Source organism: Dama dama, chromosome 15 (assembly GCF_033118175.1).
Source record: "Dama dama isolate Ldn47 chromosome 15, ASM3311817v1, whole genome shotgun sequence".
NCBI classification, from domain to species: domain Eukaryota; kingdom Metazoa; phylum Chordata; class Mammalia; order Artiodactyla; family Cervidae; genus Dama; species Dama dama.
Genome location: NC_083695.1, coordinates 19171216 through 20324648, shown reverse-complemented (window position 1 = coordinate 20324648; position 1153433 = coordinate 19171216). Strand labels below are relative to the sequence as shown.

Below are 1153433 nucleotides of genomic sequence, written 5' to 3'. Positions count from 1 at the left end.
TTCCTATTGAGAGAAACAAGTGGTTTCCGATTATAAAGCATACTAAAAAATACAAACATCACAAGACAGTGTATGTTGAATAAATAACACTCAATCATGTGAGTCAGCTGACTACTGTAGATATGAATACATTTTTGAGTCATGCTGGCTATTAATCAGTGGTAACACTAACGAACAGAATGAAAAATTTCTTCCCAAGCCAACAATTGCAGTGTTGCACATAATACTTCCCATTCATTCTCCATATAATTAGTCATGTTGCTAGCTTTGATAAGAGGGTTTGGTTTCCTGTATCTTTTCCGGTTTCTTGGGTACTGAACTGTGTTCTATGAGGGACAAGAACAGTGTCTGCTTTCGATCCTGCTAGTGATTTGAAACTTTGCTCACATGAAAGTCACACCTGGAGTAAAAGGTGGGGCCTCACTCTGAGTCCTTTATGAGCATATCAACTCAGTTACCACAAGTAAACATTGTCAACAGTAAAAAGTACACACAGTTTTCAGGATCACCATGCCTCATTGCATTCTTTTCAGAGAGTCAACAGTATGGGGTCAGTATTTTGACCTTACAGAACAAAAGTCCAACTGACCACCTGCTGTGCTACTTAGACCTACTACTTATGCACAAGTCTAAGCAAATTCCAGTAGATGGTGAAGGACAAGGAAACCTGGAGTGCTGCAGTCCATGGGGTCGCAAAGAGACAGACACGACTGAGCAACACAACAACAACTTATCCACAGTCCAGGTTCCTCTCTTGAGTGTTAGAGACCACACAGAATCATCCATCAATCAATAATTATTGACCAAGTGCCCTCTCCGCAAGATAAGCCCATATTTTGTCCGTCTGTGTGGACTTGGACGTGGCTCATCTCTAAGACAAGATACTCTCCCTGCTCTCAGGAGGATTACAATCGAGTGGGAAAGCCAAAACATATACTTGGAATATTAAATAATTGTGCAAAATGTAATAATATGATTGAAGTATGAGAAATGTCAAAAAGCAGTAGTTTAGTAAATGCTAGATGAATGATATCATGACCTGTGGCTTGCAAACTGTGCTCCAGGTAACCCCAGCTGCTCAGGTGGAGGCAACTCTCGTGGATGCAGCACAGAGAAAGAGAAGCCCTGAGTAAGTGAGGCCTCACCCGAGCCCTCCACCCTGGTCCCCATCTCCACCAGAGTCACTCTTGTGTTTTTGGTTTTCTGTTCTCCACTTTTGTTTTTCACTTTCTGTGGGGGAACTTCACACACAATTTCACATCAAGAAAGATTCTCAAATTAATTCTAAGAATCACTGATGCATTTTTTCAATGTCATGAATTTCAAAACCACATAGATTGTAATCACTCTTGCCTGTTGTGGTGGCAGGAGGTTTCCTGGTGGGAAAGGAATGGAGACTTGCAAGATGTAGCAGATTTGGAGAGTTAGAGAGTTTCTAGGGACTTCCCTGGTGGCCCAGTGGCTAAGACTCTGCTCCCAGTGCAGGGGCCCCAGATTTGATCCCTGCTCAGGGAACTAGATCTCACATGCTGCACCTAAGACTTCACATGCCACAACTAAATATCCCGTGTGCCTCAACTAAGATCTGGCACAGCCAAATAAATACGTACTTTAAAATACTAATAAATAAATAAATAATAATTAAAGAAAGTGTCCAGTCTAATGGTTTACATAAGAATGCTAAGATGCCTCAACAAGAGGCAGTCTACAGTGTAGGACCATGATTAGGGTGTGGTAACCGGTAGTCTAGATTAGCAAAAAAGACTGCCACTTGCTCCCAAGGTTCAGTGCAAGACAGTAAGATGGGGATTTAAGAGGAGAGGAACCACATCAAAAACCACACTGAAAGTCACCATTTCACAGAAAGAATTCAGGTACACAGATGCAAGACACACCAGAAAACTCAGCAGAGAACAAGAAGTTTCCCAGTAAATGGGTAGAGACTGACAGGGAGTCAGCATGGGTGGGGTTCCTGGCGAAGCTAAGGCAAACACCAGAGCCAGAACAGTTTCAGGAACTAAGAGTGAGAGGCCTGGCTTGCTAAGAAACAGTGAAATGGCAAAGCATGAGAACTGGGTCATCTTCTCCCAAAGATCCTTTTCACTAGATGTGAGCAGAAAGCTATACAGAGGTGAGTGGGAAAGCTCTGAAAGATGTCCTGACACCATTTCCCTCTTGAACTGACAGTTAAGCCTAGGAACCAAGGGGGATATCAAATCTTCTGCTACTAAGAAATCAGACACATTTTTCATAACATTGTCAGATAATAACAATAGAATTGGTGTGAATTACCCAAATATAGGTAATATGCTTTTTTAGATTACACAGATAGAGCAAAATAATAAACAAACACATTATAAGCATTCTTGGGCTGCAAGTACCCAAAAACAGGATAATTAAAGCATTTTAAAAATTATTAGAAAACTACAAAAAGCAATCCTAAAATTTATACAGAAGCACAAAAGACCCCAAATTGCCAAGAGCAATCTTGGCAAAAAAGACAAAGATGGATGTATCATGCTCCATGGTTTTGGACTATACTACAAAGCTGCAGTAAATGAAACAGCATGGTATTGGCACAAACATAGACATAGATCAATGGAACAGAACAGGGAGCCCAGCAATAGAGTCATGCACCTATGGTCAATTATCTAGACAAAGGAGACAAGAATAAACAATGGAGAAAAAAGTTTCCTCAATTAGTGGTGCTGAAAAAAACTGGACAGCTACATGTAAAAGAATAAGATTAGAATATTTTCTCACATCATATACAAAAATAGATTCAAAGTGGATTAAAGATCCAAATACAAGACTGGAAAGCATAAAACTTTTGGAAGAAAACATAGGCAGTACACTCTTGGACATAAAACTTAGCAATATTTTTGGGGGTCTGGTTCATCAAGCAATGGAAACAAATGTAAAATCAAATAAATGGGACCTAATTAAACTTAAAAGCTTTTGGATATCAAAGGAAATCAGCAACTAAATGAAAAGACAACCTACTGAATATGAAAAGATATTTGCAAATAATATGACTGATAAGGGGCTAATACCCCAAGTACACAGAGAGATTACACAACTCAATATAAAAACAAACAGAAGTAAAAAGTGGTCAACATGCACATGAAAAAATGCTCAGTACTGCTAATCATCAGAGAAATTCAAATCAAAACCACAATGAGACATTACCTCATACCTGTCAGAATGGCTAACCTCAAAAAGTCTAAAAGTAGCAAATTTTGCCAAGATGTGGAGAAAAGGGAAGACTGTTGATGAGAATGTAAACTGCTGCAGCCACTGTGAAAAAGACTACGGAGGTTCCTCAAAAAACTAAAAATAGAACTACCATACAATCCAGCAAACCCACTTCTGGGTATATCTCTGAAGAAAACTAAAACTCCAATTCAAAAAGATCCATGCACCTCAATGTTCAATTTATAATAGTCAAGATATGGAAGCAACCCAAGTGTTCATCAGATGAATGCATAAAGAAGATGTTTTATTTATTTACACACATACACAGAAATACTATTAAGTGATAAAAACATGAAATTTTGACATCTGCAACAATGTGGTGGACCTAGAAGGTACTCTTAGTGAAATCAGACAGAGAAAGTCAAATACTCTATGTTATCATCTATATACAGAATCTAAATGGATTCCCAGGTGACTCATTGGTAAAGAGTCCACCTGACAATGCAGGAGATGCAAGAGATATGGGTTCAATTCCTGTCTCAGATAGATCCCCTGGAAGAGGAAATGGAAACCCACTCCAATGTTTTACTGGGAAAATCCCATGGACAGAGGAGCCTGGTGGACTACAGTCCATGAGGTTGCAAAAAGTCACACATAACTGAGCATGAGCAATGAGCAATGATAGAATCTAAAAAATAAAACAAATGAATACAACAAAACAGAAACAGATTCACAGACATAAAGAACACACTAGTGGTTACAAGCGGGGACAGGTGATAGGGATAGGAAACTAAGACATACAAACTACTATGTATAAAATAAATAAGTAACAAGGATATATTGTACAGTATAGGGAAATGTAACCATTATTTTATAATAACTTTAAAAGGGATATAATCTATACAAATGTTTAACTACTATGTGGTATACCTGAAACTAGTAATATTTCAAACCAACTATACCTCAACAAATTATTAGCATAATACAGGAATTTCTTGTAGAATTAAAGATGATGAACAATCACCTCTCAGAAAGGACAAGGACATGGCTGAGACTTGGGGAATCTCAGCAGCAGAAGCCTGAGGATCTCCTCCCTAGAAGCTTCAATTAAGTATTCCAACCGGCTTCCATGTGTGCATGACTCCAATAACATTTTTTTCAAATTCTCAGGAAAGAAAGTTTGATTGGCTGTTACCAAGGAATTTCAATCTTTGATGCAATCATCTTTGGCAAGGAGATGACTAGAACCAGGAAAATACTGTAAGCTGGAAAGCCTCCTCAGTATGAGACTATTGCATACACCATCATTTGTTGGTCTAGGAGTCATAAGAAGGCATCCAAGATGTACTGGAATATGATGAATTTGGTCAGTTTTACAGAGTGGTCTTGACAACCAAATTTTAAAAATGGGAACAAAGCAAGTTTCTCCGCTTTGGACTGTTTGGTAGAGCCTAATAATGAAATGAGTGCTCCTCTAATGTGTTCTTAAGACTCTGCTTATTCTGTTATGTATATACTATTATAACCACCTAGATAATTTTTTTCCCCTAGACTAGAAGCATCTCAAAGATAGGAACTGTTTCCTATGCATATTTGCACCCCAAAAGGCTTCCCTGGTGGCTCAGACAATAAAGAATCTGCCTGCAATGCAGGAGACCTGGGTTTGATCCCTGGGTCGGGAAGATCCCTTGGAGAAGGGAATGGCTACCCACTCCAGTATTCTTGCCTGGAGAATTCCATGGACAGAGGAGCCTGGTGGGCTACAGTCCACAGAGTTGCAGAGAGTCGGACACAACTGACAAAGGTCTGTATAGTCAAAGCTATGGTTTTTCCAGTACTCATGTACAGATGTGAGAGTCCGACCATAAAGAAGGCTGAGCACCAAAGAATTGATGCTTTCGAATTGTGGTGTTGGAAAAAACTCTTGACAGTCCCTTGGACAGCAGGGAGACCAAACCAGTCAATCCTAAAGGAAATCAACCCTGAATATTCAATGGAAGGACTGATGCTGAAGCTGAAGCTCCAATCCTTTGGCCACATGATGTGAAGAGCTGACTCACTGCAAAAGACCATGATCCTGGGAAAGATTGAGGACAGAAGGAGAAGGGGATGACAGAGGATGAGATAGTTGGATGGCATCACTGATTCATTGGGCATGCATTTGAGCAAACTCCAGGAGATGGTGAAAAATACAGAAATCTGGCATGCTGTAGTCCATGGTCACAAAGAGTTGGACACAACTTAGAGACTGAACAGTTACAACAAAGGCAAAGTCCAGCTGATCTTATGTAAGAATGGAGCTGTTATCTTCAGACAGATCCTGCAATGTCAAATGCTGGGACTTACTTTATCTATTCTTCCTCTTCTAAAGATTTGTCCTAAGGGGGGAGAAGTAAAGGGTAGGGTGAGGTAGAGAGGGGGGCTGTGTGGTTCCCCTTTGAGTCTCATCCTCTATTAAAAGAGAAATAGTTAATATTTTACTCTCTGTATTACCCATCCATAAATTGCTCTGTGAAATTTAATTCAGGCAAGTATATCTCCTACTCTCCAGAAGCGATTTCTTCCACTCTTTAGGTAAGAAGCTTTCCTTTTCTGAATCAAGAGTCAATTCACCAGAGGACTCTCCCACACCTTCCATGGAATTCAAGGATGGCAAAACCATCTCCAGTCCGTCTACCACTGAGGCTCACTAGAAATCACCACTTCCTTGAAGAATGCTGCCAACATAGGTAACCATTCCCCAAATACTAGCAAGAGTTCAGGTCATGCTTCCTTGGGGATCATACTCATGTCCTTGGAATAGTTTTTAATGTAAAGGAACACTGGTTATAATAAGACTGACTATGAGTTCTTTGTGTGACTTCTTAACAATACTTTTCCTTCTAATGAATTGCCAGATCTCTGGAATACAGTCAAAGTCACCTAGTGGCCAGGATGAAGGTCCACAAGTGATGCAAAAAGCTGGGGCTAGAGCCCAGGAGAAGAAATGTCATCTGTCTTGGCAGAGAAACACAAAGAGGAAATCTGGGTCAGGAATGAGATAGCTTCTACAGAAACATTAGCATCAAAGAAAAGGATAAGAATATTATTAAATATAGAATAAATACTTAAAATGTAACATACTTGAAGTCAACTCTGTCCTTTTTAAAAAATATTATACTGCCTTCTATTGAAGTATATATCTAAAATTATAATAAGTCAGATTGCTTTAGGTTCCACTCAGAAATATGTTGTCAAAAGACTGCTTTACATCATATTTGAAAAACATAAGCAGCCTTCACCAAATATAGACACAAGGATCACAAACTGAAAATAGAAACCAGAAGACAGACTCAGTGGAAACCAAGGGAATATTGACATTGTATTATACTTGGCAGTGAAGAAATTGAAATCTACAGTGATTTACTACATTAACACATGAATACAGAATTAGGTGAAAAAAAAAATTCAAAATATCAGAAACTGTGAGACACTTTTTGGCAATAAGTAAGGAAGATTTATTTAACTTGGAAAGTGTTGGCAGAAAGGGACTAAAATGAGAAACAATAATATCACATATTAACTTTGTTCTTAAACATCCACATTTAATGTATCAACTTTGGCTGTTGTTATATGCCTTGGCAATTCAATAAAGTTACTGAAATGGAAAATTGAAAATTTTTATTGTGATATTTCCAATTTCGCCACTAGTGGAATAGTTTAATAATAAGCCATTGCATATGCTTTCAGCATTCTCATTAAAATGACTGAGCAATCATTTTTCTTTCTATTCCAAGTTATCAGCAACTTTATTTACCAGTGCATATTAAGTAGAACACAAAGCTCAGATAACCATTCGTGGTTGTACTTTCTGAACAGGCAAGGATTATCTGCTGCAAAGACACAGAGTTTCAAACCTGGAAGGAATCTCAAGAGTTTTCATATTCCATATTTTGTGGTATAAATGAGGAAACTGAGGCTCCAAAGGGTGAAGGAACTTCTCCTATGTCAACAGCCATTCAATGGCAGAGTAAATGTCATGCTTACAGAATGTTCTACTACAGCAAAATATCCTACAGTCCAAACATAATTTTAGTAGTAACTGTTGAACATTAGCCTACACATGCCTGTCTGGCAAAAAGAAATAAAAAACTAAATGGCCAAAGAGGAGCATTAATTTACTGAAAACGTACCTCATTCTGTCACATGGAATTCCAAGTTGCAAAAGAATCAGATTCCATTTATAATCACTTTGTGGTGGTTTAGTTGCTCAGTCGTGTCCAACTCTTTGCGACCCCATGGACTGTTGTCCACCAGGCTCCTCTGTCCATGGGATTTCCCAGGCAAAAATATGGAGTGGGTTGCCATTTCCTTTTCCAGGAGATCTCCTCACCCAGGGATCAAACCTGGGTCTCCTATGAACTCAGTCAGGTTCTTTACCGACTGAGCCACCAGGGAAGTCTGTAATCGCTTTACTTTGGATGTTTAGGCTTTTGGCTTTTATAAATCTGCCCTCAGCTGTGACATGTTTCAATGTTTTATAAAATGTCTGTTTGCATTCACATCAGAGCCATGCAGAATAACAACAGTTCCCTCATTTGTAAGGTGATATCTCCATAAAACTGCATTAATTCCTTTGTTGGTCTTTGCAGAGTAAATCTACTTCTAATCTGGTACCTGCCACTAAGCAGCTCATATCACTAATTTATTTCCCTTTTAAACAGCAATTTGGGCATGTTTTCTTTGACTCAGGCTCTACATAAAACGTTTACATTAACTATTAACCCTCCTGAGGCTATGGGCTTGATTGGACAAGGAACAGAGCAGAGCTGAAAGGGCAAGGGCTGGGTACAATAAGCCATGTGACCTTGAGAATATAATTTGTCCTCTCTGAATCGTTCTTCATGTGTAAAATGTAAGAAGTCAATTTCATGACCCCTAAGATCTAAAGCTCTGCATTTCTAAACTGATCATTCTTAAGCCACTCTTAAAAATGATTACTATGCTTAGACCCTAAACATCTACCCCATTTACCTCTATAGACCTGGTACATATTTCAATCCTAGCACTAAGGCAAGTGAATAAACTATGGTAAAATGTGATGTCTCCCTTACTACACTGTGAACTGCATAAAAGGTTAATTCATTTTTATCGGCTCAGTGCCTGTCAGAGTTGACATTCCATAAATGTTTAATATATGAACAGAAGGATGGATGACTGCCACAGCGTAAGACAAAGAAGAGTTTATGTGTATAAGTTCACATTATCTCTGCAAACAGCCCAGAGATCATTAACCTAAATCTCATCTGAAAAGCTAGCACTTATATATAATTTTGCCTGTTTACAGCATAATGGACTTCACAGTACATCTCTTAGAGTCTGATCTCCTCCTGTTTAACCTTCCTTGACCATAAGCTTTTCGAGAGTAAGATCTATGCCTGATTCATCCCAACTTTCTGTACCTATTCATTACACTTAGGGGTCTTCCAACAATTTTAACTAATTAAACAAATAGAAAAGAGTAGTTTCAGTATAATAGTGGCCAAATAAAGGATACATTTGGTAACAAAGTTAAAAAAATTTCAGGGGAAAAAATTTGGAACAAATTATCTGTGATGATAAAAATTCAATTTTTTGTCTTTCTATCCTTCTATTCATCTCAAATTTCCACCTTTGTAAAAATCACTCGTTCCTAGGAACTGTATTTTCCTTCATAATTCCCTCAGGGCATAATTTGTGGGATATAATGAGGTCTGATATAATCTAATAAATTCTCACAGAGAGGAGGAAGCATGAGGAATTCTTTATACTGTAGTTGCAATTCTAAGAAGTCAGAGTAGCACTGTAGTTGCATGGTTTGTGTTTATATGAAATCCAGTGGTGTAGCATGTCTTCCATGGTTTCGGTTTATATGAAATCCAGTGCTGTGGCCTGCCTTCCAAGGCTTCTGTTCATATGAAATCCAGTGCTGTGGCATGCCTTCCATGCAAACTGTCTCTATGTTGCTTCAATAGGGACTTTTTCAAGTGTTAACAGTCCACTAGGCCAACTAACAAGGAACTCCAGCAGAACAGACTCCTGCTGGGATGTTCTGCTCTCCCCCGACTTACCATGTGATTCCAGGGTACTCACTGTAGGGTGGTATATTTTTACTTATTTATTTATGACTCTGCTGGCTCTTCACTGCTGCGCGTGGGCTTTTCTCTAGTTGTGCCGATCGGGGCTCCTCTCCAGTTGCAGTGCTCATGTTTCTCTCCGCAGTGGCTTCTCCTGTTGCAGAGCATGGGCTCTAGGGGCGGGGGTCTCAGTAGTTTCAGTGTGTGGGCTCCATAGTTGTAGCATGTGGGCTCTAGAGTGCGTCATCAGTAGTTGTGGTGCACTGGGCTTAGTTGCTCTTCAGCATGTGGAATCTTCCTGGACCAGTGATTGAACCTGTGTCTTCTGCATTGGCAGGAGGGGACCACCAGGAAGTCCAAGATAATGTATTGTTGTTCTCAGGCATGTCCATTCTTCTTGCTGAGGAATGCTTTCCCTACATACAGTTCTCTTTTTCAAGCAACATCAGTTTCTTCGTTGCTTTTTCACAACTTCCACACATTCACGATTCCATATTGGCATAAACAATCCATATTAACACATACATAATGTTAATACTTTCTAATTCACTTTTTAAATAGTCATCACAATTCTAATTATGCCATTAATTCATTCTAATTATACTCATTATTACAAATATGATTTGTTCATGGGGATCTTCATTATAAGCAGTACTTTATGTTACTGTTATAAATGCTACCAATAAACCATAATGGTTAGAAATAGTCTTAACATATTTACTATTTGTTTCATCAAATCCCACATAATCAATGCAGACATATTTATGTCTTTATAAACTTCAAAGGAACCAGAAATCCTTTATTCCTAAAAAAAATTACTGTCATGCTAATAAAAATAATGCCTAAGATGTATTGAGCACTTGCCACATACCAGTTATCGTGCCAACACTAAATGAGTTAACATGGATCATCCTGTGAATGTTACCAAGCATCCTATGAGGTTGAAGCTTTAATTAGCCCCTATTACAAGTTAAGAAACCAAGATTTAGCTTAAATAATGACTAATAGGTTTACAGCTAATGTATGATGGGGCTAGAACTGGAACCCAGACAATTTCACTATTTTGTTTGGGGAAGAGGATGAACTTGCTCTTTTTGGAAGATATGTTTTTGTATTTGCATAATTATTTCTCCAAACTCAAGCTTTCATATAATTTTAAACTGTCTTAAAACCAAAAGTATGCAGTGAGTGCAAACTGAAATATTTGCAATAAGAATTATAGGCTATCAAAATATAATTAATCATTATTACTGAGAAATTAGCAAACTGAGTAAATCAAAGCAGGAGCACAATATAGTATTATACAATTGTCAGCAGAGTTTTCAAACTGTGAATTTGCTGATGTTAACTAATTAATTTTACACTTAAGAAGCTTATTAACTATGTACCTTAACAGTTTTTCTTTTTAGTGTATAAAGTTTAATTTCTTTTCACAAAGATTTTCCAGCTGCCAAAAGATAATAAAGCAAAAAGGATTAAAAGTAAATTTAACCACAAAGGTTTTGATAGCTCCTGCATTACATCCATTTATAGATTGATTTTTGCAAAAAAGAAAATTGTAAAATCTGATATTCATTGTTGCTTTTATTAGTTCCCATTGGCTGGTCCAATTAGTATCACATTCATAAGAATTATGTGCATAAAACGGGTATGAATGCACATTCTATCTGAAAGTCTAAGAATCTACAAGCCTTTTAGAAAATATGCTTAGTATATTACCTTAATTAAGACAGCATACAAGCCAGAAAGATTTCTTGGTGTATTATCTGAAGCCAAAACTATATGAAACTTAAGAGCCAAATGATCCAGGGGAGGTTGGCAATTTGATCGCTGGTTCCTCCGCCTTTCCTAAATCCTGCTTGAACATCTCGAAGTTCACAGTTCACGTACTGTTGAAGCCTGGCTTGGAGAATTTTGAGTATTACTTTTCTAAAGTGTGAGATAAGCACAATTATGTGGCGGTTTGAGCATTCTTTGGCATTGCCTTTCTTTCGGATTGGAATGAAAACTGACCTTTTCCAGTCCTGTGGCCACTGTTGAGTTTTCCAAATTTGCTGGCATATTGAGTGCAGCAATTTACCAGAATCATCTTTTAGGATTTGAAATAGCTCAACTGGAATTCCATCACCTCCACTAGCTTTGTTCATAGTGATGCTTCCTAAGGCCCACTTGACTTCACATTCCAGGATGTCTGGCTCTAGGTGAGTGATCACACCATCATGATTATCTGGGTCATGAAGATCTTTTTTGTATAGTTCTTCCGTGTATTCTTGCCACCTCTTCTTAACATCTTTTGCTTCTGTGGGGTCCATACCATTTCTGTCCTTTATTAAGCACATCTTTGCATGAAATGTATCTCTAACTTTCTTGAAGAGATCTCCAGTCTTTCCCATTCTATTGTTTTCCTCTATTTCTTTGCATTGAGAACTGAGGAAGGCTGCTTTATCTCTCCTTGCTATTCTTTGGAACTCTGCATTCAAATGGGTATGTCTTTCCTTTTCTCCATTGTTTTTGCTTTTCTTCTTTTCACAGCTATTTGTAAGTCTTCCTCAGACAGCCATTTTGCTTTTTTGCATTTCTTTTTCTTGGGGATGGTCTTGCTCCCTGCATCCTATACAATGTCATGCACCTCCGTCCATGGTTCATCAGGCTCTTTGTCTATCAGATCTTGTCCCTTAAATCTATTACTCACTTCTACTGTATAATCACTAGGGATTTGAGTTAGGTCATACTTGAATGGTCTAGTGGTTTTTCCTACTTTCTTCAATTTAAGTCTGAATTTGGCAATAAAGAGTTCATGATCTGAGCCACAGTCCCCTCCTGGCCTTGTTATTTCTGACTATATAGAGCTTCTCCATCTTTGGCTGCAAAGAATATAATCAATCTGATTTCAGTGTTGACCATTTGGTGATGTCCATGTGTAGAGTCTTCTCTTGTGTTGTTGGAAGAGGGTGTTTGCTATGACCAGTGAGTTCTCTTAGCCTTTGCCCTGCTTCATTCTGTACTCCAAGGCCAAATTTGCCTGTTACTCCAGGTGTTTCTTGACATCCTACTTTTGCATTCCAGTCCCCTATAATGAAAAGGACATCATTTTTGGGTGTTAGTTCTAGAAGGTCTTGTAGGTCTTCATAGAACCATTCAACTTCAGCATTACTGGTCAGGACATAGACTTGGATTACAGTGATATTGAATGATTTGCCTTGGAAACGAACAGAGATCATTCTGTCGTTTTTGAGATTGCATCCAAGTACTGCATTTCAGACTCTTTCGTTGACCATGATGGCTACTCCATTTCTTCTAAGGGATTCCTGCCCACAGTAGTAGATATAATGGTCATCTGAGTTAAATTCACCCATTCCAGTCCATTTTAGTTCACTGATTCCTGGAATGTCGACATTCACTCTTGCCATCTCCTGTTTGACCACTTTCAATTTGCCTTGATTCATGGACCTAACATTCCAGGTTCCTATGCAATATTGCTTTATACAGCATTGGACCTTGCTTCCATCACCAGTCACATCCACAACTGGGTATTATTTTTGCTTTGGCTCCATCCCTTCATTCTTTCTGGAGTTATTTCTGCACTGATCTCCAGCAGCATATTGGGCACCTACCAACCTGGGGAGTTCCTCTTTCAGCATCCTATCATTTTGGCTTTTCATACGGTTCATGGGGTTTTCAAGGCAAGAATACTGAAGTGGTTTGCCATTCCTTTCTCCAGTGGCCCACATTCTGTCAGACCTCTCCACCATGACCCATCCGTCTTGGGTGGCCCTACACAGCATGGCTGGGTTTCATTGAGTTAGACAAGACTGTGGTCCGTGTGATCAGATTGGCTAGTTTTCTGTGATTATGGTTTCAGTGCGCCTGCCCTTTGATACCCTCTCGCAACACCTACCGTCTTACTTGGGTTTCTCTTACCTTGGACGAGGAGTATCTCCTCACGGCTGCCCCTCCTGACCTTGCAGATGACACCACCCTTATGGCAGAAAGTGAAGAGGAACTAAAAATCCTCTTGATGAAAGTGAAAGAGGAGAGTGAAAAAGTCGCCTTAAAGCTCAACATTCAGAAAACTAAGATCATGCCATCTGGTCCCATCACTTCATAGGAAATAGATGGGGAAACAACGGAAGCAGTGTCAGACTTTATTTTTTTTGTCTCCAAAATCACTGCAGATGATGATTGCAGCCATGAAATTAAAAGACATTTACTCCTTGGGAGAAAAGTTATGACCGACCTAGACAGCATATTAAAAAGCAGAGATGTTGCTATGCCAACAAAGGTCCGTCTAGTCAAGGCTATGGTTTTTCCAGTAGTCATGTATGGAGTGAGAGGGACTATAAAGAAAGCTGAGCACCAAAGAATTGGTGTTTTTGAACTATGGTGTTGGAGAAGAATTTTGAGAGTCCCTTAGACTGCAAGGAGATCCAACCAGTCCATCCTAAAGGAGATCAGTCCTGAGTGTTCATTGGGAGGACTGATGCTAAAGCTGAAACTCCAATACTTTGGCCACTTCCTGCAAAGAGCTGACTCATTGGAAAAGACCCTGATGCTGGGAGGGATTGGGGGTGGGAGGAGAAGGGGGCGACAGAGGATGAGATGGCTGGATGACATCACCAACTCGATGGGCATGAGTTTGAGTAAACTCCGGGAGTTGGTGATGGACAGGGAGGCCTGGCGTGCTGTGATTCATGGGGTCACAGAGTTGGACATGACTGAGCGACTGAAGTGAACTGAACTGAAACTATGGTGGAGGTAATGAAGATAATAGTGACCTCCCTCAAAAGATTCCATGCATGTATTGCTACAGTCAGTGCCCCCAACCCTGCAGCAGGCCACCACTGACCCACACCTCCACCGGAGATGCTCAAACACAGTTCTGTCTCAGTCTCTGCGGGGACCCTGGGTCCTGGTGCACACAAGGTTTGTTTGAGCCCTCTGAGTGTCTCTGGCGGGAATGGGGTTTGATTCTAAATGTGAATTCACCCCTCCTACCAGAGATCAAATTGCCAACATCCACTGGATCATTACAAAAGCAAGAGGGTTCCGTAAAAACATCTATTTTTGCTTTATTGACTATGACAAAGCTTTGACTGTGTGGATCACAATAAACTGTGGAAAATTCCGAAAGAGATGGAAATACCAGACCACCTAACCTGCCTCTTGAAAAATCTGTATGCAGGTCAAGAAGCAACAGTTAGAACTGGACATGGAACAATAGACTGATTCCAAATAGGAAAAAGGAGTACGTCAAGGCTGTATATTGTCACCCTGATTATTTAACTTATATGCAGAGTATATCATGAGAAATGCTGGACTGGATTGAAGCACAAGCAGGAATCAAGATTGCCGGGAGAAATATCAATAACCTCAGATATGCAGATGACACCACCCTTATGGCAGAAAGTGAAGAAGAACTAAAGAGCCTCTTGATGAAAGTGAAAGAGGAAAGTGAAGAAGCTGCCTTAAAGCCCAACATTCAGAAAACTAAGATCATGGCATTAGGTCCCATCACTTTACAGCAAATAGATGGAGAAACAGTGAAAACAGTGACAGACTTTATTTTTTTGGGCTCCAAAATCACTGCAGATGGTGACTACAGCCATGAAACTAAAAGACATTTACTCCTTAGGAGAAAAGTTATGACCAACCCAGACAGCATTAAAAAGCAGAGATGTTGCTATGCCAACAAAGATCCATCTAGTCAAGGCTATGGTTTTTCCACTAGTCATGGATGGAGTGAGAGTTGGACTATAAAGAAAGCTGAGCACCAAAGAATTGATGCTTTTGAACTATGATGTTGGAGAAGACTGTTGAGAGTCCCTTGGATTGCAAGGAGATCCAACCAGTCAATCCTAAAGGAAATCAGTCCTTAATATTCACTGGAAGGACTGATATTGAGGCTCAAACCCCAATACTTTGGCCACCTGATGCAAAGAGCTGATTCATTTGAAAAGACCCTGGTGCTGGGAAAGATTGAAGGCAGGAGGAGAAAGGGACGACAGAGGATGAGATGGTTGGATGGCATCACCGACTCAATGGACATGAGTTTGAGTCAACTCTGGGAGTTGATGATGGACAGGGAGGCCTGGTGTGCTGCAGTACATGGGGTTGCAAAGAGCTGGACACAGCTGAGTGACTGAACTGAAGAGCCAAATATTCCTTGCTTTTAAAACTATGAGACCTAAACAGTTTAAATATTTACACAGGGAAGCAAATAAGAACTTTGAGATTATATGAATTCACCCAAATATACTTTAGAACAAAACAATTCTTTGTGATCCATTTCAACACCACTTTTTTATTTAGACATTGAAACTTATTAAAAGTTTGTCATATTGAAGGCCCTATGAGGCATACTCTAAGGAACAAGCCCTCTAAGAGTTTCTCTTTTGAAGTGTTTTGTTTATTCTGTCTGTTCTTAATTACAGAAATAATAAAACAGGTACCATTTTAAAACACCTAGATTAAGAAAGGTTATGTATTTCTTAGCCTCTTTTTATTACATACAAAACCAACAACTCAGGTTTTTTGCTTAGAATTCCTTATACTCTGACCTTCTGAGACCTGTAGTAGTACCATGTTTTGGTTTGGAAAACCAATCTAACTAAAATTTCCCTTCAATTGAAATAGATAATGAATGGGGGGGCTTCCCTGGTGGCTCAGAGGTTAAAGCACCTGCCTGCAATGCAGGAGACCTGGGTTCGATCCCTGAGTCCTTACAGAAATAATAAAACAAGGTACCTTTTTAGAACACTTAGATTAAGAAAGGTTACATATTTCTTAGCCTCTTTTTATTACATACAAATCCAGGTGGGGATATTAGAACCAACAACTCAGGTTTTTTGCTTAGAATTCCTTCTACTCTGACCTTCTGAGACCTGTAGCAGTACCACGTTTTGGTTTGGAAAACCAATCTAACTAAAATTTCCCTTCAATTGAAATAGATAATACTGAAGTACAAAGGTGATGTTATATGAGTGCATGTATCTCATGGGGATAGTGGAGGACATTGGGAAGCCTGACGTGCTGCAGTCCATGGGGTTGCAAAGAGTCTTCGTGATCCAGCAACTGAACAGCATTGTCTTTAAAAAGAAGTTGAGATGAAGTGGAGCTGAGGTGGCAAGGTAAGTCATGAACTTGAGGTCTGTAGAGGGTGGAGCTGGATTCCAATTCTGGTTTTGCCACATACTAGATCCACAACCTTGAGTTTTTAAATTTCATTAAACCTCAGTTTTCCTCATTTGTAAAACAGAATTATGCTATTTTCCTAACAGAGGTGTAAAGACTGGGTGGTGTAAGTAAAGCACTTAGCATAATGCTGAGAACAAAGCACATATTCAAGAAATGGCTGTGACCCTCATTATTAGAAAGGAGGTCAGGTGGGCAAAATTGACTGGAGTTCTAAGTCGTGTAGTCTGAGTAGCACTGTACAGAAGTAGGCCACCTATATATTGCATTAAATCGGTGTTGTACTGTGCAGTGGATCCTTGTTGCTAATCTATTTTATGTATAGTAATTTATTTCTTTCAGGCTTCCCAGGTGGCTCAGTGGAAAAGAATCTGAGTGCAAAGCAGGAGCCACAGGTTCGATCCCTGGGCTGGGAAGATTCTCTGGAGAGGGAAATGGCAATCCATTCCAGTTTTCTTGCCTGGAAAATTCTATGGACAGAGGAGCCTGGCAAACTACAGTGCCTGGGGTTGCAAAAGAATTGGACACAACTTAGCAACTAAACAATTTGCCTCTTTTAATAATACACTTCTAATCTGTCACTGCTTTCTTCTCTCCTGTGGTAGCCTAAGTTTGTTTTCTGTCAAAATAAACAAACAAATGTGGGGGGAAAAGAGGTCAACTGGGGAGGAAAAGGTAATGTGTGTCATTTTTCAGAGAAGTTACAACAACACAAAAACTGCAATGCCAAGAAATAGGCTTCCTTGGTGTATTATCATGAAGCCACTAAGTCTGGGCTGAACTGAAGAACGAAGGGCAGGTATCTTTCACCACCATAAGTCATGCAGCTAAGGGACATTCAATGAGTTCTTGTCCTAAGGAAGAGCCACGTGCTCTGAGGAAACTGTGGATAATTAACTCGTTAAATAATTCACTAAAATTAACCGCTTGTCATGTTGTGAATCATTAAGTCATGGTTGAACAGACTGTGTAAAAACAATGATGCTTACAATTCAAACTTCTATGTACAAAAGTCCTTGCTTCAAATCAGCTCAAAGTTCCTATTAGAAGACGTAAATTAGGGGTGTGTGTGTGTGTGTGTGTACTCACACACAGAGTTGTGATCGACTCTCTGCAACCCAATGGGCTGTAGCCCACCAGGCTCCTCTGCCCATGGGATTCTCCAGGCAAGAATACTGGAGTGAGTTGCCATGCCTTCCTCCAGGGGATCTTTATAACCCAGCGATTGAACCCATGTCCCTTACATCTCCTGCATTGGCAGGTGGGCTCATTATCCCTAGTGCCACCTGGGAAGTCCAAATTAGGGTTGAAAAGGGACAGTATTAATCACTCAGTCATTATATCAAGGAAAATAAGTAACATAAATGAAATGTCAATATCCTAGTTATTTTTTATACTAACTATAAGGGAAATTCCCTGGTAGTCCAGTGGTTAGGCCTCCACACTTTCACTGCTAAAGGCATGGGTTCAGGCCCTGGTTGGGGGACTAAGAGCCCGCAAGTCACACCTGCATGCTAAGTTGCTTCAGTCATGTCCAACTCTGTGCAACGCTAAGGACTTCAGTCTGCCAGGCTCCTCTGTCCATGGGATTTTCTAGGCAAGAATACTGGAGTAGGTCACCATGCCCTCCTCCAGGGTATCTTCCTGACCCAGGGATTGAACCCGCATCTTTTATGTCTAGCCTGCATTGGCAGTCAGGTTCTTTACCACTAGGGTCACCTGGGAAGCCACAAGTTACCCAGTACAGCCAAAAAAAGTTTTTAAAAACTTAAAAGGGGGAAAAAAGAAAAATATTAACTCAAAGGATGAACCATATAAAATTTCCACCTTCATAAGTTTTTTTTTTTTTTAAGTTAAAAGCAATAATTTCATATGGTTCAACCTAAGTGGCGGTCTTCATATATGAGTTCAGGAAAGCCCTGCAAGTCTGTCACTTATTTAAGTCTAAGATGATAGATAGCCTAAATCTAGTCCTTCTGGAGCCATTGCCAAAAGTATGAGAGGTTGAAAAAACAGCAAATAAAGGTCAATATTCTGAAAGAAACTAAAGACCATAAGTAAGATGACATTAGGACAGTATACTTGAGTATGTCACATGTACCTTAAGAAAATATTTTTTTAGTGTAATCCTTGGGTGGCCAATAACCCACCTTCACCAGTTTTAAATGTACACAGATGTCAAGGTCCCCTTTTCAATACTTTTGAACTCTGAGCTAAATCCTGGACTTAAAAAGGAAAAACTACCATTTCAAAGAATGACAGACACAGCTAGTCCACACTTGTATCAGATTCTTCACTCCTTCCAGGGCACGTGGAAAACTTCACATCCCCTGGCACTTAGTTACGTGGGACCATGTGAGTGGTTATAGCTGATGACGAGTGAGCCGGACTAACTAACAGGTATCACTTCTCAGTGCTGGAGAAGGGGGCAGGCCTCTACGGTTTCCCTCTCAGCGCCACAACCACCGAGGAGGTTTTGAACTGAGAGGGCAGACCCACAGGATCAAAACGGCCTGGACTGCCAAGGCACCTCAAACAGGACAACTGCCTTGAGGTCTCCCAAACCCACTGGGTCCCTGAACAAGCCAGAAATAAACTTTTATTGTGTTAAGGCCTTGAGAGTTTGGGTTGTTCATTACTAGAGACCAACCTAATCAATCCTGACTACTACTATCTTTGAAAACAACCAAAACAAATGACTGTCCCTCAGATTCTCTTAACAGATTATATATACTGGACTGTTAAAAAAAAAAAAAAGCATAGAAAATGAATATTAAAATACTCTAACACAGCTGTTTCCAATGGGCCTTCTGCCAACCTGATAGCAACTGTTCAAGTCCATTGACCCACCCCATTCATTGGCCTTTAGCTGCAAAGTCCCTACCGAGTAGGCTGTTCTGTCTCATTCCCAGACTCCTACAAAAGGTATTTGTTCTTGTCTAGGTATCTTTCCTTCAAAAGAGATGGAAGTTAAATCTATTCAGGATCCACTATGTTTTGTTTTGTTTTCCTTCAATTCTCCAAGTTTTCTCTACAGATTTCTCTCAAAAAAAAAAAAAGAAAGAAAAGAAAGAAAAACAAAAATTTTAAACTCATAACTTTCTCCCTCCCCAACCCTCACCACCCCTCCACCCACTCCACTCCTTCCAAAAAAGATTTGGTTGTGTGTTTTTTTGGGTTTTGGTTCCTTCTGTTTTAAAGAAAAGTTATTTATGGTTTGAGGTAAAAATTTAGAAGTGGGACATAAGATTTGAGTTCTAAAATCCTCAACTTTGTTTTCTAAAACATGGCTAGAGAGAACTGGATTAAAACTTTTGGAGGCCCAAGCACTGGAGATATTTGTTTGGCCCTGGCCCCTCTGCCCATGAGTAATTTAATGTGGCAAAGCAAAGTCCTAAGTATGTGTAAGGAATTTTAAGAAAGTTTTAATTCTCTTTCCATGACTACAATACTGTTTCTTCTTTTTTCATTTTTTTAACCATCAGAGATTAAATTGTTTTCAACAGGGTCCTGTTTGCATATTATCTGCTAGTGCCCTAAGATCCCCTGGAAAAAGAAATGGCAACCCACTCCAATATTCCTGCCATGGATAGAGGAGCCTGGTGGGCTACAGTCCATGGGGTTGCAAAAGAGTCACACACGACTTAGTGACTAAACAACAAGTACTATCTATGATTTTATTATCTTAGGACCAGTTATCATCATGTCATCATACAAAGTTTATCTGGCCTTCAAATTTTAGGATGCAACTGGAACATTAACACATATAAAAGGGGATACAGAAAAATCAAACTGGGCTGCTCTTAATTATTTAGAACAGAATACATATAATACCCAAATTATTTCAACAAATAATTTCAACCAAATAATTTCAACAAACTAATATAAGTTTCAGCTATAATCAATTTCTAGCCTTGATCCTGAGGTTTTAAGCCAAATGCAACCCCACAAATAAAAATGGGCTCAGAGGGACTTCCCTTCTGGTCCAGTAGCTAAGACTCTGCATTCTTAAAGCAGGGACCCTAGGTTCGATCCCTGGTTGGGGGACTAACTCCAACATGCTACAACTAAGAGTTTGCATGTCACAACTAAGATCTGGTAGCCAAATAAATAAATAATAAAACATTAAACATCCAAAAAAATTGGGCTCAGAGCACTAAAAAAGTATTTTTTGGGCAGGTGGTGCTAGTAGTAAAGAACCTGCCTGACAATGCAGGAGACGCAGAACACCTGGGTTCGATACCAGGGTTGAGAAGATCCCCTGGAAGAGGGCATGGCAACCCACTCCAGTATTCTTGCCTGGAGAATCCCATGGACAGAGGAGCCTGGCAGGCTACAATTCATAGAGTTACAAAGAGTCTGAGATGACTGAAGCAATAATAGAAGTAGGAGAACTTTGACTAAATTCCAGGTTCTGTGCTAAATAATGGTTATATAGGCATGAACAATAAATACAGGGTCTCTAATTTCATGGAAATTCAATTTTAACAGAGATCATATCATAAACATGGAAACAAATAAATAACATCCTTTCTGCTTCCATGTCCTGGCTATTATAAACAGTGCTGCAATGAACATTGAGGTACACGTGTCCCTCTCAATTCTGGTTTCCTTGGTGTGTATGCCCAGCAGTGGGATTGCTGGGTCGTATGGGAGTTCTATTTCCAGTTTTTAAAGGAATCTCCACACTGTTCTCCATAGTGGCTGTACTAGTTTGCATTCCCACCAAGAGTGTAAGAGGGTTCCCTTTTCTCTGCACCCTCTCCAGCATTTATTGTTTGTAGGCTTTTTTATAGCAGCCATTCCGACCAGCGTGAGATGGTACCTCATTGTCATTTTAATTTGCATTTCTCTGATAATGAATGATGTTGAGCATCTTTTTATGTGTTTGTTGTTAGCTTCCCATTAAAATAAATAAGTTAATTTAAAAAAAATTCTTTCTGAAAGTGATAAATCCTGTAAAGAAAAAAAATAGGTTAAAGTGACAGAGAGGTAGCAGGGTAGGGAGGATGGGTGGGCAACATTAGGTGGCTTATGAGGAAAGACATATTGGGAAGGGGCCAGTCATGTCAAAATCTGGGTTAGGAACATTCTAGACCAAGGGAACTGCCAGTTCACAGGTGCAGGGTCAGGAATGAGTGTGCTGTCTTCAAGAAACAGTCATCTAGAATCACTGAGCTTAGTGAAGATCTGTAGAGAAGATTAAAGCCATCAGTGGAGACGATTCCTACAGGGCTTAGTTGCCTATGCTGAGTTAGAGTTTAATTCTAGGTGTACAGAAACCCCATTTTGTGGAAGGAAGAGAGTTGATTACAACAAATATAACAATGAATATGGAGAGAGATACTAAAAAGATCTGAATACATAAGGTACCCCAAAAGTCCAAGGCACAAAACCCCTACCAGCAAATAGACTTTATGAACTCTTGGCAGTCAGTTCTATCCCAGAAAAGAAGGAAGTTCTTGAGAGATGAAGGATCAGACTTTAATTTACTAATATTTACTAATATTACTAATATTTACTAATGTTTAATATACTAATATTTAGTGATATTGTCGTGTCCTCAGAGGGGATATTCTCCCAAAGTAAAGTATTCTCATGTGTGTGTGCACACGCTCACTCGCTCGGTCTTGTCTGGCTCTTTGTGACCCCACAGACTGTAGCCCATCAGGCTCCTCTGTCCATGAGATTTCCCAAGCAAGAATACTGGAGTGGGTTGTCATTTCCTTCTCCAGGGGATCTTCCTGGCTCAGAGATTGAACCCACATCTCCTGCATTGGCAGGTGAGTTCTTTACCACTGAGTCACCTGGGAAGCCATCCTCTCTCACATGGGTTTTCTAAAAGTTTCATTTCAGAATTCAAGACAATCCTTGTAACAAATTCCAGCTCTACAGTTTATACTCACAAAGCATGTTACTCATGGAAATGAATACATTACAATCATAAAATAATTTTATTAAGCACTGCATAGGGAGAAAGAGAAGTAGAATCCTTATAATCAAGGATTTGTCTACTATTATACAAGGAAAAAAGATGGTGCCACGTATATAAAACCTGTCTGGACAGACATGACAGAGATGTCATTATTAGCATACAATGTTTTGTTTTGCCCAGAAGGCATAGTACCATAGTACCATAAAAACATGAATTTCACAAATTCTGAGACTTTGCTATTAAGAAAATTAAATGAAACTTTTATACATTCCATGGGAATTTTGTTATAGAACTTCTAAGTCACATATATAGGAACTACAGATACACTTCCAAATTTCTTTCAGAAATACCCACCCTATTGCAGCTTCTAACGTTTGGGATTCCCTAGTGGCTCAGTGGTAAAGAAGCCACCTGTCAATGCAGGCGACATGGGTTTGATCCCTGGGTCAGGAAGATCAACTGAAGAAGGAAATGGCAACTCACTCCACTATACTTGCCTGGGAAATCCCATGGACAAAGGAGCCTGGAGGCTACAGTCCATGGGATCACAAAAGAGTCGAACACAACTCAGCAACTAAACACCAACAACAATATTTGGGGGCAGAGGAAGAATCAAACTTTCAGAGATCAGATTATAGCCAAATCATAGCAACTTTCTCCTTTAACTTGTGCCATAAAATCTAATATTAACTAGATTATCAGGGCTATCATGACAAATAAAACTAATAAGTTTAAAATCTGAACTTGAAAACCAGAAATTCAAGTGTAGGGGGTAAACGTCCTTCACGGAGCACAGCCTTGTCATGGCAAAAGGGTTTGCATAACTCAGTGAAGTTATGAGCCATGCTGTGTAGGGCCGCCCAAGACGGATGAGTCACAGTGGAGAATTCTCACAAAACATGGTCCACTGAAGGAGGGAATGGCAAACCACTCCAGTATTCCTGCCATAAGAACCCCATAAGCAGTATGAAAATTCAAAAAGATACAACACTGGAAGATGAGTTCCCCAGATAGGAAGTTGTCCAATATGCTACTGGGAGCAGTGGAGGGCAATTACTAATAGATCCAGAAAGAATAAAGTGGCTGGTACAAAGCAGAAACAATACTCAGGTGTGGCTATGCCAGGTGGTGAAAGTAAAGTCTGACATTATAAAGAACATCGAACCTGGAACGTTAGGCCCATGAATCACGGTAAATTGGATATGGTCAAGTAGGAAATAGCAAGAGTAAACATCGACATCTTAGGAATCAGTGAACTAAACTGCACAGGAATGGACGAGTGTAATTCAGATGACCATTATATCTACTACCGTGGGCAAGAATCCCTTAGAAGAAATCGAGTAGCCATCATAGTCAACAAGAGTCTGAAATGCAGTACTTGGGTGCAATCTCAAAAACAACAGAATGATCTCAGTTCATTTCCAAGGTAAATCATTCAACATCACAGTAACCCAAGTCTGTGCCCCAAGCACTGAGGCCAAAGAAGCTGAAGTTGACTGGTTCTATGAAGATTTACAAGACCTTCTAGAACTAAGACCAAAAAAGATGTCCTTTTCATAGTAGGGAACTGGAATGCAAAAGCAGGAAGTCAACAGATATCTGGAGTCACAAGCAAGTTTGACCTTAGAGTACAAAATGAAGCAGGGCAAAGGCTAACAGAGGTTTGCCAAGAGAACGCACTGGCATAGCAAACACCGTCTTCCAACAACACAAGAGACAACTCTACATAGGGACGTCATCAGATGGTCAACACCAAAACTAGATTGATTGTGTTTTTTGCAGCCAAAGACAAAGAAGTTCTATATAGTCGGCAAAAACAAGACCTGGAGCTGACTGTGGCTCAGACCTTGAGCCTTTTATTGTAAAATTCAGGCTAAACTGAAGAAAGCAGGGAAAACCAGTAGACCATTCAGGTATGATCTAAATCAAATCCCTTATGATTATACAGTAGAGGTGACAAATAGATTCAAGGGATTAGATGAGGTAGATAGACTGCCTGAAGAAATATGGACAGAGGTCTGTAACACTGTACGGGAGGCAGCAACCAAGAGCAGCCCAAAGAAAAAGAAATGCAAGAAGGCAAAGTGGTTGTCTGAGGAGGCTTTACAAACAGCTGAGGAAAGAAGAGAAACTAAAAGAAAGGGGAAAAGATACCAAACTGAATGCAGAATTCCAGGGAATAGCAAGAGGAAATAAAAAGGCCTTCTTCAGTGAACAAGGCAAGAAGTAGAGGAAAACAAAGCAATGGAAAAGAGTGAAGATCTTTTCAAGAAAACTGGAGATATCAAGGGAACACTTCATGGAAGGATGAGCACATAAAGGATAGAAACAGTAAGGACCTAACAAAAATAGAAGAGATTAAGAAAAGGTGGCAAGAACACACAGAAGAACTATACAAAAAAGGTTTTAATAACCCAAATGGTGTGGCCTCTCACCTAGAGCCAGACATCCTGGAGTGTGGAGTCAAGTGGGCCTTAGGAAGCACTACTCTGAACAAAGCTAGTGGAGGTGATGGAATTACAGTTGAGCTACTTCAAATCCTAAAAGATGATGCTGGTAAAGTGCCACACTCACTATGCCAGCAAATTCAGAAAACTCAGCAATGGCCACAAGACTGGAAAACGTCAATTTTCATTCCAATCCCAAAGAAGAGAAATGCCAAAGAATGTTCAAACTACCATACAACGGCCCTCATTTTGCAAGTCAGTAAGGTTACGCTCAAAATCCTTTAAGCTAGGCTTCAGCAATACATGAACAGAGAACTTTCAGATGTACAAGCTGGATTTAGAAAAAGCAAAGGAACCCGAGATCAAGTTGAAAACATTCATTGGATCATAGAGAAAGCAAAGGAATTCCAGAAAAACAACTATTTCCACTTCATTGACTACACTAAAGCCTTTGACTGTGTGGATCACAATAAATTGTAGAAAACTCTTAAAGAGATGAAAATACCAGACGACCTTACCCGTATCCTGAAAAAGCTGTATGACAGTCAAGAAGTAAAAACTAGAACTGGACATGGAACAAGGGACTGGTAAAATTTGAGAAAGGAGTACAACAAAGCTGTATGTTGTCGCCCTGTTTAACTTTTAGCCTCTGAGCCACCAGGGAAGCCCCTCCCTGTTTAACTTTTATGCAGAGTACATCATGCAAAATGCAGAGCTGCATGAATCCCAAGCTAAAATCACGATTGCAGGAGAAATATCAACAACCTCAGAAGCAGATGATATCATCCTAATGGCAGAAAACGAAGAGGAACTAAAGAGCCTCCGGATGAGGATGAGAGAGGATAGTGAAAGAGCTGGCTTAAAACTCAACATTCATAAAACTAAGATCATGGCAACCAGTCCTATCACTTCATGGCAAATAAAAGGGGAAAAGTAGAAGCAGTGACAATTCTTACTTTCTTGGGCTCCAAAAGCACTGCGGATGGTGACTGCAGCCATGAAATTAAAAGATGCTTGCTCCTTGGAACAAAGCTATGACAAACACAGATAGCATATTAAAAAGCAGAGACATCACTTGGCTAACAAAGTCTGTCTAGTCAAAGCTATGGTTTTTCCAGTAGTCATGTCCAGATGTGAGAGTTGGAAGGCTGAGCACTGAAGAACTGTTGCTATTGAACTGTGGTGCTGGAGAAGACTCTTGAGAGTCCCTTGGACTGCAAGGAGATCAAATCAGTCAATCCTAAAAGAAATCAATCCTGAATATTCATTGGAAGGACTAATGCTGAAGCTAAAGCTCCAGTACTTTGGTCACTTGATCCAAACAGCCGACTCACTGGAAAAGACCCTGATGCTGGGAAAGATTGAAGGCAAAAGGAGATGAAGGCAACAAGAGAATGTGATGGTTAGACAGCCTCACCACCTCAGTGCACGTGAATCTGAGCAAACTCCGTGAGATAGTGAAGGACAGGGAAGCCTGACAGACTGCAGTCCAAGGGGCGCAAAGAATCAGACACAACTTAACGACTGAACAACAAAAGAGAAAACACAGGAACCAAGGTGAATTCCAAATAAAGCTGAGTGTCCTAGAAATAACAAAGAAAAAATATTCAGAGTATTTTAACAACTAAACTGCAGGGTAACTTCATGCCCCTGGGAAAAGGAAAATCTTTATTTCCTCATAAAAGAATAAAGAACACACACATTCCGAGAACCATAAAAGCTGTAACCGAGGAAAGGCCATCTGGACAACTAGATTATCTTTACAATACACTCTTCACTATTTTATTTGGTCCTATTTTATGTACCTCAGGAAATTAGGTTCCCATCACTTTCCTTGAAAATTTTCTACCAAACTATTAGATATTATTGCTAAGTAGTAACCAACCATCTCCACCAACCAGTATAAAATTCTCTGCCTGCCTTTGTCTTACTGATACTTTTAGTACTATTTTTTCATTAGGATTGTTTTATTAAAAGAATACTTTTTTGTGAAGGTTAAACTTCTAACTGGGAAAACAGCAGCTGCCAGTGACCCAGTGGTTGGTTAAACTCTGAGACGCCAAGGAGAAAAATGACATAATCTATAATGTTTCACTTCACTCTTTATTAAATGTAAAATGAACAGATCCCTAGGAGAGAACGATCCCCCTTTCCTTCATGGGCACACTTTGCGGTAGGGATCTTTGGGGAATTGAAGCACCCTGGGCTGCCTGACACATATATGTATGGATACAATGAGGCAGAGTCCAAGGTAGCCTACTTTCTCTAACTTAGATTTGCAGAGAAAAATTTACATCCTTACCAAGCTCCCTCTGAGGTGGACAGTGGACAGTACTCAGAACAAGAATCAGAAGGTTTGGGGGTCTAGTCTCAGCTCTTGTGGGATCCAGCAGTTTGACTGCAGGCAGGCTCTCTGATGTTCTCAGCTTTAGCATCTTCATTCACACAAGGAACTGTAGACAAGTCTCCCCTTCACCCTCAAAATGTTATGATGCGATGATACTCATCAAAGAAAACAGAGCTAAACAGATAGTCTTTCTACTAAAGATATGCTGATTACTGTTATTATATAATACTGGTTGCTCAAAATGGAAATATTATAAATTTATCTTGCAGAGAAGCACTTGAAGTTTTAGAATGGGGAAGGGGATTTTTTTTTTTTTTTGAGAGCTTGAAAATAATGGAGCAAACCATTTTAATACATGGAAAAGAGCAGTGAGAGAAGTTTGAATGTGTTTTAATATTATTTCAAATTGCAGGCTCTATGGACACATTCCATAGTAAGAAAAAAAAAAACTAGTTTAAAGAGGATGGATGAATACAAAGTCATACAGAACAGGGTAACCAACACCCCTAAGTAAATCCCAAACTCTTGGTTTTTTTTGGCAAGCTTAATCTTTACTGCCAAATATTGCGGCAAATTAACAAGGTTTCTTCCTTTATTTCCCTTGAAATTTTAAAATGCTCAAAATGCAGTTGAGAGAAGAAAGATTTAAAAGGGTTCTGGATAATTCATCCTCTGAAGTTGGTATTCTGTGAATAAGAAGTTGGTTTGATCTGTTTTTTTCTTTCAGGACTAGGGTTTGGGGTTCTAGTAAATTATTCTACCCCTGGTGATATAAATCAGTGCTTCCAAATTGCTCCATTAGGATACTCTATCAGTTTAAAATGTTCTGTGTATATCCTCAATATCTATCCATCTATCAATTTATTTGCCAGGTGGCTTATTATATTTACTATTATACATCATAAGGTGAAAGTCAAAGTGTTAAGTCACTCAGTCATATCCGACTATTTGTTTACCCCATGGTCAAAGAGGATATGCCTCTTTGAGCCTGCCAGGCTCTTCTGACCATGGAATTCTCTAGGCAAAAATACTGGAGTGGGTAGCCATTCCCTTCTCCAGGGGATCTTTCTGACCCAGGGATTGAACCCAGGTCTCCCACTTTGCAGGCAGATTCTTTACTAGGGAAGCCCCATACATTATAAAACATACCCACAAATAAAACTGTTAAAAATGATTTAATGATGAGCGACATCATATTTGTTACTTTCTTGCAAGTCACAGTACTTCATAATATCATTAGCCTATATCTCAAAGTACAATATATACTTAAGGCAAGGCTTGCTAATAAAAGTAGATATAAATCCCTATTTCATATGTCTTCTTAACTATTTCAATGGGAGAGAGAAGCTGGCTTCTTGGAAGACTGAATTAAACAGATCATTCCCATTGTTGACCTCCCATTACAGCTAAGAATTCTCACTTGCAGTAGCAAAAGCTTCCATTCCACCACCTTTCTATTGTTTGCTTATGCCGATATTATTAGTATTATCTAACTGTCTAAGCCACTTTTAAATCCTTTTAAGCCAATTTTTCATTTTATGATTGCAATTGTTGCTGGGTAACAGAATCCTGAATTGAACACATAAAATCAGTAAGACACAACACATGAAAACGAAATAAGTGTAGGGACCACATGTTGGCCCCTCCATGCTGTAGATCTCCCAGGATTTCAAGACACCTCTGCCAGGGAAGATAGGCCATCACGTGACCTATGGGCAAAGGAGGGTGTCAGCATCAATCTGTATACTACATATTTTGCAAAAGCTTATGTTTTTTCTTTTTTAAAAAAACAAACAAACATAAATGGAGATTCTAGTATTTACTTCCCACAGCCTACTTTGGAGACCAGTGGTATAAACAGTTGTGGTAGGTAACCAAAGTTGTTATCTGATATTTGTCTGAATATCAGTGGGCCATGATTATGTTTTAGGTAAAACAACAGCATATGACTCCTTCAGCTTGACCAGGAGGGAACTTTCATGGAGCTTAAATCTGAGATCTCTCTTTGAAATACCATTTTTCACCATACTAACTGATCATTGTTTCTTCTCTGAGCTTCAATCATTCATGACCTCAGAGACAGACAACAAAGAAGTTGTAAAAGACACTTGTTTATCTTGAATACTTATTCTCTTCTCAGGCCCAGATAAGATTAATCTTCAAGCCTCAGCTTACTCTGGTGAGTGCCGCAAAGCTTGTTCATTGGTTAAAGGTCACAACATCACACCATTCCCTGAATTAGTTGTGTGAGTGTAGATTTTATCTAAACTCCTTCTTTTAAATTTTTTTTGTAATCTATTTTACTCTTCTCAGGCTGCCATAACGAAATACCATAGATAGGATGGCTTAAACAACAGAAATCTGTTTCTCACAGTTCTAGAAGTTAGCAAGTCCAAGATGAAGATGCCAGTGGATTCAGATTCTGATACAAGCTCTCTTCCTGGCTTGCAGGCAGCTGTGTTCTCACTGTGTGCTCATGGCTTTTCCTCTACCCTGGAGTGAGCACTCTCCTTCAGGGTCTTATTCTATCAGATCAGGGCCCTATGCTATGACCTCACTGAACTTCAATCACTTTCAAAAGACTATCTCCAAATGCAATCACATTGGGGGTTAGAGCTTCAATATATGAATTGTGTGGAGACACATTCATTCCATAGCATAATTTAAATGCTCTCTTTCAACAGATATTTATAGAGAGCCTTCCATGTGCCTGGCACTATAACCAAATTGCTGTTCTCATTCTAGAAGAGAAACAGCAATGAGTGTGCATGTGTGTGCTCCTGCACGTGTACATTAAAAGGAAAACTTAAGTAGATGTGAGACAGAGAGTGAGAGGGTTGAGAGAAGGAAAAATTTTCAAATAGGCGGTCCAGGACTACCTCTCCAGCAAAGAGGACAAAGGAGTAAATACCTGATGTAACTGAGGAGCAAGCCTCTAAATACACGTTTAGAAGAAGTAAATCCAGGCTCAAAGGCCAAGAGGCAGAAGCATGAGGGTTGAAGGAAGAGTAGAAAGGCCAGAGAGGCTGGGGAGTGGGAGGGGAGAGTGATGCACAAGGAGGGAAGAGAGGTAAGGCGGCTGGCAGGCAAGGCCTTGGGGCTGGGGTCAAGCCTGGGTTGTCTGGAAACCACTGAGTGGTTTTTGAGCAGAGGACTAATATGAACTAACTCATGTACTTTCAAAGGGTCACCCTAAATTCTATAAGGATAATAGAACATGGGTGATGCTGGTTTGGAATACCGGCAGTGGGGGAGTTTAGATTTGGAACAGTTTCTGAAGATGGAGCCGTTGGGATTTCCTGATAGACTGGGTATGAGATAGGAAAGAAAGGATGCTGCCTCTACCAGTCTTTGCACTGAAGAAATTCTAGGATTCAAAACCAAGAGCAGTCTAAAAGACCACTTGAAGGGTGTCCTTTCCTAGTGTCCCACACTTCCACATGTAGCTTTGCACAAGTGAAATGAACTATGTTTGCCCTTGTCTATGTAGCAGCTATCTCTCCCCCATTAAGGTGTAAGACCCTTGTAAGGCATGTACCCTCTATCTAGTTCACCTTTATATCACCTGCACCAAGCTCAAGGCCAGGCACTGTTTGAACCTTCATTGAATACTTTAAAGAAAGAACAAATGTCCAAAAGCTCTGAGCAATCCTGAAATGACATATTAGAAACTGTAGAAGGAAGTCAGGGTGCTGAAAAGAAAATATCTTCATTAGATGGCAAACAGAACTCTAAAGATGCTATCATGTTTTCCCGCTTATCCTTACTTGTTATCTAAACTCGAAGACAAAGCCAATTTTACCACTTTAAAGAGATGTTGTGTCTCCTGTGCTATCAGCAGGCTAACAGAGTCTTCTATAGATAGTTTTACTCTGATCTGACATGATATCATAACATTATACATTTAATCTATTTAATAATTCTTAGAAAGGTATCATTTCTGCTAAAAATAATAGAAACCTCCAGCCCTCCATTACTCAAACTGCAGCAAAACGGTAAAACTGAAGTGTGAGGTCTACAGATAATTTCGGAATCTTATTTTCAATGACTGCAGACTGCCTCTCCCATAAACTTTTATACCAGCTGTTAAAAGCTCTTCAAATTGATTTTGTTGCATTCCATTTTCACGCCTCCCTCACATCGCAGGGAAAACGAAAAAGAAGAGTAAAGGGACCCGAAGTTCTAGTGATGTGGAGATGCGCGACATAGTGACCGCCCTAGGTATTCCTGGTCACTGGAAAGTCTGAATTATTCAGAGGTGACCATACTTAAAGCTTGGGGCAGAACTAACACATCATGTATCGGATTCTAGCATTAACTTTTTATTTAAAAATTAAGTTCCTTTAACGCTTTCACTGAAATGACTCTGGGCTGGGGCTTTGAAAGGCGAACTGTCCAAAGATAATGGAGAATTTTTCTGCAAACTACAAGGGCGCCGAGACCCAGCGCTGTGTGGTTTATGTTGTCGGCACAACCCGCAGACTTTCCTTTTCTCGGCTGCAGAATGTCCCTGCAAGAAAAAGCTGACCCTTGACACGGCCAAAACGTCCCAGACTTGGCCTCCAGGTGTAGAAGGAGTCGCCCCGCTGCGGGTGGCCCCACCCAGTCCCAGAGGCGGGCTGTAGGGACGCCGACTCCGGGGCGTGGCCCCTCGGGGAGAAGGGCGGGGTCACGAGCACCCGGGGCAACCAGGTCCGGAGCGGGTGGCCAGGGGTTGCTGACACACGTGGTGCGACGGCTCAAGAGGCAGGGAAGCGGCCCAGGGCCCCGCCCGCCCGCATGACTCCCGAGCTGGCCGCGAGGGTGGGGAGAGACCAACAGCCCTCACCGAGGGAGGCCGCGGCCGCCAGGGCGAGGTGGCTGCGTGGGGGCAGTAACGGGAGAGGGGGCCCGAGGTAGGAAAGGGTGGGGGGTGGGGTGGGGGGATGGGGAGGGCGGGGTCGGCTGCCCCCCGCACCCCATAGGCTTTACAAAGCGTGCGCACCGGCCCCGGGCTGTGGTCGGCAAGAGCGTGAGCCGCCACTGCCAAGGTGCCTCCAGCGTCCCCAGGTAGCGTAAGCGCGGGGCGGGCCCGCGCCGGAGGTGGGGGAGTGGGGGGGCGGGGTTATGGGGGGCTCTCGGAGCGCCCCGAGTATCCGCAAACTCGGGGACGCTAGGGATCGGAGCATCTCCTTGCACCTCGAAAGGGAGATGACCGGGTTACCTTACGCTGACCTCCGGACAGCTGCCCCAGCTGCACCGAGAGAACGCACAAGGCCGCATTTGTTTGCTTGCAAAATATCTGGGTGTTTTCTGCACCCGCCTACCTGTCCCGCAACACACACACACCGGCGGGGGTGGGGGCCTGAGGGATTAGAGGGATAGAGTCACGTCAATCAGAAGAGATTAGAGACTGGGCTGGACGTGTCCACTCTGAGGACCCGGTGTCCCGCCCTCAGGTGACTCGAGATTGATTTTTCTTGGCTCGTTAGTTCTGAAAGCCCCGGGCTGTAAAACGTTTGGGTCCAGAATGAAACTCTGATCCACAGAAGCTTTCCTTGCCCTGCGCTCTAACCCCTGCTGGTGTCTGGAAGCGGGTAGACTGGAGGATTCTAAAGAGTTTGAGGTGGGTGTTGGAGGAAGCTGAGTTTTTAAGACGTGTGAGTTTTCCGGAAAGAAAATACAGACTCTCTTAGTTTGAATTAGGTTTTGTTTTTTACTATATATGTGTGCGTTTTAACAGTAATTGGTGTTGTCATTAGATAGTGAGACCAGTGGGTATGGATGGTGGTGTTACATTTGAGAACTAAATTCACTGTATAGTTTTAAAAATTGACTTCTTCCTTATGTGCCTTTTTATGTGCTGTGTTACTGGGCTGCATCTTTGTTGGGAATCCTGTCATATCACCTGGGTGTCTTGTGAGGTTTCCTCTAGTTCTAGCCACTTGACCCACGACTGAGTCCAATAATATATTCCCTTTTAAATTTTAGGGTGCAAGCCCGCTTTTCAGGCCTCTGGCTTTGGTCTCCAGTGAGAGGAAAAATGATCAGAAATGTGCTCTTAGCAAGTTTTGGAACACAGAAGAAAAGCGTAGATTTTTTTTCCCCCATTAAACTTTTCATGTATTGGCAATTTAGAACCCAAAGCATTGTTTACCACCTGTCAGATGCACTGTGAAGTGTAAGGATTAACTAATAAAAGATTTGTAAAATGCTTCCTGAATATAAAATTCCATAAATATGCTAAATAGTAATAATCCACCCATTGTTAAATTTATGTAGCTGCTTCTGCCATGCATACAAGATGATTTAGAATGCATGTTTCCTGTCAATTAAACAATGAGTTTGGAGTAAAATAATGAGTTCAATTCGCATCCTGTGAAACTTTGAAATAAAATTTCTCCCATAAGGCACCACTGGCAGGGAATCATAAAGAAAGCAGCATTTCAAAAAGCTATATATGGAACGGCATTTACCTTATGGCTGGGGGGAAAGGGACCCAGTGAACTTCAGAAACAGAAATATTCAGCCCTGGTTCAAGCATGCCTGAACCATAAATATTCCCTTATGTTTTGGGTTAGTCAACAAGGAGGGCAAGCAGGTTTCATGGGATGGCCTTATAAGCTGTCTGCTGAAATCCATGAAATAATGCCTCTTGGTATTTTAAGGGTGAAGTTCAATCTGTGGTTTTGTTCACAGACAAAGAAAATCTTCCTAGGTGCCTGGATAAATTATTCATTCTCCCAATATCGTGGGCTTGGTTTTTAAGCATCCTTAACACCAAAAATCATCTTAATACTCTGCACATAATTAAATTAGTTTGTTCCCGATGGATTGAGTGACTTGTTAACATAACAGGGTTCTCCTTGCATGTGTTTAATAGCGTCACTCTTCTGTCTACCAGTCTCCCAGAGTAAAACCTGTTTCCCGTATGCTACTTATAAGTATAAATATTACTATGGGTGGTCTTTTCTGTCTTCTGAAGACAACTCTAGATTCCCCACTAGCAGATTAAGGGGTGAGCAAAACCACACAGCTCAGGGCCTTTTCATCTCATTTCCTGTACTCAGCCTCTCACATGGATAGCTGCTACACAGATACCAGTCCAGTATTCCAGAACTTCTCCGCTGCTTCTCTCTTCTTTTATCCAAGTAACTTAACCTCTGCCCTTCTTATTTTCCAATACTTGCTATGGATGCAAGTACACTAGGTGAAAAATCAGGAGATTCTGCATTTATCAGGCAGTTTCGATATACCAGGCACTGTGGAACATGACCTCATTAAATCCCATAACAATCTGAGGCAGTAGATGTCATGTGTGTTTCACACAAGAGGAGACTCAACCTCTAGACCAAGGCATTTTGGCACCTCCTGATGCTCTGTGATCCCTAAGAGAGGTTCACCTGCTGGACTGAAGCATACAAGAGTTCTCCCATTAACTAACTCACCACTTGTTAAGTTCCCCAAACTCTCTGGGCCTCTAATCCCCTTTCTCTAGTCTTAGATTAAATTATCTCTCGGGGATGGAAGGGACTATCCAGGATGTTGGCTGCCAAATACCTAAGCTGCCCCTCCTGGGGAATTCCTGACTGTGTTCTCCCCTACCCTGCCCTTTTTCTCCAACCCTTTCCCTTGTTTATCTTTTTTCTTCCTTTAGGTCTAAGAAAAGAGCATCTTCCCCACAAAACTTTTCCCAGTCACTGCTCCCAGTCACTCTGTTATTCTCTATCTCATCTTTAGTGATTCTTCAGACCACTGATTACAAGCTGCTGTTGTTTTATTTATGTGTCAGTTTACATGTGGTTGTTGTTTTTAATCTTCCGGCAATCACCCCCCACCTCAAGATCATAAGCAGCATGAGGCCAGAGCTGTTTTTTGTCTGACTGTTTTCATTATTTTATTTTCGGGGCCTAGTACCATGACACATAGCTGGTGATCAGTAAGTATTAACATATATATGTTGAATGAGTAATTGTCTCTTAGAATGAACATGTGCTAACGGCCAATATATTGTCCCCTCCATGGATAACCTAAATGAAGTACCGTCAATATTACCCTGCTAGCCTAAGTCTGAATTATGAATGGGGATCCAAGTATAGTGATGGAGACTGTAGGGCTACCCTTGAACAAAAGGACAGATGGACACACGCACATGGCCCAGCCCCCGTATTTTACAGCAGAGAAAACAACTTCAGGAAGATAACTGAAATTTGAGATTAGAAGATAATTTAGAGACCATCCTACTGTCTAAACCATTGTTTTATTGACAAGGAGACAGGAAGTTCAGAAAAATACAGAACCAAAAGTATAGAACCTATGCCTTCTGACCTTCAGACCAGCCCTCCTTTCACCAAGAATCAAAATATCAGGGACCGCCCAAACAACAGAGAGGGAGTTGTGGACTATGATGCTTTCTTTCAGAAATTCCAAACATCCTTTCCCAGACTAGTCCTGGGTAGCAGCATTAATACACAGCAGAGCACCCTAGTTGAGATAATTTTTTAAAATTCACTATTTTAATGACCCATCAGGCAGCCTTTAATACCTAAAGTTAGTTTACCAATCCTGTTGAAATACTTGGAAACTCTGAATGGGCAATCTCCAGTGCTGGACATTTAACTCTAGTGTGATAGATTCCAGATACATTTAAAAGATGATTGATACTTTGAATTCCAAATAATGATAGCTTGTTTTTAAGGACAAAAATAACTTTCCTTCTCTAACTTAGAGCTCAATTTTTGCTTGAGTATTACATGCCATAAAAAAACAGTCTTTAAACTTTAGAGGTTATAAAAGTCATCTGAAAGACTTCTTAAAAACCCAGATAGCTTGGAGCCATTCTGAACAATTCTACATTAGTAGGTCTGAAATTGGACCCAGAAAACTGCATTTTTAACAGACACGTTTCATGAGTCTTCAGTCCGATGGATTGGAAGATCTCACTTTAAGATCCAATAATAATGGTGGTCTATTTTTAACTTTCCCAGATTTCCTCAAAGAGGATTTTTTTTAAACAAACAAACAAAAAAAAATCAATGTGTTTGAATCCAGCAAGTACAAGAGATAATCAAAATCCATTTATTAAGTACTATGGACATCTCTTTCCTTATAGTAAAAGGCATATACATATAATCATGATTTAGCTACTAGGCTTGATATTGGCCCCAAGTCAAGAACACTCCAAAATGTTTTTGTTGGGTCAGAAAAATGCATCAGTAATTAGCAATAAAAGTTGAGTGTTAAATTCAGTGAAGAAATAATGAAGCCCCTTGCCCTCTAGATGATTATATTCTGTGTAGTTGAGAAATAACATTAATATCCATGGAACATTCAAAGATAAGACTGCTGATCAAGTACAGGAGGCAGTTACACTTGAATTTAAAATATACAACAAATCATGTTTTAGTAAAGGCATGTCCCATATAATATTTTTATTTGCTAAGTCTGGCCACCTTGCTCAAGAAACATTAGCATTTAATGTCATTATTTTCCAGAAGAGTATGTGTGAGTGTGTGTGTCTGTTGGGAACAGAAGGACAGTTTCTGAGTGGTAGTTAAAGTTTAAGAAATTGATAAAAGCTCTGGACATGCTTCTGAGAAAAATTCCTGATGGTACTTTCCAACAGAACTCTCATACAATTCCATGGAGTCTCCGGGCCACCAGAGCTCTTGGACACACCAGGGTGAGCTGCAGCAGTAGATGGCAGAGGCCAGCTCTTCAAGCTATTTACCTGGGCTGGAGAGACCTTTGGAAGATGGCTCGGATAAGTGGAATTTGAATAAGGCCTTTAAGAACAGTAGAATTTAAGCTGGATTGTGGGCTTAGGGGACTTCTGAAGCTTTAAGAGAAAGCAGGTTCCCATAAGGTTCGAAGGTAACTTAGAGAAATTAGCTGCTGCTGCTGCTGCTAAATCGCTTCAGTCGTGTCCGACTCTGTGCGACCCCATAGACGGCAGCCCACCAGGCTCCCCCGTCCCTGGGATTCTCCAGGCGAGAACACTGGAGTGGGTTGCCATTTCCTTTCCCAGTGCATGAAAGTGAAAAGGGAAAGTGAAGTCGCTCAGTCGTGTCCGACTCATAGCGACCCCACGGTTAAAAAAAAAAAAAACTGCAGATCCTGGACAGGCTTGGACTCTAAAAGGTTTAAAGCAACCTTTGTTGAGAAATAGAATGTCCTCGTTGATGTGTTGATTAGGGAGAAAACCTGATCAAACAAAGGGAGACAGTGTGGGGAACCTGCAGGGACCCTGAGCTCCAGGGTCAATGGGCTTTGTGCAAGCCCCTCCATTAGCAAGCTGGGAAGCCTTTGACATGTGGGCAACTTCTGTAAGCTCCCATCTCTTGGGCTGGGAATTGGGACTAATAATAATAATAAAGACTACTAATGGGGTTGTTGTGAGGGTAAAGTGTAGTTGTACAGTGCTTGGCTCAGTGTGCGATACTGCGTAAATATTCAATCAATAGTACCTGGTACTATGATACTCTCCTGCTGCTAGTACTAAGCTTGTTATTTCAGTGGGATTAGCCTCAGAGAGGGCAGGCCCTCACTTTTGGGCTTCCCTGGTAGCTCAGATGGTAAAAGAATCTGCCTGCAATGCGGGAGACCTGGGTTCAACCCCTGGGTTGTAAAGATCCCCTGAAGGAGAGCATGGCAACCCACTCCAGTATTTTGCCTGGGAAATCCATGGATGGAGGAGCCTGGTCTACAGTCCATGGCCTCGTGAAGAGGCAGATACGACTGACTGACTAAGAGAGGGTATATTATGAATAATGCAAATAATTTACTCTGATCCAAAGTCAAGTAAGCTTTTTTACTCTTAATAGCAGCTTTGCTGTCTTACTTGTTCTGTTTGAGTTAGTACTGAAATTAATTTGCACACAATAAGCTCAGACGAATTGTTCAGAATGTCCTTCCCCAAAGCCTTTTAAACAGCAAGGCAGATGAGTTTATCAGCTGTAACTCACAAAACCTCCTCTCTTCATGGAACTAACTGATAATGGTGGAGATGGTGGTATTGAGGAGGCTCTGGAGTCAGTTTCGCTTCTTTTAAACCTCAGTTTCTCCGTGTAATGATTAGCCTTTACCTGGAAGGCCACGAGCTCAGAAATCTCACACAGTTTCTGGCGCACTATAACTGTCAGAGTGTTCTGTGACCTTACTCTTGGCTTTACCTTTTGGGCACTATTTCTTTAATATATTTATAAACAATTTAATTCAGGAAAACAGCTAATAATGTGGGAGGTATTTATGATCTTTAGTCATATCCTAATTTATTGATTTGCAGTCGAGGCTATTTAGAGCATTTTCCAAACCATAGAGTAGTGTTCTTATCTTAAAGAATTTTTAACCCTAATTTTCATTATGTGTTCCTTTTCTTCATCCATCTTCAGCTCTTAGAGGATGATTGGTGCCTTGCTAAAGAGCTTTGGGTTTCAAACTGTACATTAAAGCGTCTGGGCCCTAGAATTTACTTGGCTCATAAACCTATGTTACAGAACAATACAAGACTGGTTTAACGTACATTATGGTTACATGTATGGCAGTTAAATTTTATTCAGCCTGTGCTGAGCACCTTCAGGGCCCATAGTCCCTTCAAGATGGTAGACTCAACTGTTTACTGAATTTCATGTATAATAAAATACATGGCACTTTTTCTGAAGATATCTTTCCCTCACATTAGGAAATCTAACTCTTCAAAGAAAATGAAAACAAAGAAAAGAGAGTGAAGTACTGAAAATAAATTTGAAAGTGGATTTGGAGAATGACCATTCCTATTTTCTAGAAGAGTTATGGATTATAACAAGCCTGTATCTCTGTGAAGGTCTTTGCATTAGTTGGTCTCTCTCTCTGGAATGCTTTTCCCTCCAGTCTTGCTTGGCTCAGCTAAGATTACATCTCCTTAGAGTGGTTGTCCCTGACCATCCAATCTCATTCATTTTCTATTACATTACTTTGTTTTATTTATTACAGTACATTACCATCCAAATATTTCACATTGTTTTTTCATTGCCTTCCCTCATCCCCACTGGACTAAAAGTTCCCTGAGGTCAGAGTCAAGTCTACATGTTTATTGCTGTTTTCTGAGCAATTAAAACAGTGCTACACACTTGTACTTGGCGCTTAGTCGTTCAGACATATCCAATTCTTTGCGACCCCATAGACTGTAGCCTGCCAGACTCCATGGGATTCTCCAGGCAGAATACTGGAGTGGGTTGCCATTTTCTTCTCCAGAGGATCTTCCCAACCCAGTGATTGAACCTAGATCTCCTGCATTGAAGGCAGATTCTCTACCATTTGAGCTACCAGAGAAGCCCTTGCTAGACACTTAGTAGTTAGTCAAAAAATATTTTGTCATTTAGTTGAATGCCAAAAGACCCAGATCTGGTCTTCTGAGGCTATTCCAGTGCAAAAGAGTATATTTTTAGTCTTTTGAGTCAAATTTACCTTTCAGAATTGGATTAAAATGAAACTCCCCCATAATAAAAATTTATATGCACAAAATTTTGCATATAATTTGAGAGAGTCCATGGACCTCAGGCTAGGAATTTCAGCAATAAAAGTGTATGCATAAATATTAAGAAAACCTAACTGAAATATTGAGCTAAATATCACAAAAAAATTTAATTACTATGAACATCAGTGTCTTAATGTTCATTTATGGTAATGAATTGTGTTGCTCTGGGAAAATTTTGCAACCCTCCAGAGGGGAAAAAAAAAAGGCTATCTATAAATGTTGTGTGTTTTATTTATCTGGTGGAAAGGATTTAAAGCTTATAGAGAAAGGCTAATAAAAATACATACTGTAGAGCAACATAAAATATATTTCAAATAGGTAGGAAAAAATGAGTCAAAAGAAAAAAAATAAGGCTAGGAATGTAAGATAGGGCCAGGAGAGAGATTCATACTCAAAATTTATGCCATGAAATTCAACATTCTTGCTAGAAGATAGTAACAAATTTTATTCACGGTTTTTTAGCAGCCAATGCAAAGGAGAAAAAGTAATCAGTTATGCCTTGCAGAGGGTCATATTTTATATACACTTATATATGAATATATGTATATATATTTAACAGCACACTGCTGCTTGAAAGAAGGAAGCTTGAGTGCAGAAATAAGGAATAGAGATTATGATTATATTTCCACTGTTTGTTTTTGATAAGTGCCCTTGTACCTGAGCTGGAAATAACCTATAGTAACATTTTCAAAAATAACTAGCACTGTGGATGTTTATAATCAAGATTTGATGCCTCTCTGTAATTTTTGTTAGCAGTAGGCCTAACAGAGAGAGGCCTCATTTGGCCAGTTAAGACCCTTCTAGATCACGTACAGATGTGAGAGTTGAACCATAAAGAGCACCGAAGAATTGATGCTTTCGAACTGTGGTGCTGGAGAAGACTCTTCAGAGTCTCTTGGATAGCAAGGAGATCAAACCAGTCAATCCTAAAGGAAATCAACCCTGAATGTTCATTGGAAGGACTGATGCTGAAGCTCCAATACTTTGACCACCTGATGCAAAGAGCCAACTCATTAGAAAAGACCCCGTTGCTGGCAAAGGTTGAGGGCAGGAGGAGAAGGGGGCGACAGAGGATGAGATGACTGGATGGCATAACTGACTCAGGGGACCTAAGTTTGAGCAAACTCCAGGAGATAGTGAAGGACAGGGAAGCCTGGCTTGCTGTGATCCAGTTTGAGCAAACTCCAGGAGATAGTGGAGGACAGGGAAGCCTGGCTTGCTGTGATCCGTGGGGTTGCAAAGATTCTGACAAGACTGAGCGACTGAATAACAATAATGCAAGGGCAGAGGGGTGGGGAACAGACAAAGAAGACAAGGGTGTATCCGGCAGCATTCCACCCCTCCTGCTGAGGTACACTATTTACAGACAACAGCCAGCACTTTCATGCTCCCCTTTAAGGGGTGTACACCTAGGACGCTGACTAAATTTGCACATTCTTCCAGTTAACCTTAGTTTCCTTGGCTAGCAGACCATCAGAGACTTCCAGGCCTTCTCTTCGACAGAGCAAATACAATAACTAGCTCCTCAGAACATTATGTGGATTTGTGGCATTCTCTGAGGGGCTATAAATGGATCACACTGACAGCTTTATTTGTCATTCTTAAATGGAATGTGTTTCTCCCCCTTTGTGTTAAATTGAAATCAGATGGCATTTCTTATTTCAATGTGGAATGTTTTTACTCTCGTAATTGCAAAAGTACATTCACGATACTGATACTATTCTAATTGACGAAATTTGTGTTTCATTATTGGGGAGAGAGGGGTGTCCTGTACTTGTAATGTAACTGAGGGAAAACAACTGATGCAACATTTTTGCTTTGCCAGTGTATTGAGATCTTGATACAGTGGATAGAATTCTGTCACCATATGGAAGCAGAGACAATTATAGTACATGTAATGACATGAATTTTAGAAGCAAAGATATAAAAAGGCATATCCAGCCCAGTAGCCACAATCCAGAAACATAAACGTTTTTTGAAATCTCATCTCTCCTTTGCCTCCCCAGCTTGTCTCTGGTCCTAATCCTCTATCCCTGCCCTTGTGATGGCTCTGGTTCAAAATATGCAGTGGCAAAAATAGCAGGAATTGGATTAGAAAGTACTTACTACCTTCATACCTTAGCATATTTTTTATGTACTAAAATCAGTTGCTTTTCAATCCAGGTGAAATTTTTCATTAAAAATTCTCTACCATTCCTATCTACCCACTACTGAATCTGGGTGACAAAGGAAGTCCTCCTACTTTAATTTCTTAAATCCATCTAAAGCTTTCAGTGTTCTTGCTACTCATCTCAATACTGTGCTTATTTTAGAATTTTTCAGCACTAGAATATGAGTACATTTTACTTGCTGACTTTAATCTAGGTTTATTTTCATATTCATTTCATACACTCATGCTTTCAATAAAGTTGTCTTTAGTGAGCACATACTATGTGCCAGACACCATTAGGATGCAGTGAATTACATCAGGTATTATCTGCCCTCATTTGGCCTTCAAGCTGGTGGGGAAGATAGAGGGTAAAAGAATGACACAAATATGGGACTTTCCTAGTGGCCCAATGGCTAAGCCTCTGTGCTCCCAATGCAGGGGGCCTGGTTCAATCCCTGATCAGTGTTAGAAAACGCCGCGGGAGGAAAAAAGCCGCCTCTAAGGACCGGTGGTAAAGGGCTTTATTGAGCGGTCGCTCTTGGGCAGAACTCCCGGGGGCGGGTGAGCAAGGAGACAAAGGGAGTCTGCGAGGTATGAGGGGGTGGGGAGGGGTTTTATAGCCAGGGCCCGCATCCAAGCCAGGTCTTTTCATATAAGGAAGAAAGTGCGGGCTACAGCGGCGGTCAGTGTCTGAGGGCTCCGGGTCGGTACCTGATTGGACCAGGCTGCAGGGGGTCGGTCCCCAGAAGTTTAGCCAGCCTCCGGAATTTGCCTTGCGGCACTTTTCCGGGGCATGTCTCAACATACCCGACCTTTCAATCAGAAAACTGGATTCACATGCCACAACTCAGAGATCACGCGCTGCCACTAAAAGATCTTGCATGCAGCAACTAAGACCTGTTGCAGCCAAATAAATAAAAATATAATTTCAAAAAAGAGAATGACACAATAGTTATGAAAATGCAACCATTCTAAATGATACTAAAGAGAGACACGATTCTAGAAAACGAGAGCTACATGATGTACAAGAGTCAACTAGACAAAGAGTATTGGAGGAAAGCGTGACATATGGGAAGTCATAGCTTACAGAAAGCAGAAGAGAGCAGGGGCAGCACGAGAGACGAGGAAAGGCGAGTGGCCAGAGGACAGAGTAGGGTGGACAACTGGAGTCTGCAGATGCACTCAAAGGTTATCACCGTGAAAGGCTTTTTAGCCATAGCAGGGTGTATTCCTTTATCCTAAAACCAATAAGAAGGTGGGTTTGGGGGGCTTTTTGAGGGAGAGGATTATAGTCACATCATCAATTTTATGTTTCAAGAAAGTGTTTCTGGCTACAATGAAGAGTACTGGTTGGCAAGGGGCCTAAGTTACGCAGATCAGCTGAACTTTTTGAACAGAGAGGTACTGGTAACTTGGCCTAGGGGAGGAAGGATGAATTCTAAGCTGTCAGTGGATTCTAAGGATATACAGAAGGTAAAACTGACAGTTTGTCTTCTGCGGTATTTATGTAGAGCCCACAGGAAAGTGCCGAGGATCACTGGCAGAGGAACAAGCCTGTGAAGACTGATGCTAAAGTCAGTGCTGGGCATGCTGAGTTTGAGACGGCTTGGAGTTGACACAGGGTAGAGCAAGCAGACATTTGGTTATGGGTGTGAAGCTTGTCAGAGAGCTCTGGAGTCCCAACCGGAGATAGAAACTTGTAACGCATCTTCACATTCACAGGTCTGGATATGATCAATAGGATCCACAGATGGAGATGACGTGCAGAGAAAGGTTATAAAGTCAGCAATGGCAGAGCATGCTAGGACCAATTGAATTCCTTGAGGAATTCAAATCCATCATGGCCACCATGGCCATCATGGTCCTTCACTTAGGACGAGCATTAAGGGTGAAAGGAGGAACAGAAGAAGAAAGGGAAGGAAACCCAGGAGACTGCTGGGTCATGGAGGCAAGGGAGCAAGGATTCCATTTTGAGAAGGTGGGGGGAGTCAGTTGCCTTGACTGTGGAAGACTGAGAAAGGAGACATTTGTTTTGAATTAAAGAGAAATGGCTCAGTGGTAAAGAATCCACCTGCCAATGCAGGAGACACCCAAGATGTGGGTTCGATCCTTGGGTTGGGAAGATCCCCTGGAGAAGGGAATGGCAACCCACTCCAGTATTCCTGCCTGGGAAATTCCATGGACAGAGGAGCCTGGCGGGCTACAGTCCATGGGGTCACAAAGAGTTGGACACGACTGAGAGAGCATATACACACATTACTAAATGATATGTCTGGGTAACAGAGCTGTAACCAGTTCTGACTGCAGTCAAACATGTCAGAGACTGTTTCACATGTTCATAGTGTACCTCTATCTTAAGAAGATGCTCAGGGAGCGGGCGTGGTAGACAGGAAAGTCATTTTGACATGTTGGTGACCACTGGAGACAAAGCGTAGCTCGGTGGAACTTGTACACAAAACAGTCCGAGGTTCCGGGGTCTGATGTGGAGAGAAAATGCAAACCTGGAGCTGGAGGACTTTATGAGCTGCTTGTTCACCTACCTGATGGTGCTCTTGTGAGTGGCGTAAATAAACCAAACATTCACGAAGCAGTGTTGCCTGGCCTCACCCATTGCAGGCATTGCTGGCGGAAGGGAGAGGCCATGGGCAGGGACACTGCAGAGAATGTTCTCAGCAGCTTCTGTGGCATGTGTGGCAGCCTCAACTTCCCTCCCTGTCCCTCGACAGCACCAAAGAGTGAGCCCACCCTGAGGGAGCGGAATCCAGGGAGGGTCCCAGCACAGTGAGCACTGAGATGAGGCAGAGGTGAGACTCAGGTCATGTGAGCTGCAGACCAGACAGGAAGTAAGAAAAGGAAGAAGAGCGTGGTAATTATTTACAATGGTTTGGCTGTAAAGGGGAATAGAGCTATTGGAGGGCAGCTGCCGAGAGAGAAGTGGATGACTCAGCACTCATGCATTCAACAAACAGTAAACTATCTTATGCGTATGAGGCAGGGGGACAGGCACCGACTGGAAAGACATTTTCGATCCCTAATGGGCAATTTGCCATAGATATATTCTGTGTAATAATCTCAAACGCCTAAGGACTATTCTGTGATCTGATTTTTTTTTAATGCAACCTTTTTCCTCAGGTATAAACACTTACTTGATTTTTATAAACTGATCAAACAAATTTGTTAAAAATAATGGAGAGAGAAAAGTAACACTTCTACCTATATTGGGGTTTTTTTCTTGGTCCTCATTCATTACCTTTGTCTTCCAAATTTGGACAGTCTTGCCAGAAAAGAGTTTCTAAAAAGTGTCTTACCCCTGTGTTCAGAGCATTCCATGGTGCTGACATTTAAAAATCATCTAATCACCTGTTATTTATAGAGCATTCACAATATTCAAGCATGAAATACTACACCATAGAAGTTAGAAATGTGAATAAAGCAGGGTTTCCCTAGCTAGATTATAAACTTTCTGAGAGCTCTTTGCACTGCTGTATTTATAGCTATTGAAAATAAAGCCAGAGTATTATAAATATGAATCTTGTAGTGAGAGGACATTTAAGGATCTTTGGGTTTGTAGAGGAGGGTACAGTGGGTTCTACTCAAGAATTCAAGACGATGCCTGAAAGAGGTAGTGTCTGAACTGGGTGTTAAGAGATGAACATTTCAGAAGCAGAAAGCTAGAAACAAAGTCATGGAGGCAGGAAATAGCTTTTGGGGAGAGGGCTACAGAGAGGGGAAATGGTTTAGTAGGACTAGAAAGGTTATGTGAAATATGGTCAATGTACTGATCTCAGCTATTGGAAATTTCTTTGCTGAGAAGTTTTAGAGTTGATCTGCTAGGGACTAGAGAAATATTGGACTCTTTCAAGCAAGTGGGAAAGCACAAGGGTTTAGGAAGAAAACGGATCCACCCTGAAGCCTGGGAAATGATGGTGACTGGAAGTAGGGGTACATGAGAAAAGAGGCCAGTGCCTGGAAGGGAGATGATGGAGGCTGGATGTATTATTGATCACAGTGGACTTTGACTTGTAAAAGGGAAATGACGTTTGTGTGCCAAGTGGCCATAGCCAGGTGGTATGTTCTGTACAGAGGTGCAGCGATGGAGGAGAAGACTGAAGATGACTCCAAGTGTTCAAGCCACAGAGGGTGACGATACCATTGATGTTAGTCAGGCAGGAAAGGAAAAGCAAATTCAGGAGAGGATGGGGGAGGAGGATCCAGCCTGGAGAAGCATCAGAAAAAGACAGTTTAAGCTGTGGGTGTGAATGAAATTGCTGCCAAATGGAGAACCAGAAGGAAGGCCCATGCTTGAGGGGAGGAAGCAGAGGAGCCAGAAGAAGAAAATTGAGAGGAGTTTCCTGCAAGACTGGGACTTCTCTGGTGGTTCAGTGGTTAAGGCTCCATGCTTCCAATGCAGGGGGCACGGGTTCAATCCCAGGTCAGGGAACTAAGATCCCACATGCCATGCATTGGGGCCAAGAAAATAATTTTTTTTTAATAGTACATATACTTTAATTGGAGTTGGGCTTCCAGACAGCAGAGAAGGTGGAAAATCTACAAACATTTCAGTGCATATGAACTCTTATGTAGTATGTTCCAAGTGGTACAGCAGAAAGACCAGCTATTACTTGCTCAGAGACTCAAAGGAAAAAAAAAAATTTAAGTGAGATTTCAAGGAAGTCAGGAAAACATGTGGATTTCAAGGAAGAGCCTCGTGCTGGGATGTGTTTCACTTACAGTATGATCATATGATCATATACCTTTCCCTTTCTCATCCTTTCCCTTTTGAAATGGCCCCACAAAATGGGCTGTGCACCTGTCAGTACTGTATCATATTTGGGCTCAAGATCTTTGCAGCTCTACCCCCTATTTATATTAATGAACACTGACTGGCCTAGGGTCACAAGCCATCAGTGCCTTCCTTCAGAAATTTCTCTTCACTGCTGAGAATGTGACTTCAGCTCAGGAGCTCCTATGTATTTGTTAGGAAGGCACGGCAAGGGAAGAGATTTGGATGAAACTTGTGAGTTGGGAACGAATTGTGCTTCTAGTTAGGATTGCCCTAATTCAAGCTTCTGGTGTGTCTCTAGGAGTAAGACAATTTTCATAGCGGTAATAGATGGCGCTAGTGGCAAAGAACCCGCTTGCCACTGCAGGAGACGTTAAGAGATGTGGGTTCAATCCCTGGGTCGGGAAGATCCCCTGGAGGAGGAAATGGCAACTCACTCCAGTACTCTTGCCTGGAGAATCCCATGGACAGAGGAGCCTGGTGGGCTGTGACCCCATGGACTGGGGTCCATGGGGTCACAAAGAGTGGGACACGACTGAAGCAACTTGGCAGGCACCAACTACCTCCAAGCAAAAGTATGCTGTTTCAGAGCTTTCTGGTGGTCCATTTTTAAAAAATACACCTTCCAACACAGGGGCTCAGGTTTGATATCCAGTCAAGGAACTAAGATCCCACAAGCTTCAGGGCAACTAAACTCATGTGCCACAACTAGAGAAGCCTGCACGCTGCAACAGAGACCCAGCACAAACAAGAAAAAGAAGTACACCTTTGCCCATCAGTTTTCATCATCGTCATCCCTATTCCTGTCAAACAGAATAATCCATTTTATCTCAATGCCCCTGTATCATGTTTTACATGCTTTAAATTTTTGATGAATTTCATATCAAGAGGATAAAATACTTGTCTTCTTTAGGGGAAGTGACGTATCTTTTCCTCTCTAATAGAAGATTAAGAAGAAACTGTGTCTTCCTTTTCCCTAATTTACCAAGAAACTTAAATCTAAACTATACCTTTAATCAAGTGCTAACCAATGTAGGTAGCATATATACTTCTTCCTCTTTTACTCTGAACACTTTTTCTTTTCTTGGCCATACTTCAAGGCATATGGGATCTTAAGCCCCCAACCAGGGATTGAACCTACTGAGTCTTAAAACATCAGACCTCCAGGGAAGTCCCTGTTTTCTTATTTTTATTCACATTTCATTATTTTTCTTTTTGGAAGCCACCTCAGATCCTTAGAACAGAGTCAGAGTGTAAATAAATGAAACAGTTTTACTGCTGACTAAACATCTTTCTACACATTGTCTCATTTGCTTGTGAGAGCAGTCCCTCAAATAGCTGGCATTAGTACCCTCACAAGGCAGATGACGGAACTGAGCCTGAGTGAAGTGAAGGACTTCGCTTCATGCAGACCAATACCCAGTGGGATGCAGCCCCAGGTCTTCTTTCCCTAATGGTGGTAGTCATTCCAGTTGCACCTGATTGATTTGTAAGTAGCATACAGTTGGCTGGGATAGCACTCATTCAGATGAGAAATCACTGATATAACAAACTAGTATTTCTTGAGAAGTTTTCTACTTGATGATGAAACATTCTGTGCTTGTATCTCCTACCCAGGTTGTGTAACTATCCAGAAACACACGATAGAGCCCTCTTTCAGCAAGTATTCTTGGTTAAGTCATGAAAATGGAATTGGAGCTTGTTTTCCCCCTTTGTATGGTAAGTAACTACTAATATGGATAGTTCTAATCTTCTCACAATATTAAAAACAAATGGAACTACTTCTTGTGTGAAGATGGCATGACTTCTAATATCTAGATTTGCCATCAGTGTGTTTCATAGAAAAGAGAATGTTCAATTTATTTGTTCAGTTGTGGTTTGTGTCAATGTGAAATATATATTATCTGGTTTAGAATTTTGTGTCATTTTGTTCTATGTATGAGTCTTGGTCATTAAAATAAAAGAATTCTTCTACTCGCTTTATAAACAATGTTAAGATTCTTTAGAGTAGCATCTTGTGCAGAAAATTGACATGTGGATGCTGAAAAGTCATGGCCACAAACAAGGAAGATTTAGAAATGCCAGATCTGTGCCATGGCATTTCTGTTCATCCCAGATGCTCTAGTTTGGAGCATCCACCCCTTTGGCCTAGGAACTGACTGTCTAATTGGAAAAACTTATCACTTTGCAAGCAAGCGATTAGAACTCAGTCATCCCAAGTGAGTGACATCACCTTTTGAGGAAAGGGCTATTTTACTGAGTCTTCACCAGTGTATTGTGCCTACAGGACTTAAATTGATTTGAGACACTTCACTCTCCTTTGTCCACAATCACAAAATCATTTATTTTCACACTTCATTGTATTTTTTCTGTATATGTTCTAGTGCATATTTAACAGGAAAATTCTCTCTAGATGTGTAGCTGTGAATATTGCAAAATTTCATTTTTTCTAATGAATTAGGGAGGTAGGCATATTTGAATGTGTGGGAAGGCTGAATTACAGATAACTTTAAACAAATGTGGCTTTTATTACTTTAAACTACATATAGTAACTTCAACAAAACATTATAAAACAGAAATCCTTGAGGAGAGTTCTCCATTGTAAGGAGACCTCTTACGATGAATCATATGAACATTTTGTTATTAGCATATAGATTGGGTGTATGTAGGAGCTTGTAAAGTGCCTGAGGTTCATTGAAAATAGCTTATTCTGTCTAAAAAGTGTACATAAGATTGAAAATAAATGTTTAAAACACCATATATTATCCACCTATAAATAAAATGTTTGCAAAAAAAGGTAAACATCAGCCCAGCTCATGAGCAAATTATCAAAAGATTTTAAATTTATTGAAGTCTTAAATTAATGAGATATTACCATGTGTGCATAAATAACCTAAAGAATAAAATTTGCTTATCCTTCTCTCATATGGGTATTTGTGCTAATGAATCAGGATCCTATTTACACGATTAGTCCCAGAAGTAATTGCTTATTTGAAGAAGTCCTGTCTTATGGGTTTTCAGTTAATTAAATATATTTGCATTTTAGGCACACATTTTAAATTCTAAAGTCCTATTTTTCATAAGCCAGATTCAAATATGTTCATGTGATAATACGTCTCATTAAGGCATAAGTCTTTCATTTTTAAAGAAACTTTCAGAATAGCCATATGCATAAAATGCTTATTAATGAAATCCAATCAATATTTTAGAAAAGTCAACCAATTAAATGTTTTCTTAGTTTAAATTTTCCTGTTTGTAACTGTGATTGCCATGCTGAACATACCTTCAATTTCTAATTTTCCAGTTAGCTTTATTTAATCAGAGTTTCTTTTTCCTGCTTAGATTTTGCACGGCAGTTTTTAACTTCTAATATGCCTTTGGAATTATAAGCATCCTTTTCCTGAAGACTGGGTTTTTCAAAGTATGTGCATATTAACATACTGATCTTGCCAACCCAAGTGGGAGATTACTAAAATATGGAGCAAAACTTTTCCAATACTGAAGAACAAAGTATAGTAATTCACAAAGTTAGGTATGTTTTAAAAGGTATAGTTTCCTTATGGTTTTAAAACATATGAGAAGTTGGGAATTTAAGTATGTAAGTTATTTAAAAAATCATAAATGCCTTCATGAGATCAAAGCTATGGTAATCTCATGGTGCTACCCCAGTTTGGAAGTTTGAAGAAGCTACTGAAGTTGTGGGGGGAGAAGCAACAGACGGACAGGCAAGATGAAGGGAGGGGCGAGGGAGGACCAGAGGATGCATGCAGGGGACCCAGGGTCTAAATCCAGAGACCATGGCAAGACCAGATGCTGGGAGATGTACAGAGGGACCCAATTTGGAAAGCAGATTTGAAATATCTGTTTTACACCACACCTAACTGACCTCTTTCTAGGTGGTTATTAGATGTTTATCTAGTGTACTGTGTATCTATTAGGCTTATTACTTCCTCTTTGCAAAGAAGATATAAGATGCAGAATCTGGATATAGGTTCAAATTCCAGTATATGACTAGATCTAACTCAAAAAAGGGTAGTAATAGAAAAAAAAAAGAAGAAGAAGAAAATGATATCCTACAATCATAATGTGACAGTTATATTTCGTCCGGTTTAGCAGTACTGCACAATAATGTCATTTTATTGTCATCTTAACATGGGATTACACTATAGGTATAAAAAGGAAAACAGTCTGACATCCTGAAGAATATATACACTTTGCAATAAAATAAATTTCATTCAATTAAATCTTACTGATTCATGTAAGAAATGATCTATGTCAAATGTAATACCAATAGTCTCCTCAGAAGATAACATTTTCTTTGTAGCTGGAATTGCCCTTAGGAAGCATTTTTTCTCATTTAGAGAAAGTAGGAATAAAGCACTTGTATTACCATTTGTATAAATTTTTAATACTGAATAAAATATTAGTGTTTAGTGTAATATTGATTCTGAACATAATACTCCTCCATAATGGCATGCTAATTGGGAAGAATTAAATCAGATAGATTCAAAAACCCGGAGAATGGATCATGTAACACTTGTAATTTTTTTCATTAGTTTTCAAAATTCCAATTAAAGTGGAATTAATCTGTACAACAGAAATTCTGTGCACATGCACCGTCTCTTCTTTCCCACTGCTCCACCCCACAGTGAAATACAGGAGTGAAGAGGGTGGGAAGGGACTGCCCTGGTGGCCCAGTGGCTAAGATGCCGTACTCCCGATGCAGGAGGCACAGGTTCAATCCCTGATCAGGGAACTAGATCTCACATGCTGCAACTAAGATCGGGTACAGTCAAATAAATAAATTAAAAAAAAAAAAGAGGATGGGAAAGAGGGCAGATCTTCACTTATGAGTTTCAACCATAGAAAAATAGCATTCAAGAGACAGGTGATCTATGTACTTTGTAATTTACTAACTGCGAGCCTTAAACCTCTTGTCATCACAGTTTCTTCATCAGTAATATAACTAATCTAATAGTACTAATCTCCCTCAAGTTGTTGAGGGAGTGAAACAGAGAGGCTCTCTCACAACCAGGGGCGATTCTGCCCTTCAGGAGACATTTAGCAATGCCTGGAGATGGCCTCTGCTGTCACAACTGGAGGGGGTATGTGTGCTGACATCTGGGGAGTAGAGGCCAAGGCTGTTTCAAATCTTCCCAGGATGCACAGAACAACCCTCCACCCCCACCCCCCACAAAGAAAAACTCATCCAGCCCAAAAGGTGGAACCGCAACTGAGAAATCCTAGAGCAAAGTGAAATAATATATGCAATGAGCACAGTGTCTGACATACAACAGGCTCTCCAGTAAATTTTAGCATAATTACATTGTTATGGCTGTCATTATTTGAGAAAGAACTCCAAGTCACCTGCCTGGTATGGGGACTGAGTAAGCAATTCAGAAAGTCCATCCCAGCAGTCAGTTGTGTCTGTCTGCTAAGTCATCTACTGGGGGTGGCCAATTTTTAAGTGTTTTTAGAAACAGACTGACCCACTTAATATGTAACTAAGGTAGCAGGCTCATAAATTTTATCATACCAAAGTTCAAGGGCTATCATTTAATTTTTACTTTCTTAGAAATTAGACAAAAATAGGGAAAGACAAATAATAACCTATAGTGACAGGTGATTTTTACTTTTTAACTTTTGCTTTTAGTAATAGCTGAGGAGTCTCCTGAAAATCATTTACTTCATAAAATAAATTGATGTCTGGACAAATAGCTAAGAAATATGGTCTTCTCATTAATAAAAGATCTTGATTAACTGCTTATATAGTACATGAACAGTATCAATTTCAAAACCAGTTGACTGCAACCATATAGTTTTAGCTTAATGTTAAAACATTTTAAGGAAGGCAAAATTCTTGCTTAATTCAAGATTGTTTTGGTTAAGAATCCACCTGCAATGCAGGAGACCCTGGTTTGATTCCTAGGTCGGGCAGATCCACTGGAGAAGGGATAGGCTAGTATTCTTGGGCTTCCCTTGTGGCTCAGCTGGTAAAGAATCCACCTGCAATGTGGGAGACCTGGGTTCAATCCCTGGGTTGGGAAGATGCCCTGGAGAAGGGAAAGGCTACCCACTCCAGTATTCTGACCAGGAGAATTCCATGGACTCTATAGTCCATGGGGTCACAGACAGTCAGACAGGACTGAGCAACTTTCACTTTCACTTTCTTAGGTCAAAAAGTTCTGAGCTTGAATTTCACACCATTAAGCTGTGTGATTTTGAATAATTTGCCTAACGTCTCTGAGTTTAGTTCTTTTATCTGTTTAATAGACATAAAATTACTGTAACATGGGTAATAGGTATGTTAGGTGACAACTGTAATTCTCTCAGTAACATAGAGTTACTGAGAATTAAATGAGACATCTAGAATTTAATCTGTATTCAGTTCAGTTCAGTTCAGTTGCTCAGTCGTGTCCGACTCTTTGCGACCCCATGAATCGCAGCACGCCAGGCCTCCCTGTCCATCCCCAACTCCCGGAGTTTACTCAAACTCATGCCCATCGAGTCAATGATGCCATCTAGCCATCTCATCCTCTGTCGTCCCCTTCTCCTCCTGCCCCCAATCCCTCCCAGCATCAGGGTCTTTTCCAGTGAGTCAACTCTTCGCATCAGGTGGCCAATATATATTAGCAGTGACTAAATGGTAGCAGTTATTATTTTATTATTATTTCTTCTAGGAACCTTGCACTATTTTTCATAGCCACCAGTTCTCATTCTAAAGAATGATAACTATGATGTAGAGGTACGTTTTTTATTAATAGGGGAAGCTCAAATTAGTTCTATTACCTCAACAAACAAAATCCTAGACTTGCTTCAATAAATTTGATTTAAAAGGAAGAAAGAAAACATGGGTATTATATATGGAATTTTCCAGTGAGAATTTAAGGAAGCAGTGGATTTTCTAAATTAAAGAATGAATGATGTGAACATTTTTCTCTCATATTTTAATATAGTTGGTAATCCACTTTTTAATTAGCCACCTAATTATAATTCAATAGAAATTTCCCTAGGTGAATGTAGTAACCTACTTCAGAGAGAACTGGTGCTTTGAGTAGGCACTCCTACTGTGAATTTTGACACTTTTTCAGGTCCAATTTGTTCCAAACCTAAACTGCCCAGGAGAAATGGAGAGAGCTCTGTTTCATAACCTAATAATTCTGACTGCCAGGAAGGACGATTGCAAAGCTAAATTCACCTTCTATCAGAATTTTTATTTCTCCATTTCTTTGTTTCTTGAAGAAGACTCAACTATTTTCTTTCTTCCCATTAGTCATGTTTTAAATTTGAAAATAAAAACGTGAATAGTCCAAACTCTGACTCCCTTCATTTTTCTCGCTGATTTACATTCTTAACTTTTCAAGTTTTCCTTAAGCTCCAAATGAAAGGTCATTATTTTTTGTTTCTCGGGTGGTCTTTTTTTGTTTTTTGTTTTTTTTTGTTGGCTTCCAGGACTAAAAAGTACTTGAGGAGACAATTCCAACATCGTAATAGGCATCTGTTTATTTCCATAACCCAGACCCCATGTTGAGGAGGGAGTTTTTTTTTTTTTTTAATTTATTACTTAGCAATAGATATTCAATGTTCCCAAACTTTACATTTGTTTAATCACTGGTTATTCATGAACTTATTCTAAAATATTTTCAAACCTGACATTTGGTGCTGAATCAACTGTTTTATTGAACTATCTCTTCTAACCAGTTTTAGCTTTGTGTAATTACAACTTCAATGTCTTTGCATATAATTTTGAACTCTTGTCTCTTAATTTCTGGTTCATATTCATTAAATTTACACAGAAAGTAGAGTTGAATTTTTCATTTTAATTAGTTTATTTCCTTGCTTCCACCTTTGCACCCTAGAGGTTATTTTCTTTTTTTAATTTTCTTTTATATTGGAGTACAGTTAACAATGTTGTGTTAGTATCAGGTATACAACAAAGTGAATCAGTTACACATATACATGTATCTATTCTTTTTCAGATTCTTTTTCCATTTAGGTTATTACAAAATATTGAGCAGTGTTCCCTGTGCTATACAGTAGGTCCCTGTTGGTTATCTATTTTAAACATAGCAGATATACATGTCAATCCCAAACTCCCAATCTACCAATAAAGTATAAGTCAGGTCATTCTGCTCCTTGACTCAAAACTCTTCAGTGATTCCCTGTTTCAATCAGAGTAAAATCTAGAGCCTAACAATGGTCCTCAGGCCATCTATGTTTCAGCCGACCATGTCCACCCTCTCTTCCTGCCATCCACCTCCACATTAACTCCACTCTAATCGTAACCAAAAGTGGGGTCTGGCTGCTGGCTGCTCAAAAGACATCAAAGAGGCAAGGTTGATGGAAAGGAAAGTTTGCTTTCTTTTGGATGTCAGTAACCAGAGGAAAAGACATCTCCTGTCCAAAGGCCAATTCCCTCACCACTTCTCCCAACTACATCCAGTGAGCAAGAGCTTTCATAGGCAGAGGGAGGGGGCTTCATGCTGAAACAGCACAGTCAGCTCTGACAGTCGTCTTGAAATGGTCACCAGTGGTCTGATGATTATCAGTATCATGTTGATTGTTATAAGTACAATTAATATTCAGCTCCAGGGTCAGTTTGTTTCCATTTCCTTGAGGCCAGTTTTAGGAATTGTGGCAGCTTACATCGTGGCTACAGTCTGGTCATCTTCCACCTGGTGGGGGTTTTAGTATAACTCACAACCTCACAGGATAGGGCTCAGAATATTATCTATAGCCCTTGAGAAGGAACTAAATGTAACTTTGCTTACTAACTATTAATGCTTTGTCCTGTTTGACTGCTTTTCTTTTGTTTATGCATTTTCTCACTTCTCTGATTAAACTTAATCTTTGATTTCCCTGGTGGCTCAGTGGTAAAGAATCTGCCTGTAATGTAGGAGATCTGGGTTCAAACCCTGGGTCAGGAAGATCCCTTGGAGAAGGGAATGACTACCCAATCCAGAATTCTTGCCTGGAGAATTCCATGGACAGAGGAGCCTGGCAGGCTACAGTCCATGGGGTTGCAAAGAATTGGACATGACTGAATGACTAACACTTTCACTTTTCACTTTGGCTAAAGCTTTTCCATGGACAAGAAGCAGGCTGAGGACATGGGGGCTGGGGGAAAGGACTAAAGCGTCCTTCTCTGTTTCACAATTGCTCTGGCTTCCCTACAGTTCTGCCAGCACAGGAGGCATGTTCCTGCCTCAGGGCTTTTGCACATGCGCTGTCCTATCTGGGACATCCTTCCCAGGGAACCCACATGACCTGCTCTTTCCTCTCCTTCAAGTCTTTCCTCAAATGTTGACTCAGTACGCTCTTCACTGATCACCCTTGTAAAAATGTAACCCCTTCCCACAGTCCCTATTTTCTTTCCCTGATATGTTTCTCAGCATGATAACCACCATCACCTGATAAATTGTAGAACTGACTTATTTATTACTCATTTATTTCTTGTCTGTCTCCCACGACCAGAGTGTAAGCTCCATGAGGGCAGTGTTTTTTGTTGGTTTGGGCTGGTATCTAGCAGACAGCTGATATTAGTTACATTGAACTAAAGTAGAATTGTTGCCTTATTGACCTTATTTTGTTTGTTTCAAAGCCTTAATTTGCCTCTCCTGTTTTTTTTCTTCTGGTGCTCTGTTCCTTTAGGAAAGTGTCAATCCCCTTAACCAAGATTAGGATTTAGGAAATAGTTTCACTGTGTTTCCTTTTGATCTCTGATAAACTTCAAGTGGGAGAGGTATGCATTTTAGCCATATTCCTTTTCCTGTTTGTTTTCCCATTACACAAGGAGACCATTATCACCAAAATGGTAAATGGACTGGGATAGATTAGATTCCTAATCACAACACTCCTGGGGTGAATCCTAACGCAAAAATGAGAAACAATGGAAATGCCATGTTCTACAAACAGTTAAATGAAAGACAGTTGGAAGGGTTACTTTCCTTTGGACCTAGATAGATTTTTTTTCTAGCACACGTGTTCCTAACGTAAATATAGAGCCCTAAACCTGATTTGAGAAAATACCTACCTCCTGATGACAAGAAAGCCATAAATATAGTTCATGACCAAAGATTAGTCACTGTTTATTATTGCTGGTGACACATGATACATAGGAAAGGCCTGGCAACATTTCAGATTTCTCTAGTCGGCCATTTGTCATTTCATAATGGAAGATGAGGAGGTATTTCTATATTAACGGCCTCTACGAAAGGGAAGTGAGTGGAGAAATGCCTGATGTGTTTTATCATTGAGAGTCAAAGGGACACCTGACAATGTTAAAAATGTGCTGAGTAGATCACAGTGTTTGGTACAAGTTGGTCCTCTAAATAATATGACTCCGTTAAAGAGGAAGAGCAAGAAAAGGTAGAAGAATAAGGGAAATATGTTTTCTGCTGCATAGCTCTCCCTTGTGCCCTTGAACAACATTTCTGGACTTGAGCTGAGACACAGGAGCTTGATTTATCTCTAAACCTGTAATGTTTTGAGCAGCATAATAGCCCCAAAACCCGCTGTTTGGGCTGCGCTCCTATCCCAGCACAGAACATTTCCAGCTCGGATCAGTTCAATGCAATCCGTAGAGATGTGATGCACCTCCCCGCCAATTTCACATCGCTTCCCGATTTCAATTCATAATTTAGGATAAACCAAGTCACAGAGCATGTTCATCACTTCCACCTGATCAAAAAATTCACACCCGTATCTGCTTGATAACTGCGATGTCTATACACGTGAAAGACATCAGGCTGTTTGGGAGAGAACCTTAAAAGTGGGGTTGGGGATGTGGACAGCCAAGAATTTTTTCTTGGAAATGTTGGTGCTGAGGAGTTTTTAACATAAGCAGTAACTCCTGTGATGCTCTGCAGAATTCCAAAGACACTGATAAAAATTAAAATAAAAAGCCTCAGCTTGGTTATATGTATGCTTCAATAGGCAAAGAGATATATTTAATGCAGAGAGTGTTGAATCTGAATTAGTACAAATATTATTAATTTAATGTTCATACTGCATTTTATGGTTTATAAACTGCTTAGCAATAATTTTATATATTTTCCCTCACAGCATCACTGTAAAATATATCAGCATTTTATTTTTCCCATTTTATAGATGAGGCAACCTTTAATAAGTGATCTATTTCTTTCCTGTGCATATTGGTTAACTGGTAAATGATTAATTTATGTCTACATGAACTTCATCATGCAGAGTATTTATTTTAGTGTGAGTTGGTATTTATTTTACCCGCAAAGCATTACAGTATCCAATTATGTATGCATGTTTTAAAGGCAGTAAAGCAGCCACCGGTAGTTAATGCAACATTAAGTCAGAGATTTTAAATCCACAGTAAATTCTGAGTTAGGGTATTTAAATCAACCATCCTCCTTTCCCCCAGCCTTGGTCCGTGTGGATGAGAAACGGTCCTTCTATAAAATGACCATGTGGCACTTGTCCAATGACACAGAAAAGTTATATTGAGATTTTCAGAGTTTCAAATCTTAACTGTAAAATAAAGAACCTAAAGGCTTATAACTACATTTGGCGAGAGTCTGGAGGAGCAGGCAAATCTGATCAGTGACCTGCCCACAGCATAACTTGTGACTGTGGAGTTTCTAGCCGGCTCTCTTCCTTTTGCCATCTTTATTTTGCTGCCTTCATTTCTTCCTTTCCTTATCAATTTTTGCATCAGTGAGATGGTTGCTGTGGCTGCCTATATGGAGAAGACGCTAATCTAATCACACCTAACATAATTAAACCTTATGTTAAGGTTGAATAAAAAGGGAAACATCTTCTGCAACACTGTCATTTGCATTATTTATCCATAATGTGCTATACCCGAAACTGCCTCCTCTCTCAATGGGTGCAGCACTTGCAGCCCGAGATTCTCAGAAAGGTCATTTGTATAAATGTGGACGGACGTAGAGCCTGTCATACAGAGTGAAGTAACTCAGAAGGAGAAAAACCTCACGTGTTAACACATATATATACAGAATCTAGAGAAATGGTACAGGGCAAGAATAGAGACGCAGCCATAGAAAACAGAAGGGGAGGGGTGAACCGGGAGAGTAGGACTGACACATCCACAGCCACCCTGTGTAAACTAGACAGCGAGCGGGAAGCTGCTGTGTAATGCAGGGAGCTCCGTCGGGGTGCTCTGTGACGACCCCGAGGGATGGGGTGGAGGGGCAGGAGGGGGCTCAAAGAGGGAGAGCATGTATGTATGCATAGAGGTGATTCACTTCTCCGGACACCAGAAACTTGACACGACATTGTGAAGCAATATACTCAGTAAAAAAAAAGATTTTCTAAGCATCCTAGGCACTGACTCAGTTAGATTCCCTCTAATATCATTTCACCACTCTCATCTTAGTCAAAGGACCAAAAGGTTCAGTCATTTTATAAACCAACATTTTTTAATCAATTAAAAACATGCTTTCTTTTCATGATAATTTATAGTATATCATTCTCCTCCATTTATTGACTCAAAGACTCTTATATTCAGCCAACAAAGGATTCTAAGATAAAAAATTACTTGCAAAAGATCACTGCCATAATTTCGCAGGCAAAATTTCAAAGTCTAAATACTGCCAGGAAAGTGAAAGTCCCTCAGTTGAGTCCAACTCTTTGCAACCCCAAGGACTATACGGTCCACGGAATTCTCCAGGCCAGAATACTGGGGTGGGTAGCCTTTCCCTTCTCCAGGGCTCTTCCCAACCCAGGGGTCAAACCCAGGTCTCCTGCATTGCAGACGGATTCTTTAGCAGCTGAGCCACAAGAATAATGGAATGGGTAACCTATCCCTTCTCCAGCGGATCTTCCTGACCCAGGAATCAAACCAGGGTGTGGATTCTTTACCAACTAAGCCATCAGGGAAGCCCAGATACTGCCATGTTAGCTGTCAAAGGCAGATGATTTAAAATACATTGTGTGCGTTAGGTATTTAAACTCTTTCAGAATCCAGAAACTGTCTGCTTGAAAATCAAAATGTATTCTTTAAACTAAGAGAGTACCTAAAAATTCAGGAAGTGCTATAATCTGAATTTTATGAAATAACTTTTCTTATTAAAAATGTACTTACTGAAACATAAACTCCATTTCATCAGATCTACCAATAAGACAATGTATTATGGAATAATATTTTTTCATTTGTGTCATTCAATTATGGGATGTATTGTACAGTATCTATTTAACCAAGGCATAGAAATTTTAAAAATGAATTTTTTCTTTACAACAAGGAGCAATACCACAGAGGAATGTCATTGAAATATTATCCCCAGGCTACTTGCTTGGAGATCAGTTATAAAAGGAATTTACTCTGATTTAGATATACTTGACCTTTAAATGGATACTGGGGATTATTTTTCATATAATGATGATAGAAAGAAATTGGGAGATTTTAGCCATCTCACTCTGCTTTAAAAATGGAAAAATATACATATAATTAAAGGAAATATTTCAAAATATGAGTGTAATATACAGAGTATACAAATTTCACCCTTTTAAAAATCCCTCTAACTAATTAAATACCCAAGTGAAATGCCATTATAGCTTCCTTCATATACAGTGGTTCCAATATCTAAAAATCCAGGGCTTTTCCCAGTCCAAAACTTTTTAGATAGCATTTATCCTTCCCATTAACATTTTTTTGACCCATACTGCAGCTTCTACATTGAACATATCATTTTCCTCTGAGAACTGCATGTCCTTACACAGCCTTCCAGGAGAACTGTGAACTTACATCACTTTCTGCTGTAACAAAGGACTAAGTGGCCAGAGAACCAGATAAGACTCCCATGCACTTGGCTCCTTCTCCACCACCTCTCACTGAACATGAGACATAAAGGCACATCCCCTTATTGTAAATGTTGAACTGGGCTTGATTCCCAGGTTCTCAGTCCCATAATTCCCAGGACCCATTATTATGGCATTTCTGTTTTCATTGATTGTCATCTTTTTATATAATTCTGTTAGCTTCTGCCAAAAAGAAACATTTCGAGGAAGGATTCTTATAGGGAAAAGCTGAAAAATAATAGCGATGCTGAATGAAAACACTGTGTTCCTTTTCATAGAAAGAGCTTATCAAGTATTCATGATATTTCAGAACCATATTTGGAGAAGGTGCTGAAACTTAATCTCACTTCCAGATGAAGTCAGCACAGCATTTATACAATTATTACCTAGCATTTCCTCGCAAACTAATAAACAGTATTTCAGCTAAAACTTGAGCTTTATTCTACAAAGAACCTAAAAATTCTTACAAGGAAGCGTTCCTTATCCATCAGAAGTTGGTATGGAGAAAGGAAAATTCAAAGCCGCAAATACGGGCAGTGCCTTTCCATCACCAACAGAGTAAGAAGATCCCAGCCCAGAGCATGGGTCTCAAGAGCGTGTGGCAAATGCACGCCTAGAGAGAGAGGAATCCATTAGGATGCCATGGCTTTGAATCAGTCATTTACACCTGCCAACTTGTTCTCGTGGTTCTGAACCAGGGTTCATTTGGTAGCCAGTTCACTGGTTACAATTCTTCTTCACATATACTTATCTCTACATCTCATCAACTCAACAGACATGAGTTTCAGCAAATGGCAAGAGATAGTGAAGGACAGGGAAGCCTGGCATGCTGTGGTCCATGGGGTCTCTACAAGTTGGATATGACTGAACAACAACATCTCTATCTATGCCAATGGGGAGAAAATACAGCAGTCAATGTAACTATCAGCTTGATAGATACATTTCTTATTGTAAAGTTGGCATTCTGCTGTAAACAGCTTTTAAATTTATGTGAATATTGCCAGTGAGCACATTTTGAAGTCATATAATTCTCAGTTGCACATACGGAGGTAGAAGTTCCATTTCTGGAACATGAGGCTAGATGGAGACAGTCATTTCTCATCCCATATATTTGTGTATAAAATACAGCCACTCCCATACATACTTTCACAATGCCTTCCCCACCCTACAGGAAAAAGAACTCATGCTTGTAGGAGATGACAGTGAGTCTAACGCTGTCCTCAGAGAAATAAAGTTCCTTACACAGGTTCACTCAGCCAGTAATAGAGGTGAGAATAAAACTCAGGTCTGACAGATGTACTTTGATGTACTTTGACCTAACCTCTTCACTTACTTTCTATAACTGGCAACTCAGGCCCTGAAGAGAAGAAGCAAATGAAAGTCCCCTGGCTGCCAGAGAATAAACACTGGTCCTGTTGGCTATTTCTTCTAAGCAACTCTAAACCCAAGATCTCACCCAAGAAGTGATACTGTTACCTCTATGATGTTTGGAGAAACCTTGTCTAATTGTTTAGCTATATACATAATGTTTTGGATTCTGATTTTAAAATGAACACTATGATCAACCCAATAAATAGTAATATCAATTCAAGGCAGTGTGTGATGAATTCTAGGGAGCAGGATTTGTTGAGGAAGGTTTGCATTCTAGGAGAGCATACAGAGGAGAAAGCAGTCTTCTTAGGATAGAAAAAAGAAAACAAGAAGCCAAAGCAGAAAGAAAAAAAAAGGTATCTGTGTTTTATGTGCACACACGTGTGCATATTCTGTAAGTATATGAAATAATTTGAAAAAAAATTAAAAATAAAATGTACACTATTAACACAAAGGTATGTGTTCATAGTGAACTTAAGAATTTCTTGAACATTCCTTATCAGGGAACTGGAAAAGCAAAGAGAAACAATAATTATTTTAGCAGTTACATAACTGTCTTTCATTGTCTATTCGTATCTCATTATTTGGCCTGCCTACAGAATTAGTTATGAGTCCAATTCCAGTGATCTTATTATGTTAATTGACCACATCATATTTAATTGTTTACAAGCACACCTTTATATTATTTACCTAAAACTAATCTGAAAAAGTTCTTAAATCTATTTAACTGGAGCTGGTAGGAGTGAGAGTACTCCTAACTAATCATAAGCTTAGTGATGCACAGATGAAATATTCTGGATTTTGACCATGCATATTAGGTATTAGGTATATTCCCGTCAGCCCTCTGTATCTGCAGGTTCTGAATCCACAGACTGTACATCCTCAGATTCAACCAATTGCAGATCGAAAATATTCAGGAAAAAAATTCCAGAAAGTTCCAGAAAACAAAACTCGAATTTGCCATGCCAGCAACTACTTACATAACATTTACATTGTATTTACAACTATTTACATAGCATTTACATTGTATTAGGTATTATAAGTAATCCAGAGATAATTTAAAGTATACAAGAGGATGTGCATAGGTTATATATGTGAATACTATGCCATTTTATATAAGGGACTTGAGTACTGTTAGGTTTTAGTATCTGTGGGGTCCTGGTAACAATCCCTCTACCCATACCAAGGGATGGCTGTATTTCAGTGTCATTTTGGAGATTATTTTTTCATCTTAAAAAATAATAGGTATCAAATGTCATTTATTAAATCATTCTGATTTAATGAGATCATCTTTCCATCTCCCAATAAACTCTTTGCTTAAACCAGTTCAAATATTAGAACCTTTTCTTAAAAAAAAAAAGATCATCACTTAAGATTGAAATTATATAACTAAACCAGGGATTCATTTCAGTGTCTAGCATACCTCCTCACTTCCAATAAATTCTTCCTAATATCTAACTCAGTTCTTTCCCAAAATGTCCTCTACAAGAAATGTGATACTAAATCATCTTCCTCAGTCTGGATTTTTCATCCCTGTAATGCTTGCTTTGAATCTAACATTCTTTTCCCATTCTCCCAGGCCTCCAGGTTTCCTCTAGGCCAGTATTTCTATTAAGAAATTAGTTTCCTCTGTGTTACTGACAGCAGCATTTCAGTTGCCAGGATTGTTTCTTTTGAACAGAAGACCCAAAGGGTGCTTCCCTCATTTTAGCCCCAATGTTTCTATGATTCAGCCCCCAAATAATTTTTTCAGAATTCCTTCAGAAATGAAACACTCATTAAAAACAAAAAGAAACAAAAAAGAGCTATTTCAAAAAGAGGGCTAAGCTGCAAAAAAAAATGGTAAACAGAGACTTTGCTGGTGGTCCAGTGGTTAAGACTCCAGGCTTCCTCTAAAGGGGGCACGGGTTCAATCCCTGGTCAGTGAACTAAGATCCCACATGCAGTGCAGTGTGGCCAAAAGATATCAATAAATAAATAGAGCATGAATTATTTTCTTCCCTGGATGCTATTTTGAATGGAGACAGGAAGATGAGCTAAACGACCTCTTGATGATCCCCCAGCCCTGTGATTTTGTGATCATCTTAGCTTCCGGCACTTCATCTTCTCTGAACACTAAAATCTAATCTGCCCTAAAACATGGGAGTGTTTAACAGATGATAACCTTTTACTGGAAGAAAGAGTCTGCCTGTTTCCTTGGAAGTAATTTCCTTAATAATTGCTTTCATTTATATTCAAGGCAGCCCATACTGAATCATTAAACCCAAAGAAAGTCATAAAATAAAAATTAGCAGACATACTATGTAATGATATGCAATTTATTTCTTGACTTTTCCCTTTGTTTCTCTGCATGAGAAACATTTATTCCTATAAATGGTTAAAGGATTCATGAACTCTACTCTGCTAAACCTAAAAATCATCCTTGACACAACAGCAATGGTTTCAGTTTAAACAAGAGAGCTTTGTGAACATCAGTGGACATTTTACTTCCATGGCTACCTTCTGAGCAGCGTTGCCACAGAGCAAATTACATCTGACAAGGCTGTTTGGTGAAGATTAGCAGCAGTTAGATTAAGCAGTCCTTGAGCGTGCCATTTAATCCACCACTAGTGGTTTTTGTGCACTAAGCCAATGATGCTACTTGGAAGCACACCAATTAGGTTATTAATTCTTGTTACTTTGTAAGCAGCTATTTTTGAACCAGTAGAAAACTTTGAAAACAATTCCTACTGATGAATAGTTAAAAACAGACCTCTTCCAATATCAGATGGATGACCTGGTTGACTCTAGATTCAGATGCCACTGTAATTATTACATGATTACGACTAACAATGATTATGGTAAGACCATTCCATTAAGTACCAGAGCTGAGCTTCCTGTGCATTATAGCAGTTTCCCACTAGCTATCTATTTTACACATGGTAATGTATATATGTCAATCCTAATCTCCCAATAATAAAATAGCATAAATATGCTACAGGAAGTGAAGGAGGAGACGTCAAAATTCGACTCTGGTGGGACTCGAAACCACAACCTTTGAATAACCACACCCCAGCAAGAATTCCAGTGCACTATCCATTGTGACACAGAGCAAACTAAAATGGACTGGAATGGGTGAATTTGACTCAGGTGACCATTATATCTACTACTGTGGGCAAGAATCCCTTAGAAGAAATGGAGTAGCCATCATAGTCAACAAAACAGTCTGAGATGCAGTACTTGGATGCAATCGAAAAACAACAGATTTATTTCTGTTCGTTTCCAAGGCAAACCATTCAATATCACCATAACCCAAGCCTGTGCCCCGACCAGTAACGCTGAAGAAGCTGAAGTTGAACGGTTGATGAAGACCTACAAGACCTTTTAGAACTAACACCCAAAACAGATGTGCTTTTCATTACAGGGGACTGGAATGCAAAAGTAGGAAGTCAAGAAATACCTGGAGTAACAGGCAAATTTGGCCTTGGAGTACAGAATGAAGTAGGGCAAAGGCTCATAGAGTTTTGCCAAGAGAATGCACTGGTCATAGCAAACACCCTCTTCCAACAACACAAGAGAAGACTCTACACATGGACATCACCAGATGGCCAACACCAAAATCATATTGATTATATTCTTTGCAGCCAAAGATGGAGAAACTCTATGCAGTCAGCAAAAATAAGACTGGGAGCAGACTGTGGCTCAGATCATGAACTCCTTATTGGCAAATTCAGACTTAAATTGAAGAAAGTAGGGAAAACCACTGTTAGACCATTCAGGTATGACCTATATCAAATCCCTTATGATTAAGTAGAAGTGAGAAATAGATTCAAGGGACTAAATCTGATAGACAGAGTGCCTGATGAGCTATGGACAGAGGTTCGTGGTTCGTGACATTGTACAGGAGACAGGGATCAAGACCATCCCCAAGAAAAAGAAATGCAAAAAATCAAAATGGCTGTCTGAGGAGTCCTTACAAATAGCTGTGAAAAGAAGAGAAGCAAAAAGCAAAGGAGAAAAGGAAAGATAAACCCATTTGAATGCAGAGTTCCAAACAATAGCAAGGAGAGATAAGAAAGCCCTCCTCACTGATCAGTGAAAAGAAATAGAGGAAAACAATAGAATGGGAAAGACTAGAGATCTCAAGAAAATTAGAGATACCAAGGGAACATTTCGAGCAAAGATGGGCTCAATAAAGAACAGAAATGGTATGGACCTAACAGAAGCAGAAGATATTAAGAAGAGGTGGCAAGAATACACAGAAGAACTGTACAAAAAAGATCTTCACAACCCAGATAATCACAATGGTATGATCACTCACTTAGAGCCAGACATCCTGGAATGTGAAGACAAGTAGGCCTTAGGAAGCATCACTACAAACAAGGCTAGTGGATGTGATGGAATTCCAGTTGAGCTGTTTCAAATCCTGAAAGATGATGCTGTGAAAGCGCTGCACTCGATATGCCAGCAAATTTGGAAAGCTCAGCAGGGGCCACAGGACTGGAAAAGGTCAGTTTTCATTCCAATCCCAAAGAAAGCCAATGCCAAAGAATGCTCAAACTGCCACACATTTGCACTCATCTCACACGCTAGTAAAGTAATGCTCAAAAGTCTCCAAGTCAGGCTTCAGAAATATGTGAACTGTGAACTTCCAGATGTTCAAGCTGGTTTTAGAAAAGGTAGAGAAACCAGAGATCAAATTGCCAACGTCCACTGGATTGGTGGAAAAGCAAGAGAGTTCCAGAAAAACATCTATTTCTGCCTTATTGACTATGCCAAAGCCTTCGAATGTGTGGATCACAATAAACTGTGGAAAATTCTGAAAGAGATGGGAATACCAGACCACCTGACTTGCCTCTTGAGAAATCTGTATGCAGGTCAGGAAGCAACAGTTAGAACTCGACATGGAACAACAGACTAGTTCCAAATAGGGAAAGGAGTAGGTCAAGGCTGTATATTGTCATCCTGATTATTTAACTTATATGCAGAGTACATCATGAGAAACGCTGGGCTGGAAGAAGCACAAGCTGGAATCAAGATTTCTGGGAGAAATGTCAATAACCTCAGATATGCAGATGACACCACCCTTATGGCAGAAAGTGAAGAAGAACTAAAGAGCCTCTTGATGAAAGTGAAAGAAGAAAGTGAAAAAGCTGGCTTAAAGCTCAACATTCAGAAAACTAAGATCATGGCATCCGGTCCCATCACTTCAGGGTAAATAGATGGGGAAACACTGGAAACAGTGGCAAACCTTATTTTTTTGGGCTCCAAAATCACTGCAGATGATGACTGCAGCCATGAAATTAAAAGACATTTACTCCTTGGGAGAAAAGTTATGACCAACCTGGACAGCATATTACAAAGCAGAGACATTACGTTGCCAACAAAGGTCAGTCTAGTCAAGGCTATGGTTTTTCCAGTGGTCATGTATGGATATGAGAGTTGGACCATAAAGAAAGGTGAACACCGAAGAACTGATACTTTTGAACTGTAGTATTGGAGAAGACTCTTGAGAGTCCCTTGGACTGCAAGGATATCCAACCAGTTCATCCTAAAGGATATCAGTCCTGAGTGTTCATTGGAAGGACTGATACTGAAGCTGAAACTCCAATACTTTGGCCACCTGATGCGAACAGCTGACTCATTTGAAAAGACCCTGATGCTGGGAAAGATCGAAGGCAGGAGGAGAAGGGGATGACAGGGGACAAGATAGTTGGATGGCATCACCAACTCAGTGAACATGAGTTTGGATAGACTCCAGGAGTTGGTGATGGACAGGTAGGCCTGGTGTGTTGTGGTCCATGGGGTCACAAAGAGTCGGACACAACTGAGCAACTGAACTAATCTGAAGCTACAGGGATATATTTACAGCACAGGGGGAATTATACTCCTTATGTTGTAATAATCTGTAAGGGAGTATAATCTGCAAAGATACTGAATCAGTATGCTGTACACTTGAAACTAATATAATATTGTACATTAACTATACTTCAATTGAAAAAGAGAGAGCAAAGGACAAAAAAGACTGTTCTATAAAAACTAGCTACCCTGAGCTAATCTCTGACCGTGCTTTACAATATTTTCATTGACTCATCACAACAGTTCCTTAAAGTTTTACCAAAATAAAAATTTCCTCATATATTCTGGGAATTATTTTTTTTTGGATATTGACTTTGTGTGTCCATGAATATTTTTACAATGAGTTATTCAGCACTTGACTGATTATTTTTTGTTGTTGCTTGGTCCAACTGCAGTTTGGATGATACAGAATGAACAGAGAAAACCACAGCATTAATCTTGAACTGTAAAAGCCCTATTTGTATTGTGACACAAATGTAAATGTAAAGCAAGCAGAAAATAAAACGCTAAGTAAGCTCTTTTCTGAGCCTAGTATTGTTAGAAAATTTTTAACTCGTTGTTTGGTAGCTTTTCTATTGTGTGTGCTATCGGTGCAAAAAGAATTATACTAGGGTCAAAAATGATTAAAAACTTTACAGTAAATTAGTTTTATCAAAATTTTACTAGTTTCTAGGGTAAATGTGCATCACTAAACTTAATTACCAAGATCCATGAAATACAGAATTAATATTCAATATGGGTCTGAATTGTATTGATTAGCATATATTTAATACAATGCACTAAAAGAAAAATATGTTACCATTAATATTCCTTGTCTGTTGAATAAATTCTTATCTTGTGGATGGAATAGTGGGTTTATATACCTAAAGAGGATAGCATATGGTTGTGTCAAATACAAGTTGTGTTTACCACTCACATCAACTAAACCCCACTGTACCTGAAACTAGGAAGCATCTTCTATGCAGTAAGCATGACTGGACCAACAAAACCTATGAATTTTTTATTATAGCACTAAGATAAAGATTGTTATTATCTATAAGAGGCAAAGGATCACTGATCACAATGACATTCTGCTAAATGACAGACCACAATCCATAGCCTTGAGTGATCCCTCTGCCAGATAACACCTGGAAACCACAGTGAGATGTAGTTTCCAGGTGGTGGTTTTACCTAGTTGGCCTTAGACGTATCAATCAAGCACTTGAATCAGTTTGCCAATTCCCTCCTTGCTGACATCAGAACTGAGATGGCTAAAAATGTTTAAAGTCCTGTAGCCTACTCTCCAGGGCTTTCACCTTGGGATGGCAGGAGGGCTTATAAGGTCTCTATTACTCCATTTCCACAGTCCCTAAGAATACAGCTGAAAAGTGACCCAAACAAGCTGCATTAACGTGATTGTATAATAAGTGGTTAGTAAACAGCTCTAGCACTAAAGACTCCCAAGGCTAAGGGGGACCTTAAAGGTCATGAATGACTATTTTACTCTCTTCTGATGACTCAAGTGACATTCAAAAGCCACGGATGATTGGAATCTCTTGGCCTCCCAGCTTCAGGCAGTTCTAGTTGATACTCATCAAATTTCCCCTTACTGGTCCTAGATGTCACCGTTGGCACTAAGGAAGTGATAACTTCCCCTACAGTACCCTGACAAGCTCCTTTCTAATGCTTCCTCATTCTCTTGGGTTTCCTTCCTTCCATGCCCTAGTCACTGCACACGCTCCAGTTTTGTTTTATTTTGAGAAACAAAACTGAGAGTCTTTGGACAGCAAGGAGATCAAACCAGTCAATCTTCAGGGAAATCAACCCCGAATATGCGTTGGAAGGACTGATGCTGAAACTCCAGTATTTTGGTCATCCTATGTGAACAGCTGACTCACTGGAAAAAAAATCCCTGATGCTGGGAAAGATTGAGGGCAGAATAAAAGGGCATCAGAGGATGAGATGGCTGGATGGCATGACCGATGCAATGGACATGAACTTGGGCAAACTTGGGGAGATGGTGAGGGACAGAGAGGCCTGGAGTGCTGCAGTCCATGGGGTTGCAAAGAGTTGGGCATGACCGGGAAACTGAACAACAACAACAAACATGGGGTATAATCTCATCCACACAGGATAAAACACAATTAGCAATAGCTTTATTCTAAGGACTGCCTTCCTGTTTGCTTGAATTGCTTTTGTGGCACTTATATCTGAGTGACACTTAACATCCCTAAGTGAAATTCCTAAGTGACACTTAAAATTCCTAAGGGCTTCCCTGGTGGCTCAGACAGTAAAGAATCCACCTAGAATGCAGGAGACCCGGGTTCAGTCCCTGGGTCAGGAAGATCCGCTGGAGAAGGGAATGGCTACCCACTCCAGTAGTCTTGCCTGGAGAATTCCATGGACAGAGGAGCCTGGCAGGCTGTGACCATGGGGTCACAGAGAGTCAGACATGACTGGTGACACACACACACGTGGCCCTCACATATCTAAGCCAAGCCATAGGTACCCCATCCTGTATCTGCATTGTTGGGTTTTTGCCTTTCTGTTCTGGCCCCCTATAGTGGACATCACATTTATTTCCATTAATGTTACCTCATTAAATTTGTTCCATCCCACCAACTTGAAACTTTTTTTTTCCACTTGGAATGAGGAGTATATTCTGTCATCTTACTTATTAAGTGAAAGCTTAACTCATGTCATTGGCAAATCTGACATGCATAGTTGGTATTTGCTATACACACACACACACACTCAGTCATGTCTGACTCTTTGTGACCCATGCACTGTAGCCCACCAGGCTCCTCTGTCCATGGGATTCTCCAGGCAAGAACACTGGAGTGAGTAGCTATTCCCTTCTCCAGGGGATCTTCCCGACCCAGGGATCCAACCTGGGTCTCCTGTACTACAGGTGAATTCTTTACCATCTCAGCCACCAAGGAAGCCTCAAATTTGCAGTAATTCCTGGTCTTTTTTTAAGTGTTGACCATACTGGGACCAGGCACCTCACCATTAGACCATCCTTCCAGACAGACACTGATCATTCACTCCTATCCTCTGTGTGGGGCTATTCAACAGGTTGCAAACATCCTTGACTTCTAGCTCCTATCTCCTCGTCTTAGCCACAAGGAAGCTGTGTGATGCATTGGCAAATATCCTGTCAAAAATCCAGATATGCTTAATTACCCCAATTGGTTAGTCTAGTCACCCTTCCACAGGAAGAAGGGATGTACATCTACATGATCTGTTCCTTGGTGAAGCTTTTGGAACCCAGCTGGGAGCCTCCCCATAACTGATTTTAGGTTCACTGATAACCACCTACCTCCCCCTTTTGAACATCAGGTCTACACGTGGTGGTCTTATGCCGTGTCTACCTCTCCTGCTTCACTCAGCACCTCAAAAACGGACAGCAATGGTTTAGCAGATGTCATCTGCAGCAAGGATATCAGCTTACTCAGTGTCCCTAGAACCTACTACAGTAACTAGAACTTCAGAGGCATCCTATTTTTAAGAATCTAAACACTCAAAATTTGGTGTTTTGGTTGTTATATTCATGCTTTAAAACTCTGAAATAAGAATTTTATACATATACATGTATATGTCTGAAGATAAATTCATTTTACACTGCGTTAGAATCTTGAATTGACCAAAACAACACTCCTACATCCGACCACATGCCACACCTACTGAACACCATTCTGAGTTTCTTCTTGTGGCTGTAGATGGTATTTTCTGGGTTTCCAGGAAGATGATTTCTGGAAATTCATCTGGAGACATAATGGGGCACTAGTTTTCCTGCTGGGACTCAGATGGAGCCAAATTTGAATTGTTTGGTGGGGAGGAAGGAGAGCAAAAGTGTGAGGGCATGAAAAATCCTGAGAGGAAGATCAAGTCAGGATCTGGAGGAGGAGAAAGGGAGAGAGGTCTCCAGCTCAGTCCCTTGAGGCTCCCCCTTCTGTGCCCCCACAACTGGAGTCCCTCTGTTCCCTCCTTTTTCCCTCTAGGGCCAAATTCTCTTAGAACCTGGCCCCTCTTCTACTATCATAATCTAACCTGCACCTCTCCCTTCATCAGCCACTTTAGGGAAATTTGAGCCAGAAGGACAAGAGAATTTCAGGAGAAAAAGCTTCTAAAGACAAAGCAGTAGATGATGACAGCCAAATCTCACATTTCAATAAAACCCTGGCCGCTGAGATAATTCGAAAACATTATAGGAATGCCAACATTATTTCTTTGCCCCAAGATTACCATCATTTCTAAGGGATGAAAAAAAAAGTGGGACAAAGTTCCCACCAGTGAGAACCCTTGAAGGCATCTAGAATATATTCTCTTACATTCTCTTTTCTCATCTTTTCTTCTCTCTTAGCAACAGTAGTCTATCATTTCCATTTCAAAGTCACAGACAAAGAAAACAGAAATCTTACAAGTCTGTTCTCTTTCTTATCTATCCACGTTACCATCCCCTCTAAACTGCAGGCTCATCTTTTACTGGAACATTGTGTTCCTTAAACTTAAAAAGCAGACAAAGAAAAACATGTGTATCCTGAGTTTTTTTAATTGACCTCAGATCATTTGGGGGTTTTCTTTTGTATCTGTTAACTCCCTTGCCTGCAGGACTCATCAGCTGAATTTTCCCCAGTCCAATTCTTAGCATTCCAGCCTCCCATCACTAGTTGTTCCCTTCTCAGAGGACTGACTTCCTTAATCAGCACATCTGAAGCTATGACACCACATTGCTCCCTCTCCTCCTACCATGCCTTATTTTTCTTAAAAGCCTGACTGCAGCCTAGAATTAAAGACATGCTTTATTTGTGTTCTGTCTTTCTCCCCTACTAGAATATCAGCCCTCTAAGAACAAGGATGTGCATTTGTCCACATCTGTGTCCCAGGGCCTGGAACACTGCTGCTATATACAAGTTTCTCAGTAAACAGATGCTTAATGAACAAAGCAATAAATGGGTTATTTAAAGTAGAGATGCAGAGACACTGGAAAGAATGTCAGATAAAAACCACATCAGAATGATGTGCAACTGTATATGGTAAAAACTGCTTGTTTTAAAGTGACTTTTGTTTTATTTTTTAGATAATATAATCAGAACTTCTCTGTTTACCTGAAAATCACATCATAGACAAGTAAAAAATGTGGAAAGGTAACATTTTAAAGAAATTACTTACAATCCTAATACCATAAAAACTGACATTAAGAGCTTTGGGGTTTGTTTAGAATTTTTGCAAGGTTTTCAATCTTTTCAAGATGTTTTCCCTTTGAAATTTTTATGCTATAGAGTTCTTCTAATCTGTTCCCTGAACTTTTAAAAAATCTGTTTTCATAAATTTGCCCTACTTCTCTAATTTTTTTCAGAATTTCTATCCCCATCAGTTTTTTAAACTCTTATTTCTATTGTTCTTTAAGATTCCTATTATTTCCGCATGCCCAGCCAGCTCTTCCTATGAGTTAAAACTTGATTTTTTTTTTTTAAATATCAACTCCCCCATTCATTTCCTCAAATCTTTGGACAATGAAATTACCAAGAAGGTACATCAATGACCTATTTGATGTCCTGAGTTTAGCTGAAAATGAATTCCAGGACAGTTGGTTAGAGACCACCATCAATACATATTTCATAAAACACTTGTTTCATTTAGTCTTAAAACATTATTCTACCATTGTGGGTATACTGTAAGAATTAAGGTAATGGAAAAATACTGAAAAGAGACTTCCTAATAAATCTATATTCATTCATTCAACAATTATTGAGGACCTATTATGTACCAAACACTGTTTGAAGCACCTGAGATACCAAAATGCAAGCAGAGAATATACTACTTAGGAAAAGCACACCAACTCATTCTTATTCAAATATTTACTGAACAGCTACAGTGTGCAGTCACTACTCCAGGCATATAAGCAGGGAAAAATCACAATATCAGTGATCAGACACACTTGGGTTTAAATCTTAATTACACTCTAGCTTATAAACTGCTGAAAAAGTTACCCAGAAACTGGGAACAAAAACACACACTTAAAGGACTACTATTAGGCTGGAGAAATTAAATCACCCAAGATACTGATGATACAAAGATGAGCAAAATAAATTCCTCTTTCTCTAGATACTTGAAGTCTAGTAGATAATATACATAAAACGTAAGCATCTTGATATTTTTTTATTTGTTGAATAAAGTCAAATCTAATACAGGACAAAATGTGTTCCTGTCATACAACTCTTTTCTACAGAATGGTAAGTTTCTTTATACACCTCCTAAGATAGTGTCTTTTGAGTAATAGAATACTCAAATGTTAAATAACAACAAATGTTAAATGGATGAACAAATAGATGTTTTTATAAGTGACTCTTCCACAGTATCCAAAAATCATGAAATTTTCTCTTAAGAATATTCACTTCCAAAAACCTCATTTAGTATTATTTAAATTATCCTTTAAGAGTTAGAAATGAAAGTATATTACTTTCTGCTCATCAAGTAGGATTACAAAAGATACTGTACCTAATTTTTCAAGTTTTATGTCAAGACGGTTGAAGGACCCAGGGGTACTTTAAGTTATATCTCCCATGTGAAAATCACAAGTTGATTTTTGGTCTTCAAATCAGTGAAGCTTCTTTTGTCTAGAAATAAGGAACAATTTGGCAACTTTGGAAATGTCTGCATATTTTCCTCCATACACGCTGACTTTGTGAAAAAAGACAGGAGGAGCTGGGGTTGCAGGTTTCTGGAGCACCGAAAGCTAAAAGTATAAACAGTGACTAACATGTTAGTCATAATAAGCAGCTGTTCCTTAACAGGACAAGAAATAACAGGTTTAAAATTCCACAGGAACATCAGTATAGACAAAATAAAGAACTTTTTATCAGCCAAGAGGGACTCTAAATTGGGTGACCCTAGAAGAGCATGTGATGTAAAGATTTGGGGCTGATTATACAGTTATCCCTGAAGTAATTTTAGTTAGCTTTTCATTAAGCTTTCCTTAATAAAAGTTAGGCAGACAAAATGATTTTCCAAGGTCTTTCATTTCTAGCAGGTTTGAGACTTTGCTTATTTTCCATGTGTCCCCTAGAGGGCAGCGGTGGCCCAAAACACAGGAAAGGATTTTCTCTCTCACCCTCTGGTGATAACCTCCACTCCAGTCTCTTAATCATCTTTCACTGATCTACCTGCTGTATGCAAGCTGACAGTGGCATGTTTATTTCCGAGTACCTAACGAGTAAAATCATTAAATACTACAAAAGGACACTGCATGAAGCATACTTTTACGGAGACTGAAAGTACATTATATGAAGATTGTATTTTATGTTTGTGTGTATTAGTTCACACATACATACACACACACACACACCCTAGTTGGTCCTTTTTATGCATTTTTCATGCATTTTTGGAGTAGAGAAGGGCATGAGACAGTTGGAGGAAAAAATAAAATGGGCCAAGGCAAAGAAATCAAAGTTTTTTTCTTTCGGTTGGTTTGAAACAATCCAGAGTTATTACTGAATGCCTATTCATCCATCCATTCATTCATTCAGGAGTCACCTATTAGGTGCTACATTTGGCAATGTGTGGAACAAAGAAACTCCTACAGAGAGCTTATAATTAAGAAAGTGATGCTCAATCACATTATCCAGAGAAGGACGACACAGGAGTATACCCAGCTAGCAGCAATGTGCCATAAGAATCGGCTTCTCTGACACATTGTATGGATTTCTTTTGAAGGCCCATGCAGTACGAAAACCTTGCCTGGTCCAACAGAGCCCATAACTTTCTATTTAAAAGGTGATGACCAACCACAGGAAGCTACCTAAATGGGAAAGGAGAGCCTGAGTGTGCGTTTTTCTAATGCTGAGGTTTTCTTTTTTAGTTAATGCTGCTTGTTTAAATATTTTATTCTGCTCATAGACATTTTTATGCAAAGGGTGCAGCTTTCAAAAGAGCCTTTTTGCAAGGTTGCCCTAAAAGCCTCTTATCATGCTTGTGAATTTATCTTCTGGAAGATAAAAATCTTTTTTTTTAATTGTATTCGGATTATTTGCTAATTAAACCTCTTTATTCACTTTCATTTTATAAAATTGGGAGCAAGATGCAAAACCTCAAGTGTGTGAAGAAAAAGATTAACAATACCAGAATTGTAATTCAGTAAATATTTGCTGAGCCATTTGGGTCTTTTTGTATGGAGCAGTGGGTAACAAAAACGGTCTACCTGTATGCCAGTGAGTGGCTGAGGACATTCCTGCCATAACTTTGGGTCAAGCCAAACAGTGTGGTTTATGTGGTTGCTTGTTTACGCAGGCTGCTTTGGCTAGAAACTACATGTATTTGCAATACTTCCTGGGGGACTTCTACCATCACATTTGGATCCATGGTCTGCACCACAATCAAAGACCTTGAGACATTAGAAAATAGACTTCCAGTCCTAACGATATGGCTGACGGGCCAACTAGCCATTTATGAGGGTCCAATCCTAGATTAGGAATGATGTATTTGTTTAAATACACAGAAACTGGTGGGCAGTTTAAGTGACCCTGCCCTGCAGAGGTCAAGGAACAGAACCATAGCATTGTCAGTGTACAGGTTACGTTCAGGATGCCAGGACCAACCCAGGAAGGAGACAAAATTGTTACAAGTGGACCAGAAACCATAGTGTTTTTAAAATTACTTCTATTTGGCCATAATGGACCAAGCCAACTGTTATTTCCAGGGCTACAGAGAATAATATTAAATCTGTATCAAAGGACAAATAAGCATCTAAGTACTTGTCAAGTGGAAAGCTTCCTTAGAACAAAACAGAAAATTAGGATTGCAAAAGACCTAGACATTTACACTAGACATTTTATGAGGGGAAAAAATACACTATATAATTTGATTCTTCCTGAGGATGTGGAAATTTCCCCTGAAGGGTGAAAAACAATGTTTGTAGGAAGAGTATGTTTAAAAGCCAGTTTGGCCTCCTGACTTTATTTTGCATTTGTGGATTGAGACAAGCCTATGAAATTATGAAAAGGCTGCTGCTAAATGTTAATCATTCTTCTATCCCCTACCACTTCTGTGTTCTTATATTTAAAAGGAAAATATAACCATTGCACATATTTTGATACATTATCTGTTGTAGAAAAGTGCCTCTTTTTCTGTTGAGAAGGGTTATTTTGAAGGTCAGAGATAGACAGGTGATTTTAATATCAGTTCCAACAAGAACTGCAGAGATCACTAACTGCATACAATTCATCAGCGGATGTTTTCAACCACGTGGCTCATTTTGAAAGTTTCTACTCAGGACAGTCCTAGCATTGGGTCTCAGGTAGAGAAAAAATGGCTACCTCCTTTAAAAATATAAACAACCATTACATTTAATAGCACTGTAACAGCATATAGAATAACCTGTCTGACTTAGAATTTATAGCTTTATTAAAAGCACTTCTGGGGGTTATGAACTGGGAGATTGGGCTTGACATATATACACCACTGATACATATAAAATAGATAACTAATAAGACTCCTATATAGCTCAGGGAACTCTACTCCGTGCTCTGTGGTGACCTAAATGGGAAGGAAATCCCCATAAAAAGAGGGGGTGTATGTATACATACAGCTGATTTACTTTGCTGTACAGTAAAAAAACTAACATAATATTATAAAGCAACTATATTCCAATAAAAATTTATTTAAAAATACAGACTCCACCATCTGGCTCTCACCACTGTGGCCATGATGAAGACCGCATCTTCCCAAGGCGGTAATAATAATTTCAAAGGTATTAGAGATGGAGAGTTGGGGGTAGCTAAGCTTCCAGCACTTCCCAGGAGGCCACAGAACATGCAGTCCCACTGTAGCCACTGCAAGTTCTTCATGACTTGGGCTGCGATTGCCCATAAATAAGAAAGTGTCTGATGGATGGTGGGGACATGGTCCAAAAATACCAACATCATTTAAAGCTCTCTCATGAATATTTCCAGTTTGAATATTTGGTCTAACTAAATAGTTCAAACTCAGAGATTCTATGAATTCTATGAAAGATTCTATGAATATGGCTTTCGGAAAAAAGCAGTCCTTTATTTGATACAGTATGTTATGTTACAAATGCAGATCATTAAATTTCCTGTTCTGTAAGCTTTGTTCCTCTGAACAGCTTATTTACAACCGGTAAAAGTCACATGCCTGACTGTAGACATCAGACTCTGTTTGGATTACTTAGATAAACATACTATTTGATTAAATTCAGCACCATAATCAATAGGGGGTTCTGGTATCTCATTAATTACATTCTATGGAAACTGTATGGATGCATCATTTAATTAGATTTCTCACTTAGTACTTATCGGAGTATAGGAAATGTCATCATAGTTTTTTTACACATGGTAATGAAATCACTGGTACATTACTAAGATTAAATCATGAAAGAGTATCTACCCTTCTGTTCTCCTTTCTGCTAAAATTACCCAAGCTTTTTACAGTACCCTACCTGTGATGGGTGGGGCATGCAGAATTTCAAAGCTTTCCACAACATTTACCAATCTCCATGTCAGAAAAAAATTAGTATTTCCAGTCTGTTAATCATTATGGCATTTTAGAACCTAATAGCTAATTCTTAGAACATTAACAACATCTATCTTTATTTTGTGTTCAATATGTACAGTGAATGTATTCAGTGTTCCACTTACATGATCTTATTTAATATTCAGAGAAACACATTGAGGTTTCTGTCCATTATACAGATGGAGAAAGTGAGGCACAGGTCACACAGACGGTAAGGATGGAGCTAGGACTGAAATCCAGATCTGACTCATACTGAGACCCATCAAGTCTAATCCACTTATTTCACAGATGCAGAAACCACAAGCCCAGAGGGGTAATCTGTCTTTCCAAAGGGCACACAGCTGGATAGTGGCAGACAAAACTAGGATTCAGGTTTCTACCTGTTACCTTGATTGCCAGGAGCCATCAATATAGGCCTGAGCTACTCAGCTTTTGATTTTGTTTCATTCCTGTTGTAGCACAGAGCAGCCAGGTTCAGACATGTAAGCAATATCCATTAGCACTGCTGCCTGTGATGTGTATGTAGAGCAATCACATTTTTAATGGACTCTGTCTGAGTCCTTCCTAGTCTACATAGATGTTAAAGAGGTCTGGAGTTAATTTATTGCTCACTTAGAGTCAGCATTTGGCACGGTTCCTCCAGTGGTAGAGCTGGATGTCTGTGGATTTTGATTTCTCCTGGAAACTTTCTCCTGGAAACCCCTGGAACCTTTTCCTAGACAATGTCATACCGTAGCGCCCTGTTCCAGGACTGGGAACCCTGACTGCTTCACAAAGAGCCTTCAACTCTGAACAGCACAGATCTGGCCAGGTCTTTTCCTTGCTTTAAATACTCAGATGAAATTTCGATCACGAAAGTGTGTTAAATTTTATCATTTGTCTTATCTGCATCTATTAGATATGGTTTGCTATTCTACTAATGTAGGTTACATTATTGAGTTTTTAAATAGTAAACCAACCTTGCATTCCTGATCATTTGGTCTTGATGTATCATCCTTTGTTAAGTTGCTGGATTTGCTAATACTTTGTTCAGGATATATGGATTTATGCTCATAACATCCTTGTCACATTTTGTCATATTGTGCTGGCCCGACCTTGGTCCAAGTGGTGGTCACATAGGTATTTACATACATTAAAATTCATTGAACTTAGGATGTTAAGACTTCTTGCTGTGTGCAAATTATACTTCATTTAAGTACAATTTTTAAAAATTGTTGAGATGGCTTTACCTTGTCCTTAAGCCATGCTGATGAGAATTGCCTTCAAGGCTTCTGACTGCTTGGACAGGCAGGTAACCTTTGTTACTCCACCTTGCACCATGGCCGCATAAGACTGCGCTTAGTTACTCTAAACTATCATATTCCTTAACACCGTCAGACCTTTGCTAACATTCTTTCCTAAGCACAGAAGGACTCCTCCAGACTGCTTTTTCTCTACCCGGGAGAATTCCTTTCATCTTTCAATGCTTAACACAAATGTCATTCCTTGTAGGACACTTGCTGGAAAATTCTGACCCCTCCACAGCCACTGAAAGATGAGTTGATCCCTTCTCTGTGCTGCTATTGTGCTAGGCACACAAAGTTCTAACACACAAAACCAATCCTGTGTGTGAGTGTTTGTCTCTTCCATTAGGCTAAGTGCTTTTCTGAGTCTCTTTCTCATCTTTGGGTACCTAGGGCCTAACAGTCAACAGGAATACTTGGCAAAAGCTGAAGGAATGAATGCTTCCTTCAATACAAAGTTGGGGGAAGGGAAAGAATAGAACATGATAAAGTTGTTACCATTTTACAAAACCAACAATCAAATGAATGTACATCCCCTCCAAAACAATTTTGGGAGAAATGCAAAAGATCTGGTATAATTATGTCAATGTACTTTTACATTGGAGAAGGAAATGGCAACCCACTCCAGTATTCTTGCCTGGAGAATCCCATGGACGGAGGAGCCTGGTGGGCTACAGTCCATGGGGTCACAAAGAGTCAGACACGGCTGAGCGACTTTTTTTTTTATTATTATTGTTACATTAAAAGTTAATTCAATGGAATTTCCCTGGTAGTCAGTATATAAGACTCCCTTCTTCCACTGAAGGGGGCCCAGGGTTCAGTTCATGAGAGGGATCCCTGGTTGGGAAGCTAAGATCTCAGATGCCATGCAGCATGGTCCCCCATAAAATTTAACTCAAAACTTGGAGGCTTAAAACAACTATCTCACTTATTTGCTCCTAGTTCTGCAGCTTAGGCAGGACTCTGTGGAGACCCCTGCATGTCTGGGGGGTTGTTCAGCTGGTGATGGAGAATCTACTTCCAAGACGGCTTCATTCACCTGGCTGGCAATGTGCTGCTGGCTATCAGCTGAGAGCTTAGCTGAGGCTGTCTTCTAGGGCCCAGATATTTATCCATGGGAACTCTCCACATGGCTAGGTTAGGCTTAAGAATGGCAGTCCCAGTATAGTCCAACTTCGTACTTTGTAAGTCCTTTCCTTCTAAGTACACAAGCAGAAGCTGCCAAGGTTTTTTTTAAGACTTGGGCCTAGAACTGGTAAAGCTTCTCTTCAACCACATTCTATTGGCTAATACAGGTCACAAGGCCAGCCTCTTCCAAGAGGGACCTCCCCTGGCAGAAATAGAGAAGTGTGGTTCATTGGGGACCACCAAATTAACATGCTACCACAGTGAAGATGTTACCACATTAATTTAAAAAATGAAGTCACTTTTATTATAAATTCCTACTCTTCCCTGTTGATGGTTGATCTTGAGTTTTTTGTTTTTTGTTTTTTTTTTTTTCAATTTAGAAGTTTATATCTACACAACCTTTTAATACAGTTATGCTTACTCATCAAATAAAATAAATTTAGCTCCTCTGACCTATGCAATATCAAGTTCCCAAACCCTTTTAAAGCTAAAACCTGTTGGGTTTCTTTTGCAATAGACTAGCTCAAAAACTTTGATTTCTGAAGGAAATCAGAGTTGAACAATTGTATACTGGACAAATCTTCAGAAAATTTACAGTCATATCAGTGTTCTTTCTAACACACAGTGCTTAAAACTCAAATGTTTGTGGCTTCAATTTTATGCTTATAAAAATGGTATCAAGTTCCCTGTGATTTCCTCATTTAGAGGTGCTTGACTTTCCCACCTACCTAAATTTGGCATTAGCCTTCTTGTGTTTTTAACCACATGTTCTGAGGACCCAATTACTGACTTTTTAATCTGATTAATGGTGGGGTCTATGTCTGTCCTGGCAGAGAAAATACACTCACAAGTGATGTCTGCTTACAGGAAGTCCTTCCCCTTTGCAGCAGTATTATATAGTGGTTATGAATTTAGATTTGAATTTAGACTTAGAATTGTAATCCTTGAACTCCCCTTTCTAAGGATATGATCTTCCACAAATGACTTAACTGTCTATCCCTCAGCTTTCCCATTTGTACGATGCAGAGGACAACAGTACCTCACAGGGTTGCCATGAAGATGACATGATGTGATAAAGCTTCCAAAGCACTGAGCAGAGTGTGTCAGGCATGGAGTTATTTTGTTAAATTGTTGTTATTATTATTATTACCAGTGGAAAAGTTGTTAAGAATCCTCTTTCAGGTTTCCAGAAATAGATTACAAAGTGTGTGATTATTCTAAAATCTTGGGTTCCCTCCCCACACCACGTTACATATTCTGTGGACCTGCCTTTTTAGTCTTCTCACTATCAATTAGCCTTTAATTCAGGTTAGTTTTTAGAATGGGAGAAAGAGGGAATATGAGTTGACTCCGAAAGCTTAGTGGTGCTTACACCACTGCACCTAATTGCTTGGGAACAGTTGTAGTCACTCCGAAGAGGATTATCAGCCTATTAACAGATGAGGTCCAACTGAAAATTTGTGGACTCCCACGATAGTTATTTCAATGTGTTAATTGATCAAAATTAATGGCTAAAAATGGCTATGAATTTAATAACATGTTTAAACAAAAACAGTTTAACTCATCAACTATGATAGTACATATTAATTTTCAAAATAGTCACATTCCTTTGCAAACAACCAACAAGCTTACTATATACATGGGTTTCTGTTTTCTTTGCAGTCAAACACTGGACCCTTTTGAGTATCTGTCACTAACAAGTTATAGATGACAAATTTAGATGAAGAGAATGCTTACTAATACTGGGTCAGCTGCCACCAAGCTACATTAACTAATTACAGTGTTTTGTAATCAGCATTGCTGGTATATACCAAACTGGCATTTTAAATGAATGCATTTGTGCTGTGTAATGATAGTTGGCAATTATCTGTGGTTTGGAGTAACCCAGGACAGTTACTCCTTGAATAATTTACCACAATGACCCACATGTCCACCCAATCAGGAAGAAGCCTCTGTGCTGTTTGCAATGACTGACCCATGCAGTACACTGTTGTGGTTTTATTAACTGTGATGTTCACAAGTATGTTCAAGAACACTGTGGACTGTTGATAGTATTCTAGGACCACAAAGAAGAGATCCTGGTTAAATAAGCACAGGCAGCTCAACAGAGAGTATTTCCCTCTGAGAAAGGCACAACTAACTTTCACCTATAAATGCCCTGGGAAGTCTTGCAATAAGAAAAATAACTTCTCTTAAGAAGAAGATAAAATATAAAGTATTTCTCCAACTTACTTTAGCATTTATAAAGGAAGGACTATTTCCCTTTTTAACAGAGTTTCATTCAGGGCTGGTCCCACAGAATAAACTTTGGAAAATGCTACTTGACATTTTTATCTCCTCCTGTTTATCTGTAAATTCACAACTGGATAATTCCAAAAATGCTTCTGTCAGTTTTCCTTCAATTTAATTTTGCTCCCCTCTCCTCACCCTTTCTGATCCACTAAATTGCCAGATTTAGCAAATGAAAATACATGATACCCAGTTACATGTGAATTTCAGACAATAAATACTTTTAAAATATGCCCTAAATTGCATGGGACAGGTGAATGTAACTGAGTGTCCTATATTTTATCTAGCAACCTGACCCCCAAGCCAAATGAGAGCCATTAGTAACTAATGAAACTGTCAGTTTAATTTAGTGATAAGTAAATGGAAAGAATTCATTCAATGTCTATTGAATATGTTCTTTTTTAATCTTTCATAGTAAAAGAAGTATAAAGTGCTTTTTGAGGTCACTAGGTCTTTGGTGTTTTTGTAATAATTTCAACATGCAAAGTGTATTCACTCTGGACTGCCATGAACTTTGGTACTCCAGGCTGAGGCTTTCAATTCAGAGATAAGGAAACTGGGCCCTGGGAGAAGTGACTTGACTTGCCCAAGGAAATTCTCCCATAAGGAGTTGTTAACAGCCAGTCTTGAGTCCTCATTACCTAACTCTCAAGCCAGGGGTCTGAACTCCCAACCAGGTTGTCTTCTCTGTTGAACACTCTAGTTGATAAGACCGGAAAATACCAATTCAAAAAAAAACAAAAATGGTGATGAACAGGTTAATAAGTGTTCTAAATAACAGAGTTAGCTAAGTTTACCATTTTAACTGATAAAATCAAAATAAAACTGAATACATCAAAATACATTTAAAGCTTAAATTATACTGAACATAAATTTTTATCATTCAGAAGGCACTCGAGTATCTCTCAATATCTCAGCCCTCCACTTTTTGTATAATATGCAAGAGTCCAAATATAAATAAAATTTTCCGGCATCTTTCAGGTGCCTAAGTGTTTCTATTTGTAAACTATTATTCAGGGTATAAATGCTTTTTTTCCCATCCATTTGCCACCTAAAATTTATTACTAGGGAGAAACATCAAACCTAGCAATAATCAAACAATACAAAACTCATGCTAATAAGAGCAACAGTTGTGATGAGTTCATTTCCATAGAAAGCAGAAGAACTATTTACATGCACAGATGGTATATCATCTTTACTTTAAAAAGTATTACTTGGATTGAGGTATTAAAACATGATGCACCATGCCCAACACATAGTGGTTGCTACCTAAATATTAACTAGTATAATTACAGATTAAAAAGTCAGGTGGTCATCCCTAGAGAGTGTCATACTGAGTGCGCTAAGTCAGACAGAAAAGGAGAAATATCATATGACATCCCTTATATGTGGAATCTAAAAAGAAATGATACAAATAAACTTATAAAACAGAAAGAGACTCACAGACTTAGAAAACGAACTTAACGGTTGCCGGGGGAAGGGACAGTTAGGGACTTTGGGAAGGCCATGTACACACTGCTATATTTACAATGGATAACAAACAAAGACCTACTGTATAGCAGATGGAACTCTGCTCAATGTTATGTGCCAGCCTGAAAGGGAAGGGAGTTTGGGGAGAATGGATACATATACATGTATGGCTGAGTCCCTTGGCTGTTCACCAGAAACTGGCACAACATTGTTAATTGGCTATGCCCCAATACAAAATGCTTTTGTTGTTAAAAAAAAGAAAAAGAAAAAAAAATGTGGTCATGGGTTCAACTAGAATTTATCATACGAAGGGAAGTAAGTCAGGAAAAAAAAAGACAAGTACCATATGATATCACTTATATGTGGAATCTAAAATATGACACAAATGAATCTGTCTATTAAACAGAAATAGATTCAGGGACATACAGAACAGACTAAGGGTTGCCAAGGGGGAGAGAGGTGGGATAGCGATGGAATAGGAGGCTGGGGTTAGCAGATGTAAACTATTACATATAGAATGAATAACAACAAGGTCCTACTGAATAGCACAGGGAACTATATTCAATATTGTGTGATAAACCATAATGGAAAAGAGTATGAAAAATAATGTAAATGTACATGTGTGTATAATTGCCTTACTTTTCTGTACAGCAATAACTGACATCATAATTCAACTATGTTCCATTAAAAATAAATTTAAGGAAATAATTATCAATGTCTCAGAAAACAAGCCAGGTGGTTATCACAGTACTTATTACTATTATTCATCCACACTGCTGCTGCTGCTAAGTGACTTCAGTCATACCTTACTTATTATACTTTACAAAACAGTTGTATGGTCTCAAAGTGCCCTTTTGTGAATGATCAATGTAATGTGGGCAGTGGTTACTGTGGAATAAATAAAGTCATAAAGGATAATTTTCCCTTAAAACAGAGGTTTAGTCTTAAGTCACATACATGCTTTGTAGATAGGACTAACTAGAATAAACTATAACTAAGGAAGCTTGTGAAAGTTTTATCATTTACCTTTATTATAAACCACTTACTATGGGCTTTCTCACCCACAGCGCTATTCAAGGACTGTGGGAACAGAGACACGACACTTTCACCAAAACTCCTGTAAAGTTGATCTGGTGAAAGGAAGTGAGATTTTTGTCTCTGACCCCAGGAGTTATCAGCTCATGTTTACAAGCTAAGGGACTGGTCTCCTTGAATGTTGATCCTGAACATCTTTAACTGCTTATATCACTCACATGTGATGCAGTTAACTACTTGCTCATAAAGGTGAGTGTACCAAGTAGAAAATCATAGGTCCCGTTAAATATTACAATGAATATAAATATTGACCGAGCTAAGGAGAGACTGCAGTTGTATGCATGGAGACACGTTCTTGACTTCAGAGGAAGGTGCTTTTAGATAAGGAACCATTATGAAAGTAATGACAAGAAGAAAAAGCCTCACAATTCAGCTTTATTTCTGGGGACTAACTGGTAGGTCTCCTTCCAGGTCATTGGTGTTTCTAAAACAAAAAACTATCTTCCTTTTAAAGTAGAATAAATACATAATTTACACGGAGAAGGAAATAGCAACCCACTCCAGCATTCTTGCCTGGAGAATCCCATGGACAAGAGGAGCCTGGCAGGCTATAGCCCATGGGGTCGCAAGAGTTGGACACGACTCAGCAACTAAACCACCACCACCACCACCCATAATTTAAGTGTACTTATACACTAAATTTCAAAGTATTTACTTTCATGTGGTCAGAAGGTCAGGGTTAGCATTCTGGGTTAGAATTCAGGTTCCTCATCTGCTAACAGAGAGCAAGTCACCCTCTAATAAACTTCACTTGTTTCCCTCATAGCTTAGTTGATAAAGAATCTGCCTGCAATGCAGGAGACCCTGGTTTGATTCCTGGGTTGGGAAGATCCACTGGAGAAGGGAAGGGCTACCCACCCCACTATTCTGGCCTGGAGAATTCCATGGACTATATAGTCCTTGGGGTCACAAAGAGTCGGACACGACTGAGCGACTTTCACCTTCACTTTCCCCCACCTCTCATATTTGAGATAATAATTCTCAAGATGTCATGAAGATTAAATGACATGTATATTAGAGATGCTCAGTAAGGAGAAAAATGTGACAGGAACATAGGCAGAATTCTGAAATGGGTTTTGTGTGTGCATGTGTAGTCCATTTATTTTTCTAGTTTCTGTACGTAGTTTAGCACACTTCTATAGGAGGATGGGGTGGGGAGGAAATGCAGCAATTACAAGTCACTGGCAAAGCAAAAAAACTCAAATCTCAAAAACTTTCTGCCTTATGGAGAGAAGTTGGTGGAGGCTATTTTGTATAATACTTACAGTCAGCCTTGGGGGCTGAGTTATGGGAATGATACAGTTCCTATATGACTGATCTTTGTACTCCGCAATGCAAGGATGCCCTGTGCTGCATAGGATTTTTAAATGGCTTCAGGATGAGTCATTTTACACTTACCAGTGTGTAGAGTTTCACATTTTACAAGACATTTTCCACAGATGTTATTTCATTTAGTCTCAACAACTCTTTAGAAAGTTATTATTCTCATCCTCATTTTACACATGGAAATTTGAAGTGCAATAGGGACTAGCACAGAATTATAGGACTAGTTAGTGGGATGGCAAAAATACAATTCCATTTTCCTACTCTTTCCCTGCTCTGTGCTCCCCTTAATGCGTTTTGGTTTGAGGTCTTTGTTTTCCTTTATTTATTTTTTTACTAGTGTCATGAAGAGAAACAGTTTTGTATTTTTGGCATGACACAGTTGGTCAGGCAAGATAGCCTTAAAAATGCCACGACACATAAATCTTGTCATTTACTTGTAATTAGGTAAAATTGAAGCCTGATATTAACACCTTTTGTAATATGAGGAACATAGCTTATTTTGAACAAATGTCCATTTCACATGCAGATTTTTCCCCAATACAGAATTCCATTTTTTAAAATCAAAAATAATGTTCATTAGACTGTTTTTCTTCTTTCTAGAGGTGTGATACACATGTTTCACAATTAGCAGCTCTGTACTAAACAAAGCCAGACAGAGGCCCATAAAAGCTGTCTGCTGCCTCCTCTCACAGATGCTGAGCTAGACCAGTGAACAGTCATCTTGGTAAGAGAGACTGTGACAAGAAGATGAATGTAGCAACAATTGCGGAGCTCCCAAAAATCACGTTTTCAACAAACCTGACCCACCAACAGAAAACCTAATGAAGGAATCCCCACAGAAAGGATTTTATGCAAACCTGCACAAATACATTTAACATGCTCTAGGCAAAGAATACCTCTTTGTCTATTTCCAACACATGGCCTATATCCACTGTTGCCCAGTCACAAAAGGAACTCTAATGCAAAAAAATTTCCACCTTCAGAGAACTGACAACTAAAAGCACACTCTATGTAAGGCTTCTATCTTTAAATGGGTAACAAAGGAAATGCCAAGACTGGATCCACTAGAAACCGCATCAAAGTCAACAGCGATAACCAGACTACAAACTCAAGACTGGGAGTTAATTTACACTTGTAGCTTTCAGGTAAAGAACATTTCCTGTAGTTGATTCCCACAGCCAAGACCAACTTGGATTTCTCTAGAAAATAGGAACTTCAAAGACCATAAGAGCAGGTATGATTCACAGCTGAGATCAATTCCCAGTTAGTCAAAACTCCATACCGCTGGGCTCCTGAGGCTAAAGGGTCTTCTCAATACCCAACTAAAAGTGATTCGAGCGAAGTCTGCCTGGGGTACTGGGTAAAGGGGTTCGTGATGCAAAGTTATTCCGTGTGGATATCAAAGACAACAGAAATGAGGAGAGGGCCCGGTACAGAATGCTGAACAGCATCAGGCCCCAGAGGAGTCTGACATCTGGGAGAAGCACCTACTCCGGCGGAAGTACTAGAGATCCAGAATACAAGTTTCAGGAGAAACAAAGGGTCTTCGGAGGGTCAGGTCATTTACTTTCCCATTAATGAAGAGCCCCGAACAGGGTCTGTCTTAACCTTTCTGCCACCATTCGCTGGAAATGCACACACCCTCCTGCTTGCTCCGTCAAGACTGACCCCACTGCCTGGAGGTGGGAGCCATAGCCGTGGTCGTTCGGGAAAGCCAGCGTGCAAGACAGTTTGGATAAAGTCGTTCTTAAACCAATGCTTAAGTCCAATGCCCACAGGCCTTACTTAGTTCTCTAGTCTAAAAGCATTTCTTCAAAAGCCAGCATACCCACCTTCACTACATCTCCAGCCACCCGATCTGTAAAGTACCGCAAAGTTGTTGGCTGTTCCCCTGTTAACTCCGGGAATCCGCTCTGGCAACTGTTTTTCATTATCTTTCTACCAAACTCCTTAAAACAGGTGCATGTCTTCAAACACTGGTAGTGCTTGCCCATGAAATTTCTGCCTAACACCTGGAACTTGCCATCCAGGATGACATCCTTTAAACAGCCAAGTACAACACCCTATTCTGCATCCAAGGAGGAGGAGATGGATGGTCCGCACAAACCAAGCCTCGCTCAAGCTTGTTGCAGCCTTAGCTGCATCCTTGGATCGGATCGCCGGAAGGGGCCTCTGCGCCTGCACCGAGGCGGGGCCTCGACTAGCTCGGCGGTGGCCACGTGCCTGCCAGGTTCTGCAGGTCGGTTACCGACGGAAGAGGAGCAGGTTTATTAAATAATAGGGAAAGACCCTCACTAAAGGAGTTTTATGTAAGTATTTCAGAATACTTAATATAAATATCTGAGAAGAGTCTCTAAAACGAATGGCAGTAGAAATGTTGGATGCTAGTGACTGGATTGAAAATGGTGTTATCTTGAAGGAATATTTATTTTGCAGTTTGAAAGTTCTGTGATCCCAGAATATACTATTGGGAAGGAAGAAAAAAAAAAAAAAAAAAAAAAACCCAATTCTCAAAAGTCAGTAGTTTAAAAAATCCAGTTATAAAGTAAGCCAAAGAGATGAATAGATATTTCCGCAAAAAAGATGTAATGGCATATGAGAGGAGATTCAGTATCATTCAGCTAGGTTTAGTCGCTCAGTCCTGACAGACTCTTTGCGACCCCATGGACTGCAGCACGCCAGCTTCCCTGTCCATCACCAACTCCCGGAGCTTGCTCAAACTCATGTCCATCGAGTCGGTGATGCCATCCAGCCATCACATCCTCTCTCGTCCCTTTCTCCTCCTGCCTTCAATCTTTCCCAGCATCAGGGTCTTTTTCAATGAATCAGTTCTTCAGTATCATTAGTCATTAGGGAAATCCAGATTAAAACCACCATAAATTGTCCCTAAAAAGCTATTGAACAAATGAAAATTTTGATAGTAATAATACCAAATACTGGTGAGAACATGGAGGAGCTAGATTTCTCATACATTACTAGCAGAAACATAAAATGGTACAGGCACTCTGGAACACATTTTGACAGTTTTTTTAACATATGACCCAGCAATGGCATTCTTGGGCATTCATCCCAAAGAAATAAAAACTTAAGTTCACCCAAATACCTACAATACCATGTTTATAGAAGTGTTATTCTTACTGGCAAAACAAGCTACTCAAAAAGTCCTTCAATAGGAAAACAGATGAACAAATTCTGGTATATCTATCCAATAGAAATTTACTCAGCATTAAAATGAACTACTGATATATGCAACACCCCAGATGAACCTCAAGAGCATTCTGCCTAGTAAAAAAAAAATTCATTCAATCTCAAAACATTATCTACTGTATGCTCTCGTTAATACAAGCCTCAAAATGACAAAGAGAACAGATTAGTGGTTGGTGGGAGGATGCAAATACCAAGACTTAGCATGATGCTGTTCTATGATATGAAACATCTCTGTATCTTGACTGTGAGAAATTTTTTAATCCTGTGACCTTGGTAAATAATTACCATAAAAGGTAGTCAAAAGTTTTTATACCACTTTTGTGTGGTACAAACCTGAATGTTTAAATACATAGTGTTGGTTTAATTATACTTAAGTACCAATTTTTACTGGAAAAGGTCAGTTTTCATTCCAATCCCAAAGAAAGCCAATGCCAAAGAATGCTCAAACTACCACCCAATTGCACTCATCTCACATGCTAGTAAAGTAATGCTCCAAATTCTCCAAGCCAGGCTCCAGAAATACATGAACCGTGAACTTCCAGATGTTCAAGCTGGTTTTAGAAAAGGCAGAGGAACCAGAGATCAAATTGCCAACATCCGTTGGATTATCGAAAAAGCAAGAGTTCCAGAAAAACATCTATTTCTGCTTTACTGACTATGCCGATCTTTTGACTGTGTGGATCACAGCTGAAACTGAAACCCCAATACTTTGGCCACCTGATGCAAAGAACTGATTCATTTGAAAGACCCTGGTGCTGGGAAAGATTGAAGGCAGGAGAAGGGGACGACAAGGATGAGATGGTTGGATGGCATCACTGACTCAATGGACATGAGTTTGAGTAAATTCTGGGAGCTGTTCTGTGATGTTCTGTTCTGTCTGTGATGGACAGGGAAGCCTGGCATGCTGCAGTGCATGGGGGTCGCAAAGAGTTGGACACGACTGAGCGACTGAACTGACTGACCTGATGCTTAAACATGCCGTTTAACTTTTTAATAATTCATAACTGAGGAAATGAAAGAAACTAAGAAGAAGCAGGATGTCAAAAGGCCAGTTAGTGATATAATAATGCCTCAGCATAAGCTGACCGAGGTGCAAATGCAACTGTCAAAATCTCAGAAAACTTCTTACTTCTATGTGCCTCAGTTTCATCATCTTTAAAATGGTTATGTTAATCATGGCATCTACCTCATCAACTGGTGTGAGGCTTCATTGAGAAAATGTGTTTGAAACCTCCTGGCCTAGCCCATTGCCTGCCATATGTAAAGGCCATAATGTGTGTTGATTCCTATTTCTTTTGAGTTTCTATACTATTTCTCATCTCCCGTTGCAGTCTGATGAGAAATGGCCTGCACTAAAGAGGAGTGATTGCTAGGAGTGAACAGGGTTAATTAAATTTTCCCAAGAAATATGTTACTGAAAAAAAAAAGGTATATTGATTAAACCTTTCAAAATAGAGTCACTTTTAAATAGACTAAGCAAAGTCTGTTTTGTGCCAAGTAAATGATCACCCCCTCATGTGTCTGTCTTGAGGTTCTTAGAGTAGATCCCCATATCTGACTTTTCATTGTCCTCTCTTCTGGGTATTAGAGACTAATAATTCTATTTTCAAAGACAGTTCAGTGAGGATGGCTTAAAATAGAAGGTTGCCCTGAATACCTTTCCTTGTAAAAACAATGAATGTCACTATATTCTGGGGTCTCTGGGGAATTCAGAGAGCGCCAGGCAAGACTCGGTCTCCAAAAGGAATACAAACTAATAGGGAAGAGTAGGGACATCCAGTGTAGTAAAAACTCATCTGGGGATCCTATGGTTTCTTGGAGGAAACTGAGGTAGGAGGAGTGTGTTTGCATTTATAATTTTTTGATGTTCTGTTTCTTGAGGGATAACACAAAGAGACAGCCTTTACAGCAGAATATGGGTCCTTCTTTCCCAGCTCTGCAAATCCATAACCTGAGAACTCCTTGAGGACTAAGGATACATTGTTGTCATCTTTGTATCCCCAGCCCTTAGGACACAGATAGCCTCCTCAATAAAGGTTAATCAAATGAATGAGGGCTTCCCAGGTGACACAATGGTAAAGAATCCACCTACCAATGCAGGGGACACAGGAAACGCAAGAGATTCAGGTTCAATCCCTGGGTCAGGAAATTCCCCTGGAGTAGGAAATGGCAACCCACTCCAGTATTCTTGCCTGAAAAATTCCAAGGACAGAGGAGCCTGGCTGGCTACAGTCTATGGGGTAGCAAAGAGTCGGACACGACTGAACACAGCACAGCACGAATGAACAAACCCTTTAACCTTAGCTGAACACATCAATACCTTTATTCCCTAATTGCTTCTTTAGAGGATGGGAATGAGATGGTTTAAAACACACTAATTTTAATAGCTGACTGCAAGTGCTTTGGGGGCCAGCACCTGGTTGGTTGTGTTCACTGTCACCTCCTTAGAGCTTCACAGACTACCTGACATTCTGTAGGAAATAGACATCTTTTATGTGCATGCATGAAAACCGCCCCTGGTCCGTCCTCGGAGCTCACAGCCTGGAACAGTAAGGAGGAGTTCATCAGGGTATCCCAAGAATTCTGACAACCCACAAGCGGTCAGAAGTCAATTTCACTTCCTCACTCAGCCATTTGTAGAAGGTTGTGAATCTCCTCCTTACTCGGGTCGGGGGGCAGCCGGTGCGTCCTTACGCCCCTTGCGGGGATCCCACGAGCCAAGTCACAGAGGAAGGTAACCCAGAGTCGAGCCGGGCAGCACGTGCAGCGCTCAGGGGAGGAGGAGGCTGGGCTAACGCAGCTCTTAGTCAGCAGCTGGGCTCCGTTTTGAAACAAAAGCCAATGTCCTCCCTTGGAGTCCGCGGCCGGTCAGCTCCTGGGGGGAAGAGAGCCATGCTGCCCAGCCGGTTAGTGGCCCAACTTACTTTTCCAGAGCCTGGGACAAAGGGCCAGCAGTTATATGCGAATGGGTGGGGTGCTGGGGACAGAGGACGTGGTGGGGGGCGGGGCGGGGGAGGCTGCAGCTCGCCCTGCCCCTCCGCTCCCGGCCACTAGCGAGCGGGGCTGGGGTCTCCCAGGCTCGGCGCACGTTAGCCCCCGGCCTCAGCCTCCGAGCCCGCCCCCACCCCCCAGGGTCTGCGTAAAAACTAAGGCACCTTTGCAACCCGCACCCTGGCGCACAGACACACAGGCCCGGGTTTCATGAATGAAATCCAATCGTGCGGATATAAATAGCCGCGAAGGCTGCTAACGTCACAGAGCAAGCGGCGGTCGCCACCGCGGCGGAGCTGGGTGCCGAGCGCTCTCCGTTCCGCCCGGCCAGCCAGCCCGGGAGCCGGGCGGGGGCGGGAGGAAAGGGGGAGGGCTGGGGGACGGAAAGGGGCGAGCCCCTCTGGCCCGGCACCGGGAAGAGCTGCCGCCGCGGCGCGGGGCGAGCCCGAGAGGCGAGGCAGAGCCATGCTGCCTTTGTGCAAAGTTGGGCGGCGGGCGGCGCGCCGCGCGCAGGGGCCCGGCACACCCGCGACCGCGCGCAGTCGTGGCTGCTGCTGAGTGGCGGGGACCACCCCCCACCCCAGCTCCCCCAGCCCTTGAAGGCGGAGAGAGCTCGCGTCTCGCTCGGCTGCAGGGTAGGTTCTGTGTCGTGAGTGCGCTATGCTGTGAAACTTCTCCGAGCAGCCGCCGCGGAGCCCCCCCACCCCGCCCCGCCCCGGCCCCGGCGGGTGGCCTGTGGGGGCCCCGGGCCGCGCCACGCGGCCGGCAGCGTCCCGAGCGAGAGTCGTGGGACCGAGCTGCTCTGGGAGCCGCCCTCGCCTTCTTTGCGAGGCCGGGAACCCTCCCATCAGAGGCCAGCAGAAGACATTTCTAGGAGCGCCTGCACAGCCGCACCCCTAACTTGGAGCTGAGAAAATGCACAACAGGGCACCCTTAGAAGGAGGGCTGCGCCAGGGAGGGGGTGGGGGACGTGCCGCGCCGACCACAAGGCTCTTTTCCTTGGAAGGTGGTGGGGAGCCAGAGGAGCTGCACAGGGGGAGACACTAGCCCCTTTGGCGCTTGCACCCCCAAGAGAGTTGACCGGTCAGCCCACAGTTTGGCGCTCCCCACCCCCAGCCCGGTGTCTATGGAGTCTGTTGTGAGTTGCTGTGACAACAGTAGGAGCTGCCATGAGGGGCTTGCAAAACACCTTAGCTAGTCTCTGCGTGCTCAGGTTTGGGGAGAAAAACGGTGGGGGTGGAAGGGTGGGGTGGGAGGAAGATGTGCAGACAAGGGAATCCAACCCAATCTACAAAAAAAGAAGTGGAAGGAAGGCTCAGCGATGTAAGAATGTATCATTTGATCCTGCTGTTAGTTCTGCCGTTTCTACCCTCAGCAGGATCAAACATCTCAACTGAGGAGCAATGTCAATATTTAGACTTGGACAAGCCAGAAAGTTAGAAGGGAGTGCCAAGCGCAGGGTTTTGACTTGGCTTTGCACGTCAGCACACAAGCTGTGCCTTTCTAGCTGACTGTACACATTTGCTGGGGGGCGGGGGGAATGCATGAAGATTAATATACACACAAAGGCCCTCAGACCTAGGAAGAAGAGAAGAGGCTCTTTGACTTTGAACTCTCCCCTCCCTTCTCCAGCCTGTGCTGTTCCCGAAGCTTTGTTGAACCCCAGCCAGATGCTCAGCTAGAGGCTTCACTAGTTTGGGGCTCCCCCAGCACCCACGGGAGCAGCGCTGCGTGCTTACACTGTACAGCATATCCCCTCGAAACTGCAAAATGTATGTTACCAGTAGTTTTCATCTCTGTGTAATTGTGTTCTCACTATCAGCAGACATAAATACCAATAGCCTGTGTTTGATTTCAGCAAACAACTAGGCTTTTTGACTAAACGCTGATAAGTTTGTTTTAAAACACTGTTCAGAAATTTGAAGTTATGTTTCATTTCTGATAACTTTGTGGATGCCCGAGAGAGTCACTGTTTGCTGAAAGAGAAACACAAGCTCTTTTCGATATAAATAGTGTCTGCATACCACTCCACAGGTGGAGTAGGCAGCAAATTATTATTCAAGTAAGTTTTCTCTGAGATTCTTGGATCACATTTGGACATGTTAGTGGGAAAGGAATTTAACTTGTTCTCCACAGTGTGGAAGACTTTGAAAAATCATTAGGAAGCAATGAAATCATTAGTATTCTAAGCTTACACTTTGTTGTCCAACCAAATTTAGAAAGTAGTGTGACTTAAGTACATAGGGCTGTCTGTGGTCAGAGGTAGAAAACAGAAACATGGGTAGTTTGATGTTGGTACAACAACATAACTTATTAACTATACAAATGCAATCATATAGAAAAAACAATCATTTGGACTTTTACTTACAATAATACGGCCTAAAAATGCTATTTTGGAGGAATAGTAGATCCATTTCTTTTACTTCTGTATTGTAAAATCCTTGTAAGGTTTTCCTTGTTTCTATTCATGGTTTTGTGGCTAACTGCCTTTTTTTTTTTTTTCTTTGGTATCATTTCCAAATGCTCAGAAATATATTTTCAGAAATGCTACAAAAAGTTCACCTAGCTATTTCAGGATGTATATGGCCCCAAGAAATGCCATTTTAACACTGACACTTGGGGAAAAATAAAGCAGGTTCTGCTCTTTGGTGGGTGGGGTAGAGAGGAAAACAATGCATGTTAAAAATGTCAGTGGCGCCCCATGTGCTCCAAGCAAGCAAGAATTACAGAGCAATACTTTATAAGGCACTTCTCTCTTTTGTGTAGGTAAGTCCAGCTGTGAGCAGGGTGTTCTGTTCTTCACTTCCAGCAAGCCAGGTCAGTGTCTTTGTGCAAACCCGTGACCGTAGATTGCTGACATATTCTGTCTGATTCTGAGCATGCATTTCAGAAAAACTTACTTGGTCATTTCATTTGTCTTAGAATGATTTGTCTTTGTCATATTTTTTTATTGACTCAGTTATGAATATCACAATTTCCATGATTATTAAAATTATTTTATTTACTCTGTGAGTAAAAATAGCACTAAAATGGGCCTTGAATCAGTTTGTTCTTTATAAGACTTTTCTCTTTCACGTTGGGGATCCAAGTCGTGCCAGGAATAGCTGAAGATACAGGGGATTTGCATGCTTGATCACTGCAATTTTACATCTATCTGAATCTTAGCACTCTAGGGCAGAAAGAAAATTGATACAATAATGACTGATATTTTTGAGCTTGAACTAAAATTCAGGTAATATGCTGCATTCCTTACACTTACGTTCTCATTCTGCCAAAAAGAAAAAAAAAAAATTCCTGTGAGGTGTAACACTTTTTTTGGTCTCCAGAGGACAAGGTGACGAATTGAAAGTTCAGAGAGGTCAGGTAATAGGTTCAGTTCCTGCTTCTAGTAAATGGAAGAAATTATATTTTTTGAAGTTCTGTCTTAATCCAAAACATAAATTCTCTAGTTGGAAAAATCTTGTCCAAAAGAGAAACTGGGACCAAGGAAATTTAAGTGACTTGCCTAAGATAACTTGGTAATTACAGCTTATGTAGTAACATTCAATGACAAAGGTGTTACAAAAGAATAAATTCCATTATTTTTAAGTAAAACAGCAAAATATTAAATATTCATGTGTACTTTATGGCATGGCCCTGTCAAAAATTTAAGATTTTTACTATGGGGGTCTCTGGTTTTAAGGATCTTACAAATAGATTTTAAAAGACAAGATATTAAACATTCATGCAGGAAAAGTGAGAAAATAACTCAAGATAATGCACGCCCTGAACTGAGGGTCAATGGTACATTCACAAATTCACCGTATTCTATCCTGTGGGACTACTTTGCAATTCATGTATGGATGGGAAAAATTTTCCAAGCACATTTTTGTCTAGATAGATAATAAAAGGGTAAGAGTTTAGAGAAAGACAGAGTGTAGAATTTCAAACCAAGAGGGAGAGATTATGCATTCATTTAGAACTGCTAAATTACAGTATCTCAAACTTGAGGTGTTATTGCTTGAAAAGCATTGAAACAAAATTGTAAGCTGTCTGAATCTTCACAGCATCACTAAGAAAGCATTACAACTTGACCTGGTGGTTAAGAGTACTGGATTCTTTCTGCAACCTCAGTTTGTCTGAAATGTGCCACATGGATAGATTTGGGTACCTAGTAAATAAATACCAATTTAAGTCCTGAAAATGGCCAATATTTAAAGATTAAACAGGACGTTTTCCGTTTTTGCCAGGGTTGACAACCTTCTCTTCCCCTCTTTCTTCCTCCACCCTTATTTTTGTAGAATAATGTGTAAGTTGTTAATCCTTCTCAGAGAGTATTATATAAAGGGATAATAAAAAGTAAAATGGGAATAAATTACCAAAGAAAACCTTACTGTATCTTCTTTTTTAATGTACTAATACCCCCAACCCAAGCTAATAACCCTAAAAGCTTAATTAGTTAAAAGATACTTTTAAGTGTTTAAAGGATTATTATAAGCTGTCTTATAACAGCTTTGTCCTATAAAAGTTGTTACATAATGTATCATTACAAAATAGATCATAATAGCTCTATTAGATTGGGAAGATCCCATTACAGGTTAAGACCTCATTATCAACTGATATTTGCTTAGCTGTGACAATGGTATGTTGTAAATTATCCATATAACAACTATAAACCTATAATTGCTTAAAGAGTAAAATTATACTCTGAATCATATAATGTTTCAGAGTCATATAAGGCCTTAGAATGAGAAAGGTATCTCTAAGAGTAATTTAATTAGCAACCATTTGTTTGCTTTTTTGAACTTTAGAGGCTTTGGTTACTATGCTTGACCTCTCTCAAAACACTCCTGGAAATACATGAAATTCTGCTGTCTTTCACTCAAGAAATGTACCTGTAGAAAACAGGAATTTTTTTTCTTTAGACTTCTCATTGGTCTTCCTTTTTTCTTTTAGAAAACAGGCAGTTCAGTCTCATTCTTTGAAGGCCTTACTCTGGCTTCACCTAATAGGGTTCAAAGAGTACAGATTATTTGAATCTGGTTCTTGTGTTCATCTTCTTTTCTCTACCCAGGCTTCCCATCAACCTCTCGACACGGAAACAAAATTTGGAGAGGGAAGGAAAGATAAGTCATAAAAAGTGAGGTGTATATAGAAAGGGAAAGGGGTGGGAGTGTGTGATTCGTGGGGGAGGGGAGGAGAAAAGGAGAGCTTTGCCTGGAAAGGCAAGAGGCAGTCACCCGAACAGATGGGATGTGTATGGACAGGTTATTGATATGTCAGGATAAAAATTGTTTAGGGTTTTTTTTGTTGGGGGGGGCGGGGGAGGCTGGAATTTATAAACAAAGTGAAGTCACCTCCTCCTAGAATCTTTTGTTCCTCGTACACATTGGACAGAAACTGAGAAATGGGCAAATAAAGACACTAAAATGTGAGTATGACAACCACTCTTTGATGTCCCAGGACACTCCTGCCCTCAGATACTGCCAGCAGCTGTCCCATCAAGCACATCAACATGTCCAATAAGGTTTCATCAACTAAGGATGAATTAGAAAGTTTTACAAAGAAGGAAACCAGATGGATGCCTGCAGGTCCACAAGTGTGATAAATTTCTCATCTCTGCACCTGATGTTATTTATTGCATAGACACAGGTTAATGGCAAGTCCCCAGTGCTAATGGGGTTACAGTCTCAGTCCCCATCCCTCCGTGGAGAAATTTCCTTGAAACTCTTTGTCACCCAACCTAGTCCAGACCCCTAGTGACTGCTGGAATAACAATAACCAGTATTTACACCATGCTGCTTCTAGATGCCAGACACTTGACTGCATTACAGATAATATTCTTTATAAATTCCAATTTTATGGCAGCAAAAAGGAAACTCAGGTATATTAAGTCAAAGAACTAATTGGAAGTAGAGCTTGGATTTGTACTGAGATCTAAGAATTTGAATATATATTTAAGTATATAATGGCGGGGGAAGCACTTTAGAATATTCAATTCCAGGTTATTCTTGCAGACTGTAAAAGAAGTAATTATTCCTGTAGGGTTATTTTTGAATTTTATGTTTCTTGTTTTGTATTTGGTAACTTGAACCACACAGCAGGGTTGTCTGTACAGATTGTTAATTCTTCAGGGCATCTCTAATATACTTTGATGGAAGTCATACTAGTAAACAGTTGAGTCATGGAGGGTTGAATCCTGGACCCAGAGAGGTTCTCAAAGATCCTTAATCCAACCTCACGTAGGTGAGAAACCATCTACCATCCAGAGAAGCAGTACAGCTCACCCACTCTTCTAGTTCACAAGTGACACAGCTGGGGCTGAACCCAGGTTTCCATAGCCCAGTCCAGGGCGCAGTTCTTTTATGTAACACTGCCTGAAACATGCACACCTTCTAAAGCCTCCAACTTAGCCAAAATTGCAGCTATCAAGTTGGAAGTATATCTGAAACCTAACATTCATCCAGAAATGGGTTACAAGGGGATTCCAGCAGTGTAAAGATATGGTGGGTCCTAGGAGAGAACTTTCCCATCTTCACAGACACCAATACAGACCAGACTTCCTTGTATTCGAAACTTAACTACCCCATACTCTGATCCCTTTCAGGCTGTTTTTGTCGAGATGCCTGTTTTCATCAACTATGGAGATTTTTAATTTTGTCTATGGATTTCTGGCTTTTTATTAATCATGTGACACGGGTGACATATTTCTTTGCAGCTCATTTTGCTCATCTGTAAAATGGAGACAATATCACCTCCATCAGAGGATTATGAGAATGCTGTGAAATCACACATGTAAAACAGATATTAAGGGGGTCTTCCCTGATGGTCCAGTGGCTAAGACTCTGTGCTCCCTCAGTGCAAGGTCTACCAGTTCAATCCCTGGTCAGGGAACTAGATTTCACATGCTGCAACTAAGAGTTCACAGACTGCAACTAGAGATCCCACATGCCACAACTAAGACCTGGTACAGCCAAACAAATAAATGATAAAAAAAAAAAAAAAACACAAAAAACAGTAGGTGTTCAACAAGGGTGAGTTTTCTTCTTAGCCTTGCTGAAGTATCTCAAGGGAAAATGTTACAACACATTAGAGCATCCATATCATTTTGCTGCTAAATGTTCTGGAGTCATCTGAATTCTGACACTGCAAGGGATGATTATAGTGACCTTTTGTCTTGGGTGAAAGCGGACCCAGCTGTGTCCCTGAGTATCAGTAGCCTTGTCAGAATTAAATTTGTCTTCTTCACACTCTAGGGTTGCTGAGGTTTACATGAATTACTTTATTGCTTCAGTTTCTGCCTCAAAGTAATAGCAAGCTCCTCTGGGAGATACCTGGCTCTCATGTCCTTTCAGACACTTTTTATCTAAGGTATTTTCCACGTAGACCTTTGCATCTCAAAGCAGCTACTGTGTTTTCAGCCAAATAACTAAAATATTTTTGGAGAACATTGTTGCCAGTAAAACATTTTTGCTTTCAATTTCAAAACAAGTGAGCCTTTCCTCCCATCATTTCAATTAACTCTAGTATTGAATCTTTCCTGGGCATTGACTGTCTTTTCTTTCTGTCCCAGGTTGCTAACTGATATGTTGATGGGAAAAACATAAGCACTGCAATTTCCCCCTTTCACCCTCAGCTCTTGATAGCTACCGTGGCCTAAATTGCATCTCTGGGAAATGTTTCATCACACTCCTCTCTCCAGCTGCCACACTTTATCATGTGGCACTTGCGGCCCTGTTCTGGGTTTTTGGATCCAAGTCTTTGGCAACATTTCTTATTTATTACATACTCGGAGGAAAGCTCCTGATAAGATTTTTATTCTAACTTGTACTCTTCCCCCCTTTTTTGAAATGAATAATCCACGTGGCCTAGAATAGCCTTTACTTTCCTAGTGGCTCAGTTTCCCTTTTCAGTGTTGGACAAATGTGTGTCGCAAGATGCATGTCCTCTTCAGGTTTGTTGTTGAGTCACTCAGTCGTGTCCGACTCTGTGACCTCGTGGACTGTAGCAGCCAGGCTTCCTTGTTCTGTACTCTTCAAGTGTAGGCTTAGCTTTTAGGTGTTCTCCCCAGTGCTGTCCTTCATTTGGTATGAGCTGCTTAGAGATCACCAATTGCTAGATTGTTAGTAGTCTCAAACCAGTTATGTGAGTTTCCATTCATAGCAGGGAGTTTATTTTTAAAGCGGTGCTTCCCAAAATTTAATGTGCATAAAAATCACCTGGGCATCTTGATAAAATGCAGATTCTGATTCAGAAGTTCTAGAGTGAGGCCTAAGATGATGCATTTCCCAGGGGTACCTCATCGATGCCAGTGCTACTGGTCTGAGTATCATATTTTTAAGTAGGGAAATATACTATACTCTGTAAAGTATAGTCATTATCTTATGCTGAAACTCATTCCTTGGAGGCTCCCATCTTATTTTGTTGTCTTCTTTCTTAAATTATATAGAGTCATAGAATCTTAAACGTGAAAGGTTTGTGCTGGTAAATCAACCTGCACTCTGGAAGAGAAAAGGAATGCACTTATGTGCATACATAAATTGATTATAAATTTTACTGACATAAAGAATGGATGTAGCATACTATTTATAAATAATAATAAAGAATACTCTGTTGTAAACTCCATTTAGCTAATTGGGTCTCACAAAACACTTAACTGGTTTTTGAGAACTCATTTATCCATGGTCTACCTATGGTACAGTTGATGAGTGCAATTCTCATATAAATGTTGGCTGATATTTTTCCTTATGTTAATGAATAAGACAAAAGTGAAGTAACAAAGGCATATGTCAGACTGTATTCATTCATCAAAGATATGAATGACTTCTTTGCTGAACCAAATAATAGCTTTTAAATACTGTAAGGATATTTCCTTAAATGGGTTATTCATATATAACAGCTACACACATTACACCCTTTTAAGTTTAATCTGCATTATTAACATTTTAAAGTCATTTTCTTAAGTCAGGATGACAGAAAAATAAAGCAAAACCTGATGTGGAGTGGTTGCCAGTTTCACTAGTGTAAATACTTCCACCGTGGCCAATTTGAAACCACCATTGTGACTGAGTGTGGAGCTGGAAAGAGATGGTAGAGTAGCACATTGTTATTGTTTAGTTACTAAGTCGTGTCAACTCTTTTGTGACTCCATGGATCATAGCCCGCCAGGCTCATCTGTCCATGGGCTTTCCCAGGCAAGAATACTGGAGTGGGTTGCCATTTCCTTCTCCAGGGGATCTTTCTGATCCAGGGATTGAACCCACATCTCTTGCATCTCAGGCGAATTCTTTACCACTAAACCAGCGGGGAAGCCCGCAGTAGCACATGGTTATATAGTATTTCCATTATACAGATAAAACTGGAATAAATAACCTCAAAATATACTTTGGCCACCTGATGCAAAAAGCTGACTCATTGGAAAAGACCCTGATGCTGGGGAAAATTGAGGGCAAGAGGAGAAGCGAGCAACAGAGGATGAGCTGGTTGGCTGGCATCACTGACTTAATGGACATGAGTTTGAGCAAACTCTGGGGGATTGTGAAGGACAGGGAAGCCTGGCATGCTGCAGTCCATGGGGTCACAAAGAGTCCAGCACAACTTAAGGAATGAACAACAACAACAAACTTTAAAATACAGATAATAGTAAAATGTAGTAGAATAAATATTATTCATGTTAGGGCCCAGGAATCTGAGCTTTAAACTTTTGTATTGAACTGTATCTTGTTTAAACAAATATACACAAATCATAACTATATAACTTAAAGAATTGTCACAAACTAAACACACACCCCCATCTAACCTAACCAGGACCTACATATGGAAACACAACCTTAGCAGCACCCAAATCCCATCTTAAGCCCCTATTCAGTCACTGTCTGATTGAGGCAACCACTGTCTTGACTTCTAATGCCATGGATTAGTTTTGCCTGATTGTCAACTTTTATATAAATGAAATCTCTTTTGTGTCTGGCCTCTTTCAATATTATGTTTGTAAGATTCATTGTAATTGTATACAGCTGTATTTCATCCATTTTTAGCACTGTATAATATTCCATTGTGTGAATAGACCTCAGTTTATTATTGCTTTATCCATTGTACTGTCAATGGTCTCTTTCCAGATGTTGGCTACTATGAGGAATACTGCCAAGGACATTCTTGTGCAGGCAGCAGTATTTGAAACAAAACAAATTCCCCCCAGTGATTCTAAGGAGCAGCTGATTTCTTGACTGCCTTCTCTACAATTCCCTCTTCTGCCATTGATTTTTCATATGGTGTGATTAAGTCTATTGGTTCTTTCCTGAGAATATACTTTTAATACCTTAAGTCATGAAACTGTGTGCTTCCATTCATTATAGCATGTTTTCCTGGCTCTTTTCAATATAGGTTTACCATCACCCCCCTTTCATCGAGACATCTGCTCTTGGGCGCTTTAAATAGGGATGAGATTTGGCCTCACATCAATAGCATGGAGGAATAATAGAGATGGTGGAGATGGAGCCAAGGCTAAATTTGGCAGCCAATCATTAAGGCTCCTGGAAAGAGGCTTCAAGGAAGGGAAATTGTTTCCCTTTGTGTGTATCAAACAAAAATCAACAGTAAACCTTTGGAATATTTCAGATTCTAGATTTTTTAAAAATTGGTTTATTTGAAGTGGACCAGGGAGTCTTTTCTGCCATGAGAACGGATATCTCTCAAAGTCGCACGACTTGATCTGGAAAGAGAAGAGAAGGAGCTTTTCCCACGGGCTTGTTCCTACACCTGGTGTAGCTCTGCTGCATTGTTCTAGGCTGAGTGGCTGTGTATTGGTGTTTGCATCTATTGAGATGTTAGTTCTTTTGACAGAAGTCAAGAGCGCTGAATGACCAGAAGCCCCAAGATGATACTGTTAGAATGGAAAGACAGGTGCTGGGAGCAGCAAGGCTGTTTCCTACCTCATGAAAGGCACGTCACACACAGCTTTTACCACATGCGGGGAGAAAGTATAGACACTAATTTCACATAATGGAACAAGAGTGTGTTCCCATACACATAAATATTGTAGTCCTTCATTTTCTTACCTCCCCACCCTCACATTTTTGTAAAACGTCTTTGTTATAAAATAACAAACATGTTTATTATTGAAAAGATGGGATGTGTAGATGAGAAAAAAGAAAATCAATTCTAATCCTAGTTGACATCAATATTTAATGTATCTATATCCCAAATATTTCTCTGTATATTTAGGTACATAATTTTCAAGAAATGGTGTTACTCATGAGCCTCTAACTATAACAATAAATGTACTCCTATAATTTTACATTTTTAACTACTCTATACTTCTCCAGTATGTGGACACTTTTTAAAATTCCTCCCTTGTGGTTGGATTTCTAAAAATTGTTTCCAATATTTTGTTTCCACAGTAATATGATGAACACTCCTTTCATGGAATCTTATTGTAATCCTAATTTTTTTTTCTAGGAATATTTTTCTAGGAATAAAGTCTTATAATTGGATGACCATTATGGATATTTTAAAGTCTTCTGAGTCATTATCCAAAAATTATCATTATCCAAAATAATGATACCATCTTCCACTCCCACAAACAGTGCTTTATCCTGCTTTTAATAAACGTATAATCTTTGATGTCTTCCCACCAAGAGTTGGAGGATACAGGAACATGTCCTGAAAACATTGAATACTAGCTAGAATCTACACATTGCTGGCAGTCAATAACCTTGAATAAAAATAAGATTATTTTTACAGTTTTTTGTCCACCAGCATTTTTGCATTTTATGGTCTAACTTTGTTAAGAATCCTGGTTGGGGAGGAGTGGTGGAAAAAAACTATTTTCTTCATTTGCCTGAATGAGAGCATAAGCTAATCGAACTGACGTATTATAGTCTCATAAATGATTAAATGCAGTTGTTTAACTGTCATCATATCTGAAGGCGTTGGAGCAGGTGGTCTCCCTGGCAGTATAGACGCTAACCCAGGTGACATCTTTAGAGAGCACTTTGAATGAACAACTTATGACAGAGGACTGTAGAGACTTCTCTATATGAGGATGGGTTTTTCTTTTTTTTTTGAGGATGGGTTTTTAAGCACATCTAGTCTGCAGACTGATACTAGCTTTCTCAAATGAGCATTTGATGTCTCTTTAAAGACTTCAGCAATATTTTAATTATTAATTCTTGACAAAGCTTCCTCCAGCCCTTAGCGAAGGCTCACCCAGATGAGGATTACAGGCCCTTCAATGTGAAAACAGTGTGTAGAGTCTTCTGTTGCTTTGTTTTTTTTAACTTTAAAAAAGGTATATTGAAGTATAACAAGCATAGCAAAATGTGTACAGATTACAAGTGTACAGTTTGACAAATTACCCTTACTTAATATGAGCTAGCTGCAGTCAGCTTTGTTCGAGCTATTTCCCTTGTAACTGAAAATATGTAGAATTTGCCTATACAAGTAGAGATTATAACATTAAATTCATGCACTGCATGTGCGTCAGTATTTGTGTGTTTGTGATTTGCAGGTACACAAATATACAACATGCATACAAACAAATTTAGAACTTCTTTTTCTTAATGAGTATAAAGCTCAGTTATGCTACATCTATACAAATTAAAATAACTACATTTGATTGCCACAGAATAGTTTACATGCTTAGTTTCTAAACAATTTCTTAAAATTCTTCATTTCAGTTACCATAAGTATTCCTTTGAACATTAGAATTTAAAAGCCAAGAATTTTTCATCTTCTGTCTGAGATAGAATTGCGTGTATTGGTCCTAGTTGCCCACAGCTGTCTCTTTGGGTTCAATTTCTGTGTCTGATGTTCAGCAAGATATCATTTATATTCCTGTGTTCTTTTTAGTTGAGAGCTTGAGTCAGAAAAAAACAGGTTTAACAGGCTCACTGTGATTTTTGAATGCATGGTTTTGAAAAATAATTTATGCATCACCAAAAATCGTTTTTTATTATGATTGGAGTGTACCAGGGTATTTTTAGTAGAATTAACAATCAAAGGTAGGACTTTCCTGGTGGTCTGGTGGTTAAGACTCTGAACTCCCGATGCAGGGGGCCCGGATTCAATCCCTGGTCAGGGAACTAGATTCTATATGCCGCAACTAAATATCCCACATGCAGCAACAAAGATACTGTGTGCCGCAATTAAGACCCAGTGCAGCCAATAATTTTTTTAAAAAAAAATCAAGGTTATACGTATGTAATTGTTACCTTTTTTAAAAGCTAAAATCGTTTTTCCATTAGAGAATTAATATAGCTAAGAATATTATTCAGTCACAAAAAGGAATGAAGTACTAGCACATGACTGAACTTGAAAACATGATGCTGAACAGAAGACGATGGACACAGAAGGCCATATGTTGTATGGTTCCATTTATAAGAAATGTCCAAAGCAGGAAAATCCATAGTGACGGGAAGTAAATTCATGTTTTCCAGAGCTGGAGGGAGGAGGGAATGAGAACGTCTGCTAACTGACACAAGATGTCTTTTGGGGATGATGAAAATGTCCTAAAATTAAATAGTGGGACGAGCTGTACACATTTGAAAAGGGTGAATTTTATGGTACATGAATATCATCTCAGTTCACTGCAAAGAGGTAATACATATGCACTGTAGAAAATTTGGAAACTAAGAAAGTAGAAAACTAGCAACAGGTTTTAGCCCGATTCAGTTCAGTCACTCAGTCGTGTTCAACTCTTTGCAACCCCATGGACTGCAGCATGCCAGGCTTCCCTGTCCATCACCAATTATTATTATATTTGTAGCCCGATTATTCAGCTACAATCACTGTTATTAGTTTAGTGTACTTCCTTCCAATTTTTTTTCCATGTACCATTGCAGAAGGAGGAGACTGGTATTGCTTCCCTTTAGATGACAGTTCAGTTCAGTCACTCAGTCATGTCCAACTCTGCAGCCCCATGGACTGTAGCACTCCAGGCTTCCCTGTCCATCACCAACTCCCAGAGCTTGCTCAAACTCATGTCAATCAAGTCAGTGATGCCATCCAACTATCTCATCCTCTGTTATCCCCTTCTCCTCCTGCCTTCAGTCTTTCCCAGCATCAAGGTCTTTTTTCAGTGAGTCAGTTCTTCACATCAGGTGGCCAAAGTATTAGAGCTTCAGCTTCAGCATCATTTCTTCCAATGAATATTCAGGACTGAATTCCTTTAGGATGGATCGGTTGGATCTCCTTGCTGTCCAAGGGACTCTGAAGAGTCTTCTCCAACACCACAGTTCCAAAGCATCCATTCTTTAGCACTCAGCTTTATAGTCCAACTCTCACATCCATATATGACTACTGGAAAAACCATCACTTTGACTAGACAGACCTTTGTCAGCAAAGTTATGTCTCTGCTTTTTAATATGCTGTCTAGGTTGGTCATAGCTTTTCTTCCAAAGAGCAAGCATCTTTTAATTTCATGGCTGCAGTCACCATCTGCAGTGATTTTCTAGCCCCCAAAATAAAGTCTGTCACTGTTTCTCCATCTATTTGCCAAGAAGTGATGGCACCAGATGCCATGATCTTAGTTTTCTGAATGCTGAGTTTTAAGCCAGCCTTTTCACTCTCCTCTTTCACTTTCGTCAAGAGGCTCTTTAGTTCTTTGCTTTCTGCCATAAGGGTGGTGTCATCTGCATTTATAAGGTTATTGATATTTCTCCCAGCAATCTTGATTCCAGATTGTGCTTCATCCAGCCCAGCATTTCTTATGATGTACTCTGCATATAAGTAAAATAAGCAGGGTGACAATATACAGCCTCAACGTACTCCTTTCCAATCTGGAACCAGTCTGTTGTTCCGTGTCCAGTTCTAACTTGCTTCTTGACCTGCATACAGATTTCTCAGAAGGTAGGTCAGGTGGTCTGGTATTCCCATCTCTTTAAGAATTTTCCACAGGGACACAATTACTAAATTTTAAGTATTCACATACTAATATCCAAAAGAAGGGTGGGTCCTTTCCATTCCACTGGTTGAGAGGAATGCACATGAGAGAAACAAAAAGCAATGATTAGCCCTGTGAGGGGGATGAAGCAGCATCTGAAGGGACAAGATCTGAGGTCCTGAGAGGCAAAAAGATAGATTTGAGCTCTTCGGGGAAGCATTCCAAAGAGTCTTCTTAAAAGTTTTGCTTCAAGATGCCTGATAAATTACATAAATCACAGTTCTGTATTCCTAAGTACCCATATTGTTTTCACGGCTTAGTGAAAGTCACATTTTTGTTTCTTTTAGATGTGTCAGTGCGCTAAGATAGTACTTAGGGTGAGAGAATGATGAGCCTTAATTTTAATTGTTACACATGTTTGTTTATTTTATGTAGTTTTCATCAACTGTATTTCAGATGATGGCCTTGTACTTTCCCCTCTGTGGTGTAACATTAGCACTTCTATTATTGCAAACTCAATGTAAACATAATTTTAAATAATGGCAGTTTTAATAGATAAGACTGACTGAGTGTTCTTTTGATGGCTGGCATAGTGATTAAAATATTTTACAAGCATTGTCTAATTTCATCTTTACAACAGTTCATTGAAGGAGGTAATTATCCCCAGTTTACAGATAAGGAAATAGAGACTTAGATTAAGTAATTTGCCCAAGACCATTTACGAAGGACCTTAATTAATTATTCCCTGACTTGTCATAGATTTAGGTGGTTGGCAGTATTTCCTTATTCTTAATAAAGTTGTGATAAATCTATTTTCTTTTAAAACATTTTTCCATTTATAAAGTTATTTCCTCAGATGGGTATTTTTTTTTTTTAATTTCCAAGTTTGAGTTTATTTTTTATTACTGTCTTGCCGTCATAAAACCTTTCCTCTTTTATATTTATTTTTTTGTGGCTAGAGAATTTGATTGATATAATATGTTTGGGGGAATATTTGTCCTTATGATTGGTCTCTATAGAGCCAAGTTTTGTAAATGTGCTAAGAACACTTGAAAAGAAAGCACTCTCATAGATTTTTTAAATGTGGGTTATCTGTTAACTCAGTCCCACTTTTTATGCTATTCAAGTCTTCCATGTATTGTTTTTACTTTTGCTTTCTTCATATGCTACCGATTCTGATTTGTCATCTCACGTGTCAGTTATTTGCATTGATTTCTTCTTATCATTATAGAGCTTGTCTTGTTATTACATGCCTTCTAGTATATGAAGTTCATTATTGCTGCTATACTTTTACTATGCATTGACCTTTTTAACCTTTTAATTATCTTTTACAGATAATTTTTCTATATAAATTTGAAACCAAAATCTAAATAAGTGTAGACTGGGCTTATATTCCCAGTTGGTTTTGGTTTTCACAGTTCTTTAAAACTGAAAGGCCCATTAAAAAAATTTTTTTTTAATTATCTCTGAGTGTTTTGGCAAGTATCTTTGAGCAGTTTAATTCCTTAAAGCATTTGAGTTTTTGCCCCCTGAGTCTTTGCTATCTAAAAATAACTATGTTACCTTCACATCAGTATTAATTTGACCTGATTCAGAAATGTATTAGTCTGTCCTTTTTCTTTGAAAGCTGTAGATGTGTTTTTCTATTGTGTTAAAATAACATTGGTGAAGTGTATGGTCATCTGTGTCGTTATACCTTGATAGAAGTGTTTTTGGACATTAGTTTTAGAACTTGTTTTGCTAAGATACTTAGAGGATTGTTGTTGTTGTTCAGTCACCTGGTCGTGTCTGACTGTTTGCAACCCCATGGACGGTAGCACTCCAGGCCTCCCTGTCCCTCAGTATCTCCCAGAGTTTGTCCAAGTTCATGGTCATTGCATCGATGATGCCATCCAGCCATCTCTTTCTTTGATACCCTCTTCTTCCCTCAGTCTTTCCCAGCATCAGGGACTTTTTCAGTGAGTTGTCTATTTTCATCAGATGACCAAAATACTGAATCTTCAGCATCGGTCTTTCCAGTGAATACTCAGCGTTGATCTCCCTGAAGATTGACTGGTTTGATCTCCTTGCTCTCCAAGGGATTTTCAGGAGTCTTCTCCAGCACCACAGTTCAAAGGCATCAATTCTTTGGCGCTCTGCCTTCTTTATCATCCAGCTCCCATAACCATATGTGACCACTGGGAAGACCATAGCCTTGACTATACAGACCTTTGTCAGCAGAGTAAGGTCTCTGTTTTTCAACACAATGTCTAGGTTTCTCATTGCTTTCCTGCCCAGAAGCAATGGTCTTCTGATTTCATGGCTGCAGTCACCATCTGCAGTGATTTTGGAGTCCAAGAAGAGGAAATCTGTCACTGCTTCCACCTTTTCCACTTCTATTTGCCATGCAGTACTGGGGCTGAATTCCATGATCTTAGTTTTTTTAATATTTAGTCTTAAGCCAGCTCTTTCACACTTTTTCCTTTGCCCTCATCAAGAGGCTGTTTAGTTCCTCTTCACTTTCTGCCATTAGAGTGGTATTATTCACATATCTGAGGTTGTTGATATATAATTGTATAGTAATCTGACAATTATTATACAGTTATTTTTTGCTGAAGAATGTATACACTTGGAGTCTTCTTTTTCTCCTCTGTGTCCCCATTACACCCTCCTTTTAGTATTAGGAAAATTTTGTTCTACTAAGTCACATTTTGCAACCTTATTTCTTCAAGAACCCTACTATCTAAGAGATTGCTTTTCAACAGTTAACATCTGATCTAATATCTTCTGTTACAACATTTTCAGATGGCCTTCCATCTATATGTAGAGTTTCTTATGTTTACCCTCTACCTCACTAGTTCATTTTACTGCCTTTTCAAGGCTGCTATTGACTGTTGCCAGTGGTTTATGGAGAAGGAAATGGCAACCCACTCCAGTACTCTTGCCTCGAGAATCCCATGGACAGAGGAGCCTGGTAGGCTACAGTCCATGGGATCGCTAAGAGTCAGACACGACTGAGCAACTTCACTTTCACTTTTCACTTTCACGCATTGGAGAAAGAAATGGCAACCCACTCCCGTATTCTTGCCTGAAGAATCCCAGGGACAGAGGAGTCTGGTGGGCTGCCATCTGTGGGGTTGCACAGAGTCAGGCATGATGGAAGCGACTTAGCAGCAGCAGCAGCAGTATGGTTTTGAATGTGGCTATCCTGTATTTTCGGGCTTCCCAGGTAACTCAGTGGTAAAGACTCTTCCTGCCAATGCAAGAGATGTAGATTTGATCCCTGGGTCAAGAAGATCCCCTGGAGAAGGAAATGGTGACCCACTCCAGTATTCCTGCCTGGGAAATCCCATGGACAAAGGAGCCTGGCGGGCTACAGTCCATGGAATCACAAAAGAGTCAGACACAACTTAGTGACTAAACAACAAATCCTGTATTTACTTCATACATAGCCTTTACTTATCATGTCCTATTGCCTACTTACAGCCTCATCTGCTTTTAGTGTACCTGCATTGTCTTTTTTTGCATGATCAAATATATGGATAGGATTTTTTAAAATTTTTCTTCTGCTTCTTAGAACATATCTACTTCAGTAGACAACTTTTCTCTCTGTCTTTAGCTAATTACTTGCACCTTTCTATGTCCAGGCTTTTAATAGACCACATGTTGAGTGATCTCTGTGTACTTCATCCATATTAGAAAGGATTTATGCTGGCCAAAGATTGAAGTATATATGAACATTCCAAATGCTTGGATAAACTTAAATTTGTCAGAGACCAAAACAGAGCTCTATAGAGACCCAGGAGCCCACCCAGCCCCTAGCGGACAAGCAAAGCTATTCAGTTTGGTTTGGGTTGAAAGAACTTAGGAGGGTGAGATAGGACTTCGGTGAGGAATGTCACCACTGAAGATACACCGACGTTCAGCCTTAGGGGTTGTACCCCCTCACCCTACTCCCTCTGGCTTCAACCTCTCAAGATCAAGTCAGAACTGAAACTGCCTGGTTGAGCAGGCTGGAAGAATCAGAAACCAGCCTGTCCCACGCTCAGTGCTGTGTCCCTGCCCATGCTCTGGAAGGGGCAGCGATATTGCAGCCTGCCGGTTTCACAATGACTCTCTAGCAGCTCTGCTATCTCCTCTTTCCACCCTGTCCCAGTGAGTCCAGCTTACATCACTCCAGATCACAGGCATCTGTGGCAAAGAGCTTCCTGCTTCCCTCCAGGCCGTAGAAATGGGCAATCTGTTGGTCTTCAGCAGCCTTCTCATTTGGCTCCATGGAGGTGAATCTGGGCAGAGATCTTTCCAGTTTCTGGTATACGGTTACTCCTTATTCTTAGTTTCTGGCACTGTTTTGGAGTCTGCTCTCTATACAGAATAAGGTAAATTCTAGTGGGACCTGGGTAGTGGGGGATCCAAAGCGTCTGATCATTCATAGCTAACTTGCACTTGAAGTCCAGCTAATTGCCTTGTGTGACATGGCTCCTTTAGACATAGATTGAACTCTCTCTTCCAGACTGATTTTCATATCAGTTATAAATCTTTCTCCCTATGCAGTGTCTGCATATGCCTCCATTCTCCCCTTCTTTTCTAGCCAAGCAGTAACTCACCAAAAAGAGTTGATATTCCCTTGAATTAGGATGCCAAAGTCTAAAAACAGATGAGAACTTTATGAGACCCTTATATGTAAATATTACCAAGATCCATAAATTGACTCTGGGCACTAGAGCACAGTGAAAGGCCACATTCCTTTATTTTTCTAAATCAGATTCAGCCCTAAGCCACTCCTGTTTGCCTGTATCTGGGCTCCTCCCTACCCCCTGCCTTCCTAGTTGGTGGAGGGGCTGGACCTTGGTCCCTGGTGGTTCCCATGGTTACTGATGCTCTTCCTGCTGGGGTAGCCGTGGCTGTGCAGTGCCATCTGTCAGAGACTGCTCCGTGACGGGCCACACAGATGTCCCTCAGCGTGTTCCTCTGCAGGCTCAGCCACACGCCGCCGCTTTCGAGGCCACAGGCTTAATGATCAGTCACCAGAGACAACCAAGTGCCAGGTCTCTGCCAGCCCCATGTGGAAGGTTTCCTAAGGAAGCTGGAGTAAGTGTTTTTGTGCATATAGCTGAACAAATATTTATGGCAGGCCATGTATGGCCAAGGCACCGTGAAAAGATCTGAGGATTAAAAGGTGATTAAGTCTCTGTTGTCAAAGGTCATAACCTTGATGAGATGGAAATGAGACACATATAAGGCTAATTGTCAATATTGCAAAGGAAGTGAAGTGAAGTCCCTCAGTCGTGTCTGACTCTTTGTGACCCCATGGACTGTAGCCTACCAGGCTCCTCTGCCCATGGGATTTTCCAGGCAAGAATACTAGAGTGGGATGCCATTTCCTTCTCCAGGAGATATTCCTGACCCAGGGATTGAACCCGGGTCTCCTGCATTGTAGGCAGACGCTTTACCATCTGAGCTACCAGGGAAGTCCCAAAGGAGAATTTGATAAATACCATAGGAAACAGGATAAAAGGGGAATGTGGTAAGTGCATCTGCTTCCAAAATGGACTTGAATCTTTGCTTTGGTCCATCTCTGCTGATTCCATCCTCGTCACAGCCACTATTTTTCCCTCTTGGAGAATATAGGAGCTTCCTAGCTGGGCCTCTGCCACTGTTCAGAATCCAACCCCATGCTCTCCACACAGCAGTCTCAATGATACTAGTGATACTTTTAATTTAGCTTTTAAAATATTAATTTATCTGTGTGTGCCAGGTCTTAGTTGCCCTATGTGGGATCTAGTTCCCCGACCAGGAATCAAACTCGGGCCCCCTGCATTGGGAGGCTTAGCCACTGGACCACCAGAGAAGTCCCTGGTGGTACTTTTTTAAAAAGCAAATGAGAACCTGTTACTCCCCTGCTGAAAACCCTTCAGTGGCTTCTCACTGCACTGAGAATGAAATCCAAACTCCTGACTGTGGCCTCAAAGGCCATGGATGATCTGAGCCCTGTCTGCCCAGCAGCCTTCCCTCTTCCCAGTTCCCTCCACTCAAGCTTTTCCACCCGTTTCCCATCTCATGACCAGGCCCTTCTGACTGTTTAGAGAGGAGCAGGGGGGCCTCCTCCTGGAGGCCTCCCACCCATCATTTTCTCCCTTAACATCTTTGGTTTTCCCTGAAGAAGTTTATCAAATGTACAATGGTATCCCCCTATTCAGTGATCTCTCTCTACCTGATTGTGAGGTCTGTGGGGTCAGCACCCACCCTGGCCTGTCTGCTGGTGTGCACCTGTAGGCCTGGCACTCACTAAGTGCAGCCTCTGTTTCTTTAACCAAGACAGCCCAAGGCCTACAAAATATTTCAGTGGATGGATCAAGGGCACAAGAAATAATGGCATAATCAACATTGTCAAAGGCCATGCTACACAGCATGTTTGTAGGCAAAAGTAGTCCGGAATGTCTCAGACATAGCACACACTTTACTTACGGCAGTTTTGAATCCTACCCTGGAATTTGTATGCATATTTTAAGCTGTTTTCAGTCATTGCTTTTTTTTTTAATTGAGACAGTTTTTATTAAGGGCAGTCAGTAGAAGAAGTAGTTTATTTCTAATCCTGGCCCATTTCCTCACTGACACGGAGTTTCAAAAAATGAGAGCATGATCTGGTGTAGGTCATTACAGGGCTCTGCTGAGAAGGAGTGAATGTTTTTAAAAGTGTCTCTGTATTATTTGTATTCCCGAACTTCTCTGCAGTGCTCTTTTGGTTACTTAATCTCTTTTTTGTTTTGATCAAAACTTTCAATTGAACAAATATTGCTGATTGGAATGATGAAAGGCAATATTATCCTGGAGATATATTTTAGTGAAGTTTTGATTTAAAGAAGCCCAGCCCAGGTCTGACTGTCTCTTTCCCAGGTCTGGACCTATTCTCTGTTCCAGCTGAGATGTTTATATAATGCATGAGGCTGCTCCTGCCTGACTAGGACTGGTGATTAAGAGCTCAGGATAATGAAATCGGCACAGTTGAAACTTGGCTGTTGGCTATAGTTATTATGCAACGCCTAACATTTCCCTTTTGTTTCTGCCAATAATATAAAATTCTCAGTCTTTCTTTCAGAGCTAACTCTCCAAAGACGCTCAAATTTGTTCCACTAGGATTTTTAATGACCAAGTTAAATTATTTCTTAAAGTTCAGAGTATATGCTTTTCTAAAGGACAAGAAAATTTAGTGGCTGTGCAATTGCCCTGTTCAAACTGTCAATAATAGCTGAATGGAGCTTGGAGTACAAAGGCCCCTCTATGGTCTTAGATGAAATGTCTTTAAGCAGACTGCTCATCTGGCCTTGATTATAGTAGCAAATATAACAGGAGACATGGCAAAAGTGACAGTAAGAGGCAGCATATTCTAATGGTGGAGTAACGTGGAGCAATTAGGAGATGCTTAGTGACGCATCTTAGACAAATGGTCAACCTTTCCCTACCCATCCTCTCTAAGATCTGAATTTCTAGTGTTACAAGAGAATTGCACCCTTACCGAAATTCAAATAGTGACCGTATACTAATGTGCACCCATTTGGAACAAGAAGGACTATCTTGAGTTTTATGAGCCACAGCACCCCCAAATTACTCAGTTATGGAGCTAAGATTCTGATAGTCATCTACTGTCGTGTAATTGGGGAAGTGAATGTGCCTGACTCTTCCTGAGAACCTGTTTCTTAAGAATAGGACACTATGTAGACCATCATCTCAAGGACTCAAGGTGAGGGGTAGGGCAACCACCACAGGGAGGAAACACTTGGAAGAGGAGCCTAGGGCAGCTAAGGTCATGTTAGGCTGCATCTCTGTTTCTCCATGGTTGGCCCTGGAAGAATCACAAGTATATTGGGGACCCATGGACCAGAGAGAGCAGACAGAGGAACATGGACCAGAGAGAGCAGACAGAGGAACACTGTATGCTCATATATTCCAAGCACTTTGGTGTATGGCATTGGGTTGGCCAAAGGTTTTGTTTGGGTTCTTCTATAAGATACTATGGAAAAAAATCTGAATAAACTTTTTGGCCAACCTAATAGTACCCCCAGAAACACCTGATGATTCATTCATTTAGTGCATAAGATGGGCACTTTGATGTAACAACCTCAGGAAAAAGATAAAAAGGTCACAAGCCACCATTCAGTGATTTGCTAATATAAGAAAAAAATGAGTGAAAGAGAAACAGAGTATTTGTGTTTTCCATTGCTTCTCCTAAAGTCATTTATTGATACAGAGGAGAAAGAAATTTAGTCTGTGGGGAGGTGGGACAATAAGGAAAACTTTTTAGAGGAGGAATATCTGAGTTGGGCTTCCCAGGTGGCGCTAGTGGTATAGAACCTGCCTGCCAGGGCAAGAGACATAAGAGATGTGGGTTGGATCCCTGGGTTGGGAAGATCCCCTGGAGGAGGGCATGGCAACCGACTCCAGTATTCTTGCCTGAAGAATCCCATGGACAGGGGAGCCTGGAGGGCTACAGTCAGTAGGGTTGCAAAGAGTTGGGCATGACTGAAGTGACTTAGCACAATATCTGAGTAAGATTTTGGGGAATGAATAGAATGCACCAGGCAGATGAGGAAGAGTAGAGGTACAAACAATGTTTAGAATTCTGTGAGTCATTCTGTGTGGCTAAAGCAAGCTGTGCTAGTTTCCTATTGCTGCTCTAACAAATTACCAAAAGTTAAATGTCTTAAACCAACAGATTTGTTGTCTTACAATCCTAGAGGTCAGAAGAGTGAAATGGGTCTCACTGTGGTAAAGTCAAGGTGTTCCTGCTGGAGGCTCTAGGGAAGAAGCTGTTTCCTTACCTGTTCCACCTTCTGAAGATTACCTGTATTTCTTGGCTTAGAAGTCATGATGACTTCTTCAAAATCATCTATTTCTCTCTGATTCTGAGCTTTTGCCTCCTTATTTCACCTGTGAAGGAAGCTTGTGATTACACTGGGCCTACACAGCTAGCCCAGGATAATCCCCTTATAGTAAGGTCAACTGATTAGCAACCTTAATTCCATCTGCTACCCTGATTCCCACATGCCATGTAACAGAATATATTCATAGCTCCCAGAGATGTCAACCATAGACATCTTTGATGAACCATTATTCTGCCTACTATGCATGTAGTACAGAAAGTTGAGGGTGATGGTGTGGAGAAGAGTTGGCATGATTCATCAACCCTAGGTAGAAAAGATCATCCCAGAGGGGCCTATAATTAAATATATATTAATTATATATATATATCTAATATATATAGGATATACATATGGGCTTCCCTGGTGGCTCAGTGGTAAAGAATTCACCTGCCAATGCAGGAGATGTGGGTTTGATCCCTGGGTCAGGGAGATCCTCTAGAGAAGGAAATGGCAACAACCCATTCCAGTATTCTTGTCTGGACAAGAATCCCATGGACAGCGGAGCCTCGCGGGGCCACTGTCCAGAGGTTTGCAATAGAGTCAGACACAACTTAGCAACTAAACAACAACAAACAGCTCTATGTATGTGGTATATTTTAAATGGAGAAGCCAGGGTTCTGGAGGTCTTCCTAAAGTATCATGTGCATGTTTCAGTTAACTATTGCTATGTAACAAACCACCCCAAAACTTGGTGGCTTAAACAACAGTTTATTATTTGTTATGATTCTGTAGGTTGGCCAGGTGACTTATCAGTTGGTTTCACCCAGGTTCACTCATAAAGCGACATTCAGCTGGAGGGTTGGCTGGCCTAGAAGATCCAAGATGACCTCACATTTTGTGTCCTTTGGTGATGGCCAACAGCCAAGCTGCTTCGGTCTTCCTCACCGAATTCTTATCTTCTGCTGGGCAGCCCTCAAAACCTTGCTCCATCAGCATGCAGGACCTGTTGATTCCAAAACCTGATTCCAAAACTCACACAGTATCACATTCATCACACTCTTTTGAGTTGGACCAGAAAGTCACTTATTTAAGAGGTAGGGAGATAGATTCTAGCTCTTCATGGGAGTTGCTGCTGTGGCCATATTTCACACAGCATAGGCTGTAAAGGTAGGGAGTTTTGCTCTGAGAGCAGAATCTTGAGATTGGAGATTTCAGAGGTAAAATGTTTCTGGATGATGACAGTATCTGGCACATGGCTAAAAGCTATGCATGGCTCAAGTAGAGTGTGCTGAATGTCACTATCACTGAAGAGGCGAAGAAGCTGTGAGGCTGGGTGTGGGCTGCATCATCCTGTGCACACAACAAGAAGACCAAGTTGCTGGTGAATGTGGAAGAGTGATGCAAAGTCTAGCACATGACAGTGATAATGGCAGGGGCTAGATAACCAAGCAAGGTGGGATAACTCGATAGGCAGAAGATCAAGACCACACTGTTCCAAGTCAGCCTTGTGGAGGGAGGCTAGTATGCAGAGAAGTAGCTCACCAAGTCCTTCACTTCCCAACCTCCACAATGTCTTACTCATGTACCAGGGTTTTTTTAATGTTGAAGTATAGTTGATTTACAATGTTGTGTTAGTTTTAGTTATACAACAAAGTGATTCACTTATACATATATATATATATGTATGTATGTATGTATGTATTCTGTTTCAGATTCTTTTCCATTTTAAGTTATTACAAGATATTGAATATAGTTCCCTGTGCTATACGGTATGTCCTTGTTGTTTATCAATTCTATATATAGTAATGTGTATCTGTTAATCCCAAACTCCTGTCTTATCCCTTCTTCCCACCTTTCCCTTTGGGTACCTGTAAGTTTGTTTTGTATACCTGTGAGTCTGTTTCAATTTTGTAAAGAAGTTCATTTATATCATTTTTTTTTTCGATTCCAGGTAGAAGTGATATCATGATACTTGTCTTCTCTGTCTGACTTACTTCACTTAGTATGATGATCTCTAAGTCCATCCATGTTGCTGCAAATGGCATTATATCATTCTTTTTGACAGCTAAGTAATATTCCATTGTGAGAGAGAGAGAGTGTGTGTGTGTGTGCATGCACGTATACACACACTTCTTTATATCCATTCATCTGCTGATAGACACAACTTAGGTTGCTTCCATGTCTTGGCTACTGAAAATAGTGCTGCTATGAACACTGGGGGTGCACGTATCTTTTCAAATTAGAGTTTTCATCTTTTTGAGATATAGGCCCAGAACTGGGATTGCTGGATCATATGATAACTCTGTTTTTAGTTTTTTTTAGGAAACTCCATACTGTTTTCTATAGGCATTGCACCAATTTACATTCCCACTAGTAGTGTAGGAGGGTTCATCCTCTCTAATATTTATTATATGTAGACTTTTGATGATGGCCATTCTGACTGGCATCACCAACATAATGGACATGGGTTTGGGTGGACTCCGGGAGTTGGTGATGGACAGGGAGGCCTGGCGTGCTGCAGTTCATGGGGTCGCAAAGAGTCGGACACAACTGAGCGACTGAACTGAACTGATTCTGACTGGTGTGAGTTGATACCTCATTGTAGTTTTGATTTACATTTTTCTAATAATTAGTGATGTTGAACATCTTTTCATAAGCCTGTTGGTCACCTGTATGTTATCTTTGTAAAAGTGTCTATTTAGATATTCTGCCCATTTTTTGATTTTTTTTTTTGAACATATATTGAGCTGTATGAGCTATTTGTATATTTTGGAAATTTGTCCCTTGTTGATCACATCATTTGCAGATAATTTCTCTTAATCTGTAGATTGTCTTTTTGGTTTGTTTATGGTTTCCTTTGCTGTACAAAAGCTTGTAAGTTAGTTTAGATCTCATTTGTTTATTTTTGCTTTTATTTCTTTTGCCTTGGGAAACTGACCTAAGAAAACATTGCTATGATTTATGTCAGAGAATGTATTGCCTATGTTCTCTTCTAGAAGTTTTATGGTGTCATGTCTTTTTTTAAGTCTTTAAGCCATTTTGAGCTAATCTTAGTGTTTGGATGAGGGACTGTTCCTTTTTGTTTATTTGTTTATTTTCGGCTGCCCTGGGTCTTCATTGCTGCATGGGCTTTCTCTCGTTGCAGCGAGCCAGGGGCACCTCTTAATTGTAGTGCACGAGCTTCTCACTGCGATAGCTTCTCTTGTTGCAGATCAAGGCTCTAGGATGTGCCAGCTTTGCATGGGCTCAGTAGTTGGGGCACAGGGGCTTAGTTGCCGCACAGCATGTGGAATCTTCCTAGACCAGGGATTGAACCTGTGTCCCCTGCATTGGCATGTGAATTCTTCTTTTAATGGGGACTTTAGCAAATGTTTTATGATTTTAAATTTTATTTTATTTTTAATTGGAAGATAATTGCTTTACAATATTGTGTTGGTTTCTGCCATACAACAAGGTAAATCAGTCATAAGTATACAGATGTTCCCTCCCTCTTGAACCTCTCTCCCACCCCCATGGGATCCCACTCCTCTAGGTCATCACAGAACACCAGGCTGAGCTCCCTGTGTTACACGGCAACTTCCCACTGGCTATCTGCTTTACCTGTGGTAGTGTATATGTTTCAGTGCTGTTCTCTCAATCCATCCCACCCTCTCCTTGCCCCACCATGTCCACAAGTCTGATCTTTATGTCTGCATCTCTGTTCCTGCCCTGAAGAGAGGTTCATCAATAGCCATTTTTCTAGTTCATATATATGTGTTAACATATGACATTTGTTTTTCTCTTTCTGACTTACTTCACTCTGTATAACAGGCTCTAGGTTCATCCACCTCACTAGAACTGGATCAAATTCGTTCCTTTTTATGGTTGAGTAATATTCCACTGTATATACATACCACAATTTCTTTATCCATTCCTCTGTCAATGGACACCTGGGTTACTTCTATGTCCTAGCTATTGTAAATAGTACTGGTAGATGGATTCTTAACCACTGGACCACCAGGGAAGTCTGAGGGAGTGTTCTAATTTCACTGACTTAACATGTGACTCTTCCAGCTTTCCCAACACCACTTGCCAAAGAGACTGTCTTTTTTCCATTGTATATTTTTGCCTCCTTTGTCGAAGATTGACTGCAGCTTTGTGGGTTCATTACTGGGCTCTCTATTCTACACAGAATAGAGCTTTTTGTGCCAATGCCACACTACTTTAATTACTGTAGCTTTGTAGTATTATCTAAAGTCTGGGAAGGATATGCCCCCATCTTTGTTCTTTTTCCTCAATTGCTTTGGCAGTTCTGGGTCTTTTGTGGCTCCATATAAATGTTAGGATTATTTGCTGTAGTTATGTGAAAAATTTGATAGGGATTGCAATAAATCCATGGTTTGCTTTGGATGGTATGGTCATTTTAACAATATTAATTCTTCCAATTCCAAGGCCATGGAATATCTTTCCATTTCTTTCAGTCATCTTCAGTTTCCTTTATCAGTGTTTTACCATTCTTGAGAGTGTAAGTCTTTCACCTCCTCTGTCAGGTTTATTCCTAGGTTTTGTTTTGTTTTGGGGGGCATTTTTTTTTTTTTTGGACATGATGTCAAAAGTGATTTTTTTTTTTTACTTTCTCTTTCTTTTATTTCATTGTTATTGTAAAGAAATGTAACAGATGTATGTATATTAATCTTGTATCCTGCTACTTTGCTGAATTTATTAGTTCTAATAGTTTTTGTGTGGAATCTTTCAGATTTTCATATAGAATAGCATGTTATCTACATATAATGACAGTTTTACCTCTTCCCTTCCAATATGGACACTTCTTTATTTCTTTCTTTCTTTTTGTTGCTGTTGTCTGATTACTGTGGCTAGGACTTCCAATACTGTGTTAAACAAAAGTGGTGAGAGTTGGCATCCTTCTCTTGTTCCAAATTTTAGTGGGGAGGCTTTCAGTTTTTCACCATTGCGTATTATGTTGGCTGTGAGTTTGTCATAAATAGCTTTTATTATGTTGAGATATGTTCCGTCTATACCCACTTTTCTGAGAGGTTTTATCATGAGTGGATATTGAATTTTATCAGTTGCTTTTTCTGCATCTATTGAGATGATCTTTTGACTTTTGTCTTTTCTATTGTTGATGTGGTATAACACATTGATTTTACATATGCTGAACCATCCTTGTGACCCTAGGATGAATCCAACTTGGTCATGTTGTAGGATCCTTTTTTGTGTTTTTGGATTCAGTTTTCTAATATTTTGTTGAGGATTTTTGCATTTGTATCCATCAAGGATATTGGCCTATAATTTTTTGGTAGTGTCTTTGGTGATGGTGGCTTCATAGAATGACTTTGGGAGTGTTCCCTCCCCTTTAGTGTTTTGGAAGAGTTTGAGATGTTTTGATGTAAGTTCTTATTTATATTTTGGTAGAATTCCCTAGTGAAGCCATCCAGTCCTGGACTGTTGTTTGCAAGGAATTTTTTTTTTTAATTACAGATTCTATTTCACTTTTGGTTGGTTCAGATTTTCTGTATCTTCTTGATTCAGTTTTGGTGGACTGTATGTTTCCATAAACTTGTCCATTTCTTCTAGGTTCTCCAGTTTGTTGGCATATAATTGTTTGTAGTAGTCTCTTATAGTTTTTTGTATTTCTGTGGTAACATGTTATTTCTCCTCTTGAATTTCTTATTTTATCACTTGTTTTAAAATAAACTTTTTTTTAATTGAAGTGTAATTGCTTTACAGAATTTTGTTGTTTTCTGTCAAACATAAACATCAATCAGTCATAGGGATACATATGTCCCCTCCCTCTTGAAATAAACTTTTGACTTCAAAAAAGTGTATAAGTAGATTTTTCAGATAGCATTTTAACTATCAGCCTTCATGTCCTGAAGAGTCAGTGAAAGTATGAAATCAGTTTCAAGTAGGTTTAATCTCACTCAAAACCTACTTGAAATTGATTTCATTCCTGGGTTGGGAAGAGCCGCTGGAGAAGGGGTAGGCTACCCACTCCAGTATTCTTGGGCTCCCCTGGTGTCTCAGATGGTGAAGAATCTGTCTACAGTCCATGGGGTCGCAAAGAATTGGACACTACTGAGCAACTTTCACTTTCACTTTTTTTTACAGAGCTCCCATGGTATCAGTCTCAGTTCTTCCCAGCTGTTCTTTTCCTTTGATACCTTCCTAGTCTCCTCAGATATAGATCTAAAGGCAAAAGAGACCAGCAGGACTTACGGTAGTGAGATTTATTAACAATGTTAAATGCATATTTATTATTCTCTTCCCAGGTAAATAAAAATCAGAAACCAGATAGTCATTATCCAGATGGTCCTTAGAGCTCATTCAATCATAAGAGTGCTAGATATGGATAAATTTGAGCCCATAACAAGCAAAGAAGGATACAATTGCATATTTTTATAATTATAATATTTGTTTATATGTAACAGATGAATAATTGGTTTACAAGAATAGCATGAGTTTACATCTTTGACTGTGATTTCGTACTCTTAAAGTACTTTTTAGATTGCTGCTAAATAAATGTCTACCCAAGAGGAAAGATTTGGAACCTCAGCTTTTGGAAATCCAGCACACTCTTCCTGGAAATGCCCCATGTAGAGTGCGTGATCTGGGCTGAGAGGATTTAATTCCGCCTGCCTTTCACTTTCCTTACATGTCGTCCCCTTGGCGCAGAGTTCAGCACCTTTGGCAGTCACTTTGATTTTGTGCAGACTGTTAGAGATTAGAGGACCAATGGATGTTATTATCACCTTTGACCCAGAAATTCTTTTTAGGACTGTGCTTGAGATGTGTCTATAAATAAGTAATGATATTTTTGTAACCACGGCCTTAATATAAAACTAGGAGGGCTTCTGCCCCCCTCAAAATCATCTTCTGTAAAAGCTGTGCAGCTATTCCACCAGAGTTGTCATGATTCAAGTTATTTGGGGGACCCCTCTTTGGGGTTGCTATCAGAGGAAGTTTACAAGCCAACAAGAAGATCAGTTTCAGACTTTTTGTGTTGTGTCCAAATTTTTACTAAATCCAAACATTCATCCAAATTTAATGGATTGGCTTTATTTGACTTTTATCTACCTAAAGAAAGTGAAAGTGTTGGTCGCTCAGTCATGTCCAACTCTTTGAGACTCCCCATGGACTATAGCCCACCAGGCTTCTCTTGTCCATGGAATTTTCCAGGCAAGAATACTGTTGCCATTCCCTTCTCCAGAGAATTTTCCTAACTCAGGGATCAAACCCTGGTCTCCTGCCTTGCAGGCAGATTCTTTACCATCTGAGCCCATTTTATCTATCTAAAAAAGCAAAATTCACTCAAAAGAGTAAAGTTTGAATGTCACCTAGGACATTCAAAATAATAGACCTTAGGTTTCAGAGTTGCGAGTCTCCAAATGGAACCTGTTTTTTTTCTGACACAGGCTATCCCATGGTAATAGCACCAGAAGCTTGTCAAAGACTGTTATGAAGTGCTACCATTTTTATTCCAGAATCTAGAAATGCTGCATAAAAAGATTTTTAACCTAGCTTTCCAACTCAATTATTCTTTAGCTACCTGTGACCTCCTCTTCTCCCATTCCCCACCCAGAACTTTTACTGCCTTCTTTTTATCAGGTCAGCTGTGCTCCATTTTGTATTTAGGTTCTTAAGTTTTCAATAAATTATCTTTAATTGCTCTACTAAAGTGTATCCTTTTTATAGGTCTTTATGAGTTTTAAGTTCATGATTTTTGCACCTAATTCCGGTCTTCCACCTGACTCAGTTTTGTTGTCATCTGTAAGTGTTCATTTCAGCATGATGATTATAATTTTGGAAGCATCAATGTGTCAGGTATTACACCAGTGACTGAGAACCTCAGTTCACCTAATGCTCATGACATTAGGAAATCAGGGAATTGTAATCCCCACTTAACAAGTGAGGAAGCTGAGGCTCAGATGGTGCAGATAACTTGCCTAAAATCACATAAAATGGCCAGAAAGAGGAGAGACAAGCACTCAAACCCCCATGCACCCAAAGCAGGATTTTCCAGCCCCCCACATGGTGTTTGGGGCTGAATAATTCTTTGTTGCAGGGGCTATCCTGTGCATTGTAGTATGTTTAGCAGCATCCCTGGCCTCTGCCTACCTGAAGCCAGTAGCACCTCCCTCCACCCCATTGGGATAACCAAAAATGCCTCCAGACGTTGCCAGATATTCTAGGGCCAGTATTTAAGAATCACTGGAAACATGGCAAGTCATGCTTTTGCCATGTTATACTATTAAATCAAGAACTGATAAAACCACAGAATTTTAAGGCTGAATTTTAAAGAGATTGATTTTTGGAGTCATCACACCTGGATAATCATCAGAACTGGAGATGTTTAAAGACTTTCATTTCCCACCCAAGACCTTCAAAAATCAGCATTTGCCAGCTGGGGGACAGGTATCTATTTTAAGCCTTTTCACAGTGTAGGCTCAGACCTTAACCTCACCACACATCTTTTCCTTGAATCACTCCATTCTGTTCTGCCAAACAGTTCTCCATCCTCGAGTTTAACACCTCCTGTGATGCTGTTATCCATGTTCAGATGGTCCTAACTGTGCAAAAGCACAGTTCTTCTTAACATTGTTCCTTCTACCTCTCCTTCTATACCTTTTATCTCATGTTATTCAAATTATCATTTTTCTTACATCAAATGAATTAAACATGTATTGAGTCCCAGTTATGTATCAGGCCCTACTCTGAGCATTTTTTTTAATTTATTTTTTATTGAAGGATAATTGCTTTATAGAATTTTGTTGTTTTCTGTCAAACCTCAACATGAATCAGCCATAGGTGTACATATATCCCGTCCCTTTTGAGCCTCCCTCCCATCTCCCGCCCCATCCCACCCCTCTAGGTTGATACAGAGCCCCTGTTTGAGTTTCCTGAGCCAGACAGTAAATTCCCCTTGGCTCTCTATTTACATATGGTGATGTAAGTTTCCATGTTACTCTTTCCATACATCTCACCCTCTCCTCCCCTCTCCCCATGTCCATAATTCTATTTTCTATGTCTGTTTCTCCATTGCTGCCCATAAATAAATTCTTCAGTACCATTTTTCTAGGTTCCATATATATGCATTAGAATACGATATTTATCTTTCTCTTTCTAACTCACTTCACTCTGTGTAATAGGTTCTGGGTTCATCCACCTCATTAGAACTGATTAGAATGCATTCCTTTTTATGGCTGAGTAATATTCCATTGTGTATATGTACCACAACTTCTTTATCAATTCATCTGTCAAAGGACATCTAGGTTGCTTCCATGTTCTATCTATTGTAAATAGTGCTGCAGTGAACAATGGGATACATGTGTCTTTTTCAATTTTGGTTTCCTCAGGGTGTTTACCTAGGAGTGGGATTGCTGGGTCATATGGTGATTTTATTCCTAGTTTCTTAAGGAAGCTCCATACTGTCTTCCATAGTGGCTGTATCAATTTATATTCCAACCAACAGTGCAAGAGCGTTCCCTTTTCTCCACACCCTCTCCAGCATTTATTGTTTGTAGACTTTTTGATGATGGCCATTCTGACCAGTATGAGGTGATATCTCATTGTAGTTTTGATTTGCATTTCTCTAATAATAATGAGTGATGTTGAGCATCTTTTCATGTGTTTGTTAGCCATCTGTATGTCTTCTTTGGAGAAATGTCTGTTTAGGTCTTTCCCCACTTTTTGATTGGGTTGTTTGTTTTTCTGGTATTGAGTTGTATGAGCTTCTTGTGTATTTTGGAAATTAATCCTTTGTCAGTTGTTTCATTTGCTATTATTTTCTCTCATTCTGAGGGTTGTCTTTTCACCTTTCTTATAGTTTCCTTTGCTGTGCAAAAGCTTTTAAGTTTCATCAGGTCCCACTTGTTTACTTTTGTTTTTATTTCCATTACTCTGGGAGGTGGGTCATAAAGGCTCTTGCTTTGATTGAGCATTTTTTTAACCATGGCTGTTAAGACCATTATAAACTCATTTTTTTTCTTTTTTTTTTTCATTTATTTTTATTAATTGGAGGCTAATTACTTTACAATATTGTAGTGTAGTGGTTTTTGCCATACATTGACATGAATCAGCCATGGATTTACGTGTGTTCCCCATCCTGATCCCTGCTTCCACCTCCCTCCACATCCCATCCCTCTGGGTCTTCCCAGTGCACTTGTCTCATGAGCCCTGAGCACTTGTCTCATGCATCCAACCTGGGCTGGTGATCTGTTTCACACTTGATAATATACATGTTTCAATGCTATTCTCTCAGATCATCCCACCCTCGCCTTCTCCCACAGAGTCCAAATGTCTGGTCTGTACATCTGTCTCTTTTTCTGTCCTGCATATAGGGTTATCGTTACCACCTTTTTAAATTCCATATATATGTGTTAATATACTGTATTGGTGTTTTTCTTTCTGGCTTACTTCACTCTGAATAATGGGCTCCAGTTTCATCCATCTCATTAGAACTGATTCAAATGTATTCTTTTTAAAGGCTGAGTAATATTCCATGGTGTATATGTACCACAGCTTCCTTATCCATTCATCTGCTGATGGGCATCTAGGTTGCTTCCATGTCCTGGCTATTATAAACAGTGCTGCGATGAACATTGGGGTGCACGTGTCTCTTTCAGATCTGGTTTCCTCAGTGTGTATGCCCAGAAGTGGGATTGCTGGGTCATATGGCAGTTCTATTTCCATAAACTCGTTTTTAAAAATTACCGTCTAACTGGTTTTCTCAGTTTAACAACAGACTTACTCAAAAGAGCAATCACAGTACATTAAAATCTTGCGTGGTTGGCCACCCATCCAACTGATGCAAGGAAGCAGTCCACACTGCGGTTTGTGGGGGCTCCTGTTTGGGGGAAGTGGGGCTGCCAGCAGCTTTCCCTCTGCCTCTTCACCCCTCACCCAGCAACCCTCTTTAAACCTTTTTTGATGGTTTCAGAAATATTCCAAAATAGCGTGCGTGCTAAGTCACTTCATTTGTGTCCAACTCTTTGTGACCGAATGGACTGTAGCCCACCAGACTCCTCTGTCCATGGGAATCTCCAGGCAAGAATACTGGAGCAAGTTGCCACACCCTCCTCCTGTCCCAAGGATCGGATCCGCATCTCTTGCATCTCCTGCATTGGCAAGAGGGTTCTTTACCACTAGCACCACCTGGGAAGCCATCTCCAAGGTAGCGCCTCATCTTAATAAAATCATTCTCTACCATATCTCCAGATTCTTCTCAGGAAAAAGAATTTTTTTTTTAAATTCTGCTTTATGGTGCTTCTCTTAAGAAGATATTTTTAATGAATTTGATTAATAAAAATTCATGAATGAATATAAATACAATTTTAGCAAGATATCAAAATTCACACAGTTCACTCTTCTTTAAAGTCAGACAGTCCTTTCTGCTTGCACTTTGGATCCTCCTCTGAGTCACCAGGATAGTTTAGAACCTATAGGATTTTTAAAAATTTATTTATTTTTTATTGAAGGATAATTGCTTAACAGAATTTTGCTGTTTTCTGTCAAAAGGAGATCTTGGAAGATTGTAACGGACATTATTGCAAAGGCTGGTTATGCCCGAGTGTGTCAGGTTGACCCCGCGGGTGCCCAGCTCTCTAGGGGTCCACGTGAGCAGCTAGTGAACTTAGACTACGTGCCAGCAGCCCTGACTCGCCTGGGTGGCGTTCCAGTAGTCAGACTGTGTTTAGAGAGAACCAAGGAGAAAATAACACGTTAACCGGGATAAACCGTTTGGGGTCAAAATAACAATCCGGTGTTTTTGTACTTGTGTGAGATATAAAAAGAAAAGTTGAGTTTCAGTTCGGCTTCGTAGGAGCTTCCAAACTTCTGGCTTAGGCTCGGGCACCTCCATAGGAGCGCCTGGGCCAAGGGAAAACTGCCTGACCCCCTCCCATCTTTGATTGCTCTGGAGAGCCCTGATGTCTCGAACGTGGTATCCGCTCTCTTCTTCCAGAGTTTTATAAATGGACGCTGACATGGACTACGAAAGACCCAACGTGGAAACCATCAAGTGCGTGGTTGTGGGAGACAATGCCGTGGGGAAGACACGCTTGATCTGTGCCAGAGCGTGTAATACCACGCTGACACAGTACCAGCTGCTGGCTACCCATGTCCCCACCGTGTGGGCCATTGACCAGTACCGAGTCTGCCAGGAGGTGAGAGAGATGGGGTTTCTTTTTTTTTTTAATTATTTATTTATTTTACTTTACAACATTGTAGTGGTTTTGCCATACGTTGACTTCAATCCGCCATGGGTGTACATGTGTTCTCCATCCTGAACCCCCATCCCAACACCCTCCCCATCCCATCCCTCTGGGTCATCCCAGTGCACCAGCCCCAAGCATCCTGTATCATGCATCGAACTTGGACTGGCGATTCATTTCACATATGATAATTTACATGTTTCAATGCCATTCTCCCATATCATCCCACCCTTGCCCTCTCCCACAGAGTCCAAAAGACTGTTCAATACATCTGTGTCTCTCTTGCTGTCTCGCATACAGGGTTATCGTTACCATCTTTCTAAATTCCATATATATGTGTTAGTATACTGTATTGGTAGACAAGGTTTCTTCATAATCCTAAGGACACATCATTGCTGTCGCCAGTCTGATTTTGATTTTGACTTATTTGGGGAGATTTTTTTATTTATTTGATTTTTTAGAATTGATGTCTAGTTGATTTACAGTGTTGTGTTAACTTCCTGCTATAGAGCAAAGTGATTAGTTATATATATGTTGACATATTTTATATTCTTTTCCATTATGGCTTATTGTAGGCTATAGAATATACCCATATTTTTAAACAGCAGAGGAAGAACTTAACTTGTAGGTTCAAGACAGAACTCCCCTTTTTCATGCAGCAAGAGAAAACAAAAGCAGAAAGCTGATTTGACATATGGGTCTAGTATCCTGAGTGAGGGTTTTTAGGGCACATGGTTCCAGGAAGAGAAGTCGGACTTAGCTAAGTCCTGTTAGCTGGAAGGAGAAAACTAAATGCAAGTGAATCTCGGGGGCTTTAAGGGCTGATGACCCAGGCATTCTTCCCCTGGGGAACTTCTGATTGAGAGCAAATTGGTGCCCTCTCTCTCCTGCAGGTCTTGGAACGTTCCCGGGATGTTGTTGATGAAGTGAGCGTTTCTCTCAGGCTTTGGGACACGTTCGGAGATCATCACAAAGACAGGCGTTTTGCATATGGCAGGTAAACCAAGACTAGTGCAGTTCAGTTCAACTTGAATACAATTTCCTCTCCCAAACCCATCTCTGCTTCATGAATCAACAAAAACCACATCATATGGCCTTGAAATGTGTTGGTTTCTGCACTGTGTCTTAAAAAAGAAAAAAAAAAAAAAAAAGACATTGTTTCTGATGTCAAGAAAAGCAGTCTTCATGGCCACTTGGATCCTCCCAGGAAATACTTTATTTTAAACAACCAGTGCTAGTTAAATTGAATGTCTGCTGGAAAAGGATTCTGTTGTATGTGCCAATCTTGGGCTGCTTTGATTGTTGTTTCCCTGAGTAATACTTTATATGCCTACTCTTAAATAAATGTTTTAAGTTTATTTAGCAGTTGGCCACCCCTCTTCAGAAGGTCTCTACAGAGTCTGATGTTAACTTGCTTTGGGCTTTGCTGTCTGAAAACTCTGTTATCTTTATTTGAAGGTCATTTTTAAAAAGAAACAAAAATATCTCAAATCATTCACAAAATGAACTGAAGCATTAATGTCTATTTTTCATTAAAAAAAATAAGGAGGAGGAAAAAATCCACTAAAGGAAAGATAAACCTAGAAGGATAGTAATATGAGTGGGGACAAGGTCAAAGAACTGTAAAATATTTAGCAACTTCTCCTTGTCACCGTAACTGCATCGGCATCTCCAGGACTCCGGCTGTCTTAAAGTCCCTCTCAGTACATCTGTTATAACTGTCAAAATCCAGGTGAGGAAGAGATTTCCTTACCCCTTAATCATAAGTAAAGGCATGTCTTTTTAAGTTTAGAATTTAGATTTCTTTTTAACATAAAACATCACAGGATTGCATTATTTAGATACCCGCAAACAGTTGACTCCTTGGTATTGAGATGAGCATTTCTGAAAGGACCTCTCTTTCTTCAAGCCTGTGGTTTTCATAAGCCTCTGAATTCATACTGGCACTTACCCAAGTGGTCTGGAATACTGAATAAACTGCTGAAAGGGTTTGCCATACTCCTTTCAGTCATTCACACACTGAAATAATCTGCAGTTTAGGCCAGTTTATTCAAGGGAGGAAAGAGGTATATAGAAGTAAAACTTTGATTTTAATGTCCCCTTGAACAGGAACTTTTGAACTTAATATCCAGCATAGATAATACATTTCTTCTTGAGTTTCCTAGTTTGGTTTTTCTTTGCTTTATGTGATGGTCTTGATTCTTATCTTAGTTGCCATTTGGGTTTTTTCAGTTACCTCATTATTATACACACACAAAAATAATAATCAATGAACCTGCTTATAAGTACTATGCTGTCAGATTTTGTAATACCTGTGGTTTTAAGGAAGCATAATTAAATGATGACTGGAAGCAAAGTAAAAATAAATACATAGATTTCAAAGGACTGTTTGTACCCCAACTTCTAAAAAGTTATGGTGAATAAAAGTGAACTTACAGAGATACTGGGTTTAGCTTCTGTAGGCAGTCTCAACAGCTCAGTGGCATATTGCCACTTGAAATTTATGTATTTGAGGTGATGAATTTTAACTTCACTCCACCATATAAAACTGGTCTTTTGGTAATGTAAGGGCTACTTCATTACCAGGTGAGGTTCCTGCTTATGGTTGACTTCCTGGCACAGTGACCTTCATAGATCTGATATTGACAAGCATCTACACTGGGCCTCATCCAGCTTCCTGATATATCTGGGGTCACTTTACATGTCATGCCTGCACTTGGTCACTCCCAACAAAAATAAGCTCATGTGACCCTGTCAGTACACAGTGCATTGTTCTGCTCCTTTATCTGTAATGTTTAGTTCCCTCAACTGTAACCCATCCACTACCCCCTTTGCTGGAAACAGGACGTGCTTTCCAAGCCAAGTCTGATTTTTTGAGCAACACAGAGGGACTCAGGAAACCCTCCCATGTTTCTGGCTAAGCTCTTCGTGGGTGTCACTTTATGTGCATGTTTGTCCCTTGTGTCTCCTCTGTCTTTTCCTATTCTCCACAGCCTCTAGGCTTCCTGCCACAGACCCTGACACTGGTCAAGAAGAGAAACCAGAGCTGTTCTGTCCTGGATTACAGAATCTCTGTGTAAACACTAAATATGTCATACCACGTTAATGTAGCACCAAAAAATTACGTCTTATGGCCAAGTCTGATAGTAGAAGCTTCTTTTACTCAGTACAGGGCTCTGACCACTGTATTTCATTGCTGTGCAAGAGCTGTTTTAATTTCTGTGTAACTTCCATTTTTAGCTCCCTATCATTTGCACAGGAGAAAGATCATAATTACAGTTTCTGACATTCCATTTGGTTTGCAGACCTGTTTTTTTACTGGTGTTTTTACTATACTTAGTGTGAATTACAAGTCGGTTGGATGTGATATATTCCTTAGACTTGGAAATGTATTTGGAACCTTTTAAAAATAACTCATTTGATTCTTAGGGTGACAGTAAGAGAAAGCAGATTCATACCAAGATGCCTTAGACCTCGCCTTTAGTTTCCTCTGCTTCTTAGCACCAGGCTGGTCAATGAGGTACCACCTCAAGCCTTCTTTGGCCTAAACAAGTTCTAGTTTGCAGAGTGGGCCAGGGTGGTGTCAGTCTGCTGACGTGAATTTGCAATTTTTCTAGTGTGGTATAACTACAACCAGAATGTCATAGCTCTTGTTATGACTTAAAGGTAACTAGTCAGATGATTTTTTTAGCCAATTACATTAGTAGCTCTAATTCATCAAAGCCCTACAGGGTGTCAGTCAAAATATTAGGTGCTTTGCCAGGACTAGTTTAGTTAATCCTTCCAGGAACTCTGGGAGGCAGAGATTACCTCCAGGTCACAGTTGAGTAGGGAGTTGAATTCTTTTCTCGTAACCTGTCCAATTGTGAGTTTCAAAACCAGATTCAAATTCAGCTCTGCCTGAGTCCTGGCTCCCACTCTTTCCATTGTGACAAGCTACATCAACCTCATTTTAAATAGAATGAAACTGAAATCACCCCCGCCACACACACATACACGCTGATGGACTGTGTATTCTTTTGCTCTTAATATTTGTACAATGGCTAGAATGAGAAGAGATCTCAAACAGTCATCTGGCCGATCCCTTTTCTCCAGGAAAGGAGATCATCCACCCAAGAAAAAGGTAGTGACAGGAGTCCTTCTATTTGACAGGCATGAAAGGCAGCAGAGTAGCATCGGTATCCTGACCCTTACCTAACATATTTGAAATCTTTCAAACCCTCTTTGTCCGGAGCGAATGACTCCAACTCTCTACTGGCCTTTCTTCTTCCTACTGCCTACTTTCTACCCACTTTTGGATGAACTTTGGAAGCTCTTTCCTGGATCTTTTAAAATGTCAAGAACAAAACTGTACATCATAACCATGACTGTAATCAGCTGCTCTTTTTTGGCAAGAAAAAAAAGGCTTTTTTTTAAAGGGATATCACTCAAGAGTTTTCCCTTAGAAATATTATGAGAAGGAAGTACTCAGATTAGGTACCTGGCACTGAAATGTAGACAAGTAGGGTGGGCACTGCCTCCAGCAGGGTGCCTAGGCCCCCTCTATAGTCACACACACATAAATAATTACCAATATTATTGTTCTCTTTCCTTGAAAACCTTCACCATTGCTCTGTCTTGGGGTCAGATGACCTTTAAACACACAAATCTTACGGGGCTGGAGGTGGTGATAACAGCAGCTACAGTTTAATCAGAGCTCCCCACCAGCCAGGTCTGTGCTCTGCGTGTCTTGCCATGTCATTCTCACGGCGACCCTGTAAAGTAGCCTCGTTTCACGGCTGAGCTAGCATGCGCAGGAAGGGGCCAAGGTCAGACGACTAGGAGAGAGTGGTACTGAACTTCCCTGGAGTTCTGTCTGGCTCCAAAGCCTGTTTCCTCCCTTTCCCCCAGGCTGTTGTGACTGCTGATGAAGACTGATGACCAACTTTACATTTATTCTCAGTGCAGTCTAATTATTGCGTTATCCTATGTGGACATGAAAGACCAGTGTTCACCATCTCTCCCCAGCTGTAACTAATATTCTATTGTTCCTCTTAAGTTCTTCAATATGTAGCTAATAACTTCATTCTCTTTATTACATCTATGAGTGGCTAAACCGGACTCCTTTCATTTCCGGGAAGAAGGATACCCAAGCACACTCTCTGAGAGTGAGTGGGACCCTTGAATACTTTGTATATGGCATGCTTTCTCCCCACAGCTGAACACAGGCATGCAGAATCATTGTATTTGCCCTTACTCCCACGAGTGTCCAGGCATATTTTCAGTCCATTTGGAACTCATATTTTATACAGATTATTCTTACACACTGGTTTTTCTCAAGTGTTTTTTAGGCCCAGTGAGAAGTACAGTACATGTTTTAAATGATAACATCAATCAGAGCAATGGTTTCTGTGTGTCTGTTTAGATAAGATGGCTCTAGTTTCACACTGAAGGTGCAGGTAATCAGATACAGCATTAATGCATCCCATCTTGAATGCTTGGTTGAGGCCCTTTAAAAAATTCAGGACTGTGGGTGACCAGTGTTTATGTCTTTCTCTGGGATTGTCTGTACTTGTGGTTAAAGGCAAGGGAAAAAGTAAGAAACAACTCATGCGCCTCGATAAAGCGTTTTTGAAGTAGCTCTCATTGTCCGTGGCATATTCTAATTGCCGGGCCAGAACTAACATTCTAATGATGATTTCAGTATGGCAAACAGCCTGTTGGACAGAGAAACATATCCAGTGGAGTCGGACCAGGGCCAGGGCAAGGTGAGGGGCATGTAAGGCACTCACCTTGGGTGTAAAATGTAAATAATAATAAAGGTCAGATCACTGTTAACTGATCTTCTCTTTCTGTCTCAGACTCAGCATGGCAAATGTTACTGGTCCTGACTTTATTTAAGATTTTTGTATTTTGTTCATCATGGATTTTTTTTAACCTTAATTTTGATTTTTGGAAAAATATGGGTCATCTGGATTACTGAGGTTTGGGGCACCTCTTCAAATTTTTCACCTGAGGCTAGTGCTTCACTCTTTACCCAAATCCTGGCCCTGAAGATGGACTTTATAAATGGATAACAAAGCAGCAAGGGGAGGAAAGTTACCAGTGTGTTGTCTTCCCTGGTGGCTCAGAGGGTAAAGCGGCTGCCTCCGATGTGGGAGACCAGGGTTCGATCCCTGGGTCGGGAAGATCCCCTGGAGAAGAAAATGGCAACCCACTCCAGTATTCTTGCCTGGAGAATCCCATGGACGGAGGAGCCTGGTAGGCTACAATCCACGGGGTCGCAAAGAGTCGGACATGACTGAGCGACTTCACTATCATTATACTTTATAGAAAAGTCATCCAAACCACACTCCTAAATGTGTGGTCTAGAGGGATCTAGGAAAATTACTGCAGCTTGTTTCCTAAAGATATTTAGTCCTGCTGTGAAATAAAGGACTAGACTAAGACTTGCCTGGGTTACAGAATGCCTGGGTTACAGAAAATGGTAGAAAGACATTAGAAGAGCAGCTAGTTAGACCAAGGGAGAGGAATAGTTATTCCCTAAGAGCTTAGACTAAAATTGCTCGTTCCTGTAGGCTTCCCAGGTGGCGCAGTAGTAAAGAATCCACCTGCCAGCACAGGAGACGCAAGTGAAGCTGGTTCTGTTCCAGGGTTTGGAAGACCCCCTGGATTAGGAAATGGCTACCCGCTCCAGTATTCTTGCCTGGAAAATTCCCTGATCAGAGGAGCCTGGCAGGCTACAGTCCACGGGGTCGCAGAAAATCGGGCAGCCGAGCACACACAGCAGAGCGGGCTCTCGCACTGAGCGTGCCGAAGCCACTGGTTACCTGATGTCAGGGGTCTGGGGAGGGGCGAGTCAGCAGGTTCTAGCCAGTACCTGGAAGATTAGAAAAAAGCTACGCTTTGGTAAACACTGCCGCAGAAATATCATAGTGCTCTTTACCTCAGCCAAATGGGAAGAATCTTATGAAGATTAGAGAGAGAGATATTGAGTGAAGGAAACCAGGGGGGAAAGAGCACACATGGTGTGTGAGTCCATTGCTGTAAAATTCTAGAAAATGGAGTGTAATCGATAGTGACAAAAAATCAGTCACTGGTTGCCTGGGAAAGAGGGTGGAGGGAAAAATGGATTACCAAGGGACAGACACTTTGAGGGTGACAGGAATGTTTATTTTCTTGATTGAGATGACAGAATCAGGAGTGTATACCTATGTCAAAATTAATCACATTGAGCACTTTAAGTATACAAAGCTTGTGTGTGCTAAGTCACTTCATTTGTGTCTGACTGTTTGTGACCCTATGGACTGTAGCCCACCAGGTTCCTCTGTCCATGGGATTCTCCAAGCAGGAATCCTGGAGTTGGTTGCCATTTCCTCCCGCAGGAGATCTTCCTGACCCAGGGATCAAACTCACATCTCTGGCAGCAAATGGGATCAAACTCACATCTCTGGCCACACTGGCAGGCAGATTATTTACCACGAGCACCACCTGGGAAGCCCCATCCAGAGTGTAGTGTATTTCAATTGTAGCTCAATAATTTTTTTTAGATAAAATATTTTTATGGGCAATCAAAGTAGTCTGTGGTATGTGAGGAAATTTTCATGGCTGACAATATATGTTTTCCTTATTTATAGAACTTAAACTTAGTTCTCATTGAAAATATAAATTATTTGTGTGAACTTTAGCAGGGGAAAATATAAGACCAGATCCTTAATAGCTGAATATAGGAAATGGGATAGTTCTGGCACCTCAAAGCTAATGTTGTCCCCAAACCAGGCTGGACCCCTTTTCCCAGAGATGGAACCGTCAGCTGTGTGGATGGTAAAATCCAACCAAGTGGCCTGTGTCTTTGACTTGGGTTCTGTAGCTTTTTTCTGAGAAGGTACATTTGTCCAGGTGCCCTGTAATAACTGTATACCACGTGCTCTGAACATTTTTCACTTCTCCATCAAAGAGTAACAGTTTTATCTATCATGGTCAGTTCTTTCTGGAACCAGAGACTGGTGTGAGGCCAAGAGAAAAAGGAGGGGGTATGGTCAGCTACACCCTCAGAACTCCCCCTTTTTGCCAGATCTGTGAATTTGTAAATTGGGGGGTGGGTGGGGGGAGGGTAATGCCTTTTCTGAATGAGTATTCTTAAACAGAGAATTGCATGTATTAACACTAATGTTTTTCCAACTATAGTTTGTTTCTCCTCTGGGTATCATTTCCAAGCTCTTTATAAGAATTATTTAAAAAAATAATTATATACTTATCTTTTTAATCCATTTACCCATAGAGGAGGGCATTAAGTAAAACAATTGAAGGTGGATTACTACTGCTTTGTGCTAATCCAAAACAGAAAAATCTATTAGACTAAATGAATACAAGTAATTAAACATTTTTAATGTAGTAGAAATTTATGGATTCTGTACTGAAGTACTCAAGCACAGGATTGCAGTGATGCCAAATCACCTGGCACACAGAAAATATGTCTGTGTCACCACTAACCTACTGCCCCCCACTGTCCTTCCTGCTCTGAGCTGGTACATATCTTGTATTGTAACCAGAAGACAAAATATCAGAAGAGCTGGGATTCCTGTGCCCAGCCTAGTACTGTCCCCAGCATGAAAATGTCCTTGGGAAACAGCGGTGCCAGATGAGATAGGAATGGGGCTTGACTGGTGACTGGGGTCACTTGTGTTCCAGGACCTGGAAGGATGCTGGCTGCTGCCCAAACACTGGGCACATGGCTGGGAAAAATGGTCCTTTGTGGTTGAGCCCAGGAAAACATTTGTGGACCCAAAGGATCCCACAGACATGAATAATGAGGCAGCTGAGATGGGTAAAGGGATAAGGAACATATGCGCTGTTCAATACATTAACGTCATGTGTTCTGCCTCTTTTTACCTTTTTTATGTTACTACTTAATAACTGCAAGCTTGACATGTTGGGTCAAATACAGCCGAGTGTGTTGCCTGCTCTTCATGGACAAAGAGAAAACAACAGTTTGTGATGTTTCTATACCGGAATCTTCTGATGAAAAAAATGTATTTCAGCCTGCACAGTTTTCCCACATAAAATAGGAGGTTAGAAGAAAGAGACTGCTGAGTAATTCTGCAGTATCTTCAGAGGATAATTCTATTACCATCTTTCAGCAATTCCATATCAATGAGCTGGCAAGCCAAAGGGAAAGATCTCTTGTTGAGAATGTCCTGCCATTCTTATTAACCGCAATATACAAGATATATATTTGGTGACTTTTGAAACTATAAACCATATTTGTCTGACAATAATTGGTACCTTATGGTTTACAAACCACTTTCACAGATATTTTTCTTGGTGAATCTTAACAGCAATCATTATCAGCAACTTTTAATATTGACCATTTATCAGATTTCTAAAATTATTCCACTACTTTGATCTTTCCCCAGAACAATTCTACCCCCAGTCTAGAAAATACAGTTAGAAGGATAAAGTACTGAATTACCAAAAAATAAAACAAATTAGAAAAAATCTCTTTTAAATTCATCGCCTTGGTTATCTTTCTATTTCAGTGCTTTTGGAGATTGGGGGAGTTGGTATGTTTTTTAAAAAACAAGATGGCCTGTGAAATGGAGGATGTTATCGTAACCCTTAATTCTGTGAAACTAACCCAGAATTAATCCTGAAAATAACTGGTCCATTTCTTTATATTTCCTTTTTGCTTCTGGATATAATTTTAATTCCTAGAAGAGATCATTAGTCCATTTTTATTTTGGCATTATGAAAGTATCCAATTAGGTGGGACAAGTAGATTTTTAAGATAAATTCAAATAATTTAAAAACATATATTTAGTGGATAAGCTCTGCTATAGACCAGAGATGATATACACGAGCATGTATGCTCAATCGTGTCTGACTGTTTGCGACCCTACACACTGTAGCCCACCAGATTCCTCTGTCCATGGGATTTTCCTGGCAAGAATACTTGAGTAGGATGTGATTTCCTCCTCCAGATTATAGAGTTATCTTTCAGCAATAATTGTCTGAAGAAATATAATAGTTCACATATCATTTTTTTATTAAAAGTTAAACATACCCCCTAACTGACTTTTCTTAGGCCTAAATTTCTTTTAGATTTTGAGTCTGCAGACACACTTGCATCTACATCCTTCAGAATCTACAAGGCTTTTTTACTTTATAAGCAGTCACTGAAGTCCTCTTTTGTTACAAACACTGTGTTGTGCACCATGAAAGAAACAAAACAGAATCCCTGAAGATGAAACTAAGAGCAGTGGGGAAAGCCAGCAGCATGAAGAGTTACAATACAGGGTTAAAATGCTGAACTAAAGATGTCAGTACCAGGAACAGGGAAGAAAGAATTGCTCAGAGAAAAAGTTCCAGCATCATTCTCAACTCCTTTTGCTCATGTCCCATACCTGCTCCATCAGCAGACCCCAGTGACTCTACCTTCCACATACTTAACTAACACAGCCACCTCTTACCACCTGTACTGCTCCCAGGACAAAGTCACCATCAGCTCTCTCTGGATGATTATTTTTTTAACTGTCCTCTCCTACTGTCTTATGCCTTCTGACAACCCACCCTTCACCACTATTTAGGAGGTATTACAGCAGTAGGGTGATCCTGTTAAAACATACTTTTTCTCATTCAGCTCAAAAACCCCTAATCATCTACCAGTTCACTCAGAGTAACAGCCAAACACCCCTGAGGCCCTCTGTATCTCAGACAGCATTGCCTCTCTGCTCAGCTCTTGCTGTTTTTCCTCCTCACCATCAGGGAAACACCACAGGAATGCTCCTGCCTCAGGACCTTTACCTTAGATGTTTCCTCTTCCACAGTGTTCTTCCCCCAAGATATCAACATGTCAGCTCCTTCACTTCCTTCAGGTCTTTACTGAGATGTCACCTTTTCAGGAAGGCCTCCATGGCCACCTCATTTCAACAGCAGCTTCTGCTTTCCAGTGTTTGTGTTCCCATCACCCTGCCCGCTTTCCTACATAGTACTGTCATCTAGCATACTCAATATTTTACCTACATTTCTTGCTTGTTGTCTCTGTTCTCTGGTAGAATATAAGCGTGATGCAGATAAGCATACTGAGGACAGTGATTTGTGTCTTTAACTAGTTGCTGTGTCCCCAGTGTCTGGAAGAGCACCCGCCACATAGTAGGATATCAGTTAATAAGTTAATATTTCTGGGAGAAATGATTGAATGATTGCTTATTAATACTGGACAAGTGACTTGGCAGGCCCTGTACCTTTATCATTTTACAGAGGCCTGGGGCGAGGCCTGGGTAAAAGTGGTGGGATGATCTTACTAGTTTACATAGTTTGGTTTCAGAAGAGTCAAGGAGTTTAATCACAGAGCCCTCCCATCTGGCAGTCTGGCTGACATGTCGGCGCTGTTATATGTGCAGCTAGCCTTGCTCTTAGGAGAAAACGTCAACCTTCACGAAGGAAGGCAACTCCTCAGTCATGCAGCTTCAGAGCAAGCCAGAGAGAAATGAGAATGAGGAGAAGTAGGCAGGGAATTTATTCCTACAATTGCATCTTCTCCTGTTAAGGAAGTTTTTCTGTGTCAGTGTTTCCTGCTTTCATTGACCAGGAGGTAAATGAGCTTGCTTACACTGTTTCTTTTAATCACTTACTTGTGCTTCACACTGTTTTATATGCATTCACCTTTTTCTGATCATTGTGTGAGGTGTAAGAATGCAGACGGTCTCTAACTTACAATGGTCTAACTTAGAGTTTTTCTGTTTTATGATGAAGTAATACACATTCAGTAGAAAACATACTTTGAATTCTGATCTTTTCCCCAGGTTGGCTATATCCAAGTACTAGCCCTGCTCCCAGTCAACCACACAGTCAACAGGGTAAACAACTGACACATTGACAACCATTCTGTACCCAGAGAAGCATTCTTCACATTCAGCACAGTATTCAGTATACAGTATTCGGCCTTTTTGTTCAATGGTGTTGCCCAGCTGTACACTAATGTAAGTGTTCTGAGCACATTTAGGGTAGGCTCAACTAAGCTATGATGTTTGGTAGGTTAGGTATATTAAATACATTTTTGATTTATGATATTTTCAATTTATGATGGATTTATCAGGACATAACCCCATCATAAGTCATAGAAGATTTGTACACTAAAGGAAGCATAGATTGAAAAATGGCATAGATTGAAAAATACCAACTTTAAAAAAATAGTTGGTTACATTGAATGATAACACAGCCTTTTATATGATCAGGTCATTGGCTTCTCTAATTTTTGCACTATGATGGCAGAACCAACCATTTTTAAGATTGGGTATTATCTATCTTAGGATTTGGTGGCATTGGTGGGATGTTGGTATGGCTTTCCTGCACTTAAGAGTGTGCATTGCTTTAGTCCCATTTTTGGAGGGTGGGGGAAGACTGATTTAAAATGTTGCTTCCTACTAAACATACAATTACGGGCTTGGGAGAAATAGTTACGCATGCTAATCACTCCCAAATCTGAATATATTTCAGGGTGTTTTCAGTTTTCCCCACATAACATCTGTACTTAAGAAGCCTCACTGCTATTGGTAAAGTATTGACTTGATTTCTCTGCTCACATCCAGGGCGCTGCATGTTACTGCCCTGCTCTTCCCAGACTCCCTGCCAGGCGCTCCCCTACAGGCCTCTCCATTTTCCATGAGTATGAGTTTACACAGCCATTCATCTCCAGGTGGTTATGTTCACCATCACTGACAACTCCCTCCACATCTCATACACACCGGGCTGCTCCCCTACTAAAACTTTCCAAAGCCACGTGTTACACATTCCTTTTTTCTGCCATGCTCCCAGCTGTTTTGTGATGTTTTGATCTGTCTGTTTGCACAGCGCTGTCAGACTATATGCATGAAAGGTGTATTGTTGACATTAATGGTTTTTAAAATGTTTCTGTAAAGAGCCTACCTTGGTTATTGGGGTGGGAGAAGGAGGTCAGGGACATTTACTTGAGTCTTTGCCAGAAGAAGACTGGTGTATGTTAACAAACAAACACATTGAAATGTGATCATGATCTCTACCAATGAAGGATATGGGAGTCTCTACTTAAAAAAGAAATAATAATAGGCAATAGTGACATAAAGATATGGAATCCTACCATAGAAAAAGTATAAAACTATATGTTAAGAAGGATATACTTCCAAGAAGATCCAGGTAAACAGAATTGTCAGCTTATTCTTGGTCACCAAGTGTAAGGGTCTCAGCAAGAGAAGAGACTGGGAAGAGGCCAGTTGGATGGGAGCCTGTGGATGTCCTGCTCACGGCTCTCTGGAGGACTGGATGGAATCTACTGTCCTCACATTGCCCATGCCAGCCTGGATAATTTAGCAATTTTTTTTTCACTTAAGCAGATAAGAAAACACAAGGCCCACAGTTCTTTAGCTGGACAGTGGTGGCAAAGCAGGTAGAACTAGAAAAGGGAAGACAAACTAAGAAGATAGAAAGTACTTTTGTGATAGTAGAGAACATGGACAATTCATTCCTAATAGAAAATATTTGATATTATTATCTCTCTCCTTTTTGACCACTTCTTCAAAGGATGAATTTCGTTTCTGTTTGCTTCCCTGATCTTTTCCCACCAAGTTTGCTATGTTTGAATCTAGATGATAAAGACTGGCCATGAGAATGGGTGGCATTTGGTGTTTAAAGTCCAGCTTGAAAGAGAAAAAAATATGTATATACACACACACATACATTATTACCCTAAAAGGGAAATCCACCTTATATTTAATAGCAATCTATTTTTTAAAGACTTCATGTAAAAAATTTCACTCTGTGCCCATAGCAATATACAGTAAAGAATATAATAATATAGTGCATTTTTTTAAAGTCTGTCTTGGGCCAAGATATGTGGGTAAATTGTATTTTTTTTCTTTAATCCTCCAACAAAGATTGGCCCCAACTTTGCATCCATTCCTTATGTTATCCAAATATCTTTGCCAATCTTTTGCATGCTATCTTTGGCCAGTGTTCTCCTTGAAAGATAGCAAAAAAAAATAATGTCTTTTATTTGTTTATTATTACTTACTCTTATAGAAGAAGAACTGCTACAATTGACAGCTTTATCAGCTCAAGCATTTGGGGGATGACTGGGTCTCTCTCTGGTCTCCTCCCTACCTCCCACAGCTCCATTAAACTGGAGATCTGCAATTGTTTCAACACATACTGATGAATTTACTTCGAATTGTTTCACAGGCATTATTTGATGTGTCAGTACCCTAGTGAAATTTTTGTACTGATGTATTCCCCTTAGAAACAATAAATCACAGTTTTCTCAAAATAAATAAATAAATAAATAAACATTCATAGGCAAGCAACCAAGACCATACACTTAGATCCTGTGTAATCTTGACTTTCTTTAAAAGAATAAAACCACTTAGCTCAGTCAAAAAAAAAAAAAAATCCAAACCTCTTCCTACTCTTCTCAGTATTCAAGTTCTGGAGCTTGAGTTTTGTCTCCTATGTTCTTTTGCCTCAGCATTCTCGAATTCTTATACTTTCTACTCCAAATAGCTATAAGACTCCATTTAAATCCTATCAGATTCTTTTTACAGCTGAAACAGGAACCCTGAGGTCATTTCTAGGCCAACTCTGCTGCCTAATATGTGTGAATGTCCTCATCACACCTCCCTCTCCCAATTATTTTTTTAAATTCAACTCAGTTATTTTAAACACAACTCTTCAAAGTTAAAAAAATGTAACAGAGCCATGGAAGCAGAAATGCTAGAGCTTGCCTTTTTCTTTTTATCTCTCACAGGAACGGCATTTTTAAACACAAACTCATGTCAGACATTGAACAGTCTCTCCCCAGGAATGAATGTTTTGATTAAAAGTTATTTACTATCTGAAGCTCCTTGGAATTCTGCCTAAAGCTGGAGATATTCTTAGCTGCAGGTTTTGTGCCTTCATCTAGATAGGAAAATGGCTCAAAATCTAGAGGGAATAAATGGCATTCTCAAAATAGTTACTTGGTTGTATAGGTGTTTATATCATAGAGGACACAGATATGTTGAAATTTAGGAATTAGAAAAGAATGCTGGGGGAGGAGGAATGTGTCAGTGCAGCATCTTTCTGCAGCCCTGTCCCTACATCCATTGATCCTCAGGCTTTTGCTTAAAATCAGTTTTAGGACACTGCATTTATACAGCAGGACTTAACACAAAGATTCTGTATAATCTGTATGGCATGTTTCTTAACTTCAATTGGTATTTAAATCAAGAAGGGTTAAAGACATTTAAGCAGGTTGGTAGATCAAATATGATTTAATTTTTTATCTGCTTCCAATGTAAAATCATGGGGACAGATTCTCATAGCATCTAAATGTTCATTTAAAAATTTTTTTTAGAAAAAGGATAACTTCATTTCAAGGATGCAAATAGAATTTTGACTCAATAAGTTATTTTCGCTTCAAAGGTAGTGTTGCTTTCAGTACAACCTCTTCTCTTTAACCATCATCCTTTTGAAGCAAAATGTTTACAGAGCATTGAATTATTTTTCCAGCTTTCCAACAGCATTTCATGCACTGAGATATTGATGTGACATAGTTAGAAATTGGGCCCTCCGGACCTGTATTGTGCAATGGCATTGTGCTGTTATCATCGGGAGATTCCATTTTTTCCAACCCCCAGGGTCCTGTCTGTACTTGTTTACAGGTCATCTGGATAGCAACTAGTATATGTTCAATGGCAGGAGTGTTAGCACGGTAACCTTGGCAACCGAGCTAGCTCTGATTTCAAAACCTCACATGCTGTATCATAAAATTAGATAACAGAATTGACATTTTGCTACATGTCTGTCATATAAATTAAGCTCTGAGAATGATTCCCTTTATAGCAGTGTGCCTTAATATGGAAATAGAAGGTACGAATTAGAACAATTTTATTACATGTATATATATACTATTCCACATTTATGTGCTGGATATAGTTCTTCAATTCTTTCTGTATGATTTTGAACCTCAGATATTGCCATATTACTCTCACTGTGCTGGAATTCTTGGCGGCTTCATTTTATGATTGGGATGAAGTTTATAGCAGAGCTGTATCAGATATCCTATAGAAATAGTATTATGAATAATAGAAGACTCTGCTCCTAAAAAAATGTAAAATTCAAAGCGTTCTTGACTTTACTGGATACTGTTATTTATGCTGATTAGAAGTAAGACTGTGCACAGAATATTCTACTAACTAAATCAGAATCCCAAAGACAAGACATGCTTCCCTTTCGTTTATATAGTTATGCATATTTTTACACACATTATATTTTCCAGTGCCCAGGAATCTTTGATAAGCTCTTTATTTCAAGGACATTTTAAACATGCAGATTAATACACTCATCTGCTTTGAGTCCTAGGTCCTCCTTTATAATTTGTAAATATTTTAATGTCAGGATTTTTCTATTGGTTGTGGTCTGGTGCAGTTTTTCTTGGATATAAATTTAAAGACTCAACTTGTGAATTACATTTAATGTAAGCACCCTGCAGTTTGCTGCATTGCAAATGATTATTTTTAGAAATTTTATGGTTGCCTGGATATATTTGTTTGTCTTCATTGATATGTAGGGAGAAAAGCTCATTAATGATTTAAAAAGAAGGTGTTTTGATTCATCAACTTCATTCTTCTCATTACATAAATAATAAAGGCAATAAATTAACATCTAATAAAATTATGTTTATTTCTGACTATAACTGCAAAACAGTCTTGAATCCTTGGGTATAACTTTTTCTGTTCTTTATATTTTTCTGCCTCCATGTTTTCAATGTCATCATTCTGCATATTTTAACCTAGAAAGATGGTTTATAATTCTTATTAAAGATCCCTTCTAGCAGTTATCTATCAAACACCATAATTGAACAACTGTTTTGTAAAACAGTTCTTTGGCTTCTAGAATGGTAAGTCATTATATAAAACATGGAAGATTCTTATTTCACAACTGACTACAAAACAATTTTCCTTTTTCCATATACCTGTTATGTGTCATATATAACATTTGATAAATCTGCTTCCAACATTTTCTCATCTTATTAGCCATCCAGCTAACTCTGGCTAGTTTTTCATTAAATACTACCTTCTTACCTTATACCTGGCAAAAAGTGGAAATTCCTGCAAAAACAGGACTTTTTCTTTTCAGAAACAGATTAAGTGGTTGTGCTGTCTACATTTGTGCTTAAGGGTGAAGAAGGGCAGAAATCCTTCTGTGTATTTGCCGACCCTGTACAGCAAATACCTGTTACATTTTCTGTATTGTTTAAACTGTTCGCTTTATCTCATTGAGTCATCATCACCTTTCTGTTTACACTGGTAAATGGTAGTTTTTATTATTTTCTTTTATCTTGAAACTATTTCTTGTGATGAACAGAAATAGTTCAGCATGTGGTGGTTCCAGGACTGAGTCCAGTTTGGGTAACCATCTATCCTGTGAAATAACTTCATCCAGAACTTTCCAATGCCTAGGCCTCCTGTAGTGCAACATGGACATGAACTCAGGCTGTGTGGGGGCTGGAATGTGGGGGCTTAATGGGCTGTTTGCATGACTCCAAGATATATTTTAATATCTGGTCTTTTTTTTTTTTTAATTGTGAAATGATATGGCATTTGATGGATGGGGAAGGGGAGGAATCCTAATGATCCAAGAGAAAATAAAAGTGAAAAAGCAATACAGCTTCTTTTGTGATTTCCTTGTAGGTCCGATGTTGTGGTCCTCTGTTTTTCGATCGCTAATCCCAATTCCCTAAATCATGTGAAAACCATGTGGTATCAAGAAATCAAGCACTTTTGCCCTCGCACACCTGTTGTTCTAGTTGGCTGCCAGCTAGATCTCCGCTATGCTGATCTTGAAGCTGTTAATAGAGCCAGACGCCCTTTAGCAAGGTAAGCCGAGGGACTCAGTGTGCCAGTTAAATTAAAATTTAGAGGTAGCAGATGTCTTTGGAGCCTTGGGTTCTGTTCTGCAGTGGCTCTGAGATCCCATCAATCAGTCTGAATGCTTTAAGTTAGCTTGTTAATCGTGAGGACGGGATGTGTCCTGACCCCTCTCATGTTCACCATTACCTCTTCTGTAAAAAAGTTTACTTATTTTTTTAATTGTTGGAAAATTGCTTTACAGTTTTGTGTTGGTTTCTGCCATACAACGATGCAAATGAATCATGTGTGTGTGTGTGTGTGTGTGTGTGTGTGTGTGTATTCCGTCCCTCCTGACCCTCCCTCCCCTTCCCACATCCCATCGCTCTAGGTCATCACAGAGTGCCAGGCTGCACTCCCTGTGTTATTTAGCAACCTCCCATTATCTATCTGTCTTACACATGGTAGTGTATATGTGTTAATGCTACTTTCTCAATTCATCCCGCCTTCACCTTCTCCCACTATGTCCAAAAGTCTGTTCTCTGCTAGGTTCATCAGTACTATATATGTATGCATTAATATACAATACTTGTTTTTCTCTTTCTGACTTATTTCACTCTGTATAAGAGGCTCTAGGGTTATCTACCTCACTACAACTGACTCAGATATGTTCCTTTTTATGGCTAAGTAATATTCCATTGTATAAATATACCACAACTTCTTTATCCATTCATGTGGAGATAGACATCAAGGTTGTTTTCATGTCCTGGCTACAAATGAAGCAACTGACAAAGGGTTAATCTCCAAAATCTATTAGCAGTTCATACAGTTCAATATCAGAAAAACAAATAACCCAATCAAAAAATGGGCAGAAGACATAAACAGACATTTCTCCAAGGAACACGTCACTTCAGTTCAGTCTCTGAGTCATGTCCAACTCTTTGTGACCCCATGAACTGCAGCATGCCAGGCTTCCCTGTCCATCACCAACTCCTGGAGTTTACCCAAACTCATGCCCATTGAGTCGGTGATGCCATCCAACCATCTCATCCTCTGTCATCCCCTTCTCCTCCTGCCTTCAGTCTTTCCCAACATCAGGGTCTTTTCAAATGAGTCAGCCCTTTGCATCAGGTGGCCAAAATATTGGAGTTTCAGCTTCAACATCAGCCCTTTCAATGAACACCCAGGACTGATTTCCTTTAGGATGGACTGGTTGGATCTCCTTGCAGTCCAAGGGACTCTCAAAATTCTTCTCCAACACCACAATTCAAAAGCATCAATTCTTCTGTGCTTAGCTTTCTTTGTAGTCCAACTCTCACATCCATACATAACTACTGGAAAAACGGTAGCTTTGGCTAAACAGACCTTTGTTGGTAAAGTAATGTCTCTGCTTTTTAATATGCTGTTGAGGTTGGTCATAACTTTTCTTCCAAGGAGTAAGCGTCTTTTAATTTCATGGCTGCAGTCACCATCTGCAGTGATTTTGGAGCCTAAAAAAATAGTCAGCCACTGTTTCCACTGGTTTCCCATCTATTTGCCATGAGGTGATGGGATCAGATGCCATGATCTTTGCTTTCTGAGTGTTGAGCTTTAAGCCAACTTTTTCACTCTCCTCTTTCATTTTCATCAAGAGGCTCTTTAGTTCTTCTTCACTTTTTGCCATAAGGGTGGTGTCATCTGCATATCTGAGGTTATTGATATTTCTCCCAGCAATCTTGATTCCAGCTTGTGCTTCATCTAGCCTAGTGTTTCTCATGATGTACTCTGCATAGAAGTTAAATAAGCAGGGTGACAGTAAATATTCTTGACGTACTCCTTTTCCTATTTGGAACCAATCTGTTGTTCCATGTCCAGTTCTAACTGTTGCTTCCTGACCTACATACAGATGAAAGAAGACATACAAGTGGCCAATAAACACATGAAAAGATGCTCAACATTGCTCATTATTAGAGAAATGCAAATCAAAAGTACAATGAGGTATCACCTCACGCCAGTCAGAATGGTCATCAAAAAAAAAAAATCTATAAACAATAAATGCTGGAGAGGATGTGAAGAAAAGGGAACCCACCTGCACTGTTGGTAGGAATGTAAACTGACACAGCCATTACGGAAAACAGTATGGAGATTCCTTTAAAAACTAGCAGTAAATCATCTGACCCAGAAATCCCACTTGGGCATATATCCTGAGAAAACCACAATTCTAAAAGACACATGTACCCCAATGTTCATTTCACCATCACCTCTTAGTCAGGAATCCATTTTTGTAAAATGGTTGGCCAGAGCTTAAAGTGAGTTCTCTAATTAGGATATGGTGTATAAAATTGCTTTGGGGCCTTCCCTGGCAGTCCAGTGGTTAAGAGTCAGCTCCCAATGCAAGAGGGGCTGGTTTGATTCCTGGTTGGGGAACTAAGATCCTGTATGTTGCCAAGTACAGCCAAAAAAATAAGTAAGCACTTTGAACTTGGTAAAGTGTTAAACAAAATGTTAGTTACTCATAATAATGTATTTTTGGAAATTAAGATTTATAATAAAGGTAAGTGAAATTCATGTCTGGATAGTCATGTACGGATGTGAGAGTTGGACCATATAGAAAGATGAGCACCAAAGAACTGATGCTTTTGAACTGTGGTGTTGGAGAAGACTCTTGAGAGTCCCTTGGACTGCAGGGAGATCCAACCAGTCCATCCTAAAGGAGATCAGGCCTGAATATACACTGGAAGGACTGATGCTGAAGCTGAAATTCCAATACTTCGGCCACCTGTTGCGAAGAGCTGACTCATTTATAAAGACCCTGATCCTGAGAAAGATTGAAGGTGGGAGGAGAAGGGGACAACAGAGGATGAGATGGTTGAATGGCATCACCGACTCAATGGACATGAGTTTGAGTAAGCTCCAGGAGTTGGTGATAAGAGAGGGAAGCCTGGCATGCTGCAGTCCATGGGGTTTCAAAGAATCAGACATGACTGAGCAACTGAACTGAACTGAACTGAACTGAACTGAAGTGAAATTCAGAGCCACCATCTATGATTCTTGGCCCCAGGAACATCAAATTCATGCAAACACTCATATCCAAGTATTTTTAACCTCATTTTCCTCCATCCAACTTCTTAGAGTATTTCATTCCTGAGGTGGCCATGCCCAGTTTTTAAAGATTATATAGACCTATGGTTAAAAATAGCAATACTGCTTTTTAAATGGCTCTGGTGGTGTTATTTTTAGAGTGTCACACATTTAAAATACAGCTTGAAGGAGGATTTGTTTCCATCTATATAAAATGTGGATACCAATCTTGGGAGGAATAAAAGTTTGTTTAAAACATGTACTCCTACAATATTCTTTCTAAAAACAATTATATATGTGTTTTAGGCTTAACTCTGTTTTTTGCTGGTGAACATAGTTTTTCCCAAAATGTTGATATTACTGCCTTCCTTCCAGGTAGTAGGTACTTTGCCTTAATAAGCTTATTATAAAATTTTATATGGACATAAGTTTTTATGCTCTCACAGCAAAAGGAAATGGTACTTTGTCAAGATAATTTCTGATGTTCTAGGTACATCTTGGATAAATGTCCTGAAAACATTTCATGTTCCTTCTATTCTTAAATACATGGACTAGGAACTGAACATTATAAGCCACGCAGAAGGAAAGAGGCCTCCTGGCAAATGAGAGACTAGCCCCAGGCCTCAGAACTTTCTGTGTCAAAGGTTAGGATACTCGGGCCTCACACCCTGCATGTGTGGAGGCCTGAAGGAGAGTTACAGAGCTCCAGGGCACAGTCCTTTCCATAGACAATGCTGAGGTTTCATGAAGGAGGTGGTATCTGAGCTAAGTCTCAAAGAGATTTATCCATTAGTAATCCACCAAAAGCCCATAGGAGCAAAGCTTGAAGTTAACCCTTCTTTTCTGCACTTCACTTCCACCTCTGCAACTCCATGCAGTTTTCCCTGTTTTCCATCTAGATCCTCAAATCCAAATTCTACCCAGTATTACCTTATTTCTCCTAAGACCTGTCCCTGTCACACACACATCACCCTTGGTCCTGTACACCAGATATTTTATTTAGGAAGATCATCTCCAAAGAGTGCATCTCAGAATCAAGTATGTGTTTGTGAAGAATATAATGACACATCCTATCTTGTCTGCGTTCTGGAATTCATCTGTGTCTTGATCACGGTTATACCGTAATTACAGCACTATTCTGCCAATACCAATTCCAGAAGCTTGGCTTCTTGGGGGTTGATTAGACTGTAAAAGGGCCTTGTATGCCAGTCTAAAGGGTATAGACTTTATTCCCTGGGCTCTATGGAACCAGAGGAAATTTTTTTAAAGAATTACAGCTAAGTCACACTTGTAGTACATAAGGAATTTTTGTGTAACAGTGAATACTGTGAGCTAAAATGTGGAAAATTCTGAAGAAAGATGAGTTAAGAGGCTAATGTACTAATCCACGCGAAAGATGATGGCCTGATTGAAGAGGGGAAGAGAAAGGGTGAGATGTGAAAGAAGGTTCACAAAACTAATAGAGGAGACCTAGGTGAGCTGTTGGACATGGATCATTTAGCCTAGAACTAAGGAGTTCTGGACTCTGACTGCTTAGTAAAGTGCTCTCAGTGACTTTAAAATGTGACCTTAAGACATTTCCCAAGTGGAAAGGACCTTTAAAGTTCCTGCCTGTTTCTTCCGGATACAGAACGAAAACAGCATCCATAGGGATACTGGGAGGCCCAAGTGAAAAAATGAACATGGTATCCTTTTTAAATTGTAAAGCAAAATGTAAGCATAAGGGAAAAATGATGAAAATGATGCTGATTGTGGCAATAATGATGGTTATCAGCTAACACTGATCAAGCACTCACTGTGGAACAGGTACTATGCTAGGCAAATTATCTCATTTAAATCTTTCAGTCATCTTTTAAGATGCAAGTACTTGCTATTATTCTTCCCATTTTACAGATGGGAAAACTGAGAAAAACGTCAAGTAACTTACCCAGGAACAAACAGCTGCTGAAATGGCTGATGCTTGAGTTATTGTCGTTACTACTGAAAGCATTTTTTCCCCTGCCGTCATAAGTCCTTTGTATTTGAAAGATTTGAGGTTGGTAGGAGATTTTTCAAGAGTCTAGTTAAAAGTCTGAATAGGATTTTAAATGTATAATTCAATTAGGTGCTTAGATAGGCCCTGATTACTATTTTTTTCCTGAAATAAGACTGATGTTAAAAATATTCTATTTCAGGCCCATAAAGAGAGGGGATATTCTGCCCCCAGAAAAAGGCCGAGAGGTTGCAAAGGAGCTGGGTATACCCTACTATGAAACAAGCGTGTTTGACCAGTTTGGCATCAAAGACGTGTTTGACAATGCAATCCGAGCGGCGCTCATTTCCCGACGGCACTTGCAGTTCTGGAAATCCCACCTGAAGAAAGTCCAGAAACCTTTACTTCAGGCACCGTTCCTACCTCCAAAAGCGCCCCCACCGGTCATCAAAGTTCCAGAATGTCCCTCCACAGGGACGAACGAAGCTGCCTGTTTACTGGACAATCCTCTGTGTGCCGACGTCCTCTTCATCCTCCAGGACCAGGAGCAGATCTTTGCACACCGAATTTACCTCGCTACCTCCTCTTCCAAGTTTTATGATCTTTTTTTAATGGACTGTGAAGAAACCCCCCACTGGAGTGAAGGAGCTTGTGAGAGAGAGAAGCAAAGCAGGGATTCCCAGGGGTGGGCACAGAGTCTTGACCCAGATGAGGAAAGGGAAGAGGGCACCCCAAGGACGCCTCAGGCTGATCAGTGGACCCCCTCGAGCCAGAACCTGTCTCAACAGGAGACCCCGGGGCTGGAAGCCGAGAACTTGGTGGCAGAGACACAGACCTTGTTGGACTGGAGTAAAGGGTTCATTGGCATGCACAAGGAGATGCAGGTCAACCCCATCTCAAAGCGGCTGGGCCCCATGACCGTGGTCAGGATGGACGCGTCCGTCCAGCCAGGCCCTTTCCGGACCCTGCTCCAGTTTCTCTATACGGGGCAACTGGATGAAAAGGAAAAAGATCTGGTGGGCCTGGCTCAGATTGCAGAGGTCCTGGAGATGTTTGATTTGCGGATGATGGTGGAAAACATCATGAACAAGGAAGCCTTCATGAACCAAGAGATTACGAAAGCGTTTCACGTCCGGAAAGCCAATCGGATAAAAGAGTGTCTTAGCAAGGGGACATTCTCAGGTGAGCGGGTCCAATGGCAAAGCCGTCAGTACCTTTGGTTGTGTTTTATCAAACATTAGCCAAACTTGAGGAGGGGGAGATAACGGTGTGTAAGTACTTTTCCCCCATGTACCTAAGTTGCATGTATTCACCTATTTCATTCTCATCACACTTAAAGGTAAAATATGATGATCCCCATTTTGCAGATGGGGAAACTGAGGGGCAGGGAGGTTAGGTAACTGGCCTATGGTTTATACCAGCAGTCAGTGGTGGAGCCAGGATTTGAATGCAAGCTGCCTCCTAAAGCCCCGTGGTGTCATAGTGCTTCTCAAAGGTAGGTCAAGCTACCCCTGAGCCTGAGCCAATCAGCTCAGTACTCATAGTTGCCCTTCAGGATTCCTTCCCTGATATTTTCTACTCACCATTTAGCATGCACCCATGACAGAAATCAGCAGCCTTTGGTCCCAGGGTCGCTGAGGTCCTTGAGGCCATTTTGGTGACCCTCTGGAAAGGGTCCCCTCTGGAAAGCCTCATCGGTTTCTCTCCCTTCTCCTTTGGGTTCTCACCATCTTGTGCCCTGCTCGTCTAGATGCTTTTTGTCCCTTCATTGTCTTTGATAACTGCGCCAAGGGTTGCCCACAGCACCCTTACATAATTGCTTAAGCATCCTGATAACCTGTATCTAAGATGGGTGACTGGCCCATGCTTATCCTATCTCATAGGCTTGTGCTATTTTTGTTCTGTAATTGTTCTCTCTGTGTATGTTTCATTGTAAAAATTTGACTCCTTGACTTCCATTATTATATAGATATTTCTGGTTTTGTCTTCATCTTTCATAATTCCTGTCATCAAAATATGCATTTAATAACTGGTAGCTGAATCTGTTAATTAATTTTAAAACTTTGAGTAATATTTACTCCAAACATTGATGATCATGGTAGAGAGAGAGTCTTGAAAGTAAATGAAAAGAAATGTTACAAAGATTTACCTGCAGTAAATGAAACAATGGACCTTAAGTGAAATTGATGAAATCTCCTTTTCCTTACTAGAGAGGGATAGTAACCAAACACAGAGTGGGAGCCTCAACTGGATTCTTTTTATTTAAAAAAAAAAAACAAAAATAAACCTATAAAATACAGTTGGGAGTAATTAGAAAAAATTGGACATGAACTAGATAATGGATGATATTAAGGAATTATTGCTGATTTTCTTAAGAGTTATAATGGTATGGTTATCTAGGAGAATCTTATTTTTAGAAAATTCTGGGCAAAGTAGTTAGGAGTGCATTCAGTTCAGTCACTCAGCCGCATCTGACTCTTTGCAACCCCATGAATCGCAGCACGCCAGGCCTCCCTGTCCATCACCAGCTCCCGGAGTTTACTCAAACTCATGTCCATTGAGTCAGTGATGCCATCCAACCATCTCATCCTCTGTCGTCACCTTCTTCTCCCACCTTTAATCTTTCCTAGCATCAGGGTCTTTTCCAATGAGTCAGTTCTTCACATCAGGTGGCCAGCGTATTGGAGTTTCAGCTTCAGCCTCAGTCTTTCCGATGAATATTCAGGACTGATTTCCTTTAGGATGGACTGGTTGGATCTCCTTGCCCTCCAAAGGACTCCCAAAAGTCTTCTCCAACACCACAGTTCAAAAGCATCAATTCTTCAGCGGTCAACTTTCTTTATAGTCCAACTTTCACGTCCATACATGACTACTGGAAAAACCATAGCTTTGACTAGACGGACCTTTGTTGGCAAAGTAATGTCTCTGCTTTTTAATATGCTGTCTAGGTTGGCCATAACTTTTCTTCAAGTATGCTGTTTAAAAATGTCTACACAGGAGAAGGAAATGGCAACCCACTCCAGTATTCTTGCCTGGAAAATCCCATGGACAGAGGAACCTGGTAGGCTACAGTCCATGGGGTCGCAAAGAGTCAGACACTGAAAAAAGAGAAAAAAAAAATGTCTACACACATTTTATATAGCTAAGGCAAACATGACAAAATTAAGCATGTGATAAACCAGTTACTGTTTTATTATTCTTTCTACTGTTCTCCATGTTGAAACTTTTCTTAATAAGGAAAGAATATTCCTCTCCTTTATGTTGCTTTATGGTTCAGAGTATTTGTGTTGTGACCTTATGTATAATTTTAAATGCTTACTCCTTAAATCCTTGGAGGACAGGGAGAGAATTGGTGCCCAATGTGGGGGTAGACACCACATCAGTGGTTAAGGGTATGAAAGAGAGATGAGAGACTAGGCGGATGGATGTGGATGGAACCCCTGGCAAGGCTGGCTCACAGGCTTGTGCTTCCTCCATCCTTGGGCAGATGTGACATTTAAGTTGGATGATGGAGCCATCAGTGCCCACAAACCGCTGCTGATCTGTAGCTGCAAGTGGATGGCTGCCATGTTCGGGGGGTCATTTGTCGAAAGCGCCAACAGTGAGGTAGGTGCCTTCCAAAAAGCCCAAGCGGCATCTTAATGAATATGCATGTGTATTTATAGTAGAAAGTGTTGCCAGACGACTTTGATTCTTTAACTGCCAACTTGGAAGACTTTTTTAGGCAATGCTTGAGTATCAGGTCACCCTCTTTCCATAATTCTGCAATTATGAGAAGCCTGTTGTTCATTTGCTATGTGTGAGCCCCTAAGTCCCCCTGTATCCTTTCATCCTCACAGTGCTCCTCATCCCTGAAAACATGTACAGCTATATTTTTTAACAAATGTCACCAGGCAAGGTACTATCAAAATCCCCTCAAAGAGGAGCACACTGTCTTCTAGAAGTTGAAGACGGTGGAAAGTGTCTTCAGTCACTTAAACCTGGGCTTGACTCTGCCAACAACAGATGAGGGATCTTAAAAAGCCACCTTCCTGTGCCTCAGTCTCCTTATCCTAAAGGTGAGAGATGTGCTAGGTCATGCTCAAGGGCCCCTTGATCTAATAGTCCCTGAGGTTCTCTCCCCTAATGTGTCTCAACTCTAGGGTTTGTCACCTCTAGGGAAACAGAGATGGAGCAAAGGGTCTCTCAGAGTACTTGTTACATCTAGAAGAAGCCACTGGGTCACTTACCAAATGCCGGCCCTGTCTCCAAAAAGGGATGTTATTAGAGCAGAGCAAGCAGCATCTTGGAGACCTTGTATCTCCACCTCTTCACAAGCTGTTGAAAAAGAAAGAAAAATTCCCTTCAAGCATTTCTAACTTGTGTCTAGAGGTAGACATTTTTTGTTGAGTTTTGCAAATATTTCTTACCCATCTTTTAAAAATACATATGGGGACACCCCATCAAGCTTATTGTCCCTACTGGGCTTATTTTTGCTTATCTCAACATCTCTCCAAACTTTTAACAGAAACACAGAAAACAGTAACTAACTTCGAAGGGGAGCCCTCACCCCAGAAATCTGAGCACTCCCTTTGTGACCCAGGAGCCTGCATTTGTATCCCCAAGTAGGGAAACAGAATCCTGTAATCACAGGCCAGGATGGCTGGCTGTCAGTAGGCCACCCTCCTGCTTTCAGAACAGACTGCAGCTGCTCCTAAACCAACCCCCAGCCTAAGACTGTCTGCTGTCGGGGGAAAAGATGTTAGAATTATCCTGATGACCTCTTCTGATGTCTGCCAGCCTTTGGAAACCAGGAGGTCCTCATCTGCAGCTAAATGAAGTCTTTCCTCTGCCATCAAAGGTGTCTGGGAGCATCATTAACTAAGACCACAGCAACTGGTAGAGGCTACCCAGTGAAGGGACTGTGGGGCTCAGATCCCCGACTCCTCTGCGTACAAGCTGTTTGGCCTTGGGCCAGTGATCACCTTTCTGAGCTCCAGTGTCCCTATGTGGAAAATGCGACCATAACCCGTAATGTGGTTGCAAGGTGTGAGAGTCAGTACCCGTGAAGCACCTTGTAAGCACTAAATGCAAAATGACGTCAGTCTTATATGGATGCTGGCAGCATTGATGATATTCTTTCCCTCTTCTTCAAGAAAACTGGGGGACGCCGCCAATTAATAAAACCTCATCCAACTGGCACAGCACCAACTTCAGTAATCTCTCGAGATAAAAGAGCCCCAAGACTCGCTTCCCCTCTTTTGCCAACTTGCTGAAGCATGTGCCCTAGGGTACCTGCTTATCACCTGGCAGAGAGCAGTTGATCGAGGTCCAGGGCCCAGGCACAAAGAGACACTGTCAGAGCTGACCTCACTGATGCTAATCCCCTTTATCCCTTCTCAGAATGGATTGTAATTGTCTCCAGATTAAAATGTGCAGGAGAGGTGACTAAAACAGAAACTTGGCGGCCAATGTGAATGCACACGGGTCTGGTCACGTCACAGCCTCTCTCTGGGGTGGCGTCTGTTTAGCATCGCCCTGCCCACCCCCCTCCCCACCTCAAGGACGAGGTCGCTCACTACTTAGAACTGCAGCTGAGCCTAATACAGATGTGTAGTTTCAACCCAGCTCAAAACACAAAAGCCATGGAACCAAGCTACCAAAAGTCTATACCAAGACACCTAATATATGAAGAATGATGTAAGCTGCAGATATGTCCACTCTTTCCTACCCCTTCTCATGACTTCCAGGGTACACGGAAGTGTTCTGTTATATACGGTTATGACCTCTAGTCTCAGTGTGACCTTGGGCAAGAGACCAGCTCTCTTTAGACCTGTGTCCTCATCTCTAAAATGGGGATCATAAGAGAACCATCTCCAAAGGGAGGGCAGGCATGAACGTATGTGTGTAAAGCATCAAATTTGGTGCCTGAAACGTACAAAGGCTCAAGCAATGTCGATGACTATATTCCTGGAGGAGTCTTGTTAAATTGTTTCCATGAGGAGTTCAAGGTCTTTGTCCCCCAACAGTCCTCAGGTAACAAGCCACCAGGTCCCTTCCTAAACTAGCAGTGTGTGGTAGAGGTGGTTATGGGGGTAAGAAGAAGTACTTGGGTGAAGTCTCAATAAATGTTCTATGGTTAATTTAGGCCTGTATATGCATGGGCCTGTGCTTTCCAGGCCACCTTTTTACTCTTTATTGTTTTGTGAAAATCTGACGTCCCCCACAAAATCCAACTTTTTTTTTTTGCATTAATAGAATTCACATGCATATACAGAAAGGAATAAAATATGCCCACTGATGTTCTTTTAACTTTTTTTGTCATTTAATATTTAAGACACTGTATTTTACTTCTGTTTTTCTCATTACTTTTAATGTAGCAGTAAGCATAATTCTCTCCCCAGAGGTACTCAGCAAGTGGTTCATTAAAAATGCATGCCCATGTTGTAGTAAGCAATGCTCTGGATCTAGAATACTTTCTCGTTCTCTATGAAACCGTCTCTAATTATAAGCCCAATAGTCTGAGCTGATCTTTGCAATTAAATTTTTAAACCAGCTAAACTGGAATATGGGTCATTGTTAAGGGTAGCATTGTATTCTTATTTTTTTAAAAGCTACATTCAGCAGGTAGGACACAACGTTTTTAATTCCATTTGTTTTATTTATATTATTTTTTAAAGTTCTATAAAAATGGTCTCTCTGTTGCTACTCAGTTTATTAGTAATGTTGAAATCACAGGGGAAAAAAACAACAGTGAGGAAAAAAAAAAGTGCGTGTTCTAAAAATGTTGTTTATTTTCATTTGTTGGTTACTTCCGAGGATCCCTAACATTATTTGCCAAAAAGAGCCATTGCTTTTAAAAATAAAAGTGTTAGTGTTATATTAAACATGAAGGAAAACAGTAGGTCATAGATGCTTACAAATGTTAGAATGCTCTGAAGACATTGGGAGTGTTGGGGCAGGGCTGCTTCCTGGAATCTATCATCTTCTGATGCCAAAAATAATTTCTTTTTATTTAGGATGTCCATTTTGCCATTACTTAGAACACAGAAAAAATTGCTTCAGTCATCTGAGTATCTTCAGAGTCCATAATCTTAGTGAAGGAAAAGGTTTAGATGTCATCTATTCCAAATCTCTCCCATGTCACAGATGAGGAAACTAAGGTTCAGAGATGGTGAATAATTTGTTAAAGGTCACACAGCATTTTAGCAACACATCTCTGGGCCTTCCCTAGCCCCTTACCCTGTCCTTCAAGTTAGTTTTTCAGAAACATCCTCATCCCTGAAGGAGCAGGTATTCACAGGAAGCCCTGGGACTTTATTTATAATCACTAACACTTTAGAGCACTTAGCACTTCATAAAATATATATTTTTTACTATCACAATGGCCCCAATTTTAAAGTTTTATAGCTTAATTAATTTTCAATTATTTAAAAATTGTGCTAATCCAAACACCATTCTAGAGAAATCAAATTTCACCATATGTAATTTGCTGTTTTCCATATGCTGAAAGTTCATGTCTATATAAGTGCTTGTGTACATAAATGTTTATCCACACAAATACAACTGTGTTAGATTTACTGGAATAGCAGTTAATTACAATACAATGGCTTCTGTATATTAAAATGATATCAGAAATAGTTTCTACTTGCCAGGTTTTATTTATTATTGTAAAAGTTATGCTAAAAATTTGAAACTGTCACACTTGTCAAGTCATTGATGGGTAGTAATCCACGCAGCTTATTAATAGAAACACAATTCTCACTGTGTCTGAGAGAGGAAGAGTAATTTTCATAATATTTCTAGGAATTTTTCTGGGCTCTCTCTTTGATACACCTAGGGAAAGCTCTGTCCGAAAGGATATTCCCTCTCTGAGATGGTTGGTGGCTATGCAGGAAAATTATATAAGTGGTTGCTATAGCTTAAACAATTGCAACCACACCACTAGAAGACTGAAGTGGCCACAAGCCCCTTGAAGATTGTGGAGACAATTTATAAACAAATATATGTACACACAGAGACATATACATACGCACACATATATATACACAAATATAGAGAGATTAAAATACATAATATAGATGTAATCATATATAACATACAGATATAATCATGCCATACATAAATGTAATCATAAATGTAATTTTTGTACCAGAATTAAGAAGTCTATAACTTTTTATACTTTTGAACTCGGAAATCTAATTCTTGAAAACTGTTAGTGAGATACAGTGCTGTATTGTAGCTTTCTTCCTTACCATGAAGGGTTTCCAGTCCTGCACAGCAGTTCTGAACACAGACTTTAGAACCTCATTTCCTGGGTTCAAATATCAGTCCCAGCTTCCTAGCTCTGCAACCCTGGACACCAGACTTAACCTCCCTGAACCTCCATTCACTTATCTGTAAAATGGCAAAAACAATAGTCTCTCCTTCCTAGGGAGGATATAAGGATCAAAATATAATGCATGTGGAGAGCTTATTAGCACAGTACCTTGTGCATTAGGAGGCCTTCTATTAGGTTAATTCTTATCATCATTCCAATAGCAAGTACTCGTGGCCCCATTCTCTATGATGCCAGGGCACGTCTCATGGAGTTAGAAACCTCAGATGAAGAACAGCTGCTATAACGTGTATATCCTTGTTGATCCAGGCCCAGCCATTCAGAACTCGACTTCCCAGGCAGTCCCAGGCTCCTCAGCAGACTCTAGTTTGGATGAATATGCACAACTACTACAGGTGTTCAGGAGGAAGACTAGCAGGATCCTCCAGGGAACAATCTCTTACCCAGCCATTCCCCAAGATGTCCCAAGTCCAGCTTTCTCTAGATTCTCTGCATCTACTGATACCTGATAATCTTCCAGTAGTTCCAAATCTGTGTAGTTGTGCCACAGGAAAAATAAAGTGTGTATATCATGCTAACATATACTTTTTTTATTTTTTTATTGATGTATAGTTGATTTCATGCTAGCATTTATTGATAGAACGTTGGGAGTCAAGCCAGTCACTGTGGCAACTAGGATGGCTGCTCATCGTCTTATTTTGACATCTTAGAGAGCTGGGCTGTATTGTGTGTCAGCAGCAGCGCGGTCTGCAGCTCCCCCCAGCACCTGTCATGTTGCTAGGAGATTTCTTTCCCCACAATAGAGTATTATAAGGTACTTGGCAAGGAGGACCTATAATGTCATCATACATTTACAGCCCATTTGTCTGATTTATAAGCCCAAATAGCTATTTAAAAATTCCAAATCAGGCTTTGTCAGGCAGCCCCACTCTTTTGTCACCCACAAATCAAACTGTTATGTTTACAGCTGTAAATAGTGAGTGACTTCTCCACACAGCCTCAGAGCAGGTGTCCCAGACTTGCCAATAATGAATCACACGGCGGGGATATTTACAAGCAGTATAGCCTGAAAATGTGCCCACTGCTTTCTTCAGCAGAACTTACCTTTTCAAATAACATTTCAGGTATATCTCCCAAACATAAACAAGATGTCAATGCAGGCAGTACTGGATTATCTCTATACTAAGCAGTTGTCACCTAACTTGGACCTGGACCCACTGGAACTAATTGCCTTGGCAAACAGATTTTGCCTGCCACACTTGGTTGCACTTGCAGGTAAGGCTGATGATTCAGGGCCATGCGGTATCTGACTGTCATATTTTTCAAAATGACATTTAAGCAAAAATAATACTTCCAGGGAATAAAAATTAAATTTTTATCACCCAACATAGGACTGTCTTGTACAGGGTGATATGAACTGATCAAATGTATCAAACAGCCCTAGTTCAATTCAGCAACTGTTTTTTTAAGCACCTACTTTGTATAGGTCCTGCTGATACATATAGAAGGCAGTAGTTAAGAACATAGGCTACAGATCCAGATCACTTGGGTTCAGATCTTGGCTCCACTATTTACTGGCTGGATGACTTCATACTTGATTTAATTACTCTGTGCCTCAGCTTTCTCTCTCTCTTTAAAATGAGGATAATGATATTCTACCACAGAGTTGTTATGAAGATTAAATGAGTTAAGAGATTATATATATATATATAAAGAGAGAGAGTCCTTAGAACAGTGTCTGGCACCTAGTAAGCATTATGTAAGTGGTTTTCTTAAAGCTATTTTAGAAAATGTTCTGACATTGTCAAGATCATTTTGGGAAAAAGAGAAAAAAGGGAGACTTGATTTAACTTCACAGAACCTTATGTATCATTTCTAGATTTGTTCAGTTGGTAAGCCAAAGCAGATCTAAATAAGATATATGCTTTCAAATACCCTTTTCTTGAATTTAAACCTTCTGTTTCATTTACCAAAGTTGTTGATTAGCAGTAAGGGTGCTACATTTAGTTGACTCTTGTTAACCATGAAAGCAGGATAGTGCCTGTTTTGTTCACTGGCATATCCTCTGTACACAGAGAAGTGCCTGAGCAAAGGAGGTTCTCAGTAAAAGTCTGTTGAAGCATTAAATGAAAAGGAAGGTATGAACAAACCAACCAGCCACATCTGCCCTTGACTTCCTGACAGTATCTTGGAGAAAAAAAAAGATTTATTTCTCTGCACGCCAAGTTTCTACCATGTTCAGCCAACTGGAGATCAAAGTTTTCTCCTTACCTTCTTTCTTCACCAGCTGGATAATAAGAAATAGTATTGCTATTCCTTTTTTTGGAGGGGTAGGGGGGCCACACTAAGAGGTTGAACAATATCTCCCTTGTCTGCTGCTGCTGAGACACACATACGCATTAGCAGTTTTAATTCCGCATCTGGACTCATTACTGGTAACCTCTCCACAGTCCGAGAATATTGAGAATTGGAGTGATATGAGTGAGGAAACCATCAAGCAGGAAGATACAAGAGTCTAGAGGATTCTAGGCAGGTCCTAGCCTGCCCAGAGCATCACTCTCAAACAGAACTTTCTGCAATCATAGAGACTTTCTGTGTCCGCGTGTGCCAGTACACGTGACCACTGAGCACTTAAATGTGGCTACTGTGGGGCTGAGAACCTGAATTTTTTATTTTGTTTAACTTTAATTAAGTTTAAATAGTCTCTGGTGGCCAGTAGTTACATACTAGACAGAGGTGGTCTGCAGGACTCAGGCTCTTTCAGAAAGGCTAACAAATGTCCCCAGAGTCTTCCGAGCACTGACTCGAGCCACGACTCGCCATGCTGAAAGGCCACACATCAGAGAGGGCCCTTGATTCAGTTCACACGGAACTGTGTCCCCCTACCTCCTCCCCTCTTAGATGACCCCAGACGGCAGCCTCCAGGCACTAACATCTCCTGCTCCCTCTTCTCCCCAGAACAGCACGCCGTTCAGGAGCTGACCAAAGCCGCCATGAGTGGTGTGGGCATTGATGGGGAAGTTCTCTCTTACTTGGAATTGGCCCAGGTTTGTAGCAATTTGCCTTTCACCTTTTCAGTGTATTCAACCAGTTCATTTAACACTGATAAAACATTCCACTGTTGCATCTGAACAAATAAAGATGTCACCACTGAGTCACAGAAGCCCCCTGCTGTGTGCAACAGAAAAGATCTGAGAGTTTTAAGTTTCATGCACTGTTCACCCTGCTGGGCTTCACTTGAAAAAACAACAAGGACCCTGCCCCCACACCAGCCCCTTTGTGCCCTGCCCCTCCAGAGGCAGCAGCTTCACATGTGGGAGAACAGCTCAGGGCATGGGAGGGGAAGGCTCTTGTCTCTTTTTTGAATTCTCAGACATGCATTGGCTGAGATCAGACAGTTTCTAGAATTCCATGAAGTACAGGAATGGTGCCTCCCATCTCACTGCAGCTCTCCTGATTTTCCTTTTTTTTTCACATCAGCACTTGTTACTGTTGATGTTGTGATTCCATATCCCAACACTCACTGCCCTCTTCCTCTAGAGAGGGTCAGAGATCAGTCTTGGCTTTATCTCTATGTAATTTATTTAAGACACAAAGCTAAATGCTGCCTCCATTTCCTCATCTGTTGGAAATGGGGATGGTAATTCACCCTCTGTCAACCTTAGTGATTATTTTGAGAAACAACTAGGAGAGAATGTTTCAGAGCATCAAAGAGGGGAAATCCTCTCATAATACAAGGCACATAGGCGGAGTTATCTAATCCCTGACCTAGACTTACAGGCCATGAGTTTACACTCTGAAGGAACTAAGAATAAATTCTTCAGACTTTTCTGTGACCTATTGGATTTGGTTTTCTTTGTTCCCTGTCTTGGTTAGGGCAGTGGTTTACTAAATCTTACATCAGGCACTTCAAATCGGAATTTGTCAACCGAGGAAGAGAAGGAGGCAGGCCTATATCACATGTTCCTCAGGCCACTCTGACTGTAGCCCTGAGAGATGTTTAAGAGGGGAAAATGTGGATCAGGACTTCACAGCAACCTGCTCTTCCTGACTCAACATGCAACAAGGATTTGTTATTTCCTCCTCTTCTACCAGGCACCACCTTAGATAAAAGGACATGTAGATTCTCTGCGCTTGGGGCCATCATAGGCCCCTGAGAGAAACAGACCCAAGCACAAATGACTAAAATCCAGTGTGAAAAACAGCCTCAGAGAGGTTACAAGTTAAAACAGAGCAGACATCAACTGCAGTGAAACCAGCACTGACTGTCCACGTTTGGAACTTGGGGGTGTTTTGACACAGGACTAGGGGAGAAATTAAGACTTGTGCCCCTCCATAAGTATTCCTCCTGGAGAGCCATCAAATGACCCAGAATCTCATATAGGCCAGCCCGATGGAGGTAATATAGCAGTTGTGTCTATCTTTTTACTTTCTGTTCTCACCCTGTCCCCTCCCCTGACCAACACATAATCCAGGAAGGAAATAGAATCATTCCTGCTAAGCTCTGAAAAGCCTTGGAGGAGGCATTTAGGATGGAGCCTCCAGTATCTTAGCTCATTCGTTAGACTCTAACCCAGGGATGCACTGGTAAGTATTTAACTATCAGCTTGGGGATAGCAGAGACCCTGATCTGTTGCATTTTCCAGTCTCCATGGTGTAAACACCCCACCTGCCCAACTTTTAACAACTCAAAGTCACTGAGCTCAGAGTAGCAAAGAGCTGCACCCAGTGACGCTCTTGAGCAGGTACAAGCCAACTCCAACACAGCACTGCTCTAATGTGACTTTCAGGGAGAAATCTACTATCAAGAGAAGTTGGACGCACTGGCTAAAATTGTCTGTCCTGCCGGGCTTGTGATCTGCAGAGAGTTTCTTGAATTAGTTTCTGGGGACGTTGGCTTTTCTTTTGGCCTCTGTTCAGGGCGTTGACAGGGGCCTCAGAGGAAGCATGCTGTGGGTTTCAGGGGTTCAGCTGCTCAAAGAAGCATCAAGAGTAACAGACAATAGAACGGATGTCCGAAAGAGGCCTAGACAGAAAGAGTGAGGGATGTGAGAGACCTTCCAAATTTGGGGACAAGATGGGGAGTTAACTATGGATTTTTGTGTATCAGGTCTTTTGCAGACACAGCTGCCTCAGCTGCCATGGTCCTGTCCTGTGCATCTTCTCAGAAAGGAGAGAGTGCATGGAGTGTCTGGCTCCCTCCCTCCCTGCCCACATCGCCTGCTCTTCTTATGTAACCAAAAGGACAGGTATAGGACAGTCACACATGCCACAGTCTCCTCTTTCAGATCACTGGCCCCAGCCAGCTGAGCTCTGACATGTGACGTGGAGGATTCTGTTGCCGAGGCTTCCTTAAAAAGAGATGACATCGCTGCTATCTGCTACAGGCTGGTGCCTTCCAGAGGCCATGACCACTTATCATTAGAGGGCAGGTGTGAGGGTAGGGGGAGAGAGGCAAGGCAGACTTTAAACTCCTGATACAGTGATTATTTTTAGTGCACATATCCCAGAAGTGAGAGGAGGATGCCAAACACTTGCATGTGGCTGGTGTGGAAACCGTGGCCAAAGTCAAAACACTAGTCAAAACAACAGGTTTCTGAATTAGTCATCTGGGCCTTTTATTTCTTTGACCCCTACCATGACTTTATTTCTTTGTAGTCCCACTTGAGAAAATAGAGGTCTGACCCCCTTTTGGTCACTTCCCTGCAGTTTCACAATGCCCACCAGTTGGCCGCCTGGTGTTTGCACCACATCTGCACCAACTACAACAGTGTTTGTTCGAAGTTCCGCAAGGAAATCAAATCAAAATCTGCAGGTAAGGCTGTGTGGTCCCCATCTGTCCAGTTCTCATCACCTGTGACTAAAGGGTTTCCCTTCACTGCCCTTGAGAAGGAACACGGACAGCCCCCAGCTCATGGAGAATTCCTTGTGGCCACATGGCAGTCACAGATTCATGTGACGTGCATGACCCAAGGAATTGTATGTTGGAAATCCTTTCTGGAGAACTTCATGGCTAGGGGGATTTGTGTGGAGACGGGTGGGAGAGGGGTTGTTCAGGGTGCCCTGCTGCAGAGCAAGCAGAGATTGTTGGTTCACCCTTGTCCGGGAAGGCAAAAGGACCCGGGTTCAGGCTCTCTGTGTCCAGCTGTGTAATGTTAGGCAAGTGATTCCACCTCTTATGAAACTTTAGTGTCATAATCTGCCACTGGCCCTACTCAGCATCCCTGCCCATTGGTTAATTGAGAGGATGCACATGATAATCGTCTCAGAGAAGCCTAAGCACAGAACCTAGCAGGTATCGTCATCTGCATCTTTTCTTCCCCAGACAACCAGGAATACTTTGAGAGGCACCGCTGGCCTCCCGTGTGGTACCTGAAGGAAGAAGACCACTACCAGCGCGTGAAAAGGGAAAGAGAGAAGGAAGATATTGCACTAAATAAACATCACTCGAGAAGAAAGTGGTGCTTCTGGAATTCATCTCCAGCGGTCGCCTGAGGCGGAAGAGGAAAAAAAATCAGAAATCTGACACCCCACTCTTAAAAGCACTACTGTAAAATTAGTCTTATTTTTAGAGATAACATGTAGTTCAGGTTTCAGGCACTGATCTTCCTCCACTTTTGTGCATTTATCTTTGTTGGGATCAAAGCACAAGCTCACCATCCATGAGCCTGGACAAAAAGGGAAGTTGACGCTCACTGCATTCCTTAAACTTATATGTATATTTTTTGTTAGAAGGCTTAATAAACTTTAGTCTGTTATCTCATTTCTTTTTATACAAAGGAAAAAAAATCCAGCTTTCAAGTTTCGAATTCCAAATTGGAAAATATTTTTATATGGTCTCTTGTAAATGAAAATACTGTGTATTACTTTATTTTACAGGCCACACATTAACCATGAAGTCGCCCTGCGATTCTCTTTGCCCACGTAACCACCGAGCATTATTACTTAATTAGAGGGATATCCTTTTGTCATGAAGTGAAGGGTTGGAATGAAATTCCCCAAAGTACAATTTAGGGAGTGTTTCATCTTTGTTCTGCCGAATAACATCGGTATAATTACCAAGTCAACTCCAAGAATCTGTATTTACAATATTTACTGTGTAAGTGCTAGTAATTATATGGTTATATGTGCCATGTAAAATATAGTGATATCAAATCTTCTGTTGTTTAAAATGTCTAGATTTAAGAGGATAATCTTTATAATCATTAGAAGGGCTTATTAAATCCCAGCATTATCCAGGGCAAACTCTCTGGTGGACCTGAATACAAAAGATACCACAAGAGCGCTGGTGTTTGGATTGCTATATGAAGATGTCCGTCTCTCAGTGTTCCTTGATCTTGCCATGTTTCTGCATGCAGTTTTGCTACTGACTTGAATCGAGATGGGCAAGGGTAAGGGTCCCCGGACTCTGTCCCCTCATCTGCAGACTTGTCACATCTCCCCACCAGAAACAGGCTTCCTCAGGTCTCTCACCTGCGGCCAACTTCACTTTGTAAGACCCATGTTTTTAACTCTTCCCAGGGAAAATTCACGTTGCTGCAGAAGTAGACCAAGGCAGACCACCCACCCCTGCTGAAATTCAGTGGGAGGGCCTGTGAAGGCACAGAGCTGGAGGCTGGGTCGTCTAAGGTCACTGCATTCTCCAACGCAGACGGGAATTTTACTCCAAGAGTCTAGGAAATGGTGCTATTGTGAGTTCTGACCCTTTGTCATTCTGAGTTTTCAGTGTTAAAATAGAAAGTATTGAACAGGGGGGCTTTTGAGAGGCCATCAATCACTGCTTCTCTGTAAATTAAAATGTTACAGCATTCACACAGAGCATTTTAAGGCCACAGTTCCATACCTGTTTTGGGATGTTGTGTGGTGGAGGCTGGGCTTATTCTGTTCAGAGGTGAATTTACTGATACTAAAAGCTGTTGATTTTTTTTTCCTAGCTTTCAGAAGTTGGAAAAGAGACAGTTGAGCCCAAACTCCAATGTTAACAACCAAATATATTTGAAAATCTATCCAGATTACAGATAAGCACTTATTGCTGGCAGTGGATACATACCAGTTAGCAAAGTTGGGAGAGGCCCAGAAATGTTATCACTCTCTCATGACAAAGGACTGGGCATTAGAGTAGGGAAGGATGGGATGATTGTAAACACATCTACCTTAGTTTTGGGTCAATAGGTTGTAAGTCATGAATGGAAGGAGAAAGGAGACAGAATGAGAGGAAGAATCAGCATATATCCCATCATAGAATGATAGAAGTCGAGTTTTCAATGAATAGTCAGAGTTGAATTTATACAACCAAAGCTCCAATGTGATTGTAATCTTGCCAAAATGTAATGGACATGTAAATGAACCTGGGGTATAAGCAATAATATCCACTAGTGTTATCAGCTACTGTAACCAAGTGGCTGGTTCATTTGGTTGATGCTGATTATGGCCTTTACCCATGGTGGTTTGTTTTGTTTTGTTTTTTATTTCACAAAAAGCCAATAAAATTGTTTAGCTATAAAATGCCTCCAGTTTTTTGTTTTGTTTTGTTTTGTTTTTTCTCTAAGGACTACTATCATTATTGTGTGTATAATTTTCATTGCTTTTTAAAAGAACTATCAAAGCTTTAAGGGTGCTGGGTCATGGGGTATGTGTGCTTCAAGAACAAAGCAGCTTGAATGACTGTCATCTTTGTCTTTAGTACTGCCAGCAGATTGTAATACCATGATGTAAATGAGGGGTCTGGCTCTTTGATTTTGGCTAATATGGTTATGTCATTAGACATGGTACAGTTTTGGAAAAAACCAAAAATAATATCTCCACCCTAATGGACTTGTTTTAATCTGATTTTGGGCAATTCTACCAGCAATTAAGTCAAAGTTTTCATTGGTGGACTCATGAAGAAGAGTCTTCTTTGGAAGCAGATCTGAGAAAGCCTTTGGAAAAATTTAAAATTAATCTCTGAACTTCTAGGTAGTATATTTGCCCAATCTCAGAAGGAAGAAGGGTCTTCAATGAGGTCTCAAGGGGGATTTTCTGAGTAGCAAATGCCCCATGAAAGGAGTTAACAACTATAAAATATAACTGCATGAAGAAGACAGTTTCCAATACATTTGCACACCCTTTTAAAGGTGGATGGTCCAGACCAGGCACCTTTTATCTAATACATGCCAGTGAGGTCTTCCCTCTAGAAAGTCTTGGTCTAAGTTTCTGGCAAACCGTTAAGGATTTCAGCAACCCTGTATCAGCATTCTAGGAACCACAAATTTTACTGGTTTAGCAGTAACTCAAGTATTTTCATTGTAGACATTCACAAGCAAGAATTCTATGCTCCTAAGATTTTTTTCCCACTTGCTTCCATTGTATGGTATACCAGTTGTCAAAGTTCAGTTTTTCATCACTGTGACATTGGCTAAGCAGAATAAATTCTACTAGTCAGAGGGAAAAGAACAAAGTGAATTCTGAATTTGGAAATGTACAAGTGCAGTATTTCTGAAATGAACCCTTTTCTGCAAGCTGATTTATCAGGCTTTTTCTTAGAGAAATACATATGGTGTGTCTTTAATTGGATGCTAGGGGGCAAGTAGCAATAATTCCTCTTTTCTAGAGGAATATAACTATTGCATAAAAGATGTACAGTTAAAAGTTAGCCAGGGAGAATGTATCCGTGTTGTGTGTGTATGTTTGTGTATAAGTAATCAAGAAGCAACATAAAGGGGAAAATGGCTAAAGATAATTTTAAAAAATAGAGAAGGAGGAAGGAACTGATCAGATCCATGGAAGTTGAATTAAGCATTATGAGCTTTGAATGTACCTCTTTCTTCCAAAGTGCTAATTTATGAAATTATTCAATATCTCATGATTTAATTTATTTTCAGATACAGATTTTGCTCTACTGAATTTCCAGTTAGGAGGCAGATGATGTATGCAGCATGGAAATGCATTGGTGTGTCAACCCTGCTGACCTGTCAGGAGAAGCCATGTTTCTCCTTTCAGCTGCATTTGTAAATCTCACCCTGTGCTGCTAGTGTCTTTAAGTTGGATATTTTTTACTTAAGCCATTTAGATGCAAGATTTTTCACTGGGTTCATGTGCAGGTGGCTCATCAGTTAGACTTCTACAGACTACAGTCTACAAAATATGGAAATAATTTGGGAGTAGATAACTCTTGGGTAGAAACAAATCAATCATAAGTTGTACATGCACAGACATGAACGTGTTAGAAACAACATTAGGAGACAAGAAGTGACTTGCCAGCAACTCACTCCTGTTGCTTCAGGAACAGAACATCTTCGTGACATGTATTTCCAGTAGAATGTAGATGAAATGGGTGATTCCCAAATGTGGCCCTATGGAAAGAGGAGATAAATTCTTTGAGTCTGAATACATTCTCAGACCCAAAGACAAGAACGCTTAGATGTTGCTTACAGGCAATCAATGAGAAAGAACTTGAGTCATATCCCTCTGCATGGATGCCAACCAAAGTTTGGGCATTTTTTTGTTCCCTCCCAATCTGATAAAAATAAACATCCTTTTGATTCAATGATTCATAATAGTCCCAGTTGGAGGGATAATACCTATGGAATGTTAAGATCAACTGTTGTGTGAAGAGACACACAACCTTTCTAAGCTGTAGTTGTCTAAAAAAAGTGGAAATGGATTTCATTGAGTTTTTGGTGCAGATTAAATAAGATGATTTGGCACAGTGCCTGGCACGTAGTTATCACTTAGTACTCAGCACATCAAATACCCAGTTGAGAAATCCAAGAGAAGAGACAACTCTGCAAGTTACAAAAGGGAACAAAAATGTCTTTTCCTGCATTTCTCTTAAACCATATGCCAACTTGGCTTCTTAGTGCTCCATGACAGTGATGAAAGAATTAGAAAATTAAGAGTCATGGCAAGAGAAAAAGCAGATGGTGGGAGGATAGGGAAGAGTATAGCTCTTTCCAAGAAGACATTGTCCCCACCGTTCTACCCTTCTCTCCATGGAATAAGGGCTAGACCACCCTAAGTTGGCTTCCCTAATGGCTCAGTTGGTAAAGAATCTGCCTGCAATACAAGAGACCTGGGTTCAATTCCTAGGTCAGGAAGATCCCCTGGAGAAGGAAATAGCAACCCACTCCAGTACTCTTGCCTGGAGAATTCCATGGACAGAGAAGCCAGGCAGGCTACAGTCCATGGGATGGAAAAGAACTGGACACAACTGTGCAACTAACTTTCACTTTTCACCCTAAAGTGAAACTACTGAGCCTCTGATTCACATCAAGCTTTTTCCTATTTATTGCTCTTCAATCATTTTTTAAATTTTTCCTGAAGCTTGGAAAGGTTAAGAAGGAGTTAAGAAGGAGTCTACTTAACCAGACTCCTCAGTGTTCTTCAGTGCTTGGCATTATCATCTTCAGCAGTCTCCTTTATTTTCCATACTTTCTTTCATTTCTTCCATAATATCCACTCCTATACTGTGTTTGATATATGTCTTTAAAAGTGCAGATATCCCTACACAGAGTGCTGCTTCATGAGTGTGACTTACACAAATGGTGTTACATAATAAACCCCTTTCTTTCTGCTTCTCAGACCCCACACTGCTTTGGAGACCTCGCCGTGCTATAAAGTGTGCACCAGCCCTCTGCTTCCCGTGGCTACTCAGAGTTCTAGAGCATCCCTCACGTTTCACTCTCCCATTCCACTGGCAACAGGGCCACAACAAATCCCATCCCCAGGCACTACAGTGGACCTCTTTGCATGTGCCCTGAGGTCAATATCCAAAACCAGATTCCCAGTTTGGCTCCAGACATACAGAATCAAGGTCTTCTGAGGTGAGGGACATGTGTAGGAACACTGGAGTCAAAGATAAAAGTCCTTCCCTGCTCCAGCACTAAGTTGATATGATTATGCAGAATTCAAGAATCATAAAGAATCTGAAAGGCTCTGTTGCAGCCCAGAGACTGGCTGTCTTTTGAAAGAAAAACTGAGCTTGCCTCCCCAACCAACTGAGAAGCCACCTGAAGTTTTCCTGATGGTGAAAGTTGTCAGATGTCAGAATGAGTCAATCCCATCTGGCCTTGGCATTTTGTGTCATCTGACCCTCTTGAAAGGCAAAAAGACAAGATAACTTCTCAAAAGCCCCTGGAATGCTAAAATTTCTGATTTTCTGCCTTTAAAAAAATATCCCTAGGGATTAAAAAAGGCTTTCCTCCAAAACCTCTGTACGTCTGGAGAGTTTGGGGGTTTTGAGCACAAGCCACCTGTTCTCCTTGCTTGGCCCTGCAATAAACTTTTCTCTGCTCCAAAAAAAAAAAAAAATAAGTAAGTAAGTAAATAAATTCCTAGAGAGCTTGTGGATTTGCATAGATGGTTGCTGTCTAATTTTATTTCACATATGGAGTCTAAAGAAAAAGTAACTTACCAGCACAAATTCTACAGATTGTTCAAAGAGTCTCGGAGACTTTCAGATTCTTTGTGACTCTTGAATTCTATAGAATCATATGAACATGAATATAAAACTTAGTTTTTCAGTCTGGGTGGTGAATCACAAAGCAACACTGCCTAATTCATAAGTTGAAGAGTGTTCAGACCACTATGATTTTTCCACCAGTCTCACCCTCACTGGGATGCTGGGACCTCATGACCACCACTACTAAGGTATCATTCTATTTATATATTGGAAAGAATTCTTTTAAAGTAGATAGTCATAGTAAATGGTCAAGCATTTGAAATTTCCAGCTCTTAGTCTTACTAATCTTTTACAAAATAATAATAAGGTGGACTCTCTCCTCAGCAATTCTGTACTGCTGATTACCCTTGCTCCCATTTAGCCTACATTTGCACTGGCAGCAAGGGTGGTGAGGCCTTGGGATGCTAAGATACACTTTCACATACTCTTGCAGTCTTATTCCAGTGTTTCCTCACTGTGCTCAGACCAATGAATTGATGTCCTAAGCTCAGCACCAATCTATCAGAGTCCAAAACAGTAATGTGAGAACCATAATAATACTATTTAACATTTTTTAGTATATATTGTGACCAAACAATAAGAGTTTTACATGCATTTGCCTCATTCAATTCTCACAACATTCTCTTATGGGCAAGGTAATAGTTTCCCCAGAAGCTGACACTGAGATGGAGATTTACAGGTGAGTGATTTATTTAGGAAGTGCCCTTAGGTTAGACCAACACTGGAGAGAGTAGGAAGCAGGAATCTAAGATGTCAAGCAGAGGCCCTGATTCAGACAACCCACTCTCAGCCTGGTACACCCTACAGTACAAAAAACACCTCAGAGTTGGCTTTCCTATTCCTGCACAGATCAGCTCAGTTCAGTTCAGTCACTCAGTCACGTCCGACTCTTTGCACCCCATGGACTGCAGCACGCCAGGCCTTCCTGACCATCACCAGGTCCCAGAGTTTACTCAAACTCATTTGCATTGAGTCGGTGATACCATCCAACCATCTCATCCTCTGTCGTCCCCTTCTCCTCCTGCCCTCAATCTTTCCCAGCATCAGGGTCTTTTCAAATGAGTCAGCTCTTCACATAGAGTGGCCAAAGTACTAGAGTTTCAGCTTCAACATCAGTCCTTCCAATGAACACCCAGGACTGATCACCTTTAGGATGGACTGGTTGGATCTCCTTGCAGTCCAAGGGACTCTCAACAGTCTTCTCCAACACCACAGTTCAAAAGCATCAATTCTTTGGCACTCAGCTTTCTTTATAGTCCAACTCTCACATCCATACATGACCACTGGAAAAACCATAGCTTTGACTAGACAGACCTTTGTTGGCAAAGTAATGTCTCTGCTTTTTAATATGCTGTCTAGGATGGTCATAACTTCTCTTCCAAGAGCAATTGTCTTTTAATTTCATGGCTGCAGTCACCATCTGCAGTGATTGTGGAGCCCCCAAAAATAAAGTCTCTCACTGTTTCCATTATTTCCCCATCTATTTGCCATGAAGTGATAGGACCGGATGCTATCAGTCTGAATGTTGAGTTTTAAGCCAACCTTTTCACTCTCCTCTTTAACTTTCATCAAGAGGTTCTTTAGTTCTTCTTCACTTTCTGCCATAAGGGTGGTGTCATCTGCATATCTGAGGTTATTGATATTTCTCCCAGCAATCTTGATTCCAGCTTCTGCTTCATCCAGCCCAGCATTTCTCATGATGTACTCTGCATGTAAGTTAAATAAGCAGGGTGACAATATACAGCCTTCATGTACTCCTTTTCCTATTTGGAACCAGTCTGTTGTTCCATGTCAGTTCTGACTGTTGCTTCCTGACCTGCATACAGATTCCTGCACAGATAGTCAAAAGCAGAGTGCTTGACAGGGGAGGGAAGGTGATTAGTGTAAACTTCGGGGCATCATAAAATCTATGTTGGCTCCAATAGAATGTAGGAAATCCTCCGAGGAGACTCATGGGTGTGAGCTCTTTAAGGTAAGCAGAAGAACACAAAAGCCAGGGAGGGACACCCAGAAAACTGAAAAGGACCCAAGGGCATCAGGTTAATCTGTCTACTAACCTCTATTATGAAATTCTGAAAAACAAACTGGACTATGTGATGGGGCACACTGATGGAAGTCTCGTGTGCTGAAGAAACATTGCATCCTCTTTTGCTTCAGTGTCAAAAAGCTTCAGAAATCACTGTGAAGAGCATCAAAAGATAAATTCACCTTGAATTGGCTTTTCAAAATTAGTGAATCTCAAACATAATTATCCTCCCTCAAAACATACAGAAGACCTTATTGGAAAGGGCATCATTGAATTTTCCCTCAATTGTGCAAAACAAATTTAATGACAATTTACTTGAACCTAAACAAATTTCTGCCACATAGCATTTTCTAGATTTATAGCAATTTCAGAAAAATCCCCAGGACGGCAATTCTGATTCTCCCTCAACACTCCTACAATTTCCCTACACACACCAGAATCAGTCCAGGAGAAAGGATAAAAACTGAAAGATTTTAACTCTTTCAAATTTTTGTTTCAATACCAACTGCTTCATTTCCACAGCATTCACCGCTTAATTTTTACTGAGCTTACCATGACCTACTGCTCAGAGCCTAGGCATTGGAATCTAGACCTAACTCTTAGTTTCAGGAAATTAACAGAGCATTCCTCCAACTGCTCAAAGGCCAGCTGCAGCCACAGGTAGTGCCTTCCCATGGATCGTTTTTCTGGTTTCATTCAGACAATTCTGCGGGGAAGAGGATGGTTTCATCAGTGCACATATCTTCTTACAACTTGCTTAGGCAGGACTCGGGGGAGCAGTGCCTAAATATCTGAGCTCTTCCCACTGGGGTATCTTTCTGTTTTCAGAGTTTAGGTAGTTTCTGACTGACGGGTAGGTTGGTGACAGAGGTGAGTGATGGCTTTCTGTGTGACGACCACCTTGGCTGAGACTCTTCCCAAACATGGTGTTCCTCTCTCATTTCCAATGCAGAAGTTCTTCTCAACTATGTATGCCCTAAATCAGAGACGACTGCCTTCATAACCAATTAGGATGTATCTCCCCTATCTTAAAAGCACTTGGCATGAGTAAGACACTCAGATGAGAACCATGAATGCTTCTTTTGAACGAAGATGCTTCTTTTGAGTGTCTTGACCCAAAATCCACCCAGGAAGTCCAGGCCTTCCAGGTTGAAGATAATTCCAGATCTCATTTCTCCTAAACAGACCACCCATTCCCAACAAAATCTGTTAGCAGGGACTCTTTAATCCTCAAGTCTGAAACAATGCATTATAGCTGTCACTTTCCCATTCCACCCTCTCCCTCGCCCCAAGCCTGACCCTGCTTCTAGGCCTGGCCCTGTAGAATTCTCATTTGACCAACATCATACCAAACACATGATACAAATAAAGGTCTGAATACTTTGTGCCAGGATAGGTGAAAAAAGGTCCACTTTTCAAATTATACAGAGCTTCATACAAAATACATTGTAACCCAAAATCTCTGGAATCACAACTGACTTTCTTTTTTTTTTTTTTTTTTTTTGGCTGCAAGGTAAGCAGGATCCTAATTCCTGAACAGAGACCAAAACTCTGGGCCCTGCAGTGGAAGCACAGAGTCCTAACCACTGGACTGCCAGGGAAGTCCCAGAACTGCCTTTCTCAGTTCAGTTCAGTTCAGTCACTCAGTCACGTCTGACCCTTTGCGACCCCATGGACTGCAGCACACCAGGCCTCCCTGTCCATCACCAACTCCCAGAGTTTACTTAAACTCACATCCATTGAGCTGGAGATGCCATCTAACAATCTCATCCTCTGTCATTCCCTTCTCTGCCTGCCCTCAATCTTTCCCAGCATCAGGGTCTTTTCAAATGAGTCAGCTCTTCACATAGAGTGGCCAAAGTATTGGAGTTTCAGTTTCAGCATCAGTCCTTCCAATGAATTATTCAGGACTGATTTCCTTTAGGATGGACTGGTTGGATCTCCTTGCAGTCCAAGGGACTCTCAACAGTCTTCTCCAACACCACAGTTCAAAAGCATCAATTCTTTGGCGCTCAGCTTTCTTTATAGTCCAACTCTCACATCCATACATGACCATTGGAAAAACCATAGCCTTGACTAGACAGACCTTTGTTGGCAAAGTAATGTCTCTGCTTTTTAATATGCTGTCTAGGATGTTCATAACTTTTCTTCCAAGAGCAATTGTCTTTTAATTAATTTCATGGCTGCAGTCACCATCTGCAGTGATTTTAGAGCCCCCAAAAATAAAGTCTCTCACTGTTTCCATTATTTCCCCCTCTATTTTCCATGAAGTGATGGGACCAGATGCCATCAGTCTGAATGTTGAGTTTTTTTTTTCCCCCGATTTATTTTTATTAGTTGGAGGCTAATTACTTTACAATATTGTAGTGGTTTTTGTCATACACTGGCATGAATCAGCCATGGATTTACATGTATTCCCCATCCCGATCCCCCTCCCACCTCCCTCTCTACCTGATCCCTCTGGGTCTTCCCAGTGCACCAGGCCCGAGCACTTGTCCCATGCATCCAACCTGGGCTGGTGGTCTGAATGTTGAGTTTTAAGCCAACTTTTTCACTCTCCTCTTTCACTTGCATCAAGAGGCTCTTTAGTTCTTCTTTGCTTTCTGCCATAAGGGTGGCGTCATCTGCATATCTGAGGTTATCGATATTTCTCCCAACAATCTTGATTTCAGCTTGTACTTCATCCAGCCTGGCATTCAACATGATGTACTTTGTATATAAGTTAAATAAGCAGGGTGACAATATACAGCCTTGACGTACTCCTTTCCCAATTTGGAAACAGTCTGTTGTTCCATGTCCAGTTCTAACTGTTGCTTCTTGACCTGCATACAGATTTCTCAGGAGCAGTTAGAGAAATGGTGGTCTGGTATTCCCATGTCTCGAAGAATTTTCCATAGTTTTTTGTGATCCACACAGTCAAAGCCTTTGGCATAGTCAATAAAACAGAAGTAGATGTTTTTCTAGAACTACAGTGCTTTTTCGATGATCCAGTGGATGTTGGCAATTTCATCTCTGGTTCCTCTGCCTTTTCTAAATCCAGCCTGAACATCTGGATGTTCACGGTTCACGTACTGTTGAAACCTGGCTTGGAGAATTTTGAGCATTACTTTACTAGCATGTGAGATGAGTGCAATTGTGCAGTAGTTTGAACATTCCTTGCATTGCCCTTCTTTGGGATTGGAATGAAAACTGACATTTTCCAGTCCAGTGGCCACTGCTGAGTTTTCCAAATTTGCTGGCATATTGAGTGCAGCACGTTCACAGCATCATCTTTTAGGATTTGAAATAGCTCATCTGGTGTTTTATCACCTCCACTAGCTTTGTTTGTAATGATGCTTCCTAAGACCCACTTGACTTTGCATTCCAGCATGTCTGGCTCTAGGTCAGTGATCACACCATCATGGTTATCTGGGTCACTGAGATCTTTTTTGTATAGTTCTTCTGTGTATTCTTGCCACCTCTTCTTAATATCTTGTGCTTCTGTTAGGTCCATACCATTTCTGTCCTTAATGTCTTCAACTGATATGGTGCAAATCATCCACACCATAACTTGGAAAGCCTTGTGATTATATGTTGATTTAGTCCTCCTTCTACCTTGCCAGCATACCACGCCTCCTAGGACTGTTGCAGTCAGTGTCACTGACCCTGCGGAAGTCCACTGTCAACACACACCTCCACCGGAGACTCCCAGACACTGGCAGGAGAAAATGAGCACATGTCCTTCTACTCCACCATCTTGATGGCCTTGTCTGACTCAACGAAATTATGAGCCATGCTGTGTAGGGCCACCCAAGATGGACTGGTCATGGTGGAGAGTTCTGACAAAACGTGGACCACTGGAGAAGGGAATGGCAAAGCACTTCAGCATTCTTGCCTTGAGAACCCCATGAACAGTATGAAAAGGCAAAAAGACAGGGCAGTGAAAGATGAACTCTTAGGTGAGTATGTGCCCAATATGCTACTGGAGAAGAACAGAGACATAGCTCCAGATGGAATGAAATGGCAGAACCAAAGCAGAAAGAACAGCCAGTTATGGATGTGTCTGGTGGTGAAAGTAAAGACCCATGCTGTAAAGAACAATATCACACAGGAACCTGGAATGCAAGGTCCATGAGTAAAGGTAAATTGGAAGTGGTTAAACAGGAGATAGCAAAAGTGAACACTGATATTTTAGGAATCAGTGAGCTAAAATGGATGGGAATGGTCAATTTAATTCAGATGACCATTATACCTACTGCTATGAGCAAGAATCCCTTAGAAGAAATGGAGTAGCCCTCATAGTCAACAAAAGAGTTGACTCTTTTGTACAACAAAAGAATACAGAATTCAGTACTTGAGTGTAATCTCAAAAATGACAGAATGATCTCAGTTTGCTTCCAAGGCAAACCATTCAACATCACAGTAATCAAAGTCTATGCCCCAGCCACTAATGCCAAAGAAGCTGAACAGCTTTATGAAGACCTACAAAAACTTCTGGAACTAACACCCCCAAAAGACGTCCTTTTCATCATAGGGAACTGGAATGCAAAAGTAGGAAGTCAAGAGATCCCTGGAGTAACAGGCAAGTTTGGCCTTGGAGTACAAAATGAAGCAGGGCAAAGGCTAACAGTGTTTTGCCAAGAGAACGCACTGGTCATAGCAAACACCCTCTTCCAACAACACAAGAGATGATTCTGCACATGATATGACCAGATTGTCAATACCTAAATGAGATTGATTATATTCTTCTCAGCCAAAGATGGAGAAGCTCTATAGTCAGTGAAAACAAGACCGGGAGCAGACTGTGGCTCATATCTTGAACTCCTTATTGCCAAATTCAGACTTAAATTGAAGAAAGTAGGGAAAACCACTAGGTCATTCAGGTATGACCTAAATCAAATCCCTTATGGTTATACAGTAGAAGTGACAAATAGATTCAAAGGATTATATCTGATAGAGAGAGTGCCTGAAGAACTATGGAGGGAGGTTAGTAACATTGTACAGGAGGTGGTAATCGAGACCATCCCCAAGAAAAAGGAATGCAAACAGGCAAAATGGTTGTCTGAGGAGGACTTACAAATAGCTGAGAAAAGAAGAGACCTCAAAGGCAAAGGAGAAAAGGAAAGATATGCTCATCTGAATGCAGAGTTCCAAAGAATAACAAGGAGAGATAATAAAACATTCCTAAGTGAACAATGCAAAGAAATTGAGAGAAACAATAGAATGGGAAAGACTAAAGATCTCTTCAAGAAAATTAGAGATACCAAGGGAACATTTCATGCAAAGATGAGCACGATAAAGGACAGAAATGGTATGGACCTAACAGAAGCAGAAGATATTAAGAAGAGGTGACAAGAATATGCAGAACTATACACAAAAGATTTCAATGACCCATATAAACATGATAGTGTGATCACTAACCTAGAGACAGACATCCTAGAGTGCGAAGTCAAGTGGGCCTAAGGAAGCATCACTATGAACAAAGCTAGTGGAAGTGATAGGATTTCAGCTGAGCTGTTTCAAATCCTAAAAGATGATGCTGTGAAAGTGCTGCATTCAATATGCCAGCAAATTTGTAAAACTCAGCAGTGGCTACAGGACTGGAAAAGGTCAGTTTTCACTACAATCCCAAAGAAGGAAGATGCCAAAGAATGTTCAAACTACCACACAATTACACTCATTTTACATGCTAGCAAGACCATGCTTAAAATTCTCCAAGTTAAACTTCAACAGTACATATGCCAAGAACTTCCATATGTACAAGCTGGATTTAGAAAACGCAGAGGAACCAGAGATCAAATTTCCAACATCCGTCGGATCATAGAAAAAGCAAAAGAATTCCAGAAAAACATCCACTTCTTCTTCATTGACTATGCTAAAGCCTCTGACAGTGTGGATCACAAAAAACTGTGGAAAATCTTAAAGAGATGGGAATACCAGACCACCTTAGCTGCCTCCTGAAAAAACTGTATGCCGGTCAAGAAGCAACAGTTAAACTTGGACATTGAACAACAGACTAGGTCAAAACTGGGATAGGAGTACATCTAAGCTGTATATTGTCACCCTCTTATTTAACTTATACGCAGAGTACTGTGCTGTGCTTAGTCACTCAGTTGTGTCTGACTCTTTGCAACCCTATGGACTGTAGCCTGCCAGGGTCCATCATGTGAAATGCTGGGCTGGATGAAGCACAAGCTGGAATTAAGATTGCCAGGAGAAATATCAATAACCTCAGATTTGCAGATGATATCACCGTTATGGCAGAAAGTGAAGAACTAAAGAGCCTCTTGATGAAAGTGAAAGAGGAAAGTGAAAAAGTTGGCTTCAAACTCAAAAAACCAAGTTCAAAAAACTAAGATCATGGCATCCAGTCTCATCACTTCATGGCAAATAGATGGGGAAACAATGGAGAGAGTGAGAAACTTTATTTTCTTGGGCTCCAAAATCATTGAAGATGGTGACTACAGCCATGAAATTAAAAGACACTTGCTCCTTGGAAGAAAAGCTATGACCAACATAGACAGCATATTAAAAACCAGAGGCATTACTTTGCCAACAAAAATCCATATAGTCAAAAATATGCTTTTTCCAGCAGTCATGTATGGATGTGAGAGTTGGACCATAAAGAAGGCTGAGCACTGAAGAATTGATGCTTTTGAACTGTGGTGCTGGAGAAGACTCTTGAGAATCCCTGGGCCTGAAGGGAGATCAAATCAGTCCATCGTAAAGGAAATCAGTCCTGAATATTCATTGGAAGGACTGATACTGAGGCTGAATCTCCAATACTTTGACTACCTGATGCAAAGAGTTGACTCACTGGAAAAGACCCTGATGTTGGGAAAGATTGAAGGCAGGAGAAGAAGGGGACAACAGAGCATACGATGGTTGGATGGCATGACTGACTCAAAGGACATGGGTTTGAGCAAGCTCCAGGAGATGGTGAAAGACAGGGATACCTGGTGTGCTGCAGTCCATGGTATCACAAAGAGTTGGACATGACTGAGTGAACAACAGCTACCTTGCCAAAGCATTGATCTAAAGCTTATCACAAATCAAGGACTTTTTGTACTTCTACCATGTACCAAAAATAGTATGAAACTATTAATCTACGACCCAGGGGAGCACCTAGTATCTGGTTGGACACACCCAAATAATAACAACAGTAAGAATAAACATGCCAAAATTTTACTTAGTAAGGCATGATTATGTTGTGAGTTACTCCACAGCATAATCTAGGCTCTAGGGCAAAGAGTGCTGGGATAGCTTAACATATCATGTCTGACATGATTCTGGAAGTATGAACTGGTGGTATAATTGTCAAGTTTTATTCATTTCACAAATAACTATTGCACAGATATCCAATATGTGGATTTTTCCAAGAACCAATGGAAAAAAGAACCAACTCTCTTTTCCAAGAACCAATGTCTCTATCACTATGGAGTTTACATTCCAATATGGGAGGCATAGAAAATCAACCATATATATTTTTATCAGATAATTGCTATGAAGGAAGAAGAAAGAGGATAGAAAATAAAATAAAAAGAAAAATACCATTTCAAACAAAGGTAGTGAGGGAAGTCCTCTCCAAGGAGGTATTATTGGAGTAGAGAGCCAAATTAAATGAATCAGAAATTCAAAGAGGCTACCACAGAGCAAGCTTATCTCTATTTCCCAATGTTTGGGCCATAACCAAGAATTGGAGGTTCAGTTCAGTTCAGTTCAGTTCAGTTGCTCAGTCGTGTCCGACTCTTTGTGACCCCATGAATCGCAGCACACCAGGCCTCCCTGTCCATCACCAACTCCCGGAGTTTACTCAAACTCATGCCCATCAAGTCGGTGATGCCATCCAGCCATCTCATCCTCTGTCATCCCCTTCTCCTCCTGCCCCCAATCCCTCCAGCATCAGGGTCTTTTCCAACGAGTCAACTCTTCGCATGAGGTGGCCAAAGTACTGGAGTTTCAGCTTCAGCATCAGTCCTTCCAATGAACACCCAGGACTGATCTCCTTTAGGATGGACTGGTTGGATCTCCTTGCAGTCCAAGGGACTCTCAAGAGTCTTCTCCAACACCACAGTTCAAAAGCATCAATTTTTCGGTGCTCAGCTTTCTTCACAGTCCAACTCTCACATCCATACATGACCACTGGAAAAACCATAGCCTTGACCAGATGGACCTTTGTTGGCAAAGTAATGTCTCTGCTTTTTAATATGCTATCTAAGTTGGTGATAACTTTCCTTCCAAGGAGTAAGTGTCTTTTAATTACATGGCTGCAATCACCATCTGCAGTGATTTTGGAGCCCCCCAAAATAAAGTCTGACACTGTTTCCACTGTCTCCCCATCTATTTCCCCTGCGGTGATGGGACCAGATGCCATGATCTTAGTTTTCTGAATGTTGAGCTTTAAGCCAACTTTTTCACTCTCCTCTTTCACTTTCATCAAGAGGCTTTTTAGTTCCTCTTCACTTTTTGCCATAAGGGTGGTATCATCTGCATATCTGAGGTTATTGATATGGCTTGGGGTTGAAATCAGCTAAAAGTGTCTACTCTCACGTATTTGGTGGTTAACCCTGGTTCTTGGAGGAGACCTCAGCCAGCTGTTGACTACACCTCTATAGGGTTTCTCCATCTGGGCTCTCTTCACAGACCTATTTAAGCTTTCTTATAGAGTAGCAGCTGGATTCTAAGACTGAGTGTCCCCAAAGAAAACAGAAGAAGGACATGGTATACATATATATAGGTTTTTTGCTTTTTGTTTTATTTTTTCTTATTTTTTGTCCATTTCTCATGGCATGCCGGGTTTAGTTCTCTTACCAGGGATGGAACCCACATCCCTTATACTGGGAGTCTTAACCATTGGACCACCAGGGAAGTCCCCCTACATGGTATTTTTTATCTAGTGTCAGGACTCACATGGTATCACTTCTACTATACTCTATTGTTTGAGGCAGCCAAAAATATCCATGCAAGCTCAAGAGGAGAGGACACAGATGTTACCACTCAATGGGAGAAGTGCCAGGGAAACTTGCAAGAAGAACATGAGGAATGCAAAGTACTGTTCTGTCTTCTACCATGATAGCTTAGAGTTCACGGGTTTTCCAGAGCCGGCTTTTGATTGGAGGAGGGAGAAAACAGAGATGGAGAGACACGACGGATACTGTATATCCAGAGGGAGAAAAGGACAGCCTTAGGCAGAGTCAGGGCTAAGAGCAAGGAAGAGAAATTCTGCCACTGCTTGCTTTATTATTTCACATCTTCTTTTGCTTGAAAAACCACTGTCTGGATCATTCTCTGAACTTCCTACTTAACTCAAATTCACATAACCCACAAGAATTCCACTTGCCTCACCTAAGCCTTTGGTCATTCAGGTGGTTACCACCCCCAACATAGAGTTGCCATATGATTCAGTAATCCCACTCTTGGGCATATATTCAGACAAAACTATAATTTAAAAAGATACTTGTACCCCTGTGTTCATAGCAGCACTATTCACAACAGCCAAGACATGGAAACCACCTAGATGTCTGTCGACAGATGCACAGATAAAGAAAATGTGACATATTCCATTACATATATTGGCGCAAAATCCCATTATACATATATATAATGGAATATTACTCAGCCATAATAAAGAATGAAATAATGCCATTTGCAGCAACATGGATGCAACTAGAGATTATCATACTAAGCAAAGCAAATCAGAAAGACAAATACCATATGCTATCACTTGTATGTGAAATCTAAAATACAATACAAATCAACACATCTATGAAACAAAAACAGACCCACAAATATAGAGAACAGATTTGAGGTTGCCAAACAGGAGGGTTGGTAGGGGAGGGAAGGACTGGGAGCCTGGGATTAGCAGTTGCAAACCAGATATATAGGGTGTATAAATAATAAGGTCCTACTGTATAGTGCAGGGAACTATATTCAATATTCTATGGCAAACCATAATGGAAAAGAATATGAAAAAGAATATATTATACATTCATATATAAATGACAACCCACTTCTGTATTCTTGCCTGGGAAATCCCAAGGACAGAGGAGCCTGGCAGGCTATAGTCCATGGGGTCACAAAAGAGTTAGACATGACTGTGGCTAAAGAACAAAGTGTGTGTGCGCGTGTGTGCATGCGTGTGTGTGTGTGTGTGTGTGTGTCTGAGTCACTTTGCTGTACAAAAGAAATGAATACAACATTGTAAATCAACTATATTTCAATTAAACTTAAGGAAAAGAAAAAAAGATGGTTACCTCCCCAAGAGGAGCAGCTACTGTATTTCAGCAGCTTCAACTGTCCTAAAATTATTGATCAAAAGGAGGCCCAGCTATTTTCCTATTGAATGTCCCAGGAAAGAAACAACCTCTTTGAAGGGCATGTCCTCTCATTATCCTCACACAAACTCTTCAGAAAGGGCCTGAACTTCTTGAGCTATGATCTTTGGTTCAGTAAAAGTTCAAAAAACAAATATTCCTTCATAAACAATAATAGCAACAATGATATTCCTATCAGTGGAGGAACCAAAGAGTCTAAAAGTCAATTCAGGGACTTCCCTGGTAGTCCATTGGTTAAGACTTCACCTTCCAATGCAGGCAGTACAGGTTCCATCTCTGGTCAGGAAGCTAGGGTCCCACATGCCTTGCAGCCAAAGAACCAAAACATAAGAAACAGAAGCAATATTGTAACAAATTCAATAAAGACTTCAAAAACAGTCCACAACAAATCTAAAAAATAAGTAAATAAAAGTCAATTCAAACTACCAAAACAACAGTATCAGAATATCTTGTTTTAAAGGCATCCTGGGAATTCTAATGTGCATGGGGGTTGAGAACCACTATCCATCTGATGTGTCCTGACTCCCTTCCTGCCTCTCCTCCCCTTGCCTATTGTGTTTCAGTGTAACATGCCTTCTTTTTTTTAATTAATTTTTATTAGAGTATAGTTTATTTACAATGTTTTGTTAGTTTTACATATACATGTATCTACTGTTAACATTCTTTTCCCATATAGGTCATTACAGAGTATCGAGCAGAGTTGACTGTGATATACAGGTTCTTAGTTTTCTATTTTATATATATAGTCAAATAGGTCTTCTTAAAGAGACTTTACTAGGCTGTGTTCTTGTCCTATGGTCTTTGTACATGCTATCTCCTCAGCCATCAGATGCTCTTTCCCCAGTTATCTGCTCAACTCTTTCCTCAATTCAAGAACCTGCCCCAAAGGACCATAAAGCATCAAGAAGCAGCCCTCTTGCTCCTTTGAAGTCCCACCACATAAACCTCTTTGAGCTCCTATCCATTTGTATAATCATCTTCAAGGAGGCCCAACAGGCTCATTCAATAACTAGAAGCAACCACCTCAGCTTATGGTTGAAAAGAATTCACCCTGGAAGTTCTGTAATTACACACATCATGGGTGGTCCAGTGGTTAAGACTCTGTGCTTCCAAAGGGCACAGGTTCGGTCACTGGTACACAGAGCGGAGCCAGAGAAAACAAAACCCAACAGGAGTGTTGGGAAAGAAAAATTCCCTCATCTCCTAGGGTAACCTTTCCAGAAACAGACATCCTGTTTTCTTCTATCAAAGTCACTAACTCATTATGTATTCTCGGGCATCTGGCACTATAAAGCTCCAGCTGTTCTGCCCTTGGCTTTCACAAACTTCAACAGGAACTGATACTCATATCATTCAAGGTGGATGGACACAGAGAAAGGCATTGGGAAGGGTATTCATCCAACAGCTTTCCTGGAGCCACCCAACAACCAGACTTGCAAATACTTTGAGCCCAAGCTCTTCATAATAGTCTAACTGTTCTTTTCATCACCACAGGCACAACCATTTTTGTTTCAGCAGTCTTCACAGCCCTCTCCACGCTGGGGATGTCCTGGAGCAAAAGTCCCAGAACCTCTCTGTACCCCTGTGGCTCCTCCCTTACAGAGCAATGGCCAAGAGGATGGCTCTGCCTCTCTCTCCCTGGCCTCAAGGAAGTGCAGGAAGGGCCAGGACTCCATTCACTGCCCCGACAGAACATCTGGGCCAGAACTTCAAGGGGAAACGTTAGGACCACCATCCCCTCAAGGGCCTTCCTTCTCTGCCAACAATGAATGTTTGAGCAGCTCCCACCCTCCCTGAAGCCAGTGCTCCCCATAGACAGGGACAAAGCCCTGGGCTTGAGAAGCAGCAGGAAGCCCTGGACTAGTCTCCATTCCAACTTCACCAAGAAACCCTGAAATTCAGGATTATTGCATACTTGATATCATATAGCTAACAAATTATTGCCTTCTGGCTGCTTATTTCTTTTCTCCACTGATTAGAACCTGCAGACAGGAAGAGATGACTAAATAATCCCCAAGGACACAACTACCTTTCCACCCGCTCCCCCCACCCCCACTGGCTAAGAGCAACAATTGTCCTCACAACAATTTATAGCGCTCTGCAGTACCTCTTCCTATTTGTTTTACAAATGGGAAAACAGACCAGAGAGCTGGAATAATTCACCAAGTTTCCACATTTAGTACCAGAGCAGGAATTTTAACTCACTTCAGTACATCATCTGCACCCTTCATTTGTTCATGTCCAACTCTTTGCAACCCCACAGATTGTAGCCCACCAGGCTCCTCTGTCCATGGAATTCTCCAGGCAAGAAAACTGGAGTGGGTTGCCATTCCCTTCTCCAAGGGATCTTCCTGACCCAGGGATCAAACCCAGGTCTTCTGTATTGCAGGCAGATTCTTTACCATCTGAGCCACCAAGGATGCCCCAAGAATCCTGGAGTGGGTAGCCATTTCCTTCTCCAAGGGATCTTCCCAACCCAAGGATCAAAGTCAGGTCTTCCTACATTGCATGCATATTCTTTACCATCTGAACCACCAGGTAAGCCCACTTATTTACTAGAGCTAGATAAATTTATTCTAAAGTCCTTAGAGACAGGTAACAATAGCCATGTGCTATAGATTGTATGTTTATGTCCCACCCCTAAATTCATATGTTAAAACCTAACCCCTAATGTGAGGGTACTAAGAAGCAGGGCATTTGGGAGGTGATAAGGTCATAAGGGTGGAACCCTCATGAGTGATATTAGTGCCCTTGTAAAAGGATATTCAGTGAGTTCCCTCCCTCCTTCTGTGAGGACACAGAGAAAAGACACCCACCTATGAACCAGGTAGTGGGCTCTCACCAGACATAGAATCTGCTCTTGCCTTAGACTTTCCAGCCTACAGAACTGTGAAAAACAAAATTTCTGTTGTTTATAAGTCACCCAGTCTATGGCATTTTTCTTATAGCAGCCCAAACAACTAAAACACCATGAAAGCTCTAAAAACACAGAGAAAAAAATAGGAGATGGATAGCCCTATTTATATTAAAATGTCTAAGGGGGCTTTATGATGAACACAGTTAATGCCAGCACAAGAACAGACATTAGAATAGAAAGTCTAGAAATAAACACATGCAGGGTATATTTATCCTATGATTAAAGCTGTACTTCACAGGAGTGGAATTTTTAATACATGGTGTTGAGACACCTGGATAGGCACTTGCAAAGAAAAAATAAAAAGCACCCAAACTTCCACATCTTTTAACTTTAGATATCTCAATGTAAAAATAAAACAAATGTAACTAGAGGGAACTAATACAAAACTGTGGGTGGATTTCCTGAGAGTGAGATGACATTTTTGAGTCTGATTCAAATCTTTAGGAAATAAAAGAAACAACGATAGATTAAACTATATAAAAATCAAAATTCTATCCATGGAGATCCTGAGAGCCAGACAATATGAGTGCTATAGCCCAGGCCACAGCAAGTTAGTGTAAGCTCCTGAGTGCTCAGGTTCTTTGGTCCCACCCTTGGGGATTTCCATATGCTGTCCACCTTGACTCCCTCCTACTGCTCATAACCCTCCTGTTTTCCACTGGAGGCCACCTCTGCAAATTGCCTTTCACACCTAGAAAGCCCTCTTATCACCAAGTGCACAGAACCTGGTGTTAGGTTCCAGGGCCCTTTGAATGCAATGTGCATCTCCTTTCCACCTTACTAACTGGCTAAAGTTTAACCTGTGATGGGATCCTGAAGTCATCCAAAGTTTACCAGAGCTGTTATCTGCAGGTATAGATGGTATAGACAACAGATGAGCCCCAAGTCTGGCACACATGGGCTCTGTGGTTGTATCTTTGTGCTCTGGAGAGGTAGGAGGCCAGCTGACACAGTATTTCTCCAGTAACCTCTGTTTAGGAGACACCTTGTTAGGAGAATTAAGGATGACATTAAAAATACCTCTTCTCTACCCACAAGTTTCTTGGCAGAAAATTTGGCAATTAGGAGGATGGAAGGGACCTGTGAGGTCATATAAATGAATCAGTCTTTAAGGAGGCACCACTGTGAACCTAAGGGGCAATCCTAGGTCATCAACTCTGGTGTGTAGAGCACAGAACATGCTGGAGTTCAGAGAAGGTCCAGATCAGAGGCAGAAGGGCTGAGGTTTTGATGAAGAGATGGATGATTATAGTTAAAGAGTTTTACCCAGGTTCTATTCATGAGTTATCCCCACCTGAAGCCCTAAGCCCAAGCCTTCTGCCTATAAACTGCCTTGCTATTCTAATACTCCTTGCTCATAGCAGGCTCTGTAGCCTGGGGTTGTCACTTCGGGTTCGGACTCTGAAATGTTTCAGACTCCCCTTTACCCCAGTCTCTTCCCACCACAGCCAGCTTAGTTCTTTTGCTCTATTTTCTTTGCCCGTTTCTGAGATTATTTTCTCTTTGGCCAGGCTGGGAAGAAAGTTCCTCTCTGGAGAATCCCAATATACAAGCTTTACAACAGGCCTGCAAGGTGCAGAGGAAGACTTGGGGAGAGAGGATGAGGGAGGAGGGCAGGGTTAGCAGAACCAGAGGAATAGTCAAACCACAGCCAAGTCGTACTGGGTGATGGTCATTGGAAACACATGGTTCATATGGATGGCCAATAGGCACATTAAAAGATGCTCAATAGCTCTAATTATTAGAGAAATGCAAATCAAAACTATGAGGAGGTACCATCTCGTACCAGTTAGAATGGCTGTCATCAAAAAGTCTACAAATAACAAATGCTAAAGAGGGTGTGGAGAAAAGGGAACCCTCCTACACTGTTGGTGGGAATGTATACTGATGCAGTCACTATGAAAAACAGCATGAAGCCTCCTCAGAAAACTAAAAATAGAGTTGCCATACGATCCAGCAATCCTGCTCTTGGGCATATATCTGGAGAAAACAATAATTTGTAAAGATATAATCACTCCCATGTTCACAGCAGCACTATTTACTATAGCCAGGACTTGGAAGCAATCTAAGTGTCCATCAACAGATGAATAGATAAAAATGATGTGGTATATATACACAATGAAATATTACTCAGCCAAAACAAGAATGAAATAATACCATTTGAAGCAACATGGATGAAACTAACTTACTTCATACTAAGTGAAGTAAGTCAGACAGAGAAGGACAAATATCATGATATCACTTTTATTTGAAGTCTAGAAAAATGATACAAATGAACTGACTTACAGATACACAGACATAGAAAACAAACATGGTTACCAAAGGAGAAAGAGGTGGGGGAGGAAGGGACAGACTAGGAGTTTAGGACTAGCAGATACACACTATTGCATATAAAACAGGTAAATAATAAGGTCCTACTATATAGCACAAGGAACTATATTTAATATCTATAAGAAGCCATAATGGAAAGAATATGAAAAATAATATACACATGTATAATTGAATCTCCACTGTACAGCAGAAACTAACACAGCACTGTAAATCATCTATACTTCAACTTAAAAAACATCATGATTCAGAAGCATACTTGATGGCTCTTACTCTTCTGAAAAGGCTAGTAAAGGCTCTGCCCTAACTAACCTCCTTCCCAAAGCAATGATGCCTGGTGACTTACATACTTATTTTATGAGAATCATCCAGGGAACTTCAGAAAATTACAGATTTCCAGGCTCCATAACCTATCTACTAAATCGGAATCTCTGGAGGAAGGAGCAGCACAGGATTCTACATTTTTTAAGGCTCTCCATTAAATTCTGATGATTGGCTATTCTGCAGAAGCAGCTAAATTTAAACTGAGATTGAAGGAGGATGATCTACAAGGGTTAACTATTAGCATACGTGGGAAGGTCTCTCCTGAAATGGTGAGTTTGTGTTCCAATTGTGCTGAGAGCCAGGAAAATATTGTGACATGGGAATGAGGAGGAAGTAAGCCTGCCCCAGAACTTTGATCTGATCCCCTATGGAAAGCATGCCTCTTGCAGAAAACTAGTGATTTCTCCCACAGTGCATTCTGGCCACAAGAAGCAGGGGTTCTGAACGACAAAGACAAACAATGGAAACTTCTTTTCACAGTGTGGTGACCCGCACCTGTTAATTTCTCAGGAATTCCGCAAGACAGTTGCTAACAAGTTGGTAGCTTCCAGTCCGTGAAAGTATTTATATCACAGAAAGTGGAAAATACTATAAATCAGAAACACTCTTTTTCTTCTTCTGGAGAACCTGTGCCTAAACATTTACCCAGGTATCCTGCATTTCAGGTAGATTCTTTACCAGCTGAGCCACAAGGGAAGCTCAAGAATACTGGAGTGGGTAGCCTATCCCTTCTCCAGCAGATCTTCCCCACCCAGGAATCAAACCAGGATCTCCTGCATTGCAGGCGGATTCTTTACCAACCGAGCTATCAGGGAAGTCCCTGAGAAATATTCTTTTTTTTTTTTTTTTCTGGAGAACCCTTGACTGAACATTTACTAGCACCTTGCTGCCTTCTTCTCCTTTGGGACTATAGTTCATATAAAGCATCTGGCAATCAACTGCATAGGTAGAGTGGAGCTGTGATGGGTGTAAGGGGCCTTCCTCAAGGAACTCACAGGCAGGTGATAGCAACAAGCAGGACGGGGATGTCCCTGGTTGTCCAGTGGCTAAGACTGCATGCTCGCAATGCAGAAGTTCTGGGTTGCATCCCTGGTCAGGGAACTAGATCCCACATAACGAAGAGTTCACAGGCTCCAACTAAAGATCCCAAATGCTGCAACTAAGACCCACGCAGCAAAATAAATAACTATTTTTAAAAAGCAAACCAATTCAAAAAATCGTCAGAGGACTGATTTGAACATATGTGAAATACTTGGGAACTCCCAGTAATAACCCAGGAGACTTCTATTAGTGGAGGAGACCTTTCAAATATGGTCTTAGAGGCTAATATCACCTTCTTTAAACCCACAAGCAAGGGTTTATAGTAGAAACTCTTTCTCCAGGCTTCCTAACAGATCCATGTGTGGCCTCTCCTTAAATAATTCTGAACACAGGGAGCTCACTGCTGTCTGCATTGGTCCATTCCCTCTTTGGGCAGCTCTAGTTGCTGGAAAGATCTTTCTCCCATGAAGCTGAAGTTTGCTTCTCTATCATTTCCCCTGTGAGCCCATTTGGTCCCTGGGATCTCCCAGAGCTGCTTCCAGTAGAAGTCATTCAGGGATGCTCCCCAGATCCTATGGAGGCAGCACGCTCTCTATCAGTACAAGAGTGCCTTCATCCCAGTCACTCCTGGGGCTCTTCCCCTCGCCCATCATCTCATCGGGGAGGGGCTCTGCCCAGGTTTGCATGGACTCTTGAATGTTTTGTCTCCAACAAAACAGCACTTTTGCCAAACTGTGTTTCTCCCTCCTGCCATTTAGTACAACCTGCATTATTCATGAACTCTTCCAATAGTCCTAATGCCAAAATCTTTGCTGCCAGAGGTGCAGAATTGATTTTGTGGAGTGGTTTGCACACTATACATAATATCTTCTCATTTATTTATGTGAAAGGATCCTACCCTGGGCTAAACATCCAGCTAGACCAGGAAGGGCAGGGCATTGGGTTTCTGGGCCAAACTGGCTTGGAAATTCTGGGGTTTTGAGTTGATGCCCAAGAGGGGCCCATCACAAATGGAGGCCTCTTTCTTAAGGGGCTCCCCCAGTCCTCCCCCACCCTGGGTAATGAGACTCCAAATGCTACTGCCAAATTTCACTCTGGCCATCTCCCAGCTGTAGAAATATTCAAGTAGCATTTGTAAAAATGGATTCCAGGGAGGACATTAAACCTACTGAAAGAGCATGCCTCACTGGGCTTTATTTACTCTGAATAAAATCATGGCACAGTGGGAAGGGGATGGACTTTGCAGTCAGACACATAAGTTCAAACATCAGCCCTGCCATCAGAGAAGGGCCCCCTCTCTCTCAACCTGTTTCCTCATTTATAAATTGGGTGAGTATGCAAATTAAATGCTAAAAAACCACAGAAACACCTATAACAGGGCTTGGCACATATAAATGCCCAATAATGAGAGGGCCCTCTGATTATCAAGAAGTTCTTACCAACCTAACCTCAGTACTGACACAGGTTTTCTTCATATACTTAGCAAACTGCAGCTGAATCTTTTTGGTCCTTGTTGTGGGCAAAATAATACTTCTCTCCCGAAAAATATCCTTGTGCCAATCCCCAGGACCTATGGACACTATCTTACATGGTAAAAGAGATTTTACAGATGTGATTAAGTTAAGCATTGTGAGATGAAGAGGATGTGATCCTGGATTATCTAGGTGAGCCCGGTGTAATCACCAGGGTCCTTAAAGATGAAAGCAGAAGGCAGGGAAGTGAGAGAGAATGGAGAGGCTAAAACCAAAGCAAAGGAATGATGTGAGCAAGAACTGCAAATGCTAGGTTGCTGACTTTGAGGCTTGAGGAAGGGGTCATGAACCAAAGAAACCTCTAGAAGAGGGAAAAGGCAGAGACGAATTCTCTCCTAGAGCCTCCTGAGGGTACTTTGCTGTAAGGATACTTTGATTTTAGCCTGATGAAATTCATTTCAGCCTTCTGACCTCCAGAATTGTAGCATACTAAATTTTGTTTTTTTAAATTGTAAAACACTAGTGGTATTTACCAATTTAGTGGTACCACTAAATTGTAGTAATCTGTTACAGTAGCAATGAAAAAGGAATACAGCCCCTAATCCCTCTCCACCATGGAAGATCTGTCAATCCCCTTCTCAAATGTTGGAGCATCCCTGGAATCCTCCAGCTTGGTCCTGGCCTCAACTCAACTCTACTTGGTGAAGGAGAGAAGTTAAGTCTGACTTTAAACAGAACCACCCCAACAATAGGTAACGTTAATCGAGTACTTCTAAGTACATGATGTGTATTAATTCATTTAATTCTCACCACATGTCTATAAGGTAAGTACTTTATATTCCCATTTTACAGATAGGAAGCTGAGACACAAATATGTTAAGTAATATCCAAGGCCCATACCACTGGTAAGTGACAGGATGCAGATCTAAACTCAAGAAGTCTCTCTTCAGAGTCCAATTTCTAAACCACTGCTCCGTGCAGCCAAAAGTCCCCACATTTGAGAGTGAGGAGCTGGAAGCAGCATCTCAGGTTCTTCCCTTCCAGAGACTCACCCCATCAGTATGATCTGAGAGTTTAAACAGCATTTTCCCCTCTGGCTAGAGGTTGTCAAGTGGTTGGGGAGAGGGTGGAAACCAGTCTACCAACCCCATTTCTGGACTGCAGTCACTGGCAGAATCCAGAAAGTTTATCATGATGCTCAGAAAAGACTAGTTTCGATAGCGCACTCCCTCACACACAAACACACCTCCCCGCTCTCACACTGCTGTATGCTCCGTCACACACACACACACACAATCTCCACGCTCTCACACTGCTGTATGCTCCCTCACACACACACACACACACACACACACACACACACACACACACACAATCTCCATGCTCTCACACTGCTGTATGCTCCCTCACACACACACACACACACACACATCTCCCCGCTCTCACACTGCTGTATGCTCCCTCACACACACACACACACAGACACATCTCCCCGCTCTCACACTGCTGTATGCTCCCTCACACACACACACACACACACATCTCCCCGCTCTCACACTGCTGTATGCTCCCTCACACACACACACACACACACACACACATCTCCCCTCTCTCAATACTATATGCTGAGGCCCAGAGAGCCTCCAGTCAGCCCTCTTCTGGCAAGGTTGGCATGGGGGCTAAATAGGATGGGGCACCTGCCACCCCATGGGACACTACAGCGTGGCCCTGATATGGTTATCCAGGTAAGAGAAGAGTACAGTGGTGTGACTGATGGGTTCTCAGAAGAGCTAATTATTTGAAATATGTTCAGAATGCTGCCTAGTCCACAATAAAGCTCTACACTAAGGCCATGCAAGCGTGTGTTTAATGTGTTCAGTTTCTTTCCCTGGACAGAAGGGTGCTGGGGGAGAGTCATGTAAGGCTGTCCATCCTTCTTAAGCTTTAATGGGCACACACATCACCCAGGAAGTTTGCTAAAATGCAGACTCTGATTTAGAAGGTCTGAGACAGAGTCATTCTGCGTTTATAACAAGGTAACGCAAATCCCGCTGGGCCATGGGCCGGACTTTGAGTATGAACACTGTTACCTGGAAGCCAACTTCACTATGAGAAGAGGCTGTGAGGGCCCAGTGTGTCCCCTGACCACAGCTAGAAGTCTGGCCTTTCAAGCCTTTCTCCCTTTCGGGGCAAGCGACTCTGGGCAGGAGGCATGCCTCAGCCTGGCCAGGGTGATGACAGCCATCCATTTCCACTGAAGACCTGGCCATGCCTCAGGCACGAAGGAGGCACTTAACCAGGAAGTCAAGGAAGGAGTTGACCAGTAGAGAAATAAACCCTCAAAGCTTCTCCATTCCTTACAAGATAAACGCCAAGCTCCCCGAGGTTCACACCAATGTCAGTGAGGTTCAAAACACTAAGCTGCTTCCCACGTACTACTGACCACGACAAGACGGCCTCTCAATCAAATCACTGACTGGGCTCAGTCAGTGAGGTGAAGTGCACCCTCTGGGCCCCTCAGAGGTCCCTGTTTGTCCCCTCTGCCTTCCAAGCCCTCACTTCTCAAAGTGTGGTTCATGGGCTAGCAGCATAGGTTCTACCTGGGAGCTTGCAGACCTGCAGACCCTCGGGCCCCACCCAGACTGACTGGATCAGAAGTTGCGTTTTAACCAGATCCCAGGGGTGGCGGGGTGGAGGGGTGGCAGGGCAGGACAGGGCAGATTTGTTTCCCGGTGAAAGTCAGAGCAGAACTGGCCTAAGTCACTTCTAGTTCTCGTGGTTCACACTCAGCCCAGATCTCAACTTCCCTCTCCTGAACAGGTCAGCCTGACCCAGATGCCAAGTATAAATTTAGCCTTGTCTCTGGCTCACCTTGGTTACCTCTCCTTTCAGAAGCTCCCAGTCCATTCCTCATTTTCCTCTATCAGGGCCGGTTCTCTAGCACTACCCCTTCCTTAAGTCAGTCCCAGAATGTGTACATAGTCCTCATTTGAGAATCCTTGCAATAATTTTTTTTTTCTTTCTAAATAAATTATTTGTTGGAAGATTTTTAATCTCTGGCCAGTAGAGCTGCTCTGCACAGGAAGCTGGCTATGCTGTTTCCCACTCTGGCCCTGAGGCTGCCGGTGCCCCTGGAGAAGGAGTCAGCTTCAGTGGGACAAAAGGAAGCGCAAAGGTGGGACAAAGGGAAGGTCATCACGTGGGGACAGCCCTGTGTGGAGTTCTTGTCCTTGTAGCACCTTGGATTGCAACAGAGAAAACAGCAAGCAGCTGCTATGTCTCACATGGCACTGACCGGCCAGGCTCACCCAGGTCATCCCGGGGCAGGTGGGGTTATCCCGAGGAATCAGTTTTAGAAATGAAGCAGCAGGGGGTTTGTTTAAGACTCTAGAGGCCTGAGGATAAATTTTGAATTTACTCTTGGAGTGATGAATGATCGTGTCCCTCTTTTTATTCCCTGTGAGAACAGCCTCCACAACTTTCCATGAAGGCTTCTTAGTTTGTGTTTTATTTTTTTAATCCAGCCCATCAATTTCTCCCAGAACATAAAAATACATGCAGAAAATTTGTAATATAAATGCAGACACTTTTATCAAAGAAAATAAAAACTAGTTCATCAAGCAGAGATGATCAGATATGTGAATCTGTTTCCTTCCTTAGTCCTCTATGTCTAATATATACACATATTTATGTTTTACATCCTTACCTACATATGCACCAAGATATAGAACATCCTTTATAAAACAGTGATACCACAGAGTTTTATATACTGCTTTTTAACTTAAGTATGTACTATCTCATGTCAATAAGCTTTCTTCGAAAACATAATTGTTCATATCATGAAGTCTGGTCATGTGAGTCTGATCAAAATATATCTATTCACTTCTCTAATGTTGAGTATTAATACTACTTTTGGTTTGATTTTTTGCTAATTTTAATTTTTGATACATTTCCCATATGGTTTAATAAAAAGTGACTTAAACCTTTATTTACCAAATATTTGTTGAGCACTTACTCAATGCCAGATACTCTGCCAAGTGGTAAGAATATAAAGATAAATTATTGAGGAACTCACAATCTTGTGAAGAGGCAGGCAGAAAAGCAAATGATCAGAGTGTCGTAATACCTGTAATAAAGGGATGTACAGGGTAGGAAATGAGATTCTTAGTCATAAAGAGTAAGATTCTCCAGAGAGTCCTTAATGTGGAGGATAATCGCAGAGAGTACTGAGTAATGAGTCCCCTCCAAGATAAAAATCATTGTTGCTTGTGTATCTTCCACCACCTCTGTGTTTATGGCAGTGATGTATTTTCATGACATTTTCCATTTCTCTCTCATTTTCAATATCAACACAGCTTCCCAAATCTCTGGAGACACCAAAAATCCTCTGCAGTTCCTCACTCCATGTAACCACATTTTTCCCAATAGAAACCAGTGGCAGGATGACAAGGATAGGCTCCATCACCCTTGAGAGCAAGTTCCACAAAGGCTAAGTGGATGACCTGAGTTCCCACCACAAGGGCAGTTTCAAAGAAGTCTCCAGACCCAGCTGCCAGCACGTTCTAACATCTGTTATTGGGATGAATTGTGTCCCTCCCAAAAGATCCTTAAGTCCTAACCCTGGTACCTGTGGACATGACCTTATTTGGAAATGGGTTGTTTGCAGATGATCCAGTTAAGATGAGGTCTTTAGAGTGAGGCTTACTTCAATATAAATGGGGTTCGTATAAGAAGAGAAAATCTGGACACAGAGACAGACACATATAGAAAGAATGCCGTGTGAAGATGAAAACAGAGATATAGGGATCTATAAGTCAAGGAACATCAAAGATTGCCAGCAAACTACCAGAAGTTAGGAGAGAGGAATGATACATATTCTGCCTCAGAGCTTTCAGAAGAAACCAAACTTGCCCATATACTAATTTCAGACTTCTAGCCTCCAGAAAATAAATTTTGTTTAAGCCACTCCATTTGTAGCACTCTGTTACATACAACAGCCCTAACAATCTGATACATCATCATATAACCCCAAGTTGACATTGATCAACTGGACAGTCACATATCAAATCTGTTAGACTAACTCTGAAGTGCACTCATTTTTGCAAATCACGAATTTTAGAGTCAAGTGTACTGTACATCATATCTTTAATAAGCAAACACATAATGAGAAAGAAGACCAGGTAATAGCAGTCTCAAATTCTTAATGAGTCATTAGCTTCCATCATCATTTGGAGATGAACACATGCAGAAAGGAAACGGCAGGTGAAACTTTGCTCCAAATCCTAAATGTTCTATTCTAATAAGCCATATTCATTACCAGAACTTCTTTTGTCCCTGTGGCCTGAGTCAACAAGCTCTGTGAAGGTAAGGACACCTGTTTATTATAACATCCTCAGTGCCTAGTAGGTGTGACTGTCAATATTTTCTCAAGAAGTAGAATTTGGAATAAATGAAGGAGTGAATGAACAGCCTCTCTATTTGCTTTTAAGTTCACAACCTATTCTTAGTCATTTTAGATCACTAGTACCCAAATTTGAGTGCGTACACCTAATACAAGTGTATTTATTATGAATATACACTGCTCTTCATGATAAAACACAGAGACATAGAAACATCCAAAAGATAAAGTGAAAAAATTAAACATAAGTAGAGGTTCTATTACACTCCCTTAAAGCTGTAGCGGGTGTTCTTATGCACCCAAAGCATCCTCAACCACCTCCACTTCTGCAGATCTTACCACTTAAAGATGACAAGGGCAAGAATATGAAGATCCAAGGCAATGACGTCTTCTTCCTCAGAGCCAGAGAAGCAACCCCTGCTCCTTTACCACCTTCCTACTCATTTGGCTCTGGTAGGAAGGGGCGGAATCAAAGAAGGAAAAGGCCTCTTGTTGAAGAGTAGATGGTCATAGGTACCTCTCCAGTTCATATCCACAAAAAATGTAAATAATATGATCAAGTAATGTGTTAACAAGGTTTATTACAGGACCTCCCAGAACTGTTCCTGTGCTAATACTATTGCTTTGGAAAGCCCCCACCCCACGCTCCAAGGAGGCTGGAGCCTGGTTCCCATGGAAAAGATTGAGAACCCTACCAACTGGGAATATGGGATTATATGATCCAATTTGTCTAAACTATTCAGAAAAAGTGTTCTTTTTGCTCACCATCCCCCTTAGTGCTTTCTCCCAACTTATTTGATCATGGAACTCTTTTCTTCAGTGAATCCTTATTAACATTTAAGAGAAATTAGTTTGAGATTGAGGTAACCAGAGAAAAGAGTTATCTAAAGGTATTTAAATAAACTTCTTAAAAAAAACACTTTGTTTTTAATTCAAATATAACTAGAATTTTTTTTCACTTAAGTTGGAAGTAAATTACTTTCTTCTAACAAATATTCAGAAACGTAATGGATTTGTCACCAATTAAATTTAGGTTCTCATCTTAAAGCCCTAAACACATAATGGACTTAAGAAAAAATAAATATAAGCAAAAACATTTAGCTCTGCTCACAATTAGAGGAACACACATTAAAAAATGGCCAATTGAATTATTAATAGGAAGGAAAAGAGAAAGATAAAATGCTGATAAGTATAATGAATGTGCTGGTTTGATCCATTGCAGCATTTTATTTCATTGGAACAATCCTTTTGTGAAGTAATTTAACAATACATATTCAGAGCCAAGAAAATGTCCTATACACTTTTACCCATTAATCCCATTTCTTAGAAATAACTGAAAATCTGGAACCAGGACAAGAGATGAATGAGGGACACTTTATACATTCACTGCATTTTTTTAATGGAAAAAATCTAAATGTTCCATCCTAGAGAAAAGAGTGAATTTTGGCACATCTCCTAGATATCACACAACCATTAAAATTTTAAATTAAAATGCGGAATATGTAGCAACATAAGAAAAAAACTTATAGTAAGGAAAAAAAGAACACGATACAAAATTGCATAAAAATATGAAAACCATATGTCCACAAAGGATTATAAAAAGATGAGTTCTTGTAGCAGACTGGTAAGATTATAGTCAAATTTTTTGTTTGTTTTTCTAAAACTTTGTAATGTTATTGTATTACTTTTACCTTTTAAAAATATTTTTAAGGATATAAAAATGGTTTGCTGCTAGCATACCAATATTTCACGAAAGAAATAACCATATGCATTTTTAAACCCAAATGAATTTCTGATAGGGTACAAAGCACATTTTTCAAACATTCTCCCACTCATCTGTAGACACATTAAAATTCTACTAAATTTTCAATGATACAAATTATCTTTCCACTTGAAAGGTGTGCTAAGGCCCTTAGATAAATATAACCATTTCTGGTGCCCAACATGATTATTTTAAGTAATTTTACAAAATCTATTCCACTCTCGCTGCACCTGGTAATTAAGTTCAAACATCCTGAAGAAGGCCGCCTCATCTCCCTTAGGCCCAGAAAGAATTTCAATTGCCATTTAAAGCTTCCAATTAGTTCACCACATAAAATTACAATTCACTTTTGATATTTTTCCCTCTGGGTCTTTTTTTTTTTTTTTTTTTTTTTTTACACCATTTTTGTAACCCATATTGTAATTATGCCTGCTCAATCTGATGCAAAACATCCCCTCTTTTCATGCTAGGCTTATAAAATACAATCTGGCTAGTTGGTCATTGTAAACATACCTGTTCCTGGGAATTCCCAGTGGTTGGGACTGTCTGCTTTCACTGTCAAAGGTGCTAAAGGCACAGGTTCAATTCCTGGTTGGGGGAAAAGATCCCTCAAGTTGCCAAAAAGAAAAAAAAAAAAAAGTCTGTTCCTGAAAACAAAATATTACTCCATGCTTTGGGGAAAGTCTCTCCCACTGACTGAAGACTGCTAGACCTAGGCCCCACCATACCTCTTGTCAGCTGACCCTTGAAACTCTATCACTCTCAGGTGGTAGGACTTGCAGGTTTTATCTTTAATACCTGTTACCACTTCTATAACAAGATTTCCAGAACGGCCCCCATTGCAATTCAGGGGCTAATAGATGAAACTTACCTTCCCACTAACCAGTTGGGAAGTAAATAGCCATGCCAGTTACTGGCAGGATAATTCATTGAGATAATTTCTGTTTGCTTTTCCTGTGACTTTCCCTCTTCCTATTTTAAGCAGACAACCAGACCCTGCACAATCCCTTGCCCCAGGATTATCTCCTCTCCCTCAACACTCACCCAGAGGTCTGAGGTCAGCTGATATTAGTTTTTTTAGAAATACTTAACTCATTAGAGAGATTATACAAACAGTCGTTGAGAGAGAGAGGAGAAAATAGATTTTGAGAGCAGGGAGAGTGAGGGGGATGATGGCCTCTTGTCTTTCACAGCTCTCCTCATCTCCACCTCCTCCACACCCAATACTGAGGAGAACTATACCTAGGAAACTAAGCCCCAGGAACTCTGGAAAGCAACAGAATGGTGGGCAGTTCTTCCCAGAGACAAGAGGTACCCCTCTCCTGGGCCCCATGATTTACAGGATCTCACTTAATCACCAACATACATATCATTATGTTTATATTCATTAAAGAACATGCTAAAAATCCACTCTAGTGAATATCAACTTTTAGGTCCCAGGGAAATAATTCTCCCCATCTCTTTTTTAACAATTATGCTTTTTATTTTTTTTAATTAATTTATTTATTTTAATTGGAGGCTAATTACTTTACAATACTGTAGTGGTTTTTGCCATACATTGACATGAATCAGCCATGGGTGTACATATGTTTCCCATCCTGAACCTCCCTCCCTCCCCATCCCACCCCTCAGGGTCATCCCAGTGCACCAGCCCTGAGCACCCTGTCTCACGCATCGAGCCTGGACTGGAGATCTATTTCACATATGATAATATACATGTTTCAGTGCTATTCTCTCACATCACTTGTTCTATTTCCCCAAACTAACTGCATCTGAATGCCATGAAATTTTGTATGTTGTCCCACTGACAATGTCATAGATGGGAACGACTTGGAAGTGTAGAGGCATTTGAGAGGAGGAAGAGTTTAGGTAAGAGAAAAGACAAATGAATTCATTTGTCAAATCCTTTCAACTGGCATGAATGCAGTAAGTCTTGAAAATGAAATATTAGTTCCCACAAATGCCAAAGATTCTTTTTCCTTCCATTCTTCATGTCCCAATTTATCATTACAGAACAAGTCAACAGTAAGAGTGGTATTTGCAGTATTTGCACAGGGTATCAAAGAAACATTTCATATTAAAAAAATCATTATTCAAATATTTTACACATGGGTCTATATTATCATACACACAAATTAATCCTGACTTAATTCAGCAGCAACTAGAACACTGAACACTAGAACTGTGAATAGCTTTTTAAAATTTAATAAGATTAAATTAAAATTTCAAAATTAAATTAAAACAAGCTATATATCTTTGATTTATAATTTTTAATATAAATCAATATGTATTTTACTTTAATAGATAATGTTAAAATATTAAAAGTCAAATAGCTTTGTGAAGACATACACATATTATTGCTTTTAAAAATTTACATTTATCTTAATTCTATATTTTTTCATGAAAATATATTCAAATTAATTTGTTCAGTCATTACTGTCAACAATTTTGATAATAAAATGGTATTTTTTTTGCTGAAGTTTATGGAATAAATACATAATAATTTGTCATATATATATGTGTATGTTTATTTTATTACTTATCTAATCCCTGGTCCTAACAGAATGTCCAATTATGCTCAGTAAAAATTTAATTTGCCTTTGAGTATTTGACAATTTTCAGTCATATAAAACCCATTGTTTTACAAGTTTTGATTCTGTCATAATTCAACTCAGTTCAGTTGCTCAGTCGTGTTCAACTCTTTGCAACCCCATGAACTGCAGCACACCAGGCCTCCCTGTCCATCACCAACTCCCAGAGCTTGCTCAAACTCAAGTCCATTGAGTCAGTGATACCATCCAACCATCTCATCCTCTCTCGTCCCCTTCTCCTCCCACCTTCAATCTTTCCCAGCATCAGGGCCTTTTCAAATAAGTCAGTTCTTCGCATCAGGTGGCCAAAGTATTGGAGTTTCAGCTTCAGCATCAGTCCTTCTTCAAGACTGATTTCCTTTAGGATTGACTGGTTGGATCTCCTTGCAGTCCAAGGGACTCTCAAGAGTCTTCTCCAACACCACAGTTCAAAAGCATCAATTCTTCGGTGCTAAGCTTTCTTTATAGTCCAACTCTCACATGCATACATGACTACTGGAAAAACCATAGCTTTGACTAGATGGACCTTTGTTGGCAAAGTAATGTCTCTGCTTTTTAATACACTGTCTAGGTTGGCCATAGCTTTTCTTCCAAGAAGCAAGCATCTTTTAATTTCATGACTGTAGTCACCAACCTGCAGTGATTTTGGTGCCCCCAAAAATAAAGTCTCTCACTGTTTCCATTGTTTTCCCATCTATTTGCCATGAAGTGATGGGACCGGATGCCATGATCTTCATGTTCTAAATGTTGAGTTTTAAGCCATACTTAAATCTGTCATAATTAAGGTCTATTTATCATGCAGGAAGGGCAGAATAGCTTGTTAACCAACTTGGTACCTTGATTTATAACTTCATCAATTTTAGACATGTGACATGACCTTCATCTGTGCGCTTGCCACAGTAGCTTTGCTGTTAGCTCTGCTTCCCAACCCGCCAGCTTCCAGACACAAGCCAGAACTGAGTCTCTCTGGCTCTGATTGGGTCACATGACCCCGAACCCTGAATTGAATGCAAGGTGCCACTGACCAGCCTAGAAAGACTGGAAGGTCTAGAATATCAGCAAGCACCAAAATCTAGAAGACTAGAAGGATTTTGGAATGGACTCAACACAAACATACATATCATTATGTTTATATTCTAGATTTTGGAATGGACTTGACTCCACTTGAGTATCATAAAGTGAGTGTGATAAGAAGGCAGATCAAGTTTTGTGAGTTCTAACACTTTTCCAATCAGGGGAGGGGGTAAGCTTTTTAAGAAAAAGAAGACAAAATTTAAAATTCAAAAATTCAAAATTAGATATTGAAAGAAAATATTTCAAAGAAGAAGAAAATAAACAAACCCCAAATTCCCCAAAAAAAAGGAATGCCACCATTATCACAAAATCCTCCCTAGAATATCTGTTATTATTTTTTTCTATGAGTTTTGGCTGCATACCCTTCAATCACTTCTTCATACAACAATCACATCACAATACCATTTTTTAAAGGAGGCTGGAAAGATAATTCAGTCCTCTTCTACCATAGTTGAATATTATTTTTTTAATAACTGATAGCTTTAAAATATACTTGCAACTTCACAATGTATCAATAATTTTCTGTATGTTTTATGGCAAATTATTATTATATTATTATCATTGCCAAATTAAGGACTTTTTTCAAGTTTCTCTTATGAATGAGCTGGATGATTTCAAGATATTTCAATTTTTCTTGACCAAGTTTGACTCATAAATACTCTTCAAACTGATATCACTCATTAACTAGCTTGCTGTCAGTGCCCTCTTGTCATACAAGGTCAGTGACCATGGTAGCCAGTAGTGAGTATGGCTGGAAATCAGTAATCACATTAGAATATCAGCAAGCACCAAACAATAATCAAGTGACTATGAACCATATAAATATATCCACTGAAGCACAAACTAAATGTATTCCCAACTCAACTTCCCCTTAGCTGGACTCAAAACTATTCCTTCAGCCCTTCTAATACTTCAAACACAAAGGGAAGTGTGGATGAGGAAGGTCAGGATGGAAAGATACAGTCATGTAAATAAGAGACTTAGAGATTTAGGCTTCAGTAGCTTCATAGTATACCCACTTCTGGTGGTTCCCCAGAGAAAATTCTGAAGCTGTTTCCTGAAGAATGGGGAATAGATTCTGGCAGGTCAAAATAGCAGCTGTCCATTACTATCATGCTGGCTTTTATTCCTTCGCTAAGTCCATTTTTACCCATGAGTAAATATACCTTCTACAAAAGATTTTTGCTGCCCTCAATTAAAATGACACTTTGTTTTTCCTTTTGTTTTCTCCCTAGAATATCCTATATCCCATCTTTACTTGACCTAGTCATTCCCATTTTACAAGGTTTAAGGGAGGCTTTTTTTTTTTAATCTGTGATCTCCCTATCCTAGGGTTTTCAAAATCTGTTCCTTTGAACACTAGCTCTTTGAAATGCCCTGTTTATTTATTTATTTATTTTTTGAGATGCCCTGTTTAAAAAAAAAAAAAAGTATTCTATGATCAAACAGACTTGGGAAAAGTTGCATGATTTCTCTTTTTTTTTTTTTCTCACAATTGAATTTTATTTTTTCTTGTTTTAAAAAAAATTGAAATATGGTTGGTTTACAATGTTGTGTACATCAAAGTGATTCAGGTGTATTATATATATATATATATCCTTTTTCAGATTCTTTTCCCTTACACCTTATTACAAAGTGCTGAGTTCAGTTCCCTCTGCTATAGAGTAGGTCCTTGGTGATTATCTATTTTATATGCAGTAGTGTATATATGTTAATCCCAAACTCCTAACTTATCTCTCCTCCTTCCCATCCCCTTTGGTAACCATGTTTGTTTTCTATCATGTCTGTCAGTCTCTTTCTGCTTTGCTAAAAATTTGTGTCATTTTTCTAGGTTCTACCTAAGTGATATTATATGATACTTGTCTTTGCCTGGCTTACTTCACTTAGTGTGATACTCTATGTCCATCCATGTTGCTGCAAAAGGCATTGTTTTCTTCCTTTAATGGCTGAGTAATATTTCATTTTATGTATATGCTGTTGTTGTTCAGTTGCTCAGTCATGTCCAACTCTTTGTGACCCCATGGATTGCAGCATGCCAGGCTTCCCTGTCCTTCACCATCTCCCCGAGTTCGCGCAAACTCATGTCTGTTGAGTTGGTGATGCTGTCCAACTGTCTCATCCTCTGTCATCCCCTTTCTCCTCCTACCTTCAATCTTTTCCTAGCATCAGTATATACCACATCTTTTTTTATCTATTCATCTGTCAATATGCCTATTAGTACTTCCAGAGTTGGGAAGTTCTGCTGTATGAAAATAATCATTATTACACCAGGCTGTTTAATTGCTATATGTATCTTATATTTACCTTTGCTGCAAACTTTACAGAATATATTGATTTTACAGATGAGGAAACTCTAGGTTAAATAATTCAATGAAAATTTCACTATAGATAAGAGAGAGAGCCCAGTTTTGAGCTCAGACACTCTTACCTATCTAATTTTATTTAAACCAGAGCTTGCTAATATATTCCCAGGCCCAGGCCCCCTTTCTGCAAAACCAGTATGAGTTCAGTTCAGTTCAGTCGCTCAGTCATGTCCAACTCTTGGTGACCCCATGGACTGCAGCACATCAGGCCTCCCTGTCCATCACCAACTTCCAGAGTTTACTCAAACTTATGTCCATTGAGTCAGTGATGCCATCCAATCATCTCATCCTCTGTTGTCCCCTTCTCCTCCCGCCTTCAATCTTTCCCAGCATCAGGGTCTTTATAAATGAGTCAGCTCTTCACATAGAGTGGCCAGCATATTGGAGTTTCAGCTTCAACATCAACCCTTCCAATGAATATTCAGGACTGATTTCCTTTAGGATGGACTGGTTGGATCTCCTTGCAGTCCAAGGGACTCTCAAGAGTCTTCTCCAACACCACAGTTCAAAAGCATTAATTCTTCAGTGCTCAGCTTTCTTTATAGTCCAACTCTCACATGCATACATGACTACTGGAAAAACCATAGCTTTGACTAGACAGACCTTTGTTGGCAAAGTAATGTCTCTGCTTTTTAATATGCTGTCTAGGTTGGTCATAACTTTTCTTCCAAGAGCAAGCATCTTTTAATTTCACGGCTGCAGTCACCATCTGCAGTGATTTTGGAGCCCCAAAATATAAAGTCTCTCACTGTTTCCACTGTTTCCCCATCTATTTGCCATGAAGTGATGAGGCCAGATGCTATGATCTTCGTGTTCTGAATGTTGAGTTTTAAGCCAACCTTTTCACTCTCCTCTTTCACTTGCATCAGAAACTCTTTAGTTCTCCGCTTTCTGCCATAATGGTGATGTCATCTGCATACCTGAGGTTATTGATATTTCTCCCGGCAATCTTGATTCCAGCTTGTGCTTCCTCCAGTCCAGCATTTCTCATGATGTACTCAGCATATAAGTTAAATAAGCAGGGTGACAATATACAGCCTTGATGTACTCCTTTGCCTATTTGGAACCAGTCTGTTGTTCCATGTCCAGTTCTAACTGTTGCTTCTTGACCTGCATACAGATTTCTCAGGAGGCAGCTAAGGTGGTCTGGTATGCCCATATCTTGAGGAATTTTCCACAGTTTGTGGTGATCCACACAGTCAAAGGCTTTGGCATAGTCAATAAAACAGAAATAGATGTTTTTCTGGAACTCTTGTGCTTTTTCGATGATCCAGCGGATGTTGGCAATGTGATCTCTGGTTCCTCTGCCTTTTCTAAATCCAGCTTGAACATCTGGAAGTTCACAGTTCATGAACTGTTGAAGCCTGGCTTGGAGAATTTGGAGCATTACTTTGCTAGCGTGTGAGATGAGTGCAATTGTGCAGTAGTTTGAACATTCTTTGTCATTGCCTTTCTTTGGGATTGGAATGAAAACTGACCTTTTCCAGTCCTGTGGCCACTGCTGAGTTTTCCAAATTTGCTGGCATATTGAATGCAGCACGTTCACAGCATCATCTTTTAGGATTTGAAAGAACTCCAGTGGAATTCCATCACCTCCACTAGCTTTGTCATTGTGATGCTTCCTAAGGCCCACTTGACTTTGCATTCCAGGATGTCTGACTCTAGGTGAGTGATCATACCAAATAATTATCTGGGTCGTGAAGATCTGTTTTGTATAGTTCTTTTGTGTATTCTTGCCACCTCTTCTCAATATCTCTGCTTCTGTTAGGTCCATACCATTTCTGTCCTTTATTGTGCCCATCTTTGCATGAAAGGTTCCCTTGGTATCTCTGATTTTCTTGAAGAGATCTCTAGTCTTTCCCATTCTATTGTTTTCCTCTATTTCTTTGCATTGATCAAACCCGTATGAAATCACCCATAAAAACAGGCTACACCCCATGCACTTCAGGTACACCACTCCTGGGTCCTATTCCCTTCTGCCTCCTAGCAGAGCCATTTGTGTAGCTCTATAATGTCTTGCAGTAGGTCGTAAACACCTCTAAAGGGACCTTCATCTTAGTCATCTTATCCCCCAAACCTGTCATGGTATCTGACACATAGTAAGTATTCAATACGTATTTGTCGACTTAATACCTATTGATAGCATTTTAAACTTCCTCAACTTGCATTTAGTTTCAAAAAGGAGAAATCAAATCCAATAAATGAAATGCCAGAAAGCGGAAACTAGGAGGCTTTATACAACTTTTCCAAATTCCTTCATATTGCTCCACTTCAGCTGTTTACCAAGTGAATAAGGAAATTAAAAAGCAGCTACAAGCTGTTTTAATAGTCAGACTCAAATTCAATTTGGAATCAGGACAGAGATATATTATTTCTGAAGGTCCTTAACTGAAAAAGAATGGAAAATATGTTAAATAAAACTCAGAATCAACTGTAGCCTGATATGTGCAGCTTTGAAAGAGAAAACAAACAGCAGCATTCTTAATAATGTCTAATAATTCCCACAGCTTAGGGACATAAAAAATATTCATTCTGATAGACAACATTTCAATTCAGGCTCTTGTCCTTCAACTGGTAAACTAAGAGCACCCTCTGAATGTGCTACAGAGTGAACTGTGCAGAAACGATCTTAATTTCAGAATATTCAAGTTCAAATCATGAGTCATCTTCTCCATTTCAATCACAATTCTGGTATACTTTTTGTTGGCTAAAATGAATATTTCTTACTGTAGGAAAAAAAAACAATCTAAGCAAATTGGCACACTCACTTCCAAAAACTTAAACCAAACACATTTTGGTACCAACATAAACAGGCCTTACCCGAGTTTGCAGTGTCTTTCAAGACAACAAAATGGCTTTTCTTAAAACTCCCTTAACCACATTATGAATATATCACATGTCACAAATCCATATACTACATTATTTTGATTGTAAGAAGCCAGTCCAAATATTTAATGTGGATAATTCTGAAGAACAAAATTCTCTGCAGGGAGCAACAAGATGACCAGAGCTGCCTGCCAGGTAGGATCCCAGCTGTGAAACTAAACCCAATCCCCACGTGACCTCCAAAATGTTCTTGCCCCTTTCAGCTTTTAGTTGTTCAGTGGCTCTTTAGTACTTTCAGAAGAAAGACAGACCAACAAGCCCTTCCAAGGCCTGAATTCCTCTTTTCTCTCCATATTTATATTTATCTCTATATTTATCTCCATATAGAACTACTTCAAATTTCCTGTATATGCCTTTTTATTTTATATTGGGTTGAGCAAAAAAATTAACTTTTCCTTGTGGAAAAACCTGAACCCAGTATCGCCATGGTTTTGGTCAAAACACAAAATAGCCTCCCAATTCTCACCCATTCTTTCTCCCTCCTCTGACTCTCCCTGCCTCTCCAAAACAAGGTGTAGTCACACAATTCCACTCCCAAGTATACACACCTGAATGTTTATAGCAGCTTTATTCATAATAGCCAAAAAGTAAAAACAACCATTTATACATAGGTTGATAAATAGATCAACTAAATGGGAAATGCCCATTCAATGGAATATTCAGTTCAGTTCAGTCACTCAGTCTTGTCTGACTCTTTGCGACCCCATGAATCACAGCACGCCAGGCCTCCCTGTCCATCACCAACTTCCAGAGTTTATTCAAACTCACGTCCATCGAGTCGTTGATGCCATCCAGCCATCTCATCCTCTGTCGTCCCCTTCTTCTCCTGCCCCCAATTCCTCCCAGCATCAGGGTCTTTTCCAATGAGTCAACTCTTCACATGAGGTGGCCAAAGTACTGGAGTCTCAGCTTCAGCATCAGTCCTTCCAATGAACACGCAGGACTGATCTCCTTTAGGATGGACGTGGTACTAAAAAGGAATGAAATACTAACTCATGCTACAGCATGGATGAATCTTGAAAACACTACACAAAGCAAAAGAAGCCAGATACAAATATTGTAAGATTTCATTTACATTAAATAGTCAGAATAGGCAAACCTATAGAGATAGAAAGCATATTAGTGACTACATAGGGATGGAAGAGTTGGGGGAAATGGGAAGTAACTGCTAAAATTTACAGAATTAATTTGGGGTAAGGTAACAAAAGTATTCTAAAATTGATTGCAGTGATGGTTGCATATCTCAATGAGTATACTAAAAGCCATTGAATTGTGTAGTTTTAAATGAATGAATTGTGTGTATATAAATTGCCAGTCAATGAAGTTGTTATTAAAACAATGCTCACAGAAGGATAAATTAGGAGTTTGGAATTAACATTACACACTACTGTATAAAAAACAGATAATTAACAAGAACTTACTGTTTAGCACAGGGAACTCTACTCAATACTCTGTGATAACTTATATGGGGAAAGAATCTGAAAAAGAATAGATATGTGTATGTTGGTGGTGTTGTGGCTAAGTCATGTCCGACTGCCCCATGGGTTGTAGCCCACCAGGCTCCTCTGTCCATGGAATTTTCCAGGCAAGGATACTGGAGTGAGTTGCCATTTTCCTTCTCCAGGGGATCTCCCCAACCCAGGGACTGAACCCCTGCATCTCCTGCATTGACAGGCAGACTCTTTACCACTGAGCCACCAGGAAAGCCCAGGTATATGGAGATGGATAATTAAATCACTTAGCTGTATACCTGAAAATAACACAACACTGTAAATCAACTATCCTCCAATATAAAATAAAAACTTTTTAAAATAAAACAATGTTCAAGGAAACTCCAACATTTCCCTGAACAGTCTGTAACTCCATCCTCTGATTACCTCTATCCCTGGCACATGAATTTTTATCATTAATTTATAACAACTAAGAGCTGTCATTTTGCCAAGCAATTCACAGCCAATATCTTATTTAGTATTTCTAATAAATTCAAGATAAGTATATTATCATATGACTTTGCAATTAGACACATTTTTAAGTGCTATGTCATTCAGTAGAACTGTTTCTTAAAGACAGAAGCTGCACATACGTGTCTCACTATGATCAAATGGAATTTTTTTGTTTGGTCCAAAGTCACAATGTTCTTAAAAAGCTTTAAATTAGTTGATGACTTTTAAAAAATCTGGGTATTTTATATAAAAATCCATTTTGCTAACCTATCTTACAGAAATTTATAGAGCCTAATTATGAGATTTGACCAAAGCCTTTAAATCTGGAGACTTTTCTCCAACTTGACACAGTCTTTACCCCTCCTTATTGTCTCATATTTATCTTACTTTACTAATTAATGCTACCTGCATAAGGTATCATAATGAATTTATAAACAACAACTACCACTGGGCACAGACTTTGCGTTCCTTCTGTTCATCTTTGCATTCCTGTGGTAACTGAACAGTACCTGATAAGTAGCATGGGCACAATAAATAACCCTGAATTGTTACCTCTCTAACATTATAAGTGAGTGGTGTTCTAGAGCATGTTTCTGCACCTCCTCCCCTCTTTTTTCTTCATTTTACCAGCTAATAAATTCTCAGAGCACCACCTTGCATTGGACTCTTGGTTGAAATCAGTTCAACCAAGTTCAAATCCTAGCCTTCCAGGGAAACAAAAGGAAGTAAGATTTTGCTCACAAAACCATCAGCAAATGGTACCAAACACTATTAACAAAATGCAAGCGTGGTATACAGATTATAGAGATGGATTTCTCTGCCCCCATCCCAAATAGATTCAAGCTGAACACGCTTTAGAAAAAGTACATATATACGAACTCTTAAGATCTTACTAACTTTGATTACCCAACGAAGACTGGAATGGTCCAGTCTGAAACTGATATATGAATTTTCTGGGAGGGTATGTTTTGCCAAGTAATTTAACAGCATAAACAAAACTTATAGGAGTTTGTTTAACCTACTTATCAGGAAAGAAAAAAAGTTAAAGGCTTATAACACTATTATTGCTTATATGCAAATTATACTGACTAAAACAAATCTTCAGTTACTTAAAATACTTCCAATAAGACCCCCCGAAGCATTTTATTAGCACCTGGTACTGACTACAGTGATAGTATACTGAACTCTGAGTCAAGCTTTCACTGGTTCACTGGTGGTACAGAAAAGTAGCCCACTTTTATATACCTAGTTATATTAATCACATACATATATTGAAGTACAATTAGTCATGTATGTACTGTACATAAATATAAGCTAAATCTTTCATCTTCTAATAATGTAATAATGCCTTATTTATCTAATTTTTAAATATTCATACTCACAGAAAATTAGAAGAAAAAATATTAAATTTTTAATAATGCCAACAACCCAAAGACTAATATTTAATATTTTATTATCTTTCCTTATAGTCTTATTTTTGTTTATTTTTGCATAATTTTAATCATAAATTAAATCACTTTTGTACATTGCTTCCAATTCTAAATTATAACTCAAAATTTTTAATGGATGCTTAATACTTCATTGTGTGTATGTATCCAGATTTACAATAACTATTTCCCTATTATTGAATGTTTAAGTTATATCTTATTTTTCAGATTTATTAAGAATGCTGCAATTATCATTCAATAAAAAATGTTTTTTCATATTTCAAGTTATGTCCTGAGACTAAATTCCTCCAAAGTAGAATTACATTGTTAGTGTCTTCATCTGTATTTACCTAAGTTCCATGAAGGTTGGCTTGATTTCTCTTCCTACCAGTTGTGTAGGTTCACCACTCCTTTCTTAGGGAAGACTGTTTTCTTCTGGAGTCTTCTCAACTATGATGGATAGGGCTGGCTGCAGACAATCTGCAGAAGTCAGAGAAGAATGTCCTTGGTGCCGCATCATTTGCTTTTCACCCCTGTTCATGCAGCCACCTTGATCCATCTCTGTGCCGCTCCCTGTATCCCCGTCCCCCTCAGGCCTACAGTGCCTCTGCTTCTCCACCTGATTTCCTACTGGACTTGTGCACTCCAGTAGGGAGTTAATTGCTGGAGCCACTTTTTTTTTTTAATCTAGAAGTACATACAAGGGAAGGTATGCTCATCTAAAAGAAGATCTGCATCTGCTACAAGGAGCTACAGGGCTGATGGAAGACCTTTGGGTGGCCAGGAACTTCCTGGGGCCCTTGAATCTGACCTTGCAGAGGCTGCTCGCCTGTTTTGAAAGAATTGTTTTGGAGGAAAAAGAAAGAAAGAAAGAACTGCTTTAGTTTCAATGACCTTTATTTATTTGTCCTGGTTGTAAAAGTAATATGTGCTCCCTATTAAAAATCTGAAAAATACTATCTCCAAAAGAATTAAGGAAAAAAACCAAAAAAACAAAATCACCAGGATTGCATCACCAGCTCAGTGCATTTAGTTAGAAGCCTCTGTACCCTCATCTTGAGCCCCCATGGCATCTGCAGCCCAAGGGAGAAGCTAGGTTCTGCCTGTTCCTTTTTGATCAGCTCCCAGAAATTTGTGCTTAACCAGGTCTCCAGAATTGGAACCAGAAATGTGGTTTTATCTCATCTTAGCTCAGAGGGCTTTTGAAAGCCCAGACTAGCAGTTTCTCTCCCTTGTCACTTAGAGGATAGCATGCTTCCTGTCTGTGTTCCAAATCCAGTGGCGTTTCCTGGAATTCAATTGCCTTCCTCTCTCTGCAGAGGAAGTGAACAGCTTAGAAACCTAGGCTGTCCAGAAAGGGAACTCAATTATTGGCATAAACATCTTTATACTGCTTCCCATGAGTGTAATTGTCAAATACCTTCCGTTTTGCTTCTTATTTTTAGTACTTCTTGTCAGACATTTGACTCAGGCTAACTTTCTGACCTTTTCTTTTCCTTTAATTTTTACTGGAGTAGAGTTGCTTTACAATGTTGTGTTAGTTTCTGCTATAAGCAAAGTGAGTCGGTTACATCCATACATGTGTCCACTCTTTTTAAGATTCGTTTTCCATGTAGGTTATTGCAGAATATTGAGGAGCAGTCACTGTGCTATACAGTAGGTTCTCATCAGTTATCTACTTTATATGTATATTTTATATATAGCAGTGTGCAGATGTCAGTCTCAACCTTTCTGGCCTTTTCGTTTGTAACTCAGTTTTCCTTGGACTCAGCTTTCAAAGTGATTTGTCCTTGGGAGACAACATGGGGCAGTGGTTGTAATGGTGTGGGTCTAATAACAGCACACTGAGGGCCCCATGGTGAAACAGGCACTTGGTACATAGCTGGTGTGGATGGTAAGGGGTCCAAGCTCCGTGGAAGGCACTTTGGCACTAGCTTCAAAGTTAAAAATGCATATAGCCTTCAATTCATTAATCCCACTTCTGGGAATGTATCCCACAGATAGATCTGCACACATGGGAAATTAATATGTGCCCAATCCTTATTGTAGCATTTATATTATTATGTTATTCATTATAATCATATATTATAGTATAATGGTATATTTTAATTAATGATCATAATAGAATAATGCAAGTATATATTATTATACTCTTTTTATTGATACTATTATTATTGATATTTATTTTATTATTTTGTTATAATTATATATGACTATGGTATATTATATTATGGTATGTTATATAAAAGTATCTATTGGTATGTTATTATAAGTATAATTTAATTATTTTATGATATGTTATATATAAGTATATATTATTCTAGTCTATATTATTATTATTATTCTTACTATAGCAAAAGATTTAGAAATAACCAAATATCCATTTGTAAAAGACTGGTTAAATAATTACATCAACATAATGGAATATTATATAGATGTTTCAGAAGTGAGAAAGTCCTCTACATACTGATATAGTAGATATTTAACACTATACAGAAGATACATAATTCATATTATATGAAAGAGAATGGATTTTTTATAATATGTGATCTATATTATATATTCATAATGCACCATATATAAGTGTTTTATATATACATACATACATACATATATATATATATATATATATAAGGCAGCTTGGAGAGAGGTTAAGAGCACAGACTCTGGAGCCAGACTACCTAAGTCAGAACCTGTCTCCACCTCTTTCTATCTGTGTGATCTTGGGCAAGTCACTTAGCCTCTCTGTGTCTTGATATAATCATCTATCAGACAGAAATAATAACAGTGCTCATCTCATAGAGTTGGTGAGAGTATTAAATGAGTTAATATGCACAAATGCTTAGAACTGGGCCTGGCACACAGCAGAAAGAACCATAGAAGTGTTAGCTACATTTATATTCCATTAAGTGAAAACAGCAAAGTTTGGAGGTGTATAATATGCTACATTTAGCATATTATAAAGAAGTGAGAGCATATAAGAAGCCCTATTTGCATTTGCTTTTCTTTGCACAGAGCAGCATCAGAAAGATACTTATGGGAGGAAGGGGAGGGGTGTTAGACATAGATAGGGGAAACTTTTTAAGTGCAGATTTTTGAATGTCCTTCTGACTTTTTGAACCTCATGGATTCAATGCCTATTCAAAAAAAATACAGTTAGTTTTTTTTTTTTTTAAAAAAGGAGTATGAACCTCAGATTCATGAGAGTCTGAACTCTGGCTCCACCACTCACTAGCTCCAAAGCCTGGAACAAAATTACGTAAGTTATGACTTCACCAAGGCTAAGATTTCTTTCTCCATAAAAATCATACCCATCAGTAATTGAGATATACCAGTAACATGTCGAATGTAAGGCAGGCCCATGACATGTGTTCAGGAAGTGTTAAAGGCCCCTGATTACACTTGCTCTTCACTTCCACTTTCTTCCAGGTGCCCCCAAAGACATTGATTCTTCTCCTCCAGCTGCTGGCATTCCAGAACTAGAGAACAAATTACATGGGGATGGAAGAGGAAGGCCAGACTCAGGGGTGAAATTAGAGCAGGGTTCGAATTCCAGCTAAGCAGATTATTACCAACAGCATGGACTTGAGCAAGTGGCCTCAGTTTCTTCACTTGTGAAACAGAGACCATAACAATGTCTCCATCTTGTAGGGCTGTTGGGAGAACTAAAAATGATATTTGTGAAGCACCCAGTTTAGCACAGAGGAGGCGCTGCATCCATGGGAGTGATTGTGAAGGAGAGGGCTGGAGAGGCTGGAAGAGATGGGGAATGGCTTTTATTCCCAGCTCCTGCTCTTCCAGCATTGTCAGTGGTTTAACTATTGAAGGTCATTACTAAATCTTGCCCTCTTTAGCCTCCTGGGGAACCAAGAGCATCTGGGTTAAGTGGTCACATTATCATTCTCAGTGATGCAAACAAGGCAGATGAGGCCCCAGTTCTTAAAAAGTCTATCCTCTGGTGAACCACAAACAAGCAAGCACAGAGGACTAAGATCGTGTTTCTGGGGTAATGCCAGAGTGAGATGATTACAAAGGTAAATTGGGGAGCTCAGGTCATTGGTTTAGGGTTTGACTATGCTTTTTTCATACTGAAGATGTCCTAGTATCCAGTTTTTTGAAAGATTGAGGACTTCAAACATGATTTTCATCTAAGGAGGGAGTAGGAAGAGGTCAAGTTAGAAGGCAATTTAAATCCTGTCTCCAAAGAGACACATGAAAAGATGTTCAACATTGCTAATTATTACAGAAATGCAAATCAAAACTACAATGAGATATCACCTCACACTAGCCAGAATGGCTATCATCAAAAATTCACAAACAATAAATACTGGAGAGGGTGTGGAGAGAAGGGAACCCTCCTACACTGTTGGGAGGAATGTAAATTGGCACAACCACTATGGAGAACAGCATGGAGTTTCCTTAAAAAAACTAACAATAGAACTTCCATACGACTCTGCAATCCCACTCCTGGGCAAATATCCAGAGACAAACATGTTCCGAAAGGATACATGCACCCCAATGCTCACTGCAACACTGTTTATGATAGCCAAGACATGGAAGTAACCTAAATGCCCATCATCCATCTAAAGAGGAATGGATAAAGAGGATGTGGTACATATATACAATGGAATGTTATTCAGCCATTAAAAAGAGTGAAATAATGCCACTTACAGCAACATGGATAAACCTAGAGACTGTCACACTAAGTGAAGTAAGACTGAGATGGAGAAATATTGCATGACATCCCTTCTATGAGGAAATCTAAAAAGACGTGATAAAAATGAACTTACTCACAAAACAGACTCACAGACTTAGAGAACGAACTTATGATTATCAGGGTGGATGGTGGGGGGAGGATGGAGAGAAAAGATAGTTAAGGAATTTAGGATGGACATGTACACAAAGGACCTACTAGAGGGCACATGAAACTGCTCGATGTTACGTGGCAGCACTGATGGGAGCGGAGTGTGGGGGAGAATGAATATAGGCATATGTGCGCTGAGTCCTTTTGGCACTGTTCACCTGAAGTTATCATAACATTGTTTGTTAACAGCTATACCCGAATACAAAATAAAAGCTAATAAATAAATAAACCCTGTCTCCACCTTCTGCCCGGGACTGGTCTCTCAATTGATGGAGTAGCAACTGGGCTGCAAGGTGGCTCCTTCCCAAAGTTCTGACACTGGGGTCCCACTGCTCAGTGTAACATTAACCATAACACTGACGTGATGTCACTGCACAGTACGATTTTTATGTCTTTGTGAACTTTTTATTTTTTTACTTTTCCTCTTGCTGAGAGCCATGTGCAGCTCCATGTATCACGGAGTCAGGTTTTTACTATCCTGAACGTGAAAGGTCACAATTTTGGCAAGATGTGGATAAGCAAAACCCCATGTGTGTCTATAAAACTAAATAGTAATTCCAAAGTATCTCTTAGCATGAGCCTGGGATGTTTCCCAGGTTTTAAAATATATAATTTAAAATTCATGATCCTTTTGAGAAAAAATGCAGGAAAGTCAAATAAATCTTCTCTTTTATATACACATACCTCAGGGAAAACAGAATTTTATGTAAATAACTGCAGGTGGTGATGTAACAGTATTACAATAGCCCCTATAAATTCTGGAGTTTTCCAACTGTGCTCTGAGCAAAGGCTCTGAGTCTCTGCAAATTCTGTTCCTTCTCCCTGGAGCACCCTTTCCCTTCCTCCCTACTTACACCTAATTCACCTGAAAATGTTCTAATTTTCTTTTAGTTACAAGTGAGACAATCCTTTCTCTGGGAAAAGGTCTTTCTGTAATCTCTCTAAGACTGGTTAGTTGCCCCTCCACTGTGCTCTCTCAGTTACCTGAGTCTTTATGAAATGACTTAAATAATCTTTACCACACTATTTAAAGTTCTTTTTTGCCCTTGACTTCATAGGCACAGAAATGGTTGAAAAATAATCCTTGGTTTGTAATGCATTATCATTGCTGGTTTATACTTAACCCTGTTTTATAATCATGCTCTTATTTATTTTATTTTTGGCCACACTTCATAGTATATGAGATCTTCGCTCTTGGACCAGGGATCTAACTCATGCCCCCTGTAGTGGAAGCCCAGAGTGTCAATACTGGACCACCAGGGAAGTCCAATATGTGTTTTGTTTTATCTCTTTACTTATTTGTAACCATACCACCTAGTATAAATATAATGGAAGATACATATGCAGCTTTAAGTATTCTAGTAGCTCTATTTAAAAAATATAAAGTAACAGCTGAAATTAATTTTAATAATATATTTGTTTAACCTAATACAGCCAAGAGATTATCACTCCAACAAATAATCAATACAAACATTACTAATGAGATATTTACATTTGTTTTTTTTTTCCATATGAAGCCTTCAAAACTTGGTTCGTATTTTACATTTAGAGCATATATTAATTGTTTCTAGTCATATTTCAGATGATCAATAGTTATACATGGCCAGTGGCTACCATACTGGACAGCACAGATTTATAATATAGCCAAATTCCATGCACACATGACCAAAAACAAGAACTAAAATATTGCCAATAACTTATGTCTACCTATAGATGCTTCCCTCATCTTGCTTTTTGTCAACTGCTCTGTTGGCCTGCTAGAGGTTAAGTTCATGGAGGACAGAATATGTACTAATATATTATATAGATATTTATGTTTCATGGTCTTCTCAAAGTGTGATCTCTAGACACAGAATTCCCGAGACACTTTCAGTTCAAAGTGTTTTTATAATAATACTAAGTTGTCATTTGCCTTTTTCATAGGCTGACATTTGCACAAATCATGAAAGCAACGGTGTGTAAAACTGCTGGCACCTTAGCATAAATCAACATAGTAGCCCCATATAGTATAGTATTACCATACCATACTGGTAGTCCTTGTAATCATCAATGCCATGCACTGTTGGTTTTTTTAAAAAAAAAGAAAAGTTTCACTTTAAATGTCCTTAAGTGTTAAAATGTATTTAATTTCATTAAATCTTGACCCTTTAATGTTCATCTTTTTAATATTTTGTGTAAGTGATGATATGCATAAAGCACTTCTGCTGCACATCGACATGCAAGTGCTGTCCCAAAAAAGCATTTGTGCAATTATTTGAGCTGTGAACTGAGCTAGAGGCTTTTTTTCATGTAACACCATTTTGACTTGAAAGAACAACTGACAAACCATGATCATTCAGAATTGAGACTTCTGGACATTTTCTCAAAATAAACAAAGTAAACCTGTCACTTCAGAGAAAACAACTGGCAATATTTATTGCCATTAATTAAAATTTGAGTTTTCAAATGAAGACTCAGATTTTGGAAAATTTGTATCTACCACTGTGAACTTCACAGCTTCTCAATATCTAAACTTTTTACTCTTCAGAAGAAGTTAGGGGGGATATTAACAAATGTGAAAATTTTTTGGTTGTTATATAAAGAAGTGGCAACATTCAGAAGACAGGTATAGCTCAGGGTGCCAATACTTTCCAAATGACCAGCATATAATGTTAACAAAATCATGCATGGGTAACAGATCCAACCAAAGTATACGATAAACCAGAATTTTAACCTAACAGAGAACAAAATGTTCATGATGTGGTTTCAGGTTTTATACTGCAAATACCTTTAAGAAATTATACTCACTGGGTTTTAGTACAGTATCAAAGATTATCCAAAATCAACTGAAAAGGCTACTAAGATACTCCCTCCTTTCCCAATTGTGTACATATGTTTTTCTTTTCCTTCATATACTTTAAGCAAAAAACATACTGTAATAAATTGAATCCATATTGCAAGCAGAGATGAAAATTCAGCTGCTCTCTATTAAGCCAGACATTAAAGAGGTTTGCAAAAATGTATAAGAGTGACATTCTATTCATTTTTATGCTTGGGAAAATATAGTTATTTTCATAAAATATATATTATTCATGTTTCCGTGTAACGGGTTCATTATTATTATTTTAAAATAATAAGTCAATATTTTTAAATTTATGTTTTAATTTCACTACAGTAAGTATTGATAGACATAATGAAAATAAACAAAAGCTCTTTGAGACCCTCAATAAATTTTAAGAGTATAAACTATTTCTGAGATGAGACCAGACGTTTAAGAACCACTAGCCTAGTACATTTCCTATTATATTATACTATACTATATTTTGCTTACATATTATATTTCACTTAGATATTATACTTATATATTATATGTGTTAATATATATTTTATAGTGTTTATATTATGTTTACTATTATCTTAACAAGTGGTCGAAGTTCACACCACCAGTGATGGGACAAATCAACATCATGTGCTTTCCATGTAATGTACTGAGAAAGACACATCATTTCTATGGTATTCTTAACAGAAATGCACATCCTGAATCTAATCATAAAGTAACATCAGATAAACCCAAACACTGACATTCTACCAAATATTTTACTTGTATTTTTTTAAAAATATGTCAATATAAAAAAACAAAACTAACAAAAACAAAGCAAAACCAAGAAACGGTGTCAGTTAAAACTAACCTAAAGAGATATGACAACAGAATTCCACCTAAAACTGGGGGTAATATTAATGGCAATTGGAAAAACCTGAACAAAGTCTGTAGATAAGAAAATAATAGTCAATGTTAATTTCTTGATCTAGCTTATTGCACAGTGATTATGTCAGAGAATGTTCTTATTTTTAGGAAATACACAGTTAATGGGGGAAAGGTATCAGTTCTGTTATTGACTCAGATGGTCCAGAAAACAATATGAGAGGGTATAGAAGAGAAAAGAGCAAATGTGGTAAAATATTAATATTTGGAATTTGGGAAAAGGAAGTTCAGAAATTCCTTGCCTATTTTTCTCATCTGGTGGCTCAGATGGTAAAGAATCTGCCTGCAATGTGGAAGACCCTGGTTCGATCCCTGGGTCAGGAAGATCTCCTGGAGAAGAAACTGGCAATCCACTCCAGTATTCTTGCCTGGATAATCCCATGGACAGAGGAGCCTGGCAGGCTATATATAGTCCATGGGGTCGTAAAGAGTCGGACACAACTGAGCAACTCACACACACATGGTTGTCGTTCAGTCACTCAGTCGTGTCTGACTCTGCAACCACATGGACTACAGCATGCCAGGCTTCCCTGTCCTTCACCATCTCCAGCAGCTTGCTCAAACTCAAGTCCACTGAGTGGGTGATGCCATCCAACCATCGTCTCTTGGTTGTCCCCTTCTCCTCCTGCCTTCAGTCTTTCACAGCATCAGGGTCTTTTCCAGTGAGTCAGTTCTTCACATCAGGTGGCCAAAGTGTTAAGAGTTTCAACATCCTTCCAATGAATATTCAGGACTGATTTCCTTTAGGATTGACTGGTTTGATCTAAGGGACTCTCAAGAGTCTTCTCCAACACCACAGTTCTAAATCATCAATTCTTTGGTGCTCAGCCTTCTTTATGGTCCAACATTAGTTCAACTTTTCTATTAGTCCAAAAGTATGTCAAAACAAGGAGTTACACGGAAAAGGTTTACTCAACAAATACACGAGTGGATCATTTTCTAGATACTCCACTTTCTTTAGTTTCTGGATTTAGATGTAAGAAGGATTAAATGGAGGAAAAATTAAAAATCTCTTACAGATACAGAGAACAGTCTTGTGGTTGCCACAGGGGGTGGGAGTTAGGGGAGGGAGGGATTGGGAGTTTGGAATCAGCAGATGCAAACTAGTATATACAGGATGGATAAACAAAAAGGTCATACTGAATAGCATGGGAAACTATATTCAATATCCTGTGATAAACTGTAATGGAAATAATATGAAAATGAATATATTTATATATGTATATAACTGAGTCATTTTGCTCTTTAGCAGAAATTAACACAACATTGCAAATCGAATACATTCCATAAAAACTTTTTAAAAAACAACAAAAGTCAAAAAGTCTCTTAATCATTACTATATCCTTAATTTGCTTTAACAATGTGTGCTAAAAGTACCTTCCAAATTTACCTCCTTTTGTTATTTTTTCTTAAAAGAGCCTTTGGACCCCAGAAATTGAGGTTTTTCATTACATGAACTGCAAGTCATTTTGCTCCAACTTTGATGTGGAGGGAAAGAGGACCGTTTGCCAGCCTTTAACACAAAATGAAGAGGAAAGAGTAATTAGAGAATTCCTCTTGGAAGAAATTAGAAAGGCGCTTGAGTCCCATCTTAGCTTCAGCCATCAGGAGCTAGTACAGCTAGGAGGGAAGCTAATCCTCAGCGGCTCTCAGTTTCAGGAGGCTCTGGACAGCAGGGCCGGTGGGTGGGGACGAGGGAATCTGTGAATCTTCGTTCCACTCCTCTGGTCTGAAAGTGCATCTCTTGTGGCTTGACTGCTTTGAGAGGGAAAAAGGAGCCTAGGCCGTCTAGGATTGGCTGAAACGTGTGTGGTTAAGAGTCTAACCCAACGGATAATTAGAAGCAGATTCTGGGAATGAGCAGAGGATTTTTTTCTTTTTTAAAACAATACACCCTCCGTCTTTTCTTAATTCAATTCTGCACCGATTGCCTCGCCCGACTCCCTCTAGTGGCCCTGAGGAGGATAGTCACAGCCGGAGGAGCCTTTGTGTTTATGACTGTGGCTTCCCTGTTCAGACAAGAGTTAGGAGAATTGGTTTATTGTTTTAAGAGCAAGAGCCTTATAAATTAGTTAATCCAACCTGAGTTAAGGATGTTAAAATCTAGAGAGGTTAAAGAAATGTCCTGAGGGCACAGCAAATTAAAGGGGTAACCCAAAACAGGAACATCCGTCAACTGACTGCAGTCCCTAGTCTGTCCCAGGACAACTTGAAGAGGGGTCCCACTCGCTTCCCACATGCACGGAGAATCTCCAAAGCCATACTTAGAAGAAAATACAGAGCCCTTATCTCCTTATCACCTAGGGCCTGCAGAGTCCCGCACGCCTGGCCCAACTTCCTCTCTGCCCTTCTCCCAGGTTCCATGGGCTCCCACCAGTTAGCTGCTTTAGTGTAGAGCCAGCAGAACTTCAACATTAGATTGTACATCATAGTCTGTGTTCCGTGGTAGAATGTAACCTCTTCAAAGGCTGCTTTTTCTTTCTTGCTGTTTCCCCAACACCAATCACAGGATATGTGTGTTAGATTCCCATGACTGACCTAACAAATCACCACAGCCTAAGGCAACAGAAAATTATTCTTTTACCTTTCTGGAGGCCAGAAGTCTAAAATCAATTTCACTGAGCCAAAGTGAAGGTTTTGGCAAAGGCCACACGCCCTTCCAGGGCTGTATGGGAGAATCAGTTCTTTTTCTTGCAGTCTCTGGTGGGCTGGTGGCAGTTCTTAGCTTGTGACTCTTATCATCCAGTCTTCAAGGCCATCTTTAAATCTCTCTCTGTCCTTCTCATAAGGATACTTGTGATGATATTCAGGACCCACCCAGATAATTCAGGTTAGTCTCTTTGCAAGGCAGGAAACTGAGGTTCCTGAAGACTGAAGTGATGGCCCTGGTCAGACAAGTCGGAATCGCAGACATAGGTTTGAACCCAGGCAGGCTGACTCCAGGATCCCTCCACTACCCTGTACAGGAGTCTGACGGCACTTGCGCTTTTATAGCTCCTGCTTTACAGTTAAGCCCAATTAACTATCCTAAGTCCTGTTCTAGACCACGGGGATACAAGGAGATCTAGGGTCGATCTTTATTCCCCAGGATATATCCATTTATGTGGAAAGAAAAGGCATAAAGCCAGAGAGTGGTTACCCTAGTGTGGCAAAGTGACTAAAAGAGCATTAAAGGGCCTCTGGGAGCCTATAATGTCGTTTCTTGCCCTGGTGCTGGCTACAATAGTCTGTGAAACAGTTTGGAAAAGTTCATCACTGTACACTTAGTAATTTATGCACTTTTGTCAGTGTGTACTATATTTTGAAAAAGACCAAACGAAGGCATAAAGCCAGGGCTCTAGGAAATGTCAAGAGAGGCCATAAGGCAGTCTCTCCCACAGCGCTGGATGTCTAGGCCATTTCTTAGCCTTCTCACTAACTACCTGACTAATAAAGGGCTGTGAGGTATGAGGTAAGGAAGTGAGGCTTTTCCAGGGTCTTTCCTATCAAAATTCCCAAGGTCAGCCCACCTCAAATTCAGTTTGGCTGTAAAGCAGACATGAACAGAAATTTTAAAGTATCATTTAAAATGTTGCTAATAAGGATTAACTCCCCTCCCCAAAGAAATCTGTTAATATTATGACATAAACTTTGAAAATCCTAGGCTAAACAAATTTTGATCCCTTTTTTGACTGCAGGACTTATCGGAGCCTGGAGAAGCCGAGGGTGGGATGTCTCGAGAGAACAGCATGTATATTATTTATGGTGAAACAGACCACCGGCCCAGGTGGGATGCATGAGACAGGTGCTCGGGCCAGTGCACTGGGAGGACCCAGGGGAATCGGGTGGGGGGGGGAGGTGGGAGGGGGGATCGGGATGGGGAGTACATGTGACTCCATGGCTGATTCATGTCAATGTATGACAAAACCCACTGCAATGTTTCGAAGTAATTAGCCTCCAACTAATAAAAATAATTGAAAAAAATATATATTAACATGAAATGTAAGACTATCTCTGGGTCAAGAAGATCCCCTGGAGTAGGAAATGTCAACCCACTCCAGTATTCTTGCCTGGAAAATTCCATGGACAGAGGGATCTGGCAGGCTACGGTTCATGGTGTCACAAAGACTAGGATGTGACTGAGTACACATGCACATGCAAAGTTCAGTCACTCAGTCGTGTCCGACTCTTTATGACCCCATGGACTGCAGCACGCCAGGCCTCCCTGTCCATCACCAGCTCCCAGAGCTTGCTCTAACTCATGTCCATCATGTCGGTGATGCCATCCAGCCATCTCATCCTCTGTCATCCCCTTCTCCTCTCGCCTTCAATCTTTCCCAGCATCAGGGTCTTTTCCAATGAGTTAGTTCTTCACCTCAGGTGGCCAAAATGTTGGAGTTTCAGCTTCAGCATCAGTCCTTCCAATGAATATTCAGGACTGATTTCCTTTAGGATTGACTGGTTGGATCTCCTTGTAGTCCAAGGGACTCTCAAGAGTCTTCTCCAACACCACAATTCAAAAGCATCAATTCTTCGGTGAAAAGCTTTCTTTATAGTCCAACTCTCACATCCATACATGACTACTGGAAAAACCATAGCTTTGACTAGACGGACCTTTGTTGGCAAAGTAATGTCTCTGCTTTTTAATATTCTGTCTAGGTTGGTCATAGCTATTCTTCCAGGGAGCAAGTGTCTTTTAATTTCATGGCTGCAGTTACCACCTGCAGTGATTTTGGAACCCAGGAAAATAAAGTCTGCCACTATTTCCATCGTTTCCCCATCTATTTGCCATGAAGTGATGGGACCAGATGCCATGATCTTAGTTTTTTGAATATTGAGTTTTAAGCCAAATTTTTCATTCTCCTCTTTCACTTTCATCAAGAGGATCTTTAGTCCCCTCTTGTGCACATACAAGAGAGAGATGTATTTTGCTTTTTTCACAGACTTATTTTACTATGGAATACTTTATATTCTTAACACTTTCATGATTAATGTTCTAAGGGACAAATTTTGGAAAGTGCTATTGTAGAATCCTAATTCATAGATCCAGTTCACCCAAAGATTGTGCAGTCTGATGTTTCAAAGTATTCCCTGAGGCCTGTCTAGGTTACTCTCACTGTCCCTCCACAAGCCATAAGTGTTGCTTCAATTGACCAAATAAAATATCCCATAACCTAAATGTCTGGATAAATAATGGGGGGCAGAAGACAGCTAGAGAGCAGAGAAGGATTGGAGTACAAAGATAACGAATTACAATGACTTGAGCTCCAGATTATCCTGAAAAGTCATAAGAGTGTTTTGGTTGAACAAAACGATCATTTACTATGAAGATGCAGGGCATTCTCTCATTCAAAAAAAAAAAAAAAAGAGTGGACTCTGGACTCAAGGACAAGATGGAACTGGACACCTGGATGCCACCAAGGCTTCCTCTCTGTCAGTGGTCCTCAGGATCTCCTTCATCATTCTCTCTCTATAGACTTCTGATTTTACTTCCTGGCTGGCAAGATGGAAAATATGGTGACCAACAGTTCCAGGGTTTGTCTGTCACTGTCCAGTCATTAGGAAAGTGGGTCAACTGACTTAATCCCAAATTCCTAAGAAAGGGATATTGGTCAGGCTGCTAGCTACTGGTGAGAACACTGGGTGGGTCATAGAACATGCCAGTCACACCATGATTGTGGGGTATAAGGGTATAGTATGGATGCCCATATACAGGTGGGGAGCTGGGCAGACCACCTAAAAGATGGCTGTTCAAATACAAGATGTGTTCTGTGTAAAGCTGGTTTTTAAAAGCACTTTCTCGCTTTCTATATAAATAAATAAACAGGATTTTTTTTTTTTATGATTTTCAGTTCTTCAGAATCATGATCCAAAGCAGTGGCTCTCCTCCCCTGACCTGTAGATGTATCCTATGGAGGGGTTGCTACAGTCTGTGCTAGCCATTTCTGAAAATCATTTCACCCAAGAAACATGAAAGATTGCATTTTTTAAAAAATGATTTGTTTCTTTCCTCTAAAATCTGAGTCCATGGAGGGAAATTTGGTTAATTAACAATATTTGTTTTGAGAAACTGGTTATTTAAAGCTTCACTGGGCAGAATTTCAGTTGTTTTCGACTATTACATCCTCCATATTTAATGCCATCGTTTCGAAAATGGATTGACTTCAGAAGTACTTTTCTCTTGCTTTGGAGATTTTGCACATTTGCCCAAATGGGTTTTTATTTTCCATTTTAATTTATACAGTATAAATACAATGTTGGACTTCTTTGGAGTTAACAGTTTCACTGTGCAGATGTTTCTTGAAAGCCTTTTCAATTCATAGTGTTGGTTTAAAAAAAAAATTTTTTTTATTAGCCTGGCAGGCAGCCAGAAAAAAAGAAAATTCCATTTTGCATAGAACTGTAAGATTTTCTTCCTTGTTCTTTCCCCACCCCCAGCCAGCTACAGGATTATTAGGATTAAAGATGCCATAGTGACATCTTGTGGTCAACTGCCAGAGACACAGCAAAAAGCGGTGGGATGACAGAAGTGATCTAATTCATTCTCCCACAAGTATTTCTTGATTTATGTTATTTGCTTTTTATTTACCAGTTGGCTGAAATCACTCTAGAGTTCCAGGTTTTTTGCTCTACGGGAACTACTCAAATTTACCCCATAGAAAGGATAAACATGCTGTGTTCTGGAAAGGAAAAGAAGGACATAACTCTTACTTTGCCTTTTTGTTGGACCCTCTCATGCAAATAGTATTGCACAAGCTACTCAGTAATAACTCTGAAAAACACTCAAATCTTTTCCCTAAAAAGAGACAAGAAACAGTGATTCTAAATGAGCTCTCATTCTTTATAATTCTAAGCTTTTAGCAACAAACAGATTGTTTACTTATACATTTAGATGAAATGTATAAATAATAACCCTCCAAACTTTATTTCTTCACACAAACTAGTATCAATGGAGATTAAAAACCTGCTTGCATAATTCTTGACTTTTAAAAGATAAATGTAGCAAATAATAAGCAACAATAAAAACAATCTTATTGGAAGCTTTGTAAAATATACAAAAAAGATATGATATAGTGTTAAAAAAGCAAAACACCAAATTATATATCAGCTGTGATCCTACATGCCCATCAGTGTGACGATCTATACAGTGTAGAAGTCTACACAAGTATGGATGCAAATGTCAATATCAAGGCTCACGTGGAGAAGGGTGTAGACACAGAAATAAGCCCAGAAAAAACACATGTATTAATAAGCATTTTCTGTTTCATGATAGTGTTTTTGTTGTTGTTCAGTCGCTAAGTTGTGTCCAAATCTTTGAGGCCGTACTGACTGCAGCAAGACAGGGTTCTCTGTCCTCCACTATCTCCTGGAGTTTGTTCAAATTCATGTCCATTGAGTTCACATACTGCTGAAGCCTAGCTTGTAGGATTTTGAGCATTATCTTGCCAGCATGTGAAATGAGTACAATTGTACAGTAGTTTGAACATTCTTTGACATTGCCCTTCTCTGGGATTGGAACAAAAACTGACCTTTTCCAGTTCTGTGTGAAAAAAAAAAACAATTACCAAATTTCTTCCAAACCAGAAATTAAAGGATATTATAAAACTGTAGTAATAGTCTTCGCAGAGGGTCGCCACAGCTTCCTGCTTCAACAGTGCTTGAACCGAACCGGCTGCTGGTCCCCCACCCCTCCGGCCACTCAGAGTCAGCCCTCCTCACCACCCGACAGGGCCCTCCGGCCGCCCAAGGTCCCCGCCGCCGGCCACGGCCGCCTCTTCTCAGCCACCGCCGTGACGACCGCATCCCCCTCGCAGGTGCGCTACAACGACCACCAGTACTCGGAGGCCTCCATCAACCGCCAGATCAACCTGGAGCTCTACGCCTCCTATGTCTACCTGCCCACGTCATACTATTTTGACCACGATGACGTGGCTTTGAAGAACTTTGCCAAATACTTTCTTCACCAATCTCATGAGGAGAGGGAACATCACTGAGAAACCAATGAAGCTGCAGAACCAAGGAGGTGGCCAGAATCCTCCTTCAGGATATCAAGAAACCAGACCGCGATGACTGGGAGAATGGGCTGAGTGCAATGGAATGTGCACTATGCTTGGCAAGAAATGTGAATCAGTCACTACTGGAACTGCACAAACTGGCCACTGAAAAAAATGACCCCCATCGGTGTGATTTCATTGAGACTCATTACCTGAATGAGCACCTAGAAGCCATCAAAGAATTGGGTGATCACATGACCACATTGCGCAAGATGGGGGCCCCTGGATCTGGAATAGCGGAGTACCTCTTTGACAAGCACACCCTGGGACACAGTGAGAGCTAAGCCTCAGGCTGACCTCCCGTAGCCACAGGGGTGACTTTCCTGGCCACCAAGGCGGTGCATGCGTATTTGGGTTACCTTCACTTTTTCTATAAGTTGTACCAAAACATCTACTTAAGTTCTTTCTTTAGCACAATTCCTTCAAATAAAGTAATTTGGTAACCAAAAAATAAATAAATAAAAAATAAAACTATAGTAATTAAAAATATATAGTGCTGATACATAAATAGATTGAGAGACCAATGAAAAAGAATAGAAAGTCCAGAAAGAGATCTAAGAACACATGGGAATTTAGTATGTGATAAATTTAATATAGCTTAAAGAACAATATCGCAAATCCACAGAGAAAAGATAGGTTACTCAGTTAAAGACTTTAGGACAGCTAGATGGCCATCTAAAAAGAAAGTTGGATCCCATACCTCACACCTAACACCCAGAAAAATTCAAAGTGGTACAAAAATTTAAATATAACAAAGAATAGTGTATTACATGTGATGTAAGAAACCATGAGAGAACTATTTAATAATCTCAGAGTGCAGAATATCTTTGCATTTATGACACATATGAAACACAGAAGTCACAACATTGTGCAGAAAAAAAAATCAAAGGCAAATGACAAAACTGGAAGGAAGAAATATTTGTAATAGATATCAAGCTAATTTTTCTAAATATATAATGAATTTCTAAAAATCAATAAGGAACAAACCAATGACCCAATTAAAAAATAGGCATTAAAAAAAAAAAATAGGCATTGATTTGCAGCAACATGGAAGGACCTAGAGATTATCATACTAAGTGAAATAAGTCAGAAAGAGAAAGACAAATATCTTATGATGTCACTTATATGTGGAATTTTTTTAAGTAATACAAATGAACTGATTTACAAAACAAAAATATACTCACAGACATAGAAAACCAACTTGTGGTTACCAAAGGGGAAAGGTGGCGAGGGATAAATTAGGAGTTTGTGATGAACAGATACACAATATTATATATAAAATAGAGAAGCAACAAGGACCTACCATATAGCAGAGAGAACTATATTCAATATCTTACAATAACCTATAATGGAAAAGAATCTGAAAAAGAATGTGTATATATACACATATGCATAACTGAATCACTTTGCTGTACACCAGAAACCAACACAACTTTGTAAATCAACTGTACTTAAATAAAATTAATTTTAAAAACAGACAAATGATATGAACCAACTCTTCCCAGCAAAGAAAACCCAAGTAAGTCTTAAAACATGTGAAATGGAATTCAACATCACTCACAATTGGAGAGATGTACTTTACAACTATCAGAAAATGTCATTTTGCATCTAGCCCATTGGCAGAAATCAAACTTTGATAGGAGACTGTATTGGTGGGGTGTGTGGGGATAAAGACTTTCTCCTACATTGCTGGTGGAAGTGGAAATTAGAACAATCCTTGTGAAGGACAATCTGTGAATGAATATATCCTTTGACATAGCTCTTCCACTCCCAGGAATTTCTAGAGCAAAAGATGCTCCCATATGCAAAATGACTTATGTACATGGTTATTCACTGCAGCAATGTTTAAACAAAAAGTTTAAACAGCAATGTTTCAGCAAAATGCTGAAAACATTAGCAGAATATTGGTTAAGGAAATTATAATACATCCACATAAAAGAATACTGTGCAGCTCTAAAAGAAGAAAAGGGTGACATTCTTTATGGATGGATGCAGATCATCTCTAAGATATATCGTTAAAGAGAAATTCAGGGCTTAAAAATGTATAGACTGTGCTATCATTTATTACAAATCAAAAAGAAATACACTGAATATACATATCTGCTGATGTTTACAAAATCTGTCACTTGAAGAAATCCTAACAATGTTTAGCTAAAAATCCAGAAGGTATGACCTCTGAATGTCCAGACTCACTCAGCGTGCTGAGACCTTGGTTATGCTCAGGGCTATATACTCTTCACTGGAAGGTCAGGGAAGACTGATAGCAGAGATGTGACGAGAACCCTCAGGGAGGCCTGAGAACTCCCTAAAGCTGTCCTCCGAAAAATGGGGCTTGTTTTCAAACCATGTGAATTCTCATTTTTCTCTTAATCAATTGATATAGATCTGACATTCTCATCAACAACATATTTACATTTGTTTTAAGATAACAATGATTTCTTTTCCCCCAAGGAAGATGCACTGTATTGGGCTGAGGTCTCAGACACCCACAGATACATAGTGGCCTTCATTCACCTTTGGCAGCAAGAGAGATTTACCTAGGATCATACTCACATCTTTAACTATCCAACTTATTATGCTTGATCTTTCCTCCAGAATTCCAAATAACAAAAATAACAGATTTGTTGCACACTTGGCATTCTATTTAAATGCTCACAGTAATCCTAGAATGTGAAGATGATTAATATCCTCATTTTAAAAATGCAAAAGCTGAGGCTCGGAGGGTTAAATGCGTTGTCCAGCATCACACAAGCTAAAAAGTAGAAAGGCTAACATTCCGCCACAAATGAATCAGACACCAGCATTATTTCTCTTTCTCTATATCAAGCAATTTCCAATTTTCTCTGCACTCTTCTTCAACACCCTCTTTATTTGGTTCTCTTTCTAGTGCACCTCCTTGATTTATTAAACATTATAATTTCCTCTGGTTTCAGAGTCTACAAATTGTAGTGATTCTCAGTCCTAGCTGCACACTGGACTCTCTTGAAGGGATTTAAAAATAACCTATGACCAGAGAATTCCTGGCGGTCCAGTGGTTAGGATTCAGCACTTTCACTGCTGTGGCCAGCGTTCGATTCCTGGCTGGGGAACTAAGATCCTGCAAGTCACCCAGTGAGATATATATACACACACATATCTCCATACCTATGACCAGAAATCACTCCTAGACAGTTTGTTTTCATTAGTCTGGGATGAGATCTAGGAAACAGGGTTTTCAACCACTTATTTCCACTCCTAGTGTCTAGTAGACATTCACTAAATACTTGTTACCTGAATGAACAAATGGATGATGAAAGAATAAATGAATGAATGAACTCTTGAGAGTCCCTTGGACTGAAAGGAGATCAAACAAGTCAGTCCTAAAGGAATTGAATATTCATTGGAAAGACTGCTGCTGAAGCTGAAGCTGAAGCTCTAATACTTTGGCCACCTGATGCAAAGAGCTGACTCATTGGAAAAGACCCTGATGCTGGGAAAGACTGAATGCAAAAGAAGAAGCGAGTGGCAGAGGAGATGGTTAGACAGCATTACCAACTTAATGGACATGAATGTGAGCAAACTCCAGGAGATAATGGAGGACAGAGAAGCCTGGCATGCGGCAGTCCATGGGGTCACAAATTAGTGACTGAACAACAAGATGCCAAAATTGTTTTTGATGATAAAGCAAGAGCAGTTTTGAAAGCCCTAGGCTAGGTGGTAAATACAGAATTGTTTTGATCTCCTTCTGGGACGCTGGGATAGAAGGAAGCTGCATCCCTGTAACCCATCCCATTTCCACACAAAGGAAAACTATAAATAGCAGCTCTGAATCACATGAGGGTTATGTAATACAAAGTTCACAGAGCAGGCTGCCTTTATCACGCAGGCTTAAGTTGCACTGAAATGGAAACTCAGCTGATGCCCTATGTATTAGTTTCTCCAAATGATGAAAGTCTGCGACACTTGTCCAAGACCATCTATTTCCATTGCCCAGGTTTGAGGCTAGTTGCCAGGACCCTTCTTGCCAAAGAATTTCTCCTGTCTTTCCAGATAACAAGTAGACAATTTCAGCAGAATTATTTTTATTTGCAAAGATAAGACCAGAATTTCCCCTGATCAAATGAAAAGGCCATGAATATTAGCTCTGCAGACATTTGGGAACACTAGATCACAGCCTCCAGTGAGGAGGTAGATATGACACACTTTTGATTATGATTCCAGAGAGGTCATCCCTGCTTGTTTCTGTAGAGATTTACTGATCATCTGAAATCCTTTGATGAAACTCAAATCCACTGTGCACCATTTAGAAGGGGTTTGCCATCCTCTATGAAACAATAGGGTTACCAGCCTACCTAGGGAAGAGATTCCACTACCTCTGAACACACAATTGACTCTCACTGGCTGATACAGGGGACTTTGGAATAAATGTTTCCATGAGTCAAAGGGCAAGTATTCAGTGGCAGAGATGGGTATGTCTTTTCTTTTTCAATGCCCAACTAGCCCTTATTTCCCAGCCTGGCTTGCAGTTTGCCATGGCCATGTGACAGTGTCCTAGCTGACGGAATGTGAGAACTGAGGTGTACCATGTTCAGACATCTCCAGGCACTTTGCTCTGATTTTATCTGCCTTCTGGACAGTTGGTATGGAGATGCTTCCTAGGCAACTCTGGAAGCCATGGGTTGAAGATGCTAGAGCATCACCAGTCTGGGAATTGATAAGCTCAGAATTCTTGTGTGAAATTAGGTGAGGATGTTTGCAAGGGTCACCTGGCTTACCTTTACAAGGATGGGCAATTTTTCCAAATTTCATCTCAAAACACAGACACTATTACAAGCCAAGGCCTGAACTGGAGGAAAGGGATACTTCAAGTAAAATTCACATTATACTATGGATGGGTCTCTGGAACAGTTGATCAAAATTGGAATTTTTATCAAACTGTAAGTCAAGAAGATAAAAAAGAATCTTTTAAGACCTTTCTGTAATTCAAATCATAATCCACATTCCCAACCTAAGTACTTTTTAAAATACCACAGATTAGTAGTTCTTGCAGAATAGGGAAAGAAGAAAATATTAATTGAACACTTAGATGAAAATGAAAAATAATCCTCAGCCTAGAAATCGACTATGGTACAGCCAAAAGGATTCCTGGGCAGAAAGCAGGCAGGGTGTTCAATGCATAGACAGTGAGTAAATAAGCAGAACTTGTTGGTGAAGTTGGTAGAATTCTCTGGAATTCTGTTCCAGAGACAGAATGATCATGATAGATGATGCTTGCTTGGCATCTATTGTCAAATGTAGATGTCTGGCAACAGAAGAGAGGGGAACTCTGTCCCCAGTCGATGCCCTCCCAACCCATATCAGGGGCAAGGAGTGAAGGGGGTTGATAAAGCATGGTGCTTTTTTGGGAAAATAAGTGAAAAGTCATTCTGAAGAAGAACTCCAACATCAAATAAACATAAAAAGAATTCTTCAAGTATGAGGGGGGAAAGTAAGCTCTTAAAACTTAAGATCTTGGCAGGAAGGAAGGGCTTATTGAGCTAAGAAGAAATCTATCCTTCCTTTGTGTTAGAGAGAAATGGCACAGACTGAAGGACCTTACTCAAATTTTACCACTCGCTCTAGAAACCTTGTATGAAGTCTCTCCTCAGCCATCAGGCCAAATCTGAATGCAATGACTTGAAAAAGCTTCCCAAATGAGCCTTTCAGCAGTTTTATATACTATTGAGAAAGGAGAGGGAGAGTAGCTACTATGGCTAGAGAACAAGGAAAACCAAGTTCTTGACTGCCCACTCCATACATAAAACACTATCGAGCATATGTATAGCTATGAATTAAGAAAGTATATATGTGCACTACTGCATGTAATACTAACATATTAATGTTTTCTTCTTGCACTGTATAGGGTTGTCATATATGTTGGACACCACCACCTTCGATCTTAATACTTGAAGAGTATTAAAAGTATTAAGTATCTTCATAAGAGTGGCTGTAGTATCAAAAAAAGCTGAAAAACAATTCTTGGCTTGGGCTTTAGCTAAGTTATACTTCTACAGAGCTGTCGCTGTCCCTTAGTCATGTCTAGGTTGAAAGTACAGATTGTGTGTTATCTAATAATGCTGCACTCAAGTCTGTTGCCTGAGTAACCAGAAAAATCATGTGGAAATGGAGCTCCTTAAGGGTATAACTTGTGTTTTATTTATCTTGTCCTCCACTAGGGCTAGCAGGGTGCCCTAGGACACCAAGGACATGCTGGGTCCTCAGTGATGCTTGTTGAATTCAAACATGAGTGAGTAAATGATTGAACAATTAAATGAATGCATGACAATATTTTTAAGCTACAGGAAAAACACAATATTTAAGTGTAACTCTCAATTGTCAGTGAAAAATCTCCATTGCTGGAGGAATGCACATTTTCTGCCTGGCCTACAGTCTGAAAATCCCATGACTGGAATTTAGCTAAAGCTCTTTCCATTTCTCAACAGGAGCTCTTCTTCAAAGGCCTCTGAGGTCTAGGTAGGTACCACAGAGGCCAGAAGAAGACCAAGTAAAGCAACAGGGAGAAGTGGTGGAAACTGGCAAAATGGAGGATGATGCATAGGGCCTGATAAGGGTGACCATTTTTGCCTCCACTAGGCCAGGTGTTGTCTTCTCTGGGTGTCTGATGGTTTTGTGACTTGTCTCATCAACTACACTGTAAACCTAAAGAGGTCTGAGAACATGAGGTGTTTCTCCTTTCTTCTGTCCCCACCACGGTCTGGTGGGATAAGAACTAGACTTGGAATCCAAACTTGCAAGTCTTCTACTCAATTAGCTAGACAGCCTTAGATAAGAAACGTAACTCCTGTGACCCTCAGTTTCCTTATCCAGCCAATAAGAATAGTACTACCTCACTCAACAGGCTGTTCAAAGAGCAGACAAGACTTTTGCCAACTGTAATACTGTACACAAATGTAAGGATTACTATTAATTTTATCATTAAAGTAGAGAATGAATACTTGTTGAAACCCATTGAACTGAACAGAGAGGTGATGCAATTCTATATACTTGGCAAAAAGTCAATATCTGCCTCTACTCAACTCCTTTTGAAAACAACATGTATAGAAGATATAAAAAAATTTATGCAGAGAAGGCAAGCTAATACATATATCAGCACATCACATTATTGTTACCAAAAGATTGGAAATAGTGAACACTTGTGATTTTATGGTAAGTAAACAAGTAGTGGGCTTCCCTGGTAGGAGTCCATCTTGCAATGCAGGGGATGCAGGTTCAAACCCTAGTCTGGGAAGATCCCATATGCCTTGAAGCAACTAAGCCAGACTGCCGCAACTATGAGCCTGCTCTCTAGAGCCCCAAGCCACAAATATTAAGCCCATGTGCTTCACTACTGAAGCCCGAGGATCTAGAGTCCATGCTCTGCAACAATAGAAGCCACCGCAATGAGAAGTCTGCACACAACTAGAGAGTAGCACCCCCTTGCTGTGACTAGAGAAAGCCCATGCATAGCAATGAAGACCCAGCACAGCCAAAAATAAAATAATTTTTTTAAGTATTGATAAATGCTTTCACATTTTACAGTTTAAAATATATGTTAATTGTACTTGTGCTTTACTGGGACATGTACTATATCCATTATAAAATGTATCCTAAGCACTATAATTGTTACCACTTGAATATTTCTGTGTAGGAGAATTACTGTTAAATTTTATTTTCTTCTTTGTGCTTTTCTCTCTTCTGCAAATTTTCTTTAATAAACACATCACACAACTTTTTTTCTGACTCTGAAATATTTAAAAAGAAAAAAATTGCCCAGTTTATTCCTGACTTACTTCTGTCTCAGATTGGTGGGTGACCACAGACTTTTGTAAGTACATTTTTAAACTGTGGTAGGAGATTAGGAAAAATTTATCAAAATAACAGTCATTTATAGGAAAGATCTAATGAAATAAAATCTGACTTTAAAATTCTTTATCTAATGTCTCCAAGATCTGTGGTTTAAAAGAAAAATCTGTCTGTATATGCTATTTTTGTATAAAAATGGAGACGTATAAGAGCATACATTCACACGTGCTTATTTGTATAAAGAAAACATTAGTGGGGAGAGGTGGAGACTGGAGTGAAAGATGGGAATTCGGATGATGAGAACAAGAAAGAAGCAGGACTTTGTGTACTTTTTGTTATACTGTTTGATTTTTAAAATATCATGTATCATTGTAAATCAACTATATTCCAATAAAATTAATTTTAAAAAATAAAATTAAAATAATAAAAACATCATGTGCAAGTAATAACAAGTCTAATATGCAAATATTACAAGTGGTCCTGACCTTTGTTCTAGGGAGTCAGGCCTCACACTGGGTCTGGGCTAGATGCTGTCTTAGCCAATGGAGAGATGGATGTGGAGGCTTATGTGGCCAGGGAAGCACTAGGCTGGTCCTGAGCTCACTCTCCTCAGTCTGCTGTGTCATCCTCCCTTAGATTTATCTGCTTCCTCTGGCAGCATGAAACCCTGGCTGCACACTGCCTATGTTCTCTGCTCCAATTCAGGAGGGTTCTTGGTTGCCAGTTGGTCACACTGAACATAGCTGGTTATGTTTCAGGGGCTCTCTCTGTTCAAGAAACTTTATAAACCAGGCTCAGTACAAACTGAAAACAACACATGCCCATTATAGTCTTGCGTTCAGTCGAGTCTGAGATACAGTTGGGTGAGAAAAGCCCAGAAGATGTCCCCTAGTGCAACCAGACCCACTCCATGCTCCCAGCTAGGATCTGCATCAAATGGAGCCTCAGACAGTCTCTCTTGAGTCCATCCATTTATTCTAATGGAAAATGCTAACATGTGGTTCCTTGATTAGCCAACTGCAAGCTGCCTCATGCACATGGTTCTGTGGAAGGAATCTGGGTTGCAAAGTTTGTCAATACAGGTAGCCTAGTCACATAACTTGGCTCACAACTGGCCTAATCTGATTAGCAATGTTCCATGTAGCTTAGGGAAATGTTAAAACTTCGTGAGAACTACCTTAAAATGAGAAACTTCAGTCCCTGAGAACATACTATTGAAAAAATGACAACACAAGGAATGGAAGCAGATATTTACCACACAAATAATCAACAAAGAATTAGTATGTATAACATAAGTAACTCCTATAAATCAATAAGAACCAACCAATCAGTAAATAAACAGGCAGGGTGCTCAGCAGTTCTGCAGATCTGTCTCTTCAACAGTATTTGAGTTTGGATGGCACAGATCTAGAGACACCGCTTACTCCAACCTCCCACCATTCTCCCTTTTAACAGTCGAAACCTTCAGAATGAGCCACTGAGCTATCCCCAGCCACTGGGACAAGTCAACACCATTTTTTGAGTTAAACTCCATAATAATGACCAACCATAAGCTCCCAGATCCATCAGAATTATTCCTGAGGTGGAGGCTATCATCAGCTGCCTGGTCAACATGCATCTGTGGGCTTCCTACACCTACCTCTTTCAGGGTGAGTGTATGTGTGTGCGTGAGTGTCTGTCTCCATTGTGAGGATGTGGCTCTGGAGGGGGTGAGCCACATTTTCTGTGAATGGGACCAGGAGAAGCAGAAAGGCTCCAAGTATCTCTTGAAATGCAAAACCAGTGCTGCAGCTGAGCTCCTTTCAGGATGTGCAGAAACCATCTCAATAATGAGTGGGGTAGGGACTTCCCTGACAGTCCAGTGGTTAAGAATCTGCCTTCCAATGCAGGGGGCATGAGTTTAAACCCTGGTTTGGGAAACTAAGATCCCACATGCCACAGGACAACTAAGCCCGGTCTGCAACTACTGAGCCCCCTCATCACAACTAGAGAGAACCCCATGTGCCACAGTGAAAATCCTGCACCCCAGAGCTAAGACCTGATGCAACCCAAAATAAATAAATAAATATTTAGGGAGGAAAAAAAAAAATAATGAGTGGGGTAAAACCCAGAACGCTACGGAAGCTGCCATTCTCAAGGAGAACCTGAACCAGGCCTTTTGGATCTGCATGGGCTGGGTTCTGCCCACACAGACCTCCACTTCTGTGACTTCCAGGAGAGTTGCTTCCTAGACAAGCAGGTGAAACTCATCAAGAAGATGAGCAACCCCCAGACCAACCTCCACAGGCTGGCAGGTTCCCAGGCTGGTCTGAGTGAGCGTCTCTTCCAAATGCTCACACGACCAGGAGCCTCTGCAGCCCGGTAGCCTTGGAGGTGCTCCTCTGGTGTCAGGGCAGAAGCCCCTCTCTGCAGCCACCAGGCAGCTTTTTAACCACCCTGGAATCCTTGCCCAAACGTTGGACCAAATGGAAACAATAAAGCTTTTTGAAGAAAAAATAAATAGGCAAATAATTTTATACCTCTTAGGTAGTTAGAGATGGTGTTACCAAAACACAAGTCCATGTGCCTGATGCACATTGAGGCCAAACAATACCAAAACATCAGAGTTTGGAGCAGAGAAAGGTTTATTGAGGGCCATGCAAGGAGACAGGTAGCTCCTGCCTTAAAACCCTCAAACTCCCAAAAGCTCTCAGCAAAGCCCTGTTTTAGGAAAGGTGAGGGAGGGATGTGCTTAGTTGTCACAAACTTCTTGGTGTCAGATCCTTTGTTTCCGAGGGCAGGTCACAGGTCCTGCAAACCTCCACCAAAAAAAAATGTTATTCTCTGTTCTGAGAAGAAACGGCAAGGTCCCAAGGCTCCACTTTCACCCTGTGAGGTCCAGGTCCTGACTAAGAGGAGGCAGGTCTCAGTTGGTGGCTACCTTAAGGCCAGGTCCCCAGGCCCTGTCCAGCTGTCATCACTGAGGGAACCAGGAGCCCAGGACCCAACTGGCCCTCAGGCTCCTCAGACCACCCAAATCGCAGAGGCTGGTTCAGCAAACTGTGTCCCAGGCAGACTACTGCTGCCTTTGGGTCACAGAGGCAGGGATAGGGGAGAGCTTCACTGCTGCCTCAAGGCCTGCCCCTGGCCAGAGGGCAGCCTTGGTGAGGGCTCTGGAGCCCTGCAGGACACAGCCCCCAGCCTGCTCCCCTGGCCCCAGCCCACCTCACCCAGAGGCTGGGTGAGCTGGAGGGTCCCAGGGAGAAAGCCCAGATCTGCCTCTTACCTCACCTCCACCTGAGGACCTCCATCCGCAAAGAGTTGGCCGACTGACGCACCAACGGTCGCTCACTGACAGTTGGCTGCTTGGGGGAGGGGCCCACTGGAGCGCCAGCCAATGGCTTAGCAGGACCACTAATGGTCTGGAGGTAACCCTGCCTGGTAACCGGGTTGGAGGTTCATGGAGCGCAGGAATGCATACTAAGGGGTCGCGCAGAGCGGCCGTGTTGGTGTCTTGTGGGTTGAAAGAACTGAGAAGTAAAACCGCAGACAGTGAGACAGCCAACGACGGGCCGCTTCAGGAGCCCACTCCTCCCTAGTCTATAGAGACAGAAGAGTGAGGCTGTCAGGAGACCAGGAGTCAGTTGAAGTATCTGGGTAGAAGCTAGAACCAGGGTGGACCTGTGAGGTGGGAGTTGGAGGTGCAGAGGCAACATCGTCTGAGTGACAGAGAGATAGGCACTCTGACCTCTCTCTCCCCTCTTTCCTGCCAATGCCTCCCATTGGCTAAGCCCAGAAGCCAGACAGGGAACACAGGAATCTGGGAAATGCAACCTGAGATACAGAACAGAGCAGGGGAAGGACACGGACTGGCTCTGTCCCCACCCCCACTGCCCCAAAAAGCCCTTGCACAGGAGCAGATGGAGACATACATAACAAAACTTATAGCACCACTGTTCATAACAGCAAGATAAGAGAAACAGGTGTCTATTAATAGGAAACGTGAATAAATTATAGTAGTCATACAATGGAATATTCTACTATGGTGAAAGCAAATGAACTATAGCTACATTTATCAACATGGATGAGTCTCACAAAGCCAAACAAAATAAATAAATGTTAGAATTTTATATATTTCTATAAAGCATAAAAGCATGCAATGATGATGATGAAAAAGATAGATATGTTATAAAAGTACACAGAAAAATTGAAAGAAGTATAAAGGAATACATCTTCTGGAAAAAGAAAGGGAGATGTGAACAGAAAGCATGCTGAGAGCTTCAAATGTAGCAAAGATGATACTGGGGGATGGGTACACAGGACCACTGTATATTGCTATTGCTAAGTTTATACAAAATTTTTTCATAGTATGCTAAACTTTACAAAGGAGCTTGAAGGACTGTGAGTCAGAGTGGCTATTCTAAATGTCAGGAAAAGACTCCATTCTTTGTCTGAAGACAGAACTTGATGCTATCTGGCAAATGCAGACTGACCCAAGAAACCCCTCCCAGCTTCTCCCCCTTGGACCCAGTCCAATTAGGCAAACACTTGCCCCACGAGTTCTAGACATGCAGATGGGTACCAGGCATTCTCCTGACTGTTCTACAGATATGGTGGGTAGGAGCAATGTCAGTCGTCAATGTTAGTTTCTCAGGCCTCCAAGAGGCACTGGTTCTGTGTCTCTTCATGACAGGGAACACATTTTGAAGCTCTTCAAGGGTCCCTTTGAACCACTTCCCCACTAGACCTGGGTGAGTTGGATCGTAGCATTTCCAAAGCACAGCACAGTTTTCCAAAGATCACAATCCCTCAAATCTCTCTTCTCTACTGTAAGCTCTTTTTACTTTTATTTTTTTGGCTAAAGGATCTAAGCAGGACCAACTTCATAGGCAAGTGACCTGTCAGACAGGCCCCCACACCTGGAAAGGCCCTGCGCCTGATTTAATGTTCTGTTGCTGTTGTCTGGAATTCATTACTTTAACAGAAGGTCCCACATCTTCATTTTGTATTGGGCCCTGGAAATTGTGTAGCTTATCCTGGACCTAAGACTTGTGCGACTGGTTCTTAGAGTCATTTCCTTGTAAATCTGCATACCAGGTATGGAATTCTGAGAACTACTCTGACAACTACCTTAATGGCCAAAGTCAAAACAGTAAGAGTCCCTTCCTAATATCGCATTACATTTATTTACTTGTTTGTAACCTGTCTTCCCAACAAGGGGTTGTAAAGTCCACCAAGATAAGATTATTTAGCTGAACACTGTCCTCATGACATAGTATCTGGCTTATAATACCTTTCAATAAATACTCATTGGAAGAACAAACATTTACAGAATAATTAAAACTGTGCTTGTCCAGACTTGTTTTCTAACAACTGTTTATATAGCATATACCATATTTTAGAGGATATGTTCTTAAAGAACATGCATAACTCAATACTGATTTTTCCACAGAATGGGACATGCTTCCTCAAAATCTACATCTATAGTACATTTTGGCTTTCATGCTGCTTTCTATTTTCTCAAGACTAACACTAACATTTTACTCCAACTAGAGATTTGCTCTAAAATGTGTCATGGGCACTGTTTGGCCTTCAAGACATTAAAGCCCATCTAAAGTTCATTTCAAAAATCAAAGTTTCAGTCTGTTTTTCAGCCCTATCATTGTCACCCCCATTTAATAAATGCTCAGATAAGATTGCCTCAGAATGTAAAAATATCTAAAATTATAAAATGGTCAATGTGAGGGACCTCCCTGGTGGTCCAGTGGTTAAGAATCTGCCTTCCAATGCAGGGAATGCAGGTTCAATCCCCAGTCCAGGAACTAGGATCCCACTTGCCTTGGGGCAGCTGAGCCCTCACGCACAACTAAAGTACTGGGCACTGCAACTAAGACCCAATACAGTCAAAAATATAAAATTTTCTTTAAAAAAGATGAAGAAAACAACCTCCAAAAGTCTCATCCGTTAATAGTTATATACAACTGCACAATCAAAATACAACTGTATAAGGAAATACTATGCAGCCATTAAAAAACTGACAAGGTATATGTTAATGATATGGAATATATAATTAAGTTTAAAAAATGGTCAATGTGAAAATAAGGAAAGCCCTCACCATAGGCACCTGCCTGCAGAAGCTCTAACTCAGGGAAGCCACAGCCTGGTTGACGCAACACTGACAAAGGGCTGCAGGTCTTTGTTTTTCCTACCAAACTGCCCAACAGCAATGCATATACCAGTGATGCAGTTCGCACGGCTTGCCAACCTTAAAACGAATTTTCAAAATCTGGTGGTATTTCCATTACTTCCAATTCTACATGTGAGCTTAAACACACTTATATTACCTGACATTTGCATAATTTAACTCCCACAAATGCCACCACTCCATGTGTCACTAGGTCACCTGTGTTTCAGTGCGTCTATAAACACACTGCTTTACACCAAACAGAATAACTTGTGAAGCAAGAAAGCAATGGAGGCTCTGCAGCACCAGATGACCTGAAGTGGTTCTGGCAGCAAAATCAAACACAGGGATACTTTAATGCAATTTGCTCCACATGGCAAATGAGTGAGGAAGTGAAATATCTGACTAATACCTAATATTTAAATCCTAGACAAAACATTTCTGTGCAAATAGGGAAGTGCTTTATTTACTCTGATCCAAGTCAAAGGTAGCTGGATAATTAGTTTTCTTTAAACAACATTCAGCTTTGCTGACATCTCATTTTCCAAAAGCAGCTGTTAGCCAAATATAGTATTGTTTATTCGCTCCCTGGAAGGCTGTTTTTAAAAAGCACTTCTTCTGGTAAAAATATTGCATCACATAATTGGAGATAACAGGAAAAGTAGGAGTTGCTGTTTGTATTTAAATAAACATTTGCTCAAAAGTCCAGTTTTCTGTTTGTGAATAACTCCTTTATTTTGTGCCATTAGGCACACTGAATTATTGCTGTTTATTCCCTGCTTTTCAGCCTTGCTAGGAGATATTCCAAACATGGTAACACACGAGGTATTTCTCTTAAAAAACGATAAGAGATAAGACTGAGTTCTTTGCCTTTTTCCTTTATACATGAGCCAGCTATTCCAGTGACAGAGACTTGTGAATATATAATATTAACATCAATGTTTATTATCTGATACATACTTAAATTGTAGTTGGATAAAGTTTACTTTTTTGGTTATTTTTCAGAATGTGACTATTTAAAATACCTGTAGATCTGAGTTAAACTCCCGATTGCCCTCTGGGGGCAAGTGAAGAATGAAAATCACCATTGCTCTTCCAAAGAAAACACTCCACACATCTCACAATGTGCTTGGCTTGCATGTGCTGCGTGCACTGTTGGCTATTACTGTTTTAATCTCTAGGAACTGAAAACCTATGTAGCATTCTCTGATCTGACTTCTATTTTCTCTTCACTGACCACTTGGGCTCTCTCTTCTATCAACATTTTATAGTTGGAGTGGTTTGCCATTTCCTCCATGGGGCTTCCCAACCAGGGGAACGAACCTGCGTCTCCCATATCTCCTACATTGTTCAGTTCAGTTCAGTCGCTCAGTCGTGTCTGACTCTTTGCAACCCCATGGACTGCAGCACATCAGGCTTCCCTGTCCATCACCAACTCCCGGAGTTTACTCAAACTCCACTGAGTCGGTGATGCCATCCAACCATCTCTTTCTCTGTCGTCCCCTTCTCCTCCTGCCTTCAATCTTTCCCAGCATCGGGGTCTTTTCACTTCTTTGCATCAGGTGGCCAAAGTATTGGAGTTTCAACTTCAGCATCAATCCTTACAATGAATACTCAGGACTGATTTCCTTTAGGATTGACTGGTTTGATCTCCTTGCAATCCCTTGGAGGGACTTCTCCAACACCACAGTTCAAAAGCATCAGTTCTTTGGTGTTCAGCTTTCGTTATGGTCCAACTCTTACATGCATACATGACTACTGGAAAAACCAAAACTTTGACTAGATGGACCTTTGTGGGTCATAATGAATGCCAAAATCTAGGATGAGGGAGGTGAGATGTTTGCCCTTTATGGTTATCCAAGCTGCTAGAACTTTCTGTTAGCATGGGTAAGTAAGAGCTCCCAACATATAAATAACATTGCATTTGTCATCCAGTCCCCGAGGCTTCAGATTGATGTTGGCTAGTCTAAAAAGTTTTGTGCTCACCTGGGAAATCACAAGCCTTTTATGTTCTGAACCATTTTCCATTAGTGCCTGTGCATGAGAAGTAATTCAAACAAGAAGCCAAAAAGCATTTCTAAAACTATGTTCAAGTTTTAGCAAGATTTAAGATAGAGCAAATGTTCGGCTTCCCATTTGGATACTTGAAGCAGTGAACGCAGTTCATGAAGAATAGATTTATATTTTATTGCACATAAATATGTTTGTCATGATACCAGAACCATTAAGACAAATGGCTGTGTTCAGTTGGGAAATTTATCTTTTCTGTCCTTATTATAAAGTATATATTGTGGTATAATTATTCTTGTGGTTTCATAGTTAAGGGCATTTTTATAGTAGAGGAAGCTTCGATTCAAATAGCATAGGCTACTTAGTTACTACAAAGCTCCTTACAAAAACTAACACTCATTAAGAAATATTCTCCCCATTCTGCTTGTTATTCCATCATTTCCTTAACAGAAAATAGCATGGTTTTGAAATTGTATCTCAAGATAAGAAACAACTGCCTGTGGAAGTGTACTTTACAGATTTCTCCTCCTAACTGGTAAGAGTAGGTCCATATACATAAACATTCCTCAAGTTTGTAGGTTCTTTGAAATGACAATAGGGATACATTTCTATCAGTACCACTTTACATAACCAAAACTAGGAGCTGCAGTTAAAACAATGATTATTAACAATAGAGCTTTTAAAGGGAAGATATTTAATTATGTAAGGATTTATAACTGTAAGGGTGCTTAAGTTGGAGTTTCCTTTAAAATTAAACAATTGTTATTTTAGTATGGATGGCTGTGACTCTTTGGGGTTGGAATGACAGAACCCCAACTCAAACCAAATTAAGCAAAAACAAACCAAAAACCCACAACTCCTACACCTACAAGGGATACTGAGTAGCTCCAAATGTTAAGGTAGCTCTGCCAGAACCAGGCTTGAGGACCAGAGTCCAGGGACGTCAAACCCCCAAGAATATTTCTCTATTCATCACTTTCTTGGCAGAATGGGGGAGATGCCTCAGGCTCCTAGCCCTGTCGTCCCAGCTTAGCAGTGTCAGCAGAAAGACTTCATTCTCTCAAGGTTTCCATAGCAAAATGGACCCTCAGGGGTCTTATTTAAGTCATTGCCCACCCCTTGCTGCTGGGTTATGGTTTATCACTCTGATCCAGTCTGGGTCATCTCTATGGCACCTGGGCTGCACTCGCTTTACTATTTGCCTGCCTTCTTGAGTTCTTTCTTCTTAAACTTTAGAAACTAAATACATGTTCTATCAATTTATCTTGGAAACCAATACAATGCCATGAAAAGAGAACACTGTGAAGTCAGAAAGTTCCCAAGTCCTTGCTCCTGCTTTTAACTAAACTTGCAGCAACCTTTGGCAAATTACTTAAGCTCTATGAATCTTGGTTTCACTGTCTCTAAGATGAAGATGCCCACTCCCTTACAAGACTGCTGGGAAAAACAGGAAGTGTCGGTGAAGCACAGTGGCTGCTCACCAGAGATGTTCAGTTGTTGTTGAACAGAAGGTACCATAACCTATGAGCAACCTTAAAGGCCTGGGATTAGTCTAGCACTTTAGGTTCTAGACAGAGGTCTGTGGGGATGAAAAAACAGGACATGGCCCCAGCCCTCAGTAAGGGAGAAAATAAAAGCGCTGTGAGTAATGTAAGAAAAAAGTGGGAGACTTCAAAGGAGAAAGGAACTACCATGTACCAGGAACTTTACCCATATTCCCCATTTAATGTACCTTGTAATGCCATTTAACAGATTTAAGCACCAATTACTGTGACAGAAAAATAGCTAACTGCCCAATTTTTGCAATGTATTGAAGAGAACATGAGAGGATCCTGACAAAGAGACATTATATCTGTATGTGTGTCTGTGTGTGTGTATGCATGATGCCTGGCTGCCCTGTCTGTATCCCTCATAACAATTTTACAATCCTACTTATGTATTTATATAAATAAATACCATTTATTATCTCCATTGTACAGTTAAGGAAATTGATTCAGAGACTCTGAGTGACTTACCCAAAGCCACAGACACAACTGGTAGAACTGAGAACCAAGCCCTAACATGGCTCTAAAACTGGAATCTATATTATGCCGATCCAGATCCTATTTTTAAGTCAGAAGTTTCTCCCTCTTCAGGTGCTTTCACACTTTATCCCTCCATCCTTTGCTTTCTCTTTAGTCATTCAATACTCTATCCATCTTGCCCCAGACCTATTCAAACAATGCCCACTACTCTCTTAACTCTACAGCCCACAAACATATCTAAATGTCTCTATTCTATCCACAAAATGCAAAATGATCCTAGGGTCCTAGGAATATGGCAACTATTTAAATAGAGATGGGGCTGAAGTTGACCTGTTATTAAGTACAGTTTGCTAGAAGCACTAATGTAGAAGTATATTTCACCAAGAACTTTCAAGTTTCCTTTTACTAATTAAAAATTATTTTATTGTTAACCAAGTCCCCAAAAGACCTTATATTCACTCTAAAACACTATCATTTTTTTTCAAACATTTAATTCACACAGGCCATGTCCACATATAAATTAATGATTTTATTATACATTATATATTCTTTGCATCATTACTGCCTTTATATTTTATGTTTAAGAACAACAGATCCTTCTCTAAAGCCTACAGACAATAAGATACAGCATTAGTCACAGTATATGGAAGTCTCCTATTGGTGATAAAACACACAAACCTCTCCCCTCACCAAAGAACTTTGTACAGCCTAAAACAGAAATAGAACAAGTTAGAGATAATGCAAGATAACAAAGTTTTCAGACAAATAAAACTAGATGTTGGTCCAATGTTGTTAAAGTCACCACCAACTGGTGATAACTGGTTGCATCACAATCATCTTGGGGCATTTTTAACTGTTCAGGGTAGGACTGAGAGTTAGTCTCAGGTGTTTCTAGCACAGAACATATTTAAGAGCTACTGACCCAGAGACAAGATCCACTTTAAAAATCAATCAGAAGCACCACAGCACAAGCCAATTTAAAAATATGCATGAGATGAGGACCCAATTCAGTGGCTTTTCAACTAGTCACTGAAGCTGACATAAATACTTTACTTAGGACTACACAGAGAGCTGGAGCAGAACAAAAACTATGTCTCATTATAGCAACTGATGGCAGGCTTCTTCCATCTCATTTCCCTGGTCCACCAAGTAGGTTCTAAACTGATGAATTACTGACTTTTCAATTAGACTGCACAGAACAATAGCAATGAGCATGCAGGCTGCTGCTACCAAATCCACAAGGCCCCAAACATTGGTGACACCAATGCATCTACATATTATTGAAACAGAAGGACCAAGAAATAATTATATAAGACACACTGATAGTTTTGTGGGGGCAGAGGGGTAGGAGCATCAGTTATCAATGCTGAGTCTACACCTCTAAAGTTCTGTAATGCACAATTGAAAAGTAGACCCATTTCAATACTTCATAGACAGTCTGCAGATATTCCATTTCACCATCTCAATTAACTCTTTTGTGTGACCTTTCACTTACCAAATTCCCACCATAAAATCTCTCAACAGTGTGACCTCAAACAACTTCCATCTCCAGTTGCATTCCCTTACTGCAGGCTGGCTTCCACCAAGACCTAGAAGAAGGCTACCAAACCTCTCACCTTATGCCCTGTTGCCAAAGAAAGTGACCCATACTTTCTCCTCAAGTGAAAAAATTAGAAGACAACAAGATTAGGTAGATCACCCATTACATACTCAATCAACTGGATCAGCCACACAAGAAGGCTCATTCCAGTCATGGGTAACCACCATGAAAAGCAGCGCATATGGGCAGCCAATGGATAGATGTACACTAAAAATGACAAAAATTATTTTTAGAGACATTTCTCTTGGCTATAACAAACAATCTAACATTAGGCATCTTACAGGTAAAAATCACAATGAGCAGCATTATTAAACAATTCCAAAAGCTAGTGATCTTGGCTAAATAGTTATACATTAGAACCTTCTAAGAAGGCTGCTAATAAACTAAACTATGTCAAAATTTGCAAAGAGTTTTAGTCAGACTTGAAAGCGAAGATAAGCAACTCCTTTGTATGGTTATTACCTCTGACGAAAGCACAAGAATTCACTCAGACAAATAACTTTCATAACCTACCTAAAAATAGGATAGCTCATAAATTTTCTAAATTGTTCTTTCCTGCTGTGGACAGCCCTTGATCTCTGACTGTAAAACTCAGCAAGCTTTGGCATACACTAATGTTAGTTTAACAAGTTGCTAAAAACCTCTATAAATTAAGCATCGCCTCTCAAATCTGTATAGTTCTCTCATTCTGAACGCCTAAAACATTTAGGTCACAAATTGAAATACCAGTAGAAAAATACTCATCTTTAGGCAGGTTGTATAGTTACCACATGGCAAGAAATTGACAAGAAAATTTAAATAGAGTATAAAAATACTTCAAAGCAACATGAACTTTGAACTTAGCACACTTTCCTAAATTTTAGTATTTCCAAAAAGAAAAGAAGACTGGGGTAGCATTTTAGATGGTTTGAGTTAACTCAAAAATTTCCTGATTCCTGACATCAATACTAGATTTATATAGTTTTATTATAGTAACAAACAGCTGTTACAGTGGGATCTACAAACATATACAGAATTATTATATTTAAATTCATATAGAAGAGTATTTACATTTTTAAGTTACTTTTGAAATCAGAAGATGAAGTACAGATTAAGTTTTACAACAAAGAAAAGAAAAATACACAAGACAGAAACAGATGAACAGTAAAAATACAATTATCTGTTCTTGACACAACACAGGGAAACTGTCAGAAAGCTACATCTTCTTAATTTGACTGTCCAAATCATGGAAGTACGGATGATTCAGTGCCATTTTGCCAGAAATTCGTTTGGCAGGATCATAGATTAACATTTTCTGTGTGAGGAAAAGATTTTTTAAAAGGTTATTTATTTAAGGAAAAAAAAAAAAAATCCCCCAAAAGCCTTACTTTTCTACCAATAAGCCATACACTAATAATTTTAAAGAAAAACTACTAAATGAACATTCCCATTAATTTAATACCAAACCACATAAATGTTTTACCTCACCCACTAGCTCTAAAATGATCTATTCTTTAAATCACAAATATCTTGATAACCTTTTTTCTATAAATTACAGTTTAAGACACAAGTATTCATGGATAACTTTAAAACCAAGGCATAAATTTAAGAATGATTATCTAGTTAATTATATTTACTTTGAGAATTAAAAGGCCCTCTGAATTATTTACAACATTCCTGAAATTGTGGTAATTAACTATAGAGGTTTCTAATGTAGCTTTCAGCAAGTTTCTAATAAAAACAAAACCAGCGTGCAATATGCTATAAACATAGCTAAAATGAGTCACTAAATGAACTATGGTCAGAAAACCTAATATTAAAGTTTATTTACACATCAGCAGAAAAGTTTGAATAAAGTTAAAATGTATCTGAAAGAAATCTTAAAACTAAATCAATAAGCCAACCTAGAGATACTTCTATCTTGTTACCATTTAAGTTCTTGTTCTATAGCTAGCACTCTACTAAGTGCTTTGTTCGTTTCATGTTACTTAATCCTGACAACAAAAGGTATGAATTAGTCCCACTTTACAAATCAGAATACTGAGGCTCAAAGAGGTTAAGGAACTTGCCCAAGTTCATAGAGCTTACGAGTGAGAAAGATGATATTTGAACCCAAGACTAACATATGGTTTACAGCAGTGATTATCAACCTGGTGAGACCGCCCCTAACGGGGTATTTGGCAATGTGTAGATACATTTCGGGTTGTCACAACTGGGATGAAAATGTGTTAATGGCATCTACAGGACACAGAAATGGGATGCTGTTAAGTATCTTAATGATGTACAAGACTGCCTCCAGCAGCAAAAAATGATCCAGTCCAAGATGTCAATACTGGTTAGACTAAGGAACCGTGATGACAAGATGATTTTCATTTGGTTAACTAAAGTGGCATTCTTTGAAATGTTTAAGAATCCCAGACTGGGCCAGGAATACAGAGGGCCTTTTACACCACATCATCAATACTGATGCACAAAATATCTGAGTGGCAGTAAAGGACCCTGGACTGCACTGGAAGCATTTGGGAAATCTGAGCTGAGGTTGGTGGCATGGTTATAACCTGTGAAAGAGGCCCAGAGGTCAATTAGAACATGTGTATGATGATACAGCAACAGATTTTTTTCCTTTGTTTAGTAACCTACCAAAATTTCTTTTTTGGAATTACATTATCCGAGATTCATAAGATTTAGTTCCTTCTAACGCCTCAGTATTTAAATACTGTTCTAAAATAAATTTCCTGAGGCAGGTCTAGGACAATTTATTTTATTCTAACAAATTATTTTTTGTCTTATTTTTAAAGAACACAGCTGTTTAGTTGGAACAGCAACGTAATAGAGGGGAAGGTTTTAAGAACTACATTCATACCTTTGCTAACCTATCTGATGTGGAAATGAGGCACAAGGTGAGAAATGGAAATTCATGCAGCAAAGGCTTTAATAACCAACAATATGAAAAAATAAGGAAGACACCTATGTCTAAACTAAAAACCAGTAAATACCAAGACAAAAAAGCTGGAAAGGAGGGCCACTCCAAGTCAGTCACCTACAGCGTTATTATTAACCCTGTCCTCTCCTTCAGAGTATCTATAACTATCTATCAGATCAAAAAAAAAATCAATAAGGACAACAAAAAAATGCCAAATTTTTTCATATCTAAAATGGAATTAGTAGCTTGCTTCAGTAGCACATATACTAAATGGAGCTAGTAATATAATAAACATAACAGACATAACAGCTATATGTCTAGCTCAACAAATGTTGGTTTTATTCCTATTTCCTAGGTAAAGACAGAATTAAGTACATTCAGAATTAATTATCCATGGTGTTAAAACCAATATAAAGGGTATTCCTTACCGAGAGCAGATCCAAGCCATTTTCATCCAAGTTTTTGACATGGGATGCTAAGCTTCCTGGTTTCCACTTGGGAAATGTATTCTTATAGTCCTGTAAAGATTCTACTTCTGGCCACACTTCATTATTGGGAGTGCCCAAAGCTCTAAAAACCCAGAACAAAACAAAAACTTACAAGTTAAAGCATCAACATAATTCTTGTTATCTACATGTTAATTTTAAAGTTCTTAACAGCTCAAGCATAAATGAAAAATACCTGAAAATTCTGAAGAGTTGATCAATTTCTGAATCCCCATGAAAAAGTGGTTTCTTAGTTGCTAATTCAGCAAATATGGTACCTATACTCCAAATGTCCACTGGAGTTGAGTAGCGAGCTGACCCCAGCAATACTTCTGGAGATCTATACCAGAGTGTCACTACCTATTACAAAGAAAATACCTTACTTGGAATAAATGTGGCACATTAAATTATCTAAATGTAAACATTTATATTAGGACTGTCCTTTAGAATGCTGCACGACTGTCTCTGATAGTGTTTAAAAGTCAATTAACTATACACAATACTAAATGTTAGATAAATACTTCGTTTGTAAGTTATATTCACTAAGGAGGAAAAGATAAAAGCATACCAAGTCTTTTCAAATCAGTGAAACGCAAGGATCAAAACACTCAAGACAGCATCCACTTAAAAACCAAAGCACGATGATACTGGATTTAGGTTGTCACTATACTGTACAAGTATATGCACCACTTACATGCTAAAATCACAACCAAGGCAAACAACAGCTTATTAGTGGTCTAGCACCAATCTCGGAGAAGGCAATGGCAACCCACTCCAGTGTTCCTGCCTGGAGAATCCCAGGGACGGCGGAGCCTGGTGGGCTGCCGTCTATGGGGTCGCACAGAGTCGGACACGACTGAAGATTCTTAGCAGCAGCAGCAGCACCAATCTACTATTTTAGCATATCTAATTTATCACAATGGAGGGCAACAGCATCTATTTAAACCAGTGGAAACCAAATAATATATATTTACAGATCCATGGGAAAAATTATAAAAATGAATGATTAAAAAGGAGCCAAGACATCTGACCAGAGGTGCACTGTTACAAGTTTTGATCTAGAGGAAGCCTTTGAGCACAAGGGTAGACAACTCCACAGAAGACAAGATTTCCCAATAATCCTTAACTGTGATTCAGCATTCTTTTTCCCTCCAGAAACAGCAAACAAAAAGCTAAGTCATCAGTGTAACAGGGACAAAATTTGGTTATATTTACAAGCTTCTAAAAGCATCTGAAATAGTCATACTTAATCAACAAAATCTTTAACTAGTCTTTTTCAAGACAGGATCCAAACAAGAAACAGAAATCACATGTAATTTGAACAGGGAACGTTTACTAAGCAGGATTAATAACTCTAACAGAGGACTGTAATAATTGGAGACTGACTTGTTAAGAATAAATGACTCCTTCCTGCAATGCCTCTCTAGCACCCTCTACTGTCAGAGCGTAACATACCAGCATCTGGCAAAGGAAAAACACTCACAAGTTCCAGATACATTTTCACACAGCAGACACTGAAGGGTTACTTTGGACTAGAGAGGCAATAAACTGATACTGACCAAAAGTTGAAATCTTTCTATTTTTTCTTGTCTTAAAGAATACATAAAACAATCCCTCAATCACACATAACAAAAGTACCAAAAAGCATACCTCATGCGTATATACTCTAATAGGTATTCCAAAAGCTCTGGCAAGGCCAAAATCTGCCAGTTTAATTGTTCCTTTATCATCAATCAACAGATTTTGAGGTTTTAAGTCTCTGTGGAGAACTCTTCTAGAGTGACAAAACACAATCCCTTGTAGGATTTGGTACAAATAACTCTGGAAGAAGGAAATATAAATTAGAAACTTAACCACGTGATAGAATGATTTTCTAAATAATCTTGGGAGGCTTCTTTCAAAGACATAAGAAATTATAATGCAGAGAAATAAACAACTTACCAAAAAAGTTCTCAGGCCACTTGAGACTAACAGGAGGTATCTGGGAGGTGAGAAGCCCATTTATATCAAGTATTATGTTTGTACAACTAAGACAAAGATATTCACCTTATGGGCACATCTATAGGCACTCATTTCGTTTTCTTTTACTTATTCTGGTCCCTAATTCTTAAGTAATAAGGCAATTTTCTATACATAAAAAGTTTCTTAAACTTTTGTTTTATATACTTATAGCAACTCTAGTTCTGTCCCAAGTAAGTTTAATCTTTTCCATTTCTATCTTTTATCTTTATATATTCATTTCCTCTTTGGAAACACTGGTCACAAATTAAAAAAAGAAAGAAAAACCCAGAATATTATGACTGTATTTAAACAGATATAACTATGGCAAAACACTGTTTAGCAGTTCAGAGAAGTGTTTTGTAAGATACTTGTTGCCAACACAATGTAATTGACATTTGAAGCAACATGGGTACTACAGAAATATAAAATAATAGTATTGACTATAAAGTTCAATATTATAAAATACATAAAACTGATCAGTTGGAACAAATGGCTAGCCATTTGGAAAAAAAATTAAGAACCCTAGTTCCTACATCAAAAGAAACCTTTGATCCATCTAGAATTTAAGACAAAAGGAGAAATGGTAATCTACTAAAATCACTAGAAAAACACTGTCATGTACTGTTCTAACACATGTGATCCTCATCTTTGCATGAGGAAGACTTAAATAAGACATAAAAATCTCCAAAATTCATGTACCGATATGTACAAGTATGTTAAATTATAAAAATAACTAATGGTATATACACACCATTAACAAAAGACAAAAAAAAAAAACAGGAATAAAAGAACTATTATCAACACATTACTAATAAGAGGCTCTTAGAAACCAGCGAAAAAAGTATCCTAACAGAATCAACAGCGAAAAATATTTATAGTGTTTATAAAATGGCTAAGAAATGAAAAATGTTAAACGAAAGGCAAAATGATGTTAATGTATTTTTTACATAGTATTGTTATCAAAAAGATTAATCAAGACAAGTTTTGACAGTGATGTGCTAAAAGAATTATATTACACCATGATGTTGGTCTAATTTTTTAGAGGGTTAACTGGCACTATCAAGATTTTAAGTGTAAATAAACATCTTCAACCCACTGATTTCAGTAGTGAGACTCCTATAAAGATACACAGGAAGATATGAAGATATTCACTGCTGCACTGACCATAAGGACATGAGTCACCAAGCTGGAAAACAACTTCAGTGTCCGCCAGTATGGAGCTGGCTTATGCAATTATATCAGACATCAGAAAGATGGGTTCATATACTCACACTTTACACAGTAAAAGGGAAAGTAACGCATATATACTAGTATATATAAAATCCCATTTTTATAAAAAGTTTATGTAAATACAAAGTTGACATACAAGTATCTCTAAGATTACTAATAAAACAAAGGCTACCTCTGAGGAGTGGTTTGGTAGAGATGGTATAAGGATAATTATTTTAAATTTAAATGAAGTTTAATCTCTACAATAAATTAACCAAAATATATATTCAAATCCAGAATAAAATGAAACTGCCTGCCAGCATCACCATGTCCCAGGCTTTTGTTCTTTACACATACCTGACTGACAAAGAACAGAATATCCTAGTTTCCAACAATCAGGCAGTGCTTTTCACTTTACAACCAGAAACACTATCTAGTAATAAAATGGGGAATTGTTAACAACCTAAACTATAGACTATGTGAGAAAAAACAAAATATTTTTTAATGAAACATTCTTTTCTTCCTTGTTCTACTTTCTAACATTTTTTCCAAGCATATTCTCATGAAACACAGGCACTTCTAAAGAGACCCTTTAGATTCACAGTGGATAAACACTAACAAAATTAGGCAAGATTCTTACCTTAACAAGTGAAGAATCCATGAACTGACCAGGAGGGATAGAATCCAAGTATTTCTTGAGATCCATGGAAAGGAATTCAAAGATGAGATATAACCTGGAATCCTGCATAAGCACATCTTGAAGACTGAAAAATAAAACAATTATAAACCTTAACATTTTTGATCTCTCACAAAATAAAATGGCTTCTATACACTTCATAGCTGCTATTAGAAAAAGCAGGCCACAAGAAATTTCTTCAGTAACAAATACATGCTATACTGTTTTGGGAAAGAGGTGGTACCTTCCCTAGTGAAAACAGTAGTATTAAACTAGAATTTGAGAAAGGAACCTCAGGGCAGCAACTGAAAATTAAGTGACGTTACAGGTGCTAACTTGGTAAACAGCCTGTATTCCAGAAGGATATTTCTAGATTGACTGCTTCTTGCTTAGAGCTTGTCTTTCCATTGAGGCAAATTATAGCAATAAACTTTTGGAAGTATTATCTAAACTTACCAGTTGTTCACCATCTCAAGCCCCCAAAATGCAACTAAATCCTAACTTTCACCTGACCTAGCTAGCTACCTATCTCAGGTCGCTAATTAAGGAGTCCTTACAGACTAGAGCTCTGAGTTAGAACAGTGACAAAGTTGTGTGAAAAAAGACTTCCTTGTCTCCCTTGACTAGTTTATCCTGATTTTCTAGCCCCCACTACTAATCTCTATCACCAAGCCCCTCCAACTCTGTTCCTGCTTTAAAAGCCTATGTTTTTCTATGCCCAGCATTCTCAATGAACAAAAATAGTAAGGCTCTATTCTACTCAGAAAGGTTCGATCAGAAATTAAGCAACTGTAAAAATTTTCACAATGAAATTCACATGTGAAATAGCATGCGGAAAATGATTCAAATTCAGATATTATACCATACCTGACTATATTTGGATGACGAAGCTCTTTTAATAGAGATATTTCCCGAATTGCAGTACTAGGAACCCCTTCCTCTTCACTTTCTAGTCTGATTTTCTTCATGGCTACCACTTGACCTGTAGTTTTGTGTCTACCCTTATACACAACTCCATAGGTACCTGAAATAGACAAAGTAAGTGTCTGCTATGTGACAACCTCCACAAACTAAAAAAAATTTTTAAAAAGATGATTGAATTCCACAAGGTGTCACATGATAGAAACATCTACTGTGTGGCCACAAAGGAAGCATCTCATTCATAATTATACTCTCATCACTTCTGAAAGAAAAGAGGCTAATTACAACCTAACCTATCTGCAGTTTAGAAAATCCATATAGTCATCACAGGTTCCCCATACAATTCAAATTACCAGTAATTTTCCAGCACATTTTAGAGAAAAAGGATCATTTGCAAATTGGAGTGTATGTCCTGTCAAATATCCTACACAAGGTAGGCAAAAAATAAATGCAGGAAGCCTCACATCCATTTGGAAGTTGAGAATATGGATTCTGATATATGGGCTTTAGATAATGAGCAACAATTCCAATATAAGGGTTCCTGGGGTGGTTGGGTGCACCGAACAGAAAAGGCAGTAAGGGAAATGGACTAGTCAGCTAAAATCAAGTTCATATGCATGATATGCTGAATCCCCCAGGTAAGTGATTTTTAAGCTGGGGTTGGACAATTTAAGGGAGGTCTTGACTCCCTTAATTACATGAAAATTTTCTTAAATAGCTTTACAATTTTTTTCTATGACATCAGTGTAACTTCAAAAGCAATTAGGAGGGACTTATATCTAGGTAAGTCTATTTTACAGCTTTTTAAGAGTTTCTCCAAAACTAGTAGTATTTCAAAAAAGGCTAAGAAGCACTAATAAATAAATGATTTACTTGTTTGATCAGAATATTAAGGAGGGTTTGCTCAGTGACAAACTGATGCTATGTAAACTGTTCTTTTTTTTTTTTAAAATAGAAATTCTATCCAATTGTCTATGTCATGGTGTCATTTTGAAAACATAAGCTGACATAAAATCCATTGTATATTATTTTGACTAAATCTGGAGTAATTGTGCTTTGGGTAGCCAATTGATCTGGGAATCCCCTGATGGTCTGGTGGTTAGGACTCTGCACTTCACTGCTTAGTGCCTGGGTTCACGTCCCTGATTCAAGGAACTAAAATTCGACAAGTCGTGTTGTGAGGTCAAAAATATAAAGGAGAACTGATCTTATTTGATCTTCACCACCATCCTTCATGGATGGACCTTCTGTACTCTTAAAATCTGTACATTTTTCAGATGTAAATTATACTTGCATTAAATACAAAAGTAGGTAAGCCAGTAGCACCCTCACCCAGCACACTGTTAAGACAGACTCAGGAAGATCAGTCATTTGCATAATATAGTCAAATAAGAAGTTAATGATAAATTCAAACTTCTTTTTTAAGTATTCTTACCTCTCACTCAAGTGTGCAACATTCACCTGGTCCTAAAATTTACTCATAATAGACACTGATTAACTTATAGTGAACACTCAGTATATACTGAATTGAGTTTTAGACATCACAAGTGCTCTTTGTCTCTCCTGACTCTTTTTGAATCATTGCCACTTCTCACTGAACTACTGGAACAGTGCTCTAGTTAAACAGAGCATAGTCATTTCACTGGTTCATTACCAAAAATCATTTGTGAGATGCAAGGCATGCACTTTGAAATGAACTAAGCATTATAAAATTTAAAAATCTTCAATATAGGCAAATTATGGAGACTGAACAATAAACAGAAAAACCATTAATCAACAAATGGTTATAGGCTGTCTGCTAAATGCTAACTAAGGTTCCACATCATGCATATAGTTATGTTCTCTATGATCTAAAAAGGCAGAAAGGGGTTCAAATTATTACCTGAGTTCAATGAATTATTTTTGTTAACTCAGAAGAAAACCACAGAACAACTCGGTAATAACTGAAATAAGAGTTGATATATTTAAGAAATGAACTGGGTAGTCAAAAACTCAATGTCAAGGGGGAAAAGACAAGAGAACTATTTTAATCAAAAGACATTAAGAAGACATTAACTACCAAATGAAATACATGACCCTGACTAGAACTTCAGAGAGTATATGCAGACGTACTTAAAACTAAAGCACATAATTTCACTGCCCTAACACTCTCCTCAACACACCTACAAAACAGCAATAGTGTTTTTTAAAAATATATAGATATATTGCTTTAAGTGTTTAGTATTAGAAGAATGTAAGATTATTGGAGGGGTGCTGTTAGGGAGACATGTCAGAATAATTTCAATTCTCTTGAAAGGTTAACTATTATTTTTTGCTTATGCTATTATGTAGAGAACATATGTATTAATGCACTAATGTACTGTTAGATACTTTAAAAACTGAATTTGAATATTTACATATCTTTGTGTCAAAGACGTCAAATCATTAAATCATTTTTTAAAAATCCTTTTATATTATTAAAACCACTCACCTTCTCCAATTTTCTCTATTTTGGTATAGTCTTCCATACTTAATCAGTGGGTATGGTAGATCCTAAAATAAGAAGAAAAGCTTATTTGATTACATGCCACTAATACAAAGGGTGCTTTTAAGTTATTTTTGAGATATTACAAGTAAAGAATTTCCCATCGTGCCTAGAGCAGTATTAACTTTCCATACTAGGACGTCCCTCATGGATAGGAATCCACCTGCCAATGCAGGGAACACAGGTTCAATCCCTGGTCCAGGAAGATTCCACATGCCACAGGGCAACTAAACCCAAGCGTCACAACCACTGAAGCCTTAGGTGCACTGCAACAAAGAGTAGCACCCACTTGCCTCAACTAGAGAAAGTCACTTGTGGCAATGAACATCCAGTGCAGCCAAATATAAATAAATTTTTAAAAATTTTCCATAATATTAGCTATTCTATTAAAACAATATTTTCAAGGGGAAGAACTCAAGACTCTCCCACCTTTCTTAGCTTCAGAAACATTGGAAATATTTGTATATCCTATACCTGGATAACTTTAGTGTACTAAGTCGCTTCAGTGTCTGACTCTGTGTGAGCCTATGGAGGCTGCCAGGCTCCTCTGCCATAGGATTCTCCAGCTGAGAATACTGGAGTGGATTGCCATGCCCTCCTCCAAGGTATCTTTCTGACCCAGGGATAGAACCCACTGCCTATTGTTTCCTGCACTGGCAGGCAGGTTCTTTACCACTAGAGCCACCTAGGAGCTTCTTTCAAAGTTAACCTTCAAAATTCAGACATCAACTTATCTATCCGTCCCAAACAAAACCCTGATGTTCTTTACATAAGACTTCTAAGGCTCATCAGTGTGTGCCAGTTATACCCAAATATTTCAACAAAGAATGCTACTTGAATTTGTAGCTTCATGATACTTCTATGAAGTTAATAAACAATTTTTAAAGACATGAGTAGGGAGCTAAAATGTGGTCACACTGCTCAACCGTTAGAAAATATTTAAAGCAGCAAAAGTATATTCATTTCAACTTGCTGAAATGACAGTTTTAATCTTTCTCTTGTTGTCAGGAGTCACGTAACACAAACATGACAAAAAACTTTCAAGATACCTTTTATAAAGTAGGAAATATCACTAAGCACTCTAAAAGAAAATGGGCAAATCCACACATAAAGTCTATTTTAATTATATCCATGCAATGTCAACAACAAAGAATGTCCATATACTTGAATCACAAAAAAATGGTTAAAAAAAAAAAAAAGGCTGAAATGACAACCAGATACTCAAGACTTCCTGGTAAGTTTGCCACGGAAACATTAACTTCAGAAGCCCAAACCTTCGTTTTATATCACTGATAAAATCATATATAAAGGTTACTGAACCATAAGCTATATTGACCCTTAAGTTTTATTTCTCACATTCTTTTTCAAAATCATTCCAGACATAAGCAGAGATAAACTTTTTTAAATAAACAAAACTGCACTACACTGGCCATCTTAAAAATGCTGAATTTTACAAATGGCAATGGATTAGGATTAACTATCTTCTTCAATATCCAGTTGTAATATGCCCAAGTCACAATGAAACTGTGGAGCTGACTTTAAACAAAATAACTGAAAACTAACTCAATTTCAAAGCTGGGTTCAATTATTCTTCCACCTTTTCCTGGTTGCAACTATTTTAAATAAAGGATGTGGCTTCGTAATGCCTTTTGAATGCCTCCTCTATTCCTAGTGGCAGGATGTATAATATCAATGGCTTCATCCGCCCAGACACCTCCAGGTCTTTAGAGAAAGCAAGACCTGCATGTTAAAAATGATTAAAGGATTTAAAAAGACGCGTTTCTAACTCTCGGCGTTTCTTAGATTTCCAGTTTTTGCCAATTCCACTGTATGTAACAACCACCAAGCATAAAATAAAATCCAAAAAATCCAAGTTCTCTCGGGGTCTATGCCCAGGATAAGTTGTTCTTAAAAGCTCCAGGTAGGCTAGGGTCATGGGAGCAGAGAAGCAAGCTGAGAAGGCCCATAAATTAGTTCTTCCGGTCGGTTTCCTGGGACCTTCTGGGACTAGAAGCAGCCCCGAGCACCTGGCCGAGTTGCGGTCTTGCTTTCCACTCCCGGAGGCGAGGTTAGGAGCTACAGGGCCGAGCCTGGCACTCCACAAGCATTTGGCGTCGGCGAACGAAGGCACAAATCTGGCTTCCATCAAGCCCCGAAAGCCTCCTCAGCCGCCCGCGACCCCAGATTGCAATTCAGAAGCCAAAGCAATGCCAGCCCTGCCGAAGCAACCCCGCCCGGGCTGGGGTCCCGCAAGCCTCCCACTGAAGCCGGGGTTGGCGTCGCTCCACTCGCAGGCTCGGGGCCTCGGGTTAAGGCCGGGCCTGGCGGTACGCAGAACCCCACTGCCCAGAGCCCAGCCTCCCAATTATCACCTGCTTCACTAATACTCCCCCTCCCAGGCCCGCGAGCCGGCCCTTCCGAGTCGACACCCCATAGACAAGACCCTGACCCCACCAACGCTACCCGGCTTATATCCCGCGGCGAAAGCTGCGGCGGCCACCTCGTCTGCGACGCTCTCCCCTAACTTCCAAGCGCCAGCTCTGGAGCTGAGTGCGAGCAGTTTCAAACTCACCGCGCTAAAGGGTCCTGGATTCACCAATCAGATAGCCCGTAGACTTTTAAAGGAGCCAATCAGAGCCTAGCTGCCCTTAACTGGACTTCCCGGGTGGCTAGAGCGCGAAAGGTGGGGGAAACGGCGGCTGGAGAAAAAGCAGAAGGGCGGGCGCCAACTGAGTCTGAGCGCAAGCGCTTTCCAAGATAGGGTCGTCCTATTGATTCTAGTCATAAAAAATCTACTGTTCTCTCTGGGTTGGTTTTTTTTCCTCTCCCAATATTGGCACAATAAAAATTTGAGGTATTCAAATAGTTCATCACAAGAGTGGTACTACACGTAATCCAGATCCCATTACTTTCATTTCTGATACTTAAAGCTAGTGTATATTTATGCTTTTCTAAATTAATGAATCTCAGTCTGGGCCAAAGGAGCATGATTCTGCATGTCCCAAAGGGAAGATCCCGCAGGCTCAACTTAAGACTCAAGGCAGCCAAAAAACAAAATAAATAAACTTTGTTTTAATAGAAAGAGGTAACAGAAAACTAGGAAAGATGCCCTCAACAGGGTAAAGAAACTATATATATATATATATATATATATATATGAGTTAGATACATTTTTGTCACATTTCACACACATGTGCTATGTTTTCACCTCACTTTTTAAATTTATGTAGCATTTTAATTAAAAATTAAAAAACAAAATTTTTCTTTTCTTAAATGTTAAAATATTCTAACATCAGAATTTTAAATGTTCTTGAAAACAGAAAAATTCACACTTCTGTAGGAGAAGAAAAAGATCTAAATTACACTTTAAATAATTCAGTGTCCCCAAACTCTTTCTTTGCCCTCCACCATATCCTAAAGAAATTTCTGCACTTGAACATCATTCTTAAGTCTTCAAGATAATAAAAAAGTAAAATAGAACTGGGGATAGTAAGAGTCTTTCCACTGAATGTATTGGGATCTGAAACAAATTGATTACCATTCCCTCTACAACTATGTATTTGATGATCCAGATTAGGATAAGGAATGGAATAAGTTTATCACATGGCCCCCTCTATGTGGCACAAACACTCCAAACACAAACAACCTTGGCAATTTTGTGCTCCTGGGTGACAGAATATTTTGAATTCATAGTAGAAGTAGGAGATTTGGGAAATCTTGGCCTGAACCTAATAACTTTTAAAACTTATTTTTAAAATCTCAAATTCACATTTTAAATGAAAACTGCCTTAAATTGCCTTAAATAAAATGAAAACTGTGTTCTAGAGAAGACTATTCTCTGCTAGTTTAGGGTACTAATTTTAAAGAATAAATATATATAGCTTTCTCTCTGAGAGGCATAGGCAAAGGATTTAATTTATATCATCTAAAAACAGCTAGTAATTCATTATATACATTTGACATTCAACATAAAGCTTCCACACTTTGATGCTAGATTTTCATTTAAATTTAACTCAGTTATCTTCTCTATTTTTGCAGCTTGTTTTTGTTTGTTTTTAGCTATCTTTTCAAGTTTCAGGTGGGGTGAAGTGAAGTGAAGTTAGAGTCACTCAATCATGTTTGACTCTTTGCGACCCCATGGACTGTATAGTTCATGGAATTCTCCAGGCCAGAATACTGGAGTGGGTAGCCTTTCCCTTCTCCAGGGAATCTTCCCAACTCAGGGACTGAACCTAGATCTCCTGCACTGAGGGGGAGTCTTTACCAGCTTAGCCACAAGGGTTCAGGGGTGTTTCTAAATTTAGGCTCTCATCATGGCAAATACAATTTACTGTTCATTGGGTCAACTTCCATGCAGTGGCACAAAAATAAGTCAGGTATTTTCCTGCTTTAGATGTTGGGAGTGGGAGAACACAACCATTACTTGTAACTTGCTTCTGGCACTTACGCTGTAACTTACGCTCTAAGGTGACATGAGAACCTAGAGGAGGAAATTACTAATTCAAACAGAGGATGTGACATTTGAAGAAATATTGGATGTGACATTCTCCAGTTGTATGAGTAAAGTCCTGAAGTCTGCCCATATCATTCAGGCTGCCTTGATCAGAGGGTAGAGGGCCCCTTAGGTGTTAAGCAGGGAAGGGAATTTGGAGTCAGAATCTAAAAGGGCCCTGAATGCTCTTCTGAGAGGCTGCTTGGAAGAGGTTCAGCTTTGCAACAGTATTTTAGAACTAGGGTACTTTCTCAGTGGTTCAGTGGTTGACTCCTTGTTTCCACTGCAAGAGGCGCAGATTTGATCCCTGGTCAGGGAACTAAGGTCCCACATGCTGCAGGGACTGACCAAAAAAGTAAAAATTTTAAAATGTATATAAAGTGGCAAGGGAAAAAAAAACTAAAACAGAGAGGATAAGAAGGCATGTGCTCCCCAAACTTTCACATTCATATTTTGGTGACCTCCATTTAGAAGAGGGGGTATGCAGAGATCCATTGGCATTGCACAGAAGTTTTGTTTGGCTTTGTTTTGAGATACAAGTTGCTATGGACTGAGTTATGTTTCTCCTCACTCCCACGCCCTTCATCTGTGCATTGCAGCCCTCTGGTGTTAACACACCTCTAAATATGGTGTTCGGAGAAGGCAATGGCACCCCACTCCAGTACTCTAGCCTGGAAAAATCCCATGGACAGAGGAGCCTGGTGGGCTGCAGTCCATGGGGTCGCGAAAAGTCAGATACGACTGAGCGACTTCACTTTCACTTTTCATTTTCATGCATTGGAGAAGGAAATGGCAACCCACTCCATTGTTCTTGCCTGGAGAATCCCAGGGACGGCGGAGCCTGGTGGGCTGCCGTCTATGGGGTCACATAGAGTCAGACACGACTGAAGTGACTTAGCAGCAAATATGGTGTTATTTAAAATGGGACCTTGGGAGAGTAATTACATTTAAATAAGATCATGTGACTGGAGAGCTCGCTGTGGGATGAGCATTCTTATAAGAAGGGACACCAAAGACCTCGATCACTCTGTTTCCTCTGCATGAGGACACAGAACAAGACACCATCTGAAAAGCAGGAAGAGTTCTCACCAGATCCCACCCTGCCAACACTGTGACCCAGCCTCCAGAATGGTGTGGAAATAAATTCCTGTTGTTTATCCCACCCAGTCTGTGGTATTTTGTTATGGAAGCCCAAACTAACACAAGTATTTTTTCAGATAAAAACATTTGAGAAACATTTGCTTGTAAATACATAAAATACTGGAAGGAGATGCAAGAAACTAATACCAATGTGCCTGTGTGGAGTTGAAGAGTGCCCAGGGCACAGAGACGGGAGGAAGGCTTTGGACCTTTTGAATGTTGAACCATTTGGGTGTGTTACTTAGTCAAAAAATGAATAAATGGATAAATGGATGAATGTATGAAGAAATGCACATATGAGGAAATGAATATTGCCAAGGCCTCTTTTGCTATGGGATAAAATTCAGAGTAGTTTTTGGAAAATGTATCCAAAAGGAAAAAACTGTTCCTTTTCATTAATTCAGAAAGTAAAATAGTAGAAAAAGTAAGACACACAGTTTTGAAATCTTTTTTTTTTTTTTAATTTCTGGGCCACACTGCACAGCATGTGGGATCTTAATTCCCTGACCAGGGATCGAACCCATACTCCCTGCACTGGAAGAATGGAGTGTTAACCACCGGGCCAACAGGAAGTCCCCCACCACCTTTTTTTTTTCCCCCAAGAAAGATCCCAAGACCTTTTTTAATCATGACTGAAAACACTGAACTATCATGACTGTTTCTCAGTTAGGCATTTCTCTGATAACAAAAGTAATGTGTTTTTTGGAAGTATTAGATACCACTCATCCTAAACTACTTGTATCTTCAATTTAGCATCTCCGGAGCTGAATCTCAACAGTGTTCATGGACAGGTCACTGAACAGGTGGGGAAGTGTGACTGACTGGGAATTAAAGTAGGAAAAAACTAGCAGCCAGAACAAACTGTGTTTAAAATATCTTGTTATACATTTTACAAAGACAGGACCATGTGAACATCTATCTCAGAGTCCAGAAGGGGCTGTGCAAACTGACACATAAGTTTCATGCGCTTCATGGCAAATTGAACTCTGAAAGTGGCAAGCATTTTCATACATATTTGGAGCCAGGAGAACCTATCAGGTCTGTTGTTTTAGCTGAATATCTGAGATTCTTTTACTAATTTGAATGAATTAGTAATGTCTCTTAAATTTTATCACAATACCATTAATACCTATTATAGGGCTTTCTGCCAGAGCTAAAAATTTATAGCGAGAAGTAATTCTTTAAATCATTCTTTTTGAAAAGTCACTTCAATAAACCAGGGCAGTGGATTGTAACTATCAGTAACTATCAGTAACTAAAGGATTAATGTAAAAGTCTTTGTTCTAGTGGTATTAACAAAATGAGGTTCTATTTTACTTAAATAAACAGTCATCTGGACTGATACAGACCTGTGATTTCACACTATGAAATATTCTGCTTCAAGCAAAATGTTTACTATAATTGGAAAGTTTCAAAGAGCAGAGTTAGAGTAACATCCTCTTACTGCTAAGATGTTACGAAACATAATTTACTCTATCCTTCAAAATGAGATAGGCACTTGAGAGCCTTGTAGTGACTGAGGCTTTCCTCTCCAACATGAACATTAGTTGTTTGGTTCTTTACTGTGCGTCAGTTTATACCAGCGATGTGAGAGTGAAATATGACAACAAACCAAACTCTATCAGCTCCACTCACCAGATATTTGAGTTTCTTCAGTTTATCTTGCATTATTTGGTGGCAACCAAAGATCCAAAGATGAATTAGATATCTATTCTCATTGAACTTGACAGGAGAAGCCCAGATAAAAAAATGCAGCAAGTGATCATACTTCTTTTGTGCTAATTAATTAAATATCTTCCTTTAGCTGGTACCTGGAGCCAAGTACTGAGAAAATACAAGGTAAAGTGATATTATTAATACATTCAGTTAAGACAAAGAGGCTGCACTCAATATGCTGGCAAATTTGCCAGCTGTGGTCACAGGACTGGAAAAGGTCAGTTTTCATTCCAATCCCAAAGAAAGACAATGCCAAAGATGTTCAAACTACTGCACAATTGCACTCATCTCACACGCTAGCAAAGTAATGCTCCAAATTCTCCAAGCCAGGCTTCAACTGTACATGAACTGAGGACTTCCAGATGTTCAAGCTGGATTTAGAAAAGGCAGAGGAACCAGAGAGCAAATTGCCAACATCCACTGGAACATCAAGAAAGCAAGAAAGTTCCAGAAGAACATCTACTTCTGCTTTATTGACTACCCCAAAGCCTTTGACTATGTAGATCACAGCAAAATGTGGAAAATTCTTAAAGAGATGGGAATACCTGAACATCTTACCTGCCTCCTGAGAAATCTGTATTTAGGTCAAGAAGCGACAGCAACCAGGAGGAGACCCAGGTTCACTCCCTGGGTTGGGAAGATCCTCTGGAGAAGGAAATGGCAACCCACTCCAGTACTCTTGCCTGGAAAATCCCATGGACAGAGGAGTGTGGTAGGCTACAGTCCATGGGGTTGCAAAGAGTTGGACACGACTGAGAGACTTCACTTTCTTTCTTTTCTTTACTTATTTAACTTATATGCAGAGTACATCATGCAAAATCACGGGCTGGATGAAGCACAAGCTGGAATCAAGATTGCTGGGAGAAATATCAATAACTTCAGATATGCAGATGGCACCACCCTTATGGCAGAAAGTGAAGAAGAACTAAAGAGACTCGTGATGAAAGTGAAAGAGGAGTTGAAAAAGTTGGCTTAAAACTCAACATTCAAAAAACTAAGATTATGGCATCCAGTCTCATCACTTCATGGCAAATAGATGGGGAAACAGTGGAAACAGTGACAGACTCTATTTTGGCGGGGAGGCTCCAAAATCACTGCAATTGGTGACTACAGCCATGAAATTAAAAGACGCTTGCTCCTTGGAAGAAAAGCTATGACCAACCTAGACGTCATAGGTAAAGCAGAGACACTACTTTGTCAACAAGGTTTCGTCTGGTCAAAGCTATGGTTTTTCTACTAGTCATGTATGAGTATGAGAGCTGGACTGTAAACAAAGCTGAGCACCAAAGACTTGATACATTTGAACTGTGGTGTTGGAGAAGACTCTTGAGAACCCCTTGGACTGCAAGGAGATCTAGCCAGTCCATCCTAAAGGAAATCAGTCCTGAATATTCATTGGAAGGACTGATGCTGAAGCTGAAACTCCAATACTTTGGCCACTTGATGTGAATAATTGACTCACTGGAAAAGACCTTGATGCTGGGAAAGATTGAAGGCAGGAGGAGAAGTGGACAACAGAGGGTGAGATTGTTGGATGGCATCACCTACTCGATGGATATGAGTTTGAGCAACCTCCAGGAGTTGGTGATGGACAGGGACGCTTGGCATGCTGCAGCCCATGGGGTTGCAAAGAGTCGGACACGACTGAGAGACTGAACTGAACTGAAGACAAAGAGAAAGATACCTGCTGTTTCAATAATATTTGATAACTTTATGAAGCCTTTATTATGCCCCAAGCACTAGCTTAAATAATTGGCATACAAGCAAGAATACAAGCATGCCCCCAAACTTCAGAGTTCAGATGGGGAAACATAAAATGAAAAAGAGGGAAGTAGAGCTTTTCATTCAACAAGAAAAGATAAATACCTTTTCCTACCCCAGAAATCATTTTTTATTTCTTCCCCAACCAACCCCAAACAGCACACTCAAATGAAAAGTAGGAGGAGAAGACACTGTCCTGACAAAAAGCCCCTCTGGAATGGCTAGCTATGGCATCACAGTTAGAGCTCAGGGTCCCAGTGTTCATAGCAGCACTATTTACAATAGCCAAGACATGCGAGCAACCTAAAAGTCCATCAATAGAGGAATGAATAAGGAAGATGTGATACATATATACAAAGGAGCATTACTCAGCCATAAGAAAGAATGAAATAGGGACTTCCCTGGTAGTCAGGTGGTTAAAACTCGGTGCTCCCAACGCAGAGGGCACAGGTTCAATCCCTGGTCAGGGAACTAAGATCCCACATGCCAAAAAAGAATGAAATAATGCCATTTGCAGTAACATGGATGAACCCAAAGAGAATCATACTAAGTGAAATAAGTTAGATGAAGACAAATATACTATATCACTTATATGTGGAATCTAAAAAATGATACAAATGAATTTATTTACAAAATAGAAATAGACTCACAGACAGAAAACAAACTTATGGTTACCAACAGGGATAGTAGGAAGGTAGTGGTAGGGGAGTTGAGATAAATTCGGAACTGGGGATTAATATATACTCACTCATATATACACAATGGGCAAATAATAAGGACCTACTGTATAGTCTAGGGAACTGTACTCAATATTTTGTAATAGCCTATAGTGGAAAAGAATCTGAAAAAGAAAAAATATGTATGTATATGAATAACTGAATCACTTTGCTATACATTTGAAACTAACACAACATTGTAAATTAGCTATACTTCAAATTAAAAAAAAAAAAAGAAGCTTAAGGCCCAAAGATCACCTGGGTTCAAATCCTTTTAAGTCTTGTTTATTGCCCTTAACTTCGCTGTGGCTTTGGGCAAGTCATTTCAATTTTATGCGCCTCATTTACTCAAATGACAATAGTATTAGCAACCAACTGTGTTGCTTTGAGAACAACATGAAGTAATCCATTAAATGTTTACTTAGATCAATGCCTCACCCTAGTAAACACTTCACATGCAGGATTTTTCCTGATTGTATTGATCGCAAAAATAGTTCTGGTGGTAAGTACTGAAACAGAGACTTGGGTGAATTGCTAAGAGAGAAATAAAAAAAATTGGGGGAGGCAGGTCAGGCTTCATTAAATGACCTGACCCTTGCACTGGGTTGGGAAGGAAACCAATGTCAGTTTAAATGGGAATTGAAAGAGAGACACCTGAGGAGAGCAACCAGGCAAACAGAACAGCATACATAACAGGTGGCATAGTGTCAGAGATGTATCTGGCTTGCATGAAATTGATGAAGGGAGCTTGATCACACTGAATGAAACTGCGCTTGAGGAACGTCCCTGGGTGGTCCAGTGGCTAAGACTCCACACTCCCATTGTAGGGGGCCAGGATCAATTCTTGGTCAGGGAACTAGATCCCACATGCTGCAACTAAGACCCAGCAAAGTCAAATAAATTAAAAATGTTTTTAAAAGTAAGTAGTGACATTTGAAAGAAGTCTTGAAATGTGAGCATAATTCTGGCAAACAGATATGGAAGAAGGAAGTTGGTGGTTGACTCTAGTAGTCATCTCCAAGGTAAGCAGAAAGGGAAAGCATGGGCCAGAAGTGGAGAACATCCAGCAGGGGGATTTGGCTGGAAGGTGGGGTGTGACAGGCGGTAAGTGGGTAGAAGAGCAGAAAAGAGAGCTGGATTCTTATCGTAAAGAGTTTCGGAGGTCACAGTGGGGAAGGTTACCAGCAGCACTTCAGAAAGCCCAAAAGGAAGGACTGAAGGTTTTCTTTCTGTGGAGCAGGGGAGTGATAGGATCACATTTCCCCTTTAAACAGATTAGTCTGGCAGTGCTCCCCAGAAAGGATTAGTGTGGTAAGAGAGAGGAACAAGAAAGAAAGAAAGTGAAAGTGAAGTCATTCAGTTGTGTCTTTGCAATCCCATGGACTGCAGCCTTCCAGATTCCTCCGTCCATGGGGTTTTCCAGGCAAGAATACTGGAGTGGGTTGCCATTTCCTTTTCCAGGAGATCTTCCCAACCCAGGGATTGAACCTGGGTCTCCAGCACTGTAGGCAGACACTTTACCTTCTGAGCCACCAGGAAGAAGAATAAGAATGCCAGTTAAAAGATAACTCCCTCCAGGCATTTCTCATATCCAAGGCTGGGACCAACTGTATAAGACAGAAATTTATAAATCTCTACAGACACACACACACACTCACACATACACACATGCTCAACATATGTACATACAAGCGTCCACCTGTGTGTGTGTGTGTTAAATCTGGAGGCAATGCTATAAGGCTATTATGATTACAGTTCCACTAGAGGGTAGTAGAGACAAATTCATAAAGTAGATGAAGTTGTTATCATTTCTACTGATTACAAGCCAAGTATTTTTCTTCTTGTCTATATTTTGGAATAGTTGTAAGCTTGATTCAGTTATTCCATGGCTAAGAAAAATATGACAAGTACATTTGGTAGATTGTAGCTTTAGACAAACCTAGATAGCGTATTAAAAAACAGAGACATTTCTTTGCCCACAAACGTCCATCTGGTCAAAGCTATGGTTTTTCCAGTAGTCATGTATGGATGTGCAAGTTGGACTATAAAAAAAGCTGAACACTTAAGAATTGATGCTTTTGAACTGTGGTGTTGGAGAAGACTCTTGAGAGTCCCTTGGACTACAAGGAGAGCAAACCAGTCAATCCTAAAGGAGATCAGTCCTGAATATTCATTGGAAGGACTGATGCGGAAGCTGAAACTCCAATACTTTGGCCAACTGATGCAAAGAATTGACTCATTGGAAAAGACCCTGATGCTGGGAAAGATTGAAGACAGGAGGAGAAGGGGACAATAGAGGATGAGATGGTTCAATGGTTCACCGATGGTCCACTGATTAAGTGGACATGAGTTTGAGCAAGCTCCGGGAGACAGTGAAGGACAGGGAAGCCTGGTGTGCTATAATTCATGGGGTCACAAAGAGTCAGACATGACTGAGTGACTGAACAACAACATCTTTAGACAAGGGAGTAAACTCAAGGTACCCATTTTTAAAAGGTGATCTAGCTGAGTTTGCAAGCCCAGAAAACTAGTCAGTATTTAGCTTCTTCACAATAACCAATATCTAATTATGGCCTTGAATGGAAAGTCTTTTTTAAAAAAAAACTGAACCTAGAATATTACATCCAAGTCTCTTATTGATTATTGTAAAGGAAGAAGGAGAAAAAGAAAATGAAGAAGAAGAAAGAGGAGGCGGAGGAGAGAAGAAGAAAAGAAAAATTAGTAAAAGTTAATTTTGGTGTGTTCCCTTGGTTAAATAATTTAAGTGGGAAGAAGTATATTTTTGGTATACTCATTATAGATAATATCCTAAAATACATGTTGCTGTGTTGTATTGCATTATTTTATACACATACACACACCCTTTTGGAAAGTAATATAGCACTGAAGAGCTAAAATGACCAGACTGTTTTTTGGTTTCTGGAAACTTAGTATTTCCTCCAACATTATTTAATCATAAGGAAAAAATTTTATATGAATAAAAGTCATATATTTGGGAAAGCAGATTGCAACATTTTCTATAATAACAAAAAAATTAGAAAAACAATTTAGAGCCAATCTAGAAGTCTAATAGGGAAATAGTTTAATCAGTAAATTATGACATCTCCCTTAATCAAACACCACAGACTCAGACACATACACTATGATAGCAAGCTTATAAAAGCATGGATTTATCCTAGAAAGAAATAGACACAGAATTGTTCTCTTAGTGTGATGGAAAGTGTGATCATTTAAAAGTATTTCCATCCAACTAGTTTTATGTTGTTTTCACAATGCTGCCGCTGCTGTTTAGTCATGTCCGTCTCTTCAGCGACCCCATGGACTATAGCCCACCAGGTTCTTCAGTCCATGGAATTCTCCAGCCAAGAATACTAGAGTGGGCTGCCATGCCCTTCTCAAGGGGATCTTCCCAACCCAAGGATCGAACCCATGTCTCCTGCTTGGCAAGTGGATTCTTTACCACTGAGCCACCTGGGCAATGACCACACACTAAAAGGGAATGTACTGCTACTAAAATTTACTTGCAGTTTCAAGCTGCTGCCATTTAACTAACACGTTTCAAGGCTTCACAGTGCAAAGATCACTATATATGAAAATTCATATCAGAACAACTCTCTTCAATGACCTTGTTTTTTTAATAAGAAAAAAAGAAAGGAAGGAAAGGAAGAAACCAAACTGAGACACCTAGAATGATTATGTCTACAATCAATACATCTCTGGAGTAAAGTATTGTATTTGAAAAGATTTATAAATACCTTCCTCAGCAGTTTAAGGAAAGGAATGCAAAGAAATAAGAAGAGCAAACAGAAATTTCAAATGAAATATGGCATTAGTACTGTGGTTCAGTTCAGTTCAGTTCAGTTCAGTCACTCAGTCGTGTCTGACTCTTTGAGACCCCATGAATCGCAGCACGCCAGGCCTCCCTGTCCATCACCAACTTCCAGAGTTTACTCAAACTCATGCCCATGGAGTCGGTGATGCCATCCAGCCATCTCATCCTCTGTCGTCCCCTTCTCCTCCTGTCCCCAATCCCTCCCAGCATCAGGGTCTTTTCCAATGAGTCAACTCTTTCATGAGGTGACCAAAGTATTGGAGTTTCAGCTTCAGCATCAGTCTGTCCAATGAACACCCAGGACTGATCTCCTTTAGGATGGACTGGTTGGATCTCCTTGCAGTCCAAGGGACTCTCAAGAGTCTTCTCCAACACCACAGTTCAAAAGCATCAATTCTTCAGTGCTCATCTTTCTTCACAGTCCAACTCTCACATCCACACTGTGGTTACTGAATATCAAAAATGCATGTCCTAGGGTAGGAGTAGACTCTTTGTAAACTTGCCCGGTCATGAAAATGTCTGAGTTGACAACCCTCTTTCATCGTTAAAAACATAACTCCAAAACCAAAAATAAGCTTGCTTTCCATTCAATGCCTTCTGAGCATTTGCAAAGGCAACAATCATAGAATTTATAAGACAATAAAATGTTAAAGCTGATGGAGCCTTAGAGATCACCTAATGAGAAAAAAGAGAGTGTTAAGGAACTTAAAGCTTTTACATTTCCCCTATTTTCAGAGCTCCTAGGACTTATTTGTATTGTTTAAGTTCCAGACAATAAACAGTGTAAATTTGTCAGTAAGCAAGAAATACATAAACATGTATATGTGCACTGTGTGTGCTAAGTCGCTTCAGTCATGTCCAACTATTTGTGACCCCAGGGACTGTAGCCCTCCAGGCTTTTCTGTCCATGGGATTCTCCAGGCAAGCAGGAATACTGGGATGGATGGCATGCCCTCCTCCAGGGGTTCTTCCTGACCCAGGGATTGAAACGGTGTCTCTTACATCTCCTGCATTGGCAGGTAAATTCTTTAACCACTAGCGCCACTTGGAAAGCCCATGTGCATATGGAAACACATAAGGCAGTTTAAAAGTTTCAGTATGAAAATATTAGCTACCTTCTTTATAACATTTAGACTTATGCCATGAACTGTGCTAAAAACTTTAGTCTTTCTTCAAAAATACAATAGTTCTATCAGTACAGATTCAGCTTCAGAGGAGGAAAGTAAGGTCTGGAGTGGGTAAATAACTTGCCCACGGTCAGGTAGTTGATAAGAGGTAGAATGGGGCCTTGAACCTAGAGTTTTCCGACTCCAAAGCTCAGCCTCTCTACTACCATGCAATCTTCCATGTACGTGTGAGAAAAAGAAATATGACACTCTAAGATGATAAATTATTGGAAATGGTATTGACACTGATTTTGGTAAATAGGAATTATATGTTTAGCCCTCATACTGCATACTGCAAGGATAGTTTCATTCTCATTGGTGTCTCCTTAAAGAATAGTAGAAGTATACCGTTTTCTTTAAATAAGAATGTGATTAAACAAGGTTCAATCATTGGGTAATAATAGAGTATTTAAAATAGTTGTTCATTATTCTTGGACCACCACAATGATTAGTTTCAGATGAAAGGGATAAAAAAATTCAGAACTCATTCTCAAACAGCGGCAGGTCTGGCTTTTCTCTCCTTACTAGAATTTTCCACTCGAGATAGCCGATTATTCCTTAAAAATGCATTCCAGTATAGAGTAGGTGCAGACAAATACTTTTTGACTCCACTTACATTAGATATTTCGAATAGTCAAACAAATAGAGCCAGAAAGTGTTAATACATGGGTGGATGCCAGAGGCTGTGGGTGGGGCGAGGAGGAGGGGGAATGGGGACTTAGTGTTTGATGGGGACAGAGTTTCAGTTTAGGAAAACTTGGAAGATGGATCATGGTGAGAGTCGCACAACCACGTGACACTTAGTGCCACTGAAAGGTACTGTTAAATGTGGTTAAAATAGTATGTTTTACATTGTGTTATTTTAACCTTAATAAAAAGTTTTTAAAAAGATATCTGGTCATTTTCAGTGTTTTTCTGGGAGTGGTAATCCACAAGCAAGTGGATTAATGGTTCATGACACATCTTCATCATTGGTGCCTCTTCAGCCATCTTTATTGATATAATTATTAATTTACAGTAATAATGTAATAAGCACTCATGAAACCATAACCCAGTATCAAAACTGGGATCTTAACAATAGCTTACCTTTGTGTACCATCCTATTCCAACCTTGAGTGACTGCAATCCTGAGTCATCATTTCTTGTATTTTTGTGTAGTTTCATCTGTACAATCTTAAAGACTGTGCATATATATTTCCCCTCAACTTTTTATTAAAATTTTTAAAATTTGCTTTATCTTAGGGTTTCCCAGGTGGTGCAGAGATTAAAGAATCTGCCTGCCAGTGCCGGAGACACGAATTCAATCCCCGGGGTCGGGAAAATCACTTCAAGGAGGAAATAGCAACCCTGTCCAGTATACTCACCTGGAAAATTCCATGGACAGAGCCTGGCAGGCTACACTCCGTGGGTTCACAAAAGAGTTAGATATGGCTGACTGATCGAGCACTTGTATCTTTTCTTGCTCCTTCTCTTCCTCCTTAGACTGTGTAACAGAGCCCAGGAAACGTCAGGGGAGGGTGGGGATGTGCTGGTCAAGAGTCATCCATCTGGAAATTTCCTGGCTTCCCCTATAAGGAGCAAGTATGGGTTGGATCCTGGATCGAGAAACTAGGATCCTGCATTGCTGCTGCTGCTGCTAAGTCGCTTCAGTCGTGTCCGACTCTGTGCGACCCCATAGACGGCAGCCCACTCGGCTCCCCCATCCCTGGGATTCTCCAGGCAAGAATACTGGAGTGGGTTGCCATTTCCTTCTCCAAGGATCCTGCATGCCCTGTGACAAAAGTAAAAATAAAAGCAAAAACGAAATACCCAGCTCTTCCATGCTGCTCTTTAGTCCAGCACTTTCCATGAGTCTCCAGTGATTTACAGTTGTTTAGTTTAAGATGACAAGAATGCAAACTATGAGGGCCTGAAGTCAGAGACAGGTTATCTCTGAATCTACAGGGATGGGACAGGGCTTAGCACATGGGAATGGTCCAGTAAATATAGTGAAACAGAGATAAGGGTAGGGCAAGAATGGTATATACATACTGATGACAAAGACATATTGGCTATTTAAAAAGATTGAAGATAGAAGGCAAGCCTATAGAAGGAATTTGGCAGTGGCGGGGGGGGGGGGGGGAGTTCATTAGGTTATTTTACAGAAGTAAAAAGGGTGTGATTCATTATTCATATAGATACAAAACTTGCTATACATGCATAAATTTGTATGACCTCTATGAGGTGTTCAATATTTTTGGCAATACCTTTTCTTTTGAAACTCTTTTAAAAACTACATCTTTCAAAAATTTTTTTTTTAATTGAAAAAAGAAAAAGACATATCTTTCTCAATACCACAAGAAAACTCTTGTGGTTTTCTTACCACTGGTTTCTGCTTTCCAGTCTCCTTCACTGGCTGATTTCCTTTCTCTCCAGCATGGTTCCCAAGGTTCCACCTGGACGTTCACTTCTCACTGTATTCTCTTTCTTTGCAGAGACAGTCTCATTGAACTCAAAGGTGACCAAGTGCATATTTCCAATCCTAACCTCTCTTCTGAGCTCCAAGCTCACTTCTGCTGGACATTTCCACCTGGATTTCCCACTGGCATCTTAACCTCTAATATCTTTCTCAACCAGATATTGTTTCTCCATTTGACCCACTCTGAAAGTTGTGATGTTCTACTTTCCTCCACAACCATGTTGAATTTGACATGTTCAGTCTACCTTTTCTTTTCTTTCCATTCCTATTGCTACTCCCTCAGCTTATGTCCTTATCACTTTTTTTTAGTATTTACTTATTTGGCTCCAGGTCTCAGCTGCGGCACGCAGGATACTCAATCTTCATTGCAGCAGGACAGATCTTTAGTTGTGACAATGCGAACTCTTAGTTGAAGCATGTCAGATCTAGTTCTTTGTTGTCATTAGTTGCTAAGTCATCTCCAACTCTTTTGCGACCCCATGTACTGTAGCCTGCCAGGCTCCTCTGTCCAGGTAAGATTCTCCAGGTAAGAATATTGGAGCGGGTTGCCATTTCCTTCTCTGGAGGATCTTGCTGACCCAGGAGTCTAACCCAAGTCTCCTGTATTGCAGGCGGATTCTTTACCATTGAGCCACCTAGGGAATAGTCCTCTGACCAAGGACCCATTCCAGGCTCTCTGCATTGGGAGCTCAGAGCAACTGGACCTCCAGGTAAGGCCCCCTGTCCTCACACTTCTTGGTTATCGTTTCAGTAACTGCCTGGTTGTCCTCCCTCCAGTGTCTCCTCTATCGCTACAGCCATGTTAGTACTTTCTTAAAAATTATGCAGTAGCTCTTTGTCACAGAGATAATAGAGCCTGGCATTCTCCTTTCTTTACAATACAATTCCAGTCTATCTATTACCACATCTCCTGATAGCCCTGATGCTTCATGCTATGCTACATCCCGTAGCTTCAAACAACTTGGGATTCTTCAGTCACATCGTATTGCAGTCTCTCTTTCTGGAAGGGACTGTCTGCTTTTTTTAAAAATATATACTTTTAAGATTTATTCATTTATTTTCTTTTTGGCTGTGCTGAGTCTTCGCTGCTACTTGTGGGCTTTCTCTAGTTGTGGTGAGCAGGAGACACTCTCTTAGTTCTGGTGGGCAGGCTTCTCACAGCAGTGGCTTCTCCTTTTGCAGAGCACAGCTGTAGATGCACGGGCTTCAGGAGTTGCAACGCATGGGCTTGGTTGCTCTGTGGCATGTGGGATCTTCCCAGACCAGGGATCTAATCCATGTCTCCTGCATCAGCGGGATGGATTCTTAACCACTAGACCACCAGGGAAGTCCCTGGAATGACTATCTCTTATACCTATAATTCGTTGAATGAGAAAGGTCTATGATGTTCTGGCTAAGAGGAGGAGAAAGGCCTCAGTTTTAGTCGGTAGTAATGCAAGGAATGAATTTAGTAATTTCTTTTTCTTTTTTCTCTCTTATTTTTTAAAATTATTTTAAATTTTTGGCTGCACTGTACAATAGCATGTGAATCTTAGTTTACCAGTCAGGGATCGAATCGGAATCCCCTAGATTGGAAGCAGGAGTCTTAAACCACTGACCATCATGAACGTTCTGAACTCAGTCATTTCAAGAGAAACTGAAAGTCAGCCAGAACAGAGAAATAGCAGCCTTAAAAAGTTGAAGGCACGGAGAAGAAATGGCAACCCACTCCAGTATTCTTGCCTGGAGAATCCCAGGGATGGGGGAGCCTGGTGGGCTGCCGTCTGTGGGGTCGCACAGAGTCGGACACGACTGACGCGACTTAGCAGCAGCAGCAGCAGTGTCTTGATGAGCTAGCCAGGTGGAGCATATTGACTGTGGGGTTGGGAGGCTCAGTAGTTTCTGGGGCCTTTCAGTCTCCTCCTGAGGCTTTTGGAATTTCTGAGTGTGGTTTTGTTCTGGAGCTCCTAATGGAGCGGGAAGATGGGAGTGAAAGGGCAGAAACTGTTCTGACTCTTTACAAGTTCCCCCTCCTTCCCACAACTCCAGGATCCAGAGCGTCTGGTAAGCACTTGGTTGGCTTGTGGAGGGCATGCTTGCCTTTTTTTCTTTTTGTTTTTTCCTTGTCTCCTTTGGAAAGAGAGATTCAAAATCTGTGTTCTTCGTCTTATTTTTAGGCCTGTGAGAAATCATTGTAGGAGACAGTGTGGTGCTTGGAAGCTCCACCAAGAAGTTTGGTATGGAGAATTCTAGGGAGTCCAGAGGCACTCTGCCAAGTTGGAGTCAGAGGCTGGCTCCCTCAGATGCTCTAAAAAAAAGCTCCTTAGATTTTGGAGTCATGATGGTGTTAATTTCATTGGCCCCCTTTTAAGGCCATGACTAAGTATTTAATCAGCAAGGGCTGACTGGAGAGAGAGAAATCTGTGCCCCTGCTTTAGAGCTTTGAAGGAAGGTGGGATTCAGAGTTCATTTCTCTTCTGTCCACTCTGGAAGGAGCTTGGCAGGCTTCCTGAGGCTCTGCTAGCTTCGCATTGCACCCACCTTGGCTACTCAGAGCGAGGCCGAGTGATTGACAGATTAGTATCACCTGAGAGCTCCTTCCACCTGCTCTCACACATCATCCAGGTGGTTATTCTGTCTCAAGTTTGAGAAGCACTGGTATGTATGGTGTTAAGTTGTTTGACTCAGAAATGTAATTTGATCAGTGGCCAAACCTTTCTTCCTGATTTTATTTTGTATTTATACACTTATAAGTCTTAATAAATACTCAGTCCTTTGACATTTTGGTAATTAAAAAAAAAAAAAGTTGAAGCCAAACCAGTGAAAGGAAATAGAACAACTAGTTAAAGTTTCACTGTCCATTATCAGGTTCTGGTTGACCTTGGTGATAGCATCATGAATTTAGGGTAATTATATCATAATGAGAAAACATGCAAATAAAGCAGTCATTAGGGATCTTGGCCTAGTTAGCATTCTTTGGAAGAAAGTCAGGGGATAGTTTTGGGAGTGGTCTGTGCTTTAAACAAAGACTGAAGTCATGGAGGAGAAGAAAAGTGTATATGTATATACAGGATTAACAAGCCCATGCTCGGGAGAGTGTTCTGGTTCCATACACCTGTGTTTTCCCTACTGTTTTTGCTCAGAGTTGCTGAAAACAAGTAAAGCATGTGGTTATAAATATCTCTCAGAGTCTGTTCACATGTTTCTGTTTGGAAGGAAATCCTAGTAATCAAGAAGTTAGACTGGAGGAACTTCCCTGGTGGACTAGTGGTAAAGAGTCTGCCCTCCAAATGCAAGGGATCACAGGTTCAATCCCTGGTCAGGAAGTAGAGCTCACAGGCCATGAGGCATGCTCAAAAAGTAAAAAAAAAAAAAAATATATATATATATATATATATGTGTGTGTGTATATATATATATATATATATATACACATAAAAGGAATAGATTGGAAAAAATGGTGGACACATGCTGTTTCCCAGGAATTTGCAACAATCTAGGCAGTTTCCTGTGTTTCCCTGGTGGCTCAGATGGTAAAGAATCTGCCCACAATGTGGGAGAACTGGTTTGATCCCTGGGTCAAGAAGATCCCCTGGAGAAAGGAATGGCTACCCACTCCAATATTCTTGCCTGAAGAATTCCATGGACAGAGGAGCCTGGTGGCCTACATTCGATGGAGTCACTGAGAATCAGATGCAACTGAGCGATGAACAGTTTCCCATCTCTTTCAGGCAGTTTCCTAGATTGGGTTGATCTTCCTGTCCCGTTATTACTAAGCCAGGAAGGGGTGGAGGGGTGTAGAGGGTAGGGTTAAATTAATCTAACCCTATCCTGGGGGTTAGAGCAGGGAGACAATCTGTGAGGAATGAATGATATCTCCACAAAGTGTAATCCTAAATTTTTTTTTTAAAGAGAAGGCTGAGAGGGAAGGGAAGGGAAAAGAGAGTCAGTTTCTTATGTACCAAAATGGTATCATCTCCAATATACTGCTACATGAGAAAACAAGATGCAGAATATGAGTATGCAATGCTAGTTTTGGGGTAAGAAGTGGGAAAATAAAAATATATACGGAGCATTTGCTAATATTTGCATAACAATACTATAAAGTTACATAATAACCTAATCAAAAAGATTTTCTATGATGGGAGAAACTGAGAAACTAGATGGAGACAGAGTGTTAGCAAGGTATCTTAATTATGATTTTTATATGGTTTTGCTATTTGAAATGTGCAAATGTTTTATCTACTGAACAAAGCAAATAAAGTAGTAAATAAAATTTAACTGTTAATGAGTAATTGCTCCCTCCTAGAAATGAATCAGAAAAATTATCAGATGATTATCAGACCATTGGCAGGAAGAGATGTTCATTACAGCATTGATTCTAGTAGAACAAAGAAAAATAACTGACAGGAAATCAACTAGATACAATGCATGCAATTATACAATGAATACATGGAACTGTAAAGAGTTAGGGTATAAATACATAATTATTGAGAGTAATGGGAAAAGATTATACCAAATAGTAAGCTTAATATGATCTCTATACAAGTAAATAAAAAACTGTGGAACAATGTGTACTAAAGTGTTCATTTGAGAATATACGTGATTTATGTTTAACTTTTCTTTTTCTTTTTTTTTTTTTTTAGGTAAGATTGGGTTTATTTAGAGAGAAACACACTCCACAGAGAGAATGTGGGTGAGGCCTAATCTTTGTTTTCTAATGTGGTTAAGTAATGAGTTCGTTTTTTATGTATTAAAAAGAGGGGAGGAGAGATAAATTAGGAATTTGGAATTAATCCATACATACTACCTTATATAAAATAGATAAACAACAAGCACTTACTGTAATAGCACAGGAAACTATACTCAGTATCTTAAAATAATCTATGCTGTAGTGGAAAATAATCTGAAAAAGAATTATACATATGTATGTGTAATTGAATCACTTTGCTGTAACTTGAAACTAACACAACATTGCAAATTAACTATATTTCAATTAAAATGAATAATGTTGACACATTTTTAAAAATTAGGCATTAAATAAACAAATTTTAAAAAATATCACCTCTCACTATCCCTGTCTCTACTCACTAAGTAGGACATTCTTTCATATTTTGTACTATTCAAGTAGTGGTTATAGAAGCACTGACATTTACTGAGTGTTTCCCATGTCTAAGGCATTACTGCTAATTCCTTATTTAAAGCACTTACTATTAAGTGCTTTGTAAGGATTATGAGTTAATAATCAAAATAACATTATAAGGTTCTGAAATATTATATGAGTTATTAGATTTCCATTCTGCAGGTAAGGATCCTGAGGCTTGGCAAGGGTAAGTCTCTAGCCCAAGTAACCTTGATAATAATCAATGATCAGTAATCAATGGTGAGTGTCTTGAACTTGGTCTGACTCCAGAGCTTATGATCTCATCACTGTGCTGTCATATTATATGTACCTTTGTTGGGGTCTTATCTCACTTTGTTATAACAATCTTGGCACCCCTGGTGCTTTCTTTAGCAGTTCTTCAGTTCCTACAAAAGAGTTCAGAGCTTGATTTTTAACACACAGCCAAGTGTTTGTTGGATATATGAATGCATTTTTTCTAAGCCATAGTAGAAGTTGTTCAACTTAACATGTCTCTGGATGTCATGGAGTGCAGTGGTTCCTAATCATATTGGTTGGTTGCCTTGCAGGAATATCTGTCATTCCAGACACATCTCTGTGAAGTCCATGTTTCTGATAGTCATGCATTCCTGTACTGTGCAGTTGAAGAGTAGTTTTTTCATTCTATCACTAAGCCTATGGGGGAAAATTAATAAAATGTGTATTTGGTACCTATCAATAGTATGTAAGAGACTCTGTCCAGAGCACCAGATGTACACGGCTTATAAAACCATCGGTTGTCAGACAGAGAAAGAAAAGCATCATATGATATCACTTATACATGGAATCTAAAAAATGATACAAAAGAACTTATTCATAAAAACAGAATAGACTCAAAGGCATAGAGAACAAACTTATTGATTACTAAAGAGGATAGCACCCACTCCAGTGTTCTTGCCTGGAGAATCCCAGGGACGGGGAGCCTGGTGGGCTGCCGTCTATGGGGTTGCACAGCGTCGGACGCGACTGAGTGACTTAGCAGCAGCAGCAAAGGGGATAGCTGGAAGAGGGGGGATAAGTTAGGGGTTTGGTGTTAACCTATACACACTAAGTACATAAAACAGGAAAACAGCAAAGACATAGTGTATAGCACAGGAATTATACTCAATATCCTATAATAACCTATTATGGAAAATCACACGTGTGTGTGATTCAGTTATATGTACATATATGCTCTACCCTTGAAACTAATACAACATTGTAAATCAACGATACTTCAATTTTAAAAAATGTCAGTTGTAAGGAGCTCATAGGCAGAGGCAGAAGGCAGGAGAGGGAGTCTTCCTGGTCATCACTCTTTTACAACAGAGAGAAAAGCACATGTACTCAGGGAGGCAGAGGATAAACACCTCCCTCTGCTTGGGACTGGAGCATCCCGGAAGACTTTCCAGAGTAGGTGGCAGTCACTGACTAAGTTTTCATGGACAAGTAGGAAGGAGGCTAACAGTAAGGGATAGATGGATAATATTTTTAACAAGAGCTTGATGTCAAGACAAGTCCGTTCACAATTTTGAGAAAAGACTTCTCTGAGAAGAATCTTAATGATATATGCGGATGTGTCAATTAAAATAGAAAAGTGGAGATTTAGAAATTGTGTGCCAGGGAAAATAAAAAGAAATTGTGTGCACAGAGAAGTGTGTGTGTGTGTGTGTGTGTGTGTGTGTGTGCGCACATGTGCAAAGGTGAGCCTATGTGATTGTGCAAGATCAGAGTGAAAAGGAAATTACATTTAGTAAAAAATCAGGTCTTATTGCAGATCACATCTCTTTTCTGACATTTTTAACAGTAATTGCAGTAATTGTGACCAGGCCAGACTCCTGAGCATTGGCTTGGGCACATGAATTCCTTTCTGTGACTTCTATAGCCTGGTGCAGAGTCAGAGTGATTTCCTCATGATGACTCATTACTCAGTGACCAGGAAAAAATTAACAGGCTTCACAATAGGTCAATGTTTTATCCAGAGAAAAGTTTAACCCTTGCGGATTTATCAGACCAAATAAATATATGACCAAATATATTCGTGACATTAGCAAAGAAATTTTGCTAATAAGGCTCATAATTCATGGTCTCCAGAAGCTGAGGCCAAAGCAAAATTTCTACTGAAGCACTAAGGTGCTTCAGTAGGTAACCAGGTGGGGACCCAGGAAAGAATATCCTGAAAAAAGACTGATTGGGATTTCCCCTGTGGTCCAGAGGCTTAGACTTCATGCTCCCAGTGCAGGGGGACTGGATTCTATTCCTGGTCAGTAAACTAGATTCCATATGCCTCGACTAAGAGTTCTCATGCTGCAATTAATGATCCCACATGCCTCAACTAAGACAGCTAAATAAATAATTTTTTTTAAAGACTGAGCTCATCTAGTCAAATCACCCAATTAAAAAAACACAACTGCTTTAATTTCAATTTACATACTGAAAACCATACCCCAAATTTCTTTATCTCAACCCCTTTGCTTGTGAAGTGGAGGAAGAAGTAGAAGAATTAATTAGAAGTTAATTAAATTTCAGGCAGTTTTAATTAACGGGTTAAAAAACAATTAATATAAACTTAGAAATGTTACCTAACTCATTAGAAGAGCAATAAAAGTTAGCAAAGTCATCCAACAAACCTATATTTTATCTGCAAATTTTTACATCATCACTATCTAAGTGGACAAAAAAATTGGGGGGTGAGGTAGGAAGGGATTATATATATATATATTTTTTTTTTTTTGGAAGGGATTATATTTAAGTATGAAAGATTCAGGGGAAAGACACCAGAGTTGGGTGAAATCAGATTTTTATTTTTCTGTACCTTTAGTGAACTATATTCAAAACTCTCTTAATTGAACATCTGGTAGCCATGGGTGATTCTAGACAGAAAGTATTAACAGATAGATCTTTATGTTAAATACACAGTGCATCCTTGGAACACATCAAGTGCTAGTCTCTTGGATCTCTCATCACACAAGGTTATAGAGAAGTTCATTACAGGGCTTCTTTTATAATGACTAGCTTTTACCTTTGCTAGATAAATGATGAGATGGTACTGGTGATTCAGAATCAGTGTAATTCATGTTTGATGTGCAGAGTGGTTGGTTAAATAGTACATTTCCCATCCCAAGGCTATATATACCCTTGTGTACCACTCCTTGCAAGGCTAGAATTGCTGACCTGAAGACAGCCATTGCCCACCCACTGGGAAAGAGCTAAGTGACTGGATTTTAGAGCACTAAGTTCCTTTAGACAGAGAAGATGGGGGTTGTCCATCTGACCTGCTTACTTGACACTACTTTGACTCCAGCCATCAAGTCTTCATCTGGTCAACAACAGCTCACCACTCCCAGTTCTCACAATCACTTATAGTTGGCCTCACTTTGACTTGGTAGAAATACTCTAAGATACAGTTTTGCTGCCTGCAAACATGAGGTTTTCACTAGGGAAGACTGATACCTAAGATGTGACTGAGGTGGGCACTGTCAGTGCATCTTACCCAAGAGCAGCGTTTCCTGACCTCGGCACTATTGACCTCTGGAGCCAGATAATTTCTTGTGGAGGGCTGTCCTGTGCACTAGAGGTTGGTCAGCAGCGTCCCCGGCCTTTCCTCATTACATGCCAACAGGAACCGTACAGCCTGTGACAATTAAAAATGTCTCCAGACATCACCACATATGCCCCGGGGAACAAATAGCCCCTAGTTGAGAATTGGGATCTTTGATCCATGTCCTATTAGGTGGAAGCTCCCAGGACCCTAGTGCTGTGTGTGTTTAGTCGATCAGTCATGTCCGACTCTTTGCAACCCCATGGACTATAGCCCACCAGGATCCTCTGCCCATGGGGATTCTCCAGACAAGAATAGTGAAATGGGTTGCCATGCCCTCCTCTAGGGGATCTTCCCCACCCAGAGATCGAACCCCAGTCTCCCACATTGCAGGAGGATTCTTTACCATCTGAGCCACCGGGAAGCTCAAGAATACTGGAGTGGGTAGCCTATCCCTTCTCCAGGGGATCTTCCTGAAGAGGAATTGAACCAGTGTCCCCTGCATTACAGCCAGATTCTTTACCAGCTGAGCTACTAGGGAAGCCCCCCCCAGGAGCTTAGATCCACGTCCTAATAGGCGGAAGCCCCAAAGATCCTAGATCCATGTTCTAATAGGTGGAAGGTGGAATTCCTGCTCCCTGGTAAGTGTGAAGAATCTTAGTATCTTGTCTTGTGACGTAAGAAAAGAAAGGCATCCTCCCCTACTGCACTTCATAGCCCCCATGTAAGCTGAACTCAAGCCAACCTCCAACAGGAAGCTCCTAACTTGTTTTTTCACAAATTTGATAAATCTCTGCTGATGTCACCCTGCAAGCAGCCAGGTTTTTTAAAATATTTGTTTATTTGGCTTCACCGGGTCTTAGTTGCAGAATGTGGGATCTAGTTCCCTGAACAGGGATCGAACCAGGCCCCCCTGCATTTGTTGTTGCCTTTCAGACATTCAGTTGTGTCTGACTCTTTTTGACCCCATGGACTGCAGTATGCCAGGCTTCCCTGTCCTTCACTATCTCCTGGAGTTTGCTCAAACTCATGTCCATTAAGTCAATGATGTCAACCAACCATCTCATCCTCTTGCCCACCCCTCTTCTTTTGCCTTCAATCTTTCCCAGCATGAGAGTCTTTTTTGAGTCAGTTCTTCCCATCAGGTGGTCAAAGTATTGGAGCTTCAGCATCAGTCCTTCCACTGAAAATTCAGGGTTGTTTTCCTGTAGGATTGACTGGGTTTGATCTCCTTGCTGTCCAAGGGACTCTCAAGAATCTTCTCCAGTACCACAGTTCAAAAGCATCATTTCTTTGGCATTTAGCCTTCTTTATGGTCCACTTGGAGTCTTAGCTACTGGACCACAGGGAAGTCCCTCAGTTTCTCTTGTAATGATTTTGCTGCTGGGACTCCAATCTTCTTTTCCTTGCTCTTTTGTGAATTTTTTTTCAGGTCTCTGAGTTTACTGGGATTCAAGATTTTTTCCTATATATTCCATGTCTCCCTGTCATGTGGGTTGAAATTATTCTCTTTGCTGTTACCCAAAACCACACAGTCTTGAATCCTTCTGAATTCTCTCCATAGTATTGTCCACATGATTTTATCCTTTGTCGGTTGCTTATCCTATGACGATTGCATATCCTATATCCTTGCAGTCATAGTATAGACCAGAGCTCTCCATCCCAACACACCCAAGAAGAAAACCCATAGATGTAATCATGTCCATGGTCATTCTCAACTTGGGAAGCAATCCTTGATCTTGCCCTTTTCTCCTGCCCATCCACCCTCTTCACCCAGAGAAATTTGGCATTGACTTAAGGAATTGGTTCTCACCCTGGAGCTGACATCATCAGGGGCTGTTGATACAGATTGCTGGGCCCCAGTCTCAGACTTTGGATATGGTCGGGGATGAGGTGCAATGATTTGCAATTGTAGTAAGTTCCAGGTGATCTTGGCTTACACTCCAGACACCACACCTTGAGAACCACAGCCCTTAGGTGTGATGGCAGAGGAAAAAGCCCTCCTGGTGAATCTGGTTGGGTGGGTTGCCCAGTTAGTGCAGAATCACTGCTTAATTTTCCCTTTTCCCCCCAAAGATCAGTGTTTCTTGACAAGTTCCATATCACCAGCAATGCCAGCTGAGCTTGTAAGGAACTGTGAGAAAGCTTCCATACCTCAAGGAACAAAGGAAGCAGGCTCAAACAAAAGTACCCAGCATTTATATTTAAAATGGAGAGCCAACAAAGACCTTCTGTATAGCACAGGGAACTCTGCTCAATATTATGTAACAACCTCAATGGGAAAAGAATTTGAAAAAGAATAGGTCCATGTATATGTAGAACTGAACTACCTTGCTGTATACCGGAAGCTAACATAACATTGTTAATCAACTACACTCCAATATAAAATAAAATGTTTTTTAAAAAAGGTACAAGCCTTCAGTTGTATAACAAATAAGCGACAAGAATGTAACATACAGCGTAAGGAAGATTATGGTCAATAATATTGTAATAACTTTGTATGGGGACAGATGGTTACAGATGATTACTATTACGGTGATCATTTGACAGAGAATGCCAGTGTCAAATACTATGTAGTACACCTGAAACTAACATAATACTGTGCATCAAATGTATTTCAATTAAAAATAAATATATATCTAAAAAAATATATCACTACAACACATATACACTTCAGTTTCTTCACCCACAGGTGGATTTCCAGCTGTACTTGGCTTTTCAAAAGGAGATGCTTTGCCATATTCTTTCCATGAAAGAGATAATATTTGCTAACATTGAAACTTATAGATATGTATTAGGCAATTATTTTCAGAAATAGGGGAGAGAGCAGGAACCTTGGAATGGGAGTACCTGGGCTCTAGTCTGGGTTGCCTCATGGCATTTTACAAATACTCAGTCTTCTCATCTATAAGGTGAGGGACCTACATCTCTTCTCAGACGGCCCTTGCTAGAAACACTTTCTTAAAAAGGAAGGAAAAAAGGAAGCCTATAGGATCTTATTGATTCGAACATTCCCAATTTGATGCGCCAAAGGTCTGGTCTTAATGAGCCTAGCTGGTCTCCCTCAAATGAGTCTGCAGCATCACTCAAAAATGAGGCCATTGATGGCACATCTTAACATATTCATTATGGTAGGCTGAATAATGCCCCCCGCCACCGAAATGTCCAGATGCTATTCCTGGAAAATGTGAATTTTTTATGGTAATGGGAACTTTGCAGATATGATTAAGTTAAAGAATTCTGAGATGGGGAGATTAGCCTAGATTATCGAGTGGGCCCTAAATGTAGTTACAAGTGTCCTTGTAAGAGGGAAACAGAAATGTGATGACAGAAGAGGAGATGGGCATGTGGTGGCAGAAGTTGGGGGAGAAAAGGTGACATGATGTGAGGACATGAACCGAGGAATCAGGACAGCCTCTAGAAGCTGGAAAAGGCAAGGAACAGATTCTCACCTGGAGCCTCCCCCTGACACTTGACACTTTTGCCCTGCTGACACCTTGGTTTTCCTCCCTTAAGACTCATTTCAAACATCTGCCCTCCAGAACCGCAAGAGAAAAAAAAAAAATGTATGCTGTTTTGAGTCATCAAATGTGTGGTAATTTGTTTCACAGCCATGAAAACACTAATATCTGTTCATGGAGCGCCTCCTACGGGGCAGGTACTTTAGACACAGTATCTCTAATTACTGCACTACCAAAGCAGTGTGGATATTATAATATCTTCTAATACATACATATGTTAACTGAAGCTCAGAGAGGCAAACTATTATAACCCAAACCATACATGTAATCAGTGATGGAACCCAGATTCAAGCCGAGGTCTGCCTGATGCCGAAGTCTTTCCCTTTTGTTATATGTTTCTGACCACAAAAAAATGTACTGCAAGTACTTAGCACCATGTTTGGCATATGGTTAGATCTTGATTAATGTTAGCTTTTGTTATTGTCATTATACGTCTGTGTCTTTGACTACAGTTGCCAGCCCAAGTGTACATGGAGCGTGATCACCCTACAGCCAGGGTGGCCTAGGGCCCGGCAGATGGAAAGGGTCCTTTTGGCCTTCCCATAACGCACGTGCCTGGAGAGCTTCAAAGCCACAGAGATGCTCTTCTATTTCCACATATCCTTCCTTCCACATATCCCGCTGTTTCTTTCTTTCTTTTTTGTTTTTAAGATTTTTTTTGATGTGGACCATTTTTAAAGTCTTCATTGAATTTGTTTGCAATATGGCTTCTGTTTTATGTTTCAGTTTTTTATCTGCAAGGCATGTGGGATTTTAGCTCCTTGAACAGGGATTGAATCTGCACTCCCTGCATTGGAAGGAGAAGTCTTAACCACTGGACCACCAGGGAAGTCCCTCCCACGGTTTCTAGAAATGAGAAAAGAAAAGGAGCTACAGCCTAAAGGAGAATGAGTGGGAAAATGTACACAGAGAAGACCTCTTAGACTGAGCCTCTTTAAGCTGGTATCCTGCTAAATTGATTCCTTCTCTGCCTCCCTTTAAAGGTCCCCAGATAGACCTCTGTGCCTGCATTGACACTCTCCTGGAAACTCCACATCCTCACTTTCAGCCTCACACATATTGCTGTCTGAGAAGCAGAGGGACTGAAGAGCAGTGGGATACAGGCAGAAAGGGAGAGAACCCTCTCCTAAAAACAAATACCTCTTCTTGTTTTCTTCTTCCCTCTAGGTACTGGACTACCTCAACATTAGTTTATATCAATATATCAAAAAGAATATATTTTCATGTGAAGAGATGTAAACTTTGAAGTGCGGCAAAATGTTCTTTTCATGGTGTGGGAAAATAGGTCCCTAAGAGATCTGAGCAGATAAAGCAAGTGTGTGACATGCATGGTTCCTTTCCCCCATCTCTGACCTGTGGCAGGCATCACTAGTCGATCACAACACTCTTCTCTACTAAACCCCAACCAATTAATTAGAGATGACACTATAAAGGCCACTTACTTGGGACTTCCCTGGTGACCCAGTGGTTAAGACTCTGAGCTTCCAGTGCAGGGGGTGCAGGTTTGATTCTTGGTCAGAGAACTAAGACCCCTTGTGCCACATAGTGTGGTCCCAAAAAGAAAAAAAGGACACTTACATGGCATGCTTGCAATATGACATAGCTTTGAAGATTAGAAACTCTGAAAACTCTTCCTTAGTTGCAATTCACTTATCAAATTTCTGAATTCTTTCTGAATTCTACCCCTCTATTAAAGTCCAGGTCTTAAATAAATAAATAAATAAATAAAGTCCAGGTCTCCCCCCACCCACTCTGGGGAGCCTCCTCAATTATGCTCAAGTTGAGCTTCCCTAAACTCCTCTCCTTAGCTACTGATATATTCTGGAAAGGATCCAGATTTTGTGGGGACTGAAACGACAACAGCACTGTAATATTTTCTATAGAGAAACTGGAAAGACTACATATTATTTTCATTTTTAAGGAGACCTTTGAAGAATGACACTTTAAGAGTTAAATCATTTCAGCAAGCCTGCTTATCTAAACAATAGAATTTTAGCCACATCACGTTTGGGCTGTTGCTTTCAAGGGTATTATTCTTTAAGTGGAATGTATCATCATCTTTGTTCATTGAACTAACTGGCCAAACATAGTTGGTGTATATTGTTTTTCTCTGCTTGTGTCCTTGGGGTTATAAGTTAGGGATGTGAATGGAACAACACAAATCAAATACTTCCCTAACCAACTGCTGTGATGTGTCTTATGGGAGATAACCTCAGCCAGTCCAGGGAAGTGGTTTAACTGTGAAGAAGAACATGGGATTTTTGTTGACAAGCACTCATTCAGCAGACACTGATAAATACCAATATTTGAGTCTTTACTATATGCCAAACACTACTGAATACTCTGATGATATAGTGGTGAATAAGACAGAAAGATATTTCTGCTTCTATGGAACTTGTATTCTGGTAGGACGGACAGGCACTGAACAATAGCCTAGAAAATTCCAATAGTAATGAAAGCTATGCAGAAAAGAAAATGGTTGATGATAAGGCATAGACCAGTCAATTCTAAAGGAAATCAACTATGAATATTTTTTGGAAGCGCTGATGCTGAAACTGAAGCTCCAATATTTTGGCCACCTGATGGGAAGAACTGACCCATTGGAAAAGACCCTGATGCTGGGAAAGATTGAAGGCAGGAGAAGGGGATGACCGAGGAGAGGATGGTTGGATGGCATCACCCACTCAATGGACTTGAGTTTGAGCAAGCTCTGGGAGATGGTGAAGGATATGGGAGCCTGGTATGCTGCAGTCCATAGGGTCCCAAATGGCCAGACACAGCTTATTGACTGAACAACAACAACAAGGCATAGATTGGATAATCAAGGAGGATTTCTGGGGGAAAATGATCTTGAGGCTAAGACAGGAGGAGGCAACTGGGAAGACCTAGAGGAAGGGCAGAGAAGATGCTCCAGGCAGAGGAAGCATTGTGTGCAGAGATCATAAGGGCATTAGGATCTGGGCATGTCTCAGAAGTAGAACTGAGGCTGATGAAGCTGGGACCTGCAGGGGAAAAGGGCAGAGATTGAGGTCAGTCAGGCAGGCGGTAGGGAGACCATGTCAGGCTTTGCAGGCAGGTCAGGAATTTGGTTTTAACTCCAAAGGCAATAGAAGCCACCAGAGGGTTTTAAGCAGGACAGTCATGGGATCTAATTTACATTTTGTTTTTTAAGCTGGGCCACTTGGCTTCTGAGATTTTAGCAGGGATCGAACCTGGGTCCATGGCAGTAGTGAAAGCACAGAGTCCTAACCACTGGGTTGGCAGGGAATTGCCTAGTTTACATTTTTAAAAGAACATTCTTGAGGCAGTGAGAAGAGTGAATTATAGGGAGGAGAGAGGGCAACAAGGAAACCTGGTTAGGATTTTAGGACAGTATTCTGGGTAAGAGACGGTGGCCTCAGAAGAAGGATGGGGCTATTGCACAGACAGACCAGGCAACTTGACACATGAGCTAGGAGAAGTCACTCAAGTCAACATCTATATGTGCTAAGTTGCTTCAGTTCTGTCCAACTCTTTACAACCCCATGTACTGCAGTCCACCAGGCTCCTCTGTCCACGGAATTTTCCAGGCAAGAATACTGGAGTGGGTTGCCGCGTCCTCCTTCAGGGAATCTTCCCAACCCAGGGATCAAACCTATGTCTTTTAGGTTTCTTGTATTGGCAGGTGTGTTCTTTACCACTTTACCTGGGAAGCTCCAAGTCAACTTGAAAGTGAAAGTATGCTCAGTTATGTCTGATTCTTGGTGACCCCTGTGGACTGTAGCCCACCAGGCTCCTCCGTCCATGGGGTTTTCCAGAAAAGAATACTGGAGTAGGTTGCCATTTCCTCCTCCAGGGGATCTTCCCAACCCAGGGACTGGACTTAGGTCTCCTGTATTGCACGCAAATTCTTTATTAACTGAACCACCATGGAAGACCAAGTCAACTTGGTAAAACCTAATTTCCTCAACAATAAAAAGTGGAGAATAATATGCATCTTAGAGATTTGTTGTAGGGGTTAAATGAGATAAAACAGAGTGACCAGTACTACGTGGCAGTTCACTAAACCAAAGGCTAGGGTGCTGGCAGTCTCCATCAGGAGTCAGCAGACTTGGGCTCCTCTGGCCCACCACTTGTTTTATTAACAAGTTTTATTGAGCATTGCCATGTCCATGTGTTAGGTATGATTCACGTCATGGAGCAACAGTGAAGTTGGGTAGTTGTAACACAAACCACATGGCCTGTAAAATCTCAAATAAGTATTCTCTGCCCTTTACAGAAAAGTTGATTGACCCCTAGATTAGAATGAAGAGTAAGCAGAATATGAGAAGCATGCTAATCTATACATCTAGCAGGCAGTGCATTTGGAGAAATTTTAGTGTCATGTCATAGATGGTAGTTTTCAAGTGCTCTGCAAAAGAGAAGGCCCTTGCTGTAAAGAGGTGATTCATAAAGGGATGCAGCTGAAATGAACTTTAAATGTCATTGTTGCATAAATCAACCATGTAACATTTATATAGTGCCCCTGTATTTCCATTCTATTTATCAATACTTTTATTAAAATAATCCACTCTGGATTTATAAACTTACTGTGAGACAGGATAAGCAATGGAAAAGATACATATCAATAAACTGGAAGAACCATAAACAGAATACAGAGTTCAGCCAGGCGCTCAACAAACAAAACCTTAGCCTTCTTTCCTGAGCACCCTCGGCTAGAGTCAATACCATTCATTTCACTGGGAATTCGAGTAAGGGTAATAGGAGAAGTTTGCTGTTCCTTATTACAGTGTAGCTGAAAGTCACACATTTATTTTAAATTGCTAACTAGTTTTGCTTCATGTTAGCTTTTTATATGTATTTTTGCGGATTGATATTACTATTATTCACATTGCTGTCGGTCAGTTGCTAAGTCGTATCTGACTCTTTGGGAACTCATGGACTGTATAGCCCGGCAGGCTCCTCTGTCCATGGGTTTCTCCACGCAAGAGTACTGGAGTGGGTTGCCATTTCCTTCTCTAGGGGACCTTCCAGACCCAGGGATTGAACTTGGGTCCCTGCATTGGCGGGTGAATTCCTTATCACTGAGCCAGCAGGGAAGCCGTTATTCATATTACCATCACTTTATGTGTTTTTGAAGCCCCAGACCAAAGTAGAAAATAGGAATTAATGCTGCTGCTGCTGCTAAGTCGCTTTAGTCGTGTCCGACTCTGTGAGACCCCATAGACGGCAGCCCACCAGGCTCCGCCGTCCGTAGGATTCTCCAGAACACTGGAGAGGGTTGCCATTTCCTTCTCCAATGCACGAAAGTGAAAAGTGAAAGTGAAGTCGCTCAGTCGTGTCCAACGCTTAGCAACTTCATGGACTGCAGCCTACCAGGCTCCTCCGTCCATGGGATTTTCCAGGCAAAAGAGTCCTGGAGTGGGGTGCCATTGCCTTCTCTGATAGGAATTAATGAAAAGTTGCTAAAATCAAAACACGGAGGTAGAATAGACTTAACCTTTTAAGTTTTCTTCTGTAACTTTACCATGAAGTTTATTATTATTATAAAGATGATTATGATGATAAAGTTTATTAGGCCCATGTCATAAACTACTTTGTGACTGGTTTCTTTTCTCTTTTGCAGAGTAAAGGGATTTACTCTCTAACTTCTGAATATATAAAGCTGTAGCCCTGTAGATTAATGTGACATATAGTTTTAAAATATGAAAATTAAATGTGACTTTAAAATATCACTTGTAGAAAAATAAGCCCCAAATAAATTGATACATATAACTAATGATTTCTAATTAGGGTCTATTTTCCCTTAGACATCTAAAATGTTTCTGTTAAAGTATAGTTGATGTACAATATTGTGTTAGTTTCAGGTGTAGAGTAAAGTGATTCAGTAATACATATATATATATATTTTCAGATTTTTCGTTACAGGTTGTTACAAGATATTGAATATTAACCCTTGTGTTATGTGGTAAACCCTTGTTTCTTATCTATTTTATATATAGCAGTGAATAGCTATTAATCCCTTACTCTTAATTTATCCCTACTCTCCACCCTTTCCCTTTTGGTAACCATAGTTTGTTTTCTCTTTGTTAGTTTGTTTTATAAATAGATTCATTTGCATTATTTTTTAGAGTTCACTTGTAAGTGATATCCTGTAATATTTGTCTGTCTTACTTCACTTAGTATGATGATCTCTAGGTCCATCCATGTTGCTGCAAATTGCGTTATTTCATTCTTTTTTTGTGGCTAAGTAATATATGTACAATAGAAACTTCTTCTTTATCCACTCATCTGTTGATGGACATTTATGTAGCTTCCTTGTCTTGACTACTGTAAATAGTACCTCTATTAACATTGGGTGTGTGTGTATCTTTTTGAATTAGAGTTTTCATCTTTTCCAAGGAGTAGATACTCGAGAGTGAATCTGTTGGATCATATGGATGATTGGGTTTTTAAAGTCAATAATTAGTTATCTTAAATATGTTGAGTCAACAATACTTCTCATTTCCTGGGGGAATATCAGAAAAATCTCTATTTATTTTTTAACATTTAAGGAATTAAGAAATGGAAATAGATATTAAAATAAATTACTTAACCATATTCTACATGGGATTGCAAAACTTAATAAATAAACATTATACTCTCATTCCAGTTGACTTTGATAAAAATATTGCTAGGCCATAATCTTTATTGTGTATTTAGAAGTATGAGTTTCTACCCAGTTGAGACCATAAATGGAGGAGAGAAAGCCAAAAGCCACAAGAAAGAAAACATTTTGGTTCAACTTTGTGCTTGCTGAGCTGTTTTCCCTCATAAAAATTTACAAATTAAAGGACATATTTCTGCATATGATCACAGTCCCCATGGATAGGGGTAACCAAATATACAGAGATATTTCTTTTTTATTTGAGAAATGCTTTTCTATTACTTGCTTATTTTATGAAACAAATGCACATTTGCTAACCATAATCTCCTGAACTTTAAAAACATTTTCTCACAGGCTAAAAATTTCTGTATTAACTCTTGCTTCCTTGTTGATTTGAGGTTGCAGGGACACCACATGAGAAAGCAGCCTCTCTCTCGCTAATGGTCAGGTGGAAAATTCCTCCTGTTTAAACATAGTCATGAGTTAGAGACTAATTATAGTAGGAATTATTCTGGACAGAATAGAGTGTCCAGTTAAAGTTGTGGAGAAATATCATAAGTGTAGAAGCAGAATGAGGAAAAAAGAGAGGAAAGTGTGTATGGTCTTCCTTTAGCTGGTGGTTCCTGAGCTAACAGTAGGTGGCTTAAGGATAAGGCATTAAATAATACCGAATAAGAATCAGTTATTACCTTTTCAGTTCTTTTCCACTCCTTCAGTTAACATTAAAGAGAAAGATCACATCTAGTGGCAATTTTCACATCCACTTAACACTTACTAAGTCTCTCTTTTTTTTTTTAACAAAAAGAGGGGGTTTCAGCAGAATACAGAATAAAACAAGGAATTAACATTTTGTTATATTTTGTTTTCATCATATTGTTTATTGCAAGGGAAAGTGATTTTCCATTAGGGTAAGAAGAAAAAGTTTCTTTTAAAAATAAATGGGTTGGGGCTTCCTTGGTGGCTCAGTGGTAAAGAATCTGCCTGCTAATTCAGGGGACATGGGTTCGATCCTTGGTCTGGGGAGACCCCACATGCCAAGGAACAAATAAGTCCGTGCCTCGCAACTACTGAACCTGTGCTCTAGAGTCCAGGAGCCATAGCTACTGGGCCACAAGCTATAAATACTGAAGCCCATGCACCCTAGAGACCAGGCTCCACAACAAGAAACGCCATTGCAATGAGAAGCCTGTGTACTGCAAATAGAGAGTAGCCCCAACTCTTTGCAACTAGAGAAAAGTTTTTGTAGCAATGAAAACCCAGCCTAAACAAACAAACAAATGTGTTTAGCTAGAAAGTAAGCTAATTTAAATAAAAATATTATGTAATGAAAGTGATGTACAAATATGACCAATGTTGTAAAGTGACAGCATATTACACTTAGAATATACTATAGGAGTCCTCTAAATAGAGATTAAATCATTTTCACCCAGACTTCTTCCATTCTTCCTATTTTTATCTTTCCTTCTTTCTCTCTTGCCCACTGTCCTTTTCTACCTTCTATCATTCAACAAGATGTATTGAAATAATGTACAATATAAGATGTATTGTATATGATGTGCCTGAGATTGTGCTGGGCACAACAAATCCAGAAATACAAAGATTAATATGTAGTTATCTTTGCTTTGTTGGCAGCTCTGTCTCACTGGTGACACAGTTATTATACAGTGAGAAATCTGGTGTGTGTGCAGGGTATCCAGAGAAGGTATACGATGTGGGAAGCAAGGGAAGGTAGCAGGTTTCAACTTTGGGAATCAGTTCTATGAAATACAGTCTAAGTCACAAATATCAGTATATCCTTAATTTATTCAGCAAACCTCTCTAGAACCAGAAATTATATTAGATACTGGGGATTTGGACATGAAAAAAGATACAGGTGAAGCTTCAAGCAGTTTTTTATCAGAATGGGAGAAACACAAGAAAAGCAATGGTCGTATGTGTCTATATCCTGTAACTGAAATCATGAAAGAAGCTGGGGCAGGTACCCCATAACGGAAACACATTCAATCACCCTAAATGGAATAAAGATGATAAACAGCCTCACATCAATTCAGTGGAGGTTGTTGGCTTTTGTAATGTTTAAGGTTTCTGAATTGCAAAAAATGTAGACCTATTCTTCACAATAGGGCCTCGCTTTTTGCAATTCACAAAGCTTAACCATTACTATAGTCCATAAGGCCACAAAGAGTCAGATGCAACTGAGCGCACACAGCACACTCTTCAGGATAACTAGAGGTATGTTGCTTTGGAAGAACAAAGAAAGGGCGATGAGCCACATTTTAATATCAGTAGAAAAGGGGTCAGGGAGGGCTTCCTAAAAGATGTAATTTTTTGCCAGGGTCTTGGGGGATGAATAGAAGTTAACCTGACAGAGACTGGGGGGGGGGGCGGCTTCCCAAGTCAGTGGTAAAGAATCTGCCTGCCAATGTCAGAGACAGACAAAGGTTCAATGTCGGAGACAAAGGTTCGATCCCTGGGTCAGGAAGATCTCCTGGAGAGGGAAACAGCAACCCACTTCAGTATTCTTGCCTGGGAAATCCAATGGACAGAGAAGCCTGGCAGGCTACAGTCCACTGGGTCACAAAGAGTTGGATATGACTGCTCATGCATGCAAGCCCGACAGAGATGATGGAGGGATGGAGGAGGCAGAGGGTTGGAGGATGGGGGGAAGGGTTTTCTAGGCGGTAGGGACAGCCTGTAGAGACAATGAACTTGATGTTTGGGGGGAACTGCAAATAATTCAGAATGGCTGTGTGTGTGGTGTGCTGAGACCGAGATGAGGAAGAGCATGGAGATGGAAATGCTGAGGGAGAAATGCTGAGATCAGGTGGTAGCAGCAGACAGGGTACCCCTCCTAAATCTAATATTATCCTGAAGGATAAAGAGAGATTTAAGAGGTTTTCAAATCATGTTTATAGTCATGTGAGCAGATTTGAAATTACAGAACAATCCTAATATTGGATGACAGAACTGATGTACTATCCAAAACTGAGGCAATTGTTGGTCTAGATGAGAGATGATGAGAAACTGCAAATCAGCATAGTAATTGCTCAATAAATCATGGCACTTAGACGGGCGAAGACTGGGCTGTAGTGGGGATGGCTAAGAGGGGACAACTTAGAGATGGTGGGAAGAATTATCTGGAACTCATTATCTGATTGGACTTACAGGGAGCAGGGTTTAGGGCAGGGAGTCTTCTCCTTTCCAAAACCTCCATCTCTCCTCTCTGGCTTCAGGGTCTGCGTTGCTTGGTGTTCCATTTTTTTTTTTTTTTTTTTTTTTGCCTCAAGGCGTGTGGGATTTTAGTTCCCCAGCCAGGGGCTCCAACTGGCGCTCTCTGCAGTGGAAGTCTTAACCACTGGACCACCACCAAGGAAGTCCCAAGGTGTTCTATTTTGGAAATGATGAAATATGGGTTTGGGGTTCAGGGAAATTAAGTTGGATTTGGGAGATGTTATGTGAAAGCTGCGAGACTTCCCTGGTGGCTCAGAGGCAAAGAATCTGCCTATGGTGCAGAAAATTCCTAGGTTGAGAAGATCCCCTGGAGAAGGAAATGGCAACCCACTCCAGTATTCTTGCCTGGAAAATCCCATGGACAGAGGAGCCTGGCGGGTTACAGTCCACAGGGTTGCAAGAGTCAGACACGACTTAGCAACTAAACCGTCACCAGCACCATGTGAAAGCGGTAGCCTTCATGTGGGTTGGATTAAAGACAGACAGCCCATGGTTTGAGACGTTAGGAAGACTGAGATCAAAATCCTAGAAAAGACGTAAGGGGAAAGGAAAGGAACTCTCAACCGTGTTAAGTGCCCTCAAAAGATGAACTGAGATAAGAGATGGAAAAATCCTTGATGGACGTGGCAAATAGGAGGTCAACGGTGATCTGAGAAGAGCTGTTTCTGTAGCCGAGGAGGGACAGAGGCTGGTGACTCTGAAGTAGAGGAGTGTGCAGGTGAGGAAGCAGGGACATAGGGCTGGCTGCTGTCCTTTTAAGACATGGCTGTGAATGGGGGCGGGCACACAGAGAAGGACAAAATTAGAAACAGTCATGGTCTGTATGGAAAGGTTTTGGGGAGGAGAGATGCTGCTCCACTCCCAGCAGTCAGCTTTTTTTGGTAGTGCTGCAGCTGGCTTTTGGAGGAGAGTCTTTAACCTGAACACGAGTATTTCTCGGAAAGAGACGGCCACAGAGAGACTGGACTGGAATGGATTTGCAGGAATGTACTCTCCCTGGGCTCACGTCCCAGGTGCTGCTGCTTGTGCTAACTTCCTGTAAAGTTTTGCTCCTTCCTCCCTCTATTGTCTACCTGGTTGGCTGCTTGCCACTTGTTTAAGATGGCTCTTAGGACTGTGTGGGTGCCAGGGAGCTGGCTCGTAAATTAGCTGTGTGTGCACATGATTTACCAAGGTGATGCTCTTCCAATGTCGCCACTAATTGTTCTTTAGCTTATACTTTCTGCATCACACATTTGATTTAGTTCTATCAGTTCCAATGAGTGGCTAAGGAGTTGAAGGGTTTCCCTGGTGTCTCATTAAAGAATCTGCCTGCAATGTGAGAGACCAGGGTTCGATCCCCGGGTCAGCAAGATCCCCTGGAGAAGGGAATGGCAACCCACTGCAGTATTCTTGCCTGGAGAATTCCATGGACAGCGAAACTCGGTGAGATACATAGTCCATGGGGTCTCAAAGAGTCAGAGGGGATAAAGCACCAGTCTAGGCACAGTGAAGAAAACAGGGCATTTGCCTCCATGGATCTTATAATCCAAATCATGGCACTATCTTCTAAATAATGGTGACAATGGCTCTGAAAATGTAGATCTTTCTGAAAAAAAAAAAAAAGAAAAAGAAAAAAATGTAGATCTTTCTGAAAAATTGATGAACACTATATACCTTGCTTCCATGAAACAGCACAAAGAATTTAACATAAATTTTCAGAGACTTTGTGGACTTGCTAAATTCCAAAGTGGTTTTTCAGATTCAAGTTAAGCATACCCGAACTATAGAGTTGTAGGTGCTCCATTATTTCGTGACCTCGGCTAAAATAACATTTCTGAGCCTCTGTTTCCAGATTGTGCTGCCTGTCTTGAGAAGATTTTGTGAGGACTAAATGAGACGTTATGAAAACGGGACTTAGCACAGAGCCCACCCACCACAGAGCTGATGGCAATAAATGTTATTTCAGCTTTCAGTGTGTTATGGAGGAAGTGAGCTAGGTGTTTAGCCCCAGGCACAGCTAACTCACGGCTCTCTGGTGCAGGAGTTATTCCAGAATTTCCCTGTCACTAGTTGGTGAAACTGCCAACTAATGTCAGTTTCCCATAATTCAGTCATTCCCTAGTGTCTCTAGAATTCTTGCTTTATCTTGCTACTGCTAAGTCACTTCAGTCGTGTCCGACTCTGTGCGACCCCATCCCTGGGATTCTCCAGGCAAGAACACTGGAGTGGGTTGCCATTTTCTTCTCCAATGCATAAAAGTGAAAAGTGAAAGTGAAGGTGCTCAGTCATGCCCGACTCTTGGAGACTCTTCGAGGACTGCAGCCTACCAGGCTCTATCCAAACGATTAAAATCTTTATTTATATAGATAAATAATAGATAGTAAGGCATATTTTATTATCATTATATAATGTTGTTAAACTTATACATACTTGCTTAAAAAGAAAACTTTGGATCCCAACCATCAATAAAAAACACCTCTGTTATTTGCTATAAACAGAAAGTGACAGTAAACAATGAAAGAAAACAATGAACATTTAGTTAGCCACCAGTGCTTACCTAGGGTTTTTAATCTGGGCCCTGATAAATAGGAAGTTTAGCCAGTGTTTGAGAAAGAATATTTTCCTCTAGCAATCAGAAGAGCTGAAGGAGAATTGAAAAACAGCTTTCTCTCCAATATGATTGGCTGTCCCTTAATGCCTGGGCCTGCTCTAGCGAGGGGCTCCCCTTTGGGAGGCTTTCTGTGAGGACCAGTTGCCTCCCTCTGCACCCCACCCTGAATAAGCTCTGTGGGAGCGGCATCCTGCATCCAACTGTCTCCCAGGACAGGAGCTCCGTGAAGCCTTGCCATTTGAGCTCCTAGAAACAAGGACGTTCAGAGGTCCTGCCCCTATTTCCTTGATGGATCAGGCTCAGTATCTGGCTCACACCCCACGACGACTCCAGAGTTTCATATTTTCACTGGACAGGTAGCTGAGGCCACCTAAGTGCCGCTGGGACCTCGGATGGGTGTAAGGAGGCTAGGGACATTGTTTGGAAACTGCGCCGCAAACGCTATTTCTCCATGGGTTGCAGGCTGTGGGATTAATAATAATAAAAACGCCAAAGTAAAATTAACTACAGATTTTATTCACTTGAATAAGCAACCCTGGAGCCAATAGAGATTACTGTTACTAGCGGTTTTATTAGTTTGCTTTAATGGGATAATATAAGCACTATAAACTATTATTATTTTGTTATTATAATTCAGCAACCCGCAGGAAGCAGGACCTGCCCCCCGTCCCTTCCCGGAGCTACCTCCGCCCCCCTCTTCTCAGGTGAGCCCCCACCTCCACCGCAAGCCCTGGCCGCCGCCCCTCCTCCCCGCCGCCGCCCGACTGGGCATGCTCCTCGGGGCCAGCGGGGAGCGGGCTCGGCCGCCCCGCGCCTTTACCTGAGCGGGGCCCGCCCCCCCGCGCACCGGCTCCGGCGGGCACCTGGCGGCCGCTGGGGACGCGGCGGAGGGGAGGAGACGCCGCACGGGGCGGGCGTTCTGGGGCCGCCGCCGAACTTTTCTCCGAGAAGTCCCACGTGTGGGGGCCGGAGCGGCAGGGCGGGGAGGGGAGAGCGGAGTTCCTGGAAGGAGCCGCTCGGCGCCGCCGCTGCACAACATGGCCTCCTCCGCCTCCTGGTCTGCGGCCGGCGCCGAGGGCACCCCTCCTGCGCAGGTGAGCGCGCGCCGCCCCCTACCTGTGGCTTCCTCCCCGCCCGGGCGCGCGGGGATCGCGGCGCGGGGAGACCGGGGGTGGAGGGGGAGGGTCGCCGCTTGGAGCCTTGCCCTCCCGGGGGTTGCCGGACGGCGACGGCGAGGCGAGGGGAGGGGACCCTGCGGGCGGTCGGGGACCCGGCGGCGCCTGAGGGCGCGGGACTCAAGTTGCCGTTCCGGACAGAGTCCGCAGCTCTCCGTCCGCCCCGGCGTGCGAGCATCCCGGGGGAGGACGTAGGGCCCTGAGATTTAGGGCTCTCTGCTCCGAGACGTTTGTCTGGAAGAAAAGCGCGGCCCAGGGCTCTCGACGCCCTCACCGCGGTCTACCGTCTCCGGGCTTCTGTGTTCTGGGCTCGCCGCTCCAGTGATTCCGTGCGAGGCTGAACCCTTCCCGAGGACACGCGCACGTTGGCGGGGAAGGAAGGAAATCACCTGGTTCTGAAAGTTACCTTCAGAGTATTAGCCTTATTTTTTTTTTTTTTTTCCCGCCTCCTTTTCTTTTCTGAAGGTGGGTCGAGACACTACACGTAACCCAGTGAGAATACAAAATCTGCTTTAAAGATTGAGACATGTAGAAAGTGCTGGCTAATGCGGATGGGTGGTGCAGTGCCAAGGGCTGGCTAGCGGTGGGTTTACCTTCTGCCCTGGTTTTGAGAGACTTCCATTGGCGTGCAAGTCGGACACCCACAAAGTAAGAACCGGGTGCATGCTGTGCAAATCCGCAGCTTCAGGATAGCTTCTCTTTCCTTCCACCCCACACCCCTCCACAGATTGCCACCCTGAAGCCCAGAGGCGTTTAGTAATTTTGCAGCTGCCACTGTGTGTGTGTGTAATAGAGGATAATTGGTTTAAAACACTCGGGCGTGTTTGCATGTGCTTGGAAGTCTACAGAAGGGGACTTAAACAGAAGTTGTCCTTGGGAAAGGAGCTGGAGGACGGGTGGGAGGCAGACTTAGTTTCACATACCTTTGGGGACTTTTTTTTTTTTTAAACCATGTGCATACCTTATCTGTGATAGAAAAAGAAATATTACCATTCCAGAAACCGAGGCATCTTTGCATAGCTTTGACAGCAGTAGTTTATCTAGTTTCAAGTTACTCGGAATTGCTCTTGAAACACACGAACCTCCTAGCCCCTATCATATCTTTCCTTCAGTTGTCATCTCTGAAAATCCTGTGGGAATCAAGGAAGTCTTTCAAAGACTTTTTAAGTCTTGACAGAGTCCATTGGCGGGTTTTATTGTTACCTTGATTCTGAATTTTCCTTTTGCTGTTTTGAGAGAATGTGTGGCTTGTCGAATTTTGGAAGAGGCAGCTTTCTGGTAAAAGCAGAGCCAGGAGGTACCCTAGGGGTCTACCAGGACTTATTTACGGACGGGAGGCCACCGCCTGTAGGCTCTAGGAGGGAGACAGACAGTTTCAGAGTGGGTAGGAATTGCTGGCAGAGTAGTTCAGGCATTTTTATAATCTGCTGACCTGGGCTCAAATGGATGCATCTTCAAGGAAGCAAAATTTCAATATTGAAAGTGAATGTAAAGTTAAAACCACAGCTCTGAAACAAAAACTGGCTGAAATCAAGCAATCCATTGAATGTCTTCAACCAGCTACTAATACATAGAGGGCTGATTTCTCTTAGTTCTCAAATCTGTGAAGGATGGATAAATGAGTTGTGAATCTGGACTGTAGTGAGATGGTTATTTATGATGAACCATTTATGCCAGTTCTCACTGTTCTTTTTGTTAGAGCATAAATAAACATCAGTTTCATAATCTGCACAGCGATGTGTGAGGCTTCATAACAGGGAATGTGGCTTAGTATCCTTCAGACAGTATAAAGACCAGTGTTGTGTTTTGGAATCCAAGGAGACACTGTGGATTCTGAATTTGTTTGCATTTTTGTGGCGGTAGTTACATTAGGGCTGTGGTTTTTCCTTTATTCAGTACTTCAGTTTTCCCCCTTTTATAGCATTAATGCATTGAGTCTGCCTAATTCTAGAATAGGATTTTGGTAATTGAAAATACTGTAATTGTTCTGGACTCTCAGTGATTGTTCTTAGGTTGATTTTCAATTAGTAACATTTATATTTAAAAGTTATCCATTTTTTTATGCACAAAATGTGGGTTTGTATATTTTTGTAGGATGTGCTCCTGCAGTTACAGGGAGTCATTATAATCCAAATTGGTGATCATGTGAAATTCTAGCTTAGATAAATGGCATTTTTACTTTTTTAAATAAATACCTGAAATTGATGAGACACGCTACCTGACACTTTTACATAAGAATGATTCTGAGTTAATGAATTTTAAGTGGAATGTTTAACCTTGTTACAAATGTCTCCAAACTTCTTAAAGTCTACCCTTCTGAAAAGATCAAGGTTACTAATCATCTAATCAGATCTGAAGTAACCTTTCCTTGACTGTATTGACTGGGCTGTTGTTCATATAACTCTAGCCTTGGGTCTTGTGAATGTAAGTGCCAGCGAGATGTTGAGTTAATGCTACTAGAACAGTAGGGACATTTAATCGTGATTTTTCATTTTCATCCCATGTCAACATGTGAAAACAGCTTAAAATTTTTAAATTAATTCATGATATCATTTAAAAAGTTATTTTGATATTGTATGCTTTCTATTTGCCATGTTTTTACGTTCTAGAGGCATAGCTGTGGTTTGGAGAGGGAAATGGCGACCCACTCCAGTGTTCTTGCCTGGAGAATCCCAGGGACAGAGGAGCCTGGTGGGCTGCCATCTGTGGGGTCGCACAGAGTCGGACATGACTGAAGCGACTTAGCAGCAGCAGCAGCTGTGGTTAGTTAAAGATTCAAAGTTCTGTGTTCTAAGTTAGGTACAGTGTGTGTTTGAGTAAATTTTTCCTGATTGGACTATAAAGGATGTAGAAAATCTTCAAAATCTGTAGTCATGGTTGAAATACTTAGACACTTGCCCCTTTGTGTTTGATGTTGTGAGCGAACAGTATCTTCCAATGGATTTGTTTGTTCAAAAGGACGTAGGTTTTTCCAGGAACCCATCAGGTTCCTGCTTGACCATGGGGGTGAGATCAATGGCACCAAAGTGTTAATACAACCAATTCTTTGATGTTTTCTGGAAATCACTCCTGAATTTCCTCTCTTGGGACAGTCCAATGTCTCAAGAAGAAAGTGATCACAAGAAGAAAACGATCACAAGAAGAAAGCTATCGAGTATATGTGAAAGTTACATGTTTTCAGAACTGAGTAGAAGTGGTGTTAATATTTTTTGTAGAAGAAGCTAGTAATAAATAAACATTAAGTGAACTAGTGTTTGGAGTTGGAGCTTCAAAATATGAAATAAATTCTTTTGGGATTTCTTTCATCAGATGATGCTTAGTAACTGCCGTTTTTTTTCAGATAACATTAAGAAAAGGGAAATATTGAAAAATGGCCCCTAACATACATTTTGTTTTCTGGGCAGGGCATGAATATTTGGACCTGGTCTGGTAGCTGAAAGGAGCAGAAAGGAAGTTAATTTAAATACCATTGTAGGCTAAAGAACTGTGTGTGACTGACTTAGAAAGGCTGTTTCCCATAGAGTTTTAAAGATACCTACGGTGATTCAGTAGTGGCTGTGTTGTCCCTCCAGCAGGGAACTTCACTGCTGCCCTGCGGCCCCTCTGGGTGATGCCATGACTCAGTGCCAAGGATGCGACAGGTGTGGGGCTTCTCCCGTCCCTCCTTTTCTTTCATGTCATGACATTTTATGTGGAATCTGACAAAAGGCAGTTCTGCGACTGCAGCTTTGCTCTTTAACATCAAACACAGGGCTTGACACACCATAGGCCTTCAATTAATGTTTGATGATCAAATAAATGTTGAGAAGGATCCAGCATTCAAATTTATTTATTTATTACTTTTTTTAAAATTTTTTATTTTTTATTAGTTGGAGGCTAATTACTTCACAACATTTCAGTGGGTTTTGTCATACATTGATATGAATCAGCCATGGAGTTACATGTATTCCCCATCCCGATCCCCCCTCCCACCTCCCTCTCCACCCGATTCCTCTGGGTCTTCCCAGTGCACCAGGCCCGAGCACTTGTCTCATGCATCCCACCTGGGCTGGTGATCTGTTTCACCACAGATAATATACATGTTTCGATGCTGTTCTTTCGAAACATCCCACCCTCACCTTCTCCCACAGAGTTCAAAAGTCTGTTCTGTACTTCTGTGTCTCTTTTTCTGTTTTGCATATAGGGTTATCGTTACCATCTTTCTAAATTCCATATATATGTGTTAGTACAGCATTCAGATTTAGAAATGGCATTAGCCATATGAACAGTACTTTGCACTCCTATCACGTGAAAGGCACTCCCAGGTACACAAGAGTCTTTTAAAAGAAACATTTATTTGTTTTTGGCTGCGCTCTCTGGGTCTTCGTTGCTGCGTGAAGGCTTTGTCTAGTGGCAGCCATCGGGGCTGCTCTAGTTGCGGATGCTTCTCTCGTGGAGCACGGGCTCTAGAGCAAGGGCCTCATTGGTTGCAGCGCGTGGGCTCCATGGTTGCAGCTCCTGGGCTCTAGAGTGCAGGCTGGGTAGTTGTGGTACATGGGCTTTAGTTGCCCCAAGGCATGTGGAATCTTCCTGGACCAGGGATCGAACCCATGTCCCCTGCATTGGCAGGAGGATTCTTAACCAGTGGACCAGCAGGGAAATCCAGTCTTGGTTTTTACTCTCATAATCTAAGTGACTTTGGGTTTACATCAGACAGCAGTCACAGAGTGCCAGCACTAGAAAATTTTCCAGGCATAGATCTTTGGTATCATTTAATCAGGTGCCTCATATTTAGTGTGGGCCTTAGTGTATAATTAAGAAGGAAAATGTAGATGAAGGTACCTGAGAATTTAAGGAGAGGTGCATCAGGAAATACACTTACCGGTTTCTCTACTGCACAGTGCCACAGAATGGAAACCTGTACCAAAAGGGATAGAGAACTGTCTGAAAAAGTGATCTAATTTATTCTTGTTTATGGTGACCTAATATTCACAGTGTGGATAGACTGTAATTTATTTCATAATTTCCCTGTTAGCAAGCAATTGCCTTATTTCTAGTTTTTTGGCACCTACAGACAGTGCTGTGAGTAAATATCCCTATATGTTAAAAAAGTTCATGATTTAATTGAATAGAGAAGACATATGCATCTTTAATAACAACTGTGATTTCTTGTACCTCTCTTGGTAGATATTATATACTTTAACACAAATTGTGGAGTAGAAATCATTAGCTCTTCTTGTTTTAGTCACAAGGAAACTGAGCTTTAGGAAGGCCGTGCAACTTATGTTTGGTAAGGGCTGAAACTGGATCGAAGCCCCTGTTGGCTTGAGCAATAGACATAGCCATGGTGGCAAAATCAGGAGGCCAGGAATGGAGTCCCCATTTCCCAAGTAACTTTAGCACTGCAACCTCAGAATCTTCTTATCTCATGGGCTTCCGTTTCTCCACCTGAAAAAGGAGAGAGTTGAAGAACACTATTCTGAGTGTTTATTCCAGCTGAAATAGTCTGGGATTCAAAAAAGAAAGAAAAGAGTTTTTTTCTTTTTACTCTAAAAGGGAGATAGAGATAATTAGAAATAAAGTGATACAGAAGCATTTTCCCACTCCTGTTTTGACATTCCTGATGTTAGGATAATTTTCCAGATGTTGGAAAATCTCCACTTAGGTGGAGAGCAGTGGAGTAACTGTTTGACCTCTGTGGGTCCTTTAGGTTTTCCCTCAATTCTCCCCCTCCTGCCCTCACCCTCTCTTTCCTCCTTCCCTCCCCCTCTTGTCTTTCCTCTTTGCCCTCCTTCTCCCCTCCATCCCTCCCACCTCCTCCTTAAATTTGAGTGATCAGTAATATGCTATAGATTGTGTCTCAGAAAAAAAAGAACAAAACCAAAAAGCCCTGATTTATACAGCATTCGCCCGATTCTGCAGTGAAAATGCAACTTTTGGTGACAAGTTCCAGTGTGTGTTTGAAGGGTCTAGGGTTTCCCCCACATTAAGCAAGCAGCGCTCTGATGTCAGCAGGTTATCCTCTTATTCAACTCAATTCCGAAGCTATCTACTCCGAGATAGCCTGAGATTCCACAGGTTAAGGGCTTAGTTCCATGAGTCTGCCCCCCACCACCCTGCTCAACTTCAGGTGCAGATCATGAGCCCGGCTTATCACATGTGCTTCTGACCAGCTGGCTATAGATTAGAGGTTTCAATGATCCTTTCCTGGGTTTGAGTAATTTGTTAGAGCAGGTCATAGAAATCAGAGAAGCATTTTACTTACGAGATTACCAGTTTATTATAAAAGAATATAACCCAACAACAGCCAGATGGAAGAGATGCATGGGCAAAGTCTGTGGAAGAGGCTCAGAGCTTCCATGTTTTTCAGAGGATATGGCTCTGCCTCTGTCTCCCCAGGAAAGCTGCATCTCCATCCCAGAAGCTCTGCTAACCCCCCTCCTTTTGGGTTTTTATAGAGGCCTCATAATTCCATGGACAGAGTGGCCTGGTGGGCTACAGTCCATGGGCTCACAAAGAGTCAGATACGACTGAGCTACTAACACGCGCACATTACAGAGGCATGATTGATTAAATCCTTAGCCTTTGGTGATGGATTCAACATCCAGTCCCTTTTCCCTCCCCTGAGGTCGAGGGAGTGGGATGGATGGGACTTTCAGTCCCAACCCTCTAGGCAGGTGGTTGGTTCTACTGGCTGCTGACCTCCCTTCCTTAGGAGCTTTTCAGAAGTCACCTTAATAACATAACGAGACACCTTTACTGCTCTCAAGGGTTTTAAGAGCTCTGTACCGGCAACAGGGGCTTCCCAGGCAGCAGAGTGGTAAAGATTCCTCTTGGCGAAGCAGGAGACTCAGGAGCTGCAATAGACCCAGGTTCTATCCTGGATTGGAAAGCTCCCCTGGAGGAGGAAATGGCAATCCACTCCAGTATTCCTGCTTGGAAAATTCCATGGACAGAGGAGTCTGGCAGACTGCAGTCCCTGGGGTCACAAAGAGTCGGACATGACTGAGCGACAGAGTGCACACACAGGTGCCAGGAACAGGTGGAAGACCAAATGTATATTTCTTCTCTTTTAAAATAAACCCCCATTTTATTTATTTTCGGAGGCAGGTGGGATCACAGTTCCCCAACCAGGGATTGAGCCCATGCCCCCTGCACTGGAGATGAGGTGTCTTAACCACTGGACCACCAGGGAAGTCCCTATATTTCTTGTTATAAACCGTAGTATCACAAAATACTTTCATTGTGGCTTATTTCAAGCTGCTGGTGCAAGGTGAGCGTGGAGTTGGGAAGAAATGTACAGAGTTGGCTTCCTTGAAAGCTGATATTAGCTAGTTCCAGCACACCACTTACATATTGTGCAAAGCACTGAATTTTTTTATTTGGGCCAGTGAAATCTATCCAAAACATATTTGGCATTTAACAGATATTAGGCACACAGCGTGGGTAAATAAGAACTAGTTTTTGCTTTCCAGAATCTCATAGTTTAGTAGGCTGTTTAAATGAACTTTCAGTAGAGAAAGGACTCTTGTACTGAGAATGGTTGATCAGGTCTCTTTTTCCACTGGGGACAAAATAAATACCAAGTAGATCCTGAAATATCTGGATTAGAAGTGAGAGAACCGGATGGACTTGAGATTGTTATACTGAGTGAAGTAAGTCAGACAAAGACAAATATCAAAAGCTATTGCTTATATGTGGAATCTTAAAAAAAAATGGTACAAATGAACTTATTTACAAAACAAATGGAGTTACAGATGTAGAAAACAACTTATGGTAACCAAGGGGGAAAGGATGGGGTGGGGGAGGATAAATTGAGAGATTGGTATTGACATAAACGTATGCTATTATCTATTAAATATTATCTATTAAAATAGATAGCTAATGAGAATCTACTGTAGATACACCCATCATTTAAAAGTAGATATTTAACTGTATTTCCAAATACATAGGGTTTTTCAAAGTATCTTTGCATGTAATTTCCAAATACATGGGTTTTAAAAAAAGTATCTGTGATATTAATTTCTCATTTAAATACTTTCTTCTTTACAATCACCCTGTTTTTTTCATTCTTCTAAATTATTTAGGCTTTCAATGGCTAAGTCAAAGATCTCTCTTGGTAAGTGTCACATTGCACTTGAAAATATGTGGGTTATTTTCTTTTGATACTGATTTCTAACATAATTCTGCAGTGATAAGAGAACAGACTCTGTATGATTTCAATACCTTTAGACCATGAAATTTTTACACCTTGATTTATGTCCCTGGATATGTTCCACTGTCCTCTAGTTTATAGTGTATGGGAACTTGAATAGAATTTGTATTGAACTATTGTGTGGGGGAAAAGAAAGAACCTACTGTAGTATATGTAACACAGGGAACTCCAATTAATACTCTGTAATGTCTTAAATGGGAAAAGAACCTAAAAAAAAGAGCAGATATATGTATACATATAACTGATTCACTTTGCTATACAGCAGAAACTAACAGAATGTTGTAAATCAAGTATAGTCTAATAAAAATTAATTAAAAAAAAGAAATGAGAGAACTGAGGCCTGTAACTGGATTATTAGATGTTAGAAGGGTGTAACTGAGACTTTTAAGATTCTGTTTCTTTGGAGGTCAAGTTAAGCATAATAGATTTTTTTTTTCTCTTGTGTATATATTGGTGTGTGGAAGTTTATTAATCACCTTTATTGAGGTATAATTTATATATATATGATAAAATTCACCAAATTTAAGTGTATAGTTCTCCCACTCTTACAAACATTTTACCTCATCATGACAGACTATTTATTATCCTAAGAAGTTCACTTCTGTTCTTTCCTAGTTAAACTCCCTCCAACCTTCCAGGCAAGCACTGGTTTGATTTCTTTTACCATAGATTTGCTTTACCTACATGTTTTTCTGGATTCTTTCCCTTAGCGTAATGTTTTTGATATTTATCCAGGCTCTTGTAGGTATTAGTAGATTATTCCTTTTTGTTGCTGAGTAATATTTCATTGTGTTAGTCACACAGTGGTGTCTGACTCTTTCCCTGCCAGGCGCCTCTGTCCAAGGGATTCTCTAGGCAAGAATACTGAGGTGGGTTGTCATGTTCTTCTGCAGGGGGTCTTCCTGACCTAGGGAACAAACCTGGGTCTCCCCCGTTGTGGGCAGATTTTTTACTGTTTGAGCCACCTATGCTTCCCAGGTGGCATTTGTGGCAAAGAACTAGCCTGCCAATGCAGGAGACGTAGAGATGCAGGTTCGATCCCTGGGTTGGGGAGATCCCCTGGAGGAGGGCTTGGCAACCCACTGCAGTATTCTTGCCTAGAGAATCCCTTGGACAGAGGAGCCTGGTTGGCTACGGTCTATAGGGTCTCAAGGAGTTGGAGAGGACTGAAGTGACTTAGCACATAGCACAATATTTCATTGTACAAATAGAACCATAGATTGTTCATCCATTTGTCAGACACTTGAATTGTTTTCAGCTTTGGCTGAGTAAACCTGGCTATCGTGAATATAGAAGTTTTTGGATAGGTCGTTTGGTTGACACAGATATTCCCCTAACCACACCTATGTTGTGTGTATAGGAGTTTAAATATCAGGAGTAGGGTTGGAGAATCAAAAGATAGTATATGCTTAACTGTACCAGTAAAAGGTATCTCTAGAGAATGGATTATCACAGATCAAAATTGGGGAGAGGAGATTTCATTCTAATCCCAAAGAAAGGCAATGCCAAAGAATGCTCAAACTACCACACAGTTGCACTCATCTCATATGCTAGTAAAGTAATGCTCAAAATTGTTGAAGCTAGGCTTCAACAATATGTGAACCATGAAATTCCAGATGTTCAAGCTGGTTTTAGAAAAGGCAGAGGAGCGAGAGATCAAATGCCAACATCGGTTGGATCATCGAAAAAACAAGAGAGTTCCAGAAAAACATCTACTTCTGCTTTCTTGACTATGCCAAAGCCTTTGACTGTGTGGATCACCACAAACTGTGGAAAGAGTTCTACAAGAGATGGGAATACCAGACCACCTGACCTGCCTCTTGAGAAATCTGTATGCAGGTCAGGAAGCAACAGTTAGAACTGGACATGAAACAACAGACTGGTTCCAAATAGGAAAAGGAGTACGTCAAGGCTGTATATTGTCACCCTGCTTATTTAACTTATATGCAGAGTACATCATGAGAAATGCTGGACTGGATGAAGCACAAGCTGGAGTCAAGATTGCCAGGAGAAATATCAATAACCTCTCATGTGCAGATGATACCACCCTTATGGCAGAAAGTGAAGAAGAAGTAAAGAGCCTCTTGATGAAAATGAAAGAGGAGAGTGAAAAAGTTGGCTTAAAGCTTAGCATTCAGAAAACTAAGATCATGGCATCTAGTCCCATGACTTCATGACAAATAGATGGGGAAACAATGAAAACAATGACAGACATTATTTTTTTGGGCTCCGAAATCACTGCAGATGGTGACTGCAGCCATGAAAGTAAAAGACGCTTACTCCTTGGAAGAAAAGTTATGACCAACCTAGATAGCATATTAAAAAGCAGAGACATTACTTTGCCAACCAAGGTCCGTCTAGTCAATGCTATGGTTTTTCTAGTAGTCATGTATGGATATGAGAGTTGGACTGTAAAGAAAGCTGAGCACCGAAGAATTGATGCTTTTGAACTGCAGTGTTGGAGAAGACTCTTGGGAGTCCCTTGGACTGCAAGGAGATACAACCAGTCCATCCTAAAGGAAATGAATATTCATTGGAAGGACTGATGCTGAAGCTGAAACTCTAATACTTTGGCCACCTGATGTGAAGAACTGACTCACTTGAAAAGCCCCTGATGCTGGGAAGGATTGAAGGAAGGAGGAGAAGGGGATGACAGAGGAGGAGAAGGGGATGACAGAGGATGAGATGATTTGATGGCATCACCGACTGAATTTGAGTAAACTCTGGAAGTTGGTGATGGACAGGGAGGCCTGGTGTGCTGCAGTCCGTGCGGTCGCCAAGAGTCAGACACGACTGAGCGACTAAACGGAACTGAAAAATACAGGCTTGTGGGATCATCTTCCTGAATTAGCATTTACCATTGAGCCATGAGGGAAGCCTATATCTTTATAGTTTCTGTGGCATTTTTCTCATATCCTTATAACTCCTGTGATAGTCTACCCTCTGCTGAAGGTATCTTTGAACATATCTTTCAAGAGGAAATGAAGTGGTGTGGAAAGAGGAAGCATGGACTTTAGAATAACCTACTGGGGTTTTCTGAGTCTGTTGCCAGTAATTACCATTTAATTACTGTATTGGGTAAATCACTTTGCTGTGTCTCTCTTCTCTTTCCTTACTTGAGGAACTAGTAACATCCACCTTGCAGGATTGTTCTAAGTGTTTCAGGAAATATACATGATACATTGATACAGTGGGTGGTCAGTAAATAGGAGCTGTTAGGTTGTGAACTCAGAAGCTACCAACTTTGAGGTAATTACATCTTGGGATAAAATTTATGTACAAAATTTAAGACATAGATGGAAAATTTGCTTATGTACTACATGCGTATTTGCTCTACAATTTTTTTTAATTTTACTGCTAGTAAATTGCCAGTCCTTAAAATCTTTGATTAGGTAAGTGCATTGTTGTTTAGTTGCTAAGTTCTGTCCGACTCTTTTGTACCCCATTGACTGTAGCCCACCAGTCTCCTCTGTCCGTGGAAATCTCCAGGCAAGAATATTGGAGTGGGTTGCCATTTCCTTCCCCAGGGAATCTTCCCAACCCCAGAGATAGAACCTGCATTTCCTCCATTGCAAGTGGGTTGTTTACGGCTGAACCATCAGGGAAGCCCCAAGTAAATCATACATAAGTAAATAAAGAAGAAAATGTATTTTCCTCATTCTGTTTCCATCTCCCTCAATGTTTAGGTATCCAGGGGAAAGTTTTATTTTCCAAGCTTCAGGTTTATTCAGTTACCTCCTCTCTTTTGGCAGAGGTGTGTGTAAGTATATGGGGTGCAAGATGGAAATTTTAGAAATTACCTTAAGAGCAAAAATTGCAGCAATGTAATTGCTTACATTTGGAGACAACTATTTATATTCCTGAAAGTACTTGTATGTTATTTCACACATTTGTTCCTCAGAGCAACCGCATCGGCAATTGGAGTAAATAGTCTAAATTTAGTGAAAAGAAAAGCAAGGTTCAGAGGTAGACTTGTTCATGGTCTTTATGAAGCTAATAGTGGGAAAGCTGAGGGAGGGAATTGGGCAGTAAACAGGAAACCCTGTGTGTGGATGGTGGGAGCACAGTCTGGGGCAGTGTTTGGAACGCACTCAGGCATTATTTAAGCAAATTAACTAGGTAGTTGCTCTGTGACCCAGAAATTCCATTTCTACAGTCAGACATTGGAATGTGTCCTCCAGGTCTCCAAAAGAATGTGAGCAAGGTTATTCACTGCTGTATTATTAGGAAGGGTGGTGGGGAGGTAACTGCGTGACCTTTGCTGGGAGGGTTGGACTGATGGGTGCACATCATGGAGTTGTCTGCAACCATTAGCAGCAATGGGTTAGGTAAACAGAAGCACCATGAATGGATATGAAGACTATCGTGCTTGGTAAAATGTAAGAGGGGGAGATACATTTATCCTGGTGTGCTACAGTCCATGGGGTCGCAAAGAGTCAGACACGACTGAGTGACTAACACACAACGTGAAAACACACAAGCATAGCATGGTATACTTCTTACAAGAACAATTCCCTAAAGGACTCACTGAGCATGTTAGGATGGCTGCCTGTGGGGCCCAGTGCATGGGAGTGGGCTAAGGAGATAGAGAGAAATAAGGAAAGAAAATAATGATGGTGTGCTCAGTGAGTACGGCTAATTCAGCCCTCTGAATGGTGAAGTTAAAAATAATACTTTACTTAATGTCAGATTGATTATATTCTTTGCAGCCAAAGTTGGAGAAGCTCTATAGAGTCAGCAAAAACAAGACTGCAAGCTGACTGTGGCTCAAATCATGAACTCCGTATTGCCAAATTCAGACTTAAATTGAAGAAAGTAGGGAAAACCACTAGACCATTCAGGTATGACCTTAATCAAATCCCTTATGATTATGCAGTGGAAATGAGAAATAGATTAAAGGGATTTGATCTGAAAGACAGAGTGCCTGAAGAACTATGGATGGAGGTTCATGACATTGTACAGGAGACAGGGATCAAGACCATCCCCAAGAAAAAGAAATGCAAAATGGCAAAATGGTTGTCTGAGGAGGCCTTGCAAATAGCTGAGAAAATAAGAGAAGCAAAAGGCAAATGAGAAAAGGAAAGATATACCCATTTGAATGCAGAGTTCCAAAGAACAGCAAGGAGAGATAAGAAAGCCTTCCTCAGTGATCAGTGCAAAGAAATAGAGGAAAATTATAGAATGGGAAAGACTAAAGATCTCTTCAAGAAAAGAGATACTGAGGGAATATTTCATGCAAAGATGGGCACAATTAAGGGCAGAAGTGGTATAGACCTAACAGAAGCAGAAGATATTAAGAAGAGGTGGCAAGAAAACACAGAACTGTACAAAAATGATCTTCATGACCCAGATAACCACGATGGTGTGATCACTCACCTAGAGCCAGACATCCTGGAATGTGAAGTCAAGTGGGCCTTAGGAAGCATCACTATGAACAAAGCTAGTGGATGTGATGGAATTCCAGTTGAGCGATTTCAAATCCTGAAAGATGATGCTGTGAAAAGTGCTGCACTCAATATGCCAGCAAATATGAAAAGCTCAGCAGTGGCCACAAGACTGGAAAAGGTCAGTTTTCATTCCAATACCAAAGAAAGCCAATGCCAAAGAAGGCTCGAACTACCACGCAATTTCACTCATCTCACACACTGGTAAAGGAGTGCTAAAAATTCTCGAAGGCAGGCTTCAACATTATGTGAACCATGAACATCCAGATATTCAATCTGGTTTTAGAAAAGGCAGAGGAACTGGAGATCAAATTGCCAACATCTGCTGGATCATTGAAAAAGCAAGAGTTCCAGAAAAACATCTATTTCTCCTTTATTGACTATGCCAAAGCTTTTGGCTGTGTGGATCACCACAAACTGTGGAAAATTCTTCAAGAGATGGGAATACCAGACCACCTGGCCTGCCTCTTGAGAAATCTGTATGCACGTCAAGAAGCAACAGTTAGAACTGGACATGGAGCAACAGACTGGTTCCAAATCGGGAAAGGAGTATATCAGGGCTGTATATTGTCACCCTGCTTATTTAACTGATATGCAGAGTACATTATGTGAAATGCTGGGCTGGATAAAGCATAGGTTGGAATCAAGATTGCTGGGAGAAATATCAATAACCTCTCATATGCAGATGATACCACCCTTATGGCAGAAAGTGAAGAAGAACTAAAGAGCCTCTTGATGAAAGTGAAAGAGGAGAGTGAAAAAATTGACTTAAAGCTCAGCATTCAGGAAACTAAGATCATGGCATCTGGTCCCATCACTTCATGGGAAATAGATGGGGAAACAATGGAAAAAGTGACAGACTTTATTTTTTTGGGCTCTAAAATCACTGCAGCCATGAAATTAAAAGACACTCCTTGGAAGAAAAGTTATGACCTACCTTGATAGCATATTAAAAAGCAGAGACATTAATTGACCAACCAAGGTCTGTCTAGTCAAGGCTATGGTTTTTCTAGTAGTCATGTATGGATGTGAGAGTTGGATTATAAAGAAAGCTGAGCACCGAAGAATTGATGCTTCTGAACTGTGGTGTTGGAGAAGACTCTTGAGAGTCCCTTGGACTGCAAGGAGATCCAACCAGTCCATCCTAAAGGAGATCAGTCCTGGGTGTTCATTGGAAGGACTGATGCTGAAGCTGAAACTCCAATACTTTGGTCATCTGATGTGAAGAACTGACTCATTTGGAAAGCCCCTGATGCTGGGAAAGATTGAAGGAAGGAGGAGAAGGGGATGACAGAGGATGAGATTGTTGGATGGCGTCACCAACGGAGTGGATATGAGTTTGTGTAAGCTCTGGGAGTTGGTGATGGACAGGGAGGCCTGGCGTGCTGCAGTCCATGGGGTCACAAAGAGTCGGACACGACTGAGTGACTAAACTGAACTCATGTAGTTTGAATACCTTTTGTATGATGAATTCTGTTACTACTAGGCTTAACTAAAGAGACCTTGTTACCATTATATATAGGGCGAATGTTCCACGTAAAATGAAGTTTGAATCGGTGTCTAAATTTTCAGATGTACTTTTGCTCAGAGAACAGCATCTTTTTCTTTTTATATATTTACAATACCATTCTTCTGAGTTGGTATAATTTAAAAATTAACTTCCTTGTTGATTTTATGTTTTGGATAATAGAGACTGATGTATCATATAGTACTGTCAGTTTTTTACAAAATTCACATGTAATATAGTACTAAATATTTAATTATGAAATGATACTCAAACTGTCCTTATCATTCTTCATGGGTTCAGAAGGTGTGCCGCATCCTACTATATCTAGAAACAGTTGTCTGCATGTGTATTATTATCCTTAAAGAATCTAAATGTGTAGTTTTGTTTTATTTTGCAGCTATATCCTGGTATCTGCCTGCAGTGCAGGAGAACCAGGTTCAATCCCTGGGTCAGAAAAATCCCCTGGAGAAGGGAATGGTTACCCACTCCAGTATTCTTGCCTGGAGAATCCCATGGACAGAGGAGCCTGATGGGCTATGGTCCATGGAGTTGCAACGAGTCAGACATGACTGAGCGATTAACATTTTCACTTTTAAAAAAATGTAATATTTGTTTTCCAAATTAAATTTGAAGTATAGATCACTTTTTTTTGCCTTTAAACAATGCATATTTATTATGGTGCAGCTCTGGAGGTCTGGGGCTTTCTTGATAGCTCAGCTGTTAAAGAATCCACCTGCAATGCAGGAGACCCCAGTTCAATTTCTGGGTTGGGAAGATTTGCTGGAGAAGGGACAGGCTACCCACTCCAGTATTCTTGGGCTTCTTTGGTGGCTCAGCTGGTAAAGGATCTACCTGCAGTGTGAGGGACCTGGGTTCGATCCTTGGGTCGGGAAGATCACCTGCAGAAGGGAACGGCTACTCACTCCAGTATTCTGGCCTGGAGAATTCCATGGACTGTATAGTCACTGGGGGCACAAAGGCTCAGACAGGACTGAGCAACTTTCACTTCTGGAGGTCCAAGTCCAAAATGGGTTGACCGGACTTTGTTCCTTTTGTAGTCTCTAGGGTGGACTCCTTATCTTTATCTTTTCCAGCTTCTAGAGCCTGTTTCTTGGCTCCTGGCCCCACATCACTCTGACCTCTGCTTTGACCAACATTTTGAACAGATTGTTTTTTTACATTTACTTTCCCTTTCGAGTCCCTGTAATCCTTCTGAAATGACAGTTGTGTAAAATGGTTATGCTTTTGTCTTGTATGTATTGTACATTTTAATAACAGTAACTATCCTTCCTGTTGAACAAAGTCATAATGGTTAAAAATTCAACTCAAAATGATCAGCCTTTGAAAGTGTTTATCCATTACTATTGTGGAGGTGTCATATTCATCAAGCAGACTCTGCTGGGCATGAGAAAGTTACCCAGTGATTTTAACAATAGGTGTAGAAGAAGCTGGAGAGAAATTCATTACACCATCAGTAATCCCAGTGTCTACCTGTTTGTAAGAGGTGTTCAGAGGAGGATTTCAGGTTTACTCGTGCTGTGCAGATGAAGCCTGGCTCCTTCGTAAGGATTTGATCTGCACTACCATGCAGCAAAATGTTGACAATAAATAAATGGTTTTGTTTATTTATTTTTTAACAGACTGTAAGTCAGCTTCAATATAAATTATTTATTTTTATTTATTTATTTAACTGTACCAGCTCTTAGTTGTGGCATGTGATATAGTTCCCAGGGATGGAACCAGGGCTCCCTGCACTGGGAGCTCAGGGTCTTAGCCACTAGACCACCAGGAAAGTCCAAGAAATGATTTTAAAGTGTTTTATCTCAAGAACTCAAATGAAATATTAAGAAAAGGGAATCATTTCTACCTAGTGGAAGGGATATAAACTTAGAGTCAGAAGATATGTGAAAATAAGGTTCATAAGTGTGATTCTGAATTTATCTGCAGTTTAATTTCCTCATCTACAAAATGAGGATAATGATAATGCCTGCTTTATGCATCTCAGAGTTGTAAGGATCAAATTGTGTGATAAGGTAATTTATTTGACTTGTTTAGTACTGTATAAATATATATATATTTATATATTGTTTTTTAACATTTTTATTTATTTACATTTTTCATTATATTGTATCTTCATTGCTGCATATGGGCTTTGTCTAGTTACAGCATGCAGGGATTACTCTGTTCCAGTTAATTTATTTGGTTGCATTGGGTCTTAGTTGTAGCAGGCATGATCTTTTGTTGGGGTGTAAGGACTCTTTAGTGGTGGCCCGCAGACTTGGTTGCTCTGAGGCATGTGGGGTCTTAGTTCCCTGACCTGGGATTGAACCCATGTCCCCTGGATTGCAGGACAGATTTTTAACCACTGAACCACCAGGGAAGTCCTTACATATTGTATTTTAAATGTACTCTTCTTTTTTAGTGTGGTAGCTTTTCCATGGAACTAATTTAGCATCTTGCTAAATACAGGTAGTAGCAAATGATATCTCAGTGGTGATTCAATATTTTAAAGTTGATTTCTTGAGATTTGAGGCTTTTAGCATCTCTTTAAGGTTTTGATAACTTTTAATCATATTAAAGCATTAGGAGTGCCGGGAAACTGTGCTACTTTAGTTTGCTGGGTCTAGTAGAGCAGGTGTATAAGCAGTAATTAAAATCTTGTGCTCCATGCTGCATTTTGCAAAGTCTGGTTGGGTTGCAAAGCTGTTACCAGGTTTGAAATGGCATGGCTTAGATTGTGTGGATGTCTACCTAAGTCTCCACTGAATCTCTCAATATGTGGAACTGATCAATCTGGAATTCTCCAGGTGTTTGAAAAATCAGTGTAATGAATTGCTCCCTGAGTTCGAAAATTTCGATTCAGTCTGTTATTCAGAATATACATGAGCTTGGTCAGATCATTACACTTTTACTCAGAGTATCCCCCTAACCTGTAAGATTTCTACCTGCTTAAAAATTGTCTATGCTCCCAAACTGTGGTGAGCTGTCAATCAAAACTAGTACATGGTATTTTTCAGAACTTTCCAGTGAAGTAAATCTAAGCTCAGAAATTGATGAAGACTCTGAAGGGATGAGTAAATACCTAAAATACATTTACACGGAATCTTGAAGAAGCCTTTTATCTATTTGTAATCATTGCTTTAAATTAGAAATCTGAGTCATTAATGAGACTTTTCTTCTCTCATTTAGTGAGGTACAAATACTTGCAATTCTGCCTCCTACGTGACTTAAATCTAATCCTCTCTTCAGCTCTGTGCCACTGCTTTGGTTCTGGCTCTCATCATCTTTGACCTAAGCCATTTCAACCAAGCCACAGTTGCCTAAATTGTCTGCTTGCTTCTACATTGTCTTCTAATGCACAGCTGGCTTCCTTATTTATCTTTGCAATACACAAATATGATGTCTTTCTCCTGTTTAAAAACCCTTTATCATATCCATCATAGATAAAGTAAAGTCCAAAATCTTAGGGTTGCACAAAAGGTCTTTTATCATCTTGTCTGAATGCAACTTACCATTTTTATCCTTCATCTTTTTTTCCCTGAAACATCTGACTTTGTGACCATTCTTATTCTTATTTCTCCAACCTTTCCCCAAATGAACTGTGCCTTTGCATTTGTCCTTGTCTTTGTACAAGTTTTCTTTCTGCCAGTTTGTGCCATTGTCATTTTTTACTTCCTGGAAAAACCCTACAAATCCTTCAATACCTAGCTCAAACGTTGCCTTTTCAGGCACACTTCCTAGACTTCTGCAGATAGTGATGCTCTGTCTTCTGCAGTGCTATAGCATTTCATGTATGTTTAGCAGTCTTGACATTTATCACGTTTTATTGGAACTATTTATTTATCCCGTCTTCTCTAACTGGCTGAACAGTGGGCACCTAGAGGGCTCATTTACCCTTTCCCCCTCCATTTTTGTGTCTGCCTTCCCCTGTCTAGGATCTAGCATATCTGATGCTCTGTTTATTCCTATTGAACAAAGAGAAATTTGTCAGTTGGACCATCTTTGCTAATGTGATTTCCTATAAGATAGTGTTGAGGTTACTTTGACATTCAAAAACCTTCAAAAGATAATCATATGTAAGTCAGATATAGGTATATGATAAGATTTTAGAAATATGTCAGCAGTCTGGCAAGAGTATGTATATATGATAATATCTAATAATATTTTTGTCCTTTGGAAGGTTTGACCTCACACCCACTTCCTGCTAAATAGCGTAGTGTAGTATTTAGATTTTATAGTAACTATGTGCTTTGGGCAAGTGGAAGTAACTTCTCAGGGAGCCTCATCTTTTAATGGAGATTCATATCTCACAGGGTTGTTGAGAGAATTAAATGAGATCCTCCATGGAAAGAACATAACATAATGCCTGGCACCTCACAGTAATATTGAGTTTATTGTGTGTGTAATATCTATGATAATATATGTTAATAATATGCATTTCTACAGCTCATTATCCTAGTAAGGAAGAGACTGTTCTCATAAATTTTCATTTGTGAAAGAACATAACATTCTTTTGCATAAGCTTCCTCCTCTTCTATCTTCCTTTTACCATAAAATGGTGGGAATTTGTCCAAATTTTTTCTTTAAAGTGGTTTTTGAAAACAGGGATTATTGACATAATCTGTTGATGATAAAATAAAGCTAACCTCTGTCCTTCTTGCTTATGATAGGTAGCAGTCTGTGAAGGCTCTAGAGATCTCATGTATAAAGCAAAAAATACCATTATCTGCTTCTTATAACCACTAATCCAATGCTATATTCTTTGGATTGGTTTGTAAAATTTATAAGTAAGTAATATAGCAAATGAAATCATAATTGAAGTCAGAATAAAGATTAGGAGAAAATATTTACAGCATTATGATAAGATATTATATTCCTGGTCTGCAAAGAACTCTTAGACATTGTGAAGAAAAGGACAAAAGAGCAAAAGGAAAAACGGTCAGCCGTGTGAACAGAGGAGAAACACTGGCCAGCGAACACGTGAGCGATGTTGTGTTTATCTTCTGGAGGAGATTAAATGAGTAATTTTTATTTGATAGCATTTTATCTATTCAGTTCAGTTCAGTTCAGTCGCTCAGTTGTGTCCGACTCTCTGCGACCCCATGAATCGCAGCACACCGGGCCTCCCTATCCATCACCAACTCCTCGAGTTTGCTCAAACCCATGCCCATTGAGTGGGTGATGCCATCCAGCCATCTCATCCTCTGTTGTCCCCTTCTCCTCCTGCCTCCAATCCCTCCCAGCATCAGGGTCTCTTCCACTGAGTCAACTCTTCACATGAGGTGGCCAGAGTATTGGAGTTTCAGCTTCAGCATCAGTCCTTCCAACGAACACCCAGGACTGATCTCCTTTAGGATGGATTGGTTGGATCTCCTTGCAGTCCAAGGAACTCTCAAGAGTCTTCTCCAACACCACAGTTCAAAAGCATCAATTTTTCGGTGCTCAGCTTTCTTCACAGTCCAACTCTCACATCCATGCATGAGCACTGGTAAAACCATAGCCTTAACCAGACGGACCTTTGTTGGCAAAGTAATGTCTCTGCTTTTTAATATGCTGTCTAGGTTGGTCATAACTTTCCTTCCAAGGAGTAAGGGTCTTTTAATTTCATGGCTGCAGTCACCATCTGCAGTGATTTTGGAGCCCAAAAAATAAAGTCTGACACTGTTTCCCCTGTTTCCCCATCTATTTCCCATGAAGTGATGGGACCAGATGCCATGATCTTAATTTTCTGAATGTTAAGCTTTAAGCCAACTTTTTCACTCTCTTCTTTCACTTTCATCAAGAGGCTTTTTAGTTCCTCTTCACTTTCTGCCATAAGGGTGGTGTCATCTGCGTACCTGAGGTTATTGATATTTCTCCTGGCAATCTTAATTCCAGCTAGTGCTTCTTCCAGCCAAGTGTTTCTCATGAGGTACTCTGCATATAAGTTAAATAAGCAGGGTGACAATATACAGCCTTGACATACTCCTTTTCCTATTTGGAACCAGTCTGTTGTTCCATGTCCAGTTCTGACTATTGCTTTCTGACCTGCAGACAGGTTTCTCAAGAGGCAGGTCAGGTAGTCTGGTATTCCCATCTCTTTCAGAATTTTCCAGTTTATTGTGATCCACACAGTCGAAGGCTTTGGCATAGTCAATAAAGGAGAAATAGATGTTTTTCTGTAACTCTCTTGCTTTTTTGATGGTCGAGCAGATACTGGCAATTTGATCTCTGGTTCCTCTGCCTTTGCTAAAACCAGCTTGAACATCTGGAAGTTCACAGTTCACGTATTGCTGAAGCCTGGCTTGGAGAATTTTGAGCATTACTTTACTAGCGTGTGAGATGAGTGCAATTGTGCAGTAGTTTGAGCATTCTTTGGGATTGCCTTTTTTGAGATTGTAATGAAAACTGACCTTTTCCAGTCCTGTGGCCACTGCTGAGTTTTCCAAATTTGCTGGCATATTGCGTGCAGCACTTTCACAGCATCATCTTTCAGGATTTGAAATAGCTCAACTGGGATTCCATCACATCCACTAGCTTTGTTCATAGTGATGCTTTCTAAGGCCCACTTGACTTCACATTCCAGGATGTCTGACTCTAGGTGAGTGATCACACCATTGTGATTATCTGGGTTGTGAAGATCTTTTTTGTACAGTTCTTCTGTGTATTCTTGCCACCTCTTCTTAATATCTTCTGCTTCTGTTAGGTCCATACCATTTCTGTCCTTTATCGAACCCATCTTTGCGTAAAATGTTCCCTTGGTATCTCTAATTTTCTTGAAGAGATCTCTAGTCTTTCCCATTCTGTTGTTTTCCTCTATTTCTTTGCATTGATCGCTGAGGAAGGCTTTCTTATCTCTCCTAGTTATTCTTTGGAACTCTGCATTCAAATGGGAATATCTTTCCTTTTCTCCTTTGCTTTTCATTTCTCTTCTTTTCATAGCTATTTGTAAGGCCTCCTCAGACAACCATTTTGCCTTTTTGCATTTCTTTTCCGTGGGGATGGTCTTGATCCCTGTCTCCTGTACAATGTCACGAACCTCCATCCATAGTTCATCAGGCTCTCTGTCTATTAGATTGGCAAAAAAAAAAAAAAAAAAAAATCCTCTTTTAAGTGTTGAGGATATGGTCTCTTCCAAATGTTGCTGATTTGAGCGTTGACTGTACCACTTTTTTTAGGGTGGGGAGCAGGTTAGGCACAGTGTTAAAATAGAACAAAAACATGCTTACTCTTTACTCCAGCAACCCAGTTTTAGTAATCTCTGCTATAGAAGTTAAAACGTTAGTATATAAGGACATATTTACAGGGGTATGTATTGTAACAATGTTTGTAAAGCAGAAACACTGGAAACAAACTAAATTTTGTAACAGGACTAGTTGAATGTATTATGGATTTCTGTTATGTGGAATAAAACTATGATAATTTAATAATGAGTTAGAGCTACACATAGTAAACTGGAAGGATGTACATTTTTTCTTTATGAGTATAGTGCAATCCAGTTTTGTAAACAGAAGGAAATAGAATAGTCATGATATTTGTCAGAGCATAGGTTGTTGATGAAGATTTGGTTACCTCAGGGATGGAGTTATGGGGGGGGGGAGGGGAAATCATTCAATTTTCTTTTTGCTTGATAAAATGAGAATATATTTTGTAAGAAAAAATTCAATACATAAAACAAAGTTAAGGAGGGAAGATTTTAAGTTAAAGGAAAAGCAGAAAGTCTTATTCCTTGGACAGTTTACATACATTTTTTTACAATCATTTGTTGTACTTAGAAATGTTTCTTATTCACATAGTCACAGAATTCCACTCTCTAAAATATCTTGGTATCTGTTTTGTGGAAATTTTCTCAAGTCTAATAAAGATTTTTTTTTGTTCCTGTGCACAGGCCTACTGCATAAGACATTATACTTAACACTGAGCTGGAGCTATATAGAATTTTTGCTTGGATTTTGATAGCATATACATGTTTTTAGAGGGTGGAGTTATGAATGCTTATTTTCCTCTCTGTTTTATGCCCAAAATTGAGGTAACTTTAGCTTCATCCTTTTTATTTCTAGGTAAACAATGTCCTTGCCTCATTGACTCCTCCCATTTTTAATTATTGCTTTGCCTTTGATTAGCTTTTTTAAAACAACTTTTTTATTATAAAAGCAAATATTGTTCATTTCTGAAAAAATCAGAAACATAGTCAAGTAAATACCAACAAACCCCAACTCCCTTTGTTCCAAAACAGAAAATCTCATTCTTTTGATGTTGGTCTCTCAATTGCTTTGTAACTTTTTTTCAGACTATTCACTGCAAATATTATCTGTAAAATAGTAATAAAGATGTAGGGTTTTAAGTGTCAGATTGTGTTGTAAGGAATAATGATGCTACTTGAAAATGTTTTGGGTTTTTTTGGATGATCAGTTGCTCACAGGTGTGGAACGACAGCACAGAGATGTGTATGAAAGTGAAAGAAATGTATCATATTTACGAGTCCTAGGAGAGTGGGGCACGGTGGGACATGCAGAGGGACGAATGGAAGGAGTTTTAAGAGGTCAGGATGGATTGTGCAAGCCAGAGGCATGCGGGGATTTCACGGGTGTGTTTGAAAGTCACTGGGTCACAGTTAAGGTTGACAAGAGGGGAACTTGTTGTGGCAGAGACCAGCCTTATCACACTGGTGTGCCTGGCACCTGGGTGGGTTATTCATGCCCTATTTGTGAGGATGATAAGGTGTCAGGAAAATATGAAGTATGAGAAATCTGCAGAATACAGGCTATCTGAATTTCTTTCCCTAGGGTTCATTGACTTGTATCTTAGCTTTCTTATCTGGAAAATAGGCATAATTAGTAGTACCATAGAGTTGTTCTAAGCATTAAATCATAAAGCTCCATGCTTGGGTCATAGTTCTTTTTATTGCTATGTTTGTTTCATGTATATTTACTGATGCTGAAGCTCCAATACTTGGACACCGGACTCATTGGAAAAGACCCTGATGCTGGGAAGGATTGAGGGCAGGAGAAGGGGGCGACAGAGGATGAGATGGTTGGATGGCATCATTGACTCAATGGCCATAAGTTTGAGCAAATTCTGGGAGATAGTGAAGGACAGGGAAGACCGGCATGCTGCAGTCCATGGTGTCAGAGTTGGACACGACTTAGTGACTGAAGAACAACCATATTTATTACTGTGTTTATTGCAGAAATAATACATGTTCATTATAGAGGCATCAGTCACTATGTTTCTGAACTTTTTTTTATAACATGGCACAGTGGGGTCAAAGGACCAGGATGCTTCCAAACGCAGGTGGCATTGTGTGGCTGTGGCTCTTCTAGGCTCTTTTTCATCTCCTTAAAGACTGAGGGGGTCATAACTGTTCATGTCCAGGACCTACAGAGCCTTATAATGTTGCCCAAAGTGAAACATGCACAAAGAGTGTAGGCATTTTTATGTCCCTTTTCTGTTTTGAGTAGAGCCACGTCTTCCTGCAGATGATTCATTATACCAGTTTATGGGCTTCCCCAGTGGCTCAGTAGTAAAGAACCTGCCTGCAACACCAGAGTTGTAGGAAATGCAGGTTTGACCCATGGGTTGGAAGGATTCCTTGGAGGAGGGTATGGTAACCCACTCCAGTATTCTTGCTTGGAGAATACCATGGACAGAGGAGCCTGGTGGGCTACAGTCCATAGGGTCCCAAACAGTTGGACATGAATGAAGTGACTTAGCACACACCAGTTTATATCTCAAGAAAGTATTGAAGAGGGCCTACTTCCTGACCTTCCCACATGACAGTATTACTACTTTCTTCTTTACCTTTGCAAGTATGATTGGTGAAAACTAGCCCTACATTGTTTTACTTTGTGATCACTAATTTTTGGTCAATGTAACAGTAAAATGTGAAATGCCAGTTTTTAAGAAAGATACCTAAGGGATAAAGTATGGGAATACTAATACCTGACAGTCTTGTAAATCACTGGCTGGATAAGAAGCTATGGTTGGTCTCTGCTCTTTTATAGTTGTCCTAGGAGCTTAGCCACTCACATTACATTGTTATGCCTTATACTCTGGTCAAGGTTGTATAATCTCTCAACTAAATTATGATTCAACATGGAAATCTTTATTCTGAATTTTTAAAAAAAGATTTACTTCTTTATTTGGTTGCACCAGGTCTTAGTTGTGTCACATGAATCTTTTTGGTTGTGACACACAGCATCTTTAGTTACAGCGTGCCAACTCTTAGTTGTGGCATGTGGGATCTAGTTCCCCCACCAGGTATTAAACCTGGGCCCCCTGCTTTGGGAGTGCAGAGTCTTAGCCACTGGATTACCAGGGAAGTCCTCATTATGAAATTTTTTCCCTTTAGTGTTGACAAATGTGAAATTCTGAGAGACAGTAGAGAATAATCCATGACTTGAGTGGAAGTTTGAGACTTAACTTTCCTAGGTAGAGACAAAATTGTCCTTACTAAGTTTGAAATTTTTTTCTTAAGTATTTAATCACATAATTTACTTTGGCAATACAAAGTTTGTTCCTTCAAATGCTTGCTCTATTTATGAGAATCTATACTTAAATTGCAGCTTTCACTTTTTTCACACTTTTTTCATTTCCCCTTAAGAGATGGTGAGAAAATTCATAAAGAAGTTAAATTCAATATTTAGAATGTCATTTTCTAACTTTAGGTTTTGGTGCTAAACTTAATGGAACATAGTATTAATTATGGTTGATAAAAATTATTTTCATGGCATATTCATGTTTTGTAATAGGTGCCCCAAAAACTTGAATACGTGACTATGTATTATAGGTAACAGTTGTGTGTGATTATTTGGAGAAGAGTATGACATTTCTAACTCACCACCCAAGATAAATTACCTAATGTTGGAGCTAGATTTATTGTAATTTGTACTTAACAAATTACATACAAATTATTCTTGTATTTCTTGTACTAGGGACAGTCTTTTGTTAAGGAATAAAGCCAAGCTAATTTGGTCAGCATGGTCCTCAGATTTCATTCTTGTGATCTTCAAATCAGAACCTTAATGTCTTTTGGCCAAAAGCCATTGAAAAGCTTTGGTTTGAAAAGAGAGAGAAACACAGAAAGAGACATCTTGAAAATGATTATCATAATATCCGTGATAGAGCAGAGTTGCAAAAATACAGAACTAGCATTTAAGAGTAAATTTTGTAAGCTGTCAATTTAGCCTTTTAATTGCAATATCTAAAATAACTTTTATTCTAGCTTTAGAAAGAACAGAAAGTCCTCAGAATTTATCCTTTTGCCTGTTACCCAAGTATACCTACCCCTTGTATCTATGCTTTTGTTCAAACCATTCTTTGTTTGTCTTGCCACCCTTATCTGCCTGGGGAAGGTCTCTTGTACTTTATGCCCATCTTTTGAATATCACCTCTAGATTAAGAGACTTTGTTTTCAAAAGCAGTTTTAGGTTTACAGAAAGATTGAGTAGGAAGTATAGAGACCTCCCATATACCGTCCCCCGGCCCCACACACAGTTTCCTGTTACTGACATCTTTCACTTTGCATGCCGCATTTGTTACCATTGTTGAATACATATTGGTACATTAATATTAATAAAATCCATAGTTTGCACTAGTGTTCACTTTTTATATTGTATAGTTCTATGGGTTTTGACAATTGTATAATGTCTATTTTGCTAATGGACAATTTTAATTTTAGTATAGGGTCCCTAAGGTGATGGTCTTGTGTGCTGTTTTCCTGACCTCTTGGGTTCCTTGAATGTAGCTTTTCCTATCTTGTGCTTTCCAAGGAAAGAAGATAATTATCTAGATATTTAAATTATTGTCCTCAGTTGACCAGGGTGATTTTTAAAAAATAGCTCATTGAAATTTATTACATTTTCCTCCTCCTCCCTTTTTATTTTTGAATGGGAAGATGTTTATTGAGAGTCTTCTATGTGCCAACTGTGGTTTTAAGATCATACAATAGTTGTATTAACTCATCTGATTTTTACAGCATTGCTATGAGATAGGTGTAATTACTGATCCCATTTTATGAATGAGGGAACTGATGATTAGAGAGATTAGAGCAATGGATTAAGGTCACAGAGATATTAAGAGACATCTGAATTTCAGTTCCAGACAGTCTGGCTGTGATCTCAGAGCCCATGATTTTTTTTTTTTTTTACTATATCCCTGTACTACTTTATTTACATAAGGATTCTTTAAAACAACTCACAAATATAAATTAATTTTTTTTTTCAGAAAGGAAACATCACTATTGTAATTGAGGATCCTTATGGCTTTTCTGAAATAGAAAATGAACATAAAGAACATAATGAAAATAAAACAGTGTTACAAAATTCTCTCTAGGCTTTGGTCCAAGAACTGCTTTCTGGGTTTTTTTTAAGGCAAGATTAGCTCTTTGTTGAAGGGCTTCCCTTCGACTTTAGTGGTAAAGAATCTTCCTGCTGATGCAGGAGATGCAAGTTCAGTCCCTGGGTCAGGAAGACCACCTGGAGTAGGAAACGGCAACCCCCTCCAGTATTCTTGCCTGGGAAATCCCATGGACAGCAGAGCCTGGCAGGCCGCAGTCCATGGAGTCGCAAAGGAGTTGGACACGACTCACCAATTGAGCAGGAGCACTTGTTGAAGTATTAAGGTCTCCAAACTCAACTGAGTTTCTCCTTAATGAAATAAGGATTCAGAGACAATTGTAAAGGGAGTCATTTCATCCCTAAGTGATTCTGTGTATATAAGCTCCTTCCCTTCTGTTTCACTGACTTTGGGGAAACTACTAACCTGTTAAAGTCATACATAACATGCAGCCAGGTACTGTTCATTACACTTAGGAAGCCTTGAGCACAATGGAGTGGCACATATGTACACAAAGATTGTTTAGTAAACAGCTGTTACAATTACTGTTAAAATTCAGAGATCTTATTATGCCTAGGGTCTGAATTATAAAAATAATTTTGTTAGGATTTAGTTTCAGATTAACCTAAACCAGGTCTTCATTTTTTTCTTCCCCATTTGGATGTCACTTTCTTCTTCCATATATACAGCATACACATATTTCTACTTTCCCAATCCCTCCCCCCACCCAGGAAAAAAACAACTTTTGTGTTCTTAAATTATTTGGCACTGCTGTTCATCGCTGATTCAGCAGTGCGTGGAATTAATGGGACAAAGGAAGCATATAAGGTTAGATATATTATATAAGGTGTGGACTCTATATGGTAGCTGATCATTTATGTTGCAGATAAGACTCAGTGGTGCTGATGTTTACATTTCTTATTGTTTTGATGATTAAACTAACATATTCATTGTGGGAATGTGGAACGACAGAAATAGGCAAAGTAAAAGTGATTCTGTCACTCAGAAGTGACTGTGTCTAAACGGACCACAGGCTTTCCTGGAGGGGTAATGTGCTCTTACTTTTACCCCTTTTTCATGATCCCTTCACTCAACTTCATCCCGGCAGGCTGTCTTCCACCAGGGTTATCTCTTAGTAACTATACGATTGTGAGCAAATTACTCGGCCAGGAGGAATATCAATAACCTCAGATGACACCACCCTTATGGCAGAAAATGAAGAAGAACTAAAGAGCTTCTTGATGAAAGTGAAAGACGAGAGTGAAAAAGTCGCCTTAAAGCTCAACATTCAGAAAACAAAGATCATGGCATCTGGTCCCATCACTTCATGGCAAATAGATGGGGAAACAGGGGAAACAGTGGCTGACTTTATTGTTTTGGGCTCAAAAATCACTGCAGATGGTGACTGCAGCCAGGAAATTAAAAGACACTCCTTAGAAGGAAAGTTATGACCAACCTACACAGCGTATTAAAAAGCAGAGACATTGCTTTGTCAACAAAGGTCTGTCTAGTCAAGGCTATGGTTTTTCCAGTAGTCATGTATGGATGTGAGAGTTGGAGTATAAAGAAAGCTGAGCGCCGAAGAATTGATGCTTTTGAACTGTGGTGTTGGAGAAAACTCTTGAGAGTCCCTTGGGCTGCAAGGAGATCCAACCAGTCCATCCTAAAGGAGATCAGTCCTGGGTGTTCATTGGAAGGACCGATGCTGAAGCTGAAACTCCAATACTTTGGCCACCTGATGTGAAGAGCTGACTCACTTGAAAAGACCCTGATGCTGGGAAAGATTGAGAGCAGGAGGAGAGGGGGACGACAGAGGATGAGATGGTTGGATGGCATCACCGACTCGATGGCCATGGGTTTGGGTGGACTCTGGGAGTTGGTGATGGACAGGGAGGCCTGGCGTGCTGCGGTTCATGGGGTTGCCAAGTTGGACACGACTGATTGACTGAACTGAACTGAACTACACTGTAGCTTCCTCATCTGTAAAATGGAGATAACAGTTTGTCTCACATGATTACTGTGAGGATTAATTGAGCAGATGCATAGAAAGCATTAAGAATAGTGTTTGCTAAACAACAAAGTCCTACTGTATAGCACAAGGAACTATATTAAATATTCTATGATAAACCATAATGGAAAAGAATATATAATATATATATATATATATTTAAACCATAATGGAAAAGAATATAAATATATATATACAAACCGAGGGTCTTCCTAGGTGGCTCAGTGGGTAAAGAATCCACCTGCAACGCAGGAGACGTGGCAGACACAGGTTTGATCCCTGGGTTGGGAAGATTCCCGTGAAGGAGGGAATGGCTACCCCTCCAGTGTTCTTGCCTGGAGAATCCCACAGACAGAGGAGCCTGGCCGGCTACAGCCCACAGTGTTGCCGAGAATCAAATACGACTGAGCACACACACATATATAACTAAATCACTTTGCTAAACAGCATAAATTAGCACAACATTGTAATCCACTCTATTTCAATAAAAATAATATGGTTAAGAGTGTCTGAGACACAGCAAATTCTAAATCAATGCTGGCTGTCAATAGAATTGTTCTCCCATGAAGAAAGATGGCACTCCTGCCTGGTGGTGAGAGCTCATGCCATGATTTTTAACTGGAAAGTCCAGCTCTCACACCATCTCTAGCTTTCAAAATTCTGCTCATTCTTCGAAGCTTATCTCAAATGCAGTTTCCTCAGTGAGGTTCTGTTTTGGCTGACCCTTCCTATAGGTTGTATTTTTCCCACCTTAAATGTAACTCTGGCATTTTGAAAACATAAAATGCATTGAATTACAGTCCCCTTTTTTGTTTTGACATAAAAAGTGGGTTTCTGTTTAGGGTTTCTGTTAGGTCTGTTTACACCTGGATTGTCAGGTGTAGTAGCAGCAAAGGAAGTTCTAAAGTAGGTGGAAGTTAGAATATAGGTTATTGAATTTCTAGACACTGCCAAAGTTAGAGCTAAATATGGTAAAACTTCTGGGATAGAGTTTGTGACTGGGAAAGAAAATTCCAATAGCAAAATGTACAAATTCCTAGGGTTTTAAAAACTCATTGTATGCAGAGAAATTATTCTTTTATCTACTTGAATATTTTTATTTATTTTTATTTTTTATTTATTTATTTTTTTTGTCTGAGACCTCACCACAATTATCTACTTGAACATTTTTAAATTGGCATTTTCAGTTCCATAATCATGTCTAAGTTTATCAGAATTGTGTTTTGTTAAGTTTCAGGAAAACTTTCTAAGCTGGCCCAGGTCCAGGATGTCTGTGGTTCTGCCACATCCTACTAATCATTATAGCACTTTTATTCCATAACTTTATTTTATTTTTTAATTAAAAACATTTTTTCTTTTTTGCCACACCATGTAGCATCTGAGATCTTAGCTACTTGACCAGGGATCAAACTCATGTCCTTTGTACTGGAAATACGAAGTCTTAACCACTAGACCATCGGGAAAGTCCCAACTCCATGATTTTAGATTTAAGTCTGTTTAGCAAGTTTAGACTTGGGCTTTTTAATTTTCCTTATCTGCCCTATACTGTGTATATATTAATTTAGGTAAGCAGTGTCTTAAGTCAACTGAAATGTGAAGACCTGGGTTTCAAGGTGAATGGTTAACACACCCTCTTTTTTTTTTGTGTGTGTGTGTGAATCCAATGTTTTGTCTTTTTTTTTTTTTTTAATTTTTTTATTAGTTGGAGGCTAATTACTTTACAACATTTCAGTGGGTTTTGTCATACATTGATATGAATCAGCCATGGATTTACATGTCTTCCCCATCCCAATCCCCGCTCCCACCTCCCTCTCCACCCGATTCCTCTCGAAACATCCCACCCTCGCCTTCTCCCAGAGAGTTCAAAAGTCTGTTCTGTATTTCTGTGTCTCTTTTTCTGTTTTGCATATAGGGTTATCGTTACCATCTTTCTAAATTCCATATATATGTGTTAGTATGCTGTAATCTTCTTTATCTTTCTGGCTTACTTCACTCTGTATAAGGGGCTCCAGCTTCATCCATCTCATTAGGACTGGTTCAAATGAATTCTTTTTAATGGCTGAGTAATATTCCATGGTGTATATGTACCACAGCTTCCTTATCCATTCATCTGCTGATGGGCATCTAGGTTGCTTCCATGTCCTGGCTATTATAAACAGTGCTGCGATGAACATTGGGGTGCACGTGTCTCTTTCAGATCTGGTTTCCTCAGTGTGTATGCCCAGAAGTGGGATTGCTGGGTCATATGGCAGTTCTATTTCCAGTTTTTTAAGAAATCTCCACACTGTTCTCCATAGCGGCTGTACTAGTTTGCATTCCCACCAACAGAACACACCCTTTTTTAAATGTAGAGTTTCATATTGACTTTTGAGGATTCAGATTTCAAAGATGAAATAATATAATGTAATTTGCTAATAATTTTATTTAGAACCTTAGTAATCTGACATTTGATTTTACATGATCCAAATTATTTATAGTAGTAATTCTGACTAGAACATTAAGGTGTTTTTATTTTGGCAAATGTGGCATTGTATTAAACATTAATTGTGAACTCCTGGAACTTTTTGTGGAGAAACACATATCTGAACACATTTATATATTATATATATGTGATACATATATGAGTGTATATATATGAACACATAGATTCACACTCAAGAATATTTATTGTGGGACTTCCCTGGCAGTCCAGCGGTTAAGACTCTGAACTCCAAATGCAAGTGGCACAGGTTGGATCCCTGGTTGGGGAATTAAGATCCTACATGCCTGGTGAGGTGGCAAAAAAGAAGATTTATTGTTATAAATATTGCCTTTGTTTGTGTCTCCTTAGTATCACAACAGTTTTTATTTTCTTTAGTTTCAAACATAGAGTTGAAGTATGTACAAAATATTTCAGTGAGTATCAAGTACAAATGAGTTTACAGACCTGAGTTTATTTACTCTTAAGTATTTATTGTATGTTCTTCAAGGGTTTGACTTGATTTTGTTAATTCAGTCTAATAAACCTGAACAATTGTCCCCCAGAAACAATAATTAGTGTGGCAATCTTGAGAACAAACAAGCCCGAGGAAAAATGCATTTATTATCCACAAACACCTAAATTTTCAGTAAGCAAGTTATATCCATGTGTGCTTACTTGCTCAGTTGTGTCTGACTCTTGGCAACCCCATGGTCTGTAGCCCACCAGGCTCCTCTGTCCATGGAATTCTCCAGGCAAGAATATTGGAGTGGGTAGCCATTCCTTTCTCCAGGGTATCTTCCTGACCTAGGACTCGAACCTGGGTCTCCTACAATGCAGGTGGCTTCTTTATGGCTGAGTCACCAGGGTGTATTTTAGAGTGTAGTCTAAAATACAGTGTGAGGGAGAGTGAAGCAGGATTCACACTCTTGCAGAGTCAGAACTTAAGAACCTGTAGTACAAAACAAAAGTGAGAAGGTGCTATCATGGTGCCTCAGGCCAGCGCTTGTGACCGCTCATCCCTGTGATTGATGTGCTTTCATAGGAGCTGCTTGCTGCAGGATACATAGGTAACAGTGGAAACAGTGAGAGACTTTAGTTTCTTGGACTCTCAAATCACTGCAGATGGTAACTGCTGCCATGAAATTAAAAGACATTTGCTCCTTGGAAGAAAAGCTATGACAAACCTAGATGGCATATTAAAAAGCAGAGACATTACTTTGCTGACACAGGTCTGTCTAGTCAAAGCTATGGTTTTTCACGTAGTCATGAATGGATGTGAGAGTTGGACCGTAAAGAAGGCTGATCACCAAAGGATTCATGTTTTTGAACTGTGGTGTTGAAGAAGACTTGAGAGTCCCTTGGACAGCAAGAAGATCCAACCAGTCACTCCTGAAGGAAATCAATCCTGAATATTCATCGGAAGGACTGATGCTGAAGCTGAAGCTCCAGTACTTTGGCCACCTGATGCGAAGAGGTGAATCATTAGAAAAGACCCTGATGGTATGAAAAACTGAAGGTAGGAGGAGAAAGTGATAACAGAGGACAAGATGGTTGGATGGCATCACTGACTCAATGGACATGAGTTTGAGCAAACTCCAGGAAATGGTGAACGACAGGGATGCCTGGCGTGCTGCAGTCCCTGAGGTCAGGAAGAGTTGGACACGACTGAGTGACTGAACAGATCATTTATTATAAAACTTGTAAAGACTTTTTTCATTTTGTCATTTTACTTTTCTTGTAGTTTTTCTTACCATTTGGTTTTTATTTTTATATTTAGTAATCAAATTTATCTCTCTGTCTCATTGTTTGTAGAGTTTGAATCATAATTAGAAAGGTTTTCTCCATTCCTTGGCGATAGAGTAATTCACTCAGTTTTTTCTAGTATTAGTATGGTTTCATTTTCTTTAATGTTTAAATTTCTGATCCATTGGAATTTATCTTAGTATATGATATAAGGTATGGATTCAGTTTTATATTTTTTTCTATCTGGTTATTAAAATGTTCTCCCCTCCCATGAGAATCAATCCTTATGAAATATTAGATTTGTATTTGTAATTGGAATTAATTTTAGATTTCATATTTTGCTTGATTGGTCTGCCTAATCCATGTGTCAGTACTAGCCTGTTTTAATATGAGAGACTTTATAATATGTTTTATTATCTGTGATAGGTAACCCCCTCAACTTCATCATCTTTTGCAGGATTTTCTTGGCATTGTTGCACCTTTGCTCTTCAGTATTGAGTGGCCTAATTCCAGGAATTTTTTTTAAACCTGTTACGTTTATTGTCCCGTCCTAAAGGAAATCAGTCCTGAATATTCATTGGAAGGACTGATGCTGAAGCTGAAACTCCAATTCTTTGGCCACCTGATGTAAAGAACTGACTCCTTAGAAAAGATCCTAATGCTGGGAAAGATTGAAGGCAGGAGGAGAAGGGGATGACAGAGGATGAGATGGTTAAATGGCATCACCGACTCGATGGACGTGAGTTTGAGTAAGCTCTGGGAGTTGGTGATGGCCAGGGAAGCCTGGTGTGCTGCAGTCTAGTTCAGTTCAGTCAGCTGAAGCCTGGCTTGGAGAATTTTGAGCATTACTTTACTAGCATGTGAGATGAGTGCAATTGTTCGGTAGTTTGAGCATTCTTTGGCATTGCCTTTCTTTGGGATTGGAATGAAAACTGACCTTTTCCAGTCCTGTGGCCACTGCTGAGTTTTCCAAATTTGCTGGCATATTGAGTGCAGCACTTTCACAGCATCATCTTTTAGGATTTGAAATAGCTCAACTGGAATTCCATCACATCCACTAGCTTTGTTCATAGTGATGCTTCCTAAGGCCCACTTGACTTCGCATTTCAGGATGTCTGGCTCTAGGTGAGTGATCACACCATCGTGATTATCTGGGTCATGAAGATCTTTTTTGTACAGTTCTTCTGTGTATTCTTGCCACCTCTTCTTAATATCTTCTGCTTCTGTTAGGTCCATACCATTTCTGTCCTTTATCGAACCCATCTTTGCATGAAATGTGCTGCAGTCCATGGGATCGCAAAGAGTTGGACATGACTAAATGACCGAACTGAACGTTTATTGAGATTGTCTTAAATTATTAAACTAAGTTATAACCGACCTCTTTGTGATGTTATATCTGTCTAATCAAAGCATGTTTTTACATTTCCAGTTCAAGTCCACTTTCATGGTTTTCAAGTGTATTTTATATTATTTTCTTATTTAAGTTTTAGTTTTTTTAAGTTGAGCAACTTAAATTGGACAGCTTAAAATTAGACATCTATAAATTAAAGCATTAATTTATAAATGCTTTAAATTAATTTATAAGACAGCTCAAAAACTTACTTTATTAAGCAGAAAAATTAAGGATTATTGTTTTAGGTATTGTATTTTCTCTTTTTTAAAAATATTTGGTTTTTTTTAGACTGCACTGTGTTTTTGTGGCTTTGTGCAGGCTTTCTGTAGTTGTGGCGAGTGAGGACAATTCTTGGTTGCAGTGGGCAGGCTTCTTAGTGTGGTGGCTTTTCTTTTTGCCGAGCACAGGCTTTCAGTACACAGGCTCAGTGGCTGCGACTCACTGGCCCTAAAGCTTGGCGTCAGTGGTTGGCAGAACCACTGGCTTCAGTAGTTGTCGCACATGGGCTTGATATTGGTACGCACTTGCTCTAGAGATCAAGCTCAGTACAGTGTAGGCACACGGGCTTAGTTACTCCGTGACATGTGGGATCTTCCCAGAGTGAGGATGAAACCAGTGTCCCCTCATTGGCAGTCAGATCCACTGTATCACTAGGGAAGTCCTATATTTTCTCAATGTGGGAATTATTAATATTTTCTACAGTAGATCTTTTGTATTTATATGTAGTCTCTTTAAGTCATTTTAAATGCAATGTGCTTAGGAATCAGAAAGCTGTACACACCAGTCTAGTTAAAGAAGAAAAACAATAAAAAAACAAAGGCTGGGCGAGGCAGTGGATATGGGAAAGAGAAAGAACTATACAGAAACCTAGGCTGTAAATAGTGTCTTCATTTAAGTACATTAATATGAACTTCTAAGCCTGTAGTCTTTCTGTCTCCTAAAATAATTTTGAAAAACTATTTGCCTTTTGCACATTTTTTTTTTAGTTGACATATAACATTCCGATCATAAATGTAAGCTGTTGCAAATGATGTGAGTTCCTGTTTATGGTAACCATTGTCACTTAAAAATGATACATCGTCCTTTTAAATGTAGCCAATGAAATCAAAATAACATAGCAATTTTAAGGCCTCTGGTCATCCATTAAAAGCTATAAACATGATCTTTAATAGCCAAATTTAACATTATACAGTTTTTTCCTTAATTGTGTATTCCTTCTCTTTCCTGTACAGAATTACATTGTAGTGAAATACACCTTTTTGCTAAATTATCTTTTTTTGAAACTGATCATTGTATTATGCTTTTTGGCAATAAAACTGGATATGAATTTAAAATAATTATTTAAGAAGGGAGGGGCAAAGATGGTGGAGTAGGAAGACCCTGAGCTTACCTCTTCTCATGGGCACACCAAAATTACAACTACATACAGAGCAACTGTTGATGTAAGAGATTGGAAGATTAACAGACAAGATCTTGTACAATTAAAGATGTAAAGAAGGAACCCCAAGCGTATGGGTAGGTGGTACAGAGACACAGTATAGTTAAGATCCATACTCCCAAAGTGGGTGACCCACAAACAGGACCATAATTATTATTGGAGAGGTTCTCCCCAAGAAACAAGTGGTCTAAGCCCAATGTGGCTATTGAGCCCAGGGGTCCTGCACCAGGAGGATGAGCCCCCAGAATGTTTGGTTTTGAAGGCCAGTGGGGCTTACTTGCAGGAGAGCTAGAGTGGTCTGGGAAATAGAGAGCCTTACTGCACAGTTACAGTCATCAGAAGAGTATGGTACTAGCACAGGAACAGACACATGGATCAGTGGAGCAGGAGGGAGAGCCTTAAAATGAACCTATCCTTATGGGGCAATTAATGTACAACAAAGAGGTCAAGAAGACACAACAGGGGAGAGATAACATCTTCAATAAATTGTATTGGGAAAACTGGACAATTGCAAGGAAAACTGGGCAACTATAGGTAAAAGAATCAAACTAGATTACTCTTTTGCATTATGCATAAAAGAAATCCATAAGAGATTAAAGGCTTTGAAATCATGAAACTTCTAGAAGAAAACATAGGCAATGTACTCTTTGACATCAATCTTATATTTTTTGGATATATCTCTTCAAGGCAAGGGAAATAAAAGCAGAAATAAACAACTGGGACTACACCAAGCTAAGAAACCTTTGCAAAGCAAATGAAAATATAAAAATTAAAAGGTCGTCTTCTGAATCAGAGGAGATATTTGCAAATGGTGTATTTGATAAGGAATTAATATTCAAAATGTACAAAATACTCATATAACTCAACATAACCCAAGAAACAAAATCCAAAATCCGACAAGCAACATGATTAAAAAATAGGCAGAGAATGTAAATAGACATTTTTCTAAAGAACATGTACAAATGACCAACAGAGACATGAAAAGATGCTCAACATTACTAATTATCAGGCCAATGCTAACAAAACCCCCAGTGAAATAATAGCCTCATACCTGCCAGAATGACTATTATGAAAAAGACAACAAATAAAAAGTGCTGGTGAGGATATAGAGAAGTGGGAATTCATGCATACTGTTGGTGGGAATGTAAAAAACTTCCACTATGAAAGTTTCTCAATAAATGAAAAATATAACTACTATATGATTCAGCAATTTCATTTCTATTTATTCAAAGAAATAACACTAATTAGAAAAGATCTATGCATTCCTTGTTCATTGCAGCATTAGCCACAATATGGAAGCAACCTAAGTGCTTGATAGCACTTAAGCCAAGTTTATAGGCTTATTCTTAGTTGGTCCTCACTGAAGTAGCACTCTTGTCATATGTTAAGTTGCTCAGTCGTGTCCAACTCTTTGTGATCCCATGGACTGTAGCCTGCCAGGCTCCTCTGTTCATGGAATCCTCTGAGAGTGGGTAGTCTTTTCCTTCTCCAAGGGATTTTCCCAACCCAGGGCTTGAACCTCAGTCTCCTGCATTGCAGGCAGATTCTTTTACTGTCTGAACCACCAGAGAAGCCCAGTGTGTGAGAGCAAGGAATAAACTTGCTGAGTTCCCGTTCTTGACCATTGTATTATGCTGCCTTGAATTGTTTGAATAAAACTTCATGAAACAGAGCTTCCAAAGCTGTGTGCCATAGCACAGTGGGTGGGGTATAGACACATAGATCCTCTCAGAGTCGGCAGAAGCTTGCAGGCCAGTTTGCCTATCTCAGTGAGCAACTTTTTCTTCTGACCAGGAATGCTAGTTTAATTTTTTTTAGTTTTAATTAATTTTTTAAAAATTTTATTTATTTTTTTATTAGTTGGAGGCTAATTACTTCACAACATTTCAGTGGGTTTTGTCATACATTGATGTGTATCAGCCATGGAGTTACATGTATTCCCCATCCCGATCCCCCCTCCCACCTCCCTCTCCACCCGATTCCTCTGGGTCTTCCCAGTGCACCAGGCCCGAGCACTTGTCTCATGCATCCCACCTGGGCTGGTGATCTGTTTCACCATAGATAGTATACATGCTGTTCTCTCGAAACATCCCACCCTCACCTTCTCCCACAGAGTTCAAAAGTCTGTTCTGTATTTCTGTGTCTCTTTTTCTGTTTTGCATATAGGGTTATCGTTACCATCTTTCTAAATTCCATATATATGTGTTAGTATGCTGTAATGTTCTTTATCTTTCTGGCTTACTTCACTCTGTATAAGGGGCTCCAGTTTCATCCATCTCATTAAGACTGGTTCAAATGAATTCTTTTTAATGGCTGAGTAATATTCCATGGTGTATATGTACCACAGCTTCCTTATCCATTCATCTGCTGATGGGCATCTAGGTTGCTTCCATGTCCTGGCTATTATAAACAGTGCTGCGATGAACATTGGGGTGCACGTGTCTCTTTCAGATCTGGTTTCCTCAGTGTGTATGCCCAGAAGTGGGATTGCTGGGTCATATGGCAGTTCTATTTCCAGTTTTTTAAGAAATCTCCACACTGTTTTCCATAGCAGTTGTACTAGTTTGCATTCCCACCTACAGTGTAATAGGGTTCCCTTTTCTCCACACCCTCTCCAGCATTTATTGCTTGTAGACTTTTGGATAGCAGCCATCCTGACTGGCGTGTAATGGTACCTCATTGTGGTTTTGATTTGCATTTCTCTGATAATGAGTGATGTTGAGCATCTTTTCATGTGTTTGTTACCCATCTGTATGTCTTCTTTGGAGAAATGTCTGTTTAGTTCTTTGGCCCATTTTTTGATTGGGTCATTTATTTTTCTGGAATTGAGCTTCAGGAGTTGCTTGTATATTTTTGAGATTAATCCTTTGTCTGTTTCTTCATTTGCTATTATTTTCTCCCAATCTGAGGGCTGTCTTTTCACCTTACTTATAGTTTCCTTTGTAGTGCAAAAGCTTTTAAGTTTCATTAGGTCCCATTTGTTTAGTTTTGCTTTTATTTCCAATATTCTGGGAGGTGGGTCATAGAGGATCTTGCTGTGATTTATGTCAGAGAGAGTTTTGCCTATGTTCTCCTCTAGGAGTTTTATAGTTTCTGGTCTTACATTTAGATCTTTAATCCATTTTGAGTTTATTTTTGTGTCTGGTGTTAGAAAGTGTTCTAGTTTCATTCTTTTACAAGTTGTTGACCAGTTTTCCCAGCACCACTTGTTAAAGAGGTTGTCTTTTTTCCACTGTATATCCTTGCCTCCTTTGTCAAAGATAAGGTGTCCATAGGTTCGTGGATTTATCTCTGGGCTTTCTATTCTGTTCCATTGATCTATATTTCTGTCTTTCTGCCAGTACCATACTGTCTTGATGACTGTGGCTTTGTAGTAGAGTCTGAAGTCAGGCAGGTTGATTCCTCCAGTTCCATTCTTCTTTCTCAAGATTACTTTGGCTATTCGAGGTTTTTTGTATTTCCATACAAATTGTGAAATTCTTTGGTCTAGTTCTGTGAAAAATACCATTGGTAGCTTGATAGGGATTGCATTGAATCTATAGATTGCTTTGGGTAGAATAGCCATTTTGACAATATTGATTCTTCCAATCCATGAACAGGGTATGTTTCTCCATCTGTTTGTGTCCTCTTTGATTTCTTTCATCAGTGTTTTATAGTTTTCTATGTATAGGTCTTTTGTTTCTTTAGGTAGATATACTCCTAAGTATTTTATTCTTTTTGTTGCAATGGTGAATGGTATTGTTTCCTTAATTTCTCTTTCTGTTTTTTCATTGTTAGTATATAGGAATGCAAGGGATTTCTGTGTGTTAATTTTATATCCTGCAACTTTACTATATTCATTGATTAGCTCTAGTAATTTTCTGGTAGAGTCTTTAGGGTTTTCTATGTAGAGGATCATGTCATCTGCAAACAGTGAGAGTTTCACTTCTTCTTTTCCTATGTGGATTCATTTTACTTCTTTTTCTGCTCTGATTGCTGTGGCCAAAACTTCCAACACTATGTTGAATAGTAGTGGTGAGAGTGGGCACCCTTGTCTTGTTCCTGATTTCAGGGGAAATGCTTTCAATTTTTCACCATTGAGGGTGATGCTTGCTATGGGTTTGTCATATATAGGTTTTATTATGTTGAGGTATGTTCCTTCTATTCCTGCTTTCTGGAGAGTTTTAATCATAAATGAGTGTTGAATTTTGTCAAAGGCTTTCTCTGCATCTATTGAGATAATCATATGGTTTTTATCTTTCAATTTGTTAATGTGGTGTATTACATTGATTGATTTGCGGATATTAAAGAATCCTTGCATTCCTGGGATAAAGCCCACTTGGTGATGGTGTATGATTTTTTTAATATGTTGTTGGATTCTGTTTGCTAGAATTTTGTTAAGGATTTTTGCATCTATGTTCATCAGTGATATTGGCCTGTAGTTTTCTTTTTTTTGTGGCATCTTTGTCTGGTTTTGGAATTAGGGTGATGGTGGCCTCATAGAATGAGTTTGGATGTTTACCTTCTGCAATTTTCTGGAAGAGTTTGAGTAAGATAGGTGTTAGCTCTTCTCTAAATTTTTGGTAGAATTCAGCTGTGAAGCCATCTGGTCCTGGGCTTTTGTTTGCTGGAAGATTTCTGATTACAGTTTGGATTTCCTTGCTTGTGATGGGTCTGTTAAGATCTTCTATTTCTTCCTGGTTCAGTTTTGGAAAGTTATACTTTTCTAAGAATTTGTCCATTTCATCCAAGTTGTCCATTTTATTGGCATAGAGCTGCTGGTAGTAGTCTCTTATGATCCTTTGTATTTCAGTGTTGTCTGTTGTGATCTCTCCATTTTCATTTCTAATTTTGTTAATTTTAGTTTTAATTAATTTTTTGACTGCACCACATGGCATGTGGGATCTGAGTTCCCCAACCAGGGATTGAATCTGCACCCTCTGCAGTGGAAATTCTGAGTCTTAACCACTGGACTGCTAGGGACGTCCCAGGAGTGCTAATTTAAATACTGTTTTCTATATGCATCAAGAAGTTGAAAAGACTGGAGATCTTCGGGCAGATGCCATAAGTGGACTATATGCCCACTAAAATGAAAGAAAAATACATAAACAAATTGACTTGTTGAATGAAGTTATCAGTAATGTTTATCTGAATGGTGAAGCAAATCTGTATGATTTAATCCAGGAATTACAAAATAGTGGCCTATGGCTAAATTTATCCTGGAAAACTCTACAAACAACCTTCTGGAATAACCGAGCACAATTATTTAAACAAAAATAGAATGTGCTTTCCTTTTCATGGTCCAAGAGAACATTCAACAGTTTGTACTGCTCCTGTATACCTAGAAACTTGATACTTTTACATTTTCCTGCCTGGTTTCTGGAGGCTTTTGGGTGTGCAGCTCTTATTAAATCACTGAAAAAGTGATAGGTCATGCATGGTTGGTTATTGTTGTTCAGTCAATAAGTCGTGTCCAACTCTTTGTGACCCCATGGACTGCAGCATGCCAGGCTTCCCTGTCCTTCACTATCTTCTGGAGTTTGCTCCAACTCATGTTCATTGAGTCGATGATGCCATCTAACCGTCTCATCCTCTATCACCCCCTTTTCCTCCTGCCCTCAATTTTTGCTGGAATCAGGGTCTTCCCCAATGAATTGGCTCATGGTTGGTAGACTGTATTAATTATCTTTTTGTTCTTTTCATCAGAGGTCTGTTGGGGGTGGGGGAGAGCAAGCATCAACACTGGAATTAACCAATGGGCAGATTAAACACTGATCTCAACACCAGCACCAAAACAACAATAAAATCATTCCTCTCTTCTTCCTTTTTTTGAAAAATTGTTTGGAAAAAATTTAGTTCATGTTTCATTAAAAAAATCAAAGTAGTTTTAGGAAACACCATTGCTTGTTGTATAAATAAGTGCTCAGTAGATTGTGTTGTTTTCTGAAATTATTATTGGTAAATTCAGAGCTATTTTGGGTTTTCTTATAACAATATTGCAGTGGTTTTTTTTTTTTTTTTTGTCTGAATTTTGAGAGCCAAGAATACTATAAGTCTTGCACTGGAGAAGTAACTATCTCCCTTGGGAAGGTGGTTTCTGTAAAAGGATATCCAACCTGTAAAGTGACTTCAAAGTGCGAGTCTGTATAATGTACCTGACTTCATTATTATTATGGGTTGTGAACATTTATAGCACACTAACCTGTTTTCCTTTAAAAAAGATTTTTTGAAACTTTTCCAATACATACATTTATAGTGAATATGAAAGTGATCTGTGAGTTCACCAATCAGCTTTATGAGGTCTTACTTTTCTCTTGCCTTATTTGCTCCAGATATTTCTTTAAATTATGTAAATATTTTTTATCTTTATTATTTACCCTGTTTTCTTCTGATTTCTTTCTCATTGTGTGCCTAGAAAATGTGCATCTTGAAGTTGGTATTTGCTGTTTTTCATACTATTGTGGCTAGTTTGCATCTGTTAAGAGTATTGTCTCAAACTTCGTATAAAATAGTTTCATGTTCTACATGTAATTCAGCACTTTTTTTTCTCAATATCATGAATTTGAGATGTATTCATGTTGGTACATATGGCTTCAGTTCGTTTTTAACTATTTTAAGTGATTTCATCTTATAAAAATGCTTTTATATAGTCATTCATTCTCTGTTGATAAATATTTCATTTGTTTCTTTCTCTGTTGATTACATCAGAAACTGAGAGTCAGCCTTGTATAGGGGCTAAAAGCAGGGACTCTGAAAGTTATTTCTGGTTCAAATACTTGTCATATCATTAACATAATTAACAAACTCACTAACAGGTAAAAGTTGGTCCTGCGTGGATTACAAGGAAGCGCTGTCATGAGCAAAGGATACTGATTAATCCAATGTTATATACACAGGTCTGAAAATGAAAATAAAAGTAAACAGATGGTAATCATGGAGTTGTAATGAAGAGGAAACGTGTTAGTATTTATGAAAAAAACAGAATAGTGCCTGGTACATAGTAAGTATTATGTAGATATTTGTTATGTAAAAATATAAAATAAGTCACAGCAATGAAAGGTGTTGAAAAAATCTCTCCTTGGGTACTTGAAATTGAGTTTTTCTAGGATATATTATTCGGAGTAGGTAAAATTGCTGTCTGAGAGTAGACAAATCTGTCTTTTTTGAAACTATAGAGGTTTTTTTTAATCCTCCCTCAAACTTTATTGAAGTATGGTTGGCAGAAAAATAGTATATATTTAAGTTATACCATGTGGTATTTTAATCTTTAACTTTTCAAGCAGTTTGCCAGATTGCTCTCCAAAGTATTGGTACTAATTCAGTTTTCTGTTACCTCTCATCACCCAAGTGTGTATAGAGATGACAGACATGTCTCCATATTCTTTTACCACTTGAAATGGTGAATTTATAAAAATTTTTGTCAGTTTTTGTTTGTGAAATGAATGCCTTTGTGGTTTAGTTTACTACATTTCCCTGACTTCAAATGAGATTGAACTACTTTTACGTATTTAATGGCCATTTTTTCTAGAGTGCCTAATTATTCTCTTGACTCTTTTTCTCCCTCTTACAAGTTTCTTGGTGTTTTTCTCACTGATTTCTTGGCCATCTATCAAAATTCCTTCTTTTGGCATTTTAGTCTTTAATCCATCAGGAATTGACTTCTAGGGAATTCCCTGGTGGTCCAGTGGTTAGGACTCTGTGCTTTTACTGCCAAGGGTGTGGGTTCAATCCCTGATTGGGGAACTAAGATCCTGAAAGCCATGCAGCCTGGCCAAGAATAAAAAAAAAGGAATTGACTTTTGTTTAGGGAGTATATTTGAGATATATATATATATATACATATATATATATATATATATATTTTTTTTACCGTTATATATTCTCTTTTGTTCTTTCCTCATTTATTTTAGTTATGCTTTGGTCACAAATTGAATTTCTCTGTATGTGTATTTAGGTCTGTTTCTGGGCTTTCCATGTCATTTTAGTGACCCGTTTTTCCCTGTTTTAATACCACTTTGCCTTAAATTTCATGATTTTTAAGAATACATTTGATATGTATGACTTGAGCTATTCATGCTGTTTTACAAAATTTTTTATTAATTTGTCAATTTTCATGAAAAATTATAGTTTGATATTGTTGAAATTGTTTTTAATTTATAGGTTAATTTTGGCGATAATTTATAATTCTCTTTATTAGAGTGTCTCATCCATGAGAACATTTTTACTTAGGACATTTTTGTTCTACTTATATTAAAATTAATCTGAAGTTTTCTTTGTTCTGCACGTTAACAATTCTGATTACATATTACTTTCCATTTTGATATGTTTGGAGCAGATGTGGTTAATTGGTGGGTTTATGGCTTCACTGGAAGTTCCTGTTCTTTTTTTACATTTTTTCCTTCACACATCTGATTGGCTTTCAGAGTTCCAACTATCACCTCTGTTTCAGTGAACTTTCAGTCTCTCTTCATAGCTTATCTAATCTTGCTCTTAATTCTGTTGCTCACCATTCTAGGCTTATTTTGCATTCACATTTTCAATTGTGGATAGCATTATTCATTCTAAAATGTACAATCAATGCTTTTTAGGCTAGCTGAAGTTTTGCCATCCTTCTCTTCATTAGTGTGAGTCATTTCTATAATAAACCTATACTAGATCTTTGAAAGTGTGTTAGTCGCTCAGTTGTGTCTGACTTTATGTGACCCCATGGACTGTAGCCCGCCAGGCTCCTCTGTCCATGGGATTCTCCAGACAAGTGGGTAGCCATTTCTTTCCTCCAGGGGATGATCTTCCTGATGCGGGGATATAACCTGGGTCTCCCACAATGCAGGCAGATTCTTTACCGTCTGAGCTGCTAGGGAATGCTAATAACTTAGATTGACTATACTTTAAAGCCTCTCAGACTAAAGTTGATACAGTGACAAAGCTTTTTATCAAGGGGAATGAAAGCAACTGGACATCAAATATTGTTGGCCATTTTGCCTTTACGTTGATTTTTGAAAGTGTGTTTAACTCTTATGATCACAAGCATATGAGACTTTCAGACCCATTTCTGCATTTCTGCATTAAGGAAAAATGCAGACAGTATACGTGAGACTATGATTCTTATGTCCATTCCTCAAAAATGATAGAACTTCCTCTGTGCTCTTTTTAAGTCAGCTGTGTTTTATGATGGAGCAGCTGTATTTCTCCATAAAAACTTTGAGCAATATTGCCAAGAAAAATATAAATGATTTAAAACACACTCTCAGACTGCAACGTTAACAAGCATTTTCTAATAATTGAAGGAGGAGCACTAAAAACATGCCACATCTTTTAATATCTTAGGCCTTTTGTTCTCACAATACCCTTCAGGAGAAAGACAGTATAATAATGAGGAAGACTATTAATCAGCATTAAGGGCTATCATATCTGTCAAACTGGTGCCCCTTCATTTCCAAGAGCACGATCGTTAGTTCTCTATTTAATGTGTTAATACTTTTCTTGCCACCTCCAAGATGGCACATTTATTTTAACCCCATATAGTGACTTGAGGGGCTTCCCAGGTGGCTCAGTGTTGTAAAGAATTCGCCTGCCGATCAGGAGACTCGGGTTCGATCTCTGGGTCAAGAAGATTCCCTGGAGAAGAAAATGGCATTCCAGTATTCTTGCCTGGGAAATCCCATGGACCAGAAGAGCCTAGCAGGCTGCAGTCCATGGGGTCACAAAAGAGATGGACATGACTTAGCAACTGAAACAGCAACAAAAGTAACTTGACAGATAGTTCTGTTGGTTTTGTTTAGTGAAACAAAAATAATTGAAGACACATAACTTAAAGCTATTCTTAGAGAAAGAGTACCCTTTTAAAGAGTAAGTTAATCATAAAATATGCCCACTACCCCCTCCCCTTTTCTAATTAAAATAAATGCCTCTGTAAACTGTACAGGCAAGGCACATTGACATGGAAATTGAATGGTCTGTGGTTCCAGCTTGGCTACTTTTAGTCTCTAAATCTTACTTAATTTGTTAATTTGGAAAGTGAGGTGGTTGCTTATGCAACTAAGGGAAGAAATGAGTTTAAAGGAGTTTAGAAAAGTAGAAGTAATTTGGTGATTTTGCCCCCACTCCCCCTTTTTTTGCTGCACTTGTGTCTTGTAGGATCTTAGTTCCCCATCCAGGGATTGAACCTGGGCCCTTGGCAGTAAAAACACTGAGTCCTGACCACTGGACTGCCAGGTAATTCCCTGTTTTGCTCTTTATAAATTCAAAATGGAATTTTCATAGCTTTCTGGGTTTTAAGGTGATGTTGGGAAAAGGCAAGCTCTGTTTATAAAAGGAAACCCCAGCTGTAAAATTTTTTCAGAGTGAAATTCAAGAACGCTTTCTAGTTCATCCTCTTTGGGAATAAGGGCAGTGTGTCACATGGTGAGAGTGATATGGCTGCAAGTAGCCTCCCAGTAATTAGCAAGTTTGATGCTGTTGTTTTGGCTCCTCTCATGACTCTACCTACTTCTGCCAAAAAGGCCCCTGCTTGGTCAGAGTCGATGACTGTTCCAGATATGGGTGGATTGTTTCAGCACTTACTGAATACTTTCAGAAGACTCCATATTCTCATCTTTAGAAGATGTTAGCAATGACCTTCCTATGCAGATATGTAATTGCCATTCAACTATTATAAAAAAGAGAGAGAGAGAAACCCATGAAGTGTTGCTTACTTAAAATCCACAAGTATTGGGATTTCCCTGGTGGTCCAGCAGTTGAGAATCTAACTTCCGATGAAGGAGATGCGGGTTTGATCCCTGGTTGTGAGTGAAGTGAAAGTCGCTCAGTCATGTCTGACTCTTTATGACCCCGTGGACTATATAGTCCATGGAATTCTCCAGGCCAGAATGCTGGAGTGGGCAACCTTTCCCTTCTCCAGGGAATCTTCCCAACCCAGGGATTGAACCCAGGTCTCCCGCATTGCAGGCGGTTTCTTTACCAGCTGAGCCACAAGGGAAGCCCAGGAATACTGGAGTGGGTAGCCTTTCCCTTCTCCAGCGGATCTTCCCAACCCAGGAACTGAACCAGGGTCTTGATCCCATGTACTATGGGGCAGCTGAGCCTCTGTGCCACAACTAGAGAAAGCCTACATACCACAGTGAAGAGCCTGTGCAGCTCAAAGGGAAAAAAAAATACACTACCATGCATGCAAGTGGACGAATCATGATTAGAGACCAGGATATTTGATGCAGAGTTGCTTATGCTTTCCACTGGAAGACATTGTGCGTTGGTCTTAATAATATGGGCTTCTAGAATGCGACACCACAACCTTGACCTTGGGCACGTTATTTAATCTTTCTGAGTCTCTGTTTTCTCATCAAGAACAAAGAGATGCTAATACCTTTTTTTTTTTAAGGTCAGTTTCTGGGCTCCTATCCTCCTTTCTCCCCCTTTTCCTCTCTCTGCCATCTTCATTACTGAGGTCTTGATATGTCCCCTCCAGTCTGCTCTATCCTGGGACACAGTTTTGGACAAGGCAACCCTTCCTCCTGCCTTCGTAGACTTTACAGTTTAGTGGAGGTCTTCATTACATGGTAGTGCAAGCAATTAGGATAGCCTGGGGTGGAGGGCTGCTGGACAGGTAGAGAAGACTTCCTGGTGGCTGAGACTGAAAGATAATGAGGATTTAGCCAGGTGAGGAGGAGGGGAAAGAATGTACCAGGAAGGGAAAACTAGAAGATGTGAGAGCTTGTGGTGTTCTTCCAGGAGCTGAAAGCAGTTCAGCCTGTGCAGGTGTGGGGAGTGGTGAGAGTTGAGAAGGTTCAGTAGCAAGGCCACCCCACGAAGGACCCTGCTCATCATGTTAAGGGTTTGGGACTTGGTTCTGAGAGCTTTGGGAAGCCACTGCAGGAGTTGAAGAAAACTTCCGGGTGACGCTAGTGGTAAAGAATCTGCCTGCCAATGCAGGAGACATGAAACGTGGTTTTGATCCCTGGGTCAGGAAGATCTCTTGGAGAAGTGCATGGCAACCCACACCAGTATTCTTGCCTGGAGAATCTCATTGACAGAAGAGCCTGGCAGGCTGTAGTCCATAGAGTCTCAAAGAGTTGGACATAACTGAAGCAACTTAGCATTCAGCAAGTATGCCAAATGGTAAGATTCATATTCTGGTTATTGTCTGAAAAAAATAGATATGGAGAGGTTGAGAATGGAGGCCAGTTTGCAGGCAAGAGATGGTGGGACCCCAGTTGGGAACAAAGGAAGTAGGAATAGGAAGTAAGTATTGGGACCCCTTGATGGTCCAGTGGCTAAGACTTTGCCTTCTGATGAAGGGCGTGCAGGTTTGAGTATTGATTGGAGAGCTAGATCCTCACACGCCTTGCAGCCAAAAAACCAAAACAGAAAATAGAAGCCATATTGTTACAAATTCAAAAAAGCCTTTAAAAACAGTCCACATTAAAAAAAAAATCTTAAGGAAGAAATATCTTCCACAGATATTTATGTTGGAGAATGGCAGACTTGGGTGTGGGCTTCCCTGGTAGCTCAGGAATCTGCCTGCAATATAGGGGACCCGGGTTCAATCTCTGGGTTGGGAAGATCCCTTGGAGAAGGGAATGGCTACCCACTCAATTGTTCTTGCCTGGAGAGTTCCATGGACAGGGGAGCATGGCAGGCTACAGTACATGGGGTTGCAAAGAGTTGAGAACGGCTGAGTGACTAACACTTTCAGTTTTTTTTTTTTTTTTCAGAGCATCAGGCTTGAGTGTGGGAGGTGGAGAAGCGGGAAATGTTGAGCATAGGGGTCAGGTTTTTGACTTGGTCAACTGCCGAGTGGGTGGTGGTGCCCTTCCCTGAGTTACAGGATGTCAGGACTGGGGAAGAATAGTATTTCTTTCTCCGCAGATCCAGCACTCACTGCATGCTGTGCATGGTTCTAAGCAAGTGTTTGTGTTGACTTGTATCGTCAAATTCTCACCTTGGCTCTAGGAGGTTGACATGTCTATTGATTCCCATTTTATAGATGAGGAAACCAAGGCATGGAGGGGTGAGCAGTCTGCCTCAGAACACAGGGCCAGAAAGTTCTCAGGTCAGAGTTCAAAGCAGGCAGTGAGGCCCAGAATCCACATTCTTAACCACCGCACCATACTTTATCTTCCCAGTGGGGAGGATAAGTTCATTTTTGGTTGGAGGGACCATCAAGACATAGAGAAACCCAGGGGTTTGGAGTTTAGAAAAAAAATTTAGGCCGTGACATAGATATGGGAAGTGCCTGGTGTACCTGTAATTGAACTGTGGAAGGAAGCGTAGAGTGAAAAGAAAAGAAGGCCTCTGAATTCAGCAGTGTTCTAATTGTTCCCAGGAGACTGAGGTTAGGCACGGCTACAGAGTTAGCAACAAAACCAGGAGAGATGGGTAGACTGAAGATGTCACTGACATCTTCATGAGGGTACCTGGTTTTAGCAGGACTCCAGTCCCACCTCTGCACCCCCTCTGTGACGTGGGGCCCCTGAGGCCATGCTGACACTCACTCCTTTTCCTTGGCCGTCAAGATACCCCTGTCTTTTACTGTTGCTTGTTCCTGCTACTCAGGTCCCAGTTACACATTACTGGATTATCTCGTCTCCCAGACCAAGTTCTCTGCCTGCCTGTCCATGCATCATTTTGTGTACTTTACCAGTGTGCACGCAGTCCGTGGCACTTTTCAGCCCATCGCTCTCCCTGGTCGTATAATCTGTAGACCTGTGTTTTAACTCTGTGTCAGGCTGGGGACTCTGAGTTTCCCTATCCACCATCTGCTTTTTTCTCCTAAATCCTCTCTGAGCTCTGCTCTCCACCCTAGCGTTTCAGTTCCATCTGTGATCAGCCATTCAACTTTTAAAAACCCAGCCTTAGACTCCTCTCATTAACCATCTTCGAACTCCCAATATCCAATATTGTGGGTTTTTTTTTTTGACCATACTGCATGACACCTTAGTTCCCTGACCAGGGATTGAACCTGTATCCCTGCAATGGGAGCGCTGAGTGTTAACCAGTGTTCCACAAGGGAAATCCTTCAGTTCCAACATTGAATTAGGCCTATGGTTGCCTTGCTTTCTTTATTTTCTTTTTTGGGGCCTCAGAGCATTACTGGGGAAAAAAAATCATATAACTGCAATGATTTAGTCTCCAAAAATAACCCTTTTTGTATTTCTGAAACTTTGAAGTCTAATCATGTATTTTGTTTTGTCTTAATATTCAGTAATCTTTAAATGAATAATTTACACAAAGACTGAATAAAGCAGAGTAAAATAACTCATTTGCTGGTGGTAACCTGATAGCATTATTCATAATTAAAGGACTTTTGTAGATTTCATTTCATAATATTGAATTCTATTAAATAAGGTATTTTATACATTAAACATTTAAAAATATATATATTTTTTAATTTCAATAAGAAGAAATCTATATTCATTGTTTAAGGTAGGTAATAAGATAAATTTTGTGCTTTGCTTAAATATAGACTCTTCTGTATACTTATGCATTGTGGCTTTAAGGCTACCCCAGACTTTCTTATTTTTATTCTTCTGACTCAATGTTTTGAAATTTTGCTCTTTAAATTGTATCTTAAGTAATCATTTGTTTTCCCATTTTTTTTTTTAACCATACAAAAACCAATATAACTGTCAGCAAAAGATATCCTGTTATTATTAAGCTGACAATTTAATTCTCACAAAAGCCTTATCCATTTATTTTCTTGTTGGATTCTGCAACCTTAATATACTTTTAAAATACCATTTCCTTAGGTTATTTTTTAAATATTAAAACTAACTCTCAGGACTATTATTATTATTTCCTTCATGTTCATGGAGAGTTAGAAAATTATTCTAAAGTTTTATTTCCTTTTTTTCAACTTCTGTCTTACATCGTTTGTACTCTGTCTAGGAGGATGAAACCACAAGCTCGCAGATAAGTGCCTCATTTCCTTTGCTTCCCTGACTGAATGTGGGGAAGTACTCTCTGTAAGTAGGGCAGTCTGAGTGGATCTGGGCAGCTGGGGTGGAATTTAGCTTCTGTGACAAAGGACCAGTAGAAGTCTGGCAGAGTCTGGCATTTGGAAAGAGTGTTGTACATCATGTTCAGATAGTCCATGTATACTTGTTTCTTTGAAAACTGGAACGATAACTTTGCCACCTTGTAAGCTGCTTGTTTAAGTAGGAAAACGAAATGAAATATTTAAAATCAGTTAAAAAAATTATCTAACTGTAACCTTCAAGCCAAAGATTTTCTTTGTTTGGAGATTTTTTAAACGTTTGAATGACATGAGGCATACTAATACCTTTGGGTAGTAACATATACTGATTTAAATCTAGAGGTAAAGTGATATGTTTTTGCTGCCTGCCATATGACTACAGATAAGTATTTTTCCTTCTTTTCTTGTCTTAGCTCACCTTTCACTTGAATGACTTACTATGTGTCTTATTGTAATGGAGTCAGTCATTTATTGGAAAGAACAAGATACTTAGAATATTGCTGCTGCTTCTTTAATATAATTTGAGTATTGCTAATCTGTTTTCTCTGGACTGTAATTTCGTTACACTCAAGGGCGCCAGGTCTCAGCCAAGCCTGTGTCTTCAGCCTTGAGCAAGAATCATAGTGGCTTCGCTTAGCCCTCAGACACTTTTGAATGGAAAAGGAATCACTGTGCTTACATTCATTCTTTCATCGTTAGATGCCTTTCATTGCTTGTATCCTCTCTAGTTTTCCTTTTTCAACGTGCAATGATCCTATATTGTCGCTTGAGATGTGGAATTTGTTTATGTAAGTGTTTCGTGATTGTTAAGTATTTTTATTCTAGAAATGGAGATAGATTCTTCAACAAATTGATGACTTACTGGTATGTGTCATGAACACGTTACTGGAAATGTGTGTTCAGTTCAGTTCAGTCGCTCCGTTATGTCTGACTCTTTGCGACCCCATGAATCGCAGCACGCCAGGCCTCCCTGTCCATCACCAGCTCCCGGAGTTTACTCAAACTCATGTCCCTCGAGTCGGTGATACCATCCAACCATCTCATCCTCTGTCATCCCCTTCTCCTCCTGCCCCCAATCCCTCCCAGCATCAGGGTCTTTTCCAATGAGTCAACTCTTTGCTTGAGGTGGCCAAAGTATTGGAGTTTCAGCTTCAGCATCAGTCCTTCCAATGAACACCCGGGACTGATCTCCTTTAGGATGGACTGGTTGGATCTCCTTGCAGCCCAAGGGACTCTCAAGAGTCTTCTCCAACACCATAGTTCAAAAGCATCAATTCTTCGGCACTCAGCTTTCTTTATAGTCCAACTCTCACATCCATGCATGACCACTGGAAAAACCATAGCCTTGACTAGATGGACCTTTGTTGGCAAAGTAATGTCTCTGCTTTTTAATATGCTATCTAGGTTGGTGATAACTTTCCTTCCAAGGAGTAAGCGTCTTTTAATTTCCTGGCTGCAGTCACCATCTGCAGTGATTTTGGAGCCCAAAAAAATAAAGTCAGCCACTGTTTCCACTGTTTCCCCTGTTTCCCCATCTATTTGCCATGAAGTGATGGGACCAGATGCCATGATCTTAGTTTTCTGAATGTTGGGAAATGTGTGTAATATATGGTAATTTATAATTTTATTAGCATTTACCTATAATGATATACCTGTAATATATGTTTCTAATGTATATTTGAAAATTTAATAAGCTTATAAACATACATCCTTTTAAGTTAATTTGAATTAGTCTTGTTCCATTTTATCGATAAAAGGTAAATCTTTTCAAATTACTTGCAAAAGTCATCTGCTGTTAGTAATTTAAAGTTTTCATTTAAAAATGACCAACTGTTTTGCTTTGTTATAGCATTTTCATTTATTTTATTGACTTTTATGATGTCCTATATCAAAATTGTGTGGTAGTCATAATTTTTATAATTTCTAACATACAGATGAGATGTACAAAAAAGGAATGTTTTGTTGTTGAAGTGAACCTGTGTTTAGATATAAAAACATGTGCAGTGTAATTTTTAGATTACTATAGATTCTGTCTCCCCCCTTTACAAATTGTCTCAATATTTCAGCTTCTTTGTTTGCTATGTTCATGGGGGTCAGTGGCCCCAAAGAAGCCAGGAAATCAAAGGGAAACAAAAATTTATACTGTTTGCTGCACAGATTCAGAAAAGGATAAATTGTGTGGCCTGGAACGTTCTTAGGTACATTGGGTTGAATTCAGCTTAAGACGATTGGGAAGGCAGCTGTAAGAAATAGGTGATGCTAGCTTGACTGCAAAGATTTAATAAGAACTCAAAACCTCAAATCCTTGTACCTTCAAAGGGAGATAGCTAAATCCTTTTAAGATGAATGTATAGACTAAAGAAGTGTTTTTCAAATTTGTGTAATGTAATTACTCCCTTTAAAAGAAAAAAATAGTTATTGTGACCTGTTAGTGTTGACTTACATTTTAACATTTCACATTACTTAAATAGGTAAAAGCACAAAACTTGGCTTGAACGCTTTATGCTTGTAATTCTCTTGCAACTGTTAAAAACCCCAAACTGTTTTACACATCTCAAACACACAAACAACTCAGAGAATAGTAATGATAACGTTGCTGCAAATAAATTGCCGCTTCCAGGGCAGCTGTAGTTCTGGCCACTAAGCCCTTATGGCCTGGGTTCTTTCGAGTCCAACATGCCCACAGCACTAGAACTTAAATGTATGGCTTGTGCTTTTTTTCTCTTGTCAGCTCACAACTATTTGAAATATTACTACCTGATGGCAGCTTGATTGTGAACATAAAATGGGTATAGTATACAGTTATAAGACAGTTATCCAGATGATTCAGAAGTTATTTGTGTTAAATTTTTAGAGTTTATGTTGGGTATGGTTCAGTTCAGGTCAGTTCAGTTGCTCAGTCGTGTGTGACTCTTTGCGACCCCATGAACCACAGCACACCAGGCCTCCCTGTCCATCACCAACTCCCAGAGTTTACCCAAACTCATGTCCACTGAGTCAGTGATGCCATCTAACTATCTCATCCTCTGTCATCCCCTTCTTCTCCTGCATTCAGTCTTTCCCAACATCAGGGTCTTTTCAAATGAGTCAGTTCTTCGCATCATGTGGCCAAAGTATTGGAGTTTCAGCTGCAGCATCAGTCCTTCCATTGAATGTTCAGGACTAATTTCCTTTAGGATGGACTGGTTGTATCTCCTTGTTCTCCAAGGAACTCCCCAAAGTCTTATCAAACACCACAGTTCAAAAGCATCAGTTCTTTGGCACTCAGCTTTCTTTATGGTCCAACTCTCATGTCCGTACCTGACTATTGGAAAAACCATAGCGTTGACTGGACGGACCTTTGTTGGCAAAGTAATGTCTCTGCTTTTTAATATGCTGTCTAGGTTGGTCATAACTTTTCTTGAAGTATGCTGTTAAAAAATGTTAAGAAGGACATTCTAGGCTATTGAATAATATTTCTAGTGACATATGACTTTGCCTCAAGCCCATGTGCTGTTTCATACTGGGTGAACTGAACTTGACCATGCATGAGCGGTGACGACTGAACCCAGAGTAAAGAGACTAAACGGTGTGACTTAGGCCACCAAGTCCTTGTGCCAGCTTGATTCCAGCTCAGCCTTCTACTTCTCAAATATTCCTGTGAACATTCCTCCTTCCATCTTTGTACTCACATGGGAGAAAAGAGAGAAAGGAGGGTTACCTGAATGATGCAGAGGGAAATACACTGAGAGATCAGCTTTCAAAAGGAGATTAGAGTTTATTCAATACTTTTGTCCTCAAAAGTCTTTATTTTCACAGTGAACACTTTCGGGGAAGGTCAGAATTTGAAAAACTGTTCTGAGGAGAGGTCAAATGTAAAGGCAATCCTGTGAGTTACTTACTGTTTTATGGTTTTTCAGCCTGTTGAGGTGGAAGGATGGGATCTTTTGTCTCTCAGGAGTGCTTTTTCTTTGTTTCTTTTTTTTTTGTTGTTGCCTCACTGGGTCTTTGTTGCAGCGCATGGGCTGGGTCTTCTAGTTGCAGCACTTGGGGGTTTCTCTAGTTGCGGAACCCGGGTTCTAGGATTCGTGGGATCAGTACTTGGTGCACACAGGCTCTCTAGTTGTGGCATGAGGGCTTAGTTGCCCCACAGCATGTGGGATCCTATTTCCCTGACCAGGGATTGAACCTGTGTGCCCTGTATTGGAAGGCAAATTCTTACCCACTGGACCCCCAGAGAAGTCCTCCTTTTCTTTTTTATACCTGTTAAAAAGAAGTTTCTTAGCAAAACGTGTGCAGCAGCAATTTTTAAAACTTCAGCAATTAATTCATCATCCTATCATGGAACTCTTTCAAGTTTTCTGGGTTTTAGGTAGGTGGGCATTGTCTACGTGCAAATGTGATTGTTGCCAAATTTAAATGATAGAAATGTGTATTAGTTGTCTTTGTTGAGTAAAAAATTACACCAGAACCCAGCAGCTTAAAACAGTAAATATTAATTATTTCACATAGTTTCAGTGGTTAAGGTGTCCAAGAGCATCTTAGAGCCCTAAACATGAATCTGAGCAAACTCCAGGAGACAGGAAAGGACAGGGAAGCCTGGCATGCCCATGTCCATGTCCATGTCCATGGGGTCACAGTCAGACCCGACTGAGGGGCTGAACAACAGCAGCATCTTAGTTAAACTATTCTGGTTTGTGATTCCTCATGAGATTACGGCCAAGATGTTAGCTAGGACTGCAGTTTTTCTGCAGACTTGACTGCAGATGGTTCACTCACATGGCTGGCAAGATAGTGTGGGTCATTGGGAGAAGGCTTCCCTTCCTCACCATGCGGACTTGATAGGTGCTTGAGCATCCTCATGATGTGGTCCTCTCTGCTGTACTGCTGGGGTATCCTTACAGTGAGGCAGCTGGCTTCCCCCATAGCGAGTGATTCCAGAGAGCGTGAAGCTGGGAATGCCAGTGTCTTTTATGATTTGACCTCACAAGGCACATTCTTTCATTTTCACTGTATTCTTGGCTGGACTGACTACTGGGTTATATTGGTGAGTGAGAGGCACATAGATATACACTCCTGAGCTTACAGCTTATAGCCTACCCAGGGGAACATGCACCTCTTTATTTTTTTAAGAATATTTATTTTTAAAGTTTTTGTTAATTTATTTGTCTGTGCTGGTTTCAGTTGTGGCATGCGAACTCTTTGTTGTGGCGTGTGAGATCCAGTTCCCTGACCAGGAATCAAACTCACTCCCACTGCACTGGAAAGCAAAGTCTTAACTAGTGGACCACCAGGGAAGTCCTTCCCAGGTGGCTTTGATGCTGTTGGTATGGGGATCGCACTTGGAAGACCAGTGCATATGAGCAATCCTCTCCCTTGGCCTATTCCAAATGACCCTATTTCACTTCCTAAGAAGAGGGAGAAGAACGAAGCTCAGGGAACATAAGTGCTCACTTTCCTCCACAGTCCTTGTGTATGGACTATATATCTTTAAAAAAATGCATATATATATATTTTGTCAAAGTATAGTTGATTTACAATGTTTGAGCTGCACAGTAGGGTGATTTCAGTTATACACATATATTATTTTTGAAATTATTTTCCATTGTAGGTTATTACAAGATATTGAATATAGTTCCCTGTGTAAAAGTGCTAGTAGCTTTGAACCCAGGGTTCAAACCCACGTCTCCTGTATTGCAGGCAGTGTCTTTACCATCTGAGCCACCAGGGAAGCCCATAGTTTCCTGTACTATACAGTAAACCTTTGTTGCATGTTGCATATTGATTTTTTAAATTAGAAATCTAGCATTTTATTCATACTAAGTCAAACAAGTGGAATCAAAATGTCATAAATTTTTTTAGTTTGGCAAAAATTCATGTTTTCTTAAATATATATTATACATATTATTTATATATATGTATACAAAAGCATGACTTCCCTGGTAGCTCAGATGGTAAAGCATCTGCCTACAATGCGGGAGACCTGGGTTCAGTCCCTGGGTTGGGAAGATCTCCTGGAGAAGGAAATGGCAACCCACTCCAGTATTCTTGCCTGGAAAATCCCATGGATGGAGGAACCTGGTAGGCTACAGTCCATGGGGTCGCAAAGAGTCGGACACGACTGAGCGACTTCACTTTCACTTTCACACAAAAGTGTTTCTACTATGCTTGATGAAGGCTTGACACAGAATATCGAAAGAGATGGAGAAATTGGAAATTATAAACTAAATGAAATAGGAACACTGAGTATGAAATTTAAAAAGTGAAATAAACTAGATAAAAGTAAAAGATCATCATGTATGGACCATGAAAAGTGAAAGTGAAAGTTGCTCAGTCATGTCCTTTGTGACCTCATGGACTATACCATCCATGGAATTCTGCAAGCCAGAATACTGGAGTGGGTAGCCTTTCCCTTCTCCAGGGGATCTTTCCAACCCAGGAATCGAACCAGGGTCTCCTGCACTGCAGGTGAATTCTTTACCAGCTGAACTACCAGGGAATCATCATCTTTGAAAAACAGAGAGTTCTTCACCACAGGAAAATGAAAACCCTCAGTAGATCATTGAGAGAGACTGGATGGAGCCCATGAAATGAGTTTAAGCTGCTCCCTGCCAAAAAAGCAGTCAAAGAATAGCTTTTGGAACAAAAGGATGGTTTCCACCTTCTTTACTCAGAGTTCTCAGGTGGATATAGTAGTGAGAAAGCTGCTCTGGAAAAGTGCCCTTCTCTGCTTGTAGCACCCAAGTACCATCAGTTCAGCTGGATATGTTTGTGACAACACCACAGATCTGACCATTGAGACCCTTTCTCAAAGCCAGGAGATCATAGGCAAAAAAGTGCAGGCCCTCAGAGCTGCAACTACTTCACTTCTTGTGTCTGAAGAGTCTTTTTTTTTTTGTTTTTGTTTTAAATCTTGGACAATGGTTTCTTCTTCTTTTTTTTTATGGCTATGTTTTAAAAATATTCATTTTTCTTTATTTTATTCATTTAGCTGTACTGGGTCTTAGTTGCAGTACACGGGATCTTTAGTTGTGGAATGTGGATTAGTTGTGGCATGAGAACTCTTTAGTTGCAGCTTGTGGGATCTATTTCCCCGCCCATAGATTGAAACCAGGCCCCCCGCATTGGGAGCGTGAAGTCTGAGCCATACCAGGGGTGTCTCTGGACAAAACTTTCTTGACAGTAACAAGCTAAGCCTGGCTGATATATACTTGCTTGAAACTATTTTTCTGTGAAAGTGAAGTTCGCAGTGTCCTTGCCACATTTCTCCTATCTAGCACAAATGAATAATATGCTATGATTAAGAAGTTCCTGGCACCTGGTAGCAAGAGCCCACCCCCTGATGTCAATGATGTAAAAACAGTCCACCAGATCTTTATGTTGTAAAGCTGGTATTATTTATATCTGTGAGTCGGCTGCCCTCTGTGGATGGCTGTGTCCCTTAAGTACTATAATCATTGCCACACTGCAGTGGTCCCCAGACCTATGAATAGTTACTTCCTAAGTCATTCTTACATTTCAGGGGCACCTTCTCCACTCAGAATCTAAATTTTGTCATGAGTAATTGGGAGAGAAGGCAGGCCAGGCTTTAAATCCCCCCTAATCTGATAAGTTATTTCTGGCTTCTCTGGCTTCTCTGCTGTGAGGAAAGTGAGCACTTATGTTCCCTTAGCTTCCTCCTTCTCCCTCTTCTCAGGAAGTGAAATAGGTCATTTGGAAAAGGCCAAGGGACAGAATTGTCATATGCAGTGGTCTTCAAAGTGTGATTCCCCAGACCAAAAGCCTCAAAGCCACCGGGAGAGACTTCCTTGGTGGTCTAGTGGTTAAGACTTTGCCTTCCACTGCAGGGGATGCCAGTTCAATTCCTGGCGGGGGAGCTAAGAGCCCACATGCCTCTTGGCTAAAAAACCAAAATGTAAAACGGAAGCAACACTGTAACAAAAATTCAATAAAGGCTTAAAAATAAGTGGTCCACATCAAAAACATTAAAAAATGCCACCTGGGAATTTCCTAGGTACATAATTTTTTTCGTCACAACCCAAATCTACTGTATTCAAAGATGATGTGGGGGTGGGAGAGTGGGGAGTTGGTTCTTAGCAGCCTGTGGTTTAACAAACTCCCCAGGTGATTCTGTTGCAAGCTGAAGGTTGAGAAGCACTGTCTTAATCAAAAAGAGACTCAGGGGCATTCCAGAATAGGGGAAATTCATATCAATTACTGGAGACAGGGTTGACTACATTACATGGCAGTACAGGCTCTGAACCTACTCTTGAGGCCCTGGAGATGTCCCCAGTATGCCTCTGTGCTCAGTGGAAAGAAAAGGAGGAAGGAGAAGGAGTTGTGGTGAGAACATGAATTGGAGTGGTAGAAATGGAGACAGCTTGAGTAAGACATATTGGGTTATAAGGAGGAAGGGAAAAATGACAGGGTTGTAAAAGTGTACATTGAGACTTCCCCGGTGGTCCAGTGGTCCATGCTCCCAACGCAGGGGACTGGGGTTCAATCCCAGGTCAGAGAACTAGATCCCACATGCCACAACCAAGAGTTCTGTGTGTGTGTGTGTGCTGAGTTGCTTCGGTTGTGTCCAACTTTTTGCAGCCCTGTGGACCAGGTAATAGTACTGGCGTGGGGAGCCAGTCCCTCCTCCAGGGTATCTTCCCGACCCAGGGATCAAACCTGGCATCTCTTACATCTCCTGCATTGGCACTCGGGTTCTTCACCACTAGAGCCACCTGAGAAGGCTGCGACTAAGAGTTAGCATGCTACAACTAAAGATCCCATGTGCTGCAATGAAGATCCAGTGAAGCCAAATTTTAAAAATATATATAGATATATATATGTATAATACATTAAAGACCTTCCAGAAGAGGGCACACAATCCTATATCTACGACTTGATGTATCTTTAAAGATGAGATATTTAATTTTTATGAAAAATTTTAAAAATCATTTCACTGCTTTGGTTTCCCTTTTTAATACTCACAAAACAGTAAGAATTGTTCTGTTCGGCAAAATTTGCTTTGAACATGGAAATGTTTTATTTAATTCGACAACATCTGTAACACATTTTTGCTTTTATTTGTAGTTGAGAGCATTCTTATTTGACTATGAGGAGGAGGCCTTTCTGCATCCTCTTAGGAAGAATTGTTTTCTCTCTCTAACATCTGGCTCATCCCTGCAGTGGGTTCTCCTCCCGACTCTCATCTCTGATGAATGATAACCACATGTCTGTTCTATTTCCATGGGTGTGACTGGATCTGAACCCCATTCCAACTGTGTAAGGACATATAACAAAGGAAGCTGCAGCTGCTGCTTCTTTGGCCAGAACGAGGGAAGGGGATAGACTACCCACAGCATTTTCACTGTGGGTGTTGTGTGCTCAGTAGCTTAATCACGTCTGACTCTTGTGACTCCCTGGACTGTAGCCCGCCAGGCTCCTCTGTCTGTGGAATTATCCCAGCAAGAATACTGGAGTGGGTTGCTGTTTCCTTCTCCAGAGGGTCTTCCCAACCCAGGGATCGAACCTGAGTCTCCTGGAGCTCCTGCATTGACGGGCAGGTTCATTACCACTGAGCCACCTGGGACTCTGCCTGTCAGTACAGGAGATGGAAGAGACACGGATTTGCTCCCTGGGTTGGGAAGATCCCCTGGAGTAGGAAATCGCAACCCACTCCAGTATTGACAGAATAATCTCATGGACAGAGGAGTCTGGCAGGCTATAGTCCATGGGGTTACAAAGAGTTAGACAGGAATGATTCAGCACACAGACACAGGTTTTCAAAGCGTAGAGACAAGGGAATTAGATCTATAAGGATCTCAGTAACTTGCCAAAGAAAATATAAATTAAAAAATTTTAGAGAGTGAACTTTGCTTTTACACCCAGAAATCTAATCCATAGCTAATAGCATAACTGAAGAAAATTTAAAATATGCATAATAATCTTGTTTCCTGGTTAAGGTAACAGGGCACTTGTACATTTTCATGTCTTAGTATGCGAAGTGTTGTTGCATCATCATTTAGCTGCCTTTGATTTGCTGAGTGTAACTTGTGTTAAGAGCATATGCATCACCTTCCTATACAACACAGATGATTCAATTTCTTTTTGATCTTTTCCTTATTAAAATTTTTATCCAGAAATAAAATTGAGAAGAAATTGGGGTTTCTTCTTTAGCTGATGCTTCTAGGTTTGCCAGCTTTAGCAAATAAATATAGAGGGTGCCTAAATTTGAAATCAGATAAATGATAAATAGGGTTTTGTCTTTTTGTGTAAGTATGTCCCATGCAATATTTGAGACATATTAAACAGTTTTTCTTATCTGAGATTTAAGCTTAACAAGATGTCCTGTATTTTAATGTCAACCCTAAATTCCTAGTAACTCTAGAATTATGTCTAACTGTTACAGTCATTGCAAATTGCTAGAGCTGGTAACCCCAGATCCCCCAAAGTATGTGTTTATTTATTTTTAATTTGTGGCCTCATCCTGTAGCATGTGAGATCCTTGTTTCCCTGACCAGGGATCGAACCCACACGCCCTGTGTTGGTAGCCAGAGTCTTAACTACTGGACCATTGGGGAAGTCCTTGAGCTATTAATTAAAAGTTTCCTGAATTACTTATAGCTTCTGCCACAGTGGCTCAGATGGGAAAGAATTTGCCTGCAATGCAGGAGACCCAGGTTTAGTCCCTGGGTCGGGAAGATCCCCTGGAAAAGGAAATGGCTACCCACTCCAGTATTCTTGCCTGGAGAATCCCATGGACAGAGGCACCTGGCGGGCTGCAGTCCATGGGGTTGCAAAAAGTCAGACATGACTTAGAAACTAACACTTAGATTAGATTGACTGTGGGCGATCTATAGTTTTAAGCACCCACTGTTTTCACTCCTCAAGAAATCAGGTTAGAAAGCAAGGAATGAGAGTGATAGATTATAGGGATCATCCTGAAGACATTCTATATTTTTTATGCAATAATTTTTGAATAGGTAGTACATTCACACCTGTTTTTTCCCTCTGTTTTAGGTTTTCTAAGCTTATAATAAGTGACCCATTGGTGTATTTTTTTTTTATTGTGATGAAATATACATAATTTAAGATTTGCCATCTTAACTCCTTGAAGTGTACAGTTTAGTGGCATCAAGTACTTTGACATTATTGGGCAACTACCAGCATCATCCTCCTTCAGAACCTTTCCATATTGCAAAACTGACACTCCATACCTATTAAACATTAACTCCTCATTCCTCCGCTCTATCCAGACCCTGGCAAACACCATTTTATTTTCTGATTGTATGAATTTGACTGCTCTAGGTGCTCCCATCTTCCGGCTGTTGTGAATAATACTATGAACATGGGTGTAGAAGTTCTTTGGGTGTATACCCAGAATGGAAATTGCTGGATCCTATGATAATCCCAGATTTCCTTTTTTTCTGAGGCCACTGCTGTAGTGTTTTCTAAGGCAGCTGTGTCATTTTACGGAGTTCTCATCAGCAGTACACGAAGGTCTAGTTCCTCCACATCCTCAGTGACACTTTCATTTTCTGGGTTGTTTTGACTGTAGCTGTCCTAACAATCAGGACAGCTGTGAGGGAGACACCTCTTATTTTGTTCAGACAGGATGATGAGCATATTTTAGGTTCCTGAGATATGCTTTTGAATAGAAGTGCATTTTGATGTTTTTGCTGTGTCGTGCTGTCTCCCGTAGTTAAAAAAGAGAGAGCAGCACTACCTGTTTAAGTAGTCCCTTTAAGTAGTCTTTAAGTAGTCTCTTTGCCACCCCATGGACTGTAGTCCACCAGGCTCCTCTCTCCATGGGATTATCTCAGCAAGCATACTGGAGTGGGTTGCCATACCCTCCTCCAGGGGATCTTCCCAATTCAGGCATTGAATCCATGCCTCCTGTGTCTCCTGCATTGGCAGGCAGATTCTTTATCCCTAGTGCCACCTGGGAAGCCTTAAATAGTAGTAAACTTAAAACATAAATTCTTGCAGTCCTCAGAGAAGGAGCTTTCTTCCCATTTTGTTGATGAGGAGCCAGAAGCTTGGTGCTGTTCGGTACCTTTGCATAGGGAAAATCTGAGCACCTGATTGGGCTGAGCAAGGAGCTACTGAGTCATTCCAATCCACATTCTTCCCATCTGGAGAGGAAACACTTTCTGTGTCCCTATTTTATGACAGGTTCCCATAACATTTATCATTGATTCTGTGGCTGTCTTAAGGCTTATTCTACGTGAATTGCATATTAGATACAGAAATAATTCACACTTGTCTTATTTTATTCTTCTTACCTTCTCTTAATCAACCTTTGGCATCTGTGGGCTTAAACATATTTCAACTTGGACTTCCCTGGTGGTTCAGTGATTAAGACTGTGTGTTTCTACTGTGGGGGACATGGGTTCGGTCACTGGTCAGGGATGTTCCATATGCTGTGTGATATGGCCCAAAAAATGTATTTCAACTTGATTTCAAAATTAATTATTACTTTATGATTAAATTGAGCATTATCATATATATGGCATGTAGCAAATACCTCTACAACATCTTCTGAAAATATTTTATAGGTACCTTATTCAACAAAAGTCATTATTACAATTTTGAGTTTTTACACTTTTAAATGGCTCCTAGAGTCAGTGATTTTTTAGATTTTAGGTCTTTCTGAATTGTTGAGTGTTCTGTTAACCAATTTGGCCTACAGTGGTTTCTTTTAAACTAATTTATTCTGGTTTCTCTCTGTGCTTTGAGATTTTGAATGGCTAACTTTGCATGAAACAAGCTTACACCCAGATCATCTGGTGTATCAAGGTGACCGATTCTCAACTTGTTTGATTAAATGTCTCTTTCTCAAATATTCTCTGCTATATGCATACGCACATATTTACCTTCACCTAGATATCTTGGAGTGTATCTTAGATTTAAGACAAGGTCATTGCTTCTCAGTTTTCAGCTCCTTGTTTCACAGAATGTGATGACAACATTCATTTCAGACAAATTATAAAATCATGCCACCATAAAACCTCTTTTGTACTTTGTCCCAACTTGCCAGTATTAGTACAAGAAATGTGACACTAAACTCTGCTTGTTTATGAATCCCAAATACTGAGGTTTGAAATTCTTAGAAGTGCTGGGTTGGATTTTTGGCTGAGTTAGCATCACGATTTGTGCAGCCTCCTGTGTCCTGTTAGGCCTTCCTCCCTGACAGCGCCTATGGAAAACTGTGTGGGTGGCTGAACGTTAGTTTGCTTTTCTGTTCTCAGCCACGGCTATTTGACCTTGGGAACCAGCACAGCACAATGGAGGAAAAGGCAGAGGACCCAAGGTGCATTTGGTTTTGAGTTAGCCCCTTCATCTCTCTTTATCTCCTGATTTTAAATAGTACCATCTGCCCTGTTCTACTTACCTCACTGCTTACTGTTGTAAGGATAAATATTATTTGCAAAGACTTTTTGTAAATTCAAAAGCCCTATGCACAGATAATTTTTATGTATTAATTTAGAGAAGTGGGTTGATGTACCATCTACTTAGGGCTTCCTTGGTGGCTCTGGAGAATTCATAAAGAATCCTCCTCAGTGCAAGAGACATGGGTTAAGAGGGTTTGATCCCTGGGTCGGGAAGATCCCCTAGAAAGGCAAATGACTCCCCACTCCAGTATTCTTGTCTGAAATCTCATGGACAGAGGAGCCTGGTGGACTACAATCCATGGGGTTGCAAAGAGTCAAACATGACTGAGAAACTAAACAAACCACCTATTTAAGATGAGAGAATTAAACTAATTTATATTAAGTAATGTTTTTACAATTTCAAGATGTTTTACATATAGGTCTCATTTGAACATTTTAGCACTATTGTGAAGTAGGAAGAGATGTGATATGACCAGATCTATTCTGGGAATAAGGAAACTGAGGATGTTGGTACCCTGCTGACAGTCATTCCAACATCAGGAGTCTCAGGGTTAGGATCCCAGGGCCTCTCTGCAGCCCTGGGTCACTGTCATCACCTCTGCTCTCTATTCATGCTCCTGAATAGGTGGAAGAAAACCATCATTTGGTGGTTTTCTTATCTCCTTTCAGCTGAGCCCTGTAACACAGGTAAAGATAGAGCTGCTTGGGTTGAAGCAAGAGACAAGGGGCTTAGGGACCTGTAGCTTCAGACCTGGAGTCATTGCACTGGACTTTGTCTCTGGCTTCTCCCTATGACCTTTCTATGAATTTCAGGAGCCAGCAACTTTTCCTCATGTGATGCTTCTAATAGCTTCTTGAATCAGAAATATACACTTCTGGTGGCCAAGAATACATACCAGGAAGGGCTCAATAGCAGAATCTGTTTGGGGACAGGGAAAGAATGTGGTTATTTGCATAGCAAATATGGATTAGCCATTTATTGGGGGGGAGGAGTAGTAACATGATGGGAGGAGTTTCTGGAAGGAGTAGGAGGACAGGAAGGCTTGTAATTACCTTGGACTCATATTATTTGACTTCACTTGTTTCCCCAAGTAGATTGTTCTTTAGGACTTCTCAAGGACCTTATGTAAGGCTTTTTTTTTTTTTTTTTTTTTAATTCTTAGTTTATAATTTTGTTTCTTTTTTTTTTTTTTAGTTGGAGGCTAATTACTTCACAACATTTCAGTGGGTTTTGTCATACATTGATATGAATCAGCCATAGATTTACACGTATTCCCCATCCCGATCCCCCCTCCCACCTCCCTCTCCACCCGATTCCTCTGGGTCTTCCCAGTGCACCAGGCCCGAGCACTTGTCTCATGCATCCCACCTGGGCTGGTGATCTGTTTCACCATAGATAGTATACATGCTGTCCTTTTGAAACATCCCACCCTCACCTTCTCCCACAGAGTTCATAGTCTGTTCTGTATTTCTGTGTCTCTTTTTCTGTTTTGCATATAGGGTTATCGTTACCATCTTTCTAAATTCCATATATATGTGTTAGTATGCTGTAATGTTCTTTATCTTTCTGGCTTACTTCACTCTGTATAAGGGGCTCCAGTTTCATCCATCTCATTAGGACTGGTTCAAATGAATTCTTTTTAATGGCTGAGTAATATTTCATGGTGTATATGTACCACGGCTTCCTTATCCATTCATCTGCTGATGGGCATCTAGGTTGCTTCCATGTCCTGGCTATTATAAACAGTGCTGCGATGAACATTGGGATGCACGTGTCTCTTTCAGATCTGGTTTCCTCAGTGTGTATGCCCAGAAGTGGGATTGCTGGGTCATATGGCAGTTCTATTTCCAGTTTTTTAAGAAATCTCCACACTGTTTTCCATAGCGGCTGTACTAGTTTGCATTCCCACCAACAGTGTAAGAGGGTTCCCTTTTCTCCACACCCTCTCCAGCATTTATTGCTTGTAGACTTTTGGATAGCAGCCATCCTGACTGGCGTGTAATGGTACCTCATTGTGGTTTTGATTTGCATTTCTCTAATAATGAGTGATGTTGAGCATCTTTTCATGTGTTTGTTAGCCATCTGTATGTCTTCTTTGGAGAAATGTCTGTTTAGTTCTTTGGCCCATTTTTTGATTGGGTCATTTATTTTTCTGGAATTGAGCTTCAGGAGTTGCTTGTATATTTTTGAGATTAATCCTTTTTTATTAATCCTTTTAATTAGTCACAGAACTAGACCAAAGAATTTCACAATTTGTATGGAAATAGAAAAAACCTCAAATAGCCAAAGTAATCTTGAGAAAGAAGAATGGAACTGGAGGAATCAACCTGCCTGACTTCAGACTCTACTACAAAGCCACAGTCATCAAGACAGTATGGTACTGGCACAAAGACAGAAATATAGATCAATGGAACAGAATAGAAAGCCCAGAGATAAATCCACGAACCTATGGACACCTTATCTTTGACAAAGGAGGCAAGGATATACAATGGAAAAAAGACAACCTCTTTAACAAGTGGTGCTGGGAAAACTGGTCAACAACTTGTAAAAGAATGAAACTAGAACACTTTCTAACACCATACACAAAAATAAACTCAAAATGGATTAAAGATCTAAATGTAAGACCAGAAACTATAAAACTCCTAGAGGAGAACATAGGCAAAACACTCTCTGACATAAATCACAGCAAGATCCTCTATGACCCACCTCCCAGAATATTGGAAATAAAAGCAAAACTAAACAAATGGGACCTAATGAAACTTAAAAGCTTTTGCACTACAAAGGAAACTACAAGTAAGGTGAAAAGACAGCCCTCAGATTGGGAGAAAATAATAGCAAATGTAAGGCTTATTTATATAGCTCACAAGGTCCTACAGGGTGTACTGCAAATATTTGAGTGACCAAATGAATAAAACATAGAGTGAAGTACTAGAATAATTTAATAGTTTATCTTTTTTAAAAATTTAATTGTTAATAAATAATAAAAAATAATAAAAATTTAATTGTTAACTGGAGGATAGTTGGTTTACAACGTTGTGTTAGTTTCTTCTGTACAGTGAAGTGAGTCAGTTATGCATATATACATATCCACTCTTTTTTAGATTCTTTTCCCATGTAGGTCAATTCAGAGTATTGAGTAGAGTTCCCTGTGCTCTACAGTGGGTTCTTATTGATTATTAATATCAATTTTATGTACAGTAGTGTATATGTATCAATTCCAACCTCCTAATTTATCCTTCTCCACTATCCCCTTGGTAACCGTAAGTTTGTTTTCTACGTCTGTGACTATTTCTGTTTTGTAAATAAGCACATCTGTACCATTTTTTTTTTTTTTTAGATTCCATATATAAACATATTTCATTGTCATATCTTTTTGCCTTTTTATATTGTTCATGGGGTTCTCAAGGCAAGAATACTGAAGAGGTTTGCCATTGCCTTCTCCAGTGGACCACATTTTGTCAGAACTCTCCACCATGACCCGTCCTTGGGTAGCCATAAACGGCATGGCTTATAGATTGATTGGGTTAGACAAGGCAGTGGTCCATGTGATCTGTTTAATTAGTTTTCTGTGATTGTGGTTTTCATTCTGTCTGCCCTCTGAAGGCTTGTGGAAGCTTCCTGATGGGAGAGACTGACTGTAGGGGAAACTGGGTCTTGTTCTGATGGGCGAGGCCATGCTCAGTAAACCTTTAATGCAATTTCCTGTTGATGGGATGGAGCTTCGCGACATTGTACAGGAGGCAGTGATCAAGACCATCCTCAAGAAAAAGAAATGTAAAAAGGCAAAATGGTTGTCTGAGGAGGCCTTGCAAATAGCTGAGAAAATAAGAGAAGTGAAAGGCAAAGGAGAAAAGGAAAGATATACCCATTTGAAGGCAGAGTCCCAAAGAATAGCAAGGAGAGGTAAGAAAGCCTCCCTCAGTGATCAGTGCAAAGAAATAGAGGAAAACAATAGAATGGGAAAGACTAGAGATCTCTTCAAGAAAATTAGAGATACCAAGGGAACATTTCATACAAAGATGGGCTCAGTAAAGGGCAGAAATGGTATGGACCTAAGAGAAGCAGAAGATATTAAGAAAAGGTGGCAAGAAGACACAGAAAAACTATACAAAAAAGATCTTCATGACCCAGATAACTGCGATGGTGTGGTCACCCACCTAGAGCCAGACATCCTGGGATACAAAGTCAAGCGGGCCTTAGGAGGCATCACTATGAACAAAGTTAGTGGAGGTGATGGAATTCCAGTCAAGCTATTTCAAATCCTAAAAGATGATGCTGTGAAAGTGCTTCACTCAATATGCCAGCAAATTTGGAAAACTCAGCAGTGGCCACAGGACTGGAAAAGGTCAGTTTTCATTCTGATCCCAAAGAAAGCCAATGCCAAAGAATGTTCAAACTACCACACAATTGCAGTCATCTCACATGCTAGCAAAGTAATGCTCCAAATTCTCCAAGTCAGACTTCAACAGTATATGAACTGTGAACTTCCAGATGTTCAAGCTGGATTTAGAAATGGCAGAGGAACCAGAGATCACATTGCCAACATCCGTTGGATCATCAAGAAAGCAAGGGTGTTTCAGAAAAACATCTGCTTCCTTTATTGACTGTGCCAAAGCCTTTGACTGTGTGGACCATAACAAACTGGAAAATTCTTCAAGAAATGGGAATACCAGACCACTTTACCTGCCTCCTGAGAAATCTGCAGGTCAAGAAGCAACAGTTAGAACTGGACATGGAGCAGCAAACTGGTTCCAAATTGGGAAAGGAGTACGTCAAGGCTGTATATTTTCACACAGCTTATTTAACTTACATGCAAAATATATCATGCAAAATGCTGGGCTAGATGAAGCACAAGCTGGAATCAAGATTGCTGGGAGAAATATCAATAACCTCAGATATACAGATGACACCACCCTTATGGCAAAAAGCGAAGAGGAACTAGAGCCTCTTGATGAAACTGAAAGAGGAGAGTGAAAAAGTTGGCTTAAAATTCAGCATTCAAAAAACTAAGATCATGGCATCCAGTCCCATCACTTCATGGCAAATAGATGGGGAAACCATGGAAATAGTAACAGACTTTATTTTTTTGGGCTTCAAAATCACTGCAGATGGTGAGTGCAACCATGAAATTAAAAGACGCATGCTCCTTGGAAGAATAGCTATGACCAACCCAGACAGCATATTAAAAACCAGTGACATTACTTTACTAATAAAAGTCCGTCTAGTCAAAGCTATGCTTTTTCCAGTAGTCATGTATGGATGTGAGAATTGGACTATAAAGAAAGCTGAGCACTGAAGAATTGATGCTTTTGAATTGTGATGTTGGAGAAGACTCTTTTGCGAGTCCCTTGGATTGCAAGGAGATCTAACCAGTCCACCCTAATGAAAATTAGTCCTGAATATTCATTGGAAGAACTGATGCTGAAGCTGAAGCTCCAGTACTTTGGCCACCTGATGCGAAGAACTGACTCATTGGAAAAGACCCTGATTCTGGGAAAGATTGAAGGCAGGAGGAGAAGGGGGTGACAGAGGATGAGATGGTTGGTTGGCATCACCAACGCGATGGACATTAGCAAACTCTGGGAGTTGGTGAAGGACAGGGAAGTCCAAAATGCTGCAGTGTATGTGGTTGCAAAGAGTTCTAGATGACTGAGCAACTGAACTCAGTTGACTGATACATAAGCATATCAGATGAGACTTGTCTTTTTCTTCCTGACTTCATTCAGTATGACAGTCTTAGGTCCATTCCTGTTGCTATAAATGTGTTATTTTGTTCTTCTGTATGACTGAGTAATATTGCATGGACATGTGCACCACATCTGCTTTGTTCGTTCATATCTTGGTGGACATTTAGGCTGTTTCCATGCCCTGGCTATTGTATATATTGCTGCAATATTTGGGTATGTGTATCTTTTAGAATTATGATTTTCTCTGAATATATGCCTAGGAATGGGATTGCTGGATCATATGGTACTTCTATTTTTAGTTTTTTAAGGAACCTCCATATTGTTCTCCATAGCGGCTACCAATTTATATTTCCATGAGCAGTGTAGGAGGGTCCCCTTTTCTCCACACCCTCTTAAAAGGCTGGTTTAGTAGTAGAGTTTATTCTAAGTTTTTTGAACACCAGTTATATATTAGACATTGTCTTAGAGACTCAGATAATACAGTGAGCAAAATAGGTCCCTATACTCTTGGAACTAGCATTTATGTTTTACTTTAGAAAACAGATATAAACATCGGGAAGAAGTTAATTGATAAAGATGTTCATTCTAAATACAACTTGCTTGAGAAAATTGTTAGTGTATTTTATATATTTGTCTTAATGACTCACATGTTAGGTACATGTTATAAAGTGATGACAATAATGAATGTGTATGCAAATATATGTATGTGTATTTACAAGTAAATTAGATTGCTAGGATCTGGTTCTATGGATCATACAGCTTTCAGTTTTTCAGTTTTCTCCAGAATTTTATGGCAGAGAGGTTTATAAAGGATTCCTTGTGTTCTAAGAGCTTCATGTTATCCATTTATTGTTTAAAAATCTTTTAGTGTATAACAAATGTATTCATCATATATGAGTTAAGCACACACTAAATTGACTTTAAATATCAATATATCAGTGAGACAGTTGAAAACATTTCTGCACTCCCTCTCAGCAGAGCAGTTGCAGAATTAAAATTGGCTAGTATGTCAGTTGTTTTCTTAATCCTTTATTTTTCTTCATTTTTATCAAAATAAAAAAGACCAGTAAAAAGGAGGTAAAGAATGTGTTCACACATTTCCTGATTTATTTATAATTCATATCATTTTAGGATATGTTCTAATGGATTTTTCTTAAAAATGTTGCTGGATATTTTTAAGATCACATCTTAAGCCTTTATTCCCACTCCTGACAGCCTGTGTGGTATAGCAGTTTAGAGCTAAGACTGGGATCTGGTTCAAATCCCAGTCTGGCTTTGATTGGGGGATGAAAGTGCACACTGGTGTTAGAGTCAGCTCAAAAATTGAATTAGAAGAAGTAATAATGCTTTTGTAGCTGGACTGAGCCAGATGGAAGGTGATGGTGCCAAGGGGCATCTCGTGGGTGGCAGGACATCATTTGTATAGACATGGTTTGGGGATGCTTTTTCTTAAAGCTACAAATGGAAACAGACTATTGGTCATTCATCTGGGAAATGGCAACTTTGGTCTTTTAAGCCTGTAGCATTGCAAACAGTGAGCAGGTCCTTAGTGTGCTGGGAATTCAGAATCCAAAGTTAAAGAGACAATGGGAATAGATAAGAAGGATAAAAGTTAGTAAAATCTCTCTGGAATGGACTGTTATCCACAGCAAAGGTATAGAATAGACAACTGAAAACAATACAGTTTTTATAGGCTTAAAGAAACTAGAGGGGCAAATGAGTAGGGCTTTATAATCTGTATCTCTCGGCATGGTGCTTTTTACAAACTGATTGAGATTCCCTAAAGTGTATTATCTTGGTAGAAGGAAAGGAATACCTAGAAATTATAGTAGTTTTATTTCTAGCTCTTGTTTTTTTCATTTTCTGAGCAGCTGTTTCTTATGATTAAGGATTTAGAAGATTAGACATACTATTTCAGTAATGTTTACTTATATATTTATGTTGTTTTGACCATTGAACATAAAACTGTAACCTGGACATTGTAGATAGTCTTTCAGAAAAAAATCACCTTCCTTCTTTCTACCCAACTTCCATCATTATTACTTCTCCTGTCATTGTCTTTTACATTGCCACCAGAGTCATCTTCCTGGTTATTTTACTTTCTTAAAATAGAAACTTTTTTAGTGTTTTCCCTATTTTCTATAAACCTAAGCCTGAACTCCTTGGTGTGTTTTCTGACTTGGTTGGTTGGATGTCATTCAGTGGTATGCCTGTGTGTATGTGTGCACATGTGTGTGCTGTTTATAAAACTCTTTTTAAGTGTTTTCTACTGTTCCCTCAATATTTTGAGGCAATACCAACTCCTGATTTCTGAGATAATCCTTTAACACTTATATTGTTCAGCTTACACCATTTTCTTCGCCTCTATAATGTTTTCTTCTCCTCTGTCTAGAATCTTACTTCTGCTTTAAGACCTAGCTTAAATGTCACCTCTGCTGTGAAGCCTCCCTAATATAATCCAAGATGAGAGTTAATAAAATGTTCCTTTCTTTATGAATTTTCTGCCATAATCCTTAGAAGAACACAACAGAATCCAGAGTAGCTACAATATATTATCTCATTAGATCAGCAAAGAAACAAGAATATTTAACCCTATACTCAGGCAGAATGGAAATGACCCTGCAGACAACTCAGATCTGTGAAAAAAGAAGGAAGAGCACAAGAAATGGTAAATAATGTAGGTAAACACAAAACACTAATCAGTGTTACAAATTTAATTGTAATCAGACAGGTGTTTTAGTTAGTTGTAAGCGTGATAGTATTAATCCCTAGACTAGGAGGAGTGAAGCTGCTAGCTGATGCATATTTGCATCCTAGAAAAGTGCCACTTATACACACAGATAGGTGGATATTTGATATACTCATATAGATATATGTGTATTTAAGAAATGTTTTAGTGCCTACATGTGGTAGGAACTTCAGTAGATAAGAGGCAAGTAAAAGAAGATCCCTGCTATGGAGCAGTTCAATGTTTAATATACAAACAATTATCTTCTAATCAGAAAAGCAGATGCCACAGGAGAGGCACAAGTAGAGTCCAGAGGGAGAAATATCACCACCTGCATACTTTACCTGTTTTTCTTTCTTTCTTTTTTTTTTTTGTGAGTATCAACTTTAATATGTATTGCTCTTTTTTCTTTTTTCCATTTATTTTTATTAGTTGGAGGCTAATTACAATATTGTAGTGGTTTTTGCCATACATTGACAGGAATCAGCCATGGATTTACATGTATTCCCCATCCTGATTCCCCCCTCCCACCTCCCTCTCCACCCGATCCCTCTGGGTCTTCCCAGTGCACCAGCCCTGAGCACTTGTCTCATGCATCCCACCTGGGCTGGTGATCTGTTTCATCATAGATAATATACATGTTTCGATGCTGTTCTCTTGAAACATCCCACCCTCGCCTTCTCCCACAGAGTCCAAAAGTCTGTTCTGTACATCTGTGTCTCTTTTTCTGTTTTGCATATAGGGTTATCGTTACCATCTTTCTAAATTCCATATATATGCATTAGTATACTGTATTGGTCTTTATCTTTCTGGCTTACTTCACTCTGTATAATGGGCTCCAGTTTCATCCATCTCATTAGAACGGATTCAAATGCATTCTTTTTAATGGCTGAGTAATATTCCATGGTGTATATGTACCACAGCTTCCTTATCCATTCATCTGCTGATGGGCATCTAGGTTGCTTCCATGTCCTGGCTATTATAAACAGTGCTGCGATGAACATTGGGGTGCACGTGTCTCTTTCAGATCTGGTTTCCTCAGTGTGTATGCCCAGAAGTGGGATTGCTGGGTCATATGGCAGTTCTATTTCCAGTTTTTTAAGAAATCTCCACACTGTTTTCCATAGCGGCTGTACTAGTTTGCATTCCCACCAACAGTGTAAGAGGGTTCCCTTTTCTCCACACCCTCTCCAGCATTTATTGCTTGTAGACTTTTGGATGGCAGCCATCCTGACTGGTGTGTAATGATGCCTCATTGTGGTTTTGATTTGCATTTCTCTGATAATGAGTGATGTTGAGCATCTTTTCATGTGTTTGTTAGCCATCTTTCTATCCATATAACAAAAGTGATTTCCAATATGACTAAGTTTTAAGAACAGGCAGATCACTGATTAGATTAACAAAGAAGAAACAAATCATAAAATTTAGCAAAAGATTTGAGGATTTTTTTCTTTTATTTGTTGCAAATTCTCCCGGACGTATATGGACGTATATCAGATTCCTTTGGACCCCCATCTCTTTCATAAGCTTTATAGCTCTTAATTTGACTTTGTGTACAGTACATCCAATTGTCCTTTCCTGCTTCTAGTTTTTTGTTCCACTAATTTCATACTTATGCCAATCTGCCTTAAAGCAAGAGGCATCCTTTTCCCCATTCACTTTAGTGATTATCATGTTTTTTATATTTATGATAAACTAATGATATATTTTGTACAGTCACTATGGTAATTTTATAAAGGCCAAATAGCCACTGCGTACTTTAGAGTTTTAAACTTGTACAACTGCCAACAGCTTCTAACACAGATGGAGAGATGACATGGTCACCCAAACCATCTTGCAAATGACAGTGATAAGAACAGAGGAAAATAATAATTAAAAAGAAGAAACTATAATTATTTAAAGATTCTGGAATGTATTATAGAGCAGAGAGAAACTGGAGGAAAATTCAATCTCAGAAAACTGATTGGAGGGTTTCAGAATTTGTAGCTTTCTGGTGCAGTCGTGCTTTTCTTTGTAATAATTGCAGTGACATATTGCAGCCTCACTAGCTAAAAGGAGCAGAGATCAAAGATCAGGGCTGGAAAAGCATCTGGAAATTTAAAGGGAAATCCTAGCAGCAACAGAATCATAGAAAGTATGTATCTCAATGCATATACGTCTATGGGAGACTCCAGGGAGCCTGGTCAAAAAGATCCTGTGAAAAAAAGTAGAGACTAGAGAGAAAATTACTTACCTCTTAGAAGACAGAGCTATGAGGAGCCACATCTGTGAAGCTCATGCTTGTTTTAACTGAGTGCTTCTGAACAGTGTTGAAGCTTATGGACTTGAAATGTCTGAGAAAGCTGGAAAATTTGAGTAAATGTTTTAAAATCAAGAAAATCACAGCGGTTCAGCCCCATCTTTGCCAGTCTTTGCCTTACTGACAAATTGCATAGCATAGGTGAGATGCTCAGAGGTTAATCTAAGAATATTTTTGGTGGGAAGCCACAAGAAGAAAACAAGCTATCAGCAGAGGCACATACAGGAGGCAAATTTTGCAGGGGGTATTCGTGTTAGTTAACTGCCTACTCGAAAAGAAGACCAATAATCCTCAGAGGAACATGACAGAAGCCAGAGTCATTACAGTTTATCATCCCACTAGACATGCAAAGAAACAAGAACATTTGACCTCCAAGGAAAATTTCAGGTGGAAGGAAAATGACCTCAGAAGCAAATCATATCAACAGGAAAAAAGAGTATCAGAAATTATAAATATGTGGGTAAATATAATATAAAAGATAATGATTATTTAAGGCAAAATTATAACTCTGTATTAGTGGGTTTATAATGTATATAAATGTAATATATATAATAATAGCACTAAGGATGGAGGCAGGAGCAGATAAATAGAAATATACTGTTGCATGATTGCTATGTTTATCTGAATAAATTCAATATTAAGTATAGTTAAGGGTATTTTTAAAATGCATATTTTATTTTTTATTTATAAATTTATTTGTGAATTTTAAATTATTTTACTTGAAGTATAGTTGATTTATAGTGTTTCAGGCGTACAGTTTCACACTCATAGTTTCAGTTTTTTTCCATTATTGGTTATTATAATATAATGTTTTCCTTTTCAGATTATTTCCCATTGTAGGTTATTACAAGATATTGAATATAGTTCCTTGTCGGTTATCAATCTTATGTGTAGTAGTATGTATCTGTTAATCTCAAATTCCTAATTTATCCCACCCCTTCCTCTTTGGTAACTATAAGTTTGTTTCCTATGTCTGTGAATTTATTTCTGCTTTGTAAATAAGTTCCTTTGTATCATTTTTTTTTTAGATCCCACATATAAATGATACCATATGATATTTGTCTTTGTCTGACTTACTTCACTTACTATAATAATCTGTATGTCCATCCATGTTACTGCAAATGCATTATTTATTTTTTATGGCTAAGTAACATTCCATCTTTATTCATTCATTTGTTGATGGACATTTAGGTTGCTTCCATGTCTTGGCTATCATAAATAGTGCTGCTATGAACATTGAAATGCGTGTATATTTTTGAGTTACAGTTTTTGTCTTTTCCATCTCTCTGCCCAGGAGTGGGGTTGCTGGATTACATGGTAACTTTATTTTTAGTTTTTTAGGGAACTTTCATACTGTTCTTTTTAGAGCTACACCAATTTACATTCCTGCCAAAAGTCTAGGAGGGTTCCTTTTTCTTCACACCCTCTCCAGCATTTATTATTTTTTGATGATGGCCATTCTGATCAGTGTAAGGTGACACTTCATGGTAGCTTTGGTTTGCATTTCTCTAATAATTAGCAATGTTGAGCATCTTTTCATGTGCCTGTTGGCCATAAAGATGCATATTTTATTTCCTAGAGTAGCTACAAAAATTATGTAGAGATAAAGCTAGAAAGTCTACAGCAAAAATAAAATTGATTTAAAATTTTTTGGTTAATAGAAAAGAAAGCAGGAAAGTAGGAAAAAAGGAATCAAACAATGATGGGGCAAATTAACAAACACTAAAAGGCAGGCCTAAATATAATCTTATGAATAATTACATCAAATGTTAGTAGACCAATCAAAAGCAGAAATTCTAAGACTAGCTAAAATAACAAAGGCTGACTAATGCTCTCATGAAAGATGCATTTGTAATAAGAAGGTACAATTATTTTAGCAGAAAAGACTGTAAAAAGATACACCATGCAAATAGTAAACAAAAGAAAGTTGGCCTCTTTGCCTAACATGGAGTGCTAACTATAAGGCTGATGTAAAATTAGATCTGCTGGGACCTCCACATGGGGAGGGCCTGTGTAAAAGTCATCTCACACTGAGAAAAGCAGTGCTGAGAGATGAAAAAGAAAAAGAAAAAAGTTGGATTGGGTGTAGACTTCAAAACAAGCAGTAATATTAGAGGTAAGGAGGCAAATCTCATAATGACAAAATGGTCGATATAACAGGAAGATGTAACAATTATAAATGTATATGTATCTAATAATAAAGTTTCAAAATATAAGAAGTCGAAACTGGCAAACCTGAAGCGAGAAATAGATATATCATAGTTGGCACATCTCTCATAACTAACAGAACCAGACCAAAAATATCAGTAAAGATATGGAAGAGCAAACTAACATTCAAAGCCATCTTAATCCAATTGATACTTGTGGAACACAACATTCAGCTGCAGAATACTTACTATTTTCGAGTGCATATAGTATCTTCCCCAAGATAGACCATATACTGAACTATAAAACATGTTTCAATAGATTTCAAAAGATTGAAAGCTTACAGAATATGTTCTCTGACTGCAGTGGAGTTATATTAAAAATCAACAATAATAAAAACCTAAGAAAGCCCCAAATATTTGGAAATTAAGTACCTTGCTGCAAGATATTCGTGAGTCAAGAAATAAAAAGGAAGCCTAGGAATATTTTGAATTAAGTGATAAGACAGCATATCAAAAGGAATATTATGACAGGTGCAGTCATAGCAGTCCTTAGAGAGAAATTATAGCTTTAAATGTTTATGTTAGCAAAGAGGAAAAAAGAGTTTAAAATATTGACCTAAGCTCATGCCTTCATGCCTCAGGAGACCATATAGCAGTCAAAACAGAAGGATAGGCTGTATTGTGGTAACAAAGAACCTCGAGATCTCAGTAGCTGTATCCACCAAAGTTTGTTTTTGTTCCCTGGTGGCTCAGACAGTAAAGAATCTTCCTGCAGTGCAGGAGACCCGGGTTCGATCTCTGAGTAGGGAAGATCCCCTGGAGAAGGGAATAGTTACCTACCCCAGTGTTTTTGCCTGGAGAATCCCATGGACAGAGGAGCCCTGGTGGGCTACAGTTCATGGGGTCACAAAGAGTCAGACACAATTGAGTGACTAACACTTTCATTTTCTGTCCAGTGGGAATTGGATTTCTGCTCATTCTAGACACTCAGGTCCCCAGGCTTATGGGCTCTACAGCTGCACATTTGCTCCCATGCAGCAAAGGAGTGCAAAAGTGTCAGATCATGAACTGTCCCTCAGAACTTCCACCTGGAGGTGACACATATCATTGGCTGAAATAGGTTCTATGGCCACACCTTAATACAAAGAGAAAAGGATATGCAATCCTGTTGTGAACCTAGGTTGGTTGATGGTTTAGTTGCTAAGTTGTGTCTGATTCTTTGCAACCCTATGCACTGTAGCCCACCAGGCTCCTCTGTCCTTGGGATTTTCCAGGCAAGAATATTGAAGTGGGTTGCCAGTTCCTTCTCTAGGGGATCTTCCACACCCAGGGATTGAACTTGGGTCTTCTGCATTGCAGGCAGATTCTTTACCAACTGAGCCACCAGGGAAGCCCTAGAATCTAGAAGGAAGAGAAATGGAATGTTTGTGAACTACTCAAGAAATCTTATAAGGGGGATGAGAGATAAACCATAAAACAACATTAAAATATATGAATGAGAGTTCCTCAGCCTGAAACTTGGATGGGGTGGCTAGAAACCCTTCCCAAAGTCACTTTGAGGGCTCTCTTAGAGCTTCATAGATTATAGCTGTAAAACCTCTACTTTAAAGAAAGCCTCTAGCCTAACAACCTGGAGAACTAGTTTTAGGTTTCAAAGATGTGTACCCAAAACATATTGAGCTGAATTGATTTCAAATTAGATATTATAATTTTTGAAGCAATTCAGTACTTTGTTGAACTTTTATGTTACTTCTTACACTGGGTATTGTATCTTAAGAGACTTACCCAGGAAGTTATGGAAGAATACTAATTATTATATACTGTATATTACCATTATATCATTATATTAACATACAATATTAATATAGTATTGTTATCTGTGCTTTAGTAAGTTAGATGATTATTATGGTAAAATAATTATACTGTTACAAGAACCGTAGAGACAGTGAACTTTTTATTCATTTATTTATGGTTGTGCTGGTCTTCGTTGCTGCACGGGCTTTCTTTAATTGCCGTGAGCCAAGGCTACTCTTGGTTGTGGTGGGAAAGCTTCTCATTGTGGTGGCTTGTCCTGTTGCAGGGCATGGGTTCTAAGTGCACAGGCTTCAGCAGTTGTAGTGCATAGACTGCCCAGAAACATGTGGCTTCTTCCAGACCAAGGTTCAAATCTGTGTACCCAACATTGACAGGCAGATTGTTAACCACTGGACCACCAGGGAAATCTGACAATGAACTTTTAAAACTATTTTTTATTTTAATTTTTTGACAGTGCACTTTCCCCCAGTTTTATTGAAGTATAATATGTATACAAAATGCATGTAATTAATGTATGTAATTTGCTGAGTTTGGACATATGTATACACTTGTGTTACTGTGACTTTAATCCAGGTCATAAACGAATCTATCACCTTCAAAAGTTTCCTTGTGTCTTTTTTTGATTTTGTTTTTCTTCTTTCCTTCTTCCCTTCCTTCCTTTCTTTCCTAATAAGAACACCTAACATGAGATCTAAAAATTGACATATTTCTACCTGCACAATTTCTTATTGTCAACTACAGGTTATAGGCAATATGTTGAATAGCAGATCTTTGGAACTTACTCCTTTTGTGTAACTGTAACTTTGCATTTTTTAATCAATATGCTAGGGGTTGGTGGTGATATGGGTGGTATTTGGCGTATGGCAAGGCTCATCAAAGCCCAAATCTTGACTTGCTGTATGTTTTGCCTTCCTTTGGAGTTCCTGGAACAGCATACACCAGGAAAATTGCAATTTGGGAAGCAGAGTGCTATCTCTTAATAACCACGAGGCTGTGTTGGAGTGGTTTGAATCTATGTCATGGGACCAGTGAGGTTAAGTGCTTCAGCATGTATAATTAGCCCAGAATATCCAATTCCCAAGTGAACATAGAGTCCCATTACCCTCTCTGATGGAGAGAATCAGGAAAAGAGATGTGGAAAGATGTCTTTGAACCCTCTAAAGGTACAGTGACCTGGCCCCTTGGTTATGGTGGCCCTGGGCTTTGGCCAACAAGATTAGCAAATCCTCCTGGGTTGGGGGAAGTGGGAGCAGGTAGAGCTGGGAAATGGAGGGATCAGACAGACAGAGGTGTGTGTCAGGTGGGAAGAGGCGCGGAAGAGCTAGTTCCTCCTAACAAGATTTTAAGGAGCTTTTCCCCAAGGCAAACTGTGTCTTTCTTTTAAAGTTTTAAAACTTGTTTTCAGTTGAAAGGAGAAAGTGAAGTGAAACGTGCTCAGTTGTGTCCCACTCTTTGTGACCCCATGGACTATATGGTCCATGGAATTCTCCAGGCCAGAATACCGGAGTGGGTAGCCTTTCCCTTCTCCAAGGGATCTTCCCAACCCAGGGATCGAACCCAGGTCTCCTGCATTGCAGGCAGATTCTTTACCAGCTGAGCCACAAGGGAAGTCCAAGAATACTGGAGTGGGTAGCCTATTCCTTCTCCGGTGGATTTTCCTGACCCAGGAATAGAACTGGGATCTCCTGCATTGTAGGTGGATTCTTTACCAACTGAGCTATCAGGGAAACCTGAAAGGGGAAAGGTTTTCCTTTATTCTGTGATGTATAACAAGCTTTACATATTTTTACCTTGTAATTTGTTATTTTTCATCATTTATCATTACTCCATAATTTATCATTATTAAAGTATTAAAGACATTAATTATTTAATTAAAGACATTAATTAAAGTATTAAAGACAAATTTTCCTCCCATTTAAAAGTCTACATAGTATATGCTATAAAACTTTATCAAAAGGTGGTTTTTTTTTACTCTTTTTAGACACTATGAATTTGAAAATTTATTAAAATTGACCTTTTTAAAAATAGCATCTAAATATATTATGTCTAAACTTTATATGCCATTTATCAGATATTTTCTATCCCAATTAACAGTCAATGGTGTTGTCCAATGACATATAAGTAAAAAAAAACTGTCAAAGAAAATTTGAGGAGCAGCCAGTAGATGGTAGCATGGTATTACATTTGAAATGAAGCTCTGCCAAAGATGTGCACTATTTCAGCTGCAATTTGGCACTATTGGAATGAAATGACTTCATATTTCACTTAGAAAGCTACATTTTAATCAACAACCAAATAGCTTTTAAGCGAATTCTGAACAAGCAGTTTATTCTTTGTTTATAATCTGTATTTGCATCGTTTTAGGTATAGCAGCTTTGCAAAGGAGATGGCCAGCATTCTGCAATTAGGAATAGCATACTGTAACTTTTCTCTCTTCTTTCCACAATGCTCAGCACAGTGGAGGCACATGATTGCTCAAGTACTTGATCAGGAGTGTTTTAGTGCAAAAATAATTCAAATTTTTAGTTATTATACTTTCTATTCAAAGTATAGTCCTGTAGATTCCTGTACGATCTGTAAAGACACACGTACGTGCAGCACACACCAATGTAGCTCAGTGGCATGCTGTGTAATAGAATTTTATATTAGAAACTTTACTATTTGAGCCTTCCATGCTGTGCTTCTACCCCATCTCTTCTCTGCTTTCAGCCAAACTTAGTACAGGTGCCGGCTGCCTGCCCTTGTTCGTATTTCTTGCCAACCACTGATTACTGTCCATCCATTTCAGTTTGACTTTTGCCCTTACTGTGCCATCAAAGTGCTTTTGATGAGGTTTCCAGTATCTTCCTGTTGTTAAATCCAGGGACACACTGTAGACCCTGTCTTCCTTGCTCTCAGCAACTTCTCACGCAGGATCCCTGGGCCTACCATGTGAGATTCTGTGTTTTCCTATTTGTTTTTCTTTTTCCAGCAGCAGCTGCTCAGCATTCATGAGATTCCTCCTCTTCTCCTGTCTCAGCTAATGTGGAGGTTCCTCAGGTCACAGTCGCCTCTGACAACTTTCTTTCAAGTCCCCGCTTCATGCCACCAGCGTATCTCTATCATTGTGGCTTTCCCCACCTGCCAGGAAAGCCCACCTTTGCACCTTGGTCACCCAGTCATCTCTTAACTGTTTCTCTAATGTCCAGAATCCCTTTCTACCAGTCCCTTCTCTGCATCTCTCCAGACAGAGCTTGTCAAAAGCAACCTCACTTCTCTTAGTGACACCACTCGCAAAGCTCTCCGTTGCCCTGAAGAATTACTCTGAAATCCTTAGCACTGCAGTGTCTGCTCTAGTCCCACCTACATTTTTAGCTCAATCCTGAGCCCTTCTCTCCCATTCAGAGTGCTCCAGCCCCAGTGTCCAGATTTTCCATTTCAGCCTTCTGGCTAAGATCATGTATGGCATGGGGGCTTCCCTGGGGCTCACTGGTGAAGAATCTGCCTGCCAGTGCAGGAGACGCGAGAGACGCAGGCTCAACCCCTGGTTTGGGAAGATCCCTTGGAGTAAGAGTGCCAACCCACTTCAGTATTCTTGCCTGAGAAATTCCATGGACAGAGGAGCCTACTGGGCTCCAGTCCATGAGGTCGCAAGAGTCAGACATGACTGAGCAATTGAGTACGTGACATCCTTGGCTAACTGCCTGCAGACCTTTCAGCAGTTCTCTGCCTGATTCTCTTTCAGGGCCCCCAACCTCATCTCAATTTAAATGTCTCTTCCTCAAGAACTCCTTCCCTGTCACCAAAGACAGTCTCAGGTCCTCTTGTGACAAGTTCTCATTTCATTTGGCATTTATTTCAGAGCCTTTAACACAATTCCAATTAAATAAGATTTTATATCGTCATGTGTTTCGTCCTAGACTGTAAGCTGCTACTACCTGGTTCTCTGTTGTATCCTCATTCTTAACAAAATCCCTGAAACAGACTAGGCTGGTATAAACATGTGATAAACTGCATTTAATAAATGCCTCAGGAATCAGAAACATTTTATTCTCAATTTCCAAAGCTTAGCTTTTCATTGTCAAAGATTATGTATCAACTTCTCAGACTAATAACTTTAAGAATATTGTTACTGGAAGTTTATTCAGAATTACTGATGTCAAAATGAACTTTTTACAACCAAGTGTATTTTTTAAGAAGTGGCTTAAAAACTATGCTTATCGAAAGTTGATAGTTTTTATAGAATATGTACCACAATCTTTTCTTTTGGCCTGTTTAGCAGTTGCTGGTAACTATGGATGATACCAGTTAGATGACTAGAAGAGTTTCAAATGCTGGGCATCCAAAGAAAAACCTCATTCGGACATTTTTTTTAAAATGTGAATATATGTCAGAATTATATACAGCTTAGCCCACATTGTCAGACATATTCTCAAATTAAATGAAGAAGACATTAAAATATTTGTATAAAGGCCCCAATTGTTTTTAAAGTAAACAAGAGTCCTAGTCAATTAGTCCTTGTAGATGACAATTACTTCTAAAAATATACCTAACTTTTAACATCTAAATTTGAGCAAAGAAGAGCAGCAATGACTCAACATTTTTCTTTTTTTAAACTGAAACTATCTAGTTCAGCCCTCAGTCTGAGAGCATTCTTTTTTTGTAAATCAACATCCTTGGATAGCTTTTCTTTTTGATCTTAGAATGATCTGTCAGCCTAATAAGTATTGAATACCTCCCTGCTACATTACATACAATTATACTTTTCTGTAAGATACACTGTCTCCTCCATTATCAAATGTGGGAGAAGAGGAAGGGGTGTGTGAAGAGGATGAGTGTGTGCCTGGAGGATCATTGTTTTCGAGTATAGTGTAACCAGTCCCATAAACCAGGCTGTACTAATTAAGAACTTTATTCTGATGGTGATTAGCTCAATCTCTGTGCTACGTGTTTCCACGTTAGAGAAATACAGTATTTTCTCTTCTGTTGTTGACTGTGCTGCGGAGCATGCCGGGTCTTAGTTCTCTGATTAGGGCTAGAACCCTCACATCCTGCAGTGGGAGCGTGGAGTCCTAACCACCGGGCCACCAGGAGAGTCCCAGAAATACAGTGCTCTCAAAGAGAGTTACTTCTTCATTTGGTTCAGAGGATAAGTGAAACATTCTGTTTCCTACTAGGGATATATTTATTTATCTAGAAATCTGTATAACATGGAGGAAAAAATATTCATGGCATTACAATGACAGTTAAGGAATCTTGTTTCATGCTACATGAAAGCATTTTAATGCATGAACAGAGACATAATTTAAATGCTGAAGTAACATTTGGAACAGTCTGCCATTTTGTTGTTGTTGTTGTCATCATTGTTTGTTTCTGTTGTATACCAATTCTCTTCATGTTTAATGCTGTTGTATATATCCTAGAGGTGGTTTATTTTTTTCTGGGATCTTCCGTTAAAGATAATGGTCATGACTTATATGACAGGTGCACAGCTAACACCATACTCAATGATGAAAAGCTTAAAGCATCTCCTCTAAGATAAAAAACAAGACAAGGATGCCCACTCTCAGTACTTTTATTCAACATAGTATTGAAGTCCTAGCTCCAGCAACCAGACAAGGCAAAGCAATAAAAGGAATCCAAGTTAGAATGGAAGAAGTAAAACTGTCACTTTCTGCAGATGACATTATACTATATATAGGAAACTATAAAGATGCCACCAAAAAGCTATTAGGATAAATAAATTCAGTAAAATTTCAGCATATAAAATTAACATACAGAAGTCTGTCATGTTTCTATACATTAACAAAGAACTATCATAAAGAGAAAATAAGAAAACAACCCATTTACAGCCACATCAAGAAGAATAAAATACCTTGTAATAAATCTAACTAAGGAGATTAAAAAAACTTGTGCTTGGAAAATTATATAATATTGATGAAATAAATTGAAGACAACACCAAAAAATGGTAAGATTCTCTGTGTCCATGGATTAGAAAAATCAATACTGTTAAAATGACCATACTACCCAAGACAATCTAGAGATTCAATGTAATCCCTATCAGAAACCAATGGCATTTTTCATAGAACTAGAAAAAATAATTCCAAATTTTTTTGTGTGTGTGGAAACATGGAAAACCCTGAGTAGCCAAAGCAACCTTGAGAAAGAAGAACAAAGCTAGAGGTATAATGTGTCCTGTTTTCAAACTATGCTGCAAAGTTACGGTCATCGAAACAGTATGGTACTTGCACAAAAATAGACACATAGATCAGTGGAACAGAATATCGAGCCCCAAAATGAACTCACACTTATATGGTCAATTAATTTACAGCAAGGGAGGTAAGAAAAACAATGGGGAAAAGAAAGCCTCTTCAGTAAAATGGTGTTGAGAAAACTGGATAGCTACATGCAAAAAAATTCAAGTTGGACTACTTTCTCATACCATATACAAAAATATAGTAAAAATGGATTAAATACTTAAATGTTAGACCTGAAAATTAAATCCCAGAAGAAAGCATAGACCTTAGTCTTAGCAGTATTTTTTTGGAAATAACTGTTCAGGCAAAGGAAACAAAAGCAAAAATAAGCAAATGGGACTATATCAAACTAGAAAACTCCTTCACCACAAAGGAAACTATGAGAAAAATGAAAACATCACTTACTGAATGGGAGAAGATATTTGCAAATGGTGTATCTGATAAGATATGCCAACATCTAACAAACAAACAAGGAGCTCAGGCCATTAGGGGCATATGAACTGAATAGGCATTTTTCCAAAAAAAAAAAGACATACAAATGACCAATAGGTGTATGCAAATATGTTCAGTATTATTAATTATCAGGAAAATGCAAATCAAAACCACAATGAGTTATCACCTCATGTCTGTCAGAGTGGCTATTAACAAAAAGACAATAAATAGCAAGTGTTGGCAAGGGTGAACAGAAAAGGGAATCCTCATACACTGTTTGTAGGACTATAAATTGGTGTAACCTTTATGGAAAATAATGGAGTTTCCTTGAAAAATTAGAAATAGAACTGTCATATGATCTAGCAATTCCACTTCCATTTTCCAAAGAAGACAAAGACACTAATTCAGGAAGACTTATGCATGCCGATGTTCACTGTAGCATTGTTTACAATAATCAAGATATGGTAAATAAATGGCTAAAGAAGGTGTGTGTGTGTGTGTGTGTATGTATATATGTGCTCACACACACAATGGTTTATTACTCAGCCATACATAAGAATGAAATCTTGCTATTTGCAATAACATGGATGGACCTAGAGGATATTATGCTAATAGAACTAAGAGAGAAAGACAAATACCATATAATTTCACCTATATGTGAAACTTTAGAATGAAACAGAAATAGACTGAGAGATACAGAGAACAAACCAGTGGTTGCCAGTGGTCACTAGAGGGGAGATGTGGTGGGGATGAGTGAAAAAGGTGAGAGAGGTTAAGACGTACAAACTTTTAATTACAAAATTAAAAGAGTTGCAGTGATGAAATACACAGCATGAGGATATAGTCAGTAATATTGTAATATCTTTGTATTGTGACAGACGGTAACTAGACATTGTGGTGATCATTTTGTAATGTATAGAAACACTGAATCATTATGTTCTATAACTGGGACTAACATGGTGTTGCAGGTCAATTTAACTTCAGAATGAAAACAGAGAATGAATGCCCATGCCTGATTATCCAGTGCCAGTCAAATGGGCATAAACAAAATCAAGGAAAGAGAAATCATCTTACATTTGTTATTCCTTTCTCAAAAGAAAAATATAGACAGGCAAAACAGAAGTGTTGGATTATTCTTTTGGACTATATTTTATTGTTTTCTGTTAGTCTGGGTTCTTTGGTTTCCTGTGGCAGAGACTGCACTCAAATAAGCTTAGACCGATTTCATTTTTTCCCTGATATTCCTATTGCACATTTGCTAGACTGCTTGATCTGGTTCCATGGGCCACGGATGCTCTGTTCATTTTTTCAGTCCTGTTCTATCTGTGCTTTGTTTTGGATGGTTTCCACTTTTGTCTTTCTATTCATTGATCTTTTCTTCTGCATTGAGTTATTTGCTGTCAGTCTCATCTAGCCTATTTTTGACTCTAGAAGTCATCCTAGCCTGTTTTCATCTGTATAAATTTCATCTGGCCTTTATGTGTTTATCCATCTAAATTATCTTTTATGTCTTTGAGAATATTAAATAACATTTATAATAGCTCTGTTAACATTTTTGTCTGCTAATTCCTTCATCTCTGTTATTTCTGGGTCTGTTTCTATTGATTGCTTCCCCCCACCCCTGGTAGTGGGTCATATTTCTCTGCTTCTTTGTGTGCCTGGTAATTTTTGATTAGACACTAGACATCAAGGGTTTCACAGTGTTGGATTTTGTTGTATCCCTTTAAATGTGATTGATCCATTTGTTCTGTCATGCAGCTAAATAACTTGCAGATTAGTTTAATCTTTTGAAGCTGCTGTTAAGCTCTGTTAGGGTGGGTCCGGAATAGCCTTTGTTCTTGGGCTACTTTAGTCCTAGCTACTAAAGTGTGATCCTCCTAAGGACTCTACCCAACACTCCATGTATTACATGGTCTCTCCACTCTGGTTGGTAGAGGCATGAGCTGTTTCCAGCCCTGCCTAAGCTCTAGGAATTTTTTGGTCTATTGGTTCATTTCTCTACCTCACAGAGTTACACCCCATACATGTACAGCTCTGTAGTCATTAATGATTCAGTGAACCTCTTTGCACATCTCCAGAGCCTTCTGTGCAGCTCCTTCCTCTCTTATACTCCATCTCAAAATCTAGCAGTCTGTTTTCTCCACTTGGTATGTCTACTGTGCTATGCTTGAGGTCTCTCTTCCTGGTCTGTGGCTCAGAACTACCTTCAGAGTGTGTGTTGGAGCAATCATACTGCTGAACTCACTTTCCTCCTTCACTTGAGGATCATATTTCAGCACTGCTTATTTTCCAATATCTGAAAAACATTTTTTCACATATTTTGTCCAGTTTATGAGCAGAAAGGAAATTTCTGCTCATAGCAGTTAATCCTTTAAGGGTAGAAGCAGAAATTTCAAAATTATAGAATTGAGTTCATCTTATAAATGAATAATTCATTTAATATTATATCATTAAAAAACTTCCCTCGTGCCATTAGGTGTAATGTCCTTTTCTTCCATCCAGAAGATTATGTGTGATTTACTTAACTCTTACCCTATTTTAGGATATTAAACCTGTTTCTGATTTTCTACCATTTCAAAGAAGACTATGTTAAACATCCGTGGATATGAATCTTTGTTTTTTTACATCCAGTTATTGCTTTTTTACATCCAGTTATATCTTTTTTTTTTTTTTTTACAAATTGAAAAAACAGTTATCTGACTGTGTTGAGTCTTAGTTACAGCATGCAGGATCTTTTATTGTGTCTCATGGGCTCAATATGGCAGTGCACAGGCATGTGGAATCATAGTTCCCTGACCAGGGATCGAACCAACATTCCCCTGCATTGCAGTGAGGATTCCTAACCACTGGACTATCAGGGAAGCTCCATCTACTTATATCTTTATGATATATTTCTTGAGGTAGTGTTATTAGGTTCGAAGATTTGAGAATGTTGCTTTGCTGTACTGTGCTGAGTTGATTCAGTTGTGTCCGACTCTGTGCGACCCTATGGACTGTAGCCTGCCGGGCTCCTCTGGTCATGGGATTGTCCGGGCAAGAATACTGGTGTGGGTTGCTGTGCCCTCCTCCAGGGGATCTTCCGGATCCAGGGATGGAACCTGTGTCTCTAAAGTCTCCTGCATTGGGAGGAGACTCTTTTAGGGAGGTTCTTTACCACTATCACCACTTGGGAAGCCCTTGAGAGTGTTAACACCCTCCAAGTATATTGGTAGGTACTATCTGGAAAGATTGTACCAGATTTCCATTGGCATTGCATGAGAGCACTCATTTTGCCACACGCTCAACAGCACAGCCTATTTTATTCTTTGAGTGGTATATATTGAATGCAATTACGGTGTGAAGTCTGTTGCCAGGAAGATAAAGTACAGCCTCTTTCCCTAGAGGGCTCATAGGTAGGTGATGGAGAGAGATGGTAAACCCATCACCAGAATATGATACATTTTGGAAGGAGAGATCAAACTTTGCTTAAGAAAACCTTCATACGTTTTCATCAAATATTTGAGGATAGACTGTTTTTAATAAGGTCACACAGAGAAAAAAATGTCAGAAGGGTTAAGAGGACATTTAAGGTGACTGAAGTGTGAAGTCAGTGTAGCATATTTACTGAATAGTTTTGCTGGTATCATGATTGTGTCAGGAGTAAGAATGTAGAAGGAAATAAAGTAGAATTTGGAGGCAGAAAGCAGATAGTGAAGGGCTCTGTCTTGAGCTAGTCAAACACACACTCCAATCCTGTACATTTCATGGGTGTACTGGAATCCTCATATGTAGTCATATTTAACTTGTTACCATTGGCTTTGTTTCTCTTGCTCCTCACAGAGGTTGCCAAAATGTTTTCATAACAGGAGTCCTATTTCATCTGACAGTTAACTCCAGCCTCTAAATACCACAGCGACCCTTTTTTGTTGTTTGTTTCTTTAGAGAACAGGTTGAGGTCTTGTCAGTGCTTGTCAATTAAATAGGCTTGATTCTTTCTTTTCTCCTACACAGCAAACAGGACGTTCTGTGCAGGCATGGAGCTGTCCTGCCTGCCTGTTCTTGATCTGAGCATATGATCCATTCTGTATCCGGTGTTATGTGTTCTCTCTGGGCCAGTTCTTACCAACTCAAGCTCTCTTGGAGTGAAGGTGTCACCATGACTGTCTGCTTCATTCAAACAGAGACAAACCATTGGTATTTTGTCCTGTAAAACAAAGGTACTTTAGGTAAAGTCTAGCCGTCTAACAAAAAGGAAGAAGTAGAATACCATCAACAACAGAGTTGCACTGGGGTTTACCAGACAGGCCTAGTTTCCAGTCTGCTGAATGACTAATAGGTTGTATGATCTTGGTTAACACTTGTGTCTTTGGGTCTCTACTTTCTGATTAATGAAAAGACATTTATGTTCTCTACCAGTTCAAACTTTGACTGTATAAACAAAGGTTAAAAAAAAATTTTAAAGGTTTTGAAGAAATTAAAACCAAATTTCTTCATCATGGCTATAGAAATGAAATTTGTGTTTTATACTAAAACCAACATTTAACTGTATTCTGTAATGATCTAAGTTTCTAGAGAACCAAAGACCTTTAATGAACACAATTCTAAGTTTTTACTTAATTATCTTCTCACTGTGATGTGTCAACATAATATCTGAACAATGGATTGAGTTACTTCTTGTTTATCTTAGATGCATAGCAGATCTTTAAACTTAAGATATTTTCCTAGGAATATGAATTTCTTAAATGAGTGTCAAATACTTCCTTAAGAGACTTCCAATTAATTACATGGGTTAAAGTCAGAATAGCTGTTTTGGTTGTAAACATCTGTGGCCTCTTTCCATTTCTGCTTCTGCCATAATTCTAAGGCTTTCACTTATTTTATAACGTGAGGTGAGAAGAAAAGGCTCTCTGTGTATTATAATTTTTGCTTAAAGTACTATTAATTTGGCACTTTGGCTTAAATAGGTTATTTTTGGCTTACGTAGGCTTTTTGTGTGCTATTTTGGACATAAGTGATAATATTTTTTTAATGACTAAGAACATTTTGAGTCCTATTACAGATTATGCTTGATATTTGGGCAAATGCCTCATCGTAATTTAGAGTCTGTAGAGAGCATGTTTGGAATGTCCAGTGAATTTTGGAGCCATTGTTATGAAATCAGTTATAAACTGATATGGTGTCCAGAAACTTTTGATGAGGTTAGCTACACCAGTCTTTAAAAGAGTGGTCCTAGTTTGTTCTATTTCTAGCTATCCTATCCACTTTCACAGGTTTTTCTATTAGGTATGCTTGCTGCTCTCAGTGGATTATAGCAAACTGTGGAAAGCTCTTAAAGAGATGGGAATACCAGACCATCTTACCTGTCTCCTGAGAAACCTGTGTGTAGGTCAAGAAGCAATGGCTAGAACCCTATATAGAAAACCGATCAGTTCAGGATTGAGAAGAGTACAACAGGGCTGTCTGTTGTCACCCTGTTTATTTATGTGGAATGCATCCTTTATGTTTATTTATGCTGAACACAACCTTATGCTGAACACATCATGAGAAATGCTGGGCTGGATGAGTTACAAGCTGGAATAGGTGGGAGAAATATCAACAACCTCAGATATACAGATACCACTCTAATGGCAGAAAGCGAGGAAGAACTAAAGAATCTCTTGATGAGGGTGAAGGAGAAGAGTGAAAAAGTCAGCTTAGGACTAAACATTAAAAAAAAAAAAAAAACTAAAATCATGGCATCCAGTCCCATTACTTTATGCCAAATAGAAGCAGAAAATCTGGAGGTAGTGACAGATTTCTTCTTCTTGGGCTCTAAAATCACTGAGGCTGGTGACTGCAGCCATGAAATCAGAAGACAGTTGCTTCTTGGCAGGAAAGCTATGACAAACCTAGACAGTGTTTTGAAAAGCAGAGACATCACTACCAACAGAGGTCTGTATAGTCAAGGCTATGGTCTTCCCAGTGGTCACATAACGGTTGTGAGAGTTGGACCATAAAGAAGTCAGAGTGCCAAAAGAATTGATGCCTTTGAACTGTGGTGCTGGAGAAGACTCCTGAGAGTCCCTTGGACAGCAAGGAGATCAAACCAATCAGTCTTAAAGGAAATCATCCCTGAATACTCATTGGAAGGACTGATGCTGAAGCTGAAACTCCAGTATTTTGGTCACCTGATGCCAACAGCTGACTCACTGGAAATGTCCCTGATGCTGGGAAAGATTGAGGGCAGAAGGAGAAGAGGGCATCAGAGGATGAGATGGCTGGATGGCATCACTGATGCAATGGACATGAACTTGGGCAAACTCTGGGAGATAGTGGGGGACAGGGAAGCCTGGTGTGCAGCAGTCCATGGGGTTACAAAGGATGTTCACCACTGGGTGTCTAAACAGCAACACAATAATTGCTTTAAAATATTGTATTACTTTCTGCTGTAGAACAAAGTGAATCAGCTGTATCTATACATGTATCCCCTCCCTCTCGAGCCTCCCTCCCACCACCCCGTCACACCATCCCACTCCTCTAGGTCATTACAGAGCACCAAGCTGAGCTCCCTGTGCTATACAGCAGCTTCCCACTAGCTATCTGTTTTACACATGGGAGTGTATATACATCAATGCTACTTTCCCAATTTGCCCCACCCTCCCCTCACCCACGTGTTCACCTGTGTGTTCTCTATGTCTGCATCTCTATTCCTGCTCTGCAAATAGGTTCAGTTGTACCATTTTTCCAGATTACATACATATGCATTAATATACGGTATTTGCTTTCCTCTTTCTGACTGACTTCACTCTGTATGACAGACTCTATCACAGTTTCACTAACTGCTCTCATGTGATTTATGCTGGGACTCCAGTTATTGTAGTTTGTTCATATTATAAGGAAAGCAGATGTAGAATCTGAGGAAGTCTCTGAAAGACTACCCTACACATAGGTGGACAGTATTTGGGTGTAACCACCATTTTGAGTGATGAGAGGTCTTACTACCAAGTCTGTACCTGGAGATGTGAGATAGAGTGGGGAATTGGGGTAATGTGCCTGATCTGTAGCCTTGGGTTAATGAGGTGTTAGAAATGCCTGAACTCCCAAGATTGTGATAAAACTTCGTTGACTATTCAAATACTCCAGTTTCTTACTAACTGATTTATCTACTCAGGGTATAAATCATAAAGTTGGTTTATGGAAGAATTTTGGAGTACGTGACTGACAGTCTTGTTCTAGTTCCCTCTTCCTATTGAATTGTCATCTGTCTTCATAAATTTCATTCCAACTAAGCAAAACCCAAACAGAAATAGTGGGTGAAGAACTTCCAAAGTAATTTTAAAGATTCTAAATTGTTGTGTAGTTGTAAAGCTTTTTATAGCTTGTTAGACAGAATGAGTGAAAAAACTGTGGCTAACCACTCCCCCATTCAAGTAGTTATAACTGAACTCAGTGCAGATTATAAGTGAGATCTATATCTTTTGTAGGTTCAAGTGCTAGAGTTTATTCAAATTTAATGAGACTTCTGTCCTATTTCTTTGCTCATCTTATGTTAAATTGTGTTCTTCTTTGTATTTGACCCTAAGGCAGAAAATATTGGGAAAACTTAGGCAAAAATAATAGTTGACATCCAGTGGAAAGCATAGACATTTCAACTGAAGAGAAAATGAACATTTGAAAAATTAGAAAAAAATAGAATTAGATCTGAACACTTCAGGTGGTATGGATTTTTAGGATGGTGGCCTGCCAGTGATTCTTTTTACTATGTTGTGTGTTTATAAATATCATCCAGATAATCAAACATCTTTGCCCATCCCCATCCCAGCTCAACTCCTTTTGCCTCATTCAGTTTCACTGGATTGGCCAGGTAAAATTTAAAGCAACAAGACATGTTTGGAATGACTGCATTGTTTTGCATATCCTTTAAAACTTGATTTAATCTAGGTAGAAATCCCATTTTATTTTTTGTGGTTGTTACTAAACCCAATGATGAATAATATCAAACTTCCAAACATGATTTTATTAGAATTTTTAAAATTTGGACCCAGTGTAGAATCCATGAACAGTATTCTGTCTGGAAATATTAGAGATAGTAACCTCAAAATAAACTATTAAAAATTCCCAGAGCTCTGATTTTACATAGTTAAAACTGACTATCAAAGCAACATTGCATAGTCTTAAACTAAAATTTACTGTGTTGAACATTATGCTTTTCTAGTTTTTATTTTCCTTTTGTTAATAGTCAAGGTTTTTAAAAAGCAAATGTTTCGAACTCTTGGACTCTACTAAACTGTGATATAGAATTTTAAATACTGTATGTAAGTGTTGTTTTATAAATAAACCAGGAAGAATTGAAAACATAATTGAAGGGCTAGCATCTTGCTGGCTAAGGGAACAATTTGGTTTTCATCTAAATGAATGTGTAGTATATGAATTACAAGGTAATACAACACTAAGTTTAAATGGTGTTTTTAAAAAGAAAGCTTATCTTATTTGTGCTTAATGTCTAATTTGGCAGATACAGAATTTGTGGTGGATACAGTTGGTGGTGGGGGAACTGGTTTTGGGGAAGATGAGCATTGCAAAAGGTTGGCTTGACTCTCTCCAAGTATCTGCTCCATCTTTATGTCTGGAATTAGATTCATGACCAATGCTAGACTCTGAAGCATTTGATAATAACTGGGCACCTAGGTGTTATCCCTTAGTTCATTTTAACAGTTTTGAAATGCAAATTTTAGTTTTCTATAGCTTTACCATAACTAAACACACAAAAATAAAAGAAAGTTAGTCTTGGGACTTCCCTGTAGGTCCAACTGGTTAGGATTCCATACTTCCACTGCAGGGGGCACAGGTCTGATCCCTGGTCCAGTAACTAAGATCCCACATGCCTGGTGACATGGCCAATAAAAGAAATATTAGTCTTGTCGTAGTTTTATCCTATCCCCATTCTGTGCTCTTCAGTCCCACCGACCTTGTAATAGAGTGCTGCCCTGTACAACCCTTACCATGCAGCCCTTGCTATGTGCCATTCCCTCCCCCTCTTCCCCTGTTACCTGGCAACAGGACTATTAGTGGTCCCGCTCAGCCATTGCTCGGTGCTGCAGTGGACTCCTCCCCCAAGCAACCAGCTGTCAGTGAGTGACTGTTAGTGGTCCTGCTCAGCCATTGGTTGGTGGAATGGTTGTTGTCAGGTGGAGAGTAAGGTAAGAGGTGAAGCCTGGCCTTCTCTCTGGGGCTCTCTAGCTCACCCAGCCTTGGATTGGTGGATGAGCTGGGGCGGGGGGGCATGGAACAGGCAGGGGGCTGTGTCCTGCAGGGCTCCGGAGCCCTCACCAAGACCACCTGCTGACCAGGCCCAGGCCTGAGGCGGCAGTGAACGTCTCCACCATCCCTGCCTCTGTGACCTAAAGGCAGTGGCAGTCTTCCTGGGTTGCAGTCTGTGGAACCTGCCTCTCTCCCACCCCATATTTTGGTGGCCTGAGGAGCTGGAGATCTTGTTGGGCCCTGGGCTCCTGGTTCCCTCAGTGATGACAGCTGGGCAGGGGCTGGGGACCTGGCCCTGAGGGAGCCACCAACTGAGACCTGCCTCCTCTTAGCCAGGACCTGGACCTCACAGGGTGAAATTGGAGCCTTGCCCTTGCCCTTTCTTCTCAGAACAGAGAATAACATTTGTTTGATGGAGGTTTACAGGAACATCATTACCTGATCGTGACCTGACCTCAGGAACAAAGGATCTGACACCAAGAAGTTTGCAAAAACTAAGCACGTCCCTCCCTCCCCTTTCCTAAAAAAAGGGCTTTGCTGAGAGCTTTTGGGAGTTTGGGGGTTTTAAGGCAGGAGCCACCTGACTCCTTGCCTGGCCTTCGGTAAACCTTTCTCTGCTCCAAAATCTGGTGTTTTGGTATCGTTTGACCTCAGATGGGGCACATGGACTTGTGTTCTGGTAACAATCTCTGTGCTATTTTGTCAACACATTGAATACTTTCCTACTTCAAAGTCTTCCGATGACGATCACCTCTATTCCGTAGTTCTTTCCTCCACCTGCTGACTCTTTCTCGAAGTCTCACGTCTTACTCCCTTCTTCCTTCCTTTGGGAGGATCAACTATAAAAAGACTTACATTAGCTCATCTCTTCCCCAAATATTTCTGATCACTTAGCTCTGATTATTTTCTCTGTGACACTTTCATAATCTTTGGTCATGTTTCTTTACTTCTTGATATTCTGATGTTTTCTGCTAGAACATGAGGTTTATGAATGTAGGGATCTTCCTGTCTGTCTTTCCTTTGCTCTAATACTAACAACTGGCAGCATAGTAAGTGTTAGTCACTCAGTCATGTCCAACTCTTTGCGACCCCGTGGACTGTAGCCCACCAACTCCTCTAAACATGGGATTCTCCAGGCAAGAATACTGGAGTGGGTAGCCAATTTCTTCTCCAGGGGATCTTCTTGACCCGGGGCTCGAACCCAGGTCTCCCACATTACAGGCGGATTCTTTACCATCTGAGCCACCAAGGAAGCCAGTAGCATAGTATGTGCTTAGTAAATAATTGTACCTCAGAATAGTTTGTAATGTGCATGGATTTTTGTATTGCTCTTTATACCTAACTCCAATCTTTTACAATAAAAATATAAATATTTTAGTTCTTTTTTCTTTAACTAAGATGATACATTTAATCTTTTCCCAGAGTTCTCACGTATATTTACCATATGTTGTAGACAATTTGGTATTGGGGGAGGCAGATAAGAAGTTGACACTCAGATTAAGTGATGTTGCAGATTCATTTGCTGGGATATGATAGAATAGGAATCATAGAAGCTTTCATGTCCTTTAAATATAACATCCTTTCTGAAAAAAGAGAAGGTTAAGGTTTGGAGATAGGTTTTGATAAAGGTTAAATGATCAAGGTTATGTAGCTGGAACTCTTGAAAACAAGGAACTAGGAAAAGAGTAAAATCTAAAGAAAGTTCTCTGGAGTTGCTTCTTGGGCTCACTTTGCATTATATAGCATATGAGACTTCTGCAACTGAGAAAATATTTCCATTTTTATTAAAAATTATGATTCTGTGTTTTAAAATACGAATTGCATGTTTTCACATTTAATAGTACGTTGATGTGCATCCTTTAAATACCATAGGCATTAGGGTTTTTTTCTCCAGAAAATACTTCAATTATGCCTTTTATATCTTCTAGCTAATGTGTCTCTGCATACTGATATTGTTTGTTAAATATACAAAGGCACCTGTAACATTTGTAATAAATGTTACATGAGCTTTTCAGTTTCTAGACATCATCTCTTTAATTCTCTGTTGCTATGGGTTTTCATTAGTATTCCATGGAGCCTGGGTTGCCATAGAAAATGTGTAGTTGTAGAGGAGTTACCATGACAACAGTCCGCCATTATGTATTTTTCAATATCAGCTAGCTGGAGATGATAGTGAATCTGAGGATATTTGTTTTGGAGTCCAATAATTTTTTAAAAAAGCAGAATATTTCAATATCCTAGTTATCTCCAACATATTTTAAATATGATGCTAGTTATCCTTTATTCAAATAAACAGAAATGAGCATGTTTTAAAAGCTAATTTTTAGCTATTTAGCTTGGTCTCCAGAAATTCTAAAAATTTAAATTGCCTTAAATCTTTGAGACACATATAAACTCCCATATAATAAAGCTCATCTCAAATAAGCATAAGTTTTGTTTTAATCATCTCTGGCTCTTTCATGACCTCAAAGAATAGCAGCTCAGGTACCTTACGTGAGAAAACAGAGGAGAAAGAGTAGCTTTTATCTTTGAAGTAGAACTCAGAAATAAAGAAAGGAAATCACCTGGTGACTCATTGCTCAATGTAGCTTTTTTAAAAAAAAAAAAAAAGCAAAGAAACTATTTTCAGTAAAATGGCAAATCCCTTGGTTGAAGAGAAGTTTTAAACACACTATTTAAATTGGAAAGCTTTTGATATATCCAACGCTTGAGCAATCATTTTGAAATTCTTTACCTATTAGCGATGTTAGGCATATAATGTCAGTTGTCTTCAATTTACTTTCCTTATTGATACCCTGATAGAGTGATACACCATTATTTTGTCACAGGGCCAAGTAGAAGAAATGTTATAATAACAGTTCAGCAAATTAGATCTATGTATATCAGAGATTTTGAAAAGATGAGCGACCTTCAAGTTTTACAGTTTTACAATCTGGCTTAAAATTTTTGTTGTTGTTGTTCTTAATTGTTGCTGTGATCTGAATGTTTCTGTCCCCTGCAAATTCATATGTTGAGACCAAATGCCCAATGTTATGGTATTGGGACTTGGTAATCTTGGGAGGTGATTAGGTCCCTTATATAAGAGACCCCAGAAAGCTCTCTTCCCTCGTCTATCTTGTGAGGACATAGTGAAAAGATGGCCATCCATGAACCAGGAATTGAGTCCTCACTCGACACTGAGTCTGCTGGTGTCATGAACTTGACTTTCCAGCATCCAGAAGTATGAGAGATAAGTTTCTGTTGTTTATAAGCCCACCAATCTATAGTATTCTGTCAGAGCAGCTCTGATGAACCAAGACAGTTGCCAAGCCTTTCTTTGAAGCTGTGGGAAGATGTGATATTGGGTCTTCTTGTTTTTGTATTCTTTTTAAAAACTTTTTATTTGAATATAGTTGCTTTACAGTTTGGTATTAGTTTCTACTGTACAGCAAAGTGAATCAGTTATGTGCATACATACATCCCCACCTTTTTGGATTGCCTTCCCATTTAGGTCACCACAGAGCATTGAGTAGAGTTTCCTGTGCAGTACGGTAGGTTCTCCTTAGGTATCTGTTTCATATACATGGTAGTGTATATATGTCGGGCCCAACCTCCCAGTTCATTCCACCCCCGCCCCCAGCACCACTCCCACCCCCTCATTTCCCCTCTTAGTGTCCATATGTTTGTTCTCTATGTCTGTGTCTCTATTTCTGCCTTGCAAATAGGTTCATCTGTATCATTTTTCTAGATCCCATATATATGTGTTAATATATGATATTTATTTTTCTCTTTCTGCCTTACTTCATGTTGTATGACAGTCCCTGGGTCCATCCACATCTTGTTTTTGTATCCTTGAGGCCATGTAATATTGGAGCTCTCCAACATCCTTCCTTGGAAACTTTTCCTCATGGGACATGTGAAGATAGCCACTCCTATAGCAGAGTAGACGTCCCACACACAATCATGGGTGGTAATTCAATATTTCAAAGGATCAGTGAATATATTAATTGTTCCTGGATAAATGTGGGGCAGCCAAGAGAAAAATATAAGACCAAGTAGTGTTTTCATAGAAGAGGTGTGGTTTCATAGAAGAGGTAGATCGTTTCATAGAAGAGGTAGGTAGAGTTTGATAGAAAACATTTAAAAAGCTGATCTTCCAATCCATGCTGCTATTATATCAAGGATATAATTTCCCTCATATCGATCAGGGTCTAGAAGTGTTCCAAGAACTTCCATTGTCCTCTCCCAGTGGAGTCATGTAGACAGGATTTGTGTCTCCTGTAACACGAAGAACTCACTCAAGCCTTGTTGTTTGGAGTTTTCACTGAGGCTCGTTCACTTAGACTTGGTTGGTCACACAGGCATTATTAGCTTACTCTCCAGTCCCTCCTGAGATCAAGCTGATAGCACATGGACACAGGCACCCCCCATAAATCACATTGTTACTATAGTGTATATGCTGTGGCCCCAAACACCAAGGTAAACACCACCACCCTTATCAGTAGGTATTCGAAGGGCTTAGAGGCCACTGCACCAGGTCAAGGGCAAAGCTTAGCCCTCTTTTCTGACAAAGTTAATACTTTACTACAGACTTGCTTTGTCTCTTTTCCTCTCCATCCATTCTAACAAGCTCTTGCCAGAGCAAGTCATGCCACTTTCCTGCTGAACAACCTGTGAGGTCTTGTTGTACTTTTGTCCCTCTGCTCTAGATGTTACAGGTGTTTCTGATTATAAATATTCTCTTTCATTGGCCCCATAAACCAGTAAAATATCAAAATTGCCCCAAAGTACTTAATCACCCTATGTGTTCCTAACTGTTCTTTACTCTTGTCTTCTCAAACTCTGATGCCCCTACCAATTCCAAATCCTTGTGGGCTCATCTTAACTATCATAGAGCCTTAATTGCTTAAAATAGATTTATTTGAATCCTTTATGGGTCCCTTTCCTTGTACCTCTCCATGACATTTGCCTTCCATTGTTGTTATTTTTGTATTTGTCTTATTCTTTATTATACAGGATGCTCCTTCAGGGTCAGCATTGTGCCTATTCCTCCTTATAGTCTCCGTAGAGGCTAAGATAATGCTTGGAAACTGGAAGGGACAGAATATGTGCAGTTTCATTCTTGTCTTTTGGAGAAGATCCAGCAAACAGCGAGTGTCATAAAAACAGACTGCTTAAAATGATGGCTTCTCTGTTGTATTTAAAAGCCAAAAGAACATTATAGACCCTTTTAGGGTTCATAGTAGACTGGGGTGGTTAGGGAGCTTCTTCTGTAGGTTTAGCTTTATTTTGAAGAACTGAATTCACATGAGCAGATAAATACATGGAACAAGCGTTGTGTTGCTTGGTCCATCTGTGGCATTTGGCACCATCAGTGATTTGAGAATCTACCCTAAAGGATCTGATTGAGTCTTGTTGGTTCCAATGTGAAAAATATTCTTATAGAATTCATTTAACCTCAGTTCTAGGCCTTCTTCTCCCTCTCATGTTGAACCCACTCTCTTCCCCCACCAGGATTCCTGTATACCTTACGCTGAGAGAGACAACTCTTTTAATGTATTTGTTCATATAATGATTTGGCGTGTACTTAATGAGCACATATTTATCAGGCCCGTTGTCAGATGTTGAACAAACAGTGGTGAACTAGATAGAAATAGCCCTTGTCCTGATTTTCTCCCATAAAAAAGATTTTAAAACTCTAAGGCACATTTCCTGTTGCTTTAGTTAACCTCCAACTCATTAATTTCCTTATGCATGTGGAACGGGAGAGCTCAAATGATAACAGCAGCATATGTTAGTTGAGCATTTCTACTGTGTGCTAGAAAGCAGTCTAGGGGCTGGCCTGGTGGCTCAGTGGTGGGGAGTCTGCTGCCAATGCAGGTGACATGGATTTGATCCCTGGGTCAGGAAGATCCCCTGAAGGAGGAAATGGCAACCCACTCCAGTATTCTTGCCTGGGAAATCACATGGACAGAGGAGCCTGGCAGGCTGCAGTTCATGGGGTTACAAAAGAGTCAGACATGACTTAGCAGCTAAATAACAACAATAAACAGTCTACCACCATTACCTTATTTTAATCTTCCCGACCCTTGGGTAGCAACCTAATTGTCATTAGATTATAGATGCGAAAACTGAGGCTGTGTTTTAGGTCTGACTCTTTTTATTGTTTTGTTTTTATTTTAGTTTGCTTCCATGCATTTATTTATTTTTTTTCCATTTATTTTTACTAGTTGGAGGCTAATTACTTTACAATATTGTAGTGGTTTTTGCCATACATTGACATGAATCAGCCATGGATTTACATGTATTCCCCATCCCGATCCCCCCTCCCACCTCCCTCTCTATCCATCCCTCTGGCTCTTCCCAGTGCACCAGCCCTGAGCACTTGTCTCATGCATCCAACCTGGACTGGTGATCTGTTTCACCCGAACAGCATTGAAATAGGTCTGACTCTTTAAACCTTCCCTGGTGGCTCAGCTGGTAGAGAATCTGCCTGCAATGCGGGAGACCTGGGTTTTATCCCTGGGTTGGGAAGATCCCCTGGAGAAGAGAAAGGCTACCCACTGCAGTATTCTGGCCTGGAGAATTCCATGGACGGTATATTCCATGGGTTGCAAAGAGTCAGACACGACTGATAGACTCACTTTCCACTCTTGATCTTGGACTTTCCACCACTGTGGAAAGGCTGAGTAAACCTTCCCACCTTTTTCTATGGTGACTTTGATCTTTCGTTGTTATTCTTACCAAGTGATCAGACAATAGCTCTTGCCTGTGCTAAAATTTACACAGGTGGCCCCTACAGTATCAGCTGAATGAATGGATCAAATCTATTACCTGTTCATAGCAACTGTGTTTATCTTTGTTATATTACTTATTATATTGCTTGAATATCATCTTGGAAACAAAGGAATAGGTGACATTAGAAATGTTTTTTAACTACTGTAAGTTGCGAACAATAATCGTGCCACTTGGAATTTTATGGTAGTTCATTCCAAATACATTAGTTGGTCTGAGCTCAACAACTTTTATTGACAAGTGGGTTGACATTAAGCTTCGCAGACCTCCAACAAATCATCTGACTCCTGAATAGGCTGGAATGGTGGTTTGTCAGTGACAAATTGTTTCACTGCTCTCTGATGCAAGAATATTATGAATGTTCACCATCTCAGTTTATTTACTCAAGTATACTTGAAATGATGTATTTGGAGATCTGTGTTTTCCAAACTTTATGACGGCTTATTTCTCAAAGGAAAGATAAATAAAATGTCAAATTCACGACTAAACCAGGTAGAATTTTAATTATCTAATGAGCAAGGGAAATAGCATTTCTTTTTAGTGTTTCAACCACTATCTCCTCGAAAGGTCTTCGGAGAGTTTCATTCCAGGAGACACTCTGCTTGAACATATTGGGCAGGTGCATTTGTGGATGTAAGTGAACATATTACATTGTGTTTATTTGCACAGTTGCAGTGGAGAAATATTTGCTCAAATTGCTTTTCTCTCATTTAAACAGTATTATTTCAATAGAATAGATTGAGGGCATGTTAGTAGAATGGCTAAGAGGAAGGCTCTGATGTCAGAATTGGGTTTGAATGTCGCCTTCACTACCAATAAACTGTAACTGGGCTATTTAGTTTAAGTGTCAGAATTTTGATCTATAAAGTGGAAACAGTAATAATTAGTACCTCATATTATTTAAGGAATTAATCATGTTTTGTGTTGACTATATATTAAATAGTCACTAGCTCTAGAAGGCTGAGTGAGTGAGTGAAAGTCACTCAGTCGTGTCCAACTCTTGGCGACCCCATGGACTATACAGACCATGGAATTCTCTAGGCCATAATACTGGAGTGGGTAACCGTTCCCTTCTCTGAGGGATCTTCCCAACCCAGGGATCAAACCCAGGTCTCCCAAATTACAGGCGGGTTCTTTACCAGCTGAGCCAGCTCGGAAGCCCAAGAATACTGGAGTGGGTAGCTTATCCCTTCTCCAGTGAATCTTCCCAACCCAGGAATCGAACTGGGGTCTCCTGCATTGCAGGCGGATTCTTTACCAGCTGAGCTACCAGGGAAGCCCCAGCTCCAGAAGGCTAGCTGTTGTTTTATTTTTTTTTTTAAATGTTGCTTTATTTTTTTAAAAATAAACTGGTACTTTCTCCAATAAAAATAAATAAAACAGCAGCCCAGAAGGCTAGTTATTGTTTCATTTATTTTTATTGGAGAAAGTACCAGTTTCTTTTTTTATTAAAATTTTTTGAATTCATGCTTAATTCTTGGTAGCAAGTGAAAATCTTTTGGAAACTACAGAGTATTGAAATTCTGTGGACTATGGAGCTAAATTGGAAAAGGAGTATGACAAGGCTATATATTGTCACCCTGCTTACTTAACTTATATGTAGAGTACATCATGTGAATTGCCAGACTGGATGAAGCACAAGCTGGAATCAAGATTGCTGGGAGAATAATCAATAACCTCAGATATGCAGATGACATCACCCTTATGGCAGAAAGTGAAGAGGAGCTAAAGAACCTCTTCATGAAAGCCAAAGAGGAGAGTGAAAAAGCTGGCTTAAAACTCAACATTCAAAAAACTAAGATCATGGCATCTGGTCCCATCACGTCATGGCAGATAGATGGGGAAACAGTGAAACAGTGACAGACTTTATATTTTGGGGCTCCAAAATCACTGCAGATGGTGACTGCAGCCATGAAATTAAAAGATGCTTGCTCCTTGGAAGAAAAACTATGAACAACCTAGACAACATATGTAAAGCAGAGACATTACTTTGCCAACAAAGGTCCATCTAGTCAAAGCCATGGTTTTTCCTGTAGTCATGTGTGGATGTGAGTGTTGAACTATAAAGAAAGCTGAGCATTGAAGAATTGATGCTTAGAACTGTGGTGTTGTAGAAGACTCTTGAGAGTCCCTTGGGCTGCAAGGAGATCCAACCAGTCCATCTTAAAAGAAATCAGTCCTGAATATTCATTGGAGGGACTGATGCTGAAGCTGAAACTCCAATACTTTGGCTATCTGATGTGAAGAACTGACTCATTTGAAAAGACCCTGATGCTGGGAAAGATTGAAGGCAGGAGGAGAAGGGGACAATAGAGGATGAGATGATTGGATGGCATCACCGACTGAATGGACATGAGTTTGAGCAAGCTCCGGGCATTGGTGATGGACAGGGAAGCCTGGTGTGCTGCAGTCCATGGGGTTTCAGAGATTCAGACACAAGTGTGTGACTGAACTTCTGATGTAGCTATAGCACTTGAGTTCAAATCTAAGCTTATTTAGTTGCTGTCAATTATTTACTGTAAAAATTTGGGCAAGTTACTCACTCTCTCTGTGTCTCAGTTTGCATGTATGTAAAAGGAGGTAATAGAAGTACCTACCTCGTTGTGTTAAGTGAGGATCAAATGAGGTAATATTTGTGAACCCTTTAGAACGGTACCTGGCATGTAGTAAGCACTATATAAGAACTAATTAATTATTTTATATTGATGATAAAATACAACTAAACTTGATTTCTAACTATAAAGATGGATGTGCATATTGAATCATGAATGGAATAAATATTTATTATTACAGACATTGACTAACTGGACATATATATAAGGAACATATCAGATATGGAAAACTCTCAAATTCAAGATCTTCTTGGAAATAGGGTCATTATTTAAAAGAAACCATTCATAAAATTGGACATACTTATTGTAATTGATATTGAACCTTTTTTTTTAACCTAATGTTTATACCTGTGTATAACCTCCAATTCTTCTTTTGGGGCTTCCCAGGTGGTGCAGTGGTAAAGAATCTGCCTGTCAAGGCAAGAGACTCAGGAGATTGGAGTTCAGTCCCTGGGTCAAGGAGATCCCTTTGAGTAGGAAATGGCTACCCACTCCATTATTCTTGCCTGGGAAATCCCACGAACAGAAGACCCTGGCTGGTTATAGCCCATGGGATCGCAGAGTCAGACACAACTGAGCATGTGCACACACAATCCTGCTTTTGTAAACTCAGATGTGATTTGACCTGTATTTTCCTGCTTGTTACCTTAAGAGATTATTTAGTCAAGGAAGAAACAACAATGATGTAGAACAGTCTCAAAGTAATTATCACGGACTTCCAAATAGTACTGCTGGAGAGTAGTTGCTTAAAATGAACCATGATGCCTCTAATAGAAATTGTAAGAGTTCACTAATCATGGTTCTAGAGACTGAAGGTCAGTTTCAGGAAACAGAAATGATTTTGGATTCAACAGTAGAAGTCCCAAGTTCCAGTTCTATTATAGCCACTCATTAAGTGTATAGCTGTGGTTATTTCACTTATTTCTTTGCTCATCACTTTCCTCTTACAAAATAACAGTGATACTGTCTACCTTCCTTTTTCACAGGATTTTTTTATGGGCTCAATATAAACTGTGAGAGGCAGCTGTGCTCACCACTATACCACAAGGTGGGAGGGAGGGATGCATTAGGAAGTTGGGAGTAACATGTTACCACATGCACTACTGTATATAAAGTAGATAAACAACAAGGACCTACTGTAGTACAGGAAACTATACTCAGTATTTCATAATAACCCATACAGGAAGAGAATCTGAAAAAATATGTGTATGTAACTGAATTACTTTGCTGTACACTGAAACTAACACAGCATTGTAAAGCAACTATATTTCAATTTAAAAAGTAACTAGAAAAAAAATCATGCAAGTTGAAATAGTTAAATATTTATATATGTAATGTGGAATCCCTGGACACATAATTGTGCTTCTCATTTTTATTAATGTAAAGACAAAGATGAAGAATTGAGCATTTTTGTTTCTCTGTAGAACTGTGGAAACACGGTTTGGGCTATGAGAAGAGAATAGCAGAGGGATATTTTCTATTTACATTCTGTTCTACTTAATTCAATTATAATTAATTTAATTCTTTTTAATTTATTCTAATTCTATGTAAACATATCACTTTCCCTAACAGCATATGGTTTTGACCTATATGGCAGAATGAGAACAGGGAAGGAGGACCTTGGGTTGGGGGTTAGGTTAGTGGACGGGAGAAGGCCCTGATGGAAAGCTGAAAAAGGCTTGTATGGATGTGTTTTGTCAAACCTTTTTTAAAATTTTAATTTTTTTTACAGTAGGTCCTTGTTGGTTATCTCTTTTATTTTTTATGCCATTTTTAGATTAAATTTATTTTTTTAAATGAAACAAAGATGAATATTTTTAATGATAAAAAGTTCAATTCACAAAGAATATAGACATCATAAACAGTTAGACACCTGACAACAAAGAAACAAAGATACATAAAGCAAAAATCAGAAGAAATATAAGGGAAAAAGAAACAATATATAATCACAGTGAGACATATTAACATTCCTCTGAGGATATTTTATCAATTGCAGAAAAAATTAGGAGCATCTTAAATGATATCATTAATAATTTACATATAATAGATTTATATTTATATTAATTTATATTAATCTTATATCATACACACATATATTTAAAATTTTGTATTTCATATGTTATTAGATGTCCATAGGACATTTAGGAAAACTGGCAGAAAGAGAAACATTACTAAATTTCAAAAAGAATTCTTTTTTTGTGTGATTCAATTATACATATACACATGTATTATTTTTCAAATTATTTTCCATTGTAGGTTATTATAAGATAGTCACTATAGTTCCTTGTGCTGTACAATAAAGTTGTTTGTTGTGTATCTACTTTTTAAATTAGAAATCTAGCATTTTATTTATACTAAGTAAAACAAGTGGAATCAAAATGTCATAAATTTTTTAGTTGGGCAAAAATTCATAAGCTTTCTAAAATATATTTTCTTCTTCAGTCACTCAGTCATGTCCGACTCTCTGAGACCCCATAGACTGCAGCACGCCAGGCTTCGCTGTCCTTCACCATCTTCTGGATATAATATATATATATATAATACATATTATTTATATATACGTATACAAAACTTTTCTACCATGCTTGATTAAGGCTTGAGAAAGAACATCAAAAAGAAAAGGAGAGATGGAGAAATTGGAAAACATAAACTAAATGAAATGGGAGCTGCTGCTGCTAAGCCGCTTCAGTCGGTTCTGACTCTGTGCAACCTCATAGATGGCACCCCCCGGGCTCCTCTGTCCCTGGGATTCTCCAGACAAGAATACTGGAGTGGGTTGCCATTTCCTTCTGCAGAAATGGGAGCACTGAATATGAAATAGAAAAGGTGAAACAAACTAGATAAAAATAGAAGATCCTCATATAGCCCAGTTTTTTGAACAAGACTGCTCATTAGAAACATATCTGGAGCTCTGGCAAAAAAAAAAAAACAAAACAATACCTGGACATTTGTATTTTTAAAAAAGTTCTAAGATAATTTTGATATGTATCTTGATTTTAAAAAGTGATAACAGGTTTTTCTATTAAGTGGTAGTTTTGGTGATATAGAATTCTATTATTTTTCTATTGACCAATCATGATACAGTGGTATTGTGGTGGTGGTGGTTTAGTCGCTAAGTCATGTCCAACTCTTGCGACCCCATGACTATAGCCCGCTAGGCTCCTCTGTCCATGGGGTTTTCCAGGCAAGCATACTGGAGTGGATTGCCATTTCCTTCTCCAGGGGATCTTCCCGATTCAGGAATTGAGCCCGGGTCTCCTGCATTGCAGGCAGATTCTTTACCGACTGAGCTATGAGGGAAGCCCATATAATGGGATTAAATGAGTAATAGTTACATAATCACAATAGTGAAAGATATTTATCAGTTTTCATAATCACTAGCCAGACAAAAAATAAAAGATAATTACAATTGCAAGCCATGATGGGAACATGATTAACCTAACAATATAAAATAATTACATACAATTTGGGGAGTCAAGCAGAGTGATGTGGTAAGTGGAAGTGCATACATGCATGTGTGGTTATCTATTTTAAATATAGCAATGTGTGCATGTCAATCCCAAATTCCCCATCTATCCTTTCTCCCCACCGTTTTCCCCAGTAACCACAAATTTGTTCTTTAAGTCTGTGAGTGTTTTTCTGTTTAGTAGATAAGTTCTTTTGTGTTATATTTTAGATTCCACATCTAAGTGACATCTGATGGTATTTGTCTTTCTCTTTCTTACCTCACTTAGTATGATAATCTCTAGGTCCATCCGTGTAGCTGCAATTGGCATTATTTCATTATTTCTTATGACTGAGTAATATTCCATTGTATATGTGTATCACGTCTTCTTTATCCATTTCTCTGTCAGTGGATGTTTAGGTTGCTTCCATGTCTTGGCTACTTGTCATTCAGATGACGTCTTAACAAGATTCTCAGGCTTCCTCTGGGGGGGGAAAGGGATCAAATGGTAGGAGCAATATGTTTTAGAATACAGACGGATTTGAGAGGGGCAGCATCTGGGGTTCCTGTTAGGGAGAAGAAGGATGTATGGCTGATGAAGGAGCTCTCCCAGGAGGGGGCAGAACTACCCAGAGAAAGAGTATGGTCTGGATAATTACCTTCTAGAAAGCACAAGAGTCAAATTTATTTGAAGTTTTTAAAAGCTGCAACTTTCTTCTATCCATAGTTTTTAGGTCCTGTCAGTAGCAATTTTTCAATAATTGCTAGTTAAATTATCCTAGAGCAGCATGGAAAGATATGTATTTATTTGGGATCAGGTCAGTAGAAGGAAAACTTGCCTTTCCGAAATGCAGTGAGTCAGAGGGTAGGGAAGAACTTGGATCAGAGCTTGGGTGGAAGCTATGAGAAGGAAAGCATATGAGCCAAATCTTATTCAAATTTAGCTTTTAGTCAATTGGGCACTTTCAACCATAATGGGTCTACAAAGGAAAAAGAAAGGCTATATTCTACTCTGGTGTGTTCCTTCTACTCTCCTTCTTTTATCACCATTTCTATCTCCTCTGCTAACTCCCAACCCTCTTTTTACAAGAGTTTCTATTTTGCTTTAAAGCCCTATCCTTTTTTACCTCTAGGGTTTATGCCCTCAGTGGACGAAAGTTATGGAAGTTCTTTGTTCTCTCTGTTGAACTGATGGCCAGGAAGGCTTCTCAGCCATGTCTCTGTATCTCTTACTAAATTCTCTTTCCAATACAAAATCAGTGAGTCTTGAAATATTTCTGCAAATAGTAATGAATGATCTACATTTTTGGAAACAAATCTTTTTTGAAGGTGATAGTGAAAGTGTTGTTGCTTAGTTGTGTCTGACTCTTTGCGACCCCATGAACTGTTTCTCAACAGGCTCCTCTGTTCATCGGATTCTCCAGGCAAGAATACTGGAGTGGGTTGGCGTGCCCTTCTCCAGGGGATCATCCTGATCCAGGGATTGAACCTGGGTCTGCTGCATTGCAGGCAGATCCTTTAACATCTGAGCCACCAGGGAAGCCCAATTTTTGAAGATATTTTCAAATATATAAGTATAAAGAACAGTATAATAACCCCCATGTGTTCATTCCTGGATTCTACAGGTATCAACATTCTCCCAATCTTTTTTCATCTTCTCCCGACCCTGCTTTTTTTCTGAATTATGTTTTTTTTTTTTTTTTTTAAACATAGTTTACAGTATTGTTTTACAACTTCAATGAAGTGAATCAGCTGTTGTTGTTCAGTGGCATAGTCACGTCTGACTCTTTGTTACCCTATGGACCACAGCAAGCCAGGCTTCCCTGTCCTTCATCATCTCCCGGAACTTGCTCAAACTCATGTCCATGGTTATGTCATCCAACAATCTTGTCCTCTCTTGTCCCCTTCTCCTCCTGCCTTCAATCTTTCACAGCATCAGGGGCTTTTCTAATGAGTCGGCTTTTTGCATCATGTGGCCAAAGTTTTGGAGCTTCAGTTTCAGTATCAGTCCTTCCAATGAATATTCAGGACTGCTTTCCTTTAAGATGGACTGGTTGGATCTCCTTGTAGTCCAAGGAGTTCTCAAGAGTCTTCTCCAGCAACACAGTTCAAAAGCATCAATTCTTTGGCGCTCAGCTTTCTTTCGAGTCCAACTCTCACATCCATATATAACTATCGGAAAAACCATAGTTTTGACTATGTGAACCTTTGTTGGCAAGGTAATGTCTCTGCTCTTTAATATGCTGTCTAGGTTTGTCATAGCTTTTCTTCCAAGGAGCAAGTGTCTTTTAATTTCATGGCTGCAGTCACCATCTGCAGTGATTTTGGAGCCCAAGAAAATAATCTGTCACTGTTTCCATTGTTTCCCCATTTATTTGCCATGAAGTGATTGGAATCAGCTATAAGTATACATATATCCCCTCCCTTTTGGACCTCTCCCACCATCCCACCCATGTAGGTCACCACAGAGCACTGAGCTGAGCTCCCTGCACTATATATACAGCAGGTTCCCACTATTTTCCATGTGGTAGTGTATAAATGTCAATCTAATCTCCCATTTCATCCCCCCACAGTGTCTACACCTCTGTTCTCTACATCTGTGTCTCTGTTCCTGCTCTGCAAATGGATTCATCTGTACCACTTTTCTAGATTCCACATATACGTATTAATATATAATATTTGTTTTTCTCTTTCTGACTTACTTCACTCTTTATGACAGTCTTTAGGTCTATCAGCATCTCTACAGATGACCCAATTTTGTTCCTTTTAATGGCTGAGTAAAATTCCATTTTTTATATGTACCATATCAGCTGAGAAATTAGCTATCATTTATTGCATTACTTTTTAAAGAGGCTGTTTCATAAGGTCTAAATGAATTTATATGTCTAAGTTTGGGACAGAAGACATTGCTGAGTTGCAGATTGACTGCATTATGGAGTCATAGAATGATTGCAATGTAAAATGAAAAGGTATTGAAACCAGACAACTTGGATGTACATTCAAGCCCCACTATGACTTTGGGCAACTCATGTTACCTCTTTAAAATTCAGTTTTCTCTGTGGGATGAAGACAAAAATATTCAACCTCCAAAGAATAGGAGGATGCTTCTTCAGTACCATAAGAACTACCTATTTTAATTCCATTGCCAACATCCAACTCATCATATGAGAGCCTATAATTTTAATTACAAAGGCTGAGTGCCTAGAATTTTAATAATGAAGGCTGAGTGCTTTTGTTATTACAAGATTGATGCTTTTGAACTATGGTATTGGAGAAGACTCCTGAGACTCTCTTGGACAGCAAGGAGATCAAACCAGTCAATCCTAAAGAAAATCAGTCCTGAATATTCATCGGAAGGACTGATGCTGAAGCCGAAGAAGCTCCAATACTTTGGCCACCTGATGCAAAGAGCCATCTCATTGGAAAAAACTCTGATGCTGGGAAAGATTGAAGGCAAGAGGAGAAGGGGACAACAGAGGGTGAGATGGTTGGATGGCATCACCAACTCAGTGGATATGAGTTTGAGCAAGCTCTGGGAGATAGTGGACATGGAAACCTGGCTTCTTGTGCTGCAGTCCTTGGAGTCACAAAGAGTTGGACACGACTGAGTGACTGAACAACAGCAAGAATTTTAATATCTTAATCAGTTTAAAAAAAAAAAAGGATATTTGTGCTCATCATGACTTTTAAACATTTTTTGGAAAGTTTTGTTCTTTGTATCACGGCACAACATGCCAGAGAGAGTATGAGAATGAATTATGGGAAGAAAAGAGCATCCTAAGAGTAACTGAAATGAGAAGTGGGTTGGGCCTATGTAGAGAAAAAAACAGGTGAGGATAAGCAAGAAAATGTAGAAAAAGAGGTTGGAGATACTTCTCCTATCATATACTATGTGTTATTTCAAGTTTACACTGTGAGACCAACAAGTGACAGATAAATCAGAGGAAGAGAAATAGCCCTGAATCTGATGTTCATTTACTGACTTATTGAGCACATGTGCTGTGTTACACTGAAGTAAGTGCTTTCTGTAAATTTTCCAGCTTAATCCTTACAACAAAACTGTAAGATAGTGTTTTCTCTTTTTGCTTTTAAGGAAAAATAAGATTCAGGGTAAAAAACGCTTACCCTGAACATTAGAGCTCAAATTGTACCTCAAAGCAGCTACTCTCACAGTGAATCTTGTACAAGTGAACTGGGAAGGAATGAGTGATTTTTACTGTGGTGTTGGGGGAAAAGTCTGAGAGATGGGATCATCGGAAATCACAGAAGTACTTGCCTCATGCCATACCTACAGTAAATTCTACACAGATTGAAAAAAAAAGGAACCAAGGATAAAAGGTGATAGACAGCAGGGTTGGAGGACAAGTAAAAGAAAACGTAAGTAGTTATTTCATTGAAATTGAAACTTTGAAAGTGGGGAACTTTCTAAGCATAGAAACCATGGAAGAAACCACCAAAGAAATGATTGATATGCTTGGTTACATAAAATTTCAATTTCTGTGCATTGAAAACCATTATAAGTCAAACCTAAATGCAAAAATTGAGCTGGGAAGGCAAATGAAAATGTGTATACAATTGTGATACACAAATGATTAATATCTTTATTGTCTAAGGAGCTCTTACAAATCAATAAGAAAACCACAAGTTTCCTAAGTTAAAAATAGTCAAAAGTAATAACTGGAGAACTACCATAAAATTTAAAAATTACTCAGAAGCAGTGATAAGAAAAAATAACTAAAATTAAAAGCAGATATTTCTGCTATGAAATAAAACTTTTATAAAGTGTTAGGGTTTATTTGTGAACATTTTTAGAAATAAGAACTGAGCTGCTCATTGTCCTTTTTGGTGGGCGGTCTATAGATTTTTATCTTTTTGGTGAGCAAATTATAGACAAATGTCATGGAAAAAGTTTATGCCTTTTCTTCAGAAATTCTATTTTTGTGAATTTCACTTGTGAAAATTAGCTAATATAATGTCAAAATTTTTATGCAAGGATATTGTTGCAATATTAGATGTATAAGAAAAAGAAAAACAAGACAATTTAAATAATAAATATTAGAAAATACTTGAACATATTTTGTGAATATGAATATTCAAATGTTCAATCTGTTAAGACTCTGTGTGTGTGTGTGTGTTTTGGCCAAGTGGCATGTGGAATCTTAGTTCCTGACCAGGGATCTAACCTGTACCCTGCTGTGTGGGAGCACAGAGTCTTAATAACTGGACCACTAGGGAGGTCCCCAAGATGGTTTTTAGACTATTTTATATATATATAAATGATTCATTGCTAAGGGGAAAAGGTAAGACAAACTGTATATGCAGTATAATCCTAAATCTTGTTTAAATTCCATGTGTGTGACTTTGTATATTGAGAGGGAGCATCAAGAAACAACAGAAGATGTTAATTAATTAGTTAGTTAATTAATTAACAGATGTTAATTTCCTTCTAAATGGTGTAGTCATGATTAGTTTTTATTTTCTGCATTTTGCCTGTTTTCTACAATGAATGTAATATTGCTTTTATATTTATAAAATGTTACTAACATTATAGAAGTTGTAAAGATTAAATTTAAAAGTATGGCTGAAAAAATATGGCTGAGGATAACGTTTTAGGAATGTTAATTTTATTTTCCTTAAATGGAACCTCAGATAGAAACTTAAAATTTCAGATTTGATTTTTTATGATTTGATAGTGGATTTTTAAAAGCTGACAGATTAAATAATCTTTGTGACATCAGTTTTTATAAGGTTGAATTAACTAATACAAGTGTCATTAGAGCTAAAGGTCCAAAGCAGAATGTTCCTTTTTTTGCGTTCTACGTATATAACCTTTGATTTTTGTTAGAATAATTTTCATCTTACACATTACCATATCCTGATAGGAAATGAGCTAAGATCTTTTTTTTCCCCTTGATGGAATAAAGTTAGCATTTTGTAACAGCAGAAAGTCAATAGTAACCTTCATCTTGGAGTACCTGTATTCATAGTGGATCCTTAGTTTTCTCTTTTGAGTTTGTAATAACATCACAGGGGCCGTGCCATCTTTTGCGTAATCCGGCTTTTGGCCTTTGCATGCCTTGTTATTCTGGTTCTTGGTAAACAATATTTGGAGTAATAAAGTTTGAGAGAGAAAATGGGTTTCTTGTAATAGCTGTGAAGGAAAATGGTATGGGAAAATGTTCCACTATGCCAATGTTTTCACATAGAGGAAATTTTTTTGCATTATCTTATTATCACTGTCAAAGTTATGTCTCATGGGCATATTCATTTTAAGTTCAGGGTCATACTTTTTTTGTGCATTTTGCCCAACTTCATCTTTAAAAATTCTTTTTGGATTATTGATGCCATTGATTGGGTACGTATACTTTGGAGCTCTTCTTGATTGCACAGTTTGTCTAAGCATTTTCTGCAGACACCTTTCCTGTAATCCATCATATTTCTTCTGTTTTTCTTTGTGTCCCCTTTTAAGGCACTTTCCATGTTTTTAAGTCCGTTATTAATAAGTATTTGTTAACTACTGTCCTGATAAATGCATGAAATTCCTTCATATTTGCTAAATGTTGGTTTCTTTATTTTTAGGGTGACTATGGATCCTACTATTCGCAGAGCTCTAGAAAGGTAAACAAAATGAACACTGACTTCAACAGATAAAGTATTTTTGGTTTACTTTCTTTGTTGTAATTGTAAACATGAACTCAAATGAATTTTTTATGAGATTCTGCTTTTAACTAGTTTATTGCTTTTTAAAAATTAGAGAATAAACTGAAAGCTTTTATAGTTTGCCTAGTGGGTTACCTGGACATGTGTTCAGACTAAGATGGTACCTTAAAGGTATTCAATGTGTTCCACATCTGGTCCTCAGCTCTGCAGTCTTGAGGTTTGAGTTTATGGCATGTGAGAGCAGTCGTGTCCCCTGGAGACTGATACAGTATCAGTTTCTCTGTTTATGGTGCCATGAAAGCCAAATGCTGGGCTTACCTCCTTAATATATTCTCTCTCTCCTGTTTAAAAAGCCTGCATGGGAGTCTAGTTATGGTCAGTCATTTGCTCCTAGATCTGGAATTAGAATGAGGAGAGAGGACAGCCATTTTGAAGACTTAATAGTGAAAGACTTGCTAACCATGATAAGCTGATGTGTATGTCTAACCTTGAGGGATGTTCTTCTTAGTGGGCTGTGCGGGTACCTTTTCCCATATAGTGATGAGTACCGCACACATTACTTTATTGCACTTCACTTTATTGTGCTTCACAGATGTTGCATTTTGTTTTTGTTCTGTTTTTTGGTTTTTTACAAATTGAAGATTTGCGGCAAGCGTGCCTTGTGCTAGTCTATTGGCGTCATTTTTCCAACAGCGATTGCTTACTTTGTGTCTCTGTGTCACAGTTCAGTAATTCTTACAACATTTCATACTTTTTCATTACTTTTATTATGGTGATCTGTGTTCACTGATCTTTCATGTTACTATTGCCATTGTTTTGGTGCACCATGAATCTTGCCTGTATAAGATGCTGAACTTAGTATAAATATGTGTTGACTGTTCCACTGACCAGCGTTCCCTGCTATTTCTCCCTTTCCTTGGGCCTCCCTATTCCCTGAGAACAACAGTACTGAAATTAGGCTAATTAATAAGTTTATAATGACCTCTAAGTGTTCAAGTGAGAGGAAGAGTTGACATCTCTCACTTTAAATCAGAAGCTAGAAATGATAAGGCTTAGTGAGGAAGGTATGTAGAAAGTTGAGATAACCAAAATCAAGGCCTCTTGCTCCAAACAGCTGAGTTGTGAATGTAAAGGAAAAATTCTTGGAGGAAATTAAAAGTGCTACTCCAGTGAATGCACAAATGATAAGAAAGCAAAACAGCCTTATTGTAGATCTGGAGAAAGTTTTAGTGGTCTGAATAGAAGATGAAACCAACCACTACATTCCCTTCAGCCAAAGCCTAATCTTGAGCAAGGCCCTAACTCTCTTCAGTTCTGTGAAGGTTGAGAGAGGTTAAGAAGCTGCAGAAGGAAAGTTTGGAGCTAGCAGGGGTTGGTTGATGCAGTTTAAGGAAAGAAGTCATCACCATAACATAAAAACTAAGTGAAGCAGCAAGTGTTGATATAGAAGCTGCAGCAGATTATCCAGAAGATCTTGCTAAGATGAGTAAGGCAGTTGCCCACACTGAGAAATAGATTTTCAATGTAGACAAAACAGCCTTTTATTGAAAGCAAATGCCACCGAGGACTTTCATAGCTAGAGAGGAGAAGTCAATGCTTGTTTCAAAATATCAAAGGACAGGCTGACTCTCTTGTTAGGGTCTGACGCAGCTTTTGACTTGAGTTGACAACAGAGCTCATTTACCTTTCCAAAAATGATAGGGCCCTGAAAAAGTTTACTAAATCTAGCCTGCCTCTGCTCCATAAGTGAAACAGCAAAGCCTGGATGACAGGACATCTGTTGGCAATATAGTTTACTGAATATTTTAAGCCTACTGCTGAGATCTACTGCTCAGAAAACAAACAAACAAACAAAAAAACATTTATTTTAAATTACTACTGTTCATTGATAGAGTATTTGGTCACCTGAAAGCTCTGATGAAGATAAAATGAGATTAATGATGTTTTCATGCCCGCTTATACAACATCCATTCGGCAGCCCAGGAATCAAGGAATAATGTTAACTTTCAAGTTTCATTATTTAAAAAATATATTTTATGAGGCTATAGATGCCATAGATAGTGATTCCTCTGAAGGATCTGGGGAAGTAAATTGAAGACACTTCTATAAAGGATTCACCATTCTAGGTGCCATTAAGAACATTCTTGACTCATAGGAAGAGACCAAAGTATCAATGTTAATGGGAGTTTGAAATAAGTTGATTCCAGCCCTAATGGATGACTTGGAGGGGTTCATAACTACAATGAAGAAAGTAACTGTAGATGTAGTAGAAACAGCAAGAGAACTAGAAATTGAGTCTGAAGATGTGACTGAATTGCTGCAATCTCGTGATAAAACTTGAATGGATGAGGAGTTACTTCTTATTGGTGAACAAAGAAAGAGGTTTCTTGAGATGGAATCTATTCCTGGTGAAGATGCTGTAAAGACTGTTGAAATGAGAAAAAAGGATTTATAATATTACATAGACTTAGTTGATAAAGCAGTGGCAGGGTTTGGGAGAATTGACTCCAATTTTGAGAGGGTTCTGTGGGTAAAATGCTACCAAGCAGCATTGCCTGTTACAGAGAAATTATTCATAAAAGGAAGAGTCCATAAAGGACTTCCCTGGCAGTCCTGTGGTTAAGATTTCATGCTTCTAATGTAGAGGGAAGGCACAGGTTTGATCTCTGGTTGGGGAACTAAGATCCCATATGTCACATAATGCAGTCCAAAAAAAAGCAAGAGGAGTCCATTGATGCAGTAAACTTCATTGTTGTCTTATTTTAAGAAATTGTCATCTTTAGTAACCACTTCCATGATCTGTCAGCAGCCATCAGCATCAAGGTAAGACCCTCTACCAGCAAAAAGATTACTGATTCACCAAAGGCAAAGATGATGGAGAGCATTTTTTAGCGATAGAGTATTTTTAAATAAAGGCATGTGCATTGTTTTTTTTTAGACATAAAGATATCACACATTTAATAGACTAGAATGTAGTGTAAACATAGCTTTTATATGTGCTGAGGAACCAAAAACTTGGTGTGACTTGCTTTATTGCAATATTTGCTTTATTGTGATGGTCTGGAACCAAACCCACACTATCTTTGAGGTCTGCCTGTAAAAGCTACGGTTTCCCTCTCAGCTTCCTATCTTTCTCAGTTTCCACCATTGATCTTTCCACATGCTCATAATGTCCACTAGTCTTTCTGTTTTTAGTCTGGGAGGTATCATTCTCTCCAACTGTCAAGCAGAGGCGAAAGTCAGAGTTGTATTTGAATGTCAGCTCTACTTGGCTCTAGGCTCTTGCACAAGGTACTGAATGTTTCATTTCCCTTATTTGAAAACATATTAGTAAGAGTCCCTATCTCACAGACTTGTTGTGAGATGAAACATTTAACTCAGTGGTGTAATAAGAGCTCAATAAATATCAAACAATATAATTCAGGTTATCATGGTTTAGTGTTTATTCTAAGGTGAATTCTGCACACATATGTATAGATTTGATTAGGTTGAACTGTGTGAAATTGCCATTTCGGCATGTCAAAACACCAGCTATTTGTATGGCTAAACCCAATAATAACTTCTAATTCTTGTCTACAGAACCTTTAGTTATTTTGCTTAATACATGTTATTACCCTAATTGAATATATAAGTGCACTTGAATTATCTTCTTTAACCCATGTTATTTTGTTGTTGTTCAGTGAAATGGCAGAATAATACTGATTTTGGGGTCATGAACTAGTCATAATAATGATGATGTTGTCTATTGAGATTTTTCCAAGTCAATCTGTTTCTCAAATGGGCTCATCTTTAAAAGAAAATTTGAAGTACAGTTGCTTTACAATGTTATGTTTCTACTGTACAGCAAAGTGAACTGGAGGGTGTATATTAGGATATATACGTAAATCCCTTCTCTTTTGGATTTCCTTCCTATTTAGGTCACCACAGAGCATTTAGTAGAGTTCCCTGTGCTAAACAGTAGGTTCTCATTAGTTATCTGTTTTATACACAATATCAATAATGTATATATGTCAATCTGAATCTCTCAATTCGTCCCATCTCCCCATCTGCCTTAACATCCATACGTTTGTTCTCTGTATCTATGTCTCTATTTCTGCTTTGTAAATAAGATTGTTTATACCCCCTTTTTTTTTTTTCAGATTCCACATATGTGTGTTAATATATGGGCTTTGGTTTTCTCTTTGTGACTTTGTGACTTACATCACTCTGTATGAGTGATGTCACTAGGTCCATCCATGTCTCTACAAATGACCCATTTTCATTCCTTTTTATATATATGCTACATTTTCTTAATCCATTCCTCTGTTGATGGATAGCATTGTTAATAATTGATACCATTTTCAGAATGAGCAAAACACAAATTTTACCAATACTCTGAGAAAGAACAAAAGTATACGTTGTTATGTTTCAGGGTTGAAATTTTTTTGTTGATCTTAAATCTCTCATGAAAATGAAACAACTACTCATGAATGGATTGAAAACCTTCTTACTCTACTTGCTGTATTCTATTTCTTGCTCTATATAATACTTAGGTATTTGTGCACAGACTGACCTCCTTAATTTAGCCTTTAGCCCTTTAAACAGCTTCTGAAATGAATGTGTGATCACGCTAACCTTCTGTAGCAATCTTTTACACATTGTTTAAATGTTGTCATTACTGAAGTCCTGACTTTCTACCAGGGATGGTATAAACCAAGCCCCGAGGCAGCTATTGGGAATGTCAGGCTGAAATGATTTCTCTAGAGGCTCCAAGAGCATCAGGAATTCAGTTAGGTGAGTGCTCAAAACTGACTGGGGCAAGAAGAGGCTCAGAGTTGATGCCTTTTATCCCCAAAGTGAAGGATTTCTTCTGCTTTACATTTTTAGGATCTTGTGAGTTTCTCTTCTGGCCTTTGGTTTTAGTATAAATTCAACCATCTAGGTGCTTTGGAACCTACCTGGCCTGTCAGCTGAGTTTCAAAGAACATACCAGGAATCAGAGATCTGAATTCTGAAGATGAAGAGGCCCCTCGTTACTTGGTACCCACTCCAGCTCCTTCCTTTCCTGCACTTCATGTTCAGCTCACTCAGCCAGCCAGCAGGGGCCCCCAAGAGGCAACATAGGATCCTTGCCATTTCTTGTTTGTTTGTTTTTTATTGAATCTTCTCACCCAGTTAAAATATCAAAGTCTTCCTTGGATTAGAGAATGAGGAGATATGATTTCATGGTGCATAAATTGAAAAGGTAGCCTGGGTGAGTTCTGAGTTTGAGATAAAAAGAGCATCAGTAAAAATGAAAGGAAACCCATTTAATTATGTCTGTTATTGGACTCTTTCTTCCTCCTCCCCCACTACTTTGATAATGTATTTTTGTGGAATGTGAATCAAATGGCAGCATTTAAGAATCCAAGGTCACTTTTTAAATCTTGTCCGCTGAAGACTTGCCTAGACAGGCTTTTGATTTAGATGTTTGTAGATGTGACTTGACATCATAGCTAGGTGTGCTGTCAGAAAGTTCGATTTACTTAATAGAAAGGGTAGAGTAAAGCTTGAGCCTCTCTGATAGAACTCTTTTGTCTTTGAACTGAGGAGTATGAGTAATCAGGAACAGTGCTTCCTGGTGGCAGGTGAAGTATGCATTCTGAGGACTCAATTCTAAGAACTGTCAGAATTGACTCATGCCCACTTTAATGGTATGGGTTACAATGACGCTGACTAAAAATATCAGTGATTGGTGGTGTTTGGGAGAAAGTGTGTCTTCCTCGTACATTCAGAACAGATCAGAGCTGCCACCATGCAGACACCCAACTGCCCTGAAGGTCTTTTCAGGGAGAGACTGATTGACATGAGGTTCAGATGTGAAAGCGCTCTGGCTGTTCCTGCTTGTCACTTCCCTTAATTCAGGACTGATCTGAAGGCTCAGACATGTCTTTCCTTTTTGCGCCTTCAAGTGGGCCCTTCTTGACGGTGTGTGGTCAGTAGGAAGGAAAGATTGGTTTTCAGTCCCAAAACACTTTTTTGTGACATTCAAGAAAGAAATGTTTGCTTTGTGTTCTGAAGAGAGTGCTATTGTTGGGCCTTTAAAAAATGTGTTAGGGATACATGTGTGTGTGTGTGTGTGTGTGTGTGTGTGCTTGAGGGAGAGAGAAAGAATGTGATAGGGAGAGAGATGGAGAGGATGTAGAGAATGAAAGGGGGAATTTGGAACATTAAAAAATCATATCTCTTATTCAGAATAGTTATAAATGTTTATAATTTACCTGTATTAGAAATCATCTCATAAATGACAAGTCACTAGTTAATAACTAGTTATCATATACAGGTAACTTATGCAAGTTCAGAATCTAAGAGTGTAGAATCCTGGTACAGCAGATCAGAGTCAATAACCAAAATTTATTAATTTTGTGGTTTCACAAAATGGTCCTCTCTAGGGTCCTTCTACACCATGGGAAAATCCAATTCTTCAATTGACCCTCAGTTTCCCAGTACCCCACTTCAAAGTTGCTAAAGATTTCAGAAATGATGTCTAATATCACAGTATTTCTCCCAGACCTCTGATGCTGTCTATTTACTCTCCCTTTGAGGTGCAGGGAATAATCTATATTATTTTTTTCCTGCAGGTTTATTATGCTTTGCTCAAGTCAGTGGGGAGGCTGTCATATTTGCCTTGTAAAAGGACTTAACATATTATGGTGATACTGCTAATTTGGATTGGTTACCAGATTCGAGATTTTGGCCATTGATAAAGTTTCATTTCTAAAAATACAATACTATAAAAGAATCTTTCCACAAAGAGGCCTCATCCTTTTTTTTTTCATGCTTAATAAACATTGTTTCATTTTAGTGAGTGTTTGACTTCTTTTCTGAATTGTCTATCCTTGTCTTTGGGTACTATTGTGTTAGAGTATTAATTTTCTAGTCAATTCATCTGAGCTTTTTATATATTCATATTCTTAGTCCTTTCACTCTATTTTGGTGGCCAGCATTTTTCTAGAGTTCCTTTGCCTTCTGTTCTGTTTATATTCTATTTAACTTACCAAGTTTAATTTAAAAATTTAGTAAATAAGCTTGTATTTTCCAACAATGGTGTAACTGCTAACTGTAGAGTTTTCAAATATGCTAATTTTTAGAAAATGTCATAGTTTGGGGTCATATTTTTGATTTGAAAATTAAAAGAAAGGATAGTGAATGTGGCTGAAAAGATACAGTCATGTTCTTGAATTCTCAGCTAAGGAGGTCAATCTGGTGTAGATGTGCTTCACATCAAATTGGATGCAGTTGTAATCATGATATGGGAAGGTATTGAATAGTTAATCTCTTTAAAGCATTGGTGTAAATTCTAAGCCACCTGGACACTATCTTATTAGTTCATTGTTATTTTTTAAAAAAACTCTCATGGATGTCCCTTTGTTACAGACGTTTTTATGGATATCATAAATCCATGATCACATCTGAAATGTGATTAATATGTGGATATTAATCCAATATGTGGGTTTAGTACTAATATGTCAAATTGGTACCATGAATTCTAAGGTGAATTCTTACCCTGCAGCTCTCATCTTTATGATGAAAAGTGTGATCCTAGCTTGAGTAATGGTTTGGTTCCTAATCACAAACCACCTTCTTCCACAGCACCAAATGATGTTCAAGTCTGGCAGACCAGTTATTAGTTAGAAATTGTGAACAAGTTACTTGACTGCTTATATTCCTCATTTTTCTCATTTCTAAAGGGGAATAATTGGGCTTCTCAGGTGACTCGGTGGTAAAGAATCCGCCTCTCAGTGCAGAGACACAGGTGACATGGGTTTGACCCCTGGCTTGGGAAATCCTCTGGAGGAGGAAATGGCAACCCACTCCACTGTTCTGGCTTGGATAATCCCATGGACGGGGGAGCCATAGTCCATGGAGGAGGGCTACAGCCCATGGGGGTCACAAAGAGTCAGACACGACTAAGCAACTGAGCATGAGCATGAAAGCGGAATAATAACAGATCCATACCTTATAGCATTATTATGAAAATAAAATGAAAACTTATCCTTCTCAAAAAAGTTCTTGGTACATTTTAGTGAAAATCGCTGTCATGTCTGACTCTTGGTGACCCCGTGGATTGTATAGTCCATGGAATTCTCCAGGCCGGACTACTGGAGCGGGTACCCTTTCCCTTCTCCAGGGGATCTTCCCAACCCAGGGATCAAACCCAGGTCTCCCACATTGCAGGCAGGCTCTTTACCAGCTGAGCCACAAAGGAAGTCCATGGTACATTTTATGTGTTTGCTAAATGTTAAATATCATCACTATTGACGTGTAGATGCTACATCCTCCTTTGTTTTCCTCAATTGATGGCGTTCAAAGTCGGTTTTAAGAGAGTGATGGTAATTCCCAGAAAATTATGAGGACTTAACATTTTTAATAGAGTAGTAAGGAAACAGCAGGCAAGAAGTTGGTGATGGATCCAGAAAATGATGCTTTAAAAGCGAAAGTGAAGTTGCTCAGTCATGTCGGACTCTTTAAGACCCCATGCCATGGACTGTAGTCCACCAGGCTTCTCGGTCCATGGAATTTTCCAGGCATGAATACTGGAATGGGTTGCCTTTTCCTTCGCCAGGGAATCTTCCTGACCCAGGGATTGAACCCGGGTCTCCCACATTGTAGGCAGACGCTTTACCATCTGAGCTACCAGGTTGCTTTAAAAGGCAGTTTTAAAATTATCAAAGTTTCTTCCTGTGGATGTTTCCCTGGCCCACATGTCATACACCTCCACATCCATTTGTGATATTTCTAAAAGTTGGATCAAAATAGATGAACAAGATTTGAGAATGTTAATCTCATTTTGGTCTTTATGATAAATGTTTATCAGTCTGTGTATCTATCTACCTACCTGTCAATATATTATGTATGTTATCAGTATATATATATATAACTATGTAATATATGTATGTATGTTTAGAGATGTTTGTGTGTACATGATGTTTGTATAATGTATATAGTAATGTAAGTTAGAGCTCTAAAGAGCCTTCATGATTCCATATTCTTGCTGAGCCTCTTGATAAGAGTTATTCTCCTAATTCATCCAGAAGGAGGACCTGGGGAGGAGCCTCAATGTGATAAGTACTGTTTACTCCAAGCTACAGTGATGGGTTCCTTTCTTCATGATAGCGTGTAATGCATATCATCCACTGCTCAGTCTGTAATTCCAATTCAAAAATGATTCTGTCTCAGACCAGAAAGAAAGTAGGACACATATGTGTTCTTTTTAAAAAATTCTTTTCCATTATGGTTTATCCCAGGACATTGAATATAGTTTCCTATGCTACACAGTAGGAACTTGTTGTCCATCCATTCTATGTGTAATAGTTGGCATCTACTAACTACAAACACCCAGTCCATCCTTCTTTGGTGAATATCCCAATATATTCATTCTTGTCACAAAAGAGAAAATGGCTTCCTGATGTAGTTGATTGTAGTTTGTCTTTTGCATTTATATGCATTTGTTGATACTTTATGACTTCAAATGGTGCAGTAAAGGAAAAATAAAGGGACTAATGTGTATTGGGTGGCCATGATGTGCTACATGATTCTCCCATGAATCTGTTAGGCTGGTTTAATTACCCTTGATTTATTGATGACAAGATGAAGCTGTTGGTAATTAGGAGAGCTCTGATCTGATCCCCCCAATCATACTCTTTCCAGGGCTATGCTGTCCGCTGATACATTAGATTCTGAATAGGGAGGTCAAGAAAACCGTTCCGTTTCCTGTGTATGACGTTTCAAGTAGTGGCCCTGGCTGGCCACACTCAGAGAAGTTGGTGGGTAGCTGCTTATAGTACAAGCCGTGTGGTGCGGGTTCCATACTGGTGAATGCTATTTAAGTGAAGTGAAAGTTGCTCAGTCATGTCCGACTCTTTGTGACCCTTTGGACTATATAGTCCATGGAATTCTCAAGGCAAGGATACTGGAGTGGGTAGCCTTTCCCTTCTCCAGGGGATCTTCCCAACCCAGGGATCGAACCCAGGTCTCCCACATTGCAGGCAGATTCTTTACCAGCTGAGCCACCAGGGAAGCCTATTTACTTCACTTATTTATTTCAACTCTGTGTTTTGAATATCTAGCTATGATCTGAGGCATGTATCACCTCCTGAGAAGAGTCAGCAATTAAGATGTCAGCCTTGTCAGGATTCCTGAGCACTGTGCTCATAGGTACTTGGAAATGGTATAGATAGAACATATGCTGAAACCTTCTGCCATGTAAATATGTTGCTCTTTATCAGAAAGTTTCCAGGATTCAATAGGGAGCCTTTTGCATTGACTTAGGCATTCTGGTTTGTATTCGGCCCTTCTTATTAATATATATTTTTAAATCGAAAGGGAGGATTTGTGTGGAGTAGATGTGGTAGGTGAGCTTGAGTCTGATTGATGCAGACTCAAATTTTAGTCCCATCTCTCAGTGCCTGAGTGCCCCCAGACAAGTCACTTGTTTTTCTTTTTGGTGCTCTGATTACCCATCTGTGAATCGAATGTGATACCTACCTCCTGGACCTGTGTATAACACCTAGTATGGGCCCTAACACAGAGCTCTCCTGAGAAAATATTAGTTCTTTGTTTCTTGACCTGGAAGGTAATTCTTACTTTCAGTGAATGGATATATTTATATGGAGGAAGGGCTGATTCAGTAAGTCTTCCCTCTCCTAAAGACTATTTCCTTTACCGTTCTGTATCTGTTCCATTTCAAATAGAGGTTTTAAGCTCTCTCATTTCCCCGACACCTCTGCATGAAATAAGAAGTGAACTCAACATACAACAGCTTGTTGGGTGTGTTCCATACATCTGTTCTGTGCCAGTGTTCTTCCTGCCGGATCCAAAGTGCAGGGAGTCGAGAGTCACATTCGCTCGTAGACTTAGCTATTGACGATTCCAGCACGTTTGTCATGACGTAGGTGATGCTTTTGAGACTGTGCAGGAAGCTGAAATGAGTAATGTGACAGGGCACGGCTCACAGCCATAGGAGAAAATGCTTCTCGCTGTGTATTGACTGTTTTCCACCTCAGATTCCTCTTCTCTCTTCTGTGAATTCTGTGCTCCCTGCTAAAGACCAGCCTTTTTCACCTGCTTGCTGTATTGGTAAACCCAACAGTTTCTGCAAATGATGTTAATATGCCTAAACAGTGGTTAACAGTTCATGAGTACACACCTCGGAAGGTTTCACCTTAAAATAATTAGCTCTTAAATACTCTCCAGTATCCAAAATTAAAATTGACAACTCTTTTTTCACTTTTAATTCAATATCTCCAAGGCATAATTTTTCATGAAAAAGTAAATATTTTTAGTCACCCAACAAGGGAAGACTTTTCTTTTTACAGAAATATATGTTTAAGAAAGGATGATGTGTACTTTTTCTAAGTCATCTCTTGAGAGCAATCAATTTGACTAATCAGAGGCTTCTAAATTATTTTTAGTTTTGTACTGTTATCAGTGTTTCAAAGAAAAATGTTCCTCAGCACAACTTACATTTGTGTTTGCTTTTGTACTTATTCAACCATCAAAAATTTAAATGATGCTTCATTTTTTAAAATCAGGAAATAATAGGAAATTGAAGAATGAGAAGAATGATTATCTCTTTTTAGCTTTCTTTTTAGCTGCTTTGTGAATCTTGTGCATCCCTGACCAGGGATTGAACCCGGGCCCTTGGTAGTGAAAATGTGGAGTCTTCATCACTGAACTGCTAGGGAATATCCAAATGATTACCTTTTATTTTTTATGTTCCTTTTCTAGCTTTTAGTATTGCTGCCCATCAATAGCTAACACTGTATTTTCTGCTGGCTTACAGTCAAATGATGAATTTGTATTTTTATTTTTCAAGCACTTCTTTATAGACAGAAGTAAGCTGAATTTCGTTACCATCTACTAATAATTGGATCTCTGGAGATAGTACTAGCATGACATTCCTACAACATAACTTGAGGAAGCAGATATGTTGTATAAAGTGAGAAAGAATATTTAGAAGTTGTATATGCTTCCTGTTACATTATTTTATTGATTTTTTAGACCATCCTTATATGAAATGGACTTTTTGATATAACTTTATAGACAAATGAAAGCTCAACTTTTATGATTTATACAAATCCTTTAATTGGCCCAGTGCTTTGTTCTGCTGTCACTGACTCATTTATTAAGAGACCATATGGTCCCATTCACATCACTTTCCTATGAGAAGCAGGCATGCCCTGTTCCTTGGTGACCTGGGCATTAAACATGAATGGATAGAACCCGTAACTAAAACACTAACAGCAGTCCACCAGTGAATAAGAACCATTCTGTGTCTCTGCTTTTCTCTTCTCTATGAACATCTGGGTCTGTACTCATCACATCTGGAAATGTGTGTCGTTTGTTTTTTCCTCTGTGGAACCAAGATGGAGACATTTAGCTGGTCTGTGCCTACCACTTATGCTGATGTCAGTAAGTTTACTGATTATGTTTACCAGGCTCAAGCTTTTAAGATGAGTCTCTATGGAAATAAATTGCTCATTTTATGGATTGTCTAGTGCTGTGATCAGCCATAATCAAGAATGGTGGAAGATTCTAAGAGAAAGTTATAATAATGTGTTTATTGGAAAACAAAGATAGCAAACTCTAAAATAAATCTTGTTTGGTTGTTCAGTAGCAGTCTTGGGAACAGGCTGGAGTGTACCGTGAAGAGTGCTTATGGAGTAAAGCTCCACTGTCTGTCTTCTGCCCCTTGAACTTGGTGGTTTAATTTGATGGAGCTTGGTTGTTTTGTTTCAGCGATGGGGAACACTTGCTATGGGCGTTGGGGCTTTCCTTCCCAATGTGGGGGTTGTCCACTTAGAGTATAGTTGTTGAGGAATTACCTTGCTGCTGCTGCTGCTAAGTCACTTCAGTCGTGTCCAACTCTGTGTGACCCCATAGACGGCAGCCCACCAGGCTCCCCCGTTCCCTGGTATTTTCCAGGCAAGAGTACTGGAGTGGGGTGCCATTGCCTTCTCCAGAGGAATTACCTGAGAAGGGCTCAAATTATTATTAGAGGACCTCCTTCTAGGTCTTGCTATAGAAACCCCAAGGGCACTTCTTCTGTCTTCCTTTTTTCTTTTGCAAACATGGGTAACCTTGAGAAATACCCTGAGTAGTTAGCACTGATTTCCACAGCTCTGGCTTGGAAATTTCTTACAGTCTCAAGCTGCTGCTTCAACTGGTTGCTAAGCAACCAGGAGACGAGTTCACAAGCTTTGTCATAAGCCAGCAATCAAATGGGAGACAGTATTTTCTTTTGATTATTATTTTTTTTGTCAGCTCTTATTTTTGGTGTTGTGTATTTACATCCTTTGGGGAGTATTATTTCTAGAAACGCCTTTTCCAAAGACGCTTTATTTGTTAAAAGCATTTTGGTTTGATCCTTTTGGATAAAAAGGTGAGCAGTAGGTGTAGAAATTAGGCCTTGAGGCAGATGAAATAGTTTTATGAACCATGATGGAGTCACATACTGCTGTAGCCACTCCTTTTTTAAGAAAACATACACGAAGCTTTCCATTCTTCTACTTCTGGTTTTCAGTTATTGTGCACTGCTCTGACATAAATCAGTGACTTTGAATCTGTGATACCTTCAGCTCTTCTGTCCTTGAAGGTCACCGCTGAATAAAAGATCATTTAATCCTTTGTAAGCAGGATTTATTCTGACAGAATTTTTGGAGCCATTTTTCATGTAATTTCAAAAATATCTATATCCTTTTTTTTTTTAATGAACTATAATTAACTTACAGTGGGCTTCCCTAGTGGCTCAGATGGTAAAGTGTTTGCATGCAATGCAGGAGACCTGGGTTTGATGCCTGGGTCGGGAAGATCCCCTGGAGAAGGATATGGCAACCCACTCCAGTACTCTTGCCTGGGAAATTCCATGGACAGAGAAGCCTGGTAGTCTATAGTCCATGGGGTCACAAAGAGTCGGATACAACTGTGCGACTTCACTTTCACTTTCCCTGGTGGCTTAGTGGTAAAGAATGTGCCTGCAATGCAGGAGACTCAGGAGATGCAGGTTCGATCCCTGGGTTGGGAAGATACCGTGGAGTAGGAAATGGCAACCCACTTACAGTATTCTTGCCAGGAAAATCCCATGAACAGAGAAGAGTTGGGGTTTATAGTTCATGGGGTTGCAAAGAGTCAGACACGACTGAGTGACTGAACACTCACTAGCTTACAATGTTATATTAGTTTCAGGTGTACAACAGTGATTTGATATATTTATACATTATGAAATGATCACCATAATATATCTAATAGCCATTTGTCATCATTCAAAGTTATTATGATATTATTGACTATATTCCCTTTCCTGTATGTTACATCCTTGTGACTTATTTATTTTAAAACTGGAAGTTTGTGCCTCTTAACCCCTTACAGTTATTTTGCCCATTTCCCTACCCTCACCCCCCGTATAAATCCTTGACCCTTACAGATTTTGTCTTTCAAATACTAATGAGCCATCTTTTAAACAAATGCTTAGGTAAGTGTTTGTAACTGTTGTTTATGTTTTTAATTATACATTGATGTTTATTCAGTGAGTCTGAGGAGTGTGCCTCGAAACAGTAATCTTACAGTTAGTGAAAAGGAGATGGGGAGACTGAGATGATACAGATCTTCTGCCTCATTCCCAAAGGAGGAAGAGATGGATTGTAGAAACTGCATATCAATGAGCATGATGCTGATATCTGGTCAGATAGTACCTTGGGTTATTGAACTAATACCTTGTGATGACTATGCAGAACTGAAGATAATTAGGAATCTAAATGATATCACTCAGAAAAACTCATGTGAAATTAAACTTGTTTTCTTTCTGATGATTTTATTATGCTGGTGATTCATGTTAATGTATAGCCACTGGATATAGATTTTAGTAATATGTTTGATTATATGTCTTAAGATAAACAGCATTTCATTAATGCAATCTGTAGCTTTTATGCTTTAAAATAGCACTTAGCAATTTTTTTTTCTGCAGATGCTTCTCTAGGTAAATTATTTGAAGAAATGAGACAGGATATTAAAACTGATATAAATGTTATTGAAATTCATGGATGTAATATTTGCATATAAACATTACCATATGCATTTCCCCTTGTAATTTGGTCTACTATGGAAAAAATTCTTATTTATTTTTTACAATCAGTAATGAGTGTTTTATTGAATGAGGCCATGCTCACATTTTAGGACAGAGTAATTGAAAGCATTTAGGATGAGCTTATCTTTACCACTTGTTCACTCCCAAAGCAGGTGGGATTCTAGCTCAGCCTTTGTCACTGCCAGGGTTTTGTGTATGAAGTGTCAGTGTATCAGTGATTATTGGAAAAAGGACTGATGCATGATAGAAAGTAATTGTTAATTTCTACTGGTAACAGTTGCAGGTATTGTTAATACTCTGGCTTGTATCATGTCTTTATTTATAATGCATAGAGATGCCAGATTTCAGTTAGATGTTCATGAAAATAAAGATGTACTTTTCCCTATACACGAATCCATAGATCCTTAATGGAGGGGCAGGGTGTCCATATACCCCTATTAAAAAAAAATCCTGTTTACATATTTACCATTAATTGTATCATAAAAGTAGTCTTAGAAACAAAGTAAAATATAATATTGATGTAAGATTATGGTATATTCTTTCCAGATGGTAAATTCACTGGGATTAACATCCTTGGGGATATTCCAGTTTATGTATATATCTCAAACTATACTAAGCATGTATAGCAGTAGAGGCAAATGAATTTCAAACATGTAAATTCTCCATGTGGAGAATTATCAATAGAAATACAATGGCAGATCTTTATAGAAGATGTCAAATTTCTGGGCCTTTGCCAGTCTTCCATTGTTTAAGGCACATAAGAAATAAAGCCATAGTTTAAATGGAGAATTCTTCTCTATTGCCTGTAAGAGACCAAGGGGAAATGCATACCTCATTCGTGCATAATGCCAGTAGTCATACTGAAAATCCTTTGTGTAAATAATAGCACTGATTTCATAGGTATTTGTGAATTAATACATATATATAACACTGTAGCTCAGTTGGTAAAGCATCTGCTTGCAATGCAGGAGACCCCAGTTCGATTCTCGGTTTGGGAAGATCCACTGGAGAAGGTTTAGGCTACCCACTCCAGTATTCGTGGGCTTTCTTGGTGACTCAGATGGTAAAGAATCCCCCTGCAAAGTGGGAGACCTGGGTTCGATTCCTGGGTTGGGAAGATCCGCTAGAGAATGGTTAGGCTACCCACTCCAGTATTCTTGGGCTTCTGTTGTGGCTCAGATGGTAAAGAATCCCCCTGCAATGTGGGTGATCTGGGTTCATTCCCTGGGTTGGGGAGATCCCCTGGAGAAGGGAACGGCTACCTACTCCAGTATTTAGCCTGGAGAATTCCTTGGACAGAGGTGCCTGGCAGTCCGTGGGCTCACAGAGTCAGATATGACTGAGGGACTTTCACACACACACTAACACTTTAGAGTTATTCCTGACACATTAGTACAGTCATTCCTATATTAATGCTTTTATTACTGTTCCAGTATGTTATTACGGCTGAGTTCTACAAATTTATTGTGGACACCATAGAGCTTTATTTATTATTTAAAACAACTATTTACATATACAACAGTGATCATTTAGAGTCTTATCAGCCCTTGATCGTGAGATGATATTAGGGACGTATTTAACTTACTTTTGGAATGGATAATACATGAATATAAAATCTTAAAAATATTAAAGTGAATATGTAGTTAAAAGTAAATCCTTTCTCTTTTTAAAAATAGTTTAGTTAGTTTTTGGCTCTAATGGATCTTTGTTGCTGTGTGGGCTTTTCTCTAGTTGCAGTGAGCTGGGACTACTCTCTAGGTATGGTTCGAGGGCTTTTCGTTGCTGTGGCTTCTCTTATTGCGGAGCACGGGCTGTAGGGCACTCAGTCTTCAGCAGTTGTGATGTGTGGGCTCAGCACTTGTGACTCCTGGGCTCTGGAGCACAGGCTCAGTAGTTGTGGCACATGAGTTTAGTTGCTCTATGGCATGTGGGATCTTCCCAGATCAGGAGTCAAACCTGTGTCTGCTTCACTGACAGGCAGATTCTTTACCACTGAGACACCAGGGAAGCCCCCTTTTTGCTTTCTTTTACTCCAGTTGTCCCATTCCTCTTGCTATATTAATGTGTTATATATATAAATTATTGGTTCATCTTTGAAAGGAGATTTTATGTATATATAGGTTCGTGCACACACACAGTCTTTTAAATACAGAAATGGTTGCATGCAATACACCTGTACTTCACCCTAAGCATATCAATAAATGCTATATCTTTGAGATTGTTCCATATAAAGTTACCTTGTCTTTTTTTAAAATTAACTTTTATTGGAATATAGTTGCTTTACAGTGTTGTGTTAGTTTCTATTCTACTGCAGGGTGAATCAGAAATATGGAATGTTTCCTGTATTTGTGGGTCATCTCTGTGCAGGAGCCATGCTAATCTCTGTACTGTTGCAATTTTAGTATAGATGCTACTGAAGCTGAGCATTTGAGCTGCCTTGTCTTTGTAAATAACTTTTAATTTTAGAAGAATGTTGCACTAACTGAAAAGTTGCAAAGATAGTACAGAGTTCCTGTATACTCCACAGTAGAGTTCCTTTACCCCAGCATCTTATGGAGCTGGGGGGTACATATGTCAAAACTAAGGAGCTGGTATTGTTCAGTTCAGTTGCTTAGTCGTGTCCAACTCTTTGCAACCCCATGGGCTGCAGCATGCCAGGCTTCCCTGTCCATCACTAACTCCTGGAGCCTGCTTAAACTCATGTCCATTGAGTCAGTGATGCCATCCAACCATCTCATCCTCTGTTGTCCCCTTCTCCTTCCGTCATCAATCTTTCCCAGCATCAGGGCCTTTTCCAGTGAGTCAGTTCTTTGCATCAGGTGGCCAAAGTATTGGAGTTTCAGTAAGCATCAGTCCTTCCAATGAACATTCAGGACTGATTTTCTTTAGGATTGACTGGTTTGATCTCCTTGCAGTCCATGGGACTCTCAAGAGTCTTCTCCAACATCACAGTTCAAAACCATCAAAACTTTAGAACTCAGCTTTTTTTATGGAAAGAAACTGGCATTGTTACTTTATTATTAACTAAATTCTGCACTCTGTTCAGATTTCACTTGTTTTGCCCTAGGGTCCATTTTTCTGTTTCTGGATCCATGTTTTATTTAGTCATCATGTCTTTTACAGCCTCCCCTAGCCTGCGATAGCTTCTCAGATTTTCCTTGTTTTTAACAACTTAGGCAGTTTTGAGGAATGCTGGTCAGGTAGTTTTTGGAATGCCCCTCTATTATTGAATTTGTCTTGTATTTTTCTCATGGTTAGACTGGAGCTACGGGCCTAAGGGGAGCATTACCACAGAGGAGAAGTGCCCTTCTTATCAGCTATTTCCATGGTACATGCTATAGACATGGCTTATCAGTGATGATACCTACCTCAGTCACCTGAACAAGGTAGTGTCTGCTGGGTTATGCACTGTAAAGTTACTTTTTCCTCTCTTTTCATATTTCACTTTTTGGAAACAAGTTACTAAGTGTAACCCACACTTGAGTCAGCCTAAGGCCTAGTTTCTTGGGAGGAGGGTGGTGTGTATGTGTGTTTAATGACTCTGTAATAGTCCCTGGGACTTTACTTGGCATGTGAAAGTCCATTTTTGCCTTTTTCTTCATCCTCTCCAAACTAATAATCAGAACTAGAGTTCTAAAAGCTACCTGTCCAAATCTATCCTCTCCTTACATATTTCTTACTTAGGGATACCTCTCTTTAGTTGCCAAGAGACTGCTTTTTGTCTGATTATTTTTCTCTGTCATGCTTGTACAGAGAGCTTAATTCAAAATAAACAGTGTGCTACATTATTGGTTTTGTTTTTATTCACAGATGATTATTGCTAAGCTACTTACCTGACAAATTATTTGCTCCAGGTGACCAAATAAGCAGTTCTCCGTAGAGCCACCTTTTTGAAATTATTAATATCTAGAGATGCTGCTCTCTTAATCACAAGTTGTGTGCATGCATGCTCAATCATGTCCAACTCTTTGTAACCTCATGGTTACAGCCCACCAGGCTCCTCTGTCCATGGGACTTTTCAGGCAAGAATGTTGGAGTGGGTTGCCATTTCCTCCTTCATGGCACTTCCCAATCCAGGGACCGAAACTGTGTCTCCCGTGTCTCCTACATCGTTAGGTGGATTCTTTACCACTGAGCCACCGGGGAAGCCCTATCACGGGTTATGTGTAATTTAAAACTTCAATGAAGCGTCGCATATTTTAAGACTCTTATTGAGTTAGCAGGCATTTACTGAGCTTCTGCTGTGTTTTAGCCGTGGTTTGGTGGCTAAAATCAGGGGCTTCCCTGGTGGCTCAGATGGTAAAGAATCCTCCTGCCCTGGGTCAGGAAGAACCCCTGGAAAAGGGAATGGCTACCCACTCCAGTATTGTTGCCTGGAGAAGTCCATGGACAGAGGAGCCTGGCGGGCTACAATCCACGGAGTGCAAAGAGTTGGACATGACTGAGCAACTAACACTTTCAACTTTCACTTTACACAAATCAGGTGTCTGATGTAAGGCAGATGATGTTTCAAGTAGGAGATATAGACAATAAACACATTAAAAATTAACGGAAAAGGTCATTTTAGAGAGTGATAAGTGCTTTAAAGAAAATAACCAGAGTGAAGTGCTAGCACATTACTTGGTCATGGTGGTTACATAAGGGCCACTTTGATTTTGTGGCCAGTGAAGTCCTCAGGAGAAGGCGGTTAAACTGAAGACAGAGAATACAAGAGGACCAGACATTTGAAAACCTGGAGTTGGGAGGGGCTTGATGAGGTCTAGAAATAAAAAGAAGGCCAAATTAGTTTAAATGAGGACAGAGTAGAAGAGAAAGGGGTGTAGAAGTAGACAGGGCTTCATAGGCAGAGTTCCATTTTTGAGGAGGTCTCTGGGTGGTTTTAAGCAGAAAGGTGACATGATCTGATATCTGTGGTTTAGAAAAATCTTCTAGTTGCTTTGTGGGAAATGGATTATAGGGGAAAGAAGAGGAAGAAAGAATATAGTATGAGTTAGGAGACCACTGTAAGAATCCCAGTGAGAGATGGATTGTGGCTTGGACTAGCAATAACATGGACAAAAGTAGATAGATTGGGATAAAGTAGGGGGCATAGAACTGCCAGAATTTGTAGCTAAATTGAAATAAAATTTTAACAGCAGATGTGAAACAACAGGAAAGATAAGATGATGATGTGATATAAACTGTCTCAAATACAGATCATATTTTCATGCAAGTCTTAATACTTTAAAAGAAGAGTGGTATCAAATATGCACATTAGTGAATTAGGCATAAGTTAGGGAGCCAAGTCCATTATAACCTAATTCACACATCAGTAACAAAAGAGGAAACTTGCTTACCAAGTTAATGAGCTCTTAATACTTTATCTAATAAATCTGTCGTAACTACCAAGCCCAGAACAGTAAAGAGTTTGTCTTTAGGGGTTAATAACAAACTTTAGGGGGACTTAATCATCCCATTTACTTGATCATACTCCTCAGGAAGTTGTAATCTTAGGAATAATATTTTTGATATAATGGTTACTGTGAATCAGTTTTATGTCATAATGATTATAATGTTTGGCAAAGCAGAACATATTTCAATCATATATTTATTTTAGCTTTGGAATTATGGAGAAAATATTTCATTTTTGTAGCTATTACTTACATGTAAAATGCCTTTTGATAAAGGGTTTTACAGAGCTTTCTTTGGATAAATAACTAAATGTAGTCATAGTTTTGACATTTTGACTTTTATATCAAGTGCAGCAATTCATTTTGTGAGGGCTTGGAATTTAATATTATAACATTTGGTTTGTTCTAAATTTTCAACAAATTTTTATCTTTGTTATATGAAGAAAACATTACTTCATAATGTTTAATAAAAATCGTGTAATAAAAACCTCACCAGTTGGCTCAATTTAGTGTTTTGGGGTAAAGTAGGCAAGATAGGGATGATTTATTTTTATATTCTAAAAGTAGGAGTTTGCTAAGAAACTGATAAGGTAAAGAGAAGGAAAATTTTACCTTTTTAATAAACTTTTAAAAATTGAGATATAGTTGATTTACAATAGTTTCAGGTACACAGCAATGTGATTCGTATATATATATAATATATATTTTCAGACTATTTTCCATTATAGATTATCACAAGATATGGTATACAGTAAATCCTTGTTGCTTCTCTATTTTATGTATAGTTAGTTTGTATCTGTTAACCCCATACTGTTGTTCAGTCTGTCTGTTGTGTCTGACTCTTTGCGACCCCATGGACTGCAACATGCCCAGGCTTCCCTGTCTTTCACCATCTCCCAGAGCTTGCTCAAACTCATGTCCATTGAGTTGGTGATGCCATCCAATCATCTCGTCCTGTCTTTTCCCCTTGCTCCTGCCTTCTGTCTTTCCCAGTATTGGAGTTTTTCCCAATGAGTCAGCTCTTCACATCAGGTGACCAAAGTATTAGAGCTTCAGCTTCAGCATCAGTCCTACCAATGAATATTCAGGATTGATTTCCTTTAGGATTGACTGGTTTGATCTTCTTGCAGTCCAAGGGACTCTCAAGAGTCTTCTCCCACACGCAGTTCAAAAGCATCAGCTCTTCAGCACTCAACTTTCTTTATGGTCCAACTCTCACATCCATACATGACTACTGGAAAAACCATAGCTTTGACTAGACGGACCTTTGTTGGCAAAGTAATACCTCTGCTTTTCAATATGCTTCTAGATTGGTCATAGCTTTTCTTCCAAGAAGCAAGTGTCTTTTAATTTCATGGCTGCAGTCACCACCTGCAGTGATTTTGGGACCCAAGAAAATAAAGTCTATCCCTGTTTCCATTGTTTCCCCTTCTATTTACCATGAAGTGATGATACCAGATGCCCTGATCTTAGTGTTTTGAATGTTGAGTTTTAAGCCAGCTTTTCACTCTCCTCTTTCATTTCATCAAGAGGTTCTTCAGTTCCTCTTTGCTTTCTACTGTAAGGGTGGTATCATCTCCATATCTGCGGTTATTGATATTTCTCCTGGCATTCTTGATTCCAGCTTGTGCTTTATCCAGCCCGGCATTTCGCATGATGTATAAGTTAAATAAGCAGGCTTAGAGAATAGATAATCTGGGAAATTAGTTTTGACATAATATAAAAACAGGAGTTTGTTCAAACGGAGTCCATGGTAAGCTAAGGACTGTGAATGAGTTTAGGTCTGTTTCCACATTTAATGAGAACAAGCATGTTTGACAGAAAATATGGCTCTTGTTAATGATCATGACAATGGATTTTGGGCGGCAGATTTTAATTTCATTGTTGGTGTTTCATTACATTGAGTGTTCAGCCATTTCACAGCTTGTTAAAGATCTATTCCAAGTATTTATTTTTCCTTCTGAACAGTTTCCCAGCATCTATTTACTAAGAGGACACGCAGTATATAGAACAAATTCACATGTACAAAGCTGACAATCCCTCAAGTGTTATATTCTCATTTGCATTATGGTCTTACTCATGTTGGGTAAAATCCATGTATTTATCTAAGTTTCTCTTCCTTTCCTCACAGAGCCTCTTAGCAGGGATGCAGTACACGATATTACAGGCATGCTGTCAGGAATATTAAAAAGGCTAAGAACATCATGCTGAAAAATTATGTGGAATGAAAAAATTCGGCATGAACTGTCAATCTGTCTTCTCTGGCCTTTTAGGTTCTTTGACTTTGTTGTTCGCAAAATGTGGAACTCTTTCACCTGCCATTTTTAAAAGCTTGATCTTCCAAGGATTTGTTTGACAGGCTCTATGCTTAATATCAAGGTCTGAACATTTAATTTCTTTCTCTAGAATGTTCCATTCCCTCGGATATCAGAGCTTTCAGTGGGTCCTTACCTTGATGGAAATAGTCACAATCTAAGGAATGCCATTAAGCCAGAATCAGCCTGCACCTGCTAATGATTACCTAAAAGGAGCGATTACCATTCCCTGTAAGGTGATTGCAAATAAACCAGAGCGCATGTATTTTTCAGGCAAAAATTTTTCAGGTAAGCTTCAAAGACGTCATCACAACGAGGCTATTGCTGTGTCATTGTAGTCCAAACAGAAGTATGCCTGGAATAAAAATAGGCTTGCTGTGAATATGAATTTTCTGCAGATAAAATACAGACCACAAAATGGCAAAGATTTGTTAAAAGTTTTCTGTATTTGCCTTTACTTTTATAGATGTGTGTCTGTCAGAAGAGGCATATATCCTTATCCTAAAAGGCAAAATGCAAAAGGCATGAGAGTGAATAAGTTAGTAACATTGTTTTACAAAATGTGGGATAATGAATGACTTTGAAACATAATTTTAAAAGAATGAGGTTAAAACAATGATGGACCCATTGTGATCTATATTTTGGAAGAAGTCAGTAAAGTCTTTAACTGAAAAAATGGATTTATTTTTAAAGAAAGCACCAGAAGGACGAAGCAACATACATTGGATTCCTAAATGCTGCTGAGCGTGGTAGAAGTGAAAGCAGGTGTCCAGGAATTAGCCTTAGATTGTACGAGTCTTTCTGTGGCTCTCGCCCCTGCTTTAACTGTCTTCAGATGCAAAGATTGAGGAGATTTTAGGAAAAGAAACAGAAAGGTAGGTAGAAAGTATTACACAGATAGAGAGATGGACAGGAAGAGAGAGAGGGAGAAAGAAGATAAGCAGATTATTTTAATTATTCTTATGTTTCATATAAAAATTAAAATAGATGATTCCTTGACAAACTTGAGTCATATAAATCTCCTCTGTGGATTTTGGTCACTTACCCAATGCCAGGATGTAGGGAAGAAGGCCTCAAAGGGACTATAGCAACATGTGATTTATCCAAATCTGTATTTTAGAGTATGAGGAAAGTAGATATTAGTTCCAGGTCATTTATCTTTAATGTATAATGTAAAGCACTAAGTAAATGCTTTCACTGTAATAGCCTTTGGGTCAAAGGTTACAGACATTTCACTTACAGAAACCCATGAAAACACTTCCTTTTTTTTCAGTATCTAGATTTTATGCCATCAGAAAAATAAGGATTAAAACGTAAGTGGAGAAAGTCTATAGTTCATGATACTTTCCTTGAGCAAGAGTATTTCTCTTTGCTTTCATCAAAGTTACTTCTAGTACATATTTAATTTTCTTGTAGTAAACCCACATTTGACCAGCCAGCTTTAAAGGTCCTAAAAGGAATTAATAAACATTGTTCATGTTTGTGGAAATATGGAGAATGGCCAGGAGTCAAAAGGAGCCTAAAGAAAAATGGTAAAGCATCTGCCTACGATGCAGGAGACCCAGGTTTGATTCCTGGGTGGGGAAGATCCGCCAGAGAAGGAAATGGCAACCCACTCCAGTACTCTCACCTGGAAAATCCCATGGATGGAGGAGCCTGGTGGGCTACAGTCCGTGGGGTCTCAAAGAGTCAGACACGACTGAGCGACTTCCCTTTCTTTCTTATATCATTTTCCTTTTTCCTCATTATTGGTTAAAGAATTTTCTTCGTGACATGAAAAAGATTTGGAGCTGTTGTTTGCCCTTTATCTGCATTTTTTACTTCTATTGCACTCTCTAGTACTTTATTCTCTTTACAGTGAATTCTTAAAGATTAAGACAAGACATCCTCTGAAAAAACCTTGTGAATAATATTTTGCATAAAGCAATAGTTCATATGTTTTGATTAGACATGTTTCTTTTTTTCACTTCTTGAGTGTAAGATAGGCACAAAATGTTTTAAAAGGGTAGGAAAAAAATTTTCATCAATTCCATAGATTTGGGGATACCTGTAATGGTGAGAGTTACTTGACAGGTACATAAAACTCCTCAAGATTAATTGTTGTGTTTACTTAAGTTACACAACTTAAGTAAAGCATTGGCAACTCTAAAGATTTCTATGTGTTGTTGATCTCAGCAAGGACCGAGGGGTTATGCATACAGGTTGAGGAACAGAAATGCTAAGTACAATGGTTTCCAAAGAGAGAGAAACAAAGAGAAAAGATCCCATTTCCTTTCCCTCCCCCAAGCCTTTAGAAAGGTCAGAGGGCATTTTCTCTGGGCTCCTTGTAAAATGCTATCTTCAGCCAGAGTTTCTTAGGTCATTTCGCCAATCAGCCCAGAGAGCCTATCAGAGCTTTTGGAAGGAATGTGTCAGGGGAACACTCTCAAACTCTCATCTGTCTTGAAGTAGTTCAGTCCAGACTTTGAGTAGCTCGGCTACTCAGGTATTCACTGGACTTCCCTGCAGTCCTTCTGTGCATGTTGACTGAATATCATGTGCACTCAAACACCATTATGCACACTCATCTTTGTGCTTAACTCTCTAGTTCATAGCCCTGTCAATTCTATAATCTAAAAGCATTTAGTACCTTGTTCTTGGTTGCAAACAGCAAACTGATTCTGGTGAACTTAAGCAGGAAAAGAGTCTACTGAAAGATGTCAGACAGCTTGCAGAATTGAATGAAAGAGTGGGCAGCAAGGCTTGGAGTTATGGCAGAAGCCTGGGAATGTGAACAAGCTGAGTGAGACAGCCAGTCATGCCATAGAAAGTGTTCTGGTTAGGACTTTACTAGTGGAATTTGAATGATCACTACTGGACATTCAGCCCTCTCATCCCTTCTGTGACTAACCCGTTAGGCCCCTATCTGTGGCACCCGTGGGGCTTATGAGGCATCAAGGATGACTGCTGGGTCTTCAGGAACTCTCAGTATGGTGTCATCAATGTCATTAACCACTGTCATATCCTGTACCTTGGGAAGATGGTCAGTGGTCTTGAAGACTGAATGTTGGAGCACAAACAGAGAGTAGAGGTGATTCCAAGGCAAGGCACTGAAGGTGTCACAGCATCCTTAATAAGTAAGGCAGACTGTTTCTGGTGTTTCTGCTTTTTAGGACTCAGCATTTGCACAGCCAGTGGTTGCCTAGTAGGTTTCATGGCTAAATGAGCTTGCTCTGGTTAGCAGACCATGACTGGCATGGCTGACACAAGTCCCTTCACCACCTGCCTAAACCTGAAAATCTGCTGCTGTTGTTCAAGATCCATTTGTTCTCTGCAACAGTGAGGACTCACAGTTCCTACATCTCTCAGGTCTCTTGTGCTGTTAGAAATCCCTGCCATTCTTTCAGGGATGTTGTATTCCTTTGATTACAGTTTTGATCACCAGGAAACAAAGTTCACAGGACTTCCACTTGGCTGTTCCTACCAAGATAACCTCTAACTCTTGGTTCAGTGGGTTTTCTTCTTAGGTATATCTCTAACAACTCTATACCTGAGAACCTAAGAAATAACCACAGTGTGGGTTTGAGGTACCACTGGTCTTCATAGGAGGTAAATTGGATCAAAACTTTACTTATAACTTGACCCCAGAAACCTCTACCCTGACTGTTAGACTGTGGTGTTATATGCTAAGAATTAGTTTTGGCTCAGAGCTCATGACTAGTACTTCCTAAGGGACCTGAGTGTATTTCCTTCCCTCATGTCCATATCTGCTAAACAGCTGCAAAGTCCTTTGAAGAAGACAGAATGAACTATGTTTATGATATTACTGAAAATATATGAAAGATATATATCTTTTGTTAATAACATTCATCACTTTAAAGTTGACCTTAAAAATAGAGTAAAACAGAACCACTGAAATCTGAGATACTCAGTTCCCAGTTATTTGTGTGAATGGACTGGCATTCCCATTTATCTTGGGAATATCTTGGCCAGTCTTCTTTTCAAATAGTTCTTGACATGAGATCTACTTTCATTGTAGTCTAGGAGACTTCAAAAGTATAGATATAATTCTTACTTCCAAACAGAGTGGTGACAATAACGTTCTGGGGGGTTGGGGTCGGGGTGGTGCTTTCCATTTCTAACAAGTGAAAAAGAAACCAGTAGTAAAGAAGATGGACAACTGCCTCACTGTCCCATGGTTAATTCTTTTGAGTTGCACCTGCACAATGTTCATTTACTGTTTCTTTTGACTTACTTATTATCAGCATACTCAAGCCTTAGACTTGAGATGCAGTATTTCATGTGGCTAAGGACAGGACTGAACCACCTGGCTTTGGACCCCAGTTCTGCTGCTCTCTGGGATTCCCTGGTGTCTCAGATGGTACAAAATCTGCCCACAATGCGGGAGACCTGGTTTGATCCCTGGGTCAAGAAGATTCCCTGGAGAAGGGAATGGTTACCCACTCCAATATTCTTGCCTGAGGAATTCCATGGACAGAGGAGCCTGGTGTGCTACAGTCCATGGGGCTGCAAAGAGTCGGACAGGACTGAGCAGCTAACACATACACACAGACACGTGTGTGTCCACACACACACACACACACACACTCGGCTGCTTGCTAGCTGAGTGACCCTAGACAAGTCATTTAATGTCTGTAACCCTGTTTCTTCATCTGTGGAGGCAGGTGTGCTTGTCGTAGAGACTTGTTATATGGAGGTAATCAAGTAATTATAACATGTAGTGACCATTCAATAATATTAGCCAGTATATTTTTAAAAGCTTATACAATTTGTAATTATAGAAACAAAGACCCAGTAATACTAAATGTAAATGCTTTTAACCTCCATATTGAGTTATCTGTGCTACTCATTTTCATAAGAGTTCATTTGTCTGGTGTCTATTTCTTAAATACCCACATGAGCCAGGCTCCATGCTGATTTTTCCATCATTGTGCCAACTTTGACCTCTGGTTGCTAGTTGACCATTTTTAGAGGGCGCAGAGTGGTGGGAAGCTTTGTTGATAAATTGCTGGAAACATAAAAAGTCATTCCTTTTTAACCCCCTTCCTACCCTGACTTCCAAAACACACTAAGATTTAGCCTATGTAAAATCATCAAACATTATATCAGGATTATTCAGTAGAAGTACATTGTAAACTACAAATGTCATATATATAATTTTAAATTTATGTAAGCCATGAATGTCATATATAATTTTAAATTTTCTAGTAATTGCACACAGAAGTAAAATAAATGAGATGAAATTAACTTTAATAATGTATTTTATTTAGTCTGCCATATCTAGAATAACATGATCTTAACATGTAATAAATAAAAAGAACTGTAGATGAGATATTTGACATTCCTTTTTTCATACGAAATCTTTGGAGCCCGGTGTGTATGATATGTTTCACATTTATTCACACTCACCACCTTTCAAGTATCTAATCTCTACATGTGGCAGCAAGTGGCTTCTAAGTGGACAGAGTAAGATTAAATTTTACCAGATTCTAAGACTTAGCCATGAATTCTTCAGTAAACAGCTTTGGGTTATTCTCAGATCCTCACCTGGAAGGAAAAATACAGAAAGAGAAAGAATGAATTGAAATCCTATAAAATGAATTTTCAATATGTACTTCTATATAAGTTTATTCATGAGAAACAAAAAAAGAGTTTGTTGATCAAAGATCATGTCCACTGTTTGCAGAAATGCAAGTAGCAGTTAAGAATTGTTAGGGAAGGAGACTTCCCTGGCAGTTCATTGGTTAAGACTCTGTGCTTCAATTGTAATGGGCATGGGTTCCATCCCTGGCTGGGTAACTAAGATCCCACATGCCATGTGGTGCAGCCAAAAAAACCCAGAATTGTTAGGGAAGATCTAAATGTGGAAACTTAAAGGAAGCTTATATCTTTAGCTATTGGTTGGGAAGAAATCAACAGGTATTTAGTGATGTTGCAATAGTAATTTTTTAAAAAAATGAGTGTGATAATAGTCAGTGAGAAAGTACAATGTTTTTCTTTTTTGGTTGGGAGTTACCAGTGTCTTTTTTTTTTTCTTTAAACTAGTTATATGACTTACGACGGCCTAGTTATATGGTCTGTGTTGGAATGAAGTCAGTTGTGTAGGGATTAAGGCACACTCTCCTTCAGTGCCGTCTATTGCCAGAGTGGTTTCATGCTTCATGCCGCAGTCATCTGTGACTCGTCTTTCAAATGGTTGAGGACCCAAGTCAACGTGCCACCTGAAACTTTAAAAGACGCCTCTCTCAGTAACTTAATTTGTGTTATAAACACCATGCTTCTGTGTTGATATTACATATAGAAAGCATAAACTATTTATTAGACATTTGAATTTTTGCATCACAAGGATTTATGTGAGATTAATATTTTTATTTTGTCTGAATTTTTTATTATAGAAAATTTCATATGTATGCAAAATTAGATGAGAGTGACAAAGCTTGATATAACCTTTAGTGCCAACTTTAACAATTATTAACTAATGGCTAATTTCCTTTTCATCCATAGCTCTAAACCCAGTTACCTTGAAGTATAATTCCAGAGTCATTGGCAAGTCATCAGTAATTTTACCTTCAATATTATATTCAATTGATAGACCTTCTTCTCTTCTTTTTTCCCATCTTGTAATATCATTGTTGAGAGAATTAATTTGTTCTGTAAGTTTCTCACAGTCTGGATTTGGCTGATTGCATCCCTGTGATATTGCTTATCTTGTGCCTGTATCCCCTGCGTTTTTTTGTAAAATGGTAATTAGATGAAAGTTTTCGCCAGACTCAGGTTTATTTGTCTGTCTGAGTGAAAATTTCCCTAGATGCTGTTGGGTTCTTTCATAGGGGAGCACATAATGCTGGCTACCCTGCTTTTCATCATGCTCACACTGATGGGCATGTTTGTGGGTCAGTAGCCTGAGCCATCACCCATTAGGAAGTTCTCTACTTTTCAGCAAATAGTTTTAGCAACAACTCAGGATCATTGCTTTGAGTCATCGTTTCATGAGGGATTGCATAATAATGATGCTCTAATTCTGTCATTTCTTCTTAATTTATTAGCTGGAATATTTCCATATACAGAAACATTCCTTTATCAACAATTTGGTTAATTTGAGGTACAGTTTGTACAGCAAAGACAGGTTTCATATTTGATTCTTTTCCTTTGTTTAGTAGTCTTCAGAATGAGTTGACCCCTAAGGTATCCTCCAAAGGTAAATAATGTTCTTTTTTAGTATCAGAATTCATGGATTTAAACATGTTTGATGTTTTTCAAGCCATTCTATTTATTACTCTTTTTGATGCCCCACTTCTCACCAGTGGAAGCCTCTTGAAGTTGGCTCTGAGTCCTTTGAACCTGACTCCAGTGGACTTTGATAGCTTTTTTGCTTTCTGAAATGCCAAGATATTCTAGGCTCATCTTTCATTTCTCTGTCCCAGATCTTAAATCAGCTATTTCTCCAAGGAGTTCTGGTTTCTTTAAGTGAATAAATGGTATTCAGAGAGCATACCTGGGCACCTCAGATTTTAAGCTTAAGAAGTTTTCAGTCTGGAGTCTTTATTAGTTAGGAAAACTCTAATGAGAGTAGCTCCAATCTCAGTGGCCTAGTGCAGTCCAGGCTCACCTCTGCCTGGTGCATTGGCAGACAGTCCTGCAGGCAGTGATTTAAAGACCCAGAATTCTTTTGTCTTGTAACTCCAACAGCCAGTAGTGCCTTAGGAGATGTAAAGAGGAAAATGGAAAGTTTCCTACTTTTTAACCATTTTGACCTGGAAATGATGCACATTTCTCGTCTCCTACTACTAATGAAAACTAGTCATGTGGCCCTGTCTCAAAGCAGCATGGCAGTAAAGGCAGTCTCTGACTGGGGAACCTTGCACTGCAGCAGAGCAACATCCTCATTGAATGTTAGGCTGTCTCTGCCGGAAACCAAGCCAGAAACCAGTCCTTTACCATACAAAATCATGAGCTCTCCCCAACTTTTCTCCAAAAGGACAATCCAAAGTCTCAGTCAGTCACTGCATCCAGCTGAAGTACAGGTGCACCTCATTTTCTTGCACTGTGCTTCATTGCACTTTCCCAGATACTGCATTTTTTTTTTTTTTCAACAGATTGAACATTTGTGGCAATGCTGCCTCAAGCAAGTCTATTGGTACCATTTTTCCAATAGCATCTCCTCACTTCATGTCTCTATGTCACATTTTGGTAATTCTTGCAGTATTTCAGACTTTTTCATTCTTATATTTATTGTGATGATTGGTGATCAGATGAGTGATCATTAATATTACTCTGTAATTGTTTTGAGGCACCATGAAGCATGCCCACTAAGGTGGTGAACTTAATCCCTAAGTGTTGTGTGTGTTCTGACTGTTACATCAGCCTCCTGTTCCTTTTCCTCAAGTAACCAAGAAAGGGCTCGTGCGGCTGCAGTGCAGAAAACTAATTAATAACCCTACAGTGGGTTATTAATAAACCCATGTTCAAGTGAAAGGAAGAGACGAGTGATGCCATAAGCTTCATTGTTATCTTTGTTTTTTAGAAGGCTGGTGCTTATTTATTTATGGCCATGTTGGATCTTCATTGCTCCATGTGGGCTTTCTCTAGTTGTCGTAAGCTGAGGCTGCGCTCTGGTTGTAGTGTGTGGCCTTTCCCTCATGGTGGCTTCTCTTGTTGTGGAGCAAGGTCTCTAGGGCTCCTGGGCTTAAGTATTTGTGGCTCACAGGCTTAGTTGCCCCACACATGTGGGATCTTAGTTCCTGGACCAGGGATCAAACCCATGTCCCCTGCATTGGCAGGCAGATTCTTAACCACTGGACTACCAGGGAAGTCCCTGTTGTCTTGTTTTAAGTAATTGCTACAGCCACCCTGCCCTTCAGCAAACCACCTTCCTGAACAGTCAGCCCCCATCAACATCGAGGCAAAAAGATTAGGACTCTCTGAAAACTCAGCTGATGGCCTGCAGTTTTTAACAATGGTGTGTTTCTTAATTAGGCTAAGTATACTCTTTTATTAGACATAATGCTATTGCACACTTAATAGACTACAATAAAATTTAAACATAACTTTTATATGTACTGGGGAGCCAAAAAATGTGTGTGATTCACTTTATTGCAATATTTGCTTTATTGCAGTGGTCTGGAACTGATCTGCAATATCTCTGAGGGATGTCTGTAGAGCATCTTCCTCCACCCCCAATCAATATATACCATAGGCAGGACAACTCGCATTGGGAAAAGAGAAGAAGGATGTGGAGCACAGGTTGATGGCTTGTAGAAATTTTGTATTACTCTTGTGTACACATTATAAGGTCTTTCTGCACTGGCATTGGATGAAATTCCTTGATTAAACTTGAATTCTCTTCTCAATTGGCTGCAAGCAATTTCTTGTCCACTACTTTTCTGTGGCTCTTTCCTCCACTTTCCCGAATGTCTGTCTTTATCCATTTTCATACCTGTCCACATTTGAAGGTTATTGGAGACTATGCCATCCCTGGGAGCTATATGTATTTTTTGCAGTCAGCTTCCTATTCTTGTAAATTAGAAGGTAACTTTGAAGATTGAAAGCGTTGTTTTTTTTAAGACTGAAACTCTCTCTAAGGTATTTTTTTTTAAAAATTGAAGTAGATAAGCTTCTCATGTTGTGCTAGTGGTAAATAACTTGCCAGTCAATGAAGAGACTTAAGAGACATGGACTCAATCCCTGGGTTGGGAAGATCCCTTGGAGGAGGGCATGGCAATCCACTCCAGTATTCTTGCCTGGAGCATCCCTTGGACAGACAAGCCTTGCAGGCTACAGTCTGAGGGGCCGCACAGAAATGGACGTAACTGAAGCAGCTTAGCACATAGATTTACAATGTGTTACTTTCAGATGTACAGCAAAGTGATTCAGTTATACACACACATACATTCACACAAGCACACACACGTGTGTGTGTGTATATGTGGTGTATATATATATCTGAAATTGAAATTTGAAATTGAAGTCGCCCAGTTGTGTCCGACTCTTTGCAACCCCATGGACGGTAGCCTACCAGGCTCTGCGGTCCATGGGATTTTCCAGGCAAGAATACTGGAGTGGGCTGCCATCTTACAATTTCTTTAGCATATGATTTTTCAAAACCTTGGTAGGGTCATGATTTATAGTTACTTTCATGTGCCAGTAACCTCAGCAAAATAAAGATCTGTCAAAGTATAACTGTCAGATATACTTTTCTTTGCTTCCTTGATTCTTTGTTTCTGTCTCTCATTTGTAAGTTCTGTTAAGAGGCCACCTGTAATCATCAGGAGAGGGCCACATTCTTTTTTTTCTCCCCAAGATTTTTTTGATGTGGACCAGTTTTAAAGTCTTTATTGAATTTGGTACAGTGTTGCTTCTGTTCTATGTTTTGGTTTTTCTGCCACAAGGCACATGGAATCATAGCCCCTTGACGAGAAGGCGAACTTTTAACCACTGGACCACCAGGGAAGTCCCCGAACCACATTCTTAATCTTATTTTTTGCCCCAAGGCTGAATCTTGATGGGCCTTGTTCTTAAAACTTTTCTCAGTCTTCTCATATACTGTTTAGGGTCCTTGTATTTTCCATCTTTGCAAGTCCCCAATTTCTGGGTTTTCTTTGTCCCATTTTTTTTTTCCTTATAATTTTTTACCTAGTCTCGTCTCTTTCTTACAAAGCCTTGCTAGATGCTGCCAGTAACAACCAACATGTGCAAAGCATACAGGCCTGGCAAGCTCGCCATCTGCCTTTTAAGTCACCACAGGCGGGATTTACCGAGTGTTCTACCACCATGTACACTGAGGAACGCCAGGTTTCCAGCCTCCAGCATCACTTTCCTTGCTGCCTGCTGCCTAACTGGGAGACCGATTTTAGATTTTTGTTATGGCAGCACTTCACTTGAAGGTACTAATTTCTGTATTTATCTGGGTAATGCTAGCTGCTGTAATAGAGACTGTCACAGAATTAGAGAATTTTGAGATCTTGTAGTACATCCACTTCCTCATTTTAGGAATCAGGAACCAAGACGAGAAGGAGTGAAGCCTGCCCAGAGCCACGCAGTGACCTGCAGCTGTCCAGTTACCAGCCAGACTGGGCCTGGTGGTCGATCTTTGTCCCTTCAGCCCTTAGCCCAGCTGGGCACGTACTACAGGCTTAGCGGGTATCTTCAGCTGAACTGCAAACATGTAGTCTGACTCTATCACAGCATCAGTGAGGTTCAGACAAAAAGAGATGAAGGAAGAAAAATTCAGGAAACAGAACTTCAGTAAAAATACCTCAAGAAATGTATAGATTAAAAGGACTGTGTGACTTTGCTATGTGTCTTGTGTAGATTTTCATGCTTTTAATCTAAATCACAGTGCTAAGGACATTTTGATAACATTGTTTTGAGATAGCTGTTTTGATAGTGTTACGAATAAGCCATTTAATATTTAGCTTAAAAATATTGCCAAATAGTTGACCCAGGGTACGTCCCCTTAGCCCTGTTTCCCATTCTTCCTTTCACCATCTCTGAGCTTTGAGTGAAGGATGGGTGGAGAGGGGTCATACTTGGAGTGAGATGGGCAAACATTAAGGAAAAGGATGGTTTGGGGAGTTAAAAACTACTGTCTTTCTATTTTGATGCTGTGTGGGAAGTGGCCTGCTGAGATTTATGTGTCAATGCCCTCTGCCACACCATACCAAAATGTGAAGGCAGAACTGCAGAGTGTAGACAGCAGGGCACTTTGAGTGTGGGACAATGCCCGGTGCGTCACCAGGCTCCATAGTTCTGTCACTCGTTAATCCAGGTGGTATTTATGAAATACCTGTTCTGTATGAGGCCCGTGCTGGCACTTTAAGATATGCATACGACGTGATTCAAGTATTGTGCCAGGATCTTACAGACAATGTAATTGATAAAATTTCAAAGACTTGTACTGGACCGTAGTATTGGGCATCATGTTTTCAAAGGTGATAAAAATTTGCATGGACAAAAATGTCATCCTTTTGAATCCTCTGTTTTTCCCCACATAGGTAAAGAAGATAAGCTTGAAGTCAGTTTTTTATGGAATTTTCTTTGTCCTTCAAACCTAAAAAAGGCCTGGTCAGATAATATAGGACAGACTCCCTGTGGAGGTATTCTTCCCATCTACTTGGGAACATTAGCAGTTTCTAGATGAGCATCTCTCTGGTTTGTAAATCAAATTCAGTATAAAAGTTGAATTTGCTTTTGTGGACATTTTTTTTTTTTAAAGAACAAAGGTTGAGTAATAAAGAATGTATTTACTGAGGTTAATTGTTAAGGATGCTTTCTTTATAGCTTTGTAGGATGTTGTAGTGACTCATCCTAGAGAATAAATAAATTCTCATGCAGAATTATTCTATAAAGATTAATTATGTCAAGCTGACCTTAATTTATGTGGAAACTTCCTTGTTCTTTTAAAAACTCTTATAGAGGAAAGAGTAGAGTGTGAACCTGTTTATTATTGCAGTGCTAAGTTTGAGTTAAATGTAGATGGTATGCCAAAGAGTGGGTTGTGTATACTGGTTGTCATCTGAACAGAACTTTTCAGAAACTAATTTAAATATCAATTGAGATTCTTTCATCATTTACTTATTTTTCATTTTGATTTAGAGGCTATGTGTTTTCCAGTACTCCAGTTCTTAGGCATAGAAATAAATTTATCTTCATTGGTTATCTGGATAAACTTGAGTATAGACACAAAAATAAAATACGCAAATAAGAAAGAAAAGTGGTTAGTAAACATGAAGTAATTCAACTTTTTCGTTAATCAAAGAAATGCAACTTAAAATCTAGCATGATATTTTTCTCTTGTCAATTTGATAAATATTACAAAAGGTAGATGCTAACCTATGTTGGTGAAGGTGTAAGTAAACATACATCTTTATACATTGTTGGGGAATGTTTAGATTAATAACAAACAATAAACTCTTGAGAAGTATCATTTTACTTATCCTCATGTGATTTTCTTTACATTTTTTTTATTGAAGTGTAGTCGATTTACAGTGTTTTGTTAATTTCCGCTCTACAGCAGAGTGATTCATACACACAAACATATATATATATATATATAAAATATATATATATACATTGAAAAAATCCTCTTCTATTATGATTTATCATAGGACATTGAATATAGTTCTCTGTGCCGTACAGTTAAGACTTTGTTGTTTATCCATTCTGTGTATAAAAGCTTGCATCTGCTAACCCCAAGCTCCCACTCCATCCCTCCCCCAACCCATTACCCCTTGGCAGCCACCAGTCTGTTCTCTATCACCAGTCTGTGATTCTGTTTCATATAGTTTTTGTCTTTCTCTTTCTGACTTACTTTACTTAGTATGATGATCTCTAGTTGCATCTGTATTGTTGTAGATGGTATTATATCCTTCTTTTTCATGGCTTAGTGGTTTTCCATTGTGTCTGTATGTGTATATACATATATGTGCCACTGATGTGATTTTCAGAATAATAATCTTACCATGTCTTAAATATATAAACCATTTTAAACTAGAGGCATATTTTTGTGTCAAAAGCATCAATATTAAAAGTAATCCAAGGGTGATTGTAAAAGGATGGGTGTTTCCCTAGAGTCCCTCACTTCAAGGGGAATTTATTTATTTGGTTGGGGGAATATAGGTCAAGGACTGTGATGGATCCAGAGTACTGTATGACCATTGATATAAACTTATTTTAAAATTAAGGATATTAGCTTAAGTTTATAATGCTTACTTCCAACTAATCTGAGGATTAATCATGACCTGATGAAAACATCATTGCTTAGAGCTTAGGTCTGGCTTTAATCTATCATCATCTTTGACCAGAGGACTAAATGAGGCAGCATCCTGGTTTCATAGGTGTGTGGATGCAGGGAGGCAGGAGGCCTTTCGACCAGCTGTCATGACCTTCATTGCACAAACCCTCCACCTTCATAACCAGTTTCGCTTTCATTGTAGTTTCTCCTTTATCTTGTAATTTTTGCTTCCAGAGAAATATCTCAAGCCCATTCCTTCTCTGTTCCTGAAAAAATGATTTCAGGGAGTTGTGCCAGCAGAACAAAATAACAGGTAGGAGGTATGCAGACATACTCATCTCTAAATCATGATGGTTTAAGTCAAGGTAACATTAACCTTAGTATAAAATTTTAAGGTACTATGAGATATGGCTTAAGATAAGGTTTTTTAAAATCTGATTTTTTCCTAGTTCCTTTTATTTTGTAGGTAAAAGAATAAGGGTCTCAGTATTACTAAGTTGATTGGGATGTGGAGAGTGAGAAGCTGCTATTTTGGGTGAACATTTGATGAAAAGAGATACTGACAGAGTTGTGTCTAGCTCTCATTTGCATGGCTTTTTTACAATAAGAAAAGAAAGCCCACCACTAACTCTGTGCATTTGGGTGTGGACCCAAACATAAGCTCCATACTGCTCAATCAATTTAATATTAACACTGGTGGAGACTCTCTTTTACAAAGCAAGGGAATCTTTCCATGGTTCTTTTAAAATCATTTAGCATATCTATTGTTATTAAATAAAACACTTGGATTTAGGGAAGATCAAAGAAATGACTCATCAGTCCATCACCTCACAAAAGGATGTATATCTGGCATCTGAATCTCAAAAGAGATTGTTAGCCTAGTGAAAGAAAATTACCCTGCTCAGAAAATCATGCTGATGAAAACGCAAAGGTTCAGGAAAGAAAACAAACAAAAAGCAAACCACCCATTTACAGGCTATAACTCTTTGAACATTCTGTCTCTCCCTGTTTTACTAATCCACTTTGATTATATCATTATATATTTAATGGGCACATGGCTGAATAATGGGGAGAAAAAGAACACCCAGAACAAAACAGGAAAATCCTGTCCTGGATCAGCCTGAAGCATTCCGATGTGTTGTCAAAAGTGGAACTACCATGTCAAAACTGTCATTTCACAAATAATGGTGCTTAGAGCAAAGCTAGGTTAGAAAAATTGTTTTAGAAATGTATTAATGAGTAGTACAGATGGCCACTGACTATGGCAGAAATAACCATACTTGAAATGGGTATTTGAAAATGGGCTGAAAACTGAGATTCAGTTCATGGTCTCATTATGCTGCCTCTCATGCCCACACATGCTGAATTTGAAGTTGCTCTAAGCAGATATGCAGATGTCACTGTGTGTCATTGTTCCGTATGAAGAAGAAGATTGGAAGCTTGAAAACCTAGAGAGTGTTTCTTCAGATGTTTTCACTCACATTAGTGTTATCAAGATAATTGTATAAAGCATTATGACTTTGATACATACAATTATATTGTGGCAGTGGTTTAGTCGCTAAATTGTGTCCAACTCTTGTGACCCCATGGACTGCAGCCTGCCAGGCTCCTCTGTCCATGGGATTCTCCAGGCAAGAATACTGGAGTGGGTTGCCATGCCCTCCTACAGGGGCTTTTCCTGGTCCAGGAATCGAACCTGGTTCTTCTGCATTGCAGGCAGATTCTTTACCGAGTGAGCTACGAGGGAAGTTTTTTCATATAAGTCATAACTAGGGATGGCCCAGCATTCACGAAAAATAGGATGAGGTAAATACCAGAACCCCACAGCGAGGATTCTCTGAGACATACCCAATGAACCCTAGTTATTTTATTTTATTTTTTAGTTTAAAGTATATGTGTACCTATTGAGGAGAAGTTTGCTTACTGCTGAATATTATCTCCAACCTCACTGTGAGTTCATTTTACTCTCTCTGTGAAATATTGTATAGTGAAAAGAAAGTTCTTCAAAAGAGGAATTGGTTGAACTGCCTCTGGTCCCAGTTCTGCTGTTAGTTGGCCCTGTGACCCCAGAGAAGATCTATTAGGGCCACAGGTAGGTGTGGAGAGAAAGATGTTCAACGTTTCACTCAGCTCTAAAGGTTCCATTTCCAGAGAAGAGCTGATTTGCTTGTAGTTTTGTCTTTATCATTACAAGTATTTTAAACATTGAGGACTAATGAATGGTATTAAGGGAATGCTCTTAGTAAGATTTAGCAACTACTTAGCTTGCCAACTAGCAGTGTAACTTAGAGTAAGTACATGACATCCAACCTTAAAAATAAAACTAGTCTATTCATATAGATGTTTCTGCTGAATTTAAATAGTGTTTTTTTACTTTTAATTTGATCTACTTTAATTTTAGCCAAGAAATTATATTCAATGTTTTCAAGTGAATTTTATGCAGAATGTGTCTTAAATAATTTTTCTTCCTAATAATCCCATCCCTCTCATTTCTCCTATGGTAAGCCACTTTCATTTTAAAAATAGACCTGCTCTACGAGACTTCACTTGGCCCTAGTTGTTGTCCTCTTATGCGAGTTATTTAATTTAAAAATAGAACTGTCGCAGTAGATCTGTATCAACTAGTTTATGATCGTTTCTATCTGGAATGAACTCTTAATTAGGCAGGCAGTTCTGTGGAGTCATGTTTGGGAGCATTATAATTCAGTTATCTTTTCCTCCTTGGTGATCTGACAGAAGGCTTTTGTGTCCAAGTTGATGATTTCAGTGTATTTAATTATAAGTTTTTTCTTAGGCTAAATTTAAGTCCCTCAAGGGCTGGGGGAATTTTGTAGTTTGGATGAAAAAGAGATTACCGTTGGAAAGTCATTAACATTTATCATTTTTGTAACAAGTAATCACTGCTAGACTGTTTTTAGATCAACCAAATTATTCTTTAACCTAGAACAATTTTAATTAAAATGCAATTGTACATTTTGGGCATATTAAAAACAATCAGTATTTCTGTGAGTACATATTTCTAGAGTATAAGTGTATGAAACACCATTAAACAATAATAAGGAACAATTTTTCTATTTGCTGAGTTTAAGTTGTTATAATTTTTCAACCTTTAAACAAAGTTTGATTTTACAAAAAAATTTCATATTGTCATAAATTAAATTATTATTGATTTAGTGATATTTTAAGGCCTTAATTCTAACAAGAAATCCTTTTGCCTTACACTTTTAGAGATGTAATTATTTGTTCCTTCCAAAAAGTCTGGAACGTAAGTTATATAAAATGAATGTAAAACACATTATACATCACATACTTTTATTATTAATTATATATATTAACCTAATACATTGTTACTTAAGCATACAGTTTGATACATTTTATGATTATTTTTTGAAACTGGGCTCTGTATCAGATCATTTTGTTATACAATAAATTGTCTTGAAGTATTGTTCAGTTGATTTATGAGTTCATCGTTAGCAAGGATAAGTGTTTCCTCAAATGGTCTTTTGTAGAATTGTGCCATATGATCCCATCTCGAAAAGTCTTGTTTTTTTCCTATCCAACCAGCAGAGAGCACTTTAGCTTGTAATATGAGCATTATATATATAATATAGTTAAGATCTTGCTTTATCAAAGAAATGGGCCAGACAGTTATCTTCTAAACTATAACATTGCTCTTTTCTGTCAATTTCAGTTGGTTTCATTAATTTCCTAAATTTTTCATTATTTAAACATACTTTCAATGTTTAAAAAAGTTATTATAATGACTGTCTGAAAACACAGTCTTGTTATTTACTTGGTCAAAAATTTCATGTTAGTTATATTTTGTGTATTTTATAATCCTAATTAGTTTGTAAAGTTTTACATGAATGGATTAAATTTAGTCTCAATTTCTGTACACCTTTGTCTTGTTTTTTTAGAGAGTCTCATACTCTTGTGAATATTCAAATAGTTGTTGATAAAGACTTCTCTAGAGAGATGATTCAACTCAGTAAGTGTTTAGACACTAAGAATCAAAATGTCAGAAATCTACTGTAAATAGATATACTGTCTTTGTTGCTTGACTAATGAAGAATGCAGAGATGTTGATAGTCTGCTTGGTTGTCCTGCTTACATCCTTGACTGTAATTGGAATTTGTCTAAAGCACCTGTTGTTGATTAGTTGCTCAGTCGTGTCTGACTCTTTGCGACCCCGTGGATTATAGCCTACCAGGCTCCTCTGTCCATGGATTTTTCCCAGGCAAGAATACTAGAGTGGGTCGCCATCTCCTTATTCGGGGTATCTTCCTTACAGGGGGATCCAACCCGCGTCTCCTGTGTTGGCAGGCAAATTCTTTACTGCTGAGTCACCAGGGAAGCCTGTCTAAAGCACTGACCTCATCTCTTCCCTCTACAGGGCCACAACTAATAAGCCCTGGCTTATCCGATTGAAGTAAATGAAAGATTGAGGTGGTATATGTACAGCCAGCTCCCCTATTTTCCTTGTTTTTGAACATGAGGAAGGGTTGGATCATAGAAGAAGTTGAAAGGTTTATTCCGCCGCATCATGATTTTCTACTTTTCATTGCATGATAAGAGGAATATTGAGAAACAGCAGCAGAAAGTGGGAAATGTGGGTAGGTAGCAGTTCCAAGTCAGAGCAGAAAAGGGTTAGATGCCTGAGGCCATTCGGAATTCTGGCCACACCAGACTTACTGAGATGTGCATTACTGTAATTAAATAATGTGAACATCACAGTGGAGAAGTAGCTTGAGCAGCTAACCCACTGCTGGTAAAATCCATGTCGCTCTTTGCAGGGTCACTCACACCCATTTCCCAGCCTGCTGCCATGGGGCTGCCATCTCAAGAATCCCTCATTCTCGGCTCTTTCCAGGGGACTGGTGGTTTGGCATGTAGGAAAAGAAATGTTAACTGCATATAAGTTAACATAAGAAATGTTAACTGCATATAATGTTAACCTTTTATAAGACAGGTAAAAAATGGGGAATATTTTAACATAAACATTTATTCTTTTGTTCAATGTTTTAGCATCATTTCCTCAAACCAGTGCTAAATCTTTCCACACGCACCCCTGAAAACTGGCCCTTGTGACATGTTTTTGCCTGTAAGGCTGTGCTTTATATTAATTTTAACCCAGTTTCTCCCAAGTAAATATGTTAATATTAATTTTAATCCAATTTCTCCTGAATAAAAATGTTTAAGTGAGGAAATAATATGATTTATTCCTAGCTTCTGGGCCCCTAAGGCTGGGTCTGGCCTTGCTCTTCATTGTCTTCTCCCCTTTGTACACGTTCCTGCCTTCCTACACTGCACCTGTGTCTGTTACCTGCCCACCAAGGTCCATCACAATCGTGGTGGTTGCCCACAGTAGCTCATGGAACCTCATTCCTTCCTGAGTTAGTATGTGGATCTGGCACTCTCCAAGAGACACTTAAGTAACAACTTCTGATAGGAATTCAGCTATATTTAAACGGATGGAAGACCTGGTGAGGGAGTTTCCACCTAGATGTGAAGCCCCCTGATACTCAGGAAACATCCCGAAGCCTTGGGCTCAGGGTGGCCTGCAGTGGGGCATGTGTAATGTGTAACCACCGTCAAGAAGCACGGAATGTGTCTGCCACATAGACATCAGCCTTGCTGTTAGTAGTTCCTGATTATTCTGGAGGACTTCTAGTTGGTTGGTTGATGTATTCATGGAGGGACACCAATAATTAAATATGAACGGTTGCAAATTGGGGATAGGGCTTCCTGTAATTAGGAGTCTTTAGTTGAATGTTGGCTATTTGCCCATCTTTTGACTTATCCCATTAAAAAAAGGTAATCATGGAGAAAGTGTAATGTGTGGTTTTCCTAGTAGTAGTAGGTCTCTTTTATTGTTTGAATCACTGAGTGTTTCTTAAGAACCAGTAACCCGATCTTTTATCTCTCCCGGGACCGCCTCCTCCTCTGCTCTGACGATGCATTCAACACATGTGTTCGCCTGGGAGGCCCAGCAGCACCAGAGCAATTTACATTCGGTTTCCCAGCCTGCGAGGAGCAGCAAATCAGCCTCTGGGAAGGCTTCGGAGACTTGTCAGCAGTCTGTAGCTTATTTCTGTGAGGGTGTGTGTGTGTATCTGTTTCTCTCTCTCAACATTTACAGGCTGGAATTACCGTGGAGGAACAAGCAACAGAGTGTTGTCAAGATTTTAACTCAGGGTAATGATTAGTTAAAAATGAGAGGCTGAGATACTGATTTTCGGTAGAGGAAGAATTGACTTTGATGTAGGAAACCCCCAGTTTTCTTCCTGAGGCAAGCTGAACAGGGCGACTGCAGCCCGTGGCTCTGACAGCAGCAGGGGCTGGGTTTCAGCGGTGGCTGCTGGCCTGGGGAGCACCCGTAAATGGACTTGGGGCTCAATGCTGTGACTCTTTGTCGTGGCTTTGGATGTGGGAATACCGGTGGTGATCTGCTGTCTTTTATAAACTCACCTGATTTAAAGGAAAGATGAGTGAAGAACCAAAGGAGAAAAATGCAAAGCCTGCTCACAGGAAGAGGAAAGGGAAAAAGGTAAGAAATGAATAAGCAACATGTTCTCTTGTATTGTTCTCTGGCTCCAGGGAGAGTGATCTCTAGGCTGGATTTTTAAGAGATGGGATTTTCCGAAGCTGCTAGAATCAGAATGCTTTTGTTTTCCTGGGCTATTAATGGGTGTGTTCTGTGTTGGGGGAAAGCATCACAACTCGGATACATTGCTAAAATATTTCCACAGTTAAATATAGTCATTTAGGTTTCACTGAAGTGGTGTTTTTCATAGTGATATTCAGGATTATTAAGTAAACACATGTCCTAATTATGTGGGTGGGTTTTTTTCGCCTTTAAATTTTCCAGAATGCTTGTTAATCAACAGGGTACAATTACTAATGAATATTATTACGATATAGATATTTAGCTTTAACACGTATATTAAGCCAACTGAGGGAAACCTGTAGTTATACTTTAAAATTGCAGCATGGAGGTAAACTCCATTTTAATTATTGATCAGCTTATGGCTGACAAATCTCAGGTTTGCAATTGACTCTGCAGTAGTACAGCCCTGTGCCAAATTTGTCCATTGTAATTTACAAAATCAATTTTCTTTTCCATATAAATTGAAGAATCTTTGAAATAGTAATAGGTGATTATTGTAAACCTGTAGATTCATTTTGATTTTCTTGCCTGTGTATATCTTGAAATGTTCTCCTAACTTTTTCATACATTTTGAAATGGGTGGGGGTTATAATTCCCTAGGTCTGACATTTGCTTTTGATCCACTGTGGTTTATAAACTGGCTTCCATAGGGCGTGCCACTGGTGGAAAAGACAGTTGTATATCTGTAACAAAGAAAAACAAATCCTTAAAATAGGATTCTAGTTTATAGCTGTTGAAGAAAAATGTAGACAAAATTTTTTTGATCCATACTCAAAATTTTCAGATGTTATTAGGACAGTTATATATAATTAGCACTATTATATATAATTGTGACTCTTTTAATGCTTCCTTGACCCAATGTAATGTATGCTCAGCCAGTGGACACATAGAGCATGGTTGTTATAGCGGAGAAGATAAAGATTTCAACCCCTCGTTGAATTGTCAGGCATTTAAAATTTTTTCATAATCTCTTCATTATTTATAAAAAGGTTCATTTGAATATGGTGTTCTTGAAAGAGCTACGCTCAGCAGACTACTCTGAGGACACGCTGACCAACATGCCAACATTCTAGGGCAGTGGTTCGACATCCTACAGATGGTGAAGCTGTGCACACTGACTTGGAGTCAGCTCTGACTCCTTGAGCATTGTCTCCTTGGGGGGTGATGATGTTGCAAAGGTGCTGTTCTGATTTCCCAAGGGAGCAGGCCGCAGCTGCTCAGCACATATGATTTGTTTAATGCCTGGCAGAATGGCTCTGGTCTCCAGGAAGGGTGTCAGCTCTGCTCGTGTTTATGAGATATGGCCTTAAGTGTCTGACGGGCCCCACCAGCACAGTATCACAGGGAGCGAGACAGACATCATGAGGCCCGACAGTGCAGCCCAGATTAGAGTGAGCAGTGGCTGGGTCGATTGTAAATCATTGAGCTTTTAAGTGGTATCCTTTAACATGGGCTCTTTTCTTCTTTCTTCCTTGAAATTTTTCCAGCCATGTTCCATTTCTCCTCCTATTAGGTTATCCTGCTCAGAGCACGATTTAAGTCAGTTACTTTGAGCTTTTCCTTACTCTGCCAGCTGCTGCCAGGGCCCTCTTTCCAAAAGCCGTCCTCCTCATTCTGCCTCCTAGGCTCTGCCCTAGGACCTTCCAACCACCTCCCCAACCCCGCCAACCTGCTCAGTGAATCCAAATTCCTGAACACAGAGCGTGAGGTCCTTCCCAATCTAACCAGCACCCACATCTTGGGCTTTATCCCCCCTTCACCACTGACTTATTCACATCTGATTCCATCCACTGGAGTTCCTCGAGGTTCTTGAATTACCCATTTCTTCTGATGCTTATCTTTTATCCTTGGAGAAAACATTTCTGTGCCAGCCCACTTGGTGAAATCCTACCCATCCTTGCAGGTCCAACCTGGATCTCATCTTTTTTCTTGAAATCTGTTGATTCACCCTATTTACAAGTCAGTTGCTCTTGTGAATGGACACAGCACCAGATACTATCAGGACCCTTGACACAATTCTACTTTTTTTTTTTCCAAGTTATCATGTTCCTTTGATCACATTAAACCTACTGGTACTCAACTCAGGAGGCACTCAGCATATTCCTTGTATGCAGTTGACACTTAATAGATGTCTCATTGAAGCTATATCTACCATTTGCTGAATAGAACTCACCAAGAATTTTTAGTGTTAGAGAGATGCATGTCTATTTTAAATTAATAGGCCTTTTCTTCCCATATTTTCTGGATAAAGGGTACAATAGGCTTTGTTTTTAAACAAACACACACACAAATATGTGTGTGTATTGTAATTTCCATTTCCTTCTAAACCAAATTTTTCTCAAGGTCTCTGGGTGTTTCAGATGACCTACACTGCAGCATTGGTGGGTGTGGTCAAATGAAAGCATTTCAGGTGGGAAATACATGAAACTTGCCAAATTTCATTGCAGTTAAGTTCCCCAAGTATTTAAAATTTGTCCTAGTTATTTATGGAATTATTTTAATATAAAATTTAGTGTGGAATCTTTTTCTATACAGGAATATATCTCAAAATGGTCTTAAAAATTATGTTGGTATGGAGTGTTTTCAGAACAGATCACATGCTTAGGGCATTTGGGTATAATGTCTCTCATGAGATGTTAAATATTGGAGTCAGCCAGATAACTATGATGGAATCATTATATTATTCCTTTGTTAGCACATAGTGAGTATTTTGTATTTTGCTCAGGATTGTAAGGATTGAAAGTGATGCTGGGAAATGATTTTTCTGATAATTTTTATATTTTGTGTGAAGAGGATGTGTGGGTGTGTATGTGTGAGCATGTGTTTGTATGTTTTTCACATTCCATTTCCTGTTTCTCTTTATGCTGGTTACAAGAGAAGGATTTACTGCAAGATAGGAGACCTGGGCCCTAATGTAGTCCTGCTTCTTACTTAGTATCGTGTGTTGGATAAAGCAATCAAACTCTTTAGTGATAAAATAAGGTTCATATACCTGTCATAGCTATTGGGGATATTATGAAAGTAAAATAAAGCTAGTAGGATTATATTTTCAAAGAGGTATTGAAATGGAAACATCTAAATTCAAAGTGGTTATCATCATGGAATTTCAAACTTGCTGAAGAGTGGCTGTTTCTATAGCAGAAATGTGACAAGTGAGGACGTATTATCCCAGCTGATATTATATTGCCAGAGGTGCTTAGTTTAACTAGACACCAGAGAGTAAGTGTAAAAGTGGCATGTAATGATTTTATTTATTTACCACTTGCATTAGCCAGCTCTGGCTGCCATAACAAAATGCTGTAGACTGAGTGGCTTAAGCAACAGAAGTGTATTCTCTCACAGTTCTGGAGAGTGGAAGTCTGAGGTCTGATGCCAGCATGACTGGGTTCTGGTGAGTGCTCTTCCTGGCTTGTAGATGGCTGCCTTCTCTCTGTGTGCACAATAGCCTTTCCTTGGTGTGTGCAAAGGAAGGTCTTGCCCTCTCTCCTCCTTCTTATAAGGCCACCACTCCTGTTGGGTTAGGACCCATCCTTATGACCTTGTGTAACCTTAATTACCCCTAAAAGCCCAGTCTCCACATATAGTCACCTTAAGGATTAGGACTTCAACATATGAATTAGAGGGGTGGGGAAATGCAATTCCAATCCATAGGAGCATCCAAAGATGGTTCCAAGGAAGTCTGGGTTCTCAAATTAAATATGCTTAATAAAGCATGTGATTGAAGTGACTAAAGCCCTTTCAGTTAATTTAGTTATTCAGCAGATGTTATATAGTGGAGATGTTATGTATTGGGCTGGAGCAGAATCCAGGCACAAAGTGTAAGGGTATCAAATAAAGCTGAGTTTAGGTTCCGGTGGTGCAGAAAAGAGGGACTGGTGAATCCATTTGAGGATGACATCAGGGAAGAATAGACAGAGGAAGGCACGCTCAAATTGATGTTTAAAAGATATGTACTTTTCAAGTGTTCCCCAGAGGGTAGGAATCTTCCAGATAGACAGTGGGGGATGAAAGAGAAAGATCTGAAGTAGCCTGGTGTGGTTAGGGATCTAAACAATAGTACAGTGACATGTTATCATAAGACATGGGAATGGAGAAAAAAACAAGGACCATCTCGAGGAGTTTAAGCTAAATACCTCTTTTTTTTTTCCCCCGGTCCTGGTATTTAACAAAGGCTTTAAGCAGATGAGTAAAGTAAGATTTGCTTTTTAGGAAAATATCCCTAGTGTTTGGTAGACATGCTTGGTCTGTATTTTACTCCATCATTCCATCTGGTAGGAATACATGTCATTATGTCATATAGTTTCATTGCCAATGATTACTGTGGAATTAGTCCCTTGAGTGTTTTCAGCGATTTGGTTTTTTTTTTTTTTTAGTGTCAGATTGAAGAAAAATACTTATTTAGACCCTAGTAGGTAATGAGTGCAGTGAGTTTGCTTGTTTTCTAGGATATTTCAGTAAAGGGATTTTCATCATTTTAGTTCAGTTGCCTTTTTCATCTTCAGAATCCAAAATAATTTGCTCTGTGTGAATTTTTATTTATAGTTTTTCCTTCTTCTGAGGGTAAACATCACAACATTCTTTTTCTCTTATGCCATGTCCTTGCCTTATGTGTGAGAGCTGTCCTTGTTTCTTCTCTGATGTAGCTTAAATTATCTATATGTACTCATTTCTTGAGGGATAGTCAAGGGAATGTTCATTTCTGATTTTCATTCAGTATTCCTAATGCTCCTGAATTTTCATTGTTGATGAAATGAGAGTCTCTCATCAGAGTACCTTGAATACCCAGCTCCCTCTTTTAAAGTGATGCTGTGCTCATATCAAAAGCATGTGGCAGTTATTTCGACTGGTAATTTTTGTGTGTTTGGACATTGTTCAGTTTGCTCACAACTGATCCACAAGCAAATAACTCTTTAAGTGTTTTGTTGGTGTTTGGGATGAGCTATTTGAATTATGATTCACTGAGCTGAGCATTATCATGTGTCCAATGCATTGTAACTTCTGAGAGGCTAATGACACACACCCCCTCAAGTGGTTTTCATATCTTTTATATGCATTAATATCAAATGTTTTTTCTCAGTCTTGTATAGTTAGAAATTAAATTGTTTTAGTCTCATAATATTCTTCCTCTTGTTTATTAATCTTTCTATCACAAATGCTATCAGCTTTATAGTTCATAGGCCCTTCAAATGTGTCAGAGGCAGAAATTTTGACTCCTCCAATAATTAATTTATAATGGTATTTTCCTGAACTTAGCTTTGGAATTTGCTCCTTTTAGTACACAGATTTCCATGTTGTCTTCATTCAAGTTTTTTGTGCATTTGGAACTTTACTTTTGTAGGGAGAGATTGAATGGATTAAGAGAATCTGGGAAATTACTTCTTGATTTCAGAATTTCATAAAATAAAAGACCATACTGCCTTAAAAAAATCAAATATAGTGAGGTAGGTTACCTGGAGTCTTTGTTTCAGATTTTTTGTTAAAGCTTGGTATAAATATCTTTTATGTATAGCAGTAGCCCTGGGGCCCGGGCTCGGAGCATGGCCTTTAAAGCAAGGGACTATCATTCCACAGGTTCACAATCCCTTCCCCATAATTTCGGAATCCAAAACAAAAACCTGGAAAATTTTTCCTATCTTCTTTGGCGGTAAAATCCGACCTAAGCTGAACTCATTTGGCAACAAACCTGTACTGACCTTATGTGAAGCTATTTATAGTCTTTATTTATCCTCCTTAGTATGAATATTCATATGTTTTGCTCCAGAAGTAGAAATCCTTTGTTTATGGGGTGCTGTCCCAAGATGCTGCTGGGGCTGTCTATAGTACTGGTATATACCGTTCTAAAATCTGAAAGGTTCTGAATTCCTAAGTGTTTCTGGCTGCAAGTAGTTCAGATATGTGAATCTGTACTGACTTCTAAGCTGGGGCTGAGGATGAGCCAGTAAGACTAAAGGTTAGCTTGGAGTGTGGGGGAGGGGGCCTTTTGTCCTTAATAAATTCCGGATAGAATGGAGCTCTGTAAGGCTGGGTGCTATATCAAAGGTCCCTAATGCAGTTTTCAATCTTGTAGGAAAAATTATTTCCAGGTGTATTCTAACAGATACTGGCTTGCTTAGTAATAAATCTGAACATTTAGACAGTGTAGGGGAGGGTTTTGAAGGTGTTTATAAAGCTTGTTTTTCTTTTCTTTTTTAATTTTTAAATAGTGAATTGTGGCTTGTCAATAAGAAGGAAAAAGAAAAGGTCCTAATGTGTTATTTATATTGTTTAGGAAATTTTCAATTTTTTATTGTTCATCACCATTTGATGAGGTGTTTTAAAATAACCTGGTTAAAAATATGTTCTAAAAGAAAAGATACATACTTTGAAGAAATTATTATTTAAATTGTTGTGCCTACTTGTCACGAAAATACTGTTAATTATATGAAGGATAGTTCATTTCCCACAATGAGCACATAAAATGACTCTCTGTCATCCATCTTAAAGAAAAATTTCCATTTATGGGCATATTTTCACCATAACTTAATTTTTTAAAGTTTTCATTCTATTTTTCCTCTCTGTTTCATATAATTGTAAATATAAAGCAATTTATTACATGGCTGTGCTAACAGCTTAAAATCTAGGAGTTTCTCTGTATTCCTTTTCCTCTGTTTTATAACTCTCATTATGGATTCCATTGGTGCTTCCCACACCTGGGAAGTATTGGAACAAAGCATGCTTAAAACATGCTGTCATAAGACATCTCTTCAATATTTTAGAGATACCAAATGATATACTGGCTTTTACAGTATCCTTAAGAAAAATAAAACTCTAAAGCATTTATGTAGTTTTAATGCTTGAGTAGAGTTTAAATTGGGAAAGTCAGTTTGCTGAAGGCGGGCTGTCTCTGTAGATAGTCTCAGAACTTTCATCCTTCACTCCTTCACAACTCACTTGTCTTTTAATTATGTGTTGCATAGCACATGAGAGATGTTGGTCTGGAATTTCTGCCATGTGTGTGTTTAAAATAAAGTATAAGTTTTCCAAAAATATGAGCAAATTCTGGGAGATAGTTGAAGATGAAGAAGCCTGGTGTGCTGCAGTCCTTGATGTCACAAAGAGTTGGACATGACTTAGTGACTAAACAACAAATAATCTTGAAAAACTGCTTTATAGATTTATTGATAGTTTATCATTTTGGTCCTGCCTTAATACCATACCATTTGTTTTTTCAACAAATGTTTTTTGAACACCTGTTATTCTAGGTGCAAGGGATTCATCAGGGAACAAGATAGACAATAAACAGACAAAGTGGATACTAGCAGTAAGTCAAAACAAAAATTCCACAAAAGGCAGCTATTAACAAAGAGAAAAATCAGAGAAGGGACAACTCCTATAGTCAGGGTGACAGGGAAGGCCTCCCTGAGAAGGTAACCCTTGAGCCATGAGCTCAGTCACCACAGGGACTTCGTCGCTCTGGAAAGATAACATTTTAGGTTTAGGCAGAAGTAACTGTTTGGGAAAAGGTCCTCTGTGGTGTTTGGGTTCTGAAGAAAGAACATCACTTTAATGAACTTTAAAGATTTCTACACACAGCTCTCAAATATTTTTTTCCCCTCCTGGAATTCAGTTAATGTTTTGTTTTTTAAGGGTAAAGGATAATATTTTAAGGAGTCAGCTTTGGATCTCTGGTATCTGAACAGTATAGCACCAGGTGAACTTGTGAAAATGATGAGCTTTTATTCCACTTTTCACTTTCCATTCAGTGCTACCCATTGTTAATGATTTTTGTCTTAAGTACAGTGTGAGGAAGTTAAAAACTACTTGCAGAAAGCCACAGCTCTCTTTTTTATCGGAGTATAATTGCTTTACAATGTTGTGTTATTTTCTTCTGTACAACAAAGTGAATCAGCTGTATGTATATGTATACATACATATATCCACTTTCTCTTGAGTCTCCTTCCCACCCCCCATTCCACCCTTCTGGGTCATCACAGAACACCAAACTGAGCTCCTTGTGCTATATAGTAGTTTCTCATTAGCTGTCTGTTTTACACATGGCAGTGTATATGTGTCAGTGCTACTCTCTAAGCTGGTCACACCCTCTCCTTCCCCTGCTATGTCCACAAGTCTGTTCTGTATGTCTGAGTCTCTATTCCTGCCCTGCAAATAGATTCATCAGTACCTTTTTTCTATATTCTCTATATATGGATTAATACACAGTATTTGTTTTTCTCTTTCTGACTTATTCACTTTGTATGACAGACTCTAGCTTCATCCACATCACTACAAATGACCAAATTTTAATCCTTTTAATGTCTGAGTAATATTCCATTGTATGTATATACCACATCTTCTTTATCCATTCATCTGCTGGTGAACATTTAGGTTGCTTCCATGTCCTTTATATTGTAAATAGTGCTGCAATGAACCCTGGTAAAACCCATATCTCTAAGCCTCCAATTAACAGTTACTTTCCTGCTGGTACACAATCTACTTGATAAATTAGAAATACAAATAAAGGCACACATCAGAAACTGAATTTAATAACCCTTGATATGATTGCTTATATACAATAATTTTTGCAAGTCACATGTAGGTAGTGTATGAAATATACATTGCCTTAGAATATAGACTCCACAATATTATGTCATAGTTACTGTCAGCATTTTGTGGATACTTAATGAAAACCTGAGCCCCGCAGAAGGCATAGTGGTAAAGAATCTGCACAAGAGGTCTGGGTTCAATCCTTGGGTCAGGAAGACCTCCTGGAGTAGGAAACGGCAACCCGCTCCAGTATTCTTGCCTGGAAAATTCCATGGATAGAGTAGCCTGGTGGATTGCAGTCCATGAGGCCACAAAGAGCCGAACATGACTGAGCAGCTGAGTACACACACACACACACACACACACACACACAAACACAATGAAAAATTAAGCGATGGGGCTGGGCCGGTCCGCAGCCTGCGAGCTCTTCTCTGGATTTAAATGCTGGAGAGGGTGTGGAGAAAAGGGAACCCTCTTACACTGTTGGTGGGAATGCAAACTAGTACAGCCGCTATGGAAAACAGTGTGGAGATTTCTTAAAAAACTGGAAATAGAACTGCCATATGACCCAGCAATCCCACTTCTGGGCATACACACTGAGGAAACCAGATCTGAAAGAGACACGTGCACCCCAATGTTCATCGCAGCACTGTTTATAATAGCCAGGACATGGAAGCAACCTAGATGCCCATCAGCAGATGAATGGATAAGGAAGCCGTGGTACATATACACCATGGAATATTACTCAGCCATTAAAAAGAATTCATTTGAACCAGTCCTAATGAGATGGATGAAGCTGGAGCCCCTTATACAGAGTGAAGTAAGCCAGAAAGATAAAGAACATTACAGCATACTAACACATATATATGGAATTTAGAAAGATGGTAACGATAACCCTATATGCAAAACAGAAAAAGAGACACAGAAATACAGAACAGACTTTTGAACTCTGTGGGAGAATGTGAGGGTGGGATGTTTCAAAAGAACAGCATGTATACTATCTATGGTGAAACAGATCACCAGCCCAGGTGGGATGCATGAGACAAGTGCTCGGGCCTGGTGCACTGGGAAGACCCAGAGGAATCGGGTGGAGAGGGAGGTGGGAGAGGGGATCGGGATGGGGAATACATGTAAATCCATGGCTGATTCATATCAATGTATGACAAAACCCACTGAAATGTTGTGAAGTAATTAGCCTCCAACTAATAAAAAAGAAAAAAAAAAATTAAGCGATGATTGTAGCAAACCAAGCTCATTCCTTGACACAAAGCTTAACCTCTAGATAATTTATCCAACAATATTGTGTAATTTCCCTTTTTTATTTTCATGATACTAGCTTATTTAGTCTTTATATTCAGTGATTTCATCACTAGATAATTTACATTGGCATTTTACAGAATTGAAAAATCTCTGTAGAACATTATCATGTTATCTTCAATGATGATTTCACTGTTTTTCAATCTAGTTTGTTTTAACATAGTTGTTGTTCAGTCGCTAAATCATGTCTGACTATTTTCAATCCTATGGACTGTAGCACGCCAGGCTTCCTGTCCTTCACTGTCTCCCAGAGTTTGCTCAAACTCATGTCCATTGAGTTGGTGATGCTATCTAACCATCTTATGCTCTGTGGCCTCCTTCTCCTTTTACCTTCAATCTTTCCCAGCGTCAGGGTCTTTTCCCATGAGTCAGCTCATCACATCAGATGGCCAAAGTATTGGAGCTTCAGCCCTTCCAGTGAAAATTCAGGGTTGATTTCCTTTAGGATTGACTGGTTTGATCTACTCGTAGTTCAAGGAACTCTCAAGAGTCTTCTCCAGCACCACAATTTGAAGGCATCAGTTCTCTGGCACTCACCCTTCTTTGTGATCCAACTTTCATACCTGTACATTGACCGCTGGAAAAACCATAGCTTTGACTATACAGATCTTTGTCGGCAAAGTGGTACCTCTGCTTGTTAATATGCTTTCTAGGTTTGTCATAGGTTTCCTTCCAAGGAGCAAGCGTCTTTCAATTTCATGACTGCAGTCACCATCCACAGTGATTTTGGAGCCCAAGAAAAGAATATCTGTCACTGTTTCTACTTTTTCTCCTTCAATTTGCCAAGAAGTGATGGGACTGTGTACCATGATCTTAGTTTTTTGAATGTTAAGTGTTAAAGCCAGCCTTTTCACTCTTCTCTTTCACCCTCATCAAGAAGCTCTTTAGTCTCTGTTCGCTTTATGCCTTTAAAGGGGCATCATCAGCATATCTGAGGTTAGTGTTATTTCTCCTGGCAGTCTTGATTCTAGCTTGTGATTCATCCAGCGAGGCATTTTGCATGATGTACTCTGCATACAAGTTAAATAAGTAGGGTGACAATATACAGCCTTGATGTACTCCTTTTCCAATTTTGAACCTGTCCATTATTCCATGTCCAGTTCTAACTGTTGCTTCTTGACCTGTATATAGGTTTCTCAGGAAACAGGTTAGGTGTTGGCAATTTGATCTTGGGTTCCTCTGCCCTTTCTAAACCCAGTTTTTACATCTGGAAGTTCTCAATTCTCGTACTGCTGAAGCCTAGTTTGGAGGATTTTGAGCATAACCTTGCTAGCATGTGAAATGAGCTCAATTGTATGGTGGTTTGAACATTCTTTGGCATTGCTTTTCTCTGGGATTGGAATGAAACGTGAACTTTTCCAGTCATGTGGCCACTGCTGAGCTTTCCAAATTTGCTGACATATTGAGTGCGGCACTTTAACAGCAGCATCGTTTAGGATTTGAGATAGCTCAGCTGGAATTCTGTCCCCTCTACTAGCTCTGTACTTAGTAATGCATCCTAAGGCCCATGTGACTTCACACTCTAGAATGTCTGGCTGTAGGTGAGTGACCACATCATCGTGGTTATCTAGGTCATTAACACCTTCCTTATATAGTTCTTTTGTGTATTCTTGCTACATCTTCTTAATTTTTTCTGCTTCTGTTAGGTCCTTACTGTTTCTTCCCTTTATTGTGCCCATCCTTGCATGAAATGTTCCCTTGGTATCTCCAGTTTTCTTGAAGAGATCTCTAGTCTTTCCCATTCTATTGTTTTCCTCTATTTCTTTTAATTGTTCACTTAAGAAGGAAGAAGCATTAAAGAGATGTACAGATGTTGAACCATGATAATCTGATTATTAATGAAAAAGATTTTGTGTGTAATTATAGGTAATTAAGGGAATCATGTATTCAAGTAAATATTTATGAATAACTTCAAAGTTTCTTTTTAAAAACAAAAGCAACTGCAGTTTTGATTTTATGGATTCCCACCCCCACTGCCCCCGCAGAGATGTTTATCAGAAATTTAATGGATTGCCTCCTACTATACATGTGGGGTTATTTCACTCAATCTGTTGTTTTGGACAAATAGAGAAGCACAGGAAACAGCTTGGTTTCAGATATTCAAAGTTCCCTGTTCTCAACCGTTAATCAAGGCTCATCCTCCTCACCTGTTCTTCATGTCTTAAAACTAAAAATATATGTAGATGCCTTTTATAGGTTCCAGGATTCCAGCCTTTCTTTTTAAAAATTTGCTAGTAAGTGTTTTGATGAATTGAGTTATGTGAGTGTGCTTGAAATAGGTGCTAACGACTTGTGTCAACACATTTGTGCTTGAGAAGTTTTCACTGTCTTTCATAGAATTTTGCTATTTTAGGGGATCTCTAGAACAAAGCTCTAAAAATTAAGGTCTTCCATACTGTTGAAGTGTAAAAATTATGAAATGTCATTTTAATTGCTTCAAGTGATAAGTTATCTTTTCATAATTCACCTGAGGAAAATGATTTAACACTGATCCTTTATCTCTATATAGAAAAGGTGTTTGGGGGTAATCTTTAGGTATTGTATTACCATTCTTGATGTAATTTATAAACATGCCAATTATAGTTTTCTCTTTAGAAAGAAGATATACTAATGTAGCTGTAAATTAAATGAATGGGTTGACATGTGCTTTTATCTTCCACCTTTAAAGCTTTTTTTGATGATCTTTAAAGTAGGAGTTCTCCTAAAAATATTCTGATCATGTCTTTATGGCCAAAGGTGGATACTCTTCCTAGTGAATTGGCAATAGCCGAGAACAGAGTCACATACACTTGAGTATGAAAGCCCTTGTTTTCTAGTTTGTAGAAAGGGGCTATTTCGCTTACTGAGAGGTTTAATGTGATGATAAAAATTGAATATGTCAAGTGTCTAGTACAACTCTTGGCCCAAAATAGGCATACAGCATAGAGTAGCTGTTGCAGTCATTAGTGTCAAAAGCATTGCTAGTATTGGATTAGCTTGGGTAATACTATCTATGAGGAAAAGCAAAATTTGACAGATATAATTATAGTTTGTCATCTCCCCAAATCAGAATTTTTTTCATCGTTTTCATATGACCTGTTTTCTTTTCTTCTTTACAAATCAGGATAGCTTGTTTCATAATGGTAAACTTAGTTTGTAATGTTGATTTTCTACCAGTTTAATAAGAAAATGGTAAATTTGTCTTCCAAACACGATGATCTTTTAAAAGAGAAGATCTTTTGACTTGTCTTCAAAAATTACTTAGTCTATCTTTAGTGAAATTTTGATTTAGAAACAGGTTTATGGAACATGCTGCATTATAATCATAAACATGGGCAGAGTTTTCATTATATCTTTGCATAATGTTAACTTCTGATGGCACATGTTAAATGGAGTTTCGATTGTTAATATTTTTATATTAACATGGTAGTGTATGCTTTACTCTGGTGTTTGTGGTCTAAAATTCCCCACTCTGCATTTAACTTAACTATTTCGGATGAGGGAACAGGGTGGTATGGAAGAGAGAATAACATGCTGAGGATTTTCTTCTTGTCTCTGGTGTAACAGCAGCAAGAGGTGGTGTGGTGGAAGGAGTATGAGATTCAAGGATATTTACATTGAAGACATTTAAGACAATTTATATGAAAGTAGAAACTTGTTCAGTGAATTTATCTGTGTGACATTGAACCGAAACCTCCCCTTTTCTAATGTCTGAAATGTAATTGAACCAGATTGTATCTATGACACTTAACATTGCTTTCTACTAAAGATACTGAATTCATATTTTCAAAGCTGTTGTGTGATAGGCGAGCTTTGGGGTGGTGCCCCTTGTGTTTGCTGGAAGGAGGCAGAGGCCTAAGAGAACCCCACCCACTTGTAGTTGTTCTCTTCTAGTCGACATCTCTAATGTTATTTTGCCTCTAACACTATAGACCTGTTATTTCCCAAATTTGCATTCTAGTTTTTGTGTTTTTAGAATTGAAGTGTCAAGAAAACAAGGAGCATCTCCTGATCTTTCACCTTTCAAGTAGAATTCCAATTGCCATTCCATTATTGTATTCAACAACATCACCACATGAAACATTCTGAAGTTAAAACATGGCATCTAAGTCAATTTTAGAAAGAACACACTATTTGATGACACAGTGAGTAGCTGGCTCTTAATTTCTAGGCCTTTCATTGAAATCCATTCAGGGACAGTTTGTTCATGGTTGACGTCAAGATCGTGGACGTTGGTCGGTTGGTCACTCTGACTTTTTTTTTGTCCCAGTAAGATACATATAGCATAAAATTTAACACTATAGCTATTTAAAAGTGAGATTCAGTGACATTCCTCCATTCAGAACGTTGTGTAACCATCACCAATACCTAGTTCCAGAACTTTTTATCACCCCACATGGAACCCCTGCACACATTAAGCTGTCATTCTATATTCCCTCTGCCCCCAGCTCCTGATGGTTACTGATCTGCTTTCTTTGTCTATGGCTTTATGCCTGTTCTGGATAGTTCATGTGAGTGGTTTATATAATACATGTCTTTTTGTCTCTGGCTTCTTTCACTGGGCATATTTTTAATATTTATCCACGTTCTTACATGTATCAGTACTCTTTTCCTTTTTTAGCTAAATAATATTCCATTGTACGGAAATCCACATTTTGTCTATCCAATCATCTGTGGATGGAAGTTTGAGTTGTTTCTATTTTTTGGCTAATGTGAATAGAACTGCAGTGAACATTTGTGTATGAGGTTTTGTTTGAACATCTGTTTCCAGTCCTTTTTGTTTGTTTGTTTTTGGTCACACTGCGAGGCTTGCAGGATCATAGTTCCCCAACCAGGAATTGAACTCAGGCCCTAGCAGTGAAAGCTCTAAGTCCTAACTACTGAACTGCCAGGGAATTCCTGTTTCCAGTTCTTTAGGGTATATTCCTAAGAGTAGTTGCTTGCTCATATAGTAATCCCATAAACAAGGTAACCTATTGAAGAACTGTCAGAATGTTTGGTATCTATTGTGTTCATATTTCAATTATATATTCAGTCACATGCTATATTATTCTTTTGCAGTTGTTGGGGCTAAATTATAGTGAACATTTCTATATCCTTATTATATAGAGAGAGATAGTAGAAAGTTTGTAGAGAAAGACGTTCACACTCAGTCAGTCAGTCTGTCAGTTCAGTCGCTTAGTTGTGTCCGGCTCTTTGCAACCCCATGAACTGCAGTACGCCATGCCTCCCTGTCCATCACCAACTCCTGGAGTCCACCCAAACCCATGTCCATTGAGTCGGTGATGCCATCCAGCCATCTTATCATCTGTCATCCACTTCTCTCAATCTTTCCCAGCATCAGGGTCTTTTCAAATGAGTCAGCTCTTCACATCAGGTGGCCAAGGTATTGGAGTTCCACACTCTCCGATCTATGGCAAATAGAGAAAAGAGCCCCTACTGGACTTGTAGTGAAAGGAGCAGGTATACCTTGGAGCACTGAAGAAAAGTAAAATCATCATCTTGGGAACATTCCTGCTTTGAACTTTTACTCAAAATATGAAGTTTGAACAGTGGCAGAACCAAAAAACTTTGCCATTTGTGTTATATCCCATAGCACAAATCCTTGGCTGTCCCAGATGAAAGCATGTGAAATGGAATCTCCACATGAGACCAGAAAAATAGATGGTGCATTTAGCCACATCTGGCTTCAGGTTTCTCCCAAAGAGAAGTAATTTAGAGGCTTAAAATATTGAGTGACATGTGTATTACGTATGTTTATGATTAACTGTGGGGCAAAGAGTATATGATTCTCGTTTTTTAGTGTAGCTTTAGTCAGTCTCAGTTGTTTTTCTTGCAATATCTGGAAAGAGGTTGCTGCTGGAAATGTCCACAGAGGTTTCTGCACTGGGACTGACAACTAGCGTCACTGTTTTGGCCAGCTTTTTGGGGCAAACCAGGTGAGCTGTGGGTTTCCCTGGTGGCTCAGATGGGAAAGAATCTGGCTGCAATGCTGGAGACCTGGGTTCAATCTCTGGGTAGGAAAGATCCTCTGAAGAAGGTAATGGCAACCCACTCCAGTGTTCCTGCCTAGAAAATTCCATGGACAGAGGAGCCTGGCAGGCTCTAGACCATGGGGTTGCAAAAGAGCTGGACATGACTAACATACACAGGTGAGCTGTACCACTGAGAGTTTCCTCCAAGAGCTACCAAATAGTGATTGTAAGAGCTACTGAAGGCTGATGGCAAAATAAACAAGTTATTACCTGTTTTGCTCTGTGGTAAACACTGCAGGCGAGAGAGAAATTTGGGAAAGATATTTGCTTGTGGGTCACACGATCTTTATAGAAGAAGCAGGAAAATCCCCGAGGTATTAGATTTCTAAATCTCCTCTAGGTAGCATAGGTATTTTGTTGTTTTTCTTTTCTTTCTTCCTTTTTTTTTTTTTTTTTTTGGTGGTACTTAACCTTATTTTTTGAGGCTCCAAAACCACTGCAGATGGTGACTGCAGCCATGAAATTAAAAGATGCTTACTCCTTGGAAGGAAAGTTATCACCAACCTAGACAGCATATTAAAAAGCAGAGACGTTACTTTGCCAACAAAGGTCCATCTAGTCAAGGCTGTGGTTTTTCTAGTGTCATGTATGGATGTGAGAGTTGGACTGTGAAGAAAGCTGAGTGCTGAAGAATTGATGGTTTTGAACTGTGGTGTTGGAGAAGACTCTTGAGAGTCCCTTGGGCTGCAAGGAGATCCAACTAGTCCATCCTAAAGGAGATCAGTCCTGGGTGTTCGTTGGAAGGACTGGTGCTGAGGCTGAAACTCCAATAGTCTGGCCACCTGGTGCGAGAGTTGACTCATTGGAAAAGACCCTGATGCTAGGAGGGATTGGGGGCAGGAGGAGAAGGGGATGACAGAGGATGAGATGGCTGGATGGCATCACTGACTAGATGGACATGAGTTTGAGTAAACTCCGGGAGTTGGTGATGGACAGGGAGGCCTGTCGTGCTGCAATTCATACGGTCGCAAAGAGTCGGACACGACTGAGTGACTGAACTGAACTGAACTGAACCTTATGAAAACATGCAGTTAGTCAAGTTATTCCACTGTCTGCTGGGCAAAATTAGTGTTATCCTATAGATCATGTTATAATACTGAGGATTTAAAATTAACTATTCTGGAAAACCTTAATTATAACCTTGCCTTAATTATAACTAGAAGAGTTTAAAGAGGATAGATTCTAATAAAATATGACCCCCTTTTCTAAATGTTTTCTTAAAATTTCTTGTTTTAAATTTATAACTAGAAATTTTTTATAGTTTCTATTCTTACCTTTTTTCTTCTTTTTTACCTATCCTCTTCTCTAAGAATTTTAAACTCAGATCCCACTTAATGATGGAAGGAAGACAAGACTGAAAAGTTAGAAATATTCTTCCCAAGAGCATCAAATTAGAAGCTATTTTGTATTGTAATTTCAAATAAAAATTTCTCTAAGTCTCTTCTAGGGTCTTATATGATACAAGTATCATGATTTTGATGTGATGTTATAACATATAACTTAGAAAAGCCACTTATCGTGTTTGATGGCTCTGGAGCCAATGTAGGGGAATCTGGCCTCATCTCGAGTTGATTTGGGGTACACCGAGCTCTTTCATGTTGCTGCGGGGACCTCAGGGTCCCTCCATACTTGTGAGAGTGTTCTTGGGGACAAAACTGTATGTAATTATAAGGCTAGTATTATAAAGATAAATGGTAACCTGTGGTTGATTTTTATCAGGAAAGGAAGCTTATTAGTAAACAGATATAGGAGAAAAATCCGCATTGGAATGCAACTTGATACATATCATTGAAGATGTCTGTGTCTATTAGGTGGATTTTAGTTTATTTTAAAATGAGTTTCACCGTGGTTCTTGGCTTGTCTATGAAATTTCAAATGTCATAATCCCTTGGACATTGATTGCACTATGAAACCTTATGCCAGTTTAGTTTCTGGCTTCATGGTCTTGAAACTGATGGACAATAAGCAGGTAATGTTAGTAGAAAAGTCCTCCAGGGATGGAAGGCTTAGGATTCAGCATGAGAACTCAAAGAACCCAGGCAGAATCACCTCCTGTTACCTGCACTCCTGGTGAAACATTGTGTCAGGCTCCATAGGACCTCCTATCTCTGCTCTCAGGGACATTGTAATCACATGGATGATTGTTTTAGAATTTCAGAGAAAGAGTTCAAGGTATTGTAGTGTGAAAAGGGAAATACAGGTAAAAAATTAAAGAATATCATAAGACCCGTAGAGACACAGATCTAAATATATTTTGTGCTATGGTATATGACCTGAAATTTTCACCTGAAAAGGCTTTTCTGGAGAGAGCTTGTCTGGGTGTCAAGCTTGTATGATTGCAGTCAAGGAAATAATAATATAAATGACTAAATTGTGATCAGCATGGCTAGATGTAGTGATTAGTCAAGAAAAGCTAGAAGCCTAGATTTCTGTGAGAAATCTCTTGATATTAAGATATTCAAGCTAATTAATAATTTTTAAAAAGACAAACCTAGACAGCATAGACATGACCAACCTAGACAACATATTAAAAAGCAGAGACATTACTTTGCCAACAAAGTTCTGTCTAGTCAAACTGTGGTTTTTCCAGTAGTCATGTATGGATGGACTTATAAAGAAAGCTGAGCACTGACGAATTCATGCTTTTTAGCTGTGGTGTTGGAGAAGACTTTTGAGAGTCCCTTGGACTGCAAACAGATCCAACCAGTCCATCCTAAAGGAGATCAGTCCTGAATATTCATTGGAAGGGCTGATGCTGAAGCTGAAACTCCAGTACTTTGGCCACCTGATGCAAATAACTGACTCCTTGGAAAAAGACCCCGATGCTGGAAAAGATTGAGGGCAGGAGGTGAAGGGGACGACAGAGGATTGAGATGGTTGGATGGCATCACTGACTTGATGGACATGAGTTTGAATAAGCTCCAGGAGTTGGTGATGGACAGGGAAGCCTGGAGTACTGCAGTCCATGGGGTTGCAAACAGTCGGACCCGACTGAGCAACTGAACTGAGCAGAAAAAGACAAAACCATTATGTAAACTGATAATCCAACAGTCAGTCTCCTGAACTCCACATTTGTACCTTCTTTTAAACTGTGTTATGAAGGGTTGGATACTGTCTTTGGTTCTCTCTGGGTAGAACCTTAGAACTAAGATCCTATATAGAGGATCACTGTGGTAAATACTTATCTAATGTAAACTATCTTCCTTTATTTTATTGGTTAAATTTTTGTTTTTTTTTCTTTTTTACTCTTTTGATTGTTTAAATGCTGATGTCAGATGTTACACTAACCCCACTCTGGACAATTCGAACATGATCCTTAAGGCAATAAATAGATTATTGCAGGTGGTAGAAGCAGTAGAGAAGTTGCTGAAAGAGTCTGGATAACTCTTGTGAAACTTGGGAGCTTTAAATGGAGGCTGAAACTTCAGATTTCCAATTTAGTTTTTAATTTCAGATTTAGTTTGTGTCAGAGATTTATTTTCTTAAAAGTGTGTTGTAAATCAACTATTTCAGAAAAATAAAAAAAATAGCATTTCTGAATCCTTGCCGTATACCAGGTATAGTCTATATGATTTACACACTTGATCTCCTTTTCTTAAGTCCTGCAGCAAACAAGTGTTTTCTTTTATTTCATGAGTGATTATCTTCAATTTACGAAAGTTGTCTGAGCTTACCCAGTGAATATGTTGCAGATCCAGGGTTCCACCCATCCAATGCCTGATGCCTTCTTTCCTGCCTTTAGGACTTTACTGTTTTCAGGAAATTTTTGCCATTTAGGTGGTGAAAATAAATTTTGGACATTGTAATTTATCAGTTAATTGGTATTAACATGAAGTAAAGGAAGCAGAAATACCTGTCTTAGTAGATTTAGAAAAATAATTTAGTTCTTTATACTTTATTACTATATAGAGCAAATTTCTAGGATTCTACAGCAAACTAGATGCATAAAACATCCTACATATTTGTAGTTTATGAACAGTGGTAGCAAGTACATCTATTTTCAGCAAAGTGCCCTACCAAATTAACAAAGTGTCCAAGATTCCTAACAAAGACTTATGTTTATACCATGTCATTATACACAAAACTTTGTCAGTGATGTTTATATTTATAGTAATAAAAGCATATTGTTGAAGCCTAACATGTATATTTTATTTGGTTGTGAAAGCTCAGACTTGGATACTTAAAAAGTGTTATGTATCCAGTCTTATTAAATACCTAGTTAAGAGCACAACAATTAGTTTAGATTTTATAATTATAGGATAGAAGATGTATGAAGACTCCCATCTCTAATTGCAGATTAACAAGGAATGAATATGAATATCATATTTCCTGAGTTCACAGTGGAAACAGTGTCAGACTTTATTTTTTTGGGCTCCAAAATCACTGCAGATGGTGACTGCAGCCAGGAAATTAAAAGACGCTTACTCCTTGGAAGGAAAGTTATCACCAACCTAGACAGCATATTAAAAAGCAGAGACATTACTTTGTCAACAAAGGTCCATCTAGTCAAGGCTATGATTTTTCCAATAGTCATGTATGGATGTGAGAGTTGGACTGTGAAGAAAGCTGACTGCTGAAGAATTGATGCTTTTGAACTGTGGTGTTGGAGAAGACTCTTGGGAGTCCCTTGGACTGCAAGGAGATCCAACCAGTTCATCCTAAGGGAGATCAGTCCTGGATGTTCACTGGAAGGACTGATGCTGAAGCTGAAACTCCAATAGTTTGGCCACCTGGTGCGAAGAGTTGACTCATTGGAAAAGACCCTGATGCTGAGAGGGATTGGGGGCAGGAGGAGAAGGGGACGACAGAGGATGAGGTGACTGGATGGCATCACTGACTCGATGGACATGCGTCTGGGTAATCTCCGGGAGTTGGTGATGGACAGGGAGGCCTGGCGTGCTGCGATTCATGGGGTCACAAAGAGTCAGACACGACTGAGCAACTGAACTTACTAACTAACTAAGGTTCTTATACATTTTAACATCTCTGAAATTGGCGTGTACCTTACCACTGAGAAAGTCTTATTTTTGCTGTTAGCCAGGCAACAACAATGGTATAATTGTCATTGTCTGCATGTACACAGTTGGTTCTTATTTCACGTGATGTGACTGCAATATCTCACACTTTAAGTCAACAAAGTATTTGAAGATCCTTTGATTGAAGAATTAGCAGAAGGGGTGATAGTGGGTTAGGGAAAATTCTGGAGATAGTTGTGGAGCATCTTAAGAAATGCTGTGTCAGCTACCATCTTGATGCACAGAAATTAATCTTGTATGTGAAAACACGTTGATGACTCAACCTCAGACACTGAATGTGCAGAAGTTTTAAGAATATCTTAACCAGTTTATTTCATTTGTACTTTCCCGTTTTAGTATGTCTAAGGGCATGATGAAAAGTCTGTGTATAAAGGAGTTGAAATAATTATTTTCAAAAAGAATAAATTTGAAACTTTATGTGATAATGCTTCATGTCATCATTTGACAATTTTTTCTTGCTTTATGTTACATTAAAATGATGCATCTCACAATGAATAGCATCTTCAATTGATGAAATACCACAGTGGATAAATAACTGCTCAAATTAAAATTCAAAGTTCAGAAATCATTTGTATTTTTATGGCTAAAATTAGAAACTTAATGGTATTAAGTTTCTGCTATATGCTATAATAATACTGTGTGACTAAATAATAATTTTTAAAATGCTGTTTAGTTTTATTATAATATATTTCTTCAAGGTTAAGCCAAAGTCAGAATGAATGTATGAACTATACAAATCTTCTTTTCAGGTTCTTTCACTTTACTTTGTAAATGGCAGTCCAGGGGTCTGTAGTGTGCACGAACTCCAACTTGCAAATCAAACTTTCAAAAACAAATCAAATGTAAAAACATAATTGAATGGTCTGGAAGTTAATTGACTCTCACTTTAGTTCTTTCCGTAAATATATTTTCATTAATAATGGCCCTTTCTTTTTCTTTCAATCTGATTCTTATTCTTTCAAAAGTATTTTAATTTGTTATTCAATGTTTAATACATAAAATTTCATTTTCAAAGCACACTTTTAAAGCATTAGAGTGCTGGATATCTTTAAACATTCAGTTTCTAAATCACAAATTAAATACCATTAAGTTGAAAATGCAAGCAAACAAAAAATCCGAACCACACATTTTATTATGTGATATATTGAAAACAGAAACAATATCATGATATTGGTAAAATATGTGATTGAAGAAATAGGAAATTTAAAATTTTGTGTATAGAAATTCTTGGTAAACACACTATAAACCTTTTAAACTGTAGCTATATGGAAGTGATGAGACTTTACCTTTGAAGAGACACTGAACGATATTTGCAGTGATGTGGTTGATATGTTAGGCAGAATTATAAAAAGGCATAATGTGCTGTATACAAATAAAAAATAAAAGCACAAGTAAAAAGCTTGCCATTTTGTGAAAATGTCATAGTGTGATAAGGTGAAATTCCTTTCTCTAGAGTAATGACTTCCCAAAAGACACTGCCACAATATGCCATGTTTTTGCTTTTCTGCTGAATATAAAAGGTGGACACATAATGGTAGAGTTAAAATTCAGTTATTTAAAATATGTATATTGTTTTTCAGTGTACCATTTTGTTTTATGTTTTAGAGAATACTTTATGTTGTTTTAAGAATAGAAATAATACAGTTTGTCCAAGAAATACAAAAACATATGAAAAATAAAAGATAATAGAAAAGAAAGCTATATAAACATTTAAAAAATTCTAATTCTTGTTTAAGACTGTTTAGAAATTCTCATTCTTTCTTGACTATTTAGAAAACTCTAGACATATGTATTTTACCTTTCTTTTTATAAAAATGAAACATTAGCCTGAAATTCTTCAGAATATATTTATATCAAGTTAATGCCTCTTATTCTGTTAGTTTATAGGAAAGGAATCTGTTACAATTAAAAACTACTTGAGATTTTAAAAAAAGCTACTCATGTATCTTACTTTAATCAAACCGATTTATCCCTAGCCCACAAGAATGTTTCTACAATATAAAATAAAAATTTGTGATATATAAATATATTCAATATGATCACATAATATATATGTAAATAAATGTTATATGTATATATATGTATATACAGCAGTGAGTGAGAAAGAGTTTATGGTATGATTCACACATGATCTTCATGTCATTATTTTTTGTTTTAATAACTTTCTTGTTCCTAAGATATGAACTGGCTAGGTCTTTGGTCTAGTTTGAATAGGTCTAGTTCACATCAGTACAAACGAAATTTCTTTATGAAAGTGTAGTAAGTACTTTTGCTTATTTCTTTGAAGACATTCACTGTTCTCTGCTACTGTGTTTTGTTTTTTTTTTTTTTTTTTTTAGTTGTAGGCTAATTACTTTACAGTATTGTAGTGGTTTTTGTCATACACTGACATGAATCAGCTGTGGATTTACATGTATTCCCCATCCTGATCCCCCCTCCCACCTCCCTCTCTACCCGATCCCTCTGGGTCTTCCCAGTGCACTAGGCCCGAGCACTTGTCTCATGCATCTAACCTGGGCTGGTGATCTGTTTCACCCTTGATAATATACATGTTTCGATGCTGTTCTCTCGAAACATCCCACCCTCGCCTTCTCCCACAGAGTCCAAAAGTCTGTTCTGTACATCTGTGTCTCTTTTTCTGTTTTGTATATAGGGTTATCATTACCATCTTTCTAAATTCCATATATATGTGTTAGTATACTGTATTGGTCTTTATCTTTCTGGCTTACTTCACTCTGTATAATGGGCGCCAGTTTCATCCATCTCATTAGAACTGATTCAAATGAATTCTTTTTAATGGCTGAGTAATATTCCATGGTGTATATGTACCACGGCTTCCTTATCCATTTGTCTGCTGATGGACATCTAGGTTGCTTCCATGTCCTGGCTATTATAAACAGTGCTGCGATGAACATTGGGGTGCACGTGTCTCTTTCAGATCTGGTTTCCTCAGTGTGTATGCCCAGAAGTGGGATTGCTGGGTCATATGGCAGTTCTATTTCCAGTTTTTTAAGGAATCTCCACACTGTTTTCCATAGCGGCTGTACTAGTTTGCATTCCCACCAACAGTGTAAGAGGGCTCCCTTTTCTCCACACCCTCTCCAGCATTTATTGCTTGTAGACTTTTGGATAGCAGCCATCCTGACTGGTGTGTAATGGTACCTCATTGTGGTTTTGATTTGCATTTCTCTAATAATGAGTGATGTTGAGCATCTTTTCATGTGTTTGTTAGCCATCTGTATGTCTTCTTTGGAGAAATGTCTGTTTAGTTCTCTGGCCCATTTTTTGATTGGGTCATTTATTTTTCTGGAATTGAACTGCAGGAGTTGCTTGTATATTTTTGAGATTAATCCTTTGTCTGTTGCTTCGTTAGCTATTATTTTCTCCCAATCTGAGGGCTGTCTTTTCACCTTGCTTATAGTTTCCTTTGTTGTGCAAAAGCTTTTAAGTTTCATTAGGTCCCATTTGTTTAGTTTTGCTTTTATTTCCAATATTCTGGGAGGTGGGTCATACAGGATCCTGCTGTGATTTATGTCGGAGAGTGTTTTGCCTGTGTTCTCCTCTAGGAGTTTTATAGTCTCTGGTCTTACATTTAGATCTTTAATCCATTTTGAGTTTATTTTTGTGTATGGTGTTAGAAAGTGTTTTAGTTTCATTCTTTTACAAGTGGTTGACCAGGTTTCCCAACACCACTTGTTAAAGAGTTTGTCTTTTTTCCATTGTATATCCTTGCCTCCTTTGTCAAAGATAAGGTGTCCATAGGTTCGTGGATTTATCTCTGGGCTTTCTATTCTGTTCCATTGATCTATATTTCTGTCTTTGTGCCAGTACCATACTGTCTTGATGACTGTGGCTTTGTAGTAGAGTCTGAAGTCAGGCAGGTTGATTCCTCCAGTTCCATTCTTCTTTCTCAAGATTACTTTGGCTATTCGAGGTTTTTTGTATTTCCATACAAATTGTGAAATTATTTGTTCTAGTTCTGTGAAAAATACCGTTGGTAGCTTGATAGGGATTGCATTGAATCTGTAGATTGCTTTGGGTAGTATATCCATTTTGACAATATTGATTCTTCCAACCCATGAACAGGGTCTATTTCTCCATCTATTTGTGTCCTCTTTGATTTCTTTCATCAGTGTTTTATAGTTTTCTATGTATAGGTCTTTTGTTTCTTTAGGTAGAATACTCCTAAGTATTTTATTCTTTTTGTTGCAATGGTGAATGGTATTGGTTCCTTAATTTCTCTTTCTGTTTTCTCATTGTTAGTGTATAGGAATGCCAGGGATTTCTGTGTGTTAATTTTATATCCTGAAACTTAACTATATTCGTTGATTAGCTCTAGTAATTTTGTGGTAGAGTCTTTAGGGTTTTCTATGTAGAGGATCATGTCATCTGCAAACAGTGAGAGTTTCACTTCTTCTTTTCCTATGTGGATTCCTTTTACTTCTTTTTCTGCTCTGATTGCTGTGGCCAAAACTTCCAAAACTATGTTGAATAGTAGTGGTGAGAGTGGGCACCCTTGGCTTGTTCCTGATTTTAGGGGAAGTGCTTTCAATTTTTCACCATTGAGGGTGATGCTTGCTGTGGGTTTGTCATATATAGCTTTTATTATGTCGAGGTATGTTCCTTCTATTCCTGCTTTCTGGAGAATTTTAATCATAAATGGTTGTTGAATTTTGTCAAAGGCTTTTTCTGCTCTATTGAGATAATCATATGGTTTTTATCTTTCAATTTGTTAATGTGGTGTATTACATTGATTGATTTGTAGATATTAAAGAATCCTTGCATTCCTGGGATAAAGCCCACTTGGTCATGGTGTATGATTTTTTTTAATATGTTGTTCGATTCTGTTTGCTAGAATTTTGTTAAGGATTTTTGCATCTGTGTTCATCAGTGATACTGTCATTGTTAACAAACTCCTTACAGGTACCAGTGTAGACAACCCAGAGTAATGTGCCACCTAGTGATCCCATAAGGAAGTCACAGCTTTCAATCAATAATTTAACTAATGTTAAGCCATTGCGTAGTATAGGTAGGTCTTTACCAAAATGCTTTTGAACAACACCTATATATGTGTTGGATCTTCTTTTTTATTTCTATTCCCAAATGTTGGTTATAATAAGATTATTTGGATTAGATGTAGGAAAAAACTTCAGCGTGTAATTTCTTTCCTCCTAACCTAATAAGAAATATGATAGCCCTCAATAGAATCCAAGTTAAATGGCCAAATTGCATAGAATCCTGGGCAGATTAATCTAGTTTGTCCCTGGAATAAAGTTTAAATGAGTTTAAAATATATTGTAAGCATTAGTTCAGTTAATTATATACCTTATGGAGAACTACTTAGATCTTTTCCCTGAAAGAGAAATAAGTTTTTGTCTTGGCACTTACATTAGTTGTAAGAGAAATGTGTTATTATATAGCATTTACACTCTTGAAGAGCAGTAATGAAATATTAAACTATAGTAATTTAAATAGTAGCAACACATTTTAATGATATTCCAGAACAGAATAACATTATTGAATCAAAAGCCATAAGCCAATTATTAATTATGAATGTTTTAAACAATAGTTTTTGAAACCTATTTCAGAGTTGTTAAATATTTTAGACTCATGGTAATGTGTATATGTGTGTGTGTGTGTGTATGTGTGTGTGTGTGTGTGTGTGTGTGAGAAATGAGTCCTTTCTTGATATGTGTGGTATGCTTGATTAGCTTGGTTTCCTCAAGAAGTGTATTATTCTTATAGGTCAATTATATAAAAATTTGTGGTTACCAGAGGTAGGGGTTAAAGTGTTAGTCACTCAGTCGTGTCCTACTCTCTTTGACCTGGTGGACTGTGTCCCTCCAGGCTTCTCTATCTATGGAATTCTCCAGGCAAGAATATTGGGGTGGGTAGCCATTCTCTTCTCCAGAGGATCTTCCCAACCCAGGGATCGAACCCAGGTCTCCTGCATTGCAGTCAGATTCTTAACCATCTGAGCCACCAGGTAAGCCCAGAGGTGGGGATTAGGGGAGGGGGACTTGGATGCAGGTGGTCAAAAGGTATAGCCTTCTCAGTTCATTTCAGTCACTCAGTCATGTCCGACTCTGCGACTCCATGAACTCCAGCACTCCAGGCTTCCCTGTCCATCACCAACTTCTGGAGCTTATTCAAACTCATGTCCATCGAGTCGGTGATGCCATACAGTCATTTCATCCTCTGTTGTCCCCTTCTCTTCCCGCCTTCAATCTTTCCCAGCATCAGGTCTTTTCAGATGAGTCAGTTCTTGGATCTCCTTGCAGTCCGAGGGACTCTCAAGAGACTTCTCCAACACCGCAGTTCAAAAGCATCTATTCTTCCGCTTCTAGTTATAAGACAAATAAGTTCTAGAGATGTAATGTACTATGTTATTATAATTAACATTGCTTATATTATATAAAAGTTAACAGTAAATCCTGAAGGTTTTCATCACAAGAAAATTTTTTTCTTTTTAATTTTGTGCCTATATGAGATAATGATCTTCGCTAATTTTTTGGTGATAATCATGTCATGATGTATTTAAGTTAAATCATTGCCATGTATTTCTTAAACTTATGCAGTGCTGTATGTCAATTATATCTCAATAAAGCTGGGAGGAAAAAAAAGGAAGTTAAATTCCTCATGAAGAGCATTTGGGGCAATAAAGATCAGTGACTACTTTAAATAAAAGAGCTGTATTATTCTGAAGAACTGATGATTGTTTCTCATTTAATTTCTTTTTTAAAAAATATGTATGTGTTTGGCTGCATGGGGTCTTAGTTGTGGTATGTGGGATCTTTGCTGTAGCATGTGAAATCTTTATTTGTGGCATGTGAACTCTTAGTTGTAGCACATGGGATCTAGTCCCTGACCAGGAATTGAACCAGGCTCCCGGCGTTGGGAACACAGGGTGTTAGCCACTGGACCATCAGGGAATTCTCTTAATTTCTTTTGCAATGAGAATACCCAAGAAATTGCAATTAGTGAATTTGACAGTTACATTTCCTGTTATGTGTGTTATTTTCTTTAGGTATGATGTTGTGGACACGACTGAGTGACTAAGATGAACTGAACTGATGATGTTGTGGATTAAGGGAGGAGAAGCTATAAATTCTGATGATACAATGTCCTGACCTGTCTCAGTGTCAGTTTCCTCATCCATAAAAATCGGGATAAGATGATGTCTTGTCTGCCTTATGAGATGGTTTTGAGAAGTAAATGAGATTGTGAATGTATTCTGTGGGTCACCATTGTAGAACAACAGTATAAATGTTGTTGTTCAGTTGCTAAGTTGTGCCTGACTCTTTGCGACCTCATGGGCTACAGAAAATCAGGCTCCTCTGTCCTTCACTGTCTGCAGGAGTTTGCTCAAATTCATGTCCATTGAGTTGGTGATGCTGTCTAATCATCTTATCCTTTGCTGTCTCTCTTTCCTTTTGCCTTCAATCTTTCCCAGCATCAGGGTCTTTTCTAGTGGGTCAGCAATTCACATCAGGTGGCCAAAGTATCAGAGTTTCAGCTTCAACATTAGTCCTTCCAATAAATATTCAGGATTGATTTCCTTTAGGATTGACTAGTTTGATCTCCTTGCAGTCCAAGGGACTCTCAAGAGTCTTCTCCAGCACCACAGTTTGAAAGCATCAGTTCTTCAGTGCTCAGCCTTCTTTATGGTCCAACTCTCACATCCATACATGACTGCTGGAAAAACTCTAGGTTTTACTCTCTGGGCCTTTTGTCAGCAGTGATATCTATGCTGCTTAATACGCTGTATGGTTTGTCATAGCTTTCCTTCCAAAGAGCAAGCATCTTTTAATTTCATGTAAGTTACCATAATAATCCTATCCTAGAATATTTTCAGGATTAGCCAAGAGAAATGGAGTGATTAAAATACTACTATCAGTGGAAACTAGTACAGTATGTTTACTTGAGTATATAAGTGACAGTAGTTAATAAGTCAAGGCCTAGCCCTCATTTTGAACATTAAGCTTAAAGTTTTGAGGAAAATGTGTGAAAATGGGTTTGAGACTCATTGGTTATATAACAGCGGTGGTTTAATATTTTCTGAAATTATGTATATGTAATTATTAGATATTATGACTCTCCTCTGAATATTTTCAGATATTTAGTTTGCGGTGTTTCCTCTTTGGGGGAAAATAATCAGAATGTCTGTAGGGCAAATCTTGCTTATTATGCAGTTTCAGTCTTGTTGTATGTTCTCTGTGCAGTGCTTTGTAACTTTGTGTATGTGTGTGTATAGTTTTAACTAATCATTTCCTTTTCATATACTGTTTATTTTTCCTTAGAAATTAAATCAAACTAACGAGTGTGATGTCTAGTTGACCCCACCGTTCCTTGTTGCTTGTGATTCCTAAAACAGAGTTTTATAATAAATTTTAAATTTTGAATAGATAGGATCCTGCCTTCTGCTCTTTTCTGTTTATAAGCACATTATTCATCTATATAATAAGAGCAGTTTCCTTCTCTCTTTTCCTCTAAATGCATGTATTTTCTGGTTAACTGCAAAAGTTTTCCCCAAAAATGTCATTGAAGAACTGAAAGAGAGAACGAGAAGGGAGCATGTGGATGAAGGGGATCAGAGGCACAGGCTTGCAGTTAGAAGATGGATGAGTCCTGGGGGTGTAGTGCACAGCACGGTGACTGTGGTAAACATACTGTAGTGTATATTTAAAAGTTGCTGAGAGAGCAGATCTTGAAAACTCTTATCATAGGAAAAAAGAATTGTGTCTACATATAGTGATGGATGTTAACTAGGCTTGTGTTAATCATTTAACATTAACATGTGCTAATCATTTCCCAGTACATACATATATCAAATCATTATGTTGTACACCTAAAACTAATACAGTGTTATAGGTCAATTATATCTCAATTTTTAAAATGTTATTAAAATAACAAAGGCAATATTTGCATATACAGTGGTTATAAGCATGCCTGGTTTCAAAATTAGGCGCTGACATGTACCAGTGACCTTGAAAAAATTATTTCCTTTCTGTCACTCAGTTTTGTCTTCAATAAAATGGGATAATAGTATCTACCTTATATGGTTGTTTTGAGGATTACAGAAGTTAAAACGTTACCTGGCACTGAAAGGCACTCTGTGGGAATTTGCTGAATAAAGTGGCTTGATGTTGTTTCCTTTCTTGATCTGTTCTTTTGATGTGATTGGTTATTCTGCACAGTTTCATTTTTATAATTTTTTTTTATAAATGTTTTTCCTGTTTGTGTGCTTTTTCTTGCCTTGCCAAAATTAAGCTCAACTGCTTGTTTCAGGAGGGTTGTGTGTCTGAAAGAAATGAAGATTGTGCAGGAATAAATGGGCAGTTGAATGGAATAGAATATTAGTTATTACTGAATTATAGTCAGGACAGAATGTACTGGAATATGACAGTACGTTTACTCTGAAGGTACACAAAGCTCCTTGGATTTGCCTTATGTTATTAAATGGGTAGTCATTTCTATGGATCCTTGTATTCAGGGAGAAGCTCTAAATTAGAGAAACACAATTCCTTTCAGAGGGATAGAATTAAGGATTGCAATAATATTGCAATGTCACTAAAATTATGACTGTAGAAATCCTTTGTAAATTAAAAAGAGGCTATTAAAGCATTAGTTATTCTATCTGTTGTATCTTTTGCCTTCTCCCTGGGAACCCTGCTTTCTGGAAGATTTAGCATGCTGATTTGTAGAGCTTGTTATCTGTCAGTCCCTCTGGGCTGAGGCCTCCTTATGAAAATGCATCCTAGCATCATCTTACCTTATAAGCGGATAATGGCATAGATCTAGGATTGTACCAGTTGTATAATTTTAATGATATAAACTGATATGGTATAGCTGTTGGGCAATGTAGGTAATTTGATGAAATCTAATTGTATACTCAGTTCTTAACGTATAGTGCTCTCCTAATCTTTGGTCTTGTGATTTCCCTCTTCATACACAATATCATTTAGTTTGACTTGATGAATGCTTTAAGCTAAATCTGGTCTTTCTTTCCATCCCTTAAAAATCTTATGCATTCATGAAAATCATGTTAGTATTTCTCATCATCATATTTGCAGCCTTAAGGGCTTCTTGAATATTTGTTCTTCCAGTTTTATAACCAAGGTCTGTAACACTTGCTAGCACAAAATTGACCGGAAGTCCTCGTTACCTAGAACTAGTTTTTCTTCATTTGACTTAAAACAATATAATTTCAACTTTGGAAGCACCTCAAAAAACATTTGCTTCAATAAAAGATTCTGATACTCTCTCCAAAGACCCAGATCTGGAACACAAGATGATATTGCTATCCCTGGACAGATCATTCTGGAAGCTGCTGGTTCTGTAATCTTACCTTTCTGTTCTTCCTTATGACAGTGGTCTGTTCCTTGTTATCACTTTGTTTCTAGCTCTTCTCTGCATCTGGGTTCCATTTGATCTTGCTGATCATACTTCTAGCATACATAGCTTTCTTTTATACTCTTGATTGCTCTTCTTCCCACCATAACACCATCATATCCCTCATGACACTGATTTTTGTATTCTCCATATCTTTTGTACTTGATGATTATTGTTGTTTAATTTTTTTTTAATGCATAGAGCTTTATAGGTAGATTAAGAGAATCTCCCTGGTAATAATCATGATGATCTTATTAGCCAAAATAACATCACACTTTCTTCCAGTTTCAAAAACATTTTCTCCTGTGATCCTAAATACACTACAGGATTAGATTAATCCACAATTACCACCAATTTCTTTGAGGATTTTAAATGAATTCATGTTAAAATATTATTTGTTGAGACTAAGGAGTATGGAAACTTGTAATCATCTGTCATGAGTATTTAGACTTCTTTAAATGTCCAAGTTTAAACAGTAGTATAGATTAACTCAAAATGATCGAGACAGCCTTATAAATTAAAAAAAAAATGGTTAGGATGTATTTATTTTACATTATTTTGGTATTTACATGTGTTATTTTAGATTAAAATCTGTCATTTTAAAGTGAGTTGTCTAATAATATTTTCATATTTGTAACTGCCATTTAGAGTTAATGTGAAGTTTAGTGCACAGTCATTATTTTTTAAAGGAAGAATTTGTTAACCTGTCAGCATTGAAGATCATTAGTGGCGATTAAATATGAGAAAAATGGAAATCAATATTTCAACTGAAGTCCTGATTAAAGCACGACTGTGGCAAAGGTGGCAAATGAGAATATATTCTTCATTTATTTGTGCAGGATTTAGTAATCATCTTTTCAGTACTCTTCTTTATCTCTCAGAAATTATAACGATATCCTAATTTTAAATTCTCATTAAAATCAGATGGTTATTGCTTTAAAGGGTAATTGCTGAACAGGGGTTGAAATATTACAGGACTAATATTTTTTTCATGCCAGCACAGATCAAGTCAGCTCTTAAAATGAAGTGTAAATGGATATTTATGGATGCTTGCCCCATTTTCTGGGTTACCTTTGAGATACTGCCATTTATCCAATGAAAGGGAAAGTGAAAGTCGCTCAGTTGTGTCCGACTCTTTGCGACCCTATGGACTGTATAGTCCTTGAAATTCCCCAGGCCAGAATAGTGAAGTGGGTAGCCTTTCCGTTCTCCAGGGGATCTTCCCAACCCAGGGATTGAACCCAGGTCTCCCACATTGCAGGTGGATTCTTTACCAGCTGAGCCACAAGAGAAGCCCAAGAATACTGGAGTGGGTAGCCTATCCCTTCTCCAGCAGATCTTCCTGACCCTGGAATCAAACTGGGGTCTTCTGTATTGCAAGCAGATTCTTTACTAACTGAGCTATCAAGGAATCCCTATTTACTCAATAGAGTTTGCTTATTCTAAATTTCTGGGTATTCCAAATGTAAAGACACATATCAAGAGCCTCCTGTATGTTTTGCACTGTAGCAAATTGCAAGAAGAGATGTAACCAGAGCCTTTCCCCCCACCCCATCCTCCTTCCTGTCGGGAGTTTATCCTGAGGATGAATAGTTAAGCCACAAAAACAACAAAGCAAGTAACATATGAAGCAAAATGGAGGCATAGACTCTGTCCTGTAGAAGTTTAAAGGAAACAAGAGTGGAGTCTGAGTAGACTGCCTAGGAGAGCTCTGTGCTGGACCTGAGATTTGAACTGAAGCTTGAAGAATTTGACAGTTTTAATTAAGTAGTTGGGAGAGAATAAAAGTTGTGAGAAAAATGGGATTTGTATGAACAATTTAAAAATCACTAATTTGAAATTTTTACACAACATTTTATGAGACTTAAAAAACATTCAAGAATGAGTACCATATGTGTATGCTGTGTAAGTGCTGCATTCAGTATGCCAGCAAATTTGGAAAAGTCGGCAGTGGACACAGGACTGGAAAAGGTCAGTTTTCTTTCCAATTCCAAAGAAGGGCAATGCCAAACAATGTTCAGACTACCACACAATTGCACCCATTTCACATCTAGCAAAGTAATTGCTCAAAATCCTTCAAGCTAGGCTTCAACAGTATGTGAACTGAGAACTTCCAGATGTACAAGCTGGATTTAGTAAATGTAGAGGAACCAGAGATCAAATTGCCAACATCCATTGGATCATAGTAAAAACTGAAGAATTCCAGAAAGACGTCTACTTCTGCTTCATTGACTACGCTAAAGCCTTTGACTGTGTAGTCCACAACTAACTGGAAAATTCTTCAAGAGATGGCAATACCAGACCACCTTACTTGCCTCCTATGAAACCTGTATGCAAGTCAAGAAGCAACAGTTAGAACTGGACATGGAACAATGGACTGGTTCAAAATCGGGAAAGGAGTACGTCAAGGTTGTATATTGTTATCCTGCTTATTTAACTTATATGCAGGGTACATCATGCGAAATGCTGGGGTGAATGAAGCACAAGCTGGAATTAAGATTGCTGGGAGAGATTGCTCAGATAGGCAGATGACACCATTCTTATGGCAGAAAGTGAAGAGGAAACAAAGAGCCTCTTGATGAAAGTGAAAGAGGAGAGCGAAAAAGCTGGCTTAAAACTCAATGTTCAGAAAACTAAGATCATCACATCCGGTCCCATCACTTCAATGCAAATAGACAGGGAAACAATGGAAACAGTGACAGATTTTATTTTCTTGGGCTCCAAAATCACTGCAGATGGTGATTGCAGCCATGAAATTAAAAGATGCTTGCTCCTTGGAAGAAAAGCAATGAAAAACCTAGACAGTGTATTTAAAAGCAGAGACTTTGCTGACAAAGTCCATATAGTCAAACCTATGGTTTTTCTGGTAGTCATGTATGGATGTGAGAACTGGACAATAAAATAGGCGAAGGAGTGCTGATGAATTGATGCCTTCGAACTGCAGAGCTGGAGATGACTCTTGAGAGTCCTTTGGATAGCAAGATCAAATCAGTCAATCCAAAGGAAATCAACCCTGAATATTCATTGGAAGGACTAAGCTGAAGCTGAAGCTGTAATACTTTGGCCAGCTGATGCAAAGAGCCGGCTCATTGGAAAAGACCCTGATGCTGGGAATGACTGAGGGCGGGAGGAGAAGGAGACAACAGAGGATGAGGTGGTTAGATGACATCACCGACTCAATGGACATGAATTTGAGTGAACTTCGGGAAATGGTGAAGGACAGGGAAGCCTGGAGTGCTGCAGCCATGGAGACACAAAGAGTTGGACACAACTGCACAACTGAACAACAACAACAAAATATATAAATAAATAATGGTATGTGCACAGTGACAAGGATGTCCCTCTCTACAAGGCAACCACTAGTACCATTTTCCTTCCAGGATAGATAGTCTATGCACACTAAAATGTGTGTGTCTGTCTGTCAATTTGTCTCTCTTTTCCTGGACCTGACTTTCTCTACATTGAGATATTGAGATATCTTATTCTTTTTTGTTTTTTTCTTTTTTTGTTTTTTAGGGGATATCTTATTCTTAATATAGCTCATCTCTTTATATGAAATAACCTACTTTAAGTACATTATCTACTCACCTACTGATGTTTAACTTAGTTTTAATCTTAACTTTTATAAATACTGCTGCTGTAAATATCTTGGACATTTATCTTTGTACCTATGTGTCAATGTGTCTATAATACATTCCTAGAAATTTAATTCTGACAGCAAAAGATGGGTACATTGTCAGTGAATAGCTATTATCCTATTTCCCTTATAGACTATCTTCCATTTGGTCCCATATTTTCCTATCAGCAATATATGGTACTTCCTACTTCCCCATAGCCCCATAGTCATAGAGCATGGTCAAACTTTTTGATATTTGTCAACACAAAAGATGAAAAATGTATGTCCTTGTGGTTAAATTGGCATGTCTTAATTTTGTGGCTGTTGGTAAAGAATTTGCCTGCAATATGGGAGACCCCAGTTCGATCCCTGGGTCAGGGAAGATCCCCTGGAGAAGGGAATGGCAACCCACTCCAATATTCTTGCCTTGGAAATCCCAAGGACAGAGGAGCCTGGTGGGTCCATGGGGTTGCAAAGAGTTGGACACAACTTAGTGACTAAACCACCACCACAGTTTTACAAGAATTTAAATAAAATAAATAGCATAGTTCCTCATGGACTATTTAAAATAGGATATTTTTAAAAGATTTGTTATGAATTTTTTATGAGGAAGAATATTCATTAGATCAGGTTTCAGTAATATAAAAAAGCTAGATCAAGGGTGAACTGAATCATGTGGGGTGTGTGGACTACAAGTTACTGCTACCAGTTTCTGGCTTTTGCAGTTTAAACTCATTAACGTCAGAAAGAGGGATGCAGTGCTTCAACCTCAGCCTGGTGCTGGCTGGGCTCTCACTGCTTGAATGAATGACCCAGTGAGTGAACAGGAATCTTAACCATTAGAAAGGTGAGGTTTTTCAATTTGAAAAGACAAACCTCCTGGTACATTTTTATCCTCTAATCATCTCATGTTTTAAATTCTTTTCACCCAAAGACTAGTGAAGGAAGGATCAAAGAGCGTGCATTTTCTCACCCTTGGGCTCCTGAAGTCACAAATAATGTAATTTATAGACAAAACAGCTCTGGGTTTCTTTGTGTGATTTAACCTCCTTCTTTATATCCATACCTGCTATGAGGCATTTTGTAACTTAATAAAGCTGTAGGGTTTATCTTTTTAGTAAGAAAACAAAACAAAACAACTTACAAGGGAAAAAAATCCAGCCGATCCAAACATTCTTAGCATTTTTCATGTGGTCTGGTATATTGAAGGGAGTAAGGTCCACCAAGTAAATGAGGGTGCAGATAGGATTTTAGGATACATCTCTGTGATGGTAACAGCAACGTGGACCTCAGCCATAATAAAAGAACCAGACAATTACTGGGGCAGGGAACTCTTCTGTTTTTGTTTAAGTACCATCAAGTGAGTCCAAAATTCACAGCAAAGGAAGAAAAGAAAAAAAAAAAACAGCCAAACAGTTGGTTATTGGTGTGTGGTATTCACAAGTATAAGGCGAAGTGAGAGGATGTTTCTTGGCACAACTGTCATATTCCTAAAGAAACTACAAATGTGTTTACAAATGAAGAACACATTCTTCCATGGCAGCCCAGTCCCAAGGAAGTGGCTCTCACGTTGCTCGCTCACAAATGGAAGGGACCCGCCAGGAGCTCTGCCTGCTGTGGCAGATGAAAGTATCCTCACTAACAGGCAAAACTCCAGTCACCTGTTTCTGCAGAAAAGCCTCAGCTTTATTTTTACCCTGAGTACAGTGATCTCCTGATTTAGCCTTTTGGGGAAAGCCTTCAGGCTTCTATGACAACCCTGTATTTCCTCTCCCAAAGGAACATCTCCTTTGCCAAAGCCATATTTTAGCCTAGAAAGTCATGCGACTTCCTCTCCAGTCTCACTTTTAGGAGTACTCTAGAGACTATGGGTGTCATTCTTCAAGCTATTTATAGCAAAGAGAGTTAAGTGAAAGCTGGGTTCTGTGTGATATGGAGGTTATTTTTAGTACCATCAGCACTTTCTAAAACTGCTGGCTTCTATGAGCAGGATGTGAAATCACTAGGTTTCTTTCTTTACAGGACCATGGTGCAGTAAAAAGAGAAAGAAAATTTATATTCCCTCATATTTCACTTGCCATTCCATTCTCCAGGGAAATCTTCCCAACCCAGGGATTGAACCTGGGTGTCCCACATTGCAGGCATACTGTTTACCATTTGAGCCACCAGGGAAGCCAGATGGTAAAGATTTTAGTATCTCGATTGACTCATTGATTAGAAGAGTGTGCACACTTGTGAAAAATGTTGACAATGTAGAAAACAACTGATCAGAAAATGAAAATCCCCCTTTACTCTTCATACAACAAAACTCTCCTCAATGACATGTTTGGAGGAGACCCTGGCGGGTTTTTTTTTCATATTCTGATTACATGGAAAAGTGTACACACATATATGCTTGTGTTTGAACCTAAGATAATATTATATATTCTTTCTTGAAGCTTTGCTTTTTCCCATTTGCCAGTATATTTTGATTGTATTGCATGCCAATACATGTAGAATTACCAACTTCTTAATTATCCGATGTTCTGACTGTGCTATACTTTAGCAAACCAGTTACCTTTTGATGTATTGTTGTTGTTGTTTAGCCGGTAAGTCGTGACGGACTCTTTGTGACCCAAATGGATATAGCCTTCCAGGCCCCTCTGTCCATGGGATTTCCCAGGCAAGAATACTGGAGTGGGTTGCCATTTCCTTCTCCAATCTTTTGATATATATTTATTTTACTTCTAATTTTTCGCTACTAGAGGCTGCTGCAATAAATATCTTTGTATTTAGTAAAAATGAATACTCATGCAAATACTTCTATAAGGTTTGGAGTGAAATTTCAGTATACACAATAAGAAACAACTGCAGATTTTTTGTGTTTTGAATAAAAGAAAAAAACCACTTTGTTTTAATCTTGCATGATCTATATGTGACAGTAGATTAGGCCAAAGACATGCCACAGTCTTAGAGTACATCCTTAATTTTTTTAAACTTCTCTAAGGACTAGAGACCCCAATGACATTGACAGCTACAATAAAATTTTTAACTTTTTAAAAACTTTAAGGATTAAAAAAATTTTCTTAAAGAAGATTTTTAAATGAGCAAATTGGCACTTAATGACAGGCTTTTCAAAGGCAGTGTTATTTTAGGAAACCAAGTAAAGACTAAAGCCAGTGGCTGCATTGGTGACAGGGTCCACTAGCTCTCCATTCTGGGTGCCATGATGCAGGAGTTTGCCTAACCTCCTGAGTTTGGGGGACATTGTAAGCTGTCCTTTGTGTACCTTTGTGAAGCTCCCACCATGGTTTCCCTTTGCCTTGCTATCAGCACATCTCTATCTCACCATATTATGCTTTCTCTTAACTGACAGTGTTTAGGATTAATTTGATAAATGGATTCCTAATGTGCTTCCAGATGGAGCTAGAGTAGCAATTTAACTCAGTTGTAATAGCCATGTTTTAGAAAGATAAACCCTTTTGTAACACCACCCTTATGGCAGAAAGTGAAGAAGAACTAAAGAGCCTCTTGGTGAAAGTGAAAGAGGAGAGTGAAAAAGTTGGCTTAAGGCTCAACATTCACAAAACTAAGATCATGGCATCTGGTCCCATCACTTCATGGCAAATAGATGGGGAAACAGTGGAAACAATGGCTGACTTTATTTTTGGGGACTCCAAAATCACTGCAGATGGTGATTGCAGCCATGAAATTAAAAGACGCTTACTCCTTGGAAGGAAAGTTATGACCAATCTAGATAGCATATTAAAAAGCAGAAACATTACTTTGCCAATAAAGGTCCATCTAGTCAAGGCTATGGTTTTTCCAGTGGTCCTGCATGGATGTGAGAGTTGGACTGTGAAGAAAGCTGAGCGCCGAAAAATTGATGCTTTTGAACTGTGATGTTGGAGAAGACTCTTGAGAGTCCCTTGGGCTGCAAGGAGATCCAACCAGTCCATCCTACAGGAGATCAGTCCTGGGTGTTCGTTGGAAGGACTGATGTTGAAGCTGAAACTCCAATACTTTGGTCACTTAATGTGAACAGCTGACTCATTTGAAAAGACCGTGATGCTGGGAAGAATTGAAGGCAGGAAAGGAAGGGGACGACAGAGGACGAGATGGTTGGATGGCTTCACCAACTCAATGGACATGAGTTTGGGTAGGCTCCAGGAGTTGGTGATGGACGGGGAAGCCTGGTGTGCTGTAGTTCATGGGGTCGCAAAGAGTCGGACATGACTGAGAGACTGAACTGACTTGAACTGAAACCAAAAGGAGAAGAATTTATCAAGGATCCAGATGGACCTTGGACCCCCACCCATGGGGGCCATGGACCCCATGGCCGTAAGACACATTGGATCTTCAAAAGAGATTAGAGCCATGCAAAACCATGCAGAACTGAGGTCACTCCATCTCCCCAGGACCAAGCTGTTTCTCATCTCTCCTTCTCTGTGCTCTTCTTTCTTTGGATGATCCATAGTCTCATCCCACCAATCAGAAATAAGCTACACAGGCCATCTTTACATCACTGCCTGGTTCAGCTACTTTAAGAGAAAACAGTTTTGAAGTCCTGATTCTAAATTCCTGGGACAGACTGTTTCACAGGTTGGCTTAGTCATGAGTTCAGCTCGGGATCGTCAGGGAACTGAGGTAAAGGATCACCTGTGCCTGGAGGATTCTTCTTACCATTCATGTTCTCCTTCCTGGGCGTTACTGTCTCAGCAGGCACTTTCCCACCCACCCAAAATGTGCCCCTTGCCCAAGATTTTCCCTCTCGTGATTATTTCATGGCACTTGATCTTGAGGTACTTGTTTTTTGTTGTTTTGCTCCCATTAAAATGTTAGCTTTATGGCATAGGGGAAATATTCATTTTATTAATCCCTATAATCCCAGGGCCTAAAATAGTGCTTTGCTTAGTAGGCATTCAGTATATACATGTTGAATGAATACACAGATGGGCAGACATAAGAGATGCTCCTGTATCTTGCAGAGGCTGTCCTATGAGTATTTTTAATGACTAATGAAACTGTACATTTCAGGCTTCTCTGAGAGTTGTTTTTTCCTATGTGTGTATTTGACCCTTTCTCTTATTTGTTAAATCATATCTTTTACTATTTTCTGTTTTAAATAGGATTTACCAGCTTTAAATTGCTTATGGTTTTATTAATTTATCCAGCAACCACCCTGGATAAGGAAGTCAAGAATCATTTTATTTGGTGGAAGCATTAACTGGGATACTGGAGAATTTCATACTTTGTTCTAAGTCAAAAACCTAGTAGATTATGGATCTCACTATAGAACCCAGGCCTTCTGGTTCCTATGCTTGGGTTAATTTCAGTAATCTCTAGCTTGTAGGATTCATTATTTGGCATTAAGAAGGAACTTTCAGTTCAGACCCAAAAATGCTATTTCTTAATAAGATATAGCAAGGGATCATGTTAAAAAAAAACAACTCAATGGTATCATGGCATATTCCTTAAAATTCCTGTGGATTCATTTTTCTATATATTAAATTTCTAATAGAGCCATATTTTCATAAACCTCTATTTTGATGCAATGTCAGTCTCATTGAGATGTTTCAGTTGTGAAGGGTTCATTTCTTGTTTGTATTGGTGGCCTGTTTTATGTTCCCCTTGGTTATGGATCTCTGAAGATGTAATACCAGAGAACAAGTGCTATGACACTGGCATCCTTCTGCATTTAGCTTTTACCACTATTCATTCACTTGGGTTAACAGAGAGATTATAGGGTGTTGTGTAAAAGAGACTTCAGGGATACAAACTGGGTTGGTTAAATGTGTAAAACCAATAATAATAAACACTAAATTGAAATGTGTATGCAAAATGTATCTATTAGAAATTGTTTTAATAACTATAATACAGAGATTACAATTTTAAACATACTACTCTTTTTGAGAAGGTGTAAAAATAGGAGGTCAAACCAGTCAATTCTAAAGGAAATCAACCTGAATATTCATTGGAAGGACTAATGCTGAAGCTGAAGCTCCAATACTTTGGCCACCTGATGCAAAGAGCTGACTCATTGGAGAAGACCCTGATGCTGGGGAAGATTGAAGGCAGGAGGAGAGAGGGACAACAGAGGATGAGATGGATGGATGGCACCACTGACTCAATGGACATGAGTTTGAGCAAACTCCAGGAGATGGTGAAGGACAGGGAAGCCTGACATGCTGCATGCAGTCCATGGAGTCACAAAGAGTTGGACACGACTGAGCAACTGAACAACAAAATAATAGTTAAAATGAGCTATGGATCTCATGAGCAGTAAATGTACATTTACTACTTTCTATATGGAGGAGATAGTCTTTGTCTTTGGAAGTTTTAAATGTAGAAGGAAAATTACATGAAAAGAATTACTGCATACATAACAGTGTATGTTAAATGTATATGAACATTCCTTTGTATCTGCCCCAGTATCTAGCAGATTTCATAGCATGTAGAATAGACTGTGGATATTTTGTTAAGTGATTAAGTAAATGAATGGCTAAATAATTGAACAAACTTCCAGGCAGAGTGATTAAAGCAAAATTTTAAGAGACAATATGGGGGCCGGAAGACAATGTATTCCAGGCATAGGGAATTAACATGAGTAATGATTTCCTCTTCCAAGGAAACAAAAGATAACAAACATTACCATGAGGAGCTGGTTGTTAAGAATCATGTACACTAGGTTACAGGACAAGTCCAGTGTACAAGACTTTTCTTAGATGGTAGATAGTACGTTGTTTTTAATTGGAATTCTGTAAAATTCCCCTTATCTGTTATTCTTATTCACCACAGAACCTTTTCTTTGCCCTATTCAATTTCAGTCATCACCCTGAAATATCTACTCTACTTTTAAAACCAACTGTCAAAGGACATGTGACCCAGCCCAAATATAAAGCCATGATTAGCCTCATGGTTAAAGAATAACACAAAATTAAGTATAACCATGTATGACCTGCTCAGAGTAAAATGGCATTTCTCTGAAAGTAGTTTTGATGAGCTTAGAATCCTTACTGTTATTTTAAAAAGAGTTTAGAATTTATTCATTTTGATATTACCTTTTAAATGTATTCCTTCGTAAGAATGACTCATCATGAATCACACATTATAGGAGCATCTTAATCATTGTACACAAATGAAATTGTGACATGAAAGAAAATGAAATGTCACCTTGTTTGTTCCATGATGTTAAGTGTGGCTTACAATTCATATTTTATTTGAGATTATATTAATATGACTGATGAAATTATAAAATTTCACCATATTTAAAAAAATATGAAAATGTTTACTTCTGTATGTAATGATTTCAATAATATTTATTTCATTTGAGCAATAGTTTATTTTCATAATATAGAAAGTTGTAAGTACACTTTGTAAATTTCAAAAGCAAACTTCTTTTGACCAATGACAATGATATATATACATGATAATTATATATATTGGAATATATATTATTGGAATTGTGTATATGTGTATTAAGATTGACTGATTAATCTGGTGGTTTATATCACAGAAAGTGTACTCAGCACCACCACTTAATTCTATTTTTTTGTGCCTCAGAGAGATACCCATGTGGCAACTTGTTGTTGTTGTTCAATCACTAAGTCATGTCAGACTATTTTCAACCCCATGGACTGCAGAAAGGCAGGCTTCCCTGTCCTTCACCATCTCCTGGCGTTTGCTCAAACTCATATTGAGTCGGTGATGCCATTTAACCATCTCATCCTCTGTCGTCCGCTTCTTCTCCGTCCTTCGATCTTTACCAGCATCAGGATTTTTCCAATGAGCCAACTCTTTACATCAGGTGGCCAAAGAATTGAGCTTCAGCTTCAGTTTAGTCCTTCCAATGAATATTCAGGGTTGATTTCCTTTAAGATTGACTGGTTTGATCTCCTTGCAGTCTAAGGGACTCTCAGGAGTCTTCTCCAGCACCACAGTTTGAAAGCATCAATTCTTCAGTGCTCAGCCTTCTTATAGTCCAACTCTTACATTTTTACATGACTACTGGAAAAACCATAGCTTTGACTATACAGAACTTTGTTGGCAAAGTGTTGTCTCTGCTTTTTAATATGCTGTCTAGGTTTGTCATTTCTTCAAGGAGCAAGTGTCTTTTAATTTCAAGGTTGCAGTCACCATCTGCGGTGATTTCGGAGCCCCCCCCATCTATTTACCATGAGGTGATGGGACTGGATGCCATGATCTTCATTTTTTAAATGTTGAGTTTTAAGCCAGCTTTTTCACTCTCCTCTTTCACCTTCATCAAGAGGCTTTTCAGTTCCTCTTTGCATTCTACCATTAGAGTGGTATCATCTGCTGTTTTTCTGATGTTGTTGATTATTCTCCTAGCAATCTTGATTCCAGCTTTTGATTCCTCCAGTCTGGCATTTCTCATGATATGCTCTGCCTATAAGGTATATAAGCAGTGACATTATACAGCCTTTACCTACTCCTTTCCCAAGTTCGAACAAGTATGTTGTTTCATGTCTAGTTCTAACTGTTGCTTTTTGATCTGCATACGGGTTTCTCAGGGGACAGTAAGCTGGTCTGTATTCCCATCTCTTGAAGAATTTTCCACAGTTTGTTGTGATCCACACAGTCAAAGGCAATTTGAGATTCTCAATTGAGGATGATCTCCATTGTTCTCTTTAAAAGTTCTTTTATATCATAGTCTTAAAGTAATTAGTATATTCAAGAGATACATGGAAAATCTAAAACTTCATTTGCATTACATTAAATTGCTGAATTGTTTAACGTGTCACTTTAAAATTTTTTCCCAAATCTTATATCAAAGCTTAAAAAAGCAGAAGCTCTATGACAATGCTGTTTTGGAAAATAAGATCGCTATTTTCATTCTACAACGTGACAGCCCCCTTTTGAAAACAAAACTCTTGTTTAGTTGAATGTGGAATTTAAAATATTTTCCCCCAAATTTATATTTTTACAAATCCTTCTACTGATCTGCGATTTCTGTGTGTGCCATTTTCTTCCTGTGTAATTTTTCTTGAAGCAGAATGTCAGCATTAGCATTTTCTCACTCTTGCTGAAGCAGACATTTAGGTTAATGCTTCTGCTGGCCTTGTTTCAACCAACTGAAGAACTTTGATTGTAATTATTGGGATTACTTTAATTTAGAAGAGTGCCAATCCCTTTTTGTGAGCATGATTTACCCTTGCATAAATCAAATGAAAAGTTCTTATGGCCAGCAGACCTACTTGGTTCTTTAATTCTCAGACACACTGTTATTTCAAGAAGAAGAAACTGGAAGAAAGGAGACATGACTTATTTTAGAGACGATAATGCACCTTAGAGAAGGTGCATTCTGTTGTGGAGATGTCTGTTACCAGTTGACCTGCAGTTGGTGGGTTGGAAGCTTCTTGCTTACCTTTCCTTCCAAGGCAGAAGTGGCCATTTTTTGTTGTTTATATAATTCATCTTTTTTAAATTTAATTTTTATTTTATATTGGAGTATAGTTGATTTATAATGTTATGTTAGTTTCAGGTGAACAGAAAAGTGATTCAGTTATACATATACATATACCCATTCTTTTTCAGATTCTTTCCCCATATAGATTATTTTAGAATATTGAGTCCAAGTTCTCTGTGCTATACAGTAGGTCCCTGTTGATTATCTTTTTTTTTAATATATAGTAGTGTGTACATGTTAATGGCATGAAAAGAGCTCAGAAAAAGGAATTTTGTGCATAAACTTATTTTGAGTGTATTATTGGGTATTCAGAAAAGAATATCTCTTTCCTTTTACATAAAAATCATTTTAGAAACTTGCCTATTAAATGAGGGAAATGAGGGAAATATTTTTATGTTTAGCTTGTAGACTTCGATTTGAAGGAAGTTTTGAAGGAGGAAGCAGATGAGCTGCAGGTGGTATTTGTCTCTTTTGCTATTACATCACTGTAACAGTACATGGCTTTCTCAATTTTTCATGCATATTTTTGAAATTTTTGCATTATTCTGCACAACAAACATTCTGTAGTTTAATAGAAGGGATGCAGGTTATTGCATCTTTAGAATAAGTTTGTTAAGTTTTTCATCAGCAGTTATGAAAGTATCTGTGATTAGGAATTTGACAGAAAATAATTATGTATGTTTTACTATATTTAAGAAGAGAGAGAAATACTAAGAGTATGTGAATTCCTGAAAAATGACATGATCAACTTAGTAAAACTAGTGTTTGGTCATTCCTAACCTAACAAGGTCACAAGTCCTTTGTAAATATAACAATATAGAATTATTTTGTTTTGTTGTGATTTCCAGTGGCTATCCTCAAGATGAAAATAATTTGACTGTTATTGAAAGCTTGAATTTAAACAATGAATTGTTATTTCCAAAGTACATATTATGATTGTTTTGGCTGGAGGTTTCAAACAGTTACTTTGCCAATACCCAGAGTATTGTTTCTCAACAATTATTTCATTATCCCACATGTAAGGAGCCTCTTTAGACATATTTTCTTATTTGCCCCCTCCCCTGAGGAAATTTTAATATGATAGATATATATCTTTTCATATATTATATGACAATCTGTGCTTTATGTAGAAAAATAATGCATAATATCTAAAATTGTTTCATTCCACCCCCCACCCCCCACCAATGTTTTCCCTGGATGGGGGGTGGGGATTGAGGATTCAGGTCCAGAGTGGTTTCCATTCAGCTCTACATGAATTAAGACCAATATCAAGCCCCTTTTCTTTATTGCTAAGTAAAGGGAAGGATTGCCTTTTCCAGGTGGCTCAGTGATAAGAATCCACCTACCAAGCAGGAGATTGTAGGCTCGATCCCTGGGTCAGGAAGATCCCCTGGAGAAGGAAGTAGCAACCCACTCCAGTATTCTTGCCTGGGAAATCCCATGGACAGAGGAGCCTGGTGTGCTACAGTCCATAATGTTAAAAGAGTTGGACACTACTTAGTGACTAAAGAACCAAGTAAAGGGTACATAGTTTCCTTACTGATAATATTAGGCTATGATGTCATGTTATTCCACTACATAGAGCTAATCTGTATTTGCAAATTGTGATTCAAAAGAAAAAGAATGATGTTCTCCTCAGATGAAGCAGCTTCCAGAGCCTTCTGAAGTAAAGCAAGCCTATGTCCAGAGAAGACTGATTTGGCCGGACATCACTGAATCAGAAATTTCAGATGACCTTATTTTCTTCTATTGCTAATAAACTAGAGAAATGGACAGTAAGGAATTTTCCAGTCAGGACTTGGCTCACGTAGCCCAATATCTGGGCTGAATCTAAAAGCCCACTGGCACTGAGTGATGATGAAACTGCAAACATCAGAGGCACAGGTTTCATTGTTTTAAAAATGACAAATACTATGATTTCAGGTCATCAGCCTGTTGCTGTTGTTCAGTCACTAAGTCATGTCTGGCTCTTGGCGGCCCCATGGACTGTAGCACTCCAGGCTTCGTCCTTCACTGTCTTCTGGAGTTTACTTAAACTCATGTTCATTGAGTCGATAATGCCATCCAGCCATTTCATCCTCTGTCGCTGAGCACCAGGGTCTTTTCCAGTGAGATAATTAACGTTCATTCCGGTGGTAAGGCTTAGTGGTTTGATGAAAAGAAAAATGTGTCTCAAGGTAGTAGCAGCTTTGCAGCCCCAGCTCCAGTGAGCACAGCTGGCCTCTGCAGTTGTGTGGATATTCACCCAGCTGTGATGAAATTGGGTTTGGTTTTGAGACTCTGTGAAGGCTTAACTGTGGAGGCTGTTTGACACTGGTTGATCCTGCTGATGTTCTTTTCTTGAGTTTGTTCCTGACTGAAAGGCTAGAGAAATATTTTTGCATCTTACGGCCTTGGGAGTTTTGTTACAAGCCAGTAGTTCACTATTTGTAGTTAATAAGAGACATGTATTTTCCCCATACTTGAAGACAGGAAGTTGTCATTTTAACTGTTACACCTGGCTAATGACTATGATTCCAGACTAATTACAGTTTTCTCACATATACTAATAGCTCTAATTTAGAATTTTTTAATAATCACAGGTAGAAATGACAAGCTTTTGAGAAATGGAAACTTTGTACCATATATCCCCTGGAGGAAACTTAGGTTGTTGCAGATATAATGCCCTGATCTACTGTAATGAGATATTATTATTTTAATTATTTTTTATTTTATTATGGGCTTTTCCAGGTAGTGCTAGTGGTAAAGAACCTTCTTGTCACTGCAGGAGATGTAAGAGACACTGGTTCTATCCTTGGGTCTACCTCCAGGCAGGTCCCCTGGAGGAGGGCATGGCAAACCACTTCAGTATTCTTGCCTGGAGAATCCCATGGACAGAGGAGCCTGGCAGAATTACAGAATCAGACATGACTGAAGTGACTTAGCATGCACACATATTTTATTATTAATATTTTTCTTCAGTGTGTCTAATTTTTATACATATGACTCAATCAATTTTAAGTAGGAAGCAAATATACATCTTGAAGGCTTTCCGTCTTGGTATTGCAGTTTAGAACATCCCTTTATCTTTTATTGTATAGTTGGCCCTTGACCTTTGCAAATTGAACAGCAGAGTCCTAGCATTTCCCAAGTTAGCTTGAGTAATCTGTAATTTTCCTAAGACATCGATGTGTTTGGAGTTCTAGAAGGTGGGTATGCAGAAGCTAGTGACTTCTGGTGAGCTATCCACTCAGGACTTAACATCCATGGCACTGAAATTGTCCTGTATTCCTTGTTGCTTCCACATGTGGAGAAAATTATATGCAGGAGGGATCCTTGTATTTGGGGAGTGAGATGTCCCTGATTCTTCTGGTTTTACAAATCAGCATGCTATTGTAATTGTTGTTACTGTTTTGGAATATTAGCAGTGATTGTTACTGCCAACTGGAGACTCTGATATGGTCCTCTTGAGAATCACGTCCATAGTGATGAGTGTGACATAAAACCTCCAGTGTGTCATGGCAGAAAAAGGAAAGCTGGAAAAAGAAACCCGCTAGAATGAGGCTTGAAATAAAACAAAAAACTCTTAATTCCTTATTGATTATTTTCGTACATAAAGTGTTGTAAGAAGAAATCTTGATATTTGAATGAACGATAGAATGGTTTTTAAGTCTTGTCTTTCTGGCAACTAGATAAAATCAAATGGCATAAAGGGACTTGAAAACAATCCATGTCCTTCTCCCCAGTTTTCTTCCCCATCAAGTAATCTTTTTACATTACAAATTTACCTTTAGGGAGAATTCCCAGGTTGTCCAGTGGTTAGGACTTGACACTTCCACTGCTGGGGCCTGGGTTCAGTCCCAGGTTGGGAGACTAAGATCTCACAAGCTGTGTGGTAGGACCCAAAAAAAATGACCTTTGGAGTATAAAACAACCATTTCCTAAATATGATTCAGGACAGCTCATGACAAAATAACATGCAACACAATCAGGTCAGAAATGAACTCGGTTTTACTCTGTACTTTGTTCCTCCCTCACCTCTCACACTCCTCTGCTTTTCCAGTGTCACTGATGCATCCTCCAAAACCCACGGAAATATCTTCTTCTTAACCCCACCTCCCGTGGTGCTACTAAGTCATAATATCCCCTCGCTTTATCTTTTGTTTCTGAGAAGCACTTACTGATACGTGTGGGAGTACTTTAGTGGATTAGACAAGGCAAGTGCCTGGGCTGGGCTGCAGAGGAGCACCCTCCCTGGAGGAGAAACAGGCTCTCATTGACCGCTGGGAGCTACTGAGCATCTTTTCTGTAGTGATTCATAGCTTCTTCAGCTGGAAAATGATGGGCTATTCCTGCATCACACAGATCTAGTTTCAGTTCAGTTGCTCAGTTGTGTCTGACTCTTTGCGACCCCATGGACTCAACCACTCCAGGCTTCCATCTCCATCACCAACTCCCAGAGCTTACTCAAATTCACGTCCATCGAGTCGGTGATGCCATCGAGCCATCTCATCCTCTGTTGTCTCTTTCTCCTCCTGCCTTCAATCTTTCCCAGCATCAGTGTCTTTTCCAAGGAGTCAGTTCTTCACATCAGGTGGCCAAAGTATTGGAGTTTCAGCTTCAGCATCAGTCCCTCCAGTGAATATTCAGGACTGATCTCCTTTAGGATGGACTGGTTGTATCTCCTTGCAGTCCAAGGGACTCTCGAGAGTCTTCTCCAACACCACAGTTCAAAAGCATCAATTCTTCAGTGCTCATTCTTCTTTATGGTCCTAGTCTCACATCTGTACATGACTACTGGAAAAACCATAGCTTTGACTAGGCAGACCTTTGTTGGCAAAGTAATGCCTGCTTTTTAATATGCTGACTAGGTTGGTTATAGCTTTTCTTCCAAGGAACGAGTGTCTTTTGATTTCTTGACTGTAGTTACCATCTGCCGTGATTTTGGAGCCCCAAAATATGAAGTTTTTCACTGTTTCCATTGTTTCCCCATCTATTTGCCATGAAGTGATGGCACCTGAGCCATGATCTTAGTTTTCTGAATGTTGAGTTTTAAGCCAACTTCTTCACTCTCCTCTTTCATTTTTCAAGAGGTTCTTTAGTTCTTCTTCACTTTCTGCCATAAGGGTGATGTCATCTGCATATCTGAGGTTATTGATATTTCCCCCAGCAATCTTGATTCCAGCTTGTGCTTCATCCAGCTCAGCATTTCGCATGATGTACTCAGCATATAACTTAAATAAGCAGGGTCTCAGTAAATTTGATCAATCTTAGTCACTCTTTCATTTACATAGCCAGGGAGCCCCTATGTGACCTAGGCCTGATGCTGCCTCCTTTTGGTCTCATAGCCCAGTCCAGATTGGACAGCAAGGTCATCAGATAGGACGGGTAGGAGATGTCCTCATCAGAACAGTACTTAACCATCCTTTAGCCTTCAGAGATCAACTCTACATGCAAAAATGCTGGAGAAACATTTTAAGATATTAAATTGGATTCCTACATATTACGCTTTTTGTTGTTCAGTTGCCCAGTTGCGTCCAGCTGTTTCTGACTCCATAAACTGCAGCACGCCAGGCCTCCCTGTCCCTCACCATCTCCTGAAGTTTGCCCAAGATCATGTCCATTGCACTTTTTACTATATGAATTTTTTGATGGTTGAGAAAAACTGTTTGTAGCCCTCACTCAGCTTTCTTACACACTCCTGAGGGTACTTGTTAAGTATTTAGCCACACCTCTTAACACACTTGCAGCATGTGGAGTCTTAGTTTCCTGACCAGGGATCGAACCCTTGCTCTCTGCATTGGAAGCCAGGAGTCTTAACCACTCACTGCCAGGCAGGTCCCACTAAGCCTTCTTTTTAATTAAAATGCTAACCCTCACCACTCTGTACCTTTTTTTTTTTTTTTTTTACCAAAGTAATATATTGTGGAATCTTTCCATTTTAATACATGGAGGACTCCCGGTTCTTTGTAGTACTCATCACCTGATGTCCCATAATCTGTTTAAACAGTCTCCTCCTAATGGGTGTAATTGAATTTCCAGTCATGGTGTCCACAAATAAACCAAAGAGCAGACACCCAAAGTCCAAAAACCTCATGTTTGAGGAAATTGCCTTATATTCTCCATTAGCTCCTCAAGAGATCACCTTCTGGCATTGCTCCATAATTATATTCTCATTGATTCTGAGTAAAGAAGAACAAAAGTTTAGTTTTTGATCTGTGTAAAATATAACTTTTAAAAATTCCCATTGAAATATTAGACAAAGAGTTCTAATGGGTAAGGAAGGGTGGAGAGTAATAGTTATTGTGAACATCTTGGCGGCCAAGCCTTTGACTAACATGGTCTTAAACTCAGTCATTAGGAGGCAACATTTTGGTGGGTATCATGTTTTTTCACAGAAGTAGCATCTGGCTCAGAGAAATTAAGGTTTATAGATAGTGAATAGTGGAACTAAAGTGTTAACTTAGTAAAGGTATTATTGTACTTCTTACTAATTCCAGCACCCTGTGTTTTTCCCTCATGAATATCTTCAGTTTAAGGATGTGTGTGAAAATGTGGGGGTTCAAATCCCAGATCCAGCTCTCCCAATCTGCATAGTCTCTGCTTCTTCCTTAGAAGGGCTCATTCTAGGCTGAGGTCAATGAGGCACCTAAGACACAAAATTCAAGGAGGGCATGAGACAAGTGCTCGGGCCTGGTGCACTGGGAAGACCCAGAGGAATCGGGTGGAGGGGGAGGTGGGAGGGGGGACCGGGATGGGGAATACGTGTAAATCTATGGCTGATTCATATCAATGTATGACAAAACCCACTGAAATGTTGTGAAGTAATTAGCCTCCAACTAATAAAATAAATAAATAAATAAATAAATAAATTCAAGGAGTTCCTCTCAGACTCATGCCCTTGTGCCCTGTGTGCTTCATTCCTTTACTCTAGTCAGACGCTGTGCCTTAATGTTCTTGTCTATAAAATGGAAATAAAAATAATGACTTTCTCAGGTTTTTTTTTTTTTTTGGTGAGGATTAATGAAATTGAAGATTAACATAATTTACATGCATAAAGTTATTTAAAACAGTACTTGCCTCACAGTAAGTTCAAGTGAATTATAATTAAAGTTTCTTTATTATTCACTTACATAGAACAGTCATAATCCTGCCTAAAGAAATGGAACTCTGAAAGCTAACTTTTTTTTTCAGGAGAACAAAAGAATACTTTATGGCTTTTTATAAGCTTTCTTTTATGACTTGACTTGAATAAGAAGACGCTGACATCTCCTTTTAAGTCATCAGCTTCTAAAGTTCTCCCAAGAGCAGCCACCGTCTGGGCACTAAGGTTGGCGTCTGTCTTAGGGATAGGGCCTAGATGGTGGGGCTCTGGCAAAGGTTGACCTGCACAAAAGGGTCAGGCCAGGGGCAGGCTTCCATGTAACTCAACTTTTCTTTTTCTCCCCTTCAGAGGCAGGAGGTGGGAGTGGGGGAATCCCAGCTCCTATTTAATGCCAGCATTTATTCGGTTCCTTTTGAGCATTCCCTCCGACCCACACTTCCTCCCACTCATATCTTAAAATATTAATGCCTGAGACAGAAAGTGAATTCTGAGGCTTTTAAGTAAAGACTTCAAAAATGTCTGTCATGTATCTTTATGTATTTGTAAATTGTTTAAAATGTTAACAGAGCTGGTGTTTGTGTATAGATTGGCGATGATTTCTAACAGCTGTATGGTCACATCTGTGATATAGGCCAGTGCTTCATGAGAACCAAGGCAAACTGATTCGTGATTAAAAGCTGATCAACTAATATTTTTATGGCTTAATTTGTTTCTTTTCTTTAATAATGAATGTGCCATCAGACAACATGAGTCAGTAAGTATGGCTTAGGACTTTGCCATTTTTTGCTTTAGATGGAGGAATATGAACTCTGCACTCTATAGGTACATACCCTGGTGTGTATGCCTAAGTAGCTCATATATCACCCATCTTTATTTTCAAAAATAAATGGTTTTGATGAAGCCTCCGTCAATGTGTGGGGGTGGTACATGGAGTATCCATTTGTGACTCTTCCACCGTGTGCATCTGGGAAGACAGTGCTTTGGCTCCTGATTGCACTCTCCTCCTGTTTATGGTTAGGCATTTAAGAACATTCTGTGATCCAGAGTTCAGAGCCTTTGGAAGCCTTTCCTGCAGAATGCACTGCACACTGGGCTGGCCTGAGATTGTTGTTTTTAGTGCTCCACAGACAAGTTTTCTCTCACCCTTGTTGTCTACCACCAGTTTAGCTCAGAAGGGCAGCAGCTTCTGCGTTTCCCTGAATAGGTCTTTGCTTGCTGTGATAGCATGGTGCTCTTGCGAGCATCCCTGGCGGGCTGGTAGATCGCAGTCATTTGTGGTGATGGTGGACCTGCCTTATCTTTCATAGATGGCTCAAGTGTGAAACTCATGAAAATGTCCACATTGGATTAGCATCTTGGCATGATTATAAATGTTAATGGCAACCATCCCTGTTCTTTAGGCCAAGGTGTCCCCACTATTTTGATCATTCAGTCCATTAGTGAAAAAACAGTCCATTCACTCAGTGTATGACAGTGGTTCTCAAAGGGGATGCTTTTGCGTGCCTGGGGAACAATTGACAGCATTTGGAGACATTTTGTTTATTACAACTGGGGAAGGGAATGTATTACTGATATCTAGTGGGTAGAGGCCAGGGATGCTTCTAAACATACTGGATGCATAGGACACCCCCCAACCCCCAAACAAAGAACTATGTCGCCTCAAATGTCAATAATGCTGAGGCTGAGCAACCCTAATACACAAACTGAGCCATAGGAAATTGCACATAATTTCTAATTATACATATTAGAGTGAACCATATGAAATGCTGATGTTCTCTCAGTTTTTATTTACAGAAATGGTAGTTTCATACATTTCAACATAATTTGTGTAATTATAGATTGTATAAATTAACTATTCTACCAATGAATATTTACATTATAAAATTCACAAAATAGGCTCTTTTAGAGTCTATGAGAATAAATATAGTTTCAGCATTTTCATGCTGTATCCCTGTGGATCATTTTGCAGATACCCCTGTTGGAAAGTCCTGCTCTAGACTGTAGTTTAATCTGGAGTTTGGTGTGATGGCCATTGACTTACTAGGCTAGACTCTCTTATAGTGTGTTCTTTGGTATAGTTAAGGGTTCTTCATGGTATCTGGGGTAACTAGCTGCTGTTTGTAGGGTTCAGTTCAGTTCAGTCACTCAGTCATGTCTGATTCTGTGACCCCATGGACTGCAGCACACCAGGCTTCCCTGTCCATCAGCAACTCTCGGAGCTTGCTCAAACTCATGTCCATCGAGTCGGTGATGCCATCCAACCATCTCATCTTCTGTCGTCCCCTTCACTTCTGCCTTCAATCTTTCCCAGCATCAGGGGCTTTTCCAATGAGTCAGTTCTTTGCATCAGGTGGTCAAACTATTGGAGTTTCAGCTTCAGCATCAGTCCTTCCAATGAATATTCAGGACTGATTTCCTTTAGGATTGACTGGTTGGATTTCCTTGCAGTCCAAGGGACTCTCAAAAGTCTTCTCCAACATGACCATTCAAAAGCATCAATTCTGTAGAAATCTGGATCTGATCTTCTTTGCCACCTGAATTAGGGCTGCTCCTCCTTGCAAAGCTGAGACATTGAGCATCCATTTATATTGCATTTGAAGCGGGAGTTTAGCAGACAAAAATGACACTCTGACATCCACTGCATGGGGAACTGATCTCCTGCAGTGATCTCCTGCAGTCTCTTTTCTCTGGGTCCTTAGTATGTAGCACGCACGGCAGCTCAGTAAGTGCTCTTTGGAATGAACTGCAGAGGACATTCTGCTTGAATGAAGGAGGACTTTGAATTCAAGTGAGGAGAGTCTTCTCTCTTAATAACATCCCCTGAAAAAAATCTGATATTCCCAAGTTTCTTATTTTTAGGGAGGTTTATTTGCTATTTTTACTTTGTTGGTTTATGAAGTGGTATTTATTAAGAACTCATTTGGGTGTGGGTGTTTCTGAACTTCTCTTTTGTATTCCTGTCTGAAATGAATATGGATTAGTAAAAACAAAAGACATCTTCCTGCATATGGTGGCATAGTGTGCACTGATCTTGTGAAGCATGTTGAGGAAATTCAGTGCTATCATCTTGGCACTCAAGCACTGGATAAATGTTAGACTTCCCCTAGAGAGCTTGTAAAAATACAGATTCATAATCTGGGAGAGGTTCTTAACATCAGTATTTTTTAAAAGGTCCTCAGATGACTCTAGCTTTTAGTTAGAGCTGAGACCACTGATTGAGAAGTTAAATATAATACATTTGTTTCCTGTGTCTTTTTAAAAATATAATTTACTATCTAGCACTTTATGTGAAAGTCTTTAATATCTATATTTAAGTGGGAAAACCCCACAAGATATGGATATATAGTATATGCATATCATATGTATATACAGAGTATATGCATAGCATATATATATATATATATATATATATATACACACACTCATATATATATACACACATATATATGAGATGGACAATGACATGTACATATATTCAGGAAAGAATTTATGGAGAGATGTACTAAAATTTTTAGTACTTATACCTTGGGTGGGATTTCGAGTTAGGTGTTGAAAAGAGACTCACTAATTGTCCAGTTTACATATTTTTCCCCCAAGAGCATATTAAAAAAAGAACAAAAACAACAGATGACACCCTACCAATCTTCATTTTTTATTTCTTCATATGAGTCTTTTTCCAAATACGGCATTGTAGGTCTCTCATTCCGCTGGCACTGCATTGACATCATTTCTTTGGAAATTTGTTGAAGAGAATATTAAATTTTCATTGGAGAAAAGGCTGGTTAGCTCTCTCCTAACAACCTCTTCAGCAAGATTCTGATGTATTCTTAAAACAATGCCTTTTTTGTTTCAAATTCTTTATGGCTAAGCATATTATATGAAAGAACTGTTTTATCACAATGGTCTGGAATAATCACTACTGACATTTTTATGAGTCACAGCAAAATTCAAATAATGTCTGTGCAATGGAATGCACAATAAAAGGGACTCAAACGTATAGACCCAGGGTGTCAGGAATAGTGTTCCATATTATAGTTCCTCCACTGAGATGGATATCATCTTTAAAGTTACTGCTGATTTCACTGTTCCAATAACATTGATGAAATCATTCTGGGGAAGCCTGCCTTACAGTCCTCTGAGAATAGTCGATTAAATGCATCTATTGTATAGTGAGGAAACTAAGAGTTTACAAAGCCTTTCTCATTTTCCTCTTACTCTATGTAGAAAGACGAATGTATTTGATTTTGCTGCAAGGATTCTGTTAACTAAGGAATGTTTACAAGTGAAAAAATACCATTGCAATGGGGAATTCTTTCATGGCTGACTTGTTTCATATTGTCATGAGGAGTCAGAGTTTCTGACAAATGCCATATAACCTGAGCTAGCTCACATAGGTTATCTGTGCTTTTTAAGATTCAAATAACCTTTTCTTGCATCCTCTGAAGTGGCTGAATCAAGGGCCTTGTTTTCCTTGATCCAGCACCAAGCAGTCTGGTCCAGTTCCTTTTTGTGCAAACAATGCTATAGATGTCACATCTGTGTAGAATAATGGAACTGACAATGATGAGTGTTTTGGATGGGCTCAATCATTTACAAGAGGCATTATACCCTTTGCTCCTCATGGAAACACTGAAAAAGGATTGGAAGTTCCAAGGGCAGAACCCATGTCTCAAATGTTGACAGCCAGTGCAGTTCTGTGCACACAGTAAGCTTTCAGGAAGCATGCAACATCTCTTTCCAAAGATGCCTAGTACTGAGTTCTTTCAACATCATGCTCTCTTTACACCATGGAATATTACTCAGCCGTTAAAAAGAATTCATTTGAATCAGTTCTAATGAGATGGATGAAACTGGAGCCCATTATACAGAGTGAAGTAAGCCAGAAAGATAAAGACCAATACAGTATACTAACACATATATATGGAATTTAGAAAGATGGTAATGATAACCCTATATGCAAAACAGAAAAAGAGACACAGAAACACAGAACAGACTTTTGGACTCTGGGAGAAGGCGAGGGTGGGGTGTTTCGAGAGAATAGCATCGAAACATGTATGTTATCTATGGTGAAACAGATCACCAGCCCAGGTTGGATGCATGAGACAAGTGCTCGGGCCTGGTGCACTGGGAAGACCCAGAGGGATCGGGTGGAGAGGGAGGTGGGAGCGGGGATCGGGATGGGAAATACATGTAAATCCATGGCTGATTCGTGTCAATGTATGACAAAAACCACTACAATATTTTAAAGTAATTAGCCTCCAACTAATAAAAATAAGTGGGGAAAAAAAAAGGCACTAATTTCTTCAATGGGCTTCCCTGTGACTCACCAGCAGACAATTTACCTGCCAATACAGGAGACACAGGTTTGATTCCTAGGTTGGGAAGATGCCCTGGAGAAGGAATTGGCAACCTATTCTACTATCTGGTACTATTATCTGGGAAATCCCATGGACAGAGGAGCCTGGTGGGCTACAGTCCAGGGCATTGCAAGAGTCAGTCATGACATAGCGACTAAATAACCGATTCTTAAACCTTTCTAGCTTTTGTCTATTATTGAAACAATGTGTAGTGGTCTTCCCTAGTGTCCTTGGAGTTCTATCAATAAATAAGATTTGCATGGATTTTCTGACTTGCTGAAGGACAACTGTGGTTATTAATACTGGGAATCTGAAATTTTTACATGGTTTCTAGGAGTGAAGACGATAAAATCCCATCTCTTTTCAAGATGGGTATTTATATTTATAATAAATCTTCTGAGATTTTTGCTTAAAATGGGAAGCTTCTACTTACTTTTTAGACTTAATCAATTCCTCCTACAGTTTCCCAGCAAAGGTTTGTTCTTTGGGGTGAGATTTCTACAAAGAAATCAATGTCAAATGAAATTATTAGAAGGAAAATAAAGTGTTTAAATCATACATTTTGATGTTGAATATCATGGTGATTGCAATAAATAAAAACTGACAAAGGACAATGTTTGCTTTATTATTGATTCAGCATGTAGAGTCCAGTTGGATTGCAGAGCCCCTCACTTTACGGGTTAAGTTCTTTATGTGGACTATAGAACCATGGATCCTTTGTACTTTAGGGTGACTCTTCCCTTCCGCCTTGGGAGTGTGCCTCTCCAGGGTCTGGAATGAACAGAATTACGCTAGACATCAGTCTCAGTGTTGTTCCTTTGTTTGCTTTGGTTAAACATAGGACTTTACTCAGCCAGGAACTTTTATTGTTGGTTTTCTTCAATGGACTACTTTCTTCGCCAGGCTCCAAGATCCTGCCCCTTCTAGTTTTTCTCCAAGTGATCATTAAAGTTACCTGGAATACTAAAGATTCCTAAGATCTTTCCTTGGCAACAGGATTTTAGTTTGTTGTTGTTCAGTCACTAAGTTGTGTCCAGCACTTTGTGGCCCTATGAACTGCAGCACGCCTGGCTACCCTGTCGTTCACTATCTTCTGGAGTTTGCTCAAGCTCATGTCTATTGAGTCAGTGATGCCATCCAACCATCTCATCCTCTGTCGTCCCCTTCTCCTCCTGCCTTCAATCTTTCCCAGCATCAGGGTCTTTTCCAATGAGTTGGCTCTTCACATCAGGTGGCCAAAGTATTGGAACTTGAGCTTCAGCATCAGCCCTTCCAATGAATATTCAGGACTTATTTCCTCTGGGATTGACTGGTTTGATCTCCTTGCAGTCCAAGAAATTCTTAAGAGTCTTCTCTAGCACCACATTTTGAAAGCGTCAGTTTTAGTTAGCGTAGGAGATGTTTGTCCTCAAAAGTTTATAGCCCTGTGGTAATACCACCATGCCTAGGGCAGACAGTTGGTAGACCTAGAGATAACCAGGATGGTAGAAGTGGGGAAAAGAGAGGGGACACCAGAGGAATTGGATATTTCACTCCTGTGAGGACCCAGGAATTCCATAGTACCCCTCTAATGTAATGCAAGAAAAGGCTGGGCAAAATTGTGTTTACCTTCTGAACAGCCCAGTGTATGTTTATACATGTGGATGCTCATATACATGCTTGTTGTATTTCAGTAGCTGCCATTTGTTAAGCCCTGGTAGGCCATATGCACTATCTCATTTAAGGCTACAAACATGGTTTTTTAATTATGGTGACAAACAGTACATGACTGCATTTTTCATCATTAGCAAAGTATTATGTGTCTCTGACAAATTACTTTTGGTAAATGTTTTAATTCACCAAGGTCTTTTGTAAAAATCTATGTATGTGTACACCAGGCAAAATTGTCAGAGATTTTGCAATGGACAAAAAAAAGATTACTATGTGTCTTATCAGTGGAATGTTACCTGAAGCCTTCTGTATTCTTTCTGGCAAGTTATATAATTTTCTAGAGGTGTGTGTCTTTTGTTATATTTAACAAGGTTGCAGAAAACCGATGGTAAGACAAATAAATTTTGTCTTATGGAGACTTAGTTGACATTAACAAATCTTCCTTGTGGAAGAGGCCAGTTTAGTATATGTTATTTGAATTCTGTTATATGAATTATTAGTATATATAAGACAAAATTGATTTTATGTATGTATCTGCTCTTTTACCTGATTCTAACATCATATTGGTTCTTTCATTATTTTAATGACTTCTATAAAACCTTTGAAACACATTCATTTTATATTCACATAAGAATTATCATTTGAACATTTAAAAAGAGTATCCTTTAACTCATATCATCCTCATAAAGCCTTATGAAAATGTTAATATAACAGATGAGAAAAATTCAGTCAGTGGATGTAATTAGGAACCCCTAATCATCCAGTTCATCTGAATGAATAGTTAGGAGCTTTTGGTTATTCTGGATCAGAGGATCTGGAACTCGGGCAATTTAGAGTGGAGGCTCAGAGAGGTCAAAGCCAGATAATTGGCGCAAATCCAAAACCTGGTTCTAGGATGGAAAGGAAAATGTCAAAGATTTAAACAAGCAGCAGGTATGGGACATAGGGCAGATGAACTGAAAAGTTTGTATCTAGCAAAAGGGTGAGACAATCAGAAGCCCATGATCCAAGTAGAAATCTGACCAGACAGCATATGTTGCTTCCAAAAAGTATGTCTTGATATGGAGCCTTAGTAGTCTTTTGTGTCAGAGTTATTCTGTCCCGTGGCAGCAGGAAGCAGCCCCATTAGGGGCATTTAAACTAGGCATAAAATTGGAAACACCTGTCCCAGTGAAGGAGCTGGTGGGTTGAGGCAGGCAGAGACTCCTGAGACCTGCCTCAGAACAATGGCCTTCAGCTGGGCTCAGCTGCAAGGAATTGCATTGATTTTTTTTTTTTTTTTTGCCATGTGGGTTTTTTTTTTCCCCCCAGAAAACTGCACATATTCCCCAATTCCCCATGGAGCTGACAATTTCTTAACACCGGATTAATCAAACCGTGTTCAAAGTGAAAAAAACTTTTCTGGTCAAGCTAGTCTTAGTCTCTTGTTAGTAGCAACTATTACTTGGTCTTTTTTATTTTTTTCCCTGACTTTAAAGTATTCCTGAAGTTATGTTTGCTGCCATTCTAATTTCTAAGCTAGATAGGTAGCTTGGCAGCTGTTTTTCTTTGGTAGGTTTTTGTTTTTTGGGTTTTTTTGGTAGCTTTCATTATCTGCTACAATCAGGAAATAGTGATATTTTGGAAGTAATTTATGAAATAGTGGTGATTTGGTAATTACTTTTTGGGGTAGGACAATCTTTATATTAAGGCAGTCCTTCTCACAGCTTTGATCAATTACATTACAAAGGGAAAAAGTGATTCCAGATTTGGCCCTGCATGACTGGTAAGAAACCGTGAATGATAGTTTTAATACAAGATGTTGAAAGTGACTTGGGTGCCTCATTCTGCACCATTATCCAATGATGCAGCCACTGTTTTACATTAATTTCTTATTTTAACTATAAAATCTTGCTAAGTTAACTCATCACGATTACAAATGAACTTTAATCAGACCTGTCATAAATTTACTAATTATTTTGTGGTTTTAACCTCTGCTCAGGTTTAACCTCTGCTCGGAACTTCAAGCTTTAGTTAAACTCTAGGGTGTTTAGTACAAGTATAACTTTTCCCAGTCTTTAATTAGAAACCTAAGTAGCTAATAGCTAATTAGTAGATTAGCTTATTAGTTTTTTGCCTTACATAATGTCTATTTTCATTCCTATATATGCTGGATGTCTCTGTACTAGATAAACTTACTTGCAATGTGATACAATTTACTCTTATCACAGATTCCCTAGAACTCAAGTTATGTAGACACAGTGAAGGTCTCCTGTAAAGAAGAAAAGTAACCCTTTTATAGCTGATACACAAATAAACTGATAAGAAGTCTCTGGTTATTCATAGGTATGATTTATATTGCCCCCTATTTCAAATAGGTGAAACTTGGTTGTACTCATCAAAGGACTGTAATTTCTTTTATTTTTGAAATAATGGATTTTGTAGAAAATAATGGCTGATTTGCTACATAAACATTGTGCTCGTGTATCATGATCTAGTTTGTGGATCAAATTTTGAAAAAAATATTTAAGAGAAAATTGCAAAATGGAAAAAGGATTAAGACTTTTGGGTTAGGGTATGAATTCAGTCAGTTTAAAACATATCACTCTGTGTAACTGAAAGTTATTCACTCAGTCGTATCCAACTCTTTGTGATCCCATGGACTGTAGCCCACCAGGCTTCTCTGTCCAGGGAATCCTCCAGGCAAGAATACTGGAGTGGGTTGCCATTTCCTTCTCCAGGGGATCTTCCCAACCCAGGGATTGAACTCAGGTCTCCTGAATTGTAGGCAGACTCTTTACCGACTGAGCCAGCCTGGTGTAATTGGTCTGTTAATATCTAAAAACTGTTTTTGATATAACTTTTACCAGAGGGTGGTCATAGCATATAAATTTTAAGAAGGACAAGTTTTCTGTTGCTAATCAGTATGACTTGTATGATTTGTGTGTGTGCATTCACCACACAGTCGTGTCTGACTCTGCGACCCCATGGACTGTAGCCCTAAAGGCTCCTCTGTCCATGGAACTTTCTAGGCAAGAATATTGGAGTGGGTTGTCATTCCCTTCTGCAGGGGATGTTCCTGACCCAGGGATTGAACCTAGGTCTCCTGCTTTGCAGGGAGATTCTTTAAATGATGATAAACAAAAATACCATAATAAGTAACTGGGGAGTAGCACAAAAGACTATGCTTTTACTGGAGCAGTTTATGACCTCTATAGCAAGGCAGACTATACAGACAAAAAATTCAGAGGAAAAAATATTCAGGGATTGTTAGTATTCTAGAAATTGAACACAAATTCAGAAAGCATCTTTAAAGATGCCGTGGTTGAACATTTTTTTCTTATCTTCATTTATGTTACTCCTCTGAAATAGCTCTTAATTGGGTGATTTCTTTGCAGCCCTGTGCGTGGTTTGGAATGAGAACGGGATTTGAAATTGAAAGGTCTGAGCTTGAATCTTAAATCCATCGTTTTCTGTTGATTATGTGATTTTGTGTGTGTGCTTGTGTTAACATTGCTAAAAGTGAGGCCCACAATCAGAACACCACCTATCACCTCATGACAAAGAAATTTCAGTAATCTCATAACTGCTTGGTGCTTTAAACCCATCTCCCTGATCCTACACACACACTGTAGGCTTTGAGGCATCCATATTTCCAGGGGTTATCTGTGATGTTTCTTTATTTATTTTTTTTTTTAGCATTGTTGAATTTAGTTATTTTACAGTGTTGTTAGTTTTTGCTGTACAGTAAAATGAATCAGCTATATGTATACATACATCCCCTCTTTTTTGAATTTCCTTCCCATTTAGGTCACCATAGAGCACTGAGTAGAGTTCCCTGTGCGGTACAGTAGGTTCTCCTTAGTTATCTGTTTAATACGTAGTAGCATGTATTTGTTAATCCCAATCTCCTAATTCACTCCCCCACCTCCCTTCTTTCCTCTTTGGGGTCCGTGTTTTTGTTCTCTCTATCTGTGTCTCTATTTCTGCTTTGCAAACAGGTTCATCAGTACCATTTTTCTAGATTCCACATATATGTGTTAATGTACAACACTTATTTTTCTTTTTCTGACTGACTTCATTCTGTAGGACAGTCTCTAGGTCCATCTGTGTCTCTGCAAATGGCACAGTGTGTTCCCTTTCATGGGTGAGTAATAGTCCATGGTATATATGTGCCACATCTTCTTTATCCATTCCTCCACGGATGGACATTTAGGTTGCTTCCATTTCCGGGCCATCATAAAAGTGCTACAACAAACATTGGGATGCATGTATCTTTCTAAATTATGGTTTTCTCTGGGTATATGGAGTTATCGTTATGATTCTCTGCCTTTTCTTACTGTGGTGAGGCAAAATAAAATTAACATTAGACTGAGTTCTTTGAAAGCTTTTGTACCTTGTGTCTCAGTGCCTGAAAGGTGCCTAAAACATAATAGATATTGTATATACATTAGCTGACCAACTTCGAATTAGAAAACCTGGATAGATACCCAAGCTTGTTTTCAGCTAAGTGTCAAGCCTCTTCTCAGAGAATTGGTTTAGAAACATCACAATTTAGAGTGACAGATAACTTTCCTATTGGTAAAACGAGGGGCCGAAGCAAGATACATTTCTCCAAGATGTTTTGCAGTTGTATTAATGAAAAAAGATTTCTCCCTCCTCCAAACCTCTGTAACCTATTTTCATTTACCATTCCTTTTTATTAATGTTTCAGCCCTGGCTGGGCTGTAAGCTCCTGCAGTGCAGGGACTTGGTGTGAACATGGATTGTATTTCCTCTAGCACCTGCCTGGAGCCTTAAGTATACGAGGCCCGCTGGGAGCTTTTGGTGAGTGTTTGGATGGACAGTGGAGCTTGTGCCCCAAGGCGCTTTGTTAGCCTCTGAGCTGGGGCTTGTCCTTCTTTAATGTCTCACCCAGAGCGCTGGGTCTGGGCAATGGCACCTCTCAGGTCCTAAGATACTGCAACCTTGCTTTTCTTTATTCTCCTTATGCCTACAGCAAGAAGGGAGGCAAGAGAGCTTTTCTGTCTTCTCTACCCTCTGCAGGAAAGGCTTTTTAAGATGAAGGGGGAGATGCTTCATTTCCCCTATTGGAGGCAGGAGAGAATCTGGTGGAGAGAAGGCTGGGAAGTGAGCCAGCAGTGACATGGGGAAGCCATCTAGTGCTCCCCAGGATCTCGGGGCCAGGCTATTTTATCCTCTGAATCAGCTATGAATTATCAAAATGCCCACAGGCATCATAAGACAGATTTGCACATTGATTTGGATAATTAAAAGCTGTTCCCAGCAACCAATTTGTATTCAAGCCATTGGGAGTCTTCAGGTGAAACAGTCTTCCTATCATTAGGGTTAATTCTAAGAAGCTGAAGAAAATGGGTTTGCAAGCTTGAGACTAGGAGTTGGAACGGAGAGGAAAGCAGTAACCAAATAATAACTAGTCACTACTAGTCTGCCAGGCCAGGCCACTGTGTGCATTGGACCCCAAACAAGCCTGATGAGAAGCCCCTTTTGGGGTACACATACTCAGGGCTCTCCCTGGAACTTCAGATGCAGGGGTTCTGTGGTGGGGTGGGAATCTGGCTAGTTAACAAGCACTCCCAGGGGATCCTGATGATGACGGTGAGAAACCCTGCCTATCTTTAGGTATTTAAAGAAGCCAGTTTGCACTGGTCATGTCAGAGAGCACAGGTTCAAATGGAGGCCAGAGCAGTGGCAGTCCAGCCCTGGTCCTCATCACACCAAGTGAAATCGGGGCTTGCTATTTTCTCCCCTTTGGACGTTTGCTGACATGTGCCATTTTATTTGAAGATGGAAGTAAGTGAATTTCACATAAATTATTTGATGACTATATCAGAAGCTTCCAGCAAATGTGAAATAAATTCTCACCCGATTTGTTTCTTGTGCTGGGCTTTGGATTTAAATTTGGCTCAGGCAGCCTGTAGAGTGGTGTGGTGGTGAGGTATTTTGGCTACTCAAATGAATTAGCCAACATTTGTTAAGATTCAGTAGGTTCCAGGTCTTTGCCAGGCAAACAAATGATGCTTCTTAGGCTTCACAAACTCCTTAAGATGTAGTATTATTCTTATCCTTATGGTGAGATGGGAAGGGAAGCACAGAGAGATGACCAGCTGGCTTGAGGTTACACGCCAGCCATTGAGTCCCTGGTTTGGGTACCCTCTGCTGTGTGGTGGGGAGGGTGTCTGAAATAGTTGCTCTGTGTGTACCCTTGGGATTCTTTTTCATAGAATGCATTTCTCTCTCATTTCTTGTTAAAAGTGTTTTTTATACAGATCTATATTTTACAACTTACAAAGTCCTTTCAAATGTCAAATTTTATGTGATCCCCACAACAATTCTGTGAGGCAAGATTTAGAAATGAGAAAACTGAGTCTGAAAAAGGTAATGACTTGTCCAAGAGTTTCAGTTACTCTTTTATTTTACTTATCTTTAAAAAATTAAGTGTTCTGCATCAGTTCAGTTCAGTCACTCAGTCGTGTCTGACTCTTTGTGACCCCATGGCCTGCAGCATGCCAGGCCTCCATGTCCATCACCAACTCTTGGAGCTTACTCAAATTCATTGCCCATGGAGTCGGTGATGCCATCCAACCATCTCATCCTCTGTTGTCCCCTTCTCCCACCTTCAATCTTTCCCAGTATCAAGGTCTTTTCAGTTGTGTCATTTCTTTACATCAGGTGGCCAAAGTGTTGGAGTTTCAGCTTCAGCATCAGTCCTTCCAATGAATATTCAGGACTGATTTCCTTTAGGATGGACTGCATAGGTAATAAATATATATGGCACAAGTTTCCATCGGTACAAAGAATACTGGTAAAAGCCAGCTGCCCAAGTATTGCTAGCCACCATGTTGCCTTCCCCGGAAGGAAAACCAGCATTGGAAGCAGCTCTGCTGACCCTAAGCTTGTGGTTTCCCCCACTGCTCTGTAGCTCCCTTCAGTAGCTTTTAGGAACCTTCTGTCTGTAGTTTTCACTGTGGTTTGATTACTCAAGGGTCTAGTATTTTCACTGTAGCGACTTAGTCCTATATATAAAATAATGTAGTGCCTCTTGCTTTGACAATCTTTTCTCACCATCTCTACCCACCCCCAGCAGGCACTGATGTACGAAACATGTACATTCAGCTGTGGGTGGCCACAAAGGAGAATTTTCTTCTAAAAAAAGTAAAAGGGATGGGGGGTAATGCTGTTCTTGTCTGCTGTGACCGTTGCAGACCTTAGGAAAATATAGGCAATGGAAAGATAGGACACTGAAAGATGAACTCCCCAGGTCAGTAGGTGCCCAATATGCTACTGGAGAACAGTGGAGAAATAACTCCAAAAAGAATGAAGAGATGGAGCCAAAGCAAAAACAACACGCAGTTGTGGATATGACTGGTGATGGAAGTAAAGTCTGATGCTGTAAAATACAATATTGCATAGGAACCTGGAATGTTAGGTCCATGAATCAAGGTAAATTGGAAGTGATCAAACAGGAGATGGCAAGAGTGAACATCGACATTGTAGGAATCAGTGAACTAAAATGAACTGGAATGGGTGAATTTACTTAGATGACCATTATATCTACTACTGTGGGCAGGAATACCTTAGAAGAAATGGAATAGCCATCATAGTCAGCAAAAGAGCCTGAAATGCAGTACTTGGGTGCAATCTCAAAAATGACAGAATGATCTCTGTTCATTTCCAAGGCAAACCATTCATTATCACAGTAATCCAAGTCTATGCCCCAACCACTAATACTGAAGAAGCTGAAGTTAAATGGTTCTATGAAGACCTACAAGATCTTCTGGAACTAACATCCAAAAAAAAAAGATGTCCTTTTCATCATTGCAGGTGGAATGAAAAGGTAGGAAGTCAAGAGATACCTGGAGTAATAGGCAAAGTTGGCCTTGGAGTATGAAGGAGGGCAAAGGCTAACAGAGTTTTGCCAAGAGAATGCACTGGTCATAGTACACACCCTCTTCCAACAAAACAACAGAAAACTCTACACATGGACATCACCAGATGACTGATATCGAAATCAGATTGATTATCTGCTTTGCAGCCAAAGATGGAGAAGCTCTATACAGTGAGCCAAAACAAGACCAGGAACTGACTGTGGCTCAGATCATGAACTCCTTATTGCCAAATTCAGACTTAAAATGAAGAAAGTAGGGAAAACCACTAGACCATTCAGATATGATCTAAATCAAATCCCTTATGATTATATAGTGGAAGTGACAACTAGATTCAAAGAATTAGATCTGATAGAGTACCTGAAGAACTATGGACGGAGGTTCATAACATTGTACAGGAAGCAATGATCAAGATCATCCCCAAGAAAAAGAAATGGGAAAAGGCAAAATGGTTGTCTGATGGGGCCTTACAAATAGCTGAAAAAAGAGACAATAAAGGCAAAAGCAAAGATATACCCATCTAAATGCAGAGTTCCAAAGAATAGCAAGGAGAGATAAGAAAGCCATCCTCAGTGATCAGTGCAAGGAAATAGAAGAAAAAAATAGAATGGGAAAGAATAGAGATCTCTGCAAGAAAATTAGAGATATCAAGGGAATTTTTCATGCAAAGATGGGCACAATAAAGGACAGAAATGGTATGGACCTAACAGAAGCAGAAGATATTAAGAAGAGGTGGAAAGAATACACAGAAGAACTATACATAAAAGATCTTCATGACCCAGATAACCACGATGATGTGATCACTCACCTAGAGCCAGACATCTTGGAATGCGAGGTCAAGTGGGCCTTAGGAAGCATCACTATGAACAAAGCTAGTGGAGGTGATGGAATTCCAGTTGAGCTATTTCAAACCCAAAAGATGATGCCATGAATGTGCTGCACTCAATATGCCAGCAAATTTGGAAAATGTAGCAGGACTGGAAAAGGTCAGTTTTCATTCCAATCCCAAAGAAAGGCAGTGCCAAAGAATGTTCAGACTACAGCACAATTGCACTCTTCTCACATGCTAGCAAAGTCATGCTCAAAATTCTCCAAGTCAGACTTCAACAGTACATGACCTGTGAACTTCCAGATGTTCAAGCTGGATTTAGAAAAGGCAGAGGAATCAGAGGTCATATTGCCAATGTCTGTTGGATCATCGAAAAAGCAAGAGAGTTCCAGTAAAATATCTACTTCTGCTTTATTGACTATGCCAAAGCGTTTGACTGTGTGGATCACAGCAAACTGTAAAATTCTTCAAGAGATAGGAATACCAGACCACTTTATCTGCCAACAAAGGTATATCTGGTCAAAGCTATGGTTTTTCTAGTAGTCACATATGGATGTGAAAATTGAACTGTAAAGGAAGCTGAGCACCAAAGAATCAGTGCTTTTGAACTGTGGTTTTAGAGAAGACTCTTGAGAGTCCTTTGAACTGCAAGGAGATCCAACCAGTCAAACCTAAAGGAAATCAGTCCTGAATATTCTTTGAATGGACTGATGCTGAAGCTGAAACTCCAATACTTTGGCCACCTAATGTGAAGAACTGACTCCTTGGAAAAGACCCTGATGCTGGGAAAGATTGAAGATGGGAGAAGAAGGGGACAACAGAGGATGAGATGGTTGGATGGCATCACTGACTCAATGAACATGAGTTTGTGTGAGCTCTAGGAGTTTGTGATGGAAGGGAAACCAGGCATGCTGCGTTCCACAGGATCGCAATGAGTCTGACATGACAGAGCTACTGAACTGAGGCAGTGGAAAGAGCTTTGGAATAGAGCTTCTCTAGGTTTTCATTCAACCAGTTGGGCATGATCTTGGGCCAATTACCTGGTCCTTTCTGATCCTCAGTCTCTTCCTCTGTGAGACAGATGGATTTTGAGGAGGAAATGAGATTTATGAGAATCGGTCCTGGTTCTCAATACCTGTCCCCTTAGTCACATGAAATTGTGTTACAAGTACTTTCCCCCCTGTTTTAACCAAAAATGCTTGATATTTTTTCTTGTTCACTGGGCTTCCCAGGTGGCACTTATGGTAAAGAACCCTCCTGCCAATGCAGAGATAAAAGACATGGGTTCCATCACTGGGTTGGGAAGATCCCCTGGAGGAGGATCTTGTTGTTCACAGCCACCCTTATAAGCATGTACAATAAAGCAGTGCTCTCTATGTGTGCGTCTTTTTTCAGCATGGAATTTGGTCCTTCAACTCTTGGATAGAGATGACCTATCACATTAATGTCATCTACTGTGTGGTCACTCTAAGAAGGTTTCTCCCAATTTCTCCATTTATCTTGATCATGGCTCCCTATTTATTGCTTTATCCTTGGCTTTGTGAATTTCACTGTTAAGCACTGTTGAGCACATTTATTGGCTTCTTTGCTTGATGTCACTTATCTCCCCCATTAGAATGTAAGCTCCCTTAAGGTAGAGGACATATTTACTTTATTCACTGGTGTTTATCCAGTACCAGCACAGTGCCTGGCACCAGCTTGGTCCCACTGATACCAGTAGAATGGACCATTTTTACCAGTGTAATCAGATATTAGCTTTCAGTGTCTGTCAGTTGGTTTACTTCTAGTTTTCTCTGTTTAGCTGCTTTGTTTGACTTCTAACGCTAAGCAAGATAGAATATGAGTGACTGAAAAAAAAAAAAAAAACACAACACAATGTTGAGAGTTGCAAGTTAAGTTTTATTTCGGGCAAAGTAAGGACCCTGGGGGACAGCATTTCAGATAGCTCTGAGAAACTGCTCCAGAGAGGTAGGAGGAAGGTCAATATATGAGATTTTGGTGAAAGGAGAGTACATGCGGTCAATCACATATTTTTGAAGAAAGTTGCTGCTAGTCACGGGACGATCAGACCTCACCATGAAGGATGTCAGTGCTTTTCTAGATAAGTTGATGCCAGAATCGGGCTCATAACATCTTCTGAAAATATCTGACTATATGAAGACCTGTTCTGCCAGTTTTTCCCAGAGCACAGAGTGCCTCATTCCTGATCTCCACCCTGAACTCCTTTCAGAGGGTGTTGAAGGTCACCTGCTGTAGCAGCTCCTAATTTGATCCTTGTGAAGTAGACAGCAAAGTACATGTTTGTAGTTGGCATGAGGAAAGAGAAATTTCTCATTTCTCACTGCTATAGCCATGAATCTTGAAGCTGTTTCCCTTAAGAATAGAATTTGGTATTGATAAGGGGCAGTGGTTCTAAAGAAACCTTGCTGGTCGTGAACCACTGTATGCACACACAGCCTCAAGTAAATTCCAGGCACTGGTAGTTTAATAATGACATAATTGCATCAAAGCACTTTATTAACATGAGCTCATGAAGCATTTTTTCTGGGCCTTATCTATCACTGATTTATTTAGAAAAATGTATTTCTCATCTTTGAATGGTCTACTATATAAGCATAATTATCCTTTCTGGAATATCAATTTTTATAGAAGTCTTCATTTTACTTCCATTCCAAGCCAGACCAGAACCTGCTTAATGTGCACAAGCTGCAACCACTGGGGAGTATTTATGGCCAGTACTTCCTGCAGTCACACTTTATTCCCCAAGTAATGAGAAAACTGGAAAGTGGCTGATAAGTTGATTTAGTCATTTCTGCCCTTGTTTGGCCTATGATGTCAGCTCCTTTCTAGAAGTATTCATACCAGCCTTAATCGACAATGTGTGGCATCATACATAACCTATTGTAGGCTTCTGGTCAGAATGTTTTAATTGAATGAATGGTATTTATTTCATATTCTTGTTTATTGTTAAGCCTGTTTAGCATTAAGCTCAACATATTCTCATTTATCCAATGGCAGTAGTCTTTGTTTCTCCTTTAAAAAAAAAAGCAATCTTGTTAGTTTAGAGCCTATTTAAAGTTAGTCATCAATCACTGGTGCAGCTCCTGACAATCAGTGTTGACACTGTATGTGAAATATCTGAGAAGCAGCTCATTAGATGCACCTTTCATTTATTTGCTGTGTTTTCACCAAGCACAGTTGTGATGGAGTCAGGTTGACATAGTTATAAGCAACTTGGAAAACTATCACCAGTCAAGTGATGTGTCTCATCTTCCAGTGGCTACATTTTATTCTTTCACTTGGAGAACTTTTTAATGGGTAAAGTTCCAAGAAAAGAAGACCCTGGAAGGGCAGCCGCAGTGTAAGGTTGAGAGGCAGTGAGGAAGAGCATGGAGGTCCTTGTGGAGGTTTTGTGTTTTCTTTCTTCATTTCAGACTTGAAGGAAGAGAAACCACTTAAATAGGAAGGAAGCTCAAATAGCAAGGAGCCTACTTTGGAGGCATTAAAGGAATGGATCTTGGGATTTTCACCGTAAGAAGCGGCATTATCACCCTGAAGATCAGGAAAATCATCCGGCAGCTACACACTCTAATTTTTGTCTGAGGTGTATAAACTCCATCTTAGCTAATCCTCTGTTCCTCTGCTTTGTTATCTTCTTTTTTTTTTTTTTTTTGCACAGATTGTCCTTTTCTTTCACTTTCATATGGCTCCACCACATGAAACAAAAATGTATAAAAAGAGGAAGCTAAGAAGGATTGAGGCCTCTCCTCTGGGGTCAGCCCGCCCTCACTCCTTGAGAGTTTACTGTCCTTTGTTTACCTAATAAAACTCTGAGCTGTAACTGAGCTGTAACACTGGTCTGCCGTTTCAAAGCATTGCTGCAGCAAGACAGAACCGAGGAAATTACACAGTCTCCTGACATATCTTGATTTGTCCCCTCCCTCCCGAGCCTGCCCTATGCAAATTGGGCTATCCACAAAGGGGGCATGTTTGTTTCACCTGAGGTTCTCACTCTGGTCCGTGGATTTCCTTTTGTTCCACTTTCACGGGCTTTTCCCTTTTTTTGTCTTTTAGCCACCACCATTTTGGACTCCTTTTTTCCTATTCTAACTACCTAACATTATCATGTACCATCAGAGCAAATAGTTAACCACTTACGAAGGAGAATCTTGACTGGTAGTTGACCTTTTATGTTTAAATGTTCTCAACTAGTTCTTCAGGTCTTTGAGAGCAATGACCATGTCTTATCCTCATGCCTAGCAGAGCACCTTACACTTAGGTCCTCATTTATCTATTGAGTGATATTGAGCACAATGTGTGGGGCAAGTACCATTTTTGATGCTAGAAATCAAATGAGCTGTTCTAATTATTATCAACAATTTAATGAAGGAAGCAGGTACAAAATTTAGTGAGAAACACTACAATTGAAACATCAAGTTTTTGTTTTTAACACTAACAATTGTTCGTAACTAGAAAATTTTTAATGAAAATTAGTAAGCGTGAATCATTTCAGTTATGAAAAATTGTTCTTCCTTATTGTTTCTATGTTTACCTTAGGTAAATTCCCTGGATCTCCCCTAATTCTGTCTACCATGACTGTTATTTCCTAGCTGTTTCTGCAATACTTAACTCTGCTTGGTATTAGGATATATACTGTGTAACATATATTCCAAATAATAGAAAGTTTTTTTATGCCTAATTTTTCTCTATTCTACATCAAACCATAGCATCCAGTAATATTGTTATTTAATACATAAACTATTATTCCCTCACTGATTTTTCTAGATTGTCAGAAATCTTTGAAAGAATCCTTCTCCTATTAAACTAAGAGGCTAAGCACATCTAAGCCAGGAAATTATTGATAGTGTCCTAAGCCAACAGCAAAATTGTTTCTATTACATTGTAATAAATAATTGATTTTTTTTCTTAAGATTTTTTTTTCTCCTGTGGAAAGATCTTTTTGCTATTTCCTCAGTGTGAAAATAACCCCTGGCTTATACATCATGACAGTTTTCCCACTTGGTGGTAACTTTAACATTTATAACCAGTAGGGTTTTTTTTCACTAATTGGATAAGCATTCCCTTTCAAAATTCTTTTAGTTTAAAAAGAAAGTACAAGGAATATTAGCATTACTTGATACAAGGGCAAAAAGAACTTTAGATATGAGTGTTGCTTTTTAATGACTGCATTAAGACACCTGATGCAAAATGATGTCCTTCAATTCTGTTTTTGGTTTTGTTTCATTTACATCCCTATGTCTGGAGAGGTGAGGATGACCTTTTAAGAAATAGGATAAGATTAGACTGATGTCTGCATGTTGTTTTAATAGAAAGAAAATGTGAAAATTCTCTGAAACCAGTCACATGAACCTGGGTCCAGAAAAGGTGATTTCCCTGGGTGTCATCCATTGATGAAATTGAACACCTATGACCCTATGTGGAGAGCTGGTATGGTTTTAGAATGGAGATTACTCCAGGATGACTATTTGTCTTGATTCAGTGGGCTTCCCTGGTGGTTCAATCGGTAAAGAATCCATCTGCAATGTGGGAGATCTGGGTTCGATCCCTGGGTTGGGAAGATGGGAGGGCATGGAGGAAGAACATGCCATGGCAACCCACTCCAGTATTCTTATCTGGAGTATCCCCATGGACGGAGGAGCCTGGTGGGCTGCAGTCTAAGGGGTCACAAACAGTCGGACACGACTGAGTGACTAAGCACACAGTGGGCCTACGATTTGTTGATATTGGTGGTTGAGAAATGTTTTAGAAATTCTGTCACTACCAGGGATTTTTGAGTTCCTCTTTGGAAAGGAAAATACTCTGTATACTACTCAATTTACAAAATCTCCTGCCATTGAAAAAAATGTGCTTTACCACTATCCTACTGATTGTGTGAAGGTTGGAAGTGGTGGATAAACAGCAGAAGGGCAGTCAGGGATTAGAAACTGGGTTTATCATCTTAATATTCTGCAGGAATTGAGGTTTGGTTTCTGGAAGAATGTGCTTAAAAAGAAGCTGGAGGCCTTGTGCAGTTATCTACAAATGCTTTGAAAAGTAATATTCAGAGATGCAAATTACTATTTGCATGAAATAATTCCCATGTTAAAAAAGTCTCTAAGATGCCTTAAGCAGTTACTTTAACTGTTGCTGCTAGTGTCTTTTATTATGGAGTTCTGGAGTGGATCCTTGTTAGTGGGACAAAACACAAATACATTGGTGCCATTCCTCCAGACAACAATCACCTTTAGAATATTGTGGAATTCACACAAAACACAATGACTTCTGGAGCTGCTTTTCCTATTCTTTAACCTCCTTGTCTTCTCATATTCCCTCTGTAATTTCCCAACAACTAAAAATTATAGCCATAGTAATAAAATGCCCATCCCAGACATAATTTCTCAATGGCTGGCATGCTCTTGCTAACAAATTAAGGGCAGAAAAGATAAGAAGTTTGGACAACATTTATTTTTATTTGAACTTAAATTGGCTTGTAAATGAATATATATACTTAATATTTCTCCAGATGTTTCAGGTGGTATCCAGAACAGTCAACATGTGTGGGAGAGATCTAAAATACAAATCTATGAAAGAAGGGAGTGACTAGGCCTGATAAATGTTATTTTTTCCCTTCTAAAGAAAAATGCTCAGTAGACAAATATCTCATGCTATCCTTACAAAGAGGAGATGGTCAGTCGTTCAGTCTGATGGGAGAAGTTGGTCTTGTGGTCTGAAGACCTGGCCTGGAATTCCAGGGGATAACCCTGGAAGCCCATGTTGACCTGGGCTTCTCATGCTACATTTCTAAATATGTTATCTGTAAAATAGGAATCTTTTAAGAGTATTTTTACTAAAGTTAGTTTAGCTTACATACATGAAAATGCTTACCATTTTACTTGGCACTTACTAGTAATCAATGACTATTAATTGAATCAGATCCTTTCTATGACTGGCCTCATGAGGGTCGATAGTAGAGGGAAAAAAAAAAAAACACATGTCAGAACATTCAAAGAAAGTCTTTGCTATAAAGACTTCAAAGACTTCCTCCAAAGACTTTGCTTTAGAACATGCTATGCATATTCAAGAGATACTTGATGTATAGGTGTCTTTATATATCCATATCCATTTATCCATCTACCTATATATACCAGGTGTCTGTGCTCAGTTATGTCCACCTCTTTGTGATCCTCGGGGCTGTAACCTGCCAGGCTCCTTTGTCTATGGGATTCTCCAGGCAGGAATACTGGAGTGGGTTGCCTTTTCCTTTTCCAGGGGATCTCCCCCACCCAGGGGTCAAACCCATGTCACCTGCATTGCCAGGTGGATTCTTTGCCACTGAGCCACTTGGGAGGTCGTGTCAGCTATCAGAATGCATGCTGAGTAGCTTCAGTCATGTCCAGCTCTTTGCCACCCTATGGACCATAGCCCTCCAGGCTCCTGTGTCTTTGGGATTCTCCAGGCAAGAATTCTGGAGTGGGTTGCCATTTCTTTCTCCAATCAGCTATCTACCTATCTGCTTATTTATTTATGTGATAACCTTAATGAAAGCAAATGTTATATAAGGGTAGATTTGATTTTTTGAAGGTGTTATTTGGTGCTAGGTGAAGGACAACTCCCCTAGGTAATAGTTTTTAGCAAAAATAAAGGCTACCATAATGGGACCATTGTCTTGTGGAATTCATGTCTGAATATAGCTCCAAAAAAGGGTTCTTAAACTACCTAGAGAAAAGCTACTGCAGTGGAGTTAAGCCCATAGCTTTCATGTAAGGACTACACTGAAAGATACCATTGAGTATAAAAGGCTCTATTAGGTATATGTATAACTTTATATAATTTAGATATCAGGTATTACTCCAAAAAACAATCCTTAAACTTTTGTGAGGCCAGTCTAAGGACACATAGTTTGATACTTGTAAACTTTGATCCATTGAAGCATTTTATTTCTATCAAGCATTTATTGTTAATAGTTTAAGGGAATAATGTTCCCTATCTTACAGAAAACAGCTTGTAAAACCACATTATTGTCATTTTGATGTTTTTTGAAGTGCAGAATTATAGGCTTTTCTTCAATCTTTCAGTAACATGTCAAAATGAATCCTATGAGGGAAAGAACTTGATGTCTTGACCAGGAATCTGTGAAATCTGAGTTGATAATAAAATAAAAATATATCTTTATTCTTGCTTTGTCACTTCTGACCTTGTGGCTCTGAGCAAGTTTCTTAATTTATGTTTCTTCCTGATTTATAGAAAATGAGAATAATACTAATTCTTTCCTCAAATAATTGTTAAAAATCAAAACGAAATAGTTCATACATGTGAGATTCCTTTATGCTTGGCGCATGAGATGAAACTTACAAGGTATTACTGTGGTTTTAGATAAATCTAGATACGGTTTGTTTACTTTTGCTTTTGTTGTTTTTATTTCTATGTTTCTGGTGCATCAGTGTTTGGATATTTCCTGTGCTTTGAGACAAGAGGAATATTCATGCTAAAACATGCATTCTTAAGTGTATAAGGGCAAGATTGTTCAGGATAGCACACAGTGATGGTGTTTGCTGTTCTATTTATGGCTCTTTTAACTGTCAGTTGCCTAGGAGATCATTGGCAAAATCCCAGCAATAACTAGCACCATTTTATCCTATAAAGAAAAAGCTGCAACTGATCTACAGACAATTACTAAATACCTCGTGTAGAAACACCCACAAGATCTTTTTCTTGAATAGAATCTAATAGATTTCTTTCTCCATTGCCTGTTCTATTGTCATATCTCTGTAATACACTATAGAGGAATTGGTCATCAACTCATCATAAAGGAAACAGTGACTGTGATTCTGTATCTACTTAACTTATACCTGTTAAAGAACTTATTGATGGGGGGAGGGGACCTTCTTTTTCCAAATGGTGTTATTAAAGACCTGGAGGTTATATTTGTCTTTTTCTTTATCACATAATCAGCTTTAAGTCAAAGCTAATTAGTAGAGATGTAAGGAGATAATTGTGCCTCCATGATTAGAGAGTTTTAACCCTTTTGCTTTTACTTTTGCAGGTAAGTGAATATGGCATTGGATATTGCTTATTGTACTTGCTGTCTGGCCTTTACACATGTTGCCATTTTACGGACTAAAACTCAACAAGGCAGTTAAAAAGAAATATGCAGGTACTGTGGAAACAATCGAAGGGTGTGCTCTAAGAGATGGTGAGTGTTGTCTATTTTAACCTTACCTCATGATACCTCGCTGGGTAGCCCGACTCCCTTTACCCCTCCTCCCAGCAACACTGGCTTTATTGGTTTAGTAATAAGCATCTCTAGCCTGCATGGCTGAAAAATGAGATTCACTTTCAGGACTGTTGGATGTGCTTTAATGGAGGACAGTTTTTACCAAAAGTCTAAAATCATTTAGCATTGTTAGTGTTTTAAGTAAAACTGTGTCACAGTATGATCTATTTCACATTTGGCCAGTTTAGAATGAAATGTGGTATATCGTGATACTGCAATGATGTAATTGTTACAAAATGGTCTTTGTAGCTGAGAGAAATGAAACTGTAGGCTGAAAGAGCCTAAAATCCCACCCAAAGTGAAACATTCTAAATTAGTAATAGTTGCCTAAAGTCTAGAGTATTATTAGATCTCTTTTTTGAATTCATAATTGTAAATCAAAGAAGTGTAATTGGAGTTTCCTTTTTAAATATTTGAAGACTGTATTTACTATAGTGTTCAAATATTACATCTATTTAAGAAGGGAATTTTAAAGCATTTTAAGCTAAATAGAAATGAATTCCAATTCAACTCACTCTTGAAAGGATGTACTGTCATTAAAGACTTTTAAATGTATTAAGTAACTCTTTAATATTACAGGACTGTTACAGCGAAACTTTAAAAATATTTCCAAAGTTAATTCTCTTGGAGTTAAAAGTGCAGTGACTTTCTTTTTGCTTTTTGAGACTGGGAGTTTGGTTTACTTGCTAGCCATTTCTGTATGCTGACAATGATGATGAAAAAATTCATTATCTGGTTGAAAATTAGATCCAAAAAAGCTGTGTTTAAATAGAAAGAGACTTCTTGGGGTGTTTTTTGTGTGTGTTATTGTTGTTCTTGTTCTTTCCATTTATTATTGAAAAACACTTACTGCATAAAAGTGGTTTTTGAAGAATGTGTTAGTGTTTTTTTCAGGCTGACATACTTAGAAAATACGTGATTTCATTGGCTTTGTATTATAGCTTTATCTGTAGTAAATGAATAGAAATATTGTCATTATCTGTAGAAATTTCTCTTTAGAGAGACTCAGTGTTAGGAGTATTCCAAATGCTAACCTACTTCAGTTTTTTTTTTTTTTTTCCTAAGAATGTTAGATTCTGTGTATGTGAGGGTGGTTCTTTTAATTCTGACTTGTTATGCTACTATGACACATTAATTTTGGAGGCTGATTAATAGAAAATAAATTCTTTCAAGCACTAAGTTCTATGCACTTCACAGTTTCTAACAGCCAATTTCTAAATGCTGGATGGATATATAAAAATCTCATTTTATAACGGTGTTCATTTTCTTCAGTGAAATGTTACCATTCATACATGGGGAGCTATGATTTATAAATAAATGGAATGTTATTTTCATTAATTTATTTACAGCCTAACTACTTTGACTACTAATGGGAAACATCCTTTAAAAAATGACATAAAAATTGAACTTTCAAAATGAGACCTTGAGAGCATTGGGAATAGGTTTCAGAACTGTGAAACCTTTAGTTGATCTTCTGGATTCTTAAATCTTGTATGTTATCTTGTTACTGGCATATGCATCAGAAATGAAGATCTCAGTAAACATTATGCTTTTGTGCAATAAATCAAATCATATTATCAGTTCCTAATATCACAGATTTCAATGGCGAACTCCTAACCATATGAGTTTTCAATCTGATTAGAAGCAGTCATGTCTGCATTGCTGAATTGCTGAAATCTAGAGCCTTGGATTTTGGGGGAGATCGAAGTTTCTTTAGAACCATCTGAAAAGCTTAACAGTCACTTAAAATACTTGGTGAATTTTGCTTTTTTGTTTGGAGTGTATGGTTTACACTGTATCTTCTTGTCAAGTCCTAGAGGATGTCCCAGCCATGTCTTTCCCTTTGATGGAAGCTGACAAATAACCCAAGTTGTTAATCTTGGATGAGCTTTTTAGAGGCTCTCGGGAACTGAGTGGTTTTTATTTGCGATGTGTGTCATTAGCACAGTCCTTAAATGGTCATGATGGCAACGGAGCTGCCTTTCTTGTAGGAGCTGAATCATCATGGTGGCTTTTATGAAAGTAGGACAGTGCCTTCCTTTATTAAAATAATGCCACTGCATGGGGAGGGAAATAGTTATATTTGTGTATTTTTCTATGTCAGGGAGCATTCTCTTCAGTTTCATTCTTTACATTTGAGAACATAAAGTAATCACTCAGTCCCTTTTCTGTTCTGAAATGGATTTGGGGAGGTTACTGCAAATATGAATAGTTGCTTAATTGCAAGAGGAAACTTGATCCAGGTGGCTGTAGAAGTAGGGTGTTTTTGAGGGCTGGCTGGACAAGTTTGAATTTAGATATTCACCTTTTCAGTGTGGTAGGTTACTTGATCTGTTTGGGATTATATTTTTTTCATTGGAAATACGGAGTTGCACTTCTATAAAATCAAAAGATTTTTTTCTGAGCCCTCTAAATTTTTTCAGAGTTTTCCTGTATAGATAACTCAACTTTGCCCACCCTTACCCCAAAACTGGAAGATTGTGAATCAGTTGGCATGGTGTAATTTTCTCCCTCCTTCAGCTGCACCTCTGGACTCTACCTCTGACTGACAGGTTTTTCATCATACATAACTGTGCATATTACATATCAAATAGCTACAAGTAAGTTTAGAAATGTCAATAAATATAAGGCCGAATATCAGTAAATATAAGGCCAGTCACAGAGGTTACAAGAACTTTAAGGTGTATTTTCCTTGTAACTTTCCAAGAGGAATAGCTAATGCTTAAGCTGAGCAATAATTAACCCCCATGAGTTAAATATTAATGACAAATTAATGGAAAATCTTAGTGGACAAAACAATAAGAAATTAACACTGAACAAGCTGTAATATAAATTTTTAGTCTGTAGATAAAATATCAGCTCTTTAAAAAATAATTTTATATACCTACCTCTAATTGTCAAAGATAAGGCATTTTATAATTCATGTTGATTTAAAATGTACAGTAGTTGTATTCATTTAGAATTTAGAGCCTCTTTAAAACTTTACAAATTTCTTCATACACAAGAGAAATCATCTAATGAATCCTGTTATCCCAGATTCAACAATTACCAACATTTTACCATAATTGCTAGTGTATTTTAGACAAGGGGATGCTGAGGTATTTTAAAACAAAATTCAGACATCATGTCACTTACTCAAACACTTTGTGTTTGTCAAATAAGGGGAACATTTTCTTTACAATAATATCCTGCCTAGAAAATTCATAATTCTCTATGTACTCTCTAGTACCTAGTGTATGTTTAAACTTCCCATATTGGCTCAAAAGTGACTTATTATAGCTAGTTTGAACCTGGGTCCAAATTAGTTTTTAGTTGTTACATTTGATTATGTAATTCAAGACTTTTAAAGTTTATAACAATTTTCTATTGCTACCCCTTACCTTCTTTCTTGCAATTGTGGACAAAACCTTATCAGAGGAATGCAAATTGATATAGACACTATGGAGAACAGTATGGAGTTCCTTTAAAAACTAGGAACAGAACTATCATATGACCCAACAATCCCACTACTGGACATAGACCCTGAGAAAACCGTAATTGAAAGAGACACACGCACCCCAGTGTTCACTGCAGCACTATTTGCAATAGCTGGGATACAGAAGCAATCTAGATGTCTATCAACAGATGAATGGGTAAAGAAGTTTTGGTAATATGTGCAATGGAATAATATTCAGCCATAAAAAAGAACACGTTTAAGTCAGTCCTAATGAGGTGGATGAACCTAGAGCCTATTATACAGAGTGAAGTAAGTCAGAGAGAAAAACAAATATTGTATATTAACACATATATATGGAATCTAGGAAAATTGTACTGATGATGGAGATGGAGAGATAGAGAACAGACTTGTGGACACAGAGGAGGAAGGAGAGGGTGGGATGAATTGATAGAATAGCATGGAAACATATACATTACCGCACGTGATATGGGGATTTGCTGTATATTGCAGGGAGCTCAACCCAGTGCTCTGTGACAACCTAGAGGAGTGGGATGGGAGGGAGGTCCAAGAGGGAGGGGACATATGTATACTGTGGCTGATTCACGTTAATGTATGGCAGAAACCAACACAATATTCTAAAGCAGTTGTCCTCCAGTTAAAAATAAATAAACCTGGTCAAGGTTCGTGTAGACTAGTCTACATTCTGAATATTTCTGCTTTTATCTAAGTGGTGTCCTTTAATTTGTTCTTCCATCCCCCATACTTAAACTAAAAGGATTGTCTATGTTCAGTTTTAATATTTTCAGCAAGAATATTTCATAGATGAGACTTTGAAAGATGCTCTTAGTATCCCAACCACATTTCTTAAATAACTAACCTCATTTCGTTTTACTCTTCAAATGGACTTTGTTACGGTAATACTCAAAAGTAATTTCTTTACAGAAAAAATGTTGCCTGTTAAGTTTTCTTTGTAATTAAAACCCTTCAGAGTGAGTCATTGACTTCAATTAATTGATGCATGAAATACCAGAGGCAGAGTAGATCCTTTAATTTGTTTGGCCATGCATAAAGAAAGCTGCCTTCGCATGTCTGTCATAAAGTAAATGACCATCCAGTCTGCACCTGCTGCCCTCACCCCGTCCTGTTAGCAGTTATCCTCATGCTCTAGAGAGCTCTTAGTGACACAGACCTGCCATTTAGATCTTTGATGTCCACCAAGGTTTCACTTGCATTGCTCTAGTAAAAGCTAATATTTTTAGGTTTCAGGATAAACATCTAATACATGTCATTTAGGAATAAAATAGATCACAAGAACACATGACAAATGTTTGGTTTGCTTACAATTCTTGCTAGATCTGTTTTGTTTCCTGTATTTCAATATTTAATTCAACATTTCATTTACCTCTACTCAGCATGAAATTCTCAAAGTTAGGATCATTCTTCATGTGCTTTATAGAAATATGTATCAAAGTGAAGTATATTACATTACTTTGGTCCCAGTGGGCACCACACGAGGATGTTTTGACCTCAGGTGGATATCAGATCTGGGGAATATTGTGTGGGTCTCCAGACTCTTGACTCCTGAGGAGCTGCTTAGAAAGACCTAGTCCTGTTGTAGAAGTGGGGGAACTTTAAACATATAATTTGAGATCTAATGGGATTATTGACCCTGGTTTCTGATAAGCTGAATTATATTAAGAATGCCTTCCCATACCCCACAGCATGTGGAAGGAATGGTGGGTAAGGAGTAAAGAGACATTGAGTTCCAATCCTCGATTTCAGGCAACAGAACAGGGTCGGCCAGAGCACAAGCTCCAGATTCATAAGCTGAAATCACTGCTCTTGCACATGTGTTCTTAGTAAATGTGCTTGACATTCTGGGAAACCTCAGTTTCCTGTTCTGTAAAATGGTGATAATAATAGACCTTGGCCTTACAGAGTTGTTAATGAGGATTCAGTGAGACAATCCACATAAGTGCTTACACAGTTCCAGTCCTCAGGAAATGATCAATAAAAGTCATCACTGCTATTCTATTATTGATGGTGACTAATGGTTGTTTTCTTCATTAAGAAGTTCATAGCAAATCCTGGCAGAGAAATATAAGTTGTACTCTTGGTTTGTATGGTTCTTTAGCTAATAACTATTTCATTTAAAAAATTGTTCTTTGTATGACAGTCTTTTAATGATAAAAACTAAATTTTAAAAGTTTAAAAACCAGCACATCCGCAGAATCATAATTCACCTGTTTGCTAATGGTTGATTTACTTCAGTAAAGAAGGATGTAAATTTTCCAATATATAAAGTCATACATACAAGGCTATATACTTAAGAATGCATATGTAATTGTTTTTTCTTCTAACAAATCCATCTGATGAACCATTTAATTATAGTTAGAACAGCTAACTAGAGAGCTTTCAAATACTCCACCAAACATTTTCTGCAGATATTTCATTTAATCTTTATTACCATCATGTAGTTTGTGTCATTATTATCCCATCTCACAGATGAGGAAACTGAGGCCCAAAGTCATACTTCTGGAATATGGAAGATCCAGGATATGTCTCAGGTCTATCTCACTCTGGAGCCCTATGTTATCTTCTCTATGCACTCTGCTGTTTAGAATCTGTTGTCATTCAAGGGACTTCTTATTGGGTTCTGTTTGCTAACGTGATATATGTGTGACCCTGAGAGAAGAGTAAGTGTTTGCGTCTTGTGATCTGAGAGTTCCCATTATGACTGGGACACTACAGTTCTGATACCTTGGTTACTGTCAGCTCATCCTTGCGGTGTCCAGCAGCTTTGCCACTTTAGCTAAGACTTTTCTGCCTGGTCAAAAGTTCTAGAAAAAGGATTTTCTGTTATTTCAGTTGAATTGATATTCTGCAGTCATTTAAGAGAACATTTGAAATGTCTTTGTTTTAAAGGCTCCTTTTCATTTCTAACCATTCCTTCTTTTATGAAGAAATGTAATCTCCTTTGGCAGCACTGTGGTTTGTCATATGGAAAGAGAGTTCCCTGTAATGTAGTTTGCATTTGACTTGGATGCGGATTATACGGAGTGTGCAGCGTGATGCCTTAATTTTGCCCTGTCCCCTGTCCTCCTGTCTGCTGTGAGTCCCTGTCCTGTCTACCCACTTCCTTTTTGGCTTACCTTAAAGTCAGAAGCTCTTAGAATCCTATTGATTAAGGCTTGCATATTCCCTTATTACTAAAGAATACTTTTGGACAGAAAAACCTCTTTGTTTTTTGATGATGTCCTTTTTTTTCCTACTTTTTAATGACTCAATGAAATGATTACATAATTGGGACTGTAATGTCCCAGAAGGCAAAATATTTATATGGCTTATTTGCATCTCAAGATAGTTTTTTCAAATAGTAGTACTTTTTTAATAAAGGAATAAAGTTACCACAGTCATCTAATTGGTTAGTGGTATTTTGTATATGTCTGTTACAGGTCTCAAGGTGAGAACTTTAGTCCTTCAAGGGAAGGTGTTAGAATCCTCTAGAGCGATGATTTTCAAACTTTGGCACTGTAGGATTCATCTGAGGTACTTGTTGTAAAATGCAGCTTCTGAGATCTTGCCAGTAGTGATTCTGGTTATGTGGCTATGGTGCGGGGCTCAGGAACCTATTTAAAACGTCATCCCCCTTGATTCTGTGCTGTTAATCCTCTCACCACACGTGGAGAATCGCTGCTTTAGAGTCCTTTGTCTCAAAACCTTTCTTTATTTTCACTGTGATTTCAGAGTGCCTGCCCTTAATGTAGGGATCAGTCCTGAGAATATTAAGTAGTTCAGTAGCTTGTGGACCCCTCCCACCATTGCTTCTCTTTGCAGGGTGTGTGTGTGTGTGTGTGTGTGTGTGTGTGCGTGCGCGTGCGCATGTCTGTATGTGCGCATATGGTATCTTGTACCTTCATGATACCTCTGTTTTAGAATGATTCTCAATTCCTTCCATAAATCAAAACTCTTATTTCTTCATTAGGTACAGCCAGGTATCTTCAGTAAAAACCAACAGGCTAATTTGAGGTGGGATATGTATGACGAGGTGGGTGTGTCATGTGTTACCCCTTCCCAAAGTGCCATTTACAAAACCCAGATGGATAACTCTTGTGAAAATTTCATTAAGAAGACAGATTTGGGCAATAGACATGAGGACAGAAATGACTGGGGCCAAGGATCATTCTTTTTTGAAACACCTCCAGTTACACCTCCTAGGGGAGCAAGATCAACCTTCTCAGTGATGCTGCATTATTAGTAAGTAAACCAAACACTGATGATAGCTTTTTCTGGTCAATAATATATGCAGCAGTATATATGAATATTGAACTATTTTGTTATATACCTGAAACATACAATGTCATGTCAGTTATATTTCAATTTAAAAAAAAAAGTGACAGATGCAGCAACTTAGCTAATTGAGTCAAACTGTTTTTTGATGTGCCATGATTGTTTTATAATGGTTGGCATTAAGTTAATCTAGATGTTTCTGGAAGATACTTTTGTGTTTTTTTAAAAAAGATTTGGTAGGTATGAAAGTGGAAGGGATTGCAAGAACCCGGCTTGAGAACAAGACTGTCCTTAGGTTAATCAGTGAAGCAAATCCCTGGGGAAATGGTGCTTAATTACATGGTTCTCATATTTGTTGCATGTGTTGGAGATTTTTTTTTATAATAGTACAGTGAATTAAAATGAACTTAAAGCATCTCCCTACACTTGTCCCAGCTCTCCTTTTTGCTATCTTGGAACTAGTCCTTCAGAAAAGGAGTGTTTTGATGCACTCAGAGCCTGGCTCCTCTGCAGGCCAGGCTCGAACACTGCAGAGCTGAGCACAGGAAGGGAAGATGTACCAGTGTTAGGGGAACAATTTGTTTTAAGTAGCCTTTAGGAAGGCAGTGTTTTCCTTCTGTGTCTTTCTCATTTTAATGTGGATGGCAAAGGTCAAACCAAATTGATGTTTGGACGTTTGTTTCATTCCTTGATTGTGATATTTCATGTCTCAAGGATTGTTTATAGTTTTCAAAAGAGTTGAACTTTTTAGTCGTTTCTGACTGTTTATAAAATTATATTGTGTATATAACTAGCACTATAAATCATACATTTTATAAAAAAGATTGATAATTACCAACAGATGCCCAAATACATCTGAATAGGAGCTATCTAAATTTCTTTTTTGCATGACATAAATAAGATACCTATGAACTTTCAGAAAGGCTGGTATGGCTTTATATGTGACCTTTGTGAGAGAGAGTGTATATTTTTGTCATAACCAGGATGATAATTAATCTTCATGAACATATCTAGGTTGCTAGACCCTGTGAGGGCAGGGACATGTTTTCATTTGTCTTTTCTCCCCTGAAACATCTCTAAGGACAATATCATAGGGACCTTGACTAAACAAATAAGGGAACAGTGGTTAAAAGAGATAGCACTTTACCATACTATGATTAAGAAGATGATGTACTGAGATTGTTTTAATCAATCACTTGATTGAATGACTATATATTCTTTGAAATCCATCATTTTCAGTGGGATGTTGTGAAGAACTTCTTTATCCTTAACATGGCTATGTTGGTCTTTTAACAAATATACTTGTCATTGGCCACATTGAAATGTGGTATTTTATTTTATTGAAATGTGGTATTTTAATAGCACATGATAATACCTTGTTCTTTGCATGGCAGCCTAACTAGCAAAATCAGGCAAGTCAGTTAATGATAATGAAACGGGATAAAATGCTGAGTAAAAGAGTTAATGCATGCCTATTATAAAACTAAAAAAAATCAGCTGACTTCAAATTTGCAATTCTAATCCAGATTCAACATATTTAAAGAAACAACATTACAAAGGAACCGTGCTTTGCAAATAAAAGTTTGTGTTTTCTTAGGAAGTTCTCTTGGACCTCAGAAATGTGTGAAGAGCAATTCTAATTCCGTGTGGAAGGCGAAACACTTCTATAGTGACAGGAAGAAGGGAGGAAAAGGTCTGAGAGTAGAGGTGGAAATGAGAGGCTTGGGGAAAAACTGGAAGAGAAAGGAGATGAGCGGGAACTTCGGAGTTAGGGACTGTGGGTGCATCGTCAAGGATCTGAGGATGATAATGGATGTTCCCACAAGGGGAGGGCACTCCTCTAGATGCAACCTTTAAAAATACTTTTCTTTTCCTGAGAGATGCTGGAAGTTCTATTGTCTGAGACAGAGGAGTGAAGTTGTATTGATTTATAGCAACCGTAGTTTCTGTCTTGCTGAATTTTTTATGCTTTGTCCTTAATCCCTGGATTATGATTTAGGACACTACTTTTCCAATTTTGTGCATGAGAATCACTTAGTTTGTTAAATCAGTGAAGGGGACCTGGGCATCTCATTTAAAGTAGATGACTACCATGCTAATCAACTGAAGCTGTTTAGTAGGTGAATATTATCACACAAAATCCTAAGCAAAGGAGCTTTCTCACTGTTCTCTATAAACTCCTCAGTAGAGGAGTACCTTGTAGAGGATACCAAAGTGAAATAAGAACAAAAGCTGAATGATCGTGGATACATTGAGTTCCTTTGTAGGATTTCATTTCATACATTTTTGTGCTTACTTGTGTCATAAACCCAGAAGAGCAGAGCCTGCACACATGGCTTCCTAGGACTTCAGTTTGTATGTCAATGTGGTTGACTTTTGGAACTGAGGGTTGTAAGTGTAACTGAGTGAGTACCAGGGCAGCCACAGTCTGAATATGCCATTGAAAGGATTGATCTCAGATGCAGATTTATTATGAATCACTTGGGTCAGTTTTTTCAAAGCCTGTTTTGTATTCAAAGATAAAAACAAATTATTCCCGCAACAAGTCCTTTCTTGGGAAGAACTTAACATCAGTGGTAGTCTGTCTAAATGTTGGTAGAAATTATAAAGAGACAAATATGTGGCACCAATGGGTGAGAAATAAAAGACTCAGGCCCTGTTCCTTCATCTGCTTCTTCTAAACTACTCCACAGCCAAGCAGTTCAGCTTTTCACACCTTGTGATTTTCTCCTTTAGAAATTAGGATGATTTTTTTTTTTTTTTTCAGTCTTGGAAGATTTGTGTAAGGAATACCAAATAAAAGTTCAATGTGCTTCTTATCTGGGAAGGAAGGTTCTCTTGCCTTTAAAGTAATTAAAGTTGAATAAATTGAGCCATAATGAAAAGGAAAGCTATTATTTATTTGGAAGGTTTCCTTGAAGTCATTTTGAAGAAAAGTGAGAGAATAAGTTTCCTCAGAGATAGAATGCTACACAGGTTTCTAATTATGAAGAAATAATAATTATAAAGAAATAGCACAATACAATTAATTTTGCCTTGCTTATTTTAACAGTGGTTTGTTTGAGCTTACCTTCAGTTATTTGGTAGCAACCAAACAGCTCAAAACATAGGAAAGGGTTTCATTCATGATTCTGCCATTAAAAATATTATATAAAAGGAGTTTGCAGAGAGTACAGTAAGAAGAGTTCCATGTTAAACTTTGGTGGTAGCACCTTGGTCTTTCTCCAAATACTAAATCATTCATCAGGAGAAGCAAAGACTCACTTTTGTGTGCATGCATGAATTCATTCATTCAATATTGAGCTCCTTTGTGTGCCAGTCACCATGCCCACCCTGGTCATATAAATTTGGAGCAAGCAGTTTTGCTATTCTTGAAATCTTGGGACGGAAGGGCAGTTGCCAAGAAAAGAAAAAGAAAAAGAAAATACGTACACACCATGAATCTGTCCTTAATTCAGATTACATCAGCTCCAAGAACACCTATTAAATGCCTTTTGGAATAGGGATTTACAAAGACAAGTTAATTATTAAAGACAAGCCTCTAGAGTCTTTTAAAGAATTCATAACTAATGGTTGCCTCTCTGCTTGAGGCTTGACGTCTTTTAACTCTTTGCCCCCACTTCATGTTATAATTATATAACTACAAATTTATTTTTTCTTCCCCTCATTCTACACTTTGTACTGAAATTTGCAATAAGATTATAGAAATTTCCTATCTAATCTAAGTATTAAAAATTACCTGCAGTGCTTTTCACAGTACTTCATAAAAAGGCAGCTGTTATGTCATTGTTTGGTCTTGGATCAAACTGTTGGCCTTTTCTTTTCTGCTGGAGCCCAGTGTACACAAAGAAAAATTGAGCACTACACTGAAATTGAGACTGGCTGTTATGAGTCATGGGCTGTATATTATTTCAGTGAAAACTTAAGCAAGAGGTCAAATGGCCAATACTCTTAGAAGCATGGTTTTCAAACTATAATGTGTCTTCCAAACATGTAAGGATCATCATCATGCAGATTCTGATTAAGCAGGTCTGGGTGGAGCCCAGGAATCTGCTTTTCAACACTCTCCAGTGATCTCAATAGTGCTGGTCCATTCAGGAGTGAGATTCTACAACCCTGGTTTAAGTCTTAATTTGAGGAGTCTTAGTAATAGTTTTAGGTTCAGATGGTGAAGAATCTGCCTGCAATGTGGAAGACCTGGGTTCAATCCCAGGATTGGGAAGATCCCCCGGAGGAGGGCATGGCAACCCACTCCAATATTCTTGCCTGGAGAACCTCCATGAACAAAGGAGCCTGGCGGGCTACAGTCCATGGGGTCAGAAGGAGTTGAATGTCACTGATGACTAAGCACAGCACACAGTGTAGTTTTATAGGATAGTGACCTTGAAGTGTTAGTATTGCTTTGGGTACATGTGTGCATAGCTGTTCAGTTATGTCCAACTCTTTGCCACCCCATGGAATGTAGTCCACCAGGCTCCTCTGTCTATGGAATTTTCCAGTCAAGGATACTGGAGGGGGATGCCATTTCCTACTCCAGGGTATCTTCCCAACCCAGGGATCAAACCCACGTTTTTTCAATATCCTGCATTGGCAGGCAGAGTCTACCACCGAGCCACCTGGGAAGCCCACGCTTTGGGTGGAACTGTTAAAATTGCCCTGTATGTACAAGACAATTACAACTTACTGAACATTTTGCCACTTTGTGACTATTGCGGGAGATAGTGCTCTCTTTTACAAAAGAAGGAGGGTTTACAGGTTCCTTCCTGCCTTCTACTATTAATCCGATCCTTTGGAGAAGACATTGTTAGATTTCCCAGTTCCTTTTAAAGATACAGTTATCTAGGTTTGTAAATGTCTTTGCTAATCCCTGTAGAATTCATCTTACTCTGTGCTGATGTTTTAGAAAGCTGAAGTCAGTTTGCATTGGGTATTATCTATATATTTCTGTGATCAGTTCTGTTATCAATATATCATTAATAATCTTAATGATTAAGTTTTTAAGTAGTAGTACTTAAAAACATCAAGCAATGACATAAATGGGTCAAGATTCCTACATTTTAATTAACGTATATTTTTTTAAATTGAGAAACCATCTTTCATACTAACTAATTAAAAATAAAGTTGATCAATTAATTTTTTAAAGGAAAGTCTAAAATGAAACACTTTACCTTATTGGTACCTTTTCAATCATCCTACAAATATGTAGGAAGATATGCCAGATATCAGGTTAGTCTTTGGAGAGAGAACATGTAAATAATAATTTTTATTATTCTTAATCATATTTTTTAATACAGTGATCAAGAAAATAGAAAGTACCTATGTTGACGTATATAGAAAACAGCAATATAAATAATTTTTGTATATACATATGTGTGACTTATGTATCAGGTAGTGTATCTCTTACACTTTTCATATTGAAATTTTTTTCCTCTTTGTTTTGGTAAGAGCACTGTCTTCCTATTTCCAGTCTAACGATCTTTCATCTCCAGTCTGGATACCTTTTATCAGTGTGTTTTCTGACGCTGACTCAGTCTGGCTCACACGTTATTGTCTCACATGACTGAAAATCCAGAAGTGGGACAGACTTCAGATCTGTTTGATACATTAGTTCAGCAATTTCATTAAAGATCAGGTTCCTTCCTTAAATAAGGACAGTTTTTCCATAAGTCTCCCACCATACTTCTCTTTGACTTTAATGGGCCCATGTGAATCCTAACTACTAGCAGGGCAAATGGAATGATCACGATAAACATGTTCTGGTCACTTCCAGTAAGGTAGAATGGATGTTGGGCAATTAAAGTGGCCACTATCCTCATTCTCTGCCAAGTTTAAAATGTTAAATTCCCTAGGATTGTGTTCCAGAATCTCTTCCTTTCTCACTGAAGCCTCTCTAACTTGATCCACTCTCATGGCTTAACTACCCCCTATGTGTGATGATAGTTCCCAAATCAATATATTCAATCCAAAATCTTTTAGAATTTCATATGTATGCATTCAATTTCTCCCTAGAAAGCTCAATTTAGAACTGCTAACAAAATTCCAAATTCAAGATAATCCAAATTTGGGCTTTTTATCTTGACCTAAAATTCCCAACTCCTCTATTCCCAACATAAACTAAAACCCCAGGCATCATTTTGAACCTCTCAACAATCAGTAGCCACATGATGTTGATTCTTCCTTCTTTTTCCATGGTCTGTTGTCCTCCTCCTTCCCATGTTTCTACTGCCTCACGTGGGGCTCATGCTGGTCATGAGCATTGTCTTTTAACGATCTCTCCATCTCCACTCTTGCCACTCTACCTTGCAGCTTCTTCACATCTCCTAACTCAGCTTCCTAAAGTCATATCTGAATATGGTATTTCCTGCTTATGGTCAGCAGCTCCCCTTTGTCAAGTGAAATTTCTTACCCTGATATATTGTGATTGTCCATATCCTGTCCTCATCTTGTGACTGTCTTTCCTACTACACTCATCTTCAAAACTTGCATTTCAGTTGACTTTTCTTATTTTTTCCCCCCAAACATGAAGGGCTATTCCTGATAATGCCTGGGTTTATGCTGTTTCACTTACTTTTATGTCTCAGCTCTGTTGGTATCCTCTTTTGAAGACCTCACAACTCTTATTCCCTTCACGTCCTCAGGAGAAGTGAGGAGGGTAATGTGGTGGTAATGGTGGTGATAATTAATACATACTGTAATTTCAGGCTTACTCTGTGATAAGCACCATTCTAAATGCCTTATGCCTATTAAGTCACACAAAAGCTACCTGTGAAGTAGGTGCTATTATGTTTCTATCTTGTTGATGAGGAAACTGAGTCCCAGAGAGATGAAGCAACCTGCATATGGACTCAGAGGGAATGAGCAATGATGCTGGAAAATTTTTTTTTTTTTACTAAGATATATACAGTATATTTAAAACTATTTTATATTAGAGTATAGTTGATTGACAATGTTGTGTTAGTTTCTGCACACTGGGATTTGACCTTAGTCTGGTTCTTGGATCTGTACTTTTGGCATCTTACCTTACAGTATGTCAGTCATTTGGTCAGTCTTTCCTTGGGCATTATTGTATGTTAGATATTTTTACTCATGTACTGCAAATATTTCACTGCACCGTCTTTTCTGTCTTATTTCTCTAACTATACCAACAGTTCCTTGATGGCTGGAGTAATTCTTTTTCATATACGGTCCTAAACTCAGTAGGCACAGAGTGTTGGTAAGGTGAGAAAGGACTGGAAGGAATGTCTGGTGTAGTATTTATGGATAAAGCAATGAGTCATATATTTCTCTTAAACCCTTTAAAACTGTTACTCAGCTTTTTATTTGTAGTGCTGAGGTTTTGATTGAATGGTCTGGTGTCCAGGAAAGAATGTTTCCTGAATTTTGCAGAATTTGAAACTTAAGAACAGATGTTTATTCTGGACACATAACCCAGGTTCCCTCATTGTATATATTTCTTTATCAAACATAGATCAATCTACAAAAAGACATATGTGGATGTTCACTGTGGCCTAGTCATAATATTAAAAAAAAAACAAAACTGGAACCAGACCAAATATCTACCAAATGAAGGGATAAGCCTAGTGTAGTATATTCACATAATGGAATGTTGCTCAGTTGCTCCGTTGTGTCTGGCTCTTTGTGACCCCATAGACTGCAGCAAGCCAGGCTTTCCTGTCCTTCACTGTCTCCTGGAGTTTGTCCAAGTTCATGTCCATTGAGTCGGTGATGCTATCTAACCATCTTATCCTCTGCTTCCCCCTTCTCCTTTTGTCTTCAGTCTTTCCCAGCATCAGGGTCTTTTCCAATGAGTTGGTTCTTTGCATCAAGTGGCCAATGTATTGGAGCTTCAGCTTTAGCATCAGTTCTTCCAATGAATATTCAGAGTTGATTTTCTTTAGAATTGACTGAGAGTCCAAGGGACTTTCAAGAGTCTTCTCCAGCACCACAATTCGAAAGCATCTATTCTTCATTGCTCAGTCTTCTTTATGGCCCAGCTCTCACATCCTTATATGGTTACTGGAAAAGCCATAGCTTTGACTGTATGGAGCTTTGTCAGAAAAGTGATGTCTTTGCTTTTAACATGCTATCTATGTTTGTCATAGCTTTCCTTCCAAGGAGCAAGTGTTTTTGTTTGTTTGTTTGTTTAATTTCATGGCTGCAGCCACCATCAGCAGTGGTTTTGTATCCCAAGAAAATCAAATCTGATATTGCTTCCACTTTTTGTCATGGAGTTTGGGACTGGATGCCATGATCTTAGTTTTTTGAATGTTGAGTTTTAAGCCAGCTTTTTCTCTCTCCTCTTTCACCCTCCTCAAGAGGCTCTTTAGTTCCTCTTCACTTTCTGCCAGCAGAGTGATATCATCTGAATATCTAAGGTTGTTGATGTTTCTCCCTGCGATTTTGATTCCAGCTTGTGATCATCCAGCCTGGCATTTCACATGATAATGGAATACTGCTCACTAATAAAATAAGAAAGAATGAACAATGGATACCATGCAATTACATGGATGAATATTATCATAAATACATTATTTTGAACAAAACAAGCCTGACACAAGAGTACCTACTCTATAATTCCATGTATGTGAAGTTGTAGAACAAGCAAACTTAATCTTCTATAAATCTAACCACTGGTGGCTTGAGTGAGTGAATTGTAGTTATTAGGAAAGGGACAGGAAGAAACTTTCATGGAGATGCTTTATAATTTGATTTCAGTATTTACTTGGGTTTAGATGATTATCAAAACCTGTTGACCTGAATACTCAAAGTCTGTGCATTTTCTTTTATGTTAATAATATCTCAGTTTTAAAAAATGATAGCCATAACTAGCGAGGGAAGGTGGGGGTTGAGAGAAATTTCTTTTAAGGTGAGAAATATAGCAACAAGTTCATATTGCTAGTAAAAATAATTGAGTTGAAGGAAATATATTGATGAATAAAAGAGAAGGGGTATTTCCTGGAGTAGGAAAGAGGATGAAATCAAGTGCACAAGTGAAGAGTCTGCTTCTGAAAGGTCATGGATATGGCAGGGTCAAGGTAGGAGATGTGGTTGAAATGATGAGTGAATGGTTGGTTGTGATGTTTCAAGTCTACACAAGTCTGTTTTGATTTTTCCCCAAGGAGAAGCCAGAACAATAGATGATAGTGAGGGTAGAGGAGGAGGTGTGAGAAATTTGAGGAAGTGTAGAACAGTGACTGTCAAAATGTATCAGAAGCATAAGGCATGTTAAAACAATTTTGCTGGGCCCGCCCCAGAGTTTCTCATTCAGTAAGACTGGGAAAGACCCTGACGGTGTGCCAAGAAGTTTGTAGATGATGCTGATCTGGACAAGGTCCTAAGAGCCACTGGTGTAGAGCTTGCATTTTTATTACCGAGATAGTCATGCTTTGAATAATAAAATGGTTCACTTGAGGTACTAGCACTGTTAGAAGCAAGTAGCCCAGGCTGCTGTCTGCAGTCCAGCATATTCCTATATGTCCTAACTTGAGTAGGGGGGAGCACTTGATGGCAGTGTGTGCTGGAGGTGAAGTAGGGGGCAGGCACTAAGAGGAAAAGTTGGGAGAAAGGTGTTGGGGTAGCTAAAGCAAATCTTGCTGAGATCACCTTGGGTTATTGTGCTCTGATGAATAGGTGTGAACAAGAAAATGCTTTTTCAGTATGCACGAGCTGAGCTTCGGATTATAGGAGGGCTTTGTTTTGTGTCTTACTGTGAAGAAGGCTTGCTCTTAGTATTTTAATGGAGGTGTGTTCACATTTTGTAAAAGGTTGGTAATTATTTTGTTTGCAAGCACATGTTTTCCTTTAGACCTAGTATGTATATTTCATTCATATATATATACACACACACACACATATATATATAAGATCTTGCAAGTGTGATTGCAAAAATATCCATGAAATTAATATTTAAAGGCCTTTGAATTAAATATAATCTATTGGAAAGCAGTGGTGAAATGGGACTTGAATTATAAATACAGTATACCCATTCATATACCTGTGGATTCCCAGGAAAAACTAGAAGGAAACATGCTAAATATTTGTTGTGGCTTTTCTCCGAGTTGTATGACTGTATGTAATTTTAATCTTTTTTGTTGATGCTTATAAAATTAGTGTAAGTTATTTTTATAAATCAAAAAAGCAAACTCTGTAATAGCTAATATAGCATAATAACTAACAATGTACAAACTGAAATGTTTTTAATGAACTGACCTTGAGTCCTGGGTGCTTGGGATATATCTATGATCAAGAAAAATAGCCCTGTTCTTTCAGAATTTACATTCTGGGACATCAGTCATGAAACTCACTGCATCTTAGTGAACCTAGTGATCCTATTGGATATTTTGGTACAGGATAACTGCAAATTTATATTTTGGTTTGAAGTACTGTTATTCAGATTTATATTTGGTTTTTTTATGTTATAAATTTCTTGATTATGGACTGTGACCATTGTAGAAATTGTCATTTATAATAAAAAATGCTGTATTTTTGCCTAGAATAAATTAATAAATTTGTATACTCAATATTAAAACAGAGTATATAGTAAATATTTTAGGTTGGAGTTTATTCATAGATATGAGCAAAAGTTCCCCAGAGTCTAATATTGAATGATACCGCATACGATTAGGTCTTTGATTTAAATATTTTAACAGCTTCCAGCATATGGGGTATTGGTCTAAATCATGAATAAATAAAATTTTTTATAAGAATTCTTTTTTCCTTAACATTGAGTTTAAAAGTACATTTTTTGGCAACAAAAAGGTGGACGAACATGCTTCAAGGAGCCTTGAAAACCTAAGCTAAGTGAAAGAAGCCAGGTGCAAAAGGTCAGCATATTATTCCATTTAGATGTAGTATTTAGAATAGGAAATCTATAGAGACGTAAAGTAGGTTCATGGGCTATCTAGGGCTGGAAGCAGGAGCAGAGGAGATCCTTGCTTAGAGTATGGGGTTTCTTTTGGGGGTGATGTTCTAAAACTGTGGGCATGGTTATACAACTCTGAATACACTCAAACTATTGAACTGTATGTTTAAATGGGTGAACTATATGGTATATAAGTTACACTTCTATAAAACTGTTAACAAAAATTGTTTTTTAAACATTTCTCCTCATCTTAAGAGCCTTTCGTTTGCTGTGTGGTACGTCTTCATCTTCTCTGGTTGATTGATGCATGACCACATGCACCCACTGAAGGGCCCTTCCCCACTCACCAGTCCACTTCTCCTCTATGGCATGTGTAAACGTGCCTGAGCATTTGTACTTTGACGTGAAAGGGTACTTGGCCTCAGGGAGTTTCTTGAATAGAATTACTTTTGGGAAACATTTTAATTAGCTGATAGGCACAGAAAATCCAGATGGTATCTATTTCACATAATTAAGTACTTGAAAGCTTTTTCCTAGTTCTCCACCCTCTCCCACACCTCTTCTTTTCCTGTACTTGACTTTTTGGGAGTCCACTAGAAAAAGCACTCAATACCTACTTTCTATTTCTAGGTATAATTTCTCATCCTATAAGAAAATTTTGATTAGATGCCCAGAGTTTTGAAAGGATAATCCAGGAACCAACAGAATCAGAATTATCTGAGTAACTTATTAAATATGCAGAGCCGAAGTCCAATTTGCAGAGATTTGTGGAGTTTACCAAATAATATTTTCTGAGTCAAAATTTTTTTGTAAACTGGAGATACGAATTTTACCAAGTGTTCCTTCCCTGTTGGCTCAGATAGTAAAGCAATGCTCGGAAACCCGGATTGGATCCTTGGGTCAGGAAGATCCCCTGGAGGAGGGCATGGCAACCCACTCCAGTATTCTTGCCTGGAGAATTCCATGGACAGAGAAGCTTCGCAGGCTATAATCCATGGAATCACAAAGAGTCTGATACGACTGAGTGACTAACGGTTTTACTTTCTTACATTCCTTCTGTCCTCCCGTGGTCTTTATCTGTGGTCAAATTTGAACATCGGTTTACTAAAGATCTGGTCTGTCTGTGATGCTCAACTATTGTTAGGGTCTTTCCTGTTTCATTTGGTTTGATCTTTCTGGGTATTAGGAAACTTTTTTTTTCAGTCTTTGCTTCATGAAGATTTAGGCCAAAATGCTTATCTGAGAGATTTATTTACTTTTGAAGACTGCTTCATTGTTTAAATATTTCATAGTTCAGTTTAAACATAGTTTAGTTTTTCCCCCTCCAAAGATCTTTAAGTTTCTTTTCTTCCCCCAACTGTTTTAGAATGAATAATGTATTTGCATCATTAAATCTGGAATATAAGTAGCATGGAATTTTAATTTTAAAATTTCATTTGGTTTATATTAGCATTAATAAAGACTAACATTTACCATGCAACTTCTAGAAGTTAAGTCTATTTTGAAAATATCTTTAAAAAAATTGTTACTGTGTTTGCTGCAGAAAGTTGGAGATGGATGTCTTTATGTTTATGTGAATAAGATCAATAAGAAAAGGTATTAGTTTGTTTATATATACATATAGTTAAAGAACATTTTCTTTTTTAACATCCCATGGCTTGGAGTCTTTTTTAAGAAGAAAGTCTGTGGTTGGATTCCAGAATACAATAAGAAAAGTCTGAAAATCAAGTTGGCTTGTAAGATTTGGTCATACTGTTACTACTATTAATCATAAATTTTAATTGAAACTTAATGTTAAAACTGATAAGCAACTCTTCTTCACTGTTCTTTTTATTAGAGTATAAGTGAGAATTAACCTTCCCATTGCATGTGTTGGTATCACAGTCAGGGAATTCCTGTTCAGAGATACTGTGTCTAGTGGTAAATCTTCTCCCAGTTTGCACAACTGGAGCATCAGCCTATAAGACACCATATTTTGTTTTTGTTTTTGTTTTCAAATTTTCCTTTTCGGTCTCTGGGTAGGCACCTTTCTTAAAGAGGGCCCTTCCTGTTTCATGGGCTTCCCTTATGGCTCAGCTGGTCAAGAATCTGCCTGCAATGCAGGAGATTTGGGTTGAATCCCTGGATTGGGAAGATCCCCTGGAGAAGGGAAAGGCTACCCGCTCCAGTATTCTGGCCTGGAGAATTCCATGGACGGGAGACTCCGTGGGATCACAAAGAGTCGGACACAACTAAGTGATTTTCACTTTCCTGTTTCATTGGTTTCCTTTCTTTTTTCTTCTTCATTTTGCCAACTCAATTCTACTTCTTCCTATATTCTCTCTTAATTATAACTGTCCCAATCCTCTCCCATTTTAGTATCTAAAACAGTTTTTAAATGTGCTACTTAAAATTTACAACTGCTTTAGATAGCATTTGCTCAGCGTGCCAGTTACGCTCATATTTTCGATGCCATCCTGTGTTATCATTTCTCCTTCAGTGAACACAAGTCAAGAATGCTGGACACAGTTCTGAATGCTGGAGATACACGGTGAATCAGAAAACCACAGGCTCTGTCCCAGTAGCTTACATAGCTAATTATAAATCAGGACCGCAGATGCACAGATTTACTCATAGGGATTACAGGAACCCTAGGTGGGGACACCTAACCCACACTGGTAGAGCTGTACTCACAGGTGACTTAGCAACATCTGCCCCATCTGCTGTCTTCATCCCTTTCCCCCAGAAGACTTGCGTCCTCTATTGGTGTCCCTAAAAACCCCTTCAGTAAGTCTGTCATGGGATGGAGCACAATGTTAACTCTTCCCCCCCAGGGATAATTCCATCCCTGTGCCTGGGGTGAAACTCCAGGATTCCTTGCCTGTTTGCCTGGCTCCACCCACATCCGATGAGAAGGACTAGAAATAGACTTCCCTTTGCTGCTCCATCATTCAGACTTGGTGTGACCTGGAGCCTTCCTAAAATTGAAGGTGTCATAATCTGAGATGAACGCTGGGTTCCTGAACAGGTGTAGCCATGGGAGAGGCAGATTTTAGCTTCTGAGATGTTAGAACTGAGGGAAACTTGGTTGAAATGTAATAGAATCCAGTCATAGTACGGATGATGAAACTGAGACTCAAACATTGAATGAATTCCCCGAATTTACATAGTAAGAGTCACAGCCAGTATGATTACTTATGTCTTCTAATTCTTCATTTATTCTGCTTCTTTCTACTCTACTGCTTTGAAATTAGTTGTTTATTATTTTTGACTCTCGTGGGTTCTATTACCAGACTGAACTATATCCGTGATATAGTTAAGTAAATTTCACCTTTACAAATGCAGAAATAGAGACACATGTGTAAATGTATATTGGTATATAGTTTCAAAATAATTTTTTACTTGATTTCAAAGATAAGGGAAAAGTACCATTAGGGTCATCTTATTGTAAATTCATTGTATAACCATCTAGTAATTTCTCACAAGCTTAACTTAGAAATAGGAACATCTCAATTCTGTGGGTGTATGATCATTGGAAGTTGCTTGAATTTCATGTTTTTATTTGCACAATAGTAATATTGAATCTATCATCAGAGGAAAAGAAGTACTTTCAATGAATTAAAGATTCCTGTCTTTCCTTTATGTCTGTTATTTAAGCCTTTTTCTTAATTATCTCTGATAATAAACAGCCTAGACTTCTTTTAAGAAAATAATGTAATGAACCGCTGCCTACCTGTAACTCGGTTATCAATTCATTGCCACTCTTGGTTCACTTGTCTTCCCCATCACACATGGTGTTTATTTATTTGTTAACATGTTGCTGGAATTCTTTAAAGCAAACCCAAAACATCCTTTTATTTCATCCATTAATACTTTTGTATGTATCTCTAATAGAGGAGGACTATAATATTTTTTAAGTTCTGTTATTCCATATAAAAATAATCCTTTGATACTGTCTAGTACCCATCCACTCAAATATGCTCAGTTGGAAGAGCAAAGGTTTGAATGATGAATCCACTAGTCTGGCTGCTTGATAAAACTTCACTTTCATTGTATCCTTTGCTGTGTAAGCCTGGCCATCACACACATCACCTGCAGTGGTTTCTGGGTATTTTCTGTTCTCCCCACTGACTTGGCAATTTTCTCTTTTCTCTCTGTTTCCTGAATTTGCCCATCTTGGATCTCTGAATGCCTCATACATTTTCAGTACCTCTCTACTTACCTCCATTGTTGGTGATAACTTTTAGCAATGCTTCATCATTGCTTATTTAGGGTGTTAGTTTAATAAGAAAAGACATCTCTAGAAGCATGCAGGTGGATGAGGGGATAAAAGTACAGGGTCTTTGCATTAGCAAAGTGAATTTGGGCAAGTTTATTGAGTACTTTGATTCTCTATCTGTAAAATGTAACCAGTCCTGGACATTATTTTGTCTCACTATCTGTATCTTTCACAAACATGTCCTAGCCTTCTTTGGCTTAAATCCCAGCATAAATAATTACACATTCACTCCTTGTCCTCTAAGTTCCCAGTCATTGGGATAGACAAGCCTGCAGAGTGTGCAGTCGACCTGAGTCCATGGTTAGATTTCCAGAACAGTTGCTAGGAACTCTAAGGAGAGATTAACAGAAAAGCATATAAACTTGAAAAAGTGTTTACTTCACTAAAAATAGAAGCATAGCAGGATATAGTCAATAGTTTGTATTATTTTCAAATTGCTATGACATTGATATAAAAGAGAAAAGATTTTCTTTTGTATCAATGGAAAAACTTCTCTTTTGTATCAGTTTGGGCTTCCCTGGTAGCTCAGACAGTAAAGCATCCGCCTGCAATGTGGGAGACCTGGGTTCGATCCCTGGAGAAGGAAATGGCAATCCACTCCAGTACTCTTGCCTGGAAAATTCCATGGATGGGGGAGCCTGGTAGGCTACAGTCCGTGGAATTGCAAAGAGTTGGACACAGCTGAGCAACTTCACTTGTTCACTGGTATCAGTTTGCCCATTGTACCAAAGCTCTGTTGCATTCTCTTTCTCACCACGAAGAGAATCATCTGTGAAGGAGCGTGAGCATGGAGACAAGAAATGGGCGAGAAGTGGAAAAGCACATAATGTTGTTTACAGGCCTACACGTTAGATAGGTGTATATTTGGTGAAGATTATATGGGATATTCCATGGTGTTTATCTGGAAATGTTAGCTATTTCCATTATTTTCAGAATTAGATATGATAGGCAGAAAGTGCTTTGCTTACTGGAATTCCTGATTTTTTTTCCCCTACTTTTCCCCCAAGAAAAATGACATTTTAGGATGATTGCAAGGCTGGGCCTTGGAGTCAAACAGACCTTGTTTCAAATACCAACTCTGTCACTAACATTTCTCTCAGGGTGAAGAAAATTCATAACTTCACCAAATACCATTTATTCATCTACAAAATAGAAAAATACTTTTTATAAATTGTTACAAGGATTAAGCAAGATAATGGTCCTTATAGAGGTTATCACTGACACATACATAGTAAGCCCTAGAAGGATGTAGCTATTTCCTTGATATTCAAAAATTTAGGATAATTGTGTGATTTGTTCACTAATTTTTCTCAGTTCACCATTTTTTTTCTGTTATATATGTGTTATATTGTTAGCTTTCCCCCTCCCTTGGGATCAGTTTCTTATCTTGGATAAAATTTTAAGTACTTTTATCTTTATTTCTCTTTAAGAAATGAAACATCTTAGATATTGTTAGAGAGCTGTTGTGGTTAATTTGATTCAGCTTCTAAGAACGCTTGGAAATTTGATGGAGATTTTGAGATGGTTGTGACTGGATGTGAAGGAAAGACTGGGAATACCTCTGGCTGGGGAATCAGAAGATCTTGGATTCTGACAAGAAACAATTCCCTAACTTGAGGCAAGTTGCTGAATCTGTCTGGACATCCGTGTCTTCTGTTTGAAGGAGAGATTTGAAATTGATGGTAGTGCAGACACTTGGTGTTTCAGTATCCTTTGACTATCATTGGGCAGATAAAACTTTGCCATTTGAGCCTCAGAGAGAGCAAGACAGGGGCAAGGATTATGGGTGGGAGCTGGGAGTTGAGGAACAACAGGAGATGACAGAAGGCATTACTTTTCAGAATGAAGGGAGCAATATGGGGAGTGGGAGGGAATAAAAGAATTAGAGAACAGAGAAGAAGAACCGTGCCAGAACTTCAGTCTGACTTATTTTTTTGAGCAATGCCAGGATTTCATAGCAACATCCACTATTGCTTCTGGTAAATACATTTTTAAGGGACTGTCTTTCAGTGAGTGTGTGCTGCTGCTTCTGCTAAGTCGCTTCAGTCGTGTCCGACTCTGTGTGACCCCACAGACGGCCGCCCACCAGGCTCTGGGATTCTCCAGGCAAGAGCACTGGAGTGGGTTGCCATTATCAACCCCAGTTCTCAGGAAATTCTAAATCTTTGCAGCTTACTGGAGATTAAAACAGTATGTTTTGGTGTTGGTGATGGTTTGCAAACAGAAGTACAATGTGATGGGTTTTGCCCTCAGGTTTAATAGATTCGGATGTGTGATCTGTGTTTGTAGCCAATAGGGGCCATGAAATTTCACTCAAAAGTCAGGCAACAGAATGTAAGGCATGATTTTGGCTAGCAGCCTCGGTATTAGTCATACTGACAAATACGATGAAATTGCCTTAAAAACATGTGTGTGAGTTGCCTCGTGCCAGTCTTCCTCTAAAATTTCCAAAGATCCTCATCATGGCAACTTGAGATTGGACATAGGCTGGTAGAAAGGTCACAATTTAGCTTTAAAGTACTCCTTGCTGCCCTTTGGCAAACAGTGTCCTGTTATGTGGGTTTACTAACATCACTTTGAGCAAGCTTTAAAGGAAAGTTTCAGCGTTAGATGATTAACCAGGAACATTGGATGGTTCCTCAGGGAGAGTAGCTCAGTGAGGTCATTAGCTTCTAAAATCTGGTGCTTAGCTTGAAAATCCAGAAGCATCAGGTGTCAGCACTTTCGTTGACCAACTTGTTCAAGGGAACGGATCGTAAGAAACCAAATCTCTAAGATGCTGATGTATAGAGCAACATGGTAATTTATAATGAGATATATGTAAGGAACCAAAACTATCTCAACTGTTTTTCTATCCAAAGGAAACCTTACCTGGAAAGGCCATTGTTACCCTAGTTTGCAAAGACTTTGGTGGAAATAACTGAGTGACTTTGGCCAGTATCATCAAGTTGTATTATCATCTGTAGTTCAGGGACAGAACTCCCAAACATACTGAATATCCAAGTTGCTCGACTGGGAAGCTCCCTCTGATCACCTTTCTCTCCCTTATTTCTGTGTCTATCACCTTCTTATATTCCCTCTGTTTCATTTTCATTGTGTTTCCAGTTTCTAACAAAGGGCTTATCATATATGTGCTAAATAAATGCTAGAATGATTGGTATATGTTCACATCTGTTGACTTAAGTTTTATTGAAATTGAGTAATAATAAGGTGGATTATAATCAGTACCTATAGGAACTTATAGTTTTGTGTATGAAGTTCTTTGTTAGTTGGAACAAAACAGTTTCTGCCTGTTTTTTGAATGTGGATGAGTCTTAAGGCTACTGTATTTGTTCCTTCAAATCTACTACCTCCCTCCCTCTTCAGTATGAAAACTATATTGTAGAGCAAATTTGAAGCTCTATTTTCTTTTTTTCCTCCATTCAGGTCCTTTTTAGAATGTTTTATTCTTTCATTCTGAGAACCTCATTACCAAATTCATAACAAACATCTAGGTATCCCATTATTTCTCTTAACTTCTGGCCTAACAACTGAAGGCAAAATATTAAGACAACACCAATAAACCATGAAGATGTGAAGTCTTAGTTTTTGTTGTTTAATGAAAAATTTCCTTTTAATCCTTGTCCTGTCTGCACATTGGTGTTGATGATACATTTGAGGCTATCTTGGCTACTATGGAACTAGATCTTTTAAAAGGTAATTGCGTGCTGTGAGACACAAGTACATGTGGCGGCAGGATGGACAGATGTACTGGCGGGATACAGCCAGTCTCTGAGGTGGGCTCTCTGCTGTGCTTAGCCGCTCACTCGGGTCTGACTCTTTGCGACCCTGTGGGCTGTGGCCCGCCAGGCTCCTCTGTCCACGGAATTCTCCAGGCAAGGTACTGGAGTGGGTTGCCTTGCCCTCATCCAGGAGATCTTCCCAACCCAGGGATTGAACCCAGGTCTCCTGCTTTGCAGGCAGATTCTTTATCATCAGAGCCACAAGGAAAGCCCAAGAATACTGGAGTGGGTAGCCTATCCCTTCTCCAGTGGATCTTCCTGACCCAGGAAGTGAACCAGCTCTCCTATATTGCAGGCGGATTCTTTACCAGCTGAGCTACCAGGGAAGCTCTGCCTAGTCAAAATGTATCTGTGTGTAATTGGGAGTGATCACTTACTAACCTTTTCTTTCTTTGAGAAAAAAGATCATTCTAAGCTTTGTAACTATTAATAGGTTTTGTTTGTAGAGCTGAGAGACTATTTCAAAATTAAATTTTTTAGTCACCTTTTTAAAAATAGTCTTTCAGATGTATTTGTTTGGGCTAGGAAAAATATATAAAATAAAGATACCTTCTCTCTTGAATAGGGAAAATTTGAATTCTATCAATTCTGAAATCAAAGTAAAACATCTGGAGAGGTGATGTGACCAACAAGCCAAAATTTACAGACACAGCTAATACCAGTAAACAAGAAATGTATTTCTTGTCTTCAGTTGGTGACCACCGATACAGGGTGATTATTATTTTCATTTTGTCTTTCTATAAGATGGAGAGATGGTAATACTTGTCATGGTTTGTCTCATGTGTGTTTTTCCAGTAAGGATTATGGTTGATAGACTTGGTTATCAGTGGGTCCGTTTGCCTGTATATATAAAAAAGGCTGAAGTTTGTATTCAAGGATTTATTTTTATTCTGCATTAGTATATGTGTTTCAGTATTTTCAAATGATTCAATGCTACTGTCAAGTTTTATGAATTTTGAGTTGAATTTCTAATTGGATTTGAATGGTAGCTCCTGAGTGGCATGCATTATTTCGGTAGATAAGACAATGAAGGTTTGGGGTTAACAAAATAATATTTAAATTATATATGTATACATGTGTATGTGTTTATCTATATGTGATTTCTCATCTAGATATAAAATCTTTGTAAAAAAGAATTTAAATGAAGAAAAATATAAAGAAAAAATTCCCATATTCTCCGTTTTAGAAATATAACTAGCAATCACATAGTAGTGTATATGTGCTAAAAATGTATATACACATGTATTTCTTTCAAAATGAACATGGGATATTTTAAAACATACAATTGCACGCGTAATAATTAGATTTTAGATTCATATTAGAGAATCCCGTAAAAGTCTGCAGAGTCTCTCATTAAGTCATATTCTTTCTAACCTCAAGAAAAACTCAGGGCTAAGTCCTTTGGAAGCCTGTAATTGCTGGAAGCCAAAATATGAACTCAGATTCTGAAATTCTCCAGACTTAATGTTTTATTTGCACATCCCTGAAGGTTTTCATATAAAGCTGGAAAATAAGTGTTTCATTTGATTTCACCTGTTGTTCCTATCTTTGTGACCCTCCTACTTTTCAGAGAGAAGCAAAGTTATCTTGAGTCCTCTCTCTCTCTCTCTCTCTCTCTGTTTTTTTTTTTTTTTTTCTGGTCTGGCTGTGTGGCTTGCAGGAACTTTTTAACTTTGTTCCCCAATTCTGGCCCCCAGCATGGAGTGCCAAGTCCTAACCACTGGACCATCAGGGAGTTTCCAAGTCCCTTCTTCCTCGTTGGCTTACCTTTTCTTTGGAGAGACATTAGCAATCTACAGAAATTTTGTCCCTCCTCTGTCACTAGAATGCCTGAAAGATCTCATAACTCTGCTTGTGCGTGGGGTCTGGGGAGCGCTGTCTTCATTGTCTGCACCCTGTCCTCCTCTCTGGGTTTGTGTTCAGCCCCCTTTCCGGCATTCCCCAGACTTTTGGAAAAACCCCTAAAGGACAGTGAATTAGTAGTCATGACAAACTGTAGCAAGCTTGAAATTCCATTGGAAATTTTGAAATTTTTTTTCGTTTATTTCGAAAGTTATGTAAACTTGGGCTTCTGTTGGTAAAAAGTTTTATTGGAGTATAGTTGATTTACAATGACTGTTAGTTTCTGCTGTGCAGCAAAATGAATCAATCAATCATATGTATATCTACTCTTCTTAAGATTATTTTCCCATATAGATCATTACAGCATATTGAGAATTCCCTATGCCATACTAGCCTTCTATTCTTCTTTTTTAAGTTCACACTTCTCAATTTGTTAAAAATTTTATTGGGATATAGTTGATTTACAAATTGTGTTCATTTCAGGTATACAACAAAGTGATTCAGTTACATATAATACATACTTTCATTCTTTTTCAGATTCTTTTCTCATATGGGTTATCACTAAATATTGAATAGAGTTCCTTGTGCTATACAGTAGGTCCTTGTTGGTTATCTGTTGGCTTTTTAGTCTATCATAAGACAGCATTGGTTTTGATAGAAAGGTAATGGTCATTACCACCCACTCCTTCCTAGGCTGTTAAATAGGCACTCCTGTAAGATGTTCACCTTTTTCCATAGGTTTTTATACTCCAGCCTCCTCATGTGTCCGTGAGGCTAAGAAGCCACTGAAGTCATTTCTTTAGTGAAGGACGTCACACAGTGTTCCTACATAAACATGACAGGAAGGTGGTGCCTTTCTTAAAGGGATCTTCACTCTCACCTTTTTATTTTTGTTATGGGATCACATTAGAGCATACCATTTTTGCTTCAGTGTTTTCTGAGCCATGTTAGTAAATAGAAAACACTGAAGCTGTTCTATTTTTGTATTTGATATAGAATTAGTATGTAGACAAAGTATGCTTAGGTCTCTGAAAACTTTGATGCATTGGAAAGAAGATTTGTATCCTATTATTTTTTTAATTAAAAAGACTTTATTGAAGTATAGTTGATTTACAATGTGTTAATTTCTGCTGTACAGGAAAGTGGTTCAGTTACATGTATATTCTGCTTAGTATTCTTTTCCACTATACTTTATTACAGTTATTGAACATAGTTCCATGAGCTATACAGTAGGACCTGTTGTTTATCTATTGTATATATAGTAGTTTTATATCCTGTTTTTTAAAATGAATAAATGTAGGCCTTTAATGTAGTTATTTGTAAAAATGTAGACAATAGGAACAAAGAGAAAATCAGTCATTCAGATAAAAATCATTCTTTTCAGGCATTTCCCTTCCAGAATTTTTTTCCATTCAAATATGAGTGTTAATGTTTGTGGATGTGTGTAGACATGTCTGTGAGTATTTACAAACTTGGAATCATATATTACATTCAGGTTTTTAAATTTGATTTTTAAATATCCTGCTTTTTAAATTTGATATTGTGAGCATTTGTTGGTATCGTTAAATACCAAGTAGTGCTGAAAATATTCTCAATTGTGCACTCTATTACTTGTACATTAAAAAAACAAAAACAAACAAAAAAATCCCTGTTAATTAAATCAAGTACTTATCACAAAAATAGTTACCTCAACACACTAGAATTCTCCCACATTCTCCTACCAAATACCATAAATTATTTGGCACCAGAGAAGTTTATTATTTTTGTGTATTTATGAAAAATTTTAGTTTTAAATCTAGGTTGGAGGTCGGATTGTTACTGAAAAATCAATGTGGTGGTATAAATTATCCGTGGACACTTCTCCTTGTCTTGAGTTAGCCTCAGATAACAGCCTGAGGGCATCAATGCCAGTGCTCTATCCTGAGATCAGCTGCTGCTGCTAAGTCACTTCAGTCATGTCAGACTCTGTGCAGCCCCATAGACGTTAGCCCACCAGGCTCCTCCGTCCCTGAGGTTCTCCAGGCAAGAACTGCTCCATGATTGGAAAGGCGATGGCAATGGTGTGTAGCCATGTGTGTCTGCTTGAAGACAGTTCAATTAGTTTCTGCCTTGGACCCCTGAAGACCTCTCTCTCCAAGTCTGTTACTTGACATCTGTCAGAAGCATGACTTGAAATGCTAAATTAGAAGCCACTTGATCTGATTAGATCTTGTTTCCTTTTCCAAAAGTTTTTCTATTAAGTTTCTCTGAAATTAATTCTGAGAATGCAAGGGCTTTCTATGATAATGAGTCCTTATCAAATATTAATAATATTATTAATCTGCTCTTGGCTCCTACTTGTAACTTTCTCTCAAAACCTTTTTTAGCAGTACAGGATCCAGTAACCAGTGGTGGCACCATTAAATGAAAGCAATAGTTCCAGGTATTTGTATGTCATATTACCATCTCAGCTGACTTAATTTGGGGTTCATGAGTACTTTCTGGCACAGACATACTTCAGAGATAGTGTAGGTTTGGTTCCAGGCCACCACAATAAAGCAAATATTACAATAAAGTGAGTCATGTGAATTTTGCTTCCCATTGCATGTAAAGTTATGTTTTCATTATAGTGTAGCCTGTTAAGTGAGCAATAACATGTCTTAAACAACATACGTACTTTAATTAAAAAATAATCCTACTTCAGTTAAAATGGTGCTGCTAGCCCTGCTTGATGCAAGGTTGCTACAGACTTTCAATTTGTAGGATATGCAGTAAAGTGAAACACAATAAAATGAGGTATGCCTGGACAATATTTCAGAAATAGCTGTCAGTCCGTGGGTAAAAAATGTATATTAGTGCATAAAAGGTATGGGAAAATTGGTTGTTTTTTATCTTGTTGTTAGGAGTTTTAAATTATTCTAACATTGTTGGAAGGCAATTTAGCAATTTTTTCAGAGCTTAAATTGTCTAAAATCTTTGAACGATTTAGCTGCTAAGAATTTTTCCATTTAGCATCCTCATAAAAAGAAGCTCCCAAGATAATGTGCAAGGATAGTCATTTCAGCTTTGTCTTTCTGATGGTTTAGTCGCTAAGTTGTGTCCAACTCTTGTGATCCCATGGATTGTAGCCCACCAGACTCTTTTGTGCATAGGATTTTCCAGGCAAGAATACTGGAGTGGGTTGCCGTTTCTTTCTCCAGGGGATCTTCCCCACCTAGGGATCAAACCTGGGTCTCCTGCACTATAAGGTATTAATGTCATCACATCCATGCAATTGAATACCAGGCAGCTATTAAAACATATAAACATATCTACATGGGAAGGTCTTCAGCATATAATAATAAGTTGATAAAAGCAAGATGATTATCTCTCGGCCTTAGTGCCATCTTTTGAGAAACCTCTGCGCCATGAGAGCGAAGTGGAGGAAGAAGCGAATGCGCAGACTAAAGTGCAAAAGAAGATGAGGCAGAGGTCCAGGTAAACTTGTACACCCATGGAAGCCACAGAAGCGGAAACAAGGGAAGCCAGAGGCCAGGGACGCTGGTACAAATTGTGGACTGCATGCCTACTATCTAGAACTTCTCAATGGATCTGGAACATCTGTGGCCATTCTGATCGCCTTGACCACCTTTGAGAGACCTACCTTGCTCGTATCAAAGCCATCCCTTTTGGTCCTTTGCCCTGGACCTGTGATAACTATGGATTAGTTCTTTTCTCAGTTGTGGCTGAATGTAACGTGTACAATAAATCATCTCTTTTGCTGTCTTAGCTGAAGAAAAAAAAAAAGGAGGATGATTATACAAAATGGTACCCTTTATTTAGAATGAACACTAACAAAAACTATTAAACTTTCATAGCACAAACACATGGATACATACACTTGTATGTATATAGTTTTTTTTCCCCCACCAGAACTATCAGTTTTGTTTCCTTAAAGGATAGAGACTTGTTAGCCTTTATTGGGTAGGCCAAGAAATTCATTTGGAATTTTCTCTGTAATATCTTACAGAAAAATCCAGATGAACTTTTTTGCCAATCCAGTATTTTGCCTTTTATATATTTTTGTATTTGAAATTCCTAATACTGCATTTATTACTTCTTTTGTCAATGGATATATCTAAGTGATATGATTTGGACTCTTGCATGTAATGTTAATGCATGTTTTAAAAAACCATAGAGAAATATTCCATTGATATTTTAAGATGATTTTTAAAAAATCAGTGGTGTTCAGAAATAAGAATGGCCAGAGGAGATGAAATATAATATACCATGGAAAATCATAGTAGTGGAAAACAGAGAAAAATATGAAAAAGAAGATTTGTTTGGGAAATGTGGGAAAGGGTGGCATTTTAAAATCTTTAGCAACTACATTTTTTCCCTTTAAGTTTTATTCTCTCTGTCAACCTTATTCTTTTGCATTTGTGTTTCTACCTTATTCTTTAACTTTCTTTTAATTATTGAACTACATCCACCTGTGTTGTTCCTTCCCCCTGTTCCCCATCCTTGGTCTGTACGGTTCTTTTTTTGTCTCTTTGGTTTTTCTGTAAGGTTAGGGTTGCAGTAAGGAGCAGGGGTTTAAGTGTTGGGACCAGAAAGACCTCAGCATTGATCATACACTTGCCACGGGCCAGACACACAGTTGATGTCTTTCCTCAACCTGACCTGTGAACTTCCTTTTCCTTATCACATCAGCTGGCTCCGATGTTGTCTAACCTTCTATGACAAGACAGTGACTTGTTGGATTTATTTTTCTGAAATATGATTATGAAGTTGCTTAACCATTATATTTCACTGATATGATGGAAAAGTAAAGTATTGCCTAGTAGAAGAAAATATTAACTTGCAAGGCCATGGTGGTTTATTTATTGTCACGATTGTCTAACTTACCAAACACAACCCCCCTACTGTGTAATCATATAATTGAACAGCTGAGGCCTACACAGTTATCCGAACTGAGTAATCCCTATCCAATTAAACAACAACATTGAGCTGTAAAATGCACATTTCTCCTGTGATACTAAGGGCTTCTCAAAGCTCAAATGCTTTATATCCTGCTGTTACTGTGATTTTTCTGAAAACCAAAGAAAATCCAAAGTACTTCACACATCAATATGGAGGATTATTAGAAGCATTTCCTTACCTGTATGAGGAAGACAGCATTCAACTCTGATTTCAGTCCCCGTTGGTTCTTCTGTATTACTAAGTCTAAAGTTAAGAGCTTGGAAAGAAATTACAGACAAATAAATAGATTATCATAGAATTTCTCTGTAACTGTTTAGTCTAGCCTCTAAAGCTCAGGGTCTGTGATGCCTGAGTTCCACCTATGTGTCACAGTTGATTAGGTGAGAGAATTACTTACATAGGACCAGATTGATTTTTCCAACAAGGTAAACAAAAGGGTGTGACTTACCAATAATATGTTGATAGCCAGATTTTAAATATTAATAAAAGTACACAATGTAGAAGAAATGTGTTCAGCTCATGTTCCATGTGAGTTCAAAGTGGTCTATTGATGATAACCACCAAGAAATATTGAAAAGAATATTGATCAAGGCAAAGCTGTCTTCATGTTTCATTTTAGCATTATCTTTTATGCAGTGTATGGCATAGAATAACAAATAGTACTAACCTTTGTTTACTGAATCTTGTGAGGTGTTATGTTAAAGTGCTTTAGCTGTGGCATTTGTGTATTCTGACAGTAATATTAGCTTTCCTATCAGCTCCACTTTAAAGGAAAGTAAACCTACCAGAGTTTAACTGCCTAGTAGGTGGCAGAGCTGGAATTTGAAACCAGACTAAAATACCCTTGAGGATGAACTGATAACCAGAGTAAGAGGTTGGTTAAGGCACCACTGAGAATAGAATAGGAAGAGAGACAGTTGGATCTCCATAATGTGATTTTGCAATTTTAGTTGAACTATTGGTTTGTGGAATATTGTATAGTCATACTTAAATATAAGTGTAGTCAAATTACAGCTATTTCTTTGTCTTTCAGGAATATGTACAAACATCCATTCTGCCTAATTCACAAATGGAAGTTTTCCCCTCAGCTATGGGCATTATCTATTTTAAATATGAAAGGTGTTGGAACACATAAATGTGTAAAATTTGTTTCTTTCCATTTTACCAATAAATATAATTATTAAGTTTAGCTTTCTATTACTTACTGATTTCAATGTTGTGTATGTGTGAATTTAATTAGTTTATCTTTCATTGATCTGCAACTTGTGTTTCTTAGTTTCTCCCAACTTTTGTATTTTGTAGTCTAAGAATTCTATGGAATAAAATCTGGGTTTTTGTTTGTTGTTTGCTTTTAAACTGATTTCTTTTCCATTTAATTACCTGTTCTCCTTTGCCATGAGGAAGCAGTATACATAGTTTACATTGAGTCCCCCACCTCTGTGCCATGGACCGGTACCTCATGTCAGATCAGCAGTGACATTAGATTAGAAATAAAGTGCACAATAAATGTAATGCACTTGAATCATCCCCAAGCTACCCTCTATTCTCGCGGAAAAATTGTCTTCTGCAAAAGCAGTCCCTGTAACAAAAAGGTTGGGAACCACTGGTTTGCATGATATACCAGGAATTATTTTTGTTTAAAAAAATGCAGTTTAATCATTTTTACTCTAAAATTATGAAACACTTGAATATAAGATGTGTTTGAAATGTTTCTTATAAATATTTAGGTGAAAAACGTTCTCATGAAAGATGAACAATACCAGGCTTGACTAAATATACATTTGTTAATAATTTTGATATTTAAATGTAATAAACATAAATTTGTTTGGCAGTTATTTTTTAAATCTTTGAGGAATGGAGCCGTACTTCTCCACAGATCTCGTGATGATTCCTACATCATGTTAAATTTGAATTCAGGATCAGGATGTTAGATGTTGGTGGAATAATCTTACTATCAAAATGAAATGAAACTTCTTCAGTGACCACATAGGGAGAGGAAACTCTAGTAAACATGAATAAATTGCTTGAATCAAAGCATAAGAAATGGCTAAATGGTAATATTTGAGTTTGTTCTTTTTGCCTATGAAAGTTTGTTGTTTTAATGTCAAATAACAGGGCTGCAATAACACATTAAATTGCCAAATAATTGGTTTTTAGTTGGTTAGTACATTTTGTATCTTGGATAAATTGTGTATATTCCCTGAGCTTCATTAACATATCTATTTAAATAGCTTTGAGATAGAATCTACATTATATTTCACCCATTTGAAGTTTAATACTCAATGTTTTTTGGTTTATTCAGTGTGGTATAATCATCAGTACTAACTCCATAACATTTTCATCAGCCCTCTCTGAAAAGAAACCCCATTCCTATTAACAGGTACTCTGTTACCTGTCCCGCCCTGCTATTGTCCTACACCCTGATCCCATAGGTAACTATCAGTTTAATTCCTGACTCTATAGATTGGCCTATTCTGGACACTTCACATAAATGGAATCATATTTTATATGGCCCTTTGTGACTGTCTTCTTTCACCTAGCATAATGTTTTCAAATTTCATTAATGTTGTAGCATGTATCAGAACTTCATCCTTTTAATGGCTGAAATAAACATATCCTAGAGATATACTACATTTATTTATCTATTTATTAACTGATGGGTATTTGGCTTGTTTCCACTTTTTGGAAAAAATACTGCTGTGAACTTTGATGCACAAGTTTTATGTGGACCTATGTTTTCAGTTGTTTTGGGCATGGCCTATGTTTTCAGATGTTTTGGGCATCACCTACCACCTAGTGGTTGGTGAGGGCATATTGTGACTTTATATTTAACCTATGAGGGGCTCTCAGACTGTTTCAGTCCAAAGCAGCTGTACCATTTTATACTCCCACCAACAGCGTATGGGGATTCTCATATGTTTCTTTACAATAGGAATAATAAAACCTACTTCACCATTGTTGGAAAGATTAAAGAAGACAACCTATGCTGAATGATGAGGGTGACTTTGGTCACATAGTAAGACCTCACTAAATGTTCCTTTCATTGGTTTGTGATCATTAGAAAGATCTCTTTTATCTTGAGCCAAAATTTTGAGCCACAGGAATCCCACTGAAGAGAACCAGAATCAATTGGCTGCCTCTGCCAAAGCTAGCCCTTCAGATTCTGAAAGGTAGCTATGATGACCTCTTTATCCACGATCCAGCTTTAACAAATTCAGTTTTATCTCTAGTTGCTTTACTTTGTACATAAAGAGACCCAAACAGTCATTCTTCTATAATTATAAAAGTGTTTAGGAGGACCAAGGAGTGATTGACTTGACCCTCAGTGTGATGAAGGAGCAAAAAGCTCTTGTCTAGAATCGACTCCCTCCCATCTCTGCCACTAACAGTGAGTCATTGAATTGTTACTTCTTGCATCTATACACTAAGGACTCAGATGATATGATCTCTAGGTTGCTTCCAGCACTAATATTTGAATTCTAATATATTCAGAAAAGTGGCTTAACTTTATTAATATCTTCACTCTTTCCAGTGAAATATCCTAACCCTTTCTCTGAAGTCATCATCTTTTTTTTTTTTCCTTAGCAAAAAGCTTTGCTCCCATTAGGAATTCTTCCAATGCTGGGATCATTTTGTCAGGTTCTTCCACTGAATCCCAAAACTTCAGAAATAATTTAAGAATAGCTATCCCTGCCATTTAATAGGAAAATATCCTAAAATGTTCAGCCGAGGTGTCAGAAACAGTGTGGCTTCTCCCTCTGCTTCTGATCCTATGCCCATGCTCATTTGAGTTTGGTTCAGTTATGTTCCACAGTTCTTCCAGAGGAGTGTCTTTTCTGCACTCTACAGTTTCCTGCCTTATAGGCACAATAAATGAGGACGGGTCAGGAATATATTCACTTCTGCTGGACATTGAATGGGTAGACATGGGTTTATGTTATTCTAAGTGACTTTGAAATAAAAATTTCTCCAGTTTTCTGTAGGGTACATAGGAATGTTTATGGCTCAAGTAGGGTCCAGCAATCTGGGGTTTCTTCCTCGTTAGGCCCAAGGGAAATAGTCTTCCAAATGCTTCCTGGAATTTGATAACTCATTAGCAAAACTCCCACACAGGTCTCAATAGTACATGAAGAACTTCTGAGAATCTAGCTTGCTATAGAAGCAAGATAAGAAAATCGAATCCTGCACCCTTTGCTTTGGACAACCTAAAAGATGTAGGGGATGACTCATTGATTTGAAGATAAAAGAATGAGCTGTAATAGGTGAAGGAAATGTTCTTATGAGCATTATTTTTTTTTAATGTAGGATATATAGTTTGTGTTTTTTAAGTTTTTTATTCACAGATATAGAATTAGTTCTACATGTTGCAACCAAATTATAAGTGACATTTGTGTTATAGTTTTGGTTGTTGAATATCTGTCAGGAGGCAAAATAAGTCAAGTTAAGCTTAATACACTAGGCTTCTGAAGACAAGAAATACTGCAGAAATGTTCCATCTTCATATGCTGAAGGAGAGAGACAAGACACTTTGACAAACAATAGCTTTTCAGTACAGAGTGTTCTCTATAAAAAGATCACCTTTGGTCAGATAATGCTTAAGATTTTGTAGTTGGAGAATACTCTTCTAAAGACCACCTATCCCTCTGTCTTCATAAAGCCAGACTTTATGAATCTTAAAAAAATTTTATTGGAGTATAGTTTATTTACAGTGTTGTGTTAGTTTCAGGTGCACAAAAGGGATTCAATTATACGTACATACATCCACTCTTTTTCAGATTCTTTCCCCATATAGGTTATGGCAGAATACCAAGCAGGCTTCTCTGTGCTATACCGTAGGTCCTTGTTGGTCATCTGTCTTACGTACAGTAGTTTGTGTGTGTCAGTCCCAGACGCCTGACTTGTCCCTCTCCCCCAGTGTTTCCCCTTTGGTAACCATAAGTTTGTTTTCAAAACCTGAGTCTGTCTGTGTTTTGTAAATCTTTGGCCAGTTATGACAGAAATGTTGAAATAATTAGGTTATTTCTTTGTCCACTGTTATCTGGTTTACCAAAAAATTGCTTTTTACAGAAGGATTTGTTCCTTTGAAGCACCACATTTTAAAGTGAGAAATGAACAAAAATGTTGTTTAAAAACGTAAAAACAGAAGAAAAAACCCCCAGTGATCCCATAAGTAGAATGTTTCTTTTCTGAATAGCTAATTCATATTGTGCTTATCTCTTGATTAGGACCATGATATAAGCTGCTCTAATGAATAGTGACAAAAGCACCAATAGCACACTCAACCTCTGGCATTAGCATCTCCTAGTAAACTTGTAGCTGTCCCTTCCTTAATGTGTGTCCCCAGGAGGGAGGTGGACTTTAATACATCATGGAGATAAATTCTCCATGTTAAACAACACTCATCTTCTACGTGCTGCTGGACCGTTTCAGAGTTTTAGAGGAGTGCATTTCTTGGCAAAGAAGAAAGAATCTTTAGTTCCTTAGCAGAGAATTAAAATGTCTTGTTGATGGAATGAAGCCATTAGTCCCCATGGAGCACTATATACATGTAGAGCTTCTCTCTTCCAAATAAATATAAAAACTTCCTAGAGGAGGTGAAGTTGAGTTGACTTTATTATGTCTGTTCATTAAATTAGGCTTAGGAAAAAAATGAAAATGGAAAGTATTTGCAAAGAGTATCTACCAACTCTCTCAAATATAGATAATTCTTGGATATTTAGGTTTTTTAAAAACAGGATTCTTAAACTGTGACAGCCGAGAATGAAATGAAGCAGTGCTGTCTTATCAGACTTTCCTTAGCGTTGACACAGTTGCTAACCTGGTTGATGAGGGAATTTTAATGTCTATTTGATAAGATCACTCTTGATTTTCTTTTGGAAAGGATGGAGAAATGCCTGGAAGAGAGAGAATGGTAAATAGTTGAATGGTCTTACCTAAAAGATGGTAGGCTCATTAAAAAAAAAAAATCATGTCACAGGATTCCATCTTAGGCCTTGACCTAGTCATTAGTTTGTGTCAGTAGCCAGGATGAAATGTAGACAAAATGCGTCTGTAATGCGCATCCTCTTAAATCTGGGAGAACAGGAAATACATTGACTGACATGAAGACTGTAACAAGATCTGCAACAGTGTATCAAAGAGATAACTCTTCCTGTGGATCAATGTAAGATTCAAGAAAATCTATGGAACAAATCCAGAAGAAGGGACAAATTCTTAGTTATTAAACCTAAGGGAAAAAACACAGAGCATAAGTTCCCCACTTCGGTTATATACTAGTACCACATAGTGGGGGGTACCTGGGAAGCTTTTAAAAAATGTCAGTACCTAAGCACCACTGTAGCCAATTAAGTCAGAATCTCTAGCAGTGAGGCCCAGGTATTGGTATGCTTAACAGTCTCCCCAGGTGGTTTTATTGTATATCTATGCTAGAAAACTACAAATTCATTTTATTTTGTGGGTAAATTATAAATCCAATAAGAAAGTACCCCAATAAGGATGTCACTGTCCACCCCTTTAAAAAAGCTAATTAAAAAAAAAAAAAGCCACATCTGGTGACTCTGGTGGTAAAGAACCCGCCTGACAGTGCAGGAGAGGCAGGAGATGTGGGCTTGATCCCTGGGCGGGAAGATCCCCTGGAGCAGGAGATGGCCACCCCCTCCAGTGGCAGAGTAGCCTGCTGGGATGCAGTCCATGGGCTGCAAAGCGTCAGACACGACCGAGGGACTGAGCATGCAGCTTGCAATTAGACCACATTCAGGATATTGTTTGAAACAGGAGACATGTACTCAGGAAGAACAAAGTGAAAATGGCGAATTGATTTAAAGTCTTGCCTGAGAACTGTGTAGGAAATTGTAAATGCTTAGATGGCTAATATAAACTCAAGGAAGTAAACATTTTTAAAGAAAAGATTTCAGTATGCATACCTTTATACTCAGGTTTATCAAGGAAAACTTTCTGGGTTATTATTCTAGGGATGTTACAAAAAATAGGCTGGGTTGTCTACAAAGAATCAGAATATTACAGAGACTTCCTTGTAAGAAATGGAGCCTCATTAAAACAGATCATTTTGACAAGTCTTTGACAGTTTGGGGTTGTACACATGTATCTACCCTTTTGGAATTTTTTTTATTGTTTCAAAGACAATAGATTTATAATTTCAGGGTTTGAATCAATCTTTAGATAAGTCACTAAAGATTTCCTTATGGTAGCAGAATAGAAGGTAAGATAATCAACTGTGATTTTTTTTTTTTAATTTTGATTTATGTTGGACTATAGTTGACTTACAATATTGTGTTAGTTTCAGATGTACAGCAGGGTGATTCAGTAATACATATACATATAACTATTCTGTTTTAAATTCTTTTCCCATTTAGTTTATTACAGAATATTGAGAATCTCCTGTGCTGTACAGTAGGTCCTTGATGGTTATCAGCATGTGTGTATATTTTAACTCTCGACAGACTAGTCTAGAATATAGAACTCTGGCTTTCCAATCATAGAAAAGCACCAATTGGTACCAGTCCTTGACTAGATCTTCCTGTTTTGTCCCTTCTTGTTTAAAATAGCATAGTAAATCTCTTCTTTCTTTAGTTTCCTTCTTGGAGCACAAATTTCACGACCCTAAGCCTGTGCTTCCTCTGGTTCCCTAGGGCACCTGAGTGACTGTGCATTTCTTTGCCGTCTGAACAGTGTTCTGAGGACCCTCCCCTTTCTCTCCACTTGGAGGTAGGCAGGCAGCTGAGGCTGGCTTGCTGATGACAGATCAGGGAATAGTGTGAGAAGACACTCTTTTCACTTCAGTCTCTTTTCTCTGTCAAAACTGAAATGTGTGAGTTTCTATTTGATTGCGAGATGTTTGACCTGGCCCAATGTGAGTTTGCAAGGGAGTCATTTCAAACACTTGAGCTGGTATTAAGCCATTCAAATAATAGCTGTACTTGCCTGGTTATTAACTGGTCCTTGAGTTACTGATCGCCTTTTCTTGATGACAGTTTTTCTTTGATTTTTTTGATGGCATATTGGAGGCAGGGCATACGCCTCAACTAGGAATTCTGCCCAAGTATGCCTTATATATATACAACTCACTTTAACCTGATGTAGTGTTGAATCCATCCTGGCTGACAGTTTTTATTTTCCCTCATTTATTGATGGATCTACAGCATCAGCAGAAGAAATTCTCCAGAACAGATGTCTGGACATTGCTATTCATTAGCAATCAATCAGTGCATTGAAATGATCATTTTTGTCTGGTTATTTTATGGTGAATCTATTGTAGCAACTGTGAAGCATTATGTTTATTATTATGTGTTACTTTAATTCCAATTTTCATTATTATTTGGCAGTGTAATAAAGTGGCCTGGGAAGCATGGCATTCTTTAATTTTTGTTAAGGTTTGAGAAAAGAGTTTCTCCCTCAGACTCAGTGTCAGAGAAAGGATGTTGCTTCTTGAGGGAATGGGTCAGAAACCAGGGCCTTCATTTTAATCAAATGTTAACAGGCTGTGATAGGATGTGGTGCTGTGGAGAGGCATATGATACAGTCCAGTGTGACATTCCAGGGTAGATTGCTTCACAGGTAAAACATGGGTGTGCAATGAGCATTCGGTGAAAGGTCTTCAGATCAGACCCTTGCCTCCAGCCACTCATCAGCTAGAGGTCACCAACTCTGGGCTTCAGTGTCTTAAACTATAAAGTGAGAGTATTTGATCTGAATAATTCTAAAACCCTTTCTTACTCAAAAACTGGTTATAGTTATATGGCATTATAATTATGATACCATAACTATAGAGCCATACCCCATTTGTCTTTAGGATCAGGCCATAGAATTGTATCTTCATAAGATTTAGTAGTAATTTTGATGTCCATCCATACTTACAAACTTACAGTTCTGCTTACATTGTGTTGTTGACATCTTTATATAGAAATTGTGAGAATAAAAAGAATTCTTAGACCTATGGGCAATAGGACTATGAAATACAGTTTTTTTGGTGGGTAATACTTCCAAGATCAGGAAAATGAAGAAATTTTCTCCTCAAGGTCTTAGAGATTTCAAAAATGTTAGTGAGAATATAAACTCAACATAAATGTACAAAATGGTACAGAATAGGTAACCAAAGAGCATGAAATCTGAACAGTGCCCTTCAGAAAGCCCTAGAAACACCAGCCAGTCTAATTTTAACAAATAAGACATGTCAGTTTTTTAAGAAATATGCAAAAGACATAAAAAATGAAATGTTCTATTGAAATTATGTGATTTCTATTGTGTTTTTGAACAATAGGTCCCTACTTCCACCCTAGTAGATACCGATTTTAATTCTGGGAAAATTAAGAGTTTGCATATTGATTGTAGCCTACTAGGGCAACTGACAAAATAACCCAGACATGTGGGTTTTTTTTTTTTTTTTTTTTGGTGACAATGTTTTAAAGTAATTCTCTGACCATACATCTGCTAGATGGTATGGGTTTGTTTCTTCTAACACACTATTTCTAGTTGTTATCTTTTTGTGCCTTCAAACTGCTTAGGTAGGTACCATGCAAAGTTACATTTTTCTCCCTGAGTTCCTAATGATTCTTGCTCTCTTAAATATTGCTTTTCTGGCTTCTTGAGTTTGCTGAATCATTGCCTGTGCCTCTGGGAGACATGCTGTTATTTCCCTAAGGAGTCACTCCTGACAAGAAGTGATTACCAGCGTATTCGCAGCTTAGGTGTTTCTGCTGTTCGGCTTCTCTCTGGATAAATCACAGTTGTTGCAGAGCCAGTATGCAGCTAAGCTCAGGACTAGAAGACTGTGTAGAGAATGTGCTCAAAGGTATTGGTGACAGATTCTGCACTGGTTTTATCTTCAGCCCTTGCTCCTGAAGTTAGAGGAAAGTGTGCCTGCTTTTCTGAGCTGATGTGTTGGTTCCCACTCTCTGTCTTGTGTCTCACTCTTGACTTGATTTTTGAAGCTGCTGCCACTGGAGCTCTTGTATATTTCAGAGATGAGCACAGGGAATTCAACAAAAAGCAACTGGATAACATTTCTAACAACATGTAGCTTTCTAAAAGCAGTGGATTACTGGAGATGTCCTCACCTGGACAGTCTGTTGAAGAAATTCAGGGCGACTGATCAGAGATCATGTGGGTTAATTAAGGAAGTGCATATTCCAAAAACGGGTTGCATTTTACTTTCTTGGTGATAAAAACTGGGAAAGCTTAAGAAAATAGCTCTAAATGCCATCATGCATCATTAATTAGAGCTGACAAAAGAGGCAGTCAGTCCGAATGAAAAAAGACAGAGCATAATGCTTCAGCAATGACAGTGGATGACTAAAATAGGATAGAGGAGGTTCCCAAGCAAGTGCAGAAACAACTGAGTCTGCAAGATCTGGAAGAGTCCATGGTGCCTCACCCATCTCATCGGGTGTGTGATTCTGGTTGACATTTCTAGTTGGTACAGCACCCCGTAGTGGTTTCTCAGACCTGCCAGATCCTAGGGAGGTTTGAAGTGAGGAATAGGGTGAAAAGACAGACAGATATGCTGGTGATTACAGATGGAGACAGCTTTTAGATGAAGGAAAAATGAAACTGTTGGCAAAAGCTTTGACCCTCAGACCAAGAGACCTATTAAATGTCACAAAAACAGAATCTCATGATATAACACATCTGTCTTTTGAAGAGTGAATAGTTTGTTCCACGTAAACCAGTTGTCCCAAGGTAACATTGGATACTTTTCAGTTTAAGTTCTTAGTGGTACATGTGTCGTCACTCATTTTTTTGTACTGGATTTTGTGGTACTATTTAGTTTGATTTTTATTTTGTATAAAAAATCCCACCATAAGTAGAATAAATATATCATCTGCATTTTTTTTCACTAGCATTAAGGCTGATCCAATCCTCTTTAAAGGAGATGCATATACTCCTTGTGGTTTTTGGGCTATGAATAACAGGTTTCTTACTTTTCCTACCTTATTTATAGACCCTAAAACATGAGCCCAGTTTTCTCATCTTTGCACAGGCAGAGCTCCCAGGAAATAATCGGAAGCCTTGTATTGCTCTGGGTTAAGTTAATAACTTTCTTTGCTTCCATTCCCTTAGACTACTCATTGCTATGTGGTGGATATTTTTACTTAAGCTTATTTATTTTTTTCTGTTTCTCTTTCATCTATTCAAACTAATATTGCCAAGTTCATATGAAAAAATAACCTTTCTGCTTTAATCTCCTTTGCTCCCAAAGAACAGAACCAATGTTCTGTCTTTATCTCCTTCATGTTGTTGTTGGATTTTCTCAATATAGCTGCTGTAACTTAATAATACGACCCTTGTATGTGATGTCACAATCAGCTTTTTCTCTGTGTTGTGAACTTATGTTTTGGGGGAAAAGGATATCACAGTGGCCCAGGATATACCAGATACAAGGTAGGACTCTAGGAAATGTTAAATTGTATCTTCCTTTAAGGGGAATTATGGACCACACTTACAGAATATAGAACTCCTGGGCTGCAGGCAAATTTCATTTCCTCAAGTGACTTTGATGGCAATATGAGATAACTGGAAGAAGCTAGTTTCAAATAGAAAAATGTGACAGAAGAGAGTATACTTTCATTTCCCAGCAATTTCCTCACTTGCTTGTGGGATGCCAACTTCGAGAAGATGCTTTTTATACAGAATAGCACACCTTACCCTGAATATTTTTATAAGTGAGAAATAATTATAGTAGCCAACAGTTTTTATTCTTGCTCTGTGCTAGATATTGTTTAAGGTTCTTTCCATCCCTTACCTATTGTAATGCTTACAATCACCTTATGTAAAGATAGTACATTCCTCAATGAATGAGAATTTGTAGAGAGAAGTTAATTAGCTTCACCAGGACCACTTTAGAAACAGTGCGGCAGACCCATGATTGAACCAGTTTCTGATCCAAATCACATCTTTTCTTAAATCTGTATATTACGCTGTGTCCCCCCACCCTCTACTTCACCACTGATTCACTCTCAGAATCAACTGTAAACTGGCAGTTTACACCAGACTAGAAACAGGGAGGACCCAGAGATTAACCAGATGTGAAGGGGGAATGTCTTCCTTTAAAAATAATACAGAACCCAAAACCTTTAAGAAGATTCTCTTGAAGGAAACCATGAGGCCCTAATTCTTTCTCTCCTGGTTTCACCTTCCCCATGAGTGGAAAAGGAATCCTCTTGAGTAGTAGAGGGCAGTCAGACAGTAGGTGAATGTAGGTCAACATTGGGAACCCGACAGCAGGAAGCAGAGACTGAGTTTTGGAGACAGGGATTCAGGAGTCAGACATCAATCTCTGAGTTGACCCTTGTGAGTTGACTCACAAGGCAAGACTTGAGTTTCAGAGGGACTTGGGTAGAGGATCAAAGCAAGACCAGCAGCTAGGTCTGAGTTAATGTTGGCTGACGAAGGTTAAGGGTGATGCCAGAACATGCAACAGGGTCATCCTGTTGATGATCACAGGACCTTAAATGTAGAGAATTAGGATACATGATGAGGAGGCACACATGTAATTAAAATTACAATGTTCCATTTCAGCCTCTTGTTACCGTATTGTATTAGATTGGCCAAAAGTCCTTTAGGATTTTTCCATAACATCTTAGGAACTTTTTGGCCAACCCAATAGGTTGATCCCTGCTCAGTCTGGTTAGGTGAGCAGTGTTGGACGGCATTCAAAATATGGGAGAAATACTGGAAATCATATATTCCCTTTCTCTGTGCCATCAGGCTAGAAGCTAGGTAGTTTGAAAAAAGATTGATTAATGTATAGTTTTTTTACTCAGGGTATCAACAGCTCTTTTGTTTTTTTAATGCAAAGTATAGAAGCTAAAGGCCCATGAATCTTTTTGCCTAGTGGTAGGAAATTCAGTGATTCACCCAAAGGAAGTGAATCACAGTCTGCTGGGAAGGTGAGCTATTTTTGCTTATCCGTAAGGGGCACTGGTGACCTGGCTCCTAACTGGATTTCTGGCCAACTCTCATAGGCATTTTATGTTCCTGGTCAGATGCAGGGAAGAAAAGGGCGCTTCCAGAAGGAACCCCTGCTAGGTATCCTCCACTGATTGGGGAATAACTGAGTCAGACTTCTCTCTGTAGGTGGACCTCCAAATTGTGTGATATGCATCACATTTTAAAAAGTTGACATGCTGAGCCATACCAGCTATGAAAACCCAAGCGTCTCTGCCCAGGCTGCTCATAAGATAGATTTGCCTTGGCCAAAAGGGACTTGTTTGGATACATTGAGGCGGAAACTGTTTAAAAATCTTATTGCAGATGTTTGCACCCATGTTATCATCATGTCTCCCTAAAGGAGTGACTTTTAAAGAAGTTTGAGTAGAAAGTAGACTGACACTATTAAGACCTAGAAAGAATTATTTTTAATATTGAGTTGACTTTGCCTAATGAAGACAAGAGGGGTGTTAGAGTCTGTGACAAGGTTAACCTGTTGATGGAATCACAGTACCTCAAATGTAGAAAATTAGAAGGATAACATAATGAGACAGACATGTAATTAAAATTATACAGTTAATTCTTTTATTGAAGTCAGAGTAATTCTTGAGTATAATGTGAACAAATGATTTCTGTGTATAGGCAAAGTAAAGGGAATAAATTTTAAACTGTGTTTATCAAACAAGAAAGATAATACTTTTAAAGTGACCAGTTATAAACTAATTAAAAACTATAGTGAAATACAAAATGTTGGCATGTTGAACCATCTTAGTGCATTAACTTTTGTGGTCTGGTTGAAAAAATTTCTATATACTTTGAATAAAGCTTGGAACATAACCTCTGTTTAGTTGAACAGCAGGGTAAAAAGTTAAAAACTATTCTTTATTGATTATTAATAGTTACTAAGAGTTATTCTATAATGATTTTGTAGTAATGAGTCATTTTTGAGTACTGCCAACTTAAAACAGATATAATTTGAATGCTGAAACAAGTCTTATTATATATAATACTCAGTTTGAAATTTGGGGGCAAATCAAAGGAACCTCATTATTCATACTATCCTTATAGTGAGTAAATTTAATAGTAAAATGAGATTTTATAAAATTCTTAATACTTAAAACATCTTTCATCTGTTCTATGCATTAAAGTTTCTTGAGATTTTGAGAATGGTTACCTTGCTTTAAAAATATTTTAACAACAACAAGATAGATGTTTGGGCACACCAGACCAAAGAATGGTACTTATTGCTACATTTTATAATATAGAAATGCAGTTTTCAAAATAATTTTCAAGTTTTTCAAATTTAAGGATATGATATTATTTTTCCTATTTGCTCAACTTGCTTGGAGTGATATATTAAAAAATGAGAACAGTGGTGCTGTATAATCTTTTACTGTCTTCACATGAGATTCTATTGTGGCTGAATATTCTTGGTGATAACTCATTCAATTAGTGCTTCAGCCCCAGAAGCTTATTTTTGAACTCCACCAACTTCAAGTCGGGAGAGAGATGATTTTAATCTTTGATTTTCAAGTGGAGGCAGGTTGAACAGAGGAACCTTTTGAGTCTGTAATAAAAGCAGCCTCGCAGTATGTCCTACTTCAGGCAGAGCCAAGGGTGGCCTATTTTCATCCTAGCACAGTGAATGGGGCTTCTCTTTGGCAGGGGGCATCCTGTAAACTGACCTCCCTGGCCTTCTTCCCTGTTGTAAAGGAAGTGCTCTTCCTGTCCTTATCAACGATGCGCTTACAATTTCATGGGGCTCTGAAGCCATGAGACACATGAGAGATTCTAAGAGGCTGGGCTGGCAGTCATGGAAATTGAAGGAAAAAGCCGGAGAGCAGTCTGTGGATGGGAAAAGAGAAGGGAAAGTGTTATTCTAGATTCTGCTTTCCTTCCACTGACTTTCCGTGGGTTGTGCTCCGCTCCCCCCTCACTTGCCAGCATTTATAAAACAATAGATTGTCATGTCAGAGAAGAACAAGAACAATGTTATGGGAAGATGTGGCCCTTGAGAGCTTTCTCCTCTGAGGCAGCTTCACGATTGAGTCTTTAGTTCCAACGGCTCTTATGATGATGTAGCTGGAACAAAATACAAAGGAAGCATCCAGTTCCTTGTGACTGATATCCACCCTTTCAAGAGAGTGATGGATAAAAATGATTTTTAAAAGACCTTATTTGCACGTAACAAAACAAGCCAGCTGTTTGATTCATTAAATGATGAGAAACCTATATACCAGTCATTTTCAGTCGGCTGTAAATTTATTTTTCACTTGTTTTCAGTGTCTGGTTATCAACAGTAAGCAGATTCTCATAAATCAGTACTAATGGGGCCATTTAGGATGATTGCTAATATTTAGACAAATAGATTTGAAAAAATGAGGATGTTGCAACTACCTTAGAAGTAACCACAACCTGGGGAATTGCTATTTAGCTGTATTTTCCTTGGCTGTTTCCTGTCAGGTCTAGTGTCCCAAAAGAGCCACCTTCAGTCAGAATAAAGGGGGAAACAAGGAAAAATGTCAAGTGGAGTTTAACTTTCTCAAGCCTTTATTTAGCCATTTTTCTCTTGTATGTATTCTAGACCCATGCAAATCCCAAGGTCATTTACTGTTTAGCTTTGAAGTCTCTAAGATATGGAGAATTTGGTAGCCACACACAGAGAGAGATAAACCTGAGACATATTTTAATTTCCTCTGAAAACAGAACGCCATGAGAACGATTTAAGTGGTTGGAAAATGTTTTTTAATTAAACAAAGAGTTCTTAACTTGAAGGAATTGGAATGGGTCATGGAAGTAGGTCATGGGATTTTATTCTCCAGAGCATCCAGGACAGAGCGATGAAACAGCGAGAAAGGATGCCTAGTGGTTGAGTACATTCAAACCTCCCAACCGGTTTGTAGATTGTGTGTTATCCTTGATACTTCATATGAGAGTAAACCAACTCGGAGGTTGCACACCTTGCCCACGTTTTTCACAGCTAGGAAATGCCGGAGCCAAGATTCAAATTCAAGTCTTCCTGTTTCTAAAAGCTGTGTTCTTGAGCCACTCCACGGTGCCGTTTCCTCTAAAGATAATTTCCGTCCATTTCATTTTCTTTGAAAAGCAGTCAACAAATTGTGCTTGCAGATTGATTTTTCAGCCCCCTGCTGCTGTGTGCATCAGAACGGACATGTCACTGACACTGGCAGCAGGTCCCTGGGTACCATAGGAAGTGTGTCCAGGATAGTTTGTGTCTAGCTATATGTGAGTATATCCTTCTTCAGAAGTTGTTAACACTTTAATTCCTTGAATTTAGCTTGTGTGAAACTTTCCAATAGTCACAAAACAGTAACCCTTCTTAACAAAGCTATAAAAGGGGAAACTGTATGAGACGAGACACCCAAATTCTACAAGCAGGGTAGTGTTGGTGGTATAGTGGTGAACATAGTTGCCTCCCACATTCTACAGGCAACCTGTATACAACTTAGATCAGAAGTACAGTCTTTGAAAACCTTACTGAAAAAACATAAAGTTTCATATAATTGAATGAAGCATGAATTTCTAGGTAGTTTTATAAAGTTCTGAAGAGTTTAAGATGAGAAGGTTGACTTTGTGGGTAGTGTTTGGCATTCATCAATCTTTATTGATGTTAGGAAGACTCACTACAAGGCCTTGCCTTCCTCTTATGATTTGAAAGACATTGCTGGCAAAGAGAGTCCCTAAAGTCCCTCTCCACTTCATTGGGTGTAGAGTATCAAAAATACTAATGGAGTATAGTAGGCGATTTTTCAGTGATGTTTCCTTTTGAAAGATCCAGGAGGGAATACTGCCTAGGACTCTGGCCATGGTTTCATTCTTTTGGACTAGCTTTGCAGTTCCTAAATTTCTTTCTGCAAGCTTGAAGTCAACCTTCTGGTTAGCACCTCTACCAGAACATAGATGTCTGGATTAGAATCTTGTCCACAGTGAAAAGAAACCCTGGGCTCCCTGGTGTTACCTCTAGTGTTCATCAACAACCTCTTTGGAAGAACAAGATCTGCTGCTCTTCACCTGAGCAGCCATTCTGGATCCTGCCAGACCTTCATCCCAGAGTGACGATGCTGGTTGCTAGGGACAAATCACAGTAGAAGAACTGTTGGTGCTGAGGATGCCTGGTGGTGATGATGATCACACCAAGATTTATAGGGACACATTCCTGGCAGCGTGGAGGGCAGAGCAGCAATCCCTTGAGGTTTGTCCCTGGCCAAGGATGTGGTTTAAAGTGTTCCTCAGCTGATCAATCCACTCTGCTGGTTTGTACCATGCTCTCTGCCAGGGGATGGATGTCACCTCTCTTACCCCCTGGGATGATCAAGGTTTCTATAAGTTTTAAAAATAACATTGTCAATGAGTTTGCAGGAACGTGTTATTCTGGGTTCCTTTTTTCCCCTAGAAGGCAAAGTACTTCCGAGTTTATGGAGCAGGACGTAGAGTGTGCCTGACACCTATGTGCTTTTGAGATTCCTCTCTGGTTTTAGATGTGACCTTGCCACGGGGCTGTCAGTGTCCCAGAAGGCAGTAGAAACCCTTAGGATACACTTGTCAGATCCTTCAGTGATGGCACAAATCACTCAGTTCCTTAAGTGACTTTTCTCTCCCGGGCCAGGCCAAAGGTTGGCTCTGCACACACCAGCAAAGTGTGAGTCCTGAGAGCAAATGGCCCAGAGACGGCTGCATCTACAGTCGCTCAGGGGCCCAGCCCTGCCCTGAGGCCAACTCATTCTGCCTGGGGACCGGCACCCTGCTGGTCTGGGCACTCACACACAGGATCATGGTATAGGCAATCAGGGCTGTGAGGAAAAGACAGATAAAAACACGATTCCACATTCTGGCTGGGAGTATTTGGGCATTCTTTTTCATATTCTTTCCATTGTGATTTATCACAGGATATTGAATTCAGTTCCCTGTGCTATCCTGTAGGACATTGTTATTGTTGTTATTTATCCATCCTATATAATAGCTTGCATTTGCTAATCCTAAACTCTCAATCTCCCCTGACCCTCCCACTTGGCAACCACAGGTCTATGCTCTATGAGTTTGTTTTGTAGATAGGTTCATTTGTGTTGTATTTTAATTCCATATGTAACTGATATCACATGATATTTGTCTTTTTTCTTTTTGACTTACTTCACTTAGCTTGATAGTCTCTAGGTCCATCCATGTTGCTGCAAATGGCATTCTTTTAATGTTGATGGACATTTTGGTTGTTTCTGCATCTTGGATATTATAAATAGTGCTGCTATGACAAACCAAAACTCTTAAATACATTAAATTTTTCTTGAATAAGATGAAATTTCCTATCCAAGACTTCTGCCATTCAATAGAGTAGCCACTAACTACATGCAGCTATGAAACCCTTGAAATGTGGCTAGTCTAAATTGAAAAGTATCACATACTGGATTTCAAAGACAGTGTGAAGAAAATGAATGTCAATTGTTGAAATGGTGTAATAGTACTATTTTATATATATATTGGGTTAAACAAAATATATCAGCTTTTACCTTTTTATTGTGGCTTCTAGAAAATTAAAAAACAACAAAAAAAATGTGACTCTATTATGTTCTGTGAAAGTATAGACTTCTGTTTCCTAGGACCTGGAGCCTTATACTCTGCTGCTGCTGCAGCTGCTAAGTCTCTTCGATCGTGTCTGACTCTGTGAGACCCCATAGACAGCAGCCTACCAGGCTCGCCCGTCCCTGGGATTCTCCAGGCAAGAACACTGGAGTGGGTTGCCATTTTGTTCTCCAATGCATAAAAGTGAAAAGTGAAAGTGAAGTCACTTAGTTGTGTCCTACTCTTAGCGACCCCATGGACTGCAGCCCACCAGGCTCCCCCGTCCATGGGATTTTCCAGGCAAGAGTACTGGAGTGGGGTGCCATTGCCTTCTCTGTCCCTACACTCTAGCTGTTGTATTATATACTAATATTTCTTATATCCAAAGAGATCTTTCATGTAGGGCTAAGACATGACAATTCAGAGACTCCCCACACATCCCTAGCTTCATCTGAAATCTGCCTTTTGACCACCTCACTGACCCTTTGAGACTAGGCATTTGTTGTGGATAAAAGAATAAAGGTCAGTACTTCAGTCAGATTGGCATCTTGAGAAAAGGTCAGGCGTCCAGGGAGTCATGGAACAAGGTTGGAGCCATTGGCCAAAATTTTATCTCTGAATAATCTGTGAATATCAGTTACAATAAATCTTGCGTCTGCTCAGTTGGAGGGGAGCCACAGCTCAAAAGAAGATATTTCAAAGGAATTAGTAATCAATTCCTTACTTCCTCTAGGGCAGGAAGCTGCTGCCAGTAAACACAGACTTGACCTTGCTAGAATCCCACAGCTCTCCCCAACTAGCAGGTTGAGGTCATGGGGATGAGGAATCATTTTCAAACAGCTGAGTAGAGAAAATACACCAAGCAGGTAAGAAAGGGTTAGTGGTTCTGTCCCCACCAAGTTATCACAGGAGGCAAATAGTAAGGGAAGAAGATGTATGATTTGTATAAATAGGTCAAACCTTTTGGAAAACAGAAAATGGAATATGAATAAATGTCAATAAATGAATCTATCAGCCTCTCTGCTTTTCTGTTTCTGTGCCAGGGGAGCTCTTATACACTCCAGTCTGAGTCAGAGGAAGGAAAGTTGTGGGAGCCTTACTTGTCCTGCCTTTCTAATGAAGAAATAAATGCTGAAAATGTTATGATGACATTTTATGTTTCTCCAGAGTGCCTTAGTTTCATGTAATTATTTTGGATTTTTTTTTTTTCAGTGCTCTAAATTTCTCTGAGTGTCAACATCTAGAAACATCACAAATCTCCCAGTTTTGCAGGCACAAAGGCTAGACATGTATGCCCAAGTTGTGGCGTTTAGGGCAGTCTTTTATGAGCATTTGCAGAATGCTGCAGGAGGTGTTTCTTGCCATTTCTTCTCTGGATTTCCCAGATGCCTGGGACTGAGTTCAGTCTAAACTTCTACATTGGGAATGAAAGGGCTTTGTAAGCAATGTCAGGGGGAATTTCCTCTGGCAAGCTGTGCCTGTCTGCTCCTTCTTCATTTGCAAAGCACTATGTTAACTTCAAAGGTCCCTATGTATTTTAGGACCAGTCCTCTAAATAGAACAAAACCATAGAGCCTTACAGATGATAAAGATTCTTAAAAATTATCTACTGTCACCCTCTAATTTTTAAAGGAAGTGTCCCAGCGAGGTTAAGTCATTTACACAGGGTCACGTAGTCTGGGTCTCCTTTTCTACCACGGAAGGTCCTCACATTTCATCACACAACCTCCAAGGGCTCATTTCATCCTCAAGAATAAGTTGAATGGCATGAACCCAGTTTTATATCGAGGTCAGGACTAAGTGACTGTCGTTTGGGGACATTAAATATGGAAATCTGTACATGATGCAGGGCACACCTAGTCTCATGATGATTTGGGGATTCCCGGCTCTGTTTTATAGCGGACTTCATTTATTTCAGTTAATATAGGTTACAAGTGCTGAGATGCTTTTACTGGAGTAGCACTGGTCCCTCTCCTTCTTCTTCAACGGGGAAAACAGTGAATTTAGTATCCTTCCAAAAGTGTGTTTCCTTGGAGAGAATGATCCTCTTGAGCAGCAGTGCAAGTGCTTCTGTGTGTGTGCTAAGTCGCTCAGTCATGTCCAACTCTTCGCGACCTCATGAACTGTAGCCCGCCAGACTCCTCTGTCCATGGGGGTTCTCCAGGCAGGAATACTGGAGTGGGCTGTCGTGCCCTCCTCCGGGGGAAATGCTTCTACTTTTGCCTTTTTCCTGAACCATCAGCATTCCTCTCCAGCCTCCCTCTGCCCTTCCTCCCCTCTGTCGCGCACAGACTGACATTTTCACAGTGCTTTAAAGTGAGACGCCTTGTGTCCTTCGTGGCTGTCTTCCTGCCTGAGGGGAGCCCTCTGGTCTTCATTAAACGTGCCTCCTCTTCCATCAAGCACCTGGGACAGTGCACTGGCTCCTGTGATGTGGCTTTGTGGCATTTGGCAGAACGAGTGGTACTGGGGAAAGTGCCCATTCTCACACCCCACTGATGTTTCCTGTCACTTGTGGAATTTGTTTCCTGTTACTCCTGCTAACCCATGAAGGGTCTGCTTAAAATACAACACTTCCTCCTTCCGGAGCACAGAGTAATCTCAGATCAAACAGAATGGCCAAATGGCCAAGTCAGTTAATCTGAAGTGGCACTCTACTTCCACATATTTCTGGGGTGCCTTATTATCATTTTTTTCAAAGGTATTTTCATTGAGCATGGTAGTTTGGGATAAGGCTTAATTTATCCTAATAATATAAAATATACCTTGCTGTATCCTAGTCTCTTTCCCATAGATACAGCCCCAGACTAAGTTGGAAGTTAGAACTGCTTTTGAAACAGCCAGTGGCATTGGTATTTGGGAAAAAAAAAAAACAAAAAAAACTAACAGAATCAGGATCCATAGCTTGTATATGTGATTTGCCTGTGGCTATATAGAAACGCTTAGAAGAACAGCCAGGAGAGAGACAAAGGGGAATAAAATACTTTATTTTGAACTACATCCTGATTTTCTTTCTAATCCAAATATCTGAATGTTATTCTGAACCCAAAGAAGTTACCAGAAAGTCTCTAAGCTCTTATTCATTTCTAAACTGAAAACTCATATTAATTCATGCTAATTGTAGGAATTAAGAGATGAAGGGGACAGGGGAGCATGCCAAGACAATCAGATGCTACCCAGAGTTATTACTAATTGATCCTGAGTCAAGCTGCTTGAGCCTTGGAGATGCGGAACACGCCCTGAGATGCAATTTTCTCAAACCCCGTTGGCCCTGGATGGGTACATTTAGTTCTAATGGATGAGATATTTGCTTCTTGGGAGTATTTTTCTTCACTGCAGGCAAGAAAAATTGCTCTTTAAAATATACCTCTTCATGGCTGAGGAACACAAAACCACTTTATGGCTTAAAATTTTAAAAAGTGACTGGCCATCGTCAAATGTACCAAGGCATCAAAGCACCCAGGCACTGGGTGTTGACAGCAGGCCAGAGATTGCTTCTGCTTTCCTTTCCTCCTTGTTCTTTGAACAAACAGGTTATAATTTGAAAAACAATGTAATGGAGACACATACGATGATAAATGTCATAGGTTGCATTGCTGCTGCTGCTGCTAAGTCACTTCAGTCGTGTCTGACTCTGTGCGACCCCATAGACGGCAGTCCACCAGGCTCCCCCATCCCTGGGATTCTCCAGACAAGAACACTGGAGTGGGTTGCCATTTCCTTCTCCCTCTTGGGCAAGTATAAAATACACTAGCTCTTTGGATTACCTGCTTTCCTTTGTGATCCTTAATCATACGAGGGAGACTTTGTCCACTCTCAGTGTCTGTATTCCTGTCGTTGTTTGACATGTTCGTGGCAGTCCTGGGAAACAAGATATAATACTGCATCAGCTCCTTCAAAAATTTCCTTGATAAACCTGGATGAGAACTAAGGTGCATCAGTTAGGTTACCGTTCTGATTGGGAGTTAATCCAGAGATTCTTGTTGGAAGCTGTTGTTATAGGTATTTAGGACATCTTGTTTGCTGGTGATGTGGGAAACCTGCCTTTGATAGTGAGCTTTGTTAACACCAGGAATGGTGCTTACCTCTGAACTTCAGTTCTCATTTTACAGTAACGTGGAAGGTGGAGGGGAACATAAATCAGTGTCATCCATTCAATAAGTATTTATTGTGATCCTAGGATGTGCCAATCATCATGTTTTCTCTTTTTTTCTAACATGGAATTTCAAGTGAATTTTTTCTTATTACCTGAAACATTGCATTAATTTGTATATCAGAATTGCTTCAAAATCGAGTTTATTAAAGAAAACTAGCTCCCAGAACAGTGACTTTTTCTTATTACTTGAGTTTTCACTGCTATGTAATTGTGGTATTAGCAGAAGAGATTCATTTTCAAAATAATGAAAATGCAAAAATAATGTGTCATTCGAGATGTAATTTATCAGCATCAAGATTGTGCTGGATTCAGCTACAGAACTGGTAAAGAAGTGTAGCCAAAGCAACGTAGTAAATTAGAAAGTCCTCCAGACACTACCACATCATGACGTCTATGATCTATTCACATGTGTGTGTGTGCTCAGTCACTCAGTTGTGTCCAACCCTTTGCAGCGGGCAGCCCCATGGACTATAGACCACAAAGCTCCTCTGTCCATGAAATTTTCCAGGCAAGAATACTGGAGCAGGTTGCCATTTCCTGCTCTAGGGGATCTTTCCAAACCAGGAATCAAACCTGAGACTTGTATCTCCTGCATTGGCAGGTATATTCTTTACCACTAGCGCCGCCTGGGAAGCCCCATTCACAGTTCAGTATTTAAATATATGTTAAGCATGTTAAAGAATGAAAATAAGAATGTTTTTCTTAGTTGTTTAAAAACTTGAAAAGAACAACTGCTCCCTCTAGTGACAAATCATAAATTAGCAACAAAATGAAAACACTGGATGGAAAAAAACCCTATGTTTCAAAGCAAACATGATTTGTGGCTGAAATCAATAGAGATTAAAATGTGGAAAAGTAGGTGAGTGGTAAGCCTTTACTATGTGTTTTTAAGTGTTAATAGTCACTCCCTGTACAGTCTTTCCATTCCTTTGTTAATAGTCTTTTATATTACCTTTTTTTTTTTTTTTTGAGAAGCAGTATGTCATTTGAATGGGTTTAAGTATAAAATCTTGGTGGTTGATTTGGAATTCTTTCATTATTTTTAGCTTTAGTAATGTTCAGTTTGGTGGTGCTAGTGGTAAAAAAAAAAACCTCCTGCCAGTGCAGGAGACATAAGAGATGCAGGCTTGATCCCTGGGTCCGGAAGATCCCCTGCAGGAGGGCATAGCAACCCACTCCAGTATTCTTGCCTGGAGAATCCCCATGGGCAGAGGAGCCTGGTGGGCTATAGTCCATAGGGTCCGCAAAGAGTTGGACACAACTGAAGCGACTTAGTATGCATAATAGTCAGTTTTGATTTTTAGTTGCAGTTAAAATATATTAGTTTTGATACTGTTTCACTTTGCCAAATTTTCAGTACAGTAAATGGATATAAGGTGGAGGTAGAAACAATAAAGAAACCAAAAGAAGAAAAACAGTTACTACGTTATTACTCAGAAATATCATTGACATTTGAGGTAGATCTGTATGTATCTTTTCTCATTTTTTAATGAAAACCTCTGACATTTTCATGTTTAATGTTAATGTGTAGGCAGCATTGGGGTGGTTTCCTGGTTAACTAAAAATGAGTTCAAAGGATCAGAAAAATATGTAGGTTTGTGTGTGTTCTGATACAGCTACATCTGAGATGGACATGGGCCCCTGACTGTGGCTACCGTCTTGCCCAACACATACCAGGGGCTCAGAAAATCTTTGCTGAAAGAATAGAGGAGGTAGCCTCAGTATTTAGACAAGCTTTGAAAGATGGGAAAAATCAGGAGTAGAGCAGGGCTTTGTGAGGATACTAGACCAAGATCCACAATGTTTTCTGATTGCCCCCAAGTGTCTGCCAGTGTCACAATCTGGCACTCTCCTTGAAATTTCAAAGGCTTTTATTTTTAATCTACTCCTGAATGCAATGTTCCCAGAAGGAATGATGTTTGAATTTGAAGTAAATTAGGCATAAGGGCATGGGGATCCTATAATCAAGATAGGGTTCGGAGTGAGCACTGAAAGAAAGGTATGACAGGGAGGCTTTGGAAAGTTGCGGTTACTTTCCAAAGGCATGTGCAGAATCTGTCTTGTTTCACTGTCATCATTGTCTCAGAATCTAGTAAGGAGTTAGATGCAGGACAGAAAAAGCTAAGCGTTCCCTCTCGGTCACCAGGCAGCACTGACCCATCCTCACCCACCTTGCCTGTGTGCACAAGGTTCATTCTATACATTCAAGTCGTTGTTTCCCCCTCCACGCCTTTCCTTCAGCTGGACGCTAGGGGGAAGTGTTGTAAACAGTAGATGAATACAAATGGATAAGAATGAATAGATCTCTTATGTACTTATAAATATAAACCTATATGTGTTTAAATTTTCTATTTATTTACTTATGTTGGATATAAACATTTTCTAAGCCTGAGTAAGTTAAGCCCTATATAGCTTTTCATAGGAATTCTTCTCATGTAGTTACTATTGTATGTGTGTATAGGACCTGTTTACAGCATTTCTGAGAGGAAAATACTAATTTAGGGAGCAGGGATTTCACTGAAGAAACTTCACGTATTAGCAAGAGCTCCAAAGGAAAACATATAGCTTCTGATAATGTGAATTAGAGGCCTCACCATGTATTTTATTAACTCAGTGCATACTCGGTTGCTCTAGTCGTGTCCAACTCTTTGCGACCCCATGGACTGTAGTCCACTCAGCTCCTCTGTCCACGGAACTTTCCAGGCAAAGATACTGGAGTGGGTTGCTGTTTCCTATATTAACTTAGTATACAGTAATAAAATAATGCTTTTACATAGATTTTAAAAGTGTTAGGATTTTAATCCTGGATTGTCAATTCTCAATTCTCAGACTATTTATAGACATTTTCTCATCTCTATTCTTTCAGGCATGGAATTATACTTTGACTAATGGTTGTAAAAATAGGAATTCTCATTGGAAAGCAAATCCAAATAACACAAGAAGAATGGTATTAAAAAGAAAGGAGAAATTACCCACAACCCACATTACTCCCATGGCCACTTTAATGCTTTGGTGAATATCTTTCTACATACTATCCTGCCTTCTGTTTCTTGTCCTGTCCCTTTCCTGCCACCCTCCTGCCTATAAGCAGTAACACTTGAATCAGTTCTGCTGCTCAGATCTGTCTCCTGAAAGCCATTCTAGGTTCCCACAAGCTCATTAATCTCAATGTCAATTAAATATGAGTTTATGGAAAACCACTTCTTTTTAGTTTTTTCAGACAATGGCTGGAATGTCAGTTCCAGTCGTCTAGGTGATCTTTTGACCTACCCACTGTACCTCCCAGATCAATTTAGGCTTTTAGATAAAATTTAGATGCTTTTTGCCCCATAAGCCTCTCCACATTGGGAACTCTCAAACTGCAGAGGAATCACCCAGGAATAAACTTCCTGTTCCCCACTCCTGGAGATCCTGAGCCAGTGGGTGTTCTGGTGAGCATCTCAGAAATGCCTGTGTTCCAGACTGCTAGCACCCCTAGGTGATCTGGAACAGCTAATCTCAAGCCTGGATTTCGAAAAACTCCATATACCACCAAAGACAAGCACAGGAACATTATTTAAGTTGTTATTCTCTGTTCCTCCCAGTCTCACTCTGGTGTGTGTTTGTTTGCTTGGGGGTGGAGGGTGGGGTTGAAATAAATTGGAGCATCCAAGCTTGTGAATACCCACTGGTAGCTTTGCGTGTTCTGTGTAACATGGAAGGTTCCTGGGCACGCTCAGCAGGGAAGGACATATTGAAATGTATTTTGGACAGATTTTTCAGCTTCTAGAAGGAAGATGTCCAGCCAAGGTGGGTGGGAATTTAGGGGAAAATTAAGGTGTAACTGTGAATTGTCAGAGCTGCAAGGACTTCAGAGGTCATTGGAACCAATGTTCTTGTTTCATGGAGAAGGAGACTAAAGCCCAGAGAGGTGAAATGTCTTGCCTAAGGCTGCACAGCAAGTTATGGTCAGAATCAGATCTAGAGCTTAGTTCTTCATCCTGAGTACCACCTTCTCTGTCTACTGGTTGTTCTTACCCCAGATTGGATGCAACCCTAAGGCTCACATGAGTTTAGTATTTAATACCATCCATAGTACCTGGTTGGAGAAGGAAATGGCAACCCACTCCAGTGTTCTTGCCTGGAGAATCCCAGGGATGGAGGAGCCTGGTGGCCTGCTGTCTAGGGGGTCGCACAGAGTCAGACACGGCGGAAGCGACTTTGCAGCAGCAGCGTAGTACCTGGTTCCAGTGTTTTCCAACCACAAACATAAGTTCTCAAACAAGGTCTGTTATATGTTATTTAAAGAGCTCATATGCTAACCTCTCCTATAGGACTCTGTTGAATGTAGCATTTTTGATAAATAAAAATTCCCCTTTCCTAGCAGTTTGTAGAAGCAGCTGCATTTAAGCCAATGCATTGAGTTCTGCTGACAGTGGAGTCAGACTGTACTCAGCTGCTAAGGCCTCAGAATCAAGGTGTATCAAAGTTATCCTTGAAGAGCTGTTAGTAATGGGTCATTTTTCAGTAATTTTACCAAGACCACCTTTTCCTCCAGCTTTGAAATAGATCTTTGTTTGAATTGGTTGGTTTCTGTGTGCGGATGGTGTTATAAGCAAAAGACCCTTCTTAACATTAGAGTCACATGTGGAAGGCACCAGGACTCCCACATCCTGGAGCTCCTGAGACATTCTGAGGGCACCACAGACTCTGCTCACCTGATCTGGGGCTTGGAGAAACATGTGCTCATCCTGTTGAACAGCCAAAAGGATGTTCCACACTTTTAGTTGTCTTGCTCACACCCAGCAGCCAAGGACCACCCCTTGTGCTCCTCGGGAATCGGAAACAAAATGTGATGAGAGAGACGATCCCACCACTCTGATGCCTTCTCCCTTGTACTGAATCACAGAAAATAGAGTCCTTGTTGTCCACCAGTGTCTTCCTTGAGTAATGATTGCTGGCTGCTCAGGGACTCTGAGTGTGGTGTGGAGGTGGTGTACCAGACGTGGACTAATCTCCGTATCTTAAAATGCACTTTCCCCCCTTAATCTAGTGACCAGTCAGACTGATCATTACGAGGTTATCAGTGGCTGAAAGTAGCTTGCCTTCACGTTTGCCTTCTTCCTCCACCTCCTAGCACTGGAAACTCAGCTTTTTATTGCTTTAACTCAAGAAATAGAGCACCAGAAGTTGAAATGACAGGAACTAGGCAGGTGCTGAAAGGGATACAGTAGCTTAAGGATTCCCCCACCTTCTTTAGTGCCTGCTGACTTCATGGGAAATAGATGGGGAAACAGTGGCTGACTTTATTTTTCTGGCCTCCAAAATCACTGCAGATGGTGATTGCAGCCATGAAATTAATAGACGCTTACTCCTTGGAAGGAAAGTTATGACCAGCCTAGACAGCATATTAAAAAGCAGAGACATTACTTTGTCCACAAAGGTCTGTCTAGTCAAGGCTATGGCTTATCCAGTGGTCATGTATAGATGTGAGAGTTGGACTATAAAGAAAGCTGAGCACCGAAGAATTGATGCTTTTGAATTGAGGTGTTGGAGAAGACTCTTGAGAGTCCCTTGGACTGCAAGGAGATCCAACCAGTCCATCCTAAAGGAGATCAGTCCTGGGTGTTCATTGGAAGGACTGATGTTGAAGCTGAAACTCCAATACTTTGGCCACCTGATGCGAGAACTGACTCATTTGAAAAGACCCTGATGCTGGGAAAGATTGAGGGCAGGAGGAGAAGGGGACAACAGAGGATGAGATGGTTGGATGGCATCACTGACTCAATAGACATGGGTTTGGGTAAACTCCGGGAGTTGGTGATGGACAGGAAGGCCTGGCGTGCTGCGGTTCATGGAGTCACAAAGAGTCAGACACGACTGAGTGACTGAACTGAACTGAGCAACTGATCTGAGGTAGATCTGATGTAATAACAATAGAAATAAAGTATACAAAACATGTACTATGCTTTAATTATTCTGAAAGCATCACCCACCCCAGTTGGTGACTGGTCCCTGGTGCCAAAAAGGGTGGGAACTGCTGCAATAGAGGAGAAGGAAGTTGGTGGGAATAAGTTTCAAAAGGAGCTTCATTTCCCCTCCTTTCAATTGTTGTTCAGTCGCTAAGTCATGTCTGACTCTTTACAGTGGCATCACTGACTCGATGGACATGAGTTTGAGTAAGCTTTGGGAGTTGGTGATGGACAGGGAAGCCTGGCGGGCTGCAGTCCATGGGGTCACAAAGAGCCGGACACGAATGAGCAACTGAACTGAACTGACTCTTTGCGACCCGATGGACTGCAGCACGCCAGCCTTCTCTCTTCTTCACTATCTCCCAGAGTTTGCTCAGACTCATAGCAGGAAGGGTTATGGGGCTGTTATTTCAGGAAGTAGACTCCTTGTTCTTTGATGCCTGTCCTCCTGCCCACCCCAGCCTCACTTCTCAGACTCCCATGCGTGTGTACAACTTCAGAGAACAGCCTGGTTTCTGGAAAGTTAAAGTTAGGTGTGTTCATAAGGCACTTGTTGAGCTAGGAATTGGGATCAGAAAAGCACATGCAGTTACCACATTCGGGACGCAGAGTGAATGTCCCTCAGGGAGGGTCCAGTCTCCTCTCAAGTTTAATAGACTATTCAGGGTCTCCATTTGAAAAAGTTAGTAAACAGCACTTTTTTGTTGTATAATAAGGGTCAAAATTTTGATAGAAGCACAGAATCTGAGAGTTTTCAGAACTGCAGAGCTAACACTCACAACAATATGAGTCAAAGGAAAGGGACAGTCTGGAGGAAAATATCAATGAAATCTCACTTTCAGAGAGAAGCCATCCCAGATAAGTTACCGAATCCTTTTAAGTCTATTTCTTCATCTGACAGAACAATGAGGATGAAGAGCTCTAACACAGAAGCTGTTAGGAATGTTTGTTCTAGGTCGAGAGGGTAACACATTCATCTCTCTGGTCCAGCATTTCCTTCTGCTTGAGTATTTCCAGGAAGAAGGAATTAATAAATTCCTTGGATAGACATTCACATTGGGAAGCTTGAGCCTGTTCATTTACTCTTTTGTTCAGTAATAGCAACCAAACCCCTTCTCAGGGCCAGGCATCTAACTTGAAATCTAGCTTTTCCTTATAGCGAACCCAAGCCAATATGCCTATGGTTTGTCCTTGCGTGCTCCTTCTGGTCTCTGCACCAATGCAAGTTTCCATCATAGCAACCCCTTGGCTGAATAAGAGCAATCCTTGTGTTTTTCATGCCTCTTTTCTTCCAAGAAGTGTCTTCTCAGTTCTCCAACCCCCTCACTATCCTACAACCAGCAACTGGTTATATTTCAGTTTTTTATTTTCCTTAAAATACAGCTCTCAGAAGTCCTGCCTCATCTGCTCTTGGGCTAATCCTGAGTCTTTGAGGATTCTAACTTCCCCTGGTTAGGGCTGATGGGGACTGTGTGCCTGGTATGGTACATCTGAAGACTGCTTTCAACCAGTCTTACATCATAATTGGCAATTTTGGGGGCCTAAACATATGTCTAAACACACTCTGGAGTCAACTGTAGCCCTGTGAAACAGGTTTTGTTACAAGGAGCAGTGCTCTGGGTGACAGAAAGGAACAGCATGTGCCAAGGAAGGAACCTCTGAGCACAGGTGCTGATGAGAATGAAGCAGTCTGGCCCCAGTCTACACCTGACCGAGGATGAGATGGACACTGTTTGGGAACGGCTCCCTCTACAATGCCAAACTTAGGTAGGTCCATTCTTGTGCTGTTTCTGTTTAAACCTGCCACAGGATTTGTGGATTAAGATCAATCGTATTGATATGAAGGCAGAATAGAAGCAGCCAAAGGGAAAAAAATATATCAGATTTATCAAAATTTAAAGCTTCTGTGCTTCAAGGGCCAGAAGTGAAAGACAGATCCACAGATGGGGAGATATATTTGCAAATTATTTGACAAATAGTCAATAGTATATTTACAAAGATATGCAGTCATCACCTCTATCTAATTCCAGGACATTTTTAACACTCTAAAAACAATGCCATGCCTTTTAGTAGTCACCACCCCCTTCCTCCCTTCTTTCCTAAGTCATAGAAATGGGACCAATTTGGCCTTTTGTGTCTTGCCTCTCTCACTTAGCGTAGCGTTTCAAGGTTCATCCATGCTGAAGCGTGTATCAGTATTTCTGTTCCTTCTCATGGCCGAGCAGTATTCCATTGCACGAATAGATCACATTCTGCTTACCCATGATGGATGGTTCAGTTTTTCTACTTTTTGGCTGTTATGAATATGCTATGAACATTAGTGTACAAATTTGGAGTGGAAGTACTTTTTTTAATTTTGTGGAAATATAATTGACTTATAATATTGTGTTAGTTTCTGCTGTACAGCAAAGTGACTCAGTTATTCATGTATCATTTTTCATATTCTTTTCCATTATGGCTCATCACAGGATATTAAATATACTTCCCTGTGCTATACAGTAGGACCTTGTTGTTTATTCATTCTGTATATAATAGTTTGCATCTACTAACCCCAAACCCCCAATCCTTCCCTCTTCCATCCCTTTCCCCACTGGCACTCACAAGTCTCTTCTTTGTGTCTATGAATCTATTTCTGCTTCATGGATAGATTTATTCATGCCATATTTTAGATTCCACATATATGTGATACCATACAGTATTTGTCCTTATCTTTCTGACTTACTTCACGTAGTATGATAATCTCTAGTTGCATCCATGTTGCTGCAAGTGGCATTATTTTGTTTTTTTTTAATGACTGAGTAATATTCCACTGTATATACGTACCACATCTTCTTTGTCCATTTATCTGTTGATGGACATTCAGGTGCTTCCATGTCTTGGTTATTGTTAATAGTGCTGCAATGTACATAGGAATGCATGTATCTTTTCAAATTATAGTTTTGTCTGGGTGTATGCCCAGGAGTAGGATTGCTGGATCATATGGTAGCTATATTTTTAGTGTTTGGAGGAACCTCCATACTGTTTTCCCTATATGGAAGTATATTTTTCATTTTGGGGGCAGTTATACATAGGAATGGAATTGCTGGGCCATGTGGTAACTCTGTTCATTTCTTTTAAGAACTGCCAAATTGTGTTCCAAAGCACTGTACCATTTTACATTTCCACCACCAATGTATAATGGTTCCTTTTTCTCCATATCCTGTCAACACTTGTTTTGTAAATCTTTTTAATTATAGCCATCCTAGTCAGGGTGAAATGTGGTATATGGTTTTGCTTACATTTCCCTCATAGCTAATTATACTGAGCATCTTTACTATGCTTGTCTGCTATTGTACATATTCTTTAGAAAATTGTCTGATCAGATCCTTTGCTCATTTAAAAAATTGGGTTATTTATCATTTTTGAGTTGTAAGAATTGTTTACGCATTCTAGAATTTTTACCTGAGGAAGATTTTTGAGAAATGCTTCTATGGTGACTAGAACTCATCTAGAGGAAAGATTTTATAAGAAAAGAAAATAGGCTGAAAGTAAGAAAAATTAATAGGAAGACAGAACCACACTTGTTTCTCAAGGCACCAAGTATGTATTTTTTGATAGTTGGATAATTATTTCTAATGTAAGACATCATTTTTATCAAACCAACAGGGAAAGAAAATCTATATACAGATTTTCAAAAACAAACATTCCAATAACCAGCACAAAAACAAAATATCAATCCATAATCCTATAATGTCTTATAATACCAGAAAAGTATACATTATAATCTTGAGCAAAACAAGACCTCTTATGAAAAGTACTTTTTCCTATGCTATTCCTGTCATCACTATTATTATAACCCTTTCAAAGTTCTCAGGAATGAGACTGGATCATAGGAATAGATTCAGTACTCAGGTCCCAAGTATCTTTTCAGTAAGATTTAACTATTACGGTTCATTGCCTCATGAACTCCCTCAGTGACTTCCACTGAACATTTTCATAGAACTTTACATATAAAATCTATTCAGAAAAAAAGTGAACATACTTAAAAGTGACCCACATTCACGTGAAATAGAAATTGTTACATTAATCAAAAATGGAACATCAGTGTATTTTTAGTTATTTGGAGAGGGCTTAGTAAGAAATTCTACAGTATAAAGTCATTGTAGATATATAAATTCTGATATCATTTGACGTGAGCCTCTACAAAAATGGATGCACTGTAGTAAATAATGAAAAGTCGAGTACTCTGGGGAGGCGTTTAGAGAAGTCTTGATTGTCTTCTCTAAATATTCCACACGGGGGCAGTACAGGAAAACCATGTACTGTTAAAAAAATCTATTCAAGGTGAACATTCTGGTACACAGACAGGGCCTGCCAAAGAGTGTTTGGCAACACTTACCTGCAAAACACTGTTTTCTGTATGATGACTCCTAATTCGATGATAAACTGGATTAGATTTTTAAAATAAAACACAAGATGGAAAATGATTCACTTTACAATTTTTTTTTACTATTTTTTGAAAAACTCATTCTTTACACATGAGTTCATCTTGTACATTATTCAACATGTGATTGGATTTATGTGCCACATTCTAGTAGCCCTATAACACAGTAGTTAGACTATATTGCTTCTGCATATTGTAAATGTGGGCTGTGATAGTCATATATATGAAAATAAACTTGACAAGTTGTAAGCTCTTGCATGTACCTACGTGTTATGTTGAAATCAGGATGGGTATCCATAAGGTAAAGTTATAATCTGAAATAGAGAGCACATTTTCTTATATGCCATAGAGATTTTGAGTGTTAACAAAAACCTTATTTTACATAGCTTTGAACATATTTTTAAATCACTTACTTGTGGTTTTTTTTTTGAGTTATGAAATAAATATTTTTGTGAAACTTTTATGAAATATTTGTGTGGTTTTTTTTTTTTTTAGTTAATGAACAATACATAGCTGATCCTTGCTGTGGATTCTCTAAAACCCATCAATACATGTCAAGTCTAGAAAGTTGTACCAGCTGGAACAATGCATAGCAGGAGATATTCAGAATTATTCTGCAGCCCACACCAATCCTGGCAGGATGCAACAAAGAAAGCAATATTTATCTGAGCTGAGTTTGATGTGTGCTCAGGGTTTGTAAATAGATCAAGAACCTGGATTACTCTGGGTGATGATATCAGTGATATAGTAGGAATGTTTTTCCAGAACAGTATGTAAGCATAATTCAGTAATTTCAAGCCTTTTTCCTGTTTCCTCATCCTATCTCTGCCCTACACCTCTCTCTCTCCACCCCTCCTTCACCCCTCCACCCTCACATTACCCTAAGGGATTCATTTCTACTATTTACAGTTCTCTTTTTCAGTGTTCTTCCTCATTTGCCTTTTTAAAAATGTTTATTTTTATGTATAATTTCTAGCCATTTAGGCTGTGATTTTCACCTGAAATGGATAATTTTTTTAAAAATTATGATACATTTTCAGAGCAGTTTTAATTTCACAGAAAAACTGAGTGAAATGTAGACATTTTGCACACTCTGTCTGTCCCCAGATACACACAGCCTTCCAAGTGGGGTAATTTTTTTCAAGAGCATTAAGGTTTCAGCTATCATTGTCACACTGTCTCGAAGAAAACTCCATCACTGTGGCCAGTCATTGGCCAAAGCTGGGAAAAGAAGAGGATTTTTGATGCTGTGGCCTGATGCAGGAATAAAGGCCCAAGGGCAAATTTTCAACTTAATCGTGAGGCTGTAATAGTTCATTCTGTACATGACTTTCTCAGGATGGTGGTGGAGCCACGCTGGGGTAATTTCACTTGACAAGAACTTGCTGTACACTCCTCATTACTGTGAAGTCTTAGAATAATGCTGATCAACACTTTATTCTTGACTTCTTGCAGGGCCTCCTCTTAAGCTTCCACCTTAATATATAAAAACTGTAAAGTTCAGTCTCATGCTTGTTCAGCTTTTTTGAATGCAACTCAAGATGTTTTATAAGTTGTCCATTTTTATTATTTTGACATAGTTTTTAAGAAGGGAGATGCCATATTCCTCTATGTCTAGTCAGTTCCTGGAATTAAAAAGGAATAAAATGGATGTCTTTGAACAAAGAGTGCAATGAAGATGCTTAATTTTATATGTATTAGCAGGTATTCTGCTCTGAGTGCCACCTGCAATAAATAGAGCAGGACCTGAAAAATGTTGGTTAAAGGACATTAGATCCTGTCAACCTAATGCCCTCAGAGCAGACCTTTGGGTTGACTTTCTTTGGTGGTTCAAATGGTAAAGAATCTCCCTGCAATGCGGGAGGACCCAGGTTCGATCCCTGAGTTGGGAAGATCCCCTGGAGAAGAGAACATCTACCCACTCCAGTATTCTTGCCTGGAGAATACCATGGACAGAGGAGTCTGGCAGTTCATCAGGTCACACAGTTGGACACGATCAAGCGACTTTCACTTCTGAAAGCTTATCCCCAGTAATATATAAAACACCTCATAGACTGTCTTATTTCTGGGCAGTCAAGACACTTAACTCTCAAGGCCCTCATATAAAGCTAGAGAAAGCTGGTTTAAAGAATGAAAAATCAGTTTTCATATGTTCATAGCAATCATTGAATTATTTATCCATTTGTGAAGATGAAAGCCCTGTGTATTAGGTCTACTTGCTGTGAGAAGATCCATATTTACTTAGCAAATAGCCATCAGAACACAGTCTATGAACCACCTCTTTACGCATTTTTTAGACTTCTTAGAATGTTCTGAATTTTTACTTCAGTCTGTGAGTAGGTGGGATGGACTATGACATAGAGACAGTTTGTTGTCCAAGTCACTTAGGAAACAGGCTAACAGGCAAATGGGTAAGAATGAGTCAGAAGGACAGAGACACACATGAAGAAATCATTGAGAAGTATATGGTTGAACATGGGACATTTGTGTGCCAGATACTATTCTAGAATTTATACTTTAATGGTAATATTTTAACAACATTTGTTATGTTCTAGGCCCTTTCATAAATCTTATATAAGCATTAGTGTTTTTAACCCTCAGAGCAAACCTGTTAGGTACACATTTCTTTTCCTGTGTTTATAGATGAGGAAACAGGCTTAGAGAGGTGGTTTCTTTAGTCTGAGGTCACCCAGCTAGGGTGAGGTAGAGTTAGAATTCTAAATCCAAATCTTTTGTCCCCAATTTAAAATTTGGCTTATGAAAAATGTTTTTGAAACTCTGTAAAACTGATTCTCCAGGAAATGAGGGAAGAAGAGTTCATTTTTTCTCATTTCCCCTGAGTTGATTGACTATATTCGATTCTAATAAATTCTGTGGAAAACAGCATGTCTTAGTTTTGGCTATTATAATAAAGTACCATAGATGAGGTGGCTTATAAACAAAAGTGTATTTCTCATGCGTGTGGAGGCTGGAAGTCTAATATGAGGGTGCCAGAAGGGTTTTGCATTTTGGAGAGAACTCTCTTCCAGGTTTCAGCCTGCTGACTTTTCATTATGTCCTCGCTTGGCAGTAGACCTAGCTAGTTCTGTGACCTCTTCTTCAGTTCAGTTCGGTTGCTCAGTTGTGTCCGACTCTGTGAACACATGAATCGCCAGGCCTCCCTGTCCATCACCAACTCCCGGAGTTTACTCACACTCATGTCCATCGAGTCGGTGATGCCATCCAGCCATCTCATCCTCTGTCGTCCCCTTCTCCTCCTGCCCCCAATCCCTCCCAGCATCAGGGTCTTTTCCAATGAGTCAACTCTTTGCATGAGGTGGCCAAAGTACTGGAGTTTCAGCTTCAGCATCAGTCCTTCCAATGAACACCCAGGACTCATCTCCTGTAGGATGGACTGGTTGGATCTCCCTGCAGTCCAAGGGACTCTCAAGAGTCTTCTCCAACACCACAGTTCAAAAGCATCAATTTTCCGGTGCTCAGCTTTCTTCACAGTCCAACTCTCACATCCATACATGACCACTGGAAAAACCATAGCCTTGACTAGACAGACCTTTGTTGGCAAAGTAATGTCTCTGCTTTTTAATATGCTATCTAGATTGGTCATAACTTTCCTTCCAAGGAGTAAGCGTCTTTTAATTTCATGGCTGCAATCACCATCTGCAGTGATTTTTGGAGCCCCCCAAAAATAAAGTCTTACACTGTTTCCACTGTCTCCCCATCTATTTCCTATGAGGTGATGGGACCAGATGCCATGATCTTAGTTTTCTGAATGTTGAGCTTTAATCCAACTTTTTCACTCTCCTCTTTCACTTTCATCAAGAGGCTTTTTAGTTCCTCTTCACTTTCTGCCATAAGGGTGGTGTCATCTGCATATCTGAGGTTATTGGTATTTCTCCCGGCAATCTTGATTCCAGCTTGTGCTTCTTCCAGCCCAGCGTTTCTCATGATGTACTCTGCATATAAGTTAAATAAGCGGGGTGACAATATACAACCTTGTCATACTCCTTTTCCTATTTGGAACCAGTCTGTTATTCCATGTCCAGTTCTAACTGTCGCTTCCTGACCTGCATATAGGTTTCTCAAGAGGCAGGTCAGATGGTCTGGTATGCCCATCTCTTTCAGAATTTTCCACAGTTAATTGTGATCCACACAGTCAAAGGCTTTGGCATAGTCAATAAAGATTGACTTTTCCATGATCCAGCAGATGTTAGCAATGTGATCTCTGGTTCCTCTGCCTTTTCTAAAACCAGCTTGAACATCTGGAAGTTCACAGTTCACATATTGCTGAAGCCTGGCTTGGAGAATTTCTAGCATTACTTTACTAGCGTGTGAGATGAGTGCAATTGTGCTGTAGTTTGAGCATTCTTTGGGATTAGAATGAAAACTGACCTTTTCCAATCCTGTGGCCGCTGCTGAGTTTTCCAAATTTGCTGGCATATTGAGTGCAGCACTTTCACAGCATCATCTTTTAGGATTTGAAATAGCTGAACTGGAATTCCATCACCTCCACTGGCTTTGTTCATAGTGACCTCTTCTTACAAGGCCACTAATCCCATTCATGAGGGCTCCACTCTCATAACCTAATTATTTCCCAAAAGCCCACCTCCAGATACCATTACAATGGAGTTTAGGTTTCAACATACAAGTTTTAGGGAGACATAAATATCCATTCTGTAACAAAACAATAACCATGCATGTCTCTACCTATGGATTGCTTGGGACAAACTCTGTCCATATCTATTTGTTGTTGCTGTTTTTTTAGCTACTAAGTTGTGTCCGACTCTATTGTGACCCCATAGACTGCAGCCTTCCATGCTCCTCCATCCATGGAATTCCCCAGTCAAGAAATACTGGATTGGGTTGCAATTTCCCTCTCTAGAGGATCTTCCCGACCCAGTGATCGAACCCACACATCTTGCATTGGCAGGCAGATTCTTTACCATTGAGCAACCTGGGAAGACCCATTGCCTTGGTATAATTATTGGGAGCAAACCCTTTTCCTTTCAGTAGTGTCTCAATTTAGACAAGAAATTACAAGGTCGTCCTGTAAATAACCTCCTCATTTCTGCCAGAGCAGATGGCTACTCATCTTTCTGCTTTCCTGTGGACCACGTATCCCACCCTATTTCAGACATCTTTAGAGGAATCACAGCTTTTGGTCTTGGACTGTTTTGAGTCTAGACATTTTGCTCTGCAGATCAATAAACTCTGGCTGGTGTTCCCTTGTACTCCTGTATCTAAACACCTTGGTCTTCCTTCTTGGTTTTCTTGGCAGTCAGACTTCTGGAAGTGTCAAAACTTTCTGTTCAGACTTCTAAGTCCACAAGTCAGTGACCACTCCACCAGATCTAATCAGAATCAAGGGTGCTAGTTAAATGTGTTAGTCAGAAAAATTTTAAATAATGGCTTCTCTAATGAGCATTATATTCTTAGGGATGAAATAAGATGCTCAAGTAAAATTTCCAAAAGTACAACTTCACATGATTGTTGACTTGTCCATAAGCTGTTCTGAAATGACATAGGATAAACAGATTCTCTTATCCATTGCAGCCCTTTGAGAGAGAGAGTTTGAGGATCAAAGTAATTTTTTTTTTTAGTTTCACTTCATCCCATATTTTAACTCAAAAGTGATGAAATATTAAATAATATAAACTATTAATAACATATTTGCATATGATGCTCTGGTTTTTCAAAGAAAATTTGCATCAGTTACCTCAGTTGATCCTCCAACACTCCTGGGATTAAAGTAGGGCAGGAAAAATTTTTATTTGTTCTTATAGAGGAAACACCTGAACTGGGGAGAGGCTAAGTGACTCTCACTTACAAGTAAAGCCAAGGCCCAAAAGCAGAACTGTCTTCTCTCAGATGAAGGGTCTTCTACCAAACAAAAGAAAGCCTTGACTGTTCATGTGCAATTCATCAGTGTATTCATTAAAATGCTAAAAAATCATGCTTGCCTTGTTTATATTCACTTCTTGTTTTTTCCTACAAAAATAAATAATTTTCTAGAGAAAATGATGTCCCTATGTTTGGAGGGTGGGTACCCTTTTCTAGTTGGAGTGGTTATACCTTTCCCTCCTATTCAACATCTCATTCATACATCTTTCACCTTCTCTCGTTCTTCCTCTAGCTTTTTAGAGAAGCAGGTAGGCTGGCTGGAAAAAAGGAAAAAGACCCTCAGGTTATGTTGTTTGTAGGTGACCCAACACTTATCAGTTAGCTGGATCTGATGGGCTACAGAGATTCAGGATCACAACTTCAAAGCCACATTACTCCATATCTGAAGATACGGGCCCTGGGGCTTACAATCTCATTAGTATTTGGCAGTGGAATTACAGCCAGATTTTACTACTGAACCTCTGGGATACCAAATGCTTTCACTGATAATACTATCCATAAAACATATAGAAGTCTCAAAGAGCTGCACTTATTCCTGGAAATTGGATAGGGATTGAAATGGAACATAGAAGGCAAGTTGAGGCATGTCTTCCTTATACCAAACAGAAAACCTGCTTGTTAGAAGTTTCTCCTTTGTGCATCTTTGGTACAAGTTGGTACATGCAGTTACCAGAATGTCATAGCCCATTCCATACCCATGAAAAATAGATTGGAAACCATCCACCTTTTTCTGTTGAACTTATAAGGGAGAGAATAGTATTGATTTATCCAGGGACACTCAATATGCCTCAGGTTCAGGCTCTTTTGAAGTCTTGGGTTGTAATTTCAATGCTGGTGATATTTCTTGTAACAAGTGAAACCACAAAATGTGTTTAGGGACTTACTGGAGTGTAGGTTCTTCTGTCCCTTTGCAGAAAGAATTCAGTGGAAGGCAGAGTGACAGGTAAGGAAAGAGTTTATCGGCATGGGATGCTTGTGAGATTTACAAGTGGGCAGGCAAGGGAGGGCCAGCCTGAGAGCTTAGTGGACTAGAGTTTTATAAGCAAAGAATGAATGGGGAGAGGGAGAAAACCACCTTCTTCTTCATTCTTGAGTAGACATCAAGCTTCTCTCATCAGTTCCTCCTCCAAGTAGGACAGGTAAATTTTTTCTTGCCCCTATGTGATTAAACTAGGACTGTCATGGTGCAGTGGAAATGAGCAAAAAGGAGGTAAACACATACTAAAACATGGTAAGTTGTCTCAGGTTTCAGTATAACGTCACCTTTTCCATATATGTTTGTTTAGTGTGTGCAGAGGAGCATGTTCTAGGAACCAATAACTTACTGACCTCACTGGGCAGGTTGTGGGTTTCATTCCACCATGGTTTAGGGGGGCATGTCTCATGATTCTGTTGCATGATTTCATTGCTAAGCAAGCCTAATTTCTTGATACTATTTGGTCACCTACTCTGTCCCTTTACTCTGTCCCTGTCACAAGAGTTGTATGGTTATTGCCACTCAGTCCATGTTTGTTGTTGTGGCGTCATTCCTACAATTCTCACACCCCAGGGAATGTCACCAGACAGTGATAGAGCAATCACTTAAAAATGAACTGTGAGGAGCATAAAACTATGGCGAGCATAGTTTATTTAGGGGGCACTTAGCTAAATGGCTTCTTATAGCTTATATTGGTACTGAGCTACTAAAGAAGTCACAGAACCCTGAAAAAAAATGAGTTGTGTTTACAGAAGCTAACCACATTGAAAGGGGTGTTGAGATGAAGTGGCTGAACATTCTTAGCATTTTCTAGAACTACACCCTTCATGCTTGGTTGTATTTCAGATACCCTCATTGTTGAAACTTAATTTTTCGATATGCTTGTTTAATGATGGTTGTGTAGTGATGGTCCAAACAGGCTTTGGAGGGACTTCATAAACAGTCATGAGTTCACTGCCTAGACTCACTCCATGAAAATGCAGTTGAATTAGCCATTCAGAATTGGGTACTGGAGAAAACAAAGTAGTTGCAAGGAGAGGTGGAGCTGGTTACTGTAGCTATGGGCTCTGACCCAGGGAGGACATAGGACTGCTGATTGCCTTCTTTGCTGAGTGCTAGCTGTCTCCATTGTTTTTTCAAAACAAGGGTTCCTGGATGACTGTGATGCTCACTGGGAATCATGTTGTTTAACTACTGATGCAGAAATGTTCTTCCCAGAAGGAATTTGGGTAGTGCTCACATTTTCTGTGTACGTGCAAAAAATCTGGGTTCCAATCTGGCTGTACATCTAAGCTACCAATTAACCTGGGGATCTTGGGAAAGTCCCTTGACTCTCTGGGCATGAAGATTGAATGCCATGCTTCTTATTTTTATGAACCTATGAACCCTTTAAAAATCATTAAAATTTCATGCCTTTGCTCTTTTTTTTTTTTTTTTTTAATCACAGGATGCCCACGGTGACTGCAATCAAAACAGCATCCTATTAAATATGTGGTTTTTGAAAGATGTTTGACAGACTTGATTCTGCTATGCCATTTCTTTCACTTTCCATATTTAAACTTGGGAAGTTTCTAAGGGCTCTGAAACCCTGCAATCTATGTCACAAGACCAATTAATACAAAAGTACCTTTAAAACGACCACCATGTGGTTTCTCTTATCTCTATGGTTCATTAACAAGGAAAGTCAGGAAAGCTCACTTCACTGTTCACTTTATTCTGGGTATGAACTGCCCTGGGCTTTCCCATCAGATGCTCACACTTTATAGCTGAGAGTCAGAATGTGTCTGTCTCTCTTTCAGTATATTTCAGGAGTTAATTTGTACCAGGACGAAACGGGTACTGTCATCTTCTTTGATAATGTCTGATTGCTTACTTGATTTAGATGTAATGTTTTCCTGACTTGGTTACCTGCCCTGGAATGTCGGGTCTCATCATTGTTCTGAGTCCATGGGTTATTTTCAGGGTGACCCTGATCAAATGTTCTGTTAGTTTTCATATGGTCACACACACTGTATCACTCATTTTGCCAACCTGATTGCACAGAACGTCAGAGCCGGACAGGAACTGAGTGTGTCAGATTCAGCCGTCTGGTTTTCAGAGATGAGAAAACTGAGCCTCCGAGTTCACTGTAATTGAGCCTCCTTGAGTGTCAGTCATTGTGATTTTGTTCAAACTGGAGCCTCCTTCTTGATATGGTTATCAGATGTCTACAGTTTTTTGTAGGATATGTTGCCATCAGCTATTCTTTACATATTGGCTTCTATACTTCCTAAATGTAGGACTTGGGTGACCTAATTGAGCATGCTGATTTCTGCTTTGCTAAAAGCTTCTAAAGCTATAAATAAATAATTGTGGGAAGATGCTTGATGGACTTTCAGTTGAAATAATAATCTCTTGGATTGACAGTTTCATCCTTAAGAGAGCCAAAAGCACCTCTTAGATATTTAGCACACTTATCTTCAATAACCTTGGGGAACTGCTGGGATGGATTGGATCATCCGAGGGATTCAACAAAACTTTAATCAAGACTTTGTTGAATGACCCACTGTGTGTCTTGCCCATAAACTAAATCTAAATTATTGGGATTTAAAAAATTATAAGGCAAAGTCCTATCTTTTGACTCATGGTCATAATGAGATAGACCATTATGAGACAAAAATGAGACCATTTGAAATCTTTGTGTAAGTCACTAATGCATGAAAGGTAGAAGATAGTAATGTCACAACTGGAAGTAAGTAAGTGTTAGTGACTCAGTCGTGTCCACCTGTTTGTGAGCCCATGGACTGTAGCCCACAGGCTCCTCTGTCCTTGGAATTCTCCAGGCAAGGATACTGGAATGGGTTGCCATTTCCTCCTCCAGGGAATCTTCCTGACCTAGGGATTGAACCCAGGTCTCGTGCATTGCAGGCAGATTCTTTACTATCTGAACCAGGAGGTAGCAACTAGATATGGAGTCACAACAGCTGTGGGAGCAAGTGGGACGGAATATAGACTTCTGCTAAAGCAAGGAAATGGGAGGACAGGGAGTAGGATTGATAGTGAGTCAAAGGTGATACAAAGTTTTCTTGGCCACAGAAAGTGAGCATAGACCAAGAGAGGTTAGAGAATGTGGTGGGCTGTAAAGGTTTAACTACAAATCAACTGAAGAAGAAAATCAGTTTTAAAATTGGTTGTACATTTGCATACCAGTTCCAGCTTTTTCAAGGTATTTTTAGTTCCATATATGTCTTCTCCAAGGTTTGTTTTCAGTCAAATGAGAGTCCACTATTTTTTTCCTTTTCACAGACTTGAAAGATAGGGTGATGAGTACTCCATCCATTTTAACAGATGGGAAAAGTAAGGCTCAAAGAAGATAAGGGGCTTTCTCAAGGTTACATGATAAATAGTAAAGACTAAACAAACCTAATACCATCTGATTTTCTGGTAATTCACACTTACTCTACTTTCTCTTCTTTCCCCTTTGTTATCTCCAAGCCTATTTGAGCTGATGCCCAAGAACTGGTCCTTTATGTCGTGTTTGCTAACTTTTCTCAGTCATTCCCATGCATGCCAGAGGGGCCCTCTTAACTGCATCAGTCTTTCATGAGTTACTTGCTGTTTGTTAATCGAGGCAACAGCCTGCCTCCAGGAGCAAAAACTTAAATTCAGAGAGCATAACTTTCTTGTTAGGATTGGTTGTTTATTTCAGCATGGGCTTTAGCCTAGATGAAAAGCATGTGATGAAAACAGTGTGGAATGAGCATGGCTCCCAGAGGTGAAATGAAAGGCAGAACCTTTCCTGCTTGCTAATGGCCATGACTGCTGCGAGGGATCTATTATCTTTTAAAACCCTAGGACTTGAAAATAGACGTGGGAGAGGAAACAGAATCACTACATACTCCAATGTTACTTCCCAGTTCTTGCTTTATAGTGTCATCAATAGTCTCCAAACTCTTTCTTACCTCCGTTACTGTCCTCTGAACTCAAATCCATCTTTCCAACACTCCCAGAGATACCTGTCTACAACCTGTCTGTCTCATTTACCTATGAAAACCCTCTTTGGCCTAAGGGAAAAACCCACTATACCACACTGCACACCAAAATTCTGCTTTAATTTCTATCTGCTCCCCCACATTGTAAGGATAGAATTTATGGTTCCCAAGAACAGGAAAGATGACTTTTGTCCCTACAGCCCAGCATATTAATATAGTAGATGTCCAATAATACTCATTGGGATTGACCTTGATTCTCTTCCTATATCCCTTTTGATTATTTTTGTTTTGAGGCTAGGGCCCATCTTTACCTTTGAATATATACTAAAGAGTCCTTATTTAAACTATTTTACAGCCAACAGACATTCAAAAGAGACTTGTTTTATTCCCCTAAAATTAGTTTCCTATATCTTCTTTGGGTGACATTGTCATTTATCTCCCAGTGACTGAATATAATGAGAATGACCATATAATTGATCACGCTTTTGAGAATGAAAGAGCATGCTATTAATAATTATCTTAAGAGAACAGATGGGAATGGAACTTTCCTGGGCAAACCAGGATGTGTGGTCACCCTAAGTATAATCAAATCACCAACAGGAGAGACTTAATCCAGTGCTTTTGATGAAGTCCTTAAATCACGCTGTGTTATCTTCTCAGTTTCTCATATTGTAGGAAAGCTCTGGCATTCAAACATACTGTCTCAAAATGTAAAATTCCTAGAAGAAATCAGACATAGCTAAGGAAGTAATATTTACTTGCCAGTATTGATTTGCTTATTTTCCTTAAAAACCATCATTGGAGGTAAATTTTATGAAAAGGTGGTAGGAGAGTTGTTGGGAGCTGGTGCTGTAGAACTCTGGTAGTCTATAAGCCTCTCATGGGAATACTGCCGAATTTGGATCATTGTGTAAAATGCATATTGTCAGTTTTCATGCCTTTACTAGAATGTCTATGTTGTGGCATCCTGACTAACATCATGAGATGCACTGGAGATGTGAGATCCACCTGCTCTAAGAGAAAAAATGTTTGGCAACATGAAGCTGCTGGCAAAGAGAAAGTGTTTTTCCTAGAACATGCAAGAACTTTTTTTTTTTTTTTTTTTTTAGTTGGAGGCTAATTACTTCACAACATTTCAGTGGGTTTTGTCATACATTGATAAGAATCAGCCATAGATTTACACATATTCCCCATCCCGATCCCCCCTCCCACCTCCCTCTCCACCCGATTCCTCTGGGTCTTCCCAGTGCACCAGGCCCGAGCACTTGTCTTATGCATCCCACCTGGGCTGGTGATCTGTTTCGCCATAGATAGTATACATGCTGTTCTTTTGAAACATCCCACCCTCACCTTCTCCCACAGAGTTCAAAAGTCTGTTCTGTATTTCTGTGTCTCTTTTTCTGTTTTGCATATAGGGTTATCGTTACCATCTTTCTAGAACTTTGTTTTGATGGTATGTAAGAGATACGGTCAAGGCAGCTTTCCTCTGATAGTCACTCGGCATGAAGAGTCTCCATGTGAAGACTGGAATAATCTCAGATGCTATTATTGACACTGTGAGCCAGTGTGTTGCTATTGCTTGGTCACCAAAAGTTCTGGTGATAAGATACTAGAGCGTGCTCTGCAAACAAAATGATCGGAAAGAGTATTGCAGAATAGGACTTTAATATTGCTCGACCCCACCTCATATGAAGATTTTTTTTTTTTTTTTTTTTTTGGACTAAGAGGCAGTTGTGGACATTTTTTTTTATTTTACTTATTTTTAAAGAGAATTTTTTTAAGAGTCTTTATTTAATTTGTTACAATATTGTTTCTGTTTTCTGTTTTGGTTTTCTGGCCATGAAGCATGTGAGCTCTTAGCTTGCTGACCAGGCATAGAACCCACTCCTCATGTGTTGGAAGGTGAAGTCTTAACCACTGGACCACCAGGGAAGTCCCTTTCTTTCTTTTTTTTTTTTTAAATCAACTTTGTCAATAATAAAGAAAAGGTCATGTGCAGACACTTGACCACAAGTTTTTCAGACTCCGTTTTCTCTCTCCTCTTACCCTACAAAGGCATTTAGGACATGTACCTTTGGAGAATATCACTAGATGGATTTTCGTATGGACTAGTACTCCCTTCTTAGAGGACTTTGAGAATTACTTGGAGGTGTTTCGATTGCCACAGTGACTGGAGGGGCACCACTGACGTTAGTGGGTGGAGGTCAGGGGTGGTAATTAGGCTTCACCCTTCACTGGACAGAATTGTCCTTCACAGTGAGAATTGTCCTTCCCCAATGTCAACAGTGCCCTGTTGTGAAATGCCTTGGAAAGCATATACGATTCTGATCTGGAGAGTATATATTGTTTTTCCTTATTATTAAAGGTGAAATAAAGTCTTCTGGTTTTAAAGTCACTGAAAATCACTCCTGGGTGAGCTTTTTATTCTGTTAGTGTAGTTAATGGAGTTTTTTTTTTTTTTTTTTAACATTTGGCAAAGCTCTTTCTTATTAGCTTGTGCAATATACCTAGTGCCAATTTGCATTTTAAAAACTTCCCTTATTGCAACAGCTGTACAAAAGCCATTACAGATTAGGAGGGGGAAAAAAAGATTATATTTATGAAGCAAATTAAGGAAGGCGAAAGGAAAATGTTTTGCTCGAGCTCTGTGGCTTAGAAGTGAATAAAATAATCTGTTCCTGAATTCAAATAGAACTGAAATACAAAAGATGAGATTCTTATAAAAAAAAGATGTTCTACCTTTTGCCCCTGAGGTTGGATTTTAAGCAGATATTATTTATTATTTCTACTAACTTGGATAGTGAATAGCGTCTAAATCTCTTGGCAAATCACTCAAAATTTAGATCAATCTTTGTCAATTAAAATTCTTATGGCTGATCATAGATAAAAAGAGAATAATTTTGCACGTAGAAGATGGTCTGCAGACTAAAAAAGGGAGAGAGAGAAAAGGAGAATGAAAGTTCCTTGTGGCTTTTAAGTAGCCAGCATTCTGGAGCTTTAAGCTATAGTCAAAAGTAATCAGTGGTGGAATTGTTCCGGGCAGGGGGTACTTTGGTGGAAGTGATTCAGAATTAAAAGGCAAGAAAAAGTCAACATTTAAAAGACATTAAAAGCAACAGTAAGAGCCTGAAAACAGACATCTTCATCACCACAACCCAACTCATTCCCAAAACCCTGCTCCGTTAATATCCACAATGAACTTTTCCAAAGCCTTCTATGTTTTTGTACTGTCTAGTTCTAACAATCCACTCTGGGATCTTTAAACAAAAGCCACATTTCAAACTTTTGGCCACCGGTGTGCCCCCTAAATTAATTGAAGCCTGAGGGTGTTACACATAGACCTGACAGATGCAGCTTTATTACAATGACCAAGTTTGAATTTCAGTACAGATGCTATGCTTACAACATAAGAGTGAGGTTGGATTTTAACAATATATTTTAAAAGGTCTCTTGGGATGCCTTGTGCCTGCTTAGCACACTGAGTGCTTGTCTTCTTAGCATAAACGCTAGGGTTTCACTTAACTAACCTGTTAGAGGGTTTAAGGGTTGCTACCGGGAGAAAGGTGAGGGCACAGAATGATGCCTCTGTTGCATCTGCAGGGACCTCCTTGGCGTAACAGCACTTCTGCTCATGACCCCTCCTTAGTGCATTTCCCCTTGAGAAATCAAGATCTAATTTCTCAATTGATAGAGTTGCATTGACATAAATACTTTACCGTGTGTAAAACAGATAGCTAATGGGAACTCAGCTCCGAGCTCTTTGATAACCTAGAGGGGTGGGGTGGGGGAGTGGGAGGGAGGCTCCAGAGGGAGGCGATATGTGAATACTTATAGCTGATTCACATTGCTATACAGCAGAAACGAACACAACATCATAAAGCAATTATACTCCAATTAAAAAAAAAAAAAAAAAGACCTGATTTCTCCAATTCCAAAGGCCAGTAGGTGGTGCAAATGTCCCTTCTTGCTTTCCATCTGTGTCACTGGTTTGCATAGAGTGCTTAGTGGGTGTTTTTTAACCATGCCTCCACCCCCTTTCAGTTCAGTTCAGTCACTCAGTCGTGTCCGACTCTTTGTGACCCCATGAATCGCAGCATGCCAGGCCTCCCTGTCCGTCACAAACTCCTGGAGTTTACTCAAACTCATGCCCATCGAGTCGGTGGTGCCATCCAGCCATGTCATCCTCTGTCGTCCCCTTCTCCTCCTGCCCTCAATCCCTCCCAGCATCAGGGTCTTTTCCAATGCGTCAACTCTTTGCATGAGGTGGCCAAAGTATTGGAGTTTTAGCTTCAGCATCAATCCTTCCAGTGAAAACCCAGGACTGATCTCCTTTAGGATGGACTGGTTGGATCTCCTTGCCGTCCAAGGAACTCTCAAGAGTCTTCTCCAACACCACAGTTCAAAAGCATCAATTTTTTGGCACTCAGCTTTCTTCACAGTCCAACTCTCACATCCATGCATGAGCACTGGTAAAACCATAGCCTTGACCAGACGGACCTTTGTTGGCAAAGTAATGTCTCTGCTTTTTAATATGCTATCTAGGTTGGTCATAACTTTCCTTCCAAGGAGTAAGTGTCTTTTAATTTCATGGCTGCAGTCAACATCTGCAGTGATCTTGGAGCCCCAAAAAATAAAGTCTGACACTGTTTCCACTGTCACCCTATCTATTTCCCATGAGGTGATGGGACCAGATGCCATGATCCTAGTTTTCTGAATGTTAAGCTTTAAGCCAACTTTTTCACTCTCCTCTTTCACTTTCATCAAGAGGCTTTTTTACCAGGCCCATAATATTAAATTAGAGCACCCCATGCCCATTTTTAAAATTGTGGCAAGCTGTATAAAACATATGCCGTTATAACCTTAAGTGTATGATTCAGTGGCATTAATTACATTCACAACATTATATAACTGTCCCCACTGTTTATTTCTAAAGCCCCTGTGTTACTCTGAACATAAACTCTGTACCCATTAAGCAATAATTACCTGTTAACCTCTCTCTCAAGCTCTGGTCAACTCTAATCTACTTTCTGACTTCATGAATCTACCTATTCTAGATATTTCACGTCAGTGAAATACAAAAAGATATTTTTGTATTGGCTTTTATTTCACTGAGCATTATGTTTTCACGGTTCATCTGTATTGTGGCCCAAACCAGAATTTCATCCCTTTTTATGGCAGAATAGTATTCCGTTACATGTCTAAACCTTATTTTGTTTATCCATTTATCTGTTGATGGGCACTTGGATATTTCCACCTTTTGGCTATTGTGGATGATGCTCCAAGGAACATTTCACATACAAGCATTGTTTGAATCTATGCTTTCACATCTCTGTTGCTGTGTACCTAGTGGTGAAATTACTGGGTCATATGGTAACTCTGTGTTTAGCTGTTTGAGAAACCACCAAACTATAACCCTTTATTCCCTTTTGGGAACAGGTTCATCTCCTTCTCTCACCAAGTCTGCAGATGCCCAGATACATTATTAAAGTTTTCTGTAGTTTTATTTATACCTCAAAATCTGTGTCTTGTGTGTGAATAACTGCTCATTTAGAGGCAGGAAGGAATGTCAGATGCAGATAACAGTTCATTTTGGTCCAGACTAATACATGGCACAGTATTACCCTGAAAACATTTCCCTCCAATATGCGTACTTCACAGAACATCTGTTTACTCTGTTCTGAGTGTTTACTGTATCCATACAGTAGGCTGACCAGTAACTGTACTCCTAGCTTGTACCACCCACACTTGGAAGAGGAAAGATGGTAGTGATAAGACAAGACTGGGGTCATTACCGCTCTTCTAACGCTTATTCATGAAGCTTCTTTCTCCAGTTCTCTTCTTCTTGAGGGCAGGTGCTCTCTGCGTTCCAGGTTTTTGGGTTGTACCTCAAATAAGGGGGTTTCGCAGTAAAATGCTGGTGAAAAATAGTGGTTTGTATAGCATTTTGTTCTGCCTTTAAATAGTGTCATGTGAACATCTGATAAGTCAGGTGATAAAATATGCCTCTGTGGGACTTAGAGAATCAACCCGCTTAGGAGCCTCTCTGAGTCTGCTCACTGGTGTGTGAGCAGAGCTGCCCTGGTGCCGGCACTCCCAGGCCAGGAGCAGCCAGTTCACAGGCTGCTCCGTGGTGTCAGGGTGGGATGTTAGTCAGAGCGCACCCCGAGGTAAACTCACTTACCTTAACTGCGCCAGGTAAAATGCTCAGTTTTGTTGCTGAGAGGTCATTGACAGATTTACTGCAGCTGAGACTGAAATCCTAATGGGAGAGCAAGACTAATGGGTGTTAGAAGATACGTGCTAACATATATAGAGAAAAGCAAGGCTCGGAGAGGAGCGATGGAACAGAATGACTTTCGCAGAACAACACCGGGGTTACTGTGTTGTGTTCTGATAATGGTGATTTTCCTGAGGTCTAGCTGCTTGTGAAAGAATGATCTACCTAGAAGGTAGTGGTACTTTCTAGAACTATGTCTTTTTCTTTTTTTTTTAAGTGGGGGAGGGGTGCGGTTGGCTGAACCAAAAGTCTGAAGTCAGAAAGCAGTCTGTGGTAGGTAAAAGGGGCTGTTTCCCTCTGCCCGGTACAGGCCAGGGGGACTCTGCCATACTGAGGCAGACTCTCCACTGTCGGTCGTCCCTTGTCTTCAGTGATGTCTTACTTGAAAACTGAGATGAGCTGAAACGGGACTGTGCAGCTCAGTGGCACGAGGACTAGCGTACATGGAGATTTTCCAGCATCTCTGAAGGGCAAGTGTACTTTGTATGTGAAAGTTTCCCAGGAGACCAGGGAGTAGCCCAGGTCTGCAGACTCACAACCTGTGCTCATTCCCTCCTCCCAGGTCTCGTGGTTTTGGTTTTCTTGACCAATAGACTGGAAGAAGTTGTTAGAGTTGGAGAAGGGGGCCTTTGAAATCATTTCCAAATTCCTCTTTATTTCAGACATGGAGAGGATGGGTTATGTGGTATGCCCAAGTTCACATTTAAAGCTAATGACAGGTAAGCCTGAGCTAAGGTTTCCAAACTCCTGGCCTAGTACTTTTTCTGTTGAATTCATCTCTTTTCAGAGGATGTGTTTTAGAGCTTGTGGGGCATTGATAAATGTTTCTAAAACTTTAAACTTGGTTCAAGAACACAGATGTTTATATCCAGTAGAAGACTGAATTCACCCATTCCCTCATAGACATAATCAAATTTAGTATTTTAATTTATAATTAATTAATAAATTGCATAATAAATTGAATAATGAAATAAATTACAATTTAATTTATTGTACTCTGTTTTTGAGATCAAAAACACTTAGGAGAGGATTCTTTTCTCCTGATGGAGACTGTAAATACAACTCTTAACATTTTTACCTTTGAAAGACTTAATAAAAATGTGGATTTAGAGTCTAGGTGTTGATCAGTTTAAAAAAATGGAATGTGACGAAACTCAGGTTAATTCATATTTCTGAAAAGGTCACCCTAAATAAAGACCACTAAAATAATTTTTTTCAGTCCTCTGAAAATTTCTGTCTGGAGTTGCCAGATAAAATACAGGATGCCCAGTTATATTTGAATTTCAGATAAAAACTATTCTCTAGTATAAGCATGACAATGCATTATTTGGGACATACTTACACAAAAAATACTCATTTGCTGTTTATCTGATACTCAAATTTATCTGGGATCTTGTAGGTTATTTGTTAAATTTGGCAACAAATTTGGTAAAAAATTAAAAAATTTTTAAATATTACTGTATTTTTAGGTTTTAAAATTATATTTAGATCATCAGTAGATTAGGTGATAAGTACAGTCAGTCAGTTCAGTTGCACAGTCATGTCCCTCTCTTTGTGACCCCATGGACTACAGCACGCCAGGCCTCCCTGTCCATCACCAACTCCCAGAGTTTACTCAAAACTCCTGTCCATTGACTGGGTGATACCATCCAACCATCTCATCCTCTGTCGTTCCCTTCTCTTCCTACCCCCAGTCTTTCCCAGCATCAGGGTCCAACAGGAGGCCAAAGTATTGGAGTTTAAGCTTCAAAATCAGTCCTTCCAATGAATATTCAAGACTGATTTCCTTTAGGATGGACTGGTTGGATCTCCTTCTGTTCCAAGGGACTTTCAAGGGTCTTCTTTAGCACTATGGTTCAAAAGCATCAGTTCTTCGGCGCTCAGCTTTCTTTATAGTCCAATTCTCACCTGCATACATGACTATTGGAAAAACCATAGCTTTGACTAGACAGACCTTTGTTGGCAAAGTAATGTCTCTGCTATTAAATATGCTGTCTAGGTTGGTCAGAGCTTTTCTTCCAAGGAGCAAGAATCTTTTAATTTCGTGGCTGCAGTCACCATCTGCAGTGATTTTGGAGCCCTCCCAAATAGTCTGTCGCTGTTTGCACTGTTTCCCGATTTATTTGCCATGAAGTGATGGGACTGGATGCCATGATCTTAGTTTTCTGAATGTTGAGCTTTAAGCCAACTTTTTCACTCTCCTTTCACTTTCATCAAGAGGCTTTTTAGTTTTTCTTCACTTTCTGCCATAAGGGTGGTATCATCTGCATAGCTGAGGTTATTGATATTTCTCCAGGCAGTCTGGATTCCAGCTTGTGCTCATCCAGCCCAGCGTTTCTCATGATGTACTCTGCATTTAAGTTAAATAAGCAGGGTGACAATATACAGCCTTGACATACTCCTTTCCCTATTTGAAACCAGTCTGTTGTGCCATGTCCAGTTCTAACTGTTGCTTCCTGACCTGCATACAGATTTCTCAAGAGGCAGGTCAGGTAGTCTGGTATTCCCACCTCTTAAAGAATTTTTCACAGTTTGTGGTGATCCACACAGTCAAAGGCTTTGGCATAGTCAATAAAGCAGAAGTAGATGTTTTTCTGGAACTCTCTTGCTTTTTTGATGATTCAGCGGATGTTGGCAATTTGATCCCTGGTTCCTCTGCCTTTTCTAAAACCAGCTTGAACATCTGGAAGTTCACGGTTCACGTACTGTTGAAGCCTGGCTTGGAGAATTTTGAGCATTACTTTACTAGCATCTGAGATGAGTGCAATTGTGCGGTAGTTTGAGCATTCTTTGGCATTTATTTTCTTTAGGATTGAAATGAAAACTGACCTTTTCCAGTCCTGTGGCCACTGCTGAGCTTTCCAAATTTGCTGGCATATTGAGTGCAGCACTTTCACAGCATCGTCTTTTAGGATTTGAAATAGCTGAACTGGAATTCCATCACTTCGACTAGCTTTGTTAGTAGTGATGCTTCCTAATGCTCACTTGTCTTCGCCTTCCAGGATGTCTGGCTCTAGGTGAGTGATCATACCATTGTGATTATCTGGGTTGTGAACATTTTTTTTGTACAGTTCTTCTGTGTATTCAGTTCAGTTTAGTTCAGTCGCTCAGTCATGTCTGACTCTTTGCGACCCCATGAACTGCAGCACGCCAGGCCTCCCTGTCCATCACCAACTCCTGGAGTCCACCCAAACCTATGTCCATTTTGTCGGTGATGCCATCCAACCATCTCATCCTCTGTCGTCCTCTTCTCCTCCTGCCCCCAATCTTTCCCAGCATCAGGGTTGTTTCAAATGAGTCAGCTCTCCACATCAGGTGGCCAAAGTATTGGAGATTCAGCTTCAACATCAGTCCCTCCAATGAACACCCAGGACTAATCTCCTTTAGTATGGACTGGTTGGATCTGCTTGTACTCCAAGGGACTCTCAAGAGTCTTCGCCAGCACTACGGTTCAAAAGCATCAATTCTTCGGCACTCAGCTTTCTTTATAGTCCAACTCTCACATCTGTACATGACTACTGGAAAAACCATAGCCTTGACTAGATGGACCTTTGTTGGCAAAGTAGTGTCTCTGCTTTTTAATATGCTGTCTAGGTTGGTCATAACTTTCCTTCCAAGGAGCAAGCATCTTTTAATTTCATGGCTACAATCACCATCCGCATTGATTTTGGAGCCCAGAAAGATAGTTAGCCATTGTTTCCCCATCTATTTGCTATGAAGTGATGGGACTGGATGCCATAATCTTAGTTTTCTGAATGTTGAGCTTTAAGCCAACTTTTTCACTCTCCTCTTTCACTTTCATCAAGAGGCTCTTTAGTCCCTCTTCACTTTCTGCCATAAGGGTGGTGTCATCTGCATATCTGAGGTTATTGATATTTCTCCCGGCAATCTTGATTCCAACTTATGCTTCCTCCAGCCCACCATTTCTTATGATGTACTCTGTGTATAAGTTAAATAAGCAGTGTGACAATATACAGCCTTGACGTGTATTCTTGCCACCTCTTCTTAATATCTTCTTGTTCTGTTAGGTTCATACCATTTCTTTCTTTTATTGTACCCATCTTTGCAAGAAATGCTCCCTTAGTATCTCTAATTTTCTTGAAGAGATCTCTAGTCTTTCCCATTCTATTGTTTTCCTCTATTTCTTTCCATTGATCACTGAGGAAGGCTTTCTTATCTCTGCTTGCTATTCTTTGGAACTCTGCATTCAAATAGGTGTATCTTTCCTTTTCTCCTTTTCCTTTCTCTTCTCTTCTTTCCCCAGCTATTTGTAAGGCATCCTCAGACAACCAGTTTGCCTTTTTGCATTTCTTTTTCTTGGGGATGTTCTTTTTCACTGCCTCCTGTACAAATGTCACGAACCTCTGTCCATAGTTCTTTAGGCCTTCTGTCTATCAGATCTAATCCCTTGAATCTATTTCTCATTTCCACTGTATAATCCTAAGGGATTCGATTTAGGTCATACCTGAATGGTCTAGTGATTTTCCCTACTTTCTTCAATTTAAGTCTGAATCTGGCAGTAAGGAGTTCATGATCTGAGCCACAGTCAGCTCCTGGTCTTGTTTTTGCTGACTATATAGAGCTTCTCCCTCTTTGGCTGCAAAGAATACAATCATTGATTTTGGTATTGACCATCTGGTGATGTGCATGTGTAGAGTCTTCTCTTGTGTTGTTGGAAGAGGGTGTTTGCTATGACCAGTGAGTTCTCTTGGCAAAGCTCTATTAGCCTTTGCCCTGCTTCATTCTATACTCCAAGACCAAATTTGCCTGTTAGTCCACGTATTTCTTAACTTCCTACTTTTGCATTCTAGTCCCCTATAATGAAAAAGACATCTTTTTTGGGTGTTCTAGAAGATCCTGTAGGTCTTCATTGAACCATTCAACTCCAGCTTCTTCAGCATTACTGTTTGGGGTATAGACTTGCATTACTGTGACATTGAATGGTTTGCCTTGGAAACAGAATGAGCTCAGTTTGTTTCTAAGGTGCTAGGTACAAAAATGAATAAAGCACATGTTTCCTTTAAGAAATGTAGAGCAGACCTGAACAGACCATGCTAATATTGCATTAAGTGAGCTGTGAGAGCAAAGAAAAATGGTACCTGGCTAGTGTAGTGGTTCAGGAAATACTTCCTCCAGAAATGATACCTGGGCTCAGGTTTAACTAATGTGGGATGATTAGCCACGTGATGAGTGGTCTTGGCAAAAGCAATGGAAACAGTGAAAGCTAAGAGGTGTGAATCAGCATGGTGTATGTGTGTGTTGAGGATCTGGTGCCAGTTAAAGAATGGACAGAGCTCTAAGCGTGGTCAGAATCTTGCTTCAGATGGTGTGTTCTGGAGGCTGCATTTCAGGAGGATGGGGTTGGATGTAAGAAGGTCAACTTGAAGGCTACTGTCAGAGTCTACCTCAAAAATGAGGAGTCAGAAGTAAAACTGTGATCACTGAAGGAGAGGGAACAGACCACACTATTATTGCAGAGAGAAAAACAGCAGTTCTTGGTTGTTCCTTAGACTCAAGCCTTCCATATAGCAGGTGATAACTAGACAGATGTTTTCAGGACAACATGATTGCCATGTGCAAAGTATCTACAATTTTTACAAGACCTTTCCCATTGTAATTAATAAATGTGTAAGTTTTGAGTGGTTGTCTTGATAGTGTACACACATGAATGCCTGTTTACCAGGCAGGTGAAAATGATCTAGAAGAAAAAGAGACTGGTGTTCATGTTCTCAGTATTCTTTCTCCCAAAGTTCTCTATAGGGAGTAGGATCTAATTTATTTCTGTTGGGTTTTGTTGTGGCATAATCCACCCGTCATATTGTCTGAACCCCCCTCCACTCCTGCTACCCGATAGTACCAGCACACTTTCCATGAAACCCTCTGAAATTCAAGTAAATTTTCATTACTCTTTCTGCAGGATAATGACAATTTCATAGGCAGCACATCAACCTTTCACTTATACCTTTTTTTTCTGGATCCGTTGTTCAGTCACAACCTCCTACAAACAATGCCTACCTAGACATCTGTTTTTTAGTTCAAAACTATTAATCCAAACACCAAACGTATCCAGGATTCTCATGGTCCCAGAAAGCCAGCCTGTATGATTAAATTAGCTTGATAAACAGATGAGCTTCTATGGGTGTTTTTATTCCAGGTTTCAGATCCTGACCGTGCCGATGTCTTTTCTGTAACCCTTGAGGCACTCAGTTTTCTCTGCTGGCTCAGGGAAGTTGCTCTTTCTCAAACCATCCAAATCAGTTTTCCTTATGACACTTTCTAGAACCTTTACATCTAACTTCTCTCTTCTAGGACCTACTTTTCCTCTGAATATGCACATTCTCTAGAGCAGGGGTCCCCAGTCCCTGGGCTGCAGACTGGTACTGGTCTGCAGCCTATTATTAGGGATGGGGCCACACAGCAGGAGGTGAGTAGCAGGCCAGTGAGAGAAGCTTTATCTGCCACTCCCCGTTTTTCTGCATCACTCACATTAGCACCTGCACCATCCATCCCTTCATATGGTATTTGTATTTCTCTTCCTGACTTCCTTCACTTAATATGATAATCTCTAGTTTCATACATGATGCTACAAATGACATTTTGTTCTTTTAATGGCTGAGTAACGTTTCATTCTGTGTGTATATATGTATAAACACTACATCTTCTTTATCCAATCATCTGTTAATGGAGTAGAATTCATGAATCAGAAAGACCTCTCTTCAGTGCCTATATTGCCCACAAAATCCTTTCTCAGGTGCTATTTCCCTTGCTGCTTGAGTGAAATATTAGGGCAGACTCTATGACTTTTTTGGGTCTTTCTCTATCATAGGGAATACTCACATTTAGAAAATTAACAGGTTCACTTAAATGTAGTAATAATTTAAACCTCATAACTTAATTAGAAGTGAAAGCCTTTCTGTCCTTCCGGGTCCAGCCTGAGTGGAAACCTGTAGCACAAATGGGAATGTGGGGTTTGGTGCCTCCGTTCTCCTGAGCCAACTCATGACCACTCTGGTGTCAGGGCAGATTGGGGGAGAGGAGGCAGAGGCCACCCCTGATGAAGTCTGGCAGTGGTTCCCTCTGGCTATTGAGGAGGAGTGTAAAGGTTCTTCTCCTTGAAAAGCTGCTTTGCAGATGACCAAAACTACCTGTTTGGAGTTTTTAGGGGGAAAAAACTCCCTGAGAAAACATTCAACTGTACTTCCCATGACACGTACTGGCCATTCATTTTGCCTTCCTCCTCCTCTGAGACTAGTGGAGGCCTGTGCTTCTCCCAGCCTCACTCTTGGTATGGATTTTCAGTAGCTTCAGGCTGCTTCCATCCCTGTGCCCACAACGAGTCACAAGAAATAACTGGGCTTTGTTGCAGGTGGGGCAGGGGATCGTAGGCAGCTGCCATTGCAGTCTGGTTCTTCTCCTGCATTCTCCAAACTCATAGCCTCTTGCTTGGATACATGGGTAGCCCCTGGCACTTCATACTTCTTAGGAAATTCCTCAACTCTGCTCTTTCAGTCATTGTGGGTGGGTGGGAATTACTCAGAACATACTGATATCTCCAAAGGATTCTTCTCTAATCTGCAACTGTCTTCTCTCAGTCTTTCTAACGTCTTACGGTCTGGAGATGAGGAATAAACTAAGGTGACAAAACTGGCTCTCAGACACCCCCTTTGCAAATGCTGCTTATGTGTCTGATACCTCACTTCCACAGGTGGGCATGATTGCCACTGACTTTTTATGCTCCCAGCTAAAGGAGAGACTGAAACAGTCTCACTTCACCATTTCTGTTAAACATACACAATTTTGATGCATATGATTTCTGCCAGGATTTTCACACCATTGACCTGTCTGCAATAGTCCATTGCGTGTAAGAGAGAAGGTATATTAACATAAGCCCTATCTGCCCTCCAAAGCCCATTTCTTCAAGGTGTTTTTTTCCCTCTGATCATCAAAGGCAATCTCCCTTGTTTGTACCACCTTTTTTTTTCTGTAATTGCTTATGAGACCTTATCTTTTACTGTAGCTGTTTGTGGATGTGCCTTGTGTTTGTTGAATTGCACTGAAGATCGATCTCTATTAAATAAATAACCTTGTGCACTTCTGAGAAAAGGATTTATGGATTCCCGTTAGACTGTGGAGTCTACTCCACATGAGGATGGGAAGTGCATTCAGGGGCTGTAGCACAAAGAGGCTGGAGTTTAGAGCATGCCTGCCCAGCAGGAGGCATGTGTGGGGACTTTCTCAAAATAGAGAAAGTCTACTTGCAGAATACCTCTCTTGTTGGAATGTTTTACATGATGAATATAAATATTGCTAAGTTAAAATGCCCTTTTTCTGTGTTGTGAGAATAATGGAAACCATCTTTTTCAAAATGCAAAGCTTTCAAAAATTTAGGACAAAATAATAGTGCCTATGTAATGTCGATTTTTCCTTTTGTGCTCAATTTTCATTATGAGTTATAAATTATGAATTATTAGCACTTGACTATATTTTATTTCATTTATTGAATATTTATTAAATACTCTGCATCATTCTGAATAAAACATTTCTCCTTTTTTGGGGGGAAATAAAATGTTTTTTCTCCTCTCTTTTTGCAGAACCACATACTTTAATTTGCAGGATCATCTAGATTTTCCCAAAGTTAGTGTGATATTTGCTGGTGAACAGTGTTGCTTTGGAATTCAAGTGATGGGTCTTACAGATCTTAATACTGTCTCCAAAGAAAAGGGAGATTACTTAATAATTATCCTGGAGCTAGGTGAGAAGCTTGTCAGTATAATAAAGATGTTGTCTACCATCTTTTCAAACCTCATTCTGTAGAACTTAAGCTTAGGCATTTGGCATGGAAGCATTACAGATACAAACATAAAGCAACATGGTAGCCACTACTTTCACGTATCATGAATTCCTTAGTTATGTACTAATGGCATAACTTCAGAAGGGAAAATAGACCTCTTTTATGTACTAGTATGCCTTCTAGTAAATCGGCTAAAATCAAGTTCTCATTCAAGGTCAGAAAGCTTAGTGAGAAAGAAGTGGCTAGATTTGCTATAATCCTCTTTTATGAAAGGGCTCCAACTTGGTGTCATAGAAAGATGATGATCATTTTGTACTTCACAGTTCAGTTTTGTAAATGCATATTTTACTACTTCCCAGATGACAGAGAAAGATTACTAATGAGTTGACAATGGCTGATATATTCCTTTATTGATTCATAAATCCTTCAAATTGTTTATTCAATATCTATTATGTATCAGTATCTATTATGTATGTGCTTTATTGACTACGCCAAAGCCTTTGACTGTGTGAATCACAACAAACTGTGGAAAATTCTTAAAGAGAAGGGAATACCAGATCACCTGACCTGCCTCCTGAGAAATCTGTATGCAGGTCAAGAAGCAACAGTTACAACTATACATGGAACAACAGACTGTTTCCAAATCGGGAAAGGAGTACGTCAAGGCTATATATTGTCACCCTGCTTATTTAACTTATATGCTGAGTACATCATGAGAAATGCTGGGCTGGATGAAGCACAAGCTGGAATCAAGATTGCTGGGAGAAATATCAATAACAGGAGATATGCAGATGACACCACCCGTTATGGCAGAAAGCGAAGAAGAACTAAAGAGCCTCTTGATGAAAGTGAAAGAGGAGAGTGAAAAAAAATGGCTTAAAGCTCAACATTCAGATAACTAAGATTATGACATCTGGTCCCATCAGTTCATGACAAATAGATGAGGAAACGATGGAAACAGTGAGAGACTTTATTTTCTTGGGCTCCAAAATCACTGCTGATGGTGACTGCAGCCATGAAATTAAAAGGTGCTTGCTCCTTGGAAGAAAAGCTATGACCAACCTAGACAGCATATGAAAAAGCAGAGACATTACTTTGCCAACAAAGGTCCATCTAGTTTTTCCAGTAGTTTATCTGCCTGGTGACCATCAATGTTTCCCCAGATGCTTCCTAACTAGCAGCCACTGAGGAATCCCCTTCTCTTGACTCTTATGTGGTATTCATAAGCCTTTTAGAGGTTCAAAAAGTAGTTTCTCTTCAAGAAAAATTCTAGGACCATTATAGGTAGATAGATACAGCTTAGATTCATTGCCCTGGCTCACTTTGTCTATTTTTTTTTAATCTAACATTTCCCTTCTCCAGAGGATCTTCCCAACTGAGGGATGGAACCTAGGTCTCCTGCACTGCAGATGGATTCTTTACCAGCTGAGTCAGAAGGAAAGCCCTCTTTCACTACTATGATACACACTTTACAAATATTAACTCATTTATCTCTATAAAGGCACTAAGAGTAGTTTCTTCTATATCTTCACTGAGACACAGAAAGGTGAAGTCACACATCTGAAACCAGTCTTCTAGTTGGTGGTAGCTCTGGACTTCAAGCCCAGTAGTCTGGTTCTGGAATCTGGGGTCATCTCTAGTATGCTATGGCTCCTATCCCCATCCCAGTTTTGCTGAGATATAATTGATATATAACTTTGTATTGGTTTAAGGTGTAAAATGTGACAATTTGATTTCTGCATATATTGCAAGATTACCGCCATAATAAATTTCAGTTAACATCCATCACCTCATGTATAGTTGACCCTTGAACAACATGTGTGTTAGGGGCATTGACCCTCCATGTAGTCAGATTAGCTCATAACTTACAGTCAGCCCTCTGTGTCCATGGTTTGCCTCGGCAGACTCAGCCAACCATGGATTATGTATTACTGTGGTACTTAATTTTGAGGGGGAAAAAACATATATAAGTGGACCCATGCAAAAATCCATGATGTTCAGAGGTCAACTGTAGTCAATTTTTTCTTGCGATAGAAAGTTTTATGATCTACTTTCTTAACTTTTGCTTCTTAATTGATTTATGTTCAGATGTCACAAGGTTTCTAAGGTTTGCATGAGGTCCCTCACCCCCCAACTGGGGTCCAGCTGCATTCCAGTGTTTCCCGTGCCCACCCCTCCTGAGTATTAGAAGCAGACCATCTCTAAACTTGTCACTTCTCCCCAAGATTATTGTCAGAAATGATTTTTTTTAGTTGTTTTTGTTCTTGCCTCATATACACAAAAGAACCAGCAAGAGAACAGAATATATTTATCTTTAATAGCCCAACTTTCCCTGGCAGAGAGGAGTTTAACCTTTCTCTGTTTAGGTGGCCCTGACCAGAAAGTACAGTTACTATAAACCAGTTGTATATTTTACATTGAACTATATTTACCTTATATATTATATAAACATATACATAAAGCTGAGTGCAGAAGAATTGATGCTTTTGAATTGTGGTGTTGGAGAAAACTCTTGAGAGTCCCTTGGACTGCAAGGAGATCCAGCCAGTCCATCCTAAAGGAAATAAGTCCTGAATATTCATTGGAAAGACTAATACTGAAGCTGAAACTCCAATGCTTTGGCCACCTGATGCAAAGAACTGACTCATTTGAAAAGACCCCGATGCTGAGAAAGATTGAGGGCAGAAGGAGAAGGGGACGACAGAGGATGAGATGGTTGGATGGCATCACCGACTCAATGGACATGAGTTTGAGTAAACTCCAGTTGGCGATGGACAGGGAGGCCTGGCGTGCTGCAGCTCATGGTGTCGCAAAGAGTCGTACACGACTGAGTGACTGAACTGACTGATATTTACCTTCTAAACCCTAAATGTAGCATAACTTTTGTCCAAGTGAGAAATGCAAAATAGTCTACATAAGGAAAGTCATGGAGGGTGAGAACTGCTTTATCTTGTCTCTTCCAGACTTTATAAATTGGCATGGCCTAACTGCTAAATAAGCAAAGCCAAATCTAACATGTTAAAGGTCTGCTTCTGGTCCTCATCATAGTCCAGTGGAGCTTGGTGGGGTGGCTGTGCAGTTACTTGCGGAACAGCTTGGAACCCCGTCACTCAGGCCCTTGGAGGCCAGCAGTAGATGTTTGGTAGCTGATCAACAGCCACTGGAAGGGTGGGAGGGGGGCAACTGGGTGGGAAGTTGTAAAGGGCCAGACCTGGAGGTGCCATATATCATGTCAGTCTTCATCCCCTTCCATTCTCAGCCACACAACTTCACCCAGCTGCAAGGAGACTGGAGAAGGTAGTCAAGATACATGCTCAACAAGAAAATGAAAATTGTATGGAGACCCACCTAGGTGGTATCTGCTATACCAACCAAAGTTGGATAAACACAAATGTTATTCTTTTTTCTGTTTTCCTTCCTCCCTCCCTCCCTGCCTTCCTTCCAACAAACTTAATGAGATGCTTCTATTAAGTGCCAAGCCTTCTATGCTCTATGGACTACAACTTGAACAAAAACAGACGTTGTCTCTTCCCTGCTTCATTGTGCAGCTAACCATCTGATGTAAGGAATTCAGACTTTAGTCAAATATGCACAAACAGGAAACTTGCACTTATATGACTGGTGCTTTGAAGGGGAGGTATATGCTACTATATAACCTACAAAGAAAGAGGTCGAGTTGGTCAGAATGTCAAAGATACAGTTCTTGTGCTGATACCTGAAGGAAAGGAGGCATCATCTAGGTGAAACGGGGAAGGAGGAGGGGTGATGAAGGGACTGTCAGAGACCAGAGTGGCTGAACCAGGAATGAGGAGCACATGAGTGAGATGGAGCTGAAAGCAAGGTGGGTCAGACCACATGGCCCAAGACCTGACTGAGGCAGGTGGCAGAAGCCCCTGTCCCATGGCTAAGAGGACCGTGGTCTGAGCAAAGGAACAGTGGTAGACTTGTGGGAGGCACATCGTGTGTTTACTCTCCTATGTTCCTGAGTTTGAGACATCTAAGGGAAGCTGCCAAATGGGCAGCTGAGTTTTGGGGTCGGGAGCTGTGAGGAGGGGTCTGGGCTGGGAGTCCCCTAATGTAGGTGATAATTGAAGCAATGTGTGTGGATGAGATGGTCTAGAGTGGGAGGAGAAGGCTCAGGATGACAAGACGACTGTGATACTCAGTGGGAAAGTAGGCTAGGTCTGCAAAGGGGACAGAGAAGGAGCCAAACTCCTTTACAGATGGGACTTATTAAACTTCAGTTTCAATAACTAACCAATGGAAAGATAATCAGCCAAAGCCTTTATATATTTACACTTAATCAGAAAAGAAGTCAGTTTTGTTTTGAACAAATAGCATACAAATAGACTGATATTCCTTAGACTGTGATATATGCAAGGATGTTTGCAATAAATTCATTTCAGAAAGGTATTACTGATACCAATAGATGAGAAAGGTTAAAAGAACACTATGATTTTCTTTTGGTCATCCTGGAACTAGAGAAGGTGCCATGTGGGTTGTTGAGAAACCTCATGAACCAAACTTTCAAGCAATGCAAAGTGAGACTGCATGGCCAGGACAGTAAAGGGAGACTTTTTAAACTTTTTATTTTTCATTGAGGCATAGTTGACATAACATTATCAGTTTCAGGTGTACAACAGTGTTTCAGTATTTGTATACAATATGAAACAATCATCTTAATAAGTCTAGTTACCATCTGAAACTTTTTTAAAAATCAAACTAAGGACTGATGCCAAAACTGAAGTTACAATACTTTGGCCACCTGATGCAAAAAGCTGACTCATTGGAAAAGATGCCCATGCTGGGAAAGTTTGAGGGCAGAAGAGAAGGAGACTACAGAGGATGAGATGGTTGGATGGCATCACTGACTCAATGGACATGAGTTTGAGCAAACTTCGGGAGATTGAGTGAAGGACAGAGAAGCCTGGCATGCTGCAGTCCATGGGGTCGCAAAGAGTTGTTCATAACTGAACAATTGAACAACACAGCAAAGAAGAAGAAATCAGCTGCAACCCTCACTGCAGTAGTAGCTGTGTTTATAATTTCAGTAAAAAGGAATTTGAACACAGATGGCAACTTGCAGGACAAATTTTACTCTGCCTTCCTTCCTAGATGTATTGACAGTGCTGTTTGCTTAATGAGGACTGCAGTGTCAGGCAGAAGCTACATAATAATAGCATTGTTCTACACTTGTTTTCTGAACCCCTTACTGTTGTTAATTAGTTCACATTCCCAGTGTTATTAGCTGATCTCAGAAGTACATCTGAGAAGGTGGAGTCTTTACCCAGAGGGCTCTGAGTTAGTATAAAAAGCTGGTTAGGGAAAGAAAGCAAAGAGAGAAAGAGAAGAAACCGCAGGTCCGAGAGGAATGTATCAGCAGGAGCCTGTAGGGACTGGTGTGTTTCGTACCTATCCCCTGGGAGGAAGTATCAGGTATCTCTTGAAATTGCCCACTCTTAAAGCTTGTAGACTGGGGCGTTCTTTCCTTTTCGGTCACTCCTCCAGTCATTCTTCCCTGTTAAAATGACAGAGGAAACTTGAGCTGTGTGGCCAGCTGTTAAGTATAGTTGGCCAAGTTCAAAGTGGAAGGAGCATTTTGTGTGAGAGGGAGTCCCGGACCCTATCACCTTCCACAGTTTAATTCTAGAGAAGCTGGGAATAAAATGAGAAAACATTATGTTGGGGGTGTGCTGGAAAGTGAGCTGTTGTAACAGACGGTGGTGGGAGTTGAGGGTAAGAATCACCGAAGTTATTGACCTGCAGTGCATAGAACAGTGTGGGAGAATCGGGGGACAGTCATAGCAACGGAGCCTCCTGATATCGTCCTTCACTGAGATAATAAAGTGGCAGATACAGGACAAACATATCAGAAAAAGGCAAAGCAATTACAGAAACCCATGAAACAAGTGACATTAAGTGCAGATTCGCAATAGTTACTAAAAACTTGCAGAGCATTCAACTGTGCTAGATAGTGGCTCTGCCACTCTCAGCCATGGGACATTGGCAAAGTAATTTAATTACTTTTAGCCTCAGTTTACACAGTTTGTAAGACAGGAATTATAATATCCACCTTACAGAATTTGGGTACAGATACATTTGATAGTTTATGTAAATCCCATCACATAGTAGATATCTCCCAGGTGTTGGTGAATGAATGAACAGAAGAATGAAATAGTTAACATCATGCCTGGCACATAGTAAATGCTCATTTAATGAATCTGTTAGTGTTTTGATGGTATTATATTGTAAGCTGTTTAAAGAAGGCAGAAGATGGCTCTTTTGTAACCTAATGTTTGGCTATACTCTTGCAACTTTGCCCCTTCATATGCTACATAATAAAGAATAATTGGGTAATTTGCATCTGTACAATTCTGTAGAGGAGAATACATTACAGTTCTCACTAACATTTTGCTGCCTCAATTCCTTCAATGTATTTGGAGAGAGGCCAAAGATAAAGGAATATGGAGGCACCACACACTTAAGAAAAAATTTGATTTTCAGTGGGATTTAGGATGCAAATAATACACAGCTGAGCAATAAGAAGTAAGTGAAAACAAGCATGCTGGAGAAGTGGCCTGAGAGAAGCTCAGCCAACTTGTTCACTCAGATATGGAGTGAGGGGCAATAAGCGGGACCTCCATGTGATGTAACTGACCAGAAATCCCCAAGGACTCATGTTCATTTCTGTTTGAAAGTTATCCTAGAAAATGCAGGAAAAACAGTGCCTTTCCATTGATAGTGCAACTGGTATAGATTTCCTGAACAAATGGTCTACTATGCTTGATTAATTTGGTCAAGCAACATTAAGCAGCTTGTTTTCTTGTTATAACTTATCCAGGCCATGAGGGGTAGTGGTGAAAATAAATAAGTAAAAGGCAAGATAATGAAAAAAAGAATTACTTACTGTCCACTATAAAGCAGGCACTATTCTAGTTACTTTATAAGCATTTTCTAATGTGTTATAATAATCCCATGTCAATCCTGTTAACCAAACCCTCTGTAATGAGAAAATATGAACTATCATCTAGGGATCAGCAGACTACAACTCATATCTGGGCCAGATCTGGTCTCTGCTTGTTTTTTGTAAAGTTTATTAGAACACAGCCTTGTCTTCTTATTTAAAAATTGTTCATGGCTGCTTTCATGCTACAAAAGCAAGTTCAGTTGTTATGACTGTGACTATATGGTAAGATATTCCCAATTTGACCCTTTAAAAAAATGTTTACCATCTTCTAAACTACTATGATTTAGGTCATACCTGAATGGCCTAGTGGTTTTCCCTACTTTCTTCAATTTGAGCCTGAATTTTGCAATAAGGAACTGATCGTCTGAGCCACAGTCAGCTCCAGGTCCTGTTTTTGCTGACTGTATAGAGCTTCTCCATCTTTGGCCGCAAAGACTATAATCAATCTGATTTTGGTATTGACCATCTGGTGATGTCCATGTGTAGAGTCTTCTCTTGTGTTGTTGCAAGAGAATGTTTGCTGTGACTAGTGCGGTTTCTTGGCAAACTCTGTTAGCCTTTGCCCTACTTCATTTTATACTCCAAGGCCAAGCTTGACTGTTATTCCAGGTGTCCCTTGACTTCCTACTTTTGCATTCCAGCCTCCTATGATGAAAAGGACATCTTTTTTGGTGTTAGTTCTAGGAAGTCTTGTAGGTCTTCATAGAATCATTCAACTTCAGCTTCTTCGGCTTTAGTGGTTGGGACATAGACTTGGATTACTGTGATGTTGAATTGTTTGCCTTGAAAATGAACTGAGATCATTCTGTTGTTTTGAGACTGTACCCAAGTACTGCATTTCAGACTCTTTTGTTGACTATGAGGGCTGCTCCATTTCTTCTAAGGGATTTTGCCCACAGTAGTAGATATAATGGTCATCTGAATTAAATTTGCCCTTTCCTGTCCATTTTAGTTCACTAATGCCCAAAATGTTGATGCTTACTCTTGCCATCTCCTGTTTGACCACTTCCAATTTACCTTGATTCATGGACCTAACATTCCAGGTTCCTTTCAATATTCTTTACAGCATCAAACTTGACTTTCCCTACCAGATACAACCAGCAGAAACTGGGCGTCGTTTCTGCTTTGACTCGGCCTCTTCATTCTTTCTGTAGCTATTTCTCTGCTCTTCCCTAGTAGTATATTGGACACCTAGCAACCTGGGTAGGTCGAGGCTTATTGCAAAATTCAGGCTTAAATTAAAGAAAGTAAGGAAAACCACTAGGCCATTCAGTTATGACAAATCAAATCCCTTATGTTTATACAGTCGAGGTAATGAATAGACTCAAGGGACTAGGTCTGGTAAACACAGTACCTGAAGAACTATGAATGGAGGTTCACAGTATTGTACATGGAGTGATGGCCAAAACTACCCCAAGAAAAAGAAATGCAAGAAGGCAAAGTGGTTATCTGAGGAGACCTTACAAATAGCTGAAAAAAGAAGAGAAGTGAAAGGCAAGGGAGAAAGGGAAAGATATTCTCAACTGAATACAGAGTTCCAGAGAATAGCTAGGAGAAATAAGAAAGCCTTCTTAAGTGAACAATGCAAATAAATAGAGGAAAACAATAGAATGGGAAAGACTAGAGATTGCTTTTAGAAAATTGGAGATATCAATGGAACATTTCATGCAAAGACAGGCACAATAAAGGACAGCAATGGTAAGGACCTAACAGAAGCAGGAGAGATTAAGAAAAGGTGGCAAGAATGCACAGAAGAACTGTATACAAAAGCTCTTAATGGCCCAGATAATCGTGATGGTGTGGTCACTCACCTAGAGCCACACAGCCTGGTGTGTGAAGTCAAATGGGCCTTAAGAAGCATCATTATAAATAAAGCTAACAGAGATAATGGAATTCCAGCGGAGCTATTTCAAATCCTAAAAGATGATGCTGTGAAAGTGCCGCACTCAATATGTCAGCAAATTTGGAAAACTCGGCAGTGGTCACAGGACTGGAAAAGGTCAGTTTTCATTCTAATCCCAAAGAAAGGCAATGCCAAGGAATATTCAGATTACTGTACAATTGCTGTCATTTCACATGCCAGCAAGATTATGCTCAAAATCCCTCAAGCTGGGCTTCACCAGTATGTGAAGTGAGAACTTCCAAATGTACAAGCTGGATTTAGAAAAGGCAGAGGAACCAGAGATCAAAGCGCCAACATATGCTGGATCATAGAAAAAGCAAAGGAATTCCAAAAAACATCTACTTCTGCTTCATTGACTATGCTAAAAAGCCTTTGTGTGGATCACAACAAACTATGGAATATTCTGAATGAGATGGGAATACCAGGCTACATTACTGCCTTCTGAGAAACCTGCAGGCAGGACAAGAAGCAACAGTTAGAACTGAACCTGACTCAATGGACTTGTTCAAAATTGGGAAAGGAGTATGTCAAGGCCGTATATTGTCACCCTGCTTATTTAACTTATATGCAGAGTACATCATGAGAAATACCAGGCTGGGTGAATCCCAAACTGAAATTAAGATTGCCGGGAGAAATATCAGCAACCTCAGATATGCAGATGATACATGTATAGATGTGAAAGTTGGACTATAAAGCAGGCTGAGCACTGAAGAATTGATGCTTTTGAACAGTGGTGCTGGAGAAGACTCTTTGAGAGTCCGTTGAACAACAAGGAGATCAAACCAGTCAATCCTAAAGGAAAGCAAGCCTGAATATTCATTGGAAGGACTGATGCTGAAGCTCCAAAACTTTGGCCACCTGATGCAAAGAGCTGACTCATTGGAACAGACCCTGATGCTGGGAAAGATTGAGGGAAAGAGGAAAATGGGGCAAAAGAGGATTAGATGGTTGGCTGACATCACTCATTCAATAGACATGGGTTTAAGCAAACTCTGTGAGTTAGTGAAGGACAGGGAAGCCTGGCGTGTTGCAGTTCATGGCGTCGTAAAGAGTCAGAGACAACTTAGTGACTGAACAACAACAAACTGCTTTACAATTTGTTTCCGTAACACTTTGAACAGGTCCTTTAGGAGACAGTTTCTTCAGTTGTAAAATAGTTAACATCTGTTAATGATATTAATGATGCCAGTCTTACAGGATTGTGAGATAGTAACTTCTCATATATGAAAACTGTATGGACACAAAAGTGGTCTACCATATAGTATCAGTTACTTTTTCTCAAACATGCTGTTAAGATAATTTTCAAATATATAAAAAAGTTGAAACATTATACAGTGAACACCCATTTACCCACCGTCTAGAGTCAACAATTAAAATTTTGCTGTATTTTATTTCCCTTATATCCATCTACCAGTTTCTTTATCCATCCACCAATCCATCTTATTTTTTACTTAAACATTTCAAAGTAAGTTGTTGACATTAGTACAAGTAACTGGATATCAGTGTTTCCTCTTTTTAGGGGAGATGTACATACAATGGAATGAAAAAAAACCTAAATGTACCATTTGATGAATTTTTACAAGTTAGCCTCGTTGAGATGTAAAATATTTCTACCACCTCATATCTCTTCTCAGCCACTCCCAGAGACAACTTCTGTTCTGACCTTTTTTACTCAGCATTATGTTTCTGAGACTCAGTGCGCTGTTGTGTATAACAGTAGTTTGTTGCTCTTGGTTGCTAAGTAATATTAACTTTATGCACACTCTGTAGTTTATTCATTCACCTATTGATGGACATCTGGGCTGTCTCCAATTTTAAGTTATTGTGAATAAATCTACTTTGGATATTCTTACACAGGTCTTTTGTGGACATCTGTTTTTTGGTCTCTTGTATAAGCATGCTGAAGTGGATTTGTTAGTTTATGAGGTCAGAAACTGGGAAACCTTTTTTTCCAAGGTGTTTGTGTAGTTTCACACCCCTTCTAACAGTGTATTAGGATTCTGGTTGGTGTACATTATTGCTAACATTTGGTGGTATCAGTTTTGTTATTTTAGCCTTTCCGGTAGATGGTAGTGGTGGATTTAACTTGCATTTCCACGATGACGAGCAATGACGGGCAACGTTTTGTGGGTTGGACCTTTGTAGGTGTCTGGTAAAGATACACAGTTCTGGAATTCCTTTCAGTGCACACCTGACGTGGGCCGTGTGTGTGTGTGTGTGTGTTCTTCTCTCAGTTGTGTCTGATTTTTTTGCAACCCTATGGACTGCAACCTGCCAGGCTCCTCTGTCCGTGGAATTCTCCCGGCGAGAAAACTGGAGTGGGTTGTGTTTTCCTTCTCCAGGTGTTAGGGGTCAAATTTGGGTCTCCCCAACTGCAGGCAGATTCTTCACCACGTGTGCCACCAGGGAAGCCCGAAGTGAAGATAGAAGGTGTTATCATCTATGTGGGTATGAGGCTGCTTTACTGTTTGTTCAAAAGACATTCTTTCCCCTATGAATTGCTTTGTGCCTTTATTATAAACAAATTCAAGGCATCAGTGCAGGCCTGTTTTTGTTCCAATGATCTGTTTGTCTCAACACCAGTACCACACACTCTTAATCACTGTGGCTTTAGAGTAAGTCTTATATTCAAGTAATATAAGTCCTCCAAATCTGTTTTTATTTTTCAACATTACTTTAGATATTCTAGGTCCTTACATTCTCATACAAATTTTTAAGTTTGTCTATTTAAAAAAAAATGGTGGAGTTATGACTCTAGATCTGAAGAAAATAGATATTTTAATAATTTTAGGACTTCCAGTCCATGAATGAGGGGTATCCCTATATTTATTTAGATCTTTAGATCTTATTTAGATCTCTCAGCAATGATTTCAGTGTAATTTCAATGTGAAGGTCTTGCATGTCTTAGATTTATTTCTCCATATTTTATGGATTATAGTACTTTCAAAAATGTTTCTTTTTTAAATTTCATTTCCAATTATTCACAGCCAGTGTATATGATTTTTTTTTTGTATTGATCTTATATTCTGAAATCAAGCTTTATTCACGTATTTCTTTTAGCAGTTGTTTTGTAAATTCCTTAGCATTTTTCTATCTGTGAAAAGGGTCAGTTTTACTTTCTCTCCAATTAATCTGTATGACTTTCTTTTCTTTGCCTTATTATTACATTGCTAAGATCTCCTGTATGATATTGAATAGAAGTGGTAAGAGTGACCATACTTACCTTGTTCCTAGTCTTAGTAGGAAAGTTCAATATATCACCATTATGTTACCATAATAGCTTTTGTAGGTCTTTGATAGACTATTAAAAAATCATTCTGAGGAAATTTCCTAACTTGGTGAGGTTTGTTTTAATATCATATGTGGTTCAGTTCAGTTCAGTCGCTCACTTGTGTCCGACTCTTTGCGACCCCATGAACTGCAGCACACCAGGCCTCCCTGTCCATTACCAACTCCTGGAACCTACCCAAACTCATGTCCATTGAGTCAGTGATGCCATCCAACCATCTTATCCTCTGTCATCCCCTTCTCCTTCTGCCCTCAGTCTTACCCAGAATCAGGGTCTTTTCAAGTGAGTCAGCTCTTCGCATCAGGTGGCCAAAGTATTGGAGTTTCAGCTTCAGCATCAGTCCTTCCAATGAACACCCAGGACTGATCTCTTTCAGGATGGACTGGTTGGATCTCCTTGCAGTCCAAGGGACTCTCAAGCGTCTTCTCCAACACCACAGTTCAAAAGCATGAATTCTTCGGTGCTCAACTTTCTTTATAGTTCATCTCTCACATTCATACATGACTACTGGAAAAACCATAGTTTGACTAGATGGATCTTTGTTGGCAAAGTAATGTCTCTGCTTTTTAATATGCTATCTAGGTTGGTGATAACTTTCCTTCCAAGGAGTAAGCGTCTTTTAATTTCATGGCTGCAGTCACCATCTGCAGTGATTTTGGAGCCCCCCAAAATAAAGTCTGACACTGTTTCCCCTGTTTCCCCATCTATTTGCCAGGAAGTGATGGGACCGGATGCCATGATCTTAGTTTTCTGAATGTTGAGCTTTAAGCCAACTTTCTCACTCTCCTCTTTCACCTTCATCAAGAGGCTCTTTAGTTCTTTTTCACTTCCTGCCATAAGGGTGGTGTCATCTGCATATCTGAGGTTATTGATATTTCTCCTTGTGAGCGGCAGAGAGGAGATACCCAACGTCCAAGTTCAGGAGCAGTGGCCGAGAGGTGATATCCCACTTGGTTAGAATTTTGTTAAAAGAATTGTCTGCACCTCTTGAAATGATCATGTATAGATTTTTTTTCCTTTATTAATTACTGTGTTACATTTTTGTGTCACAAGTATCCTTGATACTTTTTGACTTGTTAAATCAAATTTGCATTCTTGGAATAAAACCCCACTTTACTGCTAAATTCAATTTTGCTAATATTTTCTAAGGCATTTTTGAGTTGATCTTAATGAGAGATCATTCTGTATTTTTTTACTGTTAATTTCTTTGTTAGGTTTTGGTATTAAGGTTATGCTAGGCTTGTAAAATAAGTTGTCTCTACCACCACTGTTTTCTCAGAGTTGGTATAATATTTGATATTTTCTTCCCTAAATGTTTGATGGAATTCACTAGAGAAACCATAAACGTGTGCTGTTTCTCTTTGGGGATGATTTTATGTGATTTCAATTTCTTTAAAAAAATAGCCTCAAGATTTTCCTTTTCATCTTGTGTAAGTTTTTAAAAAATTTTTTATTGACGTACAATTGATTTACAATGTGCTAATACACCGTAGCCAATACATTTCTGCTATACAGCAAAGTGACTCAGTTATACATACCTGTATCATATATGTATGTATATATGTATATTCTTATCATGTGATAAACCAAAGTGAATTGAATATAGTCCCAGTACTATACTGTAGGACCTTATAACTCACCCGTTCTACTAGTTTGCATCTGGTAATCCCTTACTCCCAATCCTTTCTTCCTCCCCGCACCTACCCACCCTTGGCAACCACAAGTCTGTTCTCTGTGTCTGTGGCTCTCTTTCTGTTTTGTACATAGGTTCATTTGTCATATTTTAGATTCCATGGAAAAGTAATACCATACAGTGTTGGTCTCTCTCCTTCTGACTTACCTCACTTAGTACGATAGTTTCTAGCTGCTCCCATGTTGCTGCAGATGTCATTGTTTCATTCTTTTTAATGGCTGCACAGTGTCTCATTGCACCACGTCTCCTTTACCCACTCATCTGTTGGCGGGCATTTACATTGTTTCCGTATCTTGGCTTTTGTAAATATTGCTTGTATTTACACGGGGCGGTGGAGGCGGGGTGGGGGGGGGCGGGCGGCATGTTTCTTTTCAAGTTACAGTTTTATCAGAGTTTATGCCCAGAAGTGGAATTGCTGGATCATATGACAACTCTAATACTTTGGCCACCTGATGAGAAGAACTGACTCATTTGAAAAGATACTGATGCTAGGAAATTGAATTGATTGAATAAGGGAGGAGAAGGGGACGACAGAGGATGAGATGGTTGGATGGCATCACCAACTCGATGGACATGAGTTTGAGTAAGCTCTGGGAGTTGGTGATGGACAGGGAAGCCTGGCGTGCTGCAGTCCATGAGGTCGCAGAGAGTCAGACACGGCTGAACAACTGAACTGAACTGATGACAGCTATATTTTCAGTTTTTAATCTTGTGTAGGTTTTGATGAGTTGTCTTTTTTTGAGAAGTTTTTCCATTTCATCTGAATTTTCAACTTATCGGCAAAAAGTCATTTGTAATATTCACTTATCTTTTTAATGTCTATGGGCTTTATAGTGATAGTTCCTCTTTAATTCTTAGTATTTTTAATTTGTATTCTCTGACTTTTAAGGCATCAGTTATACTGTGTAACAAACCACCCCAAATTTAATGATTTGAAATAATAACCATTTGTTTTCCTTCTGGTAGGCCATCTGGACTAGGATCAGCTAGGCAGTTCTTAGAGTCTGTCAGGTTTACACAGAAGTCTTTGCTCAGGTGCCAATCCACCAGGTGCCCCCGCTTCTGGGACTTGAGGCTTTGGCTGGGGCAATGAGGGTGGTGGGCCATGTGTGTCTCCTCATTGTGTAGGCTAACCCAGGATTATTCACATGGTAGATCGGCAGTGTTCCTGGAGAGAATGAAAATATGAAAATCCTTTTAACCTCTGCAGAGCTATAGTTGCTTTTTATCCTCACCTTCTTTTGACCAGAGTAAGTCTTAAGAACAATTCAGAGTTAGTTTCAAGGTGGAGAAACAGACCTACTACCAAATCCAAATAACTATGGCTGTGGGTTAGGGGAGAATTAGTACCATTTTGGCAATCGTTCACGTATTAAGGAGTTTTATTATAGAACAACTGTTATGTACATGCGTGTGTGCATGTTATGAATTTGGCAATTTTGCGTAGTCTTATCAGTATTGTGATATTATAATCTTTGTGCATCTTTCTGGATTTTGCAGAACATTAAGTTCTTTGGTATCTCATCAAGAGCAAAACTCCCATTAATACTTTGGCAGACTTTGATTATTTATGTGTTTTTTTGTGTTATAAGTCAGTATAAATTTTGGTTGTGTACATAACCCCAAACCAGCAGAGATTCAAGGCATTTTTTGTTCCATAGTCCTTGAGGAATTAAAAATGTGACACTGATAAAATTATCATAGATATGTTGACTTTGGGCTTATAAAAACAGTCCAGCTCTTAAATAATTCTCAACTATGGATAAATTATAAGTAAAAAGAAAGGCAGTCAATTTACCTAGCATAGGTAATATATTTCTCTAGGTTTCTCATCCTGTTGGTCAATAGAGAAATTCTTGGACATAGGAAATAAACTGTATTTTTATTAGTCCCTAAGTATACAGTCTACCCATTAAGTCAAATTTGTTATGCCTTTCCAGAAATCTACCTCTAGAAATCTATCCTAAGTTACTTATGGGTATATGAACTCATATGAGTATGAGTAGTCATTTATAGCCTTGTTTCTCTCATGAGAAAATTGAATTAATATAAATGTCTAATAGAAGGGGATTGAATTTTTTTTTAATATGGCATTTTTCATCACATGGAATACTATACAACCATTTAAAAGTTATGGAAGAGTATTTAGTGAGCTGCCTGGATGTTCATATATGTAGTTGGATATTCATCACATATAAATATATATATGTATTTAAAAACAGATTTTATTGCTACTTTTATGATTATGCATGCATGCATTCTCAGTCACTTCAATCATGTCTGACTCTTTTCAACCACATGGACCATAGCACACCAGGCTCCTCTGTCCATGGGATTCTCCAGGTAAGGATCCTGGAGTAGGTTGCCATATCCTCCTCCAGGGGATCTTCCTGACTCAAGGATCAAAACTTCATCTCCTGCATTGCAGGTGGATTCTTTACTCCTGGGCCAGCGGGGAAGCCCTTGTATGATTATATTGTGGTACATAATGATATATATAAGTGATATATATATTATATATTATAAATATTATTATATATTATTTTAATATATTTATATTTTAAATATATATTATGTGCATAATATGTATTATATTATTATATATTATATTTACTTATTTATATATCATTATAAATAGTGATATATAAATAAACATATACAAATCTTGGAAGACTATACAGCAAAGTTGTGATGGTCATTATTTATGCATGATGGCAATATGATTTTCTAGTTTTATTGAGATATAGTTGACATGGAGCATTGTATGAGTTTTAGGTATACATGATAATTGGATATAAGTATATATAGAAAAATGATCACCACAATAAGTTTAGTAATATCATATTACAAACTGCAGACTTTTTTCTTGTGATGAGAACTTTTAAGATCTATTCTCTTAGCAACTTTCAAATATACGATACACTATTATTAACTTTAGTTACCATACTGTGTATTATATTTGCAGAACTTATCCTGTAAATGAGAGTTTGTAACTTTTGACCATCTTCGTCCATTTCACTCACCCTCCACCTACTTCTATGGCAACCATTAACCTGCTTTCTGTATTTCTGAGTTTGATTTTCTTAGATTCTGCATGTAAGTGAGATCATAGAGTATTTGTTTTTCTTGGCCTTACTTATTTTACTTAGCATATTGCCCTCACCGTCTACCCATGTTGTCAGGAACAGCAGAATTTCTTTTTTTTTAATGACTGAATAATTTTCCAGTTGTGTGTGCAGATATGTGCAATTTTTCTTTATCCATTCATCTGTTGATAGACACTTAGGTTATTTCCATGTCTTGATTATTGTAAATAATGCTGCAGTGAACATTGGGACACATATCTTTTAGAGATGTCGATTTTTTTTCCTTCAGCTGTATACCCAGAAGTAGAAGTGCTGGATCATATGGTAGTTCTATTTTTAGTTTTTAAAGAATGTCCATGCTATTTTCTAATTTACATTTCCATTAACAGTGCACAAAGATTCACCTTTCTCCACATCTTTGCCTACACTCGTTATGTAATCCCAGAGGTAGATTATCGTTCTGGTAATAGTCAGTCTAATGTGTGAGTAGCCATGGTGGCAAAGTGGATTTTATTTTCTTATTTTTTTAATCCATGATTTGAAATTTTTAGAATGAATATGTATGGATGATATGGGGGAAAGTAAATAAAAGTTACTTTAAAAAAAGCCCTAGTGATTTACAATTTCAGTATTATTTGTATTTTTGTCACTACTGTCTATATGAGGTTTGAGCCTTATAAAATCTACAGAATTACATAAAACTCAAGATGATCTGAGTATACAAAAGGCTGGTTTTGTTGCCACCCTAGTAGAACACAACATCATGAAATGGAGTGCTTCCTTTAGAATTTTTTTTTTTTTGCTCTTAACATTCACAAGAACTCATAAAGACTGGGGAACTTTTTCTCTAATAACCATCATGTCTTTATTTTAAAATACCACCATTGTGAAACAGGCTTGTAAAATTTGGTTTGGAAGCAGAATCAATGTTCCTATTTATTTCTTAAAGCTCATGTAATCATGGGATCCAGAGTCTTTAAAAAAAAAATCTGTTGGCTAGACAGTTACTGTTAAAAGTAGACATGGGTATTGCTTCTGTGTGAAACTGCTAGCCGTGATTCTGTGCTTTTCTTGCTAGTCTAATTGATGAGCTCCCTGACAGGGAAGTGTTGTGTTGCACACATCTGTAGTACAGTGGTATTTCTATTTAGTAAATCCCTGGTGCAATATAGAGTTTGGCCAAATTCTCCTAGATTTTAACATGGCTACAGAACAAAACCCTGTATTGGAAGTTTTGATGTCTATCTTATTCTCGTTGAATAGATGGTTGAGACCGGTTGCGATCTAAGAAATGATTAATACAGACTTCCCTGGCAGTCCAGTGGTTAAGACCTGACTCTTTGAGTGCAGAGGGCATGGGGTTCAATTCCTGGTGGGAGGAGCTAAGATCCCACATGCTGCACCCCAACCCCCCCCCAAAAAAAATAAAGGTGAAAAGAAATGGTTAATATAGTGTGTCATCTGTAATGAATAAGCACGTCTTCAAGGGAGTATTGAAACTTTCTAGGACCCAAATGAAGTCTGACTGTGCTGGAGAGGATTTTTTAAAGTGGGGCAGAGTGTTGTGAAACTACCACATCTGCAAAATAGTCAACACTTAAGTTGTTTGGTTGATGGATTTTTATTGGGTTTGAAGGAGCAGAATGTGGCTGGGTGTGTCGAGCTCAGCCTGGTTTCCTGGGGCGGGAGGAAGTCTTGGGGCGAGTGGGGCCCCATCCAGGTAACACCCAGGTAGCTGCAGTGCTCCGTGCCTGCAGCGCCGATGTACAGGCAGCCGTTTCCGTGTCAACACCTGCTCATTAGGAACTGGACCAAGACTCCCAAAGAGCTCTCAGATGGCCTGAATTCTGTATCCCTGCCAATCCGAGCTAGAATTTAATAACAACCTTGAGGTGAAACTTGGGCCTTTCCTCACTGCTAATCCCCAAAACCATCTGGCTTTCCCTTTCTCTGACTAACACTTTATGTGTTGGGGGAGGGAGGAGGCTGTGGGCAGATGAAGGGGAGCAAACCGATCTGACATTTCTTAAAGGACAATCCACTCTCCTCCAGAACAGATAGAGTTTCTTGTGGGTCCCAGACCTAAGCTTGTTCTTTCCATAACTTCCGCATTTTCAATTGCCACATCCTTGTTGGAAGTTCTCACCATTCATTAACTATTGACAGATCTGCTTCCCTGTCCAGGCATTAACTATTGACAAACCTCCAAGTTTCATTCTTTTAATAAAATAATGTCAAAAAGAAGCATTTAAATCCATGAAGATGATTCTGATGTTTTTTTTAAAGGTATGCATTTTCTCTTTAATTTCTGACTCAGTTTAGCACATTTTTATAAATAAGGAGGATTCTCCATAAATGTTTGTTTATTCCTGTGCCCTGAAAAGTGATGGAAGTAATTTAGTAGGAAATACGTATAATGTAATAGTAAATTACTAATAAAATAGAAAACACTAGAGTTGCTTCTGCCTTGCCACCACCCCAGGGAAGGGAAGAGAGCATAGTAAACCAGATGTCTGTCCTGTGCATTGCGTAAGGAATAACATGGCTGTGGTCCTGCTGGAGGCTCGCTCTGGGGCAGATGGCCATTGAATTGAATGGCAGATGGGATCAGCTTTCCTACTGCAAATTGATCTCACTCTCACTCTCCTGAGTGCTTGCTGAGCTTGGGCATCCTGAATACACATGTAGAATTATGCTACTTCAATAAAAGAGGTGCCCAGTAAATATTTGTAAGTGAAGGAATTAATACACAAATTTTATTTCTGTGTATGCAGTGCCATGCGAAGTCACTTCAGTCATGTCCAACTCTGTGCAACCCTACGGACTGTAGCCCTCCAGGTCCCTCTGTCCATGGGATTCGCCAGGCAAAAATACTGCAGTGGGCTGCCATGCTCTTCTCCGGGGGATCAGCCTCATTTTTTACAGCCTGCAAACTAAGAATGGTCACACAAAGGTGACCCAAGTTCCGATTTCAGTATGCACAAATGAAGTTTTATTGCATCCCAACCATATTTGTTCATTTACCTGCTATCTCTGGCTGCTTTTGCACTAGGGCAGGGAAATCCAACAGGTACAGCAGAGGCCAGATGGCCTGCAGAGCCCCAAATACTTGTTGTCTGGTCCTTTACAAAACTGTTTGCTGATCTCTACCATAGAGATATTAAATACAAAAAAAAATGAGTTGGATGAAATCTACCTAGATGAAGCTACATCTCACAGTATTTGTGAAAATATTTCTCCACTTCACCCTTTCTTTTAGGAGATTAATTGGAGTGAAAATGAAAATTGTTCTCAACTTTTATCTTTTTCAAAAGGGCCTCATAAGTTTTTTCCCAAACATAAAACTTGATGTCGCAGTACTAACTCTACTAACTCTTGTGATTATATCTTGGTATGGTATAATGGAAGGACAAGTAAAAAGGTGCCAAGTTGTGGACCACATAATACAAAGTTTAATTCATCTGATTTACAGTTTGCCTTTTGAATCAACATGGAAGAGGAAATGTTCCAAGACTTACCAAGTTTGTAGGACAAGAAGAAAGAGGAGGAGTCCCACATATATTTAGGAACCCTGAGGGCCAGTCTGTATTACAGTCTGCCTCAACATGATAATGCCTGTGTGTACATGTACTGTTTCTGTCTCTTGTGGTAATCATGTTGTCTCATAAACATTAGTTATTGAAAACATACTGGTAAGGAGCACGTACTGTTATTTCCATTCCAGAAGGAAATAGTTATGGCAGTAAATCAGTTCCAGATCCAAGAAAATGTCATTTTTTTTTCTTTTTTGCCATACAGAATCTCTGCATGATTGATGTAGTCCACAATATGATATAGGATTGCTACATGAGTTTTAATGTGAATATTTGACTATTTCGTATGACTTCTTCTATGGCACCTGGCATAGTGTTCAGTTGTTTTATCCTACTCACGGTCACTATAATATGACATCATGAATCAACTAATTAGATACTCCATTCTCTAAAAACTAAGTCTTTGCCTTCTTTTGTGCACCACACTCTCTCTTACATTCAGAGTCAGCAAATGATCCCTGAGTAGGCCAATAGTTTCCCACATCTACAAATCCTATCTGCTTCTTCACACATTTGCTGTTTTAGTTGTCTCTTAAAAGAAATGTGTTGAAAGTGAACTTTCTTTCTTTGTGTCTTGGTCAAAACACACCAGCAGAGGAAGCCCACGTAAGTCAATCATTGCATCCTACCATAACTGTATTTCAGAATTACAGAGTACATAGGTCAGCAGAGAGGAGAGACTTTAGAATTCCTTTCCATCCCTACATTTATGGAACCAGGGACTCGGAAGGATGAGGGGCTTCTCCAAAGTCTTACAGTTACTTTTAGCAAAGTTGAGAGAAGAACTATTTTGCCTTTCTTGCGTGTTTGCACTCTCTTCCCTTTGGACCCCCGTAAGTATGATTCTGATATAAATATTAAATTACAAGGTTTCAGTGAAATATCACTGTTTGGCTATAAACAGTGAGACTTGATTCCATGGTATTTACTCCATGACTTGGTGGAGTAATGGAGTAAAAAAGTCAACGTTTTTGGAATATTTATTAAACTATAAGTTAATAAAGACTGATGGAAGCCATAGTTATCCAGATAGTTTAGGAGAAAAGTAATACAGAAACATATTTTATCTTCAGTAATATATTTGAATTGAGCCTATTACCTGAGAAACTATTTACATTTATTATCAGCCATTGTGCTCACCTTCTTGGTTTAGAGGGCTAATTGGGAGGAATTGCTACGCTAATAAGATCTTCTGGTGGCTCAGAGAGGGTAAAGAATCTGCCTACAAGGTGGGAGACCCAGGTTCAGTCCCTGGGTTGGGAAGATCCCATGGAGAAGGGAATGGCTACCCACTCCAGGATTCTTGCCTGAAGAATTCCATGGACAGAGGAGCCTAGCAGGCTACCATCCATGGGGTCACAAAGAGTCTGACATGACTGAATGACTAACACTTTCACTTTACTAGCCTAATACAGTGGAAACTCAACTCAACTGGCTTCTCACTATCTTGAGAATCTAAAATTGGAAAGAAGCAGAGGACCCCGTGCACAATTGTTCCTCATCTTGACTCTCAATCCAGTTACAGTCTTCATTTTTTTCCCTAACATTGTGACCAAGATTTTCTTCTTCATTGATTTGTTGACTGGTTTACTCCTGCCACCCCATACTCCCAAGAATGAAAGCTTTAGAGATGGGGACCTCATCCATCTTACTCACCATCCTATCACCAGCATCTATGACAGTGCTTGGGCTCTAGGGGGAATTCTGCATTGTCTGCTCAAGCATGAACAGTTGGCCAGGTAGACTAAGAATATGATGTGTTGAACTGTGAAATTGTAAATTCTGCAGATAGGGAAGAGAGTCTTTATACCTGACCTAGAAAGCATTGTTCTGCATACTCGCCACTTGGTTTTGTATTACAGGTCCACACCCCTGCTTCCACAGCACCTGTATATGTGTTATAATTGTCAGTTTCCTTATCTGTCTTTCTCATTGATGATTTGAGGGATGGGACCAAGTCCCTTTCACCTGTATGTCCCAGATGCCAAAATGGTGACCAACAGAGTGAAAGAGTCCATGAGTATGTGAATGCTGCTTTTAGCACAAGTGCCTGAGAACATCACTTGTTTTTGTCCTTTAACATTTCATGTGGAAAGCATAATGACTGACTGCTAAGTGTCTTCTGATGCTTCTTTGGAGAAATATCTGCCTGCAAGAAAATACCTACTGGCAAGTTGGGCTCTCTTTTTGTTAAGATAAGCTCTTTATGTAGACTGTCACTGTCCAATAGAAATGTAGTGGGAGCCACATATATAATTTTAAATTCCAAATAGATACATTTAAAAATCTCTTTAAAAAGTGAAATTAATTTTAGTGTATTTTATTTAACTGAACATATCCAAATATCCTCACTTCAGCATGAATCAATATATAAAATTATTATTGAGGTAATTCACATTGCTTTTTTTTCATGGTGTCTTGAAATCCAGTGTGTATTTTACATCTCAATGTGGGTGCTAAATTATCATCAGAAATACTTGATCTTTTATCTTATAAAATGAAAAGCGAAAAAGTAAATTCACATTTCCAAATTATTCCAACACTTAAATGTGTTTCAATATCTGAACTGAGAATGTTTTTAAATAAAAATTTCTTAATTAAGTAAAATTTAGAAACTCAGTTTTGCAGTCATGCTAGTACTATTTCATTGCCAATAGCTAAATAGGGCTGGTGGCTACTGTTTTGGCCAGCCGAGATTGTAAATGCTTCATTTTCATTTTTTAAAAAATTTTATTAAAGTAATCTCATCGACAGAGGAGCCTGGCGGACTGCAGTTGCAAAGAGTCAGACATGACTGAGCAACTAAACAAGAACAAAATAGTCGATTTACAGTGTCATGTTAATTTCTGCTGTACGGCACAGTGACTCAGTTATACGCATACTTTCATATTTGTTCCATTATGGTTTACCATATATATAATTCATATCATATATATGGGTTACCATGACTATAGTTCCCTGTGCTATACAATAGCACTTGTTTATCCTATAAACAAGGATAAATACATATAATTGTGTAAATTCTTCTTAAATAAACCTTTCCTAAGTATCCTTCTTCACTTTCAAACATGCACCACCTTCTACCACCTCAATTCAGTTCAGTTCAGTCGCTCAGTCGTGTCCGACTCTTTGCGACCCCATGAATCGCAGCACGCCAGGCCTGCCTGTCCATCACCAACTCCCGGAGTTTACTCAAACTCATGTCCATCGAGTTGGTGATGCCATCCAGCCATGTCATCCTCTGTCGTCCCCTTCTCCTCCTGCCCCCAATCCCTCCCAGCATCAGGGTCTTTTCCAATGAGTCAACTCTTTGCATGAGGTGGCCAAAGTACTGGAGTTTCAGCTTCAATATCAGTCCTTCCAATGAACACCCAGGACTCATCTCCTTTAGGATGGACTGGTTGGATCTCCTTGCAGTCCAAGGGACTCTCAAGAGTCTTCTCCAACACCACAGTTCAAAAGCATCAATTTTCCGGTGCTCAGCTTTCTTCATAGTCCAACTCTCGCATCCATACATGACCACTGGAAAAACCATAGTCTTGAACTAGATGGACCTTTGTTGGCAAAGTAATGTCTCTGCTTTATAATATGCTATCTAGGTTGGTCATAACTTTCCTTCCAAGGAGTAAGAGTCTTTTAATTTCATGGCTGCAATCACCATCTGCAGTGATTTTGGAGCCCAAAAAAAATGAAGTCTAACACTGTTTCCCCTGTTTCCCCATCTATTTGCCATGAAGTGATGAGACCAGATGCCATGATCTTAGTTTTCTACCACCTCAGGTCATTGGATTTTGGGGTTCCTCTGTGGATGTCTTTGTGGTCATCTGGTTCCACTTGTTCCTCCTGTAAGGACCAAGTCTGCAGAGAGGAAGCAACTTGTCCGGTACAATTGTTTGTCCAGGACTTTGGGTGCTGGCTTCTTGCTCACTCTTCCATCAGGCACTGCCAGCTCCCTCCTTTGGGTGGGACAGAGTCTGGGGGCTATGCCTGTGGGGGTTCATTCATGTGCATCCAGGGATCCCCTTCTTTCTGCTGGCCAGAGTGTGTGTAATGAAGAGACCACAGGGGAGCCATTCCTGGCAGCCTGCCCCCCGCCCCCCATGGGAGGTGGCAGAAGCAGCTGGCAGCTTGGACCAGCTGGCTGGCTCCAGGCTGAGGTCATGCTGGTGAGTTGGACAGACAGCCTGCTCCAGGGACGGAGGGCAAACCAAGTACTAAGACGAATGAAACCAAGGCCAGCGCTCATTTATCCAAAGGTGCCGCCCACTATGAGGAGTGTGAAAAGGACCACCAATCCTTCAGTATGATTTAGTCACTGCCTTTGTTTTTCCATGTGTCTCATCTGAAAATGAAGAATAATCTGTGACTGTGGGCTAAGCATTCCTAGGGTGCCTTTCTGTCATTTATAACCATTGACAGGTTTAGTGCTTGTTTTCTTTCTTGTGCCCCACATTGTTCAGAACCCGCTCAAGATCTCTTGACATCATCTTTATCTAGGGTGCCAAAATTAATGCAGTGACGATGGATCCATTTTTCTTTCAGAAGGAAAAATATTTTGACTCTCTCTTATGGTGAGGCTGTTCTGCTTCTGAGAAAACTGAAGTGGGTGCAGCACGAAATAATTCTGATCCCATCAAAACATGCACTTTCCTTGTTATGAAGAGCCGGGGGCAGGGTTGGGAAGGTGCAGCTTAGTTGGTGGCTGGCAGGGTTGCTCTTTTTTGTTTTTTTCCTGCTCCCATCCCCCATTCCTTATATACTACCCACCCTCTGCTTCTGCACATTACTATGTCCTATTTTTTTCAAAGTGCACTTTGAAACTCTTGTAACTTCAAGATCACCAGGAGAGTATCACCTCCACAGAAATCAAATACACGATTTGTGTGTCAACTCAGCTGAGCAATGTTGGAGACACAGTATAAATGATAACCGAGAGTAGTCAAGTTATTAATTGGCTGAAGAATAATTAAAACTTGTCTTGGAATCCTGGCAAGGTGTTTGCCAAACTGAGGAGAAAACAGCTCCCTGGCTCGGGTAAAATGTCCAGTATATTGATTTGCTTTTATTTTCATTGGCATATTTTAGTCACAGCATTTTGACTCCTGGATTAGAATTTATTTGGGGGTATAGCCATTATTCCAGATGCCAAACTGGAAAGTGACTTTTACTTTTTTTATACTGGTTTTACACTCTAATAATGCAAGGACAAGAAGGACTCAATGAAACATGTTACCTCTCATCAAAAATCAGGAATTATTTTGAAGAAGATTTTGAGGAAGGTTTAATAGGGGGAATCACTTATTGATATAATTTCTGTAATCAAAGGTAGACACCAGGGAAAGATCAGGACTCCTTGCTGTCGAGTGCCAGATTTCAAATTTCAAACCGTGCTCAGCCAACCTGCCTTCAGGAGGGAGGCTGAGGAGGTCTAAAACTTGGGGCTCCAGACAGTGTCCCTTCCATTCAGCTAGGTAACTTCACTCTCTGGTTTATTCTCAATGCCTGTCCTGTAGGGCTTATTCAAAGGAAAAAATTTCTGCAGCTAATAAAAGTTTGAAAGATCAGTCTTTAACTTTGTTTTGAAAAGCTGGTGTAGGAATTCTTGTACCTGGAATTTTTATAAAGCCAGAATAGCTTTTTTTTTTTTTTTCCCCTTGAGAGAAGTTGTTCCTTAACTTTCTGTAGCTTCAGCATTCCTCAGATGGGCCGCCCCATCCCATACAAGCCCTATTCCTTACACTCTCATGGCCAGTGTCAGGGAGCAGGCCTGGAGAAGCTACCCGGTGGACCTCGCATTGATGTTTGAGGCGCGGTGCTTACTCTCATGCTGTTTCTGCATCTCCTTCTTGCTGCAGAGACCCGCCCCTCTGCTGGGGACCTACTCTTACACCAGCTGCAAAGTCTTCCTTGGAAGGTTTGAATGAATTTGATCATCACCCAGAAGAGAACAATCTCGTGAGACTGAAGTGGAAAAGTTTTATAAAACTTCAGGCAAAGAATTAAGTTTTTGAAAGTTCTTTTCTTGGTTGTTTCAGCTACGATAAGAGCTTGCTTTCTAGAATTATTGTTAGAACTGTGAATTAAGTTTGGGAGGAACAAATGCTAATATTTGTGGCAATCTTGGGTAAATGCCTTTGCAATAAATAAATAAATAATAAATAAATGCACCAGGAGCTTGATATCAGGGTGTGTGCTGGGTAGGAAGAAAGGGACTAAGACTTTAGTTATATTACCATCAAATCCTAGGACTCACAGAGCTGCCTTTCTTGGCAGTTTTGCTGTTTAAAGTTCTAGTTTAAAAATGGCAAACAGAAGCTCATATTTTCTGTAAGAAAGAGAATCTAAATGAGCTATGTCTTAGAGTTTAGTTTTGGTGGGACAACCACTAACTGCAAAATCCACTATAAAAAAAATTCATATTATGGTGGCATATAAGTTGTGACTTATTCTCAACTTCTGAACATTTTGGGAAAGCAAAGAATTATTCCAGAGAGAAATGTGTCCAAAAATACCTGGACCTGTTTTCCTAATTTCCATCTTTGCTTTTGCTGATAGAGATCAATGAGACAGTAGCTTTGCCAGCCCTAGATGGCAAGTTACCTTGGTCAGGTGTGCTTATAAAAACATTTTAAAGTATCATTAGTATCTATAAAGGAAGAAAAAGAAGATCCTGGAGCCAGTGGGAAATCAGCCAGTTTTTTAGCTGGCTATCCTCTTCAGCTTGCTGAAAATAAGGATAGGAAATTTTGTGAATATTCCTCAGAAGTCCAGGATGGTTAATATCAAGAGCAAGCACACAAAAGTTTAACTTTTTATATTTTCTGCCTCACATATTACTATTACAATAAAAACATCTTCTGATAGAAAAGCACTTATTTTTATTATGAAGCTCCAAATACAGTTTATTGCTTTTGGATCTGAGTTACATTTCATCCTTTGCCTTCTTCCCCACCCCTGCTTTTTGTCAGATGATGGTTTTTTAGACAGTCGGGAACTTTTCTACAACTCTTCTTCATGTAGATAGTTTCTGTGGGAAAGCAAGCACCCAAGTGTCAGTGGGCTGTCAGAAATATAGGGCCACAGTGGTTTTCACATGGTTCGCAGTGAGGCCATCTATTTCAATCCACTTGTAGTAAAAGGTAATGGCCATGGTCCTCCTTTGCTTTCCATTGTCTGTTGCTGCCCAGGGGAAGATATAAGGCCCCCTGCTAGGGAAGAATGAAGAAAGTTCTTGATCTCCAAATCAGAAATACAGTGAGTAGTCGTTGGCGGGAACTTACACTTTGGGTTTTTAATGAAGCAGGTGGACAGCAGCTCCAGGGACCTCCGACCAAATCCTTGCACAACACCTCTGGACTGCGTGCTTTGGCCTCCACACATTTTAACAGTCAGTCCTGCAAACTGAATCCTGGCGTGTTGCAGTTCATGGGGTCACAAAAAGTTGGACTCAACTTGGCGACTGAACAGCAACCACCACCACCTGCAAACTCAAACGCGCTGATTTCCAAAGTCAAGGACTTTGAATATTAGAAGCATACACACTAAATCTTTTCAGTGAAGCCTCATCTTTTCTTCCTCTGCTCATTTACTTGGGGAGTTTAAGGTTTCTCACCGGGGCCTGAAATGGTTCAGGTCCAGACTGACATTTCAGCCATGTCTTGGGCACCATGTGTTTGTGTATATGAATGATTCCTGACTTATTAAATTTCTTCCAGTGCATGCATCCTAGCAGAAGATAGCCCAGCAGGCCTTGAGCCCTACTGCTGCTTCACTTCACCTCATGAATATTCAGAAGCTGCAGTCATTGAGGACTCAGGTGGCAAAAATAGTAAGGTGATTGAAGTGCATATGAACGCCGAGTCCACATTTCAGCGACTCGGAACCCCTGACTGTAGCGCAGATTTTCTGTGACCCTCGGACCTCAGGAGGGGAGAGTCCTGGGGAACCCCTCTGAATCAGGCATCTGTTCCTTACACCAACATGCTCATGGCCTGCTGTATGATGTGTTGTAATCAGCATGTTGTTTTTAAAAGACAACAGGCCCTTCTGTGAATCCTCCCCCACAAAATGCATTTAGGCTGATAGTTGAGCATAAAGGCCTCACTGTGGAGATGAGCAATGCATGCATTGTTTTCCCCATCATGCAGTCAGGATCTCTACAGCAAAATCGAGTGTCTTTTGTAAAATCTTATTTTATATATTTTGTCACCATCAGCAGTTACACTGGAGTAGGAACCGCTCCATTCTCTTATGGGTTAAATTCTGCTCTGTGCAGACCTAGTGGTGATGTATAAATTGCAGCCCTGCCTTTTTTTCGAAGGATTCTAAAATAGGTTTTCAGAATTAGTGCTGGATTTTTGCTCCTGCATGTGCGGTGACTCTTGATTTTTTCCCTTCAGAGAAGCATCCTTTGCAGCATTCCCCCTTCCGAGGAATCACTTAGACACTTCCAGCTGGTGGCAGGGGATACAGCCATAATACAGCTTCCTGTGTCCCAGCTGTCTTTTTCACTACGGTAAATGCATTACGATGGCTGTACTCGCGTGTAAAGGGTCAGGTACCGGGAGGTGTAGGATGAAGTCTGGAAACCGTCGTTGGGGTTTTTAAAGCTTTGGCTTCTCCAGCATCTTGGCATTTTGAATGTCTTCCTGCTTGGAGTTCAAGGTTTCTCTCCAGTGATTGGAATGCTGCTGGAAGCCTGATTAAAGGTGCCTGAGGATATCACCTTCTACCAGGAAGCCCTTCGTGCTTGAGAGGGTCCTTTTCAATGCATTATGGCTCATGCGGCCTCCCAATTAAAGAAAAACCGGGATTTAGAAATCAATGCTGAAGAGGAGACAGAGAAAAAAAGGAAACACCGCAAACGGTCCCGGGATCGGAAGAAAAAGGTAGCTATGTATGCCAGTGCATAGATCTTGCCTGGATCCTTTATGTTTAAATCTCCTCTTGGCATCTGTGAGAAGCTTTTGGGGCTATTTTTACATGTGCTGTAGAGTGTAAATTGGGTGTGTAAGTTGGGTGTGTAAACTGGGAACAGATGATAGAAACCCTGTGGTAGACCACGGGTGTAGGCTGGGCAAGGCAGGGGAAGATTTATCCCGTGTAGGGGGATTGCAGTGCTGACGCGGAAGGTTTGCACTTTACATAGGCATGGGCATGCTTCCATGACACGGAAAGGTGTTGCAAGGGAGTTCAAAGTAGTTTCTTTCCAGCCCAGTCAAGGTTAAATGCACTGCGGTGACTTAGAATTGAAGGAGAGACAGGAGAAGCAGCCCTTGTACTTCTTACAGTTCTGTCTCATGGAAAAGGAGCTTTTGTGCTAGAACTGTGTCACACGTGTGCATTTCTCAGGCAGATCTGTGACCTTAAAGACGTAACAGTAAAGTCATTTCCTGCTTTGCTTTTTGGTTCCTTCTTTCCTTCTGACTCTCAGTTCCATAAGGTACTTCCTAGGTAGGTTGTGCAATGGAAATAAGCTGCTGGAAATAACTTTTCTTTTGTTAAATACTGCTGAAAGCACAGAGGTTTGTCTTTCTCTACTGACTGAGAGTGATATCCTGAATGCAGGAATTCCCATGACAAGGCAGGGACTTCAGCACTGATTGCTTTAGATCCGAGCATGGGCATCGATCATCCCCTACTGATACTCTAATGCAGGGGAGCAGATAAGAGGAATATTCTGGGTCATTGGTGTTTAATTACAGCCTGAGAGTGCTAACCTTTTGGGGGCTGTGCCCTTAAATATGAATCCTAGATACCGATTTGGCGAGTGAGGCCCGAAATCACTTTTCTTCCATGACAGTTCATAAAAATGGACTATAACTCTGTGATCTGAATATGGAAGTCAGGTCATAAAGCATTTTTATGTCTCTTTGTGAGAATTCCCAAGGGAAAGATCATCTTAATTTGCTCTGAGCAGTGATGCACGTGCCTTGCAAATGACATGCAGATTTCATCCACCACATGTACCTTCCTTCAGGAGTGATCATGAATATTTTCAGGGCCTTTGCCGTTTTCCTCCAAGAGAAGGTCTAGAGAAACCTCTTTGCCTTTTGTTACTGGCAGACTTTCTGAGACTGAGTTCAGAGAGTTGCGGTGGTTCTGCCACACGACATTAAATATAGGTGTTTCCTGCTTCAGGGTTCTCGCAAAAAAAACTTCTTGAACATATTTTCACAGAAGTACAGACTTAAGTTAGGAAATTCTCAGCAGGTGTATTTCAGAGCCTCACACAGCAGAGTTGTTACGAAATTGCCTTGTTTTGCTAGGTTCTGGTCTGATTTTATGAAAGTTAGGCTTGTCTGCGGTCACTATACTTTGACCTCTGTATGCACATCCCCCTCCTCCACCCACACGACATGATGAACTGGCTTCTGAGAAACACAGGGACAGGAACGTAAATTTATATGAAGATATGGTTTCATCATTAATGTCAGTGTTCTGTGTGAGAGTTGCTGGCTGAACCAGGCTTATGGCCAGCCGTGTCCTGGGGGAGCAGTGACAGGTCTGCTGCCTTGTGCCCGCTCCCCTGTTTGACTCGGAAGCAGAGCAGGGAAGGGGTGAACCAAAGGGGTTTCTGGCTCACTGAGCTGAAGCAAATGCTTCGTGGATCAAAATGCTTAGTACAACAGAGTCTGTCCAATGTAAATCTCTTAGCAACCAGAAGGGAACATGGAGAAATATCAATATCGCTATTGTCAACGTGCAGGCACATTTAAATGTTTTGTTCTCAGGGCACTCACAGAGGAGATCCAGAAAGGGGCTCATGGGTAACACTTGCATTGCTACTGTGCTTTTTAATTCATAACACAGTATAGTATATATATTCCCCATCAAAGGTGCATGTATCACCAGAGATTTAATATTCATAGCCAAATGATTGCATGGACCACTTCTATGTGCAAAGTTAAGGTTAAATGACTTTGAAGACATGCTCTATATCTCCTTCCATGACACAGTGTATGTTACACTTATTTTCTACAAAGTGAATTATTTCAACTTTGAGTTTCTTTTTTCCTACCTTTTCCTAAAATCCTAATTAAGGTTTCTGGGCTATTTTGCTCCACGTTGTAGCCCCCTGTCAATTAAAAAGCTGCTTTTAAATATTTTGCAGGCGGTACTTTTCTGGCGGTCCAGTGGTTAAGACTACACACTTTCACTGACACTTTGACTGCAGGGGGGTGTAGATTCTATCTCTGGTGAGGCAACTGGGATCCCACATGCTGTGCAGTGCAACCAAAAAATAAGTTAACACTGCATATGCATTTGATGAAAAAAAAATACACACACACACATATATAGTGGGTTATTATGGGACTTATTCTCATTCATATGCAGAAATATCCTCTAGGATATTTTAATTACAAAAAGGAATAGTGAACACTCTCATAAAATCTCAAAATACAAAAGGAAATCTTAAGAGTATCTAGTTTATAAAACAAGGAATTTGATTCATGGTTCCCCTTCAATTCAGGTTTGAGCAAGCCCAAGATGAATCCTTCTTGATTATATGACACAATTATACAGTATGCGATATTACTAAGTATTATACTCAAATCATAATATGCATGTAAAATTAATATAGGATTCACATTTCAAGTTTTTTTAAACACAGTGAGTTGCACATTTGGTCTCTTTTGAATATTGATAACCATGAATAACTGATTACCACAGAACCACCTGGGAAGCCCCTATGAATAAGTAGGAAACTTCTAGGAATTTATAATTAGTTGAATTTTAGTAATGAGGTATTTTATTCTTGGCACAACAACTTTCATCTCAAGTATAAGAAAATCTTCCTGTTTGCTAAAAGAAGAAATTCATCTAGATGGATGAACACTTACTTAATCCTTTTATCATCTGACTTTAAGAAAAAAAAGTTTCAGTGAGTGTCTAGTGTAAAAGTTTCTTACCCTCACCTCCCATTGCTCTTCCCTGGTCTGTTTTCCAGCTTCACTCTCCTTCTCTCCTGATGGGCTTAGGTTGGCAGCAAGTAGGAGGCATGCCAAAGGTAGACAGTGACTTTGGGTGGGTTAGTATTGGATCCATGCCCTTACTAAGCACCTTGCAGGGAGGAACTCTGAATCTCCTGCATTCAGCAGGCTCCCTAGCCCACAGGGTTTGGTCTGGAGAGGGTCCCAGCCACCTTGAACCCACAAGAGTTAGAAATCATGAATGCTCTTCAGCCCCGTACCATCCTTGTTGCCATTGGCTTCTTGTGCCGTGTTACCCGCATGGTTTGCCTGCTCTCCACATTATATTATTAAATTATAAAATACATTTCAATAGTGAGGAATATTAGTATCAAACCTTAATTTAGTCAATATTTTTATGTAGTTTGTATGTATTTACTACATCCTGTCCAAAAAAAAAGAAAAAAAAAAAGAAACAAGCTTTGAGGTGACCCATGGAAATTTATACTTTAAAAAAAGGAAACTATGGAATTTCTCTCTCTCTATGAATGACAAAGGAATAATCAGTCAATTAATTCTGTGATTATTGATGTCAAACTCATGCAGCTATTCCAGTGGCAGAGCAGGAATGGATGAATATTCATTGCTTTATTTTTGCATTCATGCACTCATTCAGCAAATATTTATTGAATAACTTCTGGCATTAGGCACTATATTCTGTGTTGGAGACAAAGCTAAATGAGGCAGAGTGGCAACAGTACATTACGTTGTACTGTGCTTCCCGGCACAAGGAGGAGGAAGATAAGAGCACCATTAAACACCCTACAAAGAAGGAGCCACAGCGAGACCTCCCCCCCCCCCCCCCCCCCGCCACCAATTCAACTCGAATGGGCTCACAGAAGGTTCTTGGCATAGCTAAGCCTTGGAGGAGTCAGCGAGATAGACAAACAGAAGGACAGGAATCCCAGGCCAACAGGGGTTCAAGTATGAGAGATATTCAGCTGTGTGAGAAACAAACAGTATTTTGGAGAAAAGGGTACATGAGGATATGGCAGAAAAAATGGCTGTAAAAGTAGTCACGGGCCAGGTTACGAAGGTCTTTGTATGCTGTCTTACGGAGCAGGACGTTAACCCCTGCTCAAAGGAGAGAGGGACCTGAATGGTTTTAGGGGTAATGATAGAGAAGGCTGAAGAGCTTTCTGGGTTGAGAACCATCCTTCAAGCATCAATGCTGCGGGCATCAGCTGGAAGAGCCTTAGGAAGCACCAGTGGTGATGATGCAGGCATGAGAGATGCTCAGGGTCTGAACCACGGCAGAGATGTTGATGGAGAAGGGGGTGTTGCATACAAGAGATATTTAGAGGAAGACTCAAAAGAACTTGGCAGTGGACTGTATGTAGGATGTGAGAGGGAGAGATTGGATTCTAGGGTAACTGCCAAGTTTCTGGCTTGAAGCGGAAGATGAAGAATTAAATTTCCTGGGTTCAATTCTTTTCTCCCAGGACATTTCTTGACCTCTTATAAAGTGCACCAGATAGGGTTTCAAATTACCTTTTTAAGGTGGCGGCTCATTTATTCTTCACAACAACCCTATGAGAAAGTATTTCTATTATTTCCATCTTCCAGATGAGAAAACTGAGGCATGAGCCTTCAGGCTGCTACCTTAGAGTTCCCACACTAACTAGTGATAGAGCCAAGATTCCAATTTGGGTAGCCTAACTCTCTAGCTTGTGTTCTTAACTACTACACTATACAGTGTATGTACTTAATATTTTCATAGCTACACATGAAAGTGGGCTTGATTCAGGGAATCTTCTAAGTGATAAGCTATTTTCTAAACATCTGGAACCTTGAATAATAAGTTTTATATCTCTGAGTACTCCACTATTGTAGTGAGTCTCTTTTTCTTACCGTCTGCAATAGATTTTAATGTTTTACCTTAAGAATTTCTTTCTTTTTAATTTTGAAAAATGAAGTGAAAAATTACAAATACCATAACATCAAACCCTCAAAGACATGTTTCTGTGATAACAGTACGGCAGTGTCTTAGGTGCTTGTGGTATACCAGACAATCTGCAGAGTGATTTCTATGGATTATTTCATTTTTTTTTCTCACAGCTTTTCTATGAGGCAGGTATTATTTTCATCCCAATTTTTCATGCTAAAACCAAGGCTTAATGAGACTGAATAACTTGCCTGAGGTCATAAACCTGGTAACTGGAGGGCCTACACTTAAACTTGGGTCATAGGACTTTGGAATCTGTCATTCTGCGTTTATTGTAATAGAACTGTAGCATTGTCTTTTAGGTTAAGGCAATTTAAGGATTTGAGAAGAGATTTCAGGGGACTTGATCTCTTGCCATAGAAGTGTGATGCTTCTTGACATTTTACAGACTCTCCCGTATCTGGTTATCTGGGTACCGTGACACCCATGATGTAAGATGCCAGGCAGGAGGCTTTCACTGCAGCACCTGCACTTGGGGGAAGAGGACTGTGTAGACTCTTAAGAGACAAAGGGAACCTAGTCTGTTTTCTGCTCTGCCGAGTCCGTAGTCTTCAGACCTCTAGGGAGCCTGGTTTCGCTCTCAACATACTTGATATCCTGCTCTGAAATTAATTATGTGTCTATATGTGTGTCTCACCCAAGAAACTATGAGCTCCTTGAGGGCAGAGGTGGTATCATACTCACCTACTACCAAACTGGGGCTTTCGGAGTAGGAGGGTGGATAAGAGGGTTGGTGAAAAGTGAGGGAGGGAGAAAGGTGGAGGCTGGGTGGACGGCTGGGTGGATGAGAGGCCGTATCATGCTTAGAAACATGGGCTATAGAGGAAGACTGAGTTCAGGTGCTGACGCTATCACGTAGCTGCTGTGTCCTTGGGGATTTATTTAATCTTTAGATGCTTTGGTCTCTTCAACTGCAAAACGAACACAGTAATAGTTGCCATAGAGTTGTAATAATACGTCAGTGAATTCATATTGGAACAGTGCTTGGCACGATGTTAAGAGCCATAGAGTGGTAGTTGGTGGTGGTTCTATTGAACAGAAGAATGGATTGTTTCCACCCTGCCTTCAAGAGGGATTGTGCCAATAAGTCAGCTCACAAAAGTGGGGCAGGTAATCTCCCTAGGAGCATGTCTGGCTGCTGCCTTGTCTCCACTCTTCCTCATTTGGAAAAGGATGGATGGAAGAAGGCTTAGCTCACTCTTAGGAAAGGCTGTAAACCTTTGTCCTTTGGTGTGCCAGAGGTTTAGAAACAGGGAGGCAATTCTATAAGACTTGTCAGCTGATTGGTTCTCTGTAATCTGTTATGATTATGGCACATTTAAGAAAACACTTAGTTGCTCTTAATCAATTACCTTTTTAACCAGTCCAAGATCATGCCAGGGATAAATTATGCATTTATTAATGTCTGAATAGTAGTTTTAAAGTTTTCATTAATTTTTTTAAATTGATTTATTTTTTAATTGAAGGATGATTGCTTAACGAATTTTGTTGTTTTCTGTCAAACATCAGCACGAATCAGCCATAGGTGTGCACATGTCCCTTCCCTTTTGAACCTCCCTCCCATCTCCCTCCCCATCCCACCCCTCTAGGTTGATACAGAACCCCTGTTTGAATTCCCTGAGACATACAGAAAATTCCCATTGGCTCTCTATTTTATATATGGTACTGTAAGTTTCCCTGTTACTCTGTCCATACATCTCACCCTCTCCTTCCCTCTCCCTGTGTCCATAAGTCTATTCTCTATGTCTGTTTCTCCACTGCTGCCCTGCAAATAAATTTATCAGTACCATCTTTCTAGATTCCATACATATGTGTTTAGTATGGGATATTTATCTTTCTCTTTCTGACTTACTTCACTCTATAGGCTCTGGGTTCATCCACCTCATTAGAGCTAACTCAAATGTGTTCCTTTTTATGACTGAGTAATATTCCACTGTATATATGTACCACAACTTCTTTATCCATTCATCTGTTGATGAATGTCTAGGTTGCTTCCATGTTCTAGCTATTGTAAATAGTGCTGCAGTGAACATTGGGGTACATGTGTCTTTTTCAATTTTGGTTTCCTTAGGGTATATGCCTGGGAGTGGGATTGCTGGGGCATGTGATGGTTTTATTCCTAGTTTTTAAAGGAATCTCCATACTGTCTTCCATAGCAGCTCTATCAATTTATATTTCCACCAACAGTGCAAGAGGGTTACCTTTTCTCTAAAGCTTTTGTTAATTTGTCACCAGCATAATGCAGCAGTTAAACTGTTTCTTCATTACTCTTGAGGCCCTTTATCTTTTCTGTCTTTCAGTTTTCCTTTGGCATGATAATCAATTATTCTGTGTGCCTGTGTTTTATTGAATCCCAATATGGAAAAGTGCCAACTTTTCATAGGCGTGCTTGAGGAGGAAGGATTTGGCAGTGTTTTAAGTTCTTTATAGTTACAAGAATAGTTTACACTAAGGGTGTCACATTTTACCCACTTCTCTGCTCATGTAATACAACTGTACTGTGCACCTCCATTGTGCCTGTATGGGAGGCTAATAAGATAAAGGGTGGAGTGGTAGATTCATCTACTTGCTCTCTTTGTGTTTCTCCTTGTGTTACATTGCACAGGCGGGGGTGAAGGACTGACGTATAAAATGCGTATTTCTTATAGGGCCCCCAATACCCTGCGTGACTGTTACATCCCTCACCCTATTTGATTTTATGTCAGCACTATGCCATACTGTTACCTCCATGCACAAAGGCTAGCCTCAGCTTTTACAGAAATAGCTGGGCTTATGGCCGAGGCCTCTGTGGTGGTCAAGTCCCATTCTTGGGCCATCCGAACCTCTCCAGGAGAGATTTTTTTTAAGGGAGATTCTTACTAATAGGCATCTATAGTGAATTCTTATGTCAAGAGAAAAATTGTCACCTCTGAAATGTGAAGAGTTAAATTCTTTAGTAATCAAGATTTTGATACGTTCATCATTTACATTTAACTGCAAAATCTAAATATTCTATAGACGGTTACTTAAGTTACTGTAATTCCACATTTAAAAAAATTTTAAAGAAGAATTGAGTCACTGAAAACACTAAATCATTAGTTTACATCTATTGACTGATGTATAGGTTACTTATTGAAAGAGAATGTCTAAGTACAATGTTACACTGTCAGTTACATAATCCAAACTTTCTTACAGAGATTTTCCTATAGAAAGGTAACATTTGGAAACTAGCAAGCTGTTATTATTTTACCCAAATTGGTGTTCCTAGTTTGTACAAGTTAAAAGTGGAAGAATTGAAAGCAAAGCAGTGGAAATCAAGCTTGAATCTTTTACATATAAATTAGATTTTCCTGGCGTTTATCCCATTCACTCAAGATTACGCTTTCCTGAACCCATAGTGGTGTCATGAACTAGAACAGTCTATCACTATCAAATATAGGAGCTGCCTATAAAATGTGTAGATTTCAATTTAGATTTAGTTGGTTCCAGTAAACTATTTCTCAGTCATAGGTGACCTTCTTATTAGGATCATGCCATCAGTTCTGTTCGCATTTAGATGAAACCCATTAGAATGGGTCGAATAGAGACTAATGTTCGTATCTGCCAGTTTTGTGGCTTTTCTTTTGGCAGCACAAAAGTCACCTAACATCATTACTGTATGAGAAGGATGTGTGTACTGCATGGAAAAGAAATAGGAGGGAAGACTTGGCCAGAGAGGGTTGATGGAAGGCAGCCCAAGATTTTCTAGTAACTGGAAGTCAGTGACACAGAAACATTTATAATTTACATGTAGATCCCCTAAGACCCTTGTGATGTTAATATGAACAGCATTATTTTATCATAATGAAATAAAATTTTGTAAGTTTGTACAGTGGAAGAGGTAAAGAGATGTTCAATTTTGTTTAGTAGAGATTAAAAACCTGAATAAAGTAGGCAGGCAGTAAGGAGAAAGGTGTGGGGAAAAGGCTAAGTGTTTATTAGTTCATGGTTTTGGAAAGAATAGGCTTTGGGGCTAGGTGTGAGTTTATATGGCAGCCACATTTAGCTGTGTGGCCTTAAACTAAATTTCTTTGGGTTTTAGTCTCCACATTGGTCAAATGAGGCTATTAATCCTTTTCTTCATGCATGTGTGGTCAGTTGTGTCCGACTCTTTCCAACCCCTTGACTGTAACCCACCAGGTTCCTCTGTCCATGGGATTTCCCAGGCAAGAATACTGGAGAGGCTTGCCATTTCCTTCTCCAGGGGCAGATTCCTGACCCAGGGATCTAACTCATGTCTCCTGCATTGGCAGGCAGATTCTTTACTACTGAGCCACATGGGAAGCCCTTTACTTGAATACATATTGTTAAGAGTAGAAATATTGTAAATGCTTCTTGCCAGGTTCCTGGCATAAAGGGAGCCCTTACGAGGGCTTCCAGCTTTCCTTATAGTGTGGGCTCCCAAATGTAATCAAGTGACTGTAGCCAAGAAGGGGGCAGAGGAACTGAGAAAAAAAAAGGGAATGTTCTGAAGAAGGTTTATACCCAGGAAATATTTAAATTCTTTGATGAATGAAATTTTACTCATAGATTTGCATCCTCAAACAACCATTTGAGTCCTTCAGTTCAACCCTTTGCAAACTTTTCTGCATTCTCAGGGAATTTACATCTGCCATTCTGAGAAATTCTCTCAAAGATTTTTATATTAAATATGTTTCTCAATCATTAATACTGTTATTAATTAGCTTTTCTCAATAGTTAAATGATAGCCTAGGAAGATATTAAAGAAAGCATAAGAACCATATGTACAGATAGAGATATCAGATCACTCTTTTAACAAATGAACTTGATTTTACAGATTAGGATATGAATATTAAAATATTTATAGAGGAAAAGTACTTATTTGAGCTAGTGAAACAATCTTCACTGGAGAGTTTATAATTACTGAGAAGAAGCAAAATGTTACCTGTACAGTATGCCTATAAGAGACATATTCTATATTTCATCATCCCCTCTAGGGAACATGGCCATTAGAGACCTGTTTTTATAGTTGTGGGATGGTTGGGGACTGAAGGAAGAGTGAATAATCTGGCCAGTGTAGAGCTATCATCACCTTTTATACCTGGTTTCAGAACCCACAGTGGCCTGTGGACTGCCTTCCTTTACCAGCACATTCTCTTCTCCCTGCCTTCTTCGACTGCCACTGGGGAAGGCCTCTACCATTTTCAGTCAGATTTCCAATCAGGTACTCCACCCTGGACCTAATTGGCTCAGTTCAGTATCTGACACTTAGGATTCTCAGTGTGTTTAAACAGTTTCCCTCACCCTAAACCAAATAGAAAGAAAAAAAAAAAAAAAACAACCTGAAACCTGGCATCTCTCCTGAAACATTTTTATCATAGGCTCTGTGTGATGTTTGTTTGTTTAGCTGTGGCGGGTCTTTGTTGCAGCCTGTGGGATCTTTAGTTGTGGCATGTGGGATTTAGTTCCCTGACCAGGGATCGAACCAGCACTGGGAGCTTGGAGTCTTAGCCACTGAACCACCAGGGAAATCCCATGTGATTTTCCACTTTTCAAAGAGGACAGTATAGTGAGATACTCAATAGCAAAGTATATGGGACATAATTTACCCTTTCTTTCAGTTATTGAGCTATAATTCATTGGGGAATTACAGTGGGCTGGGCACTCTATCCAGTGCTGTGAGTATCGTGTTGAATCCTCTTGCATGGATGGTATTATCCTCATTCCCTCATGTTATATATATATATATATATATATGTATATATATGTATATATACATATATACATATGTACACACATATATATGTATATATAAAATCCCCTCATGTCAGGGGAATTAACACTCTGAAAGTTTCATCAAGCCCAGGGTCACATAATTAGCAAGTGCACAGCTAGAGTTCAAACCCAGATCAACTTGACAGCCAGCTCTGTGCTGATTCTCTGATTCTTCACCCCTTATTCCTAGCAGGTCACTTGCAAGTGGCCATTGAGAACACAATTTTCCCAGAATATTGGGCTCCATGAAATCATTCTTTCCTGGACCATGGAAGGCCCTGCTGGGGTTTCTGCCCCTAAAAAATTCCTAATATGATGCTTCTCATAATTGATCCCCCCCCCCCCGCCCCAATAAAAGAAAAGTACAGAATGCGGCATGGAGGGTAGGAAGGTGATAATGTCATAAATCAATTTACTTAACTTCAAGCCACTTTCACTTTACACATTAACTTGAAATACATCCTACCTTAACAAGATCATAATCATATTAAGGGTAAAATAAAGAAATGTGAATATAATTAATTTCCAAATGTTGGAAGTTTCCAAATTTTCCAAGATAAGTGGTGAAATAATTTCATGTTGGCTAATTTCTTGGGTTTTGAAATCAGGGCATTCATGTGTGTTTTCCCATGCCCTCCATCTCATACTAACAATTTTTTATGAGAAAACTATGGAAGAAGGTGATTTTATAATGAACATCTTACTCAGGGTTTCAAAACAGACAAATTTTCAGAACCTAGATTAAAAATTAAAATATGATTTATAGTATGGTAAGAAATTACCACCACCATCAAAAGTGTACTTCAGCTGATGACACAGACAAAATATTACAATTTGAGTCACCATCAGCTTTGCCTGATTCTTTTGTCATCATCAGGATAGAAGAGATCTTAGGCTTCATGAAGTGATACTTCTTTTTTTTCCTTAGTAATAAGAGCAAGGGGTAAAAATCTTTAGTTTGGGAAAGGGAGTTGTTAAAAATTGGAGTCTTCAAAAATTTTATTATTTAGAATAGATGATTTGGGGTTCTACTAGGCAGCCTCAGTGTGAATCAACAGGAAATTCACCAGCAGAAGTTAGAGTCCATTTACAGTAAAATAATTGGTAGATGCCAAAGGCTTTTATCTCTGCTAATATTTACATGAACCCTCTAAATTAGGTGGCTTTATTCTCATTTTGCTGATCAGGAGAATGTGGCTCAGACATTAAATTTATCAGTTGTTATTGTTATTCAGTCGCTAAAATTCTATCCTACTCTTTTGCGACCCCATGGACTGTAGCCCTCCGAGCTACTCTGTCCATGGAATTTTCCAGGCAAGAATACTGGAGTGGGTTGCCGTTTTCCTTCTCCAGGAGATCTTCCTAACCCAGGGATTGAACCTGTCTCCTGCATTGGCAGGTGGATTCTTTACCATCTGAGCCAACAGGCAAGCCCGAATTTATTAGTAACAGAGCAAAAATGAGAGACAGAAGTTGAGCCCATGGTTGTCAGACTCCAAAGCTTTTCCCCACCTGTACTTCACTGTTCTGCTTACAGATTATCCATGGACCATGTACTTTTCTTGCATTTGGGGAAATCTTTTACTTCCATTTTTCATTATTTTCTTTTCTAATCAGTTTCTAAATTATTTTTATGCCTCCCCATCACCAGTGTTATCATTCATTAATTTTATGTGATAAATGCCAGATAAGAAGTGCTTTTTAAATAACGATGCATGGCTTAAGCCTGTGTTTTTACCTTGAAATATTACATGGGGACTGTAAGTACTATTGCAAAGCACAGCAGTTTTGAATCAGGTACAAAAAGATCATAATTGACATTGGCATCATGGATTTAGAATAGTCCAGGGAAACAACATTTGTCCGAGCCATAACCTTGAGTGCTGCATTTGATTTTCTATTAGTAAATCCTCAAAATGTCCAGTCTCATAATTCCCAGGTACATGCTGCTACCTGACTGCTTCAGGGTAAAGGAGAGAGGACATGCTAGAAGGTTTTTGAGGTCACTCTACCCTGTACTGCCCACTGCTTCCTCCCTCTCTTGTAAAGACCTGCTGTCCCCTAATTCAGTAACATCATGAATATATTTACTTAGCTCTGTCAACACTCATAATACATTTGCCTGCCCTTAAGTACCAGGAAGATAACCATATTGATGTTTAAAAATGCTGAAAGCGATGAATTTCTTTCCTTTGAAGAATGGCCATTACTAACGATCCCTGCTCTACTGTTCCTCTTCAGCAGGCATTGTTCCTCACCATCTAAAAATAAACGGATTCATTATGCATATTTATTCCATCCACATTTGTTCCAAATGGAATTAATGTATTAATACTGGTAATTCAAGCATGTGAAGTCTACACATTCACTTGTCTTCATTAGTGTAGGATTAGTGATCCTGATCATCCTCCTCATTTCCAGTCTGTGATTCGTTTCCAAAGGTTTAGGTTGCGCCCCATCTTACCAGAAATTGGATCTTTGAAGGTGACCATGAGTACATTGAAAGTCTGTGTTTTCCCCGGTGACTCTGTTTTACCTGCCTAATGCGAGCCTCGGTAGTGCTTTCCCACAGACATTCGGCGTGGTCAGGACACCCGGGCTTTGTCTTGCTCCAACTGTGTGTAAGTCCAGATTCCCTCTTTTTTCCCCTGAGCTCTCCATGGGAGAGCCTGACTAGTCTTCATTTGATTTTACATAATTTAGTGGATTTTCTATGGACTAAGATTAAAATAATCATGTAGCCCTCCATTGGGCATCTGACATCACGGTATTTTGTTTTCTGGTGGATTAGTCAGGGCTTTGTTGGCAGTGTTCGGGCCGGGGAGCGGGTGTCCTTAGGTGCATTTGGCATTCTCGGCTTTGACCTGCTTTCCTAGAGCTCCATTTCAGTTTTAGCGGAACCTAAATTATTAATACGGTCTGTGCTGTGTCTGCCCATAATGCTAAATCCTGCTTCTCTTTTTCTTTTTTTATAAAGTGCTGCTGGGAATCTCTGAAATCATAGATGAAATGATTTTTGAACTTCTGTGGGAGTTCAAAATGGGTCTCAAATGGGTCTAGTCATGAGCTCTGGAGTCACATAAACTTGGATTTGAGTCTCACCACTGTCGCTTCTTTGCCGAGTAGTCCAAGGTGGTTACTTAACCTCCTTGAACATCCGTGGTCTCTTCCGTAATAACAACTATTGCAGAGAGGGGTTAGAAGACAAGACTAAATTGATCATGAATTATCTGGCTCAGAGAAGTGATCCAATGAATATTAATTCCTCCTACTTCCCTACTTCTTTTCTCTTTCCCTGGTCCACTTGGAGGAAATGAGAATCTTGTCCTATGCTGTGTCCTTAAGTGAGAGTTGTTAGTTAAAATGGGGGAATGCAAGCTTGGTGAAGTTAATGATAAAGCAGAGGGTAAAAAATGAAGAACATATGTGCATGTAGACAAAAATAGACATTTATATAAAATGTAATTGTAACTTTAACATTTACACCTCTTACATATATTCTGTCTACATGTCCTATGTGTCATGTGGAAGTCGCTCAGTCACGAATGACTCTTTGCAACCCCATGGGCTGTATAATCCATGGAATTCTCCAGGCCAGAATACTGGAGTGGGTAGCCATTCCCTTTTCCAGGGGATCTTCGCAACCCAGGGATCAAACCAGGGTCTCCTGCATTGCAGGCGGATTCTTTACCAACCACCAGGGAAGCCCATTTGTTTCATACATGTGTGTGTGTGTGTATATATATATATATATATATATATATATATATATATATATGTGTGTGTGTATATATATATATATATATAATATATATATTTCATAGGTAGGTAGAGTCCACCTAGAGATTATTTAAACCTGGAGCCGTATTTCGTTAGTCTGCATTAGGAAGAAATGTGGTTTGTGGTGAGAGCATTGAAGCTGGTCTGGAAGGTGATGTAGGGAGCAGGACACTGGGGTCTTCTGGAGGTGCAGGGCTTTTCCAAGGGCACCCTCCCCCCAGTGCGGGTATGTTTGTCCTGCGTGGTGGACTCTCCAGTCCTTTTCCTGGGGTTGGCCTTCATAGGTTTACTTTTGCCTTCCCATTAAAGGTCTCACACTGACAGCTGCTCTTGGCTCCCAGAGTGAAATCCCCTTGGAGGAAACCTGTCAGAGCAAGTTCAGTTTTAGTGACTCTCCTCTAAGTGCCTGAAAGACCATCTCCGATACTCGTTTCCCTGGGTCAATGAACGAGACGTAGGCAAGCCACAGAGTCTTGCTGAATATCACCGTCCAATCGCAGAAGACTTTTCTGAAGGCTTTGGTAATATTTAATAACTGTTGTGCCACTTTTCCCTCCTGCTTATTTCCTCGGACGTCCTGTGAGTCCTCTTACTTAGTTGTTCTCACCGTGTAAATCACTGCTGTCCATCATACACGCAGGGTGACCAGCATCACCCTGAGAGCATTGCTGTGATTCACTGTGACCTTTTCAAATGTCTTCCCAATATATTTCTATGCGTGTCTACTTTCCTGTCTTCCTCTCCCTTCTCTTTCTTTCCTTCTCTTCCCTCTTTTCCTTCCTCCTACCAGAATTAATGAAAATGAGATAATATTGGTATCTCCTATTTTGTGACCTCATTTTTTCCTCACTGGAAAATACAACATGAACGTGTGTTCGTATCACACATATGGTTCTGTAAGTCTTTCAGTGGATCTATGTAACATTTTACTTAATGGATGTACCAAATTGTTTTCAACTAACCCCTTATTTTTATATGTTGAGTTCATTTCAGTTTTTGTTATTATGAAAAACGACACCAAAGACAACAGAGCTTCATCTTTTTCTGAAACCACAGGGTTCTTGTTTTCAGCTCTACTCATTTCTACTGGTTCCTCTATTCAAGGTCCTCCGTTCTCAAGCCAGAGCCAGCATTTGCAATGTCATTTTCCACAAATCCTCTAGTTGAGCCTAGTTCTAGTCAGAATGACTCTACCTTTTCCCTTTCCCAGAGAATACCCCTCCTTTCCCATCACTGGTCTTAGTGTTGCTCAGCCTATAATATCTCCTTCTGCCTTTCCTCTTCCAACTTTTAGGGCTCAGCTTCAAGCCCCGCTTCTTCCTGGGACACAGGTTTACCAGCTGGAAGTCATTTCTTTGCTCTTAATGATTACAGTTCTTGGGAAACCTAAGATACTCTCCATGGAATTAGTCTTTTGTATATGAATACCTCTAGGTGAAAAAAGTTACAAGTTTTTTCCTTTGTTAAAGCTTTTTAAAGTTTCTTTTTCCCTTGGGATATCTTCAGAATGCCTCATATATGGCTCTCCAGGTAAGGGATGAATTCCCAGGTCTTCATTTTTTTTTTTTTTTTTTTTTTTCTGGCTGCACCTTGGAGCATGCAGGATCTTAGATCCTGACCAGGGATCAAACCCACACCCTCTCATTGGAAGTGTGGAGTCTCAACCGCTGGAGCTCCGGGCAAATGCCAGAATGTTACAAGTTTTGATTTTGAGTCTTGGCAGGGCCCCTAAGTTTGCAACTTCAGCTGCTTTTTCCTTGCGTTTTATATTAAGGACCCCGGCACCGTGGTATGGAGAGACCTACCCAGCTCCAAAAGTTCTCTCGTGCTCTTACTGGACTGCAAATTCTTGGCTCCAGATTATTCCTGACTGATAATGCATCCTCCCCAGGCCACCTTGGCTCTGTCCTATTGCATGGGTAAATGACAGTGACTACACAGCTCTTCATCCAGGGCTCTGTGCCCTTCCTCCAACTTCAGGTGAGAGTTCTTAGGCCCATGGCTTTCAACTAGCATGAGAAGAGGCTGTCACCTTCACCTGGAGACAGTGTGACCAGCCGGCCTCCTTTGTCCAGGGCTGAGGGGTTCCCCAGCATGTAGGACTTCCAGTGCTAAAATTTGGACAGCCCTGCTCCTCTACCCAAGGGCATGTTAGAAATGATAGAACAGGGCCAGAAGTGGAGCTGGGAACAAGTAATAGAGTAAGGGGGAGATCCTCTGAGCCAGCTGTCTCTGAAGTCCTGTCTCATTCTGCGTCCTTTGAGGGTCTTGCCTTCCATCTGTGATGTCTTCCTAACATCACTCTTTCTCTTCCAGGAATCCAGTTCCCCTTTTTAAATTTCCAGTGTCATCAGTGGTCATTATTTCTTCCTAAATTTTCTGCCTGATGGTTTAAGCACAGTGGACCCTTCAACATGCTGTGCCATAGCAAGTAGAAGAAAATACATAAAATTTATCTTGGGGCAACAACTTCTGCTTTCTTTATATAGAGTTTTATCTAGGTCCACATTGCTTGTGCTTGGCATTTTTCTCTCTGTTCTTTAACTCTCTGGATCGTTTGTTTGACTCCCCCTTTTTTTTTAATTAATTTTTTTAAATTAATTTATTATTGAAGGATAATTGCTTTACAGAATCTTACTGTTTTCTGTCAAACCTCAACATGAATCAGCCATATTGTTTTGAATATTCCCAAGTCTGACTTACCAAAGCTCTCTCTTCCCTCCCCCGATCTGAGCCTATGAAAGAATACCTTAACCTTCCACCAGTCTCACCCCTGGAGAGGCCCTGGCCTGGTTGCCACTTTCCGCCATGTAATGGGGCATTGAACACAAGCAGACATAAAGATCTTTACGTGCATGCCAATTTGCTTCAGTTGTGTCCGGCTCGTAGCGACCCCATGAACTGTAGCCCACCAGGCTCCTTTGTGCATGGGATTCTCCACGCGGGAATACTAGAGTGGATTGCCATGCCATCCTTCAGGGGATCTTCCTGACCCAGGGATCAAGCCCCTCCCCATCTCTTGCGTCTCCAGCATTGGCAGGGGGGTTCCTAACCACTAGCACCACCTGGCAAGCTCATTAAGACCTTTGTGCTAAGTTACTTCAGTCATGTCCAACTCTTTGCAATCATATGGACTTTAGCCCACCAGGCTCCTCTGCCCTTTACTACCTTGCAATTTAATTCTGATTTAGAGTCTCACTTCCTAGCTAGAGAGAATCCACCATTGCCTATTTTGGGAAATGTTTAGATGGGCCACTGTAGATCTACATAGAATCTACATCTGTCAGAATCCACCTGCAATGTAGGAGACCTGTGACCTGGGTTCAGGAAGATTCCCCTGGAGAAGGGATAGGCTACCCACTCCAGTATTCTTGGACTTCCCTTGTAGTTTAGCTGGTAAAGAATCCACCTGCAATGCAGGAGATCTGGGTTCAGTCCCTGGGTTGGGAAGATCCCCTGGAGAAGGGAAAGGCTACCCACTCCAGTATTCTGGCCTGGAGAATTCCATGGACTCTATAGTCCATGGGGTTGCAAAGAGTCGGACACGACTGAGTAACTTTGACTTTCATAGATCTACATAACTAAAATGTTACATGTGCGAGAGAATCACATTTTATTCTAATTTACCTGGTTAAGATAACAAACGTGATTGTTTACAACAATTTAAAGTACTGGGTTAAAAAATTCATTTATCATTCCTCCATTTTCATAAGAACCACTCAAATCATAGATAATGGACTAATAACAACTTTCATAGGCTACAGATTAAAATATATGATTCAATCACTTCATTAGAATGAATAGATGATTAATTTTATTCCATTTAAATGAAAAGAGCTACTGTAGCAACCTGAATCTGAGCCTATAGGACTTATGTAAAGGACAAATACATAGGTTTTGAAGGGCAGAGTTGTGTGGAAAATTCCCACAGAGTGTCTAGAGTCGTGGAATGTTATAGGTGAAAGGAACCTTTGAGGTCACTGAGCTGCCCTCTGCAGAGCCTGCTTCTCCTTGACAGCAGCTCTATGAATTGCTTGTCAGTCTCGGTGTGTGAATTTCCTTTGACTCCAAGTGTTCTACCTCTAAACATAGCCCACACCGTTTCTGGAAGTTCTAAATGTTAGAATATACTCTTATTTTGAGACTAAATCTAGTTCCCAGTTATGTCCACCCATATGCCAGCTCTTTATATAGATGAAGAAAGTGATGTGCTGGTGCTGCTGCTTCTCTCCAAGATAAACGTTCTTTGTTCCTTTAGCCAGTTCTCTTAAGACAGTTGCAAGACCCCTTAACTCCTGCCTGCAATGCAAAAGACCTGGGTTTGATCCCTGGGTTGGGAAGATCCCCTGGAGGAGGAAATAGCAACCCACTCCAGTACTCTTGCCTGGAAAATTCCATGGACAAAACAGCCTGATGGGCTACAGTCCATGGGATCGCAAAGAGTCAGACACAACTAAGTGACTAACACAACAACACAAGCATCATATAGGACCCCGAATTGACAGAGTAGTTTGCTTGTGGATTGTCATAATCATAATAGGCTGATACAGCATAGCCTCTGCTGTTGCCACTAATTTGAAAAAGCGGCCAAGGTCACAGTCATTTTAGGGAGAAGACCGTTGAGAGCTTGTTCCATCCCTTTTCATGGGAACTTTGTTTCCATTTTGCATATAGATTTTATCCTTCCTTTTTAAGTTTGGCCTTCTGGTTGGCATTGCAATGCAGTATATACATTTGACTTATTTGTGAATACATAGGAATATTTATAAACAGACTTAAAAATAGATTTATAAAGATGCAAAAGCTTTGTCCCTTCTAATACTTTATCTTCTGTGTCTTCCATTGAAATTATTTCCCATTACTTAATCACTTAGAAATTAATTACTAAGTATGAGGGATAATTATTTACCAACCATAAGTCCAACATCATTCTTTCTCTTTTTCTATTTGGCTTCTGCCTTCCACTTTGTTTTTTCTTATCTTCTTAATCATTATCAAGTATTGACTAGAATTCACTAAAACAAATGGAAATATTTCAGTATCAGTTGGGTCCCAGAGGAGAACAGATTGTGTAATGTGGTAAACTTTACCAAAGGTCAATTTTTCGTATATTTCAGATTAACCAATTTAATAGTTAAACAGTTGGCTTCTCAGAGACTAACTTTTATGGACTGACTCTTTAGAAACCAAGGCATGTGGAATTATTCTGACAGAAAAATTAGGCAATATTAAGGGCACAAAAAAGGAAGAAAATTCTTAAATAACTTACTATAGTGCGGTGAATGTGAAATATACATATTGTTTTGATTCAGAAACATTTCAGTTCAACAAATATGTATATACCTTGTGAATACAGAGAGAAATAAGACATGCTTCCAGGTCTTTGGGAACTGGTAGTTCCATAAGGGAGATAAATTTAAAAGAATTAAAATAGTCTCATAGATGATAGAGAAAATTTATAAAGTGAAATAGAGGTTTGTATGAAGGGGCAGGTCTGCCAGGCCCTAGGGCAAAGTGGTGTGGCCCTTGAAGCTGCCCACAAAGGCTGAGCAGTGTGGGCAAATGGCATCGAGAACTCTCAGAAGTAGGATGGATCAAACATGATGGCTAAATTGGGGTGGAAGAGAAAGGAAGGAGCCAAGAAGGATGGGTCAGAGATGTCGAATGTGAGTGTCTGAGAGCCTGGTAACACCTTGTATTCAGAAAGAAATGCAGGGATTTCCCAGGTGGTTCAGCGGTCAGGACTGTGCACTCCCACATGGAGAGTCCAGAGTTGGATCCTTGTCAGGGAACTAAGATCCCACAAGCCACGTGGCAGTACAGTGGGCTTGGCTTACATTTATGTGAGAGGTGTCCCCTCCCTTTCGCCTGCTTTCCCTTATTCCTGTCAACTCAGTACTTTTGCAAAGTGAAAGGAAATGTTATTTTATGGGTTTTTTTTTTTTGTTTGTTTAAACTTGGGTTTTTAGTATTAACTCGGAAGTATCAAAGTCCTATACCTGGGCCACCCGAGAGCACAGAAATTCACTCAGCTGATAAATTAAAAACCTGGAGAGTAATTACTGAATTATTTTAAGAAATTTTGAAGCCATTGCTTATGGACTAGGCTGTCATTCATTGGACATGATTAATTTAGAAATGCTAGAGAAAAGGCTTCCTAACTTTAGATTGCAACAGCCTTCATGGTAAGAACTGTGATGTTGTATTCATGTTTGCCCATATACTCTTAAGTATTTGTTATATTCACAGTAAACCCTCTATAACAGTGACATGCTTTAATGAATTTTTCCGTTTTGCAAGCAGTGTTTTTGTAGAGATTTTTGAAAAGAAGTAGAAAAATGGAAGAAAATCACTCACAATAAACTACATGATCAATCTATTTCTTTCACAAAACATCTTTAAATGCTTAATTTTCAGAAGTTCTAAGAAATGAAAAAGAAAATGTCTTGGAAAACAATTTAATAGGGGAACAGTTTTTTTTTTTTTTTTTTCCTAACAAATATGTTCATTAACAAAAATGGGCTTGATTACACTTGAAATATAAGAGTGCTCTGAAAGTTTGCCTAACTGATTCTGGTAACATGCACTAGATTCAACTTTTCTGAAATGTGCTACATTTATTGAAAGAATAGCTCAGTTTGAAGCTGCATTTTAAAGACTTCTGCAAAATATTCAATGCATTCAGCTGACCTTTTATAAACTACTTCTGGGAAATGCACATAATGTTTTAGTGGAAAATGTTGCTTAAATATTAAAGCGCTAATACCCGTAAGGAATGTCATCAGCCCAAAATTCATGAGATTAATTTTTTCTAGTTCTTGAATGCTTGTACTTGTGTATCTGTATTTTTAAGTTCATTAGCTTGACAGCTGCATATCAGTATTTGCAGTTACTAGTTCTAGCAGAAATGAGCAGACATCTAATCTTTTAGCATAGTTGAGAGTCAACATAGACAAAATGAGAAAAAACAGTCCACAGTTTGCTTTTTTAAAGATAAAATAGGTATCTGCCACTCAGTGCAATAGATAGTTATGTTAAACAGGAAGTTCCCTTGGACAGAAAGTTGCAAAATACATGATGGCCCTTGACAATTTAAAGGAGTCTTTTTATATTAGGATAATTGTGTCTTGATGTCTCTATCTTTGAGGTTCACTACCCAGTTATTATGAAGTGAGAAACACACATGGTTTATGAAGAGAGGCCTTCTTAGACTCAGCGTTTTGTGCTCTAGACTACAGCTGGGACATTTACTTGAGATATGACTGGGAAGTCCCAAGGTCCCTCGTGTAGTTATGGGGAATGTGGCAGGAATGCCTAGCCCAGAATTTTAGCTTGAATTTGCAATTTAATGTAGTGCTTTTAATTGCATTCTCAGTGATATTTACTTTTATCTCATAACAACAAATGTCATGAAATATCTTAGTAAAATATGGCACCCAAGCTCAGACATGTGGAACCAGGAATCCCTCAGCTTTTATGTGAACTTGCACCAAAAGCTGTCCTTTTTCCTTGCAATTAAACGTCTGGAAAATTTTGAAAGGAACTCTGAGCTTTGAATCTTACTGTTTTTATGTTTCCAGGAGAATTTTTTAAATTGAATTATAAATCACTGGAGTCAAATGCAGTGATGCTAAGTACATATTTATTCAATTCTGGCAAATGCATTATTGTTTAGCCCATTCAACCCAGTAAGATAAGTGTCTCATCTCATCACCTTGGAAGTTCGCTATGCCATTTGCCAGTCAGCATCCCTCGTCCACTTGAAGTGGTCATTGTTAAGATTTCCAGCACCATTATTAATCAAAGATCAAAGACAAATGTTTAAAATTATGTTTTATTTTAAGGAATGTTCCCCGCTTAAAGAATCATTGAGAAGTCCACACACTGACCAAGAATAAGGATATAAAACTTGGCCACATAGAGTTTCAGTGAATTGTTTCTAAAACACATGCAAGCATCCTAAGGGTTTAGTTGTTACTGAAAGAGGACAGGTCCATTTCCATCCTGTCAAAAACATTTCAAGTCATTTTATTTCTCATTGCACTTTTTAATTTGGCTCTATTTTAATTTCTACTTCCGATAAAAATTGCCGGCAATGGTTTGTGTGGTGTGTGCTCCCTTGTGTGGGGTGGGATGAATGATCAATTAGTGAAAATTGAGTAAGAATAAATGTCATGGATGAAGCCAAAAAGCTCAGTTAACCCCCCATCATCCTCAAATGTAGAGAAGTAATGTTTGCCTTGATCCTACCAGCCTCTTTAGGGTAAGAGGAGGAGTAAAATATTCTTCACATCTGTTTCTTCTCCATAAGTGTGTGCCATTGCTTCAAAGGTAAGGCTTTATCACTTGGTTCTCATAGTAACCAGACAAAGAGTACTTCTCTTTTCTCCCTTGGGGGTGGGAGTGAGGAAAGAGTGAGAGAGAGAGAGAGAGAGAGAGAGAGAGTGTGTGTGTGTGTGTTGAGCATTCCACATTGCCCTTAGAGATTTTCTTTTCCCTCCTTTTAGCTAATGTGCTTTTTTTGTTAAATAAATTTCAGAGGCAGGGTTAGAATAGACTGAACAATGCAGAGAGAGAAAAGATTCCAGGATGGAGGGCTACTTTTATTTCCATACCGCAACACATGATATAGAATGAAATTGCACTGCCAATGTAATTTATTCTCTTCATTAAAATAGACAAGCGTTAGACAAGCCATAAAATTTCCATCTGCATCCCCAGCAAGCTCCCACCATCAGAAATAGTCCCTTCTCTCTAAAACACCCAGGACTGAAACATTTTAATATTAGAGACCAACACAACAGGATTATAATATTAAATTTGTGGAAGCCATGGATCCTGTCATCTGTTCTTTCGATTACTGCGTCTGTTTCAAAGGATGTTACTGAGGACACGGGAGCTGGATCACAAAGAATCTGCAGTGCGCAGAGGGAAATGAATGGGCTCCCAGCTTGGTGATTCTGCTGTAGTTCTGCTTTCATCACCTCAGCAGCCTAATCACCTTGAGAAGGAAAACAAAAGGCATTTTTACACAGTGTGCTGACGATTAGTCTAGAAGTGAAGTACGCATGGTTGTTTAAGCACATTTTTCACCGTCGCCTGAAGGACAAAGGCTTTTAGTAATGGGAACCTGCCATTCTACGGCATGGAAAGTAAAAACCTCCTTCGTGGGCTAAAGGGGAAATGTGCTATTATTCTTGCAAATTTCAAAGCCAAACACTCGCTTGGCATTTTAGGCCTAGAAAGCAGAGTCCTGAAAAGGTGGTTCAAAAGGTAATTGTACATTTTCATCTTCTTTTTGGCAAACTGCTCCCTAACTTGGAGAATATTGTTTCAATTTTTTATAAAGGCAGTCTGATGAAAAATTTAAACATACTCTTTTAGGAGCGAGCTTCTGTCAGGTGTCACGCCTAGCTCCACTTTGGTAGGAACGGTTATGTAAGGCACTCTGGGCCATCTCTAATAGACATCTCTTATGAATCCAGGGCTCTCATGCTAGCTCATCTCTCCCTGAATACTTCATGTCGATGGCCTTTCTGCCTTGGTTACCATATGTATAATAGAACATTTTAATATTACTCTGCTGAAATAGCATTGGTAGGGTAGGGGTATCCTTATCCCAGAGGGTAAAGTACAGTGTAAGTGGTACAATTGTGTAAATTTAGTTAAGAATAAAAAGGATGTCAGTGCAGTTTGCCCAGTGGATGAAGTGATAGAGTACTACAGTGCTTTGAGAAGGACTCCCAAGGATTCTGAGCAGAGAAGGTATGAAAAAACAAAGTTTTGGATTTTTAGAATCTCAAACGTGTATTATCTTCTTATTGACAAGGAAATTTCACCTACATTATCACACTTGATCCTTGTAATTCTGTGGAAAGGATATTCTCATATTCAAGAAGTTGTATTACTTGCTCAAGGCCGGTTACCTACCAGGTTACTTGGAATCCTGAGTGCTTTTCTCCGTTCCTCCCTCTTTCCTTCCTTCCTCCTTTCAACAATGAAAGTGTAGAATGTTCTCTTCTGAATACAGGTGGCCTGGGCCAGGGCAACTAGCCTCTTAGGTTCCCGTGTTTCTCTCAGGAACAGTTTAGGCCTTGAAACACAGGAGCAGTATTTGAGCCCAAATTTAAGATATAAAGTGTGTGTGTGTGTGTGTGTGTGTGTGTGTGTGTGTGTGTGTGTGTGTGTGTGTGAATGTGTGTTTATCTCCTGCGTGCATGCATGCTCATTCACTTCAGTTGTGTACAACTCTTTGTGACTTCATGGACTGTAGCCCTCCAGGCTCCTCTGTCCATGGAATTCTCCAGGCAAGGATACTGGAGTAGCTAGTCCCTTCTCCGAGGGATCTTCCCAATCCAGGGATCAAACCCGAATCTCCTGCATTTGCAGGTGGATTCTTTACCTGCTGAGACACCTGGGAAGCCCCTGTTTATCTCCTATGTGGGTCCAAAACTTGAGATTCAAGGAAAGTTTCTTGCTTGGTGATAAAGCATACCATTACCATCAGATTGTTTTCTGTAGCAGTTAAATGAGTTTACACTTCTGCCATGTGCTGACCTCACTACATCCTCTCCAGCAGTGACGGTTAACTTTTTCTTTTCTTTGCCAATTTTATAGTTGAGCAGTGTTCATAGTTTCATAGGTTTGCCAACCATTTGCATTTCTAATTTATAGGTTTCTTGCTCACATAACTCACATGTCTCCTGCAGTTGTCCTTTTTTACTTTTTATGTTATTCCCTGTCTTTCCATACAGAAGTAACTAGGAAGGCCAGTTCATGAGGTTCTAAGATTACATAAAGTGAAAGTGAAGTCGCTCAGTCGTATCCGACTCTTATACCACACTTCTCTGTCCATGGGATTTTCCAGGCAAGAGTACCGGAGTGGGTTGCCATTTCCATCTCCAGAGGATCTTCCCAACCCAGGGATCAAACATGGGTCCCCCGCATTGTAGGCAGACTTTACCATCTGAGCCACCAGGGAAGTCACAAGATTATGTAGCATACCATAAACATGCAGAGATTGAGTTGGTACCTACATAAAACACTAGAGCCAAAGTCTACTTTTATTTCTTTTACTCTTTAAGGATTTTGTTGTTGTTGTGGACCACTTTTAAAGTCTTTATTGAATCTGTACAATACTGTTTCTTTTTGTGTATGTTTTGGTTTTCTGGCCGAGAATCATGTGGGATCTTAGCTTCCCGACCAGGGTCTGAAAGCCCATCCCCACCCCCTGCCTTGGAAAGTGAAGTCTTAACCACTGGACCACCAGGGAGGTCCCTATGATCTGTTTTTAAATGGCCAATTCCCTGATCAAGGCACTAGAAATACAGAAACTCAGACGGTATGAATTGTTAATGTTTCAGATAGATAAACAAGGCCAAGTTAGCACTGCAGTGTAACCGGCTATGGATAGCAGTTCCCAGAATTTAAGCTTAGTGAACAAACACATCTAGTTTGTTGTTTCCATACAATGTTTTTGTATTAGGAAACTGAGACACTATCTCTTAAGTTTGCATTCAGAGTAGAGTTTAGGTGGCTACTCATTTTCTCTCTGGCACAAACAACCAGAAAATTTAATACCTACTCTCTGCCTCTGCCAGAGCAGTAGCTTGAGGTATGTGACAATTTCAGGCATGTAACCACAGGGAAAGCAGTGAAGAAAGGTCCAGCCCTGCCTGGATAGTATTCCAGAGGCCTGGAGGAGATGTTGAAAGTGTTTCCTCTCTTTGCAAGGTCAATAGCACTAAGGTTAAAAGGGAGACAGAACAGTTGGTTTTTGGTTGAGGATTTTCAAGCACAGGGATTGGATACTTTAGTCCTAAAAAATAATGTTGCCATTGGCAGCAGAGGGACAACTGAGGCTTGATATATCTTTTTATTTATTTAATTATCAATTATTTATTGGAGTATAATTGCTTCACCATGTTGCGTTAGTTTATGCTTACAACAAAGTGGATCAGTTATATGTATACATGTACCCCTCCCTCCTGGACCTTCCTCTCACCCTCCCATCCCACCCGCTAGGTCATCAGAGAGCCCCAGGCTGAGCCCCCTGTACTATGTAGTAGCTCCCACTAGCTATCAGTTCTACACGTGGTGTGTATATGCGTCGCTGCTACTCTCCCGTTTGTCCCACTGTCCCCTTCCCCCTCATGTCCACATGTCCTTTCTCTATGTCTGCATCTCTATTCCTACCCTGCAAATAGGTTCATCTGTTCCGTACCATTTTTCTAGACTCCATACATATACGTTAATATATATTTGTTTTTCCCTTTCTGACTTTACTCTTTATGACAGATTCTATCCATCTACATATCTTGCAAATTTCAAGTACATATGAAGTTCCTCCCATGATTGTTGTAATTTATTAGTATTATTATCAATGACTATTATCACTGTCACTACTGGTGACACCATGGTAGTTGATCATGGTGATTAGGAGTCAGCTCTGGAGTCAGAATTCCAGATTCTCTCTCTGTTACTCTGGTCTCCATCGCTTCAACTAAATGTGTGAACTTGAATTTGTTCATTAACCGCACAAAGTCTGTTTGCTCATCCAGATAATGAAGACAGCAGTAAGCTCTGTCTTGAGGTGATGGTTGGGAAAATTTTCTGAAATGGTCAATATAATCATCTGATGCTTTCTTATCATCCCATTAAGAACATACTTCAGATTAAATCATGGTTAAGAATTTCATAGATAAGTTTCTCATTATTAGCCAACAGGAAGTATTTCTTAAACATTAGGCAACCAAGAGAGAAATGCTCCCAACAAGTGATAGATACTTGTAACCTTGTTCGATATCATGTAATTCAGTCTTCCCTTCTCGGAACAGATTGCTCTTTGTTGTTTTAGAGACTTTGAAAAGTGTTCAGTGAAAATGATGATAGATCTTATCTATCAGGCTTTGATTAATAAAATCGAGAATAGAATTGAAGAGTGAGCTTCAAAATGTGTTTATCTTACATAACCTACTTCATAAGAATGTACCCGCTGTTGGTTTTCATTTCATTAATGCCATATTGAAACTTATGTGTATTTTATATGGAATGTTACTTCTGTGACTTGAAAGAGCTAAGTCCTTTATGATGAACATGTTGTTCACATAGGCCATTTTCCTCTTCTCTCTTTTCCTTATATTTCCCCCCCTTTTTTCAACAAATATTTTAGTGCCTGTTTGTCAGGCCCTGTGCAAGATGGCAGGAAATAGTGGTAAGTCAGTGCCTTACTCTCTGATTTTAGTCGGTTTTTCCACATCTAGAAATTTATTCCACATCTTCTATTTCACACTTAAATGTTTGATGAGTTTTGGTTATTTGGTTATTTTTCAGCGAAAGAGCCACAAAACAGCACTTGTTAGGATATTGTCCTTCATCCTTTGGGAATATCGGAACTGTCTCTATGTTTAGGTTTTATTGTTTCGTTATTGTTTTCATCAAAGTACATGGTTCCTCTATTTATGATGATATAAATTGCCTATATCAAGTGTGATTACCATATTTTCCCATTACCTTGGGAAACAGTTTACTAGGACATATGATTTGTTATGACAACAGTCTGCATATTCATTGTGTTATTTTTCTGACAATTATCTGCATTTTTATCATTAACTCTTTCTTTTTCTGAGATACCTCTTTATATCATATCTAGATCCCTTGAGCAGCCTTGAATAATCTTACATTTTGACTAAGATACATGATGATCTAACGCCTGTTGTTTGCTTTTCTCTTAAAATTAAAAAGCAATCACTTTCTTCCTTTTAACTTCAGTGGGCTGGTAGCACGTGGCTGTTAGTTTTTAAAATAAAACTGACCTTATATTTTCCTTTAAACATTTAATGTTTCTCCCAGAAGAAGACAGAATATAGAGAGGATATTATACGCATACATTCCTTTTGCTTGGTTGTAGTGCCTTTTTCACCCTCCATTTTTTAAAATCCGAGTGTAATTGCTTTACAATGTTGAGTTAATTTCTGCTGTACAACAAAGTGAATCAGCTGTGTGGATTCGTGTACCGCGCCCTCCTGGGCCTTCCTCTCACCCTGCCATCCCTCCCCTCTGGGTCATCAGAGAGCCCCAGGCTGAGCTCCCCGTGCTATCCAGCAGCTCCCCAATAGCTATCAGTTTTACACATGGCAGTGTATATACGTCAGTCCTGACCTCTCAATTCGTCCCAGGCTCCCCTTCTTGCACTGTGTCCACATGTCCATTCCCTCCATCTGCCTCCCTATTCCTGTCCTATTAATGGGTTCATCTGTACCATTTTTCTAGATTCCACATATACACATTAAAATATGATACTTCTTTTTGTCTGTCTGACTTACTTCACTCTGTATGACAGACTCTAGGTCCATCCACAGCTCTACAGATGACCCAGTTTCATTCCTTTTTGTGGCTGAGTGGTACTCCATTGTGTATACATACCACATCTTCTTTATCCATTCATCTGTCAGTGAACATTTAGGTTACTTCCATGCCTTGGCTGTTATAAATAGTGTTGCAGTGAACACTGGGATATCTGTGTCTTTTTGAATTATGGTTTATCTCAGTAGTGGGATTGCTGAGTAATATGGTTGTTCTGTTTTTAGTTTTTTAAGGAACCTCCGTACTATTGTCCATATCACTTTTCAAAAATTAATTTATTTTATTGAAGTATAAAATGCTTTGCTTTTGATTCCTCCTATAACCCATGTTAGGGTTTGTTGTTTTGTTTTTGGTACTTTTGAAGTTGGTTCATCTTAAGGAAACCATAGTGCTTCAAAATTCATTATCAATAGTATCAACATATTTTCTAATAAAAAAGAATCACATATCCTTTCAGTCCTCCATACTTTAAAGATATGTTGCCCTGTATTTCTGGTCATACCTCCTGAGCTTGAAAGGACTATGAGTTGTGAGCCTAAGACAGTTGTTGCAATGCATGTTCCGAACCCTGCAGGCTTCTTCCCTATGTTGCTGTGTCGTGGCCCTTAGTCTCCAATAATGTCCTCACCTCCATCTAGACACCATCTTGGCTGGAGGAGTCATGTATAGGTTAGGAATACCCTCAGCTATAAATACTGGTAGCTCTGGCTACCAGTGATGTAAATAAAAAGAGGTTTCCTTTTCCCACAGAACAGGCAATCTGAAGGTAGACAACTGCTGGTGTTTGTAGTTCAGAGGTTTAATGATACTGGCCTTTGCTCCTTACTTGCCTAGCTCCATGTGTCACATCTGCATTGAGAGACAAAAGAAGTGAAGGACAGGGCTAGCTACTTCAGTACCTTTATTAGAAAAAGAAAATTCCTTTCCAGAAACCCCTAAGCACATCTGTCTCACTGGCCAAAACTACCTCTTCCAGAAACCTCTAGCTCCAAGGAAGGCTGGAAAAGGGAGTAGCTATTCTTTCTACTGTGGAGATAGGAAAACAAGGACAAGAGAACCAGTAAAGTACCAGAGAATAAGTCTACTACCATCCAAGTTAACCTAACCCATTCACCCTCCCAAGATCAGCTATAATGTAATGTGCCTTGTGTGAACTCTTCCCTGAATTGCTCAAGCAGAAGGTTTCCCTGTCTGCTGGTCCCGCAGTTGTCATCAGCTCAACAGAGCATGCGCCCTGAACAAGGGCCACATGACCACTCACAGTGCCCAGTGAGGCCTGCTGGAAGAATGAATGAACCTGTAGGTATATGGCTCCTCTGGACGTTGCCCTAAGCCAGCTGCTGGAGGTAAATGGAGAATGCTGAATGAGGAAATCTCCCTTCCATCTGCTGTGCCATCCTGGTCTGTGGGTATTCCCTTGATGAAATGCAAAACCACAACCCTGACCACTGGTGTTCATTAAGATACTGTGGGGAGCTTTTTGCCAAAGCACTCCTGGCTCACAGGTGATAGAAATATTCTTGTTTGGAACAGTAGACTCCCTGCTTTCCAAAAATGTTGGTACACATTTACATAGTGATGGTCATTTGGTCTCTTGATACAGATTTTAGCTCAGCATGGCAATCAATACAGTTCTGAAATGATAAAATATACAAAATAATCTGTTCATAGGAAATATTCTTGATTGTACCTGAATAAGCATATAGTATATAATATAGTTTATACTTCCTAGAATTTATCTTAAGATAATTAAACTAGTGTGCAAAGCTAATGTGTGCAGAATTTGGGGGATTTTTATAGCAGTGTTTTATAATAAAATTGGGAAACATTGCAAGTCATCACTAGGATTTGGGTTAAGTAGATAATGGAACACTATGGAAGGATTAAAAATGATCATGGAGGTTATCCTAATAGCTGTTCCTGGGTATGTCATGTAGCTATGCAGATCTAAGGCATAATTCCTTCCGAGTTTACAAAGCTGGGATTATGCATTTTCTCCAAAATGGTAGACATTGACTATCTCTAGAATGTGATTTTTTCATTTTGTTTTTCTGCATTGCTTAATTTTTGAAACAATATGTGTTTTACAGACAGAAAATAGGGTTTTTTAATATAAATTTATTTATTTTAATTGGAGGCTAATTACAATATTGTAGTGGAAATATTGTAGTAGAAAATAAGGTTTTCATAAATAATTTTCACAAAAAATATACTTTAATTTAATGGAAAAGTAGTATGAGATACCATACATGAAACCTCTACTGACTAGAACCAAACTAACAATACACTCAAATTAACAGACCTTTTTCTCTTTATGTTTACAAGAGTGGGAAACCAGAACAAGATGATCTATAAATAGGAAACTATTGTAAATAATAGTTTTCAGGATATGTCTTGGAATATATTTCCTCCAATATCTTATTCTCTTGGGATGAGTAATATCCATCATGTGACCTCCTGCAGGTTCCTTTCCTACTGAATAAAGTAGATAAAACTATATGAAACACAAGTGGACTAAAGCATTTAGTCCAAAGCATTTATGAAATATTTTCACCATCAAGGGCTAAATAAAAAAGTATTTTCTGAAGTTTTTGATTGAACAAAAATTAAATTCACAATTCCATTCCCTGAACATTCCAATTACTAAAGCATTCACCAGAAGTGGTTTAAAAATTCCTCTTTGGAATTCCAGTATGTCCAGTTACTATTACTAAAGACCACAAGTATAAATGAAACCTTCTAAGAGTAGATCACTTATATTTTATTGCCTTGCTTTTTCTGTGTAGCATAGTTAGGCATGGCAAAACTCTGATTGACTCAAATGCAAAATGTGTTAGAGAAGATGAGGGGGTGCCTCAGCCCTGTGGAATACTGAATAGCTTCCTTAGGTAGTCAAGTATGAGAAGAAGAGCCCAGAAGACAGATTTCAAAAAAGAAAAATGATCTATTGTCTTGATTCTAGACTCTATCCGATATCATTCATCTTGCTGATAGAAGCCTGCGTTCAAATATAGTTTTCAGGCTGAAGAGTAAAGATTTAAAGTTGTATTACTTAATAAAACAGATCTATCTGGACTTGTATTTTTAATTGGTAACTTAAGCAGGTTTAGTATCTTTTATTTTCATCCATCTTTCTTAGAAATAACCTCTTAGAAAGAATCCTTCCTTGTAACTGTCAACTTACTTTTCTTTTATGAATAGATCATAGGTAGAAACCAAGGAAAAATAATTCTGAGTTTCCATTTTTAGGTAAGTGTTTAGGTAAGTGTTTACAGTGTTAAATTCAGAAGTTAAAAGTGATCTGTCATCCAAAATATCTTTTGCCTTCAGTAAATCCAGTTACCTAACTCCTTACCTAACTCCTGTCACTAAAAAGAAAAAGAGAGTATTTTAGTTAGTACCCTTCATTTGCTCCTTATATGGTGAGAAGTATTTCATGTCTACTTTATTAAAACAAAATGAAACAAATACCACCCTCCAAGTTTCTTGACTTTTTAGCTGAGTGGTCTTATTCAGTTGGCCCCCTGGAATAAAATATGTTTTATTAGTAAAAACTAACAAATAAAAGTAAAATTTATGAAATTAAATCTGCACCTAATTCCTTAAAGTCTTGGTCAAAGCAGGTGAATACAGTAAGCCCAAAGGTGTAGTTGGGGCTTCCCTTGTGGCTTAGTTGGTAAAGAATCCGCCTGTAGTGTGAGAGACCTGGCTTCCATCCCTGGGTTAGGAAGATCCCCTGGAGAAGGGGACACGCCCTGCCATGTGCGCGCGCGCGTGCACACACACACACACACACACGGACACACATATGCACACACACACGCGCACACACACACACACACACACGGACACACATATGCACACGTACACACACTGTACTAACCACATTGAGAAGTAAACCTGTGGTTAAGAACTGTAAGTATCAGAACTGTTGCTTGGATTCTGGAAAAAAGGATATTTCATATTTTAAACTTTTTTTCAGAGTCAGTTCCTTTTTTTTTTTTTTTTTTTTTCTATTACAGTTCAGAAGTGTGGGGAGAATTAATGATATCAAACACTAGAAATCTTAGAAATTACTAGTAGTGCTGTGCTTAATCTTTTAAATTTGGTCAAATTAGATTTCTTGGCATTGTTGTCAGGAATCTTCAAATTTCAGGCAAAAGGATTCAAATTGGCATGTAATTTAGATTAGCTTTGTTTTAAAAGGAATCTTCGAAAGGCCAGTTGATAAGAACTTTGACTGAATTACTTTAAGGAAAGCATAAATGACACTAACAAAATAAACTTAGGAATTAAGAATCCATGACTGGGGATTTCCCTGGCTGCACAGTGATTAGGACTCCATGCTTCCACTGCACGGGGCACAGGTTCAATCCTGGTCAGGGAGCTAAGATCCTACATTACACATGGTATGATTTAAAAAAAAGAGTACATCTGCTAGATGTTTCAAACTGACTAATACTTGATAGGGTGCTTTAATAAAAAGTCAGTGCATTTGATTATGATTTGAAGAGATGCTGTTAGGTCTTCATTATGTTAAAGCTTGGTATTTATCTGTAGAGAGAAATTGTTCTAAGGCCACTGTTCTGACCAGCTCTTTCAGTCAAGATAATACATAGGCTCCAACTACAGAAGAGTGCCATTGAGGCCACTATATCACCGAGTGTCAACCCAATTGTGAAAGTGAGGATAACAGGTGCTTATAAAAGAGTATAGTCAGAACAGTTTACCAATGGTATTAATCCTCATTACCACTTGTGGAGACACAGTGGTAGTCATACATTAGATATTCCCTGAGCAGTTCCTTGTGGCAGACACCTTTCTAAGTACCAGGGATATAGCAGTGACTGAGATAGCCTGAGGCCCTCCAAGGATAGAGCTGGGATCTAGTGAAAGAAGCTATTTATCATGTTAATAAACAGACAAGCAGGCCAGTAAGACAATTGCAGATCCAAATACATGTCAAAAAGAATTAAATTGATATAGCCACTATGGAGGATGGTATGGCGATTCCTTAAAAAACTAGGAATAAAACCACCATATGACCCAGCAATCCCACTCCTACGCATATACCATGAGGAAACCTGGGTTGAAAAAGACACATGTATCCCATTGTTCATTGCAGCACTATTTACAATAGCTTGAACATGGAAGCAACCTAGATGCCCATTGACTGATGAATGGATAAAGAAGTTGTGGTACATATACACAACAGAATATTACTCAGCCATAAAAAAGGAACACATTTGAGTCAGTTCTGATGAGGTGGATGAACCTAGAACCTGTTATACAGAGTGAAGTGAGTCAGAAAGAGAAAGAGAAATAGTGTATTCTAAAGCATATATACAGAATCTAGAAAAATGGTTCTGAAGAATTTATTTGCAGGGCAGCAATGGAGAAACAGACATGGAGAACAGACTTATGGGCATGGGGAGAGGGGAGGAGAGGGTGAGATGTATGGAAGAGTAACATGGAAACTTATATTACCATATGTAAAATAGAGAGCCAATGGGAATTTGCCGTATGACTCAGTAAACTCAAGCAGGGGCTCTGTATCAACCTAGAGGGGTGGGGTGGGGAGGGAGATGGGAGGGAGGTTCAAAAGTGGGGGATATATGTATACCTATGGCTGATTCATTTTGAGGTTTGATGAAAACAACAAAATTCTGTAAAGCAGTTATCCTTCAATAAAAAAAAAATTTTTTTTAAAGGCATATTTAACCTAGGTAGTGACTAGGAGAGCTGCTTTATTTAAGATGGTCAGAGGAGGCCACTCAGAGGAAACATCATTTGAGTTCTGATCTGCTTTATTAAGAGGAAAAAGTTCCTCTCGAAGAAGAGTTTATTAAGTACAAGGAACAGTAGGTACAAAGGCCCTGGAGATGGGTCATAGCTGGATGGCTTAAGCTCCAAAAGATGGCCAAAGTTCCAAGAATAAAGTGTACAAAAGAAGAGTGGTAGAGCGTCTGGTTGAATTGAATCTGGATGTGCCTGCTCTGTAGCCAACTGTAGCTCCATCAGCAAGACAGTCAGTTATGTACATGTGGGTGACAGTCAGTGGTCCAAACCTGACATGGGACAGTCATCTGTGAATATGTTGAGAGATTTTAAAAGAATGGAACTTGGTGAGGGGGTATACAGAATAGAGGGTGACAGAGCATAGAGCTTGGGGGCATCTAAGTATTTAGAAGAGGAGAAACCAAATAAAAGACTGAGAAGTACCACGCAGTGAGATAGGAAGGACACCAGATAAGCCTGACTGGTTGTCTAGGGAGGAAAGTAATTGATGAAGGAGGATGTGGCCAACCATGCTGGTTGCTCTATAGTGTTAAACAGAAAATCGGTAACTGATTTTGTAAGAAGTAGACTACTGGTGATCTCACTAAGGCAGTTAAAGAGAAATGAAAACATGAAAGGACCTTGTATTGAGGCATTTTATAGTGGAGATGAGAGAAATGAGGTAGCAAGTGGAGGAGAAATGGGGCTATGGGAGAGGTTTTGTTTGATGTGCTTTTTAAGCATGGGAAGGATGAGGAAAGCATCTCTTTTTTTTTTTTTTTTTTTTGAGTTTTTTTTTTGTCATACATTGATATGAATCAGCCATAGATTTACACATATTCCCCATCCCGATCCCCGCTCCCACCTCCCTCTCCACCCGATTCCTCTGGGTCTTCCCAGTGCACCAGGTCCGAGCACTTGTCTCATGCATCCCACCTGGGCTGGTGATCTGTTTCACCATAGATAGTATACATGCTGTTCTTTTGAAATATCCCACCCTCACATTCTCCCACAGAGTTCAAAAGTCTGTTCTGTATTTCTGTGTCTCTTTTTCTGTTTTGCATATAGGGTTATCGTTACCATCTTTCTAAATTCCGTATATATGTGTTAGTATGCTGTAATGTTCTTTATCTTTCTGGCTTACTTCACTCTGTATAAGGGGCTCCAGTTTCATCCATCTCATTAGGACTGGTTCAAATGAATTCTTTTTAATGGCTGAGTAATATTCCATGGTGTATATGTACCACAGCTTCCTTATCCATTCATCTGCTGATGGGCATCTAGGTTGTTTCCATGTCCTGGCTATTATAAACAGTGCTGTGATGAACATTGGGGTGCACGTGTCTCTTTCAGATCTGGTTTCCTCAGTGTGTATGCCCAGAAGTGGGATTGCTGGGTCATATGGCAGTTCTATTTCCAGTATTTTAAGAAATCTCCACACTGTTTTCCATAGCGGCTGTACTAGTTTGCATTCCCACCAACAGTGTAAGAGGGTTCCCTTTTCTCCACACCCTCTCCAGCATTTATTGCTTGTAGACTTTTGGATAGCAGCCATCCTGACTGGCGTGTAATGGTACCTCATTGTGGTTTTGATTTGCATTTCTCTAATAATGAGTGATGTTGAGCATCTTTTCATGTGTTTGTTAGCCATCTGTATGTCTTCTTTGGAGAAATGTCTGTTTAGTTCTTTGGCCCATTTTTTGATTGGGTCATTTATTTTTCTGGAATTGAGCTTCAGGAGTTGCTTGTATATTTTTGAGATTAATCCTTTGTCTATTTCTTCATTTGCTATTATTTTCTCCCAATCTGAGGGCTGTCTTTTCACCTTACTTATAGTTTCCTTTGTAGTGCAAAAGCTTTTAAGTTTCATTAGGTCCCATTTGTTTAGTTTTGCTTTTATTTCCAATATTCTGGGAGGTGGGGCATAGAGGATCTTGCTTTGATTTATGTCGGAGAGTGTTTTGCCTATGTTCTCCTCTAGGAGTTTTATAGTTTCTGGTCTTACATTTAGATCTTTAATCCATTTTGAGTTTATTTTTGTGTATGGTGTTAGAAAGTGTTCTAGTTTCATTCTTTTACAAGTGGTTGACCAGTTTTTCCAGCACCACTTGTTAAAGAGGTTGTCTTTTTTCCATTGTATATCCTTGCCTCCTTTGTCAAAGATAAGGTGTCCATAGGTTCGTGGATTTATCTCTGGGCTTTATGGGAAGGAGACGGTAGACATGAAGAAATTGACATTGCAGAAGAGAGAGCGAATGATGACAGGAGCTAAGTTCTTGAGTCAAGAGGAGCCCTGGATGATGTGAGGGAACCAGTGCCCACATGGAAGGGTTGGCCTTAGGAGAAAGTAGAGACACTTCTTCTGTTGCAGAATGAAGAGAAGCAAAGTACCTAGAGCAGACTCGGGGAGACTGATAGGAGCGCCGGTCAGAAGATGACGCCATTCTCATCCTATTGTGTCTGTTTTCTCTCCCAAAGTATGAGGCAGCAGGAAGGACGGGGTGAAGGAGGCTTTGGAGGATGAAGAGAGAAGACAGAAGTGAAATTATTTTCTATTTTGATGGGAAATGATGTGCTATGGAAGTTTTATAAGACCATCTGGCACTATGGAGTATCCATTCATGATTTATGGCAACAAATGTAAAATCATTCCAGTGTGTGAGGTCAGATGATTTTCTCTGGGATTGTTCAATTGGTCAGCTCCAGGTGCAGCTGGATTTGCCTAAACATGTGCCGGGAGGTTCCAGGAGGGTGTTGAAACACCGACGGCATAGTATACAAAGGGAACAGTTGACTAGTCTTGCTAGGATGTAAAATAAAAGCTAATAAGAAAGAAATTGAAAGTAAGAATGGGGTATTGGATAGAGAAAAAGTGGAAGGGGCAATAGAGTCCTACAACCAAGAGGCTCAGGGTGGTGGCAGAAAGGCTAACTGTGTGTACTTTGGAGGTGATGCAGTCATAAGTCATGAGGTATAGTTTGTGGCCATGTGAGTGTATGGCTGAAATGACTGGAGCAGAGGAGGGCAAGGACTTGGAAGGCTTTGGAGATATCAGCTGTGTGAAGGTTGAAGCTGCTAACAAATGTGCATGGATGCAACAAGGAAGACTGATAGGTGATGGTTTGATGTTTCAGAGGATCCGGGTTTTTGAAGAGGAGAAATGGTTTGAAAGCTGCAAAGGAGAGCAATAAGGATATACACTCCCATTCCAGGCCCTGAATTGTTGGAGGTATGGAAGTAAAACAGATGTATCTAAGGAAGCCAGCCCACCTCTGCTAGAATAGCAGGGCAATGAGAAGATGCAGTGAGTGTCTGAGACACTTGGACTTCTGATAGTGACCAGGGGGATTATGGATAATAGGTGGGGTGGGACTGTACCTAGAAATCTATCAGAGGAAGGGTGTCATCCAATAGAGTTCAAAACACTAGACTGGGGCCAACGCAGCTCATTCATCCTCATGCCACCGGGCAGAAGGTGGACAGGACTTCCTCAGGGGACTACTCTGTTAGGCAGCTTCCTGAGCTGGGGGCACCCAAGAGAGGAACCAGGATGTTCATTTCCCTCAGGCCAGTAAATGCCATGCCTGCATCTACCATAGATCAACATGCATCCAGAGGAAATCTCTGGGTATCTCATCTTTCCAGTGGTAGTGAGAATACTGCTGACTCTAAGTGAGACTGGGGCCAGTAGATAAATACAGGCTAGGAGGCCTGAGTGCTCAACTCCCAAATAACTTCAGAGGTTTATAATTATATGTATATGAACTTAGAATGTTTTTTGTTGTAAAGTTGTGACAGTGGAGGGTATCAGGTTCTCAGGGCAGTCTGTGAAGACATTTTACATGCAAGGTGGATAAACCAGAATTCTAGAGAGGCTCCACTGCTCACCATCCTTTGATGTTTTTCGGTTGCTAAGGTGTGTCTGTCTCTTTACAACCTCATGAACTAGGCTTCCCTGTCCTTCACCATCTCCTGGAGTCTGCTCAAATTCATGTTCATTGAGCCTGTGATGCCTTCCAACCATCTCATCCCTTTCTCTTCCAACCTTCAGTCTTTCCCAGCAACAGGGTCTTTTCCAAAGAGTAGGCTCTTCGTATCAGGTGGCCAAAATATTGGAATTTCAGCATCAGTCCTTCCCATGAATATTCAGGGTTGATTTCCTCTAGGACTGATGGGTTTGGTCTCTTTGCTGTCCAAGGGCCTCTCAAGAGGCTTCTCCAGCACCACAGTTTAGAAGCATCAATTCTTCGGTGCTTAGCCATCTTTATGGTCCAACTCTCCCATCTGTACATGACTACTGGAAAAAACATAATTTTGACTAGATGGACCTTTGTCAGCCAAGTAATTCTGCTTCATAATATGCTATCTTAAGTTTGTCGTAGCTTTTCTTCTAAGGAGCAAGCATCTTTTAATTTCATGGCTGCAGTCACCGCCCCCAGTGATTTTGGAGCCCATGAAAATGAAATCTGTCACTGTTTCCATTTTTCCATCATCCTTTAGACCATTTTATTGGAAAAGTACATTGTACTCACTGCTCCTTCCCTGTGCTTCCACTAAAGCCGTCAAGGGCATGTTTGATTCTTTCTTGTGATCTTTTTATGTATGTATTGCAGTGACTGGAGTATAAGATGTTTGAAGGCAGGGCTATGCCTGAAATCATCATTTTCTTCATATTACATTGCCTGACAAGTTCTTGAAAGCGTGTCAATTCTGTTCCTCCCTTGCCTTTTCTGGGAGGGCAAGAAAGGCATCGTGAAAAGACAGGAAGGAGGAACAAAAGGAAGGTGAGGACCCTTACTGGTCACGTTTTCCATCCTTGTCTGAAATATAGAGCTTTGTTTAAAGTGATCAAGGGCAAGATGGTGTGGACTATGTTTAGGCATATGAAGAAAAGGACCCAGGAGACAGATGTTGGAAAGGATCTTAAAATACAGCTCTCATCTGTGAGTCAAGAGAGACTATGCTATGACTATGGAGGTTAAAAGGTACTTGAAGATTTTTGTGTAAACACATAGAAGATGGAGCCCATGGGGAGTTGTTCATCCAGCTTTTTTGCTTTTTTTCTCAATTAGAGATGTGTTTTCTGAACTATCTTTGGCCTCAAATGCCTCACAGGGAACAAATATGATAAAATAATAGGCAGAGACCCTGCCCTACACCTAGGTTCCATTTGACAAAGTCTTCCTCTCCAAGAACGCTAACAGGGATAACCCAACTAAGTACTAGTTAGGTCATGAAAGGCCCCCGAGGAAACAAGCTGTCCCAGACAGCGGCACAAAAGCCAAACTTGAATTAAAAATTTCAATCATTGATTTTCACCCCTTCAGTGTCTTTGAGTGCAAAGCAGAGGCATTGACTTCTTGACAAGGCTTGTTTTCAGTTAAACTTTTTGGAGAGGGTGATTGTTTTTTGTTTATTTTAAAATAATTCTTGAAAATCACAATTCTTAGAAATTCCAAAAAATACAGATTATGAGAAGGCCAAAAGAAAATAGGAATAGTCTTAACTCTCAGGATTAACTCTTATTAACAGTGTAAATCAACTATACTTCAATAAAAATTAATTAATAAAAACAATGTAACATAGTCTTTTTTTTAAAAGGTCCCATTTTTAAGTAGCTAAGTTACAGTCTATAAACAGCCATAATAAAATAAATTTGAAATGTGTTCCTAGATAAAGCCACAAAATATAAGCTCTTATGGTTCCAGGATTAATTATGAAGATTATTTGATTCAGGGCTATTTCTTTTATTTCTGTTTATTTTTTTACTTGAGGTATAGTTGATTTGCAATGTTGTGTTAGTTTAGGTATACAGCAAGGTGATTCAGTTATACATATATTTATATATTCTTTTTCAGATTCTTTTCTATTATGGGTTATTATAAGATAATGAAAATAGTTCCCCTTGGTATACAGGTCTTTATTATTTATCTATTTTATAATAGAAGTAAGCTTCTGTTAATCCCAAATTCCTAATTTATCCCTCCTAGAGCTATTTCTTTCACATAAGCATTTAACATGGAATTCTCTCTTTATAAAACAAAAAGCCATCAATACCTAAAAATTGATATAAAAGAAATAGTATCTTTAATTTTTAAATCCATTAGCATAAAAGTTTAACTTGTATTACCATAAAATTTTCTACTTTTTTACAACCACATTTTAGAGGGGAACTTCCTTAAATAGGATAAAAGCAAAGAATTAACACTAGCAATTTCTATCACAGTCCTTTCTTTCAATCAGTATCTAAGCAAAGCCAAGAAGAACTGGGGCAAGGAGCTATTTTTATGTTTTATGTTCTTTATTTCTGGGATTTGCAGGAGAAACAATGGTGGAGAGTTAGTTTCCTGACTGCTGTTCTTAACTCTAGTTTATTTGGAAAGTGTTATTTTAAGCTAACATTGGTTCTAGTTATTTTTTCCTTAAGGATTTACCAAACAATGTCAAATTCAGTTTTCTACTGAGTTTGCATATAATGTTTGCTCTTTTTTGTGATAATGAAAGTGGTTCACTCCTGAGAAGAGTTTTTCAAGAAAGTGAAGATGTATGCATCTCTTTTTTAAAGAAACCTATAATTCCAGGAGAATCATTTAGTTATCTGAAAGACTTAAAGTGCTCTCCCTTTAAAAATTCTCAAATCTTCTCTGACTTTTATTCTAACAAATATGTCATCTGTTTTGTGGGGTGTGGTAGAGACTGGCTTAAATCCTGATGCTTTGTTCTTATAGTCATTGAACAATTCACAATTCACAAAGTCCTCAGTGATCAGGTCTAGCGTATTATAGATGGTGGGATGGAACTGAAAACTGGGCTGTTCATTAGATTTCGATAGATGGCATACAGTACTCTGCAGGGGATAGCACAATCCCCATGACATCATGGACTGCACATGGGCACGGAGACGCCCCAGCCAAGCACAGCCACTTCGTGCCTGGCCACGGGCTCCACTGATGATTAACAGTGCACATGGGTCTCCTGGCCCTGCCTGCTGACATCTACTGTTAATAGGCTGGGATCTCCCTGGAAAATCCTAAGTAGAAAAGTTCAGGGGGAGAAACGATAGGTTTCTGAGACAGTGTTTATTTGAGAATCCGTCTTCATTCTGAAGTTTGCTCTTGTGATCTTCGTATTCTTGGAGGGTTGTTGAATGTTCCTGATCTCCTCTTCTCCCAGGTCAAGCAGGGGCCCATGCAGGGAATGGAATGAAAGATGGAGCCTGTCTTATTTTGCCTGGGCTGCCCAGCCTGGGGACAGTGGACCAAAGGTCACAGTCACACACAGCATCTTCAAAATAGAAAACTCCCTCCCACAAAAGTAGTCTCAGTTTATATTAATCAGTCAACAGAGTTAATGATGAAACGAAGATTGTGTGGCCAGAAATCCTATAGACTGTAAATAATCTCAGAATCTGGAGATATGTTGGGCAAGGATCATCAAGGAAATTTTTACAAAGAAGTTTGTACTGAAATCAATAGATTTTTAATTAGGTGATGTTTGAATCTTGGATTATTCCTATGCATTCTATAATAGTTATGGAGAGCTTGTATAGACTAAAGGAACTTAAAGATTTAAGATTATTTTTTCTTTCCTTTATTCATATTCTTTTTTGTCTCTCTCTTCATCCCTTTGTCCGTATTTTCCTTCCTCCCTCTACCAGGAGAATCCAGTTTGCTTTACTTAAGCCAGATAGAAGCCTCATTCAGCTGCACTGTGCGTGTATACCTACATCCACATAGTACTTCCCGTGCCTGGGTCTTAGAAACATCAGTGGTCTTAGAAACGTTACTGGAATACAAAAATAAATGGTTCGGACACTTTTATTTTCTCCTTGCTGATCACCCACGCTCTCTTCTTTTGGAAAGAGAAGGAAGGAGGGAGAAATAAATGTTGAAAGCATTCAAGGAGCAGTCCAAAAGGTGCTAAGCTCATTTCATAAGAACATCACAAGAAGAAGGGCTTCTCACCTGTGATCTCAGGGCCTTCACTGTATCAGTTAATGTCTTGCACCACAGTTTTCTGGAGTCTACTTACCCAGCTGTTCATCAACTTGAAATTTTAAGTCATGCAGTTACTGTGAAATGAGACTGTCTGCATTTTTTTAGATGTGGACACTTCTGCCAGTTCACAGGCGTCTGTGTTTGTGTAGAGGCGTGAGTGAAGTCCAAAGGCAAGGGCTTTATTATCAGCAGGTGGAGGGATTTTTACTCCTCTGTTTTTTGATTTGCTGCTTATTTTAATTCATAATTCAAAGGGACAGGAGAAATAGGCTGCCACTGAGCACCTGTCTTTTAAAGTGGGATTATTTTTCTTTCATTTTAAATGCATTTCTGGGTGTTTTCAGTGCACTCGCAGCTCAGCTTTTTGTTTTGTAATCCTTGTTAGAAAGCAATTTTTAAAGTAATAAGGATGTACCTTTTCATTCGGATGCTTGCTAAGCTGTTCAGTGGATCCCTGCAGGCCTGAGCAGCTGTCGCCTGTCCATCTCTGACTGCCCTCACCATCCTCTGTGACTCACCTTGATCTTTCAGGAGCCTGAATTGTAGGTAGCTGCCTCCTTTCTGAAGCTCTGCCTTTGGACCTCTCTCCAAGGCAATAAGATTCAAAATAAAAATTAACATCATGACATTGTGTGTAGTTTTACATATTTTAGTAAGAGAACCTGCACCAGATGAGTGGTCTTTTATTTCCTCTCTTCAAATAGGGAACTTCCCAAATGCTCCTACCCTTGGATGGAGCAATCTCTGTTAGCACTGAAGTGAATAATTCTATATTTGGCAGTTATATGTCAGAGCGAATCTCATAAATGCAGCAGATGTACATTCTGGGTGACTGCCATTAGCGTGCATCTGGGGAGTTACGTACTGGTTATTGGCAGATTTGGGGGTGGGGAATGGTGAAGGAAGGAGAACAGAGGAGTTCCCCTCTCATTGTTTTATCTTCTGGGCAATTGTCCCCAAAGAAAAACCTTCTGAGTCTGAATCCGTACCTGAATCTTTTTCTACTGAAATGTCTGTGGTCCTGTTAACCGTGGGAAGCTTTTGGATTGGAGGTTTTCAGCTGAATACAGGAAGCTTACAGGCTTCCGCTGTAAGCCTGGCCTCTCTCACTGTTTACATTTTAATTGTTTCAAAAAGCAAAACTTTTGTGGAGGTAAGTTGCTGCTCCTGAGTGGCATCATTTGCTTTTGTGAAAGTCCACTTACGGAACTGTCTGTGTGAAACCAATAAAACAGCTTGTCACTGGAGCTGAATTATTCTCTGTGGAACACAGCTGAGTCAGTGGCCCAGGGAGCATGGAAGGGCACAAGGGACTTAAAGGACAGCAGCGCCAGCGTCTGTATTTTCTCCCAACTGGTGAGTGAAGGGCTGATGGAACCATAAAGATCCCAAGGAGCCCAGTTGAATTTTTCAAGCACATGCATCCAGGGGGCTCTTCGTGATCACTGATCTACAGTTCTCACTGTAATGTTTCTCCTTCTCCTGTGGCTCCAGCTTTCTCTCTTTGATCTCCCTAACAGTTCCATTTGTAGCTTTCCACAGCTGCTTTTCCTTTAGAGATTTGAGCTGGGGTTTAAGAGACTCTCTGGATTAGAGTCCTACAGTCTCTTTCCTGGAGAAGCAGGACTGAGAGGATTGCCTGAGCAACCAAAAGAGCCCCCTTTATCCACTGGGAGACAAACCCGTAATAGCTTCTACAAATTACTTAATATCTTCCTGTCTCCCCTCATTTGTAACTTGCCAAGAGTTAGAGGATCCCCATGTTGCTTATTCATGGTAGAGTGAGGATTTTTTCATCCTCTTAAGTTTTTTTTATCACATTCATTTAAAGCTATAGCACAATTTTTTTTTTTTTTTTTGCTTCTGGTCCTTTATGCTGCTCCCTCCCTTTTTTATGTCTCCTCCCTCATACCCATTCAGTCTCTTCTGAAAGCCAGGACCTTTAGCTACCATCCGAGCTCCATAATTAATTAGCCTACACTTAATGGATGTTTACTGTGTACCTTACTATGCATATTATAGATACTTGTACACATTATCTTATCTCCTTACTGGACTGTAAATTCCTTCAGGACAAGTCATCATTTGTCTTTGACACTCCCTAGAATAGTACCTTATATATAGTACATAATGCATAGCGAATAAATGTGGCCAGCACTATGGTTTTCAATTGATTTGAAAAAAAAATGTAAACGATAGATCTATTAGTTATTAAGCTGTAGTCCCTGCACATTGCATATTTCATTTGTTTCTAGGAAAATGCTTACTAACTGGTTAGAGTCCTGCTCCCACCCACCGCACCCCCCACCCCTATTCTCCTGCTGTTTTCTTACCATGTGTTCCTCTAAGTCGCAGCTTGCCTTTGGGAGATGTGACATCCACAAAGCCACTGCTCATAAGCTTCTTATCTCTCCATGAATATTTGTATCAATTAGAAGGGAGCAGAGAGGGTGAGAGTCTCTACTTTTACCCTCATTCTAGCTCCTGTTCCAGTGATTTCTGCTCTTTTTGTATTTTCTCCTCTTTTTCTTTGTATTTAGAAAAGAATAGGATTCATATGAGCTTTTAGCAGATAAGGTGAGTTAATTTGTCAGTCCAAGGAACCTTAGTCATTTTGAGGCCATTTATATGTGAAGCACTGATTTATGCCTGAAGAAGGAATAAGACTTTCAAATATTTTGGAGGGTTTTTTGGTGTTTTAAAAATGGGGGTAGATTTTGCATTCACTGAAGATTTCATGGATTAATTTATTGAGGAGTTATCTTCCTTAGCATCAAACAGTTATCCCCAACTAATCTTTGTTTACTATTTTCATGAGAACTGAAAGACATTTCCTTCAGTTTTGAATTGCCTGCCAAAGCTATAACACATGAGGTCTTTGTACTTCTTTCTCCAGTAGCCTATGAAATCCAGCATTCAACTGTCTGCAGAGACATCGTGCAGAAAAAGATCTTTTTCTGATTTCTCTGGTTGAATTCATGAGATCACAAGTTAAAAGGTTGAAGTTCAAGTAGCAAATAAAAGGCCAAGTTGTAACACTAAACAGTTTGCACCAAAAATCTTCTGCGTTTCTCTATTTAAAGCAACCACACTAAGCTGTGTTGGTGTTTTCCTTTTTCTGTGTCTCTCTCATGAGCCTGTACTGTCGCCACTTACTCAGTTCCTGGAGCACGGCTTCCTCAGAAACCAGTGCATGCCTGGGAGACCGAAATGGCAGTAGAGGGCTGTAAATATGTGGGGAGATGTGCACATTGCACCGTCATTCCTTCTGTCTTTAGAGGTTGTAGTCTAAGCTCTCTTAGAAGGTAATGGATGTGTTCTTCACTCACCATACAATTATTGAGAACCTGTCATGTGCATGTTTTGCTGTACCAGGCATTGTGGAACTGTAGTCTGTATGAAACAGCTATAAATTGATTTCTTGCATGGTTTATGAAATCACATTTTCTTTTAGAGGAATCCCTTCTATAAAATAGAAGTATAGTATCTCGTGAATGATAAAACTACTACTATAGCTGCTGCTGCTACCACTGTGACCACCTGCCAAGCCTAGGGCTTTTACATTCTGTCATACATCTTTGAATTTTTAGCCCTCTGAAATGGGTTTTTATTTCTGTTTAACAGCTGTGAATCCTGAGGCTCACAGAGGTCAAATTAGTTGTTCTGGGTCCCATGCTTCATGTGTTTCAGAGCTGAAGTTCAGACATAAGCCAGCTTTACCCCTAAGTCTGTGTCCTTAGTCACTACCTCCTGCTTTTTCTGAAGGCTGTCAAACACCAGATATCCTCAAACAACCATAAAGTTTCATCTAGCTCTGGGTTTTTCTTTCACACAACAGGTAAGACAGGTGCATGAATAATTAAAACCCAAGGACTCAGGTTTCCCTACCACTTGGACTCGAAGGGGTTAGCTGGGGTGACAGAGACTTAATGCTCAGCAAGAGTTTGCTTGGGAAATAGCAACAAGCAAGATACAGGAGTCCCGTTTATCTTGCTCTGTCGCTAATGAGGCTAGAAAGAATATGTAGGAAAGAAAGCCATTTCCTGGCTGACACCTCCAGTGTAAGGGCAGCCAGCAGAGCAGAAGATGGTGGTGGTGAGAGAACAGAGCTTACAAATTCAAGATCACGTTTGAAATCACAGAGCCTTTTTCACTTAAGCTGTGTTTCACAATGGCCACACAATATTAAGTGTTTCAGGTGGTGGTTCTCCAAGCTTGTTCCCCAGGCTAGCAAAATCAACATCAGCTGGGAACTGGATGAAAATACAAATTCTCAGGCTCTACCCTACATCTGTTGAATCAGAAATTCAAGGGTTGAGTCCCAGCAGTCTGTGTTTTTACAAGGAAATTCTGGTACACTGTGAATGTGACAACCACTGGTTTAGGGTATACCTTTCTTCTCATTGCAAATAGGTCTAGTGAAGCAAGCAAAGGGGACTGGTTTATAATAGTATCAACTCACCTGTCGTGAACCTAACTTTATTCATTTATTCATCCACCGTTTTTGTCGAGAACTTCAATAGATACCAGTGTTCTTACTTGATGTATAGTTGATTTACAATGTTATGCCAGTCTTGGCTGTACAGCAGAGTGACTCAGCTATACACATGTATCCATTTTTTTAACATTCTTTTCCATCATAGTTTGTCACAGGTTACTGAGCATAGTTCCCTGTGCTATACAGTACAACCTTGTTGTTTATTCATTCTATATATAATAGTTTGTGTCTGCCAACCCCAAACTCCCACTCCATCCTCTTCCCCCACCCACCTCCCCCTTGGCAACCACATGTCTGTTCTCTTTGCCTGTGAGTCTGTTTCTGTTCTGTAGATAGGTTTGTTTGTGCCCTAGTTTAGATTCCACCTATAAATGATATTATATGATATGTGTCTTTCTCTTTCTGACTGACTTCACTTAGTATGATAATCTCTAGTTGCATCCATGTTGCAGCAAATGGCATTATTTTGTTCCTTTTTATGGATGAGTAGTATTCTGTCCAGAGAAGGCAATGGCACCCCACTCCAGTACTCTTGCCTGGAAAATCCCATGGACTGGAGCCTGGTGGGCTGCAGTCCATGGGGTCGCTAAGAGTCGGACACGACTGAGCGACTTCACTTTCACTTTTCACTTTCATACATTTGAGAAGGAAATGGCAACCCACTCCAGTGTTCTTGCCTGGAGAATCCCAGGGATGGGGGAGCCTGGTGGGCTGCTGTCTATGGGGTCGCACAGAGTTGGACACGACTGACGTGACTTAGCAGCAGCAGCAGTATTCTGTCATTTATAGGTACCATATCTTCTTTATCCATTCATCTGTCAGTGGACATTTAGGTCGTTTCCATGTTTTGGCTGTTGTGAACAGTGTTGCTGTGAACATGGGGGTGCATGTGTCTTTTTGAACTAGTTTTGTCCAGGTGTATCCCAGGAGTGAGATTGCTGGATCATGTGGTAATTCTGTTTCTAGCTTTCTGAGATCTCTCCGTACTGTTTTCTGTGGTGGTTGCACCAACTACATTCCCACCAGCAGTGTAGGAGGGTTTGCTTTCTCCACACTCTCTAGCCTTTGTTACTTGTAGACTTTTTAATGATGGCCATTCTAGTATGACCAATATGAGGTGGTACCTCATTGTAGTTTTGATTTGCATTTCTTTAATAATTAGTGATGTTGAGCATCTTTTCATGTGCCTGCTGGCCATCTGTATGTCTTTTTTGGAGAAATGTCTATTAAATCAGCAGATATCAGTTAATTTCATCCTTATAATAATCCTGTGGGATGTTCTTTATTCCCAGTTTGCAGTTGAGGAAACAGGTTTAGAGGTGACTTGTCCTACCGCGCATAGTCATCTTCAATTTGAACCAAGTTTTGGGACATGTGCTCTGAGAGTTAGGGAGCTCATTATCCCAAGGAGCTCATCATCAAGCAGGGAAATAGATACACAACAAAAATTAAAAACCCTACAATCTCTGTATGCTTTCATGATATTCTCAGCATCTAAAAGAGTTAACCAAATAAAGGTTTCTTTTAAAATATCCATATAGAGAATTCCGTGACAGTCCAGTGGTTAGGACTCTGAGCTTTGACTGCTGAGGTTGAGGATTCAGTCCCTGGTGGGGGAACTAAGATCCTGCAAGCCATGTGGTGTGCCCCGCCCCCCCCCCAAAAAAAGGAGGAAGAAAGAAATATCTATATATCCTCCTCTCAAAAAGAGGCACAATAAAGAGATTAAACATGCAATCTTTTTGTCTATAGTTCATAATCATGGAACAATGTGTGAATAGTGTTTTTAAATCCATGCTGTTTTAAACACCTGTGAGTGTGCAGAGTCAGTCATTCAGTAAACACTATGCGTTTACTGCATTAGGTACTGGGTAGAAACTTTGAAAAAAAAAGGGGGGGAATAATATTTTGTCTCAAGTCACTTAAAAGATTCTTTGTATGAATCATTAGAAAACAATAAAAGAGAGAATATCAAGACCTAAGTAATATGATGCAATAGTGGTTGAATAAAGGGTGAGATCAATGATGGTCATTCAACCCAGCAGTGTTTTTCACTGGTGAATAAGCCTATATAATCAGTACATTGAAGTTTGTTGCTCTTGGCCTGGGGCAAAGAGGCATGAGGCATAGCTTACATTGGGTGGGTGTGTGGAGGGGGCAGTGTGAAGGAGAAAGGGAGAGAGAATGTGCATTTATTTGTATGTACAAACTGCATATGTATAATTCCAGTTTGGAGTTACTCACATGTATAATCTCAACAATATTTACTAATTGTTCATTGAATAGACCTATGTAGTTATACTTTCTTTAACATACAATCTCTTCTTCAACACTGGATGTTTATTATCAATTCTCTGACTCTCTACCAACTTAACAGGCAAAATACTATTTTAGTTTGTCTAATTTTAAAGATTTATACATTTGAGTATTTTTTCATATTTTATCTTTAACAGCCTGTGCCTATTATCTTACACTAGATTGTTTCCTTATTTGTAAGAATTCTTTATTCTTGCAAAAGAATTATTTTTTCTTTATATGGATGAGATAGCCCTTTGTTGTATGAGTTGCATATATTTCTTCCTGTTTGTACTTTTTTTAGCCATAATTTTTTTGTGTGTGCCATAAAGAAAAGTTGCATTTTTATGTACACAAATGTATACATTTTATTCTCTGACTTTTGAGCTTTGTTTCCTACTCAGAATTCCTTGCTGCAAATCCATTAAAATACCCATGTTTTCAACTAGTTCTTTTATGGTTTTTATTTTCTATACACTTTCTAAAGAAATCTAAATTTTATGTAATGTAAAGAGTGAGGAAGAGCCCTAACTTCATTCTTTTTCTTCTAATGGCCAGCAAAGTACTCTAGACCCAATCATTACGTATAACCCACTGACTTCAAATGCAACCTACTATTGTGTATTAAACTCCAAATTTTATTTGACTGATTTAACTGTTTTTGAACCAGTTTTCAGGCTTCCTGGCATCTTCCCCAGTTTAGTCTATACTCCTAGTTATAAGAGTATTCATATAACTCCTAGTTTTATGAATTACTAGTAATAAAGGACCACACTTGCTTCCTGTGAATATTGCCTCCAGTACACTTTACAGAAAAGTGGAGAGATATAAACATTATTAAAGAGTACTTGCATCAAGGATATAATATAATAATAATAAGGTTTTTTATTTTTAATGATATATTCTCCAAGAATGTGAGACCTGTAAAGTTATGGAGCAATACCTAGAGAAGAATAGATTCTCAATAAATTGAATGCATGAATCGGTAATCTGGTATTGTCATATTGTCTTCTTTTCACTTTTCAAAAGATTAACATAGTTCATCTAGATAAAGAAGCAATAGATCTAAATGGATATGGTTCAGCAGTTCTGAATTTGGTACAATGTGTCAAAAGCCATAAAACTTTTCCGGTCTTTAACCCAGTAAAACTCATTTCTAAGAATCTCTTCAAAGGGAAAAAAAAAATCAAAAAGGAAGGGGAAAGTTACATGTATAAAAGTCTCATTATAGCACTGTTTATATTAGGAAAATCTTGATAGCAAGGAATCAAAATAGAAAATAAGATAAATTGTTGAAAATAATCATTAAAAAGCATAAATCAGGATATAGTATACCAAATCAACAATTAAAAGAAATAGAGGAAAATGATAGAATGGGAAAGCCTAGAGATCTCTTCAAGAAAATTAGAGATACCAAGGGACGATTTCATGAAAACATTGTCACAATAAAGAACAGAAATAGTATGGACCTAACAGAAGCAGAAGATGTTACGAAGAGGTGGCAACAATATACAGAAGAACTATACAAAAAAGATCTTAATGACCCAGATAACCACGATAGTGTGATCACTGACCTAGAGCCAGACATCCTGGAGTGCCAAGTCAAGTGGGCCTTAGGAAGCATCAAAATGAACAAAGATGGTGGTGGTGATAGGATTCCAGCAGAGCTATTTTAAATCCTAAAAGATGGTGCTGTTAAAGTGCTGCACTCAATATGCCAGCAAATTTGGAAAACTCAGCAGTGGCCACAGGACTGGAATAGGTCAGTTTTCATTCCAATCCCAAAGGAGGGCAATGCGAAAGAATGTTCAAACTACAACACAATTCCACTCATTTCATAAACTAGTAAAGTAATGCACAAAATTCTCCAAGTTAGCCTTCTACAGTATATGAACTGAGAATTCCCAGGTGTTCAAGCTGGATTTAGAAAAGACAGAGGAACCAGAGATAAAATTGCCAACATCTGTTGATTCATCAAAAAAGCAAGAGAATTCCAGAAAAGCATCCACTTCCACTTTATTGACTTTGCTAAAACTTTTGACTGTGAGGATCACAACAAACTGTGGATAATTCTTAAAGGCATAGGAATGCCAGACCACCTTACCTGTCTCCTGAAAAACTTGTATGCAGGTCAAGAAAAAACAGTTAGAACCAGACATGGAACAACAGACTGGTTCCAAATTAGGAAAGAAGTACATCAAGGCTGTATATTGTCACCCTGCTTATTTAACTTGTATACTGAGTACATCATGCGAAATGCCAGGCTGGATGAAGACAAGCTGGAATCAAGATTGCTGGGAGAAATATCAATAACCTCAGATAGGCATATGACACCACCTTTGTGGCAGAAAGTGAAGAGGAACTAAAGAGCCTCTTGATGAAGGTGAAAGAGGAGAGTAAAAGAGCAGGCTTAAAACTCAACATTCACAAAAACGAAGATTATTGCATCCGGTCCCATCACTTCATGGCAAATCGATGGGGAAACAATGGAAACAATGACAACCTTTATTTTCTTGGGCTCTAAAATCACTGCAGATGGTGACTGAAGCCATGAAAATAAAAGATGCTTGCTCCTAGGAAGAAAAGCTATGACCAAACTAGATAGCATATTAAAAAGCAGAGACACTACTTTGCTGACAAACCATTCTGACAAAACCATTGTCAAAGCTATGGTTTTTGCCGTAGTCATATATGGATGTGAGAGTCAGACTATAAGAAATCTTGAGCGCTGAACAATTGATGCTTTTGAACTGTAGTATCGGAAAGTCCCTTGGACTGCAAAGGAGATCCAACCAGTCAATCCTAAAGGAAATCAGTCCTGAATATTCACTGGAAGGACTGATGCTGAAGCTGAAACTCCAATACCTTGGCCACGTCATGCAAAGAACTGACCCTTTGGAAAAGACCCTGACACTGGGACAGATTGAAGGCAGGAGGAGAAGGGAACGACAGAAGATGAGATGGTTGGATGGCATCACTGACCCAATGGACATGAGTTTGAGCAAGTTCTGGGAGTTGGTGATGGACAGGGAAGCCTGGCGTGCTGCATTCCATGGGGTCACAAAGAGTCAGACATCACTGAGTGACTGAATTTACCAACTGACTAACCAGAGAAGCCCCTAGTAAAATATTAATCTTGGTCAAATATTGTAGCTATGTATTTGTGACCTGAAACTTGAGAAATGTTCTGTGACAACCCAGAAGGGTGGGATGGGGTGGAAGTTTGGAGGGAGGCTCCAGAGGGAGGAGACATATGTATATGGCTGATCCATGTTGATGTAGGGCAGAAATCAACACAATGTTGTAATTATCCTTCAAGCAAAAATGAATTAAGGGAAAAAACTGAAGAGAGATCTTAAGTTCTGTATTTTGTACCAATAGCAAATGTAAAAGATATAAGCTATTTTGGGGATTGGGTGGGTTGATGACGTTTTTAAGAGGAGCTTTCTTTGTAATGTACTGTAGCCTTGTGAATACCATGGGGATGCAGACCACTTTGATCTGTCTCCTGTGTGTCTTTGTAGTATTCATCAAACTGTACCTGTTGAGCTGTTATCTCTGTTCCTCACATCTTTCATCAAATCTCGATTCTCACAGAGCATCTTTGGCAGCAGAACAAGCTTGGTCAATAGCTATATTTCAGTTTTACTCTTCAGTTTTCTGCTCACCAGAGAACCTTTATGGATGACATTTGTCTTTGCTTCCAAGGGGAGTAATGAAGCTGTGGACGTGATCTCAGACACCTGGAATCAGTTCACAGATTGCTGTCAATGCTCTCACTGCATCTGTACAAATAGGCACCTGTTGGATTTGGGGTGTTGACAGCAGATAATGTAAAGGGCATTCTTTACATTAGTGAAGGACAGGCAGTGTCTGCTCTCATGGAGTTGGTTTATAAGTAAGTGGGTATTAGGCTGTGCCTCTACTTCTGCCCCTTCACATGTTTAACCAGGAGCACTCACTCCCGGCATACAGGCTCAGGCCTATGTATCATCAGGGCAGCACTTGCCCAGGACAGTGATTATCAGTGTGGTCCTCAAGCAGCAGCAGCAGCGTCACCTGGGGACTTGTTAGAAACGCAGGTTCTCAGGCTGCTCATCAGACGCAGCGAGTCAGGAACTCTGGGGTGGGCTCAGCAGAGTGTGTTTAAACAAGCCCTCCAGCTAATCATGATGGGACACTCAAGTTAACAGCTGTGAGTGTTAAAAGAGCAGAAACTTAGCCCCCAAGTGCATTCTTACCATCATCTTCTTTTTTACTTACATCTGTATAATTCATCAAATCTCACAACTTCAGAGGAAGGTACCCCCTAGATCTGCTTCCACTCTGAATCCTCAAGGGAACTGTTTTTCATCATTTCTATTTTTAGATGTATTAGTAATGCTTCCCCTGCTCTAAAATATATTCTTCTCTATGTATCATCCATTAAAAGTTATTATTGCCATCTTCTTTGAGAAATAAAGATTTAGGTTACTTATATGCCCTTTCCTTTTCCTTGCTTCCTCTGAATTTTTTATCAGTTCAGTTCAGTTGCTCAGTCATGTCTGACTCTTTGTGACCCCATGGACTGCAGCATGCCAGGCCTCCCTGTCCATCACCAACTCCCAGAGCTTGCTCAAACTCGTGTCCATCAAGCTGATGATGCCATCCAACCATCTCATCCTCTGTCGTCCCCTTCTCTTCCTACCTTCAATCTTTCCCAGCATCAGGGTCTTTTCAAATGAGTGAGTTCTTTGCATCAGGTGGCCAAAGTATTGGAGCTTCAGCTTTAGCGTTAGACCCTCCAATGAAAAGTCAAGACTGATTTCCTTTAGGATTGACTGGTTTGATCTTGCAGTCCAAGGGACTCTCAAGAGTCTCCTCCAACACCACAGTTCAAAAGCATCAATTCTTCAATTTTTTATCATGTACATTTAAAAAAAATTTTGGTTCTTCCAGAGATGACCTAATGATTATTTTCATTGATGTACTTCAGTTCTTGTCTTCACTGTTGTACTTAGTACTGTGTAAAGTGAAGAAACTGACATTCACTGCACCACCTCCTCCTTTCTTCTTCCCTCATTCAGGCTATTTTAGTCTGTCAATGTTCCTATTTTACTGTGATAAATTGATAATTAATTTATGCATTGCTGCTGAAAATTGGATATAGTGTCTGCAGTAGAATGATTATGTCAATATTACTGGCTGCAGAATGAACGTCTTTGACTTAATGCCTCAGCCCCAGGTGTGTGCCCCCCTGTGCTTATGTGCTGCCTCGGTTTGGTGCCCTAGCCTTCCATCCATGGCAATGTGTCCCAAAGAGTTTTCGGTAGTTTTGTAGGTATGAAGCAAAAATATGGCAAAGCAAGTTTGGGAAACACTTGAGTAAACTTAAACCCATTGCTATAAGACTTTTCAGAACCTTTCATTTCTTTTTTTGTTTTGTAAAAGGACTTTGGTTTTATTTAACTTTTTTATTTTATATTGAAGTTTAGCTGATTAAAAATGTTGTGATAGTTTCAGGTACATAGCAAAACAACTCATCCATAGATACACATGTGTCCACTCAACCCAAACTCGCCTCCCATCCAGGCTGCCACATAACATTGAGCACAGTTCCATGTGCTATACAGTAGGTCCTTGTTGCTTATCTATTTTAAATATAGAAGTGTGCACATTTCCATTCTAAACACCCTAACTATTCCTCCTCCCTCCCCAGCTGGTAACCATAAGTTTGTTCTCTAAGTCTGAGAATCTTTTTCTGTTTCATTTGTATCATTTCTTTTTAGATTCTGCATATAAGAGATATCATACACTGTTTCTCTTTCTCTGTCTGACTTACTTCACTCAATATAACAGTCTTGGTACCATCCATATTGCTGCAAATGGCATTATTTTATTCTTTTTAATGACTGAGTAATATTCCATTATGTAAATGTACCCCATCTTCCTTATCAATTCCTCTGTTGATGAACATTTTAAGTTGCTTCCATCTCTTGGCTATTGTGAATAATGCTGCAATAAACATTGGGGTGCATGTTTTTCTCCAGACATATGCCCAGGAAAGGGATTGCAGGCTAGAGCCTTTCATTTCTAAAGAAAATTATGATTCTTCAAAAGACAGATTCAGTTCAGTCGCTCAGTCATATCCAACTCTTTGCAACCCCGTGAACTGCAGCACGCCAGGCCTCCCTGTCCATCACCAACTTCCAGAGTTTACCCAAACTCATGTCCATTGAGTTGGTGATACCATCTAACCATCTCATCCTCTGTCGTCCCCTTCTCCTGCCTTCAATCTTTCCCAACATCAGGGTCTTTTCAAATGAGTCAGCTCTTGGCATCAGGTGGGCAAAATATTGGAGTTTATTGGTATGTAGCATTTCTCAAGTGGGACCCCTGTCTGGTGGGCGTCTCTAGGGATTAGTCTGATGTACAACTCAGTGTGGAAAGTAACACCCTCTGATATTTGTCAGTCCTCTGATCGGAAGGCCTCTTTTCTGCCTAAATTCTGCATCCTGCCTTTCGTGTCAGTGCTCAGACTTAGTGAACTATTGTTCACTGAGATCCTAGTTCTAACTCATTAGGTCCAAGAAAGCACTTTCCCCCTCAGCTACCATAATAACTTCTAAGAGCCACATGTGTATGATCTGTGATGTAGTCAAGTACTGCCAGCACCATCTGGCCTTTGTCCAAATGCTTTTCCACTGATTTTCTTGTACCAGATCACATGACTATGATTTGCATGCTTCCTAAATGCTTCCCAGTGGTGCTAGTGATAAAGAACCCACCTGCCAACATAGGAGACATGAGACACAGGTTTGATCCCTGGGTTGGGAATATCCCCTGTAGGTGGGCATGGCAACCCACTCCAGTATTCTTGCCTGGAAAATTCCATGGACAGAAGAGCCTTGTGGGCTACAGTCCATGGGGTTACAAAGAGTCGGACACGACTGAGCACACATGCATGTAATGATCTAAATTCTTGGATTCTCTTGTTTTCTTTCAACTTCTCCTAGAGATAGTGACCTTAACCAACTTCTCTGAAGATAATTTCTTTCTGAAAAGCAGAGTCATTTAGTAATTAGTGACCCATTTAATAATGAGAAAACCCCTGAAGTACATTTTCCGTTCTTAAGATTTCAGTATCTGAATTCTTATCTACTTAAATAAAGAGTTCCTTTATTTTGGAAAACTCTGTTTTGGAATATGACCATATAGGAGAACATTTCATTTCAGTCTGATTCATGCTTTATTCATGCTTTATTCAAGAATAAATTAGACCATTCTTGAGGACACAGGCCTTGTCATATTGCAACATATTGCAGAATCTAGGCAAGCACAATAAGTGGACACAGAGTAGATTTTAATAAAAATATTTATTAGTTTTACCTGAATGGAAGCTACCTTCCTTTGTTCCTACAGATTTAGAGGTTTTGTTTGTTTGTTTGCTCCCCTTCCTCATGAATGTATGATTTGTCAGAAGGAAACAGGTTTATATTTATCTTTCTGGAAAGTACCCCCAACTGAGCCTCCCTTGAGACACTTGGTTTCATCAACCTGACCATTGTATCCCAGAATCTGACATTTTCAAAAGAAACCCAGGCCTCACTTGGATTAACCCAATCATGGGATACTTAAGACCAATCTAGATATTTTTAACCTAAAATTAGCACTTACTGTTTCCTTTGACTAAATCGAGTATTTTGTGTAACCGTTCATTCAAAAGCCAATCAGTGCCTCCTCTGTTTAAAGCACCATATTCCAAGCACAGAGCAAAATGCAAAGATGACCAAGACATTATCCTAACCCTCAAATGCCCACTCTTTAATCGGGAATATTGGACATACAATTAAGTGCGTAAGATGCAAACCAGAGGCATGTATGCAATCATACTGCAAGCAGTATTTTTGGAGATGGGGAGTTCTCTGAATACACATAATAATCACGCATAGGTTATTTTCATGGAATCTCTGATGTTATCCAATCAACTAATGGTGCATCCTAACTAGTAGATGCTGGGAGGAATATAAAGAAAGATAAAACCTGGTTTGTGCCCTTGAAACACTTGTTCAGGAGACAAGCTGTGAATGTAAAAATGTAGGCAGTGATAGAAGAGGTGACCAATGTGAAACAGGAGACATATGAGCTGTCATAAAGCAGATCATGATTGGTTCGTTTTTATACTTTCTCAAGAAATCAGGATGTCCCAGGTGCTTAATAATAAAAGTGATAACTGCAGAACTGAGCAGCCCATGTCAAGGTTGGAGAAAAGGAAAGGTCAGAACTCCTAGGAGCAGAGTTACTGACTTAGGAAGTAGTTAGGTTTTGAGGGGTTATGAGCAGAAGCAGGAAAGACTAAAAGGCAGACAGAATAGACTAATGATTTAGCATTTTTGTTCTAAATATTTTTAGGTTTAAGTCCCAGGTCTACCACTTTGCTCGTTTTAAAATGTACAACATCACTGTGAGGATAAATAACATGGTACAAGAAGTGCACAGAATAGGGTTTCCAGAGATAACTGCTGTCAGTGTTGGCTGTTAGGTGCTGCTTCCGTTTTTATTATTCTGCAGTCTCCTTCCTGATCGGTAAAACGGATAATAATGTCATTCAGAGTGAAGTAAGTCAGAAAGAGAAAAACAACTATCCTGTGTTAATGAGTATATATGTAGAAAAATACTACAGATGAACCTATTGGCCAAGCAGAAATAGACCCGCAGACATAGAGAACATATGTATGGACACCAAGGAGGGTGGGGGTGGAATGTATTGGAGATTAGGATTGATATATGTACACTATTATGTATAAAATAGACAACTAAACAGTTGTACCCACTGTTTAGCACAGGGAACTCTACTTAAAGCTCTGTGGTGACCTAAATGAGAAGGAAATTAAAAAAAAGAGGGGCTATATATGTACATATAGCTGACTCATTTTATTGTTTAGCAGAAAATAATGCAAAATTATAAAGCAACAGTACTCCAATATAATTCTTTAAAAAATATAACTCCACATAGAATTTTTTGGTGAGAATTAGAAGAGATAAGCATGTAGGATGCTTCATCAGGGCTGCAACTTACCATCATCTGATGTATGCTTTGCACATCTTCAGAGGAAATCAGTCCCCTCATTGTCATCATCAATAGGTGTGGTGATGAGTACATTCTCTTTTGGGAGGAGCAGATCTTTACAATATTTGCATGAAGTAATCATATTTGTTAGTGCTGAGTGCATAGTCATCTCTAGCTAGTACTGATGCTGCTACTGCTGTGACCACCTCTGGAACCCTAGTGTCTCCCCTCGGCCTCTGTTCATGTTCCTTGCCTCCAAAAGCCTCAGCTCTGCCCTAGAAGGAGAAAGTTGTCTTGACAAGTCAGAAGAGCTACTCTGGTTTTATTATTTTGTTTAGTATTTGCAAAACTGTAGGGTAAATAGTGTATTTTGCATTTTATAACAGAAGAAAATCTCTTTCCTGCTGAAAGGCCTGTGTCGCCTTTAGTGTTAGAAAGATAAAGCTGGAATATAAACCCAAGTCTGTCTGATTCTTTTCCCCCCATTAACACATGCTGTTAATATCCAGATGAAATGCCCGTCCTTGGGAAAATTGACTCAAAGATCGTATGAGAGGATTATGGTCAAATAACTATGTAAATGTGAAATGGTGACATTTCTAAGGGTGGCTGCCCAGGAATTCCCATTAACACAGGCAGGTAGAGGTCATAAGCTAGAACCTTTCTTTTCCTGAGAGAGAAGTCGTGGGATGTGAAGAAAGCTCACTGATGTTTTATCTCCTTGCTAATGTTTTCATGTTATTCCACAGCCCAGAAATATTCTTGGTCTCTGAGTAGATTACATTTTCATAGCAATGCGGAGGATTTAACTCCCACAGATGTTAATGGAAGCCATATAGCTATGCAGCACTTTCAAAATGTACCACTTAATGTCTGAGCCTTTTAATCATGCTAGAAGATTTTTTTTTTCTAGCAAATAAACACAAATCTATTTTTGTCCTAACAAAGGAAAGAAACAAGCGCACATTCTGTCGCACTCTGCTCTTGGAGTATATTCTGATTCTTTCTTTGGAAATTCACCAAACATCTGTGAAGCTTTCCCCTAGACTTGATGGCTTCCAGACTTAAACATGACTCCCATTTATTTGGAGACAAACAACCAAACAAAATCTTCAAATTTTTCTACGTTAAACCTATGGGGAAATTTTTTTCTAGGAAGTGGTAGAGAATAAGCCTCTTTCATGGATTTATTTAGAAAAGCAATGTAAAGAGCTTAACCAAAGGATAGAGATCATTCAGCCTTGTAACTCACCATAGTAGACAATGAAAATCAGAGTGTCAGTAGACCCCACATGGGCTGAAAACACACCATGGTATTCCCATTGCTTGGCATGTGGTGATGTATTACAGATGTGCCTAGATACCACTGACATTACACAACAGCAAAACAAAAAGATGTTCAGTTTGAGACATGAGGTTGCTTATTGCCTGTTTTTAAAGGCAGTTCTCCAAAGTGTGGTCCCTGGACTAGCAGCATCAGCAGCATTTGGGAACTTGTCAGAAATGCATGTTCTTAAGCCCTAATCCAAATTTACTGAACCCAGAACCTCTGAGACAGGGTCCCACATATCTGTGTTTTAAACAAACCCTCTGGGTGATTCTGGTGCATGTGGACATTTGAGAACCACTGGTCTAAATACTGGCTAAAGCACTGAATTAACCTGAGCTCTATTTGAGTGCCTCCTGGGTGGGTGGAGGTTTATTCTAGCCTATTCCCTGTTCTTCGTACTGGTTAACCATACTGGATTGTACTTTGTCAGTCAGTGCTCTGCTTAAGGCTCTAGTGAGCCTCAGTGTGTGGAGAAATAGAACCTAAGACTTGAAGAAGTCCAGAGTTGAGAGAGAAACAGGGACCAGGTACACAGACGTTAGCACACAGCTGAAAGAAGTCAGGCGTCAACCTTCTTGCTAGTAGTTCACGGCAGCAGTTCGAGCATTTTTGAACTATGGGACTGAGGTTACAGAATGGAGCAAGGTAAAATATCGTTGTTGTTCAGTCGCTAAGTCATGTCCAACTCTTTGTGACCCAATGGACTGCAGCACACCAGGCCTCCCTATCCCTCACCATTTCCCAGAGTTCACCCAAACTCATGTCCATTGAATTGGAAATATCATGTCATATGGAAAGTCAAATATAAAAGCAGATAATAGGTTAAATTTAGGCCTACTTTATTGACAGTTATGTGCAATCTGCTTTTAGCTACCACACCACTCCAGGAATATGTATTTCTGCTGTGGCCCCAATCATGATGCATGGAAATTACTAGTTAAGCTTCCCTAACTTATTCGTTGGAAGGAAAGTTATGACCAACTTAGATAGCATATTAAAAAGCAGAGACATTACTTTGCCAACAAAGGTCCCATCTAGTCAAGGCTATGGTTTTTCCAGTGGTCATGTATGGATGTGAGAGTTGGACTGTGAAGAAAGCTGAGCGCCGAAAAATTGATGCTTTTGAACTGTGATGTTGAAGAAGACTCTTGAGAGTCCCTTGGACTGCAAGGAGATCCAACCAGTCCATCCTACAGGAGATGAGTCCTGGGTGTTCATTGGAAGGACTGATGCTGAAACTGAAACTCCAATACTTTGGCCACCTCATGCAAAGAGTTAACTGATTGGAAAAGACCCTGATGCTGGGAGGGATTGGGGGCAGGAGGAGAAGGGGACGACAGAGGATGAGATGGCTGGATGGCATCACCGACTCGATGGACATGAGTTTGAGTAAACTCCGGGAGTTGGTGATGGACAGGGAGGCCTGGCATGCTGCGATTCATGGGGTCGCAAAGAGTTGGACACAACTGAGCGACTGAATTGAACTGAACTTTCTGAAGGCAGGGAACACCATGCTTTATTCCTTTTTGGTATCCTTTAGCATGTGCCTCATACATATTAGGTGCTCAGTGGATATCTGTTGAATTGAAGCAAACACTTCTGGTTTAGGGAGAGCCGCTTGCTTGCCAAGTATGATGTCACTGAGCGTCCTAGAGAAACAGACAAAGAGTACAAACAAGGGAAAAGCTTAAGAGATTGTAGGGTCCAAGGGGAAGCATGGAGCTGAATAGGGAGACTATTCCAGTGGGAGTCTGATAAGAGAAAATCTGTGATTGGAAGTGGGAGTCTGCGATTGCAAAAGGGAAGGAGATGGTGGGAAAATGTGATGTTTGGAGAAAAACAGAAAGGATTGGATATGAAGAGGGGAGCTCAGATTGTGGTGTTTGACAAGAATAGAGCGTTCAGACAACATAATGAAGCAAGGTGGGGGCGGCAGAGAAAAGACGGGATGGAAGATATGCAAATACCATGAGCAGTAGGAGAGATCAAAAGCATGGGGGAGGGGGTAGGAATGAGAATTTTATTTGATCAGCTAGACTTAAGGATTTGGAAGCTTATTGTTGCTTTATGGATTTATCATCAAAAGAAAGTCCAACTCACACAATCAAGCTGCCTGTGCCCCCACAAATGCCCGGCCATCTTCCCTGAAAGCCCCCGCTAGATATTTTGGTCCTTGGCAACACAAATTTTTCCTCTGCAGCTGGTTTTAGAGGCTTTCTCTGGATGACAGGCCACTGAGCAGCAACCCCTTTCTTCAGTCTTGTTCCTCTGTCCCTGAAAACCAAGAGGGGGAGGGCCAGGGGACTCCAGAGTCAGCACTTCCCTCAGGGGCCATCACTCATCTGCCTGACTGCCTCTGATGAGGCTTCAGATGGATGCCAAAGTGGTCCAAGGAAGGATTCAGGATTGGGTACTTTTCTCAGTGGATACATGTCTTGTGCTGTAGGGATGCTGTCAGCCAATTCCAGGGCTTCAGTAGGTTGTGCACTGAGGGATCAAAAGTATCAGCTTGGTATCAGTAGATATTAAGCTACTCATTTATAATTGTCTTCCCAGGTGGCACTAGTGGTAAAGACCCCACCTGCGAATGCAGGAGATATAAAAGACATGGGTTTGATCCCTGGGTCAGGAAGATTCCCTGGAGAAGGGAATCGCAACCCATTCCAGTGTTCTTGCCTGGAGAATTCCATGACAGAGGAGCCTGACAGGCTACAGTCCCTGGGGTCACAAAGAGTTGGGCACAGCTGAAGCAACTTGACATGTAAGCACAACACATGTTTTATTTTGTTTTTGATAATTTGCTGTTAGTTTTTTCCTTCAAATGGTTGTTAGTTTTAGAAAATGTAGGTAAGCCAAAAAAAAGGTTAGGATTCCTCCAGACCCTACCAAATCAGAAATAACTGTCATTATCTTGACATGGTGCTTTCTGGTAGGTAAATGTGTTTGCATCCTAGCAACAGTAAGCACATTCCTTTAGGAAAATGCATTGGTGGGAAAGTATGTTGGTATGTTGGTCCCACAGTTCATATGTTCCTCTGTGAACTATCAATACTGTAATTTACTGAATCGAGGGATATAGTATAGGAAAGTGAGACCCCAGGTTGTCATGTACTCCCTCTCACTCTTGCATTTTAAACTTTTCTCCTTCTCAAATTCTTTCATGTATCCCTGCAAATATGCTCAGATCTCTTCCAATCTAAATTAAGCCTGTGTTACCACCTAGAAGTGGCTGTGCAACTTTGGTCAGGTGTCTCAAGCTCTCTGTGCTTTGTCTGCCTCATCTATAAATTAAGGGTAATAATAGGACCTACCACATAGAATTTATGCAAGGATTAAATGACTGAAAAGTCACACATTATTTAGAATACTACTGAAGAAACAATGATCATGATTGTGTGGATGGTGATTCTCCCATACCTGCTGGTTCCATGTCAGGATAGGTTTTGAATCAAGACTGATGGGTTCATTAAAATTCTGATCACTCCATATTTGCTCAGAATTCTAAGTTCCAAGAACTGCTCCATTGCCTGCATTTATATAGCCTTGACTCTACACCCTTATTTGCTGTGCTACAGCTGTTTGTGAAGGCTAGAATTTAGATGCAACAACTTTCTTTATTCTCTCTGCTAAAGAGCAGGAATGGATCAGGTCTGACTTTTCTCATTTGCAGGCGACAGAATTTCACAGATTAATTACCTGAAAGAGAACAGCATTAATGCTAAGTGCTACCAAAAAAATTTCGCTCCTCTATGCAGGGATCATTTGCTCTAATACATACATATAATATAAATATATGTATTACATATATATATATGATACATGTATGTTTTGTGTGTGTACATATATATGTGTGTGTATATATATGTGTGTGTGTGTGTGTGTGTGTGTATATATATGCCTTTGAGAAAACATCATTCCTCAAGAAAACAAAAGCTTTTTTTTTTTAAGGTGCCTAGAGATGGAAGTAAAGAAGACAAGTTTGTCTTTAAGACTCTTATTTGTAGCCCTTACTTCCCCCAATTCCCACAACAACCTCATGCTTGTTCCTGGCTTCCCAGGGACTCCTATGGCCAATTTGGGAAACATCCTGTACCCTGGAATGCACTGCTTTTCCTTCACAGCCATCAGACAGACAGACAGACACACACACACACACACACACACACACACACACACAAATACACACACGCAACATGAAATCCTTTCCTAAAGTCCCTTTTTCTCAAAGTGGCATAAGTTTTCATAAAGGATCAGCCCCCAGGACCTTATCTTTAATAAAAATCCAAGTACCTCCTGGAAAGTGACATTAAAAGTGGGAATTTAACCTCTGAGTATCTGATGAGAGCAATAGACCTTCCCTTCCATCCCAGATCTCATGAATACTTCATAGGCACACACTTTAGGGGGTTTGTGAATTTCCTAACATTGGCTCATAGAATCCAAGTTAATAAATAAAACCCCAAGCTTAGATGATGATTTCTATACCCATAAAATGCTAACAAGGGAAATAGTTTTCACTACTTTCACATTTAAAAAATCATAAAGATTATATAATGTGTTCAAACAAAACAGCCCTGTTCATTGTATTAAGTGTTGGTAAAAATCTTTCTTAGGTAACAAAGTACAAGATAATTGGTACCCAATATACCAGGATTGCAAACATTGTGTATGAACTGTGACTTCTAACTGAAATTTACCTAATTGTTGTCACTTGGGTATTTTTTTAACCTTTTGTAAAAGTTTAGTATTAATCTCCTCTCTTGAAATTCGAGTAAGCACATAGCTAGGAAATGAAACAAAATATAGCTAAAATGTATAATCCACATAATTAGTGGATTATTGATGGAAATAAAAGAATATATAATTAGAAATTAAGTAGTATCCAAGATTCAGAATAAAAGGATATATATATCTTGTTTCATCTTTTATGTAGAAAAGAAAATGAAAATTGCTTTAAATATACTATGGAGATTTGGGGACTGCCAGTGTATATCCATGTGACCCATTTTAGACTTCTTTATCAGAATTAAAAGATTAAGAGCCTTTATAAAATCTGCAGTTAAATAGGCACACTTTAAACAGACCTTGCCAAATAAGTCTAAAATTTACTCAAGTTGTAACACTGGAACAGTGTGGTTTATTCTTGTTTCTCTTTATCCTTTCAGTGGATCCATTCTCATTGTGTTGTAATCACTTTTCACAGCTCAGTGATTTCTCTGATACTGTCTTAAAGCACTGTTCTTCAAAGGGTCAAAATAAAACAGCATCCCAGAAACCCCAGAGGCAGCACACAGCCAACAGCCTCAAAGTCATGGTTGCAGAAGGCAATTATCAAAATAGAACGATGCTTTTATTTAATACAGTTTAGAATTCAGAATAGGGTGCTTTAATTTATGTATTTGGTTTTTGCCTCTTCTGAGTGTCTGCCTGTGTTCCTTTTTGTTTTTCCTTTCAGCAGCTCTTGCCAAGCAAATGTGGCAATACTGACAGTTGCCACTTTAAGCAGCCTTGCCATTCCTTCTGTTCCCCCTCCATGTGTCCCTCTAGTTGGGCCAACAATGAGGTGACTACAAGGAGGTACAACTGGCAGAAATTAGTAAATATCATTATAATGTTAAAAAATAATACACGCTTATATGTGTTAGATAGATACTCATATCAGAGCCCTGGAACTAGCATCTGCCGACACAGCCTTGCAAAATTCATACTTGCATTTGGTGAATTTGTACTTGATTTAAGATTAACTTCTAAAGGACAAGCACTGGGTATCATTTACTCTCCACATTGTATTAAAATATTTTGCATATAATTAAGCTGCATATGTCTTCAGCAGGAAATCTCTAGTCATTCTGGATAAAGCCCTGAGTTGCTTCATTATACTTTCCTCAATTTAGGAACAGAACATTAAGGAAACATGCCTATTTGCATGCACTTAAAATGGCAGAGATAGAGTGTCTTAATTAGTTTTAATCCTGAGGAGAATGGTAACTAGATGATGTGTGTTTATGCTGGGCTTAGCACAATAGAAAATGGGCTTAGACTGCAACAAGAGAACTCATGTTACCCCCATGGATCAATTTCCTGCTCCTGTGAGTTGCTCAAAGGAGGTATTAAGCGACTAGATCTGCATCAATTTTTTAAAAGATTTACTTATTTATTTTTTAAAAGATTTATTTATTTTTGACTGCGCTGGGTCATCATTGCTGCCCGCGGGATTTCTCTTAAGTGCTGTTAGTGGGGCTACTCTTGGTTGAGGTGCCCCGGCTTCTCATTACAGTGGCTTCTCTTCTTGGGGAGCACAGGCTCTAGGCTCGGACCTCAGCAGCTGCAGCGCAAGGACTCAGAAGTCGTGCTCAAGGGCTCTTGAGCGCTGGCTCAGTTGCTGTGGCACAGGGGCTTAGTTGTTCCCAGGCATTTGGGATCTTCCAAGACCAGGGATCGAACTCATTTCCCCTGCATTGGCAGGCTGATTCGTAACCACTGGATCACCAGGGAAGCCCTAGCTCTGTAGTTTATTTCAATAATTTTTTTTTAAAAGGTAGTGACCCTATTGGGAGAGACTAGCCAATTTCTTTTTTTAAATTTACTATCTTTTAAATAGTTTCTTTGCAGAAATGAGCTGCATTTAATATTCATATCTAGAGGCAGTTAGGTCACTTCTGTTTTAATTGATTGCTACTTGTGATAAAATAGTATTTTAATTTAGATTGTGGACTATTATTTTTTTAATTTCCTAGAAGAATAAATTTGGTGTGTTTATTAGCTTATGCTAACTCAAGGACTGGTTAATGTGTTTATCAAAAAGAATGACCTGTGTGGGTCCATAGTGGAAGAGAAATGAGTAGAAAACAGATTCTGAATCACCAGCAAGACTGAATACATGGGCCATCTTTTTTTTTTTTTTTATGAGGCTGGCTTAACAGCATGGTAGTTTCAGGGTTTCCCTCTACTTTGATGTCATCTTAGCTTTTACAAAATATGTAGAAGTATTCATTCTCATTTTTGTAAATATTGATTTAATACCTGCAAAGTATTCCATCACAAAGATATAATCTTTTCATTAACCACTACTCTGTTATTAGACACCACTTCCAATTGTTTCTTATTGTTAAATACCAATGTTGAAATGAACATTTACTGGTAAATCCGTGTCTACACGTAATACTCTATCTTTTGGAAATAACATTTTTAACTCCATCTTTGTTCCAAGATCTAAAATTGACACCCACCTTAAGATTAATGTCAAACCTACGTAAGGCTATAGAAAAGATATGTCATGTTAAAAATGTTGTTACTGAAAGTGGGGCCCAGCTGCTTGCTGTCCAAAAGCCGAGATTGGAGGGGCAAGATTGGTGGAAATTCTATTTTATTTCTGGTGCCAGCGATCAGGGGAGAGGGCAGACTCATGTCCAAAGGCCAACTCCCCACTGACAATCAGTGGGAAACAGCTTTTAAATAAGGAGTTTCAGGGGTGTATGGGGAGAGGGCTACATGCAGAAACAGCACATCCAACTCCGACAGTCGTGTTGAAATTAGTCACATGGTGGTCTGATGGGCATCATCTTGATTGTTTTGAGTATAGTTAATCTTCAGTTCCAGAGTTAGTTCCCAAGTCCTTGAGGCCTGTTCTTGGAATTGTGGCAGTTTATGTCATGGCTACGGTCTGGTCATCATGTAGTTAACTTCTTCTACCTGATTTCAGTCTCTACAAGACAGCTCACAGCATATGGTGTAGAATATTATCTATAGCCCTTGAAGAGAACCTAAGAACCTTGACTTGGTTTAATGACTAAACTATTATTATTTTGTCCTGTTCAAGTGCTTTTCTTTGTTGGATACTTTCTTATTTCTCTGATTAAACTTATTATTTGGCTACAATTTTTCCATAGACAGAAGATAGACTGAGGACATGGCAGGGAAGGACCGTAGTGTCCTGCTCCATTGCAATGTCATTGAGACTTTTATTTCTTGTTGTGTTGGCTTACATGGTTATATCAGTTGTTCTCTCTCATAAGTATCACCATCTACATAGACTTCAGTTTCTTATCTTGGAGATATCTACTTCAAATGAATCAAAGCTAAATTTGAATAGACAAAACAATGTTGAAGATGATTGCACATCTCTTAGAAAGGATTCTTTTAAAGCAGAGATTCACTAAAGAGTTCATTTTATCAGTACCAATCCAAATATGTTTAAAATATAAGTGAATTCACTAGATTTTAGGGCAGACACAACTTTCTGAAAATAAACCATTTGGACTCTAAAACAGTGAGGATTTTTAAAACTCTAGGTCCTTGAGGGCTGGTCATGGAGAACTGGTAGTTTTTAAATCCAGTTAATTGATTCTGATGATCAGCCAGGTTGGAAAGCTATAGAACTAAGGGTGTCTTGTAGCATTCATCCTGTGATGCCTTTTAGATTTAGAAACGCATCAAACAAAAGGAAGGAGGCGCAGAAGAGCCAGGAGACTCGATGAGTTCAGGCATCACAGCCTTTAAGCTCACCCTCCTTTACTTCTAAGAAATCCCACAGCACTCCGCCACATTCTCATCCCTGTTCTTTGCTAGACGGTTAAGCAAGGCTCTGAGGGGCTCTGGAGCCAGCAGATTGTGTAATTCTTATGGACTGTTTTGCTTCACTATAAGGAGAAAAAAAGATTGGTAGAATGTGGGAGTCAGTAACCCCCCCCAAAAAAGTTTTTATATAAGGCAGCATTTACCATCCTACTGTTCTAAATTTATACACTAATATGTATTGTCTCTATCCACTTATAAAGAAAAAACAAAGAGCTTGCTATCCTCCCTAAGAGAAAATTATTTGCCCTCTCCCTATCTCAAAAAAGAAAAGACAATCTCCTGGAGTATTTTTTGTTTTTTAACTCAACTTACTGTGAAGTACTGAATATAAGCAATCCTGGGCACATATTGAAGGATGGAAAAAGCAATGAGAGCAATCATGACATCTTATGTTCCGTCAATCCCACAATTATATCAATTGATCTGGCTCCTCACTTTCTCTTATCCTCATTCCATGAATATTTGTATGAAAGCTCCACACTCAGATAAAAATAAATATATCCAGTCCCTGCCATGATGAAGTTTTTTTCAGTCAATATTTTTTATTGACATACAGTTGATTTCCGACATTGTGTTAATTTCTGCTGTTTAGCAAAGTAATTCAGTTATGCACATAGACATACACATTCTTTTTTAATATTCTTTCCCATTATGGATTATCATAGGGTACTGAATATAGTTCCCTGTGCTATATATATAGAGTCAGACCTTGCTATTTTTCCATCCTATGTATAAAAGCTTACATCTGCTAACCCCAATGAAGCTTACTTTTTAATAAGGGAGAGTAGATAAGCAAGCCATCCAGCCTCAGCAGAACAGTTGTGGGGAAGGAGTGGTTCTGTGATCCTCAGACATTGGGTAGTACAGGTAGGATACCGCTCCTGAGAGCCCTGTCTGTGATTGAAATGAGAAGATGGGTGTGATATTAGAAACCAGAGAGGGGAAATGTTTTCTCAAGTCCAAATACTTTGGGGAGTGGAAGCAAGGATGAATACCCACATCAGGATAGAGAAAGATCTGGAAACAAAATTAGGTAGGTGTAGGGTAAGACTCCTGGTAGAAATTTTTCAAGAGAATAATCAGAGCTTTACCCTGGAACTTGAGTGAAATGACAGTATGGAAGCTTTTACAATGTAGCAAATGGACACCAGCTATGACTTTCTTAAGCAGAAGGTATCTTATTAAAAGTTATTGGAGCTCTCTGCTGGGAGGGGATTGGAGGACCTGCCTTAGAAAACAGAGAATCAAGAGAAGTTGATTGTGCATGCTATATGTCAGGGATGGGGGAAGTGAAAATTTGCTCTTCAGAGTTATTCCAAACCATTTTACCCATGTTTATGGTTTGTTGAAGTAGGAAAGAAAGCCATGGAATCCTGGCAATTAAGTGCTCCCTCCAGAAAATGACATGTCATTTCCACCCACAACCCATTGGCCAAAATTAGTCATTTGTCTCCTTCCAACTGCAAAGAGAGGATATCCTCCCACAAGCAGAGAGAGAGAGGGAAGCCAGATGGAGAGGAGCTTCCGTTGCCTCTGTGATGGGCAGGAGGCGAGGCCCAAGAAGTGGGAATGCCAGGAATCCTGTCTTGAGTGGTCTTGTCTGGGTGCCTCTGTTGGGATGGATGAAGACAACCTACACTGCAAACTCTGTCATTGTCTTTGGAGTCACGTGTCAGGGAGGAGATGTCCGATTGGCCTAACTGGGTTCTGGCTCTTCCCATCTTTCCTGGGTAGCTGGGCACATGATGGGCGGTGACAGTGGGTAAAAGTTAGATTCAAAGGGACTCGGGTTGCAGCAGCCCAGGGTATGAACATGAGGTATTTGTTAAACAGCAAAAATACCCACCTCAACTGAGAGGCACTGGGAGGCTTCTTTTCTCTATGTTCACTGAATAAGTTATGGAGAATCTACTGTACACTCTTTTAAGAACCATGAATAGAGTAGTGAGCACAGTTGACAAAGTCTTCCCTCTTACTCAGCTGCTGACGGTTTTAATGGTCAGATCATTGTGGCTGATGGATTGTTTGGTAGTGTGTGAAGAGAATATTCTAGAATTGTAAGGATAGGAAAAGGTGATATGGTCTAGGCAGCCAAAGTGAGGCCTCTCGAAAAAAGAAATGTTTTTGGAAAGCTTAAGAGTCTTTGTGTTCCTCATTCTGAAAGATTCCAAACTGATGCTGACCAGCTGTTTATTTCAAATGTTAAGAATGTTGATGTTATATTTATATACATTTATAATAATATATAACTATAATATTTATCATATGTGAGGGGGGAGACAGAACAACCTTTGCTTCGGTTCCTCACAGCTCAAAAGTTCACTGAATTAGTGAGGGCCCAATAAACTAAAGTTGTCCTTGGGCAGCAAAGACCTGGCATGACAGAACTTTAGCAGCATTATCATCAGGAAGGAAACATTTCATCTTGGCCACAGAGGACTCTGTAGGTTACCTTTAGTAGAACCCTACACTGGGGAGCTAGATGAGCACTTTGTGACCACACTTAGGAGGCCTGACCACCACATCTGCTCACTCACCACCTGTATTTTGTTTTCTGTTCTAGCCCAAATTTGCCTGTCCTTTTTCCTAAGACCCTGCTGCTGCCAAGTCACTTCAGTCGTGTCCGACTCTGTGCGACCCCACAGACGGCAGCCCACCAGGCTCCGCTGTCCCTGGGATTCTCCAGGCAAGAACACTGGAGTGGGTTGCCATTTCCTTCTCCAATGCATGAAAGGGAAAAGTGAAAGTGAAGCCACTCAGTCGTGTCCGACTCTTAGCGACCCCATGGACTGCAGCCTACCAGGCTCCTCCGTCCATGGGATTTTCCAGGCAGGAGTACTGGAGTGGGGTGCCATTGCCTTCTCCCCTAAGACCCTGCTCCCGACATAAACACTAGGTACTTTCTGTGCTTACCCCACTGTGGGTCATCACTCCAGCATTTCTCTCTTCCTGTTACATTTTTACAGTTTTTTAAATTGGAGTACAGTTGTTTTACAATATTGTGTTTCTGCTTATAACAAAGTGAATCAGCTATATGTATACATATATCCCTTTCCTCTTGGACCTCCCTCCCCGACAGCCTCCTCATCTAGATCATTGTAGAGCACTGAGTTGAGTTCCCTGTGCTATACAAATCTTTTATTTTAATTTATTTATTTTAATTGGAGGCTATACAAATCTATTGACAATAAATGCTGGAGAAGGTATGGAGAAAAGGGAACCCTCTTGCACTATTGGTGGGGATGAAAGTTGGTACAGCCACTATGGAAAACAGTATGAAGTTTACTTAAAAACTAAAAATAGTTACCATATGACCCAGCAATTCCACTACTAGGCATATACCCTAAGAAAACCTTAATTCAAAAAGACTCATGCACCCCAGTGTTCATTGCAGCACTGTTTACAACAGCCAGGACATGGAAGCAACGTAGATATCTATTGACAAAGGAATGTATAAAGAAGATGTGGTGTGTGTGTGTGTGTGTTTGTGTGTGTGTGTATGAAGTGAAGTGAAAGTTGCTCAGTTGTGTCCACCTATTTGCAACCCCATGGACTGTAGCCTGCCAGGCCCCTCTGTCCATGGAATTCTCCAGGCCAGAATACTGAAGTGAGCCAATTCCTTCTCCAGAAGATCTTCCCAACCCAGGGGTCGAACCCAGGTCTCCCACATTGCAGGTATCTGACCCACCAGGGAAGCCCAAGAATACTGGAGTGGGTAGCCTATCCCTTCTCCAGCAGATCTTCCCAATCTAAGATCAATTATTAAACACACACACACACACACACACACATATATACATGTGTATGTATGTGTGTATAATGGGATATTACTCAACCATTAAAAGGAACAAGATTGGGTCTTTGTATTACATTTTTCTCTCTTTTGTGGGCAGTTCCCATTATCATTCTCATTTGTCATGTCTTCTTTCATTAAAAACAACAACAACATCTCTTTCCTCTATCTGCCGCTCACTCATTCTCTTGGCTGGTCCTTTCTCGTCTTTCCAACTTCTAAATGTTGGCAGACCCCCAATTTCAGCCTTTCAATGACTGTCCTTTTCCATTTTCCCTTCTTCCCTGATCACCTCATCCAGTTTAATGGTTTTAAAAACCCGCCAATATGTTGATAACTCCCAAATTTCTATTTCCACTCATTCGTCTCTCTCAGTCCAGGCATGTATATCCAACAGCCTACTCACAATCTCCATTTGCACATTGGGATAGACAGTGTTACTGCCCCATCCATATTCTCTCAGAAACAACAATTTCCGTGAATTTGAGCCAAATTCCCAAATACAGACACCAGACTGTCTGCTAGAGCCCACACACCCGTGTATGGTGCTAGGTTAACTCTCTCTAGGAGTGTCCTTTGCCCAATGGCTAGTGGGAGTTGATGGGTAGATAAATGTCCCAGTTCCCTCACCTTTTGGGGCCCCTGTGCCCTTGGAGAGAGGTGGGTTCTGATTTATGTTCTGTTTCCCAGAGAGATTGAGCCCCATTTACCCATGGTGCCAAGTGGCTTGGTAAGATACTCTGTATGGAGTCTTTCCTATACCTGTCTCATCCCTCCAGTCCTCTTGAGTGTTTCCTGGGATTCTCTTCCAAAGAAACTCGTTGTACTCAGCTGCTTGTCTCAGGGCCTGCTTGTGGAGAAACCCATACTTAGACAGATGGCAAATGAGCATCCCAGCTCTTAACACGAAACGAACCCCGCAAAACTAACCCTTCACTTGAAACTTGCCCTTCCAAGGTCTTGCCTGTGTCTGTGAATGAGTAATTCTTCAAGTTATTGGTCAAATACCTTGACACTTGTTTGTTTCTCACACTTCATACCTGATTAGCAGGCTCCACCTTCAAAATTCAAACACTTGCTTTTCTCCATAGAATTTCATACTCTGGCATAGTATAAATATTCGGCATTTAAAGGTTGTCTCCAGACAATTAAATGTAATTCTGTGAGGAAAAAAATGTTCATGTGTTTTGTTTGCTGTTGTATCTTTAGTGGCCAGAGGAGAGTCTGGAACACAATAAACCCTCAAATATTTGCTGAATGTGTTGCATGGATGTGGAAAAAAAAACTGATTAATGAGGATTAATGCTTTGGGGATGAAAGAGTAAAAAGATGCTACTTAGAATGCCTAGAGATGATAAATGCAGCTTTTCCTCAAACAAACTACTGTTTGTTACTGAAATGTTGTAGAGTTAGAAAAAAATCCTCTGAGGATTACCTTATAGGGTCTGTCCACAGTAAGATGCTATGTTATGAAGATGGTGAGATCAAATGACTAATGAATCCTTTTTTATAATGAAGCCTGCTTCCTCCCACCTTTACCGCCAAAAGTTTACATGTTCAGCATTTTAGGAACACACCTATTCATGTAGGTATTTTGAGAAAAAACTTGCATTTGCTGGGATCACTTTGAATAAGTGAATTACTCCTATGATCAGTAAATGAACTGGCATCATGACCCTTCTGATGAACAAAAGGCAACCACGGAGGCAGGGTTGCCTCGGGGATAAGGCCCTGGGCTCTGAAGTCGGCCTGCTGATTTCAGCCCCAGCTTTGTGGCTCACTAGAGACGTGCACATGGGCAACGTTGTGTGACCTCTTCAGCCTCAGTGTCTGCCCTTGCAAAATGAGACTAATAATAGTGCCTTGTTAATGAGACTGTTGTGAGGATTAAGTGAGCTAATGCATGCAGTATTCAGAGCAGAGTATCTGGTACAGAGTAAGCCCTGAATAAATGTAAAACACCCTTCTCTGATTGGTTTCTATATTTACCTGTCATATGTCCCAGACAGCACTGTAAATTCTATGACATAAGCTGAGCTTTCTCATAACATCATTATTCTGTTTGTATAATGCTTTCCACAATTTTAAATACTTTGTACATTTCATGTTCAAAATAGCACCTCTGTAATCAGAAGGATATGTGTAATTATCTTGATTTTTACCAAAGAGTCACCAAGCTTCCCTATAGTAGTATTTTCATCAAGACTGGGGACATGGCAAAGGAGCTTTCTGGAGGATTTCGCCACCCTACATTTAGCCAGTAGAGATTTGGACTCACCGCCACACAAAGCCAATCGAATGGGGAGAGAAAAGGGGAAGGGTTGTGTCCCTCAGGTTAAGTCCACCCTGTTGAGTGGTGTTTCACAGTTTTGTGAAATAAGCAATAATAAACCTTTGCTTTGCATGCTCATGGCCCCCTCCCGCACAGATAATAAAGGCCACCTCGACAGGTTTTGCCACATCCTGCCTGTTCCCTTCAGATCTTGGTCACCACTGACACTCACCAGTGTACACAAAGCAGCCTTCAGAGGGGCTGGTACTTTGAATACAAGCCCAGAAAGGGCTGGAGTAGGAGCCTCCGTTCTTTATCCAGACGTGTGTTTCCCTGCATAAATGTACTCCAGGTGGGCAAAACGTGCCGCAGAGTCAGGGTAGTTACACAAGCGGTTCCAGGCCCCTCTGAAGAGACGACTGTAGGTGGTAGTGGGCCACTGCCACAAAGGCAGGTGTGGAGCCTGGTTCCTTGGTGACTCCAGATAAGACAGTGCCCAGAACCGTGGAGGAAATCACTTCAGGCATTTAAGGAAAGAGCCTTGCTTAGGAAGGTGTCATGGGTGTGAAGAGAAAGCCTTGAAGGCCAAGGGAAAATGATGTCCATTTCCTCCAGAAATTCCTCTGGAGCAACAGTTTGAGAAATACCAATCCAGGGTTGGGGAGAAATCTGAAGTAAATGAGGAGGAGAATTCAGAAGAGTATTTAGGTTGTGAATAATCATCAGCTGATTGAATGAATAGGCATAGCTGATGGATGAGATATAGTTAGAACTCTCAAACTACTCAATATACTATATGTATATTATATATATGTATATATAATATATACACACACACATAAGCTATAGTTAGAACTCCAAGCTATTCAATGTACTATATATATATAATAGATATAAGTATATACATATATATTATGTATATATAAATATATATATATTTAGCAAGCTGGAGGCTTACCCAAAATATATCTAAAATATATTAAAATGCATATTAACATATAGAATAGAAAACATGCTTCATTATAATAAATTCTACAGTGCCATCCAGTTGTTTTCACCCAATTTGGCATTTTTGTGTTGTGTTGTTTTCCTTTCCAGTGATGGGAGGCCATGTTAACATGCAGATGTTAGACATTAAAAGACCTGGTTCTAGCATATTCTAGTCTACCCAGGTTCTGTCCAGCCACCTGATTTAGAGAAAGGTTATTTAACTGAGCATTGGTCTCCTGGTCTTTTTCAGGAGAATTTCAGTGCCTGGACAGAGTACCTGGTATCTCAGGTACTAGTGATGGTCATCAGGTACTAGTGATGGTCAAGTGAAGTAACACATGCAGCACAACCTTGGAAACCACATACACCCTTTTGCAAATGCATAATTATAACCATCTTTGTTTAGTGATTTTAAAGACTGGTAATATTTTGGAGGAGGCAATTATCGTTTGTATTAAGAACACCAGTTCACCGCTCCTCCTCAGTGAATGGGCAAGAGTGGGAGCCTTGATTAACCAAAGCTCCGGGAGGCTGCTTTGCTGATGAGTGAAGTGTTCTTCAGAACTTGGTGCATTAAATGGCTGTGTACTCTGGATCACGCTGATCTTTAATGCTACAGGCACTTGTAATTGTCAGTATTTCTTAGGCTGAGGAAAGTTCTCCTCCATAAATTATCATGGTATTTTGTAATTTTCTAAACCAGATATTTAAGTCCAGATCACTATTAGCATTAAGAGACAGTGTTTTGAAAGGGAGGAGGGCAGAAAGAGGGCAACATTTTCTTTTTCCTGGCATTCTGGACTGTGGTTCTCAGTTTTTTGACTTCACCCTTCCCAATGCCCATATGCACAAACACAAAAGGAGAATTTGCATCCTGTTTTCCAGTTTCCTCACCAAAGCCCATGAAGTTGGGACTTCCTAGTCTGGTATATTACCAGAGAGTTTCTCTTTGAGCCAATTCGTATATTGTGGTAAAGCATGTGCAGCAATTCAGAGCTGTGTTGGCTCAGGGTTTTGAGAGAAAGTTGATCCCATTATCTGTTGTCATTGATTTGAGAGTCTGATGTTAGAAATTCACACTTTATGGTGTCAAGAGTATAGTGCAATGTAAATTGTAAAGAAAGATAGTTTAGAAAAATATTTATAAAATTGAATGTTTAGTAGATAATTGTAATAGTAGGATTTAAAAATGAAAAATATGTTCACATCTTCCAAGATAAATTATTTGTATAAACTTCATGTGGTAAAGGGTATTTCTTTAAAGCTTTGGTGTTGGTTTTAGTACCTCATGACTATGTGAAAATTCTTTCATGAACTGATATTTGGAGCCATGACAATAGCTCATTATATAACTGATGATGTTATTTCAGGTAACCTTTCTGACCTTAGCTTACTCATTTATCAGATAGGGATAAATAATACCCACTTTATAGAGATGCTGTATTAAGTCAAACTTCATTTAAGCAAGGAATAGCTTTTTGTGTAGACAAATTAAAATGTAAATTACATAATACGGTAGAAGGTGGAAGGTGCTATGGAAAAAAGTAAACAGGCTAAGAAGGATGGGAAATGCTGACATGGAAGTGGTTAAAGAAAGTCTGGGCAGGACTTTGAGTATGCAGAGTACTCAGTACATATGGTTTCGATGAAGGTTGGCAAGCACATGGTGTATAAAATGTGCCCCTGTCATGTGCAAATCCATATAGTATGTGGAGATGGAGGAATGGACAAGCTGCCTCTACATATAGGTAAGTATGAGGCAGGACTCTGTATAGGTTTGTGGTTTTTCTATATTTGGTTTCGATTCTATTTTTATGTAGAATTTTTGTTAAGGTATATTTCACATACAGCATTATATTAGTTTCATGTGTACAATATGAGTTGATATTTCTATATATTGCAAAATGAGCCCCATAATCGGTTTCAGTTCAGTCGTGTCCAACTCTTTGCAACCCCATGGACTGCAGCACGCCAGGCCTCCCTGTCCGTCACCAACTGCCAGAGTCTGCCCAAACCCATGTCCACTGAGTCTGTGATGCCATCCAACCATCTCATCCTCTGTCGTCCCCTTCTCCTCCTGCCCTCAATTTTTCCCAGCATCAGGGTCTTTTCAAATGAGTCAGCTCTTCACATCAGGTGGCAAAAGTATTGGAGTTTCAGCTTCAATGAACACCCAGGACTGATCTGCTTTAGGATGGACTGGTTGTATCTCCTTGCTGTCCAAAGGACTCTCAAGAGTCTTCTCCAACACCACAGTTCAAAAGCATCAATTTTTCGGTGCTCGGCGTTCTTTACAGTCCAACTCTCACATCCGTACATGACTACTGGGAAAACCATAGCCTTGACTAGATGGACCTCTGTGGACAAAGTAATGTCTCTGCTTTTTAATACGCTATCTGGGTTGGTCATAACTTTCCTTTCAAGGAGTAAGCATCTTTTAATTTCATGGCTGCAATCACCATCTGCAGTGATTTTAGAGCCCCCCAAAATAAAGTCAGCCACTGTCTCCCCATCTATTTGCCATGAAGTGATGGGACCGGATGCCATGATCTTAGTTTTCTGAATGTTGAGCTTTCAGCCAACTTTTTCACTCTCCTCTTTCACTTTCATCAAGAGGCTCTTTAGTTCTTCTTCACTTTCTGCCATAAGGGTGGTGTCATCTGCATATCTGCTGTTATTGATGTTTCTCCCAGCAATCTTGATTCCAGCTTGTGCTTCCTCCAGGCCAGCATTTCTCATGATGCATATAAGTTAAATAAGCAGGATAATCAGTTTAGTTAACATCCATCACCATATATAGTTGCAAAACTTGTTTTCTCTTGAGACGAGAGCTTTTCAGATCTACCCTCTTAGCTGCTTTCAAGTGTACAGCAGAATATTACTAACTGTAGTGGCCATGCTGTACATTACATCCCCAGGATTTATTTATTTTATAACTAGAAGTCTGTGTCTTTTAACTCCTTCACCCATTTTGCCCACCCACACCCCCATCCTCTGGTAACTACCAGTCTCTTCTTACCTGTGAGCTTGGGGTTTGTTTGTTTGTTTTAGATTCCACATAAAAGTGAGATCATGGTACTATGTTGTTTTTAATAGGGCAATTTTTGAAACATTTCCTCTTCCTTCTCATACACATTAATAAGGTAATTACAACTAGTGTTTTTGAATGCCTACTGAACATATATTAAATAACTTCCTTGTATATGTTACATATATCTGCATATATTAACTCACATATTCCTTGTAGAAGCCCTATGAAGTAAAAGTATTATCATCTTCACTTTAAAAAGAGGAAAACTGAAACATAAAAGGCGGAGTAATTTGCTCAAGATTAAGAGCAAGGGAGGGGCGGAGCATATTTGCAGCCTAGCTAGTCAGCCCGTGAACTTACACACTGAACCATAACTCTCACTGCTGCTGTTTCTGTGCAGGCATCCAGTTTGCTAAGGAATCATAAGCTCACCGAGGTTTTCTTGGCCTGTTTCTTGCCCTGACAGTTAATCGTTTTCACAGTGTCAAGTACCAGGCTGCCTCAGAACCCATCTTGATGGCAGCTTGGAAGAATCCACAGGCTGATAAGCATCTCCTCATGACTCACCAACCTCGGGGAATTCTCTAGTCTTGCCTGACTGTCATGGAAACTGTGGCGTGGGAACCTTGGTTTCAGCAGTCTTCTGATGCTCAGGGATCCCTGAGTCTCTGGAATTCCTATGCTGTACTAACTTGAGCACATTAGAGAATCAAAATCTTTTCTTTAACATTTCCATCAGAAATGGAATTGGCCCTTGTTCAACACAAAGTTTGAAAGCTGGGGAGACTTCATACACTTCTGAAATACAACATTGGACAATTCTGAATTATCTTTTAGTTCATTGTATCCTTTGGTAGAATCATGCTGTAACACCTAAAAGAAATTTTTAACATGCTAGTTAGGGTGAGAATGGTGATAAACAGGGCCAGCTCACTCTTCACTCAGTAAAACTACCAAGGATTACTGGAATTAGAAGGGGGAGGGGGAACAACACTGTATTTTTATTTTAGAACCTTCTGAAATCCCATAGAAGAAGTTGAAGCAAGTGAAACTAAATCTTCAAATTAAATTGTACCAAATATTCTCTCCACAGTTACAGGTGGATAAATTAGACAACTTCCTAGGTCATTTCCATTTTAAATATCAGTATTTTTACAAATGAATCACTTCTAGCAGTGATTTTGACAGAAATGACAGTGATTCTGAAAGGTGCTTTTACTTTTTGATCAATACTTGTTTGAATTATTGCAATTTTAATGGACTCCAACTGGGGCTCAGTGCCAGAATGCTTGGGCTCTTGGATGAGTCCCTGAATTTACTGGGTCAAGCAAGCAATCTGCTTGTATATTTCATTTGCACGTTGTAGTGAAATTTTATAGATTTTAAAACACAGTAATAAAATGAACCTATCTACAAAACAGAAATAGAGTGACAGACATCTCCATCTCCATCTTTTTGACATGGCCCTCATACCTGGAACACAGGTGTTTTTCTTTCAGATCTGTCCTTCCTCATATATTTCTAATTTTTAAATTATTTGCCAACATAAAAAAAAAAAAAGGGTTTCACTGAAAAACATGGAGGTTTACAGCCTTTCTGGAAATTTCAAGACACACCTAACAGGCTGAACCAGGGGGGCCTGCCCCCTCCAGGTGCCGCTGGGCCTTCTGTCAGCACACCCTGCACTCCTGCATAAAATGTTACTCCTCCAAGGAAAGCGAGGCTCATATGTTCAGTCCTGATTGTGCTTTTACAATTTCATATTCATAGGACTGTTCACAGAAATATGCATATTCCTTTTCCGGTGAGTCGTGTGTTACTCATAAGACATATATTCCCAGGACTGTGTCCTCATTTACATTTCTTGCCTGACCCAGACCTGCCCCTATTTACATAACACGATTGAAAAATTTATATTTTGAACAGTTAATTTGGTTAACTCCTGATGTGTGTGGTTAGTGCTCGTATTCTCTCCAATATAACACAGTAATAAAGAGATATTTCATAATTTACTTATAGAATGAGTAACAGTGAATTCTTTTGGTATTATGATCATTAATAGGCAGATGAATGTACAGTGCTTATTGCAGGGTCTGAAATATATCATAAATGTTCAATTGATATCACTACATGTAAAATGTAATAGCATTACATTTTTCTGTCTATGTTGATCACATTAACTGTGTATCATCTGGTGTTGGCTATATAATTTAATTTTTATTTTTTATTGTAATTATATACTATATATTTATATGTAAAATATGCATATTTATATTTACATTAAATATGTATATTTATACTATATATATTTAAAATGTATATATATATATATGAAAGTGAAAGTGTTAGTCGTTCAGTTGTGTCCGACTCTTTGTGACTCCATGGACTATAGCCTGTCAGGCTCCTCTGTCCGTGGAATTGTCCAGGCAAGAATACTGGAGTGGGTTGCCATTCCCTTCTCCAGTGGATGTTCCCAACCCAGGGATCAAACCTGGGTCTCCCACATTGCAGGCAGATTCTTTACCGTATATACACAGACATACACACACATAAATATTCTTTTTCGGATTCTTTTCCATTATGAAAGTGAAAGTCGCTCAGTAGTGTCTGTCTGACTCTTTATGACCCCATGGACTATACAGACCTTGGAATTCTCCAGGCCAGAATACTGGAATGGGTAGCTGTTCCCTTCTCCAGGGGATCTTCCCAACCCAGGGATTGAACCCAGGTCTCCCGCATTGCAGGCAGATTCTTTACCAGCTGAGGCACATTTCCATTATAGATTATTATAAGATACTGAATATAGTTCTCTGTGCTATACAGTGGGTTGTTGTTGGTTGTCTATTTTCATATATAGTAGTGTGTATCTGTAAATTCCAAATGTACCCCTTTTCTGAATTTCCATTTGGTAACTGTAAATTTGTTTTCTGTGAGTCTATTTCTGTCTTGTAAATAAGTTCATTTGTATCATTTTTTTAGATTCCATACATAACTGATACTGTATGATATTTGTCTTTCTCTGTCTGATTTATTTCACTCAGTATAATAATCTCTAGGTCCAACCTTGTTGTTGCAAATGGTATTATTTCATTATTTTTATGGCTGAATAATATTCCATTATATATATACCACATTGTCTTTATCCATTCGTCTGTCAATGAATATTTAGGTTGATTTTATATCTTGGTTATTGTAAATAATGCTGCTGTGAGCATTGGGGTGCTTGGATCTTTTCGGATTATGGTTTTCTCTGGATGTATGTCCATGATTGAGATTGCTGGATCATATGGTAACTCTATTTTTAGTTTTTTTAAGGGAGCTCTGTATTCTTCTCCATAGCGGCTATATGAATATACATTCCTACCAACAGTGTAGGAGGGTTCTCTTTTCTCCTCACCCTCTCCAGGATTTATTATTTGTAGACTTTCTGATGATGGCCATTCTGACTGGTGTGAGGTGATACCTCATTGTTTTGATTTACATTTCTCTAATAATTAGTGATGTTGAGCTTTGTTTCATGTGCCTGATTGCTATCTGTATGCCTTCTTTGGAGAATTATCTATTTAGGTCTTCTGCCTATTTTTTGATTGGGTTGTTTATTTGTTTGACATTGAGTTGTATGAGCTGTTTATATATTTTGGAAATTTATTCTTTGTCGCATAATATGCAAATATCTTCTCCCATTCTGTAGGTCGTCTTTTTGTTTTGTTTATGATTTCCTTTGCTGCACAGAAGTTTTTAAGTTTAATTAGCTCCCATTTGTTTATTTTTGTTTTTGTTTGCAAACATATATTCTTACCTCCTTTGCCATAAATTGAGCATTAGTGCATGTATTAATTTTGGGGCTTTCTACCCTGTTCTGTTGATCTATGTGACTGTTTTTGTGCCAGTACCACACTGTTTTCAGAATGTAAGTAAATATCGAAACATCTGTGGTCAATAATCTTTGGGTAACAAAAGGTGAATTAATAAATCTCTGGCCAAAATGTATCAAAAATATTGATTCTTTCAATTCAAGAACATGGCATATCTTTCCAACTGTTTGTGTCATCTTCAATTTATTTAATCACTGTATTATATAGTTTTTGGAATATAGGTATTTTTGCTTCCTCAAGTAGCTGTATTCCTAGGTATTTTATTCTTTTTACTGAGATGACAAGTGGGATTGTTTTCTTAATTTCTTACTGATGTTTCATTTTAGTATATAGAAATACTACAGATTTCTGTGTATTGATTTTGTATCCTGCAAGTTTACCAGATTCATTGACGAAGTCTACTAATTTTCTGGTGATGTCTTTAGGATTTTCTGTGTATAGCATCATGTCACCTGCAAACAGTGACAGTTTTACTTCTTCCTTTCCAATTTGAGTTCCTTTTGTTTTTCTTCTTTGACTGCTGTGGCTAAGGCATCCAAAACTATGTTAAATAAAAGTGGTAAGAGTGGACATCCTTGTCTTGTCCCTAATCTTAGAGGAGATTTTCAGCTTTTCACCATTGAGTGTGATGTTAGCCATGGGTTTGTCATAAATGCCTTTTACTGTGTTAAGGTAGGTCCCTTCTTTGCTCGTTTTCTGGAAAGATTTTTATATTAATAATAAATGGATATTGAATTTTATCAAAAGCTTTTTTCTGTATCTATTGATATGATCATATGGTTTTTATTCTTCATTTTACTAATATAGTGTATCACACTGACAGATTTGCAGATTTTAAAAAATCCTTCTATCCCTGGAATAAATTCCACTTGATTATGGTGTATGATCCTTTTAATATATTGTTGGATTCAGTTGTCTAGCATTTTGTTAAAGAATTTTTGCATCTGTGTTCATCAGTGATATCATTTGATGCAAGCTATGTAATTTAAAAATTTTGACTTTTTAACTTAATTCTCTCAAAGTATCCTTCTTATCAAAATATTCACTGAAGTATTCAAGCACTTAAACATTATTTACTGACTACTAGGCACTGTTCTAGATTTGAAGAATACTATATTAACCATTAGACAGTCTCTTGCCCTGAGGCAAGAGAGACTTACAGTGTAAGTGAGACTTACACTGAGGCAGGGAGATAGCCAATAAAGTTTTATTTATAAATATATATTCATATATAGACAAGAGCAATAAGAAAAGTAAAATAGAGTCAGGAGCTGGAGTAGTGACTGGAGAGGACTGGAGATGCAATTTTTTAGCTAAAATGTTTAGCACAGACATCTCTGACAAGGTAACATCTGAGATGCTGTGATCAAAATGAGTGATTTGCTTCATACAGTGTCATCTGCTGAACTATTTATTCTTTGGTTCATTTGAAACTTCTTATAGAACCATTTCTGTAAATGTGAAAAATGTCATGATAGCTGAGTTTAAAGATCGTGATTTGAAACCAGAGGGAGGAATATTTTATGAAGGTGCTGAGTTGCAGGGAAAGAGCTAAGGTCAAAGGAAAACCAGCTGAAGATTCAAGAAAATCAAGTGAGTGATGGTTAAAGAAGTTCGGGAGGAAAAGAATGGCCCCAGAGGACAGGTGGAGAGATAAGCATTGGGCAACAGAAGAAAACTTATATATCCCAGCTTACCCTTTCCTGCAGTAAAGATAACTAATGATAGAGTAAAGTCAGCACTTTTCCCTACTCTCTGCAAAGGACATTATCCTCCTGAGTCAAGTGAAGCTCATTTTTTCAATGTTGACTCCATTTTAGGGTATTATATTCATACAGTTGTTAAAAGAAATGTGCTTATTCCCTTTCCCATGACTCATATATTACTCAAAAGTCGCTGGCTTCCGGTAACTTTGGAACCCCAAAATCTGTGGTGGATATTTCTCCAATGTGTGTTGAGTCTAACAAAACCACAGCTCCTGTCTTCCTCCCAGCGCTGTGGTAAGTGCCATTTCCAAACTGGGCATGCTCAGTTCAGGACTCAGGTATGGTGCTGAGCGAAAGAGGTGAAAAGGGGAATGGAACACTTTCCCTGGAGATCAGCTGCTACCAAATCTGGTGTTCCCAGCAAGAGCTCGGCCATGTGTGTTCTGTACCCTGGGGAAGATCCAGCTGCCTTTAGCTGGGCCTTGTTGATGGCTCTCAACCCCTGAGCTGCATAATCCGCTGTCTACCAAGGCCAGGCCAAAGCCCTGGAGCAAACTGCAGAGCCAACCACAGCTAAAGGTCACAGTTTTGGCTCAACTACGATTAGTTTTTGCCAAATGGATGGAAATGGAGGGCTGGTTTTTTCAAAGCATCTGATTTATTAAGAAGAGGCAGATATCTGTCTTTTTTATGAGAACTGTCTTTAATTTTGAATGTTGGCAATAAAGTAGAAGATTTTTTAAAATATTAAGACCTTAATGAGGATCTTAATGAAGGAAAATGTGGAACCCACTAACAAGCAATCCAGTGACTTTGGACAAGTCATTTATCCTGTAAGGGTTTCTTATGGGGAAAATTGGGTCCCATTGTCTGTGAGGCTTCTTCTATGTGTAAGATTAAGTGTTTGCCATTTGAAGACCATGACTGAATAGCTGCAACATGACAAGGTCAGGAGATAATGGGGACTGTGCCCACCTTGCCTGTACAGGCTCCCTTTATTGCGGGAACAGAGCATCCAACACTCCTGCCTCTCTGGACCATTAGTAATATATGGGTAGATAGATGCTTCCAACATTTAACAGACATGGAGGCCTTGCTCTGTGCCAAGCTGCATGCCAGGCACCATCTTTTATGTGGATAAAGAGATTTATTCTTTCCAACTCTGAAATTCAGGGCACCCAGCCCAATGCTGGGCTCAGACTAAGGGCTCAGTAGTTGCTGCCCTCCATCTTCTGCTTCCCTGAGGCTGTCTCCATGGAGCATACTTTCAGAACTCACTCTGCTCAACCTTTCCCCTCAGCCTAGCATCTGCTTATCTTCCTTTAGCTGTTGTAATTGCCCTCAAGAGATAACTCAAGCCCATCCTTTTTCATTCCTGCCCACAACCTCTGAACTCTGGTTGTTCTCCTTCTTTTACAAGTATTTATTGGGCATCTACTATATTCCTGGTCTTGTTCTATCAGTGAACAAGACAGACAGAGCCCTGCTTTCATAAATTAAAATTCTTTGGGGGTTGGGTGGAAAGGAAGGAATAAACTATGAACTAATGAAAAATTTATCAAATAGTGCTACATAGAAAATAACGGTGTCATGTTAGTTCTCTTAAGCCAACTTTGCTTAAAGATTTACTTATTATTTATGGCTGTGTGGAGTCCTTATTGCAGTACACGGGCTTTTCCTAGTTGCTGTGAGCAGGGGCTGCTCTCCAGTTGCTGTGTGCAGGCTTCTCATTGCAGTGACTTCTTCTGTTGCAGAGCCCGGACTCTAGGGTGCACAGGCTCAGTAGTTGCAGCACACAATCTTAGCTGCCTCAGGGCATGTGGAATCTTAGTTTCTGGACCAGAGATCGAACCCATGTCCCCTGCATTGGCAGGTCAATTCATAACCACTGGCCCACCAGAGAAGTCCCAGGCCTACTTTAAATTAAGTGGCCAGAGAAGACTCATCTGAGGAAATGCTGTTTATTCTTTGGCCTCATTGGTAAGAAGGCACCAGCAGCCCTGGAAGAACTAGGGGAAGGGAGCATTCTAGGCACATGCATGCATGCTAAGTCGCTTCAGTTGTGTCCAACTCTTTGTGACCCTATGGACTGTAGCCTGCCAGGCTCCTCTGTCCATGGGACTCTCTAGACAAGAATACTGGAGTGAGTTGCAATGCTCTCCTCCAGGGGATCTTCCTGACCCAAGGATTAAACCTGTATCTCTTATGTCTCCTGCATTAACAGGCAGATTCTTTACCACTAGCACCTCCCAGGAAGCCCAGAAAAGAGTAAATGCAAAGGCCCTGGGGCAGGAATAAAATTAGTGTTTGGAAGGTTGTTAAAGAAGCCTGTGTGGCCTTAGCATAAATTCAGGGTGGGGGACAGGGTGTAGAGGTAATAAGTGATATCAGAGAATTTGTTTACGTATAGATGCTTTTAAAGTTACTTTATGCAAATAAATTATCTTTTTCCTCAGAACATCATCTCCTTGAGGAAGGGAGGACTAAATCTGTCTTTTTTGATCATCTGTAATACCCAGTTGCTTAGTTAATATTTAGCTAATGGACTAAGTATGAAGAACTTATTCTTCAGTGTGGCAAAGTAGAATTAGGGTTCATTGCAGTTAGATTTGGAAATATTCAGTATGGGGTGCATCTCATAGCCTAGGAAGTTTGAAGGGGGACACCCTTGTCCAGCAGCTGTTTCAGCTGTACCCAAAAGAAGACACATGATCCTCCTTTCTTACTGGTTTATCCATGTGCTGTTTTGGCTGCATGTTGCTTTGGAGCCAGTAGCCAACAGACCTCCATCTGGTTTAGAAGATGAACTGGGGAACTTTCCACAAGTCTTTGTCATTGAACAACCACCACCACAAGATGGCCTTTCCCCACCAAGTCTGGCACTCTGATGAAAGGAGGAGGTCTTTTGCTTTCTCTGATAACTGGCTGCTGCTTCCCAGCCCCCTTTCATGCCCTGCTGCCTGAGAGAGATTAAAGATGGTTGGAATGTGGGCTGGAGTCATTAAGTGTTCTCACCCTTTAGAACACAACACGTGACAGACGCTGGTCCTTTCTGCCCAGCAGCGGGCCAACATGTGACTTGTTCCACTTGACCTTTTCAGTTCCAGTTTTGAGGAAAAGGACCTTGCACATAGGAATGATGTGTGAAGATATTTAGTATTGAGTTCTCCCCCTTGGTGGTGAATTTCTGGGGAAGATGTGCTTTCAGTAAAAAGGAAATCACTTTCACAATTTTATCATTTTTACACATTTTTCATTCTATCATTTTCTACACATTTCTACACATTCTAGACATTGGGAGTTGTTTATGTTAGAATCTGGGGCTCATTTGGATAGAAGTCAGAGTGTGGGTCTATCTCAGGAGGGCATCAGGACTACTGAGTCCAGACTTGCTTCATAATATGTCACAATGATTTATTAAATTCTTATGGTTCCTGAACTTCATTGATAAATGCATTTTTACTTCCTCCTATTAAAGCACTGTTTATTATTTTCCTTAATGTATCCAAATCATACACAACTTTTTTTTCTAAGGAATAATTTTATGGGTTAATAGTGTTTTCTATTTATAAAAGAGAACTGGTTTTCATCAAAGAATTATCCACATTTAATATGTCTCACATAGTGTGTGAGTGTGTGTGTATTTATAGCAATTAAGCAGGATCTTAATTTCTTCGTTTCTGGATGGGAATTTGTCAGCCATAAGTCAGAATGAGAGCTTTGCAGTTAGAGTTGAAGAACCATTAAAAGGTTCCTGGAAATCTAGGTCACTGTATGTATGTGCATGTGTGTGTTTGTGTGCATGCACACACACTTTAACTCGATGCCATAAGATTTTAAAGAAATTGAGTGTACTGATTTCAGATGATAAAACGCAATTTTGAAAACTAAGCTGGATTGTGGCTTGGATGATTTTGTGGACCTAAGTCCAATTTCTCTCTTTCTTACCTTTGGTTTCTTCCTTTTTATGGTTTAAATCAGCGGTCCCCAACCTTTTTGGCACTAGGGATGGGTTTCATGGAAGACAGTTTTTCCACGGAGGGTGGAGTGGGGGATAGTTCAGGCACTAACATGAGTGAGGTGCTAACTAATGGTGAGCCAATGGGGAGCTGCAGATGAAGCTTGCTTATGTCTCATCTCCTGCTGTGCACACCTGTCCATGGCCTAGGGGTTGGCGATCCCTGGTTTAAATAAAGAATTTTTAAAGGGTTGGTATATTTCAGCAAGTATTTTTCCTTTACGAACAAGTGTCAAACAGAGAATGTTATTCAAGCATTCTAGTTCATCTTCAGAAAACTGTACAGGCATCACATTTTCTGGACACCCTCATAGACTAATGTGTCCGTGTTGAGAATGTACAACTATAAGTTAATCATCTTTAAAGGTGTTGTTCTTAGATTAGTCAGAGCCCCAGAGCATATTATATTTTCAAAATCTCAAGCCCTGAACATGCATAACAGCAGAAACATAGTTTCATCTGCGGGATATTTACATTCAATGGAACCCCTTGGAGCTGAGAGGAGTGATCATTTCATAGTGAGTTCTGAATTTTACATGTTCTTATTTATATATTCAAGAGCCTATTAAATAATTGATAGATATCTTGCCATTCTGTTTCTTCAGGCTACACTGAACACAGCTTTGGTAGTCTGGAAATAGCTGGGCTCTCTTCATGCAATTTGGGCACATAAAAACCAGTGTTCTTCCTCATTAATGGAGAGTACCTTTTACCTTTTATCAATCTGTTAGAGTTGAAGTGTGAAGGTATTGAGAATGCCCATATATGAAGTGCTGAAGATGACATAGGCTGTTGTTATTCAGTTGCTCAGTCGTGTCCGACTCTGTGACCCCATGGACTTCAGCATGCCAGGATTCCCTGTCCTTTACTGTCTCTGACTTTGCTCAAACTCATGTCCACTGAGTCGATAATGCCAACCAACCATTTCATCCTCTGTTGTCCCCTTCTTCTTCTGCCCTCAATCTTTCCCAGCATCAGGGTCTTTTCCAGTGAGTTGGCTTTTTGCATCAGGTGGCCAAAGTATTGGAGCTTCAGCTTCAGCATCAGTCTTCCAAAATGTGGTCCACTGCAGAAGGGAATGGCAAACCACTTCAGCATTCTTGCCTTTAGAACCCCATGAACAGTATGAAAAGGCAAAAAGAGATATGATATAGGTCACCACGTGTCATTTGTTCTCTTGTATCTTTGCTAAGGGACCCCCTCCTTTATTCTACTGGCCTCATTTGCGTACAGAGCCATTTGCAAAAGAGAAGAGGAGAGAATCTCTGAGTTCATTTCATTTCTTCTGGAATACAATATTTTGAGGGAGTGTGGTAGTGGGGACTGGGGAGTAGGGAAATGTGTGGATGGGGGTTGGAAGCTATGAGAGTGGAAGAGCAGTCCCCAAAGGAAAAAGCCTCCCAGACATTGAGTGCAAAAGAAATTTGTCACTACTTTCATTGGGGATAAATCAAACCTTCTGCGAGTTTTGATGAATTGCTGGTTCTCACCTTGGAATTGGTTGTTTTAGTGAGTAATGCCCAAGGCAGCTGCTGTGTGTTCTCGCCTATGTAGGGCTTCACTGGATTTTGGGTGGTGGGCGCTTGGGACTCTGGGAATGCAGAGGAGGGAGAGGGGGGTGCTTTCCCTGAACACTGGGCTTCTCCTCACCACCTTCTCCCATGGTCCCCAAAGGAGCCATCCCAAACCCAGTCTCCTTCCAAAGTCAAGGGGCTCCTGGCCCTCCTGAATCTCTACACTTTCTTTTATCCTTTTTCTTGTCTATTTCTCTGCTGATAAAGGAGGGTAGAATGTGCTCTGATGGAGATATGGAAAATACTAACATGGCCAATCCAGATTACTCTGCTCTTTACAAGCTGTCTTGTAGATTAGATCATTTGCCCTCCTAGAAGCTCAATGAGCTGCTTTTTCCATGGGTTCCTGTGAATAATGCCTGTGTCATGGTCTCAACTGGAAAGAAGGAGGAAAACAAGAAGAGAGAGCACACTTTGTTACTACAAGTTTTCAAGAGTCACATTAGTGATGTCAATCCTGACGTCATTTTGTTTTCCTTTCAAAACACATTTTATGTTTTTGTTGAATATTGAACAGACACAGTTTCACAGGATCTAGGTTCTAATGCTCAATATTATGCACAGAGACAGGATAGAAAGTATATTAATACCTTAAATTATTTCATAAAAAGACAGTGATATTTTCTGTCCCCTAAAGCTACTTGGTGAATGCATTCTATGGGGTTTTTGTGAGGTTCCTGCCATTTTTCAATCTCAAAGATCAGATAGCACTATAGGTACCCGGGACACTCCACTGCCTTTTAAAAACATGTCATAAGTGTACAGCTTCCAACCCCCTGGCTGTAGATTAGGGGTTGGTGACTTTCTCTGAAAGAGGGCAGAAAGTATGTGCTTTATGTTTTTTTTGGCCATACCACCTCCCACATGTTCCAATAGAACTTTATTTGTGAACACTGAAATGTGAACTGCATATTATTTTCACTTGCCACAAAATATTATTATTCTTTTAATTTACACCCACAATTTAAAAATGTAAAAGTCAGTTCATGGGCAGCACAAAACCAGGTAATGGGTCAGTTTTCGCCCTCAGGTCATAGTTTGGAGACCCCCTGACCTAAATACTGATGACATATCATGAGAAACCTACCTTCACAATTAAAAAGTTGGAATGTGGGAGACCTGTTTTTAGGGTGGACAAAATAGGTAAGCGACATTTCTCCAAGTATCTGTCTTGGACCTGCTGGGTTTGTGAGGAAAAGAGATTTCAGGAATGATTTCAGCATGGGCACAAAAAAATCCTCTTCCTCTTAGGAATGGTTTCTGACATTGGATTATCCAGAATCCATTAACTATGCACATGCTACCAGCCTCTCCTTGGTTCCTTTCTGCCTCCTCCACCCTCCTGATATGTCCACTGGGCATGTCGGGAAGAGCCCCTCACTGGGAGTCTGGTGACATGAAGAGCCAGACAGCACGAAGTACTCCAGCCCGCAGGCAGGGCCAGAGAAGTGACTGGAGCCTCTCACACACAGGATGAGTTGCCGGAAGCAAAGTGCAGCAAGCAGCATCGTAGCACCGCGGCCCTCCTCTCGGCCCAAACTGTATCCTCTGCTCACAGAGGGTGCTCACAGAAAACTTCCCCAGCCAGTCCTAGCTATACGACTCATGATTCAGAGTGGCTTGACATGAGTGGACACTGGGTCCTTGGTTCCCAGTGGGAGACTTAGATTGATATAAAAGGCCCTAACCTCCAAGATGCTCTGTACTTTAAAGACCCATGCAGAGAAATATCACCAGACTTTCCGTTAAGTCAGGGACTCTTCCTTACACATCCTGATGCAGGTTTCTGTTCCTTCATCTGAGCTCCAAATGAAGAATACCTGAGGATGCTGGTACCATCATTCCTTGTGAGCATCATTCCTCAAGAGCAGTATTGGTGCCCCTTGAAAAAAAATCACAAGCTGAATCTTACTTTGTACATTTATAGTATCACTTGGTAAAAACGAGTCCATTATGAATTCTAGGCACAGCAATAGTATCAATAGTGTACCATCATGGAACCACTTGGCCTTCCATTTCTTCATTTTTTCAAATGATGGGGTTTGAGTACATGAACTCCAAGCTTACATGATGGACTCTATTGTTTATCTTTTGTGAGAGAAATATTTTTGACTATTGGTTCCCCTACAAGTAGAACACAGTTGTTTTTTGAAAATGAGATAGAAAGTGTGAACATCATATCCCATTTTGGAGCATTTAGTTTTTTTCAGTCGACCCACCAGCCTCCCATTGCAGGCTACAATAGCCTCCCATGTCAGCCTGTGCTCACCGTTCGGGTAAGTTCTATTTCTGCTTCTCCTTTTACAGCTGTGGTATCTGTGAGATGAGCAATGATCATGAGAGAAAGAAAATGTCCTGGCTAGGGGGTGGGTTGAAAGAGACAATTACGGGAATTATTACTCTTCTTATTTGGGGTAATTATGGAGTGTTTTTCCCTGAAGTACTCCATGGGAAGGTTGAATCAGTTGGGATTATTTATCCTAGGGAATGAGAAGATCAGAGAGGTTGGGGATAACTCAATAACAGTTTTGAAAATTTGGAAGACTATAATGAACTGTTCTGTCTTCTCACTGAAGACAGGAGATTAAGAAATTGGCAGGAGGGATCTCAGATGTGAGGAAGAATGTCTTGCTACTACACGTGATTAAACCCTGATGCTCACGTGGAGCCTGATGTCTTGTTCTCTGATTTCCACTGGGGACACAAGGGGTGACTTATAGGATCCAATGAGTAGACCCACAGCTCTGTACGCCCAGGCCCCCAGCTTTCTGGTAAACCGGGTATGTTAACACAGACATCAAGGGTGATCTTGAAGAGAACGAGAAACACAGCCAATGTCATTGGAAGAAGTCTGAGGCTCCAGAGGCAAGAGCTGAGCTTGGGGAAGCAGCCCAGAATTGGGTAGAAGAGTTTGTCCTCATTCTCCCAACAGCTGACCTGGGGATTGTGAGGATTTTCTCGGCCAGCCTCACCCGTCCAGGCATCAGCTGACAGGACCGTTCCCCTTCCCGACCCCAACCCCCAGCCCCCTCATGGCTGCAGCAGGAGGATCTGACCTGCGATGTTCCAGGAGTGACTCTGGCTCTCCTGTGTGTCAGTCCAGAAATAGGCCCGGCAGGCTTTTTCTGGTGTTCACTGCCAAAGCATCATTACCAGCAGCTATCAGAGGCTCACCTCCCACAGTTTGACTGTATAAATGATTGAATGCAGAAAGTGGGGGGAAGACGGAGGGGTGCAGCTGGCAGATGCCCCCAGGCATTTCAGAGCCATGCCTGACCTCCCCAGGGGTCACCCCCATCTTGGGTGTCATTTGTCTTCCTGGGGTGCCACACTCCCTTGGGAATCACTAACCCTGTACTCAGAAGCACAGGCTTTATTTTTTGTTGTTATTATTAATTTTTATTAGAGTATTGTTGCTTTACAATGTTGTATTCGCTTCTGCTCTATAGCAAAGTGAAGCAGCTATATGTATACGTATATCCTCTCCTTTTTCAATTTCCTTCCCATTTTGGTCACTGCAGAGCATTGAGTAGAGTCCCCTGTGCTATACAGCAGGCTCTCATGAGTTTTCTATTTTATACATAATATCAATAGTGTATATATATATATACATACACATCAATCCCGATCTCCCAATTCCTCCCACCCTACCTCCCTTTCCCCCTTTGCCAATAAGATCATCTGTATCATTTTTCTAGATTCAACATATATGTGTTAATATACAATACTTGTTTTTCTCTTTCTGATTTACTTCACTCTGTCTCTAGGCCTAGACTTTAGAACAGAGGCCCAATATCAAATGCCTCTGGATAGCAGCCCCCTGAATTCAAGGAGTGAAGCAGACCATAGTCAGACCATAGGGATGCTAAGAGCGGAGGCAGGAAGCCATTGCTCAATACCGGAGTCATGGCCCAGCAGAATGGTGGGCCTCGACCTGTCAGATCCTCACATTATTTTTTTGAACAGAACTATAGATTTTAATATATCTCTCAACTTTTCAGTGTTTCCAGCAGAAAATATATCTAAAGCACATTGAGGGCCAAGAAAACATGTACTTGTTGTTGGCTGCCAGTGTACAACCTTCCCTTAAGAATCCTACAGAATTAGATGCAAATTCTGGCTACTTCCTAACTGGTGTCCTTGGCAAGTTACTTAACCTATATGAACACTAGTGTCTTGCTCACAATTGTAAAGAGAGAGTGCTTCACAGTGAAGCGATATGTAAGAAATTAATATAGTGCCTTGCCTGCAGCATCCTTAATAACTATTAAATGATAATGATGATGACTATGATTATATTATTAAGCCATATGAAATTGCTGGTATGTACATGGAAGTGACCTACAAAAATGGAAATTTCATGTGGCTATTAATATTATACAGTATTAGTTGTACTATATTAATAATTATATTATTAACATAATATCCTATGCTATATACATGGTTAATATTTTACCAATATTATTAGTATCAGGCTTACACACCCCCTCCCTAAACACATATTTATCCCCCTTTTTACTCTTTTTCCACAGTACTTTTTCTGATGATTGTATTCAATAGCTTCTTTATTATGTTTATGGCTTAGAGTCTGTCTGCCCTGCTTATAAGAATATAAGCTTTCTTAAGGGAGGGATTTTTTTTCTGATTTGCTTATTGTCTTTCCTTGCTCACACCACACCAGCACCTAGAGGAGTGGCTGACCGGTAGAGGCTCTCTGTAAATAGAGAGTGAATAGACATACACATTGGCCTTCTCAAAATTGAATTCAGTTCACCACGAATGCTTTCCTTTAAGTCTGACAGATCTGAGGGACCTATTGATTAGGACTGTTCTAAATAAAACATAAATGCAAGTTCTTAGGATGATGGGTTTTTTTAGGGCTTTGACTCTTGAGCTCAAGGGTAAGACTAGTATAAAGTTACCTAAGTACTGTATGCCCCAAATCTGAAAAACTGAATTCAATTATTAAAAAAAAATTAAATTGAAAAACATTGATCAGAAGCATTCAATGAGTATTTTTTTTCTCTGATTGTACTCATGAGCTTCTTACAGTGCTGCATTTTTTAAAAGGTCATCGATTATATTTGTCCTTCGACAGAAGGATATTAAGTTTGTAAGATAACTCTCCTTGGTAGTACAATATGCTTTAACGTGTGTGTGTGTGTACCCATATCTTCAATAGTAAAGCTAATGCAGAAAAGAAATTAGAAGCTGAAAAAGCTCAGTGGTAAAGGGTGGGTCTGACTGGATCCCAGAGGAGGAGAAAATGGTGGTATTGTCTTTAGAAGGAATGTCAAAGTAGCCTGCACACAGAGGAAAGTGCCGATAAGCAGAATGACAAAAGCTGGTTTCATGAGTGATTCCCAGCAGCCAGGGTACACTCCCAGCTGATTGCCCTGCTATTTTCGGCATCCCCATATCATGACTAAATACACGCAGCTTGACTGGAAGCCACAGATATGGTAAGTCCGAGGGGAATGCTGGGAGGTACTATGTTGTTTGTAAGGGCCACGGCATCGTCCATCCTTGCCCCCACCCACCCCTTGTTTCAATACTTAGGGACATTCTGACTAGTTTGGACCTCCTTACTAGGAGTCAGGGGAAACCTTTGCATTCCCCAAGGTGGATATTTTTAGATGCAATGCTGTGTCCAGAGTGTTAACTAATTGAGTTATCAAGTTTCGTACTTGGCCACAGAGAATGGCAGTGGAAGAGGGAGACAGCTTCCCAGAACAAGTAAGCATCTACGTTTCGGAATGAAATGCATTTTCCTTACAGAAAGTCCTGTTTTGGGTCTGGTTAGTTGTGCCTTTTACAAAATGTTTGTTGGCAGGTAAGAAGGAAGCCTGCTTCTCTGCACCGTGGAGCGTGGGGGGCAGTGGGTGTCCTTTCTTTCTGTTTTACTGGGATCTGAATTCTAGGTATGTTTCGCCTCAGATGTAACTAGGAATGTGCTCATCTCAGGCTGGTCTTAGGAGGTTGCTTATTCACATGCAAAAAGACAGTGGGCAGTTTGGGGTGCAGGAAGGGCCCCGTAGACCCAAGAATGTAAGAAAGTTTGAATTGTCACACTTTTCTCAAGAGAAATCTGAGAACTTTAAACTCAGCCATTTTTGCTGTATTAATTGCTATCGAGGATATGGACTTTTACAGTTGAGAAAAAAACAGTAAAGGGTTAAAATTTGTTTTTGAAACTCATGTAAATAGTAGATGGAGGATGTAATTTGGAGGTTGGAAGTGTAATGTTATTTTTCTTTTCATAGAATTGCACATAGATATAAATAAGTCATCTCATTTAATTTTAAAGAACTAGCATAGTAAGTCTTTTCCCCTTAAGGGATACTATATGGGAAAGAGATATTTGGTGTGATGTTCATAAAATTTCGATGTCTTTGATTGTGAAGGATTCATAAAATACTATTTAGATTATGGCAGAGTTCAGGATTTCATGTGATCTCTTGTTTCTACCTGCCTTTTCAGTTATTGTCAGTTTATCTAACTATGAGAACACTATGAAAGAAGGGAGAAATATTTGCTATTAATTCAATATATTAAGCCCTGGAACGTAAGATGAGCCTTTCATATGAAATGGTCATAGGGACTAGAAGAAGATATCATGAAAATAAAGACATTTGTCCTGGATCCATTCTCTGGCAGACAGACATGCTAATGGCTTTAAAAAAAGAACTATCATTTCTTAGTGCTGCAAAAAGCAATTCGGAGAACTCTCTCACAACTTGGAACCTTATTTTAAATGGATTCAGTTTTAATCTTGGTATTCTTAAAGATAGGTTAATCTTTTAGCAAAGAATATGCTTTTATGATCTGTATGGAATATCACTGTATTCAACAGTAGACAGATTTTAATCTGAGGGAGAATTTTCAAACATGTGCCTTAAGACAAAGGACTTTTTAGATTAAACATTGAGATTCAGAATAAAGATATGGATATTTTTCATGAAATTCCTGGCATCATTTGTAATTTACTAGAATATAAGCCTATTGTCAGGTGAGTCCCACCTAAAAATCATGTTATGTCACTCTAAAAATAATCACCCATCAAAAATTATGAGCTATATTGAAGGTTGACTTTTAGATATGCATTCTGTTTGATTAGTTGTAGAGCTGAAAATTTTAGCTATAATCATAATGACATTTGCTGATTACCTAGTGAGACCTGACTTTGAAAAATATTAATTGCTAGGAAGTTTTGAGCCAAGCGCAAATATGACAGATATTAAAGCATGTAAAAACTTTGGCCTTTTATGAAGTAATAAATTAATTTAAAAAGGAAAGATCTGAGATCTGAAAGGAGAAGATGAATAAAAGCAGACCATCTTGTTTCTGCCTTGTGTCAGAATATATCAACTGAATGGTGAAAGCATTTGATCTCAGCCCATATGTGCAGCATTTTCTGTTTTGGTGGGCATGCTGTTTGAAAAAGCACGTAGTAAAACGACAGCCTGAATTTGAAATTATCCTGCCCTAAGCAGTGACTCTGGAAGGGTACTGACCCGATACAGATCACACAGAAGTCGCGTCACGATAGAGTAGCATGTACTCTTGCTGGACTGGGCTTGGTTGGACAATGAATAAGGATTCTTCATCTCCTGGTTTCAACTCTGGCTTGAAGACTGAACAGTTCATCTGCATGAGCTGAACTATGGATAAAATCCTTGCAAAGAGGGTATTGTAGATAATTACATTTTCCCAAATGATCATTAATACCTCTTGCTCCTTCTGTTTGGCTTGGTGTGTCTATAGAGTTGTCTAGAGATTTTTCTACAGGATTGCTGAGTTGTGTTATGGAAGAAACTTCCAGTGATTTTACAGCTTCTTATTGTGAAAAATTTGCAGCACAAACCTTTTAAAAATATAAACATATGTATTGCTTTGCCAATGTTAGAAATGCTCAAGGGTTGCTCATAATCAAGCCTGTATGGAATTAATTTTACCATTAAGCCTTGATGAAAAATTAAGTCTTAAAGTTGAACTTTTAAATAATGCTCATGCCAAAAAAAAATCTAGACTCTAATAATATTGAGCAAAGCTCAAACTTAATATAATTTTAATGTATAATTTAGAGGCAGTTAATAATAAGATCTTTCAATAGCTGTGATTTACTTTTAAATCCTGTAAAGGTATTTTATGATAATACCAGATAGAAATTCTTGTTATTACTTTCTATCTTCCAACTCAAATGTGTTTGATTTTGTAGATTTGGTTTGATAATCCATTAATAAATACATGTTTATCTGTTAGGAGACTCCCTAATTTTATTGTTGATGATTTTCACTTTAAGAAGTTGGGAGCAAGTAGAAAATTTTATATAATCTAGCTTAAAACAGAAATCACAAAACCTATTAGTTTACTGCTGAGACTATCTATATACAAGATTTTACAGAAAAAACACAACCAACTCTTTTGCCAACCCTTTAGTTTCTTGCATTGAAGTAAAAACTTTGTTATATAGTTAGTATGATATTTACTTATCAGCTAAATTTATTTTCTTTTGTGTGACAATATACAGATACTACCTGTTCTCAGTTATAAATCTGTGCAATAACCAAGTTTAATCAATATTAATTTGAACAAAACAGAATTTAAAATCTGTCATGTCTTTTTTGAATAGTCATTCTCTTTATAATGTTAAGGCCTTTTCAGTTATGAAACAAAATATATTTGCCAACTCTTTTATCCTAATGCAAATATTTATTTGTTATATTTTCTTTTTATTATAGTCCCAGAGTATATTGCAAAAGTTAGTAATCAATCAAAATTAGACTATACCTTTTAATTAGACTGTTGATAAATATATTATTAGATTACATAACAAATTTCAGGCACATAGCTATAGTTACTAATTAACCATTTTTAAGTGTTAAAGTCTATACAGAATCTAATTTTTTAATTTTAGTAGTCCCTTTTTTATTATATGAAATGAAGGTGTGGATGTATGTAGGTGTTCAAGATAGACACTTATTTCCAGAGAATACTGAGAAGTTAATGCCGTTTTTCTTTGGACAAGTGGCAAGTGAATGTTGTTTCCATTTAAAGAGTAGAAAAAGTCAATAATGTTAAATAATGTTTTGTAAAATCTGGATATGGTTCAATTTTCTTTAGTCTTGAGTTCTTGATTATATTATGTTTTAACTCAGCATCATTCTGATATATTACTGATTTTGCATGTTTCTGTAACTCAGTGATTATTCCGTTATATTTTTAAAACTCTTATATCAATAAGATAAGTTATACTTTGAATAACACTGTAACTTTTTAAACAGACTGTCTTACTCATCTTTGAGCCCCAGAGTTTGGCACATGTTAAGCACTCAATAAATAAGTTGTTAGAATTTTCTAAATAATTCTTCATTTCTGAAGAGTGTAGCTTCTCATCAAAAGAATGTTGAATTAAATTGAAAGTAAACATGGCATTAGTTATAGAGCTGAAAAGGAGCCAGAAATTTTTCATAAATGAGACTTAAAATAATGTTTGGCCTTCTAGCTACCATTTAGTCTTATAATAAAAGGCACTTATTTTTCAATATTTGATTATTTTAAACAGGAAAATGTACCAGCTAGCTTTCTGTCTTAGTGAACAAAATGAGACTTATTTCCAGTCCAGAAGTTTCCCAGGATTGGCCTCTAGAGCTGCGTTTATACAAGGACAAGTTTCTATAGAGAATTTTCACCTTGTCGTTCTGATATGGTGGGACCACTTACAATAGAATGTGTTGTTTCTCATGTGTCATTTCTGGTTCAGTCATGACTCTTGCTATATTCTCCTGTTCAGAGAAAGTAGTCCTCCGTACCATGAAGTAAGTCTCTGAGAACTTGCCTGTAGACCAGCCATTCTCAAAGTGTGGTCCAGGACTCCCTGGGTGTCCCTGTATCCTTCCAGAAGAGCGTCTATGACATCCCTCCTTCTCTAACTACATTATCGGTTTGAGGTCAGATTTCCAAAACAACACAAGGCCAAAGATTGAATGCCAAAGTAGATATAAAAATCAAGTCTTCTACTGTCAAACGTTAAAGAGAATTGCAAAACTATAAACCAGTACCAGTCTTCTCACCTTTTACAGTTTTTTGTTTTTTGGAAAATTTATTTCTTTTTCATCAGGTATATATTTTATGTTACCATGTAATAAGTGTGTTACTGTTATTTTAAATCAATAAGTGTGTGTTTAATACTCAGTTTTATCTCCTAATATGGTCAGTAGTAAAAGTTATAACCCTCTGAATCAAAAGCTCTTTGGGGCTCCTCAGTAATGTGTAAGAGTAGAAAGGAGCCCTGAGACAAGTTTGAGAAACACTGCTGTAGGCAGAATGCGCTGTGGATGTTCTCTGGCCTGGTTTACATGCTCAGTTGCTGAAAGCATTTGTCAAATCAGGTCAATTTATGAGTTCATATCCTGTGTGAACAGTTATGTTCGTTTGACTCTTCTGGTCGTAGCTGTAGCCAACCAAGCAAAAAACTTAACTTTAAAAAATTTTGAAATGGTGATAGTGAATAATATTAATTAAGGGCCGTCTGTGTGCCAAGCCATTTCTAACTGCTTTGCATGTGTTATCTCCTTTCTTCCTTCATAGCTCAGTCAGTAAAGAATCTGCCTGCAAGGCAGGAGACCTGGGTAAGGTTACTGGATTGGGAAGATCCCCTGGAGAAGGAAATGGCAACCCACTCCAATATTCTTGTCTGGAGAATCCCATGGAAAGAGGAGCCTGGCAAGCTACAGTCTGTGGGGTTGCAAGAGTCAGACATAACTTGGCAACTAAACTGCTACTATTGCTACTAAGCTTATCGACAAGCCCTACAAGTCCAGTTTCACTGCTCTTCTCATTTTATAGATGAGGAAACGGAGCTACAGTCTGTTGTAGTATCTTTTCCAGAGTGTCACACAGTTTGTAAGCTGTAGAGCCAGATGCTGAACTGAGGTATTTTGGCTCCAGAGTCTGAACTCTGCAACCATCAAAATATATTGACTAGCTGATTGTCGTTCAGTTGCTCAGACATGTCCAACTCCTTGCAACCCAATGGACTACAGCACACCACACTTCCCTGTCCTTCACTGTCTCCCAGAGTTTGCTCAAGCTCATGTCCATTGAGTCAGTGATGCTATCCAACTGTCTCATCCTCTGTCATCCACTTCTTCTCTTGCCCTCAGTCTTTCTCAGCACCAGAATCTTTTCCAGTGAGCTGGCTCTTTGCATCAGGTAACCAAAGTATTGGAGCTTCAGCTTCTACACCAGTCCTTCCAATAAATATTCAGGATTAATTTCCTTTAGGATTGACTGATTTGATCTTCTTGCTGTCCATGGGACTCTCAAGAGTCTTCTCCAGCACCACAGTTCAAAAGCACTTGCTGATAGGATGGGATAAATTAGGTTAGATCTTCCTCCAAACGCTTTAAAAACATATATGACATGCTAACCCTGACTTAGCACCTTTATCTTCTGCATGAAGAGAAGCTCCTTAAACCATGTACTATGTCTTTGCTGATAGATTATAGTATGACAAGATATTTCAAAGTCTTCTACCATGTTGTGACTGCTTATGACTACATGTTTCATTGGGTTACTTAACTTTAGAATGAAATCTATTCTTAAATGTTTTACTTTATGTAGTGGAAAAAAAAAATCCTTCTTTATCTTTACCATGTGTTTTCATTGTACTTTGAAAAAGATCTTTGGCACATCCAGGCACTACCTGCTTTCTCTTTCTGTCCCCACCCCCCTTTTAAAATAATGGTTTAAATTTATTTATTTTTGGCTGTGCTGGGTCTTTGTTGCAGAGAAGGCTTTTCTCTAGTGGTGAGCTGGGGTTACTTTCTAGGTATAACACGCAGGCTTCTCGTTTCAGTGGCTTTTCTTGTTGCAGAGCATGATCTGTAGAACACATGGACTCAATAGTTGCAGCTCCCGGGCTCTAGAGCACAGGTTCAATAGATGTGGTGCAGGGACTTATTTTCTCCAGGGCATATGGGATCTTCCCAGATGAGGGATTGAACCCATGTCTCCTGCAGTGGCTGGCAGATTCTTCACAACTGAGCAACCCTCTGTTCCCTTTTATTGCACTCAGTGTGAGGATTTAATTATTGGGTTAGCACGTTCCTTCAGGTTTTTTTTAACATCTTGAAGAAAAACCCAAACAAAGTTTTTGGTCAATCCAATACAATTCTTGTTCTGGAAAAATGTTAATGTCACTTGAAGAATATTTAAGAATCCCAAATCTATCTATCTATCTATCTATCTATGACTTCACTAGTGACTTGAGGTTATTTTTAAATATATTTTATTCATTCCCATAAGAACATATTTAGTTATATTTTCACCAAGTGCTCCTGAGACTCCTTTGTTGATCAGAGAACTCAAGTAGAAATGAAAAGTTAAAATGGAAAAGAGCAGTAGCATTTTGGTATATTGGTTTTGAAAAGAATCAGTATAAAATACCCTCCCTGCAAGGATCCCCAAAAAAGGCAGATAGTTTCATATACCAGCAAGGCTTCAGCTGTGCCAGCTGGCACACAGAATTTTAGGATGATAAATTTAAGAACCCTTCCTCTCACTAGCTAACATCTCCCTCTGGTATAGTCGGCCTCACCCTTCAATTCCTCTGGGTTTTTAACCCCAAGCCTCTAATTATCTGACCAGGAAGCGAAGTCCAGCATATTGTGATTTCCTTGTTGATCCACACCATATATAGTACATTTATACACCAGAAGAAAATGGTTATGTTTGCAACATCAAGTCTATCCACACTGAAAAGCAAACTATTTATTTCCTGATCTCATAAAAAGAAAAGAAAAACGTTGGGAAAATGTTCATTTCCACAGTAAATACTTTCTCTTTTCTCCTGATACCTAAACCAATTTTAGCTTATCACTGTTTTCAGTTGCTATATTTAAAATGTGAATAGTTCCCTGAATTAAATATTTTAGGACTCATGCCAATACCTCCTACATAATAAGGATCCTTAAGCATGAAGTCCTGACATCCTCGTTCTGATTCATAACATACCAAATTAATGGAAAAATCCCAAACATTTAACGTATTTTATATCATCCACCACATGTGAGGCCAGAAGTAACTGTTCTATATTTCTTAAGTGATAAGTAGTGGTATCTTAGTATCACGAGGTGGGCTTTCTAAGGGACTCTGCAATCTGTTGTCATCAATGTTGTTTAGCCAAGATATGCAACAACCTGGTATTTGTGTTGTAAACAAAGGTGCTCATAGAGTCCCAAATATTGACTGCATAATATTTCGACCATTGGGCCTCAGCAACTTCATTTGATGTCTAAAGAGACAAAGTCGTCTGTTGTTTTTAGTCCTCTTCATCTGTGAGACGTGGGGTCACACTGTTGAGATGTGTTATTGTGCCCGACAGCATCCTGTGGGTTGGCTGTGTAAGGAGAGAGTTGGGAGGCTGGACCAGTTGACCTTGGAGATCCCATTCATCTTACGAGTCTGACAGGAAAGTCTTCAACCAAATCTTTTTATTAGTGCATACCATAAAATTGTGGATGAATTCCTTCTTGTTCTTGGACTATGAAGTAGTGGGAAGAACATTAAATCCAGGAATCTCAAATGCTCTTTTCAGCAATTTTCTAACTAATTAAGCAAATCATGCCCATCTTTGCTTCAGTTTCCTCTTTATATAGTAGAAATGATGAGGTGATCTCTACCTACCTCAAAAAACAAAGTGTGTGCAAAAAATACCAGCAACAGAAATGTACCTTACTTTTGTTAATACAAAGCAAAGCTGTTTATTAAGACTAAGATTTAATCATCTGTATAATAAACCTTTGCTCAACAGTGTAGTAGTTAAGGGCTATGTGTCTTGAGATTTAGTACATATTGCTGAGGTCAGTCAAGGGCACACACATATGTGACACTCGTGCTGTGACACAATTGTAAATGAAGGCAGCATGAGATACATGTCAACTGATCTTGCCCTGGGTAGGGGAGCCTGCTCCTTTAAGACAGCCATGTCCCGAAGTGAACAATGAAGTATGGATTATGCATCAGGTGTTTTATAGGCAGCCATCACTCATGGGAGAGCAAAAGCAGATTTCTTAAAAGACAAGTTCACGTGGGAAATAATTGAGACAGATGAACTAGATGAAGCATAGCAAGAAGAGGGACAGGGATGACTGACAATGAGAAATTTTAAGACCCCAAATGGCTCTATTTTTTTTGTTCAGCACTTGCCTTCCACCTAACAAGTGGAAAAAGGCATTCAGTCATACATTTTGGAAAGCCTGCCATCTACAAAATGGACACATTGCAAATGGGTAGGAACTGCTCTTTTATGCAATCTTCCATTGTGTTCTTATTGTATCTCAGTGGGGAAAATAATTCCTTAAAATAAAGATGATTAAAATTCCCAAAAGACTAAATCTTCCTTGCTGTAATATTCCATCTTTGTGGATGAAGATAGGGGGGAAAAAAATGGAAAATTCTCTAGGGCTGTTCCATATTCTGAATTGTTGAGCACCAAGAGTTCTGGGAATAGACTTTTATTTTTTTTCCCCGAAACAACGTGTTACCATTTCTCTAGTGCTTCTTTGTCCCAAGAGATAACCTGAAACATGCCCAAACACAGCAGAGGTATCAAACAAGCCTGGTAAGGAATGTACCTGCAAAAGAGTCTTTGCAGGAGTGATTTCTCCATCTGTGGCTATTTTCCTGCTTACTTATTTGGATCTTTATCATTTCAGAATAACCAAAGAGAAATATTTTATGAATCTTAAAATAACGTATCCCTCTTGTATACCTTCACTCTGATGTAAATCAAGACTAGCTCACCCTATCTGAAATGTCCTTGGATGGAATGAGAAGTTCCTTTGGTTTGCATTTAAAACTTCAAGCACATTTTGGGTAAAGAGCTACACCTTGTTCCACGTCTTGTATAAGGTACTCTGGCTACAATAGAACTTTCATGAACACTTACCCATTTTTGCTCATTGGGGAAATAAACTGTTTATTTACCATGAGCCGTAAGGGTATATATACCCTCACTCTTGGATATATACCAAGAGCTATATTCCCATCATATAGTGTCAGGGAGCTTTCAGGGGAGTTGGGGACTCCCCTGTCATTTAGTCAAATCATTCTGTTCTATCAATTCCTAACATTATTTATTGTTTCTACTTAACACATGGTAGAGTTAGGATATAATCTGTGTCTACAGTATACTAAGAGAACTTGCAGCCTCTATTGTGTGAGGAAAAATTTTTAAATGAGAGTTTTAAGTCAAAGTGATTTGAAATTCTGCCCCAGGCTAGTACAAATAAAGGCAAAAGATTACTATGTTGACCTCATATTATTAAGACATTCAAAACTCTCCCTCCTTGATACAAATGGTTTTATATCCCTTGGGAGGCAGGTGAAACTGGCCCTTTAAGTCCTACTTTGTATTCCAGAAAATGTGAGACAAACGCAAACAAATCTTGTTCAGCAGCTAAACAGAATTAACCTTACATTTCCAGAAAGACTGGAAATGCCCACGTGCCCACCACCGGTAACTAGCGTGCTTTTTTTGTTTCCTCTATGAGAAACATCTTCTCTATATTTATTTTTATTTCTAATCAGTCTCCAGGAGAATTTTTAGGACTCTGAATGATGAGTGAGAAAATATATCTCACCCAGATAAAGGGGCCTGGATTCTGGATCTTCTTCTTTATATAGGTTACATCATAATAGACTCGATGAGAGTGGTTTTATCAGCATGGCAACATAAACCTCAAAAAAAAAAAAAAAAAAAAACAACCCACTGCCTTTATAAAAACAAAAGCCTGCCAGCCCTGTATTTCTTTTTTTAAACTGATTCTCATTCCCCTCTAAGTCAAGATAAGGCTAGGAATGTTGTTTTGCCTTTCAGTTTCCGAGCGGCTACTATGTGCAGAAGCCCTGGCAGGTTTGAAATGTACAACAGCAGGGGCCTCCCTGGCAGAAGTCCCAGTGAAAAGATGCTAACCATGCCTAACATGTGTTAGGGGACAGTGACCTCATTTTCAGGGATGAACTGAGGTTACTTCCAAGCAAAATCCTTACAAACAAAGGCAGCCTTGTAGTGATTGGAAGGAATCTGTGGAGGCAGCCTCTTGTACTTGGGGTGGTTATGTTGGTGGTGATTACAAGTGTAGACAGCCTTTAGGAGCATTTTCCGTACTGGTTAAGCCCCCAGCCCCTTGTATTCCTCCCCCTCCCTCTTTATGGATGAAAAATGCTGGTTTATTTCCAATAACTAGGGAGCAAATAAAAGAGAACGGAGTCTTAATAACCACAGGTCTTCCCTAAATAAAAGGTTTCGAGTTTTTTCAAACACTTGCCATGCAAAAGACACACACACAGAATTTCCCTTTATTTAAGATCTCTATACCCACCTATAAACACATACCTAAAAGGGATCTGTTAGGTGACATGAATACCTCATGCCCTGTTCAGAGAGGGAAAAAAAACACAACTGTATCCCACAGACAGGTCTGAGGTTTTTACTGACAGGAGGCAGATTGTTGCATGAATGTCACAGTTGTTTTAAGTTGTACAGTCAGTTGCATTCTTTTGAAGTGGTCAGAAATTAGATCACTGGGTAAAATATCTATAAAATAGCAGCACATAATATCTTACTCTAAAAGTTGCTGGAAGCTTTGAATACGGGTACTATCTGAATGGTCATGATCCAGGATGTAAGCAGCGATTCTGTGAGTCCAGTGAGAAAGAAAAAAAAAAAAGTTATCCTTTGTCACTGGCTCCCATCTCATGTGATTGCAAGCACCATGGCACCATGTCTGATCTCAAAGTTTTAAGCTTAGAGGAGTATGACTGTCAAGTCACTTGACTTGTTTCCATTGAAAATTGTTTTACTCCAGATAAACACACTGGGTTTGGACTTGGAGAAGTTCTACAAAGCAACTCCATGTATATTTCAAAACTGTAATTGACACTAAAGTCACTACTTGAGGAGCAGTGCCATAGAGGATTTGGAGATCTTGATAAGCAGGCCCCCATACTGTGTAAGTCTCCTTCCTGATTGAGAATAATTTATAAACCTGTATTACCTTGTCCATCAAAAATTGCTGCTCATGCTACCAAGAAAAGCTTTGTATCTTTCATTTCATCCTGTGAAAGTTTGCTTTAAAAGATGAGGGGCAGGCAGAGAAGAGTGAGAGAAAGAGGAGAGGCAAATATGAAAACTAAAATTTACAAATTTAGCATTGAGAATTTAATCTTCTCTTACATGAAATTAAAAGTCAGTCAACAGACCTTCAAAAACACACTTCTCAGCACTCCTTTCTTTTCCATTCTACTTGCTGTTTGCCCTTTAAATCTCCATTTATCAATAGTGAAAGTCACTCAGTCGTGTCCAGCTCTTTGTGACCCCATGGACTACACAGTCCAGGGAATTCTCCAGGCCAGAATACTGGAGTGGATAACCTTTCCCTTCTCCAGGAGATCTTCCCAACCCAGGGATTGAACCCAGGTCTCCCACATTGCAGGCAGACTCTTTACCAGCTGAGCCACAAGGGAAGCCCATTTATCAATAGAGCCATGTTTATACAACAACCTAATTCAGCGGTGCTCACCTAATACATACCTAATTCAGCAGTGGTCACCTCTGTTTTTGTATTAGAATCACTTGAGTTGTGTTTATCAAAAGTCCCATCTCAGACCAGTTGAATCTCTGGGTGGGATCTGAGTAGTTTGATTGTTTCCCCTGGAGGTCCTTGAAGCACGGTGATTGACAACCATTGACCTACAGATCTTTTTGTCTCTATTTTCTCCCACACTTTAATCCACCATCAGTTAAATTGGGCTAAAATATAGATTTAATGATTCCTTTTCATTCTTCAAAACCCTTCATTGTCCCCTGGTATCTTTAGGGTGAAGTTAAATCAGATTTATCTGCCATTCCAAACCTTTTGTGACACTCTCCTTGAATGTTCTCCCCAGGGGACTTTTCTTTTCCGTAGAGACTGTCTATTAATCATTCTTCCAACCTTTCGTTTCTGAATCTCTAGCCTCTTCCTTCTTGTCCCCACTGACCAAGTGGACAAGAGTTCACTCTGTTGAACTCTTACCTCCTTCTCTTAGCTCTTTTCCCAGCTCTATCCAGGATGCAGAAATGGCTTTTCTCTATGAGCTTCTATGGACTTTATCATCTGCCACAGGTTCTTGTACTGTGAATTCTCCTTACATGTGCTGCCTGCAGGTCACTAAAAGCCATAACTGCATCTCAGGGTAGAGGCCAAGTAGTCATTACTCCTTGACTGCTGGATATTGATACCTTTATTGACTATGACTTCTTAAATACTGGTAATGGAATGAACAATGTAACATCCACTTTGAAGATGTGTTTTAATAGTTAGAAAACACTGATGACTTCAAGACCCAGACTTGTAGATTTCATTTCCAGTGCCACTTCACAGTGAGGTAAAGAATGTGGATTTAAGAAACAGGTTGATTTACTTTCTGGACATGTCTGCATAAATACACTGGTACTGCCATTCACATTTAAATTAGTGCATCCAATATGAGAAGTTTGGAAATTTGGTGATCTTCCTGGGCCATATTTTCTGATGTGTGACCAGAAACCAGGCAGTGTGGTCTGTTGGATCTGGTCACCTAGATAAGACGTTATTACTTATGGATATTTTTATTGGAAAAAGCTTTATTCTAATAAAGGTGTTTTAGAATCTTCTCAAGAAGTAGGAAGAATGGTCAATAGAAAGCCTTTTATTTTTTATATTAGAAATCTATTTTGAAGAGGCAAATATCATTTTAAAATATTTTAAATTAAAATATAGTTGATTTACAATGTTGTGTTAGTTTCAGGTATACAGCAAAGTGAATCAGTTATACATATATCCATTCTTTTCTAGATTCTTTTCCCATATGGGTTATTACAGAATATTGAGTAGAGTTCCCTGTGTGCAATACAGCAGGCCCTTATTAGTTATCTGTTTTATATATAGTAGTATGTAAATATCAATCCCAACCTCCCAATTTCTCTCTCCTCCCAATTTCACCTTTAGTAACCATAAAGAAAGTTTAGTTAACTGTACGTTTGTTTAGAATGTCTTTTTATATAGAAGAATTTATATTAGTAGTTCTTGGGTTAATTTTTTTAAGTGGTTAGCAGCCAGGAATCATAAAGTTATTCATATTTGTTGAACATTTGATTTTTACCTTAAGGCACGTAAATGTACATCCATTTGCCAAATGAGAGTTGTGAAGATGAGGACTTTTCTCTGAACAAAGATCCCCTTCTAGAGTTCATGTTGTCCTCCCATGACACCCGATCTTTTTCTGTGAGTCTCAGATTCAGTATCTTTAAAGGAAAGCTAGAAACTGAAGTAATCTGGGAAGTAATCTGACTATAAAATTTTTCCAATTTTTATTTTCATCACTTCTAGTCATCGTGTCCATATCTGACTCACCAGCAACACTTTTAGGAACATCAGGTCTTTCCAAAACATTTAATTTCATTTTCATAAAAATACTCTTTCTCTATATACTATTTCCCAGCTTAAATAATACCTAATTAAGTTGCTTAATTATAACATCCAGAACACCTAGCATAAACATGTTAGAGGGAAAAACACAGATGACTACTTGTAGGAACAAGTGAATGTGGGAAAGATCTCCCGTGTTTGGGCATCTGTCCTGTTGGCCAGAAGGAATGGTGATGGGCAAGGGAAGTTGGTTAAAGAACAATTTCTAGGATGTGACGTCACACAGACCTGAATTTGAATCCTCATTCTAATGCGATTTAGCTGTGGCATTTATGCAGCTTCTTGAGTTTCCTTCTTCTCTTTGAAAACACAGAATTATCAAATGTCGAGGATCATGAAATAAATTCATCTATGAACAGTACCTAGCCGAGTGCCTGTCTGCCTCTCCCATGACTCCAAAAAAATGTTGCTGCTGTTTCTTTCCCTCTTGACTTAGTGAATCTAAGTTCCTTTTTCCACTTTGATATCACTCTGGAACACTTAAGCATTACATACTAGGGTGTTAAGACCAGAGCTCTAAAACCAGGTGGATGTAAGTTCTAATCCTGGCTCTGCCAGTTTCTAAAAGAAAGTCCTGTGGAAAAGTTGCCTAACTTGACTTTTTTTTTTTTTTTTTTACTTTCCTTTCTTGTTTTATCATTGTTTTTTTAATAACCTGATTTTCTAGTCTGTAAAATGGGTGATAATGACACAGACCTCACAGGCCCCTGAGAATATGGCAATCAATGAACATACCTTTCATATTATCAGTTCAGTTCAGTTCAGTTGCCTAGTCGTGTCTGACTCTTTGCGACCCCATGAATCGCAGCATGCCAGGCCTCCCTGTCCATCACCAACTCCCGGAGTTTACTCACACTCATGTCCATCGAGTCGGTGATGCCATCCAGCCATCTCATCCTCTGTCGTCCCCTTCTCCTCCTGCCCTCAATCCCTCCCAGCATCAGGGTTTTTCCCAATGAGTCAACTCTTTGCATGAGGTGGCCAAGGTATTGGAGCTTCAGCTTCAGCATCAGTCCTTCCAGTGAACACCCAGGACTCATCTCCTTTAGGATGGACTGGTTGGATCTCCTTGCAGTCCAAGGGACTCTCAAGAGTCTTCTCCAACATCACAATTCAAAAGCATCAATTTTTCGGCGCTCAGCTTTCTTCACAGTCCAACTCTCACATCCATACATGACCACTGGAAAAACCATAGCCTTGACTAGACAGACCTTTGTTGGCAAAGTAATGTCTCTGCTTTTTAATATGCTATCTAGATTGGTCATAACTTTCTTTCCAAGGAGTGTCTTTTAATTTCCTGGCTGCAGTCACCATCTGCAGTGATTTTGGAGCCCCCCAAAATAAAGTCTGACACTGTTTCCACTGTCTCCCCATATATTTCCCATGAGGTGACGGGACCAGATGCCATGATCTTAGTTTTCTGAATGTTGAGCTTTAAGCCAACTTTTTCACTCTCCTCTTTCACTTTCATCAGGAGGCTCTTTAGTTCCTCTTCACTTTCTGCCATAGGGTGGTGTCATCTGCATATCTGAGATTATTGATATTTCTCCCGGCAATCTTGATTCCAGCTTGTGCTTCTTCCAGCCCAGCATTTCTCATGATGTACTCTGCATATTAGTTAAATAAGCAGGGTGACGATGTACAGCCTTGACATACTCCTTTTCCTATTTGGAACCAGTCTGTTTTTCCATGTCCAGTTCTAACTGTTGCTTCCTGACCTGCATAAAGGTTTCTCAAGAGGCAGGTCAGGTGGTCTGGTATTCCCATCTCTTTCAGAATTTTCCACAGTTAATTGTGATCCACACAGTCAAAGGCTTTGGCATAGTCAATAAAGCAGAAATAGGTGTTTTTCTGGAACTCTCTTGCTTTTTCAATGACCCAGTGGATGTTGGCAATTTGATCTCTGGTTCCTCTGCCTTTTCTAAAACCAGCTTGAACATCTGGAAGTTCACGGTTCACATATTACTGAAGCCTGGCTTGGAGAATTTTGAGCATTACTTTACTAGCTTGTGAGATGAGTGCATTTGTGTGGTAGTTTGAGCATTCTTTGGGATTGCCTTTCTTTGGGATTGGAATGAAAACTGACCTTTTACAGCCCTGTGGCCACTGCTGAGTTTTCCAAATTTGCTGGCATATTGAATGCAGCACTTTCACAGCATCATCTTTCAGGATTTGAAATCGCTCAACTGGAATTCCATATTATAAGTGCCCAGTAATTATTACTTATGTTACCATATTATTAGATACAGGACACTTAGATGCCTTGTGATTCATTAGGCACAACAAAATGTCGACTTGATCTGCATATTCTTTTTTTTAAATTCATTTTATTGAAGTATAATTGATTTACAATGTTGGTTTCTGGTATACAGCAGAGTGACTCAGATATATTATTTTTGATATTCCTTTCTATTATGGTTTATCACAGGATTCTGAATATAGTTCCCTGTGCTATATAGTAGGATCTTGTTGTTTATCCATCCTATATATGATAGTTTGCATCTGCTAATCCCAAACTCCCGATCCTTCCCTACCCCCTCCCCATTGGCAACCACGAGTCTACTCTGTGTGTCTGTGTTTCATAGGTAGGTTCATTTGTGTCATATTTTAGATTCTGAATACAGGTGATTTCATTCAGTATTTTTCTTCTTCTTTCTGACTTTACCTGAGGATTCTAACAGTTAGGGCAAAGACATTGCTCCATTGGTGATCCCAGCAGGCATATTACACATCAGGTTATGTGTAAAGTGAGTGAAGAAACCAAAATAAAGTCAGATCCACTCCTTCATCTTCTCTTGAATTTTGGAGGAGCTTCTAATTCTGTCAGTAGACTCTGGTGATATGAAAAGGGAGCAAGAGACTAAAGAGGATATGAAACAGACGCTTTTTTGTTCCCAATTAAGTTAGTGTGAATGTTTGCTTCTCAAGGAAAAATTAGGGCACTGGACACTCAAGGAATGAATATGTCTTTATTTAGCATTTCCTGACAGTCTATCATGTAGAACTCGGCTCTGAGCAGGACATAGACCTAAAAGAGAGAGAGTAGAGTCCATCTTGAGGAGATAGCTGGCACCTAAGCTGAACAGACCAAGTGCTCTGGAGAGAAAAGGGGTCATGTCTGGTGTTTATCAGGTAAAATAGCAAAGCTGCAGTGACATTTGAGCTGGACGTAGGATATAGTTGGTGTATCTCTTGTTGGGGGATGGAGAGTGAGGGGTGATGGTGAGCGTGACTGCCAGGCATGATGTTGTAGGTGAAGTCACAGTGCTGGGAGATTATGGGGCCAGTTGAGAAATAATAAGTCTTTGAGGGATGGGAATCAAGATTGCTGGGAGAAATATCAATAACCTCAGATATGCAGATGACACCACCCTATGGCAGAAAGTGAAGAGGAACTAAAAAGCCTCTTGATGAAAGTGAAAGAGGAGAGTGAAAAAGTTGGATTAAAGCTCAACATTCAGAAAACTAAGATCATGGCATCTGGTCCCGTCACCTCATGGGAAATATATGGGGAGACAGTGGAAACAGTGTCAGACTTTATTCTGGGGGGCTCCAAAATCACTACAGATGGTGATTGCAGCCAGGAAATTAAAAGACACTTACTCCTTAGAAGGCGAGTTATGACGAACCTAGATAGCATATTAAAAAGCAGAGACATTACTTTGCCAACAAAGGTCCATCTAGTCAAGGCTATGGTTTTTCCAGTGGTCATGTATGGATGTGAGAGTTGGACTGTGAAGAAAGCTGAGCGCCGAAAAATTGATGCTTTTGAACTGTGATGTTGAAGAAGACTCTTGAGAGTCCCTTGGACTGCAAGGAGATCCAACCAGTCCATCCTAAAGGAGATGAGTCCTGGGTGTTCATTGGAAGGACTGATGCTGAAGCTGAAGCTCCAATACCTTGGCCACCTCATGCAAAGAGTTGACTCATTGGGAAAGACCTTGATGCTGGGAGGGATTGAGGGCAGGAGGAGAAGGGGATGACAGAGGATGAGATGGCTGGATGGCATCACCGACTCGATGGACATGAGTTTGAGTAAACTCCGGGAGTTGGTGATGGACAGGGAGGCCTGGCATGCTGCGATTCATGGGGTCACAAAGAGTCGGACACGACTGAGCTACTGAACTGAACTGAACTGAAGCTGTCTAGATTACCTTCAAGATCAGTATTTGTATTTTAATCAAGGTGGAAGTATTTGGCCCAGGTTTTCAAGGGCCTTAGAGACTGCCATAGGAATTGATTGAATATTATGGTTTAAAAGCAGAAATATATTTTACAAATGAAGCACATCATCAAACATTAATATATAAAAGTAACAGATAAAAGTAGACCTACTTTGGCTGTCACTGAAAATAGGTATATGGAACTCTGCTTATTACTCAACCTTACTCTTTGTTTTCCTTTTTAAAAAAATATATATTGGAGTATTGTTGATTTATAATATTGTGTTAATTTCAGCTATACAGCAAAGTGATTGTGACGTTAATGTATGCCCATGTATTCATTCTTTTTCAGAATCTTTTTCAGATTCTTTACCCATATAGGTTATCATATATGGGTATCATGTAGAGTTCTCTTTGCTATACAGTAGTTCCTTGTTGATTTTCTGTTATATGTAGCAGTGTGTATATGTTAATCCTAAACTCCTAATTTATTCCTCCTACTCTCCTATCCCCTTTAGTAACCACGTTTTTTTTTTAAATCTGTGTCTGTTTCTTTTTTGTAAACAAGTTCATTTGTAAAAGTTAGATTCCACATATGAGTGATATACAATATTTGTCTTTCTCTGTCTGACTTACTACACTTAGAGTGATCATCTCTAGGTCCATCCATGTTGATGCAAATGGTATATCTTCTTTATCTGTTCATCTGTCAATGAACATTTAGGTTGATTCCATGTCCTGGATTTGTAGAAGTGCTGCAACAAACATCGAGGTGCATGTATTGTTTTTGAAGTATGATTCTTCTCTAGATATATGCCATGGAGTGGGATTCCTGAATGATATGGTCATTTTGTACATAGAATTCTTGAACCCTAGGGTTCCACAGCACCATGGGTTTTGAGAAAACAGTCTGGGCTTATAGAGTAGTTATGGTTTCAATTCTGCTTCTGTTAACCCAGATCCAAAAGAATTCTCAAAGATTAATTTCTGAGGACTGTGAGCTTACAATCAATAATCACAAACTACAGAAAGTGCAAAGTGGTACCAGTCACTTTGAAAAACAATTTGTCATTAACTAGTAAAATTGAATAAGCACATAACCAATGACCCAGCATTTATGATCCTAGATGTGTATACCTTTAGGGGTTCCAAGGTGGCGCTAATGGTAAAGAACCCATCTGTCAATGGAGGAGATCCCTGGGTCAGGAAGATTCCCCTGGAGGAAGGCATGGCAACCCACTCCAGTATTCTTGCCTGGAGATTCCCGTGAACTAGGAGCCTGGCAGGCTACTGTCCATGGGGTCACACAGAATTGGACACGACTGAAGCGACTTATCATGCATGCATGCGCATACCTTAAGATCTTGCCTGTGTGTACCAGGAGTAGGGTTAAATGAGAATGATTAAACTAGAACAGAGGATGTCTTCGGAGAGCTAGTCAAGGAAGGGTCCCTTGCAAATCTACAAAGCTGCCTGTAACTTTCATTCTTCAGCTGATTGGGTATGTGGGTATTTCTTTTATGATTTTTCTTTCACTTTTTTTTCTCTTGGCCGTGCTGCATAGCATGCAGGATCTTAGTTCCTTGACCAGGGATAGAACCCATGCCCCCACAGTGGAAGCATGGAGTCTTAACCACAGGACCACTAGCAAAGTTCCTGATAAGTACTTTTTAAAAGGAAAATAGAAACTATAAAAGTTCTCAGAGACAGAATATTTGATAGGATTCAAGTGTGAAACTTTCTCGGAGAGAGTTTCAGGGAAATGATGAAGAAGAAGAACAAAGTAATAAAAAATTCACACCTCTCATCACAAGAAAAAATTATAACTATGTATGGTGATAGATGTTATCTTACTATGGTGATCATTTCTCGATATATGTATCAAGTCATTGTACACCTGAAACTAATACAATGTTACATGTCAAATATTACCTCAATTAAAATTAAAAAAAGGACTGACACCAAAGTTGCATGCCTGAGTGGTTAGGATAATCTTGATATCTTAAAATTGAATTAAGGAGATCAAGGAAGTTTATTATTCACATCTCTGCCATGAATACCTAGTTGCAGTGACAGATACGTTACACATTCTTGGTAAATGTTTGTTGTGCTGTTGTGGTACAGAAATTGTGAGACATAGAAATGGAAATGTTTGGGTTAGATGCAGATAGGCACAACCAATGAGTATTAAGTGTAAAAAGAGTGGTAGAAATCATGATAGTGATGAAGAGCACAGGAAGGAAAGAAATGTGAGATCTGAAAATGGAAAAGTCCATTTTTCAGTGATGGGTTGAAACAGTGAGGAACAAAAAGGCTTGAACAAAGAAATGAGAGAGGCCAAAAGGAAGATGCTGACAAAAGAGAAAGTGATCGGTACTGTCCAATGGTTCAATATTAAGAGGAGAGAATTATAATTAAGTAATGGAATTGAAAGGTTGTTGGTGATTTTGTACAGAGAGATTTTATTGATTAGCAAGGGGATTAGCAAGAGAAGCCATATTGCCAAGGATTCAAAGATGAATTAGTATTAATTATATGGAAGTAGTCAGACTAGCCTAAACCAATCCATCAGAATGTTTGATGTTCACAGAATAATTATAAAATAGTAATCATTTATTGTTTCCTTTGCACTCAGCCTGTTAATTATTGTGCATGAACTAATTTCATTCTAATAGTAGATTATTTTATCCCCATTTGACAGCTGAGAAAACTGAGGCAAGCGTGTTTAAAATCTTGCCACAGGTAACACTGCTAGTAACTAGAGTTTTTGGGATACAGACCAATTAACTAGTCTACTGTGCTGAGAAATAGACATCCCTTGCAAAGAGTGCTAGGTATAAAAGTGGAGGAAAAGATTGTTTTGTTTTTGTTTGTGTGGGGTATTTTTGGAGGGGGAGCGGTTTAGGTTTAAGAAATACCTGATTATGTTGGTAGACAGAAAACAGGACACCAGGAGAAAAAAAGAACCTGAAGCTTACAGGAAGGATTATCTTCCCCTTCACCTGGTTCCCAGATAGGTGGGAAGGTGAAATAAAGGAAAAGAAGAGAGAACTGGTAGATCAGGTAGTAGTAGATGTCAGAGATTGCCCCCTAAGATTTAGTGGCAGTGAAGAAGAACTCTGTTATTATTCTCACTGCATCGTCAGTCTGCATGTCTTCTGGTGAGCCACTCTTAGACTGATCTTGAGCCTTAAAATAAACTCAGTGAAGGAATTGGGCTTGAAAGGGTACATACTTTAAAGTACCTATATAGTTCATTTGATGGATTGATGAATGGACAGACAGTTGTTTGATGGAAAATGAATGAAATAATGAACTAATGAGTTACTGGGCACAGACTAGTGACCAAATATTTATCGAGCCCTTTCTTAAAGTAGTGATTAACAGTCTAAACTCTGGAGTCAGACTGGATATGGGTATATATCCTTGCCACTCACAAGTTATATGTCACTGTGAAAGTCATTCATTCTCTCTGTAGCTCGGCATATATAAAGTGGAGCTACTACTAACAGTGCTTCCTTGCATTAGGACTTCTACACAAACCACCACAAGCTAACTGGTTGGCAACAAGAGAGTTGTTGGGGTACAGACCAATTAACTAGTCTACTGCGCTGAGAAATAGACATCCCTTGCAAAGAGTGCTAGATACAAAAGTGGAGGCCTCTCACAGTTCTGGAGGCCAGAGGTCCAGAATCCAGGTGTCCTCCATGCTACACCTTCTCCAAAGGCTCTAGGGAATAGTTCTTCTTTGCCTCTTCCAGCTTCTGGTGACTCCTGGCCTTCCTGGTCTTGTGGCAACATTACTCTAGTTTCTGCCTCCATCTTTATGTGGTCTCCCATATGTATCTCTGTGTCTTCTCTTTATTAAAAATTGAAATGTAGTTGATATACAGCATTATATTAGTTTCAGATGTACAACATAATGATTTGATATTTGTATATCTTCTCTTCTTATACGGACATCAATTATTGGATTTGGGGTTCATTCTAATCTAGTATGACCTCATCTTAAATAATTTTATCTGCAAAAGCCCTATTTCCAAATAAGGTCATGTTCTGAGTTTCACAGTGAACATGAATTTAGAGGGACATTATTCAACCCACTATACTATTCCATGGAAATATTATACGGATTAAGTTAATATAAGTACTTATACAATTGGGGTTTCCCTGGAGGCTCAGAGGGTGAAGAATCTGCCTTCAATGCAAGAGACGTGGGTTCAGTCTCTGGGTGGGGAAGATCCCCTGGAGGAGGGAATCTCCAGTATTCTTGCCTGGAAAATCCCATTGCCAGAGGAGTATGGGGTCACAAAGAGTTGGACACTAACACACACACACACACACTATACGCTTATACAATTAATACATATTATATTAAGTGTGACTAATGATATAATTCAGTGCCAATAATATAATTAAGTTAATCTAAGTGCTTGTAATAGTGTCTAGCACATTGAGTTATGAAGTGTTAGTTATTACTGAGATTAGTACTTGGGAAATTTTTTTTTAATCACTGCTTTCTGTTGAATAATATTCAGTACAGGTGAAAATTCTGAGTAAGTTTAATTCCTAACAGTGCTTGTCTGTCCTTGAAGCGATTTCCTTGTAAAACATACATGGTTCATATTTCTTATCTAGTAAAATTTTATGTAGACAAGACATCAAATAGTGGCAAAAGATACATACATTTTCCAAATTCCTCCTTCGGATTTTCATCATCTAGGAGGGGCGGGGGAGGAGAAAAAATGCTGACCAACTTGCTCATGCTCATTTTGTACCAACTAACTCTGATGACGATGGCCTCCTTAGTATGACTTTCCATGTGACAGCGCTTAGCCTCTCATGGGACCTAATCTCCTTCCAGAGTAATTTGTCTACAGTTGCCTTTAAAGAGACATTTTTTGGATAGAATGTTCTAGATTAAAAAATAGGTCATACATAGCCTGTGTTAAGAGTAACCCCTAGTTACTTGATGGAATGACAGCTAAGATGAAGGCAAGTGAGTCTTAACTGGTACCACATCTGTTTTGTTTCCCAGCATACAGCTGGATGTTGGCAGGGCTAGAACAAAGTCAACATGCAACTAATGCTTGTGGAAGAAAGACATTGCTGCGTGGCTTGCAGGTGGCTGAGACTAGAAGGAAGAACTTCTCAGTTCTTGTCTGTGCGCCATAATAACTGCATTTCCTAAGTTGTCATGTTTCTTGAGGGCAGTCTTTACTTCCCTCTTCTTGCTCTTTCTTCGTATTTTCCTCTCTTTCTCTTCCTGGACTTTTTCTTTGAAGTACAAGCAGTGGCTGGTTATTATTATTGGTGTGTTGGACATGTCTGCGTATAACAGAGAGCTGGGAGAAGTGAAAAAAAAGAAATTAATTCCTTTTTCTCTTCCCTTCTCTTTTTCCTGAAGTTCTCAGTTAATAAATTAGCCACCGCAGAGAATTATTTGATACCAGGGTATACTGGGTGAAATAGATATAGGGAGGGTATCCACCAGAGAATTCTTTATCCTTAGAGCAGATGTTCTTAAACATGAATCTGTGGGCCAACTTTGTGATCCTGAGCCTGAAATAGTGTGCAAATTGTGTTTGCATATGCATTTTTATACACATGCATGTTTATATTGCATGCATGTAGATTTATATTTATATTGCATGTATGCAGATTTGTGTATGCATATTTGATGTCTATGAAAATGTGTGTGTATGCAGATCTGAGGTACATAAGCATACTTGGTCTATGTATGTATATATGTGTGATTATTGAAAGAAAGCAACTGATTCATAACTTTTGTTAATCTCAAAAGAATCTGAACACCAAATAGGTTGGCAACCACTGAATTAGAATATTTTGTTTATACTGTCTGTATTTTGTTTTGCTTTAAAGTTTCTAGTGGGAAAATTCTGAGAAAATGTGAGAGAAAAATGGACAGTATAAAGAATCGCCAAACCTTTTTAGATCTAGAATCAATTCAGGGGCTTTCCTTGAATTCTGACATCTTTTTTTTAAACTTCCATAACTGCTGTTTTTGTGTATTCAAAGTCAGGGTTTGGTGTGCCGACTTAATTCACTGTTGTTATCTCTGGCCATTGAAATAATCCAGGCAGGCTGTGTCATTTGTTCCCAGGACAGCATCAGAGCCCTTCTGGGCAAATTCACTAATAAGTCACTGAGCAGGCACAAAGATGATGTTTTATGGTACAGTGACTCATCCTTGCATAGCTAATTTGTTTCCAACCGAACTTAAAAACCAAACAAAACTAACCTTCTCCAAGTACCAAATTGCTTTAAAGACCGAACTTTATGTTTCATTACGTTCCTGTAAACTTTAGTTTGTCCTTTGTCTGATTTGAACCAAATTTGTTGTTTTACTCTTACTTAATTCTCTGCCATGATTAAATTATCTGCATGCTTGACTCAAATCCCAATTTTACTTTAGCAATACCTACATGTGTTCCCAGACACCAAACTTATGGCTTAGCTTATGCTCTCTGCAGTTCAGCTTTGTATCATAGCAAATTCTCAATGTAAATAGCTCCTGTGTTGTTTTTGTTATTGTTAATAAAGCCTCCTGTATTGTTCCAGGAAATATTTTAATTAAACAGTTTGTGCTTAGTTGCTCAGTCATGTCTGACTCTTTGCAACCCCATGGACTGCAGCCCTCCAGGCTCCTCTGACCATGGGGATTCTCCAGGCAAGAATACTGGAGTGGGTTGCCATGCCCTCCTCAATTAATCAGTTATTTCCACACAGTTTACTTATTTGTTGATTCATCCATTCACAAATCATTTATAGGCACCTGCAATGTGCCAGGGATGCTTCCAGTTGTAGGGGAAGCAGAAGGATGAATGTCATACATATAGTCACTGCCTGGTGCTAGGACAAGGCATATGGCAATGCAAAATATGAAAGCCTTTTGAAACACACAATCTTTAAACAAATCAATTTACTATTTTTTTAGAGCAGTGGTTCTCATCTGGAGAGGTTTTAGCCTTCACCTTGGGAAACTTGGCTTCATGAAGACGTTTTTGGTTGTCTCAAATAGGAGATTCCACTGGTTCCTGATTGGTAGATGCTGGGAATGCTGGTGAACATGGACACTGGACAGGATTGTTCCTTACATCAAAAAATTATCTGGATCAAAATGCCAGTATTGCTGAGATTAAGAAACCCTAATTTAGAAGAAGCAGGACTCCTTCAGAGAGAGGCATACTAATGTGCATGGGAAGAGAGGACACCCTAGAGGCACTGCCCTTTCATTTAGGTCTTGAGCAAGTCAATTCTTAACTGAACTGACCCATACCAAAATTGGAGATTCTTCTGAGGGACGGAATTCTCTTCATCTCAAGTACATTTCCAGGGTCAAATTAGTGTTCCTCAAGGACTGGCATCTTAGTGACTTTCCATTTGTCTACCCCTTAGTACAGCTCTGCCTATTATTCAAGAGCTTACAATTTAGGGAAGACAAAGGACAGGTACACCAAAAACTATGATGCTGGGTGATAAATACCAAGAGGGCTCAATGAAATGAGTGCCTTGGGAGCACTGAGCAATTGGACTCTGCCTGGAGGCCTGGGAAGCCTTCACAGATGAGGTGGCAAGTGAATGGGAGTTTGAAGGAGGTAGTGGCCAAATGCCTGAAGGAAGACACTTGGCTCTTTAAAGCCACATCCTGCATGATTGCATTTATAACCAGTGATGTTTTCGGCAGCCCTTTCAAGAAAATCTCCTTCTGTAATTCCTTTACAAATTGTGCAGACTCAACTTGGCAGTTTTTCTTATCACTTTTTTTCTATTAAAAAATTTCAGTAGCAGATGATTTCAGCTCTGTAACTGTAGGTATTAGAATTTAGCAATAGTTTAGAGTTGGAAGCTTCCAATGAATGAATTATAGACTTGGCTTTTGATGTTCAAAAAAGGTGGACATATTTCTTTATTTGTACAGGTTAATGCTTCTAATAGAGTTGTCCACGGGTTGTGGACTTAGCTTTAAAATATATGGGAAGTATGCTTCACAAACTGCAGACGTTTATAAATGAATGCTTTTCAAATACAATCAATGTTCCAACACATGGCTATGACCTGCAGGAAAACTGAAGAGAACATCATTAACCGCAAATTCCTGTTAAACTAGTATAACAGCGTTAAATGTATTTATGAAGCTATTAATTGAAAAATTGACCATAGTTACATACAAAGGAATGAGGTAGATGTTACATTACTTTTTTAAAAATTATGAGTTTCAGATGTAGTATTGTAGTTCAGCATCTGTATAATTAAACTTATGATTAAAAAGAGCAGTGAGGTTTATTGTAATGTAACTACCAGAAAGTTTCAGGATTTTCCTTAACTCTTATGAAATTGTATGTGCCTACACATCCTGGGAAATTTTCTCTTTCAGTTTGGAATCACTTATGGCATCACAGAAGGAATAGTTTTATACACTTGAAACTAACTTTTGAAGAATTCGTTCTTTTCCTGGTGACTTCTTCAAGACCTTATATTAATGTGTTTTCATGTTAGAAATAAAATAGTTCAGTTGAAAAAAAATCTCGGTTTTACTTTTTTTTAAAATAGTTTGAACAATAATCTGGTAGTTAGAAGCAGGCATATTTGTTTCCTTTTTTTAACCAAATGTTTTTTCTTTTTTATTCAGTCTGATGCCAATGCGAGTTACTTAAGAGCAGCGCGAGCTGGACACTTAGAAAAAGCCCTTGACTACATAAAAAATGGAGTTGACATCAACATTTGCAATCAGGTTAGTTGTGGTGATTGTTGTTGTTATTTAAGTTTCCAGTTAAATTTTTTTAAATCTAGGCTTTAAAGTCCTCAAATCCTCTATTACCAAGTTATTACCAAGACTTTCTCTTTTTGCCAGTGTTTTCTATTAAATGTCACCAACCTGAATGATCAAGTTATTCTTCGCTTTGTTAGAGGAGCATTCAGAAATGTAGATATGTGTCCTTGAACAATTAATTCCTAAAATGAAGTACATAATGACGTCAGAACAACTGACCTAACTGCCACAAGTACTTTAATTCCTAATTCAGGCTCCTGCATTGCACACATGCAAATGGTTGTTGGTAGGGTGTTTTCTTCAGAATTCTTAGTGGACTGTTTACCGCTCTATTTTCAACCTGCTGAGTAAAGCTTTCCCTTCACTTAATCAGAATGGGTTGAACGCTCTCCATCTTGCTTCCAAAGAGGGCCATGTAGAAGTTGTTTCTGAACTGCTACAGAGAGAAGCCAATGTGGATGCAGCTACAAAGGTCAGTGTCACGCATTTCGTGCTTTTTGTTATCAGTTGCCCAATTCAATGAGAATTCAGGAAGAATCCGGGCATGCTTCTCATGAAATACTCATCAACATTGTTCTCCTGGGGAACCTACAGAGGGATTTAATATTTTGTAAAATGCTGAAAGCAGAGAGAAAGATGGGTGAACTGATGGCTCTTGTTTCTCGTTTCACAGAAAGGAAACACAGCGTTGCATATAGCATCTTTGGCAGGGCAAGCAGAGGTGGTAAAGGTCTTGGTTACAAATGGAGCCAATGTCAACGCCCAGTCCCAGGTAAACCTATATCTCAGATGCCAAGAAATGCTGTGATCGTGATTCACAAATAATGTTCTGGGTCAGGTGCTTGTTTGTTCTTGTGTCTTCTAAGAAAACAATATTTAAGAGCTATATCATCATTAAGGAAAAACCCAGGACAATGGGCAGGGCCAATGCAGCAAGGACTATGAAGAAGTACCCTTTGCCCTTAAAAGCAGCAAAAATTCATTCACCAAGCCACTTAGGTGGCCACTTAGGTCCTGTCCTTTTATTTCTATTTGCCAGCAACTTTTTTTGAAATGAATACACAGGCAGACCTTGGAGATATGTGGGTTCAATTCCTGGCCACCCTAAATAAAGCATTGTTGCAATAAAAAAAAAAAAAAAGTCTGCAAATAGTAAATGTTGGAGAGCATGTAGAGAAAAGGGAACACTCATACATTGTTGATGGGAATGTAAATTTGTGTACCACTATGGAAAACAGTATGGAGATTCCTTAAAAAACTAAAAGTAGAATGACCATATGATCCGGCAAGCCCACTCCTGAGTATATACCCAGAGAACACCATAATTCAAAAAGATACATGTACGCTAATGTTCATTCCAGCACTGTTTACAATAGCCAAGACATGAAAGCAACCTGAATGTCCATCCACAGAGGAAAGGATAAATAAGATGTGTATGCACATATATGCATACAATGGAATACTACTCAGTCAAAAATAATGAAATAATGCCATATGCAGCAACATGGACGGAACTAGAGATTATCATCCTAAGTGAGGTAAGTCAGAGAAAGACAAATACTATATATCACTTATATGTGAAATCTTCAAAAAAAGTGATACAAATGAACTTACAAAACAGAAACAGACTCAGACTTTAAAACAAACTTATGAAAACCAATGGAAAAAGGTGGGGAGCGGGGGGGGATACATTAGGAGTTCCCAGGTGACTCAGTTGGTAAAGAATCTGCCTGCCAATGCAGAAGACTCGGGTTCTGTCCCTGGGTTGGAAAGATCCCCTGGAGTAGGAAATGGCAATCCATTCCAGTATTCTTGCCTAGAGAATTTCATGGACAGAGGAACCGGGCAGGCTGCCATCAATGGGGTTGCAAAAAGTTGGACATGACTGAGCAACTGAGCATGCAGGAGAAAGCACTCCTATATATAAAATAGATATAAACAAGGACTACTGTATAGCACGGGGAACTCTTGTCAATATTGTGTAATAATCTATATAGCAAAAAAGTCTGAGCAAGTATGAACATATGTATATGCATAACTGAAATCATTTTACTATACACCTGAAACTAACATGACATTGTAAATCAACTATGCTTCAATATAAAATATAAATTTAAAAGAATTATGTTCATTGAATGGGCTTCCCAGGTGGCACTAATGGTAAAGAACCTGCTCGCCAATGCGTGAGACTTAAGAGACACAGGTTCTATGCCTCAGTCAGGAAAATCTCCTGGCAGAGGGCATGGCAACCCACTCCAGTTTCTTGCCTGGAGAATCTCATGGATAGAGGAGCCTGGCAGGTTATAGTCTATAGGATTGCAAAGAGTCAGACATGACTGAACCAACTTAGCACACACACATAAATATTCACTGAATAGGTATATTTTTCCAGATTATTTAGTTTCATATATATCCTCATTTGCAATCCTCTACGTGTGAAAGGAAGAGGTTTTTCAAAGTCAGCCATTTGTAAGACTGGTATGTATGGCTGGTAGTTATAAACACAAATGACTGGAAAATCTCTGTAATGTAGAGACTTATTCTATTTTATGATGTTAGCTAAAGTCCAGTATAGTCAATTCCTATTTACTAACTGAGGCATCATTGTTGCTCCCTGAAACAGATTAGGGAAAAAAAATAGCAGAAGAACTTTAAAATCCCCAAACATTGAAATTTCCAGATTGTTTGTAATGGATTTATACCGATCATTCATTCAGAAGATTCTCCTACAAGCTGTGAGAGTCCTGCATGAAGTTCTAACAAAAATACTAATAGGTTATCATTTGGTGGACTTTGAGTCCAAAAAAATTAAGTTCACTGTATTGGTCTAAAAATACAGGTCTTCATTATCCAAATTATTCATTATGTGAGTCCCCCAAAGATGTGAGCTTGTGTAGGAGAGCATACATCATCATAACACATAAATATCCACTAAGGACCTGACTATTTTTTTAAATTTTATTGAAGTATAGTTGACTTGCCATGTTGTGTTCATTTCTACTGTACAACAACATGACTCAGTTATACAGTTATATATATTCTTTTTCATATTCTTTTCTATTATGGTTTATCACAGGATATTGAATATAGTTCCCCGTGTTACACAGTAGTATCTTATTTATCTATTCTCTATATAATTATTCTCTGCTAATCCCAAACTCCCAATCTTTCCCCCTCACTTGGCAACCACAAGTCTGTTCTCTGTGTCTGTGACTCTGTTTCTGTTTCATAGATATGTACATTTGTATCATATTTTAGATTCCACATATAAATGATATCATATGGTGTTTGTCTTTCTCTTTCTGACTTACTTCCTTTAGTATGATAATCTCTAAGGACCTGACCATTTTAAGAACTGGTCTCTACTCAAACATTCCTTCCAGCTGAAGGCTGACATCTATCCTGGTTCATCAGTGTCTACCCCAGGGTGTTAGATTGAACAAACTGACTATAGAACAAAGCTGCAAGTTTTCCAGAAGATGTAGGATGTCATGAAGTCAGGAAAAATGATGCTAGAGGACTGCTGAGCACACAGCCAAGTTGTGAGGTCGTGGCTTTCTGCCAGGAGTAGACCGGACTGTGTGAAGAATCAGGATGATTTCCTGACAGATGTTTCCAACTTGAACGATTTGAGAAACAAAATGTTAAATGAAGGAAAAAATTAGTCTGAAAATAAAAAGTGAAGGCTGTCAACCCATCATATAGTTTTGTTGGAAATGAAAATCATACTTTCTCCTCCAGAATCATAGCTGGTTTAGTCTTCATTCATCCTGTGGACTCGTACATGGTGCAGTTATAACCTACGTTTTGTTAAATCATATAAATTCGCTTTTACAATTTCTAGTTTTCTCTTTCAAGATGAAGTCTCAATCTAACTTTTTTTCGTTATTTACCATGGCCTTTTGATCTCCACGTTAAGTGCACTTGATTTCCTCAGTTTTTTCCAGGACTGATTATCTTTGAGTAACAGGAGCCTCTTGTACTTTATGGGTCCACAGAATTGCAATGACTTTCCACCTTGTTACGTCAGCCATGTTGATGAACGCTCTGATGCCATTTAATATCAGTGTTGCAGAAAAGAAACTGAAAGGCTGCTGCTGAGCCATGAAAGAAGCCAGGACTCGTGGCCTCCAGAGGAGAGGAATTCAGTCCAGGGCCAGTGACGAGGCTTGATTGCTTAGAGCTTTTGTGTAATAAAATTTTATTGAAGTATAAAAGAGATAGAAAAGCTTCTGACATAGACATCAGAAGGGAAATGAAAGAGCCCCCCTGTGCTAGCCTTTAGCAGTATGTTATATACCTATAAGCAAGCTGTTAATTAGAGAAAGGATATGTCTCAAACCTCAGAGTGGCACCAGTCCCCTCACCCACAGCACGCATTTTGAGTAACATTGGCACAATGTAAGTCATCTCAGGCCATAAAACGATTGATGTGAATCATGAAAAAAGGCAGGTTTCCAAGTAAATATATAGTTTCATTAACATAGATTAGGAGAACAATGTATGAGTAAAACATACTGGTTTGTTGAGCCCTTATGGGTTCTGGGTCTTAAGTGGAACTGACTTGAAGAAAGACAGGGTCTAGGGTAAATACATAGTTCCTTAACATAGCTTAAGAAAAATATTTCCATAAGAAAAATGCGTTGGTTAGCTCCAGGTTTGAGAAAAGTTAAGTTCAGGTAGAACCAGGTGTCATCATGGCAACACAGAATTTTAAGAGAAACCTCCTTTTAATTTTGTATAGAGAAGGGAAAATAGTCTGACACTTGTTGTTTGTTTCCTCCTGCTGCTTAAGAGAGAGATAAAAAATGCCTGACACTTGCAGCCTGTTTCCTCTGTTTGGAGACCCCTGGCCTTCCTGCCTGTCTCAAAACTGTTCTTCCAACCACATGGTTCCTTGTGTAATTGGTCTAATCTTTAGTTCCCTGTGGTTGGACTTTTGTTACATGGTTTATGCCACGTGTTCTGATTCCCAATGAGAGCTCACTTAGAGTGATAATGTTTTTCCAGAAAGGAGCAATATAAAGTTGAATATTGACAAATATGAGAGAAACACAGACCAGCTGACCACAAGAGAAGCATTATGCTTTTCAACCAATTATTTTTAAATGCCTCTATGATTTTTTTTTTACTCAGGAAATAGCTAGTATTAAGCTCTGAGGTAGTGGGAAATGCTTTGGTCCATTTTCATTTTCTTCTTTTTTCCCCCAAGGGAGAGACAGTTAGCCTCCCCCATCTTGTAAACAATGTACACATTCTTGACTAATGTTCAGAGGAGGCATAGTTTTAAACCTTCTTTCCAATGTCTGGGAGAAACTGTAGTTAAAGTAAAATCCTAAGCAGAGTTGATTTCAATTTACGCACATTCTCTTCTGATGATGAAGTGCAGAAGAAGAACATGGGCTGTGAAATGCCCTGTTCCTTGCAGCTGTGCTTGGAATACCCAGCCACACACTTGACAGTAAAATCTGTCCCCCTTCCTCTAGACATCTGCCCCAAGAAACCTTCTGAACTGCATCATTCTATGGATGGAGTAAGTAATGAGATCACCACACAGCAGAATGGAGTTTTAAAGATAATTCCTGGTAGCAGCTTTTCAAAAGGAACTTTCATAAAGAACAACAAGCAGAAATACCATGAAGAGCAATGAAATTCCATTTAGGTGGCAGAACAACACAGGAATATTAATATTCAAGAACGACAGTATTCCTGTCCACGTGAAATTTTATCCTATAGACAATAATTAATTGCCAACGAGGAACAGTATCAAAAGAGCCCCTCACCTTCCTTAATATAAAATTCTCCTGGAAAATAAAAATAGCATTGGACAATATCAAGTTCTGATGAACTGAGACTCTATAAACTAGGAGTTTATACATTTTTTTAAAATAATTCTTGTCATTGCCTTGATCTTAGGTTTTAATAAGTAGTTAACTCTTTCTTATATTACTTAACATTCCAGGAAATCATTTAGGCCTACCCTGAGAAAGAAATGGGGTTAGATAACTAAATTGTTAACTTAACTAATAGTTTAAGTCCTTAGTACTTTATATAAAATACAATGATTAACAGTGTTTGCTCTTGAAAAATCCTAAACTGTCATGTCAAATGACATCCCTCATGCTTTTCTCTTTCTTTATTCCATAAGACACCAATCATATTTATAAAAAAGCAGTCTATTTCAAATAATATTTTAGCTATCAAAGTATTCTAAATGGACAGGTTTTCACAGTGGTTTTAACAAAGACAAAGCCCTTTAATTAAATCAGTGTTTCCTTGGTCTTTCTGTGTTTTTAATGTTTCCCATTGAGGAGGAGGTCAGATCCTGATGAAGCGAGACAGTGGGTATGGTCCAAATAGAGCCTTTCTGACCTTAAAACTAATAGCATATTTCTGATGTAAACAACCTTCAGAAAAATTAGTATCATATACGAACCAGTAAAAATTTATTACCAAGCCCTTAATATTTTAATTAAAAACAGTACTTTATGATATACAAAGGCTTAGTTAGAGGAAACTAGCATAGATAAGAAAATTTCAAGGATGAAATTTAAGCCCTTATTTTAGTTCATTTTAGTTCATTTTTATTTTATTTTAGTGGGTAGTAGGCAGCATGCCTCAGTACTATCTATAAAACTATAAGTCTGCAACTTTGCATACTTATGGTAACACCACAACATTTGTAATAACACTGCAGTGCCTTCAGAGCAGAGGGAATCGAAGCTATTAGATAAAGTCAGGAATCAAGAAGCATATTCAGTCTTGAGCTGTTCTGCTTTTTGAGAATTCAGTCTATTGTTGCTACAGAAAAGGAAATGTAAATTGGGCCACCCATATGTTCCTTTTTGGTCAGCTCTTTGTTTTGGAAATTTCCTAAGTTAGGAAATTAATATAAAACCAGTGATATACTTTTTTCTCTTAAGAGAAAAATAACATCTTTCCTGAAATCTGACCATTTTCCTAATCCAAGTACCATTTCACGGAAAAGCATTACAGCTCTAGGTCGTCCACACTGAATTTGCTGATACCTTAAGCCTCTTTGCACTAGAGAGTAATGGTAATACCTTTTTTCACTCTTTCCAAATGATGCTTATAATTATCTCCCTAGAACGTAACCAAATGTGTATGTGTTCTCACAGCTTCTTAATCCTTTCCTGAAAGATGATTTTTTATTAATTGGTGTTAATTTCTATTGCTTTAATCCAAATAACTTCAGCAATTTGGAATTCTCTGAGGAACCCATAGAACAGAAAGCTAAAGAAGCTTTCAGAAAGCATGCAGCAGAACCAGTGTTTCCTAGGTAATCTTGAACTACAACAGATCTCTGCCCTGGAGTTGAGACACTACTGACATGTATTATCTACTTGATATTTATGTCTCAGAAAATAATATCCATTTTGGAATTTTTTCTTAAAAATTTTACTCCTAAAATCTGAATATTTGGTCTGGAAATCTTGGGTGATATGTAGTTCATAGAGTGATAGGGAAAACCCACCTTTTCTTTTTAATATTTTAAGTTTTTTTCTCTGTTTTCGTTAAGAGATATTTAAATCAACCAAGAATTAAACAATCTTTCATTTTGGTCAAATAAGAAAATGAGAAAAAAGTAATGTGATAAAAAGTCTAAACCGCCTTTCAGTTTCCTTCATAGGTCTAGGAAGAGTGACAAAGATGAAACCCACCCATCCCCCCACCCCACCCCCCGACACACACACATATACACACACACATTGGATTGCAGTTATGCATGTTTCATATTTAATATTGACAAAACCTTTCATGATAGAACAAAGTAACAGTGAAATTAATGATTTTACTAGGTAAATATTATACAGTGAAGAAGCTTGAATCTTGTGTCATACTCTACTGCCTCTTATTTTGTGTCTCTAATCTTGAGCTTAGCAAGCTAATAACCTGGCTAATTACAATTATGTGTAAAATAAGTAGAATAGAGGAACTCTCTGATGAATAAAGTATATTCACCATGGTAGATTTGTTATGTGGTACCACTTTTATCTGCTTAAGAATCTTTTAAACTTCCTAATTCTGAGGTATAAACCAAAAAATTGACGTTAGTAGAGGTTGAATTTTATGTTATTCATATTACTCATCCAGAGATTGGATAAGGAAGGTCATTATATAATAACTGATATTAATAATAGTGAACTTAAAATTTGGTGGAATCACAAAACTTTGAGTATTATTTTGTAACATTTAATTTAGAATGTATTTCCATTTATTCTTTGAGATTGCATAATATATACAACAAAATTTCCAAACCAGTTAAATAGAACTAAATTCTGAAAAATTTGTTCAAAGAAAATTTATTATAGTTTGAAAAATACCTGTTTTGTTATATATATCTTGCAATAAGGTTTTTTTTTTTTGGTAATATTACAGTATTTTACAGATGTGAAATACTTTGTTTCAGAGAACATTTTCACTAAGAAGTTTAAGATATATATATGCATTTATTTCCAAGTTCCTTGGCAGTTGGGCACACTTCAGACACTGATGTACAATATGTCTTTTCAAAAAATACAAGGAAGGAAACTTACAAAAAGTAGACCATCTAATTGAATTCTACTTTAAAACTGAAGTATACCCTTTTCAAATTGGTGTTCTTTCCTTTGCTCCAAGTCACCTCATATGTGGTAAGTTTGAAGCTGTATGAAATTAATATAAATTCCTTCCAAAGTTGGAACTATTTCAGGTGCTTAATTTTATGTAAAAGTATTACATATTTTGTTTAGGAGAAATAATTATTGCTTGGAATAAAAAACTCATTGGGACAATGACCAAATGTATTTTTCTTCGTATCTTCATGGTATCTAGTAAAACTCTTTACTCATGGTAGACACTCAGTAAGTGGTTAGTTAAATGGATACACGTGTTTAACTAAACTGGATGTATTGGTATGAATTAGACTATTAGCTATGAACCACATTCAAACGAGAATTATGAAGCATGATTAACGATTATACCTCATAATTCTGCTTAAACTATCATGCTCAGGCTTATAATACATATAAATATATATATTAAAGTATTATAAAAATTACTATGTGTGAGCATTTCCTGAAACATATAATATCATCAGTACAGTAGAAAGACAGATTTGCTTTAAAAAGCTACAAACGTTTAAATTGGTGTTTTGCAGAATGGTTTCACACCATTGTATATGGCAGCCCAGGAGAACCACCTGGAAGTTGTCAAGTTTCTCCTCGACAATGGTGCAAGCCAGAGCCTGGCCACAGAGGTAAGACACTTTGGTTCTTTTTATGGGTGAGTTCAGATGTTTATAGGGATTTTAGAAACCTGAAGTTGTATCATTGAGAATCTGTCCCACTGGTATTTCATTATAGTTGTATATTAATGTGTGGGCTCATAAGTTTTTATGAAATGCATTAGAAAAGTCTATTTTTAGTCTTTCAAGAATCTTCCTTGCCTAGTTACCCTTTCTGCTCTTAAATGCCTGGCTCTACCCTATAATTGAGCTATTTGTTTACTATTTACTTAATTGCTTGAGAGTACTTTTCTCCTTAGAATTTTGCGTCAAAGGCAGCCATTGTTTTGAAATATTTTTTGTGATAGAACATAAGTTTTAAATATGTTGTTTTCCAAATTTAAGTTAGCATAATTATAATGATTGGATTTATGTATTTCTAAAGTTAACTAATTAGATTTAACTCATACTTCTAAACAAAACTAGTATACATTTTTGAATAGTAGATAAAAGCAGCCTTTAAAAAAACATTTGCAATCATGAATAGGGGAGTTATTAAAAAGAAAAAGTTATTTAAGTCACCAATACTATTTTAGGTAATGTAGTTTATTTTTGAAACTAATCTGGATGGAAGATTGTGATCCCTTTGAAGTATATCACTAGAAATCTATTGCTAATAATAAAGTACTACTGCTTGTGTACTCTTTATTTTTAACAAAAGAAAGAATTAGAACAGGTGTAGGGTTATCCCTGTCATAAAGTCAAAATCTCTTTCATTCTGAAGTGTTTCCTGTATGGCACAAGAAAGATGTATATCATCAGGATTGTATGCACGGGGATTGCATATAACCTTGCCCAGCTTTTGAGATCATGCCTTCCAGGAAAACCAGGAGATAAATGAAGAGGCAGTTCACACACAAAAATATACAGATGACCACAAATGTATGAAAATACCTGATCCTCCCTTATAGTCAAATAAATTTTAATTTATTAATCAGATAGAGAATGAGATCCAGTCTTTAGCCCATGAGATAAGGAAGAAATTCAAGGGGTAGGAGGAAATATTGCAACTTAACTACTGTATTGGTGATATTGACAACCAGTTGCAACACTTTTGTAGAACACTTAGCAGTAACTATCCAAATTAGTATTTATACGCCTTTTTGCTTAGCAATTCCACTTCAAATAGTTTATGTGACATCATATATTAGAAGATAATGCAAAAAATAGTTATTATATAAGAAACAGCCACATAATTAGTAGTAACAATTTTTTAAACACCAGGAAGAACCAAAGGGGAAGTTATTGGATAAATATTGCTTTACTTAGACAGTAAAATGGTACTCTACCTATTAACAATGAGGCAAGACTCTATGTACTAATACAGGAAAATGTCCATAATGTACTGTTTCCATTGGTTTATTCTGAGAATTCAGAGAGAGCCTTACTTTTCACTTCCTAGCCTTCAGTTCTCTTGGGGATTTTTATCTTGAGGATGGATTTTTTTAAAAAAATAATAATATCCTTAGAGCTTGGTAATAAATAATGAATGGCTAATAGCAGAGTAACTGACATTTGTATGCAGAGAGCAGGGCCTCTCCTCACACTGGGGAGAAGGTAACCTGTGTGAGTCCCTAAAATGATATGTGGGTCACATCATGCTTTGCAGGGAGGATGGGTATGGGAGCCAGGGTTGTTGTAGAAAAAAAAAACCCTTCCTGTTTTTGGATGGAAATACTATGTAATATAAATATCCTGATGACAGCAATTCCGTAGTACTTTTTCGTCTATGAAGGACAGGTAGTATCTTTTTTTAGGCTGTGATGGGCAGTTCATTGAGTGTCCCCCCTTTAGAACAAACATAAGACCAGTTTACCACTAAAAGACTATAGAATTACCTTGTCAACTAATCATCAGTAACTCACTGGTTCTCTGTTTGTGTTCTTTTAAGTTTTCAAACCCCCCAAAAAGGCACTACAACTGACTAAAAAGGATTATATGAGATCCTCAAACAACTAATTCAGTCTTTTAGCAGGAAGATAGATAGATAGATATAGGTAGATATGTAGGTAGATGGATAGATGGATAGATAGATATTTGATAGATTTTTTTTTACTGCTTTATATTAATTTACTTTCAAAGGTTTTTTTAGCTTTAAAAAAATAAATGAATGAATTAGTGTTCCAAGAACAAATCACATCCATGTCTTCATGAGGCATTTGGTGCCATCACTACAAAAACAACAGCTATCTGATTATCTAGAGCTATTTGAAGCTTTGACTGAATTTTTATCTCTTGGATTATTAGTACTAGAGAATTAAAGAACAACAAGAAATAAGATGTTTCATTCACATAATGTTCTAATTACAATTTTGCTTTCTTACTAGCAATAATATTGGTGTTATTTATACAGAAGTCTGTATTTACAGAATGAACAGTAATGAGCAATGAAAGGATTCCTTAGGTGAAAAAAATTTAATAGAATTTTCAACTTATTAGATGATATGATATTGTCAAGTTCCTTCAATACAATTTTTTCCATATGTTCCTTGTATATATGTATGAAGTCTTTGGCATGGTTGTGTTTTTCAAAACTTTTCCTGTATTCTTTTGTTGGTCAGAGAAGCCAAGAGTCTTTCATGTATACCTTCCTTAAAACAGCAATGAGTATAGATCATTAATTCACATATAGTAATTGAGCACCAAATATATACTAGGTTACAAGGTATAGTGATGAAGCAGACAGGATACACTAGGCAACAAAGTACTGAATAAAATAGTTTGAAAATAACGATGGAAATTTACTTTTAAAATTGTTTTCTGCTTTGGTGTGTGTATGTGTGTGTGTGTATGTATGTATGTATTTTTTAATATCTTTCCACATATATGTGGAACTACTTGAATATATCAGCTTCAGTAACTGTGAACAAAAATTGACACTCGATCCCCTTCTTATTTGTTAATCAAGAAGAAAATATCCATAGGGGCCAAACTTGACCCATAATCTACTTGCAGGACGGCTTCACACCATTGGCAGTAGCTTTGCAACAAGGTCACGATCAAGTAGTGTCACTTCTGCTAGAAAATGACACAAAAGGAAAAGTGCGTCTTCCAGCTCTTCACATCGCTGCCCGAAAAGATGACACGAAAGCCGCCGCCCTGCTGCTGCAGAATGACAACAACGCGGACGTGGAGTCAAAGGTGAGGCCCTGGGAAACACACTCGTCACACGGCATCCTCCTCTGTTAGGCACCCAAACGTGAAGAGCACCTGGGCTCCCTTTGGGCATGCTTATGCCAGACACCTAACTGCGCTGAAAGGAATATAATCATGCCCCCAAGTCATCCAGTTGAAGGCACAACACCCCCACCCTTGGCGCCTACAGCTGGGAGGGACCTATGGGTGCTGCCCTATATGTGCTAATGGGTGGCCACCTCAACAGAAATCAATCGAGAGACACCCAATAATGTCCTTCCTTTGAACATGTATTTTTGATGTATTTAGCACTTCAGTTCCAACATCAAGGTGAAAAATTATAAAATGCTAGCCACAGTGTGTGCCAAATAAATTTTTGGTTGATATCTAAGACGGTAGGCAATGCACTGAGTATTGATCAGCTGCAGAAGGCAAGCCAGCAGCCAGAGTCCCAGCCAACAACTCCCATTGTCTGGACACATATTACTTACAAGTGTCAACGTGGCATTTGAAATAGTCCATTGTGTAGCCCTTCATTCAGTCTAGCTTTCTTTCTGTGCCTATTGTGCTGCCATTAGAGCTTCCATCTGCATTACTTAGCTGTCATGAGCTTTCTGCCATCCATGATCACCAATAGCAAACTAACCGTTCATTTTTTCCTCCTCTTTGCTTCCAAATGTGTTAACCTAGATGGTGGTGAATAGAACAACAGAGGTATATATATATGTATATCCGTGTACATTTGATCTATATCTGCATCATCATTTTCCCATTCCTTAGTGCTGCTGCCTCATTTCTTTCCCTTCTTCTTTGCATTGCCTTCTGTAGGCTAGATACCTGCTTCCTACCCCCACCCTCAAAGTAGCATGTGCCAGAGGAGATAGTAGTTTGATTACCAGGGCTTTCTGCAGCTGAACCTGGTGTTTGAAAGGAGGAAGTATGAGGCATCCTTGAAACTTAAGGGTACTGCAATAGAGTCCTGTGACATGAAGCATCTTGACACTTGAGAAACTTCTCAGCTCTACCTACAGCTGCAGACAACCCTGTCATTCTACTCATCTAGGATTGAATCTTTAGATTTCTGCATGACACTCGCCCTCAGTGGTGTCAGCAAAATGAAAGTTACCTCGGAAGGGTACCCTGTGACCCACCCTTGACAAGAGTCAGTCAGACCGCTAGCATGGCTGAGAAGCTTGCTGACGACTTAGAAATGCATCTAGTTCTTGTAAGGTTGAAATCTTTGGGGACTAAGTAAATTGCTGCATGTTTTAGCATTTTTCAAGGAAGTAAAATGATCTTGGTATGAACAATCCAGAAAAATGGGTTATTGAATAGGCATTTGCTAATAAGGAGACCAGCTTGTCAATTTCTTTATGAAATGCATTCACAGTGATTCAAGACCAATTGTAATAGCACCTCTTCCCCCCAAATTGCTTTTATCATTAAAATTGGCTTTTACTGTTGGTTGATTTGACTCTATATTGAATCTATAATACTAGTGAAATTTTGACAGTTTCAATGGACAGTTCTACCATGAATAATACAACAGTGGTACTCATCCAACTTTCTATGAGCTATCAAGATATTTCTTGTCACCCCTATTTTAATTTTTGGACGTGTTGGCTTCTGTGTAGTTCTGCTCCCAGATTACAAAAACGGCTCAGTCTCCACCCTTGGTTCCTTCCTGGCTATTCCTCTGCCTGTGAGTTTGGCATCCCTTTGAAATCCTATGAGCAATTGGCACTAATGGAAAGAAACCTAGTACAGAATGGAATGCGGACCTCAGCATATTTTGCTTCCTCATTTTGATCTGGGCAGGGTTGTGGTATTAACGTGTCAGACAAGAGGCCAACAGGGATCAGTTGAACGTCTGCTGTGTTTTCTTTCCAGAGTGGCTTCACTCCGCTCCACATAGCTGCTCACTATGGAAATATCAACGTAGCCACATTGCTGTTAAACCGAGCAGCTGCCGTGGACTTCACTGCACGGGTAAGAGCGCTGCCATCTGACGTGCCCTTAAAGCATTTGAAATGATTCATTCTTAACCCTGTTCCCCCAACATGAGGAGGAGGTCAAGCCAGATGACCTCCAAGGGTCCTCCCAGTCAGTGGAAGCCATGTTTTTCTACTTTTCCTAGTGCATTTTCTTGCTTGTAGATAGGTATGCCTATTTTCTAACAGGAAAAGAAGACCAAGACCAGAAGTGGGGATGGGGTGTGTGATAAATAAGTGACACATAGAAGATGTGATTTAAATAATCACATCTGGAAACTACAAGCTGTCCCTCCAAGCTGAAATTTCTGAGTGTGTTTGAAATGGGTCTGATAGCACTAACGGTGCTGTAGAAATCAGGGTCTTGATCTTCCAGATGGGAATGAACTGGATTTGAGGCCCAAATCTCAGAACCCATGTACTAGAGGCTGCCTTTTGCTCTTATCTTCTATCCCCTATAAACTTTCAGAATGTGTAACAAGATTCTGTAACGTGAATAAGCTCATATTCATAGCGAAAGGAATTACAGCATCACATGTACCCCTGAACAGCAACTCAGACATCCAGAATAAGAGGGTTCTGAATGTAGAAACCAGGCTTCGGCTGGGCTTGATCGTCAGCAACAGTATCATCAGGAATAGAAACAAAGTAGGAAGCAGAATGTAGAAGTGGTCAGATATGGGGACTCAGGATTCAGACCCCCTGGGCTCCTGTGTTGGATTTCACTTTTCTCTCTGTCCATCAGTTTCCTCACTGATAAGATGAAGTTAACGTGGATTGTGAAATTAAATAACAAATCGTAACAATAAGATAGCATCAGCACTCCTGCGCTGGCTCACTGAGAAATGGGCGAGTGTGGGGAACACTTAGCATGGTGTCTGACACATCATCACCGGCAGCAGCAACACCGTGATTTTGAACATAGCATTTGAAGTATTATTTTTGCTAAAAGCCTCACTTGTTAGGGGAGAAATGGCAATAGACCAGGTAGGGAGAACGTTCATAATACTGTTGCAGGAAGGGGGACCCCTTCCAGGGCCCAAAACTGGGCTCTCGTCTAACACTCGGAAATGAATTGTCCGAGGAGACACATGTGCTGACAAAGCAAGAGATTTCATTGCGAAAGGGCACCCCGGTGGAGAGCAGTAGGTAAGGGAACCCAGGAGAACTGCTCCGCGTGGCTCGCAGTCTCGGGTTTTATGGTGATGGGATTAGTTTCCGGGTGGTCTTTGGCCAGTCATTCTAATTCAGAGTCTTTCCTGGTGGCACACGCATCGCTCAGCCAAGAGGGATTCTGAGAAGTGGACGGACAGGCAGGGTCTCCTCTCGACTTTTCCCGAACTCTTCCGGCTGGTGGTGGCTTACTAGTTCCGTATTCCTTATCAGGACCTCCTGTCATGAAACAACTCATGCAAAGGGTCACTATGGTGCCCGGCCAGGGTGGGCGGTTTCAGGCAGTGTGCCTCCCCTAACAGTACTAGTACTAACAGTGGTTGTAGCAGCCGTAAAAGTAATGCCATCTTTGGAGCAGATGCCAAGCTGAGCCCTTTTATTTCTTGTATGTATCTCTTTATGTGTTCTTATTATATGTATCTCTTTATGTGTTCTTATGTCAAGAAAAGTGTTTTTGTCCCTGTTTTACAGAAGGGGAAACCAAGACTTAGAGACAAGAAATAGCTGGTCCAGATGATAGAGCTAGCAAATGAGAAAAGGCAGAATTTCAGCCCCAAAGCTCTTCACCCCTCCATCTGTCTCACTCTGATGATGTTAGGGGTTCGTTTTTCTCATCCTTCTTATAATTCATTACTCCTATAAAAATTAATAAGAACTAACATTGTACTAACATACAAGCTATTTCCTATCTGATTGTCTTCGACCTGCTGAAAGCTTTTGTCAGTTTAAATAAGGCAGCTCTTGTCACTCTATAGCTGTGTGTGTTCTTATTGCCTGAATAGCATCCTTGGGTTTCAGCAGACCCAAGGGCTTGTGTGGCATTTAGAATGACAAAGTTAAGCACTTCTCTAAGTCATGTATAAACAGGGCATGCTGATGTGAAAAAACCTCGTGTCTATAAGATGCAGTCTTCTGGTTTCATTTCTCTAACTCACAGAAAACCTCATTAAGTCACGCCTTCTAATTAGGACATTTGGAAAATTCACATCAGGGTAGTGTTTGAAGTTTGTTTTGATGCCACTGTTCAGAAATTTCCTGATGCTGCTGAAAATAAGAAGATTGGGACAATGTTTAAGCAATTTAAGAGGACAAATTACAGTATTTTCAGCCTCCTTCAAGCAATTCCAAAGCATCCATTTACATTGAAACAATGACTATGGTAATTACAAATGATGCTAATTTATCGGTTAAAGATCAGTGGAGACCTCAGACCCTTGTTGTTAACCTTGTCTGAATTACCATATGTGATTTAAGACAGTCGCATTGTGCCTTTGTTTAAAATGTTAAATTTCAGACCTTTTGCTGATTGAAAAAAGCATTTACTCCCAGTCATTCCTAATTAGTGAGGCCTCCTAGCATTCTGAGCTGAAGGCTGCGGCAGAATTTGATTGTACTTACTAGGATGCCTGGACTGTTGCTCACACCGGAAAGCCCATGCTCCCCTCTGCAGTGGCTGATGGATGGCTTGTTGTAGGAGGTCTGAGCTGGACTGGTCTTCATAAAGAGCTTAATCAGAAGCAAGTGCTAGTTGCCTCCACAAACACATTTGCGTTCCAAATCTCTAGTAATATGTAATAATCCAGCATCTAGCCTTTTGTGTTACAGAGTCCTCTCCCTTCCCACCTTAAGCAGGGTCTTCCTCAGTCAGAGTTCTCTCAGGGATGTAGCAGAAATAGCAGGTGAAAGTAAGACGCCCTGGAACACAGATAGGATCCGATTTTGCCTGGTCAAAACAATAAAGGATCAGTAAGCCTCAGTTGCTAAGAACTAGCTGCAAATCATAACCATAAATCATATTCTTCAGGAACCAGGTTGAGATAGAGGTATTGATTAGCAAAAAACAACAGCAGCTACCATTGTCTGAGGGAGGCCGTGATGTCTGCTTCCTGGTTGTGACAGATCACTGAAGAAAGGCAGATACAGTCTTGAGGTTCTTGATGGGCTGAGAGCATGACCTCAAGAATGGATAGCTACCTGCTGGCAAAGAGAAGTGGGGGTAGCAGTGGGGAATCACCCTTCTGGAATCATTTCCTGCATGCAGTCCATGTACATGTCCAAAGCCAATAGGAGGCAGAACCAAACATGGTGTGACTAAAGGTAGAACACAATAGAACGGATTGCTTTCTATGCTTCTTTGTAGTGCTAGCTAATTTAGGCAGCAAGAAAGCAGATCCTAGCCAGTGGCACATGTATGCCCCTAGTATCAGTGATGGTAACTGCTTTACAGCATACTTACCTGTCCCATTAATACCTTTCCTTAGATTTTTATTATGATGTAAATTTTGGCTTTTGTATTGTAATTCTGCCATGTATATGTAAGATATCCTGTCTGACATCTTAAATATTTCCTTTTGGATTATCCATGGAGACCTGTTCAGCCTCGTGGGTCTGCTACAGGGAGTAAATAGAGTAAGCGCTGAATACTGCAGTGCAGCGTCAGCACACTTTGCTGTCTGCGTTTGTGTGCTGAGATGGCCTTGACACCATCTGAATTTATGCGTGACCCTTGCTCTCTTAGCAAATTATCCTGGCTCTCTTGGGAAAGAGAATGTGACTAAGACACACCAGAGCTGCTACTGATTGTCATTCCAGTCAGGAGCATTTATGCACTTTAGTAAGTAAAAGCCAAATTATATTATTGGATGCCTGCAAAATTCCTTTTTATTGATTGAAGAAGATAGATGAATACTTTGCTGGCTAAGAGTTTTTTCATCAAATGTAATGGACCACCTAACTTAATCTTCACTCTTGTCATTGACCTTTCTCTTGTAAATTATCATTTACCTTCCCATTTGGGGAAGATAATTGAATAAAATATCCTTCTATTGGTCTTGGTAGGTAGTACTTTTTGTTTTTGATCTCTGAAAGGATTAGGGATTTTATGTGTTTGAGTGTAATACCTCATTTGTTTCCAGAAGGATTTCAGGAGGTTTACAAAGACATGTAAGAATGAAAAAGGAAAAGTAAACATTACCAAGCAGCTAAAAAAGACTAGTGAATACAACTGGAGAATAAATGTAATCTCTAAGGACTTTGATACATATAGTATTAATAGAAAGGGAAGCTGGGTTATATAGTTTTCACTTTTTGACAAAGGAAATATTAATTATCTATAGAATCACTTTGTGTGTGAAATAGCTCAAATACAATTTATGTACCATGTGAATCCTTCTGTTAAGAATAGCGAGTTTGGGGGACTTCCTTGGTGTCCAGTGGTTGAGACTTCTGTGCTTCCGTTGCAGGGGGCATAGGTTCAATCCCTAGTCAGGGAACTAAGATCCTGCATGCCACACAGTATAGCTAAAAAAAGAAAAGAAAACTTAGTGAAGAATGGTGAGTTTTATAGTTGATACTATCTTTAGTAACTACATTTCAAAAGGTTCAATTCCTACTATCCTATACAGCCTAAATCTCCATCTGTGAAGGCACCCTGTCCAGGGATGCTGAGAGACTGTGGCTCAGCTATTCAGCTGTGTGATGTTCCGATTGCATGTGATAGATCTTGGCATGTGTGTCGCAGTTAACATGTCCAGTTGTACTGCCTTTCTAGACGTTTTGAACAGTTTTAGCAGAGGTTTGGCCACTTTTGGAACTCAGTTAAGTCATAAGAAAGGCTACTTTATCTAAAGCATCTTAATTTTTGATTAAAGTGAGAGCAGTGGTTTTAGACAGTTGAATTACTAATCCCATTGATGGTAACATACAAGTGTCAGATTTTACATTCAGCCCAAATAAGAGGTCGACGTGGGGTCAGCACAATGTCCATGGATAAACATTATCAGATTTCCTTTCTCAGTTAAATTCCACCTAGGAAATATTAAAGCGCTTCTGCTATAAGCTACACCTGGAGGTTCAGACTCAATTAACCCACTGTCCTGACGCTATTAAATTGTTGAGGCCCCAAAATGCTCCACCATACAACACAGACGCTCCCCTAGTTCTTTAATGTGTGTGCATTATCTGAACAATCCTATTCAGGCTGAAGTAGAAGTATCACGAAGTAGGCCTCCCGCACGCTGTGCTTTGCCTGCCTGCAAGACTTTGAGCTCCTCAAGGGCAGATTTATGTGTTACAACACATTTTGGAATTCCTGGCATGTAACCCAGCACCTAGCCCTGGGAAGGACTATTATATTGGGTGGGCCAAAAAGTTCATTCGAGGTTTTCCGTAACACATTATGGAAAAATCTTAATGAACTTTTTGGCCAACCCTATATTTATTGAATTCAAGAATGAATGAACAAATAACTTTCAGGCCTCCTTATCCACTACTCCTGGGCACCCAGTACCTGTTTAAACCTGCTTTCTTCAAGCCCCAGTCCTCTTCCTGATCTGTCAGAATTTCAGACTGAGCTTCAACATGGTGTCAGGGTCCCACTTCCCAAACTGATATGAGCTGCATTAATGAAGATGAGAAATCCATGGAATTCTAAGAGATGTATAGGCAGGTGCACCAAACACAGGTATTGACTCTCAGACACTGAGGGGCAAATTGATTTCCAACTGAGCAGCATAGTTGACCTTGGAAGACAAACCTAGGACGAAGGGTTAGTCACCAAGAGCTGCTGCCAAGTTTTGTTCGGTCGAGGATGTTTGCAGTAATGCCTCAGTTTATGAGCTATCAAGGCCACTGCCAGACAGCCTAGGAATGGGCATCAGCTACTCAAACATGGAGAAGGAGAAGAGTTGAGCGTAGCTCCAGCAGGAAGGTGACTTTTTGTCATGTTTTTATAAGGGTCCAGGGCTTCTGGAGACTTTGCTGTGGTTTGTGTGGCGCTGTCATTGCAAATAACAGTTTAAAAAAATATTTTCCCTGCATTCTACAGTCCTATTTTTTTAATAGATGTCATTCCTCAACTTGGGTTGAGCCAACACACACACACACATTCATTTTTATTGATATGTGTTTTCAAATATAATACAGTGTTTATCTCCTAATATAGACTCAGTAGCATTAAAGATACTTTTTTAATGGGTTATATAAACCTCCTTTGGAATGAAAATGAAGATTGGGGAGCATTTAGCAAAGGAATGTGAGTTATGGGAAAGTCACCATGTGGCTAATTCACGAAGCATATTCTTGTTGCCAGGGTGATATTAACATCTCAGGAAGAACAAAATCAGTAAGGCAAGGGCAGCGTGGTGGGGGTATAGGCCTTTTATAGAGGATTGCTCTAAGCGTGCCACGCGCTCTTATTCCTGCCTTTTCCATTTAATTCCCCAAATGCCACATCAAAGGAGGTTTGCCTGTGCAATTTTTTAACGGATATTTTTATCTTAAATCCATTAGTACATTGGAACTTATTAACATCTTACTGTGTGGAGTGGGATCTGTGTTGTTCATGTTTGAAAAGGTGAAGTTTCTAAGCTGTAGCAGCCTGAGGTGAGGAGAAACGTCCTCAGATGCATGCGGGAGCCCTGTTTCTCATCCTGGCTGTGACATCAGTCATTGATCTGGTCCAGGGCAAGCTTCTTCACCACCCAACTGCAGATTTCTAGTCGCCAGATGAGAGAGAGATCAGTCGACCACACGCCCTTCCCTTCTTTCTGCTCGACCACCTTGTCTGACAGTGATGGGGGCCATTCACAGTGGAGAGTCAGTGTAGAGCAGTGTCAAAGCAAACAGCACTGCAGTCAGACTGTGTTCATATGCTCCTGGGCAAGTTATTTATGCTTCAACTTTATCATCCATAAAATGGGTCCAACAGTAATATCCAATGCACAGCATCATTGTGACTGCACAAAATGATCCATATAAATTGCTCAGCCCGCGGACCAGTGTCCTAGCCACATTTGTGGTGGTGGTGATTAATGCTTGCCTCCGCAAGGAGATCCATCATTGCACGTTCACCTGTCAAGTGTAACATGTGTCAGATGAGTGGTGTCGTGGCTACTCTCTCAAGTACTTCCAGAGCTAGTCAGACATGATGCTTCCCAGAATGTTGGAGTTACATTGTTTGCATCCATGTTTGTCAGCGTGAGAAAGTCAGCCTTTGCCAAGCTATTAGTATGATATTGTTTGAGACAGTAAGAATACCAATACAAAAAAAAAAAAATCACAGAAATTGGAAAGTTCATATTTCCCTTTGTTTCACTTTTCCTCTTGGAATATTCACCCTGCTCCCTACAGTGCTGCTCTAGAATTGTTGCTCTGAGAACATTTTTAAATGACCTGAATAAATCCTATTTTGAAATTCTGTGAAATAAAGTTCTATTAAGGTAGGAGTTAGCAGAGCTCATTTTATTCATTTACACTTTAAAAGGGAATTATTCATTAACTGTAGAATTTTCATTTCCTCCAGTGAGTGCAAATAGCAGCTGAGGGCCACTGCACTGCCCCCCCCACCACACACACACCCCTGCTGAAATTTGGACCATTGTTCACACTCCCTGTTGTCAGAAGGTACTCTTGGATGAACTCAAGTGCAACCTTGCCTTCTCCTGGGCATCGTAGTTCTTCCATGAGAAAATCTTGTTCTTCTTCCTCTGGCAGTTTGAAGAATATACAGGAAGGGTGAAGGGACACTTAGAGGGAAGCATTTAGGACTTTGCAGAACCAAAATGTTGCAAAAGGTAAATTTGTGAACACATGCACAATCATTTAAAGGCTCTTTCCCAAATCAAAGTAGTAGATTTCAAGAAAACAAGTTCAGGTAGGAGATCAGCCTGTCCCTGCGTAGTTGAAAAAAAAACTGAAAAGCTAAGCTGGGAGAGATGTAAAGGGATTAGAGTGAACTCCAAGAATTGGAGACTGAGGCCCATTTGTTCGTATGAAATGAGGCTGGAGATGATGAGTCCATACCAGTGGGAGGGGACTCCCTGAAAACCCGCCTGGACTGAGGGCACTGGTCTGGATCCTAAAGGTGGAAGGGAGTAATTGCAGGGTTTGGGGTTGGTTTATTTCTTTGTTTTTTAGATAATCAGCATAATACATTTTGTAAGTTTGAGGTATAAAAGGTGTTAGTTTATATATTACAATCCAATTACTACAGTAGTATTAGCTAATAGCTCTGACATGTCACATAATTATTTCTTTTGGGGGTGAGAACAATCAAGATCTAGTCTCAGCAGCTTTGAAGTTGGTAATACAGTATTATTGACCATGATCACTATGCTGTGCATTAGATCTCCACAACTTATTTATCTACTATTTGCAAGTTCATACCTATAAACAACATCTTTCCAACTTACCCACCACCTCCAGGCCCTGGTCCCCACCATTCTACTCTCTGTTCTTAAAAGACATTGCAGGACTTTAATGGAGAAATGGAATGATGGCTGGCATGTAACAGGAGAGGGCTGGGATGGCTAAGTCCCCTTCAGAGACATCTCCATGCCAGTAACAGTGTCCCAACCAGAAGCCAGTGGAGCCAATGCTGTTCCTTCAGAGACAGCACTGCTGTATTGATCATCTTTCTGTAACCGAGAGATGGAGAGATGGGAATGTCCCCAGATGGGGAAGAAGGGCCTAGAAGTCCGGGCTTACTCTGCGACTCCTCTGCAGAGGGCATCAAGCTTCCCCTATGGTGCATCCCTTAGAGTGGTTGGACTAGGAGACCCTGAGGGTCTTTTAGCTCTTGTAACTGAGAATTGAAATATGAGGTGGAATTAACTTATCCAAAATTCAGATCAATTTAGGAAATAGCTTTCATTTATTAAGTTTCCTACACATTATTTCATTTATTCCTCACAGTCATCCTGGGAGATGCGGGTATGGGTTTCATTTTACACCAGAGAGAAAGAAGTTAAGGAACCTGTTTCAGTTAAATCATACAGCTTCAAGGTGGTGGAGCTTGAGCTAAGAACAGCAAACTAAGTCAGTCAAGTAAAATTAGACAGTATAATCAAGTAAAATAAACTGCATTCAAGCTATGTAGTTCATAATATTCCAGCATTGGAGGAAGTGTGTACCAGGCTTTGAATTTAATCCAGGGTCATCCCAGGAAAACCAGAACTTTCCTGGATTGGCTGGCTATTTGTTCTCTGCCTGTGCCATTTGCAAAATAAATTCAATATATTTTTAAAGACTTTGAAGGGTTTTTTTTTTTTTATTTGCTAAAAAACCCATCACATTTTTAAGGATGTTTTAATTGAAAGATTGTGAAAGTGTTAGTCTCCCAGTCATGTCTGACTCTTTGTGACCTTGTGGACTGTAGCTCACCAGGCTCCTCTGTCTGTAGGATTTCCCAGGCAAGAATACTGGAGTGGGTTGCCATTCCCTGCTCCAGGGGATCTTCCCTACCCAGAGATTAAACCCAGATCTCCTGCATTGCAGGCAGATTCTTTATGGTCTGAGCCACCAGAAAAGCCCTGATTAAAAGATTAGCAAACTTAAAAACTGAAAAATGATCAGATTCATTTTTAAAGATAATGCAGTCACTTTTCCACTACATTTTATTTATCGTCTCTATCAGTTCTGCATTGTTGAATTCCTAATGATCATGCTTTGAAATAGACTCTTAATACTTAGAGACTTAATGGCTATATGACAAAAAGGTATCACACATTTCCCTCAGGTGATTCTTCTGATCAACCATATTAAACAACATGGACTGAGGCTGTGCTATAAAATCTTTATGTAAATTGTCTAAAGTTGACTCACAGAAATCTCATTAATTCTTTTGCTTGTAACAACTGCCTTTATATTTATAAGCACTTAATAGTATAACCTTGAATTTCTATCATATTTACAGCTTACAAAATACTTTCCTACAGTGCCTCATTTGAGTCCCACAAGAATAGGTATTTTTACAGATGAGAACTGAAGTCCCAAGAAGTTCCTTGTCCCAGATCCTACTAAGCATAAGATGGAAGAATAAAACATTTGAATCAGAGCTTCTAACTCATTTTTTATGCCTCAGTTTGTGACCATCAGCCCCCAGCTCAGTACCAGATGGAACCTGAGGCTGGAATGTTGGCCTCTGGGTAGCTGTGGTCTTCATGGTCCCCAGAGGAGCTCCATCTCCTCAGAACAAGTACATTGCACATAGATAAGGCCATTTGCAGTAAACTGGCTTTTTTTTTTTTCTTATCAATCCATCATTCTTTAGAAATTTCAAAAACATTATTTTCATTTTTTAAAATGTTTGAAACTTCAGCAGGAATGTGATTTATTGGAAGGCCAAATGAGGGCAAGATAGTTGAGGAGCTAACAGTGTCATGTTCACTGACAACTCCAAACCTTGCAGAGTGATTTACTTTCTGGAAGCGAAAGAAAACTATTCAACACAGAAATTACTTTAGTTTTAGATTTATCAGAAATGACATGAGTTTGGAAAATTTATAATTATGAAGTACCTTCATATTTTTGTTTTTAACAAATTTTACTAATAGAGTAAAAAGATAGACTGTTTTAAAGATGGACTAGTTAGGGAAAAAAGAGACTGTTTTAGTAAAGTTACACCATTCATTAGAAAGATTCCTGAAAATCTAGTATCATTAACTAATTTTTAGTAATTAAACATTTAAAAACAACTTTCCTCAATGTATAGAAAACAATTTATTATTTAATAATTGAATTTTTCATCCCCCTTTAGTTCAATTACTATATGTCCCTCTATTCTTAGAAACTTACAGCTGGGAAGGACTTTCTTTACTGTCAACACAGAGCAGGCTCCTTTTGAATCAGCACTAAGAGTGATATAATTAAAGAAATATGAGATCCATGAGTTCTTTAAAGTGTCACAGTTGAACTAGCCACTCTTTTAGAGACTGAATATTTTTATAGCTTTCATGTGTGTGTGTGTGTGTGTGTGTGTGTGTGTATGGTGAAGGGAAGTATATCATCTATACGTAGGGTGCCAAACAAAGAGGATGGGCTTCTCTGGTGGCTCAGTGGTAAAGAATCCATCAGCCAATTCAGGAGACACAGGTTCAATCCCTGGATCAGGAAGATCCTCTGGAGAAGAAAATGGCAGCCCACTCCAGTATTCTTGCCTGGGAAATCCCATGAGCAGAGGAGCCTGATGGGCTATAGACCATGGGGTCACAAGAGTCCAACATAACTTAGTGACTAAGCAACAAGCAAGGAGGATGGGCAGCTAATGCTCAGAAGACCTGAACTTCTTGATGGCTTTTGGGCAAGGGGTTTTAAATGCAACATTAAGGGTGAGGGTAGCAAGGTGTGTGATCAACTGGATTCTTCTGTTTGGTTGTCGGTAAGGTAGCAGAGTAAGGTTAGAACCAGAAGACTGATGCTTTATAGCCCTTTCCTTTTGGTTGGAAATTGTCTGCAGGCAGTGTTTTGAGTATAGGGGACTATGTTACTTGGATTCAGAGCTAGAGTTGGTGTTTGCTCAAGTTGGAAGAGACTCACTATCTGGATATATTTGTCCTATATGACCTACCGGAAAGAGCCAGTACAGCTTTTGGAATCACAACTCAGGTTCACATCCCAACTCTGGCATTTTCTAGCCATGGGACCTGTAGCTCCTTCCAGCTTCACTAATTGCTGAACTGTGAATATGAGCTAATGCATCTCTTTCATGGGTTGTCATGGAGAATAAATGAGGTGATGTACGCCTCATTAGGCCTGCACCAAGTAAGAGCCTAATAATTGGTGGAGTTTGTCTTTTGAGTTTTTTTTTTTTTTTTCATTTGAATGAAACTTCATTCTCAAGTAAAATGAAGAGTTGCTTGGTCTAAGTCAGTGCCTGTGTGCATGTGTGCTCAGTCATATCCAACTCTTTGTGACTCATGGACTGTAGCCGCCAGGCTCCTCTGTCCATGGGATTCTCCAGACAAGAATACTGGAGTGGGTTGCCATTTCCTTCTCTGGTCTAAATCAATAGGTATCACTTTTTTAGCAGAACTCTTTTTTTTTTCTAAAACATTATTACAGGATCAAAAGGCAGTTTTGATTTCAAAACTATTTCAATTCTCAGTGGCCAACAATTTTTCATCATTTATGGAATTATGGCTTCTTCCCTCATAGCTCAGTTAATAAATAATCTGCCTGCAATGCAGGAGACCCGGGTTTGATTCCTGGGTTGGAAAGATCTCAAGAAAAGTAAATGGCAACCCACTCCAGTATTCTCGCCTGGAGAATCCCATGGATAAAGGAGCCTGGCAGGCTACGGTCTGTGCGGTCACAAGAGTCAGACATGACTTAGTGAGTAAACTACTACTATGGAATTATGGAAACCCTGAAATGAATACTAAAAAAAATATTTGGAAAGAATATATTAAACACCCATTAGGATGGCTACTATCAAAAACAGGAAGGGAGGGATGAGGGAAGAAAGGGGGAAAGAGACAAAGGAAGAAGAGAAGGAAAGAAAGTTGTTGACAAGGACATGGAGAAATTGAAACCCTTGTGCTCTGTGGAAAAGTAAAATGCTATAGCTGCTATGGAAAAGAGTTATAGAGATTCCTCAAAACGTTAGATATAGTCATCATATGATATAGCAATTCCACTTCTAAATACTATATGTATATATATATACACACACACACACACACACACAAGCTTTGTAAGCAGACTCTCAAATATTTGTATAGCAGGTTCACAGCAGCATTATTCACAATAACCAAAATGTAGAAGCAACCCAAGTGTCCACTGACAGACAAATGAATAAACCAACTGTTGCATATGCGTACATACAATGAAATATTGTTCAACCTTAGAAAGGCAGGAAATTCTGACATATGCTACAGTGTGGATGAACCTTGAAGATGATATGCTAAGTGAAATAAGCCAGTCACAAAAAGATGAATATTGTATCCTGCCATGTAGTATATGAGATAACCAGAGTAGTCAAATTTAGAGAGATAGGAAGTAGAATAGTTTGACATGGCCTGGAGAAGAAGGAAATAGGGATATGTAATGAGTACAGAGTTTCAGTGTTGCAAGATGAAAAAAGTTCTGGAGGTTGGTCACACAACAATATGAATGTACTTAACACTACTTCAGTTCAGTTCAGTAGCTCAATTGTGTCAGCAAAGTAATGTCTCTGCTTTTTAATATGCTGTCTATATTTGTCATAGCTTTTCTTCGAAGGAGCAAGTGTCTTAATTTTATGGCTGCAGTCACCATCTGCAGTGATTTTTGGAGCCCACGAAAATAAAGGCTGTCACTGTTTGTCATCGTTTCCCCATCTGTTTGACATGAAGTGATGGGACAGGATGCCATGATCTTCATTTTTTGAATGTTGAGTTTTAAGCCAGCTTTTTCACTCTCTTTCACTTTCATCAAGAGGCTGTATAGTTCCTGTTCACTGTCTGCCATAAGGGTGGTGTCATCTGCATATCTGAGGTTATTGCTATTTCTCTCAGCAATCTGGATTCCAGCTTGTGCTTCATCCTTTCCGGCAGGATGATGATGTACTCTTATAGCTTTTTTCTTTCTTTTCTTTTCTTTCTTTCTTTTTTTTTTTTTTTCAAATACAGTATGGGAAATAGCAGTTCCTAGAGACTTTGGTATTTGTGTCCGATGGCAGGAGAGGAGCACTTGGAGCAACCAGGGCAGGGTTAGTAGGAAAATTCTGAAATATCTTATGTTAGACAATTGGGCCTTTTGTAAGGCTTCATCGTCTAATTCATATTCATGTAATAAGTGTTCTGGCTGTTGCCGAATATCAGGAGGGCTAGAATTACCTTGTAATGGAAGAATCATGGCTTCAATGAGAGCCCATAGGGACCAGAAATCTATCGGAATGTTTTTTCCTTGTCTGATGGCTCATTCAACATTCTCTTTGACCTGATGCCAAATTTCTAAATCAAAACTACCTTCATCAGGGAACCAAGGGTTACATTCAACCACTGTCTGAAGGCAAGCCTCTGTTTGCTGGCGTGAAACCGAAAATCCCTGAACTTTAAATAAGTGATAAAGTAAAGTAGAAAAGAATCGGTTTTCCAGCCGATTGACCCATGTCTTAGTGCTTACCAGCCTCAATAGGCCCTCTGGGGTCACTCCATCTGAATCCACATGTACCAAGTCCCTGTTTCTGGGCGCCACTTGTTGGTTCTTTATTGGACCGGAACCTGGTGGTCCAGAGTTGACAATGAGAGAGTGAAAGAAGGAAAGAGGCTAATATTCCCTGGGTTATGTGCTCCAGGGAATCAGCCAGAAATAGATATATATATAGAGAGAGAGAGAGAAAGAGAGAAAGAAAGAAAGAAAGACACAGGGACCCAAGCTCTGATGGAGCAAAGGTGTTTTAATCAGTATGGTGTGGGCATATATACTGTCTTACAAGGTAGTTATTCTCAGCAAAGATAAAGACTAAAATTCCAGACTTACAAAACACAAGGCGATCCCTATTAAAGAGAGAAGAGGGCACTTAGCACCATAATGAGAAACTAACAAAGGAAATGCCTAGATTCCTCAGCTGGGGGGGCGGGGGGAGGCGTGCCTCTCCTCTTAATTCCTGAATATTCAGGAATTAATAAGGACCAAAGGATTCCTGACAGATCCAAAACAACACACAGGAAGCCTCCTGTTAAATGCTTCCTGACAATGTACTCTGCATAGAAGTTAAATAAGCAGGGTGACAGTATACAGCCTTGACTCCTTTCCCGATTTGGAACCAGTCTGTTGTTCCATGTCTAGTTCTAACTGTTGTTTCTTGACCTGCATACAGATTGCTCAGGAGGCAGGTCAGTTGATTTGGTATTCCCATCTCTTTCAGAATTTTCCAGTTTATTGTGATCCACACAGTCAAACACTTTAGTATAGTTAATGAAGCAGATGTTTTTCTGGAATTAAGAATTTTCCACACTTAGTAATTTAACACTACTTAGCTGTACATTTAAAAGTGGTTAAAGATAGAAAGTTTATATGTATTTTACTAAAATTAATTTTTTTCATGTAAAGCATATACTGGAGATGTAAACAGTTCCAAAACCCAGTCAGCCCTAACATCCAGTGATACAGAGGTAGAAGATGAGTTTGTGATTGAAAGGAGAGTCCAAGACCAGTTTCCGTCCCAGTTTTCCTGCCCCTTGGGAAACAGCCAGGATTGCATATATGACATAGGGTGTGGGTGAGAAGGAGGTGTGAAATATTTACTCTCAAGATGCTCTGTATTCTCCCACTACTAAGTCATTTGCAGAACTAGAGGGAAACCTGGCAGTATCTTATCTAAATTGATGATGAGCCATCATCTGTTAATCCAAATGAAAGCCTCTGACAGTATTAATGATACACAGTCTCATATTATCCTTAGGAAAAATAAATAAATCACTTGAGGTCTTCAGAGCAGAAAAGATCCAAACTCTCAGAGCCTATTTCACAACAAACATCCAATATCCAAACATTTGCTGCCACTTTCTTGGGGGGCCCAGCACTGTCTGGTGTCTACTCTGATGGAGTTTGGTTGATCTCTCTGGGGAGTGGGGCTAAGGAAATGTCAGTGACATCAATATCTCAGTGTCAGTCTCAGCAAGACCTGTGTAGATGATCTTTTTATCCGTAAAGCACAGAGACAGAAGAGTTGATGTAGACTGATTCAAATGAATCAGTCCTAATGAGATGGATGAAACTGGAGCCCTTTATACGGAGTGAAGTAAGCCAGAAAGATAAAGAACATTACAGCATACTAACACATATATATGGAATTTAGAAAGATGGTAACGACAACCCTATATGCAAAACAGAAAAAGAGACACAGAAATACAGAACAGACTTTTGAACTCTGTGGGAGAAGGTGAAGGTGGGATGTTTTGAAAGAACAGCATGTATATTATCTATGGTGAAACAGATCACCAGCCCAGGTGGGATGCATGAGACAAGTGCTCGGGCCTGGTGCACTGGGAAGACCCAGAGGAATCGGGTGGAGAGGGAGGTGGGAGGGGGGATCGGGATGGGGAATACGTGTAAATCTATGGCTGATTCATATCAATGTATGACAAAACCCACTGAAATGTTGTGAAGTAATTAGCCTCCAACTAATAAAAAAATAAATAAATAAATAATAATTTAAAAAAAGAGTTGATGTAGACTGAGCAAGCAGTTAGGAAATCTCTAGAAGAGAAAAAGACTTGATCCAAAAAGCCTATTTCATTTCATTAGAGCTTGATGAAGTAAGAGAACTCTGGACTTTGACTAACAGTGGTGGTCATCTTAATAATGATGGCTATAGTATAATGGGCTTTTCTGAGTGAATTTATACTTGTATTAATAATAGACCACCTAAAGTTGAGTTTTGTTGCTGTTAGAAAATGTCTACTTCTGTATCAGACTGTGAAGGCCAGGATCTTTTCTTACCTTATATTCCATTGTTTGAAATATTCCTGGATATACCCTTGAAATCACAAATCCTTATCACTGAAAGAGTCATTTGTTTGCATGTGTTTTATGGATCATTTTTTTTTAAATTTTTTAAAAAATTGAAGTATAGTTCATTAACAATGTTGTTAATTTCTTTTGTGCAGCAAAGTGGCATGTTTTTTCATTTTCTTTTCCATTATGGTTTGTCATAGGATATTGAATATAATTCCCAGTTCTATACAGTTGAACCTTGTAAGCCCAAATTCTCATTCTATCTCTCCCCTATCTCGCCTATATGTTGTTTTATGGATTTCTTAAGGCATGAAAAAGTCAGGCATTCTTATAAAAACAAAAAAGGAGGTATTGATACATATTACAGCATGGATGAAGTTTGAAAACATGCTACGTAGAAGAAGCCAGACACGAAAGGCCTCATATTGTATGATTCCAATTGTATAAAGTGTTTGAAGTCAGAAAATCCATAGAGACAGAAAGTAGATTAGTGGTTGCCAGCAGGTTGAGGGGACAGAAAAAGTGACTGTTTAATGTATGGGGTTTCTTTCAGTGATTGTTAAAAAACACAATTCAACTGAGTAAATCTGAAGATTTAATTGCCTTTATTTAGCAACGATTCATGAATCAGTCAGCATCCCATCTAACACATAGAAACGTGCTCCCAGGAGCTGTATAGAGGAAAAGACATTGTTAGGCAGAACGGGGTGGGAAAAGGATGTTTCTAACAGAGAGTGGATTGTTCCAGGCAAGGTCACCTTCCTTTGGGAGAAGGCTGATGTCTGTTAGGCAGATTACCTCGGTAGTGCTGACCAGGTAGTTCCAGATTGACTGGTTCAAGGTCACATTCCTGGGAGACACTGAGCTACAATTGGTCAGGTCTTAAGTCTTGGTGGGTCTCAGCACAAGTGTTCTGTTTGGGACCTGTTGTTTCCATTTCTAACAGAAAGATGAAAATGTTCTAAGTTGATACTATGGCTGCACAGCTTTGTGAATATACTGAAAAACCGCTGAATCTCACACTTTAAAATGGTCAGCTTTATGGTATGTGACTTATATCTCAGTACAACTATTATAAAAATAAAGTATTCGAGAAGACTTGCAGTTGTCAGGGAGGAAGAAATTTTCCTCTATCCTTCTAGTTCTTCTGGCTGGACTAAAAATTAAACTGACATGAGATAGAATAACAGGAGGAAATCAAACAAAAGTTTAATAACACGTGTACATGGAAGAGACCAGGAAAACTGAGATACTTGCCAAAATGGATGAAATTCTCACTTTAAGTATCATCTTAAGACAAAAGAAGAAGCTGGGAGTAGGGGTTAGGGACTTCAGCAGGGAGAAAGACAATTCACATGGAGATGAAAATTCAAATGTTTGGTAAACAAGTATTACGTGGACTAGGCAGAAAAAAATAGGATACAGAGTGGACTCTGATCTCTAGGCCCTGCTGAGGATCCCCATACCACAGCTCAGTTCAGTTCAGTCGCTCACCACAGTTTGTGGTGATCCACACAGTCAAGACTTTGGCATAGTCAATAAAGCAGAAATGGATTTTTTCTGGAACGCTCTTGCTTTTTCCATGATCCAACAGATGTTGGCAATTTGATCTCTGGTTCCTCTGGCTTTTCTAAACCCAGCTTGAAGTTCCATCTGGAAGTTCACAGTTCATGTACTGTTGACGCTTGGCCTGGAGAATTTTGAGCATTACCTTGCCGGCGTCTGTTCAGTTTAGTTCAGTCGCTCAGTCGTGTCTGATTCTTTGCGACCCCATGAACCACAGCACGCCAGGCCTCCCTGTCCATCACCACTACCAGAGTCCACCCAAACCCACGTCCATCGAGTTGGTGATGCCATCCGACCACCTCATCCTCTGTCGTCCCCTTCTCCTCCTGCCCTCAGTCTTTCCCAGCATCAGGATCTTTTCCAATGAGTCAGCTCTTCGCATCAGATGGCCAGAGTATTGGAGCTTCAGCTTCAGCATCAGTCCTTCCAATGAACACCCAGGACTGATCTCCTTTAGGATGGACTGGTTGGATCTCCTTGCAGTCCAAGGGACTCTCAAGAGTCTTCTCCAACACCACAGTTCAAAAGCATCAATTCTTCGGCACTCAGCTTTCTTCACAGTCCAACTCTCACATCCATACATGACCACTGGAAAAACCACAGCCTTGACTAGATGGACCTTTGTTGGCAAAGTCATGTCTTTGCTTTTTAATATACTGTCTAGGTTGGTCATAACTTTCCTTCCAAGGAGTAAGCATCTTTTAATTTCATGTCTGCAATCACCATCTGCAGTGATGAGATGAGTGCAATTGTGTGGTGGTTTGCGCATTCTTTGGCATTGCCTTTCTTTGGGATTGGAATGAAAACTGACCTTTTCCAGTCCTGTGGCCACTGCTGAGTTTTCCATATTTGCTTGCATATTGACTGCAGCACTTTCACAGCATCATCTTTTAGAATTTGATCTGGAATTCCATCACCTCCACTAGCTTTGTTCATAGTGATGCTTCCTAAGGCCCACTTGACTTTGCATTCCAGGATGTCTGGCTCTAGGTGAGTGATCACACTATTGTGATTATCTGGGTCAAGAAGATCTTTTTTGTATAGTTCTTCTGTGTATTCTTGCCACCTCATCTTGCCACCTGGGGTTCTGCAAATTAAATGGACAAAAGACAGAGTAACCAGACAAAGGTTATATATGCTAATAGAGGCCTTCATAGAAAAGAAGTGAAGACCCAAAGGAGGCAATTAAATTCTGGAGGCTTATATGCCATTTTAACAATGAGTAATAAATTTGTGGGAAAGTGACAAGATAAAGAAAAGGGGGCTTGAGTTCTAGGGGTGGTAAATTGTGGGAAGGTACATATATGCAGGGTATTGGGTACCTGGAGTGCTACTGAAAAGGAAGAGTAGTTTAGTAAGCTCTGTTAGGCAGATTAAACTCAGATCATCTCTGTTGATTAAGAGGCATTCTCCTCTTCCTGGAAAGGGAGAGGAGACACCTTTACAAAGGGAAATGTGTGTCCCATTTTTAGAGAAGAGCAGAAGAGAGAGCTCAATACAATCCTTCAGTCAAAGAGGTCTATTTGGGGGTGGCACATGCTGATCTCCTTCAACTGCTTCTCTGGGAAGCTAAAAGACTTTTCAAAAGATAGGCATCTGTGGGACAAAAAAAGATGCTGGCAAGCCTTGCTTAAATGTCTTTCTGGTGCTTTCTCTGTGATTCGTTTACTCATCATTTTCCTGTTGCTATTTACACTAGGGAATAAGGATGAAGTACAAGAGAACAGAATGAGAAAACATACAAATCTTAAAATGTGTGTTTTAAATACAATTCATTAACACATTGAAGTCTTCATCTTCTGAAATCTTGTTTTGTACTTTGAAATTTTTAAACCTAGTAATAACTTAGAGGTGAAATTTAATACAAATGGGAAGAATTTTAGAAAGATATCAGATTCCCTCTCAACATTTAATTAATTCAGAATTTGTTTTCAATTTCAACCATATCAAGGAACTAAACTAAAAGAATCATCATCTCTTAGTATGTAGAAAACTTTGAGTGATACCATCCATTTATTCCATTACTCAGTGATAACCACTCCTGACATTTTTTAAGAAAAAGGGAGAAAGGGGAGAGGTAGGAGGAGATCAGTAATCAACTGCCCTTAATATATTTAAATGGAATGAAAAGTCTGCTGTTTATTACAGCATAGCAAATAACATAGTAACATAGCAAATAGAGCTGAATTCCCTTTGGGGAGTTGCAGAAACGATCTTGCTTTGGTGACTATTTTGTAAAGGAACTTGGCTCCTATTCAGCTTGGCTTTGCAGTGAGAATTGAGAGAGAAGATAAGCCAGAAATTCCACTGTTTCCCAGCAAAGGTAGCTGTTTTGTCCAGGTCCCTGTTTTTCAATATGGCACTCACGTTAGGTCCTGTCACATATCATGTTAAGTACTACATGTGTCAATCATGTTCTGTCAGCTACGCTCCCCTGCCCCTCTTGCTGCTGAGCTCAGCCACAGGCCTTTTAACGTTTCATAGATTTAGTCCACACTTCTGTAACACCTTTTGCATCCATCCTAGGAACTGCCAATTTTAGCACCTTCCTAGAGTTCACCAATAGGTGCAGGTCTGCGTGTCTTTTCTACCTAAACTATTTCATAATGTCTTTGTGAGAAGCAGTCATCTCATTTATTTTTAAATGTCTCTATGATGCTGGGAGGGATTGGGGGCAGGAGGAGAAGGGGATGACAGAGGATGAGATGGCTGGATGGCATCACTGACTCGATGGGCATGAGTTTGAGTAAACTCCGGGAGTTTGTGACGGACAGGGAGACCTGGCGTGCTGCGATTCATGGGGTCTCAAAGAGTCGGACACGACTGAGCGACTGAACTGAACTGACTGACGATACTTTAATAGGTGACATTTGTGTTTAATAAATGCTAAACACCATTCTTAAGACTCTGTGCTTACTAACTAACTTAATGCTCATGATGATTCTATAGTATAGATATCAATATTATCATTACCTAATTTTGCAGATACAGAAAAATTAAATACACTTTCCTAAGCTTATGGAGCTGGTATGGAGTAGGCCTGGGATATGAATCTAAGTAGTCTGGCTATAGAATATTAGCTCTCAGCTCCTAAACATCCTGACCACAATACACTCCATCTCTTAGTACACTATGAGATACTCCAGAAAAGCTCTGATAGTAAGAATTAGTTGTGTTTGCACTACTTAGAAGTTCAGGGGCAGCATGGTCTAATCTAGCAAGGGAATCAAGAATTTAGGAATCAAATTACTGCAGCTTTGTGACCTTTTGACAAGTTATTTTGATTTGTTTGGGTTTTAGTCTCCTCATCTGTAGCATGAAGAAAAAAATATTAGTACCTCTTAATGTTTTTGTGGGAGTTAGATGAGATAAGAGATATGAAATACCAGTGAGTTTCCCTTTTCCTTTCCGTGTGAATTACCTCATTTCTCACCCTTGGCAGTTCTGTGATGGAGGCACTGGAGGTATTATATCCATTATACAGATGAGAATATAAATCCATGAAGGTGTGGTTTAATGTATTTCATTGCTTTGAGATAATTCTTGACCATGATCTCTTCAAATGTTTCTTCTGCTCTATTTTCTCTCTTCTCCTTATGTGACTCCAGTCGGCTGTCTTATATCATCCCACAGCTCTTGTGGGCTCCATTTCTTTCTTTGTGTTTCAGTTTGGATCATTCATACCAGTGTATCTTTCTTTCAGTTCACTGATTCACTCCACAGCTGTGTAAAGTCTACTGATCCGTCCATCGAAGGAATGCTTCATTTCTTTTTAACTTTATTTTTCTAATTTAATTTTTATTTTATATTGGAGTGTAGTTGATTTGTAATATTTTGTTAGTTTCAGGTGTACTGAATGATTTAGATTTACATATATCCATTCTCTTTTAGATTCTTTTCCCATATTGGTTATTACAGAATATTGAGTAGAGTTCCCTGTGCTATGCAGTAGGTCCTTCTTTATTCTCCATTTTATATATAGTAGTGTGTATATGTTGATCCCAAACTCCTAATTTATCCCATCCTCCACATTTCCCTTTTAATAACCATAAGTTGTTTTTTGAAGTCTGTGAGCCTGTTTTCAGTTTTAAACAAGTTTGTATCAGTTTGTAGATTTCACATATGAATGATAATCTATGGTATTTGTCTTTCTCTGCCTGACTTACTTCACTTAGTATGATAATCTCAGTATGATAATCTTCACTTAGTATGATAACCATCCATGTTGCTAGAAATGACATTGTTTTATTTTTTATGACTGAGTAGTATTCCATTGTATATATGTACCACATCTTCTTTTCTTTAATTATTTATTTTAATTGGAGGTTAATTACTTTACAGTATTGTGGTGGTTTTCACCACACATCTACATGAACCAGCCACAGGTGTACAGGTGTCCCACCATCCTGAACACTCCCTCCCGTCTCCCTCCCCAGTCCATCCCTCTGGGTTGTCCCAGAGCACCAGCTTTGAGTGCCCTGCTTCATGCATTGAGCTTGCACTGGTAATCTATTTTACATATGGTAGTATACATGTTTCAGTGCTATTCTCTCGTATCATCCCACCCTTGCCTTCTCCCACATAGTCCAAAAGTCTGTTCTTTACATCTGTGTCTCTTTTGCTGTCTTGCATATAGGGTCGTCATTACTGTCTTTCTAAATTCCATATATATGAGTTAAGATACTTTATTGGTATTCCATTGTATATATGCACCACATTTTCTTTATCCATTCATCTGTCAGTGGGCCTTTAGATTGAGAATGCTTCATTTTTGATAGTGTGGTTTTCTTCGTGAGTATTTCCATTTGACAGAAACTCCTTAACTTCTGATGCATGTAGTTCATCTGTTCTGCTGGATAGGATCTAGATGCTCTGCAGACACTAAGGGAAGTATCCCTACTTGGAAACAGGCATGCTTCTTCTTCCATCAGGCTGTAGATGTGGACAGCTAAACCAGTTGAGTCCAGAACTGAGCTAGTTTACATTTTGTCTGCAGCACAGGCTTCACCTCCCTCTCGAGGGGCCTGCCTCGCCCTATGCTGAAGCGGGGCCAGCAGGTCGGAGATCTTCACTAGTCCGTGTGCTCCGCACTCAGCTCTTCCTGCAGACTTGTAGCACAGAGTCCCACTCTGAGCAAGCTCCAGTGCCACCTCAGGAGCTGACCACAGCTGCTGCTCACACTAGGCTGGGTTCATGTGGGAGTGAAGGGGTCCTTCATTCGGTCTGCTTCACTCTTAGGTCATGTGTCTAGGCCTCAGACCTGGGGCTGTCTCAGGATCCATGCCTTTTCTACCATGGCAACTAACCTTGGCCTTGTATCTGTGGTTGTGATCTAAGGTGGCCTCAGTATTCAGCAGCATGAAGTAGGATTTCAGTTTCCTGGCCAGAGATTGAAGTCAGGCCACAGCAGTGAGAATGCTGAATCCTAGATCACAATGACCAGTAGCCAGTGACAAGGCACTGACCTTTTGTCATTGTAGAAATGAATTTCTACAAAGAGAAAGTGGTGAAATAAGTAAGTGGTGGTGGTTTAGTTGCTAAGTTGTGTCTGACTCTTTGTGACCCATGGACTGTAGCCTACCAGGCCACTCTGTCCATGGGATTTCCCAGGCAATTATACTAGAGTGGGGTGCCATTTCCTTCTCCAAGGGATCTTCCTAACCTGGGGGCTGAACTCGGGTTGCCTGCATTGCAGGCATATTCTTTACCATCTGAACCACCAGGGAAGCACCTAAATAAGTGTTTTGTTTATTGGGAGGAAAAAGAGTACGTGTGAATAGACTCACACGGGTAAATTCAGAAAGTGTTGCACCTTTTTTTGGTAGTTTGAATCACTTTTCTGGGGCATTTCTTCTGGATTTTCTCTAACCGGTCTTCTTGCTTTGCCTGATTCTGAGTCTATATTTGGTTTAAGTCAGGGTCCTCCCCTGTGTGTGCATGCCTCTCTTAGCCAAGGTGGACTCTAGTGAAGAGGGCTGTGGGAATGTTGACATTGCCTACTATGGGGTGGTAGCCCTTCCCTTTTGGCCCCCAAGGAGCCTTTCTGCATGTGTAGTTGGGAAGGTATCCTTGATCTCAAGAATGAGGAATACGTGGACTCTTATCTTTTATCTGGACAGGGCTGTTTCTCCTCCCTCCTGCTATTATCGTCATCTTGGAGTGTCTGTCCACAGCGGATAGACAGCTCAGTGTGGGGCTCCTCTGTCTCCTGCCTCAGTGGTAGATTTGAAGGTTCCTCATACACACAGGCAGCCTGCATCCCAGAAAGCAGGCACATTGTTCACATTTCCTGAGTCACTAGTGAGGTCTCCTAAACAAGCCTTTTTATCTCTCATATCATTGGACTCTTGATTTGTTGGGATTCCATAATTTTGTGGTTCACTTGTATAATGGAAATGCAGCACTGGGCCTGGTGCCTAGTAGGACATAAAAGATCTTTATTGGTTAACTGAGGAACTACTCCGGGAGTTGGTGATGGACAGGGAGGCCTGGCGTGCTGCGATTCATGGGATTGCAAAGAGTCGGACACGACTGAGTGACTGAACTGAACTGAACTGAACTGAGGAACCTAAATAGAAATGTCCTGTTGACTGTCCAAAGGTCCCACTCTAATTTTGACTTGTTCCTAATTGACAAAAGAGGTCACTGCCTGACTCAGGAGTACAAAAGTATGCATTTCATTTAGAAGCTCCACTGGACAGAGTTGAGAAACATAGTCTTTAAGCAAAGCTATTATGATCTCTGACTGAAAATACACACTCACACACCCCACCTCTGAGGGTCTAGAAAACCGAATTCTGATTCTGCCTCTCATTAGCTGTCTCTTAATATGCAGATTACCCACCAGATCTATTCCTCAGTTTATTTATCAAATGGGATTAATGATATGTATCTTACTTCAATAAATTGTTGTGAAGGTAAAATGAAATTACATAAGTAATTTAAAACACTTTCTAAGTGCTATAGAAATATAAAGTATTCCTCTAGAAGGGGTCAGAGAGATGTAGAAAAAAGTGGGAGTTTGAATTTCAAGGCACCCTTTTGACATCTATGCATCACCATAAGAGAGAGTCCATGAATATGAAAGAGAGCAAAATTAGAAATAGAGCTCTTCCTCTCACTAAAATTAGCCTACTTGTGATAAAGGTTAATTAAGTCCTTCTCCACCAGGCAAGGGCACATTTTTAAAGGGAAATAGCATGTCAGCCCTGAATCGTGCTGGGGAGTGATGAGGTCTTCGTGTCATATCCCACTTTGAGCTCAGAAAGCTCTCCTATTGGACTTTGTTTCCTATAGACCTAACCTGATGTTTCATTTCCTGTCTCAGGCCTAGAATTCCTCCACAGCGCTGCTTGATTCATTTATATACTTGTACTCAGACAACAGAGACAAGTAAGACCGTCAAAAAGTCATTAGGAAGTTTCTTTCTGCCGGCTTCATTCATTCATACCCCAAAGCATACCCAAGGCACAGCCTATATAGTTTGACTTCCTTTGCCCGGGTTCAATCCCTGGATCAGAAAGATCCCCTGGAGAAGGAAATGGCTACCCACTCCGGTATTCTTGCCTGGAGAATTCCATGGACAGAGGAGCCAGCAGGCTACAGTCCATGGGGTCACGAAGAGTCAGACACAACTGAGTGACTAACACTTGTCCCCTCTTACACACCATTGAAACCTTCAACCACAAGCTGATAAGTCTAGAGCACAGGTCGACCAACTACTGCCCACAGGCCTAAATCCAGCTTGCCACCTGTTTTGTAAGTAAAGTTTTATTGAAACACAGTCACTCCCATTTCTATGCCTATTGCATGGGGCTGCTTTATCACCACAAAGGCAACGCTAACAAATTGCAATAGAAGTGGTATGACCTGCAAAGCCAGAAACATTTGATACCTGGTCCTTTGCAGAAAAAGTGTGTCTACCGCTTGGTCTAGAGCAATATTAGGCCTGTCCACTCCCCACCAACATTACTAAGCCACATTTGGTTTATTCAGATCTCTTTCTCCTTCTTTGATTTAATGAACTAATTATTCTGGAACTGGCTTATGCATTAGCACCTAAGAATAATGAGATAAAGAGTTGTTCAGATTTGAGAGTGCGTAACGATATAAAGTATTTAACTAGGAAAGTTCATAGAAAATTTAAAAAAAAAAAAGTGATAGCACTCCATAAGGATGCAGTCAGCCAGCCAAATCTACAATGTAGAAAACGCTACACAATAAACCACCCAGTTTTTCCAGAAAATACCTGGGCATAGAAAACCAAAAGTGGAGCAGGGCACCTGTGGAGATTCAAAGAGACTTAAGGTATATTTTAACCTAATGCAACTTGTGGATCTTCTTTTTGTTTAAACGATTGATTTTTCTGTATTGATCTGTGTCCACACATCTCGCAAGCCCTCTTCTTCTAATGTCCAAAGGTTCTTTTGGATTTTCTTTTTATTTGCTTTTTGAAAAAAATTTTGGCCACACAGCTTGCAGGATCTTAGTTCCCCAAACAGGGATCAAACATGCACCCCCTGCAGTGGAAGCACAGAATCCTAACCATTGCAAGTCCCAAGATGTGTATCTTCTATTTGAACAACTCTACTGAGATAATTTAAACATTGAAGAGATCTTGGTGTTTTGAAGGAATTATTTGTACTTAGGTATAATGATATTGTGATTACTTGTTTATAAATATCCTTATATATTAGAGATAATTAAATTATGGTATGGTATTTGTGGGTGAAATAATATGATGCCCAGGATTTTCTTTCTACTCTCCAACTCCTTCAGTCAGAAAAATATAGTAGAGAATATAGAAGGAATAATATTGGCGAATGTTTGATGATTACTGAGCCAGAGTGTTGAGTACATTAAGCTCACTATGGCTTTCTCTCAAACTTTGGTCTTTTTGAAAATTTTCACTATTAAATATTTTTTTCAAAAGCATGAATCGAACCTGGGTCTCCTGCATTGCAGGCAGACTTTTTACCATCTGAGCCTCCAGGGAAGCCTGTTACTTTGAGTCATCTTTTAATTTGAATCCTGGTTTTGCTAGCTGTTTCTAATCTGTAGAATGGACATTGTGATTCAGATTATATGTGATATTGTGAGGACTATGAAAACTCAATGAGATAGTAAAGAGTTTAACACTGCATAATTCATAGGAAATGAATCAATACCTGGTAGCTATTATTTTGTATTTGCTATCACATGACAGGAATGTAAATACTTATGAGCCTCGTTCATTTATCATGTAATTGACTTTTGTGAATTGCAGACCTTAAACCCATATTGTTGCCAGTCAAGAAGAAGGAGCCAAAGCAGAGAATGTTTTCACTGTGTACACATAGTTCCTTGACAATCTTGGAACAGTCACAGAACCTGTCAGATACATGGAGGAAAATTGTGGTATCCAGGGGATTGTGATTGGAATGTCACATTGTCCTGACAATACATCTGTCCTCAACAGTAGTTTTTTTGTTTTTTTTAATAAACATAGTCATTTTCTGTGAAATTGCTAATAAGTGCCTGTGAACACTTTTAAGCCCATTGTACATGGGAAGCCCTGTGACCATGTAGAACACTGGCAGATTTCTCATTTTGAGTTACTCTTATTTCTCCCTGACAGCTTGCACTCAGATGACCTAGAGCTGGTTCTGAGTAACTTGACACCCCTTTCACTAGTCTCAGCTGATTAATCCACCATTTAGTCAACCATTCAGTAGCCAGCACGCATCATTCACATTTATAGGAAAACACATTAACTTAAAGGCACAGGATGTTAGAACAAAAACAATCACCATCAAACAAATGAAAGAAATGTGGGCCCTACCCCCACAGAGAGTGTCCCTTAAAATTCATCCCTTTTGGGGGTCTCATTCTGAGTAAAATTACCATCAGACAAAGATATTGGGAAGCATTCTGTTCACAATGGATATTTTTTTTAAAAAAACATAAGAGAAATGTGAGATGTTGGAGAAGGTTGGGAAGCAATGTTTTGCTTGAACTCAAAATAATAACACTGTACTTTCTGTTTCTGTTCTTCCACAGAATGACATCACTCCTCTACATGTTGCATCAAAAAGAGGAAATGCCAACATGGTAAAACTATTGCTTGATCGAGGAGCTAAAATCGATGCCAAAACAAGGGTAAGGGTGCAACTTATGTACTTGCTCACGCTTATTTTCAGGAAGCAGGTCTGCTTTTTACCTTTGTTGCTGGCTCAGCCCTGGCTTTGTTATTTCCGTTTTTGTAGTCTCTTAGAAAATGACTGCTAAGTTGATTCTTCTTATAATGGGATAATGATCCCCATTTATAAAGCTTTAATATACTTTTAAATAGTACTGGCATTTAATTATAGAAACTAAGGCTTAGGTCCAGAGTTTTTGTTGAGTTAAATTTTTAAGTATTTAATCACTACTTGATACTGCAGACAGAGCTGTTGGGCCAGTTTGATACTAAAACTGACATTTTGTTTAAAAACAAATCTGTCTCCCTTTGCACACTGCTGGTAGGAATGTAAAATGGTGCAGCCACTGTGGAAAACAGTATGGAGGTTCCTCCAAAAACTCAAAATAGAACTAGCATATGATCCAGCAATCTACTTTGGTGTATACACCCGAAACAATTGAAAGAAGTATCTTGAAGCCATGTAATAGTCAAGAGGTGGAAGAAGCCCAATATCCATAGATAGAAAATGGTTAAAGAAAATGCATTATGTACATACAGTGGAATGTTATTCAGCCTTATAAGGAAATCCTGTCACATTCCCCAGTATGAATGAGTCTTGAGAACATTATGCTAAGTGACAGAAGCCAGTCACAAAAGTACCAATATTGTATGGTCCCACTTACAGGAGGTACCAACAGTTAACACATAGAAACAGAGATAGAATGGCGCTTGCTGGGAGCTTAGGGACAGAGAAGTGGGGAGTTGTTGAGTGGGATAGAGTGTCAGTATTGTAAGATAAAGTTTTAGAGTCATGTTATACAACAACATGAATACAGTTAACACTACTTAACTGTGCATTTAAAAGTGGTGAGGAGAGTAAATTTTATATTGTGTTTTTTTTTAACCACAATTTAACAAATTTTTCAACATATATCAGTCCAGGCAGGTGTTTTGACATGTTAATTGTTTGGTGTGCTGTACTGTGTGGGGAAGGGAAAGAAGTGAGACTTAGAATCAAGTTGGAATCCCAGAAGGTGAGCTTAGCTGGTTGACTTAGGTTGAGGAGGTGATGTAACATTTTGCATGCAATTTCTGTATCTGAAAATAAGATTAATGGCTTCCTTGAAGGCTTGTTGCAGTGATCAAGTGAATGTTTGTAAACTGTATTGGCATAAAGTAGACCAGAAATAAATCCTAGCCATTACTAGTAGATGTACACCTCAGAGATATTGCAGCTTTGGTTCCAGACCACTGTGATGAAGCAGTATTGCAAGAAGGCAAGTCACAGGAATTTTTTGGCTTCCTAATGTGTATAAAAGTTATGTTTATACCATATTATAGTCTATTGTGTAAAAGCATTATGTCCTTAAGAATGTATATACTTTAAATTAAAAAATACTTTATTGCTAAAAAAAAAAAAATCCTAACTAGTATTGGAGCCTTTAGCAAGTTATAATCTTTTCGCAATAGTAACATAAAAATCACTGACCAGACATCATCATAACATAATAATAACAAGAAAGTTTTGAAATGTTGCAAGAAGCACAAAAATGTGACACAGAGACACAAAGTGAGGAAATACTGTTGGAAAAATGGCCTTACTGATGAGGATAGCCACCAACCTTCAACTTATTAAAAAAAAAAAGAAAGAAAGAAAGAAAAGAAATGCAGTATCTGCAAAGAGCAATAAAGCAAAGCACAGTAAAATGAGGTGTGCCTATGTAATTAAGAGCTCCAGTTAACATTAAACTTCTGACCAGGGATTTTCTTTTTCAACATTTCATTTAAGAGCAAAATGTGCTCTTATAAATATCCTCCTCTCTAAGGGTTTTGGAGAGTTATCCCTGTCTTGTAATGGTATCTCCTGCAATCCTGTGGTTCCTCTTTCAAAGAATCCTGATATTTCTAAAACTGGTCCTGTAGTTCCTTGATTCAGTACTTTATCTTTCACTGCATGTATTCACTTAAGCAGTTAATGATTATTGAATGCCTACTGTGGGCCAGACATGGCTAAGTCATGGAGAAAGCCCACAAGCCACCTCCCCTGCCCTCATAAGGCTGACTGATCATTTGTCTGTTGTATACTCTGACTTGAAGATAGCCCAGCCCTGGGTATTTGACAGGAGACCAGACTTCTTTTAACTGTTGAACCTGAAAGTTTTATGCTTTGTATGTAGCATAAAAGAAACAAGCTTTCTGGAGAAGGGGAATGAAGGAAAATGAGGGTTGACCCCTACAAGACTGTCTGACTGGGGAAGTAAATTGAAGAGAGGTCTTATTGCATTGACCTGGCATTATTTGCTAAGAAGCCATCAGCAGTAGGCTAGACCTATTGCTTTAAATGGCAGGGGTGTTCTGCTGAGTACAGGAACAGTTGCAAAGAATAAGTTAGATAATCATCACTTAATGCCTCTTGGTTACCTGTAGAGGTAGAGGGTCATTTGTGAATACAGAAATTTTTGTGAAGAGCGAAGAAGGATACTAGAGCTGAGCAGAACAGAGAAACTTGTATAGCTATACTTGGCTATCCAGTTGGATTTTAACGAAGTGTGTGGATTAGAAATGACCATATTTCTCCCTTTCTTGATACAGTCATCAATCACCAGAACAGCAAAATTGCTTGTCAGTAGTTTTGCATCATTTGTCAAACACTTACTTGTTCTATTTGGTACAATAGGAAGAGGACAGGGTATGTAGAAATTTCAGGTACCATATTAAAGGGGCACATGGTGTCACAGGGGTGGCTAGAATGAAACATACAAACACTTCTGGACAAAAGCATCAGACATACAGAATACAGGACATAGGCGAATTCATTATACACTTAGTTTCTATGCCATTTTGCCTCCTTGTTCTGAAAGCCTGTCTTATTTTAAACAGAATGTAGACTCCTTTTTACCAGTCACTCAGTTTCAACGTAGAGTTGCTTTTCTCCTGTTTTATGTGAGTGCTGTGTGGATGTGAAGAAAACTTAGAGAAACAGAATAGTCATTCTTCTATTGTCATTCTTCTATTGTTGTCCTGCTTGGGGTGGAGGGGTGGTGTCACTTGGGAACAAACTGAATTCCTAGCAGACTGTATGGAAGAAAACATAGTATATACCCCAAATATGTCAACTATTTTGTGTTCTCCTCAAAGCTTCCCTTCTCTCTTGCTGAAATGACTGAGTAGTGACTCAGTGTGTGGGTGAAAAGGAGGGAGCCATAAAATTCAGACAGCCCTAGGGACAAGCCTGAAAACGGAAACCAATTTTTTTATAAATACAAGTTTTAATGATTCAATCCAGTAGCTCTTTATAAAATAAATATTGTTATCTACCCATCTACTTCCTGCCAGGTACTTCCTACTTGTGTAGCTACCTTGTTGCATCAACAGTCTGACCTGCTACACACCAATGCCCTAGGTTTAGAGAGTTTACTCAGCACACTCCAAGGGACTTCCTCGTTGGCTTGCTGTGTTCCGTGCTTGTGTTGCTAATCTAACAAAGGATTTGGTTCAAAAGCAGATTCTTACTGTCCTTTCAATCAGGGAAGTAAACTTGAATTGTAGTCAGAGTGATTTAGGTTGGGATCTGAGCAAGGCCTGACCAGCTGGAAAAGCATGATGAGTGAATTTTTTCTACCCTGGTGCCTGATCTCTAGTCTTAAGTGTGACTAGCAAGTGAAATCCTGACCCTAGGAAAGTTCATCCTCTTGAGTCTTAGTTTCCATCTCAGTACAGATGGTGAGTTGTTCCAATGATTTCACAGACTTTCCCCACTGCTGGGGCACTGGATGTTGTAACTTTAAGAATAATTAGTTACAGTGAAAGTCAGGGTGGTGATATATGTTGGGGTGACGTGACCAAGATGGTGAAGTAGGAGACCCCAGCCCCCAGCACCCACAGAGATCAACAATTAGACAATGATGCACTATCAAAAAGAGCTCAGGAGAGCTTAGGAGTCCAACCGAGAAACTGCAGCAAGGACTTCTCTGGTGGTCCAGAGGCTAAGACTCCACGCTTTCAAATGCAGGGGGCCCAGGTTTGATCCCTGGTTGGAGAACTAGATTTCGCATGCCACAGTGAAGATCAAAGATCCCGCATACTGCAGCTAAGACCTAACACAGCCAAATAAATAAATGCATTTTTTTTTTATATATAAGAAGAAACTTCAGCAGCACAGAGGAACAAAACACCAGAAAATAACTCACAAAAAGGTTGCCTGCAGCATCTGATCTCCTAGGCCAGTGCTACTCAGGGCCAAGGGTGAGCCTCCCCACCTAGGAGGAAGTTCTCCTCACCAAGAAAGGGAGAACGGGGTGAGCAGCCAGCCTCCCCAGCCTTTCGGGAAACTGAGCGAAGGACCCACTTGGGTCTCACCCAACCAGAGGCTGGCCAAGCTGAGGTAAATAGAGATGGGGGGAAGCAAGGCAACAGAGCAGGGGCTGCCAGCACCAGCCACGTGGAGGGGATGCCTGGGGCTCCCTGTGACCTGCTCTCGGACCCCAGCACCTTTCCCCCTTAAGTAGCCAACAGCCAGCACAGCCGGCACAGACCCCTGTAGACGTCCCTGGGTTTGCCCCGCGGATACTCTCATTCGCGGACACCAGCCGTCTGAGCCCCTCCCTGCTCCCCACCTCCCACTGCCTTGCTGGGGCTCAGGATCCACACCAGCAGCCAGCCAGACCTCTGTGGCCACACAAGTACACGACACCAGCTTGGAGCTCTGTGTGTGACCCCCACTTCTGTGCTGTGCCCTTGCACACTGCTGACCAGACCCTCAGCACAGGCTTCTACCTCTGTGCCTGTACCTAGGGCAAGATCCTTCAATATGGAATGGCAGGCCAACAGCCAAGGCCCTCACAACTGCCTGTGGGCCTGAACCTGGCTCTCTTTCTAGTCACCGGCCACCATCACTCAGCACGTGCACGCTCCCAACCAGACCCTCATGACCAAGCTCCACTGCCATACATGCTCCTGGGGAGACCCTGCACCCACAGTACACACCCGGGCCTCCACAGCTCCTGTGGGCCAGGCCTGGCCCCATCTCCTGTCACTGACCTGCACAACCAGGCTCATCTGCAAGGAACCCCTCCAGCTGGGCACCTGCACGCCTCCAGCCTGATGGCCAATACCAGCCTCCACGGCAGTGCACCCATGGTGAGACCTTGCAGCCACAGTAATGAAGGCTGACAGCCAAGGGACCCCACAGCTGCCAGAGTACCTGCAGTTGGCCCAGACCCTTGCAGCTGGCCCTTGCCCACACTTGTTTGTGTAAGTCTGAAATCAGCATTTGCAACTACATAGGCACCTGCAACTGACCCCTGCAGCTGAGCTTGTACACACCACCAGCTCCAGCCACCACCACTGCCTGCCGGGTCCTGAGCACTGGACCTGAGGTACACTGAGGTCTCCACTAGCCCTTGCAGTCACTGTGGTCAACGCTGTGCCCCCCAGAAGCCTGAACAGATGAGACATCAGCCCCCAATCCTGTATTTGAGACCCTGCACCACTAGATGCAAGGTTAGAGAATGTTCCAGCATGCTCCCACCCAGGAGAAAGTCTTTCCATAACAAAGACAACCCATAAAGTCTGAAAGAGATGACTGCTTCTTTAAATGCACAGTGCATCTATGCAAAGCTATAAGAATCAGGAAGGGATCAGGGTAACATGACATCAGCAAAGGAACACAGTCAACTTTCACTGACTTTGCTGGACAAAGGATTCAAAATAAATGTTCTGGAGATGCTCAGAGATCTACAAAAAACACAGGTAAGCAGTTTAACAAAATCAGGAGAAAAAATACAAACTATTCAAGAAGTTCAATACAGAGATAGAAAACACAAAAAGACAACCAAACAAATTTTGGAGCTAAAAATAACAGTGACTGTGATGACCTAGAGGGGTAGGGTGGGAGAGGGGACGGAGGCACTAGAGGGAGGAGATATATATTTATTTATGACTGATTATGTTGTACAACAGAAACCAGTGCAACATTATAAAGCAATTATCCTCCAATTAAAAAAATTTTTAAAAAATACAGTAGTTGAACCGAAGAATTTAGTAGACAGCTTCAACAGTAGACTGGACCAAGTTGAAGAAATTGATCTATCCAATATGAAACTATCCAATCAAAGGAACAAAAGAAAAAATAAAAAGGAATGTAGAAAACCTACAGGACTTATGGGACACCATTAAGTGAAAACAATCTTCCTATCACGAGAGTCCCAGAAAAAGAGAATCACTGATGACTTAATAAATTAGATTGCTACTCTGTGGTATCTTTTAGATGTGGAATCTGAAAACATTGAATTTATGGAACAGAGAGTGGAATAGTGGTTGCCAGGGGCTGAGAGGTGGGGGAAATGGGGTGATGTTGGTTAGATAGTACAGACTATCAGTTATGAGATGAATAAGCTCAAGTATCTAGGGTGCAGCATGGTGGCCATAGTTAACAATCCTGTATTGTATACACCGACAGTTGCGATGACAGAAGAGCTTTAATAGTCTTTCCGGAACATAATAACATAATTTAGGTGGTAATAGTGTTGGCAAATGTGCCGAGACATGTACACATATCAAGGCAAATGCTTCAATCTGATCTATATGTAGCATCCTAATTTGTTTCCTTATAGAAATGCATTGCTAAGAATGACTACTTATGTTAGCTGCCATTTCTATATAATTCTTGCTCTCTGCAAAGCTGGCATGTGTATTTGCATGCTTTCTAAAGGAAGAGACTGCGGTAGATGGTCTATTGTCATTTTTATTTTCCTTCGCATCAGCTCACAGTCAAATCAGAGGCTCAGTAAGGACCCTAAATTAGAACCAGTTTAAAACTAGTTTGGCAACTTCTGAGTTTAAACCAATTTAAATTAGATTCTAAATTAGAACCGGTTTAAAACTTTGTGCCAACTTCTGAGTTCTCCATTTCCTTTCACTGACTCTTCTCAATCCAATAATAAAGGCAACTGTGCTTGTGTGTAGTGCTTCAGAGAATATGCAGGAGTTCCAGGTAGAGTCAGTAATAATAATACTCTGGTTCCCAGACTGCTGCTCTCACCATTCCTCCTCCAGCTTCCAGCCTTTCTAACAAGGTACCACTGCCCACCTCTCCATATAATCCCACTACTACAATATTACATCCAAAGCTACGCCTTGACACTCGGAAACATACGTTCATCTTAGTATCTATAGCACTTAGTAAACTTCCTGGCACATGCTAGATGTTTAATAAGTATTTGCTGAATATATGAGATACACTTCCTAATGTTACGTTTGTCAAAATGTCTTACTTGATTTTACACTAGTCCTGTGATAATGGGGATATGGGGCTTCCCCTGTGGCTCAGCTGGTAAAGAATCCGCCTGCAGTGTGGGAGACTTGGGTTCGATTCCTGGGTTGGCAAGATCCCCTGGAGAAGGGAAAGGCTACCCACTCCAGTATTCCGGCCTGGAGAATTCCATGGACTGTATAGTCCATGGGCTCACAAAGAGTCGGACACAACTCAGCAACTTTCACTTTGTGACGATATAATTTTGCTCCCTGAAGTTAATGGCATCCAACTGATTTATATTTGTATGCAGGTGGATAAAGAGTTTTCAGAATATCTCAAATCTGTCAGTTGTTAAATTCTTACTAGTCTGGAAAAAGGTCAGGAGACACTTAGATGTCCTGTAATTTTAGCCTGTCCTTTCCCAGAAATGCAGGCTTCCCTGGTGGCTCAGACAGTCAAGAATCTGCCTGCAATACAGGAGGACCTGGGTTCAATCCCTGAGTCGGGAGGATTCCCTGCAGAAGGGAACAGCAGCCTACTCCAGTTTTCTTGCCTGGAGAATTCCGTGAACAGAAGAGCCTGGTGGGCTACAGTCTATGGGGTTGCAAAGAGTCAGACACAACTGAGCAACTAACACTTTTTTTCTTTCCCAGAAATGCAACTGGTTCTGTTTATCAGGTTAAATATGAGGGGAAAATAAATATTGGTATTGAGTTTTGCTTTCCATTATATTTCCAGAATTGTGATTGCCTTGGTTAAGAATAAATTCTTAAACTATTAAATATTTCATAGTCATAAAATAGTGCCTATTGAAGAGATGTTATCTGACTTCTTGTCAGAAACTCTGGAGATCAGAAGACAATGGAACATCTTTAAGGTGCTGACTGAAAAGTATCTGCTAATCTAGAATTTATATCCAGTAAAAGTATTTTTCCATAATAAAAGTAAAATAAAGACAGTATCAGATAAGCAAAAGCTGAGATAACCTGTTACCATCTTTAACCTGTTAACATCTTTAAGGTGCTGACTGAAAAGTATCTGCTAATCTAGAATTTATATCCAGTAAAAGTATTTTTCCATAATAAAAGTAAAATAAAGACAGTATCAGATAAGCAAAAGCTGAGATAACCTGTTACCATCAAACTCATACTAAAAGAAATATTAAAGGAAGTTCTTAATTCTGACGTAAGATAAATGATACTAGAAGGAAATGTAGAGAAGAGTTAGAAGTAATAATCAGATAAAAACTATTTTTATTTTCTTAAAATTTTAAAAAATTGATTGTTTAAATAAAAATATCAATTTGTTATAAGATTTATAATGCATTTAAAAGTTAAATATATATTTATAGCACAAAATATGAAGCTACTAATGTAAATGAAATTAGAATATTGTAGAATTCTCATACATGAAATTATATAACAACACATAATACATAAATACTATTACTATATAATATAGTTAATAATATTATTTAGGCTGTGATAATTTAAGGATATTTATTTTAATCTCTAGGAACACCACTTTTAAAAACAGAAAAGAAAAGAAAGAGTTTAGTTAAAAAGGCAGAGGAAGAGATTGTCAATGATTATATATGGTGAATCAGTCACTGGAAAACTAAATTATATTCAGTTAACCCAAAAGAAGATAAGAAAGAAGAGACAGAAAAAGCTCACACAGAAGAAAGTAGAAAAATACACAACAAATATTATAAGGGTGTGTTCTAGGCTCAGAAAGAAAGCTCTAGTTTTCTAAGTAGAAAGAACAACAAGGAATTCTACCTCATTTTAGTTTGATTCTAAACATATAGAATGTATGGCAGGATAGCAAGGAAGAGCACTAGAAAGATAAATTTCTCTCTCCTGTGTATAAATGGCAGAACTGAATTCTTGATGTTAAAAGGAGATTCCTTGCTGCAGTAGAAGAGATCCAGTCCCTCTGATGCAGGAACTAAGTTCTAATCTGAGTCTAACTGAGTCTAAGTCCTAACGTGAACCAGTGACTTGCATGTGACCTTGGGTAGGCACATTAATCCTTGGAGCAGCAATTTCTTATCTATAAATGCAACTTCTGATGCCTTTCTCTTGTGTTGTTATAAAAACTCAGTAAGATCGCAAATATAAAATGCCTATAACAATAGAGCAGTTTCAAAAAATGTTATTTCACTTCCTCTCAGGCCAAATCTACAGTTCTCTAACATGCACAAAATGAGGATACAGTCAGAATTTTTAGAGAAAAATACAGGTATGAGAATGTTAGAATGTAACCAGTGCCTTTTAATTTCTCTCTGGCTATCATTAGAACTCTCCTCTCCTAGGTACTACCTGCTTTTTCTTTCATTGTTTTTAATCTTCAGTTAAATATCATATCCCATTTTATATCCATGACAAAGAAGAAAATGTATATCCAGAGTTTTCTGCTCGATTTCCTTTTCCTTCTCTTGGGTATATTTTTTGCTTAAAAGGAAAAATAGAAAGAAAAAAAAAAGGAAAAATAGAAAGGAACCTAGAGAATACTAATCAAAATAAATGTGTCTCTTTCTGAAAGTATTTCCCAAGTCATGAATTTGTGTCATTTCAGTATTATCTTTGAGCAAGTTCAATTTGTTAAGGATATTTTCTGGGTTCAGTATTCCTAAGTGTGATGTTTTAATGTCCCACTTTGTGCTTTTCAGAAAAGCTAGACCTGAAAGAAAATCTTTTTGACCTTGGAGTGTGCAAGCTTTTGCTCTTTGTCTAACACTGGAGAGGCTTTTGTCTAGCCAGTGAAGTGCTGTTCCCTACCTCACTAATAAGATCACTGCCACTGAAATGAAATATGAGATCTAGACTCGCCAGTTTGCATTGCTTCAGAATTCTTCCCAAGGGGATACTTGTTCATTATGTTAGTGCTTTAGAAATCAGGGGAATTGGAAAAAAAATCACTAACCCCATGCAATTTCATTTCCCTCCCATAATGTTACTATGGCAACTCCACATCCTTGCTCCTTCTCTCCTGTCCAACTGCATATATTGCCTATCTTGAGGCAGCCTCCCTTGAGCCCCAAGAATTGCCTTTGTCAAGCATTTTTCAATTGGAGGTCAAAACTATATCCTGTTGTATATGGTTGAGGGACTGCTTTTTGGTCCAGGACCATTCAAAGTAACACTGTACATTGATTGTAAATTTCTAGGCATTGGGAGTGGATAAGAATCCTTATATTATATTGGAAAAAACATTGCTCTAATTTTAAAGAAAAGAGTTCCCTGCTATGTAAACCAGTTCGCTGCTGTGTTACAAAACACAATATCCACAATAGCTCTTTTTTTAAAGCTTAAAATGTCCTGAAATAGAAAAGGAGGGGGAACCTTAATTAGAGCAAATATCCTCATATTTCTCTTACTTTCTAATTCTTTTTTTTACTGAAGTATAGATGATTTACAATGGGTTAATTTCTGTTGTACAGCAGTGATTCAGATATACATACATACATATTCTTTTTCATATTATTTTGTTATGATTTATCATAGGATATTGAATATAGTTCCCTGTGCTATACAGAAGGACCTTGTTGTTTATTCAGTCTATATCTAATAGTTTGCATCTGCTTACCCCAAACTCCATCCTTCCATTCAACTCACCTCCCCGCTGGCAACCACAAATCTGTTCTCCATGTCTATGAGTCTGTTTCTATCTTGTAGCTAAGTTCCTTTGTATTGTATTTTAGTTTCTGCATATAAGTGATATCATATGGTATTTGTCTTTCTCTTTTTGACTTACTTCACTTGTATGATAATCTCTGTGACTTCCCTGATAGCTCAGTTGGTCAAGAATCCGCCTGCAATGCAGGAGACCCTGGTTCGATTGCTGGGTCAAGAAGATCCGCTGGAGAAGGGATAGGCTACCCACTCCAATATTCTTGGACTTCCCTTGTGGCTTAGCTGGTAAAAAGTCTGCCTGCAATGTAGGAGACCTGGGTTCAATCCCTGGGTTGGAAAGATCCCCTGGAGAAGGGAATGGCTACCCACAGTATTCTGGCCTGGAGAATTCCATGGACTGTGTAGTCCATGGGGTCACAAAGAGTCACAAAGGGGTTGCAAAGAGATATCATATGGTATTTGTCTTTCTCTTTCTGACTTACTTCACTTGTATGATAATCTCTGCTTCTATCCACATTGCTGCAAATGGCATTATTTCGTTCTTTTTTATGGTCTTACCTTCTTATTCTTAATGCTAAGAAGACTGAGTTATATTCTTCAGTGTAATTCCAATTTATAAGTCACTTATCTATTGAGAATTTTATTTTTTCTGGAACAGTAAGGTATTTTAATAGCACTTCTAGGGTATAAAATCAGTCTAGTCTTAAACATAGAGAATAAGAAGGAAAGGAATTTTTAAGCAGCTAACTAGAAAGCATCTTTAAAAGATTAGCCTAAATGCCCATTCATTCACCCACTCATTCTCATTTACTTAGTCATTTTTATTAAGCAACTTTCATAAACATGGTACTGAGTTAACTTCTCTGTGAGATTCAAGTATCCCTTTTAAGCCATTAACTTAGTCCTCAGGAACAAAATCATTGGAATGATAATGCATGTCCACAAATAACTAAAATACCAAGAAAATGTCATAGTTTCCCACAAAGAGATTCAGATAAAATATGAGGGGAATCCTGATGGTCAAATGGTTATGTCTCCCTTTGAATAAGCCTGCAAAGAAAACCTATATTTTAAACAATAAGGTTTGGATCTTGGTGAAAGTGGAAAGGGAAGTTTGGGGTACATGAAATAGTACACAAAGCAGAGAAACAAGAACAGGAGAGGCTTTTGCCAGGGACTGCGAAGAGTATAATTGAGGTGGAAGGGAAGGGGATTAGGCAAAAGTTAAGTGTAGCAGCGACTGATTGGAAGACTTTGAATGCTAACCTGAGGAATTTAGACTTCACTGAGGACTGAATCAGTTATTAAAGATCATTATGAACACAGAGGTATCATCAGAGCAGTGCTTCAGGAATGTGAATGATGTCCCATGTATTTCAAAGCTGAAGAAATTAGTTCAAAATTTAAATGTTTACTTTTTGTCCTCCAAACATGATATTAAGTAATGTCAATCCCAGCTCTTTTTTTTTTTTAAAAACAAAACTGTGAATCACTACCTGGCTTATACTTTTCCGTCTCAATGTGGATTAGCCAGTCCTGTTGGTCTTCGTGACTATGTAAACTATGATACTAATTAAAGATCTCACATTAACTCTAGGCACTAGTTTTCCACTGACCTGTGACTGTCCCAGCAGCCAGGCTGGCACTGTCTGTGCAGTCAGATAGTCGTGACATCTTAGACAGCTTCCTGCTGAAAGGGATCTCTCCTGCTGGGCTTCTGGCTATTTGAAGAACCATGCACCTGTGAAAAGTTACAGGGCAAATTTGCCGAAGATCCAAAAGAGTTAGACATTTGCAATCAGTGTTTAAAACACTGCAAGTAAAACTGCACTTGATCGAGCTGTGCTTCAGGTAGCTCTGTTGAGCTAGGAACCAATGAGGTTTCTCCTTGGGGAACTTGCAGGCTTTATCATTGAAACAAGGTGGTAAAACAAGCAGTGGCTAGAATGGAAAGCCCCTCACAGCTCTGACACGACTGAAAAAAAGTCACCTTTCCTGGCTGAGTTCCCGGATTCTATGAGTTTTTAATACATAAACACCGGCGATCAGAAGTAGCAGCTGCAAAATGTAAAGGAAGGCAAGGAGTGTCCGAAAGTTTGAGCAGAGACGCTTTGTCTTAATAACTACTACCAAGACATGTCTTATTTGTCCTGCAGCCAGCACTGACCTCTTGCTGAATTCAGCCTGTGATGCCTTAGACGAGTCATTTAACTTCTTTGAACCTCAGAGTCTTCATTTACAAAATAAAGGTCATACCCTTCTGTGTAGTGGTAGTTGTAAGGATGCAATGATATACAATGATCCAATGTCTTGGATTCGCTTCAAAACAATAGAAGAAAAAAGAAAAGGTCAGGATAGAGATGAATCAATGGGGATGCCAAAGTGACATTTGTTGTTGCTGTCCACCGGGTACCTAGGGACTCATTACACTTTTCAGTCTACTTTAGTCTGAAATATGTTTGAAGTCTTTCCATGATTAAAACATTTTTAACAGGATGAAGTCAGCAAAATTATATATGTCTGTATAAGGAACAGTGTACTTCAAAAGATTAAGGAGTTGAAATAGATTTTTCTCTTAGGTAGCCAAACACTTTATATTCAGTATGTAGGATTTTGCTTGGGGGAAGATCATTTTCAAAGGTATAAATGAGTTTTCTTTGAAAATGATAAATGAGTTTTCAAGGATGAATAGTTTTGCGTGTGACCACAGTTTAAAAATGCCTACGTGTATCCTGTCATCCAGAGGGTACTTACGAGAAATGAGAGAATCAAATTTGACCTTTTATTTAGTTCATTAAAATACAGTCACATTCAGAGAATGTGAATTTTGTGTGTGTCAGAAGTTAGATGTGATTATTGTATTATTTCTTCTTCAGTTATTTTCAGATTTTACATTACTGGGAAGACATTTGCCTTCATGGTATATTTTTAATGTCTTCTCAGATTTTATTTTATTCTATTTTGTTAGGAAAATGCTGCTTCTGACTTGAAAGACTATTATTATATTGCTTTAGTTTGCTTTAGAAGAGCAAGTGTTTTAAATTAGCATAAAAGGTGGAATATTTAAATATGTTCAAAGAATATATAGTCCAACTCGTATCATATTTGTGATTCAAATCTCATATTTTAAGGAATTTTAATTGTACTGAGATTTGGCTAGTAGTTTAGAAATAGGATTGTACCTTATTGACTACATATTAGATAATTAGGCTTACTTACAAGATCTGTTCATGTAGTCTAGAAAGTGACTTGAATATATTGAATCAACTTTTGACGAATTTTAAAATATGGCTATCTTTAGGGTAGGTATTCAGTGTCAACAGCAGGAATCTTCAAGATGGGGAACAAAACTAAGATGTGTGAAAACTTCTCCGTATGATTTGGAGCCATTTAGATAGTTTAAATGAATAAATTTCCACTTCCTCACTTCCCTGTTAATTCTCCTTTCTCACCTTTTTTTTTTTTTTTTTTTAATACAGTAGCCCTTCTCCCCTAGTCGTAAAGAAAGGCCCTGACTCTAACTGTAACCCACGAGGCCCCACGGTGCAGAACCTCTAAGGTGAAGGGAAGCGCTCAGATCACTGGTGTCCTGTTAAGAACTACATGCTTCTGGTGCTTAGATAATGGAATTCTTCTATTGCTGCTAACAGAAAAGACCTAATGAAGTTGTCTTATGATGGATCATTGAAAAAATCTTTGACTAAAGGTTATTAAGTGATTTTTGGCATGTAATTCAGGAATTTAGAGAATTAGTGGTACCGCCAAAACAGAAGTCCAACTACTCATTAATGCAGACACGATGTCTCAGCACTAACATTTATAAAGACAAAAATTGGGAAAGTATTGATGCTGAACCCTGTCTCATTCCATCAATAAACTGAAAAAACATATGTCATTCAGGAGAGGAATTTTTAATAAATTGTCACTCTTGCTTAATAATCATAAAATTTATAATGTATTGCTGTTTTGATCTATTGTGTTTGAATAATTATAATTCCAATCAGGAGAATTATTTTTGACACTTAAAGGCTTGTGTTCTCAGGAAATCTTTAAACTTTTTAAAAATTTAGATTTATGTTTTTTTGCAGCAGGGAAGTATGATATGGTAATCAATAAAAAACACTCAAGCATAAAATTATATTACATGAAGATACAATTATATGGGGGAAATGAAATGGAAATAGACATGCAGGAACAAAAAGGAGCAATGTAAAATTCCTGTTACAAATTCCTATTTGAAAAGTTTGTAGTATTTTTTTAAATGGTAGATATACAATTATTTATAGTACTTAGATTCCATTGGATAGTCAAAAGAGTAGTGGAACAGTTACATTTTTAACTGTCAACTTTGCAGGGAATTACACACTTGACCACTGCTTAAACTTATGACAAATTCAGTTCTTTAGTTGAAAAAATAGAATTATATTATGAGATACATGAATAAATATTTGAAGCTCGCTGGTCCACAGCACTTTGGATGCCATGATGTATCTTGATGAAATATACTCATTCATAGAGTTTCCCATCAAATGTATTTGAAAATGTTGCCTTTTTTGATAGGATGGTCTGACGCCGCTGCACTGTGGAGCTAGAAGTGGCCATGAACAGGTGGTGGAGATGCTGCTCGATCGAGCTGCCCCCATTCTCTCCAAAACCAAGGTAATTTCTCCCCAGGTGTTTGAGGATCACATTGTATTTAGCTTTGAATCCCTTGCCTGGTTATTTCACCCAACCTTCCAATCACTTAGAATTTGCTGTAGTTGGAATATAGCAATTAGTGTGCTCTGTGCACCAAATCTTTAGAGATGCTCAAGATCAAGTTTGAGTTCATGAAGCCTTCAGATGAAACACACTCTACCGCGAGTCATTTGTGTGTGTATGTTAACTTTTGTTTTTGTTTCAGGAAGACTTACCATTTGATTTTATTCTGTGAAATTTTCATAGGTCAGAAATGTTTGCTTGTTGGGAAAAGAAAGACTGTAAGATTTACAGTCTGAAGTCTGGGTGCTGGCACCTTTTCTCCTGACCCTCAGTTTATTTCTTGAGAGTTCACAGACTATTTAAAAAAAACACCAAGGTATTATTTAAGTGATAAAGGCTGGAAACTTTGGAAAGATTACACCTTGGGCCTTTGGAACAGTTGACATATCTAAAAGGAAAACATGATGATTACCTAAAAAAAAAATAATGTTTTACCAAGTGTCTTCTGAGTTTTTTAAATGGTGAGACCATTTAACAGTATTTGAAAAAGGGAATATTTGTAAATAAATTTGGGGACGTACAAACTACCTCAGAGTCATTGCTATTTTTACAAATCAAACTAGTGACTTTTTGAAGCTATATTAAGCTTTATAAGGAGCCGTAATTTCTAAACATGAACAACAAAACACATATTACTCCTGTTTGCACTCTGTTCAATTATTTACTCAACTTTAGTGAAGATGGACAGGGTCAAAGTTGTCTGAACAATTTTATCACTCATCACACAGGGTTTTGATTGGCAAGCGTTGGAGAAATTATCCAACAGAATTAAGCAGCCACCCTTTTTCACTGCACGTGATGACATCTTGGACTTTTGAGTGTTTCTCATCTAAACCATTCTACTTGTTCCTTTTCCTTTCACATAGTCCATATCTATCTTCTCTTAATCCAACTGCTATCTTTGAACTACATCATCTTCCTAAACTGCTATAATTACTTCCTTACTTGTCCCTCACCTCCCCACCTGCTCTTTTCTAATCCTGTTCCCATTTTGCAGTCAGAGTGGCCATGTAAACATCAACCAAATCATGTCAGCCTCCTGCCTAAAAAGTCCCGAATTAATTCTCATCATTCTCTTTATAATTAATTTTCATCTTATCAGAGCAATATGGGCACAATTAAAAAGCAAATCATTGTCTCATCTTTCTCCTCCTATTGTTCATCTCATTGTGTATTTGGCTTTTTTTCCTAAGAAATCTTGATTATTTTTGATGTTTTTAATATGCAAGAACATTTTCTTGTCCTCTGAGAGCTTCTTTTCTTAAAGCATCCAGTTCTTGTTTTACAGATGCAATACCTTCTGTTGCCTTTCAGAAAACATTTAAGATGACTTTTCTTTAAATTCTTTCACCTCTCATCTGTCCCTAACTCCTCAGATTTCTTTTTATCTCTTTGTTGGCTTTGTCTCTCTCTTTTGTGATGGGAGTTTCGCCCCATGAGTGTCACAGGCAGGGCTCCTTTCAGGTGGATCAGAGAGGTCCCTAATGTCTAGGATTCTTCCTTATTCTGAGTGCCTGTTCTGAATCAGAGCCTAACCACTGCCCTCTGCTCAGCCCTGGGCCCAGAGTCCAGAATCTCCAGAGATTTAATTCCTGGTTTCCTGCAAGGCACAGCGGGGAAGTCATTTGGTTTTGTTGGGTTGGAAGGACCAATAGGCCTGACAGTTCCGTAGGCAGACAAACCAATCAAGCTGTTGGTCCCAAGCCTCATCTTTATCCCCCAAGGTACTGCGTTTCCATGTTGACACCTTTTGAACATTTGGGAGGTTAAAGCCATTCTCTTCACTGTACACTGTAGTATGCTGGAGCCACATGTTGAACCTATTATGTACATCTCTTCCTAATTCCATATTCAGTAACACCATGTTGATAGCTTGACATAGGTCATAATGTAGAGGTCTTTACACAGTGCAAATTGGCAAACGCTACCTATTTTCATAGAGCTATCGTGAGACATTGACCAGCATACCACAGGTTATACCTTTCACCAGGCACTTAGGTGTCAGCCTTCTCCTTTCTGCTGGATAAGCTAACACACTTAAAATCTCTTCTCATATTCTAAAGTTGTAGACATCACACATATGTTTTTGTTTTCTTTCCCATTGTGTGACTGTGTGGGCGTGCCACACACATACGTGTGTGTGCCCCATGGATTCTGTCTTTTAATTCCGTTCATGTTTTTCAGTGGAGCTTGTGAAAGGATGGATAAACACACACATCACTTCTACCATGTTTATCCAGAAGTCCCCATGCCCACTACACTGAGAAGTCCTTCCCAGAATCTGACCACCTCTTTGCCTCATCTCTGGTCCTCACCATCTCCAGCCAAGCAGCCTCCTTCCACTTCCTATAATACACCAAGACTGTTCTCATTTCCTGTTCCCTCAGACTGAACTTTCTCAGTCTGTCCCAGATCTCTGCAGTCTTCACCTATTTCTCAGCTCAGATGTCATCTTCTCAGAGAGATCTTCTTAGTTTCTTTACTTGTTTGCTATCTCTTTCTTCAATGAAATGAAAACAAGAACTTTGTCTTATATTCAGTGTGATTCCCCAAGCACCTCAATGAACACCTGTTACCTAGGAGACCTTCACCAAATATTTGTCAAATAAATATTAAGTGGATGAATGCATTCTGAACTTTAAGACCATCTCTCTAAATCTTCAAGACTTCCATCTTTCTGAGCTAAGAAAAACCATCACACTGGACCCATGTTTTTAGCTTGATGAGGTGCTATATATATGTAATAAGGCCCCTTTCCACAAGGCAGATGGTGTTTCTTTCTGGTGCTTCCCCAGTGACCTATAAGTTACCCATTCAGAGGTGGTGGTTTTGTGTATCGTTAGAGAGTTTGCTTCTTTTTGTGACACTGCCACCCATTTCTAATCTTCACTAAGTCATTTGTCCTCTCAGAGTTTGTTTCTTTGTTTGCTTCCTGTTTTCCTCTAAGGCTGTATCAACACACAAAGCAGAGGGATTTTTGGCAGGAAATAAACAAGTGCATATGCTCGTGGGTGGCAGTATCTCAAGTGAGAAGTGTTCCCATTCTTTGTTGCACCTTAGTTTCTACTTTGGTTCAAGATGTTGAAGTGGAATTTTTTAGGCAAAAATATCCTGATTTACTGGCCATGTATGGAGGCTTTAAATTTACATAGTTATTTATGGAGCTCTTTCCGTATAGACAAGGCTCTCTGTTGGGCAGTATGGGGAAATTTTAACCCATGAAACTCTTGCTTTCAAGAAACACAAATAGTTAAAATACATAACGGGGTGTTGTGAATGACGCCATGAGTGTGGTCAAAGGAAAACTTGCTTTTATACCCCCTTAAACTGTTGTTTTATGTTATTTATAAATAAATTAGGGGAATTTAACTTGGCCCAGAGGATTCGGAAATCATCAGTGCATATTTAGTGTATCATTATTTTCAAAGTTCAGTGATGATGATTTTTTTTTGGAAACTAAATTTACTGTCACTGTTCCCCCCACATAGGTTAAACCAGGTTATATTAATTACTAAAGCCTCTCTTGATAACTGGATTCTCTGGAAATTTCCCCCAGGCCGCTCCATGTTGCCCCCACATTTAAAGGAAGCATGCCTGAAAAGACTGATATCTATCTAATACCTTGCTTTTGCCTGTGTTGAGAAACATGTACTGAATGCTAACTGTCATGCTAAGCCTTTTTAAAGGTTTTATTTACCTTGTACCCTACTCATGCCTTCTCTCAGCAATCTAAATGAATGTGTTACTTACTGTCTACGATGACCTGTCGTTGAACCCAGTTAATTGAATATTAGTCAGTTTGTCAGAGGCTTGCCTTTCCTTGTCGTAAACACGTGGGGGCACCAGATTGATGGAAAAGGGAAAAGTTGTCCTTTCTACACTGATGTGAGAAGAGATGTGCTGTATTTAGATCTTTCTTAAAAATTGATCAAGTCAATAATAAGTATTAGTAATATAGAATTAGCAAATAAAAATCAATCTAGTGAATACCAGTCTGTCCCTGCCTTTATTTTATCCTTTTCAGTCTTAAATAGTTCAGTTCAATTAAGTTCAGTCGCTCAGTCATGTCTGACTCTTTGCGACCACATAGACTGCAGCACGCCAGGCCTCCCTGTCCATCACCAACTCCCAGAGTTCACTCAAACTCATGTCCATTAAGTCAGTGATGCCATCCAACCATCTCATCCTCTGTTGTCCCCTTCTCCTTCTGCCTTCAATCTTTCCCAGCATTAGGGTCTTTTCAAATGAGTCAGTTCTTCACATCAGGTAGTCAAAGTATTGGAGTTTCAGTTTCCACATCAGTCCTTCCAGTGAGTATTCAGGACTGATCTCCTTTAGGATGGACCGGTTGGATCTTCTTGCAGTCCAAGGGACTCTCAAGAGTCTTCTCCAACACCACAGTTTAAAAGCATCAATTCTTCAGCACTCAGCTTTCTTCACTGTCCAACTCTCACATCCATACTTGACTACTGGAAAAACCATAGTCTTGACTAGATGGCCCTTTGTTGGCAAAGTAATGTTTCTGCTTTTTAATATGCTGTCTAGGTTCCCTTCCAGCGAGTAAGTGTCTTTTAATTTCATGGCTGCAATCACCATCTGCAGTGATTTTGGAGCCCCAAAAAATAAAGTCTGACACTCTTTCCACTGTTTCCCCATCTATTTCCCATGAAGTGATGGGACCATATGCCATGATCTTAGTTTTCTGAATGTTGAACTTTAAGCCAACTTTTTTACTCTCCTCTTTCACTTTCATCAAGAGGCTCTTTAGTTCTTCACTTTCTGTCATAAGGGTGGTGTCATCTGCATATCTGAGGTTATTGATATTTCTCCCGGCAATCTTGATTCCAGCTCGTGCTTCTTCCAGCCCAGCGTTTCTCATGATGTACTCTGCATATAAGTTAAATAAGCAGAATGACAATATACAGCCTTGATGTACTCTTTTTCCTATTTGGACCCAGTCTGTTGTTCCATGTCCAGTTCTAACTGTTGCTTCCTGACCTGCGTAGAGATTTCCCAGGACGCAGCTCAGGTGGTCTGGTATTCCCATCTCTTGAAGAATTTTCCACAGTTTGTTGTGATCCACACAGTCAGAATTCCATTTCATTGGGGATGCAATTAGTAGTGGCCCTCAGTGCAGTTTATACTGTTTTTATCTTTTCAAGTCATGGAAAATCTTGTTATTACAAAATTTTCAAACATGTGCAGAAAAAATAGCAAAATAAAGCCCTCAGTGCACATTAGTCAGCTTCCTGATTCACAGCATGTGGGCCGTGTGCTTGCTCTCCACCAGCAACTACTCCCTGGACCTCAGTATCCATGCATTCTTTCATAGTGAACCCTCTCTCACCAGTAAACACTTCAATACATCATGTCTAAGAGCTGAGGACTCTTTATCTTCTGAATAACCCGAATACGTCCCAACTAATAATCATTTCTTCTATATCGTCAAATAGCCAGACTTAGGATTTTCCTGATAGTATTATCATTTTGTCTACATTTCATTTACAGTTTAATAGCATGAAGAGATTTCCACTGGCCAAATGTCACACCATTTTTAAATTCGAGAAAGAAATTATCTTTGAAATTTTATTTTTGATTGATATAAGACATGGGAGGACTAGTTTGGAAAGGAACTGCAGTTCAAAACAGTTGTCGTAAAATCTTTTAAAAAGAGATGGTATTTCCATGTGTAAATCTAGGGTTTTCATCTGTTCATATTTGTACTACGTTTTTTGGGGCCCATTTGCAAATGAAAGATAAAACAGTCAACTCCACTTTTCTTCTGTGTTCCAGAATGGACTGTCTCCACTGCACATGGCTACACAGGGGGATCATTTAAACTGTGTCCAGCTTCTCCTCCAGCATAATGTTCCTGTGGATGACGTCACCAATGACTACCTGACCGCCCTGCACGTAGCTGCCCACTGTGGCCATTACAAAGTCGCCAAGGTTCTCTTGGACAAGAAAGCTAATCCCAACGCCAAAGCTCTGGTGAGTGGCTCAGCTCACAAGTCCAGCCTATGTTGTCTTGCTGACCACATGCTACCCCTACATGCAAAGGGACTCTTTTTCAGCAGGTGAAAATGGAAGGTCTAGTTTAGTAAAGTATATACTTCTTGTCAACCTTCAAGTAGCCTTCTTGTAAATTTATAAACCCTTTTATTTCCAATATAAGCAAGGCTGGTGAGGCTGATTTAAATCATTAGCCTCTTTATAGTCACATTTGTGATTCTCTTATGTAAATAAACCCAAAGACTGTACAAGTACAAAAAGACTGAGTTGGTCAACTTATTTTCTGGTAGGTAAAGTGATAACTCTGTGAATTAAAAGTTTTTTCTGAGATCTAAAAATATGAGGCAAATGATAAAAAATAAACCTTGAACGTGAGAAGTCTAGGAATTTGTGAGTGGAAATCTGATATGTTAACCATGTAAGGTAATGAAATATCACCTGTCATCTTCTTTTCATTGAGATGCAAATCAAAATTTTGATCTAGTTTTGTAGTCTTAACTCCTAGAATGATTTGCTATTTTAACCTTGAGCTTTACTATATAATTTGGTTTTCACAATGATATTTGTTGTCTTTAGAAAAATAAATGCCCCAATTTAGTAAGCTGTTTAAATTTAGTTCAGAAGAAAGACTCATGTTTAGAAAAAAAATATGTCACCAAATGCTAGGGAAAACCTATGTGTTTACTAGCAATTTTGCGGTCAGGGCTGTCATGTGATCAACCATTTTAGGAAGGGGCTCTGCTCCCTTACAACTCATCACCTCTGGCAGTCTGTGGGCTCTGAAATTTGGAGTGGCCAGGAAGGAGCCCTTCAGACCCTGGGCAGCACCATGGCCTTTGTAATTCTAAAGGCGTTTCCTGGAGCAGCATTTTAAGAGCAGCTTACTGGCCCAGGATATCGCACGTATCTTTGAATTCTGAGAAGGGAGGAAAAGAAATGAGCAGCCATGACTCATTTTTCCATACAAGAAAAGAAGCCTTACAACAGGGTGTGGGCTCTGACCCTCATTTTCCTCTGACTCTGAAGATTTCACAAAAGAAGGCGGTTATGGAAGTTGTAGCCTGCCATCCTAGGATGGACTATGGCCTGGTAAGTGGTCTCAAAACCTCCACAGAAGCACCTGCAGTTTTCGTGATGCATCCTGAGAGTCTGCAGTTTTCTGTGCTGACAAAAATATGCCCCATGGTCTCACTTAGCAGGTAGTACGGCTAGGTAGGTAATTTGTTAAAAACCAAGTTCCTTTATTTGATTAAATATTAAACCAAATGTTCTAACTAATGTTGAATTGTTTAACTTTTTGCTCCCTTGGACAAATTTTTGGCCCAGATGTTTTTAGTCTGTGTTTTTGAGGTGAAGGAGGGACATATTTAGAAGGGTAAATTCCAGAGTAAAATAATCTAAAAAGATGGATGAGTGACTTCCCTGGCAGTCCAGTGGTTAAGACTTCACCTTCCAAAGTGGGGGATGCAGGTGTGATCCCTGCTCAGGGAGCTAAGATCTCGCATCCTTGCAGCCAAAAAACCAAAGCATAAAGCAGAAGCAATATTGTAACAAATTCAGCAAAGACTTAAAAAAAAATGGTTCACGTCAAAAAAATCTTTAAAAAATTTAAAAAGATGCATGACCATTTTGCCTTAACTACTGAGAACCTATGACCAAAATTTGCTTCCTATTCATGATTATTAGGGCACGTTGGGTTCCTGGGAGCAGGTAGACTACCTGTGCTTCCAGAAAAGAACCTATATTCAATTATTTTTGCTCTCATTGTTTTTTGCTCATTTCCAAATCTTTACAGACATCACTTTTGCAGAGGTATTTTACTGTGTACAGGAAGTGGATCTCAATGGAATGTAATCAAATAGGTCTGTGTCTTTTTCTGTTGCAGAATGGCTTTACCCCTCTTCATATTGCCTGCAAGAAGAATCGAATTAAAGTGATGGAACTCCTTCTAAAACACGGTGCATCCATCCAAGCTGTAACCGAGGTGAGGAGAGGAGGATTTCTGGGGTTCCCCATGTATAGCCTCAGCGGCCAGAGTCCCAGGACCCTCCCTGACGACCAGCTAGTTGTACTGTGTGTGGTTGTCATAGCACTTTCTGAACCCTTCCCGAAAGGGCTGCCAGTTCTTAGGAGAGCAGACAAGAGTGTGGGAGGAGAGTGCAAATACTCAGTACAACGCCATAGCCAGAAGCATAACCCGAACACATGCATCGTGCTGGCGGGGTGCCATCGCCAAGTATAATTTAGTGAAACCCTTTAATGCAGTGCTTCTCAAGCCCTGTGTGGGGGTGGATTTGCCCCGCCCTGAGGCACTTGGCTGGCTGGGAGTCTCTCGTCGTCACAACTGGATGGTGCTACTGGCATCTAGTGGCGAGAGGCCAGAGTTGCAACGAAATATTTTACAGCGTGCAGCCCAGCCTCCAACAGCAGAGGATTATCACATGTGCCACGGTGGATTGCTCTCTGGGAAAACTCAGAATTAATGAAACACAAAGTTTCTGAAGTTAGTAAAAGGGTAGCTCTAGGTTTCTTTCATATAAACCGACACAGAATTCAGAGAAGCCATCTATTGGGATCAGGGCTGAGCCTGCAACAAGGAAAACTGAGTCTGGCATTCACCCTCCAGACTTACCCATCCCCCACCCACCTGTAGCATTCTGGTCCCCTTGGATTTTAGCCATTGGCCTTCCCTAGACTGGACTTCCTTTGTTCACCCCGCATCTCCATACCCTCCATGTATCACCCGCCTCCAGGCTAATCCTGCATGTCTTCGAGGACCACATCTGGGGCCACCTTCTCCAGGAGTCCTCCCCTAACCCTTGATCTGGTCCCGGAGCTCCTCCTGGGGACCATCACCACATCCTAGGTATATTTCCATCAAAGCGCTTATCCAGCACTTGTCCAACTGGCTTACTTATGACCCAGTTGCACTCCCCACCCTCTGCCACCCCAAAACTGCAGACTCCACCAAGGCAGGCCTGACTCTTACTGATCTTAATGTACCCGCAACATGGTAGATTCCATAGTAGATCATCCAATAAAGGTTTGTTGAATGTATCATTAAAGACTCTAGAATTTGAAGCAAATGTAGACACTAAGGTTTAATCTAGTCGCTGTTGCTTTGCTTCAGTTTCTTATCCAGAAATGAATTACTTACCTTGATTTCTAACCTTCTCAACTTTAAAATACTAAATGATGGAAAATATTAATACTGATTTGCTCTTTTATGAGTTTTCTGGCTCCCTGGTAGGCACCCAGTTATTCCAATTAGAAAAGAGTAAGTTTACTCTCAGTGCATGGCAGCCCTTTTTAGAGATTTTGATGGACTCTGGAATAAAAGGAGATTTCTGACTGGTGTCTAAGTAAGTGTCCAGAGACGCCAGCCTGCGGTGGTAAGTTCCACTGTCAGCTCTGTTGCTCCCTGAGGGCTTAGAAAGGCCGTGTGGACAATGTCCTAATTAGACTTTGCCTGCCAGAGGGAAGAAGCACCAAATTAAAACACAATTCTCCTTCCTCTTGTTTTCCTCAGTTCCCACTACTTGAAGTCTGACAACTAGAATTCTTGTCTTCTGTCTCCCTTTCATTGTATAGAATTCCTTACACATCTTTTTTGACATTACTCAAATTTCAGTTGAAATTAGTTGTCTTCTTCTCTCTCAGCTTTTTTCTGGCTATATTAAGTATTTTTTTCAAGTTATGATGTTCATGGTGTAAGTGAAATTAAATCCTGAAACATTTAAAATGGAATCATTTTATACAAGAAGAACCAGTGTTTTGAGGTATGTGTGTACGTAGGACTTTGAAGCACACACAAAAAATGAAGGTCTAATCTAGTGACCATTGTTATATTTGCCTTAATTATATCACTTTATAATACTCAAAAAGTTAAAAATTTTAATGATTGAGACCTTTAATGCTTATCTGCTTATTTCTTAGAGGGATGGCTTTGTGTTCCGACCTGCTCTTTCGTGTATAATACAATCAGTTATTCTGAGTACATGAGAACCCTTATTAAAGGCCAGAATAGGATCTGAAAAAAAAGTTGACTTTTTTGCTACTGTGTGTGTAATCACACACATGCATACACACACGCAAACATATCCATGTAGATAAGGAAGATTTAATAAAGGGAAAAACCTTCAAGGTATTTCTGTCTAAACTTTTCTTCATAGAGCTGTATAAGATGTATGAAATAAGTCTTTAGTAGTTATGACATAAGCCTTTCATAATCATGGAACCTGCTTTAGAGAAATGATGATTATTGGTACATTTGCCATATAGAATCTAAGGCATGGTGGTGATGTCTTGATGTTTTCTGATCTGATCAGTAAATTGGTTGTCTTAATATTGAAAGGATGGATGGATAAAATTGCAGCCAGGCAGACAGATAAGCAGGCGGACAAATCGTTTTGAAAATAAGCCAACAAGCTGACATTTCCCTTTTCTCCTCCAGTCGGGCCTTACCCCAATCCATGTTGCTGCCTTCATGGGGCATGTAAATATCGTGTCACAACTAATGCATCATGGAGCCTCACCAAATACCACTAATGTGGTAAGTATCCTTTGAACAAAGTAGGTCAAATTGTGAGTATTTTTGAAACTGGAAAAGATTACTCTCAATCTACTTATTTTTTGTTGTAAGTAAATTAATTACTATTTAACTTGACTACTTAAAAGGACAGAATTTTGAGAATACCTGTGGTTTCCTTTACTTCAAAGGCAAGATCCATTCAGTAACTGAAGTGAAGTGAAGTGAAGTCGCTTAGTCGTGTCCGACTCTTTGCAACCCCATGGACTGTAGCCTACCAGGATCCTCAGTCCAGGGGATCTTCCCGACCCAGGGATCGAACCCAGGTCTCCTGCATTGTAGGCAGATGCTTTACTGTCTGAGCTACCAGAGAAGCCCAGTCACTAACTGGTCACAAATTGTTAAGACTTAGGGGCTGTGTAGATTACTACTGAATATTTTACTTCAAAAAATAAAGTTTTCTGGAAAGGGAGAGTTTTCTTTTTCAATAGAAGCATTAAGAAGTGTTTCATGCATTGATGGACCTAGAGATTATCATTCTAAGCGAAGTAAGTCAGAAAGAGAAAGACAAATACCATATGATTTCACTTATATGTGCAGTCTAAAATATGCCACAAATGAACCTATCTATGAAGCAGAAGCAGACTCACAGACATAGAAAACAGACCTGTGGTTGCCAAGGCGGAGCAGGATTGGGAGGGAAGGCTTGGGAGTTTGGAATTAACAAATAAAAGCTATTTATATAAAATGGATAAACAAGGTCATACATACAATGCAGGGAATTATATTCAATATCCTGTGATAAACCGTAATGAAAAGAATATGAAAAAGAATATATATATATATATATATATATATATATGTATATGTATATGTATAACTGATTCAAACTTGGCCGTACAGCAGAAATTAGCACAACATTGTATATCAACTATACTTCAGTAAAATTAAAACAGATAAGAAGTATTTCATGCTGAGAAAGTAGTTCCAACACTCTCCTTACTGTGATTTCAAGTAACTTCGAAGTAATTTCTCTTTAGTGTGTTTGATATCATGTCACAAACCCATGGAACATAGTAAATGTCAAAGGAGTAGCTTATTACTCTCGATCTGCATGTGGCCCTTGACCTTGTTTTGTAGGATTTTAAGTTTAACATCCTAATAATATTGGCACCCCAGACACAAGCATAGGGATGTTAGTTGGATTCATGGGCACTAAAGAAATAAAAGTAAAACGAACAACATGCTGGCACAGACAGGGTAAACCCTAAGACCCTGTGGCTCTACCCTTGAGGGCAGACGTCCAGTGAGGCTCTGTCTTCCCGCAGCTGGGCTCAGCACATCCACAAGATAGAAGCAGACCAGATCCCAGCTGAATGCAATCTTCCCTGGTACTTATGCCAGGGAGAGAGTGTTTTCCTTTACAAACAGAACACTGGGTAACATGGTCAGCTCCATCCTCAGAACCTTTCCAGAAATAACAGCAGCAAGTTCCATGTGAACCATATCCCTGCATATCCTTCCACGGAGATGAATATCCTACAAAGCAAAGCAAAATTTATAAAAGTAATTTAAAAGTGGGCATCACTTCTGTGTGGAAGAGTATATTTGATTTTAACATTTTGATCCATGTGTGTTTTCTATGTTGTTTCATTTTTTAAAAATGAGATCATCTGAATTAAAGTCTACTTGCTGAAAAGCAGCAGAGGTGGGGAAAGTCCAGTGACAAAGAAAATAATCCCTTGGGATAATGCTCAAAGAATAGGATAATGACCTGTTGAGATAAAGCAGGGAATGCAAACCAAGGACATGTCGTATCTGGCCTTCGGTTTATTTTGTGTTGCTTATGCAGCACTTTTTGCTTTGTTTTGAACTCTGATTTTTTGCCCAACACTCAAGAAATGTACACAGATATCCCAGACTGCTACTATTTTTGAAAAATAGAAAGGTGAGGCATGATACAACTGGCATCCCAAAGATTTACTGCTGCAGTCTGCCCATGCCAGGTAGGGGTGCCTCCCTCGAGCAGGACAGGACCTGGCCTCCCTCCAAGAACACTCTCCACCTGCTCTCTTTACTCATTCAGTCTCCTGCTTGGTCCTGTTGCATTTGCCTTTGAACCCCAGTGATGCGGCATTGTAGATTATTGAGTTTCCAATCCTGCCGTGCTCCATGGACTTCACGCTGAAGTTGTCTATCGTCGGCCAGGCTCCTGGGCAATTCTTGTGCATTTCATTTCCCTTCTTCCCTATTTTCAGTAAGGAAGTGCTTGGGACTACTTTTTATTTAAACCAAAACCTCCATTACAAACTTTATGTAAAGGAAATATGCCAGTCTTTAGAGCTGTCTTTAACTCACTTTGGCTCCTGTTCCCCAGAGAGGAGAGACAGCCCTGCACATGGCAGCTCGGTCCGGTCAGGCTGAAGTTGTGCGGTATCTGGTGCAAGATGGAGCTCAGGTAGAAGCTAAAGCTAAGGTATGTGCCACACGTGCTTTGTTTGCTACCAAGAGAAGAAATGATTTTAATAAAACCTTTAAACATATGCATGCTCTCTTCCAGGATCACTCTTCTAGAGTAATGACCACCACCAGTGACAAAAGTTTCTACCCCAGGGATGTTGAAAACATGCCTTTGCTCCCCATGTCCACTCAATTATTTAACAAAATGAAATAGAACAAGAGCTTTGTGCCAGAAGGAACTCTGTGTCCTTGGCACATTGCTCATCCCTAACAACTTAGAAACCAAGCCTAGAATTGGCCCAGAGTGGTTTGCAGTCTGTGAAGAGAGGCTTGTGCACAAAGTTTCTAGCACAGGCATAGTTTGGAAGCACAATTGAGTTCTTTTGGTTGACTTAGATGTCAGCTGTCACAGCCACAAAAGGGAAAGGGGAGTTTTAAGTTTTTCTCCAGGGCTTCCCTGGTGGCTCAATGGTAATGAATCCACCTGCCAATGCAGGAGACTCAGGTTTGATCCTTAGGTCGGGAAGATCCCTTGGAGAAGGAAATGGAACCCACTCCAGTATTCTTGTCTGGGAAATCCCATGGACACAGGAGCCTGGCGGGCCACAGTCCATGGGGTTGCTAAGAGTTGGACATGACTTAGCAATTAAACAGCACAACATTTTCTCCACAAGTTGTGAATCCATAAACTCTGAGACTTGGTCAGAGTTGTTCATGGAACATAGAATATAGAAGAAGGTCAGGACTGGGTTTGAATGCGTCATTCTCTGCCTGGCGTTTACCCACCAGAAGAAACTTGCTGTCACTATCTGTCTGCATAGTTGGTCCAGTTATCAAATGGCAATTTTGGTCAGGAATCATAGATACATAAATACCTAAGGCATTTAATTTTAGCCCTTCAATATACAAATGTACATCTATTTGTCATTTATGTATATACTTTGCAGTTTCTAGTTTGGGGTTAAATGGAGAGGAAACTGAAGCATTTGTGAAGCAGTCTGAGTATAGAATATTCCTCAACTTTTAACATTGTCCTCCAGTATATCCAGTTCTCCTGCATGCATGCAAGCCAAGTCGCTTCAATCATGTCCAACTCTTCTCAACCCCATGGACTGTAGCCTGCTAGGCTCCTCCGTCCATGGGATTCTCCAGGCAAGAATACTGGAGTGGGTTGCCATGCCCTCTTCTAGGGGATCTCCCCAACCCAGGGATCCAACCCGTGTCTCTTTCATCTCCTGCATTAGCAGGCGTGTTCTTTACCACTAGCACCACCTGTGAAGCCCATTCAGCTCTCCTACCCATATCTAATTTGACCATAATTGGCATTTATCAACTTCTACCAAGGCTCTCCAAGGCTTTTACCTTAGTATTCTTAGGGGAAAATAAAGCCTTTCCTTTCATACTTGTATTTTACCTGTTAAGAGTTACATTTTTTTATAATTTATATATTTTTATATTTATAAAATATATTTTATATTTAAAATATAAAAATAGTTATATTTTTAACTATGTAAATATATAGTTAAAATAATTAATACAAATATAGTACAAACTGGTAAAATAGTATAAACACATTAGTGTAAGAACAAAGACAACTAGGTCTTTGTAAACGTACAGTCCACATGTGGGTGCAAAGACGGCGATGTTCTAGGCAGCAGACCATAACCTTGAGTGTCCAATGTACTTTGGTGTCAGTTGGCAGATTGTACAGATGACCTAGAAACAAAGCTTAGCAAACTTTCTGTCAAGTATCTAATCGTAAATATTTTAGGCTTCTCAGTATACACAGTCTCTGTCACAGCCACTCACCTCTGTTGTTACAGAACAAAAGCAGTGATAGACGGTACATAATTTAATACATCAGCAGATGGACAAGACTGTGTTTCAATAAAACTTTATTAATAAACACAAGTGGCAGCTGGATTTGGCCCCTAGATTTTGCTGTTCTGACCCCTGATCTAAAGGATGTTGGTTAATCTGCTAAACCAGTTAAGTGGAATGGTTAAGAGATGCTGTACTCTACCGTTACAAGAAACCTCACAATTTTGAGTGTTGTTACATATGAAGCATGTCATCTAAGAAATGGTTTAACCTACAAACTGAAATTGACCATAAGATTTTTAGTTATTTCGTTAAAGAGACAGTATGCATCAGCCAGACTGCCTGGGTTTGAATCTTTGTCATCATTTACTAGCCATGTAACACTGGGCAAGTTAACATTTCTGTGCCCCATTCCCTTCTCTAGTTTCCTCATATACAAAATGGGAATAATGACAGTTGTAATTGATAGAGTTGCTGTGATGATGAATGAATTAATGCAAGTGGAGTACCTAGTACAGAGCCTGGGGCATGCACACTCTCAGCTGATGTTTAATGGTGATCGTGGCAGTAGTAGAGTTATGTGAGATTTTTCGTTTTAGCAGTTATCTCTTTCTGTTTTTGGTGTTTCTGTTCTTCCTTGTGGCATCTCCGCTAACTGCTCATGCTTCCTACTAGTTACATAGACCCTCTTGCTTTGACCTTAACCCTCCTTTTACTTGCCTTTGCAAAGCAGTGTCCTGTGCTCCAGCCTTACCTGTCTGCTTGACCTACCTAAAGTGTTGGCCTGGACCTGTTCACATTCTAGTAGGGGATTTCTCTCCAGAGAGCATCTTTGGGCAAATGAGGAAATGATGTACCTCCAGTGTGAGGATAAGGCCCTCAGGGTGCAGGACTTATGGGTGCCTCATGTCCTTGGGTGAACTGTAATAGGGGGCCCTCCATTCCAGGCCAATGCAGCTTATGCCAGGATGACAACTCGGCAAGCAGAGGAAAAACTGGTTATCAGCCCTCATCAGACTTCTCGGCTGGGAGCCTTCCTCAACCATCCTGATTACCCCCATCTCCCCACTTTTGATTGTGGGAAGGCAGCACCAATAGAATAACTCATTCTCAATGAGTGTGTGATAACTGGTGGAGGTTATCCCTCCCAGGTATTTCAGTTTTCCCAGGATACATTTCCTTATGTCCCCTCTCCCGCCAAAAAAGAATCATTAGAGGTGAAAAAAATTGATAAAGTATAGCAGGGATAAGTGAGTGGGGATAATTTCTTAAAAGAAATGCCTTTCACAATTCTCATTCTAATAGGTTACTCAAAGGGTATTTAAGATGCTTAAATCCACCATCATCACCTTTCTGAAACTTAAGGAAAAAGATAAGTGAGGTTCTTTTTAGCATTGTGTCAGAGTTGAACATAGCCTCTCATACCAAGCAGCGAAGTTTGCTGTATTTTTCACAACAGCGCCATTGTTTTCTCAGTTCATCAGACCTGCATTCTTACCTTGCCCTTTAGGATGACCAAACCCCACTCCACATTTCTGCCCGACTGGGGAAAGCGGATATAGTACAGCAGTTGTTGCAGCAAGGAGCATCTCCAAACGCAGCAACGACTTCGGGGTACACCCCACTGCACCTTGCCGCGCGAGAGGGACATGAGGACGTCGCAGCGTTCCTTTTGGATCATGGTGCATCTTTATCTATAACAACAAAGGTAAGAAAGTCAGTCTTAGAATCCTGCTGTGTCCCCCCAAATACATTCTCTTTACGGTTTCCTGCACAGTAATAGGTAGAAAAGCTGTACAACAGCATATATGCTTGGATCCCGGGATTAACATGACCAGCAAAGTCCTGGGGTGGGGCGGGGTAGCTTGTTGTATGTATATATACCTTACATTTTATTATCTTCTAATGAAGCCTTAGTGATGTCTGGAGTCAGATATTTCTTGCAAATTATTTGATAGTTTTAAATGGTGTTTTAAAAACATAGCCACAGGTTTCTCTTGCTGAGGCCAGGTCGACAAACCTCATTATCCAGTGGTTTTTATAGTACTTTCAAAGCAGGAGGTAGATTTTTCTTGGTTTGCTGTCATTGCTGCTTTGTTGTTGCTGTCTTTTCTGATTTATGGTTTTTAAAACTCTCAACTCTGATGCCTTGCAGTAATAGCCACCACCCCACCCCCCCGCCGACACACAGTTGAGAACGCAAAATGTATAGTTTTTCTTTGATCCTATGTAAACCTAGCAAGTGTGATAGCAAGATGACCTGGCCCATGGCATATCTCAGAAAGCTAGAAACTGGTGTTATACTCTCTTATTGGAAGGCAGAGAAGAAGCATTAATGTGTGATCAATGCTGAAGATAATTACAATATTTACAAATACTTGGAAAATTATCTGAACAAACTATGACTTCTTCAGAATTCACCCCCTGTGATTCTTTAGGCTTTTCAGTAGAGATGCAAGTTCCTGGATCTTACTTAATGTGAGAAAAAAGTAATGAGTGATGACGTTTTGAGTGCCCCAGGCCTTCCACCATGCCAGCTGCCCCCTGTCTCTAGATGGTTATAGTCCCATGAGGTCAAATATGTTGATAACCCTGTAGTCCCGGCCTTGTGCTTGGAGCCCTAGTGGTGCATGGTGACCAACTGGTTGATACCCAGATCCTTGTGAGAACTGGAAGTAAGAGAGAGGAGCTACTGAACTCTCGGCATCCAACTCACATGTTTATTGGGCTAGAACCATGTGTTTTGTTTCAGTTCACCTGCAGTAGCTGAGGTATGAGAACTTCTGACTCCTACATGCAAGGACTGGGCTGTATCTTCAGACATGTATTAATATATAGATGCAGAAATGGAGAAAAGGGTGAAGAGAGGCTCTCTTCTGGTGATGTGAGATTATGGGAGGTTCAGACTTGCCCTGGATTTTTCCAAGCCCTCCAAATCCAAAGTGGGCTTGGACCCTGCAACCTATTCTTCCCACAAGATGAAATCCCCAAGTGGCCCTTGAATAAGCCTCAGCTCCATCTTTCCAAATTCATCCTTGTCAGATACCTGAGGAGTACCAAGATTAGTGTCTCATTGTGGCTGAGCCAGCAGAGAGAGAAAGCTTAAATATCCTGCTCATCTTCGTTGAAAAGGAGACTCTTTCACTGTTGTCTACCAGTCTTGATCCTTAAATATAGGCTGCACTGCTCTTCACCATTAGAATAATGCATCAGTTCCAGAAAAGTGATGCCTCTGTATCATTTCTATTGTTACTGTTTTTATGTTTCTCTTATGCTTATGTTATTATTTTTATTTTTTATTTATTATTATTATTTATTTTATTTTATTATATTATAATAACATTAATGCTTATGTTATTATTCTCTTTTCAGAAAGGATTTACTCCCCTTCATGTGGCAGCAAAATATGGGAAACTTGAAGTAGCCAATCTCCTGCTACAGAAAAGTGCATCTCCAGATGCTGCTGGGAAGGTATGAGATCATCGGCCGACATGTAACAGGCCACTCCCATGATAACCACACAAGTGCTTCCTCATATTCACTGACAGCCACCTAAATTGTTAACTAATCCACACTTAAGCTTCATAGGATGAAAAACAACTTCAGAAATAGGAGGTCCAAATATTGTTGAAACTGGAATGTAAATTACACCTTGTATTGTATCCAATCTAATCCCATCTCCTAAATCTAGGCCTCTGATGTTGTCACTTTGACACTTGTTGTTTCTGCACGTGTTTTCAGAGCGGACTAACTCCACTGCATGTAGCTGCACATTATGATAATCAGAAAGTGGCTCTTCTGCTTCTGGACCAAGGAGCCTCACCCCACGCGGCTGCAAAGGTACCTGTCATTCAGCAGCATGAGGAGACTGATGAGCAGTGTCCTCCAGTCTCTTTATGTATATTTACTTTGGCTTCATGTGGAGCACCCTCCTGGTTTAGGCACCACTGAAAGATCATGGGAATATAAGCAGCCTTAGGAAATCTGTGCCTTCAGCTATTTAGTCAACTCATGTAGTAGATGCTCAATAAATATTTTCTTGTCCATTGATACTCCTTGCAAATCTAGGACATTCTAGAGCCTGGGGAAAATTCAGGAAAAAAAGGTGAAGTCCTCTTTAGCCAGATTAAAAACATAAATACAGCTTGAAGGAGTAAGAAAGTTCTCATTTGTCAAAGTTATAAAATATGTGTTATATTTTCTGGCCATAAAACATTGCCTTTGAGTAGTTTTTGTGTGTTTAATAAGTTGGGAGGTTTTGCTTATGTGTTGTTATTATTGCTAAGGAGAATCTGTATTCTTTTTTCAATTGATTTTATTGAAATATAGTTGATTTACAATGCTGTGTTAATTTCTGCTGTGCAGCAAAGTGATTCAGTTATATAGATGTATACATTCTTTCTCATATTCTTTTCCATTATAGTTCATCACTGGATATTGAATATAGAATCCTATGCTTTACAGTTAGAGCATCTTTATTCTTAGTGTTAGGTCATTTTTTACCAGTAGACACCAGAGATTTCTCATAAAAGAGATACTCATAGTGAATGGCTTTCTTATGACTCTGGTATTCTAATTTGAGAGGCAAATCATAAAAAGTTTGTTTAAAGATAGGTTAATATAGTTTGAGGGCAGGAGGAGAAGGGGATGACAGAGGATGACATGGTTGGATGGCATCACTGACTCAATGGACAAGAGTTTGAGTAAATTCCCGGAGTTGGTGATGGACAGGGAGGCCTGGCATGCTGCAGTCCATGGGGTCACAAAGAGTCGGACACGACTGAGTAGCTGAACTGAACTGAATATAGTTGTTGTTCCGTTGCTCAGTCATGTCCAACTCTTTGTGACCCCATGGACTGCAGCACGCCAGGCTTCCCTGTCCTTCACCATCTCCCAGAGTTTTCTCAAACTCACGTCCATTGAGTCGGAGATGCCATCCAACCATCTCGTCCTCTGTCATCCCCTTCTCCTCCTGCCTTCAATCTTTCGCAGCATCAGGGTGTTTTCTTTCTTTCTTTCTTTCTTTTTTTTTTTGATGCCAGCTGAAGAAGCTTTTTTATTACTTTTATGTACAGAAAACTCAATAGTGTACACTCAGCCCAGCTTGGTGGCCAGTTCTTTGGCCTTTGCCTTTTCCAGCTTGGCGATGCGAGCCACTGACTTCAGCCCCAGGACATTGCCTCCCCAGTGATGATGGATATCATCGTATCTGTCATTGTAATTGGTTCTGATGGCTTCCACCAGCTTAGCCAGGGCACTCTTGTCCTCCTCACACACTATTGTTGACTTGTGTGAAGGCTACGGTGGTGCATGGCTTCCTGTGGACCAGGCGCCCCAGCCTGGCCTTGCCCTTGATGATGCAGTAGGGAACCCCCATCTTGCAGCACAGGGCAGGCAGGAAGACCATGAGCTCAATGGGATCCACATCGTGAGCGATCACCACCAGCTGAGCCTTCTTGTTCTCCACCAGGGTGGTGACAGTGTTGACCTCTGCTCTAAGGACAGGTGGCCTCTTGGTGGGGACGTCGCCTTCGCTGGCGGCTTTCTTCTTAGCTCGGGCCAGCAGCCTCTGCTTCTTCTCTTGCTTTGTCTCTGGTCTGTACTTGTGGGCCAGCTTAAGCAGTTGAGTAGCTGTTTGTTGGTCCAAGGCCTGGGTGAATTGCTTAACTGCAGGAGGCACTTTCAGCCGCTTATAGAGAATAGCCCTTTGCCGCTGCAGCCGGATGTAGCGGGGCCATTTGACAAAGCGGGTGAGGTCCCTCTTGGGTTGGATGTCCTGTCCAATGCCAAAATTCTTGGGCCTCTTCTCGAACAGGGGGTTGACCGCCTTCTTGGCCTCCTGCTTCTTCACCATAGCCGGGGCCAGGGCCACCTTCTTCCCCTTGGCCTTCTTTCCCTTCGGCATCTTGAAGGGCTGGCGTACAGCAGGGTCTTTTCTAATGAGTCAATTCTTCACATTGGGTAGCCAAAGTACTGCAGCTTTGGCTTCAGCATCAGTCCTTCCAATGAATATTCAGGACTGATTTCCTTTAGGATTGACTGGTTTGATCTTCTTACATTCCAAGGGACTCTCAAAAGTCTTCTCCAACACCACACAGTTCGAAAGCATCTATTCTTTGGCACTCAGCCTTCAGTATGGTCCAGCTCTCACATCCGTACATGACTACTGGAAAAACCATAACTTTGACTATATGGATCTTTGTTGGCAAAGTACTGTCTCTGCTTTTTAGTATGCTGTCTAGGTTTGTCATTGCTTTTCTTCCAAGGAGCAAGGATCTTTTAATTTCACTGGTTCTGAGCAGATGGCTATGATCAGAGAACACTAGAATGATATGAACCACAATTTAAAAGCTGTCCCATTCTTTTCCTAAATACTGTTGGTTGAAGGAATGTTTAGCATCCTTCAGGCTTTTTGTATTTGTTATGCTCTTCTATTTGGGGGCAGCTATAGTGTTCTCCTTTAAACTGAGTGTTTAGATCACATCTCTTGTGCACACAAATCAAAGAACTTGAGCTGTTATAGATTACTTTGGGTACTTTCAGAGAGAAAGTATTCACGTGTTTTCTCCATTTCTCCAAATGCAATCTTTGGCAAGTATTTCTCTTCAGAACTTCTTTTCCTATAATTCTCAGTCATCTCTTGCCCCATCCTCTTCAGAATTGTACCCAGTGAACCCTACAATTCAAAATCTAGCCCCCAAACTTCTTTTCATTTGAGTGGCTTTTCTCCATAATTTTTAACCCTGATGTTCTATCATAAAGCCATGAAAAGCAGCATTATTCACAGTAGCCAAAAGGTAGAAGCATCCAAGTGTCCATGGTAGGATAAATGGTTAAACAAAATGTATAAACATGCAATGGAATGTTATTCAGTGTTAAGAAGGAAGGGAATTCTGACACATGCTGCAACATGAATGAACATCAGAGATATTGTTGTTGTTTAGCCACTAAGTCATGTCTGACTCTTTGCAACCCCATGGACTGTAGTCCACCAGGCTCCTCTGTCCATGGGATTTCCTAGGTAAGAATACTGGAGTGGGTTGCCATGTCCCCCTCTAGGGTATCTTCCCAACCCAGGGATCGAACCCACATCTCCTGCATTGGCAGGTGGATTCTTTACTGCTGGGCCCACAGGGAAGCCTCAGAGATATGCTGAGTGAAATAAGCCAGACACGTCAAAACACTGTATGATTTCATATAAAAACGGAAAGTAGAATGCTGGTTGCCAGGGGCTGAGTAGAAGAAGGACTGGGGAGTTAGTGTTTAGTGGGTGGAGTTTCAGTTTAGAGATGGATAGTGATAGTGAACGGAGAACAATGTGAATGTATTTAATGCCCTTGACTGTACACTTAAAAATGGTTACAATGGTAAGTTTTATGTAATGTATATTTTACCACAATTTTTAAAATGAGAAAAATTTGCAATGAAATTTGATAGTTATCTATTTCACTTTTTTTTTTTCACTTTTTTATTTTCATAAGTTTTTGAACCTGGGCCATTTTTCTTTTAAATACCCTCAGGTTTGTGGTAGGCAACCAGTAAATAATTAATAAGTGAGCTATTCATTCCCCACATGGAGAAATAATTTTGTCACAACTAGTGCTAATCAGTTTAGAATTGACAGAAGGCCTAAGTAATAACTAAAGCAAAATGAGCCCCATCCATCTTTCCATCCACAAGTAACTCTTAAACAGGTCAATAGTTGATATATTCTATTTCCAGTTGATTTCCAGCTTTGTGTTTTTCCATCAAGACTTCATGTTTCCCTATCTGCACAATATCTTTAACAAAGAGTAGAAAAACAGTTCTTTCATTCCTTCTAACAGCCTTTAGCCTTAGGCATATCTTTTATAGTCAGCTGAGCACAGGCTTTCCCAATAGGACATTCATTCTCTTTCCCATAGCCATGAGAGTCTCTGAAATGCCATCTCTTTTGCTTGTCCAACCATCCCTACTTTCTGAGACAGTGATCCTGTTCTGAAGGTTTTTCTAGACTTTGATCCTGAGTAAAAGCCAGTTCTATCAGTTAGGATTTGGTTCACTTGCTAGAAAAAAAGACCTAGCTACAGTGGTTTAAACTGATGAGGTTCTATTTTTCTTTTGTCATATACAGTCTGGAGGGAGGCAATTATTGATGCTGGTTCAGAGTTTTCAGAGGGTTGAAGATTCTTCCATTTGATTCTTTTTTGGGGTCTGTCTTTCAGATATTGTCACTCGTGCTGCCAGGTCCCCCTTTCAAGCAAAAGGCAGTAAAGACAGACAACAGGGCATTCTCAGTAGCTCCACATTTCTCCTTACGTTTCATAGGCTACTTCTTTCTGCAAGGGAAGCTGGGAAATGTAGTCTTCAGCTGGGCACACAGCAAAAGTTATTTTATTAAGGAAGGAGGGAGAATGGATATAGGGGAGGTAAATAGCCGCCGTTAGGGAGCATTTCTGAATTTAAGCATTGCTGAGGAGGGAGGGACAAAAACTCAACAAGCCAATCATGCAGATGGATATGACAGTGGTGACTTCCATGAAACTTCCACAGTTTACATCCTTGGTTTTTAGAGAATATGATGTGTTCTTTTTGCCCTTTCTTTTATAGAATTGCTGGCATATTTTCTTACTCATACATGTCCTAGAAACACAGTGTGACTTTAGGTAATGGAGGACAAAGGAGGGTGCTGAAAAACTAGATTGGTTCCTCTAATCCATTTTATCTAGATCTGTTTCCTGAGGCAGGACTTTGTGCTGGAAAGAGGATTGGCTTGAGTTCAGGTGTAACCTAGACACAGATTGTGGAAGGGCTAGTGAGCTGTAACTTGCTATTGGTGAGATTTCTCTTTCATAAAATGTACATTATAACTACTGACATGGATCAGTAGAGGTTGTGAAAATTTGGGGGGAATATATAAATATAGTGCTAAACCCACCGTAGTACTCGTGCTTGGAAAATCCTCCTGGACAGAGTCCATGGGGTCGCAGAGTCCGACATGACTGAATTGATTAAGCAGCAGCAGCAGCGGCGCTAAATATGTTACTTTGCTTATAATTTATATTTACATTTGCTCTTGTTTTTGTTTTTGTTTTGCTCTTGTTTTTATCTTGAAATGCAAAAGGATACATGGCATGTACTTTGTCCTCTGCATCAAGAAGGAAAAAGTATTAAGATTATTCTTTAGTTCAATCCCCCACTGTTTTATTTCTCTTCTGATAAATATATTTGTCTCCTTTAGTATGACAAATAAGAATCCTTTGTTTCTAGAAATTATAAAAGAGCTTAAGGAATTTAGAAATTTTTATTATAGATCTCAAGATTAATAACTCGTTTATCATTTGAACTATTTCTTAAGTCTTTCTGAGATGAACTATCCATTCTAAAATAATACCCTGAATTGTTTTCCCTTGCTTTATACTTTTGTTTGTATCTCCGATAAGGAGCTCAGGATAAACCCCTCAGTAATAATGAATAGCTTGTCTAGAGTTGGTGTACCTTACAGAGACACCAGAGCCTCTCTGTTTTGTTTAAGAGCATATGATTTTTTTTTTTTTTTTGGTGGAGTTAAAAGTAATCAAGAGGATTGTCACAATCTCAGAGGATGCTGACTTGCCAGTAGAGGTGAAGCAGTTACTGAACTTGAAGGTTATGTCAGTAGCAAAAGCAAAAAGAGATAAGGCGCATGGTTGGAAGCTGGACTCTGACTTTATCTGTGCTTACCACTCTAGTTAACTAGTGTTAGAATCTTGAATAATCAAGTTTCCTAGCCCTGCTTTGTGAATTTTTCCTTTTCTTCAGGGGTGGGGAGGGCAGTAAAACAGCTCACCCCTTCCTGTCACTCACTGTAGAGCTGGGCTCATTCCAGAGCTCTGTGTTTGGCTCTGAAGACGATCTCTTTAGGGTGTGTCTGAGCAGAGGGCCAAATGCTTCTCAGGTCATCTGGGGTTTCCAGATGGCAAGAGGTCAAAACTAAAAATAGGATATAAGATCTTCTACCCTGACCCATCCATCCCGCTTGGCAGAGGTTGGTTTCAAAAGAGTCTGGAAGTGGCATTTCCACTTCCTGGTTGATATCAGTTGATATCCAACAGCCTAAATCTTCTACAGTTGATTATAGAAAGAATGTTTGTCAAGTGAAAAATGCTGTCACACTAGAAGAAACCAATGACGTAGATATGAGGGTTAATTATAGTAGGCTAGCTGACCAGTGATCCAGCAGCTCCCACTGCCCTCTGAGTTGTTCCTGAACCGTCCATGTGGCTTGGAAAGATTCTGACTGATCTGTTGTCCAGGTTTGGATCATATTCTCAAATAGAAATTCTCTTTGTATTGTATAAGTTCCAATTATTCTTTTTTTCTTTTTCTGTTTTCTTTCTCTAAATCCTCTTGTCTATACCAAAAAAAAAAAATAATTTTAATTTTTCATTGGCATGTTTTATATAATAAGATTCAGGCCTGTGTCAAAATGTAGTCTTCCATTTCTCTTCAATGACCGAGAGGCAGGAGCATTCCATGAGGCTGGGGACCTTTCTTTGTTAGGACAGAGGACTCTGAGGGCTCTTGAGTTAGCTTATGAACAATTTGGCAAAGGAATTTTGCTTCCTTCCACCTCTGAGCAACAGGGATCAACCAGGAGAAGGAGCCCAGGGTGTTTTGAAAGCTCTAATAAACTTGACTCAGTCAAAGGATTTGCCAGTCACCGCCAGGCACTGGAGACACAAAAACAAGTTTGGAACAACACTTGCTCTCAACAAATTTGCATTTTGAGACAGATGCATGAAGAAGAATGCCACTAAATATATCCAGGATTTAGACTGGAGTCAGTCAAGTTGAGGGGCAGGTGTAAGAGGGGAAGGGGAGGTAAAACACTTCATGGGGGTGTGACCCTTGAGCTGAACTTTCAACTGAAAGATTTTGGCCCCAAGGGCATGTTGTGTTGGAGAAAAGAATCCTTGGTAGGGTAAGGCAAGACAGAACCAGGAGCCATATGTTGTTTTGTGGACCAAAACATCTGAAGCATGATGTAGAAACTGGAGTTTCCATAAAGGAGGCCTCAGAGGGGCAAATGGGAGGAGACTACAGTATCTTGTCTACTGTAAAAATAAAAAATTTCAACATGTAAGCAATAGACTATTGAAGGGATTTTAAAGGTAGGATAATGGCCCCTGCTACAGGGGCACCATTTGTTTTCTAGTTGGGTTTTTCTGTCGCTGATACATAAGGCAAATAATTATTGAGCACCTACATACTGTCTGTGCGAGGGATTGCCATCTCCCATTTGTAAAACCACTGGTTGTTTGACTCTTGAACTAAATTGTCTGTAGAATGTTTTCCCTATTTAGATATATGGGCAACACAAGGGAACTACATTAATAACACTCTTGATTTCTCAGTGATTGCTTCCTCGATCATGATTTTTTAAATGGTCAAAGAAAATCATTAGAAAGGGAAACATACTATTTGAAAATGCAGTGCACACATTTTTATCTTGTGATTGGACATGTGACCAAGTGATTTGTGTTGACAGAATGGTTATACACCACTGCACATTGCTGCCAAAAAGAACCAGATGGACATAGCAACAACTCTGCTGGAATATGGTGCTGATGCAAATGCAGTTACCCGGCAAGGAATTGCTTCTGTCCATCTTGCAGCTCAGGAAGGACATGTGGACATGGTATCACTGCTCCTCAGCAGAAATGCTAATGTGAACTTGAGCAATAAGGTAACCTTTTTTTTCTCTCTGCAAAGCATACCATGCAATGAAACCTCACCTCCAGAAAGATCACTAAGAAGTCATGAAAAATTCAAGTCAAATAGAATGTGGAAAGTGTAGTATGCACAAAGATATTTACCAAAATGTTATTTATCATAGGAAGAACTTGAAAAAATATCTTTAAACAATAAGAGAATGCTAAGTCAGTAATTGCAAAGTCATATAGGTGAGTATATATTGCTATAGCCATAAAAATGAAGTCCATAAAATTTTTCTAATAATGTGAAGTTTTTTTTTATAATAAGTCAATGGGCAACATTGTGACCTCACCAGGACACAGTAAATAAGAAGCTATAAGTTGTAAATTACAAGTTGTAAGGTGAAACATTTGAGGGGTACCTACTCCTTGTTTGTCCTAATTTTAAGTCTTAGGTTACAAAGAGAAATTAGGAGCAGGGCTGCCTTCAGAAAGTTCATTTTAGTAACAGAAATTTAGAGTAGCTCTTTTATTCAGTAGATCAAAAAGTTAGTCTTTGTAGGTAAATTGGCAGTTCCAGGCAACCCTTTAAGTCTCTGTTCCTCAAAGTCTTTAGACTCCCACACCCTTGCATTTGACTCTCCTTGGTTAGTAAAAAGGTTTGTGAAAAATCCAGCCCACAATTAGCAGGAATGAGATTATAGCATCTCACTGTATTATCAGAGAATTTGGTTTTGTTGACCTGCTTATTAATACCTGAGTCTTGAGATTTACCCAGAATTCCAGACCCATGTTCTTAAGTCTTCAGATACAACAGAAGTCTGCAAGAGTGCCCCCAAATACCCAATAATCCAAACTCCCTGAAATTTAGCTTCTCCTCTACAGGATGGTGATGGCACGGCTGTGACATTTCTCAGTCATAGCTCAGATATTGGAGGAGAGTTTCAAGATAACAGTAGTTTTACAGCAACAAGTCATAAGGAGTTTTAATATTTTAATATATGTGGCCTATACTTTGTAATCGTGGAGGCTTTGAATCTCCTGGGTATAAATCCTAAATCTGACTTCTGCTTGATGTATAACTTGATTGGACAAGTCATGTGACCTCTCTGAGCCTTAGTTCTGTCCTCTAATAAACAATGCCCACAATATTTACTTCCTAGAAATGTCATGAAGGTAAACTGAGATAATATTTAGTACCTTCTTCTAAGTAGAAAAAGAATAATTGTCTTAATTTTAGACTTTTTACAGTTTGGGGGAAAGGTTATGCACTAATCTTAATCACCAAGGTGATTTAACAAATTCTATAAATGAAAAGACATACGTAAGAAAATACTCACTTTTAGAATCTTGAAAATACTTTGTGATCATTGCAGAACCAACACAATTTTCTTTTTTTTTTTCCTCCTGGTTTACTGATTTTCTTTTCTTGTATCTTTCTTTTTAAACCTGTCTTTTGGGATATGTGTCCCAGCATTAATGGGAATCACAAAGCAATTTCAAATAGTCATTAAAATCAGGGTTTGTTTGAGCTGTTGAATTTCTAAGGTTCATATACTAATGCACAAGCCAGATTTATAATAGTTTGTTGCAAAATTCTACTTGTCTTAATGAGATGGAGGACCTGGCGTTCTCAAATTGAAGTGCCTTCTGGCATCCATTAGTATATGTTTTCTTAGAAGCCCAGAATATTATCTTATTAACTCTCCCAGAGACAATATAGGCCTGAAGCGATTAGTTAACAAGGGAACATTTTACATAGGTTTGACACCCACATATAGTGTAACTAACTTTTTTTTCTTTTTAAATTCCTTTAGCCAACTTGTTGTTTTATATATATATATATATATATGGCCTTGAATTCACCTTAAAACCATTTTTTTTTTTAAATTTAGACTGAGAATACTTTAGAAAGAATTCCTCAGTGTCTACTTTGGTAGACTGAACATTAGCAAGGGAATTCTGAGGTCCAAAAGACATAGTAAACCAAGGAAACCTGGAAGTGTCCAACCACCTTCCTGAATAACGTCTACCTAAGCAATACACCACCAAGGAAATTTTCTGGTTTTCCATCAGCACATGGTACTTACAGAACTTTTAAGAACTTCACAATTCCTAGAAATGGTCTAATACAAAAGTATTTGTAAGTCTTTGCGTCCTTTCTCATCATTTTCTGTATCAAGTGTAAGTTATGGTGTGAAAGTAGAGAATCAGTAGGATTCTATTACTCAAGAAGAATTCTGACAGGCTTTCTGTCTGTTTTTCTTGAGTTTCCAAAGTTTTAGACATCAGTTATTGTCCCTCCACCCCACTTTCCTCATCCTACCTCCCCATTTCACTCTAGACTTTATTTCCTTGCTAAACAGTGAATATTGAGGGACTTCTCTGAGAGTCCATTGGTTGAGACTTTGCTTTTCGCTGCAGGGGATCCAGGTTTGATGCCTGGTTGGGGACCTAAGATCCCACAAGCCTCATGAGTGAAAAACTAAAACATAAAACAGAAGCAATACTGTAACAAATTCAATAAAGACTTTAAAAACGGTGCATGTCAAAAAAATCTTTAAAAATATGAATATTAGAAGATTTAGCTTTTGTGAAAAGTTACATTGAACTAAACACTCAATTGTTTTCACTTATTTCTTTTCTTACTATTCACCAGCAGTTCTCAGATTTTAAGAAAAAGGAACCCTGAACTTAAGTTCCTGCTGAAGTGCTACTGTTTAATTGGATTCCATTTTGCTTTTGACGTTTTCTCACATGAATTTTGAAGACCACAAGTAGCTGTACTTCTTCACACAGCTAATAGACTATGAAACGAAGCTACTGCTATCCCAAGTTTATTTTATTTAAAATAAAATGTATTATTTTTAACAAACGCCATTTAAAAAATGAGCTGTGGTCAAAACTCAATAAAAGATTAACAGATAACTTCTGAACTCAAACAGGGCTGTTTTAACCATCTCATTGAAAAAATCATGAATAGAAAAATGATCTTTCTTTATTTACTTTATCCTATTTTATCAAAAGCTGTGTGCTTTTTCCTCTGACTTAATTAGTAGATGGATTAAATGCTATTATGTAGATACTTTAATCCTTGGCTATACATTAAAGGTACAGTAGTTGCCTCAACAGGCTCACAGTGGTTTGAGGAAGACAGACCAGAAAAGAGTTTAAATGTGGGATTATGATGCTCTCAATAGAAGTGAGCACGTAGAGGGTTTGCACATAAATAGTAACAATGAGGCCCTTTTCGAGATGCAGGGAGAGGGAGAGAAGCCCTGGAAAGCTGGAGGTGACTCTGTGCCAAAGGTGGAGTGGGTCATCCCCGGGGCAGCATGAACATACATGGGGAAACAGGAGAGGATAGAGCACAGGCCAGAATACCTTCCCCAAAGGGGGGGTTGTGACACTTTCACAAAATGTTATGGCTGAAAATATCTGTTGCCTCTAAAGTGGAGCATGGAACATTGTTCTATGATTATGTCAGTGTTTGGGTGGTGCCAGTTTTGGCCCCAGGCTTATTTTTCTTGGATTTCAAGTGAAGGCACCACTCCTCCTTTTTCTATTTCCTCTTTATTCGGTTTGGGTGAGCTTCTTCCGAAAGTCTGTAAACAGCATCAGAAAGTCTGGAGTGAATGACTCTTCCTGAGTCCTGGCATGTGTTTGATAGAATAGCAGCCCTTAAATAAATCATGTCGTGTGCCCTTCCTGATGCTGCATGTGGCTCTCTCCTTTCCCCTGACAAATGGGACAGGCTGATGGTCTTGCTGCACAGATGCTGGTGGAGGAGAAAGAAGGCTTCCAGGACTTAAGACATTAACCTCTGGGACTTCCCTGGTGTTACAGTGGTTAAGACTCTGAGCTTCCACTGCAGTGGGCCTGGGTTTGATCCCTAGTTGGGAAACCAAGATCCCACATGCTACAAGGTGCAATCAAATAATTTTTTAAAATTTATATTTAAAACATGTGCCAGCAGATCTTGTCTGGTGAGGTGTTTTAGGGGAAAAAAAAAAAAGACAGTAACTTCTGTGCTCATTATGGATGAAAGAAAAGAATCTGGAAGCACTTACACCAGCTTACTTTCTCATAAATGTTATTTATGAAAAAAATGCAGCTACAGAAGATTTCTAAGCCAGAGTACAGTCTTAGTGATTTTTTTCTTGGCCATTGGAATAATGGCCAACAACATAGCCTGTCCATTCTGTGGTAGAGTCCATTTCAAATACCCAGTCTCATAAAATGATCTTGAAATTCTCATGAAATAGACTTCATATTACATTTCACAGACCATCTTTCCTACCCAGAAGCAACATACAGAAAATGTTTTCCAGCCTTGGATTTTAATATTTAATGGAGAAAATGTTATCATCATATGTCAGTAACAGTTTATAAACAATTTTTATTTTAATTTTTGCTGAAGCTAGTATCACTAGTAATGCAATAAAACTCTTGCATAATGTGAGTTTTAAAAATCTCTATTTTTTTTAAAAAAAGTGAACACTGAAGTACGTAAGAGGAAAATGATATAATGTCTGGAATTTGCTTTAAAATACTTCTGCAAAGAAAAGAACATACAGGAAGTAGGCTTGGATGAAGCAAGCAGAGGAAGAACTTGATAATTGCTGCATCTGTGATCGGTACACAAGGTTCAGTCTATCCCGTCCGCTTTTGAGGATGTTTGAAATTTTTCAGTAAGCCTGCAGATAACAGTGTTGTCACATGCTAATATATAAACTTACTCTATAAATTTTTTTAACATAAAAATTCTAGGTTCACTCTTCTTGAAGTCATAAATTGTTTCTCTAATATGCTTGTATGCCATCCATCCCTCATGTAAGATGACCACTTTGATATTTTGCAGAGTGGCCTGGCCCCACTCCATTTGGCTGCTCAAGAAGACAGAGTGAATGTGGCCGAAGTCCTTGTAAACCAGGGGGCACATGTGGACGCCCAGACAAAGGTACGCAAAAAGATTGTGCCCATCCAAAGCATATCTGTACAAGGGACACCAAAGCCACTGTTTGTGGTGTCCCATGCACTTTTACCTTTCATGGCCCGAATATGTAGCTGTATGTTGATGCCTCCTGTGTTAACACAGTTTATTAACCTTTGTTACAGCATGTCAACTCTTCAAGGTCGGAGTGTGAAAGCATATACCTTTCTTAGTTTTTTTTTTTTTTTTCTTTCTTAGTTTTTATGACTGAGTTTAAAAATGCATTTAGAAAAATTTGTTAGTCAGTAATTGATGGCCTTACTTTGTTCAGGCATAGTCTATGGATGAGGTTACATTAAGTTTTACTCAATTACTACTCATTTGCTAAATTCTTTATGGTGTGTCTGATTGCTAGCAACCACCCCCTGCACCCCCCCCCCCCCCCCCCCGTCTCTCTCAGCCAAAATAGTTAATCTTTTCAAAAACAAATTTCTCATTCATCTCAGAAAACACCACAGTTTCAGACTCATAGAAGATAAGTGGATATTTTGTGTCATCATCAAAGATAGGACTTGATATTAATCTTTCTCTGAACATTTTTTTCAGTGCTTAAGTTTGTTACTCTTCATATCAAACCTGTTTTACCTACTTCAAAATGTAACTCTTCTTTCTTTCTTTCTGGGTGTCACATGTTTGACACAAACATGAATACTTGCTAAATACTGTATTGTGAATGTGAACATTTTGGGGTATAACATAGATTGATTCTGAGGTGTGTGAACCGATATTGAAGATATTAACAATATAGGTGGATCACTGGGAATTAGCCAGGTAAAAAGGTATTGCAGATGTCAGGATCACTCTGGATTTGTGGGACAAGAACAGGGAGCAGCCCTGAGTAGACTACGCCCTTTGCACAATGTTCTCTCTACGGCTGTGACTTCTCCACCCATACTTTTTCTTTCTCCAACAATGGAATTTTATTCCATTCATATACATGCAACATTTGTTGAGATATTATTTCTATCAGAAGTAGAACATTATCTTCGTGATCAACAGGTGCAGTTTTCCAACTCTTATATTTAAATAGATCTTATGTATGAATTAAATTCATACTTACAGCCTTGAGTTTAGGGTTTGGGTTTAGACTGTGCCTTCCAAAAGATAAAACATTATTACAATACTGCTGCCAGTAATTTTGTGCATTCTTACAAAGTATTGCATTTAACAGCAAAGTTGAAAAATCGACAGCTACATCAGCAAAAGAAAATAGAGGAACTGTACAAGAAAAAAAATTCCCACCCTCACTTAACATACATATTTAAGTTTAAGAAAATGGACAGAAACATACAGCTGCATACAAATGCAAAGCCTAGTGACTAAGAGGCTGTATGTACTAAAATATAAAGTGCAGATGGAGCCTGATTATCCAAGAATTGAAATCTTAAGGCAAGCACAGAGCATGTGTATTTAGAACATCTTTGCAAGTTATATTTAGTTCTATTAGAAAGAAACTGCCCAAAAAAGATATGACCAGGCAAGGTCCTTTATGCTTTTTAAATTCTGTGTTAAAATAGTAAAGCAAATGTATTGATCTCTTCTCAAGGTAGTCCTAGATGTGACCTAGGCAGCTCCCCACACTCCAACTTCTGAATGCCTTGTGCCCTTGATGGCTCCTTGGCCTCTTTGGTAACCTAACTGCCCAGCTCTCTCTCCACTCTTTTGCCTTCCAAACTTGTCACTCTAAAAAAAAATACCCCTTATCTTTAGCCCTGAATGCCTTCCTAGATAACTGTTTATTTAACAAAGAAACCAATGAAGGCGACAGCAGTGACTGGATGGTGTCTTGTTACTTTTCATGAAAATATAAGCATTTAAATCTGATAAAGTCAGACTGAATTTAGCTTATATTCTTGATTTTGCTTGTACACTTTCATCAGAAAAGATATCTTTACTTTAGAAATTTACAACTTCATAGTAAGTAGATTCACCCTGTGTTGTTTTATTTACATACACATATACAAATTTACATACACATATACACATGGCTTCCCAGGCGGCTCAGTGATAAAATATCCTCCTGCCAATGCAGGAGACTCAGGAGAAGTGTTGTGAAGATCCCCTGGAGGAGGAAAGGGCAACCCAGTCCAGTATTCTTACCTGGATAATCCCATGGACAGAGGAGTCTGCCAGGCTACCATCCATGGGGTCACACAGAGTTGGACACAACTAAGCTACTGAGTTTTAGAAAAGGCAGAGGAACCAGAGATCAAATTGCCAACATCAGCTGGATCATAGAAAAAGCAGGAGAGTTCCAGAAAAACATCTATTTCTGCTTTACTGACTATGCCAAAGCCTTTGACTGTGTGGACCACAACAAACTATGGAAAATTCTGAAAGAGATGGGAATACCAGACCACCTGACCTGCCCCTTGAGAAACCTGTATGCAGGTTAGGAAGCAACAGTTAGAACTGGACATGGAACAACAGACTGGTTCTAAATAGGAAAAGGAGTACGTCAAGGCTGTATATTGTCACCTTGCTTATTTAACTTATATGCAGAGTACATCATGAGAAACGCTGGGCTGGAAGAAGCACGAGCTGGAATCAAGATTGCCGGGAGAAATATCAATAACCTCAGATATGCAGATGACACCACCCTTATGGCAGAAAGTGAAGAGGAACTAAAAAGCCTCTTGATGAAAGTGAAAGAGGAGACTGAAAAAGTTGGCTTAAAGCTCAACATTCAGAAAACTAAGATCATGGCATCCGGTCCCATCACTTCATGGGAAATATATGGGGAGACAGTGGAAACAGTGTCAGACCTTATTTTTTGGGGGCTCCAAAATCACTGCAGATGGTGACTGTAGCCATGAAATTAAAAGATGCTTACCCCTTGGAAGGAAAGTTATGACGAACCTAGATAGCATATTAAAAAACAGAGACATTATTTTGCCAACAAAGGTCTGTCTAGTCAAGGCTATGGTTTTTCCAGTGGTCACGTATGGATGTGAGAGTTGGACTGTGAAGAAAGCTGAGTGCCAAAAAATTGATGCTTTTGAACTGTGGTGTTGGAGAAGACTCCTGAGACTCCCTTGGACAGCAAGGAGATCCAACCAGCTCATCCTAATGGAGATCAGTCCTGGTTGTTCATTGGAAAGACTGACGCTGAAGCTGAAACTCCAATACCTTGGCCACCTCATGCGAAGAGTTGACTCATTGGGAAAGACCCTGATGCTGGGAGGGATTGGGGGCAGGAGGAGAAGGGGACGACAGGATGAGTTGGCTGGATGGTATCACCGACTCGATGGACATGAGTTTCAGTAAACTCTGGGAGTTGGTGATGGACAGGGAGGCCTGGCGTGCTGCGATTCATGGGGTCGCAAAGAGTCGGAAACAGCTGAGCGACTGAATTGAACTGAACTGAACTGAAGCTACTGAGTACACACATATACACACAGACTTAAACCATTTTATTTGATTACCTTATCCCGTTGTAAGTTAAAACTTCTAGAAGGCAGTAATAGAGTTCTGTTTCTCAATACTTTTTTGTCCCAACATATCCAACGTAGACACCAACACTCAGTCAGGGGTTAAAGCAGTGATTCTCAAGGGCAGATTGGCATGGGGAGAGATGGTGCCATGAACCTTCTGCTCCTGATTTGCACAAGCGATCCCATGATTTAAGAGTCTCAGGTCTCTACCAGGGTTTCCCTCTAACCCAGCCCACTCAGGTCACAGTCAGTAATCATTTTTGTACTCAGTATAATATTTCTGAAGCATGTACCTTTTCCTGCCCTTTACAAGTGGTGCACTTCAGAATGCATCTCTTGGGACTTTCCTAGTGGTCCGGTGAAGACCCCGCACTTCTGATGCAGGAGGCACAGGTTCGATCCCTGCTCTTGGAACTAAGACCCTGCATGCCTCAGAGTATAGTGAAAACAAACAAAAACCCCGAAAGCATCTCTCTGCCTCTTGAAAAAAATTCCTTGTTTTTTTCTTCTCAGCAAAGATCACAGCACCAAAAAGAAGGGAGGCTGTGATTGTCCCATAGTTGAGCAGGGCAGGAGTGCAGAGAGATGGGTTGTTTGAACTCTTTTCTTAACCTTGTAAATAAGGAGCTGATTACATCCCATGAACTTCCAAACTCTTCCTGGCAAAGATGACGTCCCCTACCAGCATATAGTTAGTTAAAATGTGTGGTACTGATTGATTCACTGGCTTCAGTTTTAAAATAATAATAATTAAATTATCAAGAGCTCTTCTCTGTTGTGGCGGAAAGACCGGAACATCTTGGTAACCACCCAGGCAGCCTTCCCACTGGCCTTCTGACCCGCCAAGTCTCCCCTTCACTTTGTATTTGAAGTTCATCAGATCATTTCAGATGAAATTGTGCTGCTGGCCACAGGGTTTAATGTTCAGTGTTGTTGAACTAAAATGAAGCCACTTCTTTTGCTTTTTAAAAGGATAATCTCTGGAAGCCTTTTATTTAGACCACCCCAAAACATACTGAAGCAATTGTAGTTGTAAGTGGGTGTGTTCACTGAGGAAGTGCAAGGAAGGCCAAAGATGAACTCCAAGAGAACACAGTGTTTGGGGGAGAGAAAATACTGTGGATTTCCTGCCCCTCTTTCTCAAACTGTGTTGCACAGGAAGGCCCCTAACCACTGCTTAGTAAGATCTCATGCTCAGGCACCACGGATGAGAAACACCAGCCTGAATATTCCATCTGTGCCTGTTTGCCCTTCCTACACAAACACAACCTTTCAATATTACCTCAAGGAGATGACTCCCTTCAGCTTGTAATGATGGGATGTATAGGCAACAGTGAAAAAAGGAAACAAAACTGCTCAGTTATCGGAACTGAGACTGCTTCTTAGTTATTCAAAAAAACGAAGAGTTGCCCTTTCCAAAGCATATTGCCACTAGTTGAAAGGAATTGCCCAAATCACATTTTTCTGGGCATATTTGTGCCAGGTGCCACTTAACGTGGGAATTTTGTGACCCTCAGTGAATGGAGGAGCCTCAGTTTGGTTTCTCTGGATGCAAACTGAATCTTCCTGGCCATGCACTCATATTTTTAACAAAATAGTGTTTGTAAAATAGAAGCAGATCAGTATCTTATAGCAGAGTGAACACGGGAGAGAAACTGTGCATTAAGATACTTAGAATGATCCAGTATCTTTTAAAAATGTGATCAGTACAATAGCAAAATAGCCATTGGAAACTGTTTATCATAGCTTAGGCATGTTGACTGAAAACTTGAAGCATTCCTCAGTGTTTAAAAGTTTGAAATATTTTCTGTAATTTTTGGCTTGGAAACCGTCATCTGTCACTAACACTGGGAATGTTACTTCAATCAATCAAGCTAATTGTACTGAGAACTGGTAAGAGAAGACCTCCCTCCCTAAGTGGCATTCTGACTCTTAATGCAGCATCCTGAGTTCCTCAGTACCCAGAAAGAACCCCACAGAGCAGGCAGGTGGATTCCGGTCTTCAAAGTGGGATCGTCACACATGAAGCAGCTTTAGGGGGTGTAAGTCAGACTCATCTATATGTAGTTATGGTGAGCTTATCATCACGGTCTGATTAGTGTGGCTGCACTCACAGGTCAGTTCAGGGAACAGAATCTAACCAGAGTCAGCTCTTTAGGGCAGCACCTACTTTGAGAGGTATCTTTACCTTCCACAGTCAGCTGTGTTCTGGGCACCCCTTTTTCAATTCTAATTTACCCATTTGCTGGAGTGTCTTAGTCAATTTGAGTTGCTATAACAAGAGTACAATAGCTTGGACAAACTGATTTCTCAGAGTTCAGGAGGTTGAGAAGTACAAGATCAAGATGCTGGTGGCAGGTAGCCATCTTCTTATTGTATCCTTAGATGGCAGAGAGCAAAGAGAAGAGACAAAATCTCTCCTGTCTCTTCTTATAAGGGCACTAATCCCATTCATGAAAGCTCCATCCTCATGACCTAATTACCTCCCAAAGGCCTCATTTCTAAATTCTATTACTCTGGGATTAGGATTTCAGCATACAAATTTTGGGGGATACAGATATTCAGTCTTTAGCCCAGAATCACCATAAAGACACATTAATGCCATCATGTAATAAGATGCAGACCCTTAAAAATATGGACCCCTGACCCTTGCCTATTTAGAAATGTTATAAAAGGTCCATGTTCTCCCTTTCAGTAATCTGGTGCTTCCAGTTTCATTGTAAACAGGGGTTGGTTAAAGACACTGAAATTGTGTGGTGGAGTATGTTACAATATGGTCACCAAGAAAAAATACCTGGAATATCTTTATTTTAAAATATCTAGAATATATATATATGTATATGTGTGTGTGTGTAGATACATACACATATGTATACACACATGATACATTTTCAAAATAATTATTTACTTACTTATTTTGGGCTGTACTGAGTCTTTGTTGTTGCATGGACTTTTCTCTAGTTGTGAGAAGCAGGGGCCACTCTCTAGCTGTGGTGCATGGGCTTCTCGTTGCAGTGGCTTCTCTCATTGCAGAGCATGTGCTCTGGGCACACAGGCCTCAATAGTTGTGGCTCACGAGCTCAGTAGTTGTGACACTCGGGCTTAGTTGCTCCGTGTCAGGTGGGATCTTCCTGGCCCAGGGATCGAACCCATGTCCCCTGCATTGGCATGGATTCTTTACCACTGAGCCACTAGGGAGGCCCATGTTTTTTAATAGATAGAACTTACAGGGGTCAGTGGATATTAATTTGGAGCAATGGAAACAATCCATTGCTTTGTCTAATGAGTGGTTTTCAAGCTGTGGGGCTCTAGCTATGTAGACAGGCGTCTTAACTAGAGCATCTATTCCTAGATCAAATTCATACATCTCAGATCTCCTGAACTCACTCACACTAGCCTCTCCTGCTTCTGTATTTCTGTCCTTCCTAGCTCTGTCATGCATTCTGATCATCATTTACTGCCTTCATGATCATTTAGCCAGTTCATTTTTTTTCTACCTTGTTTTTATGCTTCTAGAGAGTAGAGTATTGAATAAAGACTAGTCCAAGTCTGTCCATTGAGCACTCTTCTGACCCTTTATAAGAAGCCGCTGGATACATCTGTCTAAGCTGTGTGTTGCTCCATCTTTTTGTCCTATCTTGAAAAGTTATTTATTATGAGAATAAAATGAGCTAATGCTAGAGAGAGCACTTGGGGACATTTAATAACTATTTACATGTGAGCTGGTATTGTTATTTATACCTTATACTAGCTCTGAGAATTGTCAAGGACACTTGTTTTTATACACGGGGGAACAAAACTCTGCCTACTTAAGAAAGGTTGAATAACATTTTTGCTTCTATTTAGGATATCCGTTACTGAAAGTATACTAAAAATGTTTCTTTTAAAAATATATATATATATATATATATAATTACAGATGGGATATACGCCACTACATGTAGGCTGCCACTATGGAAACATCAAGATTGTTAACTTCCTGCTCCAGCATTCTGCAAAAGTAAATGCCAAAACAAAGGTAAACTTCTTTCTCCTTTGTATTTACCAAGTCATTGATCTTGGATCTTGTATGGAAGGGAGTTAAGAGTCTTTTCTTCCATCTTCCTTCTACAGAATGGGTATACACCATTACACCAAGCAGCTCAACAGGGACACACCCATATAATCAATGTGTTGCTTCAAAACAATGCCTCCCCCAATGAACTCACTGTGGTAAGAGCAAAGGGTCAGCTAGGGGAAAAGGGGGGGCTGGGCTGGGCTGCTCGCGTGTTCTTACATCTTTCATTGTGCATCAAGGTTGCTTTTTAGCTTTCATTTGTAGGCATAAGCAGAGCATTCAGTAGAATGAAGGGAAAAGAACAATAACTGTATTGTGGTGAACTGTCCGTAGAGAGAGATGTGGTTAGTGTTTCCCACTTAAAAAACTACAAACCCATTGCTGCCTAGTAGGAAGTACATATGTAAGAAGAAGCACATGTTTGTTTCCTTGATTACTGAGAACATTACAGAGCCTCTCAGATTCCATGTATAGCAACCCAGACTCTGCTGTGTGAGTAGAAACAGGTTAGGTGGCTCTTGTGCAAGGTTCATCTTTAAGGAAACAGCATTTTGTGTGTGACTGTGGGAAAGGACTAGTGAGACACTCGCCTCAGGTTTGCACAGATGACACATGTGCAGACACACAGGTGCTGATGCCCGTGGAGTGACTGGTAATTCCTAGTCCCTGTTTCCCTCTTGCCAGAACGGGAACACTGCCCTGGCCATTGCCCGGAGGCTTGGCTACATCTCGGTGGTGGACACCCTGAAGGTGGTGACCGAAGAGACCGTGACCACAACTGTGAGTAGTGGATGCCACAGCCTGTTACCCCCTTGCCCTGAAAGCCAGTTCTTGGACTGCAGGTTTTCCCAGGCTGTGGGGAGAAGAACCTTGTTCCTCCACTCAGAGACTAAGTGTCATGCTTCCAGATGCTGTTAACCTCATTGATGGCAATCAGCAAAGCAAAACTCTCATTTCTGATATTTAGAAAAATTAAAAACACTAAAAATACCTTTTATCTTTCAAAAGCTATAGAGTTTTTAGTTCCATAGAAAGCTAACTGTGTGTGTTAAATTTGATATAAAAAATATTTAATCAGATGAAGGCAGAAATGTTTTAACAGCCTTTCTTTGGCAGTTTAAGAACTATGAAAACTCTAAGTTGGTTCTTTAAAACATTTTAACTCACAAATGACAATATATCCATTGTCATCGTTATGGTGAAAATATTTTTGTTATAGATACATTCACCATAGGATCCAAATTGATTTTTCCCACCAGGCTGGGTCCTCTTCCATTCACCTGTTGGAGCTTAAATAGAAGAACAATAGGGTGTTGCATTAAAACTTAAATCTTCACCAGGAGGCCTTATTGCATCAAATATATTTTTACAAGCTGCCAGCCTCTAGGATAGGTCATCTCTTTTGAACCTCACCTGATGTCTTTGAACTCTTTCAGGATTTGGTAACTTTGGGATCAAGACCGGGTGTTGCACCATATCAGAGGCTTATTTGAGTTATTCTTGACTCCATGACTCAACACACAGGCCCAGACTGAGTCCATAAAATGTCAGTGTAGGACTCTGCAACACTTGGAATTATCAGCTGTGCTTCTTTTTCTCAAAGACCACTTACCACATGAAGACATAGTTCACATCTTCAGTCTGGATACACAGGGCTGCATACAAAACATGGCTCACGGGACTCTATAGCTTCCTGCCTGTTGAGTTATTTGGCTGTATACAGGTTTTAAAAACTAAAAGTTCAGCCTGATGATCACAAGAGAGAAATTCTATAATTTTCTAAAGAGAAAACAGCAGCTTCGGTCAACTAGAGCAATGGTTGTCAACCAGGGCACATTTCTAACTTCAAGACAGTTTGAATAAATTCCCACATACTCTTTCGTATAAGTCTTGATATTTCATTATCTTAAAATCTATTATTAAATTCTCAAGAAAAGAGTTTAAATAATAATATTTATTAACCTTAATTTTATAGATATGCCATGTAACTCTGTCTAGAGTGGGAAAGGAGAGAAGCACAGGTATTAAACAATGGCCAGATGTCACCATGCTCAAAAGATTTGAAGCCACTGCAATAAATACATGAAACTTCTATTTCAGTGTTAAAGGACTTAAAATGGTTCAAAATATAAATCTTACTTGATTAAATGTCAGTGACTTTCTCATCCATTGCTGTGCCTTGCTAAGTCACTTAAATCATGTCTGACTCTTTGACCCCATGGACTGTAGCCCACCAGGCTTCTCTGTCCTTGGGATTCTCCAGGCAAGAGTACTGGAGTGGGTTGCCATTTCCTCCTCCAGGGCATCTTCTGGACCCAGGGATCGAACCTGCATCTTTTTTTATGTCTGCTGCATTACAGGCAGGTTCTTTACTACTAGCACCACCTGGAAAGCCCATTAGGAAAGTTCAAAATGTTTCTTTGATGTCGAAAGAGTTTTAGGAGAAAATAAAGTCACAGACTAAGACAGTTAAGTTATAGCCTCAGGAAATGTACTGAGAGAAAAGCGTTTTGGGGCTCCAGTTCCTAGTGAAAGAATGTGCACAGTAATCATACCATTTCTCACACAACATCATTAGCTGACTTGGTAGGTGATTTTCTGCCAGAGAGAAAAGAAAGGACTCATGCTAACAGGAGGCAGAGTTTGCCTGGTGCAGTGAATGAGCCTCCACCAAATGAAGCTTTCACAGTGCCTGTAAGAGTCCACGCAAGTCCCTGAGACTGAGTCCAGTGTTGCAGTATCAAAGCTTTATTTCAAGCTGAGACACCGCCTTCTCAGCCTTCGCTCTGCAGTTACATCCAGCTCAGACAGGACTGTAGCAGTTCAGGGTGGGGGTCTGTGATCCTAAACTAAGCAAGCACAGGGCAGCCTCCAGCACAGGCGGGTCTTTCTCCAGCAGCTATGGAAGCCCCAGCAGCCACTGTCCCCATAAGCAGACGTCAATTTTTCAGCAACCTTAAAAATCAGACTGCATCAGGACTTCCCTGATGGTCCAGTGGTCAAGACTTTGCACTTCCACTGCCAGGGGGCACAGGTTCTATCCCTGGTACAGAAATAAGACCTCATATGTGGTGCAGCTTGGCCAAAAAAAAAAGACGACATCTTTGATAGGAGTGCCATGTTTAATATGGAAATTCTGAGAAAGGTGCTTTAGTTAATGACTTTACAATCATGGCTGAATAGGAAACTGAGTAACTAGAACTGGATATACAAAACATACAAATTAAGCTATTTAAATTGCATTGTTTAAAATTTCCATCAGAGCACTTCAGTCACTCGGATGTTGATTTCTAATAGCATTCTCTGATAAAGGAAACCAGGCCTCCTTGGAGAAGTGACAAAAAATCTAGAGCTGGGGCAGGAAATATTACAAGATGAGCCTGGAACCTCTGTAGTGCCATAAAGGATTCCCCCCAACAACTGCCATATAAATAAGTACACATATATAAAATGATGAGATATATTAATATTAAAGGGACACAGGAATCCACTGAAAGAGTTCCCAGTGGCCAAAGCTGGAACAATTTGAGCAAAAGAAATACAGTGGAATTGGGGTACAGATGCAAAGTATAAAACATATATCTATGCATTCTTACTGATACAGATAAATGAATAACTAGAGAATAAAAGATGAATTCCTCAGTCAAAAGAATTCCAAATAATTGATGAAAATGGTTCACCATCAGGGAGGTAGAACATGATTCCCCACTGCTGAAGTATATCTGAGTATAGTAACTTCCCTCCAGAGAAAACAGTACAGAGACTGAGGGAAGTAGAGTAATTCTCTGATGAAGAAAACTGATCAACAGCCTGATGACCAAGCACATCAACACCCATAAATCATGTTGATGGTACATATCCTTCATGTAATATGATGAAAATGGCATTTTACCATGGTGATATTCCTCCCCCAAAACATATAACCCCAGTCTAATCAATGAGAAAAACATGAGAAAATCTCAGTTTAGGGACATTCTACAAAATACCTGAGCAGTTCACCCTGAAACTGTCAAGGTCATTAAAAACATGGAAAGTCTGAGAAACTGTCACAGCTATAGGAGCCTAAGGAGATTGACAACTAAAGAGAACACGGTATCCTGGATGAGATGCTAGAACAGTAAAACGATATTTGGCAAAAACTAAGGAAAGCTGAATAAAATATAGACTTTAATAATAATAAATCAATATTGACTCATTAATTGCAACAAACGTACCTTGCTAATGTATGCTAATAAAAGGGAAATGGGGTGAAAATTCTACTATCCTTACAATTTTTGTGTAAATCTAAAACTGTTCTAATACAAAATACTCGTTTTTTTAATGTTCAATTACAGTATTACATGCTGGGGAAATACCAAGTAATGCTTTATTTCAACGTGACTTGTACTACTGGTCTTTCATTTGCTCAGATTAAAAGAGGACTCATTTTAAAACTAAAACATATTAAGTCATTCATATTTTCAAACAAGTAATACTGTCAGTGTCCTTTGGATAGATACAATCTATCTAGGTAAAAGTTATCAAAGAACAAGTAAAAATTCAGTAAAGCCTTTGCTCTGTAATATACCATTTTTAAGATTTTGTAGATGTTCAAATTATTCTGCAAATGCATCATCTCTAAAATATTTTCTGCAAACACATAATTGTAAAAGTTATGTTTTAAAATCTTAATATTTTGTTTTAGAAATTAAAACATACACATAGGAGGAAAAACAAAAGAAGTGGCTGGCTTGGCAGAAGCAACAAAGACATATTTCTTGCCTTTCATCTGGTTTATCTTCAGCTAGGACTTTTAGTGGAGTCGGGTGGCAGGTTCATCACACCATGAAAAAGTGTAGCAATAGACTAAGAGAGGCAGTGTCTCTCTCCTTCCCTTTGAAAAAACTTTATTCAGGACCTAAATCTTTTAAGCTGATGTGCTTTGCCACTAGAACTCTTTCACCTTGTATTCATTCTCTGCCATGTATATGATGAGGACCTCAGTGCTACTAAGGAATATTTTTGATGTTATTTTGTAGGCGGGAGCTTCAAGGTATTCATCAATCCCACACATAAATCCCACAGTAAACCTATAGATTAATTTAGGAAGAAATGAATAGTCTCAGTAAAATGTGCTGTTTACTCATACTAAAGTGACTGCTTTTTTTGTTACTAGACTGTCATAGAGAAGCACAAAATGAATGTTCCAGAAACTATGAATGAAGTTCTTGATATGTCTGATGATGAAGGTATGAAAACCTCCTTTGAGTTTGTTGTAACAAAGAGTGACTGTGTATTTGTTTCCTGAAGGAAATTCATTGCAAAAATATTTTTAGAAGCATTAATATGTTTTGTTGTAGTATCAACAGTATGCACTTTTCACACTTACATTGTTCACTTAAATCATGCAGTTCGTAAAGCCAACGCCCCTGAAATGCTCAGTGATGGCGAATATATCTCAGATGTTGAAGAAGGTATTTGCAAATTTTTATTGTGATAAAATTTAACTACCAGTTTTATCTTCCATTTCTTATCTTGAAATATAACCCTTCCCTGAGTTACTAACTTTTCATTTTATCTTGTGATTATTAATTAATGTATCATTTAAACAATATGTATTTGATATCACTGTCTTCTTTTAGTCTCTTTGAGTGCCCTTCCCTTGAACCCATTTTCCTGCTTGAAAATACAAGTGTCACTACTTATCAGGATTACTTTCTTTCTATTTGTTGCTATTAAGTAGAAAAGTGATATTTTGATTGCTTACATTTGAAAATCTAGAAAAGAAAATCTGTTTATATCTAAAATTTTTTTTCATAAGTAAGTGAAGGTTTATGAGGAAGGGCTTAAATGCCCATTCTAGGATGTACTCTAAGCTTTGCAGTGAAAGCTATTTTTGTTCTTGAACTCATAATGAAAAGCCAACCTGAAAAAACTTGCTTTCAAAATATAAATTTTCAATCTTGATTTCATGAAAGAGACAAAATATAGATGATTATACCTATTCTTCATGTGCTTAAAAGAACCTTTTAGTTTCCTGCCTCACTTAAAAATTAGTGCATTTAAGCAGGTCATGGTATGTAGATATATTAATGAAATTATATCTTTATTGTTCATTGAAAAACTGACATGTTTACAGTGAATAAATATAAAGATGGCAGATGTTGGCATTTTACTGAAATGTTTACTTAGAGTAGAATATGTATTTATGTTTCTTTCCTGCATCATTTGACTCTCCCAAACAACGTTCTGTCTTTTTGCTTCTCCATTTGCCATCTCTCATGTTGTTTTTTTCTTTTGGATCAGTCTTAGCGCAGCTACTCTTTCTTTGCCTCTAGGTCACCTTTATTGCAATTATTGGTTCCTTCTTTGGCTTGTCCAGTTTTCATTGGAAACCTAAGTAGTGGGAAAGCCTACCCGATCCAAAGTCACTTTAGCTTTTTCGGTGACCAGGGGCTTCCTCCTGTAAGTGCATTGTGACCAGAACTGCCCTCCTAGGAATGCTTATGTCTTGATGACTTAGGGACTTGGTAATTTAGGGACTTGAAAGTACCTGTCTCATTGTTTGTGAATGTAGTTTTGGTAAATGTTAAAGGCATATACTCATCATTTTTCTTTCTTTTTCTGTAAACCATCAACTATATATTTATTTCTGTTAATCCCCCAATGGATAATACTTGTATCATCTTTAGGACGCAATGAGTAATATGCCTTACTGTCATATTATATTTCAGTGCTTTCTTTTGCAGCATTGTCAGAGTAATTTCTCATGTGCAGAAGCAAAAAGAAAAATGATGGTCTCACAGAGATGCATACACACAGAAAATGTGATGTAAAAAGTACATTTTCAAATAAAATTGTTATGAAATATAATATGACAATCAAAGACCTAAAAATGTGCTAATTTCTAACAGAATATCCCCAAAGAGCTGCACTGATGAGAGGCCAAGTTTGAATGGACATTATAACAACCTTCTACATGTGGAAAACTTTAATTTCCAAAAAGAAGAAATTTTGCATCTCTTAAAGATAATTCACTTAGCTGTTTAACTAGAAATGAAAATTATTTCTTCTAGATTTATATCAGCTTGGGAACTTGAAATGAACAAGCAAATTTTCATTCTCATTTTATCTATCTTTCTGCCCTTGCATGTGTCCAGGGGCTCCTGGAAGCAAATGGCTCTTGATTTCATAATGTGTAGAATTTAATGTTGAAATGGGGTTGGTTAAAGGTCATTCAGTCTGAACAACCATCACTTAGTGCTGGAATTACCTCTGTTAGGAGATCCTTTTCCCAGATGCCTCAATGTGAGTTCCCCAATTCTCGGTCTGCCTATTCCTGTGAACAACTCTGGCTTTAAAAATTCTTCATTTTATGGAGCACTTTGTCACTGATTCAGGCTTTAACTCAGTAACTCAGGCTCTGATCAGTTTGGCACTATTTAGAACAAAAGCTGCCTCATTCATGTCATAATCCTTCTGATATTTAAAAACACTTTTCATGTTTCTTGTCAGTGTTTTTTCCTTCAGTCATATTATTGGCACTTCCTCCCCCTGTTCCCTTACCATCATGGTCAGTCTCCTATGTCCATTGCAATGTGTCTGTATCCATCTCCAACTGAGGTGGCCAGAACTGAGCACCATATTCAAGGTATAGTCTGATCAAAGCAGAGTCTATCAGGGCTCTTGTGTTGTCCATAGAAGATACTAAAAGTCTATAATTGAAGATAAAAATACTGTTGAGATTATAATATATACTTAATTGAGTCCTATTAATATTACTGTCAGCTAATGTCCCTAAATTTTGCCTTCATGAGGTCCAGTAAACCACATTAGCCCTTTATCACATACTTGTATCATTCTCTGCTGCATGTGCTAGCATTTCTATTTTACTCCAAATCCTACAACAAATCATTTTGAAAGTTTAATTTGAAAAGGAACCCTACAACTGCAATGATAGTATTTACATCTGACTCATTTGTCTAGTAGATTTGCCAGAGCTTTGCCACTGTGGTCTGATTTGGTGCTGCTGGTTTCATTAAGCCCTTTTGAATGGAAACAAATGTTTATTTCCATGGAACCACAGCATATTGTGAATCTATGTGAGAGTTAGTAAGATCTTCAGGTTTCCCAGGTGCTAAGAATATCAACAGCTTTTAAAAGCAAATAAAAATAATAAGCAAAATATGCTGTCAGTTTTTCTCAAGAAGAATGAATTTGTAACATGGGAAAATATAATCTGAATTATAAAAATAAAGTGAACATTGAGGGAACAGTGCCAAAAGTAGTCTCTTTTTCTCCACCTTTCTTTTTAATTTTTGCTTTCTCTTTGTCCTCTTGCGTTGGTCCATAGTGAGAAATTAGTCTAAGTTAAAAAAAAAAAAAAAAGCAATGTTGATTAATTTCTAAAAAAAATTTTTCAGAAAAACAAGGCTAAATGTTATCAGTGAATGACCTAAGGAAACAATGGAGCCAAGTTATAGAGCAGAACAAAGGCTGACGTGTCAGCACAGCAGAGATAAAGCAATGTGTTTAAGGCAGGTGATGAGTTCACATGTCGTATGGGTAAGGGGCAAGTAGACCTACTTGGAGGGCCAGACTAATTCACAGACATCTTAATGCTCTACTTTTTTCTTTCCCAGAAAATATGTTACATGCATATAAAATTAATATACATGCAAAATTAATGTTGATTCCAGTACCACTTAGAGTTTTAAGTTTTGCAATTCAGTTTGTCATTAAAAAGAAAGAAAAAACTAAATTGGGGGAGGGAAGAGAGAGGGAAGGAAGAAAGAGAAAGGAAAGAAGGAAAGGAAAGGAGAGAGAGGAATGAAAGAAGAAAATTGAGATTAAGATTCAATTTGTCTTCTAGTTTGAGTCCTGCTCCCAAGAGTCACCATTGGCTTTGATTCAACAGTGATTTTACATTGCAAATTCCTAGAAAATGTATTTTGTCAATTTTTAAGAATGTATAATCATGTTATTTTAGCTTGCAAAATTCTAGTGGGTTGGGTTATAGCAATAAATCTAAAGAACTGCAGATGGGACATAATGAGACCTGGAATGAAGTCATGGAAAGTAAAACCCCAAAAAGCAGCTCTGTGAAATAGGACTCCACTGAACAGGTTTCTGAGACAACTGGGTGAGACAACTCTTGCTGGGAAGAATTATTTAATTCCCAGTTAGTTACAATTCAGATAAGACTGCAGAAGCTCTTCAGGATCAAATGTAGACCCTAAAATATTAAAAGAAAATGCTAAGAATCTAAGTACACTTAGAAATAATTGTCAGATAGGAATACCACAGCCTACCAGGTTATTGTGATGTTTCCTATTAAAGGAAATCCAAAAATCTGGAAACTAGATTCCAGATCCCTCGAGGAGCAAAGAAGAGGTTCATGAAGCAGAATAAATCTGTCTGACCCAGGAAAAAAGTTTTATGTACTAAAACTGCTATCAATTGGTCCTTTGGAATTGAAGCAGTAGATATCTAAAGGCTTGATATCAGGCTTGAGCCTCTCAGAATGTAAACTCTTATAAAAATCTGTGTGTGTGTGTATATATATATATATATTTTTTTTTTTTTTTTTAAAGAATGAGATTCTTTCTTTGTGTGGTGGGTCAAAATCTTTGGATACGTTATTCATAAAAACATTTTTAAAAGTCTAAAAAATTGAAAATAGTCAGATAGGTGTAGATAGGTGTAGCTTTGAGATATAATAAAGCACTGATGTTTCATCTGATAATATGAGAGAGTCGTAATCGGCTCACTTTTGCATCAAAATCAGTGCCTAATGGAAACAAACCACAAATTTCAAAGAACTAAAATGGCAGATCAGTATCCTATAGCCCAAGCTCTTCATTATACTGGTGAGAAGTAAAGCCCAAATAAATGTTGTGTTACTTGGCCAACCAGGTTAGTGGCAGAGCGGGACAAGAAGACACATCTGCCAGTCTGTGGCGTTAGATCATCTCTTTCACAACTACGGTAACATGAGCTGTGTTCTTACATTAGAACCCAAGATTGAACTTTTTTTTTGAGCTTCAAAAAAAAATGTGTGCTTAGGAAAAGGAACAAATTGAAACTTGTCACAAAGTAATAATCATTCTTTTTTAAAGACCCAATGAAACTACAAGAGATGGTCCTCTGATCATCTTGGCAAAAGACCAACATTCACATTCACGTAGAAGAGCTATAAACATAAGGTAGAATGGATTTTAAGAACTCAAAGCAAGTAGTTTTAGCAAACATATCCAAGTATTCTTAGTCAGGGGAGAAAAAGTAGAATTTCATTTGGCACAATCTGAAATTCAAAAAAGTTGGAAAAATTATTTTGGGAAACACAAAGCCAGATATTGGGGGAGATGCCCTATAGCACTTCTTCTCACCAAGTGCTTTAGACTATCCTGATCTCCTAGTCATCCTAATAAATACATCAGACTATCATGTTTTTAGCTTTACAGATCTGGAAGGAAGCCTTGAAGATTAGTTTGCCTCCAGGTGGTCCAAGGGAGTCCTGGTTGCTATGCAGAGACTGCCCTTCACTTGAAATCTTACCATTTTATAAATACCTGTAAAATCATAACATCTAACTTCTTGCCTGATGTTTCTCTGCTTACAAATGACCTTTCAAACAGATAGCACATAATTGCATGCTACTCTGGCATGGCAACCCACTCCAGTATTCTTGCCTAGAGAATCCCATGGACAGAGGAGCCTGGCAGGCTATGGTCAATAGAGTTCAAAGAGTCAGACACACCTAAAGTGACTTAACACGCACACTCAGCAATAAAGTCAAAATGAAATACCAGATGCAGAGACCTAATCTTAGTCTCTGTTGTCTCCCTAGAACCTAGTACAGGGCCTGGAACAAAACAGCTCTTCAGTATGTGTTTGCACAGCTGCAACCAAACAGAGGAGACTCAAGGAAAGGAGAGTTGTATACAGGTTTCTGAGAACAGGCAAGATGAAGACAATGTGCCTCCCGTGCTCCCTGTTCCGGCCGTTGTACCCCTCCTCACTGAGACAGCCTTAGGCGACATAGTGAATCACTAAACACCTTTATAATGACTCTCCTAAGAGGTACCTACAGCTCAAAGAATAGTTCATGAATTTAAAAGAATTTCCAGCTAAAGGACAAGACCTGTGGGCTGAGATAGAAGTCTTGATTTTCAAACAGAGTCCGTTCTGTCTTTGTTAGCCTGTCTTTGGAATTGGAATGGTTTAGTGATCTTCAGCCACACTGCCCACTTACCCAGCCATGTACTTGCCGTGTCTATTCAGAATCTCACAGATGTCTCAGCCTGCCCTAAACATACCCTGCAAACAGTGTTTCTTCCCACCCTTTTCCAGGTCAGTAAACAGCTCCACCACCCAAGCCAAAACCTGTGGTTCTGTGCAATATCCCTTTCTTATACTTACATCCAGTCCATCAGTGAATCTATCCATTCTGCTTCCAGAATACATCCCACATCCCTCCACTTCCCACCGCCACCACTCTGATCCACCCGCTGACATGCCGCCCGTGGAATATTGCAGAAGCCTCCTTGCAAGTCTCCACTTCTGCGCTTTCCCCACAGGCTCAGTTTTCTACACAACATTCTCAACAATCTTTTAAAATGTAAATTGGATCGTGTTATTCCATTCCCCAGCTTCAAACCCTCCAAAGCTCATTTGTTGTTCAGTTGCTAAGTTGTGTACAACTCTTTGTGACCCCATGGCTTCCCTGTCCTTCACTGTCTCCTGGAGTTTGCTCACACTCATATCCATTGAGTCAGTGATGCCATCCAACTATCTCATCCTCTGTCACCCGCTTCTCCTCCTGCCCTCAACCTTTCCCAGCATCAGGGTCTTTTCAAATGAGTCAGCTCTTCTCATCAGGTGGCCAAAGTGTTGGAGCTTCAACATCAGTCCTAACCAATGAATATTCAGGGTTGATTTCCTTTAGGATTGACTGGTTTGATCTCCTTACAGTCCAAGGGACTCTCAAGCGACTCCCTGAAGCTCATAGCTAGGTTTTAAAGATTCATATATATTGTTGTATATAACTGTAGTTCATTTGTTTTCATTTCTATATATTATTCCATATGCCTGGATCATAATTTGGTTATCCATTCTCCTGTGGATGGAAGCATGGGTTGTTTCCAGGGTGGGGCTGTTGCAAACAAAGCTGCTATAAACCTTATATATGTTTCCTGGTACACATACATATATGTACATTTCTGTAGGGTATAACCCTAGGATTTTAGTTGCTAAGCTGTAGCTTATGCAAAGACAATAGAATTCATCACAACCAGGTAGCACTAAACTAGGATTATAAAATTAGATAGTGAGGCTATTAAAAAAAAAAACAACAGGAAAATAATGTAAAGAAAGCTATTATAACACCAGGAGGAGGCTGTGATGGGATAAGAGTGTGGGTGGCGGCTTCTGGGGTGCTGATGTTCTATTTCTTAACCTCTGTGTATTTATTTTATAACAGGCTGTTAAAATGTATGTTGCATGTCATGTATTCATTTGCACGGTTGCTGTATTTCAAAATAAAAGTAGCTACCTCTTCTAAATAATACACATACACCCCCAAACTAGAGTCCGTTCTGTCTTTGTTAGCCTGTCTTTGGAATTGGAATGGTTTAGTGAAATACAAAAGTAAAATAAAAACTTCCCAAGGCTTTACAGTGTACTTACAGTAAAACTCACAGCCTTTCCGTGGTCAGTGAATCCTGTGTAATATGGCCCCTGGTTCCTCTTTTGCATTCTTTCAATCACACTTTTTGATTTCTTCCTAATACTCATCTCAATATGTTAGTCATCAGTTTCAGAAAAGCAAACTTTTTCTGGCAAGGGCCAACAGTTAATATTTTCAATTTTTCAGGCCGCATGGTCTGTGTCCTAACTATTCAACTCTGCTATTGTAGCCCCAATAGCTAACAGAACAAATGAGCAGGGATGTGGGCAATAAAGCTTGATTTACAAAAACCGGCAGGGGACTGGAATTTGCCCAGACTGTCATTTGCCAAGTTGGGATTAATTTTATGTTCTTTCAAAGTAGGCTGTTAGTGCCATGGAAGCAGAGCTGTCTTATCACCATCAGAGCACTTAAGACACATCCATAGGAGTCCTCACTCAGGAGGAGTGTTGCCACCTGTGTCTCTTTCCTTCCCCATCCCCACCCCGTCCCCACCTAGGATTCGAAATAAATGAACACTCTCAACGAAACACACAAGGTACTTACCATTTATGGAGCCCTTTCTATGTTCTAGGCATTAAGCACCATTCATTTCATGTACTATGTTGTTTAAGCCTCATGACCCTCTAATTTAGAGCCATTGGTATCCCCATTTTATAGATGTGAAAATAAGTTCCAGCAAGGTTAAAGACCTTGGTCAAGGTAACACAAATCAGTTCAGGGGCTTATAGTGGAATCCCAGTCTCTAGCCTCTAACATCCAGGTAATTTAGATAAGAGTCCTAAAACAATTGGATTATTGTAAGTTGTAAATGAGATAATGTATAAAGGTTAGCACGGAGAGATAAGAAAGCCTCCCTCAGCAATCAGTGCAGAGAAATATAGGAAAACAACAGAATGGGAAAGACTAGAGATCTCTTCAGGAAAATTAGAGATACCAAGGGAACATTTCATGCAAAAATGGGCTCAATAAAGGACAGAAATAGTACGGACGTAACAGAAGCAGAAGATATTAAGAAGAGGTGGCAAGAATACACAGAAGAACTATACAAAAAAGGTTTTCATGACCCAGATTACCATGATAGTGTGATCACTCACCTCGATCCACACATCCAGGAATGAGAAGTCAAGTGGGGCTTAGGAAGCATCACTATGAAGAAAGCCAGTGGAGGTGATGGAATTCCAGTTGAGCTATTTCAAATCCTAAAAGATGATGCTGTGAACGTGCTGCACTCAATATGCCAGCAAATTTGGAAAACTCAGCAGTGGTCACAGGACGGGAAAAGGTCAGTTTTTATTCCAATCCCTAAGAAAGCCAATGCCAAGGAGTGCTCAAACTACTGCACAGTTGCACTCATCTCACAGGTTAGCGAAGTAATGCTCAAAATTCTCCAAGCCAGGCTTCAACAGTACGTGAACTGTGAACTTCTAGATGTTCAAGCTGGTTTTAGAAAAGGCAGAGGAACTAGAGATCAAATTGCCAACATCCATTGGATCATCGAAAAAGCAAAAGAGTTCCAGAAAAACATCTACTTCTGCTTTATTGACTATACCAAAGCCTTTGACTATATGGACCACAACAAACTATGGAAAATTCTGAAAGAGAGTGGAATACTAGACCACCTGACCTGCCTCTTGAGAAATCTATATGCACGTTAAGAAGCAACAGTTAGAACTGGACATGGAACAACAGACTGGTTCCAAATTGGGAAAGGAGTACATCAAGGCTGTATATTGTCACCCTGCTTATTTAACTTATATGCTGAGTACATCATGAGAAATGCTAGGCTGGATGAAGCACAAGTTGGAATCAAGATTGCCGGGAGAAGTATCAATAACCTCAGATATGCAGATGACACCACTCTATGGCAGAAAGCGAAGAAGAGCTAAAAAGCCTCTTGATGAAAGTGAAAGAGGAGACTGAAAAAGTTGGCTTAAAACTCAACATTCAGAAAACTAAGATCACGGCATCTGGTCCCATCACTTCATGGCAAATAGGTGGAGAAACAGTGGAAACAGCATCAGACTTTATTTTTTGGTGCTCCAAAATCACTGCAGGTGGTGACTATAGCCATGAAATTAAAAGATGCTTGCTCCTTGGAAGAAAAGTTATGACCAACCTAGATAGCATATTGAAAAGCAGAGATATTACTTTGCCAACAAGGTCCGTCTAGTCAAAGCTATGGTTTTTCCCATAGTCATGTATGGATGTGAGAGTTGAACTATAAAGAAAGCTGAAAAAAAAAAAAGAAAGCTGAGCGCCAAAGAATTGATGCTTTTGAACTGTGGTGTTGGAGAAGACACTTGAGAGTCCCTTGGACAGCAAGGAGATCCAACCAGTCCATCCTAAAGGAGATCAGTCCTGAATATTCATTGGAAAGACTAATGCTGAAGCTGAAACTCCAGTACTTTGGCCACATGATGCGAAGAACTGACATTTGAAAAGACCCTGATGCTGGGAAAGATTGAAGGCGGGAGAAGGGGAAGATAGAGGATGAGATGGTTGGATGGCATCACCGACTCAATGGACATGAGTTTGAGTAAGCCCCAGGAGTTGATGATGGACAGGGAGGCCTGGCGTGCTGCAGTCCATGGTGTCGCAAAGAGTCAGACAAGACTGAACTGAACTGATAAAGGTTAACCCAGACATCTCCGTGAATGTTAGTTACAAGGCACTTTATCTTACTTAATCTTCTCAGAGTAGTTGAGAGCAGTTTTGGAACTATTCTTATTCCTAGTTTACATTTAGTCCTAATTCAAAGCCCTAATCTAGAGTTTTATTAACCCTCACTTGCATTAAGGAATCCGAGCCTAAAGGGGTTCAAGATACTTGTTCAGGTTCACATCGCCAATGAAACTGTAATTTGAATTTAGGTTTTTTTCACTTTCAGTGAGATGCTGTAAGAGAACATATGAAAGTCACAAGAAAATTCAAAAGAAGGGGAGATGACTGGAGGCCTCAAGAAGGATGCATTTTATGGAAAAGACAGAATGTGAACAAGCAGAAGTTTGGGGGTTGAGGAGAAGGGAGGGGACTGGAAAGAAGTGTTCGAAGTTCAGGGTCAAAGCATTAGAGACCGGAAGAGCTCACAGAAGACTTCAACATGAGGCAGGGGAGCTGGGCACTGACCTGGCTGAGGATCCCAGGGCAGGGCACAGGGAGGAATGGAAGACTCTGGGCACACTGATGTTTGAGAGGAAGAGGAATGCCAGAGGGAGTGGTGAACAACAGAGGGAGAAAACCAGAAGAGTGAGCTCTAGTGGATGCCGTCCATGGGAGAAACTTCCCTGGGCCGGTCCAGTTAGAGGAGCACAGGCCATCTGCAACAGCAGCTGCCATGTTCATAGTATCATGGATACAGACCCAAAATAAGTAGTTCTCATATAGTTATTTTTTTTCCCTAGAAGCTATGACAGATGAGCAGCTGGAGCAGTCTGTGGCATGAATAGGAACAGGGGTCAGTTAAGAGCTGACAGGGAATTAGCATGTTTATTGATTAAGTACAATAGGTACTTTTTTCATTCACTCAAAACAAGTTGTAATTTTGAATATGATTCCTTCCCACTACCAGTTCTTTTAGTCTCTGCTTATCTACCCAGAAAGTCTGAGCTTCTTCATGGGGAAGTGGGTCCTCATGTGACCACCCCTGCCCCGCTCCCTCAAATTGGATTCTTACTACAGAGAGAACCAGAAGTGGAGGGTGACACTGGGGAAAATCAGCATGGAGAATGCTTGGCCAGGGAAAGGCCGGATGGTGGCAGAGGGCCGGGAACAGGAGGGCTTGGAGAACGGGAAGATGTTACACAGGGCAAGAGGTGGTCCAAGCACCTGGGCCAGAAGCACAGTGAGGATGAGAACTGGCCACAGGCTGTCTTTACCTTGTATGGATACACCTTTTAGGTAGAGGTAGGAGATAGAACACAGATCAATAACTGGTGTTTGCTGCTCTGCACAGTGAAAAGCGGTTTATGTGTAAGAAAAGGAGAGACCAGATTCAAGCCCACAAAGTAATCACGATGCTTGTACTGCTTTATACCTAAGGGTGGCGAGCATCTTCTGGTGCTTTGCACACACAGTCATCATATACATACATAAGGAAGAGCCAAGATCAATGAGATCTGGATGTGGGGCTGAGTCTAAACGAATTGCTAAGAAAGAATGAACAGAAGGGACTTACTGGCATGACACAGCCACCTTGAATTTAGCAATGTAATTTCTCCGTAAGTAAGAACCATTTTAGTGTCTGATTTCACAGGATTACTTTGTGGCTAGTCATTGTCTGGTCTTATTTAAAAGTGGCATAGATTTTAGCTAATAAGGTCAGTGTAAGTAACCCTGTGCTCCTCTCTACCTGCATTCTGTCTCTATCCTTTAGTGTCCGTTTGACCCAAGTCATTGTAACATCTAATCTTCCTCAGGTGACTGACAGTAATTTCTGCACTAGGGTTAACGAGTATTGATAAAAATAGGAAAAAATTATAGTGTCTGCCCCAGAATTGTCTTTCTCTAGCTCTTCACAGGAAAGACACAGAATTCTTTTTCCTTTCTGGGATGGGTTTGTTTATGAACCCAACCAAGATCACAGGGGGTGTTTTTCATTGCTCCATCTGGAAAGCTTCCAACACTGAGTCATGTGTCCTTACTTTGGAAACTGTATCTCACTTGGATTAAGGAATAGTAAACCGCAATACAGTTTTTAGAAAGAGGTACATCTAGCCACAAAGAACAAAATAATGTGTAAGAGCAGAGAGCAGAGAGTCACTGACTTTGCACTCAAAAATGTCAGACTGAATAGAAAGTCATTTGTTCTGTGCCTTCACGGCGACCTGTTCTTGTCATTGCTTAAGAGATGTGCAAACTTTGCCGTTAAGCCTGGTTCCTTTATGGCCACCTATGAAGTCAGTCCTTACCAGCACCTGGAGTTAGGGAAAGAAAGAAAAAGATAGCAGGTGGCCCTCCCATGAGAGGTACACTAATCCTTTAAAATGACACACACTTCTTAAGACGACCTATGTCACCCTTGCTCATCTAACAGTGTCTCAACTTACCCCATTGCTCACACACCTTTTGAGAAGGAAATGCTCAGGAATCCTTGCTTAATACAAACTCTTCCTCCAAACTGCAAAATGAAAGATGAGATGCACACTGATCTGGAATCTAAGTAACTTTCCACTTATTTAGTGTGTGAGTCTCAGAATTAGACTTTTAGAACTAGAATTTGAAGGGACTAGCTACCTACTCCAGTGTTCTGGCCTGGAGAATTCCATGAACTGAATAGTCCGTGGGGTCACAAACAGTCAGACACGACTGAGTGACTTTCATTTCACTTTGAGTGGGTCAGTTCAGTTCAGTTCAGTCGTTCAGTTGTATCCAACTCTTTGCGACCAAATGGACTGCAGCACGCCAGGCCTCCCTGTCCATCACCAACTCCTGGAGTTCACTCAAACTCATGTCCATCCAGTTGGTGATGCCATCTAACCATCTCATCCTCTGTCTTCCCCTTCTTCTCCCATCTTCAATCTTTCCCAGCATCAGGGTCTTTTCAAATGAGTCAGCTCTATGCATCAGGTGGCCCAACTATTGGAGTTTCAGTTTCAACATAGTCTTTGCAATGAATATTCAGGACTGATTCAGGATCTCTTTGCTGTCCAAGGGACTCTCAAGAGTCTTCTCCAACACCACAGTTCAAAAGCATCAATTCTTGGGCACTCAGCTTTCTTTATGGCCCAACTCTCACATCCATACATGACTATGGGAAAAACCATAGCCTTGAATATGGATGGACCTTTGTTGGCAAAGTAATGTCTCTGCTTTTTAATATGCTGTCTAGGTTGTTCATGACTTTTCTCCCATGGAGTAAGCGTCTTTTAATTCCATGGCTGGAATCACTATCTGCAGTGATTTTGGAGCCCAAGAAAATAAAGTCTGCCACTGTTTCCACTGTTTCCCCATCTATTTCCCATGAAGTGATGGGACCGTATACCATGATCTTAGTTTTCTGAATGTTGAGCTTTAAGCCAACTTTTTCATTCTCCTCTTTCACTTTCATCAAGAGGCTCTTTAGTTCTTTTTCACTTTCTAACATAAGTGTGGTGTTTTGCATATGTGAGGTTATTGATTTTTCCCCCGGCAATGTTGATTCCAGCTTGTGTTTCATCCAGCCCAGCATTTCTCATGATGCAGTCTGCACATGAGTTAAATAAGCAGGGTGACAATACACAGCCTTGACTTACTCCTTTTGCTATTTGGAATCAGTCTGTTGTTCCATGTCCAGTTCTAACCGTTGTTTCTTAAACTGCATACAGGTTTCTCAAGAGGCAGGTCAGGTGGTCTGGTATTCCACTCTCTTTCAGAATTTTCCACAGTTTGTTGTGGTCCACACAGTCAAAGGCTTTGGTATAGTCAATAAAACAGAAGTAGATGTTTTTTTGGAACTCTCTTGCTTTTTCAATGACCCAATGGATGTTGGCAATTTGATCTCTGGTTCCTCTGCCATTTCTAAATCCAGCTTGAACATCTGGAAGTTCACGGTTCATGTACTGTTGAAGCCTGGCCTGGAGAATTTTGAGCATTACTTTACTAGCATGTGAGATGAGTGCTATTGTGCAGTAATTTGAGCGTTCTTTGGCATTGGCTTTCTTAGGGATTGGAATAAAAACTGACCTTTTCCCGTCCCGTGACCACTGCTGAGTTTTCCAAATTTGCTGGCATATTGAGTGCAGCACATTCACAGCATCATCTTTTAGGATTTGAAATAGCTCAACTGGAATTCCATCACCTCCACTAGCTTTGTTTGTAGTGGTACTTCCTAAGGCCCACTTGACTTCACATTCCAGGATGTCTGGTTCTAGGTGAGTGACCACACCATCGTGATTATCTGGGTCATGAATATCTTTTTTGTACAGTTCTTCTGTGTATTCTTGCCACCTTTTCTTAACATCTTCTGCTGTGTTAGGTCCATATCGTTTCTGTCCTTTATTGAGCCCATTTTTGCATGAAATGTTCCCTTGGTATCTCTAATTTTCTTGAAGAGATCTCTAGTCTTTCCCAGTCTATTGTTTTCCTATAATTCTTTGCATTGATCACTGAGGAAGGCTTTCTTATCTCTCCTTGCTGTTCTTTGGAACTCTGCATTTAGATGGGTATATCTTTCCTTTTCTCCTTTGCTTTTTGCTTCTCTTCTTTTCAAAGCTATTTGTAAGGCCTCCTCAGACAACCATTTTGCCTTTTTGCATTTCTTTTTCTTGGGGATAGTATTGATCCCTGTCCCTTCTACAGTGTTCCGAACCTCCGTCCATAGTTCATCAGGCACTCAGATCTATCAGATCTAGTCCCTTAAATCTATTTCTCACTTCCTCTGTATAATCATTAGGGATTTGATTTAGGTCATACTTGAATGGTCTTGTGGTTCCCTACTTTCTTCAATTTAAGTCTGAATTTGGCAATAAGGAGTTCATGATCTGAGCCACAGTCAGCTCCTGGTCTTGTTTTTGCTGACTGTATAGAGCTTCTCCATCTTTGGCTGCAAAGAATATAATCAGTCTGATTTCGGTGTTGACCATCTGGTGATGTCCATGTGTAGTGCCTTCTCTTGTGTTGTCAGAAGAGGGTGTTTGCTATGACCAGTGCATTCTCTTGGCAGAACTCTGTTAGCCTTTGCCCTGCTTCATTCTGTACTCCAAGGCCTAATTTGCCTATTACTCCAGGTGTTTCTTGACTTCCTACTTTGCCTTCCAGTCCCCTATAATGAAAAGGACGTCTTTTTGGGGTGTTAGTTTTAGAAGGTCTTATAGTTCTTCATAGAACCATTCAACTTCAGCTTCTTTAGCATTACTGGTCAGGGCATAGACTAGGATTACCGTGATATGGAGTGGTTTGTCTTGGAAAAGAACAGAGATCATTCTCTCATTTTTGAGACTGCATCCAAGTACTGCATTTCGGACTCTTGTTGACTATGATGGCTATTTCTTCTAAGGGATTCTTGCCCACAGTAGTAGATATGATGGTCATCTGAGTTAAATTCACCCATTCCAGTCCATTTTAATTCGCTGATTCCTAAAATGTTGACATTCACTCTTGTCATCTCCTGTTTGACCACTTCCAATTTCCCTTGATTCATGGACCTAACATTCTAGGTTCCTATGCAATATTTCTCTTTGCAGCATCGAACCTTGCTTCCATCACCAGTCACATCCAACAACTGGGAGTTGTTTTTGCTTTGACTCTGTCTTTATTCTCTCTGGAGTTATTTCTCCACTGCTCTCCAGTAGCAAATTGGGCACCTACCAGCCTGGGGAGTTCATCTTTCAGTGTCCTATCTTTTTGCCTTTTCATACTGTTCTTGGGGATCTCAAGGCAAGAATACTGAAGTGGTTTGCCATTCCCTTCTCCAGTGGACCACATTTTGTCAGAACTCTTCACCGTGATCCGTCCGTCTTGAGTGACCCTACACGGCACAGCTCATAGTTTCATTGAGTTAGACAAGGCTGTGGTCCATGTGATTAAATTGGTTAGTTTTCTGTGATTGTGGTTTTCATTCTATCTGCCCTTTGATGGAGAAGGATAGAGGCTTATGGGAGCTTCCTGGATTAGCGTCCTCATACTACCATATTCCTCTTCCTTCGTACTCCTGCTTCTCTGCTTTTTGAGAATGCAAATATTGGGAGGTTGAGGGAAAACCGTGATCAAACAGAGTCATTTGGATCCTTCATGATGAAAATGTACTGTCTAAACATTAGGGGAGGTAGATATCCTATTATAAGGTTTTTAATGGATGGAAAAGATTTTCTCTTTAAAATTACCTGGGTATTTATGTCCCTTATTTGAACCTTCAAAAGCATAAAATAGGCTGTGTCTTACCTCTTTATTTGTCTCTGAAGGGGTTAATAATACTGTGGAATTTCTGGAAAGATGAAAAGAAGTAACATATCCATAAAACATTTAAAGCAGTGATCAGCATAAAATAGGTGCTCGGTAAATGGCAGTCCCTCTTTTTTTTTTTTTATCAGATGGATAGGACTGTCTGTATTCTTCCTGCTATAGGATTAGAATTAGGCCGGGACAATAGAGGAAGAGGGAGAGCTTGGAGCATTTAGGTCTTCAGTTTAAAACAGCAACAACCAAACAATGTGGGTGGACATTGCATTGTCATCCACTGATGAGTTTATGTTGCTTGTCACTTGGACGACAATTGTTAGTCTATAGTCAATTTCAAGGACCCTAAAAATCTAACCCAACCAACCCATTTCCTACAGCTCAGTTGCCTCTGACTTTACTAAAGCCAGCTGCTGTTGGTCTCCAGCATTCTGTCCCACTAGGCGTATCCTGTGGCCTGGGATAGCCAACTTCCTGCTTCCTACCTTTACTCACACACCCTCCATTCAGCATCTACCAGATCTACAGTCCAGTGTGCTACCCTCTTCCTTTGTGCTTCTGTAATACTTTGTAATGCCTTTCACACACCATCTGTCCTGGTGGTGCGTTGGAGAAGTACCTGAGCTTTGCAACTTGACCTTGTGGGTTTTAATCCAGATTCCACCACTAACTAAATATGTGAGTTTTGAATAGTAACTCTAAATCTGTTTTTTCATCTATCAACTGGAAATAATAGTACCTGCTTCATAGGGTTGAGGATTAAGTGAGACATTCAAGCACAGTATGTAGGACATGCAAAGCAGTAAATCGTTGGGACCCAGCAAGAGGAGTACAGGATTTGTATCCTTGTTTGCATCTTGGCCTTATCTCCATTAAAGTAAATTTGCTCAGTCGTGTCCGACTCTTTGCAACCCCATGGACTGTAGCTTACCAGGCTCCTCTGTGCATGGGATTTTCAAGGCAAGAGTACTGGAGTGGGTTGCCATTTCCTTCTCCAGGGGATCTTCCCGACCCAGGGATCGAACCTGGGTCTCCAACATTGCAGACAGATGCTTTACCGTCTGAGCCACCAGGAAGCCCAAACTAAATACCTCAAAGGCAGTAGTTGGCTTTACTCCTAACATAGGCCCTTGCCCAGTGTTCCACTATCTCACCACTCAGAGTGGGGTACAGGTCACCTGGGGGCTTGTTATTCATGCAGAATCTCAGGGCCTATGCTAGACCTATGAAGTCAGGATCTGCATTTTCACAAGTTTCCATGAAATTTGAGAAGCACCACACTTGATAAAATATATCCCTTGAAATTTGAGAAACACGGCACTCAGTCCTTGAATTCAGTTGCTGAAGCTGATATTTTAATTATGCTAGTAACAGCCACTAGGAAAACAGACATTGAATGCTCTGTGATCAGTACTGCCGTTACATCGCTGGCATTTATTATTAGAACCTTTTAGACCAGTGGTTCTCAAAGTGTGTTCCCCAGGCCAGCAGCATCAGATTCACCTGGGAACTTGTCAGAAATGCAAGTTTTCAGGTGATTCGAAAGCATCCCCCAGGTTAGAACCACTGCTTTAGAACACTGGGAAGCAACCAGAAGTACCATGCTAATAATGTGCATCCCCCTCTTCCTGCCTTGTGGTTTCATTTCTTCTCTTCCATCTCTTTAAAGAGGCAAGCCAGTTAAATATTATATTGTTTCCTTTCTGTGTTTGCTGGATACTTGCTGGTGCACGTACATGTCTTAATGTCTACCTGGCAGACTGACATGTCAAAATACCTTTTCCATAGTATGGAATACACAATCTATATGGCTTATCTGCAGTCCCTGTATTTTGTTTTGTTTTGTTTTGTTAATTTTATTCATTTTTTGAATAGGTGATAGATGTACATGGTATAAAATTCCCGAAGTACAACAGTTTACCATGAAAAGTAAGTCTCCCTGCTTCTTTCTCCAGTAATAGAGTTCCTTTCTCCAAGGGCAATCACTAAGCTTTCATCACACACATTTATTGAGCACCTACTATATGCCAGGCATTGTTCTGGGCACTGGATATGGAACGAAACAGAGAAAAACCCCTGCCTTCACAGAGCTTATATTTCATTTACCGATTTCTTGTTGTATTTGTTCAGTAGCACAGAATTTGGCAGCAGTTAAAAGCAGGACTCTGGAGTCAAACCAACTGATTTTAAGTCCAATATTCCCCATGTTCTAAGTGATCTCAAGCTATTTATTCTACTACTGTGAACTGGGTTTTCTTTATCCTGAAATGGAGATAACAATTCTATAAGATTGTTGTGAGAATTATACTTGTAAAGCACCAAACAGTGCCTAAAACAGAGTAAATGCTCAATAAATATAGGTGTTGATTATAATGATGTGATCTCATTCTACTGTTCTATAAATGTAAAGTAGAAATGGCTAGAGGCTTTATTTTCTAGTAGTATCCATTTCCTCTCTTTGCTATGTGATGATCAAAAAAAATCACTTTTTTCACAACAAGCACAATAAATTTGCCCTCTCAATTCTCATCATTAACAGATTGATGATAAGACTGACTTCTATGAAGTAATCAGCCTCTTTTTAAAAATCACTAGAGCATAGAGACTGTCTTCCTCCTTATTCTTTTTAATCCAGCTTTTAAAAAAATAATCCCATGTAATTTGGAGATTTTTCTACTATGGTATGTTGTACCATTATTTTCAGCTTTTTAATTTTATAAAGTACATTCCTTGGGAAGAGTCTGTATTTCACATCAGAGGGATTAAACACTTCTAAGCAAAGTTTCTGATAATACAATTTGATATAGTTAAGGAACATTTTTTTGTGATTCTAGTCCCCAACCAGATAGGAAAACAACTTTAACCCCTGGAAAAGTAGCAAAAATATTCCTCAATGATAGTCTTAAGATGGAAAAGATTAGAAGGAACAAAAAGGGGGAAAGAGAGAAGAAAAGAACTCCTAGGGCATGAAAACATTTCCATATTAAGCCAAATTAACCCTGAATTCTGAAAGGGAATGTGACCGACCACCGTCTTGATAACCATTTAATATATTCTTTTTTCCCCTTTGTCTGTGATTATATTTTGTATTATTTCCTGGCAGACTGGGTGTATGGATCTTTGAAAGGTTGACTGTAGTATAGGAAGCCTCTTCTCTTCGCCTTGTCATGAAAGGACTAGGAGGAGGTAATACCTGGGGAATGGAAGTGAAATGCCTCTGAGGTAGATTTGGGGTGTTTTGTATTCTTCTTTAAACATTTTCATGCCTCTGATATTTTATTGTCAAAAATGGATTAACATAAGAACATCAGGGCTCGTAATTTTGAAAGGCATAAAGTCCCTTCTGGGATTCCCAGGTGGCTTAGTGGTAAAGAATCCCCCTGCCAATGCAGGAGACGCCAGAGACATGGGTTGGGAAGAGCCCTTGGAGGAGGAAATGGCAACCCACTCCCGTATTCTTGCCTGGGAGATCCCACAGACAGAGGAACGTGGCAGGCTACAGTTCAAGGGGTCTCAAAGAGTCAGACAGAACTGAGCACACACACAGAAAGTCCCTTCCAAACAGGTGAGGCTTCCTTGGGTGGCACTTACCCACGTGCTCTCCTCAGGCTTCGTCTGTACTAATCGCCTTCCCACTGCAGAGCTCACTCTGACTAGGGGCGCATTAGGCAACCGGCGTGCGAGCGCTTTGCCTTACTCCTGCACCTCGTCATTTCTCATTCGCCTCTGTTCCCACTACTTATTACCTCTAAGCTCAGTGCTTTAATTTATTATCATCATCTCTCATGGTTGTGTGAGTTAACAAGGCTCAGCTGAGTTCTTAAGATCCTTCAGGAGTTTGCAGTGAGAGAGCAGCTAAGGTGAGGGTAACTTGGTGGGATGTTCCATGTGGCAGCATCATTCAAGGGTCTGTCACCTCGACTGGGTTGGCCGGGACAGCTGAGAACTGACTTGCATCTCTCTTCATAGGGCTACCTTGACTTTCTTTACACCTGTACAAAAGGTGGCCTCTTGGTACTCAAATTTCTTGCCTTGGGATTGACTCCTCCCCTTTGGAACAAGCGCTCCAAAGAGATTCAGGCAGAAACTGCAAGGTGTCTCTGAACTCAAAGTTCATAAAAATAAATGAAAAAAAAAAAAAAGTTCAGAGTCATGTAAAATCACTTCCCCTGCATTTTACTGTTCAAAAAGCAAACCAGCTCAAATGTAAACAAGTGCAGTATACAAGGCATGGATACCAGAAACTTGGTTCACTGGATGGGGTAGAGAGGGCATCTTTGGACACTAGCTACCACACCCTCTTTGCCAGAAAATAGTCAGACTTACCTTCAACACAATGGTTGTGCCATTGCACCAGATGCTTCTAGGAAACATAAGCCCACACAAGTACTTGGTGATAGCGGTTTAGTCACTAAGTCATATCCGACTCTTGCGACCCCATGAACTGTAGCCTGCCAGGCTCCTCAGTTCGTGGGATTCTCCAGACAAGAATACTGGAGTGGATTGCCATTTCCTTCTTCAGGGGATCTTCCCAACCCAGGAATCAAACCCGGGTCTCCTGCATTGCAAGTAGATTCTTTACTGACTGAGCTACGAGGGAGGCCCCACACAAGTACTTAGTAAGTAAAAGTTTATGGGGTTTGGTAATGTTTATTTTAACTAAATATATCTGATATTGTATGAGTGTTGTTTGTTCATAGAATTGCTTTTGTTGGTTTATATGCATTTGTACCTGTTGGTCAGAAGCTGCTACTGATAAAAATATTTTTGGATTATAAAATGGATTAGAGGCAGTTAACCAGACACTCAATACAGTTCATCTCATTCCTTTCTAACCTTTGGTATAGTCATGTATTGTACTATACAATAATTATGGAATATATTGTTTATTAAAATGAGAACTGTATTAATATTAGTCATCTTCATTCAGTCAACAAGTATTTGTTGAGTACCTGTGATGAACCAGGCTCTGTGTCAGGGAGTAAAAAGCTGGGATACTTAGTGCTATGTTGGGATTTTGCCCTGACTAGTATCAGTCTTAGCATTTTAAATATTAATTATATGAGTTCATGCATTCATATGTTTGGGCACTAAAGAAAGCAGATGTTACTGAACAATAGTAACTGTTAGTGCTGACTACACCTTTCTTTGTGCGTTATTTCACTGAATCCCCTCAAGAGGTCTTAGGACAGAGGTTCAGTAGAGGTTGAAAATATGACTCAAAAGTCAACAGTATTCCTACTATACTAAACTGCATTAAAATAAAACCTTTATTTCTAAATTCTGTGCCTTTTAAGAAATATTTTCACCATTCAAATGGTAAATGCATAACTACTTAATTACTGTTATTTAATATTCATAAGACCACTTTAGTCATTGGCCAAATGTACTGACAGCTCCCATCCCCACCTCAACACTGGGCTGCTTTAGGTTTCATACTGACCATTTCTGAGGCCTAAGAAGGAGATGTAAAAAAGAATAGAAACTTACTGTTGTTGAAATTTTACTGTATCCCAGTCACCAAGCTTGGCATGCCAAAAGAGTACAAAGCTGCTGTGGCATGTAGATGGGGGGCAAAAGCAAAATCATCAACCTATTTAATAAAAGCAATCATGAATTTCAAAAATATTGATGGGGCACTTACAATATGGCAGGCCCAGGACAATGTGTGTTCTCACTCTCCCATGGGAGAGACCAAGCAGATGTTTTTCCTGCCAGTACACTGATACGGGGAACCCACATGAGGGACACTCAAGAGGGGGAGTGGAGGATGAGAAGAGTTCTAGAAAGAATCAGAGATTGGAGAAATTACTCAGGAGGAGAAGGAGGGGTGAAGGTTCCATCAAAGGAAGACATCCTAGGTAGTGGCTCAAAGTCTAAAAATGTTCAGAATTTCTAGGGACTGAAAGAATTCTGTGTAACAGAAGGGCAGGATGAGTGTGGAGGGGTGGCCAGAGAGAGTTGGTCAAGAAGTCATGAAGAAGGAAACTTTTCTTGCAGTCCTTGTTAGGAAGCTTGAATGAGTGACCACTATTGACTCAGACTTTGCTGAGTAGTTTGGGGGTGGGGGCTGTTTGTTTGTTTTGTTTTTTGGCCGTACCATGGGGCGTGTGTGATCTTAGTTTCCTCACCAGGGATTGAACCCATGCCCTCTGCCTTGGAAGCACAGAATCTTAACCACTGGACTGTCAGAGAAGTCCTAGTCGGTTGGATTTTAAGTGCATCTGTGACAAACAGGTTAAAGTTCAGACATTTTCTCCATTTTAACCATGACTTTCTCTTCCATTCTTTAGAGTTGGAAATGATTCTTTTTATTATGTTTATATTACTATTGGGGTGGGGGATATTTTTCAATATGTATCAGGCATTATAAATGGCTTCCCTTCTCATTATGGGTATTTACAGTGTTGATTACAGCCGGGCGGATCCAATTCAAACGCCAGGTGTCACATCATCTGAATATTAGATGAGTCATTATTTATGCATTGATCCAGGAACAACAAATCTGTTCCCTACCTCATCAGTTCTATGGATTCATGCTTCTGTATATTTAGGTAACAGTGCAAGAGGTAGATGCAAAATATGAAAAGGTGCTGCACACCCACTTCCTCCAAGATAATGTCAAAACCTTTTTGCCCTTTCTGGCCTGATTGTTCAGCTGTTCTTAGAGAAAGCGATTGAAATTGCCTCTCGCGAGTGCCCAGATGGCAGATGCAGAAGTCCCACTAGTTTTTCCCTCCACTGCCAACAGAAACAGGGTGGAGCAGCTGGGAAGGGAGGCCAGGAGCCCCAGAGAGAGGGAAACAGTGGAACAATGCCGTGACGGAGGCACCTCCTCAGCTGCCCCTAGCCCCTTGCGGCCAAGACCTCCCCAGCCAACCCAAGCTCCCTCCGCCTCTCGCCTTCTCCAGGGACTCCTCAGGGAAGGAGGACCAGTCAGTAACTTCGATCGCATCAGGGAGGTGAAAGAGTTTGTGCAAGAGATAAAACTGAGCCTCCACTCCATTTCCCCTGCTTGTCTCACTTCTCCTTTCCTCCCACTCTCCATAGGAACAGCGCTGATGGTGATGAGTGCTTTCTCCAGCGCTGCGTGGAGAGCTCTTGTGGCTTCTCTCTGCCCCACAGTTTCCCAACCTCAACCCGAGGGCAGGCCCTCCCTCCCCCAACCCCACCCCGCCCTCTCTTTTTTTCCCCTCCTTCCACCTGACAGGGACCATAAATAACCCAGGCTCCTGGTGTTCCCAGCTGAAAACAAAAAGTTATACAAAGTTTGCCTGGAGCTCTCTGCCACTCCCTGCCGGGCCACTTCTTCCTTTCTTCTCCTGTTTTTCCTCTCTACCTGCCTTGGCTGTTTCTTCAGGTTGACGAAGAGTCCCTCCCCATTAAGTGCAGTGGCTTGCTTGCTGGCTCTCCCTAGATTTCAGGCTGTCTCAGCTACCCGGTTAGGCAGCGGGCATTGGTATCAAATTACCGAAAGTCTACCCTGGAGCAGTCCTCATATTTACATACAAATAAGTCTGGGGCTCGCATTTATGTCACCAATCGGTTCTGCTAGAGGCTTGCCAGAGGAGTTGTTAATCCAATCAGAAGGAGTTTTAAAAGGATGTCTTCGGAGTGATCAAAAAGGATCTTGATCTCAATGAAATGTGGCCAGATTTGGGGGGATTTTTTTTTCATCTGAAAAACTGAAAGTCTGTTAACACTGATGAGTAGGAAAAGATGTGTAATTCTTCAGTTGCCGGCGAGGAGATGAAGATGCTGAGAGGAACTCGGAGTTGGTGGTGAAGACCGTGGATCCAACCCAGGGATTGGTTTTTTGGGGGCTGATCTGGAGGTAGATTCTAAATCACTGTCTCAGGAATTCCTGGAAACATCAGGAAAACATTTGACCAGCCCAGCCTGGTGGAAATGGCTCTAACACAGAGTAAGATCTTTCTTTAAGTTGTACTTAAGTGTGTGCTGTTTTTGTTTCCTCCATAGTGAATGTGCAAATAGCCCAGCTGTAAAGTAACTTAAAATAATCTCTTGGTTCTGGGTAGCTGTAGAAAGCTGATCTATTTAGTTTTTACACTTGCAAAAAATGGTAGTTGATAATGTATTTTTAGACTTGATTGGTAGTTTAAAAGCTGAGCTCTTGTGGTTTCCTGAGTTTAAATGAATGGAAATTATAAACGATGTTGAATGAAGGATTGGAAAATAGAGCCAGAGTGGTGAAATCGCTTACCTTTGAGAAAACAGAAAACATACACGCCTTTGAAATCCTGTTCAGCCAGCTAGGCTTGTACCCAGTAGAATGAGAGTCGAGTCATAAAAAGGAGAAAGAGTTTGCCTGTTTGTGAAAGGAACTTTTCCACAACCCATGCTACATTTTGTAAAGGATGGGAAACGTCCCAGAGGGCAAAAGGCATCTGGAAAACCTGCCCAGTCACTCCTGGAATGTGTTTTTTTTTTTTTCTGCGTGAGATCATGTTATGCCTGTGTAGCTAGTAAAAGTATTCTATGCACTTACTCTGTATAGATGGTTCAAGAACAATTTATTTCTTTCCAGCTGTTGAAGCCCTGATTTGATCTCTGTTGAGGGTAGAGCCACTTTCTGAGCAGGGTTCAAGCACTGCGGCAGCTGTATTGAGCTGTTGATTTGATAGATTTCGAAACAGTTCAATGTGGATGTGTTTCAAGGTTCCCCAGTTGAGCAGTTCTAATTCAGATTAAATCACTTGCCAGTTATTTACATAACCCCAAACTGAAATCCTGGTTGTGAGAAAACCATTTAAAATAAAGTTGGTTCTCTTCCCACATAAAATTTCCAGAACAGGGATGAAGAGGTGCCTCTTATTTTGCAATCCAGGTCCATTCAAACAAGCTGCCCTCATCATGGTCAGGCCAGAAACCCTCAGTCTGACACAAGAGATGAACCTTTCTAGTTGGCTAGGGCTTGAGGTGGGGACAAGGAGATATGGAAATGTTTTTAAATTGGTACCTATTGCCAGGAGCTCTTTCTGCTGCTTAAATTCACTCTTGAAATGATGAACTAACCTCTTCCTATACTTTTTCCTTCTTAAGGGCAGTTACAAATATTATCCAGGGGATGGGGGGAAATAAACATGAGAAAATGGATGATTAGCTAATGGCCAGTGGAGCAGTTTTCTCCCCAGACAGACACATTTTCAGAAAGGAAGCTTCTGATTCAGGCTTGCTTTGTCCATCCACAGGTGAAGATGCGATGACAGGTGACACGGACAAGTATCTTGGGCCACAAGACCTCAAGGAACTGGGTGATGACTCTCTGCCTGCAGAGGGCTACGTGGGCTTCAGTCTGGGGGCCCGTTCTGCCAGGTACTTCACTGTGGCGCTTTACTCACAGTTAATTTAAAACAACCATGATGTCATAAACTGAAACCATTTTCATTTTTCACATTATCCCCAAAAGTGCCCTTGGGGTAAGGATGTGAATTCGGTGAAATGTACACATGCTCTGCTATTTTCTTTTGTGATTTTCAGTCTTTAATTTTATGTGAGTGAACGTGTTAATTGTTTGTTCTGTTTTTCCCTACCTGGCAGTTATGCTTCAAGCATAATATAGCAAAAGAGTTCACGGACAGGATAGGGAGAACCAATCTGGGTCACATGTTTTAAAAATAAGTTTTGTTCTATAATGAAAGAAAAATCCCATTTTCCCATAAGTAAGAAATATTTGTGTTGATTGTTCACTATACTCTTTTCATGACTGAAAGAACAATTTATGACTGTGACTTTAAAAGAGTGCATTCTTGGGAAAAAGTACATATCGCTTATTGGAATTGTCTAGCAACTGTTTAAGCATCTCTTCGAAAGCTCTGCCATTTGTTTGTTTACAAGGGACATGTTAAAGGTGAAACGGTGACTTAATCAAAAGCCAGAGGCAGGAATGGTGGCAAATTCAATGCTGAAAACTGAAGCATAAAGCTTTTGTATGTGGAAAACCTTGGCTCCAGCCTGACCTGGTTAAAAGGACCAGGACCTTGTCCAGAATTTGGAGACTTCTTTTCCCTGGTTGGATTAACAGCATGTTTGCTGACAGTCAAGTTATTTTTAAGCTAATAATTAAACCTTCTGAGTTAGAGCCCTGGGGACATTTTCCTATCATTTAAAAATCTGTTGTAAAAAGTTTCATTGTCTGATAGTAAAATGGCATTTCCCACAAAGTAAACCTGGGAGTTTATTCTTAGTGTCGTTGATATGGACAGTTTAGACTCAGAATTGATTTTTCTTTGAGTCAGTCTTTTTTTTTTTTCTTAATAGAATTTGAAACCTCATGTAACTTAATCAACTTTTGACTTTATACATATATTTATAGAAGGCCTTAAAATCTTATTGCAGCAGGTGTCATTAATTACAACAGGAAAATGAGTTTCTAGAAACATGTCTTATTTCAGGTAATCACAGATAACAACAAGTTACAACTGAAAACATGTAGAATCTTAAAGAACCTTAAGGAAAACTTCTGTTTAGAGACCTAATAGCTTTAGTAATCCAATAACTAGCTGATTCACTTCCTCAGATAATAAATAAAAGCTACATTTCATGACTCACTCATTTGTGTGTAGGGAATTGTAGCAGCTGACCTCCAGTGAGAGATGAAACCAGAATATTGTCTCTTATAAACTTTCCACAAGACAGTCCTGAGGCTTTCATACTTCTAGTTTGGATTGCACCATTCCTCTTTGTTGCTATTATATGTAACTCATTTTTTGACATTGGCAACTGATGTTATGCTCAGAGGCAAATTTTAAAAATCTCTAAAGCTGATGTGTTTTTTAAAGTACTGTTAGAGTATTACCAAGTATAACATTCTGAGTGTAACATTTAAAAAGGAATACATTAAATGTGTAACTCATCCAACCATAACATTTTTTTTTTCTTTTTTCCTGTCTGATTTTTTTTTTTGCTTTCTACTTCTCCTGTTTTTTCTAAAAATACTTAAAAATAGTCCCAAGATCAGGTAAGGAGATACGGCGCTTTGACAGTGTTTCTCCGCCTTTCCCAGCTCATTTTCTCGTCTTTGTTTTTCCGGCATTGTGCTGTGCTGTGCTGCCATGCGCTTTTTCTTTTTTTATTTCTCCGCTCAGCTTTAGAAAATCAGTTTTGTTATTTGAGAAAATAAGCAAATAGCTAAATGTGTAATAAATAATGTTACTTATGCAAAGTTGACTGAATACATGAGGAATTTATTTCCCTTAACATAAAAGTTGTGTGGTGCATGCAGTAACTGGAGAGATTGCACTGGGTTTATAGGCAGTGTCTTGACTGGAAGGACTGTTTGTTTGCTGAGTGCTGGTTTATTTGAGTTGTGCTAGGTACATTAGGATAACTTCAGGATTCTGAGGCATGTGTTTTTCTAACACTTCCTCTGCTTAACACTTAGGGTATACTGATGGCTACAAATAATATCATTGACCTCAGTGAAAAACAGTGTAATGCTTTCCAGACCCCCATGCAAATAATCTCTCATTTAAGTAGCTGAAAGCACTTCGATGTATTAAAGATTCACACTGAAGCTTGATACCTTTAATGGGCTCTCCTTCTGCCTAATGTAAGTTGGTCAGGAGTAGGAATTATGTCAAATGAAGACATCTTTAGATGTTTCCACTGACAGCTCCCAATTCTAGGCTCCGTTCTTCCATTCACACTCCTACAGTAATTGAAAGAAAGAAGTTTTTTTTTTTTTAATCACTACATCTTAGATATGTTTAAGGACTAAACTTAAAATTAATATGTAATCATTAAAAAAACTTTTAAGTATTTGTTCACATGTACAATAAAACCATCTCATGTACCACCAGTATTAATATCTGCCATGGGAACCATAATTTAGAGAAATTAATATCTGTATTGAACTGTGCAGATTGAGTACATGTCCCTCACTCTGTTGGAAAAGAAAGTTCTGTTGGATAGTGTTGAGTTAGAAAGTAGAAAGAAAATTCCTGCTTTTAGGAAGCTTATAGTGCATCTGAGAGAGAGCATGGGGCTAGAAACAGGAATAACAACAACAAAAGTTTGCAATAAAAACAGGAAAAAAAAAAAGAGTGATGGGTCATGATTGGGCACTGCAGGCCCGACTATGTAAGAGGTCAGAGGCACATGGCTTACTAAGTAAGCTCTATACAAGGATAACGCTCACTTTCTTTTTTTCCTTTTATATCCAATTTCTAATATTGTGTCCTGCCCATAATAGTCACTTAGTAAGTATCTGCTCAAAACACTTAACAATCACTCTGTAGAATGGTGGCTATTTTAGAGAAAGTAAGGCTCTCATCCTAGAAGCAGGTACCGAGCCATTTGTGTAGACACTTGGAATAAAGCCTATCATTCAGGGGCCTCTGTATCATGATATAAAAATACCCACTTTGGGATAGTCTTTAGTACATCCAAAATATATCCATATATGCCTTCAATATTCTGTGCTTGCACAATATTCTGTGCTTTCACAAAATGATTTCTTTTCAAGACAGGCAGTAGGGGAAAAGAAATCATTTTGTGCAAGCACAGAATCATTTCTTAGGTATGTCTCCTTTGCTCTTTTTTCTGACAAGCACAGACAAAGCAGGGCTGAGGCCAAAGTCTGACCAATGCTGCCGGTAAAGATTCAAGTAGCCATGTTTGGATTCAGACAGTTTATTACTCCCTGCTTCTGCTCCTAAGTCGCTTCAGTCGTGTCCGACTCTGTGCGACCCCATAGACAGCAGCCCACCAGGCTCCCCTGTCCCTGGGATTCTCCAGGCAAGAACACTGGAGTGGGTTGCCATTTCCTTCTCCAACGCATGAAAGTGAAAAGTGAAAGTGAAGTCGCTCAGTCGTGTCCCACTCTTGGCGACCCCATGGACTGCAGCCTACCAGGCTCCTCCGTCCATGGGGTTTTCCAGGCAAGAGTACTGGAGTGGGGTGCCATCACCTTCTCCACAGGCGGGGCCAACTTGCCGTGGTCCTTGTCCCCCACACCAGGAAAGATGACCCCGAAACCAAAGGGGCTGTATGTCTACCACATTAGCTGTGCGCTTCCCCATCGCTGAGGAGCCCGTTCCAGAAGGCGGCTCAGCAGTCTCGTATTCTGCAACTGTCTTCCAAGGACAATGAGACAGGAAGCCTCAGACCGCTTTCAAAACAGGAGTCAATGAGAAGCCACCTCATGACCACCTACCTGGTAGGGAGGCAAGGGGCCTTGAAGCAGCTTCTCACAAGACTCCATGCTCTGTGTTCCTGAAGGATCACCAGGGTTCTTTCTGCCAGTGCCTATATGAGCTGCCACCCCAGTCTGTCTGGATATTATGTAGATATATGTAGATACATGGATATATGTAGAGTTACTAGGATCCCTTACTCTATTGGTTTCTTTTTTTTTAATCAAAATATAACTGACAAATAAACTTTATATTAATTTCAGGTACATAACATAGTGGTTCCACATATGTATATATTGCAAAACAAGCACCATAATAGGTCTAGTTAACACCCATCACCACACATAGTTGCACTTTTTTTATTTTAGGATGACAAATTTTAAGATCTCACTTAGCAACTTTCAAATATGCAAAACACTATTATAAACTATAGTCAGCATACTGTACATTAAATCCTCAGGTCTGACTCATCTTATAACTGAAAGTTTATACCTTTTGACCACCTTCACCCATTTTGCCCATCCCCCATGCCTTCTTGGTATGATTTTAGAGGTTCAAGGTGGTGAGTGGCACTTTAGGACATCAGGGGTCCTGCACTCTGGGGAGTTCAGAGGCTGCATAGAATATTGAGAAAGACTAGGAAGGAGAAGAGCAGAAGAAGCAAAGCTAAAAAGAGTACAGAAAGGAAAGGCAAGATAACTGTATATGGAATTTTAATTTTTCACAGCCAGAAAGATGGCAAAAAAGATCATGTCAGGATAACACTTCTTGTTTCTTCATGTTTTCCGTGAGAGGTAGTTGCCAACCAGAGCTCTCAGTAGGTTAAACCTGCATCTAGTTCCCAAATCCTTATTAACAGATGCATTTATAGCAACATAATTCCATTAAATAGTGTGAGACAGACAAATATGGACCAGAAAGAGAGGAGACTCTCAAAAAAGGTTTTAACAAAGAAAAAAAATCTCTCCAGCTATCAAATTGCCTAGAGTCATCCGGTTCTTCTGAATTGTCATATTGGTTCAACTGTCACAGAGAAACATCCAAAGTCTTCCTATATTTCATCTTCTCGCAGATTGAATACCAGACAGCCTAATTTTAAACAACACCTGATCATGAGGTTATCTAAGCTTAAGAAATTTCCTCAAGTATAAGGAAGTTTATTTTTGACCATGTCTTTTCAAGAACGATTTTGGTTGATATTTTGAGCCATCTTGCCTGTTCTGAAAATTGCATGCATTAATGTTCTTTTACCCATCTCATCATCATCTCCCCCTCTTGAATGGTTAACTGTAACTACAACAGCCTCCGCTCCTTCAGCTCGGATAGGTCTTACACCTTGAACCGAAGCTCCTACGCCCGGGACAGCATGATGATTGAGGAGCTGCTGGTGCCGTCCAAAGAGCAGGTACGTGTTCTTCCTCAAACCTTCTTTCGTTGTGAAGCTTTCATTTGTTATGATTGAGTCACATTCTTTGTCACATGACGGAAACTCTATTTCTGCGAGTTTGATTTTGCCTTTGTAAGTCTTCCTATACTGCCAGTTAAAGAAAAAGTCAGGGATTTCCCTGGCGGTCCAGTGGTTGAGACTCCACACTTCCACTGCAGGGGGCACAGGTTCAGTCCCTGGTCGGGGAACCAGGATCACACGTGCCACAGTGCGTGGCCAAAAAAAAGAAAAAAAAAAAATCAGTCTTACCGTAAATCGAAATAGCCCTCTCTTCTGCAGATCAGTCTCTCAGATCCCACAGAGAGGAATTTAAAGAAGTCCTAGGAAAGGCATGGGTACCTTTCTCATTTCTTAGTCAAGTCTTTCAGTTTTTTGAAAAAGAGAGTTAATAATAATTGGTAGCTAAAGTTGCTGACATTATCCACATGAATGCTTGATTCTGCTCGACAGTATATGGGTGTTGGAATTTGCTGAAATTGTTTTTAGCGAGCCATAGATTAGATTGGTCATGTTTTTGGCCCATTAGCTCCAAAGCTGCCTGGGATGGGCTTTCTCAAGATATGCTAGTATTTTGCTTTCTGCTAGAATCTTTGTTTGGTTAATTTGGTATTTATGCAATGTCTTCTTTCCAATAACTGTGGCTCAATAGATACTGGTTTATTATAGGAAGTCCTAGTAACAGAATCTTGCTGCCTGTGGACTCAGGATAGATCATTAGTCTAGATACACATAATAATACCTGGTTTTAAACGTGGAGTCAGGAGCTGGTGATGGATGAAACTGTTTGGACCATAAAACTAAGTTTGTAGGTGGCCTATAATAGTTAAACAATATACATGGTGAAATTATGCTGAACTTACTGATTCACTACATAATAAAGGTAAATTGGGGCAGATGAATAAGTGATATCACCAAGTTAGGTAGCCACACCTTGGGGGGTTCCACCTGTCTGGAGATGCTGACTTCCAGAAACACAGATGTACATGGTACTTCACAAGGAGCACAGTACATATTTTTTAAAGCTTTTTTTTTTTTTTTTTTTTAAGTTATCTATTTCTTTATTTATTTTTGGCTGTGCTGGGTCATCCTTGATGTGTGGGCTTTTCTCTGGTTTCAGTGAGTGGGGGCTAATCTCTAGATGCCATGCACAGGCTTCTCATTGCGGTGACTTCTCTTGAGGACCATGGGCTCCAGGTTGTGTGGTCTTCAGTAGCTGTGGTTCTTAGCTACTCACAGCATGCTCTGGGATCTTCCTGGCTCAAGGATCAAACTCGTGTCTCCCGCATTGGCAGGCAGAATCTTTACCACTGAGCCACCAGGGAAGCACCCACAGTACATATTTTAACACTTTTATACTCTCTAGAGCATTCTTAGCAAGCAGGCCTTACAAAGATGACTACAATGGCTATTCAGTGTTTGGTCAAACAAAACACCATTTGTAGAATGATTATAGGTGCATGCCATAATTTAAGTGGGTGTTAGCACCAGAGAAGGCACTTGTCTCAAATAATGAAGCTAAGCTCTTAGGTATAAAGTGTAGCCTAGGTTGTGGTTTTCTGAAGAACTTTATGCTTGGTTGGCTGTGGTCATTCTCCTAGTTGGGGGATTCTGATCTCTTTATGTTCCCAACTGAAATGAAATATATTAGTGGATATATTGATAACACTTCTGAGTTATAGAAATAGCTGAAATTCTCTACGCTCTAAGAGAACCCCACAGAACTTGGAAAGTTTGAAGTGAAAGGAGAGTCCTTGAACACTTTGCTGTTATATAACACATGTGCCTAGTTCTATAATGGAGTAACAGATCCTCCACTGAATCTAATTATGGTTTATATTTCTGAATATATAATTGTTTAGGGGCAAGGGCCTGAAATGGAGGCCACCACCACCATTATCACCATGAGTTCACCACCATCACCCCCACCACCATGACCCCATTACTGCCACCATCACCTCCACCACCCCATGACCCCATCCCCACCACCATCACCTCCACCACCCCATGACCCCATCCCCACCACCATCACCTCCACCACCATGACCCCATCCCCACCACCATCACCTCCACCACCCCATGACCCCATCCCCACCACCATCACCTCCACCACCCCATGACCCCATCCCCACCACCATCACCTCCACCACCATGACCACCCCTTTTACCACCGTAGTTATCAGTCTCTCAGTTTCTGCCTGTCTGCCTTAAGGAAAATGCAGATGTTTGCAATGCTACAAGCCTACAAACAGGCTTCTGAGCATTCTCACACCACTCCCTGCTAACTACTACCAAGATCTACTTAATCAGGTAGAAGGGTGGGGCAGCGTTTACTCAGAATGAAGGATTTGTGAAAAAGAAATGAAGGCTAGAGAGAACTTTTGAGGTGAAGCTGGTGTTCTTTTGTATAGTTTGTTGCTGCTCCAGTTTCAACAACACCTCTGGACATCGCAAACCCTGCTGTAGACCAGTCAGAAGAAAGGCAAGCTTAGGATACCTTAAAATTTTTTACTAATAATTATTAAGTTCCTAACTGCGGAAGCAGATAGTTGCTTTCTTTAATGGTGACAGGGAATCTGTGGTCTGACAGGCATTTCTCATGGAACTAGCACATTTAATGAACACATCACATGACTCCAGGATAAATTTACTGGAGACTTGGAAAAAAGAAACAAATGGCATAAAGACATTTTAGGGACAGTTGGTGGCATTTGAAAACATACTGGCTATACTGTTAGGAAATTAGTGTTCATTTTCCTAGCAGTGATAATAGTATTGAAGCTATATAGGGGAATATCTCTCTTCCAGGGGTATGCATGTTGAAATTTTAAATAATGAAGTAATGTTTAAGTCAACTATTTTCAAATGATTCAGCCAAAAATGTATTTGCATGGAGAGAGAGAAAAAAATCAAATATGACAAAATGCTCAACTGTTGAATCTACGTTGAGTGTCTATAAGTATTCCTTATACAGCTTTTTCAACTTTTTTATTTGTATAAAATAAAATAAGAATTTGGAGGAAAGGGGAGGACAAATTCTGAAAGAGGTATAGCAACTTACTTAGTCCCTAATGTCTCATTTATTACCAAAGAGAAAGAAAAGACTAATTCCTCAAAAGACTGGCTTTATTTCAGAGGGAAGAGTCTAGTTACACTGGGCACAATTCATGAGAAGCATTTACTTCAGAAGTGCATTTAAACACTTTGTTAGAATTAAGTGACAAAAAAATATTAGTTTATGTCTATCATGTCTCAAAATCTGCATGTGTAAAATTTTATAATGGAGTTTCTCCATGGTGTTGATTTTGTCTGAAGGCATGTAAGGAATCTTAAATATTTATAATTCCTAAAGCAGTGATATATGACTTAGTGTAAGACTTAAAACTGCCCTATCATTGCCCAGTTAAAGTTGCTTTGACAAGTAAAGGTGAAAAATGAATAAAAATTAACTCACCGTGAACTTCTTGTTTTTTTTTTTTTTTGCAACGGTAGAGCTCACCCATACAAGGCACAGTTGCCTCTTTATTATCCGGCTGCTGATTAATCAGTTTGCACATTAACCACAGTTAAAGTGGAGATGAGACCCAGGATGGTTAGCACAGGCCTGCCACCCCAGGTTCCTGAAAACCTGTGCAGATATGAGGGCAGGTGTGGAGGCCAGAGCTGAGGAGCAGAGTTGGGAGAAGGAAGCCATCCCCATGCCCTGCTGGGTCTTAGTCATGATTAGTCCATAAACCAAGTAATCCCCCTATGGATGTCAAGAGTGGACTCTTCTGTACTGTGATACTGGGTTATCCAGGAACTCTACATTCCTTTACCTTCCCTTCACTTTGCAATCAAGAGTCACATGTAGTGGTGGCCTAAATGGGAGGGAAATCCCAAAAAGAAGGGATCGTGTAATCATATAGCTGATTCACTTGGCTATCAGCGGAAACTAACATAACACTGTAAAGCAACTATACTCTAATAAAAATTAATTTGCAGAAAAAATTAAAAGAAGTTGAGAAAGATGAAGAAATTGAGGTACAAGCAGCTAAAGTAACTCACCCCAGGGGACACAGCTAATGAATGGCAGAGTCACTAGCAATACGGCCCTATGTTGCCTTCTTTTTGCCTTCTTTATTTAAAGGAAGTTTTATTGAAGTCTAGTTGATTTACAGTGTTGCTTTAATTCCCTCTGTACGGCAGAGTGACTCGGATATACATAATATTTAACACCACTCCACTCAGTCTGCACTGCTCCACCTGGGAAGGGAGTCAGCTAAGCCCACTGCACTCTGCCCTCCAGGATCTCAGACTATCAGTATTCTTAACATGGGTGTGGTGCCGTCCTCTGCATTCACTTTTTTTTTTGGCATGAAAGATTATATTTAGACACATGTTCTTTATTATGCTTGTTTCTAATTCTAGTAATAAGTTCTTATTGAATGTGCTTTAAAAGGAACTGACAACATTTCCAGCTTATATTCAGCAACAAGTTATGAAAATTATGGAGAAAATGACTATACTAAAAATTAGGGCATAGAAGGCATCATTAAAGGAATGGAAATAGTTGACCTTTACATAGATATGAAGCAGAAGGTAATAGTGGTCTAAAAATATTGTGCAGGTTACCCAGTTAATTACACTTCCTTTGAATGACTCTAAAAGTTGTTGGGATGTGTACTGTAGGCAGAAACATTTAAATCAGTGTGATTTCTGGTAGTTATTAAAAGATGGAATAAGAGCAGAAATTAGAATTCCCAGCCCACTCTCTTTAGATGGCGGTGATGGCGTCTGATGCTCCTACGCCTATACCTTTACTCATGCCTGCTGTGTTCTGTCACTTCAGTCATGTTCGCCTTTTTATGACCCTGTCGACTGCTAGGCCCCTCTGTCCATGGAATTCTCCAGGCAAGAATAGTGCAGTGGGTTGCTATGCCCTCCTGCAGGATATCTTCCTGATCCAGGGATCAAACCCACGTCTCTTATGTCGCCTGCATTGGCAGACGGGTTCTTTACCATTAGCGCCACCTGGTGTCATTTAGAAGGGGTTGAATTCCTCCCTCTCCTCTCCTACAAGGGTGGGCCTCAGTTCTGGCTATTCAGAGAATTCCTTGTCCTGGATTATAAAGACTACATCAGGGTGAAATATAAAATCTCAGCCGGCCTAAAGAGAGTTTGTGCAGCCTTTGGGGTTGCTAAGCTGAACGGTGACATAAACCCAAAGGGGGCTAGAGATGGAGCATGAAGATGAACGATTCCTACCATCTTTTGGGCAGTAGCTAGATCCAGTCATGCCTGATGTTGCACCACCCAGACTTTCCCATTATATAAACCAGTACATTAATCTCAACCTGCCCCCAACCCCTGGAGTGTTTTAAGCCAGTTTAATTTGGGCTTCTGTCCTCACTAATATGCTGGCTATTCAGTTCAGTTCAGTCATTCAGTTGTGTCTGACTCTTTGTGATCCCATGGACTCCAGCATGCCAGGCTTCCCTGTCCATCACCAACTCCCAGAGCTTGCTTAAATTCATGTCCATCGAGTCGGTAATTCCATCCAACTGTCTCACCCTCTGTCATCCCCTTCTCCTCCTGCCTTCCGTCTTTCCCAGCATCAGGGTCTTTTCAAATGAGTCAGTTCTTTGCATCAGGTGGCCAAAGTATTGGAGTTTCAGCTTCAGCATCAGTCCTTCCAATGAATATTCAGGTCTGATTTCCTTTAGGATGGACTGGTTGGATCTCCTTGCAGTCCAAGGGACTCTCAGGGGTCTTCTCCAACACCGCAGTACAAAAGTATCAATTCTTTGGCGCTCAGCTTTCTTTATGGTCCGGTTCTCACATCAGTACATGACTACGGGAAAAACCATAGCTTTGACTAGATGGACCTTTGTCAGCAATGTCTCTGCTTTTTAATATGCTGTCTAGGTTGGTCATAGCTTTTCTTCCAAGGAGCAAGCATCTTTTAATTTCATGACTACAGTCACCATCTGCAGTGATTTTGGAGCCCAGAAAAATAAAGTCTCTCCCTGTTTCCATTGTTTCCCCATCTATTTGCCATGAAGTGATGAGACTGGATGCCGTGATCTTAGTTTTTTGAATGTTGAGTTTTAAGCCAACTTTTTCACTCTCCTCTTTCACTTTCATCAAGAGGCTCTTAAGTTTTTCTTCGCTTTCTGCCATAAGGGTGGTGTCATCTGCACATCTGAGGTTATTGATATTTCTCCCGGCAATCTTGATTCCAGCTTGTGCTTCATCCAGCCTGGCATTTCACATGCATATAAGTTAAATAAGCAGGGTGACAATATACATCCTTGTCATACTCCTTTCCCAATTTGGAATCAGTCTGTTTTTCCATGTCCAGTTCTAACTGTGGCTTCTTGACCTGCATACAGATTTCTCAGGAGGCAGGTCAGGTGGTCTGGTATTTCCATCTCTTGAAGAATTTTCCAGTTTGTTGTGACCTACATAGTGAAAGGCTTTGGTGTAATCAATGAAGCAAAAGTAGATGTTTTTCTGGAATGCTGAATGCTGGCTATTGGTAATGGTCAAATCTGGCCTGAACAACCACCTATCAAGGGCAGTGTAGAAAGTCTTCTAGCCACCTCAAAGTGCAGTTCAACCTTGAGATTATGTTAGTTTATGCTTTCTTTCCAGGAATAAATCTAATTTTAACTAAATAAAAATAAAATGAGGGAACTCGTTGGCAGTCCAGTGGTTAGGATTTTGTGCTTCCAGTTCTGGGAGCCCAGGTTTGATCCCTAGTTAGGGAACTAATATTCTACAAGCTGCTCAGCAAAGTCAAAAAATAGAGAAAGGCGTTCTTTGCCAGTTGATCTCTAACAAAACCTTTCATTTCCTTTCGGTTCTGTAGACACAGATGCCATGCATCTGTTGTTGTTGTTGTTGAGTCACTAAGTCGTGTTCAACTCTTTGCAACCCCATGGACTGCAGTGTCCCAGGCTTCCCTGTCCTTCACTATCTCCCAGAGTCTGCTCAAACTCATGTTCATTGAGTTGGTGATGCCATCCAACCATCTCATCCTTTGTTGCCCCCTTCTGCTCCTGCCCTCAATCCTTCCCAGCATCAGGATCTTTTCCAAAAGACCTTTTCCAAAGAGTCGTTTCTTTGTATCAGGTGGTATTAGAGTTTCAGCTTCAGCATCATTCTTTCCAGTGAGTATTCAAAGTTAATTTCCTTTAGAATTGACTGGTTTGATCTCCTTGCTGTCCAAGGGACTCTCAAAAGTCTTCTCCAGCATCACAATTCAAAAGCATCAATTCTTCAGCACTCAGCCTTCTTTATGGCCCACCTCTCACATCACTGTAGGACTACTGGAAAAACCATAGCTTTGACTATAAGGACCTTTGTCAGCACAATGATATCTGTGCTTTTTAATACGCTGTCTAGATTTGTCATAGCCTTTCTGCCAAAGTATCTTTTAATTTCATGGCTGCAGTCACAGTCTGCAGTGATTTTGAAGCCCTCCCCAAAATAAAATCTCTCACTGTTTCCACATTTTCCCCATCTAATTGCTGTGAAGTAATGGGACCAAATGCCATGATCTTAGTTTTTTGAATGCTGAGTTTTAAGCCAGCTTTTTCACTCTCCTCTTTCCAATTCATCAAGAGGCTCTTTAGTTCCTCTTGGCTTTCTGCCATAGAGTGGTATCATCTGCATATCTGAGGTTGTAGACACGCGTCTACAAAAAGAGAAAAATGGAGCAGCTACAGGGCCCTGTCCGTCTCCAATTAGGTTGCTCTCAATTTGCAGACTTCCTTCTTTAGAACTGGTTTGCCCACAGTCTTTGTGTCTAAGGGAGCTAGTAGCAGAGCTTCCAGTGGTGACCAGTTTAGAAGGTGTAACTATACCAATATGCGAACAGTTATACTGGCTGTTGGGTCCCTGTGAAGATCATTCTGGAGTCAGTGCTGGAGGCCTCCCAGTAGCCTCCCCGTACCTGGAGGCAGTTGTCACACTGTCCACCCCCTAACTCTTCTCATTTGTCTCCCCACCTAGGATTCCAGATCCTTTGAGCTGGACTTGGTCTTCTGTGAGGCTGACGATGGTTTCATGTATCCTAAGCTATATACTGTGTTGTGCACAACTTGATGTATTAGCAAGGAATGAGTGAATTGGAGAGTTGTTTGGGAGAAATTCACATTTATTTATTTAAGACCTACGCCCTTTCCATGATCTCAGTAATAGAAAGGGAGAAAAATGCCCAACCCAAAAGGCTGGTTATGCTAATGTTCCCCACTGTCCCTGCCAACCCCTTTCTACCCCTGCCTGCCCACTCCCTCCTCCATCAGCAGATTAACTTGACTGTTTCTTTCCTTTAAGCTAATTTCTAAAGGGCTCTCACAAATGTACCTGGTGGCAGAAGGCCACCAGCCTGGGATTAAAAATTTGCTAGAGATAGTCCTTGAAAGATAAGCACCTTCAACTAGTGGCGTTTAATGTACTGCTTTTTCCTCTTCAAAGTGCTTTGCCAGCATTACTCAGGTGGCCCACTCAACACCTCTCACAGATTGGTCAGCAAGATTACAGGCTTTTTTTTTTAAGGCAGAGTTTGGTGTTGTAACTTAAGATAGTACAGTTCATTTAGACGTCTTGAGCCGGATGTTGATGTATTAACATTCTCAGCTTCTATGCTGACCTTGACTCACCTTCTCTTGTTAAAGTGGTTGCTAAATTTTCTTAAAATCAATCTGATTTGGAAATCCTTAGAATGCAACTTCATTATGGTTTGTATTCTAGTCTCAAATAAGTCTTATGGGTAATAAGATTTCTAGAAAAGAAATACTTTAGAAAAAGACCCGGTTTAGTAAGCTCTTAATTTTTATTTTTCTGCGTCAATCAGCTTTTCTTTTATGGAATCCATTTATAAAGTGTACATGATGTTTTTAAATATATCTGCATTGTGAAATGGTGTCCATGGTCAAGCTAATTAACACATCCATCACCTCCCATAATTACCGTTTTTTGCTGTGTGGTGAGAACACTGGAGATCTACTCTCTTAGCAAATTTCAAGTGTTTGATACATTTTTTATTCATTGCAGTCATTGTGCTGTGCTTCAGGTTTCCAGAATTTATTCATCTTATAACTGAAAATTTATTCCCTTTGATCAATATCTCCTCTTTTCCTCCACCACCCCTGACCCCAGTCTACGGTAACCACCACGCTAGCCTCTGTTGCTATGAATTAGACTTGTTTTAAGATGGAATCCATTTCTTTCTTTTTTAAAAAATACATATATCCCTTCTTTTTTGGATTTCCTTCTCATTTAAATCACCACAGAGCATTAGGTAGAGTTCCCTGTGCTGTACACTAGGTTCTCATTAGTTACCCATTTTATGCACAGTAACGTATATATGTCAATCCCAATCTCCCGGTTCATCCCCTTTCCCCCTTGGTATCCATTCATTTGTTTTCTACATCTGTGTCTCTATTTCTGCTTTGCAAGTAAAATCATCTGTACCATTTTCTAGATTCCAAACACATGCATTACTATACAATATTTGTTTTCCCTTTCTGATTTACTTCAGTCTGTGTGACAGTCTCTAGGTCCATGCACATCTCTGTGAATGGCACAGTTTCGTTCCTTTTTATGGCTAAGCAATATCCCGCTCTGCCACAATCTTCTCTATCCATTTCTTTAAAAAATATTTCCGGGTAGTTGTGGTTGATGTCGAAACAGACCTACTGTGTATTTCAGCAGTTTTCCATTTCATTCAGTATATGCCATAGGTCACAATAATTATAATAATCAGGGCAGTACCTACCATTCCTTTTATTAAATGCGTCACCTAATTCCATGTATTCAGCCACCTTATGGACTAGGTATTATCATTGCTGCATCACAGACAAAGAACCTGGGGCTGAAAGGAGTGTTTTACTTGCCCATTGTCACATTAGGTGATGGTTGGTGGTCCAGCTGAGAATAAAACAGATCTGACGACTACCTGAGTCCCTTCTGCTGCCGCCCCTTTGGCCACAGTGCCACTGTTATAAGCAACGTATGGCAGCCTGAGTGAAGCATGTTCACCTGGAAGAGTTGATGTTTAGACCAGAATTGGTCGTGACCAAAATGCCACTTAATGTTTTTAATCCAGCAGGCTACTCCCTATAGTCTAATAAAAACATATGCCAGCCTAAAAAACTACACAAGGGGCTGCAATGTTACATAAATTTAAGAAATAGATTCAAATATAAAAGATCTGGGAGTATCAGGATTATTATTATCTGTGTTTTTGTTTACCTCGCAATTTAGAATTTTCACATCATTTTCACACCACTTAGGTCATTGCATTCTCACAGTGAGTTGGGACAGTTAACATTATATTCACCACTACTCTAATGCAGAAATGGAGGTTCAGTGAGGGTTTCTGACTTGCCATTCATGGGCTATGAAGTGAGGCAGCCCACCTCAAAGCCAATCATCTATTCTCTGTCTAGGGAATCAGACGCCCATGTGGGTTGCCCTGCCCTGGCCCTGTTTGACATGTGGCTGTAGGCTGAAGTTATCCTTGGGTAACTGCTAAAGCCACTAAGAGCTGGGTATTGACTTTTGACAAGCTTGTGTTTTCCCGGGTGCCCAGGCTGCTTACTTCATCCAGCTGTTTCTCAACTAGATCATGTTTACAGGTTTTCTGATTAGATGCACTGGGTTTTGTCTGTGACCTGTTGCTGTGAGCTTTACCTGGTGCTGTTCACATTAGCAGTATTCAGACCACCAGTTCATCTACAGGACGACCTTCTGCCAGGGGCAGCCAAGCTGACAGACCTTAACTGGTGTCATCTGACACTGGGGGTGACGGTCTGACAGTCTGCAGCCTGGAGAATTAGCCGATATTGGAGTTAATTGGATTTCTCTTTCTTTTCCTTGCAAATACTTTCTTTTCTCCTGACTCTTTTTTTCCATGCCTGCACATTTATTTCCAGTCCTGGGCATTTGGGTGCATCCTCATTGGTGAGGCCAGTGTGTACTTGTTCTCCTCTTTGCTCTGATAAATATGGCTGGTGAGAAACTATTTTGGGAAAGTATGAAGCTCTTGGAGACAGTGATATCATCATTAGTCAGGCTTTAGACTCTATTGAATAACGTGCATTTTGATTTTAATACTATCCTTGACATCACTTCCAAAATGAAAAATGATGTGCTTAATCATAATCATTTTAGACTTGGGGAGTAAAAGGTCTAAAGTCAGTGTGAACTTTTCCTTAACATAGTGTTCTAGGTACTGAGTAAATACTTTGTATTATCAATTTCTTGAAGTCCCTCTCTGAACCTCAGTTTCCTCATCTGTAAAATGGTGTACTATTACCTCCTGAGGCTACTCGGTCCTAAGGATTCAAACAACACATGAATGTAAAGGCCTAGAACAGTCCTTAACACTGAGTTGATAGAGTTGCTGTTAACATAGAAATTTAAATAAGACTAAGGCATTTAGAAGATACATTCTTCCAACTGAATGGGCTCTGTTGATTTAATTTAGGCATCCTGTGTCTGTCATTGTAAAGGGCCACTCCTAGCACTGGAAATTGTTTTTGCCATGTTTTCTCCACACATTATCAGATTTTAACAAATGGGCTCATATAAATAAAAGTCCTTTGAAAAGCAGAAGTGACTTTCAAAAAAGAAAGGAAAAATAGAAGCAGCTATACATATGTACTTTGAAAGTCTTTGCAAAGTAGAAACGACTGTACCATACCAACACTGGCCTTGGTGCCTGATCTCAGGTATACATTTTCACTTAATCTTCATATCAACCAGTCATCAATTTGAAAATAAGGGAACTTAGACCGAGAAAAGTTAAGAAACATTCTAAGAATCTTAAAACCAGCAAGTAGTGTTGGAGCATCTCCAAGGGGGCTTTCAATAAGTAAAGAAAAAGAAAAGGCAAAGGCAAAATATCTCCTTCATTCCTGGTGGAGGCCAGCTTGAGGGTTGGCTGAGTGTCTGACCCAAGTGGGCCTTGGTAACTGAACCCCTGGGCAGACCCCCTACCCTGTGGCCAGCATCAGTGACCTGGGACAGGTCACTGTCCCCATGGCCCCTCATGAAGTTCTGCATAGGGGAACAAAGCAGGTGGCTATCCTCTGTGACCAAGCTCAGGCCCACAGGAGTGAAAACTGCATCTGAGCAGAGCCTCCCAGCTGCCTTTCCCAAATCTTCCATGAAGATAAATAAACCACATTTCCAGGGCTACAGTGAATATAAAGGGACAAGGTGAGGCCTTCAGTGACACAATCGATCTGCCTTTCCAAAATAGAAAGCTTATGAGTAGGAAAAGTGCTCTCTATTCACAAATGACAAAGATGATTTTCAAATCCAAGTCTGTGACTCAGCTCTAAAGCCCAGCTTTTTCATTAAGCCCTGGGAACACCCCTACTTGCTGTGGGAAGTTTGAGAGCCGTCTCTAGTTCATCTTTTTTTTTTTCCAAATAAGCATGGTGTCTTTACTTTTCAATTTTTTGGCTATGCCTCGCGGCATGTGGCATCTTAGTTCCCCCAACCAGAGATTGAACCTATGCGCCCTGCATTGGAAACATGGAGTCTTAACCATTGGACTACCAGGGAAGTCCCTCTAGCTCATCTTTTTCAACCATCATTTATGTAGTGTCTGATTTATCATTTTAAATGTCTGTTGTAAGTAACGAAGTGGAAGAAGAGTTTTTCCTGGTACTGTGGTACCATGCACAGTGATGTGTCAGAACATTTTGAAATTCATATTGTTGATTAAAATAAGTAAGCAATTCAAGCAGCACATTTCCATTTTAAGTGAACGTAGCCATTCCCTTCTCCAGGAGATCTTCCCGACCCAGGGAGCAGACCCAAGCCCCCCGCATTGCAGGCAGATTCTTTACTGTCTGAGCCACCAGCGAAGCCCAGTCTGTAGAAAGAAGTATTCAGAGACAAGTAGCTTGGAAATGAAGCTACCACCTCATCTCTATAAAAACCATAGGTTCAGATGGCATGCTTTGTTTTGTATTTCGGTGGATGCATTGTGAGAAGAGCCTTTTGTCTGCATTTCGGTTATTAAAATTGTTAGGCCTGCCCATAAACCTCTGCAAAACTCTGTGGGAAAAAAAGCTGGAACAAATATGAGGACGAACGGCCAACTGTTTTGAGCAAGTCTTTGTGTTCAATGTGCATTGGTTCATTTGTGTTATGACAGAGTTCCTAGGAGTGGGGAGGGTGAGGGGGCCTCCCTCAATAAATATTACATGACGGCAGTGTTACCTTTTTGTGTGATATAATTGATCGTTTCAATAATTAATGTCGCCAGTGCATGTTTCTAAGAGGACCAAGGGTAAATAATTTACTGTAATTACCAAAGAGGAGTGATATTATTTATTTATTAGAGCTTGAAAAAAATGGGTCCTTTGGAAAATAACCTTAAGGCCCCAAATGTAGGAATTTTGGTTTGCTAAAAAATTAAGTAAGCAGCACCACTACTTCACATTAAATATTTTGCCCTACTCTGGAGGTGAGTTGGGCTTCCCAGATGGCAGTACTGGTAAAACAACCTGCCTGCCAATACAGAAGACTCAAGAGACAGGGGTTCAATCCCTGGGTCAGGAAGATCCCCTGGAAGAGGGCATGGCAACCCACTCCAGTATTCTTGCCTGGAGAATCCCATGAACAGAGAAGTCTGGCGGGCTATAGTCCATAGGGTCGCAGAGAGTCAGGAAACGATTGAAACAACTACGCATGGAGGGCAGTAGTTCTTTGGGGTCTCTAAAAGTTAGTAAAATTGGTAAATGAGGCCAGACTAAAGCCAACATCTAATCTTTGGTTAAACCTTAAAGAATGTGGGCACTTTCTGAAGTGATGTATTGCTCTTTGGGGATGAGGAACCTGGTTCTATAAACTTTTATGAACATCACTGATCACACACCCACCCACTGGCTGTGTCCTCTCTCGCTGAATGCAGAGGAAGCTGCTCCTCATTCATTTCTGCATTCCCTTAAGATCTGGATAGGATAGTGACTGCACATAAGTGCTCTACAAATTATTGTTCAGTTTGATTGCAGGACTTATCAAATATACACACCAATAAAAAGTCATGTCTTGTTATCAGACATACTCATTTGGATTAAAAGAAGAACCTCCATATACACCTTCAGCCCCTTCTCTCCAGAGACAATGACTTGGGGTACGTTTTGATGACTGAGTATTAAGCTCACAGGGTATTCTGCATGGTAGAGGACTTGCCACCTGTGACTTCCACTAAAGAAATGAACCTGGAACATTTCACTGGAAAATTTCAGAGAAGACTCTCCATTTTCAGCCTCGAGGCTCCATCCCTCACTGTCTCTCTGGGAGACCAGTAAAGGTAGAAGTTTGGGTTTGAACATTTGGTATATAAGCTTTCAATTAATCTCCATTTTCACTATGGTGCCTTTAACCTTCTAATCTTTGCCTCTGGTCTCTGTGCCTCTAACGTTCTGCCAAGGATGATGGAGAGCAGTTATTTGGCAACAGATAAATCAGTGAGGGGATTGTGAGGATCATATCACTTTTATAGAGACTTTCAACCAATCCTTGTTTTTCTGCTGATGTGTTCTTTTGTTCTCTTTGTACATGTGTGTGTGTGTGTGTGTGTGTGTGATTTAACACTCAACTTCCGTTTTACTAGGGTTTCAATAGAAAGCAGATCTTTAGCAGGATGAAAAGTGAGATTGATATTGTCTGTGGTCTGTGAAATACTATCTTTCATCAGATTTGGAACATTCTTAGCAATTCTGTCTTCAGATTTAACCTCTACTTTATTTTCTTCTTCTAAGAGTCCAATTACACATATATTAAAACCTTTCACTGTGTTCTATGTCTCATACCATTTTCCGTATTTTTCATTCTTTTAAACTGTCTACCCTTGACATACACGTACTACTATATTTAAAACAAATAACCAACAAGGGCCTACTTTTTATAGCACAGAGAACTCTATTCAATATTCTATAATAATCTAAATGGGGAAAGAATCTGAAAAATATATATATATATATATATAAAACTGAATCACTGAAGTATACACCTGAAACTAACACAGCATTGTAAATCAACTATAGTTCAATATAAAATAAAATTTTTTTAAATCTACCCTTCATTTTGTATATTTTTCCACTTACACTTCCAGTTTACTAACCTTGTTTTCTGTTGTGTCTACTCAAGAACTCACGTTATACTGAGAACTGGACAAAGACCCATTTGATTCTTTCTTACACATATTCCAGTGCTCTGTTGAATTATCCAACTTTAATTTATTTTCTCTATCTTTTCTGTTTTTTTAAACATACTAATCATAGTTATTATGATCACTATAGTGAAAGTTCTTATAAGCTTCCTTCAAAATAAAGGATGACCTTGGCATCTGTTTATAGTATTTGGGTATCTTTTTCTGTTTTTGTTCATGTGCTATGGCCATCCTTGGCAGTTTTTCATTGCATGCTGGACATGATGTATTAAAAACAAGTTTGTAGACATGACACACCCAGTGATGATATATTCCTTCAAAGAGTCACTATCTCTCTGCTATGCAAATACAGGGGTGGTTGAGTCTTCTAATCCAATCAAGATTTTGCTGAAATGAGGCTGGTTTGAAGCCCTGATAAGCCTCAGGCAATCTCTGAACTGTCTCTGGCCCTTCAGGGTCCTTATTTGAAATTCTGGTGTATATGTACCACAGCTTCCTTATCCATTCATCTGCTGATAGGCATCTAGGTTGCTTCCATGTCCTGGCTATTATAAACAGTGCTGCGATGAACATTGGGGTGCACGTGTCTCTTTCAGATCTGGTTTCCTCAGTGTGTATGCCCAGAAGTGGGATTGCTGGGTCATATGGCAGTTCTATTTCCAGTTTTTTAAGAAATCTCCACACTGTTTTCCATAGCGGCTGTACTAGTTTGCATTCCCACCAACAGTGTAAGAGGGTTCCCTTTTCTCCACACCCTCTCCAGCATTTATTGCTTGTAGACTTTTGGATAGCAGCCATCCTGACTGGCGCGTAATGGTACCTCATTGTGGTTTTGATTTGCATTTCTCTAATAATGAGTGATGTTGAGCATCTTTTCATGTGTTTGTTAGCCATCTGTATGTCTTCTTTGGAGAAATGTCTGTTTAGTTCTTTGGCCCATTTTTTGATTGGGTCATTTATTTTTCTGGAATTGAGCTGCAGGAGTTGCTTGTATATTTTTGAGATTAATCCTTTGTCTGTTTCTTCATTTGCTATTATTTTCTCCCAATCTGAGGGCTGTCTTTTCACCTTACTTATAGTTTCCTTTGTAGTGCAAAAGCTTTTAAGTTTCATTAGGTCCCATTTGTTTAGTTTAGCTTTTATTTCCAATATTCTGGGAGGTGCACCATGGAATATTACTCAGCCATGAAAAAGAATTCATTTGAACCAGTCCTAATGAGATGGATGAAGCTGGAGCCCATTATACAGAGTGAAGTAAGCCAGAAAGATAAAGAACATTACAGCATACTGACACATGTATATGGAATTTAGAAAGGTGATAACGATAACCCTATATGCAGAACAGAAAAAGAAACACAGAAATACAGAACAGACTTTTGAACTTTGTGGGAGAATGTGAGGGTGGGATATTTCAAAAGAACAGCATGTATACTATCTATGGTGAAACAGATCACCAGCCCAGGTGGGATGCACGAGACAAGTGCTCCGGCCTGGTGCACTGGGAAGACCCAGAGGAATCGGGTGGAGAGGGAGGTGGGAGGGGGGATCGGGATTGGGAATACATGTAAATCCATGGCTGATTCATATCAATGTATGACAAAACCCACTGGAAAAAAATAATAATAATAATAAAAATTAAAAAAAAAAAAAAGAAATTCTGGTATGATCTTTGAGGCCCCTCCCCTTCTAAGTCTCAAACTCTGAATCTTTTTCTCAACTGCCCAAAAGCTCTACTATGCCTTTCAGAAATTTTCAGGTTGGTTTTCCAGCTTCCTGTTCTGCACCGCCCCAGAATTTAGCAGATGTTCTGAACGGAAATCTGTAGCGTGCTTGAGACCACCCAGATCTCCACCAAAACTCTTTTGGTTTTTGTATTCCCCTGCAGGTAGCCCCTGTAGGCACAAAACGCAGATTACATCCGCACTGGTAATTGACAAATGCCCTCAAGTTAAGAATGGAAACAAAAAGTCAGCTCATCTTTTTGCAGGTCACCTTCTCTCTAAGTACAGGTCCTCCAGTTTTGCGCCTCAGTTATTCTCTGCTGCCTGCAGAGATAGATGATTTCCATACTTACCTGGTGTGCTTAGCACAGCACTAGGCTGCTGCGGGCTTCTCTATCCCACTTGGAAATAGAAGTCATCAAGATTGATTTTTTTTTTTTTTTTAAGATTCAGAAAAGAAATTTACAGTTGTAGGATTAACTGAAGAGATTTTTGAAGTATTTAAAATCGTGGTTAGAATTACTTCTGTCATCTTCCTTGTGCCATGCCAGTTACTCAAGTGGTTTCTTAAAAGACTGAAATAATACAGCATATCAATGAACTTTATTTTTTAATTCTTAAAACTGCAATGTAGACCTATAGAGGAATATACAGTCAGGCCAGTGGATGCAAAGGGCTGATGACACTGGTTATTTTATATAAGGGACTTGAGCACCCCTGGATTTTAGTATCCACAGGCACAGGTGGGTGAGGGGTGTCCTGGAACTGGTAACCTGAGGATAAAAAAGACGGCTATAAGAAAATGCTTATTTTGAATGTTGAACTATCTGGACTGATGGAGACATACAGGTACAGAGAAACCACTGTCTTGGGTGAGTTGCTGACATAATATATTGTTTATTTTTCAGCATCTAACATTCACAAGAGAATTTGACTCAGATTCTCTTAGACATTACAGCTGGGCTGCAGATACCTTGGACAATGTCAATCTTGTCTCAAGTCCTGTTCATTCTGGGTAAGTAACCAGAAAGTCACTTCTCCTGTTAAATTAACATTGCATTTATCATTTGCAGTTATAAATTCATATTGGCAAGTTTCACATGTATGAAATATTGATCTAAAGGACTTCATTAATGAGTATACATGACATATATTTGTAAATAATTAGTAAATTTTTTTCTAGACAAGTCTGCACATCTGTTTTTATTGACAAAAGCACAGTGTTAGAAAGGAAATTAATAAAGTGCTGGTGCATAAAAATTGCCTGGCTATTCTGGCACTACTTTTAGAACTTTAATTTTGCATCTCAATAAAAAATTTTAGTATAATCATTTCATTTTACTTTATTCAAATGTTTTTTCTGAGTATATTATTTTCCTGAAATAAAATTATAATGAAGTTGTATTAAAGTTTTTTAAATAAATGACTTTTTAAAAGAAAAGAAACAGTAAATGTACCAATGTGTGTACACCAGAAGAGCTATAGTAAAAACCACATCAAAGAGGCTCCTCTTTGCTGCCTGTTAGTCAGCAGGCAGCTAAGAGGTGACCTGCTTCAACTGCTAAATTGATAATTATTGTATTTTTAGATATTGGGTTCTTTGCCTAATAGGTAATTAAAACTTGGGATAATCGATATGTATACAAATGGGAAAGAAATAATTTGAAAACTTCAAAGTATTTTCACCTCTGAAATTGATGTTTAGGCCATAAATTAATTGTAATTCAGGACAAGTACAGATTCATTTTGAATTAAATAAATTAACTATGATTAACATATGTGAAGTGCCTTATATATCTTATGAAGTATTTTTTGCTGCTTTGAATTACAATAAAGTGTGATGGCTAACATAGCCAGTACTTGTCATATATCTGGCATTGTGCTAAATCTTTTCACATGTATTATTTAATATTTATTTCAACCTTAAAATGACACTGAGATAAGTTTTATCATCATTCCCGTTTTACAGAGGAAAAAGTCCTAAGCTCAGAGTAATGCTACAAATTATTTAAAAGGTTCTTACACAATCACAGCTTGCAACATCACAGTTGTAAAAAAACAAGTCACCACAATGTCATTTAAACAGAAATAATTTACATGCAAGTGCTTTATAAACTATAAACTACATGGTGGTCTTTGAGTCATCAATATTGCATTTCTTTAATTCAATTAGAAAAATTCTTAAAAAAAAAAAAGAAAAATTCTTAATTATAGTAATATTAATTTTTAAACTGCTTAAAATATTTACATGATTTATAGTATATGGGTCTAAGATTGTAAAAGCAAAAAAAAAAGTCACAGTTGAGACAGAAAATATGAAACACCCAGAATACATTCATTCAGTGGGCAAACATACTGAGTTTTTTGAACCTAGTTTAGTGAATTGCCACCATGTTACCAAAATCTAGAACCAACACTTTGTACTCTACATAGGAAAGAAAAGTCCAAGGGTTTAATTTAGTAAATTGAGAAGCTGAGGCATCATAGGATAATAAAATCAGAAATGAGCTTTCCTCTGCATTGGACACAATATAGTATTTGAATAGGCAACTTATCTCTCCTTCCCCTTGAATTCATTGCAGACAGCAGACTTCTACAGGGAAGGAAAGTAATAGCAGCTAGTTGGGCTTATTTGAAAAGGAGAATACACACTGGTATACACTTGGAACTAGTTCACTAATGCCAGGTCTATGGAGTAGCTTATACATAGCCATATGAGGCAAATCTTTTTCCAAATTGTCCCACAAATGCCAAATGCCTTGGTTTTGTTTTCTGGTGGTTTTTATTTTTCCTTTGCTTATCATTGACATTTTCTGTTGCTTGCTTCTAATTATCTTACATTAATTTTCCCATTTGCTTTCTAAATTATTTTGCAGCTATTCTTCTCCACTTCCTCAGTATGATTCAAGGTGATAACTGTGTCTTTTATGTGAATCATCCCTTTTTGTATTTTTAATTTATGTGAATTTTTCCCACAGATTGTGTCAGTGTCTGTAAGTGTATCAGCATTTGTCATCCTGCTGTTCCTAAAACTAGAAACATTCATGTGTTAGTTTTAAAATCATTTGTAGAATTCCTGCTTTAGTTTAAATATTAATAAGATGCAATGAATATGATTTAGTATTACCTTTCCATTTGTTTTTGTCAGTTATAGTGCATGAAATTTTATTTTGTATACAATATGTAAGAAGTGAAGTTGCTCAGTCCTGTGTGACTGTTTGCAATCCCGTGGACTGTATAGCCTAGCAGGCTCCTCCATCCATGGAATTTTCCAGGCAAGAGGACTGGAGGGGGTTGCCATTTCCTTCTCCAGGGGATCTTCCTGACCTGGGGATGGAACCCAGGTCTCCTGCATTGCAGGCAGACGCTTTACCTGCTGCACCACCAGGGAGGAGTTTAAAAAACAAATTGCTGTATTTCATGATGTTATTGAATAATAGGACTCAATATTATGCTTAACATTTACCCCATATGTCATCAGTCTTTTGGCTCTATAAAGCTGAAAACCTTAGAACAATAAATAATTGGTAATGAGCCCCAGCTATGTGCTGGGTGCTATGCAGAATATATAGAAAGAGATTCTTCCAATTTGTCATTAAAATCTTCTAAGCCATGGTTTTTCCGTTTGGTTCTGATATTCTCTGTAGCTGGGATATTTTTATATTGATACTGGTAACCTTCTTACACCACCTTCAGTGTATATATGTATATACATTATATACCTATAATATATATTTCATTTATTTATATGTGTATAAATAAATGAAATTTATCACTCAGTTGTGTCTGACTCTTTTAGACCCCATGGACTGTAGCCCACCAGTCTCCTCTGCCACAGGAATTCTCCAGGCAAGAATATTGGTGTGGATTGCCATGCCCTCCTCCAGGGGATCTTCCCAACCCAGGGATCGAACCTAGGTCTCCCACATTGCATGTGGATTCTTTACTGTCTGAACCACCAGGGAAGCCCATAATATATATTTCATTTATTTATATATGTATATATTCTTCCATTTTTTTTTTCAATGTTAGTAACTAAATCTGACCTAGGCAATTTCTAAGCACACTTAACAAAATAGTTTTATTTATTGGCTTATTCAATAAACATTTACTGTGTGCTTATTATGTGTGAGAATCATGCTCAGCTCTGCAGGTAGAGCAGTGAACAAGACAAACCTGATCTGAGTTACTATGTGTGTGAATGAGACCCAGCTGTTTGTTGCCAGGGCGAGCAAGGCCCTCTCAGTGTAAATACTCCAGTGTTTATTTGTACCAATACAACTGCATTTTCAAACCCAGAGTTTATCTTGAGTCATTTTTCTTTTATTCTGTTACTGTTAGTCCCAACCACAAATTCCTTTTTAAGTACTAAAAGCTGGGAAAGATCAGATTTTTGTCTTGGGCTTCCTTATAATATTGCCACATTGTCTTCAATACTGGGTAAAAAGTGGTAAGCTTGTACATGTCTAAGGAAATGAAGGTTCCCAGAGTAGCTGCAAGGGAGCCCTGGATCATTCAGCACTGGAGACAGTTCATCTGGACATTTGTACAAGTGAACAAGGATCTTTGTTTTTGAATAGGAGGGAGTTTGGTTTTTGTTTTGTTCTGTTTTTGAGGGGGTCTGTCTCTTGCCCTCATACTTTGAATATCCCTGTGATTCCAGTCTTTCAAAGTAGATACAATAATATCAAAACATATAAAAACCATTAATTAATCCAGAGGAAAATGGCTAAATCCAAAATGAGCAAAAAGGTATGAAGTTGACTCACCTCACAGATGACCACAGTTGGTTCTGAAAATCTGCTGGGCTGAAAGGTGATCCCCATGCACCTGCCTCTCTCCATGGGGATGGTGGGCTGATTTGCTTCTTTGACGAGGTTACTCTTTAGGAAGGGATCTCCAGCTAAGACCTCCAAGCAGAGTCTGAAATCTATTTGGGGGGGTGTTAGAACTGTTTTACAGAAGAGTAAACAGTAGAGGATTTTGATGGATGGGATTGTCCACCCCCACGCCCACATACACACACCAAATACTGTAGATATTCAGACAGTTTTCTAAATATCAACATTTGGTGCTCTTCCACAAATGAGCATGTTTTCATATGTGAGAACTAAAATGTAAAAATATGTGTTTCTGTTCCCCTGTCTGACTTGCACTCTTCCATATGTTGGGCTCATTGGTTTATGTTCACTAGAGTGCTTTACAACCCGGTGACAAAGGTGGGAGGAGTCACAGAGGTCTTTTTTTCATGAACATATGATAGGAATCAAGATATTACCCAAATAAGTTTGGGATTAGCAAACTATTATACATAGGATGGATAAACAACAAGTTGCTACTGTCTAACACAGGGGACTATATTCAGTAACCTGTGATGAATCATAATGGAAAAGAATATGAAAAATAATATATATATATGTGTAACTGAATCACTTTTTTGTTCAGCAGACATTAACACATTATAATTCAACTATATGCCAATAAAAAATTTTAAAAGATACTACCCAAATATGACAGTTAATTCTTTACATCTTCATAGCTACAAGCACAAGCAGATAGTTTTTCTTTCTTAGCTTTAATATAGCAGCCAATGACAGAATTATATAGAGATGTTTTTCTAAAAAGTCAGTTCAACAATTTTTGCATTTCTGTACAGATACTCAAATGTAGGTTATTTTAAACAGTTTTTAAAGCCAAATTGATACTGAAAAGATTGAATCCCTTTCCATCAAAATTGCCTTAGTAAAACTTTAGTCACTTTCTGCTTTTATTCATTCCTGCTTTGTGAAAATGGTAAAAATTAGAGTGTCGGTATGATTAAATATACATTTATTTTCTGAGTTGTTCACGCTTAAGACATACTGTGGAGTTTCATCTTAACTGGTGGGGGAAGAGATCCCATAGTCAGCAAATGGCCCTTTGAATATAATTTAAACCACCCACAGCAACCACATACAGTGGTTTTGTTTAGGGGACTTTGCTTTTAAATGCAAGACAGTCCTTAATAGCCAGTTTTTATTCCAGCTTTGAAACATTCACTATTCTTTTAGTTTGAGCATCGACAGAGTGGTTGACTTCTGTTCAGAGGCCATTTGCCACCAAAAATAAATTGTCGTGTTTTACACTTTTGCTCAGTTCACAAGTCAAATGCATGTTTGAGGTATTTACTTCCAGTTTATTCTTAAAGAGAGGAAATGACCTTGTCTGTCACTTTAACATGTAACTTCAAAACTGACTGTGAAGATGGTTTGTGTCTCTCCCTGACTCGGCCTCTGATCTTCCTCTGCAGGTTTCTGGTTAGCTTTATGGTGGATGCTCGAGGGGGCTCCATGAGGGGAAGCCGTCACCACGGGATGAGGATTATCATTCCTCCACGCAAGTGTACGGCCCCCACCCGCATCACCTGCCGTTTGGTAAAGAGACATAAACTGGCCAACCCACCCCCCATGGTGGAAGGAGAGGGATTAGCCAGTAGACTGGTAGAAATGGGTCCTGCAGGGGCACAATTTTTAGGGTAAGTCATCTTGTCGATTTTCATCTTGGCCCTTATTACCACATCTTTGATTTTCTTTACCCTTGTCAATTAAATTAAATCTATTGAGTTAACTATTAAATCTATTGAGTTGGACCATTTTGGTCGATTACAGCATTGGTGTAGAATCAAAGGTCACAAAGCTATGTAATTCTGTGCAAAGCTGGTGGGCTGGCACTTCCTTAACTCAGTTTGCTGGTCAAAGCTTTTACTAACCGAGAAGCATGTTTTCTGCTCAGTGAGTGCACGGAACCCCAGCAGCCCCCGTGGAAGTCAAGGCACCACTCTTACATGTGACATATTGAATAAATGGCTATTTTGGGCACATGTCTTCTTAATGATAATTTTTGGGGGAAACAATCCGTTGTGACTTTAAGAGAAAAAAAAATGAATTTATTTTCTGAGGTGGCACTTGGGTGCAAACCAGGCAGGCTCTGTCATGACTGACAGTTTGTTCACAGTTTCCCCTTCTTGTTTCTCTTCCTGCTGCATGGATGTTATTCAGTAAACTGCATCTTCCCACCAATCCTCCCCCTGTAAATGAGGGTGAGAGCTTGGTTAGCCGAATCCTGCAGCTTGGGCCTCAAGGAACAAAATTTATTGGGTAGGATCTTCATAGACAAGATACAGAATGTCTACAATTCTTTTTCCATTTTCAATTTTTTTCTGTCACACCCATGGTCTTATTCTTGTCTTAATTTTATTTTCAGTTTTTAGTGCTTTCAGTTGATGGATGTCACTGAAAGAAAAAAAAAATCATAGTGGCTTGACTTAATGTAGCGCTGCTACCTCTCTTGTGCTTTTCAAGCATGTGGAATTCACTGCAAGCATTCTGCTTTCATAACTTTGTGCTTTTGTAAAATTTACTTTCATCTGAAATATTTCAACTGATTATGGTAGTTTTTAAGATAGACGGAAGGTCTAATTTTAACCCAGTGTGAGAGAAGGTATTTGCAGACTCTGAATCAACATTTGCTATAAATGATATATATATGTGTGTGTATATATATATATATATATCTGTGTGTATATATATATGTATGTGTGTGGAGTTACATTTTTGTAAAAGTACTTATGCATACTAAGTAAACTTTATGGACTTTGAGAAGGAGAATCATCGATAAGTAAACTGATTTTGAAAAAAATGTTGGGAATACAAGATATTTAAAGAAAACCAAATGGGCAGCAGGTAGAATATTTACTAAAGTTATTAAGTTGTTTTGTTTCCTTCTGTTTAAGCTGAAATGTGTTGGTGTTCGTCTGTCTGCTTGTCTGTCTGACTGGTGTGTTGGCCTTGGCAGTCTGCATGAAGAAACCTGTTATGAAAACTTATGCTTGGCTTTCACCTTGGTCCCAGACCCTCATTCATTTCTTCTCTCCAGTATTGTTGAATGTCATACACAAAGCCACATTTCTTAAATATTTACAGTGACAGTATCTGATACATCAACCTGCAAAGATTGTATCTAGTCCCCCCCCCAAAAAAAAATTAATGTCTGATCCAGGTGTGGTTAAAAATATGGTAAACATCTTAATAACTCTTGAAATTACTAACACTGTTAGGAGTAGCTGATTCTGCTTTTACCCATCAAAAAATAAAAGCATTATAAAAAATCTTTCAAACCCTTAGTTTTAACTAATGATAAGTATTTTGCCAAAAGTAAAATTTTCATACCTATCATCCTATTTTAAGTGAATGCTTTTGTAATAACTCAGATATTAATATGTTTTATGTCATTTGGTCATTACAACTACTATCACTTTTTATGCTGTTACCTATTTAAGCCTGCACCTTCTGTTCCCACTTGTACATAATCACATAGGCTAAGAGGTGAGGTTACATACAACCTCTGTAGGAGAATAATGATACTGTCTACTTAAATGTCATAAAATAAAGCTGCACAATCCAGCTACATAAACTGTGTGTGATTGTGGTCTGCTTACTTCCATTCATCTTTTTTAGCATTTATCCTACTTTAAAATTTAACAGAATTATTCCTCTGCTTGATTGGCTAGCTTCAATTTGCAGCCATTTTTTTACATTCTTTTGCAAAAGGACACTGTCAAAGATTAACAGATTGTTATATGACAATTTCAAACCAATAGTGCTTTTTCAGAGAGTTTAATTCCTATGCAGTCCTACAAGAGTGAGGAAAATAAGCTGCCCATTTCATAACTTAAAAATTAAAGAAACTCTCTTGACTATACAGGCCATGAAAGTTATGAAAACTGACCGTTGGAGGGAGTGGATTGTTATATTGATTGTTTTCTTGCTAAGGGGAAAAAAAATCAGTAATCTTTCAAAATAATTTACAAAATTTCTTTAAAGAAATGACTGTGTCCTTTTAAATCATGAGTGTTTTGTATAATATACCTATTGTGTTCTTAAAAACAGACCAACTTTCTTTCTTATGGTCTATTTTAATAACTTTCAATTCCTCGATTTCTAATGTGTGCTGAATATTTTCCCTCTTCTAAATCAAATGCCTAACATATGATAGGCCCCAAGAATTGTTTGTGAATGAATGAATGATGGCATGTTTTCAGGCTTCTAATATATTATTTAATTAGCAAATGATTCTGCAGCTTTGAAATCATTCCCAACCTTAGTGGCACCTCTGATTTTCAAATAAATATTGTCAGTGAAACATTTTAAAAAATATGAAACTATAAACACATTTCTTTTGATACCAAAATAATGTGGCTTTTTTTCCAGCCCTGTCATAGTGGAAATCCCTCACTTTGGGTCTATGAGAGGCAAGGAGAGAGAGCTCATTGTTCTTCGCAGTGAAAATGGTGAAACATGGAAGGAGCATCAATTCGACAGTAAAAATGAAGATTTAACTGAATTACTTAACGGCATGGATGAAGGTAATTACAATGACTACATGTTTCTATAAATGTCTGTAGGCAGGAATCAAATGAATGACCAGACTAAAGGAAACAGTGCTCGAATTTCATTCATTTGTATTTTAAAGTGGGAATCGGGTTCCTCAGCAGTTGTTGTTTTCTACGTCTAAGGCATGAAGTTCAATTTCATCTAAAAAACTAATCCTATCCCAATACTAATGTACAAGTTTCTGATAATTCTCTCAGTCTTAAATCAATTATATCAATCTTTCCAAAGCTTAAGAAAGTTTTCTAAGTCAAAAATGTGTAAGGAGGGGGTAAAATAATAATGGAAGGTATGCAAAACATGTAGAGCATTTTTAAGAAAATACATTCACTTTAAAAAAAAACTGTTATTGCAGTATGTTTGACTTACAATGTTGTGTTAGTTTCAGGTGTCCAGCAAAGTGAATCAGTTTATACAGACACATGTATTGACTCTTTAAAATTCTTTCCCCATATAGGTCATTACAGAGTATTGAGTAGAGTTCCTGCACTATACAATAGGTTCTCATTAAGTTATCTATTTCATGTACTGTAGTGTATATGTCCATCCCAGTCTCTCAGTTTTTCCCTCCCCCCATTACTCCCTGGAAACCGTAAGTTTGTTTGATACATTTGTGACTCTATTTCTGTTTTGCAGATAAATTCATTTGTACCTTTTTAGACTATGTATGTAAGTGATATAATATGATATTTGTCTTTCTGGCTTCACTCAGTATGACAATCTCTAGATCCATTCATGTGACTGGAAATATATATATGACATCTTCTTTATCCATCCCTCTGTCGATGGACATTTGGGTTGCCTCCGTGTCTTGGCTATGATAAATAGTGCTGCAGTGAACACTGGAGGACATGTATCTTTTCAAATTATTGTTTTCCCCAGGAGTGGGATTGCTGGATCATATGGTAGTGTTTACTTTTTGTTTTGGGAATTATTATTTCCATCCCCTTTCTTTTATCTCAGTCTTCTCCCAGATTATTCTTATAGACTTTTAATTTCTCCTAGATTCTAATCAGTTTTTTTTAAAATGAAGTTCAGGCCAATGATTGGAGTCTGTGGTGCTTCCAGTGTCTTTTTCCTTGATCTGGTAAGACTGGCCTACAGCAAGCATGTCACTTTCTCATATACACCTTCTTCAGGCTGCTAACCCTTAGAATCATAGTAGTTTTTCTTAGCAGACATTATGAATAGACTTGTTTTGAGAGTGGGTACTTGGTATAGTGTTTTCTTTTTTAAATGTTAAAAAAAAAGAGAGAGAGAGAGAGGTAGAGCAATCTCACCATAAAGAAAGCTAAGCTTTATACTAACTTGCTAGTCCCTAAACATCCAGCAACTGTTTTATATAGCATTTTTACTGGAGATATAATTCACATACTATAAAATTCACTACCTTCACATTTAATTCACTGGCTTTTGGAAAGCATCTAACATAGTCTCTCCTGGTTGTAAAGTGTGCATGAAGGAGCTACACAGACTCGAGGGTGTCTGAGGGATGACTATGGACAAACTCCTGGATCCCCATGAGCCTCTGTTCCTTCTGCAAAATGGAGATTACCGTCCTCACTTCATAGGGCTGCTGTTAAGAAAAAATAGTCATTATGTGAAGCACTTTCCAAATACAGCCCTTGTTACATACTCAGCCCTTGATAAGTATCAGCTATTATCACTATTATATTCATTCTATAGAAAAAAATTATCATACCAAAGATTTTGTATAAGACATAGTGAATCACAGCCAGCCAAGAATTTTAAAATGTCTTTACAGCAGGGTAAGGGAGTCTAATCATTGTTGAGAGTCTACATTCATGAGGTACTGATGAATACATTTATATATTAAAATTTTAAATGAACACATACTACCGCAAGATAGGTAGTTTTAATCCTACTTTACAGATGAGGGAACTGAAGTTCAAATAAGTTAAGTAACTTATAAAAGGTTACCCCAACTAAGAAGCAGCACCAGGGTTGAAATCTAGTCTACCTGTTTGCAAAAACTTTTAACTATTCCACTTATTTTAGAATCATGTGTCCTTTGGAGAGGAAAATAAACCTAAAAAAGAAAAATTCCTACAGACCTCTAGATTTCAAGATCGAGAATAGTCACTTTAAATGTTATACATGTAATAAGTATATAGTAAATGTTTATATATAATATTGATATTTATATCCTATACCATACACAACTTCAGATAATTTCTGATGGATGGGAACATGCAGTGGTGATTAAGATTTCTGATTTTTATTATTTTATTACCTTAATTTATTTTACAGCATGAAGTATAGTCATTCTTTTGTATGGAAATTTACAAGAAAACACAATCAAAGGTTTTAAAAAGAATAAATACTAAAGGAAAGAACTGAATTAGCATTTTGAAAAGAGTAAAAGAATATGGATGATTCAGGTAAAAGAAATGGAGAGAATAAGATAAATGGGTTTTTCAAAAAGGATAGTTTTTGTTTGTTTGTTTTAAGGAAAATAAAGTATAGAAATATTTTCATGTATCCAGTATTTCTTAAATGCTGTTGTTGATTACTAGTTTTTGTAAGGTAGAATCCTCTACACAAGGATTTTATTTTAACCAATAGCTACCGTGATGATGTAAGCTGCTGAGAGCAGGGTATGTGTCTGATAATGTCTGAGCCCCCAGTACTGGGTACAGTGCTCACTTAGACACACACCCAGTCCTGGAGCATGGGCAGGAGGAGGAGTCACAGCATAATATGTAGCTCTAGAGGAAAGTTCACCTCAGTCTATTTCTTCTACCCTAAACTTCACTGATGTTAATCTCCAGGGGGAAAAGTTAAAGGGGAACATTTACTTCAAGGACAGTTCTGAGAAAGTAGCAATATTTTAGGAAGACTATTGAATATTCAAAGAGAATGTTGTCCAATGGAATTTTCTATAATGATGGAAATATTCCATACCTGTGCAATCCTACAGTAATCACTCAGTTAGTCAGTTCAGTCGCTCATTCATGTCCGACTCTTTGCAACCCCATGAATCACAGCACACCAGGCCTCCCTGTCCATCACCAACTCCCAGAGTCTACCGAAACCCATGTCCATCGAGTCGGTGATGCCATCCAACCATCTCATCCTCTGTCGTCCCCTTCTCCTCCTGCCCCCAATCCCTCCCGGAATCAGGGTCTTTTCCAGTGAGTCAACTCTTTGCATGAGGTGCCCAAAGTATTGAAGTTACAGCTTCAGCATCAGGCCTTCCAATGAACACCCAGGACTGATCTCCTTTAAGATGGACTGGTTGGATCTCCTTGCAGTCCAAGGGACTCTCAAGAGTCTTCTCCAACACCACAGCTCAAAAGCATCAATTCTTTGGTTCTCAGCTTTCTTCACAGTCCAACTCTCACATCCATACATGACCACTGGAAAAACCATAGCCTTGACCAGACGGACCTTTGTTGGCAAAGTAATTTTTGTCTCTTCTTTTTAATATGCTATCTAGGTTGGTCATAACTTTCCTTCCAAGGAGTAAGCATCTTTTAATTTCATGGCTGCAATCACCATCTGCAGTGATTTTGGAGCCCAGAAAAATAAAGTCTGACACTGTTTCCCCATCTATTTGCCATGAAGTTATGGGACCAGATGCCATGATCTTAGTTTTCTGAATGTTGAGTTTAAGCCAACTTTTTCACTCTCCTCTTTCATTTTCATCAAGAGGCTTTTTAGTTCCTCTTCACTTTCTGCCATAAGGGTGGTGTCATCTGCATATCTGAGGTTATTGATATTTCTCCCAGCAATCTTGATTCCAGCTTGTGCTTCTTCCAGCTCAGTGTTTCTCATGATGTACTCTGCATATAAGTTAAATAAGCAGGGTGACAATATACAGCCTTGACATACTCCTTTTCCTATTTGGAACCAGTCTGTTATTCCATGTCCAGTTCTAACTGTTGCTTCCTGACCTGCACACAGATTTCTCAGGAGGCAGGTCAGGTGGTCTGGTATTCCCATCTCTTTCAGAATTTTCCACAGTTTATTGTGATCCACACAGTCAAAGGCTTTGGCATAGTCAGTAAAGCAGAAATGGATGTTTTTCTGGAACTCTCTTGCTTTTTTGATGATCCAGCGGATGTTGGCAATTTGATCTCTGGTTCCTCTGCCTTTTCTAAAACCAGCTTGAACATCTGGAAGTTCACAGTTCACGTATTGCTGAAGCCTGGCTTGGAGAATTTTGAGCATTACTTTACTAGCGTCACTAGTCACATGTAAATCTTAAGTACCTGAAATGTGAATAGAGCAAGTGAGGAAGGTAATTTTTAATTTTTTAAATTAACCACAAGTAGCCACCATTGTGGATTCTAGTAGTATGTTTTTCATTTTTGAGCACAGATTATAATATATCCTATCAGGCACAAGCAGATTTTTTTTTTTTTTTAAAGTTTCTTGATGGAATGAATTTCCAAGATTTCATGCTGACATCTCTTCATTTTGTTTTCAATAAGCTAATTTTCAAATAGGAAGTCTTCCTATCTTTGCTTAGACAACTGACTCCCCAAACACTACCATACTAAGGGCATCTGTGTGATGTTTTAAAGATACAGTGATGCAGCTCTCTGTCCTGGATTCTACATGTTATCTTGGAAATAGTGGATAGAGTTTCTTTGCTACATTTTTAAAGACCAGATAAACTCTGGTTCCATTTTAGACAGTTAAAAGGAAATGTAAGTACTTCCAAGTTTACAAAAATCAAGCACTGGAGGCCACAACAGGAAAAATGAAGACTATTATTAAATTTAAAAGTAATAATAATGAAGGAACCAAGACACACATTTTTTTTCATTTATTTTTATTAGTTGGAGGCTAATGACTTTACAATATTGTAGTGGTTTTTGCCATACATTGACATGAATCAGCCATGGATTTACATGTGTTCCCCATCCCGATCCCCCCTCCCGCCTCCCTCCCCATCCCATCCCTCTGGGTCTTCCCAGTGCACCAACCCTGAGCACTTGTCTCATGCATCCAACCTGGGCTGGTGATCTGTTTCACTCTTGATAGTATACTTGTTTCAATGCTATTCTCTCAGAACATCCCACCCTCGCCTTCTCCCACAGAGTCCCAAAGTCTGTTCTGTACATCTGTGTCTCTTTTTCTATTTTGCATATAGGGTTATCGTTACCATCTTTTCAAATTCCATATATATGCGTTAGTATACTGTATTGGTCTTTATCTTTATGGCTTACTTCACTTTGTATAATGGGCTGCAGTTTCATCCATCTCATTAGAACTGATTCAAATGAATTCTTTTTAATGGCTGAGTAATATTCCATTGTGTATATGTACCATAGCTTCCTTATCCATTCGTCTGCTGATGGGCATCTAGGCTGCTTCCATGCCCTGGCAATTGTAAACAGTGCTGCGATGAACACTGGGGTGCACGAAGACACACATTTTATAACTGAAGCATAATTGATCAGATTTCATACCCAGCTCAAGAACCACTTACCACCACTCTTGTTCTGTCCCCAAAGAAACTTCATTTTTACTGGAACCTCCCTCCCCGAAAATCAGGCAAAAATAAACATGAGTCTGTCTCTATAAATCTAACCCTTCTTTTTCCTTCAAGGTCCAACCAGTCAGAGTTCTTGTGGAAAGTAAAGCCTGAGGTTTCATGTTATTTTCTACTTTCTCCACTCTGTCTCCTGAGTAGCTGTTAATTAGTAAGATAAAAATAGTATATAAAATAAGCCAGTGACCATCCTTAAAGGAAAAAAGAGATAAGTCTTCCTACTATAGCTTTATTTAACCTATTAATTTCCTCAGTTTGTAACAATTAAGCCTTATCTGTCATCTATGGGAAGTGATCCTTGATAATACCTGTCTCATTATAAATGTCTCATTTTAACCCTCTTTTCCATAAATGAATTCTATGTTACTTTATAACTAACCTATATTCTACTTTTATAACTAGTCCTAGTGTACCCCCTTCTCTGAAAATCTTAAAACCCAAGTGTTTAGAAAGCATCTTGGCCAGTATTTTGATCAGTATTTTGATTATATATATATATATATATATATATTTTTTTTTTTTTTCTTCTAAGCAACACAATCATAAAGATTAGAGTATGGTTCTATAGTATTTTTAAAACTTGCAAAACCTTTTAGTGTGCACAATCAAATTGTAACTTCAGAGAAAGGCAAGTCCAAAGAGGAGGATAATTTGCACAATGTATAGTTTGGTCATTAGGGTTATGAACCGCGGCTGTCACACAGACTGGAATTCCCGTCCTGGCTCCACCACTTACTAACCCTAAGTCTCTCTAACCTCGTGGAGAACTAATTGGGGAATGGATGAGCTGAAGTATGTAAATTTCATAGCACAAGTCTGACACTTGAGAACCACACTCAAAGTCAGCTGTACACACAGTTGCCATGTACATACAGTTGGGCAGAAGAGCAAGCAGGGGTAGAAATCTTGCCTCTGCAACCTGCCAAGTCATCTGCTCTGACACTGGCCTTGAGGACAAAAGGTCATTTTTATCTAATTTTTTTTTTCAAAACTACTGTCTAGTTACCACGCTACATACATGGAGGGCTGCGTCCACTCCAAGTGGGTGCCCTTTTCCAAATCGCACAAGGACACCACCAGGGCTAGTGGAATCCCATCACCACCACCCATTCAGGGGAAGAGTAAGTTGATAGATCTAGACTTCCAAAATTTGGACTCTAAATCTAGTTGTTTTTCTATAATACTCCCTCACCTCTGTATCTTCTCAAATGAAGGATGCCTTACTGTTATTCAGTCGCTAAGTCATGTCCAACTGTTTGCGACCACATGCACTGTAGCCTGCTAGGCTGCATTGTTTTCCACTATCTCCTGGAGTTTGCCCAAATTCATGTCCATTGAGTCAGTAATGCTATCTAACTATCTCATCCTCTGCCGCCCCCCTTCTCCTTCTGTCTTCAGTCTTTCCCAGCATCGGCGTCTTTTCTAGTAAGTCAGCTCTTCGCATTGGGTGGCCAAAGTATTGGAGTATCAGTTTCAGCATCACTCCTTCGAATGAATATTCAGGGTTGATTCCTTTAAGATTAACTGGTTGGATCTCCTTGCAGTCCAAGAGACTCTTAAGAGTCTTCTCCAACACCACAATTTGAAAGCATCAATTCTTCGGAGCTCAGCCTTATTTATGGTCCAGCTCTCACATCAGTACATGACCACTGGAAAAATCATAGCTTTGACTATATGGACCTTTGTCAGCAAAGTGACATCTCTGCTTCTTAATACACTGTTTACATTTGTCATAGCTTTCCTTCCAAGGAGCAGGTGTCTTTTAATTTCATGACTACAGTCACCATCTGCAGTGATTTTAAAACCCAAGGGGAAAAAAAAACTTGTCACTGCTTCTGCTTTTTCCCCTTCTATTTGCCATGAAGTGATGGGACCAGATGCTATGATCTTAGTTTTTTTTTTTTTAATGTTGAGTTTCAAACCAGTTTTTTTCACTCTCCTCTTTCACCATCATCAAGAGGCTCTTTAGTTCCTCTTCGCTCTCTGCCATTAGAATGGTATCATCTGCATATCTGAGGTTGTCAGTATTTCTCTCTGCAGTCTTGATTCCAGCTTGTGATTCATCCAGCCTGGCATTTTGCATGATATACTCTGAATATAAGTTAAATCAGCAGGGTGACAATATACAGCCTAGTTGTACTCCTTTCCCAACTTTGAAACAGTCAGTTGTTCCATGTCCAGTTCTACCTGTTGCTTCTTGATCTGCACACCGGTTCTCAGGAGACAGCTAAGGTGGTCTGGTATTCCCATTTCTTTAAGAATTTCCCAAAGTTTGTTGTGATCCACAAAGTCAAAGTTTAAGGCTTTAGCATAGTCAGTGAAGCAGAAGTAGATGTTTTTCTGGAATTCCCTTGCTTTCTCTATGCTCTAACAAATGTTGGCAATTTGATCTCTGGTTCCTCTGCCTATTCTAAACCCATATTTTACATCTGAAAGTTCTCAGTTCACATACTGCTGAAGCCTAGCTTGAAGAATTTTGAGCATAACCTTAATGTGAAATGAGTGCAATTGTATGGTAGTTTTAACATTCTTTGGCATTGCCCTTCTTTGGGATTGGAATGAAAACCTTTTCCAGTCCAGTGGCTAGAGGATGCCTATAAAAGTGCTTTGTATGCAACAAAAGGTGACAGAAATGTCAGTTGCTATTTAAATTTTCCACTATGAATCAAGGTACCCTCTTAATTCTTGTATGATTCCAAAAGACATGGTGTGTATTCAGGAAAGACAGTCACTGCAGAATAAGATGGAATCAAGAGTTCTTTGTGGCACTACCAAGCTCAGGGACAAAGGTGTCAGTAATTATGCTAGTGAAGCAGGTGTGTTAGCAGAGTTCTACTGAAATAAGAGGCTAGAATAACACAGAGGACAGTTGGTCTGGGTGTGAAGAACCTGCTGTTACCACTAAGGTATCATGTAGCAGGAGCCACTTTTCTATTTGGCAGCAGACTTAAATCTTGTTCTAGCACGTGTTCACTGGTGTTTTCTCGGGAGAGAAAAAGGTACAGCAAAACAAAAGTACTCATTCTGCCCCTGCAAAAGCATCATCTTTCAAGTGCAGCAAATTGAATCCACTTTGAAAGTTTAATTAAAACCTTACTTGAATTAAACTAACAAAGTTCAATTCACCATGTTTAAAATTGTGCTACCGGTGAGAGGGGATATGGGGAGAGGGTTGGATTAGGAGCTTGGGATTAGCATATACAAGCTACTATATATATAGAATAGATAAACAATAAGGTCCTACTATATAGTACAGGGAACTATACTCAATATCCTATAATAGACTATAATGGAAAAGAATATGAAAAACAATATATATATATCTGTCTGAATCACTTTGATGTATAGCAGAAACTAGCACATTATAAATCAACTAAAGTTCAATAAAATAAGTAGAATAAATGCCTCTAAAGTCAGACCCCAAAGGGATGTTGTATAGTTTGTGGTTATACTGGACCTGGGAGTAATATTTATTAGTAAAAGAATTCTTCCTCCTTAGAGGTCTTAAGAATTGAGGAGTTTGAGAAATGCTCAGTCCTGGACTGACCAGTACAGTAGCCACTAGCTACTTGTGGCCAGAGAACACTTGAAATAGGGCTAATACAAACTGAGATGTGTTGTAAATATAAATATAAAATATACCAGATATATGAAGATTTAGTACCCCCTAATATATATCTCATTTATAATTTCTATATTAATTGAATGTTGAAATGGTAACATTTGGGGTATACTGAAATAAAAAAACATACTGTTAAAAATAATTTCACCTAAAAAAAAAATAATTTCACCTATTCCTTTTTTATTTTTCAGTGTGGCTATAAATTTTTTAAACTTATATATATGGCATGCATTAAATTTTTTTAGACAGCACTACCATGGACAGTAGTAGATTTTAATTTATACATATTAGGTCTAAAATCTATTAGATTTTAAAATCAAAATCATTACTACCTATCAAAAGCATGCTTTGAAGATATGTGAATTTTGCTATTATTTTAAAATCCCAGTCACTGTATTGGAACAAAATGTTGCCGGAGTTCTCCAAACAGTATTACAGCACTAGGAAAATATTTCCTCACTTGTTAACACTGCTTAACGTTCAGATGAGAGCAAGTGAAATTTTATGGTAATACATTTTAGATTAAATAATTACATATATTGTTTTACTACAAATGGAAGCAGGAATGGAAAATTTATACTAATTATGTAGCTTAACAGAAAATAAAATGTCCATAATTTATTGTCTAACTATATCAATCATATTTTAGAAACATGCTTTTCAGTTAAAAATTGCTACTTTGGTTCTTTTCAATTGAACTTATTTTTACTTTATCAGCCATGAGACCAAACAGTGATCTTAAATTGTCAAGTTAGATCATAGAATCAGTTGAGCACTGCGAAGTGGAGTATGTAGCTTTATGTTGCACACAGCACCACCTGTTGGAGAAATCTGTTACTGATTTTGAAAAATTCTGGAGGAAAAGTAAAAACTGAACTTAACCAAATCAGGACTGTGGTTGAAGTACAAAGAAAAAAAAAAGACTGTGTGGTTGGAGTGTAAAAAAAAAAAAAAAAGAAAAGAAAGCATGCTAAAATCTATCAATTGAACCATAACACAATACTAATTTGCTCTCAGTTCATTGCCATATAAATGTTCCTTTAAATCAATGGAATGATGCCCACCATGTACTTAGCTAGACCAGAGCAGTTCCATCACCCCTGCTAGTCAGGGAATAAACACAGGACCAAAGCAGATGAGCAGTACCAATGCCAAGTTTTATACACATCTATGTAATGGACTTGCTAGCAATTCCATGTCTTAATGAACCATTACTGGGTCCAAAACTGACCTCAGACATCCTGTCACACATGTCAGGCGGGGAGGAAGGAGGGGGTGGCTCAGCGCCCTCCAGGGACAGTCAAGGAGTGTAAGAGACTGGACCATATCCTGCATCACCTTCAGTGTCGGTGTGAATGAGGCTGACTTGTGGACGCTGCAGGTCTAGGCCCCTCGGAGCACAGTGCACTTACATGTTTGTGCCACATGCTGAGTTACTGATTGGTGTTTAGCTTTAAGACATTATATCCGATCCTGATTTTGAAGATAGGATTATATTCATTGTTTCTTGTCTGGATATAGTACCAACGGTTAAAAGGAGGGTTGAGGAAAGTTATGTAAGGGGGCTAATTGCTTAAAAGGCTTTTAATTTACATAAATAGAAAAGTAATCTAATGTGGAAGAATATTTTTCTAGGAAATAACATGGAGAAGCAGATGCAAAGAATATGAGGCTTGTGCAGTCATAGCAGAAAACAGATTATTCCAGCGTGGCCAAACATGCCCTCCCTCACTTCTCTTCCTCCAGGAAGCATTCCCTAAAGGCCAGTCCAAGTTAGATCCACCTGGTAAATAGTCTACGGCACCTGGCCTGTCTTCTTCTGTAAGCAGCTTTGAGCTTTGCTCTCTTCATGGTGGACTCCTAACGTTCATGCGTGCAGAGAGTGCTCTGGTGACAGTCATTATGCCCCATGTACGTAACAGCTCTTAGCGGTGTTGTCTCCTCATCATAATTTGTTGACTGAAAGAAGAAATGAATGACTTTTATCCAGGCATGTGCTGCCACTCTTGGTGATATATTTCCTCAGTAATTCAGTGACCCATACCTAAGAGAGAAAACAACTTCTAAACGAACAGATGCCACAAAATGAGGAGAGGAGGTCTGGGAAGCAGGAAAAGGGCATGTAATGATTAGAAATTAGTTTTCTAAACTTCAAGATATAGGGTCATTAGAAATTGTAGGGATTGCTACACCTGGAGGGAAACACAAACAGATATGTCATTATTTCCAGACATTCTGCATCATTAACCCTCAATTACTTGTGCAAATCTGAACAACAGAGGTCTCTACCTTGGTGTAAAGTAATGCTGACCCAGACAGATGAATAGCAGATGCCAGAGTTCAATGAGTTAAATTACTGAAATTATGGGACCTTTCTGTACTGTCTTTGCAACTTCCCATGAATCTGTTTTCCAAAATAAAAATTGAAAAAGTTCCTACTGTGTTTCCTTTGAGGAAGAAGAGTCAAATATATAATTTGAGAGGTTTTTCCTGTAACCTCATGGAGGGCTTGTTCCGAAAGTTGCATGTTCAGATGGAGCTGAACATTAGTTCCAAGAAATGAATGTCTATAATTTTCTGAAATATTTCAGTGAGTATATTACACATGTGCTATTGCTCCCCATAGTCTATGATAAAAATATTAGTTGCTCAGTCATGTCTGACTCTTTGTGACCCCATGGATAGTTGCCTGCCTGGGGTCCTCTATCCATGGAATTCTGCAGGCAAGAATACTGGAGTGGGTAGTCATTCCCTTCTCCACAGATCTTCCTTACCCAGGGATTGAACCTGGGTCTCCTGAATTGCAGGCAGATTCTTTACTGTCTGAGCCACCAAATTTTATAGCCAGAGTTAAATACTCTAAGTTTATCTTTTATTTCCCTCATTTCCCCCAATTTATCTGCTACTTAATTTTCTGTTACTGGTGAAATTTTCTCTTAAAAACTGGTAGCAGTTCTGATTTATACACTTGTAGAGGTGCAAAACAGAAATAGTGTGATTTTTCTTTAAAAGAAATCCAAACTTAGATCTGCCAAAGGCAGGCTCTATGGCTCTCCTCTATCTCCAAGGTTGTATGACCTTGGAAAGAATATGCAACCTAAGTTATGTCAACAGAACTGTGCTGGTGGTTTTGTATCATTTATTTGTCATATCTACTGCAGAGGAAAATTTCTTATCCTGATGTTATAAACAAGTAATGTAGGGCTCAGAGTTCAGGAATCTGTCCAAAGTGCAAGCTCACTGGTTTGAGAACTGGATTTGAACCTAAGATAGCTGTCTACAAAAACTTTCCACAGACCCATACGACCTAGCCTGCCCTTTTGAATTCTGATATTCTAAGACTCCATTTTTTCCCACCATTCATTATTAAATACTCCATTCTTAGAAGAGCAAGCTAAGAGAACATTCATATGACCAGAAATGAAACCCCAGATACAGAAATCATCCTTTGTGAAACCTTTAGCTTGCATTCCTTCTATAGACTATTCACACTCAAACCTGCAGATCACAAACGGCCTTTAGAAAACAGATTCCATACAGGAAAGAGAGTCATGGACTCATTTAACCGAGTTGTCAAGACATTTATGACATGCTTGTAAGAGTGAGGCCAAACTGATCAAGGTGATGGTTTAAATGCTTTAAGAAAAACTTACTTCGTGGGAATGTGATTTCAATTCTGTTATTTATGATTCATTGTATTATGACCTTCATAAGCATTCATAGTTGCAAAGCATTTTATGATCCTTCTTGCTCTGTTGCAAAATCTCAGTTACAGAGAATCCTGTCACACCTTTTACCAAGAAGGAAACTAAATGAGTTACAAGGTACTTAAGAAATTTATCATTCATCAGCGAGGCAAGAATGCTATAGAACATTAGCTTCCATTTCTTATTCCACTGTCATCAGAACTTTCTGCTTCTGGAGTGAGCCAATAAGAAGTTATGTCATCTTTTGGATCAGGGTGTTTACATATCTATCCACTAAGTGAAAGTCACTCAGTTGTGTCCGATTCTTTGTGACCCCATGGACTATATAGTCAGTGGAATTCTCCAGGCCAGAATACTGGAGTGGGTAGCCTTTCCCTTCTTTAGGGGATCTTCCTGACCCAGGAATCGAACTGGGGTCTCCTGCATTGCAGGCGGATTCTTGACCAACTGAGCTATCAGGAAAGCCAATATCCACTACTCATCCATTTATCATTATCTATTCACTGCTCATTATCTATCCACTACTTACCCATTTATCAACCACTAACCAGTGGTTCAGTGTTAAAGAATCTGCCTGGCAAGCAGGAGATGCAGGTTTGATTCCTAGGTCAGGAAGATGCCCTGGAGAATGAAATGGCAACCCACTGCCACTCCAGTATTCTTGCCTGGGAAATCCCATGGACAGAGGAGCCTGGTGGGCTACAGTCCATGGGGTTGCAAAGAGTAGGACACAACTTAGTAACTAAAGAGCATCAGCAGCAACCCATGTGCCAGCTAGCCTGCAAAGACATTGTGTCAAATAGTGGTTGGTGTCCATGGTCTGCGTGGTTTTGTCCCTTCTCCCACCTGCGTCTTAGCTCGAAAGCAGACCAGCTAAGTTAATTTGGGCAAGTTACTTAACCTCTCTGAACTTCAGACACTTACTTCACCAAAATGCTATGTGGGCAAAATAGTAATTGACCTGCCACAAAGCAGACATGCAGTAAGTGTAAATTTTAACCTTCCTCCTGGCCAAACCTATTTCAGAACTCACCTCTCTCTTTTCCCTTTGATGTCCATATATGTAAGAGAGAGAGGGGGAAAAAAAAAAAAAACTTTACTAGTAACAGATTTAAAGAAAGAAAGAGAGGGATTCCAAGGTCCTTTCATTGTGCAGGCATTAGAATCACCCTGAAAAGTAAGAAGCTCTTAATATTTTTTATGTCCTTGTCTCCTTTAATTCTATAGCTATGGAGTGGTTTAGTATATCTTTTAAAAAATCATTTAAAACTAATAGATATTTATTGTTCCCCCATAAGTACCTCTTCTCATATTGAAATGTCCTTGTTTTTCGTGGGATCCTGTTGTCATGTTTTTAATAATTTGGAGTCTGGATACTTAAAGACAGATACAGGGTAAGAGTCTACTAAGACTTTGCTTCTCAAGTATGTCAAGTCATAAAGTCACTCAGAATCTCCACTACAGAAGCCCGGGCGTCTCTGCTATTAACACGTAACACTGGTGTTACTTCTGATGTGGCCAGTTTGGGGGCACACTGCTCTGGGAGCTAGGTGACAGAGGAATTGCTAACAGCTTTAAAAGAGATTGGGTACAACACAGAGGGTCCCTGAGTCACTGGCAAATCCTAAAAGATGTCAGAAATTAAGCATGAAGCTTCTCCATTACCAGTCATTTGCTGCATCTGATGGGTACACCTCATCTATTTGGAGTTGCCTTAGTGCTTCACACAAGGTAATGTGGTCTAAGTGTGACAAAGTGACCTCCATTACACCAGGTGGCAGTTCTTTGTAAACCCACTGCATTTGTTTCCAGGGGCAAAATATCCGTCTCTACCTTGTTGCTGTTTTTCAGTCACTAAATCATGTCCAACTCTTTGCAACCCGTGGACTGCAGCATGCCAGGCTTCCCTGTCCCTCACTATCTCCGAGTTTGTCCAAGATCATGTCCACTGAATCGGTGATGCCATCCAAGCATCTCATCCTCTGCTTCTCTCTTCTCCTTTTGCCTTCTGTCTCTCCCAGCATCAGGGTCTTTTCCAGTGAGTCGACTCTTCGCATCAGGTGGCCGAAGTATTGGAGCTTCAGCTTCAGCATCAGTTCTGCCAAGGAGTATTCGGGGTTGATTTCCTTTAGAATTGACTAGTTTGATCTCTGTGCTGTCCAAGCGACTCTAACTCCTCACAAATGTACATGCACACACCCACAACAGTCAAAAACACAAACAGCTAAGAAGTACACATTATCACAAGTCCCCAGAAAGATGCCTTACTCCTTCCGGTGGGTCCAGACTGATTGGAGTAAGCTTAATACTCACAGGATACACACTTGTTACATTCCAGGTTAGGACATCTGTCTTGTTTGAAGGGTGTAATTTCATAGCAGAGTCCATGTAAATTGCTTGCACTATGTGGAATCCTGAGCCATTTCTACAGGAGGACATAATCATAGCTTTGAAACTGAAGGAAAAAAGAATCTACTTAGCTGATGGTGAGGAGTTGCACAGCAATTGAAACAAACTATCAGAACTTTCTCAGTTGGAGCAGACATTATGAACTCTGGGAATTCAGACTTTTTAAAATAAGCCAAATCATGGGAAAGGAAATATATCTGCTCTGAATGGAAACTTTTATTCTCTGTCAAGTGCTGAATAGGTGAAAACTTGCCCAGAATATTTTCCTGAACAAACTCTTTGATTCCTTCCTGTTTTTTCTATAGTAGGGCTTTTTAAATTATTATTATTATTTACCTTTGTTTTCTTTTTCTTCACTAGAGACTCAGTATTTAGATTTTGACAGAGCAGAGGGGGAAGGAGATGGTTAAAAAAACAAACACTGGACCAAGACTTCAGTTCTGTCTTTGATCTGGGTTGACCCTATTTCTCTCCTAGTTAGCAGTTAACTTGGTAGTAGTTAATCTGTAAAATGAGAATATGTCACTGATCCAATTACCTAACCAGCTGTTTTACCTTTCTACACATTTCTGTGTAGAATAGCCATAATCTCAGCCCAGAGTCTAATAGAGGAGATGGACACGTTCTCAGTGGAGCAATGGTAGGCATGTACTGTAGGTGTCAGGGGAAGTGAAAGGAGGTTTCTGTGAATAGCAAACAACAAAACAAAACCAGTCCCCTCCCCGAAGTGTGGGGATCTCCCCTTTATTTTATAGCAATTAAAACCACCCCAGCATGTAAACCCGAAGATAACACTCTCTTATTCCCCACCCTCTCCTCACTTCACCTCCGTTACCAGTGCTAACAGCATAGAAGGTTTCTTCTGCAAATTTCTCTTGTGAAAGTATACCAACATAGATTATACTTTTCCTCTAGAAAGGATCATACTATGCATGTTGCTCAGCATCTTGTGTTTTTCCTCACTTTACACATGTCAATCACTACTTGTCTGGCTCCCCCCTTCCCTCACAGCTCACCTCTAAGGTCACCTCCTTAGAGAGGTGTTTCCTGACCCTCCACCCATTAGACTTTAATCTCCCTGGGGCCATGACTTTCGTTTGCTCTCTGCTGTACCCCTGGTGACTAGACCAGTGCCCGCACACAGTGTGTCCTCAGTAAACGCTTGGTAGGTGGATGGATCCGAATCCTCCTATTCACTTGCTCTGGGAATGAGAGTGTGGACGAACTGACTTATCAAACAGTGCCCTTACTGATGGGCACACAGGCTCTTTCAAGCTTTAGTCATTCAAGCAACGCTGCTTTGCCTGAGCTTATAGAAGAATGTCTTCCCTGGTGGCTCAGACGGTAAAGCGTCTGCCTATAATGTGAGAGACCTGGGTTCAACCCCTGGGTTGGAAAGATCTCCTGGAGAAGGAAATGGCAACCCACTCCAGTATTCTTGCCTGGAAAATCCCATGGGTGGAGGAGCCTGGTAGGCTACAGTCCATGAGGTCGCAAAGAGTCGGACATGACTGAGCGACTTCACTTTCATTTCCACTTTATAAGAGAATGTCAGAAAATAGGGTTGTTGGGTCCAGGGATAGATGCGTTTTCATTTGAATAGAAAATGCCCCATTACACTATCAAAAGATTACTGCTATTCACACCCACCAGCAATGACTGAAAGCATCTGTTTTCCCCCAATTTTCTCTTGATATTATTGGTTTTTAATATTACCCGGAGGTGGGTGTAGCAGGAGGTTGAACTATGTTTGAATTGGTATTTCCATGTAAATTACCAAGATTGAGTATTTTAATATGTTTATTGGCCGTTTTCTGTGACAAACCTGTTTATAACATTTTACCAGTTTGTGCTAGTTTCTCTGTCATCTTGTTAACAACTTGTCGCTGCCATTAGTATTGAGCATATTAGTTCTTCGTTTGTTACGTGTGGCCATTACCTTTCCCAGCCTACCTTTTGTCATTCGTTTACTATTTTTGCCATAGAAAGCTTTACATTTTGATATAGTCAAACTGCCTTTTACAAGGAGCTTAGCTCAGTGCTCTGCTGTCACCTAGATGACTGGGACGGGAAGGCGGTCCACACGGGAGGAGGTATATGTATAATATAGCTGATTGACTTTGTTGTGCAGTAAAACTAACATAAAGTTAAAACTAACTAAAGCAAAAACTAACATAGAGTTGCAACTCTATCCCAATTAAAAGAAATTTTTTTAGGAAATAAATGTTATTTAAATTTTATAAAACTGCCTTTTAGGCCTCTGAGTGTCCTTTTTTTTTAATGTATTTTTAATTGAAGGATAATCGCTTTACAATATTTTATTGGTTTCTGTCATATATCAATGAATATGATTCAGACAATGAATTAGCCATAGGTATGAGTGTCCAGTTTTGAATATGAAAGTTTCTCCTATCCAAGGCTAAAAGATACTCTCTTGATTTTTTTTTTGGTGATATTTTAATTTTTAAGTAATTAAGTCTCTTATCCAAAGGGAATTTTTATTAACATATGGTAAGATATAGAGATTGAGCTTTAGCTTCATTCTTCCAAATAGATTTTCAGTTATATCAACATCATCTTTTAAATAAACCATCTTTTCCCGACTGAATTAAAGTTTAAATATATGACTTTGATTATTTAAATATACTAAAAACATAATAGATATATAAAAGTAGATATATATGGACTTACATATATACTATATATGTATATATGTGTGTGTGTGTATACACATATATGAAGGTAAATCTATTTCTTGATTCTGTTTTGTCTCCCTGACCTACTTGTCTATTCTTATGTATTTCTTATACATATTTTATGTCTCTTTATATAACTCTTTTATTGTGATATTTCTAAGTTTGCAAATTTTATAAATTTCCCCTTACAAATCTTTTCTAAAATACTTTTCTACTCTTCTTAGTCTCAAATATTATTTTGTATGTTGTTTGAAATCATTTATTTTCATTAAACCTATCAGAATTCTGCATAAAGTTGGGCTTTTGAAAGAAATCCAGTTGGCTTCACTGTAGGAAGTGGACTGGAGTATGGGGAGGCGAGGACAGGGAGATGGTTAAGGGGTGGTATCAGTAACGTGGGTTTCCCAGGTGGCACTAAGGGATAAAGAATCCACCTGCCAGTGCAGGAGATGCAAGAGACACAAGTTCAACCCCTGGGTTGGGAAAATCTCCTGAAGTAGAAAATGGCAACCCACTCCAGTATTCTTGCCTGGAAAATTCCATGGGCAGAGGAACCCGGTGGGCTACAGTCCATGGAATCACAAAGAGTCAGAGAGCTGGTTGAAACAGGGTCTGAACCAAAGGGATGACAGGAGAGTACACCATTTCCAAAACAGAACCAACTGGACTTTGATCTTTGGATATGAAGTACAAAGGAAAGTCAGTCAAAGCTAGCAGACTGGAGGACTGGGCAAGGTGTAAAACAAAGCGTCTACCAGAGTTAGGACTACAGGGCAAGAAGCAGGTTTGCAGGTGGACAGAAGGGAAGAAGATATGTCCACTTGTAGGTAAATTGAGCTTGATGGATGAAAGCCATTGATGAGTAGACAGATAGTGGTGATGATACAGATAATTTGGGTAATTTAAAAATATTTTAGGGACGTCCCTGGCATTCCAGTGATTAATAATCCACCTTCCAGTGTAGGACGTGTGGGTTCAGCCCCTGGTCAGGCAAAGATCCCACATGCTTGCAGCCAAAAGAAGAAAACATAAAACAGAAGGAATATTGTAATGAATTCAATAAAGACTTGAAAAATAGTCCACATCAAAACAAATATTTAAAAATATTTTAAATAGATTTTCAAATAAAGTTCCAGAGTCTTTCACGCATAGTGAGGTACTTACTTTCTTGTGAGGCCCTTCTATTTTATGACTCATTCTTTGGGCAGTTGAGGGCATTATTATAAATAATTACAGACTTAACGTATCTCTTCTTGAAGAGCAGAAATTTGTCCATTTGTGGCAAAAGGCCAGTTTTTGAAAATGTTTATTCCTCTTTAGTAGAAATATTTTTCTACAAATACTGCATGTGAATAGCTTTATAAAATATTTTTGCAAAGCTTAGTATTATTTTAGGGTCACTATAGTTTTCTCTATATCATAAAGCTCTGTTTTGACTACTGAATCTAAATAATTTTACCTATCAGAATTACACATCAGTTTGTCTCAAGGTATTGTGTAGATAAGCTTATTCTCATGGCTTTTTCATTCATTTTTTCTTTTTCAGAACTTGACAGCCTGGAGGAGTTAGGGAAAAAGCGCATCTGCAGGATTATCACTAAGGATTTCCCCCAGTATTTTGCAGTGGTTTCACGGATTAAGCAGGAAAGCAATCAGATTGGTCCTGAAGGTGGAATTCTGAGCAGTACCACTGTGCCCCTTGTCCAAGCTTCTTTCCCAGAGGGTGCTTTAACCAAAAGAATTCGAGTAGGCCTCCAGGTAATGTTCATAGAAAGTTTTCTCCTTGGTACACAGAGAGCGTGTGAGCATGTTCTGCTCTGAAAACTGCTGTCATGACTCAGCCTAATGATATATTGCTAACTGAAGCATTGGGCCATTGGGGGACTCATCAGTCTATTTTAAATAAGAAGTATAAAGTTAGCTAAGTGGCTTATCAAAATAGGTACATATTTTAGGGGTTTTCTGTTAGATGTATCACTTGAAACATCTTTTTTTGTTTGTATGATTAAAAAAAAAAAGATGAAAGATTTTTTTTTAATCATAGATTATTGGTCTCAGTAATGTGGAGCAACAAAGCACCAAAGAGCACAAGAAACAAACCATATTTCACTTGGTTTATAATATGCCACATCACAAAAATCAGTAATAGTGAAACTTGCAAGCTTTCAAATTTTAGTTCAAGCAAATCATAAATGCTGGGTTTTATCCAACCAGTTGGAACCTGTTTTGGTTTGGAAAGCTGGCTGAAAATCTTGGCAAGAATGGTCTTTCTTGCGTTTATTCATTTCTGTTAGAACCTAGCCAGAACCTAGCCAGAACTTTTTTTTTCTTACTGAATAAGGAAAATAACCTGAAATAACTTTGTTTTGTTACTTAATATAGTAATTAATAATTTGACTGAGAGTTCAGTAAACATTTGGAGCTAAAGAGACTACCTTATATTTCAGTAGTATGAAGTTCCTTTCAACTGTCTCCCCATATTGAATATTTTACCAAATAGCAAAGAAACAAAAAAAAGAAGAAATTAGGGTTGTTAGACTAGAATTGACATCCATTGAAATCTCGTATGCCTTTTTGTTACTTTACTCTGGAAACATCCATTTTTACATGAGTATAAGTTGCCTTTGTAGTATTTTACTAAATGCCCTGCATAGATATAAAATATACTAGATTCAGTGTCTGTTGTCCTTTGGATTAGACCGAGATGTTTCTCTGCTCTGAGATCCGATTCCCTCTCTCTTTCATGCCAGGCCTGTGTTCTGTTGGGGATATACTCGAGCTATTAGTTCCTACTACAGTGTTGTATTTGATTCATTCTTTCCTGAAACAGAAAGGATGAATAAGAGAGACTTTTTTTGCCCCATAAATTTTTAATAAGTTTTCTTTAAAATAACAAAAGTTCTGGAGGGTTATAGTCTCTTCCATTTCCAAATATCAATAAACATATTAAAATATGCTAAACTTCGCTCAGTAAAACTACCGTTAAAAAAAAAGACGGACAATACCAAGTGTATGCAAATACGCGGAACAACTAGACCACTCACACCTGCTGGTGAGAATTAGAAATGGTCCTGCAACCAGCATTTTGGAAAACAGTGTGGCGGTTCTGTTGTAATGGTGGTCATATGTGTATCTCAAATAGCAATTTGGCTTTTACTCTTAGATATATAACTACCAGAAATCCATACATATGGCCATCACAAGGCATACACAAGAATGTTAACAGCAGAAGTAAGACATTTTTTGGTGGTTGTTTTTGGTCTTTTCCTCCTCAACTAAAAAGTCAACTTTCTGATAAGAGAAAAATGTCCAACTTCATTTAAGGTCCTCTCTCTTGTCTCTAGGCCCAGCCTGTTCCAGATGAAATTGTGAAAAAGATCCTTGGAAACAAAGCAACATTTAGCCCAATTGTCACTGTGGAACCAAGAAGGAGGAAATTCCATAAGCCTATCACAATGACCATTCCAGTGCCCCCAGCCTCAGGAGAAGGTGTCTCCAATGGATACAAGGGAGATACCACACCCAATCTGCGCCTTCTCTGTAGCATTACAGGTTTGGTTAAGTTGTTGCTGTTCTTGCTCTTTTTGCCATAGCACTTGTAAGGATTCTGTACAAAGACAGAAAACCTTTAAACATCCCTACCAACATTATAAATAAAGTAGAAAAAAAAAATACATTTTACTTGTCCATCACCTCAGCTCTATTATCCCTGTAATTATTTCTTGAAGATGCTGATAGCATGACAGTTAAAATTCAGTGATACCATTTTTCCTGCTTTTAAGTTTAGTGTTAATAATAGTGCTTTTTAAAGGTGACTGAGGTATTACTGAATTTATTGGAGCATCTAGTAATCTCTCCGTGACTTAGGTTACTGACCTAGAAACACCCTGTAGGCTATAGGAAATTGGATGGACTCTGGGGAAAACAGGCTCCCACAGAGCACCAAGAGTAGGGAAGAGCCCAGTGAATACATAATTTTTTTTACCTGCTCTGTTCACAAGTGTGATCCAAGAGACTAAACATGCAGGTTTAGGTGATAGGCACCTTTTGTGATAAGCTCCCAGAATCCAGAGCTAACGCATCATCTGATTAACCTAAGATGATGTTTAACTTAAAGTCCAAGGTTAAAATAGGTTTTCTCATTTGTTTTTTTCTAAAGAATAATTTTAATGACTGGTTTCCCTTTTAGCCTGGAAAATTAAATGATTCAGGCAGTATAACTTTCTGATAGTTCTTGCCGTTGTTGTATTTTAAAAAATCATACTGTCTACCTGAAGCAACAGATCTTTGCACTTGTAGATTGTAGCTTAAAATGAAGTTGTGTGCCCTAAGTTTAAGCCATTCATTAGTATCTAGACAAACAAAAAAGTTTTTTTTTTCTAATGTAATATTATCTTACAAGAAGATCACTATAAGCTGGTAAAAGGAAAGTAGAGAGGAAAACCACCTTTAGTGCATGTCATTAATTGAAAGTGTTCAAGTTTTACAAGTTACTGGCTATACAGAAAGAACAGGATGATGATAAAAATTTTACAAGGAGCATATCTATAATAAAGTCAATATATCTGCTGCTGTTCTCTCAGGGGGCACATCACCTGCTCAGTGGGAAGACATCACAGGAACTACTCCTTTGACATTTATAAAGGATTGTGTCTCTTTTACAACCAATGTTTCAGCCAGGTATGGAAGTAAAGGCTTTCAAAAAGCACTAGGAATTGTTTTTTATTACCTTTTGGAAAGTAAAATAATGTGCTTAATACCAGTATGGTTATTCTTTAAAATGTTGATGGTAAAGTTGGGCCTAACTCCAGAAATTTTAAATTCACTTGGATGTCGTATTATCCAGCCCTCACAGGAAGCTGTAAGATGGTAAACTTGCTTCTTCCAGTAGAAATTCTTAGCAATTCGTAAAAACTAATAGGATTTCCTTTCTCTCCCATTTTCTACCATAAAATTCTTGTTCCTTCCAAGGTGAAGTAATAAATTCTTAAACAGGAGTAGAAAGGAAGGTTTATTATGGGTATGTATAAGATGGGAAGGAGAGTTTTATGGAAAAGAAAATAGAGGAAAAATTCCTTAGCATTTTCTTAGCAAAATCATAACAATAATAAACGTAGGGTTTCTTTGTTTGATAAACACAGTAAACATCTTTGCTATTTGTTTAAATGAACAAGTAATGTTTTGGTTTAGTTCCTTTATATACTCTACTTTTTTAAAATGGTAAATTTTTTTAAGATTTGGCTTTGAAATCTCATTTTTATACTTTCGTTACTGTTTTGTTTTTGTCTTCCTCAGATTTTGGCTTGCAGACTGCCATCAAGTTTTAGAAACTGTAGGGTTAGCCACACAGCTGTACAGAGAATTAATATGTGTTCCATATATGGCCAAGTTTGTTGTTTTTGCCAAAATGAATGATCCTGTAGAATCCTCTCTGCGATGTTTCTGCATGACAGATGATAAAGTGGATAAAACTTTAGAGCAGCAAGAGAATTTTGAGGAAGTTGCAAGAAGCAAAGATATTGAGGTACCTTGTTTTCAGCAAGTTCATTCTATTACATTCTCCAGATATGGAGTTTTCTTTTTTATTTTGAGGTCATAATATAGCATGTACTGTAAATTTCAAGTTCCTTGTTAATTTTAGTTTTTGTTTTAAAAGCTTGATACAGATTCACTCTTAAATAATTTTAAGTATCTTTGAGACTATTTTATTTGGTTAAAATGCACCACCAAGGAATCTAGGTCATGATCACAATTTTCCTGTGGCTACCTGAGTTATTATCATAGTCACCGTCTATACACATCACCATGACTTTCCACTTTTCAAACCAGTAATCAGATAAGTATCCAAGAGTCCAAAACAACTTTCAGACTCTATGGATAAGTGATTGATGTCAGGTACATTCTCAAATATGTTTAAAATTGGGAGAATAAGTCTATAATTCTGTCTTTTGCATGTCCATGTTACAGTTTCCAATCACAGTGAACCAATAATTATTTTTGTGGAAAATAGATGTAACTGCCCAATCAGAAGACAAATGTGACATAGAAACATATCAATCTTAATGTTATATTGACTTAAAATCTCAGAACTCTCTCAATTTAAATTAACATTAAATTATGTATTTCTTTCACTCTAAAAGGTTCTTGAAGGAAAACCTATTTATGTTGATTGTTATGGAAACCTGGCCCCACTTACCAAAGGAGGACAGCAACTTGTTTTTAATTTTTATGCTTTCAAAGAAAATAGACTGCCATTTTCCATCAAGGTAAATCACCTTTAAGAGAGATTCTGTGGATTTTTTAAAAATAATCTTAAAGATTAAAGAAGATTCTAATGATTTATTCTGTTTAAAATATCCCACCAAACTTCAATTCATAGGAATGAGATCAGATTTTTGTCCTAGTTCTATGTGAGTGTACTTCTGAGCTAGGAAAAACTGTAGAATTAGTAAAAAGAGTTTCTACCTTTTAAACAGTTAAGTGATCATTTATATTTAGACGAATGTTTGTAAGCCCAAGAAATCTAGAGCAATAACACGCATCATATCTGGAATGCTCAGTAATCAAATAATTGATGAAATCCAGACTGAGTATTCGTTTCATCTTTATTTCTGGTCGAGCCCAGGACATTCTGGAGAGACCGTCTTCCTCCTCAGAGAACCAAAAGATATAGGGCAATTGTTTTATTATTATTTGCTTCTGTTATTGTTGTTAAAACTGAGGCTTTGAAAAAAAAAATTATTGGACAGGAAGAAAATGAATACAACTCAGACTATTGGATTGTCAGGATGAGACAAGCCAATACAACATTCCTATGTTTAGACTATTGATTGGGCATTCTAAATCTTTCCAAGTTTAAATGTGACTACATTGGCTGACATGAGATTGATATCACCTTTTCCCTTTACTTTTCCTGCCTCTCAAAGGGTCCCATAAAACAAACACGCTTAACTCTTACACAGACAGAAATCCTCAGGAAAGTCTCTTTATGTAACTGTCAACTACCTTAATTCTTCTAGATTAGAGACACCAGCCAAGAGCCCTGTGGCCGTCTGTCTTTTCTGAAAGAACCAAAGACAACAAAAGGACTGCCTCAAACAGCTGTTTGCAACTTAAACATCACTCTGCCAGCACATAAAAAGGTATCTTTTAATATTGGTTTATTTTAACTTTCTTTCCCTGGTCTTGAAGAAGTAGGCCCTTGGTGTGCAATTAAGGAATGCTTTGTAACATGATTAAAGCTCTTGAAACTCAAGTTGTATTAGTCTCTTTGTGTAGATTGACTAAGTCTTGTGACTGTGGTGTCAAATTTTTATGGTTTGTATAATGGAGTCCTCTGTTTATTGCTTCTGCTTCTGCTGGTAGTTCATAGATTTTTTTTTTTTTTTTTGCTTTCAAATAATGTCACATATTAATTTGCCATGGATGTGTAGCTCTTGATATTTTTTGTTGGCTTCTTTTGGTTTACTTTGCTTTCTAAAGCAGCTTGCATTTTGTGCTCCCTATTCAGTCCTTTTCATATCCTGATATTCTTTTCCCTGCTGTCCATTATAATATTCCTTGTCTCTGCAATGCATCTTGGGACCAAAAGGAGACAGAGTCAGATCAAGATGATGAGGTAATATGAACACTTCTGCTTTTACTCTGTCAGAGATAGACTAGAAACAGAATCTGTATAAAAGAAGGTGCAGAGGGCTGAAGTGTGGGAAACGTGCTATATTTTTGCAGATCTTAGCTTAAATGAGGTAAAGGATACATTTTTTTTTTTAAAGAATAATTTACTCTTCCACATATACAGAAGAGTACTTCAGTACATTTAACAAAATTAAAATCTGGCCAATGACTTAAAAAGAGAAACTGAAGTTTTTTAGTTTAGCATTTTTAAATGTGATAGACCGGCATGTATAAATATACATTTATGTGTATTTTCACCTAGTATCTACTGTATAACTTTTAAATCAAAGATGGTGATAATATGACATTTTATATGTTTTATGTACTATAAAATATGTGCTCAATGGCTGTTGATAAATATTTGATATTCTATTAAAAGACATTTATCTTGGCCATTTTTAAGAGTATAATTGTTCAATTAAGTTTCCTAAGTTATCTCCTAATATTTCTCCAAGTTATATGATCATTGGATTTTTAAAACTCACACCTCAGTAATATTAAATAGAATCAGCAGCTTTAAGATTCAGTAACATTATTTCAATAAAGCCATTAACCTGTTTGTAATCTCCTCATCTACGTTTTATGCCTATGAACATACAGAAACAATAGCGGTAATCGGAATGATAAACTTTGTGGTCCTTTTTCCTTGAATGTACTCACAAAGAGTGAGTGTACATCTTGATGTATGTGCTTTCAATATGAACACATTTGGGAGAATTTATTGCTCAGCATCAGAAGTCTCTGTAACGCTCGTCTTTCATTTGTAGTTCCCTGTAGTCTGCTGTGTTGGTGCTCTTATATTTTGCTAAGTGATAGTTATTTGGTTAAGATATTGGGGTGGGGCTATAGAATCACAGTAGGGAACTAATATTTTCCTAAGAAAATCTGTTAAGAAGAAAAATAAGGATAAACAAGATATCGACATGCCATTGTACAAAATGTTTCAAAATGATGAAAATGTCACAAGGAACTGGAACATAATCATTCTCTCCTTTTTCTTTTCCAGACCGAGAAAACGGATAGACGACAGAGTTTTGCATCGTTAGCTTTACGTAAGCGCTACAGCTACTTGACTGAGCCTGGAATGAGTGAGTTTCCTAACACATTTACTAATCTACGTGGATTTTTATAAGAAGAGACATTTTTTCTATACAAACAGAATTTTGATATCATGTGAAAGAAAACTCAGTGGCAAAAGAACACTGCCTACAGGAAAATTTTATCATGAAATCTAAGTAATATTTTGTACATAGTTGGAGATACAAGGTACAAAAAGCCCCAGATCATAGCTTTAAAAGTTTTTTGTAAGCCATTAGCTTTTTTTTTTTTTTTTTTTCAGAATTAGAAACATCTATCACTTGACTTTGAAAACCCTGATTTCACTTTGGTTGCTAACTATGTTAGGAGATGATACTATACCAAGATTGGTTTAAGTCCATGCTAAAAAGAGAAAACATTTTCATACTTGTCGGATAGTATAAAAGATGATAAAGTAACTCTGGTCATTATTTCATTTGTCTTAATATTATGTAGGTCATTCTAGCTTAGTTCTGATTCTTTTTTTCCCAGTTGGCAGGAATTAGATTTTCCTGCCTTCCTGAGGTAGCATTTGTTTACTGATTTCTACTTCCTCCCACTCTTTCTCCCTCCCTCCCTCCCTCTGCTCTTTATTAAATATCAACTCTAAGGTTGGGCTTTACTAGACCAGTTAAACCCTTTTCTTCTCTCAGTAAATGTTTTGGTTCACTGTTAACTAGCTTGCAAGTACCAAGACATAGATTCATCCAGTCATATTCATTCTTTTTCTCCCTTTGTCTTCCCTCACCTCTCCTCCCTCTGCCTCATGGTTATCACCTCCAGTGATCACAGCCCTCGTGATAAGCCTCTCCACCAAGAGGAACTAAGAGTATGTTTGACTGATGTGGCATGGTGCCACTTTAACGATCAGAGGAGGATTTATGCAAACATTATTTTTAAATTAGTGAATCATTTCTGGCTGCTTCCCATTACTCACAGTTACTTGAGTTCAAGGAGGATTGGAAATTTACCAGTAAGAACCACAACTGTTTTTTCCCATCTTTCCTGAATTCTTGTTTCTGTGGGCCAACATAACATTAAATATGCAGCAGGAATCTACTCCACTACTTCATTCAGGTGGTCTTAGCATAATCTTCTGGAATCTATCCCCTGGAGAGCTCTTACATTCAGACACAAAACAGGGAGCATAAGAGAAAGGAAACCCAACCGCACTCATGAATGTTCTTCCAGATCTCTTTTTTCCTCTAGTATAACTATCTAAATCTTTCCAAAACCATAAGGGCTGAAATTAACTCTCATTACTATAAAGCAGGGAAGATGTGTGTGTTTAACTAGATGTATGTATAAATTTCCTGGATAGAAGTTTTCCTTTAGATACTACTTTGCCTCAAAGCTAGGGCTTTCGTGGCATGGCTGTTTGGGACTCCCAGGCCACATCCTTAAGCTCTGGACAGGCTCCAGCTACTTAAAGTCAGGTACCTCTGGACAGGCTCCTATCTGATTTTTGTGCCCTAAGGTGTTTATTTGGGGAATATATGAGTTGTAAGGTCAGGTGCATGTGCTAACATCAATTGAATTTTTCCCACTTCTGAAATGGCTGCTACTTTTCAGTTAGCTTCATGAAGGTATATGTAGTTTGTCTTCCTTGACTTTTGATAGAAGGAAGAGGGTTCTCTTCTCTGTTTTATGAGAGGGAGCATAATGGTGGACAGAAGAATGGGAAGGAGTAAAAAAGGACTAAAAGAAAAACTAGGGAAATGTTATGACCCCTAAATTGGTGTTAGAAGAGAAAGTGAACGCAACTTTTCCCATAGTTTCCTGTTCTTTCCACCTACCCAACCCACCCAACCTCTTAAAAAAAAAAAGATTCTTAAAAAAAAAAAAAAAAAGATTCTGGTGTAATTCAGTGCTTGACATCCAGAATTCCCTTTGTTATAAGTGAAGAGTGAAAGTCGCTCAGTTGTGTCCAACTCTTTGGACCCCCTGCCAGGCTCCTCTGTCCATGGAATTCTCCAGGCCAGAATACTGGAGTGGGTAGCCATTTCCTTCTCTAGGGGATCTTCCCAACCCAGGGATTGAACCCAGGTCTCCCACATTGTAGGCAGATTCTTTACCATCTGAGCCACCAGGGAAGGCCTTTGTTCTAAAGGGTATCACGAAATATGTATCATTAAAGCATAAAATATGTAACTAATCAGTAAATTGGCTGCTTTGTGCAAAGCATAAAACCATAGATGTGGTTCCGAAGACTTCTCTGCTTAGTGGAGCCAGACTTGAGTGGTAAAACAGAGATGCTCTGCCAGTTTCTGGTAGTTATAAAAATAAGTCCTTCCTTAAGACACTGAACTGAGCCCAAGTCACTGAGTTGAAGGAATCCCTAAACCTTCCATTTGCAGTGTGGTGTTCCCACAAGAATTAAACAATATAATATTGAGAATTATGACCAGGAGGGGTAATGAATGGGTGAGTTTTTCCTTAGTTCTTCCACTTCTCTTTAGAATAATATGTAAGCCTAGAAAAGGATATGTTCTGAATGTTTGAATTTAAATGTACACTAGGAATGAAAATCTTCACCCCTGTGGGAGTAGCTGCTAATCCAAGGACTGGATTGTAGCAATGGCACAAGCACAGCATGAAGAGGAGCGTAAAGATGAAGCAGAGTCTCATTTCCTCTTCGAGTTTCACTCTTATTCTGAAACAGTGCTTTCTGGGAGCAAGACTGTACTCAACTTTGACATAGAACGTAACCCTTGGCAGGCATTCCAAACCTCTGCGACCAGCTTGGTTTGTGTCTTAGAACTGTAGAAATAGAGAGGACTCGGTGTGTGCTTGCCATCCCCCAGCAAGTATGTGGATTTCATCTGTATGTTTCTTGTCCCATTGCCAGAAGATGCTGGTATTAAATCCATCTTTCCTAGTGGTAGGTCTGCCTCATGGCTTCTCCAGTGTTTGGGGTGTCCATGAGTCCCATGAATATTCTGGGAAGGCACCAGAATTGGCCCCTCTGTTATTGATTAAACATATATACAGATATATTCTGTATCCCACTGTAGATACTTAAATCTGGGGTGTTAAAAATATGACTGTGCTTTTTAAATTTCCCCCATGATACCTTTTGAGAATTGGAAGTATGGTGGATTCTGAAAAAATATCTGAGATAAACTATGTGCTTTTTGTCCATAATAAAGACAAACCAGACGTGGATACATTCTGTTGCAGAGGGATTTTTTCATATGCAGTATTAAATGTTTTCATAAAAATCTCAAAAGGTACCAAGACTTCACATCTCATGGAAAAAGTGTACTCTTCTTTCTAAATGCTCTTGTGAAAGTATTTTTAAAGTTTGCACATTGTGCATAATATGGCATAAAAACTGTATTACTTCTTTGGCTCGTTTGCCATGATATATCGCGCATGAGAAAATGTTTTCAGTTGCTTTGCTTGCTTATGGTAACCATGAACCATATTTCTGGTTTTTTTCCCCCTTTGTGTGTGTGTGTGTACACATGCATTCTAAAATCATTTCATATTATGTTTCTTTTTTTCTTCACCAAAAGGAATATACTGCATGGAAAAGATCAATGCAAACATTCCTTTTCTTTGTTTTTTTTCTTTTAAAGTTTTGACTCAGAAAATTTCTTGCTCTTATTGGCTTTTTATGGGTGTGAAGCATAACCGAATTGTGCATGGAAGATGCAAATTTAAAATCCAGTGGCTTCACAGTTTGCACATCAGTTGCCTGTCACTTAAAAGTTATTTTGGATTCTGCATGAAATAGGCTTGAGTGGTTTTCTAAAATAAGAGTTTTAGACATTTAATGTATAGCTATGCACATTGATATGGCTCTGAGTAGGTGGCATCTGTATCACTGAGAGGTTCAAGGAGAGGGAACATTAGAAATTACTGAAATGAGAGTTATATGGTTGTGCAGAACAAATATGTACCTATACAGGCAAAACAGAAAGGCTACTGATATTTCAAAACCAGCACATAAGAAAGTCAATAGGAAGTAAGCGAACAGTTTTCCATTGTGGTTATTTTTCTCATTATTAATTCTTTCCTCATGTTTTTTATTTTTCATTGTTGGCCTATTGGTTGCAATGTGCTTTTCTGTCTTTCATTTCACATTGCTCTGTGTTTTATTTACTTTTATTTTTAACCTTGGATTAGTTGAGTCTATAGAAATTTTTTTTCCCCTCTTAATTGTTCCTTTTGCCTCTTCCATTCTGAATCATGCAAACAATTGTACTTGCTTTTGTAATATTTCAAAGTTTACTGACCAATTTTTTTCTCTGGTCTCTCTGTTTCTCAACCATTTTTGTTGATTTTTGTGTTTGATTTCATTTTAAAATTTAAGAAACAGTTGAACGGAGTGCAGGAGCAACAAGATCCCTCCCCACCACTTACTCATACAAGCCATTCTTTTCTACAAGACCCTACCAGTCCTGGACCACAGCTCCGATGACAGTGCCCGGGCCGGCCAAGTCAGGCTTCACTTCCTTGTCAAGTTCTTCCTCTAATACGCCATCAGCTTCCCCATTAAAATCAATATGGTCTGTTTCGACTCCTTCGCCAATCAAATCCACATTAGGCGCATCAACTACATCTTCGGTTAAATCCATTAGTGACGTGGCATCTCCAATTAGATCCTTTCGGACAATTTCTTCACCAATAAAAACAGTGGTGTCACAGTCTCCATACAATATCCAGGTTTCCTCTGGCACTCTGGTTAGAGCTCCCACAGTCACGGAGGCCTCACCTTTAAAGGGGCTGGCATCCACTTCTACATTTTCCTCTCGAACCTCCCCAGTGACTACTGCAGGATCTCTTTTGGAGAGGTCGTCAATTACTATGACACCCCCTGCTTCCCCCAAATCAAACATTAATATGTATTCTTCGAGTCTGCCATTTAAGTCAATTATCACATCAGCAGCACCGCTAATATCTTCACCTTTAAAGTCAGTTGTGTCTCCAGCTAAATCAACAGCTGATGTCATTTCATCAGCTAAAGTTACAATGGCCTCTTCTCTTTCATCACCTGTGAAACAGATGCCTGGACATGCAGAGGTAGCATTAGTCAATGGATCTATTTCCCCTCTGAAATATCCATCATCTTCAACGTTAATTAATGGATGCAAAGCCACTGCCACATTACAGGAAAAAATTGCTACAGCTACAAACTCTGTGAGCTCTGTGGTTAATGCGGCCACTGATGCAGTTGAGAAAGTGTTCCCTTCCACTACAGCAATGCCATTTTCCCCACTCAGGTCTTATGTTTCTCCAGCACCATCAGCTTTTCAGTCTCTAAGAACTCCTTCTGCAAGTGCACTCTATACATCCCTTGGGTCATCAATATCTGCAACTACCTCATCTGTAACTTCATCAATAATAACAGTGCCAGTATACTCTGTAGTCAATGTTTTGCCAGAACCATCATTAAAGAAACTTCCAGACTCTAATTCACTTACAAAATCAGCAGCAGCCTTGCTGTCACCCATTAAAACATTGACTACGGAGACACGTCCTCAGCCCCATTTCAATCGAACTTCATCTCCAGTTAAATCATCTTTGTTCCTTGCACCGTCTGCCCTTAAGCTGTCTACACCATCTTCTCTATCTTCCAGTCAGGAGATATTAAAAGATGTGGCTGAAATGAAGGAGGATCTAATGCGGATGACTGCAATACTCCAAACGGATGTGCCTGAGGAGAAGCCATTCCAACCTGAACTCCCCAAAGAAGGGAGAATCGACGATGAAGAACCTTTCAAAATTGTCGAGAAAGTAAAGGAAGACTTAGTGAAAGTTAGTGAAATCCTTAAAAAGGATGTCTGTGTGGATAAAGGACCACTCAAATCACCAAAGAGTGACAAAGGACACTCTCCTGAAGATGACTGGATAGAATTTAGTTCAGAAGAAATAAGAGACGCAAGACAACAAGCTAGTGGGAGCCATTCTCCATCTCTGCCAGAGAGAGTGCAAGTCAAGGCAAAGGCCGCCTCTGAAAAGGATTACAACTTGACCAAAGTTATCGATTACCTAACAAATGATATTGGGAGTAGTTCTCTGACAAACTTAAAGTACAAGTTTGAGGATGCCAAGAAGGATGGTGAAGAGAGACAGAAACGAATTTTAAAACCAGCAATTGCCCTGCAGGAACACAAACTCAAAATGCCTCCAGCCTCCATGAGGCCTTCCACCTCTGAGAAAGAGTTATGTAAGATGGCTGATTCCTTTTTTGGAACAGATACTATTTTGGAGTCTCCAGATGACTTTTCTCAACATGACCAAGATAAAAGTCCCTTGTCTGACAGTGGCTTTGAAACAAGAAGTGAAAAAACACCTTCAGCCCCACAAAGTGCTGAAAGCACTGGCCCCAAACCACTCTTCCACGAGGTCCCCATCCCTCCAGTCATTACAGAAACAAGAACTGAAGTGGTTCATGTTATCAGGAGCTATGAGCCCTCAGCTGGAGATGCTCCCCCGTCCCAACCAGAGGAGCCCGTGTCACCCAAACCTTCACCTACTTTTATGGAACTGGAACCAAAGCCCACCACTTCTAACATTAAAGAAAAAGTCAAAGCGTTTCAGATGAAAGCCAGTAGTGAAGATGATGACCACAGTTGCGTTCTGGGCAAAGGCATGCGTGTTAAGGAAGAGACTCACATCACCACAACCACCAGAATGGTTTATCATTCTCCACCAGGCAGTGAAGGTACCTCTGAGAGAATTGAAGAAACCATGTCAGTCCACGACATCATGAAAGCCTTTCAGTCCGGTCGGGACCCTTCCAAAGAACTGGCAGGTCTGTTTGAACATAAGTCGGCAGTATCTCCAGACGTTCACAAGTCTGCCGCTGAAACCTCAGCCCAGCACACAGAGAAGGACAACCAAATGAAACCCAAACTGGAGCGTATAATAGAAGTCCACATCGAAAAAGGTAACCAGGCTGAGCCCACTGAAGTCATTATTAGAGAAACCAAAAAGCATCCAGAAAAGGAAATGTATGTATATCAGAAAGACTTATCCCGGGGAGATATTAACCTAAAAGATTTTCTGCCAGAAAAACACGATGCTTTTCCTTGTTCAGAGGAACAGGGTCAGCAAGAAGAAGAAGAACTCACTGCTGAAGAGTCATTGCCTTCTTATCTGGAGTCTTCCAGAGTAAACACTCCTGTGTCCCAAGAAGAAGATAGTCGCCCTAGTTCTGCTCAACTCATATCCGATGACTCTTATAAAACACTGAAGCTTTTGAGTCAACACTCAATAGAATACCATGACGATGAGTTGTCAGAACTAAGAGGGGAGTCTTACAGGTTTGCTGAGAAAATGCTTCTGTCAGAAAAGCTAGATGTGTCTCATTCTGATACTGAGGAATCGGTTACAGACCATGCAGGACCCCCTAGCTCAGAGTCTGATAAGCGGGCCAGAGAAAAAGTAGTCACTGCCCCCAAAAAAGAAATTCTCTCCAAAATCTATAAAGATGTGTCTGAAAATGGTGTAGGTAAAGTGTCTAAAGATGAGCATTTTGATAAAGTGACAGTGTTGCACTATTCTGGCGATGTTAGTAGTCCAAAACATGCCATGTGGATGCGCTTTACTGAGGACAGATTAGATAGAGGTAGAGAGAAGTTGATATACGAAGACAGGGTGGACAGGACTGTGAAGGAAGCTGAAGAGAAACTGACTGAAGTGTCACAGTTTTTTCGTGACAAAACTGAAAAGCTCAATGATGAACTGCAGTCCCCAGAGAAAAAGCAACGCCCTAGAAATGGCAAAGAATACTCATCCCAAAGCTCTACCAGTAGCAGCCCTGAAAAAGCACTGCTGACAGAACTGCTGGCCTCCAGTGATGAGTGGGTCAAGGTGAGGCAACATGGCCGTGATGGACAAAGCATCCCCAGAGCTGATGAGAGGAATGCAGCCAGTCTGCCCAGCGGCCCAGAGGTGGTTCCTTCCCAACAGACTGAGGACAGCAAGTCCACAGAGGAGGCCAAAGGAAGTAGTTCTCAGAGCAAAGAACCAGAAGGGCCCCAAACTGGGTTTCAGCTCAAGCAATCTAAACTCAGTTCCATTAGGTTAAAATTTGAACAGGGTGCTCAGGCCAAAAGTAAGGACGTTTCTCAAGAAGACAGAAAGCCAGATGGCCAATCCAGAATCCCAGTTAAAAAAATCCAGGAAAGCAAGCTACCTGTCTACCAGGTGTTTGCTCGAGAAAAACAGCAGAAGGCCACAGACCCCTCAGATGAAAGTATCTCTGTGCAAAAAGATCTTACAGTATTAAAAGCTAAAGATGAGCATGCTGAGAGCAATGAGATGGTTGTAAATGATTTTGGTTCTGATGATGTGAAAAAACAGAGGACTGAAATGTCAAGTAAAGCGATGCCTGACTATTTTTCTGAGCAACAGGCTAAAGACTTGTCTTGTCGCATAACCACAGACTTAGCAACAAAGGGACCATGGGACAAAAAGGTCTTTAGAACGTGGGAAAGTTCTGGAGCTGCTAATAATAAGTCACAGAAAGAGAAACTTTCACATGTACTTGTTCATGATGTAAGAGAAAATCATGTTGGTCACCCTGAGAGTAAAATTGTTGACCAGAGGGATGAGTTTTTGTCTGTGACTGAGAGAGAACACAAATTGTTAACTAATGGCTCTCTCTCAGAAATTAAGGAAATGACTGTAAAATCTCCCTCCAAAAAGGTCTTATATAGGGAATATGTTGTTAAAGATGGGGAGCATCCGGGTGGCTCTCTTGACCAGCCTTCCAGGAGAAGTGAGAACTCGGCGGTGTCGCACATCCCGGTCAGGGTTGCAGAGGAAAGGAGGACACCAGCTCCAGATATTTCCGATGGTTTTTGTGAGCAGTCGACACTTCCAAAACATGAACTGTCGCCAAAGTTATCCCAGTCAAGTATGACTAAAGAGACAGTTGAGACACAGCACTTTAATTCTATAGAAGAGGAAAAAGTAACCTATTCAGAAATCAGCAAAGTTTCAAAACACCAGAGTTATGTAGGCTTATGCCCACCTCTCGATGAAACAGAGCTCTCCCCGACCAAGTCTCCAGATTCTCTAGAGTTTAGCCCAGGAAAGGAATCGCCCTCTAGTGATGTATTCGACCACAGTCCCATTGATGGATTGGAAAAAGTTGTACCACTAGCCCAAACGGAGGGAGGGAAAGAAATAAAAACTTTACCTGTTTATGTCAGTTTTGTGCAGGTGGGAAAGCAGTATGAGAAGGAGATACAACAAGGAGGTGTAAAAAAAATCATAAGTCAGGAATGTAAGACAGTACAAGAGACCAGGGGAACCTTTTACACAACTAGACAGCAGAAGCAACCTCCTTCTCCTCAAGGTAGTCCAGAAGATGATACTCTAGAGCAAGTTTCCTTTCTGGACAGCTCTGGGAAGAGCCCTTTAACCCCAGAGACGCCCAGTTCAGAGGAAGTGAGTTACGAATTTACGTCTAAGACACCAGACTCGCTTATAGCTTTTATACCAGGCAAACCCAGCCCAATTCCTGAGGTTTCGGAGGAATCTGAGGAGGAGGAGCAGGCCAAATCGGCCTCCTTAAAGCAGCCTGCGGTGGAGGAGATGGCTGCAGTCGAGCATGAAATGCCTAACAACGTGAGCAAGGACTCTAACCAGAGACCCAAAACTAACAGAGTTGCCTACATTGAATTTCCCCCTCCTCCACCGCTGGATGCAGACCAGATGGAGTCGGATAAGAAACATCCTTATCTTCCTGAAAGGGAGATTGACATGATTGAAGTCAGTTTGCAAGACGAGCATGACAAGTACCAGCTGGCCGAACCGGTCATCAGGGTGCAGCCACCCTCCCCAGTTCCTCCCGGGGCGGACATCAGTGACTCCAGTGATGACGAATCCCTTTATCAACCAGTGCCAGTCAAAAAATATACCTTCAAGTTAAAGGAGGCCGACGATGAACAAAAAGAAGTGACAAAATCCAAAGCCTCTGCTGAAAAGCCTTCCACCCAGAAAGAATTAGAAATAAATGGATCTGGAAAAGATACTGAATTCGGCCTTGGCCTTGATTCACCTCAGAATGAAGCTGCCCAGAACGGGAACAATGACCAGTCCATCACAGAGTGTTCCATTGCCACCACGGCAGAGTTCTCTCATGATACAGATGCCACAGAGATCGACTCTCTGGATGGCTATGACCTGCAAGATGAAGATGATGGCTTGACTGAGAGTGATTCTAAACTCCCCAGTCAGACCCTGGAGCTGAAGAAAGATATCTGGAACACGGAAGGCATTCTGAAGCCAGCTGATCGCTCCTTTAGCCAAAGCAAACTCGAAGTTATTGAGGAGGAGGAGGGAAGGTTGGGATCAGATGAAGATAAGCCACCTCCTAAAAGTTCTCCATCTGAAAAGACTCCTGATAAGACTGATCAAAAGTCAGGGGCCCAGTTTTTCACACTAGAAGGAAGACATCCTGACAGATCAGTGTTTCCTGATACTTACTTCAGTTACAAAGTAGATGAAGAATTTGCCACTCCTTTTAAAACGGTAGCTACCAAAGGTCTAGATTTTGACCCCTGGTCTAGTAACCGAGGAGATGATGACGTGTATGACAGTAAATCACGGGAAGATGAAAATAAGCCATTTGGTCTGGCTGTGGAAGACCGCTCTCCAGCAACCACCCCCGATACAACACCAGCCCGCACGCCAACTGATGAAAGTACCCCAACTAGTGAGCCTAACCCCTTCCCATTTCATGAAGGAAAAATGTTTGAGATGACTCGCAGTGGTGCAATTGACATGAGCAAGAGGGATTTTGTTGAAGAGAGGCTCCAATTTTTCCAGATTGGTGAGCATACTTCTGAAGGGAAGTCAGGGGACCCGGGGGAAGGGGATAAAAGTACGGTCACTGCCACACCACAGCCACAGGCAGGGGACAGCACTGTAGAAACCAATCTAGAGGGAAATGTAGAGGCACCTACAGTGGAACCCAACCCCAGCATCCCGGCCAGCGGAGAGAGTCAGGAAGGCACATCCACTAGTGGCTCTCAGGAGAAAGCAGCAGCGGCCACTAACTCCTCTAAACTTGACCCCAAGTTGCGCACGCCTATAAAAATGGGAATTTCTGCATCCACCATGACCTTGAAGAAAGAAGGCCCTGGAGAAGTGACAGATAAGACAGACGCTGTGATGACCAGTGGTCAGGGATTAGAGAATGAACCTATAACGGTGATTTCAAATACAGCCAATAGCCACATGGGCGTTAGGCCCCAAGAAAAACATGATTTTCAAAAAGATAACTTTAATAACAACAACAATTTGGATTCTTCCACTATACAGACAGATAACATTACAAGTCATGTAGTTCTGACAGAACATTCTGCACCCACTCGTACCACAGAGAAAGTTAATCCAGTGAAAAGCTCATCAGAAAAAAAGACAGGGGTACTGCAAGGACATTGTGTGAGAGAGAAACAGAAAGTTCTTGGAGAGCAGCAAAAGACAAAGGAATCAATAGGGATTAGGCGAAAATCCAAACTTCCCATAAAGGCCACTTCACCAAAAGATCTCTTCCCACCAGATCATATGCCAAACATTAATGTGAGTAAAGTGAAGCAGGTTAGTCAGTCTGAGAAAAGCAAAGGCCTTACTACTTCTTCATGTGTAGATGTGAAGTCCAGAATTCCAGTGAAAAACACACACAGGGATAACCCAGGTTCAGTTAGAAAACCATGTGCCACACAAAAGCAAGGGCAGCCAGAGAAAGGCAAGGCCAAACAGCTCCCATCCAAGTTGCCAGTAAAGGTAAGATCCACCTGTATCACCTCCACCACCACCACCACCACCAGCACCACCACAGTTAAAGTCAGGAAAAGCCAGCTTAAGGAAGTATGTAAACATTCCATTGAATATTTTAAGGGAATTAGTGGTGAGACCTTAAAGCTTGTGGACCGCCTCTCTGAAGAAGACAAAAAGATGCAGTCCGAGTTGTCCGATGAGGAAGACAGTACCTCAAGAAACACGTCGTTGTCCGAGACTTCCCGGGGTGGCCCGCCTTCGGTTACAACGAGGTCTGCTAGAGATAAGAAAACAGAGGCAGCATCTTTAAAATCAAAGAGTGAAAAGGCCGGCAGTGAGAAAAGGAGCAGTAGGAGGACTGGTGAGAATGAAGGCAGTCAGGTCTCTCGAGCACTCTTTGCTCACGTCCTGGAGAACGAGCATAGTTTGTAAACACTTTCCAACTTGTAGACCCTAGTGCATGACCTGTTGTGATTGCCTGTGGAGTGACTTAACCGTAGTTTCTCATTCTGTCATTGTCATCTGTGTGTGCTGTCTATATACCCTTCTTTCCTTCCTTTTAACCCAGCAACACGATAGACAGCTAGGGAAGCATGCTGAAGATATTGGTGTCATTCAAGATAAGCAACTTTTTTCCAATGTGCTAGTGCATATGATTCTGTCAAAGTAAAAGCACAGATGTTGAAATGCCATCGTGGTGTTTTCACCCCCACGACACTTCTGTAGCTATTGTAAAGTAGCTAGCTTGTCAGCATGTTGAATTTCATTACATCGAGCATCCATGTAGTCTTGACATTTGGCCTGATGTAGGTGAAAATCAAGTGAGTCATGTAAAAGAGAAGTGTTCATGTAGGTGATTAGGACACATTTCAGTGTACAGTGTTAGCATCAGTCTCTCTGTAAAATCTGAGTACTGCTAAAAGCAATTTTCCAGTGTCGTGTCTTTCTTGATGATTATTTTAATTAAGAAATTGTAAATCGTAGGTCCACAGAGTCCATGTGAACGGACAGATATCAGGATGGCAATAGTAGCCGATCACCTGGGACTCAGTTGGACAGGTAAGTGTGTATACACCTGAATGAAATTTCTTAATTTGTCTTTTTCACAAGCAGTTTATCATTTTTTTAAAGAAGGAATAAAAACATTTTTAATCACTCATAGTTCTATATACCCAGAGTTAATTACACATAATACCTTGTATACTGTGTTTTTTTCAAAGCTTTTCTATGCATATACACTACAGAATAGAAAATTTAAATTTATTTTACCTTAAATTTGAGCACTTTCTTCACAATGCCATTTCTGGTAACATAGGATAACCTTTTACCTAATGAAAGATTTATCTTGGGGCATAAAGGAAAATATACCTGAAGGCTATGGTTTTTAAATAATACAAAATGTTGAAGCATGGTTTATACCCTTAGAGTAGCTCTCTTAGGCAATAGTTCAACTAATCCATGCCTAGGTTTCACAAAGTTTAATCATTCATGAGTCATTGTCACAATTTTTATGATATGCACACATTGTTTATAATATACACATATTATTTATTTACCTGAAACTTTTAAGGAGACTCAGTTTTATGCTCAAAGATTTACTTAAAAGGAAATCTTATGTCACTTTTTTCCCCCCAAAATGCTTCCTTTTCTTTTTAATAATTTTATTTATTTTTGGACCTTCTGGGTCTTCATTGCTGTGTGCGTTTTTCTCCAGTTGTGGCAAGCGGGGGCTGCTCTCCAGTTGTAGGGCACAAGCTTCTCAACTCCAGTGGCTTCTCTTGCTGCAGAGCACCGGCTCTAGCGTGCATGGGCTTCAGAGCACAAGCTCAGCGGTTGTGGCACACAAGCTTAGCTGCTCCAAGGCATGTGGGATCTTCCTGGATTAGGGATTCAACCTGTGTCTCCTGCATTGGCAGGCGAATTCTCTACCACTGAGCCACCAGGGAAACCCATGATATCACTGTGATAATAGAAAACAAGGATCATTTTCAATCACTAGATAAACAACAAAACAAAGGATGACAGTTAAATTTTGAATTAAATTTTTCAGAAAACATATACAGATAAATGAATCTATTCAATTTACAAAGATAGTTGGATTCTGTGAAGTGAATGAAACTTTTATAATTGGTGTTTAGAAAAGGAATATTTGGCTTGATTCCACTTCACTTAAGATGAAGATAAGGCTCTGTGTCAACTGGACAGTACTGCTTTGTATTCTGATGTTAACTGGGCCCCTCAAATCCTACTTCACATGAATCAGAGAAATTTTAAATTTTATAGGTTGTACGTATTTTTTTTTAGTGCACAGCCAAACAACATAATAGCTAAACATAAATGTTAATTACTGTCATATTTAAAGTCATCTTGCATACTATCAGGGACATACATTCTCAAGGAAGTAATTATCTGTGCTGTCAAAAGGGAGATTATGAAACTAGATCATGGCACAAAAGGTCACCTACAATTATTTTTTTTCCAATGCCCTGAATCTCACGCCACCTACCCTCTCCATTAAAAGGACTCCTCTCCTTCCACCCAGCCCTGCCCTAAGGCACACTGCTACTGACCTAACCTAGTGGAGCTCTGGAAAAAACAGGGGGTTTGAGTAATCCTTTGCAGACTATTAAGAGTTAGTAGCAATTCATCATGTATAAATATGTATGAACATAAAATATTAATATTTATATATTCCGGGTGGCTCAAACAATAAAGAATCCTCCTGCAATGCAGGAAATGCAGGTTCGATCCCTGTGTTGGGAAGATCCCCTGGAAGAGGGCACGGCAACCCATTCCAGTTTTCTTGCCTGGAGAACCCCAAGGAAAGAGAGCCTGGTGGGCTACAATCCATGGAATCACAAAGAGTTGAACTACAGTCCATGGGGTCACAAAGAGTCAGACACGACTGAAGCGACTAAGTATGCATGCATATTTTAACACTGGACATTATAATCTGAAAATATGCTGGAGTTAATGTTGGTTTTGTAGTATTACTTGCCCATAACTATTAGCTTATTTTCTTTAAGCAAAACTTAGTTTGTCAGAGTAAACTTTTGGAGATGTGACATGAAAATAGAGAAGAAACATAAAGTCATAAAATTTGTAAAATTCTCAGTGACAATGTCTTTGCTCTTCACTGAGTCTCTAGACAAAGGATATGGTTTGGAAATGAGGACAATAAGGATTACTGTCCTTAAGACACAAAGAGATAAGGAACTTTAAAAAAAATTAACTTTTCTAATTTGAATTACCATATACACAATGAAGGACAAAATTTAAATTCATCCCTCAGAACTACTGTTAACTAGTAACAAGGTACTTTTTTTTTTATAAAAATTTTTTGAAGATGTTTTATACACAGTTTTCTTTTTATTTCTTTCTGATCTTGGTTTAATGTATAAGTAACACCCAATACACATACTTTACAATGGTGTTTTGCTGTCAGTCACAATGCACTAGTGAACCATGAAATAAATTCAGATTTTGCTTTTGTTGGTAAAAGGAAGAGAAAATGTGTATCCCATATATTAAGGCTGAGTTTTGCTCTATGAAGATGTAGTTTCATTTCTAGAAGCACCCTGCAGGCTGTGATCAGTTTGCCAGCCACTGCATTACATTAATTAACTCTCCTTTTGTTCAACGCATGCTCTGTTTTCACTTTTTAAGTAGGACAAGCCTACAGTGGACATTCATGTATGTAAATAATTGTCTACAACCCTGTGTATTGTCACTGTAGATTTCTAGAAGTGAAATCAGTTGGCCAAAGGATATAGACTTTTTTGAGCCTCTGAATACATTTTGCCAAACTGCTGGAAAGGTTCTTAAGCAGGAGATAGAATCCTGGCCAATTCTTTTTCCATGGATTTTCCCATTTCTTACTTTTTTTAATCACTTAAGGCTAATACACATCTGACAGATTTTTTTAATTGTACAAAAAGTATACACTGAAAGGTAAGTCTCCCTCTCATCTTTGACTCCCAAATTTTACTCCCCCAAGGCAGCTATTTGTATCATATGTATCCTTCCAGGGATAGCTGTCTGCATTTACAAGATTGAGTATATGGCTGGATACACTTAGTTGGACAGAAAGCTTGTCTCCCTTTTATTTTTTACACAAATGGCAGTGTATCATAGACAGTGATCTGGCTTTGAGTCATCATTTAACCTCCCAAGTGGCACTGATGAAACTTGAAGGCATATAGAATAGAATATTATGTGAGAAAAAGATTTATTTCATGAATATTGCCTAGAGAAAAACCCTACTGGCTTCTCTTGTGGAATGTTTATGAATTGTATATCCCTAACTATCTTATCAGAGATGGGCTTCTCAGGTGGCGCTAAAGAACCCACCTGCCAATGTAGGAGATGGAAAGGAAGTGGGTTCGATCCTTGGGTCAGGAAGATTCCCTGGAGAAGGGTACAGCAACCCACTCCAATATTCTTGCCTGGAGAATCCCATGGACAGAGGAGCCTGGTGGGTTACAGTCCGTGGGGTCGTAAAGAGTTGCACAGGACTGAAGCGACTTAGTACACCTATCTTATATGAAGTTTGCTTCAAATTGCAGATAATAATTTAGCTAAATTAAAAGAATCTATCAATATCCTCTTTGAACAGATTAAGAATCTTTATAAAATGATCTCCAAAGGAAATCTGATTATAACCAAGGAATTACCTCAAGAGAGAGAAGTCACAGCCTGTGTATTATCACTACTTTGCTGTGAAATCAAGTATATATTAATGCCCAAGGCTGTACTTGCGTTTTACTATAGAATTCCGCCCCCCCACCCCCGCCTTTTTTGGTGGCATTTAAGCATTACTTTTATAAAATATATGTGATAAAAGCATAACATGAAATCTTAGTAACTCTTTTTCTTTTCTACAGAACTGGCAAGGGAACTGAATTTTTCAGTGGACGAAATCAATCAAATACGTGTGGAAAATCCAAATTCTTTAATTTCTCAAAGCTTCATGTTATTAAAAAAATGGGTAACCAGAGACGGAAAAAATGCTACAAGTATGCTGAAACTATATTACTTTAACTTTCAAAACTGCATATGTCTAATATTTCAGATAAGCCTATTGTTAAGAAAACCACAGTGATTGTAAAATAATTGCAAGTCTTTTGAAGTTATACTTGTTTAATTTCATGCTAACATTCTAAACTTCTGTCTTTAGGGAGCTTTTTATGAAGCAAGCAGTAGGGGATTTTTGAATTTTGCCTGTAGTTCTGTGACCATCAAACATGAAAATATAATTCTAGCTGTTCAGTTATGAGATGGTGATGGGAAACACTGTGAAGTTACTGCTATGGCCAGAAATGGATGTGCAGGAAAATAGAGAAGGATAGGGCCAAATCATTTCATCCAGCCTGCTGTGATGGCAGAGAACTCTCCAGTGTTCTGGGGTTTTGTGTGGTTTAGTTTTGTTGAGGTGAAGGAAAGAGAGTGGTGCTATATTGTGACAAATGCCAACCCAAACAGTGTGCAGTTATTGTGGGCTTGCCTGTGTCAGCCTGACCTTAGTAAGTTATTAAAATGCTAAGCATCAAATACAGAGGTGACCTATTTTGACAGTCTAATGGGAGGAAAGTGTTTAAAGTTTTATAAGTTCCCCTTATAACTAAAAGAATCTAGCTCTTTTGAAGCCCATCTGCTCGCACCTTACCGAGATGGAATGAATGTTGTTGCCATCACACACAGCTTCACAAAATGCTTCTTAAGATCCTAACATCTTTCCCCAGAACTACAAGCTTTCTGAGCCCTCTGAATAGTGAATATTGCAGAGCTGGAGTAAGGAGGAACTAAAATGTCAGGAGGGTCAAGAAAGCCATGCCTTCATGTGAATATTGTGAGGATGTAAAAGAAAATAATGTAATTGGGTTTTCAACCTTTTTTTTTTTCCATCCTTTTTCAGCTGATGCCTTAACTTCAGTCTTGACAAAAATTAATCGAATAGATATAGTGACTCTGCTGGAAGGACCAATATTTGATTATGGAAATATTTCAGGCACCAGAAGTTTTGCAGATGAGAACAATGTTTTCCATGACCCCGTGGATGGTAATTGAATTTAGTGTTCATATTTACTTAATATTTGGTAAAATTTGAAAGTGTGGTAGGACAAAGTAGTCATGTAAAACCAACTAAACTGTGATTTGCTTGACTTAATTTCTCATTTCCACTGCTTATTCTCTGCCACAGTCTGCAAACAAACACTCTGTTAGAACAAACTTGATAAATGTCTGTTATATAAGATACAAATAATGAGGTATAAAGGCATAAGTTAACTGAAAGAGTTGGTATCTCAAGTATTTTATATAACCAAATGGAAGAGAATTTAATATCTAGAGAACATGTTGATTTGTCACTTTTTACATTAACCTAAAAAACAAGAAGACTCTTCTATTCCTATATAGGTAGAATCAAATTGTGGGTTATTATACAAATTGTTGAGTAAAATGCTTAATTACTGTTTTGAGAACCACGTATTTAAGCATGTGCTGAAAGAGGCTAATATATCACTCAAAAAGCTATTTTAGTTATTTAGCATTATTTTAACTTCATAGGCTGCCATTTTTTGTTTGGCAAAACCTTATCCATTGTGTATAATAAGGTAGCATAATTTCTAATTCAATGAGCATAGATGTCGCCAATAATATAATAATTCCTCCTTTACATTAGCTTAATTTATATATTAATATTGTCATTTTCCTTCATTTTGTAAGTTGGGGCTTTTTTTCATCAAAGCATTAAGAAAAGTATAACAAATATGTTTTTCAAGATGTTCATAAATGGAAATTTATTCCTATAATGAATTTTGAGTAAAAAATGATTATGTGGAGGCAAGAAGAGGAGCTAGGGATATTTTTCTATTATTTCAATTTTTGAAAGATATGGTGATTATTTTCCCATTTTTAAACAGAAAAGTTAGCCAGTAATCAATAACTTATAAATCTGCACATATGACAAAAGATCTCAAAATTCTTAGAAAGTTTCTGCTTACTAAAGTCAGTCAAAAATGTAAAGTGTACCTTGTTATCCCTCTAACATAAACATGTGGGTAATAATGTCAAAAGTGGTTTCTTTTTAAGTTTATAAATACACCACAACCTGAAAAAAAGGCTTTGTCTTCAAGGCTTTGTCTTATAGGTGAGACCATATATTGGTGCCCAGACTCCTTGCGCACAAGATAAAGATAGACCAGTGTTATATCAAAGGTTGAATTATTGCCAAACTACAATTTATAGAATATTTTAATATTCTTTATTGGGAAATTTAAGAAAAGTAGTTCTAATAAACAAAATCATCAGAAAACAGTGAAAGTATTAAATGGAATTGAAAGTCTCATTTAATTTTAACATTTTAGAATTAGAATATTATTAAATTTAGAAGGACTTTCTGTTGCTATATCTTAATATTTTACATTCCCTATTTTTAAAATTCTTAGGGAAATTTAGGAATGTTTGTGAAGTCAACTTTATTTGTGCAGATTATAAACCTCATGTAGTCTTAGACAAATTTTCAACAACATTTTAGTTTATGGGTGACCATAACATAAAAAATGTTCACAACCTATAGCAAGTTGAATTTACAGCCAAAGCTAAATTGATAATTCTCTTGGACTAATGGAAAAATTATACTTCAGTTTTGTAGACCAATAAGTCAGAAAATGTGCCTGGTTGCCTTTTTTTCCTGTCTCTCCTCTTTGCTGACCTTTTGTGAAACTTCCTTTCCTCACCATGACCAGACCATTGTTGACTTCTCTCTCTGGTGAAGGAGAAAAATACTGCCTTAGTACACAGAGCAAGGTTTAAAACACGGGAATCGCTCCCTCCTTCCCCTTTGTTAGGCTGGTTAGTAAACCTCTGTGTTTCATAGGATTGTCATGAACATTCCAAGGCTCTTTCAAGTGGTTCTCCTCCTGTCTGTTGTGTATCATTTCTTCTTTCTCTTTATTTGATTCTTGGTTCTGAGTGGACCCCTACCACAAGGTCACCAGGATTTCCATACGCACACGACCTTTTCATCTCTGTCACATTGTGATACCTGAAAAGTTTACATGGAGTCTTTTCTGCTTTATCTGCCTTTTAAATCCTTTTCCTAACATCTTTCTAGATTTTTTTCACAGTGCTACTGCTCTAAAATCTAGTAGTCATTTCTTTCCAAAGATTAAATTCATTTTTCTTTATTGTAAATTTTATATGAAATAAGTAAGAGTTAAGAATTCAGTAGCATCACTCTTATGTACAGTTCTTAAAATAAGTTATAAGTAATTATAAAAATTGGTTTCTTATGATTTGTTGTATTTAGTCCACCGCAATGTGGATTTTGCATGTGAAGAGTATTGATAGAAAGGTATTAATTTGGCCATAGAATAAATGTATCTTACGTAATGACAGCTGACTTTATATTGGATTAAATTTGTGAATGTAAGTTACTGTATTAAAATTACCAAAATCAATGGAGACAATTTATATCTTAATTAACTAATATTCTATTTTATTGTAGTTTGCCACTAGGCTTTTATTTCATTATATTACAAGTATTTGAACTAAACCGATAAATTTATCAACATTCTGTAATTCATCATACATTTTTCATAACTAATATAATTTAAGTCATTCCATGTGTTTTTGTTTGATGTGCTCTAATTCATTTCAGTCAGTCCCAATGTACTGTCTTCCATAGGTTATCCTTCCCTTCACGTGGAACTGGAAACTCCCACAGGGTTGCACTACACACCTCCCACCCCTTTCCAGCAAGATGACTATTTTAGTGATCTCTCTAGCATAGAATCTCCCCTTAGAACCCCCAGTAGACTGAGTGATGGGGTAGTGCCTTCCCAGGGAAACATAGAACATTCAGCAGATGGACCTCCAGTTGTAACTGCAGAAGACACGTCCTTAGAAGACAGCAAACTTGAAGACTCAATGCCTTTAACAGAAATACCTGAAGCAGTGGATGTAGATGAGAGCCAGTTGGAGAATATATGTCTGAGTGAGTATCCTCAATACCTCGGAAGGATGGCTGGGGTCCCAAAAGATGTTAAACGAGCAGAGCCATTGAAGCAGACTAGAAAAGTAGGAGTAAGCTCTGAGCAGCAAGAGAAAGGAAAATCTGGTCCTGATGAGGAGATGACGGAAGAAAGACTCAAATCTCTATTTGAGGACATCCAACTTAAAGAAGGAGTAGAGTCTGAGGAGATGACAGAAGAAAAAGTACAGGCTATTCTTAAACGTGTTCAGCAAGAAGAACTGGAAATGTCTTCAATTACAGGTTGGCAGAACGAGACATCAAGTGGAAACCTAGAGTCCCCTGCTCAAGCTCGAAGAATAACTGGTGGGTTACTAGATCGACTGGATGACAGGTATGGCTCTGGGTCAGAAAAACGGAAGTGAAATGAAGGTTACATGTTAGTTTATCTATTTATCTATCCATCCATCCATCCATCCATCCATCCTTCCACGCCAAACAGCTTCTAAGATACCCTGACCAGGAATCAATCCTGGGCCCTTGGCAGTGGAAGCACACAGTCCTAACCACTGCACTGCCAGGAAATTCCAATAGTCGGTTTTAAATAAATGCTTTTAGCAGTTACTCTTTTTCTAAAATTACCATTTCAATTTTGGGATAATACATGCCTTGAAAGGTTGGTTCATTTTGCTAATCTAGAAGAGGGGAAGTTACATTGAACTCAAATATAATTTTTAAAGCTACTGATAATTAGCTGAAGTAAAATATAAAAAGTTTTATACATGCTAAAGATGGATGCACTTCCTTTACTTTAGAAGCCTACTGTTTTCTATTTTATTACCTGTTCTATTCTTTTCACATAGCCAGTAATTAATGCTCATTTAAAAAATGTAATTAACAGAATTCTAAGTCTTGTAGAAATATAAGCATTTATATTATTTCCTTACTTCAAACATAAATATGCTTACTAAACAAAATTTTAAAACATAGGTTTTAAAAATCAGTACAATGTCATCATTTGCAATAACCATCACTGAAATTTTGGTGAATTTCTTTTACATATTGTTTTTAAATGTCTTGTCATAGAAAATACAGAGAAGCAAAAAAATCATCTGTCCTTATCATACTAAGAAAAACACAACATTTTATGTATCCTTTCTTTTTTCTACATGAATATTTTATATAATTTGCAACATAGCATATGTTTCCCTGGTGACTCAGCTGATAAATAATCTGCTTGCAATACGGGAGACCTGGGTTCAACCCCTGGGTTGAGAAGAACCCCTGGAAAAGGGAACGGTTACCCACTCCAGTATTCTGGCCTGGAGAATTCCATGGACTTATAGTCCATGGGGTCACAAAGAGTAGGACACAACTGAGCAACATTTACTTAATATGTCATTCTTTACCCCCAATAATACCGGCATGATAGAAATTTGTTTATAACTAAAATAATTCCCTAATCATGAATCTGGCTCTTTTTATAGTGGCTTTCCTGTAGAAAGGTAAGAGCTAGTGTCCTTCAGACACTGGTTCAGACCCCACCATCACTAGGTTTTGCACTTTAGGACTTTAATTTCTAAGCTCTAAGAACATCACTGTAATCGGCTTCAAAGATAAGAATACTGCTGCTTTCCTCAAACAGGTTTATAGATTGAAAAAGAAAGCCTGTAACATGCCTACCCAATGACTGATGCAAATAGACTCTCACTAATAGTTGGCATTATTTTTCTTTATACACACATCAGATTAAAATATATTTTACTTCAGTGGCAACTAGTGATAAACCTAACATCAGTTCTTTTTACCCAGCTTATTTTACAATCATATTTAACATTTTCATACTGCTTGCTCAATAAAAATTCCCAAAGAGGGTATTGACATTTGCAAAGAAGATTTCACAAAACTCCTTTTGAAGAATTGTAACATCAATGAATTCTATGTTCAGCCTACAAAAAAGAGATGATGGAGACAAGATATGGTACTAATTTTGATGTCTGAGTTCAGATATAGTCACATAATTTGTAGTTGCATAAGAGGAAATTAGATATAGTTAGGAGTTAGATATAGTTATCATATAGAGTCTTTACAGTATGCTGGGACTGTCTGTCCTTAAATATATGGAATAGGATTGCTATTAATATTTTTGAGAAAGGTGTTTATTCAGAATCTGATTTATAAGAAATACACATACATACGCATAATATACATATTACACAGAAAACATTGCTCCACTTTTACTGTCTTCAGAATTCTACAGGTAATAATCAAAGATGCTGAAAACAATATACAAACTAGAAGACAGAAAGTCTGTATTGAAACTAGTAAAACTTAGAACCAATTTAAAAGAAAGTAATGGAAGAGAAAGATTTTTAAGAATCTAAAGGAAAACAGTTCTCCCAGTCAGTAGAAGCATCAGGTGAGCATCCACGCCCTGATCACCAAGGAGAGTCAGCAGAGGTCCTGAGTGGGCAAAAATGATAATTCAAGTAAGGTTCTCATGATTATTCCATGTCTGGAAAAGCATGACAGTAAGATTCACAATTGGAAACACGTACAGAGACTGGAACCTAGGGTTCTTGGGGACACTAGAGCTCTCATCACAGGAGCTCACGCTGTCCTTTGTCATCAGTGTTTTCATTGACAATAATAGAAAAGCACCGCTTTTAGGTGGGTGGGTCTGGACCTCTGGGTATGTCCATGAACCCAAGGGGCTGTAGAAGTACAATTAAAACAAAAACGGTGGCAGCATAGCCAGCCAGATTGGGGGTTGAAATGCAGAGGAAGCCTGGAGCCTACGTATCATCTCCTTACCCCACACCAACGATACACCCCCACAGTTTGAAATCCAATAACCAGATTTTTTATACTTTTCTATCATATATGTCTTCAAAAATAGTTTAAAACATGGTTGTTGAAAATTCAGAGCCTCTGAAGCCCATCTGCAGCCATATGTTACCATTGTAAATTTCCACATTTTCTCTGTTGCAGCCCTGACCAGTGTAGAGATTCCATTACCTCCTATCTCAAAGGGGAGCCTGGGAAATTTGAAGCAAATGGAAGCCATGCAGAAGTCACTCCAGAAGCAAAGACAAAATCTTACTTTCCAGAATCCCAAAATGATGTAGGGAAACAGAGTGCAAAGGAAACTCTGAAACCAAAAATACAAGGATCTGGTCGTGTTGATGAACCAGCATCATCACTAGCAGCGTATCAGAAGGCTCTAGAAGAAACCAGCAAGTTTGTAATAGAAGAGCCTAAACCCTGTGTGCCTGTCAGTATGAAAAAGATGAGTAGGACTTCTCCTGCAGATGGCAAGCCAAGGCTTAACCTCCATGAAGAAGAGGGGTCCAATGGGTCTGAGCAGAAGGTATGTTATCTAGTCTTCTACTATGCTGTCATTTAATCTCAGAGTCCTGACTCTTCAATTTTTTTGATTAATCTTGTAGCACTGAGCCCAATATTCTTTACTATTTCCAAATTATAAATATGTGATCAAAAATGGTAACACTAATGATGGGGGTAAAGAAAGTACTGAGTAAAATGTGTGCTGTCATAGGAATAAACATCTTTTTAGCCATTTTTCAGAAGGGAAGTTACAGGGATGTTAAGTAGTAAGTATCTTAAGATCCAATATTCATTCTGTAGGGATTTAGATTTCCTGACATGTCTTCATTCTTGAGGATGGAGGATGATTATCCTCTCCCTCACTGGTTCTTTTACACAGTTTAAAGAGTTGCTAGCATGTGACCCAACTACGAGCTCTATAAGTTCTGTTGCCTGAAAGGGTTTTTTAAAAATTGAAGGAACACAGTTCCCAAGAATAAAGGGTGGGTATACTACTGTTGATTGATGACATTTAGAAATGTAGCATTAAAAGTATCACTTTAATAACTTTTATATCTAAGTTGATAATTAATATTTGTTTTTAATAATTTTAAAACCTTACCATCACATAATTATTTGCTTTTAGTATTTATATGATTCCTTTATATTATTTATTTCTTTATAAGAAATAAGATTTCTTTATTCTTTGAGGGTAAGCATTTTTAGACATTAGAAAAAATTTTAACTGAAATTATGATTCATAGATGGATATAAGAAAATTAATATCAGTTCTGTTTCTTACATTTTTGACTGCTTTTTGCCGTCACAATTTTTGTGTCTTTTCATGAACCATGCAGTAGACATAGATTGAGAGTTATACATCTTTGGAATCGTAGTACTTGAAGTTTTTCATAAAACATCAAGTTTATTTAAGATCTTCTACAGTGTTTTGGGTAGAAAAAAAATCTTTTGTAAAATAATGAACCCATGATTAATTTTATTTAGAAATATTTAGTAAATTCCAAAATCACTTGGGAGCTAATTATCAGCTTAATAACTAATCATATCCTTTCCTTTTCCCTTCTGCAGGCTGTTTTTTTAATCACTTTCCTGCTTGTTAGGAAGGAAAGTGAGAGGAAGTAAAATTCTCAGGCTTTTCTTTCATTTCCTTCCTGACAAGAGTTGTTTTGAGTATTGATTTCTCCCTTTTTGTTAACTCTCAGTATATTTAAGCAATATGACTTTGGACGGAATATTGCCTTTTAAAATGAGCCCACAAACTATAGTGAGGAGCTATAGGAGGGAGTTGCAACATAGTGATGTTTTAATGATGAAAATGTATTCCGCAAAAACCCATTAGAAGTTGATAGGAAAGTTCTGAAATCAAATGACCATATAAATGTAAGTAAGTATTTCTGTGTGTGTACATGTGCCTACCTATTGCCCACTGGGGAACCATGGGAAAGGCATAAAGAGGGTTTGAAAATGAAAGGTTTAACCCTGGATGGAAACGCAGCTGAATTCATCAGTAAAGGAAAATAATCACTGTTAGAAAATGTTTTTGAGATTTCTTATAAGTGAGTTTGTGCCTTTAGTGTTGTTCACTGGTCCTAGTCCAATGCAAAATGTCTTCAGGAGTACAGCAATTCACAATGAAGTTAAAGCTTCCAGAAGATAAGAGTCTGACCTCTCAAGAAATCCGAAGATGTTCAGGATGTCTCTTGTGTGATTAGACCATAGTACAATAGCAACCAACTAGGTCATCGGATGTATGATCTCAGAAAACAGCCCCCTTTTTGTCCCCTGAAAAATCAGGTCAAAAGTCCGGGTGCAGCTCTTACACGGATGACTGCCTGCTGTTACAAGGTAAAATTCTGCTACTTTCCACCACTTTTCATGCAGCAACCCATGGCAAGGAGTACTGAGAAAAATTCCATTTGGTCTCCAAGTTACCCTCTGTGCCACTGCCTAGAGAATTCTCTAAAAGGAATCATGATCAAGATTCTACTACTGTCTTCTCTCTACCCTTCACCTTAATATTGGCAGAGATTCCATAGAGAAAAATGGAACAAAGATTAGCCAAATGGCCACTTTTTCTTTAAGTAAGGGGCTGGTCTCAGATGATTCTTGATAGGATTATGATATAATTGACATCTAGGTTTATCATTAATGTTTGCATTAACATATGTTCTTCTGCTTTTAAATGTCTCAGTGAAAATCTTTCCCTAGTCTAAGATTCTGTGTATGGATAATTCAGGTTTAACTTTCTTTTCTGCCTCATCTAATCTACTAATTGCTGAATGCTCAGTAATGCTTTTGCAAGATGAATCTGTCTTACCTTTCCCTGCATTTTTTAGCCATTGTAAGGCCCTCCTTTCACGATATTTAGATCATTTTAAGTGTCCAGAATGCATGGTCCTTTTCTTAAAAAATTTTAAAGTAATAGGCAGTTTATCTCAATAGGGTATTTTGTTCAGATGAAATTTCCTACAAAGGTAAGGTTGATATTACTGTAACATTTTAGAATATTTGGTAAGTATTTCACCTTTGGTGAAAATGGCCTACTTTATTATCTATTGTATTTGAATAACATTTCATTAATTTTTGCTAACACTTATGCCTCCTATAACAGTTTTACTTATTTTTTCCGATTTTTACCAATATTAGCTACAATTACTATCTCTGAGACTATTGGATTTGGCATAACTAGTACACTTAGAAAACAAAATACTGAAATAATTTCCATTAATATTTAGAAATAAAATTATTCAGCATGCACTCCTGGACCATGACATTTAAGGAAAAGCTGAAGATAATTTTCCCTTTGACTTATGACTCTATCTCTTGGTAGTTTTTCCTTATTCCTATTCTTATCACCTAAAAATTAATATTGTGTATAATTACCATATTCTTATCTGTAGTTATCTGTGAAATGTTTCTATTTTAATTTCATATCATGTCTTTAAAATAAAACCTCAGGCTTTCACCTGTTTTACATTCCTTCATTTGAATAAAGGAATAAACATCTACTGATTTCCAGTTATGTATTAGGTGCGAATTATGCTGATATATTTGTATACCTTTTACAGTGTTCAAAATAGCTTCTGATAAAGTTGTCAAATCTGACCAAAATATCATAAAAATCAGAAATACTATGCCTTTTTCTGTAGATCAAGTCAAAGATGGCCTTAATTGTGAGGTTATACATTCATGTCAAATGTATAATATTTATTTTTAAACTAGTTTTAAATCTATACTGTTTCCCCAAACTAACAATTAGTAGCATGTATGTAGTTTCTGATACCAAAGTCTCCATAATTGTTATTTTTAAGAACTTACAATTTTATTATCATGATCTTTATCTGCATATGTATACTTATGAATTTCTATATGCATTGCATTTATATATACACATAAGTATATATATATATATATGCAGGTAAAGGTTAAAGTAATTAAATATACATATTTTATGTATACTTTATACTAATATTTATACACATATATACATACATATACAGAGTAATTTCATTTAGAATCCTACTCAAAATTTCCTTCCATTTAAATTTTTTAAAGATTTCCACATACATCATGATTTTCCTTAGAGGGAGATCTAGCAAGTAAAAAAGTAATTCTTTCTTGATTTCCTTTCTCAGAATGTCTTTTATTTTAAATGTGATGGTAAAATTATACTAAAAATGCATTTATCAGGACTTGAAAGGCAGTGAGGGTGATTCAAGCTCAGAGGAGGAACGGAGAGTCACTACCCGAGTTATTCGCCGGCGTTTGATTATAAAGGTATCCCAAAGCTAGATCAGTATGGGGCAATGCTGTGTTGTTAGAACGTTCCTTGTGGTTTGGAAAATTCAGCATGCTTGGTAACTAAATGGCGCTATATGTGTCTTTGCATATTTGAAAACTGATAAAAACAACCACTGAAAGGAAAAACTCATGTTGCATGGTAGTGAGTATTCTGTCTAAGCCTGTGTTTGACATGTGGCAGTTGTCATCTTATCTGAGAATTCTTGGCATTTGTATACTGCTTTCCTTGGAGAAGTGTTCTGTGTGTGAACAAAGATTCTATCTTGGTGAGAGAATTGTTCATATCAAATGAAATGTTCAACTGAAATCCCAGAGGCTATTAAGAAGTATGAGGTAAGATAAAGAAGAAAGAGAAGAATGAAAAGTCTCCCTTCTCAGTCTTACCAGTTTTTAAGTTATAATCAGTTCTTCTTTATCAACCAATGACTAAGAATTCAGTGTTACAGCCTGGCATAGATGTATGTGACACAGTGTAAACCAAGCAAAACTTTCTGAAATTTGTTTTTAATTTGACCGACATACAAAAAATCAGGCTGTATTTTTTTTAAGTAGGGGAAGCAAGTCTTACTGCCAGTGAAAAATGTAATTCCACCCCCGTTAGAGTATAACTGAATACTATGTATAAATCTCGATTTTCCCCACAAAGGCCTTCTGAAGTACTGACCTTATTCATGGTAGATCCCGCAGACTCCTTCTTGCAGTATGCTGTTTATCTTCATTACTATGTCTTTAGAGAGATCTTTCTTGATGTTAGAATAATTTGAGTGCAGAGAACTAGGAAGCCATTTGCAATACACAGGCCTTTGAATGTGGTCCAAATAACCTGAGGCTCCTTGGTTGGCAGCTCTGAAGAGAAAGAAAGGAAGGGAAGTATCTATTGAAAACCATTTATCAAACTTATCACCCATTTCCAAAGTGTCAGGAGACCCAACAGAGAGGCAGGGAAGTTGGCTTAGGTATCCCAAACTTATTAATCCTGCTGCTTATAAATACTTTTCATGTAGATGAGATGAAAGAAGAGAAGAAAATATGCCAAATCTGCTTTAGTCTAATTTTTCTAATTAGAAAAATTTCTAATTTTCTGATGTTTCTCTGGAAACATCAGAGAAGAAAATAAGTCCTTGTCTAAATACTAAATTATCCACAAATCAGCCTTGAGCTCAATAGGTGCCATCACTTCTTTGAAAATTCCATGTAGGCAAGCCAAATTACTTATTGATATCTAATATTTGCAAGCATATGACCTGCTATCTATAAAGTCCTCCTAATCTCATAAAGATACCTCATAAAGATACCTCCCACACATTTTCTGTGATTAATGAGAAGAAATATTTAATTTGTTTTTTCAGAACATATTCTGAAATATTCTGCCATTATTCTGCTCAGGCTTTGCTAGTCCCATGATGACTGTCTTTAAGAAGTACTATTTTAAAGTAAAACATCTAGAGAAAGCAAATCAGACATAATGGCTTTATGTTTAACATATAACATTCTCATGTTGCGTCAAATTCACCTCATTCATTTATAACAGCTGCCCAGTAGAGGAGTTGACTCTCTAGTTGATGGAAAGAAATAGACATAATCTTGCATGAATATGTAGAGAAACTTTTCTCTGGAGAATGATAAAACAAAACAACAGGAACATCAACCCCTTCCCTAAGTCAATGAGGGTTGTTTTGGTCTCCTAAAATTCTAGACATGCACTAGCAAGTCAGCTTTTAAGTAATTTTGTTAGCATGAATTATTTATGTATTTAAGTGTAACATATAATTATATATATATATATATATAAACATTTTTATTAAGAGCTTAAGTTTGAAAGACTGAAATACACTATGATGTTATAGGTTTCATAAAACACAGGAGACAGTGTGCTCTCCAAACCTTCACTTCTTGAAGTCAGTGTAATTTTAGGGAGGTTGAGTGGAATCATCAGAAGATGAATTTTATAAATGGAGAGGTCATTGTATAAATAATAGAAGCACTTAAACAAGCTTTGAGAAGTGTCTTTTATATGTGATAGAAAACTCAAAAGCTAAAGAATAACTATAATTATAATTGGAAGGTATAATAGGTATAACAAAAAATATTTGTAAGCTATATATATAGAAATCTTTCTGGTTACTTTTTTTCTGATCAGCTTTTGGGGGCCCTTGAAAAAGAACACATTTCTTTTTTTTTTTCTCTTTATTCCATACATTGGTACTTTGTAATGTAAAGGAGCTTGAGACTGCAAGTACTACATGGTAAATGTCACATGGGATCCATCTCTGTTTAAAAAAAAAAAAAAACATAAAATGAGAATGTTAGGACCTAAAGGAGTCATTGAGACTAAAATTATTTCTTCTCCAAGATGATAAAACCAAAGATTAGAGATGAACTGATTTACCCAAAATCATTCAGCTGGATGTTAACAATTCTAGAACCAGAACCCAACCCCTGGCCCTCTAGTGACGCACCTTCTACCTGCCTTTTCCACAATACTGTATTCTCTTCCAGGAGAAAATGAAAAGGAGTAACTTTTCCTAGATTAAATTAGGCACTTGTTCACTTAGATTTTTCCAGTAGTATAGAAGAAGACAGCATTGGGCTATCTTTCTTGGAAACTGTTTGATGGGGCTGGAATGCTAGTTTGACCTACTTTATGGAGGCTGTCCAACCTTGGACTGAACCAGCATATTTACACTGTTTGCCATAGTAATCCCCTTGGCACTTAGAATCTTAGAGCTGAAAACTATTTGAGGGTTGCTCCCCGCTTCCAGAGCTAGCTTTCGTCAGGAAGTATCAATGGAAGTAGTAGATTCCATTACCTCAGGTCTAGGCAAATCTGTCTTTATAGCCATTCAAGTTGTATAATAAAGGGGATGAAAGCATAATTTTATGATTTTTCTCTTTAATTTCATATGTGAATCATTCACTTTCTAATTTTTAAATATTTTTTATTTAATATTCTCAAGTCCCTAAGAAATGAATAAACTTAAACTCTCCCATTTGTTTAAGGATTTTTAAATTTTATAAGTATATTCATTTATTCATATCTAATATAATATCACAGTGGTTTCAAAGGCTTGGAAGCAGTTTAAGTCAACTGACCTGTCTCTATGAGCTTGTTTACATTATTTGCTCAGCAAATTCTGTGATTACAAAGGTAAAAACTTTAATTCAAATCATTGTGAACTTTGATAAGATTCAAACAACTGAATTTTTACTATATAGTTCAATTATATTTTTATTTCTACTTTTGAGCAATTTTCAAACAAGAGTTTAAATGTATGTTTTCCCCCACCAAACAATTCAAAAGTACAAAGAAGTTCAACCTATCCATTCCACTTACCAGAGGTAACTATTGTTCACAAGCTTCAGATTGTTTTATATACCTATAACAGTATGTATGTGTACATAGAATATACATGTACATAGATCCCCAAGGTGTGGGTTTCTAGGAATATAAAAATGGGTTACATATTGCTTAGCAATTTGCTAAGTTTATATATATATATATATATATATATATATATATCTTTCTCATCCCATTTTTTGAAAGTTCAAGTTTTAATGTTCTATACATTAAAGCAAATTCATACATTTCATGTTGTTATTCATTTTATTTAAGAAGAAGAGAAAAATAGAAATCCTAAAATGCAGTACTTCCAAACGGAAGTATAGCTAGTCTTCATAAAGACGGCTACCAGGAATGATAGTGACACTGTATGTGCTCTAATTTTCCTTTGAAATAGGCAAGGAAAAAGTAGGTAGAGATATTGCCAAAAATAATGCCATTACCAAAAGTAGCATGGAAATTTTATTTACTTAAAAGTACAAATATTTTCAAGAACTTCAGAGAGCCTCTAATGTACCTGATGAATTAAAGATGAAAAAAATTTTTTACATGTATTTTGTGACTCCTTACTAACTTTCCAGTCTATCTAATCAACTACTATCTAATCTATTCCCCGAATTTAGTGAGTTTTACATAATCATGAAACTTATTTTGACCTTATTAAGACACTAGTTGACCATATTTAGAGCCCATTTAAGATTAAGATAAGTATCTTTACCTTTAATTATACATAAATAGTATGAATTTTCAGTAGGAAACAATGCCTGCATACCACAGCAGATCTCAACAACCTATATTGCTTGTTATTTATAAACAAGAATTTGCTTTTTTCTAAGGCTATTAATATAAATCGATATACTTAAATGTATTTACTGTGCTTATAAATATACCTACTAGAAATGTTTTTCAGAGACTGTCTGAAAATTGGCATCTTTTCCCACTGAAGAGTCAATTTATAACCATCTCTAATAAGTGGCAATTTTAATGGATTTTCCTAGGATCCTGGAATTGTCTTAACACTCAAGGACCTGGACATGTCCAATAGTTACCCCAAACATATCTCACTTACTCATGTTTAAACTATAGTGAAATCTTTCATGACCTTTTTTGAGTTTTCTGCTGACTCTAAGCCTTTAATTGTAAAATAATGTTTTTTCCTAAATATATAAAACCAACCATTGTTGTTGTTCAGGTGCTAAGTTGTGCCTGACTCTTTGCAACCCATGGACCATAGTATGCCAGACTCCTCTGTTAACTCCTCTCCCCAAGTTAGCTAAAATTCATGTCCATTGAGTCACTGATGCTATCTAACCATCTCTGCCGCTCCCTTCTTTTGCCTTCAGTCTTTCCCAGCATCAGTCTTTGCCAGTGAGTCAGCTCTTCGTATCAGCTGGCCAAAGTATTGAAGCTGAAGCTTCAGCATCAGTCCTTCCAATGAATATTCAGGGCTGATTTCCTTTAGGATTGACTGATTTGATCTCCTTGCAGTCCAAGGGACTCTCAAGAGTCTTTCTCCAACACCACAATTCAAAAGCATAAATTCTTTGGCACTCATAAAGTTGGACCTTCTTTATGGTCCAGGGATCACATCCCTACATGACTATTGGAAAAACATAGCCTTGGCCCTTGTCAGCAAAGTGATGTCTCTGCTTTTTAATATGAAGTATAGTTTGATGGGTTTGATCTCTGGGTTGGGAAGATACCCTAGAAAAGGGAATACTTAACCATTCCAGTTTTCTTTACTGGAGAATTTCATGGACAGAGGAGCCTGGCTGGCTACAGTCCATGGGGTCACAAAAGTCAGACACGACTCAGCAACTAACACTAGATTTGTCATAGATTTCCTTATGAGGAGCAAGTGTCTTTTAATTTCATGACTGCAGTCACCATCTGCAGTGATTTGGGAGCCCAAGAAAGTAAAATCTGTCACTCCTTCCACTTTCCCCCTTCTCTTTGACATGAAGTAATGGTATGATCAGATGCCATGATCTTAGCTTTTTCAGTATTGAGTTTAAAGCCAGCTTTTTCACTCTCCTCTTTCCCCCTCATCAAGAGGCTCTTTAGTTTCTCTTCATTTTCTGCCATTAGAGTGGTATCATCTACATACCTGAGGTTGTTGATATTTCTCCCGGTAATGTTGATTCCGGGAGAAAACATCCAGCCTGTGCTTCATCCAGCCTGTGCTTCATCCAGCCCGGCATTTCACATGATGTACTTTGCATAAAAGTTAAACAAGCAGAGTGACAGTATACAGCCTTGTCATACTCCTTTCCAAATTTTGAACCAGTCCATTGTTCCATGTCCGGTTCTAACTGTTGCTTCTTGACCTGCATACAGGTTTCTTAGGAGACAGGTAAGGTGGTCTAGTATTCCCATCTCTTAAGAATTTTCCACAGTTTGTTGTGATCCACACAGTCAAAGGCTGTTACGTAGTCAGTGAAGCAGAAGTAGATGTTTTTCTGGAACTCCCCTGCTTTCTCCATGATCCAATGAATGTTGGCAATTTAATCTCTGGTTTCTCTGCCTCTTTGAAACCAAGCTTGGACAGCTGGAAGTTCTCAGTTCACATACTGCTGAAGGATTTTCAGCATAACCTTGCTAGCATGTGAAATGAGCTCAATTGTATAGTCATTTGAACATTCTTTGGCATTGCCCTTCTTTGGAATTGGAATGAAAACTGGCCTTTTCCAGTCCTGTGGCCACTGCTGAGGTTTCCAAATTTGTGATATATTGAGCGCAGCATTTTAATAGCATCATCTTTTAGGATTTGAAATAGCTCAGTTGGAATTCCATCACCTCCACTAGCTTTGTTAATAGTAATGCTTCCTCAGGCCCACTTGACTTCACACTCTGGGATGTCTGGCTCTAGGTACGAGTGACCACACCATCATGGTTATCCAGGTCATTAAGACTTTTTTATGTACAGTTCTGTGTATTCTTGCCACCTCCTCTTAATCTCTTCTGCTCCTGTTAGGTCCTTGCCATTTCTGTCCTTCATCATGCCCGTCTTTGCATAAAATGTCCCCTTGATCTCTCCAATTTTCTTTAAGAGATTTCTAGTCTTTCCCATCCTACTGTTTGTCTCTACTTTTTGCATTGTTTATGTAAGAACTCTTATCTCTCCTTGCTATTCTCTGGAACTCTGCATTCAGTTGGGTATATCTTTCCTTTTCTCTCTTGCCTTTTGCTTTTCTTCTTTCCTCAACTATTTGTAAAGTTTCCTCAGACAACCACTTTGCTTTCTTGCATTTCTTTTTCTTTGGGATGGTTTTGATCACTGCCTCCTATATAACATTATGAACCTCTGTCCATAGCTCTTCAGACACTCTACCAGATCTAATCTCTTGAATCTAGTTGTCACCGCTACTGTATAATCATAAGGGATTAGATTTAGGTCTTACCTGAATGGCCTAGCGGTTTTCCCTACTTTCTTCAATTTAAGCCTGAATTTTGCAATAAGCAGCTCATGGTCTGAGACACAGTCAGCTCCAGGTCTTGTTTTTACTGACTGTATAGTGCTTCTCCGTCTTTGGCTGTGAAGAACATAATTAATCTGATTTTGGTGTTGACCATCTGGTAATATCCCTAGGTAGACTCATCTCTTGGGTCATTGGAAAAGGATGTTTGCTTTGACCAGCATGTTCTGGCTGTTGCCCTGTTTCATTTTGTACCCCAAGGCCAGACATGCCTGTTATTCCAAGTATCTCTTGACCAACCATGCAAAACATAAATAATACTCCTTAAGAACTTGTTACAGATTTTAGTGCATTCAGGCAGGAGACCTCTACACATTTTTCTATTTCCTTCCCTCTCTTAACTGTGCTAAATGAAATTAGTCATAAACAAGGTTCAAGATGAAGTAAACAAGCATGAGCAACAAGAAACATCTTGTTTTATTTTCATCTCATCTCTGTACCCCAGTGAGGTAAAATGAGTCAAATGTCCCACCCATGACCTATGAGTCCACAATCTATAAGAAAACAAAGTCACTTTGTTTAAAAAAAAAGAAGAAGAAGAAGAAAGAAAACAGAATTTTGTTAGTAAAATAAGGTAGATTTCAGTTAGTCTTTGTTATTTTAAACCAGAACTTCCTTTCTACTGGCTATAATAAAAACAATCATAGAATTTCTCACCATCGGCAGACACTGGCAAAATTCTCAGAATTACCACCTTTCCCATGACAATAACATTAAAAGAGTTAGAATCCTGACTCTCCCAGAAACTCAGCTGTCTTCATCAAGATTTGCCATTTTTCCTTTAAAAAAAAAAAAAAGAAAAAAAAGTACAGGGTATAATAACTATAGTACATAGCACTCTTGTGTTGTCCAGGTCACCTCTTCAACAAGAAGTTTTACTACAAGTCAGCAGGTCTCTAAAGTGGGTCTGCACTTAAGGTGTTTGTTCTTGTTCCCCAAAACTCTTAAGTGAGACTGACCTAATGTTGACACCAGTGAAGAAGGTAATGTGTTATAAATACAGTCCTATTTTTGCTCTCTGAGTGGTTTTTATTATCATATAATCGTAAAGCTAGTAGGTATTGAGGAACCCTCTAAATCTACTGAGCAGGAAAATATGAGGCCACCTTGGCAAGTTAAGGATTTATTCCCTTTTTTTTAGCAGTCACTACCTGAAAGATGCCATCATACATTCCTTAAGTAATTAATCAGTCATCACAGAGGGTTCCTTCACATGAAGATGACATTCTGATACTATGTACTTCATCAGACATAGTTTTTCTCATATACAACTTATGAAAGGCTAAGTCTAGAAAAAAAAAAGGTTTTCTCTGTACTCTGAACTTTTCTCACAGTACTTGAAAAAAATGTATATATTACCCTCAGTAAAGGAATTTTTAAATTAAAGAGTGATGCATATAATACCCCAACTAAGGTGCTACCTCAATTCAAATTAGATACAAGGCAATCCACCAAAATGAGAGATTTGGTAGAACTAGTGAAGAAACATTTATTCAAAGTGAAATAATCTAGAGTTCTAATCATTAAAAGCTAAATCTTTTTTCAACAAAATAAAACCTTTTTGTTTGTCTGTCTATGTATAACTGCATTCTATGATTACATATTTTCAAATTCTTCCTTCTTGGAGTTTATTGCTAACCATCATTCTTATACATGTTTGAGGTTTAATGCTTTGAATGTTGTTGACTGCTAAGTAATTCCATGGAGTCAGTCTCCTCCCCTTGCTCTAGAATGGCAAGTAAAGTTTTATACCTTCTTTTTCTAAAATTCCACAGAGCATGTGTGTGGTGTATGGAGTGGTGTGGAGATCTATCCATCTAGTTTATTGCTAATCTTTATGCCACATCCTTTAGGGAGAGGAAGCAAAAACCATTCCTGGTGAATCTGTCACAGAAGAACAGTTTACTGATGAAGAAGGCAACCTCATCACCAGAAAAGTAATCACCAATGGGATTTCATGCTTCTCTTCGGTTTAGATTTTCTATGCATTTGCTGTAGTGTCAGCTCTTGAAATAGAAAAGAGAAAAAGCTCTGCTTTTCACTATTGCTTCCTATACAGATCACTCGGAAAGTACTAAGACGAATTGTTATCCCACAAGAGAGAAAACATGATGACGTGGTAATGGAGAGGGACTGTCAAGAAGAAAGTAGAGGATAAAAGCTTTGTGAACGCTTTAGAATATGCTGCTAACAGCCTGGCATCTGCAGTGTGGCAGCTTGAAGCATTTGCCGCTTTTGACATCTTGTGTATTTGATCAGGGTCAAAGAAAAAGACTTTCCTTCCTAACATTCTTTAACACCATATACTTTTACTATCTTTAGGGTTTTCACAAAAGTTATTTCATTTATGGAGGATGGAATGTGCCTGTTTAAGCATGGGAGAGAAAATTTAAAAACCCTCTACCACAGCCAAATCCCTCGACCATCCCCCACCCTAGCCCTCCTGGCCCAATACTTTACCTGCAGCCCAGTGCCTGCCTAGGACCCGGAGAGAGAGCACTTGTTTCCAGCAGATGCACAGGGTTTAATTAAAAGTCAGAATGATAAAAAAGGTTGTCATAAGATCCTTACATTGAATCTAAACATTTTCTCTTTCCAGTATATTCTACAGGGGAATATAAATCCCCCCTCCCCCATCTTAACCTGAAGAGGATTTTCCTCTCCGGGTCAACAACAGCCCATCTCCAGTGTACCAGTTAAAGAACCAAAGTCATCACTGAGCAGTGTAACTCAGCAAATGAATCTCTAACTCCCAGAGAAAACATCTCTGGTTATTTTTCATTTCTTTCCTTTCTCAGACCTTACCCTTTTCATTAAAAAAAAAAAGAAAGAAACTTCAATGCCTGTGTTTACATAAGAAAAAAGTAAACTGAAAATTTCTGAGAAGGAGTAATTCAGAAAATTGGAAGGACTTCTGTGTTTTCTATTTTAAGTAGGTTAAAAGCTGAGCATTTGTGCAACCACTTTGCTCACAGAGAAGTGTGTTCTTGACGCTCAATGAAAAGAGGTCTTATTTTATGGAAAAAGGATGTCTACTTTGTCAGGAGTAAGAGGAAGGGCGTGGTAATTTCATGAATTGAAAAAGTCTCTCAGCTCGACACCACTTCCACGGTGTTTAGTTCATGATTAGTGCTTTACTGAGAAATTTCCGTCTCATTACAACAGATTACTTAACATTCTGCTGACTTTAAAAGGCATAAACTATAACTTACTAATATTTTTTACAACTGGGGTTTGAGTGCCTTGAGAGCTTTAGTGATTTCTTCTAGCTTCACAGGAAATGGACAGGCTGTTTAATTGATCACTAATAGAATGAATGATTGTGAAGTATAGTAACATGGTATTCATTCTGATGGTGCTCTCCAGCTTGCCTTGATGCTGCTGAGCTGTGTGGTTAAGGTAAATAGATGGTATTTTTGGACATGAAGTGACAAAGTGCTTTAAGCTGTGTCTCACTTACCCTAATCTAGCCTCAAGGAACCAGAGCGGAACCTGCTTTTTAATGAAAACTCTTTCACTATGAAATCCTAATATGTACATTCCTTTCAAAACAGGGAGAAGGTTATAAGGTGAAGACAAAGAAAGAAATCCGTCAAGTGGAAAAGAAGAGCCACTCATAACAGTAACAGTCAACCAAGGTGGTAAGTGTGCTCAAATCGACAACAGTAGCCCATCTAATTTCACCAAATAAGTGATCCATACCTCCTCCACCCTTCCTCTCTTTTTTCATGGAATTACAGCTTTGAATATCCAGTATGCAGTTGGAGTCATTTTTATGTTTGTGTATACATACAATTGTTGTTGTTTAGTTGCTAAGCTGTGTCTGACTCTTTTGTGGCCCCATGAACTAGCCTGCCAGGCTCCTCTGTTCATGGGATTTCCCCAGGCAAGAATACTGGAGTGGGTTGCCATTTCCTTCTCCCAGGGATCTTCCTGACCCAGGGATCGAACCTGCATTGGCAGGCAGATTCTTTACCACTGAGCCATCAGGGGAACCCACACACATACATACACACACTAAAACTATGGCCTCTGGCTCACAGTCCATAAACTTTCCACAAATTAGTCAGGAGTTTAAATGTAAATGATGTTTGCAGAAGCAAATGTAAATATTGATCAAAGAGCGAAGGCTCAGTGTTTAGGATGCAATAGCATTATTCATTCTAATAGGAAGGTTATTTGGCAACAAATAGTTCATATAAATGTACTTGGAAAGTTGTATTGATTCAGTTTCCCACCAATTTTGCAGAACAGCATCTGAGAATATAATTTTGGTTGAAATATATTGGTTGCCAAGTTTAAATGAAGTGACTGAAATCCCTATATACTACTTAATATATTTTGTATAAGCAAAGCAAATTAAATAGGAGGCTAATGGGACTACTGTGTTTTGTAAGTTAAAATGTTTAGTGAGCTTTGTTGAAAGTTGTCTGAATTATTCTTCAAAAAGAAAGGTGTCTTCCTTCAACATTGTTTTCTGAACTTTACTTTTTGCTAGTTCTTCCTACGGAACCACAATTAGAAAGCCCATATGGGGTGAAAAAGCAGATAGAGCTTTGAAAAGCTCTTTGTAAGTCTGTGAGACAAAGCTGGATGAGTTCTTAGGGCTGTTCACCAAGAGTTTTCTTAGCCCCCAGAAACAAAGAGCAAAGAGATCCCAGTTTCCACTTCCATTCATCTGCTGTTCCCCAGTTACCGGAATCCTGGTATTTGGAGTGTTGCCATAAGGAACTGAGAAATCAGAGTCTCATTGCCCCAAATTTTGTATGTGAGGTGACTGTAACTAAGACCCAAAGAAATTCTTAATCCCTCCACCTCCAAAAAAACTCTTATTATTTGCCTGTTTATTCACTTAAGGATTGATTTCACTTTCTCTCCATGAGGCTTTCTGCCTAAGGCACTGGGAAATCACTGGTAAACAACACTAGGGAGGTACTGGCTCTCACTGACCTTACGTTTGGAGATTTCTTGGTAGTCAGTTGTTTCAGTATTTAAGGCTTTGAGAAAACTCCTAGGAACCGCAGAGAGGTCTGGAAATAACAATGTTTGCTGTACATCCTTGTCCAGTGTTCCAGGTGTACCCTTCACTTGATTCTCACAGTCAGTCCTCTTGGATTGGCACCTTTATCATCCCCACTTAACAGGCTCAGAATTGCCCAAGGTCACCTAAATTAAAAAGTAGCAGAAATAGAATACAAACCCTAACAGGCAGCTTCCAGAGCCCACACTCTTAACCCTGTTAACTGGATATCTGACCTTGTTTGAGGTGACAGGGAAGGTTTTCTTTGAGAAAATGATGCTTGAGCTGTTTTAAAGGGTGAATAGGGCTCAGCTGGATAAAGAGGAAGAAATTGCATGGTGTTTGGGGTAGCCTTCCAGCATAGACTACAGCTTTTGCAAAGGCCAGAAGGAGAAAGAAACAAGAAGGGAAAACAGGTCAGTGCAGCTGGTGGAAGGTTTTGGCATTGTGTCTGGAGAGGTAGGAAAGATGCAGGTCTCATAAGCCTCTTTCCACTAAAAGTTTAGGTTTTGCATCCCTTACTCTAGCTGCAAGGCACAGAATGAAGGGAAGTGGCAATAATAGATGAGCAGATAACCTGTTAAACTACTGAAGATGCTGGCTTGGGCAGTAAGGATTATAAGAGGTAGTGACAGTAAGGCTGAATCAAGAGATAGTGACATGAATTGCTTTTTGTCAGATGACAAGGGTGAGAGATGAGAAAATTAAGGATGACATCAGTGAAGCAACATCTAGAATGAACCCACCCATTATTCATATCTTACAGCTGAACCTAGTAAAAGACATATATAGAGATTTTTTTCAATTGAGGTGTAGTTGATTTACAATATTAGTTTCAGATGCATAACACAGTGATCCAAAATTTTTATAGGTTGTACTCCACTCAAAATTTTTATAGATTATACTCCATTTAAAGTTTTTGTAAAATATTGACTATATTTCCCTGTGCTGTACAATATGTCTTTGTAGCTTATTTATTTTACACACATTAGTCTGTACCTCTTAATCTCCTACCCTTGTCTTGTCCCTTCTGCCTTCCCTCTTCCCACTGGTCACTGCTGGTTTGTTCTCTATATCTGTGAGCCTATATTTTGCTATATTCTGTTATTACTTATATGTGGACTAAAAAAAAATATGTATTTGTCTTTCTCTGACTTATTCACAAACCATAATACTCTCCAGGTCCATCTATGTTGTTGTAAATGGCAAACTTTCACTTTTTAAATATTCCATTCCATATATATATATATATATATATATATACACACACACACACACACACACACACACACCACATCTTCCTTATCCACTATTTTGACCCACTTGTTTTTGCTATTGTTTCCTTTGCCTTAGGAGACATATCCAGAAAAAAATATTGCTACAGTCTATATCAAAAAGTATTCTGTTTTCTTCCAGGACTTCTGTGGTTTCCAGTATTACTTTTAGGTCTTTAATCTATTCTTAGTTTTTTAGTTTTATTTTTATATGTTGTGACAAAATGTTCTATTCTTATTCTTTTACATGTGGCTGTCCAATTTTCCCAGCATCACTTATAAGAGACTGTCTTTTCTCCATTGTATATTCTTGCCTGCTTTCCCATAGATTAATTGACCATAAGTGTGTGGGTTTATTTTTGGGCTCTCTGACCTTGTTCTGTTCCATTGATCTGTGTGTCTGTTTTTGTACCAGTAGCATACTGTTTTAATTGCTAGAGCTTTGTAATATAGTCTGAAGTCAAGGAGCATCATAACTCTAGCTCTGTTCTTCTTTCTCAAGATTTCTTTGGCTAATTAAAAAGAATGAAATAATGCCATTTGTAGCAACATAGTTAGACTTATATATTGTTATACTGAGTGAAGCAAGTCAGACAGAGGACTAATATTGTATGACATGTGAAATCTAAAGAAATTATACAAATGAACTTATTTACAAAACAGACTCACAGACTTAGAGAAATAACTTATGGTTGCCAGGGGGAAGAATTTGGAGGGAGGTAGAGTTAGGGAGTTTGGGATGGACATGTACACACTGCTGTATTTAAAATGGATAACCAACAAGGGAACTCTGCTCAATGTTATGTGCAGCCTGGATAGGAGGGGAGTTTGGGGGAGAATGGATACATATATATGTATGGTTGAGTCCCTTTGCTGTCCACCTGAAACTATCACAACTTTGTTAATCAGTTAAAAAAAAAAGATTGCTTTAGCTATATGGCAGATTAATAAAACACTAAGCATGAATTTGCAGCTTAAATTACTCTGTTTAGGCAATTCTAAGTGATAAATAAAACTAGAAGAGAGTTTAGTTAGCTGTCAACTTTAGTATACCCCTAAAAGTTTAGTAACTTGTTCAGTCATAGACTCAGACTCTGAGTAGGAAAGAACCAAAAAGGTTATCTACTCCAGCGAAACCATTTTTCTAGAGTAACATATACCTAATATCTGTGAATAAATGACACCAAAAAATATGTGAAAATACTAGGCTTCCAGGGTCATTTAGAGCAAATTAATATAGAAATGACTTGTCAAAAATATACAAGAGATATCAGAATGATAAATAATCCACTCTGTAAAGCAGCTGGCTTGGCTTTGGCTCATTTGCTACACCACTCAAAGGAAAGAGAAACTCAACAGGAGCATTCATATGAATGTGAAAATAGCTTCAACATAAAGCAAACTAAATGTGTCAGATGGAAAGAACAGTGATTTGACTGCAAGCCTCATTTTACTCTCCAGGGTGGTATTTACCTTTCATAAGTGAACTTAGGAAATGAGTCCAAGAATACTGCCTATAATTCCAAGACACTGAATGTGTGCTCTGGAAAAATCAATTTGCAAATATATTGAGGGTTTTTATGACCCTGCTGGCTGTCTTTTTTTTAACAGTAGAACAACTAATAAGCACATGGAATGTGGCCAAATTTCACTGAATATCAGATGGTAACATTAAAATTTTTATTCTGCTTTTATAACCAGTTGAATTTTGAGCTATCTGAATCCTACACCTGCCTTTCTTTAATACTGAGTCATACCCATCCTATTTTTAATGTAAGGGAAAAGCTGATGGCTGAAAATAGTAAGATAATGGGTTAAAATAAATATAAAGATTTATACATAATATATAATGATTTATACCTTATAAAGTGCTTTTACATTTTTGTCTTACTCTTCAAACAAGCCTCCAGGAATCTCAGACCAACTTTGATTGCTACCTTTTACAGATGAGGATGCTAAGGCTCAGAGAGGTCATATGACCTTTCTTCTGTTACACAGCTGTGATTGGAAGAACTAGAACTCAACTCAAGATTGACACTTCACTTGGTGTCCAATTCCACCAAGCTGTCTTTCTAAAATTACTTATGAATACTAATAATAGTCATATCCTATCAGAGATTACTATATGCCAGGTAAGATCATTACATACATTACCTTATGTAGTCCCCAAAACAATGCTATAAGGTAAATACTATTATCCCTTTTTTAATAAATAAGGAAACTGAAATTTGGAAGAATTAAATGACTTACCCAAGGTCTGTAGTAGCTAATGAGCAAAAGAATAAAACTTGAACTTATCCAGAGCCAAGCTCTTAGCTGTTACTCATACTAATAGTTAAACAGTATTTGATTATTATCAGAAACCTAAAGCATTTTGAATCAAATACATGTGTAAAGGCAACCTGTAGTAAATGTCTTCATACAGTACACAGTGAAAATATTCAGTGTTTGGTTTTGTTTTTTAAAATAAAACAAACCTTCATAGCCATAATCTCCAAATGTTTACTTTAAAAATACCGTTAGAGAACTGATTAGTGAGGCTGTGGCATGAGAAGGCCCCCAGACATATGCCATAAAAGACTGGAACAGCTGCATTTTAAACCTCTTTCAGGGAAATGCTCAAGATCTCACAGCCACGTCGAAGCCAGGAGCAGCAACAGCACCCAGGCCTGCTGGGGAAAATACTTTATGACCCGAGGTCAAAAAGTTGACGTTTTTCATTCATGTCTTCAAAAAGTATTTGACCTTCTACCTGGCTTGGAGTGAAAAGGCTAGATATACAGAGGTGAATAAAACCTCCATGGCCTCTGCGCTTCTGCATCTCTCAGCCTGCAAAGGGGAAAGAGATGGGACACATGTTACCTAAGGGCTGAAAATACGAAGTCCAGGATCCAAGGAAGAATAACACAGGAACATATTTAGACTTGGGAGCTGGGGAAAGTCATGCCATTTATGCTCAGGCCTCATAGGTGCCATCAGCAATGAAAACGGGAAGGAAAAGAGGAATCCAAGCAAAGGGTACAACATCTGCAAGGGCCTTGAGGTAGGAAAAGGCCTAACACATTTGAGGACATGGAAGAAGATCAATGCCCCAGAGCCTGATGAGCTGGTGGTGACTGAGGCAGGTCCATGATGAAGTGAGAAATGCTTCATCATAGGCCAGAATATAGGATTTGGATTTCATTCTTAAAAAAAAAAAATTGAAGCCTTTGAAAGATTTTAAGCAAGTCTGACCTAATTTTTTTTTTTTTAAACACATCTGCTATGTAGAGAAGGATTGGAGGGAAAACAAGAATAAACTGAAGGGGATGAGCTAGGATATTATTGCTATAGTCCAACTAAGCCACATGATGACAAGGCTAGGACCTGGGCCGTAGTTTTAGGAAAGTCGATGGTATCTGATGGCTTGGAGGTAGGATGGAGAAGAGTTGAGTCAAGAATGACACCCAGGTTCCAAGTGTAAGCAAGTGGGTAGTGGAAAAAGGAACAGGATGGGTTTTAAAACTATCAAGAACTCAGGCCATTTGTCAGTACATAAGTCTGGAGCTCTGAGGAAAGATTGTGACTTGGCATATAAAAATGAGTGTTATCACTCAAGAGGTGAGTCCTGAATATCAGAGAAAGGGAACACCAGAGAATAGATGTGATTCCCTAGGGAGAACGTGAAAGTGAGCAAAGAAGGGGCTCAGGATTGAGCCCCAAAGAACAACATTTTGAAGAGGAACAGCGCTTTAGAAGGTTGCCTCTGACCTCTTCCTTCCTAGAGATCTCCAAGCTGTTCTATCTGTTCTAATCTAAAACCGCCTACATATTCAGCCGTGGCCCTCTAGCATATTTGTTTGGTTTTACCATAAAATATTTTAATCCTTGCAGTTTACTATCAGTGAATAAAAGAAACTTTCCTATAATGCAGATTGGCTGACAAGCTTTTATAAACAAGTGACCCCACACATTTAGAGCCCCTTTACTCTTAGCACGTGACACACACGGTGTTTGTGACCAAGAGAGTCCCACATCTAAGACATTATCCTAATACAACTCAGCCATAAAAAAGAATGACATAATGTCATTTGCTGCAACATGGATGGACCTGGAGATCTCACACTCAGGTGAACAAAGACGTACCACGTATATGTGAAATCTTTAAAAAAATAAAAAAATACAATGAACTTATTTCCAAGACAGAAAGAGACTCACAGACATGGAAAACCATGCATATGATTATAAAAGGGAAAACAGGGGTGAGGGAAGGAGAAATCAGGAGATTGGAATTGATACACTACTATATATAAAATAATCAACCAGGGCCTACTGTATAACACAGGGAACTATACTCAATATTTTATAATAACATATAAGAGAATCTGAAGAATATATATGTGTGTGTGTGTGTATACATGTATATATAAAATGACTTTGCTGTACACCTTAAATTAACACAACATTGTAAATCAACTTTCCTTAGTAAAAAAATACATATATATAAATTGAAAAAAAGACATTATCCCAAGCATTGCTACTTATTTGAGGACATATAACTACAGACTAGACCAAGAGGCGCACATGACTGTAAGCAACACAAGTCAAAATACAGAGCTATAATAAAAGATATAAACAAATTGCTAGGAGAATTCACTGGAAGATGTAATCAACTCCAATGGAGGAGAACAGAAGCACATATTTAAAGTGGCTTCTGAAGACAGAGTCAGATTTAAGACTGGGCAGTGTGATGATACTTGCTGTGCTCACGACTGTGGCCTTTATCCTAGAGACAATAGGGTACCACTGGAAGTGTTGTGGTAGGAGAATAATACAGTCAGATGGGAGTTAGGTAACCCTAGTGGTAGAAAAGGGAGTTAGTGGGAGGAGAGTTTGAACATGAGGAACTCAGTTATGAGACACAATGAGGGCCTGAACCCGGGCAGAGACAACAGAAAGTTGAGGGCAGATGTGAAGAACATTTTAGAAGTGTAACAACCAGATTAACTCTATAGATGGAGTGAGATTGTGAACTTGCGTGCAATCACTAACAAAAATATAGACCCTAAGAGGAGAAAAATAAAATTAGAGATTGAAATAGGTCAATCTGTAGTGCTTCAGTATTTGTCAGTAATGAGGAAGAGAAATGTAGGCTAATGATCTTAATGTGGTATAGAAGTGGCCTGAGTGAACATAAACCACAGGCTTACTAGCTGTGTGAGCTTGACTAACCTATTTAACTTCTGTGCCTTAATTTCTTGGCCCCTATTAGGATAAGAGTAACATATGTCATAGAGTTGTTGCTAGAATTAAATGAATTACTCTATGTAAATCACTTAAAATAGTGACTGGCAAGCCCATAGTAAGCACTCAGCTATTATTATTGATAAGTAGTGTTAAGAGAAATGGGGGCAGGGATATAAATTAGGAGTTCGGGATTAACATATACACTACTATATATATAAAATGCTGGCCACCCACTCCAGTATTCTTGCCTGAAAATCCCCATGGACAGAGGAATGTGGTGGGCTACAGTTCATGTGGTCATAAAGAGTTGGACACAACTGAGCAACTAAACAGTAACAATATATATAAAACAGGTAAACAACAAGGACCTACTCCGTAGCACAGGGAACTATACTCAATATCTTGTCATTACTATACTGGAGAATGGAATGGCAAACCACTTCAGCATTCTTGCCTTGAGAAGCCCATGAACATGTAAGAAAAGGCAAAAAGATATGACACTGAAAGATGAACACCCCAGGTCGGTAGGTGTCCTATATGCTACTGGCGAAGAGCAGAGAAATAGCTCCAGAAGGAATGAAGAAGCTGGGCCAGAGCAGAAACAATGCCCAGTTGTGGGTATGTCTGGTGGTGAAAACAGAGTCTGATGCTGTAAACAACAGTATTGCATAGGCACCTGGAATGTTAGACCCATGAATCAAGGTTAACTGGAAATGGTCAAATAGGAGATGGCAAGAGTGAACATCAACATTTTAGCAATCAGTGAAATAAAATGGATGGAAATGGGTGAATTTAATTTAGATGACCATCATATCTACTACTGTGGGCAAGAATCCCTTAGAAGAAATGGAGTAGCCCTCACAGTAACAATAGAGTCCAAAATACACTACCTGGGTGCAGTCTCAAAAACAACAGAATGATTTTTATTCGTTTCTGAGGAAAACCATTCAACATTACAGTAATCTAAATCTATGCTCCAACCACTAATACTGAAGAAGATGAAATTGAATGGTTCTATGAAGACCTACAAGATCTTCTAGAACTAACACCAAAACAAAAATATGTCCTTTATATCATAGAGGAGTGGAATGCAGAAGTAGGAAATCAAGAGATACCTGGAGTAACAGGCAAATTTGGAGCACAAAATGAAGCAGGGCAAAGGCTAATAGAGTTTTGCCAAGAGAACACACTGGTCATAACCAACACCCTCTTGCAACAACACAAGGAACAACTTTACACATGGACATCACCAGATGGTCAGTACCAAAATCAGATTGATTATGTTCTTTGCAGTCGAAGATGGAGAAGCTCTATACAGTCAGCAAAAACAAGACTGGGAGTTGACTGAGGTTCAGATCACCAACACCTTATTGCAAAATTCAGATTTAAATTGAAGAAAGTAGGGAAAACCACCAGACCATTCTGGTATGACCTAAATCAAATCCCTTAGGATTATACAATGGAAGTGACAAATAGATTCAAGAGATTGGATCCAATAGAGTACCTGAAGTACGATGAGGTTCATCATATTGTTCAGGAAGCAGTGACCTAAACCATCCCTAAGAAAAAGAAATGTGACAAGGAAAAATGGTTGTCTGAGGAAACCTTACAAATAGCCAAGAAAAGAAGAGAAACAGAAGGCAAAGGTGAAAAGGAAAGATATACCCATCTGAATGCAGAGTTCCAAATTGCAAGGAGAGATAAGAAAGCCTTCTTCAGTGAATAATGCAAAGAAATAGAGGAAAACAATACAATGGAAAAGACTTAGAGATCTCTTCAAGAAAATTAGAGATACCAAGGAAACATTTCATGCAAAGATGGGCACAATAAAGGACAGAGATAGTATGGACCTAAAAGAAGCAGAAGATATTAAGAAGAGGTGGCAAGAATGCACAGAAGAACTGTACAAAAAAGATCTTAATGACCCAGATAATCACGATGGTGTGCTCACTCACCTAGAGCCAAACATCCTGGAGTGTGAAGTCAAGTGAGCCTTAGGAAGCATTACTATGAACAAAAGCTAATGGAGGTGATGGAATTCCAGCTGAGTTATTTCAAATCCTAAAGGTTGATGCTGTGAAAGTGCTGCACTCAATATGTCAACAAATTTGGAAAACTCAGCAGTGGGTGGCCACAGGACTCAAAAGGTCAGTTTTCATTCCAATCCCAAAGAAGGACAATGCCAAAGAATGTTCAAACTTCACACAATTGCACTCATCTCACACGCTAGCAAGGTAATGCTCAAGATCCTACAAACTAGGCTGCAATAGTATGTGAACCAAGAACTTCCAGATGTACAAGCTGGATTTAAAATGGGTAGAGGAACCAAAGATTAAATTGCCAACATTCACTTGATCATAGAGAAAGCAAGGGAGTTCCACAAAAACATCTACTTTTTCTTCATTGACTATGTGAAAGTCTTTGACTGTGTGAATCACAACAAACTGTGGAAAATTCTAAAGAGATAGGCATGCAAGACCACCTTAGCTGCCTCCTAAGAAACCTGTATGCAGATCAAGAGGCAACAGTTAGAATATTACATGGCACAACCGGCTGGTTCAAGATTGGGAAAGATGTACGTCAAGGCTGTATATTGTCACCCTGCTTATTTAACTTATATTCAGAGTACATTATGTAAAGTGCTGGGCTGGATGAAGCACAAGCTGAAATCAAGACTGTTGGGAGAAATATCAATAACCTCAGATATGCAAATGCCACCACCCTTATGGCAGAAAGTGAAGAAGAGCTAAAGAGCTTCTTGATGAAAGTGAAAGAGAGTGAAAAAGTTGGCTTAAAACTCAACATTCAAAAAACTAAGATCACGTCATTCAGTCCCATCACTTCATGGCAAATAGATGGGGAAACAATGGAAACAGTGACAGACTTTATTTTCTTAGGCTCAAAAATAACTGCAGACAGTGACTGTAGCCATGAAATTAAAAGATACTTGCTTATTGGAAGAAAGGCTATGACCAACCTAGATAGCATATTTAAAAACAGAGACATCACTTTGATAACAAAGGTCCAGATAGTCAAAGCTATGGTTTTTCCAGTAGTCATGTACAGATGTGAGAGTTGGGCCATAAAAAAGGCTGAGTTCTGAAGATCAATGCTTTCGAACTGTGGTGCTGGAGAAGACTCTTGAGAGTCCCTTGGACTGCAAGGAGATCCAACCAGTCAATCCTGAAGGAAATCAGCTCTGAATGTTCATTGGAAGGACTGATGCTGAAGCTCCAATATTTTGGCCACTTGATGCAAAGAACTGACTCGTTGGAAAAGACCCTGATGCTGGGAAAGATTGAGGGCAGGAGGAGAAGGTGGCAACAGAGGATGAGTTGGTTGAATGGCATCGTCGACTCAACTGACGTGAGTTTGAGCAAACTCTGGGAGATAATGAAGGACTGGGAAGCCTGGCGTGCTGCAGTCCATGGGGTCACAAAGATTTGGACACAACTGAGCAACTAAACAACAACAACAATCCGTATATGTATGTGTGTGTGTGTGTGTGTATGTGTGTATATGTATGTTTGTGTACATATATAAAAATATATATAAAACACTTTGCTAAAAAAAAAAAAACACTTTGCTCTACATTTGAAACTAACACAACACTGTAAATCAATTCTTATACACTATACATCAATTCTTAAAAAATGATGTAAATTTTTTAAAAAAGAAAAGAGGTGAGAAGAGAGCCAAGAACAGCACCCAGAAGATCCTGGTTTAGGAGGCCAGTGGGCTGAGCAGCAGCAGCCAGATGTGCTAAAATACAGCAATGGGAGAGGTCGAACAACAGCATCACTGAAATCCTCTGTGTGTCACACTGGTTTATACTTCAGAACACTTTGTTATTTTGTATCACTTGTTTCTCACAGTATCCCTGGGAAACCAGTAGAATAGGTATTCTCATTCCTCTTTAATACAGAGAGCAGAATCAATGAGGTTGTAGTTAATGATAGGAACGGATTTTAACTCCGACTTCCTGATTCTGCTTCCAGGAAATCAGAACTCTGGTATGAATTACTTCACCCTAAATTCAGGACCCTGACCTCCAGAATATTTTCCAGAATTCATCTGGAGTAGATAATGCTTTTATATAGCATTTCTTTCCACTTTTCTTACCCTTAAAAAACATCCCTAATTAACTAAAAGCAGGGCTTAATAGCCAGGGTTAGGAAGAGAAGAACTAGAATAACAAATTCTCTGTTCTCAGTGGGCTATAGCAAAGGCATATCAGAAAAGGCTTTCTTTAAGGCATAACAGAGCTCAGTCTTTAAATGAGTAAGAGTTAGCCTGCAAAGGTGGATCTCACTAGGGAGAAGATAGCCCCAAGTTTCAAGAAGATGGCATTTGAAACACACTTAGAGGGTAAAGAGGAGTTAGAGATAAACGAAGATGGAGCAAAGAAAAGGAAATTGGAAACCAATTGGGATGATGACTGGCATGTAGTCTAGATTCGCTAGATCTTCCAAGTGTGATCTGTGGACCAGCAGTATCAGCATCACCCAGGAATCTTACTAGAAATGCAGAAACTCCTGGCTCACCCTGACCTACTCGATCAGAATCCACTTTTGAAGATCCCTGGGTGATAGGTATGCACTTTAAGCCTTGGGAAGCACTGCTTCAGAACGTATTACTGGCTCTTAATCTGGGTGGAACACTGGAATCATCTACAGGGGTTTTTTTTAAGTTTTTATGCTGTGCGCCACCCAACTGATACAGGATATGGCCTGGATACTGGGATTTTTTTAAATCTCCCCAGATAACTCTAATGTGTATCCAAGTTTGAGAACCAGTGGAGACTGCTAAACAGTGATTTTCAGTGGAGAGTATGGGCAGTAGGCATGAAAAGGTTTATTGGGCTGAACTGCAGAGAGCTAAAGGTGTAAGGGGTGTGTGTGTGTGTGTGTGTGTGTGTGTGTGTGTGTGTGAGATGTTGCTGTTAGTTTGTTTTTAGCTAGGTACTAGCGGTTAAGTACCACTATGCAGAGAGCTAAAGGTGTAAGGGGTGTGTGTGTGTGTGTGTGTGTGTGTGTGTGTGTGTGTGAGATGTTGCTGTTTGTTTTTAGCTAGGTACTAGCGGTTAAGTACCACTAGGCAGAGAGCTGAAGGTGTAAGGGGTGTGTGTGTGTGAGAGATGTTGCTGTTAGTTTTTTTTTAGCTAGGCACTAGCGGTTAAGTACCACTATGCAGCGAGCTGAAGGTGTAAGGAGTATGTGTGTGTGTGTGTGTGTGTGTGTGTGTGTGTGTGTGTGTGAGATGTTGCTGTTAGTTTGTTTTTAGCTAGGTACTGGCGGTTAAATACCACTATGCAGAGAGCTAAAGGTGTAAGGGGTGTGTGTGTGTGTGTGTGTGTGTGTGTGTGTGTGTGAGATGTTGCTGTTAGTTTGTTTTTAGCTAGGTACTAGCGGTTAAATACCACTATGCAGAGAGCTGAAGGTGTAAGGGGTGTGTGTGTGTGTGAGAGATGTTGCTGTTAGTTTGTTTTTAGCTAGCTACTAGCGGTTAAATACCACTATGCAGAGAGCTGAAGGTGTAAGGGGTGTGTGTGTGGGTGTGTGTGCATGTGTGATGTTGCTGTTAGTTTCTTTTTAGCTACACACTAGGGGTAAAGTACCACTATTACATGAACCTATAAAGGAAAGGTTGGTTTTAACCGAAGTATATATTCCTGACTTGAAAACGTGACAAAGAAAAGTGCAACATTCATCTGTGAAATATAAACTGCCTTGAAAATCCTATGAATAGTTCTTTTTTGATATTTTAAATTTCTTAAAACAAATGTATACTGAAATAACTAAATAAAACGATGTTTTTTCTGAGTTGTTTTCTACTACATTTGGGTTTGAGTAGCATGAAAACCCAAAGACAGATTTCTAAATGCAGATGCTTCAAACTCAGATTTAAACCCAGACACAGAAGATGACTCAAATTCTATTTCTGAAATGTCATCTTGAGGAAGCCTGCTCTTGCACCTTTCCATCAGATGGCGATCTCATCACAGTTTACACAGACTGTCACTATTGTGTAACAACCCAGAGCTTCTCAGCCAGGATGTTCATGCTCTTTGTGTAACACTGCCCTTGGCACACACTTTTATCCAATGAATAACCTTCTTGCACCCCATGTGGTTGGGGCCTATACATCCTGACTGTGTGACCAAGAACAAGATAGATATAAAAGGGGAAATAACACTCAACTTTTTAAACGATCATTCACGTTATACCCGAATATAAATAGGTGTAAGTAATAGATTTTTTTTAAAATTATATAAACGTATCCACTATTTCTAGCAAGATAATGTTTGCTTGCATTGAGGTGATAAGAGAAAGACCTTGCTTCTTACTGCAAGATTAAGTGGGAAGTTGGATTGGTTTTTGGAAGATGAGGCCAAACAGAGCTGAACTGGTTTGTAGTGATGATTGCATATCTATATACATTTATTATTAACCTATATTTACAATAGATAAATTATATGGTATATAAATTCTGTATCAGTTAAGCTGTAAAAAGTTGAGGGGGGCGGTGTTCAATTAGAAGAAAATTGCTGAGAAGTTTCCCTAAGAAAACAAAGTGAGATCACTGGAGTAATATTATCATAGAACCATCATAGAAGCCTGGTGCCTGGAAGATTAGGAATAGACAGTAAAGGCAGAGGTGAGAAAATCTTGATCTTCTTACTCTAATGTTCACACTCTCTGGAACACGGTCTGCTCAGATGACTCACTTTCCTTCTCTGGAACTGCTGCAGAGTCATGGGTGTGGGGCAGGTGTTCAAATCACCCCAGAAGGAATTGATACTTTGATGTTCTTGGCTCCAAGCATTAGTGACCTGGGGCACGGAGGTCAGTAGGCTTTTAACACAAAAAAGGAAGGCAGAACCATAGTGAGGCAGACAGAGGAAGTACCACACTGACATGTTTATAGAACCCCAGGATATTCCATCTAAAGGCAAAGAGACTTGACTGGGGTACATAAACAACCTCAAGGTCACTGTGAACAATCTTAAACCCCAACAGAAGCAGAATTCTGAAGGTTCTTCTGAACCAGCAGAAATAGTCTGTGGCATGTATGTGAATGAATAGGGTTGTTCCCAAAATTAATCTTGCCTGACTCGCCTTTTCTCTAGGGGCTATGTCTTGTTCTCAGACAGGCACTCAGGTCTGTCACCTTTTCACACTAAGCAGGAGGAATGGACGTATGCAGGAAGAACTTTGTGTTGTGGAGGAGGCATTCCTACCAAGAACAATTCCGCATAGGAGTGTGAAAACCTCTGGCAAAGGAGGTTAATTTATTTTGATGTATTGAGACTGGTTATAAAACATTGATACTTTATGCAGGTATAATCAGATAGGACAAGATGTTCTCAGTGGAGCCTCCATAAAAAATCTCAAATAAAATTAATCTATCCTGTCATGACTGATGTGAGGCAGGAGAAAAAAAATATTCTTTGCAATGGCATAAAATAGTCATGAGTTTGCATTTGCATATAAAAGCAATTTCATAGTAACCAAAGTAATGAGACTGTTCTCCCTTTATGAAAGGTAGCATTTTGTGGGGTGAGAGAAACTTAGCATAAAACATACAGGCATGACTCAGGTGCTCCATCCTGACTCTGTATCCCTGGTCCTGTGTGCCCTTAAAACCCATACATTTTGATGTATGCACCACTGTCAGCCTCTTTAATAAATCACAGATAAGACTGAGGTCCAGAGGTCTCCAGGTGGCTTTCCCTAGTACCTGAGTGAGTGACCTGAGCAACAGAGACAGAACCAGAAGAGGGTCTTTCTAACTCAGTCCCTGAAACCCCTAACACAGAAAGCAATGTTCTGTGGAGGATCCAGGGTCACCCAGAGAAGGTCACTGCCTTCTGAGAGCTTTCCAGCACACCTCAGGGCTTTGTCCTCTGACACATCTAGCAAATCACCTCAGTCAAAAGCATGTTAAACCACCCCATTAGGAAGTTGAGGTCCCCCATTCTCTGAGGCTTTTCTGTTGAATGGCAAGGGAGACTACAGCAACTTCTTTGAAAAAAGGGTGGGGCGCGGGAAAGAAAGCTAAACTCAACACCTATTGTTTCTCTTTCCACAGGATCATGTGTTTTTACTGCCAGTATTGAGAAATTCATGGAAGTTGTCAGCAGGAAGTAAAAATTTACAGAGAAGGGTGTATGTGTTTGCCGCTTCCACACATTAATGGCATGATTTTTTTTTTAATGCAAAAAGAAAAAGAAAAAAACCCACCCACATTTTAATTTAGCATGAGCCAATTTACAGAGCATGGAAATTCACTTTCATTCCCAGGATTGGCACGTATGCAATTAGCAATGCAGTGTATATACAAGAAGCCATGCTGTTAACAGTTTATCTCAAGTAATTTGGTGTCATTTAAAAAAGGAAGAAATTTCTGCCACCAGAAGGGACAGAAGGAGGAGGAGATGGAATGATCAAATCATGGAGAAACACTAAAATTACTAAATCCACAACAGCTCGCCTTATTTTTCTTGGACCCAAACTGTCAGGGTATAAACACTATTTGTTTCTTTTTTAAAACATCTATAGTTTTGCTGTAAATAATAACACTGTATAAATTCTAACAGAAAAATAGAATAAATGTTGATAAGGCACTGCCTCTTAGAACACAAACAGAATATTGCAAATGCATTTAACATAATAGGGGTCTCAAGTGACTTCACCCTAGAAGAGGGAGGAGGGGTAATGGGTGGGGGGACCTTCACTGATTCTTGTATATTAGCAATTATAATGTTTGTATATGCAAAACTGCTAGCTTGATTTAAAAAAAAAAAAAAAACAAATCTTTAAAATCTGCTGCAAATTTAAATAATTCCCCAAATGAGGAATTCTGTAGTTCTGTGAAAAAAATTTTTCTTCAGAATACTAATATTTTGATGCATGTGTATCACCTTATTTTGATTAAATCTTTTCCAATTTTGCAAACACTACAGTATACTGCAACACAGAAGATTTTATCTGTAAACACAAAGCCCTTCATCTAATATTTGTTGCTATTGCCAATTTTTCAATGAAATGATCTAAAAATGAAAAAAAAAAAATCTATACAGTAGTTGCTTTAGGGGGAGGGGGGTGCTGTTAGTGCTTAAAAGGGTAATGCTTGCCGCTTTAGAGGTGGATGGTGCTCAAAAGAGGCCCCCGTCAGGGGGGCTTTAAATGGACTGAACAGAAATTCTTAGCTGGTAGAATGGCAGCACGCTGTAAAATTACTCCTGTATCGTGTACTGGCTATAAGATGTAGACACCTTTCAGTAAGCCAATCATTTGTAACCATTCTCGCCATGTCATATTAGGTTAATAAGGCTGCTGTGTTTTAAAGGGCATTTTTATTTGGGTTTTGGTGAAATTCTTTAATTTGTTGATTATATTCATATAAAATCAGCATTCATTGACACATAGCTCTAATGACATATGTATGAAAAACCATACACTGGATGACCTAGTCGATTATTTAAGCAAAAATAAATTGTGTTAAACTCTTCACCTGTCTGTGCTCTACAGTGTCCTTGTGTTCTCTGGCAAAACGTAACTATCTTAACTCCTTGTCACGTGGCCACCAGCATTCATTGTGCTTCTGCCTCTGATCACTAAAGAGAGTCCCCAGTGTTCAGCCATGCCCTGCCAACTCCCAACTTAACACAAATTCTGTGCATTTCGTGGAGAAGCCAAAAATTACAGACTGACTGACAAGTGATCTTTGCCCACATCTGGTTTGAGCTGCCCCCCAAACGTGGAGAATTAACAGCTGTTAACAGCTGACGTGTCCAGAAGTTGTAAAAGAGCACCTCCAGGAACCATCCAGACACCATAGGCTTATAGCCCATAAAGCAGTTGTTGACATTCATTGTCGGTGCTTGAAAGCTGGGAGATTTCACCCAAATTTCTAACTTCTCTGGAAAAGCATGATTTGCAACCGCAGGCCTCATTGCCAGAAGGCAACAAGCTGCTGCCCCCACCCTCTCCAGCCAGGCCGGGGATCTCCAGGTACCACAGTCCCAGCCCTACCTCTTAGGCCATGAGCCCTGACTGGCCTGGTAGGAGCTGGAGTCTGTGATCAGATGCCACATGACAAGCTCAACAAGGGCAGAGACCGTGGCTGCTTTAATTCTTATTCTAGTCCAGAGCCCGGCATACAGTGATGGTGGTAGTAGCAACTGTGATCATCATTGCTAAAATTGGAACACTCACGATATGCCAGATAAGTATGTTGCCTTCATTAACTCAGTGCTCATAACTACTTTATGAGTAGATACTACCTTTGTATCTACTCATTATTTATATTCAGTGGGTGCTTAGAGCCATTCAGCAATGTCACAGGCCGCCTGTCATTTAGGATTATTGCCAAATGGGATGTTGTTCCCAATTGGGTTTCAATATAAACGCAGAACACATGTATGGGGAACCACTGTGCATAAATATTGAGGCCAGACTGTGTTTGCATAGTATCCCAAATAAAAAGGTATTTATTTGGCACACTTACCCCTGCACCAGAATCATCTACCACGAGCAAACCAAGACCCCCGAAAGATTTTTTTAAACTTGCCCCCAAAGCCTGTTTTTGTAAAACTAAAGTATCCTAGCTTCCCATTTAAGTGTTAGGAATTTCTGACTCACAGTCCTTGACAGATATTTATCCTAAACTAGAAATCCAATGAAGTGTACTTATCTGTGTATTAAATGGCTGTTACTTTATGTTTGTATACCTGAAAACCTGACTTTAGGGACACATGATGGGCTAAACTTAAGGTCAAGCAAAAGTTCATAAATTTACTCAAAAAGAAGTATCCAAAGTAGGATAATCAAGATTTTACTTGCATATATATGTGTATCTGTATATATTTATATATGTATGCATGGATTGAATGCGGGCATATGTCATATACAGTCTTCAGCCTGCTGGCTTATAGAAATGTATTTTAGCCTTTCCTTGATTTATATTGCTGTAAAAAAAAATGAACTGTGACTGATAGATTCCTGATATTTGCTGTGTTTTTCAATTTTATATTCCTACCAAATCCCTGAGTTTCTTAAATTTAAATGTATTATCATTATTGTATTGCCAAGTTATGGCACTATACTGTGCAGGATTATTTCACCATTTCTAAAAGGAATCTACTGAACACATAAGGAGCCAGCCTTCTATTAATAAATTCTGCCTTGGCATCCTGATGTTCCACCATATTCATTTTGGTATCATCCTAGGGTCCCATCAAGACATGTTTTTTTTCCAGGGCAAATAAACAAACAAACAAACAAAAGTTGTTTGCTTGCCTTTATTATTATTATGAGCAGCAGGTCATGTTCAGCTCTGCAACAGGGATATGTGAGCAGCCCAGAAATAAAACTCACAGGAATGATAACTCCTCCTGTGAGTCTCTGAAGAAGCCAGTGATCTAAATGCTAACTTCCTATCTGGATGACTCTGGGTATTCTTGATTTGTTAAAGAGGCCCTGGCACATTAAAAGGTATGTGGTTTCCAAGTCACATGGCATTGCTTCTCTTTCATGAATTAATGATTCAACAGTCCAGAAGTAAATATTTCCAGCACTGGGATTTGAGTTCTTGCAATCATGGAGACAAAATGTTTTCTGGCTAACCATGCATGAATACAAAATAAATAAATTAAAAAAAAAAAAACAAAAACAGTGGACTCTGATGAGCTTCTTAGTAACAGGCCCAATAGCTTTCACTTTTTAAACAGAATTAAATGCAGATGGTTCAACACAGAGCAAAAAGAAGTTCATCAATATAGCTGCCACACTCGATGACTGATAGTTATGAATAGTAAGGACAACTAGATAATCCTGCAGTGAGGAAATTTTATTCTTTATTCCTTGGTGCTTCCTGAGTTAAGGAATAAACATCCTGAAGGCTGCATTTGCAAAGAACATCCTGAGACTCCTTGCCAATTCCCAAGGAGTTCCAAAGCACAGTAGAGATGAATATCCTCAGATGATTCTAAAGGAGTGAGTGGAACCACTTGGCCACAGGAGGTACCCCAGAAGCAAGAACTATTAGACTTTCCCAGGACCACTGTGGAACATCTTGCTGACATCCCAGAAAAACAAGTGATCTCCTTACCTAATTTCCCCTGCCATCCTCAACTGTCACCTTTCTCCCAACATCTAACTCAGGTAAGGGTGTAATTCTGACAACTGGGAGGGGATGATGATTTGCCAGCTTGTCAAAAGTTCCAGGCACACCACGAGGTCCTCACACCACACTGCACACAGTCTGAAGGGAGGGACTTTGTTTTGTTCTCCGCTGTATCCACAGAATCTAGAATTCTGCCTGACACCTCATAGAGAGGTGCTCAATAAACATGCCTTGAGTATATGAATGAGCCAATCAACAAGTGTCAGAAGGCAAAGAATAGTAAATGGGAAATGTTACTCTGGGAACCACCTTGCGCACCATTCTTCACAGGCACAAACAACTTGTGAATCAAAGGAAAGAACTGTTGTTTGATCCTAATATGGGCTGTGTCACCATCCTGCAATAGCCCTGTCCAGTTGCATAATCCCCATGTTAGTCACAAACTCTTAAATAACTGGGTTTTACCTCATAAACAAACAGCACATCAGTCACACTGCTGAATCACGCGTCTTGCCCACGGCCCTGGGCTATAGTCCCCATGTTCGTCACTGATAGGCCACTGGAATCCACTCGAGAGAATGGAGAACCCATCATGAACCATCATCTCTATGAAAAAAGTCAGCCGAGTCTCCTCGCTTTAAAACAAAAATGTTTAAAAGTCTGACCCCCTCAAGAGTTCCACCTCAGTGTTGTTGAGTGTTAGGCTCGTAAAGGACCAGAGGTCCAGAAATGACACCCAAGAAATTTTTGGACCAAATCCAGCCTACAGCAATGTTTTGTTTGGACCACAGAAAGCTTGAAAAAAAAAAGCCAAGATCTTTTAAAAATCAGGAGCTTGTAGATGAAAAGTGGAGTTTGTCCTCTTTTTAAAATCTAAAGAGGTGGCAGTGCTGTTTCTGAAATGCCTGAGGTCAGCAACCAGGTAGAGCAGAAACACATCTGCCTTCGGACAAGCTTGTGTTTTACTGCTCACCATGGTCCTTCCTTTTCCTGTGGCTTCTCAGACTCAATCTACTTTATTCAAGAAGGTGAACTGATGAGATCCTGTTTAAATTCTTCCTTCTTTACACCAAGCCAAACATCTACCTCACTTTCATCCTGCCTCTCTTGGAGTCAATAAGAAAATGGAATCAAGGAATGAGTGACTGGGAAGAGGGAAATGAATCATGTGGCTCTCCAGATCCATCCATCCATCTCATTCAACAACATGTATTCACTACCTGCCACTTTTCAAGTGCTCTCCTAGGGACAGGATACATCAATTTCCTGCCCACTGCCTTCAAAATGAGGAGGACATAAACAGCTTCTCCGTGAACTCTAAATCTAGGGCTCTTAAGGACAGGAAACCCTGGAATGACTTGTGGAAACAAAGCTGCTGCAGCCCATCCTTAGCACTATGTGCTGGAGAACAGGGCAAGCCATGAAGGAAGGAGAGGAACCACCTGTGCTTCTGAGGGTAGCTCCCCTGCTTCCAAAGAACACCTGGTCTTCACAGTGAAACTGAAGCCTAACAGAAGTGTCAATTTCATTAGAAAACTTTAAAACATTTCAAAGGTATTTAAACAACTCCACAAGATAATACAAGCTGTCTTGCTTCCAAAGAGTCTAGATTTAGGTGAAGACAGTTGAAACTTGCAACACACGCTCAGTGTTCTTCACCTTCCTTATGTTAAGTCCCTCCTAATTCTGACCTCCTCACAAAGCCTCCCCTGCTGATGCCAACTCACCCTGGCAGCTCAGGTGAACTAAATGAGCACCCCCACGAGCACCCAGCATTCAAGTCTACATCCTTGAACACCCTGCACTTCAAGAACAACGACTGTGTTTTCCACAGTCCCAGGAGCAGAGCAGGGTGCACGGAGGGTGTCATACATACTCAGCTGCAAAGGCCTCATCACTTATTGTTCTTTAGCGTTGTCTCACCAAACTCCAGTGATGCTGTGATAGGCACTGACGGCTCAGTCTGGGCACACACACTGCACCCACTGGAGTCAGCGCCGAGGTACAGTGCCAAGCAGAGCTGGAGCTGCCTCATAGCCTGGAAGACTAGCACAGCGACCACAGTGGGTGGGCCTTGCAAGGTGAGGCCAAAAGCAAGTAAATAAAGAGTATCCAAGGAAAAACCTGAGAAACCCTAACCTATTCAAGGCCATGTGGGTAGGCAGTGTACTTGTCTTCATCCTCCCTTTCCTCCTACTTCAATGCCAGTGACGCTCCACAGAGACACTGCTCCCTGGCCTGGTGCTAGAATGAAGATGATATGGGGCAGAACCTCGGTCGACCCACAATGGGCAAGCAATGTGAGTCAGAAATATACCTTTTTAGTCAATCTCTAACATTCTTCAGCCATTTGTTACTATAACATTATCCACAATTAATATACAAGTCACATAGAAGATGAAGGGGTGGCGGGCACTGGGTAAGCCCATTCCCCTTCTAAGAGTCTTCCTTGTGGGAGTACAAGCTCAGCTCTGCAAGATATTCAAGTTTTTTTTTTTCAGTGTTGGCAGTTAGTTCTATTTTTTACCCAATACTATTATATAGATTGGGCTTCCGAGGTGGCTCAGTGGTAAAGAATCCACCTGCCAAGCAGAAGACATGGGTTCAATCCCCAGGTCAGGAAGATCCTCTGGAAAAGGGAATGGCAACCCACTCCAGAATTCTTGCCTGGAGAATCCCATGGACAGAGGAGCCTGGCAGGCTGCAGTCCACGGGGTTGCAAAACAGCTGGACACAACTAAACAACTAAACAACCACAACAGTTCTGTAGACCAAACAAAACATGCCTGTGGCCCACCGGTCTTCAATCTCAACCACTGGCTCTTGGCATCTGCAGAATGAACACATACCTGGGTCATGCTCTATGCATCTACTGAGATGTGATTCTTCACAGTGTGAAGCTAGTGTGCATAAGCAAATACCTGAATTCCTGAGTCAACTAATGGATGACTTTTCCAGCCCCACCTCAATAGAGCTGGGTTGTTCTTTAAGGAATATTTCAAATGCTGAAATTCTCATTAACAATCTGAAAAAGTCTCTTGACTTTTTTTTTTTAACCTACATTTTACTGGATTTTAGCAAAGAATTATTCTCTGCTTGTCCACCTGGGCCAGATGTGGCTCTGTCCACCTCTATAACCACACCTTCCCATCCTGCCCTATTCTCTCACTACACTCCAGACCAGTGACAAAGCATAGCCATGGAGTTGTCTTAGTCTGAGGATTTTTTTGTTGCCTGTTGCAATGAGATACCAAAAAAAAAAAAAAAAAAAAAAACCTGATCCAGATTTTAAATTAACTATGTTACTAACCATGTTCTTTACTGTAGTTGACTTTTTTTTTTTTTTTTTTAATATAGTTAGTCTGTTCTTGAGAAGGAAATGGTGCACAGACTTACAATCTGGTGCAAGTTCCTTATCTTGTGGCAGACCGGTGCTCTGCATAGCACAGTTCTAGCCATACTGGCTTCCTCTCTGTTCCTCAAACAATGCCAAGTCCCTCCTCATCTCATTCCCATCTGTACTTACCCTCTGCCAGAGGAGCTTTCATCTCAGTCTCCAAATGCCCCCTCCTCAGGCCTTCTCTGCACACCCTCTCCAAAGCAGCCTGACACCCACCCACCAGTATTCTCTACCACATCACTTTATTTATTCCCTTCACAGCATTTATCACTAGAATCATCCGTTTTGTTTATTTGTACACTCATTTACTGTTCTCCTTATTCACTGCTATGTCCAAAGCCTCTAGCACAAGCCTGGTACTATAGTAGGCACTCTACATTGGTTGAATAAATGAATGAGGCATGGAAAGAAGCACAGCCCAGGATGGCTTAGGCCACATATTGGTGAATGCCATGAACGCCAAGGAAAAACAGCAGCATCTTCAGGGACTCATTGTCAAACATCAAAAAGATGTCATTTTTCTGGGAGGGCTGACGGGCTTCCACCCCCAGTGCAGACGTGCTGAGAAGCACTTTAGAGCTCAACTCCCCCTCCACAGCCTCTTGTCAGAGCTTTGTTACTGTCAGGTTTGTTGTGGTGTTTTTCCATCTTGTGCCAAGGCCATGTGATGGGAAGGTTGTTAAAGTCATCTGGCATGTGTCACAGCATCAGAGCTTCAAATGACTCTTTGCATCATTCAAACACAGCCCAGCCCCTGCCAAACTGGTGCTCGAAAATGAGCCATCTTTCTGACTGGAAAAAAAAAATCCTGCTGGTGGAACAGTAACGGAATAGAGAGCCTACATGTCTACATTTATAATGGCTGCAACTCTTTCTACCCTGAGGGGACCAACCTGTAGCTGGAATCTAAATTCTCTTTTAGCTTCACAAGAGTCAAAACTCCAATGCTACAGGGCTTGGTACAAGGCATTATAGAGTAGTAGAAACTGTGGAAAACTTGACAGCAGGTGCCCCAACTAAAACCACTCTGGTTTGCTAGCTCTAACAAAACATTAAAAGGCAAGAAGGCAGGCCCAGAAACTGTAAGCTCTTCTGATGTTTCAAGAGACATTGGAAATCTCTATGAGGGGACTAAGGTGGCGCATGGATGTAGATGAATATGGATATACATCAAATTCATCTCAAATGCAATTTAATTCATACTATGTCCAAGTCACTATCCTAGGCATCTATATCTAGACATGTCCTCGATACAGCTACACAGCAAAAGTAAGAAGGAGTAAGAGCTGGGACTCATGGACTCCAGAATCTTATCAGAAAACCAAGACATGCCTATAAATAGAACATAATATGGGAAGTGTTACATAATACATAAGTATATATGAATAAAGCACAACACAGTACTGACACACAATAAATCCTACATGTGTTGGCTACCATTGCTGATTGTATTACTACATTATCATTACAATCATGATCTCAGGATTACTCTCGACCCAGTGAACTAGGCCTAGATGAGAGTCTTCACATATTTTAGGAACTTAATAAATTGAATGAATGAATGCTTGGTGAAAGAGTAGCATTTGCGTTGGGATTTGAAAAATAAGGAAAGTTTTAATGCTGTAAAGAAAACAGGCCTAGGCAAAATGAACAAAGAAGCTAGAAGGATTAAGTCATCCAGAAGCATGAACAAAGTTTGTTCTGGTCAGAACTTGGGCAGAAGAAACAGGAGGCAAGGATGGAAAGAGTTACTCACTACGGAGAACCTGGAATGCTACTCAAGAGTCCATGTGGGTCACAGTGGGCACTTGAACTCCATATAAGGCCCGTTCTGTGTAGCTTCTAGACTGCGTCAACAACTCCTCAGCCAAAAGTGAAACTAGTTTTCCAAACTAGTCCCAAATTTTAGGTATTGGAAAGAGAGAGCAGTGTTTTATGTGCTTACACGCTTTTATGTCGTTTACATCTTGCTGTGCTAGTTATATGACCTTGGGCATTATACTTAACCTTTTCATTTCCCTGGTGGCTCAGACGGTAAAGCGTCTGCCTACAATGCAGAGGACATTGTAGGGTTCGATCGCTGGGTCAGGAAGATCCTCTGGAGAAGGAAATGGCAACCCACTCCAATACTCTTGCCTGGAGAATCCCATGGATGGAGGAGCCTGGTAGGCTACAGGCCATGGGGGTCACAAAGAGTCGGACACAACTGAGTGACTTCACTTTCACTTTACTTTCACTTTATATTTCTTCATCAGGAAAGTAGGGGTGATGGTTTTATCAACCACAAATGGTAGAAAGGAGATCATCCACATAAAGCACTTCAAAAAAGTCTCTGGTACAAAGTAAAATGCTCCATATATGTTACCAAAGTGTTATGATTTGTGGTGATGTTATTATATATGGAGAGGTAAAACAGAGGGAAAATGTCTTACTTGGGCCTCTATGGTTTGTGAACAGAGGTGCTGATATGAGACCTGTGACACAATCTTTCACGCTCCAGGACGCTACCTGCTGCTTCACACTCGAGTTTGTAATCCAATCAGCCCCCGGTGCCCACCAAGGACTCAGGGCTCCAGCAGTCCCCCTCACTCCCACCTTGCCCAGGACCAACAGGCCCCAGCACAGACACCAAAAGGGAGCATCCTGCTAGAAACCCTGTTCGGTCCTCACCAAACAGCCCCACCCTTGTCCAAAGTTAGTCACTAACTCCTTCTCTAAGGAAGGAAGGTTCCCTCTTAACACAATAGTCTCCAATCTCATTCTTGTTCCTCCAAATCCACTTCCTCTGCTCCACAAGAAAAGAGAAGTGTGGTTTTTTTTTGTTGTTGTTGTTGTTCACAGAAGTGTAAAATGTGTGGGCATCTGGGGTGAACAGCGAAGGCTGACTCATGGGAAACTTGTACCCAGACACGATTTTTATAAGCTGGGCCCACAATTATATCAACAAGTTAAAATAAAAAGATTTTTTATTACTAGATGATTTAACTACCTCTGGATCATCCAAAACAGCACTAAATTCACAACTTACAGAGTCACAAATGAGAATGAACTCCCTGCAAAAACCAAACCAGATATTCAAATGGAGGGCTGCCCCTTCTGTGTACAGGCTGGTCAGGGGTCCAAACCAGGAGGTACGGATGAGGGACGATGCTACGTTAAGGATCCGGGATCACAGTCCAGAGTCAGGGCCACAGACCTGCGTGTTCCCATGAGGACCCTGGGAGGCTCCTGAAAGCAATAACCCAGAGGCCAAGCTGAGTTGGCAACCAAGCAGTCAGGACAGAAGGTGAGTTAGGAAACCGGATTCAGGATTGTTGTCTACTGCCTTGCCTGTTGCCTGAGCCTATTTCTATTACCCTACCTTCAAATGTGGCATCTATCACTCCAGGGGCAACTTAAAGGCACCTGTGCCTCAGATACAAGTCCCTTGCAAAGTACAAAGAACCTCAACACTGGTTGTTTTTAATGGCATTGCTAATGAACAGTGAACGATGGCTGATTCATCAGAAATCATTCAGAGCCTATTTGCTTTTCGCAAATGTCTGCTCTACTATCTTGACCAAGGAAGGAGGCAGTCTTAATTTCAAGACATTGTTGCTTTATTTCTTAGCTACTGTGTAGCCAATAGGAACTAGTAAGAGCAAAAGGCTCTAAAGACTTAATTTCTCTAGCTTTCCAGGCACTATAAATTTTCCTTGTTTTTTGTTTGTTTATTTTTTTTAAAGTGATAAAATGTAAGTACTAGTTAAAGGGAACTTATCTTATTGTCATAAAATTCTCTTGCACAGGAAAGGAAACCATCAACAAGTGAAAAGACAGCCTAAGGAATAGGAGAAAATATTTTCAAATCATATACCTGATAAGTGGTTAATATCCAAAATACACAAAAAATCATTAATTCAACAGCAAAAAACCAATCCAACCTTAAAATGGGCTAAAGATTTATGTAGGCAATTTTCCAAAGACAATATACAAATGACTGATGAGTACATGAAAATGTGGTCAACATCACTACTTATCAGGAAAATGCAAATCAAAACCACAATGAGATATCACCTCAACACCTAGCAGAATGGCTAGTTAACAAAAAGACAAGCGATAACATGGGCTGTTGAGAATGTCGAGAAAAGGAAACCCTCACGCACTGTTGGTGGGAATGTAAATTGGTACAGCCACTGTGGACAACAGTATAGGGCTTCCTCAGAAAATTAAAAATAGAACTACCACATGACCCAGCAATTCCACTTCTGGGCAAGTATCTGAAAAACAATGAAAACACTAGCTCAAAAAATGTCTGTACCTATGTTCAATACAGCACTGTTTACAATAGCCAAGATATAGAACTAACCCAAGTGTCCATTGATGGATGAATGGATAAAGAAAATGCACACATACACAATGGAATATTATTCAACTATAAAAAAGATAGCAATCCTGCCATTTTGACAACATGGATGGACCTTGACAGCATTATGCTAAGTGGAGTAAGTCAGATGGAGAAAGATAAATACAATATGATTTCAATTATATCTGAAATCTAAAAAAAGGGGAAAAAACAAGCTCATAAATATAGAGAATAGACTGATGGTTGTCAGATGTCAAGTGAGGGCTGGGGGAACACAGGTGAAGTCTGTCAAAAAGTACAAACTTCCAGTTTATAAAATAAGTCCAGGGGATATAGAATACGTGATGGCGACTATAGTAACCACTACTGTATTTATATTTGAAAGTTGCTAAAAGAATAGATCTTAAAAATTTCTTCTCACAAGGAAAAAAAACTGTACCTATGTATGGTGATGGATGGGCTTCCTAGGTGGCATTAGTGGTAAAGAACCCACCTGCCAATGCAGCAGAAATAAGAGATGCAAGTTCGATCTCTGAGTCAGGAAGATCCCATGGAGGAGGACACAGAAACCCACTCTAGTATTCCTGCCTGGAGAATCCCATAGACAGAGGAGCCTGGCAGGCTATAGTCGATACAGTCAGACATGCCTGAAGCAACTCACCACGCGTGCATGGTGATGGATGTCTTCTTCTTCTTGTTGTTTTTGTCTTAGTTGCTAAGTGGTGTCCAACTCTTTTTTGTGACCCCATGGACTTAGCCCGCCAGGCTCCTCTGTCCATGGGATTTCCCAGGCAAGAATAATGAAGTAGGTTGCCATCTCCTTCTCCAGGGGATCTTCCCAACCCAGGGATCAAACCTACATCTCCTGCTTAGCAGGTGGATTCTTTACCACTGTACCACCTGGGAACACTGATGGATGTCTACTAGACTATTTTTTTTACTTATTGTGGTGACCACTTTGCAATATATACAAATATTAAATCACTATGCTGTACACTTGAAACTAATATAATCCTTTCTGTCAATCATATCTCAAAAAAAAAAAAAAAATTCTCCTGAAGACATCAGGCAAGTAGTGGCAGTATGGAAAAGTGAAACAGGCACAGGCTTCTCAGCGTCACAGACCTGGGCTCACATTCTGACTCTCTGTGACCTTGGGCAAATTATCTTTCCATATGTAGAAGGGATATTAACCCCTCCTGGCAAGGATGTTTAAGGATTTAAGATCACATATGTGTAAGTCCTTGTCCAATAATGGTAGCTATTATTATTTTATCACAGCAAAATGTTGATCAGTAATTAAAGTTACCAGGGCACTAATAATCTGGTTGAATGCTCTGCAGACATAGTGAGTGAGTCATTTTAAAGGTTCTTTGTGCTGTGGCAGGAATGAGGCACACTTGGGTAGGAACAAAAGAAAGCAGTACATGAGGGGTAGGGAGCAACCAGATTGTGAGTCAAAAACATTCTTTATCCTAAAATGTGTCTCATTATAACTGCTCTGAAAACTATTTGTACTAAAAACATTTCACATTGTTTATGGAGAAAATGAATTGTTTAAAAAGAGAGAGAGAGGGAGAGATAATTCCTGTCTTGACAGATAGAATTGAAAACGTCTACCTTTGTCCCTGAAAAGAGGGAGGAAAGGAGAGAGAGAAATTTGCTTTTGTCTTAGAAAATCCATAATGAGTAAGATATCTTATTATTAAATACATTTTCTTGACTTCTACAATGAGTTCTGCAGGCCAGTATTAAATCAGAAGTATGCTTATTGCCCATACTATAGGAGAAAAAAATGATTTTAAGTACACTTGCATCCCTTTATTTGTCTAAAATCCTAAGCATCCTGTTGTCATGGAAATACAGTCCCTGGCTATCAAATATTAGGTGTTTGTATTCTATGTAAAGAGATTTCCACTATTTTTCACACTTGCCAATCCCATACAGAAGAAAGCTGATTATTCAGGATTCAGATATAACACAAGCATCTGGCATGATTAATCCATTAGCTTGAACTGAAATGGAGCTGAAAGGAGGTATTGATACATACAGAATGACAAGAAGAAGAATTTTAAAAGAAAAGAATAAAATAGTGAGGAGGAGTTAGGCAAGAAGTATCATAAGACATATTCCTCTGTACTTTTCTATGCTGATAAGGAGAGGTTACCAGTCAAGGTTTTTGATTGAAAACAAAAGAAATCCACCTTGCTGAGTAAGAAGGAGTTAACTGAAAGAATGTCAAACAGCTCACAGAATTCAGGGAAAAGGTTGGAGCTTTGGAAAATAAGCACAAATCCAGGGAAGCTGGGAGGCTGGAACAAGAGAAGCCTGGTTAGGGAGACCCTGCAACTTGTCAGGGACACTCAAGCCACCACTGCTGGCAGCAGCATGACTGTCCTTGCTTCTTTGTGACACTCACTCCAGACACAAAGTCCTGGATGGGATGGTCAGATAGGCTGAGCTCAGAAGGTCCTGAGACAGGAAATAGATGAACCCCCGCCCACCCGCCCCCAGTGTGAGCAATTGAAGTTTGTTCCCTGCGGACAGAAACTCCAAAATATCAATAGCAACACAACTGAGAGAATAAGACAACTGTCTGGACCCTGCACACAAATAAGAGATAAGAGAAGTGAAAGTGAAGTCGCTCAGTTGTGTCCGACTCTTTGCGACCCCATGGACTATAGCCCACCAGGCTCCTCTGTCGGTGGGATTCTCCAGGCAAGAATACTGGAGTTGGTTGCCATTTCCTTCTCCAATAAGAGATAAGAGACCACATATTTCTCATTCCTGACTAGAAAGCTCCTTGGAGGTCAAAATGGAATGATGCTAAGCTACCCATAGGCCTCTTCACTGGAATCTATCTTGGCTGAGAGATGAGCATGCACACACAGAAGGATCCTGAGAAGTACCAAATACAGACTCAGAAGCAAGAAAGTCAAAATGATTGGCCAGAGAAAACTTGGAAGAAATGCTCCATATAAATGATTTAAACTACCACAAAGGCACAACTCTGAGTGCCCCCCCACCCCACCGTGTCTATCACATGTACTATACTCTTTATCCTCCTAATAAACTCTTTACTTGTTTTACTACTTTACATCTTTGTGGGAATTCTTTTCTGCAAGGCTGAGGGGCCAGGGCCTTGTCACTGACCACTGGTCTAGTGGCTAGGATTCAGCCCTCTCATTGCCATGACCTGACCTCAATCTCTAGGCAGGAATCAAAACCCTGCTTCAATCTGCTGCAGGCCAAAGCCACCAGAGATCAGTCCTAGTGTCCAGGAGTCAAAAGGATATGACTTTTTCAATTTCCACAACTGGTGTTTTCCACCTTCTACCAGGCCCAACATACAGAAGGAGGCTGGGATATGGGGCAGTGCCCCTAAAACATAAAGGTTCCTCACAGAAAGTGTTCTTTTTGTGTTTAAGTTCATATACTCCTCCCTCAGAGAGTGCTTAGAGACACGAACAACTAAAGGCTGAGAGTCAACGGATGTGTGGGGAAGAAAAAGACAAAAAAGGACAAGAATTTTTAAGCTATGGAAAAAGATCAGAAAGACCTTAAAAGATTGGGGTGGAGAAGTGCTAGAAGGAGAAAGAAAGAAAAAAAAAAAACAGTTTTTATTATTTTTTGTTACTCTTTTCCCTCACATTCTTCCTATGTTTTTCTATCTCCCTCCTCCTATGCAATTTCATTCATTCTCAGTAGTGTGGAAAGAGGTACAAAGCCTCTCCCAATCCACAGGATTTCTATAACTTATTCTTCAGTTGTCCTGACTTTGTTGAGATTTATACGTTAAGGACTACTAGCATACAATGTTGAAATCTTGCCATGTTACTGGCCAAGGTTTTAGAAGAAAAATACTCCAAATCTCTCCAAGAAATGAAGAGTGATTCAGTTCAAGTGCTGTAATAAGTTGAGCCTTAGCCTGAGTCATTTAAAAAGAAAATCCATATTCCAGTCTAAGGTTTTGCCTCTAAGAGGTGAGATGACCACAGGAAACCCACCTAACTTGCATCTCAGTGCTCAGTGCAACTGCAATGATAAGAAACTATACACATGAAAACTGAGGTGCTTCTGGACAACCATGTGGATTCTTTCATCCATCCACCCAACTATTCATCCATTGAAAACTTACTATGTGATAAGCATAGTGAATAAGACACAAAGTTATTACCCTAAATCTTACATGAAAGAAAAAGTGAAAGTCCCTCAGTCGTATCTGACTCTTTGTGACCCCATGGACTGTAGCCTGCCAGGCTCCTCTGTCCATGGAATTCTCCAGGCCAGAATACTGAGTGGGTAGCCTATCACTTCTCCAGGGGATCTTCCCAACATAGGGATCAAACCCAGGTCTCCCACATTGCAGGCGAATTCCTTATCATCTGAGCCACCAGGGAAGCCCTGAATCTTATATACTAAAAGTTTATTTAAGGTTTGGAGAGAAACTCAAAAACATTGAGTGGCCAGGAAGGAATAGAAACTGTGAATCAGCCAATTGTGTACCATTGTTTCGTGGCGGAGACTGGCTCAGTGCAGGTCCTGCCCAAAGGCATCTTGTCAGGTTTTTGTTTTTTTAAGCATGTGTGTAAATAAATAAGATACAGACATTGAATGATATAAAGTATGTACAGATTAATACAGAATCAAAAGTGATTTGTTCTGCCAAGAGTAGGGTGGTAAGAGTGTTACAGAAAGTTTCCAAGAGAACATGATGCCTGAAGAGGTTTCTGAAAGACCAATAGGGGATTCCCAGGCAGATAAGTTGGAAAACAAATATCTCAGGCAAAGTTAATATCATAGGCAAAAGCATGCAGAATTAAAACAATCAGTGCACTATGGGATCCACAAGCTGTGTGTAGTGATGGAAATTCAGAGAGAATCAAGGAAGAAGTGCGCCAAGAGCCAGGCACCAAGGACAATGAACGGAGGGCCTCTTCTGACCATCTATGGGCAGGTGGGAAACAACAGAGGCAGTTCAAACAGGGACGTAGGAGGATCTAGAAGCAGTCAGGTGGAGAGATTGAAGAAGCATAAAAAACTGCAAGCAAAGAGAGCTAGCAGAAAAGATGGCAGGGACTTCCCTGGTGGTGCAATGGATAAGAATTCACCTGCGAATGCAGGGGACAGGGTTCAATCCCTGGTCCGAGAAGATTTCACGTGCCGTGGAGAAACTAGACCCCTGCATCGCAACTACTGAGACCGAGCTCTAGAAGTCAGGAGCTACAACTACTGAAACCTGCATGCCTAGAGCCTGTGCTCCCCAACAAGAGAAGCCACTGCAATGTGCCCCACAACTAGAGTAGCCCTGCTTGCTACTATAGAAAGTCTGCAGAAAGCAAGGAAGATCCAGTGCCAAATACAAAAAAATAAAAAAAAGAAAGGATGGCAGCATCACAAATGAGTGAGGAGGAGGCCCTAACTGAAGGGGCTGTGGAGACAGAGATGCTGGATTGAAGGGCGACCCAGGAATTCGAGTAGAGAAATGTTACTAGTTACCTGTTAGACTGCTACTGAAAGATCTCTGAGGATCAGGGACGTAGAAAGAGAACAAGGAGGCCATAGTGTTGTGCAAGTCAACAGAGGAGACAATTTTAAATGGAAATAGATGTCAACAGCATAAAATGTTATAAAAAGGTCAAGTGAGTAGGGGCAGAAACACATTTGTTAAGGTTTGATATCTGTAAGGCTTTTAGGCATTTTGGTAAATGCCCCACTCTGCCTGGTAGATGTAGGAAGGGAGAGGTGAAAAGGCCCATCTGATGGCTCCTGTTTTCTCAACCAAACACTCCTCCTTCTCCCTCCATTGTCAGCATCTTGATTTTTCTTTGAAAACTAATCTTCCATCTCTCAGAACCTACTTGGCTGAAGATGGACGTTCCCTAACCTGTATGAACACGTGACCCTAGTCTAGTCAATCAGAGGATTCCATTCCCTCAGCTACAACATTGATTCAGAGATTAGCCCATATCACTAATCAGACCATGAAGACACAATGCTTTGTTATTTGTGTGTGTGTGTTGCCTTATTTTTACATTTTTGGTTTGGTTTGGTGTTTGTTTTATTTGATTGTTTTAGAGCATTGGGAAACCTTTCTTTGGAACTACTAGCTAGGACTGTGGGATATATGCCTAGAGATGCTGGGGACCAGCAGATGCAGAAGACCTCCCGGGGAAGAAGGCCAACACAGAGGAAAGCAGAGCTGACATCTAGGGAAAGGGGGAACAGGGGAGGAGAGAGAGAGAGAGAAAGAGACTAGATTCTAATGTCATCATTTGATCATTGGAAGCCAACTATAATCATATGCTTTTCAGTAAAACAAGCCACTAGATCATCTTTATTTTCATTTAAACTATTTAAGGCAGTTTGCTGTCTCTTCTAACCTAAACAGCCCCGTCTGAAGCAGCAGGTGGAGAAATGTTGGAAGCAAACCAGTTCCAGTGCAGCCTTGCCTGGAGCCAGCTCTGATCACAGATCTCCAAGTCAGCTCCATCCCCCCACCAACTCGCAGTGTAGGGGCCTTATCATTCAACTCCTGCAGGGTTCACAGAGGCGAAGTTGTGAGGAAACCTGCAGCATCTCAGCAGCTTCGTCCTGAGTCTGGACCACACTATTACTGATGGAACTCAGCACTGAAGATGGAGACGTAGTACACTTCCTAGAATTCTTACAGCAAGGACTCCTGACTGCTGCTGTTCAGCAGGAACTGATCAGCAGAAAAAGTCAGACCATCCTTTTCTGCCGAATAAGCTGAGGCTGGAAATGCAATTACCATAAGAAAGGGAATTCCAAACCCCTGCCACTCCGCATTTGAAGCAGGTATGGGGCTCTTTTATCATAGTCGTACAAGCCATGCAGAGCTCAACTCCAGGGGCAGTAAACTGTTCAACCTATTCAACCTTCAGAGCCATATGCAAAGATCCTGGCAGATACTCACTAAAGAGCTAATTGACATTGGCATCCTGGACTCTTGAGTACAGAAAGACTTTGCACCTGTGTCAACTACAGAGCAGGCTGAGAATGAAAGACAGTCATTTGCAACAGCTCAAACAGCAAAAGCCCTTTAGCATTTCAGTTTTTCAGAAACGAACTGAGTTGCCTGTATGAAACCATCTTAGTCCTGGTGAAACCTGGTCCTCTGAAATGAGTGTGCAGCAGGGTTCACGGTCAAGGTTAATGCAACAGTCCAGCTTGGTCTAAGTCCCTATACTATTCTCCTTCCCAAGGGGACAAAGTCAAGCAAACACACAATAAAACAGCCATTTCTCAAGAAGGCACCTAGATTTTTAGCAATAGTATTAATGAGCTAGTTTATGTTAAAAACAAATAAACAAACAGGTAGACCTAATTTAAATGTGGAACAGAGTCAAGAGTTTGGACTCTTACTTAAGCCCTCAGATTCCATGGTGTTCCTTTCTCTTCCAGATACAGGACACAGTAAAAACAGGTTCACACAGCTTGCTCATATGCAAGTTCAGATAAGAAATACTAAAAATCTTTTCAAGGCCTGATATTGAGTCCACTCTTCAAGGTATGAACAGGGGGGCCTAGACACAGGTTTTTGCTATAATCAACCTCGTGTGACAAGTAAAGAGATATTGTCTCTACCTCCCCAAAGCAGAGGACACTCTGAAGGACCAACTAATCAACCCTAAACCTCAATTAGAATTACACTGTGATAACAGTATTATGAGGGTTTTTCCTCCCACTGAGGAAAACAAAATATCCATCTTTCTTATGTCTTCTGTAAAGCTTCAAAATTTTAAGAAATAATCTTCTCCCTAAATGTATAACCACCATAGGCAATCAATTTACACTCATAGGTAAACAATCTGATTGGAGTGCTTGTTTTAAACCCGTGAGAATTTCTACTTGTAGCTAATGATCTCCTCACCTTACCTGTATTTTTTCTAAATAACAGAAGCTTTCACCTTGGATGATCTAGCCTTTAGAAGTCTGTACTGTGCATCTCCAAGGAGGCCCCATTCCAAACTGACAACTGCATTTGCGCTTGGCACCAGTCCTTGTCTTCTTTCTGTCTCACCTACCATGATGGGCTCTCCCAGGACAACGTCAAATATTCTGCTAGTTTACATTTGTGCAAATCAAATCTTTAGTTCCCTTCAGTTTTTCAAAGGCATGGATTATGGCTAGAAGGTCATAACAAGAACAGCTACAATTTATTAAGTAACCAACATGTGTTTTACAGATAACTATCCCTAATCCTAGAATAACCCAGCAAGAGAGGTATTGTGCACTTAATACAGAACTATTGGTGTTACAGCTGAGATTTATTTATTTATTTTGGTTTAGTATGGTTTATTAAGCTGTGCCTTAGTACAGACTTTGAGGCTTGCCCATGGTGCTCTTAATGTACAAGGCCCTGACGTTCTGCCGATTTTTCTTGAGCAATGACACCAGGAAGTTGACAGCTAAGTGGATGTTGTACACAAGCTCATCATCTGTCATCTTCGCGTGGCCAACAGCCACTGCCAGACACAGCACCTTCTTGATCATGGACTTCACTTCATCAACTTTGGCCACCCATGTTCTCATTGTGGGTCAGCAAGGAAGGGAACTTGCCAGCCTTGTTCAGGTCTGGGCCCAGGATTCGGGGGATCTGCTTGACCAGAGACTCTGAAGCCAAAAAGGCATCATATTTCTTGGCCAGCTTCTTGACCAGTTTCTTATTCTTGTTGAGTTTCTTCAGTACCTCAATGTCCATGTGGGGGATATCCACAGCCTTGGCCTCATCACAATGCTGCTGGTCCCCCAAGACACACACGGAGAACTTGGGGCAGGGAGTGGACTTAAGCCTGATGGTGCCTGAGAAGCGTTTGTCCTTCTGAGAGTCATAGTTCTTCAGGTTGATCTGAAGCTCCACAGTCTCCAGAAACTTCCTGCACTTGCGCTGGTTCCTGTGCAGGACTTCCCCCTCTGCCTCGTAGAGGGTGTCGCGGGAGACTTTGCTGCTCATGGTTCCCTACACCACGATAACCAGAAAAGAGCTACAGCTGAGATTTAAACTCACATGTACTTAAGCCCAAAGCTCAGGATCTTAGGACATGGAATTTTATTCACAAAGTCAGCTCAACTACAGAAAAAGATAGGCATCCTTAGCTTACAGAACAGTGGATGTTAAACAACTTGACATCACAGAAAACAGTTTCCATGGTGACTGGTTTGGAGATCCTGATTGTGCCAAAGGAATGGTTACCAACAGATTTACTGAGGCAGGAGAAAGATTAGCCTCCCCTATAGACAGAAACTCCACAAAAGCAGGATGATGGAGGAGGCTAGGACTTGCCCAGACAAGAGATAAAAGACCACATATTCCTCATTCTCAAAGTTAAGGAGAACTCCCTGACTACACATGCACAGAAAGGCTCCTTGGAGGCCAAGAGAGATAGGGCATCACCTCATAGTAAGTGATACAACTACCTATAAGCCTCTTTATCAGAACCCATCTTGGCTTAGAGATGCACGGGCACACAGGGGAGAACCCTGAGATAAACCAAACGTGAACTGTGAACCCATCTTGGCTTAGAGATGCACGGGCACACAGGGGAGAACCCTGAGATAAACCAAACGCGAACTGACAACCAGGCAAAGATGACCGGATAAAGGTAACCTGGAGGAAATGCTGTATCAAAGTGATTCAAACTACCATGAGGGTACAACTCTCCCTCTGGGTCCACCCAGGTGTCTAACCACACATACTGTACTCTTCTTCCTCCTAATAAACACTTTACTTGTTTTACTACTTTCACTTTCTGTGGGAATTCTTTTCTGCAAAACTGAAGGGACAGGGTGGGCCTTGTCACTGACCAGTGGTCTAGTGTCTATGATCTGGGGCTCTCACTGCCACGACCTGACCCCAATCTCTGGCCGGGAACCAAAGCCCTGTTTCAAGCTGCTGCAGGCCAAGCCCACCCAAGATCATTACAATCATGCACTAAGGGATGAGGTCTCACTGGCTTGCTCACCAAACACTGATAACAATATTCTTAGCAAGGACAGAGAGGGAGGTGATGGCCTACAACAGATCAACATAGCAATAGCAAAGAACAGATGCCAATCTCCATGATGGAATCTAGAGTCTTGTATATGATAAAAGGCAGTCATGTATATGATAAAAAAAAAATTAAGTTGAAGAATGAAGCACCTAGGTGGAAAAATATTTCCTCCCTGGTAACGAGAAGACAAACTTAGCCAGCCATAACTGCTTGTTAATGACAAAGCATCCTCTAGAAACTATACTGATGATTCTATAAATGTCACCAAAAGTATGCAGAAGATTGACAGCAAGGAATCCTTCACAACTTCAGTTCAAACAAGCTAGCAGCGATACACCAAAAAAATCTGCAGTTATGGTTCTTACAAAACTTCTAATATATTGTTAGAAAATAATCAAGATAATCAGGTGAATAGGATAACTGGCATTACACTTTAGGCAGATTAGTTCAAATTTAAGTTAGAGAAAAACTAAACTAATGCAGGAATTTCCTGGATTTTAGTAAAAAAAAAAAATTTGATAGATTTTAGAAAATGAAACAGCTGTGTCTGACTCTGTGTTAAAATATTAAGAATCCAGAAATAAAGTTATAAATGAAGTGAAATTAAAATTGAATCTTATTTTTAAAAACCTTAGCTGGATGGGGATCAAGATGGTAGATGATGGGGAGTTCACCTTCTCCCATAAAAGCATTAAAAACATATCTGCAAGTGGAACAATTCACTCAGAACTCTAGCAGAAGACCTAGACTTCCAAAATGGCCAGAAAATCTCCAAGCAGAATTCCCTGGCAATCCAATGGTTAGGATTCGATACTTTCAGTGCCATGGTGGCCCAGGTTCAATCCCTGTTCAGGGAACTAAGAGCCAACAAACTATGCAGCATGGACAAAAAAAGAAAATCTCCACATAACCAGATGGGACAAGAAGAAGAGAAAGAAAGGAACTGGAATGGGACCTGCACCCCAGGGAGGGAGTTGTGAAGAAAGAAAGGTTCCCACATCCTGGAAAGTCCCCTCATCACCTAGAGAGATGAGCCTGGACAGAGCGGGAGCTTTAGAGCTTAGGAGGAGAGCACAGTAACCCAGTTTGCAGAAGGCAAAATAAAGAGCAGTGTGCATAAAAGTTTGGCACCACTGCCCTGCACTCCCCACCCTGAAATTCTTGTTTGTTATTGTGGGTGAGGGCTGGGTACTCAAGCGCAGGCTTCGGAGATCAGACCCAGGGAGAGGACCAGGGCTGGCCGTGTGGAGGGAGCCTGAAGAGGCTGAACTATGGCAACTGAGGATATATTCAGAAGAACCAAGGACTTGCCAGAGAGGCAAGGTGCCGTCACTGCAGCGGCATATGAGGAAAGAGGTGGGACCAACATAAGAGCTTCTTAATCTGTGAGCACTCCAAGGTAACAGGACACTTCCTACAGGATCCAGAGGTGGGCACAGGCTGCTGCTACAGGACTCATGAACAGGCGCCAAGCACTGCCCATGCTGTCCTAGGAGTGCATGCAGAGAAGCCTCACCCAGGAGACCTGCAAGCAGATGCCAAGCGCTGCCCGTGCTGTCCTGAGAGTGGGCAAGGGCTGCTGCACCTGCACAGTCCATATCAAGGGGGCAAGCAGCCAGAACACACTGAGGAAAGAGAAAGCATCCAAACCGAAAGCAATCACTTAGTTCTGGAAAAGACGGTGAAGTAGAAGGACTTAAGCACACCTTGTCTCACAAAAACACCAAAATCACAACTTAACTGCTGAACAACCATGGACAAAAAAGACTGGAACTTACCAAAAAAAGATATTCTATACTCAAGACAAAGAAGGGGCAACAAGATGACAGGATGAACATCTTTGTCACATCATCAACTCCCATAGCCACCAAGTGGGCGACCCACAAACTGGAAAATAATTATATCATTGAGGTTCTCCAATAAAAGTGAAAGTTTTGAGCCCCAATTCAGGCTTTCCAGCCTGAGAGTCTGGCTTCAGGAGGAGGAACCCCCAAAACATTTTGCTTTGGAGGCCAGTGGGCCATGAATGCAGGAGCTCCACAGAACTGTGAAACAAACAATTTTCTTGGAGGGAACATATGAGGTTTCATGTACATGGAATCACAGCACAAAGCAGTAATTCCATATAAACTTGGGCTGGGACTAGCAACAAGTCTTGGAGGGTTTCCTAGGGAGGCGGGGGTCAGCTGTGGCTCACTGTGGAGGCAAGAATACTGATAGCAGAGGCCCTAGAGAGTATTGATCTGCAGGAGCTCTCCCAGAATTTGCCATTTTCACACCAAGACCTGGTCCTACACAACAACATATAGACTCCGGCGCTGGAATGCCTCAGGGCAAACAACAAGCAGGAGAGTAACACAGGGCTACTCATCAGCAGACAGGCTGCATAAAGTCATAACGAGCTCACAGCCACTTCTAAAAACAAATCTTGACACAGGTTTACCCACCAGAGGGACAATACACAGCTCCACCCACCAGTTGACAGGCACCAGTCTCTACCATCAGGAAGCCTGCACAAGCTCCAGGACCAAACACACCCACCAGGCAGCAGACACCAGAGGCAGGAGGAGTTACAACCCTACAGCCACAGCAAAAAGGAGACCACAAACACAGAAAGTTAGAAAAAATGAGATGGCAGAGAAATACTTTCCAGACAAAGGAACGTCATTTAAAACAATCACAAAAAACAACTAAGTGAAGATAGGCAACCTTCCTGAAAAAGAATTCAGAGAAATTATAATAAATATGATTCAAGATCTCAGAAAAAGAATAGGGCACAGATAGAAAAGATGCAAAAGATGTTTGAAAAAGAGGATTTAAAGACAAAACAGAGATGAACAATATAGTAACTGAAATGAAAACACACCAGGACTTCCCTGTTGGTCCAGTGGTTAAGAATCCACCTGCTAATGCAGAGAACGAGTTTAATCCCTGGTCCAGGAATATTCCACATGCTGCAGGGCAACTAAGCCTGTGTGCTCTAACTACTGAGCCCACACTCTGGGGGTAAACAAGCCACAGCTACTGAGCCTGTGTGCCCTAGAGCCCATGCTCTGCACTAGAGAAGCCACTACAATGAGAAGCCTGTGAACTGCAACTAGAGAGTAGCCCTGGCCTGCTGCAACTAGAGAAAACCCACACACAGCAACAAAAACCCAGTTCAGCCAAAAATGATCAATAAATAGAATTTAGAAAACACATACACTAGAAGGAATCAATAGGAGAATAAGTGAGGCAGAAGAACAAATAAGTGAGCTGGAAGACAGAATGGTAGAAATGACAACCTTGGAACAGAACGAAGAAAAAGGAGTGCAGAGAAATGAGGACAATCTAAGAGATCTCTAGGACAACATTAAGTGCACCAACATTTATATTATAAACATCCCAGAAGGAGGAGAGAGAGAGAGAAAGGGCCCAAGAAAATATTTAAAGAGATTATAGGTGAAAATTTCCCTAACATGAGAAAGAAAACACTCACTAAAGTCAAGGAAGCACAGAGTTCCATCCAAGATAAACTCAAGGAGGAATAGTTCAAGACACATATTAATCAAATTGACAAAAATTAAAGACAAAAAATATTAAAAGCAACAAAGGAAAGATAGCAAATAACATACAAAAGAATCCTCATGATGTTATCAGCTGACTTTTCAGCAGAAACTCTGCAGCCAGAAGGCAATGATACAATACATTCAAAGTGATGAAAGGGAAAACCTATAAGGAAGAATACCCAGAAAAGTTCTCATTCAGAATCAACAGAGAAATCAAAAGCTATATAGACAAGCAAAAGCTCAGAGAATTCAGCATCACCAAACCATATTTACAATAAATCCTAAAGGAACTTCTCTCTAGGTGGAAAAGGCCACAACTAAACTCAAGAAAAATATGAATGGGAAAGCTCACCTGTAAAGGCATGCATAAAGCAAAGATAGAAAATCATCCACAAAGAAACATGATATCAACACCAACGGTTATGAGAAGAGGAAAGGACAAATGCAGAATACTGGAAATGCATTAGAAATGAAGAGAACAGCAACTTAAAATTATCTAGTATGTATATAGACTGCTATATCAAAACCTCACGGTAACTGCAAACCAGAAATCTACAATAGATACACACACACACACACACACACACACACACACAGACTAAGGAATCAAAACCCAACAGTAAAGTTAATCATTAAATCACAAGAGAACAAAAAAGGGGCAAAAGGGAACTTTAAAAAATCCAAAACAATTAACAAAATGGCAATAAGAACATACATATCAATAATTACCTTAAATGTAAACAAATTAAATGCTCCAATCAAAAGATGTAGACTGGCTAAATGGAAACAAAAACAAGACCCACGTATTTTCTGTCTTCAAGAGACCCACTTTGGATCTGGAAACACATACAACAACATGAAGGGAAAAAAGAAGATATTCCACAGATGGAAATGAAAAGAAAGTTGGAGTGACAGTGCTCATATCAGACAAGATAGACTTTAAAATAAAGACTGTTACAAGAGTCAAAGAAGGGTACTATATAATGATCAAGGAATCAATCCAAGAAGAAGACAGAACAAGTGTAAATATGCACGCACCCAAAAGAGGAGGACCTCAACATACAAGGGAAATATTAACAGGCATACAAGAAGAAACTGACAGTGATGCAATAATAATAGGGGATGTTAATAGCCCAATTTCATCAATGAACAGATCATCCAGACAGAAAATAAATACAGAAACACAGGCCTTAAATGACACATTAGACTGGAACGACTTAATTGATATTTATAGAACATTCAATTTGAAAGCAGTAAAATACACTTTTTTATCAAGTGCACAGGGAAGGTTTTCTAGGATAAATCAAATCTTGAGCTACAAATGGAGCCTTGGTAAATATAAGAAAACTGAAATCACATCAAGCATCCTTTCAGACCATAACACAAGGAGATGAGAATTACAATTCAATTACAGGGGGAAAAGTGAAAAAACACAAACATGTGGAAGATAAATAGTATCTTACTAGACAACCAATGGATCACTGAAGAAATCAAAGAGGAAATAAAAAAAAAAATACCTACAGACAAATGACAACAAAACATGACAATCCAAAACCTATGAGATTCAGCAAAAGCAGTTCTAAGAGGGAAGTTTATAGCAATACAATGTTACCTTAGGAAATAAAACAGATCTCAAATAAATAACCCAATCATACACCTAAAGGAACTAGTGAAACAAGAACAAATAAAAACCAACATTAGTAGGAGAAAAGAAATCAAAGATCAGAGCAGAAACTAATGGAAGAGACAAAGAAAACAATAGAAAAGTTCAATAAAACTAAAAACTGGTTCTTTGAAAAGATAGATAAAATTGAGGAATCTCTAACCAGAATCATCAAAAAAGAAAGGGAGAGGCCTCAAATCAATAAAAGTAGAAAGGAAAAAGAGGTTACAGTGGACACCACAGAAATACAATGAATCATAAGAAACTTCTACAGGCAGCTATATGCCAATAAAATAGGCAATCTAAAAGAAAAGAACAAATTCTTAAAAAGGTACAACTATCCAAGACTGAATCAGGAAGGAACATGAAAATATGAACAGACCAATCAGAAGCACTACAACTGAAACTATAATTTAAAAATTTCCAGTAGGGATTACTACCCTGGTGACCCAGTGGTTAAGAATCCACCTGCCAATGCAGGGAACACTGGTTAGATCCCTCGTCCAGGAAGATCCCACATGCCACAGGGCAACTAGGCCCCTTGTGCCACAACTACTGAGCCTGCACTCTAGAGCCCAAAACCCACAACTACTTAAGCCCTCATGCCTAAATCCTGTGCTCTGCAACAGCAGAAAACACCACAATGAGAGGCCCACATACTACAGTGAAGAGTAGTCCCTGCTCACTGCAGCTGCAGAAAGCCTGCAGGCAGCAACAAAGACCCAGCACAGTCAAAAATAAATGAAACAAAATAAAATTTTAAAAAATAAAATAAATAAAAACTTCCAAAAAAAAAAGAAGTCCAGGACCAAAAGGCTTCACAAGCTAATTCTACCAAACATTTAGAAAAGAGTTAGCACTTACCCTTTTGAAACACTTCTAAAAATGGCAGAGGAAGGAACACTCCCAGGCTCAACTCTATATGCCATGATGACCATGATACCAAAACCAGGCAAAAATACCACACAAAAAAAGAAAACCACAGGCCAGTATCACTGACAAACAGACACAAAAATCCCCAACAAACTACTAATAAAACAAATCCAAATACATTAGAAGAATCATACATGATCTTTTGGCATGATCAAGTGGGATTTATCCCAGGGATGCAAGGATTTTTCAATATCTGCAAATCAATCATATTAACACACATTCATAAACTGAAAAATTAAAAAAAATATCATCTCAATAGATGCAGAAAAAGCTTTTGATAAAATTCAACACATATTCATGATAAAATATCTCCAGGAATTGGGCACAGAGGGAATTTACCCTCTACATAATAAAATCCATATATGACAAACTCAAGGTTAACATTCTCAACGGTAAAAAGCTGAAAGCATTCCTGAGAAGATCAGGAATAAGACAAGGATGTCCACTGTCACCACTGTTATTCTACATAGTTCTGAAGTTCTAGCCATGGCCATCAGAGAAGAAAAAGAAAAGGAATCCAAACTGGAAAAGAAAAAGTAAAACGGTCAATGTTTGCAGATAAAATTGGTACTATACATAGAAAATTCTAAAGATACTACCACAAAACTACTAGAGCTCATTAATGAATTCAGCAAACCTGTATGCAGGTCAAAAAGCAACAGCTAGAATAGGACATGGAACAATGGACTGGTTCAAAATTGGGAAAGCAGTACATCAAGGCTGTATATTTTCACCCTGCTTATTTAACTTCTATGCAGAGTACATCATGCGAAATGCCAGGCTGGATGAAGCACAAGCTGAAATCAAGATTGCCAGGAGAAATATCAATAGCCTCAGATATGCAGATGACACCACACTTATGGCAAGAAAGGGAAGGGGAACTAAAGAGCTTCTTGATGAAGGTGAAAGAAGAGAGTAAAAAAGCTGGCTTAAAATTCAACATTAAAAAAATGAAGATCAAGGGGAAAAAAGATCATGGCATCCAGTCCTATCACTTTATGGCAAATAGATGGGGAAACAATGGAAACAGTGACAGACTTTATTTTCTTGGACTCCAAAGTCAATGCAGATGGCAACTGCAGCTGTGAAATTAAAAGACACCTGCTCCTTGGAAAAAAAGCTATGACAAACCTAGATAGCATATTGAAAAGCAGAGACATCACTTCGTGGACAGAGGTCCACATAGTCAAAGCTATGGTTTTTCCAGTAGTCATGTATGGATGTGAGAGTTGGACCATAAAAAAGGCTGAGCACTGAAGAATTGATGCTCTTGAACTGTGGTGTTGGAGAAGACTCTTGAGAGTCCCTTGGACTGCAAGATCAAACCAGTCAATCCTATAGGAGATCAACCCTGAACATTCATTGGAAGGACTGATATTGAAGCTGAAGTTCCAATACTTTGGCCACCTGATGCAAAGAGCCAACTCATTAGAAAAGACCCTGATGCTGGGAAAGATAGAAGGCAGGAGGAGAAGGGGATGGCATAGGATGAGATGATTGGATGGCATCATCAACTGGACAGACATGAGTTTGAGCAAGCTCCAGGAGATGGTGAAGGACAGAGAAGCCTGGTGTGCTGCAGTTCATGCAAACAGCTGGACAGACTGAGCAACTGAACAACAACAGCAAAGGAGGCAAAATACCTGTACTCAGAAAACTATAAGATACTGTTGAAAGAAATAAGAGATGACCAATGAAGAAATACACTACGTTCTTGGTAGAATTTGGGTTGGAAGAGTCAATATTGTCAAAATGACTATACTACACAAAGCAATCTACAGATTAATGTAATCTCTATCAAATTATCCATAATATTTTTCACAGAATTAGAAAAAAAAGTTACGATTTCTATGGAAACATAAAAGACCCCAAATAGTGAAAGCAATCCTGAGAAAGAAAAAGGGAGCTAGAAGAATCAGGCTCCCTGATTTCACAATATACTACAAAGCTATAGTTATCAGAACAGTATGGTACTTACACAAAAACAGAAATATAGGTCAATGGAACAAGATAGAAAGCCCAGAGATAAACCTGAACCCGTGCATCTATGGGCACTTAATCTATGACAAAGGAGGCAAGAATATACAATGGAGAAAAGAGAGTCTTCAATAGGTGGCACATGGAAAACCAGACACCTGCATGTAAACAAATGAAATTAGAACATTCTTGAACAGCACATATAAAAATAAATTCAAAATTCATCAAGGACCTATAAAGCTCTTAGAGAAACACATAGGAAAATTACTCTTTGACAAAAATTTCAGCAATATCTTTTTGGATCCATCTCCCAGGGTAATAAAAATAAATACAATAATAAACAAATGAGAACCTGATTAAAATTAATAGCATCTGCACAACAAAGGAAACCATAAAATCAAAAGGCAATCCACAGAATGAGAGAAAATATTCCCAAACACAGTCATCAACATATATACAAACAGCACAAGCAGTTCAATATCAACAAAACAAATAACCAATTAAAAAATGGGCAGAAGGGACTTTCTTTGTGGTCCAGTGGTTAAGGCTCCATACTTTCACTGGAGAGGGCAGGGGTTTGATTCTTGTTTGAAGAACTAAGGTCCTGTATGCTACATGGCAGGGCCCAAAAAGTAAAATAAAGAATATAATAAATGCTCTTAAAATTTTTTTTAAATGGACAGAAGATTTAAATAGACGTTTCTCCAAAGAAGACATATGAATGGCCAAAATGAACATGAAAAGATGCTCAATATCACTAGCTATCAGAAAAATGCAAATCAAAACTACAGTGATAAATCACCTCACACCAGTTAGAATGGCCATCATCAAAAAGTTTACAAACAATAAACACTACAGAGGGTGTGTAGAAAAGGGAACCCCTCCTACACTGCTGGCAGGAATGTAAACAGGTACAGCCACTGTGGAGACCAGTAAGGGGATTTCTTTAAAAATAGAACTACCATGTGATCTAGAAATCCCACTTCTGTATGTATATCCAGAGGAAATCATAATTCAGAGAGATACATGCACACTAATATTCACCACAGCACTCTTTACTATAGCCAAGACACAGAAGCACCCTAAATGTCCATTGACAGAGGAGTGAACAAATAAGATGTGGTATATGTATACAATGGAATATTACTAAGCTATAAAAAATGAAATAATGTCATTTGCAGCAACATGGATGGGCATAGAGACTATTATACTAAGTGAAGTAAATCAGACAGAGAAAGATAAATACATAATATCACTCATAGGTGGAATCTAATTTTTTAAAAATGATACAAATGAACTTATTTACAAAACAGAGACAAAATTTGCTTATGGTTTAACAAAGCAGAAATGTGGTGTGGGAAGGAATAAATCAGGAATTTGCAATTAACATACACACACTACTATATATAAGATAGATAACCAACAAGGACCTGGTGTGTAGCACAGGGAACTGTACTCAATATTCTGTGATAAATAATATGAGAAAGGATCTTAAAAAGATTGAATATATGTATAACTGAATCACTTAGCTGTATACATGAGACTACTACCACACTGTAAATCCACTACACTGTAATAAAATTTATATAAAAATATAAATGAATACTATTATTAATCATTTTTACTGGGATCAAATATATCTGTATTTAAATAACTATAATAAAATGGTGATTTTTGCTTCTTCCACTGACTTAAAAAATAAAAATACAGTTTTTATTACTATTCTCAACATTTTATCTTGAGAATGCTTCTGAAAATAATTATAATGACTATGCAGTTTTCATCAAATAAATAAAATTATGATTTTTTTTAAAAAAATTTAATAAAATAAAAACTTCAGTTGATTTTACAATCACCCAAAAGACAAGGTCACAGTGAAGTAATGAATTTTCTATTTCAAAATAAAAATAAATTATAATATCATCAAACATATGCTTTTAAAAACCACAGAGAAATCATAATCTAAAAAGCGAGATTCATGGAACTGTAAAGAGTTGAAGAGTTAGGTGGTCAGGGGTTCATAAGCACTCTGAAGTCTTTTTTTGTGTTTATGCATAAATGCAGTTGGTGGAAGGAGAGGAAAGGGGGTTTATAACATTAGGTTCTCAAAGTAGAATGTGATTCAAACAAGGGTTAAGATTAACTGTAGTGAAGCACGATAAAAATTTTAAACCCTGTCAATTATTGGAAGCTCTGACTATATTTGATTGGAGTCCAAAACAAGTACTAGCAAAAATATAGGTACAGAATCTCTCAGCTACAACACTCAGCACAAAGGATCTTTCTGAGGCAATAGAAGAGCTGACTCTGTCTGTGGCTCTTGGTAACATCCAAAGAACCAACAGTCCACAGGTTATTGTTCCTCTCTATCCCTCAACAAAGGACCAAGTCCAAAATGTGTAAGGAATTTGATTTGTTTTTCTGACTACAGGACCATAGCTGTGAACAGCAGCTGGAGTCAGTCCAAGCAGTATGCTGGAAGGGGCTGGGCTGTGTATTTCATTTTTATAGACCAAATGGCTTCTCAATAATTTGTCATCTGAATGATGGAGAAAAGTACCAATAAAATGTGACTGTAAATCTCCACCTTCTTCCAGGATCAAGGAAACAACTAAAAAAAGCTAAAATGGAAATGACAACACAGTTTTGTGAGCTAAAAATGTATGTTTTTCAAAATCAACTGCTGCCCCCATTTCTAGAACCAAATGTACTTGAAGATGCCTAATTTGAAAAGCAGAGGAAATCAGACTTAGGGGTGGGAGAGAGACCGAAGAAACGAATGTATCTGGGAAGTCTATTCAGTGAGATCTTCCTGAAATACAGTCTTTCATATGAGTTTCCTGTGAAATATTTTATCTGCTATATTCTGTTAACATGCAGAACTACATCACTGTAATATCATCCCAAGAAGAGTTCTCATAGATAAAGAAAAGAAATCATGCACATGAGGAGGAGGAGGAGGGAGCTCATAATACTAAGGATTATAAGAAATAAAACTCAAATAAAAAAGAATTTTTAAAAAGAAAAAGTCTTCCTAGGTGGCTCAGTGGTAAAGAATCTGCCTGTGAAACAGTAGATACAGGTTCAGTTCCTGGGTCAGGAAGATCCTCTGGAGAAGGAAATGCAACCCACTCTTGTATTCTTTCCTGGAGACTCCCATGGACAGAGGACCTTGGTGGGCTATACTCCTTGGGGTCACAAAAGAGCCAGACATGACTTAGCAACTAAACAGCAGCAGCAAAACCTATCACTGAATGGATTTTACCACAATCTATTTCTGGGTTTGCTCCCATTTACTCATTTATGGCATTTTGCCCCTAAGAAGATATTTTTATTACTTTTTTCCCTTTTTCAGCAAAATTTTGTGGCACTAGGTTCTCTGAGATGCATTCTCAGCAGTTTTAAAAGGTGAGCACAGCTTTGGCCTCTGAGCAGGCTCCATACTGCTCCCTGCAAATACAGGAACCCATAAAAATACCAGCCTGTAATGGACAACCATTTCTATCTTGCCAATGTCCCAACCAAGGTTAATGCACACAGGAGGCTATTAATATTCATAGAACAGCCACAAAAGCTACTATTTATATACGGTTTACTGTGGTGCCAAGCACTATTGTAAGCATATTAATTCTCAAAAACCCTATATAGCAGGTACTATTTACTACCCCATTTTACAGATGAAGAAAGTGCAACACAAAAAGTTTTCATAACTTGACTAAGGCCATACAGTTAGTAAGCGGTGTAATTATGACTTAATTCTAATAGCAATGCAATGGGGTACAAAGAATATTCCCTATCTTTTGGACAAGGAATATAAGTCTCAAAGAGGTCAAGTGACTACCCAAATTTACACAATTTTAAGCAGCAAAGTTCAGAATCAAACACAGAACAGTCAGTGCTATTTCCCCTTCTTTTACAGGTCAACAACACAGCTTTAGTAGCATTTAAATCCTTTACAAAACTTATTGCTTTGGTTCTTTTTGATGTGGAGAAAATCAAAGACCATTCATTGAGACAGAACAAAGGGAATCTAGAAATAATGCTCTCAGGAAATAAAAATGTTCTCTAGATATCTTGCTATCCCCATACACGGAAGATTAATAGAGAAGACTAATGTGCTTGATTGCTTCAGGTTTCACTGGCAAGAGTAAACAAATTTGAAGAGCTGGACACACTCAAAATATCAACAGCTTAGAAAAACAGTCAAAAGGACATATCAATGTCCTGGCAAGAACAAAGGAATTTCACCTTACTTCACTTAAAGTTAAAGGTGAGACATATTGGTTCTTTATTTCTAATAAATGAACTATTTACTCTGGCAAACATTGGAGTAGAACTTGCTTTCCAAATAACAATGTAATTTGAAAAAAAAAAAAAAATGCACTCATCCCTGAATAATGAGGACATTTTCACTGATTTCAAGTGTCTATAATCTTAGAGAGAAAACATTTCTGGCAGAATAGTTTTTAGGCCTAAAGTTAGTTAAACCAGCACTGAAACAAGGAACTTACCCTTGGCAGTTTATTGTGAAGCAGTCAAATGTTGCTGTCAGCACCTCTCCAGTTTACCTACCTCCCCTGCCTCCAGGTGTTTTCCTAGGACTGATGTACTGTTCCAAGGATGTTCACCATCAAAACTACCCCACACTGCCTCCCTGCAGGCACTAGTGTGGCTCTCTTTTTTGTTCTACAAAGACTCACTTTTGTCTGTTGCTTCATTTGCTATTATTTTCTCCCAATCTGAGGGCTGTCTTTTCACCTTACTTATAGTTTCCTTTGTTGTGCAAAAGCTTTTAAGTTTCATTAGGTCCCATTTGTTTATTTTTGCTTTTATTTCCAATATTCTGATGAGATGGATGAAACTGGAGCCCATTATACAGAGTGAAGTAAGCCAGAAAGATAAAGATCATTACAGCATACTAACACATATATATGGAATTTAGAAAGATGGTAATGATAACCCTATATGCAAAACAGAAAAAGAGACACAGATGTACAGAACAGACTTTTGGACTCTGTGGGAGAAGGCGAGGGTGGGATGTTTCGAGAGAACAGCATGTATATTATCTATGGTGAAACAGACCACCGGCCCAGGTGGGATGCATGAGACAGGTGCTCGGGCCAGGTGCACTGGGAGGACCCAGAGGAATCGGGTGGAGGGGGGAGGTGGGAGGGGGGATCGGGATGGGGAATACATGTAACTCCATGGCTGATTCATGTCAATGTATGACAAAACCCACTGCAATGTTGCGAAGTAATTAGCCTCCAACTAATAAAAATAATTGAAAAAAAAAAAAAGACTCACTTTTTTTCCTTAAGTAGAGAGAATGCTAAGACATGTTTTTAAGAGGGGAGAGGTGTGAACTGGATGAGTAGAATGTATTGCTACATATCTCCCCAATAACCATTTGTTCTCTCTGTATTTTTAAGAACTTGCCTGCCAATGTAGGAGACATAAGAGACACGGGTTTGATCCATGGGTCTGGAAGATCCCCTGGAGGAGAGCATGGCAACCCACTCCAGTATACTTGCCTGGAGAATCCCATGGAGAGAGGAGCCTGGCCAGCTACAGCCCATAGAGTCACAAAAAGTTGGATTCAAATGAAGCAACTTAGCATGCATGAATACCCAGCTATATGAATTACAGAGCAGAGTGTTCCTTTCACTTCACCATGGTCATATAACTGAGCAAAGTACTGGTGGATAGGACAGATATGAGCAAGAGTGATGTATGCAACTTCTTAAAACATCTTCACTTCTTAAAATGAGTCACTTGGTCTCCATTCCATTTTCCCCTTTCATGGGTGCCAGTTTCAAATACATGGATGAGGGTAAAATGCCAGGGAATGGAGGAACAATAAAATAGCAGGAACTTGGGTCCCTGGGTGTCCTCAATGAACAACTGCCTACAAACCTAGGACCATAAGTCTATCACTGCATCACGGAGAAAGAGAAAGAAACATTAATTCTGATCAAGCACCTTTCATTTTGACTCTATAGTCAAACCAATATTCTAAGCAGTATGGGCAAAATGAGAAAGTAAAAGGTCTCTTTGGAAGTGACATACTACATGGAGAAAACTCCTCTGCCCATTTTTTTTAATCTATAAAAATGAATAATAATACCTCTTTTTCAATGTTATAGGATTAAATAATGTATGCAATGTATTAAGTACACATCTTAAAGGTTTCAACCAATGAGAATTTTAAAAAGTAGAATCTTCTCATTTGAAATATTCAATGTGCTTTTCTTCCCATATACACAAGTGCAAAATATCTTTATCAGAGAATTCTGGGAAGATGGCAGAGTAGGAAGCATCAGAAATGTCTCCCCACCTAGACAACAATTGTGCTGGTAGAATTTGTCTGGTGTTACAATTTTGGAATTCTGGAGCCTATTGAAGGCTTGTAATTTCTAGGGGAAGGCTTAATCTGCAAATTGTGGCTAATTTTGGTCAATTTCAGCTGATAGCACAGGAACAGCCACCCATACGCCATCCCCACGGCAGTAAACCATGTACATGTTCCCAGAACGGTTGCACACAGCTTTCAGGAGTCAGGGTAGACATAAAGGACCCTATTCTCCAACTACCAGGGATCTGTGAACTAAACACTGACCTCTGTTTCAGATCACAGAAAAGCAGACAAAGAGGCAAGTGAGCATTGTTGTACCTCTCTCCATTGTTGCAAGACTTTCCCCATCAAGAGGAAGGGACTGCCAGAGAATTTAAAAGGCTGGCACACTTTCTCCTCCTTTTTTAAATTTTCTCTCTCTCTCTTTTTGGAGGTAGAGATTAAAGACAAGAACATTCAAAAGCACCTCCATATGCGGGGAAAATTAAAAGTGATTGCATGTGCCCAGCAAAAGGTACAAGCTCAGACAGATCTTAAGAAAACTTAAGTTTATACTATAGACTGATCCTTGGCACAAATACAGTCCATAGCAAACAACAAGAAAAACAATAACAAAAACAGCAAGCTCTGGGGAATATGGAGAATCTGATTTCCAAAGTCACCACATTACTAGATTCCAATGTCCAGTTTTCCACCAAAAATTAAAAAAAATCACAAGGCATACCAAAAAAAAAAAAAAGGAAGTATGGTCCAATTAAAGGAAAAATAAAAATCTACAGAAACTACCCCTGAAAAAGACTTGGCAACTGATCTACTAGACAAAAATGTTAAAAGCACGGTCTTAAGGGCTTCCCTGGTAGCACAGCTGGTAAAGAATTCCAGAGACCTCCTCCTGCAATGCGGGAGACCTGGGTTCAATCCCTGGGTTGGAAAGATCCCTTGGAGGAGGGCATGGCAACCCACTCCAGTATTCTTGCCTGGAAAAGCCCCATGGGCAGAGGAGCATGGTGGGCCACAGTCCCCAGGGTCACAAACAGTCAAACATGACTGAACAACTAAGCAAAACAAAGATGCTTAAATAGCTAAAGGAAGATATGGAGAAAGTCAAAAAAATGATGCATATGAATGATGTAAATGAGTAAAAAGAATATAATGGAAATATTAATAAAGAGAAAACCTAAGGAAAATGAAAAATAAATTCTGCAGTTCAAAAGTATAATAACTAAAATTAAAATTTTTTAAAATAGAGGAATTCAAAGGTAGATCTGAGCAGACAGAAGACAGAATCAGTAAACTTAAAGATATAAAATGGTATAAGTGATCACAGAAACAAAAAGGTTTGAAGAAAAGCAAACAGAGCCCAAGCAACCTTTTGGACATCACCAACAAAACAACATATATATTGTGTGAGAGCCAGAAGACACACAAAGAAGCAGAAAGAATATTTGAAAAAATAACAGCTGAAAGTTTCCCAAATTTGATTAAATGAATGAATATAAACATCCATGAAGCGTAATTAACTCCAAGTAAGATGAATTCAAAGAGAGTCTCACTGATACACATTATAATAGAATTTTAGAGAAACGGGGAGAATCTTTAAATTAGCAAGAGAAGCAACACATCACATACAAGGGATCCTCTATACAACTATGAGAAGATTTATTATTACAAACTTTGGAGGCCAGGAAGCTATGAGCTGACACATTCAAAGTACTTTAAAAAAAGATGTCAACCAAGAATCCTGTATCTGGATAAACTACCCTTCAAAAGGTGAAGGAGAAATTAATATTTCACAGATAAACAAAAACTGAGGGTGTTTGTTACCACCAGACCTCCCCAATAAGATATGCTCAAGGGACTCTTACAAAGTAAAATGAAGGGACACTAGATAGTAACCTGAAACAGTATGAAAAAATAAAGATCTCAAAAAGAGTAAATACATGGGCAACTATAAAACCTAGTATTATCATAACTTTGGTTTGTAATCCACATTTTACTTTCTACATCATTTAAGAGACTGATGCATTTAAAAGAATTACCAGTTTATGTTTTCAGGCACACATGTATTATAATGTAATTTTGTGACATCAACAACTAAATGAGGTCAGGGCAGGAGCTATGAAAGAATAGAGGTTTTATATGGCATTAAAGTTAAGCTGGTATAAATTCAAATTGGAGTGTTATAACATTAGGATGTTAAATGGAATCTCAGGGTAACCACAGAGGTATTAACTAGAAAAATAGGAAAGAAATTTCACTACAAATCAACTAACAATAACCATCAAGAAAATAATTAGAGAAATGGGAAAGGAATTTAATGACAAAACAAAACAAAAATAAAAAAAGGACGACAGTAGTGAAGGAAATAAGGGACAAAAGCTACATAAAAAATGAAAGTAACAGAAATCCTTCTAAATTACATTAAATGCAAACATTTTAAACTCTCTATGCAAGGACAGATTGGCAGAATGAATAAAAACACATAATCTGACTATATACTCTCTATAACGAATTCATTTTACAGCTAAAGACTCGAATATATTGAAAGTGAAAAGATATTCCATGTAAATAGTAGGCAGAAAGAGTCGCTACACTAATATTTGACAAAACAGACTTTAAATCAAAAAAGGTTACATGAGACAAAGTAGGATACTATATATTATTAAAAGATTCAATACAGCAAGAAGACATAACAATTATAAACATTTAAAACCTAACAATAGACCATCAAATTATATGAAGCAAAAACTGATAGAACTAAAGGAGTACACTGTTCTACAATATTAATAATAGACTTCAACACTCCAATCTGAGTAATAGATACAACCAAACAGAAGAAAATAGATAACACAAAAACCAACATGATCTGACAGACTAAAAAATAAAGATCCTGCACATTGCAACTAAAGAGTCCAAGTAACACAATCAAGACCTGGTGCAGCCAAAGAAATAAAAATAAATATTAAAAAAAAAATCTAACTTAAGAAACTAGAAAGAGAGGCTTCCCTGGTGGCTCAGTGGTAAAGAATCTGCCTGCCAGTGGAGGAGACAAAGGTTCAATCCCAGGTCCAGGAATATCCCACATGCCAGGGAGCAACTAAGACCGTAGGCCACAACCACCGAGCCTGTGCTTCAGAGCCTGGGAGCCACAACTACAGTACCCTAGAGCCTGAGCTCTGCAACAAGAGAAGCTACTGATATGAGAAGATTGTGCTCTACACCAGAGAGAAGCCTGAGTCCCTGCAACTAAAGAAAAGCCCATGCAGCAATGAAGATTCAGCACAGACAATAAAATTAACAAAAGTTTAAAGAAAGGAAGAAACTAGGAAATGAAGAATAAACTAAAGCCAAAGGTAGTCAGTTCAGTTCAGTCACTCAGTCATGTCCAACTCTTTGCAACCCCATGGACTACAGCATGCCAGGTTTCTCTGTCCATCACAAACTCCCTCAGCTTGCTCAGACTTACATCCATCTAGTCAGAGATACCATCCAACCATCTCATCCTCTGTCATCACCTCTCCTCCTGCCTTCAATCTTTCCCAGCATCAGAGTCTTTTCCAATGAGTCAGTTCTTCACATCAGGTGGCCAAAGTATTGGAACTTCAGCTTCAGCCTCAGTTCTTCCAACGAATATTCAAGACTGATATCTTTTAGGATGGACTTGTTTGATCTCTTTGTAGTCCAAGGGACTCTCAAGCATCTTCTCCAACACCACATTTCAAAAGCATCAGTTCTTCAGCACTCAGCTTTCTTTATGGTCCAATTCTCACATCCATAACATGACTACTGGAAAAACCATAGCTTTGACTAGACAGACTTTGTCAGCAAAGTAATGTCTCTGTTTTGCAATATGCTGTCTAGGTTGGTCATAGATTTTCTTCCAAGGAGCAAGTGTCTTTTAATTTCATGGCTGCAGCCACCATCTGCAGTGATTTTGGAGCCCAAAAATATAAAGTCTGTCACTGTTTCCATTTTTTCCCATCTATTTGCCATGAAGTGATAGGACCAGATGCCAAGATCTTTGTTTTTTGAATGTTGAGTTTCAAGGCAGCTTTGTCACTCTCCTCTTTCACTTTCATCAAGAGGCTCTTTAGTTCCTCTTCGCTTTCTGCCATAAGTGTTGTGTCATCTGCATATCTAAGGTTATTGATATTTCTCCCAGCAATCTTGATTCCAGTTTGTGCTTCATCCAGCCTGGCATTTTGAATGACGTATTCTGCATAGATGGAGAAGGAAATGGCAACTCACTCTAGTATTTTTGCCATTGACAGAGGAGCCTGGCAGGCTACAGTCCATGGGGTTGCAAAGAGTTGGACATGACTGAGCACGTGCACACTCATGCGCACGCATGCACACACACACTCTGCATAGGAGTTAAATAAGAAGGGTGACAATATACAGCCTTGACATACTCCCTTCCCAATTTGGAATCAGTCCATTGTTTTATGTGTGGTTCTAACTGTTGCTCTTGACCTGCATACAGATTTCTCAGGAGGCAGGTAAGGTGGTCTGGCATTCCCATCTCTTTAAGAATTTTCCAGCTTGCTGTGATCCACACAGTCAATGATTTTGGCACAGTCAGTAAAGCAGAAGTAGATGTTTTTCTGGAACTCTCTTGCTTTCTCTGTGACCCAACGGATGTTGGCAATTTGATCTCTGGTTCCTCTGCCTTTTCTAAATCCAGCTTGAACATCCGGAAGTACTTGGTTCATGTATTGTTGAAGTCTCGCTTGAAGAATTTTGAGCATTACTTTGCTACCATGTGAGATGATTGCAATTGTGCGATATTTTGAACATTCTTTGGCATTGCCTCTCTTTGGGACTGGAATGAAAAGGAAATAAAGATTCGAGCAGATATAAATGAAATATAGAAGGAAATATACAGAAAATCATTGAGATTCAAAAGTATGTTCTTTGAAAAGACCAAAAAAAAAAAAAAAATGATAGACTTGTAACCAGATGGAATAAGAAAAAGAGAAGACTCAAATGTTTACAATCAGAAACAAAAGTGAGGACACCATCATCAATTCTACAGAAATAAAGAGGATAATATAATAAAGTGCTATGAACAACTGTATGCCAACAAATTAGATAACACAGAAGAAATGGACAAATTCCTGGATATACAAACCTATCAAGAATAAACCACAAAGAAACAGAAAATCTGAACTGACCTGTAACTAGTAAGGAGATGGAGTCAGTATTCAAAAATCTCCCAACAACAAGATACCCTGAACCTGATTGGCTTTACTGGTGAAGCCAAACATTTAAAGAAGAGCTAACAAACATTTAAAGAACTAATATCAAGCCTTCTCAAACTTTCCAAAATGAAAAATAAAGAACATTCCTCAACTCATTCTATGAGACTAGCATTACTTTGATACCAAAGCCGGACAAAGACACTATAAAAATAACAACAATAAGTATAAAAATATACATACTAATATCCCGTATGAACACTGAGGTAAAAATGCTCAGTAAAATACTGGAAAATAAAATTCAGCAGCATGTTTAATGGGTTATATACCATGATCAGAGCTTCCCTGGTGGCTCAGTGGTAAAGAATCTGCCTGCCAATTGAGGAGATGCCAGTTCAATTTTGAGATAGGGAAGATCTCCTGGAGAGGAAATGGCAACTCACTTAGGTATTCTTGCCTGCAAAACACTATGGATAGAGGAGCCTGGGGGTCTATAGTCCATAAAGGTTGCAACTGAGCAACTAAACAACAATATACCATGATCAGGTGAGATGTATTCTTAGAATGCAAAAATGGTTCAACAAACAAAACTCAATGTAATATACCACATTAACAGAGTAGATGAAAAAACTACATGCTTACCTCCAATGATGTAGAAAAAGCATTTGACAAAATTAAAAACACTAAAAACTTATGGAGGAGACAAGATGGTGGAGTAGAAGAACTTGAGATCATCTCCTCTCATGAAAGTACTAACAACTGATGAACAATCATCTACAAAAGCAACTGGAAACTACCAAAAAAAAAAAAAATCTACATCCAAAGACATAGAAGCCACAACAAGATGATAGGAGAGGTACTCTTAGAATACAATCAAACCCCATGCCCTCTGGGTGAGCAACTCACAAATTAAAAAATAACTGTATCATAGACGTTCTCTTACAGGAGATTTCTGAGTGCCCTGTGAGGCTCCCCACCCAGGGAGTCTGGCATGAGAAGGAGGAACCCCCAAAGCATTTGGTTTTGAAGGCCACTGGGGCTTGAGTGCAGGAACTCTGCAGGACTGGGGAAACAAAGACTCGTTATTGGAGGGTACACACAAGGTTTCATGTGTACTGGGAGCCAGGGTAAAGGAGTGACTTCATAGGAGGCTGAGCCAGACCTGTGACTCTCCTGGGGAAAGGGGAGTTATCTGTGGCTCACTTGAGGGAGCAGGGACACTAGTGACAGAGGCCACAGGGAAAATCCACCAATATGAGCTCTCTTGGAGGTCACCATTTTGGCATCAGAGACCTGGCCCCACCCAAGAGCCTACAAGTTTCAGCGTTGAGATGCCTCAGGCCAAACAACCAATATCGTGGGAACACAGCCCCACCCATCGGCAGACAGGCTGCCTAAAATTGTCCTGAGGCCACAGCTCTCTAAGCACACTCCTTGACAGGCCCTGCCCACCAGAGAGACAAGATATAGCTCCACCCACCAGCTAGCAAGCACCAATCCCTCCCATCAGCAGGTGTGTACAAGCCCCTGGGCCAACTTCACCCAAAAAGGGGCAGACATCAGAAGCAACAGGAACTACAACCCTGCAGACTATGGAACAGAGACCACAAACACAGAAAGTTAGATAAAATGAAACAGCAGAGAAATATGTTCCAGACAAAGGAACAAGATAACACCCCAAAGAACAATTAAGTGAGATGGAGATAGGCAATCTGCATGAAAAAGAATTCAGAGTAATGATAGTAAAGATGATCCAAGATCTCAGAAAAAGAACAGAGGCACAGACCAAAAGATTCAAGAAATGTTTAACAAAGAGCTAGACGACATAAAGAACAAACGAACAATACAATAACTGAAGTGAAAAAGACAGTAGAAGGAATCAACAGTAGAATAAATGAGACAGAATGAAAAAGTGAACTGGAATTCAGATTGATGGAACTCACTGCCATGGAACAGAATAGAGAAAAAACAATGTAAAGAAATGAGGACAGACTAACAGACATCTTGGACAACATACAACGCAACAATATTTGCATTATAAAGACCCAAGAAGGAGATGACAGAAAAAGGGCAGGAGAAAATATTTGAGGAGATGATAACTGAAAATATCCTGAAATGGGAAAGGAAAGAGTCATCAAAGTCCAGCAAGTGCAGAGTCATACAGGATAAACCCAAGGAGGAACAGGCCAAGACAAATTTTAATCAGATTGACAAAAATTAAAGACAAAGAGAAATTATTAAAAGCAACAAGGGAAAAACTGTAAATAATATACAAGGGACTCCCAATAAGGTTACCAGCTGATATCTCAACAGAAACTCTGCAAGCCAGAAGGGAGTGGCACAATATATTTAAAGTGATAAAAGGGAAGAACCTAGAACCAAGAATACTCGACCCAGCAAGACTCATTCAGATTTGATGGAGAAATCAAAAACTTCACAAACAAGCAAAAGTTAAGAGAATTCAGCACCATCAAGTCAGCTTTACAACAAATGCTAAAGGAACTTCTCTAGGCAGGAAACACAGAGAAAGAAAAGACTTACAAAAATAAACCCCCCAAAATTAAGAAAATGGTAATAGGATCATGCACACTGATAATTACCTTAAACATAAATGTATTAAATGCGCCAAGCAAAACACATAGACCAGTGGGGTGGACACAAAAACAAGACCTGTGTATATACTGTCTACAAGAGATCCATCTCAGACCTAGGGACACTTATAGACTGAAAGTGAGAAAGAAATACCCATGCAGGTATTCCACACAAATGGAAATCAAAAGAAAGCTAGAAAAGAAAGATGGTATCAGATGAAACAGACTTCAAAACAAAGACTGTTAAGAGACAAAGAAGGACACTAAAGGGATCAATCTAAGAAGAAGATATAACAATTATAAATACATATACCCCTGACATAGGAGCACCTCAATATGTAAGGCAAATACTAACAACAATAAACAGAGAAATCAACGGTACCACAATAATAGTGAGGGATTTTAATACACCACTTTCATCAGTGGACAGAACATCCAGACAGAAAATTAATAAGGAAACACAGTCCTTAAGTGACACATTAGACTAGATGTACTTAACTGATATTTTTGGAACATTCCATTCAAAAGCAGCAGGCTACAAATTCTTCAAGTGCACATGGAACATTCTCCAGGATTGACTACATGCTGAGTCACAAAACAAGACTTGGTAAATTTACAAAAACTGAAATCATACCAATCATCTTTTCTGATCACAATGCTATGAAATTAGAAATAAATTACAAAGAAAAAACTATAAAAAACACAAACATGTGAGGTTAAACAACATGCTACTAAACAACCAATGGATCAATGAAGAAACCAAAGAGGAAATAAAAAAAAAATACCTAGGTAAATGAAAATGAAAGAACAGCAGTCCAAAACCTAGGAGATGAGGCAAAAGCAGTTCTAAGAGGGAAGTTTATAGCAATACAATCTTAACTCAAGGAAAAAAAATCTCAAACAACCTAATCTTACATCTAAAACAACTAGAGAAAGTAGAACAAATAAAACCTAAAATTAGTAAAAAGATCATAATGATCAGAGCAGAAATACATGGAATAGAAACAAAACAACCGCAAAGATCAATGAAGCTAAAAGCTGGTTCCCTGAAAAGATAAACAAAACTGATAAACCTTTAACCAGATTCATCAAGAAAAAAGGGACAGAACTCAGATTAATAAAATTTGAAATCATTTCTCCAGAGAAATACAAAGATTGTAAGAGACTACTCTAAGCAACTATCTGCAAATAAAATTGACAACCTGGACGAAAAGGGAAAATTCTTAGAAAGGTACAATCTCCAAAGATTGAATCAGGAAGAAATAGAAAACAGAACAATGAACAGAACAATCACACACATTGAAATGGAAACTGTGATTTAGAAACTACCAACGAAAAGAGGTCCAGACTTCACAGGTGAATTCTATCAAACATTTAGAGAAGACTTAACACCTATTCTTCTGAAACTGCAAAAATATCGCAGAGAAAGGAAAACTTCCAAACTCATTGTATGACACCACCATCACCTTATACCAAAACCAAAGATACCACACAAGAAAGAAAATTACAGGCAAATATCACTGATGAACATAGATGCAAAAATACTCAACAAAATACCAGCACCAAATCCAATGATACATTTAAAAGATCATATACCATGATCATGTGGGATTCATCCTAGGGATGCAAAGATTTCAATATCTGCAAATCAATCACTGTGATATACCACAACAGAAAATTGAAGATTAAAAACCAGACAATCATCTCAGTAGATGAAGAAAAAGCTTCTGACAAAATTAGCACCCATTTATCATAAAAACTCTCCAGAAAGTGGGCATATAGGAGACATATCTAAACATAATAAAGGCCATATATGACACACCTACAGTTAACATACTCAAAAGTGAAAAGCTGAAAGTACTTCCTCTAAAATCAGGACCAAGACAAGGATTGTCCACTCTTACCACTTTTATTCAGTACAGTTTCCTAGCCATGGTAATCAGAGAAGAAAAAGTAGTTAAGGGATTCCAAATTGGAAAAGAAGAAGTTAAACTGCCACTGTTTGCAGATGACATAGTGCTGTGTGCCTAGTCGCACAGTCATGTCTGACTCTTTGTGACCCCACAGATGGTAGCCCGCCAGACTTCTCTATCCATGGGGATTCTACAGGCAAGAATACAGGAGTGGATTGCCATGCCCTACTCCAGGGGATCTTCCCAACCCAGGGATTGAACCCACATCTTCCACATTGCAGGTGAATTCTTTACCATATTGAACCAGGATGATCCTAAAGATGCTACCAGAAAATGGCCAGAACTCAATGAATTTGGTAAAGTTTCAGGTTACAAAATTAATACACAGTAATCTGTAGCATTGCTAAACACCAACAAAAGATCAGAAAGAGAAACTCAGGAAACAATTCCATTTACCATTGCATCAAAAAGAAAAACATACCTAGGAATAAAACTACCTAAGCAGACAAAAGACCTATACTCCAAAAAATATAAGACACTGATGAAAGAAACTGAAGACAAAAACAGATGGAAACACGTACGATGTTTGTGGACTTGAAGAAACAGTCATCTCCAAATGACTATACTACCCAAGGCAATCTGCAGATTCAATGCAATCTCTATCAAATTATCATTGGCATTTTTCACACAATTGGAACAAAAATATTAAAATTCGTAGGGAGACAGAAAAGACCCCAAATAGCCAAAGCAATCCTGAGAAAGAGAAACAGAACTGGAGAAAACAGGCTCCCTGACTTCAGCCTATACCACAAAGCTACAGTGATCAAAACAGTATGGTGCTGTTTGGGCACAAAAACAGAAACACTGATCAATGGAATTGGATAGAACACCCGGAAATAAACCCATCCTCTTATGGTAAATTAATCTATGACAAAGGAGGCAAGACTACACAATGTTGGAGATAGTCTCTTCAACAAATGGTGCTGGGAAAACTGGACAACTACATGTTAAAAAAAAAAAAATAGTACTACATCATTCTTTAATACCATATATGAAAATAAGCTCAAAATGGATTAAAGATCTAATTGTAAGACCAGACACTATAAACTCCTAGAGGAAAACATAGGCAGAACACTCTCTGACATAAATCACAGCAATATCTCTTTGGATCCATCTCCCAGAATAATGGAAATAAAAACAAAAATAAGCAGTAAGAACCAACATAAACTCAAAACATCTTGCACAGTAAAGGAAACAATAACCAAAACAAATGACAACCCACAGTCTGGGAGAAAATATTTGCAAATGATCTTACCAATAAGGGGTTAGTCACCAAAATTTACAAACTGCTCATGATGCTTAATAACACCACAACAAACAACCCAATAAACAAAGGGGCAAAAGACCTAACTAGACATTTCTCCAAAGTAGACATACAGATGGCCAAAAAGCACATGAAAAGATGCTCAACATCACTAATTCTCAGCAAAATGCAAATCAAAACTGCAACGAGGTATCACCTCACACTAGTCAAAATGGCTATCATCAAAAAATCTACAAACAAATGCTGGAGAGAGTATGGAGAGAAGGGAATCCTCCTATATTGTTGGTGGGAATGTAAATTGTTGGTATAGCCACTATGGAGAACAGTATGGAGGTTCCTTTAAAAAAACTACAAATAGAGCTGTGATATGATCCAACAATTCCATGTATACATTTGGAGAAAACTATGATCTGAAAAAATACATGCACCCCAATTTTCACAGCACCACTAGTTATAATAGCTAAGACATGGAGGCCACTTAAATATCCATCAACTGATGAATGGATAAAGAAGTGCAATGGAATATTACTAAGCCATAAAAAATAATAAAACAATGTCATCTGAAGCAACATGGACAGATCTAGAGATTATCAAACTAAGTGAAAAAAGTTGAACAGAGAAAGAAAAATATCATATGATATCACTTACACATGGAATCTAAAAAAAAAAGCTAGAAATGATCTTATATACAAAACAGAAAAAAAAACTCAGAGACTTTGAAAACAAACTTATGGTTACCAAAGTGGAAAGATTGGGGGGAGAAATAAATTAAAAAGTACAGATTAACAGATACACAGTACTATATACAAAATAGAAATCAACATGGGCCTACTGTATAGCACTAGGAACTCTACTCAAAATTCTGTATTGATCTAAATGGGGAAATATCTGAAAAAGAATGGATAAATATGTATGTATAACTGAATCACTTTGCTGTACACTTGAAATGAAAACAACACTGTAAATTAATTATACTCCAATAAAAAAATAAAAATTATATTAAAAAAAAACACTCAAAGATTTCCTTGACAGTCCAATGTTTATGACTTTGCACTTCTACTGCAGGAAGCATAGGTTTGATCCCTAGTCAGGGAACTAAGTTCCTGAACACCATACGGTGTGGCCAAAAATAAATAATTTTTAAAAACATTCAAAAATTAGAAATAGAAACAACCTCAACATCAGAAAAAACATATTTGACTAACAACAAAGCTCAGAAAGAGAAGTAAAGTGAATAATCCCATTTATCACTGCAACAAAAACAATAAAATACATAGGAATAAATCTACCTCTTACCCCTTGGAAGGAAAGTTATGACCAACCTAGACAGCATATGAAAAAGCAGAGACATTACTTTGCCAACAAAGGTCCGTCTAGTCAAGGCTATGGTTTTTCCAGTGGTCATGTATGGATGTGAGAGTTGGACTGTGAAGAAAGCTGAGCGCCAAAGAATTGATGCTTTTGAACTGTGGTGTTGGAGAAGACTCTTGAGAGCCCCTTGGACTGCAAGGAGATCCAACCAGTCCATCCTAAAGGAGATCAGTCCTGGGTGTTCATTGGAAGGACTGATGGATGCTGAAGCTGAAACTCCAATACTTTGGCCACCTCATGTGAAGAGTTGACTCACTGGAAAAGACCCTGATGCTGGGAGGGATTGGGGCAGGAGGAAAAGGGGATGACAGAGGCTGGATGGCATCACCGACTCGATGAACATGAGTTTGAGTAAACTCTGGGAGTTTGTGATGGACAGGGAGGCCTGGCATGCTGCGATTCATGGGGTCACAAAGAGTCGGACATGACTGAGTGACTGAACTGAAGGAGGCAAAAGACTTATATGCAGAAAACTATAAGATACCAATAAAAGAAATCAAAGAAGACACAGATGGAGAGATATACCCATGTTCTTGGATTAGAAATGACTATACTACCTAAAGCAATCTACAGATTCACTGCAATCCCTATCAAACTACCAATGGCATTTTTCACAGAGCTAGAACAGAGAATTTTATAATTTGTATGGAAACACAAAAGACCATGAATACCCAAAGCAATCTTGAGAAAGAAAAATGGAGCAGGAAGAATCAATCTTCCGGACTTCAGATTACACTACAATGCTACAGTAATCAAGACAGTATGGTACTACCATAAAAACAGAATTATAGATCAATGGAACAAGAGAAAAAGCCCAGAGATAAATCCACCTACCTATGGGCTCCTTATCTTTGTCAAAGGAGGCAAGAATATACAATGGAGAAGATAGCTTCTTCAGTAAGTGGTGCTGGGAAAACTGGACACCTATATGCAGAAGGGCAAAATTAGAATACTTCCTAACATCATACACAAAAATAAACTCAACATGGATTAAAGATCTGAATGTAAGGCCAGACAGGTAAAACTCTTAGATCCTGCTATAATTTATGTCAACATCCTGCCTATGTTTTCCTCTCTTTTGATCCACCTCCAACAATAATGAAAATAAAAATAAAACTTAACAAATGGTATCTAAATTCAAGTTTAATTAAACTTAAGAGTTTTGCACAGCAAAGAAAACCATAAAAAAGATGAAAAGACAACCCTCAGAATGGAAGAAAATATCTGGAAACAAAGCAACTGACAAAGGATTAATCTTCAAAACATACAAACAGTTAATGCAGCTCAATAAAAAAAAATCCAATAAAAATATTGGCGACAAGGGAAGTCCCCAGAAATGGGTAGAAGACCTAAAAAGGCAATTCTCAAAAGAAGAGAAACAGATGGTCAACAAACACATGAAAAGATGCTCAATACCTTTCATTATTACAGAAATGCAAATCAAAACTACAATGAGGTATCACCTCACACTGGTCAGAATGGCCATCATCAAAAAGTCCTCAAACAATAAATGCGAGAGATGGTATGGAGGAAAGGGAAACCTCTTACACTGTTGGTGGGCATATAAATTGATGTAGCCACTGGGAAGAACTGTATCAGTTCAGTTCAGTCGTTCAGTCATGTCAGACTGCTTGCGACCCCATGGACTGCAGCATGCCAGGTCTCCAGGTCCATCACCAACTCCCAGAGTTTACTCAAACTCATGTCCACTGAGTCAGTGATGCCATCCAATCATCTCCTTCTTTGCCATCCCCTTCTCCTCCTGCCTTCAATCTTTCCCAGCATCAGGATCTTTTCAAATGAGTTAGCTCTTCACATCAGGTGGCCAAAGGATGGGAGTTTCAGCTTCAGTATAAGTCCTTCCAATGACTATTCAGAACTGATTTCTTTTAGGATGGACTGGTTGGATCTCCTTGCAGTCCAAGGGACTCTCAAGAGTCTTCTCCAACACCAAATTTCAAAAGCATCAATTCTTTGGCACTCAGCTTTCTTTATAGTCCAACTCTCATATCCATACATGGCTACTGGAAAAACCATAGCTTTGACTAGACGGACCTTTGCCAACGAAGTAATGTCTTTGCTTTTTAATAAGTTGTCTAGGTTTGTCATAACTTTTCTTCCAAGGAACAAGTGTCTTTTACTTTCATGGTTTCAGTCATCATGTGCAGTGATTTTGGAGCCCCAAAATATAAAGTCTGTCACTATTTCTACAGTTTCCCCATCTATTTGTCATGAAGTGATGAGACCAGATGCCGTGATCTTAGTCTTCTGAATGTTGAGTTTTAAGCCAACTTTTTCACTCTCCTCTTTCACTTGCATCAAGAACTCTTTTGTTCTTCTTTCCTTTCTGCCAGAAGGGTGGCATCATCTGCATATCTGAGGTTATTGATATTTCTCCTGGCAATCTTGATTTAGGCTTGTGCTTCCTCCAGCCCAGCATTTCTCATGATGTACTCTGCATATAAGTTAAATAAGCAGGGTGACAATACATAGCCTTGACGTACTCCTTTTCCTATTTGGAACCAGTCTGCTGTTCCATGTCCAGTTCTAACTGTTGCTTCTTGACCTGCATACAGGTTTCTAAGAGGCAGGTCAGGTGGTCTGGCATTCCTATCTCTTTAAGAATTTTCCACAGTTTGTGGTGAGCCACACAGTCAAAGCTTTGGCATAGTCAATAAAGTAGAAATAGATGTTTTTCTGGAACTCTCTTGCTTTTTCAATGATCCAGTGGATGTTGGCAATTTGATTTCTGGTTCCTCTGCCATTCTAAATCCAGCTTGAACATCTGGATGTTCACAGTTCACATATTGTTGAAGCCTGGCTTGGAGAATTTTGAGCATTACTTTACTAGCATGTGAGATGAGTGCAATTGTGCAGTAGTTTGAGCATTCTTTGGTATTGCCTTTCTTTGGCATTGGAATGAAAACAGACCTTTTTCAGTCCTGTGGCCACTGCCGAGTTTTCCAAATTTGCTGGCATATTGAGTGCAGCACTTTCACAGCATCATCTTTTAGGATTTGAAATAGCTAAACTGGAATTCCATCACCTCCACTAGCTTTGTTCATAGTGATGCTTTCTAAGGCCCACTGACTTCACAATCCAGAATCCCTGGCTCTAGGTGAGTGATCATACCATTGTGATTATCTGGGTTGTGAAGATCTTTTGTGTACAGTTCTTCTGTGTATTCCTGCCACTTCTTCTTAATATCTTCTGCTTCTGTTAGGTCCATACCACTCCTGCCCTTTATTGAGCCCATCTTTGCATGAAATATTCCCTCGGTATCTCTAATTTTCCTGAAGAGATCTCTAGTCTTTCCCATTCTATTGGTTTCCTCTATTTCTTTGCAGTGATCATTGAGGAAGACTTTCTTATCTCTCCTTGCTATTCTTTGGAACTCTGCATTCAAATGGATTTATCTTTTCTTTTCTCCTTTGCCTTTTGTATCTCTTCTTCTCACAACTATATGTAAGGCCTCCTCAGACAGCCATTTTGCCTTTTTGCATTTCTTTTCCATGGGGATGGTCTTGATCCCTGCCTCCTGTACAGTGTCACAAACCTCCACCCAGAGTTCTTCAGGCACTCTGTCCATCAGATCTAATCCCTTGTATCTCATTCTCACTTCCACTGTATAATTGTAAGGGGTTTGATTTAGGTCATACCTGAATGGTCTAGTGGTTTTCCCTATTTTCTTCAATCTAAGTCTGAATATGGCAATAAGGAGTTCATGATCTGAGCCACAGTCAGCTCCTGGTCTTGTTTTTGCTGACTGTATAGAGCTTCTCCATCTTTGGCTGCAAAGAATGTAATCAATCTGATTTTGGTATTGACCATCTGGTGATGTCCATGTGTAGAGTCTTCTCTTGTGTTGTTGGAAGAGGGTGTTTGCTATGACCAGTGCGTTCTTTTGGCAAAACTCATTAGCCTTTGCCCTGCTTCATTCTGTACTCCAAGGCCAAATTTGCCTGTTACTCCAGGTGTTTCTTGACTTCCTACTTTTGCATTCCAGTCCCCTATAATGAAAAGGACACCATAGTTTGGCCCCAGGTAAGTAACAGGGAGGGAACACAGTCCTACCCATCAACAGAAAATTGGATTAAAGATTTACTGAGCATGGCCCTGCCCATCAGAACAAGACCTCAGTCAGTCTCTCCCATCAGGAAGCTTCCATAAGCCTCTTATCCTTCTCCATCAGAGGGCAGACAGAATGAAAACCACAATCACAGAAAACTAACCAATCTGATCACATGGACCGCAGCCTTGTCTAACTCAATGAAACTATGAGCCATGCCATGTAGGGCCACCCAAGACAGATGAGTCATGATGGAGAGTTCTTACAAAACATAGTTCACTGGAGAAGGGAATGGCAAACCACTTCAGGATCCTTGCCTTGAGAACCCCATGAACAGCATGAAAAGGCAAAAAGATAGGACACTGAAAGATGAACTCCCTAGGTTGGTAGGTGCCCAGTATGCTACTGGAGATCAGTGGAGAAATAACTCCAGAAAGAATGAAGAGACAGAGCCTAAGAAACAACACCACCCAGTTATGGATGTAAATGGTGATGGAGAAAAGTCTGATGCTGTAAAGAGCAATAATGCATAGGAACCTGTCATGTTAGGTCCATGAATCAAGAAAAATTGCAAGTGGTTAAAGAGGAGATGGCAAGTGTAAACATTGACATTTTAGGAATCAGAGAACTAAAACGGACTGAAATGAGTGGATTTGACTCAGATGACCATTAATCTACTGTGAGTTTCCAAATTTGCTGGCATACTGAGTGCAGCAGTTTCACAGCATCGTCTTTCAGGATTTGAAATAGCTCAACTGGAATTCCATCACATCCACTAGTTTTGTTCGTAGTGATGCTTTCTAAGGCCCACTTGACTTCACATTCCAGGATGTCTGGCTCTAGGTCAGTGATCACACCATTGTGATTATCTGGGTTGTGAAGATTTTTTTGTACAGTTCTGTGTGTTTTTGCCACCTCTTCTTAATATCTTCTGCTTCTGTTAGGTCCATACCATTTATGTCCTTTATTGAGCCCATCTTTGCATGAAATATTCCCTTGGTATCTCTAATTTTTTTGAAGAGATCTCTAGTCTTTCCCATTATGTTATTTTCCTTTATTTCTTTGCATTGATCGCTGAGGAAGGCTTTCTTATCTCTCCTGGCTATTCTTTGGAACTCTGCATTCAAATGGGAATATCTTTCCTTTTCTCCTTTGCTTTTAGCTTCTCTTCAATTTACAGCAATTTGTAAGGCCTCCTCAGACAACCATTTTGCCTATTTGCATTTCTTTTCCTTGGGGATGATCTTAATCCCTGTCTCCTATACAATGTCACGAACCTCCATCCATAATTCATCAGACTGTCTGTCTATCAGATCTAGTCCCTTAAATCTATTTCTCACTTCCACTGTATATTCATAAGGGATTTGATTTAGGTCATACCTGAATGGTCTAGTGGTTATCCCTACTTTCTTCAGTTTAAGTCTGAATTTGGCAATAAGGAGTTCATGATCTGAGCCACAGTCAGCTCCTGGTCTTGTTATTGCTGACTGTATAGAGCTTCTCCATCTTTGGCTGCAAAGAATGTAATCAATCTGATTTCGGTGTTGACCATCTGTTGATGTCTATGTGTAGAGTCTTCTCTTGTGTTGTTGGAAGAGGGTTTTGCTATGACCAGTGCGTTCTCTTGGCAAAACTCTATTAGCCTTTGCCCTGCTTCATTCTGTACTCCAAGGCCAAATTTGCCTGTTACTCCAGGTGTTTCTTGACTTCCTACTTTTGCATTCCAGTCCCCTGTAATGAAAAGGACATCTTTTTTGGGTTTTCGTTCTAAAAGGTCTTGTAGGTCTTCATAGAACCATTCAACTTCAGCTTCTTCAGCATTACTGGTTGGGGCATAGGCTTGGATTACCGTGATATTGAATGGATTGTCTTGGAAATGAACAGACATCATTCTGTCATTTTTGAGATTGCATCCAAGTACTGCATTTCGGACTCTTTTGTTGACTATGATGGTTATTCCATTTCTTCGAAGGGATTCCTGCCCACAGTAGTAGATATAATGGTCATCTGAGTTAAATTCACCCATTCCAGTCCATTTGAGTTCGCTGATTCCTAGAATGTTGACATTCACTCTTGCCATCTACTGTTTGACCACCTCCAATTTGCCTTGATTCACGGACCTAACATTCTAGGTTCCTATGCAATATTGCTCTTTACAGCATCAGACCTTGCTTCTATCACCAGTCCCATCCACAGCTGGGTATTGTTTTTGCATTGGCTCCATCTCTTCATTCTTTCTGGAGTTATTTCTCCACTGATCTCCAGTAGCATATTGGGCACCTACTGACCTGGAGAGTTCCTCTTTCAGTATCCTATCATTTTGCCTTCTCATACTGTTCATGGGGTTCTCAAGGCAAGAATACTGAAGTGGTTTGCCATTCCCTTCTCCAGTGGACCACATTCTGTCAGACCTCTCCACCATGACCCAACCGTCTTGGGTGGCCCCACACCGCATGGCTTAGTTTCATTGAGTTAGACAACGCTGTGGACCTGTGATCAGATTGGCTAGTTTCTGTGATTATGGTTTCAGTGTGTCTGCCCTCTGATGCCCTCTCACAACACCTACCGACTTACTTGGCTTTCTCTTACCTTGGACATGAGGTATCTCTTCACTGCTGCTCCAGCAAAGTGCAGCCTCTGCTCCTTACCTTGGACGAGGGGTATCTTCTCATGGCTGCCCCTCTTGACCTTGAACGTGGAGTAGCTACTCTAGGCCCTCCTGCGCCCACGCAGCAGCTGCTCCTTGGAGGTGGGGTAGCTCCTCTCGGGTGGGGCCCCTGACCTCCGGGGTTGGGTAGTTCCTCTCGGCCTCCAGCCCTGACCTCTGGTGTGTGGTAGCTCCTCTCGGCTGCCGCCCCTGACCTCAGGCGTGGGGAAGCTCCTCTTGGCCGCCGCTCCTGTGCTGTCGCAGCCTGGCACTCTTGGTCGCTACATCTGACCCTGGGCGAGGGGTAGCTCCTCACGGCCACGGTACTGCGTGGTCAGTCGCAGCCTTCTGAAGGAGATGGGAATACCATACCACCTGACCTGCCTCTTAAGAAACCTGTATGCAGGTCAGGAAGCAACAGTTAGAACTGGACATGGAACAACAGGCTGGTTCCAAATAGGAAAAGGAGTACGTCAAGGCTGTATATTTTCACCCTGCTTATTTAACTTATATGCAGAGTACATCATGAGAAATGCTGGGCTGGAGGAAGCACAAGCTGGAATCAAGATTGCCAGGAGAAATATCAATAACCTCAGATATGCAGATGACACTACCTTTATGGCAGAAAGTGAAGAGGAACTAAAAAGCCTCTTGATGAAAGTGAAAGAGGAGAGTGAAAAAGTTGGCTTAAAGCTCAACATTCAGAAAACTAAGATCATGGCATCTGGTCCCATCACCTCATGGGAAATAGATGGGGAGACAGTGGAAACAGTGGCTGACTTTATTTTTCTGGGCTCCCAAATCACTGCAGATGGTGATTGCAGCCATGAAATTAAAAGACGCTTACTCCTTGGAAGGAAAGTTATGACCAACCTAGATAGCATATTAAAAAGCAGAGACATTACTTTGCCAACAAAGGTCCATCTGGTCAAGGCTATGGTTTTTCCAATGGTCATATATGGATGTGAATGTTGGACTGTGAAGAAAGCTGAACGCTGAAAAATTGATGCTTTTGAACTGTGGTGTTGGAGAAGACTCTTGAGAGTCCCTTGGACTGCAAGGAGATCCAACCAGTCCATCCTGAAGCAGATAAGTCCTGGGTGTTCATTGGAAGGACTGATGCTGAAGCTGAAACTCCAATGCTTTGGCCACCTCATGCAAAGAGTTGACTCATTGGAAAAGACCCTGATGCTGGGAGGGATTGGGGGCAGGAGGAGAAGGGGAGGAAAGAGGATGAGATGGCTGGATGGCATCACCGACTCGATGGGTATGAGTTTGAGAAAACTCTGGGAGTTGGTGATGGACAGGGAGGCCTGGCGTGCTCCGATTCATGGGGTCACAAAGAGTCGGACACGACTGAGCGACTGAACTGAACTGAACTGAACTATGGGCAAGAATCCCTTAGCAGAAATGGAGTAGCCATCATAGTCAACAAAACAGTCCAAAATGCAGTTCTTGGATGCAATCCCAAAAATGACAGAATGATCTCTGTTTGCTTCAAAGGCAAACCATTCAATACCACAGCAATCTAAATCTACACCCAAACCAGTAATGCTGAAGAAGCTGAAGTTGAACAGTTCTTTTAAGGCCTACAAGACCTTCTAAAACTAACACCCCAAAAAAGATGCCCTTTTCATTATAGGGGACTGGAATGCAAAAGTAGGAAGTCAAGAAACACCTGGAGTAACAGGCAAATTTGGCCTTGGAGTACAGAATGAAGCAGGGCAAAGGCTAATAGAGTTTTGCCAAAAGAATGCACTGGTCATAGCAAACACCCTCTTCCAACAACACAAGAGAAGACTCTACACATGGACATCACCAGATGGTCAATACCAAAATCAGATTGATTACATTCTTTGCAGCCAAAGATGGAGAAGCTCTATACAGTCAGCAAAAACAAGACCAGGAGCTGACTGTGGCTCAGATCATGAACTCCTTATTGCCATATTCAGACTTAGATTGAAGAAAATAGGGAAAACCACTAGACCATTCAGGTATGACCTAAATCAAACCCCTTACAATTATACAGTGGAAGTGAGAATGAGATACAAGGGATTAGATCTGATGGACAGAGTGCCTGAAGAACTATGGGTGGAGGTTTGTGACATTGTACAGCAGACAGGGATCAAGACCATCCCCATGGAAAAGAAATGCAAAAAAAGGCAAAATGGCTGTCTGAGGAGGCCTTACATATAGTTGTGAGAAGAAGAGATACAAAAGGCAAAGGAGAAAAGAAAAGATAAATCCATTTGAATGCAGAGTTCCAAAGAATAGCAAGGAGAGATAAGAAAGTCTTCTTCAATGATCACTGCAAAGAAATAGAGGAAACCAATAGAATGGGAAAGACTAGAGATCTCTTCAGGAAAATTAGAGATACCAAGGGAATATTTCATGCAAAGATGGGCTCAGTAAAGGACAGGAGTGGTATGGACCTAACAGAGGCAGAAGATATTAAGAAGAAGTGGCAGGAATACACAGAAGAACTGTACACAAAAGATCTTCACAACCCAGATAATCACAATGGTATGATCACTCACCTAGAGCCAGACATCCTAGAATGTGAAGTCAAGTGTGTCTTGAAGCATCACTATGAACAAAGCTAGTGGAGGTGATGGAATTCCAGTTTAGCTATTTCAAATCCTAAAAGATGATGCTATGTAAGTGTTGCACTCGATACGCCAGCAAATTTGGAAAACTCGGCAGTGGCCACAGGACTGGAAAATGTCAGTTTTCATTCCAATCCCAAAGAAAGGCAATGCCAAAGAATGCTCAAACTACCACACAATTGAACTCATCTCACATGCTAGTAAAGTAATGCTCAAAATTCTCCAAGCCAGGCTTCAACAATATGTGAACTGTGAACTTCCAAATGTTCAACCTGGATTTAGAAAGGCAGAGGAACCAGAAATCAAATTGCCAACATCCACTGTATCTTCAAAAAAGCAAGAGAGTTCCAGAAAAACACCTCCTTCTGTTTTATTTACTATGCCAAAGCCTTTGACTGTGTTTATCACAATAGACTGTGTAGAATTCTTAGAGATAGGAGAATAGTATGGAGGTTCCTTAAGAAACTAAGAATAGAAATACCACACGACCCAGCAATTGTACTCCTTGGCATATATCCAGAGAAAACCTTTATTCAAAGAGACACATGTGCCCCATTGTTCACTACAGCACTATTTACAATAGCCAGAATATGGCCATCAAGAGATGAATTGATAAAGAAGATGTGGTATATGCATGCAATGAAACATTAATCAGTCATTAAAAAAAAAAAAGTAACGCAAAATTGGGTCATTTGAAAAGATGTGAATGGACCAAGAGTCTGTCATACAGAGTGAGGAAAGTTAGGAAGAGAAAAACAAATATCATATATTAATGCATACATGTGGAATCTAAAAATATAATATAGATTATGTTATTTGCAAAACAGAATTAGAGACACAAAGGTTGAGAACAAATGTATGGACAAGAAGTGGGGAAAGATGGGGTGGAATGAATTGGGAGATTGGGACTGATATACATGTGCTGTTGATAGGGTACATAAAATAGATAACTAACTAGAACCTACTGTATAGCTCAGGGAACCATACTCAGTGCTCTACGGTGACCTAAATGGGAAGGAAATCCAAAAGAGAGGGGATGTATGTATATGTATAGCTTATGTATAACTGTACAATAGAAACATATAATATTGCAAAGCAACTATACTCCAATAAAGATTTTTTGAAAAACATATTTGAAAAACCGACAACAAACATCATGCTCAATGGGAAAAGAATGAAAGCTTTTCCTCTAATAACAGTAAGACTTTGAGTCCCACTTCAGCCACTTCTATTCAATATAGTACTGGACATTCTAGGCAGAGCAACTAGGCAAAAAATAGGAAGGCATTCAAATTGGAAAATAAGAAGTAAAATGACCTCTGTTCACAGATGGTATGATCTTATATGTTAAAAAAAACCGCTAAGGATTTCACAAACAAATTCTAAGAACTAGAATGAATGAATGAATTCAGCAAAGTAGCAGAAAATAAAGCCAACACGTAAGTCAGTTGCATTTCTACACACTAAGAATAAAAGAATCTGAAAATGAAACAACATAATAATTCCACTATCAAAGCATCAAAAAGAACAAAATACTTGGGAACTAACTCAGCCAAAGACATTAAAAATTTGAACAATGAAAACTACAAAATATTTTTGAAATAAATTAAATAAGACAAAAATAAATGAAAATGCATCACATATCCAGATATTGGAAGACTTAACATCATTAAGATGTCAGTAACAGCCAAAGCAGGGACATCCCTGGTGGTACAGTGGATAAGTATCTGCCAGCCAATGCAGGGGACATGATTTCAGTCCCTGGTCTGGTATGATTCCATATTTCAGGGCAACTAAAGCCTGTTCAACACAACCACTGAAATCCATATGCCATACGGCCTGCACACCACAACTACGGAGCCCGTGTGCTGCACCTCCTGAAGTCCATGTGCCGAGAACCTGTGTTCTGCAACAAGATAAGCCACCATAATGAGGAGCCTGTGCAATACAAGAAGAGTAGTCCGTGCTCGCCAAAACTAGAGAAAACTGGCGTGCAGCAACGAAGACTCAGTACAACCAAAAAGTGAATGAAATAACAACCAAAGAAAACTTTAGGTTCAACACAATCCCTATCAAAATGAATCCCTCATCAAGTGAAATGGTGGGTTGGATGAATCAAAAGCTGGAATCGAGATTGCCAAGAAAATAAACAACTCCAAATATGCAGATGCTATACCACTTTCATAGCTGAAAGTGAAGAACTAAAGAGCCTCTTGATGAGGGTGAAAAAGCTGGCTTGAAACTTAACATTAAAAAAGTTAAGATCATGGCATCTGGTCCCATCACTTCATGGCAAATAATTGGGGAAAAAAGTGGAAATAGTGACAAATCTTATATTCTTGGGCTCAAAAATCACTACAGACAGTGACTGCAGCCATGAAATTAAAAGATGCTTGCTTCTTGGAAGAAAAGCTATGACAAAGCTAGACAGCGTTTAAAAACCAGTGTGTTAGTTGCTCAGTCATGTCCAACTCTTTGTGACCCCAGGGACTATAGCCCACTAGGCTCCTCTGTCCATGGAATTCTCTAGGCAAGAATACTGGAGTGGGTTGCCATTCCCTTCTCTAAGAGATCTTCATGACCCAGGGATTGAACTCGGGTCTCTTGCATCACAGGCAGATTCTTTATCACTATGCCACCTGGGACAGATACCACTATGCCAACAAATACCTATTTAGTCAAAGCTATGGCTTTCCAGTAGTCATGTACGGATGTGAGAGTTGGAACAAAAGGAAAGTTAAGAGCCAAGAATTGATGCTTTCAAACTGTGGTGCTGGCGAAGACTCTTAAGAGTCCCTTGGACAGCAAGATCAAACCAGTCAATCCTAAAGGACATCAACCCTGAATGTTCATTGGAAGAACTGATGCTAAAGCTGAAGTTCCAATACTTTGGCCACCTGAGGTGAAGAACCAACTCACTGGAAAAGACACTGATGCTGGGAAAGATTGTGGGCAGGAGGCGAAGGGGGTGACAGGGAATAAGATGGTTGGATGGCATCACCAATTCAGTGGACATGAGTTTGAGCAAACTCCAAGAGTGAAGGATAAGGAAGCCTGGCATGCTGCAGTCCATAGGGTCGCAAAGAGTTGGATATGACTTAGTGACTGACAACAAATCAAAATCTCAGTTGTATGCTTTTGTTTTTACAAAAATAGAAAAAGCCATCCTAAAATTCATAACAATTTCAAGGGACTCCTAATGGCCAAAATAGTTAAAAACAAACAAACAAACAAGGCTTGAGGACCTCTTCCTCCTGACTTTACAACTTACTACAAGGCTAAAGTAACCAAAACAGTGTGGTACTAGTATAAAGGCAAATACACAGAGCAATGGAATAAAGAGCCCAGAAATAAACTCTTGTGTATATGAATACATGCTTTCTGACAAGGATGCCAAGACCACTCAATGCGGAAAGGACAATCTTTACAACAAATAGTGATGAAAAAACTGGATAGCCACAAGCCAAATAATGAAGTTGGTTCCTTAATCTACCATCACATACAAAAATTTACTCAAAATGAATCAAAGACTTAAACATAAGACCAAAGACTATCAAACTCTTAGAATAAAATGCAGAGAAAAAGCTTCATGACACTGGACATGGCAATGATTTCTTGGACATGACAACAAAGGCACTGGCAGCAAACGGAAAAATAGATAAGTTTATTAAAAAAAAATTTAAATTTTATGCATCAAAAGACATTAAGAACAGATAGAAAGGCAACTGACAGAACAAGAGAATATTTGCAAATTATATATCTGCTAATGGATTAATTTCCAGAATATATAGAGAACTCCCAAAACTCAACAACAAAAATGATCCCATTTAAAAATAGGCAAACCATTCAATATCACATTCATTTCCAAGGCAAACCACTCAATATTACAGTAATCCAAGTCTATGCCCCGACCAGTAACGCTGAAGAAGCTGAACAGTTCTATGACAACCTACAAGACCTTCTAGAACTAACATCCAAAAAAGATGTCTTTTTCCTTATAGGGGACTAGAATGCAAAGTAAGAAGTCAAGAAACACCCGGAGTAACAGGCAAATTAGGCCTTGCAGTACAGAATGAAGCAGGGCAAATTTAATAGAGTTTTGCCAAGAGAAAGCACTGGTCATAGCAAACACCCTCTTCCAACAACACAAAAGAAGACTCTGCACATGGACATCACCAGATGGTCAATACTGAAATCAGACTGATTATATTTTTTGCAGCCAAAGATGGAGAAGCTCTATACAGTCAGCAATAACAAGACCTGGAGCTGACTGTGGCTCAGATCATGAACTCCTTATCGCCATATTCAGAGTGAAATTGAGGAAAGTGGAGAAAAACCACTAGACCATTCAGGTATGACCTAAATCAAACCCCTTACGATTATACACTGCAAGTGAGAAATAGATTTAAGGGACTCGATCTGATAGAGTGCCTGATGAACTATGGAGGGAGGGTCATGACATTGTACAGGAGGCAGGGATAGAGACCATTTCGGAGAAAAAGAAATGCAAAAAGGCAAAATGGCTGTCTGAGGAGGCCTTACAAATAGCTGTGTAAAGAAGAGAAGTGAAAAGCAAAGGAGAAAAGGAAAGATACACCCATTTGAATGCAGAGTTCCAAAGAATAGCAAGGAAAGATAAGAAAGCCTTCCTCAACGATCAATGTAAAGAAATAGAGGAAAACAATAGAATGGGAAACACTAGAGATCTCTTCAAGAAAATTAGAGATACCAAGGGAATATTTCATGCAAAGATGGGCTCAATAAAGTACAGAAATGGTAGGAACCTAACAGAAGCAGAAGATGTTAAGAAGAGGTGGCAAAAATACACAGAAGAACTGTACAAAAAAGATCTTCACAACCCAGACAATCACGATGGTATGATCACTCACCTAGAGCCAGACATTCTGGAATGTGAAGTCAGCTGGGCCTTAGGAAGCATCACTATGAACAAAGCCAGAGGAGGTGATGGAATTCCAGCTGAGCTATTTCAAATGCTGAAAGGTGATGCTATGAAAGTGTGGCACTCAATATGCCAGCAAATTTGGAAAACTCAGCAGTGGCCACAGGACTGGAAAAGGTCACTTTTCATTCCAATCCCTAAGAAAGGCAATGCCAAAGAATGCTCAAACTACCACACAGTTGCACTCATCTCACATGCTAGTAAAGTAATGCTCAAAATTCTCCAGGCCAGGCTTCAGCAATACGTGAACTGTGAACTTCCAGATGTTCAAGCTGCTTTTAGAAAAGGCAGAGAAACCAGAGATCAAATTGCCAACATCCACTGGGTCATTGAAAAAGCGAAAGAGTTCCAGAAAAACATCTACTTCTGCTTTATTGACTATGTCAAAGTCTTTGACTGTGTAGATCACAATAAACTGGAAAATTCTGAAAGAGATGGGAATACCAGACCATCTGACCTGCCTCTTGACAAATCTGTATGTAGGTCAAGAAGCAACAGTTAGAACTGGACATGAAACAACAGGCTGGTTCCAAATAAGGAAAGGAGTATGTCAAGGCTGTATATTATCACCCTGCCTATTTAACTTACATGCAAAGCACGTCATAAGAAACGCTGGGCTGGATGAAGCACAAGCTGGAATCAAGATTGCTGGGAGAAATATCAATAACCTCAGATATACAGATGACACCACCTTTATGGCAGAAAGTGAAGAAGAACTAAAGAGCCTCTTGATGAAAGTGAAAGAGGAGAGTGAAAAAGTTGGCTTAAAGCTCAACATTCAGAAAACTAAGATCATGGCATCTGGTCCCATCACTTCATGGCAAATAGATGGGGAAACAATGGAAACAGTGGCTGACTTTATTTTTCTGGGCTCCAAAATCACTGCAGATGGCGATTGCAGCCATGAAATTAAAAGATGCTTACTCCTTGGAAGGAAAGTTATGACCAACCTAGACAGCATATTAAAAAGCAGAGACATTACTTTGCCAACAAAGGTCCCTCTAGTCAAGGCTATGGTTTTTCCAGTGGTCATGTATGCATGTGAGAGTTGGACTGTGAAGAAAGCTGAGCGCCGAAGAATTGATGCTTTTGAACTGTGGTGTTGGAGAAGACTCTTGAGAGTCCCTTGGACTGCAAGGACATCCAACCAGTCCATCCTAAAGGAGATCAGTCCTGGTGTTCACTGGGAGGACTGATGTTGAAGCTGAAACTCCAATAGTTTGGCCACCTAATGTGAAGAGCTGACTTATTTGAAAAGACCCTGATGCTGGGAAAGATTGAGGGCCGGAGGAGAAGGGGACGACAGAGGATGAGATGGTTGGATGGCATCACAGACTCAATGGACATGGGTTTGGGTGGACTCTGGGAGTTGGTGATGGACAGGGAGGCCTGGCATGCTGCAGTTCATGGGGTCGCAAAGAGTCGGACACGACTGAGCGACTGAACTGAACTGAAAAATAGGCAAAGGCCCCGAAAAGACATTTCTCCCATCCAAGTACTAACCAGGCCCAACCCTGCTTAGCTTCCGAGCTCAGATGAGATCGGGCGCGTTCAGGGTGGCATGGCCGTAGACCAGACATTTCTCCAGGAAATATTTTTTAAAAAGGTTAATAAGAACATGAAAAGATATTCAACATCACTAATCATTAGGGAAATTCAAATCAAAACAATAATAGGATAACATCTCACACTGTCGATATTTTTTGGCTACTATCCAGAAACAAACAGGCAAAAACAAAACAAGTGTTGGGAATTCCATGGTTAGGATTCCATGCTGCCACTTCAGGTGGCCCAGGTTCCATTCTGGTTGGGGAACTAACATCAGGCATGCCATGTGGCATGGCAAAAAAAAAAAAAACAAGTGTTGGTGAGGATGTGGAGAAACTGGAACTCTTCTGCATTCTTAGTGGAAATATAAAATGGTACAGCCACTGTGGAAACCTGTATGAAGATTCCTTTAAAATTAAAAATAGAATCATCATATGACTCGGTAGTTCCACTTCTGGGTATATGCCCAGAATAAAAAATTGAGGGACAGGGACTTCTCTGGCAGTCCAGTGGTGAAGACCTCACCTTCCGATGCAAGGGTTGTGGGTTTGATCCTTGTTCAGGGAGCTAAGATCCCAGATGCCTCGCAGCCAAAAAAACAAAAACAAACATAAAACAGAAGTGATATTGTAACAAATTCAATAAAGATTAAAAAAATAAATGGGGGAACCAAAAAACACCTTCATCATCCACTCTCTTCTCTTAAATTTCACTGTGTTTCTTAAATTTTCCCAGGTTAAGCAGCAGACAATGCACAAGCTGAATTTAGGCAGGAGACATTTTTAAAAATTAGTCACCAATGTAAAATTCAGGAATCTTCAGATATCTTTTTCTGGATCACAATCCCAAGTTTGGGTAGGAAGTTTTAAAACATGAGCTGGGATATCTTTTTATACAAGATAGGAAAGAAGTTACAAAAGACTACTGAAGGTAGTATCAGATAACTCGGGAGAAACTTGAAGTTCAGACAGATAATGTGCAATGATTTTGTCATCAACAAGAAGAACTGCAATGGATTAAAAAACATCAAATATATTTAAATTTGTGTGTCCATATTCATAATAAGGCAATTAACTGATATCCATGGAAGATGCTTGGGAACCAGCTTACTATTCTGAAAATGTGTAAGTGAAAGATAAACATTCATCCTGAACAAAGTATACTGTGAAGTAGCAACCAAATAATGGATGAGAATACTCTTTATATAATTATCATAGCTAATAAGTAAAGAGGTTTATAAACACACACACATCCTCCATATATATGCATACATATAATCAATATAATAGGAAAATACCATCCTGCAATCTCCAAAAAACACTAGTTGAACCAGATATTCAATATAATTGGCTGGTAAAATTATAGGGAGTCATAATCATATTATATGTCTTATGGCATAAGGAAGAAGACAATAACACCTATTTTAGTAGGTCTGCCCAAAACTTTGAGCTCAAGCTTCTATATCTGACTACTGATTTACAGAAAATAAAGAAGAAAGATGAAATTATTAAAAGATATTTCAGGAATGTAATCAGCAAAATGCAGACTCTGGATTTATAGGACAAACATTCCAGTTTCTTTAACAAATAAATTTCAGGAAGAAAATGCAAAACAACCATGGAGAATTATCTCCTAACATTCAACAGCATTGGGATAAAGTACAGACTTAAGTAGCAGAGAAATATATAGTCGAGCTTAGGTTTCCTCACCTGAAAAAGTGATTTATCTCATAGGGTTGTTGTGATTATTTAGATAATGAACATAAAACACTTACTAGCTCATTGCCTAACTTATGGTACCTGCACAATAAACATTTTTTTAATCTTAATCATTAGAAAATATGCACTGCCTGGACAATTAAATAAATGACTGGAATATATCTAATAAAAACACTGAATGTGAACCATTCTTCAAAGATCATGTTGGTCATGTCATTTACAAAATATTTATTGTGCACTGGAGCTGGTGCAGGAGGTATGAGAATGAATAAAATGTGACCACCACTCTTGCAATTTTGCCTTTTCAAAAAGAAATCATCCATGCTTACAGTGTGTCAAGGCTTAGTAACATTCTGATGGGAAGAACTTCTAGTAAGAATGTCCATCAAATGGTTGATCTTTCATACAGAACCTGACTGAGGGGTGAATAATGCTCACTGTCATGATAATTTACTTGGCATCACTGAATCATTTCAGAAATACTAACATTCTTACAGACACTGGTACTCTTTCCTGGCTCTTTTCTACTTTTGCTACACCCACCTGTTCCTCTTTCCTATCCACAAGGTTTCCTTTCACTCCATATACTTCCTGAGGAGCAAAAGCCTAGGACACATTCATCTGTATGTCTTGGAAGAGAAAGAGGATAAATAAGCAAGCCTGCCAGAATGTTAAGAGAACAAATACTTCCTCGTTGAAGAAGAGACAACTGACCTACTTAAAGGTGAGATACAAATGACTAATGCAGTACAGACAGTTCCCACCTTATAAACACTCTGCTTAAGAATGTCCCAGACACACACTACTTCCCTTCCCCAATACCAACCCAGCAAGCTGCTATTGCCATGGAAACCTCTAGGGGCAGGAAGGGGGAAGAAAGCTGCAGGTTTTAGAAAAACAGGGGGTTCAAAATAAAAGGGAAGAAATTGAGAAAAGAATAGCTTGTCTTCCTAAGCATGAACTCTGTATTACTGCCTGATTTTGTAATTATGGAGGGCCATGATTAGCAGACAGGACTTCTGAAAAAGACAACCACTACTAATGGGGGTTTTGGCAATAATAGTCTGTTACTTTGAGGCTAACTTTTCACTAATGATACGATTCTTAATACCAGGATTTTAATCAGGGACAGAAAGGTACTCTGACTTTGTCAGCCATAATGATAGTCAGCATCCTAAGCAGAGCATGCTCACCACTTGTAAGCACAATTCATGGCCATCACATGTATGAAACTCGAGCCACCATTTGCACATGTAAAACAACAGAAAAGGAGCCCCCCTTGTTCTCATTCTTCAGCCAAGATAGATGATACATACCTGGGACAGTCAGTAGCAAAGCCTGACTGCTGAGGAAGGCCAACAGAAGGAGGAGGGAGGGAGGCCAACATACAAAGAAGAAGCTGATCTGAAAGATGGACGATGAAACAAGAGACAGAGAGAGAGAAAGGGGTGTGGGGGATTCTGATGAAGTCATTTTAGGTCTAGAAGTTATTACTTCTTAGTTACATAAGACAGTCTCCTTGTATGTAATACACTTTGAATTGTGTGTTTTGTCACTTATCAACAAGATCCCTGACTAACACAGCTTCAGTCTCAGACCCACTCACTGCTTTATTTGCTGCGTCTTCTCCCTGGTCAATCAGCATGTCTTCACCTGGTTTCCCTGAGTTTTGACCTCTCTGCCTTCAGTGTTTTGTCCCAAGGGCAGCTCCAGGAGTGATACTAGCCAGTGTCCCTAGATTAATTTCTCTCTCTGGAGTTAGCCTATGAGGGGTAAATGCTATTCTTCTAGGTGCAGCACCCCTTACTAGTTGTGTAATCTGGGCCTCATTTTCCTTCCATGTTGTTAGGTACATCTTGAACAGTACCAAACATAATTTCAAACATTTAATAACTTTTGAAAAAAGTGCAGATACACTGTAAGAGTAAAAAAAAAAAAAAAAAACCTGGGTTCTAAATATATACATTGGAACAATAAGTTGAACAATAGAATATTTTATGTAACCAGTGTGCACTTGTTTCATTTCACATCTTTAGTTAAAGTTTTTGCCAATTTTATTTCAATGTGTAGTTATTTCCTAGAAATCACATGACCTAGAATCTTTAAAAAAAATTTTTTTTCGTTTTATTACAAGGAGGAGGGAAAACACCAAAAAACAAACCTTATTTAATTCCACCTTCCTAAGACAAATATTTCCTTCCACATTGTATCTAATGTATTTATATTTTTCCATAGGTGAAATCACAGTGGCATAACTTTGTCTTTTTGCTTCCTCACTTATATTAATAAAGTCTTCCTACATGTCTGATCCTCATCAATAGTATATAAGTAATATAGCTATATATATATATATACCTAATTTAATAATTCTAGCTATTCCTTCCAGTAGATATAACTGATATGACATATCTAATTTATATTCTCCAGCAGTTGGACATCTTTATTTTTTCCCAAATAGATTATGAATGCTGGAATGAAAAGTGGGATTACTGGGTCAAAACTCCACAAGCAACTCTTGCCATTTTATGTAAAATTACCCAATTGTGTCTGGTATTGCATTATTTTTTTTTTCTTAAGGAACATGTTACTACTTAATGGACACCATATAAATTAAAATCTGAATTTCAGAAAGACAATAATTAAGACCAAAGAAAGGAAACAAGAATAAAGCTTGCAAGTATGTAAATTTTCTATTTCTAAATCTCTTTTAAATCAACAGTATTAACCTATACTATTTATTATTTCTTTCCATCTTTTAACCTCATCACTTGTTGAATTGTGAACCATTGCAAACACTGTTGAAATCTGAGACTCACTCATTCTTTTTATTTTTTTAACTATTTTATATTGGATTATAGCCTGATTGGGGCTTCCCTGGTAGCTCAGCTGGTGAAGAATCCTCCTGGAATGTAGGAGACCCTAGTTCAATTTTTGGGTCAGGAAGGTCCCTGAAGAAGGGATAGGCTACCCACTCTAGTGTTCTTGAGCTTCCCTGATGGCTCAGCTGGTAAAGAATCTGCCTGCACTGCAGGAGATCTGGGTGGGGAAGGTCCCCTGGAGAAGGGCATGGCAACCCACTCCAGTATTCTTGCCTGGAGAATCCCCATGGACAGAGGAGCCTGGTGGGCTACAGTCCACGGGGTCACAAAGAGTTGGACACAACGGAGTGACTAAGCACAGCACAGCACATAGCTTGGTTAACAAAGTTGTGATAGTTTCAGGTGGACAGCAAAGAAACTTAGTCATACATATACATGTATCCATTCTCCCCCCAAATCTCCTCCCAACCAGGCTGCCACATAACATTGACCAGAGTTCCCTGTGCTATACAGCATAACCTTGGTTATCCTTTTTAAATATAACAGTGTACATATCAGTCCCAAACTCTCCAACTATCCCCTCCCCCATCCTTTCCCACTGGCAAGATAAATACCTTTCCCTCTTTTAGACATCATAACTTATAAAGAAGAAGGTAATTTTGCACATACATACTATCCTTCCAATAAGGACTCTTGTTTCATGGAGTATTAAAATAAGGATGCAAATTTGTCATTTTATGCAAGTGTGAATATGTTAGTTGCTCAGGTGTGCCCAACTCTTTGTGACCCCATGGACTGTAGCCCACCAGGCTCCTCTGTCCATGGAAGTCTCCAGGAAAGAATACTGGAGTGAGTTGCCATTTCCTTCTCCAGGGGATCTTCCCACCCAGGGATAGAACCCAGGTCTCCTGCATTGCAGGTGGATTCTTTACTGCCTGAGCCACCAGGGAAGCCCATTCTTCCCAAGAAGGAGGTATACTTTACAAAAGACAAAACTGTAAGTAACAAAAGGTAAAAGTCACAGAAGGGAAAACCTTGAGGTTTTCCTTTGAGAGGTTTTACAGAGTCACAAAGAAGAGGGTTTCAAATTTATGAACCAATATAATCCAAAATTATCCCATGTTTTTCTGACACTTTGCACATCTACCTTCTCTTTTCCAAGTTTGAACCTTGTATCCAAGCTGTAAAGCTCCAGGCTGCTTTACTGAGGAAGCAGTAACAGGATGAGGTGGGTTATACAGTCCTTGGATGTGGGCTCTGGAACAATCTTTAACGTTGGAATTATGTCAAGAATGAGGAGCAGCTCTGGGCTAGACTTTGGACAATGAAGAGTGAAATGACAGACACATTAAACAGTTATGGTCAGACTGCAAAGACTAGAAGTCCTAAAATAGACTGGATGCAAACTTGAGAGACAGTTTTCAACTCTTTGCTTGTTTATCAGAGAAATGTATGTAGACTTCATAAAAGTAATAAGGTACCACATATCTACTGATTTAAGGATCATATTCCAAATGCCATCCTCTAAACTTCTGGATTTAAACTATTCACCCACAGGTTTTTGTTAAAAAAAAAAAAAGCAAAATAAAGATTAAAAAAAACTTTCTAGTTCAAACTATTCTACACTGTAGGTTATTGAGAGGTAATGTATGTGAAGGACTGAGTGCACTCAATCCATCATTCATTCAGCAAATTTTTATTGAGCACCTATTAGAAGTGAGAAATTCAGTGATGAATAAGTAAGGTTCTTGCCTTCTGGGAACATACACTTTCAGAGGTAAAACAAGATGGGGTAGACTAATACATACAATTAAATGAAACTAGTATATACAACAAATGTAATAATAGAAAATTACAGTAAGTCCCTGAAGAAACACACAAGAAACGGGGACAGAGAATGACAAATGAGGAAGTGAGGAGACTCTACACAAGAAACGGCTCTTTGAACTTATGGTTACCAAGGGGGAAAGTGGAGAAGGATAAATTGGGAGGTTGGGACTGACATTTACAACTATTATATATAAAATAGATAACTAATATGGATTTTCTATGTAGCACGGGGAACTCTACCCAATACTCTAAAGACCAATATGAAAAAGAATCCAAAAGAATGGATATATGTATAATTGATTCACTTTGCTGTATACCTGAAACTAACACAACATTGTAAATCAACTATACTCCAATAAAAATTAATTTAAAAAAAAAGAAAAGGCTCTTTGCACTTTGTAGGGTCTATCATTTTAAAGATCTGGGCCAGTCCTTTCCTTCTTCCACTAGCCTCGACCAAACCAGAGCTGCTACAATGTCCTGTTGGGGGTCAGGGCAGGGTGCCCCAAAAAATGCCACAACGGCAGAGTGATTATTTTTAATTAAAGTTACTTAAGAAATGGCCAATGCCAGAGGGACACTCTGACCCCCATTTCTGTCTCCCTGAAAGCAGGAAATAAATCTGTCATGTGGAAGGGGCACTCCCTGCATCTGGAGGTAGAAGGACACGCTTATTGCCAGAGAGAGGGAATTCAGGTTAAGAAGCCTGTAGAAGCAAACCTAGTTCTTTAATTCACTACCCCAAGCCCAAACTGTTCAGATTCTTTACTAACTGAGCACTCAAAGCCTAAATTTCTTTTATCAATTATCGAATTTCATCAATTCCTCACAAATATATTGTTTGTCTAAAAAATAAAAAGCTGCCTGCTTTGGCCACTTTCTGAGTCCTATTTCTATGAGGTCCCCATGCACACAAATTAAAATGTGTTTCTTTTTCTCCTGGTAACCTGTCTTGTGTCAATCTTCGAATCCAGTTTACTAGTCCAGCCGGGAGAACTGGAGCAGAGTAAAGGCAGACAGTTCCCCTCCTTACATATACACACACGGTCACACAAGCTCACTCCTCTTTTCTGAGGACCCCAAGATGAATCCAAGACTTGGCTTAGGACTATGAGTTTAGAAACCCCTGCTTTAAAGAAACTGCATGCCACAGGTATTCCTAGTAGCCCCAAATGAGACTTGGTTATTGGAACTGCAGCTTGACACTTTTTTCCAGTCACCACGTTCATCTCTCATATCCTCGTAACTAAAAAAGCTAAGGCACAACCCCCATTTGAAAGAAAGAATAGCTGACTTTAGACACAATGAAAGAAAAACTCATGGGTAGGAAAGCAGCATCAGCGCTCATGTGTGTTGAAGCCAAAACACTTTCTCCAGCACTACTGTCTACATTGACTTTCCTCCGGGGAAAGTCAGTATCTATGATCACCATCAACATGGACAGTGCAGAAGTGGCTCTCCTGAGCTGAGAAACAGTCTAACTCTAGTTCTCAATACAGTCTTCACTGACTTAAAAGAAATTAGATAAACCCTATCTTGGAATTTGCACCTCAAGGCAGCTTTCTGCTTCCCTGGTAGCTCAGACAGTAAAATCATCTGCTGGCAATGCTGGAGACCTGGGTTCAATCCTTGGGTCGGGAAGATTCCCCTGGAGAAGGAAATGGCAACCCACTCCAGTACTCTTGCCTGGAAAATTCCATGGATGGAGGAACCTTGTAGGCTACAGTCCATGGGTCGCAAAGAGTCGGACTCAACTGAGTGACTTCACTTTCACTTTCTTATCTTGGAATTTGTACCTCAAGGCAGCTTTCTTCAAGTCTCTGAAGAGAGGCGTAGGAATCCTAGCAGTGGGGAATCACACCAGCAAAACATATTTCACCTGGGATCAAAGGGGGCGGAGGAGGTAGAGCAAGTTCCAACTGTGCTGCCCATGCACTCCCACCCATGTGCTTAATTAATGTGTGAGGACAGGCATACATCGATTTCCAGAACAGCCTTCTTGTCTTAAATGAAAACATGGAGCATTTTTAAATGGAGCATGAGTCAACTCCATTCTAGAGTTCTACTCCAAGGTACAGGCCTTAATTTTTCATTTTGGTAAAACTTCAGATCCAGTGAAGTCAGGGAAACAAGCTCAAAAATGCCAAGGCACTTTGTTGGATCTTTCTGGCCACTGCTTCAAGAAATAAACATGAATTCTCCTTAACTAGACTCATTTGAGATCATTTAACCTTAAAGAGAAAACAAATGAATAACGTTTTGTTTTTAAATAATACACAGTCATCAAGAAAGAATTGTAGTTGATCATATTAACTTCCTGGAGTGCTGGCTAAAAGTAGGATTCACCCCTTGAGTTCCTATATGGCCTGATAAATACATTGATATAAAAGATACAAGATCCATGTCTTAATTCAGACAAACAAATGCCACAGTGTGATGTTTGAGGCCTTAGCACATAGCAGCAGCAGCAGCACATAGTCAGGAGAGGTCTTAGTGGCAGCCCCTGCCCTCACACCTAGACAAGTTTTTAAATCAATCTATGTAAAGTTAGCACTGCTGGTTGAGAGTGTTAATTACGCCACTGCCACTGACATAACTGACCATAACTGCCACAGAAACTGGCAATATATAAATTTTCTATTATCTCACAGACAGCTTCTCTGTGTAGGGGAAACTTGTAGGCTATGTGTAGAGTGGACAATCAGAGAGCGAGGGAGAGAGATTCTGGGTCAGTTAATAGACAGTGGAAAGAAAAAGAATTAATTTTATATATGGGGAATAAAAGCATAATTAAGAAGAAAATATTAAATGTGTTATTCCCAAGCAAAGCAGCCACCCCAGCGGTGCCTGGCCTATAGTTGCCAGAGTATCTGCAGCTTGTGTCTTGGGCCATGTGGGTGGGTGTTGAAGAGCCCATATGGTAAAATGCTCATTGCCTTCATGGTAGGCAAATGGCAGGTGGACTATCTTCCGACTGCCTTAGAACAGGCAAAGCTGCTACAAACTCCTGAATCTGGTGGGCAGTGTAAAGAGAAAGGCAGAGGGGCACTGAGGAGGAACTAGGCACTTCCTACATGCCGATAATAATAATAATACACTGCTATGAATCAACATCTGAGAGTAAATGAATGTATTTGTATTCATAGCTAACCCTAGCTCCTAATTGACTTGTAGCCGTCATATTAAGAGCCACGTAGTTTCGTTCTCATGCAGAGGTTTTTCCTCTCTGTCATTAAAGTTGAGCAATGAGGCTTAGTGGTATAAGCAAAGCCCTATAGACAAGAAGATGAAGGAGAAAGTCTGCTCCAATCAACACCTGGAGATCACGGTTAGGCATGGTTGGGGAGGGGAGAGGAAGTAAGCTATCTGACCCATGAACTGACTTTGACAAACAGGGCAGAGGATTATTACACAGGTTTGAATAAAAGGCCAAAATCAAAGTAATTTTTGATCCACTCCCCATTTGGAATCCTGGAATAAGGCATCTATTCAGGGGATTCTGTCAATCTCTGATGAGGGGCTGGGCAAAGGAGGACAGGCAGTGGTCTTTGCTCCCTACGGTCTGGCGAATGGTGTGCGCAGAAAGTTCCCCTGTGCCCCGGTGAGGGTCTGGAGAGAGACTGGGAGGATCACGGCACTGGCTGAGGCCTGGAGTTGGGAAAAGACCTTCAGGGACAGGTGGCTATGTCAAGTCACCAATAGACAGCAGTGGATTCCATTGTTCACCAAAAGATCAAGTGAAACTAGTTTTCTTATAATGAATGCCAGTCAGACCAAACCATCCATCCCATGGCAAGACAAGTTAAGACAGAGACCATGTAAACGTTCCCTATCACCAGGAAACCTCATAAGCTTTTCCCCTACACAGAGAAACCATCTGTGAGATAATAGAAAATTTATATATTGCCAGTTTCTGGCACAGGGCTCCCCAAACCCTTGTAATCTCCTAAGTGCTTAGAGTATTAGGAGTGTCTTTTCTTCTAATATTTGATCTCTGACCCCAGCTCCTTGACACAGGGCTCCTAAATCCCCTGGGAATTTTCTGGGCGATAGCGGTGTTTTTTGTTCTACTGAGGTGACTTTAAGTGGATCCTTGAATAGAGGCCAGTGACCAGAGAGACCAAGCTATGATTAGAAGCTTGGAATTTTCAGTCCCGATCCCCATTCTCCAGAGGGGAGAAGGGCTGAAAATGGAGTTAATGATCGAACACACCTACACGATGAAGCCTCCATAAAAATCTCAAAAGCGTGGAGTTTGGGGAGCTTCCAAGTTGGTGAACACTAGAAAGTGCTGGGAGAGTGGCAGGCCAGAAGAGCGTGGAAGCTCGGTGTCCCTCCCACACACCTTGGCCTATGTGTGCATCTCTCCCATCTGAATGTTCACCTGTAGCCTTCATCATACCCTTTTATAATAAACTGGCAAATACTAAGTAAACTCTTTTCCTTGTTCCTGTGAGCCATTCCTGCAAATTAATGAAACCCAAACAGGGAGTCATAGTAACCTCTGATTTATAGTAGATGGATCAGAAATACAGGGGATAACATGGACTTGCGATTGGCATCTAAAGTAACGTAGGAGCAGTCTAGTGGAACCGAGCCCTTAACCTGCAGGATGTGATGCTGTCTTCAGGTAGATGATGATAGAATTAAATTGTAGGATATCCAGATGATGCTGCAGAGAATTGCTGGTGTGTGGGGAAATATGTGTGTGGGGGGGGGATGTCCACAAACATCTTTTGTCAGAAGTGATGTGAGAGTAAAAGAGATACCTCCTCAGAGAGGAAGACTGAGGTTTTCTTTACACCATGTTTGGAAAAAATAAGGGCAGGGGCCAAGTGCCCCCATTACTAAGATGAACCTATGACTATTTCCTGGAAAGACTTTTAAAACCAAAAAGTAACGTAGTTCCTTCCACCCATCTAGAGCAGCCCTCCGCTGCCTAGCAAGCGGTTATGAAAGATCTCTTATAGGAAGTAAAGAAGCTACACTTTCTTGGACATCTGGTAGAATGTGTAAATTTGCTACCCTGGTATCACAGCTAACATTTATTAAGTTATTAAGTGTTACTACATGCCTGGTACCATGCAAAGTGTTTCACAAACCTTATTTTACTTAATCTTCACTGTGAATAAGTACTATAATTATCCCCTTTTACAGCTGAAGAAATAGAGGCATAAAAAAATTAAGTAACTTTCTCAAAGTCTGTGGTGGGGTGAGGATTTGAATTCAAGCACTCAGATGGAGAACCCATACTCTTAACCCTTTTTTTTTTTTTTTTGTATGTTCTTAAAAAACCTTCCTTTTATATATATCATCTATGTCAAAGAGCTTCCTATGTAGGTCTCTGTTTACTAAGAACAATTCTGAAATTATATTGTTTGATGCCAAAAGGAGGCTACCAGGAAATCTGGAGAGTGTGACCTTATGTACATGAATTTTGTGTACATTCTCATACTCAGAGAATTAGCTGGAATGATATTCACTGAAATATTTAAATTGTTGACCCTGGATTGTAGGATTTGAAGTGATTTTTAAATTCTTCTTTATTCTTCCCTGATTAATTAAATTTTTATAAGATTATGACTTCACTTTTAAGTAGAAGTCTTCACTTTTAAGTAGAAAAATTCTCTGAAGTTTGTATTAATTAGGAGAGAACTGGCTTCACTATAATAGCAAATCCTCAACTCTCAGTTGCTTATTAGCACATGCCATTTTCTTTCTTTTTCGCTGAAGATCTGGCAGCTCTACAGGGAAGCTTCCATTTGAATGGTGGCTCAGTAGTCAAGTCTACTTCTATCTTAGAGTTCCACCATTTCAACCCTCATAGAGGGAGGAGATGAAAGAGAATGAGGAATTTACACCTGCTGTTACATGTCTCCATCGGCCTGTTAGGGGAAGCACACTGATTGAAACCACCCACCCTGGCCAGGCACCATAGTAACTATTTGCATGAGTTGTTTTATGACAGGAGATCCTGATAAGGAATATAGAACTAATAAGCCACCACCAACCAGAAGAGTTCAGGAAAGGTTGAAAGAAGACACTATGTGTCTGTCCACTTCCAGAATCCCTCTCGCTAGCATCCATCTTGGCTGAGTGATGCGTGCGCCACCAGGAAAGACTGAATTAGAATGATTGGCCAAAGACCACCTGGAAACTAATCCCATCACCATAAAACCCGAGACTTCGAGCCACGCAGCAGAGCAGTTCTCCTGGGTTCCCTTACCCTCCTGCTCTCCACCTGAGTGCCCTTCCCAATAAAATCTCTTGCATTGTCAGCACATGTGTCTCCTCGGACAATTCATTTCCAAGTGTTAGACAAGAGCCCAGTTTCGGGCCCTGGAAGGGGTCCCCTTTCCTGCAACAATAATAGTTTATAAGGAAGCCAGAACAGAGAATTTCTAATCTCATTTCATAGATGAGGAAATGAAGGATAAAAGATGGCAAATGGTTTGTACAGTATGCAGAGTCCTTATGAAGTCAATTGAGCATTTAAGACTCAACCCTGTGAACCCTTCTCCAGAGCATGCCTATTCTCCACAAATAAACCCCTTCATGAACAGGAGCAAGGGACAGTGGAATATTTTCTCCTACAGTTTTCCAATTACTAACTTCCCACCAAAGTGCAAAATTGGCCTCCCAGTGCCCAAGTCTTTCCTGCTGATGATCTTCAGTAACTAAAGAATCAGAATGAATTGTCAACTTGAGAAAAAGTAATTATTTTTAATGGTAAAGAAAATTGTTTCCTTAGAGGAGATTTGGAAAAGACAACCTTCTCTGTGAAATCAGAAATGATTTCAAGAGGGCTTCCTTGGTGGTCCAGTGGTTAAGCACCCACCTTGCAGTGCAAGGGACACGGATTCAATCCCTGGTCTGGGAAAATTCCACATACCGTGGACACAACTAAGTCCACGCATCACAACTACTGAGCCTGCGTGCTAAAGCCTGTGTGCCTCAACGAGAGAAACCACTGCAGTGAGAGCCTGTGCACTGCAACTATAGAGTAGCCCGCACTTGCACAACTAGAAAAATCCTGCGTAGCGATGAAGACCCACCACAGCCAAATAAATAAATCTTCAAAAAAAAAATGAGATTGGTGAGGCACCCATGTGCCTGATTCAGCAGTGACCAAAATTTTCTCAGAATGATTCCCACCACTTTTTAGTGACAGACCCCACTGACCTGTCTGTCAATCACAGGTATTTACAAGTTCCAAAAGCTAACAGTTCCCCACCAACTCCTGCAGAAATTTTTTTTGGTCATGAATGTATCTCAGTTATTTTTAAAGTTTCTTGCTCTTTCACAGGCAAACGATGAGTTCTATACCATTGAGCCGACAGAGATTTATTTCTTCTGTATGTAAACATTTCTAATCCTTCCACCTCCCCAAAGGAGAACTGCAAACATAACTAATCCATCTCTTTCCTTCCTTCCCTCATGAAAAATTCATCAGCAAGTCATGTTTGTCCTCACCTTCACATTCTACCCTAAATACATCTACTTCTCACCATCTCTACAATGACAGCCGCTCATCTCTCACTTGAACCAGAACAACAGCCTTCCAACTGGTCTCCCTGCTTTCACTCTCTATAATAATAATGTCCAGCAGAACTTTCTGCAGTGCTGAAAAAATTCTATATCTACTTTGTCCAATATGGTTGCCATTAGCCACATGTAGCTATTTAAATCTGCCTGGTTCAACTGCAGAATTAAATTTTAATTTTAATTTAAACTTGAGTAGCCACTTAAGGTTAGTGGCAACCATACTGGACAGTACAGATAAATAACACTAGTCAAATCTCACAATTTACCTGCTTAATATCTTTCACTGCAATAAAATAAAATATAAAGTCCCCGCCTGGCCCACAAGGTCCCTCATGGTCTGGCCTCTGCCTACCTTCTACCCCTAGGTCAATACACTCCAGGCACAAGTCAAGTTCAGCCAGTCTCTCAAATACATCACGTTCACTGTCTCTGACATTTGCTGCTCCTTCTTCCATGGATCCTCACATAATCAGCTCCTTCTTCTCATTCAAATTCCTGCTCAAATGTTACCTCTTCAGAGAGCCTTCTCTGGCGGAATCCCTAGTCTGTCCTAAATCCTATCACATTTAACACGTTGTAAGAAACACACAACATTTATCATAAACTGAAACAATTTGTTTCCATGTATTTAAGTTTGACTGTGTCCTCTAGAAAAAAAAAAAAAAGGCCACTACACTCAGGGACTTGGTTTATTTATCACTCTCCTAGTGCTCTTGAATGATTCAGGGACCCGTTAGGTGACAGTCCAGCAGTCAGTGTTTCTTAGAAAGGGAGAGAATTACATGTTTTTTCTGTCTGAACAAGTATTGACCACAAGCAACATGTCCTAAAAGGGAATGAACTGGGCCCTAACTGATGGGCTCAGAATTACTCTGGGAGGTGTGAGAGCTTTGGAAATCACTTAGCCTTTCTTTCTCTTTCTCCATAAGATTCTATTTCTTCTCACTGATGAAAAAAGAAACAATCTCTAGTGAGAATGAAATGATGGAGGCTGTTAGAAATTCTCCCACCTCTCTGAACACAGTGAATATGAATGCACGATCTCAGGAAAAGTCTTCACAAAGCTAGTTGCTCACTGACCAGCCTTTGGGAAGAATTATGAATTGACCACTGCATTAAGGGGTAAGGTCCATAGAAACTAATGAAGCTTTCAAGGTAAGCCTGTGCTATTGGAATGAGGAACTGCTGAGACTCAAATCTGCATCTCAGCACTAACTCACCTGCATGCTCTTTGATTTCCTGAAAGATCTTTCATGAGGATACCCATGCTTACTAAATCTTTCTTGACCTAGTCCAGACTCAGGATAAAACCAAAAAGCCTAGGGATTTAGCATTTTAATCATGTACTTTCACGTGTCAGTACCTTTAAGGTAGGCTCACATAGAGTGACCATGAAGTAGTTAAACAGCAAAATCCCCGACTTCTGTAGTCAGTGAAGAATGTCTGAGATAGAATATCATAGGGTCAGGACTTCTGTGTGAAGAGAGGGAGATTTCAAAGCAAAGACTCATCATTCATTCATTTCCTTCAATAAACATTTAGGAAGCTCCTGCTATGTGCCAGTAACTTAGAAGAGGGATGGGGTAATGGAGACAAATACAATGTAGCCTATGGTTTTTGACATGGGACAATGCTCCATCACTTTTCTGATATCAGGTAAGCCCTCCCCCAGAACCACAGGGCTGGCCAACAACTGCGCACCACGCCCCTGTCCTTAGTCAGAGGGATTTTTATCAGGGGCAAATAGAAAAGACTGCCATTTGTCTCTGGGGACACCTTTCTGGAAACTTAGTACCATCATGGCTAAATTGTCCATCATGTGGAAGAACACTCTCTGCAGTAGGAGGAAAGGACGCCATTGCAGAGACAAGTAAAGGGAGGGAGGAAGGGAGAAGAGGAGGGAGAAGGAGTGGAAGGAGGGTAAGAGGGAGACCACTGGGAACTGTTTGCTACTTGGATCCAGTCATGTCAAATACCAGCACCACCCCTCCCTTTTTAAAAATCACTTTCATGATCTTGAGCCCATAAATCCTGCCCTCCCCCCATGCACAGTGTTCTTTTCCCTTATACTAATTTTAGCCACCTGCAGCTGAGAGAATTTAGATAAAGTCAGAGAATATGAGGAGGTCAATTTAGTAGCCGAGCAACCATATATAGAAATAATTGCAAAATTATAATTACATAAATATAATTATATATAAATTATGTAGGCATAAATACAACATACAGTCACAGCACAGAAGAGAGAATGATCAACTCTGCTTGGATGGTTCCCAGCCCATCAGCCAGGGCTTGGTTTATTCTTTTTTAGGGAATTCAGTAAATGCTAAGTCACAGATAAAACAGAACCCAGTTGCACTCTTACTCAAGACAGGCATTGTGACACCAGATTTAAGCTTAGAAGAGCATATATCTGCCAAGCTGAGAAACTGCATAAGATGCAAATGGAATAGTGTTAGAAAAATACATACCTGTAGTTCAACAGATGTGGTCTACTTGGTGTAGCAGATTAGAGACACACACATTCTTTCCTACTCATCCTAGTGAGAGGTGGGGTCTAATTTCCCTTCTCTGGATGGGCCTTCCTGACTTGCCTAATCAATAAAATGCAGTGGAAAAGATGTTCTAGAGCTCTTAGGTCATAAATGGTTGTTTTATGCCACTAAGTTTTGAGATGATTTGTTATGTAGCAATAGATAACCAAAACACTTCCCATAGGAGGAGAGTGGATGTTATATTGGAGATAAAACTAGAAAAACTGGCAGATCCTGAAGGGTTTGGATTTTATCTAACAAATCTTGAGGGACCATGAAACACTTGCCTTCTTGAACAATCATTTCAGACAGGATTATGGAGACTGGATTGGAAGGGAACCAATCCAGAATGAGGGACCAGTTACAGATAACTACAGTCATTTAGGCAAGAGGTGAGGAGGATCTGGCCTGAAACAGTAACAATGTTTCTGAGAGGAAAGAGTAGTAACAGGACATTATGTGTAGGCAGAAACTGGTGCCTACTTATTGATTAGATGAGAAGCTTAAAGGAGTAAGGAAAACATCAAGGTTTAGATGACTGAAATTGTCATTAACCACGTTAAAAACTATAGAAGGATGAAATGATTAAGAGTTCAGTCTTTGACATAATTAACTTGAGGGAATCTGAATGGAGATACCTACTAGACACTGAGGTCACAATGGCAATTAAATACTCACTTACACAATGTTTTGTTCAGTGTCTATCTTTCCTGGCTAGATTTTGAGCAGAGATTATTTTCCTTACTGATCACTAAATACCCAGCACCTGACTGCCAGTGTGTCTAGGGTATAGCTGGCTTTCAAATAATATTTGTTGAATTAATGAATCAATGAAATGAAGTTGAGCAGGGGACTCTAATCACCGTGATTCTCAACTTTAAGTATTGAACTTATCTGGATACCTTTCAAAGTCACTGATGCTCGGGTTACCCCTCTCCACACCTCAGAGGTTCTGATTAAATTGGTTTTGGCTGCGGCCTTGGAATGAGCACTTTTGAGACTACCCAACCGGTTTTGATGAACAGTCAATACTGGATGCACACATTTGGGCATAATCTGTATACCAACAGCTATGACTTGAAAGTTGTTCCTGTCCCAGCAAAAAGCTAAGGTGGACTATAAAACTCTTTCTAATATAAAATTACTTCCCACAGTTTCTGTCCACAAAACACAGAGTAGAGGAGCAAAAAATAATAGCTCTTAGCAAGAATCCAGGAGGCAGTAGCAAGCATTTTGCCATGTGACGTTTAAAGGAACTAAAACCTCCCCAAATTTCAAAATTACACAGAATTATACAGTAGATAATAGAAACAGCATTAGCCAGATACATAGAAACCACAGAAATATGGTTCTGGGCTTCATACAATACCATTAAAGAAAACGAAGGAAAATTCACACAGTGGAAGAAACTATTTGCAAAACTATCTGGTAAGGGGCTTGTATCCTGAAAACAAAGCTTACAACTCAATATTGAGAAGAATAGTAACCTAATTTTAAAAATAAGCAAATAGTTTCAACTACCTTCTGTATGTTAATGACTCCTTTCATCCATATCTCCAGCCCAGATCACTCCTTGGAGCCTTTCAGATCCTTGCAGGACACCTGCAGTAGAATAGTCTGCAAGACAAATAAAAACTTACAGACTCCAAACTGAATTAATTATGGGTCCCCACCAAGCTGTCCATCTCATAATCTTGAGTTATCTTCTGTCTCCTCTCTTCTCTCACCTCCTATATCCATCAATCACTGAGTCTTACTCAATTATGCTCAGAATGATCCACAATGCCACTCCTCCATTGGCTTCTATGCAGAAGTTCACCTTTTGTTCTCCCTTTTCACCTAGTTAACTCCTACTGGTTGACCTTAAAGGTTCAGTCATCATGCTTCATGAAAGCCTTCCTTGAGGTCCCCATGGCTATCCCACAAGGCTGAGGAGGTGTACCTTCGCTGCGTTTCTTGATTCAGTATGTTATGCTTTATAGCATTCTTCATATCCTTATTAAAGTTTGGAGTTTTTTTTTCAATTGATCTCCCTCACTGGGCTAAAAACTCCATAAAGACAGAATCTGTTTCATTCATCGTGGGCCTCCATTACACATAGCACCACAAGCCTGGCATATAGTCATTCTTGAACTCAGTTTCAAGGAAGACTGGAAATAAAGTCTATATTAGTTAAATGTGAGAGCTCATATATAAAAGCCTTCCCAAAGTGTACTCCATGAAATGGTACTTCTTTGGAGGTGGGAGGAACTATGATCAAATAAGTTTGAGAAACAAAAGACACTGTTTTCTTCCTCTTGAAGATTCACAGTGTTTTCTAGCATATCAAATACTATGCGAAATCCTTCAATACAGAAGTCCTTTAAAATTTTTCATCTGGCTTCCCAAGCATATTGAACATGGGGTCATTTGTTAATATTCTATAGAGCTGTTGGTCTGCCACTTCTCTTAGAATGCCAGACCAATTCATTTCATCCTTCTTTTGGAGAAAATTCTCCCCTCCCTCTAGATCAGGATGTGCAACATTTTTCTGTCAAGGATCAGAGAATATTTTAGATCTGGCCACATATGTCCCGATCACATATTCTTCTTTGTTTGCTTTTTTCCCCTCCAATTCTTTAAAAATGAAAAAAAAGAAAAAACATTCTTTGCTCATTGGTCTGTGTGCTAGAAGGTCATAGTTGCCCACAAATGTCCCAGATTCACATGGGTATCATTTGGATTACTACTCTCTTGGCCACAGTTATTTATTTGGTCTTGAGATGGGTATATAATCCCAGTTGTGAAAATTAGAATCTTTTCCATGGAAAAATTAGACTATGACTAAGAAACATCTGATTGCTCTTTTAAAATGAAGAGAGGCAACTTAAGAATAGTTAGCAATAACTGTATTCTGCCACTTGGCCTGAAAATGGAAGACCAGACCTTGATAAGTGATAAGAATGAGGAAACTGAGAAGGAGATATAAACAGAGGATAGAGAATTTCCAGGGTATTTTATAGTACCCAGTGTTTGTGTTCAGTTGTTTCTGTGCTTCACAAGTGGTTTCTGTCATGTGCAACCAAGAGATCTAACAAATTCACCTTGAGAAATTACAAAAAGAAAACAGGCGCATATATATGGAATTTAGAAAGATGGTAACGATAACCCTATATGCAAGACAGAAAAAGAGACACAAAGGTATAGAACAGACTCTTAGATTCTATGGGAGAAGGCGAGGGTGGGATGATCTGAGAGAAGAGCATCAAAATATGTACATTATCAAGTGTGAAACAGATCGCCAGGCCAGGTTGGATGCACTAGGATGACCCAGAGGGATGGGATGGGGAGGGAGGTGGGAGGGGAGTTCAGGATGAGGAAAACATGTAAATCCATGGCTGATTCATGTCAGTGTATGGCAAAAACCACTACAATATTGTAAAGTAATTCAGTTCAGTTCAGTTCAGTCACTCAGTCGTGTCCAACTCTTTGCAATCCCATGAATCGCAGCACGCCAGGCCTCCCTGTCCATCACCAACTCCTGGAGTTTACTCAAACTCATGCCCATCAAGTTGGTGATGCCACCCAGCCATCTCATCCTCTGTCGTCCCCTTCTCCTCCTGCCCCCAATCCCTCCTGGCATCAGGGTCTTTTCAAATGAGTCAACTCTTCACATGAGGTGGCCAAACTATTGGAGTTTCAGCTTCAGCATCAAGCCTTCCAATGAACACCCAGGACTGATCTCCTTTAGGATGGACTGGTTGGATGTCCTTGCAGTCCAAGGGACTCTCAAGAGTCTTTTCCAACACCACAGCTCAAAAGCATCAGTTTCTTGGTGCTCAGCTTTCCTCACAGTCCAACTCTCACATCCATACACGACCACTGGAAAAACCATAACCTTGACCAGACGGACCTTTGTTGGCAAAGTAATGTCTCTGCTTTTTAATATGCTATCAAGGTTGGTCATAACTTTCCTTCCAAGGAGTAAGCATCTTTTAATTTCATGGCTGCAATCACCATCTGCAGTGATTTTGGAGCCCCAAAAAATAAAGTCTAACACTGCTTCCACTGTCTCCTCATCGATTTCCCATGAAGTGATAGGACCAGATGCCATGATCTTAGTTTTCTGAATGTTGAGCTTTAAGCCAACTTTTTCACTCTTCTCTTTCACTTTCATCAAGAGGCTCTTTAGTTCTTCTTCACTTTCTGCCATAAGGGTAGTGTCATCTGCCTATCTGAGGTTATTGATATTTCTCCCGGCAATCGTGATTCCAGCTTGTGCTTCATCCAGCCCAGCGTTTCTCATGATGTACTCTGCATATAAGTTAAATAAGCAGGGTAACAATATACAGACTTGATGTACTCCTTTTCCTATTTGGAACCAGTCTGTTGTTCCATGTCCAGTTCTAACTATTGCTTCCTGACCTGCACACAGGTTTCTCAAGAGGCAGGTCAGGTGGTCTGGTGTTCCCATCTTTTTCAGAATTATCCACAGTTTATTGTGGTCCACACAGTCGAAGGCTTTGGCATAGTCAATAAAGCAGAAATAGATGTTTTCTGGAACTCTCTTGCTTTTTTGATGAGCCGGCAGATGTTGGCAATTTGATCTCTGGTTCCTCTGCCTTTTCTAAAACCAGCTTGAACATCTGGAAGATCTCGGTTCACATATTGCTGAAGCCTGGCTAGGAGAATTTTGAGCATTGCCTTACTAGCGTGTGAGATGAGTGCAATTGTGCAGTAGTTTGAACATTCTTTGGGATTGCCTTTCTTTGGGATTGGAATGAAAACTGACCTATTCCAGTCCTGTGGCCACTGCTGAGTTTTCCAAATTTGCTGGCATATTGAGTGCAACACTTACATAGCATCATCTTTCAGGATTTGAAATAGCTCAACTGGAATTCCATCACACCCATAAGCTTTGTTCATAGTGATGCTTTCTAAGGCCCACTTGACTTCACATTCCAGGATGTCTGGCTCTAGGTGAGATATCACACCATCGTGATTATCCAGGTCATGAAGATCTTTTTTGTACAGTTCTTCTGTGTATTCTTGCCACCTCTTCTTTATATCTTCTGCTTCTGTTAGGTCCATACCATTTCTGTCCTCTATCGAATCCATCTTTGCGTGAAATGTTCCCTTGGTGTCTCTAATTTTCTTGAAGAGATCTCTAGTCTTTCCCATTCTGTTGTTTTCCTCTATTTCTTTGCACTGATCGCTGAGGAAGGTTTTCTTATCTCTCCTTGCTATTCTTTTGAACTGTGCATTCAAATGGGAATATCTTTCCTTTACTCCTTTGCTTTTTACTTCTCTTCTTTTCACAGCTATTTGTAAGGCCTCCTCAGACAACCATTTTGCCTTTTTGCATTTCTTTTCCATGGGGATGGTCTTGATCCCTGTCTCCTGTACAATGTCATGAACCTCCGTCCTCCAACTAATAAAAATAAATGAAAAAAAAAAAAAAAGAAAACAGGGAACAGATTTCAACAGACACTTCTCTAAAGAAGAACATGCACATAGTCAATAAACATAAAAAATAAGCTCAACATCATTTGTCATCATAGAAACACAAATCAAAACCACAATGAGATACCATTTCACAAATGTTAGCATTGCTAACATAAAATAATAATAACAAAATAACAAGTCTGGGCAAAATTGCTGAGAAATTAGAGCCGTTATATATTGCTAGCAGCAATATAAAATGATATCAGCCACTTTTTTTTTATTTCAGCCAATTTTGAAAAGAGTTTCACAAAACGTTAAACACAGAGTTTCTATATGACTCAGCAGTTCCTTTCCCAGGTATCAACACAAGAGAAATTAATGTTTCATGCAAAAACTAATACTTAAACTTGTTCATAGCTACAAATTCATAACAGCCAAAAAGTGAAAACAATCTGTCTACCAGCTAGTCAATGGACAAATAAAATGTAGCATATCTATAATGAAACAACATTCAGCAATTAAAAAGGAAAAAGCATATTTTTAGGGCAGTGAAAATTCTCTGTGTGATTTTATAATGATGGATATTTGTCAATATGTTGTTGTTGTTCAGTTGCTAAGTCACATCCAACGCTTAGCGACCCGTTGGACTGCAGCATGCCAGGGTTCCCTATTCTCCACTATCTCCCAGAGTTTGCTCAAATTCATGTCTATTAAGTCAGTGATGCTATCTAACCATCTGTCAGTATATATGTGTCCAAACCCACAGAATATACAGCAGCAAAAGTGAACCTATAAACGATGGATAACTCTGGGTGATTATGTGTCATTGTAGGTCCATCCCTGGTAACATTGTACAATGCACAAAACTACAATGGTACAATACACCAAATTACCATTCTGGTGAGTAACGCTGACAATGCAGGGAGACAATACATGTATGGGAGCAGGAGAGGTATGAGAAAACTATCTTCTTCTCAATTATGTTGTGAAACTAAAACTTCTGTAAAGAGTAAAATCTTTTTAAAAATACAGAGTTGATAAATTAGATATTTGGGATTACTAAACTGACATTACTATATATAAAATAAACAAGACCAATTGTATAGCAAAAACAACACCCAGTTTTGGATGTGACTGGTGATGGAAGTAAAGACCGATGCTATAAAGAGCAACACTGCATAGGAACCTGGAATGTTAGGTCCGTGAATCAAGGCAAATGGAAGTGGTCAAACAGGAGATGGCAAGAGTGAACGTCGACATTTTAGATATCAGTAAACTAAAATGGACTGGAATGGGTGAATTTAACTCCAATCAGTTCAGTTCAGTCGCTCAGTCGTGTCCAACTCTTTGCGACCCCATGTTCGCAGCACACCAGGCCTCCCTGTCCATCACCAACGCCTGGAGTTTACTCAAACTCATGTCCATCGAGTTGGTGATGCCATCCAGCCATCTCATCCTCTGTCGTCCCCTTCTCTTCCTGCCCCCAATCCCTCCCAGCATCAGGGTCTTTTCAAATGAGTCAACTCTTCACATGAGGTGGCCAAACTATTGGAGTTTCAGCTTCAGCATCAAGCCTTCCAATGAACACCCAGGACTGATCTCCTTTAGGATGGACTGGTTGGATCTCCTTGCAGTCCAAGGGACTCTCAAGAGTCTTTTCCAACACCACAGCTCAAAAGCATCAGTTTTTTGGTGCTCAGCTTTCTTCACAGTCCAACTCTCACATCCATACATGACCACTGGAAAAACCATAGCCTTGACTAGACGGACCGTTGTTGGCAAAGTAATGTCTCTGCTTTTTAATATGCTATCTAGGTTGGTCATAACTTTCCTTCCAAGGAGTAAGCATCTTTTAATTTCATGGCTGCAATCACCATCTGCAGTGATTTTGGAGCCCCCAAAAATAAAGTCTGACACTGCTTCCACTGTTTCCCCATCTATTTCCCTGAACTGATGGGACCAGATGCCATGATCTTAGTTTCCTGAATGTTGGGCTTTAAGCCAACTTTTTCACTCTCCTCTTTCACTTTCATCAAGAGGTTCTTTAGTTCCTTTTCACTTTCTGCCATAAGGGTAGTGTCATCTGCCTATCTGAGGTTATTGATATTTCTCCCGGCAATCGTGATTCCAGCTTGTGCTTCATCCAGCCCAGCATTTCTCATGATGTACTCTGCATATAAGTTAAATAAGCAGGGTGACACTATACAGCCTTGATGTACTCCTTTTCCTATTTGGAACCAGTCTGTTGTTCCATGTCCAGTTCTAACTGTTGCTTCCTGACCTGCATAAAGGTTTCTCAAGAGGTGGGTCAGATGGTCTGGTATTCCCATCTCTTTCAGAATTTTCCACAGATCTCTGTTCATTTCCAAGACAGACCAGTCAATATCACGGTAATCCAAGCCTATGCCCCAACCAGTAATGCTGAAGAAGCTGAAGTTGAATGGTTCTATCAAGACCTACAAGACCTTTTAGAATGAACACCCAAAAAAGACGTCCTTTTCATTATAGGGGACTGAAAAGCAAAAGTAGGAAGTCAAGAAACACCTGCAGTAACAGGCAAATTGGCCTTAGAGTATGGAATGAAGCAATGCAAAGGCTAATAGAGTTTTGCCAAGAGAACACACTGGTCATAGCAAATACCCTCTTCCAACAACACAAGAGAAGACTCTACACATGGACATCACCAGATGGTCAATACCGAAATCAGATTGATTATATTCATTGCAGCCAAAGATGGAGAAGTTCTATACAGTCAGCAAAAACAAGACCTGGAGCTGACTGTGGCTCAGATCATGAACCCCTTATTGCCAAATTCAGACTTAAATTGAAGAAAGTAGGGAAATCCACTAGACCATTCAGGTATGACCTAAATCAAATGCCTTACAATTATACAGTGGAGGTGAGAAATAGATTCAAGGGATTAGATCTGATAGACAGAGTACCTGAAGAACTATGGACAGAAGTTTGTGACGTTGTACAGGAGGCAGTGATCAAGACCATATCCAAGGAAAAGAAATGCAAAAGGGCAAAATGGCTGTTTGAAGAGGCCTTACAAATAGCTGTGAAAAGAAGAAAAGTGAAAGGCAAAGGGGAAAAGAAAAGATATTCCCATTTGAATGCAGAGTTCCAAAGAATAGCAAGGAAAGATAAGAAAGCCTTCCTCAGTGATCAATGCAAAGAAATAGAGGAAAACAACAGAATGTGAAAGACTAGAGATCTCTTCAAGAAAATTAGAGATACCAAGGGAACATTCCATGCAAAGATGGACAGAATAAAGGACAGAAATGGTATGGACCTAACAGAAGCAGAAGATAATAAGAAGAGGTGACAAGAATACACAAAAGAACTATACAAAATCGATCTTCATGACCCAGATAATCACAATGGTATGATCACTCACCTAGACAGACATCCTGGAATGAAAAGTCAAGTGGGCCTTAGGAAGCATCACTACGAACAAAGCTAGAAGAGGTGATAGAATTCCAGTTAAGCTATTTCAAATCCTGTAAGATGATGCTGTTAAAGCGCTACACTCAATATGCCAGCAAATCCGGAAAACTCAGCAGTGGCCACAGGACTGGAATAGGTCAGTTTTCATTCCAATCCCTAAGAAAGGCAATGCCAAAGAATGCTCAAACTACTGCACAATTGCACTCATCTCTCATGCTAGTAAAGTAGTGTTCAAAATTCTCCAAGCCAGGCTTCAACCGTACATGAATCATGAACTTCCAGATGTTCAAGCTGGTTTTAGAAAAGGCAGAGGAACCAGAGATCAAATTGCCAACATTCGATGGATCATCAAAAAAGCAAGAGAGTTCCAGAAAGCATCTACTTTTGCTTTATTGACTATGCCAAAGCCTTTGACTGTGTGGACCACAACAAACTGTGGAAAATTATTAAAGAGATGAGAATACCAGACCCCCTCACCTGCCTCCTAAAAAAATCTATATGCAGGTCAGGAAGCAACAGTTAGAATTGGACATGGAAAAACAGACTGGTTCCAAATAGGAATAGGAGTACTTCAAGGCTGTATATTGTCATCCTGCTTATTTAACTTATATGCAGAGTACATCACAAGAAACTCTGTGCTGGATGAAGCACAAGCTGAAATCAAGATTGCAGGGAGAAATACCAATAAGCTCAGATATGCAGATGGCACCACTCTTATGGCACAAAGTGAAGAAGAACTAAAGAGCCTCTTGATGAAAGTGAAAGAGGAGAGTGAAAAAGTTGGCTTAGAACTCAACATTCAGAAAACTAAGATCATGGCATCTGGTCCCATCACTTCATGGCAAATAGATGGGAAAACAGTGGAAACAGTGTCAGACTTTATTTTGGGGGGCTCCAAAATTACTGCAGATGATGACTGAAGCCATGAAACTAAGAGACCCTTGCTCCTTGGAAGAAAAGTTATGACCAACCTTGATAGCATAATAAAAAGCAGAGATATTACTTTGCCGACAACGGTCCGTCTAATCAAAGCTATTTTTTTTTCCAGTAGTCATGTATGGTTGTGAGAGTTGGACTATAAAGAAAGCTTAAGAATCGATGCTTTTGAATTTTGGTGTTGGAAAGACACTTGAGAGTCCCTTGGACTGCAAAGAGATCCAACCAGTCAGTCCTAAAGGAAATCAGTCCTGAATATTCACTGGAAGGACTGATGCTGAAGCTGAAACTCCAATACTTTACCACCTGATGCGAAGAACTGACTCATCTCAAAAGATCCTGATGCTGGGAAATATCAAAGGCAGGAGGAGAAGGGGACGACAGAGGACGAGATGGTTGGATGCCATCACCTACTCAATGGGCATGAGTTTGAGTAAACTCCAGGAGTTGGCGATGGTCAGGCAGGCGTGGCGTGCTGCAGTTCATGGGGTCGCACAGAGTTAGACACGACTGAGTGACAGAACTGAACTGAAACTGATGTTACTGTATGTGAAATAAACAAGACCAACTGTATAGCACAAGGAACCAAGCAACTATATTCAATATGTTGTAACAGGTTATGGTGCTCGAGAAGATTCTTAAGAGTCCCTTGGACAGCAAGGAGATCAAACCAGTCAATCCTAAAAGAAATCAACCCTAAATATTCACTGGAAGGACTGATGTTGAAACTGAAGCTCCAATACTTTGGCCACCTGATGCGAAATGCTGATTCACTGAAAAAAACCATGATGCTGAGAAAGACTGAGGGCAAGAGGTGATGGGGGAGACAGAGGATAAGATGGGTAGATAGCATCACTGATTCAATGGACCTGAGTTTGAGCAAACTCCGGGAGATAGTGAAGGACAAGGAAGCCTGGCATGCAGCAGTTCACGGGGTTTCAAAGAGTTGAATACACCTTAGCAACCGAACAATAGCAATTTGTAATGGAAAAGAATCTCAGAGTGTATACACATATATGTATGTAACTGAATCACTCTGCTGTGCACTTGAAACTAAGGCAACATTTAAAGTTAACTCTGCTTCAAATTTTTAGTGGTTAAAAAACAAAAAAATAAATGGTTAAGAGCAGATACAAAATAAAGCATTTCTATATGTTTTCATCTTTATTATGTTCAGAAACTGGCTAAACTAATCCATGGTATTATTAAGGATATTAGTTTCTTGTAAAGAAGGGCTAAATTTGGAAATGGTACATCAAGGGAGCTTGTAGGATCCTAGTAATGTTCTATTTCTTCATGTGTCTAGTGGTTTCAAGGAAGTATTCACTTAAAAACTTTTTACTGTGTCCAAAACATGTGCATTTTTCTGTAGGTTAATTATACTTTAAAATAAAAATGCATTTTTAAAAGGGAAAAAAAAGGAACAAAGTACTGATACATGCTACAATATAGATGAACCTTAAAAATACTATGCTAAGTGAAAGAAGTAATACATAAAACATCACTTATTATTTGATTCCATTTATATGAAATATTTTGAAAAGGCAAACCTTTGGAGACATAAAGTAAATAGTGGTTACCTGGGCCTGGTGATGGAAATGAGAGTGATTACAAATAGGCATGAAATTTCTATTTGGAGTGATGGAAATGTTCTAAAATTAGACTGTGGTGATAGTTGCACAACTTTGAGAAGATAGTTTAAAAATTGTACACTTTAAATAGCAAAGTTTATGGCATATTAATTATAACTCAATAAAGTTGGAAAAATACAGATGAAATGGACAAATTCCTTGAAAAAGACAACTTACCAAATCTAATACATGAAATTGTTACTATATACAGATGGCATGACTAAATATAGGAAACCCTAAGGGCTCCACACAAAAACTACTAGATCTAATAAATGAACTCAACAAAGTAGCAGGATACAAGATTAACATTCAAAAATCAATTGCATTTCTTTACACTAATAATGAAATATTAGAAAAGGAATGTAAAAAATACCTTTTAAAATAGCACCCCCCCAAAAAAAAATAAAATAAAATTCCCAGGATGGCATACACCTGGAGAAAACTCTAATTCAAAAAGATACATGCACCTCTATGTGTATAGCAGCCCTATTCACAACAGCCAAGACCCGGAGACAACCTAGATGTCCACTGACAGATAAATGCATGAAGATGTGGAGCAGATACACAATGTAATCCTCCTGAATCATATTACGTGATGAAGATGTGGTGCAGATGCACAAGGTAATCCTCCTGAATCATATTACGTGATGAAGATGCGGTACAGATACACAATGTAATCCTTCTGAATCATAACACATGGAATCTAGAATATAGCACAAATGAACCTATCTACAAAACATAAACAGACTTACAGACACAGAGAACAGCCCTGTGGTTGCCAAGGGGGAGTGGGTGGAAGAGGGATGGACTGGGAGTTTGGGATTAGCAGATGTTTACATATAGGATGAATGAACAACAAGGTCTTACTGTACAGCACAGGGAACTATATTCAATAATCCTGTGATAATAATGCAAAAAATATAAAAAAAGAATGTTTACATGTGTATAACTGAGTCACTTTTTTTACAGCAGATTAGTACAACATCGTAAATCAACTATCCTTCAATAAGATAAACAAAAATTTTTAAAAAGGAAATAGAAAGTCTGAACGAAATTAAAGATCAAGGACACACATCCTTAAGCAAAAACGTTCCCACAAAGAAAATTTCAGTTCCAGACAGCTTGCAGTAAACTCTGCTGAACACTTAAGGAAAAAATAAAACCAATCTTAACAAACAAAAAACTCGCTCAGAGACTAGAGAAGAGGAATATTTTCCAACTCATTTTATAAGATTAGCATAACCTTGGAGTTTCCTTCTATTACTAGATTACTGAGCGTTTAATTGTTAAATTTTACATAAAATTTTTTCTGCCTCTGCTGAGGTGATTATATGGGGTTTTCTCCTTTATGTAAAAACGATAATATGTTATGACAAAAAGCCTTCCCAGACGGCTCAATAGGAAAGAATTCACCTGCTGGCGCAGGAGGTACAGGAGACGTAGTTTTGATCTCAGTTGCGAAGATCCCCTGGTGAAGGAATGGCAACCTGCTCTAGTATTCTTGCCTGGTGCATCCCAAAGACAGAGAAGCCTGGCAGGCTACAATCCGTGCGATCACAAAGAGTTGGACACAACTGAGTACACACATACACGTTACAACCAAGTGGAACTTATGCCAGGAATGTAATCTTAGAATAAGAAAAAAAACCACAAATTATAAAAGACTATTAAATTAGACTTCACTAAATTTAAAGAATTTGTGTCTAAAAAAGAAATAACAATTGTTGGCAAGGATATAGAGAAAAGGGAACCCTTGTGCCTGGTTGGTGGGGATGTAAATTGGTGCAGCCACTATAGAAAACAGTATGGAGGTTCCTCAAAATTTTTTAAATAACTAGGATATGGATCCACATGATCCAACCTCTCAGTATTTATTCAAAGAAAATGAAAATATTAACTAGAAAAGATATATGCACTCTCATATTCATTACAGCATTATTTACAAAGCCAAGATATGGAAACAATCCAGGGATCCATCAATGGATGAATGGATAGAGAAATTCTTGCCATTTGTGACAGCATGAATGAGGGTATTATGCTAAGTGAAATAAGTCAGACAGAGAAAGACAAACATTGTATGATCTCATTTGTATGTGAAATTGAAATTTTAAAAAATAATTGAAAAAAAAAAAACACTTAAAACTCACCAAACTTATAGAGAAAAGATTTGTGGCTGCCAGAGGTGGTGGTTAGGGAGGGTGGGCAAAATGAGTGAAGGGGGTCAAAAGGTACAAACTTTCAGTTATAAAATAAGTAAGTCATAGGGATGTTTGGAAGTCATGCCTGCTGTATATTTACAGAATAGTGAGTAAGCTAATAATATTGTGTTGTATATTTGTAAGTTGCTAACAGAATAAATCTTAAAAGTTCTCATCACAAGAAAAAAAACCATAACCAAGACTTCTCTGGGGGTTCAGTGGTTGAGAATCCACTTACCAATGCAGGGGATTGATCCCTAGTCTGGGAAGATTCAACATATCATAGGGCAACTAAGCCCATGAGCCACAAATACAGAAGCCCACGCATCTAGAGCCCGTGCTCTGCAACAGAAGAAGCCACCACAACTGAGAAGCCCGATTACTGCAACAAAGAGTAGCCTCTGCTCACCACAACTAGAGAAAGCCCCATGGGAAGCAATGAGGAGCCAGCAGGTAAAACAAAAAGAAAAAAAAACAAACTGTAACCATGCATGTTAACAAATATTCACCAGACTTATCCTGGTGCTCATTTTGCAACACATAAAAATATAACATCATGCTATACACCTGAAACTAACATAATATTTTATGTCAATTATACCTCAATTTGAAAACCTTAAAAAAAAAAAAGAATAAAAAGAATGAAAAGATATGGAAACAATCCAGGGATCCATCAATCGATGAATGGATTAAAGGAAATCTTGCCATTTGTGACAACATGGATGGATATACTAAGGGAAAAGACACTAACCCTAATAAAAACCAGTATACCAACATTAACAGCAAACATATACATTTTTTAAAGATTGCTAGAAATAGTTACTGTGTAATAGCAGAAGTTTCAATTAATTAGGAAGATATAATATTTCAATATTATATGCATAACATTGTGAAATATATAAAGCAAGAACTTAACGTATCACAAAAGGATAAATACACTATCAAGTTAAGCAATTTCAACCTGGCAAATATTACCTCATCCAGTGATATACCATGTTGCCATCATATAACCCTAAGAGCATTTCACCTTTGTGACATTCCTCATCAAACCTATAACTCCAATCTATGAGAAAAACATCAGACAGACAGAAATTGAAAGACATTCTACAAAACATCTGATTAGTATTCCTCAAAATTGTCAGTCATCCAAAACATAGAAAGGCTAAGAAACTGTCACAGAACAGAGGGTACCAGGAGACAAGATGACTAAATGCAATCAGGTATCCTGAATGGAATTCTGAAACAGAGTAAAAGACATCAGTGGAAAATGATTGAAATTTAAATGATTCTAATTGTAATGTATCAATGTTGGTTTGCTAGTTGTGACAAATGCACCATGGAAAGTTAAGATGTTAATGCTGGGGAAAACTGGGTGAGAGATATATAGGAAATCTCTGTACCAAATCTACAAGTTTTCTGTAAATCTAAAGCCATTCTAAATTGCAAATTTATTTTTTAAATTTCTGTTCATCAAAAGACACCAATAAAGAAAATATCATTAAGGGAAGGAAAAGACAAAAACACTGACTGGGAGAAAATATTTGCAATAAATACATCTAATGAAGAACTCAATTCTTTTTTAAAAAAAGCATATATAATACATACCATATAGACATATACACAAATGTATGTGTGGGGGGGAAGGAGGGGGGTATATGCATGCTCAGTCGCTTCAGTTGTGTCTGACTTTTTGTGATCCCATGGACTGCAGTCACCAAGCTCCTCTGTCCATGAGATTCTCCAGGCAAGAATACCAGAGTGGGTTGCCATTTCCTCCATATATATACATATATACACATACATACATCCAGTGGTATACCTTGGGCAGGGCAGTGGGCAAGTCTGCCTTGGGTATAGGCAATAAAATGGTGTACTGTTTGTAGAGAATGTAAAAGCAACAATTAAACTGACTGAAAGTCAGTCTACACTTCATTACCATGTACTAGAAATTCCAAACAATGTCAAAATAAAATACTCATCTAGAAAAACAAACAAGCAAATTTTGTTAGTGTCCACAGATCTCAAGTAACCTAAGATCCTTTCAGAGAGTCTATGGGGTAAACAATTGTCATAATAGTATAAAACATTATTTGCCTTCTCACTGTGTTAATTATGTACACTGATGATCCAGAAGCAACGGTGAGTAAAACTGCTCACTCCTCAGCACCAGCCAGGGCAGTGTCACAGACTGCACTGGAACATTGTATTCTTCACCACTAAACGCAATTAACAACAATAAAAAAAAAAAACCTAGCCTCACTGAAAAATAGCCCTAATGAAACAGTAAACATTTTACTAAATCTTGACCTTTGAGCACTCATCTTTTTTCTGTAATGAAATGGAAAACAAAGCATTTCTGTTGTCTCAATGCTGCTTATTTGAATTGTGAGCTGATTTATCCACTTTTAAATGAAAACACCATTTTGACTTGAGAAGACAACTGAAAGACTATAGTTAATCAGACCTGGTGATTCAGCAGACATTTTTCTTGAAAATGAACCAAGTGAGTCTGGCATTTCAAGGAAAACAACTTAAATATCTGCTCCTAAGATTTGAGCTTTCAAACCAAATCAAATGCTAGAAACACTCTAAGCTTGAAAGCTTCTGTGAGCTTACAAACTCTTCCGATGAGATCAGTGGTGATATTAACAAACGTGATATTTTTGCTATTGTAAAACCAAACGTGTCAAAACAAAAAACAAACAAACAAAAACTAAATGTGTCAACATTTAGAAAAGCTGCATTAACTCCAAGAAGTAAGCAATATCTTCCAAATCACCAGTGCATAATGCTACAAAGTCATACACATGTAAAAAGATTCACTCAGAATGTAAGAAAGACCAACAGATTTTAATATAACAGTATGCAAAGTTCAATTATGTGATTTCAGGAAACATAAAATTAATGTGTAAGAAACTACTTCCTAAAAGAAAAAAAAAAAAAACTACTTCCTTTGTCAAGTTTTGGTGGAATATTAAAGAAGAGTACCTACATTATTTTTATTATTAAATAAAATAAAGAGGTTATTAAAATACCCTCTCCAACCACACATTTGCATAAAGCTAGATTTGTTTCATACACATTAACTAAAACAACATATTGCAATAGATTGGATGCAGAAGCATCTATGAGACTCCAGTTACATAAATGTAAAATGATATCATTCTTATATTAAATTTTCCTTTATTTTGGGAAATTATTTTTTATGGATGCTACTATGTATTTTAATATACAGTGGGTTTATTATATAATTTAAGATGGAAATTTGCTTTTAAAATAATTACGCTTTTGAGGTGACTTTTGCCTGCAGGGTTGCTTCTCCGACATTCTGTTCATGGCTGTGATAAAGGCCACAAACTCCAACGCTGAGGTGGCACAGGCCCAGCACATATTTATATATGCACCGCCTGAGGGCTGCAGGATGTGTTGCGAACCAACTTGGGTCCCAAGGGCACCATGAAAATGCTTGTTTCTGGGGCAGGAGATGTCAAACTCACCAAAGATGGCAATGTGCTGCTCCATGAGGTGCAAATTCAACACCCAATAGCTTCCTTGATAGCAAAAGTAGCAACAGCCCAGGATGACATTACAGGAGATGGTACTACTTCAAATGTTCTAATCATTGGAGAGTTACCAAAACAAGCTGATCTTTACATTTCTGAGGGTCTGCACCCTAGAATAATAGCTGAAGGCTTTGAAATTGCAAAAATAAAGGCACTTGAAGTTTTGGAACAAGTTAAAATTAAAAAAGAGATGAAGAGAGAAATCCTTTTAGATGTGGCTAGAACATCTCTACAAACTAAGGTTCACCCTCAACTGGCTGATGTGTTAACAGAGGCTGTGGTGGATTCTGTTTTGGCAGTCAGGAGACTGAGTTATCCTATTGATCTCTTCATGGTAGAAATCATGGAGATGAAGCATAAATCGGAAATGGATACAAAGTTGATCAAAGGGTTAGTTCTGGATCATGGTGCCCATCATCCACATGTGAAGAAACAAGTAGATATGCATTTATCCTTACCTGTAATGTATCACTAGAATATGAAAAAACTGAGGTGAGCTCTGGTTTCTTTTATAAGACTGCAGAAGAGAAAGAGAAATTGGTAAAAGCTGAAAGAAAATTTATTGAAGACAGAGTATAAAAAATAATAGACTTGAAAGACAAAGTCTGTGCTCAGTCCAATAAAGGATTTGTTGTCATTAATAAAAAGGGAATTGATCCATTTTCCTTAGACACTCTTGCAAAACATGGCATTTTAGCTCTTTGTCGAGCAAAAAGAAGAAACATGGAAAGACTCTCTCTTGCTTGTGGTGGAGTGGCTGTGAATTCTGTTGAAGACCTCAGTGTAGATTGCTTGGGATATGCTGGTCTTATATATGAGTACACATTAGGTGAGGAAAAGTACACTTTTATTGAGGACTACATTAACCCTTGCTCTGTCACCTTGTTGGTTAAGGGACCAAATAAGCATACTCTCACACAAATCAAGGATATTGTAAGGGATGGACTTCGTGCCATCAAAAATGCCATTGAAGATGGTTGTGTTGTTCCGGGAGCAGGTGCTGTTGAAGTGGCAATAGCTGAAGCTCTAGTTACATACAAGCACACGATACAAGGAAGAGCTCATCTTGGAGTCCAAGCTTTTGCTGATGCTTTACTCATTATCCCTAAGGTTCTTGCTCAGAATTCTGGTTATGACCTGCAGGAAACACTAGTAAAAGTCCCCGGCTGAGCATTCAGATTCAAAACAACCAGTTGGCATAGACCTGAATACGGGTGAGCCAATGGTAGCAGCAGATGCAGGAGTGTGGGATAATTATTGTGTAAAAAAACAACTTCTTCACTCTTGCACTGTGATTGCCACCAACATTCTCCTGGTTGATGAAATTATGCGAGCTGGTATGTCTTCTTTCAAAGGGTGACTGAGTTCAAAATCAACTCTTCCAGAAGCTGAGACTCAGCACATTTTACATCCAATTCCCATTATGGAGCCTGAGCCATTCTTAATTTTGACACAATAAATGCAGTTTATATTTGTTGGTTTTAAAAAATAAAATAAAATAATTACACTTTTTTTCAGTTTTCATTTCTAACAAGGTCAATGTCAATAGATATAATTCACATAAACAAAACACTGGACTTCCCTGGCAGTCCAGTGGTTAAAACCCCCATGCTCCCACTGTAAGGATCCTGAGTTCTATCCCTGGTTGGGGAACCTAGATCCTACATGCCCTTTGGCAAGACCAAAAAAAAGGCAAAGAGCTCAAAAATTTGTAAGAGTGCAATGAAGTCCTGAGACTAAAAAGTTTGAGCACTGCTCTTCTAAAACAACTGCTATTAATAATGTTGAATTTTAGTAATACATTTAAGCATTAAATTAGCACATATTTATTGCTCTCTGTAATGAACATTTATTCTAGGTGGAAATTCATTCAAAGAACTTTACTTCTTCAGTTAGCTCACTACACACAGACTCGTTACATGCATGTCATTTCAAAGTAAATTCTCAACTCAGAATCATTCAAGCTTACATCATGCATAGTTTCTATCTCCACCTCTGTAGTATTACACATTCCTACTTTCAAACAGTGGATTCAAAATAAAATGATAGAACAGTCATCATAGAGACAAACAGAACTCAAGTACTTTTGCTTAAAATTTAAAACAATGAAATAGTGTAAACTCTTCCATGTAAATTTTTTGTTAAGAATGAGTTTTAGTTCAAGAAATATTTTGCTAAATTTCAATAATGTCTGTAAAACTGAAATGTATTCTTTCAAAATTGTCCATTGTTTTTAACCTGAAGAACAAATCAAGAAAATAATTATTTTTGTCATAGAGAGGAGGGGGACATTAACAAACAATATCCTCTTAGGGCATCATATACACTTGATAATCATTGCTACCACAACACTGAATGATAAGATATTGGATATTTTCCTCCCAAGTTCATTGTTAAAGACCTTTATTAATGATATCCATAGCGCCTATATTCATATGTCCTTTTTTTCTGATTATTCTGATTATTCCACTAAAAATTATAATTATGAGATACATCTATGTTGTTGCAGACACCAGTAGTTCAATTTCTTCAGTTTTCTCAGTCTGGGGTCATTTTTCACAATCTCAGTCATGTCAACTCAAGTGAATCCCTCTCAACTCCTTAGCAATTAAGGTGCTCCTTCACATCTCACAGCATTTTGTAGGTTTGTAACTTGACCTGATCACTTATCACATTGAAGTTAGTCTATTATCTCTTTTAAGTTAGAGAGCTGGGGAACCCCTCTCCTAGCCCAGGGCCTGACACATAATAGGATCTTATTTATATTATTCAGGTTTCTCCATCAAAGCAGAACCAATAGGAATATAGCTATATCTATTCATATCTATGTCTACAGCTGTCTATCTGGGCTGTCCTGGTGGCTCAGACCATAAAGAATCCGTGTGCAATGCAGGAGACCTGGGTTCAATCCCTGGGTTGGGAGAAGAGAACGTCCCTGGATAAGAGAACAGCTACCCACTCCAGTATTCTTGCCTGGAGAATTCCACTGACAGAGGAACCCGGCAGGCTCAGTCCATGGGGTCACAAAGACTGGGGCACAACTGCGTGATTTGCACTTTATAACTGTCTGTCTACACACACACACACACACACACATACAACTATACAGCTGTAAACACAGCCAAGCTGATGATGAAGTCTGGAAGCCTAAGAAGGACCAAGATGGCTAATAGTGTAGTTCAAGACCAAATGCCAACAGGCTTAAAACCCAGGAAAAGCCCAGGTTTCAACTTAACTCCAAAGGCAGGAAAGAATAGCTATTCTACCTTGAGGTCCTTCGACAGAAGGAGTTCGCTCTTATTCAGCCTTTTTGTATTATTTGGGCCTTCTACTAATAGGATGAGGTCCTCCCACATTAGAGAGTAATCTGCTTTACTCAGCCTACTATTCAACTGTTAAAGTCATGCATAAACATCCTCACAGAAAACCCCAAATAATGTTTAACCAAATATCTGGGCACCTTGTGGCCAAATCAGGCTGACACACAAAATTAACTATCACATTAATTAATGCTTTTCTGTCTGCACTAGTCTTTGCCATCCATATTTCAGAAGAATATACACATAAAAATCATATTTATAAAGCAGAGTAAAATAAGGCTAATGAGGGGTGTTCGGGATTTGAGTTTTACTTCCTCTAAGAGTCAACTTTTTACCTGAGGAGTGAGGGATGAGTAAGATTCTGATAAGAGAAGATTGTGTTATTTGGGGGGCAGGATATTATAGACATCATAAGCAACTTCAACCCAAAAGGCTCTTTCCCAGTTTGCATTCAGATCACATTTGTAAAGCAAAGTCTTTGTCTAAAGAAGATTGCTGAGACTGATACTCAGATAACTAAACATACAGGAGCTACCCAACCTGGGAGAAATTCAAAAATTTCTCTAGTGCTAGAATATCCAGTGCTGTTATCCTTAAGGATCAGTCTTGGCTCTGAATTAGTTACCATGGAGACCACCTAAATCTTATGATTTTCCTTAGAGATGTCCAAGAAAACTCAGACAGATACCTATTCAGAAAATATTCTAATACACATCTTCACACCAAAATGAAGGACTAGGTCCTTTGCAGAAAACAAAAGCAATGGTGTTGATGCAAGAACGTGAAAGCTTGTTTCACTGAAAGTGCAAATCTTGCTAAGTAACTTTAATCACTATTTGTGTTCTATTTCACTTTTCTGATTTCTAAGTAAAACATGTTTATTTTAGAAAATTTGGAAAATACATAAAAATATGAAAAAGAAACTTAAAATTATCCATAGTCATTTTTCTCCTTTTATAATGAGAAGAGTAAAAAGTAAAACATGCAAGCTTTTCCTCCTCCCCTCCAATCTCACCAACTCCTTCCCTGAGATAACCATCTTTACTGATTTGATCCTTATCAGCCCTGCCAATTTCTCTCCTGCTTATTCATTCGTTTTTTGATTCCAACGAATATTACTGAGTGGGCACCGTGGACTAAGACTCTAAACACCAGATTTAAATGCCAGTGACACAGCTGTAAGATCTCTGTTCCCAGGAGTTACACCATAGTGAGAGAACTCACAATAAACCAGTAAACAATACATAAACAAAAAATACCAGCTAGTAGTAAATGTTATATAGAAAATAAGATGGCATTATTATACCCGAGATTAAATACTGTGAAGATAAAATCAGCCAAGTGAAGACTGGGGAGATCAGAGAGGGAGCAGGGAGGATGTGATTCCTTAAATAAATACAAAAAGGCCAGTGTGGCTCCTTAACATGGAGGGAGGGAGTTAGGAGATGCTTTTGAAGACATGAGCCAGGGAAACATCATGGAAGATGTGACATCATCCTTCCTTTGGGAAGAAGAATGTCAAAAGAATTCGGCCTTTAAGTGCAAGGGGGAAGACATTGAAGAGTTTTAAGAGGGGAGTGATATGCTCTGATCTGCATGTTCTAAATTTTTACTCTGGCTTCACTGTGGAGAATATACCAAGAGCAAAGATTCCCAACATGAGGTCATGCGGTACACAGACACTCCCAAGAAGTCCGCAAATACAATCAGGGGGCTCATTACCTTAAATGGGAGAAAATTACCTGGCCTGGTCCCATAAAGACATAAAAACTCTCAATATGGTTCTATTTTGTCTGTGCTCCAATTCCTCTTTTCAAAATACCCTCTCTGATTTCCAGAGTGCCATAGTGGCAGGATTCCCTATTTTATAGGCAGGCTCTTCCTTTTTTCTGGTTTTTCCCTTAAGATAGTGTTTAAATCTAAACCCTAGTGGAGGCCCACTAACTTAAAAGGCTTAGATTCAAAGACAAACCTAGTCTTATGTCAAGTAACCAGACTGAGAGTGACTTTGGGGTCAGGGTAAGAAGAATCACCAGAATTTGAACTCAGCATGTCTACAGTCCACCCCAACTCATCTCAGAGTCTGGTTCCCTGTGAACAACTGCAGAAGAGTAGCAGATTTTTTTTTTTAATACCTTATAATAAGACAGGAAAATGGGACATGAGAAGGACACCTGTAGACGAAGAAGAAATCAAATGGCTCTTGAAACTGTTTACTTAGAAGTATTTCCCAAACATGGGCACTAGTTAAATATACAACTTCCTATGCTCCACCCCAGACATACTGACTCAGATTATCTAAAGACTGGGCCCAAAAATCACCTCTAGTGCTCATAATCAGACCATTTGGAAAACACTATATATTTGTGGGGAATAATCTAGAATACCCAAGGAACATGATGCCTATCCAAGCCTAGACTGAGAAAACACAACCTTACTCCTTTACCCCTCACACATGGTTTTGGCTTAAATAATTGTGGGCATTTTCACTGGCATATTATTTAGAAGGGTGACTAGCATATTAATAAATGAAACAATTTATATTCAATAAAACCGCTGAGATTACTGACACTGAAAAAGAGAATGACTTAATTTATCTTCCATTGTACCCTTCAAGATGTAAAATTATTTCTTTTCATGCTGCCAGAACAAGTGGACTCCATTTAGTGTGGCCGAGGACCATACAGTTTATTAAATGACACTTGGAAGCCCTCATAAAAGTGATTAATATATGTGCACTCAGTTTTGAGTACAGTCATTTTTCAGACAGTCTATTGTTTCTATACCCAGAGAACCAACTTTTGCGTGTGTGAGCTTTGTAGGAGAAAGATCTGTTTTTCAAAAGAATCATAGAACATTAGAGAATTAGATTTGGTGATCTCATCCAGCCTCAAGGCTTTAAACCCTATATATATATATTGCTGGCTCCAAATTCATATCTTGAGCCCTGACCTCTGCCTGAACCTCAGATTATTATATCCAACTGTTTACATGACATCTACAGTTTAATAAGCATTTAAAACTTTACAAACTGAAAGTGAACTTTTGATCTTCCCCGAATCCCTCATACTTTTCCATCTCAGTTAATAACATTTTCTCCAGTTGCACAATCACCTTTGATTCTTCTTTTTCTCTCACTCCACATCCAAATCCAAAGAAATCCTTTCTAATTTTCCTTTATAATATATAAATAACCCACCACTTCTCAATACCTTTACTGTAACCAGCCCAAGCCACCATCAGCACTCTCCCGGGTAAGTATAGGAGACTTTTAACTGACCCTCTTTGCTTCTACATTTGTCCCCTTCCAGCTACCTATAAAACAGCAGCTAGGGGTTCTTATTTAAGTTTTTACTTATTATGGAAGTTTTCAACAAATACAAAATAAGGGAGAACACCATAATGAAACCCCATACTTACTCATAATCCAGCTTTGACAGCTTTCAGTGCATGGCTGTTTTTGCTTCAGCTATATCATCATCTATTTTCTGTCCGCCAAAATGGAACCCTTGTTCAAACCCTCCAATGACATCCTATCTTACTCAAAATAAAATCCAAGGACTTCCCTGGTGGCCCAGTGGTTAAAGTCTGTGCTCCCAATACAGGGGGCCTGGGTTTGATCCCTGGTCAGGGAACTAGTTTCCACATGCTGCAACTAAGAGTTCACATGCCCCAACTAAGATCAAAGACACTGTGAGCTGCAACTACGACTTGGCAGAGCCAAAAAAAAAAAAAAACTTTAAAAATATATTTTTTTAAAAATTCAGAATCCTCTAGCAGCACTCAAGTGTTCTCAGTCTCCCTCACCTGTCTACCCTCACCTGTCACATTAGCTCCCAGCTAATCACTCAGTCACATCAGGATGTTCCAGTCTTGGAGGCTTTGTATTTGCTTCCTCTGCCAGGAAGGCACACTCCCCTACTGCTACCTCCAAAAATATTCCCCTGGCAAGCATGTTCCCTGCCTCCCTAAGGTCTTTAGTTTCCTACAGCCTGGTTTCGCTGACTGCCTACACAGTTTGAATCAAATAATTAGCCTTTTTGAGTTTTCTACAGATTGGCTACTCAGAGTTGAGTTTGGAAGTCCACACTGTTCACCTCTCAGCTACTCATCCATCCATAATTATGTAGGTGGGAACGCCCATCCAGTGACCTCTACCTGATGAGATGCAACTATCCTTTGTTCTCTAGTGGATCTTCCCTACCCAGGGATTGAACCGAAGTCTCCTCCATTGCAGGTGGATTCTTTACCAACTGAGCTATCAGGGAAGCCCTTGTAAAAAGACACTCTCATCCTTTCCCTGGGTAACTGGTATGCTTCCCATCACACTTAGACCAACTGGTGATTGATATACATACTGATTTAAAGAACCACTACTTCCAATCCTTCCTGAAGGTTAAAGCAACTCACTTGTCAGCCACAATAAGAACTCTGAATTTTATTCTTAGTGCTGTGCTACAACACGGTAAGAGTTCAAGAAATGCTCTTTATTATTAAAGCTGATTTTAACAAATAAAAATCGGTGGTCAATATACTTCATGACACTGAATTATACACTTTAAAGTGGTTCGAAAGTTAAGTTTTATGTCACGCGTACTGTCTGACAACAAAAACACAGACATTGGGCTCTTTAAGGGACTAGAAGCAGGCACATAACCTTCACTAGGCTTGGAGGCTTCCACCGCTCTGCCCCCAACTCCCACCTGCACCTCAGAGATCCAGGTGAGCGGAGTTAGAGGCCTGAGGCCACCTCCCTCTCCACACCGCCTCAGGGGATGAGCCCGGATTCGTTCATGTATTGACTCACCATTTGTGACTCAGTACCCAGGGGAAAGCGGTCGCAAGTCAGCTATGAAGCACTTGCATCTGCAGGAGCAGTCATCCTCCTGGCATCCTCTGGGTGGGCGTGGCGCCTCCTGGGAGAGGTCTTCCCACTCGACACTGCACCTGCTTGGCGCTCTGCCTTGCCTCACTAGTATCCCTGCCCTTGGGTGGGGTCTGGAGGACACTTGCCCTAATCTTGCTCTTGCACGAAGCTGTAATTCCTTTCTTATATTGCCCAGGCCTCCTAATTTAGGTCCCAAGGCACTGCAGCCAGCCCCATCTTTCTACAACACACAAGCCCCATTCCTTGATAATGGCCCTTCCCTACATCATTTTAGCCTCTCCTTGGACTCCCTGACTTTCTTAAAGCATTCTTAACATTTTTTTTAGAACTTTGGATGTGGCAAGCCTGGTGGTAAGTGATTAACATCCATTGTCTGATTAAATTTGTGATAGAATTTTAACTAGTAAGTTGGAAGCATCTACAGTAATTTCACAGGAAGATTTGATGGTAATCATAGTTCAGGTTTCTGCAATACTGACAGTAGTTTTAGAAAAATGAGAGATGGAGAGGGAGGGAGGGAAGGAAGGAAAGAAGGAAGGTCATTAGAGCTAGTATTTTTCATAACATGTGTTCGATGAGTGGATTTCAACAAATTCTATGATAAGTATTAGCATAATGTTATTTTGACCAAATGTTGAAATGTGGTGTGGATTGGGGTACAGAGCAAGGAATGTGTAACTTCTTGAACAAGTACACCTGAAGAATACTCAATTAGTAGACAGTGATTGGTTAATACTGAATAGTTCCTATGGGCTAGTCACCAGACTAAATGCTTTACCTGCTTTAATCCCATTTAATCCTCCCTGAGACTCTATAGGTTTATTATAATTCCTTGCCTCTTTTACAAATTAGGAAGCTGAGGCATTTATTAGTTAAATAACTTCTGCACTTCACAACTAGTAATCAATAGAAATGGAACTTGGACTCTAACGGATTCCTATCAGTGCACTTAACAGGCATACTGTCTCAACAGTAACTTGACTGGAGCACTCCATCCTTATACACTATCAATTTTTATTTATAATTTGGATAAAAATATACATGGTGTGCTGATCAAATTTAAGCCTAATCTATAGCAGGGAGGAGAAGCTAAAATTTTAGAAAGGTCAGACTAGGATTCAAAATTATATCAAAGGTTTTTTGTGGTGCTAGAACAGATAACAACTGATATTTACAATTTATTTATGCAGGATTTCTCACCCTCAAGGCAGTTAACATTTGGGGCTGGATAATCGTTTGCTGTGAGGACCTGTCCTGTGCACTGTAAGATATTTAGCAGCATCCTTGGCCTGGAATGCTTGAAGTCAATGGACCTTAGGAAGCATCACTAAGAACAAAGCCAGAGGAGGTGATGAATTCCAGTTCAGCTATTTCAAATCCTAAAAGATGATGCCATGAAAGTGATAATCTCAATATGCCAGCAAATTTGGAAAACTCAGCAGTGGCCACAGGACTGGAATAGGTCAGTTTTCATTCCAATCCCAAAGAAGGGCAGTGCCAAAGAATGTTCAAACTACCGCACAATTGTACTCATCTCACACGCTAGTAAAGTAATGCTCAAAATTCTCCAAGCCAGGCTTCAGTGATACGTGAACCGTGAAATTCCAGATGTTCAAGCTGGATTTAGAAAGGGCAGAGGAACCAGAGATCAAATTGCCAACATCTGCTGGATCATCGAAAAAGCAGGAGAGTTCCAGAAAAACATCCACTTCTGTTTTATTGACTATGCCAAAGCCTTTGACTGTGTTTATCACAACAAACTGTGGAAAATTCTTCAAGGGATGGGAATACCAGACCACCTGACCTGCCTCCTGAGAAATCTGTGTTCAGGTCAAGAAGCAACAGTTAGAACTGGACCTGGAACAATGGACTGGTTCCAAATAGGGAAAGGAGTATGTCAAGGCTGTATATTGTCACCCTGTTTATTTAACTTATATGCAGGGTACATCAGGCAAAATGCCAGGATGGATGAAACACAAGCTGGAATCGAGACTGCCAGGAGAAATATCAATAACCTCAGATACGCAGATGATACCACCCTTATGGCAGAAAGCAAAGAGGAACTAAAGAGCCTCTTGATGAAAGTGAAAGAGGAGAGTGAAAAAGTTGACTTAAAAGTCAACATTCAAAAAACTAAGATCATGGCATCCGGTCCCATCACTTCATGGCATAGATGGGGAAACAATGGAAAGAGTGTCAGACTTTATTTTCTTGGGCTCCAAAATCACTGCAGATGGTGACTGCAGCCATGAAATTAAAAGATGCTTGCTCCTTGGAAGAAAAGCTATGACCAACCTAGACAGCTTATTAAAAACCAGAGACATTACTTTACCAACAAAGGTTCATCTAGTCAAAGCTATGGTTTTTCCAGTAGTCATGTATGGACGTGAGAGCTGGACCATAAAGAAAGCTGAATGCCGAAGAAGTGATGCTTTTGAACTATGGTGTTGGAGAAGACTCTTGAGAGTCCCTTGGATTGCAAGGAGATCCAACCAGTCGATCCTAAAGGAAATCAGTCCTGTATATTCATTAGAAGGACTGATGCTGAAGCTGAAACTCCAATACTTCGGCCACCCGAGGCTAAGAACCAACTCATTTGGAAATACCCTGATGCTGGGAAAGATTGAAGGCGGGAGGAGAAAGGGATGATACAGGATGAGATGGTTGGATGGCGTCACCGACACAAAAGACATGAGTTTGAGTCGGCTCTGGGAGTTGGTGATGGACAGGGAAGCCTGGCATGCTGCAGTCCATTGGGTCACAGAGTCGGACATGACTGAGCGACTGAACTGAACTTGGCCTCTATATGCTATTAATGGCTTCCAGTTGTGACAACCAAAATTGTCTCCAAGCACTGCCATTGTAACTGAGTAGGACCTTATGAGGGCTTCCCAGAATGGACCCCCGATCCATGTCCTCTTATTGCTTTTTGTCTGTAGAAAAACTTCAAACAATAAATTTAATCAGAGAAGTGAGAAAGTGCAGAAAAGAAAACAGGCAAGCAAGACAAAATAGTAATACTTTAGCCATTAAACAAAGTCAAAGATCTTTAGTTCTTCCTCATGGACTATAGATGATATTCTGAGCTGTCCTTTGAATTGGAGATACTGAAACTCCTACTAGGTGAAAGAAGTTAATGGTATGCCACCCAGAAGCATATAGATCCCAACCTGTTGGAACCAGAAGGTTAATGACCCAGACTCCCAATTACCTCACCACCAACCAATCAGAAAAAAGTCCATAAACTGATCACACCTTGCTCTTTGAACACTGTAAAACTCCTCACTATCATTTCCCGGGCAGGACACAGTTTTCAGGGGATTAGCCCACTGTGGCCCCCTTTGCCTGGCAAAGCAATAAGGCTATTCTTTTCTACTTCACCACAAAATTCAGTCTTTTAGATTTAATCTGGCACCCTCCAGTGTACAGAGGTCAAATTTCAGCAACACTGAGTGTCACCCAGGTATAAAAAAATCACCACTGGTTAAGAACCACTGATTTAGTCTTTTGCCACATATTGTTTTTATTTAATTCTCGTAATTCTGGTAAGAGGTAGGTAAAGTTGAAATTGAAACCCAAGCTATCTGATTCTGAGTTCCAAGCTCTCATCAAAATGAGACTAAGAGATTAATGTAAATTCCTGCACTTCAAGCCAAACAACAAAAGTATAAGCCCAAGGTGAGAGAATTAGGAGTTAGCACCAGTGGAAGAAAATGTATTTAGATGAGTAAGGACTAAATAATCCTAGCCAACATTTGTCAAGGCCTTACACCTTTTCAGATTCTGCTGTGTACTAGGTACACAAATGCATTTAATCCTCATGAGTAGCTCCACAAGATAGATATTATAATCCCTATTTTGGAGTACAATAACATTGAAGTTTAAGTACATAGCATAACATAGTGGCAGAGGTAAAATGACAATGCCATGTTTTGAATTCAAGAAGTCTGACTCTAGAGTCAATGCTCTGAGCTACTAAGTAATGTTTCTCACACACGCACGTAAAGGAACCATCACAATAATGTGGCTGGGAGAAGAAGACTGGAGTATATATGTTACCCAACAAAACTAGGTCCACTCACCTGTGCACAGTAAAGCCAATCTACTGACCTCGGGTTGTGGTGAATGAAAGTGGTGATAACGCTCAAAAATCCCTAAGTCCTGCATAGGTTTGGGAAAAGAGTTTTTATAGATAAAATCTGAGGCTGGGGGGTGCAGTCTGCAGAATATGTGATACTCCTCTGATTGGTTGGTAGAGAAGTTACAGGATGGTGTTCCAGGAATATCAATCATTAGTCTTCTGGTTCCAGCCAGTCTGAAGGCCATGGGTTTATGCAAAATCTGAAGTTACCACCCTCTATTTGGGGTGAGGGTGTGTGTGTGTGTGGGGTCACCTAGTTCCTGTAGAATAACTCAGAAATGTATCTGACTGTTATGTATATCTATTGAGGAGGAACCAGGACGCTGCTTCGTTGCTGCATTATTATTTCCTTTCCTTTGTTTCTGAATTCCCTCACTCTAATTAGTAATTATTTGCATCTGCCCTTTGGAATTCAGGGAAGGTCTAGGAGGCTGAAAACTTTTTCCTCCAAATCACATACGGGGGACACGGAAGTGCCTTTGTGCCCTGGAGTGTCCCGCAGGTCCTGCTCAGTTTCAACCCCCTTTCTTTGATACTCCTCAATCTAGAGGGGAACACGTGCTGGACCAGGAAGGGAATAACATTTTGGATAGAGAAATTAACCATTAACTTGGCAGAGGAACTCAGTTTTAGGGGGACTTGGGTTCGATCCCTGGGTTGGGAAGATCCCCTGGAGGAGGGAGTGACAACCCACTCCAGTATTCATGCCTGGAGAATTCCATGGATAGAGGAGCCTGGCGGGCTATAGTCCGTAGGGTTGCAAAGAGTTGGACATGACTGAAGCGACTGAGCATGCACAGTTTCATATTTCATATTTTCATATCCTGTTCTGATGGTTAAGATGCACATAATATACAAATGTCAGCTGGAATTGCACAGGTCCTTAAGTACTTGAGCTGATGGGAGTCCACATCTCAAGGAATGTCAAAGGAGAGTTCTGTAGACTCCACAGTCTCCAGGCTCCAGTGTGTACAAGTTGTTTGTATTTTGCGTTGTATCAACTCAGATGGTGAACTGAGTTCCTTTCTTAAGTTGGCAGATCATACAATCTGACCCAAAGCTTTCCAGGATACAGTAAACTTCATTGAGATCTGTTATACTGTAAGCATGGCAGCAGATTCTATAATCACATATTAGATATTTCTGTACTGAAATCTGTTCAGACAGGAAAACAGGATTTCCTGGGGTAAGCATCTTTCCTCTCTTCATCCTGTCCTTTCTAAACTACAAATAATCCTTCTTTATTATGGAGAGCAAACTGCTCTTCCCAAAGTGCAAGGGCTTTTTGTTTCTCAAAAAGTTTAAAATCTTTATTACACTTGAAATTTCTTCTTTGTTCTTCTCCACTGGCTAGACCAGTATTTCTCAACCAAGGCTAATTTTGTCCCTAGGGGGCATTTGTAGACAATTTTGTTTGTCACAACTGCGGGAGGGAGGTGTTGTATTACTGACATCTAGTTCATAAAGGCCAGTGATGGTGCTATTCTACCAGCAACACACAGGACAGTCTCCCACAGCAAAGAATTATCTGATCTAAAATGTTAATATTTCCAAAATTGAGGAACTCTGGGCCATTGAAGAACAGAAAGATTTTCCAGAAGAAATGCAAAGACGGTAATGAAAGAACTTAAGACTGTACCAAATGAGAAATGTCTAGAGGAACCATAATGGTTTAACACAGAAAAAGGGACAACATGGGAGAATTTAAAGATAAAATTTATTTTTGAGTAGGCTCCAGTAGCTTCCCTGGTGGCTCAGCTGGTAAAGAATCCACCTGCAACACGGGAGACCTGGGTTCTATCCCTGGGTTGGGAAGATCCCCTGGAGAAGGGAACAGCTACTCACTCCAGTATTCTGTTCTGGAGAATTCCATGGACCATAGTCCATGGGGTCGCAAAGAGTCGGACATGACTGAGCAGCGACTTTCACTTCACAGGCTCCAGTAAGTAGTTATTCCAGGGAATGTTGTATGGCTTGAAATTATGAATATATCACAATTTTAAAAAAACCTACATAACTAAATCTCCTATGTCCATTTGGTACCTTTTCTTGTACTGTTTCATTTCTTCCCAAACTACAGAAATATGAAGAAAACTTTCTTTATACACTTGTTACTATAAGGAAATACTGTGTTGATATTGCCAAGATTAAATGTTTTATTATTATCTTGCTTATGGGGGAATAGAGAATTCAAGGCCCTTAAAAATTTTGATTAGTACTTTCCTGGACAAAAGAAATATATTCCTAAGTGGTGAGCCATTCCAGAGAACCTTAGAAAAAATTATTTCAAAAATGACAACCGGGAATTCCCTGGCAGTCCAGTGGTTACAACACGGAGCTTTCAATGCCAAGGGCCTGGGTTCAATACCTGTATGAGGAACTAAGATCCCACAGACTGCCTTGGCATGACCAAATAATAATAATAATAAATTTGGGGCACATAATCTTTCCAGAGTAGGTGTAAGTTGCGTGACAAATCAGGCTCCCCTTGTTTTACAATGTATGTTCTTAGTTCTACTTGAAGGGAAGGTGGAGATACCCTTTGCCATTCTATCAGTTTTGCTGTTTAACACTTATATTAAAAATGAGGATTTAATCCAGTGCAATTGATTTCTTGGGAAATGATTTGAGCATAATGCAGATTCAGAATTTGTATGCAATTTTGTCTGTGAAAACCCTAGGTGAATATAGAAAACTGCACACACTGAACTGTACTCTGAAATTACCAGTTTACACCTAGGCTGTGCTTCTCATGGACTATTTACGGCCAATGACTGTGTACAGCAGAGAGTAGAGATCTAAAGCAGACCAATTTCTAGGAGATGGGGACTCATCCGATATGTCACCTTGGCTCAAAAATTCCACACTAGCTTTGCTGAAAGTTTCTTAAAGTTGCACCAAGGTCTAAGACTTTTCCTACCTAACCTCCCTTCTCTTCTCCACAGGGCTTAGACCTTGCACTGCAGTCTGGCAGTTCTAGCATCCTCTGCTCTCTTCTACTTTTCCCTCAAGTATTTTCCCCAATAAATCTTCAGTTCATCTTATTCTGCCTTTACATTTGTTTGTCAGAGTACCAAACCTAACAGAAGAATCAAAGGGGACATAGAAAAAAAAATGGCCACATGATGATGGCAATTGTTGAAGGTAGATAATGGGCCCGTCTGACCATCCACTATACTCTCGAATGAATAGGAAGTCCATTATACTTCCATTTTGAATCTGTATTAAAACTTCCATAGTAAAAAAAAAAAAAAAACAAAAAACTTCCATAGTGAAAAATTCAAAATGGCAGCAAGGAAGCAGGGGATGGAGGAAGAGAGGAAGGAAGGAAAGAAAAGAGAGTGACAAACCTGAATGAGATTTGTCACTCAGGCTCAAAATATGTTGTTTTGTAACCACTGATTCATCACATGAGAACAGGCATTTTATTTTTATAATTTTTATTATTTTTTAGGCTGAATGGCATGTGAGATCATAGCTCCCTGACCAGGAACTGAACCCTCAACCCCTGCAATGGAAGGAAAGAGTCTTAACCACTGGCTTGCCAGGGAATTTCCCCAAATGAGCATTTTAAAAGCAGATGAACTGTGGGGACTTCCCTAGTGGTCCACTGGTTAAGACTACTGGCTTCCATTGCAAGGGTCATGGGTTTAATTCCTAGTTGGGGAACTAATATCCCTCAGGCTGAGTGGCACAGCTTAAAAAAAATGAACTGTGAAGTCTTGTATATGTGGTCTTGAACAATACCCTTTAGCAGGCATCCCTCATTTCTCCCTTCCCCTAGTCCTTGGAAGTCACTAATCTACTTTCTTCTCTGTAGAGCTCTCTATCCCAGACACTTCATGGAAAGGGAATTGTATAATGCATGCCTTTTATGTCTGGATTCCTTCATGAATAATGTTTTCAAGGTTCATGCTTATTGTCACCTGTCTTACTCCTTTTAATGGCTAATTGCTATTCATTGTATGGATATACCACTTTAATACATCCATTTATCAGTTCATAGACATTTGAGTTGTTGTAACTTTTGGGCCATTATGAATATTGCTACTATGGACATTTGCATCCAAGTTTCTGTGCGAAGATATGTTTTTTAGTTTTTTTCAGTGTACACCTAGGGTGGAATTGCACGGAGATATGACAGCCTGCACCTTTCTTGGAAATATATGTCATAATATTTAAAATTCAATAAGTTGATTCTTATTATTCATGGTAATGATGATCTATACTGTCTCCACAAATAATTAGCTATTGAGACTCAGAGCAGGCCACCCCAACATATGCCTCAATGGGATATTGACTATTTTGATTTAAAGTTACTTGAGAAACAGCTTCCTAAGTGATCAATGCATAGAGGAAAACAATAGAATGGAAAAGACTAGAGATCTCCTCAAGAAAATTAGAGATACCAAGGGAATATTTCATGCAAAGATGGACACAATAAAGGACAGAAATAGTATGGACTTAACAGAAGCATAAGAGATTCAGAAGAGGTGGCAAGAATACATAGAAGAACTATACGAAAAAGATCTTCATGACCCAGATAACCACAATGGTGTGATCACTCACCTAGAGGCAGACATCCTGGAATGCGAAGTCAAGCGGGCCTTAGGAAGCATCACTACTAACAAAGCTAGTAGAGATGATAAGATTTCAGCTGAGCTACTGTAAGTCCTAAAGGATGATGCTGTGAAAGTGCTGCACTCAATATGCCAGCAAATTTGGAAAACTCAGCAGTGGCCACAGGACTGGAAAAAGTATTCCAATCCCAAAGAAGGGCAATGCCAAAGAATGCTCAGACTACCACACAATTGCACGCATCTCACACACCAGCAAAGTAATACTCAAAATTCTCCAAGTTAGGTTTCAACAGAACATGAACCGAGTTACTTCCAGATGTTCAAGCTGGATTTAGAAAAGACTGAGGAACCAGAGATCAAATTGCCAACATCCATTGGATGATAGAAAAAGCAAGAGAATTCCAGAACATCTACTTCTGCTTTATTGACTAGCCTTCAATAAATTCAAAACCTTTGACTGTGTGGATCACAACAAACTGTGGAAAATTCTTAAAGACATGGGAATACCAGACCACTTGACCTGCCTCCTGAGAAATCTCTATGCAGGTCAGGATGCAATAGTTAGAATCGACATGGAACCAGGACTGGTTCCAAATTGAGAAAGGAGTATGTCAAGGCTGTATATTGTCACCCTGCTTATTTAACTTCTATGCAGAGTACATCATGCAAAATTCCAGGCTGGATGAACCACAAGATTGCTGGGAGACATTCAATCACCTCAGATATGCAGGTGACACCACCCTTATGGCAGAAAGTGAAGAAGAACTAAAGAGCCTCTTGATGAAAGTGAAAGAGGAGAGTGAAAAAGTTGGCTTAAAGCTCAACATTCAAAAAACTAAGATCATGGCATCCAGTCCCATCATTTCATGGCAAATAGATGGGGAAACAATGGAAAGAGTGTCAGACTTTATTTTCTTGGGCTCCAAAATCACTGCAGATGGTGACTGCAGCCATGAAATTAAAAGATGCTTCCTCCTTGGAAGGAAAGCTATGATCAACATAGACAGCTTATTAAAAACCAGAGATACTACTTTGCCAACAAAGATCTGTCTAGTCAAATTTATAGTTTTTCCAATAGTCATGTTTGGATGTGAGAGTTGGACCATAAAGAAAGCTGAGCACCAAAGAATTGTTGCTTTTGAACTTTGGTGTTGGAGAAGACTCTTGAGAGTCCCTTGGACTGCAAGGCGATACAACCAGTCAATCCTAAAGGAAATCAGTCCTGACTATTCATTGGAAGGACTGATGCTAAAGCTAAAGCTCCAATACTTTGGCCACCTGATGCGAAGAACTGACTCATTTGAAAAGACCCTGATGCTGGGAAAGATTGAGGGCAGGAGGAGAAGGGGGCGACAGAAGATGAGATGGTTGGATGGCATCACTGACTCAATGGACATGAGTTTGAGCAAGCTCTGGGAGTTGGAGATGGACAGGGAAACCTGGCGTGCTGCAGTCCATGGGGTCTCAAAGAGTCGGACACGACTGAGCAACTAAACTGAACTGAGAAACAGCTGGTGGAAAAAAATTAATAAAGGAAAAATTTTCTGACCCCACTCTTTGCCCATGGAAGCAGAAAATAAATCTGCCATGTGAAAATATCCTCTCTATACCAGGACAATAGAAAACATCCTTATCTCCAGAGTTAGGGAATTCAATACTAAGAGAGATGTATATACAAACTTTGTTACTTCTTCATTAGTCTACTACCCTAAGCACAAGCACCTTTATTAAATCCTCACAAATTATAATTTGTCTAAAAATTACATGTAAACAGCCTGCTTTGGTCAGTTCGTGGGTCCCATTTCTGAGATCTCTGTGGGTACAAATTAATTTGTTTTTTTCACCTGTTAATCTGTATTTTGTCAACTTGGGGCTTCCCAAGTGGCACAAGTAGTAAAGAGCCCACCTGCTCGTGCAGGAAATAAAGGAGATGCAAGTTAATCCCTGGATCATGAATATCCGCTGGAGGAAGACACGGGAACCCACTACAGTATTCTTACATGGAGAATCTCATGGACAGAGGAGCCTGGCGGGCTACAGTTCATAGGGTTGCAAATTGTCAGACATGACTGAAGCTACTTAGCACACACGCACGTGCCAATTTAATTATTAGATCAGTCAAATGAACTCAAGGGACGTAAGGGAAATTTTTCCCTGTCTCCAGCATAGCGTATTAGCAAATGTTGAATTAGGGGCCATCGTTTCTAGGGGAAATACAGAGTTAGCTTCTTGTGAGCTTCTGATCAAAATTTTTCATCAGTCTATCATAAGCTTCCTCTACTGTGTTTCTCTTTAAAGACACCTAGTTTAATATATATGGTTTATTCATTAACACTGAACTCATGGCCAACAGCATTCTATATAACTCATGGCTGAAGACAGCAAATCTAACACACATTATTTCCTCCCTAAGGCATCACAGCCTTCTTAGGCACTTGGGGGCCATTTAAAACAGTGAAATCATCCACAAAAAAAAAAAAAAAAAAATACAAAAAAGCAAAACGTGAGGCACTAAATCATGAAAAGGACATGTTTTCCAGTATAGAAGCTGGAACAAAAAGGCAGAATGTTGCCTTATTCTGCCTCAGCTAGAAATATGGATATCAAATGACTCAACTTTTTGACACTGTGCATATCAGCCAAGGATCAAAATAGTACCACATGTCTTGATTACAAATAAATTTTAGGAAGTAGGCAAAGTCACAAATATGGTCAATTGTATTTTATTTTATTTTTGTGAAATTAGATCTCTCTAATTTATTTAACTTGGGGCTGTACTAGGTTTTCGTTACTGTGTGTGGTTTTTCTCTAGCTGTGGTTCAGTTCAGTCACTCAGTCGTGTCCGACTCTTTGTGACCCCATGAACCACAGCACGCCAGGCCTCCCTGTCCATCACCAACTCCCGGAGTTCACCCAAACTCATGTCCACCAAGTCAGTGATGCCATCCAACCAACTCATCCTCTGTCGTCCCCTTCTCCTCCTGCCCCCAATCCCTCCCAGCATCAGGGTCTTTTCCAATGAGTCAGCTCTTCGCATCAGGTGGCCAAAGTATTGGAGTTTCACCTTCAACATCAGTCCTTCCAATGAACACCCAGGACTGATCTCCTTTAGGATGGACTGGTTGGATCTCCTTGCAGTCCAAGGGACTCTCAAGAGTCTTCTCCAACAACACGGTTCAAAAGCATCAATTCTTCAGCACTCAGCTTTCTTCACAGTCCAACTCTCACATCCATACATGACCACTGGAAAAACCATAGCCTTGACTAGAGGGACCTTTGTTGGCAAAGTAATGTCTCTGCTTTTTAATATGCTGTCTAGGATGGTCATAACTTTCCTTCCAAGGAGTAAGTGTCTTTTAATTTCATGGCTGCAATCACCATCTGCAGTGATTTTGGAGCCCAGAAAAATAAAGTCAGCCACTGTTTCCACTGTTTCCCCATCTATTTGCCATGAAGTGATAGGACCAGATGCCATGATCTTAGTTTTTTGAATGTTGAGCTTTAAGCCAACTTTTTCACTCTCCTCTTTCACTTTCATCAAGAGGCTCTTTAGTTCTTCTTCACTTTCTGCCATAAGGGTGGTGTCATCTGCATATATGAGGTTATTAATATTTCTCCCGGCAATCTTGATTCCAGCTTGTGCTTCTTCCAGCCCAGTGTTTCTCATGATGTACTCTGCATATAAGTTAAATAAGCAGGGTGACAACATACGGCCTTGACATACTCCTTTTCCTATTTGGAACCAGTCTGTTGTTCCACGTCCAGTTCTAACTGTTGCGGGCTTCTTATTTGCATTGCCTTCTCTTATTGTGGAACACGGGCTCTAAAGCATATGGGCTTAGAAGCTGTGATGAGATGAGGGGCTTAGTTGCCCTGCAGCATGTGGAATCTTCCCAGATTAGGGATCAAACCTATGTCCCCTTCTTTGGCGGGTGGATTCTTATCCACTGGATCACCAGGGAAGTCCCTGGTCAACTGTATTTAAATATACAGAAAAATATTGAGCATTCTGGCATGCAGGATCTAGCCTTATCAAATTTTCACATTTTGTTGCATATATATCTAGTCCTTTTTATGCTTATTTTTTTAAGAAAATAAAACATTACAGCCAAAGTTGAAGCCCTCTGTTATCTTCTCTTCCTTCCTAGAGGCAACCACTATCCTGAACTTTAGTGTTTATCATTTTATATAACTTTTATATGTTTACTGCATCTACTTACTACATATGGAAGTATTCACAAGTGGTCATTGTTTTGCCTACTTTTGAACTTTATGTAAATCTTAAAATATATATTAAGTCTCTGCTACTTGTTTTCTTTTTTTTTTTCTGCTACTTGTTTTCTTTCCCCTTAACATGTTTTTGAGAATTATCCATGTTGATACATATTGTTCTAGAGAATTTATTTTTCTTGCTGCATAGAATGAGTTTATCTACCTTTGTGCTGATGAAGCTTTATTTCCTATGCTTTGTTCTTTCACACATCTTGCGAAGATTCTGTCAATGTCTCTTTTTGTGTGTATGCCTGCTCAGTCGTGTCCGACTCTTTATGACCCCATAGACTGTGGCCCACCAGTCTCCTCTGTTCATGGAATTTTTCAGGCAAGAAAACTGAAATGGGTTGCCATTTCCTACTACAGGGAATCTTTCTGGCCTAGGGATAGAACCCGAATCTCCCGTGTCTTCTGTATTGGCAGTCGGGTTCTTAACCACTGTTCCACCTGGGAAGCCCAGATGTCTCCGTGTATCTGCATGCAATTGTTTTCTAGAATGTATACTAAAGAATGAAACTGCAGGATTATAAGAAATGTGCCTTTTCAGGTTTATTTGTTATTACATTTCCGTCAGCAACAAATGAGAGAAGAGAGATCTCATTGCTTCCTGTTCTCACCAACACTTGCTATTGTTAGATTTAAATTTTGTTGCCAGTTTGAAGATTATGCAAGTATATCTCAGTGTGTTATTATTTTGGATTTCACCTATTACTAGTAAGATTGAGCATGTTGTCATCTATTTATTGGCAATTTAATTTTTTATTACCGTTGAACTGTCTGATCAATAGCTTTTGCCAGGAATTCCCTGGAGGTCCAGTGGTTAGAACTTTGTGCTTTCACTGCTGAGGGTGTGGGTTTACTAAGATCACACAAGCCTCATAGCATGGCCAAAAATAAATAAATAGCTTTTGCCATTTTAAAAATAGCTTTTCCCTTATCCATCTGTCAGATTTGTTTGTATATTCCAATACTAATTCTTTGTCGGTTTTATGAGATACAAATATCCTATCTGCTACATGTAGTCTTTCATGGATCAAGTCTGACAGGATCTCTGCCATCTTGAATTTGACTTCTTTATGGTTGCCCTGGGGGTCATCATTACAGTTAGTCATAAAGGAAAAAGCATGAAAGATGGTGCTTGAAATTTTAAATTCTCGATGTGTGGTGGTGGCATTTATCACTTTCTCGTACATTCCTCTCTGGAGAACATTGTTATATGCCCACACCTAACTACAAGGGAGGTTGATATGAGCAGTTTTGATGAATAGTTAGCACTTTAATAGGTTTTAACTTTCTTTCTTTCTCTCTCTCTTTCTTTGTATGCCCTTTCTCTGATTTTAGTGTCAGGTTTATTATTCTCATAAAATAGTTGTGGGTTATTTCTTTGTTTTTCTATTTTCTGAAACAGTTGTATAAGACAAGCCTTATTTGTTCATTGATTCTTTGGTAGCATTTATAAATCTTTCAGACCACATGGGAGAGTTTTTAGGGGGGAACATTTTAAACTTCTGACTCAATTTGTTAAATGGTTGAATTCAGGTTTTCTACTTGTTCTTGGCAAGCTATTTTTTTTCCTACAAAAAATTGTGCACTTTGTCTGAATTTTTTATTTCTTGCCATAAAATTGCTTTTAGATGTTTGCGCCTTATCTTTCTTTCCTTGCTGAATCTTACTATCTATTCCTCTGGTATTTTGCTATTTACTTTAGCACCATCCCACATGTTTGATACGTAGATTTTTAAGTTATCATTGTTATAAATATTTGTTGATTTTTACATTTAATTAACTTCTGACCCACAATTTATTTAGAAGCTGTTTTAAATTTCTAATATACATATTTTATTAATAATTCTCATCTAATTGCACTATGATTAGAAATCTTGTTACTGCTTATGAGTTTATGCCCTAGGGTCTTCACTGGTGGTCCAGAGGTTAAGACTCTGTGCTCCCAGTGCAGGTGGCCCAGGTTCCATCCTTGGTCAGGGAACAAGATACCACATGCTACAACTAAAGATCCCACATGCCACAACTAAGATCAAAGTTCATCTGTGCCACAACTAAGACCCAGCGCAGCCAAATAAATAAATTCAGTTCAGTCAGTTCAGTTCAGTTCAGTTCAGTCGCTCAGTTGTATCTGACACTTTTCGACCCCGTGGACTGTAGCACGCCAGGCCTCCCTGTCCTTCACCAACTCCCAGAGTACACTCAAACTCATGTTTATCAAGTCAGTGATGCCATCCAACCATCTCATCCTCTGTCATCCCTTTCTCTTCCTACCTTCAATCATTCCCAGCATCAGAGTCTTTTCAAATGAGTTAGATCCTAGAATCGGGTGGCCAAAGTATTGGAGTTTCAGCTTCAGCATCAGTCCTTCTAATGAATATTCAGGACTGATTTCCTTTAGGATGGACTGGTTAGATCTTCTTGAAGTACAAGGGACTCTCAAGAGTCTTCTCCAGTATCACAGTTCAAAAGCATCAAATCTTTGGCACTCAGTTTTCTTTATAGTCCAGCTCTTATATCCATACATGACTACTGGAAAAACCATAGCTTTGACTATATGGACCTTTGTCAACAAAGTGCTGTCTTTGCTTTTTAATATGCTGTCTAGGTTTGTCATAGCTTTTCTTCCAAGGAGCAAACATCTTTTAATTTCATGGCTGCAGTCACTGGCCACAGTGATTTTGGAGCCCAAGGAAATAGACTTTGTCACTGTTTCCATTGTTTCCCCATCTATTTGACATGAAGTGATGGGACCAGATGCCACAATCTTAGTTTTTTGAATGTTGACTTTTAAGCCAACTTTTTCACTCTCCTCTTTCACTTTCGTCAAGAGTCTCTTTAGTTCTTCTTCACTTTCCGCCATAAGTGTGGTGTCATCTGCATATCTGAGATTATTGATATTTCTCCCAGTAATCTTGTTCCAGGTACTGCTTCATCCATCCCAGCATTTCTCATGAGGTACTTGCATATAAGTTAAATAAACAGGGTGACAATATACAGTCTTGATGTACTCCTTTCCCTGTTTGGAACCAGTCTGTTGTTTCACGTCCGGTTCTAACTGTTGCTTCCAGAACTTCATACAGATTTCTCAACACAGTTGTGGATGTGACTGGTGATACAAGTAAAGTCCGATGCTGTAAAGAGCAATATTGCATAGTAAACTGGAATGTTAGCTCCATGAAACAATGCAAATTGGATGTGGTCAAACAGGAGATGGTAAGAATGAACATCGACGTTTTAGGAGTCAGCGAACTAAAATGGACTGGAATGGGTGAATTTAACTCAGATGATCTACTACTGTGTGCAAGAATCCCATAGAAGAAATGGAGTAGCCATCATAGTCAACAAAAGAGTCTGAAATGCACTTCAGTTCAGTTCAGTCACTCAGTCGTGTCCGACTCTTTGCGAACCACAGCACGCCAGACCTCCCTGTCCATCACGAACTCCCGGAGTCCACCCAAACCCATGTCAATTGAGTCAATGATGCCATCTAACCATCTCATTCTCTGTCATCCCCTTCTCCTCCTGCCTTCAATCTTTCCCAGCATCAGGGTCTTTTCAAATGAGTGGTCAAAATACTGGAGTTTCAGCTTCAACGTCAGTCCTTCCAATGAACACCCAGGACTGATCTCCTTTAGGATGGACTGGTTGGATCTCCTTGCAGCCCAAGGGACTCTCAAGAGTCTTCTCCAACACCATGATTCAAAAGCATCAATTCTTCAGCACTCAGCTTTCTTCACAGTCCAAATCTCACATCCATATATGACCAGTGGAAAAACCATAACCTTGACTAGATGGACCTTTGTTGACAAAGTAATGTCTATGGTTTTAATATGCTATCTAGGCTGGTCATAGCTTTCCTTCCAAGGAGGAAGAGTCTTTTAATTTCATGGCTGCAATCACCATCTGCAGTGATTTTGGAGCCCAGAAAAATAAAGTCAGCCAGTGTTTCCACTGTTTCCCCATCTATTTGCCATGAAGTGATGGGACCAGATGCCATGATCTTAGTTTTCTGAATGTTTTTGAATGTTTTCTGAATGAATTTCTCATGAGGTACTCTGCGTATAAGTTAAATAAGCAGGATGACAATATACAGCCTTGACGTACTCCTTTTCCTATTTAGAACCAGTCTGTTGTTCCATGTCCAGTTCTAACTGTTGCTTCCTGACCTGCATACAGGTTTCTCAAGAGGCAGGTCAGGCAGGCTGGCACTCACATCTCTTTAAGAATTTTCCACAGTTTGTTGTGATCCACACAGTCAAAGACTTTGGCATAGTCAATAAAGCAGAAGTAGATGTTTTTCTGGAACTCTCTTGCTTTTTTGATGAGCCGGCAGATGTTGGCAATTTGATCTATGGTTCCTCTGCCTTTTCTAAAACCAGCTTGAACATCTGGAAGTTCACAGCTCACGTATTGCTGAAGCCTGGCTTGGAGAATTTTGAGCATTACTTTACTAGCGTGTGAGATGAGTGCAATTGTGTGGTAGTTTGATCATTCTTTGGGATTGCCTTTCTTTGGGATTGGAATGAAAACTGACCTATTCTAGTCCTGTGGCCACTGCTGAGTTTTCCAAATTTGCTGGCATATTGAGCATAGCACTTTCACAGCATCATCTTTCAGGATTTGAAATAGCTCAACTAGAATTCCATCACCTCCACTAGCTTTGTTCATAGTGATGCTTCCTAGGGCCCACTTGACTTCACATTCCAGGATGTCTGGCTCTAGGTGAGTGATCACACCATTCTGATTATCTGGGTCATGAAGATCTTTTTTGTACAGTTCATCTGTGTATTCTTGCCACCTCTTCTTAATATCTTCTGCTTCTGTTAGCTCCATACCATTTCTGTCATTTATTGTGCCCATCTTTGCATGGAATGTTCCCTTGGTATCTCTAATTTTCTTGAAGAGATCCCTAGTCTTTCCCATTCTATTGTTTTCCTCTATTTCTTTGCACTGATCACTGAGGAAGGCTTTCTTATCTCTTCTTGCTATTCTTTGGAACTCTACATTCAAATGGGAATATCTTTCCTTTTCTCCTTTGCTTTTCACTTCTCTTCTTTTCACAGCTATTTATAAGGCCTCCTCAGACAGCCATTTTGCTTTTTTTTGCATTTCCTTTTCTTGGGGATGGTCTTGATTCCTGTCTCTTGTACAATGTCATGACCCTCCATCCATAGTTCATCAGGCACTCTGTCTATCAGATCTAGTCCCTTAAATCTATTTGCATGCAATCTCATAAATGACAGAATGACCTCTGTTTGTTTCCAAGGCAAACCATTCAATATCACAGTAATCCAAGTCTATGCCCCAACCAATAATGCTGAACAAGTTGAAGGTGAACGGTTCTATGAAGACCTACAAGACCTTCTAGAACTAGTACCAAATAAGATGTTCTTTTCATTACAAGGGACTGGAATGCAAAAGTAGGAAGTCAAGAAATACCTGGAGTAACAGGCAAATTTGGCCTTGGAGTACAGAGTGAAGAAGGCAAAGGCTAGCAGAGTTTTGCCGAGAGAACACACTGTCAGAGTGAACACCCTCTTCCAACAACAAAAGAGAAGACTCTACCCATGGACATCACCAGATGGTCAATACTGAAATCAGATTGATTATATTCTTTGCAGCCAAAGATGGGGAAGATCTTTACAGTCAGCAAAAACAAGACCAGGAGCTGACTGTGTCTCAGATCATGCCTCCTTATTGCCAAATTCAGACTTAAATTGAAGAAAGTAGGGAAAACCACTAGACCATTCAGGTATGACCTAAATCAAATCCCTTATGATTATACAGTGAAGTGAGAAATAGATTCAAGGGTTTAGATCAGATAGAGTGCCTGAAGAACTATGGATGGAAGTTTGTGACATTATACAGGAGGCAGGGATCAAAACTATTCCCAAGAAAAAGAAATGCAAAAAGGCAAAATGATTGTCTGAAGAGACCTTAGAAATAGCTGAGAAAAGAAGAGAAGTGAAAGGCAAAGGAGAAAAGGAAAGATATACCCATTTGAATGCAGAGTTCCAAGGAATATCGAGGAGTCATAAGAAAGCCTTCCTCAATGCTCAATGCAAAGAAATAGAGGAAAATATTAGAATGGAAAGACTAGAGATCTCTTCAAGATTAGAGATACCAAGGGAATATTTCACGCAAAGATGGGCACAATACATGACAGAAATGGTATGGAGCTAACAGAAGCAGAAGATATTAAGAAGAGGTGGCAAGAATACACAGATGAACTGTACAAAAAAGATCTTCATGACCCAGATAATCAGAATGGTGTGATCACTCACCTAGAGCCAGACATCCTGGAATGTGAAGTCAAGTGGGCCCTAGGAAGCATCACTATGAACAAAGCTAGTGGAGGTGATGGAATTCTAGTTGAGCTATTTCAAATCCTGAAAGATGATGCTGTGAAAGTGCTATGCTCAATATGCCAGCAAATTTGGAAAACTCAGCAGTGGCCACAGGACTAGAATAGGTCAGTTTTCATTCCAATCCCAAAGAAAGGCAATCCCAAAGAATGATCAAACTACCACACAATTGCACTCATCTCACACGCTAGTAAAGTAATGCTCAAAATTCTCCAAGCCAGGCTTCAGCAATACGTGAGCTGTGAACTTCCAGATGTTCAAGCTGGTTTTAGAAAAGGCAGAGGAACCATAGATCAAATTGCCAACATCTGCCGGCTCATCAAAAAAGCAAGAGAGTTCCAGAAAAGCATCTATTTCTGTTTTATTGACTATGCCAAAGCCTTTGACTGTGTGGATCACAACAAACTGTGGAAAATTCTGAAAGAGATGGGAACACTAGACCACCTGACCTGCCTTTTGAGAAATATGCATGCACATCAGGAAGCAACAATTACAACTGCACATGGAAATAAATAAATAAAAATACTTAAAAAGAGTATATGCCATATAATGAAGAATTTATCCCCCATTTCCAGTAGGAATTGTGTTATCCAGGAAACTAAATCATCTCAGGGCAACCAAATAATCTCAGCTAATGAGAAAAGTCTCATCTTTACAAAAGAATCACCGCTAATACAGATGTAGAAGAAATGACAGAGCTAGACAATAACCATTTTGGAACCCTTAAAGAAAAGACTACTTGAAACTGGGTCATCCATGAATGTTGAAACCATTAGGTCAAATGATGATAGAAGAGAGGATGACAACATATCCGTTGCCAAATTACCACCCCACCAACTATTTTCTGGAATAAAGAAAAAGATAAACCATAGCATTGCAATAATGGAAACTGGGTGTCACCACTTTAACTCAGTGATTCATCTTAGCATTCTTTTTCAGTCAACAATCAGACATGATGTGTTTCCTAATGTATTGGAATGTGAAGCACATAGAATTATTTATGAAGTGTTCTTGCTAAAAATATTTCACCTGAATATAAACAAGCTATAGACCTGAATCTAAACTAGCTTTAGACCTAAATTCTGGTTTGCAGCACACACAAAAAGTAGAAAAAAAATGTTAAAACAGTATCTAAAGAAAAAATTGGGCAAATCTAGAAGTGAGTTGTTCTACAATCATCGTTAATGTTTTAGTGACACGAAAAAGTGTTAGGAGGGCTTTGTTAAGATAAAAGAGACTAAAGAGACAAAATTAAAACTCAAATGCAAAGCAATGAGTGGTTTTTAAAATTAAATCTTACTTTGATTAAGCCAGCAGTAAATGGCATGCTGAGGACAACTGGAAAATTTTTGATATCAATAAAATATTCTATGATATTAAGGGAATTGCAGTTAATTTTATTAGGATAATAATTGTATTGTGGTTATGTAGGAAAATTATTTGGAGTGAAGCATTATGATATCTCTATTTTATTTTATGATCAACAAATCACTTTCCTCCTTAGAAAGGAAAATATCAACAGTACTGATTTATTTCCTACAGGATAAATTTCAAACCCCTTCCTGTAGCACAGAAAAATGCTCAAACTCTGATCTCAGTTTACATCTCTAGTCACTTGCTCTCACATAGCTTATGTTTTGAAGTCACTACATCTCTGTTTTTTTGCCTATACCACAAGTCATTTTTTTTCTATGCAAGTTGCCCTTCTTTACCTTCTCCATGTAACTATTAAAATTGATGTCCATGTATTTGTGTACATTCGCACATAAATACATGGTCACCAAAACCAATATTAAACATTTTAATGGTGTCACATATTGGCCATTATAAATTTATAAAACACATAAAGCCAGAAGGATTCATATATATCATCGGGAAGAGGTTGGAAATCAAACTGTGAGTGGTTGTTAAAGAGGACTTAACTGTAAGGGTTTCTGTATCTTTTTTTAAAAAAAGGAGAATACTAGAAGAAAAATGACCAAATGGTAAAGCTTTGATCAATTCAGGGTGCTTAGGATGTGTACTTGCATGTATCTTTTAAAATTTTCTCTTTTTAAAAAAATTTGCGTATCTGCAGACCACATTAGTTTGAACCACAGTCCAATTATCAGTTGATAAATTCAGGCAATTTTCTTCATTTCTTTTTAGCCTGAGTTTCCTCATCTTTAACATGGGGATAATAATAGTATCTACTCCAGTAGGGTTATTGTGAGGATTAAACAAGGTAATATGTGTGAACCACCAAAGTATTTAGCCAGTGCCTGACACAGAATAAGCACCTAATAAATATGAGATATTATGTGTTGAGACATGCTTTGTGACCTAGTTCATTGTCAGTTTTGATTAATTGTGAGCTTGAAAGGAATGCTTGTTCTATTTGTTCTAGGTGCAGGTGTATACACACACACTTGATCAAGTTTGTCAATTGTGTTCACATCTTCCATATTCTTTTCAATTTTTCATTTGCTTAATCTTTCAACAGAGAGATGTGCTGTGATCACACATCACAAATGATTGTGGATTTGTCCACTTATACTTATATTAATAATTCTTAATTATTTATAATTCTCTTTAACTTTTTATTTTTATTTATTTAAAAAAATTTTTTTTAATTTTTTATTTTTTTCATTTATTTTTATTAGTTGGAAGCTAATTACTTTACAATATTGTAGTGGTTTTTGTCATACATTGACATGAATCAGCCATGGATTTACATGTATTCCCCATAATTCTCTTAATTTTTAATACATATATTTGAGGCTTTATTAGTAGGTACAAAAACGTTGTAATTGTTAAATTTTCCCTGCTATTTGTTTCTTTGGTTATTAGGTGTCTGCTTTCTGTTATAGTTTATAGCACTAACTGCCTTTTTGGTTTCTTTGAGGGGCTTATTTTAACATGGCTTCTTCAATTTTTTTTTCAGTCAGTTCAGTCACTCAGTCTTGTCCAACTCTTTTCGACCCCATGGACTGCAGCACGCCAGGCTTCCCTGTTCCAACTCCCTCAGCTTCCTCAAACTCATGTTCTTTGAGTTGGTGATGCCATCCAAACATCTTATCCTCTCATCCTCTTCTCTTCCTGCCTTCAATCTTTCCCAGCATCAGGGTCTTTTCCATTGAGTTGGTTCTTCGCATCTGGTGGCCAAGAAAGAAAGTGAAGTCGCTCAGCCGTGTCTGACTCTTTGCTATAGACTCATAGACTATAGCCTGCCAGGCTCCTCCATCCATGGGATTTTCCAGGCACGAATACTTGAGTGGGTTGCCATTTCCTTTTCCAGGGCACCTTCCTGACCCAGGGATCAAACTCGCGTCTCTCGCACTGCAGGCAGACTCTTTACCATCTCAGCCACCAGGGAAACCCCAGGTGGCCAAAGTATTGGAGCTTCAGCTTCAGCATCAGTCCTTCCAATGAATATTCAGGACTGATTTCCTTTAGGATCGACTGGTTGAATCTCCTTGCAGTCCAAGGGACTCTCAAGAGTCTTCTCCAAAACCACAGTTCAAAAGCATCAATTCTTTGGTGCTCAGCTTTCTTTATAGTCCAACTCTCACATCCATACATGACTACTTTAAAACCCATAGCTTTGACTAAATGGATCTTTGTTGGCAAAGTAACGTCTCTGGTTTTTAATAAGGTCTAGGTTGGTCATAACTTTCCTTCCAAGGAGTAAGTGTCTTTTAACTTCATGGCTACAGTCACCACCTGCAGTGATTTTGGAGCCTAAGAAAATAAAGTCTGTCACTGTTTCCGTTGTTTCTCCATCTATTTGCCATGAAGAGATGGGACCAGATGCTATGATCTTAGTTTTCTGAATGTTGAGTTTTAAGCCAACTTTTTCACTCTCCTCTTTGAACAAGAGGCTCTTTTAGTGCTGGCATGTGAGATGAGTGCAGTTGTGTGGTAGTTTGAACATTCTTTGCATTGCCTTTCTTTGGGATTGGAATGAAAATTGACTTTAACCATTCCTGTGGCCACTGCTTAGTTTTCCAAATTCCACCATTTCCAAATGGTGATCACACCACTATGGTTATCTGGGTCATGAAGATCTTTTTTGTATAGTTCTTTTGTGTATTCTTGCCACTTCTTCTTATTATCTGCTTCTGTTAGGTCCATAACTTTTCTGTCCTTTATTGTGCCCATTTTTGCATGAAATGTTCCCTTGGTATCTCTAATTTTCTTGAGGAGATCTCTAGTCTTTCCCATTCTTTTGTTTCCTCTATTTCTTTGCATTGATCACTGAGAAAGGTTTTCTTATCTCTCCTTGCTATTCTTTAGAACTCTGCATTCAGATGGGTATATCTTTCCTTTCCTCCTTTGCCTTTCACTTCTGTTCTTTCCTCAGCTATTTGTAAGGCCTCCTCAGACAACCATTTTGCCTTTTTTTCCCAGGGATGGTCAGTTTTCTTTTAGTAGGTTTTAATATAATATATATTTTTTTCATTTTTTCAGTTTTTTTTAAGTCTTTAGTTTTAATGTTTTATAGTTTTATTTTTAAGTGGCTGACTTTTCCTTTGTTTTTTTTTTTTTCCCCAGTGTGATTATCTCTGTCTTTTTATAGGTAGAATCAGTTACAGTTATTATGCTTCTCATATTTTTGCACAAATTTCTCTAATTTTTTTGTTTATGTATGTGATTTCTATTCTGATTTTCTCTGTTCTCTTTTCTCCTTTTATTTTTAAAAATCTCCTCATGAAGTGATCAAGCTTTGCTGTTCTCTTCTATTTCCCTTGACTGATCTGAAAGTTTAAAATTCCATTTCTATTCCTTTAGTAGTTTATCTTAAATTTTTAACATGAATTTAACAGAAACACAAGTGAGTCATTATGTCTACTCTCCTATTGAACATAAAGTTTTTAGATTGCCTTAGCTCTAATCCCTCTCTACTAATTTGTTATTGCTTTCCAGGATTTTAGTTCTCCCTTTAATAGTAACTATTGTTACATTGGTTTTTACTCCCATTATTCATTATCATTATTATTATACATTTATATAGGCAGTTATTCACTTAAACTTCCCAGTTCCTTTGCTCATGGTTCTTTCTTGTATCTTGATCCTTTCAGAAGAACATCTAGAAATTCTTCACCTGGACTTTGTTAGTAGTCTGTTTTTATTTTAAAATGTCTTTAGTTGAGTCTTTTTTTTTTTTTTTTGGCGGCAGGAGCTCTTAGTTGCAGCATGTGGGATCTAGTTCCCCGACCAGGGATCAAAGCCAGACGTCATGTACTGGGAGCATGAAGTCTTAACCACCGGACCACCATAGAAGTCCTGAGTCTTATTCTGCTTTGGCAATTCTCTCTTCAGCTATGTCAATCTGCTAAATATTGATAATTTAATTCCTTGAGGGTTTTAAAATTTAATCACTGAAAAACTGACCAAGTGGCAGTTCAGGTGTTCCTAACTGAAAGAAGATAATGTTAACAGAGTAAAAACAAAGACCAGATAAATCCCTCCATCTAAGTGTTTGGAACTAGACCAAAAGAAGGACCCTCTGCAGCCACAGAAATAACATAGTATCCTTGACTAATATGAGTGACTAGTGCTTCTTTGTCAATGATAATTCCAGTCATGCTTTAATACTCTGGCTTTTCGGATTAAAATTATCAAGATACTCAATCACCAAATTTCCTCCACTTCTTGACAACATCTGATTCAGAACCAACCTCTGCTCTCGTAAACCCTACATATTTCTCCTAGTTCAAGCATAAGTTCTATGGTAAATCCCTCTCACAAACGTTCTGGTGTACCTTCTCCTTTGCCCCAGCAAGCTAGACAAAGCGATTGTTTTTGACTACAGGTGTGTTCCTGGTTAATGCGTTTTCCCTTACTATGTTTTTAAGCTCTAAATGTTCTAGTTAATTATTTTGTGATTCTGACTGTTCTGTCTTCAATTTTGATTATGTCTTTTCTGTCTTATGCTTTCTATTCCTTCTTTTATGGGGCTAGTTATTTTAAACATACTTAATTTTATCCAATTCAACTCTATCCAACACTTGTCTTTTTAAATATTTGTTTATTTATTTGGCTATACCAGGTCTTTGTTGTGGTGCGTGGGATCTTTGATCTTCATTATGGCACACGAGATCTTTAGTTGCAGCAGGTGGGATCTAGTTCCCTAACCAGGGACCGAACCTGGGATGACTGCATTGGAAGCTTGGAGTCTTAGACACTGGACCATGAGGGAAGTCCACTATATAATACTAGTCTTAATGGAAGTTGTAGGGATAGTAATACCATCCTGTT

General features: G+C 39.3%; 3 protein-coding genes, 1 non-coding gene and 4 pseudogenes across 19 annotated transcripts; 4 read left to right on the top strand and 4 right to left on the bottom strand.

The window, feature by feature from the left end:
• Positions 1 to 32014: 32014 nt before the first annotated feature.
• RHOBTB1 (Rho related BTB domain containing 1) lies at positions 32015 to 168533 on the top strand. 7 transcript variants are annotated; one of them, XM_061161594.1, is made up of 13 exons: positions 32015 to 32105; positions 32682 to 32815; positions 48253 to 48354; positions 95700 to 95750; positions 128593 to 128794; positions 129736 to 129839; positions 146524 to 146709; positions 151914 to 152893; positions 155199 to 155317; positions 161153 to 161303; positions 162987 to 163075; positions 165738 to 165843; positions 166354 to 168533. In XM_061161594.1, exons 5-13 carry the CDS (start codon positions 128603 to 128605, stop codon positions 166521 to 166523), a joined length of 2097 nt encoding a protein of 698 aa, XP_061017577.1. In that variant the 5' UTR covers positions 32015 to 32105; positions 32682 to 32815; positions 48253 to 48354; positions 95700 to 95750; positions 128593 to 128602; the 3' UTR covers positions 166524 to 168533. The 7 variants fall into 7 exon arrangements, with proteins under 7 accessions (XP_061017577.1, XP_061017578.1, XP_061017580.1 ...); XM_061161595.1 differs by lacking the exons at positions 32015 to 32105; positions 32682 to 32815; positions 48253 to 48354 and adding an exon at positions 92586 to 92676; XM_061161592.1 differs by lacking the exons at positions 32015 to 32105; positions 32682 to 32815; positions 48253 to 48354 and adding an exon at positions 93432 to 93568.
• Positions 168534 to 222390: 53857 nt separating this feature from the next.
• On the top strand, positions 222391 to 229255 carry LOC133070585 (ferritin heavy chain-like; annotated as a pseudogene).
• Positions 229256 to 247497: 18242 nt separating this feature from the next.
• On the bottom strand, positions 247498 to 261899 carry CDK1 (cyclin dependent kinase 1). Of its 2 annotated transcripts, none has more exons than XM_061161591.1 (8): positions 261880 to 261899; positions 259254 to 259315; positions 256730 to 256886; positions 255827 to 255950; positions 253627 to 253797; positions 252173 to 252336; positions 251920 to 252061; positions 247498 to 249883 (listed from the first exon to the last, which is right to left on the bottom strand). In XM_061161591.1, the coding sequence occupies exons 2-8, from the start codon at positions 259288 to 259290 to the stop codon at positions 249785 to 249787; spliced, it is 894 nt and encodes a 297-aa protein (XP_061017574.1). In that variant the 5' UTR covers positions 259291 to 259315; positions 261880 to 261899; the 3' UTR covers positions 247498 to 249784. The 2 variants fall into 2 exon arrangements, with proteins under 2 accessions (XP_061017574.1, XP_061017573.1); XM_061161590.1 differs by lacking the exon at positions 261880 to 261899 and adding an exon at positions 261771 to 261879.
• A 40171-nt stretch (positions 261900 to 302070) lies between these two features.
• Positions 302071 to 1022896, top strand: ANK3 (ankyrin 3). 9 transcript variants are annotated; one of them, XM_061161587.1, is made up of 46 exons: positions 302071 to 302312; positions 417189 to 417227; positions 780695 to 780796; positions 781209 to 781307; positions 781509 to 781607; positions 789996 to 790094; positions 793077 to 793262; positions 795147 to 795245; positions 823244 to 823342; positions 838818 to 838916; positions 844812 to 845009; positions 846916 to 847014; positions 849484 to 849582; positions 851936 to 852034; positions 855350 to 855547; positions 857212 to 857310; positions 857581 to 857679; positions 865349 to 865546; positions 870376 to 870474; positions 877861 to 877959; positions 878055 to 878153; positions 878683 to 878778; positions 883154 to 883226; positions 883389 to 883451; positions 901415 to 901468; positions 908752 to 908875; positions 913999 to 914101; positions 931954 to 932060; positions 937335 to 937559; positions 940294 to 940448; positions 959978 to 960189; positions 961776 to 961983; positions 963015 to 963111; positions 963727 to 963955; positions 964572 to 964697; positions 965451 to 965573; positions 967112 to 967193; positions 979912 to 979986; positions 983811 to 983942; positions 984842 to 984985; positions 987614 to 987922; positions 988202 to 988292; positions 990890 to 991268; positions 993041 to 993091; positions 1005418 to 1005504; positions 1021475 to 1022896. In XM_061161587.1, exons 1-45 carry the CDS (start codon positions 302256 to 302258, stop codon positions 1005481 to 1005483), a joined length of 5688 nt encoding a protein of 1895 aa, XP_061017570.1. In that variant the 5' UTR covers positions 302071 to 302255; the 3' UTR covers positions 1005484 to 1005504; positions 1021475 to 1022896. The 9 variants fall into 9 exon arrangements, with proteins under 9 accessions (XP_061017570.1, XP_061017571.1, XP_061017569.1 ...); XM_061161588.1 differs by lacking the exon at positions 901415 to 901468; XM_061161586.1 differs by lacking the exon at positions 901415 to 901468 and adding an exon at positions 971507 to 979288 and having other exon boundaries at positions 987614 to 988292.
• On the bottom strand, positions 434695 to 434799 carry LOC133070870 (U6 spliceosomal RNA). Its single transcript, XR_009696271.1, has one exon. It is a non-coding gene; the product is annotated as a U6 spliceosomal RNA (small nuclear RNA).
• On the bottom strand, positions 858915 to 859763 carry LOC133070613 (large ribosomal subunit protein eL8-like; annotated as a pseudogene).
• Positions 1022897 to 1041591: 18695 nt separating the features above from the next.
• LOC133070612 (large ribosomal subunit protein uL1-like) lies at positions 1041592 to 1042234 on the bottom strand (annotated as a pseudogene).
• Positions 1042235 to 1119392: 77158 nt separating this feature from the next.
• On the top strand, positions 1119393 to 1120981 carry LOC133070611 (T-complex protein 1 subunit zeta-2-like; annotated as a pseudogene).
• The last annotated feature ends 32452 nt before the right edge of the window (positions 1120982 to 1153433 follow it).

Coding starts and splice junctions, on each gene's coding strand:
- ANK3 (XM_061161586.1), top strand. CDS start 302,256: ATGGCCTCCTCCGCCTCCTGGTCTGCGGCCGGCGCCGAGGGCACCCCT. Junction 845,010..846,915: donor ATCCCAACGCCAAAGCTCTG/GTGAGTGGCTCA, acceptor TTTCTGTTGCAG/AATGGCTTTACCCCTCTTCA. Junction 983,943..984,841: donor AGACGGAAAAAATGCTACAA/GTATGCTGAAAC, acceptor ATCCTTTTTCAG/CTGATGCCTTAACTTCAGTC.
- RHOBTB1 (XM_061161594.1), top strand. CDS start 128,603: ATGGACGCTGACATGGACTACGAAAGACCCAACGTGGAAACCATCAAG. Junction 128,795..129,735: donor AGTACCGAGTCTGCCAGGAG/GTGAGAGAGATG, acceptor TCTCTCCTGCAG/GTCTTGGAACGTTCCCGGGA. Junction 152,894..155,198: donor TAGCAAGGGGACATTCTCAG/GTGAGCGGGTCC, acceptor ATCCTTGGGCAG/ATGTGACATTTAAGTTGGAT.
- CDK1 (XM_061161591.1), bottom strand. CDS start 259,290: ATGGAAGACTATACCAAAATAGAGAAAATTGGAGAAG. Junction 252,337..253,626: donor TTAGAGTATATACGCATGAG/GTATGCTTTTTG, acceptor TCTTTGTAATAG/GTAGTGACACTCTGGTATAG. Junction 252,062..252,172: donor CAACTCTTCAGAATTTTCAG/GTATTTTTCATT, acceptor CTGGGTTTTTAG/AGCTTTGGGCACTCCCAATA.